Below are 1,153,433 nucleotides of genomic sequence, written 5' to 3'. Positions count from 1 at the left end.
GGTCATTTGTCCAATCTTCCACTTCTTGTAAGCTTCTTTTTGTGTTTAAGATCAGCAAGAATTTCACTGTTAAGCCAAGCTGGTCACCTGCCATATTTACTATTCTTCCTACACATCAGGATGGTTTGTCCCTGTAACCTAAATAAGGATTCTTTAAAATACAGCTAGCTCTCCTGGACTCCTTTCCCCGTCATGTTATTCTCCCAGGGGATCCTGCCCATCAGTTCCCTGAGGAAGTCAAAGTCTGCTTTTCTGAAGTCCAGGGTCCGTATTCTGCTGCTCTCCTTTCTTCCCTGTGTCAGAATCCTGAACTCAACCATAATCAGCAGGATTGTAAAGAGAAGCTTGCTTGCAGACACACTTCAGATGAAAGGGTGCGGGCTGTGGGGGCCGATGACTATCCGTTATCTGAAAATGACTCCAGGCCCCACATTTCTCTAACCCCTTCTCCTCCCAGTGTATTTACAACCCCATATAGGGCATCAAGCATGGCCCTTAGTCCTCTCCAGCGTCCACAAGCCTCCCCTTGAGCCTCTGAGTTCCAGGAAAGCCAAGGCATCACAGAATAACCCTCCTCTCCCAAAATAACCTCCTTTGAAAGCTCCTGGCACCTCCTGCATTGTTTTGCCACCATCACACTGAAGGTGCCAGACTTGAGAGAGTGAAGTGGCCAAGAAGATGGGTCCCCAGCAGGCATGCTGGAGGAGGTTTCTGGCCAGCTACTGAACAGCATAATGGGGAAAAACAGGGAGAAATTGGCCAAAGGATCATCTGAACAAAAGTAAGGTTGTTCGCGGAAGCTTTATTTCCAAATATTTTTGGGGGGATGAGGGGTGGTGGTGATGTGTCACAATAGTTTGGACCAGGGAGTTTGGGGGTTAAAACTAGAAGGGTCAGACTCTGGGCCTGAAAGCATGTACCTGATCATCGGCCAGGAGGGATGAATAGACAGGAAGATGAATAGAGCTAACTGAAAAACAGTGATTTTTCACATACAATTTCCAGCACTTTCTGATTTGGGGATGTAAAAAACACACACACAACATTTAAACATTTTCATTCTTTGGTGATCCCCCCCCCCCCACACAACATGTTTCCCTTTTCTCTTTTTCCCAGGGCAAAATGGAGGAAACAAAAAGCCCACCTGTTTGGGAAACAAAAATTTCTATTTTTCTTTTTTGGGGAGGAGGGTTTTTCTACTGGAAAAATCTTTTTTAAAAAACCCAGCCACCTTGTTGTGAAATGTTTCATTTTTTTTTTTTTTAAAGGCCACTTTTCTCTGAAGGGGGAAATAAGTTTGGGAAGAAAAACTGTCAAGCAGCCCTAAAATAATAAACAGTTCAATGCATCCTTGGTTTTAAAGACAGCTGAAACAGAAAATTAAATGAAAAGGAAATAGACGCAGAGCAGGCCTGCTGTGAGGAAGTGAGTACGAGCGTCAAGCCTCGGGTTAGAGAGATTACCAGAGGCTATTCGGGGGAGGTTAGCATGATGACAAACAGAAGGTTGAATCCTGAGTTATCCCGCAGAGGAAAATGAAATGTCGAAGAGCTTTAAAGTCACAGCAGAGCACACAGTCGAAGGTGAACAGGACTATTAGAAGTTGACAAGGCACCAGGGAATTAAACAAATTAGGACGTCCATCCCTCAGTCCACCCTGCACAGGAATCTTTGTGAAAGGAAGGGATGGGGGTGCTAGAAACATTGCTGGGGAGGTGTTGATGAATGAGCACAGTGGACCAGATCCCCAGCTGGTGTAAACTGGCCTGGCTCCATTGAGGAGCTGCCCCAGAGACAGCAGCTGTATCAACATTCCAGCCAAAGAATCTAGGAGCAGTTCAGGGACTGGCCAGATGGAAGATCCCATCAGAGGAACCCAACTGCAGAGATGATGGATTTGGGAAAGGCTTCTATTTATTCTTGCCAGCGACTCTTAGCTGGAGTATTATATCCAATGTGTTCGTTCAAATTGTTTGAATACGTTATCGATGGATAAAGGTGACGTAATTTCTCGGGCTGTCAGGGAAACATTTTGATCACTCTCAGTGTGTAAATCTGATCAAACAGACTGGTAAGTATTCGTGAAGGAGCTATGGGGCCAGAATGGCTAAAAACCTCAAGAGGGAAACTGGGGCGCTAATGAAAAGAGGCCAGTGGAAAGAGGGAGATATAGGGGCTGCCAAAAGCCCTTACCCCAGCCAGTGCTTCCTAGAGGGTAGTGCACTGGTACTCGGGAGATCAGGGTTCTATTCCTGGCTCTGCTACTGGCCTGCTGGGTGGCCTTGGGCAATACACTGTCACTGCCTTGTGCCTCAGTTTGCCTCCATTTTACAGGTGGGGAATGATACTGATCTCCTTTGTAAAGTGCTTTGAGATCTATTGCTGGAAAGTGGCATATACAAGCTGGGAATTGTTATTACTCCCACTAGTGTGCGTCGGAAGGGTCATTTATTTATCTAGCATTGCAAAGTGTACACAGAGCTATAGAGAACCTATGAAAAGACAGGCCCCTGGCCCAGAGAACTTGCGGTCTAACTTGGAGAAATAAATAGTTGAGCCCTTTCTCCGTCCTATCTAGCTATGGCTTTCACAGCACCTATCCCTGAAGTGTCTGCCTAGGTACTCATGACCCTTGTCACTGAAATCTGGGATCCTCACAGCTTCACAGAGCACTTCCCGATTATTAAAAAGACTGACAAAAAAAAACAAAACTCTCTCTCCCTTCTCCCTCTTTAAGAAATGGCTTGAAATGTAATTGATTTTTCCCTTCTTCCTTCTGACCTCTGTGTGTGAGCTGCAATAAGAGCTGACAAGGGGAAACTAAGCCAATGAGATGGGCTTTGCATGTACTTCTCAGCCTGCCAAGGCCCACATGAAGACCACAATGTGTATTGAAGACCCAGAATAGAGGCCACACAAAAATGATTCATGCAGGAAACAAGCCATGGCTGTGGGGTTTCTGTGTAAGTAAAGCCTGTGTAACATTGGTTTCAGGATATTCTCTCTTTTCAGCTATAAAAGTGATGTGTGGAACATAGGGCACCTTGGGACTAAAATGAATGATGCTTTGAGAGGCCTGCTATGCGTGGCTTTGCATTCAGCTCTGCAGGCAGTGAGACCCCATACTCATCCTTGTCTCTTGCACCAGTAAGTTCCACAGTTGAGGCCCAGCTGCGCCCATGAGTGGTGTTCACAACTCTGCTGATTTCCCCCATAAGTCTGGTGATAGTGTTCTTAAATCCCCAGCTCCTGGAGTCAGGTGATTATGGGAGACCCTCAGCTTTCCTTTAAAACAAAGTTATAGTTTCTAGTCCTCATGACTGGGAGGGAAAAGCCATAAAACATGAACCCTACACTCTTTAAAAAAAAAAACAGAGGAAAAGAACTGATTAAATTTTTAAATATCTCATGATGTGGTGGTGCTTGGGGATAGTGAGGCTGCATGAGCAAGAAGATTTTAAAATATAATCACGTGGTATCCATCCTTCCCGGGAGAGCTTCTCTCATTTCCTGATGCTCAGTGGCAACAGTAATGTGGTGGCAGGCAGAGCTGACATGTCTGCTGCCCCACGAAACGTGCTGCTGGGATGCACGTCTAATGCGCTACTCTAGTCCTCTAGGCTAGACAGGCAGGAGGTTGTTCATTCTTTTTGCAAGCGATTGTGGCTTGTGTGGAGTTTATGGAGCAAAAACAATATTGCAGTTGGACGGCTGTCACTTCATTGAGTTTTATGCACTTTCATCAGATCCACTCAATTGCCCCGTTTTATCTGTTCTCCTGCACTGTGCAGTCTAGGAGTGGTTCTTGTCAGCTCCCCTGCTTGGCCCTGCATGCTCGGATCCTGCAGTGAGAGCAGTGATGGACTTCTGTGATCCTTACCTCTGCTCTGCACACGTGTCAGGCCTACCATACGCCCATGCAGGGCATGGGGCTGGGGTGACTCATGGAATTTCTAGCACCAGCTGGCATTTCCTCTTTGTTAACTGAACAAGCATCAAGTGGAGAGGGGTCTGAGCTAGAAACGCAGGGTCCAAACCATGTTGAATTCTGGGGAGCTTCACTTCCAGACCAGATCCAAGTTTCTTAGCTGCAAGCCTCTATACAGGAGAGATCAGAAGTAGAGTCCGTGTTTCAGATCCTGGGAAGTTTGGATCAGATCCAGATATCATATCTCGGGTCCAGCTTTGGCTTTAGTAAACACTGCCATTTGAGAGATCATTTCCAGACTAAGTCTTTGCTGATAGCTGTCTTGTTCCCGTCCTTGCCTATGAGGCTGTGAATAGCATGGCAGAGCTGTCGGGGAAGGAGGGGATGAGACAGACAGTGGACTAGCCTGTGTGCTGCAGATCCAATCTGAATTACATTGGCTGAGCTGTGTGTGGGGAGCCTGGAGCTGGAATAGCAGGGGAGGCTGCAGGTCATGACCAGAGCGCATTGGCAGAGGAGTGCAGGATCAGCTTGTGCAGCACTTGCTTGCATCGTGGACCTTTCACTTCCATCAGCAGCAACTTCACGGGCACAAAAAATGTTAGCTTTGTCCCATCCCCTGCCAGCTCTTCCTCCTGAATGTTCAGGAGCAGGGTCAATGCACATTCGAGGGGGTTCATCAGCTCTGTTACCTGGATTCAGTTGGACACACACAGGGCTCATATTTTTTTAGGGTTGTTTTTGTTTCTGTAATCTGGCTGCAAAAATTCCCAGCTGCCTCTCCCGCAGGCAGGGACGCAGATCAGAGAAGCCCAAGACTTTGACTCTACTTCAAGGACTTTCCACAAGATGATGCTAGACAGCATGTGCTGTTTGCCGAGCTGAGCACTGAAGCAAGGGGCTTTCCAGGTGCATGGGCGTTAGGTGTTTGTATTGCAGTGTGTCAGGCTGGGCTGACAATCCCCCATCAAGAAGCATTTCTTGAGCCAGGAGATCTGATTTATCATCTCTCTAGTCTTTGTATCATGCTGCCCTTCCACGAAGGGCCAGCTCAGCTCATTTTCTGTAGCAATGCAGAGACTTGAATTTAGCCATTTTCATCCAGATGCCCAAAGACATCTCAGTCTTCACAGGGTGCCCAGGAATGAAGCTCTGGCTGGGTAAAAAGTTCACAGGAATGACTCTGGGAGGAGTCAGTCCAAAACACAGAAGGGCCAGGCTGGATAACTCTAGGGGCGCCTCTCTCTACTTGCCCCATTTCACTGCAGAATCATTTGCTACCCTCATGTCCCTGCCTCAGACAAGCCCCCGTCCGCTGGTGACTGGAAGTTTTTAAACCCAAATGGAACTGTATCTCAGAAACATAACACGTCCTCGGAATCACCAAAATGGCAAAGTTGACAAACCTCTGGGGTGAAAGGTAATAAGTTTTTAAAAGTATCTGCAGCAGCAGTAGAGGAAGAAGGGTCTTGTGATACAGCACCCAAGTGGGACTCAGGAGACATAGGTTCTGTTCTCTGCCACAGATACCCTGTGTGACCGCAAGCAAATCTTTTAATCTCTCTGTGCCTTGGTTCTCCATCAATATAATGATACTTCCTCTCTCCCACCCTCATTCTTCCCTATTGCAATTGAAAGCTCTCTGGGGCAGGACTCAGTGGACATACAGCATGTCGAACAACGGGGCCCCAGTTTTGACTGTGATTTAAATGATTAACCAAAATAGCAATAGCAGAGCTGTGTGGGTGGTTGCTGGGTCTTCCATCCTCATGTCTGATGGAAAGTCAGTGTTATCGCTCAAAATGAAAAAGGCACCAAGCCCAAACAGAAAGAGCAGAGGTTTGTACCGCTTTGCATTCAGAGTCCGCTAGGAAGCCCAAGGGGTTAAAATTCAAGGTTTTCTCATTACCTGGCTGTACTTCAGAGACTGCTCCTCTATTGTCAGGCTCCCAGTTTTATGGGCTTGGGGTTATAGATATTTATCACATTTTTATATATAGCATTTCCTCCAAATTTAAAGACAAGGGTGTTTTTCACCTCAGCCAGACTCCCATTTCTTATATATTTGCAGGAGTCTCAAGGAAGGGGAACCTCTAAATCACTGGGAAGCTCTGACAATGCAGACCCTGCTGTGCAAAATTGCTTTTAAAAAGCACTTACTTTTTATGGTCTAATTTAGGGCGACATTGAATGTTCTCAAGAATACTTTCCAGTTCCTCCAAGTGTTCTGCCCCTGTTAAAATGTCTGAAAGTCCTTTCCTGCATTCATTTCAAGCCAAATGTACTGTGTGCCGCTTGGACCTTTGCCAAATGGCCAAACATTAAGTCATCGTTTCTAAGATAAATTACGTCTTCCTCCGGTTTGGTATTAAATTAATTCTGTAGGGACAATGGGACCAGGATGGTTTTTATTTCACATGTGTTAATGCCTCACTTATTGTTTGGCTTGTAACTGCTACAGGCAGACTTGTTGTGGGGAATGATGGGGAACTAAAGGCTTTGAAGGTCCGAGGTTCAGCCAACAACCACAGACACGACGACGTTTTCCAACCAGATATTCAGCCGTGTATTTTCAGAGACGATGTTGTTGTGAACATTTTTCGAAGCCGCATAGTTCTGAGATAAGCTGGTTTCTCGCAGGCCCAGCAATTCCCCAGGACACGCTGGAGATTGAGAGTCCCATTTGTCCCTCCAGTGCCTTGAGATTTTCAAAAGGTGCTGAAAGTGCCAGCTCCACCCATTGATTTTCAGTAGGCTTGGTGGATGCTCAACCTCTCTGGAAATCAGGCCGAGAGTTGCTCTGGATTTGGTGTTGAGGGGCATAGAGGAATCTCCTTGCTGCAACAGCCGTTTAGGCATTTCTTCCAAGAATGGAAGGGTCTCTTTATATAGCAGCTTGGCTTTGCTCTTAACCTCTTTTTTCCTATCAAAGGATAGTCTACAGGAGTAGCAATAGGTTGGCTGCATGGACCCTTCCTGGAAGTAATATCCTGAAACAGACAATAATCGGCACTGACAAAGGAAAAAAATCTGTCAGGCTGCTCTTGTCAAATCCAGAGCTAGTTGGCTTCCCCTGTGGAATACGGCAGGATTCACTGTTTCAGGGATTGCTCCTGCCCTCTTCGTTAATGCGCAGTCTCGGTTGAGTTTAGCGCCAAGTCCTTGTGATGTGGTTTCCAGAGAAATATTTGCCTGGCCATCGGACTGGTAGAATTTACTGTATTTCAGCAGATAGATACTACATGGATTGGCAGTATTTAAACAGCGGACTCTGGTGACGTGTTACACACACCATACCCCCCCACACTCCTCCCCCCTGCAAAAGAGCATGATTTTTCTGCACTAGCTCGAGTACATTAAATCCCCTGCTGGATCTCTGCAGCCGTCTATTTAGCGATGGAGATCGATGTGGGATTTGGGAGTTGACAGCCAAGCACAGCCTCCTCAGCTCTGCTCCATGACACATTTCAACTCTTGTCCGCAGGAGTTGCCTATGCAGGCCAGAGGCTGAGAGATTCTGCTTCGCCTCGCGGGCAGGATGCTGTCCAGTCAGACCATGGGCTTCGGTTTTACTTGGCAATTTTCTTTTGTTTTTTATGGTAACATGCCAAACAGCTCAGAGGGACGGGTGGAGGAACACCCCCTCCACACACATCTATTACTCAGCAGAAAAACTGCAGTGTCCCCCCACAAGTACAAGGCCTCCAGGCCGTTATCACTCTGAAATAAATATAGCCGGAGTCTTTCAAAGCAAAAGCACAAGCCTTTGTGTTCCTGTCCTTCTGCCTTTCTTGGCACACCTCTGAATCCACAGTACACTCCTAACTCTGTCTCTTTGGTAGATGGGGTAGAAGAGCTCACATAGTCAGGAGGTAAAATTCTGTCACGTTGCTTATACTGAGGATTCTGGAGCTGTTACAGGGAGGCAGAATGGCCTAGTGCATAGAGCCCTAGACTGTCACTCTGGGTTCAATGCCCTACTTTGTCAGGGGTTTGCTGGATGCCTTTGGGCCCTTGAAAGGATCCTGGTCCCGTGCCTCAGTTTTCCCCTTTGTTAAATGCAGCTGACCTCGTTTGTAAAGTGCTTAGAGATCTATGGTCTATAAGAATGAGATATTACAGGCTTCACCTCTACCTCAGCTTGCAAAAAGTGTTCAGCTAAAGCTCCCAGGTTCTCAGTGGGGAAAAAGTTGAATTACAGCTACTAACTTAGAGGAGCACATGATGCTTACTTGGCCAACGTCTGGCTAATTCTACAGTGGGGCAACTCCTGCCATCCAGCCCCTGCAATGTGAGAAATTGCATGGATCAGACCCGATGAGTAAACCCACCTGTCTCCTTTGTTGTCAGACATGCCCACATACCCCCTCGCCAAGCAGGGTGATCCTAAAGGTGGTGGAGGATGGACTAAACTGTCAATTTGCCAAAAGATCACTGCCTCCCGTGAAAGCAAAAATCAGTCAAGTCTGTCATGATTCTGTGGGTGCGTAGAGCAGTTTGGGTTTGTTTGTTTGTTTTCGTCAGTGTCTCAAACTTTGAGTCATTTTGTTGGGGAATCACTTTCAATTTTATTTCTGATGCAACTTTAGAACAAATTCTCCCCAGGGCACAAGCATCAAGATTTTGTAGTTCTGGCCAGAGATGGGAACCAGGTGGGAAGCACGTGGAGAATCCTGAAGGGAAAATTAATTATTTCTAACAATGCTAAGTGGTGGGAACAACAGGAAAAGTTCTCTCCACTTGCTATGGTCCTCATTAGCTTAAAAGCTGGGTGACCTTAAACCCCATCCAAACCACATGGGACTTAAGCACGTGTTTAGCTGAGCAGAAATGGGATTACTCACCTGCTTAAAGGTCAGCACAGGCTTAAGCACTTTGCTGGATCAGAGCCAAACCGTCCAAGTATCTGTGTTACATAACCCTACTGGAGTGAATATTTGTCTCTTTTCTTTAGCACCACCTAATGGAACCAGCACAAAACACACCTAATCAAGCTCCCCTTTGCAGAATCACACTAGTCTTGTCCTACAGCAATTGCAGCAGAAACCCCAAGGAGAAATACACAAAGCTATTCACTGCCAATGACATGGAATAGGACAAAGTTGCACTGAAGTGACAGAAAACAGACCTTGTCCTGCCACCAGGGCGCAGCATGTGGAGAAGGGGAGATTTGCAGCACACTCACAACATTGTAGCAGGAAGTTGGCAAAGATTTTGTCTTCTTGTGGCTTCTTGTGACTTTGCCAGCAAAGGATAGGCCTGGAGGTTATTCCTGGTTGAGAACCAAGGGCAAAACCCTTCTGCAAACTGTGCAATATGGGCCGGGTACACAAAGGTATTTAGGCTCCTAACATCCATTGATTTGGCTTAGGCCTGTCCCCTCTAGCAGGAGAGAAGGGAGCTGTTGTATATTCATGGAGCAGCAAACTCAGGCTGTAGCCACCTTAAAGGCATAAAGAAAAGGAGTACTTGTGGCACCTTAGAGACTAACCAATTTATTAAGTTTTTCTTTTTGCGAATACAGACTAACACGACTGCTACTCTGAAACCTGTCTTAAAGGCATATGCTCCCATTTTGGGAGGAGTCACTGACAGGTGACTGACAGCCAGGGCCGTCCCTGCTGGGGGGATGCGGGGTCTGGGGCGGAAGTGACAGATTCGTCGTCTCTTCCAGGACTGACTGGGCCGGCCAATCATTCCAGCCCACGGGGCGCCCCAAAGCATGGGGCCTAGTGCGGTCACCCCAGTTCACCCTACACGAGGGACGACTCTGCTGATAGCCTCCTGATTCTTAACAGTAGCTCAAAACTAAGCAGGGACCATCTCAGCCTTGAAAGGACCTTTGAGAGACTGTAAAACAAGCCGACAAATATAACAGGTTCTGTCCCCTTCCCTGCTCCTGGTGTCTGTAAGTGGCTATCTTTCATTACAAGAGCATCAGGACCAACCCTAGTTTTCCCCCAGCTGTCGTCTCTAGCCCAGCATGTAATCAGAGTTAGGCAATAAGCACAGTTACAAAACAAGCCGAGATCACCCTGGTGCCTCTCCCCTGCGATGAGCATTTTGTCACATGCACATCCTGTTACTCGCTCTCCCATTCACCAGCTATTAAGTCAGTTGCATTGCCTGGCATGTTGGTTGGGTGGGGTTCCCTGGTATTTGCCCACAGCAGCCAGCCTTTTCCTCCCAGTTACTCTTTCTCTGGCCCAGCGTGTGGTCTGATGGCCTCCCCCTCAGCCTCTGGGGACAGGAGGCCATAGCCTATGCCTTTTCTCTTCTGTATCACTCTCCTTCCCCTGTTGTTTTCTCCATTTCTATATCATTAACTAATTAGCTCTTCCCACTATCTACCACACCTACCTATAAGCCATTAAGAGCCGCATAAAATCCTGCTGGATAAGACTGTCCTCGTTACAATGTGTAGAGCCTGACCCACTCCCAGATCCCCCAGTTCCTTAGCAGTAGGGCAGCATTAACAGCGCCAGTGAAAGCTGCTTAAAGCAGCTTAGCTATCCAGGGATGGCAGCTTCCACCGGCATGAGGCTGAACAACCCATAAAAAACAGAGGTAACAACAGCAAGCTCGCCATGCTTCCTACTTACCCTGAGCCAGGCTTCTAGCAGCCAGCCACTTAGCTTGCTCATGTCAAGTGCAGAGACCTGCTTCTATTCCAGACTCTCTGGAAATAAAGTAGACTGAGGGCTTGTTTTAAATGGAGCTGGGGAACTGAAGGTAATCCATCAGGCAGGCAAAGGTACCTTCAGAGACAATAAACAAGGTCAAAAGCCAAAGCCCTCTAAGAGGATGCTGGCTGTTCGCTCTAAAGCCAGAGGTTTTCTAGCAGCAGCCAGCGGGACCTGGGAATGTTCCTCTGAATTGCATTGTTGCGGTAGGTAGTGAGACGGCTAGATCAGAGCCCAGCATCTAAAGGAGCTAAGCTATGAAAGAACCTCAAAGGGGGAAGCCTGCTAGGTGAGCTGCAAAGCCTGATGTTCTCAGAAAAAACCCCAAAGCGAGGAGGTGGGAATAAATGGAAAGCTAGTAACAGGGCAGAATAGTAGGGCACCAAGAAATACATTAATTAGAAAAGCTCCCTGTGTCTTAGAGAGAGAACAAGAAGTTGCTAGGGTGGAGAGCAAGGGTGGGGGGATCTTAGGTAGCAGCAGTAGTGCGCCTGCAAGGAGAGAGCGAGGATAAATAATGTCTCAGTGCTTTGCTGTGGATATTGATATAAACGGCTTTGAATACCTATCCTCTCCTAGTGTTACGAACGGCACTCAGTCTTTGTCTGTCCCTCATTCTGTCTTCTCTCAAATACAGATTCACCTGAGTAGTGACTCTGAAAAAAAAATTAGGGGTTGTGGTTGCTAATCAGCTGAACATGAGCTCCCAGGGTGACGCTGTGGCCACAAGAGCAAATACGATCCCAGGATGGTGCGTAAACAGGAGAATCTCAAGTAGGAGCAGAGAGGTTATTTTACCTTTGTATTTGGAACTGGTGCTATTCCTACTGGAATCCTGTGTCCAGTTCTGGTGTCCACCATTCAAGAAGGAGGTTGATAACTTGGGGAGGGTTCAGAGAAGAGCCATGAGAATGATCAAAGGATTAGAAAACCTGCCTTATAGTGATACTCAAGGAGTCCAATCTATTTAGCTTAACAAAGAGAAGGTTAAGGGGTGACTTGATCACAGTCTATAATTATCTATATGGGGAACAAATATTTAATAATGGGCTCGTCTATCTAGCAGAGAAAGGTCTAACACAATCCAGTGGCTGGGAGTTGAAGTTAGACAAATTCAAACTGGAAATAAAGCATACATTTTTAACAGTAAGGGTAATTAGCCATTAGAACAATTTTGAAAGGGTCGCAGTGGATTCTCCATCAAAGACAATTTTTCAATCAAGATGGGATGCTTTTCTAAAAGATCTGCTCTAAGAATTATTTTGGGGCAGGTCTCTGCCCTGTGCTATATAGGAGGTCAGACTAGATGATCATAATGGTCCCTTCTGGCCTTGGAATCTATTAATTCTTTGTATCTCAGTTCCCCATCTGTAAAATGGGGGTAACAAGCCTTCTTTTCTCCTATTTCTTGGCTATTTTGATAAGGTCTTTGAGACAGAGACTGTCTATTAGTATGTGTATGTACAGCCCCTAACACAATGGCACGTGATCTTGGTTGGGACCTTTAGGTGCTAATGTAACAAAAGAATTAGCAGATTTTAATGTAAATTTTCTTGTGTTTTAACAAGCCTGGCAAATGTTAACAGAGCATAATAACGGCTTACTTTATTTGAAGAGAAACAATCAATTCCATTGGTTCAGACTTTGTGAGCAACCCTACAATAATAAACCAGCAATTATTTGCATAACAGAGGGTAAAGCTAATCAGAGGGGAACCAGGTTTCAATTTTTTAGCTTCCAGGAGAACTTTATAAACAGTAGTGAGAAAAATTATTTGAAAATGCATGAGGAGTCCCTTGGCAGAGCCCTTGTGAATCTGCAATGCTGCTTTTTGCTTCTAAAAGCACTTAGAAATGTGTGAAAAGTGTTGTTCAAATGAATAAATAACAACACTTGGACTGTTTTGCCTGAAGAGATGAATACACTTTGCATAAGCCCTCATTTTCATATTCCTGCATTCCCAGCCCCTCCTATGACAGTAAAGGAGGGATAGAGGCATGGAAAGGAAAGATCATCACATGCATTGGGCTGTGGGTCCAGGTAGAATCTGAAGCCAAAGGAGGTATCAAGTCAGTGCTTGGGATGTGGAGGGGCAAAATTTGTGGTTCATCTCTCATGACAGGTGCACCTATTTCTGCACTGATCTTACACCTGGCTTCCACATGCTGTATAATTAGCCAACTATATGCATATCCCAGACAGAATGAGACTTTCCTAGTGTAAAGCAGAGGGCCTGGTAGATTCAGCTGTGGCCCTGTAGCAAAGCAAAACTTCCCATAGTGTATGCTGGGATCCGTATACCATTTGTGTGTGTGCTAGAAAGGAAACACGGCGTCTTTTTGCTCATTGAAGCACCAGCAACAGTGAAAAAAGCAAAGGGCATAGTGCAACCTATGGGGAGCAGGAATTCAGATACTGAGGGGATGGGCACTAGTGGCAGAACCTAGCTAGAGAGGCTGAAGTTCGCAAACATAAAATGTTTAGCAGAGAGGCAATAAACCACTGGCCCAGCTTACCAAAGGATGTGGTGGATTCTCCATCACTCAGTCTTTAAATGACTGTCTTTCTGCATCCGATGAAGTGAGCTGTAGCTCATGAAAGCTCATGCTCAAATAAATTGGTTAGTCTCTAAGGTGCCACAAGTACTCCTTTTCTTTTTGTCTTTCTGAAAGACACTCTTTAGTTCAATGAGAAGCTATGGAAGAAGCAGGTATCACTGGGTGAAATTCTCTGGCCTGTGGTATGCAGGAAGGCAGACAAGATGATCATAATGGTCCCTTCTGGCCTTATCTACAAATTTGGTTTCTTTAGCCAAACACTTAGAAAGTTTTGTCCAATCTATCTGAGAATGATGCTTGAAGGGAGCCTGGCTCTTCATCACCACGACAAAAGCAGTACTGTAAAGCTTGGAGCCTTCCTGCTCCCGTTTCTCATGAACACTTATTGCACTGACGTGTGCCTGCATAAGACACCGTGTTATCTAGGGTGTTGCATTTGCATATTTTGCAAGTGCACCAAGCTGTAATGTGACCCAGTAAATTATTCATTGAGAGGAGAGTCTGGCACTGTAGGAGCTCCACCTCACACAAAACAAGAGAATTCCCTTTTAGGCTTATTGCGAATACAATGTGACCGTGAGACTCTGTTCAGAGGGCGATGAGATCTCTGAGCATGACACTCTATGAAGTGGCAGCTCTATCATCTCACTTTTAGTCAATCTCCGCTTCTTGCATTTGGGGGTCACTATTTCCTGTACGATACCAGGCTCCAAAAAGCTCATGGGGAAGGCAGATTTTTCAACTACCCAAGAGCTAGGTATAGAATGCATATTGCAGGACTAGAAATGCATCTGTTTAGACTCATCATTTATATGCACTTACATAAATGTATTCATTTATTAGTATAGTGGGAAGATTATTCTACTGCCTGCAAAGAAATAAGCCCCATTATTCAAATGGGTGTTGTCAGTTTGAGGCAGTTAATAAGACCTATTCCTAGTCCACAGGTGTGCACCATAAGATCAGGGTATTTAGCACTCGACTGCACCACTGGGGAAACTGAGAGGTTTGCTAGAGGTTCAGGGTTGAAGGGTCCATTGCAATAGGTGCTGCACATATACTTCCGATGTATATCCGCATTTGGATCCGCATTTGGACTTGAGCCCTCTCCGAGGTGCTGTATGGTATGTGAGATCTGCAACTGGGAACTTCCAGGTGAGACCCAATTACCCCTGCACGTCATGACTCAGCATGGGCAGAAAGCTTGCCTTTGGCTTAGGGGCTGTGTACTGCCAAATAAGCTTGGGCCAGGTCTCAGGAGGGATAATGTTTCCAATTAGGAAACATGCACTAATGTCAGCCAAGCCAGGCAGTGAGCCCTGTCCCCCCGAATAGTCCATAGTTGTGAACATAAGGAGACAGCTAAAGAACGGACAAAGTAGACCCTAGTTTACGAGGCCTCACTATGTCATCTGCATGCCCCAGTACCTGAATAAAGATGTCTGGGTTCCCAGAATGGGCACCAGGGGAAGGCTCTTTGTTCATAAGTGGCTGTGAAATTACATCAGCAACCTGCTAAACTGCCCACTTAGATCGCAGGATAGCAAACGTTCTCCCATCTGCCAAGAGGTTTTCCTGCCGACATTTGTATAAATAGAGAAATCAGCCTGCTATTCACATCTGGTTAACAAATACAGACTCTAATTAGCCCATCTGATTAAGATTCATTTGAGAAGTCACTTCAACACACAAACAACAGTGTCACTGCTTTGCTGGGTGATGGAGAAGAGCAGGAGGGGTACCTACATGGCTCCAGCAAGGCTATGGGGAAGCAGGTAAATGTTAAAGGTGGGCAGCCTCGGAGCCAGAGATAACCCGTACCTGTCGATGGTGGGGGGGCACAATTAAGGGCAGAGTGAGGGCAGCGGCTTCCGCAGATGTAACTGAGCATGCTCAGAACAAGTCAAGCAGGAAATCTGGGGGGCGGGGGCATGTGACCCAGCTTGTCCCCGCCATGCATCACCTCTGCTCAGAGCTAAGGGCCAGATTCTCTGCTAGAGTAATGCAGTTGAATCAAAGGAGTTACCTCAGCAAGGACATTAGCCTAGTTTACATAGAGTATGGACAGTGGAATAGAAAAGAGTCTCTGTTTATCATGAGCTAAGGATAGGTAGTGAGCTGGAAATGAAATCACCATCTGTTCTGGAGAGTGCAAAATTGATTATTTTCAGCATAAATCCATGCTGTAGAGTCTCCTCTCCACTCAAACTTTCCCCACTGCTTTGTTCCATTCAGCCACTCTGGTCCAGTCTTTCGGAGTCTTTGCTCAGTTTTCCAGTGGCAGGATTGGTTTATGCAAGTGGATCATTAGTCTAAAAGAGTGGCTTTCTCTTGAGATGAACATGAACATTTCTCTTGAGATGGCTCTCCATAGTGCAAGGGGCAATGGAATAAGGACTGCAGAATTCTCACACCAAGAACAGCTTCCGTCATATGTCATATCTGTCCTAGACCACTTCGATATCTGCATGTGCTCACAGAAACGTTTGGAAATAGCTGGCACTGGCTGAGGATAATGACTCAGAATCTAATCTTCTGTGTTTCTGTTTGAGAGTTCATACTTATATCACAGTGAGCTGAACAGAGAGGGATCTTGAGTCAGAGTCATTGGACCAAGAATCAAACTTCTCCATGTGAGGCTGCTGAGATCTGGGGATTTGGTTTGGCCCGGTACAGAGACAGGGGCCAGATGTGAACTTTCTCTCTGAGTAGGAACTAAACCAATGTTCTGGGGTATTTTGATCATCTATAAATAATACCTCATTACACTGGTATTGCACGATAGACTATCAGAATGTGCAAGTTTTCGAAAGGACTTGAATACCACAGAAGAATGTTGTTTGAGAGTGTTGCTAAACAATACACTAAATGTTGTTCACATGGTTCAATGCAACATACTATTATAATCAATTTAATTGGTAATGTGTCCTGTCTTACGAATCACTGAGTTATTAGCCTTAACAATGTCAATGAGCTGCCACTGTAATCAAATCCAAGTAAATAAAGGTTTGGGATAATTAATAGCAGCTTTGTACACAGGAATATATTCATACGTTGTTGCTGCTACATGATTAAATTCTTGCACTTAGAGAACAATTAGGCAGGGGCCATCGCAATACAAGGCATAACCCCATTTGAATGACCTCTAAAGACACTAGAAAGCAGGAAGATATTAGCATATTCAGTGCAACTTTCCTATGTTTCCTGCATTATATTTATGACATGCTCCTATATCATGGAACACAGCTGTGAACAAAGAGCAGATGTTTTCTAGTTCTAGAGAGCTGTCCATTGAGAATACAGGTCTCTACCATGGTGGAATGCTCTGTCTTGATCTAAGCAAAGGGCACTCCTACCGATCCTATTGGGATCCAGGAAGTGGGCGGGTGGAAGCCCGCCCACTGCTAAAGGACCTCCCCCCAGCCTAAGGGGAGGATCCACAGGACCTGGAAGCCAAATGATTCCGGGGGGGGGCAACTAATTAGATAACAGGGACAGGAGTGCGGGCAAAGGGTCAAACGAAGGGAACCTGTTGGGGATACTGAGCAGAGAACCCCGGACAGCGCCCACTGCTCCTTGAAGGTGTCAAGGGAGCCAGGCAGACGTCGCCCAGCAGAACTCTGCCCGGATGCGTGAACAGACGGAGGATCGGAAATAGACACCACAGTCACAGGAGACCCCATCGGCCAACCTCCTCTCCCTGGTTGTATAGATGGCCATTCTAGCCAGGGCTAGGAGGAGGCTGACCAGGAGGTTCCATGACTTTGTGGGGCCATGGATAGGGAGTGCATAGATAAGAAGGTGAGGGGAAAAGTGCAGCCACTCCTACCAATGTAGGGCATTATAAACTAGATTCTCTCATCTCTACATCCACCCACATCTTTAATACAAAGGTACAGCCAGCTACCAGATCCAGTTAGATGGGATCATTGGGATCGATACAAGATGCCCATGTGTGGACCCTTGTTTGAATAACACGTGGGGGGCCTCATGGGTAACAGTCTAAATGCAAATGCCACCTGTTTTGCTCATTGGTTTGGACATCTGCACTGTGAGAGGCATGGACTAAACTGTAAACTATGCTGGGAAAGTAAAGTGCAGAATGGTAATCACATTTGGGAGCCTCCTGCATGAGGCAACACCCATCTTGTGGATAAGTCATTGGGGATGGAGGTCATGTGGGATGAACACAGTGTCAGTTTCCATCTAGCTGCTTTAATAACCGGGGGAGAAACTTTAGATCCTGATTCCGATTTCAGCTCCAGCAATATAAATCTGGAATAACACTTATCAGCTGAAAGTGACAGAGGAGAAGAAAACATTGGGTATACTGGTTGATCACAGGTTGACTATGAGCCACCAATATGATGCAGCTGTGAAAAGGGATAATGCAGTTCTAGGATGTATCAGGTGAGGTATTTCTAGTAGACACCATCTCCAGAATGAACCATCTAGAGCAGAAAACCTCCAGTAACCTCATTTCATTTCCCAAGCTGGGTTGGAATCGGGAGCTGTGATATCAGCTAGAAGTTAAAATATTTATGCAAATATTGTTCAGTGGGCAACGTGTATTTCTAAAACTCTCATTTCCTGAAACTCTGACAGCTGGATGTCAGACACTTATCACTCCAAGACTGTACTGCTCGGAGGAGCTATCATTTGCTAATGCATAAAATCCTTAGTTGTCGCTTATGCATACTAAGGATTTGTTAATTTCTGAAGTGTTTAAACTGTTGGTGGTGGTTTTTGTAAGCCAGATCCCCAGGAGCATGGAAATTGGTTGTGATCATCATAACATTACCCTTGAAGGCTTCTCATATCTCTGGCAATATGAGAGAAAAATTCGGGGTTAGGGGAGGCGAGCTGGAATCTAACAGTTTTAAGTCATTCTCTTGCTGAGGCTCCTTCAGCCTTCTTAGGCCCTGATGATCATTATTTCGTCTACAAACTCAGAATACAGAGGAGTGAATTTTCCTGAGCACTTCATTGTGCATTTCCCATTACGGATAACAGCAACAGTGTCTTTACTCCTCCACCGGGGACATACAGTGCATGGCATGCTGCTGTATTTAACTTATTTCTCCTTGTTAAAGTTGGAGAAGGGGAGAGGGGAATCCTTGCACAAGGTTGCGGGGAACAACCTGATAATTTGCACCTTGCATGTGTGTGAGACTGACTTCCACAAGGGCTTATGGGAAGTTACCCCTGGAAAGCTTGGGAGATTTCCCAATGAGATCGATGGTGTTTTCATCTGCACAATAAAAATGTAAGGCCTGCTTTCCAGCAGTCCTGAGCATGCTCAGTTCCAGCCAAACTGAATGGGTGCTCAGATGCATGAAAGACGGTGGGAGCCAAGAGTGGAAAACTCCTTCCAATCCTCCCTCCCCAGCGTGTGCCCCGTGAGTTCCCCTTCAGCCCATGCTGCGAGCAGTTGTTGGGGATGGTGCGTGTGGAAAAGCCAGAGAGATACTTTAATTTTGAAGACAAGTGAGTCGATCAGGTAACGTGTAGCAGCCCCGCAGATCAAACCCTTCCCCCAGCCTGGAAGCAGGGTGAAGTCACTCATTAGTTAGGTAAGGGCGGTGAGGTTCTAAAGCAGCTTTGACAGGAGATGTTTTCTGTTCAGCGGGTTCCTCCCCGGGCCAGACAGTAACTTGGGTACAGGCTCCTGGGTTGCTTGAAGAAGGCAGAATCCATTGTGGAGACAATATGGAAGTCTGAAGCTGTCACAATGCATTTCCATCCATATGGAGCCAGCCTTGCAGATACCTATTGCATACCAAAGTCAGGGGACCTCTTATTGTAGTTTGCATTAGGGTGCTGTGGAGAGGACCTGTCCAAGAACCAGGCTTTGTGCTGGGTGCTGTACAGACACCTAGTAAGAAATGGTCCCTGCCCCATGGAGCTTGCGGTCTAAACAGAGAAAATAAACAACACGCCAGAGAAAGGAAGTGTTATACTGAGTGCACTGGAAAATACTGATACACAGGAGTTAAGCAACTTGCCCAAGGTCACACAGGGAATTGTGGCATAGCTGGGAATTGAACCCAAACCTTCTGAGTCCCAGCCCAACTGCCTTTAACCACAGAGCCTGCCCAAATGTCTTTTCAGGGACCACCAGCCATTCATGAACCAGCTCTGGGTGAGACATGGGAATAAAATATAATTAGAGGCCAGGGAATTGTTTTCAGCATGTTCCTTCCATGACCCCACTCCTAACAAATTAGAGTGAGATTTCAAAGGATCCTCACATGGAATGGAATGTCTTGGCAAAGAGAGAGGTGAGAGGGAGGTCAGGCACGAGGAGCGGCTGTAATATCCCACACACGGCTGCAAAGGAGAGTTCTCCCACAGTCAGCCTCCAACTGCAGAGTGCAGCTGACAGAACGCTCACTGCTTGTCCTGTGGCGACCAGTTCCAGCTGAATCCTGGCTGTTCGCTCAGGACCTCCCAGGACTAATTCAATCTCTATCGTCTCTATTAGGTGGTGAAATATATCTCTTCTAATAAGCAGTGACATGGCAATTTTCTCCATCATGTCAGTTGTCAAGGGGGCCAGCAGATTTCCCTTGCAGCCCAGGACTTCACTGCAAGTCTGCAGAGGTGTGGCAGAGAAATAAACCAATTAGAAGGCAGCACCTGTGATCCACTCCAGAGCGGGCTGCACAAAACGGTGAATAGTCTCCAATCGATGCGGCGAGCTGCATGCAAGGGGCAGGTCAGGGTGACGCTGGGCAATGACAATGCAGCATTAACGCTTTGGCGTCGACAGCCTGCCCTGGAATAAAACTCCTCAGTGATGCATGGCTGAACAATGCGATGGTGTCACTCCGACAGTAAATGGCATTGACTCCCTGGCGTGCCTTCCTCCCCTGCCAGATGATGGAGGCGTCTCTTCAACTGGGTTGCCGAACAAAATGTGCACCCTACTAGCTGTTGGCTGTCAAAGTCAATAGCTTCTCTGAGGCCTTATCTCCTGCTTCCCTGTCATTTTAAGGCTCCAATGTATATTCATGTTTAATTTTAAAGGAAAACACAGCACTGACGGAAGTGCCCTGCTGACAGCCCTGGCAAGCGGAGTCTGTTTATCCATATAGAGCAGGAACAGCCCTGGCAGAAGTTGTAGAGTTTTCCCCAAAACACACACACCGCATACCCCCAGTGTACTCCACTGTCCTATTCGGATACTCTCTTCGCAAGGTGAGAGGGGAGTTTGATCACCATGACCCATCCAGGACCTTGCTCCCTCTGCTGAGACTGGGAACAATCAGGCCAGTTAGTGCCAACTGCAATGATAGATTTTGCGATAATGACATAAACTGGATCCCAGGAGGAACCAGTCTGTGACTCCTGTTACCAGCACTTGCCACAAGTCATTGCAAACAGTCCATCGGATAGAGAAACTTTCCAGCCACTCGCAGCCATGCTCCCAAGGGAGACATTTATTCTTGGTGGAAATTGGTTTCAGAAGAATCCAGGCCATCAGCAGAATGCAGGCTCTGGGTCAAGAATACAGGCTGGTCCCAATAGGTATGAGAGCAGGATCTGCTATCCACAGAGAAGTGCTGCCAGGCCACCCTCACCGAGGATATCCTGTTGCAGGATTTTACTCATTCCTCTAACCCAGCACAGCTGCCGTAAGTCTTCCCAACTGAGCCGGCTCCAAGGTGCGGATGGCACAGATATGAGAGGAAAGGGTAAGGGAAGGGAGCATTGATTAACTGCTCCTCTGCCGATACTTAGGAAGGACAATTGGGTCATCCATCAGCTATTGGACAAACCACTCCTGACATTACTGTGGTGACAGCTTCCTCCTTCCTGCTGTGCTGAACTCAGTCTTACAAAAATGAAACAGGATAGTAGTGGTGTAAGGAAAGGGACCTCATTGCCGCTAATGGGCCGAGCCATGGAATGCTGCCCCATCGTGTCCTGTGAAACAACCAACTTCAGACGCGTTAGGGAGTTTGGTTTCATTCATCTTCTGAGTATGAAGGTTCCGAATGGACTGATCTTAGAGAGGGCCAATTGCTCATTCCCAACCGCATGCTGTGTATTCTCTTAGCAAGGCTGGCATTTGGGTCCCTCATCTCATCATCTCTACATACATGTTTGATATTATTTATATTACAGCAGCATCTGGAAGCTGCACCTGAGACCAGGGTGTCATTGCGCTAGGTGCTGTACATACATATTGTAAGAGACAGTCCCTGCCCTAAAGAGCTTACAATTTAAGTAGATAAGACAGAGACAGGATGGGAGGAAGGAAATAGTATTAGCCTCATTTCACCAATGGGGAACTGAGGCAAGGAGAGATTAAGTGACGTGGACAAGTGACAAAGTTGGGAATTGAGCCCAAATCTTGTAAATCCCTGTCCAATACCTTAATTCCATGACTTTGCCCCTCTTATTCTCTATTCTTCAGTGTTTGAGGGGCTTTTTATGGTTTGTTAATATTTAATGGATTCCCCCCCCCCCAAAGTTGACCATCTATAAGGATTAACTCTCTAGGTTCCATGGACCTGCTATCTATTAACTTTGACCTTCAGCAGGTTCGTTAATGCTGACACTGTAAGGGTTGAGCAGCTGTCACTGGAGTTATAGGCTTTAATTTGGCTTTTTCTATTGGTATTCACTTACCGACACAACTGGCCTCTCGCTGCCTTTATTAGTGCAGTTGGTGGGCAATTTTCCAAATCAATTAATATTATTGTTTCATTTCTTAGGTTCATAAAAGCACAAAATTTACAAGAAATGTGTAAGGCAATGAAGTTTGCCATAGAACCATGGCAGAGACAGAGAGTAATTAGATCAGCTAGAGCTAGTCAAATCCCATCTGTTAAGCATGTTCCATTTAAAATCACTCTTCTCTTTGCTTCAAGAAATATTATTAGCTTTAATATTGGGGTGTGGAGGGAGAAGAAAGCATAACAGATTTTTATGTTAGTGCTTCTCACATGCATCTGAATAGGTGGAATTGCTAACAGCCTCTCGGTATCCAGGCAGCCATGTTCTAGTTAGATATTATGTGTTAAGCAGGGCTTGGTCTGGGTGATATGAGGATGGGAGATCTCGAAGGAGGACCCACATGCTGCAGGAAGTGATGCTGGGGATGGGTCAGCACCATTTCCCAAGCGACTCAGTGCCCAGAACTTGAAGCAAAAGTCTGAAGATGTGACCCAAGTAAACCCACTAAAGGTCTGTGTCCTGTGAGCCAAACCTGCTGAGCTCTGCGTGGCTTTAACGTGCAGGATGACTATAGGATACCAAAGAATGATGAGTCTGAGATATGCCATGTTCACAGGGCTTATCGTCATTATTACGACAGGAACCAAAATGCATTCGGGACTGTGTTAGGTATTGTAGAGACACACAGTAAAGAGATACTCCTTACACAGAACAGGATATTGACAAGATAGATTAATGAAGGGTGTGGAACCAGATGCACAGAGACGTGAAGCAACTTTCCTAAGGCCTGTGATGCATGTGGGAATACAACCCTCCAGGTCTCTTGATGCTTATGTGAGTGCCCTGTGCACTGCCCCATGCTGCCTGCCTCCCTCCCTGACTGGTACACCACAGGGCGGCTGAGAAAAATGAGCCGGAAAAGGCAAAAGGTCTTTCACTTTGCTCCACTGTTGTGAGAACAGTCGGGAGGCTCAGTGAGCCACCAAGTCTCAAACACACAGGTTTTACTGACCTAAATAGCCTGAAGGGACAGCAGTAATGGTTAAATGATTGAATGTAAATTAAAGTAAAAATAAAGTACTGGAGCCCCTGAGACAGCGGAAGAAGCATCTGGAGGTCAGTATGAAACCTGCCCATCCCACAGGACAGGTTTAATGTGTGGGCGCTGGGTGCTGCTGGTGACTTGGGATATAGAGGAAGTCAAGCTAAGTGATCTGGTTGTCCCTTCTGCCTTAAATGCTGACTCTATGACTAAGAAAATCCTCCCTCTGTGCTGGCTTTTATTGGTCACATGACATCAGTTGGACAAGAAGGATGAGACACATCCTACATAGCATTGTAGTTCCCTCCCAGGAATGAGATACTGATATCTATGAGGAAGGAACCTGGTTTTCTCAAGTCTTCTCATTCAAAGCTGTTGGAAATAGCCATACTATCATGTGTTGTGCTCCCATCATGTCACAGGCTAAGTGATACCCAGCTCTAGATCGCTGCTTGGGTGAAAGATTTCTCAGGAATACCCAGGTGTTGGTTGGGTGTATGGTGGTCGTGTAGTAAGGGACCTAGGTGGCACTCCACCTGCTGTCTCAGTATTAAAGCGCTTCTCCGGAGTAGTGCTGTGTTGCTAGAGAGAGGATGAAAGTTTGGTCTTGTGGCTAGGCGCTGGACTGGAGATCTGGTTTCAGTTTCTACCTCTGCCACAGATCTCGGGGCTGGTAAAGACTAAGGGTACTTTTTTTTCTCCTATCCTTTGTCTTGCCTATTTAGATTATAAACGCGTCAGTGACAGTGTACACTACCTGGTGCAAGGGACTTTGATCTCGTTTGGGGCCTATAATTGCAGCTATAATATAACAACAGAGGTGCTGTCTTTTGGATGATGCATAAAACCAAGGTATTGAGCATGTGTGGTCATTAAAGACCCCATGGCTCTTTTCATAACACTAAAGATGTTATTTCCAGAACTTTAGTCTAATTCTGATTTAGGTAACTACATTCTGCTGTCCCAAATCCTCCTGGTGTTTCCATTAGAAAGGTGTTCATTGCTTCCTGTCCTATACCGCAGTGTGTTGCTGACCAGAGGTGGCTGCATTCCACTTTGGGATTCTTTGGCCCCTCTGTGTTGTTTGCATATCAGTGTCAGTGTGTTGGGATCCTTTGGGGACAGCAGGTGTGATCTGCACGAAAGAACAGTTTTATTAACCATGGCAGAAATGCAGCAAACTGAGGACTTTCGATCCAGTGGCTTAGCCTGTCATCCCCAGATTTTAGTTTTTTCTAAAACAATTTTTAATTGTTTTTAAAAAAATCTCCATACAACTCAGATTCCATGGCTCATTCAGTCCTGGGGCTTCTCCTGTAACTGTCAACAAAAGGACCAGTTGTGATGGCTGATCTCAATGGACCAACACTGAGTTACACCAGGTGTGGGACTGGACCTTGGTGATTACCAGCTCCTGGTTTCAGACTAGTGGTGCAGAGGAAAGTGGCTCTATATTCCTTATAATACCACCTCTGAGTCACATCCCTTCCTTCCCAATATACATAAGCTGATCTATCTCAATTGTCATCAACTTTAATAGTCTGATTTTGAGGGCAGATGCAGATAATGACTCAAAGCTGATGGGAAGGGGCAAAGGAGAGATTTGTTTAATATTCTTTATCTCATATTCCTGTGACATCATATTTCGGAATCCATGGTAGCAGTGGTAATTGGCTATAAAACCAAGAACTCTGAGTGCAGAGTTCATGGCACCTTTAAGCCCTTGGTTTGGGGAGGGGAATTATTATTGAGCAGCGATTTTAATACGCTGCAGTAGCCAGCAAAGGTGAAAATGACTCTGACAAATCTGTAATCTTTGCTATAGGCTCGTGGCAATAGGTGCCAGCTCTTTAATGTGCATGGACATGTAAATTGTGGAATCGGGTCTCTTACCATTGAAGGACAAAGATTTTCTTTAAAGGGTCATTTTAACTATGAGGTGCTTATATCTAAATGTTTAACATTGAAATCTTACATTAAAGTGATATTTTTAAGATTTAGATTGCCAATTTGAGGCAGTAATTTTAGGTTAATCTGAGTTGAAGTGCCGGGGCTGAGTAGTGAATCAAAGAGATCACTAAGCAACCTTGGCCTTGGCTATCTCACTTAATAATTTCATTTTAGCCCCAGTTCAGAAGTAAGCTTCAAGTACCGCTTCTTCTTTATTGAGGAGAGAGGATCAAGGAAACTTAAATGCTAATTTCTTACTCTGTAGTCCATTTCAAAATGGTGTTTGAAATTGGCGGCTGGTGGAACAGATCAGAAATAACAGTCTCTTGCAGTCAGTGAGCGTTCCTCCCTGACGTTCGATTCTTGAGGCCTTAGAGAGCATTGGATTCCCATAGGGACAAGAAAATTGGTTTTACAACTTGAGAAAACAAAGAGAGAACTCCCTCAGCTGTAGTTACAGCCAAAAAATGCAACAACTGACTACAGCAACCTCCCTTCTGTGTGGCAATAGGTTGTACCTACAGCAATTTCTGTATTTCCCCCTGGTGTCTGTGTGGGCTGTTAGCACCGCCGCCTGCTTCATTACTGCCCCCTCTGACAACTCGAGTAAAGTCTGAACAGGAGTTGAACTCCCTGCTTGCTGAGAATCAGATGGGGCCCCTGGACCTTGCCATAGAAACTGCGCTAAAAGGGAGCTTCTCTGGGGAGTGGAGGCTCTGGTTTTTGGAAAGAGTTTCAGGCAATGAAGAAATGAATGGGTGGTGGTGTTGGGAGGGGAGAAGCAGGAAGAGAGAGAAACACACACTACAGAAGGAGAGGAGATAAGAAGAAGAGATTGAAGAGGAAACACCTGTCATGTGGAAATATTCGCTACCTACCTGTAACTGCAGGGGATTTTCTTTCTGGAATCCCGAAGTCTGTTTGTGGCTCATGTTCTTCATGATGTTTTGGTGAGGGGAGCAATCCCTCTCCACCACTCCTTAGAGAGGGATGGACAGACAGAGGCTGTGTCTATCTGAGAAAGTTTGCAGGGTTTAACTTAAATTAGGTTTTTATCTTGACTGAGTTAAACTGGTGAAAACTGCTGTGTGAACCCTCATGTTTTGTATGAATGCCTTACACTGGTTTACTTTACACTGGTTTCTCATAGACTTAAGCTCTGAACCAACCAAAATAAGCCTGGTTTAAACTGACATGACAGCATTCACATAGCCTTTTGCACCAGTATAACTAAATTAGTTTTAAATCATCCCTCTTGATAAACTGTTGCAACTTCCTTGTGTAGATAAGGCCGGACACTGAGAAGTGCTCTCGTATGGATCCAGCTCCTCATTGCTGACATGCTGTGCCTGGATGGGCCCAGGAATATAGAGCAACAGTTAAGGAATTAAAGGAAAAAAGCAACAGCAGTAGCCTTCGTGGGCTGGGTAAATCCTCTGAGAAAAGACACATGAAGACAAATTCATCTGTGGTGTAACTCCAGGGATCACCAAGCAGTTACACTAGGGTGAACTTGGCTCTTTTTGCCATAATTAATGGAAAAACCCCTATGGGAATATTCCGCTCCTAAAGTTGTCACGCAAATGTAATGTATCACAAAGTAACCATGGCAACAAGAGGAGCAAATGTCTTGTGTATTGTGTGTCTGGTAAACAGATTTCTCTGGACTCTCACTTATTACGTTATTAAATGGTATATTTGTGTTGAGCCGCCGCACAGAACATTATTACTGCTAAGGGCCAATCCTTGTGACAAAACTCCCATCACGGTCACTGGTCCTAAATGCCAAAACAAGACTCAGTGGTACAGAGGCTCTTTAAGATGAAGCAAACATACTAGCCCTCACCTGGGGAAAGTTCAGGGTGTGGCGTGTCCCCGCTCTAGTGGCTGGTTCGCTTTAGAAGATCAGAATCCCCCATTACTTGCTACCAGCTAATGGTGTTACTCCTTTAACCCTGTAGAATCCTGTGCTTTCTAGCACTGAAGGCCCAGGGTTCAACCGTGGCTGGTGCCCCATGGTAATAAGTTGTTATGTAATTTTACTCTCAGACTTTAAGAAGGGCTGTTGGTTGATTGGGTACCAGCAGCACCAGTCTGATATTAACACCCAGGCCATTGATCAGCTCCTGGCCACAGGGACTTGCTCATGCTACGGCTGCCGCCTCAATGTGCTGTGAACTATTAATAACACAACGCGCGCACACGGACGGTTTGTTCAACAGAGGTTTAATTTCACACATGTAAGAGAAATATTTGCATGAGCTGGTATAACACGACACTGTAAGCCTTTCACTTCAGAGTCTGAAAAACATGTTTTAGTTTTTCACCACCTCCCCCGCAGTCCCTGATTGCATTGTCAAGGATGAACTAACCGAAACTGCTAAATTGGACGCTTTGCAATGGGAAAAGTGCAGAGCTGGGCTTTTCGGGGACAGGCAATGCAAGGGTGGCAGCTTGTCATACGGCAGAGAAAGGATCTCAATGGACAAAAGGAAATCTCACCTGTATCCCCCCATGTTGTGGCTCCACTGGGGAGTTTAAGTGATCTTGCAAGGCTACTGTATGTGGCCCTGATCCTCTGTCCAGCCAGCAAAGCCATGACTGCTTGGGTTTCTGCCTGATTTGTCGCCTTTTCCTCACAAGTGTAAATCATCATCACTCCACTGAAATCAATGGAGATTTACACCTTCTCCAGCCTGCTGTGTTATGAAGCAGCCAGGCACATTCAGGGGAAAGCAGAGTGGCTCAGATAGCCACCATGCGCCATGGCTTAATTCAAGGTGAGGAAACCTGTTGCTGTAACACCCTGCATCCACACTGGCTCTTCTCTACTCAGTCATTTGCAACACTAAGACACCTGCAGGCACACCCCGTGATTTGTAGCACTACAGCAAACTATGCCCTTCTGTGAGTGCTTTTGTGCTGTATTGTGGGAGCCCTTGTCTGGCCCTTCTGGAGACTGGGTGGAAATGGTAGGAGCTTGTCTTCACCCCGGGGTGTAAATTCTAGCTCACCCCAGCATGTTACTCACTAACTGGCCCACATGGACCTTGCTGGCAGGCACTAAAAGTTCCCTCGTGCACACTGACATAGTCCCAGTTCAAACAGTACTATATTAACATTTACTAGGGAACTGAAAGAGTGTGCCAGCAGCATCTACATGGGCCAGTTGGTGCACAACACACTCGAATTTATACCCCGTTGGCGCAGACCAACGCATCGTGGAGATGTGCCCTTAGTAAATTAAACCAGTTCTGGGTGAGCACACTCCAGAGTTCTGTCTGCAGTTTCCATTCCCACTGGCAGCAATGCCTGGATCCAGCTTGGATCAATGACCTCTACCAAATGCTGTCACTATATGCATGTAGAGTGCCTAGCATGATGGGGCCCTGATTTCATTTGGACTTCTGGGTGCTTTGACAGTACAAATAAATATTATTGTGGTGGTGGTTTAAATAAACTCCAGCTGTAAAGTATTTTCAAGAACGGAAGGCTCTGCTGTTCCCCTTCTGCACGAATAAACTTTGATTTGTCCAACTAGCAACTCCAGGGTTTTTTTCAAGCTGTACGTTGCATTCTTTACTTGTCTCCTAAACAGGGTTGTCATGTTTCATGGTGGGGATAGGCAAGGCCAGGGGGGAGAAACTCAAGCAGCATGAAGTGTGCCTGAAAATCAGAGTTGAACAGCTCCCAAAATGAGCTTTGGCCAGGCCTCAGCTCGTGGGTACAGCAACTGATGTGGCTTCACTTCAAAGGCAGCTTTCATGGGCAGGTTCAGGAAATGAAAGCTGCTGTTTTTATGCTATTCCTTTGCTGTTTGCTCTTCTTCAAGTCCATTTTACAGCATACTCCATAAGCAAAATTAAAACGGGCTGTCTTGCATTTGTTCTGTTTCCAAAGGAAAGCCAATGAGTTGAGTGAAAGTTCACTTGTTTTCCCATCTCCATACATGTCTCAAACGCAGGGGTGAGACGCTCGTCCATCCGAATTTTAAAAATCTTCACTGCAGCTGTCAATGCTACAGTGGTAATATTCGTCAGAACCTGCCCTGTTGCCTCATCTGGACAGTGTTGACAGCACCAGATTGGGAAACAGACAGCAGAAAAGCTCAGGATCAGACAGTCAACACCAAAGGGTGAAATTTGTTGACAAACTTTTTTTTTGGGGGGGGGGGGGAGCGGGGGGAGAGAGAATTCCGATTCAATGACATCAAAACATTTGTGTTGATTTCACCTAACTGTTTCATCAGGGACGCATAGGGGGAAGGAACCTTTCAAAAAAATCAGAAAAAATCCAAGTTCCATTTCAGCATTTTCTAAATGAAACGTTTTGATTCAAAATGGCTTTTTGTTGGAATTTTTTTCTGAAATTTATTTAAAAATAAAGAAGTACATAAATAATGTTAAAAATGCTCACAATCAAAAAAGAAGTTTTGTGTTTTTTTGGCTTTTTGCTGAAAAGTTTTGGGGAAAAAACCACCTTGTTTTTGGCTCAACTTGAAATACGTCTTCCCCCAACTCTTTGAAATTGACAGCAAACCAGAAAATCCATTATTCACCCAGCTTTGTCAGTAGCTCATGTTGCTGGCACTGCAAGTCAAGAGTTTAAAAAGCCAAAGGCATTTGCTCCTGTTTGTAATGATTTTTTTAAATCTATCCTGGGAAGTGATTTTAAATCCATCATTGGCCTGCTACTACCCCCAGTCATACCTCATTGTAATGAATTAAATGGGAGTTAAAAGAAATGTTCTAAGGGTGTTCAAAATAAGAGGAAGGGAGAATTTGTCTGTCACGTGCGAATGACCTACTTCCCATATGCTCTGACTGAAAACTCTGGGCAGGGTCTCAGAATCCTGTGATATCCTCCTCTCCATTATGGGATAAGACCTTTTGTCTTAATGTTTTGTCCCTTCCTCTGGGCAATGGCACCTGGTCCCTGCGATCATTCTGTGGAGTTAAAAATAGCATCGTCTCTTCGGGATGAGCTTTATTTTCAATTTGCATCTTGTTCTGTGGCTGGTAATTAATAATTTTCTGTGAGTCATTAATTAGAAGGCAGTTTAGCAATTGGAATCTATAAGTCATTTTCATATAGTGAATGTGGTTCACATAAATAACTGGAATGGCTGTACTCTTCATCCTGCCGTGTTTGACACAATGGAAGTTGGAGGAGAACCTGATCTAAGGACTTTGGGACAGTTTAGGTCTAACACCTCTCAGCAGTATCCTGTGTGACAGGGTCGGGCCAGATGGCTACAGGAGAGTGATAGAAGGCAGATATATTAGCCCCAGGTTGAGTAGGTACCTTTTCCCTGGAAAAGGTAATAGGGAAGGTTCCAGAACAATCAGGAACTTTCTGGAAACAATTAAGGCAGACAGGCTGATTAGAACACCTGCAGCCAATCAAGAAGCTGCTAGAATCAATTAAGGCAGGCTAATCAGGACACCTGGGTTTTAAAAAGGAGCTCACTTCAGTTTGTGGGGTGTGTAAGTAGCTGGGAGTGAGAGGACATGCTGCTGGAGGATTGAGGTGTACAAGCGTTAACAGACACCAGGAGGAAGGTCCTGTGTGGTGAGTACAAAGGTGTTGAGAGGAGGCCATGGGGAAGTAGCCCAGGGAATTGTAGCTGTCACACAGCTGTTCCAGAAGGCACTCTACTCAGCTGCAGTCCACAGGGCCCTGGGCCCGAACCAGGGGTAGAGGGTGGGCCTGGGTTCCCCCCAAACCTCCCAACTCCTGATCCAACACAGGAGGTTCCACCAAGGGGAAGGTCTCTAGGCTGTTCCCTGACCCACATGGTGGATCAGCAGAGACTGCGGGGATTGTTCTTACTCTTTTTTTCCCCATGCTGGCCAGTGATGAGGTTATCTGAGTAAATGGCAGATTAGAGCCACGAAAGGGCCAAACTGAGGGCTACTGTGAATCTCTGAGGCGAGCAAAATCCGCCAATAAGCGCAGGACCCACCAAGGTAGAGGAGGAACTTTATCACACCTGGTAGGAATCTGAAGTGCTGGCTTGCAAATGGCTCAAGAAATCTCCACACCATTAGCACAGATCTGACTTGTTTTACCCAGTGCCTGGGTATCAAAGTGAAGCTTGTTCATCCTTAAAGGGTAAAATGGATTTTGGCAACTAAAAGGATCTTTGTGGAATGGGTGAAAAGCCGTAGGCTGTTCCAGGCTGGAATCTCACCCTATCTTGCTACATCACCATTTCTTTCAAACGGTAGATTATTGATCTTGAGCAAGTTTGCACAAAAATCCCATTATCTTTGCATTCCAGATTTCCATGTGGTGCATGACTTTTTATTCCAGAGTTATGCTCCTGGACCCTGATCCTGCAATTGGATCCATGCAGGCAGGGCCTGGCACCCATATGGAGCCCCTTTGATGTCACAGGAGCTTGCCTGCGTGGATCCAGTTACAGGATGGAGGCCCTGGTGGCTATAATTCAGCCATGCAGGATTGAAGTGTTGTCTTCGTTTCTCTGTCTATAGCTCTTTTGGGGGCAAAAACTAATTCATCTCATGAACCAAGTCTTTGCAATGAAAGGAGCTTCGTACTTCAGCTCAGCACCTCATTTGTGCGACATTTTCTATTAGCTGTCAGGGATGCTATTGCACAAAAGCATGCAGCATCTCGGGTGTCCTTTGTAATCCATGGAGGAATAATGTGTAAAAAATGACAATTAGGAGCTGGATGAGGCTGCTACTGGAAAGTAAACCACAAGGCTTTGCAATTTCAGCCGCTTGCATATTAACAGTAGAACAGAATGGGCAACTGGTTCCATTAGAGCTAAGTGCCCTAAGCCCATCTAGGCCACAAAGTACATGTTAAAGTCTGTGCAGCTGCAGAAAGACACCTATACACAAGACTCTTACTCTTTTTTTTTTAATAGGTAATGTCCTCCTCATGGCACTAGCTGTTACCTGTCGTTAATGGTCTGCTTTTGATAAGGAGAATCACAGGCTGCAAATGCTTTTGCAGACTGGGCTAATGTTGCTAACAGCTGATTTCAAGGGGGATCTTCGCCAGGGAACTCTTCTTTAGAGTTTGCACTAAAGAAATTACAAAGCTGAAGCACAGCAGCGAGCAAGAGAGTCCCCTGTAGGCTGGGCCAAAACTCCATCTGGCCCAGTGCACAGCCCTCTCTTCTGAGGTTCCCTCAAGCCAGATCATTTAGTAACTGCCAGCCCAGGGAGTAGAAAGGATGGCAAGCCCTGTGGACCAGGGGCTGTCTAACTTGGGCTAGATTCTGACTTGAACTATTGACCCACGCACAGGAGGAAGAAGTCCAAAGATAGCCCTACCCAGCCCAAGAGCCACAGTACATAGGAATATGTGATGCCATGTGAGTGGAACGGGGCAGAGCTGTCCTGGCACCCACACACTGGCCAGAGTAGCTGAGCCAGCACAGGGAAAGTGGGGCAAGGTAACAATTTACAGCTGGTCCAGTGTTCTCTCTCCAGCAGGAACCAGGACAGGCATCTGATGCTTCAGAGAAAGGTGCATCATGGACAATCATGGACAAGACAAACTCTTTGGGTACCTTAACTCAAGGGGCAAGACCAGCTCCCACTCCAGTATCATTGGCACTCTTGCCTCCTATCCCACTAAGCAGCACAAAAGACTGACACCCCTGCAGCCTCCTTTACATCTGATTATTCCTCTGTGCAGCTGGAAGGGGAGGGACGCACCCCTGCAGTGTTGCCTGCCATCTGGCTTCTTCCAGGGTAGCACTTCACTCATCCACTCCAGCTGGCAAGGTGGGTGTGTATGGCACCTTATGCTTTTCTAGTTTCCCTTGTTTTTCAGCCCCTTAGATTTGAAATTCTCTAGTGACTTCATGAAAGGTCCCACTGGCAGAGCGACTTGGTGACAATTTTGCTTTCAGTGGCTCTTTAATAATAACCCCCCGGCTTTTCCCCTCCCCAAGACAAAAGAATTTTGCTCTCCTTGTCGACTTTTCCCAAATCCTCCTGGTCTTAATCTGAATCTAAATTGGGACCACACCAAGACGCAGTACACCATAGGCTTTGACTCAGTGCTCAATAGCAACCATGTTTTGATTTTCTCCCCTTGATTAATTCTGTTAGAGAGGTGACAAACTCAACCTCTGACCCCCAGTCTGCTTTCACTGACACAGGCAGCTTTTAAGCGACTCTGGTAACTCAATCATCCCCACAGGCCTTTTTGTTGCTGGGATGTGAATGTCTTTTGTCTGCAGGGGAAGTGAGATTAATGACTGAGAGTGGCCCCAATGATTTCAATATTCAAGTTGTGGCTAAATGTGCTAATGCTGATGGAATGACCTACAATATCAAACTGCAACATCACTAATGGACTCCACCAACAGCTTGAGAAGCTGGCTGAATCTGTGGGAGGGGCTGGGTTTATTTCCCCCTCTCCAGGTGGAATATCGACTTGCAGATCTAATGCTTTTAACTTTGCTCTTAGGCTGCAGCCTTGTTTAACAAGAGGCACTGAAGTTCCATTTGCTGGGATCAGCGCAGCAGTTGATACTGTGATATTGGCCTCTTCCTCTTTACACCCACACCTTTCCTCTCTTCACATAACAGCTACAGAACAAAGTGGAAAAACACGAACACCTGCCTGCAAAGCTTCACATCTCCATTCCTGGAGCAGAAAGGCTTTAAGTGCCAGTTTTGAATCAACCGGTGTAGCATGTTAGTCCATAAAAAGTCCTGTTGGAATTACCTTACAGAGTTAAGTTGCTACTGAATCTGGACAATAAAAGTGTGCACATTTATGCAAAACACTGTTGTGTTAGGACTTCCATCATTTTAAAGAACTACAGTTAAGCTCAGGTGAACTTTAAAAATCTTCCTATCGTATGTGCAACATTCCTCAGGTGGCACATTGCCAGAGGTCATCACCGAATTTGGTCCACTGGTTGGATCATGTATTCTTATATAAAAACTGCTGTCCTTTCTCCATGTCTGTCTATGCTGATCATCACAGTCATAGCTGACCCCCTTTCAATTTCTTGGTACTTCCGTTCCTGTCATTGCTGACCCTCCAGGCATCAGTGAATAAAACTCTCCTTCCATTCTATCTATACAGCTTTGGTCCTACTCTAATGCCACAGAACAGTATTTCTAACTTGTCATATGTCTCCACGCTGATAGATTTTTGAAGTAAAAAAATTTAGCCGCTAAATTAAATCTTACCCGTATTACTTTAACCATTTATGATAATAATTATTATTTGTATTATTTATTTGTACTGCAGTAGCACCGAGGAGTCCCAGTCATGGCCTAGGGCCCCATTGTGCTGGGTGCTGTACAAACATACGTAACACTATCCAGCAGCTCAGTACCGCAGTACAACATAAGGACAGTAAAAATAACACCCACCTCCAACCCTTAATTAAATTTGTCAAAGCTTCTAGAATTTATTTTAGGGGACAGGAATACTCAGAACTGCACAGCCTGTTCATGTATTCCACTAATAGCCAAGATGTTGAGATGCAGGAAGAGAATGAATCCTAGATTTGTAGATTCCAAGGCCAGAAGGGACCACTGTGTTCACCTAGTCTGACCTCCTGCATAGCACCGGCCACAGAACTTCTCCGAAGTAATTCCTAGAGCAGATCTTCTAGGAAAAACATCCAGTCGTGATTTAAAAATTGTTAGTGATAGAGAATCCACCGCAGCCCTTGGTAAATTGTTCCAATGGTTAATTACCCTCACTGTTAAAAAAATTATGCTTTATTTCCAGTCTGAATTTGTCTAGCTTCAATTTCCAGCCATTGGACCATGTTCTATCTTTCGCTGCTAGATTGAAGAGCCCATTATTAAATATTTGTTCCCCATGTAGGTACTTATAGACTGTGATCAAGTCACCCCATAATTTTTGGTTTGTTAAACTAAATAGATTGAACTCCTTGAGTCTACCAATACAAGGAACATTTTTTAACCCTTCATTCTTGTGGCTCTTCTCTGACCCCTCTCTAATTTATCAATGTTCTTCTTGAATTGTGGACACCAGAACTGGACACAGCATTCCAGCAGGGGTCACACCAGGGCCAAATACAGAGGTAAAATAACCTCTCTGCTCCTATTCGAGCTTCCCCTGTTATGCCTCCAAGGATTGCTTTAGCCCTTCTGGCAACAGCGTCGCAGTGGGAGCTCATGTTCAGCTGATTTTCCATCACAACCCCCATATCTTTTTCAGAGTCACTGCTTCCCAGGATAGAGTCCCCCATCCTGTACATATGGCCTATGTTCTTTGTTCCTAGATGTATACATTTACATTTAGTCATATTAAAACATATTGTTTGGTTGGGGCCAGTTTACCAAGTGATCCTGATTACTCTGTATCAGTGCCTTGTCCTCTTCATTATTTACCAATCCCTCAATGTTTGTTTCTTCTGCAAACCTGTCAGTGATGATTTTATTAGGACTGTCAAGTGATAAAAAAAATTAAGCGTGATTAATCGCACTGTTAAACAATAATAGAATACCATTTATTTAAATATTTTGAATGATTTCTACATTTTAAAATATATTGATTTCAATTACAACACAGAATACAAAGTGTACAGTGCTCACTTTATATTTATTTTTATTACAAATATTTGCACTGTAAAAAACAAAAGAAATAGTATTTTTCAGTTCATCTAATGCAAGTACTGTAGTGCAATCTATTTATCATGAAAGTTGAACTTACAAATGTAGAATTAGGTACAAAAATAACCGCATTCAAAAATAAAACAATGTAAAACTTTAGAGCCTACACGTCCACTCACTCAGACAAACAAGTTTGGTTACAATTTTCAGGAGATAATGCTGCCCACTTCTTGTTTACAATGTCACCTGAAAGTGAGAACAGGCATTCGCATGACACTGTTGAAGCTGGAGTTGCAATATATTTATGTGCCAGATGCGCTAAAGATTCATATGTCCCTTCATGCTTCAGCCACCATTCCAGAGGACGTGTGACCATGATGGTGACGGGTTCTGCTTGATAGCAATCCGAAGCAGAGCAGACCGACGTGTGTTCATTTTCATCATCTGAGTCAGATGCCACCAGCAGAGGGTTGATTTTATTTTTTGGTGGTTTGGGTTCTTTAGGAGTTTCCGCATCTGAGGACTGTTGCTCTTTTAAGGCTTCTGAAAGCATGCTCCACACTTCATCCTGCTCAGATTTTGGAAGGCACTTCAGATTCTTAAACCTTGGGTTAAGTGCTGTAGCTATTTTTAGAAATCTCACATTGGAACCTTCTTTGCGTTTTCTCAAATCTGCAGTGAAAGTGTTCTGAAAATGAACATGTGCTGGGTCATCACCCAAGACTGCTATAACATGAAATATATGGCAGAATGCAGGTAAAATAGAACAGGAGACATACAGTTCTCCCCCAAGGAGTTCAAATGTAATTAACACTTTTTTTTTTAACGAGCATCAACAGTATTGAAAGCATGTCCTCTGGAATGATGGCCGAAGCATGAAGGGGCATATGAATGTTTAGCATATCTGGCATGTAAATACCTTGCAATGCCAGCTACAAAAGTGCCATGCGGACGTCTGTTCTCACTTTCAAGTGACATTGTAAATAAGAAGCAGGCAGCAGTATCTTCTGTAAATGTAAACAAACTTGTTTGTCTTAGCGATTGGCTGAACAAAAAGTAGGACTGAGTGGACTTGTAGGCTCAAGAGTTTTACATGGTTTTGCTTTTGAGTGCATTTATGTAACAAAATAATCTACATTTGTAAGCTACATTTTCACAATAAAGAGATTGCACTACAGTACTTGTATGAGGTGAATTGAAAAATACTATTTCTTTTATCATTTTTACAGTGCAAATATTTGTAATAAAAATAATAATATAAAGTGAGCATTGTACACTTTGTATTCTGTGTTGTAACTGAAATTGATATATTTGAAAATGTAGAAAAACATCCAAAAATATTTAATAAATTTCAATTGGTATTCTATTGTTTAACAGTGCAATTAATCAAGATTAATTTTTAATTGCAATTAATTTTTTGAGTTAATTGTGTGAGTTAACTCTGATTAATCGACAGCCCTAGATTTTATGTTTTCATAAAATGGTCATTAATAAAAATGTTAAATAGTGTAGAGCCAAGAACGAATCCCTGCTGGAAACAGACATGTTCTATGACGATTCCCCATTACAATTACATATTGAGACCTATTATTTAGCCAGCTTTTAGTCCATTTAATGTGTACCATGTTAACTTTATTTTTCTAGTTTTTTAATCTAAATATCATGTGGTACCAAATCAAATACCTTACAGAAATCAAAGTATATTACATCAACCCTGTTACCTTTATTGACTAAACGTGCTTTCTTGTCAGAAAAAGGTATCAAGTTAGTTTGACAGGATCTATTTTCCATAAACCCATGTTGATTGGCATTTATTGTATTGTTCTCCTTTAACTTTTTATGAATCAAGTCCTGTATCAACTGCTCCACTATCTAGCCCAGGATCAATGTCAGACAGAGGCCTGTAATTATAGAGGTCATCTCATTTACCTTTTTGAATATTAGCTTTCTTCCAGTCTTCTGGAACTTCCAATAATGGTCCAGCAAGCTCCTATTCAGCTCTTTTAAACTCTTGGCTACAAGTTACCAGACCTGCTGATTTAAAAATGTCAAACTTCACTAGCTGCTGTTTAACATCCTCTTGAGATATTAGTGGAATGGAAAGCATGTTATCATATGATATGACTACATCGTCTGTTTTTTTTCCAATTACAGTACAGAAATATTTATTGAACACTTCTCCTTTTTCTGCATTATTATTGATAATTCTACCCTTTCCATCTAGTAGTGGACTAATGCCATTGTCAGGATTCTTTTTATTGGTAATATACTTTAAAAGCTCCTCCTTATTGTCCTAAACTCTGCTGGACATAGAGTTCTCCTTTTGTCCCTTTGTTTTCCACATCAGTTTTCTATAATTCTTTGCTTCTTATAATTATATTAATTACTATCATCTTCAACTTTATTCCTTTTGTTATATATTAGTCTTTTATTTTTTTACAGCTACCTTTACTTCCCATCTAAATCAGGCCAATTTTTTAAACAGTACAGCCTCCTTCCTTGATTTTGGCCTTTTGGGAATCTAGTAAAGTGTGCTTAAACAATTCCCAATTATCATTCATAGTTTTGGATTAAATTCTTCTTCCTAGCTGAGTTGGCTCATATCTGTTTTCAGCTTTGTGAAACTAGCCCTTTTAAAGCACCAGGTATATATATTACTGGTCTGGACTTTATTCTGGTTTGCACATTAGAAATGTGATCAGGTCTTGATCACTTATACCTAAGTTACTGTTAACTTTTAGTTCTGTGAACAATTCCTCCTTATCTGTCAAGAGAAGGTCTAATACAGAATTCCCCCATGTTGGATGCAACCGTTTTTGAGTTAGGAAATTGTTATCTATAATATTTAGAAATTCCAAGGATGTTTTAGTACCTAGCGATTGCTGCTGTTGAGAGCTGACAGTCATCTGCTGGTCCTGCTTCGAGCAGGGGGTTGGACTAGATGACCTTCTGGGGTCCCTTCCAACCCTGATATTCTATGATTCTATGATTCTATGATCTAATTTATTGAACAAGAGCAGCTATTTATTGAAAAGGGATGCTATTAAAGCTCATTAAAAGCATTTGGGAACAGCAAATGTTACAGTACAATCCAGAGGCTAGTTCTACAAACCTGTACTCCTGTGAGTAATGCCACGGGCATCCAGGGGGTTGTGAGATTGCAACCTGGAGCTGTAAAAATCACCAAGCTAGAGTGTTCAGACAACCTGTCTAACAGGATAGTTCTAGCCTGTCACCTCTTGGTTATTATACAAGGCCTGTGCCTGCACCACTGCAGTATATTGCTTTGCCTCCTTCAGTTCTTCACTAAACAAAACATGTAACCGAGTCTTGCTTGGCACAATTACAAGGTTTGGGTAACAAGTAAAAATAAAGATGCGTGAAAGCCTCCTCTCCTTTGGGCCCTTTGGATCTCAGCCCATTCCATCAAGTCTCCCTGCAGCTGGCAACAGCTGGAATTAAAGTGAATCACAGGGCAGCTTATAGTTGCAATTCGCAAGAACTCTCTTCACTTAAGCAGGCACAGAGGTTGGTCTCTAGCTGGCAGAAAAGCTTTGTTGGCTTGGGGCTTGCTGGCAGGGCTTGCATCATGTCTATTTGCACATGAAAAGCATCGGGCCTGTATTTTGTTTATTTACATTGAAGGACTGGGAGTAGTTAGTGGGAGATGGTCCAGTGGCTAGAGCACTGGACTGGAAGTCAGGAGACCTGCATTGTATTCCCAGCTCAGCTAGGTGACCTTGGGCAAGTCACTTTTCCTCCCATTGCTGGTTTTAAATAATGTGCCAGGGCTCACACAGCTTGTGAGCAGGTGCTTTTATTTATTCCAAACTGAAATAAAAGTTATGATAATGAATAGCTCCTTAAGGTTACATCTACACTGTGAGCTGGGGTTGTAATTCCCAGCTTGCACAAATCCTAGCAAGTTAAGGAGATGTTTAGCCAGGAGTCTGGCCTATTGCAGGTCCTACATTTGCTAGGAATCTCTTTAGTACCATGCTGAAATAGTTAGAAGCATGTCCAAGCTTAGTTTTTGCACTGGGGAAAGTGATGTTGGGAGCAGCATAGTGAAAGTTGTGGAAAAGGGCACGCTGCAGAACTCCTGCCAGGGGAGTAGCGAAGGCATTGTGAGCAGCGTGGCAATGCATTGCAGAAAGAGACTGATTCAGCTGAACAAATGGACATCAAAGACTCAGAGTGGGGGGAAAGCAGCGTTTGTGATCTGCATATGCCCACCCACACCCCTCCCTTGTTCCCTCCCACAAGGGGGATTCTCTATGATACAAAACTCCAGCCGCACTCAGTGTACTGGTGACAGCCTCAGCCACCAAGTCTCAGGCAAGCATGCTGCAGGCAATGGGGAAGCGGGAGCTAAGCCCTGCAGTGTGGAGACAGGAAGCAAAGGCTACTGAGTTAGTCTGGCAGAAGAGACCTGGGAGGACAAAACCAGAGAGCTGTGCAGTGAGACATGAGTCAGAACGGTGGGGAGCAGATGAGCTGCAGGCTGCTGCTCGCCATAGGAAAGGGCAGCCATTGCTCCCAGGATTAGACATGGGAGGAGGACTCTCCCTACAGCTCCATTCCCATGGTCACATGCACATTGCAAGCCACCCAGCTGAGAGAGCTGAGGTGTTGTTAGAGCTGCTGGTCCCCACAGGTCCGAGTCACCTTCTGCCGGCAGGTACCATCATAACCTCCTCATTAATTACCTGATCCCTGGACTCTGCCTCTTTTCCCTACCCCCATCAAGACCAGATTTTACCTGGTCTTAAATGCTGCTGTGTGAACGCAACCCTCGGCCTCTCTGGGCCTCTCTGTACAGCCCAGCAGCTAGGGGCTTTTTTAGTGGCAGTTGTGCTAAGTAATGTGGGTTGTGCCCACCAATGCCTAGCCCTGTATATTCTCCTCTGGTCAGGCTGCAGTGACAGCTGCCCCCTTGGCTGACACCCCAGGGACTCCCAAAGCTAAAAGCATAGCAGCTGGGGCCATAATAGACTCACATCCCCCATGGATCGGGCACAGAGGAAGACTGTAACACACATCTTTAGCATTGTCCTCTGTGGATGGAAGTAAGATCATTGTAGAAGTGTACGTGGCTGGCTGGTACCCAGCAACCTCGTAGGGAGCTGTCAGGAATTACACGCCCTCCCTTTCCATCTCCTGACATGGCAGAGATTCCATGGGGTTGCAACTGGGGATGGGAAGGACAAAGAGCCAGCTGGGTGGGAAGATGGAAAAATAGGTCCATTACATAGTAAAGAAGCAGTGATCTGCCCAATGTAGATACATTTCCAGTGTGAGGAAAATGTCCCAGGGCAAAGTTCAAGGCTCCTTGCCACACCACCCGTTTTCTTTAGTGGGATAATCATCTTCCAGCCATCACCTGTAGAAAAGCACCTGAAATCTTTACCACACTGTCAGAAGCTTAACGCCTCCCTTTGCTCCATCTATGCTGCATTCAAATGGGCCCGGCTCCATCTCTAACAGGAAAAGTGCATTCCATCTGGAACAAGGTATTGTGGTGAGATGATATAGCAATCAGCAGCTAAAAGTGACAGTTCATTACACCAAACAGGGGTAGCGACTGCTAACGCAACAGAGCCAGGTAATGGAATGTCAATTCAGGCCGATGCCATGGCACGCGAGGAAACTAGAAGAGGCAGCCTTCCTGACCTTAAAATGGGACAATGAAGAGGCAAGAGAATCACTTCCAGATCAGCTACAAACTAGAGTCCAAATGGGCACAAGTCAGTAAATCAGAAAGGGAAACTTGTAGAGGGGCTTGACATTTTTAGTGCAAAAATATTTCCCATCAGAAAATACGGTTTTGTTCAAGCCGAAAGTTTTCATGGGAAAATATCTATACTGACCAAAAAAATCTTTTTTTTCTGCTGAAATTGTCAGCACAATCATTTTGATTTTGGATGGATCTTTCAAAAAATAATGGAAAAAATCATTTTGTTTTAAGTTAAACTGTCATTTCTTTTTTTAAACCAAAAAAGAAACTAAAGAAACTTAACAACTGCCTGTCGCTTATATTGTCTCATTGTCCCTTTGCATTCCCCCATCAGTCTGTATCCATCTGTTGTCTCTTGCCTTGTAGTGATAGTGTAAGTGCATTGCAGCTTGGACCAAATCTTAATATTCTGTGTATGTACAATGCCTAGCACAGTGGGGTCCTGATCAATGACTAGAGCTCCTTGGTGCTACGATAATAAGAATAATTAATAATAAAATGTTTCATCTCCACATTTGCATTTGAAGAACCTTTTATGTTTCAAATCATTTCAAAACTTCCTCTGAGAAAACAGACATTTTTGACCAAAACATTTCAAACATTTTTTTGTTTGATATTCCTTGTAGGAAAAATGTTGTTTTTTTCCCAGTGAACTCTAAAAATAAGGCTAAATTGTGGATACTGCTCCAGGTAAATCCATTTCCTTGGGGAAGTCATGGAATGTAGCAAACACCGATGGGAATCTGATCTTTTCCTCCTGCTCCATGTCAGATCAATCACACAAATGTGGAATAGGTAAAAGGAATTAAGGGATAGCTCAGTGGTTTGAGCATTGGCCTGCTAAACCCAGGGTTGTGAGTTCAGCCCTTGAGGGGGCCATTTAGGGATCTGGGGCAAAAATTGGGGATTGGTCCTGCTTTGAGCAGGGGGTTGGACTAGATGGCCTCCTGAGGTCCCTTCCAACCCTGATATTCTATGATTCTATGATTGGCTTCCTTTGAGAACATACCCTGTTGCAAACGACAACTGTTTCAGACAGAGATAACACAAATACTGTAATTACCTGCCTAGAGCCATGGCTGGTATCAGAATTAAGATTAGTGAGTAAGTGTTGTAACTACAATTTGTACATCTCTGTCTCTATCTCCATGTTTGAGTGGCGCCGGGAGGCATGCTCATTAGACAGTGGTGTCAAGTGGGGCTGAGTATTTCCATTCAACAAGCAATCCCAGTTACTATCTCTCTAATCGCCTAATAGGCAGGTACGCAGAAGGCAGGCTGTTATTAAAAGAGCTACAATGGATGAGTGAAGAGCAGGAAGGGAAAGCAACTTTGCTACCCAAAACTCCCGCGAGGGAATATTTGCCAGCTACCTGCAGTGCAAACATCTGGCTGAGCGGCAACGGCTCTAGAGGGTGAATTCCGATGGGGCCAAGTGGGGACGACACTTTTGTGTTTCTGCTCAGTCAGGTGTTCGATCAGCAGTGACGAGAGATGGGCCCAGAAACTCAGGGGACATTTGGATCCAGATCTGAATTTCATGGCTCATCTCTGGTAAGGACCGTGTGCAAACTGAGGCCAATTTTTAAAGAACAAACCACGGGTGAAGGAAACAGGTCTCCCTTGGCAGAAGCATGAGGTCCTTGTGGCAAAGGCTACCTGTTGAGTATCACCATTTATAAAATATTGCCACTGCTAGACAGTGTTTTTATAGGAGGGGAGGAGAGCCATACAATAGACCCATGTGTCCCAGAAGGGCCTTGTCCTGGCCTGATCCATCCTTATGACTGAGGGTCCCCTCCTGAGCTCAGTGCGGGTTTGCTCAGCTAACAAGAGTTGCTTGAGAACAAGCAGGGATGCTCCCTCTTCCCCACGGGCTAAATGTCTTTCCCACAGGCTCGTTGAACTCCTCTCTGCTGTAAACCAAGATCACCTCAATTGTGCTCAGTCCACCTTCAGTATATTCCCCAAAGTTGCCATTAGTCTGAACTGTAAACTTGGCAAGAGGCAAAGACAGTGGCTCGCCCCTCTATGGGCCTTTCATAGTCTACAGCACTGGAGGGAACGTGTCTCGGTTCCCCATTACCACAGTATCAGAGCACCCCCTAATATTTAAATGTACCTTGCAAGGTAGAGCCGTGTTATTATCCCCATTGCACAGATAGGGAGCTTAGGCACAGAGAGACTTGTGGGAGGTCACACAGAAAGTGTGTGGTGGAACACGTAATAGAACCCAGGTCACCCAACTCACAGGCTATGCCCTACCCAGTAGACCATCCTTAAATAGCTAATTTAAGGGATTAGGAACAGGACATCAACCCCTTTCTTATATTAGGGATGCTCTTCTTCTGGTGGCCTCTTCTAGTCAAGGGTGATGCACACTGGCAGAGGAAGGAATTCTGTGGGGGAAGTGGTGGTGGAGCCTGCATCCTGCTTGTTGATGTTCTGGGTACATAGCACAGTTCATGCTCCAGGGCTGTCACCAGCGTGGAAGATAATCCACGTGAAGAGGTGATTTGCACTGGATTGGGGAAAATACCTCTGAGAAGGTGATGAAACCCCTGGCACTCTCTTTGGTAGGTGCAACTTAATTAAAAATCACCTGCTAGAGCTTATTACCGCACAAGGCCCTTTTACTATTTCATTCCTTATCCATGGCAACCTGGAAATCGCTGTTTGCGACCAGCTTTGCTGGTATTAGGGAAGACAACCAAAATGTCACTTGAAGAAGAATGAACTAAATCAGAGCCGAGCTGCGATAACGCCGGGCACATGTAGCAGCTGAGGGTGGTGCCAAGAGTGTTAATCATACGTCCTGCGTAATCGTTGTCTTTATAGAATGTGAACTCTCTGGCTGTGTCAATGGTCAAGGCATGAGCTCCACACAGATTGTGCGGAGTCAAAGGTTGTAATTCAAACGTTCATGGAAGAGGGGACTTTCTCTGCAGATCTGCAAGAAGCACTTGGATATGTTTGCTGTAATTTATATATTTATTTATAATGTGCCGTAGATAAATGTACTGATGTGCAGATATTGGCGGTAACATGGTCCCCATCACGCAGGCCCGGAGATATGTGACTCCCTTTACTGATAGGCATAGTCCCGTAATCACTAGCATAGAGTTATTCACGTGCATAAGTTTCCAGGTCGAGACTTTCAGTTCTGTTCAGATACAATACCCATGTCCTTGATATCATGCTGGGCTGATGTTCTCTTTGCAGGTAATATACTGTGAAATATACCTCTTGATTTTATTTAATAGAGTTTCTGCTAATTTACAAAGCTAAAATTAATTAAAAGTTCTTGTTAGTTTCATAACCAACTCACTTACACTGAGTGTACCCATTCCTCGGACGCTCTGTCAGGTATGAAAAAGGGTGTCCCATAAAATATGCTGAAATTGAGGATATTCTTCCAGCTCATATTGATGGTGAACATGAACAAAGTGTTTGAATTTCACTCATGGAGTATATTTTGTTGGTGCAGGTACCCAGATGGAATGATTGCGCAGGCTGCTAAGGTTTGGTGGACATCCGTTGTGCTATTGATTTAAAAATGATCATCGGAGCTGACCTCTGTGTATTTTCATTGACAATAGAGCAGATACTACAGCCAGGAAGAATCTTGCTGATCCTAGCTGTGCATCCGTAAAGCAGAGTCTGACCCCAGCTTGCTTAAACGGTGTCTAAAGTTACAGTTTATGGAGTGTTGGTTTGGGGGAATTTTACTTGTCTTGGTAGATTTATTCTGGATAAGATTCAAAACGGCAAATATTTACAGACATGATTTTAATGAACCTTAGGGTTTACATAAAGATACTAGGGCTCTGGGCCAAATTATTGCCCCAGACAGCAACTCATGGGTCTCAGTTGCATAATATATGTGGAACTGACCCTGGGTCAAGTAGAAAAGGAGCCGTCCCAGGGCAGATCTGACATGGAGTGTGTCGCTGCTTGAAGTGCCCTCTGCACCTAAAGAGGCAAAGTTCATTTGAAATCAACAGACACAGAATTCCAGGTGCAATGAACTGTGACAGGTTTTTTTACAATCCATCTTCTGATGAGAAACAAATGTTGGTGCTTTTCTTTCCTGCCTTTGACTGTGATCACACTCACCCTGCTGTAAATTGGGAACAAATGCAATGGAGTGAGGGGGGGTCACACCAGACATAAAACCAGGGTAAGTGAGAAAACAGTGAGGCCCTGTCTTTAGCTGGGTAACTAATCCAATGCCGACATGCTCTTGCACTGACTAATACTGATTTCTCTCCTCCAGAATCTCTTCATTGCCTCTCTTTCCTTTATGCCCTTCCCACCACCCCATCAGCCCAGGCCATCATAATTGCACCCCATGTCCCAGTGATAATACCTGGTACAGTCAGCTAGCCTGAGTCATGGTATACTTCCTTCCATCCTTCAGGGTGCTTCCTGCACTGGCCCAGGAATCAGGATCCCCCCAGCAGAGCAGCACATTTTGGGCCGGCTCCCCCTTTTCCCTTTAATTTCGTCAGGAGGAGTGGACCATCATCTCATGAGGCATGTGACTGGGCATCAGTACTCCTGGCTTCTATTCCAGTCAGCCACTGACTCACTGCATGGCCTTGGGCAAATCACTTCCCTGCTCCATGCCTCCATTTACCCATCTGTAAAATGGGGACTATAATCTTATCGCCTGGACAGGGGGGCTGTGAGGATAGAGTTGTGTCCATTTACACTGGTGCCTTGACTTTAGCGGAACTGTAGCAGCGTAGCTAGAAGGAGACATTGGCTCACCGTATAGCATGACATGCAGTAAAAAGCTAAGGAGTACTTGTGGCACCTTAGAGACTAACCAATTTATTTGAGCAGTCTCTTTGGTTAGTCTCTAAGGTGCCACAAGTACTCCTTTTCTTTTTGCGAATACAGACTAACACGGCTGTTACTCTGAAACCAGTAAAAAGCTAAGGACTGTTGTTCATTTGAATGTATAGAGGATTTTGAAATCTCTCCATTTCAAAGAAGAAAGCTGTCAGAGGGTGCTGTCTGGTGTCCCTACCCTAGTGATGCTGCTGTTGGTCCTGCGATCACTTAGATCAATGAGCAGCTTAAAACAGCATCAGTCAGATTATGGCATAGGTTGATAAAGCAGTAGTTCCAGCCCTCGGCTGCTGTACAAGGCAAAGGTCTTTGTTTGGTACCAGTATGTGATTAGTAACAGTGCATCTTGTTTGCACTGGGGACCCTCTAGCTGCTGCTGCACCAGCATCTTATGTCCATGTTGTTTAACTCTTGGCTTAGGGAACGGCTTTCCCTTGTATAAATCACACACAGAGGTTGCCTTTTAGCGCAGTCCACCTAGGGCCAGATCTTCAGCTAGTACAAGGCAAAGGAGCTGCATCGACTCATATCGACTGAAGATCTTACCCCACGTGTCCTTCCAGAACATATGTCAGTGTATAATCCTTACTGTGTTCCTGGGAGGCTGTGGCTTTTAGCATAGACCCTTTCCCTTAGACAGGATTTGCTGCCTTGCGTCGCCCAACAAGCCTGTGCAAATCCACCTTTGCTAAGGAGCCGGTGAGTAGGTGCGCCAAGCAGAACTATCTGTAGAAAAGTGCTCACAACCCCATTCCTGCACTCCACCACTGACAAACGGGTTCCCCATGCATTCCCCAACAGGAGACATGCCCCAAAGGAAAGTCACTCAGGGCCCTGTGCAGGCATCCCATGAAATGCGAGCGCATGCTTAATAACATGTGCCAAAGGCTCCCGACAGGCATATGTCTCCAGGCGCCGAGGGAAGGGGAGGGGATGAGATGAGTGATGTTCGGATCAGAATGGCGAGCTACCTGAGTTACCCCAGCCTGGTTTCTGCCACTGCCCATCAAAGCAACAGTTGCCTTTTGATTATCACTGGACTGCATCCGTGAAATCATTAGACAAAGTTGTCTTTGGAAAAGAAAAGCTCTGACATTGTCATTTCATCTGGAATAAGAATGGCCATACTGGATCAGGCCAGTGCTCCATCAAGCCCAATATCTGACATTGGCCAGTGCCTGATGCTTCGGAGAGAATGAACACAACAGGGCAACTTATCAAGTGATCCATCCACTGTCATCATGTCCCAGCTTCTAGCAGGTTTAGGGATACCCAGAGCATGGGATTGGAGCCCTGACCATCCTAGCTAATATCCATTGATGGACCTATCCTCCATGAACTTATCTAGTTCTCTTTTGCACCCAGTTATACTTTTGGCCTTCACAATATCCCATGAGAGCGAGTTCTGCAGGTTGACTGTGTGTTGTGTGAAGAAGAACTTCCATTTGTATGAATGCCATCTCCATAATGCTGCGCTTTCCAGGAGGAAATTAACTGGAGCCATTCAGAGGGAACTGGTAAACGTGGGAGGTTAATCTCCGAATAAATAATACAGAATTGTTCCAAAATGCATGCAACTTAGGAGCCAAAAACCAGCCCCATGAGCAAAAAAAGAAAAGTGCCTCTTGCATTTTGGGAGGGTTTGGCTTGATCTCACAGGCTGTGCCCACTCAGACACATGGGTTTTTTTTAATGAGATGAACTACAGTGAGCAGGGTCCAAGAAGGGGTGCCATTGACCAGTTTGTTCCAGGGTTCAGGAACACTTCTGAGCAGTCAGTGTCTCAGCCACACAAGGGGTTCCTTTCTCAGGATGGGCATTCTGATCTTGTGGATCAAGGCAGCCTCCAGTCAGTGCTCCATAAAGCGTTTGCAGTTTGGGGCAGAAATATTTCCAGGGGCTGTGGTTAGAGCAAAGGGATTGAGATGCAATGACTTGCTGAAGGTCACATAGCAGATTAGTGGCAATGGTGGGAACAGAACCCAGGTCTGACGACTCTTACGGTGGGACTCTAGCCATTGCAACCCACTGCCTTCCACTACAGGAGCTCAGAAGAAAAAGCCAGATAAGTGATGGATTTATGAGGCTGTAGGAAAGCAAAAAGCACAGGGGTTCTGCTGCCAAGGGTTGCGGCTTAGAATACAGACATTGGAGAGAACAAAAATCTCATGTTTACACAATCAAAAACCTCTGTGGCATCAAATTTATTTTCCTCCTTCCGCAGATGCTGTGAGTTATTAATAGGAACAGTTGAGGGGCTCTGGGGGCAGCTGTTGTAGAAATTATGCCTCTGCCTTTAGCTCATTTTTAGCACTAGTTTAAGCCCTCAGAATCTCCTCCCACTCATTTGCCTCCCAGAATTGATACAGAAATATCTCCGTCTTGAATATTCCCTAGAACTGGCGCAAACCACTCTTGGAACAGGAGGGGGACCTCAATAGAGGATCGTGTAAAAAGCACAGAAACATTTCAACAACTGAAGGAGCTAAATCACTGTGAGACTGCTGAGTCCAGCCTTCCAAGTGCTCATGTCAAAAACGCCCTCCACAGACTGTCTTAGAGGAACCAGAGAGGTCAAGGATTGAATGGGCCTTGGAAAGAGAACTGCCTTCTCCTACAAAGGGGTAAGGCCCATTGGCTGGTGTAGGGTGGGGGAGGAAACTGCAATGTCCATGTGGCACCTGTCCTCTCTAAGCCAGCAGTCTCTGGGGTCATCAGTCTATGGTCAGTTTTCACTAGAACTTTCTGAATGTGCCTGGGTGCAGTGACCCTGGTTTTAGTATCATGTGTATTGCAATAGCAGCCTCAAATGATATCTGGGCCCCATTGTGCGAGGTGCTGTACAAACACTTAGTAGGCAATTGAAATAGACTGCAAAAGAAGGATTAGGATCCCCATTTAACAGATAAGGATCTGGCACAGGGAGATTATGTGACTCGCCCAAGGTAACACAGTGAGTCTGTGGCAGAGCCAGGAGGAACTGGACCCAAATCTCCTAGTTCCAGTTCATTGGCTCAATCACAAGATCAACCTCTCCAAATAGGTGTTTTGTTTTGCTTTGGGATTTTGGACTTAAAGTGCAGCTTACTGGGGGCTGGGAAAGAACAAATCCACAAGACTCAATCACTGCCAAAGAAAGTAAGTCACACGAACACCCACAGAGGGAGAGCACTGCATTGCTGATGGCTCTTGGAGATGCTATTTTTCCAGGGTGTATCCCAGGAAGTAACACAAGCAGCTGCACCCCATGTCCAACAGAGCCTCGCTTGACAAGTACTGCATTACTCTCAGCACTTTCCAACCAGCTCTGCAGAAACCATGGAGAAACAGTGCCTGTCCCCAGAGATAACAGCCTATCTGCTTTAGCTGCAGACAGTATTGTCTGATAATTAGACACTAAGCCACAGCCGCTTGGTTCGCAGGTTCACTGAGCTCTTTTGATGCGGTGTTAATCAAAACTTGTGTGAGTAAATGAGAGAAATCCTCATTCTATTCAAAGAACAAGCTAATGACATTTGTTTTTTGCATCAGATGCATTCGTTAGTCTGAAAATGGAATTGGATGTTTCTGTCTCCCTTTTTTTAATGCCTACATGAGCTTTACAAATCAGACACAAGCCCTTTCAATTTGTCTTCGGCTTGATTTAATCAGAGCAGCGCTGTTTGGAGAAACTGTGTTCCGATCAAAGCGAAAAAAAGGAAAGGTGGAGTGTCCTCGTTTTATTCTGAGGCAAAGCAAAACAAATGTGCATCAAGGGCAGTAAAACAAAATGAGAAATAAAAGAGAAAAGCATTAAACACGGGGCTCTGAACAATGCCATTCCTGCCCCCAGCAGTCTCTTGTGCATTAGAAAGGGGTGAGCAGAACCCAAAGGTGCCTCGGAAATGTATGTGACTGTCATGTCTTCTGCCAATGGGGGCTAGGCGGCCCCTGCAGCATTAGAGGTAGCTCTTCCGCTCAGATTTCACAGGCTTTCCCACACTCAGCTAAGACTACACCTTCCCTTGCTTTGTTCCTCACCAGAAGGGGCAGGCCTGAGGGGTGGCAATTACATCGATTTACCAGTGGTGTCATTAGGCACATGATCCTCAGGTTTCAATTCTATCCTCCTACAGGTATCAGAATTCACTGGTTTTAGGATTTTATTCTATTCTGTTCTCATGCAGGACTCCCATTAAACAAGGAGACGAATGTCTATCAAACACGGTTCTTCCCCATTCTCCTCTCCACATTTATTACGTGCAGCGTACATGTGCAGAAATGTTGGAGTATATCAATATGCTACGTGTCGTTCCGGGGGAAGGCAATGTGATGCAGCGTGCATTTAGACCAGAATACAGTGAGGTTTGTGGTGGTCTGTAGTAGGGGGAAGATCTGCAGGCTGGAGCCAGGCAAGAATGCAACCTTCATATGTCTCTGCACTGTCAAAGAATGGCCCCACGTGGAGGGCCTAAGGAGAACTGAAAGGACATTACCTGACGTTGCTAAATCCACCCAATCCCTGGCTTCTCATCAGATGCTTTTAAAGCTGTCAGCCGCACTGATGCATCGTGGGTAATGGTATGCTACTTATGCAAATGCCTTCACCAAAGGCTTATTAAAGATTATTTAGCCTCCCAAACTGACAGAATTACTGTAACACTGAGGTGATTTCTGGGAGGCCTCTTTATAGGCAATGTATAGTCATAGGAGCTTATACCCCAGTGGGAATCACACTTATCTAATCTCTTCCACTCCCCTCCCTCTGCCTCCAAATTCATGAACTTTTATGGTACCACCTGTATTTTTGAAAAGGCAAATGGGAAAGACAACCCTTCTGGAAGAAACAGTGTGCACGAAAAGAATTATATGTGCTACAGTAAATTTGGTGTGAAATTGCAGTGCTAGCCCCAGAGGAAAAACAGCCTTTTATGTCTTACTTTTCAAAGCACCAAAATCTGCATTTGCCTCCGCTCCTCTTATAGCTATTTAAAGTGACCTGCGTGACCATATTGCATGACATATAAATTTCATCTCAGTTGTTGTTATTAGCGTTATTTATATTACAGTATCAGGTAGAAGACCTACCTGAGACTGCGCTAGCCACCGTACATACACAGAGTAAGAGGCAGTCTCTGCCTCAAAGACCTTGCAATCTAAATAGACAAAACAAAGAATAAATGGCACAGTGAGACATCACACAGCAGGTGAGAGGCTGTGGTGGGACTAGACCCCACATTCACTGTGTCACATGCCCTTGTCTGACCCACTTGTTCATGGAGCCTCATTTCACAAGGTTCCCAAAATGGAAAGTAAGAAGTTACCATGTAAACCTCTGTCATTTCTGCCTTGCCTCTTAGGGTGAATACATTTTTCTTTCCTTGGGGTCAAAAGCTGAACCAATCAGCTGCACAATCACTAGGATTCCAACATCCCATCACCAGTAGAAGAGCTTCCCTCATATTGCATGGGAGGTAAGCAACATTTTGCTCGCTACTTGGAAAGTGTCTGTCCTACACTAGCCGTGTATGACTGAGCACTCAGCGACGGGGCTATCCCATCCATCCCCTTGGTTTCTCTTTTCCTTCTGGGTAACTGTTAGCTGGAAGAAGACTGTACTGGATTCATGCTTCTGCCATCTCATTGTAACACCTGGTCAGAGAACATTTCATAACTTGTTCATATATAAACCACATAAGGGGGAGCTTAAATGTTCATATGTTTTGTGGCATATGCTCAAAGGTATATGGTAATTCTGAGGTTGGAGTAGCAGAGTAAAGGACCTGAGCCCCCTCACTTTTACATCACTGTAATTCCACTGTCTTCAACAGAGCTGCCCCTGATTCACACTGGTGAGAAAGAGAGGAGAATCAGGTCTGATATCTTCATTAACATATCAAAATAGTCCTTCAGCAAACAGAGTGGCCTCTTCAACAGGCTTCACTGAAGGGAGATTAACTTGGGAAAGTCTCTAGAGAGCTCCAGTTTGAGGAGAGGATGGGATTCCAACACCATCCAGCATTGCAGACAGCTGGCTATTTAGAGGGCATTCGTATCCACAGTCGCTTGCTTACTGAGCTGGAGAAAAGGAGTCCAAGTGTCGGGAAGGGGGAAGGCCAAAGACATATGTAGGTGAGCTGCTGCCTTTCTGACCCAGCTGGAATGAGTCTGGTGACCGTTGTCATAAATATAAAGGGAAGGGTAAACACCTTTAAAATCCCTCCTGGCCAGAGGAAAAACCCTTTCACCTGTAAAGGGTTAAGAAGCTAGGATAACCTCGCTGACACCTGACCAAAATGACCAATGAGGAGACAAGATACTTTCAAAAGCTGGGGGGAGGGAGAAACAAAGCCTCTCTCTCTTGGTCTGTGTGATGCTTTTTTCGGGGACAGAACAAGAATGGAGTCTTAGAACTTAGTAAGTAATCTAGCTAGATATGCATTAGATTCTGATTCCTTTAAATGGCTGAGAAAATACGCTGTGCTGAATGAAATGTAGATTCCTGTTTTTGTGTCTTTTTGTAACTTAAGGTTTTGCCTAGAGGGATTCTCTATGTTTTGAGAATTACCCTGTAAGGTATTTACCGTCCTGATTTTACAGAGGTGATTCTTTTACTTTTTCTTCTATTAAAATTCTTTGTAAGAATCTGATTGCTTTTTTCATTGTTCTTGAGATCCAAGGGTTCGGGTCTGTGTTCACCTATGCAAATTGGTGAGGATTTTTATCAAGCCTTCCCCAGGAAAGGAGGTGTAGGGTTTGGGAGGATTTTTGGGGGGAAAGACGTTTCCAAACGGGCTCTTTCCCAATTATATCCCTGTTAGACGTTTGGTGGTGGCAGCGAAAGTCCAAGGGCAAAAGGTAAAATAGTTTGTACGTTGGGGAAGTTTTAACCTAAGCTGGTAAAAATAAGCTTAGGAGGTTTTCATGCAGGTCCCCACATCTGTACCCTAGAGTTCAGAGTGGGGAAGGAACCTTGACAACTGTATTAACCTATTTAATTCAACTTGATTGCTCTTGGATCATCTGCAAACCAAGCCTGAGAGGGACTGTTTGCCTGTGACATCGCTATATGTGTGGTCATGCAACGTGTCACACACTAAAGGTTGTGAGTTCAACTGAGGGTGATGCAACAAGAGCAATGCTCTTGTTTTCATGCAACATCCGCAGTAATAAAGAGCACCATCATGTAGAAAACTGTGATATAAGTGCAAAATGTGATATAAAAGCAAACCTTTCCCTATATAGAGCTTTTCATATATTTCTATGAACATCAGTAGCACTTTAAAGACGATTAAAATAATGAAGATGAATCTCTTGGCATCAAAGATTCCCCAACCAGTTGCCCTTGCTATGAACAGTTGGGAGATTACTATGGGCTCTATAGTGAGGAACTCTTTCAAAACTTTTCCCTCCCAGTGATGGTTCTGCCTCATTTTATACACAATATATTAGCACATCTGTGCCCAGCAAACAAAGACTGAAGGGTTTTTAAAGTTTGGAAGAACTTACTTCACTGAATGCATCTCCCAAAGCATTGTGGTTCTGGAATGAACATTTTAATTAACTGATCTACGACAAGACAAAACAGCTAAAGAAGAAACTAAATTATAGGAAGAATCATGATAGGTTCCTCTGCTGAGCATTGCAAAGAGAGCTAAGAAAAATTTCAAATCGTCCATAATTGTCAGACATAAATCTGAGAATCTCAGAAGATGGGACTGTCACAGGTGAGACATGGCAGTGAACATCTCTCAGGAAATGGTAAGAGAAACAAGGGAAATACAGTAATAATAGAGGACACTAGGACGAAGGTGGGAGAAAAAATACAGAAACGAAGATTCTACAGTAAAATCTATTTTGTCCCACCATAACCCCACCGGCTAATGAGCAGTAATGTATGTAACTGAGAGGAGAATATGGCCCATTGTCTACTAAATGCTATATTCACAGCACACAGAAAGAAGTTAGATACAAACATAAATAATCTTGCTGGAAGGTCGCCGGGTAACGTGACTTTATTTCTTTAGAATTCAGAACGATAACACAAGAAGCAAAAACAGAGAGAGAGGAAACAGGCTACTTCCTGAGGCAGCAAGGCATCATTCATCCTACCTTGCTTTAAATTGGCTCTTTCTGATTGACACCACCTGGTGCCCACATACTTTGCTACAGAGCCCCATAGCCTGCAAGGAAGACCTGGAACCACCTAACCCCTTCTTATAGTGATAGCTTGCAATTCCAGTGCAGTCCTCAATACACCACACTAAACAGGGTTCCATCAAAGGCAGTAGGAAAAGGAAGAAGCATTTGCTGAGCAAGATTCTGGAGATAAGATTCAAGAGGATGCAGCAGAGCAAAAACCAGGGTGTTTGTATTTAGGGGACAATTTCATTGATCCTCCAGCTTGGCAGTAAAGCTGCACTCTCAGCTGGAACCGTCACATCTCCCCTCTGCATAACAGAGAGCACCTTAGAACATTAAAACTGAGAAGACTCAGGGCAGAGCATCTGTCACTCTGAATCTTCTAATCCCATAGTAAACCAGAGAGCGCTTCATTACACAAATGCACAAGGAATGCTTTCCCTTAATGACTAAGATTCTTCCCCACAAAGGATCAAATAAGAGGCCAGCTCCCATTGCATAGAGCAATCCCTATTCAGGCTTTCCCCCCCAAGGCTGACGAGAACATCAGACTGTGCAATGAGCTTTACTGGGACAGGAGTTCACTTCCTTGAGACATTCAGTCCTTTAATATAAGTTCTCTGCAGACATGCCAGAAAATCTGTTGGATGGGAATGCAGCCACTCTTCTGAAGAGTGGAAATCAATCTAATTGTCTGAGCTCATTCTTCCATCAGGCAAGGAAACCTGGAAATGAACTGAACAGCATTGTTCCAGTGGGACTTGAGAGATGTTCATTCAGAGGAGACCTCTGAGCAGCTTCCATTTCTACAAGTAAAGAAAAAGTTCCTCGGCAGCATTTTGCTGATTGCTATTGTATTTTATTTTTCCAAAACAGGCATTAGCAGTCACTGCCAAGCACCTAGATTAACTCATGCAGGGTGCAGCTAACGAAACTCAGAAATTTGGGGCTCAAAACTTCAGGAGGCAAAAACCTGGGTGTGTTTTGCAGTAAGTTTTTAAATCCAGTTGCAGTGGGATGAACCACCTAGAGAACTAAGGAGTTTAACCAGGACAATCATCAGCTTTCCTAAAGGGGCATGTGGGGAAAGGACTCTGCCTGAATGTGTTACATGTCTCAGAACAGTCTAAACATACCATCCCCATGGATAGAGATGAGGTCCATTATTATTATGGTAGCTCCAACCCTCCCAAGATCTGAGACCCCAGTGAGCCAGGTTAGACAAGACCAGCAAAGGAAAGACAGCCACAGAGAGATGAAGTGGCTGGGCCACCCAGCAGGTCAGCAGCAGAACCAGGACTAGAATCCGTGTCCCAGTGTAGTGCCTTATCCACTAGATCCCACAGTCTCATGAGGTTCAGCATCGTCCTGCTTAAACCAATCAAACACTTGTCAAGCAGGTTTTGCAGCCATCCCTCCCAGAGGGATCTCCCTAGGCTGTTGGGGAATCAACATGTGGTGTGTGGAGCATTTGCCAGTGGTCAGCAGCGAGCTGGCAGGTCATTTGGTGACGGCTAGCTTCCTCGTTTCCACCTAAGAGAAAAAGAATAGCTGGGAGGGGGGAGATGAAATGGAGAGCACTAGCAGACTGCACCAACTTGCCCACAGATCACTTACCACGCAGAATGCCACTGAAAATACAGGAGGGATACAATCCTGGTCTCATTGCAGCCCATGGCAAAACTCCCATTCATTTCAATGAGGCCAGCATTTCACCCTAAATACTTTCCTAGTCTCACAGTTCCACATCAGCAATTGCTGTGGTTACAGCGGGGGGTATTGTACAGGAGTGAATGGGAGGAGAGGTCTCCCTGGGACTGTCTCTCTCTTATGATGTGGTCATCACACCAACAACCTTTGAGAACCCCCTGTACCTAATCAGTGCAGACTGAAGTTTTTGAGGGGCTTTGGAGTTGCCTGTATGTGATCACCAAGGAGTGAGGAAGGGGAATGGTCTCAGCTGGAGGAATCTGTGAGCCACACATGCAGAGCAGATGTACATAAATAAATATTTGTGATGTGTCTCAGTTACTGTAAATTCTGTCTCTAATCTTTAAACTACTTGTATCCAACATGTGGGTTAGACTAGCCCACACAAAGCCTCAGGGCTGGAACTATAGTAAACAACAGACTTTAGCTTTTAGAAACCCACTACTGATGTCTCTCCGGCTCCAGGAGCATTCCCCTTATTAGTGTGGAGTTGCTGATGACCTCATCAGTCCCCCAGCTGGGAATGTGAGCACTAGGGGACTTCGCTCCTTAACAACTGTTACTCCAGGAGTTGGCAGAGCTATCACTTCCCACACCTTAGCAGAGCTGCTCAGATGTCGCCTGTCAGCAATTTTTATTAGGAAGTAACATGAATGTCAAGCACTAATTCATGATTAATCAATTAGCCACTAAAGATAAGGCAATAATTCTCAACCCTGAAACCCAACCAATTCTAAGAGAGCTGTGATCGGCTCTGTCACTCATTAAAAGATCATGAATGAATGTAGGGGTCATTCATATGTTGCATGTAATTACATCATGCCCTAGTCAATTAACAGCTGCTGAAGTTACAGAAAACCCACTGCTGGAGAAGGGAAATAGATTTAGAAAATTATTAGATTTGTGATTAATTGATTTTTGTAGCATTTTACTATGGCGTGTGTCCCTCTGTAAAGAAATGGAAACATCCAGGCGCTTAAATATTAGACTTGCTGTTTCCCCACAGGTCTGAGTCAGTTTGCACCAATGTCAATGGAAACTGGATGTACAATACTACAAACTAGAACTCTCCCTTCACCCCAGTGGAAGTCTTTTGCACCTGCATTGCACAGGTTTAAATGACTACTCTAAGTTCAAAGCAGCAGAAATTCAGGCCGTATGTTTCTGGTGCGGCTTGGTTTTGTGCTCTGTGTTGTCTGAGCATAGCTCACTGTCTTTTATTTTATGTGTGATGTGGTGTTTTTATGTACGATGTGCTGGGTTATGACACAAAAGGACTCTATGGTTGTAAAACTAAACCAGCTCTCTTTCAAGAGAACTATTTACAGAGATGCTAGCATTCCAGCCATGTGTGCACAGACTGACTTCCTTGTGTCTCCTCCAAATTTATCCTTCCTGCAACCTGAGCTTCTCCAAGTTCCATGCAGGATGCTACATGCGGGAGTGCTAAATTTTTAACTGGTATAAAGCAGCAGAGATCCATTGGCTTCCATGGAATGACATTAACTTACAACTGCTGAGGATCTGGCCCTGAAAGTTGTTCAGTGTCAGTGGCTTGCAGTCATACAGCCTCCCTTTGTTTACTGTTGCTCAGTACAGTAAGGGATCCTTCCTGAAAAGCAGTAATCATGTGATAATGCAACATCTGCTAAACCCTTAGCTAGCTTGCATCATCTTACTGAAAAACATGGATGAACAGATCTTGAGGGAACTCTTATTAACTTATTTATCTGCATTACTCAATGGAGATTCACTTAGCAAAACTTGGCTACAGTTTATTTGACAAGCCCTGATAGCATCCGAGATCTTGGGGACCAGGGGCTAGCATTGATTCAGTTGCTTTTGAAATAATCCCATCCCAAGAGTTTTATCTGCAGCACGCTAGTAAGGAATAATCGGTGCCTAGTAAAATAAGAAGACGCCAGAAATGGATCAAGGACCTCATCCAAAACCCACTAAAGTCAAGGGGAATCTTTCTGTTGACTCAGTGGGATGAGAATCAGGATCATATTGCAATTCTGTTCTATTTGATATATGTTCTTATACTCACTGTAGTATGTGAGCACCTTCAGAAATGCATTAAGTGTTGTGAGCAGTATCTGTCACATGTAGCTCTCCCCCTCTTCCCAGGGGAAACTGTGGGGTGATATTTTCATTTCTACTTTATTTTATTTTTGCTTAATATATTGATATGAGCACTGTGCTGTTTCCGTTAGCAAAGGCAAGGTGGAAGAAGTGTGCTGTGCACATGAAGTGGAAGGTGGAGAACGTGGCTGATCAGAACATTTCACATGTGACAATTTTCCCACAAGAAAAAGGGACACACTTTTCACACACACACACACACACACAAAATTGATGGAAAACATTCCCATTTACCAGCTCTAGTGGGGAGGTTTGTGGTGGTTAGGAACATAGGACTAGAATGGATCTCCTGAGTCACTGAGTCCAATTGCCTGCTATCACAGACAACTCCATCATAAAATCCTGTTCATAAATGTTTCGAGCTCCATCTTAAAACTAGGTGAATTGTTTTCCCTGAACTACTCCTGTGGGAAGGATTTTCCAGAGTCTCACTTCTCTGATGGTTAGAAACCCTCTTCTAATTTCCATCCTAAATTTATTCCGCATCAATTTATACCTATTTATTCTATATGCATTTGAGCGATGGTTCCAGAGCTTGGGGCTAGCCCCTGAGAAAGGCCTGTCTCCTGCTTGTTAACTCTACTGGGCCTGAGTACTGAAGCTGTGGGCCACAGTCCTCATCCCAGGATATTTTAGATATCCTGGGTCCAAAGCATTGAGTTCATTGATGAGAAGGACCTAGGCCTTGAGTTGGACCTGGTACTCTACAGAAAGCCAGCTCAGAGAGCAGACCACAGCTTTGACATGCTCCAGGTAGGCTGCGCTGCTGTTGTGACATTCTATCACAGTCTGTAGTTGGATTCAGCCCCGACCTTGGTCCTCTGTACTGTGAGGCTGTCTTACAGAGTTCAGCCCAGGTCGGCTCAGTCAGCATTTTGGGGCCTTCGTGACCATGGTTTAAACAAGCCAAAATATTTATACTGCTGTGAGGACTTTAAAAAAAAAGTAATGAGTTTTAATTGAGTAAAATATATACAACCAGGTGTTTTGGTTTCCTCAGTTACAAGCTCTGGCCTGGAGGGGGGTGTATTTAAAATGAATTTCTCAGGCTAAAAATATCTTCAAAGGGTGTAAGTTTTGCATACGCTATTTAAATCACTGGCTCACATCTCCAGCTGTTTTGAGTATTGAACTTGGGTAGCTCTTCTCTGCAATCTTTTTCATCAGTTGTAACCTTTCCAGAACCTTTCTAATGTGTTTTTTTGTTTGAATGTATGAATGCACACATACGCCACCGGACCACAATGCAGGTAATTCTACATGCCGCATTCAGTTCAATAAACTGGAGAGCCCCACTCTGCTGCTGGACTTTTGCCTGCATTATTTTTACTTCTGTAGGGGTTTTGTTTATTTTCTGCGGGGACTGTTGGTCTAAAGCTTAGAGTCTGTTTGTTGAGTGTATTTGCCTTTCGCACTCCCTGGAAACCCCTTCTGCCCCCACCGTGTTCATAAGCTCCTCTTGCTAGGCCGTGTGCTGGATCTATGACTTTCATCCACACATGTTTTCAGGATCTGGCTCTTTATTTTAACTAACTTGGGCTAGAGTGTCAATCCCTTGCTCAGAGTAATGAGCTGTTACTCACCAAGGTAGTTCCATTGAAGCAGATGGGGGCTACTCATGTGAGAAAAAGATCCCACCACTCTGAGCGAGTGGTTCACAATCTGGCCCCACTAGCTAATATTAAAAATCATCACTGTTGTTAGAAGCACCCAAAGGTCTATTTTAAATAAATTGTTGTCCTGATCCCAAGCAGTTCCAAACTTCACATTTTAAAGTGAATCAGAAGCAGCATCACTTATTAGAACAAATTGCTCATGTTGTGTAATCCAGTGCATGTAAACAAGCTCCTTCCTCCCCGGTGCCTTTTTCTATCTACTTTCCAGGCTAATTGGGTGCTTCCATTAAAGCCCTTTTGATAATAAGCCCTTCTGCATGCCTAGATATAGACAGATTCTGTTATAATATAGACAAAGAAGGAGAAGGTGGCATGTGATAGGTTTGCAGTCGCTGCCAAGAACTGGGGCCTTACATGAGGCAGTGTTAGAGCAGATACTTTCACGGATTCATAGATTTTTAAGGCCCGAAGGAACCCTGTGATCATCCAGCCAGACCTGCTGCATAGCACCTGCCGGAGAATTTCACCCAGTTACTCCTGTACACTGAGTCTGAGACAAGGCTGGCACTGAATGGATAGTGTCTGGCATGGCTGTACCAGCTTCTGATGGAACTAAATGGCACAAGAGTTGCAGGAGCAGAAAGGCTGCCAGAGCGGAGGTCATGGCAGTGCCCGATGGCTGCAACCTCTGTGGCAAGAGAGGGACCACAGAGGGGCACCACGTCCTGAAAAGTTGGCAGAGGGATGTCACCATTCAGCACAGTCCAGCTGCAGCCTTTACAGGATCTACACCAAACTAAACCTGCACTGTCCTGGCATATCCCATCCAAGGAAGAGCAGTGGGAGACCGACCCTTCTGTAGGGGTGAATGCCGCACTGCCAGCAGAGAGCCATGCTGGCTCAGGGAGATGGAAGCACCTAGCACATTTCTGGCCTGAGCTTTTCAAAGATGTCTAAGGGATGTGGACACCCATTTCCCATTACAGCTAATGGAAATCAAGCATCTAGATCCCTCCTCTCACTTGGAAAAAATCAGCCTTGGGTACTGTATAATTCATTAACTTGCAGCCCCAGACACGGCCGGATCAGATTTAACCCAGTGTATATACAGCATGGCACATATATATAAACCGGGGACCTCCACAGATAAAAGCAAGAGCTGCTACAGCTTGAGTTAAAGACCCCAGCCTTCTTAACCACTGCTGTAACAGCCTCACAGTCTCTGTGAATTTGGCACAGATGGGGACTTGTAACCTACACTAACCAGTGGGTTGCATTTACACTCCATGGGCCTGATCCAATGGCCATCGAAGTCAATGGGAGCTGGATCAGGTGCTATAAGTCTTCAAACAATACACGGTTGAGACCGAAATACTCTGCAGCCATACTTCCCGGGATGGGTATGTTGTAGTCCCATGGGACTCGCACATCAGCAGAGTGAACCCTGAATACCTGGAGTGTGTGCCTAGATGTCAAGGAATCTGAAAGTCCCCCTCCCCATATACAAATGGATTGAGAATCCTCAGCAAATGTCCCATCTCTTTGCTTTTATTATGTTTTCCTTTTGAATGGGCATGTTCAAATATCCAACCGCAGCACCCATAATCTGCCCTACCACATGGCTTTGGCCCTTGGGTAACCTGAAAAGAGTATGGGGATGCAAAACCTGTCCATCCAGTACAATGATGGTTTGGATAATAGACTTTATTTATTTATTGCTCAGTCTCAGCACATAAAATGTCACTGTGACTGCTTTAATATGGCCATAAAACGGAGACTAGCTTTGAAGCTTCATAATTCTTAAATATAGATATTGTTTAAATATTTAATGCCCACATTAATGATATTTTAATCCTCTCGGAATACGTGAAGTTGCAGTCATTTGCATTAATTCTGAGTTGTTGGTCGTTTCATTAAATCTCATTATGAAGATGCAATATACAGTGGTACCTTGTCAATGGGGGTGTTTGTTAATTCCCACCTCAATGCCGGTGCCAACAATGCGCCACTTTAAAAACAGCCTTTAGTGCAGTGAGATAAAGCTCGTAACGGCGGCTGTTGTTGGCACTTTCAAGCAGAACAGCAAAGCTTTGATAATTTTTTTAAAATAAAAATTGTTGTTTAGGATCCTGAGTCATTAGCCGCATCTCTGGGCATTTACAGCCGACAACAAAACACTGGCAAAATAGGTTCCTCCCCCAGCTTGTAGTCAAGCTCCGAGTTCGGATTTGTGTTTCCCTGGCTACAGAGGATCAGAGCCCAGCGCGCCTGTAGCATGGCAGAGTCCAAGCCGACAGTTTGAGCAGGAAAGGACAAGCTTGTGTCACACATGCCATGGTACAAGACTTTCCCCTGCAGTGTAGACAGAGTGTCTATGCAATCGGGCGAGCAGACCACCAGCGGGGGGACAACCCCTCAGTAGGGAAATGGAGCATGTCAAGAGATACTGAGATCTAACTGCTTGGGCGTGTATATTACATTCTTCCCATTTGCATTGGGCTAGACGTCCTTAGGAGACAGCCCATAGCTGCTAGACCTAGGAACACACCAGGTAAGGAACTGGAGCTCAGGGAGCCTCTCTCTTTCCTCTCTCTTTCTTTTCCCAGGGGGTAGTACTTAAGTTGACTGTTTTCCTATTCCGGCAGTCAATTGCTACCCCTCCTTCCGTCCACGCTGATTCAGCTGCACTGGTCAGTGAGTGGCACCAAGGCTGCTCCTACTCCATGCTCTACCACTTGCTCTGGTGGGGGGCAACAACACATAGCCACACTTACTCCTTCCCTCTCGGATTCAAGGTGTGTCGGTATTCATTGTAGAGGAGTAAAGGTGGTCCTTAGCCCCTCCCTAGGGGCATAGACAACTTTTTTTATTTTTTTAGGGGGGTGCCTAGAGTTAAAAAATAAAGCTAGCTGCTAACTATTGGTTTGGCATGATCCGATCATTCAGTTTGTCCGATAATTGGTTTGGCACGATCCGATAATTCAGTTCATCCTCTGATGGTCTCAGCTGTTTAAAATCCCTCTCTTGCCCCCAGGGAATCAGCTGGCTCTTCGTAGCAGGACCAGGCTGGAGGTATCTCCTGCAGCAGGCTCTGACTCCGTTCTTCCCTGCCTGGAAAATGGTTCAGCAAGCAAGGTCTTCTCTTTTTATGAAGGGGCATCGGCGTGACTGGATGAAGCTCAGTTGTCTGTGCTTCTCCCACTCTACCTGCAGCCAGGCTGGCTGTTTCCCCCTTTCTCTCTTTTTTGTGCGTGAGGACTTCTGATCCTGGGATAGGTCCCGCCAGAGGCCACGTCTCTTGGACTGAATCCCAGAGCTTTCTGATTGGCTCTTCTCCTCCCCCACCTCCCAGCACTTCCTCTGCACATGTTCCATGTGCTTTTTCCGCAAGGGGGGCTGGGAGGTGAGATATGATAGAGCCTGTGATTTTTTTGGCTGTCCTTTTGCTTCTGACTCCAGTCCCATCATGCCTGGGGGTCCCATCATGCCTTCAGCTATCATCTTATTTGTAGTATTTCCCTTGTCGTGATCTCTGGGTGAGAGAGGAACCCTACAGCATTACCTAAGCAAAACATAAAAGCAATTGTTTTCCAGGGTAATCCACAGATCGGGTTTAGGTTTTCCCTTGCCTCATTCTGCCACATTCAAGATTGTTCTACAAAGAATGTAGTGACTGTATAAAACCAAGAGGCCAGCTAAATGTTTCAGTTTGCCAGAGGGAATTTATGTGTGTGTGCGTGTGTTTTGCAATCCTGCACCATTCTTCCTGAGTAGTGACCAAGCGAAGTACAAAAACCAAGTGTATATTTTCAAGGTGCTAACATGAAATTGCTTAAAACGTGGCTACTCGAAAGGGAGGAAACTACCCTTCCAACAACAAATGGATCAACTCCTGCTGCTTGTAGTGACGAGCTGTCTCTTCCATCACCTGCAATTGGAACCAAAGGCCAGTCGCCAGATTCTGTTAGCATTTCTGAGACACGTCATCAACTACAACTTACGTCTTTCCCCATGCGTAACTTTGGAAATGAAGGCCATTCTTTCTCCTCGTCGTGATCTGATTATTTCCATTGGTTCCATTATTCTGAAGCTAGTGACAGCGCATATTGTTTCTGCTATTGTACAGCTTTTAGGTGCAAACTGCTTTTGACAAAGTACACCGATTAAGCTTTCACACAGTCTGGATTCCCTAAGTGGAAAAAGGCTCCAGATTAATATGAGAGGCACCAAACTTCTTCATGTCATCACAAAGCACTTGATATCCTGCCAAAGGCCACAGAGAATGTTGGTGACAAACCAAGTTTCCAGTACTCTCAGGAGAAAGAAGGAAACAGGAAGATATGAATGAAAATACTAAGTAGCACATGTTATTTTACCAGACAAGGACTTGGATGGCCATTATACTGAACAAGCTAAACATATGTTGTTAAGTGGAGATGTTAACTGTAACTTTATTCAATTGCTTTGTTTGCAGGCAGAATATGATTCAGACCGTTCACAGAGACTACTTCCCAAATCAAGCTATTCAAGAGGAGATAAAGAAAATCATGTCTCTTAAAATTTGGAGGGATATTGCTGAGAAAATTTCTGGACAGTGGTATACATTTATGGTACATGAAACAACAGACTTCTCCAACAAAGAGCAAGTGGTTTTATACCTGCATCATGTGGATGATGACACAAATGTTTATGAGGTGTTTACTAGATTGTGCAATGTACCTTGTACATCAGTGGAGATAATGGCATCAGTAATTAAAGAAATATTATTGCGTCTACATCTGAGGATCAACAGCTGTCACAGACAATGCTGTAATGATGCAGCCAATATGGTAGGCTTAATTTCAGGTGTAGCAATCAGACTCAACCGAAGGAACTACAAGCAACATATACTCATTGCTGTAGTGATGCTTTGAATTTGGCGTGCCAACGACACTATTAAAAATCCGACTATCCTCAGAGATACTCCTAAAACGGCTTACTAAATAAAAAATTAATTAAAAATACCCAAACAAGATGTTCTATTTCAAGATATAAAATCTGAAGTGTTAAGTACATCACCAGGCACCTGTGTCCTCTACCCAACATGGCCTCTTTGTGCAGAAGCTTTGGTTTCAGTTTCTGAGAACTACCTTGAGTGGTGTGCAACTTGGGAGGTTGGGAAGAATGTAATGAAAGACCCGAACTGGTGGCATAGTAGCTCATATGGAAAAGTTTAACTTCTTCTTTGGTGTTGAACAAGGTAAAAAAGTCCTCAGTGTGTTAGAAAATCTGTCCAAAACTCTGCAAAAGTCAGAAAGCCAGTCTCGAATGGCAATGACACTGAATTCACATCAGTCCATCCAATCGGATGAACACTACAACTTATTCTGGGAGCAAATCTACAGAAAAGTTTAAAGTCGGAGACAGTTGGAATGCCTAACCTTCCAAGGAAGAGAAAAGTTCCCAAGAAAATGCAAATAGGGACAGATGAACCCAGCTACTCAAATTCAGCAAAGGAATTTTATAAGTACATTAACTTTGAAGTAATTGATTTTACATAGGTCAAGTATTCCTTTATTCAATCAAGATATGAACAGAAAGGCTAAAAAATTATTCAAAAACTTGAAACACTCATAATGCCAAACATAACAGAAACTCAGGTTCAAGATATGCTTCTGGTGTATGGTTCCTATTTCAACCAGGATCGACTGATTAGTCAGCTTCATCTGCTGCAAGCCAACTGTCAGCTCAGAGAAAGATCACTGAAGTCAGTTCAGAAATATCTCAGTTCACTCAGACAAACTGTTCTCTGAAGTGGCAAAGTTGATAAAACGATTTTGGTGAAACCAGCAACCAATGTGTAGGTGAGCGTAGTTTCAGTGCTCTGTATTGTATTAAAACATGGCTTGGATCCACAAGAGGACAATCACAGTTCAACTGGTGTCAGATTTTACAAGTAACACAAAGACAAAATGGACGACTTGCAGCTTACAGATGCTTCAGGAAAATTAATTTCAAGAAACCCAGGGCGATGGTCGTTGTTTGGAACCTTTTCAGATTTGTGAGTCATTCTTTCCATTCATTTTTTAAAAAGCAACAATTTAATAAGTAGATTGGTGCCATCACTTGTCCACTTTTAATGAAATGAGATAAATGAGACCACAGCACATACAATCCCATAGGTGCAAGTGCCCTTGAGTCTCATTGAATACAAGGGAAGCTGGGGCCACTTCCATCCAAGCTGAATTTGCACCAGTATATTCCCTTAACTCTCTTGTGAAAACCAGGTCTCAGTCTCTGAGGTTTGCTCTGGAAATGTTCTACAGCTAACCTGTGAGGTCTTGCAGGCCCTAGCCTCTGACCAGAAGAAACTGCTACTCCGTCATTGTCACTGAAGCCTGTTCTGATCTCAGCATCCTTTGTTTGCTTTGGCCCTTGAAGTCATCCTCTCCAACGGATACTAACAATCACGGAACCTCTCTCTGTCTCTCTCCGCTCTCTGTCTTGTGGTGTGTAGGAAGAGAAGATACAAACAATCACCTAATTTTAGCACCTCCGTTGAGGAAACTGAAAAAGAGAAAACGTTTATCTTCCCCATAATGTCCTTATCCTACTTAATTGTTCCCGTTAGCCTCTGCTGATCCAGTGGACTCACCAGTTCTCTGGCAAACTTCCTGCTTCCTTTACACATAAAAATGTCTTGAGATTTGTTTTTATTTGTTCTTCCTGCTCCCCCTTACTCTCCTAATTTCCATCTTACATCTTGCCTACTTCTTCCTATTGGCTTCACTTGGGCTGGATTTCCAATTGCAAAGGATACACCTGTTTGGAAAGGATACACCTGTTTGGCCTGAATAACTTTTTGAACCTTACCATTCAACCATACAGATTTTTTTCTTCCTTTGGGGGCATACATAACATCTGGGACTCCACTGTGGTGGTTTAGGTAGCCTCCATGTTGAATCTAAGGATTTAAAGGTCCTCATTTTCCACATTAGAACCTCCTTGGTGTTTTAAACAAGGAAGCTATCTAAAGGGCAAATGCATTTGATCCAGAGACCTCTCGCATCTTCAAATTCCAGATCACAATTGAATAGCCTTCAAGATGCTCCAGAATTCCCAAAGTCTCTGAAGTGATACCATTTAAATGAGCCTGATGTTATTTTGAGGCATGCTTTAGTAACGTGCGCTGCGGTATGTTCTTTAAAATGTGCCTAGAATGCAGACACTGCTCCCAAAAAAAGAATGAAAACGATGTGACCATTAAGTTATTTTTATTTGGAAACTATCCCCTGGGTTAAACAGAAAGGCCTCCATCTCAGCAAACTTCCCCTTCTGCTTTGTAAATCCCCCAAGAATCTCATTGGATATGCTGCATCTGACCAGGAGAAGTGATTCCATTTCTGGCCCGTTGATTAGCTCCTTGACAAAACCCCCAAGCATGACAAGTTATATCACAGAATGATGCAGTCTAATCCATCTGATGAGAGCTCACAGATAACAGGCAATGAAATACAGAAAAAAAATCGAATATTCATTCACTGAGTACGGTTTGGTTTATATTACTGTGGTTGGAATGAAGCACTGTTATTCTCATGCCGCTGGACAGATAAGGGTATGGGACTATTAGAAATCATTGTGGATGGAGGAGAGGAATTACTATTCCTGACTTTTTTCATTGCCATCTTTCCAAAAGCCAAAGTAATCTCTCTGAATGTCCTGATCTTCCCAGATTGGACCTTTGCATGCGCGGTACCAGTGGAGGGAGGGTGTATTTTTGATGGGAAAGGATCACTGGGCAGAATCAGGACCAGGATATCTATCAAGCTAGAGCCAGCTGTGTGCAGTCCAAGGCTTCCCTCCCTCAGCTCCCCGGCAGCGTGGCTCTAGGGCAGCCGTGCTACCAGCGAGTTCCCTGGATGAGGCTGCCCAGGGACCCCCTGCACCCCTCTCATTTAAGCATCTGTGTAGATACTTACATCACCTGCAACCCGTAGGGTCTAAGCACCTAAAGGGGGGTCCCTGTTGTGGAGAGAACTTAGTGGAACAGGTAACAGAGCTGCAGGATGCGTTATCCATCCGAGGGAATTTCCACAGGACCAGAGGGGGTGATCTGCATGCTATGAACCCATTCCCTTACTCCCCACCCCCAGCCCTCACAACCCAAGCCCTCACCTGGTTCCTGACTGGGCATGGTGCTGTGAAGGTGTCTTGCATCCCTGCCATGTAGTCAGAGAGATTCCCCTCCAAGCACAGGTCTGGTATTCGCCATCCAGCCCCTCTCTTTGTATAGATGTCTAACTATAACCAGAGGCTCCCACAGAGTCAAACAGAGACTCAGACTCCTGCTGAGGCACCTCTCTGTTCTTTATGGTCTCGTTCAAATTAAAGTCACTCCATCCCTCAGGGGTAGGGATTCGTTCAGACACTTTTGGGGCTGCTAAGTGATTGTTTAAACCTTTGGGACAAGGGTCCAAGTTGGGACATTCTTGATGCCAACAGACAGTTATGGTTAGTTCTTCGGAGCCTGGGCACGGTGGCTGGGGAACATCTCCCAAAAGGGGCAGGTGGAGCCGCAAGGTGTCAGGTATCCATGTCCCTGCCAATAAATTAGAGTGAAGCAGCTCAGCAAAAGGAGAATACAAGCACACTCAGCAAACACAAGTGCCTTTGCAAACCTATAGCCTGAGAAGCTGAAGGAGACTCAGGATTATAATAAGGCAGTTTCTCACCACTGAGAGAGTGAACAGGAGACAGAGCCCAAGACAGTGTGAATGCCTCCATGAAGGCAAGAGGCAAAGCGTGGCCCTTCTGTTCAATCCATGGCTGTCTACTGCCACTGCCAACAAGCAGGCCAGTTAGCATCAGCGGTGACGGGGACATGTGTCTGCTGAGCTGGGCTAGAGTGCCATCACCTTGCCCTTTAACACACCCCACCCAGCAGCTATGTGTTACCACCTGGTAACATTCCAACCACTGTGACCAAACTGGGGCATATTAGAAAGGCTCTGTAGCCATTAAACAATATCCAGTCTCCCTCTACATAGTCCTGGGGCCTTCAAATTCCTTCAGGAAGGGGATGTCTATTTTTTCTTGGTAAGTCACCCATGATGTGGAACATTAAGAGACTAATGATTGTGTGATTCTTTTTTACCAATCCTTGGCCCCTGGGCTGTAGACGTTGAGAAGTTTCTAAATTCTCAGCATGTGGGATGTTTTTTGTTTCTAAAGTAGAGGCCGTTCTTTGTCTGCCAGATTTGCTGTTGCCTGTTTCCCTGCTAGACACAGCCTCATAGATGGTTGCTGGCAATACCAGGGTACCAGACAGACAGCGCATAACACACATAGGGGGAGCTATTTCTCAGCCTTCCACCAGGCAGGCAATCTACTTGCATGGTTGCCCAAATCTGAGCAAGGCTGTTGACTCATCTCTAATTATAATAACCTTAATTTCCCCTTTAGATCTCTTCTATAGATTTCCATACTAACTAGGAGAGTTCTTCACTCAGACAAATGCATCAGTCTGACTCTTCACTGGGGCTGTTATTATCTGCATTTATTCATGTTCTATTGAAATGTTCCAACTGAATGAGTGTCTACAAATAAACCATCTTGTTCCTTTTGATCCCAAAGCTCAGCGGAAAGCGGCCAGTGTTAGAATGATGGTACCAGTGCATCCAGGCAACTGGAAGAGAGCAATGCCAGGATAGCAAGAGCAGAACAGTTGGATCCTTGTGCTGCGGGTAAAGTTCTCCAAACCTGAAGACATTCTTAGCTTGGAGCAAAAGAGCTTGGATTAAAGATGGATCCCTCAGGTCCTGGGTCCACTGGAGACAAGTAAGCAGTGCCTGTCTCTCCGTGCATTTCTTTATGGAGAATGGAAACAACTGGGTGTGATGCTTGTATATTAAGGAGGGTTTGAGTAATTCATTTTCATCCCTTGGTGGGTGTTTACCCCATACTTGCCCTGAAAGGGTTAATCTAAGCTAAGAAGGTGGTCAATTAACTGGACAGGCCACATCTGAGGGGAATCAGGTTGATTACCTAATCCCCTGACTGAATAATGAGGGAGCCCAGCTGAGGAAGAAGGAGCTGGGCTGAGTTTATAAAGGCAGGAAGCTGATAGCAGAGGGGGCAGCTGGGAAACAGGCTGCAGTCACTGCCTAGGAGGAGAAGGGAGGTGTGTTTCAGATTACTGAGGCAAGTAGCCTACAGTTACTCCCTGTTGGGGAGGGAGTTGTGGGGTGGCAAACTCAGAGAAGGAGGGAGGGCCAGAAGGTTAGGAAAGGCTCAAGGAAAAGGCAGCAAGATTTAGAGGGGGAAGACCTTGACTGCTGACTAGAGGGTCCCTGAGGTGGAACCCAGAGCACCATGTGGGCCTGGGTTCCTATACCAGCCCCTGGAGAAGCGGCACTGGTTGGGCTGTGAATGGGAAAATTGCCTGAGTCTGGTTGTTAGAAAAGGCTTTGATCCCCTGCAGTGGGTGAAACTTGTCTAGTGAGGTGGCTGGAGGGCCAAGGCATGAAGAACCCCCAGAGTCACCACAGAGTGAGACCAGGAGCAGGTGTGCAGTAAGCAGAAGAAAAGGGCCTGGAAGAAGCTACTCCCCAGAGCAGCCAGGAGGAGGTGTCCCTAGCGGTAAGTGCACACCATGACGATCCCCAGTACTGAATTGTGTGTAGCCCTGCTGGGGCTCTCCTTGGCCCCATCTACACTAGGGGTCCTAGGGCTGCTGACAGCTGGGTCTGATGCCCCCCTTTTTGAAAAGTTGGGAACTCAGTGGCTCCCCTGGGGTTTTTGAGCCATGCTGATTAAATATTTCTGAACGAAATTACAGAGCATTGCATTGAAGAGGACAAAGATAGCCAAACCTCTCTTCTCCCCCCTCCCCCACCACCTGACACACATACACTAAGTCAAGCAACATAGCTAGCACCAGTGAATGTGAATTCAGCTATAACAAGGCTGGAAAGTGTTTGGGAAAATGCCCTGTTGTACATGGGGCTGGGAGTCCCAAGAGCCTGCAAAGAATCATGCTCTGGTTTCTATGCATTGCAATTGAGTTCATGCACCAGATATGAGTTTACAGCATGCAATCTATCTCTAGACTGCCCAGCCATTATTTTTGGAGGCTTTACATATCCAGGGTAACCTTCCCTGGATCATAAACCTTGGTGGAAACGTGGGGTACTACAGGAGCTCCACTAGGCAATAAAAACTCCCCACTCTATTTACCTATCTGCCTACATGTTTGTAGGGCCTGTGAAAGAATGCAGGGCAAGACCTGAGCTGAGCCACCACCCTGGTCACTGCAACTCCAATTAGTTGCTTGGGAATAAACCTGATGATGGCAGCCAAACCTAACTGCTAGAGTGGGGATGGCTGGAGAGAGCTACAATGCTAATTAACCCATTCCAGGAAGTGGTAAAGGCACAAGGAAGTACCAAGGGCAGGGTGCTGCAGGGGAGAGTACCAGACTCTAAAGTCCCAAAACAGATCTTGGAGGAAGAGGTCTCCTACCTCTTCTATCCTTGACTTAGGAAGCCAAGGGTGGTCTCTCTGCTGTTATAAACACTGTGTTGCATAACATGGTCAAGGTGGTCGGGGAACACTGTAAAAAAACCCACATGTGGTTTTTAAAATCAGAGAGAGTTTACAAGAGACTTGTGTCCACAGGCGAAGCTAGGGTAGATTACAGGCCCCCGGCACATAATGACCGTACTTATGGGGGCGGGATAGCTCAGTGGTTTGAGCATTGGCCTGCTAAACCCAGGATTGTGAGTTCAATCCTTGAGGGGGCATCTAGGGATCTGGGGCAAAAATGGGGGATTGGTCCTGCTTTGAGCAGGGGGTTGGACTAGATGACCTCCTGAGGTCCCTTCCAACCCAGATATTCTATGATTAATGTGTTTATCCTCATGATAGGTGTTTCTCTTACCCCCGTTGCATTGATGGGGGGAACTGAAGCACTGAGAGGCTATGGTCCTGATCCAAAGCCCATTAGAGTCTGTGCCAAAACTCCTATGGACTGAACAGGCTTTAAATCAGGCCCTAAAACCCAAGCATTAATGAATTTATCCCCAGAAGGGAGGGAAGTATCACTAACCCCATTGTGCAGAGGCATCAGAGGGATTAGGTGACTTGTACCAGGTCACACATCAGAGCTAAGAACTGAACTTGGAATCTCCCAAATTCTAGTCCAATGTCAGACTTACTGTCACCCCTCAGTGCGTCTCCACTCTCTCTCCTAATGCCTTTCCTCTGCCTGTCCTCTCCCTAAATAAAAGTGTGTTGGGTCTTTGGTGGTTTTTAGTCGATTGTTTGTTTGTTTCTTTATGGAGCAGGCTTTATGAAACATAGATATATATTCATCCGGCGTCTGTGGAAACCTCTAAAATGGGACATTAAATTATAGCGCAGAGCTTTCAGTTCCATTTAGTGCACAGATGAGACCTAGGAAATAACAGCTTTTTCTTTAAGGAGCACCTAGGATCCACATCCATTTTCATCTGCATAGACAGGGAACAACAAGAAAAAAAAAGAGGTTATTTGTGTGGAGATAGTTGTAAATTGAATGTGTCTCCTGCATTTTTAAACCAGGTACCCCAATGAGCCTGTTTCTCTTGCATTCTGAATGTCTCCAGCAGCTTCTGCTTGGGCAGCTTTGCTCCCTGTTGTGCATGGTATTGAGGAGCAGTGTTGCCTCTGTACCTGGTGGCTGGAGTAGTCTTGGAGTAGGGGCATAGCTAGCTGGGGAAATCATCTGAAAGGAAGAGAGGATAAATTGTTTCTCTTTGCTCCAGCACAGAAACAGCAGTAGCACCTGCAAGCCTTCAGATGAGGGAATGGGGAAAGCTCCCTCTTTGCTGTGGGTGAACTGGAATAGATCACTGCGAACATTTCCAGGCTTTTACTGAGCGGCTATCAATTGTAATATGATCCCCTTCCCTAAAGATCATTGGGGACATAATCCTGTTCATGTATTGCTACATCTCCTGCAGATCAGCTAGCATACATGCCCCCTTTGGGGGACCTGTGGTTAGAGCACAGGACTGAAAGGCAGGAGATCTGAGAGTTAATCTCAGCTCTGCCATTGTCTGTCTTCCAGTCAAGTCATGTCCCTGCTCTGTGCCTCAGTTTCCCCACTTGTAAATGGGGATAACCATACCTGTCCTGTGTGTATGTTGTGAAGTTGAGTGAATGTATGGTTGCAAAGTGCTTTGAGCTCCTTGGATGTGCTCTAGAAGTGCCAGTGAGGAGTGGGTGGAGGTTTTCAGGTTTGGCAGCTCAAGACTACATTAAAGCTAAGAAATGTATCCATCCTTCCATGTTTTCTTCCAGTGAGCTGATAATCCACAGAGAGGTTTTGTCTTTGCACCATGGTTGGTGCATGGGTGTGACATGATCAAAAGGGCCTCGCTGGCCAATCAGAACGTGGCCTTGTGCACTCGGTGTCTTCCAGCTGAATTCTGATATCAGTTGGTGACCGCTACAGTCACCCGCTAACAGCGTGTATTCCTGCAGGGGGGCACACTCACAACTGCTGCACCAAAAGCACCGCTCTCAAAGGGTGAAATACACCCTTGGGAAGAGAGTCACCACTAGGACTGCGCATCACCTGCCACTCATGTAGGGCCTCAATCGTGTGTCAGAGGACTTACATGGTGGATAGCATTTTTTCTGCATGGCCAAATTTCATCCTGAAGGTGCCTGGCCAGGGGATGGATAGGTCAATGAATGGATCTAACACATTCCAGACGGTACAGGCTAGCAATACACACGCATGTGCTCGCACATGCAAACGTGCACACATTGCAAACTCAGAGGCTGCAAGACCCCTGGTGCAGAAGGCATGCTACTTCCGACTTCACCATTTCTCCTCCTCCCCCTTTGAGTCCTTGGTGCTCCTTTCTATTTGCCAGTCTCATATTTTTATTAGCCCCTAATCTTTTCCTTGAGCTGCAGTGTAATCTTCTCCAAATTTGGTTGTTATCGTAATGGACATTGACTTATTCTATTTCCAGCATACATCAGCACACTTAGAACAGCAATCTCTTTAAATGTGCAAAAATCTCCTCCTGCTCCGGAACCTAATCAAGAATAATAGGTAACAATTTACAAGTTGCAGTGATAGTGAGTTATGATGCTTAGAATACAGAGCAGCTGCAGTTAAGCCAGATAAAGCTGAGGAAGAGAGTCAGGGTCTCTATTTTTAAGATTGTTTTCTTTTTAGAAACACTCTGATCAAACACATATGTCCCTGGGGACTTGGATTACCCTTCTCCTTGTCTTCCTAGCTATGGTGTTTAATGTGCCTCTAATCTGTTTATCAGGATGATTTTATATTAATAGAGAAATGTTTAACGGCAGGCGTCACAAGGATTTATCACGGGGTTGTTTAGTGTCTGGCATCAACATTACAAAACATGAGCCCTGGCATAGAGAGGTGGGCGGAGGAACAAAGGAGGGTAGCACAGCTGTGGGCAGCTGGATAGCTGGAAGTGTCATGAACAGCCTCCTTGTTGCATGGGAGGGTCTCTAGAATCAGGGATGTAGCAGGGCGTACTGGAGCTACTGTATGGCTTAGAGATAAGGCTATAACAAGCAGGCCATGTGGCAGGCAGCAGACTTACGTTAATCCTGAGCGAAGGGCTTGAACCTCCTGCACATATTGGAGGCAAAATTGCCAGGCGATCTTGCACAGTGATATGGAGGGCAGTGTGCACGAGCATGCCCTCCTTACACAAGGGCCAGTTACAAATGAGTTCCTTTGGCAGCTTTTTACAGCAGCTCTTAACAATTGCAGCCCCTGTGCTCAGGGCACCTCTCCCTCCTCCCACCCCAAGTTGGACAGTGGTGGGACCTTGGCCCTGGGACCAGCCACTCCACACTAGCCCACAGTGGGTGGCCAGTAGAGAATGAAGCAGGCTGTGCTCTGGGACAACCTAAGGGGTGGCTGGCCCCAGGGCTCAGCTGTGCCTTTGGGAGCTGCTTTAATGCAGGCAGAAAAGCTGCAAAGGACTGACGCTTGTTTGGCTGTAGCCTGGTCTGTCTGGGATCAGTGTAGAAACTCAACTTCCTGGAGCAGGGACTGGGTCTCCCTGGAGAATCCCTTTTGTATCATGGGTGTTGCTGCATCACCAGTCCCCAAGTGAGGCACTCGCTCTCAGCTGGGCATTTATCACAGGCTGATGTAGAAGCTTATTCGCTAACATTTCACACTCCTGCTTTGTACGCTGCTTGGCAGGCCAGCTGTGGTGTATGTCTCACCCTCGTCCTCGGAGCCGCCTTCTCCCTATTGCAGAATGGGAGCGTGAGCTTCCCTGAGGAGAGGGGGGGATACCCAGATCACCCCTAAGGAGCTCTCTCAAGAACTAGCCCAAGGCCAGGCTTCACTTCACAGTTAAGGCTCTGAATAGCAAAATGCCCAGTGACTGCAACAGGAATAAACTCAAATCCCTACACTGCATATTCCCTAGAGAAGGGCAGAATGCCATTGCTCGTGTGATACCGCTGGGCAGCTGCTTGCACCTTCATGTTCCTCATCCTCCTCTTCTCCGGGCCAGATAACTCCCTACGTTCCTCTCTCCTGCTTGCCCACTGAGGGTTTCCATACCAATGGCATGTCCGCTGACCATCCCTGGGCCATATTATTCCTGGAGAGATTTCTCAGAGCTCAATTGATCTAAGCCAAGCAGCTCTGATGGATGGCATCAGCCTAATGGGGGTCCCTAATAGTGCTGCTGCTTTGTACCAATGTATCAAGGTCTGATTTAAGTTCCATGAGCATTCACAGCTACGTAGGAAACAAACTCCTCTTGGAGTCGAATGTATGTTAATAAATGCACATATTTGCAATTAGGCTGTTACCTGAGTCCTAGCGAAATTTGGCAGATGCTAAAAACAAAACCGTTGGTCCTGTTGGTTTAATTCAGAAGATTGCTGGGGGGGAGTGTTTCTTTGAATAATTAGGGTCAGTACTGGAGCTGGTGATTTGAAGACTGTGTGTTTATAGACCACATGACTGACTCTTCTCTCTGGTCAGTATTTATTGCTTCAGCAGGGGAAAGAAATTAAAGGAATTTTGACAAAATTAACGTAACTGCAAATCCAATGGAAAGATTCTCTTTGACCCTTGCAATTTACAGGTGAGGGTGGATTTTTCCATTGGATCAGTTGAGTTACACTGGCGTGAAACCAGTGTAAAGCACTCTAAAACTGACATGTAGAATCTTAAGAGCTTAATTAAATACATGTACTTTCAAAAACACTATTTATTTATTTATTTATTTAAGAAGTTCTAACAGGTTTACAAATCCTTGCCAGGGAAATATCAGACAAAACAATCAACAGCCAGCGTTTGTTTAAGAAATATACAGTAATGTAATCATCAGAACTATCTATTTAAGAGGGTGTTATATGACCGCACTAGTGTGTCTACACCTATGACATATGATTTCTAATTGTTTTATTGAACTGAGTGAACTGATTACACATTTAACAAATCTGGCATGTCTATCAAAAGTTAATATCAAAGGGTTTTGCAGGTGTGCTGGGTTTTGCAGGTGGCATACATATATTTTAAATCTTCTACATATTTCACAGTATCCTTCCAGCTGCTGTTCAGAAGGATAAAAATATGAAGGGATTATTTTTATTATGATTGAATATTAAGATATTTATATATTGTGGCTCCTAAAAGTTCTGAAGAGATCAGGGCCCGCAAAGAGGCAACAATTTAGGGGTTGTGCATATGTCAGGGAAATGTACCAGAGTTATTTGTGGTGATACAAGATCCATTTTGCACCACTGTAGTGTGTCGGCATTTAAGGTTTGCACCAGGGTATATGGCTAGTTATGTTGGCGTACAGTTCCCTGATCCAACCTGGAGTATGTATATGACAGATCACAACTGGTGGGCAAAACAAATGAGTTAGGAGTTGGACAAGTGTCTCAGCACCATGCATGTGACTCATGGAACCCAGGTTCCTTATTTGGGCAGGTTTCCCCGTCAGGGAGCATTGAGCAGGTTTTATGTGGTTGGCTCAAGTGGTCTTATCCCCACCTATTAGTTTCCTAGCTGGTTCCAGTATTCATCTACCTAGGCACTTAATCAAGCAGAGACCAGTAGAATAGGAGACAAAGGATGTTTTAACTGTTTGCTCAATTAAATCTCTTTTCCCTTTTGTTCTCTTTGATGGCATCTGTCTAACTTACTAGCTCAGACCTGTTTTCTTCATGCCACTAGGATCTCTGCAGATCTGCAATAAGTTGGTATTGCTGTCATAATTTAACACTATCCTAATGGCACTGGAAATGGGTCTCGGGACTGCCACTTGAAACCAGGAGGAGGTTCTTATGCAGCCTTGAGTTGAGCCTTTTGAGTGCAACACCAGATCTCCCTTCACTGTAAGGGGTATTTCTGTTGAGGAAATAGTTATAAAACAGTGAAGGCTAAATATAAAATAACCAGACTCTGCTTATTTGCTCCTGAAGCAACAAGCCATTTTGATGAATGCCATGGAACCTCTTAACTTTGCAATGACCCAGATCTCCGTCAGCTACCTTTGGAGAAAAGAGTTTCCACCCACTGTTCACTGTTGTTCTGATCCCAAAGCCCAGTGTAGTCAATGGAAAGATTCACATTGACTTCAGTGGGCTTTGGATTAAGTCCCACTATGGGTCATCTGTAGCCCTTTCAAAAGCACAGCATAATTTAAATGGATCCCTCCCCTCTGCTGAATTTATTAGCAATAGGAATGTCACAGGGTGCTGGCCCTAGAGTAGAACAAATTGTCGTTTGTAATAGCTAATAGGTATCCAGAGGAATGTTATGCTGTCAAAATACCCCTGTGGGTATTAGTGGGATCCAGGACTAAATTCTCCCCTCGGCTGCTCCGGCACAAATCTGGAGTAATTCCACCTGTATAAATGAGCAAAATGTTGTCCCGGATAGCTAGAGCAGGGGAGAGACCCATGAAATCTCAGTCCAAGTCCCTTACACAGAGTCCAATACTTGTTTGTCACTAGTGCCCCATGAAGTTCCTTAATGCTTGTAAAGCACTTTGTGATCCTCAGAGGAGGGCCAGAGGAATTAACTGCAGTTATTCTAATCGATCTGAGCCTGTGTTCTTCGCACATTCACATCTCCCAGTGGGAAATCCCACTGGGAAATTTGAATGCCCATGGAAGGTATGAGCAGGCTGATTTTGTAGGGAGCATCTGAGTGCACTCTTCAGAACATCACAAGGGAAGTGAAAATCTAGCCCATAGACTGCAGTTGCTGTGCACCATGTGGCTGCTTCACATCACTAGGTGCCAAAGACCATCCCACAGCTGTTAGCAAACATTTCTTTTCTCCAAATACCAACAAAGCCTGAACCACATTAAAGGGCTTAAAAATGTTTTAATAACCGAGAGAGATGCACAGAGCCCTGAATATTTTGCAAGACTGGGGGGGGGGAACTATGCTTCAAAATCTGTTTGGGATTATCAGATTTTTTCTTTAAATGTACAGTATCTTTTAGCTTAATATTTTTACACTTAAAATGTTTTCTATTTCCTGCTTTCCTGGAAAACACAAAAGTGTTGTTAAACTGTGCCAGCTCTGACAGTCAGATGGTATGGCTAGGAGACATCTCATTTAAGCACTGAAAAATTAAAGCCTCTTTAACCATCCCCTATGGTTAAGGGCTGAGGCCTTCTCTGTCCTGGGTTTGTGGCACTCAAATTACCTTTTGATATTGTTGAGAAACTGCAAGCTTTCTTGAACTCTTTCCCCCTAGATTTTCTTTCCATAGAACCTTACCTACCAGTTCTCAGTTTGTCAAATGATGTTGATTTTTTTTGAAGTCCATTGTCTTCACTTCTTTCCTAAGAATCATGAAATCTATCATATTGGCTTCTATTTGAGTGCCAATAGCTTCCACCTCAAGGGCTGGTATTAATTGGGCAGTTTGGCTAATATTAACCTTTCAGTCAAAACATAGCATATTGTTGATTTGATATATTTAATTTTATTAGAAACCATGACCTGGGTCAGGCAGTCAGTCATCGGGGACCTGTTCAGTCTTGGGACTACATTGAGAGCTTTTTTTTTGCATTTGGACGATAATTTTTAGTGTGCTTGCTCTATTTGCATAGGGCTGAATTGAAGTGTTTGTCCTTTTGTCTGTGAACAGGAAACAGAACAATCAAATGTGCCACAATGGTGTTTGTGGCAGGGAGTTTAGTTACTGATGTTGAGAAAAGAGAGCTGCAGGGGCGCAGGGATGTGTGTGTCTTGAGGGAAAACAAAACAATGGCAAAGAAGCCATTGCTCCCTTGTGACAGCTTCCCTGTCCTCAGTTTCCCCCCTAGGGGGTCATGTTGAAATTAACCACCAGCCTATAGCTTCATTACCTTTATGGTAAATCATCTTATCCCTCTCACATGAATAACTGCCTACAGTGTCTCTTCCCCCCAACCCCTTTAGGCTTTATGCCGTTTCTAGGAGACAAAAGTAAGTTGCATTTCTTTTCTCGTTTTTGTGGGGATGATGGGACCATCTATCACACTGTTGCATTCCCCACGCCATTCAGTGTTTCAAAGGATTTCTGTCTCTGGGTTTAGTCAGAGGCAACTTATCGCAAACAATATACAAACATAAGAAAAAACTGCCCCTAGGAAGCAAACAACCCCCTTTAAGCAAAAGCTGGGCCAACTTTGGTTTGCCAAGTGTGAGGAAAAGGAAGATTTCAGAAACGCTTCTGCTGAACAAATCTCTCTCAACTGGAAGCTGTGGAGAAATGGAGACAGAATCAGTTCCTAGGCTTGGGAGTGACACCGAAGTGATCTGATAACTGGAGTAAATAAGATGGGGATCTTTGAGAGCTGGTGCCTTAGGATAGTTTTGGATACAAGCAAGAGGCAAATCTGAGGACTTCCATATATCACTAGTGACTTTTGTATGGATTAGTTTGGGGAGGGTCAACTTTGGGGACACCTTAAAGGGGCCTGATTCTTGAGTCCTGAGCACCTGAAGTCTGAAAATTAGACCCCTTTAAGGTGTCTCAAATTAGGTCCCCAAAATCACTAAGTTGAGCCAGTAACATGTTTTCCATTGCCCCTTTTTCTGCCCACATGTCACAGGACAAATATAACTCCTTTTGGTCACTTGCATGGCAATTACCTCAACTTGAAGGTCATGAACAGGTATCGTGGGGTCATGACCACACTTCTTTTCTTCACGCCTAGAAGGAAGAGGGGTCCTGGAACTTCTTTATGTTGTAATATAACAGCTGCTATGGGTTGATATGCTGGGGGCATCTGGAGTTAAAACCATGAGCTGCTAAAGCTCCATAGCGGAGTTGGTAGCAGCAGGACTCGGAGGGGACACTAACATACACTCACCAGTGGATCATGATGACATGGGATCACGGTCTAGAAACGCGTGAGTCACTGACCAAAGCCCATCTCCTGATTTTTACATGGAACCCAGGGGTAGATCTCAAATTAAATATTTGCCTCACTTTTAAGTTGATTTCAAGGCTGAATATTGCAGATTAATCATTTTCCACAAATCTAGCCCCATTGTTATGCATGTGAAAATAGCATTTTAGGCATGATTAGCAATTTTTTGTTGTTCTCTATAGGGGACCTAAGTGTTTATTTCTGAGGGGGAAAAAATCCATATGTAATTTAGTTCTCAAACTTGAACGTAATCACTTCCAATTTCTCATGCTAACAACGAAGAAAATTTCCCTATGCTGAATTTCTCACTCAAATAACATATTCTGTCCCATTGGGCTAGTTTAGTCCTTTTAATTTCCCAAGCACAATAAACTGATAAGTATTAATAATAATACCTAGCACAAAGGGAACAAGAACAGACTGGTTATTACAATTCTGTGATAATAACCATTTCCCTCTGTTAAAGGGGACAGAAAATGGAGAGAATTTAATTTCTTTCTAACAAAAGATTAAAAATACTCAGGACAGATTAGATCGACTGGTTGAGAGAAGAGGGGTGAAGCCATTGAAAAAGTATCTCCCTGCCTGTACTGAGATAATGTCATAGAAACTCCTGGGAAAGAGCGAATGGCCCAGCCTTTGAATGGCACAAGAGAATGTTGCTATTCCAGGTGCTGTTCCAAAAGGGGAAATTTGGATGAATAGAGGAATCAAAGCAGAAAGGAACACTTGGGAAACTGAACAGAGAGCTGCCTCTGAGTGAGAAGAATCAATGCTGGTGATTTCAGCATTGACATTGATTATGGATATTTTTTAAGGCCAAAAGAGCCTTAAAGGGTCATCTAGTCTGACCCTTTATAACTCAAGCCATTTAATTTCACCCCAGTGACTCCTGCCTCAAGCCCATAACTTCTGTTTGAACTACCTCACATCTTAGAAACAAACCCAGACTCCCGTTAAAGAGTCCTTAGGAAGGTATTCCATTAAAAGGATGTGCCTTATTTCTGGTTTGAATTGGTCCCAGCCACTGGATCCTGATGTGCCTTTGTCAGCTAGGTTGTAGAGCTCTCCCACTACCAGAAATCGGCTCCCGCTGTGGGTGTTTGCGCACTGTGATTACATTGCCTCTTAAACTTGTTTGACAACCTAAATAGATTGAGCTTCTTAAGCTGATATCGTGGGCCAAATTTGTTGACAGTGATGGCATCTCTCCAGGGATGAATGAGTGATAGGGGACTCCCCGGTATGGCAGAGAAGTGGCAGAACTGGGGGATATTCTCCAAAATCATGGAACAGAGGTGACAGGAGCCAAAATGATAGAGGACGACTCCTCTGTACAGTGGGTCTGGCCTGACTTGTTCCTTATATCAAAGGGAATGATAGACGAACAAAGGGGGGAAGAGAACAAGCCCAAGGAAAGGTACAATGGAAGCTGGCAATAAGAACGGCCATACTGAGTCAGACCAAAGGTCCATCTAGCCCAGTATCTGCCTTCCAACAGTGGCTGATGTCAGGTGCTTCAGAGGGAATGAGCAGGTAATGAAGAAGCTAAAGGGATGATGAGCTGACCCTTTAGTCCCAGATCAAATGCAGCCCTGGCAAAAACAGGTGAATTAGATTCACAATCAGAGATGAACAAGAGATGACTGCTATCCAGGCCACTGCCTGGGGTGCAGAGAGAAATCAAATGCCAGAGGAGCAACTGGAGACATGCAGAGACTGCTGAGGGTGTGTTGAATGCAGGGGAATCCTACCCATCCTAAAGGGCTCCCAACGCCCCTGAGTCTCCTGCTCTTCCCCAAACCTCACAGCTTAAATCTGCTGTTTGTCTCTCTAGCTCCAGCCTTTGCCTGCAAACAGTCAGCTACAGCAGGGCCAGAAATGGATTGCCAATCCCATGAGCTTTCAAGGTTGGCACTTTTTCCCACCCCAATGGGGTGCAAAGTTGAAATCTCAAACTTCTTAAACCAATAATCAAAGAAGAATTTCAAATGGGTAATTGAAATTATTTGTATGGATAATTTTGAAACATTTTGCTTTGATTGTGACCATTTTTAATCTTAAACTTTTTTCATATAAATTAACTGAAAATGAAGCTTTTCATTTAGAAAACATCAAAATGGGAGGTTGCAATAATTTCAAACCTTTTCTTTCACGTGTTTTTTGTTTTTTTTTTAATTGGGAGACTTGTTGACACAGATCCTCTTCCGCTAACGGTTTTGTTTTCGATGAATTGGCGTTTTCTGACCATTCCTACCCAGCTCTACAGTCCCCTAAGGAAAATCAGTCCCAAATGCATGGCTCCCCGCAGCTCTCCTTCTTTCCTCTCTCTGCTGCCAGTAGGCAGCCAAATGTCTTGCTGTGACACTCAGACATGAACCCAGCCAACAAAATTAGATCAATTCAGATAGATCCATTTAAAGGCGATTAAGGGTTCCTCAGTGCATCATTAAGGGTATAATATCTAGCAGTTCGCTTCTAGAGAAGGCAGCAGTAGGCACTACACTCCAAGGTGGGAAGTAATACTCAAGCTGGGTTTCCATAGTTTGTCTATGGCATGTGATTTCCTAGCCTTGCATGCTTTTTTTAAATTGCATATAAAATAAGTGCTGCGCTTTCAGTTCATGTGTTTGGTTTGTATATCAGTGATGGAAGGGGGCTTCTCAGGTACCAGTGCTTTGAGAGCTAATGAATTGTGCTTTCATGTGGAGTAGACATGTCCCTGGCCAAAGTCTCCCCTCCATCCCGCGGTCATGCATTGTGCACCAGCTGGCTGCTACCCTCCAGCCCAAGGTGGTCACGTTTCCTAATGCTGTATTTGTCTAAGGTGCTGGGTCGAAAGCCTTTGAAGTCCATGGGAATCTTACCGCTGTCTTCAGCGGGCTGTGATTCAGGCCCCAGGTTTGCAAAGAGCTTTGGGATCCTTCATAATGGAAGGTGCTACATAAAGGTAGTGTCCTCCTTACGCTAATCAGCGAGACTGCAAGTGTCTAGATTGCCTTTCACTGGGAAAACTACTTCCCTGCCTCTTGGAAGGCAAGAGCCTTTGTCTACTGATGAGTGACAAAATGTCTGTATTCAGGCTGAGCTAAAAGATGGAGAGGAGAGTGTGAGTTGCCTCCAGCTCCACCTGCTTGAGCTCATGGTGTAATTTCAGGCAGAGCAGCACCATTCTATCCTTAGAGCAGCGTTCGTGGTAGGCGCTCTTTCAGGCTGAGTTCAAAGCCTGTGCTTCAGAGAGAGAGAGTCTCTATACTTGAGCTAAGCAGGGCTCAGTAGGGATGCAGCTATCTCAAAAGCCCAAAGCAAGAGCTGCATTTTTTTTTACTTAATTCCCCGCTGCGTTGCTCCAGTGTTCTGATGGCATAACTTAACTGAAAACAGTGCGGCATTAAGATGCAGTGGTGGAGCAAGCCCCATCCCTTTAATCTGAAAGCCTGATTCAGCTGTCACTCACCCAGGTTTTAGATTCGTGTAACTGCCTTGATTTCAGTGGAGTTACTCCAGATTTACAGGAATGTAAGTGCTTGTCTACATTAGATGTCGCTCTTTGGAATATGTATTGTGGTATAAGCTCCCAGGTGTGCACTCATTTCACATGGCGAGCTATTCCAGAATAGCCATTTTGGTAAACTTGCAAGTGTAGACAAGCTCCTAGTGGGGCCCAGAATCAGGGTTCTGATGCCTTTCCCTTGAACGTCCTGTCTCCTGGCTGGAACACCATTGCGGACAGCCCTTTGGAAAGGGGCTAGCACCTTGCAGGTACTACTGAACACAAATATGTAATAAAAATTAATAACCCCCCAGTAAGAGGTGTCATTAAGTGTAGAATATTGTTGCTCTCCTTTTGGAAAACCTGGGAAAGCTGAAGAATCCTCTCCCAACCCCCTACAAGGTGCCAGCATCCTAATAACCAAGGTTGAATGTGTCCTTGGCTCCACTAGCCCTTCTGGCTCGGCGATGTAATATGCTCCCATGTTAAGGCACCGGTTCAGTTCAGAACCCGTGAAGGACTCATTATTCTGAGAACTCCAGGTCTCAAGGTAATTCTGTCAACCTACGTTCCCAATGCAAGGGGTGAGGAGGAAAATGGAAGTGAGGGTTCAAGAGCAAACGTGTAGGTAGGACTGGAACCCCGCCTTTCTACAGAAAGACCAGTCGCTCTGACACATCTCTCACAGTATAGGGCAACCACACCTGATGTTCCCCTTGACGGTTCAGCAAGGGCACCTGCTCTCATACTTCCAGTTCTCCCCAGCTGTTGCCTCTCTTGGGCAGAGAGACAGCTCTCTGTCCCTTCTGACCAGGGTATTTCTGGGCTGTGCTGTTCCCTGCCTGTGCTGTGCATCTCCCAGCCAAGACAGTTTGCCTAAACAGACCTGCTTGCTTTCTCTTCAGCGCCTGAGCAGAGCAATTGCTGCAACTATAAGTTACTCCAGAGTTTTCTAAGCAAGCCTACTTGCTTCTGAAGGTACGAAGCACTATAGAGGGAACATATTACAAACAATAGAAGAGCCTACGTGCATGCTAATAAGCGTACCAGAGACCACACCTGCCCTAGGGTTTTCCTTGTGGTTACAAGTTGATCACCGCTTCAGCGCAGAACAAGCACACAATCGGATGAGGCCTCAGTAGGCCAAGTCCTTCCAACCCTACTCTAAGGAGTGGGTCCCTTGTTAAACCAGAAGTCCTGGCTGTTTGCTGGATCAGGATGAGGGTCCTGAGTCAGCCTAAACTCAGGCTTTTAATCCAAAAGTCTCTTTGCCTGTGGGTCTCTGGAGAATCCAGTTGGGACTACTGGTATATGCATATCTCCTGGGGGTAGCTTCGAAGGTTGGTAATGGAGGAAGTTTATTAGCATCCACCTCTCCCTACTAGAGAAGGTGCATACAATGCCACAACACACACCCAATTGCATTTCTAATACAATGTACCCCAGAGGGGTCTGCCTTCATTCAGTAAGGCTTATCTGATGCCAGAAGGTTTGTTCAGGAAACTACAGAATATTGTCAGCCTGTCACAATGTCTGTAGAAACTCAGTTTCCAGATAGAAAAGTTGTGAGCGATTGAGCTGGAAGCTGGTGGTGTGGCTGTGCACAGCACTGAGAGGGAGAGGCTGGCTTTGGAGTTAAGGCACTGAACGGGGAGTTGAGAGATTGGGTACAGTTTCTCTGGCTCTGCCACAGGCTTTGTGTGACCTTGGGCAAGTAAAGGGGGGATAAGAAGCCTTCCTTTCTCCCACCCTTTGTCTTGCATACTTAAACTATAGATTCTCTGGCACAGGCAGTCTCTTATTGCATATCTATAGGGCTCCTAGCACAGTGGGGCCCTGATCTTGGCTCGTTTTCCGAGGCGCTACCATTATAACTACAGTGCTGCTGATGTGTGGTAGATAACTCCATTTTGCCAAAATACTACTGGCTGGGTTCTGGTGGGGGTAGGGAACCCGTCTGCAAAGGCTGGTGGATCACGGGAGGCAGACGTTTGTCTGGAAAATATATAGCAAAGGGACACTTGTGCAGAGCTGGCCTATATTTTTGAGCCCAACTTCTCCTGGGGTTTTCAAAGTGAGTGTTTAATATCAAGTGCCCGTGATCAAGAGTGTTAATGCAGCTCAGAAGAGCTCTCTGCAGCCTCTCATAATGTCTAGCAATGGCTTCTGTGAAAAGCACTCTAGGAATAGCGTGAGCTGAACTGCATGAGTGATGCCTGGGGGCCAATATAACAAAAGCGTTCCTGGCATTACAATTCAGGGAGATGGGTCTGGTGCTCAAAATGGTGTTCTAATGCTATGAAGTATGAGCCAGCAGAATTCCTTTGGGAATAAGCTAGGCATATCCTCCTCGCCTGTGCTGACATAAGGCCCCTGCTAGCAGCCAAGTGTCACAGTTCAAAATCAGGATGATGCAGCTCAGGCAAGTTGTTAAATAGCCCAGGAAAATGTCTGCATTTTTGCTGTCTCCAGCTCATTTATCCAGAGCAACCAGGGAGCTGGGCACATTTACACAGTTGGGTTTTAATGCTTTTGAAAGGAATCATAACCAGTTAAGTACCAAGAGTATTAATGCTCTAAACATGCTGGAATATAAATATAGCAGGAAATAAAAATCCAGTCGGTCTCTGGTATTATGGAGTTTAGGGAGAGTTGAAGCTTCCTTTGAACAAACGAGCTCTAAACAGTTACTCATTTTCACAGCACATTTGGGAGAGATTAAAACATATATAATGGTACCTAAAGGGACAGATCTTCAGCTGGTGTAAATGGGTGTAGATCCATTAAAGTCAATGGAGCTTCCTCTATTTCTGTGAGCTGGGGATTTATCCCAACATCTCCTAAGCAAGTAATGGGGCTTTTATGGTTAGTTGTTTTGCTATAAAGCAAATGTTTTCCCAAGAACAAGGTGAAATGCAAGGAGGGCAATAATCATTCCGGAGGCTGGAATTTCAAATGCGGATTTTCAGAGCTTCTGTTCTAGAAGACCAGGGCCAGCTGCTGTAAATGAAACAAAACCCATACAATTTGAAATCAGCCTCATCTCTCGTTCTTTGTGTCATTTAAACAAAGCGAAAAAGCAGAAAGCCAATCACTTCATTTATCTAATGTAAACCAGGTTGCTTCTTTCTACTTGCAAATCACATTCGCACTCATTGGGCTGGAGTCACATTCCAGCCACTACATTATCCTTTGTATCCTTAGCAAATCATTTATTCTGAGAGCTCTGCAGACTGAGGTAGCTTTGTCTACAGCCTGTATGCATCTTCGTGCATCACAGTGCTCTGATCTCATTTGGGTGCTTACATCTTAAACTGCCTGGCAGCCACTCCCCATTTCTCCTGGTAGCTTTCTCAACTCGCTCTGCTGCTGTCTCACCCCCACGATAAGTGGTACTTTACAGAGGTGGGTGATGGTCATTATCCCCATTTTACAGATGGGGGTATGGAGGAAGAGAGCGGTGAAGAAGCTTGGCCAAAGGGGCCCATCCCTTGAGCAGCACTGCCTATTATTTTTACACCAGGCCCCAAGTCCCTGGATAGACAGTGCTGCATTCACATGGGGTACGTCATGCCCTGCCTGCAGGGAAAGCATTAGGGTGTTGCCACATCACAGCCTGAACCCTTATGAATGACTCCCATCGAGCTCTATTTCAGTGATGAGGGCTCTTCTCATCTCCTAATGATCCACACAGCATGTTGTAACAAGTGTAACTCACTGGTGAGTGAGCGTTACAGGTTCCCTCTGTGCTGCTCTGCAGGCGATGAGTCTGACACAGCCCCTAGCTACAGAACTTTAGTTGAAGCCATCACCGCTCCTGCTTTTTGCTCCAGAGTTCCCTGGTTCAGTTCTCAGTGTGCCAGCCAAGAGGATGGCTGTCACGCAAGCATTCCCATCCATGTGCCTGGCAAAGTGCACCGGGTCTAATTCTGTTCTTTCTGATACCCATCCACCCTGCTGACTTCCCTGAACCCCATCATCAAGTGACCTTGCCATTGCTGACCTAGTGGTGTAACAACATCTGACTATGGTGGGGGCAATTTCTCTCTCTGATCCTATTGTCTGTAACTTAACCGTATGTATAAAGCCAATACAATTTGGGCTCCTATCCTATCTTCAAAATCTAACATAAAAGTGATGGATGCGATATTTACCTAGAGTATCCTTTCTTAGTTGCACAGTGATGGAAAGCAGAGAGTTCCAGCGAGTGAAACAATCTTAGACTGTCAGTTTAGTGCTTCCTACCTTCACGCACAGGTCTGCCATAGCCCTTCTGCCAGCCCGTTCTGTGGCTCGCCCTTTGCATAAACTCCAGTTGTTTAAACTGCTTAGGGATTTGTCATTATGTTATGAGGAGGAGAAGCAGCAGCAGCAGCAGAAGCAATCCGTACTCCTATGTCCACTTTTGCGCACACTCCTCAAACTGTCAGGAGGTTTATTGCCTTGCCACATCCTGATGTGCACTGAAGTCAGCAGGTGCTGGGCTTGCCCTGGATCTGCCCCTGTCCTCATGTCAGATGCCTGCCAGCTTACCAGCAGGGGTGCTTCAAAGGAGCTGTGCCTATCTGGTGCTTTTCTCTGCTGGGCTGCATCACCACAAGTATCTCCGCTGAAGGCTTCGTCTAAGCTAGAAATGCTACAGTGGCACCATTGTGGCACTGTCATGCAGACACTTTCAACAGCAACGAGAGGGGCTCTTCCATCCCTGTAGTAAATCCATCTCTCCGTGAGGTAGTAGCTTGGTCAGAAGAAGTCTTCCATTGACCTAGCATGGTCTACACTGGGGGCTTAAGTGTGTTTAACGACATCTCTCAGGGGTGTGAATTTCTGACCCATACCTGGGTCTACCTAACTTTCCAGCGTAGACCACCCTGACTCTCGCTTCCAGCCAGCTCCATGTTATCATACTCTGTGACCGCTCTTCTCATGTGCACAGCTCGGATTCACTGCCAGATGCATTAGCATAATTTCTCATCTGTTTCCCTAGTGCCTTATGTTCCCCCTCCTGTGCTAACCCTTACTGAAGCACAGAGCTGTGGGTACTAGGAGCTGGTCCAAAAAAAATCCATGAAAACATTTTCTCAATGGATAATGATTGTTTGGTAAAAATGGAAATTTTCACTGGGGAAAAAAATCTGGTTTTGTCAAACATTGGTGGGGGGGGGATTCAAAAGCTGAACATTTTTTTTAGATGGGGGGGAGAAAAATTCAGTATCTAAACTTCTTGTGGGGGGGTGGGGGGAAACTAATTTCTCAACCGGCTCTAATGGTAACAGTGTAGCCGTCAGGGAGATTTCACAGCTCCCACTGATAGCCAAAGGGGGTCTGAATCCCTCATTCCCATTTGTGCCTTTGAATAGCTCTCTTGGTGGGCTAGCCAGCAGAACATTGCCATCACATTTGTTCCCTGTGGACCCATGGCTCTGTGTCATAGGGATGGATGCCCGCTATCCCCTGGTCTGAAACAATGCATTATACTTAGACTGTAAACTTTTTGGGGCAGGAACAGTATTTGTTCTGTTTGTACAGTGCTTAGCACGATGGGTCCTGGCCTGTGTCTCTTAGATGCTACAATAAGATGCACAGTCACCAATTTCCAGGAAGCAGACGCAGTGGCATATTTCATGGATTCTGAAATCAAGCCAGGTTGCACAATAAGTCCATTCAGCTACAACCAGTTCACACGAGTATATAGGGAAGATCCAGTGCTTAGGATGTAAATATCCCACCAAGGCACAGATCTTTGCTTCTTGGCTTTGTTTGGGATGTTTGAATATGGATGCATTGTGCACTGCTCATATATAATGCAATTCATAAAGAAACCGGCGTCTGTCCCAGTAGCAGAACAAGGCTTCCCCATAAAAATCTGAACCTTTGCTTTACTGACCTGTTTCTGGGTCTGCCTGCATGCATGGAACCCCAATGGGATCCCAAAGGTCCCTCATGGTGCTGTAGGTCAGCATTCTGGCTTGAGGAATCTGTCTCTTGCCTCTAGAAAAGTCATGTTACTTGGTACCTGTGCAGTTTGTTGGCTGTTGTGCCATTCGGTAGCTTTTTGCCCTACTTCGTAAGCATCTCTGCAATAAAGGGAAATAAACTTATCTCTATGACAACAAACCTAATTTTTGTTGTGATGTTAAGGTGTAGTTAGAAATGGCAGCAAGTTCCTGTGGTAATGGAGAATGCCATCTGGTTGCCATAGGAACTACAGCAGGCTACTCAGACTGATTCAAGTGAATGTCTTCTGCATTATAACCAACCAAGTTTCAGAGGCATTGCTGAGGGAGGCCTGAGTGACACAAACCAATGACAGTGAAGTCTCAAAAGACTGGCCATGTAGCTGTGTTAGTGCATTCTCAGAGGATATAGGAGGGCTCCCTGAAAGACATTCCAAAGTGCTTTGTCCAACCTACCTCTGAATAAGTCAAGTGATGTTGCCTCCCTGCAGCTCCCTTGGGAGACTACTTGATGTCTAGCTGCCCATGCTGACATGAGCGCCTTGTGAGATGGCACCTCTGTGACAGGGTATGAAGGGTGATCTTGCTTGCATCCGAGCCTGCAGAGAGATTATTGGTAGGTTCAGTGGAAAATACCCTTGCTCAAATTGCTTCTTTCTTTCTGTCTTCATGGGAAGCATTAATGGACGTTGTTCTGTGGCTAGATGAGTGTCCTGGCTTGGAATCCTATTGCAGTTGGCCTGACTGCTGATATCTTGGTAACTGCTAACAGACTGGATCACAAAAGCAAAACAAGCTACTGGTGTAACCTTACCTCTAAGTGCAAATGTGAGGAATTCTGCTGGGATTAGGGTCAAAGGCATAATTGGAAAGGAAAATGGAACTGATCCGTGAAGAGCCAGACCGCCTGAGGGAGGGATTCTGCACCATTTGCAGCAACTGCCCAACTCAATGCTGCAGTAGAGAGGCTTCCCAAAAACAGCATTAAAGCTAGCAAAGGTTTGAAAAGAGACTACCAGCGCAGGCTGTTGTCACGTCGCCCTATCAAGCATTGGAATCTGACAGTAATGGGCTGTGCGTTTGTGCAGCAGACCCACCCCAAAGGCCTTTAATGAAGCATTTCAAATTGACTAGTCATTTCACATTCACAAGCAACCTCAACCTGCCATTACGGAGCTGTGCCAGCCACCACACAGAAGATCCTGGGGACAGAGCTGACAGCTGGGGTTTTCAGCAAAGGGAAGAGGTTGCTTTCCTTATGCCAGCTAATCATGAAGACCCAATGGGGAGACCAGGCAAGGTGCATGAAATGAAACTTGAAGAAGCAGGTGGTGGTCAGTGGAGATGACCAATGAAAATCCATAAGTGAGGCATCACCACCATGTAGACTATGAATGCATATGTTACAGTGCAGGGCTCGAGGGGGAGGGCATGGATTCCACCCAAACCAAAGATGATGACAAACCCTGGGAGATGCATCATCAAATCACTCCGCTAGGAACTCTGGTGATATGGTGACAAGCACCATAAGTATGCCTGTGGATCAGTCAAGTAAATACATGAATCTGTATGTTCTCTGGGAAGCTGCTGAGGACTGAGCTCCTATGAAAATATCTGGCCCCAATTCTGGTTGCTAAGCCCTTCTGGAAATTGTCTCTTAGGGCTCAGTGCATCACTACCCATCGTTGAAATGCAGCTACCTCTGGATGGAATCTGCCTTTAGGCCCAAGAGATTTTTAAGGGTTTTATACAATAGGGAAACCCAGAGCCCCAGGTAGCACAGCACCCCCTACCATGAAGCAGGGGCACTGTTTACATGATAGTGGGAAGAGCATTACCTACACTGCTTCCTTATAGGATGCTCAAAATTCCCCCACCCGAATACCCACAAAGCCAGCCTGGGCTTAGCCATGTGAGATTTGATATGATTCCAGCCCCTAGTTGTCACAGCTATGCACATACAAAGCACCACTTAGCCTTCAAATCCACCTGCATGCTGTCTGGTGGCGTTTGGATTAATTAAATGAATTCTTACCACAGCATCATTATGGCCATTAAATATTTATGTTCAGGGAATGCGGGAAACGCAGCGACACTAGTTCTAACAGTAGATGGGAGCAGCAGAGAGATGTTAGACTGTTCAGATGTACGTTTGGACTCTGTTCCTTGAGACAGAATTATAGCAATACTGGGAATTCACTCCAGCTCAAATAAGACTCAGAGAAATGCTGCAGGATAATAGACTAGAAGGGGGCATGGTCAGCACTGTACTCTAATAATTCACTGAAGAATTTCCAGCTACCAGAAAGAATAACCACAGACTATTTTAATACACCCATGCAACACTGATGCAAGGCACAGGATTCACTGTACATACACAACTGTCATCTCTTTCTCCATAACATGAAATTAGACTCGCCAAACCCCTGCACAACACAGCCTAGCTACCTTGCATGGATGGTTTTGCTTCCCCGACTACTGTTCAGCATAAATCACTGGACATGATGAATCAATAAGCTGATCTTGTATCTTGATTCACTGGACCAGCATTGGGAAACCCAGTCCCATCATTTCTGAAGCCGGAAGCCATGTGGTTAACTTTTTGAACCAGATCCTCAGCTGGTGTCAATCAGGATCAGTCCTTTGTATAATTTTAACACCTTTCTCTGTTCTGTATGATGCCCACTCATGCCCTTGGTCTAGAATTTAACTTGTTCCATATATGAAACAATTCACCTACATTAAAGCAGTTATGCTAATTTTGCAAGCCTATTCACCCTCTGATTTTTAAGTATATTCCTGTTCTAACCCAATGTTTAGCACCACATCCATGTCAAAATAAAAATGAAAGTGATGCTAATAACACAACTGGTGATGTGGAATATAAACTCTAAATTGCAATAAACAGTAAATAGAGCTTTAAAATTAAATGGTGTTAAGTGTGGGACTACAGGAAGCCATTGGAAACATGGGCTTGGAAATTCCAGGGCTGCTGCTATAATTGTTCCCAAACACCTCAATCCCTGCTGTTTCAGGAAAGTGGTGTTTGTTTATGAACACACATCTCACTAGTGATTTAAACTGGTAGCAATTAAGATGAGTGAAATGCTGTCTCATTGTCTTCAAGATGCAGACATTCTGATTTTTTAATATAGTGTTGCTATTTGGATGCTCTTTAATCCTATCTGCAGGGGGAAGGAATTTGCCGACTTTAAAGGTATCGGCATTCTTTTTGGGGGAGGAAGGAGTTTTTCTTTTGACTTTGGGTTTTCATGCCGGTTTCCTGTTGTGCGTATCATAAAAACAGCACACAATTCAGCCATTTGGCAGTTTCTGTTCTACGGCAGCCCAGGATTGGAATAGCAGGTGGTGCTGCAGGTGGGGAATAGCTTACATTAGCAGAATTTTGTGGAGCTCAGCACTTGAACAACAGGGGGTGCTGTAAGCTAGGAGTGAATTCGACTGGGAGAGTGGGAAGGTCGTATAGAATGGGGTTCTGTAGGTAAGGAGTGAGGTGCACTGGCAGAAATTAGTTGTGCACAGGCTGTACTATTCACACTATATTTGGATATGAATGGTATTAGTTCCTCATACTCTAATCAAGTGAATGCATTTGACTTGCTGATTTGTTTGTTCTCCCACCCCTCTTTCCACACCCACTGTGTGGTGGGGAGAAGGAACTTGATGTCATGAGGATTATTGAAATAACTCTTCATCCCCTCTATAAAGTCTTAGATAACACTGAGACTTAATGTAGTTGTCTGGATTCATTTGGACATGATTCATTTTTTGCCCCCATTCCAAAACACAACTAGAAATTGGCCGTAGCAAGAGGCCTGGAATACTTTTCAGCAGTGCTGAGTTTGACCTGTGGCGCGGGATGGGACGACGTGCATGTGTATGTGTGTGTAAGATTATATACATATATATATATATATACACTTGTCATTTAGCCACCTTTTTCAACGCTGTTGTGTTAAGTGGTAGTTTGGCACTCTGCCCAAGTTTGATGCATCCTGGGTCATGCTGGCTTCAAAGTGGCAGTAATTTTTACACTGAGCTTCCATAATTTGATTGAGCCAGTAGATTTGCATCATGCCAGCATGGAGGGATGCTGAGTGGTTGGCTCCCAGTTTAAAGGAGATGTCCTCTTAAAAGGGTGGAGACTCGCTCACAGATGCTCAAGCACGAATGTCTTAAGTTTCCTCTTTCTTTTAGAGCAGCAGCAGTTCTGGAGCATGGAGGGGATGTGGCCTGTGTTGAATGCAACATTTTAGTGCTGGAGGAAATGAGAATTTAAGGAACATTTAAGTTCAGCTGGGACAGTGGGCTAATAGTCTGGAGCAGGAACTTCAGAGGGTCTGATCAAGGTCCTCTGGGGTGGAAGTTTGTGCTGAGTCTCTAGAGGTGCAGCTGAGGAGAAAGCGCTTTAGGTGCTTTCAAGCCCCATTTGTCTCCAGGCTTCTGGGCTGCCTCAAGACTCCAAAGACTCCCCAGCACAACCCAGACAGTGCTGGGGGGCTGCCTAAGTTACAGCAGTCTTCCCCAGCTCCTTACAGACAGTAGCAGTGCTCCAAATCTCTGCAGTGTTATGTGCTCTGGCCCCACCCCAATACACCCCTCCTGCCCCTTGCAAACCCCCTATGCCAGAGATGGCCTGTCATCTTCCGTCTCTGTGCCAAGGGAATTTTTCCCTGTTGAATGTGGAGCCTTTAGAGGCCCCTTTATGCTCGCTCCAGGACAGAGGCTGGAGTGAGACTTAGAATCTCACCCCAAACTCTGCCAGTATCCATAACCCACAATCCTACTCTGGCATTGCCAGATTGGATCAGACTAGGGGTCCATCAAACCCAGTATCCTTTTACCAGCAAGGGACAGCACCAGCTGGTTCACAGAAAGGCGTAAGAAACTCTGCAGTGATGGGATAACCTGTTCCCAGGGAAAGTCCTATCCTGATCCCTCTCAACTGGAAGCTGGCTTATACCCTGAAGCTGGAGGATTTATATTCCTTCTAAAACTTGGTAACATTTATGGAGCACTCTGCAAACATTACCCTCTCTTCACAGCCCCATGGGGCAGCAGGTCAGCATTGTTCCTGTTTGACAGAGGTCCAGAGAGCAGAGAGGAGCCTGCAGCAAGTGTGAGCCAAACACAGACAATCCTGGCTCAGACAGCTAGACCAGGGTGCAAATGAATAGATGCCATTGTTAGTGACTGGTCAAAAGTTTGCATGTTTAGGGCCGCACAAGAAGAGCGTGAGCGCCAACATGAATGTGTGAATTGCCATCTCTGGCCTCTTGCCTTCCCTCCCATTTGCTATATAAATTCTCTGTCCTGGTTCCCTGTCTCCAGATGGTTATTACTAAGATTCAGTTTGCATCCTTCATTACCTGATAGTACAATATCCTCATGATGGTTCAATTCGCTCAATTATTGCCCCTAATGGGCAGCCAGCTAGGACCATGATGCATGTGGTGCTGTGGCTAAACTGGTAATGATGCCATTGCATGTGCTAATTAACCTTTGGGTGTCCTTTATGGATACTCCACATGAATGCTGATCTTGGGGCTCCCGCATCATTTAGAAAGAAAGCTGCTGTCATCAACAAGCCTGCTGTAAGCTACTTCCATGCTGATTTTATTTGGATGCAGGATTTTTCCTGTACTATACTTGTTAACGTGTGTGTATTGGTATAAATTTCTTTAACGGCTCTGCAGAGCTTCAGAAGCAGACGGCATTTTCTGACTGGACACATTGAGTGCATATGCGATCAGTGGTTGGAAAACATGTAGAACCAGATTTTCAAAATAGCTGAAGTTTTTCCAGTCTTCACACCCCATAATTGGAACAGATTTTTCAAAAGCGCTTAGGCAGCTCCAATTGTGACATTTACGTATGGTCAAACTTGCAAAAGCTCTCAACCCCTCATTTGTGAAAATCTGGCCTAATTATGGGGGGGTAAGGACCAGAAATGGGAGCTGAGCACTGTTAAAAATCTGTCCCCAGTTGTGGGTGTTTGTTCTGTTCTTAAAATTCCAGCCTCGAGGAAGAAACTTCTAAGCTCTTCCCTCTGTGACATGAGACAGAAGTTTGGGGGGTGACATTGTAGCAGTTTTCCATGTACTTTGGGGCCCTCGCTAACCTTCTACATGGCCCTAATCCTGCCAAACCAGACAGGCCGCAGCCATTCCTCCTTGCAAGCATAAGTAATATCCCCTTCTGCAGAGCAGCATGGAGTCCATTGCTTTGGCTGATAGCAGCTCGTATGGCAGATGTTCAGGGAGCTTTCCTCAGCTCAGCTCCTGACTGTTAAAAATAACTAATTCTCTTCTCCCTCTCCCCCCCCACCCCCGCCCTCCGCTTCATTTTCTACGCCATCTTTTAAAAAAGCCTTTTGGGGGCGAGGGAATCTCTTCCCCAGCCAATGCTAGGGCTGCATTTAGCAAACTGGTATAGAGGCAGACCGAGGTGAATTGCTGAGCAGCAGCACAGGTGCCATGGGTTACTGTATTTCAAGGCAGCTGGAGGGACAGCCCACTACATTTCAAACTCCAGCAGAGATGCTAATCCAGGCTCTCGTCACAGCCATGCCCCAGCCAGTGGAATATACATGGCACCCTGGCGCTGAGCATTGGAGCAGTTTATTTTAGCATCCGGTTTCTCGGAGGTGAAGGTTGTCCCGCAACGGAACTAGAAAGGTCCCTTTGTCTCACATTGCGGCAGAGTGGCTTGGCTATGGCTGTGCAAAATGCACCCAGGCAATCAATGCTCCCAAATGCTTTCTGCTGAGAGACTGATACCCTGCTTAGCTGCGCAGTCACCACAGTGCAGAGGCTTCCTGAGATACCTTCACTCTTTCCAGGATCCTCCTTGAGGGGTGAGGTTAGGTCCCTTTCATTTGTGAAACACGTTATTGCTTGCTGGGTGTTTTTCTGCATTAAGCCAGTGACTCTCTCCCCAGCTCTTACACAACCGGCAGCGTGACTCCTGTGGGAACACAAGTCTGCCAGGAGAGGATTGCCTGCCCAGTGCTGGAACGTTCACGCCGTGAGCCAGCGTTAATAGATGGAAGCTGATTGATGTGAATTATAACTAATCCTAAACTCTCCCGCCGCATGGGTGAGGATAGATGTAACTCCATTTCCCTAAATAAACCATTGGGAAGTATGTTTCCACAAGGAAACATCCATGTCGGATGCTCACCCATGGGCCAAAGGCGCTGTTTTACAAAAATCAACTGGGGCGCGGGGGGAGCAATGAAAACCAGAAACAATGCTAGTGGGAAGAGCGCGCGTGCTCAGTGGTCTCTGCAGCCTGAGCAGCAGCCGCAAGAATTGTCTGAAATACGCTCTTTTCTGCTGTTTTGTCCTCCTTCTGTCCCGTCCCCCATTTGTTTCATCCACCAGTTGTGTATCATTAAAACCTAGACTGAGCTCTCTGGGGACTTTCTTATGCTTTGTATTTGCAGCACCTAGCCCTGTGGGGCCCTGTTCCTTCTAGAGGGCTCCTAAGTGCTACTGTAATTAGCATTCTTACTGCTTGGACAAGCTCACTATGTACATATATAGTGTTTATACTGAAAACCACACCAACACCCCCTGCTCTTGCAAACCTACACACACTCACCTGTACTCCCTCAGACACACATGTACAAATTCACCCCGAAACAGTTGCGCGTGCACATCTAAACACACACTCATACCTCACACCTTCACAAATGTTTTTAAAGGTTTGGGGGAAAAGTGAAACCTTTTCTGCCCTCACTTCAATTTTCCATTTTTGCACTTTCTCCTGGGTGAGATGAAACTTGAGCAGAATCTCCTTTGGCTCAGAGATGGGAATGCTCCCCCGACACCTGGACAACACACCATGCAGAAATGTGCATGTTGGCTTTGAAACCACATGACTTTGCTTAGTGCCTCTTCATGAAGGCAAACTGTTTGCTCCTCACGCTTTGTATCATTTCTGGTCATTTGTTGCAGGGGAAGAGACTGAAAGACTGCTGTGTGATAGGATCTTTCTGCCTTGGCAGCAATATAATGCAACTGTTTGTTTAGATCTAGCACAAGGGCCCAAATTCTCTTTAGAAACATTTTTATTAAAATATACATTTATCTCCTGGCCTTTGGAACAATTGTAACAAGCCACAGCTGTGAAGACCAACTGAACAAACTCTCAGGGAATTATGTAAACAGCTAGAATTATTGTATCTGGTGCTTTGATTTTTCTTTTTATGGCAACTAAAAATAACTTCTTTTAATTGTTTCCAAATTGGGGCCCCCTGGGAGGCTGTCTTGCCTACCTCAAAGCAATCAAACACGCATCTAAAGGAGGTTCCTTCAATCTTCAGCAGCTCGGTCTGAATCCCCTTTCGTGCTGCCTCTTGGTCCAATCACTATGCAAACAATGACCTTTGCAATTCTGAGTGAAACAGTCAGATTCTAAATGCTCCACAAGGGCCCCATCCCCAGCCAAGGGCTACATGGAAAGATTGCCAAGGGGAGATCCCATTGAAAGTCAATGAAAATTGGTCATTTCAAAATGACTTGTCCCAAACCAGTGGGACATCAGGTAATCACCTCCTAGCTGGTAAGGCGGTTGCCAATGTATTTGTGTTTAACCCTATAGTCACTGGGGGATAGTAAATGTAATAACACATATATTTGTAACCATATATTTCCTGAGAAAGTTTTTAATGCTGTATTACTTATTGCATAGATGTAGCGATCATACTTTGTAATAAAGGTAACCTAATTAGTGTAGTTACATTGTAATTTCAGTGCAATTATCTGGTGGTTCTGGTTATCTATAATGACCACTAATTCATATATCAAAAGTTAACTACTGGTGGGAAATAACTGCAGTGTAAATACAAGGTCCTTGATACACGCAGACACAACAGTTGAAATTTTCATAGCCACTTAACAGATTTGGACAACCAATTCTGAAATTAAGATTGGGTTGGACAAATTTATGAATGCAGTTGTATAATGGGTTGTTCGTGATGGTAGGGGACATGGCTCAACAGCTTTGCAGCACACTTCGGGTTTATGTCTTATGTTCCAACAGCTAATGCTGCAGCATTTCAGCTGGTCACCAGCAGGGTTCAGGAAGGGATACTCAATCTTCCCCACCACCAGGTCTTCAAGGAGGGTATTTTTATCTCTGTCCATCAGGGATGGTCACTGCAGAAGATGAGACATTGGATACAGGGGGCCAGGGCTCTAAGGTGGTACCAAGCATTCGCTCTCTCGGGGGCTTGACTGGCTGGTCCTTGCTTGTGCTCAAGGCCTAACTGATCACAAGAGGTGAAGTCAGGGAGGAATTTCCAACCAGGTCAGAATGGCAGTGACTTTGGGTGGTTTTCATCTTCCTCCCCAACATATGGGAGCAGGTCACTTCCCAGGATTATCTGGCTCGATCTCATTTTGTCACTTCCCTGCCATTGTGGGCTGTAATACTTGGTCTCATTTTGGTTGTTGGGTTTAGTGTGTGGGTGGCTGGGTGTTAGTGGTGGCCTGTGGTACGCAGGAGGTCCGACTAGATCTGGGGGTAGCTTCTGGCCACAAACTCTATGAATGATTAATTTGATGGCTCTAGTAATACGGATACTCATAGGCGAAGATTTTCAAATGTGTTGACGGGTAATAAGGAAATTGCTCATATAGTTCACTTTCTGGTTATAGGAATCAGTGGTAATTGCATAATGAAAAGTATAAGCCTGGTGTGATCACACTGTAATTGCAATAAGAAAAGGAGTTCTTGTGGCACCTTAGAGACTAACCAATTTACTTGAGCATAAGCTTTCGTGAGCTACAGCATCCGATGAAGTGAGCTGTAGCTCACGAAAGCTTATGCTCAAATAAATGTGGTAGTCTCGAAGGTGCCACAAGTACTCCTTTTCTTTTTGCGAATACAGACTAACACGGCTGCTACTCTGAAACCTGTAATTGCAATGTAATTACAATCCTCTATAAAGCGTGACTGAGGGCACTTTCTTCCCTTCTGTTTCTGCTTTCTCCTGGATTCCTTTCTGTGCTATGCAGGATGCAAACAGAAATTCAGAAACAGAACCCTGCCCTGCCAGTTTTGCTCTGGATGGAAATGGCTCTGTTGCCTATTGAGGCTGCTGATCCCTATACTAACAGGACCACACTAATTCCAGATTCTTTTTTGCTGCCGCTGCTTCGTGCATTATGCTCCACAAAAACATGTTGCTGTTACAAAGCCCCCGTTCTCCTCCCTGCCTGGCCCTCATCTTGCTGCAGAGAGACAGGCACCATGCATCTCCAGTTTTGTTTTCACCTTGTCTGCTTTGCTCTACCATCAATGACAGCCTTGCTGACCCCTGCTCATTTCGTCGTCTTTGCTCAGTTGGCACTGTCTGAAAACCCAGTGTCCTGCTCCATAACAGGCTGTTAAAATACATGTATTACATAGACTTTCTCAATCAGGGCAGCTCCTCACCTGGTGTAAATCAGTGTGGCTCTGAAGTCAAAGGAGCAACATGAGCTGAGGATCTGATATTCTCTTCTGAAATACAACTTTGAAGAAGGGTTGGTGGTGTGCAACTCAGCTAGGAGTAAACAAAATGGTGGTCTTGAAGGAGGGGTGGAAAGGAATGCACGGGCATGCTGATTTCCTTTTGTATTTCAAGATAAACAACCAGCTGGCACCCACTGGGCCCACCCACAGCGTATGAAGCCTGTTGTTCTATAGGGGACAGGGCTTCGTAGCAGCAATACATTTACCCCTCCTGAGCGTTACAAATGCGTTAATGCTAAAAGTAGAGTATTTGCAGAAAGGTGGGTTTTTGTTGGGTTTTTTTTGGTGCAAGTTCTAATGCTAGTACTCAGCTGGCAGTCGGTGGTCCATAGCCCCTTCCAACCTGAAATCTAATGCAACCAGCTGGGTCATCTGCAAATCCTGGAAGGAAGAAATATGAATGCTTAGCCCTTTGGCAGTGGTGTTTGCAGTTGCAGTTACTTTATTCCTGGGGTTAGCCATAGAGATTGTTAGACTCTTTTGCAGTAAGACATGCATTTCAATTCCAGTGCAAATAAGCACCTAGCTTCCGGCTTGCCCCTGCACGCCCCTTCCCCATCCCATACTGGAAAGAAGTGAATCAGAAGATTAGAGTTGGAAGAGACCCCAGAAGGTCATCTAGTCCAACCCCCTGCTCAAAGCAGGACCAATCCCCAATTAATCATCCCAGCCAGGGCTTTGACAAGCCAGGCCTTAAAATCCTCTAAGGAAGGAGACCCCTCCACCTCCCTAGGTAACCCATTCCAGTGCTTCACCACTCTCCTAGTGAAAGCGTTTCCTAATATCCAACCTAGACCTCCCCCACTGCAACTTGAGTCCATTGCTTCTTCTGTCATCTGCCACCACTGAGAACAGCTGAGCTCCATCCTCTTTGAAACCCTCCTTCAGGTAGTTGAAGGCTACTATCAAATCCCCGCTCACTCTTCTCTTCTGCAGACTAAATAAGCCTAGTTTCCCTCAGCCTCTCCTCATAAGCCATGTGCCCCAGCCCCCTAATCATTTCATTGCCCTCTGCTGGACTCTCTCCAATTTGTCCACATCCTTTCTGTAGTGGACTGGACGCAATACTCCAGATGTGGCCTCACCAGTGCCAAATAGAGGGGAATAATCGCTTCCCTCAATCTGCTGGCAGTGCTCCTACTAATGCAGCCCAATATGCCATTGGCCTTCTTGGCAACAAGGGCACACTGCTGACTCATATCCAGCTTCTCGTCCACTGTAATCCCCAGATCCTTTTCTGCAGAACTGCTGCTTAGCCTGTCGGTCCCTGTGATTATTGTGGCAGTTTTAGCTCTCCCCCTAACTTGGCTTTTAGATGAGAGCACAGGGCATTTTAGTCAGTAATGACCAACTAATTGAAGATGTGTTGTTTGGGTGGCTAGGCAGCTTCGCTGGCCTGCCAACTGTGGGTTCCATCATAGCTGAAGTTCATGAGGTGACTTCACAGCTGTAATTTTCCAAGGGCATATGGTTCTTCAGCCCACATTTTTCTGACTATAATGTATTTCATTAGATAGTCACTGAAGTTAGGGCTGCATCTGGCCCATTTTCACCATCTAAGCAAAATCCTTGGTTGGTGGTTGTTGTGAAGGGACTAACTGGCCAACAGGTTGACAGATTTGACCAACCTAACAGGTGCCCCCCGTTTATCTCTTACTCCTGTAATTTTTTCTTTAAAAACTCCTGATTTGCATCTCTCTCCAGGGGCCCCTGCAGCTCACTAGCTTTGCCTCTGAAACCCACTGTCCTTTGTTAACTGAGTGCTGCTTGAATTAATATGGCAAATGAACCGGCATTAGGGTAATTAAATCAGCTTTTTTGAACACTGATTTTCTACCGTCTGGTTGGTTTAGGTTCCACGCTACACTTGTTAAATTCCCAAATCCCAGCTTCAGCAGTCAGTGGAGGTTTTGGAGATGGTTTCTCTACTTTGGATCTTCCAAAGCTTGGGTCAGACAGCGGGAAAGGATCTGATCAGGACATTTTCCCCCTTGCTATGGTACAAACTTTTATCCAGCTTTCCAGTAATACGTTGATACTATGTGGATGTTGTGAAAACTCCAGAAAACAATGTGAATGTAGCTATGCAGTTGTACCAGCATACTGTGCATTAGCAGTGGGAGTAATAAGGAATTTTTATATATATATATTTGAATCTTCGTCTTAGAGCTCCCCCAGTTCTTGGTTTTTCCACTTCTTTGTCTTCCAACAGAAGTGGCAGAAGCCATATTGCTCAGAGTTGCAAAGCTCACCTGGACAAAGTTCTGCAGAATGGAAATTCTGCTGGGGGGGGGAACCTCCCATTGGACATCAGGGAAATGGACTAGATCAGACATAATGAATTTTTCCATGGTATTTTGATAAGGCTTCTTTCCATGTGAGATCATTTCCACTGCACTCCACCTGGTTTGTGGCTGTATGAGCTTTTAGAACGTGTACACAATGGCATTCGTACCACTCCTTTCCTCCTCACTCTTTCTCTCTGGGGCTGGCCTACAGTTTGCTATAGCAAGTGTAATCTTTATCTCTTCATTGCATTCTATCACAAACAGAATATCGCTCCTTCAGAAATCTCATCTTGCTCTGTTTTTTTCCTTCCTTTATCTCGTTTGTTTTCCAATCGTTCTTTGCCACTCTCCTTCTCTTTTCATGTACCTGCCTTTAGTTCCTCTTGATATAAGCACTTCATCTTGTATGAATAAAATTAATTATAAGCAGGAGAAGTAGAAGATTGTGGTATCAGAGCTGTCTGTGAAAGAGTCACTAAACAGTGGCTGATCTTACATAGCAGATGTGTGGTAATAAAAGGGTTCAATAGGACAGACTCACTTTCCCAACCATGCTAGGGCAATCTCCTAGCCTGTATCTCACGTCAGACCATCACTGTAATATGGTTTAATCATTGGAAAACCTCTTTGTAATTTTGACATTTTTGAAATGTAATATTTCAACATGTCATTTTAGAAAATTTAGCTAGATGGGGAAAAAAATCCCAAGGTTGAAAACCCTCACAAATGAAATGAAATAATAAAATTCTTTTGAGTTAAATGAAACAAGTTTTTAAGATTGCTTCAGCCACCAAACTGAGAAATCAATTATTCACTCCACTTTAATCATTCTGTCTCTCAGGTGTTTGTGAGCCTAAATAAACCATGGTGGTGGCTACTGCTGTGATGGGCCCATAGACGTGCCTAGATAGAATGGGCCCCATATCTCTGATTCTAACCTAGCTCCTGAATGAAACTGGGATTCCCCACACTTCCTGCCTCTGTGTGGGGTACTCAGATAGCAGAAGATTTGAGCAACCAAAATTAACATGTAAAAGGACTGTTTGGAATTAGAGAGGAAGCCACGCAATGACAAAGCCAGCAAGGAAAACCCTGCATATTTCTGGAGAAGGAGCCATACTGACTGTCATTCCAACTGCTCCGATTTAGTGAGGGATTTCCAAGGGCTCTGCTCTTCCAGACCAAGTATTGTTTTTCCACAACCTCAAGCTGAATTTCATTAAATTAAAAATGCATAAAGCCACAACCTTGTGTCCACCGCCCCCAATTTTAGTGTTCACAGACATAGACAGGATTGATATGTCAATAATAGCAGACTGGTGGGAGAAGAATTTATGACCCCAGAAGTGCTGAGCCACAAGCAATAGACACATTTACGTTAAAGAAATCTTATTAAAAAGTAATACAAGCTTTCCCTGTTTGAGGCTTTACTTATTTCATCAGAGTGATACAAAGAAGCAGCAATTCGTCATAGCTGGAGAGTCAAAATCAATTGTCTAGTCCATAAATGAGCAAACACTTTGAAACAGCATGTAAACATAAAGGGAATTGGAGACTCGAATGGCCTGTTTGGTTCAGGGAGGAAAGTCAGAGCTGCCCCGAAGGAAAAAGCATTCCTCTTAGTTCCCCCTGCCTGAATTGGACAAGAAGCTGGATATGAGTCGACAGTGTGCCCTTGTTGCCAAGAAGGCCAATGGCATTTGGGGTGTATAAGTAGGGGCATTGCCAGCAAATCGAGGGATGTGATCGTTCCCCTCTATTCAACATTGGTGAGGCCTCATCTGGAGTACTGTGTCCAGTTTTGGGCCCCACACTACAAGAAGGATGAGGAAAAATTGGAGAGAGTCCAGCGAAGGGCAACAAAAATGATTAGGGGACTGGAACACATGAGTTATGAGGAGAGGCTGAGGGAACTGGGACCGTTTAGTCTACGGAAGAGAAGAATGAGGGGGGATTTGATAGCTGCTTTTAACTACCTGAAAGGTGGATCCAAAGAGGATGGATCTAGACTATTCTCAGTGATAGCAGATGACAGGACAAGGAGTAATGGTCTCAAGTTGCAGTGGGGGAGGTTTAGGTTGGATATTAGGAAAAACTTTCACTAGGAGGGTGGTGAAACACTGGAATGCGTTGCCTAGGGAGGTGGTGGAATCTCCTTCCTTAGAAGTTTTTAAAGTCAGGCTTGACAAAGCCCTGGCTGGGATGATTTAGTTGGGATTGGTCCTGCTTTGGTCAGGGGGTTGGACTAGATGGCCTCCAGAGGTCCCTTCCAACTCTGTTATTCTATGATTCTATGAATTGCCATGGTGCCATGAGGCATGGGTATTGACCTCGTGAAGTTTTGTAGCACAAGGGGATCAAATCCAGGGCCTGTTCTGGGCACCTCAGTACCAGAAAGTAGAAAAAATTGGGAGGAGATCATCAGTTGCTCCCAGCACCCAGATAGCTTAGGTTGGTTGAAGGGGATGGAAATAGGGGTCATGGGATGAAATGAAGCCAAGGAAAAATGTCTGGACTAGATTAATGTGCAGTTTATATAGTGGTGAGCACTTATGTGCATAAGGAAGATTGCTCACCCATGTGACTAAGGGTGGCATACTTGCGCTCCTAAGTTTCATTGATACCAATGACCGTGCTAGTCAGTTTTCTCAGAGCTCAGTAAGGGTTACACCCACTGGCCCTAAATTTGAACAGCAGGAAAATATTTTGGACAGTAAAATCTATCAGACTATGGCACAATCTTCTTGGGGGAGGGGTTGGGAAGCTCTTTGCTTGAGCTACTGACAGCTAGACTGGACAAGGGGACTGCACTGACAGCTACAATGCTGCCCAGGGCTCCTGGAGAAGGAGCTATATGAACTCTCCTCTATTAGTTCCAGCGTCATAGAAGCTCCAAAGCAGGAAAACTAGAATTGAATTTCCCTTTCTAGCCCTGCTGCTCTTGCTTTCCAGAGAGGCACATGCTAGGGCTTATTCTTACTTTCCACTTCTCCTAATTTCTTGTGATTTGGCATTTTGAACACTGATCCTTTCCCTGAGGCGGAGCGGGCTGTGTGTGTGAGGCACATTCTCCAGGCCTTTCTGGAGAACAGATGGGAACGAGAGATGCTGTGAATGGAGTTTCTCTCTCCAAATGGCTAATCGAGTAAGTGGCCACGTTTGAGCCGAAGTGAGCCGGCTGCTGTTTCAAAGGGCTTTTGGGAGAGTCTCCTCCAACTCCCCTATCTATTAATAGAAAAATATTTTCTTTCTGTCTGTGCTCCATAATCGGTGGGTCTTGCACGCCAGCACTATTCTTCTGTCCTCCCAGAGAAAGAGTCTTGAAGGCTGACTAGCTGATGTGGGCTTTTTACTTCATCCAAGGTCAAACATGCTGGGGATTTTTTTTAATAGCGAGACATTACCATTTGCCCTGCTGATGCACTTAAAGCAGGACCCATCAGATCTAATTGATTTGCAGTCACTTTGGTCAGAGGGTGAGCTAAACTTAAATACCAGAGATGAGAGGTTAGTTCAATAGCCTTCTGTGCTATTGTCTCCTCTCTCGCTGTTCCAGGAGAAGTGCTGCTTTGAGTCATTTCCATGACAAGGCTCTGCCTCTCCTTATAAAGCTATTTCAGCCCGTTTTCACTTCATTTACTGTATTCATGTCAGATGAAAGTGTTTCTCCCAACAATATGAGGGGCTGCCAAGTTCCGTTTGATAAACTGATGAGCAAGAAGTCTGCTTCCTGGAGGTGGTTTCTGAACATGCCCCTACTCTCCTCTCACTACAATACTCCAGCTTCTGTTTTAGCAGGTTCCCTTGATTCAGCATTTTGTCACTAGGCACAGCTCCATTAACCCTTGTCAGAGCAGTAAAATAGTCACTGTAGGAGAATGATAGCTGAACAATGAGCACCCGATGCTGCATGATCTCAGCTATTCCCTATTATGACAAGGGTGGCTCTAAATTTGCCCCCAGACTTGCCCTCCTCCCTAATGCTGCAATGTGGTGACAACAGAATAGCTGAAAGGTGGAGCTGAGATCACGTCACATGGTATTTATGATGACAAAATGAGTCCTCCCCAAAGTCTGTCTTTGCCAGGTTTGGTCTCTGATCCAGATTCTCAGCAGATATAAATCCAGTGCAGCTTTGCTGATTTACACAGCTGAAGATGTGACCCTTATTTTTGGTCCTCAACATATATTCCACCATGGATTCCATAGTGTGGCTTTAGCAGCCTCAATATTTCCAGGTAGCAAAGCTGAGCTACTATTTGAATCAACCCCAATCTTCTAGTTGCATTATTATTTATTTGTATTTCTGTAGCACCTAGAGCCCCAGTCGTGAACCAGGACTCATGGTGCTAGGCACTGTACACAAACAGAACAAAGATGATCCCTGCCCCAAGGAGCTTACAGTCTAAGTATAAAACAAGAGACAACCACGAGACACAGACTGAGGGAGGGGTACAAGGAAATGAGACAATTTGGTGACAGGCCATGGTCACAGCATGCCAGCAGCTGAATTATTAGGTTTTGTAGGCATCACAGCACAGGAGAGTTTTGAGGAGGGATTTGAAGGTAGATAGTGAGATAGCTTTACTGATCTTTATGGGGATCCTCTCCCAAGCATGAGGGGCACATGGGAGAGAATGGATGGGCTTGTTTTAAAACTTTAACAAGTGGGAGATGGAGCCTGGGAAAATCCAGAATGCATTTAGAACCTTCTGGAACCTCATGGGGGTCTAGAGTTCAGACTCCTGATGCTCTGTCTAGCATAGTTGGTGGAGAAAGAGGTGCTCTAGCCATGTTGTGAATGCCACCTGCCACATGCCATCAGGCCCTTCCATTCCTTTACCGTTTGACTCCTGATTTTCATTCAGGTGGAATTGGTCCAAAATTTTCTTGATTTGGGGGGGTGGGGGGGTGGGGAATGATTCAACAAAAATAGAACATTAATTTTTTTTCCTCTGTAAGAGTTAATGTTCACAAATTTGGGGTTATACCAGCTGTAGGACTGTTGTTTTTTTTTTTAAAAAAGGGGGGGATTTCAGCAACTCCCCTTCCCGCCACGAAAAAAAAAATCATATTTCAAGAAAAATACAAAGGGGGGAAAGGAAAATCAGCAAAATGTCAACCCATGTTTTCTCCCTTTTTATAAGCCTCTCCCATGGGAGTTTTGCCATCGATGTCAATGGGGCCCAGACTTCATTCCTTTAACCCATCTGGCAGATTCCTGTTCTCTTCCTTCCACCAAGTCCTCTATTTCCTCCTGTGCACATCAGCTCCCACCTTCCTTGTTTTCCTCGTCCCTGGGGTCTTCATTCTCACATTTTTGAGATGACTTATTTGTCATTATCATCTTGGGATCTGAGAGCTTTCCTACTGATACCCCAGTGTTGTAGAGAAATGGGCTCTCTCTGACCGTGAGTCTGTCCCAAAACACAGGCCAAACCTCAACCCCAAGCCAGCCTGGTAAGCTTCACACATCTTGCTGTTCACACATCTTGCTTTTAAATAAGCCATTCAAACTGGGCTTCCCCTATTTGCTACTCACGTACAAGTAGAACAGGTCTCCGGAGAAGCTGATGATCTCAGACAACCTCTGCAAACCCCAGTTGTTGCCATGATAACTGCATAGTCCTTGCCAAATGTTAATTGCTTTCTCTCTCCCTTAAAGTGTTGCTTTCACCACCCCCACATCTTTACATGCTTTTTATATAAAAACAATCTGGTTTTGTTTTTGGGTGGGTTTTAATTTAAAAAAAAAAACTTTCATGCACAGTTCGCTATACAATGACTCTGTTCTTGCTGGTGGACAGAGAAGGGGGTGGATTTGACTGGTGATGACAAGGAATCAGAAGTAGCTGCTGCAAATAAATCCCAAAGCACCAATGCAGGGAACCTGCCAGATAGCAAAGAGAACTCCATGCACAGCTCCGATGATGCACCTCATTCCTGACCAGCAGCTCCTTCTGCTATTCCAGTACTGGGCTGGAATAGCAGGTACAGTACATGCAGTTCTGTCAATGCACTCAATTTTGGCCCACCACACACCACAACCCCTGCTATTCCAGTCCTCCTCCCTCTACCCCCATGCAGAATTCTGCCAGTGCACCTCACTCTTGACCTGCAACACTCGCTCCTATTTCACTGACTTCAGTGCAACTATCCTGCTTTGCACCAGCTAAGGATCTGGTCCACAATGTCTTGAGGGATGAATCTTTTGAAGCACTGTTGAAAACCTTTGCAAAGCATTCTTTCTGGCCAAGTTGCATGTCAGGCAACATGCTGCACAGTATCAGTCTTATCCCAGGGCTATTAATAAAGCAACATCAGTCGTTTCAGACCTTGTCAAATGACATGGATTTTTTTATTCTAGGCTGCTGTAATAATGTAGTGCTGATTTTTAGAGCAAGTCAGCAAAACTCTTTGCAATGTGACATAACTTTTGTCTCTGCCAATCAGTCACACTAGCTGCTGCATTACTTTTTGTCTCGGTGGTACCTAGGAACTTTGTGCCCTTCCATTTTACTCTGAACAAAACCCTGTGCAGGGAAATGTTTGTTTGAGAGAGATTAAGCCCAATGCAGATGCACTCGCACGTTGCAGCGAGAGAAATGATGATGCAAAGTGTAGAGAAGATCACAAGGGCCCTTATGCTTTAAAATAAAATTTGATTTTTCTTGTATACACCAAAAAATCCATGTTAGCCAAATTAATCTTTTTCTTTAAGCACAACCAGTTGGTGCCCAACTCTCCTTCCACCTCCGCTCTACCCCTTGGTCTTCTGCCTGCTGTAGCCTGATAACACAACTCATTGGGAGGCTGCACATGCCTCTTGACTGAGATTGAGGTGGGGGTGGAGGTCCTACATAGCAGTGTTTTTACCCTTCATCACCTCTTCCTAGAGGCTTCCTTTGGGAACATGTGTATGAAATTACCCAGACAGCAGCCACTTTAACAAAGCTATTTGAACATACCGATGCTCCTTTCTCTAGAAGCGCTCTCCCACCCTCTAGTTGTCTGCATCTATCTCCATCTCTGCTGAACAGTCATCCTTTGGATGGGGCCCTTTCAAAATTCCTTTTAATTTCTTTTCCAATAAATAGTAGAACCTTGATCCCCTGGCACTAGCCGAGAACACCACAGCTTTATAATGTGAGGGGGAACGTGTTCCTCCCTCATGCTCCAGGGTGGTCAGGCTCCTCAGAATGAGCATTGTCCCCTAACTCCATGCTCCTATTGGCACAAATGGGCCAATGGGGTGGTCGCCTTGACTCAGACCTTGTCTAAACGTGTACGTTTTTCTAGTGTCTGGTTAACCACTATAACTATACCAGTATAACTATAGTGAAACTATAGTCAGTGTGTCTGCACAGCTTGGTTTAAGGTATTTCCTTGGTGATATTGTTTTCTGTGCCCACTCGTGGTGGGACAGGAAGAAAAGGGCTTAATCTGCAGTTTGATGGGGGTGTTCACCCCAAACTAGCCCTGTAGGGGTTAATATAGGCAAGAGAAGCTAATTAGCCATAGGCTGCAGCTGGAGGGGAGCACCAAGGCTTAATTGGAGGTGCTCACTTGGACAGAACAGGTGGAGCATCTATAAAGTCAGGGAACTGGTAACAAAGGGGGGTGTCTGCAGTCACACTCCCTGATACTGCGGGGAGGGAGTAAGAGCCTATGGTAGGCACTGTAGGAAGCAGTCCAGGGAGGGAGCTGTGAGGGCTGGGAGAATAAAGCCCTGAGTGGCTGGGTTGAGGGTTTTGGGCTTGAAACCCATTGTAGAGGGCAGGCCTGGGTTCCCCCACAAGCCACTGTGGGAGTGGTAGGCTAGGGGCAGCCTATTTGGGGACTGCCTGGGACAGTTCAGAAGGAGACTTTGATAAGAACAAATCTTGTCAAACCAACCTAGTAGCTTTCTTTGACAAGGTAACAAGCCTTGTGGATTGGGGGAAGCGCTCAGTGTGGTATAGCCTGAGTTTAATGACGCTTTTGATATTGTCTTATATGACCTGCTCATAAACAAACTAGTTAAATACAACCTAGATGGAGCTACTATAAGGTGAGTGCATAACTGTTTGGAAAATCATTCCCAAAGAGTAGTTGTTAATGGTTCACAATCAAGCTGGAAGGGCGTATCAAGTAGGGTCCCTCAGGGATCAGTTCTGGGTCCGATTCTGTTCAGTATCTTAATCAGTGATTTAGATAATGGCATAGAGAGTACACTTACAGAGTTTGCGGACGATACCAAGCTGGGAGGATTTGCAAGTGTTTTAGAGGATAGGATTAAAATTCAAAATGATCTGGACAAACTGGAGAAATGGTCTGAAGTAAATAAGATGAAATTCAATAGGGACAAATGCAAAGTACTCCACTTAGGAAGGAACAATCAGTTGCACACACAAAATGGGAAATGACTGCCTAGGAAGGAGTACTGCAGAAAGGGATCTGCGGGTCATTGTGGATCACAAATTAAATGAGTCAACTGTGTAACACTTACGAGGGGGGAAGCAAACATTCTGGGATGTATTAGCAGGAGTGTTGTAAGCAAGACACGAGAAGTAATTCTTCCGCTCTACTCCACCCTGATTAGGCCTCAACTGGAGTATTGTGTCCAATTCTGAGTGCCACAGTTCAGAAAAGCTGTGGACAAAATGGAGAGAGTCCAGAGAAGAGCAACAAAAATGATAAAAGGTCTAGGAAATGTGACTTTTTCAGGGAAGATTGAAAAAATTGGGTTTGTTTAGTCTGGAGAAGAGAAGACTGAGAGGGGACATAACAGTTTTCAAGTACATAAAAGGTTGTGACAAGGAGGGAGGAAAAACTGTTCTCCTTAACTGCCGAGGATAGGACAAGAAGCAATGGGCTTAAATTGCAGCAAGGGAGGTTTAGGTTGGACATTAGGAAAAACTTCCTAACTGTCAGGGTGGTGAAGCACTGGAATAAATTGCCCAAGGAGGTTGTGGAATCTCCATCATTGGAAGTTTTTAAGAGCAGGTTAGACAAACATCTGTCAGGGATGGTCTAGATAATACTTAGTCCTGCCCTGAGTGCAGGGGACTGGACCAGATGACCTCTCGAGGTCCCCTCTAGTCCTTCAATTCTATGCTGGAACCCCAGAAGGGGGGAACTTTGCTGTGACTGGGCTGGAGGGCTAAGCCCTGGAAAGGAAAGCGCTGCAGCTCGAAGCATGAGAGGCGCCATAGAGCGAGTGAGGGAAGCTACAGGCTGAGCAACTGCAGGAAGTGGTGTCAGACCGTGTGGCGAGCTAATCCACAGATGGGTTACTAGGAGTTGCCAGAGCAGTAAGAGCACCCTTCTGTTACATGCGGCAAGGGAGATTTAGGTTAAATGTTCAGAAAATCTTTCTAACTCTCAGGCTCGTTAAGCTCTGGAACAGGCTTCCAAGGGAGGTTGTGGAATCTCCATCACTGGTGGTTTTTAAGAACACGTTGGACAAACACCTGTCAGGGATGGCCTCGGTTTACTTGGTTCTGCCTCAGCACAGGGCTGGACTTGATGACTTCTCGAAATCCCTCCCAGCCCTACATTGCAATGATCATACAATCCACACAGATCTTCACTTTTCAAAATAACCTCACCGCATTCTTGGCAGATACCCTGTGGTGCAATGTTTCGGCGCTAGGCTCTGTGCATTCTGGGATGTCTCCCGAACCTTTCCGTGTCGGAGGGGGGAGGAAAGGAAGGTTCTCAGACACTCACCTAAAATAACTAAAGGGCTAGGTCATCAGCTGGGGGAAGTCTGTTAGCTCAAAGGAGCTATGCTGATTTACACCAATAGAGGATCTAGCCCAGTAAGTCAGTCAATGCTGAACTGAAAAACCTCCTCCTATTCCAGTCCTAATTGCGAATGCCTCTTGTCACTGTAGTTTGATCCTGACTTGCAGCAGCCCCAATATTCCAGTACCAGACCATACAAGCATCTCTGCCACCATGCCCCTCAATCCTGATTTGCAACCCCCTTTGCTGCTGTGTAGCTGGGGCCTTCTCTGAACAGAGTGAGCCAACAGTGCCAGATTATGTACTGGTTTTGTGACGTGTATAAATGTCCCCTCAGCCTGGCTTAAGACACCAAACTCAAGGCCAACCCCTCTCCTTTGTCTGACTGTAAATGTTTACATTAAACCCAAGGATTCCACGGAATTGTGAACCCAGATGATGAGACTATTAATCAGGCTACAGAAACCAGGAAGAGGGAAAGCACTAACCAAAATGCCAAATAAGGAATTAGTTCCAGAGACCAGGGAGACACACAACCCACATTTAGCTTCTACAGCTATTAGAATGAAAAGTTAATCTCACTGCAACTGAGGAGTGTTTCTATGTCTGCATTATGGAAATGTTTGTGCTGGAAATGGGGCCAAAGTGTTTTGAAAAGGGAAATGAACAAAAAATAAAATAAAAGAAGGCAACACAGAGAGAACGGATTTAGGGAAAGGCAGGGGAAGCCAGAGGGTGAGAGATGCCTGCTTCTGCCTTAGGGACAAAGACACTGACTAGCTCAGATTATTTGTTTTACAGATCCCAGATTAAGACCAGTTGGTGTATGCTGTACATATGTATTGCAAGAGACACTCCCTGCACCAAAAAATGTATAATCTAAACAGTCGAGCTAGAGCATCAAAAAGGTTTATTTTCCTTATTTGACAGAAGGGGATCTGAGGCCCAGGGAAACTAAGGACTCGCCTTTACTGCAGAGTTAACAGGAATGTTGCTCGTAACTCAATCCGTGTTCACATACAAAAACCCTTAACGTGAGTGTGGTGGTATTTTTAACTCATGGTGATTGGCCTGAGAGGGGGGTATAGGCTGAGTTTCAAGTTAGCACACCTCATCAGCTGCTAACACAACCAGATTGTGCTGTGGATGCAGTCTAATGCCATTCGAGTGCTGCCAATCCTCCAGTGCCTCCCCACGGTTCCCCCCATGTGGCCTTAAAGGACAGAAAAGTTCTCTCACAATCCACTGGGAAGGAACTCCTAGAGCAGCTCAGCTCACTGCCATGTGAAGACCCAGGGGATGTGCCCCCAGAAGTCCCAGCACCACACACAATTGAGAGCAGAGTCAGTGTGAGCACAGCAGCCTGAGTGTTGTTTTGTGGTTGGGCTGCTCTCACGCAAGCTGGGCAAGCTGGAGTGAACTCTGCAGTGAGGAGAGCCGTGGTACTCTCCCAAGAGAGACAGAGAGGCTCTGGCTTGAGTTCCCAGATTTGCCTCACTTGCCGAGTATCAATCTAGTGCCTTAACTGCACGATCATCATTCCTTGTCACAACATACCCATTTGGTTCATCCTGGGGCTGTGAGTGAAGTGTTAGAAACAGACCCTAGCATTTACCCCCACTCCTTAGTGAGTGGGGTAGGGCAGAGACCCTTTTCACTTCCATACACTTGGTTTAATGACTCAGCAGTGGTGGGATGCTCTTGCTGTCAGAGGAGGGCTGCCTCTCCCATCCAGCTATGGTCAGTTGAATGTTGCCATCTAGGCGATCCAGAGGTCTTCATACCCTGACCTACCAGTCATTGAAAACTGGCTCTTGCAAAGGGGATAGATACCCAGGCATGTATAAGATACCCAGACCTCCTGTACATCCCATCTGTGGAATTAGCCTTTCAGCTCCTAGGGGTGGGGAGTTTGGGAAGGATCGTACACTAATCGCCAAATTCCTGATTTAAATCCAGGACCACCGCTGGTCCTTATCAGTCAGGACTTGATTTCCCATGGATATAACCCAGACTGTGCGGCCACAGCCAGCTGGGGTGCTTTCGTCTAGTTGCTTAAGGCAGCTGTGATTGCTCCATTCTGATTGGGGCATTTTCCATTTTCTAGTTACTCTTTTAATTGACAGAAGCATCCAAGATCTGAAGGAGCCAAAATCCATACAGGCTAAAGCAGGCTATGGATAAGACCGCAGCCCTAACAGAGGCCAGGTTGTAGCCCATCCTTGCACTCATTGCCTGCATCATAGTGCAGAGAGCAGCTGCCGCAGAACCTCCGCTCCCTTTCCTATGTAGGTGTGTGTGGAGAAGGCGGGCAGGGCTGAGAACAGTTGGAGGCTTGGTTCCTTCCCCCCAACGTGCCAAGGGGAAGCCAACTGCCACCGGTATCTTGCTGGTCCAGATTAGTGCCCTGGCCTCCTAAGACAGGGGGACATAAGGAACCAGATATTGACTCTGAATCACAGCTTGGTTCCTAGCCTGCTCCTAGGGCAGCCCATAGCTGGGCTTTGTTCAGCATTTGTGGCAAAGCCACTATTTAGCCCAGAATATAGTAGGTGGACGTATCTGGCCTTGTCAGGACAGATGTGATCTAACCCTTTCCTCTCCCTCCCTAGCCTCTGCAAGATTTTAGGGAAACACAAAAGTTCAATATGCATTTCATAATTGTCAATACACTTCATGTCTTCCTGATGCTCCGGTTCCATTACCTTAATTGCTTCCCTCTCCACACTTTATTTTAAGGTGAGCATTAATTGATTTCTAACTGTAATCACAATTATGGTGTGGGATCCTGATTAATGTAAGGCTTGATTAATAGATAAGGTGCCCCTGTTTTCCCTTTTTGAGGAAGAGATGAAATATGTTTTTACTCCATGGCTGACGTGCTAATTTCACTGGAGAATGCGGCGCTAATGCAAGGCAATTAATCATCTATTTTGGTAATTCACAGCAGTAAATCATCAGTCATGATGACACAAAAGCAGTGCATCCCAATGTGCTCTTGTAGATTAAACCAGTGTCCCGCAATCTTAATACTTAGCTCAGCTGTTATGTACTCTAGCCCTTTTCATCCCAAAGCACTTTTTGCAAAGGAAAATAAGTATCATTATCCCCCAGGGAAAGTGAGGTGATGTGACAGGCAGGTCACTGAATGAAATAATTCCTTAGTGGATTCAGTATTGGTAGGAAACAAGTAGTTAACATCCGGTGAAGGACCTGAGACCCATTGATATCCTGGGAGGGGCTTCCAGGATTTTAGTTCAGTGGGTGAGAGAGGTTTTGAAACGCAGGTCCTATCCTCCTCATCCATCTTTGTGCTCCTCTAGAGCCATATGACTGGAGATTATAGTAGTATTTATTTGTGTTACAGTAATAGTTAAAGGCCTCAGCTGAAATCAGAGCCCTATTGTGCTCAGCACTGTACAAACACAATAAGGGACCGTGCCTGCCCTGAAAATCCAGATAAATTGGAGACAGCTCAGAGAAGAGCAATGAGAACAATTAGTAAGCATGCCTTGTCGTGGTTGCCTCAAAGAGCTCCATGGTTTTAACTTAACAAAGAAAAGGTTAAGGGGTGATTTGATTACCATCGAGAAGTATCTACATGGGGAACAGATATTTAATAACAGGCTCTTCAATCTAGCAGAGAAAGGTCTAACACAGTCCAATGGCTGGAAGTTGAAGCAAGACATTCAGACAGGAAATAAGGCGCAATTTTTTACTGGTCAGAGTAATTAACTGCTGGAACAATTTACCCAGGGTCATGGTGGGTTCTCCATCACTCGCCATTTTGAAATCAAGAGTTGCTGTTGTGCTAAAAGCTCTGTTCTAAGGATTATTGCGGGGCAGGTCTCTGGCCTTTGTTACACAGGAGGTCAGGCTAGATGATCACAATGGTCCTTTCTGGCTTTGGAATCTGACGATTTTACAATCTAAATATACTGAAGGAGAGAGAGAGGAAGGATTATAATCCCCCCTGAGGCACAGAGATTTTTTTTTGCCCAAGGTTACACATGACAGGAATTGAGCCCAAATCTCTTGGGTCCTGCCAACATCCCAATTTCTTCCTCATCCCTAACTTGCCCCACACCTGACAATGATGCCAAGAGCCAGAGACTGGAAGGGGTCAGGAGTGGTTCACAGGCCGCGAACATTTAAAACCTACATCTTCTAAATCGGCACCTTTTTAAAGCAGGCGTTTCTTCTTCCCTTCGTGGCAAACGTCAGCTTAGAGCAAAAAGAAAAGTGAAGAAACAGCAAGCCGGAGCCTTAATTACAGGGCAGCAGCATTGCAAAGGGATAAAATTAGAGCAGTTACCCCCAAGCTGAGGAAAGCAAAGTCGGGGCCTCAGCTGAAGCATTCCAACTGTCTCCTGTATTCTCCACATCCTGGGCGAGTCAGGAAATAGCACACACTGTGCTCTGTCTGATTACTGCTTAAACCTTCCAGCCACCCAGATCTGCAGCTAACCCATCCCCAGATTAACCAGGTCTCTCTGCCATAAGGAACTGGGAAAAAGAAGATTAAGCTCTATTTTTTGAGATACAGTATTGTCCTAAGCCATTGCTCCCTGGGTAAACCAAAGCCAAGGCAATCGGCCATCAGCTTCCTTGGCCCTAGAGAGGCAGGAGGCAGAAACCTATTTCTGCCAACCTTTTGTGTCCCTGGACAAACATGGGAAGAGTCTTTTTTCCCTGCTCCGCTGAAGCTACTGTAGCCAACTGCACAGCAGAATAATGATCGGGGTAGATTCTCTGCTCCCTGCTCCTAGCATTGTGCAGTCACCTTCATTAGCCCAGCTCCCCAGGGCAGTTTTGACAAGGCGCCCTTATGTCACTCAGTTGTCACTTTATTATTTGTACTGTGGCAGTGACTAGGCGCCTCAGTCATGGAGCAGGGACCTGCTGTGTCAGGTGCTGTACAAACACAGAACACAAAGATGATCTGGGCCCCCAAAGAGTTCACAGTGAGAGTATAAAACAAGAAAGGAGTGACAGACAGATGGCCGGGAGCACAAAATCGCAGACCTAGTGTCTGCCCAGCTCCTTTCCTATGAGGGCTTGCTGAAGTGACCATCATGGCAGCAGGCAAAGATTCATATCATTTGGCCTGGCCATCAAAGTGATGTTTTCACCACGAGAAAGTCAAATATTTATTGCTTTAGCTCTCAATTTCCCAGGGGTGTTTGGCTGCAAAGAGACAATCCCCATCGCTGGTGTAACTTGACATAGCTCCATTGAAGAAAGCGGTGGTACTCTGATGTACACCAGCTGAGGCTCTTTACTTGTTCTTTGTACCACACCTGTGTAGTCCTATGACTGACAGGGAGGCTGCCAAGAAAGAGGAGTTCCACACAGGATTTTCTTGACTATAAAGCAGTGACATCTCGAGCTGGGAGAATAATCACTGCAAAGAGGCTGATAAGGGCCTCGCACAATTGCCGTGTAGAATCAGAGCCCTTTGTTATTCAGAGCCCTTTGTTATTAGCGCTCACATCAGAGCTATCACATTTATTTGGAGAAGAATGGCAGCCCGTCAAAACACCAGGCAACCATGAGATACCACCAGAAGAGATAGAATTGTTCCAGTTGCCTTCTCTCCCTCAACAAAGGGCCAATAAATTTCTCTCAGGTGTCTGGAGTGTTTGTCCGGCATATGCGTGCATGTTCTCATGATGTCAGGCAATGGATCTGTTTGACGGGAAACAATGGGCAGCAACTAAACACAAAGATCCATTTTTACAGCAGGCAGATCTGCTGAATAGGTGTGCAGAAGCTGGGAGCCTTAACTGCACTTATATAGATAAACACTCTGTTCTGTGGGAGCACAATAACCCTATGAGGCCTGGAAGGGCCTGTTTTCTCCTATAATTATTTGAGGAGCTGATGGGAAAATTTTCAATGGTACAGTTTTTCCATCAGAAAATTCTTTGGTGGAAATCAAAATGTTGTGCGGGATTGTGTTGATTTTGGCGAGTTCAACAGTAAAATTTTGTAATTTTTTTTGAAAAAAAATGGAGTATTTAATTATGATTTTCTCATTTCATTTCAGTTCCATTTTGTTCTAACTTTTACTTTTAATATAATTTAATATTTCGTGTGTATGTATATGTATAAATGTTTCAACATTATCTAAATGTTTTGATAAGGTTGTTTAGATCTTTCTGGAACTAAAGATTTGGAATTTTTGTTTGTGGTAAATTTTTACCCTTGCACCCCAAAGCGGGAGGATGAGAAGTTTCAAAATGTCAGTCTTTCCCAGGGAATGGAAATTCCATTTTCCAGCCAGCTCTAATTATTTGTATTACAGTCGTGTCTAGAGGCCTCAACTGAAATCGGGAACACTCTTGTGCTAGATGCTGTAGAAAGATAGATTTAGACACAGCCTTGGCTAGGGACGCATAAGTGCTTCTTGTTAATGTGGCTGACAAGCTCTCAGAACTGAGCTACTGTTCTGATTCTAGGCATGTCTTAGCAAAAGCTTCTGGAAACGTGTGAGGAAAACAAGTCTGTCATTTCCCATATTCAAGCCAGCCTGCATTTCATTCCTGCAAACCTCACCGTTCAGTACAAATATAACCGAATGCAGTGATACAAATACAAAGCGCACTTATTGGGCAGTATGTGGGGTCTGTGTATTAGCCATACATAAGCTACAAAGAAAAGAGAGCGTTTTCCATAAGGCTTAAAGGGAGAAGCAATTTGGTGGCTTAGGAGGCACACAACTGAAAGAGCAATTTCTCCATCTCACATCTAACGATAGAGGAGGAATCTGAGATGGGGATGGGGGGCCAAGAGCGGAGGCAAGACAAAAGTTGGTGAATGTAGAAAGAGATAAATAGGAAGTCAGAGATGGGGCAGAGAGGGTCCATTGAGGTTTGTTTGTTTGTTTTTTGTTTTTTAAGAAGGAAGACATTTTTGAACTGCAATTGTAGTTGGGCAAAAAGATAGTGAAGAGGGCAGACACTGGGGAGGTTATGTGGATCCATTTCTGAAGGGGAAATGGTTGTCAGATACTTTAGACATAGTCCCTGCTGGAGCTGGCTGTAACACAGCTGGTTGGTCGGTTTTCCTGTAAATTTTTCATTTGAAAATTTTCACATTTTTTGGTAGAAAATTTTGGAAAGAAAAAGACACTTTAAAATTTGAATCTAAAACATTTTCTATGAAATCAAATGAAATTAAGTTTTTGCTTAGTTTCTCAAAAGCTGAAACGTTAGTTTTCGAAAACCAAACCGAAGTGAAAAACGCCACTTGGAACACAAGAAAACAATGTTCATTTCATCTTGAAATGTTGATTTTTGGATGTTGGAGGGTGTGGGAGGAAAATCCACTCTGTCTTCATTTTTTCTTCAATGGAAAAAAAGTAAAGTGAGAGAATGGGGTTTTGCGCATGGAAACAAAATGAAATATTTCACTGAAAAACAAGGATGCAAAGACAATGTCAAACAAAATGGAAAAAAAGTGCTTAAAGTTAGAGGCATGCTCAAGTACCATGCTGAATCGGGACCTTAGATTATAAGCACAGATCATCCTTGAGTGCTAGGCAAGCATCTAGGACATAGAATCCTAGAAGGTTAGGGTTGGAAGGGACCTCAGGAGGTCATCTAGTCCAACCCCCTGCTCAAAGCAGGACCAATCCCCAATTTTTGCCCCAGATCCCTAAATAGCCCCCTCAAGGATTGAACTCATAACCCTGGGTTTAGCAGGCCAATGCTCAAACCACTGAGTTATCCCTCCCCCCCAAATACTATCACAAATAATATTCATAATCTCAGAAGACCTTATAACTGTGGGAAGGAACAGAGATGTGTGATCCAACAAATACTATAGCCCTGATCAGAACACTTCCCAATGAAAGATTAGGAGATTCCAACCCAATAAGATGATAAATATGACCATGAGGCCTCAACCTTTCAGCTGTTCCCACAGTTCCAAGTGAAAATACATTATCCGGGTTTGTAAAAGCATGAAGTAGGGCTAAGAAAGCTGGATAAATGCATACGCTCTCTAGATGAAATCATTCACCAACAGGGTTCTAAAGATGTCACTTGCCTTTATTTATTTGGCTATCTATTGTGGTTGAGGTGATGGACAGCCATTCGGTCCCCAATTTCTGTGCTTTCTTGGTTTGGTTGCCAGGCTGTATTTTTATCTCTATATTTTCCCACTGCTGAGAGTTATTTCCTACAGTCCATTAGGAAGGCTGGAAGAAGGGGCGCAGTTATAGTTAAAACTATTTATACTTGTCATTTCCAGCCACATTGTTTTTCTCATGGAAGAGCAAATCAGTGAGTTATAGATCTCCCTGGTAGTTAGACACATCTCCTTTCATCACAGAAATGCTGCATTGTGAATGACCCTGAAACAAACAGCAAGAGAGTCCCTTTTACTTGTCCTGGGACAGGCATAGGTGCTGGAACTAGGGGTGTTGGGGTGCTCCTGCACCCCCTGGCTTGAAGTGGTTTCCATTATGTACAGGGTTTACAGTTTGATTCAATAGCTCTCAGCACCCCCGCTATACAAATCGTTCCAGCACCCCCGGGGACAGAGTCCGATTCTGCTCTTGTGCAAGTTCAGCATGACCCCATGCAAATAATGAAGTCACCCTGTTGAAACAGGGAGCAGAATTTGGTCCATTTTGCTGTAAGCAGCGGCAAATATTGCTCTCCAACCTCAGCTATTTTCCCGTACGTGGTGGCGGCTGCTGCCCTGGATTTTATGCTCTGAATTCAGAGATTTTAAGGCCAGAAGGGGCAATTAGATCCATCTAGTCTGACCTCTTGTACAATACAGACCTGAGAATCTCATCCAATTACCCCTGTACTGAGCTCAACAACTGGTCTTTGTCTAAAGTCGTCTTTCGGAAAGGCATCCAGGCATGATACGAAAGCTTCAGGTGATGGCAAATCCATCACTTCCGTTGGTGGCTTGTTCCATTGGTAAATCACCCTCATGGATGAGAAAATGTTGTTTCCATAGTTCCTGCCATTTAAGGAGCTCAACATACTTGGTAGAGATGAATGTATGAACCCTCGCCCCTCCCTCATCCCCTTCTTGCCAGGTTTTAAATGGGTGTTCGCTCCCCTAAGGCAAAAATAGTACCTCTCTGTAGCGGGGGTTGCAATGGGGCAGCCGACCCCAATTGCTGGCTAATGGTGGCTGGAACCCTTGGATTAGACAAGGCCTAAGTATCATTATTAATTAACCCCACAGATTCCGCCCTGGAACACGTGGCATTGTCAGTTTTTGGTTACAATGTCATAGCAGGAGCCCACTGAACTCAATAAGTCACAATTGTACTAGTGGAAAGAACAATCAGGTTTATTTAAAAGATAAAAGCCTTACCCAGGACGATACAGACGCACCCATGCCTACACACACAACCAAAAATACGAGTGTGTTCCCGTCTATCTGTTTACCCTTTAATTTATTGATTTCTTCCCTTCTCAAAGGAAGCTGGGACGCCTGGCGGACCTTTTAAAAATGCTCAGCAGATTTTTATCCTGATTTCCCAGCTCTTAAGGAAATGTCACAGACCAGGCCCTGGCTCTTTCATTCCCAATCCCGCTGATGTTTCCGGGCTTGCCTTTTAATACGAAAGCAAACTAGATCAAGGCACTCTGTTGGCGTGGGAGGCAGGAGTCTAGTAGGTACTGGCGCGCTCTATGGATGCCTCTGGTCGTCATTTTCCATTGTCACGCTGTTCCAGGCACTGTGTAGCTGTGACACAAAATGCACCAGAAAGCTCCATTGGGCTGTGGTGGCACATCAAGCTAATGGCTGCCTAATCTGTGGGGTGTCAGGACCCGACAAGTCTCTTGGGCTTTGCAAGATCTGGAGCTGCAGCACTTAGCCTGCCTAGTGCATGTCAACTGGCGTTTACTTCCTGGGCTGCATTGCATGCATTGGTAACTGGAGTGCATTAGGTTCATATGAAGGAGCTAGTCTGGTTGAATAGGGGCACAGCTCTGAGCTGCCACCCAGAGAATTCAAGGCTGGGGCAATGGGGACAGAGGGTCCCTCCTCTTGCACCTGGGAATGCAGCAGAGCAAGCAAAGCTCAACTCCTTGGGGGAAAGTGTATGGACTCGCTCTCTCTACTGCCACCTTTAGCCACCCAGAGAACAAATATCATTGGCAGACTCCGGGGGGGAGCCCTAGCCAGCTCTCCTAATTCCTGGTGATATGGGACTCTTCAGGGAAGATGGGGAGATCCCAGAGGAATCAACAAAATCACCCCCAAGGAACAATCCAGTAGAATGGGATGATCAAACCCACATCTCCCCCACAATGGCATTTTTGAGCCATTGAGCCTACATCACTTCTCTGTAGATTAATGCCATCATGCATGCCCCCAGAAGGCTGTGGACTTGTCTTGGTTCTGCCCTTCATCTCTGGAGTCCTTCAGCTGCAATGCAAAACAGAACGGATTTAAAAAAAAGAGGAGGAAGGCTTCTGCTGTGTCATCATATTAAATGTCAATTTGACTGGTGGACCAGAATTTATAGCTTTTAGCCCTGCTTGTCAGCCACAGTACTGCAAGGCACGATTATGAAAATATCAACAGGGAAGGCAAGCTCCTTGATCGATTTGTCTCTTGTTTTCCTGCTGCCAAGCAAGATTCTAGAGGTCGGATACCAAACTGATAGTCTTTGTTATAAATAAAGGCTGGTGCTTCCATCGGTACTTGCTTGTGTTCTCTCATGTCTGCCAGAAGTTGCAGTAGATGTGGCTGTGGATTCTGTGGCCTGTCTCCTGGGGAATCGCTTTCCTATTGCATAGCCTCTGTTTCAGGGTGGACTCACAACTGTTTAGAAGGTGGAGCCTTTTCTCTCTCATGAATGCCACAAGCTTTCATTGCTCAGCTGGTTTTTCAACTCTGAAAGGGTCACATAGGCCTCCTTTTGCCCTTGTCCCTCACTAGGGGAGGAAATATATTGATGAAGATAGATCCAAATTGTGCTGATAGTTATACCAGGATGGAGTTACTGAGTTCACACAGTTGTAACTGGAGCAGAGTCTGGCCCTCTAGAATCTACTTGTCAGGAGAAAAAGTTCTAACTTGACTGACAGATGCCAAGAGGTCTCAACTGACCTCCAGTCCCTATCAACAGCAGAAAATTGTGTCTCACCGACTCCTCAGAGAAAAGATGAGAGCTTTCAAGAGAGATGGCACAAATAGCAGGATACTTCATCTGCGCCATTCCAAAAGCAGGGGCAAAATGAACAAGATTGTTGCATTATTTGTTATAAGCCATAGATTGAGAACAGTTCTCATGCCTTTTTTAGTTGGTTGCATGGAAGGATAGTTTTGAGGTTAAGATGTTGGGCTGGCATGTTGGAGATCTAGGCTTCATTCCTGGCTTTGCCACAGACTCGCTACATGACCTTGGACAAGTCATTTAATCTCTCTGCCTCAGATCCCACATCCATGAAATAGGGAGAATAATCATCCCTGTCTTCTCTTTCATTAGTTAACTCTTTGGGGCAGGGACTGTCTTTCACTTTGTGTTTTGTACAGCACCTAGAACAATAGGATACTAATCTCAACTGAGACACATACACACACATGGCTATGGTGGTAATTATTATTATAATTGCCATTGATAATTGCTGGCTGATAAATTTTCTTTAAGTGCCTTGAGGCAGCATGTCTGGTGGGCAAATGGAGCCTTTTCTCTCAGTTTAGCTGATACGGTTCAAGAGGAGAAAGAGTCACTCTCCTCTCCAGGTCGCATTGAAAAACCTTCTTCCTGGCCTAAAAGACTGAGGGAAATGGGTTCTAAATTAGATTAATCTTTAAAAGCTTCTGCCAGCTTTGTGCTGAGGATGACTCCAACAGAAAGGGCTAGCACCAGAGAACTTAGCTGGCCACATCCCAGCAGCCTCTGTCATTTGTAACGAGGTGCATCTTCATGTCCTGAACCAGCATCACAACGAGCCTTCTATGTCCCCAAGGCCAGATTTACATCTTATGTGCCCCTCACCCCCTACATCTGACCTTCATGCTGCACACAGTTAGAGAGGTAAGACGCCCCTAGGCATGTGCTGTAACTGTGCTTAATTGGAAATCCGGCCCTGCCTGTCCCAAGATAAGTCGACTCTTCCGAAGTTTGTGGGCGTATAGATCCATGGTTTTGGTTCAGCTTTCTCTGATCTTATCAGAACAGAAATAGATCCAATGATAGACCAGGCTGCATAGAAAATTATTGACCAGTTGATTATATATATTATATATTATTATTTATTAATATTTGTATTACAGTAGCACCTAAAAGCCACAACTGGGATCATGCTAGAGGCTATACAAACACTTGGATCGTAAGCTCTGTGGGGCAGTTTTTTCACTCCGTTCGCACAGCACCTGGCACAATGGAGTCCTGCTCCATGAGTGGGGCTCCTAAGGATTATTGCAATACAAATAAACAATAATATTTAGAGAGCCTGTCTCAAAGGGCTCATGAGTGATCGTGTGAACTGTCATAGGGCTGGGAGGGGAGAATCCCAAGCAGCTGATCCAATTAATCACTCCTCTCAGAGGCTGCTGGGAGTGGGAGGAGCCTGGGGCCTATATAAGCCAGACCCAGCTCATACCAGAGAGGGAGAAGAAACAAGAGGAAGACTGAGTGGCAAGAGGAGAAAAGGGCAGGAGGAGAGGCAATCACCTTGAAGAAAAGGTACTAAGTTTGGGGAGAGCTGGGCACAGCTGGGGCCTGCCTACCCAGGAAACTTTGGACTTGCCTGAGGGGTAGGAGAACTTATGGGGAAATGGGACAAAAGACTTCGGATGTAGATGATGCTAAACTAAATATTGACACACCCCTTTATTAAGTACCCCTGCGTCCTTTCTCCCCACCCGTTCTTTGAGGGTCAGGACATGCTGGCCCACCAGGCAATGCTTGGTGACATTTGGGGCTTAGTCAGAGGGTCAAGTCACACCTTATTGGTAGTCTGCAGAGCTCCGTGGTGCTGGTGAGCATGGACTAGCTGACACCATCTAACCAGACACGGAGAAAGGCAGTGTTGTTGTCTCTGTTTTAGAGATGAGGAGCTGAGGCACACAGAGGTGTTAGCTCACATTTTGAAAGGACCTGGTATCCAAAGGCTCCCATTGTTGTCACACAGGGAGGGGAATTCTTTTATTTGTATTGCAGTAGTTCCTTGGAACCTTGGTCATGGATCAGGGCCATATTGTGCTAGGTGCTGTACAAACAGAACACAAAGCTTTCCCTGCCCCCAAAGACATTACAACCTAGGTATAAGACAAGAGACAACAGATGGGGGAGCACAAGGAACCAATGAGACAATACTGGCAGTTGTCACAGCACACCAGTGGCCTAACCATTGTCAAGTTTTTTGTAGGCATCACAACAACGGAGAGTTTTGAAGGCAGATGAGTTAGTTTTGTGGATGTTTATGGGGGATTTCTACCAAGCGTGAAGGGCAGCATGGGAGAAAGCACAAAGATTCTGTTTTTCTCAGTGGCAGATGAGCACTTTTAAACTCTAGCTACTTATTGAGGTACCTAAATAAGAACTGAGCTCCTTAGAAAATCTGGTCCCAATTATGGGTGCTGAGCCCCTCTGAAAATCACGGCCTAAATTACGTGCCCGAGGACACAGTCTGTGGTAGAGCAGGAACCAAATCCAGATCTCCTAAGTCCCAGCTCAGTGTCTTAACAGCAAGCTCACCCTTCTCAAATGAAACCTCTCATCCCCAAATTTTGCTGTCATGTGCAAATCCCTCTTTGAAGCCCATCCTAGCCAGGACAGTATGTCACACACAAATACACCATAGCACTGATCGCACAATTACCTCTCCCTTAGTAAGTTATTTTAAAAAACATTGCTTCCTGCTATGTGGTTGTAAATGCTTTGTTAATTTACCTTATGATACATTTGATACATGCATGCCATTAATTTCTAACAATATATTTTTGAGCCACACATCCATACTGAGAGGCTGGGCTCTTAAATATTCTGCCTTCATTTCATGGTAGTTTATTATTGTATTTCAGTCAGTGTGCACAGTGCAAATTAGGAAACCTGCAAAGCTTTCTCATCACAAGGAATAATTACTGCCTGGTTGCCTAGAAAGTGGGCTTGTGGGGGAGGTACTGTTCTAATTGCAACAGTAAAATATGTGCAGTTGGAATCAGCCCGTTCAATACCTTGAGAAAAACCCACACAGCCTCCTGAATTCTACTCCGATCCTCTGGGTTATAAATTCTCTCCCTTTGTATCTTTCACGGAACTTTTAGAAAAAAAAAAACATAAAACTCAAGTACTGGTAGAAATTATTTTAAGATTTTTTTGGCAGTTGTTTGCTATAATTAAATTCTGTTCCCTTAGGGAACTTTACATTGTTTAGTTTCCCTTTTCTTGTTTCTTTCATTAAATGAGATGCAAAAGTGAAGTTTGATTCCTGCTTGTTCTGGAGCATTCACTTTACTTGAAGGTCACAACCACAGAAACCAAGAATTTCATTCTTCAGAGATTCAGCGCAGGAGATAGGAAGGCAGCAGCTTTGTTGCCAAACTTGGGCTATAGAAATGGGCCAGTCCTGAGCCATGGAATCATAGAAATCAGAAATGGAAATGGCCTGACTGCAGGGCTGACCTGCAGGGGTACAAGGATCTGCACTCCTTGATCCATTTACCCAACTGGTGCCCAAAGTTGCAAGCTGTTTGGAACGTGAACTACTCTGAGTCCTTACAACACCTAGAGTCATGGGGAGCTGATTTAGTTGAGGCCACTAAGCACTACCCTAACACAAATGATCATTAATGCTCATTGTTCTGTACGGTCTACTGTATTATCAAGAACATTGTTTAGGCTGACTTTAAATACACCAAGCAATGAGCTTTCCATCCCTTCCCTTGGGAGACTATCCTGCTCTCCAGTGTCCTGACTTTGTTCCTGCTGTATATTTCTATGCTCACTTTTATCCCATAATTCTTCAGACCCCCAACACTGTTCTTCTCCCTCCTTAATGCTGACACCCTTCGCAGCTTTGTGGATGCTTATCATGTCCAAGTCTCGTTGTTCAGCCAAGCTATGCCTGTTGGCTCAGATTCTCGGCCATACCATGGCTGCTTTGCCTCGACCCACCAGTGGAAAGTGGCTGTAATGGCATCAGATATGGTTAATGGAGGATTCCCCCTGAATAAGGAAATCCTCTGGTTGCATAAAGCCCCTTCAATTGCTCCTACCCAACTTGTTTCCTGGCCTCCAGCATCAGAGGGGTGGATGGGGGGAAGGGGATATGGCTGGAGTGCCTCTACTTTCCAGCGGTTCCTACCTTTGCACCGCCATCCTGAGCTGTGCCAAGCCTGGGACTGAGCCTAGGATCTGGGCCGTTTAGTTCCTGTTAATCTCTCCTTGCAAGTCAGTCTCTCCAGTCCCTCAATCATAGTCCAAGCCCCGCCTGCCTGGCAGCACTCTGGACAGAGCTGTGCTCTGCTGGCAGTGCACTGGATTATTTATTGGCCCATTAAAATGTTTTATTAACTGAGTATTCAAATTAAGACATTCATGTCCATTTCTGTGGGTCTTTTCCAGCTGTAATTGAATTCTCCTGGCCCTGGATAAAAAAACCCTATAAAATCAGTAATGGACACCATGATGCTGCCTGCTGTTGACGTTGAAAACATCCTGCTAAATGCTTTGGGGTGGGGGGAAGCACTACACAGTTTTACCCTATTGAGCAGTAGATGTTGTATGAAAAATGTCAGAATTGTATAGTTGGCTGCATTTCCCTGGACATGTTAGTTCTGCTGCGGCTGGCCTATATCTGAGAGATTCCATCCCAGTACCGGGTGACTTTCCAGGGTAGCTGCTGAGGCTCCTGTTCTTGCCCTCCCTCCCTCTTGTGGAAGTCAGTGGAGTGACACAACTGCGACAGGGTTGTGAGGGAGAGGAGAATGGGCCCCTCATTGGGGCATGGCACCTGAGTCACGTCGTAAGACCTTTTTGTTCTAGTTCAAAACCAGAATAAGTCAAGAGGGCAGCGTCCGTGCACTGCCATGGGACCGCCCGGGCTCAGTACTCTCCTGGAACACAGGCCTCTGAGTTCCCAGTGCTAGCACGGCTGGGCGACTGGCTGCGGAACTGGAACCAGCTGGAGCAGCTTGTCAGAACTACCAGGCAGCTGGGAGTATTCCCAGCAAGGTAGCGACATTGCGCAGACTGGAGTGGCTGCTTTCATGAGGAGCCTATATACCTGTTAGGGGTCACCTGGTCAGAGCCTTCCTTGTGAATTGGCTGGACCCTTAGGATGCTTGGGGAATTACCTCAGATGACTCATCAGGCTCAGATCACGCAGAACGCTTAGCTACCTTCATCCCTATCGAGAGTCACCCATTGAATGAGGACAAACTTCACTCCCCGGGGCCTCCTGGATCACTTGTGTCCAACTCGGACCTATCCATGGGGCTTGTGACCTTGTGCAGACAGGTGAAATTCAATGTAAGATCATTGTCATGGTGTCAGTGATGGAGCCATGCACAGTATGGCGATTCAGAGGCCGGGGTTTCTAGGGAGGCCTACAGTAGTTAGTTGCCTAACTTCCATTGAATTCCAGTGGGATGTGGGTAGCGAAACCCTTTGGCTTTTTGAAAACCCCAGCCACAGGGTTCCGAGGTACATCTTCGGAACCATATGTATGGGTTGAATCACCAAACAGCCCTCCTCAGGTTCATGCTCACAGCTTTAATTAGCCTGATGGAATAAAGACCACTTTGCCTCAATCAGCCTTTGCATTTTTGCAAAGTGGGGGAAACTGCCATCTGCTAGGGAGGCTGAAGAAAAGAGCAAAGGGCAATGGACTATTCCCAAGTTTCTGTTGTCGGTGCTGGCGTAGAAGAGATCCTGCCAGCTCAGATCTGGGTATCCGTTGGCTTCCACATGGAAGTGGTGGTGCACTTGTTCCCGTATGTGTGAATGTAGCACCCCCAGAAGAGTGCAGGGTTGGACTTGCAGAGACACGAACTTCTCCCATCCTTCCAAAGCCCTTTCTCCTACAGCTAGTTTAAATGATTTGCATTGTGCTTCCCTTGGTACTGAGGCTTGTATACTCTAGTGCCACTTACAGGTAAATTGTCTATTTCCCACCCCCCACACCAAGTAGAATCAAACCACTTCTCTAACTGTTTCTCTCTCACTTCCCAACATGACAGATAAAGCTGAGCTGTGACCTGGAAAATACATAACCACTTAAAACTGAAGGCAAACAAATGGTGCTTGCAGAAGGAGCTTATTAGCATGGTACACCACTTCCTGACTGGAGCAAAAGGCCATACAGTTCAAGTGTTCTGTGAGGAGCAGAAAATGCTATGATGCATGCAGCCGGGACTCCGTCGGTTACTAGGGATTCCCAGGACTCTTGGGCAGGGGGAGATTTTTGTCTAGTTTAAGAGGTGTGGGCCAGACAGCCTCTCTCCAGGAGGCCAGAGGGGCCGTGTCAACCAGTCGCTAGAACGTTAGACTGAGATTCATGAAACCAAAGTTCTACTCCCAGCTCTCTGCCCCTGACCTCCTGTGTGACCTTGGTCACTTCCCCTCTTCGTGCTTCTGCTTCTCTTCCTCTTCCCCTGCTTGTTTGGAGCAGGGGCTGCCTCATACGCTGCATCTTTAGGGTTCTTTGCTTCTTGTTTGGAGCCTCTAGGTGCAACTGCAATACAGATCATAATGATAAAGGAAAACTCTGCGAGGTTGAACTTACAAAGTGACCTTCAAATTGGGTCGTGGAGTTTGGTGGGGTGATGACTAGAGCCATATAAACAACTGTTAGCAGCTGTTTCTTGAAAACCGGAGTGACCTATGTTAACCTTGGGGTTTGTCACTAAAGACAAGCCTTTTGATCAATGAATTCTGGACTGGAAAGCAAAATTCTTATTGCGCCATAGCAGCCAGATATGCAAAGGGTGGATAGAGGAGCCCTCTGAGTTTTCATCCTTAATGTTTACTTTCCTATAAATATAGTCCTAATTGCAGTATCAACTTCAAAGCCCACTGTCCTTTATCTCCCAAGAATGCTTTGAAACCATCTTGCTTGGAAAACAGACACATTCCATCCAAAAAGCCCAAAGCCACGAAAGATTGGTCGTGTCTATGGTTAAATACACAAGCTGTTTGGAGACACGAGCCTGTATTGTTCTTCTGTTTTACTTTGAAGATGGCAGGGAATGCAGTCTCATTCTGTGTATAAACGGTCTGACTTTTCCCCAAATTATTCTTTTCATGAGTTTGAAAATTTTTCTGGCTTCCCAAATCCGTTTGTTTAGCTCCGTATTCTCCAGGCAATACGGCAGTGAGGGGAGAGAGAGGCCCCGTGTTTCTTTTCATTCTTGAGCACGTGACCTGTCTCTCTCTCTCCACAGCTCTTCTCAACTCTTTATCATAAGGAAAGCTCAAAAGCTTTGCCCGTTAAGGGCCAGTCCAAAGCCCAATGAAATCAGTAGAAGTCTTTGCCACTGATCAGGATCAGACTCTAACAAATTATCTAGAGAGCAGAAGCTTGGATAGTGCCCTGCAAGCAAAACTTGGGGCTGATTTTCAGAAGTATTGAGCACTCAGAACTCCAGCTGAAATTGGTAAGAGTGGTAAATTCTCAGCACCTATGAGATTTTCACTGTGGGTTTGGATGCCCCATTCCCATAAAAATTAATGGAAATTGGGTATTGAAAACTCTGAGGTGGCTTTAAAAATCTCTGCTATAAAACACTCCATGAAGTAAACAGACTTTGCAGAGGAGCCCTTTGTAAATCTCTCCATTAAAATGAGAGAGGGAGTGTGTTTTATTCCAAATCAGTTTTGATAATTCTGGAATGTCTCCTTTGTCAGTTCTTGGCATTCCTGTCCCAAGGAACATGTGTAAGTAGAAGTCTTGGCATCTGCCTGGGAGTGTGCAGTCCAAGTTCAGAGCATCTTTGTGCCTCTATCTAGCTACGTTTCCAGGAAGCTCTTCTGAGTCTCCGCAGAGAGTTTCTCGAGAAGAACCACGAGACCAGTGAAAGGATTGGAAAACATTCCATACAGCAAGACGCTCCAGGAACTCAATCTATTTAGCTTAATAAAGAGAAGGTTGAGGAGTGGCTTGATCACAGCCTACAAATTCCCACATGGGGAGCAGAAATCTGATAATAGAGGGCTCTTCAGTCTAGTTCAGCCACGGCTATTGGACTTGAAGCAGGAATTAACTCAGGGAAGCACTATGGCCTGTGTTCTGCAGGAGGTCAGCTTGAATGATCACGATGGTCCCTTCTGGCCTTGGAATCTGACCCCTGTTAAGGATGGAGGTGAGGGTTAACCTTGGCTACCAGGGCTAATGCCCTAGTCTCAAGCCAGCCAAGGGCTGTCCTCACTGTGGGATCCTGCTTTGGGTGGTTTGTTTTCAGTCTGCATCGGGGTCCTTAGTCCACAGCAGTGCAGTGCCCTTCAGCTTAGCTCACCTCTGTTTGACTTGATTGCTTTTAATACATTCCTAGAGGGAAAGTTCTCTGCACAGGGCCTGTGCACCACTGAAGTCCTCAATGTAGATCTGAAGTGGGGGTGAAGCATCACCAAGATGCTGTGGGAATATTAATCCTTTGGCCTGGTCCTCAGTTGATGTACATTGGCAAAAGCCAAGTCAATGGGGCTTTTCTGAGCTACACTAGCTGAGGATCTATGTATCTATCTCAGCCTTTGTATGTTGCCCATGAAGTGTTCTATGTTTGTGTGGTCATCGTCTAACCACAGGTACAGTAGAGGGACCAGGTAGCAAAGCTGCCTTGGTGGGCAAAGAGACTGTATTTCAAATACACCAGCTATCTTTCAATTGTACTTTTTCCTTGAAGACAGCATGGCAGACACCACCTGTACAGAGCATTTCTTCCTTGGTTACATTTGCACTTTGTTTATAATTTGCCATTAGGCTGTCTGCAAAGCCATTATAACCTGTAATAGTCCAATGGAATTCTTTGACTTTAAGCCACTGTGATGTGATCCACAATTAAAGCACATTTGGATACATTAGCAACGCCTCCTCTCTGCATCGTTAACAGCTTTTGCATGCAAAACATGGGATTTTAGGTAAGATCAGTGACCATCAGTGCAAGGCCCCTCATTTACACCCTAATTACCCAATGCTCCTTATTACAACATGGGGGGATCACTCCTTTTAATGTACTGTGGATTTTGTCTCTTCCAATGTGTAAATAAGAATGTGGCAAATGCGTTAAAGGTTTTGAATTCTCTTTGGGTCTCAGCACTGCAGCTCCCATTGACTGTGGGAAGCACAGTGGGAAGCAAAGCTGCTCAGAGTCTTTGAAAATCAGGCCCTAAAGACTTGTCTACATGGGGCAGTGGACTGGAATAGCTATTCCAGAATACCATCCTGTGTGGGCACTCAGTTCTGGAATAAAAGTGATTTTATTCTGGAATAATTACTCTGCTTTGGAAGTGCACTAATTATTCCAGAATAAAGTGACTTTCATTCCGGAATAGCTATTTCAGTCAATTTCCCCATGTAGCCACTATGAGAGGAGACAGAAATTGGCTCAGCCAGCCAGCTAAGAATCCCCCCCAGCACTGGGGGAGTTATCCAGGTCCCACACTGCCCTTTTGGTCCCAGTGTTGGTGGCATGTCATGTCGGGGAAGAGAATAGCGGGAGTGCTCCCACTAGTCTCCGATGGTGAATATCCCCTTGGTCACCAGTTATTAGCTGTCCCGCATAGAGCCAGCCTGGGGTTTAGGAAGCCACAACCACTTTCCTTGCCACTCTGTCTTTTCCCCGTGCTCTTGGAGCAGAGAATCCAGGACAGAAGTGAGTTCCAGATGAAAACGGCAGGCTAGACTAGCTACCCCTCCTTGGCCCCTTCCATCCCCAGCAATCCTTTTATTCTGCAGCCATTAGACACCAAGGAGAGCACTGTGCTAATTGTTCTGTAAAAGATAAAATCTTTTAATCCAGGAGAGCAAATGCACATCAGTTAAAGAGCTGTCTATTTAATAGCTGCAGAGAGATCCCTAATGCATCCTATGGAGCGACGGACAGATCCAACCGTGGCGGTTGGCCAATCGGAATTAAGTGTCCTGATCAGATTTGACATTTCCAAACATGTTGTCTGGGGCAGCAATCACTTTGTCGAGGATGTAGCCTCTGTCTGGTATCTCACCTGTTTAATTGCATAAATAATACTGTTGAAAAGTTACGTTTTATGGTAAATACAGCAGCTCGTGGTCCAATCCATATGGTAGGCGTCAGACATAGCTGATACTAATTGTCAGATATTTCAGATTACGCCCACGGGCTACAGCTGGCTTAACTGATATACATTAAAATCTATGTCAATAGCAGACCACCATTCTCACTCTCAAAGCCAGCCAGAACCTTTCACTGAAGATGCTCGCTCGCGCTCTCTCTCTGTCTGCATATATAAAATCTCCTCCATAGATCTCACAAGATACGAGAGTTGCAAAGCAGAATTTTTGTAGGGCTGAATCTCATTTGCCTTTGCTCTTCTGAATGCTGTAGTTTGTAAATTGCATGGTTTTATTTTTTTCGCCTTCACATTTAGCGCTTATAAAATATTGATCAAAGTTGTGTCTCTGCAGTTCACAGGGATGGGGCATAGCGCAGGGAAGAGTGAGGGGAGCAAAGCAGATGGTAATCGGACCAAAAAGAACCTCATTTGCTCTCAGGTTGGTATCTGTTTGCTTACAAAGTGGCACTTGCACTGTTGTGGAATACAGGTAACAGAGAGATTGTCGGTAGGAAGGAATTCCAGATTTTTGGTTAGTTGAGGTGGCTGGCAGCAAGGCAGAGTGAGATAGCAACTTGAATAAAATATTCCCATGCAAAATAACGGTGTGGCCTGAAATAGATTTGGCCTCATTCTATAAAGGGTTTTGAAGTCTCTTAATGCATTGGCTAAAATGTCATTTGTTTATTGAAATGAGTGGGAAGCAATGTGTCCTAGCGGTTACAGCGCTGGACTGGCAGTCCGGGCTCCTCTTAGCTTTAAAAGGGTCTGTGACCTAGTGGTAAAAGAAGGGGTGGGACAGTAGACAGAACTTTTTTGCTCTGCTCCTGGCTCTGCCACTAACTCATTTTATGGCTTTGGGAAAGCTTTAATTTCTCTGTGCCTCATTTTACCCATCTGGAATACTGCCTCTGTCCTTACGTACCTCTTAGAGGTGAGATGTGGTGAAAGTAGCTGATATCAGCAAAATACCTTGATCCTTTGATGGAAGGCAAAGTCACAGTTGGGTCACCTGTTTATCATTCACATAACATGATCACCCCAGAGCTCAGGGTCTCTCAGACTTTGCCTAGACTCGGGAATGGGTCAAGTTTAGGTGGGGCTTAGCTAACATCATCTAGCCTCAGTCACGTTTCTAGCCTAGATAAGGCCAAAACCATGGTAATGGTGATGCCTCCATCTTAGGCTACGTACACTGCGATTCCCCTGCTCGTGTACACACGCGTGTGTGAGCTCTCATCAAGCTGGTGCCCGCACAAATAGCAGTGTGCATGCAGTGGCATGGTTCAGCTGTGCTGAATACAAAGCTGCCTGAAACCGGTGGGTACGTGCTAAGCCACGCGGCGGCTGCTGCTATCTGTGTGACCGCAGCTATGCTGCTGTTTACACTTACACTAGCTTGATGAGAGCTGGCAGGAGTGTGGGGACACAAGCAGGGGAATCGTGTAGACGTAGCCTTAGAGTGGATGAAATGTGGAGATGCTGGATGGAGATATAGAGGGGAGTGAAGCATCGAAGACTTTCCCGAGGGTTTGCCGAGGCTACAGTCGCAGGGAGCTCTGCAGTGTTAAAGCCAAGTGGTAAAAGCTTCCTGTTCATTATTATTATATTTGGGGTTGAGTCATTAGTGCTGAAAAAATATCTGGTTCTATGACATTAAATACAGGGCAAATCACCAGCCCAAGAGAAATAAATGGGGCTCAGCTCCTCACTCTCTTAAGCTGATGTAACTTTTCAGTGTAGACCAGACCTAACTACATCTCTCAGGCAGGGGGGGCTGGAACAACTTGTGTAGCGGGGGTGCTGGAGCCATTGGGCCAAACTGAAAACCCTGCATATGAAGGAAACCACTTCAAGCCGGGGTGCGGTAGCACGTCCAGCTCCTAGTTCCAGTACCTGTGCTGTCAGGGATATGAAAAATCCACACCCCCGTGAGACAGAGTTAAGCCAACCTAACCCCCGAGGTAGCGAGTGCCTAGTCAAAGGAAGAATTCTTCCGTCAATGTAGCACAAGCCAAGGGGCCATGGAGATAAATCTAGACTTTGGGCGCATGAGAATTTATCCCAGGGGCACATCACAAGATCTGCCAAATTGTCAGAACGGCAAGACCTGAAGCTGCTAAATGGGATGAAATCCTTGGAAAATGCTATTGTGTCCCAAAGAATAGATGCCAATCATCGGCTTTTCAAAGCAAGTCTTATGGGAAAGGTTGACTGGTTCCTCACATTGCATGAACCAGAAGGATACCTGTCTCACTCACTTTCATGGAATAATGTTCTAACTCAAGAAAATGGCCTTCAAAAGTCACCTGGCAGGATTGGACCCTAAATGAAGTGTAGGATGTGTACACAGCCCATACTAGGAGCAGATGGGTCTTTGTCCTGCCATCTAGTGGCTGGTACACAAGAGGATAAGAACCTACTGTAGCTACCAACTAAAGGCCTAGAGTGGTAGACACTCATTCTTTGAGAGCTGAAGGTCCAGCATGCAGACTTTACCAAAGACCCAATTTTGGAGGACATTGGGTTGTTATGCTGGCACAGAAACACACACATGTGGGCCTGCTAGCTCATGTGGAGTGGTGTGTTACCAGGGGTGGACGCACAGCATTGAGAGGGGAGGAAGTGAAGGCAAAAGGATATTCACAAGGGCATGAGCATGGAGGTTAATTTTCTAGAGAGCTCTCTTGATGAGCAACACTTTCTCTTCCTAGCATATTATTTATTTAACCCCTGGGGGGTTTTGGGAGGGGGGCAGGTTATTTCCCAGGTTGTGATCTTACTCCCAGCACCTGCTCTGCGACCTGAAGGAGAAATTGCTGGTTTTTAGCAATTTCCCACCAAATAGTCATTGAGGAGCATGGCATTCAGCTCTGAAGATTATCTTGATGGGCAACTCATTCAAAAGGCATAAGTAGTGGCAATTGGCTAAAACCAAGGCAGGATGGAACTAAATTGTTCTGGGAAATGTGGAGCTAAGAGGGGCACTGCACTCATTTGCTGTCTGAAGAGCAGGGCTGATTTTAGGATAACAGACCCTTTGCAAGTATAAATTTGTGTCGGACTCTGAGAAGGGTCACAGCAACTCTGTTTCTAGGGTGCAGCAGCTTCTGGAGAGAACCATACAAAAAGCCATTGGTGTGATGCTGCTGGCATGCAGGCACTCCAGGCTTTCCACCACACCCAGAGAAAGGATGCTTCATTGTTGGAAGGCTGGGCGGAGAGGTCAGTAGGCCCATCAAATAACCAGCACTCAAATATGCCTTCCATCACCGAGAGAGAGAGTCCTTCGAGGCAGCTGCCTGCTGCAGTATTTTAGGTGCTCTATTTAGACTGGAGGGGTCCTTGGCTTCCTGCCCATTTGATTCCAAGCAGAGCATTGCTATCATTCTCAGCTGATAGAGCCCATATGGGGGTAGGGGGGATTAACCAACCAGCAGAGCATGCCCTTCCAGGAACAGGACCCCACAGTGTACATGTATCTTGCACAGTTCCCCAACCAAGGCTCATGCTGACGCCATCAGTGTGTCTGCTTCAGCCCTGTCTGTCACAGAAGTCTGGCAAGACCTGGATTTAGCTGATCTCACTTGGGAGTGGCTCTTTTCAATGCAAATTCCTATAACTAAGTTTCCCTCTACTTTCTCCCATGAGAGGGAGAACAAGGGGTTAGTTTATGTCAAGGTCACAGCAGAAGATGATTGACTTTGTCCGTGAGCATCAGAGCTTGGTGGTGAATCTCCATTATGTCTCAGCAAAAGTAGTAACAGAAAGATCATGACTGAGTTAAACGTTAATTATAGTTTTAAATATAATTAAGGCTTAAGGGGATTAGAGGAAGCGCACATAACAAGATCTGAACATCCTGATAAAATGGCCTCCAGCTTTTTGACTCAACACAGGAAAATTAAATACAAAAACCTATTTAAAAGATAAATAATGTTAAAGGTGGCCTGATTCAACCATCCCAAATCTGCCATATCAGCTCTTTATCTCATCCTGAGGCAAGAATCTTAGTAGAAAGAAGGGGGAGGGAGTGTAGAGAAGGATGGTGTCATGGGTAGGGCATTGGACTGTGACTTGAGAGAGCTGGGTTCAGTTTCTGTCTCTTCCATCTATTTCCTGTGGGACCTTGGTCAAGCTACTTAATCTCTCTGTGCCTCATTTGTAAAATGAGGGTAATAATGCTGCTTCTGCCTACTTAGATTACAATCCTTGCAGGTCAGAGATTCTCTCTCTCTCTCTCTCTCTCTCTCTCTGTTTCTACAGTTCTTGGAACAATAGGGTCCCGATCTAGGTGTGCACTGGAACACAAAGAAGAAGAAATACAGCAGATGGCAGTCCCAACCCATTCTTCCTCAGAGTCATTACCAAACAGACTAGGCCCTGTGGATCCCACATCACACACGAAGTAAAATTCTGCTGCATGGCAATTCCAGAATGGCAGCCACCGCTCTGCGTTGTGACAGCACGTAATCATAGATTAGGGTTGGAAGAGACCTCAGGAGGTCTAGTCCAATCCCCTGCTCAAAATAGGACCAGCCACCACTAAATCATCCCAGCCAGGGCTTTGTCAAGCCAGGCCTTAAAAACCTCTAAGGAAGGAGATTCCACCACCTCCCTAGGTAACGCATTCCAGTGCTTCACCACCCTTAATGTGGGGGATTCTTTTCATGTGGGGGACGCTTTAACCACAGAGCCATAGCCCAAGTAGCACTTTTCTTGTAGGATCCTGCTGCTGCCCCAAATGTGTGCTTTCTGGGTCTTTGCCATCAATGGCTGTTGCAGAACAGCCACATAGAGGGAGAAGTTGCTAATTGCTTATCACAATACTGTACCATAGAGGAAGCAGCTTGGAAGGAAGGGGAAGCTTGAAGCATTGAGCATGGAATTATCAGGAGGGGCCAGCAGCCCTAACTGGGGCCAGTGTTTCAAAAGATCTACGCATGTAGAGTGCTGAACCATTGGAAATCTGCCCCCCTACTCTTCCTTGGCCATATGAGACAGGACCTTTCCCCTCTCTCTTACATGCACACAGGGCTTCTAATACAACAGGACCTTAATCCTGGTGGTACCGTACTACACCACACACAAATAATATTACCAAAGCTGCAGATGGTGAGCAGGAGCCTGTGCAGACTGGAGAATAGGCTGCATTGTGTAGCTCTGGCTATTTCAAGAATCTGCAAACTGGGGGAGGGATTTGTTCTCTTTTCTTCCTTATACGGGGCAATTAATTAAAACTCAGTCACCCAGTTCATTAATACATCTTATTTCCATCTGCATGAATTGTGTGCAATAGGGTGACCTTACCTGGAAACTGATTTTTGTAGAGGGACAAAAATTAGCCTCTGATCCCACAATGAGTGTGTGCGGGTGGATCCTTGTGGCTTTGTTAGGGCTCCAGGCAAGTACCAGCCTCCTCTTGGGCAAGAGGTCGTTGCAGGATTGGGACCTAACTGGAAAATTTTCAAAAGGACGAAAGACAATGGGATGCTCAAGTCCTAATGGAGCTCTGTTAGCTAAACACACACACCCTTAGTTACTTTCTCTAGTTATGTATAATTTTATCTAAATGCATTTTTAATAAAAACCCAAGCAACAAAGAAGAAAAATATCCTCCACTCAGCCCAGATACTGGGAAAACTAACCAGAGCTGGGTTGGGATTTGGATTTGAAATTATCAGGATTCCGTGACCTGTGGTTGTTTTCTGGGGGGTGGAGGGACGGTTTTTTGTTTGTTTTTTTGGTTTGGCTTTTTTAAAGAAAAACCATTAGCTCTATGAGAGCCTTGAGTTAATTGCAGATAAATTGATACAGTCTACACAGTAACTGTAGTTCAAAATTCAATTAAATTTGAGTCATCCTGCTGAATAAATGAAAGCTGCTGTTGCTTCCTCTCTGTATAGGTGAGGTACGTTGCATCAACCATTCTTTCTCTACAGGAAAATTTAATATTGCTGTCCTCCTCATTCATTAATAAAAGCTGTCCTCCCCTCCCTTTCAAAAATAAGGGAAAGGAGATGAAATATTTTGACTCTTATTGTGTTCAAATCAGAAAGTAACTTCAGATAGGAAAATCATCTGCAGAAACTGATCTAGCAGCTTGACAGAAATGAGAATTTTGCCTGTGTCTGGGGGTGACGACAGATATGGTAATTTCCTTCATTATTCTTGAAAAACCTTACTGAATTATGTTTAAGTATCTCTTGCATTTAGCACAATGGACTCCAATGTTCTGTATTGTTGTGGGCTGGGATTTCATGAAACCTCTCTCGGTGGGAGATGGGATGTGAGGACTGGATAATCAAAGGACTGTATTGAACACTGTGCCAGACAAGAATGGACTTTTAGGTAAATACATCTGAAGTGGATTTCCTGGGAAATACCTAGAGGAAGGTGAATTCCCCAATTCTGGTTATACAACAACTCAGCCTTCTGAAGCTATACCCTGAGGAGATAGTCTTTGTCTGCTGATAACCTGTTTCCAGAGGCTAGATGTCAAAGGCCAAAACTGCGTAAAGCAATGGATGTTTTGCACTGCTGATTGTTCTGGTTCTGAATCTGAGCTAGTTTTGAACATGTAACTACGGGGAAAACTGATTTGTGGGATTTGAAAGACTGACACCTACCAGACCCCAAGGTTGGAGTTGGGGTGACCTCTGGTAAGCTTCTTAGCATGCATGCAAGTTCTTCTATTGTTTAGAATACATTTTCACTCTAACACTTTCAACTTAAGAATACATGTGCTTGATAAGAAAAAGCTGTGTGGGGACTTGCAACTGAGTGTAATTACAGCTGTTCATAACCTCTGGAAAGAAAGCAAAGTGTAGACACTCACTTGCTTAGGCAGTCTGGCTTGCTGGGGCTATCACAGTGCAGGCAAGGAACTGTGCAGCCTGGAAAAACCCCAGTCAGGAGGGAGAGATACATGGGTCTCTACCTAAGAGAGGCGATTGCTGAGGAGCCTAGAGTTGGACGCCCTTGTTGGGCCACGAGGAGGGGACACAGGTGCAGTTGCCCTGGACGGTGACACTGGGTAACTGTGGCAGTGTCCTTTGTTATGCATGAGAAAGATGAGGTGGGAGGAAGGATGGAGACCTGGGATGGATGGTCTGGACGGGCCCTGGTCAATTCCAAAGGTTGCTGCCAACTTCCTGCATGACTGTGAGTAGATTATTCAATGTCTTTGTGATTTGTTGCTTGTTAAAATGGGGCTAATGAAGATGTTTCCTTTCTCTGCCTCATCTATTAGGATTGCAAGATTTTAGTATGTGTTCATACCACCCCTAGCACTGTGGGCCTCCAGATGTTGCTGCATTCTAAATAGATAAAGAAGGCATCTTCAGGCACTAAAAGGGTGTGAGAAAAAGGGCTAGAATCGTTTTGTGCAGAGTATGAAGTAGACATATGGCATTGACACCACGTGTGTAAAACCATAGGCATAGAAATGGAGGGCAAAATTAAACCTTTTACCTCTGAGATTTGCTGGGGCTGGGGCTGGACGCTGGGCTTAGCAAATCAGGGTTTAAAACTCTCTCAGGTAGCCAGAAGCCTCCAAGCTGTTAGCAATTAGGCCTGTCAGCTTTATCAGAAACTCCTGCTGCTTAATCATAAGAATATAAGAACATAAGAGCGGCCATACTGGGTCAGACCAAAAGTCCATCTAGCCCCGTATCCTGTCTTCTGACAGTGGCCAATGCCAGGTGCCCCAGAGGGAATGAACAGAACAGGTAATCATCAAGTGATCAATTCCCTGTCACCCATTCCCTGCATCTGGCAAACAGAGACTAGGTTGCATCAGTTTAAAATGCAAGCAGGCAATAGAATCCCCTGAAGGATAGGGCTCCATAAAGAGAGAAGGAAAGAGCTTCTGGGGTTTTTTATGTAGGATCACAGGAAATGTGCTCCTTAATGGCTGCCCAGTCCTGATGTTGAGTTGCTAGAATTCAGTCCATTGACCCTGAGCTATGGGGACTTTTAATTATACAGACTTTGCCTGAGGGAAGCGTTTATTTTTTGCTAAAAGTTAACACAAGTTGTGCGAATTCAGTCTCTTCCCCCTCCCCTTTAATGCTGCCAACTAATGTGTCAATTGGTGAGGGAATATGTTAGAAACAGCATTTTAAACCCAGTCAACATTGTTTAGATCTAAGTTGGATGTGCCAGGGTGCAAAATCTGATGCGTTGCAGAGGAGATTAGGGAACGTTCCTAATAAGTGGATCTAATTTAAATGATGCTAAGAGGAGACAATCATGAGGAAAGGAGATTAATTTACCGCTGGAACAATTCAATATCTCAGTTGAGATAATGGTAGCACAGCACTGGGGAGATCTGGAACCTTGGGCTTTGTTCAATCGGAGCTTCTGGCCTGGAGAAGAATTTCCCCTTATTTGTGCTAGCAGAGGAATGTTAGGAGCTGTGCAGTTAAACTTAGATAAGCTTAACCTGATAACAGAAGATGTGAGGCTGCCAAAGGAAAGATCTTGTGGTTAATGCACTGGGCTGGAACTCGGGAGATGTGGGGTCAGTATCTCTCTGTCACCAACCCCCTGGACAAGTGAAGCTCTCTGTGGCTTAGTCTCCGTTTTACAGAAGAGGAACTATCAGACTTCCTTTCCCCACCACTTGTCTGTCTATTTTGTTTGTAAGGTCTTCAGGGCACGGACCAGTTCTTCCTACAAGTGCAGCACCTTGTACAAGGGGTTCCCAGTCTTGGATGGAGATTGTAAGTGCTGTGTTTCTCAAATCACAATACAATAAAACAGCTAGCTAAATACAGAAAAAACTAGCAAGGCAAAGCCCCTAGCCCATTACAACTGCCTGAAAGCTCAAGTGACAAAGGGAGGGGGGGGATGAGAGTTCCTCAAAATCAAATCAACGTCTGTGCCAAATTCACCTCCAGCAACTAAGCTTCCTTCACTTGTATTCTTGCAGAGAGGGCCATGTTGATTTAAAAACTCCTACCCGACATAAAGCAGGAAGTGGCCTATTCTGCACCATCTCTTTATTTATTTAAATGTAGGAATATCAGAGAGAACAACATTTTATTATAACTTTGCGTGTGTTAGCTTTTTATTTAAAAAAATTTTTTATTTATTTATTTTTGAAAAATAAATCCCTTCCCTGGGGATAATGTAAAACCCTGGCTTGAAGGAAGCGAGTTTTCGACACACGTCTGAGCCTGTGATCTGACTAGTATGTGTAGTTAGCATATCTCTCCTGAACATGCACACAAATGGGGCAGACAAACATAGGCCTGTCAAGTTCATTCAACAGCTTCCCTCTTTGATTCCTTCTTTCTTAATTCCACCCACCACCCAAATGACAACAGCCAAAAAACAAAAAAAAAATGATGATGGGATTTCAATATTGAGCAACGGTTTGTAAAATTCAATAATGGAGCTGTCAAAACTGCTTTGTAAATCCGAATAATGTGCTGAACAAATGTTTTTAATCTTTAAAGGTCATGTTGAAAGTAATGTTTTCTCCCTTTAAAACCATGTTTGCTATGGCACGGTTAGGGCTGGGAGCTCTGAATTGCAGGGGGAGGAGTGGGGAGGCTCAGTTTTGTTTTATTTTAAATACTTAGACCTCGTTTGCATCTGATTAATGTGCCAGTCACCGCTTATTACAAACACGCGCGCACACAGTCTTTGTTGGCATTGCTAAAATGTCACACTCAGAACTCCGGTACAATGCAGAAGCTTATCTGCTGTTAAGTTATAGTTACAGTTCTCTGTGTCATTGGGAGCAAAAAGTCTTAGCTCAGTCATCTAGCTGCCCATGTTTTAGAGAGAATGGGTGATCTTGTGGTCAATGCACTTAGGAGAGCTGAGTTCAAGTCTCAGCTTTGTCACAGACTTCCCATGGGCCCTTAACCAAGTCATGTCATCCACATGCTTCAGTTCCCCATCTGTAAAATGGGGGCGGTGTCACCTCGTTTGTCATGTCTATTTTCATTGCAAGTTCCTTGGGGCAAAGAGTGTCACATGTGGTGTGTTAATGCAGTACATACTAATGTGTGGCCCTAATCAGGGATGGAGCCTGCAGATGCTGCTATAATGCAAATTAACTGCATGAATAATAATAACTACCTCTGGGAAAATGTCCCCTGTAGCTCAGGCACAGATGGAGTTTGATTCCCTGAGGGGTTGATGTAGAGCAGGTCAGAAAAAGGAGTCTTTTCCCACAGACATTTTTTGTAGATTCAGATTCCAAGGCCAGAAGGGACCACTGTGATCATCTAGTCTGACCTCCTGTATAGCACAGACCAGAGACCTGCCCCAAAATAATTCCCAGAGCAGATCTTTCAGAAAAACCTCCATTCTTCATTCAAAAATTGTCAGTGATGGAAAATCCGCCGCAACTCTTGGTAAACTGTTCTAGTGGCTATTGATTCTCATTGTTAAAAATGTACGCCTTATTTCCAGGCTGAATGGTCTGACTTCAGTGTCCAGCTACTGGATTATGTTCTACTTTTCTCTGCTAGTTTGAAGAGCCCTTTGTCAAAAAAAAAACCAAAAACTAAAAACAAAAACAAGTTTGATTTTTGGTCACCAAAGCCTGAAAAATGTTCAGCTGAAAACTACTGAAATCCAGGGGGGAAAAATTGGCCAGAAGCTACTGAAACACTTCTGACAACAAAATTGAAATTTTTCAAGGCAAGCAGACACTCTCCATGGAGAGTCCTGTTTTGTTGAAAACCCAGTTTTCTGGGGGGAAAAGTTCTCAAACTGTGGGTCTGGACCCCAAAGTGGGTCACAACCCCATTTTAATGAGGTCACCAGGGCTGGCGTTAGACTTGCTGGGGCCCAGGGCTGAAGCTGAACCTGAGCCTTACCACCTGGAGCTGAAGTCCAAGCCCGATGGCTTCAGCCCTGGTGGCGAGGCTCAAGTTACAGGCCCCCTGCCTAGGGCTGAAGCCCTTGGGCTTCAGCTTTGGCCCTCTAGCCCGGGGCAGCGAGGCTCAGCCTTCAGTCCCCCCTCCTGGGGTCATGTAGTAATTTGTGTTGTCCGAAGGGGGTCATGATGCAATGAAGTTTGAGACTCCCTTCTTTACAGTATCAGCTCCAGGCTGGTCTGTCTGGGGAGGAAGGAAGGTCTTGTGAGGAAGCCATTGGGGAGATCTAAGTTTGATTCCCGGTTCTAGCATAAATTTCCTTGAACAATACTTCCCTATCTCACTGGGACTTTGAGGTGCTTATGCCCATATCCTTAATATCTGGGGGGAGAGGGATAGCTCAGTGGTTTGAGCATTGGCCTGCTAAACCCAGGGTTGAGTTCAGTCCTTGAGGGGGCCATTTTGGGATCTGGAGGGTTGGGGATTGGTCCTGCTTTGAGCAGGGGGTTGGACTAGCTCCTGAGGTCCCTTCCAACCCTGATATTCTATGATCTGGGCCCCAGCTAGTACAGAGATGGGGAGCAAGATCACAGAGGTAAATAGAACAATTCAGTCTTGAGGGAGTGACTGTCATTTCCTGTATGTTTATACCATGCCTATCACAGTGAAACCCCAATCTGGCTGAGAACTGCAGGTGCTAAAACAATATTAATAAGAACATTTAATTTATGACAAACTCTAGTTGTCAGTCTTCCTCCACTTAAACTTTAAGAAGTCCTCAAAAGGAAATAAACTGGTATGTTTTTGTTGAAATTAAATAGGAGTCTATAGAAATTACTTTTAAAAACTCCAAACAATTCAATGGAGAATGAGATCCTGGCTATAAAATTTGATAGGTTGGTTCCAAAATTCTGCACATAGATAATTTTCTAGGAAGTTCTACAGGTCTAGTCCATAAGGAGAAAATTGGACTATTTTTGAAAATTGAAGGAATTGGCGGCTGTGATTGCAGAGCCATTGGCCATTATCTTTGAAAACTCGTGGCGAACGGGGGAAGTCCCGGATGACTAGAAAAAGGCTAATGTAGTGCCAATCTTTAAAAAAGGGAAGGAGGAGGATCCTGGGAACTACAGGCCAGTCAGCCTCACCTCAGTCCCTGGAAAAATCATGGAGCAGGTCCTCAAAGAATCAATCCTGAAGCATTTGCATGAGAGGAAAGTGATCAGGAACAGGCAGATGGATTCACCAAGGGAAGGTCATGCCTGACTAATCTAATCACCTTTTATGATGAGATTACTGGTTCTGTGGATGAAGGGAATGGATGTATTGTTTCTTGACTTTAGCAAAGCTTTTGACACGGTCTCCCACAGTATTCTTGTCAGCAAGTTAAGGAAGTATGGGCTGGAAGAATGCATTATAAGGTGGGTAGAAAGCTGGCTAGATTGTCGGGCTCAACGGGTAGTGATCAATGGCTCCATGTCTAGTTGGCAGCCGGTATCAAGTGGAGTGCCCCAAGGGTCGGTCCTGGGGCCGGTTTTGTTCAATATCTTCATAAATGATCTGGAGGATGGTGTGGATTGCACACTCAGCAAATTTGCGGATGATACTAAACTGGGAGGAGTGGTAGATACGCTGGAGGGGAGGGATAGGATACAGAAGGACCTAGACAAATTGGAGGATTGGGCCAAAAGAAATCTGATGAGGTTCAATAAGGATAAGTGCAGGGTCCTGCACTTAGGACGGAAGAACCCAATGCACAGCTACAGACTAGGGACCGAATGGCTAGGCAGCAGTTCTGCGGAAAAGGACCTAGGGGTGACAGTGGACGAGAAGCTGGATATGAGTCAGCAGTGTGCCCTTGTTGCCAAGAAGGCCAATGGCATTTTGGGATGTATACGTAGGGGCATTGCCAGCAGATCGAGGGACGTGATCGTTCCCCTCTATTCGACATTGGTGAGGCCTCATCTGGAGTACTGTGTCCAGTTTTGGGCCCCACACTTCAAGAAGGATGTGGATAAATTGGAGAGAGTCCAGTGAAGGGCAACAAAAATGATTAGGGGTCTGGAACACATGAGTTATGAGGAGAGGCTGAGGGAGCTGGGATTGTTTAGCCTGCAGAAGAGAAGAATGAGGGGGGATTTGATAGCTGCTTTCAACTACCTGAAAGGGGGTTCCAAAGAGGATGGCTCTAGACTGTTCTCAATGGTAGCAGATGACAGAACGAGGAGTAATGGTCTCAAGTTGCAGTGGGGGAGGTTTAGATTGGATATTAGGAAAAACTTTTTCACTAAGAGGGTGGTGAAACACTGGAATGCGTTACCTAGGGAGGTGGTAGAATCTCCTTCCTTAGAGGTTTTTAAGGTCAGGCTTGACAAAGCCCTGGCTGGGATGATTTAACTGGGAATTGGTCCTGCTTCGAGCAGGGGGTTGGACTAGATGACCTTCTGGGGTCCCTTCCAACCCTGATATTCTATGATTCTATGAAAAGGCCCTGGGCAAAATTTTCAAAAGTGCCTAAATGATTGAGGAGCCTAAGTCCTATTTTCAAAAGTGAAAGTCAATGGGATTTAGGCTTCTAAGTCACGATCTACATTAGAAAAGGATTTACTGGTATAACTCCTAATGTAGACGCAGCTTATAACCAGCAAAAAATTGCTTTTGCTTATACCAGTTCCTGAGTGTGAAAAGCTATATGGGTAAAAGCATTTTTATTGCAGCATAAACTGGGGCTTTTGCTGGTGTTAGAAATGTTGCAAAATATAATACTCCTAACTGACATTCTTAGCATGGCAAAAGTTTGTAGGGTGGACCTGCCCTCAGCCACTTAAGTGCTTTTGAAAATGCTACCCCTGCCTTCAATATCACTGTAATGAGTTCTGAAGTCAATGGGATAATGGGTTACTCAGCATCTCATATGATTAAGCCCCAAGTTTCTTTCCCTTTGGCAAAGAGCTGGGGCCCTAATCCAACTGCCTTTGAAGTTAATGGGAATATTTTCACAGACTTCAACGGGTGTGAGGTTTGACCATGTTGGAGCAACTCAAGAGAGATGAGTGGCTGTAACAGAGAGTGCTGATATTCCAACAGCCAGGTAACCAAGAATGTGAGCTTATTAGTACTTAGTTGCAGAGGTTCTAGCCAGTTAGTGACAATGAGAGAGAACATGTGGAGGTCTGGGATGAATGAGTCCAATGATCTTGCGGCACCTGGAATCACAGTATATGGATAGGAATGTGATCTATCCAAACCTGTGCAAAAAATGGGTTTAATTTATTTTGAATCTCTATTTCATGACCTGCCCATCTTCCCAAGAGCTTCTTTACTGTAGTGTGAAGTGAAGAGACAGTACAGGGCAGTGGTTCTCAGCCAGGGGCACATGAACCCCTGGGGGTATATCAACTCCTCTAGCTATTTGCCTCATTTTACACAGGCTACAGAAAAAGCACTAGTAAAGTCAGTATAAACTAAAATTTCCTACAGACATTGACTTGTTTATACTGCTCTATAGACTATACACTGAGATGTAAGTACAAGATATATATTTCAATTGATTTATTTTATAATTGTATGGTAAAAATGAGAACGCAAGCAATTTGTCAGTAATACTGTGCTGGGACACTTTTGTATTTTTATGTCTGATTTTGTAAGCACATAGTTTTTAAGTAAGGTGTAACTTGGGGGTATGGAAGAAGAATCAGTGTCCTGAAAGGGATACAGTAGTCTGGAAAGGGTGAGAGCCACTGGTACAGGGCATATTAACCAAACTAATGCTTACTGGCCACAAATGTGAACTGAAAATGCTTCAGATGTCATTTAGCACCAAAAAGAAACAAGGGAAGGTGAAAGAAGTTGGTAAAATAGAGTTGAAAAACATTTAAAGCATCTGCCTATATCGCTAATCCATTCTCTGTCACTGTCTTACTGCAGTGCTCCAAATCAACTGCAGCGCAGTCTTTTGCGCCTACTCAAAATGTCTTGCTCGTACTCCCAACAAAGGGATGGAAAAGCTGAAACTTTAAGTCCTCTGGGAATCTGATCTGCTTTCTAACTCCTCTTTCTGCTCAGTGATCCTTCAGTCTGCTTCCCTGGCTCTATTCATGTGTCCAGTTGAGTGCAGGTGCAAGCTATACTGACTAGGAACATTGACCAAGAATTCATATACACGTTTCAAAAAGAAGATGACAAATGAACGTGTTCTCTTCAGAGCGATCTTTAATGCTAGAAAAGGACAAGGAAAGAATGGGCACAAAGGACCCCTTGGACGGGAAGAAAAATAGATTGTTAAAGTCAGTTGAGAAGTGTGTCCAGATCAGGGAACAATGTCTTCTGGGCAACAGGGACAGAACAGGAGTCTGATTCATCCCTCACACAATACAGTCCCACTCCCTTGCTCTCCCAGAGGGCCTGAGAATTAATAAGGAGTTTTCTCAGCGTGGAGCATGGTTTCTGACACAATACACTTCTGTAATAAATGGAAAATGTAAGGCTAATTGGACAAGACATATTCATAGAAATCACATCTAATGAAGCCGCCACCTTGCAACCTTTCTATTGATAACTTCTTGACCTTTTCTTTCAGAGGAGTTTACTTCTATCGGTACTGGACAATGTTCATTTCCTTTGAAACATCTGGCATGGGCCACTGTCAGAAGACAGGATACTGGGCTAGTATGGCCATTATGTTCTTACAAGGTTCTTGTCTTTTTTTAAGGTCTCCCTTCAGTAGCACAATGGAGACCTGTCATTGGTCTTCGGGCTTCGCTGTAAGACAAATAATTAAGACGAGGAGTGAAAACTGGGAATCTCGTGAGCTGTGCTGACGCTGACTGATCCTGGCTCAGCAGTTCTCTAATACAACAGACAAGTTCCTCAGCCAGTGTTAATCTGCATAGCTGTACTGCTGTAGCTCGTCACACTAGCAGCTGTAATCAGAAAAGGATACAAGTTCTTGCTGAGGATCTGGGTGCCCCTAGGCTGATCTGTGCTTTCTCAAACAACTGAGCAGGGGGGAGGTTCTTCCCATGGATCCAATTCTCACAGGTTTCTGTGGTTTAGGGGAAGTCAACCTCCTGGAGAAGCAGCAAGGAAACAATAAGAAGGCAGCCCTGACCGGTGTAGATGGAACCATACATTCCAGAGCAGAAGGACTTGCTAGTGAGACAGATGACATATCAGTGGGAGACAGAATGGGCTGAGGAATCTTTGGGTATTATCCCATCAGTCCTTAGGGCTGAGGTTGCTACTACCATTGACACCTACCAGACACATCCCATCCATTTATCTTGCACACAGCGTGGCCAGGCTGGGAGCGAGTTTGTTCCAAACTGAAGGGAGCAATGAGAGAGAGGGAGCACTTTGAGGCAGTGCTCCTTTGTTGTCGAGATGTTGCACTGAGCAAAGTGCAAATCGCCTTCTGGAAGTCCTTTTCCACAGTCCTGTTGGGGTAGGATCAAAGCCTTATGGGACTGGTGGTTCCAAACATAATGGCGTGAGAATGACTGTCTCTACAGCTCCTTGGTATTCCACTCAGAGTCCAGGGTGTTTAGTGCTAAAAGGGACTCATGGAAATGGCTAACGTCTAGGTGGCTAAAATCTTAGACCAGGTTCTCCCATGCCAAAGTCACTCCGGCGCCTGCCTATCTGTGACTCGCTGTTCACACACTGTGCACACCTTGCATCTGGGTGGCAATGGTTGCACAAATCACATCCATGGAGTAACGAAAGCTTTCCTGGAGTTTGAGTCATGCCAGCCCCACAAAATGAAAGAGAACAAAGGAGTGGGGGGAAGGGGATAGACTGGGAGGGATCCAGTTAAAGGAAAGCAAAGAGGAAATGACAAATCCCCTCCCTTCCCTGCTAGACTCTTCTCTGGAACAACCATACTGCAAAAAAGCAAAGGTGCATGTCGGATACTGCATGCTAGCTTTGCAGGCTGGTGCTATCCATCCAGTGCCTGTTCTCTTCTCCTCTGAATCCATAACTTGTGCTGAGCATTAGCCACCAAAAGCGAAAGCGGGAAGCACAGGAGTAGGTGCTTGGAAAGCTGAATCTACGGTTGTCACTGTTAATTTATTTGCTGTTCCAAGAACTTCAGAGGGAATCGGGAGCTTTTTTGTCCCAACAAATCCTGGAAGTGGTTGAAATATAAAGCCCATACCTTGCCTGAGGCTGGCTGTGTGCTACTTCTAATTTCAATTTGTTGCTGTTAATTTTGGTTCAGTGAGCTTAACTCACGATTAATGGTTTTGTGAAAGCGTCTGTATCTATCAGCAATATCCAGTATGAAGAGGATTGGGTTGTAAGAATGAATGTCCCGACACTTCACACAGCGGGCGTTAATTTCTTTGGTGCGGATAGGTAGATAGTTACATAAGTCTCTGGGTCTGCATTAGTGTCTCAGTCTAATGTAAACAGTCTTTACACCACTGTTATCTTTGCAGCGTGGGAGACGGCAGATGTTCTATTAGCCTCCGTACGCACACGGGACCCCACCATTACAGTCCTGAAGCACCACGTCTGTATTAATGACATCGTTGCAATACCCCTCCGCAGCAGGGCAAGGCTAGTGTAGAGGCAGTGCTACCTAGGGGCTAGAGTACCAGATTGACACATGCTTTTACACTGGCCTCCTGGGTGCCCTTGAGCCAGACATTTCCTTGCTCTGTGCCTCAGTTTCCCCATCCATAAAACGGGGCAATGATGCTTACCTCCATTTGTAAAGCACTTAGAGAGCTACTGATGAACAGGCCTATGTAGAGCTAGGTATTACCCCCCCTCCATTTTGCAGATTGGAAACTGAGGTGCAGAGAGATTAAGTCATGTGCCAAGAGTCACACAGGGAGCTTGTGGCAGAGCCGGAAATCAAACACAGATCTCCTAACTCCCAGTCCAGTGCCTTCACCACAAGAGCATCCTCCTGCTGGCTTGGATTAGCACAGTTAGACATTGACATGGGTGGCAGATATGCATACGTGGGGCACCATATTTGTAGCGGCTGTCTCCTCTGCAACACTACTCTTCCTATCTCTGGCTAATCTCTGCAGAGCTCCTCCTTCGCTTTGGCATTCGGTCATGTTGTGCAATAATTGGATTAGAACTGGCTGGTTCCCCATGTCTCACCCTTGGGAAGCCAGGAACAGCCAGTAGCAACACCTTGCTAGGCTGGTGGTTCTTTGCATTTGTCCGTGCACCTGGTCCTTTCACATCTGCTCACTTCCCCTTAAATACATGGGGTGAAATCCTGCCTCTATTGAAGTCAAAGGGAGCTTTGCCATTGAGTCTAGCAGCCGGGGCACTAGGATATCCCCACTGAAGTCTATGGCTGCTCTGCTTTGGAACTCTGAATTCAACGTTGCCTCATTAAACTTTGGTTACAGGAACAGAAGGTCTGAAACCAAAGCCAGTCTCCTGCAGGTAAGTGCATTGAGCCACCAGAGTCCTCTACCACCCTTAGGGCTAGATAGTGGTGACAACAAAGCCTTGTTAATGACCTAGCCGGCTTCTTCAGTCCATGTAGCAATAAAGCAGGAGTGCAAGGGTGCTTCTGTCCCTGTTTACTGGACACATCCTGCCACCTCACCAAGTGTCCATCAGACGGGCTTTAATGCCTTCCTCAATCGAAGACAATCGAAAAGGGTTACTCGGTCCCTGTTCCACAGCCAACTGAGTTACTGGGACCTGGATCCCATCCCAACAGCCACAGCTAATGCAAAGTAAATGCCTTATAAATAATCAAAGGGGAAGAAAGACTCATTAGCCCGACATCTTGTAATAATAATTTTAAATGAACACAATTTATAGAGAGACTTCTTCTGAGACAGGGCCCTTAACAGTAATGAATGTGTCCAGATAATGAAAGCTCCTGCAGCCATGCCCAGGGAGGCTGCTGTTTTCTCCCAACATCAGACCTTCCAGTGCGAGAAAATAAATGCAATGGGGCAGACGGCAAGGCCGGGAAGGTAGAAAATCACTCCCTGCCCGGGTCCAATGAATGCTAATAGCAATATCTTGACTCCCCCATGCATACATGTAACCCACACACCTCCTGAATGTGGTGTTCTGTCCCCTCCAGTGGCACTGGGACCACTTAGAGATTAATGAGTCTGCCCTACTCATTTGAGCAGGGCCAGCTGGCTTTTGGCTCCTGCACTAAGCTCCAGAGATCCCAGGTTCAATCCCGCCCTCCGATGATCGGGGTTTGCTGGCATTACACATGTATACTCTCTGATCCATGGAAATGTTACAGCCCGAGTGCCAGACTAGATGACTGGCCACCAGTAAAATCTTCAAGGACCGACCCAGGTCTCTAACAGACAGGAGCTTTGAGCTCCAAACTCAGACACAGGGTTCGGGTTAGGGTGAGAGTTCAGCCAGCGTTGCCAATTTTCAGAATTTTATGCTGCGACTCACAATACGTGGCTAGTTGTATGAAATCCCCAGAGGCTGGAATCAAGAGATTGTGAGACTCTCTGCTTTCATTTAAAGGGGGCGGGGAAAGTGTTTCTAGCCCTTGTGGTAGGGGAGAAAAGCTTGGAAACAGGAAACGAGTGCACCCTCAAGGCTCAGAATCCAGGAGGCTAAAAGAAGCAGCACTCAAAATGTTTTCTTTGGCTTAAAAGTCATACGTAATCTCATGATTGTGGGGTGCCTGACTCGTGATTTTTGAACACATGAGGTTGCCAGTTCCAGTTCACACCCTGTGAGCAATATCACATGCACACAGCCAAAGCTGTCCATGTGGAACACGAGCTGGAGAAAGCCCTGCTCAGTTCTCCCTTCCATCTGGGAACAAAGGGCTTGCCTACAGGAACAATTAGTCCATGGCAAGCTAGTGTGTGAATCTGCCCTGCACTAGCCTGCTGTGGGCTAACTGTAGATCCTTCTCATGCACCTTAACAGTTCGTTCATGCTCTTCGATTAGTCCCACAGACTCCCCATGGGCAGTTTATGCACAGCAGGCTGGTGTAGGATAGACTCGCACCCCAGCTTGCCATGAACTAAACATTTGTGTAGGCAAGCCCTGAGACAGTTTCCTTGATGTGCAGCAAGGAGGCCTGAAAAACTCACCAGCCAATCAAAGGATAGTTCCCTATTTTAAAGGGCGGAAGGATGGCTGAGTGGTCAGGATGTCTCCCTGCCTGCTCCACCACAGGGCTTGAGCAAATCACTTAGGCCTTGATCCTCAAAGGTGTATAGATGCCATTGAAATCAATGGGAGTTAAGTACTTCAATACCTTTAAAAATCTGGCCCAATGTGCCTCAGTTCTCCTTTGTAAAACGGGGAATATAATATCTCATAATCTAATAACATCGCACATGGCTGTTGGGAGAGTATGTACACTGAAGATTTTGAGGTGCTCAGATACTGTGGTGATGGGGCCAGACACATAAGATAAAAGGGAAGATCCTGGGCATTTGAAAACAGCGGTGTTTAGAGAAGAGAAGGGAGATGGGGCCCACAAGCAGCTACACCCTATCTGCAGCAGCCTTTAAAAAACAAAAAACCTTCCCTTGCACTGAGTCCTAGCATGCCATTTTCTGTCCATATGCAATCTCAATAGCTTGTAATGACCATCAGCTAGGGCAACTTCTCCAGGTGCAGCAAAAGCTCTTGCTTCAAACCACATCCCAGGGGGAGACTACCTAATGAAATCTAGTGGAGCAGGTGGAATTAGGAGTTGGGTTTCTCTTTGTCTGGTGCAGCGGCATCACGATGCAGCATGCGAGCCAGGATGCAGGTGAGTTTCTAACCTATTGCAGGTGTTCTACCCCTGCATGGCATCTCCCAAAAGAGAAACCTCAGCCTCAACTTCCCATTCCACCAGTAGAGTTCTTTCTGTGAAACCAGGTAATGATGAGCTGATTCACAGCTTTGCTAGACTAGAGAATGAGGTGGCTGCTGCAGTTCCATAGTGCAGTAATTCCCAGGAGTGAATGTGAGCTGGAATTGGAAAGCAGAGGCGGACCCTCTATAAATAATATGCCAGGCAAGTTGCTTTTTGGTTTCCTGAGTTGCACATTTTCCTTCCTTTGGTTTATTCAGTTCCCCAAGGATGGGTGGAGGCTGGCAGGGCTGAGCCCAAACCCAATAATTGGTTCCGAAATAAGGAATGGGCTTGCTAAGGCTCATAGCAGCAGGGAGCAGCTCAGCAAAAAGGCGTCAGGCAAAACACTGGGTCAGGCGCCACTTAGCTGAGTTGCAATAACTCTGCAAATCAGCGTTGCCAGCTCCTGCATAACGGGATCTCATTGGTCCCAGAACTGATTCCTGCTAGTGGAGCTTCCTCTCGTCTCCCCAGGTCAGTGCTAGGGTATGGCCGTGGGTCGGAGTTTGCATTGCCACTGCCTGTGTTCTCTCACAGATCCTGCCCTCTGGTACAGTTAATTACTATTCTAGCAAAGGTCAGACTTCTCCTTCATGTACGACGCACGAAACTCCTCCGCTGAGCAGAACAGCTCTCCAAGTATTGGATTCATTTGTTCCAAGACTCTTGAAAGCCCCCTAAGCTCTCAAAGACGTTGAGCAACTGCAGTAGCTTAGCTTTCATCATGCTAACAAGTGCTGATACTGATGCATCAGGCTAAACGCATCAAGCCACTTACCAGGCTGCTGTTATCGTTCCGAGGCTCAGCATGAGTGATTTTATTAGTGGAGATAGCACCATAATATTTGTTTCCTCATCAAGCTCAGACCCCAGATCTGACAGTATCATTTGTTAATTTTAGTGCCAAGGCCTGAAGTTCACCAGCGAGGTCTCCATCAAATCTGGAGGCAGGGCTTTTCACTCAGAGGCCTGTCCGGACCCTGCTCTGTATCTGCCACGCTGGCTGGCATATGGCTGTGAAGCTGGCAGTGGAAAGTGGAAGTCACGGAGGAAAGGCCAGAACTGTAGAGACGTTGGGATCCCGGCTATGGGGCGTGGGTCAACTCTGGATGCCACAATCTGCGCAATCTGTCTAGTTGGCAGCCGGTGTCAAGTGGAGTGCCCCAAGGGTCGGTCCTGGGGCCGGTTTTGTTCAATATCTTCATAAATGATCTGGAGGATGGTGTGGATTGCACTCTCAGCAAATTTGCGGATGATACTAAACTGGGAGGAGTGGTAGATACGCTGGAGGGGAGGGATAGGATACAGGGGGACCTAGACAAATTGGAGGATTGGGCCAAAAGAAATCGATGAGGTTCAATAAGGATAAGTGCAGGGTCCTGCACTTAGGATGGAAGAATCCAATGCACCGCTACAGACTAGGGACCGAATGGCTAGGCAGCAGTTCTGCGGAAAAGGACCTAGGGGTGACAGTGGACGAGAAGCTGGATATGAGTCAGCAGTGTGCCCTTGTTGCCAAGAAGGCCAATGGCATTTTGGGATGTATAAGTAGGGGCATAGCGAGCAGATCGAGGGACGTGTTCGTTCCCCTCTATTCGACATTGGTGAGGCCTCATCTGGAGTACTGTGTCCAGTTTTGGGCCCCACACTTCAAGAAGGATGTGGATAAATTGGAGAGAGTCCAGAGAAGGGCAACAAAAATGATTAGGAGTCTAGAACACATGAGTTATGAGGAGAGGCTGAGGGAGCTGGGATTGTTTAGCCTGCAGAAGAGAAGAATGAGGGGGGATTTGATAGCTGCTTTCAACTACCTGAAAGGGGGTTCCAAAGAGGATGGCTCTAGACTGTTCTCAATGGTAGCAGATGACAGAACGAGGAGTAATGGTCTCAAGTTGCAGTGGGGGAGGTTTAGATTGGATATTAGGAAAAACTTTTTCACTAAGAGGGTGGTGAAACACTGGAATGCGTTACCTAGGGAGGTGGTAGAATCTCCTTCCTTAGAGGTTTTTAAGGTCAGGCTTGACAAAGCCCTGGCTGGGATGATTTAACTGGGAATTGGTCCTGCTTCGAGCAGGGGGTTGGACTAGATGACCTTCTGGGGTCCCTTCCAACGCTGATATTCTATGATTCTATGCGCGGGAGTCATGCCAAAGGGTCAGGTCAGGGTTGGAGTCAATGAGCCATGCCCGGTCAGAAGGTGAAAGGATCAGCTGAGGTCGGGGTAGGGGAGCAGCAGCAGGGCAGGGGGATCTGGACCTTGGGGCTAAGAAGCCAGGAGTGAGATATCAGGAATGCAGCAGCGTCTGTAGTAGTGAGTCCCGGATCCTCCTTTTTATACAATGTCCAGTCCTCCCCACTGTGTTTTCCACTGAATGCATCTGATGAAGTGAGCTGTAGCTCACGAAAGCTCATGCTCAAATAAATTGGTTAGTCTCTAAGGTGCCACTAGTACTCCTTTTCTTTTTGTAGATACAGACTAACACGGCTGCTACTCTGAAACCAGGCCTTAAATAGTGCACCTGAGCCAATCAGGGCACACAGCAGTCTCTGCCAATCTGGGCTTCTGTGGCTGGGGCAGCCAGTGATGCTTGAGTCCAAGGGCACCTGAGGCTGCTGGTCCCTGCTTCCCAGAGCACTTGCATGGCAGTGTGGACATAGCCCTTGTCCCGGCCCCAGCAAAGCCAGCTTCCAGACTTGCAGATACTCCCAATGGGTACAATCACTCACTAGATCTGCTCCCTGATGTGGCTGTGATTGCTCATGCAAATTAGACATTTTCATTGAAAATAGCTAGCTCTGCATTTAGCTGTCCATTTGCACATGCAGGTTCCTGATTAATTCCATTCTATTCCGGTTCTTATGCCAGTCACTAAGGTATCTGAGTGCCTAATTTGTGGGCCAGATCCTCAGCTGGTGCATTGCTCCATTGGCTTCAAAACCACAGGATATCATGACTTCAGTGGAGCAATGCCAACCTACACCAGCTGCCATCTGACCCAGCATATGCAGGCGTGGTAATCAGTGTAGATTTCAATGACTGGATATCTGAAATTTGGGCCCTAACCCTTAAGAATCCAGGAATGGAGCCTCTGGGTCAAATTTTCAGAAGCACCCGAGTCCCACTGAAAATCAAAGGGACTTGGGCTCCTAAATCACCTAGACACTTTTGAAAATTGTATCCCTCTGTCCTTTAAACACCTAGAAGGGTCACTTAGCATCAAGAACAGATAGTCATTGTTTAGAGTGGTCCTGCGTGGGTGGATGCCTCGGAACAATAGAATGAGCTCGACTCACATTGTTCTGAGTGGCAGGTAGCGATTAGGGAAGGTGTTTGTACTGACCCGGTTCCTAGAGCTCTAACTGGTGAGACATAGGTGTTAGTGCCTCTCTAATGCCTTGTTCTAAGGCTGACACTAATAAGGTCAGACCTGCTGAACTCCTGCCATTCTGCCACACTTAGGGAAATACTTTTCATCAAGGCACAGGGAATGTATCACACCTGGGAAATGAGTGCTGGAAAACATTCCCAGCTGCGCTCTGCACACTCTCCAGCCATGACCTTTCTGCAGGGAGATTCCTTCACCCAGGTCGCTCACCATGCCAGCAGCACAGAGGAACAAAGGAAGTGGCATAGCATGCAAGTACCTGGCCCACTTCACACGCTGCACTTCTCTCTATGCTTACCAGCAAGAAAGGAGATTGTTGTGTTGCTATTCCAGGTGCTGTCAGTGGGGCACGAAAGGAACTGGACCATCGCGAAGGATTTCGGACCTGGGTCAGGCAAAGGCAGGTGGAGAAGGCTTGAAGCCCTACTCTGACTTGCTTCAATTCTCAGAATTCCCCTTTGCTATTCTCAGTCACAGAGCTGAGCTGCTACTAAATCTATTACAGTGCTGATGTGACTGTTAAACAGAAATATTTAATTGAACCTCCAGATCTCTTGCTTTCTCCACAACCTTAAATCTTTGCTGGCATTAGTTGCAGGCGCAAAATTGCGCGTGCACACACCCACCCCCATTCAGAACACAGGTCTGAAATGTTCTGAGCACGTCCTATGCTCTTCAGAGAGAATCATAGAATCATAGAATATCAGGGTTGGAAGGGACCCCAGAAGGTCATCTAGTCCAACCCCCTGCTCGAAGCAGGACCAATTCCCAGTTAAATCATCCCAGCCAGGGCTTTGTCAAGCCTGACCTTAAAAACCTCTAAGGAAGGAGATTCTACCACCTCCCTAGGTAGCGCATTCCAGTGTTTCACCACCCTCTTAGTGAAAAAGTTTTTCCTAATATCCAATCTAAACCTCCCCCACTGCAACTTGAGACCATTACTCCTCGTTCTGTCATCTGCTACCATTGAGAACAGTCTAGAGCCATCCTCTTTGGAACCCCCTTTCAGGTAGTTGAAAGCAGCTATCAAATCCCCCCTCATTCTTCTCTTCTGCAGGCTAAACAATCCCAGCTCCCTCAGCCTCTCCTCATAACTCATGTGTTCTAGACTCCTAATCATTTTTGTTGCCCTTCTCTGGACTCTCTCCAATTTATCCACATCCTTCTTGAAGTGTGGGGCCCAAAACTGGACACAGTACTCCAGATGAGGCCTCACCAATGTCGAATAGAGGGGAACGATCACGTCCCTCGATCTGCTGGCTATGCCCCTACTTATACATCCCAAAATGCCATTGGCCTTCTTGGCAACAAGGGCACACTGCTGACTCATATCCAGCTTCTCGTCCACTGTCACCCCTAGGTCCTTTTCCGCAGAACTGCTGCCTAGCCATTCGGTCCCTAGTCTGTAGCTGTGCATTGGGTTCTTCCGTCCTAAGTGCAGGACCCTGCACTTATCCTTATTGAACCTCATCAGATTTCTTTTGGCCCAATCCTCCAATTTGTCTAGGTCCTTCTGTATCCTATCCCTCCCCTCCAGCGTATCTACCACTCCTCCCAGTTTAGTATCATCCGCAAATTTGCTGAGAGTGCAATCCACACCATCCTCCAGATCATTTATGAAGATATTGAACAAAACCGGCCCCAGGACCGACCCTTGGGGCACTCCACTTGATACCAGCTGCCAACCAGACATGGAGCCATTGATCACTACCCGTTGAGCCCGACAATCTAGCCAGCTTTCTACCCACCTTATAGTGCATATATATAGAGGTCACTACACAAGTGATCCAAAATCCCTGGATCTAATCAGCTATTTAAAATGCAGTTCTTTACATGCAATTCCATGTAAACACATTTAAGTTCCTGCCACCTTTCTCCATTGTCCAAGAAGCACAAAAGCTGGCATGCAGCATCTGAATGTCCACAAACCTGCGGAATCCTGACTGCAGGAGCCACATTGCCACCCATGGATTATCTGAATGCTCTGTAATGAAGGACTAATTAATTACAGCAGTCCCTTTCGGTTGCAGATTTAGAGTAGCTAAAATATTGCTGTATTTGTCCACCCAAAAGCACCTGCCCGTAAAAGAAAATAAAGGCTGGAGGAAGTTGCTTTCATTTTCCTATGCACTTTGGCCCACACCCCGTGGGCTGCAGAACACCCATTTCTAAACCCTGCCTGCGTTTTCTCATGGGTGATCTGGTGAATGTGTCATGAGAACTCTGACCGCTGGGAACAGGCAACTGCCTCCGATGGAACTGAGCAGCCCTTATGTTTGTTTGTTGGGCTGTGTAATCTGTAGTGTCACTCGAATTGCAAGATCCCTTTCCATTTTTAACCTTTCTCCCCTCTCTGCTGGTGCCAGGGTTTTCTCATTTCACTCTGTGTGCCGTTTATAAAGGTACGGGGCAAAGCAGGTATTTAGTTTACATACAGAGCCATGAGCCATTTGCTTGTTTGTTTTCCCTTTAAAGGCTTCTTAGCATGCGAACCCACGTAAGAGATTTACAGGAACATTTAGTGTTGCTAGGGGTTTCAGTGGTTCTTGCTGCATTTCTACCTTCCTTTCCTGGCTGGCATTAGATCGGATGCATTTTTGCCCCTTATTCCACTGTTACAGATTTCCTCAATTCTACAGCTGCCCTTCCTGCCACAGCCTGATGAAATGGTCTCCAACCCCCTTGAGGTCTAAAGACGTTAGCGGTCCTTAGTGCATTTGATGTTGTTATTCCTCCCTAAATCCACAAAGGAGATAAATAGATAGATGTACTTTAGGAGGAAATCAAATAGACATGAAGACCTCAGAGAAATTCAGTTTCCTTCTGATTGAAAAGGATGTTCAAGCAGAGGTGACAGAGGGGCCTGGTAGGAGATAGAAATTCATATGGCAATCATGCTATTCCCCTGCAGTCCAGTGGCAGCTCCAAAATGAGCCCTTTCGCGTACACAAGCCTGGGCAAGGTTACAAAAGGCAATATTCTGCCCTCGCTAGGGGGAAAACGCAGGCAGTTTTGAGAGTGTAAAATCAGCTGTCACCATGAGGAAAGCAGGAGGGAATCAGTGAGGACACCCTGTCCTCCTGCCTCTTATCTTCTTTAATACGCCTCCTTCGTATTTATCCAGCACTTTTGTGTGTTGAGAGCACTATGCAGATGCTAACAACGTAAACCTTACCCATGAGGGTGGTGAGTAAGCATTTATTACTCCCTTTGGCAGATGGGGAAGCTAAGATAGGTAGATGAAGTGATTAGCCCAAGGTCACACAGGGGCGGGGTTGTGTCACCGCTCCTGGGGTTTGCAGGGTACATCCTGATGATCACACCATCTCAGTAGGCAAGGTTGCCAGGTTGGACTCAGGAGTTTTGGTGATTTGGAAAAGCCAGTACAGAACCTATACACTACTCAGCTGCCACTCATGCTCTATTTTGCCTAAATCTTATGTTGGCCTCTGCACGGGACGAGTTCTCACTTAGGGAACAGGTCAGCACAGGTTCTGTGGGCAGTGTTTCTGCTGGACAAAGCACTCTCCTCCCAGAAGACAAGGATGGGGGTTTACTCTGCTCTCGCATCAGGAGCAGACTTCCCCCCCCTCCTTTCCAGAGTAGGAGGAGACGTTTCAGAATCCCCCCTGGGATGGCTGAGATGCAGGGAACCAGGCTTTGTGCATCCCTCCCTTGCTCCATGTTGGAGGAGGATTTAGCGGCAATGATGCTGTGAAGCAGATGAGTCACACTTGGAGTTCAGCCCACGCCTCCTTGCTAGAGGCCTGAACTGTCTCCACATGCCCACCTGGGCATAATGAAACCGGCTCGGGCTCTGCACTGACCAGAGTGATACAAGGCAGTGGTGTTTTACTGGATGTATGATGGTCAGATACTAGAAAGAGGGTTAACCCAGTGGAATCCCCATCTGGAGGCTAAACTTGCTAAGTTCTAGCAGACAAAGGTTTAACATGAGCCAATGGCTGGAAGTTGAAGCTACACAAATTCAGACTGGAAATAAGGTGCAGATTTTTAACAGTGAGAGTAATTAGCCATGGGAACAATTTACCCAGGGTCATGGTGAATTCTCTGAAACCTCTGCTCTAGGAATTGTTTTGGGGCAGGTCTCTGGCCTGTGTTACCCAGGAGGTCAGATTAGATGATCACAGTGGTCCCTTCTGGCCTTGGAATCACTGAATGCATGAAAAACCTCCCTCAAGACCCCAGGCAGGGCCCTCGTGGTCCACGGGCAGCAGCTGTAACAAGTGAGCCCAAAGGCAGCCTTTCCAGGCTGAGCTTGCTCTGACTGGAAGCGGCCTTCAGACCTCATCCTGGCCTTTGATGTTAGCAGAACATTCAAGTCAGGTTTACGAATGCTGAACATAAGGGGAGATTTTTCCTCAGCAGATTTACATGGAAGGTTCAACAAGGACAAGTGCAGAGTCCTGCACTTAGGACGGAAGAAAGAATCCCATGCACTGCTACAGGCTGGGGACCGAATGGCTAAGTGACAGTTCTGCAGAAAAGGACCTGGGGATTACAGTGGATGAGAAGCTGGATATGAGTCAGCAGTGTGCCCTTGTTGCCAAGAAGGCCAATGGCATATTGGGCTGTATTAGTAGGAGCATTGCCAGCAAATCGAGAGAAGTGATTATTCCCCTCTATTCGGCACTGGTGAGGCCACAACTGGAGGATTGTGTCCAGTTTGGGGCCCCACACTACAGAGGGACGTGGACAAATTGGAGAATTCAGCAGAGGACAACGAAAATGATTGGGGGCTGGGGCACGTGACTTACGAGAAGAGGCTGAGGGAACTGGGATTGCTTAGTTTGCAGAAGGGAAGAGTGAGGGGGGATTTGATAGCAGCCTTCAACTACCTGAAGGGGGGTTCCAAAGAGGATGAAGCTAGGCTGTTCTCAGTGGTGGCTGATGACCGAACAAGGAATAATGGTCTCAAGTTGCAGCAGGGGAGGTCTAGGTTGGATATTAGGAAACACTATTTCACTAGGAGGGTGGTAAAGCACTGGAATGGGTTACCTAGGGAGGTGGTGGAATCTCCTTCCTTAGAGGTTTTCAAGGTCAAGCTTGACAAAGCCCTGGCTGGGATGATTTAATTGGGGATCGGTCCTGCTTTGAGCAGGGGGTTGGACTAGATGACCTCCAGAGGTCTCTTCCAACCCTAATATTCTATGATTCTAACCATTTCAGAGCCCGGTCAGTGTGCAAGAAACATGGAGTCCCATGCATCGCTTTAACCACTGCACGGGGCCCGATGAACATGCCATTCTGCGGCTCAAACACAATACCAAAAGCCCTGGGAGGGGTGGGCCCCATCCAGCTACTTCTGCTTGAAGGAGTTTGACTGCCATTAACAATGGAGCCGTTTCTGGCCCCTCTATGCTGGTGTATTCTGCACGCACACAGTCCTAATGCCTGCTGATTGGGCAGAGGGAGGCAGAGAGAGAAGTGTGTGATGAATCCCCCTCCATGCTCCCGTCTGGACACGCATGCGGTTGAAAACCAGCCGATGGGAGACTCTCTATTAGCCCTGAGTGGGACGCTATCTGATGAAGAAAGATACCTCTTGGAACTGGATTTGCATGTGATCTGTGCCTAAGAATCTTGCCCTGGCCAGGAATCTGACTGCTGGGAGATAACGACATCCCATCGGCAGCAAGATGCTTGCAATTGCGAACTGCATTGATCTCATTGGCTTGTTTACATACGTACTCCCTTCCAAGCAACCTCTTAGTACCCAGGGTTCTGTGTGTGTCTGAGCCTGACTGGTGCTGCTGGCTCAGTGAGCAGAATGGCTTTTTATTAGGTGTCTAGACGTGACACAAGTCATTATAGCATCCTGCTTGGCACAGCTGTCTGACAGGCCCTGCTGACATTCTGAGACCGAGGGGAGGCACTTGATTAATGATATGAGCTATAAATTGTGTGGAAGTGACTCAGTTCATCTCAGGCAGGGTCTAGGCACTGCAGCTCATGTAATAGGCAGGGCATCTGAGTCTAGAGGCTTGTCTACAGGGGTTGTCCAGATCAGTTAAACTATAGTAAACCCCTGCATGGACCCTCTCACTCAGAATTTAAAGTGGTCTTAATTTCGTTTAGTTACTGGTGTATTAAGCCAATTCAGAGTGACCACACATGGAGTTAATCAGTAGTTAATCCGTTTTAAATTCACACTCCATCTTATTCCAAATTAATTTTTATGTGTAGACAAATCCTTGACTGATGCTACCAATGTGTGTGGCCTAAAACAAAAATCTGGGGAGTGTTCAGATGAGCTGTTATAGGGGTGTTAATTACCTGGAGTTAACTGGCAATAAATTAACTCACGGTAAAAAAAAAAAAAAAAATCCTCTGTGTAGCCATCCCCTTTAGAATCATAGAATATCAGGGTTGGAAGGAACCTCAGGAGGTCATCTAGTCCAACCCCCTGCTCAAAGCAGGACCAATCCCCAATTTTTGCCCCAGATCCCAAATGGCCCCCTCAAGGATTGAACTCACAACCCTGGGTTTAGCAGGCCAATGCTCAGTCTCTTCCTGTGCTTTGTTTTATTCTGCAGGAGGCTGCAGATTGAAGTGTAGTGCAGGCAGAAAGCCCTGACACTGCATTCAACTGATGCGCCACCATTTAGCAAAGGTCCGGAAACATGCAAACAAATAAATGGGGCCGTATCTATCTTTATTGTTTAGCAACATGAATAAGACCCGCTGAGCTGGCCACAAATTCCATTGTGTTCTTCTAGGTTCTAGAGTTCCCTTTACCTTGCCAGGGTCCATGGCATGGCAGGCAGAGATGGATCTTCTGTCTTTGGATATCTCCTCTCCTACCTGCGGCATTTGGATTTCAGCTAGTAAATATCAGCTGTATTAAACTACCAGGTATTGATTTAACAGTCAGCCTATCTATACACAGTGTAAGAAATGGGCAGAAAATCCTCAGAGAATCCTCTGGCAAAAGGAGCTTCAGGAAGCAATGTAGGCTTACAAAAAAATACCATGAACCAAGTATCAGGCAGCTTTGCAGGATGTGGGTTTAGAGCCAGGGATGGAGAGGGTCCCTTGTGGGGAGGGGAAGTGGGTGGGACTAAGTCCCTCATTCCACACTGTCCTGGCTGCATCCTTAGGTAGCATCCTCCCATAAGATGATTTTTTTTTTAAACAAATCCACTGCTTGGGTCATCGTTAGCAGGCAGCTAGAGTAGGCTATTAGCATCTAGTAGAGCAGCCACTAGAGGGGGCTACAGCACACACGTTGCCAGCCAGGTATGCCTGCTATTTTGTTCTCTGCTGGGGAGAAAGGAATTAAAAGTGAGTCCAAGGAGAGGAGAGAAATAACTTTTTGTTGTGTTTTAGTCACAGTTGTTCCTAACCACTTCTGGCTAGAATGACCCGCAACCTTTCGTTCCTCAAACCGCTCCCCTCTCTGGCAAACCCCTCCTGCAAACCCACCTTTTCCTGTGTCACCTACAAGATGGATGCTTATATTTAAAAAGATATCTATGTACATGGAAGGTGATGCGGCACAGCCGCATGAAATTTAAGCAGACTGACAGAGGAGGCCCCCTAAACCACTTAGGCATCGTGGAAATTTTTACCCATTGTTGTTAGGCAGGATGGTCTCATGGTTGAAGCACTGGACTGGGATTCAGGAGAGATCTGGGTTTAGTTCCTGGCTCTGCTACCCCCTCCTGGGGTACCTGGGGTGAGACACTGAATCCCTGAGTGCCTCAGTTCTGTGAAGTGGGGATAAAAACCCTTCCTTTGTCTTTGTAGAGTGTGAGCTCCTCAGGGAGGAGCCCATTATTTGGCGTCATAGAGCCTCTAGACAGTCTGTAATACAAATAATCACACTAAAAACAAGATGGGTTGATGTGGGTGTGGCGTTCAGTACATAACTTGCCTTGGAGGATAGGCACTCCTTGGAAAAATGTGGCCTAGAGTTGGATTTTCAGGTGGTTGAAAAGAAAAAAAAAAAAATCTCTGGTTCCTTAATTTAGGGTTAGCATGACCTGGCAATTAGTCCCAGGACAGGTGGAGGCCCAATTAAGATAAACAGCCCAGTATAATGGAAATGGTAATGCGGCCAGTAGAAGCAGTCTGAGTTATGATCTCAATTTTCTCGATGCCTGATGGGTCTGAAATAAGTTCAGAGTGGGTCAAGTGGTTGACTTTTCATTTGCTGATCTCACACAAAGTCTTTCCATCCATCTCTCTCTCCCTCCTTCTGTTCCATGGAGCCATCTCTTGCTCGGACTCTGTCAGCATCATTCTGTTACTCAGGTCCCATGCAAAATTCCCCCTCCTTCCATCCACCTTCAAAGGGACCCTCAGATGGACTCTAAGGGATGGCAAACAGCAAGCCTACAGAGCACAATTCAAGGAGATGTCATTTCCCATTCTCTTTGCAGTTCATCATCTGCTTGGTGTTTCTCAGGCATTTCCCTTTTGCATTAATCAGCTCAGACCTGAAAGAAGAGTGAAAAGCAAAGCCCGACCCTTGTTGATATTTTCCATAGCTCCCTGTCCTACAGCTGCATTTCACTCCTGAACAGAGCAGCCATGCAATGAGTCAGAGAAGGAGCTCGGAGCCTGAGGGTCCGAAGCCCCTACAATGCACCAGAGAATTTCAGGGCTGGCAGTGCAGTCTTAGCAGCCAGAGGTTATTGTCTGGCTTATTGTCTGGGAGGATGCAGACGGTTGTATGACAGCGTGTAGCAGTCATGGTAGCAGCAGCGAGTAATGATAACTTCCGTATGGCATTTACATACCCATAATGCTGGTGGACGCACAGCCATGCTCCAACTGTTCCGAGGGCAAGTGAACTGAGAAGAAAAATAGAATAAAGATGACTAAGAATCCAGATGCTGGGTTCAAAGGGAATAATGACTGAGTGACCCCCCAAGGAATAATCCTGCCTCATAAAGGGCCCTGATTTGAAAATCCATGAAGCCAAACTCCTTCCTGCACCCATCAGATCCAAAATGCTCCCTTTCCCGTCTGCAGCAAATCGTCTTGCAATGGGACTTTCCCCCAGCCAGAGAGGCATGCCAGATGCTGGGAAGGGGCAGCTGGTGTAGACGGGTGTCTGCCATCTGAGTTCCCTCCCCTCTCCACCACACTTTCCACCTTCCTGGGCTCCATACAAGTCTCACCCCTGACTGTTCTCCCGTGGTTTCCTTCGCCTGTGCCCAAATCCATGCCTTCTTTCAGACTGCCCCATTCACCTGTGCATGCCAGGCTGAACTTGTATCGTCCTAACTTCTTAACCGAAATCTCCCGGGATGCCAAGTCAAATGCCCGACAGCCGTGTCTTACATCAGCGCCGTTACTGCTAGCAACCCAACTTGCTAGGCCTGAAACCCAGTGGAAGAGCAGCTGAGGCTTCACGCTTGTTCCTCTCCCTCACCCCACACTCTCTTCTCTGCAGGTGTAATCAGTCCCACTCAGCGTTGACCTTTCTTAAATTGCTGGCATGTCCCTATCTAGCCAGGATGGCATTCAAATTACAGTAATTACAGTGATGCTTTCTGTTCCACAGCACTGCTACTCCCAAAGAGTCTGTCAGCACCTTCTCACCCTAGGGAGATCTGCTCTGTCAAAATTCACTCCTAGACACACTGGCAGAGCAGAGCTGCAGGACAGGAATGACTTTGGCCCTCTTGTGAATTCAGGGGATTGTTTTTGCTGATGGTGTTCACATGTTTAGATGCATCGGATATTTGCGGAGGACCCAGGAAAGATGTAACCGAGAAATAAATCAAGTGAGTCATTTCAAGATCCAGGGGCTTGGGAACTGGAGTCATAAAAGTTCAAAGTGAAAATAAGGTGCCAATTTTTAAGTGAGGGTAATTATCCACTGGCACAGCTTATCAAGGGATGTGCTGCATCCACCGTCAACTGGAGGCTTAAAATCAGTCACAAGCTATGGGGTTATATGCAGCAATCACCAGCCTGTGCTATGCTGGAGATCAGACAACTGGATGACCATGAGGATCCCTACTGGCTATGAATTATTGGGTATGTCTACACTGCATTTAGACAACCGCGGCTGGCCTTTGCCAGCGGATTCAGGCTAAGGAGCTGTTGAATTGCCGTACAGATGCTCAGGCTCTAGGACCTTGCAAGGTGGGACAGTCCCAGAGCTCTTGGGCCCCACCATCTACTGCCCTTTCACCTAAGCCCTTTAGCCCAAGTCAGCTGGCTTGGGACAGCCACTGGTGTCTAATTGCGGAGTAGACATGCCCATTATCAGGTGCTTTAAGCACTGTGGGAGAGCAGGGGAGTGTGAGATGTCTGGGTATTGGAGAGGCCTGGGGTGGGGAGCCTGCCTCCTCCAATGTAGTGTTTCAGGGATGACTGAGGCAGGTTTCCAGATACATTATTCCTTGTTGCTAAATAAATATGTTATGATGTAAGCACAGCCTTAGGGCTGCTGTAGCCCAGCCTGGCTACAGTCTCTGTCTCAGACACTACAGCTGGTCCCTGTCTCTGTCTGGGAGTCAGCAACAACTGTGGCCTGACATAGTGCCCTATGGGATGTGGGGCAGCTTTATGCTTGCTGGAACATCAGCCTTTATAGCACAGCTGGTTCACCGGCATGCATCTGAACTAGGTCAGTCATGTCTGAAAGTTGCTACCCATCTGATGGCTATTCACTGGGCTGTGTGAAATTGTAACACACTTCAAAACATGGAAACACAGGCTTCCATATTATCTCAGTCCGTATAAACAGGACACGCCTGTAATATGGAGCAGACCTGGAGTTCTGTGCGAAAACAGAGCCCCAAACAAAATGTCCCTCACGAACCACTGCAACCCCAGCCAACAAGGGGGTTGAGTGTTAAAAATGACCCCCTCTGGGGAACATGCTGGGAGGGTTGACCAACAGGTTTAACTCCTGGGCACTCCCTTTTGTGTGTCTGTGCACTCCTTTTTGCGTAGGCCTTTCATACCCCCGCCATCTGCAACTTTAAATGTCGTCCCGACATTTCAGCATTAAAGGTAAGTCTTTCTTGGTTATAAAACTTTTACTTGGTTCCAGCATGAACAAATCCTTCACTGCCCAAGGACCAAGACTTCTAGGGTCATGAGTTCGATTTTGCATCATAAATGTATTGTGTAATGACTGAGATATGCCTATACTTCAGATTAACCATTTAAATATGACAGGATCTCTTAAGCAATTAATCTTGGGGTATTTACTGTTGGAACTAAATGTACTGGCGCTAACTATTCTAGTGACTGGTTCACTGGAGAGACAAACTCAGAGAGATTCACCAAGTTGGTCTGTGGGTTCCTAGATTGGTAACGTGGTGTACCAAGCTGATCATACATGAATATCCCCCATTCTTTACTCATCCTGATGGGCCACTGACTGCCAGTGTTGCTGGCACTGATTCCTTTGACCCGTAGCTGTGTGATACCTTGGCACTTCCAGCAGAATCACCAGCAATCTGGGAGTCATTTGCAGTGCTGGACAATAGGCATCAGCATCCGGATTTATTGAGCTGATTATGGTCTGGCTGCCCTCCAGATGTTGTTCACCAATGTTAACAGGCACAATTTTATTCTGGCCTTGAGGATTAAGGAATTGAATCTGTATATCATCTGCTGAACTGTCAGAACAGTCCTGCTCCTCGCAAACTGGGGACTGCGTCTAGGGGACTCTGGGCTGCATTGGCAAGATTACAATAGAGTTCCGTTGACCCTTCTCTTGACAGTAGGATCTCAAAATTTAGTAATGTCATGGTACTATTTCCTTCCATGTAGCTCCAAAGACTTGTTCCAGCTAAAATTGCTGTGACCACTGCCTTACTTAGCCCCTTCATAGTCCTGTTTCTATTTGATGGGCTAGACTTGACAAACTCAATCCATCCTTCCAGTTCAAACCTCCAGTCTGTCCTGTCACTATGCAATCTTTCTTTAGCAGGAGCATAGTGCAGAGCTCATGCTGCTGTCATTTCTCCCACTGGGGTTGGATTCTCTACTATTTTGTTCCCTATCTGCTCCATCCCGTCCCTCGGGTCCAGCAACGGAGGCATGACCTGATCTTCCAAACTAGCAACATCCTCACTGTCTAAGTTCTGATTAATGCACCTAATCAGAGCTTACCGGGTCTGTCTTATAACTCTACTTTGATTCTCTCCTGAAATGTTTAAAGTGGTCACAAATAAGGAGATCTTCACCCCGTAGCTGGTAAAACTGCCCCTCTAGCTGTCAACATAGACTTTCCAGCTTCGCCTCAACCATCTCTGCTTCCTGTGCTCTGTATATCCCCTGCCATGCTCCCAGTTCCATTTGCTGGCTATATTGGACTCTAGGTTCTGCTCACTGGGGAGGGTTGTTTTCCCACTTCAGGGACCAGCAACTCACAACCACTCCTGCTGGCTTGCCAGATGTAACATGCTTCAAAAACGTGGATTCTGTCTTTTGAAAACACAGGATTCCTTAGTATCTCAGTCAGTGCAAACATAAAGCCCATGCAGTAACCCACAGCGGAGACTCCGGAGTCTGCAAAAACAGAGCTCCAAAACAAAACACCTATCCCCATACCACCAGCCAGCAAGGGCTGGGAGTGTCTGAAAATGACTGCTTCTGGGGTACACACGGCAAGGTTGTCCAAAAAATGCACCCATCTTGCACTCTCTTTTGTGTATATGCCATTCACTGATGATTGTGAGGCACTTAGAGCACCTCCCGCTAGTAAAGCCAGCGGAGGAACCTTGCAGAAGAACTCCCAGCTGGTGCGCACGGGATCCTCTAGTGATTGTAGAAATGAAGGGTTGATGTATGAGCTGGTCCTGGGTGTGATCTGCTTTTCTCCTGCCAGCAACCTGACAGAGCCCAGATTGTCCCTATTATGGACTGCAGAAAGACTCCTTTGAACGACTGAGGTGGACTGGCAGTTTGCTGAGGGCTTTAAAGTAATTGTCACTCAAGGAAGACAAGGCTGTTGTGGAGAAGTTAAATGAATTCTTTGCATCAGTCTTTACTGCAGAGGATATGAGGGAGATTCCCACACCTGAGCCATTTTTTTTATGTGACAAATCTGAGGATCTGTCCCAAATGGAGGTGTCAGTAGAAGAGGTTTTGGAACAAACTGATAAATTACACAGTAAGAAGTCATCAGGGCCAGATGGTATTCACCCAAGAGTTCTGACGGAACTCAGATAAATAAGAAGTGTAATTTACCCCTTCTCATAACACAAGAACCAGGGGTTGCCCTCTGAAATTAATAGGCAGCAGGTTTAAAACAAACATAAGGAAGTACTTCTTCCCACAACACACAGTCAGCCTGTGAACCTCATTGTCAGGGGACGTTGTGAACTCCAAAAGTATAACTGGGTTCAAAAAAGAATTAGGTAAGTTCCTGAAGGATTGGTGCATCAATAGCTATTAGCCAAAATGGTCAGGAACACAGCCCCATGCTCTGGGTGTTCCTAAACCTCTGACTGCTGGAATCTGGGACTGGATGACAAGATGGATCACTTGATAATTGCCCTGTTCTGTTCATTTCCTTTGAAGCATCTGGCACTGACCACTGTTGGAAGACGGGATACTGGGGTAGATGGACCGTAGGTCTGACCCAGTCCGGCTATTCTTATGTTATCTTGTCCAAACCAAGTGACATATGCCCTGACACACATCTTTATCTGGAGAGCATCTCAGAAGAACTGAATAAGGAGTCCTGGTGTGGTATGAAATATCCAAGAGAAAGGAAGGCAATTCAGCTTCAGCACTTAGTTTCTGCGCATAGACTGGAGTGACTATCAGGAGCATAATCCCTCCCAAATGAATTTGGTTTGTGGGGGCGTTGTCTCTAAATTAGTGATGATCCGGTACCATACGATTCTTAGGTGGCAACAGTAAACTGAAGCTTCGTATGCCATTCTTTACTCCATACAGTTGCATAGAATGTGCCTTTTATCAGTGACAGAAAGAGTCAGCAGAAGTGACTTATTAAGCTGGCAAAAGTGTCATTTCAGAACCTCTGTCACTGGAAGCTGATCACCTTTTTAACTCCCAGATCAATACTGCTCCTGCCAGATTCTTCTGAACCAACAGTGCCACCCAGTGGCTAGAGGGATTGAGCCCAAGGCATTGTCCCCCTGGCATTTCCCCAGGTAGATCCCTTCCACTTGTCTTCTAAGGAGTCAGATTCCAAGTGATTGTCCGTTTCCTGTAGGGCTCAGTGTACCAGTCATTGGGCATTAATACAGATATTCACAGCTGTAGAAGAGATAATGCCAAGATCCCCCGTCCCCCCACCCCAAGCGTCTATTGTTGCCTGCTTAGTATCACTAAAGTTACAGCGTGAATTTTTCATTGGGGAAACATGAACATAAAGGGACAATGCAATGTGCTCTCTCTCCATAGATATCAGCGTGGCAGGGCTAAATTTTCACTGCATGTTTCAATCGTCCAAACAGTTTGCTCAGTGTCACAGGCAATTAGTCCCCTAATTCTGCTCTGTCCTACCCCCTCCCCCCCCCCCCCGGTCCATTGCATAGCTCACTGAGAACCTCTGGTCTCCTTCTAGGCTTTCTGCAGCTCATCTGCTGCACAGTTCACCCACAAGAACAAACAGGAGGCTGCGTGTGTGTCAATAACCAATTGGATCGCACCAGGAAAAATCAGGTTTCCCACCCAAAAAGATCCACACGGATACGTTTGCTCCAGTCCTAGCCAGCTCCACCAAATGCTGGCATGGCCACCGTCCCGTCAGCCAATCTCCCCAAGGCTTGTGATGATATTTACAGGCAATTCCGCCATGAATATCACAAAACACAATGCTTTTCCAGTTAAAATGCCCACAGCTCTGATCTCAGGATGGGGGTTGGGGGCTCATTTGTTTGGAATAGCACAAATTATTTACTTCTTAATATATATTTCTCAGAGTGTCTGGAGAGCATCTGAAGCACTAGGAGGTAAATGCTCTCATAAAGATATATTGATATGGAGGTTACCTAGCTCTCCAGACTCCAGCTGGGACCTGGCAGGCACTAATCTCCAGATTTTAATTGTTTGCTGGAAGGATCCTCCTCCCCCCCCCCCCCCCCCCACACACACACACACACCTCCCTCATGTCTGATTTAGATCAGAATTCTTCTGTTCCTAGGGCAGGAATTCCTGAAATTGGCCCTCTGATCTCTCACTGTTTTATTAGCCTCTGTGCTGATATATCCTATATCACAGAGATTCAGTGCTTCAGGATCAAAGAGTTCTCTGTTTTATATACCTCTTGCTCATATGCATGCTGCATTCTTTTTGCTTATGCCCAGACCCCCCAGAACTGGTTATTGCAGGAGGGAAATAACCCACTTTCCTTCTCATTCTACATTTCCAGTAGGTTACTTGTTAACTACGATTCCCGAACCCTGCAGTGCTGCCTATATAGATATTGGACTGAATGGAGCTCAACCTATGTGTATATTGAACTGACTGGACTGCTGCCTCCCTGTATACTGGACTGTCTGCAACTCTGCCTACATTTATATTGGGCCCACTGGAACATTGTCTGCCCATTACATTGGACCGACTAGAACAATTACTGCATATCCCCTACCATGTATTTATATTGAGACCGGGACACAACGCTCAGCCCTCTGCAGATAATTGATGATCACCATCTTTATAGATTCTGATCTGGAACAGAACCTCATGTGTGTCCCACCCTACACATAGGCGCTCCAGGTTCTACCATGCCCCAACCACCCTCCCACAATAGGTCATAACTCATATCTTCTCCACCCACAGAACATAGAATAGTTGGGTGGGTCTGATTTGTATGGGGGCATTTAGAGGCCACAGCAGCAGGTAGCTATCATTGTGACAAGTGTCTTGCCTAAGATAATTCTTGAATTTCCATAGGCTACCCTACATGATTAAAGTTTACATGGGTCAGTCTGCGATGTGCCAGGAAGAGGAGGCGGGTGGGAGAGCTAGAACTCATTGGGACCTGTGTTTTATTTGTCTTATAAAATTTCAAAGCAAATGAAAATCTCTCAGACAATTTTTCAGGTTTCTGCCAAAAGTGCTGGTTTCCAGTTGAAAACTGGAATTTTTTTCTCCAGTGTTTTGTTTTTCAAGGAAAGCCTGAAAAATGTTGACCAAAACGAATGTTTCCTGGCCAAAAATGTTAATTTAATCAAAAACCCAATTTTGTCTCCAAAAATTGTTTGGATCGGCTCAAGTTAGAACCGCCCAGAGGCTGTCCGGATGTCCTCCTTGTCTTGTATAAACGTCAGCTCTCTGATTCAATTACCAAGGAGGCAACCTCCATTTTTCTGACAGCCACTGGGGGCGAGGGGATGGGGTCTGAGCAGAGGCTGCACCATTTTGCCCAGTGGAGATTTTAGGGGCAAAGTCTCAGCCTTATCTCTGTCTTGACAACACTTTTTGCCTGGGGAATGCTTTCTATTTTCATAGTATGGGTAAGGTCTGATGGTTAGGGGAAGGCTTGTTTTATTCCACTCTCCCTTTCTAAGTTAGTGTCTTCTCTCCACTCCTCTTGGTTTTTAATCCCTTCCCCAGCACATGCAACAGATGGTGCTATGAAGTGGATCAGAAGGCACCGAGCAGCAGTCATTAATCTTCATTCTCGCAAACCAGTCAGGACCCAGGAGTATGTGAAGAGCCAGGGCCAGGGAGCGAAGCTGGCTTCTCAGCAGCTTCTGCGCATCCGGCCAAATCCAAAGATTCAGCGTGAGAGAAAAAGAGGAAAGAGAGAGCGGTTTTGTAATGGCAATGCAATTCACATTCCTACATATGGTGATGATGGCTGGCACCAAAGATACTCCCGTGAGCAGGAGCTGGCTCTGCCTGATAGCAGGTGTTTCTGGCTTCTCCAGAGCATAAGCTTGCAATGATTACAATCAAGCCCTTTGAGTAGCTCAGGTGAACTTACTATCTCTTCCCCCCAACCCAAGGAACCAGAAATGGGCTTGTCTGCCCAGTTGTGGCTGAGCCTCTAGGGGTCTCATCCAACCGACATAGAAACTGATAGGATCCTTGTCTTGGCTGTCATGTGCACTGGATCAGGTCCCTGAAGCATAACAAGAAGGTTATTGTGCATCAAAAATTAGATCCTGCCCCTTCCATCTGAGGATCCCAATGCACATTACACACAGTATTACAGCTTTCAGGCACTCCTGTGATAGAGGCCGGAATCATTTCCCCTATTTTACAGCTGGGGAAACTGAGGTACAGAAAAGTGAAGTGACATACTACAGGTCCCGCAGTGTCAAAGCTGAGGATAGGATTCAAGAGCCCTGTCTCCCAGCTCCTTAAATGATACTCACTTCTAGTATTGCTTCTAAGTGTCAGCCCCTTAGTGCTGCTGGGCAGTGGCTGCTTTACAATCTCTGATGCTGGAGCTCCTCCCACACTGCCTTTGTCACAAATATCTTATTCAACACAGAGTGTGTTTGCAGCTCCGAATTAGTGACTGTAGTTAAACACTTTATTTCCAAATGCTCAGATCCTGTAGTGCTCTGGCTGGCCATGTCAGTAGATAGATAGATTCAATAACTGGCTGAGGTTGCCCCTGGGGTTCATAGTGGGTTCTGGCTGCTTAGAACAGTAGCAGAGACCCCCAGCTGATGTATACTACCTTATATTCCCTTCTGATCTCTAGTCTCCTAGGCATTAAGAATGTCTGTTTCACTGCTCACTCAAACAAGGTTCTATACGAAAGCATCAGAGATTTTCCACTACCAATCCCTATGACATACTATGCACTACTGTCAGCCTCAGGCCTACATGATGCATTTAAATGGGGCCATGGCTGTCTATACCTTGTGTATAATTCACATGGGCCCTCTGGGAGCAGGAAAATCTAATTTTATTAGATTCATTATCCTTTTCTCGAGAATTAATAGCTCCTGAGAGCCTCAGCCTAATGTGCTTGATTTTATATTTAATTGAACTGCAGTGGAAAAATTGCTGCCTTGATCAAAAACTTCAAGCAAACTTCCCTCACCTGTAGGCAGTGCTGTTGTGCGTATGTGACATTGCAAGCTACGTTTCAGAGGACCTGGGTCTGTTGAGATGACTCTGCAGAGTGGTTTTTATAGTGACAATAAAACACTGTTGTTCCTTCATCCCCAGTGCTTTGTGTGTAGAGCTGGGTGAATACGCATTTGTTTGGCTCACGGGAAATTCCAAAAAATAGTTGAAAAAATTCATTTCTGGTCAAACCCAACAAAATTTTTTCAGAATTTCTGGAGAACTGAAAAGTTGAAAAAACATTGTTTTGGGTTGAAAAAAGTGTTTTATGTCAGGTTTGACCATTTTTAAATGTTTTCAATTGTTTAAATAAAATTAAAGGATTTTTTTAAAACAAAAAGTCATTTTCAACTGAAAAATCAACCATTTTAGTTTTGGGGCCACTTTTCCTTCTTTAGGTTTGGTTTTTGATTTGTTTGGTTTTTTAACTGAAACAATTTTGGGACACTGACACAAATTGGCAAAACATTTTAGCATCTCCAAATCTGCATTTTTCACCGGAAAAAAGTTTCAGTCAAAAATTTTCAACCGGCTCTCATCCGGACAGACCAAAAAGCATCATCCGATATGTCACTTTCGGGGAAGCCGAGGGGAATGTCATTTTCTTATTAACAAACCTTGCAATTCTAACATTATCAAAATGTGTCTGTTTCATGAATTGGATGCTGTGTTTGCTGGCTGGTACCAAGATACTAGAGCAGTCTTAGTTCATTAGTGTAAGCAACCTGCCCACTGTCTGAACTTGCTGTAGCTGAAACTTGGTTTAGAATCTTCTCTCTGTCTCACACACACACACAAAATTAGAATGTGGAACTCATTGCCACAAGATACCACTGATGCTAAGATTTTAGTAGGCTTCAATACCACGCCAATGAAGGGTCTACATTTTAAACAGAATGACTAATCAATTTATATTGTATTTGTTAGCAGCTAGACTTTGTATTGCACTGGGAAAATGTGACTTCTGCTCCTATGGAATTGTGTATAGTAAAATATGGACTGTTCTTGTAATGGAAAAGCTTTCAGACCAAATACGTACACAAGAGAAACACCAAAAAGAAGATAGCTATTTAGAAATGTGGTCACCTCTTTTAGTGCACTCAGAGGACGGCTTCCTAACCAGCAAGCCAAAACCTTTAGCCAGATTCTTTGAATATTAACCTGATCCAGAACAAGGAATACATAATGTACAATGTAGTATGTTTATGTTTTATTGTAACTTTGCCTGTATAAAGAGTTGTTTTTAAAGGAGTGGTCATTTATTATTTACAATAGTAAGGGAATAAAAAAAACCCAAGAGTTCTGATTGGGATATAAACCCCCATGTTTTAAGGCACAAACCAACTCTAACTTGATGAAAAAAAAAATTCCTGGGGACAGGTTATCCCAAAACTGCCTGCTGCAGGATTTCTTGCATCTTCCTCTAAAGCATCTGTTGCTGGCCACTGTCAGGGACGTGATACTAGATTAGATAGACCTTGGGTCTGATCCAGTCTGGCGATTCCTATGTTCTTATAGCCTATAAGCAGCAGATCTCCCAGATGAGCTAAAAGGGGGGCTCCCTATGTCCCTGCAGGATTTGTGCTGAGCTGGTCTCTGCTGGGGAGTCACCTCCCCTGGGTGAGTTCATATTCAGCTGACCTCTGCTGGCTGACTTTCCTTGCAGATCTTACACTGGGTGCATATAATCAGAGGAAGTTGTAAGTGCCCCTTTGTTTCGATAGCATCTTAGAAACCCCAAAGCCACATGAGGCTGGATCAGGATGGAGAAGACAACAGTCATGCGGGAAACCCAGTGGGGAAGGTTTCAGAGTAACAGCCGTGTTAGTCTGTATTCGCAAAAAGAAGAGGAGTACTTGTGGCACCTTAGAGACTAACCAATTTATTTGAGCATAAGCTTTCGTGAGCTACAGCTCACTTCATCGGATGCATCAAGGGGAAGGAGGATGGTGGATGGATGCGTGTGTGCAGTTTTCCCAGTGTCATTGTACCAGAGTACAGGAGAAGCCTGTGCTGAACACACCTGCCTGGGGGGAGGGAGGCCCCGACTTGCTAGAATATGTTCTTACCAGAGGCAAGTATAAACAAGCTGGGTGATGGTAGGCATTGTACTCGGCAAGAGGATTCCATCCAGGATTAGTTGCTTTCTGCTGGAAGATGGGTATCAGCCCCAGCTGTCCCAACACCTCCCCATTCCCAAGTATGAAGGGTTCTGTGTGTCAGGCCTGCAGGCAGGTAACTGATGCCACCCTTCCTCCTTCACTTCACAGCAACTGCATTTGCCATACAGCCCCGGGCTACAAAATGGATTCGAACCACCAGTCACATTTCAGGGATGACTGCAGCCAAGTCCAGAGCCGCCCAGAGAGGGGGGGAATAGTGGGGCAATCTGTCCCAGGCCCCGGGGCAATATACTGTACTATTGTATTGGAACTTTTTTTAAGGAAGGGGTCCCTGAAATTGCTTTGCCCCAGGCCCCCTGAATCCTCTGGGTGGCACTGGCTGAGTCTACCTATTTGTGGAGAGCTGTGAACTTAGGGGAGAGCACAGGGCCACCTGCCATCTGGGCATCCCTAGTCCAGGAAGTGAGAAGGCACATACTACCTGTAACAAACAGACTCCGATAGTGAAAGGGAATTGGGGTGGGGGGATTCTGTATTATTCTGGGGCTGGTGTTCAGCATTTTCTATTGGTGGGAGCACATGGGGACCCCTCAGTCATGGACCAGGACCCCATTGTTCTAGGTGCTGTACAAAGACCGAACAAAAAGACAGTCCCTGCTGCAAAAATGCTCATAATCTACGTATAAGACAAGAGTTAACAAGTAGAGACAGACCAGCGACTACAACTTACAACTCGCCCTTAAGTAAACACCCACCGGCAGAGTTCATCTTTCCCCCAGGACCTCGCATGGAGTGCACCTGTTTTATGCTGCAGGAGATTTACTACGTATATTTTCCCCCTCAGGCAGCCCTCTGCATTGCTTCACATTCTGCAGGCTTCTAGCTGCCCCGGGCTGGAAAAGAGAATGTACTGGGATAGATGTATTAGCTCAGGTTGGTGGCTGGCGTAAATCAGTATAGTCAAAGGAGCACAGCTGAGGATCCGGCCTGTACTATTTAGTTTTCCAGCTTTCTCAGTGTGTGTGTGTGTGTGTGTCTTGTCTATTTTGGAGTCTCTCTGAGATGCAGTCTGTCTCTTATGCCTTAGTACAACACTTAGCACAATGGGACCTCAAAGTACCTCCTGTAATATAAATAATAATCATTTTAATTTCCCAGTTAAATGAATCATTTTAACTAACTAACTATAGAGCCCGCTGAATCTATTATAGCTCAGGCTCTAGCCTATTTGCAGCAAAGGAAATGCCAGACACTGCAGCTCCATATAAAACCATCCTAAAACAATATCCCCCTGGTATTGCAAAGCATTGTTCTGGCATTGCTGTCAGATCTCAAGAGGGACACGACATTGTTTTTCTTCTACGTCGCCAACAGAATTTGGAAGCAGGACTGTTCTATGTACAAGCAACATAATCCCCACAAACAATATCTTCCAGTCCAGCTAACACAAGAACAAATCTTCTCTTATGTGTCTGCAACTTCAGTCCCTAATCCTGTCTTCCAGTGAGGCGGCACGCAGCCAAGACGCAGCTAGCTACTGGGAAGACGAGAGAATCTTTTTTGTTAACTGTTGCAACCACAAATGCGGTTCCTTCGAGACAAACATTTGAACAAAATGCTCTATCTATTTTTTGTATACAAAGCCACAATAGTGGCTGCCCTCTCTGTTACCTCTTCATATTCACCCTTTAAATGGCAGAGCCATGAAAAGGAAAAAGCAAGGCACTGCGGTAGTGGCTCTAATAACGAGGAAGTAGGCGAGTGAGTGGAGATCCAATCCAGGAGGAGGAGGCGGGGGCAGCAGGTGGCACATAGATTTAGAATGAACATTTTCTCACCTTGACCATTATTCTTCTTGAATTTTGAGATGAAGAGGTTTATCCCTTTGAAAAAGCAGACAGGAACCCAGCCCGAACAGAGATGTATGTGTGTATCTATAGAGATCTGTAGATAGTGAGAGAGAGAGAGAGATTAGCAGTGGCTAGAAAATAGGTCTTTAGCAAATTTTGACTTTGTGGCTGAGATCCAAATATTTTCAGCTGACAACGAACAATTTCATCCAAAACATTTTCAGTTTTTGGTTTCCCAATGAAAAGTTGGAAGTTTTCAAGGATAGCAGATACTTTTTGCACAGCATTTCCTTGAGTTGAAAACCCAATTTTTTATCAAAAAAAGTTTGAACAGAAAATTTTGAATCAGCCTGTGACCAGAGCTAATTGCTTGAGAGAAATGTGAAAGAAACCCTACAGTTTTGGGATAACCTGGCCCCAGGGGACTGATTTTTGTTAGTCAGAGGGCTCATGCCCTCATGTATGAGGAGTTATACCCCATCCAAAGGTGGAGGTCTGACTGTGAATGGCACGCATGCAGATAGAACCTGTGTGTGATGTTTGTGCATGGGTGAGGTGTCTGTATCTGCCTGGGTAATTCAGTTTTCCCTGTCTCTGCTGCACTCAGATAAGCACTTCTTTAGTGCAGTGCTGAGTAGCCCAGCTGATGAGCTAAGCCCAGTAGAGTAACCAGCATCGCTGGTTAAACACAGATGCCCTTAGCCAATTAGATATCATGGGACTCTGTTCTTTGCTAGAAGGACCAGCCACCTGCCTGTCCCATAATGTAATATTCTGCCTCAGCATTGACACTCTGGATTAGAGTCAATCACGGCTGATTCACAGGCCTGGAGGCCAGTCAGCCAGAAGCCTGGTTCTTCTAGTCTCAGTCACAGCACTCCATCTGGTGGGCTTATTGCACAAATTCCTGCCAGAGAATATGCCCCATTCCACCTCGCCCACCTCAGCTGCCACCTGCTGCCAGGGCAGTTGCTTGGCCGCACTTTCAGCTTAGCTAGGAATGAGGGTTCCCTAATGGATGCAGACCCTAGGGGCTGACCCAGGAGCCCAGCATTGCAAGGCAAACCCAGCAGTAGCAGAACTTGCATAAAAGGTTTGGGAGTCCACTTATCTTGGCCTCAAAACTAAACTGTGTTTGATCTGAGAACAGTGACTGCGAGGAAAGCCATGGTAACTGGCTGCCAGACATCAAACAAGGGCAAACGACGCAGTGAGGGGGTGGGGGGGCAGAAATGTAGAGCACAGACCTTAAGTTGATGTCTGGCTACAAGATCAGACAGTTCTGGAAGTGCCCATCTGCTCAGCTGACTTGAAAGTCAGTGACTTAGACTGTTATTATGCAGGGACACCAGCAGCGATCATGGGAAGGCCTCTGTGCTCTCCATTGCAGTGGGGGCACAGGCAGCCGATATACATGGACAGGCTAGAGATGCTTCACCCAGGAGGGGAGATGGCACCAAAAGCAACCAAGATGGATCACTGGTCCATAGGGTCTGAGCGATGGACTGCAGTAAACACTCCAGCCAGCACTGAAAGGTGAAGGATAATGAACACTGGGCCACAGAGTTCCCTGCCTAAGGAATGAGCCCTTTGATCAGCATAACTATTGCACTCTCACTTGGAGGAAAAATAAATGATGCCCAGTTGGGTTCCAAGCACAAAACAGGGACTAGATGCACAGCTGCCCATGCTGGGCCAGTGCCATCCCTGCATTGATTTGGGGAGGCGCCCTCCTTCCTGACTCAACTCCATCCTGGTCAGAAGGTTTCTGGCTCCATTAGCTGAAGGGAGAATGTTGTTCTCTGTGAAAAGGCGCTGCGGTTTTGCAGAGATGGACGATAAGCCATGCACAGTATCCTTCTGGTACCCAACTACATCCATCTGCCCTCCCCACACCCCGTCCCTCGCAGTCGGAGGATCTGAGGATTTCAAAGAGGGCTGGTCCTCCAGGCTCCCCCTTAACATTTCCTCCTGCTTTCTGCCTGATTACCAGTGCCTGATAATGATGTTGAACCCAGGCCAATGGTCCCCTGGCAGGGGACGTAGAACAGAAGCTGATATCTTAGAAGCAGATAGAGGGCAGCTTGGCTCTCTCTGGCTTCTTTGATCCCAGGGGATTGAAAGCACCAAAGAAAATGTGCTTTGAAACTCATAAACTGAGTGCCCCCAACAAGAGCATTGGGAAGGCCCAACAAGCGGTGTTTCTCGCTAGCCAGACATGTTCAACACCATTAGGCCCAGTGGTCCAAAAGACACCACTTCTGCATTGAACATGGGAATGTGCATCACAAAACAGCGACCCCTTTGGAACCTGCAAACACAGTCGTGACATTGCACCCCATAATGCTTTATGGAGATATGCTTATGAATGTATAATGACATAACTGGAATATGTTTTATGCTACATATGCCATGTAACATGTCTCTGCAAAGGTTATGATCTACTGAATATATTCATCCTATTTGTATGAATGTATCATTTTTGTATTCTAAGTTATGAATATTGGCTGTGTACTTGTTTGATTTTACGTAGCCTTAGTAAGGCATTTGGTCAGCTTCTTAAGAAAGGAATTTGCAGGTTAAGTGCCCAGTTAAGAAACTCTTAATGGACAATATACCTTGGAAGTCTCCAATTCACATAAGAAGTCTACCTGGGGACATTCAAGGTAGCATATAAACAATGGCTTCTACCTGTAAAATTCTGAGTCATGCATAGACATGTGACTTGCCCATGTGACTCCAAAACTCCATCTTGTAGCTGGAATTCTACACAGGGGGAGGGAAAGGTGTCCACGCACAAGAGAGGAACTATATAAAGTCCTGGGAGACCCCTCCATTTTGTCTTCAGCTGACTCAAGAGATAGCTTCTCCACCCCCAAAGGATACCTGAAAAAACTGGAACAAAGGACAGTAACCACAGGGGTATGAGTGATTGCTGGACCCAGACTAGAAGGAGCCTAGTCTGTAAAAGAAGCTTATTGGAACATCTCTGAGGGTGAGATTTCATCTGTAATCACTGTCTTAATGTATTAGGCTTAGACTTGCGTGTTTTATTTTATTTTGCTTGGTAATTCACTTTGTTCTGTCTGTTATTACCTGGAACCACTTAAATCCTACTTTTTGTATTTAATAAAATCACTTTTTACTTATTAATTAACCCAGAGTACATTTTAATATCTGGGGGTGGGCAAACAGCTGTGCATATCTCTCCATCAGTGTTATACAGGGCAAAAAATTTATGAGTTTACACTGTATAAGCTTTATTCAGGGTAAAATGGATTTATTTGTGGTTTGGACCCCATTGGGAGCTGGATATCTGAGTGCTGGAGACAGGAACACTTCTTAAGCTGTTTTCAGTTAAGTCTGCAGCTTTTAGGGGACGTAGTTCAGACCTGGGTCTGTGTTTGCAGCAGGCTAGCAAGTCTGGCTCAGACCAGGCAGGGCACTGAAGTCCCAAGCTGCCAGGGAAAACGGGCTCAGAGGTAGTCTTGGCACATCAGGTGGCAGTTCCCAAGGGGGGTTCTGTAAGCCAACCCATCAGAACAGTAACCCAAAAGGTTCCCTAAATATAGATGGGAGGGACAAAAGCAACTGTGCCTCCCTGCAGTGACAGGGTCGGACAACTGCAAAGAGTAACATCCAGGGGAGGCATCTCAGTGCAGCTGCTACTGGCTCAGCTGGGAGCCGGGGTGGGAAGGCAGGATCCCCTGGGGATCAGCAGGCACAGTGTCTGCCAGGGGTCTCCTGTTTGACTCTGGGTTGGAATGCATATTAGTCAGCAGGTCTGGCAGCCAGATGGGGGGAGTGCTGATAGCTGGCCACCAGCCAGCTAACATGAGTCTCTATGTTGGACACCAGTCACAGAAGCCTTGCAGTGGGGGGCTTTGCGTGCACCCTAGCACGCTGGTAGTTGCTGAATGCTCTGGTTTTACAGAAAGCAAAACTACTTGGTCCGCCAGTTGTGCTACTTTGCAAGGGTCAGAAGGGAAGCACAGTTGCAAAGGGAACAAACAGCAAAGTTCTGGTGGGAGAAGGGTGCGGGGGGCAGATTCTCAGCAGCTGCAAAGCTCCATGGAAGTGCACACTGATTTACAGCTGCTGAGAATCTGGTCCTGTGTGTTCCCACATGTCTGTAAGAGCAGGCTGAGTTCTTTTCAGCAACCTCAGCAGAGAGGACAGGGAGGGAATCGCATAGAGGTTCATGTAACCTCTCTCAGCTTCCAGAAAAGGGCTGACACACCCGTCTTTAGCTGTTCTGGGGATGGAGACCCTGATGCAGCCAAGCATTTAAGCACATGAATAGGCGAGGAAGGCCCCAGTCCAGGAAGGCATTTGAGGTCAGTGAGATGTAGGGTGACCAGACAGCAAGTGTGAAAAATCGGGACAGAGGGTGGGAGGTATTAGGGGCCTATATAAGACAAAGCCCTGAATATCAGGACTGTCCCTATAAAATCAGGACATCTGGTCACCCTAGTGAGATGCAGTTTTCTGATTTGGGGCCACAGAGAGGAATTTGGCCTGCCAGGCTGTCAGCCCAGCCCCTTTTGCATTAACCCCCTCTGCTGCTAAGATTAACAAGAAAGAAAGAGAAAAAACAAAACCAGGTTGCCGTCGGGGGGAAATCATCTCACAACAGAGCATCAGTCCACACAAATGGCCTCAATTAAGCCATGTTGGGCTGAGCTGTACAAACAGATCTTGGCGGGGATGCAAGTGGAAACTGATCTCAGGGATTCTCCCAGCGATGTGAAAGGGTTGGTCTTTAATCAGAGACAGTCCTGAGCTTTACTGATTTATTCATTAATTTGGTGCCCCAAACAAGTCCAGTTCTCAGTGTCAGGGATGCTCCAATGTTGCATCAGAAACACCTTCAGTCCACCACTCCCAACACAATTCCTAGCTCATGCCAAGGGGAAGGGTGGTTTTTGTGACGTGGACACTGGGCAGTAGGGAACTGAACTGAGACCCCATAGGCTCGTCCCATGTAAATGCCGGGAGAGGGTGATTTCTGAGAGTGTTTCTATAACAGTCTCAGATTGAAATGGGCCAACTGGCAGGGCACCTTGGGGTCTGGCACACAGCCCCATGGGCTTGGCTGTCTTACTGTTTCAGCAATGTAGCTTGTGCAACCGGTTAGGGCCTAAAACCAGCGTGGGAAGTCTGACAAGACCAAGAATCTGCAATCAGGAGATGAGCAAGGCTGCAGCTCAGGAGCCTCAAAGCCCAAGAAAGCGCAAGGGAGAGGCTCACAAAGGATGTTGGGATATAAAGAAGGTTCAAACTCCAGCTCTTCAGTTTCTTAGTCCAAATGCTCAGCCTCCTTTCTTTCTTAGGATGTTTCGTCCAGTTGGACCAAGGCAGGGGTTGCTCACAGGGGCCCTGCTCCCTCCTCCCCATGTTCTGCTCTGCCAATGGCTCTAACTAAAGTCTGTGACCTAAGGGCAGGTTATCCCCAGGGCTGGCACCAGTCAGCTACACTGCTCAGGAGGCAAGTCCCATGCAGACCCATCAGCACCTCCACCCTGGAGAAAGAGTTTTGATACATTTGCAAAAGACACAAATAAGCCAGGTCACCTGTGGCATAAATTGGCACCGCTCCAGTGGAGGTTACCAGGATTTGTGCCAGAGGATCTGGCCAAAGCGTCCTGAGTGCAGTATGCTGGCTCCAGCATTAGGGGTGTGGACAGAGGCCTGGTTTTTCCAAAGCATTCAGCACTTCGGGTGCATACGGGGTGCTTAGATCTTTGGAAAACCAGGCCTCACACTGTCGGTGCTGAGCACTTGAACACCTGGCTCCAGAGGGGGTGAAAGGGGCTACCAGGGTCTTTTCCCACACTAGTCAAGTAAACAGCAGAAAAAGTAACACAGACGCATGTCTTCCCAGTCCGACTGGAGAGCCCCTCAAGCTGACTTAAATGTGTGATGTAATAACAGGGTTTGGAGTCAATTTCTTATCTGAGGCCCGTTAATTCCTTCCACAGCAGCCATGGCAGCGAAGCCAGTGATTATGGGATGGGGACTTTTGCCAGAGTAAAACAATTTTGATTGAAATGAAGAAACCGCAGGGAAAGGCAAGCAGCCGGCTCCAATTAGCTCCTATATTTAGAAGGCAACCAGCCCAGGATACAGAGGGGAATGGCAAGCTCCCCTGAGCATGGCACAGTCTAAATGGAGACACTGGTTTGCATGATTCAGAGATGTGGGGTTGCCACCAGGGTGGCACAGACGCTCCCAGAGCACGGCTGTGGCCTGCACAGGCCACATCAGACACACACGTGGGTCCAATGCATTATGGTAGAACGGTGCTGGGCTGGAAGAGAGAGAGAGACCAGCCAAGATCTGCTGCAGGAGGAAGGGAGCCCTAAAAGAGATTCATAGATTCATAGATATTTTGGTCAGAAGGGACCATTATGATCATCTAGTCTGACCTCCTGCACAACGCAGGCCACAGAATTTCACCCACCCACTCCTGCGAAAAACCTCTCACCTGTGTCTGTGCTATTGAAGTCCTCAAATTGTGGTTTAAAGACTTCAAGGAGCAGAGAATCCTCCAGCAAGTGACCCGTGGCCCATGCTACAGAGGAAGGCGAAAAACCTCCAGGGCCTCTTCCAATCTGCCCTGGAGGAAAATTCCTTCCCAACCCCAAATATGGCGATCAGCTAAACCCTGAGCATATGGGCAAGATTCACCAGCCAGATACTACAGAAAATTCTTTCCTGGGTAACTCAGATCCCACCCCATCTAGTATCCCATCACAGGCCATTGGGCCTATTTACCATGAATATTTAATTACCAAAACCATGTTATCCCATCATATCATCTCCTCCATAAACTTATCGAGTTTAATCTTAAAGCCAGATAGATCTTTTGCCCCCATTGCTTCCCTTGGAAGGCTATTCCAAAACTTCACTCCTCTGATGGTTAGAAACCTTCGTCTAATTTCAAGTCTAAACTTCCCTATGGCCAGTTTATATCCATTTGTTCTTGTGTCCACATTGATACTGAGCTTAAATAATTCCTCTCCCTCTCCGGTATTTATCCCTCTGATATATTTATAGAAAGCAATCCTATCTCCCCTCAACCTTCTTTTAGTTAGGCTAAACAAGCCAAGCTTCTTGAGTCTCCTTTCATAAGACAAGTTTTCCATTTCTCGGATCATCCTAGTAGCCCTTCTCTGTACCTGTTCCAGTTTGAATTCATCCTTCTTAAACATGGGAGACCAGAACTGCACACAGTATTCCAGGTGAGGTCTCACCGGTGCCTTGTATAACGGTACTAAAACCTCCTTATCCCTACGGGAAATACCTCTCCTGATGCGTCCCAAGACCGCATTAGCTTTTTTCACAGCCATATCACATTGGCGGCTCATAGTCATCCTATGATCAACCAATACTCCAAAGTCCTTCTCCTCCTCTGTTACTTCTAATTGATGCGTCCCCAGCTTATAACTAAAATTCTTGTTATTAATCCCTAAATGCATGACCTTACACTTCTCACTATTAAATTTCATCCTGTTACTATTACTCCAATTTACAAGGTCATCCAGATCCTCCTGTAGGATATCCCTGCCCTTCTCTAAATTTGCAATACCTCCCAGCTTTGTATCATCCGCAAACTTTATTAGCACACTCCCACTTTTTGTGCCGAGGTCAGTAATAAAAAGATTAAATAAGATTGGTCCCAAAACCGATCCTTGAGGAACTCCACTGGTAACCTCCCTCCAGCCTGACAGTTCACCTTTCAGTAGGGCCCGTTGTAGTCTCCCTTTTTACCAATTCCTTATCCACTTTTCAATTTTCCTATTGATCCCCATCTTATCCAATTTAACTAATAATTCCCCATGTGGCACGGTATCAAACGCCTTCCTGAAATCTAGGTAAATTAGATCCACTGCGTTTCCTTTGTCTAAAGAATCTGTTACTTTCTCAAAGGAGATCAGGTTGGTTTGGCACGATCTACCTTTTGTAAAACCAGAGGACTGAGTCTGTTAGAGCCCTTTATGGGATAGCAAGGTCCTCCCTCCCGCTCATTGCTTTAGCGCTGAACCTCCCTTGCCACCATCAGACCAGAACGTTGAATATCCTGGGGGGTTAACAACTGAATAAAGGACCCCCACCAGGCAGATTCGCCACATAATGGTGTATACTGCAGTGCATGCACGCCCAGCCATTTATTTGAGCAGCGTGAGATGCTTAATTGCTGGCTCTGTTTATGAGCCTAATGACAGCAGGGGATGCTGGTTTGGAGGAGCAGGCGCTAATGCGGCAGTCCCCTCCAGTTTGTATCTGCAAAGGAGCAACTGAAAAGGATGACAAGCGCCACTTAGGCGGCTGCAGCTTCTGCAGCCCAACCAAACCCTGCCATTCCTTCCGCTTCCGTCAAGGTTTGGCTCTAGAAGCCCGGCTGTAGCAGCAGCAGGCTGAGTAGAGTTGAGCAGGAAAACAGGAACACTCAGGTGTGTTACTGTCCATCAGCCCCTGCTCTCCCAGGGCTGTTTGAGACCGAGTGGACAGTGCTGTACGCTTCTCTGGCTCAAAATCCCCACCCTTGCATTTTCCATGGTTCAGGGCAAACAATGCACACTGGATGGTGTAGACAGGAGCTTTGCACTGTGCATTAATCTGGTAACTCAAGCATTAATGATCTCAGCCAAGGCACCTGGGCTAAAGTGGCCGCCAGGTGAAATGCTGTGCTCTCATTGGCTAGAAGTGCCTGGGAACAGGGAAAGGTGACAAAAGGTTGTCTCTGATCTCCCAGCATGCACCTGTGTTGAATGAATATGTCTGGAGGCAGAGCAGAGCAGCTGGGAGCTGGCAGTTATTGTTATTACTAGAGCTGGGTGTGATTTTTCCATGAAACATCTCTTTGATGGAAAATGTTGATTCCTCTAAACCAAAACTTTTCCAGGAAACATTCTCAGTTTTGACTTTGGGCCAAAAGGTTTCTCGGGCCAGGATGAAGTTCCTGGTCAGAACATAGGTGAGAGAAAGAGACCCCAGTGACTCAGTCACGCATAGGTGACAGAAAGAGACCCCACTTCTCAGGAGGCAGATTCAGAGCAGGAGCTTGAATCTGGATCTCTCGCATCCCCATTAAGGTAAGTGCCTTAATTGCTGAACTAGTGGCTAATCTGCCATGGGTCTGGCTCTTTCCCTGTCTGGTTTTCCATGAAATGTTTTGAAAGGGCTCAGCTTTGTCCCAGTGTGGAATGAAACTAAGTGCTGAGAAATTTCATGAAATGAATTTTTGTTTTTTGGCCAGTCCTGGTTGTTGTTTTGATAGCACCTGGGGGCCCAGTCATGATATAGGACCCCATTGTGCTAGGTGCTGTACAGACACACCACAGTAAGATGGTCCCTGCCCCAGAAACCTGATAATCTGATATAAGGCAAGAGATGACAGATGGAGACAGACGGTGGCGTGCAAGGCAACAAAGAGATAATATTGGTCACCATGCCAGTCCGTGGTCTCAGCACACCAGCTGCCTAATTGTCGTCAAGTTTTTTGTAGGCATCCTGGCAAAGGAGAGCTTACTGGAAGAATGTGAAGGAGAACAATGAGGTAGCTTTGCAAATGTCTATGGGGAACTCCTCCCAAGTGGGGCGGCGTGGGAGAAAGCAGTGGGAAGAGGGCCGACTTCTAGGATCGCTATATTCATTGAGTATCTAAGTTAAGCATGCATTATAGAAGGTGAACTGGATGGTTTGCAATTCTCCACCAGCCAGCAGGGAGAAATACAGCTATTCAAGATGGCAAAGGCCACTCAGATCATTCAAAAAGAAAAGGAGGACTTGTTGCACCTTAGAGACTAACATTTATTTGAGCGTAAGTTTTCGTGAGCTACAGCTCACTTCATCGGATGAAGTGAGCTGTAGCTCACGATAGCTTATGCTCAAATAAATTGGTTAGTCTCTAAGGTGCCACAAGTCCTCCTTTTCTTTTTGCGGATACAGACTAACATGGCTGCTACTCTGAAACCTATCAGATCATTCAGTACATCCTCCCAGAGCCAGTGCAGGATTGTTCCCTGCAGACTTTTTGGCTTTTGCAGTATGGACTCCCAAGTGATGGGAGGGAGTGCCATATTCCCTATGGGAGAAGATTCCACAGCCCAGCAGAGCTTGCTGCCAGGGGCTAAGAGCAGTACTGGGGAGGGAGGAACATTGCAACAGCAGATTTCTCTTTGGCCAGCCCTCCTATGACATTGCTGGCTATGAAGCCTCTCCAAGAGGCACGGAAGTAGTGATACATCTGAGCCAGGTGAGGATCTGCAATGTCACATACTTCTAGCTGGGGGTAGGCCAGTCTAGTATTTATTAATTTTAAAAGCATTTTTGGTAGTTTTCATCATGGCGTTTGGACAGCCTGAGCAGAGTGTCTTCGCAGGCAGCTTCATGCAATTATGATGTGGAAACTAGTAGTGGTTGGGGCACACACACAGTGACTTGGATTCACTTCCTGGCTCAGCCCCAAACTTCCTGTGTGATCTTGGGCAAGTCCCTTAATCTGCCTTGTTCCTCATCTGCAAAATGGGGCTAGTGCATGCCTATTGTCAAGATAAGGGCTGTCAGAAACTGTGAGGTGCTCAGATACTACGGTGAGGAGGGCCACGTTAGCACCCAAGTAGAATATTTGTTCCATAGATGCTCATGTTTTCTTGTTGCTTCTTCCCCACCTGAAACCTTCTGGGATGCTCCAGTCCTCTTCACGGCAACCAATAGTAATAATGCCTAGCTTTAATAAAGGGTGTTTTATCAGTAGACCTTGAATGCTTGCAGTCAGCATCAGTCTCTATTGTACAGAAGGGGAAACTGAGGTACAGAGCAGGGACGTGACTTACACAAGGTCGCCCAGCGGGCCAGTGGCAGATCTGGGAGTAGAATTCAGCTCCCCTGAGCCTCAGTCCAGTGTGCTATCTACTAGGCAACACTGCCTCCCACGGTGGTTTGAGCCTTCCTGTTCTGGTGGGCAGGGAGCAAATGATCCCAAATTGCTCTGGATTTTCTCGTCCACCCCCGATGCCATTTGGCTGCCAAGTGGCATCACAGCAGCTGTTAGAGGAAGAGCATTTTTGCTGTCATGGGGAATAATGTACGGCTAAAAGGGGTGGGGATAAAAAGACAGCTAGTAAGAAAAATGGTTCCAGGTGAAAACCCTATGACTTCTTGCATCTTGGAGTATTAGCTTCCAGGATGGTATCATGAGGGACAGAAAAATAACAGGCCCTTAATCTGGGCACCACCAAGCCCACCCTGAAATGCCTGTGGGGAATCAAAGAAGAAGAATGACTCATTGAAGGGTGTTCGGATTTATTTACCTGGAGCCCCACAGCAGGTTAAAATAGTGTGGCGATAAGGACTATATTTAACTTCACACTCCAGCCAGTCGGCGGGGGGCTCCAGAGGTTAATGCCTCCATTTAAATGGAAATTGAGAGCCAAATTATTAGCAACTGTTTAAAAGAACTAAGTGATAAAGAACGGCTGTCAGTACAGTACAGTACACAGCATGCTCCCTGGCTGCGGCTGACGGACTGTAAGCAGGAGCTGGGGTCAGAGCCTGCTCAAGGTGTCTCCCCAGCTGCAGAGGAGGGGCTTGTTACAGAAGGCAGTCCACCCAGGCAAACGTAAAACAACTGCTGAGGGTAGCATCTGTCCATGGGACCTCGGCGGGGTTGGAGGACAGGGACAGGCAGACTCAGAGCAGTACATGTCAGAGAAAGGATAAAGAGCCAAAAGGATCAGGAAGGCTTAGCCGGACAAATCAACATCTCTGCGGGATGGGCTAGAGGTCAGCTAAGTGAAATGTGTTGCGTTTAAGCAAGGGTAGGGGATGCTGAAATAGCGCACGACAAGTCGATGGTGCCTTGGAACGAAAAGGCGGAACAGGCTGGCAGACCTGAAGCAGAGAGGCTGTGAAGGAGGAGGGCGGTCCTTGATGTTAAAAGAGCCAGACACAAAGCTGATTATTCACTCAGATTGATTAACTATTGAATGTACTCTCAAAAGGGAGCAGTTCTTCTGCGGCTGCAGGAGGCATGGATTCTGGCCAAGTATTAAATATCTGTAGCTTTCACTGGCTATCCAGTGATCGCCATGAGGCATATAGGACCCAATCCAAAGCCCACTGAAGTCAATGACAGTTTTCGCACTGTGCACTTTCAATCAGGCCTCCTATTGCAGGAAACACAAAGAACATGGCTAATTATGATCGGACATGTCCATTCAAAATACTGCTAAAATAGAGCTAGTTGGAAAATGGGGGGGGTCCCATGGGAAATTTCAACTTTGCATCAAAAAAATGAAAAATTTTGAAAGTTTTCAGGTTTTGATTTTTCAATAAAAGTCAGAATTATCCATGGGAAGCACACAAAAAAAGCCTGCTTAGTTAAAAACCCAAGTTTCCATCGAAAACAATTTTCTACAGAAAATTTTGGAGCAGTCCTGTTTCTGACATTAAGGGGAAGATTTTCAAAAGCACAAAGGACAATTAGGAGCCCAATGCCCATTGCAAGTCAATGGGAATTAAGCTGTTAACACCATTTGTAACTTTGAAATTCTCCACCTAAACCCTCCCAAGGTAGATAAGTAAAGGATCTTTATCCCTGTTTCACAGATGGGCAAACTGCAGCAGAGAATTTAGACAGCTGCCAAGGACCAATAGGAAGTAGGAGATGGGATTAGAACCCAGGAGTTCCTGGTTCCCAGACATTACCTAGAATACTAGTTTATGCCTCTCTCTATAAAGAAATGGCATGAAAACTACTTTCCTTTTTAATGCTGATCATAATGAATGTTTAAAATCAATGTTTAAAAAACACCCCTACAGATACATAATTAGTAGCTAATAAGTTGACAAACCATTTTCCAAAGTGCAAACTGTTGGGTTTGTGATTTCCTCTTTATTATTCATTAAATCTGGTTAGAGTGGCACTTTCAGTGTCATAGCTCCCTCCTCCAGGTGGAGAAGGGGTTAACAGGGTAAGCCTAGACCACAGCTGGTAAAGTTATTCATTGCAAGCAGTGTAGTCATCAGATTTGGCTGGGTTTTTTTCCATTCTCTAATTGACCAAAAACTGTCTGTGATTCTTCACAAGTGTGCTCCCTATTCATAATCGTGCCTCAAAATTACTAGTTTTTGCAAATTTATCTGGGCCTCTGACTTTTCCCAAACAGTGCATTGGGTGTGCACCTGCAAGCATTCAGTCAAGGTGAGTGGTTATTTGAATCATAGGGAATGGTTTCTGTTCCCTCATTGGATGACCTAACCCTTTATAAACAGGAGCTGTGGCACTGGGGTCCTTGACTCTGCTAGGGTAAGGAGATACATTTAAATCTTTTTCCCGTTCTCGTTTGCGTGAGAAAGAGCATTATATGTGGCCACAGTTTTTAAAACACCTGGTGTCATGCCTGAGTAAGAGGGAAGGATGTAGGCTAGATTTATTAGTTCTCTAGCCGACTTACTTGGTGGGAAGGTGACAAGAGAAACTGATGTAAGTATGGGTAATGGGGCAAGGCCCAATTTCTTCGCTGAAGAGTTTGCAATGTTGAGCCCAAAGGTGGGAAGAAGGAAAGGCTGGTATCAACAGTTCACACAGAGCTGAAGTATAAAGACACTAAGGGAGTGAGTGGTAGAGGGGGGGAAACTGAACTCAGCTCTCTCTCTTGACCACAAGCTTGTCCTTCCATTTGTTGGCAATGCACCAGCCATAACAAAAACCTAAGCCACTGCTAGAGAGTCCACACCAGGTTCTTCCCCCCCCTCCCAGCTCCTTACAAGTCAGAAAGAAGAGGGGCCTTGCACTAATGTCCTGCAGATTAGCAAACTCATGGGACTAAGAAGGGGGTGGGGGTGTGAAAGCAATTCCAAACTGGAATTAACTAGCATGTTCACACCCACACAGTTTTCAACTATTACCCAGCTCTGTGCTATAGTCTCCTTTCTTGCTGAAAAGGCAGGAGAAGGGAAAACACCTTGGTTTTGCCAGCAGAACAAGGACCTGGATAAACCAGTGACCACACAAAGAATGAATTTGGGAGGGGTGGAGAAGGAAGGCGTATTAAGAGAGAAACACATGGGAAGCATTAGGAGCCTGGAGAAAAGGGTAAAAAAGAAATAGAGAGAAAATTAGATCATTTTAGAAATATTAACAGCCTTGTCGCATAGCTGCTGAGAAAGCTCGCACTGCCATGTTTAATTTATTTCAGACTTGGAAGGATAAATATCTCATTAAAGGCTAGTGCTTTCCTTTCAAAAGGAGAAAGCATGTGTTCACACTCAAGGTAATTACAAACATCCATGGCTTTAAAAATAAACCCGTGTGCAGCCGCGCGAGCCTGAGTCCAGGCGAGCAGGAGCTGTGCTGTGTTTGAGCGACCCCACAAGGATGAGGGGAAAGACAGCTGCTGGCTGAAGCAGAAAGAGGGGAGCTGATGCTGAGCTCAGAGTGGAGAGAAGACGCTCTCTGATGGCAAATTCATCCCTGTGCAGAGAGGACACAAGATCTAATGTTACTTACACTCTGTGGGCGTTAGTGGGTTTTAAGTAGCATAGAGGGTACATTTTACCCTAAATGCCTGGTCATGCACCCATTAAGCTAGCCATGAAAACCCTATTGACTCCAAGAATTGCAGGTTTGAGTCTGAAATTATTAGACTCTGTGTTTTAAGAGCAGGGAGCTATTATGGGTTCAAGATGGAGCACCCATTACTAGAGCTAGCAGCATGTACAGTCACATTCTCGTTCCTCGCTGCCTGCCTTTCCACTATATTTTCCTGTGGGCTCTGCAGTGTGACCCAAGCATCTCTATGCTGTCAATTGGGCTGTCCAAACCAGGAGGGAGTCAGTGGAGTTGGCTAGTTCCTTTTATAAGGAGGGACTTTTCTAAAGTAGCAAAGGAAAAGGGGTAACACGTTGAAAAGCACCTTCTCCCTTTTTGGATGGTGCAATATACCATATAAATGCATGGCTTGGCCATTCTTCGTACCACACCATTTCTATGTTGAAATATCAGTTTGCCTCTTTGTCAGAAGATGCTGTCTGTGATAAGTAGAAACCAAGGGGAATTAAGGGCCTTCTCTAATCTTGTGTTTAAACTAGACGATAGTTAACACAGAGAACACACAGAAATCCTGGAAGATCACCCATGTCTGGAACACATTTTATTCTGCTCAGGATTTATTTAGAAGATCATCAACCCATTTACATCTTGTCTGGCCAGCTGTCAGCGTAACTTGGGGGGAGTTACTCGTTGGGACAGTTGTTCTCTGTTCAAACAAAACATTTCACTGTAGAAAAGAGACAGAGGCTTCGGGGTCTGGAATTGTCAAACTAAATTAAGAGTGATTGTCAGATAATAGTCAATAAACATCAGGGTTGGTGGTCAGTGAGCCAGATGTTTGAAAGTGTCTACCACAGCAGAGACAGAAGTTTAGTGGCTGGTTCATTAATTAATAGCAAATAAGCTCTTCATGGGAACAGTGACTGCTTAACCAAACATCTGAATTTGGCCCTTCTTTGCCCAATGAGATCTAAATCAGAATTGGATGGTTTCAGCTAATCCATATCTCAAGGAATTGGTGAGGACAGCATTATCCTTGTTCAGTCTCTGTTGAAATGATGGGGGGGGGGGGAAACAGGAGGGTGAAGCTCTTTCTTTAGGAAGCCGATCCAAGACCCTAATGTGTTTGTCTACGGGGCCTTCAGGTGCCTCTTACCTTTGCTCTCTGTAATAGTGCCGCAGGAATATAACTATACCGCCGACTTTAAAATTTATCCCATTTTTATTGCTTCACCCTCTTGAAGCAGGCTTTAAATCTTGAGTCTTGTTTTACAGATGTAAATAAACTATGATAGTGATCAGATGCAATGTGAACTGGTATCATGCTGGCACAATTTAGTCATCAGTCCAGAGGTGTTACCTCTGATCTGTCACCAGAACATGGAAGTTATAACCAGGCACTTGTTTTTAAGCCCCTCCTCAAGGCTCAGACTGACCCTTGTGGTTGTAGTTTTTGACTGTCCAGTGAAGTCTGACTGTTCTCTTCTGAGTGAATGAGGGGGTTAGCACAAAAAAGGTTGTTTGTTCATTTTCAGCTATTGTAACAATTCCTCCATGAGTCTTTAGCATGCTTTGAATCCAGAACCTTCAGCGTTTGACCTAAAGGAGTAATTTTGTTATCTAGTAGCAGCAGTAGGCTATAATCTGTTGGGATCAGCATTTGGAAGGGGGACTATGATACAGAGTATCTCACTAATATATTTGGCCATATACTTCCCAACCAGGGATAATTCAGTACCTGGATGAGCTACAAGAAAGCCACCCTTAATGAGATGGAAGGCCTCTGTGCAAATATTGACATGATTTCAAGGAGTATCTCTTAAGTTGGTTGAATCTGCCAGGATTTGTATCCAACCTTCGTCATGACTTTGAGAGTTAGTAATCTTGCCAATATGATTTTTTTTTTTCACTCTCCTCTTAAAGGATGTAAATCAGAGCTGTTGGAAGCTAAGCCCTATAGTTTGGCTGGATGGTTCACCCCTGACAATGGTGTGTTTTCTTCTTGGTCTCAGACAATTCTGCAGTTTCTGTAATCAGAGCAGTCCCAGCCTGTTTGAAATAACTATGCTGCCTTTTGCATCTCTTTGCCTGCTACACTTGGCACCAGTTTGGGGTTCTTTGCGATCCACGGTGCTATATTCCCCTCCACGATCTTCTGCAAATTCTGCTTTACATCTTGAACACTAAATTAAGCAGCAATCAGGCCTCTCTCATCCTTTGCTGATTGCATCTGTTCTGTGACACTTCTCATACCCGATTTATGAATAAATATCCATATCTGCATCAACTTCTGCTGTCAGCTCTTGTGAGGCACCTGATTAGTCTCAAAAGCCAGTTGTGAGATTTCTGGGCCTGACGGGTGCCGTGAATCATTTTGTACTGCAGCTCCCACAGAAGAGTAAATGCTAAAGCAGCAAACCTCAACTGTTTCTAGTGGGACATAATGCCCATACCAGAGAATATAAGACGCTTACTCTCAGGTCTAACTCACTAAACTAAGTAGGACTAGACTAAATGGGATCATTGAATCATCTTTATTAATAACATTTATTATTTAACTTTTATATAGAAGCCCACACTCTTGGGGCTCCATTGTAGAAACATATAGCAAAGACAGTCCCTGCTCAAAAGAGCTTATTATTTTGTAGTCCCACAGGGAACACGAGCTATGTAAAATATTACAGTTCTGGTGACAAGCACCAAATGAGAATCACTCTGTATAACATAAATCTAAAAGCACTTTATGGTGGGGCTCCAAGGGTGAAATCCTGGCTCCATTGAAGTCAATGGTAAAACTCCCATTGACATCAGTGAGGCCAGGACATCATCCCAAGTGTTTTAGCAGAGAGAACGAAAGAATAACCTCTTAATCAGAGGTCTGTCTCTTTATTATGTTCCTCCTACGCCATACCCTGGTCCTGTCTGATAACTGGAGGACCAAGATTTCTAATTGTTGAACTCAACTCCACACACCTTTCTGCATGACATATGCAAAAGTGTCATGAACCACTAACTGTGAACCTCTCTGGTCACTTGGATTGGAAGAAAGGTCTGTCTGAGGAAATCTTCTAAACAACTGCATGCATTTTTTACTATAAGCTCTTGTTTGTGTCCAAGTTTCAGCCTTGTGCTAATTATATGGACCTTGACTGGATTCAAAACAGTAACCTATAGGCAAAAGGCTCAGTGTCTTCTCACTAACCCGATCGACCACTAGTTCATGCTTTCTCAGATGCCTTTCTCCTTAATAAATATTTTGGGCCAGATCCTCAGCTGGTATCAGTGGGCAAAGCTGCATTGATCGGTCCCTTTAAGTAAACAGGTATATTGTCATTCTATTAAATGAGAACCTCTGTCTCATCTTATTACTTCCCCAAGTGACTGGATGCACAAATGAAAGTCACTGGTCCCACTTCTGTTCTAAATGACACCCGTGAAACAGAGGACAGAATTTGGCCTGATGACATGAAGGAAACAAGGCCCTTGAAACTCCTGGATAAGTCCAGAGTCATAGAAATCACAAATATTTATTACAAAAGGCACTTAAACATCCTTGTTTTGCTTTAGATCCATTTCAATGTTATAACTGTTGCTATTGAAACACATTACACATTATTAATGTCAGATAAATATTTGCTGCAACTGAGCCAGGAAATCTGTCCAATTTCGCAACTTTGTTCAAAATTATTATAAAGAAAATCCCTATATAAATCAATCTATATATCTTATCTATATATACAGGGCCAAGACTGACAACCCTGGAGACAGACATTGTCTTTGTTGGCAAAATAGGTACAGGTAGCCAGAAAGGAAGCTGAAGGTACCTCCACACACATATATCATGTTACATGCTATCTGAAGAGATATAATGGAACACATTCTATCTGCTTTGCTTTGAAATGTATTCTATCCTATAGCATTCACTGTGGATCCCAGTGAATATAAATGCTATTATGGAAATTGCTTCTTAATGAAGATTCTCAGTATAATGAAGAGTAGAATTAGCTCCTGGAAAAATGGAGTCTCTCTCGACCACAATGTTCTGACAGCAGGAAAGTTAATTAGAAACTCTACTCTATTGTGTTTTTAAGACCATAAGAATGGCCAAACTGGATCAGACCAATGGTCCATTTAGCCCAATATCCTGTCTTCTGACAGTGGCTGGTGTCAGATGCTTAGAGGGAGTGAATAGAACAGAGCAATTATCAAGTGATCCATCCCCTGTTGTCCAGTCCCAGCTTCTGGCTGTCAGAGGTTTAGGGACTCCAAGAGCATGGGGCAGTGTCCCTGTCCATCTTGGCACATAATCATTGGTGGACCTATTCTCCATGAATGTGTATCATTCTTTTTTTGAACCCAGTTATACTACTGGACTGCACAACAGCCTCTGGCAACGAGTTCCATAGGCTGACTGTACATTGTGGGAACAAGTACTTCCTTCTGTTTGTTTTAAACCTGCTGCCTGTTAATTTCATTGGGTGACCCCTGATTCGTGTATTGTGTGAAAGGGTAAATACTAGTTCTGCATTCATGTTTTCCACACCAGTCATGACTGTGTAGACCTCTGTCCTATCCCCCCTTAATTGTCTCTTTCTCAAGCTGAACAGTCCCTGACTTTTTAATCTCTCCTCATAAGGAAGCTGTTGCCCTTATTTTTGCTGCCTTTCTCTGTACCTTTTCCAATTCTAATGTATCTTTTGTGAGCTAAGCGACCGGACCTGCCTGCAGTATTCAAGGTGTGAGTGTACTATAGATTTATGATATTTTCTGTTTTATCTATCCCTTTCCTAATGCTTCCTAACATTATGTTCGCTTTTTTTTTTCAACTATTGCTGCACATTGAGCAGATGTTATCAGAGAACTATCCACAATAACTCCAGGATCTCTTTCTTGAGTAGGTATCAGGTACTTTAGACCCCATCATTTTCTATGTATCGTTGGGATTATGCCCTTGTGTTGCCCAGTCACCTAGTTTTGTGAGATCCCTTTGTAGCTCTTCACAGTCAACTTTGGACTTAACTATCTTCAGTAATTTTGTATCATCTGCAAATTTTGCCACCTCACTGTTCACCCCCTTTTCCAGATCTTTTATGAATAAATTGAACAGCACAGGTCCCGATAGAGATCTTGCAGATTCCATGTGCATATTTGGGCACGTGTGTGTGTTTAATCCTCTCACTGCAAATCAGTTCAAACTGAAAGCAGCAGTAGTAACTCCCAGAATGTGTCCAGACATATGTCTGTGTTGTGGAATCCTGAAACAAACAATTGGAGGATTTAGAAGTGTCTTGGTGGGGGTGGTCTTTTTAACTTGAGGAGAAAGGAATTTCCTGCATCAGCTAGAGTCCAGGAGAGGAATGATCAAAGAGCTACACACTTGCAACTACAGCAGGAATCAGAGGTCAGATATTGCTGGATAACTAGGGGACTTGATCCAAGAAATTAAGCCATTATTATTACTGTTATTTAGACAGATATAAAATACACCCATCAGATTACTGCAGCAGGCAGTTGAATTATAAAAAGTTCCAAAGGACAAACGTCAGGAAATATGACAATAGAATATTTGCATTATATCCCACATGCACAATGAAGGAGTTAGACACTCCCAACTCAGCCCACCTCCTCCAACCGCTCCTGAAATAGTCCAAGTCTGGCAGCAGGAAAGTTCTAATCAACTTTTTTTTTTAAACCAAGTTTTCCTGGAGATGGATGCTGCCAGGTGTGACTATGTAACCCAATGGTTAGTGTGTGGTACAGAGTCCTTCTCTGTGCCTGATCCACAGAAGATATGAGTCTGTGACTGGCCTTGCTAGACAGTCTTGGCTTTTTAGCTTAACCTGCAGTAGCCCATGCTTTTAGCTCTGGAGGTCCTGTGTTGGCCAAGAGGGAGGCCAACACAAAGACTGTTATTGATTCTTTTAAATGGGGATATTTGGACCAATTGTCTGCGATGAACCTGGCAGTGTGGACATGAAAGGAAAGCACTATGAAGTTCCCCTTCAATGCTCCTGCTGTATAAGGGTGAATTTCAGTTAAGGAGGTGAGTGAAAGTTCTACAACTAAGCACTTTGTCTTTTTCAATACCATAGCCGCAAACTTACCAAGACTCAAATGCGGGGCAAAGAGTCACCATGAAGGGCATGGCAAGCATGGAATGAGACACTTGATAGCAATATGGAGGCACTTTGGTGAATAATTTTTTTTTTTAATTATCTGGATCTGGTTGAAAAATGCCAATTGTTTTCTCACAATTTTTTTTTTAATTTCCCCACTTTGATGAAAACCCAACCAACCCAAAATGTTTGGTTTTCACAAACCATTTTTGGGTTTTAAAAAAATCTAAAGCTTCCATGCCCCTCCGAATTGTTTCCGTTTTCTCATTGGAAAAAAAATGAAATTTTGGTCAAATTTTCACATTGGTCAAAAAGTGATTTTTTTTATCCGAAAAATAAAAACAGTTCAAAGAAAAAATTTCAACTACTTGCGAAACTGACAACAGTGCTGCTGTAATACAGAAACAGGCCTTAGCCTAAGACATTTACGAGTGACATGGTCTATCCCTTCATCTCTCAGATTAGACATTTGGATGCCCGTGATGCAGTAGAAAGAACAAGATATCACTAGATTGGAGTGGAATGTTAGGCTACCAGGTAATCTCCCTCCTTTGCCAAGACGTTTTTAGTGAGGCATGCAATTCTACACTTGCATGTAAGGCATGATCTTGCATATAGAGTGCATGCGATGTCACGCGGTGTGCAGGATGCCATTTTGTTCTACAAAGAGGCATCTTCCATGTGATGTGACCTCACACAGCTGGTGCGTGCAAGATCACACTGTGTGGAGGGCTCCATTTTGATCAACAAAATGGCATTGTCCATGTGTGTTTGGCAGCCAGATGGAATCATCCTGTGGGCACAGCCAGTCCTGAGCTTGCAATACCTGCGTTTTATGAGCTTAGAGTTGGCAGAGCTTCATATATCACGCCCTCTGCATGTATCACCTTTGCCACTTCCAGGAGAAAGTTGTTGTTAGTTTGTTGTTTTGTATTACCGTAGTGCCTAGCAGCCCTAGTCATGAAGCCCTGATGTTCTAGGTGCTGTGCAATTGTTCCAGGACTGCAGATATCCTCACATTCGTTATTAAATGGATTGCTATAACTCTTGGACCCGTGGAACTCATTGCCAGAGGATGTGTAACTCGACTGAAAAAAGAATTGGATAAGTTTGTGGAGGACAGGTCCACTAATGGCTATAGCCAAGATGGTCAGGGATGCAACCCCATGTGTCCCTAAGCCTCTGCCTACCAGAAGCTGGGACTGGACTACAGGGGATGGATGACTCAACAATTGCCCTCTGAAACATCTGACATGGGCGACTGTCAGAAGACAGAAAGCTGGGCTAGATGGACCATTGGTCTGATCCAGTCTGGCCTTCTTATGGGGGATTCTTAGAGGAGACATGACTGACCCAAAGTCATCCAGCAGGCCAGTGGCAGAGGTGGAAATAGAGCCCTGGTGGCCTTAGGCTGCACTGCCTGTATGGCACTTGACTGGGTTGTAGAAGATTCGTAACTCTGCCTTCAACTTCCTTTTGTGACCCTGGGCAAGTCACTTAACCCCTCTGTGTTCCCTGACTCTAACATGGGCACAATCACCCTTCCTTTCTCCCACCTTTTGTCTTGTTTATTCAGAATGTGAGCTCTTTGCGGCAGAGACCTTCTTTCTCTATTCATCTGTAAGCACCTAGCGCAACTGCTTTGTGCCCCTAGGCTGTACCGTAATACCACTAATAACCAAGGACCCCAAACCTGGTATAGACCTGAAAGGATCTTTGTGCCATGGTCTGTCCCAATGAGATCTGGAAAGGTTCTGGTGTGTACACACACACACCTCCTTAGGTCAACAGCCTGGCTACTCTCTACTAATGTCACCTTTATTAAACACCCTCTGCGCTGTGCACTTACTTCCCAATTAGATCAGAACATGACTTGCTGTATTCAGCTCTCCAGGCTAATGGATCTATATTAGGCTGCTGTTTTCTCACTTAATGCGCTTCACACCACTGGAGGTGTATGACTGAGCTATGGCATGACGCAACGAATAAGGAAGCATCTGAGAGAAGGCTCGGTGACTACAGGGCTACATTAATTGGTGCCTGTGTCCTAGAAGTGGGCTGATCACCCACCCCTGTCTAAATGAATTTAAATACTACAGGTCACTAGCTTTGCTGTGATTGTTTAACAACTAGCATAAAAAATCACTTTGTCAAACCCATCCAGGAAAGCAGAAGTGTTTGCAAAGCTGTGAATTTGAGGCCGAATTACCTGAGTGCTCTGTCCAATGTGATTCTCATCACAGGACCACTAAGACTCTGTGTGTAGCCAGGAGAGAGAAGTGAGAATTTCTAGAGGAGAAAGGCACCTGAAACCAAAGGCAGCTCCTGAATTCAACTGCAGTGTGCCAGCAAAGGAAGAGCAAGGACCCTGTGACATGTGCATGGTACAACCCGACATGTGCATGGTACAACCCAACATGTGAGAGACCCTTTCTCATGGCCATGCAGGATTTGCAGTTGTTGTCAAACTTGCCTCTGTCAGGCGTTTTCAACTATAGAAATGGTAACGTCCTGGGCTTGGAGGAGAGTGGGCAAATTAGGAGCCAGTGTGGATTTCTCCTAAATCAGTGATCACATGACACTCTCCCCACAATCTGGCCAAGCCCAGAAGGAAGAACCTGTTATAACTGGAACTGAAAAGGATTCCTAAGTAAACCACCACCCACTGCAAGTCAGCAACAAACTCTTGCTTTAGTAAGTTGGGTTTTTGACACAATACCGACTGTTTGACAGTGACCAGAGGGCATAAGAGAGAAGGCCAGAATCTGACAAGAATTTGGGGCTCATTTCAGTGGCATAAGTTTCTTTAGAAACTCCATTGGCTGACTCAGCATTGGAGATGTAAGTGGCTGGCAGCGGTGAAAAGCAGGAGAGCAGCATGTCCGGACGCAGGTGGAATTTGGATCTGGAGCAAAGGATGGGCACTGGGAATGATAGAAAGCTGCACAACAGAGAACAGCTTGGCACATAGGGGCCATATTCCCAGGGCTTGGGTCAAAAGGAGATCATGGGCGAGTTCAGGGCAAGTTTATGACTAGTAGTGAAAACAAACCTCTCCTTGCACCCAGATGCCCTGATGGGGCACAGAACTGGTGGACAGAATTATAGATCTTTAGGGGAGGTACCCGCTTTGTGTTCTTCCTTTGTACAGTGCCCAGCACACGGGGGTCACCTAGGCATTGTGATAATACAAATAAATAATAATAATGCAGAGAAGAGTCTCATCATCTGTGAGACAGAGGCCTGTGCCAATGGATTTAGCCCTGAGAACTTTGAGGAAATAACACTTATTAACTATAATAATCCTTACTTATTGCTAAGACTCTGATCATGTGTTCCAAGCTGCTCTGACCCAACGGTGAGGCTAGGCCCTGTCCTGAGCAGCAGCCAGACTGCCAGAGATGACGGGAAGGTGAAGAGACACTGGGGGTGGGAAGAGCTGCAGCAGGTGGGATTTGGGAACTCAGATGAGCGTTATGGGCAGCTCATTCTCCATCCCCCGAGTATTACCGGAGTCTGCAGAGGACCATAAAACACAGTCCTCATGTGCTGAGCCCTCCGGGGGCCCTCAATAGCATATGTCTAATTCCAGGAACTAACTTATTATCAGACAATGGGCATTCACACTATGAGTAGCAGCAGTGTAGCAATAATGTCTAGTGGCTCCTCCCACAGCCAGGCCCAGTTGTGGTAGGTGCTGTATGTACACCTGCTGAGGGACAGCCCCTGTCCCAAAGAGCTCACTGGCCGAATGGGCAAGGCAGACAAAGGGCGGTAGGGGAAACGGGCACAGAGAATGGAAGTGACATGCCCCAGCTCACATAGCGGGTCCATGGCAAAGCCAGTCCTGAGCCCCAGGCTTGTGTCTTCCCCAAGGGACAGTGTTGCTGGCGTTTCAAACTGGCCTTCACAGTGAGCTGCCCTGTGGGAGCCGAAGGTGGGGACCCAGACACGCTTGTGGCTGGGGCTGTGTTTCTGCTGTAGGGAGGTGCTCTGCAAGAGACTTGCTTCTAAAGTCCCCTGCAAAGCCTCGCTTTGTTCTCTCCAGCTGTGAAGCATTCAGCAGGTCGGGGGCTGTGGCCATGGGCTTAGCCGGGGAAATTAATGGCATGTTGCACCATGTTTACGAGCTTGTAACATCCTCATCGGGAAACAACAACAGCGTTTTTACAGTCAGGGAGCAGATGGCCTCTTCAAGTAGCTTTCCCTCCCCCTCGTCCCGTCGTCCTTACCGTCACACCCCCCGTCCTATACCTTCCTCCAGGGCAATGGGGTCAGTCTCTGATGCGTTACGTGATGCCAAAGCCTGGGAGCAGCTGGTATTCATCACCCCCCGCACACACCCCAACACACACAATGCCATCAACCTGTCCTGGACCAAGCATATTCCTCAGCTGAGTGCTCCCACTTCCTAGAGTAATGGGTATAATGTCACTGCTCTGCGTACGAGCCGCACAGCCATTCCTTGGTATGGTGCCAGCATGCAACGCACCAGCTTTGTTTATAGCTCCGGGGACGGTTTGTCTTCATAAAGCTGTCACTGTATTATATCTGTTACTTAGTGTTGTGTCTCAGTGATACACTGTAATTTACACCATCCCTTAATAACGCAGTAAGCCCTGCAGTGGTATTTCCTTTGCCACAGCTCTTTTCATTCCTTGCAGACCTAGCCCAAAGTTCCGGGGTACCTCTCGGGCACCCAGCTCAAAGCATCTGTTCTTCTGAGACTCAAAAGCACACAATACTTTGTAGGGGAAGATTTCCTTAGTTTCCTGGAAAGGCACCGGCTGGAGGATCAGCGGCAGATGAAATGCCAGCGTCAAAGAGAGGTCGCAGACAATTACCTCTTGGCAGCAAGAGAATCTGGGCTGCCCTTTTGCAGGTGCAATTCACCAGCACATTTTTGTACCCTCAAAATGAATGGCAGGTGTGAATCAGAGCAGATGACACCTCTCACTATTCCTGCAGCCAAGTAGCTAGAGGGGTATGTACCCATAGTTGCATTCACAGCTCCATTGCAGGTACAAATTTTGAAGGTCAACAATTGCACCTATAAAAGCAAGGCTGAGCCACCGCTCTTTAGAAAATGTGTCCCCTTGTGTCTGCGGCTATGACAGCACAAGCTGCCTTGGCAATGACAAGATTCTTTGCAATTGCTAGGAGTTCATATTTTCTGGCTCTTCAGCAACATAGAGAGACCCTAAGACCCTGCAGGAGCTAAATCCTGCTATGGATTGGTTGTTTTTCCCAAATCAGGAGTGTTTTAGTACTGAGAGTGGAATGCTGGAAGATGGGGGCCCTTGGAGAGAGTGGCGCCTATAGGTCGGATCTGTTGTCAATAAAATACAAATGCAGATGTTCCTCTAAAACTCAAGAGCCTGAAAACCTTCCAAACCGCCGATCAAGAAAAGGTATCATGTTCCCCAGTTCTCAACTCCTCCACAGAAGAAGCCAGAGCTGCCGCCAAATCACTGCAGCTTGGACTGAAACTACAAAGTAAAGCTTTGCTTCCAGTTTTATATTTTGAATTCTTTGAAAGCTTTCCCCGCACTCCCCCACAATTCTGGGCTCCATCCACCTGCTGGGAACAGAGCTATGCAGTGGGTGGATCCTGTGTTGAGAGAGATCTTTGCGGATTGGGAGGGATGTTGAGGTTAGTTTTAATTTGTTAAATGTCATGTAAGGAACGAGGCAGCTGTTCGCATGCTCTATTGGTGAGTCTCTAGAACTGAAAATGGTTCCAATGTGCCACATGGCCAAGAGCACCACATTCTGACCCCGCTACTCATGTTCAGTAATAGAATCATAGAATATCAGGGTTGGAAGAGACCTCGGGAGGTCATCTTGTCCAACCCCCTGCTCAAAGCAGGACCAATCCCCAATTTTTGCCCCAGATCCCAAATGGCCCCCTCAAGGATTGAGCTCACAACCCTGGGTTTAGCAGGCCAATGCTCAAACCACTGAGCTATCCCTCTCCCCCCATAGCTCCTTTCCCATACACACCTGTTGACACCAGAGGGATTATTCTCAATGGTAATTTGCTACTCACCATGCGAAGGCGATTGCAATTTACCTCTTAATCGTTTTTTATCTATCTTAGGTATGTTATCTGCCCCCCACTATTGCAGCATCTGAGCACATGATCTTTCATGAATTTATTCCCACAAAACTCCTGGGAGGCAGGGAAGTGCTCTCATCCCCATTTTACAGCTGGGGGCTGAGCCACAGACAGGCTAAGTGACATACCCGAGGTCACCCAGGAAGTCTGTGGTGGAGCAGGAACTGAACACAGATCTCACAAGTACTTGGTTAGTTCACTGGCCCATTCTTTCTCTTTAATTTCAGAGCTCTGCTCGCTCTTATCACTCCAAATGCTAATGTCTCTGGGTACTAATGGCAACAGGGGTTGGGCCTACCTATTGGACGTCTCACGTGCTCTGGGGAGACATTACGTTAGTCCCTGCTCCATGCACACGGGGGGAGGCGTGGGGGTTTGAATGCAGCAGGAATGGAGAGGATGAGTGACAGTGTTGTGAGGGCCAGCGAGGAGCAACTTAGAGGTTTAGCCAGGAACTTTTGTCCTGAGGGCTGTTCAGAACAGCTCGTTTATGTGGAGATTTGTATTTACCTGGAAGAATGTTCTGTCACAGGCCTGTTTCCTGCAGGATCCAGCTCCTGACAGTGTAATATACTGAATCCCAGTAGGGTTTGTAGGAACGTTCCATTCCGATATGCAGTGGAGATTCAGGGGTGGGAGGGGATGTGCCGTCAAATTCTATTTTATGAAGAGGCGCTCCGTGAAAAAACCCAGCTCCACATCCAAACGGTGACTCTCTAGAGGGATTCAGATGCAAAGCCACAAACCAGCCTGAGGCTACAAACCCTTCCATGCACCTGGCCTGGGAGTAGGGCTGGTCATGAACCTGCCACCAGATGGGCTCCCTGTAGCATGGAGTTTCATTGCAAATACTTCACTCAGCTCCAGCCATTAGGTTCAATTACCTTCTCGGGTCTTGTGTACACTCAGAAATGACCCCCCCGTAGCCTGCACCAGAGCTAACTCCGAGGTATAGACGAGCACATGCAGGAGTCAATTCCAATTAGCTCCATCAGTGCAAACCCGGCTGGCCCTTACCTGCACTCTGAGGTCAGCTCTGCTGGACTATTCCAAGGGCAGATGAGGCCTCACACTCACTTGAGATGGATTCCAAGTTCGTTCCGTATCGAGTGGGGAAGGGAGGCTTAGCCGTTATTAATCATGCCCCATGCTGGTAACAGCCATGCTCTTTCTGTGTCATGATGAGGTAATGGGGCCTTCAAAGTGCAGTCAGAATTTCCTAAAAAGAAAAGGAGTACTTGTGGCACCTTAGAGACTAACCAATTTATTTGAGCATGAGCTTTCGTGAGCCACAGCTCACTTCATCAGATGTGACATCTGATGAAGTGAGCTGTGGCTCACGAAAGCTCATGCTCAAATAAATTGGTTAGTCTCTAAGGTGCCACAAGTACTCCTTTTCTTTTTGCGAATACAGACTAACACGGCTGTTCCTCTGAAACCTGTCAGAATTTCCTGTACAGCTAACAAGGGGCTTGTGCCTGTGTCTGAGCTTGGCATGCTGGTGGAATGGGATGGAGGTTAACATAGATTTAATTGACCCCTGGCTTCTTAATTGCTTACGGAGGGGAAAAAGCAGCAGATTTAGAATATTTAATTAAATACTAAAATTTGGTGGCAAATTTAATTAACATGTAACTTAAACAACATCACCCTTCCTAGCAAACACCCCTTAAGACAGGGTAGGCAAGGCAACATTAATTGTAATAATTAATTAGGCATTAAACTGATAATGGATACAGCTGCTAACAATTAAGACCTAATTGTGTCAAGCGCTTTAACCATTTGAGAAAAGACCTGACAACTGGAAGGCAACGGGCAGAAGCAGAGAGACAGGAATAGCTTCCAATGCATTAGTGAGTCAATCTGTCCATCCATCCACCTACCTACCTACCTCAGCAGTTTTTAAGGCCTTGTCACTGTATTTTTTCCTAAAATATCTCTTTGTTGCTATCAGTGACTGGCCACTGGCATTTTAAACCACTGTTGAATCTGGCTCAGAGCAGGTCTACAAGACAAGGTGGTTAAAACAACTGTGTCTTGTTCACATTATTATTGTTATAGCAACAACTACTGATCCCGATGTGCTAGTTGATGTACATACACTTAGTACGTGACTGTCTCTGCCCCAAAGAGCATACAAACTAAGGGTCTGCCTTCACTGCTGAGTTAACTTGGGTGATCAGCACCCAGCTTTGCCCAGCCCACATGTCAGTTGCCACACTGGAAAGTTCAACCCCAGTTACCATATCCTCACTGGAGCTGCGCTCCCCTCTTTGTGGCACTAAGACTTCTGGAGGCACATCCCATGGTCTGCAGTGTGACCTTTTGGGGTTCTGTCACTGCTGCTGTGTAACCTCAGATGTCTTAATACGGTACTGCTATGGCTCTGAGCCCTGACTCTGGTAGCCAGCCTAAAAGCATAAAGGTGCCACCAGCCTAGTTACTTCTTGCTGGGTGACATCAACAGCCCTTCCAGTCCCAAGTCTCTCCAAATCCGACTACTCTGAGTTCTGAACTACTAGACCTCTGGACTTTTCCCCTCTGGTTCATTGGTGTGCCTCATCCGGCTGTTACTTTTCTGTGTCCTTCTCCCTGGCTCTCAGGTGAGCTTCTCTGGCCCACTGATCTGCTTCCCATCTTTGGTGCTCTTGGTCCATCTCCATTTTAGCCATCTCCAATCTTTTGGTCCACTCTACTGTCTCCAGATTCTGTAACTCTGTCTAGAATTGCACGGCTCGGTAGGAGCTGTGTCTTTGCCCTCCGTTACTTTTATTTTAGTCTGTCTACATGTTTTTATACTTTCTTTTGTTCTGTTTCCCTAACCAAAAAACCCCCAAAATAGCCAAACTGTAACTTTTCTTTGGCTGTCCTCAGCCGTCTCATTTACAAATCATTTAAAAATGTAGCATACCAGTGCTTGGAGTGTGAACCTCAGTCCTATAGCAAGCTGCATGTAAATCCCATTTGACTATACCAATGTGATGCTTCATTTATCTGCTATATAGATGTACTTTTCATTCTCCTCTGAGGTGTTACCTAGTTCAATTTACATTGGGGGCGCAGGAAAACAGGTAAAACAATATTCCTTTGTCTGCTTGCAAAACACCTTTTAAGACCATATTTCCAGCATGAATCTATAATGCTTTATACATTGCCTGTACTTATATCACGCAATAATATTATGACCAGTGTGTTACTGCACAATAGTTTACATGGCACTTTTTAGATACAGATTATGACAACAGTGTGTGGGGCAGTTTCAGGCTTGATATGAGTTATGGTATGGTGTGCCATCTGCCAGCTGGCACTGAGGGTTGCCCAGGGTCACGTGCAGTAAGATGACCTGCTTTGTGAATCTTTCCCAGTAAATTGTGGGAGAACTTATCTGTCCTTCTGAGCACACAGGGAGAATTGTGGGAAGACTATCAGCCATCAGGCAATGTCGCCTGCCTCTTCACTGCAAAGTGGGCAGGTTCTGGCTGTAAGCACGGAAGGGAGTCAGTTTATGAATTCTCCAGGCTGCCAGTTAGATTTTAAGATGAAGTCTAACAAGCTAGGTTTGCCAATTGGATAAGAGTTATTGCCAATAGAGAATGGAATCTAATAGGCTAACTCCTTTTGATTGAGTCCAGGGAGCGTTAGCTGACTAGTTTTAATGCTGGGTTCTTTTCAGGTCAACTTTTAACTTGAACAATATTTCTCAAATCAGGACACTTGCTTATTCTTAACCCACCACCAATGTATTAATTCCCCCAGAACCACATTAGTGGCAGTGGGGATGTAAGATGCATTGGCAAGGGAGATATTTTTCTGAACTGGGGCAAGTGGAGACATCAGGGCAAGGTGCAGAGAGGCGGTTTTGATACTAGACGGGAAGCTAAGTTCCCCTATAACTCGCCTACCATACGGTTACAGGAGCCCCCTCTTCCAGCAACCCATCCTTCAGCCCAGCTCTCGCTGCATGTTACAGCATCTTTTCTGATGGCCGGCAGGCTGCAGCATTGTTGCCGTGTTCCAGGGATTTACAGCAGACTAGACTGGGCCTGGGAGACATGTTATCAGTCTACAAACAGACAAACATTTCCTGGACTGTGAAGTTAAAGCCATTTGGCAGGGAACTTGCTCTTTTTCAGCGTTTTTTGGACTGGCCGCATTGCAGCTAAAATTAGAGGCACAAACTCATGAGGACAATCTGTGTATGGGCAGACTATAGATAGTCCTAGGGGAAATTTTTACTTCCTCGCTTAATTTTGACCTTATCCCATCTAGAATTAGCCATGGTTGAGCTCCAGGACGCTGTGGTTCAAGGAGTCCAGTCCTTCTGATTAATCTACATCTACCTAGTTACCTTCTCATCTGCAATCTCTGTCCGTTAGAGCTGGTTGAAAAAATTGCATCATAACTATTTTCCAAGGAAAAGGGTTTTTTGATTAAATGGAAATTTTCCATTTTTATAAAATAAAAGAGGGATGTATTGAAAAAATAAAACCCCAATTTTTTTCTCCCAACAGCTGATAACCAAAATTTTCTGGCTGTTAAAAACTGATTTTTTTTTAGGTTTCAGAGGAACAGCCGTGTTAGTCTGTATTCGCAAAAAGAAAAGGAGTACTTGTGGCACCTTACAGACTAACCAATTTATTTGAGCATGAGCTTTCGTGAGCTATAGCTCACTTCATCAGATGTATACCGTGGAAACTGCAGCAGACTTTATATACACACAGAGAATATGAAACAATACCTCCTCCCACCCCACTGTCCTGCTGGTAATAGCTTATCTAAAGTGATCAACAGGTGGGCCATTTCCAGCACAAATCCAGGTTTTCTCACCCTCCACCCCCCCACACAAATTCACTCTCCTGCTGGTGCTAGCCCATCCAAAGTGACAACTCTTTACATAATCAAGTCGGGCTATTTCCTGCATAGATCCAGGTTTTCTCACATCCCCCCCACCCCCATACACACACAAACTCACTCTCCTGCTGGTAATAGCTCATCTAAACTGACCACTCTCCAAGTTTAAATCCAAGTTAAACCAGAACATCTGGGAGTGGGGGGGGTAGGAAAAAACAAGAGGAAACAGGCTACCTTGCATAATGACTTAGCCACTCCCAGTCTCTATTTAAGCCTAAATTAATAGTATCCAATTTGCAAATGAATTCCAATTCAGCAGTTTCTCGCTGGAGTCTGGATTTGAAGTTTTTTTGTTTTAAGATAGCGACCTTCATGTCTGTGATTGCGTGACCAGAGAGATTGAAGTGTTCTCCGACTGGTTTATGAATGTTATAATTCTTGACATCTGATTTGTGTCCATTTATTCTTTTACGTAGAGACTGTCCAGTTTGACCAATGTACATGGCAGAGGGGCATTGCTGGCACATGATGGCATATATCACATTGGTGGATGTGCAGGTGAACGAGCCTCTGATAGTGTGGCTGATGTGATTAGGCCCTGTGATGGTGTCCCCTGAATAGATATGTGGGCACAATTGGCAACGGGCTTTGTTGCAAGGATAAGTTCCTGGGTTAGTGGTTCTGTTGTGTGGTATGTGGTTGTTGGTGAGTATTTGCTTCAGGTTGCGGGGCTGTCTGTAGGCAAGGACTGGCCTGTCTCCCAAGACTTGTGAGAGTGTTGGGTCATCCTTTAGGATAGGTTGTAGATCCTTAATAATGCGTTGGAGGGGTTTTAGTTGGGGGCTGAAGGTGACCGCTAGTGGCATTCTGTTATTTTCTTTCTTAGGCCTGTCCTGTAGTAGGTAACTTCTGGGAACTCTTCTGGCTCTATCAATCTGTTTCTTTACTTCTGCAGGTGGGTATTGTAGTTGTAAGAAAGCTTGACAGAGATCTTGTAGGTGTTTGTCTCTGTCTGAGGGGTTGGAGCAAATGCGGTTGTATCGCAGAGCTTGGCTGTAGACGATGGATTGTGTGGTGTGGTCAGGGTGAAAGCTGGAGGCATGCAGGTAGGAATAGCGGCCAGTAGGTTTCCGGTATAGGGTGGTGTTTATGTGGCCATTGTTTATTAGCACTGTAGTGTCCAGGAAGTGGATCTCTTGTGTGGACTGGACCAGGCTGAGGTTGGTGGTGGGATGGAAATTGTTGAAATCATGGTGGAATTCCTCAAGGGCTTCTTTTCCATGGGTCCAGATGATGAAGATGTCATCAATATAGCGCAAGTAGAGTAGGGGCTTTAGGGGACGAGAGCTGAGGAAGCGTTGTTCTAAATCAGCCATAAAAATGTTGGCATACTGTGGGGCCATGCGGGTACCCATAGCAGTGCCGCTGATCTGAAGGTATACATTGTCCCCAAATGTGAAATAGTTATGGGTAAGGACAAAGTCACAAAGTTCAGCCACCAGGTTAGCCGTGACATTATCGGGGATAGTGTTCTTGACGGCTTGTAGTCCATCTTTGTGTGGAATGTTGGTGTAGAGGGCTTCTACATCCATAGTAGCCAGGATGGTGTTATCAGGAAGATCACCGATGGATTGAAGTTTCCTCAGGAAGTCAGTGGTGTCTCGAAGGTAGCTGGGAGTGCTGGTAGCGTAGGGCCTGAGGAGGGAGTCTACATAGGCAGACAATCCTGCTGTCAGGGTGCCAATGCCTGAGATGATGGGGCGCCCAGGATTTCCAGGTTTATGGATCTTGGGTAGTAGATAGAATATCCCAGGTCGGGGTTCCAGGGGTGTGTCTGTGCGGATTTGATCTTGTGCTTTTTCAGGAAGTTTCTTGAGCAAATGCTGTAGTTGCTTTTGGTAACTCTCAGTGGGATCATAGGGTAATGGCTTGTAGAAACTCGTGTTGGAGAGCTGCCGAGCAGCCTCTTGTTCATATTCCGACCTATTCATGATGACAACAGCACCTCCTTTGTCAGCCTTTTTGATTATGATGTCAGAGTTGTTTCTGAGGCTGTGGATGGCATTGCGTTCCGCATGGCTGAGGTTATGGGGCAAGTGATGCTGCTTTTCCACAATTTCAGCCCGTGCACGTCGGCGGAAGCACTCTATGTAGAAGTCCAGTCTGCTGTTTCGACCTTCAGGAGGAGTCCATCTAGAATCCCTCTTTCTGTAGTGTTGGCAGGGAGACCTCTGTGGATTAGTATGTTGTTCAGAGGTATTTTGGAAATATTCCTTGAGACGGAGACGTCGAAAATAGGATTCTAGGTCACCACAGAACTGTATCATGTTCGTGGGGGTGGAGGGGCAGAAGGAGAGGCCCCGAGATAGAACAGCTGCTTCTGCTGGGCTGAGAGTATAGTTGGATAGGTTAACAATATTGCTAGGTGGGGTGAGGGAACCATTGCTGTGGCCCCTTGTAGCATGTAGTAGTTTAGAAAGTTTAGTGTCCTTTTTCTTTTGTAGAGAAGCAAAGTGTGCGTTGGTTGTTGAAACCTGCAGGTTTGGGGGGAGGGGTGTTTCAGTTTTTTGACAAAACAAAACAAAAACCACCCAAAATTCCTGTTACATTTTTCAGTGAAAACAAACAGTCATTGTTTTCTTTGAATTTTTTGGTGGAAAATAAAATACATTTTTACCAGCTTATCCATCCATCCGTCTGTCTGTCTGTCTCTCTCGCACTGCAAGTATATGTGTGCAGGGCAAGGAATCACCCCTCACTCAGGCAGCTGAATTCCAGCCCTGCCCCCAAACCCTGCGAGACTCCGTAACAGCTTGTTGACCCCCATGGATGGGAGAAGCTGAGGCTGCCATGCCTGCTCCACTCTGCTGCTGTGAGCTGATCTCCTCTGACCTTCTCGCCTCTGTCAGCCCACGTGGCTGGACTTTGCCGGCCACCTGATTTCTCTGCAGTGACTCCTGTCACTTGGGAGCTGTCACGTTAGTGCATCACTCAAGGGGGAACTCCAGCTCAGAGAGGCAGTTTTATTCTATTTATTTTCAGGGTTGTTTCCCCCCCCCCCTTCCCCCAGGGTGGTTTTATTTCCCAGAGTGGGGATGAGCTGCTGGGGCTGGTTTCATTCCCCACAGCATCCAGGCTGCTCTGCTTCTCCACCACCACTATCTCCTGCCGTGCTGACATAGAGCAACTCAATTATTGGGCCAGGTCTCCACTAACCTCTGGGCTTTTAGGAGGATGGTAATTTTTAAACAAGCTCATAAAATCTCATTCCCAGCCTACTTTAAAGAGGAAAAGTCACCGAGCCTGTTGGAATGTATCATTCTGCACTGCACCCAAAATCATAGGTCCAGATCCTCAGCTGGTGTAAATCAGCATAGCACCTTTTGATGCCAGTCGCAACAGCAGAGGATCTGGCCTGTAGATATTTTAGATAAGACCTGTTAGGTTTTATCCATTCCATTGTTTAGTGGGCGGATTGCTCATTGCCATACAGGATATTTCCCTAGCCTCGTGTTCGATACAGCGTATGGTGTTTTCCAGGTAAACCCGCTGTCCGTGTCTCACACAGCTGAGGAAGTCCAGAATCAGTAGAATTCTACTGATATCAGCAGAGCTCCCCCAATCTGCATCAGCTGAGGATCCAGGCCCTGCTTCTATCCATGCAGGAACCTTCCAGATTATATTTTTGTCTTCCAGTTACTGGTCCAGAAAAGAGGTGAAAGACTGAGAGGCAAGGGAAGCAGATGTGCTGAGTTACAGGGACATATGCTATTGATTCTGCCAGCTTTAGCAAGAAACAGCCTGGGCTCTGGGGGTTAGGTCAGCTGGAGTATTCCCCTGGGGTTAGCCTGTTGCATCTCCAAGATGTTTGGCTCTTTTGGATCTATATTATCAAGAGTCATTCTCTTTCCTATGGAGGAGAACTTTTTGTACTCTCTGCTAGTTCACAGAGGTAGGCCCACGAACTTGTGCGGCTATGTATCATTACTAAAATGAAATGCTCTGACTCCTCTTGCTTGCCAGCAAGTCTTTGTAGGATTGTCTTTGTCGGCAAGCACCCCTGGTGCCCATCAGTTCTTTGAAATAAAACTTATCAGGCTGCCATAAAAATCAACTAGACCTCACCTAGAATGGACAAAGCCTGATATTACTGTTGCCAGCATCTCTGGGACAAGAGTGAAGCCTTGATTGATGGAGCACTCTCCATAAGCAGCGTGGGGTGGGAACAATGAACAGTGCCACTAAATGCTACTGCTCTTCCTGTGTGAAATAAAGACCAGTAAGGGTATTCTGGGCTCTGCAGATGCACACATTAAAATACTACATCTGCACTTGCTCACACACCTCACAGCTGCACCCTCTCTGACATGCTCACACACACTGACGCACCTCACACACACACTTTCCCATTCGCATGCATGCCTTCATCTGCTCACACTCACAAATGCATTGTCATGCACACATGTCCCCTAATACACATGCAGACTTGCACACAGTCACTCACGCTTTGACATGTGCAAACACAGCATACATGGTCTCATGTGCACACACACAATCACACACTTTCTCAGAAGGGTGTGCACGCACACACCGATGTGCACGCCTCCCTGTCATGTGCACCAGCTCAACCACTTCAAACCAGCCCACACCCTCAAAAACTCTGTCCCATCTTCTGAAGCTAGAAGAGACCGATAGATCATCTGTCTGAGCTCTTCTATATCACAGGCCATTAAATTTCACCTAGATCTCCCTGTTCTGAGCCAAATAACTTGGGTTAGACTAAAGCGGTTTTATTTCCTGCACATTAAGACATTGGTTATGAATATTAATTGCCTTAACATCCTGTTGTGAGAAGGCCAAGCGCATTTCCATGCTTTAGCTTGTTGCTAGGGAACTGAGGGTGACATGTCATGGATCTCATTTGCTTCAGGGCCTGAACATTTCAACTGCAGAAAAACATTAAGCCATGGAGCAGGATTCACCCTAATTATTTAGAGCCTAATAAAAAAAAAAACCCACTGTTTTTTCCTCTCTCCATCCAATTTTGCTTTCTGCGCTGAATAGGGTCATTAATCCCCAAGGCTGCTGCCTTCCCTTAGACAGGAGTGGCGGATGCTCTAGCTTGTGTAACGGAGCTTTTCCAAGCAGCCAGAGGAATGCAGCGGAGAACTTGTATTTAAATGTAATTGTCCGTAAACTGTGAGCATAACAGCTCATCACTTCACTTCTAATTTTAGATGTAAACAAGCCGGTGAGTCAGACCCATCCCATTGCCTCCACCTGAGAGCCGTCCCATTGGCACAGAAGCTGCCTGAGCCGGGGCTCTGTCTCAGCTGCACAGCTTCGGCTATTGTCTTTGCAGCACAGCCAGGTGAGAAGTCCGCCGCGGTTCAGCTTTCTGGGATTGGGCCACTCTGCACTCGCTGCATTCCTCCTGCCAGTGCAAATGGAAGCTGTGTTGTCCTACCCCTACTGCTGTGTGCGTGTTCTGCTGCACGCCAGGGAGTTGGGGCAGTGGCCTGTGGAGCCCCAGCAGGAGGTATGGAATGCGCAATACTTGGGCATCCCTCCCCTCCTGTCCCTGTCCCTTTTTATCCTTCTACCCCAGACTGACTGCACCAGGAACATCTGGAAATTGCACAGTGCATTGTCCAAAAGAATTCTAATGGCCAGTTAACTGACCCAGAGGGATTGGAGAATGAGAAGAAGCTGCCCATATTAAGCTTTCCTTTGCCTACGCTGTCCTCCTCTTCTAGAAGCTCTCCCCCAGCAGGAGAATTCCATAAAGAGGATACAGACAGGCACTTTTAATGCTGAAGCAAAGCCAGAAGAAAGGGGGAGGCCCCATAGGTCCACTCCTGGATGGGGCCAATGCCGGGTTGTTCCCTACAGTCTGCTCTTCAGGGATTTGTCCGATGTATTTCTTAGATCTCTTAGACAACAGGGACTACCGCCCCTTCACTTGGAGAGGCTGATCCACAAATAGTTTGTCCTTCCTGTTGTCTGTGCCCACTCACCATAGAATCTAGGCATTTAATTTCACACATTTGCTCACCACTGCAGTGGAATGAGTGATGGAAAAAATTATTCATCGAATGCCATGTGATCCTTCTTATAAATTATTCAGCAAATATCGTCATGAATCATTCTACCAGCTCTGTAATCCGGGTGAGTAGTCAAAATGGTTTTGTAGAATTATTTATTGGAAAAATATCATATCATTCATCAAATACCAAATTCTACAAATAATATTCGGCCAGGGACTTCATACAGGTGAAAGCATCAGGGCAGCCATGCTCATTCCGTGAGGTTCTCATCTTTGTTCTCATCTTTGGGGTGCTGTCACTGCCCGAATTTTCCATCCCATCATTGCAGTGGGAGGATAGCCCTGTTCCCAGGACTCTGCCTATTAGAGCAGTTTGATTTCTTGTGTCCTTGGTCAGTCCATTCCATTTGACCTTGGCCAAGACTTGGATCTATGTCATTGCAGCAATATGACAAAACACAGAAGGTGTCACATCCTGGTCCAGGCCCTCTGGAAGGAGACCACTCTGTTGTGAGTGGACCCGACAGCTGGATCCCACATGCTCCTAAGCCAATCAAATCTGGGTAGAGCCGGGTCACTGTTCCTGGATCTGGGTCTCTAACTGCAGACCTCATGCCTGCCCCTCTTCCCTGGGATGTGGTGCTCTGTAGCCTATCCACCTTAGACACCAAAGCCAGGACCTCAACCCTCCTGAGGCCCCCCCATTCCCTCAGAGTTCCACCTTGCTATGGGCACCCTGAGCTTCTTGATTAGCCCCTTCAAAGACAGGCTAGCAAAGGAATTTCTTAACCACAGGCACTGTTCCTCTTTAAGAAAGTGCTGGAGACGTACAGACCTTTGAAAAACAAAAGGTCCTAAGATACATTCTCCCGTTGTTTCATCTCACCAGATCACATGGCAACTGGCAGTTTACCCATTCTCAGTCAAAATTAGCGTCGTGAAACGATCCTCATTGTGTTGGAAGGGCAAGGAAATGAGAACAGGGGGAGTTGCTAACAGTTGGTTTAATGTTGTATAAATGGGTGCATCTGGTTGTAAATCTCTTCCTCTGATCTCCCACACAGCCAGTGTCGCAAATAACAGCACTTTGTCAGCGAGATGGCCAGCTGCCACCAGCAGGAGGCTCAGAAATGCCAAATATAATTATAACATTTATTTTGCAATACAGTCTAGAGCTTGTTTCTGGTGAGATGCGTGTTGCCTCTCACCACGTGAACCTGCCAACTACCGGCCTGCACAAAATGGAAACCCTCTCCTGTGAGAAACGGACAGGAATCCTAACCCTTCTCACTCATGGCACTCACAGGAGTCCGTGCTCTCCTGACGAGTGTTCAAATACCATGGGGCGATGCTGCTCTCACCAAGTCAACATTGGGAAAGGGGAAGAAATCTCCCCTATCCTTGAACAGCCCATGAGCAAACTGGAAGGGCTGTTTCTAAAGCATTGATCCTGTCTCTGCACATTCCATTAGTTCAGGTAGGGTATGAATCTCTCCAGGAAATCACAGCCCTAAGAGGCGTTCCAATTGGCTGAAACATCAACTTACTACCAAGAATAAATAAACTAACTTTTTCTTTCTTTCTTTTTTTTCTTTCTCTTGCTGCCTGTGTTGGCTATTTGCAGTTGGTCACGTAAGCCAAGTGGGATTCTTGTTCTCTGGCTGGATGAGCACACTACACTCACATTCCCAACGTGACCAGAGGCTCTTTTCATCCACTCATTCATGCAACATCCACGCTGGTAAAACTCAATCAATCAAATATTCCCTGAAATCAAAGCAAAACGGACAGAAGTGATTCTATGATTCTAAGTGCAGCTGAAGAGAGTTCATTTAAGAATCTGAATGAATATTTACTCAGCTCTAGATCTGAGAGTCAGTACTGAGGACCGGGGCCAAATTCTTGCCGTCACTCCATTGAGTTCAAGGTCCCCCATCTCCTCAGCTGTTTTAAGACAACATAGCTCTACTGACTTCAGTGGAGCTGTGCTGATGTATGCCAGCTGAGGATCATGCCTGGAGTGGCCACTCTGACTAGTAATACATAAGCTACTGCTGTCTCCAACCAAGGCATATAAATTCAGTCAGGGTTTAACTTTTCCCTATCAGCAGATACTAAGGAAAACTTATAATGCTAAGTCATCTTAGAGCAAACTCAAAGGCAGAAGATTGCTATTCAAAGAGAGTTTATTTGAACCTTGAAAGATGGAGCGGGGCAAAAGTCCCGCTGGAATCAAATCACCTTTGCCGGAACACCTTAGCACATGTGCAGATATGACAATGTTTCACTGGTGGGTAATGAAGCACAAACGGAGCTTCAAAGAGTTTCATCAGATTGTGGCTGGGACATCAACATTGGCAAGGAGAATCTGAATATCTGTCCCCATGGCTCTTTTCCTTTGATCTCTCGGTTTTATGTAATCACACTAATTTTGCCTTTTAGGCAGGGAAAGCTTCCTTTCTAAGGGCCCTCCTGGAAGACGGAGGAGTACACTCCATTCTCAAAGCTCAATTCAGTAGCCACAGTGTCCAACCTCACAGACCACAGGAAATGACAAAATGTCCGAACACCTGTTCTCAGACAGGTCTTGGAGCCCTCTTCCACCTGGGTGCTTGTGTGAACATTTCCAGGCTCAGGGAGGGCAGATAAATATGAAACCCTGAGGAACCAATGCTGACAACACAGAAATAGCTCTTGTGTTCTTTGTATGAGCCTCACTACACACCTGTGCTGAACCTTGTTTGCATGAAGCGTTCTGGTGCCAAATTAATGTGTTGTAAAGAAGCGAGTGCAGAGGAATGCCAAGGAACTGCCTGCTTTGAGACACTGAATGGAGATCTATGTAAGGCAGCTCTAAGTGGAAAGTTCTATTTAGAAGCCAACTAGGCTTTGTTTTTGCCAAGTGGAAATTAGAACGGGTGTAACTCTAGCTGAAGAAAATGCATTGCTCTCCTCGGGGGGAGCGGTTCTCCTGTTTTGTTTTGCTCTCAACGTTCCATGTATTACATCATGTGGCTAAGAGCAAAGTGAAAACTGATTCGACACTGGAAATTCAGCAGAGCAAGTGCTATCAGACACTGGAGCCAGGGAGAGGTTAGAACATTGTTCATTTACTTTCATGCAAGAGATAGAGAATTGTCAGACTTTTTTCCCCCATCTTCTCCTTAACCCATTTTGGAAGGTGTAACTCAGTCTAATCTGATCTCCTGAGATCACCTGCACATCCACCAATGTGATATATGCCATCATGTGCCAGCAATGCCCCTCTGCCATGTACATTGGTCAAACTGGACAGTCTCTACGTAAAAGAATAAATGGACACAAATCAGATGTCAAGAATTATAACATTCATAAACCAGTCGGAGAACACTTCAATCTCTCTGGTCACGCAATCACAGACATGAAGGTCGCTATCTTAAAACAAAAAAACTTCAAATCCAGACTCCAGCGAGAAACTGCTGAATTGGAATTCATTTGCAAATTGGATACTATTAATTTAGGCTTAAATAGAGACTGGGAGTGGCTAAGTCATTATGCAAGGTAGCCTGTTTCCTCTTGTTTTTTCCTACCCCCCCCCCCCCAGATGTTCTGGTTTAACTTGGATTTAAACCTGGAGAGTGGTCAGTTTAGATGAGCTATTACCAGCAGGAGAGTGAGTTTGTGTGTGTATGGGGGTGGGGGGGATGTGAGAAAACCTTGATCTATGCAGGAAATAGCCCGACTTGATTATGTAAAGAGTTGTCACTTTGGATGGGCTAGCACCAGCAGGAGAGTGAATTTGTGTGGGGGGGTGGAGGGTGAGAAAACCTGGATTTGTGCTGGAAATGGCCCACCTGTTGATCATTTTAGATAAGCTATTACCAGCAGGACAGTGGGGTGGGAGGAGGTATTGTTTCATATTCTCTGTGTGTATATAAAGTCTGCTGCAGTTTCCACGGTAAACATCTGATGAAGTGAGCTGTAGCTCACGAAAGCTCATGCTCAAATAAATTGGTTAGTCTCTAAGGTGCCACAAGTACTCCTTTTCTTTTTGAGATCAAATATGATCAAATCATTTGCAAAATAGGCGTATGGAATTAATTAAGTGAAAGATTAGGTTCCATCCCGTGTATAAGATCTTGGATTGGCATGCCGTGCAAGTACATCCAGAAAAGATAATATTAGCCATACAAGGAGAGCTAATTATGATGATGAAAGAAGCCAATATGATGAGCTAGCATAAAAACCCGAGCAAGTGGAGTTAGTCCTTATTTGTTCAATGCACTTTACAAACATTAGCTAATTAATCCCCTGTGAGGTAGCAAGATAGTTATTGTTATCCCCAAATTGGGAGAAAGTGAAGCAGAGAGGTTGAAAGACTTGCCCACGGTCACACAACAGGCAGAGCTGGGCCTATCGTCAATGTTTGTATTACAGTAGCATCTAGAAGCTAAAATAAGATCCTATTGTGCTAGGCCCAATGCGAACACATAACATAAGACATTGCCTGCCTTAAAGAGTTTGCAATCTAAATAGACAAGTCAGGTGATGGATTGGAGGAAAAACACAGGCCCAGAGGGATGAAAATATGAAAAAGGTCATACACCCAATCAGTGGCAGAGCCAGAAATAAAACCCACATCTCCAAAAGCTCAGCCCCATGTGCTAACCACTAAACCATGGTGCCTTCCCAAGAAACTCCTCTTAATCCTACTAATTTATGCTTTCAAGGGTTAAATCTGGCATTGTTACAAGAATGCTATAATTAACAAAGCCATTCAATATTTTAACTTGACCTTCCTGGGTAAATAGGAAGCTCTTTCAATTATTATAATAAGGCTGGATACCTAAGAAGGCTAAAGAGTAAGTGTTCAGTTACACCAACAATATGTCTTTGGCAAGCTAGCACAATTCCAGGCCTGCTACCCACTGAAGGAACTGAGGACAATTAAATATTTGACCGTGTGAGAGTGCCATGGTGATGGCTAATGAGATAGCAGCAGGAACCAGCCAAACTCAAAGTGAGAAATGTCTATTGACAGGACCAATTGACAGGTCCACTCAGCAGCCCCTGGAAGCTTTAATCTGCACAAAGAATGACCTCAGGGGGAAAGCTTTTTGCCTTATAAAGAAGGACAAGTCATACTGAAAATGATGTGTTCTTCCTTAAAAACTGATCTTGTGTAAGAAAACCCTCTTTTTATTCATTAAAATGAGCCAGTCTTTCTGGAAATCGAGATATTTTTGTTTGAGTCTGAAAGCTAGATCTCCCATTGAATTTGGTAGGATCTGGATACCTACTTTACATATTTCAGAGTAACAGCCGTGTTAGTCTGTATTTGCAAAAAGAAAAGGAGTACTTGTGGCACCTTACAGACTAACCAATTTATTTGAGCATGAGCTTTCGTGAGCTACAGCTCACTTCATCGGATGCATACCGTGGAAACTGCAGCAGACTTTATATACACACAGAGAATATGAAACAATACCTCCTCCCACCCCACTGTCCTGCTGGTAATAGCTTATCTAAAGTGATCATCAAGTTGGGCCATTTCCAGCACAAATCCAGGTTTTCTCACCCTCCACCCCCCCACACAAATTCACTCTCCTGCTGGTGATAGCCGATCCAAAGTGACAACTCTCTACACAATGTGCATGATAATCAAGTTGGGCCATTTCCTGCACAAATCCAGGTTCTCTCACCCCCTCACCCCCCTCCCAAAAACCACACACACAAACTCACTATCCTGCTGGTAATAGCTCATCCAAAGTGACCACTCTCCCTACAATGTGCATGATAATCAAGGTGGGCCATTTCCAGCACAAATCCAGGTTTTCTCACACACCCCCCCCCAACCCCATACACACACAAACTCACTCTCCTGCTGGTAATAGCTCATCCAAACTGACCACTCTCCAAGTTTAAATCCAAGTTAAACCAGAACATCTGGGGGGGGGGGGGGGGGAAACAAGGTGAAATAGGCTACCTTGCATAATGACTTAGCCACTCCCAGTCTCTATTTAAGCCTAAATTAATAGTATCCAATTTGCAAATGAATTCCAATTCAGCAGTTTCTCGCTGGAGTCTGGATTTGAAGTTTTTTGGTTTTAAGATAGCGACCTTCATGTCTGTGATTGCGTGACCAGAGAGATTGAAGTGTTCTCCGACTGCTTTATGAATGTTATAATTCTTGACATCTGATTTGTGTCCATTTATTCTTTTACGTAGAGACTGTCCAGTTTGACCAATGTAAATGGCAGAGGGGCATTGCTGGCACATGATGGCATATATCACATTGGTGGATGTGCAGGTGAACGAGCCTCTGATAGTGTGGCTGATGTTATTTGCAAATCCCTGCCTGAACTGTCTGTTAACATTCCTTTGATGACAGGTTTCAGAGTAATAGCCGTGTTAGTCTGTATTCGCAAAAAGAAAAGGAGGACTTGTGGCACCTTAGAGACTAACCAATTTACTTGAGCATAAGCTTTCGTGAGCTACAGCTCACTTCATCGGATGCATACTGTGGAAAGTATAGAAGATCTTTTTATACACACAAAGCATGAAAAAATGGGTGTTTACCACTACAAAAGGTTTTCTCTCCCCCCACCCCACTCTCCTGCTGGTAATAGCTTATCTAAAGTGATCACTCTCCTTACAATTCCTTTGATGAAGATTCCTTTCTCTTTGTCAAAATATTCAGCTGTTCCATTCCCTGGGGAAGGGAGGGGAGGGGGGCACAGAAGGCCAGGTTAGGCTCTTGAACACACAAGACCCAGCTCTGACGTTCTGAGTGCACTGAGAAGGTTCATCATAGCTGAGGGGGTTGAACTGGGAATCACCGTAAGGGGTAAAGCCTTCAATTTCCCACTCACTGTTCTAAAGACTATAGGGCTAAGCTCTCTGTGCTGCAGATACACCTCTGCTCTTCCCAGCTGGAGCTGGATAACAGCCCATGTTGTGATGACTCTGGTGCACCGCAGATATACGCCACTGTTGTCTGCTGGAGGTGATACCGCACATCTACTATTATGTGCATGTGTATGGGGTATGTCTATGTATTAGTTCACATATACGCCATGGCCCTCTGCTGAAGGAGATGTAACCTACCTGTTGGCGGGACTGGGCGGGAGGGGACATATGAGGGCCCATGTACTTCTGCTTTCAACGGTAACGTGCAAGACGTGCTCAAGGGTTTCTCTTTGCAAATGTCTTGTCTTGCAAAGCATGGCCTGAGTAAGTGACACACATACAAGTCCCCCTTCTCCTGAGGATTGTTAGTCGGCCTCCCTTCAGCCCCTGAGTAGAAATTTGTGGCTTTGGATCTGACGGCAGTGAGTTGTTTCACTCATGCTGCATGCAAGACAGCCAAAGTATCCGTGTCATCAGTGGTCATGAACCATGCAAATCTGACAGTAGATGCTGAAGCCCCATTCGTCTGGTTTGGTGATGGCCCTAAACCTTGCACCTTTAGAGCGAATGATAGATATAAATATAAACACTCTCTTAATATGTATGTAATGTGTCATTAGTCTCTGTCGTTCAATGTAATTTTATGCCATATTTATCCTATTGACATAAGTTATTTCTCATACAGTTGCTGTGAATTGGCTTTACGGGGATCCTGGTGCTTCAGCAATGGGGAGATTGATTTTGGTTATAAAAATGAACTTGGCAACAAATAGCATGTTTTTGAGCTGCACATTGACTGGCCATGTGTCCCTGCTCATCATTAGTACACAATGGGCTGTACATTAAGTGGGGAAACCAGTAGGTCACAGAGAATTTTGTTAAGGAAGGTGCCACATTTTCCAGATGGTTAGTTTATACCCGGCTTCCCTCCAGGGGACATTTCCAGATACACTGCAGTATCAGAAGGAAGGATGGTGGGAGTCAGTTGGTCTGTGCTGTATATTCTCCCTTGGGTTTCATGCTTCTTCTGAAAAGCTGTAAACTAGGGGGCCTGACTCTGCACTCACTGAAGTGAGAGAGGAAGGGGTGGTCTGGTAGTTTAGGGACTCAGGAGACCTGATGCCAAGTCTCAGCTCTGCCACAGATGCCCTGTGTGACCTTGGGCACATTCTTTAATCTCTCTGTGCTGCAGTTCCCCATTTGTAAAGGGAGGAAATAATCCTTCCTGTGGCTGTCTTGTCTATTTAAATTGCAAGCTCCTTAGGGGAGGGACTCCCCCTTGCTCTGTGTCTGTACAGCACCTTGCACAATGGTGGCCCTGATTTTGGCTATAGTAATACAAATAATAATCAATAGGTGTTCTGGTATTGACATCAGGGGAGATGGATCAGACCCTGGTGGCTTTGGGGGGAAAGGGTGAGGTGCCAATTCTTTCTCCCTTATTTAAGAGGAGAGCCTCCTTATATTCTTAGTGTTTAAAAAACTATCATGGGAATACCTGCCTGAACCCCCTATGCACGGGCTAGAGTTTCTAGGACCATGGGCCATTAATAAAAATCATCTCCCAAGCCTTTTAATTGGCTCTTGTAACATCTCTCTTATAATCAATGTTCTCCAGACCTGCCTGCAATTTTGTTCTGAAAAATAATGAAGTTACACGTGGCTTCAATTAGGAGACAAAATATCTACCCTTCTGGGGCTTCATGTATTTTTCACACCTGAAAATACTCAGCAAATGGCAGTAAACAAATGCAAAGGACATAAAAGCTGAGCGGGAGTCTCTGTAATTGAGCAGGATAATGGGAAGAGGCTGAATAATAACATCAATTAATAATGACACTGTAATTGGAGGTCTCCCAGAGAAAGCTACTCTGTGCGCCAGTCCTACATTGATTGGCTTCCCACATACACCAAAAACAACGCAGTCAGTTTTCTACAGAGCTAATGTGAGCTGTGAATGTCCTGTTTACCCAAAGCACAAAGCACATGGCTTCCTCTCTCTCCATCTAAATTCAAAGCAAACCGGACTCTCCCCCCTCCTCCCAAGCACTGCAGCTCTGAAGCTACCCAGGCCATGGCTGTTTGAGTGAAGGTAGCTTTCTTAATGCTGCACTTGCTAACTACACCACTTGGCTCTGATACAGCTGTTACATGGTGCTTTGCAGTAATGATCCAGCTGACTGCTATTGCAGGGGGGTTTAGCCTTCTGCTCTAGGACATTATAACATTATTTGTTTGCCAGCAAAGGGTAGGCAAAACCAGCACATGTTAAACCCTGGTGGAGCAGGGACAGTCTTGTTTCATGTCTATACAACCCCTAGAATAACTGGGCCTGGATCCCCGTAAGGGAATCTCTCATTGCTGCTGTAACGCCAGTTACGGAGGAAAGGATGGTCCTGTGGTTAAGAGATTGGACTGGGACACCGGAGATCTGGTATAAAACCCAGCTCAGCCATAGACATGCTGTGTGTTGCTCAGCTTCACTGGGCCTTGTTTCCCCCACCTGCAAGCTGGGGATAATAATCCTTTCTTTCTGTGTCTGTACAGGTTGTGTAAGCTCTCCAGGGCAGGGAATGTCCCTGGCCCTGTGTTTGTACACCACCGAGTACAGTGGGACCCTGATCTCAGCTAAGCACTACTGTTCTCTGAACACTAATAAGGCTGCCATTATTTCTGTGGCTTTAATACCGTGAACAGTAAAATGAAATGTTCCACAGCAACGTGTTCATTACAAAGGCCGAGGTCATGTGTATCCCAGAAAAGATGTTGAATCGGAGCCATTCGTGCCAGCCTCGACACCATTCAGCAAAGCCTCTTCTGAGGAACCAACCCCAGTAACAGCGCTGTCCCGCTCCCTCTTGTGAGAGGAGTGTATTATAATATGATTAGGTTACATGAATCAATATTACATTCTAATAAAGGGATAATTAGAAAAACACATTTTCCAGGAGGTTCATTACAACATACACGCAGCTTGGCGATGTATTAAAAATGCTCATTAGCGAGAGCCATCGTGGGCTGGTAATAGAATTTTTCCGGTAAGGAATCAGAGTAGCATGATTCATATCACTAGCCAAAAATGAGAAGGTTGTTTTCCCGTAGTGGGGGAGGGGCACAGGGGGAATAGCAGAGACATGGGGTTGTTGAAGCTTCCCTGGTGGTATTCAAGCTCAAGTCAAGGGTAGGGGACCCTGCTCAGTGCAAGTCAATAATTAGCAAGCAGTGTTCCCCAGGCTGCATTACCCAGGGTGTATGTGAGATCTGGGCTCCTCTTGCCACTAGGTACTTTGCTATTGCTAGTGACCTTATGCGGAAGCTGCTCAGATACTACAGTGGTGGACATAGATAGCTGTAAGTTTTCCTTTCCCATTCTTGCAAAGGGTTGGCCACTCTGCAATGAGGGAGGGAAATCTCATCTCCCAACACCATTTCCCTTGCATATTGCAGTGCCATGCCTTTAACCACAAGCCTCAGCATGTCTTGCCTGGCAGCTCAGGAGGGAATAAGGACTGAGAAGCAAAGCAAGGAACAGCTGTGATGCAAAGAGCAGCTGGTGGGGAGGAGGGATGACACTCTAAACAACTTATGCTTCACTCATTCCCCTCTCATGCTGGTCCTACTCCTGTGTAACTGCACTGAGTTCAGTGGAGTCACTCTGATTTACACCAGGGAAAGACAGAGGAGAATCAGGCCCTGTGCGTACAGAAATTATGCAGAAGTTAAATCCAGACCCTGAAGACCCATGTGCTAAGCGTGGAATCACACTATTTTATAGAGTTTTTCCACTATTTTGTCCTTAAGGAAAAAGATTTTCCCCCTCCCCAGTTCTATGTATTTCAAACTTGGGAATGATTGTTGGTGTGTATTAATTAGCAAATCAGTACCCAGGTGGATCCTCACCTAGCATAGGCAGAAGCTAAGTTATTGGAGCCTAGCAAGTTACTGTGACAGGCAGAGCTGGGACCTTCCAGCATCTCTTAGAAACCCCCAGTGGACTCAGAATCCATGATCCCCTAGATGTGCTGGCTAAATATTTGTTTACCTGGATTGCACTTGCTCTGCTGGAGTTTCCAAAGTTAACAATTTCACACCGTGTCCTGTGGGTTCTGCTGTACAGTTCCATTTCTGGCTCTCTCTAACCAATAACAGAAGAGTCACTCAGCTTCTCCAACTGAGCGCAAAATGGAGTGGGGGGAGTTGATTTTATTTCAGAGGCATTGAGATGAAAGCAAATCCCTGGCCTACCTCAGCTCTGAACTCAATCCCCTGTGCAGAAGGAGACAGTAACTAGTGTAGATCACCAACAACTTTCCAAGCATTGGATGAGCTTCCAGGATGAAGAAGACACTGACAGGGCCCAGTTGCCCCATGCTGGCCCTGTTGGCTCCTGTAGAACTCCCTGTTCCTCCAAGTTACTTTCTGAGGAGGAGCTTCTGCCAACCCATCTCCACGATAAATATTTCCTGCGTGCAGGCTCCCTCAAGGGACTTTCTCAGCACCGGACGCAGGAAGGGAGAGGATGCTCGTGAACGGATGCATTTTCATCTCCTCACAGTTTCCTTTTTTAAAAATACTGGGGCTGATTTTCAAAGCTGCAAGGCCAGATCCTCAGTGGCTGGAATGGATAGTTCTCTTCAAGCCCTTTCCTAAGGAATCATCCGCGTTATTGAAAAGCGGTGACTGCCCTGCAATTCAGGGAATGTTCCACTCAGGGGTAAACTCAGCTCCCATCAATATTTCTCCAGCCAGTCAATGGAGCTGTGACGGGTGACTCCAGCTGAAGCTCTGGTGCACAGAAATGGACAGGGTGGGTGCTCACCCCCAGATCCCTCTGAAACAAAAATAAAGATAATCTGCATTGGAAAAGCCAAACAGAGCAAGTAAACTTCTCTCCTCCCAGCCCACTCTTGGCCTGACAGCAGAAAATATATCGTGCCTCAGACCCTTGAAGGGCAGATACCTTATGGAACAAGAGATGGCTCCAAAGATGAAGCAGCATGTGCTGATAAATAAGTACAGGGGAGGGATACCTGTGCCCGGATGCTCCCATGGGTATCAATCAGGAGTAACTCTTCTGAAATCATTAGGGCTGCACCACTGTGAGGGGGACCCAACCCCATGTGAGTATTGTGAATGCAAAGTGCATCTGCATCCTTAGTGAACAGGGAGAAGATACCATTGGTTACTCATCACTGGCACATGTAATTGGTTATTAATTGCTTCTAAACATCTGCCCAGAAAGTCTCTCATATTCAGGCAGGAGGTGAGGAAACAAACTGTAAGGAGGAAAGAACAAGACAACAAGTGCTGAAGTTCTCCCCTTGGCTGGGTCGCCCTCAAGGATTGACCCTAGTGCACGGAAGCACAAGCCTCTACTGCCGGAGATAAGGGACCAAGCCTATTTGCTTGGACACAGAAGCAGATTCATAAATCTCTTTACGTGGTCCAGCCACAAGAGGGGGACAAATCTCACCCCAGGTAAATGTGAGTGGGCTGCGCTGGCCCTCGGGAAGCCCAGTAATCTCTGAGAGAGGAGGGGGTACCTGGTGTGGTGTTCAGGGATTGCTCCGGGCTTAAGCCACTTGCAAGAGTTCTGCTTTATCCTGAGCCTGGTTCCGACTGGCTGTGCCTAACAAGAACTTCACAGCTCCCCAGCCAGATTCTCTGCCTGGGTAGCTGAATCCTTAGCGGCACAGTCCCCATAACCACGCCTGGGATACCGCACAGCAGGCAGGCAGGCAGGCACTGCCTGGGCAAGCCAGGCTCTCAGCACCCAGTATGGGCATGTTACCTTCAGGTACCTGGACCATTAGGCAGCCTGGCAGGTGCTCCTGAGCCACCCCGAGTGCAGCGGGGTGAGTTCCTGCCCGTTTGAGTGCCCAGAGGGAATTGGAGCTAAGTGAGCTACACAGCAAAGAGACCCAGGATTGGCTCATCAGTGATAGTTTTTAACTTCACTGAAAAGCAGAGGGAGCCGTCTAGTCCCTTCATGCTCCAGTGACTGTTAATTCATCACAATCCAGATAGAAGAGGCCAAGAGGCAGAATTAAGTGAAGGCCTGATTGCAAAAGGCAGTGTTTAAGTACCAGAGAGAAGGTGCTGCATCTTCCCTTCCCCTCATCACTCTTGCTGCAGAGTTACCAGCCCCCAAACATCGCTAGAAGACTGCAGTGTTTTCCAGCCTCCACTCAGTCCCAACTCATGCAAACCATTCTTCCATTTCCAAGGAAACATCTCGCAGTTCCTTGCACGGCCCCCATTTTAGAAGCAAACTGGCTGTCCCCTGCCAGCCAATGGCACTGACTTATCTGACATGGAATCCAGGGTCCCAAACTGGAAAGACAGGCGGTATGTATGAGACGATAAGGCAGTGCTGCTGACAGGTCTAATTCTCCCTGAGTGCGGACGGAAGCAACAGCTCCTCTGAGACCATGTTGGGGCTCAGCGCCATCCCAGCAAGGGACAGGTGGAAACAGTGGGGCAGCCAAAGGGCATGGAGTTGAAGACATTAAAAGAAGGGAAATGGAAAAATGGGGTGGGAAGTAGGAAAGGAAAAGCAGAGAGAAAAGAATTGTGGGGGAAGAAATGGGGATGAAAGCGAAAGCCAGCCCTAACTAGCACCAGGGGCCACACATCAGTCCCAACCCTAACCCTAGCGTGGGACCACCACCTGGATTCAACCCTTACCCCAGCCAGGAGTCCCCAGCTGGCCCCAAACCCAACCCTAATCTGAAGCAACCAACCAACCCCAAACCATCCATAGCCCAGAGCAACCAACTGCCCCCAACCATAAGCCTAGTCCAGGACCACCAATTAGTACCAACCCTAACTCTGGACCAGAAACCAACCTCAACCCTAGTTTGGAGGGACCACCTGGCCTTAACCCTAACAATAGCCCAGGCCACTAACTAGCTCCAACCCTAACCCTAGGCTATGGCCTCAACCCTGATCCAGAGTCATTATCTATCTATCTATTTATCTGATAGGGTTTTGTACTGGCATCTTGTAAGAGGCATTTTTAGAGCACTTCTCTAGTTGCCAGTGTCTCCCTTTTCTTCCCCACTCTCTTCTCTTCTTGGCCTCTCTCCCCTGCGTTAGAAAAATAGTGGAGCTCTCTCCAGTATCCTTATTATTCAGTGCTGTTACATGGGGGGATGAGAAACAAGCGGTGTTCAGCTGGGAACACAGCACATCATCCTGGGCTCACTCCTTTGTTACTCTCCCAAGGCCCATTACCAGACCAGAGAAGATTAATTCAGCCCAGCGGTCTATCTCTTAGTGATACACCAAACCCTGCATGGCTCTCTTTACATGTCAGTTGGGTGTATCAACAGGTCTGAATGCAATCAGGGAATATTGTTAGCACGAATGATTACGGTGCTAGCATTTCCCCACTGGCCACAGATGTGGGGCTTTGAGCTCATAACTCAGATTTCATGCACCAACTGGGGTAGCAAGAATAAAGAGTGTTCTTTTGTTTTACTTTGTGCTTGATGGTTCGTGCAGTTCCAAACTGAGGTTCACTACGCTAGTCCTACTTCCTTAGCTTGTCCCATGGTATCTGTAGATGATGGGAGATGGATGGATTCCAAAGCCATACGCAATGTTACAGCACATTACATTTCAGCTCCTAATCCTACTAGGATAATAGATCAATTTCCCTGGCAATTTCTCTGTGTTCAATAGACTAGGACAAACAACAGGGGTTTGCAAGAAAAGTGGGTAGGGACAAGACATGGGATTATTTCTGAATTTCTCACACATTTTGAAGGGCAAAACTTTCCTTCAGTTCTGCTTATTTGCAATTAGATGTGCATTTCCTGAATGATTCAGTGCCATGAGTTTTCTCAGTTCTGCCAGACAAATGTCAGATGTTGGATGGTGAAAACAGGCTTTTGCTTATGACATAAAGCCACATAGGCAAAGAATGACAGGCCAGAAACTCCACTGGTGTAAATGAGCATAGCTCCATTGACGTCAATGGAATGACACTGATTTACACCAGCTAATGATCTGGCTCGATTTTTTTTTTTTTTCATTTTCAAGATCCAAACAAGTTGGAGGATTTTTCTGCTTCATGCACTTTGTTGCAATCTGAATGTTAATTTTTATCCGTGTATGGCATGGATAATAGGGAAAAGCGAGCCGAGTCAGCAGTTACCATGAAGACACTCTCTTCCCCTCCATGGGGCAGGTTAAGAGCTCCTTCCCTCTTATTCCAATCCAAAGCAAGTAAAGCATGTCCCAGGTGAAAGGCTGAGGGGTGGCTTGAACCTCCAACAGAGGAACCCAATCCTGGGGTGAGGCCATGCCACTTGCATAGCCAAACCACATCCAGCTGTTGGGTGAAGTAGCAGATGGGCCTTCTCAGGTTGGTTAGGCTCCCTGGGGATTCATGCTGTGTCCAGACCTTAAGTCTGTGCCCTGGACACCCCACACATTTATCCCTTCTGTGTAAGGCCCAGTTAAGCATAAGTAGAACAAGGGGTCACTGGTGCTGGCTTTCAAAACAAGGAATTTCACCCCCAGTGAATGAATTCCATCCTATGCAAACAATCTCCAGAGCCCAGAAAGTCTTTTACCGAAACATCCTTCAGGATGCTCATGAAGGTTGGTGTTGCTGGGATCCAGAACCCACCTACCACCAGCTCCTTCCTCTGTGCAGGGGCCTGGAGTCCCCACCCCACCGCCCCCTTTTCAAGTCTCTTAGCTGAACAGTTTGGATTCTTTTCCTGCTTTAATTGCTTTCTGGATCCCTCTCATTCATGCTCCGCAGGGATGGGGCGGCGCACTGTGCTGGCGTCTGTGTTCTCTGTAGCACTCCCCGCTCTGTTCTCTCTTATCAGCAGGTGCTGCAGCTTAAATTCCCTCTCCGCAAAGCCTCTGTTGTCGCTTTGATGTTGCAAGTTTATATTGTGTCCTTGTCGTAGATAATATAGCTCCTTCTGTTTCGTTTTTAGCAGCAATTTCTTTTCTGCTCTTTATTGTGCAGATACAATAGCCTCATCTCACTTCTCCATGGACCGTATTGTCCTGTAATTGCTCTCCTATCTGGAAGGTAGGGGAGGATTCATTCTGATTTGATCACCTTCTTTTTCTCCATATAAATGATAAATTCCTCCATTTATCCTTCTTTTTTGCAGTGATGTATCTGGCTATGGCATGAATAAAAATCCCTTTACATAACAGTATGTCGAATTACAAATTCCCCATAACCTATTCTCCTGGATTCTTACAATGTTAACATACCTATTTCCTTTATCTACTGAAAATGATTTTTGATGCTAAGCCTCTGAGGCCTCTTATATAGTGGGTACAAATTGGCTGGAAACAGGGAGATGAAAACTTTGAGAAGCTGCTAAGCACTTAAGACCATTTACTCCTCTTGGGTGAAATCCTGTCTCCATGGAGGTCAATGGCAAACTCCCTTTGACTTCACAGCGGCCAGGATTTCACTCTTGGTGTGAGCAAATGGAACAGGAGGCCTTTACCATGGGCAGTGAGCACGATAACATTGGTGGCTCGCAATCTTCTCCAGGCTGCTACCCAGGTTACCACAGAATCCCAATCAGGTTGCCGCCCCCCCCAGACCTGAGCCCCACATGAGGCCATGAACCTGTCATATGTAATATTGTGGAGCATAAGGCTGGCTGGGCTATTGTTCGCCAAAAGTGGAAGGCTTTGCACGAAAACGTGTAAATATTTACTAGAGCCATGCACCAGGGGAGGAAGTCTACGCACAGGCAGATGGAGCTCCCCTGGATTGGGCTGCATGGCAGACTCAGGCCAGGTTCATTGAACTTTTCGCTTAGGTTCACAAGCCTATTGTATGACCCTTTTCAAAACATCAAGCGCATGTGGGCTCATCTATAGCACTGCAGTGCAGGGACGATGTGGCTCTTAGAACTGGGGATCCTGTGTTTTAAATGGACCCTCTTGCTTAATGACATCTATGCTAGTCACACTTTCTTCCCAGTGTAGGTAATTAGCAATAACAGCTAGGCTCCGAGAAGGATTAGCCACTGATGGGGATAATGACAACACCCAGAGTTAGGGAAGTAAATACTGAACAAATAGCCATGAGTTCTGGATAGAATCTAAACCTTCCTCCTTCAGGGCTTAAGCCAGCCTCTGATGAATGGGGTCATAAGGAAACTTCTCCATCAATGCAGGTTTCCTTGCATCTCCCTCTGGAGCAGCCAGTGCTGGCCACTGCAGGAGACTGGACAGCATTGGTCTGATCTGTGTTGTCAGCTGCTATGTTCCTGTGATAGCAACTGCTCCTTCACATGGACTAAACCTGATCACTCTGTCCTTCACACCCACCCTGAGGGGTGATTACCCAGCTCTCCGAGCCAGTCTTGGTGATAAGCAGCACGGTGCAGACCCCTGGGGAAGATCCCTGCTCTGGCAACCTCTTACTCCAGCTCCATTTTTCCAGCAGCAGAACACGTGTTGTTTGTTTTGTTGCTGCTACCTGGTGCTCCATCACCAATGACTGCTTCCTCTCAGCCTCTACCCCACCCATCATGGCTGCAGCAGTGGGATTGAGGCCCCAGGATTTCCCACCCAATACAGCCTGTGTCAGGTCCAGTTCACACGTGATGCTCTCCCTGACAGACGGCAACTCTCGGAAGGTTGATACCTGTGATGTCAAAGGCTTTCACCAAGCATCAAGCTTATAACTCCTGCTTCAGGCTGTAAATGTACCTGGAATCCCAGTTGCAATTAGAATGGCAGCTGCTTTAGACCAAGATATTTTAAGCTTGGCATCATTTCTATTCCCATGGAAATGGCTTTCCTCGGGGGAAAAGAGAGAGGTCTGAGCAGATATTAGGCCAAATGCATGTCAGGTGTATCTCCATTGCATTATTACTTACATTATTATTTCCAAGGGAGGCTGTGGAATCCCCATCACTAGAGGTTTTTAAGAACAGGTTGGACAAACACCTGTAAGGGATGGTCTAGGACAGATGCCTTGTCTGCAGTGTTGTCGTAGGTTTACTTGGTCCTGCCTCAGCAGAAGGGGCTGGACTTGACTGCTCAAGATCCCTTCCCATCTGACATGTCTCTAAGCCTAGGATTCTGTGCATTTGCACAGTAGCCTCTGGTGTGGCAGGCAGCTCTCGCTCCTGTCCTGCTGTTTCCCTTATAAGATGTTATTCAACATTTCCCCAGCAATAATCCAACCTCAGCAATTCCTGTAACAATAACACTTTTGCAGAAGAAATTGTATTACAATTGAACCACTATCATTAGCGATGGGCTGTTGTTAACCCAGAATCACACGCACAACAGAGCTGCGCTTATTACACAAGCAGCCATCTCAGTCTGAGGAGCTTTTATCACAAGACACCAAAACCAAATCTCCCCCTTGTTTTCCTTCATTCTGTTCCACAGATGGGAGCCACCTTTGCTGAGCTCAGTCTCTGGGCTCATCCCAAGGCACTGGGAGGTTAAATGAGCCGCCCCAGTTAAACCAGGCCTTCCTTGACCATTGGCAGTAGGTCTCCTGCTCAGAAACCACCTGGACAGTGCTGGGTTTAATTTCCATTGCAGCTGATTGTCTGTTTGGCTATAACCAATCCAGGTGATCCACTGTGGGTTCAGTAATACAACACCCAGCCTGTTGCCAGAAATCACATGAAAGCATTTTGGGACACTTTCTCCATTGCTCACTGCAAAGTGGGTATAAAATAGGATCAGACCCGAGTGGTTATGATTTACACCTACTTGGCACTTACTCTGCATTGACTGGATGAGGAGCAGGGCAATTGCAGTGTTCAAGCTGCTATTGTGAGTCTTACAGTATTGATAAAAAGAAAAGGAGTACTTGTGGCACCTTAGAGACTAACCAATTTATTTGAGCATGAGCTTTCGTGAGCTACAGCTCACTTCATCGGATGCAGTGAGCTGTAGCTCACGAAAGCTCATGCTCAAATAAATTGGTTAGTCTCTAAGGTGCCACAAGTACTCCTTTTCTTTTTGCAAAGACAGACTAACAAGGCTGTTACTCTGAAACCTTACAGTATTGATGTTATTTCCTAAACCTCCAGCACCTGGAGTCATGTGATTATGAGACAATTTTGGCTTCATTTTTATTTTTAACTTAAGTTTGTATCCCTCATGGCGGCAGAGAAAAGCTTAAAGATCTGAACACTAACAGCTCAAAACCCAGAAGGGAAATAAAAACAACTCATCTTTTTTTTTTTTTCCTTCAAATCTCATGATTTTGGGAGGGACCTGACTCATAACATTTGAATGCTTGGAGCTGGCAATATGATAACAGAGACTAGAGATAAACAAGGATTAAACTGATTTAAGCCTTTCTACATTATGGATTTGCACCAGTTTTACTAGAACAGTGATGTAGGTGAGTTAAACTGGTGCAATTTTCTACTCCAGACAAAGCCTGAGTGATGGCCCTCTTGGCTAACAGAGCTCCTAGACAGAAAGAAGGAGGGTACAGTGGTTAGCATACTTGCCATAGACCTGGGTTCAGTTCCCAGTGTGACCTTGGACACCTCCTTTAATCTCTCTGTGCCTCAATTCCCCACCTGTAAAAGGAGGATAAAGGCCCTTTCCTGCCTCCCCTGGGCATTGTGGGGCTAAACCCATTGAAGAACATGAGATGCTCAGCAACTAAGGTCCTTAACTCTCTACAGCAGGGTGTGGAAATGGCTGGGGGGTGGGGGGTGCAGGACTTTGGGGAAGCGGCTGAGCAGCACGGTTATGTTCCTCTCCAGCCACGCAGAGCCTGCTCACCAGTCTGTATTTATGAAGCCTCCACCGTAGCTGCTGTTTTCCCTCCTCACCCAGCTATGCCAGCTCCTTTTCAGAGCTAATGGTCTGGCACAACTCCAGTGTCACCAGTAAAACATGCTCAGGTTGTGCACGCAGAGAAAGTTGGTTTTTTGGGTTTTTTTTGGCACAGACTCTTCTTTACAATCCCAGCATAAAAAATGTCCAGCCCTGTAAATCAACCTTGGGAGTGATCTCCCCACAAGCAGGCAGGGGGCCCCCGCTCAGCCCCAAGTGAATTCATGTAAAATGGGTTATCAATTTCTGATCAGGGAGATCTCAGTTCCACGCTGCATATTTAACAGCGGCTTAGCTGCCTGATTCTCCATTTTCATCCAAGCAAATGCCGACGGTCAGATCCTCAGCTGGTGTAAACTGACATGGCTCCTTTGCCTTCTGTGGAGCTACACCAATTTACACCAGCTCAGCATCTAGCTCCTTATCTTATCTCCATGGCCTTGTCTATACTACGGACACTTGGCATGCTAACCACAGCATAGTCCCCTTAGCATGCCTGTACCTCACTATGTGTCTCCACATAACAGTGCTCCCAGTGGGGCAGAGGTGTTTCAGCCATGGCTTAGAGCAAGGTTAACCACCCTGCCTGCATCTCCTGTGCCAGGCTCCACCAGTGCAGGTTGAAGATTGCTGGTGTAAATGAACAGGTTTAGTGCTGGAAAAGCTTTGGATGGAATTCTAAGCTGTTCTTCCAGAAGGTGCAGTCTAGGGGGCCTGAGGCCAACAGGTGCAGGGACTCCTTCAGGATTCTGGGCTGCTTCCAGGGGCTGAAATAGTCTCCCCCCATAAATCAGAGCAACCGTAGGGGTGCTGCAATTTACAGCAGCCTCCTCAGGGCTCCCTGTGCAGTGCTGTCCAGTCCAGACCCAGGCAGAATCTCTGTAGCAGCAGACACGAAGGAGACTTGCTCCCCATGCCACCTCTCATCCCTGGGCAAGGCTGGGTCGGGGGCTTGTGGAGAGGCTGCTTGAACAGCCCTATGCATTGCCTGCGCTGAGAGACTCTCCCCTCGGCCCCACAGCCCCCGCGCCTGCCCCGTGTGTCACTGGAGCAGTGCACAGTGGGTGAGATGGGACAAATTCTCCCTTCGTGTGTTTCAGTCAGCACAGCCTTATGGGGGAGAGGAGAGAAAGGGGAGTACAGTTCGATGGGGCAGGGGTCGAGCTGAGGAGAAGCGTCAGCTCAGAAAACCGGTTTTCCTGAACAAATCAATCCTCTTTTTCCCCCACTCGGTGTCCGCACTGACTCCCTCCAACCACGGCTGTCTGAGACACAAATCCTCCACTGCAGCCGGTGAGTGAGATTGTTTTGCTCTTCAGAGGGACTTGCCTGCAGCCTGAGCAGCCAGCTCTCTTTGTTGTTCCCTCACAAACTGTTATTAACATTCCACCAGCTCTTCTCTGATACAGCCCACTGGCTTCACCCAACCCTAGATGGAGGGGCCAGAAAGAACTCTGGGGTAATCTGGCCCAAACCCCATCGCCACCCAGCAGGGTCCTGGACTCTCCCCAAAATTAACGCCTTCTTTAACCCCCCCCAAGGACAGTCAGTGTCTTGGCTGTGTCCCTTGGTACTCCCGCTCAATGTATAATCTAAACAAGCAGGCCTTTTCACACCCCAGAGGCCCTGCCAAGGGCCAGGAGCAACACTGTGTTCCATATACAGAATGCCTTCACCCCGACAAGTGCCCTGCTAAGCAGATAGGCAAATAAAAGGGAACACAAATAAAAGGGAACACAATTCCCTGGCCCCTTGTACCAATACAGATTCAGAGAGAAGAGTACCACCTACACACTGGCCAGCACCCCTTCCTGCACCCCCGGGGTTTGTGCTGGTGTGCTCCCACCCAAGCGATAACTAGGCCCCACCCTGATTAGTTCATGAGACACAACAAGATCAGAGCACAGGATAAAAAGAGTGGGGGGGGTGGTGCAAGGACAGGAAGAGAACCGGACAGGAAGTATGCATTATCGTGTCTTCCTCCAGTGGCTGTGGCACGTGGAGGACAAGAGCTTGCTACTGCTGCCAGCTAAGGGGTGAAAGTCACCCTTCAACTCAAGCTGGAGGGGCTTGTACCTTTGGTCCCAGATTCTATCATTCTAAAAGCTATCTTAGGGACCACCTTTCTGTTGTGTGCATGTGTGTGTGTTTGTGTGTACAGCACCTAGCACAATGGGGTCCTGGTCCATGACTGGGTCTCCTAGATGCTACCATAATACAAATGATTAAGCTAATGAACTAACCTCCTAAAATACCCAGCCCTCTTCCGCCAACACCATTCAGAGCAGATCGGTTTTACATGGGCCATGCTTCAGTGGCTTCCCTTACTGCTCCATCATTCAGTCTGTCTGAGCAGGAGGCCTAGATGCACCTTATTCATTGGCCCTACACAGAGTTTGATTGCTAAGTGGTTCTGGCCCTCCAGGAGCAGGGACGCAGAGGGGGGTGCAGCAGCCAGCCCCATTGGACACATGGGTGTCTTTTCTTGGATACTCATTTTCGGGCAAGTTGTCCCCTTAGGTGCCAGGAACTTGTCTGGGGACATAACAGGCACTTCAGGAAGAAAACAAAGCCAAAGTTGGGGAGGCAGGAGAGGGCGCTGTATGCAGAGTCTGGCAGAGGACCAGCTGATAACCTCCAAGTACTCGTCAGAGGAATGTATAGCTGCAGAATCCAGACTGTGCCCTGCAAAGTAGGCCGTGTAGACGGATGTTGCTTCTTGGGAACGGGGCTGAATTTCAGATGTTTCCCCAGGAGGCTAAAGCGGTGCTTTGCTCCTCGAGATGTTAAATAAAGAATCATCGCAGTACGGGGCTGGGCTGCTGTCGGAGCCGTCTGCCCCTAGCTCCTCCAGCAAATGACATTTGGTTAACATCCTAGATCAGAGCTCCTGTTTACATAGACACCAGTCTGCAGCTGGTGTAAACTGGCTTTGCCCCATTGTAGAAGATGGAGCTATGCTGAATGACACCAGCTCAGCCCTGAATGTGGATTTCTTAAGGGTCGATTTGCAAGGGGGGATTTCCGAGGCAACGCAGCCAGGAATAGATGCTTGAATTCTTCCAAATTTCCTGAACTGTACTGGAAACATCCAGTTTTTCTGTCTGTGATGGAGGACAGTGCTGTTCTCAGAGCAAGATCAAAGCTGCTGGGGAAGAGGAAAGGTTCTCTGCAGGGCCAAGAGGTTCAGGAACAAAGTAGCTTTCTCATGATGAAACCTCTTCTCTCTCAAGTCTCCAGTGCTGAAATCTGTCCCTAGGTTTCCATGGGCTTCCGCTGCTGCATATTGCCTCATCTCCCCCTCTCAGGTGCTGTCTCTATGCTCCAGCCCAGATGGAAGCAGTTGTGACAAACATGGGCAGCAGGGAGGAATCTGGAGCATGCTTTGGGGCTGACAGCTGGGCCACGGACTGGGAGGAGGGAGTTTCATTTCACAGACCTGGTAACTAAAGCAAAAGTTCAAACTGCCCTGCAGCCACAATGCTTCTCCCGTTTTGTCTGGGAATTCAAGAGCCAGTGCTCATAGCGGGCTGCTTCTGGTTAAGGTGGAAGTCAACTGCTGATGTACAGTATGAAATGGAACCTCGCCCACTGTTTAGAGAGACCCTTCAAGACCCAGCTGCAGGGTGATTGGGTATTTAGATATGATGCAGAGTCTGGTTTTTCACCCTGATTCCTATGGACAGTGCCTGTCTGCCTACATCCTTGGGGTCGTCTTAGGAATAAAGGCATTTGCGCACGGACCTCAGTCGTGTGAAATTAATTATTGGGAGCTCTCTATAATCAGCACCGTTTCTTTGGGGCTCCTGTGGTCTCAACCAGGCTGCCTGTTTCCAGTGGCTGGGAGCTTCTGAGCTCGAGGCCTCTCCCTACAGTCACGCCAGCAAATTCAGAGCAGCCCACGCTCTGGCATGTATCAATGCGGGCTTGACGCCTGTTGCACTGATCTGCACTGACACAAGCAACAGCACAGCTGGAATGGGGAGCTTTGCAGCTCTGACCAGTTCTCTCCTAGCAGGTTTACATCTGTGAGCCTTCAAAGAGCTCTCGCTGGGTGGATTTCTTTTGCTTTTTGTGTCCAAACTGTAAAAAAAATCCACCATCAGACCTGTGTTTACTTTTGTTTTAAAAGTATAACTATATCTTTCTGGCCAGGTGTCCTGAGTGCACGGTCAATTTCTGAAACATGGAATTTAAAAACTCGCACCCCTTTCTCTCTCCCCCACCCCGAAAGCTAATGAATAGAAGTGAGATTTCTCATTCACCTAGGAGAGGGCAGCTCAACCACTGACGCTCGGATCCGAGACAGAGCCCCTTAAAAAGAGCGGGCCAGAAGGTCATATAATGAGGTGTTAAACCAAGCACAAATAGAGCCAGTTCCACCTTCCACTGCTGAGTGCAGGGGGCCAAGGTAAGAGCCAGAGAGATGGATGTGTAACGCACTGTGTGTCACGTCTCCATCTAGTCACTGGCCCACCCATTGGATCACAGCCTGTTTCTTTTGCAGGGGGGACCCCATGAGGGGGGGAGGGCCTGATCCATAGCCCATTAGAAAAGACCCCGATGGACTTCAATGGGCTTTGGATCAAGCCATAGTTGATTTGTTCCTTCAGCAGCTGATGGTGCGTCTTCCCTGCTGAATGCAACAGCAGCAGTGCAGAGAGCACAGGGCTCCTGATCCGTTGCTTTGAGCTATATTTCTGAATGATAGATTCCAACTGTTCCACCTCTCAGCATTCTTTTAGCTTAAAAACTAAACTGCTGAGCCGATCCTGTTGGAAAACCTAGAATCTTGTCAATTTCCTGCTGACCACAACTTCAATCTAGGGCATGTGCTTATGGCCAAGTTATCAAAGCTGGAGAAGAAGATAACAAGAGAAGAGCTGTGGCAGCCCAGCATCACTGTCAGGTTTAACTCAAACCCAAAATGGCTTGCAGCTGTAGGAGTGGGAGGCATTCACTAGCAAGGGCCAAAACAGCAGCTTTTGCTATAAAAAGAGCACGGAAGAGGCTGGTTTCCTTTCCAGTTTGCTGTATTTTATTATTATTTATATAGCACCATGAGTGTAGGTGACACTTTACAGCCAGATAAGAAGACCTGGTCCCTACCCTCTAATAAATAATGTATTATTATTATTTTATTTTAAACATCAATAGGCCTAAAGATAAGGTTTGGAAATAACACAGTTCTTCTTGACATTAACTTACAATGTGTGCCCTGGTTAGTAAAGACTCCGGCATTTGCGGCCTGAGTCATCTATCATTTGGGGCTGGAGCCAATGCTCTTTGAAGTCAGCAAGATCCAGCATGACAGGCAGCATGGTCCAGTGGATAGAGCACTGGGCTGGGACTCAGGAGACCTGGATTCCCTTCCCAACTCTGCCACTGACCTGCTCTGTGACCTTGGACAACTCCCTTCCATTTGTTTCTCCTCTCACCCTGTGTCTGTCATGTCTATTTAGATGGTGAGGTCTTTGGGGCAGGTCTTCCAGTGAACTCAGCCCAGAGGAGCCCTGATCTCAGCTAGGGCCTCTAGGTGCTACCGTAACACAAATAACAATCCTATGTGTAAGTCAAGAAGAGCCTTTCCATTGATTTCAGTAGGAAATCAGGAGGAGCTCCACTGAAATCAATTAATTTTCACTAGTGTACGTGAGAGGGAGAATCAAGCCTTTAAGTCCAGTTTATCCCTCTGCTCTGACATGCCTGTCAGTCCGTCACCTCTCTGGAACCGACTGATGAATAATCAGTGATATTTAATTATTCTTGTGACATTTTGCCAGCCCCAGTGCAGGATGAGATAGGCAGTAGCTCTTTGATCATAGCTGATCTTGGTTTTTGGAAGTCACTTCTTCCATCTTAAAGAGATGATGCCTCAATTCAGGGAAAAATAACTCTCTCTCTCTGTCACTCACTCACACACACACACACAGATTCTGAGTTGTTTGGATGCTTTTGGTATTTTTTTTTATTTATTTGTGATGCACTTTTCACATCTAGGTTCCCCAAGGAACTGGAAATAACAAATAGGTGCATTGTTTCCACCCAAGAGAGAAACACTAGAATTCTCCTGAGAAATTCTGCGCACACAGCCCCAGACATGTGAGGCTTAGGGCAACTCTGACAAACAGCTGAATTTTTGGTCCTGTGGTTAGGGCACCAACTTAGGAGACCCGGGTTCAGCTCTCGGCTCTGCCACAGACTCCTTTGTGACCTTGGACGTGTCACTTAATCTCTGTGACCTCAATTCCCCATTGTTCTTCCACTCTTTGTCTGGTTAGATTGTAAGCTCTTTGGAGCAGGCTTTGCCTTCCATTATGTTTCTGCTAAGTGCTTAGCACAATGGGTCCCTGAGCTTAGATGGGGGTTAAATATAGATAATAAATAATTATAACAATAGCTGCTTCTCCAAACGGAACCCAAACTCAGAGAATTCCCCCAGCCCTAGTTTTCTCTCTCTAATATTTTCCAGCAACTGGGTATCTCAGTTGCACCAAGCTCTTTGCTTGCCTTAGACCAGGTCTCTCTGGGCCCTGAGCTTGCTGGCTCTTTCACTTCCCCAACCCCAGCTGGCTCAGTGCACATTGCATCCTTTGGATGCCTTGCTACGGTTCCTCCTAACCCATTTGCATGGATGTGAGCAAGGCTGAGGAGGGCACTGCAATCCATTTTATTCTCCCCTTGCGGCCCTCTGAAATGTGTTAATGTAAAAGTGATTGATGGCCTCCTTCGTTGCTCTTTGAATTATTGAGAAAATAATTACAGCAGTAGCAGCACCTGGGGGGCCTGTGTGTGAAGCTGATGCGCTCAGTGCATCGAGATGCTCCGTCTCCTCCAACCACAGTCTCTCCGACTCGCTGTTTGGCAATTCTGAATCCGCTGTCTGTGACGCAAAGCCACTGGCTGGAGCTGGCTGCTGTATCGGCCAGGTGTTGCTTTGCCATGCACTAGATCCAGCACCTCCCCAATGGCACCTCTGAAGGCTACTGCCGCTTTCACAGCCAGGTAGAGAAGCAAATGCAGTTCTGTGCGTGGAATGCTTTGCATGATTAAAATTATGCTTAGAAGGGTCTAAACCAGGGATCATTTACATTCTTCTCTTTCACATCATGCCTTTCTGGGAAGAAGGAAAGGGAGCATGATCTACACACAGATTTGGAACCATATAACTATGGTGGATAGGGGTGTGATTTTTTATTGATATAGCTTTACCGGATGACCCTAGGGTGGATATACTGGTATAAAGGTGCCTTACACCAGAAAAACTTTTTCTGTTTCCTGTAAGGGGGAGGGAGCTATATTAGTATAAACAGCTTGACACTCGTATAATGCATCTATGCTAGGGGGGTTGTACTGCTGTAGTTATCACAGTGTAGTTTTTTGTGTGCAGAAAAGCCTTGAATTAGTTAATAGTCCAGGGCCTGCTGTAATGACCAACAGCCAGAGTTTCAGAAATGCTCAGCACCCGCAACTGGCTTCGGATTTTCCAGGAAGCTCAGGTCCCAGTTCAGCAACAAAACAAAGTGGCTAGATTTCCCACGCACTCCGTACCCAGCAGGATCCCCTTCTCCTCAAGGGCTGAACCCCTTTGAGAAGCGGGCCCTGACTGCCTAGGCAGAAATGCATTACCCATAATAGTCAGGGCTGGTTTGCGCTTTTCCCCATTGCAATTGTTTGGCTGCTCTGCATTCCCCTGCAGCAGCACATCTGAATCAAAGCTGCTGCTCACTTCTGCTGGTGCCGTCTGTTCCCTGTGATAATAATACATAGATAACAATAAAATAACAGTAATAGTCATTAGCTATATACTCACACTAGAGCAATGAGCGCCATAGGGATGTCTATGAATAAATCAGTCTAGTGCTTTTCATCTTCAGAGCTCCCAAGCGCTGTGATTCTGACTCCTTTACATTCAGGATCAGTTCCACCAGGTTTCAATCATGATCCATGCTGCAGCTATTTAAGATCGCTTTTAAATCAGACAGTGCTGCCTAGGAATGGAAAGCAGCCACTGGGTGAAAACATGGTTGTGGCACCTCCTCATTGTCTTTGGACATACTCATGTTTTCATATGAACAATGTTGTCATGACTCAGCCCAGGAGACAGAAACCCTCCCAAATGCCACACTCTCCTTACCACTAGCTGTCCGGCCCTTTAATTTTGGAGAGCCACTTAAATCAGGCCAAGTGACCTAATGCTGTGGATGCAAAGGAGCCAGGCTAAAAGTACAGCAGCCTGGTGTGTTCCTAAATGTGGATGTGAAGTGGATTGTAAAGGTATTTTAATGGACAATAGTCATTACCTACATTAGCTCATTAATCCAGCAGTTCAGAATCTCAATAGCTCACTGAGACTCCTAGGAAGAGGCTAACAAATTAGTTTACCTTTAAGAGGTCCTGGATGAAACACCGTTAAGGAGAGACGTCATGGTGGGTGATGGATGGCTGTTTGCTCTTGAGTGGCATAAAGCCACTGGAATAAAACCTCTCTCTCTCAGGCCAAAGGCCCACTGGATGGAGCTTGGAGCCATTACCAAAAAAAGGGATCTCCGAACTGCATTAGGGAGCTGTATTTCGTGTCCTGTGTTGCGCTGGGATGGAGCTGTCCTTCCCCAGCCCAAGCCCCCTTGGGCACATGCATCCATTCTCATTTGTTAATTTTACACCTCCTTTGCACAGGTACTGATTACGCAAGGCATTGGAGAAGCAGATACTCAGTCCATGCCCCCAGAGAGAACAGGCCTTCCCAACAGCCTCCTAGGAGAAGAATAGCTACAGGCATCCAGGGACAGGACTCGGGCTCCACTGAGTGGCTTTTCAACCTCAGTCTTTGTCAGGTCCAGCAGCAAAGCAATGCCTGAAGATTGACAGTATGGATCCAGGATACTCTCTTACATACACACAATATCTCTCATATGAACAGAGAAGATATTTCTGACACCATGATTTTGAGACAAGAGTGACATTTTCCTTCACCCAGTGAGAAATGGCTTTGGTATTTACTTCGCTGGACCGATCTGCATCATTTCTGGAACAAGGGCTTTGAAAAATTCACATGCTAATTAATGCCATTGGTTCCATGATGATTGAAATGCATGGGCTTCCTGTTGGTCAAAATGTGCTTTTGTCTGCAAAATTTTCAGATTAACGTTCATTACAGACAGGCAGATTTGACAAGAGATGACATTGTATTTGCAATAACTCACGCTGTGTAGTAATCAACAAATTAAAATGCAGTCAATACTGCTTAGGAACATGTGCAAGTGATCTGTTCCTTTCCTTCTGAGCAGCGCCTGATACTAGCTGTTTGGATCATACCAAGTAGTGAAGGGAAAAGCTTCAGGATGCACAGAGGCTGGGAATGGAAGTATAACCAGTCTGTATCCAGACCAGTGATCAGTTAGGGGTGGATCCTAAGTCTAATGATGTCTAACTCCCACTGGCTCCAAAACCTTGCTGGGAAGTGTTTTTCTTATGAGAGCCCCACGTTCTCCTGGGTTTGTTCAAGCTAAAAATACATCCAGAAAACAGCGGCTTTGCGTGCAATTTCTCCCCTCCCATCTCATCTGAGAGCAGCTGGTGCACAGCTGCACTGGGGCACAGTATCCACGGGCTGGTTTCTGGGTGGAGTTTTTGGTGTTTGGTTTGGCCTATAAACTGCACGAGTGTTTTAAGAGCAATAAGGCTGCAGGATGCAGGCTCGGGCACTGAGAGCCAGGATTCCTGGGTTCTAGTTCCAGCTGCATTGCTGACTTGCTGTGAACGCTGGGCCCAGTTCCCAGCTACTCCCTTGCTGCAGGAGCAGAGAGGCAAAGGCGGCTTTACGCCAAATGGGTATCCTGGGGCAAACTGGGAACTGCCCAGCCCCCAATGTCAATTAGAGCAGCCTGGGTGCTGCTCTAACTTACGCTCTGCTGTAGGGGTAGCATGCTCTAGCAAAACCCCCTCCTTGCCTTTGACCCACCTCCTTCTTCCCCCAACACCCTACCTACCCCTAGGGCTGGGAACAGGGCTGGCACAGGCCACTAAAGCTCAGTGCCTGCCAGGGAGGCAACTTCCAGTGGGCTATTTTCAGGAGCACATTTCCACCCTCTTATTGCTACACAAAGGGCCTCAGTGTTAGTGACAGTCAGGCCCAAGCCTTACTTATCCCCATTTGTACACCACTTGTCCCACGCCAGGCCCACGTTGTAGCTCTTTGTTGCAACAGAGGCAGGCACTGCTGCATTAAGGGTGATCATCATCCACTTCCTCCTTTGCCTTTGTTAGGATGTGGTCAGCCCTTGGAATAAATTGAGTGCAACTGACCTTCCATCCAACCCTTACCAAATGGCCATCTAATGCTGCCTCACTCCCCGAACAGTCCTTCCTTCCTGGGACTGCATCTTAGACTCCCTCCGGCCCCCTCCCACACACCCAGATTGTGAGCAGCAGTTTGCTGTGCCTGGAAATGTGAACTCACAGCAGTCGTTGATTTGACGGAGAGCTTGCTTGAAACCAAACAGGGTTCTGCAGCCAGGAATTAATGTTTTGGAACACAATATTATTGGATTGATTTTAAATAGATGTTTCCCTTCTCTTTGGTAATAAAGTGAGTGCTGCTAAGGAAACCAGAGGAAGTGATATAAGTGTTGCCTGCTTATTGCTTTGAAAGTGTCTTTCGATATTCCCTCCCACTGGTGGTGCTGGAATGTGAGGGCCAAATGACAGGCAGAAGAGAGCAGATGAATACCTATTTATGCAGAAATATGAAATGTATGAATAGTTATTTTGAGGACCAATGTATTTTGACAGGTATCTAATTTCATTCTGTTGATAAAATGCATTTTGTCAAGTACTTTCTTATGTTCTGTAGTTGATGGCTGCTGGGGTTTTTTTTCCTTCCAATCTCTGTGGGTAAAAAAAAATTACCAAAACACATTTATCAGACATTACAATGCAATTTAATTTAATGTCATCATAAATGTGTTTAAAAAAAGAGAGAAGAGAGATGCAAATATCCAGAGATTATTTATGCAGCACAAACAACAGCAGAAAGTAAAGATGTTCCGGTAATGCACAGAGACACATTGAACAGCTCTTCTGAAAATTGGTGATGAACAAGAACCCACCCACACCATCAGAATTTTCCACTGGAAACACAGTAGTAGTAGTATTTATTTATTATTAATCGTGTTTATCAGGGTAGCGCCTAAGGATCAACCAAGAATGGGGCCCATTGTATTAAGCACTAAACAAATAGTGAGGCTCCCTGCCCCAAAGCACTTACAATCTAAATAGACCAGCCAGACACAGAGTGGGGGAAAGGGTAGCATGCACAAGTAGAGTGAACAATATGACTGTGTCAAATGGCTTCTTATTGCCACTATTTTTGTTGTTGTTTTGGGTGAGTTTAGTCAGGAAGAGATCAGCTCAATAGAAAGATTAGAGAGAGTAAGGGAAAGGGGCAAGGGGGGGCAGAGCAGGGGAGAAGATGGTAAGAGAGGGCAGATGTGCAGTGACAAGACTGAAGGGAAACAAAGGATGGGCTTGTGGTGAAGGTGCTGACTTCGGATGCAGGAAACATGGCTTAGATTTTCAGCTTGACCCCTGATTTCCTGAGTGTCTTTGTGCAAATGAGTGCCCATCTCTGTACCTCTGTTTCCTCTCCCTCCCCATGTGTGTCTAGACTGTCAGGTCTCTGGCTGAGTCTTATTGTCTTCATGGCCAGCACCCAGCATAATGGGGCCCTGAGCTCAGCTGGGACCTCTAGGCATCTATGTACTACAAATAAGAGGGGTAGTCGAAAAACTTCCTTCGAAACTATTTTTGGATGGAAAATTGGATTTTTGACATTAAAACAAGTGTCTGCTTTCCATAGAGAACTCTGCCTTTTCCTAGACCAACCAAACACTCGAAAACTGGAAACTTCCAGTGAAAAACTTGAAATTTTCTGTGAAAGAAACCCCGTTTTCCTGCCAGCTCCAACCAGTTAGATCAAAGAGCTGCCACATCCCTCAGCACCTCTTCGTCCACTGCGCAGTGCACTTCCTTTCACCTTGCCTTTAATAATGAAGCACAGAACACAGCAGACTTCAATGCATAACACAAAGCAACGTGCTGTTCTCTCCCCAACTCTGTGGGTTAGGATGGAAGAATGAACAAACTTAGTCATGTCACATAATACTTTGCTGGAAGATGCCCTGATACCATGGTGAGGGGCCTGGGGTAAGAACCTGAGCATAACAAAACTGGGCGTGATGCAACAGCAGTTTGCAACATTTGAAAGGATTGCAGCACTAAGTGGAATGGACTCTGCTGGTGGCCTCTCTTTCCCATTTAAGTCTGCAGAGCTAGTGAAGACAGCAGAATTTTTTTACTGTGGCTAATAAACCCCCAGTGCTTCCAAGAGACTGAGCAGATATGAAATATAGTGGACAAACAACAAGGAAAAATAGCCTATTTGTGTCTAACTCATTTTCCATAAGAGGAAAGTTAATGGCTGTTTCACTGTGTGTTGCAATTTCCTAATTCCTTTGGTGTCAATAGCTGATTGTCTTGATTCAGGCAACACAAATGTGTCGGAGCTGGAGTTTCAATCTCCATTTAATGCATTTCTCGGCTGTGGTTATTTAGCTGATAATGCAAGGGAATTTCATGGCTTTTTAAGCAAGACAAGGGAGCATGGCTGGATTTACTGCCAGTGAAATATTGGAAGGAGGAAGTTCAATTTAGCAAGGATGGCTGTAGTTTGCTGATCTGGAACTCTGTGGAAGAATGATAACCTGGGAAACAATTTTTCCTCGAAGTTAATAAAAAATTATGATTGTAATAAAAGTTAATTACTAAATATCATTGGCTGTAAAAATGGCAGGGAAAGCAGAGAACTCTGTTTTGGGGAAGAAGACCAAACAAACCTGGCTGTCACCATCGCACCATGGAGCAGTGACTCCAATTGTCAAACAATAGCAGCGATTGTGCTGTATCAGCAATGGGTCTGATTCCCAGCTAGTATATAGTGTTCTGATAGATCTCAAAGCACTTTACAGTCTCATTATCCCAATTTCACAGATGGGTAAACAGACACAGAGAGGCAAAGTGACTCACCCAAGATCACCTAGCAGGTGCCTACTGGTTTCAGGCTGGAACTAAAGGTGTTGGTTTGACCTATACAGCCCTCTGGCCTATGACCTGCATATCTAAAGGACCACGTCTTGCCAAGTCACCTTGCAACAGCACAAGTCAGTTTAGAGGCTCAAATTCAAGTCCCCTCCGTTTAAAAGAGACAGAGCTGCTGGGAGATTTTATTTGCAAGTGGCCCTGCACTTGGGAAGCTTGGCCTGAAACAACCAGAACTTTTAACCTTTAGGGCACAGTGGTGTTCCTGTGTTTACCCATGGATACCACAAGGGCTAGGGGTTGTGGATGAGGTAGGGCCGTTTGGGGGTCTGTTTTCTGGGTTCCTCCCACCCATTTTCTGGTCTGGGGTGAGGGAGAGGCTTGTTACTTTGGTGATTGTTTAATGTAGCTGTATTTTCTTACCTATGGCAAAGGTGCCCTGAACTGTGCTTCCAGCCCTACCCTAATATAACATCAATCAAAAGAAATCAAACATCCTTAATGGTATTAGGAAGTCAGTGTGGTCCAGTGGGAAACAGAGAGTCTGTATTCTTACCCTCTCTTGCTGGCTCTGAGAGGGGAGTGTGATGAAGTGGATAGAGATGGGGGATGACGTCAGCACAGAAGAACTAAACAGGCAAGACAGTCACAGGGAGGGAGAAGAGATCAGATCTTGATTGAACCCAGGTCTCTGGACTCCAGTCCAGTGCACTGCCCCATAAAGCACACTGCTTCTCTAAATTGCTGTTTCTTTAACTCCATTTCTATAACACAACAACTGACAGCTGTGGTTTTGAATCCAAACCTACAAACCTTGGCCTGGATGGCCCTTGGAAACGGAGTTCCCCCTTGCCTTCCATGCAGTGCCTCCAGGCACAGCTGGTGGGGAGCAGTCTGTGCAGCGGGTATAAGCTTGCATGACAGCTGCTCAGGCTGTACCTGCCCTGTGTACAGACAGCTTTAGTTTTCAGGCCTTTCATTCCAGTGTCTCTCACTGAGGAGAAATCTAGTGAGGAGAAGTAATTTGCTGCTAACTCAAGCCTTCCAGATGACAATTAAAGTGAAGAATAGGGCAGAACTACAATGGCTGGCTGGTGCTGTTGCAAGGTAGTATATCTTATCGCACAAGCACCTCCCCATTCACCGGAGGGGTAACAAAGATACCAAAGAGAGCCAGCTTCTCTGCAAGGGCTACGTTGTAATTTCTGCTGATGAATTACAAAATGTCCTACTAAAGGATTTTATGGATCAAGTGGCATTTAACGAACTGGAGTTGAGTTCATTGAGAAAAACAAAGGAAATTGGTTTCCAAATGCTTCCAGAACTTTCTTTAGCCTTCTTCAGGCATAAAGGAGAAAGGGGGAAGATACCCGCAGAAGCCCAGAAATGCCAGTCTGATAGATGCCTAGCACCTTTCATTGAAGTGAGTCACAAAGTGCCTTACAGCCGATACTACCAATTTGGATGGATGGATGTGCATTAATGATAACTGCTAGGCAGGTAGCAAGCTGGCACTACTGTCTATTGTGGAAAAGGTGCTCATGTTATTGTCACTTCCTCCTCATTTGTCTGTTTCATACACTTGTCATATCTTGTCATAAACCTAGACTGTGAGCTGTTTGGGGCAGGAATGGTCATCTTACTCTTTGTTTTTTGCATTGCCTAGCACAACGTGGCTGTTTTCCTTGTTTCTGCAATACAACGTATAACGATAATGATGAAAAGCTATCTTAAGCACAATGTTAAGTTCACACTATTAACATCTTAGAAATCAGAATATGCAAATATTAACGTTCCGGCAGCCAAGATCAACAGGTTATTGTTGTTTGTTGTTCAGATAACCATTGAGGGAAGCCGAAGGGCCATTTTTCCAGTGGGAAAAGCATTTGTTTTTAATCTAACTCAGAAATGGCTGAATGACTTTTGCTCAAACCCTTCTAAATTCACTCAACTTTTGACTGAGACCGAGCAAGAAAATACGGTCAGAAGAGGAGAATTTTTCAGAAAGCTATGGAGCAGGGGAGATTAGAAACAAAACACTTTTGCATCTTAACTATAATGTTTACTACTGAGCTAGCTTTATTACAGGCGGTAGGTAGACTGGCACATGCCTGTCACTGTGGCCATCAGTGAAGTGCAACAGCTATTTAGCAGGGTGAGATTTAAATCCTGATTGGAGTTGTTTCTGATCTAGTCTAGCTCAATCAGGAAGTAATTGGGGGACGTTCTATGCTCTGTGTAATACAGGAAGTCAGACGGGATGATCACAGCAATGCCTTCTGGCCTTGCAATCTATGAAAACAGCAGCATTACAAACCAGTTCTGGACAGGAGGCCAAATGGAATCTTGCGCCCAATGGAAAGTAGTAGAAGGAAATTGGGAAGCAGAACGTAAAGGAAAGAAGTTGCAATGGGGCCAGAGCAATGAGGCTTCCTTCTCTTCTTGTGGGCACTGATGATGCCAGGGTTCTGTTCACAGGTGGTCAGGACCTCAGTTGTTCATCTCATCATCAGAACTGAGATGAAAAAGGAGAAGAGCTGTGTGGAGCTTGAAAGCTGGTCTCTCTCCCCAACAGAAGTTGGTCCAGTACACGTTATTACCTCACCGACCTTGTCTCTCGACATCAAAATGGCCACATAGCAACAGCACAGCACCACCCTAGCGCTCCATGGGGGCTGACTCAGAGAAGAGGGCACCGCATCCTGTAGTATCAGCAGCACTGCCCGGAAGACTTGTGCTTCCCCCAGTTGTCTCCTAGCTGAAGGCTATCCAACCCCACCCTGCTGAGCTCTTAGGAGACAACAAGTTCACCCTTTGAGGTGGAATGGCTGCAGCCAGCTTCCCAGCTCCGGGGAGCAATTAGCCCCAATTCAGGGCTTCATAAGGAGGCAGGGGTTAAGGAGACAGCTCTGCTTATGCCAAAGCAACAAGCATCTTGGGTTTAAGCTCAGAGCCCGCACGTTTCCCAGGGCAGACTGGCAGGGATGGATAAGATGGATATGCTAACTTGCAAAAAGAAGGGAAAAAGAGCCATTTGATTGCAGCTGCATAATAATGCAGGTTGCTTAGCAACCAGAACACCTGCAAACCAGTTTAATTAGGATCCTGTGAGCAGCGTCTGATCAGCCTGAGTACACAAGAGCTGGAACCTACTGGGGAGAGGAAGGGGCTGACTTGGATTCAGGGTGCTCATGTATTAGCTCTTTCCTTGCAGCTCCAGGCTCTGAGAATATCAGAGAGTCTGGAAGTGAAGCTAGGCAGTGAGCAGTCTGAGGCGGCGACGCCAGACCTCAAAGTCCTTGCCGAATCAGGGTGCTGTGTCTCCGCAGCACAGCCTGGGCACCGGGCTCCAAGCAAGGCCATAAATCTCTGCATCCCAGTCAGCTGGACATCTGGAGCACTGCTCATGTCCTTATTTTTCCCCTAGAGAGTAATCACTGCACTCAGCTACCAAGCTAAAGGCAGCCTACAACATCCCATGTGGGTTTTTACAGCAGGGAGAGCCACTGTAAACTTAGCCAGAGAAGTTAAACTCACTTTGTCTGCCAGTATTCTAGTTTCAGGCAATAAACGTCAATAGGATTCTGAGATCCCTTTACAGGTCGTGATTTCATGATGTGTCTTTTATGGCAGCATCTTATTAGCACATCCATTGTTCGGACAAAAACGTGTTCATTTCACCCACGCCTACAAGAACAGGTCAGGACGGTAGACAGACAGACAGTCATGCATGCTTTTCCGTGGTGACCCAGATTACTATCTCCTTCTGGGTTTATTTTTTTAATTCCAGCCAATTATTATATTCCATTGCAAGCCCCCTGTTCCTCCTGCTGCGCATTCTGCTTTAAAATCTGCTTCTTCCCTGAACCCTTCCTGCATTGATCTCTTCCCCAGTGATGTCTGCATCTGGTACCTTCTCCGGATCAGTTGTCGTATGGATTATACATCTCAGAGCAAGAATGTGGGCTCTTTGGGGCAGCACTCTCTTTAAGAGTTGTGCAAGGGAACAATTGCAACACCATATAAAGTAGAATATTCCCAATGTGACATTCTAATTGGCACTGTATTTCAAAGGGACATGATGGATTGTAGTTTGGAAGGCTTAGCTCTGGCCGTAGACTGGCGGAAAGTCATTAGTGGAAGTGAAGGGCTTTTCTATTTCATTCCATCATACCCACATCGCATGCCTGGAACAGCTAACTTACAGGCCTACTTCTCCACTGCCTTGGACCTTGTGCAGCATGTGAACCTGGGCAGTGTGAGTGCAAAGTTTACACAACATGGTGACGGGAGCTGCAGAAGTACCCAAACAGAAAGAAAGTGGGTCTGACAAGCTACCATTCGGATTCAATGGGTGTTTTACACCTACACGGGGCAGGGCAGTGGAGACTCAGGCTGGCTGAGGGTCTGAATAGTAGCAGAGCTAACACTCTTGGAAGTCTAGGCAAGAATTCTACCAGGTGACCCCAGTAGGGTCCTTCCCCAGCCAACAAAGAGCTGGTCTCAGCTGGAAGTCATTCCCACAATGCTTAACCACATGCCCTGTGCTCCCTAATTATGGACATGTGTCATCTTCAGTGGCTTTAATTTCAGTGCCATGCACTACAGCAGCCTCTGCACACATAGCCTGAGCTTACTAACGCTGCCTGTCTCCATTTGCCTCAATGGTGCAAAAGCTGCTCTGTGGGGATCATGCTGCACTCTGTGTCCTCTGTGCTAGGGATACAAGCACGTGTCTCTTCCATCCTCATCTGGCTTACCTTGATATTCGCAGCCATGCAATGGGGGTGCCTGGGGGGATGCAGACTGGGTGTGGTTACAGCTGGTTTGAGCCCAGGGGGATTTTCACTTACTATTGGAAAGAAGCTCTGAAGGTGGATTTATGTATCTGCATTACCCACGCACTTTCACATGTCACCAGCAGGCCTGCGTTAGTTTCACCCACCTAGCAATCCTTGGTAGCAATCAGAGCATGCACCTGTGTTTATTTCTTAAGCCCTTTAAATTGTTCTAATGCTGTAGGCAGAGTAATTAATATCTCTGGGCTGTCTCAGGCAAGGACGTGCACACCAGCCTATTTGCACGCCCCACCATAAGTGTGATAGATGGTGGGAAAGATTTGGACACTTCCTGCCCTGGATTCTTACGGGAGGAGGAGAAGCAAGAGGCTCGGAATAAGAATCCTCCCATCTTATAACACACATACATTAAGATGGAGCCCTTCTCGGCCCATTCCTGGCAGCACTCTGGGCCATCACAGCAGCCGCTGTTTGCTAGGATCTGTTTCCTAGCACTTTACCTGCTGCCGTGCTTGGGGCTCTGCAAGCAGGTTGGAGGGCTCTGGTGTCTCCTAGGGCACTTTATTGTGAGCAAAAGCAATGGAATTCAAGAAGCCATTCATGAGAAACAACAAAGGTAGCCAAAAATAACCAACTTCCACAATGTGAGCTTCCCCTGAGGGGAAGACAAGGGCTGGGCACCGAGCTACAGCTGTCACTCTTTCCCCTGCTGCTCAGGACCTCGGGCTGCCAATGCACCAAGTGCCACATTTACCCCTGTGTGGAGAAGCGACTGACATTTCCATCCAATGTACGTTCCAGACTGTATCAGAAGAAAAGGTCTGGTGAGAGATGCTTCGAATGGAGTTGCCATGGTTGCAGCATGACATTGCTTAGCAACGGGCTCCAGCAGCAGAAAGTTTCCAAGGCATGATTTTTAAGCCATCTATTCACCCAAGCGGATTTGATTTATCTCTGTCCCCAGTATAAACGCACAGGGGTGGGGGGGGTGGGAGAATCTACCTCTTGATTTGGGGGCAAGATCTCTGCAAGCAGCACAGCAGAACGAGGTGCTTCGGGGAAGCAGGACAGTAGCATGGCCAGTTTGGGCGTGGAAGGCAGGAGAGGGCAGCAGGAACTGTCTGTTGCACTCACACAGGTACCAGTGCCCCCAGCAAGGAGGGACAACAGATGGAGAAGATAGACCCAGCGATGGGTTAATTTCATGCAAGTTCCTATTTGAAACACTGTTTGAGATCCCAAGTGGGTAATTGAATCCAGGAGCCAGCTTACCAACTACAAAAACATGTACGTCTACAAACAAATATTAGAAACCACTTCCTGCTGAGCTCACAGCTCTGATTTTTCTATGCAGCCATTGACACCTGATGGTGTACGGGGAATGCCAGGGAAAGCCCTGCAGCCCTGCAGTGAAGAGTTCCCCCGGGGGGCCTCCCCATCTCCAATCAGCCAGAGCAGCAGCCTCTGCAACACTAATGACTCGTGCAGAAAGAGGCATTAGATGCTATCAAATCACTCCTTCCCATTAGACATAGGAATAAATTGCTTCACATTTAAGGGTTGGGGGATTTTTCTGTGCATCATTTCTGGGAAATAAGCCATCCCTTCTCCTTATGGCCCAGGAGGCAACTGCCACTAGTGGCTGATGCTCTGGGGAGCAGTTTGTCTTTGTTATCGGGGGAGAAGGAGCTAGAGAGACCAGTAAAGCAATCAGTTTTCTTCCTAAAGCGCTCTAACCACTGAACCATCCTTCCTCCCTCTGACACACACGCTGCTCCCTGCACACCAGTGCATATTCATGCACCTACCTGTGCTCGCACACACCAACACACACACCTGTCTATGCTTGTGCAGACATGCTCTGTAGATGAATGCACCTCAAACAGCTGTGTATCCTTAGCAGGGAAGATCAATGTACAATTATTCTGCACACAGCTGATGTTATCAGATTGCTTTTAATGCAAATAAACTCACTGATACTATGTACCTAAGTGATCTAACACAGTGTTGCAGCCGTTGGCTTTGGGGACAGATAAGGAAATGCAGGTTACTGTTATCTGTCAGACACTTCAAACTCCCTGCCACATAGAGAATGCAATTCCTCATGGAAGGAAGAGGTGGGGACTAGGGACCAGATCCAAAGCCCTTTGAAGTCACTGGAAAGATTCCCATTGACTTCCATGGCTTTTGGCTCAGGCCCTATGGGTATGTCTGCCCTACATGGTAAACCGGGTCTTTGGGACCTGGGCTTGTGGACTGTTTCCATGTCCATACTTGCACGTCCACACTGCATTGTAAACCTGGACTTGCAACTGCTGGACCCAAGTCTCACACCCATGTGTCCATCCTGCACTACACAGACCTTCTGACTCCAGACTGTGGCTTGAGCTGCGTCCACACACTGCAGAATGCCAGGGCTTGAACCCGAGTCACAGTGAGACTCAGGGTATGTCTACACTGCACTAAAACACCAGCAGCTGGCCCATGTCAGGTCCTGGGGCTCGAGCTATGCGGCTATCAGATTGCAGGGTAGATGGGCTCTGGGACCCTGCGAGGAGGGATAATCTCAGAGCCCAGGCTCCAGCCCAAGCAAGAACACCTACACTGCTCATTTAAGTGCTGTAGCATGAGCCCAAGTCTACAGGGAAGAGATGTCCTTTTTATGACGTGTGTGTACAGCACCTATTACTATAGGATCCTGGTCTGGGACTGGGACTCCTAGCCTTTAGCTGAATACAAACAGTACGTTCCAATAATACCAGAGCCTTGAATGGAGGCAGGTGCTCCGTGAGTTTCCACTCTGGCTAAGGTCAAGTTTAGGATCAATTTAGTTTGTATGTGTGGCCGTTTCATAGGGTCATAGGACTGGAAGGGAGCTCCTGCATCATAGAGTCCAGGCTCCTGCTATTGCAAGCAGCCTGTCGTATCATCCCATCCATAAAGTTACGAAGCTTCATCTTAAAACTGGCGAGGCTGTTTCTAAGGCACTCCTCACCATCAGACTTCTGCAGGGAGCATGCCATCTCTCGGGGCATTATACCCTCCTACTGCATGGATACTGACTGGTGGTCTTTTCCGTCTGCAATGCATCTGACCTTGCAACCCCTACACACACAGCACAGATCCCGCCCCTCTCCTATGGCTCAATGTCTACAAAGTACACCGTGGTGACAGTCTTACCAATAACACGTTGCAAGGGACGGTTATTGAAAAATGCACAAGAGGCAAAAGGGAGCTTTAAGTTGTATTCAGCAACCAAGAACCTGGTGGGAGAAGGCCAGAATGTAGACCCCAGCTCCCAGAGACCAAATAGGCACCTCTACTGCACTGGGAGAGGGAGCAGGATCTACATTTAATGGACCCTCCCCATTCCCCCAGAGCTGGTTTCCTTGTGCTGCCATGCCACACTTCCCCTGCCCAGCAGTTACCATCTTTCTTGCTGATACTTGTATCTACAGACTTTGCTGTTTTCCCATCTTAAGTAATTCAGACCCGAACCTGCATTTCATTAACACTGAGGCTGAGCATCAGGCCACATAAGCACAGAGGCAGCAAGGGGCCAGCCACATGCCAGCTGCTGCTACTCTCTGCAACTCCCTGTCGCTGCTGTGGGGACATTCATGCACCTGAAGCACATGGGGCCTCATTACAGAGATGCGTTCTGCCATGGTAAGTTGCTGTCACATCCTGGAGGTTCCAACGGAGCAGGATTTTCATATAGCTTTCTTATAACGATCACTCCAATCTTGGTTTAAAATCAGACTTTTTTTTAGACCTGTGCAAAGTTCCTAAGGACACAAAGTCTGAGCTGGCACCTAAACTGGTTCCATGCATCTTATGCTACAGCTTCACTGCAACAATTCAAGCTGTGAAGTGCATCACAGAGTATGCTAAGAAAAGGAGTACTTGTGGCACCTTAGAGACTAACCAATTTATTTGAGCATGAGCTTTCGTGAGCTACAGCTCACTTCATCTGAGCTGTAGCTCACGAAAGCTCATGCTCAAATAAATTGGTTAGTCTCTAAGGTGCCACAAGTACTCCTTTTCTTTTTGCGAATACAGACTAACACGGCTGTTCCTCTGAAACCTGAGAGTATGCTAAGGAATGACAGGTGTGTCCTACAACAAACAGCATAGAAATCATAGAATCATAGAATCATAGAATATCAGGGTTGGAAGGGACCTCAGGAGGTCATCTAGTCCAACCCCCTGCTCAAAAGCAGGACCAATCCCCAATTAAATCATCCCAGCCAGGGGTTTGTCAAGCCTGACCTTAAAAACTTCTAAGGAAGGAGATTCCACCACCTCCCTAGGCAACGCATTCCAGTGTTTCACCACCCTCCTAGTGAAAAAGTTTTTCCTAATATCCAACCTAAAAATCACTCCTCCTAATATCACTCCTCCTCCAAATGAAATCTCACCCGTGCTGGCCTCCACCCCCCTTCCTCTGCCTTCCTCGCATTTTAAAGCTCATCGTTCCCTATTGTTTTCATTGTGCCGGCTTCTTTCATCCATCCATCTGTTCTACAAAAAGGGGAAGAGCCTTTCTTCTTCCAAAGGCCTGGCCCTCCTTTGCTTGAAGAATTTCCTCTGTTCCTTCCCTCTTTTGCATGCTGCCAATGTGAAAGGCTACTTTGGGGCTGAAGTTCTGAGCTTCCCATTCTTTACATTATCCCCAGCTGGAAGGAGAATTCTCTCCCCCCATACGGGTCTGACAGAGGAGCTGCTAATGCCTGTGTTTGTGCACAAAGGAGGTGGCTGCTTGTGGTGCTGTGTGTATGTGAGCCAAAACCACTTGACCTTGGAAGGTCTCTGAATATTCAAGCATGAAAAATAAGACACTTTAAAAAATGCCTTGTTGCAGATTTTCTTTTGACTTCAAAGAGGAATTTGTTTTTTCTTCTCTTTACTTTTCAAATAATATCTAGAACTGCTGTACCAAAGAGCCTGGACAGAGGTCCCTAAAGGAGAATTTGTTCTTTTGATGGCTCAGATTCCTTGCTAGAGCTCTGAAGGAATCTAGTACACAGAAGCTTGAGGTCCTGGGACTCACATAACACTCCAGCTGGTCTCAGATTCCTGGTGTTTGCACCGGAGAGGTCGTGGCCTAAGGGCACTGGTTCAATTGACAGAAGATGACAATGAAAAAGCATGGGGTTTGAGAAGATCTGGCTTAACAGGAGCAAAGAGAAACATGCCAAACATCCGATGAAGTGGGCTGTAGTCCATGAAAGCTTATGCTCAAATAAATTTGTTAGTCTCTAAGGTGCCACAAGTACTCCTGTTCTTTTTGCGGATACAGACTAACATGGCTGCTACTCTGAAACATGCCAAAGTATGAGGGCAGAGGGATCCCAAGTAGAAAAGAGGGAAGCTTGGAACCCGGGTTTGGTCTTGATAAACACCCACAAGTTTAAGTGCTTATGAGAATAATACAAACCATGAGGCCTCACCCTCAAAGAGGCCCCACCTTGGCCAAACGTTGCATATAACTGTAGCTCAGCATGCTGATTGCTCACTGGGCTGCTGCCCTCCACCCCAGAGCCAGCTGCATTTCAGAAGTTTTATATATATCTACTGGACCAAATGTTTATAAATACGCCCACAAAATTCTGCATATACTGTTACTCAGCTACTGGGTTCAGCTTGCACACTCGCAAACACTAGTGCATGTCCACAGTCTCTGACGCCTGCATGTGTAACCCTCCAGTGAGGGTGGACCCTTCTGTGCTGATCCCCAGAGGACGGGGGTTGTCATAGCTCCTAAGCAAAGAGCTTGACCTCAAGCTGTAGTAGCTCCAGAAGTCCCCAATTCAATCCCCAGTGTGCCAAGAGAGTGATCATCATAAATGCATGTGGGCTTTCATGCACCTAAACCAGTTTATTAGTGTTCTATTCGCTTGTATAGCAGTTGTGCTTCGAGGCCAGGACCCCACTGTGCAAGGTGCTGTACAAGCACACAACAAAAAGATGGTCCCTGCCCCCAAAGAGCTTCCAATCTAAGTTTAGGTCAAAGGACAACAGGTGGCTACAACAAATAGAGGGAGCGCAAGGTCATAGCAAGACAGTTATGAACAATGGAATGAGCAAGGATTACAGCACATCTGCTGCCTCTGCGTTCGCACCGGCGCATCTGCATCCACAACAGGTGTGTATGCGGACCGTGGAAATGTTATTTGCCAAACACTTTAGGCTCCTTGTCACATGCTAACTGTAAAATACGATTATTACAATGCGGGCGGTAGCAGGAAATGATTATGTTTGACCCACAGTAGATAGCTCCGTGTTGCTATTTTTAATATGTATCCTCCATACTTCTATTTGTTGTATGACAACTCCTGACAGATGCCCTAACAGATGAGAGAGGAATAGCCTCTCACTAGAAGTCTGATGGAGAAAGAATCTGATGAATACAAATGCGCAGCTAATATTTGGTTAGCTGGTGAACTAGAGCCCATCTCTTTTAGTGCAGAATCACCAGGATTTCTGAATTCTCTCTTTGGTCCAAGGTCTGATGGCAAGGGAGTTTAATACAAAAGGACTCTATTGATGTCAGTTATACATCTGCAATGTATGTTCCATCTCTGCAGCTGCCACTCATGATGCTCCGACGTTAGATACAGGGAGATCATGTTGTCAGTAGATGGATTCTGTTATCACAGAGTCGGCAGTGGACTGGATCAGAAATGTTAGCAGATGATTGGGATGCATATCTGCAAGTAACAGACTCATTTGTATAATCTCCTCTCTACCTGCACACTCCCGATAAATTGCAGGGACAATCCAAACTAATCAACCCAAGCTGAGATGCTGGACGATGTTCATAAACAAAACCTTGATCCGTAGACAAGCCCATCTGCAGTGCTATTGCCTCCTCTCTGGTATTAAAGTCCTGAGCAACGGGCTGTGTGTTTGGGCAGTGATCAGACGTGAGGGACTCTGAGTACAGAAGGAAATACACAGTGCTGGAAGAAATACTGCTGCTTTTCAATTACCAGTGGCATTGGCCAGGTTCATTTAAACAACAGCAAGGAGTTTCCAGTTGTAACAATTCTGACATTGTTTAAACAACAAGAAAAAGATAGGCAGAGCTAGACCTCCTGCTGGAAGGCAAGACTTATTTCCTTACTTCCTCTCTTAGCAAGAGAATTTACCAAACCCAGGGCCCAGTGCTAATACGCTCTGAAGCACCAAACACATTACACTCCAAACACCATTATGTTGGGCATGAGGGATGGCCCAGTGGTTAGGACTCTAATCTAGATTTAGGAGGCCTGCATTCCAGCCCATTCTCCACTATAGACTCCCTGTATGACCTATAGCAAGTCTGTCTGTGCCTCCGTGCCCCATCTGTACAATAGGAATAATAGCACATCCCTACCTCCCAGCAGTGTTGTTAGGATAAATGCACCAAAGGATGGTGAGATACTTGGACACTATAGTGACGGGGACCAGATAAGGAACATAAATCAACAGATTATATTTGTTTTTACTGCAGTAGCAGCATCTAGTGGCCCAAAGAACATTGGAGCCCCACAGTGCTAGGCACTGTACATATCTGTAGTAAGAGGTGGTCCCTACCCTGTAGGGCTTACAATCTAAATAGAAGGGTGAGAGAAGGGGAGTATTCTCATTGCTTTACCAGAGAGGGACCTGACACATAGAGATTAAGGGACGGATTGTCATATCCTGATTTTCACCCATACTTGAGGTCAGGTTTTCAAAAGAGCTCAGCTTCCATTGTTACACTTCTGGACAGATTTTCCAAAAGTTCTTGGCATCCATCAGGCCGAGCCTTTTTGAAAAGCTCCCCATGCATTTTGGTGCCTAAATGAGAACTGTGTGCTTTGGAAAATGTGGGCCTAGCGTGCCAAGGGTTATCCAGAACGTATACATCGCAGGCTGGGAATTAAACCCACATGCACCAAGTTCCATCCACTCTCATAACCACAAGATCATTCTTCCTTGCTAGCACCATGCTGCTGTGCGACAGTCGCATAAACACACTGTATCTCAGGGATATGATTCTCCCATCTCAGAGCAGCACTTCCTTTCACTTCAGCTGGAGTTTCTCCATGCTGAGGACAGGTCTGGGCTCCAGAGTCCTGGAAGCTCCCCACACTTTTCTGCAACAAGCAAAGTACTTGCAGCAGGACTCATCACAAATACGCACAATAATTAATGTCAAACATTTACCAACATTCCTGTGGAATCGCTAATTCACACTGTAACTAGTTTAATGCCAAGTTAATTCCTTGTACTTGACATTCTTATTAACAATGACCGGCGCTATATATTAAAACCTTAATGAATTCAACAGCAAGATCTTTTGCCTCAGACACTAGGTCATTCAGAGCAGTTGTCTCCAGAATATGTACAGACCTTCCCACTAGTGAAGCTACAGAGTGATTGTAAGTACATATTTCACTTTTGAAGTGTGCAGATCTTTGACTTCCAATGGCAGTCAGAGTGCCTAAAACAGGGCCGGTCTATTTTTCAGCCCCCATCACAGAGCCACTCACAAACATTTATGAATTTAGCATCACAACATCTCCGTGCTCTGTAAGGTAGGGAAATCAAATCATCACTTTACAGATGGAGAAACTAAGGCACAGAGGGGTTAAGTGACTCGCCCATGGTCACACAGCAAGTTTGTTGCAGGGGAATTGACACTAGCTCTCCTGAATTCCATTCCGATGCCCTAACCAGAAAACCAGCCTGCTTCCCTAACAGCATAGCCTACTATTGGATGCGAAGGCCTAGACCTTCTCTGGCACCATTGTTGCTTCACTGCAGTATTGCAATATCTCATCCTCCTATTCATAGGTTCTAAGGTCAGAAGGGACATCCAGACCTGATTTTTAAATTGCCAGTGATGGAGAATCCACCAGTAATCTTGATACATTGTTCCAGTGGTTAATTACCCTCTTGCTCATTTATCTGGAGGTCCATCAATGTGGCTTTGGAGAACATCAGTTTGATATCTCGCAGAGGAGCAACCCTAGACTATGATCATGCTAATTCTATGTTAAGAGATGGCCTGGAACAATCCTCCATTACATAGTTTGGAGCTAAGTCCCATGGGAATATATTTATTTTGCCTAACGTGAGGAGTTTAACTATAATTTTCTATACTTGCAAGGAATGTGCCATATTAACACCGAGTTACAGCCTGTTGTTTAGTGCCTCCAGTTCCCATCTTAACATTAAATCATAGCCGCTAAAGCTCAAGAGTGACTATATCTCATGATGACACAGATTAGTTCAGATCTTGGAGTAACGCACAAAGACTGTGATTATATTAGAGCACTCCGATGTGCTTGGGTTCAGAAAATATCATGCGGCCCCTTCCAAGCAGAGCCATTCTAGTGACACAAGCAAACTGATGCTTTTCAACTGACTCAGAGCAGGATGTACATGCACCAAGCAGGAGACCATAAGAAACAGCTGGTCTGCAGCACTGAGCTGCCTGTTAATGTGGATAGTGGCAGTTTTGTTCATGTAGAGTGAAGCTCAACCATGAGCAGTGGCCCAGCATGAGATCTAGGCATTATGTAGGTTGCAATTAAGGGTCTAAGTGGGACATTCTGCATGTTACCCCAGGAAACAGGTGGCAGGTGCCACTTGCCAGCAATAGTGACTTTTGGGGAACAGAGCTAAAGCTGGTTGTGAATTTTTCAACAAAACATGTATTCGTTGGAAAATAAAGATTCCTCAACACTGAAACATTTCATAGGAAAGGGTCCCCATCGACAAATTTCTAGACTTGGGAAAAAAAGTTCTGAAGTTGTCAAAACATTTTGTTTCAACATTTTCAGAATGAAAAAGTTCCATTTTTTGGATTCCATGGGACTTTTCATTCTCAAATTTAAACTCTATATGGTAAAAAAAAATGTGAAAATCAAAAAAGGTCAAAATCAAACCAAAACATTTTGAAATTATCCAGACAAAACCTTTTGATTGGCCTAAACTGATTTTTTTCCAGATTTTTGGTTTGCAAAAATTTTTGATTTTTTTCATCCCACTTCGAAAGAGGGAAAGTTTTCAAAATCTTGAACATTTTCATGAGATGAGAAAACCATTTTCCACCCAGCTCTACACAGAACTCATCTAATTCTGAAAAGTCTAAAACCAGAATGTCAGGCTACTTGCCTGCATGTCAAGCGAGGACAATGGTCATAGCCACGGAAACCAACAATTATTGTATAAATAAAACCCTACTTAACTTGCTAAATTGTGGAAATTATGGATTCCACAATATTAGACTTCCTCCACAGTTTTGACAGTGGGAGCCCCAGACCCCATTCTCAGCCCTGGGCAGTCGACAGAGGAAAATCACGGAAAAGTAATAATCAACTTTCTTACCACAAATAATAAGGTCCATTATTACTTTTCCACAATTTTCCGCAAGTCAGGTGCAATTTTTTGACAATCATCCCGCAATTCAAGTAGGGCCTTTGTGATGGGGCAGCTGCTCCTCACTGGCTGGCAAAGGGTTAATAGCAGCCCTTGGAGCTGCTGTGCAGTACCCGGCCAATCAGAGAAGGGCAGAAAGGCGGCCAATCAGGGCCATGCTGGGCCCTATATAAAGGCTGCAAAGCAGTAGTCTCTTCCTGACAAGCAAAGGAGAAGGACTGGCTTCTTGTAGATAGAGCACCCAGGCCAGAGCAGTGCTGGGCAGATCTGGGGAACAGAGGGAAAGCTCTAGCCTGATATCTGCCAGGCTGAGGGCCCTGAAAGAAAGGGCTGAGAAGGTGCAAGGGACAAAGGGGAAGTGGCCCAGGGAGTGTGAGCAGTAGAGGGGAGAGAAGGAGGGCAAGACATGGCTGCTGCCGGAGGGTCCCTGGGCTGGGCCCCAGAGTAGTGGGCAGGCCTGGGTCCTCCCTGGTCACACTGTACCTGGCTGTGGAGGTGCGTGTCCCGATACAGACTGCCCCTTGCCCTGGAGGCAAGGGGCTAGACTTTTTGGAGCTGCAGTTGGCCACGAGGGCAGGTGCAGACCAAGGACTGCTGATGCCCCTGGAAACAGAGAGAACTGAGTGGGGCTCAGCTGGTGGGTTGTGTCCAGAAGAGGATGTCACAAGCCAGGGAGCAATGCGAGTCCCAGACAGTACAGCAGAGCAGGCAACGGGCGGGACACCATGGCTAGAATGGAGCTAATTCCCAGAGCAACTAGCAGGAGGTGCTGGCAGTGGTGAGTCTGCAACCTGTTACACCTTATTTCAAAAAACAAGATGTGATCAGTAAATACATCCACCTGCCACTTTGAAATTCTGCAAACACCAGACTTCTTAGGTGGTACCTGGGGGGGGGGGAAGCAATTTCCTTCTAATTAACACAAACCACCTCAAAAATCAGCTCTTCTCAGCGATCCTTGTTCGTTGGCAAAGGGTTTCATGAGTAGAGCTGGTTGAAAAATTTCCATCAACATGTTTTGGGTTTTTTCAAATGGAAAATTTGTTGGTTTTTTTGGTTGGTTTTTTTGGGGGGGAGGGGGTAAAACAGAAACTTTCACAGAAAACCTACATTCAGGTTTGTTCCAAAAAAATAAAACCCAAATATTCTTCCATTTTGAGTGACCAAAACTGAAACATTTCAGCCAAAAACTGGGGGGGGGTAGAGTCAGTTTAGTTTTCTGACCAAAAAAAAAAAAGGTCAGAAAATGTTAAACCATAACAAACCTATTTTTGGTTTCACTGTAATAGTTCTTTGGGGATGGGGGAGACCTTTCCCAACCAGCTCTAATGTTGACCTTTAAAGATAACACAGCACACCCAAGACCCAAAGCACTTTCAGGAGACTGGGGGGGATTTTAAGATCTGAGCAGCTGAATGGCTAGTGGATACAGCTGCCTTTTTTAAACAGCGCAATTTGTTTTGTTGTTTCAAGTGTGTAGCTATACACTCACAGGCCCTGATGATGGGCACAAAATAAAGCTCTATATAACTAATGCAGCTCAAAGGTGCTTCTTCACATCAGAGTTTTACAGGTCAGCCATAATGGACTGATTTCCTGAGAGAGCACATGTGTATGGGCGTGTCCTGGAGCCAGATAACTCCTACTACTTTTCCTGGTATATAATACTTGAGTACAGTGGCTCAGTCTCACATGCCACTGTTTCTGCAAGTGTCCTTCTCAAGATAAGGACAAGGGGAGTCTTTGAGCACGTGCCCTACATACCGACTCTTGGCAGTAGGAGAAGCAGTGACTAGTTAATCAACAAAGGGGATGAGAGATTCCATTAACATGAGTGGAAGGACAGGGAGACAGCAGGTGGGTGGGAGTGAGTAATTTCATTGTGTCACTGGCCCCTCACACCCTGCCCTGGTGATGAACCGAACAGGAAGGTGAAACAGGTGAACAGGAAAGTTACAGAACACAGAGCTAGGAAACTGCAGTTGTTCATCAAAGGCCCAAGGCCAGCCCTGCCTTGGGAGCACAAAGGAGAGCAGCTCTAGCTTTACTTCATTCCTGTTTGCTCTCCGCTCAGGACAGGACTAGGCAGGGTGGCCAGTCTGCTGTTGCCACCTCCGTGAGCATTGCTGAATCTGACCATCTCCCTGCCTGTAGGGCGTGGGGCAGTTTCCCGCTGTGAGGGCTGGTCTCCGGGGCTCTGGTTTCTCTGTCTCCTCACTCACCTCAGCCTGCTCCCTTGGAACTTTCGAGGTGCTCTCGGATTCTGAGGCGTTTTCCTGCCGGACAGCGGGAGGTTCTCTCCACAGCCCCAAAGCAAGTTCTTACCCCCGTGCTCCCGCCCCACCCACCGGCTGCGCTCCATTCAAGGAGGGAGCTGGCATCTGGCAGCACTGTGAAATCCTCCCCCACAGGCAGCCCTCTGACCTCCTGCCATTTGAAGACACCAAGCGGGTAGGTGCAGCAGAAGAGGCTGCGTGGGCATGAATAGCGGATTCAGGCACAGGCTCCGGCTGGGAAGCCCAGCAGCCGTCAGTTCTGTTCCTCTGATAGGTTTCCTTCTGCTCAAGGTTTTGAGTCAGGGCGAAACTCCTGCAGCAGAAGCTCTGCCTCTTTGGGGATAGTGGTCTCGCCCCCATGTCACTGGGGACGTTTCCTTAGGCACATTGCCAGAGCAGGGCCCATCTAGTCTGGTCTTGGTGAGGACGCTAGTCTGGGCATTAGCAGACCAGAGTTGAGTTGCTAGGTCTTCTTCAGACTCCTGTGTGACCTTGGACAAGTTACTTGGTCTCTCTGTGCCTCAGTGACTCCTCTGAATGTGTGGATAATGGTCCTTCCCTTTCACACAGGGGCATTGGTAGGATAAATACATTAAAGATTGTGAGGTGCTCAGAAACTACAGTAACGGGGGATATAGAAATAACTCAGAGTATCCTCTCTGTGACACTGTCCAGTAGCAGCTGCTTCAGAGGAAAGAGTTAGAATCCCTATAGTTATGGGATAACCTGGCCTTAGGGGAAATTTCCTCCTGACCCTCTCACTTTTGCTCTGAAACATGCTGGTTTATATCTTATTAGCCCTTCGAGGCACCTCCCTGTGCATTCAAGAGACATACGTCCCATGCTGAATTACTGCCAGGTGGGGATGTTCCCATAATGCAGGGAGGAACGTTGTTGGGTTGTGTTTTTGTTTGTGGGTTTGTTTTGGGGTTTTTTTTGTTTGTTTTACAAGGGTAAAGCCCACAGAGGGCATCTGAGTGACAGGCTTCAGAGGATTCAAGGAATTCTGCTTCTCGGCTTGTCTTTCCCAAGCCTGGCCCATCTCAGGAAGGGCCAGGGAGGGGGGGAGGAAGGAGCAGGGGCAACAGCGCCCAGTGTAGTCTGACCATCACCTTGAGAGGAATGATATGAAGCAGTGGAGAGAGCAGCAAACCCTCAGCTGATTAGTGACTCCCTCCTACCCTGTGTCTAGAGCAGTGGCTCTCAACCGGGGGTACATGCACCCCTGGGTACCCAGAGGTCTTCCAGGGGGTACATCAACTCCTCTAGATATTTGCCTAGGTTTACAACAGGCTACAGAAAAAGCACTTGCAAATTTAATACAGACAATGACTTGTTTACACAGCTTTATGTACTATACACTGAAATGGAAGTACAACATTTATATTCCAACTGATTTTATAATATGGTAAAAATCAGAACGTAAGCAACTTGTCAGTAATGTGCTAGGACACATCTGTATTTTATGTCTGACTTTATAAGCAAGTAGTTTCAAGGTGAGGTGTAACTTGGGGGTACGCAAGACAAATAGGACTCCTGAAAGTAGTACAGTCGACTGAAAAGGTTGAGAGCTGCTGTCCTAGAGTTTTCCTCACCCAGCTGCTCACACAGGTAAGTGGACCAAGAGCCTTTGACCCCATATACCCTCCCCCCCCCAAAAAAAAACTGACAGCAGAGGCAAGAGAATCTCCATCTTTCACTTGAACCTCAGAAAACATCCCTCCACCTCATGCCCCACCGTGACCCTCGGCATCACAGTGACCAGGGTAGGGCTGCTCCTCTTCCTCTAGAATACCAGGTGAGGAAGCAGTAAATCCAAGGAGGAAACACGAATCTCTCCTGTTCTTAGTTTCCTCTTCCCTAGGCATGCTTCTGAGGGAGAGTGATGGAGGGTGGGATCCACAAAAGGACTTAAGCATTGCAATGCTGAGCCTCACAGCACTGCAATCCACAAAGCTGAGTTAGGTGCCTCTGCTCCCAGAGGCTGATAAAGGCTGAAGACTAGTGGCCCTACCAGGGGGACCCTCTCAGCTCCAGGCCTGCAGAAAGCAACCACCAGCACCTACTGTGCCCTTAGCACAAGGGCAGATCCATTGCAGAGGAGAATGATTTCCTTGGGCAATACGGCTCTGTGCACTAATGTCTAATGTGCCTGGGTGCTTTAGTGTTTGTCTCCTAAACTGTCTTATTCATGAAGAGTAAATATGTCAGCTAAATTGCTAAACAAGTTAAATATCCATTGTCTTTTAAGTTCAGGTTTCACCATTGATATAAAATGTGATGTATAATCCCTAATGCCAAGCAGGATTTGTGAGCCTGCAGAATGCAACATTAAACTTAGAGCTCCTGGGCTAATGATTGTAAGTCCATTTTGCAGTAATGAATTGTTTGTTATGGCACATCATAGAGCAGATGTCTCATCAGTCACTGCACCAGGGACTCTGACACTTGGAGAGGCTTGAAAAAGAGCCCTGGATTACAATGCAAAGTTATGAGGAGAAAGACAACTTTCAATCTCAATAGAAGCAGTTTTCTCTTTGCTGTTCTGCACACTAATGGCCATAATGGGCAGTGCTTTTCTACAAGGCCATTGGGAAGGCTTTCATGGCCTTGTGTATTGGGTTATAGATGCTTGTAACAAATGTTTAGTTGAGTTTGAGCTGGCTCCAGGGATCAAGAATAGGCAATAGTCTTTCCCATCTAGTTCACTGGTTCAAATCCAGCTAAGCTCAGTAATTAACAAAAACTTGCTGCCATCTGCCTGCTATTTGTATTGTGGTAATGCCTAGATTCCCCAGCACCCCATTGTGCAAGTGCTGTACAAACACAGAACACAAAGGTGGTCCCTGCCTCAAAGAGCTGACAAAGTATAAGACGAGACAGCAGATAGATACATGTTGATGGGGAAGCACAAGGGAACAATGGGAATGCTGCTCACTGGGCTGTGTAATATGAGTTGGTGTTCTCCTTCCAGTTCCAGGTAGTAAATAATGCTACTTACCCTCCTTCGTCAAGTGTCTTCAGGTGGATGGGTGAAAAGGGCTAAGTAGCATTATCTTCATGTGGGGAAACTGAGTCACAGGAAGGGGAAGGGACTAAGACTAGAATGCAGGTCTTTTGACTCCCATTTCAGTGCACTAGCACAGACCCGCTCAGCCAGGTTACCAAAATAACCGCAACAGGCCCCCTCACTAGGTGCCCTAACACTCTGTGGCTAAGCAAGGGATTGCTGTGATTACAGAACTAAGGCACAGCTCTTTGCCACTCATGCAGAGAAGTGGACCTGTTCCAAGTTTCTTGCTACAGACACGAAATGGGGCAGGAGCATCTCCACTCTCTTGTCCTTCGATGGTCTGTAGAGTTGCCAACTTTCTAAATCACACAAAACTGAACACCCTTGTCCCGCCCCTTCTCCAAGACCCTGCCCCTTCTCTGAGGCCCTGCCCCCACTCACTCCATTTCACCCCTCCCTCTGCCGCTCACTCTCCCCCACCCTCACTCATTTTCACTGGGCTGGGGCAGGTGGTTGGGGTACAGGAGGGTGTGAGGGCTCCAGCTGGGGATTCAGGCACCAGGGTGGGGCCAGAAATGAGGGGTTCAGAGTGTGGGAGGGGGCTCCAGGCTGGGGTTGGGGAGTGGGCTCTTGGGTGGGGCTGGGGATGAGGGGTTTGGGTGCAGGAGGGAGCTCTGGGCTAGGTGCTGGAGCCAAGGGTGTGGGAGGGAGCTTTAGGGTGAGGCAGGGGTGTGGAAGGGGGTACTGGCTCTGGGCTGGGGGGTGCAGGTTCCAGAGTGGGGCTAGAAATGAGGGGTTCAGGGTGCACAAGAGGGCTCCAGGCTGGGGCAGGGAGTTGGGGTGCAGGCTCTGGGAGGGAGTCTGGGTGTGGGAGGGGGGCTCAGGGCTGGGGTAGGGGGTTGGCGTGCAGGAGAGGTTTGGGGTGTGGGCTCTGGGCAGCACTTACCTTGGGGGGGGGCGGGCTCCCCGGAAGTGGCAACATGTCCCTCAGCTCCTAAGCATAGGGGCAGCCAGCTGGCCAATGGGAGCTGCAGGGGCAGCACCTGTGGATGGGGGCAGCATGCAGAGCCCCCCTGGCTGCACCTACATCTGAGGGACATGTTGCTGCTCCCAGGAGCCAGGGAGGAAGCCTGCCAGCCCCGCACCAACCGGACTTTTAATGGCCTGGTCAGTGGTGCTGACCAGAGCCCACTGGGTCTGTTTCTGACCAGCTTTTCCCATCAAAAACCAAATGTCTGGCTTAGTTTGAGAAAAATCTGCATGTGTCCCCCAAAGAGAAAATACAAGGGAGTTTTGCTGTTGAGTTTCCACCTTCTCCTGTGTTAGACAGACCCCAAGATGGAGATAGTAACAGCTGATTAACTAACCTCTCACTCCAATTATGGCATTACCCAGGGGAAGGAAAGGGGTCACTGCCACTAATCCAGGGATCTGTTTAGAGGGGTAGATTTGTAGAGTCCTTCTGGTTAAGTAGAATGATGTATAACGTATGCGGTACTCTGCACAGCCTATGTGCCTAGCTACTTGTTTGCTTTTGTTACCACGCAGGGTAGAGTGGGCCTATGCCCCAGTTAAGTCCTATTTTGAAACCCTACATGAGACGTAAGTCACTGGGTGCATGGACTTTCACTTGCTCTCTGCAGAAGTACCCACAATGTGTAAACCTGACAGAACTAAGACACCTAATTACCACGTGTGGCTGCTACGATACAACCGCATTTGCTCCAACCCCTCAGACAGAGACAAACACCTACAAGATCTCTATCAAGCGTTCTTACAACTACAATACCCACCTGCTGAAGTGAAGAAACAGATTGACAGAGCCAGAAGAGTACCCAGAAGTTACCTACTACAGGACAGGCCCAACAAAGAAAATAACAGAACGCCACTAGCCATCACCTTCCGCCCCCACCTAAAACTTCTTAGGCACATCATCAAGGATCTACAACCTATCCTGAAGGACAACCCATCACTCTCACAGATCTTGGGAAACAGGCCAGTCCTTGCTTACAGACAGCCCCCCAACCTGAAGCAAGTACTTGCCAGCAACCACACAACAGAACCACTAACCCAGGAACCTATCCTTACAACAAAGCCCATTGCCAACTGTGTCCACATATCTATTCAGGGGACACCATCATAGGGCCTAATCACATCAGCCACACTATCTACCAATGTGATATATGCCATCATGTGCCAGCAATGCCCCTCTGCCATGTACATGGGTCAAACCGGACAGTCTCTACGTAAAAGAATAAATGGACACAAATCAGACATCAAGAATTATAACATTCAAAAACCAGTTGGAGAACACTTCAATCTCTTTGGTCACTCGATTACAGACCTAAAAGTTGCAATTCTTCAACAAAAAAACTTCAAAAACAGACTCCGAGAGACTGCTGAATTGGAATTTAATTTACAAACTGGACACCATTACATTAGGTTTGAATAGAGACTGGGAGTGGATGTGTAATTACACAAAGGAAAACTATTTCCCCATGTTTTCTCCCCACCCCACCCCACCCCGTTCCTCACACGTTCTTGTCAACTGCTGGAAATGGTCCACCTTGATTATCACTATTAAAACAAAAGGTTTTTTCTCTTCTGCTGGTAATGTCACCTTACCTGATCACTCTCATTCAGTGTGTATGGTAACACCCATTGTTTCATGTTCTCTGTATGTATAAAATCTCCCCACTGTATTTTCCACTGCATGCATCCGATGAAGTAAGCTATAGCTCACAAAAGCTTACACTCAAATTTGTTAGTCTCTAAGGTGCCACAAGTCCTCCTTTTTCTTTTTGCAGTTATCACTCCAGGAAGCTCAAATCATTTCTGTAATCTCGCAATGGCAGATAAATTTCCTTTGAGATTCCTGACACTACTGCAAATCCTTACGTGCTCTTGTAGCAAGAGATTACTTGATTTCATGCCCTACTTCTGTGCTATGTATTCCATCTGTTTTCTCTTCCTCTTTCCTTCACATTATTCTCTAATTAAATATTTAAACTGAAAGACTTTCCAGAGACAAGGCAACATCAAGGTAGCACACACCAGGCATTAGTGCTGGGGAAAACTCTGCTTAGGCAACCTACCTTTCTAAAGAGAAAAACAGAACACAGAGGGCAGATTCTCAGCTGGTACAAATTAGTGTCATTCCACTGAAATCAGGGGAGCTACTCCAATTTACATCAGCTGAGGGGCTGGTAAAGTATCATCCCCACATCACTGCTACATGCCTTCCCTATAAACCAAATTAATGCATCTCTTTACCCCCTGAGAGAGAGAGTGTCATTTGCCTCCTTTGCCTAGAGGGAAATAATGACTCCAACTCCCCCTTACTCAGCAGCTGAAGCTTATTAACTCATCACCTATTCCACCTGTATAAATGAAGGCTCCTGCTAAGGAAGTAGCTTGCAAAATGAGAGCTGAGTGAGTGTAGAAGCCTTGCTTGTTATGTAGGTGATCTCTCTCTCTCTCTCTCTCTCTGATGCCTGAAAGCAGTTGGGAAAGGGGTGGTCTGAGGCAGTTCTAGCAGGCTGGGAGCAGCAGGGAGGCTGGGGTTAAGAGGAAAACATATATATAAATATAAAATAAATACAGAGCAAAACTGTTATACAAAAGAAACCCAAAGCCCCTATCCCCCTGTTTCTCATGTAGTTGTATTTTTCTCCCTTGACCAGTCCATCACCATACCCAACCTTTGAATTAATGGTGGTTCTGCTCTCAGATAGTGAAAGCCATTTCTTTAACACGGCTGTTACTCTGAAACCTTTAAAAACATTGGTCTCCTGTCTACAGATCAAGAGGGGCTTCATGGGGGCTGTTCATAAGGGGTAATCAAAACAGCTAGCTCAAGTTGTGGTTATTGCCTCTTTCATTTTTAAATCATTCCAGTGTCTCAGCTCTGGCTAATCTCCAGCTTGTCCAGATGTGATTAAGCAGGGAGACATGAAAAGAAAGAATGTAATTACTTTTTCATACTTGAGTTTTGGAACAATTTCCTTTAGAAGAGAAGGGAGTGAGAGCTGCTCTCTTCAAAAGTTTTGCGAAGGTTTCTGCTGGAAGCTTCCTCTTTGATAACTCTCCCCACAAGCCTGAATCAATTAAGTGGGTCTGAATATGCACGCACCAGTTGGCACTGGGGCTGGTCCAATGACAGAGTACTGACTTTTGGCATCAGAGTCAGGGAGGCACCAAACAGGAGAAAGGGCTGCAAAAGAATCTGGCAATGTTGTCTTGCAAACTTATGCACTGTGACAACTCCAGCTCCTTAATGATGCACTCTGTGTGCTGTGCAGGGTGTGTGTCTAATTAACACATTAAAGCAAACTAACAATAACTGATTCATGAGAATGAACCATTAGCAAATACTTCCTAAATGTCCCACACGGGCACTGGAGACTTTAGTTGCTCTGTTGCATCTTTGGCCTCCTGTTTCCATTCTTCCCCGGGGCTCACGCTTGTCCCGCTACATCTGCCTATCCTGGGTGTTCTCACCCACTCACCATCTCTATGCTGATAACGCCCAAATCCCTCCCACCTCACTCCTTCAATCCACTCCTGCATCTTGGCCAGTCCTACGCCCTGAAACTGAACTCCTTAACCTTCCTTCCAAAGAGGCCTTCCCTGTTCTTTGGGATAGGGGCTGTGTCATGTCATGCAGCGTAGCACACCATGGGTGCAACCAGGATTCGGGTAATAGGCTGTGGGGGTCCCACAACCAGGGCACTGGACTGGGAGTCAGGAGACATGGGTCCTATCCCTAGCTCTGCCACTGACCTGTCATGTGACCTTAGCCTCTCTCTGCCTCTGTTTCCCCTTCCAGCCTTAGTCTATTTAGACTGCAAGCTCGTGAGGCCAAAAGCTGTAACTTCTTATTTTTATGTACAGCATCTTACATAATGGAGTCCTGCTCTCAGGAGCTTCTACATTAATACAATAATAAATGTGGCTTCGTTGGCCTAAACCTGCTAATCCAACATTATGATTGCAATCATCGCTTTGCTTGTTCATTGCACTTTCCCTCCCCCAATCTCTCCAACTCTTCAGTTTTGTCTTTCTGGTAGGCGCTTCCATTCTTTGGGGCTGACACTGGAAAATGGGGAACTGACCAGAGGATCCTGCCTGTCCTTGGGGGAGTCTATTTCCATTGCCAGTGCTCTCCCCTCCCCCAGATTTGGGGAAAATCTGGTAATTTCCTGGCTCTCCCTCAAAGCAAAAGTGCTCAGTAACCTGCTTAGCAAAAATGACTCCAGAACGTGAGTTGTTTTTATCTTCTTCCTGATTTTTGGCATGCATACAGCTCAGAGGAATTGATTTAACACATACTCTATCCCCACCTCACAGCTTTAGACGCATTAGTGGTTTGGGGCGGGGCGGGGGTATATAGGCTGAAGTTTCATTTCCAGTTAAATCAGACACAGCTAGAGTAAGAGGGAGTCATCTTTCATTCTCCACATCCTGCCTGGATATTTACCTCAATCAGGACAGATTTTTTTTTTCCCCCCAGAGGCCTTTTTTTTTCTTTCTTTCTTTTAATGAAAATCCTTTTTGGTCAACCTCGACTTGAATTTCATCTTGAATTTCCTGAGAGCTCAGAAGAAAAAATGAGTCAGGCATTTTGTGACATTCTCCAAGGTCAGAAAAATCTAGGGTGTAGAGTCGAGGAAATCCCCCTTTCTTTATGGCCGTTTATCTGCACTGTTACCCCTTCTGTCCTGAGCAGCCACCTAAATTTGAGGTGTTGTAGGTTGCTCCAGTTAAGAGAAGAAATTGATGATCAAGTCGGGTATTTTCTTTCATGCAATCTTGCTTCTTGACAGAGAATTTACTAAGTCCTGTTTCCCTGAACGCAGGGTGAGCCAGTTTCTTGCTCACAGCCCCAACCCTCTTTAGCCAGCACCAGATCCAACAACCCCCTCTCTAGGCTTCTCTCAGGGTCACACATTGTTTGTCCAGACTGCGTGTCTCTCGGTGCTGTCTCCTGCCTCTTACCACACCCACCCCACCCCACCTGCACACAGCTCTGAACCAACAATGCCCAGCAAACCCCTCCACTCAGACCTTTCACATTTCGGGGCAGCCTTGCATTTGCCTTTGTTTTGAATGGAGATATATACCTATGTTTTGGGCTATTATTTTACTCACGTCTTTACATCCATCCCAAATGAAAGCCTGCCGTTATGGCCAACCCATCCCAACAAGGTTTAACCCAATGCACGCCGACACTGGTACTTTTTATGTTCAAATTACAGTATCCATCACTGACCGACCCAATGGAAACTGCTGAATGGAGCTGGTGGGATGACTGAGGGGTTCCACCTGGAAATAACTGTAAACCAATAGTGCGTTATTTATTATATTATTATTTGTTTTAATTTTGTATTATTATTTGTATTACAGTAGCTTCCAAAGGTCCCAGTCATGGCTAGGACCCTCTTGTTCCAAGCACCATATGAAGTCCCAGTCCCAAAGAACTCAGTCTAAATAGATGAGACACGCACAACATATAGGTGAACTGTCAGATATAAGTGTTTTATTAGTTTGGGGCTTATTCATCTATTTATTTTAGTTTTATGAATAGCACCTAGAGGCTGCAACCGAGATCAGGGCTACACTATGCTAGGAGCTGTATACACACACACACAGAGTAAAGATCAGTCCCTGCACCAAACAGCTTACACTCTAAATAGCCAAGACAGACACACTGTGGGAGGGGAAGCATAGGTCTATAGAGGTCAAGGGACTTGTCCAAAGTCATCCAGTAATTTAGTGGCAGAAACGGGGGATAGAACCAGATCCAGTGTCTTATCCATTGAATCATGCGACCTCTCTTTAATTTTTCCCTGATCCTCTCCTTCCACCTCTGCACACCCTCTCCCCCTGTCCAGGTGCCTTAGCCAGCTTGATGGCACAACATGCCTTATTTCACTTCACCCATGCACCTAGAATTTTTTTCTGAGCGTGGCATGTCTGTGTCACTCAGGAAAGCCACGAGGTAGGGTGACAGGTGGTGGAGCAATTTTTATAGTGTGGGGTGCTGAGAACCATTGAACCAAACTGTAAACCCTGTACATAATGGAATCCACTTCAAGCTAGGGGATGTGGCAGCACCCGTAGTTCCAGCACCTCTGAGGGGGTGATGGGATGGATTTCCTTTTACTTTTCATTCCCCACATATGGACGCCTAAGACCCCTTAAGGATATTCCCAAACCCACATGTCAATCATCTCCCTGCATTGTGGCCTCACACTGACACATCCCTGATGCCGCTGAAACTTTAAGCCGTGACGCTTTCATGCCAAGAAGGGAGTGTATGGAAATCTCTCATCATCCCAAACTGACACCTAATGTGAAACTGAAACCGAGTGTGACTTCAGGAATGGAGGCTGTTATGATCACACAGCCAAGATACCTGGAAATAATCATCAAAAGACACAGGCAGCTACCGTGAAAGGAGAAACATTCTCTTTAGACTGTCAGAAGAATCAGCTTCCCCAATGCAAGAGTAAATATATTCTCTGTGGCTGCAGAATCAGTTTAGCTCTGTCTCTGAAGCTGACATGTTTTGCCTAATTTGTTTTTATTTGTGTAATATTCACACTCTTTCATCTCTGAAATAAATATGCCACCCAGGGGCAGAATCTCAGCTGGGCTACATTAGCACAGCACTGACTTGGGTGGAGCAACACCAATTTACAACAGCTGTGGGTCTGGCCTGTGAGTTTGTGTCTGATGTGGACAGCTGGCACTGGGAAAGCAAGGCAGGTATGGAATGGGGGAGAATGGGATGAACACAGGCTCGTGCTTTGCTGGATCAGGACCTCAGAGATGAGCCCAGGCTTTGGAGGGCTCGTGGGCTCTGGAGCTGAATTTCCTGCCTCAAGCCCATCTCCAGTGTTTTCATCTAGCTAAGTTTCTCTCTTTCCGGTTGTCCCTCTCTACATGTCTCTGTGGGTATGTCTACAGTTAACCACCCACAGTTGGCTTGCGTCAGCTGACTCAGGCTTGCCGGGCAGGGTGAGGGCCTATAAACTTGTGGTGTAGATGCTCGAGCCGGAGCCTGGGCTCTGGGACATACCCTCAGCCCTGAGCCTGTGCTCCAGCCTGAGCCTGAACACTTACCTCGCAATTTTACAGCCCCACAGCCCAGCCCGCTGGGCAGGGGCCAGCTGAGTGGGGGTTAACTGCAGGGTAGACAAACCCTTATTATCCATTCTCACTGTGTTTGCCCCAGTGTGTGTCTAACATACATACAGCCTATTCTTTCCTTCCTTCTTCAGTCTCTTCTCCTTCCACATTTTCTATTTTTAACTCCACTTCTTCCACCCACTGGTTTGTTCTGACCGGCCCTCAGCCCTGAGCAGAGGGAGTGATCAACATCTGGGCAAGGCAAGCAGTGGCATAGGCCAGCCATGCTGAGTATGTACCCCGGGGATCCAGGCTACCAGGGCTACACGAATATTTTTAGCACATTAACTCTCATCCAGTTTAGCCCAGGTATGTCTACAAGAGCTGGAAATCACAACCCAAGCCCATAGTATGTAGCCGCCTTTTCTAGAGCAAACAGTAAACCCAATAGAAACAGCCTATGGAAACCTAGATATTGATCACTCCCCTGCCATGCATGCCACAGGTTTGCAGAGCTGGGACTCAATCTAATAATCTTAATCCAAGCAACATTCCTTTTGAGTTGAACAAAGGAGAACTGAAAAACCAGGCCTTTAAGCATTCCCCTGTCCTCAGTATTACAGAATGGAACTACTGCTGCTGGCATTTCCCTCTCCCTTGAGACAGGAGAGATCAATACGTTTAATATACTAAAGGCTATTCAGCACCGAGTGTATTTGATCAACATAATCGTGTATCCAAGCGACAGCAGCTTCCCTTCCTGGTTTTCTTCTTCTTTGCAATTTTCTTGTCTAATAACAAAGCTCAGGCAAAATGAACCCGGGGAAAGCTCTCCTGGGTTCGACATGTGATGGAGTCCCCGGGGGGGTGAAGGAGACTTGTCCCTACTTGATGATAGATAATGAAACATGCTCCAATGCTGTGGGGAAATGAGCAAATAAACCAGACGCTGACACATGCATTCGCACTCTGGAATCCCTCAAAACTGTTCTGTTTGTTTTTCTTTCATTTTTCCCCCCCGTCTGTAAATTAAGGATGGCGCTTTTCAGACTGTCAGAGATCACAGTCAGCTCTGGCACAAATATTCACGCTGTGAGGGAGGAAATGATACAGATGCGATTAGATATAAATGTGACACAGGGAAATGACTATTGTAATTATTTTTCCTTTTCTCCCATCCAGCTGGCTCTCTCTGCCTTAGAAGTCTTTGTGCTTTCATTCTCAAGATCACAAAAACTTCACAGCTCCTGTAAACAGGTCCTTAGGTTTATCATCATCAAGCCCCATAGCTAGAAATGTATGGGCCAGAAGGAAGCACTTCTTAAGAAATCACTCTCTTATCATAGGAATGCCTAGAGGCCCCCACCAAGATCAGGGCCCCAGTGTGCTAGGTGCTGTACATACACATGGCAAGGGACAGTCCTGGCCCTCAAGAGTTTAAAATCTAAATAGACAAAATGAGGATTATTAACCCTGTTTTACAAATGGGAAACTGAGGCACAGCGAGACCAAGTGATTTACCCAAGGTTCCACTGGACATTTGCAGCGGAGTCAGGAATTGAATCCAGATTGACTGGCTCCAGCCTGGCATCCCAATCAGATCCAGAGCAACTTAGTCCTTTCTGTTCTCCCATTCACATCCATCACAGTCATGCTCAGGTAGACTCATAACTGACTCCCTGTAGCCTCATGACTGGCTCCCATTCCAGTTCCTGTCCCTTCCAATGGTCTTGACTCATAAATCAATGTACATCCTGTCTGACGATGCAGAGTACCTGTCAGAAGACAGGATGCTGGAAATGTTTTGACAGAATGCAACAAAATGCAAAGGAAACGTGAATTTCTTTCACACCTATTTGACATTCACTCAGTTTGGAAGCCTACGATGCCAGTCAAATGTCCTCACACAAGCCCCTCATTACATCCCCAAGGACCTGTGCTCTTAGATTCTTCCCCTCTGATCTCCGTCAGTGAACAGGAATGCATTTGCCTCCCACAGACAGAGAGAAGAGGCTCACTAGGGAGTTCACAGCCAATTCAGATGCTCCAACTGGCAAGTCGTTGTGAAATAGAATTTCTCATCAAGACTCTGTAACACTCTGCTGGGGATACCCAGAGCTGTGAGGCACTGTTACCTCTCTGCCTCAGCAAGAGTGAGCTTTGCTGGAGATTAGACTGTGTGTCAGCTCCCTGCCCCGACAGCCTGTCCTGTTCACCAGAAACCTCCTCCAGGCTCTCACAGCTGAGATCTTGTTAGCTTCCAGGCAATCTGTGAACTCCAGCCCACACGCTCCTCGGAGATGTTTCTCTGAAATGTGTACAGCCCTTATCACTGTGCATTCAAAGGAGATCATAAGTTTGCTGTTCTTTTAAAGAGAATCGTTACATTACAGTTTATTAACTCTACTGGGGTAAATATACCCATCTCTTCAAACACAGCACCAAGTTGGTTTATAGTAAAAACAGAACAAGTTTATTAAGAAAAGGACATAGGTGAAGTGATACCAAGGAGAAGGAATAAAGGTAGAAAGAGTTACAAACAAAAGTAAAAATAGGCTTTCTAACAGCTAAGACTTAACAAGCTACAGCCTTTGTACAAGGTAATTTCCTCACCAATCTTCTGTTTCTAGCAATGCTGACCAGCTTTTAGTCAGGATCCCCAGAGTCTAAGGCGCTGGTTTTCCTTGTCTCCTCAGGTGAAGGATAATGTAGGGGTTCGCTCCCCCTCTCTTTCTAGACCAGTAAACCTTTGAAATGTATCCTTTTCCCTACTGCAGTGGATACATCCTCACAGCAATCAGACAGACAGGATGTATCATATTCATCATTTATTACAGAGCAGCTCCAAATCTGGGCAAGAGAAAGCAACATAGATGCAATTAAATACAAATGTGATACAGGAAAAGGCTGGTTACAATCATTTTTCATGTTCTCCCATACAACTGACTCCCCTTCCCTCAGCAACCTTAGTGCTCATGTTGTCATGGTCACTTTATAGTTCATTATAACCAGTCCCAGTAGCATTATCATTTTGGCCATCTCCTCCCCACCCCACTCCCCATGGTCCCACAATGAGTGAGTCCATGCCAGGTTCAAGGTTTTATTGTATAGATTCATGTTGACCAGTTTCTATGATTTTAGTGAGTGGATTTTAATGGATATTGTACCATATTTTGGGGACCAAAATATTATTTTTAAAGTGTTAAATATATTATTCCCATGAAAAGGAAAACAAACTTCCCCATGGCCTGGGTATGCTTAATCTTGCCGCTGCATGCAGGGGGGTTGGAGGAGCTGAACTGGATGATCTCTTGAAGTCCCTTCCAGCCCTACATTTTTAGGATTCTCTGAAACAACCTCTTAATGCCCTGCCTCCACCCTCCCCACCGCCCCCACCCCCGGACTCCCAACCATCAGGTTACCCTATTGCAACCCTCCCGTTGATTTCAGTGGAGCGGAATGTGGCACTGAACCCCAATGGAAACTACCTCATAAATGGAATCAACTCCTTTTACACAGATTCTGCTGGGTCCAACATTATAAAACAGGAACTTTTACTTTCCTCTATTATCTGCAAACTACTGAGGCAAATCCTAATAGGGCTGCCAGCAATGATCAGCTCACAGCAGAGGTGCCATTCATTGCAAGCCAGCGGGGAAGAAGTGCAGGCAGCCCACAAAGAGTGCCTGAGCCAATAACCATTAGGTCCTGTAGTGAACTTTACACAGGTGCAGAGCTGGGCTTCTTGAAGGAAGATGCATAATTACTGACAAAGAGCACAGCCTGGTTGTTTCTTTCTCTGAGTGCAATACCTCCTAATAGCGTGACAACACTGAATGCTGTCTAATTCCGCTGGAATGCATTTTAATTATCACCACTTCTCATGTTGCTGAGCTGTCCTCTGGATTTTTTTTTCCCTGCTGTTGATTTGTAGACGGAAAATAGGAAAACGATAAAGTATTTTTGGTGACAGCTTCCCCCATGAGGCAGCATTGCAGCACACAACACACTGTCACAATACAACAGATTAATCAGGTTGTCAGAGTAAAACAAGTTAATGCTACATAAGCCCTTGCTAGAAATTACCTCTGTAACCTGGAGTGCTTGGCTGGACCCTTCCTTTTATCAACCAGAACTTCCATCTCTTTCCTGGGCTCTTTGGGGGGCTGCCCTTGTGGAAATGCTCTTAAATAAACAGCAGAGCAAAACAAATCCCCTGAGCTTTATTAGATGTAACTATTGTCCTTCCCCTCCCATCCCTTGCTTCTTGTCATCACTGGTTATGTCCTCCATGATAAGAATTGATGGACAGACAGATGTCAAGTGTAGCCTATAAGTGCCTCAGGGCAAAGACCTTCTCTTCTATTCCTCTAACATTCTATCCAAAACAGAAAAAGGTAGGAGAGGGGTTCTGGCCAAACAGGTAATTGTCCAATCACACCTAAAACTCCACTTGTCCAGCTGCCATTAAAAGTTAATGTACAGTCTTGGGCCTTCATTGTATCTCCAAGGTAGTTCCATTCACATGTTGACCACTCAGCAGGGAAGGAAAACTAATAACAAATTATACCAAGCAGGCTGAGGTGTTTAATGCCTATCTTGCTTCCCTCTTCACTGGGAAGGTTAATTGTGAGCAGATGTTTAACACACTTAATATTAACAACAAGGGGGGAAGGAACACAAACCAGAACAGGGGAAGAATAGGCTTAAGAATATTTAGATAAGTTATATGTGTTCAAGTCAGCAGACCCTGATGAAATTTACCCTACAGTAACTTAAGAAACTGGCTGAAGGAATCTCAGAACCACTGGCGATTATCTTCAAGAACTTGTGAAGTCCAGAGGACTGGAGAAGAGAAAATACAGTACCTATCTTTATAAAGGGGAACAAAGAGGACCCAGGGAATTATAGACCAGTCAGGTTAACTTTGATACTTGGAAATATAATGGAACAAATTATTAAACAATAAATTTTTAAGCACCCAGGCAGAGGATACTAAAGTGATAAGTAATAGCCAACATGGATTTGCCAAGAACAAATCATGCCAAACCAACCTAATTTCCTTCTTTGACAGGATTACGCGCCTAGTGGATAGCAGGGAAGCAGTGGACATGATATATCTTCATTTTAATAAGGCATTTGACACAGTCCCACTCCCACCTGACATTCTCATAAGCAAACTAGGGAAATGTGGTCTTGATGAAATTACTATAAGCTTGGGTGCACAACTGACTAAAAACCCATATTCAAAGAGTAGTTATCAAAGGTTTGCTCTCAAACTGGGAGGATGTATGTAGTGGGGCCCCACAGGAGTATATCCTGGTTCTGGTACTATTCAACATTTTCATTAATGATGTGGATAATGGAGTGGAGACTATGCTTATAAAATCTGCAGATGACCTAAATTGGGAGGGGTTGCAAGTACTTTGGAGGATAGGACTAGAATTCAAAATGATCTGGACAAATTGGAGAATTGGTCTGAATTCAACAAGATGAAATTCAGTTAAGACAAGTGCAAAGTGCTTCACTTAAGGAGGAAAAAGTCAAGTACACAACTACAAAATGGTGAATAACTGGTTAGGCAGTAATACCGCTGGAAAGGATCCGGGAGTTCTAATAGATCACAAATTGAACTAGAGTCAAAAGTGTTATGCAGTGGCAGAAAAGGCTAATATAATTCTGGGACATATTAAAAGGAGTGTCATTGTCCTGCTCTGCTTGGCATTGGTGTGGCCTCAGATGAAGTATTGTGTTCAGTTTGGGGGGCCACATTTAAAGAAAGATGTGAACAGATTGGACAGAGTCCAAAGGAGAACAACAAAAATTATCAAAGTTTAGCAAACCTGACCAATGAGGAAAGGTTAAAAAACTGGACATGTTTAGCCTTGAGGAAAGAAAACTGAGGGGAAACCTCACGATAGTCTTCAAATACGTTAAGGGCTGTTAGAAAGAGGATGAGGATCAATTGTTCTCTGTGTCCGCTGAAAGGAGGACAAGTAGTAATGAGCTTAATCTACAGGAAGGGGAATTTAGGTTAGATATTAGGAAAAAAATTCTAACTCTAAGGGTGGTTAAGTTCTGGAATAGACTTCTAAGGAAGGTTAAGGAAATCCCATTACTGGAGGCTTTTAAGAGCGGGTTGGGCAAACACCTGTCAGGGATGATCTAGGTTTGCCTGTCCTTTGGGATCTGTTTGGCTTTGCTTTCACACATGTGATATCTTTATTTTTCTAGCTGAAGGCACATAGGCCTTGTCCATCCCAGGATTTGCCCCCATCCTGACAGCTGCATCGGTGCAAAGCCCCATCTAGACAGGCAAAGCTGCTGTTAGCACTAGGGCTTTGAAAACCAGCACCAACGGTGGCCAGGCCTGTCTACACCCAGCAGTTACACCAGCTACTTTGAGATACTTGGAGAAAGAGAGTCTCCTAATGGCTGCTGAGCTGCAGCTGCCATGGGGACAATGTGGCATGTCTCAGACCTGCCCTGGCTCTGTGAAAGCCAGATAAATATCTAGGCCTCACTCCCAGAGGGCCAAGTCTCTGTAGAATTTCCATCCCTGAGGAGGGGTGGACAGATCCAGCTTCCTCCAGGCCTTGGAGCTGTCTCCCAGCCTGTCCCTATGAATGGCTCACAACCCAGGGGCATCATGCTGCTCTTAACCCGCCCCACAGAACCTGTCTCTCTCTTGCATGCAACTCTCCTTCCCTTCCCAGAGTGGGCTTCCTCCCTTCGGTCCCCCAGCAGGTCAGCTGGGCCCATTACAACCATGCTTTGTCCTTCCATAGCACTGTTTTATCCCAGGATCTTAAAGCAATTTGGAAACCCCCATGGGGGCAACAGCAGAGTCAGGCAGCAGCAGATTTCTGAATGCCTAGGAGTGCTCAATGACCTTTCATTGCCCCCTATGGCATGTCAGCAAGGCTCTGGGTGCTGAAGCCTGCCCCCACTGCACCTCAGTCTGCTGTGCGATTACCACCTTCTCTTATCTTTTGCCGCAGAATATATTTCTTCCTCTTTTCCTGAGCTCTTGGGTGCCTCAGCTCTGAAGGCTCATCCATTTCTAAAGCTTAATTCCCTCTCCGATGCTCAGAATCACAGAGAGAGAGAGAGATGCTGTGATTGTCTTTCAGGCTTGATGCAGGAAATTGCCTTCCGAGGAGATGGTGCAGAAAAGACAGGCTATGTGAATTGCATAGCATTTCTGAGCTAAGCAAATTCCTGGAACCACGCCCAGTGCTCCTAAAACCCCAGAGCAGAGCCCTCCACAGCTCCTACTTGTAAGGTGATTTGCAGCCTTAACTCCCCATTCGGCGTTAACCCTTTGCTCCCACATTCGCTGTGTTCATCCCTTAGCTTCGGTTTCACCGTTTGCTTACCTTTGGGGTTGCCATTCAATAGATGCATAGATTGTAAGGCTAGAAGGGACCATTGTAATCATCTGACCTCCTATATCACAGAGCATAATGCAATAGAATAGTGCAAACCTACTAGTCTGGTATACACAGCAAGGAGGCGGCCAGACCAGCTGGACCATACAACAGGATCCTGAAAGCAGAAGGTGAGCTGGCAAAAAGAGACTCTTGGGAATGAGTGTTAGACACAAGGAGTTGAAGAGAGGTAAAGGAGACATGACAGAGCTATTATGAAGGACCAGGACCTTTCCTCTACCCTTTCGCCTAACGCAGGAACTAGGGGGCATACGATAAAATTGACAGGCAATTTAAAACTGCTAAAAAGAAATACTTGTTGATACAGTGCCAAGCTAGCCTGTGGAACACATTTCCACCGGATGCCACTAAGGCTGAGCATGTGGTAGGAGTCAAAAAAGAATGAGAGATTTTTATGGATAATGAGAACATCCACCGTTCCATTAGACAGGACAGGAAAATGTTATAACGGGCATAAACTCACTGCTTCAGGCCACAATATTAATAATAATACCTCACTCTTCTGTAGCATTTTCATCAGCACATCTCAAAACATTTTAAAAAGGAGGGGATGGTACCATTATCCCATTTTTACAGATGGGGAAACTGAGGCACAGAAAGGGGACGTGATTTCCCCAAGGACATCCAGGAGACCAATGGCAGAGCCAGGAATAGAATCCAAGTCTCCTGAGCCCCAGTCCAGGACTCAGTCCATTAGGCCACAGAGCATTAAACAGTCTCTAATGGATTGGGCTAGAATAAAATTTCCTCTATTGGCAGGTTTCTCCTGCAGGGTTTCTTACATCTTCTGAAGCAGCTGGTGCTGGCCACCATCCAAGACAAGAATGGTCTAATCTAACCTGGCAATTCCTCTGTATAACTAGGAATAGCAAAAAGAAAAGGAGTACTTGTGGCACCTTAGAGACTAACCAATTTATTTGAGCATAAGCTTTCGTGAGCTACAGCTCACTTCATCGGATGCATACTGTGGAAAGTATAGAAGATCTTTTTATACACACAAAGCATGAAAAAATGGGTGTTTACCACTACAAAAGGTTTTCTCTCCCCCCACCCCACTCTCCTGCTGGTAATAGAGTTTCCTCAGGAGCGTAGGGCCTGAGGAGGGAGTCTACATAGCCAGACAATCCTGCTGTCAGGGAGCCAATGCCTGAGCACCTCCTTTGTCAGCCTTTTTTATTATGATGTCACAGTTACTCTGAAACCTAGGAGTAGCAGGATGGAAGTGAGAGAGAGGTAGTTTAGAGTGGATATAATGAAAAGCTTCCTGAAAGCAAGATCTATCACAATGTGAAATAACCTCCCAACATGAAGCTGAAATCCTATCCCTTTGGAGTTTTAAAGCCAGACGGGACAGAGTCCTAGAGAATATAAGGTAGGCAACAGCCCATCACTATTCAAAGGATGGACTGTATGGGACCTAAGCAAGTGCTCTCTACTTCTAATTTCTAAATCTTATAAAGCCACGTAATGCTACATGTACTCATTACACTCAATGGTTTTCATAGAATCATAGAATCATAGAATATCAGGGTTGGAAGGGACCCCTGAAGGTCATCTAGTCAAACCCCCTGCTCAAAGCAGGACCAATTCCCAGTTAAATCATCCCAGCCAGGGCTTTGTCAAGCCTGACCTTAAAAACCTCTAAGGAAGGAGATTCTACCACCTCCCTAGGTAACGCATTCCAGTGTTTCACCACCCTCTTAGTGAAAAAGTTTTTCCTAATATCCAATCTAAACCTCCCCCACTGCAACTTGAGACCATTACTCCTCGTTCTGTCATCTGCTACCATTGAGAACAGTCTAGAGCCATCCTCTTTGGAACCCCCTTTCAGGTAGTTGAAAGCAGCTATCAAATCCCCCCTCATTCTTCTCTTCTGCAGGCTAAACAATCCCAGCTCCCTCAGCCTCTCCTCATAAGTCATGTGTTCTAGACCCCTAATCATTTTTGTTGCCCTTCGCTGGACTCTCTCCAATTTATCCACATCCTTCTTGTAGTGTGGGGCCCAAAACTGGACACAGTACTCCAGATGAGGCCTCACCAATGTCGAATAGAGGGGAACGATCACGTCCCTCGATCTGCTCACTATGCCCCTACTTATACATCCCAAAATGCCATTGGCCTTCTTGGCAACAAGGGCACACTGCTGACTCATATCCAGCTTCTCGTCCACTGTCACCCCTAGGTCCTTTTCCGCAGAACTGCTGCCTAGCCATTCGGTCCCTAGTCTGTAGCGGTGCATTGGATTCTTCCATCCTAAGTGCAGAACCCTGCACTTATCCTTATTGAACCTCATCAGATTTCTTTTGGCCCAATCCTCCAATTTGTCTAGGTCCCTCTGTATCCTATCCCTCCCCTCCAGCATATCTACCACTCCTCCCAGTTCAGTATCATCCGCAAATTTGCTGAGAGTGCAATCTACACCATCCTCCAGATCATTTATGAACTATTGAACAAAACCGGCCCCAGGACCGACCCCTGGGGCACTCCACTTGACACCGGCTGCCAACTAGACATGGAGCCATTGATCACCACCCATTGAGCCCGACAATCTAGCCAGCTTTCTACCCACCTTATAGTGCATTCATCCAGCCCATACTTCCTTAACTTGCTGACAAGAATACTGTGGGAGACCCTGTCAAAAGCTTTGCTAAAGTCAAGAAACAATACATCCACTGCTTTCCCTTCATCCACAGAACCAGTAATCTCATCATAAAAGGCGATTAGATTAGTCAGGCATGACCTTCCCTTGGTGAATCCATGCTGGCTGTTCCTGATCACTTTCCTCTCATGCAAGTGCTTCAGGATTGATTCTTTGAGGACCTGCTCCATGATTTTTCCAGGGACTGAGGTGAGGCTGACTGGCCTGTAGTTCCCAGGATCCTCCTTCTTCCCTTTTTTAAAGATTGGCACTACATTAGCCTTTTTCCAGTCATCCGGGACTTCCCCGGTTCGCCACGAGTTTTCAAAGATAATGGCCAATGGCTCTGCAATCACAGCCGCCAATTCCTTCAGCACTCTCGGATGCAACTCGTCCGGCCCCATGGACTTGTGCACGTCCAGCTTTTCTAAATAGTCCCTAACCACCTCTATCTCCACAGAGGGCTGGCCATCTCTTCCCCATTTTGTGATGCCCAGCGCAGCAGTCTGGGAGCTGACCTTGTTAGTGAAAACAGAGGCAAAAAAAGCATTGAGTACATTAGCTTTTTCCACATCCTCTGTCACTAGGTTGCCTCCCTCATTCAGTAAGGGGCCCACACTTTCCTTGGCTTTCTTCTTGTTGCCAACATACCTGAAAAAACCCTTCTTGTTACTCTTGACATCTCTCGCTAGCTGCAGCTCCAGGTGCGATTTGGCCCTCCTGATTTCATTCCTGCATGCCCGAGCAATATTTTTATACTCTTCCCTGGTCATATGTCCAACCTTCCACTTCTTGTAAGCTTCTTTTTTATGTTTAAGATCCGCTAGGATTTCACCATTAAGCCAAGCTGGTCGCCTGCCATATTTACTATTCTTTCGACTCATCGGGATGGTTTGTCCCTGTAACCTCAACAGGGATTCCTTGAAACACAGCCAGCTCTCCTGGACTCCTTTCCCCTTCAAGTGAGTCCCCCAGGGGATCCTGGCCATCCGTTCCCTGAGGGAGTCGAAGTCTGCTTTCCTGAAGTCCAGGGTCCGTATCCTGCTGCTTACCTTTCTTCCCTGCGTCAGGATCCTGAACTCAACCAACTCATGGTCACTGCCTCCCAGAATATTTGCATTTGGTTTTGCTCCCATGCACAGTGCTTTTATTTTAATCTAGGAGGACAGGAATCCAGCTGGTTCCTGTGTCTGTCTGTGGCTGTCTCAGCTTTTCCTTGGGACACACAATCCTGTACTGTCTCTCTATCTGTCTATCTTAGGTATTTCCAAAGTGTCTATCACCATAGTTCTAGCACAGGGCACTCGATATGCCTTCCTAGCACACCTGCACAGAGGCTGCCTATCAGAAATGTCTGGGCTAGTTATTTTCATCTATACTATAACAAAAGCAGGATTAAGATTTACAGTTATTAGCAACAACTGTTATGTCTTCGTTATCACCCCAAGTGCAATTTCCAGACATTAGCCATTGTCTATATCAATCCCTTTATTAATTTGAGTGCAGTATTTAGACAAGTAAATGGGCCACATGAACATACTCTCAGACTTTATGCCACTTTCTTTTCAGTGAGATCCATTTAATTACATCCATTAATAAACAATAAGGCTCTTAAACATAAAGGTTTCCTTCTCCTGGTCACTCTCCAGCTGGTGTGGAAGTGAACATTGTCTGGTAAAGTTGAGGAAACAAACGGCTTCCAAAGTTTTTCAGATCAAGGAGAAAGTTGCAAGCAAATGAATCTTATGTTATGATGAGAATATTTTTGAATTAAATTCTGATGCGTTTTGTGTTTCAGTAGCTCTGGTAACTCACAGGAAATTTGCATAATCAAATTAACAAGCCTGTTACTGTGGGCAAATTGTTATGAATGATGAATGACATCACCAGAAAGCATCTAAGTGTGCATTAGTAGACGGGACCCAACAGCTGAAATGCTGACAGCGAGGGAAAGGGAGCGAGAATGAGAGAGCTGGACTGTGGGACTGAAATTGGAATCTCCCCAAAGGGCAGTGATTGGGCCAGGCATGTCATCAGTGTTACTCTAAACTGCTTTAAAGGAGATGTGAAGATCCCTATAAGGAGATGTGTCTCAAGCAGCAAGATACATGCATCATTAAATGGCTTCTTTTCAGTTTACATCTTAAATGCACTTACTTCAAGGCATTTCCATCTTGGTTTTCTGATTATTTTTTCTCCCCTTCCTCTTGAAACAGAATTTTGTGCTGATGAAAGGCACCAGCCTATCTGAGTTGTGGGTTAAAAGAAAGGCCCGCCCTCCTCAGTTAAAAGGAGGGATGCAGGAGTCCAGACAGCAACTAAGTACAGTCGGAAAAAATGAAAAAACAGGGATGGGGTTGCAGGCAAAAGGGTCAAAACAAGGCATCGGGGGCGGGGGCGGACACTGAGAGGAGAATCTCTGGCAACACCCACCTCTCTGGGAAGGACTCAGGGAATGAAAGTCACCAGCCTATTTGATATCCTGGAATGGTGAGCGGAGCACACGAAGAACTAAAGACCCTCTCCCTGAGATGAGGGACTGGCCATGGGACCAGGGAGCAACTGACTACTTGGAACCAAAATATAAAGAGAGAGAAATAGGATTGGGAGTGCAGATCGAAGGTTCCAAAGGAGGAACCTGGATGGGGAAACTGAGCAGAGAACCCCCACCCCGGATCTGCGATATCCAGGCATCTGATTATCTGACATTTCCTCTTCCACATAGTTTGGACGAAGCCTTTGCTGCCTTGGTCACTGTAACAGCGTTCCTGCAGGGCTCCCCTTGGCTCCTGCCCCCGCTGGGCTGAGAAAGTCACACAGAGACCTTTAGGTGCAGTGTCCACCTGGTGCTTTTATTTACAGGGTGTGCTCCTACCACCTTTCCACCATACACATAGTCCCCTTCGTGCAATCCACTGGCAGGAAAGAGGGGGCAAGCTACCTCTCTCTGCTTCCCCTCACTGCCTTTCCTCTACTGCAGCTTCCCTCTTTCCAGCTTCCCCCCGGGGCTCTTATCCAGCCCCAGCCTGATGAGGCAGCAGCTGTTCCAGCTTCCCCAATCAGGGCCAGGTGGTTTACCCAGCTCCAGTTCACCTCCCTTAATTGGAGCTTTGGAGTGACAGAGGGTTGGCTAAGCAGTTTTCTGCTTAGCACCCTGTCACAGTCACTCTTCTGCCATCCTCTAAAGAGGGCCCAGCTGACAGCGGGCATCACCTTCTCCAGCTTTTACAGGGCCCCTCTGCACTGGGGAGGTGTGCTTGGTCTTGAAACCAGTTCAGTAACAAGAAGTCAGGTCACCATTAGCTGCCTACACTTTGTGTCTTCATAGAGTTTAAGGTCCATAATGATCTAGGACCCCCTGCGTCGCACAGGCCAGTCACTGAGCCCAATACGTTATGGCTGAGCCAGCAAGGTATCTTCTAGAAAAACATCCCATTGTGATTAAAAAACGCCAGGTGCTAGAGAATTTGCCACATCCCTAGGTAAGCCATTCCCATGGTTCATTCATTGGTCCATGAGAGGCAGAACAAGATCCAAGGTGAAACTAGAAATGTCTGGAAATAAGGCGCACACACACACACACACAGACACACACACCAGTATCAGATAGGTTTTTCCTTATAGACCATGATCTAGTAACCTCCCGGCCTTCTAAAATTGATTTTACAATTGGTTTAGCCACACCAGTTTTCAAACTGGGTGAATTTCCCCCTGTAGACAGACTCATTTTTAAAATACTGACCCTGTAATTGGCACCCGTATGGCGTGCAAACTGAATCCGAGTGTCATGAAAGAAAGAAGAGGAGGAGGCATCAGCAGTTCCAACAGGAAATGAACATTGGCAATTGCTCTTTGTCCATTCAAATTCCACGGGCAAAGAACCAATTTTTCTCCAATGGAGCATCTATTCCAAAGTCCCATGAAACTCCCTAGGGAATCTGGACACAGGGTGACTGCAGTTCATGCTGCCTGTATCTCTGTCAGTGCCAAACTCTTGGGGATGCCTCCAACCCCTCTCCAATGGTGATAAAATCTAGACTTTAAAGGTCTGGAGACAGAATCATAAAAGCACCCTATGAGATTTATACCCAGCAATAAAAAGCAGAAGATTTACGATGCAAAATAACACTCAGAATATTTGCAGAAGCAACTTGGCAAAAGAAACATCCCATCCTATTATGCCAAGCCCAGCCAGGCAGGCCTTTTAGATGATTCTTGTCAAGGGGAAACAATCCAGACATTTGCAATTATGCTGTATCCATTTGTTTTTAAATTATAATGGTGCCAGAAACAGTTGACTTCTTTGCAGGGAATCTGCTGTCTTTACATTCTCTGCAAGCTTTTTCTTTTTCTAAATGTAGCGAGGCAAGCAACCTATCAGGATGTTAGTGTAAATGATTTATGCCTTGTGAATATTACCACGGCACAAGTTGCAGAGCATTTGAGGCTGAAATCCTATGGTATTACGGTCGCATTAAAAATAACCTGCTTTTGCAGCAACAAAACCCTTTCCAGCCTGGGCTTTGCAAAGAGGACTCAGTTTCCAGTGGGTGGCTCTTTATTCATTTCAAAAAAAAAGAAGAAGAAGCCTTGATAAGCCAGAACTAGAGACATTCATATTACAAAGAGTGTAATGCATCCTCTCTTATGCAGCTAGGAATACAGGATTTGCCAGACTACATCAGACCTGTGGCCAAGCTAGTCAAGTCTTCTGTCTCTGACAGTGGCCAACTGCTTCAAAGGAAAGTGCAAGAAACGATGCAGTGGTGGAATAACCTACCCCAGGGGAAGTTTCCTCCTGACCTTTTTCAGTTGGCTCGTGCTATTGACACTCTAAGAAGCCAAGAACTAAGGGCCTGATCTTCTCCCACTGAAGCCTATGGGAGTCTTGCCATTGGCCTGCAATTAGATCTTAAATGGGTCATGAAGACTCAGAGATGGTCACTGCAGTTTAGGAGTGGTGCACGCTGCCGCGGGGTGATATGCATACGGGGGAAAGCTTTTCGATATGCACAGGAATCCCGGCTCTGACGCTGTCGCTCCAGCATCTTCCATTAGAGCATGAAACTCCCTTTAAGAAATAATATTCTCAACAGGGTTCTTTGATGAGTCCGTTTCCAAGACAACGATGAATATCTTCAGAGATGAGCAGAGCCAAAAGACAAACCAAGCACGTGCCAATTTGTTCGTGTGCATTGTTAGGGTCAGAACAGAGCCAAGATACCTCCCACCGAGAGGGAATCCTCAGCTCTCTGCCAGGTCCGCCAAAGGATTTAAAAAAAAAGAAAAGCAAATGTCTTTTTGACTGATTCCATCTTCCCCACCCAGGGAGGCCTGAAAATGGCACTGATTTCAGGCACTGGCCCTGCTGCCCCAGTGACACATGCACAAATCCACTGACTCTGCAACCCTGCTTTCAAATGACCCAAAAAAGCCCCACCTTCTGCCTGTGTGGTCTTGCTCCCAAAGCTATTCATTTGCAGCAGCTGTACTTGTAGCAAGAGCCTTTCAAAACCTTTACAGAAAGCAGCTGAGCTCTAGGCCATTGGCAGGTCAGATGTGAGTGAGAGGCGGAGCCCTAACACGTAGAGGGGTTGCACCTCTATACATCAGGACTGATGTGTAACTTGTTTGTACCTGTGTATAAAAATGTACCCATGAAGGGTTGTCTTTGTCTGGGCTAGGAGCCAGGGGTAAGTCCCTCCACTGACTGAGCTGGTCCATTGTCAGGGAGCACATATGTACTAGCAGAACTGTAGACATCTGATCCAGGGAGCTAGAGACTGTGGTTCATTTGGCAATAAACCTGGCCAGGTGCCTTCGTACCTGATCGGAGTCTGAGGTTGTTGGGGGTTCGCTTGGGGTCTGCTGTGTCAGTGATCTGCAGAGCCGGGGCACCACACAAAGGGAACACACACATGCAGCCGACTGTTATCAACATTGGACAGTGCAGAGCACCACACCAGTGACGTCTGACGACAGCTGGGATGTTCGTTTATTTATTTTGCTTGTTTCTTTGATTTCTTCTAGCTTATATCATACCCGTCTCCAAATCTCACAGTCTATAAACAGTCAGAAGAACCCATCCAAGCAGTCCAGTTTATCGCTGGATCAGGCCGCAGGGCCCAGTTTCTCTATACCATTCCCAATTGGATGACAGAGGGGCTGAGACATTTGCCATCCTCAAAGCTCTAAGAGACTCTGTTGTGCTCAAGAAGCCCAAATGGATGGAAATGCAATAACCGGTAGCAGGGGGGAGTCGCCAGGGCATGGGCATTGCCGGCCTGTGCCTTTTCTCAGCACAAGGAGCTTAGGATATGAGCTGGCCAATGAAAGGCTTAGTTCCCGTGCACGGGCTACCGCGAACTCATTAAACCTGTCCTCTATGCTCTACATTGACTTCCCCTAAAATATCGAGTCAAGTTCGAGGTCTCGGTCCTTATCTTCAAGGTGCTCCACGGCCTGGGACCAGAGTACCTATAAAGCCCACAGGGAGCAGCTATCCAAGGGAAAGCCCATTTGCTGGAATATAAACCACTCCATATAGAATGTTTCAGAGGGGTCGCCGTGTTAGTCTGGACCTGTAAAAGTGGCAAAAAGTCCTGTGGCACCTTATAGACTAACAGACGTATTGGAGCATAAGCTTTCGTGGGTGAACACCCACTTCGTGCACATGCATCTGATGAAGTGGGTATTCACCCATGAAAGCTCGTGCTCCAGTACGTCTGTTCATCTATAAGGTGCCACAGGACTCTTTGCCGTCCATATAGAATGGGAGCTTGGGAAGCCCAGCTAGTGAGGGGAGGTGTCACTGTACCAGATGTAGGGGACTTTCTGGAGAAGGCAAAGATAATTACCGCTGCCAGGGCGAATGGAATTAGGAACGTTACAGAAAAATGCATGCGCTGGCTAATCATTGGGAAAATATATACTCTGCTGCAAAGAGTTCCTCGCAAGCCAGGAAGGGAAGCAAAAAATATTCTCCCAGCTAATGGAGTTACTGATTTGAGAAACCCGGTGTATCCAGAGTAAATAAGTGACAGTATAGAAACAAATGAGATCTGATCACTGAGTTTATGCTAGCAGGTCGACACTCCAAAATGCCATTTGGTCATAAGGTCACAGTTCCTACCCACCCACCTTGCAAACCACATATGCCATGAGCTTAAGAGGAGTCAAAATCACACTGAAATGGAGACTTAGATGAGTTGGGACAGATGACACACTGATGTCTTGAGCCCCGTCTATCTTAGTTTCTTACCTGGCCCCATTAACATAATAGCTGAGCCTCTCACCCCCTTTAACATATTTAGCCTCACAACACTCCTGTGAGCCAGAGCAATGCTGTTATCCCCATTGTACAGATAGTGTCTCTGTGCCTCAGTTCCCCCAAGTGATTTGCCCAAGGTCACCCGGGAAGTATGTGGCAGAGCAGGGAAATGAATTCAAGTCTCTGAAGTTTCAGGCTAGCACCCGAATCAATAGAGCAGCCTTCCTCCCCTTTGCTGCAGCTTATATTACAGCTTCCTCTGCTGCCCTCACCAGTGCTGAATGAGAGCAGAGAAGTTCAATAAGGCAGATGCAGAAAACAACATTTTATTCTGTTCAATTCTTTCCAGCTTATTAATTTAAGGTCCATCTCTTTAAGGCTCCTGCCTAAAACATTAGAGAAGCATCCAAAATAACAACGACATTTCTTTCCTTCTTTATCAACTTTTCAAAGCCAACTGAGTTGGTGGCATTGCTGCAGCCGGTCTGTAAGTTACGCATGTCAGACAAACCTCGCAGCCCACTCGACTCTCAGAGCAGATGGAGGCAAGGAGGTCTTTGCCATCACTTCTCACTGTCGTGCTTGTGAGTGCAAATCCTGTCATGCCCACGAGTCTCAGCCACAAGCAACAACCATCCTGTTCTGTCTCTTGAAGACCTCTAGTGTCCTCTCTCCCCAAGGTATCCACCAAATTCTTCTTGTTGGTTTTACCAATATATCTAGATGCTCCAGCCAAGGTGTGGGCTCCATTGTGTGAGGTGCTGCAAACACAGGGTAAGAAACAATTCCCTGCCTTGAAGATCTTTTAATTGACACAGATGAGGCAGATGGAATGGGATAAAGGAGGTTTGATTGTCTGCTTTTTACAGGTGGGGAACTGAAGCACAGAGAGAGTAAGAGCTAGATTTTCAAGTGCTCAACACCCAAAATTGGGACCAGCTTTTCCAGCACCTAGCAGCTCCAGACACTTTTGAAAAACCTGGCCCTGAGGGATTTTCCCAGGGTCACACACGAAGTGTGCGGAAGAGCTGGGAACGGAACACAGTTCTCCTGGGGAACTGGAGGGAAGGGCGGAGTGGGGTTTGTCATCCATGTGTCTGGACACTGCATTTTCTGGCTCAGCACCTGCAAACATGCCCTGTGTCCCTGGCTTCATCAGAGATCCTTTGCTGGTTCCATTGTCACCACAGGACTTTGATCTCTGGGGCTCCGCAGACCATCCTCTGCTTGTTACTGTCTCTTTCATTACTCAGCATCCGCTGTCCTATTTTAAGCCAGGGCACCCATCACTTGTCTGTTCCAGGAGGTTGAGGTCTGGGCACCCACTGAGATAGAGGCAAGCTGCCTCCCACTGAGGGATTAGCTGCTGGGGCTGTGAGTGCAGTTCGGTCGGAGAGTGACATCTGCTGGCATTTGAAGGAAGGCCCTGAAGTTAGCATTGCCACCCGGTGTTTTGCACTCCTGTCCTACAAAATGAGCTGGAAGGGAACTGGTCTCCAGGGGAGGGGAGGGATGAGCCTGTTATCCAGACATACATTCATAGATTCCAGGGCCGGAAGGGCCCGTTGTGATCATCTAGTCTGACCTCTGGTACAACACGGACCACAAGACTTCCTCGGAACTAAGAGAGTCTGTAACCTTTATTTTCAAGCTTTCATTAGCCAGGTGGTGTATGTTGCAAGATGTGCCTGGCTTCCTACCCATCTCAGCTGCAGGCTTTCTGCATCCCAGTACATGACAAGTGAGCTGCTGCTACCTGGCTGGCCCTCTCAGCCATAGGGTAATCCCACATGCATGGCACTACTTGGCCCACATACTCATACTAGTGATAGGTATTGCAGTGCATGATCAGCCTGTCCCAGCCACAGGGAGCCCTGCTTGGCACATGCCTTTCCCAAGCACAGTAATCTACATCTCAGCACCTGCTATGCCTGTCCCCATCTCCCAATATTATGCACACCTCTATTTACAGCAGGAAATTCTTTCTCATTTGCCTGCTGCTTCTCTCAGGGTAAGTGTGACTTCTCCTGAAGCCACAACTAGAAAAGCAGGTGTGGGAGCCACTAGAATAAAACTCCAGGCTGCCAGGAGAATGGAATACAGAAATGCTGAGAGCTGAGTTATAGTATGATTCCTCGCTGGGTATCTCAAGAGTCAGAGGATTTCCCATGGTCCACAAAGCTGCCAGGACCTATACCAGGAGCTGTACTGGGTGACTGATCCTTATATCTCATCCCCTTATGGCAATGCACCCATTTTGCTCCATGCACTCCGTGTCTGTCCCATTGCCTTCGCCTGTTGCCTTAGTCCAGGCAAACTGCCTCTCAAGTGACAAATGAGGGAAACACAAATAAACACTCAGTGTGCCCCTGAATGAGTTGGAATCCTCCTCCTGCGATGCAACACATCACCGCATGATGAAGAAAATGCAGGATTCAAAGTCACCTGCAGGGGGTCCACCTAGCTCCCAGTCTAATTAGCTCTCTCCTTCAATGCACTAAACAGAGATCTGTAAGTTCAGGAGATAGCAAGTTTCTTGGGTATTGGTCAAATGAGAGACATGAGCCACAGTCAACTGCAGCAGTATAATATTATAGCCTATTAGCTGGTATCAATCGGCAGAGCTCCATTGAAGGCAGCGGAGTGACCCTGTTTCACACCAGGTGTGAGTCTGTCCTGTTATTGTTTGCACTGTGCTACCCATTCTCCCTGACGGGAATTGTTGCAGGCAGCAATTAATATTACACACTCCTGAGAGGAAAAATCAAAGATCTGGCCAAGCCAGGTTGTAATTCAAACAGAAATGGAGCAGATTGCAATTCAAGGAACAAACACACCTAGCAGAGTCTCTCAGTCCAAGCCCACCTTCGAGTCGCCATTGGTTTGCTTAGTGCAGAATGCTGAAGAAATGTGACCATTGCTGCTGTTCATCCTGTCCTCATGGGGCTGGTGGGATCCTTCTGGGTTTGATTTAAGGCTGGGCAGCCCAGCCCCGCTCAAATAAGAGCTGATCCCCATCCGACCCCTATACCCAGCCTTTCCACCTAGGCTTGGAGAAGTTCAGACACTAGAGGCTCCCACACCCGTTTTGGCACCTGTGTCTGCATGTCTCGGCTCCAGTCAGGAGCAGGTGTGGAAATGCTGCCGTCCAGCCAGGGCTGTTCTCACAGCATCCCCAGCCCAACTGGAAGCACAAGGCCCCTGTGAGTGAGGGGCTTTGGAGAATGATGTCACTGGTGACCGCTCCTCTTTTTAGGGCTCGGGCTGCCCAGGTGCTGAGAACCCCGCATTCCGTTGCCTTCGGCGAGGGAGATTGAGGGCAGTCGATATCAGACAGAATCAAACCCTTATCAAAAGAGTGGAGCTGAACTGTTTTTTCCCCTTTCACTGGAGGATCTCAAAGCACTTTGAAAACATGAATGAACCCTCCCAACCCCACCTCTGTAAGGCAGAACAATATTGTTACCCCTGTTCTACAACTGGGGAAACTGAGGCACAGAGAAGGGAAGTGACTCACGCAAGGTCATGTGGCAAGTCAGGATTAGCACTCAGGCCTTCGCCAACCTCTGCCTTAACCTTAAAGACCATCCTTCCTCCCATTCACTCTGTCTCCAGATTCAGATGGAGTTTGACCTTCATCCTAGTGAGCTCTGGGCCACTGTTGCCATTCTGAGCTCCTTCATTGGGAGAAGAGGGCAACAGATGACTTGAAGAAAGTAAATGTTTCAAAAGACCCAAGGAAACACTGATTGTACATGTTCACTTTGGTAAGATGGGTTGCCATGGAAATGCAGCAGAGTTACAGAGGGGCAACAAAAATGACTGTAATTAATGTAAGGCATTAAGAACAATTTTCATTTTATTAAACCAAGTTTATTGTAACAAAGCAAACATATAAATCACCTTTAAAATCTATAAAATAATAAAATCTATTCTTCTCAATGCAGGCAATGCCCCATTGCAGAAAATAATCCACCAGGAGAGTAAATTGTATTATTAACTAGACACAAACAGTAAATCTCACTTCTTTGAGCAACTGTTTATCTCCTGTTTATCTGAAACTATGGCCAGTTAATCCATTTTATCCAGAACAAGTATTGCTTCAAATTAAGAGGTGGAAGGGAGTAAATTAGTTGCTGATAAAATGGTTTGATTCATCCATCATCCAAGGTTGAGATAATTTTGGTCAAGAGTGACGGAACATTAACCAGGGAAAGCAGATTGATCGATCTATCTTCTTCCTTCCTTCCTTCACACTGTGCTAACCAGCCTGGTTTCTTTGTGTTACCCACACTAGCAGCATGTGTGCCATGCCCCTTCCTAGTGGTTGGTCCACAAAGAGGTTAAAAGCCTACTACTACCACCAATTGAGGTGACTGCTCCTACACATGTGGTACAGATCTCAGCAGCGACCTTGAAGGGCCAGGCTTCAAACCCTGCTGATGATCTATGGAGGATGATCATTTCATAAGCACCAAACCCGATGCAGGCAAAGAGCCTTGAAATGGAGATGGGGTAGCCAATCATCATCAAGATTCATTAAACCTCATAGTATCATCCATAACCAGCAGTGAGATAGGAAGACCAGGACGTGCTCTGTTTAGAGGATTATTTAAGTTCTTTGCACCACTTTTCTTTTAAAGGGCAGCTTTTTGGAGTGTGCTGCAGGAGTGAAATCTCCTTTAGTGCAGAGGGGACAGCCCGAGGCCTATATACCACTTTCAAAGTTTTCCCCATTTTATTTCATGTCTTCCTTTACAGGACACCTTTAATGCCCACTGGGCTATTCAGCATCCTGGCCAGATTGCACCTTGAGTATGTTCCTTTCCTGTGGAAAAATAATGAACAGGAAACTGAAACCTAGTACAGTCAGGCAGCTTTCTGTGTCTTCTCCCATTTTGTATTCACGCTGCCATTAGACTCTTAGCTCCACTGGGGCTTGGCCAGGAAGAGATTACTCACAGTTCACGTGTTGGGTAGCACCAGGTATATGTCCAGCACTGTCAAAGCAGTAAATACTCCCCTGAGAATTACAGTGTACAATGAAATCACCAGCCTAACTTTATAGCAGCCCCACCTGCTGCACCTTTGGAATGTTGGCCCTGATGCAGGAAAACATCCCTGTTAAAGACAGCATGTGCCTATGTCCCACTGCAGTCACTGGGATTTAAGCACTTTCCTGAATCAGGGCCTTTGTTTATAATGGCACCAAGAAGCTGTAAGAACAAAAATGCTATTTGCCACCGGCGTGGCGTTGGAAAGGCAGGTTACCACGTCTGCTGCCATGGGATCAACTAGCTCTGCACCCAATTAGAGCACTCCCTGGATACATTAAACACAGATGTACACATTCAGGAGATTACAGATTTATTGGGCATTGATCAAATGAAAACTCAAAAGAGAGCTAGGAGAGTCACAGTTGGCTGAAGCAGCCATTTGCCAGCTCTCCCTTAGGGGATCTGAGGCAGGCTATCATTAATATTACTCAGTCCTGAAAGGCAAGATAAAAGTTCTGGCCAGACCAGGATGTAATTTAGCATCTATTTATTCACTGGCATCATTTATTAAAGCAAACAAACATTGTGCAGCACAGATTTGTAGTTAATATGTTCTGATTTCCCAGCGAAGGATGTCAGAAGTGCATAACACATACGCAACTGCTTCGAGGCCTCTCCGCCAGGCACAGAAAAAGTCTTTTCCAGAGCTAGGATGTAGCCGAGAATCAAACAAAAACCCAAGCCCAAGAGCTTAATGAACAGAGCACCTGACCTTTCTCCTCTCAGGGTAGAATAGCTGGCCCACTTCTCCACCTTCATGCCACTGTAACGCCATCGATTTCATCGAGTTACAGCGGCGTAAAGCTGGAGCCAGGGAGCAGTGAATCACAGCCAGTTATTGCAATGAGTATACTGCCATGTTTCCTGTTTCTTTCCCTGATTATCCCGTGTCATTAGTTTAGCTCCTAAAAACTAATCACTGGGGCCAGAGGTGTAATCCTGGCTCCACTGAAGTCAGCGGCAAAACTTGCATTGACTCCAATAGGTCAGAATTCCCACCCGGATTCTGATACCCTTACGACATGGGGTCTACTGTCTCTCACGCCGCAAGTGGTTCCGCAAGAGGACTGTCTACTGGAGGAAGGTTCCATTCAATGTAAGGGATTCATAGCATCCAAGGCCAGCAGGGACCACTGTGATCTTCTCACCTGACTGCCTGTGTAACACACAGCCCAGTGTTATGATGACAGCTTTCCTAGATCTTGGGGACAAACACTTCCTATGGGTTTGTACGGTGCCTTGCAGAGTCCTGCTCTGAACTGGATTGGTTTCTCTGGCTGCTACTGTGTGCTCCTAAACCAAGTGAAATGCAGGGTTCAAGCAGAGCTGAAAGCCATGAGAGAGGGAAGCATCTGTGGAAAGAATGTTAAGTCTACTTTCAGCTGTGATTATGTAACCTGGGAGAAGGAAGATTGTAGCATTGCATTAGTAATCACTTGCGTCCCACATCCTACAGCTCTCTGCCCAGACAGCATATTAAAGGCTGCACTGCCTGTTACAACAGTCTTGTGTGCCAGTATTAAATTATCTCCAGCATTCAAGGTAATTAATGTAACCTTTTCTACACTATAGCAAAGTCTTTCTGTGTCTGTCCTTGAAGGCAGCTCTCCCTGCTAACTGGGGTCAGCTGCTTCTCCATTGAACTCAGCACACTCTCAGAGGCTCATAACCTGCAGTTCTTAATTCAGCTGCTGTGAGCAACCCAATAGAAATGGAAAATCCACCAGTGTCTGGATGAGCTCTGTGAAAGGGGAATTGCCCTCTACTGGCTTGCACAGAGTGGCTGGACACTATTGCTAAAATTTGGTTCTTTGTCTCTTTGGACTAGGTGTAAATAGAAGTAGCAGAGGTTGTAGCTAACAATAGGTGGGTTCCAAAATACCCACAAGAGCTGCTTTTTCCTCCCAGCTTATCCAGCGAGTGGGACTGGGTGAACAGCACAGCCACTTATGGGCACTTTTTTGGTCGGATATGCGCTTGGACTCGACTGAGATCAGATACTCAGTGATTCCTGCTTCCAACTGGCTTCTAAATAGCCTTGGTCATTTAATTTTGCTGTTTCCACTCCAAGTCCCAATTGCGGCAAGCGAGTACAGAAGTGCATGAAAATTGTTCCTTTAGGGGAAAATATTATATTAAACCTTTGAGCATCTTAAAGAAGGTTCCTGGTTTGATTTGCAGAAGAGACCACAGTTCATGTCCATGGTCTAGTAGAATGAGCAGTAGACTAGGGCTTCTATTTCAAGATCCGCCATTGATTCACTCCTGACCCTCACCAAGTCACTTCCCCTCTCTGTGCCTTAGTTTCCCAATCTGTAAAATGTGGGAAATAATCTCACCAGGTGGGTTGTGAGGCTGAATTCATCTGGGAGTGTTGGCTAATGCACAGCATATTACTATTATATGCTTATTTTAACCACGTGGGTTTGCCCATCCCTAGACTGTGCTGAGGAATCCTACTATCCAGGTCTGCAGGCTGTTGCTTGTCCCACGTGATGTATTGTTAGCCTGGCTCTTTTGCCTACTTGTGATTAGCTGGCTAGGTGCTCACAGTGCAAGGATGATCAGAGCCCACTGAGGCAGAGAAACCTGACCAAAAACTGTAAGGAATGCATCCGATGAAGTGAGCTGTAGCTCACGAAAGCTTATGCTCAAATAAATTTGTTAGTCTCTAAGGTGCCACAAGTACTCCTTTTCTTTTTGAAAGAAACATGAAATTCTTATTGAAAACACAACTCTTTCTCTGGGTTATTGGCTTTCCCCCCAGATATTGATCCATAAACACTGCCCTTGGGGGAGACTAAGGATGCTGTGAGTCCTGCAGGCTGCGAATCCATTGGTGAAATTCTGCTGATCCTAAACCAGCTTGAGAATACTGTAAATAGCAACATTCACACAGGTAGCCAATCCTAAAGGATTATTCTATGACAGTGCTCGCATGTACAGCCTGAGGAAGGATGGACATTGGCTGTGTCACCAGGGCATGTCCATTCCTGCTGGTTTGCTGCCTTTGAATGTAAATAGCCATGATGCAGAAATGACACAGGTTTGTCCAGCTGCTCTGTTGCAGAGGCAGTACGGTCTAGTAGACAGATCGCTGGACTGTGATACCAGAGATCTTGGCTCTGTGTGATCTCGGGCTAGTCACTTCCCCTCTTTGTTTCCCCTCCTGCCCTTTGCATGTATCAACTGTATCTTTGCTGATCATTCTCCCATTCTTACCACATATCCGGCCCATCTCAAACGTGCTCTCCAGCTTATCTATTACTAAGAATCCGAAGTTCATCTTCCCCCTAATTTCTTCTACCCACTCCGCATAGCTGCATCTCCCTCTGTCTACCCTCCACTGCCATTCTCCTCAGTATATTATTTGCTGCTATCTGTATCATCTTTTCTCCCATCTCCCTAAGACCCACCATTTCCAAACCATAGAGCAGGCAAGGACAAACATGCACAGCATACACTTTTCCTTTCTGTTTGTTACTTAATTGTTGGTTCCCCAGTACTCCTGCTACCTTTTGCTACAGCTACAACAAAGCACGTTTAAAAAATGAGTCACAGAGAAATAAACCACCTGTTTTTTCCTGTGGATGCACGAAACAACCCTGCCTCATGCTCTGCTAATGGGAATGAGCCCGGAGCTCAGTTAAAACACCTGATCCAGGGAACTGGCTGGCTCTGGGGAGTGGGGGATAGAAGACAGAGCCTTTCACCTCCAGGGCACCCCTTCTGAATCTGGCTGACTTTGGGGGAATAACAAAGGGTCCTTACCATCTGAGAGTTGTTCAGAGGCTGTGTGAAACAAACAGACTTCAGGCAGTGTGGTTCAGTGGCTCCCAAGTTTCCTCAGGAAATCTGATTCTGTTCCCAGCTAAGCCACTGATCACCTGTGAGACCTTGGACAAGTCATTTCCTCTCCCACCCTTTGTCTGTCTTAGCCCTTGTCCTGAAAAGCTTACCATCCAAACAGATGTCTCTTTCTGTATGTTTTGTACAGCACCTAGCACAGTGGGCCCCTGATCTTGGTCGGGGCCTCTAGGCCCTTTTGTCACATTGATAATAATACAGCTGAGCTTCACAAAAGGTTGCAAAGGATTTCAGGTGCCCAACTCCCACTGAACATAAATTGCGGGTGTGAGAGTGAAGCATGTGCAGGGCTGAGGAGACATACAAGACTGTTGGCACAGCCAAGAATTAACCTACAGAAAAGTCTGATTCTATTTCAAAAGCAAACCAGAAATAACCTCCGCTTATTAAAGCTGCTTCATCTGAGGATCAGTTTGCAGGCAGCTCTTACATGCAGTTTATAAGGTGCTTTGTTCCTGTTGTAGTTGACAAGACAATTTAGAATCCTATAAATCAGACCATGGGCCGTGCCAGGAGACACAGTGAGTTTCTCTTTGTTACAGTGTCTCTGAGAAAGGTGATACCTAGCTACACACAGAATGCTGATTTTTCTGGGCAGCGTCTAATCTCAGCATTGAAATGATTGCTTAGAGTTAAGCCTGTCTATTGGGTATAGTGAATCCAGACTTCAGAGTACTAGGCCCTGCTTTAGATATAGATACAGTCTGACAGTTTAGCTTCCAAAACTGATGGATCAGTTATTAGACCTAGAGTCTGAATCTTAATGTGTTTTGTGCGTGAGATGCACCTTGAGAAAAAGGAGAGAGAAACAGCATTGTGTCTATTCCTGGGGATATCCTCAGGCTCCAAACAGAAAGATTCTGAGACCCAGGCCATGTGGTGACATGTGCATCTCAAGACTACATCAGGTTGTTTGTCTTGTTCAAGTCTAATTAGAATTGGGGTCAGTAGATGCCCCAGAGTTAGAGGGCATTTTTGTGTTTCCAAGATGAAGCGTCGACTCCCAAATGTAGGAATGACCTGAAAATTCACATTGGCAAGCCAGGCCCTAACCTCAGGGCCTGTGAGCATGTTCTTGCCAGGCAGCTACAGGAAACTGTGACCACATGAGAAGCTTTCTCCCTGTCATGTAACCCAAGCACAAAGCAGTTCAGCCCAGTGCCTCTGGCCTTGTGACAAAAAGGCCATAGATGGGCAGGATTTCACCTGGGAAAGGACGATCGCAGTTAGTCCCCAGTGTCCACCAAATACATGTCTGCAAATATGGTGGCTGCCGTCCTGGCCAACACACCAGGCATCTCTAGAGGGGAAAGCATGAGCTGCTATAGCTAAAGAGCCAAGCGCCCTCTTCCCCCCTCCCCCCCCCCGCTTCCCCCCAGCTGGGGCTCTAATACATCACATCCTCTGCAGATCAGGCACAGAGAGAGACCTGTAACACACTCACTACCACCCCCTGCCTTACATTCCAGGCGTGTAAAATTCACCCAATAGAGGTGGTCAAATTTGTTTTAATGTCTTTTTTTTCCCATGAAAACTAGCAAGTTTTTAAAATCAGAAATCCACCCCCCCCAATATTTTTTTCCCCAAAATTGTCCTTTTTTTCAACAACACTTGCTAATTATCCAAGTCGGGGAGAGGATAAGGAACTCTGCTCTCCTCCAATCCCCTTCTCTTCCCGACTCCCTCTAGGTAGAAGCAACAGGAGAGTGTAGTGGAAACAAAGGGCTCCGTCATTAAGAATGGATTAGCGCTGAGTCAAGAGAGGAGAGTCATCTTGGTGGCGTTTCCTGTTGCATGTTACCCAGCGGTGCTCAGTTCCAGTGGCGCAGCTCCCCCCCCTAGACAGGCTTTGCCAATTTCTGCATAGGGGCAAATCCCTCTACTGCAATTTCCCCGATGCTCAGAAAAGGCAGCTCACCCGTCGCCCTTTGCCAAAAGAATCCCACGGGAAAATTCCTTTGTATGTAAACTTTTCTGTTTGTCTGTCTGTCTATCAGTCATCTCTCTGGTTGTCTATATGGCTTGCCAGAACCATAGCATCTGAGCATATAAACAGTGAACCAGGGCTGCCTGCAGGGATCCCCCGGAAGTGACCCCAAGGTTCCACTAGTTTTAGCTGCTTAGTTACAAGCCATGTTCTACAATCTCAGGGTGCATGAAACAAATGATAAAAAGCGGCTTCATCAGGACGTACCAAAGCAGGTCATTTGTCCTCCATTACTGACTATAATTACACGCTGTACCAGGCACATGATACCCTGAAATCCCAGGGTTACCTTGTTGCATCCTCTCCAGCGGGATGTGGATTGAGAATGAGAAGCAGGTTCACATGAGGCAGTCATCCATCGTGCATTTCTGAAGGATGATATTCCCTCGGGAGGAAGGCTTTATGGAAATAAGCAAGTGGCTTTCATGAAAAAGTCCAGGCCTTTATTGATTGTATCTGCTGCGTTTTGTTTCGGGGGTCTTAGAATTTATGCCGCTTGCTCTGTGTTTCACTGTTGGTGACAGGAAGCACCAGTTCTTTCATGAAGTGAAGTGAAGGATCGGAGGGGCTCTGGCCTGAAGCAAGATCTTTCTCTATCTGATGTATATATTTAGCTGTGCTGAGAAAATTATGGGGAAGAGAGGGTGGCTACTTATGGTGATTCACATAGTTTAATATGTTCCTTCTGCACTGCCTAAAACATATTTGCCAGAGCTTGCATGTGTCCCACTGTGTATATCATAACTATCTTTTGCAAGACTCTGATGTTTTAGGGCTATTGACCTTCCTGCTTCAGGGCATAAGTCAGTCTCCTAACTAATAGGAATCAGGAGGAAACTTCCCCTGCAAGCAGGTTATCCCTTTGCTGCAGGATTTCTTGCATCTTCCTCTGAAGTAACTGGTTACAGCCATAGTTAGAGGCAGGATACTGGTCTAGCTGTAACCCAAGTCTGACCCACACTAGCAACTCCCATGTTCCTAAGGCCCAAAAGTAAGGTTCCCTTACTTTAGGGAAGTCTTCTTCCATCAAGGTAAATGAATTCCAAGTTATTATTGTTGGATTAGCACCTACTGGCACCAATAAAAGATGATCAGGTCCCATTGTGCCAATTATCCATGTAAATCTTCACTGGTGAGAGACTAAACCTCATAACTCCACACCAGCTGGACACAGACATTTTGCTGCTATTTGCTAGTGAAGTCCAGGTCCACCATTCAACAACACACACTACCTCTCTCTGTCCTCTCACCAAAATTCTCCACAAAGCCTGCACTTCAGCTGCCCCATCTCTGTGTACCTCACTCCCTTCTCCCTTGTTAAAATTCCCCTCATATCTTTCCTTTCCTCTTCCTTCACCATTCACTCTCTCGGTAGCATTTCATGATGCTGTGCATGGAGGATGCCTTAAACAATATGGGACCATACGCTGAGTTTTTCTAATTCTTTCCCAGTGAAATTAAGTTCACAGGCTAAGATCCTCATCTGGGGTCAATCGGCATCAATGGATCTATACCGTGGATCTAGCCCAAAGTATTAGTCACACAGCACCCTGGGGTGCAGTGAGATAAAATGACCTCATAAAAGCATTTCATTTCATGACCATGAAGCAGATTTGCATATTACAGCTGGATGCTTAATGGCTTTGTGATTCCTCCCATTGTTGCTTATCTAGTTCATTAACCATTTTCCTGAAAATACAATTATCTCCAGGAAAACCTTAATCATTAGCAAAAAACCCCTTTGCTACTGAAAAAGTTTTGCTGAGGTTTTGGTTTGTTTTGGTTTTTACCTTCTATGTTTTTGTTCCATTGCCCCGACAGTTTCTCAATGACCAAATCTAGGTCAGCTCCTCCGGCACAGTCTCTGGAACCAGGGATCTGTATTTTCATTGTATTCCTCCTCTGGTTTTCTTTGATTTCATCTAACTGCTTTATCTTCAGTGTGATTGGGAAGCTCATCTGTTTCCCTCCATCATCCTTCACTCTAGGTCATTGTTAATCATTGTACTTTATTATCTGCTGGAGCCTTCTCAACCCATTGCAATGAGAGCAGAGGAACCTAGGAGGGCAGAACCTATGTGCATTGCACTCATTATGACAAGAGCCGTGTATGAACACACCTTGATGGCAAAAAAATCACTCTAGAAGTGAGGCTTCCACTGAAGCAATTCATTACATCTAAGTCATCTCCCACGTTGGCTATTTAGACCCACTTGTCCCGTTAACATTCTGTAATTGCAAAGTCTGTTGACATCACAATACTTAACCTGCATGACAATTACATCAGCTTTCCCCTGCTCAATCTGAAATAATAAGCAAAAAGCATTGAAATAGGAAAGTCCATGAGTGTGGAGACAGGCTCCGAAAGGAGCTAATTAACAACCTTTCACAAGCACCAACATTCAATTAAAAACCCCAAAGCAAAGAGAGATGAAGTCAGAAATGGCTGGTTTGGTGGTACGGGCATTTTACAGTTTGGTACCTAGTTCTGCCACAGACTTCCTGTGTGACCTTGGGCAAGTTATTTAATCTTTCTATGACTCGGTCCTGCATCTGTAAAATGGGGATAATAATCCTTCTTGGCTACTTTGTCTATTCAGAGTGTAAGTTCTTGGGGAGCAAGGACTATCTCTTACTATGTATCTGTAGAGCACCTAGTGCAATGGGGCCCTGATCTCAGTTGAGTCCTCTTACAAATATTAATAGACAAATTTACCCCATCTCCATCTTCAAGTTCATGTCTTCTGAGCTGGCCAGATGGGGTGCTGCTTGAGAGCAATGTAAGACATAGTCTCTCCACAGGGGATACTGGCACCGGAAAAATGGCAGGAGACTATGGCTCTACTGAAGGGGAGGAAAAGAATGTCTGAAGCTGTGACATGCTTTAGAGGAAATTCTCTCTTACACCCCTTCCCTGGCTGGGAAGGAAGGAAAACAGCAAAGCAACAAACTGGCCTAAGTAAAAAGCAAACAGAGCTGGAGATTTAAGATCCATCCTTGATTGTAATTCACGAGCCAGACAGCTTGCTGGAAAATCGCAATGAATTTAATCAGTACTGTGGGTCAACTTCATTGATTTTCATCAGACACCTCAAAAGTGCTTTCTCTGGTCCCTGAATCATTTTTAACTCCATCGAGGAGACTGTAATTGTCACTAAGAGGCAGCACCAGCAGGCTGTGTGGGATAAGAAGAAGCTATTAGACTGGTCTGAAGTGTCTCTGAGCACTAAGCAAATCTTACCTTGTTTAATCTTCCCCTTGGAGTGTAAAAGCAGTGACCAGCCCATTAATTTACCGAGGCTCCTGCTTCTAGTCCCCAGAACCATTAACCATTAAGACTGAAGCAATGTTTTCTTCAGGGGCCAAGGACACAAGGGAGGAAACAGAGGCTAGTTGCTGGTGGAATGAACAAAGCACAGAAGGCACTGAGGAAACCAGCATCCTTAAGGAGATAAATTAGACACTGTTTCAGAGGAACAGCCGTGTTAGTCTGTATTCGCAAAAAGAAAAGGAGTACTTGTGGCACCTTAGAGACTAACCAATTTATTTGAGCATGAGCTTTCGTGAGCTACAGCTCACTTCATCAGATGTATACCGTGGAAACTGCAGCAGACTTTATATACACACAGAGAATATGAAACAATACCTCCTCCCACCCCACTGTCCTGCTGGTAATAGCTTGTCTAAAGTGATCAACAGGTGGGCCATTTCCAGCACAAATCCAGGTTTTCTCACCCTCCACCCCCCCACACAAATTCACTCTCCTGCTGGTGCTAGCCCATCCAAAGTGACAACTCTTTACATAATCAAGTCGGGCTATTTCCTGCATAGATCCAGGTTTTCTCACATCCCCCCCACCCCCATACACACACAAACTCACTCTCCTGCTGGTAATAGCTCATCTAAACTGACCACTCTCCAAGTTTAAATCCAAGTTAAACCAGAACATCTGGGGGGGGGTAGGAAAAAACAAGAGGAAACAGGCTACCTTGCATAACGACTTAGCCACTCCCAGTCTCTATTTAAGCCTAAATTAATAGTATCCAATTTGCAAATGAATTCCAATTCAGCAGTTTCTCGCTGGAGTCTGGATTTGAAGTTTTTTTGTTTTAAGATAGCGACCTTCATGTCTGTGATTGCGTGACCAGAGAGATTGAAGTGTTCTCCGACTGGTTTATGAATGTTATAATTCTTGACATCTGATTTGTGTCCATTTATTCTTTTACGTAGAGACTGTCCAGTTTGACCAATGTACATGGCAGAGGGGCATTGCTGGCACATGATGGCATATATCACATTGGTGGATGTGCAGGTGAACGAGCCTCTGATAGTGTGGCTGATGTTATTAGGCCCTGTGATGGTGTCCCCTGAATAGATATGTGGGCACAATTGGCAACGGGCTTTGTTGCAAGGATAAGTTCCTTAGACACTGCATCTGTGGTGTCAGATGTTCCATAGCCCTGTCTATGCAGCCTGTGGAGGGGAAAGTTGGTCACGAGGACAAGCCCTGGCCTGGGTCTCAGGAGAGGAAGGTTCAATTCTTGCCTCTGACACAGACGACCTGCGTGTCCTGACACAAGACATTTTCCAAAGGCTTCAGGTCTGGAGTATGAAGCCCTCAGCACCGCGACTGGAGCCAGCTTTCAAAAGTGCTCAGCGGCAACACCTGGGACAAACATGCTTTTTCGAAAAACTGGCCATTGATTCTGGCACTTAACTGGGAGTGGAGCTCTCTGGGAAATCATGTTCTAATTGTGGGAGCTGAACTCTTGAAATTCCCGGCCTTAACCTCTATGTGACCCCCTGACCCCTCTGTAAAAGGGGCTAATGATACTTCCTTTCTCCCACCCTTTGTCCGTCTTTTCTATTTAGCTCACAAGATCTCTGTGTCAGGCACTGTCTCTTACGAAGTGTGTGTACACCACTTAGCACAATGAGTCACCGTTCTCAGGCCGGGGGGCTTTCAGTGATCAATAACTATGCTAAGGCAGAGGAGGAAGCTATATTATAATCAACTGGTGATGAAGTCAGGCTAGCTTTGCTGCTGAAACCCAAGTGGCAACAGCTGATGATGTTTTCCCTAGTAAACCTCTCTGTGCCATACAGCCCATAAGGCTTTTCAATTATTTATCTGGATGAGTGCTTTGAAAATAGCCAGTGTGTGTTACCCATAGGTTCCCTTGATGGGAACTGGTGGGTCAGACATTCCTAAGGCAGACAGATAACTCTGGTCCCTGCAGATTACCAGTACAAACAGAGTGGGAGAGACAGAACATACATTGCTCTAGCATTTCACACCCAAAGCACTTTGCAGAACAGGGAGTGAGGCTGAGCCACCTGTGCAGCAACTGGTATGAAAACCTTGCAGCCTCCTCCTGCTCAGCTTTAGCTCACAAAGAGCTCGGGACACTGGAACCTGTTTTAACAACAAAAGGAATATTGGCCGGGCTCACCCTTATTCTTTTCAGCAAGTGCCCTTGGATGAAAGGAGGTGATGGAAGTCCCTGTCTCCTGAGACTGTTAAGAAGTACCATGAATTAAGCAATGGGCTGGAAACTAGACTGCAAGGAGCAAGGCTGCAGTGTTTGAGGGGCAGGACTCAATTGTTATTTGAACAATAGTGGTGCTTAGAGGCCCCAGCCAAGATCAGGGCCCCATTGCACTAGGCGCTGTGCAGACTGTTGTGAGCTGGGGGAAACACCACTGAAGCTGGTGGGTGTAAGTGCTGCCCTTCATTTAAGATGGCTGTAAGAAACCATTGAGCTCCTTTATGGAACCAGAAATCTGACACACTCCGCCCCTTCAGCAACACTGGCCCTCTCCATGCATCTTTCCAACATTGCAACAGGCACAGTGATGGCAGGTGGGTATTTACACAGCGGAAGTGACATGGCATCAGAAAAGCCTTGTCCCTTGGCTTCTATGCCCTGTGCGCTGTAACTGGACACTTCATCTCTTGTACTTGCTTTGTGTTGTCTTTCTCCTTGCACCATGAGCAAAGCTGTTAGGTGTACTGTGATTAAACACTGCCAACCCGGCTGTAACATGGCACGTACCGTAATTAAGAACAAGCAAAGCTATGATTGTCAACTAAGGATGACACTAAAGGATGGAAAATTTCACTCAATGAGAACCAGTGAGGAGACAGGCAAGTAGATGGCGGAATCACTGGGAGAAATTCTCTGGCCTGTGCTCGGCAGGAGATCATCCCAGATGGTTCTTCGAATTTATGAACCAATGTTTGTGCTGTTTGAAAAGTAATATGATGGTGGTAGCTTGAAGGACCTGTCATCTTGGAAGCAATAAAACTTCAGTCCTTCAGGACAATCCAAAAGTTGTTACCTTCAATAGTGGGTTTTCAAATATTTTCCCCAATTCCTATTTAAAAGTCAGAGGGGTTTGTGAAACTCACAGTAATGATGCCGTGGACCAGCTCCATTTGTTGCTATGCTGATTTACATCCACTGAGGATCTGGACCTATAAAATTAACCCAGTGAGAAGCTGACAATGCAATCTTGCACTCTTTTTAAGACATCACTCTCCGCTTTCCTCCGTGAAGAAGTAAGCTGAGATTGAACAGAACCATCTCAATGAGGCCATCCTCAGTAGGGGAGTCTGTGGTTTTGGGGATAGAAGAACAAGTGGTTGGGGATAATCATGCTTTTCTAATCATGTTGGTTTCATTAGGGGAAACACACAGATTTCCGATGCAAATTCACACCCATGTGCCCATGCTCACACACAGAACCACATTCTATACACATGAATGCACACAAAGACACATACACTTTCTACCTAGGAATTGGCAGGATCCACAAGCCCAATCATTGCATGGGGTTCAGAACAGCCATTCTTCCCACACAGTCCCCATCTAGGTCTGTCTGAGATTCACTCCAAGAGCTTGATTGCCTGGAGAATTTCTCTCCCAAAGAGAAACAACTAATTTCTCTCACTCCATTTTAACCTAATGGAGTCCAGAATGCAGCATTCCTGTTGTTGATGGTACACACTGGCTTTGTAGCAATGCTGTGGCCATTTCCCATTGCAACGGCCAAGGCTTTTACAGGCTGACGGCTTCAGGAGCTGTCTGCAGACTGCCATTTAGCTCTTTCCAAACTTTCTTGTTTGGCAGGATCCCAGAGGGCTCCTGCCTGCCGCAGGGGCAAAGCGCCAGCAATTGTGTTTGTTTAAATTGAGCTGCCTTGTGTGTAGAGATTGACAGGGAAAGCAGCAGAATCCAGACACAAATTCCATTATTACTTTTCTTTCTATTTTTTTTTTTTTTTAATAAAAAGGACTCTCTGGGTTTCATTATTTATTTAAACATCTGTATCTGTGCCATTAACATCAGATACAAGGAGGCAAGCTCCAGCAAACATGACTAGAAAGTGGCTGCTCCTGTCTGAGACAACCAGGGTATGTCTCAGCAGCAAAGAAAAACTCGCGGCTGGCCTGTGCCAGCTGATTTGGGAATACAGGGCTCATGCTGCCAGGCTGTTTCATTGCTGTGTAGACTTCCAGGCTCGGGCTGCAGCCTGAGCTCTGGGACCCTCCCACCTCACTGGGTTCTAGAGCCCAGGCTCCAGCTTGAACCCAGACATCTACACTGCAATGAAACAGCCCCACGGCCTGAACCCCGCACCCCCAAGTCAGCTGGCACAGGCCAGCCACTGGTGTCTAGCTGCTGGGTAGGCATACCTGCAGAGGCCTTGTCTACACTTGGGGAGTAGCCACCATCCCAAAGCTGCACTGATGATGATCCTTCAGGCCTCAATCCTGCACTGAGCTGGACCCCACTGATTTCAGTGGGTCTGCATGTGGGTACAGGAGATGGCAAGCAGGGAATTCAGTGCAGGATCCGAGAGAGCATAGACTAGGGTGAACCAAGGGTTTACACCAACCAATTTAATTCTGATTCACTCAGTCAGTGCAAACCCCAGTTTGCCCTTATCTGAGTTCCAGAACAGCTACACTGATTGTTGAACCATAGCTATTCCTGAATATAGAACAGGTCTTCTTAGAACGCCTGTTGGCTTAGTCAAAAGGCTACACCTCCCGTGCAATGCATCCCCTAGCGGTGGTATTGAGGACTGTGCCTTTAAGGGCAGAGCTTTCTGGACTGGGTGCTTGAAGCTCTCATTAGGTGCAGCCAATTGGAACTGGAGAAAATAAAGCAGATCTCATGCAAGCATCTTAAGCACTGAGCAATCACTGAACCAGTGTCCCAAACAATCATATCCTGGTGGTCTCTCTGCCATCCACTCCTCCGCGCCAGAGGCAATCAATTGGATCAGTAGCCTAGACTTGCAAGTCTAAGATTGCTGTTTTTAAGTCATATAAATGAAGAGGACGATTACTGAACACCACACTAGCAACCCACCTACCCCGGTGCAATGTGGGATTGGGATGGTCTATCAGATCCAAAAAGAGACCTTTATTGCAAGTGTCTGCAGAAGGAGAGCAGCCCCAAATACTCTAAGGGCTGCAGACCCCAGGGCAAGGGGGTGAGCAGAGGTGGGAGTTGGTGTGTGGTTTCCTGGCTTCTAACGCATTTAATTAGACCCTTAGCTTCAGTGGAACATATTTGAGGGCAGTTAAGTCACAAGATGGCTGGAGACTTCCATTCACATAATTGCTTTTTGCTATTTAATGTCTGAGTCCTAATTTATCTAATACAATGAAGGAAATAAAAATCAGGCCGAACATGTTTCCCAGATATTTTAGTTTCCAGTGCATTCTCTGCAAGGGCGAGATGCGCCAGCATGTGGTGTCCTCAACGAAGCAGCACATGTTTGAATTTCTCCAAGTTTAATTATAACCCCCACCTAATCACCCCAATAAAATCTGAACAGAACAGCAGAACTCCAGCCAGAAGGAGATTATAATGTATGCATGGAGCCATGCCTGATCCCCAGCATTAGCACTGTGCAGATGGATGTCTCATGGGAGGTGCAGCATTCGCATAATGCTTGCAAAAAACCCCAAGGGTAGGTTAGCTCCAACAGGGGCGGTGCAGTAGCTGCAAAGGGAGCTGGGTGATGGTGTGTCAGAGGCAAAGGGCAAGGAGAGAATGAAGATTGTTAGGGGAGGAGCTCAAAGATCGTGAAAGGGGGAGATGAGGCCTTGCTGAAAGCTGGTGGGGGCAGTGAAAGCAGACAGCACTGGGGTCTCAGGGAGGAGCTGGCATAGTGAGGGGCACTGACTCATAATACATCTCAGATCCTCAGGTGGGAAAGGCCTTCACCTCTCTCTCCCCTGCAGTGGGATGCAGGTTCCTCCATCCCCTCCAGCTTCCGAACTGCTGCATCTCAGCATCAGTGGTTTCCTCGTTGCTGAGATTTTTAAAGGGAATCCGTGTGGGGCTCTGTTAATCTGCCTTCTGCTTTCTGAGTCTTGGCACATTTTCCGGCTTTTCTCCACAGCCACGAGGACTAGAAGCTTCCCTTCCTTTTTTTAAATAAAAGCTGAGATTCTCAGATAATCACCTGACTCCAGGAGTAGGGGCTTTATGAAAACACCACATATCACTACGCTTGTGATGAAATCACTAGAGTTGGTGACACTTGAGAGTGGTGAACTTCCCCCTAGGCACACACTTGTGGCACCCTTCCTGTCATTCTAAGCTTCTATACTGTTGCATAGGGGGAGGGATAGCTCAGTGGTTTGAGCATTGGCCTGCTAAACCCAGGGTTGTGAGTTCAATCCTTGAGGGGGCCATTTAGGGATCTGGGGCAACTATGGGGGATTGGTCCTGCTTTGAGCAGGGGATTGGACTAGATGACCTCCTGAGGTTCCTTCCAACCCTGATACTCTATGATTCTATCTGCCTGATGTGTTTCTGGATTCCTGGGTCCCTTCCCTCCAGAACTAATCTCCTGAAAGCTCTTGATCTTGCAAAGAGCAATTCACAAATTTTAAAACTGCTCTTCTAAATCAGGACACAGCATCCGGGGAGCTAACCTCTATGCGCAGAGGGAAAATGAGAGCCTCTCTCTCTCCGAATAGGCTCTGATGAGTCTCACACAATGCCTGGTAATAGCATAGGGTTTAACTCTGTCGCTTCAAAAAAAAAGCACCTAACTGGCTTTTAATGAGATCCCCCACCACCCTTCCTCACATCAAGCTCTGCAAATATATCCAGAGAGGGAGCACAGCCTGTCCTGGGTGAGCAACAAGTTTGGCTGAAAAGCAAACAAAAGGCTCAAATGCTGGCTGTCCAGCCTGGGGAAAGCACAAACTGTGCTGCTCCAGGTACAAGTGATTCAGAATGCCACAGTGACTTATGCCCTGTACAATCAGCCACCGTAACTGCAGAAGAACAATGTTGGCCCTTCTGGATCCTGAAAAACTGGGCTCCGGCACAATCAGAGGAACTATTTTCTATCCTTCCTGGCAGGCGTGTATTATCCCCAGCCCAGTGTCAGGGGACCATACATCCCTCTGTTTGCAAACAGCCTGGCACTGAAGTTAGTGTGTAGATTCATGCAGCAGTAACTGTACAGGACAAGGACACACTCTGACACTTTTAAAACACTTTCCCCCAGTAAATTATGGAATCCTCTGGGATGGGATCACATCTCAGACCACTGAAGTGCAGCCACCTCTGGGGTGCCACACATTGTCAGTAGAACGGTTTGGAGATTAAGGCCCTGGACAGAGATTCAGGAGGTCTGCATTCAGTTCTTGTTTCTGCTACAGACTCCCTGTGTGACCTCAGGCAAGTCACTTAATCTCCCTGTGCCTCAGGTATCTCAGGTAAAAAATAATGCTTGATGCTTCCCTGCCACCAAGGAGGGTTGTATGGATAAGCTCATGATTGTTTATGAGGTGCTCAGATGCTATGGGTGTGGGAGTTATGGAGTGCCTGCCTATCGAAACAAGTTATTATGGACCAGCAACACTGCAATAGCTTCACAGGGAGACATGAGGAATAATTTATCCAGCTGACATGACGGGGCAGTTCAGTGAGATATATAGTCTGACTTTGGCCAGGAGACTGGGGTAATACCCCAGATCTTGCAAGGAGTGCTGGCTGATCTTCAGTGACCACCAGGGGTCTGGGTCTTATGTTTCATCAGGAAGCAGCATCATTAAGTGATATGTATGGTAGCAGTGGCTCATGCTGATTGCCACTTCCTGGCTCACCAAGAATAAAAAATGCAGAGAGCTAGGAGGCCAGGACAATATCCACGTGGTGCCCACAGCTGTAATGCAGGAAGGGGATGTTTGACTTTGTCTCCTTTTGCTGATCAGCGGTGAACGGAAAGCGAGGAGCTGGCAGCTTACTGGAGGTGGCACAGTCGATAGCCCCAGGTTGAGTTTTCTAGGGGCACACAGTGAAGAGGCAGCAGGTGGGAAGGGCTGTGCTCTGAACGTTGCCTTTCCAGAGAGTTTCAGCGACAGAGACCAGGATGCTGCTTGAGTTCATCAAATATCAGCAATCCCAGATGGTTTGTGGGGTTTTGCTGGCAGAGTTCAGAGACTGTCAGCAATTGCTGCCGTGAGCAACCATCGTTGTCTCTGCGATGTTCAGTCGCTGAACAGACACAGTGACAAAGGCATGTGGGTATTAAACGGGCGCCAGGCTGGCTGCTCACGTGTGTACTCACTGTAAGAACCCTGGCCTTGGGTACGCAATTGTAAGAGTGCCAGACACATTAACAAGAGAGGTGAGATTTTCAGTTGCTCTGTGTGGAATTTCCAATACAAGCAGCTGTGTGCGACTCCATGGACTCCGGTGAAGTAGCGTCACTAGAATGTCACTCACTGGTTCTGAGACCACTGTGCCCACACAAAATATCAGCACCAAGCTGTTATTCAGCAACACACACACACGTCTACAAAAAAAAATTCCCCGTGGACTTTCCCCTCAAATGTGGGCTGTATTTTCCTGGATGCCAATGCTAATGACTTGCATGCGTGTCTACAGGATCTCAAAGGGCTTCACAGACTGTATAGACAAATTCCACTTTGCCCACCACGAATTTGCAGTCAGCTCTGGAGTGTTTTAACAGCTGTTCAACAGCACTCAGCAACGCCATTCACAGGTGTAAGGCAGGAAGGGAAGAAGAGTTCTGTACTGACAGGAAAATGTTGGGAGGCAGAATGGAATTAGGCACGTTGCAATGGGGCCGCGACATCAAGTTTAGCATCCCATCTCTTGTGAAGTTAGGATAAACCCTAGAAGGAGACAGCACAGTTCATCCTGCTCCGTTATGTCCTTCTGCTCATGGACTTGGGGGGAAATTCCCCATCTCAGCCATGCTGCACTGTCAGGACTGAACAAACCCGTGACTCTGCCATTCCATTTAGCTGCACCCCGGGGGAATTTTGATTCTCCTTCACATCAGGATCATTGGCCCATGTGTGTGTGTGTGCGTGCGTGGGTATCCTCAGTCTGGGAATGGCTCTGTGTGTGAGAGAGAGAGAGAGAGACTGAAATTCTCCGACTGCATTAGAGAAGAGACTGGTGGAAAATAATTTGATCCCTGTTTAACATGGCAGCTCTTATTAGAAAGGAAAAGGGCAGGTAGTTTAAACTGTTTAAAAGACAGCATTGAGGCTTCCCCCTTCCCCCGTGGAGTGAAGGCTGTCGTGAGACTGAGATCTGATGGAAGGGGCGTGGGAGCCTCCAGAGCCCGAGCTGTCCAACTTTGAAATTACTCGGATGTGCCCATTTCGCACAGCAGTTCCTGGGAGTTGGCTCTGCACTTGGTGGAGGTCAGAGTCCAATGCTTTTTGTAACATAGCCCAAGGAGAACAACAGATGGGACCCAACCACGTCGCACTGATGTTGGGACATCAGTGACTTTGCCTTTCGGCCAGATCTTTGCTAGAGAGAACCTGGGCCTCCTTCTGGGTCACTTCTGTTCAATGCTTTGGGATTTGTCTTCAGTTTCACTTTTAACAACCAAGCAAAATCCATCAACCACTTCTCCTAAGTGGAGCTTGAAGGAGACAGGGCTATTGGCCATTCGTCAGACCCCTGGGAGGTAAAACTGCTCTGCTGTGGTCTCTCTCTCGTGTCCACTGGCTCCTCGCTCACAATTAACTTCCAGGCTTTGGTTGTGCAGGGCCCCCTTTTTGCAATCCCATGGCATTCCGCAGAGAAGGAGCAGTTCCTCACCTGGACCCATATATAGTCCAGCATGTTGGAGTCCCAGAGTGGGTGGCAGTTGTGATTCCCATATCACTGAACAGCAAACATTCCCAAAGTATCTGATCAGTCATCTGATAACTCAGTCGGAGCCAGGAGGGAGGGATGTTTTTAATGCAGTACATGGAATAGAGCACAAACCATGGCATTGGCTCCAGATATGAACAGAGCATGTCCAGGTTAGCAGGTGAATATCATCCTAGATGTTCTAATTTCTTTTCTCTTTATAACATCTGGTAATTATGAAGCAAGTTGTGAGGACATACACAACATCTGGTGGGAAATCTTCTCTTCTCCTATTTGATGCCATTTATTTCTATCCCAGAAATGCCTAGTGGCCTGAGAATGAAGCCACATTCTGCTAGGCACTGTGCAAACCTATGGAGAGAGACGGTCCCTTCCCCAAAGCAGTGACAGTCTAAACGGACAGGGCAAACAAAGGAAGTGTGGTTATCCCCATGAGACAGGTGGGAACTTGAGACACTGAGACCACGTCTTCACTGCACAGTTAGCCCGGGTGACTGGTACACAGGTTAGCCTAGCCCTGGGTGTGAGTAGTCATGCTGCAAAGCCCTGACCAAGTTACCGTGTCTTCACTGGAGCTCCGCTCCCCGATGTGTGTCGCTAGGACTTCTGGGGGCACATCCCATGCGATTCTTTTCCAGTGACTTAGGGGAGAACTTGTTTGTCCTTTTGGGGACACTGAAGGCATTGTGGGAAGGCGTTAGAGGACTATCAGCTGTTGAGTGATTTAGCCTGCGTCTTCACTACAAAGTGGGTGGGTTACCAGTCTGAGAGAAAGTGGCCCCTGGGCTCTAACCCACATCCCCAGCTGAGCCAGCTGGTCCAGGTTCAAAGTACCATTAAGCTCAGGTATGAGGGTTTTGTGTGTGGATGGGCAAGGGTTAGGCTAACACCCAAGTAAGAGCCTCCAGGCTAACTCTCCAGTGTAGACATACCCAGAGAGACTAAGGGCATCCAATGCACTTAGCTCTTCTGAAAGTCTGTCCCCAGTTGTGGGTGCTGAATTCTTTTCAAAGTCTGGCCCTAAGTGACTTGCCCAAGGTCATACAAAAATGAAACTCAGATTGCTGGAGTATTCATCCAGCACCTTAATCATAAAATCATCCTTCCTCTCTATGCTCCTGATGAACAGTTAATCTTTAAAATGTATATTATTGCTGAAGATAGAACAAAAATAAATTCCAAGGTAACTCTAAAAACCTGTAATCAAAATGTTTATCAGCCTGACTGGTTGAGAACAGGGTAAAGGTGCTTTCATGTTAAAATAGCATGTCAATGAATAGAGAGAGTTTACCTGGAGTCTGACAGAATTACAGTATACATAATTAGTCAGAGCAGCTGAAAATTGTTCCTTTTGCTGTTACATCCTTCATACGCTGATAGGAAAGAAATGTGTGCCAATGGGAAATGCAAAAGCTTGTACGCATGGGACCAAATAGAAAATCTGAATGAAATGGTCCTTTGCCAATATTCTTTCCCCTAGGTCTCTCTCACTCACACAAAGCAACTTCAAATCACAGCTGATTGAGCAGGTCTGCATAGTTGTTACCAGCAATGTATTCATGATTTGATTGTCATTTATTATTGATTATCAGCACAACAGCAGGGCTGTGCAGAGTGCTTCCCAGCTGGTAAAACATACATAACCAAAACAAACAAACAAAATACAGCATGAAAGTAAGTCCCTGCCCTGATGAATTAACAGTCTAATGGCATGAGATGTTGCATGCACAACAGACCAGAACTAGGGTGCACACGTGCTGCTACTACGCAGCATGGTACAGGATTTTCAACCTAAGAGGTGGAAAGGGGTATCAAAGCTGTGTGGTGCATCATGGGAGACTCATGATGACTGCTATGCATCATGGGAGATGTAGTCTGGCCATGGAACCTGGCCGATAGGGAGGAATGAAGCACCCTAGCACCATAAGTAGATGCAGTTCAATGTTTAACTGGCTCAAAATGAAGCATAGTTATTCAGTTCAACAAACCTAAGTGAAGTGTTTTGATTCGGGAAATGCTGCGCTGGGTGGGACTCAGGAGATGTGGGTTCTACTGCTGATTGTGCAACTGGCTGACCTTAGGCAAGTCATTGGCTTGCTTTGTGCCTCAGTTTCCCTTCCCCACTTGTAGCCTTTTTTGTCTATTTAAATTGTTAGTTGTTTGGGATAGGGAATTTCTCATACTCTTTGTATACAACACCCAGCACAAAAGACCCTGACCTCAACTGTGGTCTCTTGGTGCTACTCATCTACCAAGAAATTATTATTTATTTGTATTAAAGGGACTTAAGAGGACATGGTTTATACAGCTTAATTTTTATCCTAAAATAATTATTCCAAAAGTTCCAACTCTCTGAATACACTAATGGCCTGAAAACAAGCTCTTGAGCAGCTTCTTTAGTGCAAAAGATGCCACAGCACAAGTGCCCGTAACTCTAATTCCAGCCTTTAGAGTTCCCTGTAACAATGTGTTTGTGCTAGGGACAGAGTTGGGGCGTCTGGGCCTCTGCAGCGCTGAAGAATGTCAGAGAGCCGCTTCTTGCTGCCTCCCCTCCGGTGCAGCTGTCTTTGAGAAGTTTAGCGTAAGTCAAGAATGGCTCTGCAAATTCCCCCAGCTGCTGCCCTGACAGGTACTAAATGAACCTTGGAGATCAGTGAAAGTACGTTTAGATGGATAATAAGAAATAATCCTGCCTTCAGGAGAGGGACTGGCAGGGAAAGAGCGGCAGGGAGGGGAGGTGTGTAGACTGGATGGTCTCCAAGATCTTGGCTCCTATGACTTTGTGAGTTAAACGCTCTCCAAACAAGAAATAACTGGGGCCATTCTGTTTTCTTGGGTTTCTTATTGGCTGCAAAAGCTGCTGCATGAGCAATGTACTGGTAGGTTCTGGGTCAAATGGGCCCCACTGACTGAACCAGCTGCTCTTGGAAAAGCCCCTCAATTCTTTGGCATCGGCTACTCCAAGTTCCCAGCATCATAGTGAGTCTGCGACAGGAGTTGCTGCCATAGTGAGTCTGCAGCCACAGGGGGAGGCAGGAGATCAAACCCTGTTCTCAGTTTGCACAGCTGTAAATCCACTGGAGTCACTCTGGATTTACCCTGTGGTAAGAGAGAGCTGAACCTGTTTTAAAGAATCCTAGACACAATCAAAGCAATTAAACATCCATCCATTTTTTTAAAGCAACATTCTGAAGTGATCATGAGAATCTTGGAGCCCATTGCAAATGGATAGGACACATCCAGTACTCAGGTACCTTAATGGTGGGCACAGTATAATGATAGATAGATTAGATTAGATAGGGAGGGGGTTGGTGTTTATGGGAATGGCTGGAATCCTCTTCACCTGTGGGATAGGCAGCTGATGCCCTCCAGAGTTCAGAGCTATAATAAGTCATGGGCAGCAATGACCAGCATTTATTTAAATAGGAGTGTCACTGATGATGTAAAATGCTGCATCTTGAGCCCTTTCTGTTGAGTTTTATCAGTGGAACCTGGTGCCAACATCTATAGCAAGTGGTTCCAGTTCAGAATCAGCAAATTTTGAGTGACCTGAAAAAAAGTTTCTATCTCATGGAGCAACCACCCCAGCACACACACATTCAGGTGATATTAAAGCATACAGCTAGAAGGAAAGGGCCAACTCATGTAGTGAGCTGATTGGAGGATGCATTCATATGATGAGCTCCACCCATGTTTCTCCCTGAGCAGCTGATTGGTGCATGGAAAACCAGCCATGTTTATATGGGGTCAGCAGTTGGGACCACATTTCCATGCACAGGCCGTGAGACTCTATGCCTTGTTTTCCTCCTGGTCAGGCAACATACCAGCAGTCCCTTCTGCACACTTTCCCCCTCCAGCTCACGCATAATTTATATGGTATTTAAATAATAAATTGTATGGACGTCGTGGTGGAATTGATAGCACTCAAAGTAGGTCACTAAATACATCACTGTATAATTTCATTGAAAAATCAAACCACAGAGCTTATAGAAGTGCAGGATTGCTGGGGATCTGCAGTATTTTAGGACTGGTTGTATTTAGGGCAAAACACGAGGGCAGTTTCTACTGGGTGACACCTCAGCTTCCAGCTCACGCAGCCCAGCACCTTCTGCCTCAGGAAAACACCTCCTCCGCCTCCCATCCCCCGGCCTCACCTGGGGCCTGGCAGCAGCAGTCATTCTCACCTGGCAGGACAGGATCACTTCAAGGTCCCTATTAGTGCAGCACCCCTGACCTGAATGGCACATGGGTCCCCTCCCTCCCCACAGAAATGCCCAGTCACAGACCCTTCCCCCTGGAGGCCTAATTTCTGCCACTCTGCAGGTGCACGGGGTGAGTCACTTATTCACCTCACGTGTCAATGAGATTTGCTTTGACAGCCAAGGACAATGTCCTTCTACAGCGCCCTACTCCCAGCCCTGCTGACCCAGGTGGGGACAGACACCCCAGCCTGGGACTAAGCATGCTTCCCCCATCTGCCCAGGCAGAGAAACCCCCCTCCTCCAGCATTGATCATGCTCCCCTATAGCACTCCCAGTCCCAGACAGCCAAGGAAAGACACCCCCAGGGTCTCAGTCTGCAGCCCTCCCAGCTCACACTGACTTGGGGAAATAGACATAGCAAATACCCATTCATTCATGGCAGGGCATATCGTGCAGTCATTAGCCCACTTAGGCAGCCACAATCACCCTGCTTTACAGGATGAATATTCTATGTCTCCACATGTAAATATCCCCTCTTCCCCACTCTCTAAAATGTCCCTGTATAAACTGGAGAGGAGAGGGGAGGTTCCTCCCAGCTGTAACCCCCCACTTTGGCTGCAGCCTGGAGTTGCATGTAAATATGTCCCTGAGATCTTTCCACTGTAGACAATTATGGGGTTGTTAGGTTTTTGGTTTTATTTTCCCTTTTCCTGTTACCGTCTCCAGCCACTGCAACAAAAGCCTTTAAATCACAAAGAGAAATATTTGGTTTGGTGGGTTCTCAAGAAAGCCCAGGGGGATTCATTCAAGATCAGCAACAATCCCAGCTGCTCGATGCCAACTGTGCAGCCAAGTCCCCTTCCCCAACAGGCAGAACGTTTCACCTTGCCACCAGCAAACCTCTTGATGTCAGTGCTTCTCAGCTGCCTCGCTGCTTGAGCCCTCTCTGACACTGATTAAACCCTGTGTACTCGGGATTACCACATATATTGCCGGGCTCAATCTGTCGCTCGAAGGGGATATTAAATTCATAAGCGGATAAGGTTAGGTGAAGTGAGGATGAAGAACACCTCATGTTGCACCTGCCAGGCACAGATAAAGTCTGTGTGCGTCTGGGCTAAGCAAGATCCCTCCTCCCTTTACATCCCACGTCACTGGAATTTCAATGTTCTGGGCCTGCCATTTAGAAAGGCAAACATCTCATATGAGGCTTTGCACAGCCAGGAGTGAAATTAATCCGGTGTTGAGGGCCAGCATGAGGCCTAGGTGCCATTAAAGTTCCAAGACACATGTGTGAATTTCACCCAAAGCCAGCAAAGATCAGAGATGGTTACAGGGCTTCTTGGCAGAGCTGCCAGGGAGGAATAATCGGATCAGACTGAAGAGAAAATGAAACCAATTAAAGATCTTCCACCCCAAGTCATCCGATTGTTTGTATTTCTCATTGTCTGGGAGTTTAAAGATGAGGGTGCAGAAGTGGCTTTGTGACATAGGAGAGTGCCGCGGGGGTTCGTGGCTTTTTCTTCTGTGTAAACAGTGCGTGATTTGTGCTGGATTGCGCTTAACATATTTTTTAGGCTTTTATGATCTGTGGATAGCCCATGCAACCACTGAAGAAGTACTGGAGATGACTGGAACTCAGCAAACATCAGTCAGAGATCTTATGAAAAGAAAGGTTTCAGAGTAACAGCCATGTTAGTCTGTATTCGCAAAAAGAAAAGGAGGAGTTGTGGCACCTTAGAGACTAACCAATTTATTTGAGCATAAGCTTTCGTGAGCTACAGCTCAAATCTTAAGCTTATGCTCAAATAAATTGGTTAGTCTCTAAGGTGCCACAAGTCCTCCTTTTCTTTTTATGAAAAGAAAGATTCAATCTGCAGGACACATTTTTAAGAAGTTCAGCAGGTGATGCATGTTCATGGGCACTGGACAGGAAAGTTAATGGCAGAAGAACACAAGGCAGAAAAAGATCTTTGGCTGGCCGATGTGGTATCCTGGGTGGATCAAAAGCACAGTTCATCCACAGAGAGATTAGCAGAAGACCATACAGGATGGGCTACCATGTTTGTAAACCTCCAGTAATGGAGATGCCACATAAGAAGAAGATTCTATGATCTATGATATGTGCTGTTCAAGGTCTGCAAAAACAGCCTCTAAGGCAGAAGACAAAGGGTGTAAGTGTGTAGTTATGTTGCAGTGGCATTCTTCCTCTGGAGAGCTTTGGGGGTGACATGATATGGAGAAACAAGGGGTAACATGAGAGGGGACTTCCCCTTCTGTGGGAAGTCAGCCAAGCAAACAGGAGAGGACTCTGTTACAAAACAAAACAAATAAGCTAATCTGATCTTGTGCTTAACACATAGAATATCACCTGCATTTGAGAGAATTATTCTACCCTGCTGCATAGGAGAAGGAAGACAAGACATAAACCCAGTGTGCAGAGCTCATGAGAAAGAATTTGGAGCATCTCTCCAGCTCAGCTTGCTATTTGTCTGACCCTGCCAGCACTCAGCCGTTTCACAGCAACTGTGTTGTCTGGGCTCTGCAGAAAGGCTCTGGTGCTTGGTTTCTTGCTGGGCAAAGCTGTGATCGTGCGTCGTTTCACCCATCTTTACCTTCCAGATCCTGATGGTGTACAAAAGCTCACTGAAAGTTGGGCCAGTTGCTGTGCGCAGAAAGGCGATTCTTTATTGAGGCTGCGAGGTGCTGACGGGCCCCTATGGCTCTCTCTGCCTCTTTAGTGCCTGGCCTGGTTCACATTAGTACCAGCTCCCAGATTACTGAAGTAATGTGTAAAAGGTTTTCCCCGTGCCGCAGCTTCACCCCGGCAGTCCTCAGTTAGAACTGACAGGGAGCAAAGGGTTGAGAGTTCCCAGCATTTTGACAAAGGCTGCCTTCAGTTAGCAAGGTCAGAAACTCTCTCCCAGGCTCTTCTGAATGCCGGGCATCTCCTCCAGGCCCTCTCAGAGCTGCCAATGCTTTCTGTCTCGGTCCCATCAGGAATGCAGGGAAATGAACTATCTGAATTGTGGGGGTTCAATGGTTTTGTCCTTGCAGAAAAAAATGAGCTCCAGGCCAATCAGAGTCGGGAGCAAGCCCTTTTCTGGCTTCTTAAAAGAACTAGATCCCTAGCAGGGAGTTTCTTTTGCACTGCGAGCTGTAGGGAAAGAGCAAGAAGCAGTGAGTGACTATTCCAGCAAACAGCTGCTGGCTGGCTCTCCTAGAGCATGAGTCTGTGTGAGCTCCAGGGCCCATGGGCCAATCACTCCCTGAGACGGGATTTCCAAACCAGACAGCCCAGGAAAGATTGTGCTCTGTTCAGAAGAGCGTCATTGTGATCCCACCATAGAACGGCCGTGGAGCTTACGCCGAGTTGCGCTGAAGGGGGAAAAGGCATCACAGAGGAAGCAGTGGGAGGGCTGGGTCTGTGTTCCTGAGGCAGGAGAAGAGACAGCTCGAATCCTAGGGCTAGGCACCACTTCAACACTACTCTGAGGGCTTAAGGGGTGTGTACGTGGCAGCTGCCATTTTGGCCGACACTCTGGAGATTCAACCTGGGCTAAAAGCTTGAGCTAAGGAGCCAAGGCTGGGGTGATAACAGACTCCTATCCTCTGCAGATCAGTCGCAGAGGAGACCTGTAACACGCGCTCACCCATGGGTGCCACATAGCTCTTGCGCTGGTCCTTTACACAGGGGTGAATTTCACCTACAACAACCAACCCAAGGAGGCATGGCTGGTCCAACCTTCCCCCCCTCCATCCTGCCACTGGAATGACACAATGAGCGCTCTTGGCTTTCTGCATACCACCCTTGGGAACGTCCCCTAGGAGGAGCCGGTGCCCTCAAGCTCTGCAGCCCTCTGCGTCTTGGCAAGCAACTCCATCTTGGTAATAATCACTGAAACAGAAAGAAGCGGCAGAAGCTATGATCTAAAGAAATATGGCTGCAAGGAAAGGATCCCACAAATCCCCTGGATCAGAGGAACTAGGAAAGAAAAGACTGAAAAAGTGCAAACCAAGCCCATGACAGATCTGTGCTTCCTTCTGACACAGATTTCATCGCATAAGGCCCCAGCATCCCTTGGCATGAACAGCGGATGGCACCTTACCTCTGAATTCCCTTTCTTTGATAGGTTAAAATAGAGCCTTTCATGTTGTTTTAATATGGCTTGATGTGTAATTAATTCTGGCCCCTTTTCAGCTTTGATTAATTGGGCACAGGTACCTGCGCACGCTCGTTGAATAGTGCCATGCATTCCTTAGCTCTTGTTGGGCCTGGCTTCTCTTCGTGCAGACGCTAAGCTCTAAGCACAGGCAGGTAGGAATCAGCCATAAGTCTTGCGGAGTAGAAATGTCTGCTCTGACTCTTGTTTTGCGGCGTTGATTGCATAAAAGTGGTCTTTTATAAAGTAGCTTGAGGCTGCATTCTCATCCTACTGATCTGACAACATGAGTGCTGGGGAGACTGCCCCTATGGTGAAGTTAGATTGTTTTCTTTGGAAGCTGAAGAGATGAGTTGGGTGGTTTTTCGTATCCTCATTCGTTTCCATGGGGTGCGTACGCTCCTCTTCACAAAGTGAGACCTCTAAAGAATTGGCAAGGATGAGGAAAGTGGCAGAGTTTTGCTCCCTGATTCATTCTTCCTCCTTCCTGGGTCGATCATTCAAGCTGATGCAGGCAGCGTGTAATACCCTAGTAGATCCCACTAAAGTCAGGGTCCATCCCCATGACCCATGAGGACCAGTTTGTAAGGTTGGGGCCCAAACTTGTCCCTATTGCTCTTTAGGAAGTTATACGTTGTCAGGTTAATGATCATATATTTCAAACAAACACGCACATGCCCTAGTTTATTTGACGGATATCCCCTTAGATTATGAAAAGAGAACTCCAGAATATCAAATCTAATTTTCCTTCTTTGATGTTGTTTGTTCACTTTTTGCATTTCTCTCAGCTTGGAAGGTGAAAGTAAGCCCCTTTCGCTTGCTGACCCGCAGTTTAATTGGGGGGTGAGGCCCATGTTTTCATGCTGTGACCCCAATCCTGCAATTGAATGGGCAAGGGAAGACCAAGTGACTTCACTGAGATGGCACAGGGGCTCCTGTGCTGATCTGATTGCACAATTGGGCCCTCTGTATCATGCTCCTGCTTTGAGCAGGGGGTTGGACTAGATGACCTCCTGAGGTCCCTTCCAACCCTGATATTCTATGATTCTATGATAACCAGCTTTTACCCGCTGCCAGTGCCAAGATGGAATGGTAATAAACCGATCCTCATTGTTTCAGGGGCACAGCTGGAGACCTGATGTTAGGTGGATCCAGTAAGCCAGGGAATTCCAGGACACACGCAGTTCACCGAAAACGAGGTGCTTCCGTGTAATTACACACCAGATTTAAAATGCAGAAGGAGTGCTCTTGTCAGGAGCGTTATGCCTGCCAGGTCAGCTCAGAACCCTCCTCTCTCATGGAAATGTCAAGGCATTTGTTTACTTGTGTTCCTCTTCTCCACGACTCTCCCTCCGCCAGGTCTGTTCGAGCGCCTACGGCATGTGTCATGCCATACAGAGCATAGCAGGACATTGCCCTTGTGACTGGGGCACTGGACTCAGGAGATCTGGATTTAATTCCTGGCTTTGGCACAGACTGCCTGTGTGAACCTCAAGCAAGTCGCTTCATTTCCCTGCACGGCATTTCCCCGCTGTCAGATGGGGATGTGTGAGGGGGTTTGCAGAGGCTAAAGGAGTGAAGGAGCAGGACTGGGCCAAGAGGCCCCCACCACTCAGCAGCCACGGAGCATGCTCCAAATGGAGAATCTGCTCAAAGTAGGACTCTGACAGTCAAGCAGGGAGATCGGAAGCAGCCCAGCAGAGGCTGCTCTGGTGCACCAGGAAGAAACGAACAAGACATTTAATGTCTGTCCCCCTTGGGTCCTGGGAAGGCGTGCTCTTGAGAGGAAGAGCCCAGATCCCCCTACTTTCCCTTTCCCCGCCCGCGCTCCCTGCCATCCATCCAGGAGAATTCTGTGGCACGCTGCCCATTAGGCCTGCTGACCTCCGAGTGACACCTGCTACAGAATGATATTTCCTTTCTCCCACCCTTTGTCTATTCAGATGGTAAGCTCTTTGGGGCAGGGACTGTCTCTCACTGTGTGTCTGTACAGCGCCTAGCACAATGCGGCCTTCAATTGCTACCATAATGCAAACAGCTAATAATACAAAGTGCAAAACGAAGAGGATTCGTTTTCCCCGTACAGAACAGTGTGGCAGTGTTTGGTTTATTTCCCAAGCTGTATGCCAGCTTTAGCTCTATTCTAGGAATTTGCTGAGCCCGCAGCAAAAGCAAAATACATGGATATTTTTGTGGGTCCCACATAAACAACGACTTCAAACAAGTCTCTGACAGAATTGTGGCTATTTAAAAAGCAGACGTTCATAGACTCCTCAGAGCCTTCTTATCAGAGTAAAACCGTTTTCAGGAACGTTAAATTCAGGAGTTAAACCTAAATCGTTCTTTAAAGCCTTTTAAGATACTTTATGGTAATCTATGTTATCTCACAAGCGCCCCAGTTACCGAGGTGTAGTTTCCTGCTCTACAACAGATGGCTGTAGAGAACGGCGAAAATGTCCAGGAGCTCTGCTCTCGATAAAAATCTACGATCCATTCCTAAATGTAATAAGCCGATCGATCAGGAAAATAGATAGAACTCTGCAATCGTCTTACTCTGTGGGCGTCAGGAATGCTTCCTCTCCCTCAAAGCTGCAGCAGCCCACCAGGCCCGAGCTGTTTGAAAGCCAGACTCAGAGATAGCTGCTTTCTGAAGGCACTGAAACAGACGGAAAGGTTGTTATAGCAACAGGAACGTCACTGCAGCACCTCCCTTTTCAGCCCTATCTTCTCCCTGTCTGGTGGTCCATGCACATTGGGAGCTAATGAGCCCAAGAGAAACACAGGATCCTGGCTGTGTCCGGCAGGCTCCATAAAGAATCCCCTGGATATTCGTTACAAGTGAGTCCTGTCTCTTCTCTGCCATGAAGGAGGTGAGAGCATCTGGGACATGTTCTGGGGCATGAAAGGTGCCACAGAAAACCCCTCCAGTCCTGAGAGAGGCCTAACTCAGGACAGCTAGTGAGTGCTCTGATGGGTCTAAGGCTATAGAAACCAAACTCAGGACCTGACCCTGCTATAACTCAGCATCACACCCTAGACACTGACTGGCTCAATGAACCCATTGATCTTGGGGACCCAGCTAGAGGTGCCTCTGGCCGGGTTTCCAGATGTGCTGCACACTTGTAGCTCCAGTTGAAGGTGATAGAAGTGGAAGATGCATTCAGCACCTCTGAATATCAGACCCAAGGTGTCCCAAGTTGGACACCCAAAAATGGAGGCAATCAAAATCCGAGGCCCCTTTGGAAATTCCAGCTCAAGGAATTACTTTGCTGCCTCTCTGAATTCCCAGGCTGTGTACTGCTGTGAGCTGACACAAAACAGCTACCATGTTCAACCCCAGAGCTGGCTGCACTTCAGTGTTGCATAAAGAACCACCTGAACATTCATCTGCAAACCAACTCTGTGGCCAAGAAGTGTCTTGGGTATTATTATTTATACATATTACAGGAGTACTGACAGGTGACAGCCGAGGATCAGGGCCCCCTGGTGCTAGGCACTGTACGCACATCAAACAAAAAGATGATCCCTTGCCAGGAGTGCTTAAACTAATTAGATATGGTAGATAAAATATATGAGAGGTATATATATATATCCCTAGGGATAAAGAGAACTCTGTTTTACCATTGCTGCATATGTATAACTTTGACTGTGTCTCTTTTGAATACGTAGTCTCAGATGAGCCTTCATCAAGTATCATTGTTTAAAGCAGATGAAGACAAAGTGTCTCGATATTCGCCTTGTGGCGGTGGGTATTTTTGGTGCACTATTTGAATGCTATCACAAAAGAGATGGCAGGTAATTTACATATAATTTATCAACAATGAATATAGGAGTTTGCCAGTCTGAAAAGAGAGAGCATGTATTGTTCAGCTCCAGCAATTTACTAAATCGATATTGCCAAAAGCCTCTGTGATGCCCAAGCGAGAAGCAGAGAAGACGCATGGAGCAGCTTGGAGCCTCTGGTAATATAGGTGTGACACTGACCACCAGTAGTCGGCCTTCCATAGATTGAGGCTGGTTCAGTGCTGGCTCTGTGCAGGGTGCAGATACTGCTCTTGTTTCATTGCACTATTGTTGGGCAAGGAGACATTCTCATTTCTATTCTCACCACCATTTTATTTATCCTCCTGAGTCTCCCCATGAGCCGCTCCTACCTTTGCTTTTCATTTCGTTTGCTCCTCAAAGTCCCCAACCAACTTGGGCGAGTGTGTGTCATTTTGCCATGGGCCTGCACTGGGCGCAGCACAGAGCCACAGTTCCCCAGGGAGCAATTTTGCCAGCTGCACACTGGGAATCCATTTAGGATAGTGCAGCCCACTCCTTTTCCATGAGAGAGGCCAAGGCCCCAACTCCTCCCTACCCCACTGGGGTGATGTGCACCCCCAGGAATCTATGGAGGGAGGAGCTCCTGAGCTACCCTTTCCAAATGACCCTGGGTGGGTGTCACATGGTGACCGCGTCCAGCCTGTGACCATAGGGGGCGAGCCCATCAGCTCACAAACGCAGGGTTTTTTGCATTGCCAGCCTCATTCTTAGACCCATTGCACCCTCTCTCCCTGGTGGAAAGTGCTTGTCACCACAGGTTTGCCTTTGAACAAGATTTAAAGGTGTGTAGCTTGTGCACCTAGTCTAGGCAAGACCTTACATGTCCTCGAGGTGTAGCATAGACAAGGCAGTGTAGACTTTAATGAGTGTTTAACTAGTCGCTCTCTAAATCCTAGCCAGGACAAACCCTGTAAGGAACTTTCTACACCGTGTGCAATAGCAGACCTCTGATTGCCTAGGCACGAGCAAGGTGCATTGATGCAGAGAATGGAATGATATCTTAAACTGCAAACACAAGGGCCTCGTGAAACACTCCGTTCTGTGGTGTTCATTACTGTGACTCCTTTGATCTCAGCATGGGGCCCCTACAAGGCAGAGATAAGACAGAAGAATAGAATTCAGAGTAGCAGCCCTGTTAGTCTGTAGTCGCAAAAAGAAAAGGAGGACTTGTGGCACCTTAGAGACTAAGAAATTTATTTGAGCATGAGCTTTCGCGAGCTACAGCTCACTTCATCGGATGCATTCATGCATCCAATGAAGAGAGCTGTAGCTCACGAAAGCTTATGCTCAAATAAATTTCTTAGTCTCTAAGAATAGCTCAGCACTGCTTTGCAACAAACCACTTATTGATTGCAGCTGGATTTAGCCCAGGCTCCAGACCCACTGTTATTACTTGTCCACAGCAGCCCGGCTGTTGCTGCTGTTGATATCCGTTAATATTCGGGCTAGTGCAGATGATGAGAGGTCTGCATTCTGTGCTGGCACAAGGCAATTACAGTGACTGGTGCTCTCTTGACTCATTAAGTATGAACAACTAATTGTAAGATCAGTTTCCTTGTTCTCTTTATTTTTCCCCAACTCAGCTTAAACTCCATTCTAATGACATTTAATCACAACTGACATATATTCTAGTGCGTGTAGGGACTAGGGATTGAAAGTGTAATGGTGCCTTCCAGGCACTTCAGATATTTGGGTAATGCTTCATGTTATATGGCACAAACACAGTGTCACTACCTCACCTGACTAATGTCGCTGCTGCGGGCTGTTGAAGTCAAGTCTACCTCCTGCCATCTAGTGAATGGAGCTTGCGATGATATGGGGCAAACAGAGAACAGTTCTGGCTTCTAAACAATTGTGTTGCATGCATGGTGATTCATTCAGGACCTGCCAAACAAAAAAAGTGGGACTTTGGATATTTTTTTAAAGGTCTAGGAGGACACCCAAAGCTACCTCAGAATTGGAGGGGAGGGTGTAAAACAGGTGATAAGCCTCTCTCAGGTGGGGTGTGACACAGGCATTTCATAAATTTGGGGTGTCAAAATCCAGGTTCGGATCTAACTCTATAACTAAATGAGGTGGTCATTTACCATGCAAACAGGGAGCAGGGGTGTAAGGCTGAGTGCCAGTGGGCGATCCCGCAACCTCTCCCTGGCCGGGCCCCCACACAGCTGCCCCTCCTCCTTAGGCAGAGCAGTGAGAGTGCCCCCTGCTGTTTGTCTATTAAACCACTGGATGCAAGGGCTGCCATGTAATATTCACACCATTATCAAGACACTATGCTGGTCTCAGGACACTGCCTTCCCCTTTCAAGGCTCCAGCATTGCATGCATCTACCCCGCTGTTCTTATTCACCTCACACCTGTTCTGCCTGGTGCCTCTTTCCATCCTGCTTGCACATAGCTTGGGGGATCAGAGGCATGTGAATTCCCCAGTCACGCTCGTCTCTGTAGCCAGCCATGTCTTCTGCTCAGTTATTCTGCTCCCCACTGTGCTGATTCGCTCCTGCCTGGCATCAGTCGGGTATAAATATGATGTCCCCTTTGCTGTTAACAAGTCTGTGCCCTTGGCGATCAGCTGGTTCATCTTTGTCTCCCTGTGCCTCCCTCGCAGCTATTTCCCGTTCACTGGCCTGTGCAATTCATCAGCCCTTTTGACATGAGGTAGGGTGACATTTTCATTAATACCTGTCACGGGTTTCACAAGTTTCAGGCCCAAACAGATCTGAGTTTTCTCCTTGTTCCTGACTGTTCTCAGCCTGTGTCTCTGTGAGCCTGACCCTAACCCAGCCTCTCTCTGCACTCGCTCCTGGAGGGCACTTGCCCCCGATTGCTCCCAGGGCAGAATGTTTATTCTTTGTTCTTCCTCATGGTGACTTGTCTTCTGTGATTACTTGAAATATTAACATTGGCAAGAAGCTTTGGCCTGGCCTGTATTAGAACACTGGCACCTGGGTAACTGAATTGATTTAAACACTGCACTGCTGTAACCCCCAGTCTAGATGCACTTAAACTATGGGGCAGCGGAGCCTCCCGGATAGAGTACTGGCCTGGAACCCAGGAGGTCTGGATTCTACTCCCAGTTCTGCCACTGGCCTGCTGGATGACCTTGGACAAGTCACTTCCCTTCCTTGTGCCTCAGTTTCCCCTTCTGTAAAACGGGGATAATGAAGTTCTATGCTTGATAAAGTACTTTGAGATCTACAGATGAAAACTGCTACATAAAACCTAGCTATTATTATTATTATAAAGAGCTAGATGTTAGGGAGGATGGGTCCATCAATGGCTATTAGCCAAGATGGTCAGGGATGCAACCCCATGTTCAGGGTGTCCCTAAAGTCTCTGATGGGCAGATGCTGGGACTGGATGACAGAGGATGGATCACTTGATAATTGCCCTGTTCTGTTCATTCCATTTGAAGCACCTGGTACTGACCATTGTCGGAAGACAGGATACTGGACTAGATGGACCATTGGTCAGACCCAGTATGGCCGTTCTTATGCTCTTATTATTAAGCTGGTGTAAGCAAAATAAACTGATTTAAGTGCAGGTTAACCCTGTTTAAGTGTATCTACACTAGGGGTTTGCACCAGCCCTTACAACTAGATCAGTTGTAAATTGACTTAGCTACACCAGTGCCACATTTCTAACACAGACAAGCCCTTCGTTTTCCTTGTGACCCCACCAACCAACGTTGATGCGAGCACCTCCTCCTCCGCAGCTGGAACAGCTTTCCTGCCTCTCTTCCCTTCATCAGCTCTGCCACTCATTTCCAGTCTCAGCTGAAAACATTCCTTCGTTGCCACAAGCTCCCCATTCCTCTCCATCCCAGCTACCTAGCACTGCAGAGCGTGTTGAGGAACGGTTTGCATGAAGGGCACTGTCCCACATCAACCTGGCTCATGTGCCCCAGCGTGCAGTCAGGCTACTACCCTTTTCTCCGCACAGCACCTTTCTCCACCTCACTGCTAGAAGCCAAGCCGCTGCACGCCTGCCCCGTGTGCAAAATGCACACCCCACCCCCTGGATCAACTGGGTTGCAGGCAGGAAGTTTGTGTCTAAGCACAAATAACTCAGCAGCTGGGGAAGAATAAAATAGAAGGGGAAGCTTTTAAGTGGGTTTTTGATGAGTATTTTGATGTTTGACTAACAAGGCAAATCTGGGAGTCTCTGGTGCTCTGCTGTGATCTTGGAGCCTGGTATTTCACCCATTTTAAGAACCATTTGCTTGCAACTACTAAGTCGTCTTCCCTTTCATGGCGGTTCTGCCTTTGCGGGGAGCGCGCTCCTTGGAACTTTGAAGATCCTGGCTGTTTGAATCCTTCGAGTTCATTTGTTTATTGAACCTCAGGGGGCCACAGCACTAAAGCGATTCCCGAACATGTTCAGAAGCTTTGCAGTTTTCCTGCTAATTAGGGAGTCTTTGGGGGCTACACATGAGAGGTTCTGTTGCTGCATATGATGCTGGCATAGAGCCAAAGCAGGGCTGATTTTCCAACCCGAGTGACACATTTTTAGTCTCCCTGCCCCAACCGGTTTGTTCAAGCCAGGTACCTGTCAGCCCCATGCACATGCAGCTCAGGTTAAGAGGTAGCAAGATGGTCAGCATTTAATTAAAACAGAAATAAAATAACCCAACTCCTCGGGATGTGTGTTTACTCCCGTGGCCAGGAATGACCTGGAAGATCACCTCAACAATCATACAGGAGCCAAGGATTCCTTTCACAGCATTAATGGGCCTAGTGGACAGGGCGTCAAGAGACCTGGGATCGATGCCCTGCTGAGTGACCTTGAGCAAGGCCCTTTCCCCTTCCTGTGCCTCAGTTTGCCCTCCCACCTTTTGACTATTGAAACTGCAAGTTCTCCAGAGAAGCAGCTCTCCCTCGCCAGTGTATATGTACAGCACCTAACGCCATGGGGCCCTGTGCTCAGCTGGGTGCTACTGTAATACACTTAAATAATAATAATAACCATAAATGTACAGAGAGCCTGCTCCAAAACCCTTTGTAATTGATGGGCAAAAATCCCACTGGGCTTTGCATCAGACCCAGATTGTGTTGCAGTGTGAGAACCAAAGTGATCCCACCTGCAACCCCTAGGAAGTCCTTATCTGCCTGAAGCTCTAGGAGTGAGAACCTCTGCTGAGTTCAGGTGTTCTCAATTTTGCCAATAGGCAAAGGAATCTTGTTAGGGTCAAATATGGGCAATTCCCCTCCTCTAATCCCCTCTAGCTTTTCATCAGGGTGTATCTAACTGACTGGCAGGAGCTGAGCCTTCCTGCCAGTTCAGGTGTGGGATGAGGAGCTGCTATGTAAAGCCCTCCTGTTGCGAACCAAAAATCCTCTCTTCCTGTGCATGGCTGGTACCATGTGCCATCCCTCCTGGGGCTATTTCCTGAGGGTCTGAGTGAATTCATAGTCCCCGTTAAAGGATCAAATCTGTGTCATGATCAATTCCGCTACTGGTGGAGCTTGGACCACCCTCTGGTCCCCAGACCACACCCAGACTAGCCTGTGCTTTGGAGGATTTACAGCCAGATCCAACGCCAATGGGAGCTTTGCTGTTGGCTTCAATGGGCTCTGGATCAGACCCATATATAGGTGGGCAGCACTGGCCCTAGCTGTCTGCAAGCTAAGAAAATGGTACATCTGAAATCCATTGCCATGGGCTGCCTGCTGGGCCAGCCTCTAACGCAGTCTCATGACCCCTGAATGCTCCCTTACAGGGGCCTTTTCTAGCTGGGGAGGGCCAGGTTCCATAGTGGGGGACAGAAGGGTTCATGTCACAGTCGCTCCGCGATTCCCTGGCCACCAGATCCCATGGGAGCAGGCATGAGTCATTGTCATGGCAACAGGAGGGGAGATATTTGAGAGGGATGAAATAGACCTAAAGCAGGCTGTAGCCACAGGGTGCTCTCTGAGCAAGCTGCTCTCTGCAGGAGTCGCTCTCTGCAATATCTGACCCTCTGCAACCTGTCTACCGCAAAGTTAAACAGAACATGTCTTGATTTTAAACCAACAACAGTCCTGAGGTGTTTTTTATATGAAACAAGGAAACAATTGGTACTTTTTGTGCAAGTCATTAGAGCAACTTTATTTGCCCTAGAAAGAGAAACTGCCTGTAAAGCATAATGCTCAGTTCAGAATCGGCACTGCAGGGCTCAGGGTGCTGAGGTGCCTGCAGAATTAATTGCTAGGTACTTTCATTACTGATTAAATAGAAAATCTTCAAATGCCATTAGAACATGATGATTAAATGTGCCCCGCTCTGATTGGATGCGCCGTCTCTCCTTTTCCACTTGTGCTACAGGTCACCTTCCTGTTTGGTAAATTGCAGAAGGACACGTCTATAATGAGGAGACAGCAACATAAATAAGCGTGGCCCACGAGGCAGCCTGGAAACTGCCTGTCTGAAGCTAGTCCCACTAATGTAAATGGAAAAGACCTTGTAGGAGACTGGGTGGCACAGTGACCAAGTGGGAATCTTTCTCCATAGCTGCTTCATATGGGAGGTTTGGCTCTTTCCCTTTCTGGGGTTCAGCATTCAAGTGGCTATTTCCTGATGGGAGTTTTTATCAACTGTCCAGAGCAAGCACCCCACAGACAGGTAGGGCTGCATTCCTGCATGGAGCAATCTCTGGGTCTGCAGCTGCAGCCAGAAATGCAAACAGGATGTTAGGATGTCTAAGGAATGGGATGGAGAATATGACAATGCAACGATACTGACCACCCTGTCTCAAGGGAAATACTGCAGAACTAGAGGGGCAATGAGAATAGTTAGGGGCCAGGAAGAACTCTCCAGTGGAGATGGAATTGTTACCTTAGAAAGGAGACAAATAAGGTTGTGATAAAAGTGAAAAAACTAATGACTGAGTTAGAAAAAGGGAGACTGGGAGCTTCTGTTCTTCCTGCCTCGTAACACAAGAACAAGGGGATGCTCAGTGAGAGTGAAAGGTAGCAAAGTGAAAACTGATAAAAGGACACACAGCACATAATTACACTGTGGAACTCATTGCCACATGATGTCATTCATTAAAGCAAAGAACGCAGCAAAACTCAGAGGGCTTGGACATTTGTATTGAGAACAGAAATATCTAAAGTTAGAAATGTTAATGCTAAAAAATAAGTTTGGGGAGGGATATAAAACCTTATGCTCCAGGACTCAAGCCCATCTCTATCTGCTAGGGGTTAGCATGAGACCTTCCTGGGGGCAGATTACCCTAAAACTGCCTGCTGCAGGGTTTCTTGCGCCTTCCTCTGAAGCAACTGGGGCTGGCCACTGTCAGAAAGAGGAGACTGGGCTGGATGGACCATGGGTCTGATCCAGTGTGACAATTCCTCTGTTTGTCCCTGCCCAGCAGAGAAGATGCTTTGAGGGTATCAGCCTGTGCAGCCTCAAGGGAACTCATGGATTCGCACCGTGATGGTACAAAGAGGCATGAGGCCCTTGCAGAAGTTTCTTGGCTCCAGCCCAGGACATGCCATCACAGGAAGAGGAAGGTCAGTTTTTAGGGTCAGCACTGTTGTCTGATTTGGCTGCTACGTAGAGCGACAATCAGGATTATGTAGACTCTCCTATGCCAATCTGGCTCATCTGGGGCCTAGTTTTAATCCTCTCCAATGTCCACTCCCAGATTCACTCAGAAGAGCGCACAAGGTGCAGATGAATTTTACCTGCTTCCTGCCAACGCCATAGCAAATATATTTCCCCTCAGAAGGCCCAGCTGGTTCCATGGCCTTTTGGACCCTGCCAGAAGCTGCCAGGGCTAGTCCCCTACTCTCTGTATTGCAGAAGCACCTAGAGACCCCAACAGAGATCAGGCCCCATGGCGCCAGGGGCTGTACATGCACATCAGAACAGACAGTCCCTGCCCAGAAGAGCTAGCAATTGAAATAGACAAGACTGGCACAGGGGAAAGAGAGGGGCAGAGAAGTGCCCGAGGTCAGCAGCACAGCTGCAAATGGAACCCACATCTCTGGAGGCCCAATCCAGCACCCTGCCCACTAGACCAGTGCTTCTCAAGCTATCTGATGTGGGGGACTGGCAATTTGTTTTCCAATGTGCGCGCAGACCGGCAGCCAATGGCTCGCGGACTGGCACCAGTCCGCGGACCACCACTTTGAGTAGCACTGCCCTAGACCACACGACCTGCCACCCCCAGGAAGGTTGGTAACCACAATATAAAGTCTGACTTGCACTCTGCCACTTGCCCCAGTTTCCAGCAGAGGGGGAACTGCACTAGTGCAAATCGTAGCTCACTGAGTTCGCCCTGCCAGCAATGGTGCAGACACACGGCTCGCCACTGACAGCTGAAAGCCCCAGTGCAGATAACACCTCAGTGAGACGCCAAAGGGGATAAACTTTAACAAGCCCAGTGCTGAAGCCTGAACTCCTGGGCCTTCCGCATCCATGGCTCAACCCTCATTACACTTCATTATTACATTGTATTTCATGGGAAAGCCGGAGCTTGAGCCGCTCCCTTGCAGGGTAATGAAATCGCTGTTTATTAAGCCACACGGCTCAGTCAGCAGGCGAGGGACGCAGAGAACTGGCAATGGGATGGATCAGAACTAGAGTTCTGTCTTGCTCAGCCAAAGGAAATTAAACTCGCCTTAAGGATAGCGTAGGAAGCGGGGGAAAGAATGGATCTGTGCCATGCTACTCCCGTGGTTGTGCAAGGCAGGAGAGGACAAGGCCGCAGATGCAGTCCAAAATGGGGGATTCCACAGACTGCTCTTATTTACAAAAAGAAAAGGAGTACTTGTGGCACCTTAGAGACTAACCAATTTATTTGAGCATGAGCTTTCGTGAGCTACAGCTCACTTTCTCAAATAAATTGGTTAGTCTCTAAGGTGCCACAAGTACTCCTTTTGTTTTTGCGAATACAGACTAACACGGCTGCTACTCTGAAACCTGCTCTTATTTAGTGTGTGTGTGTGTATCTTTGTATGTGTGTATTGTTGTGTGCGTGAGCATGCGTGTAGGTGTATGCATGTGTGCACATAAACCTCTTCCCCTGAGAGTCGCTATCCCACCACTGTGGGCAGGCTAATGCAAAACGCTGACCCTTCACTGTTGGCCTGACCCTGTCTGAAAGAGTCTGCTGTTGTCTAGGGCCACGTGCTAAGGAAGCTCTGGGCTCTTGACGGGTCTACCCTGGGTCTTGATAGCTGCAACATTGCTTTCTCAGTGGGTCAGAGAGCTCAGCCCCAGCCACCACAGGGCTTTGGACGTCAATATCGGGGCCTTGAATTGGACCCAGAAATGAATAGGGTCGCAGGGGGGTGGGTGGCACTGGTATGGTGCATTTCCACCTGTCTGTCCTGCCCAAGAAGCAAGCTGCCACCCCTGCATGTGGCCAGCTCAGTAACACCAGGTACAGCAACTCCATCCTGCAGGTGGCAAAGGCACATGCCCCAGAGGCCAGGTCCTTGGCCAGTAGCACTAAGCCTGGGCTCCCTGGGTGCTGTACAGACACACAGTGAGACACAGCTCCTGCCCCAGAAGGTTACAGTCTGAACAGACAGGACAGATGCAGGCTGGGAGGGGAAGAGGCTTGCCTAAGATCAGAGGCAGAGCTGGGAGTTGCACACAGGTCTCTTGAATCCCAGCCCTGTGCTGTCTCCACTAGGCCACACTTCTCCCTCTTATGTGTGTGTCTAGGAGAACAAAGAAGTCAGCTGCCCCTTTGCTGTGGTGAGAGGATTTCTGATCCCATTCTGCACTCACAGCCAAAGCCCCTGGTTGAATAATGAGACTGATGCATTATCTGCTTCTGAACTTCGTGTGCTGAGCAGGTGGAGCCATGTGGATGATTCTGCAGCCCACGCACCCCAGAGCCTCTCTGGGTATGTCTACCCTGCAGCTGAGAGGCTGGATTCCCAGCCCGGGTAGCCAGACTCCCGATAGCTCCGCTAGTGCACTGCAAATAGGAGCATGGGCTCAGGCCCACGGGGGACAGGCAGGCTTGGGCAGCTAGCCTGCGCCTTCACCAGTGCCACCACATTCACACCGCTATTTTTAGCGCACTCGCTTGAGCAGAGGTAGCAGGAGTCTGCCTGTCTGTGCTGGGCATCCAGCTGTGGGGTAGACCTACATCCAGACCGTGGGAATTAAAGGGAGGGTTGTACCTTGCACTTCTCCACAGCCACCGCTGGAGGTCAGTGCTGCTTCACTAAACGGGTCAGTGACCAGAACTGAAAATACCAGGTCCCAAACTATGCCCATGTACCCCCTGAACTGACCCAGGGTATTTGCCTTGGGACCCAGGGCCGGCCGTAGACCAAAGGGCGCCCCAGGAGGAACGTCTTCCACGCACACACCCCCATTTGTTAAACTTCGGAATACCTCATTTTTGATTGCATTTGTAGCCCATTTCATGACTTTGATGCACAATTTGCGTGCATGACTTATCCCTGTCATACAAGATGATAAATTTGCACACTAGGATCTGTGAAGATGTATTCATTCGTGCCCTATATAAGCAAATAAAAAAAATCGTTTTCCATCAAATTTGCCCCTTGCTGCAAACTAGATTATAATTGAGCTTTTCGCTTTCTGTACTGAGCTCCTGAAGGCTTCATGGGGTGGCATCTTTTATTTTCAAAGGGGGGGAAACAGACCGTATAAGGGAGAGCAAAAGTCTATGTTCTGCAGTCTTTGAAAATCATGAAACATTCTATGTTAAGCATGGCAAAAAAAGTAACAGTATTTCTTTTATATTGTTCGTAGATGGGGTTTGATAGATATCTGGTGTCTCGTTAAATATGTCCTTTATCGGTCGCCACTTACACTATTCAAAGTCTTCAAACACAAGTAAACGTTCACAATTACACAAACAAGGTTCACAATATAGCAGCGGGGTTCTCACTTCATTCTTCTATCTCACTGACTGGTGCCCGCCCCAATATACCCGCGAGGGCCTCGCTGACAACATTATAGGAGGTTTGAGGAAAATGTAGTTCTCAGAAAGTCTGGAAGGTTCCACAAGATTCTACAAAGGTCCAGAACATTCTAGGAGGCTAGTGAAAAATGAATCCACATACGGAATACCTGAAACATGTTACTTTGCACATTCTATTTTCCCTTTTGCCACTAACAACAAAAACAGCACCTCGAGCCTGGCGCCCCCCAAGCCCGGCACCCCAAAAGGTCACCTGGGTCGCTTGCCCCTAAATCCGGCTCTGTTGGGACCCCTAGGGGACCCATAACTGCTTAGCTGGCCCTTGCAGCCCTGTGGAGGCAAAGCGGGATCCCAGACACCCAGACATTCCACCAGTACCCGTGAGATGGATTGTTTAGAGAGAGATTAAATGAACACAGCTTCCCCACGAGTGCCATCTAACCCCTATGCCAGGTGCTGACCCTTGGACACAAAGCCTGAAGTCCCTGGCTTCCCCGCCCCGCAAATCCATCCCTGGGCACCTGCAGAGTTAATAAGAAAAGGAGTACTTGTGGCACCTTAGAGACTAACCAATTTATTTGAGCATGAGCTTTCGTGAGCTACAGCTCACTTCATCAGATGTTTACCGTGGAAACTGCAGCAGACTTTATATACACACAGAAATCATGAAACAATACCTCCTCCCACCCCACTGTCCTGCTGGTAATAGCTTATCTAAAGTGATCAACAGGTGGGCCATTTCCAGCACAAATCCAGGTTTTCTCACCCTCCACCCAGGGTGAGAAAACCTGGATTTGTGCTGGAAATGGCCCACCTGTTGATCACTTTAGATAAGCTATTACCAGCAGGACAGTGGGGTGGGAGGAGGTATTGTTTCATGATTTCTGTGTGTATATAAAGTCTGCTGCAGTTTCCACGGTAAACATCTGATGAAGTGAGCTGTAGCTCACGAAAGCTCATGCTCAAATAAATTGGTTAGTCTCTAAGGTGCCACAAGTACTCCTTTTCTTTTTGCGAATACAGACTAACACGGCTGTTCCTCTGAAACCTGCAGAGTTAATATCTCATTTGTGCTGTGGAGCTGGCAGGTGAGCCGTTTCCCCATCGCTCAGGACATGGTGGTGGGGAGGCTGGAATGGGGGCTACCTGCCCCTCCCCCTGACTGTCCCTAAAAATGCCCTTCCTCTGATTGACGCTTGTTTGGAGATCTGAGTTAAGTCAAAAAGCTACAGCCAGGAGCAGGACTTAAACCCACACCAGGGCAGGGGTGGGGATTCCTCGGGCACACAGGCAGTTCTGGGTTCCCTTCCATGCACCAGCTCCGCTTTTCCCAGCCCTGGGAGGGGGGCTGAGTCCTGAATAGAGGGCAAAGTGGGTCTGATGGGAGCCCAAATGAAAGCTCTGTGCAGCAGCTTAGATCTGCAACTCTCTCCACCTAGTTCCCACCAGCTAGGAGCCTTTATTAACCACAGCCTGATTTACATTTCACAGCAACAGCTTTATGCAGTGGGAGCATGTGACTTGGGGAGCCTGGGATTGGACTGATCTGGGTGCACGAGACCGGAATTATTTATGAACAGCCTGGGGGAGGGGGTATCTCTTGCACTGTATTCTCCACTCCCTAGCGCAGCTTTGTCTCTTGGCAGGGGACGGCCCGGTCTCCAGCCCAGCTGCTGCCCTTTGCAACGGCCTTCTCCAGATTCAACAAAAGAAGAAGATGGATACTCCCAGCCTTCAGAGATTACTGGGACCGGATCCTGCTACAAAGATATGTCAGTGTTTGCACATTCCAGGGCCGAGCAACTAGGGCTGGCTCATCCCAACACTCCCCCACCATGCTCCCCACTGCCCCCAGAGTCGCCTGGGCAGCAGGAGGAGGGCTGTGCTGGCTAGAGCATTCTTACCAAGGGCTGAGAGAGGGTCCAGGCGGGGAGAAACCCCTGTCTCTCTCACAGTAGAGTTACTAAGGAGGTGGGATTCTCCGGGGGGCTCTGCACAAGCTCAGCACACAAGGATCAGCAGCGTCCAACCCCTGGGACTGGCCCTGGCTGACTCCTAGAAGGATCCCCTTCACTCCCGGCAGAAGGCATCAAGGGGCTGACTTCAAGGCCAGGCACATGGGGGTGCCGTGACGGGAGAAGGGGGAGGCACTAGGCAGATTTTATTGCCTGTAAATGTTAGCCGGGCCCGGAACGGTTAAAGGAGTAAAGCCTGGCTGATGGGCTGCAAAGGTTAATGGCTGCTGAGCTCAGAGGCTAGAGCCTGGGCAGGTGCACTGAATAATTTGGGCAGCAGGGAAGCATAAATAGAAAGCAGAGGGAGCAGGACAGTGCTGGCTCTTAGGATCTAAGCAAGCCCCTGGCCAGCTATCTGTGAGTACAGTGCTCTGCCCATTGTTCAGGGAGACTAATGGGGAGGAAAATGGAGCTTGAAAATGTTGTGAGGCTGAGGGACTGGCCCTCAGAGGAGGTGGGGGAATGAATAAGGGGACTTAACTCTAGTCAGGGCAAAGTCCTAGAGACAAGGGATGGGTCCTGCAGTGGGGCTGGGAAGGGACCAGGCTGGCCCTGTGAAAGCATCTCATGTATCTGGGACAGCCCCACTGCATGGTAACTCTGCCCCATTGGGGGGTTTTGAAGGAAGTCTGATGGCTCCAGGCTCCCCCGCTCCTGCAGCCCAGGGGTTGTGCTGAGGCCCAGGCCTGCATGGAGGCACTCACTACAGACAGATCCTAGAAGCGACTTGCAGCAGTGGGCTAGTGCAAGTGTTTAGCATGGAAAGGAAACTGTTTCTCATCCTCCACGGGGCACTCGGCCCAGGAGTGGAAGGAGGCGCCCCCTGTGCTATTTGAATGCAGGGAGCACCAGCAGCTCAGATCCCTCTCCAAAACATCAGCCGGGAAACAAATCTCCTGGTGCAGTGTCTGTTCCCCTGGCCAGCCCCCGTATGCTGGGCACAGCAGATCTGGTTTATGGTGTCCATGCCAGGCAGTGTCCAGCACAGTGTCTGCTCATTTCAAACATTAACCTCCCAGTGCAACTGTGAGCGCCAGCTGCAAAGAGCAATGCCTGGCTCAGTAAGGCTCTGGGGGGCTCCCAGCTGTGCCCCGTTAATGCTAAAGGATGGGCAGGGGCAGCAGCGAAATCCCTCGGGGCCTCAAAGAGGGACAGGCCAAGCCCCACGAAAGGCAGAGCAATGTTCTAAGGGCATTCCAGCTGGGACTTTAAGTGTTGAATCCCTGCAGGGCCGGTCAGCGTGCAGTCCCCAGGCAGGGTCTGGCAGCAGGCACGAGGGGCACTGATCCTTGGTGTACAGAGGCTGAGCGATGCGAGGGCCTTTCCCAGTCCAGCTCTGGTGAGAGCACTGCAGGCTGGCCCGTGCACAGCTGCTAGTCCCCTCAGCAGAGCCTGGGCCAGGGTATGCAGCGGGGGGGCCGTCTGCTGGAGTCATTCTCAGGGTTCCTGTCCCATGGCACCCTCTCTGCCGTCTGCCCACATAATTCTCCCCCTTGGCTTGCCTGCCCCAGCTGTGCTTTCCATGGAAAAGCCCTTGGGAGCCTCCTAGCAGCGCCCATCTCCCCTGGAGAGTTTATTAGTGGGGTCCAGCCCCATGCGCAGAGATCTCTGTGCTCGCTCCCAGAGACCTGCCCCCCAGAACCTCCTCCTCTCCCCAGTGGGCTCCGGGGTGCACGCTGACTCCAGGGCTTTGTTCCTCCTGCTGAGTCTGGACACACATGCAGAGAGACTTTCCATGATATACCAATTTCATAATGGCTTTGTACTATCCTCCAGAATTCAAACCTCGTACCGAGCCCCCAGATCATCTGCCGCGATCACTGCGGCACCCCAGGGATAACGCCAGAAGGTTCCTGAGCGCTGCATTAGGTTGAGAGCTGGGGTAACACATGGGCAGCCTGTTGGGACAGGGCCGTTCTCACATGCCTGCAGGGCTGGTCAGCAATGGCAGGGGGTCCTGGAAGCAGGAATGCATTGCAGCTAGTGATGGGGAGCAGGACCCCAGGCTTTCATTTGCAATCACCACAGCAAGGTAGCCCTGCAACCCCTGGCATGGAGAAGAGAGGGATGAGCACGTGGACATGGAGCAGAGCCAAGAACCCCTCCCCAAAGGAGCTGCAGCACTGGGTGTGTGTGTGGGGGGGGGGGGGGGGTCGTATGGCTGTTTGCAGCGTGGCTGGGTTCTGCCTCCCCGGCAGGACTGAGGGAGGGGTTGTTACAATCCAGGCTCTTTCCAGCCTGGGGGGCAGTCGCTGCCCGTGCAGGGCTGCGACCCTGTCCTCACCCTCCCTGCACAGCCTTGGCAGCAGCACGGCACACAGATCCATCAGCATCTTCCCTTGGATTGCTTGCCTTTGGCTTGGGCCCCGCTGGAGTACTCAGTGGCTCCTGAATAGGGAAGGCAGGAGGGTGGAAGGCTCCTGTCTGCCCCCAGTTCCTTCCCCACCCCGGTGTCTGTCATAGCAGAAATCAGCTGGAATGATTGCTGCAAGGAGCCCAGGTGCTGGCTGGTGGGTTGCTGCTGCCATCTCCTGGGCAGGGCCTGTCCGTCTCCTGCAGCCCTTCCACTGCTCATTCCCCTCTGCTCCCATGAGCCTCTCACACCAGTCCAATAATTGGTGTTGCACAAGAGGTGGTTGCTTGCCCCAGTGCCCCCAGCAGTGCCCACTGAGCTGTACCCTGCAGTGCCCTACTGTGCTGCCTGCTGATCTGCACTGCACAGTGCATGGTCACCAGGCTAGTCAACTATTGACACAGGAAGTATTGAACCCATGACTTTGAACCCATTTCAGCTGCTGGCCTTCGGTGCCACACCGTGATGCCCAGCCCTATGCAAATACAGTGGTGCATGCTCAATGTGATCCAAGGGTAGCGCCCATGTATAAAAATAGCCTTAGATAAAGACAAATAAAGGAAAAACAAAACTCTGGTTTGCTGATGTAACAGCAGCAGCTGCAGAGCACCCATTGCTCTCCTCCCAGATTGGGGAGCCGGCTTGCTTCCCATCCACCCTTTGGGCAGCGTCTCACCCATGCCAACCACCTTCCCCACGGGCAGGGTGTTCCAGCTGTGGGCTGCACGTCACAAGGACTAGCTCCACCAAACCATTTTAGCACCTCCCCCATTGCGGGGCTGGCCGGCTGGGTGCTGCCACAGCGAAGAAGGCAAATTAAATTCATATACATGGTTGTTTCAGAGATTTCTTTTTTTAAAGATAAGTTGCAGGGCACATCGGGACCAAGGTGGAGAACAATCCTGAGAACGTTCTCCTGGAGAAATCAGTGGGGTTCTCTCACCTCGATATGGTGCTCATGCAATCTCCAGAGGGATCCAGCAGAAATAGAGGGGGGCCCATGTCCAGGGCCAGAACTGCGAGAGGCCTGGAGGGGTTTCTGTGTGTGACTGAAGATGCTGGGCCTTAGCAGAGAGGGGGCATTGCGACAGCAAGGTGGATAGAGAAGGTTAATTGGGTGCTGCCCTTCCCTCTTGCTCTCCTGCCCAGGAGCAGTCTGTGACCAAACCTAGACAAACTCAGTGGCTAAAAGAAGAACAATGAAAGCCACTGGGCTCTCAGCTGGATGACTGTCCGGGGCTGTATAAGGACAGCATGTCACTCTCTGTTAGCCTTGTTCTCTCAGACTGTTTTAGAATCATAGAATATCAGGGTTGGAAGGGACCTCAGGAGGTCATCTAGTCCAACCCCCTGCTCAAAAGCAGGACCCATCCCCAATTAAATCATCCCAGCCAGGGCTTTGTCAAGCCTGACCTTAAAAACTTCTAAGGAAGGAGATTCCACCACCTCCCTAGGCAACGCATTCCAGTGTTTCACCACCCTCCTAGTGAAAAAGTTTTTCCTAATATCCAACCTAAACCTCCCCCACTGCAACTTGAGACCATTACTCCTTGTCCTGTCCTCTTCCACCACTGAGAATAGTCTAGAACCCATCCTCTCTGGAACCACCTCTCAGGTAGTTGAAAGCAGCTATCAAATCCCCCCTCATTCTTCTCTTCCGCAGACTAAACAATCCCAGTTCCCTCAGCCTCTCCTCATAAGTCATGTGTTCCAGACCCCTAATCATTTTTGTTGCCCTTCGCTGGACTCTTTCCAATTTATCCACATCCTTTTGGGGATTTTCTTTTTGTTTTGGGGAAGCAAATAATGTACATTGTGTAAGTCGCTAATATTGTTGTTACTGCAGTGCCCAGGGTCTCGCTGCGCCAGGTGCTGTATGCGCCCAGCGAGTGCCGCAGTCCTGGCCCTCAAGCGATGCACAGAATCTCCAGAGATGTTTGCTTTTATAGCTCAAGCAGGAGTCAGCTCTCCCCATCCGCCTCCCGAGCTGGTTTCCCCTAGCAGAGGTGGGCTGGGGGGAGAGTAGTGGACTTACAGGTGGGTTCAGGAAGAGCGGTTCCTGTGGAAGAGGTAAGCATTGGCATGAGAAGCTGATGAAGTGGTGGGTGAGTTGGGCACGCTGGTGGAGCTGAGGAAGCAGGGGTGACATGATAGCTGAGACAAGGAAGTAGACATGGTGAGCAGGAGGGATTGAGAGGGGGTGATGAGCCCATCCCATGGCTTTCCTTTGGGAGACACTAGGGAGCAGAGCTCCCTCATTAGAACAGGTTTCAGAGTAGCAGCCGTGTTAGTCTGTATCCGCAAAAAGAACAGGAGTACTTGTGGCACCTTAGAAACTAACAAATTTATTAGAGCATAAGCTTTCGTGAGCTACAGCTCACTTCATCAGATGCATAGATGGAACATATAATAAGATAGATAGATATACAGATAAGAAGTTACCCTACAAACTGTGAGAGGCTAATGAGTTAAGATGAGCTATTATCAGCAGGAGAAAAAAAATTTTGTAGTGATAATCAAGATGGCCCATTTAGACAGTTGACAAGAAGGTGGGAAGATGCTTAACTTAAGGAAATAGATTCAATATGTGTAATGACCCAGCCACTCCCAGTCTCTATTCAAACCCAAGTTAATGGTATCTAGTTTGCATATTAATTCAAGCTCAGCAGTTTCTCCTTGGAGTCTCAGAGTAGCAGCCATGTTAGTCTGTATCCACAAAAAGAAAAGGAGTACTTGTGGCACCTTAGAGACTAACCAATTTATTTGAGCATAAGCTTTCGTGAGCTACAGCTCACTTCATCAGATGCATTTAGTGGAAAATACAGTGGGGAGATTTATATACACAGAGACCATGAAAACATGGGTGTTATCATACACATTGTAAGGAAAAAGAAAAGGAGTACTTGTGGCACCTTAGAGACTAACCAATTTATCTGAGCATTTGGTTAGTCTCTAAGGTGCCACAAGTACTCCTTTTCTTTTTGCAGATACAGATTAACACGGCTGCTACTCTGAAACCTGTCATTGTAAGGAGAGTGATCACTTAAGATGAGCTATTACCAGAAGGAGAGTGGGGTGGGGGGAGAGAGAACCTTTTGAAGTGATAATCAAGGTGGGCCATTTCCAGCACATTTCCAGGAGTTAACAAGAATGTCTGAGGAACAGTGCGGCGGGGGGGGGGGGGGGGGGAGAGGAATAAACAAGGGGAAATAGTTTTACTTTGTATAATGACTCAACCACTCCCAGTGTCTATTCAAGCCTAAATTTTCTTCAAAACCAGACTCCAAGGAGAGACTGCTGAATTGGAATTAATTTGCAAATTGGATACAATTAATTTAGGCTTGAATAGAGACTGGGAGTGGTTGAGCAGTTTTTGTTGTGTGGTGTTAGAACCAGATTCCACACACCCCCCCAAACACACACACACCCCCAGGCACTGCAAGAGGACTCCTTTGGGTTGGCCAGTGGCCTTTCTAATGCGGATGAGGAATTTACCACTGGGTGTGTATGTGTGATAAATAACAAAGCACCTTTATTGTGAAAACGAAGGGAGGTGATGGCAGAAGCTGCTGCTGGCTTTGTGGGAAATGATTAACACCAAATCCACTCTACTCAGTGACTTTAGGAAATCCTAGCTCCCCCCCACCCCCACCCCCCCGGGGTGTATGTGGGGATGGGAAAACAAGAGCACAGAGCAGGGCTTTTTGACCTTGGGGTCACAAACAAGTGTTGGGTGCTTGCAACACCCCCAGGAGGAGGAGGAGGAACCCAGACAGTATGGGAAGGTTGAGAATTGGGGTCACTGAGTTTAACGAGACTCTGACTCCTTGTGGCAAACTATCCAATATGCCCAGATCCTGCCCCGGCCTGTCAGCACTCCCCCAACTCCCTCATCTCCTCTCCCCTTGCCCTGGGGTGCTTATAAAACCATGTCCGCCCTCCCTGTGTCCATCTCCCCCTGCTGCTTAGGCCCTGCCTGACACCATCAGCCCTCCCCAGGTGGTGGGCCCTAAACAGGGATCTTTCACATCACTGACAGCTAGGCAGCCCCTGAACATCTCCATGCACCCTGGGATTGGGGGTGGCACTTCTGCAGCCTGGCTGGCTTCACCCCCCCCATGTGTGTGGCAGGAAACTGAGCATTATAGCAAAGCTGCCCTGGCAGAAGAGTTCCCCTGGGTGCAGCAAGCTTCTTTTTGCCTCTGGGCAACTGCTTTCCTAGCCTGAACAGTAGAAAAGTGATTGCAGTTCCTGGAATATCCAAGTCCTCACGGCAGCAAGGGAGAGAAGGCTGTAATGGAGAGACATGATTGTCCTGGTGGCCTGGATTAGCTTCCTCAGTGCTAAACTGGAAGAGCCTTTCTGAAAGAGAACAGGGTGCTTGCCAGCTAAACAGCCAGGGAGAATGGCTGTTTGCAGTGTTCTTGTAACCATGTGGTCCCAGGATACTAGAGAGATAAGGTGGGTGAGGACTTTGCACCCCTTGATAATCTGTACTTATTCCCTGATAACCAGAAACTTCTACACTTAAACTCTGTACCATTTTTTTTATTTTAACAACATCATAATAAAATTATTAAATCTTCTATTGGACCAACTTTTGTTGGTAAAAGAAACAAGCTTTCCAGCTACTACATAGAGTCATCAGAGCTACAGAGCTAATACAAGGTAGAACTGGAACAGATTGTTTATCATGTAGTTAGCACATATTCCAAGGATCCATTCAAGGTGAAAAGAAAAGGAGGACTTGTGGCACCTTAGAGACTAACCAATTTATTTGAGCATAAGCTTTCGTGAGCTACAGCTCACTTCATCGGACGTTGTAGCTCACAAAAGCTTATGCTCAAATAAATTGGTTAGTCTCTAAGGTGCCACAAGTCCTCCTTTTCTTTTTGCGAATACAGACTAACATGGCTGTTACTCTGAAACCATTCAAGGTGAAGTGGCTCATTCACACCTCTGCAGTCATGGGACAAAAAGGGGGCTACAGATTGTTGTAATGAGCCATAAATCCAGTGTCTCTGTTGAGACCATGATTTTTACAGCCTAGCAACATTATGAATTTAAGCACCCAGGGCTCAGCTTTTGAAGGTGCTGTGCAGGTTTCCATTGAGGATGAGGACTGAGAGGTCAGGTATGGAGTGATCATTTTGTGAGACGTGTTCACCAACAGGTGACAGGGTTTTTGTGTTTTATCATTTTTCTATGTGAGTTCATTCGAGAGCATAGTGATTGTCTGCACCCCCATAATTGTTAATGAGCCATTTAATCCACTGGATGAGGTACCCCACATGTTGTGAAAGGCATGTATAGGATTCATCAATCTTGAAAGGTGTATTGTGGGAGGTATGGATCACTGTAGCAGTGGGGACATGTCTGCAGGTTTTGCATCTGTTTGTTCTCGCAGCATCTGGTGCCGCTTTGAGTTGGTGGGTCCTGGTCTGTGAGGACCTTGCTTCTGATGGTGAGATTGGAGGGTGGCTTGAAGCCCAGAAGAGGGGGTTCAGGAAAGATTTATTTCAGGATGTGGTCCCCATCGAGTCTAGGCTGTAACTGTTTAATATACCCTGCATGGGTTCCAGTTGGGATGGTAGTTAACAAGGGATGTGCAGTCGGAGGGGGTTTATTTCTGTATTGAAGCAGTTCTCTTGGGCTATTTGGGTGACCCGTTCCATGACGTGATCTATTTCTCTGGTGGAGTGTCCCTGTTTGGTGAAGGCAGTTTTAAGTGTGTATCCTGGACTTTCTCCTCACAGCGTATTCTGCGGTGTCTGAGGGCCTGGCTGGTAGAGAACAGATTTTCTGATATGTTTGGGGTGGTTACTGGATCTCTGGAGATCGGTGTGGTGATCCGTGGGTTTCTGGTTGTCTGCAGCTTCCATTGTTAAAGCTTCCATTGTTAAAGCCAGCTCAGCCAGTGGCTGGAGAAGAGTAGGGATAGTGGGTCTGGTAGGGGACTGTAAGCTCTAGTAACACAACTCCTACCATGGCTAAATCATGTTGGTTTCCTAAGAAGCCCAAGCTCCAGGACTAATGATCTGGCTAGTTCAGGTGGGCACAGACCTGGTGTGCAGCTCCATGAGCCCACGCAAGCCCTATATCACGGGCCCCAGCCCCACAGTGCAGATGCTGCCTGGATATGCCCAAAGATAGCCTGTCCCCAGCCTGGGAACAAGAGTGACTATTGCAAAATGTGTACAGAGAAACCCAGAGATAAGGAAGCAGAAGGAGCTGTTGCAAAAGCCAGAACGCTAATGCAGCTACAGGTCAGCAAAGGAGGAAGTAAGGCAGCTGCCACTTGGGGAGGAAGAAGCTGGCCAGTCCACTCTCTGGAAGCCTAAATACCTGCAGGATCAACCCAAGAAACTGCCAACTGGGCAAGGGCAATTTGATCCACCAGAGAAACCAGGAGGAGAAGAGACTGTGCAGGGAGGAGAAGCGCTCGAGAGGCCTTGCCAGGCTGCCGGGATGCAGCTGCTCAGAGGAGGGAAACCCAGCATGGAACATGGTGGGCAGCGGATACCCGGGGGCCATGAGTGGCGGGACATGGGCCCTCTGGGGGAAATGCACCCCTCTGCAGGTGATCATAGTGGTTAGGCCAAGCATGGGTGGCAGGAGTAATATGTTCCTTATTTATCACTGCAAACTCCATCAGAAGCCCTCCAGAGTGGCGGAGCCCCTAAAGAAGCCCCATAAGTAAGTAACCTCCCCTCGAGAGGCAAGTGACTGGCAGGATCGCAGTTCTGGGAACACAATGTTTCTGGTGGGTAAATATCAGCTAACGCAGTGCCCAGTGTTTAGCAAACACTGTAGGGAGACAGCAATTACTTCCCTCAGAGCAAACACATCAAGGCTGCCACGGGCCCTGAGCCCCTCCTTCCTGGGGGTCATCCCACACACACCCCAGATCTCCTATCTCATGCACAAGAAAAGCTGCAACTCCCCATATCCTGAGGGCAAGGCAGAGAGCCCAGCCCCTTCTTGGGGGCGATGCCACGAAGTGGGGGGGTGGCCTGCACTTGGCAGCTGGGCTGGAGGCTGCCCCGCTCCAATGGCACTTAGCCGCAGGTGCCAAGGTGGGACTGGATCTCAGTCAACACCTAGTTGTTACCATGTGGAACACCCTGATGCCTGAGAGCATTTCACAGCCAGGCTGAAAGCCAGATTCCTCTCCACCAGGGCTAGGGTTGAGGGATCCAGGACCTTCTTTACAGCTAGAGACGGGTCAGGAACTCTACCCTCCACTGCTCATCTCCCCACTTTTCACCAAAGCCTCTGCCCCTGAACCACTTAAGGCTGAAGTCTCTTTCCACTCACCCTCTCCCTCCAGAATCCCCCAAACCTGGGCTTGCCCACATGCATTTACTGCTGATCCCTAGGAGGTTCCGATGGGAAGCTTCTGATGGTATGAAACAGCCTGACATCCCCTTCAGGCAAAGGCCCAGAGCTGCTCTGTGCAGCCTGCTCTGAACCCAGGCTCTGTTGCACCAGGGAAACACGGGGCAGGGGACTCATCCCTTCGCTCTGGAATGCCGTCACTGGTCTCCTGCTCTGATGCCTGCGGTGACTCCTTTGCCCTGGGCAAGGCAAGTCCCACCTGGTTCCCTCTGCCCCAGCCTGTGCATGGGCTGACGCTACTCATCCATCATCTCTCAGTGGCATGCATTATGTATGGGACTCCTGAGCTTCAGCTCTTCATATGCTGGGGCTATTTTTGCCCCTTGTTCTCAGCGCCCTGCAGAACAAGTAAGCGGGTGCATGGATACAGCCTGACATCAGGGCAATTGCAGTGTCCTCAGCCCTCAGGATTTGGGGTGGGTTTTTTTCTTAAAGCTCCAGCTCCTGGAGTCCTGGGATTAGGGGAGAATCTCAGCTTTCATTTTAAAAAAATTAGAAGTTTCTGCTTTTCCTGGTTACTGAGAGAAGCCTGAAAACGTGACCCAAGTGCACCCTTAATGCTCAGAAACCAGGTGGCCAATAAGAAGAACTTTCTGTATTAAACCTCATGATTTTTAAGCTAATCTCATGATTGGGGGGGGGGGCACTGACTCATGATTTGTAGCCCCTGCAGTGCAGCCAAAGAGTGTCATGATACCCTGCATGACCAAGTCCCGTTACATGTGGAATTTGCCCTGTGCCTCCATAGCATCAGATGTGCCACCAGAACAAAAAGCCAAATTCAGCCTGGCCCAGCCTGTCAGAGGGCTGGGGGGATGTGATACTGGGGCTATGTCTACACTTGCAGAGTTTTTTCACTGTCAGTTTCTCTGGTGATAGGGAACTGGTGAAAGAAAAGCACTGGTTTGTGTACTCACTTACTTTCACCGGCGTCAGAGACTGTTCACATTTGCAGCACTTCTGTCACGATGAGAGCAGCGCACTGAGGGCAGCTATCCCACAGTGCAGCTCTCTCCATTTTGACGATAGGTCTTGTGGGAAAGGGGGGGATGATCGCGGGGCATCCTGGGTCCCTGCACAGCCTCCTCCCCGCAGACACTGATCAGCTCCAGGAGCTCAGCATTGCTCCAAGCAGGGGATTGTTTGCTCCATAGAGCAGGCATTGTCACCTGGCCAGATGATACATGAGCACTTGCCAAGAAAACAGGAAGGGAAGTTTCTAACTTCCCGGGGCTTTACAGATGTCTGTGTACCTGGCTTCAGAGCAGCAGCTGCTGGCCAGAGTGGTCACCTAGGCACTGTGGGATATCCCGCGGAGGCTAAAAGCTCTGTAAACAGGAAGAACGGGTCTTCACTTGCACATCACCGCAAAAGCCTCACTGGTAAGAGCTGTCCACCTCTCGTGGAGGTGGTTTTCTTTTTGTGGTGAAGCTTCTGAGTTTCACCGCAAAAAGTCATTGGCAAGCGTAGGCGCTCCCACCAGACTTTTTCCGCTTTAAATGGCAAATGTAGACATCCCCTGAGACTGATGCCATGTCAGGTAGCTCTTTGCAAGGACTTCCTCTCTGTGAAATAACTGCAGTAGTGCAAAGGACCCTGCCCAGCTGAGACCAGCTCCTGCCGCTCAGACCAGGGTAGAGGGAAGGTTCAGCTTTCTGAACCATGGCGCTTTCAGTTTCCATTCTTCCCCTGCTTTTATGTGCCCCAGGGATCACAGGGCATCTCTGAGATGGAAAGTCCTGAGGCAGAGCCCTGAGCTCAGAGAGTTGCCATCCTGATGCCTCAATAGTATCCAATCCTACTCGGGGTAGGGGGAAACCCAAGAACTGGGGGGGGGGGGACGGGGGGGGAGACGGGGGGGGGGGACGGGCGGATGCTCTGTGTAGCACCGGAGAGGGCACAAACTCAGCCCTGTCATGCCCAGCAGGATGTTCCTGACAGGTGTTGTTTAAACACTCACAAGGTGACCCTGTTTAAATCCAGACGGTGTCTGCCCCAAAGAGCTTTGGGTCTCCTGGGAAATTCAGAGGTGGAGATAACTCTGCAGGTGGCTTGTTAGTGGGGCAAGATCTTCTTGGGAGCTGCTCGTCCCCTGAGTGCTGCACTAGTCTTGGGTTGGGAAAGGGGCATCGGGCCACACAGAGGAGTTCTGAACACACACCCACAGCTCAGTGGCAGGTGGGAACACACGTCTAACCATTATTTCACTATCCAGTTGTGGCTCCTCCCAGAGAAACAGGACAACTAAGGGATCAACCAGCCAGGCCAGAGAGGGTGCAAAGAGAAGATCTGGGCAATATGTGGGCAGGATTTCCTGAGCAATGCTGTCGGGGGGGGAAGGGTCATACTTGAGGGGGGTATCTACCCAGACAGTGCCAGACGCAAAGTCCATGTTGTTCTGTGTAGTGCAGTCTAGGGCTCCTTCATTATCGCCATTTCCATGTGGGGTCTGGCGCTGCTGAGGCTTCTCTGATTGACCCTCCCTCTCCCTGTGCTTCCAGCAAAGCACACCACTGGCATGAGCCAAGATCTTTCTTGCATAACTGCAGTAATACAAAAATTGCATTGGAGTCTGAGTCATCCTGGCTTATCTCTGCTTCCTCAGCACAGGGACACATTTAGCTGGGGGCATGCTGGCAGCCTGAGGTCTCCTGGCTGCCACTCCCTCCCTTCTGACTTTATCTGCATGTTGGGTATAACCTGCGTATGGGGAAGTCATTGCTGAGTCTGTTTATGAATAGGTGCAATTCCCATTGCCCCACTCGGGCAGTCTCCAGGGGCTCCGTCAACATGCAAGGGGCAGCTTCTGCCTCTTCCAGGGACGGGGGGTTGCGGGGTGCACGAGTTTGCTTGAAAATGGGCAAACTTTGCCACTGCTCCCAATGTTCAAAAAATTTGCAAAAATTTTGCTCCATCCATTAGTTTTACCCCCAAAAATATTAGTGGGGGAAGGATAGAGAAAGCAAAAGTGTTAGAGAGAAAGAAGAGGTGTAATGAGAGTCTTTATCTAAAATGGCTGAAGCCAAACTGAAAAGTCACCTGGAATGTGGCATGGGGCAATGCCCCGCAGGGGGGAGCCAGAAAGGGGGGAACCTCCCCAAATCCCTTCTTCAGAGACAAACTGCTGTTGAGCTTTATTTTGAAAATGCTTCTTAGATGTGGGGCACGGAGCCATGAGGCTGTTGGACACAGAGGCAGTTTGTGGCGGAGTTTGGAAGACTCACTCTCCCGCTGTCTGCCCTGGGGAGAGAGGTTCCTGCAGCTTACATCCCATAGCTGTTTTCATTTAATTCCAAAAAGCCCAGGCAAGCCATTAAAGTGTTCTTTAAAAGTTCCCCTCCTGGCCTCAGTGCAGAGCAGGGCCCTGGCCTGTTGTCCCTACAGAGGAAATGGAGTGGTATTCTTTGATGGTTTGGAGGAATGTCTGCTGCTGAGAGTTGCTGAAATTCACTGAGAATGAGACCCCTCCCTGTGGCTTTGGGGCTGGTCCTGCCGGCAGCTCCCTTTACTCCCCCTTAGCATTCGTGTCCCCGAATATACACCCCATCACTCTCTGCAAAGGCTCTTTACAGGTGGCTCCATTAATTCACAGGATTCTCCAGACCAGCAGTGCTCCCTCTGGGAACCACAGGCCGCAGTGATTGAGAGAGGCCTGGAAGCGCTAACACTGTATCAGCAATAGACTTAGCCAGCGAGGTGACAAGGTCAATTTCCTACAGGCTACATTTGTCCTTTGGGATGCATCTGGGACCATCCCAGGGCAACAGGGTGTGGGAGATGCTCTGAGCATGGGACTGGGAGGCAAACACTGCCTGCATTCCCCTCCTGACCATGGTCCTGTTCCTTGACCTCTCTCCCTGCATTTCCCCTACCTCACCTAAGGAATTGTGGGGAAGGCCCAGGTGGCAATTCCTGCACCCCTGTTACATAGCAGGAGTCACAGGCTGCTCCAAGAGCCCCAGGGAGCCGTGGAAGAGGCAGTAGTTGGGCGCACAGGTGCTGACTTTCTTTGGATTGGCTGGTGGGTGCTAAGCACTCCCTGTTTTTTTCCTGGGGGTGTTTGAGCCCATGGAGTCGGCTACTATAGTTGGGAAGATGGAGGAACTTACCCTGACTTAGGCATGGAGGCTGCTTCGAAAAGGAGGGGCGCCCCATTGAGATTCACGAACAGGACTCTCGGATTCTGTGGCACGATCTGGGTGAAGAATACTCTTGGGAACCTTGTACTCCCAGCAGCATGCAGGGCCAGAGAAATCCACAGACACAGCCTGTTCTTGGGCAGTCTGCCAGCTCTGTGCTACCCACACCCTTCTCCAGGAAACTCTGCCCATTATTTTTACGGTGGCCATGGACTCTCTTCCCTGCGTCCATCAGCCTGACCCCTGTAGACTTTCCCACTGAGATGTGCAACTATCATTATTGATATCAGAGCAACACCCAAGCAGTCCCAAAACAGGGGCCTTGTCATGCTAGGTGCTTTACGTACAGGCAGTATGGCAGCGTAGAGTGTAAAGACAGACAAGGGAGACAAAAGAAGGATCATTATTCCTGTTGTACAGAAGAGAAACAAACACAGAGAGAGATTAGGTGACTTGTCCAAGGTTGCACAGGGAGTCTGTGGCAGAGATGGGAACTGGACCATGATCTTCTGGTCTCAGGTCAGTACCTGAGCCACAAGAACATCCCTCTGCTGGGAAAAAGGGTGACACACTGCATTACATTTTCCAAAATATCAGGTTCCGCAAGGAACTCGCCAGGGAGAGGTTGGTGGGGTCGGGGGTCTGTATTTCCTTTCCCATCATTGCTCTTCGTTAAGTAGCAGCCCAGGCAATCAACACACGAGGTCCCTTTTGGGTGACATCACATGTGCTATTGCCAGCTGACCTTTGAAAATAGCTGGGGACTAACCAAGGTCAAATCCTCAGCAATGCCGCCAGCCCCAAGTGCACAAAGAGCACGAGGCAGGCCCCCCAAATCATGAGATTTTAAAAACAAATGGAACTTGGGTGGCTTTTATTGGCCTTTTGGGATTTGAACCTGTAGAGTTCATGGTTTTCAAGCTTTTTCTCCCCAAAAAGAAGGGCTAGAAACTTAGTTTTGCTAAAGTGAAAGCTGAGAGCGTCCCATAATCACATGGCCACAGGTGCTGTGGCTTTAAGAAAAACACCAACTATCACAAAACTTGAGATAAAATCATGGGAGCTGGCAGCACTGCTTCAGTCAAAACGATTCCTCTCCTCCCATCACAACTAGGCTGAAGCCCAGCCTGTTGTCCTGGTTTAGCCAAAACACTGAGTTCAGTAGCGCGATAGAAAGAGAGGAAAGTAGAGACGGAAAGAACCCCTGGCGCCTCTATTCTCCATGTGTTTCCCACCTTTGCCCCATCCAGCCTGCCTCCCAGAAGCTGTGCTCCAAAACATGATGTATCTCCAGAATCTTGCAATTCCAGCCTTTTACTCTGGATAGTAGGGGAGTGTTGTGACTTATGTGGTTATTGCCAAGAGAAATCAGTCACCAAAGGCAGGAATTTAGACCAGAAGCACCAATCAGACCCTCTTCTGTCTCAGCTCAACTTCATGACCGTTAGTTTCACTTTAAGTGAACAAGTTTATTCCCAGATCCTGGTGTGGCACCCTCCCCCAAGTCACCCTGGATGGATTTATTGCTAAATTAAGTAACATCCCAACTGCCTTTCTTCAGGCTAAACATGGTCCTCACCTCCTCCCTCCAGGACTTTCCAGCCATGTCCCACATCAACATTGTTGTACTTCTGCAGAGCAATTGTTCTCTCTGAAAAGAGGCCTCAAGTCTTTCCTCACTTTGCCCTGCCGAACACAAGACCTCCAGGGTTCTGGGGAAGCCAAATGCAAACTCACTGCTGAGTAAAATCCCAGAGCAGGGACTACTGTGCCAAAGCCAATGGGGATCTAACTACAGTATTCTCATCTCATGTCATGTGCTCTTTGCTGTGGTTCTCTGATGTGAGTTGAAGGAGTATTTCCCCCTTAGGAATTAATCTCCTACCCTGGGGCAGGGAACTCAGAGTTTCTATCTATTGCCAACTCCACCTGCTCCTCTGACCTCATACGTTAGTCATTGCTATTGGCCAGAGGACAGGGCAGGGCTCTGACGTGGCTGTGTCAGACGAAACCAGCCTGGGGGGGATCAGGTCCGAGGTGAAGCTGTTCTTGAAAATCCGGACAAGAACCTTCCTCAGCTGTTCTTTTCCATTCTGTTTTGTTGCCAAGTCATTTGCATTTATTGTTGTTTCCTATTCACCTCAAACTGTGTCCTTGTTGGGACTCACACCCGCTCTTGTGTCTCAAGGTATTGGGAAAGGAAGGGGCCCCAGAGAGAAAGCAGGGATAAGCCCACAATTTACACAGCCCATCCTGCAAGGGGACCGCTACCTGAGTTGCTATTTCCAAGTAGATTTTCAAGTCCAGGGACTCCTTCATGCCCATTTCTATTACCATAACTATGGTTTGTTTGTATTACGCCAGCCCCTAAGGCCAGGACTGAGATCACAGCCCGGTTGCACTTGGGGCTGGCGGCATTGGACACAGGAAGAGACATTCCTGGCCCTGAGGAGCTTGCAGTCTAAGTAGCTGAAATGGGAGAACAGGAGCATTAATATCCCCATGTTACAGGTGGGGAACTGAGGCCCAAAGAGGCTAAGTGATTTGCTCGAGGGTCACTCAGAGAGGCTGTGGCAGAGTTAGAGATTGAACCTGGATCTCCCTGTTCCCAGTCTGGTCCCTACAAACTGCCTTTCTCAATTTCAAATGCTTTTAAAAGCTGCCAGCTTCCTTTTCTGTGACAGCCCTCTAGAATTGTAGGCCCAACTGAGAATCCCTTTCGCTGCTCAGGGGCTCACTGCCTCCAGCTCTCTTTAGTGAGGAATTAATGTCCACTCCAAGCTGGGATCGGTCAGCATTGCTCACTTGTGCATAACTCCCCACCACGTCTTCTTCCTCATTGTTTCAGGATGGCTTTCTTGTCCCTTTTCTGTTCTCTTAATCAGGACTTTCCTGATGCCCTACCAATATAGGGCTTTGCCTGCACATTGTCCTTGGCATTTGTCGTTTTATAGGGTGGACGGGGCGGGTTCACCTTCTTTTCTCTGAATCATTTATTTGTTTTGCAAACAAGCTGCTGCATAAATCAGCTGGCTGGGGCAGGCTGTGGAGCTATAATATTGCTGGCTGGGACTCATCTGTTTTGGGAGTTGGAAGGCTTAGGCCAGATCACGTACAATGCCCTCATTATACACTAGCAGCTGCCCGTAAAGATAACGGCTATAATCAAATCATGCTTCAGCTGGTCACCTGCAGGGGCAGGAAGGAGCTTTTTCCCCCAGTAAGTACTCGATTGGCTGGATGTGGTGAGGGGGGCCAGTTGGCCTGCCTGAAACATCAGAGATTGACCACAGGTGGAGACAGACAGGACACCCTGAGATAGCACACAGAGAATCCAGTTTCTAGCTGGTGGATCTTGCTCACATGCTCAGGGTCATATGCATTGGAAGATTTGAGGTCAGGAAGGAATTTTCTCTGAGGTCGGATTGGCTGGGACCTGGGCAGGGGGGACGGGGGACTTCCCCTTCCTCTGTGGCATGTGGATCATGCATGCATGATTGAGCTTTCTGGGATCATCTGGGTATATCTCACCTTATCAATTCCCTGCCATCGCCACGGCCTGGGTCTCTCCCATTCTCTCAATGAGGTACACCGTTTAGTCTCCTGAGGGCTGAAATGCTGTTTTGTGTAAAGTCTTTGGGCTCAGTGTAGGTGGATCTGGATGAAAAACAATGGCCTGTGTGACACAAGAGGTCAAACGAGGGGAACCCATGGAGCCTTCTGGCCTGAAACTATGAAACTGGGAGTTTGAACTTCCCAATGTTGCCTTACTGAAGTGCTGCATGGATGTTTGGGTGCAGCCAGGAGTCTGTGCATCTACCAGTGAGTCACAGCCTTCCTTGCACCCCAGTTAGTCAGCCCAGTCAGCTGGAAAGTCACTAAGTGAATAAATAGAAATGATAAGTTAATGATTATAAAAGCTGGGGATAACACCCGTACGTCAGGAGTAACAAGGCCTTGAATGAGGTCATGGAAAAAGCCTACATATCCGGGGAGGCGCTGAGGGATAATCCCTTGTGTGAGGGGGAGAAGGAAAGGGAAGAAACCTGTCCAATATCTCCTTCATTTTGAGAGATGTCACTCAGTTTAGTCCTTATGTTCCGCACGGGTTTGTTGTGCCCCTGCTTTTTATTGCTGAGAATTATTTATAGCTGAAAGTAGCTGAGGTTTCAAAAAAGTCTGTGATGCTAAAGGAACCAATCCCACAGCATTTGGCGTTTTCCTGCAAAAATAATGAAAAGGAGTACTTGTGGCATCTTAGAGACTAACCAATTTATCTGAGCATAAGCTTTCGTGAGCTACAGCTCACTTCATCGGATGCATACTGTGGAAACTGCAGAAGACATTATATACACAGAGACCATGAAACAATACCTCCTCCCACCCCACTCTCCTGCTGGTAATAGCTTATCTAAAGTGATCACTCTCCTTACAATGTGTATGATAATCAAGGTGGGCCATTTCCAGCACAAATCCAGGTTTTCTCACCCCCCCCCTTTCCAAAAACCACACACACAAACTCACTCTCCTGCTGGTAATAGCTTATCCAAAGTGACCACTCTCCTTACAATAAGAAAAGGAGTACTTGTGGCACCTTAGAGACTAACCAATTTATTTGAGCATGAGCTTTCGTGAGCCACAGCTCACTTCATCAGATGTGTACCGTGGAAACTGCAGCAGACTTTATATACACACAGAGAATATGAAACAATACCTCCTCCCACCCCACTGTCCTGCTGGTAATAGCTTATCTAAAGTGATCAACAGGTGGGCCATTTCCAGCACAAATCCAGGTTTTCTCACCCTCCACCCCCCCCACACAAATTCACTCTCCTGCTGGTGCTAGCCCATCCAAAGTGACAACTCTTTACATAATCAAGTCGGGCTATTTCCTGCATAGATCCAGGTTTTCTCACTTCCCCCCCACCCCCATACACACACAAACTCACTCTCCTGCTGGTAATAGCTCATCTAAACTGACCACTCTCCAAGTTTAAATCCAAGTTAAACCAGAATATCTGGGGGGGTAGGAAAAAACAAGAGGAAACAGGCTACCTTGCATAATGACTTAGCCACTCCCAGTCTCTATTTAAGCCTAAATTAATAGTATCCAATTTGCAAATGAATTCCAATTCAGCAGTTTCTCGCTGGAGTCTGGATTTGAAGTTTTTTTGTTTTAAGATAGCGACCTTCATGTCTGTGATTGCGTGACCAGAGAGATTGAAGTGTTCTCCGACTGGTTTATGAATGTTATAATTCTTGACATCTGATTTGTGTCCATTTATTCTTTTACGTAGAGACTGTCCAGTTTGACCAATGTACATGGCAGAGGGGCATTGCTGGCACATGATGGCATATATCACATTGGTGGATGTGCAGGTGAACGAGCCTCTGATAGTGTGGCTGATGTTATTAGGCCCTGTGATGGTGTCCCCTGAATAGATATGTGGGCACAGTTGGCAACGGGCTTTGTTGCAAGGATAAGTTCCTGGGTTAGTGGTTCTGTTGTGTGGTATGTGGTTGTTGGTGAGTATTTGCTTCAGGTTGCGGGGCTGTCTGTAGGCAAGGACTGGCCTGTCTCCCAAGACTTGTGAGAGTGTTGGGTCATCCTTTAGGATAGGTTGTAGATCCTTAATAATGCGTTGGAGGGGTTTTAGTTGGGGGCTGAAGGTGACCGCTAGTGGCGTTCTGTTATTTTCTTTGTTAGGCCTGTCCTGTAGTAGGTAACTTCTGGGAACTCTTCTGGCTCTATCAATCTGTTTCTTTACTTCTGCAGGTGGGTATTGTAGTTGTAAGAAAGCTTGACAGAGATCTTGTAGGTGTTTGTCTCTGTCTGAGGGGTGTCAAATCAGATGTCAAGAATTATAACATTCATAAACCAGTCGGAGAATATTTCAATCTCTCTGGTCACGCAATCACAGACATGAAGGTCGCTATCTTAAAACAAAAAAACTTCAAATCCAGACTCCAGCGAGAAACTGCTGAATTGGAATTCATTTGCAAATTGGATACTATTAATTTAGGCTTAAATAGAGACTGGGAGTGGCTAAGTCATTATGCAAGGTAGCCTGTTTCCTCTTGTTTTTTCCTACCCCCCCCCCCCCAGATATTCTGGTTTAACTTGGATTTAAACTTGGAGAGTGGTCAGTTTAGATGAGCTATTACCAGCAGGAGAGTGAGTTTGTGTGTGTATGGGGATGGGGGGGAAGTGAGAAAACCTGGATCTATGCAGGAAATAGCCCGACTTGATTATGTAAAGAGTTGTCACTTTGGATGGGCTAGCACCAGCAGGAGAGTGAATTTGTGTGGGGGGGTGGAGGGTGAGAAAACCTGGATTTGTGCTGGAAATGGCCCACCTGTTGATCACTTTAGATAAGCTATTACCAGCAGGACAGTGGGGTGGGAGGAGGTATTGTTTCATATTCTCTGTGTGTATATAAAGTCTGCTGCAGTTTCCACGGTACACATCTGATGAAGTGAGCTGTGGCTCACGAAAGCTCATGCTCAAATAAATTGGTTAGTCTCTAAGGTGCCACAAGTACTCCTTTTCTTTTTGCGAATACAGACTAACACGGCTGTTCCTCTGAAACCTCTCCTTACAATGTGTATGAAAATCAAGGTGGGCCATTTTCTCCTTACAATGTGTATGAAAATCAAGGTGGGCCATTTCCAGCACAAATCCAGGTTTTCTCACCCCAACCCCCCCTCCCCCCACAAAACACACGCACACAAACTCACTCTCCTGCTGGTAATAGCTTATCCAAAGTGACCACTCTCCCTACAATGTGCATGATAATCAAGGTGGGCCATTTCCAGCACAAATCCACGTTTTCTCAGCCCCCCACCCCCATACACACACAAACTCACTCAAAGTGGATGAGCTATTACCAGCAGGAGAGTGAGTTTGTGTGTGTATGGGGGTGGGGGGGTGGGGTGAGAAAACCTGGATTTGTGCTGGAAATGGCCCACCTTGATTTTCATGCACATTGTAGGGAGAGTGGTCACTTTGCATAAGCTATTACCAGCAGGAGAGTGAGTTTATGTGTGTGGTTTTTGGAAAGGGGCGGGGGGTGAGAAAACCTGGATTTGTGCTGGAAATGGCCCACCTTGATTATCATACACACAGTATGCATCCGATGAAGTGAGCTGTAGCTCACGAAAGCTTATGCTCAAATAAATTGGTTAGTCTCTAAAGTGCCACAAGTACTCCTTTTCTTTTTGCGAATACAGACTAACACGACTGTTACTCTGAAACCTGCCATTGTAAAGAGAGTGGTCACTTTGGATGGGCTATTACCAGCAGGAGAGTGAGTTTGTGGGGGGGGGGGGCCCGGAGGGTGAGAAAACCTGGATTTGAGCTGGAAATGGCCCAACTTGATTATCATACACATTGTAAGAAGAGTGATCACTTTAGATAAGCTATTACCAGCAGGAGAGTGGGGTGGGAGGAGGTATTGTTTCATGGTCTCTGTGTATATAATGTCTTCTGCAGTTTCCACAGTATGCATCCGATGAAGTGAGCTGTAGCTCACGAAAGCTTATGCTCAAATAAATTGGTTAGTCTCTAAGGTGCCACAAGTACTCCTTTTCTTTTTGCAAATACAGACTAACACAGCTGTTACTCTGAAACCTGCAAGAATAATGTGTCCCCCTCCCCCACGTCATTCTGGGGCTTTCTTTAGGGCAGCGTTTCCCAAACTGTGCTCCGCGGAACACTGGGAATAGGTGTTCTGTGAAAAAATCTAGAATTTCATTTTGACCCTTGCACTTGATTTTTGTACTACTTTATACACGCTTTCCACTTAGAAATTGTTAGTTTAAGTTGTTTTAAATTTGTATTTTTGCTTTGTTTTATAAAATAAAATATATTTGCACATAAATAATGTAATTTCTTATTTGAAAACCAAATGACCACAAAATAATATTATAAAGTGTTCCGTAATAGGCTAAAAAGTGTTCCGTGGCCAAAAAAAGTTTGGGAAACGCTGCTTTAGGGGTTTGTGACAAAAATCAAGTCCAAGTAGAACAAGCCCCCCCTACCCTGTCACACTGCCCTGTCTCATGACAAGTTGTACAGACTTCCCAACCAGAGTCCATGAAACGCAGCACTGACATACGAACACCCCCGGACCCGGAATATTGGGTTCATCCCCTGGTCTCTGGAATCCATCCTTTCACAGCCGGCTTCCAAGCCAGGAACTATGGCAAAGAAAGTAGGTCCAAAGGCAGCCTCAAGTTAGACCCCTAAATCAAAGCTGCCTGAGTCCACTGAGTTGGAATTTGGTGTCTAATTTTTGGCTATTAAATTCTGGAAATTGTTGTCCTTAGTTTCCAAACCCTCTCCCCCCCTAACCCCCCCCCCCAAAAAAAAAACCTGATAAACTAATAGTGTATCAGCAAACCAATTGTTGGTGCATTTGGGTTATTCCTCAAACTGTTTTCAGAATAACGGGGGAGAGTGTATCAAACGCTAGGCTGTATGTGAGCTTCTGAGCTTTCTGCTCTGGTATCTGGGCTTCAGTCTCTATATAAGAGTTGTTACCCCGTTAATGTCAATTAAAGGGTAAATATACGTTACATTACATATACCCCCTGTCTGGATTATCTCTGTATCATCATAAAGGTCCCATAAGAAACAGCTCTTGCAGGACATTTGGTATACAAAGATCCCGTAATTATCCTAGTACCTTTGTAGAGTCTCAGACCTCTGGTCTGAATCAGGATCCTATTTCAGTACTTTCAGGAGACATGCAGGAGGTGCAGGGGAAGACTTGAGAATTGGAGGTTTGGGGGATATCTGGCAAATAAGTCGCTGTTGATATAGGTAGGGTGTAAGGACCTGCATTAAACTACAGAATAGAATAGTTCCTCGTTGAGATAGACTCCTTAAAAAAAAATGCAATTTGCCATGCTGCCAATCAACCTCAAGTTGACTAACCCAGGAGGCCAGTTGCTGAACCAGATACCACATGTTATCAGCATGATCTCAGCAGTGAAAAATTCCTCTTACTTCCCTTAAAAGAAAGAAGCTCTCTCTCTCTTCTATCTCCGACTGCAATGTCATCCATTCGCCAACTCTTGTGTGCATGAAATTTCCCAGAGCGTTGAAGTTCCTCCTGCCGATGTTGCAACAAGGGCTAGGGAGACATCAAAATCCTCTCCATGTACAGAAGGACTCGGATGGCTGTCAAGGAATGTTCTGAACCGGTTCTGTAAATCCCTGGTCTGCTGCTTCCCTACCCCATCACAGCCAGAAAACAAAAGAATATAACCTTTGCAAAACTTAAAAAAAAGGAGGAAATAAAATTGCCACCACGAGTCAGGTGTTTGCACTGAGATCATGGCGTTGAACCAAGCATCCCATTAAAGGCCATTTGTTTTCATCCTCCTTAATACTAATAGGACTTATGACCGAATAGGAATCTCTTTCATGTAACCAAATTATCTGGCTACCACCCACCAAATTTTGTGGCACTGGAGTTGGGAGTGAGAGGGGAAGAGGATGGAAAGTCCTACAGCATGTAATAGAAAATGATCCCTGTGCTACAGGTTTATTGAACAACCTTCTAGAACTGAATAGATAATTTTATCCCTGCTACAGAATTCTAGGGGCAGGGAATGTCAAAAGAACCACTGGAATCTAAGAAAATAAAATCTATCTAATTCTGTTCTATGGGCCCAGATCCTCCAACTGAGCTAGGCTGATTTACACCAGCTGAGGATCTATCTCTGTAGGCTTTTAGAGCAATTTCCCTAGAACCGTCTTAACTTTCTGTTGACCCCTCTTGGTTTCATCCTTATTTATTTCTAGAGTAGTTTACAACAAGATCTCTTGCTTCAGTAGAGGGCCACAGTATGGGAAAGTGTGAGACCTCCACATTGGCTCTTTGCACTGCTGTGGGACTGAGATCTGAGGGTTGCATGTGACCCCCAATCCAGCACACACAGCCTTTTCACAGGGCTCCCAAGAGGGGCCACTGAAGGCTGAGCCCTTCACTCCCTCTTACCCCAAACAGACTTGGTGATTGTACTGGCCTGTATCTGTGCACCGTGAAGAGCTATCCACTTTGTGCTTTACCCCCACTGGGAGGTGAAGCCCATGTAGGCCTGGACACTAGGACACATGTATGTCCCATGCCGTTCCCTCTCACAGTCTCACACTTCTGCAGCTGCCTGGGTGAAGCATCAACACCACGCAACACTCCCCTGTGCAAAGGGCTGGGGGGGAAGACTTGCTCTTCAAGTCCACAGATGCTTCAATGAGATGTAAAAGGCCCAGTGCTAAAGTAACTCTTAGCAGCTAGTTCCCCCTTTCAAGCCAGAACGTTGATTAAGATACTGAGCAGGTAGAAGGAAGTAAACTCCAAAAATGTGAACATGTGGAACCTCCCATTCAGGTGAGTGAACTGGAGTGGGAGGGAAAATCTGCATCTGCCTCATCAAGAAGGTAGTATAAATAGCCTTGCATCTGGTGCTCCTCCGCAGTACAGGTCTGTCCTTAACAGAAGGAGAGAGACTAGCAAAACTGACCATGGCAGCCCTTATCTCCACGCTGCAATTGCTCTTCCTTGGGGCTCTGATTTCCCCCGTCTACTTGCTGGATGCTTGTGAACTGATCCAGGATACCACTCATCTTGGCTCTTACAATCTATCTGTGATCCCTGATGACTACAAGGCAAACACAAACTACAATGGTAAGTTGACTCTCTCTGGATCTAGGAACTTTCCTCCTGCATAGATCTCGCTTTGCCTGGATGTTCTCTTGAGTTTCATGGTGTGTCTGCAGTGTGCAAGAATGAGCATGCATTTGAGCAGCTTTTATGTCAGCTGGGAAGCGTAAAAAGAAAGGTTTCAGAGTAACAGCCGTGTTAGTCTGTATTCGCAAAAAGAAAAGGAGTACTTGTGGCACCTTAGACACTAACCAATTTATTTGAGCTGTAGCTCACGAAAGCTCATGCTCAAATAAATTGGTTAGTCGCTAAGGTGCCACAAGTCCTCCTTTTCTTTTTGTAAAAAGAAAGGTAGCAGTAATCATTTGTGTTTTAATGTCAGTGCCCTCCAGGGTCCCCAGCAGATGCTCTCTCCTTGCCTGCAGCTGGGATTCTTATTTCATATCTGCCAAAATTGTGCAGCAAAACTTGGAAACTGGTTGTTTGAAAAGGCATGACATTTGGGGTGATTTCCCCCTCCCCCCCACACACACACTATGAGAATTCACCCTTTCCTGGGGAAATAGAAGAAAGGACAAAGGTGTGGAGGCCAGGGCTTAAAGGGGGCGAGGGGAGGGATCACAAAGAGTCACAGATCCTGCAAAAATAAATACATTTTAAACTGAGCTGGGTTGCATTGTTTTACCAAAGCTGCCCCCCACTCACCCCATGCCTCTTTTCAGATCACGTAAGCACTGCTGGACGCTGTTTGGGGCCCATTCTGTTTGGGTGCATGTACCTTTCCTGAACACCGCCCTGAAGTCACTTTTACTTATGCACCCTCTGACACAGTGATTAGTAGCCTGATCCTGTTCTTATCATCCAATAGCAAATCTTCCATTGACTTCAAAATGCAAAATGAGCAGGATCAAGCCCCCAGTGCTGAATAAATGTCTGGATTGACAGACACTGTGTATCTCTCTCTGAAGTCAGTGGAACTATCTTTCTTTACAGGTCAGGATCTGACACAAAGAGCAGCCACTTTGTAAAGTTAGGGATGGTTCCTTTTTTTTTTTTTTTTTTTCATTTCTATACCAAAAAGGATTGAACACAACTGCAGATTAATTTCATTCCAAATGCCACTCACAACCAAACTTGGCTCTAATTAACGTGTGTGCGCACACACACACAGAGTCTGCTGCTAGTTAACATCTATTTTATTGGCACCTGGCAGTCTGGCTGGTTTCTTTGAAATGTGGCTCAGGATAAACTCTCCCTCAGGGTGAGCATTTCCAAAGCATTGCCAAAGGGAGCCTTTCCCATCGTCAGGGGTTACAATGAGACACACTGGAGCCTGGTTTGCTGGTTACGGAGTAGCTTTCCTTGTACAGTGAGTAGCCCACTGAGTAGATGATCTTTGTAATAAAGATGCTGTAGCTAGGAAAACTGGTAAGACTGAGAGAGCTCCAGTCTTTGCCATGACGTGCAGTCAAACTGTACAAGGTAGCAAGGAGGAATGACAGGGCCTGGTCTTATCAGCTTAGGGGAGAATGGGAGGACTCCGGGCTCCAAAGTCTTGTGCTGCTTAGATTTTTTAGGTTAAAAGCAGTTGTCCTGCTCCCCTTGTGTGTGGAGAATCTTCTTTTGGACCCATGTGAAGGGAACTCCTGAACTTGGATGAGTGGCTATTCCTCTTTGGAACTTTACATTTCCCTTGGGGGGGAGGGGTCCATGAGACACCAAAGCAAAACTCACCCCATAGATCTGTAGCATTCTCTGCTTCTCTCAGATCCCCTGGGGCCTGGTGGGGTTTTGTGGGTGCTGGTTCTCAGCACAGAGAACTTACGTTTTCCTCCTCTGCATTCTCTCTAGTAACCATCAGTGGAGCCATCAACAGCAGCTCAGTTATCCTGCAGGCCGTCAATAGCCAGAACTCCTCTGTGGGCCAGTGGGAAAAACCAGTTGTGAACTGCAGCAACGGCCTCTCAAGGCAGCAAAATATCACCAACACAGCCACAGTACAATGGAAATCTCCAACCAATGGGACAGACAGGGTGGAAATAAGGTAATGCTCTTCCTTACCTGGGAGAGGAGATGGAGTATGGGGAGCAGGGCTACATTCTGCAGGAGGCGTGTATGAAATGGCAGGAGGGTTCTGCTTTCATTAAAAGGTTTAATGGGAAGGTTTTACGGAGGGGGGAAGTGCAGCTCAACCACGAAGTGCAGCTCAATCAGAGGAAATTCAAAGTGGAGCTGAAATGCAAATCCAGCAGGTCCCATCATCATTCCATCTTATTATTTTGATTTAGTTGGGGATTGGCCCTGCTTTGAGCAGGGGGTTGGACTAGATGACCTCCAGAGGTCCCTTCCAACCCTGAGTTTCTGTGATTCTATGATAAGCTATTACCAGCAGGAGAGTGGGGTGGGGGGAGGTATTTTTTCATGCTTTGTGTGTGTAAAAAGATCTTCTACACTTTCCGCAGTATGCATCTCCCGAAAGCTCATGCTCAGATAAATTGGTTAGTCTCTAAGGTGCCACAAGTCCTCCTTTTCCTTTTGTGATTCTATGATTATTATTTATTGGTATTAATATATCACCTATGAGCCGTAAGCATGCACTAGGGGACACACACACACACACCCCAAAAAGCCGCGCCCCAAAGTCCTTAAGAGTTCGGGAGCTGCTGTTCACACAGCAGATGCCTTTGCAGGCCGTTCTAACCATGCACCTGTTCCATGACTCCTCTGTTAGAGCTGGAGACTAACACCTCTGTGTGCTCCGAATTCTCATTTGGCTGCATTCACCCCCAATGGGTGAAAATCCAGAGTGTCTCGACCGAAACAAATGGACTTGTATCAGCCTGGTCTACACTAATATTCACCTTAATGGAGCTGCATCAGTGAGAAATATTTACCAAAGAAAACCAGAGATAAGGCTTATCAGGCTGACTGAGAAAGGAAAGAGTGCACTGGTTATTTTCAACAATTAGTTCTATATTTAATTGTAATGGTTGGCATCAACAGACTTACAGCTTGCGACAAACATTGGAAAGTGCAAAAAGAACAGGAGGACTTGTGGCACCTTTGCGACTAACCAATGTATTTGAGCATAAGCTTTCGTGAGCTACAGCTCACTGCATCGGATGTAGCTCACGAAAGCTTATGCTCAAATAAATTGGTTAGTCTCTAAGGTGCCACAAGTCCTCCTTTTCTTTTTGCGAATGTAGACTAACACGGCTGTTACTCTGAAACCTGTCATTGGAAAGTGCTGTAAAGCAATAAATGACAGGAGTATTGATGGCAACTAGTGACTAACGACATGCGTCACAGAAACAAAAGATAATAGGGAAATTTATCATGTTTGCTCAATAAAATAATCTCTTTATGACTTTATTCCTCCTCTCTTTATCTACCTTTATTGTCGCCTACATTATTCTAGGGAACAGAAGGTATTAGTGAGACCAAGCCCTTGATGTTGTTGTTCCTTTATTTTCCACAGGGTGTTTGTGACGTTTTCCAATGGCTCTACACTGCTCCAGAAGACAACCCTGAGTACAGGTAAATCAGCCTAATATGCATGTATCAAATGACAAAGCAGTTGAACGGATTCATTTTTTTTTATTGTGGCTTTTGTGAAATAAGAATCAATTCCATCTTTTTCAAGACAAACACCCATTCTCTCCTGTAATGAAATATAAGGCAAAGACACTAAAACCAGTTGAAAATTGGCATCCGCATAAAATGAGGGTCACAAAAATATCATTGACATCTTGAAAAATGTCAGGTGGCTTTAAAAGATACAGAGTAGATATAAATAGGAGATCCTCAGCTGGTGTAAATCAGCATCATTCCATTGGCTTCAGTAACAGGCCTGATCCTCAAAAGGGCGTAAAGGGCATAACTCCCTCAACTTCAGTAAAGCTGTGGTGTCTTACACCGCTAGAGGATCATCATTTGTCCGCAGCTTCCTCCTCTAATGCAGCTGAGCACAGTAAGAACTGATTATAGGAACTACATGGCACACTACAGACTAATTCCCAGTAAGTCTATCTGGAGGTTTTTCAGGCCATTTCCTTCCTGTAGCAGGAGGATCACTCTGTGTTCAGAGCAAAGCTAATCCTGTTCTTGTTCAATGTGGCTGTCTCATGAAAAAGCATATTTGGTGCCTTGACGGATGGTCACTGACAGCTGCTGCCTGCTGCAGACACACAGAAGGGAGTTCTGATCGGAACAGCACCTCCCAGCCTGATCCAATGGGACCTTTGAATATAGATCCAGTAGGTCCTGCTTGGCACTCAGCCCCAGCTGTCCAACTGGACACCAGGAAATCACATGCCGTTGTGGTACCATCAGTGAAATGATGAGGGAGGGAGCAGGTGCTGCCCTGTGATGTTGGCACAAGGCATGGGATGTGTCCTCCTGCTTAACTTCTCTGCCACACACACGGACCCTGCTGAGATTGTGGCTCCACACACCAAACCAAAGGGACCTCTGCTGTCCTTGATCCCATTTATACTTATCCCACGGAAGGGAGAGACTTCTTTCTCTCACTTCTCCGCCCCAAGGCACCTAAGACAGGATCTTCAAATCCTTTTAATCTGCAATGCTCCACTGAATTCAATGGAGCAATGCCAGTTTACCCCACGGGCAGATCTGATCCCAATTTCTGAGAGATACATGCAGCAACAGGAATTGATGCACCATCTTGCAGTGAGCCCACAGTTCATCCGCTCCGCCGATTTCTAATCCTGGTTTGCTTCTGCATTTCAGCATCTTCAATCACACCTGCATCAACAACAAGAATACCCACCACCAGTTCCGTCTCCACAGTGCAGGCCAGCTCCTTCCTCCTGGCAGCTGTCCACCTGCTGTCAATCTTTGTTACCGGCAAACTGTTCTCCTAGTGGGAAACGCACCCCAGTTGAGCCACGCCCTTCCATCTTTGCTTTCTACCTGGATGCAAGGGTGGACAGCTGATCTACTCAGGAAGTCTCTCTTCTACTGTTATGTATTTAAGCATGATGACTGCACTTTCTTTTACACCCTACTTGACCAGAGAGCTGACACCCAACCCCATTGCCAGCAGCAGGAAACACAGGAAGAAATTCTGGCACATACTTGTCTCAAGAGTTTTCATGAGCTGAAATGTTCTGTAGCAAGTCAGGATTCGATACATTCATAGAGTGTAGAATAGCGTCGGGTAGAGTAATCCTGACAAAAGGTGATTGAACAAGGTAACACCAAGGGTTCCTTCCATCCTGATCTCCTATAGTTCTATGAAGCAGAGACAGCATGTGCCTTCCACCAGGAGGGCTAAACTGCTTTCCACATTAGGGCACTGCAGGTTGATAAATGGGCATGGGGAAGGGTCTTCCACAGCTGCTGCTGCATCCCATTTGCTGTGGACACATCCCATTTGCAGTGTCTTTCTGAGCCAGTACCTCCTGTATGTGACTTACCAAGTCTACAGGGCCCTGACTGGGGAGGGGCACTGTAATCAGTCGGACTTGCAGAGAATTGTGAAGGGCAGGGCAGACTTACACAGTTCAGACTGATTTAAAGCCTGCATGGGATACAAATTTAAATGATCATTAAATAAGTAAATACACCCTGTTTTTCAGTCTAGCCTGCCATATGGAGGTAAGTCCTTTCCATAAATCAAGCTAGAACCCCCTACTGGCAGGGCCTCTCCATGAAGGCCCCCTAACTGGAATTCCCTGCCAGTTTCAATCCTTGGCCCAAGATAACCTGTTGTACTTCAGGGCACCCTGCAATACCCTCCTTGATTTTTCTCTGGTGTTTTGGGGCAGAACCCTGAGATGAAGGAAGGGTTAGATCTCTGAAATGAGTAGGAATATTTTTAATAGACAGCAGATGATTTTTACTGCCATGTTGGCTGGGACGTGCCGTTGAATTTGTTGATCCATTTTCTTGTTGAGATTTTTGGGGGTTTTTGTATGGACTGCATTCGTTTAGAAATTGTTAAATGGCCGTAGAGAAGTAGATTTTCTTACACAAATCTAAATAAATTAATGAATAAAATACTTCATATTGTGCCTGGGACTCTTTCTTGGCTTTTCCATGACGTTTCTTGGAAGAGCTGGGTGACAGAAATGACTCTAAATACTGTGAAATGCTTGGTTTCTGCCTATAGAGGAGCACTTAAATGTTACGGTGAAAGACCAAGGTCAAAATCTCCCTTTAGTTACTCCCTGGTAATCTTGTTCAAGTCAATATGGTGTAACTGTGGGTGAATTGTTTCCTCCAAAGCATGTGGCGTGTCTCAACTGCAAAATGTCTAGTTGCTGGCTGGTTGATGTGTGAACGTGCATTGTGGGGAATGGACAGTTATGTTCAGAAACAATAAGTCATTGCAAGGCATCTGGGGTGCATGCTTCAATATTGCACCAATTCATGTAGGATGCTCAGAGAGGCAGTAACACAATTCCAGTAATCCACCTGCCATTCCCTTCCACCCCAGGATACTGGGATCCAAAACATCACAGTAGTTATATATTCCCTGGGTCAAAGATTTAACTAAACTTCTCACTTCTTAGGTTTCAGAGTAGCAGCCGTGTTAGTCTGTATCCGCAAAAAGAAAAGGAGTACTTGTGGCACCTTAGAGACTAACCAATTTATTTGAGCATAAGCTTTCGTGAGCTACACACTGAATGCATCCGATGAAGGGAGCTGTAGCTCACAAAAGCTTATGCTCAAATAAATTGGTTAGTCTTTAAGGTGACACAAGTACTCCTTTTCTTCTCACTCTTAGTATCTCAGAGTGAACAGGATGTAAACTGCCCATATTATCCATATAGCTAGCCCCCTCCCTCTCATAAACCTACATTCAGTTTCTGTGGAATTAGTGTTAATTGGTCGATTTTAATTTGAAGTGGACTAAATGGTTAACTGTTCAAGCCAGAGTGCCCCAGAGCACTGTGAACCGCAGGGGGGCGGGGGGTTGCAGGTGGGAGAATGGAGCTGGGAACTGAAACGCCACATTTCCAAGGAGATTGAATGCCCAGGAACAGTTGATTCCTGTTGTTCCTGCCTTCTGCATATTGACTCCTCAGTCATCAGGACATGGCTGTTCTTAGGAAAGGTGAGACTTTTTTGCTAAAGAAATGTGTGCAACATTTATAGCCTAAAACAGAATGGGCATGATTCAACCCTGCCCCCTGTGATTGTCACCACCCAGCTGGAGAGGTGGGTGTTGCTTCTGAAATGCATTTGTTTGTTACTTAAATATGTTCCATTGTCTCTTGGCCAGCTCACAACTTAGAAAGGGTTGTTTTGTGATCCCAGCCACTCATTCTTTATGCTTTTCTCTCTGCTTCAGTACTTCTTCCTCCCAAATAATGTTAGGGGTGGGATAAAAGGATGTCGCCTCTCACTGCCTCCCTCCCCTGTATAATGTTGAGGCTCTGGGTGAAAGGGTCAGAGCTGTTTTAAAGGGACATGTGAGGCCAGATTAGCCTCTGACTTAATATTTATGGAAGTTGTGGAGAGTCTGTTCCATGGTGAATCTGAACCTTAAGCTCCAGGAATCGCCTTTCAGAGACTCGCCTAGGCTAAACTGCAGCATTAAATGAACATCGGCTGGCGCTAGCAGGCAACTGGCCGCAAGAGAGCAGCATCTCAGGAACCTGCAGTATGGAGGGCTACCCAGCCAGCTTCAGGCCTCTGAACCGTAGTGACAAACCCCAGCCTGGCTTGTGGGATCCATGGATCTCAGAGATGCTGGGCTTGAAGGCCAGAGAGTCTGTCAGCACTGGGGGAACTGTCAAATGATGGCCTCATTAGGGGAGGGCGTGTCCCCTAAGGCCTTCAGGAGGAACCTCCAGGATCAATCAACTCTGATTTTGTAATCTTCCATCCACTGAATGCTGCCCACTAGTCTTTCCTTGTACCCCTCCCCTCCAGTGACATCACAACACAAAGGTAAACAGGTGGGGCTGACTAACAGGGCTGTTCCTCTGAAACCTGTCTACTGTGAAGGGTTATTCTGACCTCAAGGGTGCAGCTGCAAAAACAGGCCAGAGTCTTTCACTTTAGTTACTTGCACCTCCAGCGAAGTGTAAATAGAGCTTTCAAGCAAAGGCTCAGGAGTAACTTGATAGATAGATAGGTTTCAGAGTAGCAGCCGTGTTAGTCTGTATTCGCAAAAAGAAAAGGAGTACTTGTGGCACCTTAGAGATTAACAAATTTATTTGAGCATAAGCTTTCATGAGCTACAGTTCACTTCATCGGATGCATTCAGTGGAAAATACAGTGGGGAGATTTATATACATAGAGAACATGAAACAATGGGTGTTACCATACATACTGTAACCAGAGTGATCACTTAAGGTGAGCTATTACCAGCAGGAAAGCTGGGCGGGGAACCTTTTGTAGTGATAATCAAGGTGGGCTGGAAATGGTATGCTGATATGCTGATATGCTTTCTGCTTGTCAGCTTCACTCCCTTAATTATCTGCTGTTCTTCTCTCTTATCACATTGCCCACACTCACCCTCTGCTCTTTCGCTGATGCTCGTTCTGGGAACTCTTTTCCAGATTACCACTTGGGGATGAAATGCTCTCTTTATCGAACTGATTCCTAGCACCACTGCCCCTCGCTTCCTTCCAGTACCACCTCAAGACCCATCTCTGATGTGACACACACCAGAAATCTGTCTCCAGCGGTGTACAGCAGACAGGGAGGGCTTATTGCAGAGGCTTTAATGATTTGGAACTACCGCATGATCTAATTATAGTTCCCACCATCCTTCCTTGGGTTGGTCACATTCACTTGGTGCTTCTTCTTTCCTATTGCGTTTCAGGGCAGTGACCCCCTCTGCCTCTCCATTTGTGCAGCACCTAGAACAGTAGGGCCTCCCTCAGGCACCACAGTATAAATAACTATCTAGACTGCAGGGCTCTCAGGCCAGCTTTCAAATGTCACCTACTGATCTTGACAATGGGCATGTATACATTTCAGGGCTCCTTAGAACCATGCTTTCTTGCAGAACGTGCAGATCCAAAGGGGTGCCGGTGAGTTTGCGGTTACCCCAAAGATCCTGCCCAATCAGATGATGTGATTTATCCTAAAATGCCCACTACCAGATTCATGCCATGCCCTGTAGAGCACCTGGATCTTTCTAGATGTTTATCCTGTGCTTGGGATTTAAGCAGTCCATATGTGTATTGATCTAAATTCACACCACCTCTGTATTGCTGATCAAAGCAAGGGATTGGAAATCAGGATTCTTGGGTTCTAGTCCCAGCTATGACATTGATTTGCTGTGTGACCTTGAGGAAGGTGCTTCCTTGATCTGTGCTGCATCTGAAAATTGGGATAATAGTATCTAGGTTGCAGGGCTCTTGCGAGGATTAACATATTGTTTGCAAAGTGTTTTGCATTTCAATAGCTCTTTTCATTTGAGCAGGTAAAGCATTGTTGGTTTATCATCAAAGGTTGGGGGCAGAACTTTGAATGTATCTTTCTGGCATTCCCGTAGGACTAATTTCCCTTGAGATGAACATTCCCAGGAGCATTAGACATCCCCAGTGCACTCCTCTTTCTTCTCCCTTCTTTGTTAGAAAATGACCATTATTCTAGTGCTACATAGTGGAGACAAAAAATAAATACAAAGGAACATCAGAGCTAATGTTTAATCATCCCAGGAACTTTTAACGAGCCTTTTCCCCAAATTCAAAACATGCAAAACTTTCTCACCACCCATAGATGAAACCACATAGCCTGTTCCAGGAGGAACAGGATATTTTTCCCAGGGATGAGCATGGGACATCCCAGGGATGGGATATGCTGGCAATAGTTAGTTATTTGACCAAGCTCTGCCTGGCTCATCGTGGGGAGGATGGACTGCTCTGGGATGCTGCCCATTGGGTTCCTAGAGGCCTGGCCAAATGGTCTGCTCTAAGTAGTTGCATGCTAATATTTCATCTCACCTCAGCACCTGCCCCTCTGTATATGGGGGAATCTCCTCAGCAGTCCCGCAGGGGGATGATGTGTATTAATACCAGAAAATCCTTTTGAGATCTGTAGAGGAAGGTGCTGGAAGAGGGTTGAGGATTAATGTGTTGATTGTTGTTATATTTTTTCTTCTTTCTTCCTTTATCCTGTGCCCTTAGGTATATAGGGTGGACAACAATTTCCACCATTTATTTTGGTCTTGTGCTGGTCTGTTCAGACTTCTGAGTGTCATGTTCATGGACTTGGCTTCTCTCCCTATTGTTCTATGTAATGTTTCTCTAAGTCACCCTCTTCCCAGGTTGTGTTTGCGTATCACTTGATGTGGAAATCATGTTAGTGGCATCCTTAAAGCGTACCTTAAATACATCCCTCATCTTCTTCTTACCATGTTTGTTGCTTACATTAGTTTGCTCTCCTTAGAATTTCTGATGTTCCATGAAATTCTTTCAAAGGGACTGAAGATTTTTCCCAGGAATTTACTCAGGAATGAACTGATCTCCATGACTTTGCTCTGTGAAGGAGGAGAAACACGATGCCAGTGTTAAAAATTCGTATTTTTGTGTCGGTGCTACTTTCCCAAATCTTTTCAAGTTTACGAAAGTTGGTTTTTGCTTTTGATGTTTGTTGCTTGACATCTAGCCTGGTGCCAGCATCACTGCACATCTCACTCATTAAGTAGGTAAAATGACTCGTTACCGTGTTTCTCCATCGACGCTGATGGTTGCTTTTGGAACACGGAGAGCCACAAATTCTGTCTTCGGCTTGTTGATGAACAAACCAACCAAAGTGTGACTTTTTTTCCCCATTAAGCAATGGCTCAGCAATAAAGATGTTGGCAAACACAAATAGATGTCAATCCCTCTAATTAAGCAATAAATGGCTTTGTCAGAGTCACAAAACCGGGCACATAATCTTTGTTTATGGTCTTTCATTATTAGGGGAAGCACACTCCACCCTTCTGCAACTTTCAGATGATGACGCACAATAAGGTAGAGTTGAGCTCTGACAAGCTGCCAGTGAGCTCAGCTGCCAGAGCCCCTCAATGCTTAGGAGAGATGGGCTGTTCCCTCCATTCGTTCTAGGAGCCTGTTTTATCCTCCATTACAACTAAGAAAAATCACCCCCATTCCCGAGGGGAAATCCTACTGCTTAGCAAGTGGGAAATCAAAATTTCGCCAGGGCTGAAGGGTTTAGATGCTGGTGGTGGCTCACAGTTACAGCACCTAGCAGAGCATGGAGGTGATTCTACTCTAGTCTACATAGATTCGTATGGCCCTGTGGCAGAGTGCAAGCAGCAATGCCCTGATCACTGACGTCACTGCGGCATGGAGAACGCTGCAAGCTCCTCGTGGACATGCCACATGGGCCACTGTGGCCTGCAGGAGTGCCCAGCGAGGAGCAAAGCCGGGTATGTATAAACCCAAGGTGGAAAGGACTGAGCTGGATAGAGAGCCTGGGTGAGCCCGACGCTACGAGGGCACAGGAGAGCCTCCCAAGGGGTGTCTTAGCTCAAGTGATGGTCTTTCCTTCCTGTTTGTTTCCCCACAGCTGTGCTATATCCAATATAGTCAGACCGGGAGAGTCCCAATAATCAGCTCAATGAACAGCATTCACAAAGTATTACAGGCAGCTCCAAATCCATCACACCTGGTTCTCTCCACGCCCAGAGCCACCCGCATTTCCTATATCAAGGGTACACCTGCTACAGTCGGTCAGCCTTTCCTCGCAGGTTTCTGACACCTGCTAACAAGGTGGGTCAACAGAAGAGCTTGGACCTCAGTTACAGAGGCCCCTTGCCCTACCCCAGTCCCTCAGTTTGGTTTTCCTTTGGAAAGCGGTGTCCTCTGCATTAAGGGAATTACTCCTTGGGATGCATAAACAGGGAAATCTCAAATAGGAGGAGAGAGGTTATTTTATCTCTGTCCGCTGCTGGAATCCTGTGTCCTGTTCTAGTGTCCACAGTTCAAGAAGGATGTTGATAAACTGGGGAGCGTTCAGAGAAAAGCCGCAATTCGAAAACATGAATTATAGTGAAATACTCAAGGAACTCAATCTATTTAGCTTAACAAAGAGAAGGTTAAGCAGCGATTTGATGACAGCCTATAAGTATGTTCATGGGGAACAAATATTTAATAACAGGCTCTTCAGTCTATCAGACAAAGGTAGAACATCATCCAGTGGCTGGAAATTGAAGCGAGACTGGAAATAAGGTGTACGTTTTTAACAGTGAGGCTAATTAATGTTTAAAACAATTTACCAGGAGGCATGGTGGATTCTCCATCACTGGCAATTTTTAATGGATGTTTGTTCTAACAGATCTGCTCTAGGAATTAGTTTGGGGAAGTTCTATGGTCTCTGCTATACAGGAGGTCGGACTAGATGATCCCATTGATCTCTTCTGGCCTTGGAATCCCGTGAGATGAGCTGTCTGCCCTGGGTTAGCATCCAGGAATCTTGGCCAACATATTCCATACTATCAAAAGGTCAAGACCCACCTCTGACTGGCCTATGATGCCAGTAGCATCACCCACTTGCTAAAATTTCCAACAAACACCTTTGTGCTGCCCCTGACAGCTGGGAGGAGCTACCCATAGACACCTGCAAAGCTGCTTCTTTGTCCTCCTTCAAATCCCTCCTTAAAACTCCCCTTGGCTATGATGCCTACCAACGACGTGACAACAGTTATATCACTGGTGAGCAAAGACCACGGCCTATCGCGCTGGCCAGGATGGACTCATTGTTTCCTTGCTCTGCTAACGGTCTCTGTATGCATCTGTCGTCTCTCGTCTTATACCGAGATTGTCAGCTCTCCAGAGCAGGGGCCGTCTTTTCGTTCTGTGTTTGTGCAGCACCCTAGAACACCGGGGTCCTGATCTGGGACTCGGAGCTCCTAGGTGCTACGATAATACAAATGATAAATAATAACAACATTCCTGTCTGGTGATCTCATTGCAGCCGGCAGCTGTGGCCCGGGTGCGGGGTGGCTGTAGGGTGGCTCCGTGAGCTCCATCTCAGCCGGAGAGCAGCCATGGCTCTTACATGTGGTGTGTGCTACGACAGGGGGACAAGGAATGGCCTCTCGGATCCTCTCTGCTAGATGCTGTGGGGCCTAAGGGGGGTGCAGAAGAGAAGACATCTCACACTAAAGTTGCACTGTGTTGTTAAGGGGAGCCTTTGGTGTGAGGAATAGCAGGCTGTTGTCAGAACAATGAGTTCAGAGCAAACACCAGGCAGTCAGCTGCCACACGCTCGCTCCCCCCTGCCCTCCAGCCGAGGAGGGGTTCAGGAAATCAATTAACACACCACCCAGAACATGTGACAAGCAGCTGCCAAGGAAAGCAGCTGACTATGAAAGGAGGCTGCTTGGCTGCATGGGCTTCTGCAGGCAGCTGGGTGCGAAGACAAGACCAGAAACCTCACATCTCGGCCCAGTTCAGAGAACAGGCCCTTAGACACTGACTGAATCTTGTGACGTGTCCCCGGGCCGGGCTGGTGATGACTTCTCATGGTGCGTCAGGTTTCAGAGCAGCAGCTGTGTTAGTCTGTATTCGCAAAAAGAAAAGGAGGACTTGTGGCACCTTAGAGACGAACCAATTTATTGGAGCATAAGCTTTCGTGAGTTACAGACACAGACACACTGACCCTCTGTTCTCCCCCTGCTGTGTGCAGAGCCCCACACTGCTGCGAACAGCAGGAAGTCTGTTCACATGCAATCCCACGGCCACTAAACGAGAGGGGTAACCTGCCTTGGAGAAGGCAAAAGGGAAGCAGCCTGTGCCAATGCCGTGTCTTCCTTCAGGCTGCGGGTGGGTCTCGCTTCCCCCGCTTCACCTCAAAACAGGAAGCTGCTGAGGCAAAAGCCCAGGCTCAGTGCTGCAGCTCTGCTCCATGGGGATGGGGTGCTGTGGGACCTGCTGTCGGAAGGGATGGTGGAGGAATGGGATGCTATGGACCCCTCTCCATGGGGACAGTATATCATGGGGTCCTGTGGGTCAGGATGTCAGCCCTGGGGCTAGTGTGCCTCACCCAAGTTAAACAGCTACCTCAGCTGCTCTGAAGCATTCATGGCAAATCAGTATTGCCCTGAGGCCAGTTGTCTATCAGTGAATCTTGTTTAACTTGTTCCTTTGTAAAACCAAAAGGAGTACTTGCGGCACCTTAGAGACTAACAAATTTATTTGAGCATGTAGGATTCTAGGTCACCACAGAACTGTATCATGTTCGTGGGGGTGGAGGGGCAGAAGGAGAGGACCCGAGATAGGACAGATTCTTCTGCTGGGCTAAGAGTATAGTTGGATAGATTAACCATATTGCTGGGTGGGTTAAGGGAACCACTGTGTGGCCCCTTGTGGCATGTAGTAGTTTAGATAGTTTAGTGTCCTTTTTCTTTGGTAGAGAAGCAAAGTGTGTGTTGTAAATGGCTTGTCTAGTTTTTGTAAAGTCCTATCTCGGGGCCTCTCCTTCAGCCCCTCTACCCCCACGAACATGGTACAGTTCTGTGGTGACCTAGAATCCTATATGCTCAAATAAATTTGTTAGTCTCTAAGATGCCACAAGTACTCCAGTTCTTTTTGCAGATACAGACTAACACGGCTGCTACTCTGAAACCTGCCATTATGCAAGGCACTGAATTTAGCTGTATGGAGTGGAAATCTATCAACTTCATGAAAATATTTTTACAGATACAGACAGACATCATCTTCCTTTCCAAATGCAAACAGATGGACATCATACCAAAAGGACTGAAGGTAAAAAATCCATTACAATCTACATACCACACAGACTATGCTGTCAGCTTGTGCCACACGCTCTCAAAGAAATTGCAGAACCACCTGATCAACATCCTCTACAGCAAACAGGGAAAGATTAAGAATGAGCTCTCAAAACTGGATACTCTCATAAATAAACAACCTTCCACACAAACTTCCTCGTGGCTGGACTTTACAAAAACTAGACAAGCCATTTACAACACACACTTTCCTTCTCTACAAAAGAAAAAGGACACTAAACTATCTAAACTACTACATGCCACAAGGGGCCACAACAATGGTTCCCTTAACCCACCCAGCAATATTGTTAATCTATCCAACTATACTCTTAGCCCAGCAGAAGAATCTGTCCTATCTCAGGGCCCCTCCTTCTGCCCCTCCACCCTAGTTCTGTGGTGACCTAGAATCCTATATGCTCAAATAAATTTGTTAGTCTCTAAGGTGCCACGAGTACTCCTTTTGTTTTTGCAGATACAGACTAACATGGCTGCTACTCTGAAACTTGTTCCTTTGTGTCATCTATCACTGCAGCGGCCTCTTCTCCTGGTACCTGGACTCAGCTGAGTTCTCTAGCATGTTCCTATCAGAGCCCAAGTTCAGGGTTCATTCCCACTAAACCCCAGGATCTCCCCAGCATCCCAGGGGATTTTGAACAGAGGGGACTGCGACAGGTGAACCTGCCTTTCCTGCCTCCCTGCCGGAGGCTCCACGGTCCTACTACACCCTGCCCCAGGAAAGCAGTAGCAAAGGTGGGTCCTTTGGGCCTGCCTAGAGAAGCCGCGTGCAGGCAGCCAATCAGAGCCCTGCTGGCCCAGATAAAAGGAGCTGCAGGGCCCGGGTAGCTCAGTCCCTGGCTGGGAGGGCCTAGAGGGGTGGGTCTAGGAGCTGGTTTCTGGCCACAGGTGCTCAAGGGGTGGACAGAGTTTGGTTCTGGCTGCAATGGCTTAAGCTGGGGGGCAGGCCCTGAGAACTGAGGCAAGGGTGAAGATATAGGGGCCAGGTGGGAAAAGGTCCAGGGAGGTAGCAGCAAAGAATTGAAGTGAACGGAGCGTGGCTACTGTTTATAGGGTTCCTGAGTCAGAACCTGGAGCAGGGGATGGACCTGGGGTTCCCCCATGAGCGAAGTGGTGCAAACCCTGATAATGGAAGCCCAAGCAAAGGGCTGAATTTAAAGGGCCCAGAGCAGGGGCTGAAGACCCTGGTGAGAGCAGACAGTTTTTTGTTGGATTCTTTGCTACCCCCAGAAGGGATTCATTTTGACTGTGTGACCCAATTTGAGGACCGAGCCAGTGAAGACCTGCCAAGTGAGGCCAACAACTTACAGGTGGCACCAGGAGTGGGGAAAGGACCACACAGCAGCAGGAGGAGGCACTCAAGAGGTGAGTGTCCCACCATTACAGGGGTCTTCTATGTAAGCAGCCCTGGAGCTGCAGACTAGCAGTGCAGGGAGAAATGTTATGAGCTGCCTTGGGCTGAATCCCATTGGGGACCCAGGCATGTTCTGTATTAGATCCTTCTGCACAAAGCTGAGACCAGGACAAAAAGAAAAGGAGTACTTGTGGCACCTTAGAGACTAACCAATTTATTTGAGCGACTCTTAGAGCCACTTAGTGACTCTAAGGTGCCACAAGTACTCCTTTTCTTTTTGCGAATACAGACTAACACGGCTGTTACTCTGAGACCAGGACAGTTCAAGGAATCATAACACCTAGAAACAGAAAATCCCTGACTCCATCTCCCCTTGCCAAGTGCAGGGGAGATTGCATAATATTGCATATTGACTTTGGCTTTGCTCAGTCTAGTTTAAAATGGGCCAAGCATGTCCCCCTGAGGGGAAGAAGCAACCTACACAGGAGATAGATAATAACTGGCAATAGAAAGAAGTAACAAGTACCTAGCATGCTCTGGGACGCTGCATAATAGCACTTCACCCAGCTCTAGTGCCAATAGTCCCTTCCTGTCACTTATTTATTATTCTCTGTATTACAACAGTGCCTAGAGGCCTTCACCGAGATTCCTATTCATAGGTTTTAAGGCCAGAAGGGGCTATTCTGATTACTTAGTCTGACCTCTTGCATAACACAAGCCAGAGACTCTCACCCATTGGGGCCCCATTGTGCCAGGACAGACTATGAGAGAGGCCCGGAAGAGCTTGCAAGCTAGAGAGACATGGTAGGCAAAGAGAGGGAGAATTATTATCACCATTTTAGAGATGGGGGGCGGGGGGGGGGGGACGGGACTGCAGCTCAGAGATTAACTGGTTTGCCCTGGCAAGGTCAGCCTTTGGCAGAGCAGAGGGCTGAAGTTAGCTCTCCGTGATGCCTGAACCACAAGACTACTTTGTCTTCCAGGGCGTTGCCCAGCTGTCTTCTCCTTGCCCCATTACGCAGTAGCACAGTGTGCGTCTCCCAAGCTGAACTATATGAATTCTTTTCTGGCACTGATCACCCTTCTGAACCCTTGTCTGCCTTCCCTGAGAATCCCATCCCAGCTGTGAACGAATCTTGTCTAATGGGAGATGACTTGTGGTCTCCATTCATTGTCCCAGAGGGTAAGGGAAATAAGCCAAATTAACTGGGAAAAAACCTCCCAAATGATGTAGTCATGCAGTTTGAGCAGAGTCATCTGGGAAATTACCTTAGCCCTTCCATCTGCCTGGTTGCTTTCCTGCAACACACACGATGTCATGTGGCTGTGTTTATTGAGGCTCTGAGTTCCGGCATGGCATACTTTCCACTTCGACAGCGACTGTGCTCCTTGCAATGCAGAGCAGAACTAGAAATGACAAGCTGAGCCCTGCTGCTAAGGTGGCCTTCCTCTCCAAAACAGAAACCTTCGCTGCCACTCACAGGCTGAGCAGGTAATAGGACACAATCAGCCTTTCGGGGGAAATTTTTTTGTATCCCAGGAGCCACTTGGACAGTTGTTGTCTGGCAAAGATGGGTCAAGCCTGTTTGTTACCCACGATTCCCTATTCAACCAGGACAGCATCTTGAGCCACCAGCAAGGGGGCAAATGACTTTTGCAGGCAACTTCTCTGCTAAGTCCAGGCAAAGGGCAATATATAGTGAAAGAGATGGGGCTTCTCTCAGGTTTGGACTTAAAAGGAGATTTGTCAATCCTGAGACCTTTTTTTTTTGTCCAGAGAAAGCTGAGATTCCATAGGCCAGATCAATGCTTCGGGGGATTGTTTGCATGTGTAGCAATTTCTATTTAACAAACCATTACACAGTTTGTGTGATATTTAAATATGGGTCATGGCATAATGTATGTTCTGAGACCGAGATCTCAAGCGCATTGTACAATGGTACACAATTAGCCTGTGGAACTAGCTGTCACAAGACATGATGGTGCTAGAATTTTGGATGGGAACTAAGCCCTCAAATTTCCCTAAGTGATGGGATTGTGGGAGGGGGTGGAACTCGTGATGGCAGGTTATCCTAGAACTGCAGGGTTTTTTTACATCTTCCTCTGAAACAGCTGGGGTGGGCCACTGTGGCATGACCAGATATTGGCTGGCTTAGACAGGTGCTCTATCTAATCTGGCAATTTCTATGTTCCTGTGACCAGCAGGAAGATAAAAGCAGAGCAGGTCTGAGCCAGGGAGCACAGCACAGGGAGGAGCTGGGAAAGCAGGGGGGTGCGTTTAAAGCTGCCGGGCAGGACCAAGCTGAGTAACAGAGAACAGGAGAATTAAGAAAGTAGAGAAGCTCTGTGCAGGAAAAGATGGGAAAGTGCGACAGCATCTTCCATGGAGGTTTCCCTGACTTCTCCTTCCATTTTTAGATATGAGTGAGAGGAAGTTTCTCTTTCCTCTCTCGTCACTTTTCTTTGCTATCCAATGGCAAATACAGACACAGCTATTGTCTAGGACCTGAAAAATGGTTCTGTAAGGTTCTGCTCTGATCCCTCAGAAAGGTGACAGCCCAGGGCCTAAAGGTGACATGGGGTAGGGCACAGAGTGTTTGATAGAAGCTGTCTTGCCATTGGCTTCCTAAGGCTGGCTTTGTTTTTCCCCAGCAAATCATGAAGTGATGATGAAAACAAGGAACTCTTTGGGAAATGCAACCACAGTCATTGACACAACTATATACGTGAGGGACAGCCCTGCATGTTCCCCTGGTCTAGGGAAGGATCAATGAAAGGGAAATAGGGGTCGGTGTCTAAAAACTTGCTTTCCTATTCCCCATCCAAGCTAACAGCTTCTGTCGCACATTCAAAGCAAAGAAGCCAAAACTGGAGAGTTTTCTCTCCATGGAAAATTGTGAACAAAGACTAAGGCCAGATGGTAGTGTGGCCGAGCAAATAGGACACCTGATTGGGAATCAGGATATGATAACAGTTCTTCTTATCTTCCTTTGTTACGTGCTTGGAGATCTATGAATGAAAAATACTACAGAAGGGCTAAGTACTATTATTTAAAAATCGTAGCTAGGGAATAACTGCTCTGCATCTGATCCTTGAGACAGCAGCCACTTCCCTCCCTTTCCAGCTGCTAACATCAAATGGATGGGTAATAATTTCAAGGTATTATTGTGGGTCTAACCCTCTAGGTTCAGGGCCTGATTTTCAGGGAGGCAGGACATCTGCAATTCCCACCCTGACTTCACCTGGAGTTGTAACTGCTCAGGGTTTCTGTAAATCAGGCCTTTTAGCAGAGGGAGCCACCTCTTTCCATCGAGCCACAATGATTTGGGGTCTGCATTGCTGCTGTGTCTCTCCATGGCAGTATCTATGCCTCTTTTATGGGGCACCTCCATGCTTTCCTCCATTGCTTTCCTGTCCCCAGGAAGCCCCCAGATACTGCTGGTAAGGGAAATATTGGACATGCAGTCAAAGATGTCTCATCAGCAAGGCTGCCATACCCAGCAGGCTCCAAAATGCAGGCTGTAATTTAAAGATCCCCATTGCAGTGATATTCCCCTTCTTTTCCCCATCCCTTCCCCCCCAACTCCTGCTCTCCCTGTGCCTGGCAGAGGCAAAAGCAGAGGGGGTTCTATTCACAGCTATTGCCTTCTCTTTGCTTTTCAGTGACCATGACTGTGCGTGAGGAGGTAGGTGTCTCTGCTCATTTCCCCTTTATCCAGGCGGCGTTTAGTTTCATTTGGAATTCTAGCTAGCTCGGGCCTTGTCTAAGCTTGGGATTGTCCCTGAGCCAGCAGACAATGAAGCTGTACTGGCCCAGGCTCTGAGTGTAGGCAAGGAAAGCAGCAATTTACACCAGTGGAGTTTTCCTTGGCTTCAAGGAGGGAACAGCAGAGCCAGGGCATTTGTCTGCACTAGGAGATTGAACCTTTGCAGCGACGCCAGGTGGTGGTGGCCCACCAATTGCTGAACCCCAAGTGCAGACAAGGCCTTAGTCCTGGGGCATGGCTCAGCAAGGATTGCCTCTCTCCTGCTCCCTGAAGCCCTATTGCTTTGCTAGCAGTAATGAAGTGTTTACCCAACTTGCTAGTTTGCCCAGAGTTTACCCAGCTCACTACAACATGGCCTGCATCAAGCCACAGTAAAACCAATCGCCTTTCTCCCTGCTGGACAACTCCTGTTAACCTTCCAAATAACAATGTGAGCCACAGGTTTGTTTATATTGACTTTCACTTTCTCTTCCTGTCCCTGTGTTAATATATCACTTTGCACCAGACAAGAACTTCCCAATGCAATACACAATTTCATTGACTAAGTTGAACTATCCAGTGTCTGTGAAGAAACTCTCAAATTTGTTTCCCTGGAGCACCTCAGTGAGAAGATTTCATTACTATGCAACTGAAAACAGCTCCTGTTTGTGGGTAGGCTAATTGCTATGTAGCATAAGAAATACCACGGTGATGGGCACAGGATAAGGAGCTAATTAGAATAGAATTATAGAGCATAACATTAAACTCCTTCTTGATTTGCATATCAGGTCTGAGCACTACCAGACAGGCAAGGCACTAGGTCTGTATTGCGCATATGAACTTGCTTTTTGCTCAGTGTAAACTCCAGTTGCCATGTCTGTGTTTTAATCGTCCCCGCAGAGCATTTTATGACATTGGACTGAGTTTCCGCTCTCTATTTGTCCTGTAGATAAACCCCACCAGTGGCATGTTTATGAACATTCTCACACTTCAGGAATACATGAAGGTAATGTTATGGATAGTTCCTTTCATGTGGCTTACAATCCTCTCTGATCGTTGGAGTGATTTCACAGGTATCCGCAGAAAGTTTGGAGGGCCAGAAGGAAGAGGAGTGTGCTATGCGATGCCTGTGATTTAAATTCCCTCTGTGACATTTCCTGGTAATCTGAAATCTGGGGAGCAGGCTTAATCCCTGTGTGCCCTAAACTCTCAAGAGCAGAGCATGAAAGCTACGGGCTGAGTGCAAAGTCTGTGACGTTTGTGCTTTGGATAAAGACCCGAGGACAGTTAGGGGCTGAATTATGAGATGCTGAGGGGACCCAAGCCCCGTGTCTTGCTGGTGGAAAATCTTCCCACTACCAGCCTCCTCGCTAGGCTGTGGTGTGGAGAGGAGCTATTCGACTTCCCCTCATCAGCTGCATAACATGCTGCAGTCTCCCTTTAGCAGTTTCACCCTGGTATCTTCACCTGCCAACAGGGCCGGCTCTCAGTTTTTTGCCGCCCCAAGCTCCAAGAGCACAACTGCCCTCGCTAAAAAAGATAAAAATGGATGGCTGGAATGCCGCCCCTGGAATTGTGCCATCCCAGGCACGTGCTTGCTTTGCTGGTGCCTAGAGCTGGTCCTACCTGCCAACACCAAATCTCTAGGGCCTCACGGGAAAAGACTGAGCAAAGTTCCCCACATTAAAGAGTCTGGGATTCCCCTAACTGTGTCATAGGGCCTTCCCTGCTCAGCTCTGAGTCCAGGGCACCAGGAATGAGCCTGTAGTGGTTAAAATGTGCCACGCAGATGTACCCACTAATGTCCTTCCTCTCTGCTCCGGGAGACCATCCTGGAGCTACTTGACCACAAGAACCTGGATCAGGATGTGCTCTATTTTGCTGATGTTGTAAGGTAAGTGGCAGGGTTTCGTGGCAGAACTAGATTCTGTGCCTGGGAATTTTAGGGACAAGTGGCTCCCTTCTATTTAACACAGATCTTTCGCTCAGAAGCCATCATCTGCAACTGCATCTCTCTGTCCTGTCCTGTCAGCCGAATGTAAAAGGCCCCACTTGGGAGGGTGCTCTTGTGGTGCTAATTCTTACCACACTTCCATAGACACCAAATTCTATCCAATGTCCATGGAAACTGGTCAATCTCTCTGTCTCTGGAATTTCTAACCTGCTTCCCAGGGAGCTTCTGTGCTCAGTCAGCTGTTCAGAATTCTTGAACCTGAATGCACAATTTATTGTTGGTAGTGCCAAGGGGCCAGATCAAGGATGAGGGCCCCACTGAGGCTGGCACTGCAAAAACATGTCAGTCTCTGGGTCAGTAAATCTACGAAGATTTACTGAATCTTTACAGACAGGCCAAAACAAGCAGAATAGGCCTCTTTATTGGAACATTTCTACAGTCCAAGGGGCAAAGCCCCTAGGGTACGGTTTTGTGTTCAACAAACTGCTTGGCTCATTTGTGACTGCAGAATTCTTATTCTGTGACTCCATGTAACAGGCAGGAAAAATACAGCTGAATTTTCAGATCCCAGATTTAAGTTCATAGCCCTGAGTATTAGAAAAACCATAGAATCATAGAAATGTAGGGGTGGTAGGGACCTCAAGAGGTCATCAAGTCCAGCCCCCTGCACTGAAGCAGGACCAAGTAAACCTAGATCATCCAAGATGGGTGTGTCTGACCTCTTCTTAAAAACTTCCAAGGATGGGGATTCCACAACCTCCCTTGGAAGCCAGTTTCAGAGCTTAACTAGAGTTAGAAATCTCCCTTGCTGTAAATTTAAATTTTAACTTCTTGTCCTACTTTCAGTGGACCTGGAGAACAAAAGAATTGTTTTCTTAATAACAGCCCTTAACATCTAATCCACTGATCAGATTGGATCGGGGAGTTGATTTTATCTAGTCTATTGGTATGTGGGTTAGTGGGGGAGTAGCTCTTAGGGTATGTCTACACTACGGAATAAGGTCGAATTTATAGAAGTCGGTTTTTTAGAAATCGGTTTTATAAATTCGAGTGTGTGTGTCCCCACAGTAAATGCTCTAAGTGCATTAAGTGCATTAACTCGGCGGAGCGCTTCCACAGTACCGAGGCAAGCGTCGACTTCCGGAGCGTTGCACTGTGGGTAGCTATCCCACAGTTCCCGCAGTCTCCGCTGCCCATTGGAATTCTGGGTTGAGATCCCAATGCCTGATGGGGCTAAAACATTGTCGCGGGTGGTTCTGGGTACATATCGTCAGCCTCCCGTTCCCTCCCTCCCCCCGTGAAAGCAAGGGCAGACAATCATTTCGCGCCTTTTTTCCTGAGTTACCTGTGCAGACGCCATACCATGGCAAGCATGGAGCCCGCTCAGGTAACCGTCACCCTATGTCTCCTGGGTGCTGGCAGACGCGGTACGGCATTGCTACACAGTAGCAGCAACCCCTTGCCTTGTGGCAGCAGACGGTACAGTACGACTGGTAGCCGTCATCGTCATGTCTGAGGTGCTCCTGGTCGCCTCTGTGAGGTCGATCAGGAGCGCCTGGGCAGACATGGGCACAGGGACTAAATTTGGAGTGACTTGACCAGGTCATTCTCTTTAGTCCTGCAGTCAGTCCTATTGAACCGTCTTATGGTGAGCGGGCAGGCGATACGGACTGCTAGCAGTCGTGCTGTACCATCTTCTGCCGAGCAGTCATGAGATGTGGATGGCATGCAGTCCGTCTGCTGCCAGCCAAAGATGTAAAAGATAGATGGAGTGGGTCAAAACAAGAAATAGACCAGATTTGTTTTGTACTCATTTGCTTCCCCCCCCTCCCCTGTCTAGGGGACTCATTCTTCTAGATCACACTGCAGTCAAGGTGCAGCGAGGTAAATCTAGCCATGTATCAATCAGAGGCCAGGCTAACCTTCTTGCTCCAATAAGGACAATAACTTAGGTGCACCATTTCTTATTGGAACCCTCTGTGAAGTCCTGCCTGAAATACTCCTTGATGTAAAGCCACCCCCTTTGTTGATTTTAGCTCCCTGAAGCCAACCCTGTAAGCGCCCCTCCCAGCGTCAGAGCAATGGCAAACAATCGGGCATCTGAGAGTGCTGTCCAGAGCAGTCACAATGGAGCGCTCTGATGGGGCTAAAACATTGTCGCGGGTGGTTCTGGGTACGTGTCGTCAGGCCCCCGTTCCCTCCCTCCCTCCGTGAAAGCAAGGGCAGACAATCATTTCGCGCCTTTTTTCCTGAGTTACCTGTGCAGACGCCATACCACAGCAAGCATGGAGCCCGCTCAGGTAACCGTCACCCTATGTCTCCTGGGTGCTGGCAGACGCGGTACGGCTTTGCTGCACAGTAGCAGCAACCCCTTGCCTTCTGGCAGCAGACGGTGCAATACGATTGGTAGTCGTCCTCATCGTGTCCGAGGTGCTCCTGGCCGCGTCGGCTGGGAGCGCCTGGGCAGACATGGGCGCAGGGACTAAATTTGGAGTGACTTGACCAGGTCATTCTCTTTAGTCCTGCAGTCAGTCCTATTGAACCGTCTTATGGTGAGCAGGCAGGCGATACGGACTGCTAGCAGTCGTACTGTACCATCTTCTGCCAGGCAGGCAAGAGATGAGGATTGCTAGCAGTCGTATTGCACCATCTTCTGCCAGGCAGGCAAGAGATGGGGATGGCTAGCAGGCGTACTGTACCATCTTCTGCCAAGCAGCCATGAGATGTGGATGGCATGCAGTCCTTCTGCACCGTCTGCTGCCAGCCAAAGATGTAAAAGATAGATGGAGTGGGTCAAAACAAGAAATAGACCAGATTTGTTTTGTACTCATTTGCCTCCTCCCCTGTCTAGGGGACTCATTCCTCTAGGTCACACTGCAGTCACTCACAGAGAAGGTGCAGCGAGGTAAATCTAGCCATGTATCAATCAGAGGCCAGGCTAACCTCCTTGTTCCAATAACAACGATAACTTAGGTGCACCATTTCTTATTGGAACCCTCCGTGCAGTCCTGCCTGAAATACTCCTTGATGTACAGGCACCCCCTTTGTTGATTTTAGCTCCCTGAAGCCAACCCTGTAAGCCGTGTCGTCAGTCGCCCCTCCCTCCGTCAGAGCAACGGCAGACAATCGTTCCGCGCCTTTTTTCTGTGCGGACGCCATACCACGGCAAGCATGGAGCCCGCTCAGCTCACTTTGGCAATTAGGAGCACATTAACCACCACACGCATTATTCAGCAGTATATGCAGCACCAAAACATGGCAACGCGATACCGGGCGAGGAGGCGACGTCAGCGCGGTCCCGTGAGTGATCAGGACATGGACACAGATTTCTCTGAAAGCATGGGCCCTGACAATGCATGCATCATGGTGCTAATGGGGCAGGTTCATGCTGTGGAACGCCGATTCTGGGCTCGGGAAACAAGCACAGACTGGTGGGACCGCATAGTGTTGCAGGTCTGGGACGATTCCCAGTGGCTACGAAACTTTCGCATGCGTAAGGGCACTTTCATGGAACTTTGTGACTTGCTTTCCCCTGTCCTGAAGCGCATGAATACCAAGATGAGAGCAGCCCTCACAGTTGAGAAGCGAGTGGCGATAGCCCTGTGGAAGCTTGCAACGCCAGACAGCTACCGGTCAGTTGGGAATCAATTTGGAGTGGGCAAATCTACTGTGGGGGCTGCTGTGATGCAAGTAGCCCACGCAATCAAAGATCTGCTGATATCAAGGGTAGTGACCCTGGGAAATGTGCAGGTCATAGTGGATGGCTTTGCTGCAATGGGATTCCCTAACTGTGGTGGGGCTATAGATGGAACCCATATCCCTATCTTGGCACCGGAGCACCAAGCCGCCGAGTACATAAACCGCAAGGGGTACTTTTCAATAGTGCTGCAAGCTCTGGTGGATCACAAGGGACGTTTCACCAACATCAACGTGGGATGGCCGGGAAAGGTGCATGATGCTCGCATCTTCAGGAACTCTGGTCTGTTTCAAAAGCTGCAGGAAGGGACTTTATTCCCAGACCAGAAAATAACTGTTGGGGATGTTGAAATGCCTATATGTATCCTTGGGGACCCAGCCTACCCCTTAATGCCATGGCTCATGAAGCCGTACACAGGCAGCCTGGACAGTGGTCAGGAGCTGTTCAACTACAGGCTGAGCAAGTGCAGAATGGTGGTAGAATGTGCATTTGGACGTTTAAAGGCGCGCTGGCGCAGTTTATTGACTCGCTTAGACCTCAGCGAAACCAATATTCCCACTGTTATTACTGCTTGCTGTGTGCTCCACAATATCTGTGAGAGTAAGGGGGAGACGTTTATGGCGGGGTGGGAGGTTGAGGCAAATCGCCTGGCTGCTGGTTACGCGCAGCCAGACACCAGGGCGGTTAGAAGAGCACAGGAGGGCGCGGTACGCATCAGAGAAGCTTTGAAAAACAGTTTCATGACTGGCCAGGCTACGGTGTAAAAGTTCTGTTTGTTTCTCCTTGATGAACCCCCCCGCCCCTTGGTTCACTCTACTTCCCTGTAAGCTAACCACCCTCCCCTCCTCCCTTTAATCATTGCTTGCAGAGCCAATAAAGTCATTGCTGCTTCACAGTCATGCATTCGTTATTCATTCATCACACAAATAGGGGGATGACTACCAAGGTATCCCAGGAGGGGTGGTGGAGGAGGGAAGGAAAATGCCACACAGCACTTTAAGCACAGCACTTTAAAAGTTTACAACTTTAAAATTTATTGAATGACAGCCTTCTTTTTTTTGGGCAATCCTCTGTGGGGGAGTGGCTGGTTGGCCGGAGGCCTCCCCACCGTGTTCTTGGGCGTCTGGGTGTGGAGGCTATGGAACTTGGGGAGGAGGGCGGTTGGTTACAGAGGGGCTGCAGTGGCAGTCTGTGCTCCAGCTGCCTTTGCTGCAGCTCAACCATACACTGGAGCATACTGGTTTGGTCCTGCAGCAGCCTCAGCATTGAATCCTGCCTCCTCTCATCACGCTGCCGCCACCTTTGAGCTTCAGCCCTGTCTTCAGCCCGCCACTTACTCTCTTCAGCCCGCCACTTACTCTCTTCAGCCCTCCACCTCTCCTCCCGGTCATTTTGTGCTTTCCTGCACTCTGACATTATTTGCCTCCACGCATTCGTCTGTGCTCTGTCAGTGTGGGAGGACAGCATGAGCTCGGAGAACATTTCATCGCGAGTGCGTTTTTTTTTCTTTCTAAGCTTCACTAGCCTCTGGGAAGGAGAAGATCCTGTGATCATTGAAACACATGCAGCTGGTGGAGAAAAAAAAAGGGACAGCGGTATTTAAAAAGACACATTTTATAAAACAGTGGCTACACTCTTTCAGGGTAAACCTTGAAAGTTAACATTACATACATAGCACATGTGCTTTCGTTACAAGGTCGCATTTTGCCTCCTCCCACCGCGTGAACGGATTTTGGTTGAATGCCAGCAAACATACACTGCAATGCTTTGTTCTACAGTGATTCCCCAGTACGTGTTGCTGGCCTGGAGTGGTAAAGTGTCCTACCATGAAGGACGAAATAAGGCTGCCCTCCCCAGAAACCTTTTGCAAAGGCAGAACCGCAAATGCCAGGGCAAAGTAATCCTTTCACATGCTTGCTTTTAAACCATGTATAGCATTTTAAAAGGTACACTCACCAGAGGTCCCTTCTCCGCCTGCTGAGTCCAGGAGGCAGCCTTGGGTGGGTTCGGGGGGTACTGGCTCCAGGTCTAGGGTGAGAAACAGTTCCTGGCTGTCGGGAAAACCGGTTTCTCCGCTTGCTTGCTGTGAGCTATCTACAACCTCCTCCTCATCATCTTCTTCGTCCCCAAAACCTACTTCTGTATTGCCTCCATCTCCATTGAAGGAGTCAAACAACACGGCTGGGGTAGTGGTGGCTGAACCCCCTAAAATGGCATGCAGCTCATCATAGAAGCGGCATGTTTGGGGCTCTGACCCAGAGCGGCCGTTCGCCTCTCTGGTTTTCTGGTAGGCTTGCCTCAGCTCCTTCAGTTTCACGCGGCACTGCTTCGGGTCCCTGTTATGGCCTCTGTCCTTCATGCCCTGGGAGATTTTCAGAAAGGTTTTGGCATTTCGAAAACTGGAACGGAGTTCTGATAGCACGGATTCCTCTCCCCAAACAGCGATCAGATCCCGTACCTCCCGTTCAGTCCATGCTGGAGCTCTTTTGCGATTCTGGGACTCCATCATGGTCACCTCTGCTGATGAGCTCTGCATGGTCACCTGCAGCTTGCCACGCTGGCCAAACAGGAAATGAGATTCAAAAGTTCGCGGTTCTTTTCCTGTCTACCTGGCCAGTGCATCTGAGTTGAGAGCGCTGTCCAGAGCGGTCAGAATGGAGCACTCTGGGATAGCTCCCGGAGGCCAATACCATCGAATTGTGTCCACAGTACCCCAAATTCGAGCCGGCAACGTCGATTTAAGCGCTAATCCACTTGTCAGGGGTGGAGTAAGGAAATCGATTTTAAGAGCCCTTTAAGTCGAAATAAAGGGCTTCATTGTGTGGACGGGTGCAGGTTTAAATCGATTTAACGCTGCTAAATTCGATCTAAAGTCCTAGTGTAGACCAGGGCTTATAGAACAGAGATGGGTATCTTTGTGGAATGAATGGTTCAACAGGAATCTCAATGATCAGCAAATTGTTGCAATTTTCTGAGTTGTGGGATTCACCACATTTGGAGAAAAGTCCTTGGGGAAGAGACCCTGAGCTGACACTCCTGATTTACACTCAGGGAAATGAGCAAATAAAGTCCATTGAAATTGCTGGAGTCAAATTGTGTCTGCAAGAGGAGGAACCAAGCCCCCCATTTTCATAGACATTTGCAAAGTGCTAGAGAAATGCACAAGGAGATGGTGATGAGCCAGGTGCTCAGTGGGGCTGGGACAGAAAGACATTCATTACAATCCCACATCAAAGTGCAAGGCAAACTCCAAATACCTATTGTCTATTGATGGGGACTGAACATACTGGTTTAGTTTGTTGTCTAGGAAGGATTGGTTATAGTAGGTGGCTATTCAGTAATGCAAGTACAGCGCAGTGCACTCACTTATAGGAGTTACTATGTGCAGAATGTCTGTACTGATGCAGTCAATGCAGCCACTCCAGAGGAGCTGGGGTAGGGACTGTGAAGCACAGGCCCAGTAGTGTTTGGAGAGAGTGCCATTTGCAGATGCAGTGCACCAGGCTGCAAGGCACTGGACAGGTGGAATCTGCTGCAAGCTCAGATATATCTGGCAACACCTAGTTTCACCTGAAACAGTGCAGTTCTTCAGCGTTAGACAGCACACTTCTTCCCTTGACTTGCTCCTCTTTTCATCATCAAGCCTCTCTTTCCTCCACAGCACAACAGAGGACCTAGCTGTATATATCTGTACAGACATCCCTCTGGAAGGCATTTCTGGAGGCTGTCCCAAAGTCAAAATCCAGGAATTTGACAAAAACTTTATTGTCTATAAGGCCAAATAGAAGAATCTGAGGATAGTTAGATGCATCCTGAAGCCTAAACCCCCAGGGATTGTGTAATTGGTAAGCAAGACTGATATTGCGAACTTTCAGTCAAAAGAACATTTAACAATTAACAGAAATGATTGTTGCAAAGTCCTTAATATAAGTCATAAAGCTGCATTAAAGGGTTTCCCATCAGATTGGTTGCTTGTGATTCATAAACTTTACTCGCTATTGAAATGTCCTGTGATAATTTTGCAAATGAAACATTTGTGTTACACAAATCACAGTAACAACCCTGATGTTCTTCGCTCCAAACTTGACTTTACAGCTGAAATTTCTTAATAAGCAACACAGGAGGTAGTGGAGGAGATTTGTAAAAGTCATTTGGGGGAAAAAAAAAAACCTTTTGCAAGGTGAAAGTTTACTATGAGTGCTAATCAATCCGTGCCAAAGGCTATTGTATTTCCCTTATTTATGTGACTCGGATGTACCACTGCAGAATTAGATGTAGCATTTGCCCTGGATCTGCAGTTGCTGATACTTTTCCCTTTCCAGGGGCAAGAACACCAAGACTCTGTCTCATGACCATTGAAATAGACCTGGGTAAAGAGTAGTCTACCAGCCTAGACTCATTTTGGGCATTAAAGGATAACCCAGCAGCTAGAAAAATTTCATTGCTACTATATTAGGCACATAGCTGTTAGTCATCTCCAAGGTGGATGTAGATGCTGGGTGTGGTGCAGTATTTCTATCTCATGTACTGTTTAACTATTACAGGGGTATGTGACTTCCTCTGTAGCCCTGTGGTTTGGGTATGTGCATCTGATATCACATGATGCTGGTTCAACTCCCACGTCTGCTTGTTAAGAGATTGGTACCTTAACCTCTTGCCCTCCGAGTGTTCCACTTTCACTATATATCAACTGGGGCAAAGGAAGCTCTCCAAGCCCTCTCTATAGTACAGGGGTTAAGGTGTTCACCTGAGGCATGCGTGCTCCTGGTTCAATTCCCCTAGGTGTTGTTTGAGACAGGAGGGGGTGCCTCAATCTCTTACCGTTCAAGCCTTCCACTTTAACAATATATTAACTGGGCCGAGCTAAGCTTTCAAGTCCCTCTACGGTACGGGGGTTAGGGCGCTCGCTTGGATTGCAGGTGACCCTGGTTCACATCCCCACTTGGCAGGACAGGAGGGCCTCTGGTGGGCAGGTGAGAGGAGGCCCCTCCTAGCTGAGCAAGAGGCCCAGCCAGGGCCTCTTGCTCTTTTAATTAAAGAGGAAATGCTGCTCTACAGTAAAACCCCCTCTCACTCTTGTCCACCCTGATCAGGATACACGCCCAGGTTGTGGCAGACCCCAGGGCACTCCCCTGCTCTTTTGAGGGGTGTGAACTGGGGGCCACCACCTCCTGGGAAGAGTCACTGGCGAACGATCCCTGTCCGAATCCCCTCTCCGTCCCAAGAAGACAACAGCCTCTTGAGAAAGAGAGAAGCTTCGGACAAGGATGGCCTACCCCAAAGGACGGTCGCCTAGGAGGCAGGAAATCCCTGTGCAAATTCCCGCTGAACAGGCAGCTGGGGTATTTGAACCAGGATCTCCCCTAACCCAGGCGAGTATCCTACTCACTGGACTAGAGAGTGAGGGTAGCCGTGAGGCTGGCCCAGAGTGCATTTATAGAATCATAGAATATCAGGGTTGGAAGGGACCCCAGAAGGTCATCTAGTCCAACCCCCTGCTCGAAGCAGGACCAATTCCCAGTTAAATCATCCCAGCCAGGGCTTTGTCAAGCCTGACCTTAAAAACCTCTAAGGAAGGAGATTCTACCACCTCCCTAGGTAACACATTCCAGTGTTTCACCACCCTCATAGTGAAAAAGTTTTTCCTAATATCCAACCTAAACCTCCCCCACTGCAACTTGAGACCATTACTCCTCGTTCTGTCATCTGCTACCATTGAGAACAGTCTAGAGCCATCCTCTTTGGAACCCCCTTTCAGGTAGTTGAAAGCAGCTATCAAATCCCCCCTCATTCTTCTCTTCCGCAGACTAAACAATCCCAGTTCCCTCAGCCTCTCCTCATAACTCATGTGTTCCAGACCCCTAATCATTTTTGTTGCCCTTCGCTGGACTCTCTCCAATTTATCCACGTCCTTCTTGTAGTGTGGGGCCCAAAACTGGACACAGTACTCCAGATGAGGCCTCACCAATGTCGAATAGAGGGGGACGATCACGTCCCTCGATCTGCTCGCTATGCCCCTACTTATACATCCCAAAATGCCATTTGCCTTCTTGGCAACAAGGGCACACTGCTTACTCATATCCAGCTTCTCATCCACTGTCACCCCTAGGTCCTTTTCCGCAGAACTGCTGCCTAGCCATTTGGTCCCTAGTCTGTAGCGGTGCATTGGGTTCTTCCGTCCTAAGTGCAGGACCCTGCACTTATCCTTATTGAACCTCATCAGATTTCTTTTGGCCCAATCCTCCAATTTGTCTAGGTCCCTCTGTATCCTATCCCTCCCCTCCAGCGTATCTACCACTCCTCCCAGTTTAGTATCATCCGCAAATTTGCTGAGAGTGCAATCTACACCATCCTCCAGATCATTTATGAAGATATTGAACAAAACCGGCCCCAGGACCGACCCCTGGGGCACTCCACTTGACACCGGCTGCCAACTAGACATGGAGCCATTGATCACCACCCATTGAGCCCGACAATCTAGCCAGCTTTCTACCCACCTTATAGTGCATTCATCCAGCCCATACTTCCTTAACTTGCTGACAAGAATACTGTGGGAGACCGTGTCAAAAGCTTTGCTAAAGTCAAGAAACAATACATCCACTGCTTTCCCTTCATCCACAGAGCCAGTAATCTCATCATAAAAGGCGATTAGATTAGTCAGGCATGACCTTCCCTTGGTGAATCCATGCTGGCTGTTCCTGATCGCTTTCCTCTCATGCAAGTGCTTCAGGATTGATTCTTTGAGGACCTGCTCCATGATTTTTCCAGGGACTGAGGTGAGGCTGACTGGCCTGTAGTTCCCAGGATCATCCTCCTTCCCTTTTTAAAAGATTGGCACTACATTAGCCTTTTTCCAGTCATCCGGGACTTCCCCCGTTCGCCACGAGTTTTCAAAGATAATGGCCAATGGCTCTGCAATCACAGCCGCCAATTCCTTCAGCACTCTCGGATGCAACTCGTCCGGCCCCATGGACTTGTGCATGTCCAGCTTTTCTAAATAGTCCCTAACCACCTCTATCTCCATAGAGGGCTGGCCATCTCTTCCCCATTTTGTGATGCCCAGCGCAGCAGTCTGGGAGCTGACCTTGTTAGTGAAAACAGAGGCAAAAAAAGCATTGAGTACATTAGCTTTTTCCACATCCTCTGTCACTAGGTTGCCTCCCTCATTCAGTAAGGGGCCCACACTTTCCTTGGCATTCTTCTTGTTGCCAACATACCTGAAGAAACCCTCCTTGTTACTCTTGACATCTCTTGCTAGCTGCAGCTCCAGGTGCGAATTGGCCCTCCTGATAACATTCCTACATGCCCGAGCAATATTTTTATACTCTTCCCTGGTCATAATGTCCAACCTTCCACTTCTTGTAAGCTTCTTTTTTATGTTTAAGATCCGCTAGGATTTCACCATTAAGCCAAGCTGGTCGCCTGCCATATTTACTATTCTTTCGACTCATCGGGATGGTTTGTCCCTGTAACCTCAACAGGGATTCCTTGACATACAGCCAGCTCTCCTGGACTCCTTTCCCCTTCATGTTAGTCCCCCAGGGGATCCTGGCCATCCGTTCCCTGAGGGAGTCGAAGTCTGCTTTCCTGAAGTCCAGGGTCCGTATCCTGCTGCTTACCTTTCTTCCCTGCGTCAGGATCCTGAACTCAACCAACTCATGGTCACTGCCTCCCAGATTCCCATCCACTTTTGCTTCCCCCACTAATTCTACCCGGTTTGTGAGCAGCCGGTCAAGAAAAGCTCCCCCCCTAGTTGGCTCCTCTAGCACTTGCGCCAGGAAATTGTCCCCTACGCTTTCCAAAAACTTCCTGGATTGTCTATGCACCGCTGTATTGCTCTCCCAGCAGATATCAGGAAAATTAAAGTCACCCATGAGAATCAGGGCATGCAATCTAGAAGCTTCCGTGAGCTGCCGGAAGAAAGCCTCATCCCCCTGGTCCGGTGGTCTATAGCAGACTCCCACCACTACATCACTCTTGTTGCACACACTTCTAAACTTAATCCAGAGACACTCAGGTTTTTCTACAGTTTCGTACCGGAGCTCTGAGCAGTCATACTGCTCCCTTACATACAGTGCTACTCCCCCACCTTTTCTGCCCTGCCTGTCCTTCCTGAACAGTTTATAACCATCCATGACAGTACTCCAGTCGTGTGAGTTATCCCACCAAGTCTCTGTTATTCCAATCACGTCATAGTTCCTTGACATCACCAGGACCTCCAGTTCTCCCTGCTTGTTTCCATTTAACTAAAGTGGAACGGTTTCAACGGGCAAGAAGGAGGCAGGCAACCCCCTAACTATTACAGAAAGCTCCAGGGACACACACACACACATACCAGGGGACTTTCGAACCTGCATCTCACGCACTCCAGGCACACAGTGTGACCATCAGCCTACGGAGGGTGTTGCAGTAAAAAGAGTCCCAAATACCATTTAATTCAAGTGGAACAGCTTTGAAAGGCAACACCCGCAACACCACCCAGAGAGGTTTGAACTCGCATCTCTCCCACCCTAGGCACATAGCCTAGCCATCAACCTACAGAGGGAACTGGGTCGGCCTGCGGCCCAAATACCATTTAATTAAAGTGGAACAGCTTCCACAGGCAAGAGAGAAGCAGCTCCCCAAGACCGACAAGGCCTGTGTTAAATGCTCATCTCAAGCCCTTTTTAGCATCAGCAGACATGGGAATTAAACCCACATGCCACACCTGGGGCCCAGCCACTGGGCCACGGGAGGAGTGGTGCCTGTTGCTTTGCCTGAACAATAGTTAATTAATGTGGAACAGCTTCTATGGGCAAAAAAACAAGGGACGCCACGGATTCATTCCAGGACCACTGGCCAGCTCTTCTCAAGGCTTTTTGCAACAGACAAAGGGAGGATTAGAACCCACAGCGCCCACAAGCCAGACCAAAAGCATAACCACTGGACTACACAGGAAGCTGCTAAATTTGTTGGCCCAAATAATATTTCATTAAAGTGGAACAGCTTCATGGGCAAGAGAAAGGGAATCATGAGACCCCCCACCACCACCACTGGAGCTATAGAACCGCAGAACACAGACAGCCTGTAGGGCAGCGCTCGTCAAACCCCCCCACAACCTTCCCAGCAGGATGAAGGGGGATTTGAACGAGCCAGCCTCTTAGCCCCTCTCTGAAGCCTAACCACGGAATCAGAGAGGGAGCCGCAGCCTTTAACTGGGCTCAGGGACCTTCAATTAAAGTGTAACAGCTTCAAGTGAGGGTGCTCCCGTCACTGTAGCCCAGGACCCAATGATTAGGGCACTCACCCGGGCGGTAGGTGAGCCCTTTGCAAATCCCTTGTGCTCATCAGGCAGAGGGGCGAGGTAAGAAGGTGAATGGCCATAATGCAACAGACCCATGGCCCAGCTAGCCCACTGTCCTGCTTTCCGACAGCGGCCAATGCCGGCTGCATCAAAGGCAGTGAACAGAAGAAGGCAACTCTCAAGCGATCCGTCCCGTCGGGCCCTCCTCCCAGCAGCTGGCCGTCAGCGGGCGAAGGACGCCCGGACCACGGGGCTGCGTCCCTGACCGTCTTGGCTAATAGCCACGGATGGACCCATTCGCCACAAACTTTCTCAGTCTTTCTTTTCGAATCCACTTACAGTTTTGGCCCACCCCACCTCCACCGGCAACCACTTCCACAGGCTGAGCGTGCGTTGCGGGGCCAAGTACTGCCTTTGGTTTGGGTTAAAGCTGCTGCCTGCTCATTTCAGCGGGTGACCCCCTGGTTCTTGCGTTGCGTGAAGGGGTAAATAACACGTCCCGATTCCCCTTCTCCACCCCAGTCGTGACTGGCTAGCCCTCTGTCAGATCCAACCTGAACCGTCTCTTTGCCCAGCTGAACCTGAGGCACACTCCCCCCCACCAGCCTCCCTCACAGGCGAGGCCCCAAACCACGAGGTTAAAAGTTACACAAGGGGGCCTCTGCCTCCATCCCCTGGGCTGTTTTGTGGGGCGTTCGGCCGGTCCCTAACCAGAGGGCGGTATCTGGGAGGGGAAGACACTGGGTCGATTTCCTTCTCCCCGCCTGATGGGCGCCGGGGAGTTGAAGAGGGCTCTGCAGTCTCTCAAGCGTGAGCCCCAATACTGAAGTAAAGGACGGCCTGAGGAGACTTCCTCGTTGTAGCTTGTTGGGCCTGTGCCACTTCATAGATTCATAGATTCATAGATATTTAGGCCAGAAGGGACCATTATGATCATCTAGTCTGACCTCCTGCACAATGCAGGCCACAGAATTTCACCCACCACTCCTAAAAAAGACCTCACATCTATATCTGTGCTATTGAAGTCCTCAAATTGTAGTTTGAAGACCTCAAGGAGCAGAGAATCCTCCAGCAAGTGACCCGTGCCCCATGCTACAGAGGAAGGCGAAAAACCTCCAGGGCCTTCCAATCTGCCCTGGAGGAAAATTCCTTCCCGACCCCAAATATGGCGATCAGCTAAACCCTGAGCATATGGGCAAGATTCATCAGCCAGATACTACAGAAAATTCTTTCCCGGGTAACTTGGATCTTACCCCATCTAAAAACCCATCACAGGCCATTGGGCCTATTTACCATGAATATTTAATTACCAAAACCATGTTATCCCATCATACCATCTCCTCCATAAACTTATCGAGTTTAATCTTAAAGCAAGATAGATCTTTTGCCCCCACTACTTCCCTCGGAAGGCTATTCCAAAACTTCACTCCTCTGATGGTTAGAAACCTTCGTCTAATTTCTAATCTAAATTTCCTAGTGGCCAGTTTATATCCATTTGTTCTTGTGTCCACATTGGTACTGAGTTTAAATAATTCCTCTCCCTCTCTGGTATTTATCCCTCTGATATATTTATAGAGAGCAATCATATCTCCCCTCAACCTTCTTTTAGTTAGGCTAAACAAGCCAAGCTCCCTGAGTCTCCTTTCATAAGACAAGTTTTCCATTCAAGTGATCATACCATGAAGTGGTAACGGGCCAGCCTTGCAGCATGAATCCCTCTGTAGTCCAGTGGTTTGGGTACTTACCCAGTGTGTGGGTGATGCTGGTTCAACTCCTCCCCCAGCTTGCTGAGGAAGGACTTAAACAAACAGCCATCTCCCTGTTCTCAAGCGAGTATCCAGCTTCTGGACTAAGAGGGATTCTCCTGGGGCGCGTGGGCCCCTGTGCCTTTCTTTTTCTGCTGAAGCTGTTCCAATTTTACATGACATATTCATGGGGCCAGGAGTCCCCCCAGCAGCCCGCTGTAGTCTGGAGGGTGTGGTGTGCGCCCAGCATGTGGGAGGCTGCGGGTTCAAAGCCCCTTTCTTCTTGCTGAGAAGGGATTTGAACTTTGATCTCCTGCCTCTCAGGTGAATGGCCTAAGTGCTGGGCTCGGAGGTTTTCCCATGTGGGGGCTCTCTCGGTCTTTTCTGTTGCGGGAGAGCTGCGTTCCGTCACATATTCACTGGGGCAAAGACAAAGCAGGCAGGCCTGGGTAGGCTAGTGGCTTGGCAAACTGCCCAGCACATGGGAGCTTGGGGTTCAAATCCCCTTCTTCTTTCTCAAAGAAGGAGATCAGGTTGGTTTGGCATGATCCATCTTTTGTAAAACCATGTTGTATTTTGTCCCATTTACCATTGACTTCAATGTCCTTAACTACCTTCTCCTTCAAAATTTTTTCCAAGACCTTGCATACGACACATGTCAAACTAACAGGCCTATAATTACCCAGATCACTTTTTTTCCCTTTCTTAAAAATAGGAAGTATGTTAGCAATTCTCCAGTCATACGGTACAAATCCCTTGTCCTCGTCAGGCAGAGGGGCGAGGTAAGAAGGTGAATGGCCATAATGCAACAGACCCATGGCCCAGCTAGCCCACTGTCCTGCTTTCCGACAGCGGCCAATGCCGGCTGCATCAAAGGCAGTGAACAGAAGAAGGCAACTCTCAAGCGATCCGTCCCGTCGGGCCCTCCTCCCAGCAGCTGGCCGTCAGCGGGCGAAGGACGCCCGGACCACGGGGCTGCGTTCCGGACCGTCTTGGCTAATAGCCACGGATGGACCCATTCGCCACAAACTTTCTCAGTCTTTCTTTTCGAACCCACTTACAGTTTTGGCCCACCCCACCTCCACCGGCAACCACTTCCACAGGCTGAGCGTGCGTTGCGGGGCCAAGTACTGCCTTTGGTTTGGGTTAAAGCTGCTGCCTGCTCATTTCAGCGGGGGACCCCCTGGTTCTTGCGTTGCGTGAAGGGGTAAATAACACGTCCCGATTCCCCTTCTCCACCCCAGTCGTGACTGGCTAGCCCTCTGTCAGATCCAACCTGAACCGTCTCTTTGCCCAGCTGAACCTGAACCGTCTCTTTGCCCAGCACACTCCCCCCCACCAGCCTCCCTCACAGGCGAGGCCCCAAACCACGAGGTTAAAAGTTACACAAGGGGGCCTCTGCCTCCATCCCCTGGGCTGTTTTGTGGGGCGTTCGGCCGGTCCCTAACCAACTCACGCAAAATGGTCCCTAATCAGCTCACGCTAAGTCACCTGAGGGGTTCCTGGCCGTGGCTGGCAAGCAGAGGGCGGTATCTGGGAGGGGAAGACACTGGGTCGATTTCCTTCTCCCCGCCTGATGGGCGCCGGGGAGTTGAAGAGGGCTCTGCAGTCTCTCAAGCGTGAGCCCCAATACTGAAGTAAAGGACGGCCTGAGGAGACTTCCTCGTTGTAGCTTGTCGGGCCTGTGCCACTTCCATGAAGTGGTAACGGGCCAGCCTTGCAGCATGAATCCCTCTGTAGTCCAGTGGTTTGGGTACTTACCCAGTGTGTGGGTGATGCTGGTTCAACTTCTCCCCCAGCTTGCTGAGGAAGGACTTAAACAAACAGCCATCTCCCTGTTCTCAAGCGAGTATCCAGCTTCTGGACTAAGAGGGATTCTCCTGGGGCGCGTGGGCCCCTGTGCCTTTCTTTTTCTGCTGAAGCTGTTCCAATTTTACATGACATATTCATGGGGCCAGGAGTCCCCCCAGCAGCCCGCTGTAGTCTGGAGGGTGTGGTGTGCGCCCAGCATGTGGGAGGCTGCGGGTTCAAAGCCCCTTTCTTCTTGCTGAGAAGGGATTTGAACTTTGATCTCCTGCCTCTCAGGTGAATGGCCTAAGTGCTGGGCTCGGAGGTTTTCCCATGTGGGGGCTCTCTCGGTCTTTTCTGTTGCGGGAGAGCTGCGTTCCGTCACATATTCACTGGGGCAAAGACAAAGCAGGCAGGCCTGGGTAGGCTAGTGGCTTGGCAAACTGCCCAGCACATGGGAGCTTGGGGTTCAAATCCCCTTCTTCTTTCTCAAAGAAGGAGATCAGGTTGGTTTGGCACGATCCATCTTTTGTAAAACCATGTTGTATTTTGTCCCATTTACCATTGACTTCAATGTCCTTAACTACCTTCTCCTTCAAAATTTTTTCCAAGACCTTGCATACGACACATGTCAAACTAACAGGCCTATAATTACCCAGATCACTTTTTTTCCCTTTCTTAAAAATAGGAAGTATGTTAGCAATTCTCCAGTCATACGGTACAAATCCCTTGTCCTCGTCAGGCAGAGGGGCGAGGTAAGAAGGTGAATGGCCATAATGCAACAGACCCATGGCCCAGCTAGCCCACTGTCCTGCTTTCCGACAGCGGCCAATGCCGGCTGCATCAAAGGCAGTGAACAGAAGAAGGCAACTCTCAAGCGATCCGTCCCGTCGGGCCCTCCTCCCAGCAGCTGGCCGTCAGCGGGCGAAGGACGCCCGGACCACGGGGCTGCGTTCCGGACCGTCTTGGCTAATAGCCACGGATGGACCCATTCGCCACAAACTTTCTCAGTCTTTCTTTTCGAACCCACTTACAGTTTTGGCCCACCCCACCTCCACCGGCAACCACTTCCACAGGCTGAGCGTGCGTTGCGGGGCCAAGTACTGCCTTTGGTTTGGGTTAAAGCTGCTGCCTGCTCATTTCAGCGGGGGACCCCCTGGTTCTTGCGTTGCGTGAAGGGGTAAATAACACGTCCCGATTCCCCTTCTCCACCCCAGTCGTGACTGGCTAGCCCTCTGTCAGATCCAACCTGAACCGTCTCTTTGCCCAGCTGAACCTGAACCGTCTCTTTGCCCAGCACACTCCCCCCCACCAGCCTCCCTCACAGGCGAGGCCCCAAACCACGAGGTTAAAAGTTACACAAGGGGGCCTCTGCCTCCATCCCCTGGGCTGTTTTGTGGGGCGTTCGGCCGGTCCCTAACCAACTCACGCAAAATGGTCCCTAATCAGCTCACGCTAAGTCACCTGAGGGGTTCCTGGCCGTGGCTGGCAAGCAGAGGGCGGTATCTGGGAGGGGAAGACACTGGGTCGATTTCCTTCTCCCCGCCTGATGGGCGCCGGGGAGTTGAAGAGGGCTCTGCAGTCTCTCAAGCGTGAGCCCCAATACTGAAGTAAAGGACGGCCTGAGGAGACTTCCTCGTTGTAGCTTGTCGGGCCTGTGCCACTTCCATGAAGTGGTAACGGGCCAGCCTTGCAGCATGAATCCCTCTGTAGTCCAGTGGTTTGGGTACTTACCCAGTGTGTGGGTGATGCTGGTTCAACTTCTCCCCCAGCTTGCTGAGGAAGGACTTAAACAAACAGCCATCTCCCTGTTCTCAAGCGAGTATCCAGCTTCTGGACTAAGAGGGATTCTCCTGGGGCGCGTGGGCCCCTGTGCCTTTCTTTTTCTGCTGAAGCTGTTCCAATTTTACATGACATATTCATGGGGCCAGGAGTCCCCCCAGCAGCCCGCTGTAGTCTGGAGGGTGTGGTGTGCGCCCAGCATGTGGGAGGCTGCGGGTTCAAAGCCCCTTTCTTCTTGCTGAGAAGGGATTTGAACTTTGATCTCCTGCCTCTCAGGTGAATGGCCTAAGTGCTGGGCTCGGAGGTTTTCCCATGTGGGGGCTCTCTCGGTCTTTTCTGTTGCGGGAGAGCTGCGTTCCGTCACATATTCACTGGGGCAAAGACAAAGCAGGCAGGCCTGGGTAGGCTAGTGGCTTGGCAAACTGCCCAGCACATGGGAGCTTGGGGTTCAAATCCCCTTCTTCTTTCTCAAAGAAGGAGATCAGGTTGGTTTGGCACGATCCATCTTTTGTAAAACCATGTTGTATTTTGTCCCATTTACCATTGACTTCAATGTCCTTAACTACCTTCTCCTTCAAAATTTTTTCCAAGACCTTGCATACGACACATGTCAAACTAACAGGCCTATAATTACCCAGATCACTTTTTTTCCCTTTCTTAAAAATAGGAAGTATGTTAGCAATTCTCCAGTCATACGGTACAAATCCCTTGTCCTCGTCAGGCAGAGGGGCGAGGTAAGAAGGTGAATGGCCATAATGCAACAGACCCATGGCCCAGCTAGCCCACTGTCCTGCTTTCCGACAGCGGCCAATGCCGGCTGCATCAAAGGCAGTGAACAGAAGAAGGCAACTCTCAAGCGATCCGTCCCGTCGGGCCCTCCTCCCAGCAGCTGGCCGTCAGCGGGCGAAGGACGCCCGGACCACGGGGCTGCGTCCCTGACCGTCTTGGCTAATAGCCACGGATGGACCCATTCGCCACAAACTTTCTCAGTCTTTCTTTTCGAACCCACTTACAGTTTTGGCCCACCCCACCTCCACCGGCAACCACTTCCACAGGCTGAGCGTGCGTTGCGGGGCCAAGTACTGCCTTTGGTTTGGGTTAAAGCTGCTGCCTGCTCATTTCAGCGGGGGACCCCCTGGTTCTTGCGTTGCGTGAAGGGGTAAATAACACGTCCCGATTCCCCTTCTCCACCCCAGTCGTGACTGGCTAGCCCTCTGTCAGATCCAACCTGAACCGTCTCTTTTCCCAGCTGAACCTGAGGCACACTCCCCCCCCACCAGCCTCCCTCACAGGCGAGGCCCCAAACCACGAGGTTAAAAGTTACACAAGGGGGCCTCTGCCTCCGTCCCCTGGGCTGTTTTGTGGGGCTTTGGGCCGGTCCCTAACCAGCTCACGCTAAGTCACCTGAGGGGTTCCTGGCCGTGGCTGGCAAGCAGAGGGCGGTATCTGGGAGGGGAAGACACTGGGTCGATTTCCTTCTCCCTGCCTGATGGGCGCCGGGGAGTTGAAGAGGGCTCTGCAGTCTCTCAAGCGTGAGCCCCAATACTGAAGTAAAGGACGGCCTGAGGAGACTTCCTCGTTGTAGCTTGTCGGGCCTGTGCCACTTCCATGAAGTGGTAACGGGCCAGCCTTGCAGCATGAATCCCTCTGTAGTCCAGTGGTTTGGGCACTTACCCAGTGTGTGGGTGATGCTGGTTCAACTTCTCCCCCAGCTTGCTGAGGAAGGACTTAAACAAACAGCCATCTCCCTGTTCTCAAGCGAGTATCCAGCTTCTGGACTAAGAGGGATTCTCCTGGGGCGCGTGGGCCCCTGTGCCTTTCTTTTTCTGCTGAAGCTGTTCCAATTTTACATGACATATTCATGGGGCCAGCAGTCCACCCAGCAGCCTGCTGTAGTCTGGAGGGTGTGGTGTGCGCCCAGCATGTGGGAGGCTGCGGGTTCAAAGCCCCTTTCTTCTTGCTGAGAAGGGATTTGAACTTTGATCTCCTCCCTCTCAGGCGAATCGCCTAAGTGCTGGGCTCGGAGGTTTTCCCCTGTGGGGGCTCTCTCGGTCTTTTCTGTTGCAGGAGGCCTACATTTGGTTACATTATTCACTGGGGCAAAAGCAGAGCCGCCAGAGTTGGGTGGTCCAGTGGTTGGACTCTGTGACTCGCATGTGGGAGGTTGGTGGTTCCCATCTCCCTTTTTCTGTTTCTTTTTCTTTTTCTTTTTCTTCTTCTTCTTAAAGAGAAGGGAGTTGAGCACTTGCCTCTCAACCAAGTGGCCTAAGTGTCTGCCTAGGAAGTAGTGGGATGTGGGCTCTCCCTCAGGCTTTTCTGTTGCAGGTTGGCCGCTTTCAGTGCATATTACATGAGAATTGGGAAAGCAGCTCCCTATGACTCCCTGAATAGTCCTGGGGTTGCGCTGCGTGCCCTGGAAGCAGTAAGTCGCTGGTTCAAGCCCCCTCTCTGTTTGTTGAGATCAAGGCTTGGGAGCTTAATCTCTTGCCCTGCGAGTGGTCCACTTTCACTATATATTAACCGGGGCAAAGGCAGCCTTCCAAGCCCTCTTTGGTACAGGGGTTAAGGTGCTCACCTGCTGTGTGTGTGCTCCCGGTTCAACTGCCCTGGGCGTCACTTGAGACGGGAGCCTCAATTTCTTACCGCTCCAGCCTTCCACTTTAACTATATATTAACTGGGGCAAAGAAAAGTCTCCAAGCTCTCTATGGTATGGGGGTTAGGGCGCTCGCTTGGACTGCAGGTGACCCTGGTTCAACTCCCCTGGGTGTCGATTGAGACGGCACGGGGAGCCTCAATTTCTTACCGCTCAAGCCTTCCACTTTAACTATATATTAACCGGGGCAAAGAGAAGTCTCCAAGCCCTCTACGGTATGGGGGTTAGGGCGCTCGCTTGGACTGCAGGTGACCCTGGTTCAACTCCCCTGGGTGTCGATTGAGACGGCACGGGGAGCCTCAATTTCTTACCGCTCAAGCCTTCCACTTTAACTATATATTAACCGGGGCAAAGAGAAGTCTCCAAGCCCTCTACGGTATGGGGGTTAGGGCGCTTGCTTGGACTGCAGGTGACCCTGGTTCAACTCCCCTGGGTGTCGATTGAGACGGCACGGGGAGCCTCAATTTCTTACCGCTCCAGCCTTCCACTTTAACTATATATTAACCGGGGCGAGCTAAGCTTTCAAGTCCCTCTATGGTACGGGGGTTAGGGTGCTTGCTTGGATTGCAGGTGACCCTGGTTCGCATCCCCGCTTGGCAGGACAGGAGGGCCTCTGGCGGGTGAGAGGAGGCCCCTCCTAGCTGAGCAAGAGGCCCGGCACAGGGCCTCTTGCTTTTTTAATTAAAGAGGCAATGCTGCGCTACAGTAAAACCCCCCTCTCACTCTTGTCCACCCTGGTCAGGATACACGCCCAGGTTGTGGCAGACCCCAGGGCACTCCCCTGCTCTTTTGAGGGGTGTGAACTGGGGGCCGCCACCTCCTGGGGAGAGTCGCTGGCAAGCGATCCCTGTCCAAATCCCCTCTCCGTCCCAAGAAGACAACGGCCTCTTGAGAAAGAGAGGGGCTTCGGACAAGGATGGCCCACCCAAAGGACGGTCGCCTAGGAGGCAGGAAATCCCTGTGCAAATCCCTGCTGAACAGGCAGCTAGGGGATTTGAACCAGGATCTCCCACAACCCAGGCAAGTATCCTAACCACTGGACTAGAGAGTGAGGGTAGCTGTGAGGCTGGCCCAGAGCCCATTTAACTAAAGTGGAACAGTTTCAACAGGCAAGAGAGAGGGCACCCAAAAGTCCATACCTGTGGAGATTTGAACCCACATCTTCCCTACCCCATGCATCTCACCTAACCACCAGCCTACAGGGGGAACTGTGTTTGGTTGCTCACCCAAATACCATTTAATTGAAGTAGAGTAGCTCCCATAAGCAAGAAGGAGGGCAGCTTACTTTCACTGAACCCCCTCTTCCCTTCAGGTTGCCTATCTCAAGTTATTCTTAACAAAGGCAGAGGGAGCATTTGGATCCATATTTTTCATTGGCCAGGCATGTAACCCAACCAGTGCACTTATTGAGGGAATATTGTACTTAACTAAAGTGGAACAGCTTTAACAGACAAGAGTGTTGCTTTGATACCTGCATTTCATTTAATCAATTGTTCTTTGCAATAGATTGGAGCTATGTCCTGCATGATGAAGCTGTCTTGGCCAAGAGAGTGGAACATATCCTGAAAATATTTCACCATGGGGTACGCTGTATTAACATCAGTTGCCAGAGAAGGAATGATTCCACAGTAGCCAATACTCATAAAATAGCAGACAGAAAAAATTTTTCTCAAATCACTCCTTTATATAAATAATGACAGATACTTTGATGTATTATAAAGTATGAACAATCTCATAGTGTCATGTGATAACAGACTTTTGTTTTAACCAAAGGGAAAAAAATACAGGAAAATGCATAAAATATATCTCCTGGGGCTAAATATTTCCCAAACTTTCCAAAACTGTTCTATTTTGAGTATATAAGTGCATTATCATTTGCATTTAGAAACCATTTGCCAATTTTGGTCAAAATTAGACTACGTTTCTTTGAATTATGACTCTTTTTGTGATTTTATGATTTTTTTTCAGTTTGGCTGTCCCAGAACAATCAAACATTACATGCTGTAATAAAACAGCACCACTTCCAACATCTATACCCACCCTGGTGATGACCACCAGCTGTGTCCCTAACAATGTGGTAGCAAGGACATTTTTCTAGCTGATAGGTTACACTAAGTCGTTAATAAGCCCCTTTTAGATCTGGCTGGTAGAGGATAGGCAAAACTTGCTGGAGAAATGAGGCAGGACTGGAAGAGCAGGAGGGCTGCAGGTCAGGACTAACGTGCATCCAGAGAGCTAAATTAGGGAAACTTTGTCCAACACACGCCTTCACTTTGCTCGACTTTGGACAGCACTAAGAAAAGGAGTACTTGTGGCACCTTAGAGACTAACCAATTTATTTGAGCATGAGCTTTCGTGAGCTACAGCTCACTTCTGATGAAGTGAGCTGTAGCTCACGAAAGCTCATGCTCAAATAAATTGGTTAGTCTCTAAGGTGCCACAAGTACTCCTTTTCTTTTTGCGAATACAGACTAACACGGCTGTTCCTCTGAAATTTGGACAGCACTGTTAGTCTCCCATTACAATCATAAACACACACAGGTGACCTGAAAGTAAAAGATAACATATGCCCTTCCTGGATCTCATTTAATGGCAGGGTTATAGGAACCCCTGCTTTGTCATATGTAAATCTCCAGGGGCCCAGGGCATTTACAATCTCCTTTAAAGTATTTGTGGGACATATCAACAACTTCATTAGCAGTCTGAAAAAGGTATCACATGTTTTGCATTCGTCTCTGCAGGGTTCTGAGAAACAGAAAGGCTTTGTGAATCATCAAAGGCTTAATGGCTGTTCTGATCCTGCCCAGCTATGTCACAGTGACCTCCCTGGCAGCGAATGAGAACAATCCATTACCCTGCTGCATCAGACTGGCAAGAACTGCAGCTGTATTGCAAACCCCTTTTCTAGCCACAGTCCACAGTGAAAGGCGCTGGCTGAGGTGCAGCTTCAAAGGAAACAACATTTGAGAAAAACTCAATTCATTTGATAAGGCCAATGGGTGCAGAACGCTCTCCCTCTGCATGGTGCTGACATGAATTTGCAGCCAGTTACACCCTAATGTGGCAGCTTTACTAGGAGCGAAATACGCAAGGGAGCTCTGATAATGGGAGTTTTCTCTCTGCCAAAATTGAACAATGGAGGAGAAAATTCCTTTCTCCCCCTCTCCTAGCCCCTGGTCCTTTGCAGCTGATAGAGGCCCAGCAGGAAAGCTGAGCAAAAACAGCTCAGGCAGGGGCATCGTACACAGCTGTGTTCTTGCTCTGTTTAAGCTGTTACAGCTTACAAGGAAGCAGTCTAGGTATTTTTCATGACTATGAATACCAGGTGTAGCATAGCTGATGGGCATAAAAGGGCCCCTCACCCTCCACGTGTTAAACTGAGGTCAAGGTTAAATATTAGATAAGCCTCATTAAACCTTTCTAACTCATTTTGATTTATTATTCCTTTGTGGTACACATATTTCTGTGTTTGACTTTCGAATGATTGCCCCATCTCACCTCATTTTGAAACTGTACTTGTGAACTATCCGAAATCTCTTCCTGATCGTATTTTCTGATCACTCTTGCTGCCATTTAGACTAATTTTCATGTGATAAAGGAAATGTCACATAGCAATGCACCTTAACACACTTTAAAACTGCCTTCCTCAAACAAAGACATTCCACCAGAGAAGTAGATCGCATCATGGAACAGGCCACCCAAATACCCCAAGGAAACCTGCTTCAATACAGAAATAAAACCCCCTTTGACCACACACCCCTTGTTGTCCCCTACCACTACACACTTGAACCCATACAGGGTGTTATTAAACAATTACAACCCGAAGTCGATGGGGACCACATCCTGAAATAAATCTTTCCTGAACCTCCGCTCTGGCCTTCAAACAACCTCCAGCCTCTCCAAGCTCATCATCAGATTCAAGCTGTCAACAGACCAGGACCCACCAACTCAGAGCGGCATCAGACCCTGCCATAACAATAGATGCAAAACTTGAATACATATCTCAACTGTTATGATGATCAATACTCCCCATAACACACCTTTCAAGATCCACAGGTCCTACACATGTCTATCAAAACATGTGGTGTATCTCATCCAGTACACTAGATGCCCAAGTAACAACTATGTGGGTGAAACCAGACAATCGCTATGCTCTCAGATGAACTCACAAAGAAAAATGATAAAAGACAAAAACACCCTGTCACCCGTGGGCAAATACTTTTCACAATACAATCACTCCATGTCTGACCTCTGAGTCCTCATCCCCCAAGGAAACCACAACACCTTCAAAAGACAAGCCTGGAAGCTTAAATTCATAACTTTGCTAGACACTGAGAGTTTGTCTACACTTAAAATGATGCAGCAGCATCACTGCTATAGTGCTTCCGTGAAGATCTACGCCAACAGGAGGGCTTCTCCCATCAGCACAGGTACTCCACCTCCCCAAGAGGTGATGGCTAGATTGATGGGAGAATTCTCCCATCCTCCTAGTGCTCACTCCGTGCTCACTAATTGCCTCACTTTGTGGTGTGGATTTTTGGCACTCCTGAGTGATGTAGTTAAACCCACCTTTCCTAGTGCAGACCAGGCCTAGAAATCATGGATTTAGCAAAGACACTGGATTTGTGGTTTAGTACAACCATTTATAAACCACTAGCCCCCACCCCTTTTTGTTTTTCTTCCTGTGACTGAAGAGGTGTTACCCAGTTGAATGGTCTCTTGAAATATTTGTTAACTATTTATGCTAAACAACCTGTTCCACCTTGTATTTAGCTGTCACACTCCGAGTACGCTTCCCAGACCTGAAAAAAAGCTGTGTGTAGACTCCAAAGCGTGTCTCTCTCACAGACAGAAGCTGGTTCAATAAAAGATATTATCTCACCCGCCTTATCTCTCCATAGAGCTACGCAGTGACATAACCCACGTCCTTTGTGGGGTGGTAACAGATATAGTTGAAGGCCCCAGAACAACAAACAGTAGCTGTATGACAGTGGTTTTCAACCTTTTTTCATATGCGAACCCCTAAAAAATGTTGAATGGAGGTATGGGCCTCTTTGGAAATCTAGTGTCTGTATCTACAGTTGAATTCTGCTCAGTCAGTTTTCAGTCTAAATCTTTTGGGGACCCCTCAGACACAGCCTGCAGACCAAAGGTTGAAAACAACTGCTCTGTGGTAACTGTCCCCCAGCTGATGCTATGTGTATTGCTGCTTCGTTTTCACAGTATGCACTTGATTTCTTGACTTATCCTGCACGTTCCGTGATGCTGCAAAAAACACTCCTGACGCACTAAAAGCCACAATGAAGCACAGTGACCAAATGCAGCACTGGCTCTGAGTCTGCAACAGAGACAGCCTGAAGCAACAGCCCTAAGACATGCCACATGCTCCTTTCCTCTACAAGGCCATGTTGACTCTGAAGCCTGAGGATAAAGATGCCAACTCACTGCAGATCATCACAGCAGGAACATCAGGCTAGAGTGCCTTCTTCATCTTTGTGGGTGAATTGGGGTGGGTAGGGAGAGGTGATGGGCAACTGGGTGTTTAGGCCCCTCCTATTTCAAGTCAGCTCCAACACAATCCACAAGAATTAGCTGCCTCCTCCCTATCCAATTTAATCCTGACACGTGACCTGACCCCACATCCTGGTCCTAAAGCCAGCAGATCCTTCTTTACAATGAAGACCAGGCAGATGTCCCCATGTTCAGATGAAACAGAGCATCTAGCCTTATGTTTACAGAGCTCGGCCCATCCCTGTGGCATTCAGCCGCCTTATGGAATTAAAAGATCAGTGAAGTCGCTTATACAGAGACTGTGACTCCTGGGTGCTCAAAACCCCAACTGTTCCCTACACCCAGCTGCCAAATCCTCCAACTTTCCCCTACCTTTTGTGCACGAATGGCCCCCACCATGTATCTGAGCCCATCACAAGCTTCCACCTCCTCCTAGGCAGCTCTGCACTAGCCAAAAACGGCACACTGAAAAGGCACAGACAGCCTACAATTGAATTTGATATTTAAAATAAATAAATTATATGTTCATATCTAATTTGATAAAAATCTTATTTAAAAAGTCATTTACCTGACTCTGCTGCAGAATTCACCAGCAGACTGCTACAGATAGCTGGCCCTCCGGTACCGGTGTGCTTGGTATGGTATAAATGCCAGACAAAAGGCAGCAGGCCCTGATTTCCAAACTCATTAGTCAAGTGTCTCAGCATTGGTCTTATTCCCACTGCTCTCTGTATCACCACGGAGTGAGTTGTTCATCACTTGGTGTTGTGTAACTGGTGCATTTGCGTTGAGTTCCAGCAACAGGGAAAGGGATCCCTCTCTATACACATGGGGCCTGATACATCTCTGTGCTGATGCAGGGACAGAAGGGAGGTAGTTTGAACCTCCACATTTCAGGGATTGCTGCAGACTAGTGCAGCCCAGGGTAGCCCTACCTTGTGCCTCTGCTGAAATAGGCCCCATGAGGCTTTGTAAAGGTGCACAATTGCTCGGGTGCAGGTCCACCCTGACACGTGCCTGCCATCCATATGGTGCATTTTAGCACATGCCTTACTTTGGAGGCTATTGCAGAGCATAAAAGTCCATTGTATCAGAGATAACCCTGGGGTGAGGTGGGAGCTTACACCTGCCCTGTCACCCCTTTGTCCCTAGCTGAGGGCAACAATGAATTGGGCCCATGGTCTGCGACACAGCTTGGACCAGGGCTCCTATATGGACCAGAGCCACTGCTTAAAACACAGGCACATGGCAAAGCTTGAGTAGAAGCTGAACCATTTGGCCCACGGGATTTCTGTGGAGACTGATCTAGTAAATGCAGGGGGCTAGGGCACTGATTAGTGTGTCTGTATGTGTGAGAAAAGCAGCAAAAAAACAGCAGAGAACTGGGAGAGAGGCACAAAAAGCCAAAGAGACAGCCATAGAAGCACTGGTAGCTTGACCCTGAGACAAAGAGAGAGAGAACTTTTAGGCTAAGTGCTGGCTGGAAAGGGGCTTGGAACTGTGAGCAAAGAAACTGCCTCCTGCTGTTTGATTCCTGCTGTGTTCAGGGAAACTGCATTTTATGTACCTTCATTGTAAATAAACAGCCCTGCACCAAATACCCAACTCTACCATCAATTTCTCCATCTAGCAGAAACAACTCGCTAGACCCTGAATTTCGGCTAACTATTCGGGTCAAAATGGGTAACAGCGTTTTCCTTTCCCCTCCAGCTCTGCCTCCTCGCTTCACCATAGAGCAGCATGCAGCAGGCCTGCAGGCTGGCATTGGCTAGCAAAACTTTATCAGCAGCACAATTATACAAACAAAAGCATTCTCTGACCTTGTGGTTTATAGCAGCCAGTTTTCATGAAACCCCAAGTTGTCTTAGATCAAAGTGTTACTGAGAACCAGCCTATGGCATAGGAGAAACAAAGCAAAAAACAGTTACGCTCACCACTACCGCCAGTCCCTTATCTTACGGAGAAAACAAAGAATCCAGCCACAGGGAAGAGTGGGCCTGCAGCACAAAAAGGGGAGAAAGTCTTTTCTCAGTCTCCACTTCTTCATCAAAAAAATACCCCATGGCCATTAAAAACCCATAATCAAATCCCAGCGGGACAGGTACATGTTTAGCTTGTACATTTCCTCGAGAGAGAGAGAGAGAGCTGCACAGCCTTACTCAACACGGGCAGAAGACTCCAAGGATTTCACATCACCTGGGTGGTTTTGGTTTGCAGAACAGGACTGTTTTGATTAAAACCAAACAAGAGGTCAGCAAATTCTGAGACCCCCAAATTAAATAGAAAACCTCATTAGCTTGCCACAATAATTGTCTTTAATTACCTAAAAATGACCTTATGTTAAAAAAATAAACACTACAAAATCACTGTCTACATGTCACAGATACACCATGGTGTATACTCCATTGATATACTGGTTCGATTAATTCCTCAGAAGGCTGTGATCAGCTGAGTTGAATTTCATTTCTCAGGAGTCGTCTCTTCCCCCTTGTACACAACGATGTTCTGGTCCGTTTCATACACTTTGACTTTATAAAGAGTCCTTGCAGGCAGGCGCTTCTGGAGGTTTTCCCAGATGTACACTGCCACATTCTCAGTTGTACTGCAGGGGAAACAGGGCTGAAGTTAGACATGAAGCAGTCAAGGCACACACGCATATAATGATGGATGATAGAGAGAGAGGATGGGGAGGTAGTCGATCAACTTAAATTAAATGACACCTGGAGAATTAAGGAACTCTGAACTGGTGCTAGACAATATACATGACACCCATTATTATCCATAAAACAACACAGGCTGGACCCTGGCACCAATTCTAGTTCTACCCACCTGACAACATCAGCAAAGTAAGCCACGTCTTTATCCAGGTTCTTGTGGTCAAGTGGCTCCATGATGGCTTCCTGAGGGCAGAGAGGAAGGACATGAGGGGGGAACAACAGTAACAAAATATGTGGAAATGGAAGAGGTGCTTAATGACTTCTTTGTTTCGGTTTTCACCAAGAAGGCTGGTGGTGATTAGACATCTAACCTAGTGCAGGCCAGTGAAAATGAGGCAGGATCAGAGGCTAAAATAGGAAAAGAACAAGTTAAAAAATTACTTAGACAAGTTAGATGTTTTCAAGTCACCAAGGCCTGATGAAATGCATCCTAGAAAACTCAAGGAGCTGACTGAGGAGAGATCTGAACCATTAGTGATTATCTTTGAGAAGTTATGGAAGACAGGAGAGATTCCAAAAGACTGGAAAAGGGCAAATATAGTGCCCATCTATAAAAAGGGAAATAAGGACAACCCAGGGAATTACTGACCAGTAAGCTTAACTTCTGTACCCGGAAAGATAATGGAGCAAATAATTAAGCAATCAATTTGCAAACATCTATACGATAATAATAATCTAGAACAGTCATAATGGATTTGTTAAGAACAAATCATGTCAAACCAACCTGATAGCTTTCTTTGAGAGGGTAACAAGCCTTGTGGATGGGAGGAAGCAGTAGACATGGTATATCTTGACTTTAGTAAGGCTTGGGAGGGGGGTGGGGGGGGGAAGAAAACCTGGATTTGTGCTGGAAATGGCCCAACTTGATTATCATACACATTGTAAGGAGAGTGATCACTTTAGATAAGCTATTACCAGCAGGAGAGTGGGGTGGGGGGAGAGAAAACCTTTTGTAGTGGTAAACACCCATTTTTTCATGCTTTGTGTGTATAAAAAGATCTTTTGTACTTTCCACAGTATGCATCCGATGAAGTGAGCTGTAGCTCACGAAAGCTTATGCTCAAATAAATTGTTTAGTCTCTAAGGTGCCACAAGTACTCCTTTTCTTTTTGCGAATACAGACTAACACAGCTGTTACTCTGAAACCAGCTTTTGATACTGTCTCGCATGACCTTCTCATAAACAACCTCGGAAAATGCAAGCTAGATGGAGTTACTATAAGGTGGGTGCATAACTGGCTGGAAAACTGTTCCCAGAGAGTAGTTATTAGTGGTTCACAGTCATGCTGGAAGGGTATAACAAGTGGGGTCCCGCAGGGATCAGCTCTGGGTCGAGTTCTGTTCAATATCTTCATCAGTGATTTAGATAATGGCATAGAGAGTCCACTTATAAAGTTTGCGGACGATACCAAGCTGGGATGGATTGCAAGTGCTTTGGAGGATAGGATTAAAATTCAAAATGATCTGGACAAACTGGAGAAAGGGTCTGAAGTAAACAGGACAATTGAAATTCAATCTGAAATTCAATAAGGACAAATGCAAAGTACTCCACTTAAGAAGGAACAATCTTGCACACATGCAAAATGAGAAATGACTGCCTAGGAAGGAGTACGGCGGAAAGGGATCTGGGGGTCATAGTGGACTACAAGCTAAATATGAGTCAACAGTGTAACACTGTTGCAAAAAAAGCGAACATCATTCTGGGATGTATTAGCAGGAGCGTTGTAAGCAAGACACGAGAAGTAATTCTTCCACTCTACTCTGCTCTGATTAGGCCTCAGCTGGAGTATTGTGTCCAGTTCTGGGCGCCACATTTCAGGAAAGATGTGGACAAATTGGAGAAAGCCCAGAGGAGAGCAACAAAAATGATGAAAAGTCTAGAAAACATGACGTATGAGGGAAGATTGAAAAAATTGGGTTTGTTTAGTCTGGAAAAGTGAAGACTGAGGGGGGACATGATAACAGTTTTCAAGTACATAAAAGGTTGTTACAAGGAGGAGGGAGAAAAATTGTTCTTCTTAACCTCTGAGGATAGGACAAGAAGGAATGGGCTTAAATTGCAGGAAAGGAGGTTTAGGTTGGACATTAGGAAAAACTTCTTAACTGTCAAGGTAGTTAAGCACTGGAATAAATTGCCCAGGGAGGTTGTGGAATCTCCCTCATTGGAGATTTTTAAGAGCAGATTGAACAAACACCTGTCAGGGATGGTCTAGATAAGACTTAGTCCTGCCTTGAGTTCAGGGGACTGGACTAGATAACCTCTCGAGGTCCCTTCCAGTCCTATGAGTCTATGACACTGGTAGCTACATCAATAGGGCATGTCAAGGGGGCACAATGAATGGCAGATTCTAACCATCCTGCTGGGACTTAGGAAGGGTCCTTCTGTGTCTGTGGAGCAATTCCAGACACACACACTGGGAACTGAAATGTCACTGAGGCCAATGGTGGCCTTTTCCTGAGAGTCCTAGGTACCCAGAGTTAGTAGGAAGGTACCAGGGAAGCACTATTAGAGGGAGACAGCAACACATTGTGCAGCTGATGAGAGGAAGTCCAAGACCTTGCACATCACAGGCCAGTGTGGGGGCCAGCAGGGGACATTACACTGCAACAGGGCACTGCGCTGAAGCATTTTTAGCTCATAAACCACTCCCTAATTCTCCACTCCTAACAGTATCTACTCCCCACTTCCCCATGCCCTCACTAGCCCATTGTGCCATTGATGATTTCCATGTGAGAGCTCCAGGAACAAAGTTTTATTACCTGCATATATTCTTTCAGGTCTGTCAGGTTTATAACCATTCCTGAGGTAGGATCAATCTACAGGGCAAAGAGCGAAAGGAGATTAGGAGCACATCTACTAACCCTCACTACCCAATTGTGTTACCAATCCCACCAAAAGCTTTAGATGGCAAAAACCCAGACCACCTGGTGTCTGCAGTTTCCAAAATGGGCACTCAGGAATCCTGACCCATGAGAAAAATATCTCTCTTTGCCATCAGACACTCTCTGAGCCTCAGCCCTACTTATGTAATACCATGAAAAACACGCCTTAATAGCTATATATGGAGTTATCAACAACTCTCAAGAGACCAGTGAAGTTCATAATGCCGACACCAAGAAGAAAACTCCCCAGCACACATAGTTACTAAGCAGTGCTTGGGCAGAGCCCATCAGCCACACAGAGAAGCAGCCCAGTAGGCAGAAACAAGGATTTAATCAGTTGTTTCACCAACCTGACACACCACTGCTAGCTAGTAAGGGTCAGGCACAAGCCATGAGCACCAGTGGGGCCTAACCACAGTGCATAGGTAATCTGGCTTCCTCCTGAATTAACTGCTGTTCTGTAGGTTGATGGCCACAGTTCCCCTGTCTAGGACTGTCTAGCAGGAACCTCTGGCTGCCAGAAGCTGGGACTGGATGACCGGGGACGGACCACTCAAAATTGCCCTTTTCCTTTCATTCCCTCTGAAGCATCTGGCATTGGCCACTGTCAGAGGACAAGATACTGGGTGAGATGGATCATTCGTCTGACCCAGTATGGCTGTTCTCATGTTAACTCCGAAAATCAGCAACCACAAATTAAAAGCAATTGTTCTGTGACCCAGATCTCTCTGGAACAAGTTGGCTGAGAGCTAAGTGCAGGACTGTGGCCTCCCACCATTTTGCAGGGGACAGAGTTTAGCCCCGCTTTCGGTCAGGATGGAGGCCATCCAAGTCTGAGAGTGGAAGCTAAGGCTGAGATCCTGCAATGAGCTCTGTGTGGGTTGACCCCCGAAGCCACATGAAGCTCATTGCAAGACTGGCGCTGAAATGTGGCCTCCTGCATGTCCTTGGGAGAGGCAGGATGAGAAGGAGAGCTGCCTTCACTGGACCCATCGCTCACACACACGTGATTACAGAAAATCTTCCTTTTTATAGTTGATGGAATACAGGGTTTTCAAGCAATGCAGGATTTTTAGCAATTCTACAAAGGAAAACACCTAGAGGGTTTGGGTTTTTTTAATGATTTGCAGCATTTGCACACGGAAACCACACTCTGATACCTCCAAGAGGGAAAAAGGAAGGAAATAATGATTGCACTTACCTCTCCACGCACAGTCACTACAACTAGAGGAAGAAAAACACCAAGTCATAAGTGTGATCCAATGTACACGAGAACAAATCATGTTAGCAGCAGATCAGAGAGCGCACACAGCATTAATCAGCCCCAGGAGGTGGGTTAATAACATCAGAAGCATTACTGTTTAAAACAATATCCTCTGTATAAAGAACGGTAACTGACCATACAATAATGGTGGTTTTCCAATATGGACACAAGATTGGATTCTTTAGGTCAGGAGTTTCCACTGGGACTGTGCCTGCATCCCGCACTGGAGGATATAAAGGGTGGGACAGGCTCAACTGTTCCACAGCAAAGTCCTACCAAAATAGGCATCTGATCTGGAAGCCTCTATTAAGGAATGGCATCTTGTAAATGTGAGGATTGTAGCCACCCAACAAATGTCAGATACAGGGACACTTGTCAAACAAGCAGCAGAGCCTGCACTGGCAATCTGAAAGACAGAGGTGGTAGAGGGAACAGGGAACACTACCAGAGGACCTATCAGCTCTGCTAATACTCTACAGTGATGTCCCAAGACGGAGAGAACACTTGGGGAGAAAACATGCATTAGATATGGCAATTTCCTGCAGTATCCTTGAAACACTGGATCAAATTAAGTTTAAGTATCTTTGGAGTCCATTGTATTAAATGCAAATGTTCTGAATGACTGTGGGCCGGGCTTGTACATAACTTTCATATGGAGTGGGGGGGGGATCTGATGTGAACCCTGGGAAATGTATGAACTTCAAAGGACTATATTGAACTATGTGCCTGACAAGAACAGACTTTTGGGACAGGGTTAAATGGGTGAATGCAAATTTCCCATTTCTGGTTATGCAAAACCCCAGCCTTTTGAAGTTACGCCTGAGGAGAGGACCATTGTCTGCTGATTATCTGTTCCCAGAATCTCAAGGTCAAAGGCCCAGGCTGTATAAAGGAAAGACTGAGCTACTGAGAGTGTGCTCGTTCTGAGCTAAGGCTCATATGAACTTTTAACCACAGAAAAACCTCACTTTGGGGTTTTAAGGACTGATTCCTACCAGAGCCCTTGTGGGAGCCAGGGTGATCTCTGGTTAGCTTTTTAGCATGCATGCAGGTTCTTTTGTTGTTTTTAATCTGTTTTCGCTGTAATGCTTTTACTTTAAGATTAAATGTGCTTGCTTAGAAGGAGCTGTGTGGTGACTTGTCACTGCTGGCTATTACAGTTGTTCATAACCTCTGGAGTGGAAGGAAAGCACAAACTGGCCTGCTGGCAGCGAACTGTGCAGCCTTGGGAAAAAAACCCAGTCAAGAGGAAGAGAGATACGAGTCCCTATCTGAGAGAGCTGATGGCTGAGGAGCTCGGAGTCTGCAGTGGGTGCCCTTGCTGGACTCCAGAAGGGGAACACAGGTACAGTTGCTCTGAGTTGAGACAGGGCCCTTCAGGAATTTTGCCACTGCAGCGTAGGAAAATTTAATATGGTCCTGGACAGGAGGTTGAGGAGCAGATATTGCTTCTAGATGGACCCTTATGGAGCTGACGGAAAGTCCAGATTGTTTCAGGGCTAGCAAATAATTCAATATTGCAGAGACTGTGGACATTGAGGGAGACAGATGCCCAAATCGAAAACCTTCTCCATTTAGCTTTAGGGCATTAAACTAATAACAAAAGAGGGTGAAAAGGGGGAAGAAACGAGTACTCATTTAGCACAAAACTGAGATGTTGAGAAGAAACGAAAGGACCTGAAGAGAAGAAATTCTTTAATTGCCTATATCCCAATGCATTGGAAGCCTGGGTAACCAATGAGGAAATGGAATTTGCTCATTTATGGGCATTAATTTGATCTGGTTGGTATTACTGAAACCTGGGGGGATGAAAAGGAGCATACCTCCTCCAAGGGAGAAGCCACTCTGTCAGGTGTGCCCCATCTCTATATAGGACAGTTCAGTACCAGGGACACTTCTCTAACCCAGTATACCAGTGACTCAAAGCTGGTGGCTTGGATGTCACCACCATAATCTTTCCAGGAGAGGTCACTCTGGTATTGGGCCCACCAATAAGTCACTCGGCACCATGTATGGTTTAGGTGCCAGGATAGTTAGTGCCAAGTACTGGGTACACGAAAGGTAATCTGCACCAAGATGGAAAGTACCAGGGCATATGATCACAGAGGCACTCAGTGCTGAGGCTCCAGGTACCAAAGCATTCAGTGTGGTGCTGAAGGATCAGTACTGAGGGCAGCGTAGTTGTTGATTTAGAGGGCACTGCATGAACTGACTCAGGGCACATGAAAGGGCCTTCTTAGGCCTATGGCCCTTGGACGAATGACGAGTCATGTGGCCGATGACAGTTTGCTAGGTCTCAGGGACAGCAAACTGTGTCTGGGCTTGTCTTTGGAGCACTGCTCCTTTCTGCCCATCAGATGTCAATGCAGATGAAGTAATGGACAAGTGGGGCGTCTGAGTGGATGCATCCTGGGAGCTCAGAGTGGGATTATAGGTCTAACGGAGAGAGACTGACCTGATGGCTGAGCCCTGACTGCAGCTCTCCTCTGCATGTCCATGGAGACTTGCATCGATCTCTCATAAGGAACAGCTTCAGATGCACCTCCCTTGCTCTCTGAGTGCACTCAGAGAAAGAACGACAGACAGAACATCGCTCCAGGACATGTCCTCCTCCCAGAGAGAGCAGGCACCAGGATTGTCCATCATTAATGGCCTTAATGCTGGTGCTTTGGCTTCCGCTGTAATGCCAGTTCTCTGTGGGGCAGTTGGGCAGTGGGGGGGGTCTAAGTTAACTAAAACATTATATATTTGCCCATTGGGCATATAAAAGAAAAAATTACACTAATTACACTAACTTTATTATCTAATTATTATATGCAAGGCTAAGGAAAATCACACAGTACACAGAGTAAGCAGACATTGCAGAGGTACTGCCTCACTGTCAAGGGCAGTCAGAAGAAACTGAGGGACACCTGGGCCGCTCTGTCCTTTATGCCCTCAGATAGGAGGTGTCAGGGCACCTAGGGGGCAGGCATGGCCCTGACAGAAACATCTGACCAAAAGGATCCAGTCTTGCATTCATGGGGCCCATGCACACTAAGAATGGAATCCATGTGGACAATCTCTTGAAGAAGGTTTGTATTTTTTTTGGAAAAAATTTGTTTGCCAAGTGGAAACCGCCATTAAGATTTACTATCATCTTGAGTATAAGCAGATTTGGTTTATTTAGTAGCATTTTAAAATAAGATTTACTCTTTATTTAATGGCCTAAAAGTCAGATTTGTGGTTTGGACCGTTTCCTGTTGATGATCACTCTTATTTCTCTTTGCAGCCTCTGTCATCAAAAAAATAAATGGGCCAGATTCTGCTCTCAGTTACATAAGTGTTCACAGTAGCATGGCTAAGAGCAGATCCTGTCCAAATGTCTCTCTCATACAACCATGTGAACTAATTCTCTCCGAGGCTGGATGAATAAGTATTAGCACTCAGGCCAATCAGCCCCCTCACCTTTATAGTTGTGTCCATGTCCATTTGGATTGTTGCATTTCCCAAAGAGTTTCAGGTTTTCTTCATCACTCAGTGACTTACTGTAAAAAAATTAAAAATTGCATTTGAGGGCCAATTACAAACACTTAGGTTTTCATTTCAACTGGGACTGGTTTTTAGCTCCCCACGATCTTCTTAATGGATACAGCAAAAGAAACATCTCATTCACAGACTCTGCCTACTCAGATTCTGCACCCACTGTCTGAGTTAGTCCAGGCCCTGTGTATGAAAGATTTGCTCTCCACTCACCTTTTAGTTTGTAGTCTCATTTTTCATTGGCCAAGACAGCACTCTTAGCCTATCCTTGTCTATAACACACCCTGAAAAGGGGGTGGTGAATCCTTAAACATTTTATGTAATTTGTTTTTTAAAAGTTCATAAATTACTGTGTGTACTAGTAATCTAATGTAAAAATAATGTACTCTAGTCACTTTCTCTTTTTCAAACAGATGGATTAGACTGGAGAGGTACTATTAATTTTTTTTTATTCTATTATAATGAACATTCATCCAGGTATTGTATTTCTCACTGACTCTGTACAGCATTACTGGCTAAAGAAATGGCATTGGAGAGTTGAAGGAGCCCAGTCAGGAGATTTGAGGTCTATTAGTTTGGATGCTGCTGATAGTTTCATTGTAGCCTCCTGACTTCTCAGTACTGTGTACTGTTGCCAAGTATCCACTCCTACTGTGAAAAGTGTATCAATTAGAGTTTGAAACACCACATGACTTCCAGCTGTTTATAAAAGGGATCAGATGCCTAGCAGAACCACCTAGTTTCTGAATACAAACATTGCAGGCTGTAGTTTCCAGGATCACGGAGATATTTAAGAGACCAGTGGGACCATCGCTAAGTTTACAGTCATCCCTTCTGACTTTCACATTGTACCAACAAGTCTCCCAGAGGATGCGAAGTCTAGGGATGGACAGGTGGTGATCAGTGTAGGCCAGGCAGAAGGACATATCTGAAACATGTGACTCACATCTTGCTTGAAAACAGAAGACACCACTTACCATCAAGTCCCCTTTGCTTCAGGAAAAGCAGGAGATGAAGCATCTTAGATAATGGCTGGGGAAATAAGTGATTTGACCTTAAGTGTGTAAAGTACAATCTATCAAAGTCCATAGCTGCCCACTGAACAAAGAAGTTAGATTTTTGGTCACAGGGACAGAGGTTGAAAACTGCCTTTGCTACTGCTATTCTCATCTACCAGCCATGAAAAACCTCATGCTTCTCAGAGTGAAATAGACAAGATTCTGGTCAGAATCAGGTTTGCCTGCATCAGTCTTGAAACTAACCAGAGTCTTGTCCCAATTGCACTCTGCTGTTGTTTAAAAATGTTCCTGTTTAGGAGGGCAGGCTGCGGAAAGAAAGGGGAGTCACTCCTTTTTCTCTCCCCCCACTCTCCACTCCCAGAGCCTCCATGAGCAGGAGAATTTTCTGTGCTCTGACCAGCTTCACTGCTGCCATTCCCAAGATATTGAATGGTACTGAATCTGAACTGACTTGCATCAGCTTCACTTTTGCTGGTGGAGGGGTGGTGTGGTGAGCACAAGCGCATATAAAGTATTATCCAGGCAAGTGGTACGGGGGAGAAGAGAACCAAAACATGAGGTGAGAAAGCTGCACTCAAGATAGCAAGGGGGAAGGAGAGGCAGGAGGAAGCCCCCAAAAGGGGGCAGAAGAAATGTGCAGGATGATGAGAGAGGGAGTGAGGAAAACAGATGGATTACAGTATTTTCCTTCTCTTCGCCTATCTTTTGTCACCTCTAGCAATAACAATGACCAGACTGTAAGCTCTTTGGGGCAGGGACTGGACTGTTTTACTAGGTGTATGTACTGTGTCTGGCACAACAGGGCCCCAATCTTTGAGGCCTCTAGGTGCTACTGTAATAAAAATAAAAACACATGGGGCTGTTGAAAAGGGATCGACCCCACCTTCCCAGCAGCCGGGAGAGCGAGGCGTAGTGAGCTGCAGCCTGGGGTCCATTTTCTCTGTCTCCCTCTTGTAGGCTGTGAGCTCTTAGACAGGGGGACCGTCTGGACCCTGGGTCCGGTACATCGCTGGGCTGCTGGGCACGTTGCCCAGGCGGAGAGCAACTGGCTCTCCTGTCCAAATGGGACAGGAACTGAGGAGCCCCAAGTAAGAACCAGGGACAGCTCCCCCATGATGACAAACGCCTCCCGTCCCAACGCACGGGGGATCTCTGACCGGGGCACTGGCCCCCGAGTCCATGGCGGGAGCGGGGTCTCCCCTTGCCTCTCCCCTCAGCCCGTTGTTCCAGCCGTCCTCGCTGGGAGCTTGGCAATGACTGAACCCCCCCCCGGCCAAGCGCGATGGGGGTGGGGGCCCGGCCGCCGATCGCAGGGCCCCTCACCTGTGCAGCCGGTGGCAGGCGCTGAAGCTGAGGCAGCGGGAGACCCGCGCGGTGCGGCCCGGGGGCCTGGCGGGGGGCGGCGGCATCGCAGCGGCGGGACTGGGGAGCGGGGGACCGGCCAGCTCGGCGCCTGCGCGGGGAGGGCGGACGGGGCCCACATCCGGGCATCCCGGGGCACCCTCCTCCTTCCGCCGCGGGCCTGGTCGTGTCCCTGCGCCACAGGGGAGGTGGGAGCTCCGGCCCTGCTCCTCGGGGGCCCCTCCGCCTCGAACCCCGCCCTTCCGCTCCTCGGGGACCCCCCCGCCTCGAAAACCCCCCGCTCCTCGGGGCCCCCCGCCCCGAACCCCGCCCCCCGCTCCTCGAAAACCCCCCGCCTCGAACCCCGCCCTCCGCTCCTCGGGGACCCCCCCGCCTCGAACCCCGCCCCCCGCTCCTCGAAAACCCCCCGCCTCGAACCCCGCCCCCCGCTCCTCGGGGACCCCCCCGCCTCGAAAGCCCCCCGCCTCGAACCCCGCCCTTCGCTCCTCGGGGACCCCCCCCGCCCGAACCCCACCCTCCGCTCCTCAGGGACCCCCCCGCCTCGAACCCCGCTCCTCGCGGGCCCCCCTGCCCCGAACCCCGCCCCCCGCTCCTCGAAAACCCCCCGCCTCGAACCCAGTCCTCCGCTCCTCGGGGACCCCCCCGCCTCGTACCCCGCCCCCCGCTCCTCGGGGACCTCCACCGCCTCGAACCCCCCCGCCTCGAACCCCGCCCTCTGCTCCTCGGGCCCCCCCCGCCTCGAACCCCGCCCCCCGCTCCTCGGGGACCCCCCCCCGCCTCGAACCCCGCCCTCTGCTCCTCGGGCCCCCCCGCCTCGAACCCCGCCCTCCGCTCCTCGGGGACCCCCCCGCCTCGAACCCCGCCCCCCGCTCCTCGAAAACCCCCCGCCTCGAACCCCGCCCTTCGCTCCTCGGGGGCCCCCCCGCCCCGCCCCCCGCTCCTCGGGGACCCCCACCGCCTCGAACCCCCCCGCCTCGAACCCCACCCTCTGCTCCTCGGGCCCCCCCCGCCTCGAACCCCGCCCCCCGCTCCTCGGGGACCCCCACCGCCTCAAACCCCCCCGCCTCGAACCCCGCCCCTCGCTCCTCGGGGAGGGCCTCGAACCCCGCCCTCCGCTCCTCGGGGGGCCCCCCCGCCTCGAACCCTGCCCTCCGCTCCTCGGACACCGCTGCTCCTTCTGCACCCTGGGGACCCCCCTCCAGGCCTGCCCCCTCTTTAGCCCCAGCCTCATCACATGAGACACCCCCTTTGCCTCCCTCCTGTACTTAAGTGACCCTGTCCTCACCCCAGGGACTCCCATCCCTACCCCTGTCTCCTGCCCCTCGGGGATCCCCCTCCCCACCCCATTACCTATGCCTCAGTGCTCCCTGTCTCCCGTCCCAGTGCCCCAGGGCATGAGTTCCTGCCACACACCAGGCCTTGAGAGAGACTTGTCACCTTCAAACATGGATTAAAAGAAACCTTTATGTCCTCTACCTTCCCCACTCCCCTGCCTCGGCCAACCCCTATCCCCACCCCCCCCCCCGCCAATATCTGGGTGGGTCTTTCCCATCATAGGGTCCTATTTGTAAAGGTTTCTCTTCCCCCTTGGTCCTGTGTGAAAGACCCACACAAATAACCAGGCCTGCCGACGTGGGGGGCAAAGAGGGCAATTGCCCAGAGGCCTGGGCAATTTAAAAGGGCCCAGGGCTCCCAGACACCACTGCTGCGCCCTGACGGACCACAGGGCTCCTTGGCACAGGCGGTCAGTCCCGGAAGTGACGGATTTGTCACTTCTGCCCCAGGCCCTGCACCCTCCTAGGGACGGCCCTGGGGCCCAGAATTGCTGTCAGCGGGCCTGCAAACAACGGGAGAAACTGATGCTACCTGCAGCATGGGCACATGCACAAAGTAACACACTGAAAACAGAGGGGAATGTATTTTTCCTCTGATCTCTCTGAGTTACAGGAGCCTGAGGCGGGACCTGTAATAACAGCAAGCCAAAATGTTCAAACAAAACATGATTTTCAGGTTTTCCAGCAGGGCTGTTATCCAGTGTGCACCCGTACACCCATACCTTTCTAAAGCTACTACGGTCGCATCTCAGAGTTACGGACACCTCGGCAACAGAGGTTGTTTGTAACTCTGAAATTTTCATAACTCTGAATAAAACGTTATGGTTCTTTCAAAAGTTTACAGCTGAACGTTGACTTAATACAGCTTGAAACCGTACTATGCAGAAGAAAAATGCTGCTTCTAACCATCTTAATTTAAATGAAACAAGCACAGAAACAGTTTACTTACCTTGTCAAATCCTTTTTAAAACTTTTCTTTTTTTTTTTTTTTTAGTAGTTTACATGTAACACGGTTCTGTACTGTGTTTGCTTTTTGTTTTTTGTTTGTTTTTGTCTCTGCTGCTGCCTGATTGCATACTTCCAGTTCCACATAAGGTGTGTGGTTGGCTGGTCAATTTGTAACTCTGGTGTTTGCAACTCTGAGGTCCTACTGTATCTTGTTCTCCAGAATCTCACTTTAAAAAAGAAGAAGAAGAAGAAGAAGAAAGCGAACTCCCTTGCTGTTACGGTTACAAAAAAGAAGTGAAAAGAATGAGGAGTACTTGTGGTACCTTAGAGATGAACAAATTTATTTGGGCATAAATTTGTTTGTCTCTAAGGTGCCACAAGTACTCCCCGTTCTTTTTGCTGATACAGATTAACACGGCTACCACTCTGAAAAAAAAAGTGAGTATTTTCAAGCCTTGCCAAGAGGGAGCCAAGTGGCATACATAATTAATTTTAAATCTCTCTCCATTGTGAAGTCTCACTTTGGCAGCTCCAATGGGCACTGCGTAGGAAAATACAAATGTTTTCCCCCAAATGTGCCCCCTGCTGTTGTCACTAATCCCAGAGCTTCCAGGATCATCCCCTCCCCAACTCCACTCCCTGATGCTCTGTCTCATGCCCCTCCCCTCCCCCGAGGTGCAAAGTGATGTTGCAACACAAACTTGATCATGGAAGAAGATAGGACCTGTAAGACACAGAGTATGGTGGCCACTGGAGAAGAGGACTCTTGGATGCACTCAAGCATGGGTTAAAAAAAAAAAGACATCCAACATACACCCTTGTCAATTGTTCATTTCATGTTTGCAGCATGCCCTAAGGGGGAAGCAACAATAGAAGAACTAACACTATCTGCACCCCTCAGTCTTCTGGGGAGGGACTGGGAAGAACTATTATTTATTATTTGTGTTATGGTAGCACCTAGGAGCCCCAGTTGTGGTCCAGAATCCCATTGTGTTAAACACAGAACAAAAAGATGCCCCCTGCCTCAAAGAACATAAGAATATAAGAGTTCCAGACTAAGACCATGGTCCACCTTGCCCAGCATCCTCTCTCTGACAGTGGCCCATTCAGAGGAGAGTGCATAGAACAAGGCAGTTATGGAGTCCACTTGTGGCTTCTGGTCAAAGGTTTGTGTAGACAAGCCCGCACAGAGTGCAGGCACTTTCATTCCTCCCACCCTCTGGGCTTTGTTATGGTTTTCATCCCAGTGTGCACTGTTAAAGCCCCTTTTGTGTGGAGAAATACTTTGACCAGGAGACTTCTTTATGCATTTTTCCTATTAGCAATTACAGCTACGGTTAGGGATGATAGCCATTCTGGAGTCGAGATGTCAGGGAAAAGGATTACACCTCCATGCCAGCTCCTTATCCCATGCCCTTGACGCAGCTCATGATAATGGAGTGGTGGCTGTTCACACAGTGAATGTCTTGTCAGCGTGTCATATCAATACCTGCACAGCCTCCTTTGGGTTCACACCAGGAACTAGACCTTTCCATTTGCAGCCTCTCTGAAGTTCCAGATGGGCCTAAAGCATCCATCTGTCATGCCAAATGCACTGTCAGTGCATTTACATGTGCCACAGCCCATTGCTGGGTTAGATCCAAGCAGAAATGTGCCTCATTACAGTTAACCCGGCTGCTGGCCCAGCAGTGCAATTGATTGGTTCCCCTCTCTGTCCCATTACCTTGGTTCTCTGGCTCCCACAAACACATTGCCCTGTGGGTTGTCCACATGATGGGCTGCTGGTATTTATTTAATGGGTGGCCCCAGAACCTTTCTGTTCAGTTCTGCTTTTCCTCTTCCCACAGACTTCCTGACTTCAGTAATGCAGACCTCGACTCCAGCTCTGAAGCCGACATCCCCTGTGAGAATTGCTGCTTTCTTCAGGATAGATATGTTTAGTGCCTCCCACAGACTGGCCTGGTAACTAGCTCTCTATGTTGTATGGCTTAGACGTTCAATGCAAACTGCAAAAGAGATCTGTCTTCTCAGCCATTGACTGGTGATTGGTAGCTGGGAGGGGAATGCCGCGCTGGCTCTACCTGGCATTCGCTAAGATGTTTGGCTGGGGTGGGGTAGTGAGCTGCACACAGCTTTGCAGAATGGACATGCTAGTGATGGAGCTGGATGCTTCTGAGTTCATCCTTACCTTTGTTACTTACAGGACAGGAGACGTTTGTGGGCCCGTTACTCTGCAGCTAATGTGGCTGGAGACAAAACGGCATTGCCATGACTTTTGACTTCCCCAGTCAACGATGCTGGACTGTATAGAGCTCTCTCAAATCCAAGCCAATCCCAGCAGTGTGAGGCCCCGGCCCAAGGCTGAGAGAGCCCCTCACTCCTCTCCCCTACAGCATTGGCAGCTCCACATCAGGAGTGTCCCAGACTAGGTCTCTGAATCAGCATTCCCCCCCCCCCAAAGCCAATTCAAGTGAAGCCTGCAGTGCTGCTTACGGCTGGGGCCCCTTTCTAATGTCTTTTTCAGGGCAGCTGACGAGATGCACTGAAAAGCCACCTAGATTTATGCTGGGCTCCTTTGGGTCCTGCCCCAGGGCTTTAGTCACTGTGGCAGCAAGAGAGAGGTGGCAGAGTGCTACTCCTCCGGACTTCCTGGTTCCTCTTCCTGCAGTCTCTCCTTCTCCACATCTCTCCATTCTGTAGTGGTTAGCGTTTTCTCTCTAACACTCACTGCCTTTAGCTGCTGGGTGTCTCACTGCCATTTGAAATACAGCATGGCTAAACCCGACAGTGGCTCTCATCCTTTCCAGACCACTGTACCCCTTTCTGGAGTCTGATTGGTCTTGCGTCCCCCCAAGTTTCACCTGCTTAAAATTACTTGCTTACAAAATCAGACATAAAAATGCAGATGTGTCACAGCATGCTGTTACTGACAAGTTGCGGACTTTCTCATTTTTACCATATAATTATAAAATCAATTAATTGGAATATAAATATTGTACTTACATTTCAGGGTATAGTATATAAAGCAGAATAAACAAGTCATTGTCTGTATGAAATTTCAGTTTCTACTGACTGCGCTGGTGCTTTTTATGTAGCCTGTTGAAAACTAGGCAAATATCTAGATGAATTGATGCAGCCCCTGGAAGACCTCTGAGTTTTGGGCCCCACACTACAAGAAGGATGTGGAAAAATTGGAAAGAGTCCAGCGGAGGACAACAAAAATGATTAGGGGACTGGAACACATGACTTATGAGGAGAGGCTGAGGGAACTGGGATTGTTTAGTCTGTGGAAGAGAAGAATGAGGGGGGATTTGATAGCTGCTCTCAACTACCTGAAAGGGGGTTCTAAAGAGGATGGATTGAGACTGTTCTCAGTGGTAGCTGATGACAGAACAAGGAGTAATGGTCTCAAGTTGCAGTGGAGGAGGTTTAGGTTGGATATTAGGAAAATCTTTTGCACTAGGAGGGTGGTGAAACACTGGAATGCGTTACCTAGGGAGGTGGTGGAATCTCCTTCCTTAGATATTTTTAAGGTCAGGCTTGACAAAGCCCTGGCTGGGATGATTTAGTTGGGGATTGGTCCTGCTTTGAGCAGGGGATTGGACTAGATGACCTCCTGAGGTCCCTTCCAACCCTGATATTCTATGATTCTATGATACCCCTGGTTGAGAACCACTGCTGTAGGATACAACCCTGCTATCCAGGCCTGTAACCTGGGGCTCATTGGTGGTTGTTCCTCTTCCCTTTCCTCAGACATGCAGGGCACATCCAGATCTTACTGCTTCTTAATCAACAGTATCTCTAACATACTCCTCCAGCCTCTCATCGTCTCCTCTCTGGCCTCCCTGACATTCAGAGCTCCCCCTTGCAGTCCATACAAAACACAGTACTAAGATCGGTGAGAGTGCCTGTCACTTTGATCACTTCACCCATCCTTTGAATCCCTCCATCTTACCCCCTTCATCTCATCCTAGTCAGTCTTCTGGCCCATCCCCTTCAGGGCCCATTGTGACTCTGCCCCCATCTACTAATGTCTCTCTTTTATTGCATCATACAGTCCTGTGCCAGCCTGTCATGCCATCTCTCTACTTCCCCCACAAGCCTTCTAGGATGCCACTTGTGCATGGAACACCCTATCTGTGCTTGGCTACGAGGCCACTTCCCTCTCTGCTGTCATATCCCTCTACAAGAGCCACTTTTTCAGGAACTAGCTATGTCATCTGCTTCTCTATTACATCTCCCAGGGGCACTGCTCATCTAAGCAGAGGGCAGCATCTAGTGTTGGCAGGGAAGGAGTGTGGTGTAAGAATATTTCATATGAAACTGGAGACTGGCCTTGGAGGAAAACAAGGGAGATGAACTGTGGGGGAAGAAAAATCTAGTTTGGTGGTAGTTTTGAGCTTGTATGCTATACCTTTCTCCCCCTGCCTGTGTGTTTCTTGTCTTTCAGACTGAGCACTCCTCAGCACAGGGATAGTGTCTTCCTCTGGGTTTGGAAAATGCAGCACACACTGAGGGCACTATATTAGTAAATTCATGGCAGCCTCACAGGGTCTGAGGTCAGAATCTTGGACAAGTGAATGAGCCAGTGAATGGCCGCAGCGTAGAACAGGGTATTCGGCATGGGCAGCAGACAGTAGTATCTCTGTGGTTTCCCTGTACACAGCCAGGTGACGCTGCAGGCCAGTGGTAGCGTGAACTTGCGCTGCTGCTGGGGAGAGCAGGGCTCAGACACTGTTAGCTGGAGGCAATAGCTAACAGTTAGCAACAGTCAGGAAGCGGAGCCTGGCACAGTGTAGTGCACCACCTACTGTCCAACCATCTGTAGTGCCGGAGAACTAGCTGAGACATAATGTCTCCATGAAGGGAGCAGTCTAAGCCCTGGTCTACACTAGGACTTTAGGTCGAATTTAGCAGCGTTAAATCGATTTAAACCTGCACCCGTCCACACAATGAAGCCCTTTATTTCGACTTAAAGGGCTCTTAAAATCGATTTCCTTACTCCACCCCTGACAAGTGGATTAGCGCTTAAATCGACATTGCCGGCTCGAATTTGGGGTACTGTGGACACAATTTGATGGTATTGGCCTCCGGGAGCTATCCCAGAGTGCTCCATTCTGACCGCTCTGGACAGCGCTCTCAACTCAGATGCACTGGCCAGGTAGACAGGAAAAGAACCGCGAACTTTTGAATCTCATTTCCTGTTTGGCCAGCGTGGCAAGCTGCAGGTGACCATGCAGAGCTCATCAGCACAGGTGACCATGATGGAGTCCCAGAATCGCAAAAGAGCTCCAGCATGGACCGAACGGGAGGTACGGGATCTGATCGCTGTTTGGGGAGAGGAATCCGTGCTATCAGAACTCCGTTCCAGTTTTCGAAATGCCAAAACCTTTGTGAAAATCTCCCAGGGCATGAAGGACAGAGGCCATAACAGGGACCCGAAGCAGTGCCGCGTGAAACTGAAGGAGCTGAGGCAAGCCTACCAGAAAACCAGAGAGGCGAACAGCCGCTCTGGGTCAGAGCCCCAAACATGCCGCTTCTATGATGAGCTGCATGCCATTTTAGGGGGTTCAGCCACCACTACCCCAGCCGTGTTGTTTGACTCCTTCAATGGAGATGGAGGCAATACGGAAGTAGGTTTTGGGGACGAAGAAGATGATGATGAGGAGGAGGTTGTAGATAGCTCACAGCAAGCAAGTGGAGAAACCGGTTTTCCCGACAGCCAGGAACTGTTTCTCACCCTAGACCTGGAGCCAGTACGCCCCGAACCCCACCCAAGGCTGCCTCCTGGACCCAGCAGGCGGAGAAGGGACCTCTGGTGAGTGTACCTTTTAAAATGCTATACATGGTTTAAAAGCAAGCATGTGAAAGGATTACTTTGCCCTGGCATTTGCGGTTCTCCTAGATGTAGTCCTAAAGCCTTTGCAAAAGGTTTCTGGGGAGGGCAGCCTTATTTCGTCCTTCATGGTAGGACACTTTACCACTCCAGGCCAGTAACACGTACTCGGGAATCACTGTAGAACAAAGCATTGCAGTGTATGTTTGCTGGCATTCAACCAAAATCCGTTCTTTATCTCTCTGTGTTATCCTCAGGAGAGTGAGATATAATTCATGGTCACCTGGTTGAAATAGAGTGCTTTTCTTCAGGGGACACTCAGAGGAGCCCATTCCTGCTGGGCTGTTTGCCTGTGGCTAAACAGAAATGTTCCCCGCTGTTAGCCACAGGGAGGGGAGAAGGTTGAGGGGGTAGTCACGCGGTGGGAGGAGGCAAAATGCGACCTTGTAACGAAAGCACATGTGCTATGTATGTAATGTTAACAGCAAGGTTTACCCTGAAAGAGTGTAGCCACTGTTTTATAAAATGTGTCTTTTTAAATACCGCTGTCCCTTTTTTTTTCTCCACCAGCTGCATGTGTTTCAATGATCACAGGATCTTCTCCTTCCCAGAGGCTAGTGAAGCTTAGAAAGAAAAAAAAACGCACTCGCGATGAAATGTTCTCCGAGCTCATGCTGTCCTCCCACACTGACAGAGCACAGACGAATGCGTGGAGGCAAATAATGTCAGAGTGCAGGAAAGCACAAAATGACCGGGAGGAGAGGTGGAGGGCTGAAGAGAGTAAGTGGCGGGCTGAAGAGAGTAAGTGGCGGGCTGAAGACAGGGCTGAAGCTCTAATGTGGCGGCAGCGTGATGAGAGGAGGCAGGATTCAATGCTGAGGCTGCTGCAGGACCAAACCAGTATGCTCCAGTGTATGGTTGAGCTGCAGCAAAGGCAGCTGGAGCACAGACTGCCACTGCTGCCCCTCTGTAACCAACCGCCCTCCTCCCCAAGTTCCATAGTCTCCACACCCAGATGCCCAAGAACGTGGTGGGGGGGCCTCCGGCCAACCAGCCACTCCACCACAGAGGATTGCCCAAAAAAAAGAAGGCTGTCATTCAATAAATTTTAAAGTTGTAAACTTTTAAAGTGCTGTGCTTAAAGTGCTGTGTGGCATTTTCCTTCCCTCCTTCACCACCCCTCCTGGGATACCTTGGTAGTCATCCCCCTATTTGTGTGATGAATGAATAACGAATGCATGACTGTGAAGCAGAAATGACTTTATTACCTCTGCAAGCAATGATTAAAGGGAGGAGGGGAGGGTGGTTAGCTTACAGGGAAGTAGAGTGAACCAAGGGGCGGGGGGTTTCATCAAGGAGAAACAAACAGAACTTTCACACCGTAGCCTGGCCAGTCATGAAACTGGTTTTCAAAGCTTCTCTGATGCGTACCGCGCCCTCCTGTGCTCTTCTAACAGCCCTGGTGTCTGGCTGCGCGTAACCAGCAGCTAGGCGATTTGCCTCAACCTCCCACCCCGCCATAAACGTCTCCCCCTTACTCTCACAGATATTGTGGAGCACACAGCAAGCAGTAATAACAGTGGGAATATTGGTTTCGCTGAGGTCTAAGCGAGTCAGTAAACTGCGCCAGCGCGCCTTTAAACGTCCAAATGCACATTCTACCACCATTCTGCACTTGCTCAGCCTGTAGTTGAACAGGTCCTGACTACTGTCCAGGCTGCCTGTGTACGGCTTCATGAGCCATGGCATTAAGGGGTAGGCTGGGTCCCCAAGGATACATATAGGCATTTCAACATCCCCAACAGTTATTTTCTGGTCTGGGAATAAAGTCCCTTCCTGCAGCTTTTGAAACAAACCAGAGTTCCTGAAGATGCGAGCATCATGCACCTTTCCCGGCCATCCCACGTTGATGTTGGTGAAACGTCCCTTGTGATCCACCAGAGCTTGCAGCACTATCGAAAAGTACCCCTTGCGGTTTATGTACTCGGCGGCTTGGTGCTCCGGTGCCAAGATAGGGATATGGGTTCCATCTATAGCCCCACCACAGTTAGGGAATCCCATTGCAGCAAAGCCATCCACTATGACCTGCACATTTCCCAGGGTCACTACCCTTGATATCAGCAGATCTTTGATTGCGTGGGCTACTTGCATCACAGCAGACCCCACAGTAGATTTGCCCACTCCAAATTGATTCCCAACTGACCGGTAGCTGTCTGGCGTTGCAAGCTTCCACAGGGCTATCGCCACTCGCTTCTCAACTGTGAGGGCTGCTCTCATCTTGGTATTCATGCGCTTCAGGGCAGGGGAAAGCAAGTCACAAAGTTCCATGAAAGTGCCCTTACGCATGCGAAAGTTTCGTAGCCACTGGGAATCGTCCCAGACCTGCAACACTATGCGGTCCCACCAGTCTGTGCTTGTTTCCCGAGCCCAGAATCGGCGTTCCACAGCATGAACCTGCCCCATTAGCACCATGATGCATGCATTGTCAGGGCCCATGCTTTCAGAGAAATCTGTGTCCATGTCCTGATCACTCACGGGACCGTGCTGACGTCGCCTCCTCGCCCGGTATCGCGTTGCCATGTTCTGGTGCTGCATATACTGCTGGATAATGCGTGTGGTGGTTAATGTGCTCCTAATTGCCAAAGTGAGCTGAGCGGCCTCCATGCTTGCCTTGGTATGGCGTCCGCACAGAAAAAAGGCGCGGAACGATTGTCTGCCGTTGCTCTGACGGAGGGAGGGGCGACTGACGACACGGCTTACAGGGTTGGCTTCAGGGAGCTAAAATCAACAAAGGGGGTGCCTGTACATCAAGGAGTATTTCAGGCAGGACTGCACGGAGGGTTCCAGTAAGAAATGGTGCACCTAAGTTATCATTGTTATTGGAACAAGGAGGTTAGCCTGGCCTCTGATTGATACATGGCTAGATTTACCTCGCTGCACCTTCTCTGTGAGTGACTGCAGTGTGACCTAGAGGAATGAGTCCCCTAGACAGGGGAGGAGGCAAATGAGTACAAAACAAATCTGGTCTATTTCTTGTTTTGACCCACTCCATCTATCTTTTACATCTTTGGCTGGCAGCAGACGGTGCAGAAGGACTGCATGCCATCCACATCTCATGGCTGCTCGGCAGAAGATGGTACAGTACGACTGCTAGCAGTCCGTATCGCCTGCCCGCTCACCATAAGACGGTTCAATAGGACTGACTGCAGGACTAAAGAGAATGACCTGGTCAAGTCACTCCAAATTTAGTCCCTGTGCCCATGTCTGCCCAGGCGCTCCTGATCGACCTCACAGAGGCGACCAGGAGCACCTCAGACATGACGATGACGGCTACCAGTCGTACTGTACCGTCTGCTGCCACAAGGCAAGGGGTTGCTGCTACTGTGTAGCAATGCCGTACCGCGTCTGCCAGCACCCAGGAGACATAGGGTGACGGTTACCTGAGCGGGCTCCATGCTTGCCATGGTATGGCGTCTGCACAGGTAACTCAGGAAAAAAGGCGCGAAATGATTGTCTGCCCTTGCTTTCACGGGGGGAGGGAGGGAACGGGGGGCTGACGATATGTACCCAGAACCACCCGCGACAATGTTTTAGCCCCATCAGGCATTGGGATCTCAACCCAGAATTCCAATGGGCAGCGGAGACTGCGGGAACTGTGGGATAGCTACCCACAGTGCAACACTCCGGAAGTCGACGCTTGCCTCGGTACTGTGGAAGCGCTCCGCCGAGTTAATGCACTTAATGCACTTAGAGCATTTTCTGTGGGGACACACACACTCGAATATATAAAACCGATTTCTAAAAAACCGACTTCTATAAATTCGACCTAATTTCGTAGTGTAGACATACCCTAAGGATTTGCAGGAGCTAGTAAACAAGATTGTGTAGGTTGATCTGGCCTTCAACTCAGGCAGCCAACAAGACTAGCTGCTCAAAAGGCAGAGAAATATGCCTCTCTGACCGAAACCTTGAGAGCTAAGGGCTACCAGGTTCAGACACACGCACTGATTGTCAGAGCTTTGGGCGCATGGGACCCCAGTAACAAGCGAGTGCTGAGAGGATGCAGAATTGGTCAATGCTACACTCAGCTGATGAGGCAACTCATGGTGTCGGATGCCATCAGGTGGTCGAGGGACATCTACATAGAACACATCACCGGACATTGGCAATACCAGGAGGGATGAGCTGGAGTGCCGATGAGAAGTGCAGTCAGGAAAATGACTGAAATACTTTCCTCATGGATTGAATTTTCAAAATGGACAACCTACTTAATTCTCAATTACTGAGGGACAATCTCCATTCATTGTTATATTTTGCTTTCCACAACCCAACCTCTGTATAACTTTTTATGAGTGCTGTACCCGAGTATTCAGATTCTAACATCTAAACTGTATTGTTAAATCTATTCACCTAAATGTGGGTTAGTGCTGATTATGTACTCTATGTATCATATGACTTTAAAAACAAACTTTGTATTTGTGGATAATCTAAGCACTATACCCAGATGTACAGACACTCTTTTCTCAGCCTATGTATTATATACATTTAAATCACCTGCCTTCTGCTCTAGGGGATAGGTTTTATCCCTGTGAAAAGCTTGACTTTCACTGTATATTGAAGCAGACTTTGTTACAACTATGGGTCTGGATCCAATTTCCTCTGTATGACCTACCAGCCTATGTGCCTGTAACGTGTGCACCTGATACTTGAACAGAGGAAGATGAGAGATGGGAAAATTCCTAATATCTCATCCAGCTGTCCCACTAGCTGCCCTTTGCTAGTGTTTTATCCAGTCTCATTTTTCAGCCACTAGGGCTTTGCACCAGGAAAAGCTCCCAAGGAAAATAGTTACAGGACTCAGTTTTCCTTTGCTTTATTTCATCTATTGCTCCTACTTATCCCCCCATGTATCTCTGGTCTGATCTAATTCCTCACCCTCCCTCCCTTCTAGGAGCAGTAGAAGATTATGTCCCCCTGGAGTTAGTACTTAGCCCTCCTCTATTGATTGACCTCTTTCCTTATAGTCAATTTCTCTGGCCCCTCAACCATTTTCATTGCTGTTCCCTTAGCTCTCTCCCACTTTACGGCTACCTTTCTGGTAATGAGATGGCCTGAACTGAAAGAGATATATTTCAGGTGTGACGATAGCAGTGCCTTGTAAAGAGGGGCTCTTTCCTACCAAACCCTACTCAGAATCTTACTGCCAGGGGAGACATCTGCAAAAGAGACCAGACTCTTGTCTTTTGCTGCCTTCTTCCCATGCTGCAAGCATCTTTCCCTCGCCCACATACAGACACATCTTGGACTGATTCAGTATCCTTGCTCTCAGATTTCTCCCTCCCAATAAGCACCTGGGGGTTGGGTTACTTGTCCACACATATGTTAGCCTAAGTTGTATCTTATTTCATTTCCCGCCCCTAGAGCCTTTGGATTTCTCTGCCCTCCCTAGTGTCTGCGTCTCCTCACCATTTAGTGTTACCTGTTGGATTCATTGTTAGCCCTGGGCAAAGGAGCTGGATTGACATGGCCTGTCCCTGCTCTAAGGACCTCTGTCACAAGGACGTGGGCGATGTCAGCTTCCTCCAGTCACAGCTGCTTTCCCTTGTCCTGGAGGCCCCTACGCTTATTCCATCTGTGTGGCCCATTCATTTGTGGGTGCTATTTGCAGTAGTTGAGATGGCTCTGAGGGCCCAAGATAAGGCCTGGTTTAATTTGGAAAGGGCTGGATTAGAGTGTTTGCAGTGAGAGGGGGCCTTGCCTGTGGAATACTCTCCCCCTGCTTTGCCACAACCCTAGTTTAAAGCTCATTTCTCTTCCTTGGCTTTCTCTGGGGCATGGGGGGGAGATGAGTAGCAGGATCAGGCTCGGGATAGAGCTTGTTATTTTGGGAGAGTTGCATCTGAATTGCTGTGCTAATTTGGTAATCTGTTTCTTTATTTAGCCTACATGATGCTTTGGAGCTAGGTACAAAGCAGAGCAGGCTAGCTTGTGTGTAGTGAACACCAGCCACCAAAGTCCTGGGGTGGAGGCTGTGCTCTTCACTCAGGAAAGGGGGGTAGTGTAGTATTTCTGAAACAATACATGCCCAGGGGACTGGCTTTCTGTCCCTCACACCTGCATCAGCATGAACAACTGCAGAAATGTCTGGGTTATGGAGGAGCTCAGAAGAGATGATCATAATGGTCACTTCTGGCCTTTAAAATGTATGATTCGAGAAGTCCCTGAGCAAGAAATTGAGCCCATTCCCCATGTACCAATCACTGTGAGCAGTCTTTTATTAGTAGAGCCAGACAGATAAGTTGCTGTATGTGGCCTCCACAAACAAACAACTAACCCGTTCCCTCTTCACCCATCCCACCACAACTAAAGCATCTGAGCATAAGGGACTTCCCCATCTACCTGAAAGATGAATGAATGAGAGTTATATTCGACTGGAGGAAGGTTAATTAAGGCAATGCCCTCTAAGTGTGCCTAAGCAGAAAAATAAAAATAGCTGTGTTTGACACCTGCTGGTTTCACTGTGGATTGTGGGGGGCATAATGGGGGCATGACAGATGTGTTGACCCACGCTGATTTCACAACAGGATGCGGTGTGGGGGCATATTTGACTCATGTTGATTGCACTGGGGGATGTAGCAGGGATGTGTCAGGGGCATGTTTGATCCATGTTGGTCTCACTGGGGGACATGATGGGAAGGGGCATGTTTCACACACTAGTTTTGCTGTGGGCACATGTCAAGGATGTGTTTGCCCCACGCTGGTTTCACTAGGGGGCATGGCAGGGACACAGCAGAGGGGTGTTTGACCCACGCTGGTTTCACTCAGAGGCGTGGCAGGGGCATGGTTTGAGATATGGAGGGTTTCAATGGAAGCATGGGATGACACCGATCCTTTTTCTTTGAGTCGTGATGTTTGCACAGGCTGTTAGCGCACAGCGCATAGACAGACTAGAACGGATATTTTCCAGCTGCCAAGTAGGGCAGCTCCCTCTCTGCTCTTCCTGGCTGAGTTGAGACAGTTTCCTGAAGAAGCAGTGGCATGCTTGGGACTCGGAGGAGGCAATTTCCCCTCCTTCCCTTGATCCCTTCTCGCCTTTAGCTTTGTGCACTAAAGCCAAAGCCACCCCTCCGAGCAGAGCTGCTGACTAGCCTCTCCAACTCAGAGCGCATTGCTGCTGGGAAGAAGCGTGCTCTCTTGGCACCTGCTGCCTCCCTGGCCTGCCCAGCTCTTGGCAGCATGGGGGTTACAGCAGACCGGCAGAGCAGGACAGTGGAAGGAGCCAAGGCACTAGGCTCTTCTAGAGAAGGGGCTATCACCTTGCGCAGTATTAGCTTCAGACCCATTCACGATGCATTAATAATACTGCAGCAGCACACAAAACAGGTTTGGGGGCTACAGAGGCAGCTCCTTCAGCAAAGGCACAATGCAAAAGCGAAAGGAAAGGAAAAGCAGAGATTCACACTGGGCTTCACCTAGCCCTGAGCTCCAAGAGGCCAGGAGCTTCTAATATGAGGTAGCAGGCTTCTACATTAACGTGGGACAAAGGTACCATGGAATCCATAAGGCATTTGCACTGGGACTTCTGCGCGGCCCAGTTCTCTGAAGGTCTCTGCATCCAGGACAAGCAGGAAAGTGTTTTGGTTCTACAGAATGAAAGACAGCAAGAGAAATGGCAGTGCTGGGTTCCACTCTGCCTTCCCATCCCCAACGCATCTCCTACTCCACAAGGAAGAGTCTGTCTGCACAGCAAGACTGCTCAAACCAGTACCCAAGACGGTGAGCCAGACCCAGTGCTACTCAGACATATCCTTAAAGCAGCTTTGACTCTGGAAACTAGGCTGCTATTTGGAATCTGATGCTCTGCTGAGATTGACAATTGCAGAGGATGTAGTGATTGCAAATAAACTCAGCAGTACAGGGACTGGAAAACAGATGAGCATGGGGAATAAAGTGTTGGGATTGCCCTCTCGAGGGCACCAAATCCAATTCTATGATTTAAAAACCATACAACAATTTCTTGCTACTTGTGAGACGTGAGAATGAGTTACCTGCAAGGGTGTGACCACTACAGACAGAATGACCCCACTGTCTTCTGCAGTGGCTTTAGGAACTGGCACAAACACGGGCTCCGAAGGGTAGAATCCATCCTCTTGCCAAATCTATCAGGCCAAGAAAAAAAAAAAAAGAGAGACAGAAGAGATGCACTTTATTATGATTTAGATACTGCTGATATCCAGAGACCTGAGTCAGGATCAAGGCCCATTTGTATTGTCCAGAAAGGCAGAGACACCTTGTGCCCTGAAGAATTTACAATCTAAGGCCCTGATCCTGCAACTAGCTCCACACAGCTGGACCTACTGAAGTCAGTAGAGCTCCATTCAGGCAGATCTCTGTGCCTAAGATGAACCCGTTTATTTCCAGCCCATGACTAGCTGATCATCAAGGTTTAGAAAATCCCTTCAATGCTGAAGAGTCTAAAAGTCGTCTGTAAATCTAGTAACACATGCTGTTGCTATATTCAAGTGTTTGTTTTGTGGCAGTCATTCATTTTAAAGGTCACATGCTTATTGGTACACTTGTACCTATTATCAAGAGTTCTTGGCAACTAAACATACAAGCGATTCAAAAAAAAAAAAAAAATGAACCCCACTGACTTACTGGAGCTGCCTACACATTGCTCCCTGCAGGATTGGTCTAAATTAAGACAAGATGCAACAAGTGGGGACAGCAAACTAGTGGAGGGAATGCAGAAGGGAACAAAGGGGGCATAGACCAGCTCTGGGCATAGTGAGATACTTCATTCACAGATGGATTTCGCTCTGTTTTTCAGTGACAGCACATCAATAAAGCAGCCCTGAGTGTCCCCATCTGGCCATCATCCAAGGTGAACAAGAAGTCAAGCATTTCCCATTCTCACCACACCTACTGGAGCTAGATAAATCAAGAGCAGGACTGAGACAGACATTTTCCCACTGGTAGATAAAGAGAAGAGTAGCATTAAAGAGAGGACCACAACTGAGACATCCCCTCCAATCTTTCATATGCACAGTGTCACTACTTACCCTAAATAGGAAAGGGTCATTTACTGAACACTAAAGGATTGTGAGAGTTTTCAAAAGCATGATCAACATTACTATTCATTATTTCTGTTCCAGCAGCATCTCAAGTTCCCAGCTGAGATTGATGCCCTATTATATGAGGCATTGTACAAACACAGTGAGAAACAGGCCCTGCATCAAAGACAGGCTAAATAGACAAGCAAGGCACAGGGTGGATATTGAGTCATGAACTGACTTGCCCAAGGTCACACACCAGGTCAATGGTAAAGCCAGCAACAGAACACAGGTCTCCTCTATCCCAGTCCAATGGACCACCCGGCTGCTTCTAACATAGACCACCTGGCCATTCCTAACACAGAAACTGTTATGATCTGCAGGAGGATCTTCTGGATTCTAGTTTCTAATCTGATGTTTGCTTTTAAAATAGGAATTCTTTATAAATGCAGCAGCTAGCCCAAGCCTGCACCAGGTTTTTCTAGGTCCTGTAAAATTTGCTACAACCATTAAGACATTGCCAATCCCTGTAGTACAGGGAGGGTAACTGAAACTAACTCGTCTGTTTTGATTTCAGCAATAACATAAAGGGGAGAAAATGTTTGCTAAATAAAAAAGCATCAATTAGTAGAGAGATCACCTTTCCTTTTCTGAAAGCTGTTAAAAACAGTAAGGAAAGTAAGAGATGTACTTGAGTGTACTAAAAATCATGAAGTCATTACAGCTTAAATATTATTTGTTAGTGCTCTGGTGGGTAGGGCACTGATCTCTTGCCAGCTCTGCCACAGATTTGCTCGATGACCTTGAACAAGTTTCTTCACTTCTTGTTCATCCCCCTCCCTTCTTCGGTCTTGTCTATTCATCAGGGCTGGGACTCTCTCTCAGAGAGAGAGAGAGAGAGAATGCGCATGTGTGTACAGTGCCTAGCACAACGGGATCCCGGTCTCAGTGGGGCCTCTGGACACTACAGTAATACAAATAATCACTTAATGAACCATTGTTGCAAAGCCAGGATGGACTGAGCCCAACAAGGGTTTCTTCCTGCACAAAGAGAGCCTTTTCAAAAACCTGTGATATTTAGCGTTTCCAGAGGCTTTTCCCAGCCAGATTATGACAATCTGGAAAGAGAGCAAATTTTCAGGGAGAAGTCTTGACCATTCCTGTAGTGTTCAATAAAGAACTTGCTCGTGTTTTTAAAGCTTGGAGAAATCTTACATAAAAAGGGAGACACCAGAATAACTACTTTGGGTTTAATTCATATCTTTCATCATTTCAATGCCTCTGTGGGAGGACATTCTTATTTCACCATAAACATGCCCCTGTTGTGATTTTGCCTAAGGTAATTCATTCCAATTAAAGCTAAATCAAAACAGGATGACTTTCTTCTAAAATAAGAATCCACGCACAAACTTGCATTGAATTAAACCCAACTGAGGACTTATTTCAGACAAACCCCAACTCCCTTTGGCCCCTCAGCCTATTAGTGTTGACAAGGAAATACTGGTCTGGGGTTTAAACCCACCAAAGCAGGAAAACACTTGTGGCTGCCACAGCCCCATTATGCCACTCAAGGTCCCACATCACAGGCCTAGAGATTAAGATCTGTCCCAGTGAGGTATAGTATAAACTCTGCCTAGTCACATACTGCACACTGGTAGGGCAGAACACCCTAGCTTTATGTTCATTGCCCCAGATCCCAAAAGCCTGAATTCCAAGTGCCCTGGAAGCATCACCTCCACATTGTGAGTTTCACTGTATTTTTAGAGTCATAAAGCTTAAGGCCAGACAGGCCCACCAGATCAGCTAGTCTGACCTCCTGTATATCACAGGCCACCAGCACCACTCAGCGCCTACACACTGAACCCAACAACAATCTTTTGGTACACACATTTCTGGTGCTGTGTTCATTGTGATAATGTGGCAGCACACCCTTTAAGATCTTCTTGATCCTGTCTCCATACCCAAGCCCCCTTCCCCTGCCCTGGTCTGTCCAGAGACCCAGAGATGTCTGCTTCTTGTGTTAGAGTGTCACATTCATGCAGTGCAGGGCAGAGAATGGAAGTGCGGGCCCAACCCCAGCCCCTCTGTTAAATAGATCCCAGTGCTGATGAGTGACAGTGCTGCCTGGGCTGCAGGAAGTCAGAAAACTCACAACAGCCAGTTCACAGGCCAAGTCATTGAATGGGGACAACTCCAGGGTCTTAAAGACTGTGTCTCACCTTCATTTTCTTGGTTTCTGTATCCATCTTGATCAGCGAATCCCCCACCAGGTGCTGAAAGCCGCAGCCATAGAAGAAGCGGTACTTCCTGCCGTTGCACCGTGAGTAGTTAATCTGGGGGAACTCCAGGCCCCCTACCTCCTCCAGGTCCTCGGAGTGGAGATTTTCATGCATGCACCAGACCTAGGGCAAGCAACAGAGCACAGGAGTGTTACTGAGCCTGACCTGGAACAAGTGCTTCAATGCGGAACTGGTCTCATACACATGCTACACAGCTATTACAGGGAAGATGAAATGTTTGGCTTTGTTCCCTGGACACCTCTAGCCAGCCCATCTCAGAACCATGCTGGCTCCCTTATCCACTCCACCCAAGGAAAAGACTTACAGCATTCTGGCGTTTCAAAAAGGTCCATAAGGCTGAGCTATGGGGGAAAGCCTCCATACCAGCATCAGCACTCCAATGTATTGTACAGCACCTTTCAGCTTGCAGGATCCTAAAGCACTTGACAAGCTGATCCAGGGATTACTCCTCCACCACTGAGATGACTCCACCTCTGGGGCTATGTCTACACTGCATAGTAAGCCCAGGTCTGTGGGACCTGGGCTTGCAGACTTGGTGTGTCTGAGTCTGTGCTTGAGCATCCACATTGCACTGCAAACCCGGGCCTCCCAACAGTGTTAACATGTCCATACAGCTCTACACAGACCTGAGTCAGCCCTTCTGCTTCTGGGTGGAACACGGGAACTGATTAACCACCCACTGCAGCACTACACAACAATTTAGAGAAGGAGGCTAAGAGCAATCTTGTATCCAACTGAAAATGCAGGGTGAATTTTGGGATCAAAAGACAGAATTTGGTCAGTTACACCAGGGCTAACACCCCAACTCATTCCAAAAGTGCCACAGGGGCTTTAGTGACCATGTGTGGTCAGGATCTTGGTTCTACATCTCATCTAAAAGATAGCATCTCCAGCAACACAGTGCCAGGGCTTTGTACTGACTTCCATCCAAACACAGACAAGCCTGATTCTGCTTAGGTGGCAAGATCTAAAAAGATCACAGGACAATACAATACGGGTGCACACAACCTTCAATGTAGTTATTTATGCCTGTAAGACGTACCGTCCCATCCGCTTCTTTCACAGCACTCGCTGATGTGTAGGGCAAAGGGCTGAGGTTCTGCCCCGTGGGCATGCTTGAATCCACATTCAGGGGTAGAACAAAGCGGCGGGGGAAAGCTCTGGCTGACGAGTTATAGATCTGTTAGAAAGAGAGGAAGTTACAGGGAGAGAGAGAGAGCTGAACAGGCTGGTGAGCTCAGTCCCCGGGGTGGGACATCTCGACTTTCCCCCCAATTCCAAGGCTACCTGCTCTCTGATTATTTGTATTAGCATAGCACCTAGAGGCCCCACACTGAGGTTGGGGCCCCATTGTACCAGGCACCATACAGACATAGTGAGAAATAGTCCTGCCCGGGAGAGCTCACAGTCTAAATAGATAAGTTTCAGAGGAACAGCCATGTTAGTCTGTATTCGCAAAAAGAAAAGGAGGACTTGTGGCACCTTAGAGACTAACCAATTTATTTGAGCATGAGCTTTCGTGAGCTACAGACACACAAAGAATGGGAGGGGAAACCGGCACAGAGAGGGGTAGTGCCAAGTTCACTCAGCAGGTCAGTGGCAGAGCCAGGAATAGAAGCTTGGTCTCCTGACTCCCAGTCGACTGTCCCATCCACTCTGCCTCTCCCTCCTACCCAGCACTTTTTATTCCTTCCTCCTGGCCATTCCCCTGGCCCTTCCTCCCACACCCTTCCTTGGCTTAATGTCATTGTTACTTAGATACAAGTTTACAGCTTCTAAAACAATGAAACATTCTCATTTTGCCCACGATAAGAATCACCCACAAATCAATGAGACCAACTAACTCCAGGGACCGTAAAGCTCCCTCTGCATTTCCCAGCCTTCAGCTCAGCCAGCCTGGGATCAGCAGGTCCCATACAACAGACACAGAGACAGGGGCTTTACCTGATCCAGACCCTCCCCAGCTTTGCGCAGGTTTTGAAGCTGGTAAATATGCAGGTTCCCTTCACCATCCTGGCAGCAGAGGTCAAGGACCACACAGCCCTGATCTTCAAAGGCATTGATTTGATGGAAAGTAGCAAATGGCTTGCTGTAAAACTGCCCTGGAAGCAGCTGCAGTGAGACAAAAAACAGCTTTGTTTCCTGCCTCCAGCAATCTCTTTGGCTAGATTCATCCAGTACTACAAATTCATCCAGTACTACAGAGTCCCATTTTCCCTTTCCATTTCTCCAGTCACACTTTTCGCACCAGTTTTTCTTAGACCCCAGCAGAATAACAGCTTCACAGCCAGTTATGGGCAGAACCAGATTCAGGAAATCTGGAGCCCAAAGCACACCATGACAAGGGCCCCTCCCACCATGCACCACCCCCCACCTGGAGTGGCAGTGGAAAGGATCCCTTCTCACGCCCCAGAGAAGTAGGGACAGTGGCCGCAACACCCACATGGCACCTCCTGGGGAACTGTCACACTCCTCACCCTACACCTGGATCCCCACGTGACTTGGCAGGTACATCTCAGCCCTTGTACCTGCAACTCCAGGACTGCTTCCCAGGAGCCCCTAACTGCCTGTTGATCACCATTCTTTTAAGGTTTCTGAGTAACAGCCGTGTTAGTCTGTATTCGCAAAAAGAAAAGGAGTACTTGTGGCACCTTAGAGACTAACCAATTTATTTGAGCATGAGCTTTCGTGAGCTACAGCTCACTTCATCAGATGCATACCGTGGAAACTGCAGCAGACTTTATATACACACAGAGAATATGAAAGGGGCAGCGTAGGGATTTCTTGCATTTACCTCTGCTCCAGCACCTAATAACTCCTCATCCAGGAGGCCTAACCATTCCCTGGTTTTCAAGCCAATACTGCGGTAGTTCCTGGACTGACCCATACAGCCCAGGTTGCTGCTGCCAAAAGCCAGGGGCATTTCCTGTGGGCTCTAAGATTGACTGATCAGGAGAAATCTAGGCCTGCGTACCAGCTTGAATGGCAGAAGATTTACCTCTCCCGTGTGCTTATTCACCACGTGGAAGCGGGTTTTATACTGCGGCTCCCAGTTTATCCCATCAGCAATGGGCTTCCCCAGGAGCTTGGATGTGATGACCTGAAACAGATTAATCTTGATGGGCTGCTCAATGAAGATCACGTAGTTCTCACTCATTCCTGAATGGACAGAAGCGGGAAATCAAAACATTTTACTCCAAAAGGCAAATAAGGTCACGAGAACTGCTGGGAGCACGGGTGAGTGAACAACCTGCCTCTGCTACTAGAAGCCAGTATGGCAAGTTGTAGCTTGTAGACTGTGTGCTGGATCTGCATGCAGAGGGCCTAGTAGAGGATGGGAGGCACCTCACCAAAGCTGTGATAGTAGGAGGGTTTCATCTTCTCCGCTGGAGCGATGGAGCACAGAACTTTTGCTCCCTGTAACGTGTCATTGTGGTTTGACTTCTGCGGAGGAATCCGAATAATGTTATAGCTGGAACCTGGAAAGGAGAAACAGTGTCCATCAGCCCAGAGACCCAGGATTGACCCAGTCAGCACTTCAGGGCAGGCACCAAACAGGTCTGTGCATTAGCCCTCTCCGTGTTCAGAGTCCTAATGGGTCAGTCTTCAGATACAAGACATGCCAGATGAGATTTTCAAAGCAAACTGGGGGATTTAACCACACAATTCCCACTGGAATAAATCCCCCAGCCAGCTTTAAATATTTCAATCACCCACCCCTGAATCCCATCAGGTGCTGACAATAAATCCCAGCTAATGAGCTCTTAAAGCTTTGGCTAGATTCATCCAGTACTACAAATCCCCACTTCCTGTGGAGCACACACTCATGCCTTCTCCTTTCAAACAGTCTTCCTATTTCTTTTATTTATTGGGCACAAGGCAATGAAAGCTCCTCTCTAGCCATGCGTTCAAGTTCTCCCAAACCCATTCCTTCTGTCACAGTATACAGGCTGGCCAGAGCACGCCAGTTTGAGATCAACACAGAATGGCAATTCTTTGATTGTCCCAGGAGAATACCATGTTGACAAATACATTTTATGAACAGGAGCTGCAGTGTTAATGCCTGACCATACCCTGACACATGCTGAAATTCAGATTCAGTTCACAGCAGAACCCAAACCCACCCACACTTCTCTATCCACCTGCCAGGGGCGCCATTTCAGATTTGGGTAGGGGGAGGCAACTTTAACTGGGATTCCAGGGGCTACTTAGGCACCTGAAAATTCTAGGGTTTTGTTGCCGATAATAATTTAGAAATTAGCTAACAGGAGCACTGTACCTAATTCCTATATAAAAAAGAGGATTAAATAAATTAGACCCACTCGCCTCTAATACTAACATGTTCTCACATCTTGTGTCAAATCACTTAAGGGACACCCAGGGTAGGTTTAAAATTGTAATGTATATTCTCTGTTACTAACTCTTAAATACAACAATTGTAGAAAAATCTAGATGACTTTCTACCACTTTTTTGCAGTTCATCAAGCTTGGAATAGATCATTTAACTTTGGAAACATCCTGCTAGGGCAAGGCCCCATGAGTTTATACTGCACCTGCCTCACTACAAATAATGGACTAGAAACTAACCTTAAACAGGAGTGAAACTGACACTTTCCAGTTACTTTCACTGCCAATCCCAAATGTTCAAAATCATGAATCAGGCTCACCAGAAATAAGATTGGCTTTACAATCATGAGATTATGTAAAAATAATAGTGTTTTTTAAAATTTGGTGTTAAAATGGTGTTTTTTTTTAAATTTGCCTTCTGCTTTTTGAGCCTTTAGGGTGCACTGGGTCACATTCTGAATCTTTCCACAGCCATGAGGGCTAGAAACTTCATTTTTCTTTAAGAATAAAGGCTGAAACCATCACATATCCACTTGACTCCAGGAGCTGAGGCTTTAAGGAAAACAATTAGCATGAGATTCTTGACAAAATCATTAGAGTTGGCAACACTGCTTTTACTTCTGTTTAAAGGCTAGTTACTTTCCAGAAGGCTCTTAAGCACAGCACTACAGTGACTGAGTTGCAGTTCTCACAGGAGAAGATTTAAAACCAAACACCAAGAAAATTTTGTATTTTAAAGTTGAGAAAAAACCTAACGCTTCTGAGGTAGCTCAGGGCCACTACAGGCAGGAATGGAAAATAATCAGGCACAGGAGCTCTGGGCAGCTCTTCCTCTAGAAAGAAAGTTGGAGAGTCAAATCTTCTAGTCCTTAATCCAGTAAAACTTCTACTCCCCCCATGGACTTTCTGTATGACCTCAGGCCAGTGCCTTAGGGACAGAATTTCAAAGGTTTTTAGGCACCCAAAGATGCAGCTAGGTTTACAAAGGACCTAACCTTCTAGGTGCTTATGAAAATCCCACTAGGTGCCTAAATGCCTTTGAAAATCTGGCCTTTAGTTTCTCTGTGCCTCAGTCCCTGATCTGTACAATGGGGATAATAGCCCTGCTCTACCTCACCGAGGGGCTGTGAGGATAAATAGGTTAGACCTTGTGAGGCACTCAGATACTGTGGGCCACAGGGTAAAGTAGGAAGTTCTCTATAAAGTGAGCTATAGCTCACGAAAGCTTATGCTCAAATAAATTGGTTAGTCTCTAAGGTGCCACAAGTCCTCCTGTTCTTTTTGCTCTATACTACTGCTATCCCTTCCCCTGATTTTGATCCCTTTTCACTTATGCCCACAAATCTCACCCTTTTCTTAACATAACCTTGGCTCAGAGGACTTGGCTGTATTTTTTCTGAGTCCCCTGCGTTCCCTCTAAAACAGCTTCGCCCACTCCCAGGGATTCCTGTTTTACAGGTTTCAGAGTAGCAGCCGTGTTAGTCTGTATTCGCAAAAAGAAAAGGAGTACTTGTGGCACCTTAGAGACTAACCAATTTATTTGAGCATAAGCTTTCGTGAGCTACAGCTCACTTCATCGGATGCATTCATCTGTTTTACAGGCTAGACTTCCAGATCCTTAATTTAATCACCAGCCCTTTCTTATCTCTTATCTTAGTCACCCTGCTTCTGTTTGTAAACAAAATACTGACTCCCTGCCCCAGGGGCACATCTCCTCTGCAGAACTTACATTTCACACTAATTATGTGCTGTAGTTAAGAATTCCACCTGAGAGCTTGCACACCTCCTATACGAAACTCTCACGTCCCCTCCCCACTTATGGGCGCCCCTGGCACCTGCCCCCATGCTGAAATCTAGGCACAACTTCCAGCCCCAGAACAGGGGGTCCCATTGGATTCCTTCATCCATTACAGCAGCAATTTCTTCTGACTTGTTCCAAGTCTCACTAGTGGCCATTTCCACATAGCTATTGTCAGGCTCTGCTGTTTTCTCTGCCTCATTAAGAGAGTTGGAGCCACAATGAGCAGATAACAAAAAGCCAGTTTCCTACTACAGGGCCTCAGTCAGAGGAACTGGAATCAAACCTAAGCATTTGTACTAAGCTCATTATCACAACATCTGAGCACCCACAACAATGGAATGAGGACTCAAACCAACCTCACAGCTCCTGGGTCAAAGGGAGAAACTAGAATTCTGAGTCCAGGTGAAATTTAATGATGTTTGTCTATGGAATCTGATCCCCGCCCAAGTGGGATTGATGGCTTGGTAACTCAGCCATCACGAGGCATGTGCTGTGCATGATCCTGTGGGGGAATACGAAGCTACATGCTGCTGAAGCACAAAGGAATTAGCACAGCAAGAATGAAAGAACAGCAAAGCCAGGGAATTGTTCCGTGAATTGGTGCAAGCTAACAGTGTCAGATATAACAACACGGGGTATTAGCTGCTTTCTCTGGGCTGAGGCACACTGGGGAGGAATGTCTTTATGCAAAAAGAAATTAAAGTTGGTTTTGAAGAGCCACTCAAATAGGGTCATGGTTTTGCACAATATCTTCCTAGTATTGGAAAATCTGCTACAGAAACTGATCCCACCCTAACCCCTGGCTGCAGAGGACAAAGGATGGGGATCAATCCTGGCACCTCAAGTGCAAGGGAATATGGACTAATAGGTTTTCTACCACCACACTCCCCCATCTGCAGGAATTGACAAATTGGATCTCACAAGTGGTCTGTCTAGTCCACTATTCCAGTGGCCAGTACTGGCTGCTTCAAAGGAAGATTCAAGAAGCCCTGCAGTTTTGGGACAAATTGCCACCAGGGAGGTTTCTTCCTGTCCCCCAGTAATCAGAGGTTGGCTCATGCCCCGAAATATTGGGGTTTATCTCTCATCCAGAGCTCTTGGTTATTTTAATCCTTGCTATTCTAAATCTTCTTGTTATCCATAGAAATGTCCTGTTCTGAAGCCTGCTAAGCTTTTGGCCTCATAGTCATCTTCTGGCAATGAGTACTACAGGCTAAATGGACATGACTGTATTTAAAAAAAAATTAATCCAACTGTGCCAGTGTTTAGTCCTTTCAATAAACACCTTTATTCAGGTTTGTTTCTGACAGCTGTCCTACATCAGTTTCACACTGTTTCATAACTGGGAACTGCAGAGAGAGTAGCTACAGCGCTGCAGATTTGGGGGTGATGCTTGAATGTGCATAATTTGGCACAACTGAGAATAACTAGCAAGGAGTGGAGTACTTTTGGCACCTTAGAGACTAACCAATTTATTTGAGCATAAGCTTTCGTGAGCTACAGCTCACTTCATCGGATGAATGCATCCGATGAAGTGAGCTGTAGCTCACAAAAGCTTATTCTCAAATAAATTGGTTAGTCTCTAAGGTGCCACAAGTACTCCTTTTCTTTTTGCGGATACAGACTAACACGGCTGCTACTCTGAAACCTAGCAAGGAGTGGGGATTTCACTATAGTGTCCAGGAAGGGTCAATGCACTCACTCTACTGCAGGCTACTGCCCTCATAATAATTTTTCTCTTCCCATAAGGAATGCTTGAAGGCCCCAACCCAAAGCCCATTTAAGTCAATGGAAAAACTCTCACTGATTTCAAAAGGCCTTAGATTCAGCCCTGACACTTTATGTAACTTCCTTAAAAAGCATCCTCTCTCTACCAAACTGATCCACATGTGTGCATGACACATCTCATCCCTACCCAGGGCAGTGCCCTGAGCGACTTCCTCACCGCTCACAGAAAGGTCTGTGCTCACTGGGATGAGGCAGTCACCCAAATCACATTACCTGAAGAGGCCAAACATTAAGAGAACAAATGTCATGGTGAGATTGACGGCAGCCACAATTTAAGACTGATTCTGCTTTGCTGTCATTGTGTCCCACAGAGAAATGGGAGCTTCCTCACTTTGTTAGACTCCACCAAAAACCCCTCCTTACAGAAGCAGCATGTAGTCTGCCTAGCCACCCGCAGGACTGGCCCTACCTCACCCCACCCTGCTTCCCAGAGCAGTTACCCTGCCTAGCCTCACCATGTTTCCCATAAGAGTTGCCCATGTTGTATGCTGTCCCATCAGGCTCATAATGTGGATGGGCTGTTGCTCCATTCACCACAATGAATTTGCTCCAATCCACCTGCAAATTCAAAGATTTTCAGAGTCAGAGCAGGAATCACTTCCGAGCAGCAGCCATAAGCCAAGAAGCAGAAAGTCACATCCTTACATTCCTTCTAAATTATATCAAAACAATATAATATCAGGCAGTTAAGAAGGTGCCCCTCCTAATAGTACCCACCATCACCAGATAAGCAAGGAATCTCTTTAAGATGTTTTAAGAAAACTTTGCTTGATAGCATTCTCTCTGGCAAGGAATCACTTATCAACAGTTGTGATTGTGAAATTAATACTTCTATTGTATTGTCTTTATGTATTGTCCCTACTTCTCTATTGTTTATCTGTATGGTCTCTGTCTCGTTCTTTGATTGTTTCTGTTTGATTGTTGCATAACTAATTTTGTAAGATTTAAGTCAACTAAGGTGGTGGAGTATGATTGGTTAAAGAATTATTTCGCAATATGTTAGGATTGATCAAAGAATTATTTTGTAATACTTCAGTAAAAATGACTGGTGAAGGTACAGTTAAGCAGGACTCAAGTTTCACTATATAAACTGGGATCCAAAAGAAAGTTCTTTGGAACGAACTCCAGGACACAGCCCCAAGATCAGAGCTGCAAGACCTCAATACCCTGCCAATCACACCATGCAGAAGCTGGAGTCCTCAGATGACCTGATCCTGACTGGCCAGCAGGAACAGTTCACCTGCCTTGTTGGGAGTGGTGAGCATTGTATGCTTAGTGTGTGCGTTCTGTTTTGGTGACTGTTAATAAATAGAGGTTAAGGATTACTATGTAAGGCTCTTTCAGTGGTAAAAGACCCCATAAACCCACAAAAGATTACGCCCTGAGCAAGCGTAGGTGCCTTTCCGCTGAAGCCCTAGCAACAGGGAAAGGGTCGGGGTACCTAAATTAACCGAGTTATGCCTTGAGCCCTAGGAACTGGGTAAAGTTGGGTGCCCTAGTATGCAGGTAACACTATAATTTATAAAGCAATAGTACCTGGGCACTACTCAAGGCCCAGGGCATGTGAAGGAGGGTTGTCCAGTGTTCAGGACACTAATTGAGGACTTGGAAAACATGGATTCAAGTCCCTGCTCTTCCAGAGACGTCTTGTGTGACCTTAGCCTCTCGGTGCCTCAGTTCCCCATCTGTAAATCGAAGATAAAAGCACTCACAGGGATGATGTTTGGATTAAAGCTTAAAGAATGTGGGGTGTGTCGAAACCCCAGTAATGGAGCCATATAAGTACCTAAGATAAAGATGGCCCCATTGTGCTAGGTGTGTCCAGGCATGCAATTAAAAGACAGTCTCTGTCCCAAAACTATCAGTTCTATTGCAAGCAGACAGAGACATTTGGTAACTGGTGTGTTTTCTTCAAACACCAATATAGGCTATGCAAAGATGCAACAGAGTTTAATATTATCTACAACTAAAGATTTTCTGGATAGCAAATGTTGTAGCAAAGGTCCCATGCACAACTTAATTCTAATTCTTTCTTCATGTGCTCATAAGTGTTCAGAATTCTCCTTTGTGGCTGCAACTTTCTATGCTTAGACTTAGTCAAAAGGTGAGTCTCTTAGGGAGAAAGTCTGATGGAAATGCACTGAAATGTCCAAGTGTGAAAAATACACTTCTCAGCCAAGATTTTCAAAAGTGACTAGTGATTTTTGGCTTCCCAACTTGAGACACCTGAAAGGGCCCAGATTTTCAGAAAGTGCTGAGTGTTCACCCTCTGAAAATCAGGCTCTTTAAGGTGTCTTGAGTTAGGCACTCAAAAATTCAGGGCCCCAATTTATTAGCCACTTTTGAAAATATTAGTCCACCTCTTTAAAAATGGCTGATGAGAATTTGTATGTCCGGGTGTCTCCACTTGGCTGAACTTTACCACTGAAACCACCCCCATGGCATCACTTCACTGGGTAATAGTCCCTGGCAAGGGTTGAAATAGGTATTATGCAACCACCAAAATCAACTTTGTTGGACACATGCAGCACGAAATGGCTGCTAAGCTTAGAATTTCCATATGGCTTGCAACTATGGCACACAGTGAATACACGAGAGCTCTAACAGAGTGTTGGGTAGGTGTGGCTTTGTGCTGCTGTTCCGCCACAAAGGAGAGTTTGCCTAGCTCCCAGCTCCGTGCAGCTGTAAACCGTCACAGTAAAAGCAGCCGCAGTTTTTAATCAGTTTCTCCTGTTCTCTCCTTCCTTGTGTTTTTCCCCCTCTTTTCTATTTTCTCAAAAAGCCTATGAAATTAACATGCCAACTAAATCTTTAGGAATGGAGCATTAAGGTTAGAAATGTAGGCCATGATTCTGCAAGCTGTTCCAGGTGGGCAGATCCCTGCATTCTTGCAGAATCCCCTGGAGTTAATGCAGCTGTGCACAGAGCAATTTGCAAGATCAGGGCTTTAATCTGATGTAAACGCCACAAAATGGCAGAAGACAGCAGACAGCTTAATCTGAAATGCAACAGCACATTCGGTGATATGCAGTTGAACAGCATGTAGGCTAGTGCACAGGATGAACACAATGGGGAGGTGGGGTTAGCCAAGAATTCAAGGAGCATGCCGGGGTAGGGCTGGCTTGGAGTTGGGACAGGTTGAATGAGATGAGGGGAGCAGATTGGGTGGGACCATGGGGTAGGGCAGAGCATAGGCAGGAGTGGAATTCTGTAAGAGTATTAACATCGAAACCTTGATGTTACATGGGTATATATTTTTGCATTTCCGTACACTGGAATTGCCAGACAAGACCAGATCCTGCACTTTATGAACAGTGACCAAGTTGCGAGGGACCCTGCTATACCCTTGGTTGAAAATATAACTGACGTGAGGAGTCCTCCAGTCTAACCCTGCCTGCTGCCAATGGCTGTGACTGGACCTCAAGCATGGCAGCTGCTTTACTATTCACCTCGATCCTGCAATGCCCTCCAGCACATGCACCACAGAGGGATTTTTAAGACCATGGGGTGACTGGCAGTGACTGTAGATTTCCTGGCAATTCCAGTATCTGCCACAGAGAAGTCATTTTTGCCAGGAGAGAGAGGTACAGAGGATCTCAACAACAGCCATGGATTCTTACCATGTTGGACATGCAGGTTGGACACAAAGACCAAGAGGGTCTTTGGGAATTGTCCCCACTAGCTGCCAAGGCCATCCTGGGAACAGTGTGACATGATTCCCCCACGCCAGGTGCTAAACCCGTCATCCCACCCACTCTTTACCTTCTCCTTGGTTTCCAGGGTTTCTGGATCCACTTTCTGCATGAAGTTGGTCTCGGTGCTGACATAATAGTCTCCCTTGTACACCACGTAGTTCACATTGGAGTTATCCGTTGGCCCTGAAACAAAATCCGAGAGTAATGCAGATGCATTAAGCTCACATCTCACTACAGCAAGTTAGGCATATTTAAACAAATAAACCAGTTTTCCTAATGACACAAATCCCTTTCAGGACAGACAGGACAGATTAAAACCATCTGGCCAGCAGGACCTGGTTACTTGACAGCCTTAGAGTGTGAGTGCACCTCACATTGCTGTGTCTGCACTGCACAGTTGACTCAGTCTGAGCACCTGAGCCCAGGTGTAAGCCTCCCCTCTGCAAAGTCCTACCCACATTACATTGTCCTCCTTGTTTCTGCACTCACCTGTCTCTCTCTGCAGGCCTACAGCAGGGTTTTATACATAATACTTAGTCCTGCCTTGAGTGCAGGGGACCGGACTAGATGACCTCTCGAGGTCCTTTCCAGTTCTATGATTCTATGGTTTTCTTTCTTTTCTATCTCAGTGATCTATAGCAGCACACAGGGCTCTACCTATGCAGGTGAGTTCATGCCAAAGAAAAGACTTGTTTTTAATGCAAACTGAAGAAATCTGATTCCTTTTGATTCAGGTACTACTAAGTCATTGTGCAGGCTCATTTCAGTGTCTTGCAACTAAAGGAAACCAATGATATTACAAACGGAATGCAGACCTGAGGGAAAGGCAACCCCTGGCGAGGGCTGAGATATTCTTTATTATAAGGCCAGACAACCAGTTGCCAGTATTTTTCAGAAAGCATGAGCAGAGAACCCAGATTGCACTCTGTACAGGAGGCCAGGTCAGCAATGTAAAAAGCAGAAGCAGGCCCCATAGTGGGACAATGCCATTCAAATTCAATGCAAGGGGCATTGTCCCATCACTTGGGACATTAATTGGACTGGACAAAATAACAGGAAATGTACAAAAGGGGATTATCTGTCACTGACTTCTAATGGGAGTGCAAGGGGAATTGATTGGAGGAGACCTGGGAGGCATTTTCCTTCTCTTAACTTCACTAGGGTCTTGTCTACACTAGAGAAGAAATCAGTTTGTAACTGAACTGGATGCACTGAAACAGTTTAAGACAAACATTTCAGCACCAACATGTGAAATAGATTTGTTTCACCCTGCACTCAAGCTAGCATTGTCCTAAACCATTTCAGCTGCAATGTCCTCTGGATATCTAGCCTACAATTCCTAGCTGAGCTCCTGGACGCATTCTAGATTGCAGAAGGCTATCAAAATGAACCAGTGGCTCTTTGACTGGTTATTAAACCCACTGACAGATGGCCTGTTGTAATTATTTATTAGAGCAGGTAGGGCATTTCTAGGTATGGACACAAGTGTTCTACAAATGTTCTAGAGCAGTGGTTCTCAAACTAGGGCTGCCGCTTGTTCAGGGAAAGCCCCTGCCAGGCCGGGACGGTTTGTTTACCTGCCGTGTCTGCAGGTTCAGCTGATCGTGGCTCCCACTGGCCGCGGTTCGCCGCTCCAGGCCAATGGGGGCTGCGGGAAGCGGCGCGGGCCAAGGGATATGCTGGCCGCCCTTCCTGCAGCCCCCATTGGCCTGGAGTGGCGAACCACAGCCAGTGGGAGCCGCGATCAGCCAAACCTGCGGACGGGGCAGGTAAACAAACCGGCCCAGCCCACCAGGGGCTTTCCCTGAACAAGCGGTGGCCCTAGTTTGAGAAACACTGTTCTAGAGGCTTTAACCAATTTAATCTCCCAAGTGTAGACCAGACCAAAGGAGCAGTCAGTGGGCCCTGACTGATTTGCAGGGAAGGAATGGGATGCAGGCTGAGCTGCATTTGCTGGTTTCATACAGGTAGCTTTGCCCCTCCTCTGTGCTTCACTCAGGAGATAGAGTAGCAGCCGTGTTAGCCTGTATTCGCAAAAAGAAAAGGAGTACTTGTGGCACCTTAGAGACTAACCAATTTATTTGAGCATGAGCTTTCGTGAGTTAACTATATTTCCTTCAAATGTACCTGAAGCGAATCCTGTGAGTCACCATCCACAAATAACCTGGTTCTATCTAAGCAAACAATACACTATAAATTATTAAGGCTATGATTTTTTCATGGATATTTTTAGTAAAAGTCATGGACAGGTCATGGGCAATGAACAAAAATACACGGAAGACGTGACCTGTCAGTAACTTTCACTAAAAACATCCCTGATAAAATGGGGAGGGAGGAAGGTCCAGCAGTGGGGGCTGGGGAGCTCCCGGGAATCCCCCGCCACCCAAGGGGCTGGGGAGCTCCAGGGAATCTCCCGCCACCCAAGGGGGCTGGGGAGCTCCAGGGAATCCCCCGCCACTCTGCAGGACTGGGAGCTGGTGTGGGCCTGCTGGGAGCTGGGACAGTCCTCCACTGTGGCAGCTGGGCTGCTGCAGGGCCCCAATGTCACGGAGGTCACAGAATCTGTGACTTCCATGACATCCGTGACATACTCATAGTCTTAACTATAATCCTACAGCTAATGGTACGTCCGCTTCGGTGTGCCATCCTCTCTTCACCCATATCTCCCTCCCGCCCCTTACCGCAGGAAGGAAAGGAATAACCTACATACCCTAAAAGCTTAGCAAGGTGTGGGGCTTTCAAGACAGGTTTGTACTAAAACCGGCAGATTGTAAGATGCTCATTACGGCACCCTACAGGGTGTTGCTTGTGAGAGGAGGTGCAGAATTTACACAAACCCTGGAACAAGGTGAATCAAATTTGGTAACAAACCCAAAAGTTAAGTAAATGGCATCAAAGGGACCAATGGCGAGAGGTGCTGAGCTACCAGTGCTCCTGTCAACTTCACCTGGAGCTCTGGGTGCCCCCAGCACCTCTGGAGACCAGGCCCAAGGTGCACAAACAGTGAGCTACATTTCTGATTTTGGGTGGAAACAACATGGGGGGGGGGGGGGAAGGGGAGCCAAAATCCCAAGTTAAGTGTCTATTTCAGCTGAGTTTGGCTTGGAGTTGTTTCTTCAGAGGGGTGATCCCCACAAAAACATGACCACTCAAAGCAAAACCACTAAAACTTCCACACAGCTCCCTTCAAACCTAAAAACTGTTCCTCCAAACAAATATCACCCACTTGGGATGCATACCACCTCCAAAAACATTGCTTTCAACTAAGGAACATACTTACGTGGCATCTCAAACCACGAAATGAAGCGACCAAAGATGCTCTTGCATGGGTCCGGCATAGCCAGGGTTCCAAACTCCGAGACCATGATCCGATTGTGCTGGCTGTTAGTCACATAGGAATCACTCTGCAGGAACTTGCTCCTGTAAGTCACGATGCCATTTTCCAGTTGGAACTGATGCAGCAGGGCCATGCCATCAAACCAATGGTTAAATCTTCCAGCCGAGCAGAGAAACAAAATTACAAGAAGGATCAGTGCAGTGCCGCATCCTCCCACGCCTTCTCCTAAGACCCTGGTGTTTGTTATTATCTGCGCTATAATCTGAGAACCAGATCCTACAAACACTTTTATCATGAAACAACTTTGTGTGTGTCTGTGTGTTTGTGTGTGTGTAAGAGAGCACGAACACAATGGAAAAACTCAAGACATGCAGCTACTCATGTGCCTACATGTTTGCAGGCACAGGGTCCAAGTTTAGAGACAGGCTCAAATTCTCAAAAGCATCTAGGGGTTTGTCTACACAGCAAGCTACAGCAAGTCTCAGACCCCAGGTGCTAAAAATAGCTGTGTAGACATTTGGGCTCAGGCTGGAGTTCAGGCTCTAAAGCCTGGAGGGGGGATGAGGGGCTTCAGAGCCCAAGCCCAAACATCTACCCAGCTGTTTTTAGGATGTATTAGCAGCAGTATTGTAAGCAAGACACAAGAAGTAATTCTTCTCTACTCCACGCTGATTAGGCCGTGACTGGAGTATTGTGTCCAGTTCTGGGTGCCTCATTTCAGGAAAGATGTCGACAAATTGGAGAAGGTCCAGAGAAGAGCAACAAAAATGATTAAAGGTCTAGAAAACATGACGTACGAGGGAAGATTGAAAAATTGGGTTTGTTTAGTCTGGAAAAGAGAAGACTGAGAGGGGACATGATAACAGTTTTCAAGTACATAAAAGATTGATACAAGGAGGAGGAAGGAAAATTGTTCTTTTTTACCGCTGATGATAGGACAAGAAGCAATGGGCTTAAATTGCAGGAAAGGAGGTTTAGGTTGGACATTAGGAAAAACTTCCTAACTGTCAGGGTGGTTAAGCACTGGAATAAATTGCCTAGGGAGATTGTGGAATCTCCATCACTGGAGATTTTTAAGAGCAGGTTGGACAAACACCTGTCAGGGATGGTCTAGATAATACTTAGTCCTGCCTTGAGTGCAGGGAACTGGACTACATGACCTCTCGAGGTCCCTTCCAGTCCTATGATTCTGTGAAGCACAACAAGCCCCATAAGTCTGGCTGTAGACCCAGACTTTGAGACTTGCTGTCACAGGCTGCTGCTTGCAGTACAGATGTACCCTAAGGGTAAGTCTGCACTGGAATAAAAGACCTGCAGCATGGCCATGGCTCTCCCGGATCAGCTGACTCGGGCTCACAGTGGTTGGGCTGCGGGACTAAAAATTGCTGCATAGACCTTTGGGTTTGGGCTGGAACCCAGACACTGTGGCCCTCCCCATACGTGGATCCTGGAGCTCAGGCTCCAGCATAAGCCCAAATGTCTGTGCAGCAATTTTACAGCCCCGCAGCCTAAGCCCATTGAGCCCAAGTCAGCTGACCTGGGCTAGCCACGGGTGTTTAATTGCTGTGTAGACGTGCCCTAAGTGGCTTAAGCGTCTAAGTCTCATTTCCAAAAGTGACTTTCGGCACCTAGAAGCCTGAGTTCCGTTCACTTTCAATGACTCAACCTCCTAAGTGCTTAAGTGTCTTTTGAAAATGGGCCTTAGTGCTTCTGAGAACGTTACCCACAAGCTTTCATGGACTGAAACTATGTTGTTCTACAAAGCCCCTGCATGCTTATGGTGCTGCAGAAATAGAACACAAATTTGGGTTGTCTTCACTAACTCTTAGTGCATGGCAAGCTGGGGTGTAAATCTATCCTCATGAGCCTGCTGTGAGCTGAATGTCTAACCAGTCCCTAGTATGCTTTGGTCTACTCCTGTTTTGTTATTTAAAGCCCCTTGAGCAAGAAACAATCTGGGAGCAATGGGCCAAACTACAGTACTTTGCAGAATTCCATCCCCTCCACAGAGGAGAAGATGCCCTGTGAGGCCTTTTGAAGAAGACCAGTTTTTCAGAGGTAGAACATCAGGTGTGCTAATCTCCATCAGCCACTCTTGCTCCCATCCAGTCAATGTGAAGATGAGCCAGCTCTGTGGGTTTGCTTGAGTGACAGACCATCAGTCAAACACTGGCTTGGGTTCTAACTTGTTAAAAATATAGATCTACATTTTTTTGTTTTGAAATGAAAGAACACCAACCAGTGTGAGGGCTGGATTTGTTTTTATAGCCACATAAACAGCTTAGTATAATCAGGATGGCAAATCATGCCTGGGACTACAGGGTGGGCGTGGGAAGTGGCTGTTACAGACAGAGCACTGGGAGTCAGGATGCCAGGGTTTCATCCCCAGCTTTGTTAGCTCATGTTGTGGCCTTCCGCTGGTCACGGCCTCCTTTAAACTTGGAAAAACACCTTCCTACTTCCCAGGGAGGTCACGAGGATTAATGAATCTGGCTAGTAAAGGTGCTGAAAGCTTCTTGATGAGAGAAGAGTTTGTATTAGAAGAATGGGATCTACAAGCATTTCCTCATGATCACACACCTTCAGAGCTAAGGAAGGCCCCTAATGGCTGTGATGCATTTGTGAAGGTGCCTTCTAGGTTTGACCAACCCCCAGCCTGGAATCATTAGAAAGTACAATCAAATCTGGACTTACTTCTCCTCTCCAAACTCAAACTTCCCAGGCCCATTCCTTAGCAGGCTGCCATTGAGCCACTTTGGAATGTGCCCTTTGACCTTTGTCAGGATGGGCTGAGGAGTCTCTTCCACACTTCTCATGAGTGGCGAGATGCATTGCAAACCCTTCCGGTTGCTGAAGGTGAGCGGCTCCTGTTGTGGGCTCGGCAGAAAGTCCTTTAGAACTGCGAAGAACAAATAAGAAGTTAGAAGACAGCAAGTGACTCAGGCCCTTAGTGCTAAAGGCTACAGACTGACAGCCACCAGCCTAGATATCTGCAAGTTGGGCTTGGAGTTCCATGACAAAAGCATCCTGCAAATAACCAAAATGCAACCGATGTTCAAAATAAAACTCTGCTTCCAGAGTTTCTGTCACCGCCATGGGGATCTGAAAATTCAGTGCATTAAATCTTACCGTGATTAATCCAGCACAGACACCTGCAAGGTGCTTTTGTATGTTGCAGAGAGGGAGGAAATGAACTTTTCAGGAAGACTAAGCTAATATAATTTATTTGAACATGTAACAACAGTGAGACAGACATCTGTTACGACCATCTAGAGACAGAGACTATAATGTGCCCAGAAATAAATATGTTGCAACCTAAATAGAGAGAACACAAAGTGGTGCTTATAGATTCCCCGGAAAACCTCATGCTGAACTCCTCCAAAGGCTCTGCTCTTCCACCAACACCAGTGTAAGAGGATCTGTTACAGAGTCTATGCAGGCACCTAGGTCTCCCCATTGAGTGACGGTCCATTGTAGTACCAGGTGGGCTGGGCACAATACAGGTATGGAAAGCAGTACAGAGGAGCCACCCTAGCACTACTACAGCCCAGACCCAGGCTCAGCCAGCCTGGGAGCAGTGTGCAGGGAACATGCTCAGTCCCAGGGGTTTCCAATCAGTGGTGGGAGGTGATGCATCGGTGCAGGGCAGTACCTCTCAGTCAAGCTCTCAAGGCTTCATTATCAAATGTATTTCTCTGTTCACCTAGATACCTTGGTGATGGGTGCATTAGAAATGCAGAGGAGACCGGACACAGGGGAACCTTTTTATACAGCTTGTTACTTAGTTAACTGGCTCCCGTGGCCCCAGGGTGGCTCTGAACACACACTGTAGAGGCATAAAAAGCAGGAACATACCCCGAGAGAGCAAGATCACTATGTTCATGCCCTAGGGGATACATGCAGCTTGTCAGAGATGCAACAAGTCAGATGTCACACATGACTCAGCAGGTGGGGTGAGGGCACATCTGAGTATCTGCCGGGGACCTGTCCCTCCTTCAAAGTAGGTTAGTCACATCTAGGCAAAAGGCACTTTAGTCCCCTAACAGTCATGCCTGCTACTTGCTTTTGGAAACCAAGAAGAATTAGCTTTGTTTGTAAAAAATAAAACAAACTCTCTGTATAGTTGCTGACTGGGATATGGGATTGGCCACCTCCATAAAAGCCACCATTAGAACAAACAGCCTTCTCTGTTTTTTTGTCATGCAAGACCCCTTTTTAATCGTGGCACCAGCAAATCACCTGCTAGGCGGAAAGTCCCCTGTGCTGCAACAACTGTAGAACAAAGGTCAGTTCATTGCAGGAGCTTCTGCTTCTTAGCAGCTTTCTCCTCTATTTTACAGATCGCATTCTTTCCCCCTTCTGTGGCATTGTTCTCTCTTAAGATTCCTGTTTCTTACCTGCTCTGAGAGCCAGACAGCTTCCCCTCCACTGGGGTGATTCCTGTGTACAGGATTAGATGTTCTGTATTCCAAGTGCAAAAGCTTGACGTGGGAGTGAAACAACTCTCCAGAAGAGACCTGGTTGCACAGCATTAGCATGCACCTTTCTGATCCCTGAGGTAGAAGCAGCCAGCCCCATGCCTATGTATTACAGCATCAGAGCTGAACAGTGAATAAAACCTTCTGCAACAATTCTCTTTTCTCAAGATATTTCCATTATACCTGTCACTGTCATATCTGAGCCTTAATTTTTATACCAACCCACGTAAGTGGTTTTGCCATAGACCCAAATTCTCTCTCCTCCCATCATTTCCAGTAAAGTGTTTTTTAAAGAGTGCCTGATTGCAACATCTTACACTGTGAAGGCAACAGTTAGTGTCATGCACAGCAACAGAGAACAAGCTGAACAGATGCCTGGAATGAGATGGACTGTCCTCCAGCTGAAGTCTTTAAATCAAGACCAGACACCTTTCTAAAAGATCCAGTTCCCTTCAACCAGAAGGTATTGTGCTGGATGCAGGAACAGAAATTCTTCAGCCTGCATTATGCAGAAGGACAGAATGGATGATCACAATGGTTTCCTCTGGCTAGGAACTATATATACAAAAAGATGGGGTTTAAATTAGCTGTTATGACTCAAGAACAAGATCTTGGAGTCATTGTGGATAGTTCTCTGAAAACATCCACTCAATGTGCAGCAGAGGCCAAGCAAAGCTAACAGAACATTAGGAACCATTAAAAAAGGGATAGATAATAAAACAGAAAATATCGTAATGCCACTATATAAATCCATGTATGCCCACACCTTGAATACTGCGGGCAGTTCTTGTCATCCCATCTCAAAAAAGATATATTAGAATTGGAAAAAGTACAGTGAAGGGCAACAAAAATTATTAGGAGTATGGAATAGTTTTCCTACTAGGAGAGATTAAAAAGACTTGGACTGTTCATCTTAGAAAAGAGATGACTAAAGAGGGATATGATCGAGATCTATAGCCGTACATATAAAAGCATGTATGGTATGAAAAAGTGAATAGGGAAGTGTTATTTACCCCTTCATATAACACAAGAACTAGGGGTCATCCAATGAAATTAATAGGCAGCAGATTAAAAACAAACAAAAGGAATACTTCTTCACAAAATACAGTCAACCTGTGGAACTCATTGCCATGGGATATAGTGAAGTCCAAAAGTATAACTGGGTTCAAAAAAGAATTAGATGAGTTCATGGAGGATAGATCCATCAATGGCTCCTTGCCAAGATGGTCAGAGACACAACCCCATGCTCCCGGTGTCCCTAAACCTTCAACTACCAGAAGCTGGGACTAGACCACAGGGGATGGATAACTCCAAATTGTCCTGTTCTGTTTATTCACTCTGAAGCATCTGGCACTGGTCAGTCAGAATACAGGCTACTGGGCTAGTTGGACCATTGGTCTGACCCAGTATGGCCATTCTCATGTTCTTAAAATCTGCAAATCTGGTCTACGCTCAAAAATTGCTCACTGCTAACAATGGATGTCAGTCACAAGTTCAGCAGCACAGTTTAACAACTAGCAGAGTTTGACTAGCAAGTCAACGCATGGACATCAGTGCTGTTATGTTCACAGCACACAGAGAATTAGATAAGCACATAAATACCCTTGATGAAAGGTTGCAACATAACACCATTTCATTTCTTAGAATTCAGAACAATAACACACAAGAACCCCAAAACAGAGAGAGAAAAAACAGGCTACTCTCTACAGCAGTGAGACAAAGCTCACCCTATCTTGCTTTAAATTGGCTCTTTCCAGATTGATACCAATTGCACTGACTGCAAGCAGGACCAGAAACCTCCAGCCCCACTGTCAAGTGATAGTTTGCAACTCCCCACATTCCACAATCCAACACAAGTGTTGTTTCAGACACCTGTGATTAAAACTTAATCCACGCAGGGGTTAACCAAGGGTTTCCAGAATCATGCTGAAAAGTTTAGACTGGTGTACCTTTGCTGTCCGACTGCACCTCAGCCCAGTGCTGGCACCCATTGTCAGCAATGGGTAGTTCTTCCTCATATAGACTGCGATAGAGTGGGCTGAGGTCTTGATAGATTCATGGTATTATAATTTTTAGTCTATGGTAACCCCACAATGTACTGGGTACTTTCCTGACATTCAAGAAGGGACAGTCCCTATCCCCAGGAGCTTACAATTACACGCAGTAGAAAGAGGTATGGGGAAGGGGAACCTTACAGAGGAAAGGGACGTTGCTTAGTGCACATTGACTAGGAAGCTATTCTGTGTGAAGGGGCAGCTGGGGAAAGCAGACAGACAAAGGGAGCAGCCAGAACAGAAACTTGGGCAGAGCACGAGGAGCTGGGCATGTAGGGGGAGATGAGGAAATGCAGTAATTCGTAAAGTGCTTTGAAGACATAAAATGACACGCAGAGCTTTTCTTGGGCTTTCGAGATGCAGCTGGGCCAAGCCCTGAAAGGGAGGAACTGCAAAGATATGATGCAGGAGAGTGGAAGTCAGCAGAGCAACAGAGAAAGGCGGCAACAGGAGGGACCCTGGCAGGAGAGCCCAGGTGGGCTGCAGCAGGCTTGCAAGTTGTGCACACCCCTGGCTAACTGAGCCACCTATACATCCTGTAAGGGGGTGTTGTGTCTTTTGGTCTTTACCCAACAAATGTAATACGAAGGAACTATATGAGCACAGTTGTGGGGGTGGGGGATGGTCTAAGTAACCATGCTTACTATGTAGATTGAACATGCCAGGCCTAGCTCCATACACACAGGGACTGGGTGGCTTCTGACACATAAGGAACAGTCAGGGCTACTAGAGAGTTCACAAACTATTTAAAGGGATACTATCCAATTCTTCTACACTACAGGGGGAATCTTTGCTCCCAGGGGACTTTAGAACTCAGTCTCTGATCCTTTGCCTTGCAGAGAGAGCTGAAAACATGACTAATATAAACCAGCTGCTGAGACTGGACTGGGCTCCACATTTGGAGCATGAACGGGCAAATTTTACCTAGGGAATATCATGTGCATCACAGACTGAGGAGGAGCATTTCTGAGGAATCCCCTTGTTGAAATGTTGGCCACACATCCCAGTTAACAGGTGCAGCAGCCCATGGCAGGCACAGATTGAGGAGAACTCTCTTAAACCAACACTTACTCAGTTTGTGGGCTCAGCCAGCCGAGCTCACAAGGCCTCATCAGCACAAAGAGACAGGTGTGGTTCAGCATTTGGTTTAGATTAACCCGTATTGACTAAGGTTTAGCTGTAAGCATAACAAGGACAAACAGTGGCCAGCAATGGTACAGCTAAGCCCCTTCCTGAAACAGAAATATTTCCTAGTGCAAGCAAGGCCTGAGGCTGAAGAAATTCTAGACAATATTAAAATTCCATCTCTTATGAGGTGGCATTTCCTATCAGGAAGCAATTCCTTCTGACAAAACCAATCACTTTCACCACCTCAGCTATATCTTCCAGCCTCCCTCCTTTAATCCTTGAGATTAAATTAAATTGCTGCACAAATGATCTGTAAATCTCCAAAGCCGGATGTCTAGTTCTTCAGAGACAAATTCAGCAATCAGTACAAGAGAACAGAGGAAGGATAATTCAGCAAGAAACTGGTTGACAAGCTGCACTTTTGTAAGCTTGCTTGTTCAGATCTGCTACTAAGGACAGGTAAGGTTGCATGTTGTCCTGAAGGGATATGGCAATTTACCCTCCTACAATGTGGATATCTGGCTCACCAATCCTCAAATCCTTCTTAGATCTCTAATATGAGACTGCAGCTAGATAAATAAGTCAGGTTGCAGGGCTAAAGTAATTATCCTTCAACATATAGCTGCCTCTCCCTCTTAAAACTCAATTAAATTCTATTAAATCCCATATAAAATAATTCATCCAATCCCAACATTAATGCTGATAAAAATCCATTAGAAATAAAGAGAGGGAGTCTTTTCATACAAGCTGAAATCTGACAGCTATACAGACTGATAGAGTCATTTATAGAGGAGTTGGTTGAGATATTCTAGCTGTAAAACATTTTCATTTCAAAATTTTAAACAGAGAGGCTGCAGTTCCACTAAATAGACATTTCTGCAGAGTTGTTACGGTCTAGGATCCAGAACGGGAACTAAGTAGACTCTGTTCTGTAGATTTTTCCCTGTCTCCAAAATGTGAGTACTCCAGCTCATCTCTCAACACCTAACCTCCCCAAAAATGGTCCCCGCAACTCACACGAATCAGATTTGGGCAGAATTCAAGGACAAATCACATAGCATTCTTTTAAACAGTGTTTGGCTCAAAGAGGAGCTGGGTTTGTCCACAGAAGCTTAAGCTGAGAGCATAGTTACATTTATATCCTTAGAACAGTTAACAGTAAGGCAAGCAGCTGGCAAAACTACTATAAAGTGATATAATTTTAAGATGAAGACCCAGACACCATTAGAAAAAGGCAACATACAAAAGGAAAACAAGTGGGCTTTGTACCCTGTTTCTTGAGATGAACAAAGCCTGATACATTCTTTGTTAAACATTTGTTTTAATCAGATATCCCTCAAAATCCTGTTTTTCATGGAAAACTCTATGGATAACTGGAGAGCTAGCAGGATTATGGCTGACTCTGGGGAAGTGACACCAGCTAGAGTGAAAAAGGGATTTTTATTCAGACTGTTTAGGGGTTTTATCACGACCTGTTTCACTCAAATGCCTGAACAAACAACAGGAAGAAAAGATCTTGTTACAGATTCAGTATTCAGCTAAAGGTTGAGAAATCTCATTCTACGTCCTTGGGGTCTCCAACCAGACTACCAGCAAAAACAATACTGGGAAGACCTAGTATTGCCAATTAGGTACAAGGGGGGAGGGGGTGGGGGGAAACCTCAGGCCTTTTTTGCCCAACTCATAGAATCAAAACAGGGCACAGTCCCATATGCCTCCCTGTACAGCTCATCTTTAAGGATGATTTAGATATAATGAAAGCAGGTAGGGGGAGATGCTGAGGGATGGACTATCCAAGAGATCCCCACCCTAAATTATAGAGTGATTCAAGAATCCACCTTCAAACGTACCATGGCCTTTGTAAGTTAGAACTGTGGAAGTTTCACATACACGCTGCCTTGATAGCTTTGCTTTGAGAAATATAGCTCTTCTATCAAAATATAACACAAGAAGGCCACAGACACATGCAGTATTGGATCTTTCAGTGGAAAACACTTTACTTTACCAGATCTGAAATGGTGGGGCCAGAGGTTGTTACAGATAGCACTGAAGCCCAGCACTACCATTCCTCAGACATTTTGTGTTGATAATTCCGTCTTTATATTTTCCATCTCCATTCTGATAAAGAACTGACTGATATTGGATTTCTTGTCATGCCTCACAAATTTAGCAACAGATTTGATTAAAGAGTTAGCCTCTGGGGCTGGCTCCTAACTTCGTATCCTGAGATACACACTGGATAACATCATCACAAGACAGGCTTGGAAAAATATCCAACCTCTTGATGTCCATGGGAGCGGCCCTTTGATTCTACCAAAAAAAAAATTCAGCGGGGAATCTGGTTAATTCCTTTCTTTTACAGCTCACCTCCAGATCGCAATGAGTGATGACAGATCTCTCTGTTAAACAAGCAGCAGATTTAAAATTGTGTAGTGGTAGCATACACTGCTGAGTCCCCTGGAGATACTGCACAGAACTCCAAATGGTGGCCTCTTCCTGCCTCCTGTGGTGGGTGATCCAACGGTGGGTGATCCAAACTTCAGTGGGGGCCCCTGCCCCAAGCAGCCATTTCCCTGTTACAACCCACTGACACTTCCCTCATACAACAGACTCCCTGCAGAGACGCTGCTGTTTACTGATGGTTTCCCGAGCTCTAAACCTGTATTTTCCATTTATAATCTGAAATAATCTGTGCAGTGCATTTGCTCCTCCTGTTTATTAGCTTGCAAAATAACTAGGGATCTCCGTGCTGTCTAGCAAACTCATTATATCATTTAATTCCTAATTTCTATTAGAAATAAAATTCCTCTACTGACCTGTCTCCAGCAGCAGTTCTAAGAGCAGGAGATCCGTCAGTCCCTGTGCAGGAGGGAGAGAAGGGGATTCTTACCTGGGATGGATTTCATCAAACAGCAGAGGAAATGTCCCACATTCACAGACAGGAGATTGATGGCAAACAGAAGGATTTGGGAAAACATCTGGAAGATCCTCAGCTCTGAAGAAAGCCTCAGATCCAAGGGTATCTGGGAAAGATGGTATTGTGCAGCTGGCTCCGATGGATGTGTTGAGTAGGACTGGCTGAGGCCATCACTTCAGAATAAAAGCCTGTACAATGGTAGGGATGAGCCTGCACAGTGCAGCAGATAGCTAAACCAATGTTGTGGTTTAAGTGCACCTGCAGGTCTCTAGCTGCTCATGAGGGGGCGACTTTATTCTCAGAACCAGTCTCCCTTAGAAATAAATCCTAAGGCAAAAGCTGCTGCTCTGGAGCTATCAGTTGCTCTAGGCAGCTCAACGGTGCTTATGTCCTTATGCAGATTGGGCTAGGTAAGTATTATGTATGATGTATAGTTAAGACTGCACATTTCCCAGCTCTGACAGGCAGGACTTTACTGAAGAGCTTTGCATAAAACATAATAGTTCCACCAGTAAGCAAACTATCTGTAGCTTTCAGAATGATTTTCTTTTCGCTACAGAAAGTCAGGGGCTCCCAGCAGAGACTGTTCTGTTCAGATCCTGATGAAGAATTATTAGCACTTAGTGCTTTTTAAACTGTTTCTGCAAAATACTTTCCAAGCATGAGTCAAACCTCAAAACATTCACATATGGCACGATTCCTATTTTATATTAACAAACTGAAGCATGGAGTTATCAGGTGCATAAGTTAGGTCGCAGTAGTACTGATGCCATGATACTTTATTGTGAGTGGTGCTGGGGGATGTGGGAGTGCATATAAGGAGGGAAGAAACAAATTTGTGCCCAGGTACCCAGGCCTCCAGGCAACCTTGATAAAGGATGGCATCTTTCTCTTCAAAAATCCTTTCCACTTAGTCTCAGCAGTCAGTTCAGGAGCTGGGTGACCTTTTTTACCTAATGACAGGTTTCAGAGTAGCAGCCGTGTTCGTCTGTATCCGCAAAAAGAAAACAAGTATTTGTGGCACCTTAGAGACTAACCAATTTATTTGAGCATAAGTTTTCATGAGCTACAGTTCACTTCATCGGATGCATGCAGTGGAAAATACAGTGGGGAGATTTTATATACACAGAGAACATGAAACAATGGGTGTTACCATAAACACTGTAACGAGAGTGATCAGGTAAGGTGAGCTATTACCAGCAGGAGAGAAAAAAAAAACCTTTTGTAATGATAAGCAAGGTGGGCCATTTCCAGCAGTTGACAAGAACATGTGAGGAACAGTGGGGGTGGGGGAAGGGGAAATAAACATGGGGAAATAATTTTACTTTGTGTAATGACACATCCACTCCCAGCTTTATTCAAGCCTAATGTAATGGTGTCCAGTTTGCAAATTAATTCCAGTTCAGAGGCTCGTTCACCTGCACATCTACCAATGTGATATATGTCATCATGTGCCAGCAATGCCCCTCTGCCATGTACATTGGCCAAACCGGACAGTCTCTACCTAAAAGAATAAATGGACACAAATCAGACGTTAAGAATTATAACATTCAAAAAACAGTCGGAGAACACTTCAATCTCTCTAGTCACTCGATTACATACCTAAAAGTGGCAATTCTTCAACAAAAAAACTTCAAAAACAGACTCCAACGAGAGACTGCTGAATTGGAATTAATTTGCAAACTGGACATCATTACGTTAGGCTTGAATAAAGACTGGGAGTGGATGTGTCATTACATGCTTTTAAAATTGTGTTGCATCTTCATTTCACAATTAAGTGAGAATGATCCCATAATATACATTGCTAGTTCTGAACGTATGTACACTTGGATACTAACTTCTCCTGGTCTTTTAGAAGCTAAAGGTTGTGACACATTTGAAAAAGTGAGTGAAGACTGTGGGGTTATATATCTGCCTCCCTATATTTGCATCTGTAACATTCCCTTCCTTCCACCTTGATACCTTGCAGTTGCTTGTTTGGATAAGGATATAGAGTCCTGGATGCCAGAAGTTGGGAATAGGTGACAAGGGATGGAACACTTGATGATTACCTGTTCTGTTCATTCTCTCTGAAGCACCTGGCATTGGCCACTGTTGGAAGATAGGATACTGGGCTAGATAGACTTTTGGTCTGACTCAGTATGGCCGTTCTTATGTAATAAACAGCCAAAAAGTATTTTGTTCCATCCTAGAGAGTGAACATATATTGCCACAATCCACATAGGCACATAAATCCAAATCTAAGTATAGTTTTCAGTTCCCATTTGTAATTATGCAAAACCCAATATGTAAGAATACTAATGAATCTTTCAGAACATACGGGTACAGTTCCCTGCACTACTTTAAGTGTTTGTGTTATCACACCTATTAAGTGCTGGCTTGTCCACAGCCCATGAAGGACCCACTACCAGACTCAGAATCTCTTTTCAAGCAGTTTTATTTTTCAAACCCCAGGGTATGTCTACATTGTGTTTTAAAACTTGCAGCAGTGAGTCTCAAAGCCTGGGTCTACTACAGACTCAGTCAAGCTGATTCTAAAAACAGGCGTACAGACTGTAATGGCATACTACATTGTATTATGCTATTCCGCCACTACATGGTGCTATGTGCAACTTCCCTTATTTAGGCTAACCTCAACCATATATGGCAGTACATTAAAAGATCTTATACCCAACACATCCAGTGTATCTCTCTGGGAAGGAAGCTCCGTAGTCAGTCCATATCTGGCACAGGCATCTGACTTGCTAAGTGGCAGCCCTAAAATCTACCGTGTACAAAGTTTACATAACACACACATTTGGGCTCAGGAGCCCACCCACATCCCTGGGCTTCAAAGCCCAAGCTCCACCCAAGCCCAAACACCTACATAGCTGAATTTTTAGTGCCATAGCACAAGCCCCATGAGCCTGAGTCTGTGGACCCGGGCTCTGAAACTCATTGCCACAGATTTTAAAGTGCAACGTAGACGTATCCCAAAACAACAACAGTTCCCCAGCCCACCCTGGGCTACAGCTCCCAGGGAATTTCCCCCTTTGCCTTTCTCAGGCCTTCCTGCTTCACATCTTATTGCACAAAAAGGACTGAGAAAGGCAAAGGGGGAAATTCCCTGGCAGCTGTAGACCATGGTGGGTTGAGTAATTCTTTTGTTGTTTTTGCTTATGCTTGAAAAATAAAACTGCCTGAAAAGAGATGCTGGGTGTGGCAGTGGGTCTGTCGTGGGCTGAGACAAGCAAATACCTTATACACCTATTGCTGGGAAAACAGAACCCTGAACACAAAATCAGGTTGCTAAAGGAAGGATTCTGGGAAAACATGTGAGATTCACCACTTAGTAAGCATCCTTATAGAAGATGGAAGACTGAATATTGAAGTCAGCACCAGAACAGCAAGAGCAAAAGACATTCTGGAAGAATAAACATCTGATCAGAAAGCACATAAATTTGGAGACTAAATTCTAACTCTTAAAACTTACATTTGGCCTGTATCAAATTATGGCTGTGAAACATGAACATTCCAACAATCAGTAACAAAGAAACTATAAGCCTTAGAATTATGATCTTATGGAATAATTCTGAAAATATGATGGATAACCACATAATCAATGAAAAGGTATTGGAGATCATTGGAACTCAGTAAATATTATTTAAAGAACTTATGAAAAGAAAGATTTGATTTACAGGGCACACTTTTAAGAAGTTCAGCAGGCAATGCATGTTCATGGGCACTGGAAGGGAAAGTTAATGACGAAGAATATGAGGCAAAAAAAGATCTTTGGATGGATGAAGTGAGCTGTAGCTCACGAAAGCTCATGTTCAAATAAATTTGTTAGTCTCTAAGGTGCCACAAGTACTCCTTTTCTTTTTGTGGTATCCTAGGTAGATCAAAAGGACTATTCATCCATACAAAAATTACCAGAGGATTGTCCAGAATGGGTTCCATGGTTGCTAATCTCCTGTAATTGAGATGCCACAGAAGAAGAAGAAGAAGAAAAAGAGGATGTCACCGCATCCCTTCTCTTCTGCCTCTCCACACTCACTGCCAAAAAGAAAGTTTTAAAATGCAGGCATGAAATCTGGGCCTCTATTGAAGTCAACTGAAAAACTCTCATTTACTTCAGCAGGCCTACTATTTAACCCCAGGCCTATTTGCTATTTTTAAAGTACATTTATATTCTGTTACTGATCTGAGATTTTACACTTTTTTTTTAAAATTTACTAAGGCAGTACAGTTTAAACAGTGGAGGAGAAGCTTAAAGGAAAAGTAATTGCCAGTTAAGCTCTGCTGATTAGATCTGGCAGGTTTAAAGCCAATTAATTTTCAGTTCAAACCTCCCTCAGTAAAACTGGAAAGCGGATTGTGGTGGGAAAGGTGCCAGTTGGAGTCCATAGGTAATTCATTCCCCAGTGACAATGTGGAACAGCTTTTAGATTCATTGTAGGTGATAAAAACAGTTTTGTTTGTTTCTTCCCCCAGTAAATCTTGAGATATTTGAGAGAGGCGATTAGTAAAGATCACCATCAGTGTGGACAAGATAATAAAAACAGCAAAATGATACTCTGGTATATCAGAGAAGGGAACTAAAATAATCAGCAAGGAAAGTACTGTGCTGTGAACACTACTATCTATATAGAAGTGTGAAGAACACTAACAGGCAGCCACCAGGCACACAGAAGGAGCACACTGATACTTTTAGCCAGTAAGATGGTCACTGCAGATTCTTTTTTCAACTGAGAGAAACTGAAACATGAAGTCAGCCAGTTGGTCAGTTTCTACACTGATGAAAAGACTTTTTATAAAATCAACAGAGAAGGAGAAACCTTTTTCTCTAAGGAAATGTTCTAAAGATTCTGGACATATTATTTTAAAGGATGTTCTATAACAGGGGTGGCCAACCTGTGGCTCCAGAGCCACATGAGACTCCTCAGAAGTTAATATGTGACTCCTTATATAGGCACCAACTCCAGGGCTGGAGCTACAGGCGCCAACTTTCCAATGTGCCGGGGCGGGGGGGCCTCAATGCTCAACCCCTGGCTCTGCCACAAGCCCTGCCCCCACTCCACCCCTTCCTGCGTCCTCCCCTGAGCCTGCCGTGCCCTTGCTCCTCCTCTCCCCTGCCCCAGCCTCCTGCACGCCACAAAACAGCTGATCAGGAGGTGTGGGGAGGGCTGCTGGTGGGTGGGAGGCACTGGGAGCAGGGGGGAGGAGGAGCTGATGGGGGGCTGCTGACGTATTACTGTGGCTCTTTGGCAATGTACATTGGTAAATTCTGGCTCCTTTTCAGGCTCATGTTGGCCACCCCTGTTCTATCAAAAGCTAAAACTTTATAAAATTAGTTGATTTTTTAAAAAATAACCAAGTTGATAATATTCCTTTGGGTAGTTGCCTAAATGTACATAGGGAAGAGATGAATGTTTTGTTCTTCTTTGGAGGAATTTCATCTAACTTTAATTCCATGTATTTGCTACCCAGATATGATGATGATAAGCACTTTAGAAATGCATAAAAGTGACTATTTCAAAGTCAGACAAACTTCATGTCTGCCCATTAAAAAAAAACAAAAACATGTCATAAGAATTTTTTTTATTTTTGGCAATTCACTTAACTATGCAGTGTATAGTTTACCAATACCAAGTCCAGGTATTGTGGACATGACAAATGACTTTACTTTCAATGTGTCTTTGGACTATAAAGCGCACTCACTAGAACAGAGTCCCAACATATGTAACATCTTCTGCAGATGCTTATACCTTGGGTGACATAGGTTATGAATATTTTACAACTCAGATGCAAAAAGAATACGACATGACTACACAAAAACAAGGATGATTCTTCAAAGATGAACACCTTGCATTTAATTGAACCTTAATGCCTGACTGTGCAATCATACTTATAAGACATGCACTTATATCTATAAATTATAGTCCTATTAAATAGATTTTAGAATTTTGCAAAGCACTTCAAAAGTAATAGTATTGGACAGTGTTCTGTAAAAAAATGTTACTGGTAAAGAATTTAACTATGTGATGCAGTGGGTCTTTTGTGAGCTCTAATCTTTACTGATACTATAAATGTTATGACCAACATTTTCAATACTTGCATGCCTCAAGTTAGACACCTAAATCCATAGTTAGGTGCCTAAATAAGTGGCCTGGTTGCCACAGATGTAAGCACTGGCGATGAACTCCCTTTGACTTTAGTGGAAGCTGTGGATGCTTGGCACCAATGAAAGTCTGATTATGTTTATTTAGGTGCTTAAATAAGGATTTAGGTGTCTAAATTCAGAAACAAGAGTGCTGACCTGTCCTTTTTATCGTCATTATACTTTATAAAGTAAACAATTTGGATGGAGTTTTGTGAAACTATAAATAACCACAATTTCTCAAGTTTCCTTTTTTTTAAAGAGTCAAATTCTTAGTCTAAGATAAACATTTTAGAGTAGTAAACAAAAACATTATATTACTTGGTATTATTTCTAAATTAAGATTGATAATATCTTCCAGTGTCTTCACATTTTGATTTTGTCTAAGTTACGGTGGAGTGTATGGCAAGACAAACATACAATCCATAGTAGCGTACATTAAATATTAACATCTTAACAGTGATGTCATCTGTAAGTTTAAGTTTATGAAGTTTATGCCTGCAGCTACCATGAATTTCTACAAATTCTAGTTGTCTTATACATACCTCTCCCATTCTCCCAAGTTAACCTTTTACAGTACCTCTTAATAGCAATGTAATCATTTATTTTAAAAGAAAATAGGTAAAATTGTTAAACTAAAGTAATATTCTTATAAAATGGACAAAAAGTCAGAAGTAGACGAAGGTTCAGATTTTCAAAGATATTTAGGCACCATCCTACAGGACGTTCTAGTGGTTTTCTTTATTACATTAGTCTGGCAAACTGCACAAATGATGTCTTGTACATTTCATGAATCATTGTTTGAACTCAGTCAATAGACAGTGAAGAAAAATTGTTCAAATACTACTTAAGTATTAAGTAAATTGTATATACGCCACACAATACTGACATAGTATGGGGTTAAATTTCAACATATTGCCTGGGGATTTGGCAATGTGACCCAAACTATTGTTAATGTTAACGCTATGATTCATTTAAAATCAATAAAAGAGCTAAAGTGTATTTTCAAATAAATATTGCCAAAAGCTATTTTTACACTCTTCCCGGAATAAGATCCTTGATAGTTCCTCATTCCCACGCTTCCTTCCTCTCTCTATGTTCTGAGACCAAAAAATAATATTTATTCTAGTAAGAATTGTTTGTAGACAGTATAGAAACAAACAATAACAGAAAATCAGTAAGTGGGAAAACAATTTAAAGGCTATTTTCATTTATACTGTTAGCCAAGTTTGATAAGGGATATCACATAAGTTCGGGGGGGGGGGAATTTAATCATAACAATGTTTGATAAAATCTTAGATTTTAGTATCAAAATCCTCCCCGCTTCTGTTCTCTTGTGATAGCCCCAAACCCTAGCATCTCAAGCATCCCAAACCTTATTTTGTTCTTCCCATCTCTTCAACATACTCAAGGGAAGGGACTCCAGGGCTCAGCGTAAGCAAGTCAATAAAGATGACAAACTTATGACTTGATTTTTAAAGCGCCTTAAAGGTACGGGTTTTATCATGGAGACCAGTGTTTTGTATCACTAATTACCACGGCACTAATTACTGTCTGTTGTCTTCGTTTTGATTTTTTTTTGCTATATTTCAGTAAAGTATGCTGCTTCCAAAAGTGTTAAAAATTGCTTGTACTGTTAAAGATACAGACAGAAAGCTAAATATGTATGAAACCCGGCATCTTCCCTTACAGCGTATGTTCTAGTATACAACACCATACATGACCAATACTCTGTGCCCTACATTTTGGCTTATTTGCCAGACAAAATCAATTTTAGCTTTGCAGGGTGTTTGCAATGACTGTGAACCTGTGTCTCAGACTCTCTCTTTTCTGTTTCAAGTGATTTTCTATGATCTTTGCTTCTTTCAAGATTCCATCAAGCTCTTGTACATAAGAAGCATCCATTGCCGCTCTCTCACTTAATTGGAAAAAAAAACTAACATTAAAATAAATACTTAAAAATATTAACATTCTCAACTACTGCTGATATTTGGAATTTGCTTTCATGCTTTGCTTATAAATCTGTTGTCTCTCAGTCAATGGAATTCATGACTAAGTTAACTCTTCAGTTTCACAGACTAAATAGATTTCAGAGTCCAGCGGTGTTAGTCTGTATCCGCAAAAAGAAAAGGAGGACTTGTGGCACCTTAGAAACTAACTTGTCAGACTAAATAGAGGAGTTTGTTATTTCAGGATTTAGGGTTAATCTTTTCCTTCTGCAGTTTCTTGACATTGCAGACATTCCACCACACCACATGCCACCTTTATGTATCAATCATCTAGGTATTCATATTAGCACTCTTCGGTGTAGTATCCAAGTGCCTTCCATCAGTTTAAAAAATTGCTAAAAATATTTCTGTCTTCCTTTCCTGATGCTAAGCAGGCAGGTTTTTTATTTTGTTTTTTCAATAAAAAGAACTGCGTGTGTTTGTATTGTAGTGTCAGCATGTAGGAAGGCTAGGGCAAAAAGATGGATTTTGTATTTTGTTCTGAGGTTAAGTTTTGTGATCAATCTGGCAATATTCTAATACAGTGGTTCTCAAACTTTTGTACTGGTGACCCCTTTCACATGGCAATCCTCTGCGTGTGACCCCCCTTATAAATTAAAAACACTTTTTAATATATTTAACACCATTATAAATGCAGGAGGCAAAGTGGAGTTTGGGATGGAGGCTGACAGCTCACGACCACCCATGTAATAACCTCGTGACACCTGCGGGTTCCCGACCCCAGTTTGAGAACCCCTGCTCTAACACTACTCAGAACTATGAGCGTGCATCAAGGGAAGAATTACACCCATGCAGCTGAAAGCATTAGCCCATCAAACCACATTGCATCCTATCCATATCTCAAAGTTGGCAAGTAGTTAGACTAAAAATATTCTAAGAAACAAGAATTATCCCAGGTTATTTTAAGTATATAAAAATTGTATAAAAGGTTAAAGCTCACTTGCCTTAAAATGTGGGCATATTTTGACAACAGGTTATTAATTTCCTTGTTCATATCTGTTAATACAAATATTTATTTTATTTCAAAGATGTGAATTGAGTGCTTCATGTCAACATTTATCTGTCTGAGTAATCTGAATATTTTTAATACATCACCATTTAAAACCTTTTCCAGTGCTTCAGGTTTGTAAAGTGACTGTGAGCTTTCAGAAAGAGCCAAGTCTGGTCTTTCCAGGGAGGACAACTGAGGACTTTCTGAAGCTTCATTCTAGTAACAAAACACATGGGAAAAAATGCATGCTAGTACAGGTTCTTAGGAATTTGAAACTTTGCAGTTTGGACCTGCATTTTGGATTTTATTTTAAATTAAGGTTATAATATTGCTGACTTCACATGCAGTTTGTGTTCTTAACCATGTGAGTGTATTATGCCTCCATCCTGAATGTGAACAGGTAATGTGATTATCAGGTTATAATATGGTTCTGCTGTATAGACAAGACCTCATAAACCAGCTAGTCAGTTTTACCTCCCCAGTATCTTGCTAAAGGACACTACAAAGTGCACTGTACCATATGAAAAAAGCAGCAATCTTCTGCTCTGAGCACCAACAGATGAGGCTGTATGGGACAGCTGCACAGATTTCCCCCCAGTGGCAACAGTTTTGAACAGGCCCAGCATATGGCACATGTTAACACACAATGATGCTATGTTAACACACAATGAAATGAAAAAACACAAAATGAACCTAACCATACAGACTGGTCTTGTCTTCCTTGAGTACTTGAATAGTTAAAAAAACTAGCATTATCAGAAAGATAATAAAATTTACCATGTTCAAGACAGCACTTGAATTCCTGGCACTATTATTCCAGTCAGAATAAGAGATAGCAATGAAATTTCAAATTCCCACCTGCGAGAAAGCAAGCTGATTTATGGGGATGGATGAAATTAAAGTCTGTTTGCAACACTGAGTTGAGAGATTTGAGTGGTTCAATAGACAACCTGCTTCTATGCAACCTGAAGTTTTGCTTTCAATCAGGATAAGCCCTACAGAGAAGTGCTGCTGTAGGTAAGTCAAATTTCGTTTGTTGTGAAAAGCAAAAGCTTTATTTTGTAATCTCCTAATGCACTCAGGAAAACTCTTCTGTAATTTACATGGAGTGAGATGGTGGCCTGAACCCTGTTCCTACTGTTCCTATTGGACAGTTATCCATGGCAGTCTCAGTGAAGAGTGTATCGACTGAATGGGCATTTTAACTGAGCTCCCCTCATCCCTAGAAGGGTTGCCTGTCCATTCCTCTCCCCCACCAAAGTCAGAGAAAACCACTCACCTCCATCTCCTTTCTACGCTTACTTCTATTTTCATCAGCTTTTACTGTGTTACTTGTCATTGTTACCTAACAAAAAGTGTAATGTCACATTTGATGAGTACGTATTTTTATCTTGTGTAACAGAAAAACAAAAGACTATAACATGAATTTTCAGCATAATGTGATCTCCATAGATTCCCACTTTATGAAAGGTGAAGCTAAAGCCCCAAGTAAAGCGTGGCAAGAGAAGCACAACTGGATAGAGTAGGAACTGAAGAAACAATATGTCACAATGATCGTCTGCCACAACCTGCCAGTCTACATACAGTAATTCAGACAACCTGAGTACAATTCCATACTCAAGCTCAGATGTCGTGAACTACACTGAGATGGACACCATACTGGCTATGGAGCTATTTGTACCAGAACTACCAATGAAAAACATTAGTATTTAAAGCATGACATAGTCTGAGAAGGCCATAGAGTGATCCTTTCGGTCAGCACTCAAAGCAGAACTCTCTGGGCTGCAGGGAAGGCAGCCTGATCATGTGGTGAGAGCCAGGGCCCAGAGTTAGGACTCCTGGGCTCTATTCTTGGCTCTGGAAGTGTGGTCCAGTGGTTAGTGCTGGGGGAAACAGACAGGACTCCTGGGTTCTATCTTCAGCGTCACTCACTGTGGAGCCCTTCCCTCTACGTCAAATGGGAATGGCACTCACCCATCCAGCGCACAGGGACCTGTGAGGCTGAACTAGTTAGTGCCAGCCAAGTGTTGTGAGCTCCTTGGACAAAGGGGCAAATGATTATTCACTCCAAGCCGCTTCTGACAAGCCTCTACCTTGACTGTGCGGCCTATGGGCAGTACAGGTGTGAACTGGGGTGTGGTGGGTCCAAACGCCCCCCACCGTCCCATCTCAGAGGGGATTACCCCTCTTTAGGGAAAGCAGTGCCCACCCAGATCCTAATAATCCCCACAAACTCCCCGCCGCACCCCCCTCACACACCCTCCATTTCTACCCCACCACACCCCTGCAGCTCCACTTCCCGGAGGACTTGGTATGCAGCCCCTAGTGACCCCTCCCCATACACCCCAAAGTGCACCTCCACACATACACCCCGTTCACCCCACAGCTCTACCTCCTATGGGGCTTGATATGCAATAACCACTCAAACCCTAGTAACCCCCCCCATACACTCCTTTTACCCTCACAGCTCTGTCTCCTGTGGGATTTGGTATGCAATGACCACTCAAATCCTAGTGACCCCCCCCCACACCTATAACCTACCCCCACAGCACTAGGAAGGGGCCTCCCCCGCCCTTGCGCACACCTCCCACCAAGCTGCCCCCTCCCCCGCAAGCTGCACGCGCCCCGCCCTGCGGACGAAGGGGGAAGAAGGCTCGCGCCTGAAGCGGCCGTTAACGGTTCAGCGCGCGGCCGCCGGGGAGGGGGCGCGCCTCACTGGGGAAGGGGGGGGGGTCTGCACTTCGCACTGAAGCTCAGCATCCTCCCCCTCCCCCCCGCACCACCTGCGGGGGAGCCCTGCCTAGTCAGCGGTGGAGTTACCCGCTCCCGCCGCCAGGGGGCAGGAGGGCACTGACCGAGCCCTGGCCGCCGAGTGCGCTGGGCTGGGCGCTCGGGCAAGCGGGGTTCGCGCGGGGGCTCAGCCCCGTCAGTGCGGGAGGGGCTGGGCCCTTGCTGGAAATAAGCGTCCCCGGCTCTGCGGCTGCTGCGGTGGGGGGTGGGCGGGTTCCGGCTCGTCCGGGCTACCGCAGAGCCCCGGGCGGGATAACATGCACCCCACACACACACACACACACCCCGCAAACACACCCCGACAGCCCACAAACCTCACACACACACACTGCTACACTCCACAAACTTCACACCCCCCACAAACGTCACACACACACACACACACACTGCTACACTCCACAAACTTCACACCCCCCACAAACGTCACACACACACACCTACACCCCACAAACCGCACCCCCCACAAACCTCACACACACCTACACCCCCGCCCCACAAACCTCACACAGCTGCACACCCCCACACAATACAACCGCCACATCTGCACACACCCACCACACACTAAGCCCCCCACCTACACCCACAGACCAGTCCCCCACATTACCCCCGACCTACACACAACCCCCCACACCTACACACCCCAACCTCCATATCACAACCCCCACACATTTACCTCCACACAGCTACACCCCCCAAACCCCACACCTATACCCCCATACACACCCCTACACACCACATCACACACTCACCTACACACCACAATCCCCACCACGCTGTCTAGAGTGACTCACAGCTGTGAGTGCCTACGTCAGGGCAGACTGTCAAAAGCAGGGTAGATGCCCCAAACTGGTGGTATGTTCTACAATTAGATTTCACCAACTCAGTACCAAGTGTGAACTCCCAAAGTACTACACTAGTCTTATAATGCAGTCACAGACAGTCTCCTTAGACACGCCAGTCTATCTTGCTACCCAGGCAAGATGAACTATGTGATAAATTGTCACACTCAAAATCACAAAATATTCCAGGTTATGACTAATCCCAACAGACCAGTAACTCAGGTCAATTTTCATCCTAGATCTCACACCAAAAACAGCGCTGATAGCCAATTCTATAGTAAACTAAAGGTTTATTAGGCTGAGAAAAATGAATGGGAGTTATTGAGAGGTTAGAGCAGGTAAAAAATGTATGTATAGGTGAGTCACAGTCCATAATTCCAAACAGTAGCAGAGATTTTGTAATCTGCCTGTTTCCCCCAATCTCTCAGGGCTATTTGCATAACTCTTGGGATCTGTCTTCCCATTCAGTTATTCTGCCCTGTTAGAATCCAAATAGCACCGAGATAAAGAATTCTTCCTTGTGTCCATATTTATAGCTTCTTCTCCCAGAAACAAAATGACAGGGTCACTACCCACTGGGCTCTTTCTTTGAGGGCAGAGAGAGAGGAATGCATTTAGTTTTTGATCTCTAGTCACCACACACAATTATCACTTGCCTTCAAATGCACAAGAACTGGCACTTTCATGTTAAAGTTCTTTATTTGCATTACGCAAGGTTTCTTTCTTGTTTGATGGGTTATTTTTAGTTATAGGGATCTATATAATGTAAATGTTTGCTATTGCATTCTACCACAATACAGATAAGTGAAAACAATCCATGCAGCATCCCATTCATTTTCATTAAGGTTAAATACCAAAAACATTCTTGTATATTTAACAATCACTCTGATCTATACTAATACACAAGTGAATTATCGTGGCTTCCACCTGTGAGTTTGTCAGTTCTCAGCTCACGCCTAGGCCTTGGCCAGAGCTGGTACTTGGTCTGCCACCATCACACATACACCCTACCACACCCACATTCACACACTCCATACCTACACACACCCACATTCACAAACCCACATACACACTCAACTCCCCTGCACCCACACACAGTGAAGGGCAGTCTGGCACACAGCAGTGACTAACACCTGCCACACAGTGGAGAGAGTTGTTTTGGGCAAGGATGGTCTTATGCAGTGGGCCATAAAATCTTTAATATCCACACAGAGCATCCTGCACCTCTGTTTCCCCTCTGCACTATCCAAAAGACACACACTAAATGGCACAAGGCTCAATTTCTCTCCATCAGGAAAATAAATAAATAAATAAATAAATGGAGAAATGAGGTTAGCCCGGCTGGGAATCAGACCCCTGGTCTGAGGAGATCTAAATATTCCAAACTGATGCTTAGAGCACAGGTTCTTAACCTGGTGGCTACACACCCCCTATAAACAGCCTCCCCTGACACCTACACATCTCTCACACCTACTCACGACAACCCCTCCACACAACCTGCCCCACATACACATGACTGGGTGCCAGAAGGTCACAATCACCTTCCCTTTCTTGATAGCCAGATGGCAAGGAGGTCCCAGAATTTACAGAAGAGGGGTGCTATTGGAACTATGAATAATATTAGAATTTTTTCATATTAATATGGGAGACCCACCAGACACTGATTTAATCATAAATTCTTTTATAAGGTCCAAATAGTATTTTATACAATTGCTCTAAACATGCCTGACCGTGTAAAAATAAGCAATACAGTAACAAAGTATTCTTAAGGACAGGTTTCAGAGTAGCAGCCGTGTTAGTCTGTATTCGCAAAAAGAAAAGGAATACTAGTGGCACCTTAGAGATGAACCAATTTATTTGAGCATAAGCTTTCGTGAGCTACAGCTCACTTCATCGGATGCTCAAATAAATTGGTTAGTCTCTAAGGTGCCACAAGTACTCCTTTTCTTTTTGCGACTACAGACTAACACGGCTGCTACTCTGAAACCTCTCCTTACAATGTGTATAACACCCATTTTTTCATGTTGTGTGTGTATATAAATCTCACTGTATTTTCCACTGAACACATCCGATGAAGTGAGCTGTAGCTCACGAAAGCAAAGCTTATGCTCAAATAAATTGGTTAGTCTCTAAGGTGCCACTAGTACTCCTTTTTTTAAAAGTATTATTAAGTATGTAATCAGTATGCTGACAAATAGGCCAGACCTAGGGGAAACTCTCATTTTGGTGTGCTCCAGCATGATTAGGTAGGGTCTCACAACGAACCCTCAAATTCATACCTCTTTTTATACCCTTTAACAAATTATGTCATTGACAATTACAGACTTCAGCTAAAAAATAATTGAGACAATTTATCCTCATTTTCAGTCTGAATCCAGATAAGAGTTACAACCTCCTTTTCCCCCAAGGCCTTTCATCCTTATTTCTTCTTGCTGATCAACAGTTTTTCCATTGCACCTGGGTTTACACAGACTTTACTGTTAAGATCACACATAATGTGTGTATGTGGAGTAGGAAGGCAGGCTCCTTTTAAGACAGATTCCATTTGTCTTATTTAAAACTACTTGCAGTCACCCCATTGGTTTTTTAGACATTTCTCCGTATCTTATTAGTTATTCGTTGAACCAGACCTCCCTTCTTCATTCCTTCTAGCCTTGTAACTTATTCTTTTCAAGATCTTCTTCTGCTTGCTCATCAGGGCTTTCTTTACAGAGTACATATATGTCCTTAACCAAAATTGTGCTAATTCTAATTCTTTAATTTCATATTTATCCTACAGGTTCCAAGATTTAATGTGGGATCCCAATATGGAAGGCTGAATGGCACTTGAAGCCACCTCTCCATCTGCACACATGTAACCATACATGAAAACAGAAGAGACTGGAGACCTGTTTCAGACACTTTAATTGTGATTAAAACATTCCGAGCATTCTCTGTTCTATTTAGGCTCTTACACCATGTCCCTCTATATCACAAAAGCAATCTTCCTCATGTGGAAACAAGAATGTAGTCAATAACTTGGAGACTGATGAATGGGAAATAGTACTAGTAAGAATATGTAATGATTTCAAGAGAAAGAATTTTAAGTGATACATAGCAGTCTTATTTCACCGTAGTTATATGTTGTCATTTCTAAAATTCGATAGTAAATAGAAAATGTAATAAATATAAATAATAAAAAGTGACATCTATTTTATGCATTCATAACAAGTACCTTCACTGGTATCTAAGCCCCATTGTGTGTTGTGGAGACAGAATCTGGATTACAATTGTCTTCTGGAATGTGCAAGAACTTCTGAAAATCATGAATTTCCTATTGCTAGAACATCTTGGGCTGACAATGCAAAGTCAAACTGGAAACCTGGATCAATCTAATCAGATAAATATGGCCATGGATTAATGACATATAATAAATTACAGCATCTCATTCAAAAATTAGACAGCTTTCAAGCCAAATAGTCTTTAACTACACCTCGTTTAAGAAGACAGAAAATGAAATACCATTTTTCTCATGTTGTGCTTAATTTCTCTGGATTATTGTATGCTGTTTTTTTTCCAAGAAAATAAATGTATGTTATTAACTAAAAACACAAATACTAAACAGCATTTAAAAGTTATTATTTTCCTAAACCCTAAATTGATACCGTGTAGAAAAGAAAAAACATTAGAACAACCAAAGATACAGCATGAATCAGTTTTGATTTCTCTTGTTTCTTGGAGGAAAAAGTAAAAAATACAGACAAGAAATGAAACTGCTTATAAGACAGAAAAATAACTAAATACTTCCCCAAAATTATGGCCCATATTCAATGTACTGCAACTGTGAACTGTAGTGAAATGATCAGGAATTAGTCAATTGCTCTTATTGGAGAGTTAGTTTTACATTATGAATACTAATGTCTGAGATGGTCCAACAGATGTTGTAATAATTGCCAAAAATTTACCCTAATTATGAGCTCAACTGTGAGAAGACAGTGAAATGTTATAAAGTGTCACAATAACGTATAATAATACATGGGTATGCGAAAAGGTGCAAAAGTGAGACGGAAAGACTGAATTAGTCTAAACAAAAAAGGCCTACAGATATAACTCAAAGACTGTGTTAAGATCATGCCTGGTAACCAAGAAGAGTATGGACCAACATTGATGTGTTAGAAACTGGGTGTAACTGGTGGACGAAATAATGAGATGACGGGCTATTCCAGCCATCACTCCCTTTGGAGGTTCTTAACAGATTTTGGGGAGAAAGCTAGCTACCGCAACGCTGGCTGAGGGGAGGCAAACATCAGATGACTGAAAGACCTGCTTTAATCTCTCCCATCTTAAGAAAAACCCAAACACTTGACCCCACTTATCTCTCCAACTACCTCCCCATCTAACTTTATCAATTAATTGAACACATGGTTTACAATTGCTGTCTGGAATTAATCTCTACCAGTTCCATCCTAGGCCCTCTCCAATCTGCTTCCACCCCTTACGTTCAACTGAAACCGCTCTCACCAAAGTCTCCAATAACCTCTTCTTAGTCAAATCTCCGAACCAGTACTTCATCCTCTTCCCCCAGACCTGTCAGTTACCTTCAACACAGTCATCCATGCTCTTCTTGCAATCTTGTCCGTCCTCTTTTGGTTTCCATGATTCTGTCCTCTCCTGGTCCCCCTCCTACATCTCCAATTGCTCAAGGTGTCCTTTGGAGGAGCCTCCTCATTCCTCCTCCAGCTTGTTGTAGGGATTCCACAGGGCTCTGTCCTTGGTCCCCTTTGCTTCTCCCTCTCCACCTTATCTCTGGGTAATCTCATCCACAAACACAAATTAAACTACCATTTCTATGTGAATCATCCACAGAACTTCCTCTCTACTCCAGAGTTGTCTCCCTCTATCCGAACTATTTGTGTCCTTTTCTCTATCATATCAAACATAAACTACTTGTCTTCACTTGCAAGTCTTTTAATGACCTATCCCCACACTACCTATCATCTTTCACTCAGCATCAGAAAGTCAATTCTCGCCTCTGATTGGCCCAGGATGTCAGCCTCTATTGTCTATTTGTTAAATTTTTGAACAAGCAACTTTGTGCTTTCTCCCATGATGCCCCCCAAGCCTTGGAGAAATTCCCCATAAACTTCCACAAAGCTAACTCATTATCCTCCTTCAAATCCCTCCCTAAAACTCTCCTTTACTGTAATGCTTCATGTTCACATGTTTTGGCCTCTAGAATATTTGGCTGATCTCCCCAGCTTTTTCCTAGTCATAGAGTTTAAGGCCAGAAGGGGTCACCAGATCATCTAGTCCAACCTTCTGTACATCACAGGCCACCAACAACAGCCATCCACCCACATAGTATACCCAGCAACCAGAATTAAACCAGACTATTACAGCCCTTAGCAGACTACACTATTGTGTGCCACAGGCAGAGAGAGGACGGACCAAAATGCACCAATCCCCAAGGCCCCTGAAAATAGGCAAGCGAAAACACATCCCCTCAACACAGGTTGTGAAACAAAAGCTTTTTAATCAAGCAATAATTGCCTCCTAACCACAGTATAAGGATATTTGTAAAAAGAAAAGGAGTGCTTGTGGCACCTTAGAGACTAACAAATTTATTAGAGCATAAGCTTTTGTGAGCTACAGCTCACTTCATCAGATGCATGCAGTGGAAAATATATTGGGGAGATTTCATATACACAGAGACCATGAAATAATGAGTGTTACCATACAGACTGTAACAAGAGTGATCAGGAAAGGTGAGCTATTATTAGCAGGAGAGCGGCAGGGTGGGGGGGTGGGGGCGGTGAAGGTTTACCGGAAACCTACTGACTGCTATACTTACCTACATGCCCCCAGCTTTCATCCAGACCACACCACATGATTCATTGTCTACAGCCAAGCTCTGCAATACAACCGCATTTGCTCCAACCCCTCAGACAGAGACAAACACCTACAAGATCTCTATCAAGCATTCTTACAACTACAATACCTACCTGCTGAAGTGAAGAAACAGATTGACAGAGCCAGAAGAGTACCCAGAAGTCACCTACTACAGGACAGGCATAACAAAGAAAATAACAGAATGCCACTAGCCGTCACCTTCAGCCCCCAACTAAAACCTCTCCAACGCATCATCAAGGATCTACAACCTATCCTGAAGGATGACCCATCACTCTCACAGATCTTGGGAGACAGGCCAGTCCTTGCTTACAGACAACCCCCCAACCTGAAGCAAATACTCACCAGCAACCACACACCACACAACAAAAACACTAACCCAGGAACCTATCCTTGCAACAAAGCCTGTTGCCAAACATGTCCACGTGTCCATTCAGGGGACACCATCATAGGGCCTAATCACATCAGCCACACTATCCACGGCAGTTACTCTGAAACCTATCAGAGGCTCGTTCACCTGCACATCTACCAATGTGATACATGCCATCATGTGCCAGCAATGCCCCTCTGCCATGTACATTGGCCAGACTGGACAGTCTCTACGTAAAAGAATAAATGGACACAAATCAGACGTCAAGAATTATAACATTCAAAACCAATCGGAGAACACTTCAATCTCTTTGGTCACTTGATTACAGACCTAAAAGTGGCAATTCTTCAACAAAAAAACTTCAGAAACAGACTCCAACGAGAGACTGCTGAATTGGAATTAATTTGCAAACTGGATACATTTAACTTAGGCTTGAATAAAGACTGGGAATGGATGTGTCATTACACAAAGTAAAACTATTTCCCCTTGTTTATTTCCCCTCCTACTGTTCTTGTAAAGTGCTGGAAATGGCCTACCTTAATTATCAATACAAAAGGTTCCCCCCCACTCCCGCTCTCCTGCTGGTAATAGCTCACCTTTCCTGATCACTGTCATTACAGTGTGTATGGTAACACCCATTGTTTCATGTTCTCTGTGTATATAAAAAGAAAAGGAGTACTTGTGGCACCTTAGAGACTAACCAATTTATTTGAGCATGAGCTTTCGTGAGCTACAGCTCACTTCATCGGATGCATACCGTGGAAACTGCAGCAGACTTTATATACACACAGAGAATATGAAACAATACCTCCTCCCACCCCACTGTCCTGCTGGTAATAGCTTATCTAAAGTGATCATCAGGTGGGCCATTTCCAGCACAAATCCAGGTTTTCTCACCCTCCACCCCCCCACACAAATTCACTCTCCTGCTGGTGCTAGCCCATCCAAAGTGACAACTCTTTACATAATCAAGTCGGGCTATTTCCTGCATAAATCCAGGTTTTCTCACATCCCCCCCACCCCCATACACACACAAACTCACTCTCCTGCTGGTAATAGCTCATCTAAACTGACCACTCTCCAAGTTTAAATCCAAGTTAAACCAGAACATCTGGGGGGGGGGGGGGGGGAGTAGGAAAAAACAAGAGGAAACAGGCTACCTTGCATAATGACTTAGCCACTCCCAGTCTCTATTTAAGCCTAAATTAATAGTATCCAATTTGCAAATGAATTCCAATTCAGCAGTTTCTCGCTGGAGTCTGGATTTGAAGTTTTTCTGTTTTAAGATAGCGACCTTCATGTCTGTGATTGCGTGACCAGAGAGATTGAAGTGTTCTCCGACTGGTTTATGAATGTTATAATTCTTGACATCTGATTTGTGTCCATTTATTCTTTTACGTAGAGACTGTCCAGTTTGACCAATGTACATGGCAGAGGGGCATTGCTGGCACATGATGGCATATATCACATTGGTGGATGTGCAGGTGAACGAGCCTCTGATAGTGTGGCTGATGTTATTAGGCCCTGTGATGGTGTCCCCTGAATAGATATGTGGGCACAATTGGCAACGGGCTTTGTTGCAAGGATAAGTTCCTGGGTTAGTGGTTCTGTTGTGGGGTATGTGGTTGTTGGTGAGTATTTGCTTCAGGTTGCGGGGCGGTCTGTAGGCAAGGACTGGCCTGTCTCCCAAGACTTGTGAGAGTGTTGGGTCATCCTTTAGGATAGGTTGTAGATCCTTAATAATGCGTTGGAGGGGTTTTAGTTGGGGGCTGAAGGTGACCGCTAGTGGCGTTCTGTTATTTTCTTTGTTAGGCCTGTCCTGTAGTAGGTAACTTCTGGGAACTCTTCTGGCTCTATCAATCTGTTTCTTTACTTCTGCAGGTGGGTATTGTAGTTGTAAGAAAGCTTGACAGAGATCTTGTAGGTGTTTGTCTCTGTCTGAGGGGTTGGAGCAAATGCGGTTGTATCGCAGAGCTTGGCTGTAGACGATGGATCGTGTGGTGTGGTCAGGGTGAAAGCTGGAGGCATGCAGGTAGGAATAGCGGTCAGTAGGTTTCCGGTATAGGGTGGTGTTTATGTGGCCATTGTTTATTAGCACTGTAGTGTCCAGGAAGTGGATCTCTTGTGTGGACTGGACCAGGCTGAGGTTGGTGGTGGGATGGAAATTGTTGAAATCATGGTGGAATTCCTCAAGGGCTTCTTTTCCATGGGTCCAGATGATGAAGATGTCATCAATATAGCGCAAGTAGAGTAGGGGCTTTAGGGGACGAGAGCTGAGGAAGCATTGTTCTAAATCAGCCATAAAAATGTTGGCATACTGTGGGGCCATGCAGGTACCCATAGCAGTGCCGCTGATCTGAAGGTATACATTGTCCCCAAATGTAAAATAGTTATGGGTAAGGACAAAGTCACAAAGTTCAGCCACCAGGTTTGCCGTGACATTATCGGGGATAGTGTTCTTGACGGCTTATAGTCCATCTTTGTGTGGAATGTTGGTGTAGAGGGCTTCTACATCCATAGTAGCCAGGATAGTGTTATCAGGAAGATCACCGATGGATTGAAGTTTCCTCAGGAAGTCAGTGGTGTCTCGAAGGTAGCTGGGAGTGCTGATGCTATAACATCAGCCACACTATCAGAGGCTCGTTCACCTGCACATCCACCAATGTGATATATGCCATCATGTGCCAGCAATGCCCCTCTGCCATGTACATTGGTCAAACTGGACAGTCTCTATGTAAAAGAATAAATGGACACAAATCAGATGTCATAAACCAGTCGGAGAACACTTCAATCTCTCTGGTCACGCAATCACAGACATGAAGGTCGCTATCTTAAAACAGAAAAACTTCAAATCCAGACTCCAGCGAGAAACTGCTGAATTGGAATTCATTTGCAAATTGGATACTATTAATTTAGGCTTAAATAGAGACTGGGAGTGGCTAAGTCATTATGCAAGGTAGCCTGTTTCCTCTTGTTTTTTCCTACTCCCCCCCCCCCCCCCCAGATGTTCTGGTTTAACTTGGATTTAAACTTGGAGAGTGGTCAGTTTAGATGAGCTATTACCAGCAGGAGAGTGAGTTTGTGTGTGTATGGGGGTGGGGGGGATGTGAGAAAACCTGGATTTATGCAGGAAATAGCCCGACTTGATTATGTAAAGAGTTGTCACTTTGGATGGGCTAGCACCAGCAGGAGAGTGAATTTGTGTGGGGGGGTGGAGGGTGAGAAAACCTGGATTTGTGCTGGAAATGGCCCACCTGATGATCACTTTAGATAAGCTATTACCAGCAGGACAGTGGGGTGGGAGGAGGTATTGTTTCATATTCTCTGTGTGTATATAAAGTCTGCTGCAGTTTCCACGTGTCAAGGTTCCTCCCCCACTCTGAACTCTAGGGTACAGATGTGGGGACCTGCATGAAAAACCTCCTAAGCTTATCTTTACCAGCTTAGGTCAAAACTTCCCCAAGGTACAAAATATTACACCCGTTATCCTTGGAATGGCCGCTACCACCACCAAACTAATACTGGTTACTGGGGAAGAGCTGTTTGGACGCGTCTTTCCCCCCAAAATACTTCCCAAAACCTTGCACCCCACTTCCTGGACAAGGTTTGGTAAAAAGCCTCACCAATTTGCCTAGGTGACTACAGACCCAGACCCTTGGATCTTAAGAACAATGAACAATCCTCCCAACACTTGCACCCCCCCTTTCCTGGGAAATGTTGGATAAAAAGCCCCACCAATTTGCATAGGTGACCACAGACCCAAACCCTTGGATCTGAGAACAATGAAAAAGCATTCAGTTTTTACAAGAAGACTTTTAATAAAAAATAGAAGTAAATAGAAATAAAGAAATCCCCCCTGTAAAATCAGGATGGTAGATATCTTACAGGGTAATTAGATTCAAAAACATAGAGAACCCCTCTAGGCAAAACCTTAAGTTACAAAAAAGATGCACAGACAGAAATAGTTATTCTATTCAGCACAATGCTTTTCTCAGCCATTTAAAGGAATCATAATCTAACACATACCTAGCTAGATTACTTACTAAAAGTTCTAAGACTCCATTCCTGTTCTGTCTCTGGCAAGAGCAGCATACAGACAGACACAGACCCTTTGTTCCTCTCCCTCCTCCCAGCTTTTGAAAGTATCTTGTCTCCTCATTGGTCATTTTGGTCAGGTGCCAGCGAGGTTACCTTTAGCTTCTTAACCCTTTACAGGTGAGAGGAGCTTTCCCCTGGCCAGGAGGGATTTCAAAGGGGTTTACCCTTCCCTTTATATTTATGACACGCCCCCCAAATCTCAGCTAGGGTGAAACACTGGCTGGGATTTCTTCCTGGAGCTCTAGGAAAACAGAGTTAATAAGACACATGCATCTCTAAATATACTACCAAGTACATAAAGACTAACAATATTTTCCACATCTCAAGGACGATTTTAACCAGTTGATTCTGGGAAACTTTCACGGGAGAGTGCATCAGCCACTTTGTTAGAAGCTCCTGAGATGTGTTGGATGTCGAAATCAAAATCTTGGAGAGCTAAACTCCACCGAAGAAGTTTTTTGTTAGTTTCTTTGACGGTGTGAAGCCACTTTAGTGCAGCATGGTCGGTTTGCAGGTGGAAACGCCGTCCCCAAACATATGGGCGTAGCTTTTCCAGAGCGTAGACAATGGCATAACATTCTTTTTCAGTGACTGACCAGTTCCTTTCCCTCTCAGACAGTTTTTTGCTGAGAAACACTACAGGGTGGAATTCTTGATCAGGTCCTTTCTGCATTAAAACTGCTCCCACACCACGCTCAGATGCATCTGTGGTTACTAGGAACGGTTTGTCAAAGTCTGGGGCCCTTAGTACAGGGTCAGACATGAGTGTCGCTTTAAGCTTGTTAAAGGCCTTCTGACACTTTCCGGTCCACTGAACAGCATTTGGCTGTTTCTTTTTGGTTAGGTCTGTCAGTGGGGCAGCGATTTGGCTGTAGTGCGGTACAAATCGTCTGTAATAACCGGCCAAGCCTAAGAAGGATTGAACCTGTTTCTTTGACTTTGGGACAGGCCACTTTTGGATAGCATCCACTTTGGCCTGTAGGGGGCTGATAGTTCCTTGACCCACCTGGTGTCCAAGGTAAGTCACTCTGTTTAGGCCTATTTGACACTTCTTAGCCTTAACAGTTAGTCCTGCCTCCCTTATGCGCTCAAGGACTTTTTGTAGATGTTCCAGGTGGTCTGCCCAGGAATCCGAAAATATGGCCACGTCGTCAAGGTAGGCGACTGCATATTCTCCTAATCCCGCTAGGAGACCATCTACAAGTCTTTGGAAAGTGGCGGGTGCATTTCGCAGCCCGAAAGGGAGTACATTAAATTCATACAGCCCGAGATGTGTGATGAAGGCTGACCTTTCCTTGGCAGATTCATCTAGCGGTACCTGCCAGTACCCCTTGGTTAAGTCCAAGGTAGAGATGAACTGGGCCCGTCCCAGTTTCTCTAATAGTTCATCTGTGCGTGGCATTGGATAGTTGTCTGGGCGAGTTACAGCATTTAGCTTACGGTAGTCCACGCAAAAACGTATTTCCCCATCTGGTTTGGGAACTAGAACCACTGGAGATGCCCATGCACTTTCAGAGGGGCGGATTACCCCCATCTGTAACATATCCTGGATCTCCCGTTCTATAGCAGTTTTAGCTTGAGGAGACACCCGGTAAGGTTGGACCCTAATTGGGTGAGCATTACCTGTGTCAATGGAGTGGTATGCCCGTTCAGTCAGTCCTGGGGTGGCTGAGAACGTTGGCGCGTAGCTAGTGCACAGCTCCTGGATCTGCTGTCGCTGCATACGCCCAAGGGTCATGGAGAGGTTCACCTCTTCCACACCACCAGCACATTTCCCTTCGTAGTAAACACCTTCAGGCCACTCAGCGTCGTCTCCTCCCTGGGCTGTAAACTGACAAACCTTTAATTCTCTGGAATAAAAGGGCTTTAGAGAATTAATATGGTACACCTTCGGCTTTCGGTTGGAGGTGGGGAATGCTATGAGATAATTAACAGCTCCCAGGCGCTCCTGGACCGTGAATGGCCCTTCCCACGATGCTTCCATTTTATGGGCCTGGAGCGCCTTTAAGACCATGACCTGGTCTCCTACTTTGAAGGAACGCTCTCTGGCATGTTTATCATACCAGGCTTTTTGCTCTTTTTGAGCATCCTGTAAGTTTTCTCTAGCAAGGGCTAAAGAGGTTCGGAGGGTGTTCTGTAGGTTGGTTACAAAGTCCAGAATGTTAGTTCCTGGAGAAGGTGTAAATCCCTCCCATTGCTGCTTCACCAACTGCAATGGCCCCTTAACCTCACGGCCATATACAAGTTCAAATGGGGAAAACCCTAAACTGGGATGTGGTACAGCTCTGTAGGCAAAGAGCAACTGCTGCAACACTAGGTCCCAATCATTGGAGTGCTCATTTACGAATTTACGTATCATGGCCCCCAAAGTTCCATTAAACTTCTCCACCATGCCATTTGTTTGATGATGGTAAGGAGTGGCAACCAAGTGATTTACCCCATGAGCTTCCCAAAGGTTTTTCATAGTTCCTGCCAGGAAATTAGTCCCTGCATCGGTGAGGATGTCGGAGGGCCAACCTACCCTGGCAAAAATGTCTGCTAGTGCCTGGCACACACTTTTAGCCCTGGTGTTGCTTAGAGCTACTGCTTCCGGCCATCGGGTGGCAAAATCCATGAAAGTCAGTATGTACTGCTTTCCTCTGGGTGTCTTTTTCGGAAAAGGACCCAGAATATCCACAGCTACTCGCTGAAATGGAACTTCAATGATGGGGAGTGGCTGGAGAGGGGCTTTGACCTGGTCTTGGGGTTTTCCCACTCTTTGGCACACCTCACAAGACTGGACATAGGTAGAAACATCCTTGCCCATTCCCTCCCAGTGGAATGACCCCCCCAAACGGTCTTTGGTCCTGTTCACCCCAGCATGGCCACTAGGGTGATCATGGGCTAAGCTCAAGAGCTTGGCCCGGTATTTAGTTGGAACTACCAACTGTCTCTGAGGATGCCAGTCTTCCTGGTGTCCACCAGAAAGAGTTTCCTTGTATAAAAGTCCTCTTTCCACAACAAACCTGGATCGATTAGAAGAGCTGAGAGGCGGTGGGTTGCTCCGTGCCGCCGTCCAAGCTCTCTGGAGGCTTTCATCTGCTTCCTGTTCGGTCTGGAACTGTTCCCTTGATGCTGGAGACATCAGTTCCTCATGGGATTGTGGACCTAGGCTTGGTCCCTCTGGAAGCGATATAGGGGATGGAGCGGTTTCTGTTGACTGTGAACCGCTCTCCGCTGGTGCACTATGTTGGGATTCAGGCTCCGGCTGAGCCTCTTGGGTCGGGTTATCGGCTGCTGCCAGTTCAGGTTCGGTGGGGCCCTCTGGTGTTGAGGTTGCAAGTACTGGATTCAGTGCTGACACGGGGTCTGGTGTTGGTTGTTCGGCTGGTTCCGGTTCTGGGACTGGTTCCGTCTGGGTCTCTGGGACTGGATCCACTACTGCTGTTGCAGACATTGGCCTGGGGTCCAGGTCCATCACCTCTGACTGGGTCCTGATAGAAGTTTCCGGAACAGAGCTAGGCCTCACGGCTTGTTTAGCCTGGCTGCGGGTGACCATTCCCACCCTCTTGGCCTGCTTCACATGATTGGCCAAGTCTTCCCCCAACAGCATGGGGATGGGATAATCATCATAGACTGCAAAAGTCCACATTCCTGACCAGCCCTTGTACTGGACAGGCAACTTGGCTGTAGGCAAATTGAAAGAGTTGGACTTGAAGGGTTGAATCGTCACTTGGATCTCTGGGTTGATTAAATTGGGGTCCACTAAGGAAGCATGGATAGCTGACACTTGTGCTCCGGTGTCCCTCCACGCGGTGACCTTCTTCCCGCCCACACTCACAGTTTCCCTCCGCTCCAAGGGTATCTGGGAGGTATCTGGGCCTGTGGACCTCTGGTGTGATTCCGGTGCAATGAACTGTAATCTGTTGGGGTTCTTGGGGCAGTTGGCCTTTACATGCCCCAGCTCGTTACACTTAAAACATCGTCCAGCTGACGGGTCACTGGGGCGAGGAGGGTTGCTGGAGAACGGGGTGGTGGGACGATAAGGGGTCTGGAGGGTTCTTTGGGAGGTAGGTGGGGCTTTGGGCGGCCCCCGGTAATAGGGTGTGGTCTGGGGTGGTCCCTTCTGGTCTCCGCTCCAACTGCGACCAGTTTTCTTCTTCTCTGCCACCTCCACCCATCTGGCTCCAATCTCTCCTGCCTCAATTACAGTTTTGGGTTTCCCATCTAGGATGTATCTTTCTATTTCCTCAGGAACACCTTCTAAGAATTGTTCCATTTGCATTAGGAAGGGCAAATTTACTGGAGATTCAACACTTGCTCCTGATATCCAGGCATCCCAATGTTTCACAATGTGGTAGGCATGTCGGGTAAATGACATGTCTGGTTTCCACCTTAGGGCTCTGAACCTCCGACGAGACTGCTCGGGCGTTATCCCCATTCTGACTCTCGCCTTGGATTTAAACAGTTCATACTTGTTCATGTGTTCTTTAGGCATTTCAGCTGCCACCTCAGCTAAGGGTCCACTGAGCTGCGGCCTCAGCTCTACCATGTATTGGTCAGTAGAGATGTTGTACCCAAGGCAGGCCCTTTCGAAGTTTTCTAGGAAGGCCTCAGTATCATCGCCTGCCTTGTAGGTGGGGAACTTTCTGGGATGGGAAGTGGTACTTGGAGAAGGATTGCTAGGGTTTGTTGGGATATTCTGCTGAGCCTTTATCTTCTCCACCTCCTCCACATGCTTCCTCTCTTTTTCCTTCTCCTCCAGTTCTTTGGCCCTTGCTTCCATTTCTTTGTCCCTTGCTTCCATTTCCCTCTTGTGGGCAGCCTCTTGGTGTTGTTCTGCCTCCCTTTCTTGTTCCTTCTTCAGCTGCATGAGTTCTATCTGTCTTTCATGTTCCCTTTGTCTTTCCTCAGCCTGAAATTTGGCTAATTCGAGCTGTAGCCAAGCTGAGGATTTGGTCATTCTAACCTCTCTGTTTTTAACTAACTTTACACCCGAGGTTTAGAAATAAACAAACAAAACTTGGCTGTAAAATTTTGCTGTGCTGCAATAGAATACCTATTCTCTGATAGTGATTGTCAGCCTACAGAAAAAGACAATTCCCTTGTCTCTGCTCTGGGCCCAAATTAAAGCAAAAAACCTCCAACTGCTTGGAAACCTGCTTACCCAGCCCAAAGAAAAAGCAAATGGGTAGAACACACACCCCCTATTTACTTTGAGGAAGAAAAGAAAAAAAAAAAACAATGGGTTGGAAGACTGTGAATTTCCCTGCAGGAGTTAAGTACCCTGCCTCCAGGCAAAGAAAACCTGCAATTCACAAGATAATCCCCTTTTGTCTCTGCTTGGCCACAAAGCAGAGAGAAACCAAGCTGCTTTCAGTTTCAAAGCTGCTTTCTGGACTTTCTTTCCAAAGAAAAAAAAATTTCCTTTTTAAAATCTGTATTTCTAGTTCAAAAAATCTCAACTGGATCTCAGATGATTTCAGGTTAATCCCACCACTGTGCCACCATGTCAAGGTTCCTCCCCCACTCTGAACTCTAGGGTACAGATGTGGGGACCTGCATGAAAAACCTCCTAAGCTTATCTTTACCAGCTTAGGTCAAAACTTCCCCAAGGTACAAAATATTACACCCGTTATCCTTGGAATGGCCGCTACCACCACCAAACTAATACTGGTTACTGGGGAAGAGCTGTTTGGACGCATCTTTCCCCCCAAAATACTTCCCAAAACCTTGCACCCCACTTCCTGGACAAGGTTTGGTAAAAAGCCTCACCAATTTGCCTAGGTGACTACAGACCCAGACCCTTGGATCTTAAGAACAATGAACAATCCTCCCAACACTTGCACCCCCCCTTTCCTGGGAAATGTTGGATAAAAAGCCCCACCAATTTGCATAGGTGACCACAGACCCAAACCCTTGGATCTGAGAACAATGAAAAAGCATTCAGTTTTTACAAGAAGACTTTTAATAAAAAATAGAAGTAAATAGAAATAAAGAAATCCCCCCTGTAAAATCAGGATGGTAGATATCTTACAGGGTAATTAGATTCAAAAACATAGAGAACCCCTCTAGGCAAAACCTTAAGTTACAAAAAAGATGCACAGACAGAAATAGTTATTCTATTCAGCACAATGCTTTTCTCAGCCATTTAAAGGAATCATAATCTAACACATACCTAGCTAGATTACTTACTAAAAGTTCTAAGACTCCATTCCTGTTCTGTCTCTGGCAAGAGCAGCATACAGACAGACACAGACCCTTTGTTCCTCTCCCTCCTCCCAGCTTTTGAAAGTATCTTGTCTCCTCATTGGTCATTTTGGTCAGGTGCCAGCGAGTTTACCTTTAGCTTCTTAACCCTTTACAGGTGAGAAGAGCTTTCCCCTGGCCAGGAGGGATTTCAAAGGGGTTTACCCTTCCCTTTATATTTATGACACCACGGTATGCATCCGATGAAGTGAGCTGTAGCTCACGAAAGCTCATGCTCAAATAAATTGGTTAGTCTCTAAGGTGCCACAAGTACTCCTTTTCTTTTTGCGAATACAGACTAACACGGCTGTTCCTCTGAAACCTGTGTATATAAAGTCCCCCCTTTACATTTTCCACTGTATACATGCGATGAAGTGAGCTGTAGCTCACGAAAGCTTATGCTCTAATAAATTTGTTAGTCTCTAAGGTGTCACAAGTACTCCTTTTTATGGATACAGACTAACACGGCTGCTACTCTGAAACCTGTTATAAGGATATTTGTTAGCCTAGTCATAAACCTTGAGTTTGCCAAAGTCAGCGGGTGGACTGGACAGTCACTCCCTGGGTGTTTTGCTATCTGGCATTATAAAAAAGATAGCAAAACATGGGACTATTATTATTCATTATTATTATTATTTGTATTACAGTAGTGCCAAGATCAGGGCCGCATTGTGCTACATGGTGTACAAACATAAAGACAGTCCCCAAAGGAATGACAAACTAATTAGCATCACATTGTGGGACTGGAAGGTTTTGGGGGATTAGTAATGGGACACAGAAGTTTTTATTTCTTTGTTTTTAGTTTGTATCCAGCCTGGGTCAGTATAAAATAGAAACACAATGTCATCTGGCGGATGTTTGGTAACATGGAAAATGAGTTGGTGGTCTCATTCCTCCATCCTACTGGACTAAAGAAACATTCTCACAATTGGTATATTTCTTGGCAATTTCATTACAACCAAAAGATTGACTATTCACACCTAAAGTGGCCCCTCCAGTGCAAGGGAGAGACACTTGCGGGATGTTTTACACAAGTGGGGGGTGGGTGGGAAGAGTATGCACTGATGCTATTTCTGACATCTGTTTCAAAACTGCAACTTCCATCTGTGACATCAGTTACAGAGCAAAACAGCTGATTGTAACAAGTTGGGTAAGAAAACAGGATGTGCCTTCTGCAGGGATGGCCTCAAGCTCCCAGCATTGCATGTGCTGGCATGTCCCACTCTGAAAGCTCCAGCACACTGTTTGCACAAACTGATATATTTTGTTTCTTGATTGTGCTGACAAAAGGGGAAGTGATACGAGCCTGCCTGTGTGTATACAGATCTATTGGGAACATCCTGATTTACACTTCAGATTGTCTAGTTGGCTTGATATTTCTCATAGCAATATTACAAGAATCCAGAGTAAAATGCAACAGCTCAGGTCCCCAGATACAAAGCCCTATCATTGATGTTGAAGGAGCATGCCTCAAAATCTAGCCAATGCCGCAGCATGATGCTGGGGCAAGCTGCTAGTTGGAAGTGCCTTCTTTTGGACAATATATAAAACTAAAGTCTGGAAGATGTATGGTCATTAAAGTGTCCATAGTATATGAGAAAACAACTGTTAACTGTTGCTTCTGGTGTCCTGGCTCACTTCTGATTTGGGTAATTCCATTCATTCCCTCTGAAGCTCCAGTTTGATGGGGATTACTCCACACCCTATGTAACTTTGAGCTGTCAGCTGCTGTGTTCCACGCCAGAGGAGGCTGCATTTCAACCACAGGTGAAGTGGTTCCTGGGTCTGGCTTGCAAAGCGCTTTGGGGTCCTTCTGGCCAGAGAACTGCAGCTCCCTAGCAGTATAAACGGGGCAGGAGAGCAAAGGGCGGACCTGGCTTCGAGCATCGCTGCAGCTAAATAACCCAAGGGCAAGTCAGGGGCTCTGCAGGGCGCGGGGCTGAGCTCGAAGGGCGCTCGCTGGTGAGCTCCCGGGGCTCGGCGGGGCGGGAGCCCGGCGGGGGACCCCCTCCCCCGCGAGCAGGCAGCGTGCGCTGCGCTCTCCCCGCCTCCAGCCGGGCTGCGCTCCTCCCTCCCCGGCTTCTGGCTGCGCTGCGCATTGCGCTCCGGACTCGGCTGCAGGAGGCAGGTAGGGACCGCTGCCCGGCCTCGGGGGTGGCGGGAGCCAAGCTGGGGCGCTGGCGCTAGGGGGGAGCCCCGCCAAGCGGGGTCGGGAGCCGGTGGTCCGGCCGCTCCCCCCGCGCCCCCGCCCGCCCGGGACCTCTCTGGCTCTCCCGGGGTGGGATGCTCCCTGCGCGGGTGCCTCGGGGCTGGGGCACTGGGGAGGAGCCTCGGCGCAGCGAGCCCGCTCCTTCCCCACGGCACAGCCCCGGCGGCTAGGACAGAGGCGACCACCGGCTTCCACCCAGCCCCGCCGCTTCTCCGTGGGGCGCACAGGCTGCTCCCGAAACTCAGCCGCGGCTCGCTTGCGGCTGTGCCCTCCTCCCCCTAACTTCCACAAGCCAGCAGCCGGCTGGCGCCTGGAGCAGCCTCGCCCTTCATTCCCCAACATCCACCTTTGCTTTTAAAACACATCTCCCTTTGGACCGGTCCAGTTCAGGGGTTCTCAGCCTGTCTGGGACAAGAGAGACTGAAAACTGAATTCAACTATATATCCAGAAAATAGATTTCCAAACGGGTCCACACCTCTGTTCGAAATTGTTTAGGGGTCTGCCAATGAAAAACGGTTGAAAACCCACTGATCCAGTTCACGGGGGCGGCAAATACGTTTTATTAAAGAGCGGGGCGGGGGGCGGAAGGAGAGCTCTTTTGGGCACTGAGTTAGAGTAAAAGTGCCCAGATAGAGACTTCCAGTGAGAAAACTCTGGCCCTGCTGCTTTGATTCTGACTCCCCCAATCGGCACAGGGGAACCTTGAAACTGATGAAGTGTTGTGCATTTCTTTGTTTGATAGTTTTTTCAGCGTAAAAAGACCTTGCAAAATAAATGTTTGCTTATACCAGGGGTTGCTAAACTTACTCACCCTCCAAGCTGCATATGACAATCTTCAGAAGTTCAAGAACGGGGCATGACTGCTGGGGTGGTGGGGTTCAGGGCTTCAGCCCTGTGGGGAGGGGGATCTTGGGGCTGTGGTCTGCCAGGAGGTGTCTGTCTGGATTTGGGGCTTCAGCCCTGCTCCTGCTGAAGTCCCGAGCCCTGGCAGGAGTGCCCCACAGGGTTGAAACCGTGACACCCCCTTCCTTGCTGGGCAAAAGCCTGAGGTGACATGGGGTGGGGGGGGAAGACATGGGGCCACATGCCCTCCCCCCAGATTTTTGCCAGGATTTGCAGGCTCCCTTCAGTCACAAGGTGCCACTGAGCCTCCTCCCTGCACAGCAGCTGCTGGAGCTGGCAAGCTGGGCTGTGGGGAGAGGCAGCAGCAAACAGCTGGGATCTGCAGGGAGAACCACTGAGGGTAAGAGGGAGGGTGTACCTGGGAGGGGCATAACTCAAGCTGTTGGGGGGGGGACTTTTAAATTGCCCCCCCCCCCTCAACGGGCAACCATCCTCTCTCTGGAACAAGCCCCTAGCCCCACCACCATGCTGCAGCCAGGGCAGAAGCCACGAGCTCCACCCCCTTCTAGTAAGCAGAGAATGGGGATGCTGGGGGGGGGCTCTGCAAGCTGCACTTTAACTGTAAAAGAGCAGCAGTTTGGCCATCCCTGGCTTATACAGTAAGAGGCAAATGCTGTCCTCCACACGGAGCCTTCACTTAAGCACCTGCATTTAACAAATATGCCCAGGTTTATTAGTGACTTCAGTCTGCATTGTTATGGTGAGTAGGGTTGGGAGGCAGATAAAGTCCTGCCTGAGTGGAATAGGTTTGAAGGAGGCACTCCGTGTGCTCTGAGCTGTTCACAAGAAAAGTAACATTAATGTGTATTTTAACAAAAGACTAATCGCTGTACAATTGCAGCATTTTGTTTCATCTGCCAGTAATGATGCTGTGGATTTGGAGGAAATGTGGCAGTCTAGTGTTTGAGGATGGTTAGTTCCATGGAAAAGAGTGACATTTAATAACATGAGAGCAATGTGCAGAAAGCTTCAGTTTGAATCTAATTTGTGTAGAATTTCTCACCCTTAAAAAGATGCCCCTAATTAGCTGACTTTTAACATAAATTGTGTACTTTAATTTATTTATTTAGATTTGAATAATAAAGGATGCTCATAAAATACTGAATCATAGAAATATGGGACTGGGACATGCATAGGTCATATAATCCAGTCCCCTGCACTGAGGCAGGACCAAGTATTCTAGACCATTCCTATAGGCATTGACCCCAGCAATTAGACTTACAGTTGCAAATAGTGGCCACCTAACACATACAAATAATGAAAAGCACTTTTCATCTCCAGATCTGGTGTTTGCTGGTATGATCAGATTTACCAAGGAAACATTACTGTGGTTAGTGGAAAGGCATCTCAATCTCAATTTGGAGGTGCCAGGTTTGTCACCTCTGAAGTGTCAAACCCGCAGGGCAGCTTGGTTAACCTACAGTTTTGCTCATGTTCTCACCAGTTTACAGAAATGCTTGTGTCAGACCAGAGGAACAGCCGTGTTAGTCTGTATTCGCAAAAAGAAAAGGAGTACTTGTGGCACCTTAGAGACTAACCAATTTATTTGAGCATGAGCTTTCGTGAGGGTTTTAAGCCATGTGAGGTAACCTGTGCTGTGTATAGTTTGCATCTGATGAAGTGAGCTGTAGCTCACGAAAGCTCATGCTCAAATAAATTGGTTAGTCTCTAAGGTGCCACAAGTACTCCTTTTCTTTTTGTGTCAGACCAGTGATGAAATGTCTTGCAGCATTTCACAAAGCCAAGAAAATAGACCTAGCTGTTGCCTGAGTCAGTTTTCAGAAGGGTTTTACTTCTGTAAATTTAAATAGAGCAACCAAGAACAGTTAATTCCAAAATATAGTTCAGAAAACTGACAGAGTTTCATTAGAGTACAGACCAAAGAGCACGTTTGTGTTCTTGTGGCTCAGGAGAGAAAAATGGAAAGTAACAAGAAGGGAGGGTTTTAAGCCATGTGAGGTAACCTGTGCTGTGTATAGTTTGCATCTGATGAAGTGAGCTGTAGCTCACGAAAGCTTATGCGCAAATAAATTTGTTAGTCTCTAAGGTGCCACAAGTCCTCCTTTTCTCTTTGCGGATACAGACTAACACGGCTGCTACTCTGAAACCTGTCAGTATCTTTAATGGTTAGCAAAGCTATTAAGGATGCAGATGGAGGTTTCCCTGTGGCAAAGCAGCAGGGAATCCAAAATCCCAGTAAATCCACAGTGCTTTGGACTAGACTTTATCTCTTCCTACCTGAGCTGAACACTCATTGTCAGAGTGGGCCGCTATTCAAGGCTAGCCATAATGAGGCATTGGTGTTTTCCAGAAAGGAATTTAGATTTATTCTACCATCAAACTCCCAAATTTGTTTGTATAGTTACTCTGGGTGCCAATTTGTTTTCCTCTTTTGTCTGTGTTAGATGTAAAAGCAGCAAGTTGAGGACAGTTCAATAGTAGGATATAGACCATTTGGTTATAATCCCTTTACAAATTATTAAGAGTAATAAAAAAGGCAATTTCTAAACACTCAAGATATAAGAGCCAAGTAAGAGTAAAGTGGTAGACATAGAAAAAAAAAAGTAAGAGCGGTAAACAAGTCTATTTCAGAAGGAAATAATACATTCAGGAAAACTTGTAACTGCCTACTGCTCCTCATCGAGAGAGAATACCAAGCGATCTGCAGTCTCTCAAACCACCCTGAAATAATTCTCCATTTAGGCAAATTATTTGACACCCCCCATAATTATCCTTCACTGTACCACTTGTAATTGAGGCACAGAGAAAGAGAAGTGTTGGTATCTCCTTCTTGCACATATCCTCTTTTCAATCAGTGATGGTGAAAAGTAGGGTACAGAATACAAACCTATATCCCCATGGAAGCCCCACTCTGCAGATTTACCAAGACGGTATCTTGGAAAGAAAGTTCCCTTACAGGGAGTATTCATGAAACCAGGCCCACTTCAACTCCTTTCCTACAGCCATACCTAGTTAGCTGAGCACTTCTCACAGAAAATCCTTCTAACACTTATACCAAGTTGTAGTTTGCCCTTGAGTGGAGAATTAGTTAACCCCATCTGAACCCTCAGTGAAAGCAAGTTAGATTATGAGATATACTTTTGGAAGCATGCATGAGTTGGGTGTTACTACAGCATTCCCCAACAAACAAACGAGAGCCATCTCACATCATTAGTGTTAACAGGAACAAGGGAAATGATTCATATATTTTTATAGGAGAACAAACATTTCAGAGGTTATGTACAGTGTGAAAAATTGCATATGCCTGTGAAGAATTCAGCATATAACAATACATAGTTAGGTACCGCATCTTGGAGATTACAGATTGTGGGTTTACTTCTACAGCAATATATCCAGACAGCTAAGAAGCTAATTCTTACCCTCCCGATATGCTTACTACTCACTGTGATTAAAGTGTGACCAACACCTCTTACACTGGAGAGGGGAATATGAACTTTAGGCCTGTGGCCTTTTGGGAACTATAATTTAGTAATTGCGTTATTTGTATGTAGACACTCATTTGCAATCTGTTACAGAAGATTGTGTTTTGTTTCTAGTTAGTTAGCTAGACTAACTAGGGAAGAGTATAAAAATATTGCTCGGGCATGTAGGAATGTTATCAGGAGGGCCAAATCGCACCTGGAGCTGCAGCTAGCCAGAGATGTCAAGAGTAACAAGAAGGGTTTCTTCAGGTATGTTGGCAACAAGAAGAAAGCCAAGGAATGTGTGGGCCCCTTACTGAATGAGGGAGGCAAACTAGTGACAGAGGATGTGGAAAAAGCTAATGTACTCAATGCTTTTTTTGCCTCTGTTTTCACTAACAAGGTCAGCTCCCAGACTGCTACGCTGGGCATCACAAAATGGGGAAGAGATGGCCAGCCCTCTGTGGAGATAGAGGTGGTTAGGGACTATTTAGAAAAGCTGGACGTGCACAAGTCCATGGGGCCGGACGAGTTGCATCTGAGAGTGCTGAAGGAATTGGCAGCTGTGATTGCAGAGCCATTGGCCATTATCTTTGAAAACTTGTGGCGAACCGGGGAAGTCCCGGATGACTGGAAAAAGGCTAATGTAGTGCCAATCTTTAAAAAAGGGAAGAAGGAGGATCCTGGGAACTACAGGCCAGTCAGCCTCACTTCAGTCCCTGGAAAAATCATGGAGCAGGTCCTCAAAGAATCAATCCTGAAGCACTTGCATGAGAGGAAAGTGATCAGGAACAGCCAGCATGGATTCACCAAGGGAAGGTCATGCCTGACTAATCTAATCGCCTTTTATGATGAGATTACTGGTTCTGTGGATGAAGGGAAAGCAGTGGATGTATTGTTTCTTGACTTTAGCAAAGCTTTTGACACGGTCTCCCACAGTATTCTTGTCAGCAAGTTAAGGAAGTATGGGCTGGATGAATGCACTACAAGGTGGGTAGAAAGCTGGCTAGATTGTCGGGCTCAACGGGTAGTGATCAATGGCTCCATATCTAGTTGGCAGCCGGTATCAAGTGGAGTACCCCAAGGGTCGGTCCTGGGGCCGGTTTTGTTCAATATCTTCATAAATGATCTGGAGGATGGTGTGGATTGCACTCTCAGCAAATTTGCGGATGATACTAAACTGGGAGGAGTGGTAGATACGCTGGAGGGGAGGGATAGGATACAGAGGGACCTAGACAAATTGGAGGATTGGGCCAAAAGAAATCTGATGAGGTTCAATAAGGATAAGTGCAGGGTCCTGCACTTAGGACGGAAGAATCCAATGCACCGCTTCAGACTAGGGGCCGAATGGCTAGGCAGCAGTTCTGCGGAAAAGGACCTAGGGGTGACAGTGGATGAGAAGCTGGATATGAGTAAGTAGTGTGCCCTTGTTGCCAAGAAGGCAAATGGCATTTTGGGATGTATAAGTAGGGGCATAGCGAGCAGATCGAGGGACGTGATCGTTCCCCTCTATTCGACATTGGTGAGGCCTCATCTGGAGTACTGTGTCCAGTTTTGGGCCCCACACTTCAAGAAGGATGTGGATAAATTGGAGAGAGTCCAGCGAAGGGCAACAAAAATGATTAGGAGACTGGAACACATGAGTTATGAGGAGAGGCTGAGGGAGCTGGGATTGTTTAGCCTGCAGAAGAGAAGAATGAGGGGGGATTTGATAGCTGCTTTCAACTACCTGAAAGGGGGTTCCAAAGAGGATGGCTCTAGACTGTTCTCAATGGTAGCAGATGACAGAACGAGGAGTAATGGTCTCAAGTTGCAGTGGGGGAGGTTTAGATTGGATATTAGGAAAAACTTTTTCACTAAGAGGGTGGTGAAACACTGGAATGCGTTACCTAGGGAGGTGGTAGAATCTCCTTCCTTAGAGGTTTTTAAGGTCAGGCTTGACAAAGCCCTGGCTGGGATGATTTAACTGGGAATTGGTCCTGCTTTGAGCAGGGGGTTGGACTAGATGACCTTCTGGGGTCCCTTCCAACGCTGATATTCTATGATTCTATAGACAGTTAACCATCTAGGGAAGAGAACCCATTGAGGACATCTGTCACCCTACAGTTCATGGTAATTTGGGGCTCAGATCTACCTAGTTTTCAATATCTTTACTTACATGAGGAGTCTCAAGCAACAGGAACAGCAATCTCAGTTGCCAAGAGGAAGAACAAACACTGAAGATTTAATTAAGGACATCTGAAACTGGGCCTGTCTGAAACTCACTCTTCTGGTAGAGTTTAGTCACAGCTAGATTAGCAGGAGAGCAAGCAGGAAAAGATTAAATGTAGCAGTACTCTATTGGGCAGGAGTTTTAATGCCAACTTTTGCTCTAAATTAGCTGATCACTTCTTAAACTGTACAGCAGTTTATTTTTTTGGCACTTTAGCTTTTAAAATCTCTTCTATAATATCCCAGCCTCTTGCCAGACCTGGTGTATTGCACTGTACAACCAAGAAATGTGCCCATGCATACGTACCTACGTGGATTGGTCTCTCTGTTCTGGTCACCAGAGCATTCGGGTTGCCACCATTGCCAACTAATAGTACTAACAGCAATGGAATTGCTGATTTGGAATCCTGAAACCTGTGGGTCAAATCCCAGGCAGGAGAGGTGACCACATCCCATACGCCTTTCCTGACATGCTGCTAGCACTGAAGACAGGGATGTTTGTGAACTGCATAGAGTCTCCTCAAATCAACCTGTAAAATCTGAAGTCAGACAAAACAGAAGAGTATGGAGTAGCTGTACGTAAAGTGAACAGGCCTGGCAATTTTATGGCCATTACTCGTATGGGCACATGCGTTAGCAGCAGCTCTGGCTCACCTTGCCTTTAGGTAGGAGGGGGAAAAGTCTACTTGTCTGACTGCCATACAAGGTCACTTGAAGAGGCTGTTGCACAGCACGAACCTCTAAGAACATGAACGATCTAAGAGCACCTCAGTAGTTTCAAGTTAGCCATGAAGGCAGGGAGACAGAACTGCAACCTGTAAGCCACAGAGACCAGCAGGTTTGTGGAGATAATCTCCAGGTTTGAAGATGTAAGTCTTTTGGTGAATAAAGTTTGGTAACATGGAAAATGAGTTGTTATCCTCTGGGTGAAACATTTTAGCCTCCTCTTCTAGATGTCTGCTGGCTCTCTCTAAAGAGGTCGCATCAAGGTTACAGAGCCAGAATCCAACCTGGACTAAAAATATGGTTAAAAACCTGCCCATGAGCAAATCTCCGCCACTGCAAAATAAATTACATCCCCCTTCCCTGCTGGAAGCACTGCACCAGCCCAGCCCAAGATGTTTCACACTATCAACTAAAAAGATCCCTAAAACTTTATAGGTCACACTAACATCCGTAGGATCCCAAATTGGAAACAGTTAACCAAATGCACACAAGGTAACATAACTTTTTGCTTGCACAGTAGGGAAGATTAAATGGTGACATGGCATTTTGCTGAGCTATCACCATTTTAGGTTTCTTATGAGCAATTCATTAAATGAGTGACATTTACAAATTTGTAGCTCAGTAGTTTGAGCATTGGCCTGCTAAACCCAAGGTTGTGAGTTCAATCCTTGAGGGGGCCATTTAGGGATCTGGGGCAAAAATTGGGGATTGGCCCTGCTTTGAGCAGGGGGTTGGATTAGATGACCTCCTGAGGTCCCCTCCAACCCTGATATTCTATGATTCTATGAACTACTGTTTAATTAGCATAGAGCACTCCGGGTCTTATTCTTTGTTGCCCTATGTCTTATGACATCATTTACACCACTGCAAGAGTGTAAAAGGTGAAAAACAGCATCAAACCATAATTCTAGTATTTTACATCCAGTGTACACTGGTTTAAATGACACAAGGTACAAGGTAATGGAGAAACAGATACTCAAGAGTCTATGACGGGCACTACAAAAAGTAAAATAAAATAAAAATCAGTCTGCCCTCTCCCCTGTACTAAGTGGTAACGTCAGCCCTCCCGCTGATGTGTAGTGAAACACTTCAGTCTCCCTCCCAGCCCTGTTGTGGGCATAACTGTGCACCAGCTGAGAGCAGAGAACTGGCCCAAGTTAGCCCTCTAGATCTGGAGGGTGAGAAGTATTGTTCCCATCTCTGAACCCTTTCCCTTTGCTCTGTTCAGAGTGAAGATGAGCTGTGAAGAGATCCGTGTGTTTGCAGTGAAATTTGGGCAAGACTTTGACCTCTATTTTGCAGGTAACTCTCCTCTTTTATAACTGGATGGGGTGTGCATTTTGGGATTTCTGTGCAGCTGATCAGCACTTGCCATGCAATTCAGTCCATTGCTGGGGTTGATTTATGGACTTCTGTAGCTGCCCACTTTGCTTCTCCATAACCTGTGAAGCCTTCAGAGCAATACTGGTCCTCACAGCTTGGCGAATGACAGTTCTGGGTCTCTGAGTCAGTCTTCCCAACATGCTCTATAAGAAGTTAGTGGAGCCAAGCCTGCTTCTTGAGATTCAAGCGAACACTCTAAGGGCTTGTCTTCACATACAGTGCTACAGCACAGCTGTGCCCGTGCAGCTGCACCCCTGTAGGGCTTTAGCGAGGCCACTGCTACGCTGACAGGAGGGCTTCTCCCATCGGCAAAGTCCATCCACATCCCTGAGCGACGCAGTTATTTTGATACAGGTCTGTCGTGTAGACCTGGCTTGAGTCTTCTGTAATTTCAGCTGTTAAAATGCTGAATTGTTTTTAAATCACTGTTATTCTGATTTCACTTCAGTTTCCTCATAGGCATCAATCTGGAGCATTGCAGACTCAGTACCTCGGTTGATGGGCTACTTGCTGCTTATACGACATCTCCAGAGAAAGGATAATTGGAAGGGGTGATGGTTGTGGTGGAGGTGGGCTTTCCAGCTTACACTGGGGAATGAAACTGGTTAGAAAACGATCTGTTGTTTGTATACAGTCTAACAGTTTTTTCTCTTCTCCCCTTTCGTCGCTCGCTTGGAACACAGATGATGAAGGTAAAGTTGAAATCTGTTTGACATTTATGACTCTGGACTCAGCTAGTGCTGATTCTGCTTGCCATTCCCAACACTGTTGGCTAATCCCCCCCATGGTGTTCATCAGTATTTGGTGGTGACCTTAACACACGAGTGGTGGGCATGGAAAAAACTCCCTCCTTCCTGAGTTCATTAAGTGACTCCAAGTCAAAGATGTTCTGCAGCTGAAGCAGCTCACCTGGCACACAGGTGGCTTTGAGGATCGGGGAAAGGCCACCTATAGGATACTCCACCCACTGTCCTTACCTATATTTAGCCTTCTCTTCTGAAGTCTAAACTGGAAGAGCAAATGCACATCCTGGGCCATCTTCCAATGATGGAACATGTAGAGCAGGGCTCTTCAATCTATAACATGGAGGCTCTCCCTGGGCACAAACTGGTTGGTGGGCAGTTTGGGGACGAGAGTAAAGATGGAATCCACTAATCTACTTAAGTCCGTGCTGCGATCCACCAAACCCAGTAAGCACCTAAACTCACTTGGTGTCGAAGTTTTTCAGAGTAGAAGTTCCCTAGATGCCTAAGTTTCTGCCTCTAGGGCCCACACCGCTGCCTCACACTAGGCGTCCAGACATCTACCTCCCACCTAAGCCCTGGAATGATTCACAAACTGGGAGACAATAGGTGGCTAAATGCCTCACCCAAGAGGCCCAAGCCGGCAGGTGCCCTCCGTGCATGCCTACTTGATCGGCCCCATTCAAAATTCAAGGGAGGAGGAGAAGGTACTGCCTCCATCCACTCTATAATTTCTATCACGAAAGAGTCATTTGGCCAGAGAGCGAGAGAATAAGTCTACTACCCAGCTCTTTGGACACCCACCTGAGGGGCAGGAGACCCTGGGTCCAATCAACCTGCTCCAATCAGTCTTTCAATATTTATCCACAGTGGAACAGCTTCAACAGGAGAGATGGAGGGAACCCTACATCAGAATTAATATCCCATTCTTCAGTGGTTAGCGCATCTCCTGAGAGGTGGGATACCTCTGTTCAAATCCTTTCTTCCCCTCTGTCAGGGAGGGGGGAACTGAATCTGGGCCTCCCACATCCCAGCTGAGTGCTCCAACCACTCAGCTAAAAGTTATAAAGTGGGCACCACCAACCATTTTGTATGGAACTAGGTCAGGAGATAGGCTAAAGGGGCTTTCTGGCATTCTTTGGACTATACCCAAGTCCCTAGTTGTTTCTGGGAAGAGTGGAGTTAGTTGTGACTGTCTGATTAATGTATTTATTAAAAGGTCTGGAATGCGACAACTGGAAGAAGGAACACTCCCTACAGCACCAGATCTTTCGAAACACATCTAATCAGGTACTCGTGGTACAGCCAGGACCAGAGAATACTGTCACGAATGTATTTGAGTCTATGGCAGATCAAGAGATGATACCTGGTATGATACTTCTGGTTTCTACATGTCCTATAACAACTGTTTCCTCTAAGCTGTGCGCGTGCACACAGATCCTAAACCCCACTCACATGGCAAAACCCCGCATGCACAAAAATTTGCACAGAAGCACAACAATTTAAACAGACGCAATTTTTTTGCACACACGGCCTGTCAAAAATTAGAGGGAACATTGCCTGTAACCATTGCCCCAGCTCTTCATTCCAGGTACGCTTTTGCCCCATGTACCTCTTGGATTACCTCAGCTAGACCCGAGTTTAGCAACAGTTTCTAGTAATTGTAGTTTGTCCCTAATGCCAGCTAAGAACAGAGCTAAGCTCAGATAAAAGACATCAATCCTCGCCAAAAAAGATTTTGCACATTTTGGAGGTCGGCCAATCTGAGTACAGCTTCACATCACAGCAGAAGCCAAAGATCAGAAGTTCTAGCTGTGGGCAGACAAAAGATCAGGGAATTCCTCCCCCCCACCTCCCCCCAAACATTGTCCTGTACCACACCTATGAAAGAGGCATGTGGCTCTATAGCCTGAAACTAAGCCCAGGGGCTAGGGAAGTGCTGCAAAGATTTCTAAAGACCTCTATCACAAGCAAAGTTCTGAATCCCCATTTTGTATTAAGTGTCAGTGAGAAGCATCATTTTATATTGAACAAGCAAGGCAACGTATCTGGCACGAAGAGCAATTCGTCAGTCTCTTTTGGTGTGCATCAGCACCATCTCTACATGTCCCCACTTTTTTCAGTTATTCGTTCAGTGCCAGATTTCCAGATCCTGTTTACATTCAACATGAGAAGGAAATGCAACCCTCACCTTGTGCATGTGCTCCAAGGGATTTGCACACTGACATCACACTCTCTAGCCCTTAACTCTTTTGCCCACAAGATAACAGAAGTCCAGTTGAATTTTTGTCATCAGCAGTCACAGGGCAGTACACAAAACAAATCCCAGCTCCATTCAGCTGTAAGGAAGGTCATGGACAGAGGCTGCTTGTGGTGGAGTAGTAAGATGCCTGGATAATAAAACTGTTGGAACCCCTTTACGTCTGTTTTTAAATGGCTGTTTGCAAACTTTCTGCACAGGCTCCTAACAGTAAGTACTTTGTGTTTAGGATGCGGAGTGCATTTCACCATCCATTATTACAAAGACTACACGTTGGAGGAAGGGTTGCCTGTGGCATTCAGCGTCCTGGTAGAAAACAAGACTTACTGTATGTACTGCACACATGAAAGTGGGGAAAAGACTATTCGATTTAGGGTAAGTAAATCCCTCTGTTTCTAGTGTTTGCCTTAACTCGACAGTTACATCAGGAACCCAAATTAAGAAAAAAATTAAACATGCTAGACTGTGTTTCTCAAATGTGGCCACCTGGGGATTTTTCTGCGGCCACAACAGCCTCATGGGCGGAGATAGGGATGGGGGACAAAGCAGCAGCCCGCTCCTACAGCTTCCAGCTGTTGCTCTTGGATGCACTGCCTTGATGTTTGCTGGCACCACCAGCAGGGGATTGGTGCCATGCACCGCACAGCCTCCTGGGGACTCCAGGCAGCACATCTTCAGGCACATGGGGCCGTGGTTTGTGCTCGATGGGGGAGGAACCTTCAACACCTCAGGCACCTGGTGAGTTCCCAACCCACCTCCCCAGGCGTAGAGGGGCTTCAGCTTGCCGGGGTTCCAGGAGAGGGCTTCAGCCCCGGGGCTCTGGGCTTAAGCCTCCCCATCCCCACCCTCAGCTCCAGTCCGGTGGCGGGCTCCAGACTTCAGCCTCTGGGCTTCAGCCTGGGGCAGTGAGCTTCAGCTTCAGGCTTCAGCCTTGTGGCAGTGGGGCTCCAGCTTGGAAAAACTGTCAGAGGAGCCACCAGCAAGAGTTGGTGGCCGCACTCTGAGGCAACCAAAAAATCTGTTATGAGAAACCCTCTGCTAGAACATGTTAAACTGTTCTTGAAGTAGAGATGTGAAAACTACAGACAAATGTCAAGTTTTTGCACTGGTAGTTAATCTGCATATTTCCTCCATTTCAGGAAGAAGAAGTTCCGGTAGAAATTCATGAACAAAGCAGTGACATCATCTTCATCCAAAAGTCAGTTTCACCAATACACACAAAAGCATTCAAATTTGAATCTTCACTAATGCGAGGCTACTTCTTGGCCTTTCAGAAAGAAGAGGACTTAAGCAAACTGATTTTAAAGCAATGTGAAAATGAAGACCAAGTGGATGAATCCATATATATGACTGTCTCCCAAATAAACTGATTTGATAACGTACCATACACAAGCAATATCTTGGCCATTTTTATCCAACTTTTATTACATAAGTGGTCAAATTATCTCTATGCTAAACTGTGTAACCACTCAAACACACAGCCTCCGGGCACTGAGTTAAATTCCTCAGGGTTTGTGCTGAGTTTATTGACTCCAGGATTAACACTTTTCAATTCTTACCTGCAGCTGAGAGCAAATACTGAAACATAAATTGGCGGACATGGAGCTTAGGAATTTTATGATCATAGAGATGAACGTCTGTTGCTAGTTACAACGGCTTCTATGGTAAGGCTGCTATTACTACAATGCCTTCTCCAAAAAAATAAAGCAAGTCTTTGCATAAGATTGTCATTGCCAACTTTTTGAATTAAGTATTACATTTGGAATTAAATGAACTTTTTGATTTTTTTTTTAATGAAGTGTTCATTTATGTCTCCCTCTATCACAACATGTAAAACTGAAGTAGATTTTGCAGACTCCTATGAGGAAGACTTGCTGTCTTTCTATCCATCTGTGCCGTAACAGGATGGGTCCGGGTCCGACAGACTCCGTTTTGTACTAGGAACTGACCACATGGCTAACCTTGTCAGCTTAGGCACATATATAAAGGGGAAGAAACTGTATTTTAAAAGGGGGTGTTATGAAAGGCTACATCTCCCCTACACGCTAGGGGTGTGATTTCCCAGCTCATTTACCTATACTTGCGATAGCTAACGCACAAGTACGAATCGTAGTGTAGCTGCAGGATTGGGCGAGCAGCAGCATGTCTTAGCCATGCTGAGCACAAAACCCGTGGGTACGTACTCAGCCCTACTAAGCCATGCTACCTCAGATACTCTGTACACATGCTAACTCTCATCAAGCTACCTAGCTTACAATTAGACATAGCCTGAAAAAGGTGGGCTGTCTGTCATCATATATCAGCAGGAAGGACCCTGCCTAGCCTAAATGCTGTCCCAACCTCAGACTTCCAGAAGGGTGGAGGTCCGATTAGGGGAGGAGGCATCTCAGGACTTTTATTTTATTTTACTAGCTCTCTGGTGCTTTATAAGAGCACTGACTGTTGTTAAGAAACTTCTTTGCTAAGCCTGTGCTCCTTGCTTTCCTGTCACACTGTTCCCAAAAGGGTTAAACTAGAATGCAGAGTGCCTACAGCTAGGTAGAAGGGGTGTGGGGGGAAGAGAAGGGTATGAAAACAGGTGCAAGGTCTGAGGCAGCTGGACTGCAGAGTGCCACATCCTGAGGAAGAGGTTAGAAAAGAGGGTTGAAGCTGGGTATAAACTCTACAGCCAAAGAGCTAGAGACCGGGACTAGACTTAGCCCAGACCCAGTTGGCTTCAGAGTACACTTATGACACACCAGTGATCACACAGGAGTGAGACAGGGCTAGGCTGCACCACACATCACTACACAGAGCTCTACTGGGCTTGTGTAGTCGTGGCAGAGCGCTGGAAGAGAGCTCTAAAAAAATCCACCTCCACAAGGGCCGCGGCTCCCAGCGCTGGTGCACTGTCTATACTGGCCCTTTACAGCACTGAAACTTGCTGCGCTCAGGGGTGTGGGTTTTTTTGCACCCCAAGCGAGAAAGTTGCAGCGCTGTAAATTGCCAGTGTAGACAAGCCCTTAGTGACAATAGCCACTTTATAAAAGGCTAGAAATTTGTATCTGAGAGTGGAGGAGTTGCCCTCTAAACTGCAGGCATGGAATTTGCCTCTCCATGCATGGCTCCATTGGTGTGACTAGAGCTGCACCCCAAATATAGAAGTCCAACTACACGTATGGGGGACAGTAACTGTGAATCAATTAAGAGCAGGCTCTCACCACTATCTTTCACACCAGCCCAAGAACTCAGTTGGGGCCCATTATCATTCAAACATTTATTATGCTGGACAGTTGGCAAAGATCCCATAAATAACTACAGATGACTCATTTCTATGGCTATTGCATCCTCCCAAGCAGGAAGCCATTATACTGACAGGCAGCCAGCTGCAGTCATGATTTCACACAAGAACACCCATATTTGAATTCTTATCCCAAAGACAGCTGTGATACTGACGCTGCCCTAAAATGCTGAGTAGATTCTAAAACAAATGAGATTTAGACCTTATGTGTAAATCTTAGTAGTCAAGAAAGGAATTAAAAATTTAAAACCATCTTGGGTAACATGAAACAACTTCATATTTCCAATTATTAGTTAACGAGACTGACAGTAAAAATAAATGTAGCCAATTTTCTTGCTTGAAAAATCCCATATAAGTCCCCCCTACCCTCCATTAACCTGGGCTTTGGAAACCTCTACACAGTCACAATGAGCATGTAAATCAGAGATCACTCTCTTTCCTATTTATTAACAAACAGAAATAAGTATGATGTTGCAGAGAGTTTAAAATCCACGTAAGGTGGCAGAATTGGCCCCTCTCACATAGGTTGAGGGTTTTGGTTTTTGCCATTTGACTTCAAGACTGTCTCTCCCCTGTGGAATCACACAGGCAGTACTCAGGAAAAGTGGGTGGGTGGGTTGTATTTTCTCCATGAGAGAGAATGCTGCTGACAGAAACAGACAATTTCCATTTGCACTGGTAAACCACATGCAGCTCATAAGTCCTGGAAATTAAGCTGCATTGAAACATTCTTTCCTTCTGTGTTTAGAATGGTTCATAAACAGAGGACAGTCTCAGTAACAACACCTCTCAGCACTGGATCTATTCAAAACATTGCATAAACAATGATTTCTTCCTAAAATAATACCTTCTTCAAGACAGAGTGGTGAGAAGATTTTAACTGTTTATAGCAGATAAAAATGACTGTCAGAATCACACATACACCCAACATTTGTAAATTCTTTATTGTATAGATTAACAAAAAGTCTTCCCTTTTTCAAACCGACTCTCAGGGCCCACTCAGAACATTATGTGAGGCACCTTGTGTACACTTCACGAATTGGAACATTGGAAACAATGGCTGAATCTTCCCACAGCCAAATTCATTTTACAAAATGGGCAATTAAACAGTAACTACACTGCAGCGATCAAAACAATGCAGCCACGGAAAGGGAAAATGGGTTGCAGCCATCCAAGACTGTTCCTGATACAGTAACTCTACTAATTCAACCCCAGTTACACTGTAGCTACATTAATTTACTCTTGTCTGAATCCAGTTCACATCAGCCTAACTCCTCTCTTCTGGCAGAGCCCCACTTTTTTGCTACGGATATTGGCTTTTGCAACACGGAGCCAGCTCAAATTGTAGATTTCTACCCATGCATTATGGATTCTTAATTACTGGTTTTCTCTCCTTGAATGATTTAGTAACAATATGATGAAGCAGAGGCCGCAGTGAACAATGATGTTTTGCCAGCAGTTCGGTTGCATCTCAGAGGCTCCACAGCATAGCCACAGCCTTGCAGATACCCACATCCTGATAGTTGAAGTAGCAGAGGCCTGCAAAGGTCACAGCTGAGAGTACATACAGACCTGTATTGGCCAGTTTAATAGATGGCTCCCCATGGACATAGTCAGTTATAACCTGCCCAAGACCCCTACAAAGAAAGAAAGAAAGAAACATGCTGAAAAGAGATCAGAGCAGTCCCTAATCAAATCTCGCGGCTTTCCTGGCCACCATCTATGGGGACTTTCCCTGAAACAAATGCCCTTGTAACACTCACATGTCTCAGTTTCCACATCTGCCTAAACTGAGCCATGTGCCTCCACTACTCAGAGGCTTTTGCTGGAGAAAATGACCCAATTCCTACTCAGCAGGCAGCTGTAGGCACTCACAGAACAGTTTGTGCTGACTAGTGATTACGGAGCCAAATAAAACTTGGCTACTCACCCTTTTAACAGTATCTAGGAAACACACAGCTAAGAGCTATTCCATTAATGAGTAAATTTCACTCCCAAACTAAGGAACAGTAACAGTGCAGAAGATCTAGCAGGATTCATTGTGCTAAAGCAGCTGTCACTGCGGGGCGGGGAAGAGATACCTGTTTTACCTAGATGGGCATTTTGATAGCCCCGGGTCACCAAAAGGCAGTGAGAGGAGGGCTATAATTCACACAGAAGAGGAGATGGGGAAGTCAGGAGGCTACAAGCCACAGAAAGAATCAGAGGAAGTGCAAGGGGTGACAACTCTCAAACTGCTAGAGCTATGTACTGCCACCAAGTAGTGGAACAGGGTGGGGGGGGGGGTCTGATTGGTTCCTATCTGCACCCCTGGCTGTTCTGTATAAAGCCCCATAAAACACAAGGAGAGCAAATATGTATCCACAGGCAGCCCTTATGACCGCACCTTAGATAACTTAGCCTTTGACTGTTCTTACTTTGAATGGCAAAGTAAATATTACACACCAAAGAAGCTTGGTCTAAGATCTAAGTGACTTCAGGTTTCTTGTGCAAATAAAGTCAGATTTTGTACTGACACTCGCTTCATCAATCATCATGGTTGGCCTGTCAGGAGTGTGTGTTTTGCATGTGGTTTATGACAATACTTGCTGAGTAGAGATTTATACCTGAAGGTCTGAATGTATGGAGGTGCAGTGCAGAGCCATGACGCAGGATTTTAGCACGCCCCCCAAAGTGCCAAGTGAGAGCAAAGGAGAAAAACCAGAGGAAAAGTCTGCAAATGCTGGAGTTTCAGATCAGCCATTAGTATGGGCTCTCTGGCTTGTCACTGGGATTACAGTATCTTAAAGAGCCTTCCCTTTTTAAATTGTCCCAGCAGCAATGATGCACTTCAAGTCCAAAGCAATGGCTCCAAATGTAATAAAATCCCAGCCCCCCAGTAGGGGATGAGGAGAACACCCTACAAGGGTGCACAGGGATCTTTCACATTCCTACCTCTAGCCATCACAGGAAAAACATGACAGGAGAAACAGAGGAATGGCATGACTGACACACACTGGTCACTAGCGCAACAAGCTGGCTGTTTTTAGCCATCTTAGTAACTGAAAGTTCAGCTCCCCTACAGACCTCTAAACAGCTTAAGCCCCTGTAACCTTTGCTTTGGAAGTGGAGAGTTTCTTACTATCAGAGAAACATTTTCAAACTATGAACCCCCATGTGCAGGGGGAGGGTTTCATTTTGTGGCCTCTCTCCATGAGTCATAACAGAAAAGCCAAGACAAAGAGTGTTTATCCTGGAGCAATAGATAAGTGAAACTGAACAAGTTGGCTCTTGTTTTTTTGCTGGGGAAAGCCCCTAATTGTCTGCACAAAAAAGGGTTTTTTTTATTGTGGACATCCAGTTTAGAATTTACTATCCTACTCTTTGCAGAATCACCACAAGGTAGTCATGGAAGAAATGTCAGCATTTGCAAATATTTTTACTCACAAGGAAGCCCAGACAGTACAACTCAGTATCCTGCTACAAACCATGCCATGTCATATGTAATATCCCCTAAAACAGGAACCACCACTGTGACAGTGAAAGGCTCACACACACAGGATGCAGACACCTCTGTAGGAAATCTTAAGTCTGGTTTCATTCCAACACTTCCCTCGGCCCTATAATTTTATTTAGCGAAAGAATTCCTAACAGTGATGATGTTTCAGAGGAGCAGCAAATAGGCAGGACCCAGATTTCACAGCTGCAGGGGGAGCTTCTGCCATTCAGCAAAGCACAGGGGTCTGGCACAGCTATGAAGGGGCAAGACTGAGACCTCTCAGGACATTTCTCTTATATTTAGGGAGCACCTTTCATCCCAGAGAATCCCGAAGTGTTTTTCCTACGGATATACAAGCTATATCTAACAATTCACCTTAACTCTGACCCTTGGGGAGTTGTATGCCATGTTGTTGCAACTGTGTCAGTCCCATAAAAGATATTATTACCTCACTCATCTGGGTAGTTGAGCAGTCTGCCACTTTCTAGACATCTGGTACACCATAAGAATGGCAACACTGTCAATTAGGCCTACCACACACCTGTGGAACTCCCCAACAGGAAGAAGTGAACAGAGGAAATTCCAGTGTATGAGAAAGATGACTAAAGAACTACAGTCAATCGGTTGCAGTCAGCAAACAGATATTTCACATGGGCCAAACAAAACACAAACCTACAAACTTCAGGACCTCAGCCCCATAAGTTCAAGATGAATGCTCAATAAGTCCTTCACTCTCCATCGTCTTCTCACTGATGAGCTGCCAAGCCTGAACTACATCACAGAACCCTGGCAGACTGATACTGCAGTTTCAGTGTCATCTTCCCTTGATTCTTTGCTCCTCTCTCCAACACAGCATGACAGAGCACAAATCTGGAGGTGAAGTAGCCAATCTACTCCCCTCCTGGCTAAAAAGTAGGAGAAGCTCTCTTGAGCTAAAGTCCGCTTAATCTGCAAGGAGAGAGACTATACTCATCTGGGCATCCTACTCATCTATAAGCCACCAGATAGAAAAGTCTTCCCAGAGGAGCAGAAAGAAATGCAGTCTGACCTAGTGATGAAAGTCAGAAGACTCATCATCTTGACAGATTTCAACATTTATACGGATGATCATGTCACTAAAACAATTACCCAATGTCTCCTATTCAAACTTTCCACTATAGGTAATTTCTGGATGCATGCGTACACAGCCACACCATGAAATGAGTATGACACACACACACTCTCATGTCTGACCTCCAGGTAGGGAAAAAAGCTTTCTGTTACAAGGCAAGCAACCACCACAACCAAACCCCAGGCCTGAAAATTCTTGGGATCCTGCTAAATTCTAAAACTTAGAAAACTCTATCCAACCAAGAGGCCAAGTAGTACAAGAATTAGCAAGACACTCCAGCCACTCCTTGCTGCTGCCATAGAACACTGTAGCATGATAGCCATCTCTCCAGCCCCCCTGCAGACCACTATGACACTCATACAACCTGCAACTTGAAGAGTAGAAGATAAGAAAACAAACACTGGTGGTGGAACATGCAGCCTGAAAAAGGAAGACAAAAGGAATGTCTACAAATCTATGCCACTGCTGTACAGGAGGCAAAGAGCCCACCTCTCCTTTGCTGCAAAGGAAGCAAAGCCATCCTGTATAAAACTTTCCCATACCATAAACCCAGACTGTTCCTTCCAAGCACAGAACCTCTTCATGCTAGGGATTACCTTATTTCACAGAGAAGATCAACCTCATCCAGGAAGACCACGTGGGTGAGCAACAAGGTCAAGAGCAGGACCAGATACACACACCCTTCTTCCACAGAGCTTCACGGAAGTTCTGAAAATAAGGTCACCGCCCCCTGTGACTCCAACTCCTGTCCTTCCTGGATAGGAAGAGACATGGGAACATCTGAGATCCCTACTATCAGATTGTCAATACCTCCTTTGATTAGGAAAATCTAATATGCACCCTAACCCAGGCAATATGCCAACCAACACTAGAATAAACCACTGCTTGACACCAAAGACTTCACGGTGTCTGAGCCCCCCTTCGCCTAAGCAAACTAATCTAGTAGCTAGTCAGACAGTCTCCAGTGTTATCTGTCACATGCCAGTATCCTTGATCCCTCTTAGCCAGGACCTGGTGAAGAGAGAAGACTTTTTGCACTGGAAGATTACCTGGTTGTGGACAAGGGAAGTATATCCATAATGCTGAGGGACCGATCTCGGGTATCTAATACCGGCTCATCACAAAAGATTCCTGTCCCATCTCCAAGAAGCTGTAGTGGGAACAGACACTCCTAGGACAGCTCAGATTCTTCCTCTCAAACCAAACCCAGAGAATTATTATGGGACACTGTTCCTCTACCCCCAAAAACCTTCACCTGGAGAGTTCCACAAGGCTTGATCTTCTCCCCATTCCTTTATCAATCATATCAATACGAAGCTGTTAAAAGAGTTGGTGAGACAACTTGGGCTGAAATGTCAGCAGTACAGAAACAGCCATCTCTATATCCCCTTTATGTCGAATGCAAACAGTAACGTCTCCAAGCTTATTCAATACTTGGTTGAAATCAGCACCTAGATGAAGAGTAACTGGCTAAAGCTGAACCCAAGTGAGACCGAGGCTGGTAGGAAGAGGGAAGTATGCTAAAGTACTTGTCTCTATTAGAATATTCCCCCACTATTGAGGGCAACTGTCCTCAGATTGTCTTAGGATACTTTTGGGCTCCTCAGTGCTTTTGGATGCCCAAATAACTATGGCAGAAAATGTCCACTTCCATCGGAGATAAGGTGGGTGAGGGAATATCTTTTATTGGACCAACTTGTGTTGGCAAGAGAGACAAGCTTTTGAGCTACCACAGAGCTTTTCTTCAGGTCTGGGAAAAGTACTAGAGTATCACAGCTAACTGTGTAGCTCGAAAGCATGTCTCTCTCACCAACACAAGTCGGTCCAATAAAAGATAATCCCTCACCCACCTTGTCTCTCCAATACCCTGGGACCCACATAGCTACAACAACATGGCATACAACAATTCCATCTGTGGCGGATTAGAAGACAGCGCCCCTTCCTGTCAAACAAAGACTTGGCCACAGTGATCCACGCATACATGATCTCCAGGCTGGATTATTGCAACTCGTATCTAATAATGAAGCCAAAGACCCGTATAGCATTTCACCTAGTACAAAACATAGCGGCAGGTCTCTGTCTACATGATTCCAGTGCTCTGTTCTCTGCAATGGCTCCTCACTGAATATAGAGTCCAGTTCAGAATATGTCCTGACAGTCAAAGCCTTCCATTGGCCTTGCTAAAGCAACCTAAGAGACCTCCAAGGACAACTACTTGCCTGCCAGTCAGGAGAGGCTGGTGAGTGCAGAAAACAGAACTTTCACAGGAGCTTGACCTAGAATTCTTACATCAGACAGAAACCACAAGCCTCAGCACAATCAGAATTAAATGTCAAAAACATTTATTTGACTAGCTTCCCTTCAGTGAGTCATGCACTCGCACATACAAATACTAATCTGATAAAAGTGTCAAACCATTTGTCCTACAGGCTGAAAAGTAAGAATGATGCTATTTCCATTTTAAAGTACTTGGAAAATGCTCAGTTACTAGAATGGTGGGGGCTACGTAGACTTAGAAAGGTAACAGATAAACACACCCTCATGGATGCAACATCCTCTGGTCGAAAACTTACAGCAGTTTAACAGCTATACAGCCACAGGAAGTGAAAAATACTGTACCCAACTGAAACTGAAAAAGGAATTTAGGGAGGTAAAGTGGAGTTACCCAAAAAGATATCTGGCCAGGATTCAGGACCAACATCCTGACTCTCGCAAAAATGCCAGGGGATTAACAAGCATGTGTAGTCAAGATTGATTTTTGTCTCACCCTAAAGATGGCATCTCCAGTAATACAGTGCCCTCTAATGCTAAGCTGATGCCCAGACTCTGTACTGCCTTTGAGGAAAAAGAGCTACCAATAAAATCCTGAGTTTCCCTTGGAGGTCTTAGTTAAGCACAGATCTGTCCTGATGCTGCTTTAGGGGTATGCTCTGAAACAGTCAGATCTGAAGGCCATATATAATCTACTAGCCAAAGACAACCAATAGTCCCCCTTAGGTAAATTTTCCTACTGTCTACAAAGTATGAGATATGGATAAGGAGATAAACCCAGGAGACAGAGTGAAAGAATGCTCTCCTAATAGGAGTATCTACTCTGCCTTCTAAATGAAGAGGCAAAATGACAAAGAAGGTACCAGGTGTTAGTCTGGTCAAGGCTATAACATGCTAAGATGCCAGTAACAATAACACAAGGAATAAGAGTTTTGCTCTTGAGTTTTACCAGGTGTTCCAATGTGAACTTTCTGATTCACATAGATTTGCTGCTCAGCTCCTTTGCATCCAGGACTATAAGCCCAAAGAGTAGCTCTGGCTGGTCCTGGTGAGACATCTACCAGACTTTTTTATACCTACGCTTACCAGTGACTGTGGAGTGTGAGGGCTGCAGCCAGTGAATAGTCCATGGCAGGTCCAGGATACAGATAGGCTGCAGGGAGGAGACCCAGCAAGAGGACACTGACAGCTCGCTCACTCGTCCAGTGCAGAGATGCAGCCTTGGAACCGGCTGCAAAAAAAAGCATTTTCAACACAGAGTTTCTGCGCACAATATCCCAATCTGAACAATGGTTAACTCATTCTGACCAGCTTTGTGCAACTAGGTGCTTTCTCAGACCTAGATACGCAGCTCTTACCTGGGCAAAACCAGGTTGCCTTTGACTTATTGCGACAAACAATATTCGTAAGAACATAAGAATGACCATACTGGGTCAGAACAATGGTCTATTTAGCACAATACCTTGTCTTCTGACAGTGGCCAGTGCCAAATGTTTCTGAGGGAATGAACAGAACAGGGAAATTATCAAGTGATCCATCCTGTCATCCAGACCTAGCTTCTGACAGTTAGAGATTTAGGGATACACAGAGCATGGGGCTGCATCCCTAGCCATCTTGGCTACCAGCCATCAATGTACCTATCCTCCATAAACGTATCTAATTCTTTTTTGAACCCCGTTATACTTTTGCCCTTCACAACTTCCACTGGCAATGAGTTTCACAAGCTAGCTGTGCATTATGTGAAAAAGTACTGCCTCTTGTTTAATCATACCTGTTGTCTACTAATTTCACAGGGTTACCCCAGGTTCTTGTGTTAAATATTCCTATTTTAAATACCGCTTTAAATGGTTGTTTTAAATATCTCCTCTGAATGCTCCCTCTGCTGTTCAGAAAGTAAAGTTCCTTTAATTAGGATACAGACAACAGACTGAAAAAGCTGATAGATGAGGTCAAAGGAAATGCCACCTTTGTTTGTTTCATGGCCTGCTGGTCATTAACAGGCCCTTTCACAAACACCACAGAACAGGCATTTTTGAAAACAATAGTAAAGGTAGTTGCCCTAGTGCATAAGTGTATCAAGAACTGCCTGCAGATGCAGTGCTTGCCGGTTTTGCCTCCCTGTGGCCTTCACTGAGGGCCCTGCTCAGTACATGACAGTTTGAAAGGAGTGGATGAACAACAATGAAGCAGCACAACAGGATGGAGAGGGAAGAACACTGGGCACCAAGATGCATTGGTTCTATTTCTAGTTCTCCCATCAATGGTGTGATCCAAGGCAAGCCACCTCCCTTCTCTGTGCCTTAGTTTTCTACCTGTGATATGGGATAATAATATTGAAACTCCTCCCCTTTCTTGGGAAATGTTTTAAGACCTATGTATGGAGTGTGCTGTATCTGTTAAGTATCTGATACATCTGTGATAAGTTCATGAAGAGCTGAGTGCATGAATTAGGATTGCTGTTATCTTAACAAGAGTAGGGGCTGGAACCCCCAGGTATTCAGTGCCTAGAAGTAGCCTAAGAGGCCACATGATCTCAATCCTCTTCCATAGACAACTACCAGAACACAGTTCTGTTTGCACACAAGGTGACTCAGACAAGCACAGAAGTGGTAGTTTGGGGTCTTTGTACCTTGCCTACTTTTCCTACACATTTTGGACACCACTAGAAGAAATATGGTTCTAAGAGATGTTAACATATACTGAGGGAAGCAGGACACCTTACAATACACGGGCATTTAATAGGCGAGAGCTAACAGCATAAAGTTACAAAGAACTGGTTTTAAACACACATCAGATCACTTGTCTAAATTCTTACTGCTTTTTGATCAACCTGAAATCATGAGCTGGAAAAGAGATTTAATGTGAACTGTACCAAAAAGAAGACATGAAATTTCTCCTGCTCTGCACAGGGTGACCGATATTAGAGAAGAACTGCTGTGACAATGGAACAAAAAGATCACCAGCAAAACAACTGTAGTAGACTAACGTGCTACTACCATGAACTTTGAGAAATACTTTCCAATGTGCAACAAATTTCTTCTTGACATAAATGTAGCAAACTTTTTTTGAGTTGGACTTGTTTACATATTGAGACTGTCCAAGGCCACGTTGTTTCAAGTAGACATGGTCTGTGGAAAGAACTGTTAACACAGTGTGAGTATTTTCCATAGCTTGAGAAAGTAGAAAACTTGTAGGGGAAAAGGAGTGGGGGAAGCGTGGCTGTCACTTTTTATCGGTTTGTTTGGTTTGTGTCTGCATTCTTCTTTCTATTTTCTGCCACTTCTTTCTATTTCCAGCTCCACTCTGCCCCTTACTCCGCCCCTAGCCTAGCTCTGCCCTCATTCCCTCTCTGCCACCAGGCCAGCTCCAGCCACAGCTCCGCTCCACCCCCAGCCCAGATCCAGCAACAGCGACGGCTCCGCTTTGGCCCCAGCCCAGCTCTGCCCTCACACCCTCTCCCCCCCAAGGCCAGCTCCACCTCTAGCCCCAGCTCCTCCCCCATCCCCAGTTCTACCCCCAGCTCTGCCTTCAGCCCACGCTCCTCTGCTGAACCAACTGTGCAGTAATGGAAGGGGCGGCGCAGGCAGATTCCATTACTGGTGCGGGGGTCAGAGGGGCGTGACAGGAAAAGTTTGGGTTTAAAGGATATAAAATCCTAATTAATCCCTGGTCATAGTATTTCTCAGGTTTAATGGCATACATTATGACAGTCCTGGATTTTTGTCTTTGCCTGTTTATCTTACACCACTCTCCACTGATTCTTGGTACGTGGAGAAAGGAAATTTTGTCCAGCAATGAATCTTGCCTCCAATCCAGTCTTTATAGCCTGACCTCAGATGGACCAGAAGCTCCTGTCCAACAGAGGAGCCACAATTTCTGCACCAAGCTTACAACAATCACCATCAATCTATGGGAGGGCCATAAAAAGGATCACCCATTCTTTAATCTAGCTTCCCTTTTCCTATCTTGTGGAGGTCTGTGGAAATTGACTGGATAAAACTAACATCTTTGTTAGTAAACTGAGAATGTTTGTTTGAAACTCAGTCAATTTCTACCATTTAAGAAAGATGCTAAGGGGAAGAAAAAGCTGGATTTAGAATTCCACTTTTCCTGCAAACTGTAATAAAATGACATTGCATGTGAGATTACTGAGAAGTTAGTTTTAGGCTGACAGAAAGAATCATGAAGTTTTCAGCAGAAAACATGAAGTGCAAAGTGAGATCTAATAAACCATTACAGCACAATTTCCTGTTCACAGAGATGACTGCCTGAATTTTCAGGCAATACCAATTTCCATGCCCTTCAAAATAGGAAGGAAAAACCTCACAGCAATTTGGAAATTTTTGTAGCATTGAATTATACTGTAGATGTTTACTTCTCCAACTCCTAATTTAAATTATGTCAATTGATTTTAAATCAAAAGCTTGTTCAGATTGAGGTGCAGTGAGTAGATAAGGCAACTTCTTATCTGCGACTATACAAATCACTCCACGGGGCCAAGAAAACACTGTAATGACTAGGGTGATTGAGCTGGCTGAAAAGGTCAGGATCAAATATCACATAAAAACAAAAATATAGATAAAGAACAGCAGCTTCCCAAGTGGTTATCAACTGAACTTTTGTCCCATCTTAGACTGACATACCATAGCTTCTGGGAGTGATGTGGATTTGATGTGCCAGAGTTGGCCGATCCAAGACTGTTGTACAGGCAAGCACAGGTCTGGTCAACAGACTTTTACTTAGAAGAACTGTCAACGGAATAAAGATTGATTAGTTGCCTTTTATACCCCAAAAACTCAAAGGTAAATCCCTGCAAGTTAAACTACAGCAACCAACATCTTAATCAATAAGCAATAAGAGTCCAGAGGGCCGCCTGAAAAAGGAAGCCAGTGGTTTCTTCAGAAAAAAAGATGCACAAAGTTAGAATAGGGAATACAAATTATACCCCACAAACAAGACCATGGGGGAGAGGGGGAATGTGTTATTTGCAATATTTCTAACAAGCCTGGTGTACACATATGCTTTAGAGTTTCCATACCAAGGATTTAAAATCCAAAGCCCCATGCCTGCAAAAGTGAGACAAGCTGCACCCAAAACAGTGCTTCTAGGAATCTGAGACAAGAACGTCAGCCACCAACTCTGGCATGACAAACTTTGCAGCTATGTTGTGAGCATTAGGGAAATCTTGCCTTTATTTCATGACCTAAACAGGCTACATTAGAAAAGACCTGCTCAATACTAAGCTGTTATGGATAACTATTGTATTTTCAAAGATCTGAACTGCTAGTAGGTCTGTTGTGTTCTTTCTGATGCTTGTTTGCACCTTTAAGCTACCAGATCTTTGTGGCATTGATTCATTCAATGGCTTGACATAGCAGACACATAATATAATATTCTGCACATCTATAGTTAAGTAGTAATAGCACTATGCCTTTCACAAAGGGACCTCAAATGAGCTTTATTTTACTGCTAAAGCTCACACAGGCAGGTGGAGTGCTGTACAATTACAACTGACAGAGGGAGAACTAACAGATAGCTTAGAGCAGTTGCTCTCAACCTTTCCAGACTACTGTATACCTTTCTGGAGTCTCATTTGTCTTGTGTACTCCCAAGTTTCCCCTCACTTAAAAACTACTTGCTTCCAAAATCAGACATAAAAATACAAAAGTGTCACAGCACACTAGTACTGATAAATTGCTTATGTTCTCATTTTTACCATATAATTATCAAATAAATCAATTGGAATATAAATATTGTACTTACATTTCAGTGTACAGTATATAGAGCAGTGTAACCAAGTCAGTATCTGTATGAAATTTTAGTTTGTACTGACTTTGCTTGTGCTTTTTATATAGCCTGTTGTAAAACTAGGCAAATATCTAGAGCAGTTGATGTACCCCCTGGAAGACCTCTGCGTACCCCAGGCTGAGAACCCACTGGTTTAGAAACTGTGAACCGGGGGTCTCAAACACTTGGCCTGAGGGGTTATTTCCTGCGGCCTGCCAAGCTCCCCATGCCCCCTGGAATTATTTCCTGCTGCTGCCAAGCTCTCCTCACCCGCTGCCCGCCCTCCCACACAGCGTGCCGCACCACCGCTCTTCTACTTACCTCCAGGCGCTTCCCACTGCCAAACAGCTGTTTGGTAGTACTTAGCACTTTCCAGGAGGGACGGGGGAGGAGCGGGGAGCACCGCTCAGGGGAGGAGGAGGAGGAGAAGAGGCAGGGCCGGGGATCTGGGGAAGGGGTTGGAATAGGGGCAGGGAGGGGGTGGAGTTGGGGTGGGGACTTTGGGGAAGGAGTGGGAAGAGGCAGGGCAGAGGCAGGGCCCCATGGAAGGGGTGGAGTGGGGGTGGGGGGCAGGGCTTTTGTACCTTTTTATGAAAAGGTGTCAGTAATGCGGCCCTCGGGCCAATGTACTAGTCCTCGTTGGCCCTTGTGGTGAGTTGAGATCCCTACTGTAAACTCTCTGGGGCAGGGAGCATCTCTGGCTCTGCGTTTGTACAGCACCCAGCACAAGAGGCTCCAATCAAACGTAAAGCCTTGGGGGGGGTAACAAGCAATATAAACAGCCGTGGGGGAAAACAACAGCCCAACACCCCCCCAAAGCACAGCCTGCAATGGGGGAGGGAGGAATAGCTCAGTGGTTTGAGCATTGGCCTGCTAAACCCAGGGTTGTGGAAATTGGAGTTCAATCCATCTAGGGATCAGGGCAAAAATTGGGGATTGGTCCTGCTTTGTGCAGGGGGTGGGACTAGATGACCTCCTGAGGTCCCTTCCAGCCCTGATAGTCTGTGATTCTATGACCAGCGCTAGTCACGGGATTTAGTGGGGAGGCAGAAGCTGGGGGCCACGGGGGAGGCTCCCAGACCGCGAGGGGTGACAGACCCGCCCAGGACCAGGCAGGCGGGTTTCTGGCCCCCGGCCCCGCCCCGCGCCGCAAAGGGGGTCGTCACTGTCGCTGTGCCGCGTCACCCTTGCCAAGGCCCCAGGGCGGGGAACAGACCCCCCCGCAGCCCTGGCCCAGGGCAGCTCCGTGGAGGGGCCGGGCTGAGCCTCCCCCGCTCCCCATGTCCCGCGCCCCCGGCACTCACCCAGCGACCCGCCTCGGGGCCGCCACAGGCCCCCCCGCACGAGCAGCGCCGCCATCTTGCCGTCTGCCCCTGACCCCGGCCGCCCCCACAGCTCCAAGGGCACCAGGGCACCCGGAAGCGGAAACAGACCCGGGGTCGAGCTGCTGGAGTCGGGTTGGCCCCGCGGCGCGAGGAACCGCCCCCTTCCTTCCGGTTCCGCCGGGGAAGGTCACAGCGGCCGGAGTCGCCTTCCCCATGGCGGAGCTGGGCGGCCTGGACGGGGGCCGGGACCCCGCGGTCTCCGAGCTGCAGCGGCTGGTGGCCGCTGAGCAGCAGCGGGCGCAGTTCACCGCCCAGGTACCTGCCCCCCGGGGCCCCTAGGTTCCCTCCCGGGCCCGCGACGGGCAGCCAGGCCCCCTGCGTCCCGCCCCGGCCCTGCTCCCCTCCCCCCGGCACGCTCTTCATGGAGCTCCCCCCACATCAGCCCCGACGGGGTCCAGACCGTCAGTCCCTGGGGCCCCTATTGCCGCCCGCCCCCAAGGGATTCCTCCTCCTCCTCCCCCTCGACGCTTGTCACCACTGCTGCGCGCTGGCAGCTGATAGCCCTGGCGCCCCTGGGCTTGCTCCATCAGTCAGGGTGCAAAGAAATTGCTTGAGCCGCAGCGACTCTTTTCTTACAAATTAAGCCCGGCTTGTAACCCTCCCAGAGAGAGCAAGGCAGCCCCCTGCGCATATCCCCTGACGCTGGTTTGGGGAGATGGTGGGCGAGCTGGGTAATGTGAGAAAAGCGACTTGGTCCCGTTCCTAATGAGTAGCTGCATGGAGCACAGAAATCACATTGTCTTCAGCATTAATGGACCCCTTTGTGCCATGTCAGCAGAAAGACCAAGCACTGAATTGGCCACAGTGACTGAATTCTCAGTTCTGAGGGTGATGGTCCCTTTGAGCATAAGGCAGAGGGGGAAAGGATGGTTTTCTGGCAGGACTCCTAGACAAGTGATTGTTGTACCCCTCTCATATTTTAGCTTCCCCATCTGTAAAATATTTGATTAAATAGTATTAACTAACATGTTTCCTGTTCACATCCAGGTTCATAATTTCATGGAAGTTTGCTGGGACAAATGTGTGGACAAACCTGGCTCAAAGTTGGACTCCAGAACAGAAGGCTGTCTAGCCAGCTGTGTGGACAGATTCATTGATACCACATTATCCATCACTAACCGCTTTGCTCAGGTTGTACAGAAAGGGGGACACTGACTACTGCATTTCCCAGCTCTGGACAACCCACTCTTTCCTGTTGAGCTCAACAGACTTATCAGCTGTCGGTGGAGCATCATCATGTGTTCTAAGCTACACTTTATGTGACACTTTCACGAAATGCAGAAGTGGTTGAACAATCATTTGCGGAAAGCACAATTGTCCCTGTGAATTCTTTAGCTGCATTGAACTGTTCATAAATGTGTCATCGTACTGCAATTTAATAAAGCATCAGGAACACTTGTCCAGACAAGTCTTGTGATGTGAAAGTGTGTATCACTACTTTTCTACGTCTTTTATCTAATTAGAGGAAAGTAGAGAAGAGATGTGCTTGCTACTGACACAAGGGATGGGCATAGTATCTTACATTTTTAAAATTTAATTTTGATGCTAATATGAATATAAATGTTTTCAATGAACTAATAAATTAATGAAAACACTTGTTCTGCTGGAGTGTTTGCAGCCTAAACCTAGAAGCTGCACAGTAGGCTAATGCATGAAAACCAAAAAGTGAAACTAGTTAAAAGCTTATTGCTAGGGCCTAGCCTATTGCACAGTTCTGTGGCTGTGAAATTTGCTGCACACACCAAGCTTTCTTTTTCTTTCTTTTAAATTGGTTTTAGCCCCTCTGGTTATAAAGAAAATCTTGAAAATGTCAATGTAAATTGATACAGTATCTAAACTTTTGTCTGTATGAGAAAAATTGTACTGGTTTAACTAAATCTAGTCAAACAGGTGGAAGACCCTCTTATAGAAACCTTTTCATGGGGTTAACCCTCACTTATATCAGCTGAGCTTAATTTAGTGATACACTAATGCAAATGACAGAAGACCCCAGTTATCTGAGTATGTTGTAGTCCAATGCAGAAGTCTAATGCGGGCTTGAGAGACTAAAATAGATTTCCCTTTACTCATGTTTAAAGGTACAAGAATAGATACAGTCTTATTTAATGGTCTGCATCTAGACATTTTACACAAATTTAGCCTAACCTGATGAGCGGTGGTTGTAAATAAAATTGACCACACATTTGAAAAGTCTGGTTTATTCTCTGAGCCCATCAGGACTTATGTTATCTAATAAGGTTAACATCCACCACTGTGTCACACACACACACATTAAAAATCCTGTACTTTAGAAAGGATATAATCCACCCGGCCTTCTCTGGCTACCTCTTAGAATTCTCTTCAAAAATATGTTCAATGGTGGTAGTACAACACCACACAGAGCAGTAAAGCTGGGAGTGGGCCTCGGGTAGGAGATTATCCAAACAGAGCTGGAGGGTACCAGAATCACAGACACACAAGCTCTTTAACAGATTTGGGGTAGGTAGAAAAAAAGGGCAACTTCATAAGTGAATTGCTGGTCTGTTTAACAATGATGTTTAATGCTGTAGACACTGCTGCATTAAGGGGAAAGAAAGGCAAAGTTAGGATCATCCTGGGTAAATAAATAGTGGCCAGGGCTGGGTAAAAGATCCTGAAGCCCATTCTGGCCAGCCCATTATCCTGAGTAAAATGCCTTTAACTGGCAGGTGCCCAATTGGCATATGTTCTTAGGATGAAGAAGCATGAGGCAACCAAAGTTCAAATGCCTGGAGACACTAGTCCATCAAAGCAAAAAGTACTGACATACCAAGCACTCTATTCACGGGTTGCATTGGGAGCTGGACCATCTAGGATAGTAGGATCACTGTTTGAGCCCCAACGTTCAGTCCTGCCCTAAAATCCACCCACAAAGTCCACACTGGGTCCAGTGCAATATATGAATCTATTAACTTCTGCAGTTATACATTTCCTAATTTAAAATCTTTCTGTAGAGGATTTCTTTATAAAAATAATTTCCTTGAACATTCTTGTGATGTGTGAAAAGCTGCTGCATTGTTATTGCATGAATATTTCTGCAGATTGAAATAGAAAAGTGGCTCTCACACTGAACTAGAAAAGAATCATTGATAGCTCCCCTTCCTGCTCATGGAAATCCCTGCACCAGGAGACAGGACCTTAGAGAACTAGGACATTGCTTAACTCCATCGGAGAAGGAGCTGCCCACATATCCGTGCCCTGGAAAGGAAGTCACAAACACTGGCCTTCTAGAAGAGGGAGTGGATGACAAGGTGTAGACCAAGCACTGTGCCAGTGGTGGGGAAGGGGGACACAGAATGACAGACACTACAATGATGTCTCTCCATTTTATCAGTGTCAGCCCATATGCACAGGGAGAGCTAAAAAAGCTTCACCTGCTACAGGTGGAGAAAGGGAGACAACAAATTTAAACAAAGACCAAGGATCTGGGCTATTGTGTATTTATCCAGATTCCCTCCTTTTCCTCCCAAGTATCTACTAGTTCTCTGATTGAGCAGATTATAGACAGTAAGGCAGGGAAGATTTGTTTGCCAGGCTGACATATAAGACATTCCCACTAGAAGATAAACCACCCCGACGTTGTGCTTCTGCTATCTAGTTTTGAACTCACATTGGGATCCCCCTTACCTCTGGTATTCCCCCAGTCTATGCTGAGGCCCAAATCCCAGGCACTATTCCCCCATCCCTTTGGGGCCCACCACCTGATTCTTAATTCCTAGGGGCCTGATTCTGCTCTCCTAGCAGGGTAAATCAGGAATAACTCCACAGAAGTCAACAGAGCTACAGTGATATAAGAGTGGGGAGTTAAGAATTGGAGTCTCAGGCAATTTACATCTGCCAAGGGCTGTACAAACCTTAATTCCACTCACAAAGACCAAAGAGGTAGGTAGGTATGAGCGAGGCACTTCGTCTGCAGCCCCAGGAGCTGCGAGTGCTGTCTCAACAAGAAGTTCTGAGGAAGAAATCTATAAAACCCTTACCTATGTGTATAACCTGCCTTCATGGCGCTGCAGAAGCACAACTGGGAACAGTATTAGTTCATGGATTAGCAGAATGAGGATCAGTACAAGTGTTTAATACAAAAGCATGACCCAGCCTCAATATGTCGGAGGAGTAATCTACACTGCTCAGACCAGAGAAGGCCATCTCACCCTTACTCATTTAGCACTGTCCAGTCTCAGTGGTAAAAGCCTTCAACTGGAACTTCACTCAAGCAAAGCTAAGTCAAAGGAGGATCCCAAGACAGGTACAGATCTGAACTCTCGTAAGAATGATGTTTCCTCTTGATTTGGGCACAGATTTGTAATCCCATTGCATCTCCATGGCTTACATATATGCAAGCACACACAGAGAGAAAAGGCTTTGTGAAACGTTTGAGACCATAGTTTATATATCTGGGAGCCCAGATACCTCAATTCTGATCTAGAGAGATTCAAGACCTCCAAATTCTGGGAGTGTAGACACCACCTACTGTCGCATATGGAAATTCAGGGGAATGTGGGATATGAGACTGTACATGCTAAGAGTCCCCTTTGCCATCTTCTACTGGAGGGTATTGAGCAGGGACGCAATCTCCTATATACAGACTGGCTCCACAAAACATATTCACAGGTCTATGGAACCTGATCAGTGGTGAACTGATTTTGTACAAAGAGAGGAGCAGCCCTCACCAGACCTTTAGAATCCCTGAACACATCCATGCTCTGTCCCTAGGTCTTGCTCTAAAGTGGTGGTAAAGAGATCAGATTTCAAAAGGAAAGTACAAATGGAGTCTTCATGTTTATTGCAGGGAGAAAGGGTTCCTTTCCCCCCCTGCATCCCAATCTTTGTGTCAAACACATTGGGCCAGCCAGAGACAGAACAGGAAACCTATCAGAGGCCCGTCCATCAGCACAAGTGGATCCAGAGGGACGTGTTACTGATAGGAAGGAGGGAAAGTCAGTCACACAAAGGGCAGAGGTAGGGGATCTGAGGTAAATTTGAAACAAACCACTGCAGTGGGGTCACCACACCCGCAGCTAGAATTGTGACACCCCACCCGCCCTTCCTTGTTCCAGACCAGCACCTCCTCCTTATTTTGACTGTCCATGTGGGGCCACATCCGTTTATTTTCATCCTGGGGATAATGCTGCAGTGAAGGACCCCTGCTGTTAAATCCAATGGCACATCCTTTGTAATCAGGCTGGCAGAAGTGCTGTTAGGCTGTGGCCTCTGCTCTTTATTGCAATTGTGTCTTGGCCATTACGTGGTTACGCATGAAAAGAGGAACAATTTAAAAAAACCTAGAGACAGTGCCAATGCACCCGTTTCCCTTCTGAAGACAGCTCACAGGAACGGTCATTTAAAACTGAATATGGCCATGAAATGAGAACAATTATAGAGTCAGGAGTCTGGGGTGGGTGGGCAGGAGATGTGACCTGGGGGACAGACATCTTCTCCACAGGTCTTTCAGCTCTCCTGGTTTTAAACCAGCAAAAAAACAAAGAGGTGCCCTCTGCGAGCCAGCAAGGTGCAGAGCCCATACCTGTGGCCTGGCAGGGTATAAAGTTGCTGTGCTCCAGAAATCAGTTAGGCACCATATTTGTACCACGGGGCAGTGTTGGGAGAAAACATCGGCCTCCATTCGCTGACGTGCAATTTCACCCATGGCCCCAGACTCACTGCCTCTTATTAGTCCTCATCGGAGCTGTCCTCCGACTTCTCATCAGCTGCCACTTTCCAGTTCGTCCTCTTGCTTTGCTTCTCCGGAATCTCACTGTGCCTCTCTGAGGCAGACACAGGGCATTTCCTCCTTTTTTTCTTAGACCACTTTTCCCTTTTCTCCTCAAGTTCGCTGTCCTCAGAGCTGCTCACACTGGAAGAGTCACTTTCCTGCCCAGAGGAAGAGGCAGGTTCCTTTGCGAGCCTTTTCCTGGTCTTCTTCTTGTGCTTGTGTTTCCCTTTCCTGGTGCCCGAAGTCCCCTCTTCTGAGCACTCGCTTTCCGGGGAAGAATCTGATGATGCCTTCACCTTCTCCTTTTTCCTCTTCTTTCGCTTTTTGTGTGATCTCTTTTTCTGCTTCTTCTTCTGTGATTTCTTTGGCCTCTTCCGTTTGAGTGACGCATGCACAGATTGTTTTCCTGGGTGAGATTTCCTCTTTCCATTGACAGCGTTTTGTTCATCTTTCTCTTGCTGGTCACTGTAACAGGAACAAAGAATAGAGGCCTGGGCAGAGTCTAAATTAGCATTTTCTATTTCAAAGCATCAATCAAACCCATCTTCCTGAGCTCCTTTCAGGACAGACATATGGGTGCTATCTCAGATAAGTTGACTGCGTTTTTAACTTCACCTCTTAACAGTTTGAGTCCATATCTTATAATTGGGATGAGAGGCCATTTCAAAGGCATTTTAACCAACCCAGAGCATGGAAAAACATAACATAATGCTGAAAAACTTGCTAAGAACTCCTTATCTGTGACTATCAGGAATCAGGTAAGTGCTAGATTTGGCAATTCTATTATGTACGGTTTTTAAAATAAACGAATCTGTGTCCCAATAGTTTGTTTTTTTTCTGCATTTTCACTCTTTATTGCTCTCATGCTACTGGAGCTCTCATTCTGACTAGCATTTCTAGGTGCAGACGTGCTTGCAGCCAGCCAGTGAAAGCTGGATCACTTCAGGAAATTGCTCAACTCCGAGAAGCCAAACACTTACTTGCATAACATTTCAGCCACACAGGGTTAAAGCTGGATGTCCTGTTATTAGAAGAGATACAATCACCTCTCAGGACTCAGAACAGGGAGGGATCTTCACTACAGGAATGATGCCACATATGGGCAAAGTAAGGACAGCATTCAAGCCTTAACTCAATATTTATGCCTTATGAAGTGAAGCCAGCCCTCTCACATTATTGTCAGAATTGTTTTGAGTAAGAGAACACATTAATGGACTGGAATTTCAGGCCACATGTCTGCTAGGTAAACTATTCAATTCTGCCTTGAAAGGTCAATTGACAAGCTCTATATTTCACTGTGCGACTTGACAGAAATTAAGACATTGGACTTTTCAGTAGGCCTGTTTGCCCTTACCTGTCAGTATCAAATTCCTCTGGATATAACTCTTTATAGCCACTGTGACCCCATCTGCAAGAGAACAGCAGGAAACACGTTAAAACCACACACGATATTCAGAACCAAAAAGAGGGTGAAATGAAAGAGAGAGCCTTAGGAAAAATATAAAACAAGAGTCCAGAGGAATAACAGCTAGTATTTTCCTTATTTGTTTAAGGTGCTAACATTTTGCTTTGCTAAATTCTGTTCAGATCATTCTGAGCAGACTAACGGCCACTTTGCTTTTTTCTGGTAGGGAACTTGTACCTCCCTGTGCGGCAGAAGCCCAATGATTTTCGAGCTCACACTTCTCATAAACACCCAGGGAACATGGGGTGAAATCTTAGCCCCACTGAAGTCAATGGAAGTTTTGCCATTGACTTCACCCATGGCGTGAGTACTTTGAGTACTTTGCTTTGCTCAGCCTGTGCATTTCCCCATAGTAAGAGGGTTTCATTTGTATTCAATTGTGTGATCACAAAACTCCATTTATAATGCAAAACACAAGTATATGGTTCTTTATCACTGTGGTAAAATCTACATACTACTAGATTCAACATCTAAAACCTGTCTAAATACAGAATTACAACTGTACTGAGAATCTTCAGGCAGCAAGAATGCCAACAGCCAGATTAGGACTGGGTGCTAATAAAAATAAAAAAAGACACCTGGAGGAATGAAACGACTGGCTAAAATGACAGTAAAGGAGGAGTTCAGGGAGGCACAATGCAGCTTCTGTTTCTTAGAAATACCCCCAAAAGCACTGACCAATATTTCCCTGTAACTCTGGGAGATTAGCTACCTTGATATCATAAGTAGATTCGGTTAAATTCTACAGAGAGCAGTACTAAACAAGTCGTGGGTTTAGGGCTGCATTTATTTAGTGCCAGAGAGGAAGGATGCTTTTGTGACTAACGCACAGGACTGAAACTCAGGAGATCTGGGCTCAGTTCCTGGCTTTGTGTGACACTGGGCATGTTACATAAGTCTCCCTGTGCCTCACTTTACCATCTCTAAAATCGGGATGATACTACTTCCTTATTGCACAGGAGTGTTGTGAGGATAAATTCACTAACTTTTGTGAAATGTGGGGGCCATAAAGTACCAGATACTTTTTCTATAGGCACTGTGCCAGGATAGTAATTCACCCACAAACCTGTCTGGCATGTTGGCTTCACATTCGTAGAGCTTCTTATTCCAGGTCCGGGCTCTGAGAAGGTCGTCTTCGATCATGTCAGGAACATGCACAAAGTTCTTTGCCTTCCAGTCAGCCCTTTGGCTCTCCTCATCAAAACCGTCACTGCGCATCCGACTACTGCAGAGAGAAAAGGAGTGTTCTCCAGTGGTAAATTCAGAGGAACAAATGACTTTTTGGGCAATGAATCAATCTAGGGCACAGAGGGCATTGGGGAAAAAGCACACATCTGACACTCTCTGGATGTCAGTCCATGCAAAGAGATTCACTCCATCTCTACAGGATGGTCACTCAGAGCTTCCATGGGACCAACCCAATGATTAATAAATGACTTGCACAGACTGTTGCCTTTCATCAGTTTCTCAAATCACTTTGTAAACAATAACTAATTATGCCTCACAGAACTCTGAAAAGGCAAGTATGCATCACGTCAAGCACCACTGAAATGCTACCATATCTGGAATGGATCGCAGCAGCTGCTTAACAGTGCACAATGACACAACAATTTAAGGCGGGAAATTACGATGACAGTATCCAATACAAACTGGAGAGGGAACATAATTACTGGAGTTGGAATTTGGTCAGAGTACCAGGGTTAACAGCCTGAATCTAATAAAAAGTGCCATGGGGTCTTTAATGATTACAACTGATCATGACTTCACTTTTACATCTCATCTAAAAAATAGCATCTCCCAGCACCAAGCTGGGCCACTAGGCTCAATACAGACTCAAAGGCAAGAGTTAGCAAAATGACTTCTCACATCACTTGCTAATTCCTTGAAGGTCTTCATCCATGTACAAACCAACCTGATCCTGCTTAGCTTGTGAGATCTTCAAGCACACCAATGACCATTTAACCAGTTTGTTATGGTGAGAGTAACCACAGGTGACCAACTATTATCTACACTAATACTGGCCAGGGGCTGGGAGGAATTTATGTGGTGCAAGACCTTCGGTCAGAATGATTTCATTTAGTGATAACCCACATCACACTATAAATACTAATGCACCAGCACTGAGTACATCTAGCAAAGACAGCGCAGACTTTTCAAATATCACTATCACATTTCTTAACACTTCTTAACCAAACTATAATCTTGCTATTTCAGAGGCCCCAGCCTACCTAAAGTTACATATTTTTAAAACTGCACACCTGGATCACCCCACAAAGATGCAGTGTGAAACTTCAACAGGAAGAGTGGGGTATACAGGTGTGATGGGGCACCTGCCCCACGCTGGGCTCTAAAGAGTTAACAGAGCCCTAGGGAGGCTGTGCAGGAGGCAGCCAATCAGAGAATGGCTGAAGGGAGCAGCCAATCAGGGCCAAGCAGGCCCATATGAAAAAGGAGCTGCAGGGCAAAGAAGGGCAGTTTTCTGCTGGGAGCCCAGGGAGGAAGGACTATGTCTCTGGAGGGCTGTGAGACCTGCCAGCACCCTGAACAGAGCAGTGCTGTGAGCAGGGACCAGGAGAGCGAGAGACAGCTGAGGCAAGGGTAAAGAGGATGCTGGGATCACAAGGAAATAGCCAGACAATTTGCTGCAGTAGCCACAAAGGGAAATGGCTGAACAGTGGACTACAGATCCCCTAGAAAGGGGGAGCACAGCGTGTGGCATGGCTGGAGGGCTGTCACTGAAGAGGATGCCAAGGTCCTTGGAGAGAGGTGGGTCCTAGAGCAGGAGTAATGGTGGCAAGGCACCACCTGGAAGTGGGTGTACTAATATGTGGAGCTAATCCTGAAGACAGCCAGCAGGAGGCACCACAGTGATGAGTGAACTGTTAAAACCAGCTTATATAGGGATGCTCCTGTGTGATCACCAAAACGGTTAATAAATTTTTGGCCCTTACGCAGGGCTCCCGCTCTCTTTAAATAACTTATTAAAGATTAAATAATACTACAATACAGAGTGGTAAAGAGGATTATTTCCTCCAGATAACTAAGTCCCACCTGGAGGTATTGGGTGACATTCTCCCTTGCTTCCACCGGTAAGTCTCTTGAGTCTGCTTCTCCAGCTCCCTTATTTTCCACATTTCTGATTCTTCCTGAATCTGAAAAATATGAAGAAAATGAGAAAATAAAATTAAGTACCTTACAGAAGTGATGCTCTGCAACTACAAAACATTGTAACCTCACTTCTTCTGGGTCAATAATTGAAGTTTGATGGATTTCAAACTAAGCTGACCTGCTACAGTGACATAAACGAGCCTTTTTAGCTACATCAAGTTAACCAAAATGAGAAATATAATGACAATTAACTGCAGTGACAAACAACTTTGTTTTATAGATGAGGAGCCTTATTCTGTAATCTGATCCATGCAGGTAAACCCTTCAGTTAATACAGAACCTCTCTCTCATTGGAGCTCTGTACTCATCCAGAGTTCTGCTCACGTATCTATTGCAGAACTGAGTCCCAAGTGAGTAGTCCTGTAAAATGCTTAAATACAGCATAACCAGCGCTTTGACACAGATTTTGTTCACATAGCCTTGTTGTGCATGTGGCATCATCGTAAGCACATATGAGCTTTGGAAAATGAGCCTGGTGAATTAAATGTCTTAGTAAAGAGGGCCAATTTCTAAATCTCTCAAGAAATAACAGCCTTGTGCACTGAAGTGAAATTCAAATCCCAGTGGGGATCCATTTTACAGAGGCACAAAACCCTAATAAATGCTAAATTAAAATAATTTTATCTTATCTTTGAGACAATAAAACCTCAAAGTAAACGTTGTAGGGGGGGAAAAAAGCTTTTACAAGACATCAGAGCCACAGAAACACTTCCATTATTTTTAAATAAATCAAACTTGTAAACAAATATTCCCTTGCCATGCTTACAAACCAAACAAGGCAGTGCTGAAAGTGAAATTGACTTTTTCACTGCCCTAATTGAGAGAGAGGCAAAAAACAAAACAAGAGTTTAAACAGGGAAAAGCTAGATTAGTAAAAATACAAGTCATTGTTAGTAATGTAGGTAAGGAGCTGTGCTTATGCACAAATATGATTTTTTTTTTCAACTTATGGGGCCCTTTTAAAAATTAATTCACCTATGCATTCAGGATTAAATTAACTTCTGTGCAGAAAATCAGCAGATAGCCTTGGCACCACCTAAGTCTCAAATACAGCCCTGTGAAATTCTTTTATACATTTTTCATTTTACTATATGGAAATGTAGTGTTATTTCTTTTATCAGCTCTCAGTAGGTGGGTTGGATCATGCTGCGGAGGTGGGTTGGGTTGGGTCCTGCCCCTGGGGTGGGGGGGAAAGCCTGGGAGGGACAGATGGGTTGCAGAGCAAGCCCTCCCCACACTCTCCATGCAGCAGTGGCTCCTGTCCTGCGGGGCTGGGCTCAGCTCCAACCACTGAGACTGATGCTGCAACTGCATGCACCAGTTCAGGTTTGGCTTAGCCAACCCTCCATGATGATGGAGGGGCAGCTGGGTCAAATTTGAGCTATGCTATGACCCATGTGCCAGGTGGCAATGTGTGGAGAGGTGAGCCACGACCAGCCCTGAAGAACAGGAGCCAACACTGCAGGGTGAGTTTTTTTTCATTTTATTTTGTGTTTTGCATTTGCAAAAAATGTGGGGCTCTAGCCCCACATACACTCCCAAACTAGGGGCCTTGTGCTGGTCTTCTGCCCAAGAGTGAACTTCACCCTAAGCTTTGTCAAATTTAAAATTAGTGCGAGTTTTTAAGATGAGTAATATCTTAATTTAGGAAGGAAAATGTTGAAACAAATTTAATCATGGTGCAAGTAGCATAGACCTCTCTCTGCCTCCACCTGCTATGGGGCACAAAGGACCCCAATGATGCACTGCAGAAATTTCTACCTTCAAAAATATACTTGTGTGCTGAACTTATTTGCTGTATGGAACAACTTAAGTCTAGCTACCATAATTTAGCAACAACAAAATGAAAATACCATAGCTTGACACAATGGCATTAAGAAAGAGCTTTCCCCTGTAAATATCATAACTCTGGACATGCAACACTAAACAGGAGACAGATCTTGATATACAGGAGGAAAGTCAGACTGTATCAGCAAGACAAGGTTGATAAGGTAATATCTTTCATTAGACTAACTTCTGTTGGTGAAAGACAAGCTTTTGAGTTTACAGAGAGCCCAGACTTGAAGAGTCATGAGAAATAGTACCATACTTTATCACAGGAGAGAGAAGCAAAGGGATATAACATGGTACCATACCTTGTTGTGTGCATCAGTGTGACGAATGACATTTCGCAAGAGGACTTTTCCTAAAGGGACTCGAGACATTCTTTAACCTTCACAGAAGTAACAAAAAAATAAGGCTATTAGAAACTCACATATAAGACTCTGTAATGCAGAAAATGCTCTTGTCAGGACAGTGAGATGAATAGTGTAAAGGCAAGTTTTTTCCATCTGTGACAGTAAATGTGCTTTTGACTCAGGCTGAGATGTATGCTCCCAAAGAAGCCACTCCATTACCCCAAAACTAAGTCTCCTATGAAACAGTCTGCGTGTACAGGGGCTAGAAAGGATGATCTAGCAGTTGGTGCCCACATCCAGAGTCTTTGATAAATCGCTGTATCTCATATCCCACATACCAATGAGAAGATAAGTGATAATTACTCCGTGTCTCTCAATCTAATATTTTGATGTTGAGTGCTTTACAGAAGGTGGGTCTGGGCCTGCTCTCACTTACCCCAGCATAAGTCAGAAGTAACAGCACTGAAATCAAGGGAGCGCGGCTGGTGTAAAACGGACAGGATGAGGACAGACCCAGGCCCTACGTATACAGCCGTTCACCCACCCCTGAAGCGCAGCCCCCTGTGTGGCATCACCCCGCAGCTAGCTGACCGCTCACAGCAGATCAGGGCAGAAAATAAAGGGCTCTAGGGAGATGTGCTTCAATATGAGCCCAAAGCACCGGCCCGCCTGGGACCCATCAGCCGCAACACGTGGACAGCCAGGCTAGAGGCCCGGACGGGGAAAGCAGAAACCGTGCCAGCTGGCAGGGAGCGCAGGGCGGGCGAGGCAGCTGGTTGGGGGGAGCGGGGGCGGGCGAGGTATCGCCCCACACAGATACGTTCAGGCCTGGGGAGGCCCCCCCCCCCCCACAGGCACAGTCCTCACCCCTCCCCCAAAGGCCTCACGCTTCCTCCCAAAAAACTCCCCCAGAACCCCCGACCCAGCGCTCCCCCCAAACCCAGAGCCCTTCTCACCCACGGAGGGAGGGGGGTTGCTCGCTCCCCCCCACCCGGAAGTGGGTGACCCGGAAGTGATTCCACTGGAAGGACTGGGCCGCCTGCGGGGGCCCCGATCCCGAGGGCCCGGGCCGGGAGAGAGACAGCTTCTGCCGGGCTCCGGCGTGGGGACCCAGTCAGGCGTCGGAATTCAGGAAGCTGGGGAAGATGTTACCTCACTTCCTCTTCCGGGGGACTGTCGCGTCCGTTGCTATGGAAACGTCGTCGTGTGCCTGGAGGCAAGATCTGCGTGGCGAGGGAAGGGGAGAGAGTGGGGGCAGCACGGGGCGCTGGGGTGGGGGCCAAGGGGGCAGCACGGGGCGCTGGGGTGGGGGCCAAGGGGGCAGCACGGGGCGCTGGGGTGGGGGCCAAGGGGGCAGCACGGAGGCTCTGGGGTGGGGGCCAATGGGGCAGCACGGGGGCGCTGGGGTGGGGGCCAATGGGGCAGCACGGGGCATTGGGGTGAGGTCAAGGGGGCAGCACGGGGCGCTGGGGTTGGGGGCCAAGGAGGCAGCACGGGGCGCTAGGGTTGGGGGCAAAGGGGGCAGTATCAGGTGCTGGGGTGAGGTCAAGGCGACAGCACGGGGGCACTGGGGTTGGGGGCCAAGGGGGCAGCACGGGGGCGCTGGGGTGGGGTCAAGGGGGCAGCATCAGGTGCTGGGGTGGGGGCTAAGAAGGCAGCACGGGGCGCTGGGGTTGGGGGCTAAGGGGCAGCACAGGGCACTGGGGTTGGGGGCCAAGAGGGAAGCATGGGGTGCTGTGGTTGGGGGCCAAGGGGGCGCTAATGTGACTCTCAGATCTCAGGGGCAGGTGAAGGGGGTGGGGAGCGGTTGGCAGATACCCCATCTTTTTTCCTGTTAATAGAACTGATTTTGCCCTGGAGTTGAGGATACAAATCCCTGGACCCTGTGAAGGGCAGCTGTTCAAAGCAGATACTCCCCCTAATTCTCCTTCTTCTCTTATAGGCGTTAAGCATAGGACTGGGGCTGCTTCCTGCAGTACATTTGTGACAAACATGGCTGCCCCTTCTCACCCAGAGGACATGCTGACCCAAGTGACCCAGCTCTGGAGTATGCTGGATGAGATGTCAGAAAGCACCCCTGAGAGTTACCACAGATTTATGCAGCAGCAGCTGGAAGATGCAAAGCAATATTGTGCTCCCCCTGAACCACATCTTTGCCTACAGACCCACATCCTGGTACGCGGGGCAAGGGCTTATACTATGAAAGAGCCCTGAGATTCCAGTAGGATCTCACCTGGCAATGGTAGTGCCTGGAAGATGCTTCCAGCTGCAAAAAGGCTGTAACCAGCCACAACTAGCTGCTCTGTGTCATGGGAGCCCTCACAGGCTGTCTGAATACCTTGGGAGTGGATGAAGGTCCTTCTGAGCACCACTGTTCACTGCTAGAGACCCAAGAGAACTGAGACACCAGAATGAGGATATCATTCAGCCTAACGGCTCAATAAGGTTAAAAAAGAATTAGACTTTTGTGAGGAAAAATAGCCTCTGCAGTGCCACTGGCTAGGATAAAAACGATAAAGGTTCTCATGCTTTGTGCTTCAGGATGTGAGCCAGTGCTTCTTCCCAAAATGCACTATCACGGAGGGCACAAAGAGGTGCATTGTGGAAGATTTTTATTTTCACAGAAGCATTGGGCAATGGCTATTGTCAGAGTCAGGTTACCCAAGTGGTCTATATGCCAGTGGCAAAAGCACCATGTTTACATGGGACTGGAAAGAGCAGCAGATGCAGATATGAATTCTAGTGTTAAATGCAGAGCCATTCCTAATTAAACCAAGCAGTGTCCCAGGAAAAAGTAAGGGTCTGGAGGAGATCACATATAATTCAGGAAGGAATACATTGTGGGCTGAGGTTCATTAATAAACTGCAATACATCCTAGTGTGATAGAGCTGGATTCCTAGCTCTGAGATTCTGCCAGAATTGATGATTATAGCAGATCACTTAATGTAATTTGGAAATCCAGGATATGTTCTGCATCTAAGAGCACAGTAAGCCTTGAAAGGGTCAGCCCCATAACTTGAGCTGGATACTGGCACCTCTGGGCACTGAATACAACAGTCTTTAGAGACGCAGCTCTCCCACTGTGTGCTATGAAAGTAGCCAACTCCTAGATACTAGAAACCTGATTCTCCTCTCATACTATTGCTGCAGTGTAATTCTATTGACAGCAGTGGAATTACTTGTGTACACTGGCACAACCATAGGTCACGCTCAGACTCTAAAGCAGTAGTTTGTTTTTGAATGTCCTACATAGCACAGACTGCGACAAGACTTGTACTGTTGGTGTTGTCTGGTAAAAAGGCCCCTTTGTGTCCCGAAAATTGATGTTCATACACTGTATGTAAATCCTATCCTGCTCCTGGTGTATGATCATTTAGACTAGCTTTTGTTTTTTCCTCCTCAGTGTATCTTTTCTTCAATACGAAAGCCCTGTGGGCACAAAGACACACACAGCTCTTTACATGTTTTATATAAAGTTGAACAAAGAAGTTTATAGGTAGTTAAGAAGTTGGAAGTGGCCTATTATTTTACTTTTGGAGATAAGGGGACCTAAACATTTGTGGTGATTAAGTGATTTTGCGTTCTCTTTGCAGGATCCTAATGAAAAATCATTATTCATTAACCTCTGCAGGTGGAAAAGGGTCCCAGCTCCTAAGTCACCTACTGATCCAATACCTCTAAGTGCTGGCGTACTAGAGGAGGTGTCCGATAAAGCGGGCAAGTACATAACGGGTTCCAAAATACTCTCTGTACATGCTACAGTTAGGACACTTTCCCCTCGGTCCTGTAGTATTGTATTGGGAAGGCAAAGGCCTAACTTTGACAAAGAGAATTCCATTGACTGGTATATAGCTCGCAACTTGAAGGTGGAGGAGGCATAGACAGAACCTTAAGTAAAAGTGGTTGTTCTTTCTGAAAATGCAGATCATTACACTAAATGCTTAAGTACCTTGCAGGATTGGGGCCTTAGCATATGTATCTATCTATCTTTAGGCACATGAGTAATCACAGTTCCATTAAATACAGGGAAATTATGCCTATGCTTAACTTTACACGTGTACATAAGTGGTCTGCTGGATAAAAGTGGTATTTTCTACAGGTCAGTTTTCTGGAACCAGCACCTCATAGGAAATCACAGATCAAGCCACTCCCTAGTCACATTATTGACTCTTCAAAACATTCAATCATGAAAAGCATCAAAATTATTCTTAATATAGGTTACCCCCATTGTAGCCACGGCAGATGGTGTATTCTATCCCCTATAAAAGATTGTAGCAGTACAGCAATAATTTTGACTCATTGTTTTTCTAGAGCTTTACTCCATCATAGATATTGCATATAACCCATCTGTTCTTCAGCGAGAGAACCAAGCAGAAATGGATCATTTGATCAGTCTGACGTTTAAATACATTGAGGAGCATTACAACCTCTCTCTGTCCCACTCTTATCACATTGCAACATTCACACTCAGAGGAAGCCTGAAAAGGATGAAACAGAGTCTGAGAGGAGGGCCAGTACCAGCTCCACTTCTCAACAAGAACATGAGGAACGGTACATACCATCTCCTGACAGTAATTTAAAAGAAGTGTGTAATGGGAAAGGCTAAACTCCCAGTCCTGTTCATGTGAGAAGTAGTTACAATGTTACTTTCCATATCCATGAAATCTAAACAATACTGAAACTGACCTGTGCCCTGTTCCAGGGAGATGCTGAGCATCTTGCAGGTCTGGGCCCAGTAGAATCAGGCCTTTGTGGTGTTACTGTAAGGTACAGAACACTGGAAACTTGAGTTTCAATCTTGTACCTTACAAATAAAATAAATTACTTACAAATAAAAGTGGAAATGAGGAATGAAGATGGAAAGAGCTCCATGAAATTAGTATACAAGCTTTAGCAGCTGACTTCATAATCACAAAGCTGAGACTTAAGTTTTGGCACATTTTGCCAACTGGTATAAAACCATCAGTTAAATCTACAGCTAAACTATTTCTAATAATAGGTTTCAGAGTAACAGCCGTGTTAGTCTGTATTCGCAAAAAGAAAACGAGTACTTGTGGCACCTTAGAGACTAACCAATTTATTTGAGCATGAGCTCAAATAAATTGGTTAGTCTCTAAGGTGCCACAAGTACTCCTTTTCTTATTTCTAATAAGATATTTTAGTAACTACCTATGTGAATAATATTTTTTCCTGGAAGAACTGACACTGGACCTGATGAAGCACAACCTCGGAGAGGACCACCACAATAATGCTACATTGCTGCTGAACAAGAATGTTACACAGTCTAAAGTGCATCTGATAGAAGAAATTGCCAGTATGGAGCTGCCAGAGGAGGTAAACACACCAGCCTATGAACTGACCATTGCAAAGGATGCAAACAGGAAACCTCTAAAGATTGAACTGAAAGTTGAATTGCCTAAAGTTAGTTCCGTTTCTGAATGTGAACTGAGCATTTCAAGGGTAAGTTTTAAAGGAAAAAAACCTCTGTTTTCTCTCTGTTGAACCCAAACAGGCTTAGAAAGTCACTTTTAACTAACATATATACTTGCTTATGGAGTATTTTAATTTGCCTATGTTTTAGGACGATGTAATCGTTGAAGTCCCTGAGAAATACAGATTACAGCTGGATTTACCAGAGTTGGTCAATGAAGAAGCAACTACAGCAACATTTAACAAAGGGAAAGGTGTGTTGCTTATCACAATGCCAATTCCCCAAGGAAAATGTTAGGGACAGCAGGTTCTCAAAAAGTTAGTGGATATGTGTCACCCTTAAAGATTAAAAGGAAGATTAATGGTAAAGATCTTACCCATAAGTAGAAATCAGTATCACTGTGTTATTCTAAGAATCTGTTCTGCTGTCTGCACACACATAATTTCCTCTGAAAATAGAGGGTCATGAAGTGTACAGTATAAAGAATAGGAAGGAATTCTTAATATAAGTTGTAAACATTTAAGTGTTACTTAGATCATTTTATCTCTAACACATGATTCTACATTATAAACTTTCCTACCATCTTCAGTTTGTCCATCAGTAGAGCAATAAAGAGGGATTAACTTTGAAGAAATAGTGTTTTTCTTTTTGGTTTTACTCTGCTGAAAAAACTTATCTGGTGTTAGCAAACTGTTTCTTTTTAAATAGAGGATTTAATGCTGGTGAAAGATGGTGACATTGATGATGCATGACATATAACAGTGCAAGCTCTCCCACAACCTGGCTTCTTTTTCAAATTGGTGTAATGCAGGGGTTACCTTTAAAAGGTGAGGTGAGTAGTCTCCAAAGCCAATTCACAAAAAGAAAAGGAGTACTTGTGGCACCTTAGAGACTAACCAATTTATTTGAGCATGAGCTTTCGTGAGCTACAGCTCAAAGTGAGCTGTAGCTCACGAAAGCTCATGCTCAAATTGGTTAGTCTCTAAGGTGCCACAAGTACTCCTTTTCTTTTTGCGAATACAGACTAACACGGCTGTTACTCTAAAGCCAATTCAGTCACTGGCTCCTCTGCCGATAGTACTGAGGGCAGCTGTGCACTAAGAGTTGGCCTTAACCCACCAATGCAGTGGTACTGCAATCTCAGCAGAACTAGGCAACATAACAATAGCGCTCTAGAACTAGTCTGCCCATTCAAGGCCTGTTTACATAATGAATATTAAGGCTCAAGAACCCTGCAAATGAAGGTATCTACCAAAAGGGTTTCTCTGCTATAAACACTTTCCAAGTGCTATATCTCTGTGGTGCCTGCTAGCATTCATGAAGAAAACAAGCCAATGCAGATGAAATAATATTAAAAATTAGTACTTCACTGGTTGGGAAAGGTTGGCGAGGAGTCAAGTTGTCTTACAAAGGCAATAATGATCATATTCTATTCTAATATGAAATTATTTTTCAGACTCTAAGTGAGGAAATAAAGCATCAATTCCATGATGCCTTTTGGTAAGTGAGTTGATATCACAATGTACTCACCCCTTTTATGCCAGGTTGTACCCACTTTAGCTTTACACTACGCTTCTCCCATACAGCATATGACAATATGGCAAAGGAATAACCATGTTTAAAAATAGATCAGAAATTCAACAGACAGGTTACAAATGTATAATTGTATTTAATTTTAACAGACTAATTTACTCACGAGCAGCAATTCTTAGTTTTCCTTTTTTGTTCTGAAACAGTTACAAGGATTGCATCTAAAGACTGCATTTCTATAGTTATAGGTCAGCCTGAAATAGCGTTAATGTACATGAGCTGCCCTAGTTGGAGTGTATAGTGTGCAACAGGGCACTGCAAGCAACACAAAGCCAAATACAAACACAGAGCTGAAAGGATCATTCTGCTGTTCTGCAGCCTGTTCACCAGTCAGGCTCGCAATAGGACCGTGGTCCTTTGGCACAAGCTAGTTCCTGTTTTGATTTTCAGTTTATTACAGGGAAGGAACAACAAGAGTGTCCAGGATTTCCTTAACCCGAATTCTAAGTACTCGGTGCAGTGGAGTCAGAAACATAGATCATCCAAGTCTAGTGCTACATGACAGTGGCTTAACAGAGACACTGCTGAACACTTATGGCGGTAAACCTTAAGGTTAACAGGGTAAAATTGCATTTGCCCAACCAGAAGGGCTGACAACTTGCACAGACTGCACTAGCAGCGAGGTCAGCAGCACCCATTACTAAACAGAAAAAGCACTGGGACAATTTTTATTAGTCTAACAATTCCAAAGATTTAATAGAACACATGGACTCACCCAAGAATCTGGAACTGAGAAAATCAGAACATTTTTATACTTAAATGCAACAACTTTTCTTCTTACCCAACCATCAAAGTTAGGTATAACTGCAACCAACCGAGTAAAACGTTAAATAGTTCTCACAAAAATATTTCATCTCCACAGTGTATTTTTTCAGTATTATCTTTAGTGGATTCTGTAGCACAACTTTACAAGAGACAATATTTAATGTAATGTATAGGGTACAGAATAACCTTTCATTCCTACCAAGCTCTCCAGGTCACCGATCAACTACATGATCTTTCTTTTTAAGTTAAGATTTCCCTTTGGAAAGTGGAATATTGGGAGTGGCCACTAATGTATCCCCCCCACTGTAGGACACAACTATTAGTGTATTTGGGTACAAGTCCAATAGAAAACCATTTAAAGCATTTTACATACATTATATACATGGGACAGCACATTCACAGTTTATGAAGGCTGGGGCAGTAAAGACATTTCATTTAAGAATTGTGATATCAATGACCTCAACTCATGTTAGAGCTTCCTGTGTCAAGAATGTCTGAAAAATCAATTTTCAAACATGCAACTCATCACAAAAATGATTGCCAGGGATGGAATTCCAATGGCCAAATTACACATGCTAACAACAGGTATCGACACACCTAGCAAGAAATTCTCCTGACTGGTCTGCAGTACAACTATTTCCATTGCAATAGGGTGTACTGTTAACATTGCAAAGGGGAAAGCAGCCATTTAAGATAATTTCATACAAAAATACACACACGTGAAAATCCACAAGGATGGGGCACATTCTCTGTGACATTTAGAAGAGATTTGATTGTACTGTTTTGATAGCTTGATTAATTTAACTTCTCTCTTGCTTTTTTTTTTTTTTTTTAAGTCCTCTAAAAAGGGATCACTTAGCTGTGAAAATCTAAGCTAGTGTTGAATTCCAAGGAGGAATTGCAATGTGAACCCTTTGTCCTATGAAAAAATATTCCTCCTCTCAATGTATGCCTGTCACTCTCACTAATACTAACAGGAGAACAGACCACTTAGGGTTCACTTTTTTTGTTTTGTTTTTTGTTTTAAACTAGCTTGTAGATTTCAGCTACCAAGCCTTACAGATTCTTTTGCACAGATGTTTACAATCTGGTTCTCTTAATTTCTGAGAACATAAGAGATTATATATCTGTGTATGCTCCTGCCCACCCCAATTCAGGAGCATACATGAAGCATACAGTGCTCACATGATTTTAAATCCAAGACACTTGACTTTTTTTTGAGAAACATTGGCAAATTCATTAACTGTATAAAATACAGTATAACTGTATATTGCTCTGTAAAGCCTTTTGCAAACTATTTATCTGTACAGAATGGTAAAAATTACCAGTTAATATACATATTTAAAATAAAAAAGGAAAATTTGTTTAATAGAGTCTAATCACTGAAATATAAATAGCTTGATTAGAACAGAACAATGTGACCTAGGAAAGTCTTGGTTGTTTGGTTTGATTATAGCAGCATGGTTGTTGGCTTTTCAAGGAACTTTTTGAACTCAGCAAGCCACTGGGCTCCAACTGCTCCATCCACAACTCGATGGTCACAACTAAGAGTAACTGACATCATGCTGGCCACATCAAACCTGGGAAGAGAAACAAAATCCCACATTTAGCACTCGCAAGTTAGTTTGCAGAGATTTGTCAGCCAGTGATATTCACACCACCTAGGACTTTTATAAAAGATAAACCCCAAAGGGTGTTAGTCCTGTAGTACTCAGATCTACATGTATACCTTCACAAATGCTTATGATAAAGATCTACATGATAGAGTAGATCATATCCTTCACTTTCTGAAATTAGGTGATCCCTTTGGAACATGCAGCTCATTTTATTTAATAAAATGCATATACATTGGTGATAAAACTTCACTCTATCTCCATGCTAAGTCACACTCTAGGCCTGGCTACCTCAGCATGAGTTTTCAGGCAGTAAGACTGTCTTTTATCTATACGTGTCATTCATTTGCTCACCAGATTCAAAAGTCTGCACTGTGCCACTCAAAATTTGCCAGCGAAATATGGTCCTGTGAGAAAGGCACTAATCTAGGATTTAGGAGACAAAGGTTCAGTTCCCTTCTCTGCCACACATTTCCTGTGCGACCTTGAGCAAATTATTTACTCTCTGTGCCTCAGGCCCCCATCTTACAGATGGGGATAATAGGACTTCTCTAACTCACAGTGGCACTGTGCAATACTGCTAAATATTGATCATCTGATGGGAAAATTAGAATACTAGCCACTATTCCAAAGTAAATGTCACCTGTTTGAAGAGTTAACTGAATCTAGATAATGCTCTATTTAATACTTACCCCTTCTCATTATTTGCTGGCACCAGCCTGTTCTCTGAAGTACCAACTGCCAGAATACATGCCTGAGGTGGATTGATTATGGCAGAAAAATTCTTAATCCCATACATTCCTAAATTGGAAACCGTAAAAGTGCCTCCCTACAGGAAATAAACACATAGATTAATATATGGAACATCACAAAAGTTACTTCACACAACATGTTAATTAACATGGCTAAACTAGATCATGGATTTGAAAGTGCCTGTTCTGAAGGGGTCATTTGACCCACATGTCATGAAATGGTTCACTTTTTTTTTTTTAAAGTCAGGGACAATCACCGCTCCAGTAATTACTAACACACCAAGCTCCTCACCTGGAATTCATGGGGCTGAAGTTTACCTTCTCGTGCTTTGGCTGCCAAAGAGGCAACATCTTTACTAATGGAAGCCAATCCCTTTATGTGCGCATTGAACACGATGGGAGTTATAAGCCCTGCAGGAGTACTCACTGCAATGCTAACATCCACTACATGATTTCTGTAAGACACAACGGGGACACAACCCATATTACTTGAGCGGGACACAAAAGAAAGATTTTTTTTAAAGCATTAAAGCCACCTCGTATAAACAAGTGGTTACTGTCATGTCCATTAAGTCTAGTGCCCAGGCCTCACTCACAAGGGCACTTTAAGAAAGGTATATGAACTCTTGAGAATCCCCTGAGTTTTATACTGCAGCTGCTCCCATTCCTGCCAGCCTTTATGAGATCCTGCCAAAAGTGTGGGAGAATTGCTCCATTTTGCTATTAACACCATACTGAATAAAGTTACTAGCTACATTTGGACCATATACTTACTGCCTGATAACAGTGTCCAACCATGAGGAATTGGCTTCAGGCACCTTCACACAAGCCAGAGCTGAAGCTTTAATGATGAAGTCATTGATGGAAAGCTTAATGTTCTCCGACACCTCCTGTAAAGAGAAGACAGAGGTCTGAAATGTCAGTGATTTACTCACTCCTTATAGTCACCATAAAAACTGAATCAGTTTGCATAAACACAAGACTACATGGCCTGTTTACACTTACTACGTGACCCTATCACAGTCAGTCAATCTGGCACATCTCTAAGAGGAAACATTTGAAAGTGCCTTAAGCCCATTTAACATTTGCATTCCTCCCCCCTGCCCCTGCCTTGTAGTCCGAGAAGCAGTATTCAGTTTTGGGATATGTGATCTTCATTTCCCCAAAAGAAAGAACTCTGCTCAGACGCAGCATCTCATTTACGATTTGATCCTGCTCTTTATCCTATTTTCTAGCTGAGGCAACAATAGTAAAAGAAAGCTGTGCAGCTTGTCTAGGATTCAGTGTGATCAGGCTGGGGAACTCTGAGCACGCAATGGGCAGTGTTTGGATGGAGAAGACTTCTCCACACTCTGTCACAAGAGGGTCAAGACCTGATTAGCAGGAGGCAGCAAAGTTTGGATGCGAAGGAACCTGTTCTTCCCAAGTCCAGCTGGCTCAACCCTGAAGAACAGATGCAGGAGGCTCATCATACTGATTATCTACCTGTCCTCAGACCCACACCACCCTTCAGTTGTGTTACCTTATTGAGTTCTTTCCTGAGCTCCAATATTTCTTCCACATTTATATCAATAGACAGATAGTAGTGAGGTATTGTTTGTTTAGACTGCATCAAACGCTGAGCAATGACCTGAAGGCAAACAGAGCAGGTCATTAAAACACAACACACTTTGCAAAATGGGCTTCCATCCAAGTTAAAAGTAGGGTTGACAACGCACACCACTGTCTTAGATGCACACATTCTAGCACAATTAGGTTTGGTCCAAGCGTCTTTGGAGTTGCTACATAAAGACCACTGAGCAGCAGACAATAGTCAAAAGACCAATATAAGGATTTTGCATTTTTAAATCAGCTAGAATTTATACCCCTACTCTCATTTTGCTGGATGGCGTAGAGAGATGAACAGATGGGCTGAGACAGAGGAAAACTTTGTTATGGTGATTTGGGAAGCATCTTCGTTTTGGGGACAGTGGTCCTAACTGTTTGTATTTTAGAGAGAGAGAGAGAGAGAGATTGTACATGAGGCCAGAAACGTTGGATGGATGCATTTTTATACACGCAATAAAGCAGCTGCTGTATATAAAAGGCACCTCCACAAGAAGATCTCGCCCTCACCTTCAAATGAAGTTTATTACACCAGAAGAGAGAGATTTGGCTAACAGGAATGGTTGTCCATTATAAGCCACCAGACACCTAGAGATGTCACCCTACTATAAATCACTAATAGCAGTAAAATTTTTGCTTCAACTTTCATTTCTCGCAGCGTGGGTGGATCTGACCCTAGTCCCCTTTTTTGGGTACATCAACCACCACGACATGATTTAGCACAATTAGCCATCTCTGCTCAAGGCGCAAATGGAATAGAAGGGTTGCTGCAGATTAGGGCTGAGGTGCATTGACAAAGCTGCATGGTCTCGCAGGTCAGAATGGAGGTGCATCAGCAAAGCTGCATGGGGGAAGCTTGCTCAACACCTGCCAGTTCTATGCCTTGCTCAAGCCAGCGCTATTAAATCACTTACTCTCATGAGCAAGTTTTTCCACCAAGTTCACTACCCTTCAGCATCCAATTGGCCCTCCTAGTTAAAAGGGACCTTAGTCAACAGTGGTTAAATGTTTAATGTTTCTGGAAAGACTCCTATGTGTAAATACAATCATCTCTTTAAAGGGAGAGAAAGAAGGAAAACCTCTTACCCTCCGAACATTACTGATGGGGATATCTGTGAAGACACCTGAAGGAGGTGGTGTTGCTGTTGGAGCTGCAGGTGTAACAGGAGCTGCCGGGGCCTGTGCACAAAGACAGACAGACAGCCGGGTTTCCGATCATCGCTCAAATGTGAACTGGGGTTTGTCAGAAACTAGAAATCAACATTACGGAGACAAGCTTTGGGATGACTCCTGTGAATAAGGCTGTGGTGGAAAACAGATGGCTGAGACACGGCTGCTCTCCGTGTTTCCGGTCGCCTTCTTTAGTAAGCAGAAGGCACTCCCGTCCTATAGCTTCCTACCCAGATACATTTTAAGTGATTCACAAACCCAAATGTTAAGGCCTCGATAACATTCTGTTCCCAGAATGTGGCGTTTGTGGGTATATGAAACATATGGTATTGACATCTGTAGCTACTATATTCTAATTAAGGACTGGTAATAAATATTAGTGATAGGTACCAGCCTACACGGTTACAGCTACAAAGCAGAACTCTATCAGACAATGATTGCAAAGTAAGGAGGACTGCAGAAGACTTTCAGTTTTTAATACTGGCCTTCCTTCGATTTTCCCCTCCTAAGCTGCCTTCCTCAAGGCTCCACCACTCCATTAGCTGTTCCGTTTATATGGTCCCCATTACCATAGTAACACCTGGAGAGGCAGGATGTGCTTCTGCAGCAAAATTCCAAAAAGTGACAAATTAAAAAAGGAGAACATCTCATCTCACGTTTCTGAAGTCCTACACATGCTGACTCCCCAACACTTTCCACACTGTCCAATCACCAGCAAAACTGTCAGTCTTCAGAATGCTCGTACTTCACCTGCTGGTTGCAGTCTTCAGCCGCTTCCAAAGAGCAGCGGGTAGCTCTACACTTCTGTCAAAACAACTACTAATGCAGTAGTACGAGATCTCACGGATTTCAGTCCTACTCACAGGGACAACCTTTGGAGGCACAAATGACTCAATATCTTTCTTCGTGATTCTGCCATCTGGTCCAGTACCTGGTTAAGGGACATGTGAAATGTAAGATGATTTCATGCAATGCCATATTGGGAAAATGCAAATTAAAATGAAACCCACTCCCTTCTAACCCAGTCACTCAGCACAGCAACTGGACATTCAGCTGTAATCTGTGACCAGAAAACATTTTTGATGGACTGGGAGCGAACAGACAGCTAAGCACATATCTAAGGGCAACAGAGACTTGGATAAGAACGGAAATGGCAACTCACCTTTCACCTGCGCAATGTCAATTCCTCTTTCTGCTGCCATTTTCTTTGCCAGGGGGCTAATTATTACCCTTCCTTTATGTACAGGAGCCCCAGATGATGAGACTGCTGGAGCTGAAGGGGCAGTGGGCTGGGGAGGAGGAGCTGCCACCTTAAGAGAATGGGTTAGACACAGTCATTAGCTGCACAGACATTCAGCTAAAGTCTTAAAGTTTCACTTAAGTATGAGGAGATGTAACATGCAAAGAGAACATGGGCATCTGGTTACCAAAAACCAACTAGAGAATGTTCACAGATCAGCAACAACAGTGATCAGGGGCTGGAGGGGCTGATTTAGGAGATTAAGGAAGAGAATGAGAGCTAAATCAGCAGAACTGTGGCTAGAGTGATGATCAGAGGTAGGGAATGAAACACTGCAGGTATGGGGGAGAGGAATTATTTCGGAATGTGCAGAGAAATAAATGACATTATGAGAAAATTTAGTCTATCAGAATGCCTTTCTGGGAGTGTGACTGATTAGGCTGTGGAATCATCTCCCAGATGAAGGGGCAGTAAGTGACTTGTATCCCCATCATTTGGAGCATTTAAAACGAGAACGGGCAGCAGTCTGGATTACAGACATAGGGAACAACCGCCATCAGTTCCCAGAGAATAGATTAGCTGGTGCTAATAGGTTGTATTCATCTCACGATATCCTTCCACTCATGATACCACAAACACATTACTGGAGTTCAAGCTTCACAAGGTTCAAACCAGCAGGATTATTCAGGTCAGATTAACAACTGCTAATGGTCCCCCCTCTTCTCTTCCCCATGAGAGATAGTCTTTACCGGAGGGAGAGGACTGGGTGGTGGTGCTTGTGGTTTGATATCAGCTACTCCAGTATCCCTGTAGTCAGCAAATGCTGGAATATCAGACTCCTTCTCCACAATGATACAGAGTGGGGTTCCTAATGGCACATCCCTTGTTCCTTCAGACACCAGAATTTTTGCCAGGTAGCCTTCTTCCTGCACTTCAAAGCCTTAAAAGAAAATGACTGATGAATGCTGGAGAAGATCAAATAACCAGAAGGTTGGCATTGATGTCACACAATCTCAACACTGGCACCATGAAGAGTTCTTTTGGATGATGCTTTCAGTCTCCCCATAGTAACTAAATCCCTGCCACTTTTTAACACATCTTTAAAACAACACTGAATGGGGAGAAGTCTCCATGTACTGCAGGTTTAACACCACAGGGCTGGTGCAAAGCTGGGAGCTGCTATTAGCAGCTCCATCACCTAGAACTACAAGAGAACAGGAAATAGCTTTACGTTGCTCCTTTTACATTGCACCAAGGCCTGCTGCCCTTTGCAGCTGGAAGAGAAGAGGCTGGTTTGAAGCTCTACTGTGGATTACTCTCTCTCTCTCTCCAGAGGTTAAAGAACAATCTATGGTCTCTCTCAGGGTAAGAGATTGCTCACCTATTGTGGCTTTATCTGTTTCAATTTCTGCCAGTAAGTCTCCTTCGCTCAGTTTCTCACCAACCTTCTTCTCCCACCGCTGAACCGTGCCCATTGTCATCGTTGGTGAGAGAGCAGGGAGAACAATCTATGGAGTCAAAAGAATGCGAGGGTATCATAACAGATAACTGAAAGCCAACAGGAGCATGACTTCAAACCCCAACCAGTGTATTACCCTGGAGAATGAGCCAGCACCAATATGTTCCTGGGCCTGCCTAACCCAACGGAGCAGGGTGCGATGCTGCTGCTGCCAGATTCTTCTTTAAAGACGCTAAACCAGAGCTTAAATTAAGGAAGAAAATTGAAAGGCAACAACTGAGGGATTTTCCTGTTGGGATTCTGCTTTGCCTGTTTAGTGCTAGTAAATAACCCTCACCTAGCACTTATGTAACAGTTTTCACCTGTAGCGCCAAAGTGCACAGATGGGGAAATTGAGGCATAGATAGGTGGAGTGCCTTGTGTGAGGTCACACAGCAAATCAGTGGAAGAAATGGAAATAAAACTCCCAATTCCCAGAACAGGTGAGGTTCCGCCAACTCCATTTGGAATATGACTCCTTAACACAATACTATGAAAAACGAAGGGGAGAATGGGAAAAACTGTGCTGGGAGTGACACACCCTGGCCCTCAGAGCAGTCAGGTACTACAGCGATGGGCACTTTAGATATGGATGCAATAATAATGATGTGCACAACTTTGCAAGACACTAGTATCTCTTCTACTGCATCACTGCAGAACTTGTTAGAGAATCAACATTCGACCAGCCCTGAACAAGAAAAGAGCAGTAGAAAGGAAGCATGGTCCAGCGGGCAAGGTGCTAGTCTGGGATTCAAGAGACTTGGGTTAAATTCCCTGTACCACCATACACTTCCTGTGATGCCCTGAGCAAGTCACAATCTCACTGTACCTCAGCATCCCACCTGTAAAATGGGGATTATAGCAACTCCCTACTTCACAGGAGTATTGCAAGGCTAAACCCATTAAAGGTTGTGAGATGCTCAGCTACAATGGTAAAAGGGCCATATAAGTACTTAAGATAGACAAACACAGGATACTGTAGTAGTACTAGGCAGTCACACAGAGATATCTCAGCATCTAACCACATGAGAACTAACCAAGCACAACTGGTCTGCTCCTGGGCTATGCAAACTTAAAAGAAATTCTTCCCACATAACTGGGCCCCAGCAGAGTAACAGAGGGTGCGATGTAGCTCCTAAGTCCCTTTGTTTCATGCTCAATGTCACGGCGCCTAACTTTCAGTTGCTAAACCCAGGGTTGTGAGTTCAATCCTTGAGGGGGCCATTTAGGGATCTGGGCCAAAAATTGGAGATTGGTCCTGCTTTGAGCAGGGGGTTGGACTAGATGACCTCCTGAGGTCCCTTCCAACCATGATATTCTATGATTCAGACCTATGATTCAGTGGCCTAAAGAAATCACATGAACAACTCTGCAGTCCACAAAGCTGAGCTAGAGGCCTAGGCTTCCTATCCAATGAATGGGGAGAGATAGGCACCAGAGAACATGAACCATAAAAGCCAGCCAATGCCAACAACAGGGATGTGTACTAAGCCCTGTCCCACTCACACTGATGGGCACTTGAGTCTGGGCTGCAGGGAGGCACCTAGCTCTGGAAGTGATCGTGAAGGGGAACCAACCGCCTAAGCCACTTCTTGTGGGAATGAGTTCAGCACCTGCCTCGCTCCACACAAAAACGGCTACAGGAGGAGGTGGTGGTGCCCCTCACCTTATAACTTTTAGCCCAGAGGTTAGAGCACTCACCCAGGATGTGGGGCACCCAGATTCAGTCCCCTCTTCACTCTGACTAGAGCGCAAGAAAGGATTTGAACAGGGGTCTCCCACCTCTCAGGAGAATGCTCTAATCACTGAGCAATGGGATATTCTGATGTAGGGCCCCCTCAGTCTCTCCTGTTGAAGCTGTTCCACTGTGGATAAATAATGAACGAGTGATTGGAGCAGGGGGACTGGACCCAGGGTCTCCCCTCTCCCAGGGGGGTGCCCTAAAACTGGATTACAAAGTCTCTTTCTCTCTCTTCCTAGTCCAATGACTAAGTATTTTTTTTCAGGGGACTAGTCACTTGACCAGAGACAGAGTGCTGCTTTATAGCTTGCTGAATGCCTTCATCCTTTACTCCATTCTATATAGCTAGGCCATCTACTAGCCAAATTAACCAAGAAGAGAATCATGTGCATACAGGAGCTTTTCATAGTCTGAGGGAACAGACTGTCTTCTTCGACTGATACCAGGGGCCCTAAAACAGTTTTAAAGCTTAACTGATTGGGGTTTTTTAAAGCCCATTTTAAATCTGTACGATTGACTCTCACTCCTGCAGCTAGAGCTAATAAGGCCTATGGTTTATATCTACATCACAGTGCCTAGGAGCTATTAGTGTTAGACAGGCAGAAGACAGACACTGAAGAATAATTCACTACAGGTATGTACATGCCTTACCTGCATGTGAGGAGGATAGGAGCTGCCTGGAGTCTGCACAGAGGGCTGAGCTGGTGGCGGGGGAACTGCCGCTGGAGGGGGAGGTACTGAGGCTGCTGTAGCAGCAGGTGCTGCAGAATCCAAGGTAAAATTCTTAAAGGCATCAATAAACTCAGGCCTAGAAGAAGAGCCAAAGGAGCCATGAACAATATGGAAGATAACGTGCCTAATGCTTCATCCAGGGCACCCAACCTGCCAGGTTCCCCAGACAGCACTCTACTGAGATGTGATCGATTTACTTACTTTTCAACTGTGATACATATTACAGACCCAATGGGGACATCCCTTGTCCCTTCTGCTACCAGGATCTTAGCCAAGTAACATTCTTCCAGACTCTCAAATCCCACAGTCGCTTTGTCTGTTTCCACCTTTGCAAAAAGAGAACGATCTTGTTATGGCCCAAAAGAAAGAAAGAAAAAAATAAAAAGGGCTGCATACAGCTCAGACTCCTCCAGTCTGATGTTTGTGGGTGAAGCTCCCTGGCATATAAAGCCATGGTGAGAATCATCTCAGCTGACAGCAGCAACTTGGCTGACAAGGAAAAGAGACTGTAGAGGTTCAATCCCCCTCACAAGTCGCTAGGAAACAGCAGGCAACTCTGAGGGGTAGTGAGGTTGTGGCTGTTTTTAATCCCTTCAATAAAGTGGCTTCAGAAAATTAATATTAATTTTTATTATCTGTATTTCATAGTATCTAGGCACCCCAGACATTGATCAGGACACCACTGTGCTAGGTGCTGTACACACACAAAACACAAAGAGAGTCCCTGCCCCAGACAACTCACAATCTAAGTATGAGAGGGACCAGATGGATGGACAGACTGACAGGGGAGTACAAGGAAACAATGAGACAATATATCAGTAGGACAGCCTGTGGTCTCAGCCCACCAGCAGCCTATCTGTGGACAAATTTTATGTAGGCCTCACAGCAGAAAAGAATTTTAAGAAGAAATCTGACGGAGGAAAATGAGTTAGTTTTGTGGATGTTTATGGGGAGCTTCTCCCAAGCCTGAGGGGCAGCACAGGAGAAAGTACAAAGGTGCTTGTTTGAAAATTTAACAAGTGGGTAATGGAAGCTGGCATTATGGGCTGATCAGAGGCAGGAGTCAACCTTCCAATGCTGAATCAGAGATAATGGGTAAGGGTGAGGAAAGAACAATTATACCTGTTTGGGGTGACTTGTGACAAAATCCAGGGCATGCAGTTAGTACGGGGACAATTTTAGAGACCATAACCTGCCTCATTCTCTGGTTATGGTGCAGCCTCCCACCCCACCAGAAAGTGAGAGGCCCCCCACAATCTGGCCCTTGGTGCCCCATAACTGGGGCCGTCCTGGTTAGGGGCGACCTCTCCACGGTACCTCTGCAATCAGATCACCCTCGCTGATCTTCTCCCCTTCCTTCTTCTCCCACCGAGCGATAGTCCCCATCTGCATTGTAGGGGAAAGAGCCGGCAAAGGCACCTGCAAAAGAACAACCCAGCCATAGCATAAGTGACTCTAGAACACCTTCTACCAAGAGAGGCGAGAGGCCAGTCAATGCTCTTGAATCCAGAAACAGTCAAGGTGCCAACAATAAAACAGCCATAATGCTAATGCAATAGTCTCACATTTATTCAGAGCCTTTCATCCCAAGGTGCTTCATAACTCAGACTGACTCCAGGGAATTGCTTGTCCCCTGGAGCTCTAAAGGGCAGCTACCGACTGGTGCACAATACCACAGTGGGTGGGGAAGGGGCACGAAGACAAGGGCAAATCCGAACTTGGCAAACGACTGGGCTATTGGCAAGTGGGCTCTAGGGCTGGCCGGGGTAACATCCTGTGGTTTCGGGGGCCAAGGAACAGGAGAAGGACGCCGCTTGTAGGGCCTGCAAGTCAGACAGCAAGTCTGTGAGAGGGGATGCCGGGGGAGGCTGGGCTGGGGTTGTTTGCATCTCACGGGGGTTTTTCAGGGGAGGTCCCCCATCCTAGCCTCTCCAGCGACTGTAGAGTCGGGGTGGGCATGACCCCAGCGAGCTGGGGGAAGAGAAAGAGAGTAACTCCATGGCTGTGGGGCTGGGGTAGGCATGACCCCAGGGAGCTGGGGGAAGGGAAAGGGGGTGACTCTGTGGCTGGGGGGGGCATGACCCCAGGGAGCTGGGGGAAGGGAAAGGGGGTGACTCTGTGGCGGGGGGGGCATGACCCCAGCGAGCTGGGGGAAGGGAAAGGGGGTGACTCTGTGGCTGGGGGGGGGGCATGACCCCAGGGAGCTGGGGGAAGGGAAAGGGGGTGACTCTGTGGCTGGGGGGGGGCATGGCCCCAGGGAGCTGGGGGAAGGGAAAGGGGGTGACTCTGTGGCTGGGGGGGGCATGACCCCAGGGAGCTGGGGGAAGGGAAAGGGGGTGACTCTGTGGCGGGGGGGCATGACCCCAGCGAGCTGGGGGAAGGGAAAGGGGGTGACTCTGTGGCTGGGGGGGGGGCATGACCCCAGGGAGCTGGGGGAAGGGAAAGGGGGTGACTCTGTGGCTGGGGGGGGGCATGGCCCCAGGGAGCTGGGGGAAGGGAAAGGGGGTGACTCTGTGGCGGGGGGGCATGACCCCAGGGAGCTGGGGGAAGGGAAAGGGGGTGACTCTGTGGCGGGGGGGGCATGACCCCAGGGAGCTGGGGGAAGGGAAAGGGGGTGACTCTGTGGCGGGGGCGGGGCTCTGGGGGTCAGGATCCGGGGTGGCGGGAGGTCCGGGTGCCCCAGCCCCCAGTGCCCCCCAGCCCCTCACCTTCTGGTGGGGCGGGAGGCTGCACCACCGCCGGGGGACGAGGCGGGGCCAGGGCTCCCTCAGCAGCAGCAGCCGCCCCGCGGGCCTGGGCCCCGGCGCGCTCCGGCCCCGGCCCCGGCCCGGGCCCGGCGGGGGCTGCGCGGCCCCCAGGCTCCCTCCGTTCAGGGCGCGGGCCCCCCGGCCAGGGCTCGCTCCCGCCGCTCCGGGCACCCGCCGCGGGGCCGCGCACGGGGCGAGGCGCCGCGCGAACACGCGCCACATGCTGCTGTGGAGCCGGGACCCGGCAGCGGCTGCGGCGATGACCTCGCTCCCCTCCGGACTGCGGGCGCCCACCGCGCTTTACGGCAGCAGCGGCTGCGACAGTGTCGTGAAGAGCCACAAAATGGGGGGGGGCAGCTGGAGCGAGGGACTGGCTGGGAGGACAGCGCCGAGGAGATAGCGCGAGAGATCTGGGTGCAAGGAGGTCTGGGGGTGGACAGGGGACTCTGGGGTAGGCTGGAGGTGGATGGGGGAGCAGGGGAGGTCTGGGGGCAGGATGGGGGTGCAGGGAAAGTCTGGGGGCAGGATGGGAGTGCAGGGGTGCTTAGGGCAGGGTGGGGGCAGTATGGGGGAGCAGGGGAGGTCTGGGGGCAGGATGGGGTGCAGGGAAAGTCTGGGGGCAGGATGAGGGTGCAGGGAAAGTCTGGGGGCAGGATGGGAGTGCAGGGGTGCTTAGGGCAGGGTGGGGGCAGTATGGGGGAGCAGGGGAGGTCTGGGGGCAGGATGGGGTGCAGGGAAAGTCTGGGGGCAGGATGAGGGTGCAGGGAAAGTCTGGGGGCAGGATGGGAGTGCAGGGGTGCTTAGGGCAGGGTGGGGGCAGTATGGGGGAGCAGGGGAGGTCTGGGGGCAGGATGGGGTGCAGGGAAAGTCTGGGGGCAGGATGGGAGTGCAGGGGTGCTTAGGGTGGAGGCAGTATGGGGGAGCAGGGGAGGTCTGGGGGCAGGATGTGGTGCAGGGGTCCCTAGGGGTAGGGTGGGGGTGGATGGGGGAGCAGGGGAGGTCTGGGGGCAGGATGGGGCACCACTGGGGTCTGAGGAGCACGGGAATCTGGGATTGTATTCATGGGGAAGTGGGGGCACTTAGGTGCAGATTGGGGGAGTAATTGTATAGAGGAGAGCAGGGGGATTGGGGGTGTGGGATAAGCGAACAAAGGATTGGATGGGGGGATTGGGGCAGGGAGGAATCACAGGGACTTGGGGGTCTCCAGCCCCACACCCTCTTCTGTGCTGTTCACTCCCATACCTATCAGAGGCCCTGGTGCTGAGATGGCTCCACAGTTGGGCACTGGGGAGGTGGAAGGTTACGCGCAGGCAGCTAAATACCAAACCCAGATGTGCACGTTCAGTGCAGCCTTCTGCAGGTGTCACCCCAGCGCCTCGAAGGTGCCCGCTGTGCTGTCCCTCGGGGGAATGGAACTCCCTTTATGATGGTTGTTTTATGGCACACAGGCAGATGTTGTGATTCTTGTATTAATCGATGAAGGGGAAATGCCACACTGACTTAAACTCATGCAGACCCACAGAATGCCTTAGGTGGGAGGGAGTTACGTAGTACAAAAGCTGGGCCTTGTCATCATCTTCCAGGTGAGGCACATGAGGCTGTCCCCAGCTGGGAAAATAGGCTTTAGAGCACAGCCAAATCTGTATGTCAGTTCCGGTTAGGCCCACAGCCCCCTCGACCCCAACAATAGTGCCATGTTTGAGTCTCCCATAACATACATCTGTGTCCCAGAATTTATTGAGCTATCGGCCCCAATTCTGCATCTGCAAGTGAACCCCCAACACCATACAGAGCATGATTGACTTCAGTGAGGCTCACGCACAGATTTCAGCATCAGGGTCTTAATTTGTCTTGTTCAGGGTGTCTCTTTGCCTCAGTTTCCCCATCGGTAAAATGTTCCAACCCATCAGCTATCCTTAGCAATACTGACATTTCCCCCTGGGGACTGAGAGGCTTCATTAACATCTATAAAGTGCTTTGAAATCCTTGGTTGATAGGTACTGTATATATACAAAGTATGATTGTCCTTATCACTACTGCTTCAGGGTTTTTAAATTATTTAGCAAGAGCTGTTTTCAGCACACAGGACTTGCCTCTACTGTGCCATCACCATCAGCAAACACAGCCACTGCACCTGCATGCATAAACATGAGAATCTGTGGCTGCAGTGATATTTGCTCACAAATCTCTGAGTTAACTGAGCCCCAAACCTATTGCATTTCATTTTAAATTATATGAGCAATATGGTCTGGCTCAGGGGTTAGTTGTAGTTTTAAAATATCTCAAAAGCTCACTTGTATTTAAAAATAAAAACAACTCTTGCAAGAAATTGAACAGCCCAGAGCTGTTTGCTGTTTAATGTGCGTGGATCCAAATCTTCTCTTCAAAGTGAGGTTCAGTCTCTGAGCTTTCCTGCTGTTTTTGAAGATTTTGGAAGCCAGATGGAACAGACCCTTTACTCAGTTCCAGTGCAAGATTGTCTTCTCTGCTGTGTATTCTGTTCCTACTACCTAGCCAACACACCCATGCACATGAGCATCGTATGCCTGTCAACATATTAAAAGCTTCAGTTCAAAGGAACCTCCCTCCCCACCCAAATAGATTGATCAGACTCCATTTGCAAACTACAGTTTATTGAGATGATTTTTTCTTGGTCCACAAACCCAAAGTACATCCAGTCAGATATATACAGCTCTTAGATGTACAGATAAACCTCGGTTCTCACTCTGTTGGAGGACCTGGATTTTGAGAGTAACTGACCTTTTAAAAAGTGATGAATGCAAATGTTAGAGTTTCTAGGAAAATATAACTTTACATATAGTGTGTGTGTTAAATAATCAAGTTACAATTATAAGGAAACCAAAAAGTAGCTTTGAAGAAAGATAGGCAGAAATAAACATATATAGAATCAAAGGAAAACATTTAAACCAAGTCCAAGGCTGGATTCTGATCCCATATGCCCTGCTCTAAATCAGGAGTAAATCCATTTAAGCCAATGGTGTTACACTAGAGTAAAACTGGTATAAGTGAGAGGAGAATCTGGCCCCGTGTGTACCTACTCTTTTCCAGGATTGTCTCGTTCCCCTTTATTTCGTGAATAACTTTCCCTGACCTAACTCATACTCCTGTCTGCTCATTCATACAATGACAGGAAGTCAAGAGAAAACTGCCATGTCATTGCAGGAACAAAGCTGAACCTGAGCTATGCATGTGTTAGAGCCTAGGGGAGCAACCCCGGGGGAAAACAAGGCATGGCCATGGCCTCCAATTTTAATGTTAGAAGTACTAATAGTTCTGTCTCCAGGCTCTCTCACACAAGTCCCAGTGACTTCTCTGGGAGGTGGGTGTGTGTATCCGAGGGCAGAGTGCTGCCAATGCTTTTCAAGGGTTTGAACTTAGTACAGTGATTATCTGTTCTGTCACAGAGGGAACAAGGTTTCTGTTCTAGTTCGTATGTGGTTTTAGCACTGATGAAGGCTGCTTGGCTGATAGTGCTACAGAATGAAATCTTTATCGCCAGAATACGCATAGGCAGTGGCAGTGCAAGTTTCCTTCTCTGTGCCTCCTCCTCCAAATGTACTTTGCCCCTGCCCTGAAGGGAACACGAGACAGCAAGTGGCTCCAGGGCTGATTCAGTCCTTGGCCCCTCTGCGGAGACTGCCAACAGGCGTTTCACTGGTGACAGTGGTTATGGGGATGGGGAACCCCTACGAACAGGACAGATTCCCAACTCATTCCACCTAGGCCATCAACCAGCCATTGCTGGATCACTACTGAGTGAGACTGGACCGAAACCTATGACCTACAGGTGAGAAGTTCTATCACATTAGCAATTACCTCAGCCATTGAGTCACCAAAGACAACTCTTAAACACTGCTCATCTCTTAAAAGCAGAGAGGGATACAGGATGGATACATGGAGGCCTTTGAAAAATTACTGTTATAATTGTTTCCATAAAATGGGCAAGTCCTACCTGAAGCGCGCAACTCTGACTGAAATTAAGTGGACTAGTAAAACTTGAATGAAAAGACATTCAAGATAAATTGCAACTGAAATATAACAATGCATTTTAGTATGATAACCCCATGCTGTCTTATAGCTACGCACTAAAACACATGCACCAGAGAAACCAGTGATTTCCAGGGAGGAAGAGAACTTCTGTTTCTTTTCAGGACTGATACTGCTTTTCTCCCATTGAAGAACTTTCCCAAATGCTGATGTTCCAACGGCTGTTTGCAAAGAGAAAGAGTGTCTACAAATCAGCCGATGAAATGGTACTGGTCGATAACAGCCACCACGTGTTCTACCAGTGCAGGAATGGGGTCAGAAAGGCATCTGAGCTCTTCCTGCACATAAAGGGAGTGATAAGACAAACTACACATAATTCCCGTCTATACAAGAAACAGCTGGCAAAATATAAAAACAGTAGGAACTAGTACTTTTGTAGTAAAGTAAAGCTAGTCATGGGACCCATTTTGCGTGGTGTTAACAGGAGACTGTACAAAACATACTGACATTCTCTAGAAAATGAGTAAACTACAGCACAGTATTGTGGAAATACACAGAAAGCACTTACACTGGTATAAAAATATACACCTCAGACAATGATGTAAACTGGTACAAAATAATTCCAAAAAACAGGAACAAGTTTACAAAAGGTCATGTTAATATAAAATAATAAAACCAAGTTTTCTTCATCTCCCAGCCTCACCCGCACAACTCAGACAAGCAGGCAGTCCAATGATGGGGCATGTGTACCAAAGATGAACAGACTGAGGCTCGACTCACTGTTTGACCTTTTCAGTCAACAGTGCCTGTCTGCTGCAGACTGCGGCCAGCTTTGCAGAAGTCTGGCTGCTTGAGAGTATGACAGCAGGGCCTGGCACTGCAGTGAGAAAACCTGGGACCCTAAGGTATGTCTATACTGCAAGGAAAAAAAACATGGTTGGCTTGTATCCGCTGACTTGAGCTCGGGCTGCAGGGCTATAAAATTGCAGTATAGACATTCGGGCTCGGGCTGGAGCCTGGGTTCTGGGACCCTCCCCCTTTGCAGGGTCCTGAAGTCTGGCTCCAGCCCAACTTGAATGTCTACACCGCAATTTTATAGCCTCATGAGCGCAAGTCAGCTGATACGGGCCAGCCATGGATGTTTTATTGCAGTGCAGACACACCCTAACGGATCTCATAGCACGTGCTCTCCCAACTGACCGTTTTCTACTCCATTAGGTGCCAGAAACGAAAGCATGCTGGAAATTGGGGTACTGCTGCTCACAATATCTATCCTACCAGTTTGGTTATTTGCTTAATGGCCTTGTCAGTCAGTGAACATCAAGTACATGGTGATGCCTGCACAGAGAAAGTTGGAAGAATGAATACAGATGCACCAATAGAACAGACTCTGTCACTTCATTCCTGAAGAAACATCCTGCTTGTTTCCTGGGAGAGTAGATTAGAATTTCTGTTGGCCTTGCTGGATGTATGGAAAGGGCAGGGATGGTAATGGCTGTAGGGAAAGGGCTGGCAAAAGGAGAAGCAAAAGTACCTCATCACCCCTGCGGGGAAGCTAGGAAATTTCCTGCTCCCTTCCCCGAAACAAAAATCCATTGGCAGTTAAGTAAGCACCTGGTTACCAAAGAGTTCCAACTTCCCAGGGCAACAAAGCAACAGAGCTCAGACCTGATTACAAGTTGGAGGGCAAACAGCAGAAGCAAGTCTAGGAAGTGGAAGCCTGCATTCGGGGAGAAAGACAACGTTGCCCACCTGGTGGTCTTTGCTTTGGTAGTGCTTAGCACAATCCACAAGCTTCTTTCACTGTCAGGTTCCTGGTGCTCCTTGTATCAAGAGCTTGCAAAGTTCACTGGAGGGAGCTCTGCCTCTTCAGCACAAATACTCTGGGCATGGATTTTGGCTGGTCAGATCTTCTGGTAAAAACTAGAATCTAGCAGCATCTTCTGGTCCATGAGGGCAGAACTTATAGTTTCAGGGATCACTGAGAGTTCATATAATACTGAATGTGTCAAATCAGAGTTGAAATGTGCAGTTTACAAACAGCAGCAGGCATTTCAGGGGGTGGGGGAACCAGGAGAATGGAGAAACACATTAATAAGGCCTCCAGGGTTTTGTTGACAGGACAAAGCAAGATGATTCTTTCCCACCAACCTGTAATTTCAGTCTCACAACACTGTCTGTATTTGGCCATGGAAAGTTAAATGCCGGGCATCCTCGCACACAAAAAGCGTTTTACCCGTTGGTTGCAGAGAAGTCTTCTCTTTTGGCAGCTTGAATTGGACATGTCCCAGCTCACACTCTTTTTGGTCATCATCTCTGAGCACTGCAGCCAGTTATGGGTCCCCACAATAACAAGACTCAAGAATCTGATTAATTTTCCCCGTGATCCTCTTCCACCCAGGCTACAATTTTCCCCTCCCAACCAGGAACGATGTCATCATCATGGAACACCTATAAAAAGGCAGGGAGAGAGTCAGGTCACTTCCGGAGAATAGACACCGCTTTGTTACATCTGAATGGCATGAAAAATGGAGTAATTAAACCCAACAATAAAAATAACTGCTTACGTAGTGTTAGTTCCCACACGTACACACGTTAAGTTCCCAACATGCTTTAAAAACAACAGTATAGCTGCCTATTCCTCCCGCATAGAGAAAAAAAACAGGATTATTATCCCCATTTTTCCAAGAGGCAAAGTGAGATACAGAGAAGTATCATGATTTGCCCAAAGTCACCGAGGCAGTATCAGAGCCAGGATTAAAGCTTGGGAACTCCTGGCTGCCAGTCCAGTGCTCAGAACATTAGACCATCTCTGGAGAAACTGGCACTGATGTATCTTAACAAAAGTTTTTTTGGAGGAAGGGCATCATTTAGGGTTACTGTGGGGAGAAGGAAGAGGATTCTTTACTGTATAAAAATAGCTAAATTACAAACCAAGAACCACATTCACATACTGTGGCATAAGTAGGCTCACTGACTTCAACAAGAGTTGCACCGCTTATGCCAGAGTTGACTCTGGCCCCAAGCATTTAGGATACTTTAGAGAAAGCCCATCTCCACCAGCCTGGCTCATGCCCATTGGCCAAATGGAGCAAACTCTGCATTGGTTTAGATGTAGAAATGGCCCAAATCCTGCTGACCTGCCCTATTCAAGAAACCTCTCTGACATCACACCTGCCTTAGCCCGGCTGCCCCGCCAACTGGGAGCCACCTCAGGTAACCGCCACCCAGCTGGAGCCTGCACCTGGCAATCCCTGTCGCACCCTAACTCCCTCCCAGACCCCAGACCCTTACCCACACCCCAAGCCCTGAGCCCCCTCCCACACCCTAACTCTCACAGAGCCCGCATCCCCACTGGCACACCAACCCCCAGGCCTGATCCGTCTCCTGCACCCAAACTCCCTCCCAGAGCCCACACCCCAACCCCCTGCTGCAGTTTGAACCACCACCCCCCGCCCCCGCAACCTAACTCCCTCGCAGAGCCCACACCCCCACCCAAACCCCCTGCCCCAGCTTGGAAACCCCTCCCACACCCTAATTCCCTCCCAGACTCTGCACCCCCACCCTAACCCCTTGCCCCAGCCCTGAGCCCCTTCCAGCACCCCAAACTCCTGCCCCAGCCTGGAGCCCCCTCTTGCACCCTTAACCCCTCATTTCTGGTCCCACCCCAGAGCCTAGGGGAAGCCCTGAGCCTCTGCGCCTCCCTGCAGGGCTGGTTGTGGCCTGCAACTGTTTTTTTCTGTGGGTCAATGGCCCCTGATAGAAAAAAGGTTCCCCACCCCTGTTTTAGAGGTATGACTTGAAATCTGCATCTTCCGAATGGTGCTGTCATAGGAAGTGTCCCTGGGAGCAGCTGGCACAGTGAAGGAGGGACCCTGCAAATCACCATCCACCACTTGTGCACCTTTGTGATCACACTATAGTCAGTGCTCTGGGTGGGACTGAAGATGTCCCTTTTGGCTCCTTAGTTGGGGGCTGTTGTCCGTTAAACTGTAGCTCTGAAAACTAGCTCTAGCAAGTTAGAGATTTTGCTCACATGGAAAGTGAATGTGGCAGAAATGTCCAGGCTGTTGCTGGTGCTGTGACACCATACACAAACTTAGATTACGAGAGAGCTGCTACTGAAGAGGCCAAACATACCTCCTCCTTGACTGTGCCAAATTCTGGATCCAGGGCCTTGAAATGGTATCGGTGGGTTCCTTCCCGATCAATAGCTGCCTTGAAGTCCTTCAGAGTCACCTCACCTAACCTGCAAAACAGGAGTCAAGGGCTATCCTCGCTGGCAGATTCTGCCACGGGATTGAGATCAAGTGCTTGGACGAAGCTTGTCATATGGCACACTGAACACTAGCACCAGCATGGATCCCATGTGGCACAATGGACAGCAGCACACTGAGGTGAGCCAGAGTGCCTGGAAAATACCTGGTACATCCCAAACCAAAACATCTGATCACAGATAGAATAGTGTCTGATATTTATTGAAAACAAATCCAAATCAACTCTTTCATGTTTTCTTTTTTGCACTGACCGCGATAGCTGCTATTTTAGATGGAGAGTCTTGCACTAAATGGTTTGTGTTGTGCTGGAGTAAGAGTAAAACTGTCTGGCTGCTGCCTACTCATAAAACCAGAGATGAATTATCATACAAACCAGAGATCAATCTTCTGGGGCTTGAAATAAACTAATTACATATGCATCAGCTAGGAAATCGGGTCAGGCCTAAAGTGACAAACACACACATCCTGGGTCTGCTTTCTTGTCACCACTTCCTCTTTGCAATGAAATAAATCAAAAGCCGGATTTAAGGGATGGAGGGCATGTTTTGGTGGGTAGAAGTACCACAGATTAGATCAGGGCTTTCAGTGAACCAAACTCTATTAGTGTGGCAAAGCCAGATCTCACCTCTTTGGTATATTGACCATGAAAGGTGTGAGTGAGCGATCAGTGAAGTAGAGCACTTTGGTGCAGGCACTGCTGCTCATAGTGGGTGTGCTGTGAGAATGAGGCAATTCTGCAAAGAGAGAAACACAAAGCACTGTCACTGCAGCCAAGGGAGAGCACAGTTTTCTTTCCCCCCGCCCATTCCCCTAGAGGCATTCTCAGCATCACGGCAGCATGGGCGCAGAGACCCAGAGATGGGAAAGACCTATTTGATGATGGAGTCCATCGCCGCACAAGGGCAGGATATTGCCCCCTTACAGGAAGACAATGCACTGCAAGGTGAGTATTACAATGTTAGCCTGAAGGGCCACCCTAGCGCTGCCCGAGGGGATGATGACACACAGCCCAATGCACACAGTGCATACAGCCCACTGACTACACGACAGATACTTTGCCTGCTGTCTTTGTAGTAACTGGAGAATTCCAGCCCGTTCTAGGAGAATCATCCCGTGAGTGACACCCCTTCTAGCAGCTCAGGGGTGAAGGAGGAATACAATATAAGTGATTATCATTCTGCTTGTCTTCACTGACAGAAAAGGGGGAGCAATAATTGATTGACACCTACAGGACAAGAGGTCATGTGTCAGCTCAGCCCTACTAACTCAGAAAGGTGCAACAGACCCAGGCACCTGCTCTTCTGCCCATATTACATAGACTAGGGATGTGTCTGTGCACGTGGTGGGTTTATCTTTGTTAATATGCGCATCTCTCTTTCTGACTGCACCATTAGCCTCCCCATTCCTGCAATACAGGTGTGTCTATGCCAAAGGCTTAGGCAGGGGAAGGTTTACACAGCGAGACCCTCTCACAACATGTAAACAAAGAAAGCGAACTGCAGATCTGGACATCACTCATAAGGGCTTCGTGGCTTAATTAATCTAGAGCCATCTAGAGCCACTTTGAGCTCTTTACAACCAAAGCAGTTCTGGGTTTGTGGTCCGCTAGAGCCTGAATAAATTGACTGCTGCAGTTGAGGGAAAGGTGCCTGCAGGGGCTTTGGGAGGCGGCAGGTGAGGCATGTTTTGCATGCATTAGGCTGATGACATGGAGGCTGCAGCATGAATTGCAGCTTTAGAGAAAAGAGAAAAGGCAACCCAGGTGACCTCTCAGCAGAACCCACGTCAGGCTCTTCCTTCAGATACTAAATGTCCTTAATTCCTTTGCTAACACCGCCCTAAAATCCTCCTGGTGCTGAGCACTGCAATGTAGTTAAAAAGTGGGGCTCTCTATTCGTCCCTAGCACCAACAGGCTGACTCCCCACGGCCACTTTGAGAATTCAGTCTTTACAAACCAATGGATTTTTCAGGTTATATTTACAACCGACCCCAGAAAAGCAGTTCCCATGATGGAGAGGAAAATATCGCTGCTCTCAAGTCAGGCAAATGCAGTGAGGGAAAATCCTGTGCTACAATGTACATATTGACAGGTTTCAGAGTAGCAGCCGTTGTTAGTCTGTATTCGCAAAAAGAAAAGGAGTACTTGTGGCACCTTAGACTCTAACCCCGGCCTAAGGATGGTACTCATGGCCACTAGGTGGTGCAAGCACCCAGTGCAGCCAACAATAATCCTTAAGGAGTGAGAGAACATGGCATTTCCCCCTGCATCCAAGGAGTAATTACTATTATTTATATTGTGGTAGTGCCCAGGGATTCCAGTCAGGATCAAGCTCCCATTCTGCCTGCCCTTAGTCCCTTGCACTGAAGCTTGTCTATGAAGCAAATGGGCCAGGAGAAGTGCTCCAGTAATGAGCAATGGAGTGAGAGGCCAGCCTGTTCTGCTTCCCAGGAGGGACACTGTGCAGTGAACTCTGTCCAGGAAATCGCTGAGCCGTGAAGCCAGCTTTTGGAGAGATAGAGCTGAAATGCACTCACTGGAGTTGGGAGGCCAGGAGTCTCGATATTCATTCACAGCTCGGCTTGCAGGCGACTTCCCTTGAACCTAAGGGGAAAGCCAAGACTGTGAGGGCAAAGGGTCAGTTCCCAGGGCCCGCAATGGTGCAAGCAAACTGACCAGGGAAGGAAAATGTCATGAAACAGTTTAAGAGAATCTTCTTCTTCCACACACACACCTAGCAACCAGACCTACCCAGACAAACACAACCAGATCTACACACAAGACCCCCTCCCCCACCACAGACACACAGAGACCCCCAATACATACAGATTTTCACCCAGACCCCTGCTGCAGGATATGGTATTTAAATGTAACCAACATGAATGACTATTTTCTCCCAAGATACTAGGAGTTCAGATTTCCCACAGCCCAGAGATGCAAAATGCCACCATCTACAACCCCTACTGAGGGTCAGCATGGCTATAGGGATGGACAGCCCTTAGAGAACAACAGTCAGAGCATAGACTCTGGAGTCAGGTTTGCCTGGACTGTGAATGTCATTGTTAACTTCTTCGCTCTGCCACACTTTTTGCAGACATGAAATAGACCCCAACGAAGAAATAACAGATGGGTTGGGCTGATTAAAAACACTAACACGGCTCTGCTCCCAGACAGAGACAAACTAACCCTGTGTAGTTATAAGGCCAGCAAGTGTCTGCTTCCAAATACCACCGTCAGGCCCAATGGGCAGCACAACAGAGCCCAGGCAGCAGCAGTGACAGCCTGTGGTGGCTTAGTCACAGCTCTTTGCCCACACAAGCTTCACAATACTCTGCAAATGTTGACCAATTAATCCTCACAGCCCCCAGTGGGAGGGAAGAGGTGAAGTGACTTACCTAAGGTCACACAGCAAGTCAGTGACAGAAACAGGAACAGAACCCAAAAGTCCTGACTTATAGGCCCCCGTTCCAACTACTTGACTAGATCAGTGGCTCTCAACCTTTCCTGACTACTGTACCCCTTTGAGGAGTCTGATTTGTCTTGTGTACCCTGCAAGTTTCACCTCGCTTACAAAATCAGACATAAAAATACAAAAGTGTCACAGCACACTACTACTGAAATATTGCATACTTTCTCATGTTTACTATACAATTAAAAATAAATCAATTCAAATATAAATATTATTCTTACATCGCAGTGTATAGTATATAGAGCAGTATAAACAAGTCATTGTCTGTAGGAAATTTTAGTTTGTACTGACTTTGCTCGGGCTTTTTCTGTAGCCTGTTGTAAAACTAGGCAAATATCTAGATGAGTTGATGCACCCCCTGGAAGACCTCTGGGTACCCCCCCCCCAGGGATATGCGTACCCCTGGTTGAGAACCACTGGATTAGATGACTGCTTCTCAGTGATATAAGAAGCGCATCTTAGCATTAGGCCTCCAGTGCGAGACAGTGAGAGCAGAGATGTGAGGTACAGTAATGAAGCACCATCTGCTACACCCTATGGGTTCCCCCAGGGCTGTGCTGGGGTCCTTAGGGGCCCTCCATCTGCCACAATCTAGGCTTCTTTAGGATTCAGTGAGCAGAGTGACCACATGATCAGCACACTGCAGGGAGAGATGTGAGGGGATGGAGCACTCCCTGGTTGCTAGCTTTGGTCAGTAAGAGGAGGTGGAGGTATGAAGCCAAGCCCAGTGAGGAATGTTTACCCTTCTCTCTTGCCTCTTCTGTGTCTCCATGCGGTGCAATCTCTCCATCAGGCTGGAGATGCCTTGTTCCAGGCTGTCGATGGTGTGGTGCTGGGGGTCGTGGCCACTGAAACTGTTCCGCAAGCTGCGGAGGGCATCACGCACCAACTGCAGGTCGTTCGTCTGCCCAAGAGACCAGGAGAAGTCAGCCAATGCAGGGATTCAGAGCCTCAGTGTAACCTCCCTCCCGGCACTGCACTTCTCCCAGGCCCAAGGGACCCTGAGGGGCCTGCACTTTCCCTTACAGGCTGGCAGCTGCAGAGGGAAGGATGCTGACTGGAGTCCTGAACTGGCTCTGGCTAAGCAGCAGGGTACCTACCACTCTGTGGGCTGTGGGAGCAGCTCCTTTTCCTGCTGTCTGGAGGAAGCCATTGCTCTGAGTGCTGTGATTGCTGTAGGCCATCACCTGTTGCAAGGAGAAGAAACTTTAACAGAGGGTACAGCAAGTTTCTGAACTTCCTAGAAGAAGATTCCAAGGTGCCAACTTCAGATTTGTGAGAGGGCAGGGAAAGCAACTGCACCACCAATACAGCCCCATTGCCAGCAGCATTCTGCAAGGGTACAAAAATTCACTAAAGAATCCACACACCGCTGGAACCTAGGCAAGTGTAATGATTCTCATTTTGCAGATGGGGAAACTGAGGCAGAGATGGGCAGTGACTTGCCACAGGGTCTTGGAGGGGGTCAGTGTCAGGGCTGGAATTAGAACCCAGGAATTCCTGTTTCCCCATCCTGTGTTCAGACCACTGGACTTCACCCCTTGTCAGGTTGATGGACGAAGTTGAATAGGTCTGAACTTTCCCAGCTGACCTGCAGCAGAGAGCAGCCCCTCCCAGAAGCTCCAACTGTGATGTTCCATGGAACCTGGCCTCTCTGGGATACAGGGGGAACCCAGGGGAGCTTGGCACTGGACTCTAGATGCACATTACATAATGTCAGACAGAGACCTGCATTCCAAGAGCCTGATGTGTTCCAAGTACTAATGCCCCACTCACCTCTTCTGTCTCTCTCTTCATGCACTGAGCCAGCAGGGCCTCCCTGTGCTCCAGCTCCCGCTCCAAATCTGCCTGGAAAGGGAACAGACAAGTCAGTATGAACAGAGCTGACCAGGCTGGCACCAGCTTCTCAAGAGCAGGGCATGTTGGTGGGCTCTGTACCTGCTGGTAGCTGGCCTCGGAGAGCTGTCGGAGCATTTCGTCTAGCTTGGCCTGGTGCTGCTGTAAGTGCCGATCCTTCTGGCCCAGCTCCTTCTGCAACCCAGAGGGATTGGGGGCATCAGTGTATGAGCAGGTGATGAAGGCTCACCTTCACCTTCCTAAGGAGCCAGGAAGGATTAAAGCTGGCACAGCCTATTTGCCTTAAACCCCATGTTCTAACTGTACCTTAAGGCCTTGTTTGGAAGGGTCAGTCAGGCCCCCACTGCCCTGGGCTACAGACACACCACAGGCTCAGCACTGAGGCCAGCAGCACAACTGATCTCAGCACAACAGGCCCAGGATTCATGTAAGGCCCTGAGGAAAATTTAATGACAGATGTGATGAGCAGTAGGTTTGTGGGTGAGCATTGTGCACTCAAGTGCACACGGCTGATGCCAAAGTAACCCAATGACCACTGTGAAAAGCACTCTGGAGTACAGCACAGTCCTTCTTAACCTGAGCAGCCATATTCCAAAGGACATCACAGAGATCTTTTGTTATTGCTATTTATTCACAGTGACAATCCATGGGGGTGACAGAGCACAAAGCACAGAGAGGGCAGGAGCCCTACAGGAAGAATGTTTTCAGGGCTCTCCCAATCTCCATGTGGCTGGGCTTGGAGATTCTCTTACTTTGTATTCTCCCAGAAGTCTGTTCCTCTCTTCAACCTTCCTCTGCAGATCAATCTGCAGAAACAAAAGGGAGGTTTGTATCTCAGAAGATCCAGTGCATCCACTGACACAGTCCTCTCCTCACCCTTGTGTGATAAAGGCTGCCATGGGGCGTATGTGCACAGAGTCACACAGCCTGAGGTTAGCAGCAATGAAGTTACATGCACAGATGCAGGGCAGTAAGCTGTTCCCCTGGATGTGGCAAATGCGCTGACTCCTCCTTCACCACTGCTGCCTCCTCAATGCTGATTCTACACACACACATGCTCTATCTGCCAAACGTCTCTTGCCTTTAACATGTGGAACAGAGATGAAGGGAACACTGCAGTTTTAGCCCAGTTACAATGAAAATATAAAGCAAAGCTTTCCTCTGTTTCAACCAATGAGGAGGGCCTTTGGAGGATGGGGGAGAAGAAGAGGGACCCCCATAAGTGGAGGGAGGAGCAGGAGATTCCAATGAGTCTGACTATAGGCCCCTGGGCTTGCACTGCACTTTTTCCTCTGAATAGCCCTGTGATCACCGCTCCATCTATCCCACGGCTCACGGACCCACACAGTGCCCACCAGCCCCACACTGTGACTGCTGGGCCCTCTGCCCTGTAGTCTCAGACCCTGCAATCCCCAGCCACCCTCCCCAATACCTGCGACACTGTCTGAGTGAGCAGCACAAATGACTCACATTCTGGTTGTGCAATTCCTCCTTGTCCATATTTGCTCTCAGCAGCTCCTGCTTTAGCTGAAGAACTGAAGCTTCCTGCTGAGCCAACCTCTGCTGCAATGCATCCTGGGAAAATACACGTATTATTGTTAACACAGTGCCACTGGTGTGCATGGAGTAGGCAGGTGTCCTGCCATGAGGAGCTGATGGTCTACAGTAGATAGATAACACAGTGAAAATGACAACAAGCCCAGGGGAAATAGAGAGACATGCAGAGTGTCCAGACTGTGGCCCATGGACAAGGGTGAGCCCCGGCACCCACAGAAGGATATGTGAAGGCATCTGCCTGAACAAGCTCTCAGGCCTTACACTGTGATTCTGTCTGCTGCTGAATTCTCTGCCTTTAGCTAGCTGTCAAAATCACCGAGGAATGTCTGTGCTTCTGTTTGAAGTTCCTGCTCAGGCATGGGGTGGCCAATCTTCCCCAATGGGGAGAAGCAGCTGTATGTCTGGAGGCTCTTTTTGGTGGCACAGAGCCAGTGTCGCCCGTCTATTGCCTGCACCACCCACGGGGGAGAAACAGGCAAACATCAGTCAAGGGAGCAAGGCCTCAGATGTGAAAAATTCAAGCTTTCCAGTGAGGCATATCAGTGTTGGGCAACTCCTCTCTGAACGTGTCTCTGGGGAGCCAGGATCCATGCCTGAATCAGGGCTCACCCTTTCACTTTTCCATTCATATTACTGTGAAGCAAACAGCTCCACCTTGGACAGCAGTGTGCTTCCTCCATAACACAGTGTGACAGGCAGCTATAAAAATACCTTGAGCTCAGGAGCAGATTGTTAAATGCCCGTACTCCAGAGGGAGGTGCTGGGCAAACAGGAACACAAACAGCCAAACAACTGCCCCAGCTAAGGAGGGCATCTGCACATGCCACGGTTCCCTCTCTGCTGCTAGGAATAAACCAATCCACCACACTAAAGTGTTTATTCCCAGGATAACAGGGCTAACAGGCCATGAGAACCACCATACACATACCTTGTTCCACCCATCCCTTTGGGAAACTGAGGCCCAAAGAAGCAATGTGATTTGGCTAAGGTCACAAAGACTGTGAAAGAGTCAGGAATAGAACCCAGCTGTCCTAACTCCCAGTTCCCTGCTCTGACCATATTCACTTCCCAGTGCCAGGAACAGAACGCAGGAGAAGAGCCACAAGAACGATTAAGGATTAGAAAACATACCTTATAGTGATAGATTGAAGGAACTCAATCTATTTAGTTTAACAAAGAGAAAGTTAAGGGGTGAGCTGATTACAGTCTATAAAAATCTATATGGGGAACAGATATTTAATAATGCGATCTTTAATCTAGCAGAGAAAGGTATACCACAATCCAATGGATTGAAACTGAAGTTAGACAAATTTAGGGATTGTCTCCACTTACCAGTGGTCCCTTCTGGCCTTGGAATCTATAAAGCTATGAGCCCTGACTGCCACTTCCCTGCTCTAACAGGGTAAGCTGAGAGGTATCATGTCACCCCGACCCCTCTGATAGGCTCCCAGCGGTTACTGTTAACTATTTAATTAATTCTCTCTCTTCTCACCTTTATTCCTTGTAGGTTTCGTGCTTCTTGTTTGTATTTCAGTAACTCCTTCTGTAAACCCAACACAATTTGTTTAAATGGCAGTTTCATGTCATCCCAGAAATATCCCCATCCCTCCCAACATCTGGTCTCTGGAGACCCTCTGGAATAAAACAAACCCCACCTCCTCCCACAGACCAAAACACATGTCAGACCAGGACTCATTTTAAAGAGTTTACAAACCCAGCAATAGAAATCACTCTTTCTCCATAAAACACCTTCTGAGCAACCATAGCTCTCCTAAACTCTATATTAAATTGCAGAGATAAAGACTGCAAATCCCCCAAATCTACACCTTTGGAGCAATACAGAGCACTTTACTTCCAGCATTAGTGCTGGGCCACTGCCAACTTCAGTGCAGAGCACAAGAGAGACAGGCTTGACAGGAGGGTTTTTCTAAGCTGCTTTTATCTTCCACATGAAAGCTTGTTTACACCCAAACATGGCTAGAAATTTAACAATTGTCCTGGATAAAGGTTTCTAAATGCAGCACGATATGCATCTCTCGAGAAAGGCTCCAGCTTCGAGAACGTGCAGAGAAGTCTATTCGGGGCTGGACTTAATTCAAATAATTGTTTGGTGTTTTGTTTTAAAGGAGAGCAGCATTGACAGCATTATTTAGAGGCAAACTGGATGAAAAGGGGGCAGTTCCCCAGATTCTACCCTACACTAGCTTACAACACAAATGATCATGAAACTATTCATGCGTGCGTAATGACAACAACACTCATAAAACACCTCCCATGTGAGAATCTCAAAGCAATTTCCAAATTCATTCTCACGGCCCTTTGGGAGGAAATTATTAATCCATTTTAAAAATTAGAAAACTTGAGGCATAGGGAAGTGACTTAACCAAGTTCGCATCGCATGACAGCAGCAGAGCTGCTGACTCCCAGTCATCTGTGTGCAACAACATTCCCTCCCTCTGCTTAAATTAGAGAGCTATATTAGTGCACATAGAGAAGGAGCCCCCAAGATCCCAATCCCAATAACCATTCTTTGTTGTTATCTGTCCTCTTCTAACCTTTAGATCCTGATTTTCGTCCATGCTCTGGTCCAGACGACTTCGGATTATGACCTGAATGCAAATGCACTGCAGTTATTACCCATCCTCTGGCTGAACAGTGCACAAAGTTAACTAAAACTAGATCTTAAGGGAAAAGAACATGCTCACCAGCTGCTCTTCTGGACAGGCTCCATGTTCACAAAGGACAAATGATCCCTCCTGCTCATCCTCAGGTAATGACCCATTGAGCAGCAATGCCTGGGCAACAGCAAAGGCAAAAAGAATCCCCAATCAGGTGATTTCTTGGAAAGCCATAAGGAGAAACTCAATCCCATCTCCACATCTTTAGCCAGGAGCATTTCACAGCAATATAGACCCAAACAACCTTTAAACAATTCTCTCTATCATTTCTGCTGACCTCTTGCTGTACAGAAAAGGGGGCTTGTTTTGAAACAAACAGATATCAGAATTCAGAGTAGCAGCCATGTTAGTCTGTATTCGCAGAAAGAAAAGGAGTACTTGTGGCAACCTTAGAGACTAACAAATTTATTTGAGCGTAAGCTTTCGTGAGCTACAGCTCACTTCATCGGATGCATTCAGGTAGCTCACGAAAGCTAATGCTCAAATAAATTTGTTAGTCTCTAAGGTGCCACAAGTACTCCTTTTCTTTTTAGACATCAGAATGTCCCCATGAAAGGATCCCCAGGAGAGAAGTCTGTTGGTGACAGGCGTACACATCTCCCGTCAAGGTGAAGGGAAATTCTGCACCAAACTAAGGTATTAACTCAGCCCTTTTTATAAGCAATGTCTGCCCTGGGTTTTAATCTGAGCTGCATAAAATCACCCTTTACAGACAGACAGCATATACGAAAACTGAAGGAAAGCAGCTGAAAGCCAGGCAGAGATTTCAGCAAGAGGGGTTTTTTTCAGACTAGTTTGGAACGTATGCAGGGCATCAATAAAAATTTAATTTAAAAAACAAGCTAGTCTTTCAGTCAATGGACATTCTAATTTCAAAGATATTGGAAGGAGGGCACCTCTGGATTGAACAAGTACAGCAAAGCCTGGATGTGTTTGTTAGGAATATTTCCCACTCCTAAAACCTGCTCAGTAGTCTCTGTCCACACTAGGAAATGGAACCATGGCTGACAATGGCATTCAGCAGCAGATCTCCCCTGAGCTGGTATTGAAAGCACTTTAAATGTGAGGGTAACTGCGACACCTCTGTTTTCAATACCCTTTCAGAATGCACTACAGAGACTTGAGGGACCACTGCCAGCAACAGGTCACTGTCCTAGTGTAGACTGACCTGGGCCACACATTTATTGCTGGGACTCAGAAGCAGGATATTTAGGAGCAGCCTAGAATTCTGCACCCCTCAGGGCGAGATGGAGAGAGGTCTGCAGAACTCTGGCCCAAGTTGTAAGGTGAGAGGAGACCCTCCGTCACAGAGACAGAAGGAAAATCTGAAGCATCTTAAGCAATACCACTGCGGGTGGAAAAGACAGGGAGGAATTCAGAAGGAGCACAAGATTAACCCTTTCAGCATACCCAAAGTGAACCTGTGTGTCCGCGCACAAGGAAGACCACGAGAACTTTAAAACTAAATTGGACAGCGCCCTGAAGAAGAGGGAACAATTCTGCAGTGGCTTGTGGGTATAAGAAGTGCGTTGGGGGGACCTAATGTGGCCAGATAGTCAGCAGATGTAAATAAGTATAGCTCACTACCCTGATTTACTACCACTACCAGCTGGAGATCTACGCCTAGTCTTTCCTGCTTCTAGGTTTCAGGAGCCAATTAGTTTATGCTGGAGAGTAACATAGAGGTAGATAGACTAGCAATACAAGGCAGAACTGGGAGGCTGATGAGAGTTAGCACAGAGGATGCTAGGACAGTGGCATCCCTTCCTTTCAGATAGTTTTCTATTTGAGTTCTACTCCAATCTCATTGCTGCCAATTAAAAATCTCATTTGCAGGAATGTTCCATCTTGAACCCAGAAATGCCAAGGCTGAAGGGTCGAGTCAGATTTTCTCACCGGAGAGATGCAAACCTTGCTGAATGCCAAATAGACAGCAATTTGTATTCATTTAATGCAAATCCTCCTGGGGAAATGCTTATCTGAGAGCAGGCCCAAAGTTTGCTCAGCAGGACATCTAGGCAGGAGTCACACAGAAACATTGAAAACTGCACAGGGCCTCAGAATTTCAATCAAACCCTTGTGGTCCAGACGCTTTTAAATATTGAGCAAGGAGGAAAAATCAATTAATCAACTCCAATTTCTTGGACAGCTGTGTCAGCTGCCTCCTCCTGCTTCTGAGGAGTGAGGGGGGCAGCAATGCCAGCTGCCTTCCCTTGCTCCCGAGGTGTGTTTGGGGGGGCAATGCCAGTCTACCCAGTGCTGCCTTCCTCTGCTCCCAGAGAGTGCATTATGCAAGTGGATTGCACCAACCATCTATTTTCTTTTGGAATCTTTTGTGTCCCTTGCCCATTGTCAGCTGGGAGCATGCCTGTGTGCTGCTCACACAATGCGGGGCTTTGTTTATTTGTACATAAATATTTACAATTCAAAATAAGTGCGGTTCCCAGCACAAACAGAAAGGGGTATTCCTGGGAGAGTTCAGGGTCTTTGCCATATGGAGCAGGGAGTCTGCTCGGTGAGCAGAGTCACACAAAGGCACAGAGGCAAGGGTCATTTGGTCAGGGAAGGACTAGATCAGGGCAGCTAGAAAAAGGTCCGATAGAGAAAATTGATTCAAATGGTCATTAGGGAAAGTGCCAAATTTTACAGCCCCAACCAGTCTTACTAAAAGGAGACAGATCTGATTCTTTATGTCTCTTGATCAGTTCTATGAATCTCTACTGATTTTCCTACATTCCTTGTCTCTTTGCATTACTTCCAATCACAAATCACACAAAGCCTGTTTTATTCGCCTTGGCTGCTAACAAAAACCGTGGGCTGCCAAGCATCTTGGCAAGGAATGGGAGTCCCAACACATGGGGAAAATCTGTTGCATCTTGCTACTTTGGGTAGTAACATACATGTTTTTCATGGTGACAGCACATTCAAGTGTTACCATGTAATCAGGGTATAGGGCACCCACCTAATTAATCCAATGAAATACTGGACTGTAACCAAAAGACATTGACAAGGGAGATGATCAGTTACTAAGCCCAGACTTGTCAGCACCCCGTGAAGGAGATCCCTTTCTGGGTGCTCAAAATGTATCCTCTGCGCTTTCCCAGTCTGTCCCAATCACCATTACTATAACCAACGATGGCGCTCATTAGACTGAAGTCTCTTCATTACTGTATGCACAGTCAGCCCCTATAAGGGCATGCACTGGACATGAATAAAGCCTGCATCCTTGCACCAGCAATAAACACACTTCCATGCACTGTCTCAGCCTCTTCCACCCCTCATACCAGCCTCTCGTCACATCTTCCCCACAGAAGAGATAGCCTGGGAAACTTGGAAAGGCCATTCTTTGCTTCCTATCACCTGATTCAAAAGTCCTGAAAAGAGGGAAAGATGGACTGCAACAAAGCACAAGCCAGTGAAGATAAGAAAAAGAAAATCCACACTAGGGCTGGGGCAAGAAGTGGAGAGTGCAAGAGCCCAGCACGATTAGCATCAGGCTTAAGGAGCAACATCTTCAACTGCTGTGATGAGTCCTTTCTGTGGTCTATCAAGGTACTTCCCTACCCCCATCAGCATATTATCCTTACAACCCCCCATGAGGTAGGGAAGGATTATTATACAACAGATGACCACATTGAGGGATTAAGTAATTTGCCCAAGGTTATCCAAGGAGTCTGTGGCAGAGCCTGGAACTGAACCCAGATTTCCTGAGTCCCAGGCCACAAGAGTAGTCTCTCTCTTAGCTAGAGCTCAAAGGGAAATAAGAGTATGAAGGGAAGATAAGAGAATGCTGGCTGAAAAGCAAAGTGAATACCTGCAGGCCTGAAATCATCTTCTTTGCTTCCTCCATTTCCTTTTCTAAATGGTCTTGTTGTTCCAGCAGCTGATCCTCCCAGGAGGTCTCTAGGTATGTCCCAGGGCTCCTGGCCTGCCACTCTGGGAGAAATGGAGAGTCTGTCTCTTCTGCAAGAGAAAAAATCATAGAATATCATCTAGTCCAACCCCCTGCTCAAAGCAGGACCAATCCCCAATTTTTGCCCCGATCCCTAAATGGCCCCCTCAAGGATTGAACTCACAACCCTGGCTTTAGCAGGCCAATGCTCAAACCACTGAGCTATCCCTTCCCCCCTCAAAAAAGCTACATGAAATACAGAAGAACAACAACAGAGGAGTTCTGGAAAGCAAGGCACAACATACAGAGGTCTCCAGCTCTCTGCACTTGGTTCTCAGTGGCAGGAACTGGAATCTCTTCCAGCTGGTGTCAAGGTAACAGCTAGGGTGAACCATCTTCCCCCAACTTGGGGATTTATGCTTCATTCACCCTGCAAAAGAAACATTACCTTCCCTGTGTGTGCATACCTGTGAGCGAAAGGTGACCTGAATCCTTGATATTCATTAGCACTGATGTACAAGGTCTCCTGGTGTTAGAGAGTTCTAGGGAAGTTGGAGAGGAGGATGCAGTGTATGGGGGTGAGGGTATTCATAGCTCACTGTTGGAGCTAAAGGAAAGGATGAAGGGGAATGGGAAGGGGGGATCTCTCAGTGTTGCAGGAGGCACCCCCTCCCTGGCTACTCCAATAAGCACTAATGGACTGATCTAAACCCCACTAAAGTCAATGTAAAGACTACACTGACTTTAATGAGCTTTAGATCAGGCCCTAAACACTTGTGATCAAGATTTTCCATTGTTTCGGTATCTCTTGCTATTAAGAGACTCCGCAACTGGTTGTTAAGCCATGGGTGAAAACCCTGTTAGGCAAAGCCAGAATTCTTGAAGCCCTGGCAGGTTTTGCTCCACATACTGAAGCATTATAGGTGCTGGCAGGGAGTGCATGCCACTTTTAACTGAATCAGAGGGGTAGCCGTGTTAGTCTGGATCTGCAAAAGCGCCAAAGAGTCCTGTGGTACTTTGTAGACTAACAGACATATTGGAGCGTAAGCTTTCGTGGGTGAATACCCACTTCGGAGCGTAAGCTTTCGTGGGTGAATACCCACTTCATCAGATGCATGCATCTGACGAAGTGGGTATTCACCCTCGAAAGCTTATGATCCAATACGTCTGTTAGTCTACAAGGTGCCACAGGACTCTTTGCTGCTTTTAACTGAATGAATGTCTCTCTCCAGTTGCTGTGCTCGGGGAGTGAAATGCACGCAAGACACATTCACTATGAGCTTCTGTGTCCCATTCCTGAATAAGCCAAGGTTTTCCAGGCAGAACCCTGTTTACCAATTTATTCAAGGCCTGGTTCTGTCAAACTTACTCATGCTGAATAGTAATTTACTCCATGAAATTCATGGGGCTACTTGGGGAGCCAGTTCCTATTCTGCATAAGGTTGGCACAATTGGGTCCACAGTAATTTGCTGTGTGAAACCTTTTCCTACAGAGACATTTGTAACAAGTCAGTTCATTATTCCTGCCTTATCTATCTACTCATACCTTTCATTGCTGTGGTACCTAGGCACTAGTCTCCTGCTACATGTCCTCAAAAATATCTGAGCAAGAATTAAAGCAAATTTCAGAAAGCTATTAGCCCATGTTTTACAGATTAATAAACATCTGAATCAAAGCCTGATCCCAAAATGCCTGTCCTTGCTTTTCTTACTTTTTGCATTCATATTCAGTATCATCACTTCTGCTCATCACTGGCCTTGATTTTAGATCAAGAGCTCAATGGAATCTTTTTAAAGAGAAGAACATTAAAATATTTTATAAACCCTGAAACCTTTTGTAATCTCCATAAGACAAAATGGTCTGGCTGGCTAATGCCACAGCTCTGGAGGCTGCAGGGATTTAGACATTGTACCCAAGGTGTGATGCTAAACTTGGGGATAAACATCCTAGTGGGGCACATCACACAATTAACCAGAGGTGTGACTGATCCTTGCAGGCAGCTACAGTCTCTAGCCAAGTGACAAAGATATTCCCCTGTGCAAAAGGTAGATGGGCACGCTGATGTTGAAAACACTAGTGAAATATTACAGCCCACCAAATATTTCAACCTCAAAAATATTTTACAATCAAATATTGTAGACTAAAGAATAGTAAAGAGGGGGCTTCATTGGCTGGGGTGACAAAGCAATTCCTAGAGCGATTCCCTGTCACTCAGCCAGGGGATGGAAGCTGATCTGAAAGCACTGTTTCTACACTATGTTCCTGAGAGGAAAATGATGTCAGAAACTTCATCAAAACCCTTTCCTTTGCACTCTGTGGACTGTTAATAAATTTTAAACAGGAACTAACCCAGCAGCAGGACATTTTGGCTAATTCCTTTTGCTCACTTGAAATGAAACAAAAATCAGGGTCACCGGTGGGAGGGGTGGGGAGGGGTCCTAGTAAAAAGTCAATGATGTGCCAGTAAAACCAGGCAATAATCCCCAGCCCTGCAAAGTGCCACTGCAAGTGAGTCAGGTGGTTTTGTGCACCTGTAGCATAAATCCAGAACCCCACTACACAGGCTCAGCTCCAGCCTCAAAGTTCAAACAGATTAAATCTTTCTGTGGGACGGGACTTTCCTTCACAACAGCTTAAAGTAAGGACAAAGCTTCCACCCTATTCTGTAACTAATAAATGATACTGAACTCCATCCATTCTCCAAGGCTTTTCATTTTCAAAGCATGCTAGTGAGTCTCCTGGACTTTGCCAAACAATGGCACAACCTTAGCACTACTAAACAGTGAGTTTGGGGATTTAATTTTGTACGAACTGATGTACCAGCTCACAAAATTCTACACTCATATGGTCTCTGGGAATCCATCCAGCAAGTCTCTGCCATAGCTCTCACGTGGGAAATCCTCGTAGTGGGAAAGATGAAATACATCATCTGTGCTCTACCTGTTTTGGTTTCTGTTTCTTCAGCTCGGATGATCACAAAGCCTGCTTTCTCCTCCGACTGGGTTGCAATGGACTCGCTCTTTGTGCTGTGTATGGGACTGGGTGATGTGAGACTGCAGAGGAGAAGAGGAGATACAATTATTTCCAGTGTGAGCTGCAAACACAGCAGGGGGAAAAGAGCAGCTTCATCTCTGTCTAAAATAAAAAGCGAATATGCAAGAAGTCTGGTTACACTGAGCGCTGCCCACATGCCAATGAATTCATTAGCAGGCCAGACAGTGCCTGTAACTTTTCAGGCCAGTAGCTGACTGAAGTGCTGCAGCAGTAATTAGTCTTTTCACTTTTCCTGTAGCTTAAAAAGATGTAAATAGGAGAGACAACCACCGCAGGATTAACACAGATCCCAAAGTCAAGGAGCTAATTCTAGACTATCCTTCAGTCTGCAGTTCTGCTTACAACATAATGTATTGCAAGGCTTAGCCTACAGTTGCAAACTGCTACCAAAAGTCATTCACAGTGTCATAAATATAAAGGGAAGGGTAAACCCCTTTGAAATCCCTCCTGGCCAGGGGAAAGCTCCTCTCACCTGTAAAGGGTTAAGAAGCTAAAGGTAACCTCGCTGGCACCTGACCAAAATGACCAATGAGGAGACAAGATACTTTCAAAAGCTGGGAGGAGGGAGAGGAACAAAGAGTCTGTCTGTGTGCTGCTCTTGCCAGAGACAGAACAGGAATGGAGTCTTAGAACTTTTAGTAAGTAATCTAGCTAGGTATGTGTTAGATTATGATTTCTTTAAATGGCTGAGAAAAGAATTGTGCTGAATAGAATAACTATTTCTGTCTGTGTATCTTTTTTGTAACTTAAGGTTTTGCCTAGAGGGGTTCTCTATGTTTTTGAATCTAATTACCCTGTAAGATATCTACCATCCTGATTTTACAGGGGGGATTTCTTTATTTCTATTTACTGCTATTTTTATTAAAAGTCTTCTTGTAAAACACTGAATGCTTTTTCATTGTTCTCAGATCCAAGGGTTTGGGTCTGTGGTCACCTATGCAAATTGGTGAGGCTTTTTATCCAACATTTCCCAGGAAAGGGGGGGTGCAAGTGTTGGGAGGATTGTTCATTGTTCTTCAGATCCAAGGGTCTGGGTCTGTAGTCACCTAGGCAAATTGGTGAGGCTTTTTACCAAACCTTGTCCAGGAAGTGGGGTGCAAGGTTTTGGGGAAGTATTTTGGGGGGAAAGACGCGTCCAAACAGCTCTTCCCCAGTAACCAGTATTAGTTTGGTGGTGGTAGCGGCCATTCCAAGGATAACGGGTGTAATATTTTGTACCTTGGGGAAGTTTTGACCTAAGCTGGTAAAGATAAGCTTAGGGGTTTTTTTTCATGCAGGTCCCCACATCTGCACCCTAGAGTTCAGAGTGGGGGAGGAACCTTGACACACAGTATCCCAGCTCTCTTGGTTTCTCACCTATTTAAAGGGACAATTACTATATGGGGAACTAACCTAGAACTCGCATGCTAAGGAGCCCTCGAGAACACAGAGACACCAACACATGATCTTGCTTTAAATAAGAAAGCTTCTTGAAAGCAGCTATGTATTTCTACAACAATCTCAGCTGGTTGTGAGGTGCAGACTCTCAAGCTCTTTCAGACATTCTTCCCAAATCCATCACCGGGACAACAGCAAAGGCATCCAAAGCTCAGTGATCCATTTAATGTGCCCCCAAAGTCTCCAGGAACTAATCCTTGCAAGTGCAAGGAGGAGTTAATGTTTCATTCTCCTCAAGACAGACACAAAAGCCAGAGAGAATAAAAAGAAAACACGATGAAAGTAACAGAATAGATTTAGAGAAATAAAATGCACTTCTGCAGCTTGCCTTCCCAATCTTCCCAGCACTTCTGATATAGGTCCCCCAGCTCAGGAACATACACATCTCTCTAATAAAATCAGAGAATTTTAGAAATTAGAGAGGAAATGACCTGTTAGCAGCTTCCATCTAGTCCACTCCCGGGAGCCACCCACAAGAGATTGTTCCTAGTCTATTTTCCAGGCCTTTGACTAATCTAGTTTTAAATGATTCAACTAAGTCAGCTTCCACTGCAGTAAAAGAACAAATGAGTGTGAGTCACTAAGAGAAGAGAGTGTAACCATTCTGGACTAGATACAAAAAGTAGCAGCAGTGTTTGCTCAGACCCTGTTGCTCATACAGTGTATGTCTACACTGCAAAGGAACACCCACAGCCTCGGGTATAGCCACACTGCAATAAAAGACCTGCAGCTGGAGCAAGTCGGCTGACTCAAGCTTGTGGCATTTGGGCTGCAGGGTTATAAAACTGCAGTGTAGACAGTCAGGGTCGGGCTGGAGCCCTTGCTCTGGGACCCTCCCCACACCTGGGTTCCCAGAGCCAGGGTTCCAGCCCAAGCACCAATATCTACACTGTAATTTTATAGCTCTGCAGCCCAAGCCCCGTGAACCTGGGCCAACCATGGCTCTGTGCTATGGTCTTTTATCACAGTGGAGCTGTACCCTCAGAGCCCAGATTAATTGACTCAGGCTCACGGGGTTCAGCTGCAGGGCTAAAAATTGCAGTGTAGACATTCCCGCTCGGGCTGGAGCCTGGACTCCAAGACCCTCACCAGGTTTCAGAGTCCAGGGCCCAGTGCTATTTTTAGCCCCACAGCCTGAGCCCTGCAAGCCCAAATCAATTGACCTAGGCTCTGAGACTAGGCAGTGCAGGTTTTATTTTGCAGTATAGACATACCCACAGTGTGCAGATTTGCTAAAGGTTGTTGGGTGTGCCCAAAGATTTACCTTAAAGAAAGTTTGAATCCCAATGCAGTGCTCCCTAACAGATGGTGTTTAAAACTGAAATCATTGCCCAGGGGCCCAGCAATGGGTTGTTTGTGTTCTGAGGAAATAATCAATTATTAAAGACAAATGATCAAACTTTAAATCAGTGCAGATACTCAGAAAATCATACAGACAGACTGACTGACCTACCCGCCCAGGAATATTGCATGGGATTTGCCTTCCTTTAAGGTGCAGACACTAATGTTCCCTCTGCGCATGTTCACCTCAGACCCCTGGGGAGCCATCAGCCCTATATGATCATTGAGAGGTGTATTTGTGGTTTGTCCCCCCCACAAGCAGTAACACCATTAGGAAGCAGGCCAAGAAAACAAAATCAACATTTGGTACACATGAAGAAGGCTACCTAGGCATACAGGGGAAAGATCAATCTAGAGGACCAGAAGGGAAAAGGCACATGTGGCAGAGGGTGCTCTAGGGAGGTGCAGGATATGGGACGTGTAGGCCATGTGGCAGTGAGCAGGACACAGCACAGGAAAGTAACATTTCTCCCCAATCTGCTCTTTTCAGAACTAGATCCCCTGCCCAAAGTGAATGTTTTGTGATAGATTTGGGGGTTAACGCAACTGAGACAGGATCAGATATTTCACACCACATCTACAACAGGATTTTAATAGAATCCTTTAGGTTTTCTTACAGACACAGCTCCATCTCCAGGCAGTTTCCCTGCACATGAGATAAACATGGCCATTTGAGCAGGAACACATTTACATGCACGGAGATTGCTCCTGAAGCAGCAGCACAGGCCAAAGGTCACCCCTATTTATCATTCTGCCAACTGGTTAAAGCTGGCCAAATTCCCATGGTTTTTCATATCAATTCCCAAAATTATTCGAGTGAGAGATATCCAAAGACGCATTCAAATTTGATTTCTTATTTAAAAGGATACATAACTATTCATCACTGAAGCACGCAGAAATGAGTGCTGGGAAATTAAATCAATTGAGGCAGGATTTATGTTACAGGAAAACACTCTGCATTATTCCTTCTAGCATTGCTTGGTTTCTTAGCTAAAATCCTTGCCTAGTTGAATTCCTGGATTGTCAATGCTTTGGGGTCTTGCACGCAATCAGGGCTTAGGGAAACAGTTTCAGTAACAAGCCTGAATTCCCTGGAGATTTTAATAAACACCCCGACCCTGCTGTTCCAAATGACAATGACAACAATCGCTCACCATTTGACCTGCTTCCCTCCCATGATCCCACTTTAACCTTTCGCCTCACAGAGTCGGTTTCCCGTGGAGCCTCAGGAATCCGCAGGTCCTGGCTGCAGACATGCCTTGTCCATTCACAGGCTTGGAATTCGGTGCCGGGGATGCCAATTCCTGTCAAACTAACGAAGAAATATTTGCCGGTCGGACTCCCCCGCGTGAGCCGAGAGACTCACAGCAAAAAGGTTCAGAGTCTTTGCAAGGAGATGTTTAGTGATAAATCGGCAGCCCACACAGACACAGATTTGATTACAGAGTCAGAGTATTCTGCAGTCCAGGTTTTGATTCTGCTGCTGCATTTTGGTCCACCATATGCCCTGGTTGTTTTCATCACGAGAATCTCGGTCTGGATTGCAAGTTGCGTTTCTCATCCCATTGTGCCTACTTCAGCTATACAGCTCCTGCTACAGAGACCCAGGATTCATTGAGGGAAAAGTGCTCTGTTAAGAGTAGGTTCTTTGCTCCACCAGCCTCTAAGCAGTGTGCAGCGTTTCCCAGTCCTATGAGTAGCTTCCTTCCTCGCTATCTCCAGCTCCCTCTCCCTCTGGCTGTCACACTGTGCAACGCAGAGTCTATTCTCTGAGAAGATGTCTAGCTCAGGGTGGGGGAGGGAAGGTTGGGGGGAGGGAAGGAGAGGGGTGGGAAAGGGAAGGGAAGCATTTTGGCAAGTTTCCCATGAATAATTTCTGTTGTCTCTTCTTATCAGAACATTCCTTCCTGGAAATTCTGATATCAAGAACATGTGTGTGCCCCATAGCAAATAAATGTGCTAATAAAGTTTGTGGATGACACAAAGCTGGGAGGTATTGCCAATACAGAGAAGGACCAGGATATCATACAGGAAGATCTGGATGACCTTGTAAACTGGAGTAATAGTAATAGGATGAAATTTAATAGTGAAAAGCGCAAGGTCATGCATTTAGGGATTAATAACAAGAATTTCTGTTATAAACTGGGAATGCATTACTTGGAAGTAACAGAGGAGGAGAAGGACCTCGGAGTACTGGTCGATCAGGGGATGACTATGAGCCGCCAATGTGATATGGCCATCAAAAAAGCTAATGCGGTCTTGGGATGCATCAAGCAAGGTATTTCCAGTAGAGATAAGGAGGTGTTAGGACTGTTATACAAGGCACCGGTGAGACCTCATCTGGAATATTGTGTGCAGTTCTGGTCTCCCATGTTTAAGAAGGATGAATTCAAACTGGAACAGGTACAGAGAAGGGCTACTAGGATGATCCGAGGAATGGAAAACTTGTCTTATGAAAGGAGACTCAAGGAGCTTGGCTTGTTTAGCCTAACTAAAAGAAGGTTGAGGGGAGATAGGATTGCGCTCTATAAATATATCAGAGGGATAAATACCGGAGAGGGGAAGGAATTACTTAAGCTCAGTACCAATGTGGACACAAGAACAAATGGATATAAACTGGCCACCAGGAAGTTTAGACTTGAAATTAGACGAAGGTTTCTAACCATCAGAGGAGTGAAGTTCTGGAATAGCCTTCCCAAGGGAAGCAGTGGGGGCAAATTACATATCTGGCTTCAAGACAAAGCTTGATAAGTTTATGGAGTAGATGATATGATGGGATAGCCTAATTTTGGCAATTAATTGATCTTCGACTACTAGCGGTAGATAGCCCAATGGCCTGTGATAGGATGTTAGATGGGGTGGGATCTGAGTTACTACAGAGAATTCTTTCCTGGGTGTCTGTCTGGTGAGTCTTGCCCACATGCTCAGGGTTTAGCTGATTGCCATATTTGGGGTTGGGAAGGAATTTTTCCCCAGGGCAGATTGGCAGAGGCCCTGGGCGGTTTTCGACTTCCTCTGCAGCGTGGGGCATGGGTCACTTGCTGGAGGATTCTCTGCACCTTGAAGTCTTTAAACCACAATTTGAGGACTTCAATAGCTCAGACATAAGTTAGGGGGTTGTTACAGGAGTTGGTGGGTGAGATTCCGTGACCTACATTGTGCAGGAGGTCAGACTAGATGATCATAATGGTCCCTTCTGACCTTAAAGTTTATGATTCTATGAAATCCAGAAATGTGCCAGTATTAGGCTGGGACACTGCACTGGAATTGTGCAATGGGATGGGAGGGGGTAATGTTGTGATTACAAAAATATAGTCAGTTCGCTAATAAGAAATGTGGTTTGCTCTTGCCAGGCAACTCTGGGGATCCCATGCTCCAACTGGCTTAGTCCCTTCTCCAAATAGGGAAGAGAAAGCGAGCATCTTATTTTCCTCTGGAGTTTCCATCCAGGAGACTGGTGCCACCACATCCCAGGAGATGTCACCTGCAGTCAGGAATGCAGGCTTCTCCTTGCTTCTTCTGAGATTGCTCACATTTTTCAAAATAATTTATTTTAAAACTAAAGAGACTGACAATGAAGAGCCCCAGGGTATAAATATGCAGCATGTCACAGAGCAATAAGATGAGATGGGGTGACATTCAGTGTCAGAATGAGTACAAGGAAGACAGACTGATAACAACAATAATGTTCTGCCTGTCTCTAACACCTTCCCCTTGAGGATCTCAAAGTGCTTTACAAACATGGATGAGTTCAGCCACACACCCCTTGTGAGGCAAGTCAGAATCATTCTCTTGTTTAGAGATGGGGAAATGGACATGAAGAGGCGAAATGAGTTGCCCAAGGTCACACAGTGAGTCAGTGTCACAGGCAGAAAAAGAATTCTGATCTCATGAGGCTCAGTCCCCAGATTTAACTAGTTGACCACATACCCTTCCAGACCCAAAAGAGAACCCAGGAATCCTGACAACCAGTCTCCATGTTCTAGATAATGCTGCCTATACTCAAATTTGCTCGGGAATGAATGCAGGCAGAGCTTATTCTCAACAAAATAGAATCCTGACTATAGGCCACATGGCAGATTCACACTGAGTAGCACCTTACTCCATGTGAAGTCCTACTGAAGTTAACAAGACTATTCACAGAGTTGTGAGGAAGGGTATCATCTTAAGTGACCGTAAGGAGCAGGAGGGTGAATTGGGAGGAGGGGCCAAGGGGGAAGATGTATATGGGAGGATGGCCAAGAGGTAGGGGTAACAAGTACATCCCTTGCTCCTCGTTGTGGGCTCCTCAATGTGGGGATTAATTGCTAATGAGTTTAACAGGTTCTCTATTCCATCTCTCTTTTTTTTTTTTAAATCAAACAGCCCCACTGGGTTCTAGGGCATATGTGATGGCTCCTGGAAACCCTCATGTAAATTAAGCAATGCAAAATCCTTCACGGACACACACAATCCCTCATGGTGGTAGCTTACTGGGTGAAGGAGCAGAACAGGGGACCTGCCCCCTGCCTCAGGTGGGATGCAGGACCTGAGAGAATCAGAAAAGGCAGAAATGGTTCATAAGAGTCAAGACTCATGACAGTAGGGCCCCGAGCTCCAGTAACAGAATACTAATATCTCTTGAGGTGATTCATAAACCAGCAACAATACCAGGCCAACATGAAACTTCCTACTGAATGTTCACACATAGCTAAGTCTGCACCATGCCTATTATCTAACACCCTTTTCTCATAGATCTGCAATTCTAAATGAAACATACAAAGTTTGGCTACTGTCAATTTTCCTCTCCTAAGGCACTAGCCTCTGCCTGGTGTCTTATCACAGGAACAACATCCTCCCGACTTCTGATGAGGCTTGATAGGAATAAATCCTTCCTCACTTGGCAGTTACTGTTGCAATTAAACAGCCAACCTCTGTGTCTGCAATCGCTGTGCCTTTGGCTAGCGGCATCAGATGCCCTTTTCTACAATAGCCATAATCTGCTCCCCCCCTCTTGAACACATAGAACAAGTTCTATTTCTGGCACTGCTGGAGGATACACAAAACAGCCCTCAGCCTGGATCCGTTCCCCAGGGGGCCCTTGCATGCAAAACTCAATAGTATTTCCATGTTTGCTCTCCTTTGCAGCCCTCAAAAGCTATGTGGTTTTATCCTTTGACAACACTGACAGAACCCTGCCCCCTAACTCCCTCTCAGCCTGTCTCTTGTTTCTCAATGCTGATGCACATAGCACGTCTCTGTCCAATGTCTTTGAATGTACAAAGCCAGGGAACAAATCCACAGTAATGGACAAAGAATATTCCATTCTCAAGACGTTATGACTGAAATCTAATTACACATCAGAGCACATTCCCAGCTTCAATTAAAAAGCATTTTAGCTCCAGCTTGATACAGTCTCTGATCATTTCCTGTGGAGCTGTCAGTAACTCTGTCTGCATCCCAGTAGTGCATGATTAGTAGAACTCTAGGAAATATACACACCAGGTAACGTAAAATCTTTGGGCTCCCTCTGCCACTGATCCAACTGCACAGCAAGGAGGGAGCAAGACGGAGAAAACAGAACCCAAAAGAGTGCTGGGCAGTTTAGAGATCTTTAACTCAACCAGAGAAAAGTGATTATTAAAGACAGTAACCAATGAGAAGAGTCTTACTTTCGGAGGTACGGACTGTGCCAATGCCACTCAATGCTGAACTGATATACACTCTACCATTCCAGCCCTGCCCCCCATCAGCCAATGCACCCCAAACCTGGTCCACAGCACCCCCTGCCATTCCAGCTCTGCCCCCGAAAAAGATCAGCCAATGCACCCCAAACCTGATCCACAGCAACCCCTGCCATTCCAGCCCTGGCCCCTCCAAACAGATCAGTCGCACCCCAAACCTGATGCACAGCAGCACCTGCTATTCCAGCCACGGGACCCCAAGTAGATCAGCTGATGCACCTCAGTAGTGATCCATAGCACCCTCTGTTATTCTATTCCAACATAATTTCAAAAGTTCCAAACAAACATTTTATTAACAAAGTAATGATTTTAGTTCAAAAGCAGCACAATTAATTTTATGGTTTCATCTTCAGTTCTGTAAAATTCCCTCTTATGATCATAGAGATTGTTCAGGAAAATATTTGCTGGTTTTATAAAATATACAAGCTACTCAGTGACATCACTTTCTGTCAGCAATAATAATAAATATCATCTTACACTTGGTGAACCGTGAAAAAAACCAAAGCACTTTGCAAAGTACACATACAGGTATTACTTCACTCCTCATGGACATGCAGCCACTGTGGGGCATTCCACAGCTATTTAGCAGTGCACAACAATGCTACACAATAGCACATGATGTGAAAAAGACTGTTGCCAATTCAAACTGCAGAGAGAATGTATTTACCGCATAGACGAGGTAAACACTCTTCAACTCTTGTGAAAAATATTGTGAAATCTTTAACGAGCACATGTGGTCAGGACCATGGTTTTATTTCTCAGTACAGTATCCTCTACCACCGCACTGGGGAAGTGAGTCAGTATTGACCAGAGAAAAACCACCCCATACCAAACTGATTTATATTAGATATTTATACGGCACATGTCACATGGGCATCTAACCATCAAAATTCTGAAGAAGCAAACAGGTCCAGAACCATTGTGTTTCCTCTCACTCTTCACCTGGGTACCAAGGGGCTGGATTTTCAGGCATGCTAAGGCCACTTTGTGTGGGGCAGGTAGGCCACTTTGTGCTATGGAGGTGCAAAGAAGCCTTAAAGTGGCCAGAGAAGTCCAGTGGAGAAATCTCCCTGTACCAGGGATACTCTCTGCTGGTGGAGATTTGGCAGAAGAAAATCCATCACCTCATGTGTCAGCCATCCCCCAAACCCCAACATAAAGCATATCCTCCAGCAGTGACAGAAATAGAACTTGTTCTATGTGTTCAAGGGCGGGACATAGACAGGACAGAAAAGAAGGGGATGTAATGGAGGTGAGCTCTATGATGCCCAATTCTCCACTGGCACAAGGTCACTGACTCACCTTACATCAGTGGTGAAAGTCAGGGCTGCCCGCATGCATCCCTGACTTGCACTGGGGCCAGACAGCTGTGAAGCTGGGAGCTAAACAAGTTCCTTGCAGTCCCCTCCTCCACCCCATTCAGAGACTCAAGTTTAGGGGGAGAAGAGGGAATTTACATGTTCAAAGAGATATTTCTTTACTTTCAAGCCTTGTTAGTGGGGAAAGGCTCTGTCCAAAATGTATGTCCCTACACTCTGACTTAAACACAGCCAGCCTTGGTCAGATCTCTCCTACCAGTGGCAAGGTTCTGCCCCCAGCTCCTCATTGGCTACCTTGTCTCTGTGCAGTGTAGCTGCCATAGAAGGTCCTGGCCTACGGATGAGTGGGTCTCTGACACAGCCAGGTCCCATTCTATTAAGGGCTCCATAGACTAGGACTAGGGCTTTGACATCTGCTCTGGAGCAACTGGGAGTCAGTGGAGCATGTGAGGAACCAAAGGGATGTGTTCTCCCAGCACTTGCTGCTGAGGCTCACTTCTGTGAGTGGCACACACTTCAACCTTCATGTGTGTTCAGCCCCAGGTAAAACATGTTGTAGTTCTAACCAATACCACTTCCTGCAAAACCCCTTTCCTTAGAGACCTTTCAGTCAAGCGTTGCCTCAGCTCAACTTTGCTTAGCTCGTGAGATCTAGCGAGTCCCCAGCCAAAGCTGCAGGTATAGCGGGAAGGGCGTATTTCTCAAGATCCAAGTCCCACTTTCAATGGCAAAAACTCCTGCTGTGTAGATGGGGGTAAACGCTGACTTTAATGTTCTACAGCAGGATACAGGGGATTTTTCAGAAATCAGTTAAACACTGAACTTGATTGAACATGAAGGTCCATGGGAGTTGGGGGATGGCTGGATAATGAAATAACTATAAAGCTAAAAGCAGTTAAAGGTGATGGATGAGGGCACAACAACAGTGGGAACAGCTGCGGCATCCACTTCAGAGACTCTGGGTCTGAATCACAAAATAACACATTCCTGAAACTGAGCCTGCTGCTGAAATCCCCACTTCCCCTGCCCTGAGGTCTGGGTGCAGGGCATCAGGCTTGCTTGGTTTGGAAGTCTCAGCTCATTTCTCCTTCATGTCTCTTACACAAATTACTCCTGAGGAAATTCTGCGGCAAAAATAAATTCTGCACATAATATTTTAAAATTGTGCAAAATTCTGCAAGTTTTATTTGTCAATAAATAAATGCGGAGGCTCCAGCATGGCAGTGGGAGCACAGGCCACTGGCTGCATGAAGGTGGGACATCACCCTGCGGCCCCTCCCCTCGCCTGGGACATGGACTCAATGGTGAGGCTGCACTCAACCCTGACACAGCACAAGGGCTGGGCCTGCCCCAGAAATACCGAGGCCCTGCCCCTCTATGTCAGATGGGCCTGGTGTGGGGTAGGTAGGCTCAACCAGGCAGGATCTAGAGGCTTCCAGGTGAAGGTGGTTGGGGCTCAGCCAGGGGGTCTGAGTGCTGGGGGAGTGGGGCTTCAGGGGGGTCTGGGTGAACTTAGTTGGGGATCAGTGGGGTGGGGGTTTGGATGTGGGAGCTCAGGGGGACACAGGAGGGTGGGACTCATCAGGGTGGGGGTTTTAGTGCAGGGAGCTTAGTGGGGGGTTGTTTGGGTGCAGAGGTGGGGGTCTGGAGGCAGGGGGTTTGGTTGCAGGGGGGCTCCGGATGCACGGGTTGAGGTTCAGTGGGATGGGGTTCAGGTATGGAGGGGGGTTCTGGGTGTACGGGGTGAGGTTTGGTGGGGGAGTCTGGATATGGGAGGTCTGGATGCATGGGAACTGGGCGGATAGGGGAGCAGCTCCTCGTACAGTGACCCCTCCTGCCACGGCTGAGGAGTGATAGGGGCAGGAAACAGGGGAGGATGCTGAGCTTCCTGCAGCTGGGGGAGATTTCTGGGGGTCTGACACAGCCCCAGCCACTCCTTCCAGGGGAAGAGGAAACCCCATCCTTTCCCGCCTCCAGCTCAGCCAGGACTAGCAGCTGATCCTGGCAGAAGGTAGGAGCCACCGGCTGGGATATCCCCAGCCCTGTGGTGATTTACCTCTCCGCTGACTGCTCCAGGTGCCTGAAACGATGTACCTGCGCTGCTACGGAGGGGTGCATGACTGCTCTTGCAGCTTCCCTTTGCTTCCCTGTCAGAAAGTCACTTTTCTGCAGGGAAGCAAAGAAACCTGTGGGGGACATGAATTCTCTGCACATGCAGTGGTGCAGAATTCCCCCAGGAATAGATGGTATCAGCTTGTAGAATATCCATTCCTCTTGCACTGGTTGCTGTGTCCCCTTCTTCCCTCACAGGCCTGGATGGCTCCTCGGTCATTTGCTGGAGCAGAGTTCCCGTCTCTTCAGCCTTGGGATCATTCTGCTCCTCCACTACTCTCAAGCAGTGGCTTCACTACAGAGCTTACAGCCGCGCAGCTGCTCTGCTGCAGCAACGCTATGCCGAGGGGAGCGAGCTCTCCCATCCACTGAATTACTCCATCCGTTGGCAGAGAAGCTCTCCCACGCGATCTATGCCGGCGCGGAGGTTGACATAATTTACATCACTTGGGGGGTGACTTATTCAAACCCCTAAGCATCATAACTCCAATGTAAACTGTATTGTAGCGATAACCTCAGTCTCATTCACAAAGTCATAGATTCCAAGCCCCGAAGGAACCATTGTGATTCATCCTCTCAGCTTCTCTCAATCTCCCAGCAAACCGTCTGGTTTGATGTTTCCTACTCCTATTCCCTCTGTTCTCACTGAGCCAGAATTACAGTTCAGGAGTTCCCACCTCCTAGCCTTGTGCTCACACCACCTCGCCATACTGTCTCGTGGATGAGACAAATCTTACCTGTGGGAGAGTCTGCAAGATCAAGGGAGTCAATGAAATGTCACTCACTGATAGCTGGTGTTTCATGTTCCAGCTCAACTGGGAAATCTCAGTGTATGAAATTTTTCTTATTCCTAAAACTAGTCAGAGACTGGGCTGTGAGGGGAGGCAGGGGGCTGTGCTGCAAGGAGGCCAGATGTGGGGTGGGCAGGAGACGGACTCTGCCAGGCTGTGAGGGGACACATCTCTGCAGTGGGCATGTCTGTTACCTGGAGGAGCAAGACTCTGAGGGCACGCTCTGCTGTCCCTCATACTGCTGCACCAGTTCTCGGACACTCCAGTAAGGATTCTCAATCTCTTCGTCTATGCTGCTGTTTCTGAAGATAAAAATGACATAATGAATAACAGCTTCACAGAGCAGGGGCAGAAATCCTTGTGATTTTTTTTTAAATTTATTATCTGAACCTAATGATATACATTCTTGGGGGACAGGAAGGGCAGAATAGGGGCTGATGAAATAAAGGGAAGGAGGAGAAGGCAGCAATCCTACGGGCCTCTTATGAATGAGAAAATCTAATTTCTGCTCTAGAAAGTGTGAGACAGGAAACCCTTTCCCATCTACCTGTGATATGGCAGGGGAGGGGAACAGTGTGTTACCTGTTAAATGCTTCCAAACTCCTATGAGTAGCAGCAGAGCTTTGGAGAGAGAAGGGAAGAAGGGAATGGGGAAAAGGCTAGCTTCTGCTAGTACTACAAGGGCTGACCATCCTAAAGAGGAACACTTGCCCAAGTCCTTCAGAAGAATAATAAAATGCCAAACCCTATAGCACTGTAGGACACAGCAGCTGATAAACAGCACTCAGCAACATTACAACAATTTCCACTGCTTGGCATAATGTAAGACGGCAACAGGAATGTAGGGAGGCATAATGGAATTGGACAACAGGGTTAGCACCCTGACTTTTACAAAAAGTGCGCCCAGAATCTCTAAATTCCACAAACGGTCAGTGCCTTAGTTTTATGTCTCACTTGAAAGACAGCACCTCCAGAAGCCACAGCACCTCCTTTTGCCATGCAGCGGCATTGTGCTCAGTACTGATGCAAAGGGAAGGATGTAGCAGAGCTCTTAGGCTTTGGGCTTGGCTACACTTACATTTTATACTGCTCTAACTTGCTGGCTCAGGGGTGTGAAAAATCACCCCCCTGAGCGCAGCAAGTCAGAGCGCTTTAAAGCGCTAGTGTAAACAGGCTCCCAGCGCTGGGATCTGCACTCCAAGTGCTCGGAGCTAATCCCCTCGTGGAGGCGGATTACCAGGAGCACTGGGAGAGCTCTCTCCCAGCGCTCACGCACGACCGCACTCGCACTTCAAAGCGCTGCCGAGGGAGTGCTCCCATGACAGTGCTTTGAAGTTTCCAGTGTAGCTATGCCCTTTGTCAAAGGTGTTTTGTTTTCTTTTCTTTCAAAGCGAGATAATAAATGTGTGCTAGTTATCGTGCTGTACAATCCTAGGTGAAGGCAAGGCACTGTCGTGTTTACTGCAAGGTGGCTAGGCGAGGTCAGCACTGTACCACCTGTCCGTGGCTGGCCTCACGTGGCTTCCCTTATGGTAAAACTACAGTGCCTTACCTCCACTGTTTTTACACGCACGTTAGTTATCCCATGGTAAAAACACACCTTTTTGTCAGTGAAGACATAGCCATAGAGGTATCCCATCCAGGTGCTAATGCAGTCCTACCGTAGACTGTTTGTGAGCTCCAATAAGATTACAGCAAAAGGTGGCCTGGGTTCAGGTCAACAAGCAATGTATGAATTCATAATAGAGAGGCAGACACCTCTTTATCTGTCCTGTAGGGAGATGCCCCCTTTACCTGCCCCGAGGACTAAGACTTAGCACCAAGATTCACACTCATTCCAATAAGACTAGATAGGAATACCCAGTACCTCTGTCTGTGTCGGAAAACATCACGTCCTGAGCGTGAGACATCCTGACGAACATCTGCCAGAGCAGCCACGGCACCCTGGGCCACTGCGGCCGCTGAATGAGGCCTGTGACTGGCTGATGATGCCGAAAGGCTCTTCCCCACCGTGCTGGCTGGTCTTTGAATGGCTGTTCTACCCGAGCCAGGTTTAAAATGAGCAGCTAAGGCAAGGATCAGCCTCATGATGGATTTCAGGTTCCCATCAACGATATCTGCAAAATGCAATCAAACCTCAGGGCAATGGGGCTCAGCAGGTTCTTGTCTGACCAACATGTGTGAATGTAATTAAACTCAACAGGAGCATTCCAAAAGAAAGGGACTGAACAATTAGGACTGAAAAGGAGTACTTGTGGCACCTTAGAGACTAACAAATTTATTTGAGCACAAGCTTTCGTGAGCTACAGCTAACTTCATCGGATGCAGTGAGCTGTAGCTCACGAAAGCTTATGCTCAAATAAATTTGTTAGTCTCTAAGGCACCACAAGTACTCCTTTTTTTTTTGCGGATACAGACTAACACGGCTGCTACTCTGAAACCTGTCATTAGGAATGAGTTATCATTCCAGTGCTCCACAGAATTTGTTTTGTATGAAGCAGCCTGAAGTAAAATCAGTCACTGCCACCTACAGGACAGAATTTTATCTACTTTGGGCATATTTGGGACTTCTGTATGGGATTATTTTCAACAAATAGTCCAGCCTATGTGTGACAGTGTTACTGAAAGATCACTACAAAGGTGTCACAGTCACTGAAATCACCACTGTCCCAGTGATGACTCCAACTGGCCCATGCAATTTGCATTCACATTTTTAATAGGAAAGAGGAGGGCGCTGAGCAAGAATGGATTTCTGCAACAATAACATCTAGTAATCATTAACTAATCAATCCTCATCACTATGCACTTTACCTCAGTGTACAAAACAGACCAAATCTGATGACCTTCAGGGCTCGCTCCAAAGACCATCCATTCTTTTTCTGGGGCGGTAGAGGGATTTTTCTAAGCCACCCAATGGATTTGGACACGCAGTGGCCATTAAGTCTAATGGGAACTGGGCATCCAATCCTGTAGGCAGCTTTGAAAATCCCAGCCCCAGACTTTTGGGGAGGGACTGGATGCCTGAAGTGTGGTTAATTTTTACTTTTGGAGGATGGGATGGAGCCAAAATAAACATTCTGTTAAAACAGATCATAAAGGTAATTAATCAATGTCACTCACAAAGGCTCTGAGGTAGAGAGGGGAAATGACTTGCCCAAAGTCACAGAGCGAGTCAGTGTCAGAGCTATGATTAGAACCCAGGGGTTCCTGTGTCCCAGAGTCCTGCGCCCATACCTCACTCTGCACAGTAGCTTTGATATGTTAATCCTGCCTCAATCTGGGGGGGATGGACTAAATGACCTCTTCATGTCCCCTCCTGCCCTACATTCCTCTGATTGCTTCATAACATGTCCAACTTCAGAGCCCTTACACAAAGCTCTCAACAAAGTCCTGTCACCGAGAATGGCCAAAGGAGACTAGAACAGGCCAGACATGGGATGTGACATTTTTTCTAGGAAAACCAGAAGGGATGCAGACCACCAGCCCTGGATTTCAATCTTTAGAGCTTACTCTGCTCTCATTTGTGCCCTACCAAACTCTGGATGCTCATGCTTTACTTCCCTGCTACCAACCTGGATACAAGAAAGCAAATTCAGATCACTGAGTTAAGCGGCCTCGAGAGAGCTGCCTGGGCTGGGCCTGTTGATATATTTGTTTACAGTGTGTATAGACAAGGTTTTATCAGTATTAACAACAGCTTATAGAGTCAGTGAAATGGGGCGAACTGGCATGTAATGCCTCACTGAATGGGAAAAAATAGCACAGACTCCAGTCTGCTGGTAGCCATGCTGCTGGCATGGAGCACTTACTGTGTACTCTGAATACACAAAGGCTACCCAGCTGAGGCTTGTAACCCCCAGGGCTGTGCTCTTCTCCTCCCGATAACAACAGGAAAGGTCAGATGCTCCACGATTCCAGTTTGAGTCATTGGGCACTGCACCTCACCCAGTGCCCCAGGAGGAGCAAACAGTACACTCAACAACCAGCAAGAATAGGGGACTGTTTTCCTCCAACCATGTGCTGTCTGTGACTAAATGATGCCACAGTAAGAGGCAGAAAGTGCATGTTTTTGCTCCTTGTGTCTCTTTCCCACCACATGTTCTGTTCCTCTTATGACAGGAAATGCTGGCAAACAGAGTTTGCCAAGCATGGGAAACAATACCACTGATTTCAAGTGGTCTGGAATTATCTTGTTCCCACCACAGAAGGCAACAGCCCAATAACAATTTATTTATGTCCATTCAATTAAGGTTTCCAAGTCTGTCTTCTCAATTATACCACTTGTTTGGTCCTCTGACCACTCAGAGGAGAGGGGGCATTTCTTCTTCTTCTTAATACTATTATGACAGGTTTCAGAGTAGCAGCCGTGTTAGTCTGTATTTGCAAAAAGAAAAGGAGTACTTGTGGCACCTTAGAGACTAACAAATTTATTGGAGCATAAGCTTTCATGAGCTACAGCTCACTGCATCAGATGCATTCACGAAAGCTAATGCTCAGATAAATTTGTTAGTCTCTAAGGTACCACAAGTACTCCTTTTCTTTTTGTTAATACTATTATGTATTTCTTGCCCTGGACTGCTAGTTGCTCCTGTTTGGTACTGTTACCAAAGCAACCAAGAATTTAGTGCCATTCAACCGAAAACTAAACATGTTACTGGGCTGTAGCAACAAGAGAAACTGGCCTGGAAATAAATTATCTGTAGGACTCAAAACAACAAAGCATCCAGTTCTCACATATATAGCTAAGGATCATGGTGACACTGTCATTGGGGAGCACTTACCTTTCGCTGAAGTTTGGTGCATACGTATCTTTTTCGATGCCACGAATTGCAGGACTTTCTCTACATTTTCTCTCATTTCCTGCTGGCTGGTGGGACTGACCTCAATGCCATTCAGCTTCTCACCGGCTGGGAAAATCAAACAGCCTAATTATAGAGAGGAATGGACCTGATTGGTGCTGACTGGCACTGGAACGGTTACAGGTGCAAGGAATGTAGGATTCAGCAGCTGTTATCTTGGGAAGAGTAAGGGAGCCATATGTGTGACTTCTCCCTGCTCATGAGGTGTCTAATGGCAAAATAAATCCGTAGCACTGTCTGTGAAGGTGCTTTCTGTGGATAATTCATTATTCCTTGTATCTTCTTGAGTCAGCACATGTCCCTTCTGTGCAGATACACTGCACTGCATAGCATAGTCTCAGCAAAGGACAGCATCAGCTTCTAGAACCATTTCTGCTCAGTCCTATTATTTCTTTCTTGTAAATATTTGTGTCTTAGCAAAGAGATTAACTCCGACCGACAGGAATCTCATCCATTAACACCTACAAGTAAACTCCAGACAGGGCTGTCCACATTAGGCAGAGATACCGAACAATGAGACTCGGGTCATACATACAAATGAAGTTAAGAAGCCACATACTAGTCCCACCTTAGCCCATACACCCCTCTGGGTCCCTGATGCCATTCATCGATATGGGAAATCCTTTCATGGCTCCCTTAAAACAGCTCAGCTCCTCTTGTGGCAGTTATCATGGCCACGCTAGCGGGTTTTGGCATGTGTCAGGTGACAAAGTGAATGCAGTTCTCAAAGGGCCTGGAACTTGGCCAGTAGCCAAAGGTTAGCAAGTGATACTGAGCTAACACATAAGGACTTCAGTGGAATATTGGCTTTTATGATCCACAATTTTCCTTCCTCTTAAAATGACCACCCTGCTCCGATACTGCGAGACCTGCTGGCCAGCCTCACACAGTTCCAAACATTCCACTAGCAGGGCCCCACCAAGACGAGCTTCCTCCACGCCTTGGAGGAAGCCCCAACAGGAGCAATAGAGCCACTTGGTGTTACTGACCTACAATTTCAATGAGAGTGGCCAGGATGACCCCATCTCGGAGATCCTGCCTCAGGTCCTGCACTGGCTTTATTGCTGGCTTCTTCTTCAGCTGGGAATTCACCCAGGCCACGTACGCCTGTAGTTGATGCTGTAAACAGAAAAGAAAACAAAATTTTGCAAGTCACTGTTGTTTTAGGAAGTAGTTGCACAACTCTTACCTTTCACTCAACCGTATGTTCGCTTAGATCACAAGTACAAATGGGTTTCATCCTACCACCTACGTGACACTGGTTCACAAAACAAAACCAGCGTTCTGTTTGGAGTAGCTCGGTACAACCCAGAACTGGAACAGCAGGAAGAACTGCAGGTCAGGACCGAGAGGCATCAGCACAGCTTAGAAGGAAGCTTGCATTGAACCTGCCTGAGGCTGCAGTATATCTGGTTCAAAGCAACTACTGCCAGTCCCTCACTTTTATTCCCAGCATTAATTCACTCATAAAATGTTAAAAACCAAAAATTACTTTCTTTCAGATATTTAAAAAATAAAGAAATATAGCTTAGTTGACAGTTAAAATAACCAGTGTAATTTTCAGTGAATTACACTAATTGTTAAAGAAATGATTGGATTTGATAATGGGCCAATTTCACTTTGGTATATGGTCCTGACACTCTTGGGCTCAACTTTCCACACCCTTGCACCTTGTGTCATCATTTACATCAGTGCAAGAAAGCGCAAACTGTGTGAAGAACACTACCACTCTAACTGGGTAGTCTTCTACATTGTCTTTGCACAGGTGTAACTGACAGCAGGAGGCAACAGATAATGGAGAACCAGGTTTTTGAGCTCCCTAAGTAGTCATCTGGTGTCAGGGGCTTATATGCAAAAGCAGTCCCATGTGCATGTGTAAGGGGTTCACTTTTTCATTCCTATACTTTACATGAGACGTTAGTGGCTAGTAGAAGCCCTGGTGAAACGGGAATTCCTTTGGGACAAGGGCTTGTGCAGCACGTGGAGTGTAATCAGATTTATCCCTTTATGGGATTACCTCCCTTTTCACTAAGCTTCCCATTATTCTGCAGCTGCGGCGGGTTTTAAGTCTCCATTCCACATTATCTCAGCAATATCAGTCATCATTTATGCTTCTACACCCTGCCACAAAGTCACATTCTGATAACAAAACCACTTGTAATCATCCTGACAAGGGAAATCCAACTTTAAACACAACACAGCTCAGTCTGTCTGCTCAGAAAGGTGCCCGGACACTTATGTTCAATTGGTTCTGCTCACTCAGCAGATAAGTATGGAGCATGGTGTGAGAGGCACACTTGGGGGCGGCTGCTCAATTTGTTGTAAAAAACAAAAGTGGAAGTGCTGAGTGGGAAGTCTAGACTTTGGGAGACACATGAGACTAATGCAAGCTTGCTGGAGTGGATTTTGCCTCCCCTGCTTAGAGTCCAGAATAGTCAGCACTCTAACTCATCTAGCGTAAATTAGTTCTGAAAGTACCAGTAGCTATCAATTTCGCCTGCCCAGTTGAAAATATCACCAGCTTCCACTGAACGGGAACACGAACCATGAAGCATAAATATAACAAGCATAGTCCTGGCTTCTCTCCCACTCATACAATAGGTACAAGAGGATGATCCCGCATTGGTTTTCAGGTCAATAGTAATAACTACCCCTGCTAAAGCGCAAGGAGGAGTTGAGTTCCTATGTGACCTAAGTTAGACAGAAGTGCCTGGTCCCAAGAAAGGAGGGGCCTGGGACTTTACACCAGGATCCAGCCACACAACACAATTTAATTTCAAGGACAGACCAGAACTCAAACCTTCTATTACACAAAGATTCAGTGAAGCTTTAATTTATTCAAGTAATTATCAGTGGAAGAGAGAGATGTTTATTTACAGAGCCATCTGTTACCCGCTGAAACAGCTACAGCACCCTTATGGAAAAGTCCTATACAATTCAATAAGGTTCCATAGAGATTGAACGGGGTTACATAGAAAATATTTCAAAAACCTATAAAATGAAAGAGAATCATCTCCTTTTTACACATTTTTTTATTAACCATCCTATAGGAATCTACCTTAGGGGTAAAATTCTCTACTAAATTCTATAGGATGGTTCAAAATACTCTAGAAAGGTTGCCATATTCTATTAGATTCTGTGGGTCTTTTCCCTATAAGCAACTCCTTTTTCACACAAAGGAAATAAATTATATAAAAATACAACCTTATGATTAACAATTTAATACTTTTCCCTTTGTTTTCTCCCATTCTTTGCACACAAAATAAAAATCACTATTTTTGGGTAGGCATTTTTACTGGTATGGAGTAATTAGTATCGTAATTAGAAAATCACTTTTAAAGCCCTGTAAATTTACACTTTAAATGATCCTCTCCAAAAAGACAACTTTTTGTGCCTGTGCAATAGTGATGTCACTATTACAAAGGGAAGGATTTCACAGTTGTTACTGCTACAATACTGCAGACTTTCATTTAATTAGCATGTTTAGTATTTTTTCCCCATTCAGAGCATAAGATTTTCCTGGCGCAGTTCAGACTGTTGGTTTGTTCATCCATAGCTTATTATGTGTCCAGAAAAATCTACCAGCTAATTAGTTTAGTGCAGGACTCCAGAGATACTCTGATTTCTGCAAAGCTAAAAGCCCAAGCGGCAGCCTGTTATTTCTGGCAGCTGAGATGAACAGGTGACTGAATTTCCCAAGAGAAAAACAGACATGAAAGTTTAATGACCTAAAAATTGCAGAGTGGTGTTAAATGCACTAAGGGACAAAACCAAAAGCCCTTTATTCCAGACAGAGAACTCCACGTGTCCATATTCTAGTAAATGAAAAAAGGAGAGCAAATTTTGTGAGGATGTATTCTGCAAATGGAAACAAGCATTTCTACACAGCAGATTTCATCCTTCAGGACAAAAAAAAACACTTCCTGCACCATATCTCTCAATGAGATCAGATCCGACTTCTGTATTTTTCTCCATTCAGTTCTTGAAGGTACAAAGAGTTACACTTGTTCTGGGATCAGGGAACAGGTCATGAAAAATCGGGAACAGGTCATGAAATTCACTGCACAACTTTTGACATTTTCTCTGCATTCTTCTGTACCCAAACATCTGAAAAACAGGTTGGGGATAATTTGGAGTCTCTTTGTCTGTCTGAGGTTCTTCCAGGAGTTAACTGCTCAGGAATTTGTTTGGTAAGCTTCTGTTAGCATCATGTATCAACTGGCAATCACAAAAAAAAGAGTTTTCTCTGGAGAATAATTCTATCCATAATGCTATAGCACTAAGTTTAATTAGCAGAAAAGACGATGGCTACTTTTGAAAATGTTAGTGTCCAGTTTGTATAGTGATGAGCATGTTAGAAATGCTGACAGGCAGATTTCTCACAGTGTGATGCAGGTATGTACTAGGTATGAAATGATACTCAATATAAAAAATGTCTGTACTTATTGGAAAGACAATGTGTGCTTTATAATTCTTCCCACAAACGTAATGTTTTACTTCCTCTTTCTGATTATTTATAGAACTCACCCTATCTGGGAATGTAACTAGTCATGTTTCCTTGTTCCCTTAGTGGTCCACATTTTCCCCTACTTGTTTTAGGTCTGTATGGAAATTCCTGCAAAAGACACTGAAAAGTTTCATCTTGGGATAATTAGCCAAGATTAGTAACAATATCTGAACTCTGGATACAGCCGTGGGCAATAAAAAAGGGAAGCTGGAGTCTGCAGTCTGTCCCTTTTCCCAGCCTCTCTCTAGGGAAGATTTTTCCATAGTGCTAATTAATAGTTTTCATCTGTGCAAAGGATATTTAAGATCTAAAAATTATCCACTATTCTTTTATTCTGGAGAATCACAATCACCCAACAGACCTCACTAGCATAGTGGGCATCAGGGTCTAGCAGCCTCATTAAGCCAATGCTGTCAAAATTCCCTGTATTACATTTAGCTTCTTTAAATTAATATCCACCGAGTCAGGGTGTTCTCTCTTCTGCTTCAGCCTTTTGCTTGCTGAACAACATCCAGGGCTCCCCTCTCTTACCCTCGCTTCTTCCATTTCTCAAGAACTGGCTGTCTCTGCAACACTGGTCGTCAGTCCCTGATCAGCATTTCTCAGGCACTTAGGCTGCAGACACCGGACAAGATTTTGAACCTCAATACAGCTTCTTTAAATTGCTCTGGTGGCATGAAGGAGCCACAATAGCCCAGAGAAAGAACGAGGGGGACTTGTGGCACTTTAGAGACTAGCCAATTTATTTGAGCAAAAGCTTTCGTGGGCTAAAGCCCACTTCATCAGGTGCACGTAGTGGAACATACAGTGGGAAGATAGATAGAAACACACACACACACACACACACACAGAGAACATGAGAAAATGGGGGTTGCCATACCAGCTCTAAGACCAGTCGATTGGGCTGGGCTGTTAGCAGCAGGAGAAATGGCCCATTTCTAACAGTTGACAAGAAGGTGTGAGTAACAGTAGGGGGGAAATTAGCCTGGGGAAATAGCTTTTAGTTAGTGTAATAACTCATCCACTCCCAGTCTTTATTCAAGCCTAATTTAATGGTGTCCAGTTTGCAGATTAATTCCAGTTCTGCTGTTTCTCGTTGGAGTCGGTTCTTGAAGTTTTTTTGTTGGTAGAATTGCGACTTTTAGGTCTGTAATTGAGTGTCCAGGGAGGTTGAAGTGTTCTCCGACTGGTTTTTGTATGTTATCATTCTTGACGTCTGATTTGTTCCATTTATTCTTTTGCGTAGAGATTGTCCGGTTTGGCCAATGTACATGGCAGAGGGGCATTGCTGGCACATGATGGCATATATCGCACCAGAGGAATTCTCAAAGTGCAGGAGCAGTGTAGGGCCAATGTACATTCTACTCCGCAATGTTTTCCTGCAGTCCCAGTATGGGGGCATGTTGGGCATGGGATGGGGAGTGGTCAAAGCATTCTGCGCTGCCTATGGGGCTGCTCAAATTTATAATGGGTCCCCACTGGCCCCCAGAGCAGCTCAAAATCCAGGCGGCACAAGGTGGTATTAAAACATCTTTCTACCCCATTCCTCCTATACTTCACCTTCTGTGTTGTGTCTCCTGACAGACCACAAATCTGAGTGAGAAGAACTGATCAGCCTGAAAGAGGAGTGACTGATGCAGCAAAAGACACCCATGCCTGGTGGGAAAGAGAGAAGATGGAAAGAATAGAGCAGCCATTCCTGTTTCCCTCATCCCCCCTTCCTCATACCTTGTGATTGTTTGTTACATCCACTTGTGGTGTCATGTCTTTATTTGACTGTAAGAATTCTGGGACAGGGATCATCTTTTACTCTGTATTTGTGCAGCACCTATCACAATGGGGGCCCGATCCGGACCACGGCCCTGTATGTGCTACTTCAATACTAATAAATAATATTAAGGTGTCCTAAGTATGGGAGTAGCACAGACAGAGAGAGAAGCCCAGGCCAGGGACAAGGAAAGAAGCTCCAGGTCTGGTAGAGGAGGCAGAAAGAGGGACTGGAGAAGCCCATATACTTCCCTGCCCGCTCAGGCCCATAGCCCTGACAGCTGCTCAGACCCTAACCTATTCTAATGTCGAACCTTTGCTCTTTGAGTTGAAGAGGAAGCTTCCACAGGGTCTATTACACTGGCTCCTGTGACACCATTATGCTGCTCGCTCCTGCCAACTACAGATGCTTCCAAACAGCACAGGATTTAACAAATCCCTGGAGCTTCCCCTTGCTGTCTTATAATCAGGTCTGGCTCATGGCTGCATCCCAAAGTGTTCTGAGAGGTAACAGCTATTGATCTAGCCACCCCAGCCTCCTTCTTTTCCTGAAGAACTCACCCTTGAACCAGTTACTGCTCAACAGCTTGCCCAACCTCTGTCACTAACAGGCTGTTTAACCGAAGTATTGGTCCAGCCATATCCTGGGCTCCGTGAGGCAGGAATAGGTTCTGGTCCCACACCTCAATCTGAATTTCTCTCAGAAGTGAGGATTTTTTTTTTTAGGAATAACATGGCACCCTCAGCCCAAAGATTTACTATACAGAGCACAGATTATTAGGATTGCAAAGGGGTTAAGATTAATCCTATTTAAATTAACACGGCTTTGTGTTCCAAAAGGGGGCCCTACTTTACCTGAGCTCTGTGAATGGGAAAGTAGCTGCCTTACCTGGAGCTGCCTGGGGCCCAGATTGCTGAAGCTCCCAGGCAGCGTTTTTCTCTTATGTTTAGATCACTATGGATGTCCCTAAAAGATCTTTCAGGACAGGGCCAGAGTTTGAAGGAATGGACCCTGGGGCCATCTGCTGTTGTAGACACATGTAGCTCCTTCTGCGGGTGAATCACAGCTGGGAACGCTCAAAGTTCTCCATTGAGCACAGCACTGATAGGGGCAGGATCATAACTGTACAATATTTCTAGGTGTGCAGTTTTGCTATTTTAATTACAAAGTACCCAGGACTGAGGAGGTGGCTCAGACCCAACTGATGATGGGACAGCTTTTGCAGGGCTCAGGACTACTCACCCCAGGAACTATTTTGCTTCCAGTAACAGGGAGCTATAACCATTTTTCAGTGCAAAAAACACCCCTTTAGGGTGAGCGCCTCTTCTAAGGCACTGGAGGTACTTAACGGTTGATTAGTATTATCTAATACTTCTGTTGCAGTAGAGTCTGGAGAGTGCAGTCAAGATTCAGGCCCCATTGGGCTAGGCACTGTAGAAACACACAGGAAGACAATATAATTTATAATTTAAGGAGACAAGTGACATACAAAGGGTGAGGGGACAGGAATACAATAGAATATATATAATTGTGTACATATTTGCTTTTTTCATTATAAATAATGAAGTAAGAGTCAACTATCCTCATCTGCCCCTCAAGTAGTCATTAACTGACTGATATATTTTGGGAGAGTCACAGCAGAAGTATGTCTTGAAGAGAGAGCTGACAGTAGAGCAGCCCTACAGACTGGTTCAGGGAGGGTCTTCCATATGTAAGCAGCAGTGTGGATGAAGGTGCAGAGACTGTTTTATGAGGCACTGATAACGAGGTGAATGAGGCAGGCACTGATAGCAGAGCGGAGATGGCAGGGTTGACATGGTAGAACCCATGGGCAAACAAGCAGGAAGGAGTAGAGCTGGGAAGGATCCTGAAAGCGAGGACCAGAAACGTGAACTTGATGCAGTGAAGCAGGAGGAGCTCCGAGAAGGATTCAAAGAGGGGAGTGACAAGATCAGAGAGACAAGCAAGGAAAATGATCGCAGTAGACTGTGGGGATGGAGGACAGTGTGAGTGCTACGGAATCAGGAGACAGAAGGTTGCAGTAATCAAGGTGGGATATGAAGACGACTTGGACAAACGTTTCAGCTGTCTAGACAAAGAGAAAGAGCTGGATCATGGACATATTATCAAGGAAGAAGCAGCAAGATTTGGATATGGGCTAGATGTGCAGGGGAAGAGAGCGCAAGAAGTCAAAGATGATATCCAGATGATACTGTTTGTCACCAGTGACAAGGAGAGGAAGGTAAAGAGTAGATAAGATACAAGAGATTGGTGGGAATAGCTAAGGCATGTGAGAGAGAACTCACAACAGATGTGTTGTTTACTTCCTTCCTGAACTTCAAACTTATGCCTCATTACATGCCAAAGGCAAGTGACTCTCTCAAAAACCACATGCCCTATTATGTGTTAATATTTACATAACACAGTTTAGATACATATGAGGGACAGAGTGTGTCAGCTTGTGGAGTCGACTCCTGGGTTCTATTCCTTGTTACAGAAATGATGTGTGACTTTGGGCATGTCACTTACTCTCTGTCCATTTTTTTTCCCTGTCTGTAAAAGAGGGATATTAATCCCCACCATGCTAAAACGTGTGAACATCCTGGAAAGGAGGGTGTCATAGAAGGGGAAAATACCCAACACCATCTCTTCCCAATGTCACATGACTCAGCCTGCAGGTGGAAAGAAGGAAAGCATAACAGCATCAGCAGCATTAATATTCCCCTCCTGCTTCTCCCATCTCAGTCTCAAAATGAAATACATAAGTTATATAGGGCTTGTACTGAATTAGGATTGTACCTGGTACTTAACTGGCTGGTTTGCCCCTTTCCCCAGTTGAGAGAGAAGAGAAATAACTAGCACTTGTAGTGTGACATCTCCCATGATGCTCGAGGCATTGCTCTTGGCATTAGTTGCTCTAGGCATTCTCATCAGCCCAGTGTAACTTACCATCTGCCACTTAGGGCTCAATTCCCTCTCCTTTCTAGCACAGTATCAGCGGGGAGTCAGCCATGTCTGCCTGGCAGTAAACAAAACATCATGTTTAAGGGCAGGTTACTGTGCCTCCATGTACTAGTCTGCCCTTTATTTTACCCCTTTTTAGAGTCCCACTAGCACGGGATAGTACAGGGATAACTCCCTTGAAACTTTCAAAACTCTCTCAGAGGTTTGGGGGCTGCTTGTTTTGAAGTTCATCCAGCCTCTTCTGCTTTCAGTAGACAGCACAGCTGATATAACAAATCCCTGACTTTTCTTGGGTTCTGAACTTCTTGCGACCTCTTCCCCATGGACCCTCACTGCCATCTTCATCTGCTTCCGGGAAAAGGGACTTCTTCCTTATTTCCAAATTTATTTGGTGACAGAAAAGGTCTCAAGTGTCTGAATCTCTCCCCATGGCTGGGCTTGGGGGTTCAATCTGGGACGGTAATAGGTCTCACAGTCTTTCCTCTGCTTTTCCTTTACATCTTATGAACACGGCTCACAGAACAAGTCTAGCGAGATCAGTAAGAAGCATTCTGTGCCCACTGCCCTTATGCTGTGGGGCTGGTTTCAATATTAAAGTAATTCAGTGTCCTGGATGTTCAGAGCCCTGAGCCAAGTGTCTGCAGCAATAAAGCTCAAAGGCCAACCTAATTGCATCAGGAGGTAATGTGTTTAAGGCCTTGCATGGTTTCTAAGCTCTCTGACATTATCTTAATTAGATGATCTCTGTAATCTCCCATGTTCTTCCACTTTGAGTTTCTGTTGGTTTTGTTTTGACTAGGTCTTTGTAGAAGCAGAGAATAAAACCCCATAAACAAATAGAACAATGTTACCCTCCAGACCAGCATAAAATGATCCATCCTGGAAAGAGATCCCTGGGTCTGATTCAGGCTGCCAAATAAACGGGAGCAGCCTGGATCTGGCCTCCATGTAATGAAACCCAGGATACTGTGGGCCTGAGTGAGTCCAGCTTGTCTATGTGGGGTATGTTACAGCCAAGGCTGCTCATTCATAAAACGTTCACTTCAAAGCCTGACATTCAATTTCTTTCAAAACAACGTTTGGGCCAGTGTAAATTCTTTCTTATTCAGTATAAGGCCTGTCCCAAGCACACAGAATTCCTCAGTCATGGCTGCACTGTCTGGAAAGGAGGCATTAGTGCAATTTTGCACAGATAAGGAGGCAGAGATAGTGCATGAGCTGTAAAAGACAAAGGTGCATCAAAAATCTTGACGTAGCATCCAAGCGAGTGGTGAATCAGGTCAGAATCAAAAAGAACTATCTGAACCATCACCCATATTTGGAATTGAACGTGGGCATTTTTAAAATTCTGGAGTGTTTGGAGAAGTGCTTTTAGCTGACTTGCTGAGATATGGAGAGAAATATCATCCGGAGGTTCTGCTGGAATTCTAGCCAGAACTGCAAAAACTGTTCTCCATGTGATTTCTGGCCCAGTTTTGAAGACCCAAAAGGTTCAAACCACTGGGAGAAGCGACGTAGCCAACCCCTTATACCACACTATTTCCCGAGTGTGATGATAATAGCTTCCCAATAGGGGTGCTTTAGAATGATTATGTCTAGGAACTTACAGAACTCTACTTTCAGGAATGATTTGACGAGAGAAAACAATACATGTGGAGGAAGGAATAAAGCCTGAATGTTGAACTAGCCTTGGCTCCTTCCCTTTTTATGCCTGAACACAGAGCACTGGGCATACTCAACAGGATTTTCATGCCTGCCTTCCAGTTTGTATGGTCTTCAGCTAAATTGTTGCTTCAGATCAGGAAACTAATCTCAAACAATGGTCCCCAGTTTAATTAGCTGGATTTTTTTTAAAAAATAGAAGCACGGGGTTCTCTTCTGCCCTCCTTTATACCATGCAGCCCTGCTGAAATTATTGGGGGTATGTGGCCATGACCAACAGAAGAATTTGGCCCAAAGACTTTAGACTGGATGTGCCCAAAGCTGTAGAAAGCCATTGACCAGGTCTCTCAAATTGCTGAAGGGATATTCCAGTCAGCTCTGTGTGGTCAGGATGTGTGTAATTGATGAAGCAGAGTTCTAAACTCAGCTGTCTAAACTCACCTTTCTAAATATAGATCTCACATAGTAACATCTCTAACCTTCCATTTAAAACTCCTAGTTTGGCAGAACAGTATGTCTGGCTCCAAGTACAGAGAAGCTGGAATCTTTACTTCTGAAATCACTTGCTCGAGTCCTGGCAGTAATGGCTGGGTGGGAATGACAGCCACCATCGGAATCCCAGCTAGGCTGCCATTTGCTCCAGGGAGGGAACTAAGTTACTGGCCTGTGAAGATTGTTTGGTCTACGAGGGAGCAGCTTGTTGGCAGAGTTTCAAATGCCAACTCAAGCTCCAAGAGGTATGTGAAGGATGAGGTGATGGGCTAAAAATGCATTTTGCACATTAGCCAAAAGAAGACAAGGGCAAGAATTTCCAGAGCTCCCAACCACCTAACCTGGCATTTGTCTATAACAATTTCTCTAAGAAATTTTCCCATTTTCTCCTTTCTTTCAGCCACAACCAAGGTCCCTCTTAATAATGGGTATCTTGGGTTTCAAAAGGGGTATCCCCATATTTCCCGCAAGAAAATCAAACTCCAGCCAATAGAAGGGGTAGGGCCAATGTGATAACAAAGGAGTTGTTGCCCATTCCAGGTCTAACCCCCATGTGGCAGCATATAATACCCAAAGGCACTGACTAATAATCCTCTTCATTCAGCCTCCAGAGCTCTGAGAATTAACCATTTGGAGTCTCTCATGTTTGATCAGAAAATCATGCCTGAAATGTAATTTTAACACCTTCTGTCACTCAAGAGCTCTTAAGTCCACATGGACTTATTAGTGATGCTGCAAACTCCACACTCTCTCTTCTTTCCATGCAGACTCAGGTCTTAGCAGTGCTGGGTACAGCTCAGGGAGCCAGCGAGCCTGAGACTGTTAGCAAATTTTCAAATATGTTATTTTCAGAAATACCATTTCTAGAGCCAAAGAAGAGTAATTGGGAATTACAGACCCTATTTTTGTTATGGTAAAGTCAGGCCCAGATTAATCAATGAGCACTCGGCGCACTTGCACAGAGCCCCTATCTCAGGGGGCCCCCTAACCACCCAGAAACAAAAACAAAACTGAGTGGCGCAGCAACTCACACAGATTTGGCCCAGCTGCTCTTCCATCTTGATGGGGCTATATGAATGTAGGTCGTGCAATGGGAGTGAGCAGAGCTGGGTGGCTGGGATCAGGAGGAGCCACCCTAAACCAGCACAGAAGCAGAGCGCTGAGCCAGGGGGATGCTGGTGAGTGCCCAGCAAGATCCCAGGGGCAGTGGGTAAGGAGCTGGAAGTGAGTTGCTGGTGGGCTATGTGGATGAGGGTGGAGAGTAGAAGGGCTGTGGGTAAATGGGGGTTGTTGGGGGTGGTGGGGTTGGGGTCCAGGATGCTGAGGGCTGCGGAAAGTGGGGCTGCAGTGAGTGGGATGTATGTCAGGGCTACTAGAATACCAGGATAAGTGGGGGCTTGTAGAGGGTTGTTGGGATATATCTGGGGGGGCATTCAGGGATCTCTGTGTGGGGGGTTGGAGGGACAGGGCATTTGAGGGTCTGTGTATGGGGTGGTGAAAGAGTGGCATTCTGGGATGGGCTATGTAAGGGTGGGGTGCTTTAAGAAAGGAGGGGAAGCCCCTAATTTCCATAGTGCACAGGGTGCCAAAATTCTTTAATTTGGACCTGAGTACAGTGTGAAACCGCATACATTGTGGGCCCAATTCTTGGCTCAGCTGCTCTAGAACCATAAAGGGCTGTACAGCAGTGAAACTGACCTCCAGGGAATACCCCCCCCATGTGTATGTGGTCCCACTTGGCTCAGAGCTGATAGAATAGCTCTACACCAGCCTTCCCCCAACAAGCCTCGGGGTAGGGGCCTGCCAGAGAAAGGAGGTGCGGGGTGACTGAAATGCAGCACCCTCTGGAGCTGTGGTCGCTCAGTGTAAGTTAGAGTCCTGAGCCTGCTGTAACTTACACAACAGCTAGGCAGGCTGCACCACAACCTATTACATGCCCACACACACACCTTGTACATTTAGGCCAGGAGATGAGAAAGAGAGAATCAGGAGCGGTGTGATGAGGCCAAAAAATCGGAGAACAAATCCATTTCAGACCCTCTCTTCAGTTTCCCGCACTCCGGGCTGTTGCTGCTATAAGGATCACGACACCTCGAGCTGAGAGTACATAGAGCTAGTGCTTAGCAACAGGTTCTGTACGTTTAAAAATAGCTGGAACATTTCCCTTATATTTTAGTCTGTTTCCAAGCAGCGATGAAGTGGCTCACAGCCAGGAGAGGGGGCTGTCAAATTCACAATTTAACCACTTTGGCACCACTGTGCATCAAATGAAATTGGGCCTTGCTCAAGCCCCAGCTACCTACCTCAGTTCTGATTCTTTAGGAGACCGGAAGCTAATGCTTAAAACTGTCATTAGATGTGCTGCTGGATGTGCCATCTTTCCCCTGAGATATAAAACTCAGCTCTTGAACACTTGTCATCATTTATTACAACCCATTTTTTGGCAAGAATTGGGTTTTAATGACAGTGTCCTGAACAATTTCTACCTCAAATATTCATATTCTGCCTCCCTTTATCTCCCCCCCCCCCCGTTTTAATTCTTCACTTCCTCTCCTAAACTCTTGCACAGCCATGTTCTAAATAGCCATCTTGTTCTACCCCAGAGATGATTACATTTCAGTGCTGGGTGAAATGATTCTTGCATGTGCATATGTATATAGATATTTTATACAATCAGCGATGCACTTTGGGGTCCATTTGGAAAAGGTGCTATAGATAAAAGACTTGTATTTCTATTTATTATTTGTAAAGGGACGGCTCAGTGCACAAGAAACAAACTCTGCTTACAGTTCTGCCGGCTGGGAACAAGCTGCTTTATTCAACTACATAACAGACTGGGGGGAAACAGGCACTAACTAGGAAGTAAGGGAGGAGTGGAGCATGGCTGCCATCCATAATACTCACTGTAACCCATTAACTCCTTGACCACTTTTACTACAGTTTTTTTTATCACACATGACACAGAAGCCAACACCACCACTCACACTCTACTGACCACAACTTCATTTCAGTTAGTTTGCTGCAATGTAATAACAACTCCCCTTAAGTATCCTCCAATGAAACCAAGCCGAGGTGAGGAGACCGCAGAGAAGAATGATCTGTAACAGACATCTGAGTATCAACCATTTTTATCACTATAGACTAACAGGGTATTTAAACTTTTGCAGGACACAAGTGGGAGAAATGTCCCTGTGAATTCCTTTGTTTCCCCCAATGTAAGCAACCTCTACCTTCCTTTGGCTCTGCCCAAATGGTTGCCTCCCCAACATCTGGTAAAAGACCGCACCAAGACATATGGTAGCTGTGATACCAGAAATCTCACTCCATTCCTGCCTGCAGTGGGGTGTTTTTGTAAGTGGCACCTGATCTTGCTTTCCCCAACTGGGAACTTTGCTGGTCACTTCCATAACACGATGGGCAGACCCTGTGATTGTGCTATTTTCCTACGCATGTACCTTTAGCCCCTCAGACTGTTTCAAAAGGCCCTGGAAGTGCTGACCAAATCCCCTATCCCTAGACAGGCAGCTCTGTGCACTGATGCTATGCCTGAAATGTACAGTGAGTATCCATCTGGTTAAATACATCTTGGCACTTCTGCAGGATATAATTACCTCTGAAGTTTAACAAGAAGGAAAGTCACTAAAAGGCAAGATGCCAGAGTGTTTTCGTTTTAAATTGACTGCTGAACTCCCCACACAACACGCCATTCCCTTCCCAAGCTGTTGCCTCAAGAATAGTTTCTGGCACCTTGCAGAGGGTGTTTTAGTGCCACAGCCTCCTCTCCAGGCTGGTTTTTCAAAGCCTTTTTTCTTTAAATAAACATAAGGTTTCCATTCAAGCCCACATGTAACAGGCTTTGCCCTTAACAGTCAGAGATCACCAAATGGTTGCTGCTAGTATCTTGGAGTAGAGGCTTCTTTCACCCAGAATCTCAAATGGTTCCACTGCACCAATTCAAACAAATCAAAGACCTAGTTTAAAGTTTGTCAGATCAAATCTGGACGAAACATTATTCAAAACTTCAAGGAAGAAAAGGAACATTGTCCCTTTATATTCAGGGTTAGACAGCAGCCAGCTCTGCATACAATGTAAGAGAAAGGGAGTCAGGAGTCTGGTGTCCTTGGGAAAGGCTGGGAACAATGTGGCTGAAGAGCGCTGTGGATGATGCTATGTCAAGACAAAAATGGGTACCCTCCAAGGAGCAGGAAGTAGCCAGGGAGGCAGCATGATCTGATGTACAGGGCACTGGACTGGGAATCAGGAGACTTAGATTTTATTCCTAGCCAGCGACTCACTGTAAACTTGGGCAAGTGACGTCTCCTCTTTCTGCCTCAGTTTCCCATTTGTAAAGTGGGGATAACAATTTTTACCTTTCTCCGTAAAGCATTTTAAGGTCTATGGAAATAACAATAACGACTTAACTGTTAATATTATTATTAATATATCCTGCAAAAGGATGGCAAAGCTGCTGCGGAGGAATCGATGCATAATCTAGCCCAAGGTCATTTAGTGAGTCTGTCAGAGCTGGGAATAGAACCCTAGCTGCTTGACTCCCAATCCTGTACCTTAACCACAAGGCATCTTTCCTCTGTTAATAGCCCTGCTGCTGGCCAGGCACAGGGGCTTCTCTGTCAAAGTGATCAGAAACCCTACTTGGCCAAGCACTGAGGGATCACAGTATCTTGGTAGGAAGAAAAGAATCTCTCAGTGTAAATCAACATCTGGTAAACCCCAGCTGTGTTTTCCAATGCTTGTACAGCAGAATTACCAAGCAGCAGCTGCCTGGCATTTCATAGACCAGATGGGCAACCTGGCAGGGCCATGTGGCATTAGCAGTTCTTTCATCTCCCTGCCTTTCTTGATCTGAATAAGCTTTAAGCATCTTGAACCTGATTCTCCACTTACTTACAACAGTGTAAAACAGGAATTACAAAGTCAATGGAGTTACACTAGAGTAAAACTGGTGTGAGACCAGAATCAAGCCCACTATGTGGAAAATATCAAAGCCTCTAAGGAGTCACATATAGCCTAGTCATTGGAATCCAGCCTCAGTTGAGCCACCACATATCAAGAGTCACGGCCCCATAGCAAGTATACAGGGATAGGAGTGACCCTAATGATCTGAGCTACTACAGGCAGGGAGACAGAAAAAAGTGAAACACAGCTCTCCATGGTGAATCCTATTAGCCAAAAACAGTGTTCATTACAAAGGGATACCTACGGCAGATTTTTTCTGCTAAGATCTCAACAGTTGAGAGAGAGATATCTATCATGGACCAAGAGGAACAGAAGAGCTGAGAGAACCACATTGGAGAGAGACTCTTCAATGCCAGAGAATTACTCTAACTTGAAAAAAAAAAAAAAAGGCTCTTTCCCTGGCACTTGGATCTCACGGAGATGGGTACTATTTAAGAACCTACATATAAAAATGATATAACAAATCCTGTTAATGCAATAAGACAGACTGTACATGCATAAAAGTCAGGCACTTCCCATCACAGGAACCACTCAGCTAAAGCCCTGCAGCGCAGGAACTATTATTATTTCCCACAACTAAGTGGCAATTCTGAGACTCTTTGCCGCTGTCAGGCAGTGGCACACTGATTCAGAAAAGATTCACACAGGGGTCCTGGAAGAGTCCTCAGTGTTTCATCCTCCAAGGAGGAGTCAGCCCTATGCAAAGACCATGCATGTTCTTCAAACACAAGCCTGGAAGGAGCAAACAGCCACTTTAGGCAACACATAGCTCATAAACAGCCACCTACTTAGTCTGTCAAAGGAAATGATCCTCCTACTTCCAAAGGAAAGTATGAACAGGGGAATAATTGTTGAACTTCAGCAGCATTAACTGCTTGGAGCTCTCAGGGCCTTTTCTGACATGTTTACTGAAGCTCTGAATTCCCCATCAGTCTGAAACATCCGACAGAAGTCTGTGCTCATGTCCTAAATAAGTTGCATTTCTTCAGTGAAAGAGGTGCTGAGTTGAGACCACATGGACTGCATCATAACAAAGTAGATCCTGTCCTCTAGGGTATAATCTTAATGTTATAATCTGCCACTTACAGCCACCGTGCATTCCCGTGCTGCCGTCCAGCTGTGGGTCTGAATTATTTAAAGGCTTCAAAGTGGCAAAAGCTGCCTTTACAAACAGCAGGGAAGCACCTTCACAGCAGACTATTCCATTAATGAAAAAGGAACAGGAGTTGTATGATGCCCATGGGAGAGCTTTCTGCATTTGAACATTAAACAAAACTCACTCTGCTTTAGATGTGTCCAGATGACATACTTGCATCCTCTTTTGGCCTAGGGACTTTAAATGGGAAGGGAAACAGCCCTGAATTGCAGTTTGAAGGCCCCCTCAGCAATCAGGGCTTATGTTAGTCACTGAGAAAGCACCTTCTGACAGGTGAAACAGAACAGGCACCAGCTGCAGAAGGGGCAATAATGGCACATTTCAATCCCTTCTCCTGGGTTAATGAGCCTGGTCCTTAGCCAGCAGGATGGATAGGGAGGGAAGGAAACAAAGGGAACCTACCCAACTCAGTTTACAGGCTACATGCAAATTCCCATGTGCAAATTGACTCCTGCTTAAGCCGGAACCACAGCTGCTCTGGAGGACTGCCTGTACACTGGGTGCATCGGAGCCCTGTGTGTGCATCTGTATGCATACTAGTGAGTGGTATGCATGTGAGTTGTGTGTTTGTGCAGAGTGTATGGCATGTTCATCTTCCATGCACAGGTTTGGAAATGGAGCCCACATTCTGCAAGGGACATAATTCCAGTAACAGCCACCAGCTCACGGGAGAGATCTGCTACCGGCGGCACAACAATGGTGGCTCCTTCGGTACCGCGCTTAGCCCATTGTGTGAAATCAGGTCTAAGACTGTTTAGCTTGGACCTGGTTTTATACTCTACCCCAATGCTGAGAAGTTTCTCCCTCTCAGCGCTCCTGACATCAGCATGCTGGGTTGGCGTCCATCACCTTGACCTTTGCCTACACATAAGGGCTGCACAGACATTGGGGGACACTGTGTCGAAGCTGTGGGAGGTCTATAAACAACCCTTTTCAGTTATAAGAAAGTATAATAGAGGGAGTGTGTCTAGTGGGTCAGAGCGGAGGATAAGGAATAGGGACTTTTAGTTCCACTCCCAGATATATAACTGACATGCTGTAAAATGGGGATAATGATACTGTCCCACTTTACTAACTTGCTTTTAGTTTAACTTGCAGTGCATGGGCTAGCCTAGTACACTCAGCTGCCATGAAGGGGATTTAAGGGGGAATCCCAGTCTTGTTTCTCTGCCCCATGGCTAGACCAAAGTGGGAATATTGGAGTTTCTACTATTAAACTGGGAGAGGAAAAGGTTTTTGTTTTTTTCCCATGGCTACCAGGACAGCCCCTGGATGATACCAGACAATTTGGGTGGGAGGTTGCAAACAGACTGATTTCTGCTCCCACATGGAGAACGCTTGCTTCATGGCCACCATCTTGGCTGACACCAGGAACTGAACAGGGCTGAAAGCAGGAGTCTCTACAGCTTAAGCTAAAGAACCCGACTCTCTAGCTCAGAGCTATAACAGACTGACATCCTTTGTAATGGGCACAGAAGAGATAACACACACTGACCAGTGGATTGTACTAAAACTGCATGTGTTTGATATAGGGTTGGGGTTTTTGGTACAGGTCAGGCAGGAGGGCCTGGTACAGGGATGCTGTATTGAGAAGGGGGAAGAGTATTTATACTGTTAAGCAGGAGGGATTTCAAAATGCAGTAGAGTATTAAAAGAGATAAATGTGGCCTGCCATGAAGCTGAAGTCTCAGGCCCTTCTTGTCCCCCCATTTTTTGTCTGGGCCTACTAAGCCCAGAAGGGACCTGTGTTTGTGGTGAGAATGGTGACAAAGAAAAGTCATGTGATGATGGGCCTTGGAGTGGATGAAGAAGCACTAAATACAAACAGAACAAGCCACACTACCTAGGAAGTAGTAAAATGTAACAAGATCATCACTTCCATGTGAGGAAGGAAACAGAAGGAAATCCTTAATTCCAGCACAACCCCCCTGTTCTCCTTCCTTCTCATCTTACAGACAGAAAATCCCTCCCTACTGTGGTCTATATGGTGCAGCATACTTTGCCCAAAGAACCAGCCCAGCAGTGGCATTTTTTAGTGGGGCAACACAGAGGCAAATGGCAATTAGACAATGTTCATTTAAACTAACTTTCTGTGCATCCTACAAAAGGCGGGGTATAAAACTATCCACTTCCTGATGTAGTCTCAGGAGTTGTATCTCAGTAACTTCTTGGCAGGTCTTACCCAGTGATTCAAAACTCACCTGGATCCCTGCAATCAAAACAAGGAACTTAGACACACTTTAAAAATGATAGTTTCCTCCTGTCCAAGCTGAGTTTCAATCCCTGGCTATTTAGCCTACAAAACGTGATGAAAAACGAACCACACAGACTACAACATGCCACCCACTCTCAATGACTCTGCATGCCCTTAAAACAGATGTACAGCCTTTCCAACAGCAATTCAAATACAGAGACCTACAGAGCACAAGAGGAGCAGCCAGTTTTAAAGGGTAACTGTTCCCTCCTGACCTCGCTGCACTTTATATTACGTTTTGATCCCAGAGTAAATGCTTCTGCAGCATTTTGCGCTGAAACTACCAGCAGTTAATTACCCACAGACTCTTCAAAACTACTGCAGATCTGCAGAATGCCAGCTGGGCTGCCCAGTATGCATCTCTTTCTCCCTTTCCAAGACAATTTCTCTCTCCCTGTTTCTTATTTAGTTCTGCGAAGCATTGGGAGGGACACAGCTTTATGAGAGATGCTATATAACAGAAAGCTGCACTGCCCTGTAAGGGTCTTTATGAGACCTGGGACATGCATTTACCTCTGAGAAGCCCTCTTGCAGAATATCCAGTAAATTCCCCCTGGCCAAACAGGCAAGCATTCTTCACGAGCCCGCCAAAGGGCCACGTTCTCAAAGCACACAGAGCAGATCCTCCAGCTCAGGGTGCGACCTCCTCCTCCTCCTCCTTTCAAAGACAAAGAGTTGGAGCTCATCGGGGACCTTATTCATAGTCTCATATGTGCAGCCCGTTACTGCAAACAGGATACTTGAGCCAAAGTCAAGGCTCGTACTGAGCATGCTCATGAGGGAGCCACTGAGGGAGTAGCAGGCGAGATGTCACACGGTTCCTATAGAAACGACTCAGCTCACAGGATGGAGGCCCAGGAACCAGGGGGTGAACATCTGAAACCTATTTCCAGCCACCCGCCCTGGGCCCTGCGTCTCACATGGCGCCTGCTGGTACAAGAGACTTTCAAACCTACCAAACACAGCTCGCCCTGTGCTGTTTGGGGGTGGAGAGAGCATGCAGGGTAGAGGTTAGCAGACAGCAGATTCCTGGCTTACTTAAGAAAGAAAAGTTAGACGAAAGGCTGAACCGCTGCTAGCTGTAACTTTCATTGTTGCTGTGAAGCCATGGAGAAAAAGCAGCGCGCTCAGCAAACCCAGCTCCAGTACAGGGACAGGAAGCTGCAACCAGGCCCTTAGATAATTAGTTATATTTATACAGCACCAAAGCAGAGCTCTGTGTGCTGTGAGATAAAGTAAAGAGGTAAAAGGGAAGCAACTTCCAAAAAACAATTTAACACAAAGAAACTCTTCAGAGAAAAATTACAGCGTAACTCTAGCCAATCCATCAGACTTCAACCCATCACCATTGTCAAGGGGCACATATCAAAAAGGCTGTAGCCTCCTGAATGAGTGCCACCTAGATGGATCTCTAGCTAGGTCCATAAAACAATGGGTTGCTCCTGCAAAGTCTGGCCTTTCTACTTTCACCCATTGCCTGACAAGCATTACAGGGTTGGTGGGTGATTAATGAGCCACTTATCAAACTACAGCCCACCCCCTTGTCAAATGCCCAGAAAAAAAATGAAGAGTCTTTCAGTGTGGTCAGAAGATTAGCAGATCCAGGCTCTTTCTGCAAAGATATGCAGCAATCCCAGAACTGCCCAGTGAAACTCAAGCTGCTCCTTAGGATTTCATCATATGGTTTTGGCCATGCATTTGGGAGCAAGACAATAAATGTAATACACACTACTGTTTCCTGCCCAAATATAAAAAAGCAGAAGGCTTTGGAGTGGTTATCAATGCACAGATATATTATGCTTTGCTAGTGATCTCTCTAATACAGCTGGGTGGAACAAAATCATGGGACCAAAGAGTATGCATTATTGCCTGCAAAAATTCAGAAACTCAGGCTACAGGTCATCCACCAACATTGCCAACCCCAAGCTTTCAAAAATGAGTTGGGCCCCAAAAATCATGAGAGTGGCTTACCAATCATATGATTTAAAAAAATAATACATTTTAGATTATTTTTATTTGCCTTCTGGTTATCAATGTGTTCAAGCTTTTCTCCAACTACAATGGCTCAAAATTTACATTTTTTTAAACTATTTAATAAAAGCTGAGGTTCTTGTGTAATCACATGATTGCAAGGGCTGGGGCTTAAAGATAAATGACAACTATTGTATGACCCACAATAAAATCATGAGGGCTGGGAACATTACTTATGTGCACTCAAACACGTCCCTCATGCATCCTTGGTCCTTCCGGCTTTTGGAACACAAAATGGCCAACAGAGTGAATGCAGTTAAGATTCAATCACAATTTTTAATAAATAACATAGATTGGGCCTTTAGGTTTTCAAGCAAGAGCTAGATAAAAGGTCCTCCTGGGAAATAATGTCCTCAGCTTTTGCAAAAGACATTATAATCAAACTCTCAGCTATTAATCTCAAAATTAGGCCCTATTTATGATATACTTTTTAATGCAAAAAGTGCTATATAGTAAATACATATTTGTAGCAGATATCTGAGCATTAACAAGTGAGAATATTATGGTCATCTCTCTGCATCAATTGAGTTTAAGACAAAAACGAGACAGAAATGTAGTTAAGCAAAATCAAATGCATGCAAGTGCAAAGCACTCATCTGCACATAAAGGTGACAGATGTCTCAAGTGGTCTTTGATTTTTTTACAGTTTGGTTTATGAGTTTTATAGCAGATTAAATATGATCTGCTCATAATTCCTACAGTCCAGAGATATTTTTCAGCTACAGGAAAGGCAGGCAGCCCCCAGCTCCAGATTTTTTTTTTAAAATGATGAAACAGAGAGAGATGATCTTCTTGAACAGCTTGGAAATGTGGGGCACCCAACAGTATTTAATCTGTAAAATATATTGTTCAAATAATGCCAAACCAAATTCACTGAGAAGAATTTTCCATTTGTCATGGTCCCAAGGACAACTTAGTGTGTAGCTTTCTGTATTAATATTAGGTAATGATGAAGCACCTTTATTAGCGCTTTCACCCCAGAGTCCAGAGACTGGAAAACATTTGGGAAACAAATTGAGATGCTGCCAGCTGCTTTGAGGAGTTAACTCTGCTGTTAAATTATTACAGACAGTTTGTAACCTTTCATTCAGCTACAGAAGCCATAAATGAGATCATGGCAGAGACTATTCTGGCTTGTCTGGGATGCAGATTCACTTTCTCCAGAAGTAGGTGTGACTATAAAAAAATCTAGAGTATAAACAACAATCCCAGGTCTCAGTGTGGGCTCTATATGGCACCAGCACCTTGAAAAATATAACAACCGGGGCCTGAAATAAGGGGTAGGCACTGGCCTGGCCCAAATACATACAGCATACTGTGCATGGTACACCTTCCAGGGCACCCTGGAGTGTGTACCAACACTGCCAGGGCACATCATGCCATGCATGGAACACATTGCACAGCACACTGCAACACACAAAGTTCACTCCAATTGGAGACAGATGACACGGTTAACAGATTGGGTGTTTCACACAGTTGATAGCCTCATGGATTGAGCAGTTGTTTTCACACACTGACCAACAGAAGAGTCCCTGTACTTCCTTTGGAAAGCCTTGTGGCAGAATCACTGAATGGGAGGGACAGGCCTTGCTGTTCATGGGGTGGCTATGTCTTGCAGGCAAAGCAGAGTCCAGTGCAGTCTGGGGAAATGGCATTTTGTTACTAAACCAAATAGCTATTAAGCCTGACAAGCATCTCTCCACCCCCGCCCCCAGGAATGTGTAAGCCGAATTGGGCATTTTCCTGGCATGATCCAAGGAACCTGAAGCCAGAGGTGTTGCCCATAATACTGAAGAGGTCCCTTTTAGTCCTCTCATTATGTGGCCATCCCTGAACAAGACAGAGGATTCTGTTCAGATGCACTTTGAGAGAACTGTGGAGAGACTGGGCTGGCCCTGAGCTCACTCAGTACGCTTCCAGATATTACAGACCATCTGGGCGATGAGCTCTCATCTGTCTACCCTGTTGAATCAACCTGTAAAACAGTATATTGGCTTGAAAAGATCATAAAGATTATAGACCTTCTGCCTGGTACCAGATGTGCAGGGAGGAGGGAGTGTCTAGAAGAGGAATAAAACAGCCCCCTCCAGTCTAGAAAACTGATAGACCAAAGTGCAGGATGTTCTTTTATGGTTGTCGGGAATCAGAGATGAAGCCATCTGTGGTTTCCATTCTGTAAACTGGTTTTGCTGTCAATCACTTGCTTCTTCACTGGGACTCTGACCCCGAAACTACAGAATTGTGACAATCTGAATGCCAGAAAGAAAAAATCAACCAAATGATGATGGCTGAACTGAGAGGCAATGGAGGATACTTGGCCCTTTATCTGTTTACAATCATAATTTAAACAGGGGAGATATAAGTGCATATTAAAAATACTGTATCTGTGATGGTATCTCCCTGATCCTACACTTTGTGGGTCACTGTCCTTTCAGACTGTAAACCTCTTGGGGGTAAGAACTGCATCTTCATATAGGTTTGTACTGCACCTAGCACAATGGTCTAGATGCAGTACAAACCTATAAAAACAATCTGTAACGCACCTAGCCCCCTTTTTTGTCCTATGACTGCAAGAGTGTTAACAGACCACTTCATCTTCAATGGTCCCGTAGAATACGTACCAACTACTTATGCTAAACAATCTTGTATTTAGCTGTGAGACTCTGAGTACCTTTCCCAGACCTGAAGAAGAGATCTGTGTAGCATGAAAGCTTGTCTCTTTCACTAACAGAAGTTGGTCCAATAAAAGATATTACCTCACCCACCGTGTCTCTCCAATGACCTTCAGAGCAGACATGTAGGATGTTAGAGATTTGTTGGTTACAGTGACCTCTGCTGGCCAGTTCCAATATAACCCTTGTGCTTCCATACCCGTTGTCACAAGCATGAAAAGTACAATTGTTAAATCCCATGGTCTTGTTTCTGGATTTCCTCTATTTGAGATGTGATTACTCTAATTTAACAAACACTTTGCCCTTCCATTGCCCTGTCTGTCCAAAGATTTCAAAGAGAGACAAGGTAGGTGAGGTAATATCCTTTATTGGACCAACCACTGATGATGAAAGCAACAAGTTTCAAACTGGACAGAGCTCTTCTTCAGCTCCATGTAACTCAAAAGTTTGTCTCTTTCACCAACAGAAGTTGGTCCAGTAAAAGATATTACCTCACCCACTTGGTCTCTCTGATATCCTGGGAACATACGGCTACAACTATACTGCAAACAAAGATTTCAAAGCACTGAACAAACATTAATTAATTATTCCTCGTGTCTACCCTTGGGAGGTAGAGAAGTATCACTGGAAGGACCAAGGAGCACCAGTGAGACAATACTTGGCTCCATCTCAGATCCCTGGCCCTCCCTGCCCAATATGCCATCTCTAGCAATGGCCATCCCTGATGTTTCAGAAGAAGGAAATAAAAAAAACCACAGGCTACACTGAAGAAAAAATCCTTTCCAGACCCCTGCAGGTGTCTAGCTGAAGCCCTGAAGCATGAGCTTTTAGGAACATAAGACATAAACCGGGAATGAGCCCTAGGGCTACTGAGCCCCACCCCGTACCATCATAAGCAACCCCATCAGACAATCATACTCTTAAATTTGTCCAGCTCTCTCTTAGAACTAATTTAGTTGCTTGCCCACACAACTCCTATTGGGAGGCCGTTCAGAACTTCACCCCACTGAGGGTTAGAAACCTTCCAATTTCCTGAATTTGTTCATGGCCAATTTATAGCCATTTGTTTGTTTGCCAACATTGTCCTTTAGCATAAATAGCTCCTCACCCTCCCCTGGTATTTAACCCCATAATGCATTTATAGAGAGTAATTATATCCCCACTCAGCCTTATTTTGCTAAGCTAAACAAGCCAAGTTCTTTCAGTTTCCTGTCGTAAGAGAGGCCATCCATTCCCTTGATCACAGAAGTAGCCCTTCTCTTCACCTGCTCCAGTTTAAATTCATCTTTCTGTACTATGGGTGACCAGAATTGTATACAATGAGTCAGTGGCAGAAACAGAAAGAGAACCCAAACCTTCTGACTTCTAGTGCCCTTGCTCTCACTGCTAGATCACACTCCCTCCATATTTAATAAAATTAAACAAAACAAAGTCAGAGGTATTCTTGAAACTGTCATAAAAGGAGAAATGAAGGCAAGTGAATCTGATGCTGAAAGTATCTGAGGCTATCATAGCCCCTACCATAGTACATACAGCCCTGTAGTGCCCCATCATTACATTCATTAGCTGCCCTGGCATCCAACAGAGAGGTTTTCTCCTGGGCAAAATAAAGAGTATTGGAAATTTACCGAAGGCTCAGCATGCTGAGTTGCACTGCTAGGCACCACGTCCATAGGAGTTCCCATGTCAGCCTCCACGAAGCTAGATCAGAACACGTTGGAATGGACCAGAAGATTCTCCCCTTGGAAACCTGAGGTGAAGAAGGAAATGCGTTAAACACATGGAAAACAAACTTTTTAGGAAAAAAAATTCTACCTCTAATACTTCAGGGGAAAGCAACCCTCTCCTCCCATCCCCTGCAGCAAACACCTGCGAGGGGCTAGGGACTCAGGTAATGGAAAACTAACAAACTGTCTGCCTCACAGGCAAAACCAAAGCATTTATGAATATGTATCCTGCAAGTGGTGGGTCCTTCCAGAATTGTCTAGAATAATCAAAGCACCCATGCACTGTGACTGCTATAAGGCCTTTAATTATACTCTGAAGCCTCAGTACTTCCAAATATACAGGTTTCAACACTTCAGCTTCAGTAGTTAGTACTTCTAGTGTCAGTGATTTACAGAAATAAACAGTGAGTTAACAGCAAGTTTTTGTGGGACCAGAGTGAAGGAAATTTCCCTCATAGGTGAGGGTGCTGCTTGAGCTTGGAACATATTGGGTTTGTATTCTGTCCACCATTTGTAAAGTATATATAGTGAATTGAATGCTTCCGAAACATGTGTAACATAGAGACTACTGGTCACACTGGCTCATACTATATAGATTTCACAAAGGATCGTTTAGCCTTCATGTGCATGCAGGAAATGCCATCCAACTTCAGTAGGAGCTATATATGCCAAGCAGAAGGAAGTCTGACTGTGGGAGCCAAAGCAGTACCACTCCCTATAGTCTATTCTCCACGGCATTGTCTGATCTAGTTATAAATGACCCAAGCAATGGGTCACTTCTTTTAGGAAACTATTCCACTGCCTGTTAAGGAATGTTTCCTGATATTCAGCTTACATTTTCATTTGTTTAGGCAGGTATGTCTACACTATGAGGACTATACCGGCACAATTATGGCACTGTAGCTACGCCAAGATAACTCTGTAGCGTAGATGTGACCCACACCATTGGAAGGGTTTTTTCCATCACTGTAGGAACACCATCTCCCCAAGCGATAGTAGCTAGGCCACATTCTTCTGTCAACTTAGCTGAGTCTACAGAGGGGTGAGGCTGGCATAGCTACGGCACTCAGGGGTATGGATTTTTCACACCCCATGAGTGACATAGCTATATCAACTTAAATTTTAAGTGCAGAGCAGCCCATAGTTTCCTTCCTTTAATTATAATGATACCCTCTTTACTTCTTAAAACACAGTTCAAAATACACATTGTCCGGGGCTTTTGGGTCAAGGAAACCTACCAATCCCACCCATCACCAGCACCCATCACCACAGAGCATCTATGTGCTGACATACCTATGGTACTTTTTAAAACCTCCTGCTTTCCTTCCCTTTGGTTTCTCCCAGGCCTCCAGGGGAATAACATTCCAAACGCACTTGCCACTGTGGTGCGTGATTCATGACAGCAAATTCGATGGCAATAACATCACGATGAATATGAGTTGCCTCCTTTGAGGCAGACAGGGCTGAGACTGAAAGTCCAAGGACAGAAAAGGAGGTCGGTGAGAGGTTGGAGGTCATAGAATCATAGAATCATAGAATATCAGGGTTGGAAGGGACCCCTGAAGGTCATCTAGTCCAACCCCCTGCTCGAAGCAGGACCAATCCCCCACTAAATCATCCCAGCCAGGGCTTTGTCAAGCCTGACCTTAAAAACCTCTAAGGAAGGAGATTCTACCACCTCCCTAGGTAACGCATTCCAGTGTTTCACCACCCTCTTAGTGAAAAAGTTTTTCCTAATATCCAATCTAAACCTCCCCCACTGCAACTTGAGACCATTACTCCTCGTTCTGTCATCTGCTACCATTGAGAACAGTCTAGAGCCATCCTCTTTGGAACCCCCTTTCAGGTAGTTGAAAGCAGCTATCAAATCCCCCCTCATTCTTCTCTTCTGCAGGCTAAACAATCCCAGCTCCCTCAGCCTCTCCTCATAAGTCATGTGTTCTAGACCCCTAATCATTTTTGTTGCCCTTCGCTGGACTCTCTCCAGGTATGAGGAGAAGCTGCAAAGGTTCAGGCTTAGCCTGCATAGCAGAAAGGAGGAGAGGTGGGGAACACCCCATCCATAATTAGACCACAATGAAGGTACAGGTGGCCTCACTGGGGAAGTATTATTCAGAGCTATGGAGGAGAATGTCCCTGAGGGTTGCAGATATTGTTGTCCCTGGGGTATCATCTCCCCAGCGATCTGGGGCACAGGGAAATGTCCTTGGACACATGGTGAGGGGATGGGGATGACACTGGGTGTGTGGTGGGGGATAAGTATCACTGGGTGTGAAAGGTAGAGGGGTGTCACTGAGTGTGTCATATGGATGTGTGGTGGAGGATGGGATGGTGTCACTGGCAGTATGCATGCTGGAAGGTGTTCCTGGATATATGGTCAGCTGTCACTGGGTGTGCGTGTGGAGTGTGTGGTAAGGAGTGACACTGGGTGAGTGATGGGACACTAGGCGTATCCCACTGTAGGTGGTGGTATGGGGATGTCACTGGGTGTGCAAGGGGGCGTGTGTGTTTGTGTATGTGGTAGAGTGGTGTACCAATTTGTAGTGGGAGGAGAGGGGTGTTCCTGGTTGTGTGATAGGGGTGTCACTGTCTATTGGGAGAATGGGAGTGTAACTGTGTAGGGTCACTGGGGAGTTGGGGTGTCACTGGGTGTATCAGGAGGAATGGGGATGGGAGATCACTGGGTGTATGGCAGGAAATGGAAGTGTCACTGCGTGTGTATGAGGAAGATGGAGATGGGAGGACACTAGGTGTACAGTGGGTAGTTGGGGTGTCACTGGGTGTGTATTGGACGGTGCAAAAGAGTTGGGATGGTCACTATATACTTAGTGTGTGGTGCAGAGGTCACTGGGTGCGTAGCAGGAGGGGCAGGGGATGGGGAGATCACTGGGAGTATGGTGGAGGGCTGGGGAGGTTACTTGGGTGTATGGGGGATTGGGGTGTCATTGGTTGTGTCCGGTACAAGGTTGGGAGTCACCGGGGGGGGGGAGCTGGAGAGTGGGGGCTGTGGGGTCAAAGGGTCCAGTGGGATCACTGGTGGTAAACTGGGGGTATAGTGGGTGGGGGCTGGAGTGAGTGGGGATGAGATCGCAGGAAGTCTCTGGAGGGTTCCTGGGGGTATAGTGGGTGGGGGGCTAGGGTGAGTGGGGATGAGCTCACAGGAAGTTGCTGGGGGGTCACTGGGGGTACAGGGGGGTGGGCTCACAGGAAGTCGCTTGGGGGTCACTGGGAGTGTATGTGGTGGCTGGGGGCTATTGGGGGGTCACTGGGGTACGGGGGGGTGGGCTCACAGGAAGTCGCTGGGGGGTCCCTGGGGGTGTATGTGGGGGCTGGGGGCTATTGGGAGTCACTGGGGGTACAGTGGGTGGGGTGAGGGGGGTGGGCTCACAGGAAGTCGCTGGGAGGTCACTGGTGGTGTATGTGGGGGCTGGGGGCTATTGGGGGGGTCACTGGGGGTACAGTGGGTGGGGTGAGTGGGGATGAGCTCACAGGAAGTCACTGGGGGTCACTGGGGGTGTATATGGGGGCTGGGGGCTATTGGGGGTCACTGGGGGTACAGTGGGTGGGGTGAGGGGAGTGGGTTCACAGGAAGTCGCTGGGGGTGTATATGGGGGCTGGGGGCTATTGGGGGGTCACTGGAGGTACAGGGGGTGGGGGGTGGGCTCACAGGAAGTCGCTGGGGGTGTATGTGGGGGCTGGGGGCTATTGGGGGTCACTGGGGGTACAGGGGGTGGGGGGTGGGCTCACAGGAAGTCGCTGGGGGGTCACTGGGGCTGTATGTGGGGGCTGGGGACTATTGGGGGTCACTGGGGGTACAGTGGGTGGGGGGTGGGCTCACAGGAAGTTGCTGGGGGGTCATTGGGGGTGTATGTGGGGGCTGGGGGCTATTGGGGGTCACTGGGGGTACAGTGGGTGGGGGGTGGGCTCACAGGAAGTCGCGGGGGGGTCATTGGGGGTGTATGTGGGGGCTGGGGTCTATTGGGGGGTCACTGGGGGTACAGGGGGTGGGGGGTGGGCTCACAGGAAGTCGCTGGGGGGTCATTGGGGGTGTATGTGGGGGCTGGGGTCTATTGGGGGTCACTGGGGGTACAGGGGGTGGGGGGTGGGCTCACAGGAAGTCGCTGGGGGGTCACTGGGGGTGTATATGGGGGCTGGGGGCTATTGGGGGTCACTGGGGGTACAGTGGGTGGGGTGAGGGGAGTGGGTTCACAGGAAGTCGCTGGGGGTGTATATGGGGGCTGGGGGCTATTGGGGGGTCACTGGGGGTACAGGGGGTGGGGGTGGGCTCACAGGAAGTCGCTGGGGGGTCACTGGGGGTGTATGTGGGGGCTGGGGACTATTGGGGGTCACTGGGGGTACAGTGGGTGGGGGGTGGGCTCACAGGAAGTCGCTGGGGGGGTCATTGGGGGTGTATGTGGGGGCTGGGGGCTATTGGGGGGTCACTGGGGGTACAGGGGGTGGGGGCTGGGCTCACAGGAAGTCGCTGGGGGGTCCCTGGGGGTGTATGTGGGGGCTGGGGGCTATTGGGGGTCACTGGGGGTACAGTGGGTGGGGGTGGGCTCACAGGAAGTCGCTGGGGGGTCATTGGGGGTGTATGTGGCGGCTGGGGGCTATTGGGGGTCACTGGGGGTACAGTGGGTGGGGTGAGGGGAGTGGGTTCACAGGAAGTCGCTGGGGGTGTATATGGGGGCTGGGGGCTATTGGGGGGTCACTGGGGGTACAGGGGGTGGGGGGTGGGCTCACAGGAAGTCGCTGGGGGGTCATTGGGGGTGTATGTGGGGGCTGGGGGCTATTGTGGGTCACTGGGGGTACAGTGGGTGGGGGTGGGCTCACAGGAAGTCGCTGGGGGTCATTGGGGGTGTATGTGGGGGCTGGGGGCTATTGGGGGTCACTGGGGGTACAGGGGGTGGGGGGTGGGCTCACAGGAAGTCGCTGGGGGGTCATTGGGGGTGTATATGGGGGCTGGGGGCTATTGGGGGTCACTGGGGGTACAGTGGGTGGGGTGAGGGGAGTGGGTTCACAGGAAGTCGCTGGGGGTGTATATGGGGGCTGGGGGCTATTGGGGGGTCACTGGGGGTACAGAGGGTGGGGGGTGGGCTCACAGGAAGTCGCTGGGGGGTCATTGGGGGTGTATGTGGGGGCTGGGGGCTATTGGGGGTCACTGGGGGTACAGTGGGTGGGGGTGGGCTCACAGGAAGTCGCTGGGGGGTCATTGGGGGTGTATGTGGGGGCTGGGGGCTATTGGGGGTCACTGGGGGTACAGTGGGTGGGGTGAGGGGAGTGGGTTCACAGGAAGTCGCTGGGGGTGTATATGGGGGCTGGGGGCTATTGGGGGGTCACTGGGGGTACAGGGGGTGGGGGGTGGGCTCACAGGAAGTCGCTGGGGGGTCATTGGGGGTGTATGTGGGGGCTGGGGGCTATTGGGGGTCACTGGGGGTACAGTGGGTGGGGGTGGGCTCACAGGAAGTCGCTGGGGGTCATTGGGGGTGTATGTGGGGGCTGGGGGCTATTGGGGGTCACTGGGGGTACAGGGGGTGGGGGGTGGGCTCACAGGAAGTCGCTGGGGGGTCATTGGGGGTGTATGTGGGGGCTGGGGGCTATTGGGGGTCACTGGGGGTACAGTGGGTGGGGTGAGGGGAGTGGGTTCACAGGAAGTCGCTGGGGGTGTATATGGGGGCTGGGGGCTATTGGGGGGTCACTGGGGGTACAGGGGGTGGGGGGTGGGCTCACAGGAAGTCGCTGGGGGGTCATTGGGGGTGTATGTGGGGGCTGGGGACTATTGGGGGTCACTGGGGGTACAGTGGGTGGGGGGTGGGCTCACAGGAAGTCGCTGGGGGGTCATTGGGGGTGTATGTGGGGGCTGGGGGCTATTGGGGGTCACTGGGGGTACAGTGGGTGGGGGGTGGGCTCACAGCAAGTCGCTGGGGGGTCATTGGGGGTGTATGTGGGGGCTGGGGGCTATTGGGGGGTCACTGGGGGTACAGGGGGTGGGGGGTGGGCTCACAGGAAGTCGCTGGGGGGTCATTGGGGGTGTATGTGGGGGCTGGGGGCTATTGGGGGTCACTGGGGGTACAGTGGGTGGGGGGTGGGCTCACAGCAAGTCGCTGGGGGGTCATTGGGGGTGTATGTGGGGGCTGGGGGCTATTGGGGGGTCACTGGGGGTACAGGGGGTGGGGGGTGGGCTCACAGGAAGTCGCTGGGGGGTCATTGGGGGTGTATGTGGGGGCTGGGGGCTATTGGGGGTCACTGGGGGTACAGGGGGTGGGGGGTGGGCTCACAGGAAGTCGCTGGGGGGTCATTGGGGGTGTATGTGGGGGCTGGGGGCTATTGGGGGTCACTGGGGGTACAGTGGGTGGGGTGAGGGGAGTGGGTTCACAGGAAGTCGCTGGGGGTGTATATGGGGGCTGGGGGCTATTGGGGGGTCACTGGGGGTACAGGGGGTGGGGGGTGGGCTCACAGGAAGTCGCTGGGGGGTCCCTGGGGGTGTATGTGGGGGCTGGGGGCTATTGGGGGTCACTGGGGGTACGGGGGTGGGGGGTGGGCTCACAGGAAGTCGCTGGGGGGTCATTGGGGGTGTATGTGGGGGCTGGGGGCTATTGGGGGTCACTGGGGGTACAGTGGGTGGGGTGAGGGGAGTGGGTTCACAGGAAGTCGCTGGGGGTGTATATGGGGGCTGGGGGCTATTGGGGGTCACTGGGGGTACGGGGGTGGGGGGTGGGCTCACAGGAAGTCGCTGGGGGGTCATTGGGGGTGTATGTGGGGGCTGGGGGCTATTGGGGGTCACTGGGGGTACAGTGGGTGGGGTGAGGGGAGTGGGTTCACAGGAAGTCGCTGGGGGTGTATATGGGGGCTGGGGGCTATTGGGGGGTCACTGGGGGTACAGGGGGTGGGGGGTGGGCTCACAGGAAGTCGCTGGGGGGTCCCTGGGGGTGTATGTGGGGGCTGGGGGCTATTGGGGGTCACTGGGGGTACGGGGGTGGGGGGTGGGCTCACAGGAAGTCGCTGGGGGGTCATTGGGGGTGTATGTGGGGGCTGGGGGCTATTGGGGGTCACTGGGGGTACAGTGGGTGGGGGTGGGCTCACAGGAAGTCGCTGGGGGGGTCGCGGGGGGGTAACTGGGGTGCGGGGTCACTGGGGTCACTGGGGTCTCTGCCCTTTGGGGCCGCCGCAGCCGGTCGCCGGCCGGTCCCCGCGGGCTCCTGTTTCGCCCCCCGCCCCCGGCCGAGCCCGGCCCGTACCTGCAGCCCGGGCCCGGCCCAGGCCCCGCAGCTCCCGGCGCCGGCAGCGCGTCCCCGCTGCCATGGAGACCGGGGGGCGGTGCCGGGAGGCCGCCGCCGGGGCCGCCCCGCCCCCGAGCCCTCGCCGGCTCCCCGGGCTGAGAGCCGGGCGCGACCTCCCCCTGGCGGTGCTGAGCGGGAGCGCAGGGCAGGGCCCCCAGCTCTGGCGGGCGGGATCCCTTGGGGGGCAGGGTCCTGGGGTGGGCAAGGTTTCCTAGGGGAGAGGATGGAGGGCAGGGGGGATCCAGGTTCCCCCGAAGGAGAGGCTGGGGGGACTGAATACCGGGGGGCCACTGCTCTGGGCACCTGCCGCAGCCCCGCTGGGGTGGTTATCTGGGGAGGATACAGGTGGTGGTGCTGGGGTATCAGGGTGACGGGTGCCAAAATGATAGTAGATAGGACAGAAATGTCTCATCCCAAATGGCAAGGATCCAGCAACAACACAACTTCCAGCTTAGCTATAAAAATATTTATTTTCCAATTGTAAAATCAGCAGTCCCTGCTTCTGATACCCAGGAGTCTTGCCGCAGAGCCAGACAGCAAGGCAGAGGGGGATTGTACAAATTCTTCCTTAGCCATTTCTGACCCAAACTCAGCAATTAATAACATCACACTTAATTCAGTCAGATATTGGGCAGAAATTCTCTTGCTGTGCTACAGAGATAGTTTGTTTAATGTGCCTAAAGACAACATTTTAGAAATGTTGTTTTAGTGTTTTAGTAAATCATGTTATTGTATGTTTATTATATAGACCAGCATTTCTAAATAAGAGTGATTCAGCATTCAAACAGATTTCACTGTAAATGAGTATTGGCTTCACATTTTCTGAAAGTAAACAAGAATAATTTTCCTTCACACAGTATTTATTTTTATAACAAAGTGTCAGAAATCTCCTTTTCATAACTGATGGCACTGATGAACCTGTATCTGCCAGGTATGCATGTGAGTAGCTTTATATATGTGTCGTGCATAAGTACAGGAACGAGGCGCATATCACCATAATGACCATTTAAAAAGTGCAATTTCATTAGTTAAAAGTACAATTAAGCCTCAAACATTAAAGGAACATTTGATTTCACACTCATTTAACTCAAGCTGAACAAGCCCAGAAAACAGAAGATGTTTGTAAAATCTGTTAACATTCAGTGCAAAAACAAGTTCTTCAGAGAAATCATTTCAAAACATGTACTTTCACATTTTATCTATTCGAGGCCTGTTAAACAGGCAAAATTACTGTATTATTTCTTTTTCTATGCAGCGCATTTGATTATCTCTAAAATACACTGTACCTCTAGAACAACATGGAGTACCAGCTAAGCATGAAAGCTAGAATTCCCCAGGAAATCTGAGATAAAATACCAGTCCAAGCGTTGAAGAGCTCATTAAAAGACAGTGGTAACAGCAACAGACACTAATAGAGAATACAAAAGAGCCAGAGGTTCAATTAATCCACAGATCAATAGAATCAACTGACATGACCAGAAAACAAGTTCCTTAGGGCCAGACTCTGTTCTTATTTACACCAACTACAATCTGGACCAACTCTATTGACTTGTGGATTTCCCCCAGTGTAACTGAAACCAGAATCTGGCCCTTATTATTTGTCCTATGCTCTATTTGTGAGGTTCGGTTTCCCATTCCCAGCTCTGCATTCCAGGGAAGAGAACTTCAGATCAGAAACAGATTCTTTGCACCACATTTCACGGCAGCTGGTTGCTTCACTCAGAACTAGAGCATAATTTGTTCTCAAATGAGCCCCATTAATTTTTGGCTGGAGATGCAGGTACATGCCCAGTTTCACCACTAAATGACAAACCATCCAGCTGCCAGCATTCTGCATGTCTATCCACTAGCTTTAGGTGGAATTAGCACCAAGGGTGCATGGTGTCAAAAGAGACCACCCATTTCTGCCATTAGCAGACGGGCAGATAGGCAGTGCCCTGTGCCTTGTGTTACTCTACCAAGGAGGTTATGGCTGTAAAGGAAGGCTCCCCAGTAAGTGATAATCTATATTTAATAAGGTTTATATAAAACCTATATAATAAACTTATTTCATCCTGCACTGGCTGAGGGGGGTTGGATTAGATAATGGTGAACTATTGGCTTTTTCTAGTTCTAATATTGGTGATTCTATGAAAAGCTGCCGTTGCTTGCTACTCCCACAGTCTAGCATGCACAAGATCTGGGTTTCAGACCCCAGTTCTACCCTTGAATACTGGGCCAGCAGGGGCAAAGCACTCAGCCACTCCCTTGTAACGAGGGAGTGCCCAGTGCCACACAGTCACGCTGTCCAAAGCCCATCCATTCCTCCTTGGTCAGAAGGATGGGTTATCATGCAGGGCCTGGAGAGTGGGGGGATCTGGGGGAGAAAAGGGAGAATCCTTGGAGCTTTAGGAGGGACTCAGAAGAACTAGCCCTCACAGTAATATAGGGCTTTCTCCTGCAAACCTGACTATAGCAATAGCACCCCCACTGAAGTCAGTGGGACTTCATAGGTGAGCAAAAGCCATTTTGGCGAAAAGATTGCAAGACTGGTCCCAAAAATATCTCCATGGTAACACACAGATATTAGTACCTCTTTTCTTTGTTGAGTGAACAGTAACTCATACTGATCACACTCAGGTCTTTAGTTAATAAAGACAAGTTGTTGTCGGCAAAATGCAATTTGATTATAAAATTTATGAAACTCCCCATTTTCAAACACTGGTATTTGACCAGCATGTCCCAAATCCTGCATTGAGCCACTAAGATGAGCACGTAGGTGCCCAAAGTTTCATTTAACAGTGTAAAGTGCTGGTTTAAGTTTGGAAACCAGTTTAGGTGACAATGTTGGAAATTCAGCCCATAGTTTAACCCCTGCCATGGAGGGATACAGGAACCCACTGGATTGTTGCTAAACCACATTATTAATAATCAATATTATTAATCTATAAACAAAATCTCAAATGTGTATTGGTGAGGGGGTGTATAGCGTGAGCCCTGTACTACGGGAGATTATGACGCCGTGTGCTACCATGACACAGGAAGGAAGAAGAAGAAAGGGTCCTAAACCCTATCTGAGGTTGGCTATGATTCATCCCCAATCCCATTACATGCAAACTGCCAGCATGTCTGAGGACTTGGTGACCTGCCCTTAAGTGTTAGCAGAGGATTTTAAATTATTGTTCAAAAGTTAATTTGTAAATTTTAGTTGCTTTCATTTCAGATCATGGCTAAGAGCTTCTCATTCTCTTTCAAGGATCCACATCTATAACTGTCCTACTGCTGAAAGGGCCGCTTTATAGCCATGTCTAGACCCTGCATTCTGGCTTTTAGCATTGCAGAGCACTGTGCATGGTGGGAACAAACTGCTTCATTGGGGAAATGGTACGGGGTTAGTGTCTGAAGCATGCCAAGTGTAAGGGCTAGTGTTTGAGGCATGCATAGAGTGACATGGTTCAGGCAATTTCCTCACAGTATCACCCACCTGTCATTTTCTGTAACAGCTGCAGGGTTTTCTTAATGTTGAAACAAAATCCAGTGGCAAACATTTCACTTGTTCTAACTTATCTAATCCTTTGTTCTGGGTTTCCAGATCTGCCTCTATAATGGTGCTGGGCTAATCCTCCTTCCATGACATGAACCACCTCCTCATGGCACTGGGCTACGGTTTCATTAGACAGGGAGCAGCTTTACCATCTAGGAGACATCCTGCCATCCTCAGAAACATCCCTGATGTTTCTAAAGGGGTAAATTGGATTTTCTCAGCAAAACCCAGTGAAAAGTTTTATTCAGTTATGACAAATATTAGAGTCCTTCAAAACCAAATGCAACTGGAGGATCCAGCTTCTCTGCACATTCTCAGGTAGAGACCCATATGTCCATGGTGCAGGCTTGAATCTACAGCATCTCGGTCTGTGAAACACTTTTGCTGGAGGACGCTGCTGCACCTCTTACACCAGGGTTCCATTCCTGCTGTCATATTTCAGTCTGGGATGGGGGAAGTTAAGGGTGGCATACTCTGTCGCATTCTGAATTTGCAGGTTCTTCACCTCTTCGGCTGAGCGCTCCCGGGCCCTGGTGAACACCTGGATATCTGCATAGTGCACGCTGTCATCACGCTTCATATTCCTGGGCTTGTTCACAGTAGCATAGACTGGAAACTCCACAACTTCATCGTACATGTGAGCGGCCTCCAGGTCCTTCTGGAAAAAGATTACTAGAGAATCAGCTCCCCATTCTTTCCCCCCATCCCACACTATGGGCTCACAGGAAGTCTGGACACCACTGCCTTATCGCACCTAGAAGAAAAGGAGTACTTGTGGCACCTTAGAGACTAACCAATTTATTTGAGCATAAGCTTTTGTGAGTTACAGCTCACTTCATCGGATGCATCATCCGATGAATGCTTCATGCATCCGATGAAGTGAGCTGTAGCTCACGAAAGCTTATGCTCAAATAAATTGGTTAGTCTCTAAGGTGCCACAAGTCCTCCTTTTCTTTTTGTGAATACAGACTAACATGGCTGTTACTCTGAAACTTATCGCACCTCGCGTCAGCCAAAAGGCGATGCCAGCTCCCCATAGACCGGAACATGCTGTCTCCAAACTATTCTCAGTCCCTGCCAGCCTGGCCATGAGCACTACCCTAGGGGTTGAGCATGCTGCTCCCAAAGCTCTCCCAGCCCCACTAGCCCAGGAAGTAAGGGTGTGTCTAGACAGCAATCAGGAAGCACAACTGCAGCATGTGCAGGCAGACCCATGCTGGCTTCGATTGAGCTAGCTTGTTAAAAAGAAGTGCAGACGCCCACGTACAGTCTTTCCCGGGATCCTAGGTATGTATTTGAGCGGCTAGCTTGTGCCATTGACGCTACGTGGCTATTGTTATTAAACTAGCTCAATCAAAACTAGCTTGTGTGAGTCTACGCTTGCTGTCCCAGTTCCAATGCAGATGTACCCTAAGAGGCTGAATACTGTATTTTCAACTTGTCTGTTCAGGAAAATGTCTTTAGGGGCCATTTACCTTCCTGTCATCCTGGTGCTGTTGGCTAATCTGTTTTGCTCTCGTGCCTGCAAAAGAAACACCGGAAAATCAGGGTGATTTAACTGCTGGATCTTGCTCCCTCTTATGCATATCATAGCAATGGTGTCAGCACACAGGCTCTCCCCACTGGGCCTTTTCAAATTTCCAGCCCCGTTGAAGTCCCCACTGAATCATGTCTTTGGAGCATGCCTCACACAAGAAAGCCCAGGTCTGTTCTTTTTGGAAAATGAGCTTTCCAGAGAGGACAACATGCTGTGGACCACGCAGGACCTAGTAGGAGGTACATACCACAGACAGCGTCAGGCCCTCTGAGCATCTCAGATCCACTGTTTGTCTGTACCCATTTTGTCCTTCGCTGTTCGGCAAACGTGTTTTGCAGGGGTTGGTTCTAGGTCTGTTGGTTTGTTTATTTCTCTGTGCTCCTAGCTGATGTTCGCAGCTCTAGAGGAGTGCTAAGCTGCAGGTGCCTGCACAGCCAGATGAGGGCGCTCACACACCCTTTAGTTTGCAGCAAGACAGCCATTTAAGTCCTTTTTGGCATGAGATTTAGCCATTGAAAACATATTTAGAATTTTCAGAAGCTCCCTCACAAAATTCTATAACATTCCTAAGGCACTTCAGATGAAAGACTAGGAGAAACACACAAATCCTTTATGACCAGCTTCACACAGCCCTAACACTGTGCTGTCATGGTCCAGTTGGAATTGTTTCGTGGGTAATTTAGCACAAATGTGGCTATTTACCAAAAGGCACAATAACAAATTCCCAAACCCAAAAGCTGTGTCTCTCTTTGAATCATATTTATAACACACACACCCCTTTGGTATGGTATCTACACTAGCATGGACACACCCTCTCCCTTGAGAACTTTGTTCAGGCGTGCATCCTGTTAGAAAGTACATTAACTCTGTCTACGAGAAACAGTGATAATAAGGAATAACAGTGCATTGGGGACTGAATTCTGCACCCATTGAAGTCAATGGTAAAGCTCCCATAGATGTCAATGGGGCAGGATCATGCCCTGCCTGGCTTTCAAAGGTTTCTTAGCTGCACTGGGCATTATGTTTTATTCTTGGTGTTTGTCAGACTTTCCTTGTGTTTGCCATGTTGCCAGTTTAGGCACCACAACAGGTCGCAACTCCAGAGGCCCGCTGAAGTAAAAAAAAAAACAGGAGAAAATGTATCTTTCAGGGGCTATGGGAACTCTGCTGCCCCAAGGCCAGAGTTTGGCACTTCTGTCTGTCCCCTGGTCATTCTCCTTCCTCATATGCCCATTCCCCCCATGTGCCAACCCCATAGCACATACACTTCCCTGCTTTGGGAGGGTGCATCAGGCAAGGAAATTTCCTCTCTGTTTTGGCAACAAATTCTATTCAACTTGTGTTCCACTGATCAGGTGGTTCCTGCAGGTCTCAGTGTTGGCTTGTGTCCAGTCTCAGCACAGCTTCATAGGGAGGGAAACTTGGCATACAGACCATTGGAAGGGATGGGGCCTCTGGAGTTTGGATGAGAATCCAGATTTGTAGCTGTTCTGAGTGGAAGCCACAAACCTGTGGGACTCTGTCACTGTTCTCCACAGATGTTTCACAAACCCTTACCTTGCTTTTCTTTTTTTCTTTTAAAAGGTGAAGGACATCTCCTGAAATCAGAAAGAGAGGCATGTTAACACTGCAAGGCCTGAGTCTCTCCTATTGTCATTGCATGCACATGTACAAACACACACGTCGCCCAGACACTGCGTTTGGGAACAACGTGAAAGAAACTTGAAAGCTCCCTGGAAGTAAGTCAATGGGCATTAGGGAACTTTCAGTGCTCAGCAGCAGGGTCCACATGGCCACTTAGCATGCAGCAGGCTACCCCAGCTTGTTGCACACTAACTAGTTGTGTAGACAAGCCCTAAGAGCCATTGAGCCCAAGCAAGACTCTCCCAGTTGCAATTCCTTAGGAGCTGTCCAGTGGAAAGTGTTACTGAATTTACCCACAAGACTGCAGGGTCTGAGACAGCCCTTTCATTATAGGACTCCTGTTCAGAATTGCTCACCTGAGGCAGCCATGGGAGAAGCCCAGACTGGAGTTCTCGAGTTTTAGTCTTGACCCTTACTTCCCTGTACAGAAGAAGTTATGTTTTTTACAGAAACTTAATGGTACTCAGTGGAATTCACCCTGCAAGACAGGAGGATTTCAAAAAGGGCCAAGTCTGTAAAGCTAAATGAATTCTGCTTCCTAGTGTTCCCTTAGGTTGTTTGAGACCCACCAAATTCCTTCTCTATTGTGATCTAATGAGGATATGACCCCAGCTCTCCTGAGAGTGGTTCTGATGAGGCATCTCTGCCAGTTCTCCTGACTCAGGGAATTATACTTTGGATATCCTGCGATGCCTGCAGTGGTCAATGTGAACACAATGGTCCCTTGGATTCTGTGAACACATCTCCCACTAACTGATGGGCTTGAGGTTCTCCAGGAGGTGCAGGAACTCAATGGGTTGTGCCCCACCATAAAACCTTGGAGAAGCACCTTTCCCTGGATGGGAAATGCCTGCATGAAGTGATGACACGGACTCCCACTGTCCCTGTGTCCTGGGTAAAGAGGGGCTCCTCCAGGGGACGCCAGATGTAGATCTGAGATTTTTGGGTGCACGTGTCAAGGGTAAGTGCTGGTCACTCTTGTGTATCGTCCCTCTGCCACCTGACTCTCTGTCCCCGCACAGAACAGGGAGGCAAGTTTTGAGCCTCACAACTGTCTAATCCACACAGATCCACGGAACTGAACTAAAGCACTGATGGTGACTAACACGTCAAGCCAAACACCTAGCTCCATAGTTTGCCTGTGTGACCAGCCATCTCTGCCTTTGCTGCACTCTCTCCCCATTTCCAAGGGCCAGGAATTGTCTCTTGTTAGGATAGGTATAACACAAACAGATCTATGGGACTATCACCCCTAACGTGCAAAGACGTGCCATCTGTGGGTGGCCCAAATGGAATGGCAGACGAAGTCTCATTTGCAATGACAGCCACTCAGAAAGGAGCTTCTGCAGAGAACTCACTGGGCTGTGCCCCCTTCCTGACCTCCTGAGGTCCCTTCCAACCCTGATATTCTGTGATTCTATGAGATCATAACATCTCTACTTGTGTGGAGAAGCTGGTTCCTGACTGGCCGGAGGAGCAGGAGACCCTGATTAGGTTCTGCTATTTAAAAAATACAACTACATGCTACAGAAAAGAGCCCAAACTCTTAAGTAACACCTTAGTGACACCACAACGGCACAGCAAGACTGCAGCAACACAGCCCAGAGATGGGGTGACACTGGGGCAACACAGCCCAAAGCCATGATGACACCATAGCAACACAGCCCAGAGCTTAGGAGACATCACAATGATATGGCCCAGAGCAGGCCTGATGCCACGGCAACACGGCCCAGAGACGGGGCAATACTGTGGGGATGCCACTGTGAGTTGGAGCGACACTGTGCTGTGGTAATACCTTTATGAGCTGTAATGGTACCATGGTAACACTGTTGAGAGCTGCAACAAGAGAAACAGAGAGAGGAGAATGACAAGGAGTCCCAGTTGCTAAGATACCTGAGTCTAACAACTCAATTTTTGTGGAAGGGTTAGAAATGCCAGAGCCTGCTGGGCACCCTTCCAGACTTAGCAGCTCCGCGACCTGCTGTGCGTACACCCTGCTTTCCACAGGAAGCCCTAGCAGCTGGGGAGAGACACAGCAGTCACACCGAGAGAAGCAGGGTCTAGCCAAGGGCCTTGTTCACTGCCCCACAGCAGGACTTCAGAGTACAGACACAGTGGGCCCGATTGGCCCCAGGGGGAAATTTGTGCACCTCAAACCTGCGTTCTGCCTTTGTGGGGGGAGAGATCTTTGGTGGAGCCTGGTGCCACATCATCTGTACCCTACAGATACCCTCAAACACGTACCCACCTCCCACTGCTACTTGGACAGTCCAGTATACCCCCAAGAACGAGCGAGAACCGTTTTGATTGAACTGCTATGAGATCAAAGGCTCTGAGTGCTGAGGATACTCTAGGATTGTCACAAAACCTTTTCTCCTGGGGCCAGGGGCTAGTTTGCTGCCCTGATGGCTCCAAACCCTGCAGCTCCTCCCTGATTCAAGAAACAGGCGCCTATGGAACATACGCTTCTGAAGGATCCCAGGTAATTTCCCCCTTTCTGCAAGTCTTTGGACTAAACAGAACCAAAGCAAACAAAGCTGTGCGCTCCACAGACGCTGAGACAAATCCTGCCCTCACTCCCCCATACCAGAGAGAAAGACATCCCAGTAGTGCAATGAACAAGGGCCAAATTCATCCCTAGTGGAACATGACTGACTTTAGCAGAGTTTCACTGGGTCTGAATATGGCCCCAGGAGCACACTCTGTCTCTCTGTGCAGATATGTGTCACAGTCTGAGCCAGATACATGAAGCAAATGTTATCATTCCATAAAGCTAGAAGGACCAGAGGAAAGCAGGTGCCAATCCTTATATGGCTAGTAACATGCTAGCACGTACATCCAGCCCTGGACTATGTCCAGTGCGCTAGACCTTCGAGGCTCCCAGAGCTGGGCTGTGTCTCTGCTGCAACACAGGGGCTGGGGCTGGAAACATGGAGCTAGCACTTTTAAGGGAAAGGGAGAGAATCACTGGAGAGTATCCAAGGAGCATATGGCTTTGTGTGCCCCACAGTGTTTGCATTACCCACTGCAGCCATGCCCAGGGGCAGTGCAGTACCTGAAGGAACTCTGTGCTTTCCAGCTTTAAAGATCCGGGGATGGAAGGATATTAATGGCCTTTGGTTCTGTAACAACCATATGAAGGAAGGAAGGGGGTTACGCACTAAGAGGTTTTAATAATGGGCAGTAGTGATTAACCATCTTTCTGCTGGGGCACAGGGAGGCAAAATCAGTGAAGGCAGATGAAAGGCAGTTCCCACTGAAATCAGTGGGGTTGCACTCAGTGACACTGGGGCTGAGTTTGACCCATCGTCTGCAAACAGCTCAGGCGCCATGTGGGCTGAAAGGCACTATGGAAACAAGATGGGTTATTATTATTAATACCTAGCCCTGCTGCTGTCACTGTTGCACTCCAGTTCATCCCCCTCCTCCGGCCAGGCCCCGGGTATGTGACCAGCACAGCAGTGGCTGAACCTTGTGGCAAGAGCTGTGCTGAGCTCACTGAAGATGCTATTAGCACAAACAAGAAGATGCCGAGCTCCCTCCAAGACAAGGCTGGAGTTTAACCTGTGGAAAAGGGCTGCTGCTCTGAGCAACACTGTTGGGTTTTGAAATGTTTCCTTCACCGCCCTGTCAGCTCCCCATGCCCTCCCAAAAGGGGAGCAGCTCCAGTTCACTGACTCTTATGAGGTGCCCTGCCCAGCTCCTGGGCTCTGGAGTCGGTTGATCCTTTGCAGTGTGCAGGAAGGTCATGCAGTGGAATTAAAATAGCTCAACTTTAAATATAATCAGCAGAGTCCCTGGCCAGTTCCCTGAGATGCAGGGCTCAGGATCAACTTTCCAAGCTGCTTTCACCTGTTCTGCTCGCCTTCCTTTGTGGATGGAGTTTACCAGCCAGTCTGCAGCCTGGTGTTATTCTGAGGATGTCTGCAGGCTAATCCCAGGGACACCATCTCCCCACCTCAGATCTGCTGTAATTAGAATGGACAAGGCAAGGGAGGCAAGAACAGGGCACAGCTCTCCACATCTCTATTCAAAATGAGACCATAAATGTTCAGCCCAAATCATACTCCGTCACATGCCCATCTGGGCCTGCACCCCCTGCATGCACACACACCTACATCCCCCACCCCAAGGATACACACCTGCTCCTACACCCCACCCCGTCAACAACCAGGATCCTACACCCCATCACACAGGCACAGACCTGCTTCAGTACCTCACACAGACTTCTGCGCTGTACCCCGTCTCGCTCACACACAAATCTGCTTCTGCAGCCCCCCCATCCTAAAACCCATCACACATCTCCACCTACTGCCCATCACACACCCCACCGATCAACTCTCTCTCTGTTGTGTGATGCCCCCACTGCCCCATCACAGGCTCAAACACCTTATGACTCCAATATTCCCTTTTTCCCTATTCATTGCATTTAACAGAACTTGAGAAAATAGCAACGTTCAAGAGGATCTGCACATCCTTGTTTGCAGAGAATAATATGATGCTGAATGTTTCCTTCCTTCAATGAGAAATTAAGGAGTATGTGGCCTAGGGCAGTGCTTCAACCAGGGGTACATGTACCCCGTGGGGTACGCAGAGGTCTTCCAGGGGGTATATCAACTCCTCTAGATAATTGCCTATTTGACAACAGGCTACAGAAAAAGCACTGGCGAAGTCAGTACGAACTAAAATTCCATACAGACAATGACTTGTTTATTCTACTTTGTATATGATACACTGAAATGTAAGTATAATATTTATATTCCAATTGATTTATTTTATAATAATATGGTAAAAAGAAAGTCAGCAATTTGTCAGTAATAGTGTGCTGTGACACTTTTGTTTTTTTATGTCTGATTTTGTAAGCAAGTTAGTTTTTAAGTGAAACATGGGGATATGCAAGACAAATCAAACTCCTGAAAGGGGTATAGCAGACTGAAAAGATTGAGAGTCACTGGCCTAGGCGGGGACACAGTCCCAGTGGAAACACTCCCCAGATGTGTCCAGATGTTAGGTAAAACTTTTTTTTTCAATTAATATTTTTGCCCTAATGGTTCTTTTTAAAAATGATTTCTTAGACTCCAGAAACCATTTGAATTTCTTGCCACCTATTCTCCATTCCCAAGGTTGTCTGTGTTAATAATAACGATTTAGGATAGGATTTTCAAATGCGTTGGGTGCCTAACTCCCGTAGGTCCCTTTGAAAACCTCAGCCTTTATTTAAAAAGCCCTGCTCTCTGCTGAGGCACCTAGGGTGCTGCCCAGGCACATAATATATAGGAATAACAGCAATTTACACACTCTGAAATAGCAAAACTAAAATAAGATACTTAAATGTCAAAGAAAGTGATACTGATGGTTAGCAGGGCAAAAACGGTGTATGGAGGCTTTTTTACAGCCAGATAACTTGCAATAAAAACACACTTCTTCTTGGATGACAGGCAGGATTGTCCACAATAATTAGAGCACTAACCTAGGCCTTGGGAGAGCCTGTGTTCAATTCCCTGCTCTGCTACAGACTTCCTGGGTGAGCCTTGCCAAAGTCACTTTTCCTATCTATAAAAATGAAGACAAGTACAATAATATTTCCCTGCTTCCAGCAGTGCAGTGAGGATAACTACATTAAAGATTGTGCAGAGCTTTGAGAGCCACTGATGAAAAGTGCTATAGAAAAGCTAGGTAATATTATTTGGCAGTTAAGTCAAAGCCACATCTGACCCACTGCTGCAGAGATTATATGGAGCCCATTCTTTTCCTGCTCTCTTTCCTCTGCAGACCCGCGAGTCAAGCCCCTGTTACCTAGCTTACCGCTGCAGTTAGCAGCCACTTCAAACCAGCCATGCAGGGTGTGACCGGTCGGAATGTGGAACTGGAGGTCTCCCCTTTGCTGTGTCTTTCCCCCCATTCTTTATAAAAAGAAAAGGAGTACTTGTGGCACCTTAGAGACGAACCAATTTATTTGAGCATAAGCTTTCGTGAGCTACAGCATCCGATGAAGTGAGCTGTAGCTCACGAAAGCTTATGCTCAAATAAATTGGTTCGTCTCTAAGGTGCCACAAGTACTCCTTTTCTTTTTGCGAATACAGACTAACACGGCTGTTACTCTGAAACCCATTCTTTGTAGACTCTCAGGAGGAAAGCACTTCTCTACTTCTTTCTCCCTGATGCAGCCTTTAAGGTAGATGTTTGCTCTTAATTCACAGGTCACGCACGCATGGTAGCAGAGGGCAAAAGACAGATCACGGCTTCCAGGAGTCTTTAAGCCAGAGCACTCTCCACCACACAAGGACCTTACCAATGAGAGGGTGGCATCAGCTTAGGACAGACCAAAAGGCACCAACATAAAACTGAAGCAGGAAGGAAACTTGGGACCCTTTGTTCCCTGGATCATTCCTAGCTTGCTGTCATTCTCAGGAAACTTAAATGACTTTTCACAAAGCTCTGGCTAGTGATCTCTCACCACGTGTGTACCATGCTTATGACAATGGAGCCCTGATCTCAGGTGGCAGCTCTAGGTGCTACCTCCTCAGGCCCTACGCTACCAGCACTCCCAGCTATCTTCGAGACACCACTGACTTCCTGAGGAAACTACAATCCATCGGTGATCTTCCTGAAAACACCATCCTGGCCACTATGGATGTAGAAGCCCTCTACACCAACATTCCACACAAAGATGGACTACAAGCCGTCAGGAACAGTATCCCTGATAATGTCACGGCAAACCTGGTGGCTGAACTTTGTGACTTTGTCCTTACCCATAACTATTTCACATTTGGGGACAATGTATACCTTCAAATCGGCGGCACTGCTATGGGTACCCGCATGGCCCCACAGTATGCCAACATTTTTATGGCTGACTTAGAACAACGCTTCCTCAGCTCTCGTCCCCTAATGCCCCTACTCTACTTGCACTCTATTGATGACATCTTCATCATCTGGACCCATGGCAAAGAAGCTCTTGAGGAATTCCACCATGATTTCAACAATTTCCATCCCACCATCAACCTCAGCCTGGACCAGTCCACACAAGAGATCCACTTCCTGGACACTACAGTGCTAATAAGCGATGGTCACATAAACACCACCCTATACCGGAAACCTACTGACCACTATTCCTACCTACATGCCTCCAGCTTTCACCCAGACCACACCACATGATCCATTGTCTACAGCCAAGCTCTACAATACAACCGCATTTGCTCCAACCTCTCAGACAGAGACAAACACCTACAAGATCTCTATCAAGCATTCTTACAACTACAATACCCACCTGCTGAAGTGAAGAAACAGATTGACAGAGCCAGAAGAGTACCCAGAAGTCACCTACTACAGGACAGGCCTAACAAAGAAAATAACAGAGCGCCACTAGCCGTCACCTTCAGCCCCCAACTAAAATCTCTCCAACGCATTATCAAGGATCTACAACCTATTCTGAAGGACGACCCATTACTCTCACAAATCTTGGGAGATGGGCCAGTCCTTGCCTACAGATAGCCCCCCAACCTGAAGCAAATACTTACCAGCAACCACACACCACACAACAGAACCACTAACCCAGGAACCTATCCTTGCAACAAAGCCCGTTGCCAACTGTGCCCACATATCTATTCAGGGGACACCATCAAAGGGCCTAATCACATCAGCCACACTATCAGAGGCTCGTTCACCTGCACATCTACCAATGTGATATATGCCATCATGTGCCAGCAATGCCCCTCTGCCATGTACATTGGTCAAACTGGACAGTCTCTACGTAAAAGAATAAATGGACACAAATCAGATGTCAAGAATTATAACATTCATAAACCAGCTGGAAAACACTTCAGTCTCTCTGGTCACTCGATTTCTGATCTAAAAGTGATTATCCTTCAACAAAAAAACTTCGAAAACAGACTCCAAGGAGAGACTGCTGAATTGGAATTAATTTGCAAATTGGATACAATTAACTTAGGCTTGAATAAAGACTGGGAGTGGTTGAGTCATTATACTAAGTAAAACTATTTCCCCTTGTTTATTTCCCCCCCCCTCCCCCCGCCCCACTGTTCCTCAGACATTCTTGTTAACTCCTGGAAATGTGCTGGAAATGGCCCACCTTGATTATCACCTTGATTGTCACTTCAAAAGGTTCTCTCTCCCCTCACCCCACTCTCCCGCTGGTAATAGCTCATCTTAAGTGATCACTCTCCTTACAATGTGTATTTTTTCATGGTCTGTGTGTATATAAATCTCCTCACTGTATTTTCCACTTTATGCATCCGATGAAGTGAGCTGTAGCTCACAAAAGCTTATGCTCAAATAAATTGGTTAGTCTCTAAGGTGCCACAAGTACTCCTTTTCTTTTTACAAATACATACTAATCCTGCAGAGTGCTGAGTCTTTTGGTGCTCAGTACTCTGCAGGATTAGGCCCTAATATCCCTGGCATTTGGAGGATCAGGCTCTTAGTGCTACCCAGCTGGTAGACATATCAGATTGCCCGCTACTTTCCAGGCAGTTTTTGATACAAAGCCAAGGTGGAACTGGCAGCATCTATCCCAGCACAATCACTGCACAGAGGGGCCCTCAGGAGAGAGGCTGCCCCAGGCCCTCCTGCTAAGGGGAAGGCTAGAAAGGTGAGCTCCTAAGTAGCTCAGCCCTGGACAGAGATTCACCCCTTTTTCAGAGGTTCATGGCCTCCAGATACTGGTTTCTGCTTCTCTTTGAGGTCAGAGATTGTGTCTACTTCACTGTTTGTACAGCGACTGGCACAATAGGGCCCTGACCCCCAGCTGGGGTCTGTGATGCTTCCTAACAGAAATTACAATGATAACGATCTTCTTTATCCTCAGGAGTCCCTAGCCTCCCTGCAGACTCCCAGTTCACCTGGGAGGGACTACAGCAGAGCATGACCCTTCATTCTTCAGGCAATTCACGAACATTAACAGATAGCAAAGGATGGTGGAGAAACCCTCAGGGCAGGAGATGGAGAGATTGTAATGGAGATGCGGGGTTGTAATGAGCCCTTGGCAAGGGGAGAAGCCAACACCCACCATGGGTACCTGAGCAATGTTAAGTAACAGAGTCACATGCCCTGATTCCTAGCCTACCCCTAGCTCCCACTCCACAGGCAGGTACAGATTCTTGCATTCCATCCTGACTCCCAGTCCCCACCATGCTCTAACCAATAACCTACATGCCATTCCCCAAGCCAGGAAATGAACCCAGGAGTCCTGATTCCCAGTTCCAGTCAATAAGCGATGCTGTGTGTCTTTTAAATATTTCATAGATTCATAGATACTAAGGTCAGAAGGGACCATTATGATCATCTAGTTTGACCTCCTGCACAACGCAGGCCACAGAATTTCACCCACCCACTCCTGCGAAAAACCTCTCACCTATGTCTGAGCTATTGAAGTCCTCAAATCGTGGTTTAAAGACTTCAAGGAGCAGAGAATCCTCCAGCAAGTGACCCGTGCCCCATGCTACAGAGAAAGGTGAAAAACCTCCAGGGCCTCTCCCAATCTGCCCTGGAGGAAAATTCCTTCCCGACCCCAAATATAGCAATCAGCTAAACCCTGAGCATATGGGCAAGATTCACCAGCCAGATACTACAGAAAATTCTTTCCTGGGTAACTCAGATCCCACCCCATCTAACATCCCATCACAGGCCATTAGGCCTATTTACCATGAATATTTAATTACCAAAACCATGTTATCCCATCATACCATCTCCTCCATAAACTTATTGAGTTTAATCTTAAAGCCAGATAGATCTTTTGCCCCCACTGCTTCCCTTGGAAGGCTATTCCAAAACTTCACTCCTTTGATGGTTAGAAACCTTCGTCTAATTTCAAGTCTAAACTTCCCTATGGCCAGTTTATATCCATTTGTTCTTGTGTCCACATTGGTACTGAGCTTAAATAATTCCTCCCCCTCTCCGGTATTTATCCCTCTGATATATTTATAGAGAGCAATCCTATCTCCCCTCAACCTTCTTGTACTTAGGCTAAACAAGCCAAGCTCCTTGAGTCTCCTTTCATAAGACAAGTTTTCCATTCCTCGGATCATCCTAGTAGCCCTTCTCTGTACCTGTTCCAGTTTGAATTCATCCTTCTTAAACATGGGAGACCAGAACTGCACACAGTATTCCAGGTGAGATCTCACCGGTGCCTTGTATAACGGTACTAAAACCTCCTTATCCCTACTGGAAATACCTCTCCTGATGCATCCCAAGACCGCATTAGCTTTTTTCACAGCCATCTCACATTGGCAGCTCATAGTCATCCTATGATCAACCAATACTCCAAGGTCATTCTCCTTCTCCGTTACTTTTCAAATATTTTCACATATGTAATATTACAAAATAAAAACAAAACTATATATTTATATATTATGACACCCCCACCCCCGCACTCCACCCAGCCAGAGGTTTGGCTTCCCATAATTCCCTTTCACCTTGGCCAGATTTTCCCTGTCATGGACTCACACCCAGGCCAGCAAATATTGCCACTTGGCATCAAACAGCGGTTTATCGTATGCCTTTTCAGTAGGCAGGACGGGGCTGGGCCCCACATGAGCCTGGAGGGATCAAGCAGGAACAACATCTGCAAATGTGCCCAGGGCCACTTTCTGGATTTCCTGACTGGAAATAAAACCCTCGCGGCTTGGAGCTTGGAGACAGAGCGGCAGGCAGCAGATAGGGGTAGGAGATGCAGAAAGCTGGACTCAGAGGAGCTGATCCGCAGTACCTTTATGCCGGCCCCGCCAGAGTAAAGGCAACACCAATCTGCCCGGAGTGTCCATCCCGTGCAGAATGGCCCCTGAGTGCAGGGAGCCTTGGGGAGGTGCAGCACTGCAGCAGGGAGTGTGGCCAGAGCCTGCCTACGCCCTATTCCCAGCCGCTGGAATGACCTGGAGGGGTAGTAGCAGCAGCCAGGCATGAGTTAGGCCTGCCCCTGGCCGCTGTAAACTGTGTCTGGAGAGGAATCAACCTCAGCGCAGGAGAGAGGTGACAGTGACCCAAGCACCTCCCGACCCCCAGCTCCCTGTGCCAGATTCAGGGAGCCAGAGTCTCCCCTCCCCTGTGCCAGCTCGAAAGCGCGCCCCTCTGGCCAGCAGAAGTTGGTGCAGTAAACGACATTACCTCGCCCACCTTGCCTCTCTGTTGGCCTCCTGTGGCATTCGCCCCCCTGCCCACTGCTCGCTCTGCAACTGCTCGCACTCTGCCTGTGGCACAGGCCTGCCCCTGAGCAGGCACGCGGGAGCCCTGGGAACTCAGAGCCGGACAGCGCACTCGCTCTTCCACACCGTTGGCAAAGTCAGCCAAACCTTTAGCCCTCAGCCGCCCCAGCCTCGCCTCTTTTCCCCTGTGTGATCCCTCCACTGCCTACAAAGCCTGGACTCACCCGCGTCCCGCACAGCTGCAGGAGTTGCCCATGTCGCTCCTGCCTCCATGAAGCAGAAAATGTTCTTCTGAAGTCACAGGGAGAGCAGAGCTTGTATTTCCTGGTTCCCTGTTCAGCCCCTGGCAGCTCCAAGGGAGTGTCTGGCAGTGTCAGGTTTCTCTCCATCAGTGCAGCGAAACTGTGTGTGTGCCATCTGCTGGAGGGATTTCCAGAGGCGGCTGCTCCTGCCAGCCCCACACTCAGCTCTCCCTGGCAAATGGGGAGCTAGAATCAGGTCTCCAGCCTGAACCCTTGGGTGGAAATTCTCCTGTTTGAGCCAACAGGACAAATCTCATCTCTGATATTCTGCACTCCCAGTGTGCACCGAGCCCCAGTGATATCAGGGAATCGGCACATCCCAGAAAAGTCCATGCTGAGCAGTTAGGGGGGTGGTGGACGGGGACAAAAGATCGGAGACAGGGGATTTTAAATCTCCCTGAATGTGATGAGCAATTCCAGGCTAGCTCTTCCCCAAAAGGAAGGGAGCTGCCAGGGCTTTTCATGCTCTGATCGTCCTCATCTCAGACAGAATGTCAGAAAAATGGGTAGCATTAAAACAAAGACTGGTGTTACCAAGGGAGTAAGCTAGAGAGGCTTTGTCCAGGGGGATGCTAAACATTAGGGAAGATTGGTCTTGTGGCTAAGGCAGTGGACTGGGTCTCACGGAACCTGGCTTCAATTTTCTGCCTCTATCACAGGCTCCTTGTGTGACTTTGGACAAGACTTTGGACAGATTTTTGAAGGTATCTAGGTGCCTAAAGTGCCTAGTGGAATCTTCAAAAGCCCCTCCTATAGGAATTAAGCATCTCGGCACTTTAGAATCCTGCTACGCACCTCTTTGCTTCATTAACCTCCTAAATACCTTTAAAAATGGGGCCTTTAGCCTCTCTGGCCCAAATCCACAAAGGTATTTAGGCTCCTAACTCCCACTGATTGCTGTGGAAGTTAGGAGTCTAAATACCTTTACGGATCTGGGCCTCAGTTACCCATCTTTCAAATGCAGATAAAACTACCTCCTTCACCTGTCTTGTCTACTTAGATTATAAAGCTCTTCCGGGCAGGGGCTGTCTCATGCTATGTATGTGACAGCAGCTAGCACAGCAGGGCCCTGCTCACTAGGTTCTTCTGCACTAGAAATGACAACTAATAATAAATGCTCTTATCTTAACATAACCCTGTTGTGGGAATTATCTGCACTCAAAGGCCCAGCCCTGAGTTTGTGGGTTGTAACTGACAATTGAATATGTTTGAATAATAATTGCATTTAACTATTGTAACATATGCAGCCTTTGCGGGTTCACTCCTAAGGCACTACACAAAGGTGCTCAGATACTACAGTATCAGAGGGGTAGCCGTGTTAGTCTGTATCCACAAAAACAATGAAGAGTCTGGTGGCACCTTAAAGACTAACAGATTTATTTGGGCATAAGCTTTCGTGGTAAAAAACCCCACTTCTTCAGATGCATGGAGTGAAAATTACAGATGCAGGTATAAATATACTGATTTACTGATATATTTATTCCTGCATCTGTAATTTTCACTCTATGCATCTGAAGAAGTGGGGTTTTTTACCCACGAAAGCTTATGCCCAAATAAATCTGTTAGTCTTTAAGGTGTCACTACTTTTTTTGTAGATTCTACAGTGATGAGCGTGGTAGAAGAACCTATCCAGAACAGAATTCTCCTCTTTGGTTCAGCCACTGCCCACACCACACAGTTCCTGGGCTTTATCAGGAAATAACTCTGTCCCTCTTCCCAAAGCGTACACTACCATTTACAGGTTTTATTATCTGATGACATGCAGAGGGGTGCTTAATGCCTTACAGCAGAGAGAAGGCCCCTGTCCTGTGGAGCTTGTGTAACGCCCACTACCTTGGCTTACTCCCCAAGAACTGACTAGGGTCCTCCAGAACTCAAAGCAGGAGTCTCCACACATTGAACTAAAGAACCAGCTAGTTACACTTGCAATCTAATTCAATCTGATATCTGACTGGTGAAAGCAGGAAAACCAGACTGAATCCTGAAGCCCAGCATGGCTGTTTTCTGAGGCGACCAATGTCCCAGTGGCTGAGTAGCACTCAGCTGCTTGCTCATCTCTTGTCAGCAGTCACAGACTTTGTGGGTCTCTGAGCACGCCACAGACACTGATCCTTCTGTTTGTTTAGTCAGCGAGTCTGTTTTTATTTCAGAGTTAACTCAGGCTTTGTTGCCTTATGGAAAAACAAAAAAACCTGGTTGAGAATCTGCTTCCATCAGCCCCTCTGGACAAACACTGGTGCTGTTGGTTTGAGTTCCACCAGAGAAACAGAAAGCCATTGAAAACATTGGCAGCTCCAGGAAGCATTTGGCTGCCACTCCGCGTTCCCTTTTTATCCTCTGTCTGCAGGAATAAAAGGGAGCCTGGGTTCCGGCACTCAAGCTTAGCAATGCGATTGTGCTATTTTGTACTTAGGTAACAAGAGTCCACAGACATGATCAGCTGCCTCACACCAGTCAGTGTCAGCCTTACCTCCCAGCATCAGCGCTCAGGGCAGTTGTTTTAGCATGGTCTGAGACACTTGGAATGGAATCTGGCTTTGTAACCAGGAGTGAAATTGGCATTGGAGAGGGCTGCTGGCACCCAGAAACAGAGAACTAAATCCTGTCCATTAGAGCTAGAAAAGACTAAAAGAGAGAGGGGGAACAGAATTATCCATTATTATTATTGTTGTATTTATTATTTGTACTGCGGTAACACCTTGGTGCCCCAGTCATTCTGCAGACACAGAACAATCTAGCATTGTGTGTACAAAAAATTAGCTTTTTCAGTAACTTCTCCTTTGGAAGGAGAATTGGTTCCACCTCTAGTGAAAATGCAACCCAGCCCCATTAGAGCAAAGCCCCTTTTATCACAGAGCTGCTTCACTCTGTGCAACCTGCACTTTATGCTGCATCAGAGACAATTTGTGGGTTTCATTCTGCTTCCCTGTTAATGGAGGTCACTAGATTCTCAGGTCACTACAGAGGCTTCCCCTGTCATTCTGGTGGGATGGCATTGTGAGGTTTTGTTACTTACCCGCCTTGCTTACCTTCCCCCCCCCCCCCCCCCCAAGATGGGGGAGTTGTGAGGTTTCTTTTTCTAGAGCTGTGGAAACTGAGTTTAAACTAAAATTACAGAAGATAAAATTATTTTTTTAATGGAGCCATCAAATCTTGGGGGCTAGCCAGAAGTCAGAAAACACCTCAATAATAGGGCTTCATGATATTTCTCTTTTAAACTGACTGGCGTGGAAAGTATACAGTAAATACCCTCTGCACTGATCATGGTTTTTAACAAGCCCTTGTACATCTGGCGACCAGTCTTGGGTTTTATACAATGCTCATCACCATGGTATATGAGCATTTCATTCTGTACTAATGTCTTTATTGTACCTAACCCAATATAGGTCTTTGCCATACCCAAATACCCTGATGTGGGTATCTCCATTAAATGCAGGGGACCTTTACTTTTTGCCATTAGGACTGAAGATGATGGATCTAAGCCAAGGAAAAGCCCCGTTATGGCTGAAGGGCTCAGGTCAGATTCACCAGAGGGCTCCCCCATCTCAGCAGAGAAGAAATGAAAGAAAAAGGAATTAGACACAGATTGTCCAGTGTTAATCTGAGTCCCCTGAGATCATCAAACAGCTGTGATCCTGTGAACTGTTCCAGCAGGCTTTCCACCCATGCAGTTTCACCAGAGCATCCTGTCTATGCAAGCACGAATCCTGTTACACACCACTCCCCGGAGAGAAGTGAAAGGCGAGGGATCAAAGTCCTCTATACATAAAGCAGGTACCACCACAAAGGAAGCAGCAGGGTGAGTTTCCCACACACTTCCCTGTCAATACACATCAAATCTGCCCTGGAGAGAGCACCTGTGAAGGCAAGGTCCGTGGTTCATTATTGCTTCTGTGGCCTGGCTGGGAGTGACAGCCAGGTGGATAGTTAGTGCCACTGGTTCTGGTTGGTTTTTGGGATGGGAGGATCAGCCCACCAGGAATTGGACTGAGACCCTCCCAACCCAAATCACGTAGGCCATTCAGCAGACAGTAGCAACACTCAGCCAATGACAATCAGGGCTACAGATCAGAACTGGTGAGCAACCGTCCAGCCCCACTGCACTGAGAATGGGTGTTCCTAAACCATAAAAACCAAAACTGATTCTCAGTGACCCTCCCTGAACTTGGAGCAGGTATAGATTAGCAAGCTACCACCTTTGCACTCCCTGTATTCTGAGGCTGGTGAGGGCCCACTGTAAGTTATAGCAGCCTCAAGGTCACTCCGAATTTCATTCCCATAGCTCACTATGACTCTAGGAACCAGTGCATTCCAGCAAGACTCTGGACTTGCCTGGCAGATGGGAACAGTCCTTATGCCCTGCTTGAAGTCCCTCCGCACAGAGGAATTCATAGGGTGCCATTTCTGGCCCCATTTATTTTTCCAGATCACTGCACTGGGGCCTTAGTGTAACTGAGAATCAGGCCCTAAGAAGGAATGCAAAGGAGGGACTTACGAATCCTCCAGCTCTCTCAGTTGGTGTCTTGGAACCTTCACTCTCTGCCACGCCAGGGAAGGACTCATATCCCCACATCAGGATGTGCCAGAGACCCCATATTTGGTCAATGACACAGCACCTCACTGCCTTAATTGGCTCAGAAGAGGAATGAGTTTGCCATCTGTTGACTCCCCACAGCTAGCCCAGGCAGTAGCTGCAGCAGACTGTATAACACACACAATCCCCCTTCTGACATCATCAGAATAAGGGGACTTTCCCACAGTGCCTGTAGCATCGAGGGTTGATCAAGGGCTTGGTTACGGAAGGGGGACCTAGGGCCAGATTCATCCCTGATATAATTCCACTGAGCCAGTTGAACTGAGCTCTGTGTCTTCAACATTGTACAGGACCTTGAAACATTCACGGCTCACTTCCCCCAAAGCATACAGGATGGGACTTTATCTGAATGGGCAAAACTTCCCATGGACTGAAGCAAGTCGGGCATAGGAGTGCATTGGCCAGGTTGCCTAGGTCAGCAGAACCCCTAAAGCCAGCCCTGGAGATGAGTGTGTTTTTTTGACAATGATCCCCTGGCATCCTACGTACCAGAAGATATTACATCCCTGAAACTTCCTGCAAGGGCTATAGCAGGGGTGACCAAACTGTAGACTCGCGAGCCATGTGCGGCTCTTTTACTGTTAAAGTGCGACTCACACGCCTCCCACCCACTCCATTCTTCGCCTACCAGACAGAGGTGGGGGGGAGCTCGTGACCTCTACCTTGAAGTGGGGTGGTGGGGGTAGGGGCTTCTGTCCAGCAGGAAGGAGGGGTCTTGGGGCTTCAGCCCTGCAGGGCACACCTGCTAGGGCTGGGGGCTTCAGCAGGAGTGGGGCTGAAGCCCTGAGCCCTGGCTCCCAGCAGATGTGCCCCGGCTCTCAAACTTCTGAAGACTGTCATATGCGGCTTGGAGGGCCAGTAAATTCGGCCACCCCTGGGCTATAGCATCAGAACTATTCTGGGAATCCAAGGGGGACTGGCACAATGGTTGCGAAGTGCACCCATCTGCCATAAGGGTGATCCCCTGCGGTTAGTCACTCTCAGGGCTGGCACTGATATTGGTTTCACAGATGAACTCTGAATGAACTCTTAATAATCTGGTGCCATAAAATATGCTGCCCAGAACAATTTCCTGGTTCACTGCATCAAGAGAGGCTAAGGCATTGTCCAGATTCTTCACTGCAGAATAACTATGATGTGAGCAATTGAAATTCAAAGCAAATGCGAGATTAGAGCTAGATTTATTCCTCATTCCTTTTAAGAACTATTGTTGTTTTACATACTTACAGCCCTTCCACCCCCAAAGCTCTCCACAAATGTTAGTGAGAGGTTTAAAAACTATGCACTGGATTACTCCACCCACTTTTGAAATGCAGCCCCCTCTGGGGTGGAACACAGCAGCTCGTTAACAGCCCACAGCAACACAGCACAGCAGTTTATGGCAGGAGGTGACCCCTGTTATTTCTAGATAACAGAGTAGCGATGGCAGCATGTACTACCTTCTTCTGGGCAGTGCTTGAACTGGGAAAAGGCTTCAGGTATGCCCCCCTACCCCCGCACTCTTTTTCTTCAACTCCACCACCGCTTTTCCAGCAGTGGTCTTCCCCCAAAGCCAAGCACCGGTGGTGAGAAATAGGGGTCTGGCACAATCACATATCCCCCCAGCTGAAGCACAGCCCCAGGATGCTTTAGGGCTCAGCCTGTCCCTTCCCCTTATCCAGGTTTTCTCCCATCGCCACTGGCTGTTCTTGGTGAGTTATTTTCACATCCTTGATTCTGGCCTCCACTTCCCCCCCAGTTCGGGGAGCCTCTACACTCAAGATGCCATCATGGGACAGCGTGGCTTTAACTCGCAGGGGGTCGACATCCAGTGGGAGGATGTATGTCCTGGTGAATTCCCGGGAGATGAAGCCATGGCGGTCAGCTTTCTGGGAGTGCTGAGCTGTTACCTCCAGCAGGTTGTCCACTGTGCGGACGGCGATCTCGTCAGGCAGGAAGTGGCAGACATCCAGAAACACCTGGAATTTGTGCTCATTGAGGTTGATCTCGGAGATCCCTCGGTCCAGCTGCTTGTTGATCCGGGGTCTGATGTAGTACCCATGATACAAAGTGGGGGCTAAAATCTCTGCAGGGGACACACCTGAAAGAGACAAAATGAGGAGCAGAGGGTCGCTTCGCATCCTGGGATGGAGAAGAGCAACAATGAGACCAAGATAGGCAAAGGGGAATGTTAGCAGGACTGGCAGAGTCTGGGACTTGGCAGGCAGCTGTGTGGGCTCTGTGCAAACCCACCACTTCTGTTGTACAATGGGAACTGAGTCACTAGCTTAGCCTCCCCATGTGTCACTGAAATGCTGCATGCAGCCCACTGAGTGCCACCCCATACCACACACCAGCTGCACCCATCAGCTCTGCCGGGGCTGACATCCATCTGGGGGTCTGAGCTAGGAGCGAGAGAGAATAGGTGATGGGTGGGGTGGGTGCTGTGAGGAGAGGAGCCCACAGCCAGAGCTGGACATGGAAAACGCTGAATGCAGAGATACTGGCATGAAGAACTAAAGCCTTTTGTGTGGCACTGACATCAGGCTTTTCTTGGGGCTTTTGCCTTTTCACACTGTTGTGCTAGCACTTGGAGCCTGGTGAATGGTTCTGCTGCCTCCTGCATTCTTTCCCCTCTGGCTGCTGCTGCTCTGGCTTTGTCCAGAACCCACCAGCTCAGCTTTTCACTGCGCTGACTGGGGATGCAAAATCTCCCACCAGCAGCAGCTCTTTTCAAAAGCTCCTTAATCCAACGCCTGCCAGTCAGATTCCACCACAGCCTGTCCTGGGCAGTGGGCTAGGGGAGCTTCCCCAGCTGCTAAGGTCTGCAGCAGCCGCTGCACCAGGCAAGGGGCAGAGAGCTTGCTGGCTAAACAGTCTTTCAGCTAATTAAGGAGAGAACCAATTTTTCCTAACACTTTTCAGGCAACTCTTTGCAATAAAAGAGCAAGACCCTTCTCTGGTATCTACACAGCGTCTTCATGACCTCTTTGGCATGGGCTGTGCCACGTGGATTGGCTGTTGATGGCAGCAGGGGCCCCACCAGCAGTCTGGATCAAAGGGGAGGATTTTGCTCCCCAAGTGCTGTTTTTGCATGAATAATAAAAAGGGAGGGAGGGGCAAGGAAAGCGGGAATGAAACATGCAGCCATGAAGGGAGGGAACTAGGAGAAAGATCAAGAGCATGATGGCTCCTAATTATTCTGGAGGCGTCTCCTGATGCCCCTTGACCTGTCCTGGGCCCCATTAGCTTTCTTGATGATTCCAATCCCCCCACTGCAGCTGCTTATGTGTCTATGCAGGGGGGCTGGAACAAATTGTATAGTGGGGGGTGCTGAGAGCCATTGAACCAAACTGTAAACTCTGTATATAAGAGAAACCACTTCAAGCCAGGGGGTGCGGTAGCACCCCCAGCACCCATAGTTCCAGCACCTATGTGTCTGCAGGAAGTGATGTCCCAAGGGATGCACTCCAGACAGTCTCCTGCACTAGGAGAGAGCAAAAGTGAAGCCAGATGGGAGCCCGGCCTCTTTCTTACCTTCCCCAAAGTTCTGGTCATAGATCTTGCTGGGGTTGGCAAACTCATACTCCGTGCTCATGGGGTAGGCATGGGGGACCGTCCGCTCAGCCATGGTCTGTCAGGGAAGGAACCTTCAGCGTGCTCGCTGCCTCTGAGAGTGAGAAGGCTGCAGATTGTAAAGTTTTAATCGGGTGAATTCCATAGGGAGGTGTGTGTGATAAAGATACCGACCAAAATAGACACACAGGCCCAGGGACACTTAGCCAGGAGGTTTCAGAGTAACAGCCGTGTTAGTCTGTATTCGCAAAAAGAAAAGGAGTACTTGTGGCACCTGAGAGACTAACCAATTTATCTGAGCATAAGCTTTTGTGAGCTACAGCTCACTTCATTGGATGCATACTGTGGAAAATACAGAAGATGTTTTTATACACACAAACCATGAAAAAATGGGTGTTTATCACTACAACAGGTTTTGGAAAGCGCCTCACTGCATTCCTGCTGGGGATCTAGCCACAGTCTGCAGACAGGGAGGGGCTGCGGCTATTGGGTGGCTATGTTTAAGGCTCCAGAAAACGAAATGTGCTGTCATGATTGATGGAAAGCCAAAGGGCTAGGATTCCCTGCTCCAGGGTACTGGATGTGCTGGGGCAACCGGGCAGTGAAGTGGAATGGGGGAGCCTGCAAGACTGGAACTGGGAGGCATAGGCTGAAGGGGGCTCAAGGGAAGGTGAAAGAATGGAGGCACAGCCTAGGCAGAGTTACATGGGGTTTCCACTAAGGGGCGGGCATGTGCTAGGAGCTGAATCAGGGCTAGGTGCTAGCACCTCCTGAGCTCTGATCCCATCTCTGACCAATGATGTGTTCTGTGGCCTTTCCCCTCATTGTGCTGTGCCCTTCCCATCTGCAAAATGGGGTTAACACTGCCCACGTGCCTACCCCTCCACCCGATGAGGATTAATTAGCTAATGCTGGGAGATGCTTTACATAGTGTTACATTTTTGTCCAGTACCCTCACATACAACACACATCTTGACTGGAATCCAAACAGGCTGTTGTGTTCTTATTGGCTAAAAGTTTACATAAAAAGTGATACATTGTTACAACAAATGTTCTAGCCTCCACCTGGGCTTGATTAGCCTGGAGTTCAGAACTGTGCTGGGACACGGGGCATTTTGTGGGAAGTAGCAAGGCCCTTCTCCAATTCACTTCCTCATGAATCATTCTCTGTTTAACAAAATCTAAGGGAGCCAGATTTCCAGAGGTGCTGAGCAGCCACTAGCCAGGATTGAGTCTTCATCACGCAGTGGGTGTAAAGTTCTGTGTGCATGTGCTAAATAGTCTGAACACTTCCCCCAACTCCACCCCCACCCCCTGCCCACTTGAAAATGAGCCTCTAAAAACTAATGGGCTAAAATGATCCCTGGCCTTACTCTAGTGCCAGGGTTTCAGTGTCACAGAGATGGATGCAGTGGAAATGCCTACGACAGACAGGCCTTAGTTATTTGGGAGCTGGATTTGTCCCAGATCCGTGTTTAAAGTCCTGAATGGGTTGGTCCCCACATAAGATCCTTGTGCTCTGAAACTAGAGCTGCCTTGAAGGCTCCAAGTCTCCAAAGCACAGAGTCATGTCTTTCTTGTTTCCATGATATGCAATCCAAGGAGACACTTACAGCCTGGGCTGTTGCTGCCCCCTGTACCTGCTGCACCTCTTGCCAAGAGCTGCAGGATTGACAGCAACCTACCCACCCGGCAGTTGGAGCTAGACCTGGAGCTGTGAGGGAAACTCCCCCCCCCCCATGGGTCAGCCCCAAGCACAGGAAATAGCACTGGGTGGGGCCATGGTCTCCACTCACTTATAAGTCAGAGAGAGGAGGTGTGATTCTGCTGTCACCTAAAGTCAATGGAATTTACATCAGTTGCAATAGGTGAGCGCAGAATCGGAGCCAGTGAAGTTCATAGGCAGGGCTGCCTGCTCCCTATTAATATGATTATCTAGGCGCCCCAGTCTTTGGCCAAGACCCCACTGTGCTAGACGCTGTACAAACACAGAACAAAACCACAGTCCCCGCCCCAAAGAGTTGTCAAGCTACCCAGGGCTCTACCTGTCCCTGCCTACATGAGATGTGTTGGTGGAGAGCCCCCAGTTCACCCAGCAGAACCCTTTCAGTTGTAACGGAAGGACGCTCTTCCCTTGCGATTTACCGATGGAGATCCGAGTGTCTCTGTGGAGCAGTCTGGTGGCCAACCCATCGGAGCACAAGTGTGCAGACCAGAGGAAGGGGACTGTAAGGAGAAAGTTCCCAGCAGTGCCTTTGGGGAGGTGCCAGCATGCATACATGAGCCACACCCATTGAAAGAAGGGGAAGAGGAAGGAACAAGTGTGACACCCAAACAGAAAGGAATGAAACCAGAAATACAGCATTGCTGTCAGGCTCGGCGGCAGCTGGCGAGATGACGGGCGGCTGCACTCATACCATCACTGCATGTTCCTCGATTATCCTTAGTAATCAGACTCACTCAATGTTAAATTTAACCCAGTGGCTTATATGAGTCACTTTTTATTCCCAGTAGCGCTATGAATACAAATAAGGCTCAACTCCGGGGTGAGCAGGGGTAATGCACCAGAAAACTTGGATGCAAACCTGGGTGAGGTACTAGCAGAAACACATGCATGGGACAAGGTAACTGGTGATTTGCTCAGGACTGGCACTTCAAGGGCTTCTGCAGGTCAGGCTTGAGGGGCAGCAGCAGATCCATAGGGAGGCAGTGGCAGGGCTGGATTCTCACTCTTGTTGCTCTCTGAGATGTTCCGGCTCTGGAAGGTCCCCTTCCACCTTCTCTTCACTTGTGAACTAAGCAGGATCAGAGCCCAGCTCTGCACAGGAGAAAGGATCCTGTCTCAGCTCAGGGCCCAGGCAGCACTTCTCCTTGTTCCTTCGGGACTCAGTGCTTCCGGGCACAGTGGCTCTGCTGGTTAGCTGGCACACAGCTGTGCCATAGCCAGGTCTCATTGTGGGAGTTTCTTTGGGTGCTGCACATTAATTCCCAGCATCCATCCTGAGCAGCTGCATGCACACCACGGAGTCAGTAACACAAAGAAGGAAGAGGGAACAGCAGGGCCCTTGGGTTTGGCGTTGGTCTTCCCTCCACTGTGCTCTTGACAGCTGCTGCTGGCTAAAACTCATGAGATTCCATCTCCCCTGGGGAGGCACAGAGATTGCAGGAGGAGTGTCTCCTGGAGCCTGTCTGTGAAGATGGCTTATCACTATTAGGAATAATAACGGGCTCCTCTACAGTGCCTTTCATCCAATAAGCGTTCCTTAGATTGTCAGTGCTTTGGAGCCGATAGATAGAAGCACAGCGTGCGTGTCTGGGGAGCATGATGGTGCATTAATAGCATTTTAAAGGCTCTCCCAATACAGGTGGTGCCATTTATGTAACAGGTCAGTCTGAGCTCATACCTCGACTGTGCTGAGCTCTCACCTTTCTCCAAATCTCCATTCAAGTGGCTTTAGCGCTGCGGAAAAGACAAAGGTGCTGGGCTGACATGCACAGGGGGGCTGAGATCCTCTGTTCGCCCTTAGAACAGGCACAGAGCAGCAGCTGTTGAAGGTTCACACATACATTTTGCCCTGCTGTTTGCTCCTCCACCCTGTGGGTGTCCCCCCACCCCCCAGTGGGGTGAGAGAGAGAAGGGAAGAGGCCAGTAAGTAAAAACTGCTGAGAGGATGATCAACATTTTAGATTCAAATCTGACTTTTATTCCTGGTTTGCAAAATAGAGACAAAACTAAAAAAACCGTTAATACACGAGGGGTAACAGATCTGTACTGGCTGGTGGGAGGGGCAGGCTGGGGCAGACAGACCCTCACCAGCTGGGAGGGAGGGGGGTCAGCACGGACAGACATGCACCAGGTGGCTTGTGAGGGGGTCAGGAGGGGAAGACCTGTACAGGCAGGAGGGGTCAGGACAGACACAGATCATCACCAGCTGTGCGGGAGGTTGGGAGGGACAGAGTGATCTAACAGCATTTTTCTGACTGTTTAAGTCCTGTGACTAAAGCAGGCCTGCAGCTGCTCTTCTGTAAGGATCGGCAGAGCCATCTCTAGGCTCATGTGTAACTTCAGGAACCAGATTCCAAACACGATGAAGACAACGGGCCCTTGTCACTTTCTGTGTGAGCCAAAGATAGGAGCTACATTGATCCTCCTGGCATCTGAAGCAGCTGGGAACATCAGCCAAGCCTGGGGACTCTACAGATAAACAGTGCATGGGGGTGTGGGGCTGGGCAGCTCTGATTCTTGCTGACCCACTAGGCTTTTTTTCCCCCCTCCTCCTTAGCAGAGCATTCAAATCCCCTAGATAATTGACTGGCCACTGCTGAATGGAGCAGACGGAGAGCGGGGATAATAAAACTCCTGACATCACCCTTCCAGAGAGTTCAGCAGGGGGGCGAGGCCTGGACGGCAGTGGGTATAAAAAGCCCTGGCACACCAGTCCTTGAAGAACTCTGCTGCACATAAATTCTTACTCTTCTCCCAGATAAACACAGATGGATATCGCCATTCACCATCCCTTGATCCGCAGACCTCTGTTTTCCTTCTTGACACCAACACGAATCTTTGACCAGAGCTTCGGAGAGCATCTCTCAGAGTCTGAGCTGTTCCCTACCTCGGGTGCTCTCAGTCCTTTCCTGCTGAGATCCCCCTTCCTAAGGACACCCAGCTGGCTAGAGACGGGATTCTCAGAGGTAACTTTTCTCTCTTCACATGCTTTGTTGTGTGCTGCGCATGCCTCTGGCTGGATCTGGAGCCAAGAGCCCAGCCTGGCTCCCCAGGGAACCCCTGGGAAGCTGCTCATAGGTTGCTATTAGAAAAAAACTTGGGGAAGGGAGCAACTGAAGGTGCTGTCCTTGTGTCCCTCCTCCCTGTGTCAGGCAGGATTCAGCCCTGCAGGCGCTGACCGGCATTATACCATTATACCCTTTGTGTAATAATAATACTTAGCCTCAGTCGCATCTGTGAATCAAGCACCTTAAAATGCTTTCACTAATGTCAATTAATTAAGCATCACATTCCTCCTGTGAAGTAGGTAAGTGTTATGATAGCCATGGGACAGAGGGGCAAAGTGATTTGCCTGAAATTTCACAGCAATCAGCAGCAGTGCAGAGAACAGAACATGGGAGCCCTGAACTCCCAGTTCACTCTCCTAACTATTACACCACACTCCCTCTGGGAGAAGGAATATAACCCAGGAGTTCTGACTCCCCGTCACCTGCTGTACCATCTTGATCACACTTCCTCTTTCCTTTCACAGTTTTCAGCCATTGCTACGCGGCACAATTCCTTATCTGCAGCTGTCATTTCTCTGGTTTGGCTTCACTTCTGTTGAATCACAAAGGAGAAGTAGAGATTTCTCCTTAAGGATGTTGAGGAGGCATCAAATCCTGGGCATCCTCTTGGTTCATAAAAAGAAAAGGAGTACTAGTGGCACCTTAGAGACTAACCAATTTATTTGAGCATAAGTTTTCGTGAGCTACAGCTCACTTCATCGGACTCTTGGTTCATGAGTCTCCCTGGCCTGATTGCCAAACTAGAGTAGACCCTCCTGCTTACCCCACGGCCTCATTCTTCAGCCCTGTTTCATTCTTATGTTTTAATGCTGGTTAGGAAGGTGAGATCTGCACCCCCTCTGTAACCATACCGATGCTGCTCTGTGAAGTGCCCAGCAGGAGGTGCTAATGCATGAATACTCCTTTCTGGAGCCTGAATGCAGCACCTGAGTTTCACTAGCACAGGGGGTACAAGTGCTGAGCTCACTTCCAAACCTGTATCCCTCTCCCCCGAGAGTTTAGTGCCTTACTCTCAGGTTTGAGTGACACGATACAGTACAGCAGTGCCTATGATTTTACTTTCCTCACTCAGGTTAGGCAATCTGTGGGTTGGCAGGCATTTGAGAAGCACCTGAATTATGAACAATCAGACTGGGAATGACATTGGCCAAGCCACAGAGTCTCTTCTATCTGCACAAAGGGTTAATTAGTTAAACAGAAGAGAGTAGATTATCACACCTATCTGCAGGGAACTGAGCATGAGCAGGTTTCTGGCAGAATCTAGTCTAGAAGGACAAGCAGACTGGGGTTCTGCTCTGCAAAGTGACTGCAAGCTGGCATGATGGGCTGGCTCCATGTCCTTCATCTTTTGATATATATGGAGAAAAATTGCTCAATATACAAGGAAAAATATGTTCATTGTAACTGCTGGCCCAGCAAAGTCTGAGATCTGAGAGTCATGCTGGGCTCATGCATAATCCTCAGTCATAAAGATTCTGTGGGCCAAACTCTGCCTTGTGTAATGGAGGGCCTTGCAACTGAGACTTAGCCTAAATAATTCCGGTGATGCTGCAGGAACCCTGTGTTTGTACAGAACCTAGCACAATAGGATCCTAGTCCATGACTGAGACTGCTACGTGCTACCGCACTAGAAATAAATAGTTACAGACTCTTTGGCTCCCTTTCCCAGAGGTGTGCTGATCTTGTAGGCTAACAGGTGTTAAAAGCAGTACAGTCCTAAAAACTGTTCCTAAGACAATCTGGTCAGATGTGGATGCATATGGGGCAGATGTGTTGGATAACAAGGGCCAAGTTGCACAGACTCCCTTTGCAGAGTAGAACTGCATTTTAAGAAAGGTGCAAAAGGAAATGCCCCTATCCCCACCTTGTAAATAATTTGCCTGCTCCTGGAGGATCATCTTCCTCTCAATCTCAAGGTTGAGCTAGAAAACAGTCCTCCCATGCTTCCCTGCTCCACTGCATCTTTGGCTCACATGTTTCTAATGAGCCTGAATGTGAAGAATGCCTTCATCCAGGAACTGGTGCTGTAGGGAAAACCTTAGTAAAGAACAACTCTCCGTAGCCTCTCAGGAGACCAGTGTGACTCCAGCACCCCAGAATATGTCACTGTTGGCCAATCTGCTCCAAGAACAGTGTCAGTGGATGGCTGATTGCACCTAGCACCACTTGGATAGTAGTAAATGCAGACATCCCAGTGGGACTTCAGAAACAAGTTTGCCCCATTTGTATTTAGTTCAGGCATCATATCCCCATGGGGCAAATGCCCTCTTACTTGGCATCTGGTACCTTGCCCAGACCAATAATTAGAGGGAAAGTTCTCAGAGGAATCAAACCAACAGGACGAACTGGCTTTGCCTTAATTGCAAACGATGGTGGCACAATCCCTGCCGTTGTCTGACTGGGACCTGGAGAAACTCCTGGGAAGTCTATTGAGAACGGGATCTGGCTAGCTCCAGCAGCACAGTGGGCATATCTACTGCTGATTTTCCCTCTCTGACCAGTTGCTTCCTGCACCTGAGGTCAGATTCATCCCTGTATGGATACACATCAGGGGAGACAGTGTGTGCCTTCCTTACTCAGGCCACCCGTGCAGGCTGGGGCAGTCCAAGTTGTGCCCTTGCTTCAAAGCCCCATATGGGGAGGTTCAGAATCCCTGGGAGGTAAGAACATGCTGACTTACACCCTCTCACCTCCAGAACTCCCCAGGCACTTGGGGTTGCTGCAGAGGTGGCACAGAGCTGGCAGACCCTGGGCATAAAAGCTCCTTTTGCCAGGGGTATTGTGTAGTAGAGACAGCATCTGCCTGTCTTATGTTACAACCCCTTTGTGGCAGCTCAGCTGATGCAAAGGAGCTGCGGAGAATGATGAACCACCAGACCCTCAGTTCCCACCAGCACTTGGCATCTTCCTCTCTGACCTTTCAGCTCAGACAAGGGCTTGGAATTCCTCCAGGAGAACACAGAGGAGAACTATGCATAGAATCTCAGTAGTTAATTTGTAAGAGAAGAGCCAGGGAAATTCTTCCCCCAAAACTGCCTGTTCCCTGACCCTCAATATCCCCTCTGCCCTTTCCCCCATTCCATCTTCCCTATGGTTCCCCCTGACATTTGTTAAGCACTAGTTCCCTGAGTTGTCAGACTTCAAGACTTTGTCCGAGTCTCCCTCCTTCAATGGAATTTCACAGATAAATCACTGCAAAAGCTGGCAGAGCCCCAAGTTCACATTGCCAGGGGCCCCACACAAACTTCCCACCTCCACGCAGCAAGTCCTTCAGCTCCAGCTCTGAATTGCTGCATGACAAGTGCCCATTCATCCCTCCAGGCCTTGCAGTTAGGAGTGGGAGGCAAAAAAACAGCTGCTTTGACAGCAATGCCCTAGTTGAAACACACTGGAGAGTTAGTAAACAACAAGCTTGAACCTTCTCTCAGTCTGGTGTAAATCAGGAGTCGCTCTGCTGAAGTTACATGGCTGTGAGTGGCAGAACAGGCCCTGGGTGTCTGAAGTTTTCAAGGGCATTGACAGCAGTAGGCTGTGAGCGAAGAGAAATGCAGGGACAGTCTGAAGAACTAGTGTCTAACAAGGTCTTAAAGGGACACTACCCTCTTGAAAGTCCCATTGCTGGCTGGAAAGTTTGTGTCTATTTAAGGCTCATCCAAAGTCCCTTGAAGACATAGGTCATCTTCCTACTTCATTGGACTTTGCATCAGACCCAGGGGTACAAATAACATCTAGGATTACTCTAACTGAAAGACATTATGGGGAAATACTTTTTTCTCTTCATTTTCTTGACTTAGTGCTCAGACCCAGTTACCTGTTGAACCAACTTCTGTGTGTTGCTTGGCACCAAAGCAACTCTTCACTCACAAAGTGTAGAGAGCTCAGTGTAATTAGGTTCAGCACTCTAGATGGAGGAATCTTGTTCAAAAACTAAATTTTAGGAAGGGAAACCCAAACAATTGAGGAAGCAAAGAGACCCCAAGTCAAAAGTGAGGAAACTGAACTGCTTAGAGTCAGCATGGAGGCTATTTAAGCATCTCATAACAGTCTCAGAAGGCATGTACATCCCTCAGCAAAAGAAAAATGAATTAAGCAGGAAGGCAAGAAGGAAAACAGTTTGGCTAAATGGCATGGTCCAAGAAGTTATTCAAGTCAAACAGGTACACTTCAGAAATGGGACATCAACCCTAGAGCATCCAATAGAATGCAGCACTTCCTATACCTGGTAAAGGAAATTAAGAAGGCAAAAGATTAGCAGGGGGTGACTCAGCATTTCATACCAGGACAAATACTGATAAATGTATTTATCAATTATGAGGGCTTAGGTGGCAAAATTTGCCAATGACACATTAGTTAGGTTAGTCAAGACTCTGACTATACAGGGGAAAATGTGACCTGACTACACACAAGGTGGAGTCAAATGCACAGTTGTTTTCTCCAGTGCTGACAAGACCCCTGTAAATATCAATAAGGGGAGCAGAAAGCCCCAAATAATTCTGTAAAAGAATTACAAACAAATAATAATAGATCATAAAAATTGATCATATGCCAATTTATTGATCAATTTCTAAAAGTTCAAGATACAGTGTGCCCCTTTAACACTCCACAAGGAAGTGTTTATCCTCCGCTAGTCAAGACAAGAAGGCAAAGGCACTCAGATAATACAGGGATGCGCAACAATAAAAAAACCTAGGTAGACAGAGACAACCCGGCATGACTGGGATCCAAGACTGAAACAAAGGGGCAAGTTAGACAGACTGTTCCTGCCTTAGTCAGCCCTTGAGGGGCAGGGCATGTTGGCCTCCCAAACTAGGGCTTGGTTCTACATCACTAAAATTCATAGGCGCTTTTCCGTTGACCTGCCTGATGCCGGGTGACACCCACAGCTAGCACTGGAGCTACTCTTCTCTAACCAGCCCCTTGGTTTGCAGATGCGACTGGAGAAGGACAAGTTTTCCGTAAATGTCGACGTGAAGCATTTCTCTCCTGAGGACCTAAAAGTCAAGGTGTTGGGGGATGTGATCGAGGTCCATGGGAAACACGAGGAGCGCCAGGTATATCTGCTCTGTGGTAAAGTCTGAACTGCCCCTGCACCTGTTAAGCAAGGATCTAACAAGATGGCAAAACCACCTTGTTGCCTGCTACTCTGAAATAATTTCTGTTCACTTTCATTAATCATTTCATTCTAACAAAGATGCCCATGTCCCAAATACATCCCCCTGACCTATCACAGCCTGGGCAGTAGCGGGGCAGAGATTATTGATGTGGAAAACCATTCATAAAATGAACATTTCTGAACCTCTCTCTTGTTGGGAAGGGGCCAGGAGTGCAGGGATGGGAAAGCCCGAGTTTGGAGATTATTGAACTAATTAAGATTAAGTCAGTTAACAATGAAAAGAATTTTAATAATTAAACCAAATGATGTATCAGACACTACCTGTATTGTTAATCTTCACTATATGTTTCTCTGGCAAAGACCCATAACAGCTGCTTGTACATGCAACTCAAAGGGTTGAATTTTGCTCTTGGTTACCTGAGTGCAGCTCCTGCTGAAGTTTGGCCCTTAATACCTATGTGACAGCTCGGAGGAGGGTGAAGTCAAAACTTCCTAGGAGCAAAGGAGCAATAGAGTGCTGTACTGGAGATCAGACGCTTAGGAATCTGTGCATTGTAATGTACACTGAGACCCTGGGGAATGGCTGGGGGGTGGTACTGGCCATTTCTCTGCCTGAAATGTTTAAGGGGACAACAGTAGAACTCCGACGAATAAGGGCAATCTGATGAACTGAGTTAGGAAGCAAAAGCCCCACCATGAAATGAAGTTTGTAGGGTTCTCAAGCCTGCTACCAGCTTAAGCCTGGACAGCACAGCGCAGTATCTGAATTCAGTTTAGCCCTGCCACTTTGCCAAGGTCTCTCCAGACAGTGATGCTCCAAACTTTCTGAAACATTTCCCTTTTGGGCGGGAGCTTCCCGAACTTGACCTCAGCTCAGGGGGAATGTTGTTAGTTGGAACTGAGCTGGCACATCAAACCAGGGCTGTTCTTTTCCTTCCCTTTCAATAAGGATGAGCATGGCTTCATTGCCAGGGAGTTCAACAGGAAATACAGGATCCCAGCGGATGTGGATCCTCTGTCCATCACCTCATCCCTGTCTTCGGATGGAGTCCTGACAGTGAATGGACCAAGGAAACAAACCGATGTTCCCGAGCGCACCATTCCCATCACCCGCGAGGAGAAATCTGCGATTGCAGGGGCCCAGAGGAAGTAGAAAGCTGTATGAAACCAACTTTTCCATCCAGGAAAACCTTTCCATTGGATGCAAGCAGCGTATGCTGTACTGACTGGCCATACTTATTTATTTATGCTAAGGAAAGAGAACAAGCTCATTTGCTAACAAATAAAACATAAATAAGCATCTTGTGGTTTTGTCTTTGAATGTTAGGGTCTTGCATGTGGTGTCACTGCTACTATAGCAAAGCTTGGTAAGACTGGGCCTCTGGGATATATGCATGCAATTACTTATTATTTGTACTGTGATAATGTCTACAAGCCCCAGTCATGCACTAGAAACCCACTGTACTAGGTGCTGTACAAACACAGGACCAAAAAGATGGTCCCTGCCCCAAACAGCTTACAGTCTAAGATACTATTGGTGTCCAGTCTGTAGGAAGCAGCATACATAGCCTGATTTAGACAGACTCCCCCACAGCCCACAGTGTCCCCCATAGCCAAGCCAGCTCTAAAATGTCTTCATATACCTCTGGTGCCAAACCCTGAAGATTTTATTTGATGTTTGCTCAGCCCTTCCTTAGTGTTTGCTACACCCTTGATTTGAGTGGGAGTTTTGACTGAATAAGGACTGCAGGATTTGATACCTGCATAATGAACCCGGAGAGCTGGAAATGGCAAGATGCTGTATTAGATGCTCACAAATATGAATGGGCCAGTGGTATTGGTGGGGGGAACTGGACACAGAACTGCATGATACACAACAGCATCATCTCCCTGCTCTAGGCCAGGCCCAAGGGATTGCTGTGCTTACTGGGACTAAAGTGAATCCTCCTACTGAGCATGGAGATCAGGAACCAGCAGCAAAAAGCAAAGCCTTTCTCCGGGCTCCTCAGTAGCTTCTCTAGTTTGTGTTGGCCACAGGCTAGGTGGGTGATGATTGAACCTCTGACATTGGCCCCATGCTCCCATTCTCTTCCTCTCGGAGGCACATAGGTAGTGGGAAGCTGAGAAGAGAGTTGCCTCCAGAAGACTCTGCAAGCTTCAGAGAGGGCAAAAGTTTAGTTTGAAGCTAAATATACCTCCCCCCCCCCCGCACTGCCCCTTTCCTACAGGCTGATGATGGAGGAATGGGGGGCTCAAGGAGCTAGTGAAACATTTAGAGGCTCAGAGGACATCAGGCTTCATGAAACCAAAGTCTCCCCCAGCCTGAGGCACTAAGGAACACTTTGCGATGCTGATTTCACTTTATATGCAGACATTTTTTGCTATCACCTAGTTGCATGATCCATTTTTTCTCAATATTTCTGTCTGGATCAGACCTCTACAAATCCCAGATTCCTGCTGACTGTGTCTTACAAGCATCAGAAAAGTTGCTCTGGGGGAAATGAATTTAATTGGTTCAGAAACTCCAGGACAGCCTAAACCCACTCTAGTTATGGGCATTAGATGACACTTAAGGGAGGAAAATTTGATTGGAAATCTCTAGAATGGCCCATGTTGTGAGGAAATGTGCAAAGGCTGCAACTAATTCAGAGCAGACACAGGTTACAGTTGCAAAGCTGCTGTATACACAGTTACAGCAACAGCAGAGATAAATGTCCTGCTCTCATGGTACAAATCACATCACTCTGAAACTATGCAGCCAGTGCCCTTCAAACAATAAATAGCAGCTGACGTATAAAATGTTCAGCTGATTGTAGAGTGATATAAAATGCTACAGAGTTTGCCATCAATTGTCACCAGCAGCTCAACCCTGAGGGATGCTGACAAAGGGAAAGCAATGGTAGCATTGATCCAGTTTAGTCTGTTACTCTAGCACAGAAGGGAGTAGAGAGAATTGCCATGTGCACATCTGTCCCGTGATGTACGAGTGGTGACATTTCTATTAGACTCTAAACTTCATTTTCTCAGATAGTTCATTATCTTCGCCTCACTAGACACATGAAATATTTCAGAAGTGACAGATTTTGAAGCCAAATATGCCATTCCCTAGGGCCTTAAAGTGACAGAAATAAAATTAAATTAATCAGATTTTGTGGAAAACTAACTGGTCACACTTATAAACAGCCACTTGCTGATGAAATTCGGTTACATTTTTAAAACACTCTAAGGTCTATTTGTCTTGGTATCATGCCATGGGAAGCCACTCTCTCAGCAAAAGGAAATGTCAGAGTCCTCTGTGCAAAGTAAAAATTAAAATGTCAGAAGGCAGAAATAACATATGGAGCGACAAACAATAGGGCATAAGCCTCAGAAAGCATTTACTTGTCACTCTGATGCCCTGTGTTTTAATATCAGAAATGTTTCACGACTTGAAGGATGGTCCCTTAGCAGCAAACAGGTTGGAGTCATTCTAACCACTGGGCTGATCTCAGGTTAACTGCCTCTCTCTGCTCCTATTGCTTCTGCTGTGCCCCCTCCTGTTCTTTTCCCCGAATTTCACAAATGAGGGGAGTTCTGCCTTGAGGAGGTCCGTAATCTATCATGTAGCAGGACCGTGCAGTCGGTTTAACTGGAGGGGGTTCCAGCTCAGGCTGGTGTCCAGGAAACCAATGAGGTTCTTGTTTAAATCCTGAGAGCAGAAAGGAGAAAACTGATGAGTTAAAGGCAAAGCAACGAGAAGGCTATTGTCAGGAAATGAGACAACAGGAAGAACAAATCCAGGGGCAGACACAACTTCTACCAGCCTATTGGGAAGCTGAACACGGGTTGAAGGATACTATGCACTCTCAGCCAGTTGGCATTGTCCAGGGTTTTATCATAATTCCGGGACAAAGAACACACTGGAAAGATCCTGTATAAGGTGCTAGGGTCCCATAGCATAGGATTTCGAAAGCACCTAAGTGCTATCCCATCCTAGGTCAGGAAAGCCAAACAATCCACTCAACCATTCTGGAAACATTGCCAGATTTAAAGGTGCAAATTATGGAGCTTTTACATCTTGCTCTGAAGAATCAGGTATTGGCCATGGACAAAGATGGGATACAAGACTAGACAGAGCTATGGTCTGGTTTGGCGGGGCAGGAGGTTGGGTACTGGAATGGAAAGGCCAGATGTGCTCTGACACAGATAAGAGTCAGGGATTCCAGACTAGATGGAGTAGTATTTTGATCTGTTTTTGTAAATTCTGTTCCCATCCCATCTCTCTCTCCAGAGAGAATTTGGTCCACAATGTCAGTCTTTTTATCCATTATGCTTTAATCTGATGATACTGTAAGCATGTTCTGCTTTAAAATGTTATATCCATATGAATATTCCTCATGTCCCTTCTACAATATCGTGTGTAAGGTGAGAGATTAGCAAAATGTCCCTAGCTGGAGTGAAATGTCTTCATAGCCGTCAAACACAGCCGGAAAATGAGATTGAATAGATAGAGGGATGAGCTGTTTTCTGCAAAGTAGATGTTTGTAAGGGTCTAAAACTGATGAGGCAGAGGGTCAGGAGCAACAAATAGGGATTTTGGATCAAGAGCCTCACATGTAATTTTGATGAGGAACTTTAGCCTCTCAGTCTGAAGAATATAAAGAGAACACCCGAGATACAAACACCACAGATCCTGTGGGACTGGAAATAAGAACTACCATTTAGATCTAGGGGCATGACTCAGTAGGGAATGGACACGCTGGAACTCTGTTTTCTTCTCTGAGCATATGATTGTCATTTAAAAACTTCTTTTTAGCTACCACACAGATCAAAGTGACTACACTTCAGTTCCATGCACCTACTTCTTGAGCCGTGATGCCTTTCCTTGTTGTAATCTGATGAATAAATTGATTCAAAGTAGTGAGCATACTGAAAGGAAAAGCCCATGTTTAGTGCAGCAAAATATAAGTAAACAAACATCTAATAAAAAAAATACTGCATATCTGTTAAAGGAATAGCCTGCTCACCAAAGCATCTGAAATCATAATCCCTCTTTACACTCTGGGTAAGCTAAAGGCCACTGCAGAACGGACATGCCTGTAGTTTTGTCACATGAAACCTGATATCATTAATGCCAAGGAGCCCAGTGATATGGTGAGGGGAAGAACCATGAGTCCAAAGCAGAAACAGCTCTGGCCTGTGAAACACTGCTGAGTTACGAATGGCACAAACTGACTTCAATGGCTTTGCGGAGAGTAACTGAAGGGCAGAACTTGCACAGTAACTTGTGGCTTACAGATTCTGCCCTTGAGTCACTAGCTAGGGGCAGGACATTAACAGCAAAGGAAAGAACACCAGGAACCAGGTGAAAGTAAAGTGAGTGGAGCTAAGAATGGCCAAAGCTGAGTGAGACTGGGCCTTTTTAGTGATGGATCAGAGGTTGGGTGTTGGAGAGCAAAAGGAAATTTCTCAAGTTCTTGCCCCTGCTAATGGGGTCAGGGTGGAGCAAACAGTGAACGAAAGAGACTGTAGGGCTGGGGCTTTTGACGGTATCTGCTATTTCACTTTTAGAGGTCAATCAAAAGGACAGGAGGAACAGAAAGTTTGTACCTGGGAAGGAAGCGGTTTTGGCTGCGCGATTTTCCGGATATCATACCGCTCCTGGTTCCAATTCCCCATAAGGGTTTTCTTGGAGTAGGCATCCTCATTGGTGGTGCATCTCCAGCCATACTGGCTAAACTTGGAGGTGCTGTTCCAGTCCGTCCACACTTCTGCATGGCCGGTGGCATGTATCAAGGAGCCATGGTGAGGGTTATAGAAACAAGATAGGGACATGACCTAGGAACAGAAACCCAAAAACACATTGGGGATGTCCCTGATCTCTGAAAAGACAAAACAGCACTCTTGAAATATGTTCCCCACCCTCCCAGCAGCTGGGCATGCAGCTCCCAACCCTTCACTTAGCAGAGCAGCATTTATTTCTATCAATGCAAAAACTTTAATTTGAATTTGTGTGTGTGCATGTGTTTGTAATTTATCTTTCCTTACTTAGATAATAACACTTAGTTCTTTTCAGCTTCATCAACCGTCACAAACTATACTAGACCCTTCAGAATAATATTATCCTCATTTTCCCCAAGGCCACAGCGAGCTGTCTGAGCTGGGATTAGAATTTGTGAATTGCAAACTCCACGTCACCTGTTCAGACCTTTTCCTATTTGAAGTCTTTTAGGGTTATTATTCGAGTGATACTTAACAGAGTTTCCTTCCACTGACTGGAAGGATAGCTAATGACAGGAGGATAGCTAATGTGAAGCCAATTTTTAAAAAGGGCTCCAGAGGTGACCCTCGCAATTAAAGGCCGGTAAGCCTGACTTCAGTACCGGGCAATCTGGTTGAAACTATAGTAAAGAACAAAATTGTCAGACACATAGATGAACATAATTTGTTGGGAAATAGTCAACATGTTTTTTGTAAAGGGAAATCATGCCTCACCAATCTTCTAGAATTCTTTGAGGGGATCAACAAGCATGTGGTTAAGGGGGATCCAGTGGATATAATGTATTTAGATTTTCAGAAAGCCTTTGACAAGATCCCTCACCAAAGGCTTTTTAAGCAAAGCAAGCAGTCATGGGATAAGAGAGAAGCTTCTCTCATGGATCGGTAGCTGGTTAAAAGATAGGAAACAAGGGTAGGAATAAATGGTCAGTTTTCAGAATGGAGAGAGGTAAATAGTGGTGTCCCCCAGGGGTCTGTACTGGGACCAGTTCTATTTAACATATTCATAAATGATCTGCAAAAGGGGGTAAACAGTGAGGTGGCAAAATTTGCAGATGATACAAAACTACTCAAGAAAGTTAAGTCCCAGGCAGACTGCAAAGACCTACAAAAGGATCTCTCAAAACTGAGTGATTGGGCACCAAGATGGCAGATGAAATTCAATGTTGATAAATGCAAAGAAATGCACATTGGAAAACATAATCCCAACTATACATATAAAACGATGGGGTCTAAATTAGCTGTTACCACTCAAGAAAGAGATCTTGGAGTCATTGTGGATAGTTCTCTGAAAACATCCACTCAATGTGCAGTGGTAGTCAAAAAAGCGAACAGAATGTTGGGCATCATTAAGAAAGGGATAGATAATAAGCCAGAAAATATCATTTTGCCTGTATATAAATCCATGGTACGACCACATCTTGAATACTGCGTGCAGATGTGGTCGCCCCATCTCAAAAAAGATATATTGGAATTGGAAAAAGTTCAGAAAAGGGCAACAAAAATGATTAGAGGTATGGAATGGCTGCTGTATAAGAAGCGATTAATGAGACTGGGACTTTTCAACTTGGAAAAGAGACAACTAAGGGGGGAAATGATAGAGGTCTATACAGTCAAGACTGGTGTGGTGAAAGTAAATAAGGAAGTGTTATTTACTCCTTCTCATAACACACGAACTAGGGGCCACCAAATGAAATTAATAGGCAGTAGGTTTAAAACAAACAAAAGGAAGTATTTCTTCACACAACGCACAGTCAACTTGTGGAACTCCTTGCCAGAGGATGTTGTGAAGGCCAAAATTATAGCAGGCTTCAAAAAAGGACTAGATAAATTCATGGAGGATAGGTCCATCAATGGCTATTAGCCAGGATGGGCAGGGATGGTGTCCCTAGCCTCTGTTTGCCAGAAGCTGGGAATGAGCGACTGGGGATGGATCACTTGATGATTAACTGTTCTGTTCATTCATCCCCTACAGTTCAGGAAGAGGTCTCCAGATTTTCATTATGATAGTGAATCAGAGTGGGGATTGAGAGTGGATCCTAATTCAGGCAGCTGAATTCCAACACTGGAAAATTCTAGTCTTTGAAATTAGTCAGTTCCTCAGAACTGCAAAATACACACGTTGTTCTGAGCAAGAATCTTGGGACATGGCTGAAGATTTCAAACATCCCAATGTTTGGATCTGGAGTTCTGGTTTGGGCCCTTTTGTAGAGAAAAGAGGTTTTGGAAATAGAAAATAAAACATTATTATTACAATTTATTTGTAAGGTGTTGACAATGGACTCAGCTCCACACAAGATACAAAGGAAGACACAGTCCAATAGCTGGACAGCTCATGAACACAACAGGAGGCCCGAAGGGTGGTGCTAACCTTGGCCCTGATTCTGCAGTGATCTTCATCTGGGTGCTTAAAGATTCTCCTCGCCCCTATTGGAGGCTGCACTTTTCAGAGATGGGTTAGTATTTGAGGTTCTTGGAAGAAGAAAGCTTTGAAAAGGAATTAGAAGAATGTGTTGATGGTGAATGGAAAAAGGAAACGAATCTACAAAAGTCTATGAACAGAATCAAGTAGCCTAATGTTTTCCGAAGAACACTATAAAGGATCAGGAGCCAAGGGAGACATGGATACTAGCCCTGTACAAAAAATACCTCAGACTCTGTGGACTCTGATGGGTCCAGTGACATAAGACTCTGCTCCATGGCACACAACTGTTCTGGAATCACAAACCCTGCGTCCTGTTCTTAGCTATGCAGTTCATCCAAGGGTCTCAGACAAAAGTTCCACACAGGAACCTCAGAACACTGGTGTGGACATGAGTGCAGCAACTTTACTGGGTTGGTGTCGCTGATATTAAACATCCAAAGGCTGTACCAATGGAGGAGGAGCAGGGACCAGGAGCTGTGGCAGGCAGCCAGAAAAACTGATTTGATCACGTTTATGAGCTCATGTCCTTATCATCAACTAGTGCTGATGTCACCAGCTACTGTGAATCTGTGAAGTGAGACGCTTGTAACACTTTTTGTTTACTGAAAACTTTTGTGAGCAGATGTTGCCAGAGCAACGCATCTGGACACTTAGCAATGACTTAAAATTAAACATGTGCATAAAAGCTCCCCACGCGGGCAGCGAGATCAGCAGCCAGATCAGCTATATTGCTTAGCTCAGTAGCTACCTCCAAGTGCCAGAATACTACCCAGTACTCATTACTAAGCCTCATGTATGGTGATTAGAATCAAAAATGTATCACTTGAGTTAGATAACTAACTCCCCCTCAGCATGGACCTGATCCAAAGCACACTGAAATCAGTTAAAAGACTTCCACTGATTTCAGGAGGCATTGGATTAAACCCTATATGAAGAAAAACTCTATTTACCTAAGGCCAAACAGGCATGTGAAATCTCTATTACAGAATGAGTATTATATTGCAAAGTTAGTGTCTACACAGAGGTTTGAGGCTGAAATATGCTATCTCAGGGCTAAGGACTATTGTTTAATCAAAGCCAAAACACATCTTAGTATAATGTTCAGGTTACAACTTGAAATACTGAAAATTCTGGAAATGCAAATCATAAATTGGCGTGTTTTATGGGATACACTTAATGGCCCAAACAGTAACACACAGAGCTACACAATGCATCTGGGAAAGGGGGCCAGGAACTATTCCCCATGGGCGACATCGCCGAATTAGTATGACAGCTGGAAGGGAACAGTAGTACAGTTCGGTTCGTTTAGAGATGTAACGTTAACCATACTACTTGAATGGAGTGTTTTGTGCCGAATTTCCCTGTTTGTTTTGCTTATGCTCAAACAGACTGGTGAGTCTCTACCGTGCCACAAGGCCTCCTTTTCTTTTTGCGGATTCAGACTAACACGGCTGCGACTCTGAAACCTGTCTGTTTTGTACAGAAAACAAACGAACAAAGAATAAAACAAACCAGAAGCTGGGCAGCGGAGAAAAGAAAACGCTTTCAGAAGCCGCAAGCGCCTGAGTGACTGTGACCTGCAAGGTGAGCTCTGCCCATGCGGGGAGGACCGCTCTCCGGGCAAGGAGCTCCCACCAGGCAAGGTCAGCAGCGCTGCAGGCAGAGAGACCTGAGCACAGGGCTCCCATGCTGCCAGCATTAGCTCCTTGGTCACTGCCCTCTACAAGGCCCCAGCCAGCCCATTGCACCCAAGCAAGCCCCTCCCACGTCTCTGCCCGGCTCCCCCTTGCATGACGGGGGCCTCCGCCGCGGAGCTCGGTCCCCGCCGTGGCCCCCAGAAAGCCCGCCTGCCAGGCCCCGCCCCACGAGCTCGGGCGGCAGGCCCCGCCCACCGATTTAGCCCCGCCCACGCGCACGACAGGCCCCGCCTCTTAGCTCACCCTGACCCGCCCGTGAACCACAGGCCACGCCCCCTCGCTCCGTGGCCGGGCCCTGGGGCGATGAAGTCACCGGCGGGGACGTTACGCGTCCCCACGCGCCGCCGGGGAAGAGGAGGCGCCGCTCTGGGGCGCGGACTTGCCAGCGGGTCCCGACGCGACAGCCGAGCGCCGCTTGGAGAGGCGGAGCCGAGCCTGTTCCCATGGAAGCCGGGAGACGCGTCTGACGTCACGCGCCGCGCGCCGGAAGTGAGGCAAATCACCGCGCGGAAGTGACAGGCCAGGGGAGTGACGGTCTCTGCATCGGTGAGTAGGGCGTCCACTGGCGGCGGCGGCGGCGGGGGGGGCAGTAGGCTGAGGGGCCTTTGAGAGGCCTCGGGACGGGTCCCTGGGGGAGGTTCGGGCTCGTTGGGGGGTCTCCAATGTAGGGTGCCCGCCCCACCCCCTCCCTTGGAGCCCTGGGCTCTGGCAGGCCGTGGGGATGTCTCCCCTCCCTGGGTAGGCCAGAGGGGTGTCCCCTCTCCCTGCGCGGGCTCTGCGATGGGGTCTCCCCTCCCAACGGGGGGGCAGGCGGGTGCTGCGGTGGGGTGGGCTATGGTGCAGATGGGGCCTTTTTTTTGATGGGGAGAGGTCTAAGGTCTGTTTTCTACGTGGGAGGGTGGGGATGAAATGGGGAGGCCCTTTCCCCCAAAGTGGGAGGCAAGTGAACCGTTCACGTAGGTCCAAAAGCTCAGCCTCAACCCCCGCACTTTGGCAGCCCCTTGTAATGCATCGGGCTACCAGGCTTCTTGTTGGAGGCTGGAACTGTGACAGCCCAAGGGGGCCCTGATCTGTCTTCCTACTTCTTAGGATTTTGATACCATGAGACCCACCCGCCGACTCCTTCTAGTCGGGGAAGGAAACTTCTCCTTCTCTGCCTCCTTGTGTGATGCCAGCGATCATGAGACTCATATCACCGCCACTTGCTATGAGAGTGAAGAGAGAGTTTCCAGACAGGCACTTGCTAAAAATAACATACAGCATCTGAGAGGGAAAGGTAAAGAAATCCCAAAGGAAATCACTTTGCCATACTGTGCTGAATGCTAAGTATTCCCCACAGCTGTCTGGGTGAGTAAGTGAGGGAGTGGATAAAATTATGAAAAGAAGAAATACAGTGAAATTCTTCCAGACAGTGAAATTTATCAGGCTGTGGAATCATTCCACAGGAAATGCATTTTAGCAACTATTGAAACAAGATCCTTGCATTGAACAATATTATCGATCATAACAGTGATAAAGGGCTTCTGGGGAAAGAACAAAGTTACTAAAACAGGAGATGGTTTTTTTAGGAACAATTAAGGCACTTGAAATATTCCTCCAAATATCAATTTCAGACCAGAGAACGCTTCCCCAGAAGAAATGAGGGGGATTCTGGAGAAATTCCCTCAGAGGAGTGAAGAACCCTCCAAATACTCATACCTTCAAATCTAATCAGAATCAGACTAAAGAAAACAACAAAAAAGCCTTAGCAGCAGCGGTAGAAGTAGAAGAGGGCTTAACTTCTTGACATCACCTGCAGCGGGGGTAAGGGAAGAAGAAAGAAAATGCCATGTGATATTTAAAACTGGATTGGGCAAAGCACTAGAAAATAAGATGGGGGAACAATCCTGAACTGGCCTCCATGAGATGAACTAAATGGGACTATATAGGACTTTTCTTAATGTCTATGATTTTGATTATGATTATGTCTTTTCCTTTTCACTTGCCACCTTTATGACCAACAGTAGAAGCTGTTTGGCAGATTGAAAGCTCCATTAAAATAACGCAACCCCGCTCTCTCCCTTTCTACCTTGTTACTTATATATATATATATTCTTGTCTTTTCAATGAAGATTCTGTCATTTTAAGTCCCCTGCTCTCATGCTTTTCTTTACTGTTGCAGGGGTTGAAGTTTGCTTTTGTGTGGACTGTACCAAACTGAAGGACTATTTTTTGCCAGCAAAGAGAAATTTTGATTGCATTTATTTCAATTTCCCTCACTGTGGGAGGAAAGCTGGGGTAACAAAGAATAGAGAGCTTCTTGTGAAATTTTTCTGTAGGTGAGTAAAGTGAAATTAAGTAGCACAGACTTATCTCCTACCATGTGGCCTGCTGAACCACTTTCTAGAAGCTGCATTCTGGTTCCTGAAACCAGTGCCTTAAATTCACAGCAATTTTCCGGGACTGTTTAAAATTCATTGTTTAGAAAGGGCCCTTTTCCCCCATGTACTTTACTGTCACTGTTCTGTTTCTAAGTGTCCTTCAAAAGTATTACCAGCTGGTTCTTGTTCTAGCTGCGCAGACGTGCTCACAGAGAAGGGAGAGGTCCATGTGGCTCTTTGCAAAGGTCAGGGAGGGACGCCCGCTGACCAGCCAATGAGAGAGTGGCACAACAGCTGGCAAGTCGTGGCTATGGCAGCGGGAGCAGGATTTATCTTGAGTGATGTTCATCCCTTCAACTCAGAGGATGTTCATGGATATAAGTGCACTGGCTACAGGTAACCTATAGATGCTGCAAAAGGAAGTCCTTGATATTCATGCTGCTCCTAGGTATTTCCATAGTGCCCAACACCATGGTCCAGAGCATTATCTTGTGGAGAGGAAACCCCCTCTAATTTTTTTTCATTCTGTAAAAGTACAATGTACTTCTTTTCCATCTCTTCCTAGGATGGGTAAGAAACACTGACATTCTTGCCTTTTGAGAGAGTATCTTACAGAAAAAATGGTATCTTAAATCTCAGGATTAGCATTTCTGTTTCCAAGTGGAACCAATAATATTAAGGGGATGGAAGGAGTCTGCATTCTATGATTGGTCTATTTGCTTAGACAAAGGTTGTACCTAGACCTTCTGCAATGTAGACAACATGATACTGACTCAGTCTTATCAGTTTACTAGTTATTCAATGTCACTTACTTGCTTTTGTGTGTTTAATATTAGTCAGAAATATCAGTTACTTTACCAGATGGTGCATTTGTGTGTGTGTTGCCAGGAGTCAGGATAAATCCTTCTCTGTAGAAGGTGCATTAAACCACATCTTCACTCGGAGCTTGCCATTTCCACATCCCAGGCCTGTGATCTGCCAGACTGAACTGGAGGGCAAGTGGATTTCCTTCCAAGTTCCAGAAATATTTGTGGATAAAATGAACAGGTAAGTGTTCAAGTCCAATATCTGGTTTGATTGTAGATTTATTCGCCAGGCTGCATTTGGGCCAGGCTGATACTAAACAAAGCCAGAAAATGGCTCAGTCCACTGCTAACTTAATCCACAATCTTGCATGAATGATCAGTTTGCATTTCTGAGACAGGTAATTATTAAACGTTCCAAATTCCATTTCCTCTCAGAGGGAAAAAGAGCAAATTTGGTCATTTAATGTTTTTCACATGTTGGTTTCATATTTATGGTCCACTTAGCATAAGGCTTCAGAAGAGAGAGGATAACTTGCTAGCCAAAGATGTTAGACTGTTCCTAGCTACAGGAGTAGAAGAGTGAAGTTTTAATTACACATTGTGCAATGATTTGGGAGCAGCCCTGTAGGTGGCTTAGTCTGTGCTAATATTGCTAAGGCTAGTTAGGATTAAAAACTATAACCAAGTTTTTAATCTGTCTCTAAACTGGTTCATATTCTGGAAAAGATCCAGAGCTAACATACGTTGATTGGCCTCCTTAAATAAGCTTGTAATGCTAATAGTGAATGGAAGTCAGCTGATACTTGTGAGGAAAGTCCTCCTCCTTCCACCAGCCGAAGTGCAACAAATCCTCAATTGCAACTCTTAACACAAACCCTTATGTCCTGCAGATGTCTTGGTAATAACTATGCCACCATGACTAAAGATTTTCCTTGTCCAGGTGGCTATTGAAAGCAAGCTTAACATTAAGGATCACTTGGAGAAGTCATTCATCATACTTGTCTTAAATTATAAACCGAGGAAAATGGTTTTACAAGTCTAAGTGCAGTGATTTTTATAATCTGTTGTTTTGTTTTTAATAGGGGTTTCCTAGATACCAATTCAGATCATCCTGTAAGAACTATTAATGAAAAGCTCATCGCTCAACTCAGCCAAACCTTCCCATTACAAAGGGTTGACCATTCCCTTTCTCTGCTGCCCCAAGGACACCTAAGTGCTGTTTCTCAGTCGAACGCTTTTTGGATCATTCCCAACACAGAACAAAATTCAAGTTCTGAACCTCCAGGTAAGGGAACAGCAAGAAGTGTCTTATTTCCTGGCCTTCATTTCTGTAGGGACATAGATCAATGTGACAGGATGAAGGCTCAGGAGGGAGACCAGCTCTCAGAACGTTATCGTCTTAGATGTTCCCATCTGGTTTATGTTCAGGATGTGGTACGAAGGCTGAGCTTTCTCCCTGGGACTCTGCATGTTCTCACTGGGCCTGTCTTTAGGAAGTGTCTGATCTCTCCTCACACTCTGCCTGTTTTTCATGAGACTCTTTTTATATGTGCAGTTGATAAGGGTACAGAGGGCAGCTGTATCCAGATGCTTATGGATAATATTAAAAACACTGTAAGTTCTCTGCTCCCACCTCTTTCATGTTTTACATTGAACTCCACAGTACAGGAAGCAAAAAGCTCTAAAACAATTGAGCTAAATGATTCAGTCATGCCTGAGCCTCAGCTTGATAAAACTCAATATTTCATCTGTGTGAAAACTGACACTTCAGACTCCAAAGCCAATGGCTCTTGCATAGGAGACATATCAGCAGCTCCCTGTGGGACAGTAAACAGTGAACTGAGCATTGTGTTTGCATCCGTGAATCTTGACCTGCTAGCCATGCAAATTTGTGGAATTTCTGACTGGCGAATGTTGTGGACCTTAGATGAGCGTTTCCTGAATCAGTTTATTGGAGGAGAGTTAGGACCCTTCAAGAGCTTTTCACTCCATCCACCTTCCTATGTGCATGATGTCAGCTTCTGGGTTCCTGAGTGGGAACAGTTTGATGAAATTGCATTTCACACCATTGCCAGGTGTGTGTCGCAGGAAACTGTCATGTCCATCCAGCTTCTTGACAGCTTTCAGCATCCACAGACTGGACAAACCAGCCTCTGCTACAGACTAACCTTCCAGTCCTGTGACAAGGCTCTTACTCGTCAGCAGGTGGCAGAGATGCAGATGCAGTTTAGAAAGAAGATACAGCAATGTTTGCACATAACTCTTAGGTAGATCATTGTATGCTGTTTTCAGACCTTCATCAAGAGCACCCTTCATTCACTTTCCTGTGAGAAGCCTGGATTTCATGTTGTGTGGTCCCTTAACACTGTGTGTTACTATTATGTCTAGCCAAATCATGCCTCTTATAAAGGCTGTGCAGATTAATTTAAAATATTATATACCTGCCTTTAATTCTGCTCTCAAAAAATAATAAAGTTCAGCTGCCTTCCCCTTGTCTGATTGTATATGACTGTTGAAATGTCAGATCTCAGGGGGTGTTTTCTTTAACAGGTTCCTGTAAAAAGGTGGAGTTGGAAGTGATTCTGCTTATTTGTGCCAAAGGTGAGTTTGTTAACTCTCTGGACAAGTCTGCCCAATCTTGTTTTGATTATATTCAGCGGGAAGCACTTATTGATGGCCTCTCTGATAAGGCACACTTGAAACAGGAAAACTTCAACAATTGCCCACTACTGGTTTAAAATGTCTGAGCATATTTCTGTGTCAAGTCATGGAGGCTTAAGTGGTCTCACCACAAGAAGTCAACACCCAACTGAACCCAAGCATGCCTCAGATCTGTGGCATCTCTTTCTATAGAAGGGATACAGCAGAAGCTGCCTAATCCAAGGCAGTGGGAGGTACATTATGGGTTTTGAAGTGGGATCTTTTGAGTCTCTAATGGGTGTAGCCACTGCAGGGAGGAGCTGGAAATATGACACCCTATTTGATTCTAGTTTGACCGTTCTGTTCACAGTTTAGAAACTGAAAACAGGTGCAAGGCAAGACTGGGAGTCCACAGGAAAATAACACAAGAGTAACAAACCATGCTGTGTATGGATGGTATATCTGGCACTGGTAGCATCATGCTATAGTGCATAGCATAAGGATTGTAATAAAGGACAATGTTCTCACTAAACAACCTTAACTGGTTTTGGATCTTCCCAGGATTTTTCCATTTCATATGAGGGGTGGCCCCCTTAGGAGGCATTCTTCTGCATACACCCCTCGTACGGGGAGACTCAATTCCATGCTTAATGGAGTGCTCTTCTTTGCACCCCTCCCCTAGCACAGACTGTTGTACACTTAGTGCACAGTGGGGTGTGCTCCTGTGCACTCCCTTGCATGGTAAAACTCACTGCACAGAGAGGTGCTCTTTTTACACCCCCTTGCAGGGTTAGACTTGCACAATCACATTGCATAGTGGGGCACTCACTTTTACAACCCTCCCTTGCAGGGTTAGACTTGCACACACCCATTGCACAGTGGGGCATCTTTTACACCCCCAGTTGCATGATGAGAATTGCACAGCAGGGTGCTCTCCTATACAACCCCCCCCCCCGTTGCATGGAGAGAAGTACACAACAGGACGCTCGCCTATGCACCTCCTTGCCGGGTGAGAATAGCACGCTCAGTGCACAGCGGGGCGCTCTCCTATGCACCTCCCTTGCACGGAGAGAAATGGCGCACATTGAGGAACAGAGGAACAGCCGTGTTAGTCTGTATTCACAAAAAGAAAAGGAGTACTTGTGGCACCTTAGAGACTAACCAATTTATTTGAGCATGAAGTGAGCTGTAGCTCCCGAAAGCTGATGCTCAAATAAATTGGTTAGTCTCTAAGGTGCCACAAGTCCTCCTTTTCTTATTGCATACAGCTGTGCACTCCCGCTTTGCACAATGAGAATTGCATGCTCGGCCCACAGGGGGGCGCTCTCCTATACACCCCTCTTGCACGGTGAGAATTGCACGCTCAGCGCACAGCGGGGAGCTTTTCCCTGCCTGCCTCCCTCGCCCGGTGCCCGTTGCAGGGAGCGGACCGAAGCCCGGCTCAGCTGAGCACAGCGGGTCCCCGGGCGCGGCGGCGGCTGCAGCCGGCGCCTGGGGCTGCCCGCACTAAGTATGGCGGCCGCCGGCCTCAGCCCAGTGCGTCTCCCGCGAGCGGCGGGGGGAGCCCGGCGCGCTGCTGCCCGAGCTCGGCATGGCGGCCAAAGGGACCCGGCAGCGGTCGAGGGGAGGCGGCGGGGACCCGGTCCGGCCGCGAGAGGAAGGGCCGGGCCCGGAGGAGGCCAAGGCGGAGTAGGTGCCAGGCGGGCGGCTGGGGCCCGGCCAGCGGGGTGCGGGGCGCGCTGGTGAGGTGGTCCCCGCGGGGTGCAAGGGCCCGGCCCGGCCCGGCCCCCTGGGGAGCGGGGCCCCGAGCCCGGCCCGGCCCGGCCCCCTGGGGAGCGGGGCCCGGGGCCCCGAGCCCGGCCCGGCCCGGCCCGGCCCGGCCCGGCCCCCTGGGGAGCGGGGCCCCGGCCCCCGAGCCCGGCCCCCGAGCCCGGCCCCCTGGGGGTGGCATGGACCAGGTGCAGAGTGGTCACCCTACCACCTGGCATGTGAGCTGCATATAGGCAGCGCGCATTAGCCTTACTGCTGCCTGATAAAGAAATCATGAAGGGACCCATGCAATGGTGGTGTAGCCATGCTGGTCCCAGGATATACGAGAGACCAGGTGGGTGAGGTACAGTCTGTTGGACCAAATATTACTACATCCACCATGTCTCCCTGTGAAGGGGCCTGACAGTCTCCAAGCCTTGTGGGGGTGGCCCTGTGTAGCTTGGGACTATTAGGCATTAGCAAGGGTTTGGCTCCGTGAATGCGCCAGGGCTCAGTTTCTGCAAGCAGAGCCTGGCATTTAGCTAGACTTGTTGAACATTGCAGGATGGTTTCACCAGAGTCTAGCTCGAGCCGCCTCTTAGAGCAGAGGGACCCAATGGGTAGAAGTTGATCTGGCATGCATTCGTTTGGAATATGCTTGACATAGAGGTGCTGAGATGCCACAATGGTGGGTGCAGTACAAGGACCCCTATAGAATGGATTCACTGATATCAGAACTAGGTTTGATCTGTAGTAAGGCATAACAGTAGGAATGAAAAAAAAACCAGAGTGGAGCCTGGGGCCATGTACATTTCCTCAGTGTAGTTAGAAAGGTAGCTGTAGCACTTGGTGCCAGGGTGCCATCCAATCTCACAGCCTAAGCAGGGCTAGGTCTGGTAAGCGCTGGGATGGGGATTCAAGGGGTGGAAGGATGGTCCAGTGATTAGGGCACTAGCCTGGGACTCTGGAGACCTGGGTACAAGGCCCTGCTCTTCCACAGACTGCCTTGGGCAAGTCGCTTAGTTCCTCTGTGCCTCACCTCCACATCTGTAAAACGGTGGTAAGAACACTCTCCTGCTTGTTGTGAGGGTAAATGTATTCAAGATTGTGAGTTCAGCTACAACAGTGGTGGGGCCACATAAGTACGTAAAATAGAGTGAGGAAAATGTCTCTAAAGGGTCATAGGTTGGGTGAGGGTCAGTTGAGCCAAGTAACTGTCTAAGAAGTGACATTTATTAGATGTGTAAATGGATAAACCAACTTGAATTTAAATGTAATGAAAAGGTTGCCTAGCATGCCCTGAGCAGAAGGATCTGAAAGGAGAATGCAAAGAGCTGTAGCCTAAGATTGACTTGGAGTGTGTTTTAAGGATAATGAAGAGGGAGTACAGACATATTCATTGTCTTAACTCTTTCTGTGTGGATTTCCCAGTCTCTTGGGTTCTTTGCTCTGTGTCATCTTGCTGCTCTTTATCCTATTACCTTATATCATCCACTCCAGTAAGTCCTCCTGACACTAGTTCTTTGCTCTTGATTAGGCCATCTGGGAACAAAGCAGGGCAGGTCTGGGCACCTGAAGGATCCACAGCTTTCAAGTGTCTGATCTCAGCCCGGTTCTGCGCTGCCCTCTTGAGTAACATCTCAGATTGTGATGAGACGTTTAACTACTGGGAACCGGTGAGTGGCTTCTCCTTCCTAGTAGAGGAATTTTGGCTTTTGTAATTGGTCTGCTCAGATTCTTGATACACATTTGCCTAGAGCTGCCTCAACTGATATGTTGAGGGCACAGATCAGCATATCTTACGCTATTGTTTGCTAATGGCTAAAGAAAACATGTGTCCTCCTTTTAACCTGTTTTTTTTTTTAAATTGGATTTGTAGATGCACTACCTCGTCTATGGGAAAGGGTTCCAGACGTGGGAATACTCTCCAGTCTATGCCATTCGCTCCTATGCTTACCTATGGCTTCATGCCTTGCCAGCCTTATTCCATGCTAGAGTTCTACAGACAAATAAGGTAAATCATGTGTCAAAGCTTTGCTTGTGAGAAATCACCTGCCCTTTGGTCTGTATCAAAGAAAGCAACTGTTTGACACAAGGGGCACTGAAATTCTTAATTAGTGTGGTTTCAGAGTGGTAGCCGTGTTAGTCTGTATCAGCAGCAAGAACTAGGAGTACTTGTGGTACCTTAGAGACTATCAAAGTTATTTGAGCATAAGCTTTTCTGGGCTAAAGCCCACTTCATCAGATGCATGCAATGGAAAATACAGTAGGAAGATATATATATACACACACAGAGAACATGAAACATAATGACTGAGCTTTTCAAAGCAGTCTAAAGCAGGGGTTTTCAAACAGGGGGTCAGGACCCCTGAAGAGGTCGCGAGGTTATTACATGGGGGGGGGTCATGAGCTGGCAGCCTCCACCCCAAATCCCACTTTGCCTCCAGCATTTATAAAAGTGTTAAATATATAAAAAAGTGTTTTTAATTTATAAGGGGGGGGTCTCACTCAGAGGCTTGCTATGTGAAAGGGGTCACCAGTACAAAAGTTTGAGAACCACTGGTTTAAGGGATTTAGTCTCAAATCTGCTGTTAAGCTTCCTGGAAGATATGGAGCTGATTTCATTTGTATGCTCTCTGGAGGTTTCATCCAGTAGTGCTTTTGCAATGGTTTTTAAATCTTTTTTTAGTGGTTTAATTTTTAAAATCAAAATATAAAAATCAGCATGCTCCACTTCTCACACAACATATTATAACCTGCAGACATGAGAGAGTGAAAAAGCATTTAAACAAATGTGTTGTTGCTTGGGTACCTATCTGCCACACAAGGGATAGATCCACCCCTTAATACCGAGATGCTCTTGTGTGTGTGCGTGATAGCTGGATGGATATTTGGGTGGATATTTGGGATAATTTCTCTTTGTAATGTTGCAGTTAAAGCTTTGGTTCTCAAGACTTAAAAGAGGAGAGGGCAGGCTAACTCAGGGTCCAGTTCAGTGGAGTCATTTCTTTTTCACCTGTTTGCCATAAAGGACTTAGTGTCAAAGGGCCAGATCCTGGGCCTTTCAAGTCAGTGGGAACTTTGCCATTGAGCTCAGTGGGTGCGGGATCAGGCAGCGCATTGAGTGGACTTTGGCGCCATCATTTAAAAAGTAGCTTTTGTGGGGTTCTCACCATGGCAGTAGTTATTCCATCTTGAATTAGCCTTTCACATACCAGCCTTTCACATACCATCACATTCCATTTATAAATTCCATTTCTAACTCTGAATGTTTCTCCTAGGTTCTCGTCTTTTATTTCCTGCGATGTCTCTTGGCCTTCTTGAGTTGCATTTGTGAGCTTTACTTTTATAAGTGAGTAGACGAAGCTGTTGGCTCAGGGAATAGCCCAGTGTGAATAACAAGGATGGTTATGGCCACTGACAATGAGGGCTGAAAAGATATCTCATGTGGATTATAGTGCTTCACATTAAAATCTGTCAAAATACATAGCCAGCAAAGATTCCTAGGAAAACATTGGTTAGAATCCTGCCACTGTGGCCAAATTCTGCTCTGAGGTCCACTGAGTAAGTCTTAGCCTGAGCCAAATGCCAGAGTTATGTGCACAGCTCTCCCACTGACATCAGCAGAATTGCCAGAGCTGAGTTATACTTGGTGTGTCGAAGAGGGGAAACAGCGGACTTCATTTGACGTAGGTGATTTCAGCTGGGATGCGCTGGATAGCTTCAAAATTCAGTAGCACCCCCAAGTTCTCTCTCTCCAGGCTCTGTTGATCCCAGATGAGGGTTAACTCCAGTGGAGTTTGCAGATCCATAAAGCACTAGCCTGGACATGCAATTAGCTGGTCCAAGTGGGAAGTCTTTGCCTGTCACTTCTTTTCGAGCCATCGTTGTCCCACTTGGCATCTCCATTGGCAGCAGCCATGAGCATGGCACTGCTCCTGATTCTGGGAAGCAAACTTCAGCCTTTGGTATGTGTTAGGGGGCTTATTCCTTCACCTACTTACTTCAGCAGACAGGAACGATCACTGAACCAGACAAAGATTATACAGACAAACAATAGCAAAGTGGAAACTATGATGACAAAACAATACAGAAGTGAGGATTTCACATCCCAGCTATTGATAAGTGAGTTCTTGCCAGACAGGATGCTATCAAATTAAGTTTCCTTTTACATCTTCTAGGCACTTCCCTTTCTCTGGAGGTGATAGGCATTATCAGGACAGGATTGTATTCCTAACAGCCCAATAGCACCTTATTTCAATGTGACAAGTTTGGAATGTGAGGAGGTGACCGGTCACTTCCCAGCTTATGGCTGCCTCTGTTGCTTAGCCAAAGGGTTTAGCCTAAGCACAGGGCCTCAGACTGTCACAGTAAGAGAAGGACCTTACATTGGCAGACAGTGATTTTGATTCTTTCTTTTATACCTCTAACTAGCCAAGTGATAAGAATACACCTAAATTCTTAGAGTCTAGGCCTTTACAGACAGGCCTGAATATCTATATCCTAACACTCCACCCCTTTTTTTTCTTTTGGGATCCTCCTGCCCAGGTATCCCTGGAAAAGCATAGGACATATGGCGACACATTTCCTGATAGGGCCAGGCATCAAGGTGGAAGGTGTCGATATTCCATTTATCCCACTGCCCCTTGTGTAGTATAGTGCCCTGCACAGTCTCTCGTATGGACATACCATACCTATTCCAATTAATGTTCCAGACTTCCCATTAGAGTGGGCCCGAGAAGGTTGGGTCTGGGTTGTCTAGTACACTGCAGGGTTTGGAGGGCTTATTACTTATAGGTTATCTCCATATGCAACGTAACACAAGTACAGTTAACAATACAAAATCCATAGCAACACCGAGTCCTGACCACTGCAGTATGGTCCAACATCCGAGACACGCCCAAAACACTGCCTCTCCTCCTTTGACAGGGTCACGATCTGATGTGTCCAGTTGCTGGCAGTTGCAACAAGCTGCCCCTGCAGGTTTTGCTTGCTTTTGTCCATATCATAAGTCCACTGAATATTCACAGAGAAATGGGATATTGTCCAAACCAGCTTGACCACTTGGTATGGAATCAGGCAGTATGCCCTGGTTTGATTATTCACAGCAATAAGATTCACAGATCCATTTGTGCACCAAAGTCCAGATAGCAGCATGTAGATGTGTGTAGTTTGGTTATGGGCTGGTGTAATTGTGCCCCCAGTCATATGTACATTCCCAGCAAAACACCTTATACACAGTACACTCAATTGTCCACCCCTTGCGTAGGCCATTGATCCTGCTCCTCCATAGTCACAGGAGAGGGGCACATCCAAACATCTTCCTTTGATTTATACTATTTTACACACCCCTCCATTGATTCCCAGTGAGCTCCTCCCCTTCTCATTATTTCCATAGGGCTTGTGGGGACCTCCTTAGTTGCCATTCCATTTCCAGGTACCATGGTAGCTATTAGACAGGTGCTGGCCTCCTAGTTGAGCATTTGGATTCCCACACACATCTCTCCTCCCCCCCAAGGTCAGCCTTTTGAAGCCATCTCCCACCCATGTCATGAGGTTTTCTGTTCATTAAAACACAACAATGCTAGCAACAAGACAAACACCACAGACAAACACAAAACACAGATCCATAGTATTCTGCGTTATTTTTCCTGCTGGTGCCAGCTTGCTTGTAGAGTGTCTGAAAAACAAAAGAAACAATTTCCACCCCCCTGGTGGGGACAGATTCTTGCTTCATAATAATAATAATAATACCACCTCTTTCTCTTACAAATTTCCTTGCTAATTGCAGGAAAACCAGAAGAATTACCTCCAGGCTCTCCTTATGTTGTTCTATAGTCAGGCTAGTGAATTACCCCACTCACTGGTCATTTATGAAATTCATGAAGTGGTGTACCTCAGTTTCCCCTCTTGTGCAACAGACCATGTTTGCAATAGTTTCTCTGCTGTACCAAGCATTAAGTTTATTCTCAGGTAATAGCTGAGAGACAGCTTCAGATTTTAGCACTGCACACCCCCACTCCCCCCCCTTAAGGTTAACCTGTCCCCCTTATTTTCAGGCTTGACATGTTTTTTCACCTCCCTTTCCTGGAGGGCCATAATCTGAGTCTTTTCGTAGCTTGTTTGCTGACCAGATGTATTAATTATTTGCAGCTCCTTTGTGCCCATCAGCTAGGTAATTTGCATTTACACAGAGGCTTACTAGCTTGCTTCTGGATCCAAAGCTGTTAGCAGCTCAGACACTGTCTTAAAAGGGAAACATTTTACTTCCACCAGAGTTCTGATTACTTTCCACTTTCATCTCCTGCTTCAAATCACACAGAGATCTGAAAAAGAAAGCACAACCTATTGTGGCCCCTTTTGGAGCCCTAACAGGATTTTAATTAAGTACCATGTTTTGTTTGCATTTCTTTTACCCCTTCTCCAATAGACACTCCACATGTCCTGGGAAAATGCACATTCCTTCCATATAGTTTAATCTCCATAACATTATATTAGCCCTATTAATTTTACACAAGGTGTAACTGCCTCCCATGTCCACAGAGTTTTCATGCACACCCACTAAAGCAACAATCTGATCCCCCCCAGAGTCACCCCAAGGCTTAGTGTTCCCATCATTCCTCCCCTTTTCCTTTTCTTTTACCTGTGCGCGCACACAAAAATTCTCTTTTGCCTAACATTTCTTTCACTGTGATTACTCTTTTTTACACAACTGTACCCCAATTACACTTCCATCTTGTACAGCTAGACCCAACCAGAGGCAGCCAAGTTAAGTTCCAATAGAAACCCCTTACATCCTTTAGTGATTTTGATTACATTACCCAATAGTCAAATAATTTTGCTCAGATTCTCTCTCCTCCTGCTGCCTGTAGCAGTCCCTTATAGACCATTTCTGTGGGAAAAGGGCCCATTTTCCCTCAGAATAACTGTAAAGCTGGGGACAGAAGCATAGTGGTGGTAGTAGCCACACTACCTGACCCCCTGGGATAATTTAATTACCAAGCTTCCATCCAATGTGACTGCGCAGAGTTGCACATACAGTTATATTTATATAACTGGGTTTTATTATTAAACAAAAACTTCCTTCTTGACATCTCACATAAGTATTCAAAGTACCCTCCATTAAAACTTCAGAAAAACAAGAGTGTGAAAAAGCAGGTTGCACTTTGAAACTTTTTTTTTCTTCCCCTTCTTCCTCTCCACTCCCCAAGGACCAAGTCCCAGCCCCAGTCTCTAAAGGTGGTCTGTTAACTCTGCTTTTGACTTCAAATCCTGTTGCGCCAAATCATCTTTCGCTACTGCTAACTAATTTACAACCCTTCAGCAGCCCTTGCTGAAGCAGCACCAAACTTGAAAGATTCCTGGCAGCTTCCCATAATGCTTCCCTTACTTCAGACCTCTCACAAGGGGACTGAAGTGCCTCCTTTTCCTGGAAGGCATTCAGTCCCCATGGGCAGGGACCTTCTTCCACTACCCATATACCAAGGAGGGTGGGCTCCTCAGCCACCCTCCATCCCTCTGGGTCCCCTAACACTTCCTCCATTTCCTTTTTAATCTCATCCCAGGGTGACCCCTGCACCTGGTATGGGCCCTGGTTCATCCTTATCCATTTATCCAAAAAATCCTTTACCCTGGCTTGCCAGAACCCGCAACTACCATTACGAGAGTTCGCTATACCCCCTCCAAGCAGCTGTGCGGACTGTTGGGGAGGGGGACTTACAGGCTGCCGCTCACCTATCCGATGCGATGCATCAGAGTGAGTCACCGGCACCAAGATGTTAGGGGGCTTATTCCTTCACCCACTTACTTCCTTGGTCCTTCTCACATGAACAGAGAGCAACAATACCTGAAGTCCAAAGGTGCAAACAATTCGATGTTTATTGGGGTGAACTTCCAGCAAGCATGATTCCAGTTTCCTTCTTTAGTATCCCCCTTCCCAGCTCTGACACCACAGAGCCTTACACCTGTGTCTCTGTTCCCATTTCTGCCCTTAGCCAAACATGATTCCATTCCCTGTTTCCACCACCCTACCCACTCCCACTCCCTGATTGACTGCAGACTATATAGTAAAACTTGAGTTCTGCTTAGCTATACCTTAACCAATCATTTTCCTGAAATCTAACTAACCAATCCTAACCTATTGTAACATGATTATATAACCAATTATATCCCACCACCTTAATTAGTTTACACCCAGCAAAATTAATTATGCAGCGGACAGGAACAATCACAGAACCAGACAAAGATTATACAGACAAACAATAGCAAAGTGAAACCATAATGACAAAACAATACAGAAGTGAGGATTTCACATCCCAGCTATTGATAAGTGAGTTCTTGCCAGACAGGATGCTATCAAATTAAGTTTCCTTTTACATCTTCTAGGCACTTCCCTTTCTCTGGAGGTGATAGGCATTATCAGAACAGGATTGTATTCCTAACAGCCCAATAGCACCTTATTTCAATGTGACAAGTTTGGAATGTGAGGAGGTGACCGGTCACTTCCCAGCTTATGGCTGCCTCTGTTGCTTAGCCAAAGGGTTTAGCCTAAGCACAGGGCCTCAGACTGTCACAGTAAGAGAAGGACCTTACATTGGCAGACAGTGATTTTGATTCTTTCTTTTATACCTCTAACTAGCCAAGTGATAAGAATACACCTAAATTCTTAGAGTCTAGGCCTTTACAGACAGGCCTGAATATCTATATCCTAACAGTATGGTGCTACTGTGACTGGTAAAACGGAGGCCTGGTGTGCTCTGGAGTAGCAGTTCCTGGTGTAGCTGCACCAGTGCAAATCCTTAGTGCAGAGACTACGTACGCTGGTGAAGCACACCTGGAGACAGAATACTGAACTGAATGGGCCACAGGTCTGACCAAGTCTGGCAATTCCTATCTTCCGATGATTCACACCAGTGCAACTTACTCTGGTGCAAACCGTCCCTACAGTAGGGGTTTGCACTGGCGTAGCTATGCAGGGGGCTGAAATCCAAGTGTAGATGGGTTCAGAGTATCCATTCTCCCTCCGTCCATTTGTCTCTAGGGGCTGAGGAGCGAGAGCTCTCCAGCACGTGGTTGCCAAGAGCCGCAAGAGCTGCTTTTAGCTCTGCATGCAGTAGCTATTGATTTGTGCAGTGTTTTTTCTTTTGTACGCAGGAGATGTTTCCATGGCGCTATGTCTGATTTTCTCTCTGCTTCCCTAGGGCCGTGTGTAAGAAATTTGGGCTGCATGTGAGCCGGCTGATGCTGGCCTTCTTAGTTCTCGGCGCTGGGATGTTTTGCTCAGCTGCAGGTAAGCTTGCTCAGCAGCCAGTGCAGGGGTGACCCACTCTCAGGAGTGCACGGGTGGGTCAGGAGGGGAAAAGCTCAACTGCAGGGTTTTTAAAGCGTTACCTTAAAATGTTCCCATAAGAACTCAATGCCCAGTGCTTGACATGGATAATCCCTTGCTCTCCTGCTGCAGACGTTTCTAATAAAAAATCTGTTGTCCCAGCTGTTGTCCCAGATGTGTACCGCTCGCTTCTTTCCTTTATCTTCCTCCCTGGCTGTATTTGTTTCTGCTGCAGACCCCAGTCTCAGTGTAGTGAGCCATGCCTTTCAAACCCCTTTTCTCTCAGACTGGGTCTTAGTCATTCTGGGACTATTTTCCGTAAGTGTTTTTGACATTTCTGCATGGGCCAGTGGCCCAGTTTTGACCAGGGGGAGAAAAGGTGTCATCTTGCATTAGGCTGGCATTTTCATGTGCCTTAATGTACCCCCACCATTTGAATGGTCTCTGCCAAGCCAACCACTGCAACCCAGGTTTGTAAAACACCTAGGGTGGGTATTGTGTGCATGTGAAGGGACACTTTGTGCAAAGGTGGCAACTGGAAGTCATTTCAAGCAATGGTTTCTTGCACTTGTGCTGACGTGGCCTCAGAAGGAGGGGAGGTGTGACAGCCAGATGATGTCTGAGATCTCCTATTCTGCACTGCCTTTGTTTACAGTGACTCTAGAAGGCCCTTTCCATCACTATTCATGTAGTTCTCGTTCGTTCCCTGTTTATTTCCCCATAATCCCACTTGCTTTCTCGAGGACTATGCCCAGTCCACCCCAATCTCCGTTTGCCCTGTGAGGACACAGATGATAGAGCAAGTGTTATGGGTAATTATACATCTGCAAATGCTGGCCTTCTGGCTGGACTGCCACTGTGGAACATGGAAGGTTATGAGCAAAGGGACTGTAGTACTTGGAGGAAATATTTCTGGGCTTAATCTTGGCAGAATAGAGGCTCTTAACTGGAGGACTTCCGTTGTGAAATCTGGCTCTGTTGAAATCAGTGGGAATTTTGCCATTGGCTTCAGTGTGGCCAGGATTTCATTCCCAGTGTTTATAGCAGACTGTACTCTGCCTGTTACAGAGCCTTAGGTTGACCCTATGCAGTATTTTACCTATGTGAAAGTTTAGCTGACCTCTTTCTTTCTTTGCTTTGTAGCCTTCCTCCCCAGCAGTTTCTGTATGTACACCACAGTGGTTGCTATGACTGGCTGGTATATGGATAAGACCTCTATAGCCGTGTTGGGCGTGGCAGCTGGAGCCATTGTGGGTTGGCCCTTCAGTGCAGCTCTTGGGTAAGGAGAGGAAAACTCAGAGGCCCGACTGAGGTTCTGTGCTTTTCAAGGCTGAGTGCTCAGCTCTCTGGCTGGGAGGCTGTGGCATCATTAGGAAAACCCTGCCTCCATGTGGTACACGTTACCCAGAGTCTAGGTGGTATTTGTATAACCCACATGCTCTCAGTGTAGTGCTGGGTTGGTGACTGGGCCACATACAGAGGTTAATGTGCTTGCCACGGACTGGGCTAACACAGCCGGGGTTTTTAGCTTAGGTAATCAAGGATTGTGCTTTAATATCCAGAGGTGTCAGGTTTGATCCCTGCTGCCAACAGTCCTCTCAAAGATGTTTTGTTAGATTTGCTGAATTATTCCCCTTGGAAAAAGGAACAGTTTGATGAAGGACTGGCAGGAAGTTGGTTCCTGGCTTGAGACTGAGGGGAGAGAATTCTCCCCTGCCCCCCACCCCCATTAACTGTCTTCCTGGGCCTGGGGGGAGGAAGGGACAAGGATTCTCAAGGTGAGGCAGGCAGGTGATTACTAGATTGAAGAGGGTCCCTGACACAGATGTTGTCTTTTCCAGGATACCTATTGCCATTGACTTGCTGATAATAAAGCGGAGGTGGAAGAGCTTCCTGAACTGGTGTCTGGTGGCCCTGATCCTGTTTTTGGTAAGTTGCTGTAATAAAGCACAACGGAGGAGCTGGGCTGGGGTTGTAACAGAGCCAGGGCTCGTTTGCAGGGAGAGCCCTTTCAGAGGACTTGCCCAGTGTCTGCTGAGGTTCTTATTAACAAGAATCTCCCTGAGCTCAATATCCTCACCCTCTGCTCCTAAGAATATCTCTGTTCCTGGCTCACTCCCCTCATTCTTACAGGTGATTTCAAAGGCAGAGAAGTTGTGTAGCTTCCATGCAATGATCCCCTTGCTCTGCCTCTCCTGCAGAGGACTGACCTCCCTTTGCTGCTCCCAGAGGGCTTGTAGTCTCTGCTTGTTCTTCCTCCAGACTCTAGCTGAATCCATCTTAATCAGAACTTGAAAATCAGTCTCTAGTACCTGTACAGAGGGTGCAGAGCAGGGGCATCCTGCCAGGTATGGTACTTGTTACCTGATTCCCAGAGGGATGGAAAAAACACGTATCCCACTGCCCAAAACAGCACATGCCAATGCTGGCTGCTGCTGCTGAATGCTCTGCCCTAAAGGCTGGTGTGGTTAATGAGATGCTGCTCTAAGCCTTTGCCTTTGATGTTCACTGTCCAGTCTCAGCGGGGCAGGGGACTAGGAACCAAACTCCTCTTTTGCTCTCAGCATCTCCAGTTCATTGCTGCATGATGAACGAAGTATGGTGTAGACTCTAAACCCTTTATGCTCCTGGAAGAAGCTGCAGCACCGAATAGCTGTGCCTGTCTTGTAGGGGCCCTGTCAGTTAGAGCCAGGCATCGTATACCTAGCATTTGTGCAGCATGGGGGCTGGGAGGCTGTTTATTCCTTGGCACAAATATGGAAATTTGGCAGTGACACTGCACACTGGGCGGCACCTCATTGATTTGGAATTTCTGGCCAAAGCTGCGAGTGCTATATGAATTTTAAATGCTTTGTTCCAGGTTCCCCTTGTGATTGTTGACAGCTATTACTATGGGAAGCTGGTAATCACTCCTCTTAACATTGTTTTATACAATGTCTTCACACCTCACGGACCTGATCTTTATGGTGAGTGCATTATAACAAAATATTGGGGTGTGCTGTGAGGGCTCATTTGATGTAGTTAAGTTTTAAAACTGGCACCTTGAATTTCTGTGGGACAAACCTGCACGTTTGTGATCTGGCCTGACTGCAAAGACATGCTTTCGGCTTTTGCTTTTGAGCTCACCAGTGAGGCAGTTCCTGTCTATTGCCACTTGATGTCTCTCTTGAGTCAGGAATACCACCCACATTTGTTTCAGAGTTACAGCCGTGTTAGTCTGTATTCGCAAAAAGAAAAGGAGTACTTGTGGCACCTTAGAGACTAACCAATTTATTTGAGCATGAGCTTTTGTGAGCTACAGCTCACTTCATCGGATGCATACCGTGGAAACTGCAGCAGACTTTATATATACACAGAGAATATGAAACAATACCTCCTCCCACCCCACTGTCCTGCTGGTAATAGCTTATCTAAAGTGATCATCAGGTGGGCCATTTCCAGCACAAATCCAGGTTTTCTCACCCTCCGCCCCCCCCCCCCCCCAAACTCACTCTTCTGCTGGTAAAAGCCCATCCAAAGTGACAACTCTCTTCACAATGTGTATGATAATCAAGGTGGGCCATTTCCTGCACAAATCCAGGTGGGAAATGGCCCACCTTGATTATCATACACATTGTGAAGAGAGTTGTCACTTTGGATGGGCTTTTACCAGCAGAAGAGTGAGTTGGGGGGGGGGAGGCGGAGGGTGAGAAAACCTGGATTTGTGCTGGAAATGGCCCAACTTGATGATCACTTTAGATAAGCTATTACCAGCAGGACAGTGGGGTGGGAGGAGGTATTGTTTCATGGTCTCTGTGTGTATATAATGTCTTCTGCAGCTTCCACGGTATGCATCCGATGAAGTGAGCTGTAGCTCACGAAAGCTCATGCTCAAATAAATTGGTTAGTCTCTAAGGTGCCACAAGTACTCCTTTTTTTTTTCACCCACATTTGTATATTTTCTGTTTGTTTTGCTGAATGCTAAGCTAAGTTGCTTTGGATGAGTTTCTAGCTTTGAAGTTCTGGTGCACCACAAACACATCACGGGATGTCTCAGCAGCCTACACTTCACAGCAGAGAACTCTTAGCAGCAAACCTGTTTGAGATCCAATGTGACTACATCGTATTTCATGTGTGCCTAATTTTGTAAATTTCAGGTTCTCCCCAAGGTACAGTTATGTTTTCCTCCACATGTTTTATGAGCGTTATTCAAAGTGGGTGGTTGTACCACAGTGGTTGTGTGACTCATCCTCTGTCTGAGTAATATTGGTTACACTCTTAAACCAAAGCAAGAGCATGCTGTGTGAGTCTGTTTGTCATCTTTAATCCTGTTTGTGGCTGTTCCGGTCTCACCCAGACAGGGTGCGGAGCCCAGCATGTAACTGAGAGCACAGCCCCGAGCCCTTTCACTTCTCGTAGGTTCTTCACAGACTCTTTGGTTCCACACTGTGTCTTGGGGATCTCCTCGCTTCTGTGACAGTGCATGACCTGAGCTTTGCTGGCATGCAACAGAAGAGAGGTTACCAGAAGGGCATTTGCAGGAATCTGGAGAAAGACATAAAGGTTAATTAATTCTGCATGCTGCTGTTTGTTATGACAGTCTTGCTGGAGTTAGGATGGGCTTTGACTTTGTATGAGTTACTCTTGATCTCTGTTTGTTTCTCTCAGACATGTGAATGGGGGTGAAAAATTGCTCCTGACAAGTGGCAGACATTGACTCTGAAAGGGGAGCAATAATAATGTTTAGCCCGATATATCTCTTTTTATCTTTAGAGCTCTTCATGGAGCTTATAACACCTATTCCCCCCCTATTTCCTTTGAGGCTGGTACTATAAGAATCCAGCTCAGAAAGCTGAGGCACAGAATAGGGAAAGTGATTTGCCCAAGATCGCAAAGGAAGTCAGTGGCAGAGATGGGACTAGAATTTCGTTCAGGGGTTAAAAATTCAAAATGGATCAAAGCAAATTTTTTTCACACGAGGCGCAATTAGACTGCGGAGCTGATTGACCCAGGAGGTTCTTGAGGCCTATAGCTTAGCACAATTCAAAAAGGGACTGGACATCAAGAACATCCCAAGTTGTCAAAATTAATGATAAAAAATTTGGAAGGGTAATAAAACTTTCTGCTTCAGGTTTTAGGCCGATCTCTATTTGAGACCTATTTGAGGCTTGGGGCAGATTACCCCACACCTGCCTATCAGAGGGGTTCTTACACCTTCCTCTGAAGCATCTGGTGCTAACCACTGTCAGAGACAGGATACTGGGCTAGATGAAGGTGGGATTTGATCCAGTCTGGCAATTCCTATGTTCCTCATATGGGGGCTCCTGGCTCCCAGCTGACCTTGTGCTATTAGAAATGAAGGAAGAGCTTTTTGTGGGGGAGTTAAGATCAGTTCAAATGAGGGATCATTAAAGAGGCTGCTTACAGGGGCTGCAGTTAAATAGCCTGACTACAGGAGACTGGGGGGGTGTCTGAGGAAGCAGCAAGATCTCCTTGTTGCCCTTCTCAGACAGAGCCCGCTGCACGTCTGATAATGCTTAGGCCAGACTGCGGCAGTGAATAGTTTCTAATGCCATCTTTGCCTCTGGCAACTTCTGATGGGTCTCAGGAGTATCACTCAGATAGAAGGGCATTTCTGGGTGGGGCAGCACAGCGATTGGTCTCTAGTGGTACAACAAGGCAAGTGTTGCCCTTGCCAGGGACCTTGTTCTCTGCAGTAGCGATCTGAAATGTATTGCAGTGACTCCTATGTAATGGAAACTTCAGACACTTTTCTGATGGGGTTTGGTTTGGCCTGGGCTCATCCCTGACCTTTCTATGCTGGTGTGTGAGCTATTTCTGGTGTCCTCTGGGAACCAATCGGTTCTAACGTATTTGTGCACAGTGACATTCGTATAACATCTTCGTACTAATAAAAGAGCCTCAGTGAAATGTCTGCTGAATGCTGTGTGGGCAGGAGGCTATATGCCATAATGCTATATGTTTAGAAAGCTGTATACTGTTTGTTTGTAAGGAAAAGTCTTACCACCCAGGGGGATGAAAAGGCCAGGCAGGTTCTGTTGGCTTTGGAATGCCGTCCCAGCTTTCATGGAAACGGGATAAAAATCTGGGAGCTGATGAAGCACCAGGTTGCACCATCTTCAGTGCCAGGATTAAAGCACTGTTCCTGGCCCATCAATCCCTGCGTTCCCTTTACTGATATCACTGGAGTCTGTCATGAGGTGGCTGGGCCTTTAAAGGTATGTCTACACTGGAATTAAACACCCATGGGTGGCCTGAATCAGCTGACTTGGGCTCACAGGGCTTGGGCTGTAAAATTACAGTGTAGACGTTTGGGCTTGGGCTGGAGCCTGGGTTCTGGGAATCTCCTCCCTTGCAGGGTCCCAGAGCTTAGCCTCAAGCCTGAGCCTAGTGTCTATGCTGCAGTTGTATACCCCCACAACCTGAGCCCCGTGAGCCTGAGTCAGCTGACACAGGTCATGAATTGCAGTGTAGACATACCCTATGAGGGGTCTAGGATCAGTTCTCTCAGACTCTGGTTTCCTCCCAGATAGTGTGATCACAGGCTACACCCCTTTAGTGCATCGTACCTGAGGGAGAGGCTGTTACGCTCTGGGCGGGCACAGATGACAGGGAACATTGACATCACCATTCTACTTGGATTCTCATGCCATATCCATAAAAGTGGTATCTGGACATGGTGGTATATCTTTCTTGCTTACAAGCTGAGATCCTGCATGCAAGAAGAGCGTTTTTTCCCCTCTTTTCTAGATATTATTTTCCCCCTGATGGAGGCACTCACTGTAGTGAATAGTCCACTGTCAGTTGTCAGATTCCTGTGTCCGTGGGGACAGTGGCTCATATGCAGATATCACTGATCCGTATTCTCGAGGCTCTAAAAAGATGAGCAGTTGGAGAAAATCATTAGAACTAGTAGCCGAGCAATAAAGAGAACAATGAGAGTTATTCCTTTGTTACCGTGGCCCAGTGGATTCGTCTGCTGAGCCCGTCCCATTTATGTGATGAGCGTTGGTTGTGACTTGTAATGCGGTTACACTTGGGAAGCATTTGGGGAATTCACTGGAGTTGCATCTGTTTGTATAGCACTTAGCACAATGGGATTGTGATCCATGGCTAGGACTCTTCTGTGCTATGGTAGTACAAATAAATAATAATAAGAAGAATCTATTTTATCTGGCTCATTGAGTTTAAAGGTTGTAACAGCCCCTGAAGTAGAACACAAGGCTGAATGTTTTCTGGCTCTGGAATGCTTAGTAATCACTCTTGTGGGTTCTTATATGCAGCCTGCTACATCAGTGGTCCCTACTGTAAATACTGCACTGCTCTGTTTCCACCACTTGCAGCTGCTTTTCTCCCTTAATCCACCACTGTTAAACTTGACGTGGCACAATGAGTCCATATGATTTGCATGGTTTATTCTTCTGTTTCTGCTTGAATGACTTGGGAGATCCCTTTTAGTCCTTTATCTTACGAATGTCACGCTGGGGAAGCTTATTCCCACTGCTCTGTGGAAGGATAGTTCCCCCATCCCCGAAGAACTCCAACAGTGGCAGGATTTCTCCTTGTGTGTGGTGTTCTTTTCATTGCTGTCGTGTCTCAAGTCACTTTGTGAATGACAAAAATAAAGGCATTTTGCACTGGGAGGCAGAGAGACTGAACGTGTCTGAACGCTTGAGTCAACACAGCGACCATGCCTCAAGCTTGTGTTTTCTACATAAAACCTTGCATCAGCGGGTCACTTAACTAGCCCATGTGACGCATTATTCCTGCCTGATTTGGCTTTTTTTCTTCTGAGCCACAGCAGTAAATGTGCCTTTGGACAAGGAGAAAAGGCTCCAGCTCTTAGTCCTTAAGAGCCAGTTCAGTCACGCTGCAGCAAACTTTGGGAAAGGGCCTCTGCATCAAAGCACTGCTCCAGGCCATTTGTCTTCTGCGTTGTCATTGGAGTCTGTCATGTGGTGGCTGTGCCTTTCTAAGAGGAGTCTAGTCCCAGCTCTCATCTGACCCTGGTTTTCCCCCAGATCCTGTGACTGTGGTCTAAAGCAAGGCCTTGTGGTAAGGGAAAAACAGGATGTAATAGGCAGGTCCTGTCCTCCCCAGGTATGGGGAGAGACCTGAGTAGAACAAGGCATCTCTCCATTGGAAATAGCTACAGGCGGCTGTTAGGTTTTTTTCAGGCAATGGCCCGTGAAAGGCTGACAATTGCCTGAACCCCTGTGACCTAGAGGAAGAACTCTGAGTATGAGGGATAACATTGCCCTGGCCCTGGCAGGTGGGCTGTGGACACCTAAAAGACAGTTCATAGGTTTTGGTACAGATGGATAAATTAAGCCAGAGGGGAAGGCATGGACAGGTGGGGACTGGGTTTCCTGGGAGATAGTGGGTGTGCTAAAGTGGGTTATTAAACAGATCCCAGGAGGGGAGACTGCTGCAATGTTGGCCACTGATATGCCAGGTCACTGGAGAGGCACACAACCCCCTTGCAGCGAAAAGGTGTGTTTCGAGAGGAGATTTCCTTCCACCTTGCTTGCCCATGCCCCTGATGCTCCATCCAACACTGAATTGGCCCTGAGTTTGGTATGTCACAACTCCTTCCACATCAGCATTGCGACTGCAGTACAGAATCCAGTAGCTGCTGGGCTGGAAAGAAACCGAACCCTTGTTTACATAGAGAGTTCTCCCACAGGGAGTCCATTCACCACTCTGAGTATACCGAGTGTTTCTTCTTCCCACGTTTTCTAAATTTGGGTGTTCCCCTTTGAAATCTGAGAGTTTCCCTTTAAGTTTCCCTCTCACAAGGTGTAATCATTTCAGTTAATAATTAATACCTAGCTCCCATATATCTGTTTTCATCAGTAGATCGCAAAGCGCTTTGCAAAGAAAGTAAGTTGTTATCCCCATTTTACCTGTGGAGAAACTGAGGCACATTGCAATGTGTTACCTGAATGTTAACTAACAGGCTTCAGCTATATCCACAGTTCAGAGCAGTAGGACGTAAACAACACAGCTTAAGTCTTGTTCTTGTACTGAGATTGGAAGCTTTTTGGAGCAGGGATTGTGTTTTTGTTCTGTCTCTGTACAGCGCCTCGCACAATGAGATCCTGGTCTTATGACTAGGGCTCCTAGGAGCTACAGTAATACAAATAATATTGTTTACATTTAATTCCCCTCCATGTTATAGGCTTTTCTCTTATGTACATAGCTCTCAAATGTCCCGGATTTCCAAGGCGGGCACTCATTATAGTCTCAAAGTTACCTACATTCTGCACACATTTGGTGTCCCTTTCACTTGGGTTATTCAAAATTATAGACATCAGAAATAAAGAATCATAAAACAGAGGTCATGGAAAGGGTTATTGACACTGGAGGAACAAATCCCACAGCGATTGCAAATTTGCTGTATGGATAATTATTGTGCACTCATCCTTTTGGGTCTTCGTCACATTCTGTGTCCCGTGTTTGGGCTTTGGCAGCAGGCTGAGAATTATACTCACCTGAGACTTCGAAGGTGGTGATGTGGGTGGGTGGGGACTGAAGTTGAATTTCTGATGATCTCTCTCATTTAAAAAAGAAAAAACACTACAATACATTAAGTTGTACAAGCTGCAGAGGTGTCAGGTTTTCCTTGCTGCTTTTCTGTTGTCTGATTAATTTCAACACAGACCCTTTTTAAGTGGCTCTGATTGCAGGAAATTGCCACCGCCTGTGACACATGTCACAACAGTGCATTGATTAAAGCCCCCGCATGTCATTTACTGATTGATTGTGCTAATCATACCAAGAAGGTGGCAAACGTGCAGAGAGGAGCTGGCATTCCCCACTGTTCAGGATTTTAAGCATCAAGAGTACAAACGAATGAGAAGTCGGACTGGAATTTTTGTCAGTTTGCATCCTTTCAAGCTTGCAACCAACCATGTGTCATGGCAGTAGGAGGGGTTGAACTGTTTACTGAACAAATGTTTGTGTCCTATTCTTAAAGCTAAACTGTAAGAAAAACAAATTGACACAGGGAAACTTTAGAGACTGAAGATGTGTGTAACTAGCAGGTAGATGAATTTTACAGCAGGTGTCCTGGGTGGATAAAGTGTGAATGCAAGCTCTTTTCTCTTGTTTGTTTGTAAGAAGTTTTATAGCTCTGGCAGCCTGTGAGACAGCATCGCTCCAGACAGTAACAGTATCTTAACATCCAGGGCTTCTGTAGCTGCCTCTCGCTTGAGAAGCTTCTCTGCTGCAGTGGGTGCTGGTCTGGAGAAGCAGAATCTCTTGACATTGTCAGTTCTAGATGCCACTTTCTCATCGCATAGGTTTTCAGAGTGGGATGATGGCTGTCCTGTGTCGTCGCAGCAGTGCTGTGCCTTTGCATTTTGAGAGGTGCCCATTCTTTTGGGGCTGATAGTTAGAATGTCCCATGGATTCATGAACAGCAGGCAGTGGGTATAACATTGAGGATTAACTGTTATTAAGAGGAAAGGAAGAGACAATATGTTGTGTGTATGTTTTTGGTTAATCCCCAAAGGCAAAAACAATGAAGTTACTTGTATGGAGATAGCGATGTAATACTTGGCACTCTAGCACCTTCAAATCACGATTGACTAATCCTCCTGGCATCGTTATCCCCATTTTATAGCTGTGGAAAGAAAGGTGGAAGTGACTGAGAAAGTCACACAGTAAATCAGTGGCAAACCCAGGATGAGAACCCAGGAGCTGCTCAAATTGGATTCATGCTCATTCCCTAGACCACACTGCTTCTCCTACTGTAAGATGCTCCTCACCCCGTTCTTCGGTTTCAGCTCCATGGGGTATAGAGAGAATCAATGTCTGAAGCTGCTGATCACTAATCATGGTTGGGCAGAGAGAGAATGGGGGTGCCATAACATGCAGTCCTTTTAGGCACTCATGCTAATTACCTTTTGTTTCTCTCCCCTCCTCCCCCACAGGTACCGAGCCCTGGTCCTTCTATTTTATTAATGGTTTCCTGAACTTCAATGTGGCTTTTGCCTTGGCCCTGCTTGCCCTGCCGCTGACCTCCCTCATGGAGTGTCTGCTACAGAAATTTCACGGTGAGTGCGGCAGTCTTTGAGAGCTGAGCTCCAACAGCCCATGTCTCCCAGATCCTTGAAAATAGGAGAGAGCTTATTTGCTGTATATGCAGCTTTTCTTTCTTGGAAGCAAAATCAGGGTCAGGGAACGCCTTACACAGCCTGGTTCCAGGAGCTCATTATTTGCACTGTGCTGTTTACCCTACAATGAGTGCAGGCTGGGGACAGAGGCAGCAAATTACACCTGAACTCACAGTAGCATCTGGCCAGGGATGGAACACTATTGTGACTCTCTTTAAGGATGATCCTTTCATTCCCTGTGCCTCCCTCTCCTCTGAAGAGCATTGTGCTGTCAAGGCTGAAGTACACCGAGTAAGTATGACAAATTGTACAGCCGCACGCTCTTCAGCCACAGATGCAAATGCTATAGAAATAACCCTGACAGAAATTTAGGGGAAAAAAAATACTCGTAGTTATTTCCATCTTATCTTCGATTGGAAGTGTCAGCCCTCAGTTCTCTACACTTTTCTACTGTTGTTTTAAATGCGACTGCCAAGACATTTCAGAAGAGAGCTTTGAGAGAACAGAGTTGGGGGGTTTTTTTGATCTAGTTTGGATTTTTCAGGTTATTTCTTCATAAACCATTCTAACCCCTACGAGCCACCCATTTCCCTTGATGCTGCCCATATAGAGCATGATCTTGCAAGAAGTTGAGTAGTGAGCACTTGAGTGAATTGTTGAAGGCATTCTGCACCTTGCAGGATCGAGCCCACGTAGGGCAGATTTGTGAAAGGCTTCTCCCTAAATTAGGAAGTCTCTTGTACTTTAATGTACCATTCACAGCTGTGCCTTTGAAATGATAGTTAAGTTTTTTCCTTGAAATAATTGAATGTTTACCTTCATAAGGGAGCAAATGAGGTTTAAATTCTCAGTCCTATTACATATCTCTGCTCTAAGGGATAGTAGCAGTGGACATACAGTTTTATTGTAGCCCAAAATATGGCACGTCCAGTGGTGCTGCTGCTGCTACAAAATTATAGAATTAAATCCCATTTTGGTAGATTTTAGCTTCATAGGTGTTCAGGCCAGAAGGGACCATTATGATAGTCTAGGCGGATGTCTGACTTTCAGAGGGATCACTTAGTCCTTCATAAATTACACTGTGAAAAAGCAAAACATTGTCCAGTTCATATTGGGTTTCTCTTAATTCAAAGGATGTCAGTTTAACTCATGCAGTTTGGCAGGATGCTCTTCTAAAATACCAGGGTGGCGGGGGAGTGGAAGAAGAAAAAACCCAGTGGTTGCATCTTCCCCTGGCTGCTGCTAACACATTTTCCCCAAGGATGGACACATGCTGAATTTTAGGGGCAGATAGCAGCATCATGATCAGCATCTCCTGTTAAGATTCTGATTATGTATGAAGAAAAGGAGGACTTGTGGCACCTTAGAGACTTAACAAGTTTCTTTGAGCATAAGCTTTCGTGAGCTACAGCTCACTTCATCGGATGCATGCAGTGGAAAATACAGTGGGGAGATTTTATATACACAGAGAACATGAAACAATGGGTGTTACCATACACACTGTAACAAGAGTGATAAGGTAAGGTGAGCTATTACTAGCAAGGGGGAGGGGAGGACCTTTTGTAGTGATAATCAAGGTGGGCCATTTCCAGCAGTTGACAAGAACGTGTGAGGAACAGTAGGGGCGGGGAAATAAACATGGGGAAATAGATTTACTTTGTGAAATGACACATCCACTCCCAGTCTTTATTCAAGCCTAAGTTAATTGTATCCAGTTTGCAAATTAATTCCAATTCAGCAGTCTCTCGTTGGAGTCTTTTTGAAGTTTTTTTTGTTGAAGAATTGCAACTTTTAGGTCTGTAACCGAGTGACCAAAGAAATTGAAGTGTTCTCCGACTGGTTTTTGAATGTTATAATTCTTGACGTCTGATTTGTGTCCATTTATTCTTTTACGTAGAGACTGTCCAGTTTGACCCATGTACATGGCAGAGGGGCATTGCTGGCACATGATGGCATGTATCACATTGGTAGATGTGCAGGTGAATGAGCCTCTGATAGTGTGGCTGATGTGATTAAGCCCTATGATGGTGTCCCCTGAATAGATACGTGGACACGTTTGGCAATGGGCTTTGTTGCAAGGATAGGTTCCTGGGTTAGTGTTTTTGTTGTGTGGTGTGTGGTTGCTGGTGAGTATTTGCTTCAGATTGGGGGGCCGTCTGTAAGCAAGGACTGGCCTTTCTCCCAAGATCTGTGAGAGTGATGGGTCGTCCTTCAGGATAGGTTGTAGATCCTTGATGATGCGTTGGAGAGGTTTTAATTGGGGGCTGAAGGTGATGGCTAGTGGTGTTCTGTTATTTTCTTTGTTGGGCCTGTCCTGTAGTAGGTGACTTCTGGGTACTCTTCTGGCTCTGTCAATCTGTTTCTTCACTTCAGCAGGTGGGTATTGTAGTAGTAAGAACGCTTGATAGAGATCTTGTAGGTGTTTGTCTCTGTCTGAGGGGTTGGAGCAAATGCGGTTGTATCGTAGAGCTTATGTTCAAATAAATTGGTTAGTCTCTAAGGTGCCACAAGTACTCCTTTTCTTTTTGTGGATACAGACTAACAGGGCTGCTACTCTGAAACCTGTGATTATGTATGGAATTCTGTTAAGAAACGGCATTTTAATGTATCTTCCTGAAAGCGTACACTAGAGGGTGCTGCTTGTGTCTGTTCCTTGAATGTGGCTGACATACTGTCAGAAACCAGTAAAAACTCAGTTGGAAATTCTATAAATGCAGGTTTCCTGCTGCTCACCTAACACTTGTGTACCTAACAGCAGGAACCATTCTTCTGGGTGCTTTCTTCTTATTGTTTGTGAAATGCCTCTATGCTTATTTGTTTAACACTGCAGCTTTTAGAAGGGTAGGGAGACAGGATTTAAAGTTGCATTGAGCAACCTTGTCAGACAGACTAAAATTCAGGGTAATTGTTGTTGTTTTTGAATGAATTTCTTTTTGCTTTACACAAAAAAAAGTTACTTGAGAGATCTTACATGCATTGTTTTTTGCAATGAAGCAACAAGGGTTTTGGAAATGCCAGTACCTAAACAACCACTTCAGTTATTAGGAATATAAGCTTCATTGGACTCTCTCTCTAATCCCTGGATGCGCTAGTATAGTACAACGAAGCAAACAGCAGGAATTTTTGATTTCCTGCTCAGAAGCTTCAGGTCATGATGGATTTAGTCTCTTCTTCCTGGGATTGGGTATAGGCTCATTATCCAGATCCTGCTTCTCCTTCTTTTGGGTTCTGGTTTCCCTGCATTCTGGGACCTTTAGGGCATCTGAAGCCTACAGAAATCCACTAAGCAAGCTTTCACTCCTGACTGATTTCTTGCTGTTTTGGCTGTGATATGGAGAGTGGAAGTGCTGCTTGGGATTGAATAGTGAAACGTTCCATTTGAGAGAGAGAGAGAGAATGAAAATTAAGGGAAAGCCCTTGTCTTTATTTTACTAGTCTCATGAGCCTTGATTGACTGATTTATGTTTCTTTCAGTCCAGAATCTGGGTCGCCCATATTGGCTTACGCTGGCTCCTATGTACATCTGGATCCTGATTTTCTTCAGTCAACCCCACAAAGAGGAGAGGTTTCTGTTTCCCATATATCCTCTTATCTGTCTCTGTGGAGCTGTGGCGCTCTCTGCCCTACAGGTGGGTTTCAGTGGGAAGTGCTGTGTGTTATAACCTGGTACCTAAAGGGGGTTTAATTACCTGTTTACTTCTATATCATTGCTCCCGAAGGCTTGGGAACATCTGCTGCTGCAACATAATCTGCAGTAATCTGCCTAGTTCTGCAGTGTACATAGTGTAACTCCAAGAGCATGATGTGCAGTCAGCTGTATCTGATTGTTAGCTAGTGGGGTTTGAGTTTTCGGAATGTGGCACATAGATTGATCATAAGGCCCTGGGATTGAAAAAACACAACCATTCTAAAGTTAAAATGTGTACGTGTTTGCTGCTTTTACAAAGTAGTTTGCTAAACATAATCCTCCAGTTCTGGTTGATGGAGAACTTGTGCAGAATCATTCGATCCCCATCAAGCAGTGATGCAGCAGCAAAATTGGGGAGATTTCCCTCCCCAAATGGCATAAATATATGAATAGAATGTGCTAATGATGTAAAAATCTTGGATTAGCCTGAACTGTAGGCTAAGGATGTTGAGTGTTACCACCAAATATTAATATGCATGACATTTCTTGGGTGTTCTGCTTTAGCACTGAAACAGCTCAACTGCCCTTCATTAGAAATTCTCTCACATGGTGTGAGAACAACCTTGGCCCAATCTGGAATAGTCACTGGCCCAAATGTTCTGAAAGATTCATTATTTGATGCAATCTCAGACAAGCATCCAATGTGATTGCATTATAAAGCCATGAAATTTGACCTTTGTGGCTGGGCTATTCAGAAGTCCTTGTTGAACTCCAAGATTTTCACCATTCCCTTATTTAAAAGGAAAGTGGTATTGTTTAGGCATTAGGAAACTGCTATTTTTAAAGAGCTAAAAAAGTGTTTTTAATGTAGATTAAAACACTTTGTAGAGTAAAGTGTTCCAGATCAGTAGAAGCTTTCACAGAGCTGAAATTATTTATTTCTTACCCATGAAAAATACATATGAATGAACATAAGAACAGCCATACTGGGTCAGACCAAAGGTCCATCTAGCCCAGTATCTTGTCTTCTGACAGTGGCCAATGCCGGGTGCCCCAGAGAGAATGAACAGAACAGGTAATCATCAAGTGAACCATCCTCTATCGCCCATTCCCAGCTTCTGGCAGACAGAGGCTAGGGACACCATCCCTGCCCACCCTGGCTAATAGCCATTGATGGACCTATCCTCCATGAATTTACCTAGTTATTTTTTGCAGTCACTCGTCTTTATAGGAGACTCTTCCAGCTGCTCCCCTTGGCTCTGCCATTATCTCCTATCCTGGGTATACAATACCTCTTGCTGTTTCAGTCCCAGGCCCCACTCCCATTACTGCCAACACCCTTGAAACCATGTCTCCAGCACCTTCAGCTATTGCGGTGCTGGCCTCTTACCCAGCGCTGCCGATTCCCTGTAACCCCGACCTGTAGCATCCCTTGCTATTGCAGTCCCTGGCCCCTTATCCAGCCCTGCCAATGTCCCACAATCCTGACCTACAGCAGTCCTCGCTATTGCCATTTTTCCCACACGCAAGCTCTGCTAATGTGCAATTCTTGAGCTGCCTGCTCCCAGGATCAAGCCATGTAATACTAGCAGTTCTTTAGCAATTCTCAGCCAGGGCTATGTGCAGTAAGAAGGCCCCTGAGAATGCGGTGGTTTGGGACACCTGCCAAACATGGCTGCCAGATACTCTGGTGTGTATCTCTGTTCTACATATTTTAACACCACTTGATTTACTTCCAGTATGTAGGAGCCATCTGAGAATTTAAACTGCTTCCCTGCTAACCATACAAGCTTGACCATGAAATAACAATCCCACGGCTGCTATGAGACGAAAGCAAATGATGCAAGAGGAGTAGAGACCATTTTAGGACAGGAAGTGAATAATCCCTTCTGTGGGGGAGGGGCAGAACCTGAGTGTGTTACACACTGTTTCTTTTGGGCCTGCCCCAAAAAACCTGTCAGGTCATCTATAGAAGAGCAGAAAAGCCCTTAGAGGGATTAAAAAAGAAAAGAAAAAGTAGGCAGGACTGTATTTAAACACTGCTGCAAATGCGCTGGTCCCGCACATCCCTGCACCTTATTTCAGGCTATGGCTTGGTGTTCAGGCGGGTGCCCAGGTATTGTGTGACAGCAACCTGGAAATGGAACTTCTTTAAAGAGGGAGCCCATCCAGATGGAGAAAGGAGAGACCCCGGGTCTAGGAGAAAGCCTGGTGAGAGGCACCTGCAGAGAGCAGTCGTAGAAATCTCAGCCGGGACAGGTTTTGGGGAATTGCCAGGCAGGAGGCCTGGTTTGGAGAGGGCTGTGATGCCCGGTAAGGAAGAACTCCTGGGAAAGAGGGTTGAAAAGTGTTTGTGATGAGTTCAGTTGAACAGTTCTTGAAATAAACCAAATTCCCAAGAAGGGGATGTGATTGAACCAAGTGAACCTCTACGCATTTTTTTTTTTGAGGAGCCAAGTTGGGGAAACTGAGGCCGCAGACATATGCACTGACTGTGGAAGCTGCGTCTGTTACAGAGGATTTTTTAGAAAATGGGCTTCTAAAAAATTAGTTTCCAAAGAATTCAAGTTGAGAGTGTCCCTTTAACTTCACCACATCTTGCATTCTGTTTGGAACCCCTTGATCTCCCCATTGTAGGTGGTGCTCTCCTCAGGGGTACTGGGATGGATCTCTGTTCAGCGGCATCATAGGTTTAATGCCTTTAATATCTTTTTGTCCCTTCAGAAATGTTACCACTTCGCATTCCAGCGTTACCGCCTGGAGCACTACACAGTCTCCTCCAACTGGCTGGCTCTGGGGACAGTTTTTCTCTTTGGGCTCTTGTCGCTCTCGCGCTCTGTGGCTTTATTCAAAGGTTGGTGTTTTGGGATGGTCCAGTTCTTGAACCCAGACAGTTTCAAGACAGTCCAGAGGGGACTTCCCGTTGAGAGACAAACCCTGATTCTGCAAAGACTTAGGGCTTGTTCTGCGCATAAAAGTTGTCCTACTTTAACCATACAATACGGTAATAGGTGCAAAAACCCTCCACCTCAGGGGATAAGATGTACCAGTATTAGGCACCTTTATTCCAGTGTAACTGTTCCCTCACTGGGGCTTGTACGGGTAAAAAAGAATCACACCCTAACCAACATAGTTATACCAGTATCATATCTGTGTGTAGACCAGTGCTTACATATGTACTTATCCTTACACGTGTGGGGCCATACTCAGGAGAGCACTTCAGCATGTAAAGCTTGTACTTAAGTATGTGATTAAATGCTTTCCTGAATGGAGATGGATTTAAGCATGTGCTTAATGTTAAGTATGCGTGAATGTGCTCTCTGGCATGGGGCCAGGAGTGGTCCCATTAACTTCAATGGAGCTTCTCACCTAAATAAAGTAAAGCCTGGGCATATTTATTTGCAGGATTGAAGCCAATATACAGTAGTGACAGGAGAGTGGTAATAAAAGTGCCGTGTTATAGCAAGGTACTGAAATGGGATTTGGATCCTAACTACATTTAAGTGTAGATTATTTTATTTATTTATGAAGCTATCCATTAAGAAGGCCCTGAAAGCACTTGAGGTTTTGTATGAATATGATGAAGTGAGCTGTAGCTCACGAAAGCTCATGCTCAAATAAATTCGTTAGTCTCTAAGGTGCCACAAGTACTCCTTTTCTATTTATCTATAGTGTTATTTTTATATTTATTTATTTTACTACATGCCCATCCTTTGCTCTGGGTGAACATGCAATATTTCAGTTACAGTCATCTAGCAATCACTCTATGTTCATTAAGCCAAGGGTAGCAAACCTTGGCTTGTGATTGATATGAACTTTTATTACTTCAGCAAAGCCCTTGTGGAATCTCCCTTTTTATGTTCTTAGCTAAGTTAAACTCCTTGAACAGTGGAAACGTGTGGCATGGGGAAAGGCCTAAAATAAAATCCTCGTGTTATTAAATAACAAGGGCAGGAATGTTCATGATTTTGGCAGCTTTTTGTGGACAATGTGGTAGATGTTGAAGCAGGTCTTGCTGTAATATCGCAGGTGGGTTGGCGTTAGTCTTAATGGCACATGATGCCATTGGGATGGGTGCTCTCTAGATACCAGAGATAGGTAGCTGGGCATGTACTCCAAACGCTCATGGCATTTTGATGGGAGGCTTAAATATAAACAAGTCAAGCTGTGAGAATACCACCTGCCTTTTCACTCTTTGTTTCCAATCTTCCTCCTCTTTAGGGTACCATGGACCTCTCGACCTGTATCCAGAATTTCATAGGATTGCCACTGATCCAACTATTCACACAGTGCCAGAAGGGAGGCCGGTTAATGTCTGTGTGGGGAAGGAGTGGTACCGATTTCCAAGCAGCTTTCTCCTGCCAGATAAGTAAGTTGCTCATCATAAAGGACCCGATTCAGCAAGATACATAAGCAGCTGCCCGGCTTGAAACTCGTGCCACTGATGTCAACTTGTGTGCCTGAAGTTAAGCCCCTTGCTGAACTGGGGCCAAAGTGAAAGCAAGATGTGCATATCATGGCGATTAATTTCAGAAACAAAGCCTGCCCTTCCGAGTGACGCTACGTGACAGGCAGATTTATCAGCCCTACCCAACTGGTGGCTCCTCTCCCCAGGTCTTTTAGCTACTAAGTCCCTTCTGTGCAAATTCTCTATCTTGGTTTGTTTGTCCGTGTCTGCTTGGCTGCGTTTAGGGGCAAGGCTGTTGGTGACCCGCCTGTTGTGTTCAAGGTTCCCGAGAAACATAGGAACTCAGGTTAGACTGCAGACTGCATTCCTTTAAACTTTATGGAGACCCACCGGCAACAATTATCATACTGAAATAACATTTCAAGGCCACAGGGTACATGTACAATCTTAATTTGTTATCCAAAGCATCAAATGTAGTTAATGCACAAGTTCAGGACGGCATGGAAATAGCATAAAATCATTAGTTTTAAGAATATGCTTCTCAGGATGCAGTTTGTAGGATAGTTTTGACAAGAATTCATCTCACAAGCTGTCCATAATGCCAAGCCCTCAGACTTGTGTCACGTGTACCAGCGATCTTGGAAAGAGTGACTAACCTGTTTGCTTTTCAGATTTTCAAAATACTTTAAATTAATTAATTCTTTGAGCCATGTGCATGGATGGTAACAATTGAGATTCTTACAGGGGTCTTGTCAAGACTGTTTTCATCATTCTGAAATGATGTACTTTCACTTACTGTAGTTCACAGCCATTCTGTTTGAAGCTGAATTATGTTTTTTTTAAAGTGGTCTTCCAGCCCCCAGCACACGGGTTTGTTATTGTAGGGTTGCTTATGAGCAATGGGCAGCTGTTGCTCTCTTAAGAAGCAAGGCCTTTGCTTTGGAAAAATCTTTGGGCATCTGTAATGGGAGGAGGGGATTTTTTCCTATTATGATGGGTCTCTGAGTAAGGAATGGGCAGGATTATATATGCTACTTAAAAGGAGGTCAGGAAGATCCAGTTAATTTCATTTCCTGACACTGGCAGTTGGCTTTCTGCATCCATCTTAGGGGTATATCTTTAAAACAGCATAGGGTGTTAGCCACCAGAACCCTGTATACTGCTTTGGGGTTGTGTCCCAAAAATCCCAGCTACTCTTTCCAAGCAATTTTAGCTAATGGCCCTTAATTTTAGGTGGAAAGGTTAAAAAACCGCAGCAACAACAACCCAGCCCTCCCTCCCTCCCCACAACCTGTAGAACTGCAAGATAGTACAGTCTGTTTACAAAGATGGTGTTCATGGGCAAATGTCCCAATGCTTTGCCGGGCTTGCAGACAGCAGTTGGTGATTCCCCAGTGAAGCAGTTGTAGTAGATGAGTACTAGGATTAGTTCTTGAAGGCCTGAAATACAAGCTATTCGGGCACAAGTGGCTGCAGAAGCCTGCATTCCTTAAAACCATTGGAGTGTTTATTTAGGAGCAAGCTGAACAAAGCTGTTCCTTTCACCAGCTGAAGTGCCTTGCTCCTGGCTGGCCTGGGTTCTGGTCTAGCAGATGTGGCCAACATTATTTGATTTGCAAATATTAAACAAAGTTCAAAAGTTAAATGTGGATGGAAAAGGCCTGATGCCAATTTCAGTCCATTGTTTCTGAATGTAGTTTAGCTCCCTGACTGTAAGCCTCCAGACTCCTTGAGTGGTCACCGCAATCAAAATGCATGTCCCCGACATACTGTTCTGGCTCATGCCCGCCATGTCTGGTAACTGGTTTTATCATTAAGGAAGCTTGCCAGGATTAATGGAGAAGAGAAGGCTGGACATAGGATGTGGGTGGGCTTGTGTTCCCCTTTGTGCCTTGTGTATCTTTCGTGAGCTACAGTAATATATGGGGGTTTCTCTTGTTTCCACTGATGGCTCAGCTATGGTTCACTTGTTCCTTAAGTCTGAGTGCATCTTGTAAGTGAAATTTACAAGAATGAGGGTATATTCTCTTTGTTTTCCCATTGACCTCAGTGGTTCTTACCCATGTGCTTAAGTCCTTTTGCGAACGGGGTCATCTTGTCTAGGTGCAACTGAATTTGGTGGGTTGGGGGCTGCTTCTGTGCATACATCTAACCCTTGCTGCTTTTCTAGCAGGACTGTTTACTCTTTATACTGGAAAGCCTCTAGTTATGCTTTGTTTTCTCGTTACAAAATTCTGGTGGCTTCCACAGTTTCATTTCAGGTTTTCCCCTCTCTCTGTTTCCTGCAGTTGGCAGCTCCAGTTCATCCCATCAGAGTTCAGGGGCCAGTTACCGAAACCATTTGCCAAGGGACCAGTGGCCACACGGATTATTCCTGCAGACATGAATGACCAAAACAGGGAAGAGCCAACCAGATATGTAAGGGCTACCCACTTGTCGTCTTTTTCTTTCTTCATCGTTATTAGTAGTACTGTAGTTGCCCAGGAATCCTCATCATGGGCCAGGACCCCATTGTGCTGGGGCTGTATAAACCCCAAAACTGTTTGCAGTGGCATTTGGCTGTGTCCCAAAACAAAATCTGTTTGTTTAGATGTCTGTATTTTACTTGTAAATCATCTCTGTATTTGTCACTGAGCAGTGAGTGGGTGACATTTTCCTTTGCACTTTGGGACCTTTCTTTTAAAACTAAGTAAATAAAATTGCCCAAGAGAAGAAACAGAAGAAATAGGAGTTTAGTCCAGAGCTTCACCTGAAACAGTTGGGACCCTTGCACCGCTGATTTCAAAAGGAATCTGTTAAGATACACCATACTGATGTAGGTTATTAGTTCCTTTTCCAGGTTGTCTCATGTTACATAACCAAAAATACCACTTGCCCCCTGACCAGTTGTAGAATTCTTTAGCAGATTAAGTCAAAGTACAGAAGCAATTTTCTGAGGACCCAGCCTGTTCCCCCTTTTTTTCCCCTCAAGGCTTCTTTAGAGGCACAGCTTAGAGTGTTTAAGTGACCTAGATAAAGGTACTAGCTGTCTCTGTCTTAGGGTTCCATAGTATCTGAGCGATAATCTGCATGTTTTGTTTGCAGTTATGTTTTGCTTCAGGCTGGAGATGTTAGTTGGTTGTGTGTTTGCAAGCAGCTGGCAGTAGTGATCATATATATTGGTGCCGTTGGGAGGCTGCTCAGCTGACCTTTTTATCTCCTTTGGGTTGAACTGTTGTCTAGAAAGGAGTACCAAGCTAAATATGTTTTTTATTCTTTTTTTCTGAGATCACTATAATTCTGAGCCTAGATAAATACAGTTATGTCTCACCTAACCATTATGAGTGGGAATGCCTGGAGTATTGCATTAGAAATGTTGGCCCATCCATCTGTCCCTCCTATCTGTCCCTCATTACCGAAGTATATGAGTACCTCATGATTGTTAATGTATTTATCCTCACAACACCCCTGCGAGATAGGGAAATGGCACTTGCCTTATTTTACAAACAAGGAGCTGAGGCACAGAGAGGCTAAATGACTTGTTCAAAGTCTGTGGCAGTGTCAAGCATTGAACCTGGGTTGCAGGTGACTGCTCTAACCATGGAGCCATCCCTCCTCTTGTCAAAAGGGGTGAATGAGATGAACTGCCAAGAAGCAGATGATGCCTTTCCTCCTCCATTCTCAGCACTCTGAAGGGTGCCCTCTGTGCTGTCCATGACTCTGTGGGAAGCACTCAGATAAGCAGACTGGATGTAAACCACATACTGCTGTTGAAGTCAATGACACCTGCTCATTTACACCAGCTGAGGATCTTGGCTCACTGTGGCAGTATGACAGAGTCTGCAGATTTGATCTCCAGAGCAGGGTTGAATCTGATACGACAATATTAGAGGAAATTGTACAGGTAACAAAGCGAGAATCAATCTGCAGGATTCAGGCTCTGTTGTTTTAAGATCTATTACATGGTTATTGGAAATGGGAAGGAGGCGGATTCCCACCTGAGAGGAGCTGTCTACTGCAATGCATTTAATTTACAAAATCTTTAACTCTGGCATATTTTTAGCGCAGACAGCTGGCTGGTGCACAGCCTGTGACTAATGAAACAAAACACATTTTTGTTTCATGGTTGTCTCTTCATGTCACCCTACAATTTTGTTATTTCTGATGCAAGGAAGAAGGACTGGGATATGTTTATTCAATGCAGCCACTTTGAGAAATACAGAAATTAGCTACTTGATGTAAATTTTAAGTGGGATTTTAAAACTAACCTTTGATTCTGAGCTGCTAATAATACCAGGAGAACTGAGATGTCTCTAGAACTAAATGAGCTGCCAGTAGCGGTGGCATGCCCGGATTCCAAAGACAGACAGTCAGCAAGCATTGGAAAGAGCAGCCAGAATTGTGCATGGCAAGTAAATCTAAGAGATATGAGCCTATTGATATATTATAGGAGAGAGCGTATATCTCATGAAGCGCTTATCCACGCTACGGACAAGACAAAGTTGAGTAGCACTTACTCATGCAAGTTGTCCTGTTGGATCCTAAATGCATTTCTCTATGAAACTGTGTTAAGGTGGCGCTGATCGGTACCATCTGTTACAGGGAGGTGTTGGCAGGTACCATAGACCAGACTTAAAAGCTGAACTTTTGTTTGAAGGTCCTAACCTTGGAGAAGACTTCTTTATATTTTGTTTTTACTTTCCCCACCCAGTGCCTAGCCGTCTTTTGAAAATGGTCAAGGACCCAAAGGCTAAGCTAGCCTCATGTTCGAGTTGTTGACTTGAGCTTTTTGGATAGGGTTTTCTGGGTTCTGCAGGATGCATTTTAACTCAGCTCTGCCTATGGTAGAGCAAGCAAGCTCCTGTATTGCACTGTGTGGTTAGATCATCATCCGCTCTGTTCCATCCATTAGCCAGCAAGGGCCGTGCCGTTGGAGCATTATTACAAAAGGGTCATGTCTTCCACCTGTTTAGCATGCTTTGTCTCCTGCTGCACTCAGGAAGTGGTCAAACCCAGTTCTTTTGCATCACTTTACAGAGCAGCTGCACCAGATTAAAAAAGATGGGGGGGGGGAAGGAGGAGGGGGTGGTTGTACATTTAAAATTGCCCCTGGCTCTATTCACTGAGAGTGAAATTCTTCCCTGTGGAAAGGGCCTGTTTAAGGCCTATGCACCACTTAAGTTCCATTTAAGCCCCCAGAATAGGGTGCGTAGGCCCTGTGGTGTCTCTCTGCCCACAGGTGAATTTCACACTTCACTTCAGCTTAATCTATAAGAGTAAGGTAAAAGCTACTCGGGAAATATATTGTGTGTCAGAGAAATCTTTTGCATTGGAAGCTTCAGTCCTATTGAGGGAGCATCCAGGAAAAGAGGGGGGTGTTAGAGCTTGGTATTTTCGGATGGTTTGCGGCAGTTTGTTTCTCTCAAAGGGACTCTGTATAGCTTTAAAAACAAAACATCTAACAAACAAAAATCTCTATGGGCCTAGAATTCTTCCCTCTGACAATGCAAGAAGTTGATTCAATATTCTTCTTAGCTGAGTTTCCTGCAGTGTAATTTCAGTTGGTGTGCAAGTGCGATGCCACTGAGCCATCTGGTCTCCTCTTAATTAAATTGTTTTCAACATAAATTTACCGCAAACCCCAGTGTTTCTCTAGAAAAGTGACTCTAAAACATTCAAAAAAAGAAAAGGAGTACTTGTGGTACTCCTTTTCTTTTTGCGAATACAGACTAACACGGCTGCTACTCTGAAATAAAACATTCAAGAAAGTTTGCAAGACACACTTGTGACTCAGCACACTGCAGAAAGGCCAGAAAGGGATAGGGTCAGGGACTAAAACTGAAAAAGAAACCCAGCCTTCCAAGGCAGCACATTCCTGCTCTCTGCTGCTTCTAACAAAGTTTATTCAGGAAGGTTAATTTCTGGGGAGCTGCTGTTGAAAACATAGCCTAGCTCATCTTGCCTTTGATTTGATTAATTAAAAATCTATTTACACTTCCCTGTTCATCACTTAACCTCCTTAATAAGACAAACTCCCATAGTGACTGGTGGTATTTGCGCCTTTCCTGAAACAGCTGATGATTCTTATGTCATTTGGTCTTTTCTGTTTCCTTGAGCTGACAAGACTCTTGCACTCCTTTAGTTTGGTTCATTCTTGAGCAGTGATAGTTCAGATTGTGTTCAGCTGCCTTTAACTGGAAGAGAAATGGTCACTAAAGAGATGTCACCCAGTGACACCCTTACAGGCCTCCCTCTATACGGTGGCAGGAACTGAGATTGAAACCCAGATCCACCAGAATTTTGTGATTATTGCCCCTGACTCCTATTAAGGTCCCTGCTCAGCAAGGGATGTCCTTTAAACATTGATCTCGCTGAGCCCCTCCAGGCTGTTGTACTTCTTCATCTCATCCTTTCCTTCTCCAACTTTTTCAAATAGACTGAATCCTCCTTCAGAGAAATGCCTCCTTCTGCTGACTGACTCCTTGATCTTTCCCTTCCAGCCCACCCCACCTTGGTGTCTCAGGCAGGTTTCTGCAATAAGCCCCTCTCAGATCACTATGTCTGGATCCCCAGGGGGCCATCATCCATGGATATCTGTGCTTAGGGAATCCTGCTATGGAGTCCTCTCCATGTGCTGTGGGATGGACAGGAGGTTACAGTGTAGAATCTAGGCAGAGCTGCTGGGAGATAAACAGGGAGCTGGATCTTATGCCACCAATTGGGCAATGTTTTTCCTCAGTTGCCAGTAAGAGGTGCCTGGTACCTTTCTGCACTGGATAATAAATCAGAACAGTTGTGGCTTGGATACTGTATTTTGTAAAGGTCTTTATCGAATTGTACAGAAAGATAAACACAGTAGGACTTTGACCCAGCACAAAATGCCCTGAGAAGTCTCTTTGTACTCCATAGTACATTCTTTACATTTCGGTGGTAGGTGCCCTTATTTGTATTGGTGGGAGCAGAGAGCGAGAGAGACTGCTTTATTCTCCTGTTCATCTAGCGGTGGGATTTTGCGCGCAGGCTCAGACACCAGCAAGGCATTCAGGAGGCATCAGCTGCCATTTTCAGTTGCTCGTCAATTTCATTGTTCTGTGCTGATCTAATCGTGCCCAGATTAGATGGAGTGACATAGCAGCCTTTTAATATTTTTATTCCATCAGGTGCATGGATGATGGCAGTAAATCACAACAGAGCTGGTGCTGTTATAGTGAGAGAGTTCACATTTTTACCTGAATACTTTTCTTGTCTTTCCCCTTCCCCTCATGCTTCACCACAGTAGAAATGTCCAGCTGTCTAGTGAGAATGGTCCCATGCACTGTAAATTTTTTTTATTGAGCAGAACAGCATTCTGCCTCTGATTCTACTCAGCTTGAGGAAGTCTCTGGCAATTTAAATATAGTTTATATCTGAATATATAAGCTCCCTGCTGCCTTCTCCCCAATCAAAGCAGCCAAACTACTGCAGAATACTACTACTGATTTTATGTCTAGAGCATTTTTTATCAAGAATCTCAAAGCACTTTATAACTTTTAAATAATGAAGTCTGACAGCCCTTCCAAGAGATAGTTGGGTATTGCTAACTCCATTTGACAGAGGGGAAAACAGGGAGGTTGGATGACATGCCAGAGGTCACAAAGCCAGGAACAGAAGCCAGGAGTCCTGATTTTCAGTCCTCTGCATTAAACACTAGGAGTAGAATTTTCAAAATGGCCTAAGTTCCATTTTCCAAAGTGACTTGAGCAATTGCAAGCCCGAGTCCCATTGCCTTTCAGTGACATTCAGGCTCCTAAGTCACATTTGAGAATGTGACGTAAGTTTTTGGTCCCTTAGGCACTTTTTTGAAAATTCTAGCCTAGATCAACTTCCGTCTCAGAGTTGGAAATAGAACCCATCGGTTCCTATTACTGGTCCCTAGCGCTATCTGCTTGACTGCTCTCCCGTCCCTTTATGTTTAGTTTTCTACACAGTGTAACTAATCTTTGAACTACCTCCTATAGAACATAACTCGTGAGTTAGGGTTATTTATTAAATTTTGTCATAGCGCTAAAGAACTTTCGTAGCTGACAGCTCATGTTTGTGTTAGCCAACCTTTCTCTGCCTGCAGCCTCTAGAGTGTGCCTGTAGGAGATGCCACAAGAGGGAATAGCAGCATGGAAAGACACAGCGGCGTAATGAACAGCACAGCCTGTCCGTATCAGGGAGTGGTCTTCCCAGCAGGAAGGGGATCTTTATATAACCTAGGCCCCCTGAGGACACTGCCTGCAGTTCATTTACCGGGAGGTCACAAATGTAATTCAGTTTTGTTGTGTTGCTTCCTTGTATACAATTTCATAATTCAGCTGAGTGTTGCCAAACTTTTCTGTAAGGGCAAAGCAGCTGCTGGCATCTTTGACTGCTGATAAAAGCATGAATGCAACAATATTGTGTCCATATGATCCTGGAAGTGCAGTATGATGTCCACTCCAGGCAATATGGTGGTGAGGATCAGCAGCGAGGCAGGGTGGTATTATTAATGCATTAACCCCATCAGGTTGTAGCACAGTTATGCCAGGCTGCAAGCATCTTGCCAGAGATACTTATTATTTCCTGTGAATCCACTTAAACTCCAGGCAAATGTGCCAGTGGATTAGCACAAATGTCTGGCTGTTTGAAGTGGTTAACGGATTACTGTGTACATGTGAGATCGATTGGGCAGCCATTGTCTCTGTGCATAAAACCAGATATCTTGCAAATATGATCATAACTGCAACATACATACTTATGGGAGGCCAGACTAGAGAGCATGAAATGGAAATGTCAGCCTGACATTTTGTGCTAGTAAAGAGCCACTGCAAGTGGAAACATAAAAAACCATGAGTCAGGCACCCAGAATCATGAGATTATCTTAAAAATGTGATTTTAAAAAAAATAGTAAATATTGGATTCTTTTTATTTACTTTACGTATATTGGGCCTTTAGAGTACACTCAGGTCATTTCCAAGCTTCTCTTCACAACTGTGAGGCTGAAAACCTTTTTTTTTTTTTTTAAGTGAAGGCTGAGATTCTCACAATCATCTGACTCCGGCATCTGGGGCTTTAATATTGTACCAAATACTGCAGCTCTCACGGTAAAATCATGAGAATTTACAAGACTGGAAATCCCAAGAATCTGAGAGCTGATGCCAAGTTAGAACAGTGAGTGGAGCTGAATAGCAAATAACTCCCAAAATCTAGCCCAGAAAATGCAAAAATATTAAAGTTGAAAAATCAAAAGTTAGGAAATTCCTAGAGTTGAGGTTGCTCCCACTATGCTAGCTAAGCTACAAAGCACATCCTACACATTGCATCCTACATATAAACTATAAACATTAATGTAGTGATTTTTGTGATTAGTGACTTATATTGACTGTGCAGTATAGCTTACTGTTGTGTGAGCATTTGAACTCTAGAATTCCGTTTCTTACACATTGAGGAAGGGGGCAATACACGTTTAAATCAGTAAGCAGTGAGGAGTTGGGTCGTGATGCCAGCCCATGACACGCATCCTTCTGCAGGAGGAGCATCCCATTTGCACAGACAGATTTGAGGCTTTTGCCCTGTTTGTAGGGAAGCAGGGAAAAGCGGCTGCTCAGTTGGGTTTCACCTTGTTTGAGGACCATAGGAGACACAGTGACCATCGCCCACTGACTGTCACAGCTGGGAGGTGGAGTGTGCGATCACTGAGAAATGGCTTTGGAAGAGCCGCCTCAGTGAAAGATCCTCCTGATCTGCCAGAGGTGGGGGTCAGACTCTGACTTACTTTCTCGAGAACAGCAGGGGCAATTACCTGCTGATGAACCTTAGCCTCCTGTAACTGCCAGCCACGGTAGGATTCGAGCATCTCTCAGCCATGAGTGGATTGTATCCTCATGTGAGGTAGGGAGGTGCTGTCCCTGTTTTAGAAAGGGGAAACTGAGGCATAGAGAGAGACAGTGACTTGCATGGGGTCACATGGGGAGTCTTTAACTGAGCTGGGAAATGAACTTGGGTCCCCGGAGTCTCTGAGCCTTAGTCACTAGATTCTTCTCCCTACGCTCTGTCTCCCTTGACCGTTCCATGACCACTTCAACTTCCCTGGGCCTTCCTGCAAACAGCAGAGCTGCCAAAAGCCTCATTCTGCCTCCTTCGAAATCAGCCAGGCCTGCCTCATCACGACCCATCTTCCCCACAGTAATTTCTGAGGTAACTCACCTTTGCCAGTTCAGCAGCACTCGCCCAGCCACCCACAACGGAGTATTTCCAGTTCCCTGGCTCACTAGTCAGGCTGAGCTTGCCAGAGGGGAGAGGCCTAAAGGGCTGATCCTCGCAGTCGCAGTCCAGAGTTCAGTCCCTGCCTGTTTCAACATTTACACAGCTCCACTGGCTTTGGAGGGGGTTCCAGTGAACAGTGAGGTGTGGTGTTTAACAGCCCCCAGAGCAGTTAAGGAAGGGGCTTTGTTCAGATACATTCTGATGGAATCCTTCTCCTGTAAGCCCCTGAGAACAGGCTATGTTTAGTTTGGCTACAGCTGCTGCTTCCTATAGTTTCTGACTCTCTCGTTACCTTTCCCCTAGTGTTTCCTTGTGTAGTTATGACAGCACAACTAATCTGAAAAGGCGACGTGGGTTTGAGGTGGGGTTTTAGACTCTGGGTAATCACATCGCTTGAGCTAGGGCAAGCACCGTGTGTGCCCAGAGACAGCTGGGCTTTCCTAACACCTTGGCTTTGTGTTAGAGTCCTTGTTCCCTTCTGGCTTGTTTTTTGTGTGTGTGCTGGTTGAGAGTGAGTTTGAGGGCGAGAATCTTGTTTCTTGAGAGCCGGCGGATGCAATGTTTTCTGGAGGAAGAGGAGTTGTCGTACGTGTGGCTCTGTGGTGGGTGTTGTGCTCACGTGCAAACTGATCCAAAGCCCATTGAAGCCATTGTGAGGCTTTCCATTGGCTTCAGTGGGTGTTGAATCAAGACTTCGTTGTCCTAACTTACAATCTAAGTTCTTCAGCGCAGGAACTGTTGGTGCAATTGCCAGATCCCGCAAATTTATTGTTTCTATGGCCTCCCGAAAAACACTTCTCTCCCCGTGCACTCATGTGAGCTGTATTTTTGATTGCTCGTGCACTTGTTTGAGCTGCATTGCTGAATGAGTGCTTCACTCTGGGTTATGATAATAAGTGAGCTGAGGGAGGTCATCCTCCTTGAAAAGGCTCACACAGGGTACATATTCTTTGCTCTAGAGAAGCAGCCCCCGGCAGCAGCAGTAATATCTGACATTTCTTCTAGAACCTTTCATCTCAATAGATCCAAAACACTTCACCAAGTTTTATAACTGTGTTTGAAAGAGCATTTACCCCACCACTGAGATGCAGCCAGCTCTGGGGTGAAATGTGGTAGTGATTCAACAGTGCATGAGAATGTTTACACAACAGTTTAGGATAGGAAGTAAAGAATGCTCCTCACTACATAAAGAACAAGGTGTCCTTTCTCCCTACAGATTGACATTTCCAAATGCCATTACCTGGTGGATTTAGATAGCGCAACTGAAACATCCAGGGAGCCGAGATACTCCTCCAACAAAGAAGAATGGGTCAGCATTGCCTACAAACCATTCCTGGATACTTCCAGGTAAGTGTTTTCACAAGTTTGGGAAGGAAGAACAGGGGCAGACAGGTGCATGAGCTAATTCTGTTCGAATTTCTGCATATGAAAGAAGCAATCCATGTACTAGTAGGAGAAATGCAATGGTAGGAGTTACCTTGAAATGACCCTCTTGGGAAAGGCATCTCTCTGCACAGGAGGCAGGCATTTATGTGGGGAGGTCTGCATGGTATTAATACAGCTTTGGTGCTCGTGGCCGATGCTGCTTTACAGGGTGAACCGCCCCAGTGGGTTAAAATCGTTTTAAAAATGAAACCTCAGCAGCCACCTTTGGCTGAAATAAATTTTTCTTTTTTATTTGAACAAGAACTGTGAGAAGGCTGTTGGGAGGAGAAGAAATTAGAGTGAAATCGGCATCCTCCAGGCTACTCTGGGGTGGGATCTGTTTGGTTATATTTGGTTGAAAGTGACGGTGCAATCCCGACAGGGCGGTAGCTTCCTGGTCTAAATGATTCTTGGATGCTTATTTATAAAGATATTGTAAGGCAACTGTCATGCAATGGGAAGAGGGGTTTGCTGGAAAGATCCATTAAAAAGCAGCAACACAGAATCTAGTGCCCTCTTATTTTCTCATGCTGGCCCATGATTCTCTAGTAAGGACAGGTTTGGTGCACAAGACAGATGATCAGCTAAAGTTTTCCAAACGAATGCAGTCGGGTGATGGGAAGCTGCAAGGTTGCGCTTTACCCAATGGATCTGGGTTTTTAATTAAATTAACAAAGTTACAAACAAAAGAATCTTCCACTCAGCCTTAAGCTAGGCATAGCCCCTCTTCCCTGAGGTACCGTCCCTTCTTCTGGGACCATTGCAGGAGATGCTGTCTTCCTGCAGCTTCACTCTGCAGTGCAACTTCTAGTACTGCCCTCACGGGACTTCCTTGCACTGTCTATAGCCCAGGTGCAGCCTCACCACCTTAGCTGGTTCGGCTGGGAGCACCTGCTCTGGCATATGGGACCTGGGCCTATTTTAATCCTGGGAGCCAGCCACCCTGTGACCCCAGGGGACAAGTAACAAACCCGGACGTACGGCATGGCAGCCCAGAGGCTGGGCATTAGATCAGTCAGCTGTTCAGAGTTTTAAACTAGATGGGATGACTGAGCTCTCACCTTGCCCTGGTAGGCTCACTTGGACAGTTTCAGCATTGGTCAGTGGTGTTTGGCAAATGATGCTTTGTGTCCAGCTTGCAGTGAGAGACCGTGCTGTGCTGTTCCCATTGGGTGGGGTGGCATAGTACAGGAATGGTAGCATCGCAGAAACTTGTGACGTTGCCAGAAAAAGGGGGAGACTCATGAAAGCTGTGGAGCATGGTGACCGCTTTAACAATCAATCAGTCAGGTGAAACTGCAGAATAATAAAAAATGGACAGGCCTCTCTTGAGCCAGGTAAAACACCAGTATCTCTTCTCTCTTTGGCACTTAGACACCTGCCTCAGCCTGGACCCTGCACTCCCTGGTAGAGAAGTTACTGAGGTTGTAGAACAAAGGCACAGATTGACTAAGGGCAGGGCAGGGGGGGTAATTGGCTTCCTTCGCCCCATAACAAAGGATTCCATTGCCTTTATGGAGCTCTTTAGACCTGGGAGGGGACTGCTGTGGTTCCAGGGATTCATGCAGCACGTACTGACAGGGGATCAGAAATCAGCCAGTGGGAGTCTTGGCCCCATGTGTGTCTCTGGGCAGCCTCTCTTCTCTTGCGTGCGCTTCTGCTGCATTGAAATTCTCCGTGCTGTTCCCTATCAGCGTCTCACAGCTTGAGCAGAAAGGAGGTGCAGTGCCTTTGTGTGTGCAGAAGGCCAGGTTGCCATAGCAGCAGGTCTGATTTTCATGCCTGCTGTGCACCTTGATGACTCACAAGGTTCAGGATGTGCTGTGCCAGGCTGTCCTCCCACCAATTAAGTGGACTTTAGCGTGTCTGAATCTGTGCAGCTGGAGTGCGTGGTGCAAATAGAGGAGGGAATGTGCAGCAGAGGAGGTCTCGGTCAGCAGGGTCTGAGCGGAGTAGTCAGCGTTCCAGCATCCCCCACCCCCGCGAGCGTGGTGTCCCTTATTGATTGCACTCTTTTCCCAGGAATTTTGAAGTACTTCACTCATTGTTCTGAGCACCATAGAGGCTCCTGATGCAGACCCTACAGCAAAACCCCAAAGACTCAATCTGATGGAAACAGGCTAAACTGTGCCCTGAACCAGGGCCTGCCTGAACAGGGAAATGTTAGACTCCAGTATGGACTCTCCAAAGCTGACTCAAGTGATTGTAGCACAGAGAGATAAACAAGGCTTACTAGCTCTGAATCTGCTCCATTCCCTGGCCAGACCATTATTTACTTGTATCACTTGAGCACCTAGAAGCCCCAGCCAAGATCAGGGCCCTGCTGTGCTGGCCAGGCCCTAGTGTGGTGGCAGGAAAAGGCTTTGCAAATGCCTTTTCTAAAGCTCTTGGTTTTGTCCTGCTGGCTTGTAAAGTTTTTACATCTTAACCTCCCAGTCATAAGCCAATCAGAGAGGAAGAATGGTCCAGGTGCTAGGGCATTGGCTGGAACTTGCGAGAGCAGGGTTCAAATCCCTGCTCTGTCAGAGACTTCTTGTGTGACTTGGGGCAAGTCACTTAGTCTCTGTGCCTCAGTTTCCCATTAGTAGAATGGAGAGAATAGCATTGCCCTGCCTCATAGGGGTGTGGTGAGGATAAATAAGTTACTGATTGAGATGTGCTTAGACGCCAGACATGTTCCTTAGATAGATAGTATTGTTTGGCTCATACTGTAGGCATTCGTTATATCAGTGGAGTGACTGTGAAGCACCATGCTTTTGTTCTTGATTCTCCAGTTAGATACTAGCTCATTTCAGGACTGGAGCTGGGTTGTTACCAGCTGGCTGGTGAGCTAATTGCTAACATAGGCTGCAGATCTATCTGCTGAGGGTTGAATGTCTCCAAGAGATGGAGTCCATTCCACCCTGCAGACCCCAGTGTGGCCCCTGCATTCCGCTGCCGTTTGTGGAGCATCCACTTTGCACTTTACCCTTTGCAAAGAGGGCGCGCTTGGTGGGTCCTACTGCCTGTGACTCTGTGGCAACGTTCCCTGCTGTTTAAGTAGCCTTTCCTTTGCTCGCCCTCTCTGGCCTTGGACATAATATGCCTAGTCTTGCTGATCGCCAAGCATGCTGGGGAACAGATCTGGCCAGTAATGCGAGTGTCTCATCTCGCCCATTCTCTATGCCAGCTGGGAATGTCGCTGTAGGCACCAGAGCAATGCAACAAGGGACTATTCAAGGGATGCAGTTCATGTTTTTTAACCAGTCCTGTGAATTAGTGCCGATGGGAGCGATGTGAGAGATCACAAAGGTCTGCTATCTTGGGTGCCAGCATCCTCCCTGGTGGTGAGAAGCTGTGGCAATTGCTCCTGAAGGCACAGAATTTTCTTGTTTATTTGTTTGAAGTGACAAATCCAATTCGTGCTGTCCCTGCTGCAGTTGAGAGGGTAATTATCTGGACTGGGAACTTCGCCACACAGGAGGAGCAGTGACATGGGCTGTAGGAGCTCCAGCAGGTTAGGTGAATGCCCCCACAGAAAGCTTTAATTGAATCGAATGCAACCTCCCTCCTGCCACTCTGCCCCGAAGGCACTTGGAACTGGTGGAAGGCACAGGCTCCCCAGAGTAGAGACAGTGCAGGCAGCTGGCTGATGAATCTGGTTTGGTGACATGAGCTATGTGTGTGTGCTGTGCTCAGCCTCGTCTTGTCTAGCAGGTCACTAGAGGGTGGTGGTCTCCTGTCCGGCTGGGTTTCAGAGCATCTGGCTATAAAATGGTCGCCTCAAGCAAGACTGTTGACAGTTATGGGCTATTTCCAGAGAGGAGCTGCCTATGTTTCACCTGCAAACTCTACACGTGTAAAATCTTGCACGACTGAGTGCAGCACGGGAAAGTCTGTGCAGAAAAGCCCATGTGCAAATATATGCACAGAGGCCTGTGCATAGGGTCAGAGAAGGTGTTTCAGGATCCTCCTTTATAAACCCAAACTGCTCATTTCCGAGCATTTTCCCTGCCCTCAGCCCGGTGCCATGACGTGTATATCAAATCTGGCACCTGCTTCCACACAAACAATTCTGAAGCAGCCCTTGCTAAACATGAAGTAAGTGTAAAAGGCATGATTAAAATGCAGCTTTAAAAAAAAAAAAAAAAAGCATCCCCTCAAGCTGAGCTGTGAGGGAAGCAGCAATCAGCTCAGATTACAGGTTTGCAGCGCAGGGCCATGGAGCGAGGCACATTAAAAATCCTTCCAACTCCAGCTCTTATTCTTTGAAAATAAATGACCCCAGCAGCTCAATTCATGCCTGCTGAACTGCAGGCTTCTGGGACTCGCTGCGATTCTCACATTGACGTCAGCAAGTGCAAATGTAAATCTCAGCTCCCTCTGATAAATGGTGTTGCTAATTGAATTAGAGAGCACTCGGAGCCACCAACTAATTATGCTACTCAGGCAGCTGCTTTGTCCAGGTCCATTTAATTCTGTATTGGCTGAGTGCTGCCATTCTGGCATAGAAAAGGGGAAATATATTAAAGCTCCCAATTAAGAAGCATATATTTTCTGGCTCTTTAGGCTGAGCTGTTTGCTAGCTCCAGGCACTCCTGCTCTTGCCCTTATGTTTTCCATTGTAAAATAATCTTAATACAAGATTAGTGATACCGTCACCTTGTGCTAAAATATTATATCCCTTGTTTGATAGGTAAGAGACTCCCCTATGCCATTTAATGCTGCTTTTCTTAATATCCAGTAAAAAGCTTTTAAAAAAAATAGTTATTTCCTTTAAGTTCATGGTCAAGGTGGAATTTTCTACACCTCAAAGAAGTGCAAATGTTAATAGGTTTGCAGTAGGGCACAGACAGCTTCGGTCATGGCTATGCATCTGCTCCTGAACTCCGTGTGCAGAGATAACCAGAATATCCCAACCCTTGTATCTGTGGCAAAGTTCCAACTGTGCTTCCTTTCTCCCTCTCTCCTCCATTATCTTCTCCCTCTTCCTACTAGTGCTAACTTCAGAAACGCAATCTCTGACAGGCATTTGACCTTCAGTTGATCTGTGAAATTCAGGCTGCCAGGTGTGTTAGCAAAAAAGCTTTTTCTTTCCTAAAGTATTTAATCTCTTCCCCCAAAACAAGACAAATCTCTGAAGTGGGAGGGGAAAGCACACATAGACATTCACACTTTGGGCCCATATCCAATGGCCATTGAAGTCAGTTGAAGCTTTTCGTTGACTTCAGCGAGCATCGGATTAGACCCTTTGTCCTCTACTGTAGAGTAACAATTCATGGGTTTGATCTAGCTAGTGGCCTGCTGAATGGGAGCTCTGTACTGATCAAGGCCACACCCACAAACTGCAGGTGGACTAATAAAGAGAAACAAATATATATGAAAATGGTACAAATTCAGTTGCATCCATTTCCCCCCACCCTTCATATATCACCTGTTGTCTTAGAAGCTCTGGGTGAGGTGACCGATGGTAAAGATGGTTGAGCCCTGTCTAAATTAAGTTTCTAATGGAACTGCACCAGCAGTGAATTACAACTTCTGCTTTCCTTGTTGTAGACAAAGCCTCTGAGACTTGCCTTAGTGCATGTGGCTATTTAGCACAGAACAGCCTTGTGCTTCAGTGTCTTATTGTACAAAGTGCCCTTCAGCTAGAAACTGGTTGTTGCTTAATGAACATGAAAGCTCAGCTCATAATTGAGGGCCAGATACGTAGGTGCCGCCACCTGCCATGCAAAAGTAAGTGGTTTGAAGAGACAGGCCTTGTTGGGGAAACCCTCGTAAGAGCCAAGCTGTGATTTCTTGGTGTCAAAGCTGTTCGTTTTTTTTTTTTTCTAGGGTTCCTCATTTAGTTTTTGCCTGGATCCTTCAGGCTGGATAACTGGAGTCAATGTGAATTCTCTCCTTTCCACTTTCTCAGTTCTGTTAATAAGATCCTACAACAGCCTGCAGATCCAGCAGTCTCCATTAGCAAATGTGTATTAGACCCCCCACGTTTCTGGTGGGCACAAACACCACCTTGATCTAAAGACCCTAGAGGCCTGATGTCAGATTCACTCTGCAGAGAGAATTGAATTCCACATTCAGTTATGGTCCATGCGGTTGGGGGTGGGGTGTGTGACATTTCCCTCTGGTGTTATCCAGACCGGTGATCTGCTAGGTCACTCCAATCCTTGGCTCTGGGAGCCAGCTCTGCTGTGAAAACCCTCACTCCTGGGCTGTTCACGCACAGCCTCTGGCTTGTAAATTGCTCCTTGGATTGTGCAACTGAATGACACTACCCAGTATCTCCAGTCCCAGATACAACCCTAGGAACCTCCGTCTTGCAGTGTCCAGTTATGCCCGCTGGATGCTGCAAGCTTATATGAGTTTGGCGGTTTAACAAAGAAATTGATATGTACCAGGCTTGTTATCCCAAGGGGAGTCTGACACGCCTCAAACGAAACACACTGCTTCAGGTAGAATAAACCAACAGATTTATTAACTATAAAGATAGATTTTAAGTGATTATAAGTCAAAGCACAAGAAGTCAGATTTGGTGACATGAAATAAAAGCAAAACACATTCTGAGCTGATCGTAACACTTTCAGCGCCCTTACAAACTTGGATGCTTCTCACCAAAGGCTGGCTGGTTACTTTTCACCCAGGCTCTCCCCTTTGATCAGCATTTCAGTCGCTTGGTGGTGGTGTCTGTAGATGTAGGTGGAAAAGAGAGAGAGAGAGCATGGCAAACGTCTCTCCCTTTTATCATGTCCTTTCTTCCCTCTTGGCTTTGCGCCCACTCCCCCCAGGTCAGGTGAGCATTACCTCATCGCAGTCCCATACTGACCAAACGAATGGGTTGACTCACTCTAACAGATCCTTTTGTTGCTGCCTAGGCCAGTGTCCTTTGTTCCTGTGAGGCTGGGCTGGGTTTGTCTCATACCTGCCCTGATGAGGGGTGAACTGCCTCTCTGCTTTTGGAGAGTTTTTTTCCTGGGCTTATTTTAAGCCATGAGGATACATTTTCAGCCTCATAACTATATACATGGAATTATAACCTATAACATTACTGTAACAATTACTATAACATCACTAAAACAACCATGCTCAGTGCATCATGAGCCTTCTGAAGACACCCAACATGACAAACTTTGCATTGGATATCACGCAGTCATTTTACAAGGATGAACATAGGGGTGCTGGGTGTTCCCCCAAGGTACATAGCATCACAGGAGGACATAGACTGAGGACTATGTCCTCTCACCCCAATACCCCCCTCCCCCACCCGACCTGGTCCACAGTGGATTTCCTTGTGAGGTCAATGAGAGCTTTGCATGGAGTTGAAGAGTAGAATGTGGCCTTTATTCAAGAACTAAATTGACCATTATTTATTATGTTTGGCACGTTTTTGTTGCATGCAGCATTACCCAGTGGAAAGAGCTGCTTACCATTCTGCCCATGGTTTCTCTTCTTCTCCCATCCTCTGTTCTTCTGTCTTCCCTCTCTGTCTCTCTTGTCTCCAACTCCTTCCCTGCAACAATTCCTAGTTACTGCTCACATTTGAAACGCCATTAGGCTCTAGGCACTGAGATCCCAAGGAAATGAAGAGAAGGTGTGGAAGGTCACATCTCTCTGAGCTGGTGTTTCTGTCGGCAGACTCAGGAAGACAGCACTGCAGTGGTTTACACTTAGGTCCCGTTTGGAAGGTTTTTGCCACCCTTTTTTTGGGCAAGCAGTGTACTTTTTTTTTAATTGGAAAGTTTGGATTGTGCAGTTTCTGAATATTATGCCATGAGGGTCACTTAAACACCTTTTGTGAGTTGTATTTGGTCCCGGGGCCATGAGTTTGACACCTCTGTAATTTAAACAGGTACATGGTGGCAGGGGTAGAAGGAGGAATAGTTCTTGTCAACAGCTGTAGGGGATAGGAAACAAGGACATGCTAGGGTCTTTCTGCATAACTCTGAGACATGCAGAATAGGGAAAACAGATCAAAAACAGGTTAAAGAATGTTTAGATAAATGAGAGAGATTCAAATTGGCAGGGCCTGATGAACTGCACCCTAGGGTACTTAAATAACTAGCTGAAGGAATCTCGGAACAGTTAGCAGTTATCTTTGAGAACTCATGGAGGATGGGTAAAGATACAGAGGACAGGTGAAGAGAAAATATAGTTCCTGTCTTTTAAAAAGGGGAACAAAGAGTACTCAAGGAATTATAGGCTGGTCAGCCTAACTTCGATACCTGGAAAGATACTGGAACAGATTATTAAAGAAATTATTAAACAATTTATGTAAGTGCCTAGAGGATAATAGGGTTATAAGGAATAGCTGAAATTGATTTGTTGAGAAAAATCATGCCAAACCAACCTTATTTCCTTCTTTGACAGGGTTACTGGCCTTGTAGATGTCGGGAAGTAGTAAACAGGATATATCTTGCTTTTAGTGAGGCTTTTGACACAATTTTACATAACATGCTCATAAGCAAACTAGGGAAATGTGGTCTCGATGAAATTACGATAAGGTTGGTGCACAACTTGTTGAACGACATGCCCTCTCAGTGTGGCAGTGAACCACGCTTTGAGGACTATCTGCTGGGGTCAGTTCTGGCTCCAGTCATATTAAATATTTTCACTAGTGTCTTGGATAATGAAGTAGAGAATACATTTATAAAACTTGCAGATGACACCAAGCTGGGAGGGATTGGAAGCACTTTGGAGGACAGGATTAGAATTCAAAACAACCATGACAAATTGGAGCATCGGTCTGAAATCAACAAGATGAAATTCAATAAAGACAAGTGCAAAATACTTCAGTTAGGAATGAAAAATCAGATGCACAACTACAAAATTGGAACTAACTGGCTAGGTGGTAATACTGCTGAAAAGGATCTGGGGATTATAGTGGACCACGATTTGAATCTGAGTCCACAATGTGGTGCAGTTGCGAAAAAGGCGAATATTCTAAGGCATATTAACAGGAGTGCCATAGATAAGACATGGGAGGTGTCAAGGTTCTGTACCCTAGCGTTCAGAGTAGGGAAGGATGTGGGGACCTGCATGAAAACCTCCTAAGCTTACTTTTACCAGCTTAGGTTAAAACTTCCCCAAGGTACAAACTATTTTACTCTTTGCCCTTGGACTTTTGCTGCCACCACCAAATGTCTAACCGGTATTATTATTATTAGGAAAGAGCCTGTTTGGAAACGTCTTTCCCCCCAGAATCCTCTCTTACCTTTACACCCCCTTTCCTGGGGAAGGCTTGATAAAAATCCTCACCAATTTGCATAGGTGACCACAGACCCAAACCCTTGGATCTTAAGAACAATGAAAAAGCATTCAGTTTCTTAAAAGAAGAATTTTAATAGAAAAAGTAAAAAGAATCACCTCTGTAAAATCAGGATGGTAAATATCTTACAGGGTAATTAGATTCAAAACATAGAGAATCCCTCTAGGCAAAACCTTAAGTTACAAAAAGTCACAAAAACAGGAATATCCATTCCATTCAGCACAGCGTATTTTCTCAGCCGTTTAAAGAAATCATAATCTAACGCATATCTAGCTAGATTACTTACTAAGTTCTAAGACTCCATTCCTGTTCTGTCCCCGGCGAAAGCATCACACAGACAGATCCAGACCCTTTGTTTCTCCCCCCCTCCAGCTTTGAAAGTATCTTGTCTCCTCATTGGTCATTTTGGTCAGGTGCCAGCGAGGTTATCCTAGCTTCTAAACCCTTTACAGGTGTAAGGGTTTTTCCTCTGGCCAGGAGGGATTTTAAAGGTGTTTACCCTTCCCTTTATATTTATGACAGGAGGTAATTATCCCCACTTTACTTGGCATTGGTGAGGCCTCAGCGGGCGTGCTGGGTCCAGTTGTGAGCTCCACACTTGAGGAATGATGTGGACAAATTGGAGAGAATCCAGAGGAGAGCAACAAAAGCGTTAAGAGGTTTACAGAATCTGACCTATGAGGAAAGGTTAAACAAAGTGGGCATGTTGAGTCTTGAGAAAAGACGACGGGGTGAGGGGGGGACCTGTTAACAGTCTTCAGCTATGTTAAAGGGCTCTTATAAAGAGGGGATGGTGACTAATTGTTCTCCATGGCCACTGAAGGTAGGATGAGAAGGAATGGGCAAGGGAGATTTAGGTTAGATACTAGGAAAATCTTTTAACTATAAGGATAGTTAAGCTCTGAAATAGGCTTCCAGAGGTGGTTGTGGAATCCTCTTGGTTGGACAAACATTTGTGAGAGATGGTTTAGGTTTACTTGTCCTGCCCCAGCACAGGAGGCTGGACTTGATGACCTCTTGGGGTCGCTTCCCGCCTTACATTCTTATGATCCTGTGCCGGAGCTAACTTGGGGATTTCAGCTGCTGAGTGATGCTGCTTCAAAAATCAGACTCTCTGTCACCCGCTGCTGGGTAAAATGGGCTCCCATTGTGTCGACGTGGCTCCAAGTCAGAGGAAGAGGCTCTGTGGTCGAGCTTCTGTCAGCATGACATGAGTATGGAGGGGGCTGCATGATTTAAGGCTGTTCCAGTGCTGCAGACTGTGTGCACAGGAGTGCAGTCAGGGCTACCCCCTGCCTTTCTGTCCTCTAGCCCAGCTTCATATGGCAAATTAAAGAAATGACCTCAGTTTAACACATGCTGCTCTCCCCTACCCCGATCAAGCCCAGAGCTTGGGGGGATTGTGCTGGTCTCTGTTACTTGCCTAGCTCAGCAGGCCAATTTCCTCACTCTCATTTTTCATGCTCCTGTTTTTTAACAAGCATCCAGAACAGCTTGAAATTGCTTTTTCTTGAGTGAAATGAAGTGAAACTAAAGCCGTTCAACAGCGAGCTCCGAGCTTCAGGATTGTGGGATCTCAGTGTTTGTGCCTGCCAAGCGTTGTGTTACTGTCGGCTCGGGTGGTGGTGGGCTGCCAGCCGGGGTGGGGAGATGCCAATGCAAAGCACAGTAATGACATGGTGTTCATTAGTTAGCTCCAAGACGCGGAGAAGGAAATGCAAGAACTGCTTTCTGAGGAAGTTGCCTTTGCCTCCAGCCATTCTTGTTTCAAGGAGTGGGGGGGCCTTCAGTTTCCAAGCACAGAGAAATGACAGCTGGAAAGAATGCTGCTTGTTCAAAACATATGAAAATTACCATCTTCCTCCTAGTTATTTGCTACTAAGTGATTGTGCTTAGAACACATTCCCATTCTAGCAGCTCAGGATCTCACAAGGAACGAGGATTTCCAATGGTTCTTTTATTTTGGGAACGTGCTGGATGCTTTACAATTTGCAAAGGGCCCAAATGTTATTGCAGAAAATGAATGGAACTTTTGGTTCTCTCCCTTCTGAAATGAAGTAAGCCTCATTTTACATCCCAAAGGGGAGCAGTCTTTGTGCTTGGCTAGAAGCAGACAAGAGGGATGGTGGATGTTGAGAGGATGTGTGGTCTTTTGGTTAAGGCAAAACTGGGTTCAATCCTCTGCTCTGCCTCTGAGAGCTTGGGCAAGTCTCTTGGTGCCTCAGTTTACCATCTGGAGATAAAGATACTTCCCTTTCCCCTACCCTTTGTCTATTTAGAAAGTCCCTGCCTGAAAAGTCTCTTACTCGGTGTTTGTACAGTACCAAGCAAAATGGGGCCTGATCTTGATTGGAGCCTGTGGGCCCTACTTTAATACAAATAATAAATAATGCCTTTTCCTGCGGGAAACCTGTATTCCAGGTTGCAAGAGATCACGAGTTTGGTGGTCTCCATTTGTTCCCAAGTACTGTGACGCACTGAATTTTCCAAGTACCTTTGGAGTCCACGTGGAGCCTGTGTTCACAATGGCAGTTCCTGTCATTGTTTTTCAGCTGCATCTTTGGTTTAGAAATAGGTTTCATGCTGCTTCTAAACAAAAGCAAACCCACCAGCCGCCTTTTCTTAAATAGAGTGAATTGAATACGGCACAGGCAGCACTAGTAAGATTCCATTGGATTCCACGAACTCTGCTGTGTTATCAGCAAGCTACTCGAATTATAGAGCATCTCAGGAGTGTCCAGATAACACACACTGGATCTATGTGCTGTCCCTGGCCTCTCAGCATGTTATAAATCACAGTTTTGACCGTTGCTGCTGCTTATCCAGCCTTTTGCTGCTTGGCAGGCATTTGCATTGAAGGCATTAGTTATACATCTATCAAGGCTGATGGTTTCCCAGCAATGTAATCTGAAAGAGATAAGTCTTAAAATTAGCTTTGGTATTCAGAATGAAACACCCTTGCCCCAGCACCAATTTCTAAAGATTGCATGGCTTTTCAGTGGAATTTTCGGCGCTGATGATGAAGGAAATTATCTTATTTTTGCACTCCTTATTTAAACAAGGAATTAATGTTATCTGCTCAGTGGAAGAATACATGCACTTAAAATGTACCAATTTAGCAGTGCTACAGCGATTAGCCAAACAAAAGGACACTAATTTGATACAGCCATCAAGCCTGTCTCACACAAGTGCTCAGTTGGTCCAGTCGTAGCAAAGTACTGCTGCTAAATCCTAGTTCCCAACCCAAGAGGGTCGGGGTAAACATCCCTCTGAAGATTAACAGCCTGTAGCAAGTCACCTGGCAGGACACAGGATGGTTCAACCCGTCTCTAATTTGAGATGCTGCGGCAGAAGAGTGGTATGCTGAAACCCTAGAGCCAATTGGGGTTTCTTTCTGTCTCTGCTGTAGGGATTCTGTTGGGGGAGAGGGGGGAAGAGCATGCTTCCTAAAATGAGTAGACATTAGGAAAATGGAAAAGCCAAGTGCAAAGCAGCTAACTTATTGACTCTTAACGTCTCCCTTGCTGCTCTTCCGGGGTGGGGAGTTTTGGAATAACTGCCCTGTGCAACCTCCTCATGGCTGAACTGTTTGCCTTTTGGCCCATAACATCTAGGAGTAACCATCTTTTCATAATCACTGCCATTACAGCAGGAATGGAGAGTGGGGAAAGAGTTCTGAACTAGTAGGGCTGATTGCTCTAAAACCGGTAATCCTGACACAAAACAACTTTGGTTTGACTGATGAAGAAAAGGCAGAATGGAGCCTGGTGTGTCTGTCTCATTGCTGTTCCCCACATTACAGACACAAGGCCCTAGTCCCAGGCATCAGCTGTTCTTTTGTGGCACTTCAAAACATGTCTTCTAAATGATCACTTTAAAACCAGTCTGTTTTCCCTTTTGGTTTCAGGTCTTCAAAGCTGCTGCGTGCTTTCTATGTCCCTTTCCTGTCCGAGCGGCATACGTCATATGCAAACTACACCATCCTTAAACCCCGGAAGTCAAAGCAAGCCAGGAAAAAAACAGGAGGTTAGCGACACACCTGCGGACCAAAAAGGATCAACCAATATTGTCGGCCAGCTGCTTAAACTTTCCTAGAAAAAAAAAATGCTTGTAAGATTCATTAATAAAGGTTTCCCACCCAGTGATTTCACTCCGCAAGCCTCCAGCGGAGAAGAGTACATCATCTGCTCTCGGTTCTGTTCCTCTCTGCTCTGCCTGCACAACCCGTTTTCAGAACGTAGTGGTAAGAAACCGTTTGAAAATCCAGCAGCTGCCTACCTGCATTATTATTAGATAGAGCAGAGCAAAACTTAATAGGAAGAAATGACTATGTTAGACTGTGCGCCCGGGTACTGCCTGGCACCAGGAAAATTCACAGCCGCGCTCTCTCTCAATAGTCCTCATCTGCTAAATAGCTGCTTGCATACTCCTAGGAAACATTATTTGCAGATAACAGCATTTGGGGAAAACAAAAAACAAACCCCCGAAACAGCAGCACAGTAGAGGCAATGACTCTCTGAAATGCTAAGAATCTCAGCAAACAAGACAGTCCATACCATAGAGAAAAATCCCTCAGATCTCCCTGTCCAGGAGATACTTTCCAAGGAGAAACTTGCACTTTCAAACAAACTGTGATTTTTGTTAGTTATCTGTTTTAATGGGATGTGATTTCATTTGCCGTGAGTTCTGTTTTCCTGGTTATGATCCTAGATATTGTGAAAACACAGGGGCTTCGTTTAATCTTATTGATTACTGTGTTTGTGTGTGTGTGTGTTTTTGTGTGTGTTTAAAGAAACATTTAATGTCCTTTGAATTCTTGTCTCCAGTGTGTAAAATGTCTGGAAACCATCTATGGGGTAAAAAGGGTTGTTAATTATTGTGATTCAGTTTCCCAAATCTACGAGGATGCGTACAAGTTCCCTTTGGTCAAAGACCCTCCGGAATGATGATGCAGTATGGAACTATACCTGAGTTTTTACAGTCCTGTACTATATTATGAACCAGATTACATCAGTCTTGTAGAAACCAGTGCAGGGGTCTTAGAGAGGGAATGTGGGTGAACTTTCCCTCAGTGCAGAGGGACAGACAGCACAAGCACGGTGCCCAACCTAAGCCCTATTCCGAGGGTTTAAATGGAACTTAGTAGTGTATAAGCTTGGAGCCCTGCCCGTGGATGGCCCATTTCATCCTGTGTGAATAGCACACGCATCAGAGAGAGCAGATGAGATTGGCTGTATGAGAGACTGGCGCAGAGAATGGTCTGTGAATAGGTTTGTCCATGTGTAGAGATGCAGTGCTGAAGTGGGGGGCTGCGGTGGTTGAACGGTGAGTGTATATGATGGAAAGCAAACACCGGTGGATGTGTAGGGCAGGTGTATCTTTCAGCACGTTTGCAGGTCAATAGCCGAGCAAGCTGCTGTACCAAGGTCAAAAGGGCAGACAGTGCAGCAGTGTGGCTCTGATTTAACATGACACTATTGGGTCAGAGCTGGAGAAGTCAGGAAAGGAAATAGTGCAACACTCAGAGAACCATGCATGGCTTTAATCTGGAAAATTACATTTGAAATGTAGTAGAGGACACTGGACTTCCCTTTGTCTGTTCAGTCCCGTGCACTCACTAGGGATGAGTATTGATGAAGTGCTTACGTCACCACTCGGCTACATTTCCTCCTGCATAGTTGCAGGGTTGGCTGCTTACTGCCCCGGATGTTTTATTTAACTCTTTTTCTTTTCTTTTCTTTTCTTTTTTTTCTTTTTTTTTTTTAAGGTAACTCTGCAGCAGGGACCAGAGGAGAAGGAGAGGGAACAATATGCATGTGATGCTCAGCATGTTCTGAGAAACAGGCTCTTTCAAAGTGTGTCAGATTGGTCACCCCAAATCACTAGTCACTTTTGAAACTCTTGGCCAGGTGGTGGTGATTCTTGGGCTCCTCGGCTGTGGGAGCTAGTAAGTGTCTTCCTTCAGATATGTGATAACATCAAGGAGTCTTTCTTTAAGTCTTTCTAGTTATTGCTGTGGATGTGTAGGGTTTCATATGGTTAGCGAGTGGGAAAGCAGGTTGGCCAAGCCTTCAGTTCAGAGCCTTAATGCTCTCATTAAGGTCTGAATGCCACAGTGACTGCCTTGTTGACTCTGTAAATGCTGTAAGTGTTGTTTCTCTGCTTTGCTGTAATTTCACGCCCGAGGACCTTGTTACTTTAGGTAAAAGTCACCCTGTGAGCTGGTGTGCAGAACCTCCCTCCACCCAAGTTTGGCTTAGCATTCAGCACACTCAGACAAACTTGTTCTCTAGATCTTGTTTCTTTAGTCAGGTTGACAGTGTACCCGTTGTGATCAACAGCAAGGCATATGGAGTGTCTGTCACTTGGCTGAGGGAAAAATGGCATGTGGGACTCCAGACTAAATTGACATGCAGTTGAAATGCAGGTGGAGGTTGCTGTGTGAAAGCGCATCAAGTATTTTGATTTTGCATTTTGTTATTTTTTAATTAACTTCACTACATTGAAGGCAAATGTTAGACTGTACAAAGCATGATCGGTAAAAAGCCCCTGCATGCCTTTTTGTTGCCTGGGTGATTGATACATTAAGGATGAAATTCTCCCCTGTACAGAGGAGCAGTACAAAGCCTGTGCATTATTAAAATCCTGTTTTGAAGGCTTATGTGGGACATACGTGGCATACAGGATTTGGGCTTGCCCTCTGTAGAGGGGTGCTTTTTACCCTGTGCAAATAGTGTCTGTCCCTATAGAGTCTTTGGTATAACAACATTGGAATTTCCCTCTTAAAAATCCCAGTCTTTACAGTAAACTAATGTCTTAAATGTCTTAGGTAAATTTGCCTGGGAGACAAAACTGCAATGTTGCAGGTCAACACTGAATGTCTGCTTAATGCTCCCATTTGTTTCTTTTTAATGGTTTCCCCACCCCACATGTTAACATTCCTTTAATAAGGCTCTGTTGTGTCACACCAGTGAATCTAAACCAAAACTTCCATCCTATCTGCTTCCCCCACCAGTGTTTCCATCTATAAATGGAACACTGAAACAAGGAACACAGTTAGACAGTCTATTGCGTACCTCTCTTTGGTGGTGTCTCACTGTCCCAGCCTTTACTGTCATGTTTACTGTGAAAAGATAGTCCAGGAAACATCTGTTTTCAATTATTGTGCCTGCTCCACCCTTTCTTCCCGTTTTAATTCCTTTTTGCAGACCCTGACAGCTTCACATTAAATGGGAGTGATCAGCATCTCCAAGAAAAAGGCAGCAACCACCCTGTTGCTGTATGAAGAACTACACTTGGGTCATATTAACAGATGTTGATTTCCCATCCATTGGAAGGTGAAGCTAGGAACACTCACAGGTGGTGGTATCATATTTGCTTCATGGTAGCACTGAGAGGCTCTAGTCAAGATAGAGGCCCAATTTTGTTGGTTGATCCCACGTTCTGCAGTGCTTACAACCAAAACAGACAAAGGAGGCTTTATTAGCCCCATTTTACAGGTGAAGCACAGTGAGATCAAGGACTAGCCCATGGTCATATAGGGAGTCAGTGGAAAAGATAGGAATCAAACTGGGTCCTTGTCCAGTGGCTTAACCCCCCAAACCATCCTTCCTCGGACCGGGCAGAGCCTAGCAGCCCTACAGCTGCTTTCTGCACATATGGCCCAGAAAGTAGAGTCTAGGAAACCTCAGGTCTCCCTGACTTCCTTTCCTGCTGGAGCAATGGTCTCCCATCCACCTAGCACAGCAGTCTCTGGAAATAATTCTGAAGCTGTAGCGCAGTGCAGAGGCATCTGGAACGCCCGCACGAGGCCATCTGCTCTGGAAAGGTAACGCTGCTCTAAGCGGTGCTTTCATCATGGGGTATGCAGAGCAACAGGTGAACTTTCTGACAGGAAACCGTTAAGGCTCCCTTCTGTTAATAATTCATAGCTCAGAGCTGTTGGGCTTTGCGCAGCGCCAACATTTTAAGCAAATAATCAATAATGAGAAGAGAACAGTACTTCTAAATAAATGCATTCAGTGGAATGAGCTGCCCGAGGAAGCTGTGCTGCACAATCTGTGTCTTCATGTGTAATGGGGTGGGGGAGTGTTGGGATGGGAGGGAAAGAGCAGTACTGACTGCTGGGGTTTCCTAACACCTTCCTGCCTTCTCAGGATAAATTACCTTGCTTTTGAAATGTGGATTTGCAGAGATTTCCAAAAATGATGGCCTTCCCTTTGTAAAGGTTTCATTGTTTGCTTGGTGCTTATACAATTTTTTTGTTTTGTTTTTCCTTTGACCCTAATAAAATTAAACTTTGTGATCTAGTTGTGGGCTTAGGCAATTTTCATATGGTTAATTTATGACCCATTTAAAAAAAAAAAAGGTCTTGTGATTTGCAAGCCTTGTGGGTGAAGGATTAAACCTGCAAATTGCTAAACTGCTTCCATCTGATTTCCAAGTCTTTATCAAGTCACTTAGGTTCAGCAACTCACAGGCAGGAACCAGGACTCAGAGGGGGGCCAAGGCCAGACCCATTGCCTCACAGGTTGGTGCTCTGTCCTGCCATGCAGACAATCTGAGTTTGACTCTCTGGTCCGTTTCCAGTCTCAGGATGAGGAAGGGATACTTCATAGATACTATGGATGGAGAAACAACTCATTGGAATCTGGCTTGAGAGACTGATGGTTCTCTGCTGCATTCTGACTGGCTGTTTGAAACACAAGACGTCACAGTAATGTGTTAACTATCAACAGTGCCTGGCTTCACACGCACAAAATCCCGTTGTGTCTTCATTGTCTGTTTGGGGTGGTAGTGGGTGGGCAAAAGATAGGGCGCTTGGAGAGGCTGAGAGGTGATGAGGTCATCATGGCTGGTGGTGGGGGACATGCAGGGATGAAGGAGAAAAAGCAGTAGTTTACTATTGCCCCTTTATTTGAAGGGTCAAGCTGCTCATTCACAGCAATGATTTATGGCCCTATCCGCCATTTGTAAACATGCTGGAAGAGCTGGGTATTTGGGGGACAAGAAGGGGGTGCAAAAGGAATCTCTGGTGCCCTGCAGTTAAAAGACTCACTCATCCATTAGTGTTTTTAGCCTAGTGTTTCCAAACACACTCAAGGCATGTGCCAACAGCTCTCTAGCTGTAGCTTAATTCTGTATTAGATCATCCAGTTTTCCTTTGTTTGCCAGGATATGGAGCATTGACTATGGGAATGCTGGGGAAGAGAGATATACAGGTTCCAAAATACACTGATGGAAAAAATTAGTTTCTGCAAAGTAGGTTTTTCTCCTTGTGTCCTAAGGCGGGAGTTTAGGTGCATTTCAATTCAGGTCCTTTGTTGCATGTGTACTACCAATACTCAAACGAAACATACTCCCAAAGCCAGATCCATGGATATGTTGATCATTAATGTGATGTGTGTTTCAATACATATTTGCTGCTTTTCGAAGAAGACGGCTTGTGCAGATCTGCAGTGGGATGACTGTAATTTCTCTTTACTAATGAGGATTTCTCTTGGCCAGAGTTCTTCTTTTCATTTATTGAGAAGAATTTTGTGAATTAATTCAATGCACATAAAAGTCAGAGGCTGGATTAGCGGGGTGTTGCAGGACAGGGATGAGGTGCACAGGAACTCAGGAATGGAGTAACAGTGGGTGCTGAAGTTCAGAACTGAATGTGTTGTCAGAGCTGTGGAAAGCCTCAGGCCTAGCATCAGGGAGTGCTGCAGGTCAGAATTCAGGTGCAGTTGGCAGAGCTGTATGAGTGCAGGACAGGTCCATTGGCAGCTGTTTTGTTTTGTACAGAACTCATTTGAAAGCTGATTTCACTGTTTGGTAGGAATTTTGAATACACAGTGAGTGGACTGCCTTAACTGACGACATTTTATGACCAACGTAGCAAAGTCCAGTAAAACTGTAGAAAAATGAGTTTATTTCCAATATGGACCTTGCCGAGGTACAGATATACATGCCACTTCTTAGCGCAGCCTATTCTCCTGCCCTGCTCTCTACATGGGATAAAGACTCCTGTACTTGTAATCCTGGGCCAGCAGCTCTAAATGGAGAGACTCTTGATACCATTCCAATGGGGAGATGAGATCAGTTCCTTTCTGATTGCTGCTCACCTTAGAGAATGTGCGAGGGCTGGGAGTCTGAGATAGGTGCTCCAAAAACAGACAGTCCAAGTACTGGATTCCACGTCATGCCAAGTGAAATGCAGGTGATAGGTTGCGTATTTAGTCACTGTAGAAGGGATCAGCACCACTGTGAAAAGCAGCTGTGGTAATGAAATTCTCCTTTTTACTCAAGCTCCTGTTTCTGGAGAAGACAGCTGTGAATTTCATTCCCCTTCAGCATCTGAGCGTCATCCCAGCCCCACTGAGATTCGGTGCATGTCCCTGTGAATAACTGCACGTCACTATTTGCTTGCACGGAGAGGCGCTAATGGGGCCCCAGCTGTCTCCTTCACAAACTCCAGCTGTGACTGCAGAGCAGCAAAAAAGGTCAGCCTGGATGGGAGAGATGAAACAGCATAACAACGAGGGCCCAGGCTGATGTGTCCCCTCTGCTTCCCCCTCCCCCAGTCCTCTCCAGCCACTGATCGCTTGCGAGAACACCCGTAACTCAAACCTGCAGTTATCGACTCGCTGGACCAATGGGGTGTTCCAGGACAGGGCTGAGGTGCATTGGCGGCTGTGGTAGACAGCACTGTCGGAGACTGAGAAATGTGGACGCTGGGTTCTAATCCTGGCTCTGAGGGGCAGCATGGGCTCACGGCTAGCTGTGGGGCTGGGACTCCTGGATTCTGTTCCAGCTCTGTTGCTGCTGACTTGTTACTTAGGTTCATGAAGCATGTTGGAGACGTTAAGTCTAAAAAGGATTTAAAAGGCAGACTCCTAATGTCACCTGGAAGAATGTGACAAACTCCTTGTTTCTCCAGGGTGTAAATAAGTGGCTGTTCTGATTTTTTTCTGTTTTTAATAGTCCCTTGTTCTTGTCATAGGCACATGCTCCTCCTGCCTGGGGTGAGCAGTGGGGAGCCTGTGCCCCCCTTCCCTGCATTGTATATGTTTGAGAAGCCCCTGTGGGGTTTCTTCAGCATGAGTCGTCCTGTGGAGAACTGGGCTGTGACTAGAGCCCAGTTCCATCTGGGTAATGAAGGGGGGTCCCACGCCAAGGATGTACTGCCTTATCATAGAATCATAGAATATCAGGGTTGGAAGGGACCCCAGAAGGTCATCTAGTCCAACCCCCTGCTCAAAGCAGGACCAATTCCCAGTTAAATCATCCCAGCCAGGGCTTTGTCAAGCCTGACCTTAAAAACCTCTAAGGAAGGAGATTCCACCACCTCCCTAGGTAACGCATTCCAGTGTTTCACCACCCTCTTAGTGAAAAAGTTTTTCCTAATATCCAATCTAAACCTCCCCCACTGCAACTTGAGACCATTACTCCTCGTTCTGTCATCTGCTACCATTGAGAACAGTCTAGAGCCATCCTCTTTGGAACCCCCTTTCAGGTAGTTGAAAGCAGCTACCTCAAATCCCCCCTCATTCTTCTCTTCTGCAGGCTAAACAATCCCAGCTCCCTCAGCCTCTCCTCATAACTCATGTGTTCCAGTCCCCTAATCATTTTTGTTGCCCTTCGCTGGACTCTCTCCAATTTATCCACATCCTTCTTGAAGTGTGGGGCCCAAAACTGGACACAGTACTCCAGATGAGGCCTCACCAATGTCGAATAGAGGGGAACGATCACGTCCCTCGATCTGCTCGCTATGCCCCTACTTATACATCCCAAAATGCCATTGGCCTTCTTGGCAACAAGGGCACACTGCTGACTCATATCCAGCTTCTCGTCCACTGTCACCCCTAGGTCCTTTTCCGCAGAACTGCTGCCTAGCCATTCGGTCCCTAATCTGTAGCTGTGCATTGGGTTCTTCCGTCCTAAGTGCAGGACTCTGCACTTATCCTTATTGAACCTCATCAGATTTCTTTTGGCCCAATCCTCCAATTTGTCTAGGTCTTTCTGTATCCTATCCCTCCCCTCCAGCGTATCTACCACTCCTCCCAGTTTAGTATCATCCGCAAATTTGCTGAGAGTGCAATCCACACCATCCTCCAGATCATTTATGAAGATATTGAACAAAACCGGCCCCAGGACCGACCCTTGGGGTACTCCACTTGATACCGGCTGCCAACTAGATATGGAGCCATTGATCACTACCCGTTGAGCCCGACAATCTAGCCAGCTTTCTACCCACCTTGTAGTGCATTCATCCAGCCCATACTTCCTTAACTTGCTGACAAGAATACTGTGGGAGACCGTGTCAAAAGCTTTGCTAAAGTCAAGAAACAATACATCCACTGCTTTCCCTTCATCCACAGAGCCAGTTATCTCATCATAAAAGGCGATGCGATTAGATTAGATTAGTCAGGCATGACCTTCCCTTGGTGAATCCATGCTGGCTGTTCCTGATCACTTTCCTCTCATGCAAGTGCTTCAGGATTGCTTAGAGCACCCTATCCAGAGGCTGCCCCATTCAGTGTACCGCAGCCAGGAGCTCCTTCCCCACACAGCACCTGAGTTTGAAAGAACCAGCAGGGCCACTGAGTGCCACAGGAAATAGATTCCACTATGAAATACTGAGGCATCACCCTTTGCTACTGGGAAGTGTTGGGCTCAGCCTGGAAGACAATTGGCACAGAGCCTGTGGAGAGATCCCTACAGTTCAGTCCCGCTGAAGCTCTGAGCAGCTGTCACCATCATTGTCCCGCAGCTCTGGGCAGAGCGATGGTCCCAGAATGCTCTGGGTGACCCAGTGAGCATGAGGTGAAACCTCTCTTACCTGGGAAGAAGGCAGGTGGGGTGCTGTGCTAAGTCCCTGATGAAGCAGCATTGAACCATCTGCTATACAAGTCGGGCTCACGGGATTGGCAAAAAGATTCAAACTGACCAAAAATCTGCAGGAAAATCTCAGCCTGGCCCAAGCCTGAGCAGCTGCTCACTGACTCCTTTAATTCTGTGGCTGAAAACAGCTGTTGAACATGGAGCAGAGTCTCTGCTCAGGCCACTGAAGTTCCTGTTCCCTTCCCATCTGATCAGTTGGACTTTTCAATTTCATTACATACACTTGGTGCTGAAGGCTGTATCATCCACCCCTGCATGTATCCCGTTGTTCAAAAAGCATGCTCCCTTGGAGGCAGCGTGGGCTAATGGATAGAGTATTGCACTGGAACTCAGGAGAGCCAGGTTCAAATTTTGGCTCTGCTGTGATCTTGAGCAAGTCACGCTTTGCTGTGCTTCTGTTTCCCCTCTTGCTCGATGTCTGTTCAGAATGCAAATGCTTCAGGATTGGGATTGTTTCTCACGCTGTGTTTATACAATGCCGCTGATCTCAGGTTGTAATACAGATAAATAGTAATAAGTGCTGTGGGTCAGGAGCAGGGAAGGCTTTGCATAGCCAGAAGATGTGCCTATCTCTGGATGTTCTCATGGGGGTTCTTAGTTCAGTTCCCAGGAGCAGGGGACCAGCATGATGGGCATATTTACCTGGCTTACTGGAGGAGCCCTTCAGATTAGTTTGCAAACTCCAGTTTGCTAAAATGTCCCTGTCCTGAATACCCCACTCAGGATAGATGGCGCCTTGAGTGTCCTGCTGGCAGGGAACCAGAGTGCAGCTGGACAGAGTCCCTTTTCTAATTCATGACTTCTCAGGAACTCGTTCTGGGGACTGGCTGCTTTATGCAATGCTGTATGAATCATACAATAAACAAGTCCAAGCCCTATTATTAGACTTTGGAAACTGCTGCCTTAGAGACAGTTTTGCTTATAAGTATCCGTGATTATCTCTCTCTGGCTCTTCACTATGGATGCTGTCATGAAAAAAAAAAAATCTTTGCCTCTCAGGATTTAATCTGCCCCTATTGCTGCCGCTTCCCCACCTGAGCTCACGCTCCTAGATTACAGCCTCCCAGTTGCTTGCTGTGCTAATCAGCCGTTTGCTGTGACTTTAGCAGCGTGGTGAGTCTCGGATATTTCCGATGGAGAGAAAACACAGAAGCAATAAACAACTCAGCTGAACCCTTGCCATATATGTTACAGTCTGTCAATATCCAATCCAGCTGCTCATCCAGAGGGAGGATGGTCTTGTGGCTAAAATGGATCTTCCCTGCTTTGCCCCAGCTCCTTGTGGGACCTTGGCCAAGTCACTCAGTCTCTCTGTGGGTCAGTTCCCTGTCTATAAAATGGAGATAATAGTTCTTACTTTCTCCCACCCATTGTCTGTCTTGTCCACTTCAGGCCTGATCAGTGGAAAATATTAACATCAATGGGCGTTGTGAGCTCTTCAAGGCAGGGACTGTCTCTTACTATGTGTATATACACAGCACCTGGCACGATGGAGCCACGATCGTGTTTGGCACCCCTAGGTGCTACCCTAATACAGATAATAAATATTCCCTACATGACAAATCAATACCCAGCCCAGCTCCCGCCCTCGCCCTCCTGTCTGTGCTGAATCTATTTCAGCTTGCTGCATTGGTTTGACCCGCGTGCTTTTAAGCCCTATGGGTTCTGGCTTTAGATTTTCCGGCAGCGATGATCCTGTATTTTCTGCATTGGGTGTTTGTCCAAGTCCCCAGAGCAAAGCTTTTCTTCGGTGTCCAGGACTCTTATTATCGTCTTTAGTTACCAGCACAGAGCTAAACTCTTAACCAGAGACAGAATTCAGGCAGCCTGAACAGATCCGAGTCTAATCCAGACAGGGGCAGAGTAGATGGGAATCCAAAGAAGGGGATAGAATTAAAAAAAAAAAAAAAATACAGTTGTTGAGTTGTGGCTTGTCAGAGGTGAAGTGTCAAGAGAAGCTGCTGAGCACTTTGTTCCCTGAACCACAGCAGCGCAGCCCTGCGACCACCTCTGAAGTAGGCCCCCCTCTCAACACACCTGTAATTTAGGGTCATATGGTTGGCGCTTCAGTAGTGACTGTTCGGGTTGCCGTTGTCATCAGACCCTATCGTCTTGTCTGCAGCGTTCTCAGCCGTGGTTGATCACTGGTTGTGCTCCACCCATGGTAGCAACTGTGGAAGCTTAGGGTGATCCGAGCCTGGGCCTTGCCATTGCGGTGTTTGATCCAGCACAAACGTAAATTCATGTTGATTCCCCACCCCTGGCTCTGTACCTTGCAGTCCTGCTGCTGGTGGTGGAGTAGCCCCTGGGGTGCAGATTGTGGCTATGAAGTTGTTCGGTGTGGACGCAGCCTCAGATGAGCCGCTGGTGTTACGGGTGCCAGTGACTGGCAGCTTATTTGTTGGTCTGAAGCAGCCGCCTCTGCAGAGCGAGATGGGAGTGGAGGCCGCCGTGCCTGTAGCGCCTCTTCCCCGGATGACAGCATATGCTCCTTTCCATCTGGCCGACCTGCATAGGGAGATTGTTATGGAGCAGATGAGCAGCAAGAAAAGGAGCCAACTCCAAAGCAGGAACGTGACCCCAAGCAGAGTAGAGGGGCCTGGCACGGCACCTGGTGTCGGGGATGAGCACAGACCTGACTCAACCTCCTCCAGCGATTCCAGAAGGATACCAGAGAAAGCCAAGTTGCTGTAAGCCCTGCTGGGCCCCCTTTTTATTGCATTTTCTGCTTTCCCTGCTGCCGCCGCCACTTCAGAAGGTGCCACATGTTCGGGCAGCTCCTGGGCTTCACTTGCCCCCAGCCTGGACCAGTGAGCAGGTCCCACCCAGCTGAGAGTGCAGTGGGTAATCTCCTCACCGGGGAGATGGAGCCCAGAGCTGTTCAGCAGCAGTGAGTGCCACTGAGGGGACTTGCAGGGAATTCTACGCAACTCACAGGCTGAACTCTCTCCTCTTGTCAGGTATCAGGGCTTAGGGTGGGTGGTGGTGTGGGGGACGGGAGGTGGAGCTGGAAGTGTAGGGGGGAAACTGAGGGTGAGATTTGGGGATTCTGCCCCACAAACTCCATATTAGTTTCGCACCACTGGCCTTGGTTGCTAACAATGGCTGGCAGCTCTTCCTTGTTCTCTCCTCCACCCCCGGCAATCAGTGCACAGTTAATGGATTGGGGGTGGGGGGTGAAGGGTTATTGTTTTAGCTGCCTTTGCTGTCCCTCTACCCAGGATCTGTCCCATTGCCAAAGCCCTGACGTGAACCTTGCTGAGGTTTTGTTTTTTTCCTTTTAAAACTAGAAATGGCTAAAAAGGGCTGCTTCTTTTTTTCTTCTCCAAACTAACAATGTTTAAAAGGCCGTTTGCAAATGAGTGACCAAGCCCCACCCCCAGGCAGAGGAGCAGGATAGGTTGATTGGGCAGGCAGTCTGGGAAGTGATGCTCTGGAGCCGGTTCAGCCAGCCCCCACTAGAGGGCGCCCTGCTCTAAGCAAAGTGGGCGAGGAACAGGATGGTTCTGTGCTGGGAGGGGTGGGTTAGATTCCTGCCCTGCTGTGGGGATTCTCTCGCTGTGCTGGAAGCCGGGACAATGGGGCTGTGACTTCAGTAGCAGGGGCTACAACTTTGCAGTTGTGCCTCAGGGATGATGTCCTCATTTGGCCCTGGCGGGGATCCCACAGGACTTGGGGAGCTCCCTTGCTGCCCTCCAGCAGCAGAACAACAGCCTGGCGTTTCCTCTCCTGAGCAGACGGTGCAATGGCTGCAGAACATCCAGCCCCTTGAATTCCTTCCCGTTCCTGTCCCTGACCCTCCCCCACAACTCCCAGCGGTGGGGCGGGGACGAGGTTTCGCCATCAGGTGCTGTGCATCCCGTGGCCATAAAATGAGCCTGACCCAAAGGAGATGCTCTAGGATGGCGCAGGATGCTCAAAAGGGGCCGAGCCTGCAACCGAGCCCTGTGCTCGGGAGACCCAGGCATCCAACAGGATGCATGCCAGGGTGGCGCAGCTCAGGGACATAGGAAAGGTGGTTTTGTGCCAATTGCACCTTCACGTTCACCTGATCTGGGAAGCCGGAGGGGGTGCTGATTGCTCCATGAGTGGGGTGGTTTGTCTCTGGTTGCTGTAGTAACTGGGGTTTCTTTTGTCTGTCACTCTGACTCAAGCGAGTGCAAAGTGGGCAGAATTCACTGTAGTTTCTGATGAGTAGGGCAGCTGCTCTCAGACTGGCTAGATGCCCACCTGGATAAATCCCACCCTGAGGGTCAGTGCCTTGGCTCCTCACACATAGTTGCAACTCAGGTTCTTTTCTATGGCTGCTGTAAATGTCCTTTCCTCAGTAGGTTCCAATCTGGGAGAGGCTCCTAGGAGCAAGTTAATCTTGCTGAGTTCCTGATCCCTAGATGCAAGTCACAGTGTGTGTGTGTGTCTGTCTCTGAGAACAGGACCCAGCTGGAATGAGCTGTACAAGTTCAGTCCCCTCGTGGTTCATCAATTCCCCTCGTTTATCAAAGGAATGAGTAGAATGTATCAGGCCCTGAGCGGCTGGGGTGAGTAAGCAACCCACGGCTTGCTGTGCCATTTGGTCTGAGCCCAGCCTGCAGTGTGATGCGCTCCAGACTAGTCTGCTCCTAGCTTTGAGTCTCCCATCTCCTCTTCAGTTGGCTCAGGAGAGCACGCTGGCTTCCTGAAGTCCTGGAAATCAGTGTGGAACCTTTTGTTTTGTGTCGAATTCCTGTGCAGGTTGGATGGCAGCCCAGCTGAGAGAGAGCCCCCTGTGGAGCTGAGACGCTGGTATTTGTGCTCTGCAGAGTTCCTCAGACAACAGACGCTGAAACCTGCAAACCGTTGATAGTAAAATGGTCAATCAAGGCAGGAGATGCTGTTGCTAAAGAGACTAGGAATAGCGAAATTCCTGACACTGTCCAACTATCCTGGGGAATCTCCTTCATCCACTGCAGAGAGGACTAGTGTTGATGGTTAGAGTGCAGGAAAAATGAAAATCTTAACCAGGGCCACCTGCCTCCCAGCAGAGCAAGCAACCCTGTTTTTAGAGCAAACTGGGAGGCTTTGCTTTCTAATGGGGATTATCCCTGGATTTCATTTACTCTAGTGTTGGGAGATTATCCTCAGATAATCAGTAACTGGAAGGAAAATAATGATTAATTGCTTGACTTCAGTTAGCCTGCCTTCTCCCCTGCCTTGCAAAATCTGCTGCCGTGTTTATCTTTCTGGCAGCCAAAGATAAGTAGTTATTCCCATTTGGGCAGGGGCCAACACAGAGTCCAAAACATTCCTAAAATGCACTTGTCTTTCTGCTCCAAACTTCCCAGCAATAACAGGACCACAGACTAGAGCTGAAATTCCCTGGAATTAGTCAAACTTGGCTCTTGGGAATGTCCTGTCAGGAACAATCCTGAAATGGCCTTGAGTGGGCTGTAGGGAACAGTCATGCCCTGGACAGGGAAGAGCTGGATGATCCCTGTGCACTTTAATCTACTCCCATTTCAAAGTGGGATAGATTAAAGTGTATTACAGAACTTTTGAGTGTGCAGCAGCAGGATCCACACAGATACTTCGTGCACGGCAAGGTAGCGTGGGGTAGATTTACAAGCTGTAAGCGTCCTTCCCATTTCTAAATTCTGCGTTCCTTGAAATGGCATGGGAGAAGGACATGAGACAGATTGCACGCTGTACAACTTGGATCGTCTTTGACATCATAAAAATGCCAAATGAGCCCCTGGAATTCTAGCTCGAGAGGGATTACACAGCTTTGCAGTAATGTATTTTCTCCTAAACATAGAGAAAAGATAGCAGGGCACTGACGGGTGCTGTATTTCCCGTGGATTCAAGGTTATTTGTATGGCATCTTAAATGTCAATTGCTGCGATAATGATTTACAGGGATAGCTGCGTGCCTGCGTCAGAGCCTTTGTTGTGAGAAGGAAGCCTCTGCTGCTGCTGGAGTTGTCTTATTCCCCCAAATGCCCTTGCACCTTCTCTCTGCTTTGTGTGGTGTTTGCAGTGTCAGGTAGGCCGCAGCTCCGATTGCATTTCAATCCAGCTGACTTGGGACAGCTGGTGAGCGTCGAAGCAAGAGGCTTACTTGACTAGGCAGAGGCAACAACAGACAAGTTTCTATGGAACCTGAAACAAATGACTACTGAGATCCTGGTATGACTTTGCCCATGGTCCTGGTGCTTAGAGTAACTTCTCTGTTCATTCTCCTTCAGTTATTTTAAATGAAGTTGCTTGAACATTAAATACTGATGCGGGATAGCATGTTCAGTCCTATGAACCTTAGTTTGCTGCAGACACACACTAAACTGTTCAGCCGCTCATAAGCACACCAAGAGAAGAAACAGATTAGAGAGGAAAGATAGTCCAGGGGTCAGGGCTCTGGTCTAGGGCTCAGGAGACCGACATTCAATTTCCTGCTCTAAGCTTCCTATGTGACCTTAGGCAAGTAACTTCGCCTCCCTGGGACTCAGTTCCCAATCCATACAATGGGGATAATAGGAAGATCCTGGATTCTATGGGTGCTATGAGGATAAATACATTAAAGTTTGGGAGATGCGCAGGTACTGTGGTAATGGGGGACGTCTCCTGTAAGTTTCCAACATGTCTCCAGCTTGCATGCATTTCCTAACATCTGAACGCAGACAGGCTTAGAGGTGCTTTTATCTGTGAACTGACCTTTTTTTCCATAGTGGTCTTTTGATACCAGTTTCCAGAAGTATTCTTTGTTTACCGATTCTAATCTCTGTGTTCTTACTAAGCTGCAGGCACAATCGTCTATGCCAGAAAAGCCCCAACAGCAAGGGGAGCGTACTGGCTTCTTCCAATCAACCAGTCAATATTTGCTCTTCCAGGCAAGCTGTTAAAAATGCTGTCGCTCTCTTGTTTTGAGGTTTGTTTCTCCTCTCCTGCTGGAACGTTGCCCCAGAGCCGCTCAGGATTGGTAGTCTTGTCTATGAAGCAACCGTGCCACAGACATTCACCGAAGGCTGAATGTGTGGGCTGCCTCTAATGATCTCCCGGGTCACATTTTGCTTTGTGTCTGGTGCATGGAGAGGACGTCCAGCCCGTGCTTCATATGCTCCAAGGGGAGGCTGCTGTTCAGGAAGGATAGCAAAAAGAGAGAGCTTATTAAGTCTAAGGGTGATATTCTGGCTCCACTGAAGTCCCTGACAGAACTCTGATTGGCAGTTCAATAGGGCTAGGATTTCACCCTGAGTGTTCAGCCAGGGGCAGCTAGACGAGGCAGAAGTGGAGATGTTACGTTGTGAAAGTGAAACACCTGCTAACAGCTCCACAGACATGCTTGGAATGGAGGTGAAGGTAGCTGTGTGATAAAAGCCACAGTAAAATCCAGTGTGTCAAGTGAAAGATACTGACTTGAGCACTGCTCACCAGAGCTGTCATACTGTCATGATGCGAGCTTTTCCTTGCAGCGAAGAGGCACCCTGAGGCAGATGTCAGTACCGTGCGGTGGGTGCTCAGTTAAACTATAGAATCAGGTCCTTGCGTGTCAAACTATACACATTGGGAGGCCTTTGCGGTGGAGCTGGGGAATCCTGACCTATCTATTCCCTTGCATTCTTGGCTCTAAATGCAGGGGAATGGTGACTTTCTCTTGGTGTTCCTAGTCATCGTCCTTTCTGATAAATGTGAATTGCTAGCACCGGTTCACTGCGGTGATTAGGGATGGAAGGTTGGATTTCAAACGTGTCTAATTGACATAAGGGAGCACGTGCTGTTTGTGTGGGTGGCGCATCCTAGAACATTTTCGGGTCCTGTTCTCATAATGTTGGGCAAACTGTTCACAAACTTGTCTTTGCTTTTGGCTGAACTATTGTGAATTCTCTTTGTGCACCTTCTGCTTTGCCAGCAGCCACTGCACAGGGCTTTCTGGTGGCAGAGAGATGGAAATCAGGGAGCTAGAGATGGCAGTCATAAGCGTTGGGGAGAGTCTGTAGGCTACGATGGGGGCTGGCATAGTAGTCACCAGTCGCTGGGTCCTACACAACAACAATCTATGTGGCACAGTTCACCTGAGAGATGAGTGAATGGCAGCTCTAACATTGACGTAGCAAGTCTGTCTTGCTTGCTTGCCTCTGAGCGAGGAGTGATTAGGTTGTGGGGAGAGTCGGAGATTGCTATAACATTGGGACATCAGATCCCACAGCCTTTAGGTTACTAGTTTCAATTCAGTGTTGCTGCATTGCGTTTCCATCAAGAATTATGAAGACAGCTCTGCCATAGATTGATGGGTATTAAACTGGCAACACTTTCCCTTAAGTACAATGGGAGAATTATAGCAAAACGTTGATTTATAGCTTCAGCATCACTTTGTATTCACGGGATGGAAGGACGTGTAATATGAGACGACATACAGCATGCATGGGTGATAAGTCCTTATTTACAGCTGCATGCTATAGGTGTATAATTCTCCAACTGCAACCTGTTCTGATCAGGGCACTGACATTCTCATAAGCAAACAAGAGAAATGTGGTCTAGATGAAATTATAAGGCGAGTGCACAACTGATTGAAAGATCATTCTCAGAGTAGTTATTAATGGTTCGTTGTCAATCCGGGAGGGCTTATCTAGTGGGGTATAGCAGGGGTCAGTGCTTCCTGGGTCCAGTCCTAAGCAGTATTTTCATTAATGACTTGGATAATGGAGTGGAGAATAAACTTATAAAATTTGTGGATGATAGCAAGCTGGGATGGGTTGCAAGCCCTTTGGAGGACAGGATTAGAATTCAAAATTACCTTGAAAAATTAGAGAATTGGTCTGAAATCAATACGAAGAAATTCAGTAAATACAAGTGCAAAGTACTTCACTTAGGAAGAAAAAATCAAATGCACAGCTACAAAATGGGGAATACCTGGCTAGGTGGTTGTACTGCTGAAAAGGATATAGGGTTTATAGTGGATCACAAATTGAATATCAGTCAACAATGTGATGCAGTTACAAAAAAGGCTAGTATTATTCTGGGGTGTATTAACAGGAGTATTGTATTTAAGACACAGGAAGTAATTGTCCTGCTCTACCTGGCCCTAGTGCAGCCTCAGCTGGAGTGCAGGGTCCAGTTGTGAGCCCCACACTTGAGGAAAGATGTGGAGAAAGTCCAGAGGAGAGCAACAAAAATGTTAAAAGGTTTAGAGAACCTGACCTATGAGGAAGGGTTAAAAAACTAGGTATGTTGAGTCTTGAGAAAACAAGGCTATGAAGAGTCCTGCTAACAGTCTTCAAATACATTAAGTGCTGTTATAAAAGATCTATTGTCCTCCAGTGTTCACTGAAGGTAGAACAAGAAGTAATGGGCTTAATCTGCATCAAGGGAGATTTAGGTTAGCTATCAGGAAAATCCTTGCAACTCTAAGGGCAGTGAAGCTCTGGATTAGGCTTCGGAGGGAGGTTTTAAAGAAGAGGTTGGACAAACACCTCTCAGGGATGGTCCTGCCTCAGAGCAGGGGCCTGGACTTGATGATTTCTTGAGGTTCCTTCCAGACCTACATATTTATGATTCTATATTTCTCTCCTAAGCCCTGTGCCACAGTGCAGGCTTTAAAAGCCAGTTACTAGAAATATTTGTGCGTGATGCGCGCTCTCTCTCCTTTTGCAGAAGAGAGAGTGATAGCTGGCAGACTGTGCTTAGAGGCTTTCACTTGATCCCATACCTTCTCAGAATGTAAATTAAGCAGACACACAAGCTTCAATAAAAGGAGTTGATTGTGCAGCCAACATGCAACTGTGTCAAATCACAGCAGGGAAGACTGCCCATGTTTCCTTACAACACAAACCGTATTGGTAATTGTCAAAGGGTCCTTACACACACGTTCTGTGAGGAGTTCTGCCACTCCCATTCAGACTGCTGTGTAGCTGGAGTCGGTACTGTACCGGTATGACTCTCCACAGTGAAAGTTTGAGTTTGCATTGCCTGATTGCCTCCACAGGATGATCTGGAAGCGATGGTAGTGAACTTGGTCAATCACTTTTGGAAAGCCCAGATAAAGTATGTTTACTGGTTCCCCTTTATCAACTATTCTGCTGACACTCTGGGGGAATTTTAGTAGATTGGAGAGGCAGGACTTTGTTACAGAAGCTGTGTTGGTTTATCCTTATCTTATCATGATCTAGCTGTTTTATCATTCTGTTTTCAATGACTGTTTCAGTAAATTTTCTCATCACTGCAGCAAGTCTCTTGTAATTCCTGGGTTTTTCCCAACTTTTTTTTTCTTAAAGAGAGGTACAAAAGCTGCTACTATGCAGTTGTCTGGTATAGACATTGGTTGGCTTTCTTGTCCTTGATTCTGTTTCATTAACAAGAAACTTAAAAGATCTTTGCTGTGTGTGGAAGTTCTTTGGTCCCCGTGTCTGTGTCATCTGAGGTTGGTTCGTCAAAGTAAAATATTTGGCTTTCATAAGAAGCTTTTCTTCTCCTGCCAGCTAGTGCCTTTAATTGCATTCTATATCAAGCCAAGTGAAATTCATCTCAACGTCCTTGGATGTGAAGCCAAAAAATCCCCCTTTGCAACATGCAGACTTTCCTGCTGGCTGAGTGAGCAGTTTCTGAGGGCCTGTTTACACGGGGAGGTTTAGCCACTGGGGTAGCTACACTGATGGAGCTGTACTGGTGCAAGCCTTTAGTGCGGAGTGTGCAGCACTTGTGTGAATGGTGGTTTGTATTAGGGTAGCTTACCTTGGTTTAAAACCCCAGGGCAGACCAGGCTGAAAAGGGCTCAGTGATTGAGCATTGCTCTGGCTTCCTTTCAGACAGAAGTTCTATATGAATCCACTACTTTATGTTTAAAGTACCTTGTGTAAGGTTGGCGTCTCTATTGTGGGATTCTTATGGCTGGATTGGAAGCCCTGAAGTGTGTAACAGACAGTAAACCACATTGAGACCTACCATGAGGGAAGTGGCTTTTACTCCTACAATCATTGGTTCTGTTCATGTGCATTTACATGGCACCCCCCCCCCCCCATCATCCAGGGCCACTGAGTTCCTGCTTCCTAAAGATAGAAGCAGCAGGTTAGGGTAATTTCTCTTGTGCCTGAGCATGAAGGAATAATATGCAGCTGCAGCCTTGCTGATCTATGCAGCTGGGGTTGGGGGAGGGAATGAGTCTGTGTGCACTATCCTATTCTGATACCCAGGGTCTATTAAATGGCTGCTTTTTGAATGGTTAAGTTGTGCTCCTCACTATAGTCAACTGAGTGCAGAGCTTAAACAAGGTGGTGCTGGTATTTTGCTGGGTTGACAGCTGCTTGAGTTTGGGTGGTTTTGATGCTAGACATTTTAAAGTACTAATTCATTCTTCATTGTGAATAGACACTGTTGAGGAATGGGAGTTCTAGAGAAAGATCACTTAAAGCTCTCCATATTCAGTGAAGTTTTCTCTTCTGCTTGATGTGAGGGCTGGAGTTAGACCCTGATTCCAGAAAGCCCTGTAAGCATGTGCTTACATCCCATTGACTTCAGTGGGACTTGAAACACATGCTTAAGTATTTTCCTGAATGGGGGCTATAGTGCCTTGTGGTCCAGCTGAATATAATCTCTGACTGGGACTGTTTAAGGGAGGCAATTGGGACCCCTCAGCTCTCCCAGCCTTTCCTGTTTGTCATGGTGCAGGTGCCGAGTGGAGAGCATCTCTGGCCGTTTGTTAATAGATGACCAGCTGGGGATGCCCAGCGTGGCTTTATTTAGCTCCTTTAAGTTTTTGTTACTGTTGAGATGGGAAGAGTCCAAAGTCCTGGCTTCATGAAATGGCTGGATGAAGGCCAAATCACTCAACCCAGAGTTAGTTTCATGAAGGATGTTGCTCGGTTTTGGGGCATTACCTGTTACTGTATGCAGAGCACGTTGCTTTGACATTTGAGCGCCTTAGTCAGATGGAGGGTTTGCTGCATTTTTGTCTTCCTGTGATTGAGGATTTCATTCTTGTTGGCTGCAGGTGTGAGCTGAAGATAGACAGCATGTTTCCTTCATGTTCTCCTCCCTTCATGGCTGCACTAGGCACCTGGTGGGCCGTTTCACGGCTGCACAGAAGAAGAAATAAAAATAGCAAAGTGCTCTCTAATGGGAACCATGAGGCCATCAACTTGCAGTGTTGGTGGAGATGATGTTACTGTAATAGTCTGCATGTGTATGGTACATCTACTACTCCTAGACCTTCTTGGAATGCTTAAGTCTCGTGTGTGTGCAAACTTCTCTGACTATCAGTTCACCCATTGCTTAGGCCTCATCTACACGGGAAAGATTTTTGAGTATAACCAAAGATGTGATTTTTAAATAGAGTAATACTGAGAGAGTCCCTCTTGGGCGACCCTTCTAGCAGTATAAGAGTGCCTTTTTTGGTGTAACTTGTAGACTCATAGGAGTGTAGGGCTGGAAGGGACCTCGAAAGGTCATCCAGTCCACCACCCTGTCCTGAGGCATGACCAAATATACTTAGGTAGACCATCACTGACTGTTATTAGTCTAACTTGTTCTTTAAAACCTTTGATGACCGGGATTCCACAATCACCCTTGGAAGCCTATTCAACACTTAACTGTCCTTATCCTTAGAAAGTTTTTCCTAATCTCTAACCTAAATATCCACTGCTGCGGATAAAGCCCATTACTTCCTCTCCATGTCCACTGAAGGAAGGATAACAATTGATCACAGTTGCCTTTATGACAGCCCTTAAAATGGCTGAAGACTTATCAGGTCCCCCCTCAGTCCTCTTTTCTTAGGACTAAACATGGCTGGATTTTTTTAACTTTCTTCATAAGTCAGTTTTTCAAAACCTTTTGTTGTTCTGTCACTTGGGAAGGAGTTTATGCTAAACTGAGGAAAGATACTCTTATACTGTATTAAGAGCGTCCGCATGGGTGGGTTATACTGACAACATTGTCTCCTATAGACAGGCTTTTATGCTCCTACTGGGGTCTGGAAGCTCATTCTGTTGACTTTCAGACACATTTTCCTGGATAAAGCATTCTTGCAATCAACATTGGGAGGATTCATCCCTTTTGCTCCAGTTGGTACATTCTTGGTCTGTGAATATTTTGCTTTAGCTTGCTTGGCCCATTTCTTTCCTTTTCTCTTTTGTGTTTTATTCTCCCTGCAGTTTTATTATTTTGGGAAGAAGTCAAAGATCTTGTAAATTCTTACTCTCCATTAGCTGAGCCAAAAATACAAGCCGTGCTGATTTGGCGGGGGTGGGGGTTAGGGGAGAATGAAACCTGAGAAAGGCTTGAGGAAAATCCTGGAAGACATTAAAACTGCTAGGAGAATCATGGAACCTTCTCAAATCCTGTTTTTATACCCTTGGGTTAGGAATTAAAGGCCCAAAAAGGTTTATAGTGGTTTAACATTTCAATAATGCAACTGGAGAATATGTTTAAATGAGGCTGACAGCGTATTTAGGGCTCAGATTTGACTGACTTGAAAATTGTTATAATTGGATGAGGTAAGCTCTAGTTAAGCTCCAGGGCAGAGTGCAATAGCCATTGTTTGTCCAGCAGTTCAACACAGCTTTTCTGTTCTCACACAACTTACTTTCCCTTAGCTGCTTTACTGCAAATACCTGTTCCCAGGGCGATGCACCATTGCTAGTGGTCCATGAGCCAGGAAGTAAAACCAAAAAGCCAGGTTCGTTCTTGCTGTAGTGGGAGCAGATTAGTTTGCTTGGAAGGAGTTTTATTCTCAAACTTTGCCAGGGCTGCAGCGTAGGGTAGCACTCTAGAAAAGCTGTGGAACATTTCTGTTTAACTTGGCATCTTTGGGGACACCTTACCCTTGACTGATGGTTGTTTACAAACTATTGGTGGATATTTTAGAAATTCTCAAGTTACTCTAGGTTTAATTGATGTGTAACTATATGATGAGTAATCATGACGACACGTAAATACTTGTGGATTTGCATAGGTATAGATCCTATAGCTCTAATTGATTATAATATTTATACTGTTTGTTATAAACATACTGTGCAATATAATTCCGTAAGACCTGACTGATGTTCGTGCCCTCAGTCTGTGGAGTTCTGTCCGTGATTATTACAATAGCAATGAGAGGTCACAGTTGGGGCCACTTTGTGCTAGGTGCTGTATAAACACATAGCAAGAGCCAGTCTCTGCTTTTTTAACCTAAGTTGGAGGTGACTGATCGTGCTAAGAGCTGGAACCAGTTTGCTGGAGCTGCATATCTTCTAACTCTGGCGTCTTCCTCATGAGATGGGAAGAAACGGGCTTGTGGTTTTAGCAGCTGCCTGGGAGTCTAGAGATGGAAGATTTAATCCTGGCTCTGCCACAGACTCGCTGTGTGACCTTTGGGAACTCCCGTACAGTGGGGCTGGTGCCTCCCTCACAGGGAGGGTGAAGGCGTCATTCATTAGCATTTGCAAAGCTCTTGACACTTGTTGGATGGAAGGCGCCAGGGAAGTGCAGAGAAATATAGTTCTAGTGCTGGTTCCTTGCAGGAACGGGTTTCCAGCCTGCTACCTCGAGAGGAGGCATTTGCTATTTCAACTTCAGCAGGAAACTCTGGCTCAGATGGGTCCAACTTACAGTAAATGGAACATGGCCTCATGTGCATGAGCTGTGCCTTTCTTAGTGCTGGCATGTCCCCGTTGAGAGCTGCTGGCATCTCCCGGCTCTGGGAACCTGGCCAGCAATGTACTTTGTACAGGCTACAACACAGGAGACGTGCAGATTAGCAGCTTTCAGCAAGGTGCTTCCTTCAGCAGTTAGCTCACTGCAGGTGTCTCGAGATATCTAACACCCTCCTTTTGGTAGAAGTGAATAAAGAGGGTAATGAGACAATCCTAAGGGGAGAGTGTGTGTGTGTGGGGGGGGGGCAGTGAGTGAGGTGAAAGCTAAGGCTCTACTGCGGCAGAGCTCAGGGCTGCACATGCATCTTCCTCGATTCATCCTGCTTTATTATTTTTTTTCCTTGTGTCGTGCACAGGGGTTTATGGTTTAGTATTTCCCCTCTAACAACCAAACATATTTCATACTCTTGCTTCAGCTTGTGATTCCCAAACAATAATTGGTGCAAATCCCTTTGTTGCCTTCATTCTGGAGCACTGTAATTATACCTAGCACTTTTCAGCCGTAGATCTCAAACACTTGACAAAGGAGGTCAACGTCATTATCTTCATTTTACAAATGGGGAAACTGAGGCACAGGGAGGAGACGTGACTTACTCAAGGTCACCCGGCAGGCCAGTGACAGAGCCAGAAAGAGAACTCGGGGTATCTTGAGTCCCAGCCCAGTGCTCTGTTCACTAGGCAACACTGCCTCCCATGTAATGTAGCATCACGTTTTGCGAGGAACCAACCGTATCAATATTTAGTGCTGCTTGGGTGGGAGGTGAACTGTAGCGTTTAGGTGTTTAGTTGCCACCGACAATAGGGCAGATCATGTCCACTTAGTGCTGGCTGTAGCTGAGGGAGCCTGACTTCCCAAGAAATCCCCAGCTGCTCTGGAATGCTGTTGTGTTTATTTAGGCCGTTGGAGTCCCATACAGTGCTCTAGTTTTCTGTACCTCTTCCTAGACTCGGCTGTCACATCTGCATCTTTAAAGGCTTTGGGGAGTGAGAAGCCTGTCAGCTCTGTGTCCCTATTTCCTAGATACAAAATGTGAGGTGAGGACTGATGCTGGCAAACATGGTACCAGCATCAGTGAAGATGATTACTGAGCTCATGGAAGGATTGGAGCGGCAACAAACATGATATTTAGTTAGAGCTGTCACCCTCTACAGCCCTGTTAAAGCTTTGTAGGTCTTGGTACAACACCTCGTAGCATAGTGGGACCCTGATCCTGTTTGGGGACTCAGGATACTGCAACAATATAAACATCGAGCAATAATACAAACACTGCTCCTCTGTTAGTCACACTTGGCAAGAGCACCGCCGGACTGAGCCAGCACCCTTTTGACATCATACAACACTATCATAAGACACCACACGGAAAGTTCATAAAGATGCAAGTCGAGGGGTTCTCTTCAATCCTATCAGCTTTATGCCAGGAAAGTGGGAAATCATCAGCTCCTTGACAGTTTCGTAGACGTTTGGCTGCTGGAGGCTTGGAGGCCTGTCCAGAGTTTGAGCAAACAGTCTCCAAGGACAGAACAGCTGTTTGTTCCTACCTGGAAGATGTTACGTTAAAAGTCTGGCTCCTATTCATTGCTTGGAAAGACCCATGATCTTGCTGCCTTCTCCCCATACAGATACTCAGTTGCCTCACCGTTCCTTTCTCAGGGAAGTCCTTTCACAGAAGCATCACTTAAAGGCATTGCTCAGATTGGGTTGCAGGGACGGAGGCATGCTGGTTTTTACTGGCTTTATAATGATAATGTCTCAAGAAGCTGCAGGTGGGCACGGTTGTTTTCAGACCCTACCCTGCTTTGCTGAGCACCGGTCATTTTTTCGGCAGTGGATGTTGAGTTGGTCTGATGGCTTGTGGTTCCTGGAGATCTGAAGAGTCGTCCCCGTGTTGTTCATGATCTCCATTCAAGCCCCATGCTCTGTCAGCCAAAAGGCCTCTGGGACTCTGTCCAGGGAATGTGCCTTTGTCTGATAAGGCACAGGAAAGTGTAAGAGGGAGCTGCTTTGCTTATTGGAAGGCAGCCCTGCCAGATCTTTCATAGGGTGATAATTTTGGAAAACAGAAACCATTGCATCATTCCAGCTCAGGACCAGGCTGCATTGCGCTGTTGGGAGGAATGTAACAAAACTTCTCTGAGCCCATGGAGTTGGCTTTGGCTCACTAGCCGCCCCTGAGTTTATCAGCGATAAGGACTGTGTTGTTTGGTTTTAAATTCCATCAGAGGGCAAAAAGCATAAATGCTGTACATGTTCTGATTCCAGGCTCTGCTCTAAGCAGGCAGAAAAAGAACCCATGTTGCTGGGTGAGGGGGAGACACAGCTGCCTCAGTTGGTGTCACTATCCCCAGCTTTCACAGTGATGTTCTGGAGGGATGAATTGCAAGCTCTGTGGGGCAGGGACTCTGTGTTCTGTGGTTGTGCACAGTGGGGGTCCTGGGCCAGGTTTCTATAGAGTTAAAAGGTTTTAGAGTAACAGCCGTGTTAGTCTGTATTCGCAAAAAGAAAAGGAGTACTTGTGGCACCTTAGAGACTAACCAATTTATTTGAGCATAAGCTTTCGTGAGCTACAGCTCACTTCATCGGATGCATCCACATGCAATGGACCAGTAGATTTGAGAATCCGGTGTTTGATGCAGGATGCGAAATGGAGCCACCTTTGATGTAGAGTCCAAGACTGCATCTAGTGTCCCCATGAGGGACACTGCATCTAGTGTCCCTCATGGGGACACTAGATGCAGTCTTGGACTCTACATCAAAGGTGGCTCCATTTCGCATCCTGCATCAAACACCGGATTCTCAAATCTACTGGTCCATTGCATGTGGATGCATCCGATGAAGTGAGCTGTAACTCACGAAAGCTTATGCTCAAATAAATTGGTTAGTCTCTAAGGTGCCACAAGTATTCCTTTTCTTTTTATAGAGTTAAAGGTGACAGGCATAAAAGTCAGACAAATAAGGTGAGAATGCATGCCCTGTGCGTGTCACCCTTGCTACAGAACAACTAGCGACTGCCGGGGTGATATTGAGACATCATTTTCTAAGGAATTCTGAATGCATTCCTGGGGAATCGTACTGTGCTAAGGGGCAGATCTGGCCAGCCGAAACTTGGCTTCCACGCAGCACTATTTCCTAATGCTTATGTGGGCAGAGCTCACTGAAGTCAATAGGAGGCTTTCCACTGGCTTCAGCAGGCATCAGGCCAGGTCCTTTCTGCATCCTACCTTAGGGTTACTTCTAAGGGTCCCTGGTGGGGAGGCAGAATTTATGGCTCATAAGAAGAGTGAAAAAGAAGAATATTTTACTATTATTACAGTAATGTATAGAGGCCCTATGGTGCTAAGTACTGTGCAAACACTGTGCAAACACTTGTCTTCTCTTCGAAAAAGGGTGGATTTTTTTACCAGGTGTTAAAATTCTAGTGTGAACAAGGTGATTTGTAGTTTTTACACACTTATATGTTGATGTGATCATGAAGCTCCCTCCTAGTGTTTCACGAGGCTCACTAATGTGTGAAAATGACAGCTGCTTGTCTACTTTTTAGTGGGGACACCCATAGTTTGAGAGAGTTCCTGCTCCGAAGAGCTCACTTTCTAAATGGAAAAGGCAGACAAATGATGGGGAGGGGGAAGAGTGGTACAGAGAGGGGATGTAACTTGACCAAGGTCAGACAGCAGGTCAGTGGCAGAGCCAGGACTAGACCCCCAAGTCTTATGACTCCCAGTCTGGTGTTCTAACCACCAGACCCTGGCACTTCAAGTTACATTAAGTCCAATACCTGGCTAGTTTGCCTATGATGATGCAAGTGTCATCTTGTGTTGTAGCATTTACTTTTGTATGAAAGCTGTCTTGGAAAAATGTTCTCAGATCCAGAGAACTAGGACAGACAGCATGTACACAAAAAAGGAACAAATATTTATCTAAATTCCTGCCATAGGCTTTTTCCCCTCAAAAACCTTCTGTTAGAACTATATATACACATTTGAGAAGTTACCAGGTACCAGCTGACATCATTAGTGTGATTTTGCTTGAATTTTCCAGTTCTTGCCTTATGTTAATGAGGAGCAGCAAAGACTGGATCTTTTTATATTCACTCCACAGGTCCCATCCTATCAGAGATGAAAACTCTCCAATCTAAAGACGTGGCAATCGCTCTTGAAAGAGTTCCAATCCAGAGTCTTTGTTTTTCCTAAGGACAGTGGGTGAAATCCTGGCCCCACTGAAGTCAGATGGAGTTTTGTCAATGACTTCTGTGGAGCCAGAATTTCCTCTCAGAGGATATGGGTTTTTGTTCTGAAATCTAAGGAACTTTCTTTAAGCTTCTTTGGCCATTCGACTCATCTACAAATTCCTAATATATAGTAACCGACTTCTGTTGTTACCAAGAAGATGGTATTGGCATAAGGCATTGAAAGGGGAATATGACAAACCTGTTTGTTTGTAGTGGTTGCTTTTACTATATTTGTTCGATATTTTTTTTTTTTTTTACTGTGAGGATGTCAGACAGAGTCCAAGCACTGGCGAATTCTGTGTTGTTCAAGCAGAATATGTTTCGTGGACTTATGACAGCAACATTTCTTGTAAACATTTTAGAAGAGAATTTTCTGCGACTGGGAAACTATGCTTTCTCACACTTTCGAGTGGAGAGGGCAGCAAGTCCATCCAGAGCTACAAGATGGTTTGGAAATGTGTCTTAGAATGATGGTGTGTCCACACTTGAGCTGGGAGTGAGCCTCCCTGGCTAGGTAGACAGATTTGCACTAGCAGAGCTTGAGCTAGTGCACTAAAAATAGCATTGTCGATATTGCGGCTTGGGCTGAGCTCAGGCTCTGAAGCCTGGGGGCTGGGTTGGCTTGAAAGCCCTGGCTTCTGTGCAAGCTAGAATATCCACACTAGCATGCTAGCTTGAGCCCTGCAAGCAGGAGCCTGTCTACTTGGCCTTGGAGACTTGCAGACCCTGAGGGACTTGAGTTCATTCTATTTGACTTAATCTTCTCTTTGATAAGAGATGGCTTGATCACAGTCTAGAAGCACCTGCAGAGGAAGATGATTTCTGATACTAGAGGGCTGTTAAATCTAGCAGACAAAGACACAACAGGAGCCAACAGCTGGAAGTTAACATTTTGCAAATTGTTTTCAGTTTGAATTTTTCTATGTTTAACTGGGAGGGTAATTAGCCATTGGAGCAGCTTCCCAAGGAGTGGTGCATTCCCCATCACTAGGAGTCTTTAAGTCAAGTTGGATGTCTTTCTGAAAGATACGCTGCCGTTCGGTCAATACGCTGCCGATTGGGCCAAATGGTAGAATTGCTGGGTGACATTCTCTAGCCTGTCTTGTGCAGCAGGTTGGACAACATGATCCCTCCTCTGGCCTTCATAACGATTAAGTTCAATCATTGTGTTTGAGAGAAGGGGTGGTTGTGATTTCTTTTTTTTTGCTTCTTTTTTCTCCATTAGAGCTTCAGTTAAATCAACAAAAAGAACAGGAGTACTTGTGGCACCTTAGAAACGAACACATTTATTTGAGCATAAGCTTTCGTGGGCTACAGCTCACTTCATCAGGTGCATAGAATGGAACATATAGTAAGAAGATATATGTATATACAGAGAACATGAAAAAGTGGAAGTTGAAAGGTGGAAGTTAAATCAACCTCAGTGATAACTGTCCTGGTTTTAATCCGAGAAGCAAACATTCTCCAGGGCCAAGACTTTGTCTCTCTCTGTCTCTCCTCTCCCCCTCCCCATGCGGCTTTATTGTGCCTCTTGTACGTTGAACTAAGTTATGAAGCTGGTTCAGGTGTTCTCCTCCCAGGGATGGAATTACAATGGCAGATGTGCAGCGAAGGGAATGAGCTTCTTTACTGCACAGAACAGATGATGCCAGGGTGGTGTCGGGCAGAGTCTGGCATGTTGAGATAGCAGGTGAAACCGTTAATATCCAGCTACAATGAGCCCATGTTGGAATTATTGCCTATTGTAAGTCTGTTGGTCCTTGCTCTGCTTGCATCATGCTGGGGTCATAATGTTCCCTGAAAACCTTCAAGTGATACCACAAAGATGAGTTGCTGTGGCAGAATGGAGCCAGTTCTGTTTGCTGTCTCAGCGCACCTGGGCGCTCTGGCAAGAGAGCTGTGCTTTGTACTGGAGCATGAGACCAGGAGTGAGCCGATACCATTGTAGTAAAATGACTCCATCTCACGGCCTTGGTGGCTGTGCTGGGTATTACCCAGGGAGTGCGAGCAGGATGCCACACAGGAAGGGGCTTGGACAAAGCTCTAAAATTGGAAGAGTGTGTTTCTTGTGACAATAGCTGTCTTGTAGCCCTCCCTGCTGCTAGTCTCTGCTAGGGCTGGCGACAGCAGGAAGCTCCTGTCATCAGTGATATATTGGGCCCCATCGAACTCCAAGGACTTGCATGGGCTGCATGGACCTACCTTCTTGCTTTTACACAGCATTACTGTCTGCGTGGTCCTGACTGAACAGAGAATGGCTGCTCTGGAGTGTCTTCCTTTCCCCATTCAGTCCATGGAGACTTCACACAACAAGCTGTACGAATGTCACCAAAGTGTACAAGGGAGGCAGACCCAGCTGTGTGTCAGACAGAGGTATCCATCCAGAATGGTGCTGCATGCTGTGTATCGGGTCTGGTCCATTAGTCATTCCTGCTCCACGTTGGCTTGACAGAGTTGTGATTAAGCCAGAACTGTGACTGGGCTTTCAATCCACTGGCTCTGTCACTGGCCAGGAGCTGGTCTGTTCCCACGCTTCCTGCGACGCCAGCGGGAGGCCCTTTATAGCAAGGGGTGGGACCTACTGCTCTTCAGTCTATTCCCCAGGTACTTCTATGTCCCGCATGGCCATAGTATCTGAGCATGTATTTATCCTCATCACACCCATGTGTGGAAGGGCAGTGCTATTATTCCTCACTGTACAGTGGGAAACTGAGGCACAGAGAGGTTGAGTGACTTGCTCAAGGTCACGCAGTGGGAGAGCAAAGAATTCAACCTGGGTCTCCTCAGTCCCTGGCCAGCATCCTAACCACTGGACCATTCTTCCTCCCCATCAATTTATTTATTCTGAGATTTCTCCAGGTGGGGAGCACTTGTATGTCAGGCAGCTGTATTTTCCCTTCCACAGAGGCTTGACAAACAATTGCTGGTGATGCTAGAACACAGATTGCTTCTTCCTCTCACCTTAAATCAGCATCTCCCTTTGGGCAGGGTGAGGGCATTTGTGTCCCGTTCCATAGAGAAGCCCTGAGAAATGTGTTGCTGTGCTGGATTAAGCTAGGCTGGGGCAGTGGGGAATGTGTGGCTGTCTGCTAAGCATCATCTACCGTGTAACTTGTCCCATCTCTTTGAGGGAGGTTCGGAAAAACCTGCTTCCTGGAGGTAGGCTAATTAGTTGTGACTTAATCCTTATGTTCACTCTTTAGTTAGAAACCATGAGTTCATTCTCAGGTCAGTTTTTAAACCTCATGGAGATGGTTTTGTTACCAAAAAAACCTGATTTTACTTTATGTATTTTTGTACTGTATGGATTTTATTTTGCTGGGGGCTTTTCTTCCCTTTGCTGCAGAGTCTGTGGTGATGTCTCTGAAATCCATCTGCTAAAGCAAATTCCTCCCAATAAGCACTTTAGCCGCACCTGCCGTGTGGCTGAGACCTAATTTGGAAAAAAAGTGAGAGAGGCACCATTGAAAGCAAAATAAATTCAGCAGCCACTCCTGGCTCCAAACCCACTGGGTATTTGAATTGAATTGAATGTTGGCAGCTTCAGGTCAGATGCGACTGGCTTTGGCTGCCTCTAGTCTTGAGATTGTTTGGACCGTTTTTCTGTGTGTTTAGAGACAAGCTTGTGTTGGTTCTCTGGATGTGTTAATCCCTGGGGTGCGCTGTACATACACTGGCATCCTGGGAAATGCCATTGTTTTGATGTTAAGATAAGGTAAACACTAAGAACTTGGCTGAATTCAGGCACAATAGAGGATTGTCAAAGTTAAGCTGAACCCAGCAAAACCCAGATCTTGTGGGTTTGGATAGTTACTGGGAGCCTTTGAGACTCCCATTCAAACAATGTGTGAGCCTGGCAGGAGCGATGCCAATTGCAGAGTTTGACAATTATGCAGTGAATGGTCGGCACAGCCTTGCCAAAGTCTAACCTCTGGAGGAGTGCCCTGGGAACTGGCCACTCTGCACAGAAAAGGTGATTATGACATAATGAAGCTGAACAACTTCTTGTTTAAGTTGTGATTTGCTTTTCCTGCACAGCTGGTGTGTATTGGGTAGTTTCGATGCTTAGATCATTTCTGCCTCACTAAAGGACACGTTGCAGCAAGGATCCCATAGCAAAAGCTTGCATTTGATTTAGACAAAAGGTTCTCAAATTGTGGGTCGGGACCCCAAATTTTAATGGGGTCGCTAGAGCTGGGGTTAGACTTGCTGGGGCACAGGACTGAAGCCCAAGCCCCACTGCCTGGTACCGAAGCGGAAGCCGGATGGCTTCAGCCTGGGTGGCGGGGCAGAGGTTACAGGCCCCAAGCCTAGAGCTGAAGCCCTTGGCCTTCGGATTTGGACCCTCCTGCTGGGGGACTCAGGCTTTGGCCCCCCCACCTGGGGCAGTGGGACTCAGAGGACTGGGGATAGTTTAGGCTTCGGTCCCCCTCCTGGGGTCATGTAGTAATTTTTGTTGTCAGAAGGGGGTCATGGTGCAATGAAGTTTGAGAACCCCTGGTTTAGACTATTGCATTAGCCTGCAGAAACTGGTTGCACTTTGCTTTAATACTGTCATCTGGAATATTTGGAAGGCCAACACACCTGGTCCTATCAGTAGTATAACACGGCAGCTATCCATTTTCCTATGTGGATACTTAAAGGGCTCTAACAACCCATTCATTATATAAGCTCCTGTTGGTTAAATTAGTTCTGTGCCTGACTAATCATCCCTGGAATCTCTGGTGCTGACTGAGCATTGATTGCTCTGGGCTGGGCTGCATTGTAGCCCCTACCCCAGAATTATCTGCCAGTTTCCAGTGGGAGCTGAGTACTAGACAGGGTCCTGCTGAGGGAAGGAAGCAGGGAGAGGCTCGGGGGTGGAGTTCCAATGTCATGGGCTAGGGAGCTGCAAGGGGGGCCAGGGACTGGAGCTAAGGGCTAATCTCATCACGGTGCCATATGGCCAAGTGCCTCCATGTTGTCTGAGCACTTGTGCAAGTGGAGGTGGGAGCTTGGCCTGGGGAGGCATCTTCAGGCCTGGGAGTTTAGCAGGTGAAACAATGCTATAGATGTGTGTGCATGCAGGAGGTGCAAAGTAGTGCTGCCCATGGGCCAGAGAGCAGATGTGGCTAGCTGACCTCCTTTGGGCTTGCCTGCCTGAGGACAGCAGGAGACACTGAGAAGGTGCTTTGTGGACCAGAGGATTTGATAACTTGCTAATGGGGCGCCGTGGGTGCCCTCAGTGTGTCGCTGGGCGGATGCGTTGGCCAGGAGGTAAGGGCTGGACCTTTTGGCAGGGGGGAGTCGGGTTTGTCCGGATCTAACTCATGCGTGCTGCATGAATTCGGATCATTGTGGGGAAGGGTGATTCAGTGCTGCTTAGGGAAATGTCCTGCCCCGTCCCATGCGGGAAGGCAGCCTGCCTCCTCCACACAGGCCATTCTCTTGAGCTAGGCAGCGGCCCCTGGTGTGTGGAGGGGGCACATCACAGCAAACCCAGCACATGGCCATGCTTAAAATTCCAACATGAGACTCAGCAATAACTCTGAGCAGAGCTGCTGCATTGCTATTTCGTATTTATCACACCTGACAGAACATAGAAACGCAGTCCCTGCCTCCAGAAGCTTCCAGGGTGTTGTAACACTTGGCTCCCTTTTGCCTCATTCCCAAAAACCAGAAATCCAGTGTTCTAGTACCGTCGGCCCGAAGCCACCAGCATAGAGTGGAAGTCGTGGATTTTTTGCAGATGATTTGGTTTCAGGGGTGAGGATCCTGCCAGCAAGGGATGGATGGATTGGAAGGAAAGCCACTAAATATAGTAGAATAACTGGGTAGGGTGACATGAGTACATGGTTCTCTTTACGCTTTTATGATCCAATAGGAGTGAGCCATTCAGACAGCCTTCAGAGACGACAGGAGGGGGCTCTGACTTGTAATCTTGCTGGGAACAATGTGCAATACAAAGAGCACTATAAAAATGTCTCCAGGCATCGATGTTCATTTTTTTCCCCCACCCTCTGATTTTTTCCATTCTTATTTTTAGACAATTTATAGTTAACTCTGCAGGAGCAAAAATCAGTTTAATGGTTTCCAAGAAATTGTATAAGAATCGGCCCTTTTAAAGCCTGCTTGTCCCTGGGGATGAGCTCCCAGGGGCTTCGGGGAAGGTCTGTCAGTCACACCTGTGGCCTTACATGCTTATTTCCAGCAGTTCAAAATGAGTACGTGTGGTGTATTTTCGCATGATTAAAAGAAAGTCTCAAACTCATGCTTCGATACTGACGTTTTACCCTCCATAAGCCGAAAGCTTGGCCTTTTCAACCCACGTTTGTTATTTTTGGAGGGGGGGGGTGTTTTGCTCAAAATCGTGACAATAAAACAAATGGGAAGGGCGTCACCATGGCTCCGAAGTGGTGCTCAGAACTTGAGAAATGCTCACATAAGAGGCAAACTGATCTCTTCTGGTTTAGAAGCCTGTTGCGTGTGTTCTTCTGCTGGTGTTTTTAGAAAGCTACCGTTTGCCCAAATTCCTGTCACCGCGATACAAACGGCTGCTTAAAGCAGCGAATGGAACAAAAAAAGGTTTTGATTCAGTCATCCTTTTGGTGCAGAGAGCATCCAGCCTGTCGTCATTCCTCCACAGTTTGCAAATTTTATACATGGGTCAGTTTCCCAGGGGAATGTCTGCTAAGTGATGGTGCTGAATCAGACTGCTGGCTGCTAATCAAAAATGTGATTCTATTAAATACATGTTACTAAAACAAGGTGAAGAGCTTTGGCTGCTGGGACGTTCTTGGAGGCAGAGGATGAAAAGTGCTTGGGTTAGACCAGTAATGTAAATAGTCAAAGTGACGTGATTCTGAAGAGATCTCAGGGTCTTTGTTTGTTTAAGAGAAGTTTGTCATAATATTGACTATTTAGCAACCTGAGGCATTAGGAAAAAATTGTTCTGCCCACTGGATCCCTTGGCTCACTTTGTTTACTTGCCCTTGCTAATTAGAGGTTTGTTGGGAAAACTGTAATTGAGTCCTTGAATCTTGCTTGCGTGCTTGGTGTTCCCCCTCTCAGACACAGTTCTAAGCAGAAAAGGGCAAAAACCTCCTTTCCCTTTGAGTCTCCTTAGGATCTCGCTAACTTCAGCTCCTTCAAGGTATAATCAGAGCCTTAGGTGGGCCACCTTTTAACACAGGAAGTGACTCTGGGACCATCTCCTGTCACATGAGCATGGCCCACCTGATAGGAGACTGCTGAAGCTGGGTAGCTCTCTAGCCATCCTCTTGCTGCACAGGAATGAATTAAACAGACCTTGTCCTTCCCTCCAGGAGAAGGTCAGCATAATTATCCCTATTTTACAGCAAACTGAGGCCCAGAGAGGGGAAGTGTCTGAGCCACGTTCTTACAGTGAGTCGTTGGGCAGAGCTTGGAATAGAACCCAGGAGTCCTGACTCCCACACCTCTCCCAGAGCTGGTGATAGCAGAGGTAGGCTGAACGTCAGGAATCCTGAGTTCTAACTCTTTTGTGAGCTAATAGAGGGAAGCGTGGGCTAGTGGTGAGAGTAGGGGACTGGGACCCAGGACTCCCGGGTTCTAAAGGAATGTTTCTAAGCAGGCAGTACCCTTTCCCCAGAGGCTTGCAAGGCATTGACTGTGTCTCTGCAGCCACACATAGAGACCCCCTGCTGAGCCTGCGGGTCCTGGAAGTGGGGGCTCCCGCCCATGCTCTCTAGAGTGTCTGTGGTGGGGAGTCCTGGGCAGGGCAGTCAGGTGGGCTGGGTGAGGTTCTGCCCACTCTTTGATGGAAGGGCACAAAAAAGCAGGAGGAGCCCGGTGGGTGTTACCAGAGCACAGTGGGGGCAATGCAGGAGGCTGTTCTCTGCCTGCTGGCCTTAAGATTTCCCTCTGAACAGTCCCCTTCCCTTGTGCAGCTCTAGGGATAGGTGGCCCCCTCTTCTTTTAGCCCCGTCCCCCTGGTTAGAAGGACAGTTTGTCTGATTCTCACCCAAAGTCCCTGGGACTGGAGGTTTGAACCCTAAGATGGGTCAAATCTTTGCAGGAGATAGATTAAGTCCCCTGCGGTTATTGGCCTTACGTCTGTCCGAGGAGACCTTATAAACAAATGGAGGGTCTGTCTGCTCTGTGCCCCAAGATTCCAGATCACCGTCCTTTGGCTGTAGGACTGGGGTGTATCCGGGGTCCTGGTGGAAAAGCACAGAGTGGAGCCTGGCTTTATGTGAGAGGACGATTGTGTGGGTGCATTGAGGCTGAAAGGAGTGTGGGGGAGAGTCAGGGCTGACAGTCACCAGGGTACAATTTACTGTTGCATGTTCAGTTTGTCCCAGAAGGGTTTGCTGCAGGCGTGTTTTTATAAACCTCAAAAGAAATAGGTGCCCTGGATTGTTTCCTCTGATGCTTAAAGGCCAGTGACACCCTAATCTTCTCAGCATTACCCGAGGGCCAGGAACGTGCAGTGTCGTTTGTATGGCTCTCTGGCTTGGCAGCTTCTGCAGCCTCTGGGGTTGGGGGCGCACGTCCTGGATGCCCACTGGTGGGTTGGTGAGACAGGCAGCTGTGCTGCTTGTTGAGCCTCTCGTGTATGGAAGTGATCTCTGGGCCCTAGCACGACTGCCCCAAGCCTCGGGAAGCCCCAGCAGCTATCCCACCTGGCCCGGGGGGCAGCTCCTGTCTCCTCCTCCAGATGGAAGCTGTTCAGGGAGGGGGAAAGGGTTAAAACCTTAACGTTCTTCCCTCCTTTCTGTGCTAAATTACCTTAAACTTTCTGCAAGTGGCGACTGCTTAGCCAGATGTGTTGACATGGTAACAGGCAGCTCCAGGGAAACGCTCATCAAGTCAGGAGCCAGAGGCTGCGGTGCAATCATGACAAGGCACCTTGAGCAGGCAGAGAGGCTGCCGCTGCCCTGTACCCTAGCCTAGATCACATTGGGGCAGGGCTTTGATTAGCGAGAATAATTCATACATCTCTCTAATGACCTCTAACGCAGCTGCAGTGACGTGCATGGCGCAGATGGAGCCGGGCCCTTAATTTGCTGCATTAATAATGTCGTCCTGTTCCTGCCTCAAGGAAATATTCCCAAGGAGCAGGGCTAAAGTCACATTCCCTGATTGGTCCCTTTGGAGTGAAGAGGGCAAGGCCCTGGCTTAATGGCCAATGTATCACATCAATGTGCAATGACCATGAAGCCAAATGCTGTGGGTGTTTGAGACTTTGGTCCAGGCAGTGAGGATGGATCTGCATGAATACTCCAGCCTTATTCCAAAGAGTCAGGGAAGGTCCTGGGGGCATGCAGGGACCAGCCCACTAATACAATGGAGCTGTAGGCTTGAACAGCAGCATGGTCTAGTGGATAGGGCATTGGGAGCCCCTCAATTCTATTCCCACCTCTTAAGCAAGTCATGTCCCCTCTCTCTGCCTCTGTTTATCCTCCCACTCTGTTTTGTCCATCTAAACTTGAAGATCTGCAGGGCAGGGACTGTCTCCCAGGTAATACATACAGTAATAATAAGCCCTGAGCCTTGGCAGAGGGATGCATGACATGTTTCCTCCCCAGACTCTGCAACTTTGTTCTTGAAATAGCTAAGGTGGCAAAATTCTCCAGTTTAAAGAGTCCTGTGGCACTTTATAGACTGACAGACGTATTGGAGCATAAGCTTTGGTGGGATGCATGAACAAAGTTATTTGCAGGAAAGTGCCTGCTTGTATTTGACTAGCATTGTGCGTCTGTCCCTAATAAGCCAGTGTAATGCTAACAGGTTGTCAGTAGGCAGGATTGAACCTGGGACTCTGAAGCTTAGTTTATGAGCTTCTTGCTGCATGAGCTGAAAGCCATGGCTCTTAGTCCAGGCTGTAGCAGACTCCTTCATCTCTAGTTGGGCTAGGTGCCACACGAAGCAGCACTGAACTCCTTCTAAGCACTGCATAGATCTTTAACTGGTTAATTTAAGCACCCCAGTGCCAATAGGGTGGCATTATCATGCCTCTTTTACTGCAGCTGTGGCCATGTCAGTTCAGTCCTCTGGAAGAGTTGCTATGGGCAATGGGATTTGAGTTCTAGAGTGCCTGGCTCCTAGGCCCCTGCTCAGTCCTTTGGACCATACCCCTACAGTACCCTATAGCCCCTGGGATCCCTATTACAGACAAATACTGGGTCTATCAGTACCATGCCCTAAGGAATCCAGGAAAGGATTTGTGCTGTGCCAGCCTCACAACCCTGTCTGTTCAGCACCACTTACTTCATGGCATACAGCCCCTCGTTCCACCTAACACAGCAGTGGGAAAATAAGATTGGTCAGGCAGACACAGCCAGTCACCGGGACAAGAACAGGCTGTCCTGGAACCAAGAAAGCAGCTGCTCAGTTAGCCCTGCCAAGGATGAATCATCTCTCTCTGCTGCAGGGTTCGGATACTGCTCGGTCGTTTTGCTCTATGGGCAGCGGCACCCTGGGGTGCATGGGGGGTGGGGTATGGCTGCTGTTTTTCCCATGCTGCCCTAGGCCACCCTTCTCCCCACCCTCAGTTGCAGAGAAAGCCACACCATTTTATTGGAGTTTTGCCATTTCCAAAGCATATTTTCCATATAAGCAGGCACCTGGGCTTCCCAGAAGTCTTTGCTGAAAGATGTGTTCAGCTGGGCGCCGTTGAAAGGGTAATACAGGCTCAGGTGGTTTTAATGTACGGTATTATTTACCCTATTGACGTCAGTGGTAGCCCATTCTTAGCTTTCCTTCTCCGTGGCAGCCTCTAGGATACAAGCTGCGAAACACTTACTAGCTACCTAAATGGGACTAACCTTTTCAGAGCTCAGCATATAATTCTCAGAGAAGTAAATATCCATTTTTGATTATTTTGGGAACAAACCTCCCATTAGTCTTTCACAATGTGCCTCATTTTGCTCCTTCTCCACAAACCAACACCACATGGATTCTTATCAAAACACTGTCATCTTTATTTGCCATTAAATCAATTCAACAGGGACTGTTAACATAAAACCATATTATGACACTTTCTTTACACAAAATTAACCACCATATTTAAATATCTTTCTACCAAAACAATTTAATGGGGTAAATAAGAAATCTTTGTAACACTGAGTGACAGCAATGCAGGAGACACATTCTTCACGTTAGGGGTAGTGTATTGACTCGTCTTGCTCAAGACGCACAGAAAACGCAAGAATTGGGAGACACCCACATTTCAAAATAAAGATAAGATCTGCTACAGGAATTGCTGGCTTTCCTGAATAGTTTTCCACAGAGCAAACTCCTCCCAGAACTAAGGAAACTGTCTGTACCCTATATGGGGCAATTGCAGACAAGGCTCCAATTGGGCCTGCTGGACAGCCTTCCATGTTCTTTGAGGGCAGGGAGGGGGGTGTCCAGCTCTAGCTGTTTTGCTTAGAAAAAAGCCTTTGAAGATGTGAACCGAGCATTTCCAGGCAGACTGAAGCAATAGCTCTCAGGAGGGAGGGCTGCCCTGCTCATCTTGGTAGCGTTAACGCTGAAGGTGTCGCCGTTGTCAACTTTTGCTGCTTGCCAAAGCCTGGGAGCACGGCAGAGCGAGGCCCACGTTGTGCAGATCTGCACAATGGCCTGTGAGTGGCCCCCTCGTGTTGGTGCAGTGAGTGTGTGGTGCATGGGCAGTACTGCCAGGTTTCTCTCTTCGCACTCTGACCTTTGGGAACAGAAGGCCTGAGGGGAGGAGCAGAGCCAATCCCACAGAGTCCAGTGGACATCCCCCCTTCAGCCAGCTGCAGCATGCTCTTGGGGGTGGGTGCCAAAACTGCTGTCTGCCAGGCACCAGTTGTTGCTACTTCTCCCTTTGCTGGATGCCATCTGCAACCATCACTGCTTTGGTTACACTTGGTTCACGTTTTTCTGCACAACCATGAGGGCTAGAAACACAGGTATATTTAAGGAGAGTTTGGATTCTGTCATTTCATGACAGGGAGGAGCCCCGGGCACGAGCCTATGCCTTAATCCTGCCCTGCCCAAGGACGTATCTGAACACCTTTGAGTGGGAGCGAAGCCTGATGAACCTGGCAGGGCATGCATGATCATATTCTGCCCCTCTGCATAGTCTACTGAGTGGTATGTCTAAAAGCAGAGCTTGGGCAAGTATCACTACTCTGTCTCCCCACCAGCTTGAGCCCTGACTGTAGCCAGAACAGGTACAGGTGAACCGTCTTCCCCTCTCCCTGTGCCCTGAGATTTGGGGGTTCACCAGCTTGTCTGCTCTTTCTTTTACAAATGGCCCTACATAAAGTACATGGAGGCACTCCGCAGAACCATGCAGTTCTAATTTCATCCAGCAGCACCACTATAACAGTTGAGGGGCAAAGAGGATACGGATTAAAGTTTTTGGAACACTCTTGTGCCACCTTGTTCATCTGGGGTTTTGGCTTGAAGGTGTTGGTGTTCTTTGACTGAAACATGATGGAAGGGCGGCACACTGCCTCGGTTTGGGCTAACGTGCTCAGCAAGGACTGAAGTTACTATTGAATAGCAGCTGCTGGAGCATCACAGTTTTAGCTTCCCTCTGCAGCCCAAGCCTGTGCTATGCCATGTGACTCTGATCTGCGAAGCACTCAGCTTCCCCTGGGCGCACAGAGGGACAGACTTTGCCAGAAAGTTTTTGCAAAGCTGTAACTGAGTGGGTTTTTATTTCCCCCTTTGCAAAAATGCAAGGAGTTTGCCCTTTGGGGCTGTTTAAGTCACTAGTTAATCTCTGAGGGCTCTTTGCCTTGTGACTTTCCCACTGGTGAGTCATTCAGTTCTGTCTTCCCCATGACTTCCTTTCTACTCACACCCCAACCACGACCACCTGTCTGTTCCCTTCCCTCCCCCCACTTCGCTGTATTCCTGATAAGCTTGGAAAAACACTTCCCCCAGAGCCTTTATCTTGAATAGCTTCAGGATTCAAATGCCTTGGGAACTGTCTAGTCACAGGGACAATTGGTGGTTTTGAGGAGGTGAAGAGCAGGGACTGAATGGAGGCTGAGAGTCAGTTTGACTTTGGGTTTTTTTAATCTAGTTTGACCAACTACTTGGTCTCACCCTATCAGCAAAAATGACACGCTCCCCTCTGCAGCCCGTGCACACAGGGTGGTGATAGTCATGTGTTAAACTGCATGGTTTGTGCACCTGCATCAGCAGCATGCTGCTCAGTTAGCCACGGGCTAGGGGCTTAATGAAAAAGCAAGTGCCACAGGCCTGAGGCCCAGGATGGGAACTACTTTGCTCTACAGCAGTGACAGGTTTAAAGTCTACGCCCTGACCTAAAGCCAGCACTTTATACCACTGAAAGGGGAGAGCTTGGCCTGCTATCTAATGGGGCTCACAGCCCTTGCGTCTAGTCCTGGAAGGTTCTGAGACTGATGTAAAAGTTGTCTGGAAAAGCTACAGTAGGCTATTTGTTGAAGTGTTGTTGTGACTTAGTTATCATGATGCAAATCAGAGGCCCAAGGCACCTGCTCTAGAGGTGGAGAGAGGAGCTCTTCCTGTATGGTATATTGGCACACATGATGGCCTGGGGTGGCAGAAAGGTCTTGATGGTTTTGAGGTAGTCTCACATGACTTAGTCACTCTTGCTGCCTTCATCCCAGCTTCATTAAGCCTTCATACACCACCTCATGCAGGGCATACTGTGTATAGCTGTGAATGTAAGAGGGCCAGGGGAATGGGGCTTCAGAATGTAGCCACCCCCGCCACACACCAGTGAGCCAGGTGGTGAAAGCATCACCCACGTTTTTTTAGGATGAATATTTACAAACTAGGTACTGTGAAAAGTAAATGTGAGAATGTCTGTGGTAAAGTATGTCTTGTCGAAGGAACTAGGCTGTCCATAAAACTGTTCATTTTCCTGTAGCCCGATTTGCTCTGAGCTCTTTGCTGTTGTTGCCTGAGTGGAAGTGTTAGCCAAACGGCACCTCCCATCCTGCATTTAACCAGATTTTGGTGCTTTCGCATTGGGTGAGGTGTTGGGTGTGAAAGACACTGAAGCATGAACTGGTTTTGGGGATGCAGCTGTCAGGTCTGTACTGCCAGTGTATCAAGGGCTACATTGTGTGGGGTAAATATTTACCAAAAACCAGGCATCGCTCCTGTCACTGTTCTAAACGCTGCCTTGTAATTTCTATCAGTAGGAATGCAACAAGGTTATCTGGCAGCTAGATATAGTGATTATAAACCCAAACTGCTAACTTCACATTCCAGGGTGCACCCATGCTTGCTGTGGAACGTGATCACACCACAAGCAAGAGAATCAGGGCCCTGTTACACCTGTGCACCAGCCCATGCCCCAACACAGGTGCAGCGATTCAGCCCTTAGAGGAGCAGTCTGTTCTGAGCGTGGCAGGGTGGAGGGGCTTTTCCAGTTTAGTTTGTGCTCTCCTAGTAATTCTTCCTCAATGTACCTAGGACTTTTACAAACCTTAGATAGATTTAACCCTGTTGGGGCTATTAAAGAGGCTCTTACAAAGTATGATAAGAGAATCTCTGTGGTTGTTGGAGAATTAGAGGCAGATAAAATATATCTTAGCCCAGTAGGTCTCAACCTTTTCTTGGCTATGACCCTCCTCCCAGCCAGCTGGAATCCGGGATAGACTTTTGTTCCATTTAGGACTATTGGAAGGCAGGTTAGTCACAGCTCCCTAGTTGAGAGCCCAAGGTTAGAGCCCAGCACAGATACAAAACTTGTATCTACAGCTGATTGGCAAACATGGTCCATAGATATCTGCAACCTGTGGTGTCTGTATATTTTCCCCTACTTTAGACTCTTTTTCTATGTATAGCCATTCCTCTGAGTCTTTTACTTTCTATAGAGCTTTCCCTGTTTGAGTATCCAAATTTCCTCTTATAATGGAAGTGGGTTGCCATGAGTCATTTTTATAGGCCCTGCCCCTATCAGGGCAGACACCTGGGCCTGCCAGGTGCATCCTATAAAAGCAGCAACATATGACCTCCCTCAGGCCTAAGGAGTTGATTGTAGCTATGCTGGGGAAAAGCTTCTCTTGAGGTTAACCCAAGGGTAAGGTCAGGTTTTAAGAAAAACTCCCTAGATTTAGTATACTAAGTTCTCCTGTCACACACAAGATTAGAGCAAAAGGTTCAGGGAAAGTACCTGGGAGGATCCAAACAAAACTCCATATTTATTTCTCAGTGTCTTTCCTTTGCTTTTAGAAAGAAAAAGAATGGCTGTCCCAGCCCCAGTATCCAACTTCAGGAAAATTAAACTTATTTTGTGAGAAGGAAGAACAATGAGAGCATGGATTTAAATTTAATACACAACTTTAGATGGAACTGCTGGATGCTGCTTCTGGTTCTGCAGACAGAGCCCAGAAATTGTATCTGACTGGCTCCTTTTGCCATTAGCCCTTAACTTGTGGATTTTGGTTGTATTTCCTCTTAATGACTGTAAGTGACTATGGTGCTGGTGAAAGGTGTGGGATGAATACCCCTACAGGGTGCAGTTCTCTACTCAACCCCCAGAACAGGTACAGTCAGGGCACCTGAAACTCCCTCCTACAAGGGGGGGAAATTGTCCTTTGCACCCTAACTCTTCCAAATGGGATTGAGAAATGCAGACTCACTGTAATTCCCCAAATAACTGCTAGCAACTGTGGGTTACAACTGAGCTAGTCTGGATTTGACAAGTCTATGCATGCTTTTGTACTGATTTAACGATATTTGTTTAGAACAGTTAAATCCGCAGCCTCTGTTATCCTGATAAAGGTGTTATTTGTATAATTTACTCCTAAAATGCAGCTCATTTCCATAGCTGTATAACCATCTTTTATACCAATTTAATCTCATCCTTGCTAGAAGAATGCATGGATTTAACTATGTTTCTAAATCTATATAGGTAGTAGGTACAGCCTCCCAGAGCCCATTCTTAATCACCCTAAACACTACCTATAATAAATGTTGAGTAGAGCTAGGCAGAATTTTCCAACCAGAAAGCTTTCCTGTAAAAGAAGTGGGGGTGAGAGGAGTTTAAGTTTTTCCACAAGAAAAAGTCATTTGATTAATTTTTTGCAATTAAAGTTGTTATAACTTTGGAGCTTTAGTTCTTCCACTCTCCCCTCCTCTTGTGACCAAATGCAAAAGAATGAATGGAGTTGAATGAGAAAAGTCAAAGCAGAGGGGGAAATAAACCAATGTTCTTAACTTTGGAAGATTGGCAAAGCTAAAGGCTTTCATTTTTCCTTTTGCCACTTCCAATCTGCAGATTCTTCTGAAGTTTAGGAGATTTTAAAGAGTGAAGAAATGAAAATATGCCCCTGGACACTACTCATTTAATTGCGTTCAGTGGAGAAAGGGGGGAAAACAAGTATGAAATCCTGAAAAGTTCACGATTTTGCAAAACAAGTATTGTTCTATGGTTCTGCAACACAGAAATAACTTATTATTTTGGTGTGAAATTGTTTTTCCTTCTCAAGCCACTTTAACGTTGAATCCTTTTCCTGGTCAACATCAAATGACTCCTCTTTTACAATGGGTGTGAAAGGGGAATGGTTCAGCAGGTGACCTGAGACAGTTGGATTCTATCAGTGTTAATAGCAACATCTATGGCCACACCCAATCTTTTCTTGTGCTCAACACTGTGTAAGAAAGAGGTTTTTTTAAGCAGGGAAGTATAAGAACTAGCATTATGTAACCTACACTGAAACTGCTGCTTTCAAGTCATATGGATTTGTTGGTCAGTGTTCCCTGAATTGCTTAGGACTTAACTGTGAATAAGGAAAGTGATTCTTCAAAACCAGTTTCTTATAAAAGCATAGGTATCTGTGTAGTCGGTCGGTGATCTAGAGGCATTATGCAAACATTGCCTCTGCTGTGAATGGGTGATATCGAGAGCAGGGCTGTGCTAAATGGGTTGCATGTAATAGAGAAATGGACCTATGGTGTGAGGCTGTTAATACATTTTCTTCCTTCACATTTGTCTTCTGAGATTTTTTCAAGGTGGTACAAAACAACTGTTCAATTATATGAAATAGACAGTCCAGAGAACCCAACACTGGTAATAGGAACATGCTTATTTTTCATTATTTGTATCTTGGTGTCTCAGCTGCAGCCTGCCATTAGAATAACTTAAAGGTAATGCTACCATGGAGCTTGCTAAGCTTACGGTGAAGAACAATTTTCAATTCCATTTTAGTTCACTAAAGATTTAAAAATGAAATGTACATACTCTTTATTTTGTATTAATACACTGTAATTGCTTTACAGAGTCCAGTATACCAGTTGCATGTAATTACTACAGATGAACTTGCCCAACTGGAGCTCACAAAACTAGTGCATTTATCCCAAAGCAAAGACTAAACCCTCTAACTCTTTAAAAAAATACATTAAAGAACGTACCACACACACATATTGCACTTTTCTCCATATGAAATGTTTACCCCATATACATCTCACCAAAGTCTCTTCAGAGGAGCCTGTAATACAAGATACTAAAGGTAATACTGAACTATACAGTAGTATACACAATCCTCTAACGTTAGACACAACAGACTTGAACAAAAGCAACCACTTCAGAGTAGCATGAATACAATGAGTGGTGCCCAGGAAATAGTCTAGTGTGGCATTAGCAATTTTTTATTCTGAAGAAAATGACATGAAATGTTAAACAGGCTGTTAGTTGAGGGAGATCATCTAAGCTACTTCATGTTCATAACATTCAAAACTCTGTAGCTCCCTAGATACCTGCATTCCAAAACTCAGCAGCTTAAACTAGTTGGGACCCTCTGGTAAAGAAATTACTAAAATGAGTCGAGAGAGAGAGAGCGCGTGCACGCAGAATTATTGTTGTGGTTTGATCTCTTGTGCCCCTGAATCCTGATCCATGTCGTCCTACTATGTATGGGGTTGTAGGGTTTGTTGTGGAAATAGTTAAGAAAAGGGGCAGGCCATCTTTTGTAACCCAACTCCCTGTGCAGAACTGGGCCTCTGAATTTGTTGTTCATACTATGGAGACATTTCCATATCCATAGTTTTCTTCTACCTCACGCAGCTCTCTGGGTATTCAGCTTGGCCTCATGTTTGCTTAATATTTCAGGGGGCCTCTTGCTGCATGTGGTCACCTGCTCTGGTGAGATGCTTAGACTCCACTGGGCTGGCCCTTTGTTCCCCTGCAGTGTCGTTGCCAGTTGCTTGTTCTCTACAGGTCACTTAAGACCTAGGGGCTGTTCTTTGAAGATTTTTAATAAAGTTTGTATGGCTGTTTACTCCTCCTTTAGCTTACATGGGATTTCAAATTGCCCACCAGCAATGGCTTTGGAATCACTATGTAGTCAATACCAAGCCTTTATTGAACAAATCTGACTGCACTATAAGTGGATGAGTGACCCATATTACACAATGTGCTGTATAAACACCACAGGTCCGTCAGATTTTAGCATACTAGGAAATAAGGCAATTGCTGGCAGCAGTGCTGAACTTTTTCCTGTTTAAAGCTGATTAATAAACAGTCACTAGATTTTTTTTACCTTTGCCATGTAAATACTGTATTATTGCTCTGTGTGCTGGCTGCTTATTCTCTGAAGGGGAAAAAATGGTGCTGCAGTCTGATCTTTGATAACTCTGTTTATGACATGAAATTAGTTGGTCAGAAAATCCGATTATAAGTTGACTGGGCTTTTCTCAATGTATCAAGAATTCTCTTCTGCTACCACCAATTCAGTTCAATGCTTTGGTGCTTTATACAGTGACTGGAGAACTTGCCCGTGGGTCAGTGTAAAGTGACATACCAGATTTGGTGGGTTTGGGAACTTGCAACAAGACTGGTTTGAGAGCAAAGTCTCAGGCGCAAGGTTGGCGATTGTGTAGTGATGCAGCTATTAGCATATTTAGCCTCTTTCCTCACTTTGAACTTAATGAAAAGGGAAACCTTCCAGACAACTACAGGTGTTTTTCATAAGCAGTATCTGCTTCTCTGCTGTTCTTTGTGCTTTAGAGAACCTGCATTGTGCTTAGTGTGTTCATCTGCTCACAAAGGGCTAAACTCTCCAACTGTGGGGTACTAGGTTCTCCTTTAATATTGTCTCACAGTATTTCAAACACTGGAGACAACCCAAATTACAGTGATTACCCATGTCCCTTCTATGGATCCAAAGCGCAGCTGCTGTCTGGCATTTTGTGAACTGCAAGGGTTTGGAGACTCAAGTGCTTGCTCAAAGTGAGTATCTGTTGAAACGGTTAATATAGCAACAGTTCTTGACTTTAAATATTGCTGTAATACTTTTAACATTTCACATATAGACGAGCAATCAAAACACTAAGGAAGTTGTATTGTATTCCACATGGTGGAACACATGCTCTGAAGTGACTTTGGCTTTAGCATGGATATAAATGGGGTATTGTCTACTTTCTTCAGGAAAAAAAAGCATATAATCTGATAAAGAACCCAAAAAGGCACAGCACTATCACTTCACATGGGGGTTTTTAAGCTCATTTTGTTTTGTCCTTAAGTTCTATAACCTAAATTGTCCAAATATACAAAAAGCTTAATAAACCACCAGCAACGCATACTGTAAATTCAAAATAGTTATTTTTAAAAAGCGACCGAGGACAGATGTATCCTCTCCCATGACCAGAGCTGCTCCACAGCAGAGGCCTCCACAAGAGGCTGTCCGCAAAAAGGGTTGATTTCTAATGCTACCCTGGCTGACCTTTTTGACAATGTCATTTCCTGCAGTTGTAGACCTCCTCTTGGTACTTTCACATCTCTATTAACTGATCCTTTACCCCATTCAGAGGCCTCTAAAAACACTGCAGTGCCTGATGTCAGACTTAGCTATCTTTTGACTACGTCAGTGTATCATTTTGTCAAAGTTCCAGAAACTTCCCATGATGGGCAATTAGAAGTTTTTTGTCAAGTTTGGGGAAACGCTGTTGCTAGCAGGAGGACGTGGAGTCTGCTGGAGAAACACCTGGCGTCCCCTGAGACCTACTGTGGACTAATTCAACATCAGTAGCTTAGAACCAACATTTCAATGCCAAAGTGCAACTTTCGTTTAAATCCACCATGCACTAAAGTTTCAAGAGTCCTTGATTTGCCTTCAGGTTACCCAAGTCTGAGTTCCAATGAAAAATATATTGCTTTTATTGCCAAGAAGTACAATGTGTCACTCATTCATTCATTCTCCTTTCTTTTGCAGATCTTTAACAGGTTTCATCTGATACTAGATGGATGCTTGCAGAGTATCCAGTTTTTGGAAGGGCCCCTTTTCTTCCTCTTAAAACTACATCTGTAATCTCCTTCTCTGCAAACTGGTTCTTTGTTTGACCAAATTGCACTATCCATCTCCAGCCCCTGCCACTGGGTTTGTGGCACAGTACTGACAGGATGAACCAATGGTGATGTAGCTTTTAGCCATCCCCTGCTAATACCAGTCAGGTGACTTTTACATCCCCCAGTAGGTCAAGGGTCGGAAAATAAGCCATGAATTTTAGGGTTGGAACAAAAATGAAAATTCACATGCTTTTCCTTCACTTCACCTGTCTTCCGTTCTTAAGTTAACACTGCAGGGTGGCTAATTCACCAAGACATAGCCACTATGTTGGGGGTCAACAGTCTCCATCATTTCGCAATCAAAAAGTCCTGGCAACTCTGAAAGGGTTAACGCCTCATAGTTGGACTGAGACTCATGAGATGCTGAGCTCCTCTGGTTGTCTGGTGATGCTACATTGCTTTGCTGGGCTGGGTTCATGGAATACTGGCACTGGTTCGGGTAGTCTGGCTCAGAAGAGGTGACGACTGGCAATTCACAAGTCTGATAGGAATATTGCAAGGGCGGCGGTGGTGGCTGCTGTTGTACATGAATCTGTGATGGCAACCGAGGTGAGCTGTGGATCTGTGATGGCGGCAATGACTCCAGCTGCAGTTTCTGATACTGGCTAAGGAAAGGGTCATATTGCATTTGTTCTGAGGAAGGCTCCATTACAGGGCTCAAGGGCTGTGCCAGGCTGAACTGTGGTGGTGGCTGCTGCTGCTCCTCCTGGCCTGGAAGTGGCAGTTGACTTGACCTTGGGTAGGAGCTTTCGGCTATTTGCATCTGGTTAAAATAAGCCTGCAGCTGGGACTGCTTCTGGAGGAAGAGTCTCTTCTGATGCAGCCTGAATCAAGGACATCAACAGGAATTATTTTCAGTCTTTGAAATATTAATGCTTAGCGTGATTAGCAGACAGATCTCACTAACAGCAATAGCAGAGGAGAGTGGTGAAAAGCACATTGGGTTCCATGACCTTTGAGAGAGCCAATCCCTAAACTGCCAGTTGGGTTTCATTTACAATTGAACCTTGTTAATTGTCACATTGCTAATCTGCACACTCAACATGTCTCTCTCTCCCTGCTTCTTAGCAAAGGTGCAATAGCAGAGACAATGCAGTAAGATCTCTCATGGCTAACATTACAGAGCATAATTCTAGTACACTATGAAATATTATCCTAAACGATTAAAACTAGACTATGCTTGGCAAATAAATAGACGTTATGCACTAAGCAATGCAATAGGAATAATTTTTTATTGAAAAAGCCCACACTTCACCCCCACAAAAATGCTAAGGGTGCTTGATCATACAAAAATTCTCATTAACAATGAACATCCCAACTTCAACCAAAAATTGTAGATGCATTTGCTTTTTTGTTTGCTACTTGCTACATTTCAGAATTCAGCAACTGACAATGAGTCTCTCCAGTTACCAGTGCAAATTAGTGAAGTTCTACTGTATTCCTATTTTGTGACCATCATCATCATCTTGGATTTTAACAAATACCCATGCTCTTCACATCTGACACAGGAAGAACTTAACACGAGGACTTTTGTTTCATAGCTACCATTGGCAAATTCCAGGGATATCACAAAAGTGGGATCTCCAGCCAACCAATTTGCAGGGCATGCAGAAATATGAAGTCCTCTCCTGCCTAGTCTCTACAGGATTCAGGAAAGGAGGTACAAGACTGTTCCCAGCTCACCTAGTTTAGGTAGTTTATGTTTCCTTACACACAACCTTCTTTTCTTTTTTTGAGACATGAAAAAGCACATGAAGTTGCTTTGGTCAGCAAGATAATGCTCTGGATGGTTGTCAGCCTTAGCCCTCAACTCTACAGCCGCTCTTGACGCTCATTCCAGATATAAAAGGGACAACAACAAGAAAGCAAGTGAAGATTTCATGCCCTCCATCTGTCCAGTCCCTCTACCAGTGTTTGTGGATTACAAACACATGGATTATCTGGATGTGTCTCACTACATCAATTCCCTGCCATTGCAGGGGCCTTGGACATTGGTGCACCTTCGTCCTTCCTGTTCTCTGCGTCTGGTACTCAACAGTTGAGTCTCCTGAGGGCTATAATGCTTTTGTCTAATTCTGGCTGTAGGGCCAGACTCCTTCATCTCTGTGGCTCTTTCACAGAGAAACCAGAGCCAGTTTTTAGCTGACATACAGGCCTTTGTATACGCTCACTCTTTTTGCTTTTGTATCAGTTTTCTCTAACTGCTGTTGAACCTAGCACTTTAAATACATAGAGGAAACAGGTTACAAAAAGAAAAAAGAAGGTGGGGTAGAGGACGAAAAAGTCTCTTCTAATCTAAACTATTACTTGTTGTAATGTCTATGATTACTACAACAAAGATATTTTTAGAGAAGTGTCATTTTTAAATTGATTCTCCCTTCTGATGTCTGTAAGAGCCTGGCTTACAGGAATTGCTCACGTTCTTTGTGGTAAAATTATCTGGTCATGGAAAAAAGGCAGGAAATACCCAAATGACTGCAGGGATTCTGAGGCACCACATCATTCATGTTCTGAGTTACCATAAATACTGCAATACATGGTCCAAACACTTTCACTGGAAACCATGAGTACAGAAGTATAGCCACACTGCCCCCAATTCACAGACCTTCTGCACACTAAAGAAAGCTAAGGACACACTACAATTTGCTGAATCAAACTTCTATGGTCTTTTATTATCACTGCAGTAGTCAGGCAGTGGTGGCTGTTGGGACCCAGCTCCCTTTCAGTCTCTCTCCCCTCCACTGCACAGAGGAAGTGAACAGGGCTACACTGTAGGGCTGAACTCAGGAGGGAAGCAGAAGGCTGTACCCTGTGAGTATCACCCCCCTCTGCTCCTCCCTGGACAGAGCCCCAGCTGACCCTGCCAGCCCATCAGCAAAAAATTCACAGATCCCGAAAACCCAAAATTTGGGTGAAATTGACAAAACCTGAATAAAATCTAGTAATTTTTCAGCAAAAATTGGTAAAAACTGATAATGAAGGGCCTTAGTACTGTGTTCGTAGAGATTTTTAGATGAGAGAGAGTTTGCCTGTCCCAAGAAAGTCTCTGTTCTCCTATTACTCCTGGGAAGAAGTTACATGCAAATCACTCAGCTACCCAGATTGTGAACCATAGGAACAGCCATACTGGGTCAGACCAAAGGTCCATCTAGCCCAGTATCCTGTCTTCCAACAGTGGCCAATGCCAGGTGCTTCTCACCTGTGTTCTTGTAACTGCTGTTCCAGGCTTCGGGGCAGTTCTTTGCAGTACAGCTGGCAGGTATTCTGGGCTTTTGACAGCAGGCTAGGTTTCTGCAACAATACCAAAAGATGATGGATTTAAAATGTGAAATGAAGCGCACTGTTTTAAATGCATGAGAGTCCAGGAGAGACTAAACTGTCCCATAAAGTCTCAGCTGGGGAAGTACTTGTTTATCCTATCACAATGTGAGGGTTTTTAAGAGATTGGGGGCAGCATTTTCAAGAGTGGATGTGTAAGTTTTGGACGTCTAACTTCCTATCTAGCACCTGGTTTTGCAACACCACCAGTTACTGGTAGTGCCTAGAGGCCCCAATCAGGGATCAGGATTTTATTGTGCTAGGCACATGTAACTAAAAGATAGGATTTTCCCCAAGCAGCTTTCAGTCTAAGTAATCACCCTCCACTATAACTGAAGCTAGTGGTACTTGGAGGTACTCTGCACTCTGAAAAACCAAGCCCAATCTCACTCATGTTGGATACCCAAAATAATCTGAACCACTCAGAACTCAAGCACACTTGAAAATATTGGTCTGTTTCTACATTATAGATATGATTAGGTACTAACTGGTAGCTGTAATTGATTTCAAACATTCTCGGAGGTTAGACTTCTCTGGGAATTTTTATTATACAAGCTGGAAGAATTTGCAGAATTTGTGTTCTTAAAAGGAAACCAGTAAAAATAAAAAGAGAAATGTTACTCCGATGAAAAAGGACAGAGGTTCCTCAGATCACTTCCCAAACCAGATCTTGTGATGTTTCCTTTAAAGGAATGCAACCAAGAGGAGCTACCAAGAACTGCCATTGAACTCCTGTTACTCATAGTTGCCTCTAATTAATAAGTAACTGGCTAAGGAAATGGAAAACCAGAAGCAGGAGCTGCAGCAGCCAAAGGAACCCCTAGTATACAAGGTAACTTGAATTTTTGTCGCTTTACTAGTTATCCACCATTTTTCTCATTGAAAATAACTCAGTGGCTAGATTGGTATGTACAATCAATGGCTGGCTTGACACTGTGGAGGAAGGCACCATACCTGCAGTCTGTGTTGCAAGTACTGTGTTTCTAAGCTCTGCCGTCTGGATAATAACTGGGGATGCACGCCATTAGGGAAGGCAGATACAGTCTCCTGCTGCTGAGAAGCTTCCTCCTGGGAAGAGAAGGCAAGAGCACAGTTTGATTCCGCCAGACAGAAGCTACATTTTCTGCTTAAACCCTTTAGGGAGCTGCTTACACAGATCTCCATAGTTGCAGTGATTGGGGCTGTAGAGCCAACTGATCTGCAGGGCTCATGGCTCATTTAGGGTTGTTTAGAATTTAGACAGGATTGTTTAGAAATAGAAAAGGCACACAACTGACTAACCTGGAGAAACACAAGGTATTTCCTGACTCATCTGCGCTCAGATCCCAGTGGCACCAGGACAAAGTAATCCTGACCCTGTGAATATGTCTGCCTCTTTTCAGAGTTTTAAAACCAAAGACAAAAGGCTTTTGATACAAATTTTAAAAAGAGCTCTACACACAGGGGGTGTCTCCAACAGGCAGGATAGCTGCTGATGTGGCTGGAGAGAATGGTTCACTGGTTGGCACCACAACTGAGCTCTGACATGTCACACTTAATGACCCATTCTTCCGAATGGATTGTGACTTTCTGGTTTCAGAGAGTGAGGAGTGACACCGAAATCTCATAGCGAATTGTGAGAAAGCACTGGGATTATCAGTGCTTCAAAGTTGCTCTCTAGAGCATTTTGCAAGGAGTACCATAGGTTCTATTGACCATCCATGCTGATTATTCCCTGGAGCAGGTAGGCCCAACAAGAAAAGATAGAACGTGCTCATTATTTACAGTTGCTGCCTCTTGTTTTATTACAAACAGGCAAATAAAGGAAAGTGGAAGCAACTAGTTGGATTCTGTCTGACAAAATAAGGCCAAAGCTGGGCAAGCGATGTACCACCAACCACATTTAAAATGACGGGTGGAGGTTCAGTTCTGTTACAGCACAGTAACTCCACTGTGGCAGAACAGAATGTGGCTCTATATGCATCTAAAACACATCCTTTAGACTGAAACTAACAATCTGTTGGATCTGAAAAGCCCAGAATACCATCTCGCTGGTTCCACAAGGCTGGCAAACACTAACCCATAGGAGTTCAATACCTGCTCTACCCTCCATTATACAAGTGAGGGGGAGAGGAGCAAATTTAAGCTCTACATTAATGTCTCTTCTAGGTCTCCCAGTGCATCTCCTCTCCTCTTTATCTGTCTCATTGAGGAAGGGCTTGTTTCTGCTTGTGGCTTGTACAGCACCAAACACATTATCTGTGCTTAACACACACCTGAGGGGGGCTGTTTACAAGATTCTGCAAGTGGGGAGTGGTTGATGTTAGGTTGGGCTCTTCTTCTGATCCCATCTGTTCATATAGCAGCTGGACTTTATTCAGCTCCAGGATTCCTTTGGTTCGTGCCAGATTCTGAAGGTGCTGTCGAAATGCTACAATTCCTGGACAAAAGTCAAACAGAAGAATATCAGCAAAGCTATTGCTATTCAGTCAGCACAGCCCAGCTGAGCCATATTTTGCCACTAAAGCTGGGGTTAAACGCACACATGGTACTATGTTTGTGCATAACTTCTCATGACAACAGTGAAACAGTTACCTTGTGTGAGGGATGTGTCAGATGCCCTGCGCCCCTCTCGGAAACTGACGGGGGAACGGTTGTGGGCCTCTCGTTTTTGGGAGGTCAGTGCCTGCATGGCTGGATTGGCAGGTCTCAGGCCTATGAAAGGGGATGTCATTCTGGGTGCTGGCTGGTTGGCCAGCACCATTTCCTTCAGGGTAGGAGTGTCCTCAAGAAAGTTAAGATCCCTCTGAAAAGATCCCATATCATATTCTGAGTCAATGCTGCCCAAAGATGGATTCTCATCCAAGGAGTAGACTTTCCCTGTGAGAAATAACAAAAGCCAGATTAAATAGAAAGTGCAGTAATTTAGCAAAGCAAAGCGCCATCGGTTTGAGCCATTTCTGCCAGCATGGTCTCCAGTGACTGGCATGGAGGAAGTGTAAGAAAAATGCAAGCTTTATAAACACACGAATACTTCCAGCACTAAAATGGGGTCACACCCCTGCTTTTAATACTAAGTTTAAGGGTAAAATAAGTTAAATGGCTTGCTAACAAGGATACTGTGCCCTTCATGTAGAAATCCCCCAAAGCGCTTTTCAAACAATCACTTCATTCACCACTGGGGTGAAACACAGAAGCCATTTACAGTGGACAGGTACATTACACAACTATTGGGGACATGAAGATGTGCATTCCACATCCAAATGAAACTGCAGTGGGAATTTAGGGAGGCAGAATGGAATTATCCACACTGGAACCTAGCCAGGTTAGTGGGAGCCAACACCTGAAGAAGTGCAGTGGAATCTTGAATGGTTAGATGTGGTTATGAACATGGCTCTATAATCGCTAAAAGACAACAGCTGAGGGCTTTAGCCTTGCACTAAGACCTCAGTTCAGTACGGACTCTGGTAGAATGCCATTAAGTCACCAATCTTGTTTTCTTCACCACACTCTTTTTCTTGAGGAATTTCCCATTCAAGTACTGTCTAGATTTTGTTTAACTTGGGAGAGCTGACAAGATCATAGCCCAACTTGGCATTGCTGCATTCCCGCATTGGCATTGGGCTGCCAGAGAAACTAGTGTTTCTTTCTAGGCATATATATCACCTGGGAATTAAATATCTTGGGATGGTTAATTATGCCAAAAATGTAACTCATTTAATTTGCCTGCCACCCTCTACCCTTTCTACATTGCCATTAGATAGGATAGGGTTGTGCTTGCATAGGCCAGCTGTGAGTTTGCTCCCTTGTCTTCATATCTGCCTCTATCAAATAAATTAATAACTATCAAGAAAAGCAGCTTTATTTATTGTTACTTAAGACACAAACCAAGCTAGTGTTTTTCATCCAGCATGTAACAAGCTGGGCTCTTAGATCCTTAAACTTCTGCAGAGACCTCTACAATATATGTACCTGTGCCTGGCATCATGACAAGCTGGTTGGTCACTTCTGCCAGAGTGTGACGTCTTTTCCCACAGCGGGTTGCTTGGAGGGCTGCAAATGCCTGTGCGGGATCGTCTTCTGATTCGCCTTCTGTCTCTATCCCCTCATCAATAGAGGTTTCCATCATGCTAGTAGGCAGTGACTGGCATCCTTTCCTAATCACCATAGGGGGCAAGGGATCCAGCAAGCAGCCATTTACCTAAATGCCACAGGGAGAGGAAGAAAGACAGCATTCAATTATTAGCATAGAGGCTCCCTGAAGAGTCAAATCTCTGCCCTATATTGTGAGATGCAGAGACACAGACTGAAATGGACTCAAAACAGCCTGGATATTCAGTGTCATCTGCAAACTCCTCTGATTTCAATCAGAGACCAGTTCAGAGTTCCAGAGTGAAGTTCCAGAAGAGTGGAATCATTGGTCACTTTATTTTTAAGTTATTGTTGGAATCTCCCAAATTTAGTCTGTTAGTTTCCCTAATACTTATTCTTGTCAGGAGTGTCTCATAAAATCTGCTTCAGGCTTAGCCACAAAATATTTAAATTTATGAAACCTGTGATTTTTGTTCTCCTTTGTCCTCTGTCCATTGTTTAATTTGGAGTTTGGCAAACAAGCATTCGTAAGACCAAGTTTGCCCTATTTAACTGCACTGTCTCTCTAAAACTGCAAAACAGTAAGTTCTCTTAGTGTATTTCACAAAGGATCAGCAAACATGCCCCTCCTTGGTTCATGCTTAGAACTGGTCATTTGCATTAAAGGTCCATTCCTCTTATCTTGTGTCTGCTCAGTCCAGCTGATGCGGTGGTGTCTGGGACTTGCAAGGGAAAATGAACAACATCAGTTTGTTCAGATAATTTTACATTTTGATTCCTTAATAGTGAATAGGAAAAAGATGGCACCTGTGTTCATACCATACGATGGCTGGTACTTTATGCAGTCTTAAAAAATAGTTTGGTCTCTAAAGTACCCTAGAAGTTGTAAGCAGCTTCCTTTTGCAAGGCTGGCCTGGGCTGCTACTTTTTTCTTCTGGAAACATCAGGGTGGATAACCACATTTTTTCATTTGTTTATTCAACTAGTTCAAAGTTAAATTACTAGCTCGTTCAAAATTGAGAAACTGAATGAGAGCTGAAAAAGCAGGAAAGTGTGTTCTCTCCCGATCTAGGAATAAAAATGGAGTGTGAGGATGAGATCGATTAGAACTAAAATCTTGACGGACACGGTGACCTGAAACATTTAGTTCAATTCATTAACTACAGACACTTCCTTTAACAAATCAGCAAGTTTTAAAAAATAAGTATCAAAATTGAATTTATGTATCCAGGACATGTAATATTTTTAACTAATAATGATTCTAAACTGCTTTTTTGTGCATTTAAAATAATAAAGTAGAATTAACTTACTTTCAGATTTTTATATTTGTAACTTTACAACTACGTATAACCTTTATACTAAATTTGGTACTTTTTTGCTAACCAGGAAGATATACTGTATTTATACATATTTAAGCAGTTATAAACAGACATTTTCATGGTTACAATCAATTTTTATCTTTAATTGCATCTGTAGTTTAGTTATTTTCCTGAAAAAGGGCAATTTCTCATTGGTTAGTAATCATTTTAAATCAGCAAACAGAAAAATTTGATTTAAATCATTGTCAGAAAGAACAATTAATTGCACACATACAAAATGGGAAATGACTGCCTACGAAGGAACACTGTGGAAAGGGATATGGGGGTTATAATGGATCACAAGCTAAACAAGACTCAACAATGTAACACCTCCAGAAAAAGCAATCATCATTCTGGGATGCATCAGCAGGAATGTTGTGAGTAAGACACAAGAAGTAATTCTTCCGCTCCACTCTGTGCTAATAAGGCCTCAACTGGAGTACTGTGTCCAGTTCTGGGCACCACATTTCAGGAAAGATGTGGACAAATTGGAGAAAGCTCAGAGGAGAGCAACAAAAATTATTAAAGGTCTAGAAAACATGAGCTATGAGGAAAGCCTGAAAAAATTGGGTTTGTTTAGTCTGGAAGAAGAGAAGACTGAGGGGGAACATAAGTTTTCAAATACATAAAAGATTGTTACAAGAAGGAGGGAGAAAAATTGTTCTTCTTAACCTCCGAGGATAGGACAAGAAGCAATGGGCTTAAATTGCAGCAAGGGAAGTTTGGGTTGGACATTAGGAAAAACTTCCCAACTGTCAGGGTAGTTAAGCACTGGAACAAACTGCCTAGGGAAGTTGTGGAATCTCTTTCAGTGGAGGTTTTTAACAGGTTGGACAAACACCTGTCAGAAGTGCTCTAGTTATTAAATCATCCTGCAGTCAAGGCAGAAGGAAGTAACTCAATCCACCCTGTGCAAGATATCCGGTGTGATATAAAGACCACTTCAGAGTGGTCCCTTTCAAGCCATCTGATGTGGTCCTGTTTCAAACAGTATTACATTAATGCACACTAGGGAACTTTTAGGGCACACCAGCAGGATCCACGTGCAGCACTAAGTGTGCAGCGCACCAGTAGTGCATTCTAGACTTCACACCCCTAGTATGGACTAATGCACCATGTAGACAAGCCCTAAGGCTCTTGGATTTCTACCATTCAGATGTGGCTCCCAATAAATTGTGTTTCCTATTATTCTGATGCCTAAGATGGCTAGGGTATAGTTGTCAAGTGTAGTTCAGGAACCCATCCTTGGTCTTGCTCAGTAGGGACAAAAGATGAAAGAATAAAGAGGCATCCCTGGGTTTGACATTTCATGGATCATCTAATAACATTTCCTCATTCTTGGTTTAAGAAGGTTTTAGGAGAAATAATTTAATCCTCTATTCCTGTCTAATACTGAACAGTTAATATTATGCTTTTACCTTTATTACGTACATTGCGGTAAATCTTCAAACCCTTCAGAGGGAGCTTTCCAACCATTGCCTAGAAGGTACTCTGCTCCTGAATTTTCCTCTCTTCTGCATTTTCATTTTGAGTCCCTCCAACCAGATAATTACCTCCCCACTCTTCACTAATCCCCAGACATTTAAGCAGTTGCAGTTTTACAAAATGGTGTACATACAGTTCTCTACAGAGTTTAGTCTTATCAGATTAACTTCATAATTAGATAACTGCTAAGCTGTTTGGGGTTGGGCCAACTGCCCACACATCTCTGTGGACTTTGCTTTCTAGTGAAAACCCAGTCAGTTTTCACTACCTAGTCTTGGAATGTAATGTCTATACCTGGATAAGGGTTAGAGTGGGGAGCACCGCATAAGCCAGATGATTACCAGACCCAGGGAAAGGGCAGGCATTCAGCTATGCCCAGATGGAGGATCCACAAAGCCCTCCAGATGAGAAATGACTGCCTGGTGGACTAAAAGAAATCTGTATAGGTTTCTGAGAAAGTCACTTAATTTCCATGCTTCCTGGACTCACAGAAAGGAGACTTCAGGGTAAAACTGAAATTCTCTAGTTTATCCAGTCCTGCTTGCATAGAAGCCGAGTCACGTTTTGGGGTGGTACCCATGTCTGTTCATCACCTCCATAGCTGCACGATGCTAAATGATGGATATTTCTAGGGATAAACTTAGAAGGGGAAGAATGCATTCAGGCTTTACCTAGAGTAAATTTGGATTCAGTTTTATTCTGGACACTTCCTTGATATCTTTTGCAATTTAATTCTTAAACTTCCCCCTGTTTATAAACTCTTGAGTTTCCTGCATAACATTTCCAACCTGTTTTAAAACCCACTTGAGCAAGCAGCTTGATGCCAGAAACAGGTTATTTCTGAATCTGTGGAATCCCTGTACTCTCCTTCACACCATTCCTGCAAGCCACCAAGTTGTGAGCACCTTCTTTCTGATCATGGACAGGGCAGGATGCCCCCTGAAGTCCATCAGAGCTGCTCCTTAGTCATTTGGGGATCACTGAGTGATATGAGGTGCTTCTGCTGACCCAAGGAATGAGACTGGGACTATTTTCTGGCATGGCAGCGCATAGCACTAACTACAAGGGCCATCATTGCCAGAGACTGATTTCATGGGTTGCTTTTTTTAAATACAGGGATCACTAGTGTCTCTCCCCAGTCCTGACTGAAGAGTCTAATGGGTGACTGCATTACAAGAAGGGGCTTTTGTATGCACTCCCCGCTGGTGCGATTTAATACTGAACTAGTGTAATTTTGTGACAGTAACGGAACAGTTCAGCAGTCAATGAGATGCCAATGCCATGCGGTAGCAGCATTGCTTCTGTTTGATAGGAAACATTTAAATGTCCCCAGCTGTAGTCATTTTTACAATAATATGGGGAAGGTCATCCCTGTTGCCTGAGTTTTCCTTGCAATGCTATAAACTTGAATGAAAATTTTGCACATGGTCCTGAGCTAACCACCATCAGCACAGTGCAGACGTTCCCACTACACACTGGAATTCAGTTGCCCATTCTGTATAACTAGCATAACTTCCTAGTTATTAAACACAAGAGAAAAGATAACAAATGACCAGTCTCTGTGTGCCTTCTCCCTGAGTTTAACCGCGAGTAGTGGGGCCTCTGAGGAGTCAGATAGCAATGTCAAATGCAAGGATGCAACTGATTCCTGCCACTGTTTTTGCGGGGGTAGAGGATGCATGATAGATAAATCAGCCTCAAAACAGAAAAGCATTAGTGACACCTGAGGCCTTGCCAGATGCATTACTAACACACAACCTCCAGCAGTTAAATCTGCACTGAAGGCAAAATGCTGGGCCCTTCGGCCCTGTCTTGACACGTAAAGTTTGTGGTTTTCAACTGAGTTAGCTGACCAAAACTGAAAAGCTCTCAATGCTTATGTAGGATCCAGGCCAACAAGAAAGCACATTAGCTAGCTCTTTGTAGCCTTGGCTACCTCTCTAGCTACAACATGGCCAGCTAAATATCTTCAGCCCAGGGTGGATTGATTTAAATCAGCTAGTTAAATCACCAAGAGGCAAGTCTCAATTTAAATCACTGATTTTAATAAACTTTTCCATTTGTACTTCAGGTATTTTTAAAGAGGCACGTTCTCACTGATTGATATAACCATTGAAACATGTTGATTTACAACTAAATAGAGTCAACTGTGGAACTCCTTGCCTGAGGAGGTTGTGAAGGCTAGGACTATAACAGGGTTAAAAGAGAACTGGATCAATTCATGGAGGCTAAGTCCATTAATGGCTATTAGCCAGGATGGGTAAAGGAAGGGTGTCCCTAGCCTCTGTTTGTCAGAGGGTGGAGATGGATGGCAGGAGAGAGATCACTAGATCATTACTTGCTAGGTTCACTCCCTCTGGGGCACCTGGCATTGGCCACTGTCGGCAGACAGGATACTGGGCTGGATGGACCTTTGGTCTGACCCAGTGTGGCCGTTCTTATGTTCTTTACACTAGATTTGGTATATATTTTTGCTATCTAAGAGTAGACTATAACTATGTACATTTATTTAAGCAATTATATAGTTTATTATTTTCACAGTCTTAGCTGTACATTTAGGTATGTTTGAAAACGGTGAATGATTTATTGCTTATTTACTAGATAATTATCTTTTTGCTCATCATTTGCATCAAGCGGCATTAGGATGGGAACTGGAATTTAATTAAACACACAAAACAGCATATATTGTAATTAAACAAAACTACCTCACATGTTTTGGGTACTTAAACTTCTCTTATCAAAACATGTTTCACATTTACAACGAAACAATTTGTTAAATAGAGATTAACTAGTGAGTGAATTAAACTGATTATTTCAGATCAGCTGGGCAAGTTTTCAAATATGCCTAAGTGAAAGTGACTGAAACTTAAGTTGCCTACTTGCCGAAGTCTCCTGAAAATGATAGACTCTTAAATTACTTCACGTGACCTATTGTGCCCTATTTATAAAGCTTGGTCTCAAATTAAGAAACCCAGCCCCCCCGATTCTTTCCTTATATAGAAAAGCAGCCTTTATTTAGCTCACAGGTTTTGATAGAGGCTCATGGATTCAGCACATTTTTTTTATTTAACCCTCTTAAGAGATAAGTAGTTTAGGCCTGAACATATTTTGTATTAAAATTAGATTTCATTTTAATCAGGTTTAAAAAAAATATTAAACAAATCCAAATGTTTTTATTTTAAAAATCTATGGTTATCCACCCTATTTCAGGTGAATAACATCTTAAAGAACAATAAGAGGGCTTTTCAATTACATTACACTAACTCAATTAAGCTAACAAAATTGAAAACTCCATCCTATTTGCTGTCAAGCAGTGCCTATTTGTTGTCCCCGCCCCCCATGTGTTTAATAAATAAGGATTTAATGTTTGTTATGCTGTCATCAGGATAGAGAACAAAACCAGGGATACACCAGTACCAAACTGATGAGTGCAAATCATTGAATCATAGAATATCAGGGTTGGAAGGGACCTCAGGAGGTCATCTAGTCCAACCCCCTGCTCAAAGCAGGACCGATCCCCAATTAAATCATCCCAGCCAGGGCTTTGTCAAGCCTGACCTTAAAAACTTCTAAGGAAGGAGATTCTACCACCTCCCTAGGTAACCCATTCCACTGCTCCACTGCAAAAGTTTTTTCCTAATATCCAACCTAAACCTCCCCCACTGCAACTTGAGACCATTACTCCTTGTCCTGTCCTCTTCTACCACTGAGAATAGTCTAGAACCATCCTCTCTGGAACCACCTCTCAGGTAGTTGAAAGCAGCTATCAAATCCCCCCTCATTCTTCTCTTCTGCAGACTAAACAATCCCAGTTCCCTCAGCCTCTCCTCATAAGTCGTGTTCCAGACCCCTAATCATTTTTGTTGCCCTTCGCTGGACTCTCTCCAATTTATCCACATCCTTCTTGTAGTGTAGGGCCCAAAACTGGACACAGTACTCCAGATGAGGCCTCACCAATGTCGAATAGAGGGGAACGATCACGTCCCTCGATCTGCTCGCTATGCCCCTACTTATACATCCCAAAATGCCATTGGCCTTCTTGGCAACAAGGGCACACTGCTGACTCATATCCAGCTTCTCGTCCACTGTCACCCCTAGGTCCTTTTCCGCAGAACTGCTGCCTAGCCATTCGGTCCCTAGTCTGTAGCTGTGCATTGGGTTCTTCCGTCCTAAGTGCAGGACCCTGCACTTATCCTTATTGGACCTCATCAGATTTCTTTTGGCCCAATCCTCCAATTTGTCTAGGTCCCTCTGTATGCTATCCCTGCCCTCCAGTGTATCTACCACTCCTCCTAGTTTAGTATCATCCACAAATTTGCTGAGAGTGCAATCCACACCATCCTCCAGATCATTTATGAAGATATTGAACAAAACCGGCCCCAGGACCTACCCCTGGGGCACTCCACTTGACACCGACTGCCAACTAGACATGGAGCCATTGATCACTACCCGTTGAACCCGACAATCTAGCCAACTTTCTATCCACCTTATAGTCCATTCATCCAGCCCATACTTCTTTAACTTGCTGACAAGAATACTGCGGGAGACCGTGTCAAAAGCTTTGCTAAAGTCAAGGAACAACACGTCCACCGCTTTCCCCTCATCCACAGAGCCAGTTATCTCGTCATAGAAGGCAATTAGATTAGTCAGGCATGACCTTCCCTTGGTGAATCCATGCTGACTGTTCCTGATCACTTTCCTCTCATGTAAGTGCTTCAGGATTAATTCTTTGAGGACCTGCTCCATGATTTTTCCGGGGACTGAGGTGAGGCTGACTGGCCTGTAGTTCCCAAGATCCTCCTTCTTCCCTTTTTTAAAGATGGACACTACATTAGCCTTTTTCCAGTCATCTGGGACTTCCCCCATTGGCCACGAGTTTTCAAAGATAATGGCCAATGGCTCTGCAATCACAGCCGCCATTTCCTTTAGCACTTTCGGGTGCAACTCGTCCGGCCCATGGACTTGTGCACGTCCAGCTTTGGGCGTGGGAAGACTCTGGCAGCTTATTTGTTAACACAGGGCTATAGACGAGATTTGATGTTACAAGTCAGGCACAGAATGAGAGAGTTTCAAAGAGCTTTTCCTGAATTCAGCTGGTTTTCATACCATGAGAAGCAGCATTGTAAAATGGCATGGTGAGCTTCACATTCCTGTCAACGACTCTGAGAAACCTGGTCTGTTTGCAAATAAAATGATGGCATTTCATATCTCAGCCCTGCCAACTCAGTCTGGGGTCTGAGTGTTAAGCTGTTTCCCCCCCTAGCTAATGCATCATCAAAAGTAAAGATTCTGCAATGGACACTTAGTTAACCATTCTGTTGCCACTGGACAAGCCAGAAGAGAAATCAGTTTGCCTTCTGTTAGCTGAGTTAGCTATGGTGCTGCAGCAGCAATAACAAAAACAGTGCCAATTTAGTTTAAAGTCAGCTGATATGACTCAGAATAAAGGGAGTAGAACTGTTGAACAAGAAAGTTCAATATTTACCAAGTAATTTCTTTCAGTAGATTCAGAAATGTATGAAGTGATAGAAAAACAGTAGCTAAACTTCCATTGTTATAAGAGTGCTTACAGAACAAGTCTTGAATACGGAAAATGGCTTTCTATGCCCTTCTTGAACACCTCAAGCTTTTCCAACTCCACATGGGACAAAAACTGAGCCATCAAAGTAAGATAATGCAAAAAAACCCCAAACCCCAAAACAAAAAGCTGGAGATCTAGATTCAGATTCACCTAGAGAAATGAGTTAGGGTCCATTGTTCACTACACCATGTGGTTTTGGCTCCTGTTCATATATGGGATTCTGTTCCTCCATTTTTAACATGCATTGGCAGAGTAAGGCTGCTGCAGGTCAGAACTAGCTAACTGCCATCAGGGGCAGGAGTGGAGTAGCAGGTTCGAGATGCATGGGCAGAGCTATAATAGAGAAGTTTACACAGCAGTTTCATTCCCTGTTGTGCTGACTAATGGTATTAGTCGGACTTTCATCAACACTAAATTAATGCACAAAAAAATCTAATGAATTGGCAGCCCTGATGCAGGGTTCTCTAGTTAGAATTCTAACATGAAAAAAGGGTATTTGGGTCTGCTGTATGATTTTTTTAAAATGTTTTAGGGGAAAACGTGTTGCAGAACAGTTAATCTACGATAAAGCATCCTTTAGTATTTTGAAAACAAATATGTTTTCAAACAGCCTGTGTGATGTAGCTCTAGGGAAATACTTCCAGCATTCTTATGAGATAAACACCTATACATATTTTGTGCTTGTTGTATAATGTGTTGGTATTTATAAAGAACAGCTCTGGATCTGCAGTCTGATATTTTAAGACAATTTTTTTCTTTCCATAGGGTGTGTCACATTTTAGGAGTATCTCACAGACACCTCCCTTCCTATTTGTGATTCTGTGGACCAGCTATACATAGATTTTATGCTACCACCTATCCCTGTAGTGGATTTTGTGCAGTCTCTGGCACTTCTGCCTTTTCAAGGTAAAAACTCTGCTTCTCCCACTTAATATCCCTGTAGCAATAATAGTTTCTTACATGGAAAGTATTTAACATATTTGCTGTCTTGTATAGCAATTTAGCAGCTGAAATGGATGAGGAAAGCCAACACCACATGGCCAGTCATTTCTTTGCAGACCACCAGAGGCATATGGACCACAGTTTGAGAACCTCTGGTGGACGTGGACTGTAATATCTAGCCATTGCAATATTCTCAGGTCAGTGTGATCTGACTCCGCAGTATAAAGTACTCTGTGTGCTCATCTATTCTGTTCAAGCGGCATTTATTTAAAAAACCAAAAAACCTGAAGGGTGATGCAAGAGAGATTTTCATTTTCAAAGGCTGCTTCTTTTAAGTCTTGTGATTTGATGGCCATTTGCTTTAAAGTGAATCCATAGCTTTTCCTCTGCAAAGGGACCACACACACAGAGCTAGTCAAATCACTGACATGAAAAAGGTCCGAAGTACTATACTACTGTCAACATCTAACCATCAACAAATAAGAAATCCTTCAGAATGGCAAGTAGGGACTAAAAAACATGGTTTGAATCAGCATATAAAATGCCAAGATTAAACTTCTAATGTGGTAACAAACGTGCAAATGCCAACGTTAGTGTGTGAATAAACACATTTTTGAACAATTCAGTCTGACGACAAACTCGAGTTTTCTCTATGCTGCCAGTTCACATCTTTCAGCCTCCCTACAAAGCATTGCCACAGACACATAGGTTGATGGCAAAATACATCAAACTTGCTGTTGCTCCCTTCAGAGAGTTAAGCTGTAACTGCACACGTGTATAGCTGTGGAATTGTCAAACTGTATTAGCAGAGTTCAGTTAAGTCTTAACTGTGGAGGTGCAGGCAGCCTACACAATCTTCCAGTCTGATTGCAGGAAACAAAATGCATTAAATGGTCTCCAGAGCAGATTTTATATACAATTCTAGTTACAGAAATGGCCTTGCTGAGAGGATCAGCTGTAATCCCGCTGAGACACAGCAGTTTGCTAATACTTTCTGTCAGTATGAATGTCCCTGCTGGCTATTTACTGTTAAAGAAAGAGTATTTATTAATTTTTTACTGTAGTCCATTTAAACTGAAGTGCCTGTGTCTGCCAATTTTCCTGTATTTCATAAGACAGGGGGAAGAGTGAAATTCTAATAGCTTTAGCTGGTAATGCAAGCTTATGGTTAAGGCTCCATGTTCTCAAATATCTACATTGCTGGAAAAAAAAAAAGAAAACATTTCACTTTCAACTAAAAGTTTCCCATGTTGGACTTCGCACAAAAGTGGGTTTTTGGGAAGTTTGAGCAGCATCCAATTGCCCATTTTTACACTGTGTTAAGCTGGAGAGAAAGATACATCTATGCATAAGTCAACAGCACAAGCAAAACGCCTGCCTGAGCAACTGTCCTCAGGGCAATTTTTACAATTGTGGAGGGGAAAAAAAAAAAATCTATGGAGATTGATTTGTTTAAAAACAAACAAACAAAAAAGCATGGCAACTCAGTGGGCTTTGAATGTGAGACTAAAACCCCTGGGAGCCAGATTAAGGGACACAGATTAAAGGACACAGTTTTGTAAAACTGTCAAAGGTGGATGATGAATTCCTGATTCTTGTCTCTAGAACTGGTCACGTTTCTCACATACATATATGTGGTATGGGTATGTATGTGTGACATATGCACATTTATAATACATGTGGAGGTAACATCTGACAAAGGAATTCATGGTGCACTCTGACTGCCTTACCTGCCCTCTGACTAATCAGTCTTCCCCAAATCACCCATACAAAGATAGGATGAATAAGTTTTGCTTTTAAATGCCTCACAGAGGCAAATAGGGAGAGTAGATATACTGGAGAGGGCAGAGGGAGGGTTATCCCACTCAAGACTATACAGCTTTCAGTAAGCCCAGCTGGCAGGAATCAGGGTTGATCCAATGAAGTCAGTGGAGTGACACCACCTTCTAAAAGCTAAGAATCTGGCCCTGTTCTCTTAGGGGTTCTGTACTTGAAAACAGACATGCCCTAAAAGCCAATGTGCTGGTCTTTCAATTAACTAATGAAAAGGTGCAGATCATTCTGGTATCAAATGCTACTTTCAGGCAATAATTTAACAGTACCAACCCCCCAAAGCTTTAGTGACATTGAAAGAGAGGTAATTTATAAGATGTACCTTTGGGGTATCGACTCTCTCTTCCTCCATGAATGCTGACTCGACGTGGCAGCTGGATGCGGGAAAGGAGAAGGCTTCTGGAGCTGGTGGGAGGCCCGGAGACCTCAGCAGCCTTACATTCTGTGAACGCAGGTTCACTGGGGGCACTGCAGCTTGTGTCTATGAGATATAATAAAACCAAACAGTCTTAGGGCAAAAAAGGAATCATGAACAATGAAAATACAAAGATAATTGCAAATTCAAAACCTGGTAGTGTATCAGGGCTCCCCTGAGGAGTGTAGATATTTCTGCTTATTGCTGCATGATAAGGAGGAAGCCTTGGTACTAGTTAGGCTTTTGTCATGTTGGATAAAGGGAGACACATGCTTGAGTTAAATTCCTTCAAGGTCATTGGCATACAAGTGTCATTAACATTAAAAACACAGTCCTGCTCAAAGGCTGTGGGTGAGATTTACTGCCTAGTTCTTCCTACAGAAACATAGCCTTGCAGGCTTAGACTTCAGAGTTCATTTAGTAAATAGAAAGATTTACGTTTCTGAACAAACAGCATCTCTTCAAAGATGGCAGAAGAAAATTGCTTGGAATCTGCAGATGCTCCAAACTGCTCATGCTTTCCATGTTCCACAAATCCTTTTCATGGTTCCTTTCCTCTGTCATGAACTGATAAATGTTTTAAAGTCTCGTTTAAAAAGCTTTATTTGTATAAGAAATCTGTGTTAAAATGAGGCAAATGGCTATTTTAAGCTGTTTGTGACTGTCTAAAGATCATCCCACCCGCTGACCCCCTGTGGAACAAGACATAGAAAGGAATGGGAAGGATTCAGCTGTGAAGTCAGGCACCTTTAGACAGGAATTATCTCCTGGAAAACATAGTATTGAAAGCAAAGGGGCACCAAACTCCAGGCAAATGTGGTGAAATCGGGGAAACTGACAGTTACATGAAAATGGACTGGAACAAAAGAGTTGAGGGTCCACACAACCTGTCTGTGAAAATCAAACTGCACTGATCTATATTATAATGCTGCATAAAATTGAATATAGTAAGGATATAGAGGACAGAGACTATCTTTGTGCCCAAGACACTGCACCTATGCAAACATTAGGTAACTGTAGTAATAAAACAGAGGACTGCTTCATACTAAAGACATGAAGGGGTCATTCTGTGATTTTTCTTTTTTTCCTCTGGCAGTCTCCACCATCTCAGCTGATGCCTCATAGTTACAGGTTGACCAGATTTTTTTATAATGGAATTTGTTCCTAAAATAATTTAAAATAAGATCTATGTGGGAGTATGCAATTTTGTGTGGGAAATTCACAGAGTCCAGCCTGGAGGAGATAAAAGAAACAACTTCTCAGAGTATCTGGGGTGAAATTCTGGGTGCACTCAAGTCAATGAGAGTTTTGCCATTAACTTCACTGGGGCCAGAATTCCCCCCCCCCCGCCCCCTTGAAATCCTCAGACAAATGGCAAAATCAAAGTGGGGATTCTCTTTATAAGGGGACTAATGCCATGGCTGAGATTGGTGTGACTCATGGGGTATACCGAATGCCATGGATGAGAACTGAATTTAAGCACGTTACCTGATCTAAGGTAACATATTCTGCCTCAGTAAGCAACTGAGGGTTAGTTTTCATGGGAACTGGGCATACCTTGTTGCAACACATTGAAACGAGAAGGCACCTCAAAGCAGAATCATAGCTATGTGGACTAAATTCCTCCACTGTCCCTAAAGGACCATGAATAGAGGCAGCTCTCCCATAGTCAGCCAGGTCTGGGGGAAAAAAATTTGTGCCACTATCATCATCATAGTCAGGCCTGGTTATGTGCTTCCATGTGTAACACAGGCCCAGAATGATCAAGTAACTCCACCTGCATGGGCTGAGCAACCAAATAAAGTGGTTACCAAAACAAAGTTCCATACAAAAATATAAATCAGACTCAGAAGCTACTAGAGCCTTGTTTACACTTGGGATCCCCATTATATCTGATATTTTACTATCAACATGTTGACAGGCTAGTCAAAAGGCGAGAAAGCCTGCACAGCCTTTTCTACCCCAGGGCTCCCCTATCTACAGCTGAACAAGTGGTAGCATCGGTGGGAATATTAGTGAAATTCCCTAGCATAGACACAGCGAGCATCAATCATTTGTGTCCCTGAGATCTCCTCAAACAGCCTGAATGACTTTCAAACCATCACGTGATTTGCAAATGTGTCCATTTGGGTTAGCGGTGTCTGATCTGTGTTTTCAGAGCAGATACAGATTCTACCTTCCACTTCAGGAGAATGCAAAACAAACAAAATGTCTTACAATTAGCCCCCAGAGCACGATCACTGCTCTGAGTCCTCCTGGAAAAGAGTAATGCAAGAAGCCTGGTAGCCTAGATGCAGACACATCTAGACAGAGCGGCACTCAACATACAGAAGGGACCAGCAACTTGACAGAATATATATATTCAATACCATTAAAACTTGACTGTATGAGTCATCTGAGGTCAATTATTTTAATAGGGCCATGCCTCTCATGTTTTCAGTTAGGCATTAATGGAAATTAGAATCCAGGCAATATTTTTGCACTTTAATGAAACAATCGGAGAGCATGTAAAAGGAACTCTAAGGGAATTATTGGAACAAAACACGATAAACTGTACATGACTTTTCTGTTTGGAGAAAGTAACTAGGGAATAAAGTGACAAATGGCAAGAGTGCCCCAGAGCCTGTACTGAATCCATCAGTTTTGGATGCATAACTGAAGAAGATACTGAGTAGATAGCCTCCTGGAATGTAGAGGCCAGTGTCTGAGCAGTAAGCTCAGAGATGCTGTTCTTGTGAGTGTTGGTAAAATGCATGTGACATCTTTGAGACTCAAATCAATTAGTTAGCAGTCATACTGGGTCTACTCACACAAAGGTGCTGGAAAACCTCAAAGGAGTTATTTACAGTACTCAGCCACCTGTGCTACGGGATTGCTAGCAAAACTAGACTCCTGACCACATGCATCTCAGGAGATCCTCATGCTGGGCTCAGCAGAAACTTTTGTATTTAGTGACAGATATACACACCCTTGAGGCACTAAGTATATGAAGACAATGATATCTGCTGCTTAGATATCAGAGTGAATAGGTACCTTAGATAACTAGATCAGGCAGACCAACCCTAGAGATTTGTCTTGGGAATGACCTCACTTCTTCTCCAGACTTAAGTGCAAATATAATGCATAGCTCAAGAAAAGCAGTGGGGAAAGTTAGGGTTAATTTTCAAAGGGTCCTGTGTGTGTAAGAGCACCAAACAGAGTGTGCTGACCATCAGGCCCCATCTAACATAAATTCCTTTCACTCATCTCTAAATAATCCCCTGTAAAAAGTTCAGCTGCTCATTTGCAGATTACATTCAAGGTACTTGGAGCACAGAGAAGTCTGCAGCACAGTTGAGTTGATGGAGAAAGACAAACATACGGACCCTGGACTTCAGAAAAGCAGACTTTGACTCCCTCAGGGAACTGATGGGCAGGATCCCCTGGGAGAATAACATGAGGGGGAAAGGAGTCCAGGAGAGCTGGCTGTATTTTAAAGAATCCTTATTGAAGTTACAGGGACAAACCATCCCGATGTGTAGAAAGAATAGTAAATATGGCAGGCGACCAGCTTGGCTTAACAGTGAAATCCTTGCTGATCTTAAACACAAAAAAGAAGCTTACAATAAGTGGAAGATTGGACAAATGACCAGGGAAGAGTATAAAAATATTGCTCGGGCATGCAGGAGTGAAATCAGGAAGGCCAAATCACACCTGGAGTTGCAGCTAGCAAGAGATGTTAAGAGTAACAAGAAGGGTTTCTTCAGGTATGTTAGCAACAAGAAGAAAGTCAAGGAAAGTGTGGGCCCCTTACTGAATGAGGGAGGCAACATAGTGACAGAGGAAGTGGAAAAAGCTAATGAACTCAATGCTTTTTTTGCTTCTGTCTTCACAAACAAGGTCAGCTCCCAGACTACTGCACTGGGCAGCACAGCATGGGGAGGAGGTGACCAGCCCTCTGTGGAGAAAGAAGTGGTTCGGACTAATTTAGAAAAGTTGGACGAGCACAAATCCATGGGGCCGGATGCGCTGCATCCGAGAGTGCTAAAGGAGTTGGTGGATGTGATTGCAGAGCCATTGGCCATTATCTTTGAAAACTCATGGCGATTGGGGGAAGTCCCGGACGACTGGAAAAAGGCTAATGTAGTGCCCGTCTTTAAAAAAGGGAAAAGGAGGATCCTGGGAACTACAGGCCGGTCAGCCTCACCTCAGTCCCCGGAAAAATCATGGACCAGGTCCTCAAGGAATCAATTCTGAAGCACTTAGAGGAGAGGAAAGTGATCAGGAACAGTCAGCATGGATTCACCAAGGGAAGGTCATGCCTGACTAATCTAATTGCCTTCTATGACGAGATAACTGGCTCTGTGGATGAGGGGAAAGCGGTGGACGTGTTGTTCCTTGACTTTAGCAAAGCTTTTGACATGGTCTCCCGCAGTATTCTTGTCAGCAAGTTAAAGAAGTATGGGCTGGATGAATGGACTATAAGGTGGATAGAAAGTTGGCTAGATTGTCGGGTTCAAGGGGTAGTGATCGATGGCTCCATGTCTAGTTGGCAGCCGGTATCAAGTGGAGTGCCCCAAGGGTTGGTCCTCGGGCCCGTTTTGTTTAATATCTTCATAAATGAACTGGAGGATGGTGTGGATTGCACCCTCAGCAAGTTTGCAGATGACACTAAACTGGGAGGAGAGGTAGATACGCTGGAGGGTAGGGATAGGATACAGAGGGCCCTAGACAAATGAGAGGATTGGGCCAAAAGAAATCTGATGAGGTTCAACAAGGACAAGTGCAGAGTCCTGCACTTCGCACGGAAGAATCCCATGCACCGCTACAGACAAGGGACCGAATGGCTCGGCAGCAGTTCTGCAGAAAAGGACCTAGGGGTTACAGTGGACAGGAAGCTGGATATGAGTCAACAGTGTGCCCTTGCTGCCAAGAAGGCCAATGGCATTTTGGGATGTATACGTAGGGGCATTGCCAGCAGATCGAGGGATGTGATTGTTCCTCTCTATTTGACATTGGTGAGGCCTCATCTGGAGTACTGTGTCCAGTTTTGGGCCCCACACTACAAAAAGGATGTGGAAAAATTGGAACGAGTCCAGCGGAGGGCAACAAAAATGATTAGGGGACTGGAACACATGACTTATGAGGAGAGGCTGAGGGAACTGGGATTGTTTAGTCTGCGGAAGAGAAGAATGAGGGGGGATTTGATAGCTGCTTTCAACTACCTGAAAGGGGGTTCCAAAGAGGATGGATCTAGACTGTTCTCAGTGGTAGCAAATGATAGAACGAGGAGTAATGGTCTCAAGTTGCAGTGGGGGAGGTTTAGGTTGGATATTAGGAAAAACTTTTTCACTAGAGGTGGTGGAATCTCCTTCCTTAGGAGTTTTTAAGGTCAGGCTTGACAAAGCCCTGGCTGGGATGATTTAGTTGGGGATTGGTCCTGCTTTGAGCAGGGGGTTGGACTAGATGACCTCCTGAGCTCCTTTCCAACCCTGATATTCTATGATACTATGAAACATCAGTTACTGACAGCAAAGAATGCCAAATCCTCAGAAAAGCAGAAACAGTCCATTAAAGTTGTTCAACAGCACACTTTTTATTTGTATGCCCCCTAAAAGCGGTCCTGGAATGTTGAGGGTGAAACAGAACTACTCAAGCAATGAACTGGGGCTTAACGATGAAACTCCCTGTCCCTGAGGACAAGTGAAATCATCTTTGTTAGCTTCAGCCTCAGAGTGCAAAGTCAGGCCATGTCCAATTTGCTGCTGCTCTGAGCCAACAGCCTCTGCTTTGTTCACCTGAGGTGGGAGGCAAGATCCTTCACCAAGAAGGACAACTCCGTGTGTGTGCACAGACCATGAAGCTGGGGTGATTCATTGCAGGGAGTAGTTCTGATCCAGTCTGGCTTCTCAGTGACCACATGCCCTTTCCAAGCACAGTGACCCTAGTGCTCACAAAATGAAATAGGAAAATTAGCCAGCCACTTGGGAATTGGCCAGTTTCCAAGGGTTCTCATCCCATTGCGTAGGCAGACATACAGACAATTGGTACCTAGTGTCTCACATGATTTGACAAGACCCACAACACTCAACAGGATGAGTCACAAACAACTGTCTTGTCATATGATGGTACTGAACAGAACAAATGCAAAGCACTCTGCCCAGAGGTACACCGAAAAGCTAGGGATTCTGAAGACACAGGAAAGCGAAGGATCCTCTGACACAGAGCTATCTAGGAACAAGAGCTTTCTGAAACAAGAACATTTTGTGCAGTGATCAGTCCCATCTCTGCCTGGAATTAGGAGTTACCTTGGCGACTGTTTGTTCAGCAATGGTGCTTGGCCGACGCTGACGAGCATCAAGTCTCTGCTCCACAGGGAAGCTACTCCGATGTGACTTGAGTCTCTCCACTAACAGGTAATAGATAGCAGCAAAGTGGTTATAACTCTTGTTCTGCAGAGACTGAAAAGAGAAACAAGTGTCTAAATGCAGCCAACCCTCCATTCTCCAAAACCACAAAATAAGCAGCTAGGAGAAAAATCACACTTTTATCAAAAACAAAACAAAACGCTTAAAGGGGGAGGGGATCTCAAGCAAGTGTCAATCTGGAAACCAATCAGATGAGAGAAAGTTTCAAGCCAGAATGGCAAAGCAGAGACTGTCAGCCTCTTGAGGCTCAATGGTTCTGTTAAGTTAAAAAGACAAAGTCGCTGCAGCTGCATGTGGAAGCCTGCTTCCAGAGTTAGCGGTCACTGCGTGCCTATCCGCAGTGATAGTTGGTGTCTGTAAGCCAAAGGCCTTTCTGAGCCCTCTAAGACTGGCTCTTAGCCATCTGAAGAGAGCAAGCTCCATGACCTCACTTACAAGAGGTAGGCTACTCCAAATCCTCACCAGCACTGGGGAATTGATCCCTGGAGCGCCTGTGCACACATTCAGCCCTTTCTGGCAAGAAGTGTTAATAGTGCAGCCTCCACACTTACTAAAAATACCAGCCATTCTAAGGAAATGATCATGCTGAGTCCTGAGGGAGTCTTTTGAGCATTTATTTCTGGTAAGAGGCACGATTTGGAATCCAAGAGAGAAAGACAGTCAATGTTCGCTGCTCTTACGCTTCCTTTTACTCTCCTCTGAATTTCACATCCCCACCCTTTCAGAAGCATAAAACCAAATTATTTTGCTTCTGATTTTGCCCCTCTCCATATGCCAAATGATGCTTTCCCCAATAACACCCTGTGAATCTGATGAAGCAGAAACCAACAAGCTCCTTTGCTTTGTTTTTCTGCCTAAGAATCAGCTTTATTGTCAACACAGAGCTCTAGAAATAAGGGGGGGGAGAGAGGGGGGGCTGGGGTTGGTTTATAAGCGGCAAGCTTCCGCATCCCAACAGGGGATCTTACAGAGCTAGCACTTTACAAGCTTTGCAGCCTCAGAAAGTCCCACAGGAATTATTCATAGGCATTTCAGTTTGCTCTATGATCCACTATAACAAATTGCAACCCCAAATGTTTGCAAGTGCACTCAAATGAAAACAACAACCAATAATTAATAAAAGAACCACCTCCAGTTCTGGAGGCCCTGGGATACGTGGAGTGAATTCATTAACCTTTCCCTCTGGAGCCAGGGGGTCCAGTTATGATTCCCAGCACAAATGAAAGTTAATTTGGTGATTTTTTCCCCAGGTCCCACTTTTTACATAAGCCCCACGCATTTTGCTATGACTGGCAGTATCTGCACAACAGAAGCCCAGCTCACTGATAAGCCCATCGCATTCAAGAGAACTTTTCCAGGTATTAGAGACATCCTCATTCCTCTGATCTCTTTTATTAATCACTTACAAAGAATTGGGGCCAAAGTTGGCTAGAGCAGTTGTTGTGAACTGCGAGATTTTTAAACCTTCCAGAAGCTGGAGCATAGTTTCTGTAATTTGCCTTCTCTTGCAAGGGCCTGTGCAACTGATAATACAACAGCAGCTTGACTTTGTTGCAAGAGTAACAAAAAGAATGTTATGAGAGAGACTCAGGTAAAATCTAGATTTAATAAAGCAGGACAGTGAATGGGCTCATTCTGGGGTTATATCTCTGTGGAAGGTATATTTTACCTCAATAGTTTTCTGTTGGTCTATTCCAAGGCTGTGCATCAGCCGCAAAACCTGCTCATTATACTCTCCAATGGAAGGCTCGTTCTCCTGTCCTTGTGGATAGAGAATGGGTCTCTGCACAGGAACTTCTATTAGCATCCATTTATGCTCCTTAATCTGAGCAATTGTCAATCTCTTGGATGGGTCTAGGACCAGCATTCTCCTGATCAGGTGCTCACACTCTGTTGGGATAAAAATAAAGTAAAAAAGGAAACATGCTACAAACTCCTAGCAAAGAGGCTACAGTGCACACACTGTATTAATCTGACACCTACTGATGAAGAGCAACAACAGGAAACTGTCCTAGTTGCTACCTAATTTTTGTGCTAAATAAATTTCCTGAAAGTTAAAATAATCTTTTGAGCTAAAGACTTCAGTTCACACCAAGAAAAAAAATCAACTTATTTAAAGAATGTGCTGTCTGGGGAGGGGTGTCATTAATTCTAAACATCTCCCAACATTTAACGCTTATGAAGCCACTTGATATGTTCAAAACACAGCATCCCTTTAATTTAGACTAGACTATTGGCAACTTCTTCCCGGCCTGCAGGCCAATACCCGCATCATCGGTTTTGGGGTTACGCTATCAAACATTTCCTCATTGTTTATGATCAAGACTGACCAAGCAAGACCCAACAACTGGATCAATCAAACTAGGAAAAGATCTCATAGTCTTACAACAAGAACAACAACAACTGGGTGTGCCAAAGATATAAGACTGACACCCAGGCGTATGAGTTGGTTACGTGGTTTGTTGAGCTCTTCTTGGGGTATTTGTTTTTTTGCTTCTGTTTAAAAGATGCAGTCAAAGAAAACAGGAAAACCCAATCTGCATTACGCTAAAATGAGGATTTTGTTTTCCCTGCATTTGCTTTCCAAACTAAAATGAATGTTTGTTTTGTTGTCTTGGAGAATGAAAACTACTTGCTGTTTGAATCTGTGAATTTTTTTCTGTTTCTAATCAGAGGTAGGAAGTGGGACACTCCTCTTCATTTACAATCATATTCATTGCTCATTAATGACTCAGTTGTCCACCATCTGCAGTTTAAGAGTTTAATTTAATTAGAGCTTAAAATCCTCAAAGCATAAGGCAAAATATATTACCTTCTGACATGAAATAGGGGATCCTGAACCTTCCTTCCAGAACCCGTTGTCTCAGAATAGGGAGTGTAGGTCCATCGAAAGGTAACGCTCCACAGACTAGGACATAAAGAACTACACCCATGCTCTGCAAGACAGAGAACATTCCTGCTTTTACCTTTCAGAGGCACATAAGTACTCTTTGCTCTGAGATTTACTTGTGAAACCCCAGGCTATCCTTGCAAAAATTAAAGTTGATTCTACATCCTGCAAGAAACAGTGTTAAAGAAAAAGGAGTCATATACCTGGAAACCCCTAAACCTTAAGAACCCTTAGCCAACCCAAAATGGCTAGGTTTGCAGTGCCTTTTGCTGATAAGCAGGGTAAAGCTGCTGTGTGTAATGGACGAAGGACTCTGGCTGCTAGTGCAAAGCTTCATAGGGGTGACTGAATGATACATGAAAAATGAGCTGCTACTTCAAGGGAGATTTAAAGACACTCTTTACTACATCTGAATATGTTCAAACAAAAAACCCACCCCAAATTCCCGTTGTTCAGAACACACAAACCTCAACCTCTCCTGTTCACTGGCTTGCAAAGTTTTAAGGGAAAAAACCCACTGATGTTTGCATGGACTGTGATGGCTGTGATTCTGCAATGCTGAGTGCAAAGCCCATTGAGAGATTGCATAAGATGTGCAAAGAGACACACACAACCAGAACAGCAGCATTAAGCCAATTGTCAGATTCATTTCTGAAACTATGTGTTAACTGGCAAAGTAAGTGGAAACAGTCTTGCTACATTTGCCAGAGAAGATAGTGCCGTATGGAATTAAATGACTATACCAGACCCAGGGACATGAATCTGTATAGGTAGACATGGCACTAGGTGCCTCAATAGACAGGAAAAGCATTCTAAACACACACCAAAATTGTGTCAGCATACTGAGATTTTAAAACTAAAAATATTAAAAATCAATGTCTTTATCTGCTAAAACCTGAGTTGAGGATTATTTCTTCCTCCTGCCAACTCAGCTTTTTAGAGACCATTTCCATTAGCTGCTTTAGCATTGTCAACTGTAGCACAACAACTCAGGTCTTGGCAGTACGTGAAGGAGGAAACCGCTTTTCAGATGCTTTATTTTAAAACGTAAATACACTTACAGTGTTTTTAGTTTACAAGGAGATTTTGTTAATAAGCCAAGATCTTAAAACAGTTTTAAAAATATTTACCAAAGCTCTGCAATTCACTTTTCACATTCAAACACCGCTCATATTATTCTGAACCTTGTGCATGGGTGGAGAGTAATGGGTTCATTTGGCAGTTACAGGATAATAGGCTCAGCAAAGCTGTAACCTTTACTCATTAAAAAAAGAGTGCCTATGGGGACGGTGTTCATTTACGAAAACAACACAGATCTCTTTAGATGAGCAGCTGCAAGGTGAACGTCTATGCGCTGTGAACTGAGCTCTTACTCATGAATTCATCTGCCTCTCTCACATGTTACGTAGTATGAGCACTGTGCTTCTGGCACCAAAGCACAGGCTGCTGAATTGCACGGTATCTGGGTAGTTCAGGATATGGACACATCATCATCAAGACCAGACCACTAAAATTAGATTAAAAACAAAGAATGAAAAGTCTCATGTTTGACAGTGCACTGAAGAGTGCAAAAACCCTGCTCGGTGCATGTTTCTCCCTCTTTCACTTCATGCGATTTTGGTTGTTCTCTCTGTCCTCTTCCATTAGAGCAGCAAGCAGGGAAACACATACACCGATTCAACAATATGAATCTGCCTGCAGCAGAATGGCACGGGACACATAGCTGCTTCTCTCTCTCAACTCAGAGAGAGGGCAGCCGGCAGCTCCCTCCCCACTGTGTTAGTGACTCAGACTCATCAACAATTTACATCGTGAACTCCTGCAGGAGAAGGAAGCAGTGCAGTGAAGCAGGGACATTCATACAAAGAACCTATTCAGGAAAAACGGTTACCTACCTCTCGTAAGTGTTGTTCTTCGAGATGTGTTGCTCATGTCCATTCCAATTAGATCTTCATGTGCACGATTGTTGAAAAGTTTTTCCTCTAGCGGTACCCGTTGGGTCTGCTGTGGAGCCCCCTGAAGTGGCGCCTTTATGATGGTGTATATAGGTCCCTGCCGACCCGCCGCCTGCTCAGTTCCTTCTTGCTGGAATACTCTGACAGAGGGGAGGCGGACGGAATTTGGAATGGACATGAGCAACACATCTTGAAGAACAGTTAGGAGAGGTGAGTAGCCATTTTTTCTTCGAGTGCTTGCTCATGTCCATTCCAATTAGGTGACTACCAAGGCCATACTCTTGGAGGAGGGGTCAGAGTTCATCTGGTCACAGACTGCAGCACTGCCAAACGCTGCGTCATCTCCGGATTGTTGCAAAATTGCGTCATGTGAAGTGAAGGTGTGGCTAGAGGACCATGTGGCTGCCCTGCATATATCCTGAATGGGCACTTGAGCTAGGAAAGTGGCAGATGATGCCTGAGCTCTTGCAGAGTGCATCGTCAATGTCGGGGCTGGAATCTTGGCCAAGTCATAGGAAGTTCTGATGCATGACGTGATCCAGGATGACATGCGTTAGGAGGAGATGGGAAGCCCTTTCATCCTCTTTGCGACAGTGATGAAGAGCTGTGGGGACTTCCAAAATGGCTTTGTGCACTTGATATAGAAAGCCAAGGCGCGTCTCACATCCAAGGAATGAAGCATGCTATCTCTGGTATTGGCATGCGGCTTGGGAACAAAGGTAGGAAAATGTCCTGATTTATATGGAATTGAGAGACTACCAAAGGAAGAAACGCAGGGTGTGGGCGTAGTTGCACCGTGTCTTTATAAAAGACAGTGTAAGGGGGCTCACATGTCAGCGCCTTGTGACCAAAGAGGTCCAGCTTCTTGGCCTCCTTGGTCTTCAGAGTGGGACCCGGCTGTCCTTGCTGCTCCGTGTGATTGGCGGCGTCCACCACTAATGTGCCCGGCTGGGGATGGGTGAAGAGGTGCTATGCCCCTTCTGTGGAACAAAATATCAGTGTTCTACCCCTTTAGCTGTTGGTGGGACAGAGGCCGGAGTCTGCCAGAGCACCTTAGTTATATTTACAATGGTCTTAATAAGAGGAAGGGCCACCCTAGAGGGCTCCTCAGGAGCCAGGATATCAACCATTGGGGCTGAATCCTCTGTGACCTCCTCAGCCTGTAGGTTCAAGTTTTGCGCCACCCGTCGAAGGAGGTCCTGATGGGCCCTGGTGTCCATTGCTGGCAGAGAGGTAGTTGTCCCTGCCATCGCCTCATCGGGCGAGGTGGACGAAGATAACCAGGGAGGGATTGGGTCCTCTTGCCCTTCCGGTTCCCTGATGCTCACCAGGGTAGTTTCAGGTGCATCAGCTATAGGTGTCCTTTCTTGCACCAAGGGTGGAGCGACAACAGCTCCCGTCTAAGGGTCGGATTGCCCCAGGTCTTCCTCTAGGGACGCAGCCCGCACTCCTGGATCCCTTGAGTCCGATGGGCTCCCGAGGCCACCAAAGTCGCCCTCGAGTCCGGCCCCTGGGCCTGATGGTAGGCCCCTGGAGTCCAGAAGGGCCACTGCACCAGCCCCTGCCACTGGGGAGGCCATGACACCATTGGCACTGGTTGGGGTGCATCGCTTCTTGAGTGGTGCCGGGAACGGCGCCAGGATCTAGAGCGGTACCGGCTCCACCTGGAGGCATAGGATTCCACCTCCAACTCAGAGGAGTACTTAGATGCAGACCAAAATGGAGCAGAATCTGACGGTGCCAGAGATTGGTGCTGCAGCGAGGATGAGTGATGGCCCATCATTGTGGGCTTGCCCCTATGTTTGATTGGGGGCAGAGCCGTCATTGGTGCTGCCTTCGGTGCCGTCATTGTCGGAGCTGTGGTAGGTGGTGGTGCCGGGGCATGTGCCAGCAGGCCCAGGGATTGAGCCGTCATGGTGATCAGATCCCGTGCCACTTCCAATGTGTCCGGTATGGAAGGAAGATGGAGGTCTTCTCCCTCCAAGTCCTCCGGCACCGGAGAGTCTACCCGCACCGGACTCAACATCCCCCGTCACAGCCAGAGTTGACGGCTACAGGACTTGCTGGCCAGGTTTGGGGTGTCCCAACACAGGATGCACCTCACTGGTGTGCCGTGCCGGTGAGCGGCCCCTGATAGCTTTCTTATGAGGCACCGGCAATTGTGAACGTGTCGAAACGTGGAGGGGGCCTCGGGGCCGGGAAGCAGTGCCGATGCTCCTTATTGGAGTCCTTCCTCGTTGCCAAGTGTTCCTGCACGGATGCCGGTGCAGTGCGCACCGAGGCTGCCGCTGCTGTCTTCGGCGCCGGCCGTTGGCAAAGTGCAGATTCCATTAGGAGGAGCTGCAGGTGAGAGTCTCTCTCCTTCTTTGTTCTGGGCTTAAAGCCCCTACAAATCTTGCACCTATCTGCCTGATGACCCTCCGCGAGGCACCTGAGGCAGGAGTCGTGCGGATCGCCGCATGGCATAGGCTTCAGGCACTTCTCACAGGGCTTAAAGCCCTAGTCCCGGGGGAAAGGGAATCGGGGAAGATCCCCCAGCTAAGTACTATTCAACTAATTAACACTAATGGGTAACTATTTACAACAACTATTTGAAGAAAGACTGCTAAGTAGGCACTTGTGACAACCGTCACTGGTGGTAAGAAGGAACAGAGCAGGTGGCGGGTCGGTTGAGACCTATATACGCTGCCATAAAGGCGCCACTCCACGGGGCTCCACAGCTGACCTGACGGGTACTGCTAGAGGGAAAACCTTCTGACAATCGCGCACGCACACCTAACTGGAATGGACATGAGCAAGCACTCGAAGAACCACCGCACATTCAGCAAGGAACAGTGACAGCTTTTTGGATTAGCTAAATTATTTCTTGCAGTGACTTCACGTGCACCTACTATGTAACCTTAATGCCAACCTGGCATTCAAAGTGACTTTACAAAGCAAGGTTCTATGCTTCAAAACTATTGGGTCTTAAGATCATTTTGTGACTTGGTCTAGAAAAATAAAGCCAGAGGGGAACAGCCTGTCTTGTGGCCTAAATGAAATTCAGAGGTGATTACAATCTTAATTTCTAAAAGATGATTTTAATCTAGTAAATAAAATAAAGATACCCAGATATCCAGTTGGGGTCCTTCATACTGCTGCCCTTCAAAGACTTCCGGGGCTGCATACGGGGGGCTTCCACACCAGGTGGTCAGAGGCTCACCACTTTTATAGAAATTTCCAAACCCAAAATCTGTAGGGAAAGAAAAAAAATTATTTTAACACATCTACATTTTTAAACCTGCGTCCAAACCAATGATCTGATGCGGATATGCACTGACTGAGCCTAAAGGCCCACTTTCAGTCATAGCTCTATATTTCTTGCAGAAACCAGAGACTGTTACTCTACTTTTCACTCACAGTGCAGACTGCTAATTCTTAAAGGTAACTGCACAATTAGCCCCCATCCCAACCAGCACAACGTAGTGGTTAATTTTTACCAGTGGGGTAAATCTGGGATTATAACAATGTAATCGTCTAATTAAATGAGAGAATGGCAACCAGGCTATGTGTGCTGAACCTACTTACTCACCTGTAAATGTCTGAGATTCAATACTGAACCCGAGAGCTCCTTGGCTTTCTCTAAGCTAGGCTTTCTTTAGCCCTGAGCACACTCAGGGTGTACAACCAATGTTGACAATCATGGCATCAACTTTGGCAGAGTTCCTTCTTCCCACCTCCAAAAACAGCAAGTATGTGAAAACACACAGGGCCTTGTATTGGTGAGGAAGCCTGCCACTGGCCTGTCTACAACCATTTGTTGCTAAAAGGGGGCTCTGCAACTGAACACTCACTTTTGGACAACTCTGCAATTTTAAAAAAAAGTGTTCTTTATGGCCTAGAAAAGTGACCACATTTTGGAACTTTTAAATCTTACATGCAATCCTAAAAAATTCAAAATGCACAGTTAACTACTTAAAGAGACATAGTTAAAAAAAAGTTTCAGATTCTACACAACTTCCCCCATTGCTTACTTTCCAGTTTGTGTGGTTTTACTATCACATTATTCTAGTATCTAAAAAAAAATTGAACAGAGCAGATGAATTACTGACTATAATAAGGATTTATTATTATATGCTATGGACTGTACACACACATCTGTGCCTTGAAGGGCTTACAGTCTAAACAGACAAGACTGACAAGGGTGGGAGGGGAACTAGAGGCTCAGAGAAGGAAAGTGATTTGACCAAGGGCACACAGCTCTTCAGTGGTAAAGAACCTAAGGCATAGAACCTGGGACTCCTTAATCCCAGTCCGATGACCTATCCATTGGGAAATGCTGCCTCTCCGAGCTGACTTAATACAAACATAAGAACAGCCATGCTGGGTCAGTCCAAAGGTCCATCTAGCCCAATATCCTGTGTTCCGACAGCGGCCAATGAAGTGCTAACAGATGCTCAAAGTAAACAAACTGGGGGAAAAAAAGAGAGAAAATGTGTTTGCTCCACTCTCTCTCAGTTCTAGTAATCATAGCGGTTACATGTAACAGTAGGTACAAAAACATTCAGTGTAATTTTTAAGCTGATGTCCCTTTCAGGCTTTGACTGCTGATTTGGACTTTGACAATGTCTCTGGAAAGGCTGCTTTGGAATAGCTATTAACTTTGACTTTAAGAGAGCAGTTATGTGCCATCAGCTTGTCTGTGCATGTACAGTGGGTATCCGGGTCTTCAGCTAAATGAATGACTAATTCAGGACAGCAGGGCCAAAATACACCCATCCTCAAGGTGCCACCAGATAAATAAAACAAAATGTGGGGAATGTTGTGTGTCCATTGCCACAATCCATGTCAGCCCTCTGGCTCTCTTCTGCCTTTACACACACACTTCCTAGTCAACATCTTCAATGCTCAGCATAACTCTGATCTGCCTCTCTGCTCTTACTTCTAGCTATCCTTCTTTCTCCCTTTACTCTCTCCACACTTCATTGCCTTCTTCCATACTCCTTTGTAACACCCCTCTTCCTCCTCCTGGCACACCTGTTTCAAGTTCCTCCTCCAAACTCCTTCCTTCAACAAAGCCACTCATTGCTAACCCACAAAGTGGTGCTAAGCTATTTATTACTACATTTTTAAAAATAAACCTCCACTGCAATGCACCTCTCATCTCTTGTGAAATTCTGACTCCAATAAAATCAGTGGAGGTTTTGCCATTGACTTCAGTGGGGCCAGGATTTCTTTCTTGCTTTGCGAGGGAGACAGTTTTTTCATATACCAATTTGAAGAGTTAGGTCGTTGGGCCCTGAACCCGTCAGTACATTCTGTATGGAGTAAATCACTGTTGGCACTCAAAGAGGAAGAAAAAACTCGAAGGTGCAAGGGGGAGCAGGATGAACATATTCTTTGTTTAAATACCTTTTCAAGAGTTAGACAAACCCTAACTTTAATGTTAACTAGTGGGCTGTATTTTTGTAGGAAACTAAAGCCTGGTTCTGCTCCTTGAAGCAGTGATCCTGCTAACTTTTCCAGAGAATAACAAGTCATACAATATAAGATTTCAGCTTGTATTTTTTCAGGTGATAAAGCTTTACCCTCCTAAGTAGCTGAGCTTTTAATGTGTAACTGTACACTAGTGTGTTGGGGAATTTTGTGAAAGTCAACAGTGTTGATTTACAGTAATCAGGCTGTTGATTTAGTCCTATCAACCACTGAATACCTCAGAGGCATGTGAATAGCATGTGGCAGTGATCAGCAGATAGCTTCACTGATAAACACACTGGTTAGTAGACATTGTGCAGGTACCACGGATACCACTTCATTTTGCTCTATTTGCATATGTTGTATTATGTTTGGGAAAGGACTCAGCTTTCGCCTCATATGACCTGTGCTACAAAACCATATAAAGACCCTGCAAGTCACAAGCACAGCAACACAGTGTTACTGTTAACTATATGAAAACACAAGCTTAATCCCACAGTAAGAGGAATTGACAATTTTAAGTAAAACTAACCTTGCTCTGGAATGGCACATACGTGGAGTTGGAATTGCAAGATTTATTTTCAGTGTAGAGTAAAGGTATGTGCATTTATCTAACATAAGGCTACAAGATTCTCCTAGGGTATGTCTACACTGCAGCTGGGAGTGAGCCTCCCACCCTAGATAGACAAGGAGCAGGGCTTGAACTAGAGTGCTAAAAATAGCAGTGTGGACATACCCTTAGAGCTCATTCAATTTCTCTAACTTTATTACTGTAATGCATCAATCGTGTTTTTTTTTTTTTTTTATGAAATTCAGTAGAATCAAGCACTGAACCAATAAAATCTGAGTCAGTGGGTCACAGAGAACTTAAACAAGATTCCTGTAATATCAGGGGAGTCACAAGCTTTTTCATAGTGTCGATTACATCTTAATAGAAAGACTGTCTCCTAGATACCCCCACTTCCATTCGTGATAGCATAGCACCATTAGTAGCTACAACAACTGCTCTGTGTAAAGTACCATCTGCAAAATAGTCAATGTTTTTTTTTGCTGTTTATTAATTAAATACAGCAGCTGGGAACAAAGAAAGCCAATGCCAAATGGCCAGTCAGCTCTCTGTAGATCACAATATTGAAATCACTGCGCAGGAAAAATGGTTTAAGGTGATGCAAACATTAAGTCAATATTCACCAAGTATGATGATTCAAGGGGAATTCCTCCCATAAACTGGTCTTTTAATATGGCATGTTTTGTGGCTTATCTGGTCCACATGAACAGTTGAAGTGTGTAGTTCAGTCACACTACAAACGCAATCCATACCATTTCCTCCTTGCCTTATCCCTCTCCTCCTTTCACTCACCCACTGTTATCTTGGGTTTGGTACTGGACACAGACACAGGAAGTAAATGTCTACACTAACTTACACTTAAGACTAGTTCTGAACTGACGTCACTCCTTGTTACATGAAGTTTAATAATACTTTGCGCCTTTATAGTATACACCTTCCATCCAAGAATCTCAAAGCATTTATTATTCAGCTTGTCTTACCTTATAGGGGTTGTTTTGATAATAAATATCCCTATTTTACAGATGAGGAATATATGAGACAGATATTAACTGACTTGCCCAAGATCACACACTGAGTTAGTAGCAGAGCCTAGACCAGAACCCATCATGATTAAGTGGCTGATCATTTCCTAAGCATAAAGCAGAAATCAGTGTCTCTCTCCTTAGAACCTTTGTCTGGACATTCCCAAGCACAGAAATCCAGTGATATTCCTGAAATGATGCTTTGCTCCACCCTCTCTAACATTTACATACCATTTCATTAAGTAGATTGTGGGCAACCTTTCTATCATCTCTGATTCACATGATATGCTCAAGGAACACCACACTCAGATGACTCCAACACATCAGAACTCAAGTGGAACTGCCAACTCCAGTTTCCTTTTATAAACATTAGCCTTGTGCCTTTTTGCTCAGCTGTAACCATATGGTCCCCACCTATTTCTTTATCATTGTCTCATGCACCGCTCAAATTGATTTTCTTCTTTGTATAAGCCATCCATCCTGTTCAAGACACACCACAGAACTTGCAGTCACGAGAGAAGGACAAGACGAAAGGTAAGCATTTGGTGGCATTTTTATTCATAACCAACCACCACCAACAATCATCACAACATTGGAATTCTAATTTGCTTTGATATTGCATTAAGTCACCCTCTCCCCGTCTCAAAATTAACCATACCCAATATTCCCACCAATAACAAAACAGACACGAATCATATCCCAGGGTTCTCTTGTTGGGAAACAAGAGTAAGAGGTGTCAATGAATGGGCTGCCTTTATGAATTGAATACTCTCCCTCAACTGTTCTAGAAGGCCACTACCGCCTTCTTCATCTCTCTCCTCCAGACCCACCTCTGTCAAAATGCCTACAAGAATATAGCCAGTTAACTCTGGTTAAGTCAAAAGGGTATTTGAGGATTATGGATTTTTAGTGTGTGTGTGTGTTTGTGGGGGGAGAAACGTATACATTCTGACTGTGTTTTATACTGCTCCTCTTTATTTCATAGACTACTTGTCTTCTCAGATAGTTAGCTCTTCACAAGAGGGATTATGTCTTCACAGGAGTTTGAACAGCCCTAACACATTGATGGAGCTACCAGAATTCAAATACTAGAACACTTTTCATTTTTGTAGAAGAAAAGAATAATTTGCTCTTCCTTCAAAACCTCTGTATATGAACACTATGGGAACCTTCAATTGGCATTTAATTATTGGATTAGGAATACAGCATGAGCCATCTTTATTATAAATCAAACAGACCATCTCATAAAACGGAAATGTAGCATATGGTGGATTAGCCATTGCTTGGAATCTTTGAATTAAGATTAGATCTGTTTCTAGAAGATATGCTGTAGTTGAACCACAAATTATTAGGTTTGTGCAGCAATTAGTAGGTAACATCCTATAGCGTCTATCATGAAGGAAGTCAGATTAGATAATCACAATGGCCCCTTCTGGCTTTAAAATCCATGCATCCATCTGTTCGTCATTACATATCAATCATCTTCTCTGTGTCAGTCTTTTGCACAGAATTGTCAAATTGAAAAATGTCTGCGGAAAACATGGAAAATTTCTGTATTATTTTTATGAAGTGTCTGTGTGACTTAGCTTCCCCACTCACTACTATTTTATTGCTGCCCCTTTGGTAGGAAGGCATTTATTTCTTTCCAGAGAAGGGGGAATATGCAATGAATTGACCAGATGCGGATCCTGTAGACATGTCGAGGTTGGTATGATTGGACTATCAAGAACTCTCAACATATGAAGAGAGCTACCTTGGGAGACACAATGGAGACCCATGGCTGGACCATTAACTTTTAAAGACTGCATAACTGTTAACTGCCAGACAAAGGGACCTGATGGATGTGGATGGATAATTACTTGTCTGACCACAACTCCTTCCCAAGGGAGGAGGGCATACATGAGAATGTAGCATGACTGGGACTCACTCCAGACGAAGAGCTAAAATACCAGGAGAGGGCAGTAAGAATCCTGCTCTTCCAGCAAATGGAATAATTCAATCTGGGACCACTGGGCAGGGACAGGGAGGTTTGCTACAGGAAAGCACCGCCCAACTGTCTTCCAGGCCAGGACAAAGAGGGTACATCTACACGGCAAAAAAAGACAGGTGGCAGTGAGTCTCAGAGCCTGGGTCAACTGATTTGAGCTAGTGGGGCTTGCACTGCAAAACTAAAAATAGCAGGGTAGATGTTCGGGTTTGGGGTGGAGCCTGAAGGGGAGAGAGTCTCAGAGCCTGTGCTCCCGAATCCCTCCCTCTTTGCTGGGTTCGAAGTCTCGTCTCCAGCCCGAGCCCACATGTCTGCTATTTTTAGCCCCATAGTTGACCCAGGCTATATGACTCATTGCCAATCTTTTATTTGTTTTTGTTTGTTTGTTTGTTTGTTTTTTGCTGTCTAGATGTACCCAGAGGGGCCGGCCCCACGTAACTAAGTAAGGATGAGCTGGCAAGTTAGAGCAGGACATGCATTTAGGCTTTGCATCATCACTGTCACTAAATATCGTATTCCAGTTCACAAATAATGTTTTGTTTTGAAAAGACTGTCCTGTATCACTGCAAATATCTGCTGGCTGCATTGCTCCTAAGAGGGGAAGTCTCCTAAGAGGGGTCCAAGCTCATTTGGACCAGTTCAAGGAGTCACACTGAGAAACAGAGGTGCTGAAGCCAAAAATCCAGTCTTCGAGTCACAGGGCTCCCCCCCTTGTGAAGAGTGGAGGCCCAGGGCCTATCACATACGCTTCCAGAAAGATTGTCTGAAGGTCAGAGGCATGGCATATCTTGTGGATCTATGACATCATCACATTTTGAAAACATGCAAAAAGCCTGACAGGCTGGCCAGACAGGCACGCAAGCAGCCTCTCTTTTCAATGGCACTGTGGTACATCATTCTCAGCTGGAGGGGCAAAGGATCAATATCAACTGGAGCTCTGTATCTCAGCGCAAAGCACAGAATGTAAAGTTCATGCCACATTTCCCCTCCTCCCTTCCCGAGACCCAATAATTGCAAAATAAGTTGTGATAAATACTTAAGAAAATAGTATAAATGAAAAACAACCACCCAGTCACTGTTTCTCGCCTGCCTTAATCCGATCACAGCCAGACTTGTGTTGTGAAATTTTTAATTCACTTTGACACAGTTTTTCTTCACACATTATTGGCTTAGCAACCTTGACTTTAGGAGACGTGAGGCAATCTCTTTCCTCAGAAGCATTTTGCCATCTGTATAGGTGTCATTAAGTCTGAACTCTCCCCTAGTTATCTTGAATTTGTCAAATCAGTTAAGATCTCCAAGAGACTCTTAGCGCTTCAGACAGACACCAGTCTTTTGCCAGGAATTGCAGTGTTGTTCAGGTGCCATTGTTAGGAATTTTCCATATCAGACCACACGTACTTTCAAAGGGGTAAAATTACAGTGACTTGTCTTGCAGAAAAATCTACAAGGTACTGTTACAATTCCCAAGGAAAGCAAAAATTAGGCCTGGTCTGCACTTAAAGATTACATCAACCTAGCTATGTCACTCAGGATTATGAAGACATTCACGCCCTGCGTGCCATAATTAGGTCAGCCTAAGCCCAAGTGTAGGCTGATGACCTGTCTATCTACTGCCTCTCACAGAGCTGGATTAACAATTTTATTAAGAAAAGGAGTACTTGTGGCACCTTAGAGACTAACCAATTTATTTGAGCATGAGCTTTCGTGAGCTACAGCTCACTTCATCGGATGCATACCGTGGAAACTGCAGCAGACTTTATATACACACAGAGAATATGAAACAATACCTCCTCCCACCCCACTGTCCTGCTGGTAATAGCTTATCTAAAGTGATCATCAGGTTGAGCCATTTCCAGCACAAATCCAGGTTTTCTCACCCTCCACCCCCGCACACAAATTCACTCTCCTGCTGGTGATAGCCCATCCAAAGTGACAACTCTTTACACAATGTGCATGATAATCAAGTTGGGCCATTTCCTGCACAAATCCAGGTTCTCTCACCCCCTCACCCCCCTCCCAAAAACCACACACACAAAGGCTAATGTTAAACACAAATTATATAATACGTAGGTTGAGAAAAGAGAGTCTGTACATCTGGGTATAGCACTTAGATTATCCACAAATACAGAGTTTGTTTTTAAAAGTCATATGATACACAGTGTATATAATCAGCAATAACCAAATTTAGGTGAATAAATTTAAGAATACAGTTTGGATATTAGCATCCAAGTATTCAGGTACATCAGTCATGAGAAGTTGTTCAGAGATTTGGTTGTGGAAAGCAAAATATATCAATGAATGGAGACTGTCCCTCAGTAACTGAGAATTGGGATAGGTTGTCCATTTAGGAAATAATCTATCAGGGAATCTTTCAGTTACTTTTTCACTGGCACTCCAGCTCATCCCTCCTTAGTTTGCCGACGTCCGGTGATGTGTTCTATGTAGATGTCCCTCGACCATCTGATGGTGTCCGACACCATGAGTTGCCGCATCAGCCGAGCGTAGTGTTGACTGATTCTGCATTCCCGCAACACTCGCTTGTTACTGGGGTCCCATGCACAAAAGGCTCAGACGATCAGCACGTGTCTGAACTTGGTAACCCCTAGCTCTCAAGGTGTTGGCCAGAGGGGAGTATTTCTCCACTTTTCGACCTTGGACATCATGGGATCCTGTTCTCGAAGGGCACTGTGACATCCACCATGATGATCTTCCTCCGGTCCTCATTGGTGAGAACGATGTCAGGTTGCAGTTGGCTGTCGGTTCCGGGAATGGTGGAATTCACGGCAACCTTCCCTACGGGTGGCGGGATGGCTCTGACCAGGCGATCTTGGATGACGTTGTGTTGCAGCTGCCAGGCTCTGGAGTGGGGCTTGCAACTACACAGGGCATGGGGTGGTGTCTCGCTGGTATAGCCGCACTACCTATATCGCTTGTCCTGATTCCCGTAGCGGACGGCTCCATTCAGTGGAACGCAGTTGAGCCAGGCCCTGTAGATGAATCTCCAGTCAGCAAACTGGGTGAAGCTGCCCCTCAGGAGGAAGTGGTTGCTGGTGTCCTACTTTGCAAGTCACCTCGAACACCTTGCCCTGGTCCGGCTTCCGCTTCAGGTTTTCCACATACTGGCAGAGGATGGCATCCTTCAGGGTCCTCTCCAGCATAGTTCTGGTTTTCGGAGTGAGGATAACTATACTGATGAAAAATCCCCTTCTGCCGATGTAGGAAGTGTCTGCACCATCGCAGCTATGCTGCTGTAACATGTGTAGTGTAGGCAGAGCCTTAGTTTGAAGGTTTTTTTAATTCTTTTTAACTAATTTAGACTATGTTCTGATGTACTACCTGTTTCCACTCTGGGTACTTACTACAGTATGTTGCTGTATTCATATCATTTTAAGCTCAAAGTTTTATAAAAGGTGCCAGAATACCTCCAGACAGCCTTGTCTTGAAAAAATTAAACTAGTTGTTTATAACAATACAGAGGTCCATATAAACCATTCTCTTGTATGCAGTGCTAATTTTTCAGTAAGCATCTTAATGAATCCATCAAGGGATCCAGATAAGGCCAGAGCTCTGTAGAGACCATTAAAATAAAGGTTACTCAACTGTAACTTGGGTTTTCTGAACAACAAAAGGAGAGAGAGGGCCTTTACACTGGATTGGTCAGGTGTAACAAATGTGTCTTTCTAGGGCATGAAGGATTCTTGAGATTCTCCTCTCTCAGAACTCTGTAAAGTATTTACATTATAACACCAAATACTTCATTGTTTTTATGAAATATTCACCAAGGGCAAGTAGGTTTTATAACAAGACAGCATGGCCCTTGCAAGGCTTTAACCTCCTGCTCCCCATTTGGTCAATGGCATGGCACATCCAGAATTTATACTATCCCAGATGCTAAGACAGACTGTGACTGAGTGGTGTGGGTAGCAGTACCTCTTTTCCACAGGATTTAGGGAGAAGTTTATGTCATGGATAGAGCCATTTTATAGATTCCCCAAGAACGTCCCTTTTGATTAATGGTGGCAAATCCCAATCTTATTTTCTGAAGAACGGTACTAGACAGTGTTGTCCCCTATCTTGCTGATCCCAAACACTAGATGTTTTTCAAGGTTTCTCTCTGAAAAACACTGAGTGCAGAGTTACCATATATGCAGATTACCTACTGCTTTTTATCTCAAATCCTACAACCTCAATTCCTTCCCCTTCAGTTCCTGAGGAACATACATATCTCTCTGATTTTAAAGTAAGTGTTGAAAAATGGCATGCATTAGCAACAGGGTACAGCCCAAGTCAGACACCTACTAACTCAGATTGGACTTCTTCATGTAACAAAAATCTCAGACACTTAGGGATACATATTCCAGCAAATAGCTCAGATCTTTACAAATCCAACACATTCCACTGTTGGACAAGATAATTACCTGTTTGGATAAGTGTTCAGTGTCAGTTGTTGGGCCATATCTTTGTAATTAAAACTACCCCTCTCTTATTTTCTCTAGGTTTCTATTATTTTCTTCTAATTTTTAAAAAATAAAACCCATGTATTAATACTATTGTTAAAAATGTATTTGGACCAAAAAATAACCCCACCCAGATGTAAACAGAGCATTGTATATGGCTTCACATTTAAGGTATACCATTGGGCTGTTTGATGTATTTATTTTTAGTTTGATTGATTTGCTTTGATAAGAGCATTAGAGTGACTGGTACTCAAGTAAATACAAAAACAAACAATAGGTTTTTTCTTCATTTCTATGTTTGTGTGTTTTGTAAGTGCTGTTCCATTATAATCAGACTTCATCCTGGATCAGAGATGATCCTTTTAATATAACATGAATTTTGTTAATATTTCTTGTTCCAGATCTAGCAATCAGATTTAAAGAATATTAGTGTTCTTCAAGAGAAAGCCTTTCATAGAGCATATGTCATCCTGAGAATCTTAGGAGGGCTCCAATTGGACCCGCTATAAGGGCTGAGATTATACAATGGAGTGATCTTTATCTTCTTAACCTTTGCCCGCATCTGTGCTTCAGATATAGGATCATTCACAGTTTTGTTTTCAGTTGTATAAACTGTATGTTTCTGCAGCCTACAAATGTTAGTCTGAACGATCTTGGCATTTTATTTCTTTTCCTGGTTACCCCTTTAAAATAATAAACTACTTAAACTAAAAAAAAAAAAAAATCTTGAATCAAAGAGGTGTAATTTGTGCGTTTATATCATTTAAATGAGCATCTGTTAAAAAAAGGAGACAATGGGGTAAGGTTTTAAACCAGTTTTCAGACTGAAAAATGGAAGCCATTTCCCAGAAATAAGAGAACCTCCGCAATTTTTGCTGTGCATCCTACACTCTGAGGTGAGCTGTAATTCACAGATTTAAAAATCCTCCTGCTGAAAAGCAAATAGCTTCAGGGTTAAATTAATCCACTTTTTAAAAATTACCAACAGAATTCAACCTTCCTGGCTTCATGGAGGCACACGGATCTTTAGTTATGATGGTAATATGAATGAAGGAGATAATTGTGAGAGGTGTGCTGATAAAGGAAAGGTATGAGTGTGGTAGAAACAAACCTGACCCACTTCATGAACTGAATACTGATCAGCCATTCTGACGTCAATGCATATTTTACTGTCCACCAGCAAGACAAGCCAGCAGCGCACTCTACTTCAAAATAATAGTCACTCCTACCTGATATGGTTCAACCACAATTGCGATCAAGTTCATGTGATCTCTGCAGACTCTCAGTCTATAAAAGATACTAATCCAAGCTCTCATGGGCTGGAAGTATACAGAGAGCTTCTCATTGTTTCATCCTAGTTCAAAGCTGTGCTTATTTTCCACAGACCTTTACAGAGCACACAGATTTTATTTGGTGGAGCCACAGTGCACAAGCAGTCAATAATCTGCACTCTGGCCCTCACAGACCCTTCAAAACCAAGTAAAATCAAAGAATAAAAAAAATAGTTTGACTTTTTTCTGAGGCAAACAGTTTCTGATAAGAACAAAGGGGACTGTCTGGTTAGCACTAAAAAATAATGCAGGGTAAAATCTGAAGGAGAATGCATTAGTGTAATAGCTCTAACCCATCCCTCCCCAAGCAGACATTTTATCTAGTCAATATAGAAGACCCTTTGTTTTCAATTTTTACCAGAAAATTCCCAGGTTCTGTAAAAGCGATTTGGTTTTTACTAGTTTTCACCCCAATTTTGGATCACTCAAGTACATGAAAATACTGATTATGTTAAGGAAATTCAAAGTATTGGGTAGGTGCGTTTATGTTAATAATAAATTAGTGAAAGTGTAAATACAAGGCTGTATGTTAAAGTAAGGCAACATACATACACGTGTGCATATGTGCATGTACTGTTAATGTACAGTTCATGAAATCAACCACAGCACTAAACTTTTTACTTTCAATACCCTTACTTTTCTCTATTTGTTGCTTTTTTCTGTTCTCCCATCCCCCAATATTAACCCAGATGCTTACTCAGAAAACTGATAATTTTTTGCACCGATTTTCACCCATTTTAAATTTTTTGTAATGAACATATGATAAATTCCCTGGTAATTTTAAACAAAATAAAATAAAAATGGAGGGCCTTGTTAATATATGTACATTTGTTATTTAGGACGCACTTTGAGTTTGGATTTATTTATATATTAAAAAATCTGGAAGTTAATCCCCTAGAACAATCAGCTCAGATTCATTGCTCCCTAGGATCAATATTTACTTACCTTACAACATAAAGATCCCTGTTGAGAAAAGTTCCTTGGACTTCTCTCTGTCGTTTTTTTGGAACAACTTTAAATAAAAAACCTGTAACTTGCAGTCCTGCGGGGGGGGGGGGGGGGGGGGGAATGAAGAGGAGAGAGCCTAAGCAGCAAGGGTGACAATCTCACAAATACTTCAGCATGCATTCTTGGGAACAGGTTTTTTGGGTCTGAGTGTCTTCACCATTGAGCTGAACCACAAAGGGCAATTTTATTCCTATTTCTACATTTGACCAAGAAGTGTTCCGCCACTAAAAAGAAAAAGCTTCAGAATAAGAGCCCAAGAGCCAGAAGCAGATTTGCTGCAAATTAACTAGTGAAATGCACCAGCAAGTTACCGTGAGGAATGCAACTAAGCAGTTGACTCTTTGTTCTTTCATGGCAGAACTGGATGTGTGGCTGGATATCCCAAATGGCTGGACTGACTAGCAGAGGGAGGGCCCATAGGATTAGTACAAAAAGCCCAATGCCATTACAACAATAGAAACACCCTTGGGGTTAGATATCAGCTGGGTCTGGTTTTCCTCTGACTTTGCAGAACTGTCTCAAAATAATCAACTGCTTTAATTTGCTCTTTAAAAAAAATATACATTTTTTTCATGACAGAAAGGACCAAGCTATGGGATTTCGGCCCCTGGCTTCCTTTTGCTCCTTCTCAATTTGCTGACTGGAGGCAGCGAAGAACATAGCAACTTGCATCCATCTAAGTACAAATGACCCACTGGGGAAGGGAGAAAGGACAAAGACCTCTGTGACAACACATCACCACACAGTCTGGGATGAAACACACCACATAGTCTGGGGTGAAATTCACTGCTCATCACTTTGTGGAATTAATGAAAGAGGTGACTGGGCACCAATCACCCTAATGTTTCTGACAGCTATGACTGTCTTCTGATTAGCCATCACTACAGCCACTGCTGGACAAAGGGACCACTCTGGGTACGACAAAGCTGTACACAAGAATCACAGTATATGAAAAGTGTGACGTGTGGGGACTACTAGCTAACGTGGATACTTATCCACAGGCCAGCACAGTAACGAGCATTTTGACAATACAGTGATAACACTACAGAAGACCCGAAGAGAGAGAGAGCGAGCGCCTGACATAAGCAGCAAATGGAATTGGCTAATAACTTTATGATTTCACTTTGCTTTTATTTATTTCTGAATCCTGGAGAATGCATGCTGTGAAATTCCCTATGCTAGTACAGCTCAGGTCTCTAACCTTTCCTTGGCTAGCAGGACTCCTGGGATGCCTTTGAAATAGGGTTTTTGTGAGCCTTTGTTATGCTTGTGCTGGAATGTTCAGGGAGGCAGGAAACTTGCTTCCCTGCTCCTCTAAGGACATTTATGAAAAGGAGACCTTCTCTGAATACAGCACAAACTTCAAGGCAGCTCAGACCCCTGAGTAGGAAATCTGAAAAACTATGCTGGTTTTTTGTGCTATTGTTTGCCACGTTCAACCAGGATTAAGAAAATAAAATGGAGGGAGGGGGCAGGGAAGGAGAGATGAACAGAAGAGGAAATGAAAGACCACACAAATAACAGGCCAAGAACGTTCATTAATTCAGTACAGTTACTGACAGATAAGTCCACATATGCTGCAATTCCTAGCTGCAAAATTTGCCCAAGTACCAGCTTTCATTCTAAAAAATAGTAATAATTGTTAACAATCATAAGTTGTTAAGTCTTATGGTTGAAAAGAAAACCTTAGAAAACATGAACAGATTGCAAACCAATGGTTAAGGCTACAATTATATCATGGAGGTAACAGAATCTGTGACTTCCATTGACCTCTGTGACATTTTCTGCCCTGGGGCCGGAGCTCCCAGCCAATACCACCCTTGCAGCTCCCCCCTGCATGCCCAGCCACAGCGGGCGGCCGGCGGGACCACACGCAGCTGCCCAGCCACGGTGGACCCTCTGCATCTGCCCAGCCGCAGCGGCCAGGGGGGACTCCCCACAGCTGCAACTGGGGGCAACTGCAGCTACCAGCTGCCCGGGGCGAGGGGACCCTGCAGCAACCCAGCCCTAGGGGTAGGGGGACCACGGAGCTCCCACGCACCGCATTAGTGGGGGACCCGGGAGCCCCAGCAGCAGTGGGTGCTGAACTCACCTACCCCTTTTGTCACGGATATTTTTAGTGAAAGTCAGAAAAGGGTCACAGGCTACCGTGAATTTTTGTTTATTTCCCATGACCTGTCCACGACTTCTACTAAAAATATCTGTGACAAAAACTTTGCCTTACCAATGGTCAATGCAAGTGTAGATGACACAATGGTAAAAACAAACAAACAAACAAACAAACAAAAAAACCCATTCCGGGTGTCCTATCAGTGCTAGTACTGATCCTAGAATATCAGGGTTGGCAGGGACCTCAGGAGGTCATCTAGTCCAACCCCCTGCTCAAAGCAGGACCAATCCCCAATTAAATCATCCCAGCCAGGGCTTTGTCAAGCCTGACCTTAAAAATATCTAAGGAAGGAGATTCCACCACCTCCCTAGGTAACGCATTCCAGTGTTTCACCACCCTCCTAGTGAAAAAGTTTTTCCTAATATCCAACCTAAACCTCCCCCACTGCAACTTGAGACCATTACTCCTTGTTCTGTCATCAGCTACCACTGAGAACAGTCTCAATCCATCCTCTCTGGAACCCCCTTTCAGGTAGTTGAAAGCAGCTATCAAATCCCCCCTCATTCTTCTCTTCCGCAGACTAAACAATCCCAGTTCCCTCAGCCTCTCCTCATAAGTCATGTGTTCCAGTCCCCTAATCATTTTTGTTGCCCTCCGCTGGACTCGTTCCAATTTTTCCACATCCTTTTTGTAGTGTGGGGCCCAAAACTGGACACAGTACTCCAGATGAGGCCTCACCAATGTCAAATAGAGAGGAACAATCACATCCCTCGATCTGCTGGCAATGCCCCTACGTATACATCCCAAAATGCCATTGGCCTTCTTGGCAGCAAGGGCACACTGTTGACTCATATCCAGCTTCCTGTCCACTGTAACCCCTAGGTCCTTTTCTGCAGAACTGCTGCCGAGCCATTCGGTCCCTTGTCTGTAGCGGTGCATGGGATTCTTCCGTGCGAAGTGCAGGACTCTGCACTTGTCCTTGTTGAACCTCATCAGATTTCTTTTGGCCCAATCCTCTCATTTGTCTAGGGCCCTCTGTATCCTATCCCTACCCTCCAGCGTATCTACCTCTCCTCCCAGTTTAGTGTCATCTGCAAACTTGCTGAGGGTGCAATCCACATCATCCTCCAGATCATTTATGAAGATATTGAACAAAACCGGCCCCAGGACCGACCCTTGGAGCACTCCACTTGATACTGGCTGCCAACTAGACATGGAGCCATTGATCACTACCCCTTGAACCCGACAATCTAGCCAACTTTCTATCCACCTTATAGTCCATTCATCCAGCCATACTTCTTTAACTTCCTGGGAAGAATACTGTGGGAGACCATGTCAAAAGCTTTGCTAAAGTCAAGGAACAACACATCCACTGCTTTCCCCTCATCCACAGAGCCAGTTATCTCGTCATAGAAGGCAATTAGATTAGTTAGGCATGACTTGCCCTTGGTGAATCCATGCTGACTGTTCCTGATCACTTTCCTCTCCTCTGAGTGCTTCAGAATTGATTCCTTGAGGACCTGGTCCATGATTTTTCCAGGGACTGAGGTGAGGCTGAGTGGCCTGTAGTTCCCAGGATCCTCCTTCTTCCCTTTTTTAAAGACGGGCACTACATTAGCCTTTTTCCAGTCGTCCAGGACTTCCCCCGATCGCCATGAGTTTTCAAAGATAATGGCCAATGGCTCTGCAGTCCCATCCGCCAACTCCTTTAGCACTCTCGGATGCAGCGCATCCAGCCCCATGGACTTGTGCTCGTCCAGCTTTTCTAAATAGTCCCGAACCACTTCTTTCTCCACAGAGGGCTGGTCACTTCCTCCCCACGCTGTGCTGCCCAGTGCAGTAGTCTGGGAGCTGACCTTGTTTGTGAAGACAGAGGCAAAAAAAGCATTGAGTTCATTAGCTTTTTCCGCATCCTCTGTCACTAGGTTGCCTCCCTCATTCAGTAAGGGGCCCACGCTTTCCTTTACTTTCTTCTTGTTGCTAACATACCTGAAGAAACCCTTCTTGTTACTCTTAACATCTCTTGCTAGCTGCAACTCCAGGTGTGATTTTGCCTTCCTGATTTCACTCCTGCATGCCCAAAGCAATATTTTTATACTCTTCCCTGGTCATTTGTCCAATCTTCCACTTCTTGTAAGCTTCTTTTTTGTGTTTAAGATCAGCAAGGATTTCACTGTTAAACCAAGCTGGTTGCCTGCCATATTTCCTATTGTTTCTACACATCGGGATGGTTTGTCCCTGTAACCTCAATAAGGATTCTTTAAAATACAGCCAGCTCTCCTGGACTCCTTTCCCCCTCATGGTATTCTCCCAGGGGATCCTACCCATCAGTTCCCTGAGGGAGTCAAAGTCAGCTTTTCTGAAGTCCAGGGTCCGTATTCTGCTGCTCTCCTTTCTTCCCTGTGTCAGGATCCTGAACTCGACCATCTCATGGTTACTGCCTCCCCGGTTCCCATCCACTTTAGCTTCCCCTACTAATTCTTCCCAGTTTGTGAGCAGCAGGTCAAGAAGAGCTCTTGATGAAGCTGCCCAAGTGGTAGAATAAAGTTCAGAGAACTGCCTAAAACCCTCAATATCAATTCAGGTATCTTTGTCACCAATAGCTCTGAGAGAACAATGTTAATTGCTCCATTAACTTTAATGGGGTGCTAATTCTGAAACTGAATGATACAAATTCATTCTGAACATTATTAACTTTTTCACTTGAACCATTTATTATAACGTACAGCTTATGCACTTGGTCCACAGTCTGAAATGGCCTTCCATGCCAAAAGCCCCATTTGTCCCTTACTCCAAAACTCCCAACTTCCACGCAAAGTTACTGCAAAATCCTCCTGTTTCCTGACAACTTCAACAGATATGCATTTTCAACACAAAATCCTGAAACATACAAAAAATTGAAATTTATAAGATAAAATGAAGTTTAATATCCAACGAAATTACATGGGGACTACTGCAATAACTGTGCTATTCATTTTCATATTACCTGAAATAAAAGCCTTCCATTTTTACAGTTTATCTGACGCTGCTGCTGACATTCTAGTGTGACATAATAGTGCTCTGCAGGAATTAGGAGTGCGGAGCGTGCTGCCGCACCCCCTGTCTTGAAGTGGTTTCCATTATTTACAGGGTTTACAGTTTGGTCCAATGGATCTCAGCACCCTCACTATAAAAATAGTTCCAGCACTCATGGCTACAGGATGCATGCGTGTGGTTATGAAATACACAGGATGTGACATCAAGAACCAGTTATTAATTGTCCATTTGCTCCCTTGTTTTATAGCGTTACCCTTTTTGACCTGAGCACCGAGCCAAAAATTTGGGGTCTTGCAGATTCCAGTTAGGAGAAGAATTGATGGAGTCAGGTACCTTTGGTGTAATCTTGTTTATTTAGAAAAATATACAAAATCCCTTTTTTCCCTGAACACCGCAGGAACCAAACAACAGGAGACCGTTTCCTTACTCTCAGTCCCAAATCTCTCTTAGCTAGCATGGATCCAAAAGCCCTTCCTCCAGGCTTCTCTCAGGACCACACACCAAACTCATCCAGGTTACATCTGGAGTTTCCTTCTCTGTTTCTTGTCTCCCATCCCCAAACACTTTCTATTCAAACAATACCCAGTGAAGCGCTCCGCCCACATAATTCTAATTCATGAGTGGCCTTGGATGTACATGCCTTTGTTTTGGGAAGAGACATCTAGTATTTCATAAAGGAGCTTAACTATTCCTACTATCTGAAACGAAGGGTGGCTGTTATACCCCCAAGTTTCATGGAGGTTTAACCCAAAATATAACAATAAGGATCCTTCCATTCTTTCTTCAACCAAAAATGTCCTCCAGTATGTTTAAAACCAGCAACTAGAAATAGCCTAATGTTCTACCAGCAATATGGAGCAGGCAAGCAGGCTCTGCAGGCACCACACATTGAAATTAAATACACCTCCCTTTTCATTGCTTTCGGTTTACCTTATTCCTCAATCTTTCTGTAAATTTTCAGTCCACAAGGAAAGGGAAATCAGGAGTGTTAGATGGTACAGATGTGGACTGCTCAAAATAAATTTGAAAATTTGTATTTAATGCTAACAAAGTAAATATGCTGTATTTTAGATCACCAGAATTGTCTGACAAAATCTATATGATGAGTAAAACAAACAGATGGGTGACCCCCATTTTTGGTGCATACATCCTATTATCCAACTGTGGGGTTCAAGTTAAGTCTGTCTTTGCAAAATCATACAGAATTGCCTCTACAAAGCCCTCTCTCTTAGTGTATCTTTTGAACCCTTTGACTTTTACTTTTTATATTGCCACACAGATATGTGATACAATCAACAAGCTAACGCAGAAAATGTCATCTTCAGCTTTTATTTTTTCAATTAGAGAGAAAACACCATTCTATAGAGGAATTAAATTACTTACAGATGGCGCTGAGCAAAAGAATTGGGATAAAGTTCTGGGGGATTTTTGGGCTCCATCTCTGCTTTGTCTTTTACTATTATGATTATTAGTAATCATGATCTCTACTGTGGTATGTCCTGTAGATATTTTATGCATTATTATTACTGCCTAGAATCCATCTCTAAAGAAAACCAATTTTCACATGACATGCTAACACTGCTATGGATCTGAAGTATATTTCGGTTCCCTTTTTGTTGTTACTTATGAAACTTGTCAATACAAATGACAGAATTCAGGAGCCTAGAAACCCACCAGTACAGAAGACAAGATGACAAAAAGTGTTTCTCAGCCTAGCACAAAAATCCCGTTCTCATATCAGACAGTATATATTGTAAGAAAGCTCTCTGAAAGCACTAAAATAATCCTTCCCTCTCTATCATATTTTAGATGGAGTTCTCATTCATGGAGTAGTTCGCTTGTAAAAGGTGACGTGCAATTTGTATTTGTTTTTTTAAATTGAGTTGGTTTCCTTCTTTGCTTTTTTTGGATAAAGCCTGGAAGGTTTAAGAGATTTTCCTGATTGTTTTTTTAACCCTAGAAACATCAGGAATGTCAGGTCTGGTCTTCCCTGGTTTTGCTACAGGATCTCAGGGATGTTTACTGGGAGCTCTACCACCTTTATTAAAAGGGTAAGGGTGCTGAAACTTTAACAAAGGCTTCAGTTACCAAAAATGCTGTTAAATAGGTGTTAAAAATTAAGCAGTGATAAAAATCCCTTTCCCTCTCAGTCCCTCAACTTTCATTCTCTTGGCTCTTGTTTCCATTTCACTGGTTCTCTAGTCATAATCTTCCAGCCCGGACAGGTGTTGAATTTCTTGTATAAAAACAAACAGAATCCCCCTGCCTTTTTCATTTTTTTAAAACTGAAACTTTTCAGGCCACCTTCTTTATACTTCATAAATAAAAAGGAACAAGCCAATTTAAAACAAAAATCTGTTGAGTGTCACCTTTAACACATTCCTACAGCCTTGTCCTTACGAAAAATATCAGAGATCAAGATGCATCCTGCATCATGGCAATGCCTTTTAAGCCACTGCAGGAAAACTAGATAGGAAGTCCAACAATAAGATGATGCGATAGGAATTTGTAACTTAAAAGAGTATTTCTACAGCTTTGTCAGCCAACTGAAAGTCTTTTTGCACTTTGTCATAACTGACAAGTTCACTTCATTACAAACCAGCTTCTTACTACAGAGACTCCTTTTCCCCTACCCTCCATATCCCCCAGCTACTGATAATGACAAAAGTTCAACAGTTCTCCAAGTCAGGGAGTCACCCAACCCTTCCCTATGCTAGAGTGTCAGGGCTAAAATCAGTCTGGAAGGGTTCTCAGAATTGTAATGAAGTAACAAGCAGCAAAATTATCCCATTGCATGTAACATCTGCTGTGTCTAAATTTATTAAAATGAAATCATGCAGGGTAAAAAAAAAAAAAAAATCAATAGGCTTCCATTTTGAGCTTTTTTTATGTTGAAAGAAGTTATTTGATTAATTCTGTTTTAACCTGCACATCTGGCAGTGTTAATGAGGTGTCATGATACTACAAAAAAAAAAAAAAAAACCCAACCACCCCGCTCCACCTCCCCCCCCACCAAAAAAAAAAGAAAAACAAACAACCCCACCAAACTCTACAAATTTGCTCCATTCTCCTGGAGACAAAAAGGAACTAAAACTAGGAGTTATTTTTAGTTGGTGTTTATTGCCATCATCACAAATTACCCACCAGTGCAAAATATTGCCCTCTTTTGCCTTTCCACTTCTTACTGTTAGTGGAATCTCTTGAGCAACAAGAACTGATTTGTTGGAGCAGACCAGGTGCTTCCATGGGTACTAATAAGGTATTATTTAGAATCAACTGTATTCTGAGTACCTGCTATTTTGATGTTCATGTTGTTGTCAAGCAGGAGATTTTCAGCCTTCAGGTCACGGTGCACAATCTTTCGGCTATGACAATATTCCACCGCAGAGAGGATTTGCCAGAATTTGCGCCTGGCCTCGGGCTCACTCAGACGGCCGTGGTTGGCAAGGTAATCTATGAAAATAATGCATGTTTCAAGGGAAATGTGATAACCCTGTGATTAAAATAATTTCTTTCAAACATTTATGATGCAGAAACAAGAGAAAGATTTTGGCCAATTTCAGACACCAATAGTTATTCGCCCAAGCCCCTCTGCAAAATGGCTTCAGAGCCAGAAAAAAAACATTGTGTAACATAGCGCAATAGTCCCTTCCTCCAGTGATGCATGCTTTGGTTTGATAGTCCCTTGTCATAAAACAGGAACTATTTCCATGGAAACAGAAAGACAGCTGCAATAAATTGGCTTTTGCTATTATAATGACAGGTTTCAGAGTAGCAGCCGTGTTAGTCTGTATTCGCAAAAAGAAAAGGAGTATTTGTGGCACCTTAGAGACTAACCAATTTATTTGCTCAAATAAATTGGTTAGTCTCTAAGGTGCCACAAATACTCCTTTTCTTTTTGCTATTATAATGTATCAGCTTTGTTTCAAGGTTTAGTCACCTGAAGAAGACATTTACACTCCATTCTTCCTCTCTTTGGATATGTCTACACTGTGCTGTAACACCATGGTATAGGCCCTTCCTACACTGACGGAAGGTTTTTTCCCCATCAATGTAGTAATCCATCTTTCCAAGAGGCGGTAGCTAGGTCGATAGAAGAATTTTCCCACCAAACTAGCCACATCTACATCGGGGATCAGGTCGATCTACCTATGAGGCTCGGGCACCACATTTTTCATATCCTTAAGTGACATAGGTAGGTCAATCTAATTTTTAGGTATAGGCCAGGCCTCACAGTGAAGTCTCACCACATGCAGCCTTGCTGCCTAATTATATTTTTTCCACAGAATATAGACAACCAATATCTATGCAACAACAGACCTGGCTGGACGCTGCTCCTTCTCAGACCTCAGGCACTACGATCAGTGTATTTTTATCATTAATAATTTTTGTGACAGTAAACTGAGTGCTGGAATATAGAGAGCCCTAGAAAAAGAAGTCTCTATGGATCCCCAGAACAGGAACAGCATAGGCAGCAGCTTCTATTCACTGTCCCAAGTGGAGGTCAGTCTCCAATTCAATCCTTTCTCTCTCTCTCATGAGGCAGTAGTGCAATTAACAGCAAAGGTGAAGTAATGGTACTGGAATTACTCAGCAGATATATAGGCGGCAGCAGATGTATGTATAGCAATTGCCATGACAGACTCGTTGCATCACAATAATAAATCTTTGGTGGTGGAATTCAAACAGGAGGGGACAGTGAACATGACATGCTTCATTATTTGCTGGATTAAACCAGTTAAAAAAATGCAAGATGATTTATAGCTAAATGGTTAGTAGCTAAGCCAAAAATAATCAACACCAATAAATTCTGAGGTTGTACTCTAGGAATATGCCTGACTCACAACACTGGACTAGTCACTACAGCTCAGAGGAGATATAGAATTTATCTCATTAATAGGACTTATTTCTTAGAACTATTTAAAAAGTTTTTGTGTACTATCAGATGCAGTGAAATTTTACTATGAAACTACATGGATAATTCTAATCTTTTAACTGTTCAAACAGAACAGATCTGACATTCATATATACTCCAGCCAGGAGACTGTACAGGAATTATACTGAAAATGTCTACTTTGTGCCTTTTACATGGAACATGAACCATTCAATGTATTTCCCTCTCCCCAATCAATTTGACACACAATCATCCCAGTAACACATTAGTACGTATGTTCTATGGGAACAGGAATGAAATCCAAAGAGAATGCAGGGGACAGTAATTAGTGCAACAGGATGTCCACTAGCTGCCACAGTGAAATATTTGCTTACTGCAATATAGTTTAGATCTCAGCTGTTAGTCTAAAAGGAGTTTCTGTTAAAAAGAGGAAGAGGAAACAGAATGATTTTTAATTTTGTCTTGACTAAGGTTTGGTCCCTGGTTGTCACATCTCTGGAGTAACTCATTTTGCCCATGGCAAAACCTACAGGTTTTCCGTTCATTGGACATTTTCAATTTCTGTCTAAAATAAACTAAGGAACTCGGGTTAATATTTGGGTGCAAGGTTAGAGCTAGTCCCTCTTTCATTTCATATAACTGATGACATAATTAGCACCAGACAAGGCTGCTGAATGGTGGCACAATACCTAGTGTAATATTCATATGGTTCACGTAAAATTACTTTATCATCTTTCCCATTATCACAGGAGATTGACTTTAGCAGCATGTCACATGCACACTTCCTCTTACGCACAGACCTGCTGCATCCCAACTTTGAAACAGGAGATCCAGATTTCTCATACTACTGCATTTGCTTCCGCTTTAATTTTTAAAATGCCAACTAATTTTTATTCACAGTACACATTAATATTAGCTAAAAAGTTTAGTTCAACAACTTTCAATAATTCAATCTGTGTGGGGACCATATTGTGTGTGCATTATTTTTAAAGCATTATACTGTAAAATTTACTCCCTTCAGAGAAATAACATTTCTTATTGGCCAGAGGGATGGGAGCAGTCCAGGGCAAAATGCATTCTGCCTGGGGGCATCAGCAATGTACTATCACGTGACATCAACTGCAAACAAACCATCAGAGTATGCGCGCATGCTTAAAACCTCCTCTCCAAACAGATTTTGAATTGTTTAGCTGAACAAGTGAGACGCATTTTTGTAGGAAACCATCATTTGGAGTTACCTGCTAAAGGACAGATTGTCCATGGCCCTTGCAAAGATTCCATTAGTTGACCAGGCCTCAAGAAATCTCACTCAGCAGCAGGATTGTGTGAGGCAGCCCTCTGCCTTTGCTGGTCCATATGATGCCCAGGCCACATGGGCCTCCTCCTCTTCTTTTTCTTCCGTTAAGAAAGGCTGATTCACTGACATCTGGTCTACACTAGAAAATCAGGTTAATTTAGCTGCATCTCTTGGGGTGTGTAAAATCCACACTCCTGAGCTGCATCGTTAAGACGACCTAAGGGTACATCTACACTTAAAACCCTGCATTGGTGCAGCTGCACTCTTGCAGCTGCGCCACTACAGTGCTGCAGTATACACACAACGTACGCCGGGGGTTCTCAAACTGTGGGCTGGGACCCCAGAGTGGGTTGCGATCCCATTTGAGTGGGGTCGCCAAAGCTGGTGTTGGCCCTGGGCCCCAGCAAGTCTGAAGCCCAAGCCCAAGCCCCATCACACAGGGCTAAGGTTACATGCCCCCCGCCCCGGGCAGACGCCTTTTGGCTTCAGCTTTGGACTCTCGCCTGGGGCGAGGGGCTTGGTCTTCGGTCCCCCCTCCTGGGGTCATACAGTCATTTTCGTTATCAGAAGGGGGTCACGGTGCAATGAAGTTTGAGAACGCTGACCTACGCTAACAGGAGGGCTTCTCCAATTGGCGTAGATAATCCAGCTCCCTGAGAGGCAGTAACTAGGTTGATGGAAGAATTCTTTTAGCAGCATCTCTCATCATCTAGGTGAGGATTTTTCACAACCCTGAGAGATGTATTTATACCAAAGTAAATTTCTAGTGTAGACCAGGCCTAAGTCCCAGAGTAGAAACTGCTAGGTCAATGGAAGAATTCTTCCATCAACCTAGCTACTGTCTCTCAGGGAGATGGATTACCTATGCGACAAAAGAAACTCTCACATCAGCATAGATAGGGTCTACACTGAAGCGTTGCTGTAGCGCAGCTGTAGCATTTTAAGTGCAGACATACCTAGAAAAACTAATTACAAACAATGATAGCGCTGCTTCCCCCACTCCTGCTAGAAGGGAAGAAATAAAGGAAAACCAACAGAGCAGGCACTGAAGACACTGGATACAATCCCCTCTCACTGCTCCCTCAATGGTTAGGATAAACTGAAGGGCAACTGGGACTACTCCCCCATTTATTACCCTCAGCACCCTCCACAAGTGGAGGGAGCAGAGAGTGGACCCTGCTTAACAGAGGACTTTGGAAGCTTATGGCATAGGTGATTTGATCCTGAAGGTGGGGATACATAAAGGCTGCCTGAAGCAGTAGTATAGGGACTGCTCCATCTGCGAGCCCTCAAGATGCAAATCATTCCAAAGGGATTGGGGAAGAAGTGGAAATATGCCCCAGGGAAGTGGCCAGCCACAAAGAGGGGAGCAAGGCTAAATGCTGCAACCTGGCTTTCAATCCCAACAGGTGAGAGTTGTCATGCCTCTTTGAACGGTCTATATCCATGACGATAAATAATGACTCAAATGGGATTAGAGAAAATTTGACTATTCTCTACTACTTTCTGCTTGGATAAATCAGAGGAGACCAAACAATATAATCTCATGTTCCTAAAATAAGTTATAGTTTGGGATTTTAATACCATCATAGGCTGTTTTATAAACCTGCATCCCTGCCCCTCATTTTCACTGCAACTCATCAATAGATGATAAATTATGGCTAATTAGTAGCTATAATGAAATATAAAGTTTGCAAAATGTGGAGGATGGTGGAGACAGTCTGCTGCCATTTGGCTGTGATTCCTGTAATGTGGCCGGAGGGGAAATTTAGCAGGAAAAAACCCAAATAAAAAAAGCTTTTACATCCTGCAGGTTGCATAAGGCGCTTAAAAGACACAGACACTCCCCCCGCAACATTGCTAAACATTTCCCTCTGGCAATATTTCAGCCATACAGAATTTGTAAAAGAACAAATCTAATTTACAAACCATCAATAATAGTTAAGCTATTTCTTTATGATGTGACACAGAATAAACGTAACATAGCTGGCGAAAGACCATCACACACTTAAGACATATTCATGGCCAAATTCTGTTCTTCAATTACACACCTTGTAAAGCCACAGAAACTTCACTGATTTCAGTAGTATTGCTCTGGCCTTACATCATTGTCAGAGATGTTGGATTTGGCCTTTAATGAGTAAGGAAGCATTCAGCAGCAAAACTAGGGAGGCACTGCAGTCAGGTGACCTAGGAGAACTATGTTAGGGTGGTAATTTAGGAAACAGTCAATTATGAGGAAGAAACTGCCAAACTGGGAGTGAACCAGCCAGTCAATATGGCAGGCAGGAGAAATGTTCAGTATCAATGAGAATACACCCACCAGTTCCATGGAAAGTCCATACTTCCTTCCTTAAATCTGATTTAATAAGTGATTCCTTGTCCTGTTTAAAAAGTTTCCCCTACTGTTTCACCTCACATGATAAATGGCCATATTCCTGTGTCTCAGATCCTAGCTTCAGGTCCAAGAGTTAATCTAATGGCTTTCATCAGAAACCTACTGCCATTCTCATTGGTTTCACAGGTTCATTGCCAGCTAGTCCTTCCTATTCCAAATTTAAAACAAACAAACCAACCAACCAAAATTCCAAGGGACAATCAGGATCCTAGCAGCAAGAGGCACCTTGACCACCACACAGCCTGTGACTACTGACTGATAACTCGGTTTGATCACATGCTTGTGCCAACAGTGCAAGTAACATAACTGAAGGAGTCTGGCACCAGCAGGCGAGGAAAATGGATTTCATGGTTAGCTCATTTGCCAAAGTCCAATAAAAGCTGCCTCAAGCAACCACCCATAGGACCAGCATAAATCAATTTCCTCATGCACAATGGTCTTCAGCTGAAGGTCAAGGGCAGCTTTAGTGGAAAACTTGGGAAACGGTCATTTAGAGAGTGGTATTTGTATATTTGAGATCTGCAGATGAACAGTACTAAGTATTATTTAGGTTGCCTTGATATCTGTAGTTAAAGCAGGAATAAAATCCCTCTGTTACACAAGTTGATTGATTTTTAGTTTTGAAATTTTACATATTAAGTCTTTCAAGGCTCTCAGTTCTTCACTGCATTGGACAGTCAAGGCAGCAGAACCAAATGATTTTTCATCAGCTATCCAACTCCCATCTTCTCCCTGACCCCACACAGCCCTATCTATCCCAGCATTCCTCAGAGCCTCCACAGTTGGCTAATCTGCTCCTCCAGCTCAACAGGCTCTCTGTGCAGATAGAGAGTTTGGTGGCTGTGTGGACTGGATTATTCTAATCAAAAGGGACGAGGGAGGGAGGAAGATTCTCAAGAAAAAATTTGCTAAGGGCGCATTTTAAAATTCTTCCTCGACCAAACAAATCATGTAAGAAAAAAACACACAGAAAACCGTAATGACCTAGGAAGGACGAGTGTGAAAAAACTGTAGACTGAATTCACTCAAAGTGAGTAACTAAGGGATTTTAGTTCTAGTCTAATTGCAAATCTTAATGCATTTTTAACTCTGAAGCCACTTCCAACGCCTTCATATTTATTACTGAAGGTGGTCTCATGGAACAGGATTAATCATTTACAGAACTACACATGACAACCATCTTTGTCTGAATTCAACTAACAGGTCAAAGCTGCTGCTTTAAAATGCAAACAAATAAAGATGATGTAATGGGGCACTGAGCCCTGCTTCTGTATGTTTGAAATAATCTGTCTGGAACATCTCTGATTAATGGTTTTACTTATGAATTTCAGTTAAAGTGCTTATGTAATCCTGATGGGTGAAACAGGGTTGTCCTAGGCATTGTAATGCCAAAAAGCAATAGGTCTAGGGAGCCTCTGAGTACATTGGGTAATTTTACTGGATTAGTTAGACAACATTCGGTTTTAAAGGTAGCCCACGGGGGAAAAAATTAGGTTTATGCCTTTGAGGTGGGGTTATGATGCAGAGAAGGCCTAAAGGGAACCCTAGGGCCAGCAGCACAGAGCCCCTGGAATTCCAAGAGCTAAGCAGATCAAAGCAAGCATCACACTGAGAAGATTTAAACTTCAAGACTCCTTATAAGAAATGGAAAGGGAGGTGGATATTTTTTGCTGCTTTTAAAATTAAATAGGCAGCTAGTATGGTTTTTAAAATTATTATGAAGAACAAGTTTAAGCTTTGTTGTAACGTGCGCTGTTTGCCCGGACTGCTCAAGACCTGAATGCTTATGTAGGAGGAACTCTCCGAGTGGGCTTCTTAAATCCCTTCCTGCTGTTTCACATCTGAAACTCCTTGATGAAACCTAGGAGCCTTGTCTTGTAACAGGCTTATTCAAAGTGATACAAGCTATGAAAGTGAGACCTTGGAAGATTGTTGCAGTTTTCATAATGTAATAAAAATACTATAACGATAAATAATAATAAATAGCGTGTAATAAGCATGTCAAAAACAAATTTTATTTTTCCAAGATCACTGCTTTTATCATTTATATTCGGGTAAAGGAGAAAATCCCTGGAAATATTCATTTTTAGGAGGGAGTTCGCGAAACTTGACATTTTAGTGAAAGAGGTTCACAGGTTGTTAAAGTTGGGTAACCACTGCTCTAGGGGTATGTCTACACAGTGGGGAGTAATCCTCCCAATGCCAGTAGACAGACTTGTGCTAGCAAGGCTCAAGCTAGTATGCAAAAAATAGCAGTGTGGACACTGCGGCTTGGGCAGCAGCTCAGGCTCTCAAGCCCATCCAACCCCCTAGGTCTACGCTCGGGGGCCTCCTCTGAATCTCTTTGGGAGCCACAACATCCACACTGCTATTTTTAGCATGCAGGCTCTAGCCCTGCTAGTGTATCTGTCTATTCACACTGGGAAGCATGCTCTCCACTGCAGTGTAGACAGATGCACACTGTAAAATTTTATGAGTTGTTTTATTAAGACCTAATTTAATAACTAAACTTTTAAATAAAAAGATGGACTTTGTTAAAGGTATACCCCACGGAGCCCTTCAAAGTGTTATCCCTCCACAAACGTGCTCTGGGACCCTTAAAAGGATACTTCTGTGAAATCAGGGAAGACTAAACTTGGCACTTCTGCCTGCTTATTTCTAAGGTAAAAACAAGCAAGGAAAGAAACCTGCTCTAGAAATTAAACCCTTCAGAGATTTTTTTTTTTTAAATACCTTATAAAGAAGCAAAAAAAAGTGCATAAACCCTATTTAAATAAAATATCCTTTGTAGGTCTCCTTTAAAAAAGTGAGTTCAAGTAGCAAGAATCTCCTTGGTATCAGGCTGGGGCTCCTTTCTAAATACTGGAGGTTATTTTTGTTTTTTAAACAATCTCCTCTCCCCCAGCCAAGGGGGGTAGGAGAATTAAAGGTAGAAAATTTGAATCGATATTAGATAGCTATAGAGATAAAAGGAAAAAAACCTCTACAATAAATAGATGAATAGCATTTCATGCACTATACTCCGCCGTAGAAACACTGCTGGTTGCTGACTACATTTACACGGGGTGACTCAGGAGGGGAAAGATAGTCTTGCGGCGAAAGCATAAAACAGGGTGCGACAGGAGGGCAGGGTTTATCCTAGTTCACACAGTAATTCTTTGTGAGCTGGAACAAATTGCTACCTACTCCCCCTTTTCTCCCCCAGAAGTGTCTGCAAATTTTGAGTGGCTCAACTGAGATACCCAGAGCCTATTTCCAGAGGTGATGGACAGCTGAAATCAAGCTATGAAGTTCTCTACATTTTAAAAGAGCTGTTCAAATATTCACTAATTAAGCCTCACAGTGGCTCAATTAGATATATGCACTCCAGGATAAGTTGTGATAAGCTCTTTTGTGCGCACACAAGGGAAGGGGAGGTGCTACCCCTCACCCTTACAGCAGCTTATCACAAACTGGCCTTATAAATATTATTTCTCCTACTTTACAGATGTGGAGACAGACACAGAGGTAAAGTTATGTGCACATGACAACCTACAACTCAAGAGTTTTTGACTCTCAGTCAGATGCTCAATCTATAAAGACTACAACTGCTTCCTCCGTCAGCAGAAAAATTGCTCTCTGGAGGCCTGATCTACATTAGAAAATTAAGTGAGCTTAACTATGTTACTTGGGTCTCTGAATGGTGTAGTTAAGCCGATCTACCCCATGGTGCAGACAGTGCTAGACTGACAGAAGATTTCTTCCATCAACCCAGCTATCGCCACTTGAGGAGACAGATCACCTACAACAACAGGAGAACCTCTCCCGTTGGCATAGGCAAGTGTCTATGCTGAAGTGGTGCAGCTGCAGCAGTATAGCTGTGCTGCTATCGCATTTTAAGCATAGACAAGCCCTAAATCTTCCCTATATAAAGTCTCCATCTGCAGCCATATCATATTATGGGATCTGATCATATCTCAACAAGCTAAATCAAATTAGGCCTGGTCAACACTTGGATGGAAAGTCAAGGAAAACCCTGATAGTGCAGAGAGTGGTGTTGCTGACTGCATTTTTTCTGAGTTTCAGTACTGAACCAAGGCACTGGCATTGTTGCTGGAGATGACATCTTTTAGGCAAGATGTAAAACAGAGCTCCTCACCAGGCCTGGTCATCAGGAACCCTCTGATGTTTTCCAAGTGCCGTGGGCAAACATATTTGGATAGTGGTGCTCTGCTTTCCCAAACACTCGCACAAATTCAAACACACAGGATTCCTCTGTATTGCATTTTTATCTGAGCAATGAAAGAATGTGGACAGATAAATGATTTATTACAGTGCTACACCACAATTGTGGTCATTTACTCAGTTTATTGCATCAATGTAATAATAGTTAGAGAGCAGCAGTCACCCTTCCATCATTCTTTACACAGAAAATTAAACCCAGAGAGCTTTCTCTCTCTCCACAAACGCGCCTCCTAATGACAACTTTGAAATTCTTCCATCATACAATATTTAGCTCACTTGATCATTTTGTTATCTCAATGAGCTCTTTACAATAATAAATATATTGGGAACCTTCCTCTGTCCATACTGCAGTGATACCATTCATGCTGTGAAAGACATGGTTGCATTAGCATGCTACATTTTTGTTATAAACAAACCCTGATTTTAAAGGGATTTATGAATAGTCAGTCAGGAAGTGCCAAATTCAGGCTGAAATCTGATGCAAGTTTTTTGCCCCACACATTTAAAAACATTGAAGAAAAATATTCTTGGCTGCTCTGGGACAATGAGTGTGGAAAACAAACAGAAAAGTCGTAATTTTTTTCTACTGTAATTCAATAAAATTATTCTCATTTAAAGACTGACCTTTGTCAAGAGATCTAGCCACACCTGGGTCAAAGTAATCTAAAATGAAAATTAACAGCATCAAAAGATATTGATCTTCAAAAGTGCTCACTGAGAACCTGATCAAAAAGCTGTCAAAATCAATAAGAGTCTTTCCATTGACTTCAGAGGGATCAGGTTTCAGGAGCAAAGGGCATACTTCATACGTCTTTTCATCTGGATTTAATGGATTCATTGTGCCCTACTAATCACATTTTCCCCCAACCCACAATCTACTCTCTAGAAGTCTTTTGCAATAGGAATGCCATTACCCTGTTGGAGAAGCAACTACTTCCGTGACCTCCTGGATCATCTAGGCTCAATCATTGTACAGCTTCTGCACTGAATAAGATGGAAGAACATGCCTACTAGAGAGCTTGATAGCCACTTGTATTCCAAACAATCTCATTACAAGATCTATTCAAAATAAATGGGTATTTGAGTATATTAAATACAGGGCCTTAGGAAGAGGAACATGAAATATTAATCTTTCTAATCATGGGACCTTTAAACAATCACTGGAGGGCTTACTGACCTTGTGCTATCTAGTGGACTGAGTTAAGTGGCAGCTGGGAACTCAGATGCACAAGGACATGGCAGTGAAGTTTTGGCTCTGTCCTGCTGGCTAGAGAAACAAGCTCCTCATCCCACAAGGGATGAAAATTACATTCATCCCAGCTCATTTAAATTCTTGTATTTTATATGCAGCTGCTGTTACCATCTAAGGAGCAGGTACTGTGGGCAAAGGGAACTTGCAGCTCTCTATCTTCCAGGCAGTGGAAGGCTAGAGATCTCAATTAGATTGCACTGACCTTACCACCACCCAAAAATATTCCTGTAAAACATTCTGGATCTGATGTGCAGAAACAGATCTGAAGTCGCCCTGGGAGTTTCTAACCTTCCTCCCTAAGTCGTAATGTGTTCATTAGGTTTAATTTAGCAAAGTGCAAGAACAAACAAAAGCCTAGAGATTAAGGTTTGTGATTTCATCATATTTGTATGCTGAATATCATCTCAAACATAAAATGACTAACAAATCACATGGAATCAAGGCAGTCATGTTTCAAAGGTACAACCTGAAAAATACAACTCTCTTAACCATTTAACAGAGATGAATTCATAAACCTATTGAGATAGGTCTGCACCACAATGAAAAACCCACAGCTCTGAGTCTCAGAGCCTGGGTCAACTGACTCAGGCTGGTAGGGAGTCCGGGCTCTGTGGCCAACCTTAATCACCAGATTTCAGAGCCCATGGTCCAGCCCAAGCCTGAAAGTCTACACTGCAAATTTTAACCCTGCAACCCCGAGTCAGTCGACCTGGGCAAGCCGCAGCTATGCCACCGGTCTTTTATTACAGTGTAGACATACGCTCAGTGGTTGTAACAAGCAAGTTAAATCTAAAATGTTGTCATCTGCTTTTATAGTTCTGGCCTATCGGAATTTTGTTAAAGATTCCAGTGCAATTCCTAAAGCTAGCATTAAAGATATATTTGCTTTTACACCCCAATCTGGCCCAAAATATATTTATTTTACATATGATAGAAACCAGTTTGTCCATTTATACTAATGGATGTTTCCTTTCATCTCCATGGAGCGCAAAGTACCATAGCTTATCATGATGGTTAAAATTCTTAGTGTCTGTAGAGATGCTGGGAGTAATAAGTAATTTTCAAGTAGGACTGGTCAGGATTTGAGTGATACCAGCAACTGGGGTCATGGTGACCATTTCAAGACAGCTGAAACTCACCACAGACATTTTCCTGCAACAGCTGGAACCTGCTGTAAAGAGATTTGGATGGACTGTCTAGAAGATAATTTAAGCTGTGGCTTCTCTCCAGGACGAGCTGATGACTTGTTTATGAGGAATACTGTAAGGTATAGGGTCAAAACACTTAAGTTCATTGACACACACTGGATTAAGCAAACCAAATTGTCAAGTTGCCAGGTCTAGGAAGGCAAGTCAGTTCCATCTTGACAGAGGGCAGTTCCCTCAATCTGTATTTCAATTTCTCATTCTACACCTCTTCATGGCAGGAAGTGTGGCTTTCTTTGAGTTTGGAAAGAGCTACAGGCTCTACTATAATCTAAATAATAATAAGTACCATCACTGAAAAATTAGTAACAGGTATAAAAAACTTTGATTAAACTTTTCTTCCAGAACCAGTCAACTCCCTTTCTCTAAGAACATATTAATACTGTGCATATATTGTACTGTATAAACCCAAACTGCAGAAAAGGACCTGGGGATTACAGTGGATGAGAAGCTGGATATGAGTCAACAATGTGCCCTTGTTGCCAAGAAGGCTAATGACATATTGGGCTGCATTAGTAGGAGCACTGCCAGCAGACTGATGGAAGTGATTGTTCCTCTCTATTTGGCACTCTATTTTACACACCTGGAGTACTGCATCCAGTTTTGGTCCCCCCACTACAGAAAGGATGTGGACAAATTGGAGAGAGTCAAGCGGAGGGCAACAAAAATGATTGGGGGGCTAGGGCACATGACTTACGCGGAGCAGCTGAGGGAATTGGGCTTGTTTAGTCTGCAGAAAAGAATACTGAGGGGGGATTTAATAGCAGCCTTCAACTACCTGAAGGTGGGTTCCAAAGAGGATGGAGCTCGGCTGTTCTCAGTGGTGGCAGATGACAGAACAAGGAGCAATGGTCTCAAGTTGCAGTGGGGGAGGCCAAGGTTGGATATTAGGAAACACTATTTCACTAGAAGGGTGATGAAGCACTGGAATGGGTTACCTAGGGAGGTGGTGGAATCTCTGTCCTTAGAGGTTTTTAAGGCTCAGCTTGACAAAGCCCTGGCTGGGATGATTTTGGTATTGGTCCTGCTTTGAGCAGGGGGTTGGACTAGATGACCTCCTGAGGTCTCTTCCAACCCTAATCTTCTATGATACTATGAAAACTCAGCATGCTATCCACACAGTGAATTTGTATAGCTGTCCACAAAGACATCCGTCTGCACAAGGTACAAAGTCTTCATACAGTGCAAGTCTTCTAGTACGGATTATTGTTTCCACAGCATTTAGAATAGCCCAGAGTCGCAAAGCTCCTTTAAGACACCCTGGGACTCTGACCACATACAATGTCCTTCCAAGGAACTTAACCTAGACTGTTTCATTGCACAGTTTGAAAAAAACAAAGAAAGATTCATAATACTTAATGGAAGACAGTCACATTTTTGATGAACGCCTCACTGGGTTCTCTGGAAAACTGATTTACAGAAACCAGTTGTGAAAAGACCGTGGTGTGACAGGTGTTTACAAATCAGGAGAACAAACAGACCTCGCTCACAGTCAACAGTCTAACATTAAATATAAGAAAGAGGGAATTACTCAGTGTCCCAAGCAATTCAGTAGGAAAGGACAGAGATCAGAGAACAGTACAGAAGGCTGAAGGGTTTTTCTGGGTAGGAATACTAGATTTTAAAAGATAGATTTAAATCGTCCTACAGGTTAACATTAAAAGCTTATCAGAAGCCCTTCTCTTCCTATGGTCTCAATAAGTTTGGTTACTCCTCCACTCAGGTAATAGTATTATATTGGCATCTTCTTCTCCCCTTAACTCACCAATTTGTGACACGTGTATTGCCTTGTAAAGCGGAGACATGGGGAACTTCACTTCTGTCCTGTAAGTACACTACACCCTGCTGAGATACTACAGTAATGGGCAGCAGAATACAACAGCCTAGAGATCTATATGCTGTTATTTTAAACTTGTATCCTGGACAAATTTCACTCCCCACTTCACATCATTTGGTTATTTGAAGTGTTATTGTTGCTGTGTTGGTCCCAAGATATTAGAGAAACAAGGTGGTTGAGGTAATATCTTTTATTGGACCAACTTCTGTTGGCAAAAGAGACAAGCTTTTAAGCTACACAGAGCTTTCTTCAGGTCTTCATTTGGTTATGTTTTTGTTGTTGTTGCACTGTTTCTTTGGGTAGCTCAATAAAAACTGGAAGCCACCTTAGATTTGACGAGAACAATTGCTGGAATAAATAAGCCTTTCACTTGGAACTGAAGTGGCTTCCTGTCCTGTTTCAGGAGCACATTCCTTATTTGGATGAGTAAAATAATGGAAGGGTTTGGAAAAGAATGAGATTTATTTCAAAGCATGTGATCTAATAGAAACAAAGTCAGGAGAAGCCAGTAGCTAATGCTTTGTTTCATTTAACATGCTAGCCTTCATATGGTTTTTCTTGCGTGCACATGTGAGGGAGCCAAGTAGATTTGAGAAAGTGTCTCGTAAAGAAGTAATCTCTTATTGATTTTCTGCCTTGTTATGTTAATATGGAACAGGAATGGCTTAAGAATTCAGGATACATTTCTATGATTCTAGATTCTATGATTTTTCTCTAGCTAAATCTGCAGACTGCCTACTTACACCCAGATCAGAACACTGTGCGCAAAGATTTATATGATGAAGGGGTAGGACCCACTGATATATCACAAGGCTCTGATATAAACATGTCTTTTATACCTGCTACATACAAAAGACCAGACATGACTTTAAGTGCTTAGAGCAGGGGTGGGCAAACTTTTTGGCTCGAGGGCCACAAAAATGGTATGGAGGACCAGGTAGGGAAGGCTGTGCCTCCGTAAACAGCCTGGCCCCCATCCCCTATCCGCCCTCTCCCACTTCCCTCCCCCCTCAGAACTCCCGACCTATCCAACCCCCCTGCTCCTTGTCCCGACCGCCCCCTCCCAGGACTCCCCGCTCCTAACTGCCCCCCCCCGGACCCCACCCCCTATCCAAAACCCCCACTCTGGGTCCCAGCTGCCCCGACCCCTATACACACCCTTGCCCCCGACAGGCCCCCTAGGACCCCCGACCCATCCAACCCCCCTTCTGTCCCCTGACCGCCCCCTCCTGGGACCCCCATCCCTAACTGCCCCCCCAGGACCCCGCCCCCTATCTAACCCCTCCACTCCCTGTCTCCTGACCATCCGCCCCCCAAACTTCTGCCCCATCCAACTGCCCTCTGTCTGCCCCCCGGGACCTCCTGCCCCTTACCCAAGCCCCCCTCCCCCTGCCCCCTTACCTTGCCACTCAGAGCGGCAGGACAGGCTTATTGGAAACCTGGCTTATTTAAACCTGGGAGGCGTGCGGGTGCACGCCACGCTGCCCGCACAGTGACACAACTACAAGGGAGGGTGGACAGTGGGGGAGGGGCCAGGGGCTAGCCTCCCAGCCAGGAGCTCAGGGGCTGGGCAGGATGGGCCCGCGGGCCGTAGTTTGCCCACCTCTGGCTTAGAGCCTAAGAAATACTGTAAGTGAAGAAATGAACAGAAGCCAGCTATTTATGTTAATCTGTTAATGTTACAATCCCTCATCAGAAGTTGACCATTATTCAAAGTCTTCCTTGTGAGATTAAGTGTACCGTGGATTCCTATTTCAGGTCAAAATATATTGAAGAAATGTCTATATATTTTAGGAAGATCCAATTTTGGATTAAAAGGTAAGAATTACAAATTTATAGTATGAATGAGCTCATCACATTTGACTTGATTCTTTATAGCTTACTTATATTCTCCATTCTTCGAAATATTCTTTGTGACTCAATGCCTGCTCTCTATGTCTGTATAAGCAGCTGCTCAAGGGCTCTAATATCTGCACATTAATTTCTAGTCATCTGCAGGCTGAAGGGATCGTACACGACAGGCTTTCTTGATCGCAGCAAAGCTCAATTTCAGGACAACACAACTTTACCTAGATTTCCCTAGTGATTAGCACAAGATCAGGAAAAGAATTTAGGTCAGTCTGATTTAGTTGTGCATAAATTACCAGGTTTTTCTAATAATTAAAATAGGAGTGCTCAGAAAAATAAAGGTTACTTGGGATACTGATGTCATGCTCTCGTCTCTTTTATTTGCATACTTATGACTCAAGAGTATTTCACTATTCATATTTTAGAAATTTAGTTTCTACTCCTAGTTTTTTACTGCTTCGTTTGGGGAAATATTTTCCACGTTTATTAGTCTCTGTCCAAATTCAGTAGTATGTTACTCAATAAAAAGTGCAGGTATCCGGTTATGTCACATGGGTATTTCAGAGCCAAAGTGTCACTTTAGAGAAATATAAACACTGGCTGCATTGATGCAGTGGGTGTTTTTTGGCTTGTTTGTTTTTGTTTTGGCAAGAGTACAGGTCAGAGGTGTTGGATCAACAGCACTTGGGGACAGAATAATCTATTTTACCACAGAACAGCCATAAGAACGGCCATACTGGGTCAGACCAAATGTCCATCTAGCCCAGGATCCCGTCTTCCAATAGTGGCCAATGCCAAATGTCCCAGAGGGAATGAACAGAAGAGGTAATCATCAAGTGATCCATCCTCTGTTGCCCATTCCCAGCTCCTTGCAAAGAGAGGCTAGGGACACTATCCCTGCCCATCCTGGTTAATAGCCATTGATGGACCTATCCTCCATGAATTTATCTAGTTCTTTTTTGACCCCTGTTATAGTCTGGGTCTTCACAACATCCTCTGGCTAGGAGTTCCACAGGTTGACTGTGCATTGTATGAAAAAATACTTCCTTTTGTTTTAAACCTGATGCCTATTAATTTCATTTGGTGGCCCCTAGTTTGTGTGTCATGAGAAGGAGTAAATAACACTTCCTTATTTACTTTCTCCACACCAGTCATGATTTTATAGACCTCTATCATATCCCCCCTTAATTGTCTCTTTTCCAAGCTGAAAAGTCCCAGTCTTAGTAATCTCTCCTCATACGGCAGCCATTCCATACCTCTAATAATTTTTGTTGCCCTTTTCTGAACTTTTTCCAATTCCAATATATCTTTTTTGAGATGGGGTGACGACATCTGCACACAGTATTCAAGATGTGGTCGTACCATGGATTTATGTAGAGGCAATATGATATTTTCGGTCTTATTATCTATCCCTTTCTTAATGATTCCCAACATTCTGTTTGCTTTTTTGACTACCACTGCACATTGAGTGGATGTTTTCAGAGAACTATCCACAATGACTCCAAGATCTCTTTCTTGAGTGGTAACAGCTAATTTAGACCCCATCATTTTATATGTATAGTTGGGATTATGTTTTCCAATGTGCATTACTTTGCATTTATCAACACTGAATTTCATCAACCATTTTGGTGCCCAGTCACCCAGTTTTGAGAGATCCTTTTGTAGGTCTTTGCAGTCTGCCTGGGACTTAACTACTTTGAGTAGTTTTGTATCATCTGCAAATTTTGCCACCTCACTGTTTACCCCTTTTTCCAGATCATTTATGGATATGTTGAATAGGACTGGTCCCAGTACAGACCCCTGGGGGACACCACTATTTACCTCTCTCCATTCTGAAAACTGACCATTTATTCCTACCCTTTGTTTCTTATCTTTTAACCAGCTACCAATCCATGACAGAACCTTCCCTCTTATCCCATGACTGCTTGCTTTGCTTAAAGAGCCTTGGGTGAGTGACCTTGTCAAAGGCTTTCTGAAAAATCTAAATTCACTATATCCACTGGATCCCCCTTATCCACATGCTTGTTGACCCCCTCAAAGAATTCTAGAAGATTGGTGAGGCATGATTTCCCTTTACAAAAACCATGTTGACTATTCCCCAACAAATTATGTTCATCTATGTGTCTGACAACTTTGTTCTTTACTATAGTTTCAACCAGTTTGCCCAGTACTGATGTCAGGCTTACTGGCCTGTAATTGCTGGGGTCACCTCTGGAGCCCTTTTTAAAATTTGGCATCACGTTAGCAATCCTCCAGTCATTTGGTACAGAAGCTGATTTAAATGATAGGTTACAGATGACAGTAGTTAGTCCTGCAATTTCACATCTGAGTTCCTTCAGAACTCTTGGGTGAATACCATCTGGCCCTGGGGACTTATTACTGTTTAGTTTATCAATTTGTTCCAAAACCACCTCTAATGACACCTCAGCCTGGGACAGTTCCTCAGATCTGTCACCTAAAAAGAATGGCTCAGGTTTGGAAATCTCCCTCACATCCTCAACCGTGAAGACAGATGCAAAGAATTCATTTAGTTTCTCCGCAATGGCCTTATCGTCCTTGAGTGCTCCTTTAGCATCTTGATCATCCAGTGGCCCCACTGGCTTTTTAGCAGGCTTCCTGCTTCTGATATATTTAAAAAAATTTTTGCTATTACTTTTTGAGTCTTTGGGATAGCTGTTCTTCAAATTCTTTTTTGGCCTTCCTGATTATACTTTTACACTTCATTTGCCAGAGTTTATGCACCTTTCTATTTTCCTCTTAGTATAGATAAGGATACCACAGAGCATGCCACTGTGCTTTAACCAAAACCTGGAGGGACCTCCTTCTAGGGGCAAGATGACAATGTGAACACCTGTCTTTCTGACTATATCTACACAATAGAATTCTGTTGGCATAGTTATGTCGGCCAGGACTGTGAAAGGATGTGATCCTGATCAATATAAGCTGTGCCAGCAGAAGTCTCTAGTGTAGATGCAGCTAATCCAGCAAAATTGTGCTTTTACTGGTTGTGACATTATATGATTAAACATGACCATGTAGATCATTGTTGCTACCACTGTTATATAATTGCAACAGATCTTATACAAAGTGTGTCAAGTACAGTGTCACTAGAAAAGCTATGATTTACTGAATATGATTATGCTATTTGTTTGCATGTATCATTTTTGTATCTGAAGTTATGAATATTAACTATGTACTTGTATTTCAATGTTTGCTCATGTGGTAATACCCACAAGGTATTTAGCCTGCACACATCATGAAAGGACTATTCAAGTTAAATAGCCCATCACAGTACACTTAACTCACAATGGGCCATGGAAGATGCCCATCCACATCTGATGGACTTTCGTGTGAACATTCTAACTAGCATATGGGTAACGGCCTCTGCTATGGCTAAGCGAAGCAGACAGACATGTGACTCCAAAATCCATCTTGTTACCTGCATTTTTCCATAAGCTGTGCGGAGCACTTTGTTTGAAGCAATGGGTTCCTTCCACTTGGCAGAAGCTATAAAAGGCCCCGGAAACATCTCCATTTTGCCTCTTTTCTGCTCCAACCTCTGGACTATGGATTTATACTAATGGGAGCATTCTAACCAAAGGACTGAGGACCTTCCAATGATTTGGAAGCAACCAGAGACTTAACAAGCCAGCAGTTTATTCACTGCTACAAGCCTGAACCAAGAAGTTTGCAGTTATTGTATGTATTTGATTCCTTCAGCCAATTTTAACTCTCACCTTTCTTTTTATAAATAAACCTTTAGATATTAGATACTAAAAGGCAACAGAGTGATTAGTGGGTAAGATCTGAGTTACTTATTGACTTGGGTGTGTGGCTGGTCCTTTGGGATCAGAATAACTTTTTGGTTGATGAAATTGGTTTTAAATGACCACTCATCCTTAAGTCTGGTATTTTTGGTGGTGATACAGAGACTGCTTTTCTGATTTCTTATCCGTGTGGTGAAACTGAAGTTTACTTTTGTTGCTGGTTTGGTATATCTTATGGGAGAATAACCACCAGCTTGGGGGGGGGGGGGGGGGGAAGGGGGTATCAGCAGTTTGTCCTGAATTTGGTATTCTCAGTTGTGACCCACTAAGGCACGGTGACTAGCTTGTTTGGCTTGTAGCGATGGTGTTTACTACACTGGTACAAAGCATAGCCTTGCCAGTGTAGTCGCATCCACACTAGGAGAACACTATCAGTACAAGAATACTTGCATGGAAATACTGGTAAAACTCTCCTTGTGTAGAGACAGGTTTCAGGGTAGCAGCCGTGTCAGTCTGTATCCGCAAAAAGAAAAGGAGTACCTATGGCACTTTAGAGACTAACACCTTTATTTGAGCATAAGCTTTCGTGAGCTACAGCTCACTTCATCGGATGAACTGAGCTGTAGCTCACGAAAGCTTATGCTCAAATAAAGGTGTTAGTCTCTAAAGTGCCACAGGTACTCCTTTTCTTTTTCCTTGTGTAGAGACAGCCTTATGCACAGAGCTGACAAGTAGTGTTTGTGCAATTTATTTATATATATAAATAAATATATATAATCTCCTCCCCCCCCCCCAACATACATATATATCTGCTCTTCAGCTGGGATTCTCAAAGAAGACGAAGGAAGTATGGTGCCTAACTCCCAAGGCACCTACCATTCATAGGTACCTTTGAAAATCCCAGCCCTTACAAATATTTCAATGAGATATTTTCCTTTGTCATTTCTTAATTTATTATAAAGGGGTAATATACTGGTATAAGGCAAGAAGATCTATTAGCACAAGAGACACGTAGAAGGGCTGAAGGTTTGAATGCCCTTAATTTGCTGATACTTTAGGATAAATTAATAAAATGGTAGAGTAATTATCATACTATTGCTATTTGTTTGAGAAAAAAGCCCCACAAAATCTAGCTGCCGACTGTGTGCGAGAGTTTGAGGACAAGGATGAAAATCTGTTCTACTAAACCTTGGCCAAAAGCATCACATTCCTGTCAACAGTGATTCATGCTGTAGGATTTATATGCCAACTTGGACATAAAATCACAGAATTAGCCAGTCTCAATATCCTATGAGATTTGGTCATATTTGCAGCCCCTGAACTATGCAATGAACCTTTCTAGTAGTGGGAAATACCTAAGATATACCACAATGAGCAAGACTGGTTGGGCTACATTAGCAGTAGTGCAGCCAATCACATAACAGTGACCTCAGAAACATTCCTCAACCCCACCCCCTGCTCAATGGTTAGCTTATTTTTAGGTTGAATAATCAGCTTTAGCTTCAAGAGTCTGAATTCTTGAAATACAAAACAGAACAATTGATCATTGATGAACAGAACTAGTGAATCAGTCCCTATAAAACAGCTTCACTGTAATTAACAGTTGATGGAAAAATATCTGCATTCCTAGAAACTTCAGTTTTGGGCACCGGATTTGGTGGAAGGTTGGGAAGAGGCAGCTGTAAAAATACCTCAAATATGCAGCAGAAGTGGTTGCTGAAAACCCACTTTGTAGGTCTGTAAAACATTACACATATGTGAAGCCTTTCCCTACTCATAAATCAATTTTTTTTTTTAAAGACTTTCTTGGGTCTGTTTATCTCTTACCAGCTCATAAAATGTAACACCACCTACACTCAGTAGATTTTGCTCTGGAAGGAATTCCTCCAGCAGAGACCATAACTGCCAGAAGCTGTATTCACAACTGCCGCTAAGTGTGCAAAATTCTGGATGTCTATGGGGAAGCGTCGGGAGACTCACTTCAGGCCAAAGATAAAATCAGATCACCCTCTACATGAGCTAATGTATAATACTACACAACATTGTTTTGAGCTGAGTTGCCAAGCATCTCAATGAGATGCACCCGATGGATGTTCATACTGAGAATTTGCAATACTGATAAACAATGAACAAGGGAATGCTTACTCGTTGCCAGCTGCTGACAAGTTAAAGCATTTTCTGTACAGTTTATACCACCTCATTCAAGAGTTGGAATTATAGGATTGTCAACAAAATCTGATTTGTAAAACAAAGTCATCAAAAGTTATTTTGTTATTAATTCTGCAGTACAAAGTTTTGAAGGAATCTGTTCTTGTCTGAAAGACTCACTCAATCTCTATTTTGGTGCAGTCAAAATGTGAGGAGCAGAGAGCATGATCAAAAAAGACAAGTTAGCTAAAGAAAAATGGGACTCCAAAAGGATAATATTTATATGTCCAAACTGGTGGACATGGCTAAGTGCTAGAAACCTGCAAGACACTTTGGATTCTGAGCACCAAAAGAGCACTCCACTATGTGCTAGTGTGTAATCCAAGAGCATGAAAAAAGCAGGATTTATTTCACACGCTATTAGTCTCGAAGAAGGGAGTTTAATACAAGCCAATAAAGCATTTGGAAGAAAGAAGGAAAAGCTTTCACCTGAAAAGATCTGATTTGATTTTCTCTGATGATTTTTGTGTAAACAATAACCTTGTTTTTTTCACTGTGCTCTTACATAAGAGTTCTTCTGGACACACGACACCCTGAACTTGAATGATAAGGATTTAAAGGTAAAAAGAGAATACTGCCCAGACAACTGGAATGGACTTCGTAAATTTTAGTGAGTTCAGTCTCAGTCAAACCAGAAACTGCTAAGCACATGAGACGGTAAAATCATTCAGCCTCTGCCTCCGCCATTTTCTAATCATCAAGATTTTCAACATCACAGCTAAACTTTATTCTAATTACTCCTGGGTGAAATTTTTTCTTGTTGGTGATGTCAACTGACAAAAGCTGTGCTTCAGTGAAGCTGCCCTCACCATCCCCAACTGTGTTATCATGACTGAAAGAGAATGTAAAGACTGCAAATGCCTAGGTGTTGAATATAAGGTATGACGTTAACAACAAAGCAAAAATATTGCTAGGAAATACCCCATTCTATTTAGAACATCTACAATGACAGCTCAACCAATGAACCATGATGAGCAAGGAACTTTCTAGATCTGAAGTTAATTTTCATATTTTTTCTTCACCCTTGATCTCATTTCTGTTCTATTTCTTAGTGGTCTTAAACACTATGGTAATCTTCCTCTCTTGTTCCTTCAATTAATCATCTGTTCTGAGGTAGTGCCTAGGAGCCACAGTCATGCACCAAGACAACATGGTACTAGGTGCTGTTCAAACACAGAACAAAGTTTTTGGTACTAGGTTTTTTTGGTTTGTTTTGGTCATTAGTAAATAACAAACCACTCCCTTACATAGCAACTCGTCAGGATAGTGGATCTTTCTGTGTCTGGCAACCTGCAGAACTAACAGCAAGGAACCATTTTTTTTCTCCCTTTGAAATCTCAACTTGTTTCTATGACCAAAAAAAGAGTCAGCAAAACTTCAAAAATATGCAGAATAAGAGAAAAAAAATTTCCATATAGAAATTCCAATCAACACTGAAAAATCCTGTCCCTTAATAGAAGGCCTCAATAACTCCTAAGACATAATTACTCAGAAAAAGTTGAGCTTGGGAAAAAAACTGTATAAATTTAAACAATATTAAACCTTCAATAATGCATCTAAAGGCATAATTCTATTACTTTACACAATAAGCCCTGGTCTACGCTACAGAGTTAGGTTGATGTGAGGCAACTTACAGTGACCTAACTCCGTAAGTATCAAGACTAAAATGTCGCTCCCGCCAATGTAACTCACCCGCTACGCCAACTTAATGACTCCACCCCCATGAGAGGCGTAGCACTTAGGTCGATATAGTTAGGTCAACGCAGTGTCAGTGCAGACGCTGTGTCGCTTACATTGACTGTTGCTGGCTTTCAGAAGCCATCCCACAATGTCCCACACCGACAGTTAAATCAGTACAAGTGCTTCTGGTGGGGACGTGAACCGCTGACACAAGGAACGTAGTGTGGACATGCAAAAACGATGTAATTACCGCGGTGGCTGATCGTCGACATAGCTTAGGTCGACATAATTTTGTAGCATAGACATACCCTAAGAAAAAACAGCAATAGACAATTCACAAGTTAGGTTATGGAGAATCAGATAAATTTAGTGTTAAAAGCCTCTAACCCATTTACAAACCCTTTAATATATATCTAGACCACCCAAAAAGCCTTTGTTTCACTGTAATAAAAAGACAGTTCATCTTTGAAGAGTCACAATTTTGCAGGAAATATAACAGACATTAAAACGCAGAGACAAACATCACCATGTAAAAAAACAGCCCATCAGTTTCTTTCTACAAGCTTAGGTAGCCTTGGCCACATGAGGAAAGAGCGACTCTTTGCTCTGTGCTCATTTCTAGAGATCACCTCCTCTTTTTTTCCCTTACACATACATCACTCTCTCCTGACCAGCGAATATGTCTATAGAAATGGCAATAATAGAAAGTGGTTAAGCTGTTGCAACTTAGGGCGCAACAGCAGAATCTTTTGTGAATCAACAGTGTATATTTTTGATTAAAAGTTCAAAACTAATGGGAGAAAAACAAAAATACCAAACCCCTAAAGTATCTAACTTTAATTCTAATCCCAGAATCACTGCAAAGACTTTTTCCAGAGAAATCTCAGGGTTAGAACCAAAAATTGTACGTGAACCTGAGCTATCTGCACAACAGACTGTCTCCAATACAGAATATGCACAGGGAGATTATGAGGGAAACAGAAAAGTGCAAGGAAAATCTTACTCTCAATGTCCCCTTAGATGCCAAAGGAATTCCATGGAAAACATACATATCTATCTAGTTTCTTATCATAATAATGTCCATCAGCATACTATCTCAACGGTTCCAAGAGATATTCTAATTAAGCTCCATTCTTGGTTGTTTGGGCTAAGTGGCCTTCTTAAGCTGACTATATTTTTAATTCCAAAATTTGAGTCCATAAATCCTGGGACATGCTGGGTATGGAGGCAGACTTCTAAATCCAAAGAAACTCCTAACAGTGAACCAACTAAGGCTCGAACTTCACCTGAAATGTTCCTAATACCTACATTTCCCTGCGTCCAAGAAGGAAAAAAAAAAAAAAATCACCAAAACAATGAAATAAACAATGTAATAACCTAAAGTCTAAAAGGAGGATTCAGGAAGCATGGTAGGGGAGGATTTAGAGATGGCTGGGGTTTCACACACAGCCTCCCTGGTCCTCACAATGTCACCTGGGGGCAGAGTAAAGGGGCTGCCCGCTCAGCAGGCTCGAGGCAATGTCAGGTTTTTTTAAGCACGTTACTCAGTTAACTACCTGGAATATATTTACAACAAAAATTTCGAGTCAATGTGTATATTATTCCCCTAGGATGAAGCAGACAAACAGCTCCAGTACACTACAGAACTACAAAAAACACGCTCTCTGTAGTTGGATGCAGTGATGAGCTGCCAAAATCTTAACCGGTTCCCTCCTTACCCCACGAGGGGGTCGTGGCTCACCCCCGCCCCTAAGAGCCAGAGGAACCTGCCGGTGGGCGAGGTGGGGAGTCCCAGCGGTGCTTACCTGGGGCAGCTCCCAGGAAGCATCCAGCAGGTCCCTCTGGCTCCTAGGGGTGGGGGAGCAGCCGCTCCCCTCACTGATCACATCAAAAGTGGCACCTTAGGCGCCGACTCCGTGGGTGCTCTGGGGCTGGAGCACCCACAGGGAAAATTTGGTGGGTGCACCCACCGGCAGCTCCCTGCCCCGTGCCCAGCCCCAGCTCACCTCTGCTCCGCCTCCGCCCCTGAACGCGCCGCCCCGCTCTGCTTCTCTCTCCCCCGCCCCCCCCCCCCCCCCAAGCTCACCTCCATGGGCCTGAGTGCAAAGCCACCGCTTGCTTCTCAGCCCTCCCAGGCTTCCAGCACAGCTGATTCGCGCGGGGGGGGGGGGGGGGCGGCAGAGAGGCAGACCGGGGCGGAGCGTAACTCAGGGGCGGAAGCGGAGTGGAGGTGAGGTGAGCTGGGGCTGGGTGCTGCCGGTGGGTGCTCTGCACCCACCAAATTTTCCCGTGGGTGCTTCAGCCCTGGAGCACCCACGGAGTCAGCGCCTAAGACGCCACTTTTGGCTGGTTGTTACATTTAGAAGCCCTTTTAGAACCGGTTGTCCTTCCTCTGTGAGGCGTATGGACACAGAGAGGTCACTGAGGACACAATGACCCAAAGATAACTGACCGATAATGTCTCAGTAAGGTCTCATGTGTTTGCCAGTCTTTCAGAGTCTGCCAGAATAATTTCTGACAATTATTTAATAGATAGTGTAGTAATGCTCAGAGCCACAATCTGGATGAGAACCTTAACGTAATAGGCACTGATTACCTACCATCCATTCTATGATTTTCTATGGTGCCCACAACCACAGTAACTAAGTGCTATGACAGCACAGAACAAGAAAGGAGTCTGGAAATCATTTATGCAATTGCAGGATTGCAATAAGGGGTTAGCTTCCGGTCTCTGGGGCCTCCCTTGTTTCCCTATCTTGCAACCCGAGGACTGAACAAAAAGCTTTAAGGCAAATGTTTTTAAGTTTCTGAGAGACTCTGAAGAGCGACAATCTGACAAATTGCTCAATAAACCCAGTGGCCACAGATTCCAAGATTAAGCAAACTCCTCTGCCCTCCTGATCTCTTCCTTCTGAAGCTTCAGAAACGTTGGGCCTCATTCTCCATTGCCTTGCAGCTTGTGTAGTCATTTACTCCAGTGCAAAGTGAGTGCAAAGTAGGTGTAAAATGCCACCAGATCAAAATAGTAGTTTTTTCCACCCAGTTTGCACAGGTTCAAGTGATGAAAAGTTTCAGAGCTTGTCTACACTTGAAACACTACAGTGGCACACCTGCAGGGCTCTACCGGCTGTAGAGCTTCACTATAAACACCCACTACAGTGACTGGAGGGTTTCTCCAATTGGTATAATTAACGCACCTCCCCAAGAGGCACTAGCTAGGTCAACAGAATAATTCTCCCATCAACCTAGTGCTGTGTACACGGGGGTTAGGTCAACTTAACTCATTGCTCAAGGGTATAGATCTTTCTCACCCCTGAATGACATAGCTGTGTCAACTTAACTTTTGAGTGTAGACCTGGCCTCAGATGGCTAATCATCACACTAACAAGCTTTTCTAGTAAGCAGGTTAGGGTAGTGGTAAGAACTGGGGGCTAAAGCCAATTGACACAAGCATAGAATCCCCTATCATACTGGTGCTGAACGATACTAAGTACCACTGAATACAATCTACTAGGGTTAAGCATGAGACTTGAATGTAAATATTTCCGGGGGAGTGTAGTAGTGCATGGTCATCCAGCAGGATGTATAACCAGAACCAGTAAAATAACGGGATCAGTTACACAATGTAGTGAGGGGACCTTAACTCATGATCCTCATGACCTCTGTCAGAGGGGAAGAGATGTTTATTAATCTGGAATTTTCATGATAAATAAAAAGCATGGAACAGTATAAAATCCTATTGCACAATTCTAATAGAGGACAAATTAAATGTTTAGTTTAAAAAAACAGACTAACAATATTGTCTTCTTACATGGAACCTGCAGAACATCGTGCTGTTCCAAGTTCTATGCTTTGCTGGTGCATGTCAGCCTTGGTGCCCCATTCATCATCTTCATTATTTCAGCTCTGAGCCTTCCACACAGCTTTACTAACATCTAAATCCTGACCTGCAGCCCTCCCTGCCTCTTACTATTCCAGACAAGGCCCTTTCTGTGAACTTCAGCCCCTAGAATATACTGGCACATCGCCCCAGACTGCCACCAAACACTATTTAAAAAAAAAAATTAGAAGATGACGTAGAAATCCTTATCTAAGGTGTATCTAATTCCATTTCCATGTATCCAGAGAGCCTGCTTTAAACATTCAGTTTATGTTCGGCAATCCTAAATCTCCCCAATCCTGTTAATTAGGCACTAACTCAATCTCACACCAATTACAGGAAGACAAGGTGCAGAGACTGATTTATACAACATGGTTATACTTCAACAATGATTGCTTAAGAAAAGCCACATTTCCAAATCATGAACAAAAAAATATTATTTCTGTCTTCTCCAGCAGGCTGACCTCTCCATCCAAGTATCTTCTCCCATTCCAAGATCATGGCTCTAAATGCTGATCATGTCCCGTCACAACCAAGACCACACACCATCCTGCTATTGTGGAAGCACAGCCAAATAGAAAAGGTCTTATTCTCACCCTATTCCCTTTCTGAACCCATTAACTCTTGCATCTACGAAGTTGCCAGTTGCTAATGTAACTAAGCCTATACTCAAATATTGCCAACAGTTTAGGGTAATATACAGAAACCCAAGAGGAAAAGGCTGCCAAAAATTTGCAAGATTAAATTCTACCTGTGCTAAATCTTTTAAGACCTCTGGGAGCACTATTTCAATAGATATATTTAAAGGTGACTGGAAACAGACTAGCTGAGTGACAGCGTCATCTTGTTTGCACAGGAATAGCCTTGGCTCTTTCTGATGCTTATAGACTGGCAAATCTAAACCCTCATTACACTGAAATGTTGATATCCCAGAGTAGCCTATTTGGACTGACTACTCTGAAGACCTCTAAAAGGCCAGAGTACAAGTTACCAGGCTCAGCTATGTTACATGACCACCCAAGGTTGCCAGAAGGGCCCCTAAAGACCAGATACATAATGAGTGCTCCGCTTACTCTATTGTCAGGCATCTGCCATTTTAGGACAGCCCAAATCTTCAGCGATTAGAAAGGATTTAACAAGCTCAAGGCCTGGTCTACACTGAAAAGTTAGGTCGACCCAGCTACATCACTCAGAGGTGTGCAAAATCCTCAAACAGGTAAGCCGATCTAACCCCCGGTGTACATAACACTAGGTCGAAGGACCGAGCTGCCGCCTCTTGAGGAGGTGGATTCCCATGCTGCCAGGAGAACCCCTCCCATCCCGTATAGCAGTATCTACACTGAAGAGCTATAGCAATGCCACTGCCGCTGTAGCATTTCAAGTGGAGACAAGTCTTAAGTCATCCCCACTGTGTCTGTGAGGCAATAGGCCAACCCATCACTGTACAGAAATACTGAAAGTAAACCTTTCTTCTATTAGGCTGCAGATACCCGGTTTTGGGGCTGAGACACTTATGCAATATTCTTGTGCTGTTAGCAGCCAAATGTCCAAAAGTTCTGTGGATTGAAGGTGGCCCATCTTCAGTTTCCAGTGCCAGCCACCTAAAATGTCATTACTGAAAACGAGAGAATCAACATTTTTAGGTAAAAACCACAAGCACATACTCGGCTTGCAAATAGAGTGTATGTCAAGAAGCAAAGATATGGAAACAAACCCCCCCAGGAATTTAATTACTGGCTGGGAATCTGCTGACTGCCTGTTAATTGTTTGAGCTCCCAAACTGTTAAGTGACCACCCTACAATTTCTGAGTTCTCACCCCACATGAAGACATCCACAACCATGGCAAATATATACAGAAATGTGAGTGTCTTTAGGAAACCCTTTCTTTTTCCACAGTCCTATAATAACTCAAAAATGAAATTTCCCAATCCTCTCCTTCCTGTCACGTTCATAGACAATGAGAGACCTTTGTTAGGCATTGAATTCATCTCCCTTTGAATGGTTTCCAAATGTTCAGAAGATGAGAAAAAGCTTCCTTCACATCTTGTTATCCTAATGAAATGATGGAGATTCTTTATTACTACCATTGTGGAAAGAACACCTTGCAGGAATGTCCTGCCAGGCAAAGGCCAGATGCATGTGTAAGATACCAAATACCTGTGTAAGAACTGCTCAGAAGGCTCCATACTCCAAAATTCTACTTCACAGTTCATTCAATTTTATTTGCTCCAAAGGGAATTCTGTTTATTGGAAGATTCTGATATGAGAGAACTGCTTTCTGATCCCCGCAGTGAAAACTGGCAAGGCCGGAACAGCAAACAGCCTGTGAGGCCAGAAGAAACACTGCCTTCGACATAACCACATGTCATGACAGAGCCTCTCTGCAAATTATGATTCTTTCGATAGCAAAACCCTCAGACTGGAAAACAACACAAGAATAGAAACTACGGGATGAAAGCATAAAGCCAATCTCCACCCAAAGTCTTCTTCCTAGCTATATAAAGGCAGCAATAATTGGTAATGGAGAAAATGACAGCAGATGCCCCAGAGGTGTCTTGTGAAATGCCAACTATTCCCTCAAGATAAAGAGAACAGTACAAGGTCATTTCTTTTGGGAGGAATGCCTCTTTTCTCAGGCAACTTCAGAGAACAAACCTTTGACTCTTGGTGCATAAAGTACAAGTTCATTTTCTATTATGGCTGCAAATCTGATGGAGAGAGGACACTACTACTTTGTTTACCTTTCTTCCCTTCTATATAGCCAGAACCGCTAAGTCCCAGCATCTAAATATTACACTGCCCTCTGCTTCTGGAACTGCAGTGGACACACAAAAATAATTTCTGGGCCAACATTTTTCACTAACTACTAGTTTTAAAATGATCAAAAAGGAAAGAAAAGTCTGCACGATCCTTCTGCTAAGATGACATAATTTGGAGAGCATACAACCTGGGACTCAGATGCATCGAGATGACTTCTTTATTCAGCCTTTCCTGATGGTTACAGTCTTCAGAGACCAACAGAAGCAAAACAACTCTTTTAAAAGTATCACAATAAGCAAAACGCCAAATTTCATTTGAATTTATTTTGAAAATCTTGTCCCTGCTCCAATTTCAGTGCTCAAAGACGAAACTGAAACAAGGTCAGGTTTGTTAGCTAAACTTACCAGAATTTAAGTGCCTACTGTAGAGTGACTCCGAGCAGCTATGAATAAACACGCACCATAGGAACCACATTAAAAAGGTAAGTCTGATGACTGAAAAAGGCTAGAAACAACAGTGTTTTAGCTTCCCTGAAATATGGTTTGGGCCTCCATTCATTGTGACAGAAGAACATCTGGCATTTTATGTAGTAAGCATAAACCCAGATCCTGATCTCCATTACACTGGTGTAAATCTGATAACTCTGTCTTCAACTGAGTTACACCATTGTAAATGAGATCAGATTTCGGCCCACACTCTCAGGGCTAATGCAATCAGGGGAATCTCAAGTAGGAGTACAGAAGTTATTATAACTATGTATTTGGCACTGGTGCAACCATTGCTGAAATATTGTGTCCAGTTCTGGTGCCCAAAATTCAAAAAAGATGTTGATAAATTGGAGCAGGTTCAGAGAAGAGTCACAAAAATGATTAAAGGATTAGAAAACATGCCTTATAGTAACAGACTCCAGGAGCTCAAGCTATTTAGCTTAACACAAAGAAGATTAAGGGGTGACTTGGTTACAGTTTACAAGTACCCAAGTGGGGAACAATTATTTAGTAATAGATCTTCAATCTAGCAGAGAACGGGTACAACACAATCCAATGGCTCAAAGCTCAAACTAGACAAATTTAGACTGGAAATAAGGCATAAATGTTTAATGGTGAGGGTCATTAACCAGTGGAACAATTTACCAAGGGCTATGGTGGATTCTCCAACACTAATTTTTTAAATCAAGATCGGATGTTTTTCTAAAAGAGTGGCTCTAGGAATTATTTTGGGGGAAGTTATTTAGCCTGTGTTATACAGGAGGTCAGACTAGATGATCACAACAGTCCCTCCGACCTTGGAATCTATGAATCTACATTGCTTTTTAATATACAATCAACTCTGCTAGAAGGACACCACATTTCCTGAACAGAATTTTGTTAAACCTTACATTAAGCACTTACGTTTTTAAGAAACATTTTTGTATTTCAATTAATAAAAAGAGGAGAACAGTTTCAACTAGTGTCACAGCTTTTCCTTGACATATAAATGAGAAAGTGTGCGCTATAGTATAAATGTCCCCGAGGCTTCAATTTACGTAAGAACGGCCATACTGAGTCAGACTAATGGTCCATCTAGCCCAATATCCTGCCTTCCAAAAGTAGCCAGTGCCCAATGCTTCAAAGGGAACGAATAGAACAGAGCAATTATCAAGTGATCCATCCACAGTTGTCCAGTCCCAGCTTCTGACAGTTGGGACACCCAGAACGAGGATGCATCCCTGACCACCTTGGCTAATAGCCATTGAAGGACTGATCCTCCACAAACTTATTTAATTCTTTTTTGAACGCAGTTTTCTTCTGGCCTTCACAACATCCCCTGGCAACGAGCTCCGCAGGTTGGCTGTGTGTTTTTATTTTATAAAGACTGATCAAGTAAGATGCAATAACAACCTGCAGAAGTAAACGATTTAATATTTTAACATTAAAATATTCTCTTGCTTACCGAAAATTTCTCCATTTTTGGCATATTCTGTCACAAGGTACAACATGCTTTTGGTCTCCATCACCTGTTGATGGAGAAATTGCACATTAGTTTAGTTGGAGAAGGATAAAAACTACATAAACATAGCTATTCCAGCCCTTCTCCCCCAGAGGAAGTCACTTAAGGTCTCATGCCTGCAAACACGTAGACAGGTGCTTAAATTTAGTCATGTGACTGGCTTCAACAGGGCTACTCATGTGCTGATGGTTAGCCAAATGCTTAAGTATTCTGCTAAAATTGGAGCCTAAATGATAACTTAGATTTGATTCTTCGTCCCAAATAATAGCTATGAGAAGCTGACAACTCCAAATGCTAACTGAGTGAACAGACTTGGCCTGAAAGTGGTTTGCACTTGAGCCAACATGTCTGAGTGACTGTTCTGCCTAACTCCTCTTCTGACTTGCTGGAAAATGATTAGTGTCTGTGGACAGGAAAGAAGCCTGGAGCCCTGGGTGCCCTCAGTTGCCATGGTGGAAAAAAAAAATGCAATGCACGTTTGGGAAAGACTGGCTAATCTGATAAATCATGAGATTCCTTTGATACCATAATGCAACTGTGCGCAGTACAGTACTGGAACCATCACAAACCCATTTTCACCTTTCTGAAAATTTTACAAATAACTTCAAACTTCTTTCCTCAGACATCTATAGCCCTGATCGTGTTTGAGTAAGCTTTCCCACAAGAATAGCCTGCTCTCAATTTGGAAATACTGGGAAAAAATCTACATCTCTAAATTTGACATCAAAATTTCTGCGCTGTCCCAAACAAGGGGATTTCACTAAAGAATTCAGGACATGAGCTTACCAAGAAAATCAACCCCCAAAAGGAAATCTTCCTTGATTACACTCCAGTTTTTTTTCCTATGCATCACCCTAGCTTAATCTTTTAAGCGCTCCCTCAGTAGCTCATTACACAAGTAGCAGGACCAAAAACAGACTGAAAAACTGTATTTTAAAATAAAAATAGTCATTTAGGATTTTTTTCTCCAGCAGGTTATAACAATTTGAGCGTCAGTCACATTTTGGACCTCAACTATTTTAACAAACCTGAGCACTGTAATTTGAGAAACACACACCAACCTGAGTAAGCTGTGGGTGCAGCCTTCTTTAATCATGATTTTCCTGATTTTTATTTATTCACAACCTTGAAACTATTGCAACAGTTTCTAGTAAATAATTGTTTTTGAATAAATGTGTTTTTCTTCTTAGGTTTTACAATATATTTTTAACATGTTGTAGCCATGTTGATCCCAGGATATTCAAGAGACAAGGTGGGTGACGTACCATCTTTTACTGAACCAACTTCTGTTGGTGAAAGAGACAAACTTTCAATTTACACAGAACTAAAGACGACACAGCTGAAGACGTGCTCTGTGTAGCTCAAAAGCTTGTCTCTTTCACCAACAGAAATTGGTCTAGTAAAAGATATTACCTCACCCACCTTGTCTCTCACATATCTAACAGAAAATTATAAAACCCACATGAATTACCCAAAAGATTTGATATCGCTCTACAGAAAGAACGCAATGGCTAATCTTCAGAAACTCCAACCATATCTGGGTCCTTATTTAATTCTATAAAGGTCCAGAGTACATTTTTGCCTGTAAATTTTCTTTTTTGAAAAACAAAAAAAGTATGGAAAGGTTGGTTTTTAACCCAACACCTGGAGGAGACAGGAAACCTCAATACTGTATTTTCTACACTAGAAAGCCATGAATTTGGTCCCCATTACATCCAGCACCCTCAAATAGGGAGCTCTGAGACTCATATTGTGGACATACTACTATGATGGGCACATTATATGTAGATAGATTAGAAAGACTCAATGTTTTTGACATGCTAACGTTACTTTTATCTACTTACCTATCTACCAAATGTATTTCTAATGTGCCAATGACAATAATATCTAGGAGGCAAACAAAATTAAAAGTTGCATTACCTTTGTCTGTAACTGTCCTTGCTTCCCTCCAGTCCCTAATTTAACTCCTTCCCACTCCTCTCTCTCCCTCGTTTTTCTTTTCTGTCATTCATTAAGGAGATCGTGGTGAATCTTACTTATGCTTGCTACTAATTTTATCCCCTAACATTTGCCTCTATTCTATGAATCACAAGTTGATTTTAAAAGGAAATGCCAGACTATTTCCCATAATGTGAAATTAAAGCTAAACAAGACTTTGCTAAATCAAGCCCTTTGTCTTTATTCAGTGGAATAATTCTGTCACCAAAGAGTTGATCCTTTATGTGAGCAATCCCATTGCCTTCACAGGGCTTCAGCATCAGGCCCTCAGTTTGAATGCAAAGAGGTTTTTTCTTTTGTTTTATATTTTTGGTGCCTGCAATTTGAGTTAAACATGTTTCTTGCATGACATTTCAAATACAAAATCAGATGAAGCACCATTCATGAAATAAGTTGGCCTAAATTTACTAAAAAGGTTGTTGACAGGGAAGTTAGGCCCAAAATGTAGATTCTGTAATATAAGGATTTATATTCAGATCAAACTCTTACCCTGCAATGCCAATAACCCAAAATGCCAGGGCACCATGTTAATATGAACAACAGAAAATGAAAGATACTTGAAACAAATGTGAAACTGACTGATCTATTTTTACCATCCAATTTAAGTGAAATGCAAAAAGAATACAACATAAATAGCAAAAAGTAAAACAGATGTTTAAGAAGTCTTTCAGGTCTAGAGTTCGATCATCCAGGTTCCTCAAGTCTTGAGTGGGAAGTGAAAAACTTAGAAGACGTTACAGCTAATATTGTTCTCTGAGCTCATGCAGTCCTTCCGCACTGAAAGAGCCCAGCAGAATGTGTGGAGGCAAACAATGTCAGAGTCCGGGAAAGCAGAAAATGAATGTGAGGACAGGAGGGATGAGCAAGATGAGAGGTTAAGAGCTCTTTTAACTTAGAGTTTACTTAAAACTAAAAATTAAGAATTAACGACGAACTAACAATGAATGAGCTGAACCTACCAAACATGGTGGGTTGCCCCATTATAGGGCCTCAGCCTTAGCCCTGGTCTACACAACAAGTTTAGGTCCAATTTAGCAGCGCTAGATCGATTTAACCCTGCACCCATCCACACGACGCAGCCATTTTTGTTGACTTAAAGGGCTCTTGAAATTGATTTCTGTACTACTCCCCGATGAGGGCATTACCACTGAAATCGACATCGCCAGGTAGAATTTGGGGTAGCGTGGACGGAATTCGACCATATGGGTCTCTGAGAGCTATCCCAGAGTGCTCCATTGTGACTGCTCTGGACAGCACTTTCAACTCAGATGCACTAGCCAGGTACACAGGAAAAACTCCGGGAACTTTTGAATTTCATTTCCTGTTTGGCCAGCATGACGAGCTCATGAGCACAGGTGACCATGCAGTCTCAGAATCATCTCCAGCTTTCATCCAGACCACACCACACGATCCATTGTCTACAGCCAAGCTCTACGACACAACCGCATTTACTCCAACCCCTCAGACAGAGACAAACATCTACAAGATCTCTATCAAGCGTTCTTACAACTACAATACCCACCTGATGAAGTGAAGAAACAGATTGACAGAGCCAGAAAAGTACCCAGAAGTTACCTATTACAGGACAGGCCCAACAAAGAAAATAACAGAACGCCACTAGCTGTCACCTTCAGCCCCCAATTAAAACCTCTCCAACGCATCTTGAAGGATGACCCACCACTCTCACAGATCTTGGGAGACAGGTCAGTCCTTGCTTACAGACAGCCCCCCAACCTGAAGCAAATACTCACCAGCAACCACACACCACACAACAAAAACACTAACCCAGGAACCTATCCTTGCAACAAAGCCCGTTGCCAACTGTGCCCACATATCTATTCAGGGGACACCATCATAGGGTCTAATCACACCAGCCACACTATCAGAGGCTCGTTCACCTGCACATCTACCAATGTGATATATGCCATCATGTGCCAGTAATGCCCCTCTGCCATGTACATTGGCCAAACTGGACAGTCTCTACACAAAAGAATAAATGGACACAAATCAGACGTCAAGAATTATAACATTCAAAAACCAGTTGGAGAACACTTCAATCTCTCTGGTCACTCGATTTCTGACCTAAAAGTGGCAATCCTTCAACAAAAAAACTTCAAAAACAGACTCCAAAGAGAGACTGCTGAATTGGAATTAGTTTGCAAACTGGACACCATTAACTTAGACTTGAATAAAGACTGGGAGTGGATGTGTCATTACACAAAGTAAAACTATTTCCCCATGTTTATTACTGTTCCTCACATGTTCTTGTCAACTGCTGGAAATAGCCCACCTTGATTATCGCTACAAAAGGTTTGTTTTCTCTCCTGCCGGTAGTATCTCACCTTACCTGATCACTCTCATTACAGTGTGTATGGTAACACCCATTGTTTCATGTCCTCTGTGCATATAAAATCTCCCCACTGTATTTTCCACTGCATGCATCCGATGAAGTGAGCTGTAGCTCAGGAAAGCTTATGCTCAAATAAATTTGTTAGTCTCTAAGGTGCCACAAGCACTCCTTTTCTTTTTGCAGGTACAGACTAACATGGCTGCTACTCTGAAACCTGTCAGAATCGCAAAAGAGCTCCAGCATGGACCGAACGGGACGTACTGGATCTGATCGCTGTATGGGGAGATGAATCCGTGCTATCAGAACTCCGTTCCAAAAGACAAAATGCCAATACATTTGCCAAAATCTCCAAGGGCATGATGGACAGAGGCTACAACAGCAACCCGCAGCAGTGCCGCATGAAAATTAAGGCGCTCAGGCAAACAGCTACTCCGGATCAGAGCCCCAGACATGCCGCTTCTATGAGGAGCTGCATGCAATTCTAGGGAGCGCCCCTACTACTACCCCACCCCTGTCCGTGGACACCTGCAAGGGGGGAGTCTCACGCAACAGGCATGAGGATTTTGGGGTGTGGAAGATGAAGAGGAGGAGGATAGCGCACAGCAGGCGAGCAGAGAAACCATTCTTCCCGACAGCCGGAAACTGTTCATCACCCTGGAGCCAATACCCTCCCAAGGCAGGCTCCTGTACCATGAAGCTGGAGAAGGCACCTCTGGCACCTCCATCTGTACCTTTGTAAATATAATATATGGTTTAAAAGCAAGTGTGTTTAATGATTAATTTGCCCTGAAGACTTGGGATGCATTCGCGGCCAATAGAGCCCCTCCTTTTAAATGGCCAACCCAACGGGTGCTTGGTATGGGAAAGGAGGGCACTGCTGTTTGAAACCATTCCCACATGTTATGAAGGTTGAAGAAACCGAGAGACTGTAACTTACCATGGCTGCCTGCATCTGAATTCTGTTGCCCGGCCCTTTGTGTGTGATCTCTCACACCAAACTGGCAGACCCGCAATGTAAGAGGCAAAATGCGACCTTGTAGCGAAAGCACATGTGCTATGTAATGTTAACAGCTTGGTTCACCGTGAAAGTGTCTACCCTTTGTTCTCTAAAATATCTTTTTAAATACTATTCTCCCTTTTTTCCTCCCACAGCTGCAAATGTTTCAACGCTCCCCCTATCATCTCCGTCCCAGAGGCTAGCACCCTCCTCCCCAAATCCATCCATGGAACAAGGAGAAACATGCCTAACCCTGGACCCCAGTGACACAATGGGTTAGCACACAGTACTTTACAGGGGAGGGATAGCTCAGTGGTTTGAGCATTGGCCTGCTAAACCCAGGGTTCTGAGTTCAATCCTTGAGGGGGCCATTTAGGGATCTGAGGCAAAAATTGGGGATTGGTCCTGCTTTGAGCAGGGGGTTGGACTAGATGACCTCCTGAGGTCCCTTCCAACCCTGATATTCTATGATAAGGCAGAAAAAAAACCCCACATTCGCGATTAAGATGAGAGGTTGCGGGAGCAAGAGGAGAGGTGGTGGCAGCATGATGAAAGGAGGCAGGATGCAATGCTGAGGCTACTGGGGGATCAGACTGATATGCTCTGGCGTCTGGTGGAGCTGCAGGAAAGACAGCAGGAGCACAGACCACTGCTGCAGCCCCTGTGTAACCGCCCACCCTCCTCCCCAAGTTCCATAGCCTCCTCACCCAGGCGTCCAAGAACGGGAGGTGGGCCCTCCGGGCACTCCACCCCAGAGGACTGCCCAAGCAACACAAGGCTGGCATTCAGTAAGTTTTGAAGTGTAGTGTGGCCTTGTCCTTCCCTCCTCCCTCATCCACCACCTCACCAGGTGCTTCCCTCCTCCCCCACCCCTCCCAGGCTACTTTGGCAGTTATCCCCCTATTTGTGTGATGAATAAAGAAAGAATGCATGATTTTGAAACAATGACTTTATTGCCTCTGCAAGCGGTGATCAAAGGTGGGAGGGTGGTTGGCTTACAGACTGAACCAAGGAGGTGGGTTTTCATCAAGGAGAAAAACAGAATTGTCACACCATAGCCTGGCCAGTCATGAAACTGGTTTTCAGAGCTTCTCTGATGCGCAGCATGCCCTGCTGTGTTTTTCTAATCACCCTCGTGTCTGGCTGCACGTAATCAGCGGCCAGGCAATTTGCCTCAACCTCCCACCCCATCATAAATGTCTCCCCCTTACTCACAGATATTGTGGAGCACACAGCAAGCAGCAATACCAATGGGAATATTGGTTTTGCGGAGGTCAAACCGAGTCAGTAAACTGCGCCAGCGTGCTTTTAAACTTCCAAATGCATATTCTACCACCATTCTACACTTGCTCAGCCTGTAGTTGAACAGCTCCTTAATACTGTCCAGGGTGCCTGTGTATGGCTTCATGAGCCATGGCATTAAGGGGTAGGCTGGGTCCCCAAGGATAACTATAGACATTTCAACATCCCCAAAGGTTATTTTCTGGCTGGGAAGTAAGTCCCTTCTTGCAGCTGTTCAAACAGACCAGAGTTCCTGAAGATGTAACCATCATGTACCTTTCCTGGCTATCCTACATTGATGTCAGTGAAAAGTCCTTTGCGATCCACCAGTGCTTGCAGAACCACTGAAAAGTACCCCTTGCGGTTTATGTACTGGATGCCAAGGTGGTCCGGTCCCAAGATAGGGATAAGCGTTCCGTCTATCTCCCCACCACAGTTAGGGAATCTGATTGCAGCACATTTCCCAGAGTCACTACCCTAGATAGCAACCGCTCAGTAATTGCGATGGCTACTTGGATCACAGCAGCCCTCACAGTAGATTTGCCCACTCCAAACTGATTCCCAACTGACCGGTAGCTGTCTGGCGTTGCAAGGTTCCAGAGGGCTATTGCCACTCGCTTCTGAACTGTGAGGGCTGCTCTTATCTTGGTATTCTTGCGCTTCAGGGCAGGGGAAAGCAAGTCACAAAGTTCCATGAAAGTACCCTTAAATATGCGAAAGTTGCGCAGCCACTGGGAATCATCCCAGACCTGCAGCACTATGCAGTCCCAGCAGTCTGTGCTTGTTTCCCAGGCCCAGAATCGGCATTCCACAGTATGAGCCTGCCCCATTGCCACCAGGATGTCCAAATTGCCAGGGCCTGTGCTTTGAGAGAATCTGTGTCCATGTCCTCATCACTCTCGTCACCACACTGCCGTCGCCTCCTCGCCTGCTTTTGGAGGTTCTGGTTCTACACATACTGCAGGATAATGCGCAAGGTGTTTACAACGCTCATAACTGCTGCGGTGATCTGAACGGGCTCCATGCTTGCCGTGGCATGGCGTCTGCAGGAGAGCAGAGTTGCAGCGGAAGCGGTGGCTAAAGACCGATGCCACGAGAATAGATATTTATAGAGAACGACGAGAGGGCCTGCGAGGTGGATTCATGAGAGCAGAGTTGCAGCGGAAGCGGTGGAGGATGACGGTTAGCACCACGCACATTTCCCGAGGAAGAACACATGTACCCGGGAGCCCATGACAGACAACATGGAGAAATTTGCTATTGAGACAATAGCAGCAGAGCAGAGTTGCAGCGGAAGAGATGTATGACGATGGTTAGCAGTCCTACTACACTGTCTGCTGCCAGCAGCACCCAGGACACAACAGTGATGGTGTCGGTGAGCTGAGCGGGCTGCACGCTTGCCATGGTATGGCATCTGTGCAGAAAAAAGGCGTGAAACAATTGTCTGCCATTGCTTTCACGGAGGGAGGGACGACTGACGACGTATCCAAAACCACCCTTGACAATGTTTTTGCCCCATCAGGCATTGGGAGCTTAACCCAGAATTCCAATGGGCGGCCGAGACTGTGGGAACTGTGGGATAGCTACCCACAGTGCACCACTCTAAGTCTATGCTAGCCATGATAGTGAGGACGTACTCCACTGACTTAATGCGCTTAGTGTGGACATACGCAATCGACTGTATAAAATCAATTTCTAAAAATAGACTTCTATAACATCGACCTAATTTCATAGTGTAGACATACCCTTATGTGCCAAACTTAACTTTCTCACCCACAAAAATGTTAAGGTATAGCAATGGTTCTCAAACTTTTGTATTGGTGACCCCTTTCACACAGCAAACCTTAGAGTGCGACCCCGCTTATAAATTAGGAACACTTGAAATATTTAACACTATTATAAATGCTGGAAGTGAAGCAGGGTTTGGGGGTGGAGGCTGACAGCTTGCGTCTCCCCACGTAATAACCTTGTCTGCCCCTTTCATTCATGGCCTCTAACACCAGTGAGTTTGGCGTAGGGAAAAGGTGGGCAAACTACGGCCCGCGGGCCACATCCAGCCCGCGGGACTGTCCTGCCCAGCCCTGAGCTCCTGGCTGGGGAGGCCAGCCCCCGGCCCCTCCCTCGCAGCCTCCACACGACACCAGCGCTCTGGCCCGCCGCGCATGGCAGCGGCGTGGCTGGCTCCGGCTGGGCGGTGGGGCTTTGCTGCTCTGAGCAGCATGGTAAGGGGGGGGTTGGATAAGGGGCAAAGGGTCCTGAGGGGCAGTCAGGGGCAGAGGTTCTGGGGTGGGGCAGTCGGGGGACAAGGAACAGAGAGCGTTGAATAGGCGTGGGAGTCCCGGGGGGCTGTCAGGGGCCAGGGATGTGGATAGGGGTTGGGGCAGTTAGGGAACAGGGAGAAGGGGTTGTGAAAATAAAAATTCCATTCTCTTGGAAGGGACAGAATTTTTTTAATCCGCTCTTTTGCAAGTGGGCAGAATTGTTGCTGGGCTCTGCCAGAGAGTCTTGGCTGGGTTCACAAGACCCTCATTTATTGGGGGAGCAATCTTGCAAGAGGTTGAAGTTTGGAGGATGTCCAACAACTTATGATGTGGGACTCTGCAACTTCTTCCAGCGGTATACCAGTGAGTTTGCAATCCTCTTAAACAGTTCTTGGAACTGTTTAAAGTCATCCCCGTCATGGGTGGTGGGGGCATGATAGTTTCATCTGGAAAGGAGGATGAAAAACCGGCAGCCGCAGTGACTTCCTGATCCAAAGTCTTCTCCAGTTTCTTGATTGCCTCTTCCAGGGATTCAGAGGGTCAAGGTACTGAAAGTGATGGAGAATGCCTTGACTTCTCCCTGTGTGGACTGGGAAGCTTAGGGTAGTGTTGGCGGCACGCTGCCCACGGGTCCCAGTAGGGATACTGTGGTGGGAATGATATTGGTGGCAGCATCCAGGGGCGTCTGTACCATCCTTGAGTTGCAGGTCTTCGGTGGTACTGATGTTGTTCTAGTGGACCCGGTCTGGTGTGTGTCTGTATAGGTGAAAAGCAATAGGAGGAGTAGATTTTTCCTTCCTCATTATCATCCTCATCACTGGATAGAGGAGGAGCTGATCAGGTTCGCATAGTGAGTTGGCATGGTACCAAGCGTGCTGGAATAATGTCGGTACTGAGGAGTGGAGATTCCGGTGTTGACGAGACTAAAAGGTCTTTATGTTGGAGAAACTGCTGTGGTACGGAGAGCATCAGTTCTGAGCAGGGTGCTGTCGGTGGTATTGATACCTTTACTGCGGTTGTCAGTGCCGAGGGTTGTGCACTGTGGATGACGCCATAGATTGTAGCGCTGCCAAGCTGCTCAGTGCTGCTGCCGCCATATGTTTGAGCAGCTCTGGTGGTACCGAGACAGGGATTGTAGGTTTTCCTTTTGTGCCTTTGACTGAACCCAACTGCTTAGTGTCTTTGGCTTGCACAGTACGGGATGGTTCCACTGCCTCAGAGGTAGGTGGTCTTGGTGCAGTCAGTACCAAAGGGGTCTGACAGGTCAGGGAACTACTGGTCCTATAAGGTAACCATCCTGTCTTCTTCAGATCTGTGTCCATATGATCCCACTCTAGGTAACTGATAAGCACTGTCTCATCTAGAAGGTGGGATTGAGAAGTCCTGGCAACCGCTAAATAAAGTGACTGTAACACTGTTCTATCAAATTTGGTGTAGCTGATGTAGACTGACCAATTACTGAGGAAAGTGATGGTCTCTTCTGAGATAATCTTGGCTTCTTGTTGGGTGAGTACACAGAAGACTGTTGCCAAAGGTAGGTGGGCATCCTCTGTCTGGACTGTCTTTGGTATCTAAAGAGCTTGAGGTTTAGGGCTGAAGTGTAGAGGCAAACAGGTCATCACCCTCCTAATTTGAACAGAGAAACATGATCTTACATCTAGGATGAAGGAACATCATATCTGCAGAGTGGGGGAGTGCATCCTGGAGAGAAGAGACTCTCTCCTAAAAAAAATTAAGGCACTGTAGTGGACAGATAACACAAAATGAGCTCCCAGTGTGACAATATAGCAAAAAAGGGCTAATGTGAACTTTGGATGTATAAATAGAAGAGCAGTGAGGTGATTTTACCTAGGTATACGGCATTGGAGAGACTGATACTGGAATACTGCATCCAGTTCTGGTGGCCTCATTTTAAAAATGATGCTGAAAAGTTTGACAAGGTGCGGAAAAGAGCCAGAAATTTCTCCCAAAGGCAGTGCTGATCTTTGCGCCGATTTTTGTATTGTGCGTTTGGAGATGTGTATCAGGGCCAAGTGTAGTGTAGTCAGTGCTGAGCATCACTTGCCCCGATTGAATGAACAAGCTTAGCACTCTGCTGCTGAGAGGAGGGCAAGGGTTTGAGTCTCTCCTTGTGGGACGAGGGGGATCAGTACAGGCAGCAGTGTCTATCCAGGTGTTCAGATCTCACTTGCCTTGGTGAGGACGCAGTACTGATTCTCAGTGCTGGGGTAGGAAGTTGGCACCAAGATAGTCTTCGCTGGTTCCTGATCTTTGTCTGATGTGCTGTGGATTTTTGCCAATAGTGAACTTGGATGTTGCGTGCCAGATTGCAGGAGCATTGGCTGACTGGAACTTAGAGACCAGATCAATCTGGGATGTCAAACTTCGCTCTTCGGGCTCTTAAGTCCCTTTCATTGATTGTCTGAGTTAATATAAATTCTTCTGAGAGTCTCTGGACTTAGTTGTTGAGATGGAAAAGGAACGGCATACCGAGCAGCAGTCTAACACATGGTTCTCCCTGAGATGACAAACACAGCAGCTGTGGCCATCTATGAGTGAAATGAGTGTCACAGAACTGCCACAGTTTGAAGCATGTGGGTTTTGAATCTGCCAGTTTAGGTCTGGATACCAGGTAAAAATAAGAGAGGAAAAAATTTAACTTTAAATTTTTCTTTTTTTTTTGGGCAGGGTGGTGTGTGTTAATACAGAAAAATTTTAAAAGGAGGAATTTGAAGAGAATTAACTAATTTACAAGAGAAAATTCTGCTAAAAGGAAGGGGGTGGACACCACTTGTTTTGTCTCACTGCCGTGGGCAGTAAGAGGAACTGAGAGTTGCAGCCACTTTTAGGCTGAAGGCACGCACTAAGGCATGCACAGCACACCTGTGGCCCAATGAACACCGCTAGCTAAAGATTCTACTCTCACGCACAAGGCCCAGGTGGGCACCTACACGGAGATTGACATGAACAAATACGGGAAGAAATGTAACCTACTGTAGGACAGCAACTGTACATGAACAGCTCAATTCAACTGTTAAACTGCCAAACTGGCACGCTCAGACATTGTCTCTCTGCCATTGCATTATGCCCCCCCCCCCCCGCCACACACACACTGTGCTAGCTCTTTTCATAGTCAAAGCATTTGTACTGAAAATGCCAGGCTTAAAAAACAAAAATTACCAGATACTGGCTCAAAGACTAAAAACTACATTGTGCTTTCACAGTCTGACCTGTGTGAAGGGCAGTGTATAGCTACATATCTCCAGGAGCAGTGGAGGGAAGGAATCATGCCTCCAAGCGGGGAGTTATAAGCTAGTGGCCCATGACAATATCACACCAAAATGCTCTGTACCATATTTCTCTTTTTGAACATATCCTCATAATTACCCCTCCCTCTTACCCAGCCCTTGAACTCTCACCCATGCACACACATGTAGGTGTAGACATATTATATTCTTGAGAGCCAGAGGATCAAATCTACTAAACGATGACCTGTAAGAAAGATGCCCCCCTCACCTGCACACACTATTCAGAGGCAATGCCAGGTCAGAAGCCAACCCCTCGAAACATCACATGAGGGAAGAAGAGGGTGCTGAGATTCCTACCACAATGTGTTATCCCTAGACCCTATTTGGGGGATCCAGATTTCAAATTTGGCCTCTAGCTGGTAGGCATCTGAAAAGGTTGAGGACCCATTCTCTTGCTATTCCCCCTCCCATCCCAGAGCTTCCTCGAGCTTTTGGGTTGCTGATGAGAGGACGGGTTGTGTAGAATTTCTCTACTACTATACTCCTGCCTTGGCCTCCACTTTTGAGTTCACCTCCCTTGTCAATAGTTCCAGTACTGCCCCTGCTCAAAGCAGAAAACATCTGGATGCCAATAAGACAAGCTGGCATTATAAGTCATTAATCATTTCATACAGATTTTGATTCAGCATCAGTGGGAAATGTGTGTGGCATGCCTGATTAGATCAGAAGGACTAACTATTGAATGCCTTGAAATTCTTTATACAATATACTGGGTTCTGATGCCAGCCTCAGTCTTCAGCAGGACTGATACACAACACCGTCCTGACATCGGAAAAGACTCAGCAGCATCTCTACGCTTCAGACTTCAAGGAAGTGTGTGCAATGAAGAACAAACCAAAAAACTTCTGAAAATGAACTCCCTCTACCTCATCTTTTTGTGCCAAAGACCGTTAAATCATCAAGACACAATAAGACAAGGAAAGGGCAGTTTCACCTTTAACTCTGAACCCACCCAGCTGTATTGCAAACCGCATACATCGACTGAAAACAGTCAGCAGATACAAAGATTCAGTTCAGAATTACACAAATAGGTTTACGGACAAATTCTATAGGTGGATCTGCAGCATCATGGCCTACTGTGTGTATACAGATTTATTCATGACTTAGGAAAAATGAAAATCCAAATAATCATTTGCCCTGCATCTTGTGTACTTGCTTACACCCACACAGACAGGCAAGGCAGCATTCTGCAGTGATGTAAATGACCATACAACAATGAACTGGGACCTGGATTTTTAGGGGAACTGGGCAGTTCAAAGAATTGGGTTTAAGAATCTCCCACTTACAGGTGGTTGGTTTGAACTGAAAGCTACCACTTATTGGAAGGTTGGTAACTTCTCTGAAAGGAGACTGGTGGGTTCAGTCCAGATCCCCGTGGACAAGACTTTATAAGATTACCAACAAGGGTGCCAAATGTTATGTCGGTGGGTTGTCTCAGCAGAAAAACCAAGAAAAAACAAAAAGAAAAGGAGTACTTGTGGCACCTTAGCGATGAAGTGAGCTATAGCTCACGAAAGCTTATGCTCAAATAAATTGGTTAGTCTCTAAGGTGCCACAAGTACTCCTTTTCTTCTTGCGAATACAGACTAACACGGCTGTTACTCTGAAACATGAAAAAACAATGGTCACTCTCAGTTTAGGCACATAGGCAAAGTAATGTGAAGGAAACTTGCACTGCTGCTGCTCATACTGTACCTGCTCTGTGAATAAATAGGAGGCTCAGTCTCCAGGTATCTTAGTCTAGCACCTCTCACCAGCACTAAATCACCCAGTTTTTTTAAAAATTAGATCTCAGGCACCTCTGGAGTTCTTCTGTGTGACGCAGACATGTATGCTAACCACAGAATGAATTAGGCCAATATGCTGCTGTGCACGCACAAAGATTAAAAACACACCCAAAACAACTCCACCACATAAAAGCTGAATGTATACTGTGAACCAGCAGCCCATAAAATGTCACTGATGTAGAGGATTAGACATCCATAAACATTTTACACTAGAACACATGGGGGGGAGGGGAAAAGCAAGAGGATTATAACTGTACCTGGTAGAGTTTTATTACGTGCGGGTGGTCAAGCATTTTCATTATCTGCACTTCTCGATAGATCTTTTCCAGGTTCACTGCATCGAGCTGAGATTTGTCAATTATTTTTATTGCCACCTGTAGCAAAAGAACAAAAAAATTTCTCTCTTTAAATCAATTTTCTAGTCTTGTCTACCCCTGCTTGTTAACAGGACCCCAAATTCCTATGACTCTGGGTCATTTTTTTATTTAAAAAATATACCTGCTATATCTTAGAATTTGATAATTCAATTATAAAAACTAAGGCACATAAGATATCATGCTGTTGATCTAGGAACTCAACTGCTGACCAAAATCTCTTTAGCATTGTCGAAGGGTGCAGACAGTACCAGCAGGCGCTTAGACAGAGGAGCAGAGACCTCAAGTGCTGCTTAATTTGTGCATGTGAGCAAGTGGACTGAAGTAATAAATGGAGAAACCGCAGCCTAATGCCTGGGAACCAGAAGCAGTATTGAGGGATCAAACAGCTTGACAGACTTCTTGCAGCAGCACCATGTCACTGTCTGGCACAATGCAATGATAAGTTCTCAAACAAAAACTAGTCAGTATTTTTTCATTTGCAAAATACATGAGTAAAACCTTCAATTACAGCTTGCTTTGCTACCCCAGAGTCTGATCCTGCAAACACTTATGCACATGCTTAATTCCATGCACATAAGTAGTTCCAGGCAACCAGGATTTCACCCACAAAATTTTAAATAAAGTTTTGAACTCAAGTTCTTGACTCAGCACATGCAATCAAAACATACTTAGCTAATGCAATTCGGATTGTTAAGGACTTTTATTTCATTGTGATTAATGTCCTAGATATAAGGATGTCTGTAACTAACCTGTTGAGAAAGTGTAAAATCTCTGCAAGGAAACTCATGTCAGTTACACAGAGCAAACTGAGTCCATGTTGTTTAGAAGCTAGTTTGGGGTCCTACAGACCTCATTCCCAGTCAATACTGGAGAACTGAGTTACATAGAACTATACTTAAGGGATTCCCAATTTCACCAAAAAAGGAAACAAAACGTTAGGCGCTATAAAGAACGCAAGAGAAAATACTGAGAATATTAAAGAAACCAATAGTATGTCTCACCTTGAATATCATGTTAAAAGTGTAAAAATAGGCAACAAAAATCAGAGCCATTGAAAGACTTCCATAGGAAAAGAGAATCAAAAGATCGGGCTCATTTCAATAAGAGAATATAGGAAAGTTTATAAAAGAGTGATTGGTACAGGAAAGGTACATCACTCCTGATATTCAATGTCTTCAACAGGACTGGACCTACAACTATAGATGCATTTCCCAAGAACCAGGACTCTTACCTATCAAGAATGGCTAGCAAGCACAAGAGATACATAGGTCCTCAAAGATATGTAGGCACCTAACTTGCATTTATTTCAATACACAGGAGGTGGACCTTATTACCTGAATAAGAATGATAAAGGGCATCACTGTATTAAGAACTAATTACTAAACTCACTTGGCTTTCCTCTCAATAAACCTCTTCATATACAGATACCTGCCCACCCCACCCCTTAACACACAAAACATAAATAATTATATAATACTTAGTCCTGCCATGAATGCAGAGGACTGGACTAGATGACCTCTAGAGGTCCCCTCCAGTCCTATCATTCTATGAATGAGTAAAGGAATTCATCCTACTGAGTGGGAAGGGGGAGAGAGAGAGAGAGAGAGAGAGAAGTATATTTAAAATCTTGGAATGTGATGGGGGTCACATAAGTACCCACATAGAAAGCAACAGGGTAAAACACGAGCACCTGAATTCTATTTCTCATAGTACAAGTACAACATGCAATTAAATTGATAAATTTAACAAACAGAGTAATAATTTGAGCCCAAGACCTAGTATAATTTTAAAAAGAGCATTTACATGAATGATGTAGCATCAATAGTTGCTAGATAGGATAAAAGATATACTGGGAATATAAACACATGTTCTAACATGTGGTATTAACTAGCCACCATTGGAGACATGATACTCCCTGAATCCCTCCTGTTTATCTCCACATCAAATTCAAGTTCATCTCACCTTGATAGCCTTTTACAACTCTATCCTGCTCTAGTATCTGCACTTGTATCTTGCTGCATTACCTCACAAACAAAGCCAGCCTTGACTGCCTGTTTGTCCACTTCTTCCACGTTAATCTTCATGCATGGAACACTCATTCTGAACTATTCCATAATGCCTCTAAGATGCTCCTTCACATCCCTCCTCAAGACCCATTTCTACTGTGATGTCTATGGAAAACAAACAATCACAAGGGCGGTCTTTTTGATTTGTTCGTAAAGCGCCTAGCACAAGGGGATCCCGGTCCATGACTGGGGCTCCTACGTGCTACCGTAATACAAGTAATAAATACTGCCACCACCACCACCACCAGACAATGGCTAGGAAGATGGCTAGTGGGGAATCTCTATTTGACTGATTTGTAACTCAGAATTAAAAACAACCCTAAAGGATGCAGAACTATCTAAATAAGAACATAACTAGTCTATGTAACCACGTTTCTATTTACCTTCATTCTCCTCCTACCACTCCTTCTGATGACTTATTACACCCATTTGTTGCAACTTGTCTTAAATTAGGCACTAATTTAATCTCCTTGCCTTCAAGCAAAAAGTAGATAGATGAAAGGAATATGTATGCATTTCACTTGATTAGAACTACCCAAATACCCAAAGTTAACCACCCATGTAAGTCTTTGCCAGATCAGGGCCTAAGTTACTGTCTGTATTACTTCTTGTTCATACACTCTGTAGTTCACTTCCTGGTCACATATAAAAGCAGAGTTGTAAGCAAATTCCTTTTTTTGATGTGAACATATAAAAGGTATGAATAAACTAGGATGTAAACAAGAATTCAGTCTGTTAAAAAAAATTAAGACTCCTCCCTCCCCAATTTCTGTTTACTGCTAATAAAACAGATTTGTGAACAAGTTTACGGAGGCACAATTTCATCAACCTATAAAACAAGTTTCCTAAAAAATTATAATAACCAAAACAGACACTAAAAATAGAAACAAAAATCCTTAAATACACCTTAGGAAATATTTGCTTAAACAAGTTATTCCTTGTGTGTCAAATTTCCCCACTTTCTCTCATTTACTTTATAGTAGCTCACTGAAAAAGCAATATCAAGCAGACACTGGAATTGGCCTGTTATATTTTCTTAACTATAAACAGGGCAGGTGTGCTCTGGGTGGTGCCCTATTTCTATCACCACTCAGCTTCCTCCCTCAATAAAAAGAATAGAAACCACTACCTTTAAAAGTTACCCAAAATCTATAGGGTAATCCCTACCCCAACCTGGTACCTCACTTTATCCAGATTCTGTCAGAATAATGGATTGCCTATTTTAGGTAAGCAAAGAGGATTTATATTCCAGTTCATTAGAGAAGTAGAATCCAAGTAGAATCTGGTACTCACTCACCAGACAAGCCTAATTCAAGAAACCAACCACCTTCTCTCAATTGTTTGTATGATCAATTTTTAAGTTTCCCATTACTTACATTAATAGCCTAATCTCTCCAGACCTCCCCTGTACATGGTATCTTACACAGCTTAAGTCTTGCCTCTTACTTCATTTATCCACACTAACCCCTTGCTCTAACTCTGTTCCTTAGTAGATGCACAGACTGCAGAAGCTTTATCCATAGAGAAATTGCTGAGCACTTTCCATTTCCTCTCTGTTCTTTCCTTTCATTATTCTAACCCGTTTGCTTTTGCCTTACACTTGAACCACTGCACACTTTTTCCTCGTTCTCTCCCTCTACCCCTTTATGAAGCTCCCTTTAATCATAACTAAAATAACTTTCTCTTATTGCTTGCCTGCATCTTGTGTGCGACAAGACTAATGTACAGAGGCTGACAGGAGCTAAGTTGTGTAGGGATTCAAAGAGGAGAGCGCTTATGTCTGATATGAAAGGTGAGGGAAAGCCAGTAAAGGGTGCTGTAGTGGAGCACAGTCAGAGTGATGGCGCACACTAAGTATCCGTGGCAGCATTCTGGACAACCTGAAGGAGGAAGCAGCAAAACTCTTCCTTCCTAGCCTCTTCCTTCATCTTTTTCAGTTCATACAAAATGCTGTCACTCTCTTTAATATACACTTTTTTATTTTGGATTTCCATTCCTCCCCTTCCCCAGGAAAAAAAAAAAATCTAGCATTTATATGGCTTGCAATTACAAGTTCCTGCAGTGAAGTGTGTAAGCTCCTTGAATTGAAAAAGTGAACTTAAAGTATACAAGCTTTGCTGTTTTTTCTAACAGAGTTTGGCATTTCCACAATTTGCTCCTGTATTTGAATACAGAATCTCTACAGAGATTATAAAACACCAAAGGAACATAAATATTTCAATGAAGAATGTTTCTGCTTTCAAGTCTATCGATAAAAATTTCCTATGTTGACAACTTTCTCCATGGATGTTAGGCAGTTACTAGCTCCCAAGGTTAGCAAAAGTGCATGCCCAAAACGAAGTTTTTAAAAGATACAATTCAGCTGAGTTGTCTTGCAAACCATCAAGGACCTATTCCTCAGTGAGACCTAGCTAAAGAAAGAAAGAAAAAAATAAAACAGATGAGTTGTGAGAGAGTAAATAGGGTCTTCATTTACCTGTAATCTCAGTTAATCTATACCAGATGCTTCTGTTATTTTTCAAGAGTAAATGTATAATTATAGTTTTACCATCTTTGAGACTCAAGTTATTTAAAAAAGTACTTAAAATTGAAAAGGCGTTTTCCACATTTACTTAGTAAAGTCCCTTCTGGCATTTGAACTAACTAAAGAACAAAAATAATCTCTGGGACCAACCATGGGGAGTTTCATCCCCGAAGGAGACTCTTCAGAAAACTGAGCATGTAAAAAGCGAGTGGCAGAATTATGACTCCTGCTGTAACATTTATTATAGTTTAATGTTAAATTAATGTGCTTTCTTTGTGGCTTTCTACCACTTCCTCCTTTTCCAAATGTTCCCCATTGAGAGGACATGCTACAGATGTTTTAAAATCTCCTAATACAACACAACCTGTCTACATTTAGAAGACGGTGAAAAGACTGTGAAAATAATTCCTTCATTTGAAGGTCAGGAAGCCATAGAGCTCCAAGAAATTCAGTCCCCAGGTCAAATGTTTCAGTGCAAATCCCAAGAAAATCTGTTTTAATGGCTTCCAAATAACATTAGCCTTCTCATACTAAAAATCAGTCTCTCAGATTCTAAAGAAAAAGGTATTTGTATTAGAGACCAGCATGCTACACAATCTCATTAAAGAGAGTCTATTGTACTAGAGTTCTACATTTCCCACACTATCAAATAGCTGTTTATTGCAAAAATTCTATTACTATCAATTAACATTATTGCTCTAAGAACCCTGCACTTACAGCTATGTAACTTGCAAATCCTTTGTCACATTTAGTTTTCATGCAGCGTATTCAGGTACAGTAGTGTGTCAAAGAACCTGACAAGCCAACACTTCCTGTGAAGTCTGAAAATGTCTTTATAAAAGCCTTATCGCATTAAGAGCAAGAATGTTCTTTTAATGTCATCAAGCCTTGAACTTACACAGCTGAACTTGTTTCCATATCTCCATATTTAATCACAAGTGACATGATCCAAACAAGTTCTGAAAAAATCAATTTTGGTCACTTAAAATGTAATACTGTACTTGGTAGCCTTACAACTTTCCTTGGCTAGATTTTCATTTACAAAGGCCTAACTTTGTGTTTAAAAATGCAATTACATTCTTTACAATTAGAATAATGGGCAAGTTACTCAGCTGTATTAGGTGAACTCTGGTATAAAGCTGAATGGGCAGTCTGCAAAACAAAAAGACCCTGAATTAGCATCCAAACCCTCCTCCTTCCTGTGGTTTAGTTATTATTACTAACAAAAAAAGATTAACTTCACTTTTAGTTTTCTTCTTACCATTGGTTTTCCCTAGGGTTTCCCTCCAGGACCTCCTCTACTCTAATGCTCTCTCTTTCCAGAGAATCCCTTAGTATCTTCCTTTCCATTCTAGATGGAGTTAAAAAGCTGCCCCCACAAAATGAGTTAAGCAAACTTCAGCAGCTTTATACAGTGTTCTATCACCTGCTGTGATGGTAGGTCAACAGATGAACTCTGCCATCCTGTTAAATATCCATGAACACATTCTTGCCTCAGTCAAATGTTTAAAAAAATCAAGATTTTCGGTGTACAGATCACTCAACATGAGAATTGCCACACTGCCTCTTTGATTTAAAATGTAATTATACGAGTGTAAATGTTTTTTATTTAGCTACATGCTAGTTCATTCTTTTGAATTTCTGAAATAATCCCATGTGCGGTACTCTTGCTGACTACGAATACCTGTGTATCAGCAACACAAAAAGCATTTATCTCAAATAATGTAGACCAATAAATATTAAAGGCTTCTTATTTCTAGCTCATCCAGAGACTTTATAAAAACACTCATGATAATGAACAGAATAAAACGTAATGGGTACTCTCTTGCTATAGTTAAGTGCTAGCAGTTTTTCTGAAACAAAGATGCAGTAAGAGGTGCTGCTAATTACAGAAATATTTTATTGTCTATTCTCTAATACAGGTTGAGGTTTTATATTAGGATTGACGTAATATATGCATAAATATTTTCTTATTCTGAAATGGAGAAATATAGACATCTGGCTTCTCTGTTTCAAATGTTTAAAGGTAGATTAGATACCTCAGCCTTTTTTGAATCCTGAATTTTTTTGCCCTTTGTTGGATCTGAAGGTTTAGAGAAAAATCACAAAAATACTATGCAACTACACATAAATGTGAAGTTGCACTTAGCACTGAGTTCATTTTTATCAGCAGTCTTGTGTCTTGAGTAGAACAAAACATGGGTCAAATCCTATTTAGTTCAAATTGAATGCTGCTTCTGACTGCAGCAAAGATTTCAATTTTACATTTTTGCACCGAAACTGTTGAACTATGAAATCTTTTTCAGTGAAACTGAAAATACAGCTCACTAGCAATCACTAACATCTTCCAGAAATGTCATAACATAGCACGAATCTTTCCAGTATACCATGTAAAGGTTTGCTTGGTGCATGACTGAATTCTCATTTCTCTAGCATGGTCAACCTCTGTGTATGGTAACACATGCCACCACCCACAGCACACACCAAATTAAGGACAATTATTCAAGCCACATGATTCTAGCATACTCCTACAGTTAGGTTGCAAATCACTGTGTATTTAGCACACCTCTCCCCACTACCACACACAACTTTCATGATTAAGAGTAAAAAATGTTTTAGATCAGCTTAAAGGTGACCTGAAAAGGAGGGTGGACGGGGGGAAATGGTCTACCCCCCCCCCCAACACACACACTTTTAAGATGCATAAAAGCCTAAAACCTATTTGAAATCGTCCCTGGTTTTTTTTAACCTTCAAAATCTCAGGAATATTAAGTCTTTCCTTCTCCCCCCACCCCCCTCCCTTTTTTTTTTTTTGGCTAAAGGACTAGAGAATTGGAGTGGGAGCCTTCTCTGCCTTCAACTGAAGGGGCAGGGAACTGAAACTGTGAGACTTCTAAATTTAAACAGATATCAAACAAAAAAGTGTGTCTGACTAATAATCCTTACTTTCAATTTTTCAAGCTTAATTTAATTTCTGCTTAGTTTTGATGCTACCCTCGTAGTTGTCCTGTCATCCAGAAAAAAGACAAAAACTTCTAATGAAAGGGAAATGCTGAATATCCTTCAGACTTATAAGACACAAAGCAAAAAAGGCACAAATCCAGATTTTCTCTTTTGCAGCTGCCATTTAGGTTGCACAGGTCAACTTAAAACCTTAGGCCCTGTCTAGGTTAGAGAAATTTGCACGAGTGCAATTACCCTGATGCAAGCTCCCTATGTAGACACACTGTAATAGCATAAAACATGGCTTACTCCGATCTGGAATACATCATGCTGGTGCAAGCCCCATAGAAACAATGGAGTGCTTCTACATCATGGGTTTGCTCCAACATAGCTACATCAGTATTAGCTTCCCTTAAATCCGTTTGTGCTAAACCAATTTGTGGGTCACAACAAGGGGGGAGGGCTGTTGTGTTTTAAACTAGTGCACTTATGAGTATGTATCATGCATACACACACTTGATCAGCCAATGGTTCATCTAGTTCAGGATCCAATACGCTGGATCAGCCAACCATTCATCTAGTTCAATATTCTGCCTTCTAAAGAAGCCTCTTTGGAGGAAAATACAACCACATGTAATGGACAATTAGGCAATAACATGCCTATAGGAGAAGGTTTTCCAAGTTCAAGCAGTTGGTGGCCGACATGTCTCGAACCATGAGGACCGATTAGTAAAAACTGTTTAAGATAGTTCGTGGAGCGATAGCTTATATCAATACGTAGATGACTAACCATTTGAGTTTTTAGAGGAACAGCCGTGTTAGTCTGTATTTGCAAAAAGAAAAGGAGGACTTGTGGCACCTTAGAGACTAACCAATTTATTTGAGCATGAGCTTTCGTGAGCTACAGCTCACTTCATGTTTAATGCCCTATATCTTGTAGGAAAGAATGCCACAGGTTGATGATGTATTTGAATATTTCTTTTATCTGTAAGTTTATTACTTTTATAATTCCATAGGGTGTCCCTCTTATATTATGAGGCAGTGAGCAGCAGATTCAGGCTGATGTTCTCTACCATTCATGCTTATACCTCATGTCACTACTTACCTCCTAAAACTAAGCAGTCCTAATCTTTCTGGGCTTCCCTTATGACTCTGTCAATGCATCCAATTATTTTTGTTGCTGTCTCCTATTTTTCCTATGTCCTCCTGAACATAATTTCTTCTCCTGTGTCCATATTCATGAACATAAACCTAATTCTCTGATCACAGGATATTTCTGTGATACAACAAACATGTACTGCATGCAAGAACCTATCAAAAATACAGCTGCCTCCTCTGAAGCATCTAGTACTGACTGATCTTAAAGGCGCATTACAGGACTATATCAACCATGGTTGAGAATACCTAACAATTCCTACATTTCTATTAACTTTCACATTTCTTCACTTGAGTGCTCAAATGCAACATTAAGGTTGCAGTTATATGATTTCACACTCAATTTAGAACTAGTTTGCCATACTCCACCTTCTGGGCTATAGATTTCAGAGGAACAGCCGTGTTAGTCTGTATTCGCAAAAAGAAAAGGAGTACTTGTGGCACCTTAGAGACTAACCAATTTATTTGAGCATGAGCTTTCGTGAGCCACAGCTCACTTCATCAGATGTTTACCGTGGAAACTGCAGCAGACTTTATATACACACAGAAATCATGAAACAATACCTCCTCCCACCCCACTGTCCTGCTGGTAATAGCTTATCTAAAGTGATCATCATCTGGACCCATGGAAAAGAAGCCCTTGAGGAATTCCACCATGATTTCAACAATTTCCATCCCACCACCAACCTCAGCCTGGTCCAGTCCACACAAGAGATCCACTTCCTGGACACTACAGTGCTAATAAACAATGGCCACATAAACACCACCCTATACCGGAAACCTACTGACCGCTATTCCTACCTGCATGCCTCCAGCTTTCACCCTGACCACACCACACGATCCATCGTCTACAGCCAAGCTCTGCGATACAACCGCATTTGCTCCAACCCCTCAGACAGAGACAAACACCTACAAGATCTCTGTCAAGCTTTCTTACAACTACAATACCCACCTGCAGAAGTAAAGAAACAGATTGATAGAGCCAGAAGAGTTCCCAGAAGTTACCTACTACAGGACAGGCCTAACAAAGAAAATAACAGAACGCCACTAGCGGTCACCTTCAGCCCCCAACTAAAACCCCTCCAACGCATTATTAAGGATCTACAACCTATCCTAAAGGATGACCCAACACTCTCACAAGTCTTGGGAGACAGGCCAGTCCTTGCCTACAGACAGCCCCGCAACCTGAAGCAAATACTCACCAACAACCACATACCACACAACAGAACCACTAACCCAGGAACTTATCCTTGCAACAAAGCCCGTTGCCAATTGTGCCCACATATCTATTCAGGGGACACCATCACAGGGCCTAATAACATCAGCCACACTATCAGAGGCTCGTTCACCTGCACATCCACCAATGTGATATATGCCATCATGTGCCAGCAATGCCCCTCTGCCATGTACATTGGTCAAACTGGACAGTCTCTACGTAAAAGAATAAATGGACACAAATCAGATGTCAAGAATTATAACATTCATAAACCAGTCGGAGAACACTTCAATCTCTCTGGTCACGCAATCACAGACATGAAGGTCGCTATCTTAAAACAAAAAAACTTCAAATCCAGACTCCAGCGAGAAACTGCTGAATTGGAATTCATTTGCAAATTGGATACTATTAATTTAGGCTTAAATAGAGACTGGGAGTGGCTAAGTCATTATGCAAGGTAGCCTGTTTCCTCTTGTTTTTTCCAACCTCCCCCCCCAGATGTTCTGGTTTAACTTGGATTTAAACCTGGAGAGTGGTCAGTTTAGATGAGCTATTACCAGCAGGAGAGTGAGTTTGTGTGTGTATGGGGGTGGGGGGGATGTGAGAAAACCTTGATCTATGCAGGAAATAGCCCGACTTGATTATGTAAAGAGTTGTCACTTTGGATGGGCTAGCACCAGCAGGAGAGTGAATTTGTGTGGGGGGGTGGAGGGTGAGAAAACCTGGATTTGTGCTGGAAATGGCCCACCTGTTGATCACTTTAGATAAGCTATTACCAGCAGGACAGTGGGGTGGGAGGAGGTATTGTTTCATGATTTCTGTGTGTATATAAAGTCTGCTGCAGTTTCCACGGTAAACATCTGATGAAGTGAGCTGTGGCTCACGAAAGCTCATGCTCAAATAAATTGGTTAGTCTCTAAGGTGCCACAAGTACTCCTTTTCTTCTGGGCTATGTTTTCTTCTTACGTACACATTCTGTTTCACTCTGATTTCACCTTTAACTATATTAGATTAATTTCATGACAAGAAACTTTAAGATCTGCATCATTTCATTACAATTCCACTACATAACTAAGCAGAGTTGGTGGAACCCACACTGGTCTGATTCTGAACCATTTACAGTAATGGTACTTGGTCAGAACGCAAGTTCTCTTTACCATTAGTGAAAGTTAATAGGGTCCCTCTCCCTTGCAACCCAGCTAGCCACTCCTACTGACTGACCCAACAATGAAGTTCTACCTAATCCTATGTTTATAAATTTCTTGTTGTGGAAATAACTGGAAATGCAAAAACAAACAAACAAATAAATAAAGTGCACAAGATTCAACCACAAAACTTTGGAAAGGGAAAACCTGCTACAAAAATTATGGGGAAAATATGATATAGGTTTCATTTTAGCTTAATTTTAAAATATACCATGTGAAACAACGGTCATTCATAGTAAGTTCTCCCTGCCATTCACATTCCTGGAATCACTTCCATCTTGGCAGTAGCAATTCACAATGTGAGCTATAAAAACAACTTCCAGACTGAGCACAGCATACAAGGCCCTAACCAAGAAGAAAACCTAATCAATCAAATTTAAATGTATTGATACTGACATTTAGAAAAGTTTTTAGAATGTACTTCTATTAATTTCAGCCATTTTTTGAAGCTGACAACTTTTACCAAACAGAATATTGCCAAGCTATTTAAACTCAAAGTGTAGATGATTTTAAATTTTCACAAAGCTCAACAGAGATCTAATTTTTGAATTACAATGAAAAGTTAGGTTTCAGAGTAACAGCCGTGTTAGTCTGTATTCGCAAAAAGTCAAGGAGTACTTGTGGCACCTTAGAGACTAACCAATTTATTTGAGCATGAGCTTTCGTGAGCTACAGCTCACTTCATCGGATGCATACCGTGGAAACTGCAGCAGACTTTATATATACACAGAGAATATGAAACAATACCTCCTCCCACCCCACTGTCCTGCTGGTAATAGCTTATCTAAAGTGATCATCAGGTGGGCCATTTCCAGCACAAATCCAGGTTTTCTCACCCTCCACCCCCCCACAATTAATTCACTCTCCTGCTGGTGCTAGCCCATCCAAAGTGACAACTCTTTACATAATCAAGTCGGGCTATTTCCTGCACAAATCCAGGTTTTCTCCTTTTCTTTTTGCGGATACAGACTAACACTGCTGCGACTCTGAAAATTGCCTGGTGAGTGAAACATTAACACTATAATTGAACACTACTTAAAATTCTAATTTCCAAACTTGGATATTTAATAGTAGCAAGGAAAGGATTTAAAAATTATTTGAGTACCTTAATATATAATTTGAGAAGTGAGGCCATAACTTGATCAAATTTCCTTTCATACTTTGGAGTGTCACAGAATCACAGTAATGTAGGGCTGGAAGAGATCTCAAGAGGTCAATAACATTCTTCAAAGTTGTGTGTACAGTGACCACTACTATGTGTCCTGCACTAATGTTAAAAGTAAAACTATAGTTAAAGTTAACAATTATAATTTTGCCTCCTGCCTATTGATACTTGTACCACTTAAGATCACTGTAAGTGAAAGATTACTGGTTTCAATTTCTTTACTTTGTGCTTTTGACATCATTTTGTTCAGCTTCCCTGTCTGTGTGGATCATTCACATGGCACCACAGAAAAAGGGTTTTTTTAACATAGGAAATATGATCAGATCATAAAAATTGACAAGTAACTTAAAATCAGGTACACTAACTGAAAGTACTTATGTTTTAAAAGTTATTAAGTGATGATATCCAAAGGTGCTTCTTCCATCAGATATTTAATATTTTAAAAATATGCCTAGCTACATTTTTACCCAAGTAGACTATAGTTGTTTAATTATAGATGATGCGTAAAATAATTATCGTTTTCTGAGACTGGTATTTAATTGATAACTTGGGTAACTTGCATTTCTGAAAAGATAACTGTTTTTAATTTAGTACCCAGACAAGCTAATTCAGGGGAATGGGGTATGAGGGAATCATTCTTCTTCAAACTGAAGTACCAAAGCTGGCCCTACACCTGGAGATATTGAATAGATGACAAACCTGACAGCAGAACACAGAACAATTTAGCCTTTAGGGTTCAAACCTGCAGTGCTTAATTTGTGCCAGGGCTTGCTAGGGCAGAGTCCCGGCACCTCTAGGACCGGCACTTCAAAGCCCCGGCAACTCAGGGCTTGCCGCATGAGTTATGGAAGTAAATATAAATAAATAAATAAATAAATGAAATCGCTTGAGCCAGGGCACCTAACTGTGGGAGCCCCAGCCCCTCGCTCCTGACAAATCAAGCGCTGCAGCCCTGTTCTGCGGTTGGGAATGACCAAGTCACCCTGCCGGCAGTTTCTCGGGAAGGGGCTGTCCCTAACAGCAGCTTCCCGGCCCGCGCCGGTCTCGTTCCCAGCGCTGTACAGCCCCGGACACCCCGAGCTCTGTTGGCCCCATTGAAAAAATATTTCCTCGCCTCCTTACTGGCCAGGGCGCGGCCACGACTCACGGAATTCGCCCCCCGCGGCGCTCCCCTCCGGCTCTGCCCCGGGACAGCCCGGCGGGAGCTCCCAGGGCCGGCCGGCCGGCCCCGTCCCCGCAGCGCTCCCGCGCCGCGCGTCCTGAGGCCGGCTCCATGCCCGGCCCCGCCGCAGGGACCAAGGCAGCCGAGGGGAGGCTGCGGGCCGGCCGTGCCTGGGACAGCGGCCTTCGGACGGGGGCGGGGGGGGGCGCACACCTGGAGCCGCCCCCGGGGCAGCCGCTATGGGGGTCGGAACCAGCCGCCCGCGGGGCTGGGGGGCGGTACCAGGCCCTTGGGCCGGCAGCCGTGGCGGGGAGTGGGAGGGGGGGGGGTAGGGTCCGGCCCGGCCCCGCCTCCTCACGAGCCGGTCCCCGGTGGGGGGGGGGGCGCGCCGGTTCCCCCCCGCGCGGCCCGGCCGCCTCACCTCGCTGCGCGTGATCCGGTGCCGCCCCAGCTTCACCACGGCGAAGTTGCCCTTCCCCAGCGTGCCCTCGATGTCGTAGAACCCGACGCGGACGGGCCCGGGCCCGCGGGGCAGCAGCGGGGGGGGCCGCCGGGGCTCGGCCATTACCATGCTGGGCTCGGGGGGCGGCGGCGGTAGCGGCGGCGGCCCCGGCTCGGTCTGTCTGGGGCCGTGCGGAGCCCTGCAGCCGCGCCGCGCCGCCCCGCCCCCCGCGCGTCACCGCGCGCGTCAGCGAAGGCGGAGTCTCGCCATGGCAACCGTAGCCACCGCCACCGGATGAGCAACGGCCTCCTGGGGCTGTTCCCTGGGGGGCGCCCCCTCCCACCGGCAGCGGGGCTCCCCGCACAGCCGTCCCCGGCAGAGCGCCTCCTCCCCGCCGGGCTGGTGCTGGGGGAGACCAGTGCGGGGAGAGTGGGCGAACACTGTGCCCGGGGGGCCCGGCTTTGGGGGGGGGGGGCTACCTGCACGCCCCCCCCCTCGAAGATGGGGAGAGCGTCCCCCACAGCTTGATTCTCCCCCAGCTTCCCCACCCCCGAGTTGGGGGCAGGGAGACCCCCCCAAGACCGGGTTAGCCTGATTGCCGGGCCTGTCGCCACCCCCTCTGCTGCTGTGCCCCCCCCTTGCACGCAGCCCCAGTGCCCCTCACTGCACAGCACTTCCCAGGGCTCCCAGTGCCACCCCCCCCCCCGCACAGCACTCCCCTGGGCTCCCAATGCCGTGCCCCCCCCGGGCTCCCAGTGCCCTGCCCCCTCCCCCCCCCCCAACTGCACAGCACTCCCCTGGGCTCCCAGTGCCCTGCCTCCCCCCCCCCCAACTGCACAGCACTCCCCTGGGCTCCCAGTGCCCTGCCTCCCCCCCCCCCAACTGCACAGCACTCCCCTGGGCTCCCAGTGCCCTGCCTCCCCCCCCCCCAACTGCACAGCACTCCCCTGGGCTCCCAGTGCCCTGCCTCCCCCCCCCCCCAACTGCACAACACTCCCCTGGGCTCCCAGTGCCCTGCCTCCCCCCCCCCCAACTGCACAGCACTCCCCTGGGCTCCCAGTGCCCTGCCTCCCCCCCCCCAACTGCACAGCACTCCCCTGGGCTCCCAGTGCCCTGCCTCCCCCCCCCCCAACTGCACAGCACTCCCCTGGGCTCCCAGTGCCCTGCCTCCCCCCCCCCCCAACTGCACAGCACTCCCCTGGGCTCCCAGTGCCCTGCCTCCCCCCCCCCCAACTGCACAGCACTCCCCTGGGCTCCCAGTGCCCTGCCCCCCCCAACTGCACAGCACTCCCCTGGGCTCCCAGTGCCACCCCCCCCCCGCACAGCACTCCCCTGGGCTCCCAATGCCGTGCCCCCCTCCCCCCCCAATTGCACAGCACTCCCCCGGGCTCCCAGTGCCCTGCCTCCCCCCCCCCAACTGCACAGCACTCCCCCGGGCTCCCAGTGCCCTGCCCCCCTCCCCCCCCCAACTGCACAGCACTCCCCCGGGCTCCCAGTGCCCTGCCCCCCTCCCCCCCCCAACTGCACAGCACTCCCCCGGGCTCCCAGTGCCCTGCCCCCCTCCCACCCCCAACTGCACAGCACTCCCCTGGGCTCCCAGTGCCCTGCCTCCCCCCCCCCAACTGCACAGCACTCCCCTGGGCTCCCAGTGCCCTGCCTCCCCCCCCCCCCCAACTGCACAGCACTCCCCTGGGCTCCCAGTGCCCTGCCTCCCCCCCCCCCAACTGCACAGCACTCCCCTGGGCTCCCAGTGCCCTGCCTCCCCCCCCCCCCAACTGCACAGCACTCCCCTGGGCTCCCAGTGCCCTGCCTCCCCCCCCCCCCAACTGCACAGCACTCCCCTGGGCTCCCAGTGCCCTGCCTCCCCCCCCCCCAACTGCACAGCACTCCCCTGGGCTCCCAGTGCCCTGCCTCCCCCCCCCCCCAACTGCACAGCACTCCCCTGGGCTCCCAGGGCCCTGCCTCCCCCCCCCCCAACTGCACAGCACTCCCCTGGGCTCCCAGTGCCCTGCCTCCCCCCCCCCAACTGCACAGCACTCCCCTGGGCTCCCAGTGCCCTGCCTCCCCCCCCCCCCAACTGCACAGCACTCCCCTGGGCTCCCAGTGCCCTGCCTCCCCCCCCCCCAACTGCACAGCACTCCCCTGGGCTCCCAGTGCCCTGCCCCCCCCAACTGCACAGCACTCCCCTGGGCTCCCAGTGCCACCCCCCCCCCGCACAGCACTCCCCTGGGCTCCCAATGCCGTGCCCCCCTCCCCCCCCAATTGCACAGCACTCCCCCGGGCTCCCAGTGCCCTGCCTCCCCCCCCCCAACTGCACAGCACTCCCCCGGGCTCCCAGTGCCCTGCCCCCCTCCCCCCCCCCAACTGCACAGCACTCCCCCGGGCTCCCAGTGCCCTGCCCCCCTCCCCCCCCCCAACTGCACAGCACTCCCCCGGGCTCCCAGTGCCCTGCCCCCCTCCCACCCCCAACGGCACAGCACTCCCCCGGGCTCCCAGTGCCCTGCCCCCCTCCCACCCCCAACTGCACAGCACTCCCCCGGGCTCCCAGTGCCCTGCCCCCCTCCCACCCCCAACTGCACAGCACTCCCCCGGGCTCCCAGTGCCCTGCCCCCCTCCCACAACTGCACAGCACTCCCCTGGGCTCCCAAGGCCAGGTGCCCCAGCCCCCTTAGCCTTCCCTCCACGGCTGTTGCCCATCTCTGCCCACACAAGGCCACACCAGCTCCTAGGGCTGCCCTGGCCCCTGCACTCCCTTCCTCAGGGCCACGGAACCAGCTGGGCACCTAGTCCTGCCCCGCTCCTAGGGTGCGGCTGCCCAGGGTTCCCACCCTTTGCTCCGCCAGACCACAGATCCTGTACGTGCCCTAGGACTTTATCACACACCTTGGCCAGTGCTCAAACCCACCCAGGATTTCCCCTAAAGGGGGCCACCTCGCCCCAGGCAGATGGCACCAGGAGCTCTGACGCAGCCCCTGGCAGGCTACAGTTCCACGCAGCAGGACTGCAGCTTCCTGCCCTGGAGAGTCGAATGTTGGCCATGCTTGGCAGAGTCTCTGTGAAATATTACCTAATAGTTGCTCTATGTGCTCTATTCTACCAGGGAATTTGCCAAATACATTTTATATATTTTTGGTAGCAAAAGAATTGAGCTGCCTTTTTCCTACTTTTATCGATGCTAACCCTTACCATATCTGTCAAACAAATTATTCAGCAAGTTAGACAGAAAGCTTCATTTGCACAGCCCGTCTTGTACAGCACAGGGTAACGTCAATTTTGGTTCAAATGCAGAGGCTTTTAAAATAAAACTTCAAAATAACGTTCCTGGAAAAACTGCAGCCAGGAGAACAGCCTTTCTGCAGATGGTTTTGCTACCCATGATTCACTTCTTGTTGTGCTTCAAACAAAGTGATCCAAATACTTTACACAAACACTTTTACAGTGTGCGATCTCAAACAAAATACTCAGGAATTATTCAAAGACAATTTCAGCAACTGTCCAAAAGTATCAAATGTGGAGCACATGTGCCCTCTAGTGGACCACTGTCCTATGTATAACTAGGGTCCTACCAAATTAAAGGTCCATTGTGGTCAATTTCATGGTATGAGGATTTTAAAAATTGTAAATTTCACGATTTCAGCTGTTTAAATCTGAAATGTCACGGTGTTGTAATTGTAGGGCTCTGACCCAAAAAGGAGTTGGGGGGTGGGGGTGTCATAAGGTTATTGTAGGGAGGTTGCGGGACCGCTACCCTTACTTCTCAGCTGCTGCTGGCGGCGGCGCTGCCTTCAGAGCTGGGCAGCGGGAGAGGGGCAGCTGCAGGCCGGGAGCCCAGCGCCAAAAGCAGCGCCGTCGCCAGCAACAGCGCAGAAGTCAGGGTGGCAACGCCATGCCATGCCACCTTTACTTCTGCACTGCTGGCCTGCAGAGCTGGGCCCTCACTCGGCAGCTGCCACTCTCCGGCCACCCAGCTCTGAAGGGAGCAGCACAGAAGTAAGGGTGGCTTGGTATGGTATTGCCACCCTTACTTCTGCACGGCTGCTGGCAGGGCGCTGACTTTAGAGCCGGGCGCCCAACCAACAGCCACCGCTCTCTAGCTGCCCAGCTCCGAAGTCAGGGCAGAAGTAAAGGTCACAATAATGTGACCTCCCCAAAAATAACCTTGTAACCCTCCTGCAACTCCCTTTTGGGTCAGGACCCCCAGTTTAGAAACACTGGTCTCCCTGTGATATCTGTATAATATAGAGTAAAAGCTCACAAAAGACCAGATTCAAGGGGGAAGGCCAGATTTAGCGGTCCGTGATGCGTTTTACATGGCAATGAATTTGGTAGGGCCCTAATTATAACACCTAGGGTGATCTATTAAATATAAAGTGTCAAAGGAGATCTGACAGTTGTCTGTGCAAAAAGATAAAATTAGGTGCAGGTGAAGTCTGGCCAAAGGGATAATGCACTTGGTAGGCGCAGTAGTCCCACACTCATTTAATAGCTATTAACAGATTCAAGCAAGAAGACAATGAAGAAACTAGAAGCACCTACCTGTGAAGATAGAGTCAGAAGACAGGCACCTTTCCTGTACTTTGCAGAGCTGGCTGAATCTCTGTCTGAGGCAGGGCAGGGCAAGAATGTCTTAGGGACTGTCAAACAGACTGCTTCCTGTAAAAGGTGAAAGCTCCATTGCTGTGGTCTTAGCAGGGTAACATTTAGAACTGTTCTATCCCCATATTTCAGGTCTTGACGCTGCTGCTCCAATGAAATCTTCACCTTCGCTACTGAACTCCTCTCCTAGAAATCAGACTATGGATGTTTCAAGGACTGATGGGCAGCCTGGGATAGGCTCCCCTAACTGATCATACTAGAACATTCACTTATTAGGTCACATGGGAGTGTTTCTGGAAAAGCTCTGGTGAGTACAGTAGTGCACTATATAGCCACAGCAGTGCGGTAGAGAGAAAAGTTAGTTCATTGCCACCAGGTTTTGTTGCTGACCTCCTCCAGCAGAAGTAATGCGGAACCACTTGGGAATTCTAAGCTCTGCCCTCGCAGCCTGAAGAAACCAAGTTATTTGTGGTCTCAAATCTGCCAAAAGTTGCAATAGTTTATGGTACACTGAGTCACAGTGGTGAAACAACAGCAAACTGAAATATTGTTAATATTTAAAATGGAGGATTAAACATGGACCTGCAGTTCTTCTGTTCTAATCCTAGTTCAGCCAATGAGTTATATAGCCTTGGGCAAGTTATATAACCCCTGTCCATCTTCCCGATCTGCAAGATGGGGACAAGGCACAGTGCCCAGGCAGTGAGGATTTATGGATGGTTAGGTGCTAAATTATCTATAGCCGAATTTGCTGGACAATATGGGATACAAAGCATTGGAACTGTATTTCTAAATTGTTAGGAAGTTATAGTGATAGATATACACTTCAGGGAGAAAGTTCTGTGTGGGGAATTATTCCTAGCAAGAAGGCGACCTATGTGCCCTTCCCAAACTATAACAAAGTACTTGGGCTCCTGCCTCTACCTCAAGCCAAAGAGGAACAGAATTGGCCAGCTGGGTTAGAGGTGTCCACGTGTCCTATGTTCTGACAGTTGAGATAACACACGCTTTTCTCAACTGAATCACACTTTTACACAACTGAAAATGGTGACACCGAAGAACAAAATAGACATACTCTTTGCAATGAAACATGGTTACAAAAAAAGGCCAATGCAGTTTTGGGCTGTTTACAGGGAGAGACCCTGTCACAGGACAGGGAACAAATCATCCTCCACCAGGCCCTGACACAACCATGTCTCAATCCTGGCATCATTGTATACTCTTCTAGGCACCACATTTCCAGAGAGCATGTCTTCAAAAAAAGGAAGAACTAAATATGTATAACTTGACTAAAGGGAAGGACATAACTCTACAATTAAAGGATGGAAATAACAATGGGGAGGCATTTTTAGTGTGGCACAGCGGTGTATGTGTAGGAGTGAGTGGATGAAAGTAAAAGATGTTTTCCCCCTAATATTCAGTCTTATCAGAGCAATGTATTAGGCTATGGAACAGTCTCCTTCCAAAAGCAATGGAAGTGCAATTTCATGATGCTTAAAACAAGACTGAAATAAAGCTTTAGAAAATGTGCTGTATGAAACAATCTTGCATTGGCTCCTAGGAGATAAACTGGATGATTTAATGCATCCTTCCCGTCTAGCTTCTATAATCTAATAGTTCTTAACTTGGCTATTCTGTCCACATGAAATGTTTTGGAGCAGATTTTATTTATACATTTGTCTACTTTCATTAATCATACATGTAAAGGTGAGAGGGTTTTTCTGGTTTCATTTTCAGGTTCATAGGTGCCTGCCCTTTTCCAAAGGCCCAAAGGTGATCTCAAACTCTCCTGACTGCAAGAAATCATGTTTTTCAATAATAAGCTTTTGCCTCTATCCTACAAGAAGCAGCTATGAGGTGAGTGCATGTATATCACATCTGTTAAAAAGTTTCCTTGATGATGTTTATCTCTGATACAAGCACCTTTCCAGACTCAAAGCAGCCTCAAACTTGAAGGAATAGGGAACACTGGGTATTTCAGCACTTAAACATTTAACTTGTTCACACAACAATAGCATGAAAGACCTCCACAGATGAAGTGCCAGATAGGGGTTGACAAATTCAAGGAGACTTGTTCTTGTCAATACCTGTCATCGCCATATTCAACATTTTGATTTCAGAAAGAACACAGATCAAGTATTATTCAGTCCCATTACAGATGAAGAAGTGAACCTCAAGAGCTTTAATAGGCAAAACTTTTCCAAATTAGTTTACTAAAATTAACCATTTACAACCATATTTCAGCACCTAAATACCTGGCCTGACCTTCAGAGGTGTTGAACACGCATAGCTGACTTTCACTGACTTCAGCGAGAACTGCAGGTGGTCAGCGCCTCTAACAATAAGAAAAAACAATGAGGAGTCCTTGTGGCACCTTAGAGACTAACAAATTTATTTGGGCAGAAGCTTATTTGTTAGTCTCTAAGGTGCCACAAGGACTCCTCATTGTTTTTGCTCATACAGACTATCATGGCTACCACTCTGAAATCTAACAATAAGGGCACTCATTTAGTTACCGAAATGTGGATGTAAGAGGTTACACACCTAAGTCTGCATATTTTGCTTGAGCTTTTTGCTCTCATTTCTTGTTTTTCCAAGGACTCAAAGATGCTTATGGCCTGCCTAAAAACAGAACAGAAGGATTTGAAGATTTGAAGGATAAAAATGAATACACATATATAGCTGCTTACTAAAATGCACTAATTAATGTAATGAATCCCAGGAAGTTAGCCAGCAACAGTCAGTGGATACCCCTTTCCTAGTGCCAATCAGCAACTATTGCCTAGCATTATCCCCACTGATAACCAGCTGGCAGGTTATCATTTCCTTGGTAGGTAGTGGCCATTTTCTGGCAAGGATTGTTCTCCGGGGCTTGAACTTGCACCACTAAAGTCAATGGCAGACCACCAAATCCTGGTTGGTAGGCTCTCTCCCAGACTGCCAGGTATCCAAGACAGGCCCTCTGTCTCTATCAACCCAACCTGTAATATTTATGAACAGACAGAAACAGCTATAGCAACTTACAAATATTTTACTGTTTGCAATGAATATGATGGGTGGCATACAGCTCCAGAGCTGGCTCCCTGAATGTTTATATTGGCAGAGTCAACTCACAGCAACGTCCTGCACTCACTTCTGTTGTTGTTTCACTACCATATAAACACCTTCTGCCAAAGCCTTTGACGCATCTTTGCTTCCTGGTGGCTTCTGCAAACTGGTTTTGCTTCAATCTCATGATTTTTTTTTTTTAAGTGCAACAGGAAAAAAATGAATGTTTCATGAACTCTGTCAGTAGCTACTGACATTTCAGACGCTTCAGAGCTAGCTTTGTTTGGCTGCAGAACGTAGCGCATGAGTTATTCAGGGTTCCTCTTACAGCCAGAGACTCACCCGTGGAGCAGTGTATGTCCGTATCTACCTCTCTTCCTGACTTGTTTCACTCATGGTGTCACTCTCCCTCCCCTGCCAGATTTCTAATTGGAGAGAAAACAGATGGATCAGTGACCTGAAGGCTAGAAGCTCCTTAGAGGCAACAGATCTTAAAGCAGGTGTGGTTTTCCCAATCATGTGAAATTAATCTGAAGTATTCTGGCTTTAGTGATTACACAATGGCTTCTGTGCTGCTTCATCCCACTTGTTTTGTACAGTTCTGTATTATAGCCAATATGCCTTTAGATAAAGCTCTTCCAAGCCAGGAAACTGGCATCTGATTGGCACATTGCATCTACTGCAGAGCATGGCGTACACATATAAAAAAGGGGATTTTTTTTTTTTAATTACTGAATCTCACCAGGGGAGTAAGACCAAAGGAAGCCTCTCCCTGGGACACTGGTGCAGACTTGTAATTAGGAATGCTCCTCTGAGAAATCAACAACAGCTGCAGGGAAACCCTTGGCAAGTGCAGACTATTAAATAGCTCTCACCTAAGATACACTGAAAAGAGCAGGCTGGAGCTCTGTTTTAGACCAGAGCCTAACTATATCCACCGGCCAACACTTTGCAGATTATGGTAGGTGGTACTTCCTGCCTGCTCTATAGTCCAGATTCTTCTGTGTTTAGAAGACAGGAACTCAATTAGGCAAAGCTCCTGTGGCAGACAGCAGGACACTGATGCAGACTTTACACTGAAATCTATGGATGGAAAGTGTTGTATGAGAGCGAGGTGGTATTATTACCACCGGTATAGAATGGCAGGCCTTTGCCTTAATGGCATTTACCTTTTTTTTAAAATTCAATTTTGAAAAGGACAAACAAGAGCCAAATAAATAAGCATCACTTGCTGTACACAGTGTTGGGCACCAAAATTACTCAACCAAACCACATATTGAGTCAAATACTCTTCCAAATCCTTATGTAACAGCTTATCTTCAATAAGCTTCCAAGATGTTCTAAAGGTCTGTGTGGAAAATTAAAATATTAAGTAATTATTTGGCCCCCATTACCATAGTTTCTGAGCATCTCATATTCTTTAATGTATTTATCCTCACAACACCCCTGTGAGGTAGGGCAGTGCTATTATCCCCATTGTACAGATGGGGAATGGAGAGACAGAGAAGCTAAGTAACATGCTCAAGGTCAGAGTGTGACAGAGTACGGAACTGAACCCAGGTGTCCCAAGTCCCAGGATACCATCCTAAACACTGGACCATCCTTCCTCTCCTTTAAAATAGACACCAAGTATCCTGCACTCTGCTATTCAACACTCCCAGTTCATCATCAGACCAGTGAGATATGTTCAGGCAAAATCCCAGTTTTAGGAAACAAGCCCCATTTGGGAGCAACTCCAGAATCAGACTGAAAGTAGTGTAAGTGTAGACAATACAAAATGCTGTGGGATCTCTCAGGAACTGGACACATTCAACGTGAGAACATTAAAACAAGCGTGTTAACCTTCCATGACAGGACATCAGAGCATGCAGGAACAGATAGATCACAACTGTCTAATCCCAAACCGGTGCAGCCAGCTCTCTGGATAAACTTGGACAAGAATAGACATAATAGCTCCCAGCAGGCAGCTATGCATTTCAGAATCCAACCCAATGAACATATTCACAGCAGAAGTGTTACTGGCAGGACAAAACAGGTACAAGCATTCTCTAAACAGGTTCTTAGAAGACACACTGCTATTTGTCAAGACCACATTTCCTCCTTCCACAGCTACAGAATTTACCTCAAAATCCAGCCCTTGCTGCAAAATTGTGAGCCAAAACCCAAGCTTACACTGAAAAAAGAACGTCTCACGCTCTTAGGGTGTTAGTCTGTATTCGCAAAAAGAAAAGGAATACTTGTGGTACCTTAGAGACTAACCAATTTATTTGAGCATAATAATTCATCCGATGAAGTGAGCTGTAGCTCACAAAAGCTTATGCTCAAATAAATTGGTTAGTCTCTAAGGTGCCACAAGTACTCCTTTTCTTTTTGCTCTTAGGGTGGTGTCCAACACTTTCCAAATGTGAACCAAATGCAAACCAATGCAAGATTATCTGCCTGAGTTTGCAGACAGCCTGAAGCAATAGCTTAGGAGTGAACTGTCCCCCAATTCATTTCAATGGGGTGTTAACCTTACATATTAATGATGCAAATTTCAGCGTCAACATTAATATATTTCACAGATTATCCTCATTTTTGCATCCAGTTAGTGTGCTTATCTCACAAACCCAAGCTTCCTCTCACATCTTCCTAAATGTGTATGCCACTGCTATAACGTCCAGCTTCCCCCTGTGAGCTCATAAAGACTAGCCAGGTATTTAAAAAAACCCAAAAAACAAAACCCCCACCACACATTCTGATCATACAGACCATGAAATGTAAGGCCAGCAGAAAATAAATGGCATTTAATATTCAAAAGCAAAGGGAAGCCTGCCATGAGTGTATTCATTTTTGTATCCAGTTAAATATGAATCTCCATTTTTACTCTTATCTGAAGCCAGAGCTCCAGTCTGCTGCACTGAACAGTGCAGCAACCTTGCCACATGATTTATATCAAGCTTCCTGTGGAGCACACAAAACCTTGATTACTGTAATCCCGACACTCAAAGGACTGCATATAAACAAGCACAACACAGGCATTAGAAAGCTCTAATGATCATCAAGTTAATAGTAAACCCAAAGTCATCAGTACTGCTCTCTCCCGAGTTCAGATTCTGAGTCCACTCCTCCCCACCACATCTTGCTCAAGAGCTTGTCAGCATCCCAAAACAGATACAGCTAGGCTTGCAGTTCTGAATGGTTTAGCATGGTAAAGCTTTGTTGGTAGAAATGAGGTTGTTTGGGAAATGCCTCTCTCTTGGCTTACCAAGGTGGGTGAGGAAATATCTTTTATTGGGACAACATCTGTTGGTGAGACACACAAGCTTTCGAGTCAACAGCTCACACTTGTGTAACAGAACTTGCATCAGGACTGAAACCAGCTTGTTGTCATTATGGTGTAAGTCAGATTTAACTGTGTCAGTTGTCAGATACATAGGAAAGGAGAGTACTTCCTTGGTCACTTTTTGATTCACAGCTTCCTCCCTACAATCCCTCAAATGCCTTTTCGATGTGTGACAAGGGGCTCTTCGGTAGTATTAAAGTACAAAGTTATAGGAATCCATTTCTCAAAGAATAACGCCCATTGGCAGATCCACACAGTTTGCACATTGTCCATCTTGGTTTTGGTCCTTTCTAGGAAAGACTGTGTGTAGTGTTCAAACTCATTTCAGGTGGCTCAAGGCAACTCTGGGCACCTCGCCATGCAGTCAGGAGCCAGACAAGTACAGTACAAAGAAATTGCCAGTCACACACTTATTTCAGTCTCCTTTCCACATTATCTGTGATATCAAACATTATCCTCTCAGGTAGAAAAGAGATTAAATGGGCGAAAATGCTGGAGAGAAGGGGCAAGAAAGATGTCCAGATGCTCACCTTCGTTTCCAATATATAATCCCAATTCTTTGATTAGGGGGCTGTCTTAAATGTTGTATTGTGCCTCAAAAGCTTTAAAAACATACCAGTTGTTAAGTAAGATAGGTTCAGTCATCTCACAGCCCATGTCTTAGGCTTCACATGGTAACAAAAGTCTCATACTTATGTATCAACAGCTCAAAAAATTAATTGTAATCTTAATGCATTCACTAATCGATAAAGCATGAACTTAATTCAACCACAGAGCTGTCGGCACATCCCTTACAATCATGCTGTTGCTCCAGTCTAAATACTTGTGGGTTATTGAGGATTTGGATACAAACTCCAGCGGAGGGTCACTTGCATAGACGTTTGGCAGGTTCCCTCATACCAACTCCATGGCTTTGGTGTATCTGCACTTCTCCTAGCTGCTTAGAAACTCTATTAAATGTGCTACAAATAAAGAGAAACAGACAGTGATAGGGATATGAAGCTGAGTGTGCAAACACCTCTCCCACCAACCCAGGACTAAAACAAACAGTGAATTTGTTCCCATAAGTGAATGACATTGTCTCACGTCACTCACATGCTCCCAGCTTTCAGTATCAGACTGGCTAATTCTGGTTTCATCTTAGTTCATATTTAGTTGTATACCAATATGCCACATAAGCATAACTAGAAAGAGATCTTGGGTAAGATTCTCAGTTACACTACAGCCATGTAAAGGAGCATTAAAACGAGTGCAACTGTAACTTATGTCCACTTTAAGGCTGCTTTATACAGCCATGGTGGTGTAAGTGGGCTTCAGCGTAAATGAGAATCCAGTCTTCAATCTCTGATGGGAGGAACTATCGTTGATCATCTACCAATGACCATGTAACAGATGCCTTCTACACTAAGTTGCAAAAGGTACTCAACCAGGTGCATGCTTACGTTGTCATTCTGGTTATGGGTGATATAAATGACAACTTGGGATACAAGCACTGAATGTGCAAATATGGCACTGAGAGGCAGATGGACAACGGTGAAAAATTTACTTAGCTGTGTAATAAGTATAACCTGTGCACCTGGGGTTCACTTTTCCCTCGTCACAGGAAACACAAACTAACATAGAAGTCAAATGACTGAATTACTGAGAAACAAGTGAAACACATTGCTGCTGGATACACAAAACAACCGCTGATATTGGAAGCAACTACCATCTTGTCACCAAAATAGAATAAAGCTAAAAAGACACGCTAATAAGAAAAGAAATGGAATTTGATGTGAAGAAACTGTTGGATCTGGGAATCAGGAGAGACTTTAAAATCCAGCTCTCCAACAGATTCCAAGAATGGTGAGTAATGAATGTGATAAAGAGCAACAATGGACTCGCTTTAGAGGTGTATGCTGGGAAGCTGCCAGAACTTCACTTGGACCAAGAGGATCAATCAAGGAAAGAAGAGCAGATACAGCCATTCACATGGAAATTGACTAAAAAAGTAAGGCTTAAAAAAAAGAGGAAAGGACAGACGACATGACAAAAAACACATGCTGCAATGGGGATCTGTAGAGAAAGAGAAAGAAGTAAAGAAAATTGTATTGGAAAGGTAAGAGAATGGTTTGACAAAAAAAGCGAGAGAAACACCTGTGAGAGGCCACTAAGAAACCATTCCAGCTATGCAAGCAGTGATCATCCTGGTTCCAGAGTCACAATGGTTCACAAGAGCCAAAGATGGAAGATTGTTAACAGTGGAAGCAAAACAAATGGAATGATGGCAAGAACATTTTAATGAAATTCTTAGCCAACCACAGCCAATAACTCCAAATCAATGCACATGTAGAAGAAAGTGAAGAATTAAATATCTCTCTGCTAGAAATTTCAGAAGCAGAAATAGAGGAAGCAATTAAGTAGCTTAAAAATGGCAAAACACCTGGTCAAGAGAAGATCACTGCTGACATGTTTCACATGGGGAGGAAGTGGTACTACATGAATTACATAAACTTTTAAAAATAATTTAGGGTTAGGGAATTCTGCCCAGAGAAGTGGAAGAAAGATATGATCTGTAAATTACCAAAGCAGGAAACCAACAACTGGTGAGGAATAACACTGCTTTAAGTACACAGAAGTGTGTTGTCTAGTGTACGACTGAACAGAATCAAACTGGTCACAGATGAAAAACTGCACGCTAAGCAAGCAGACTTTAGACCAAAAAGACCACAAAGGCTTTAGACCACATCTTTGCCTTGAGATGAATGATTAAGAAACGGCTTGCTTACCAGAGAAGATTAGTCTTAAATTTAATGATATTTCACCAAAGCTTTCACTGCATTCAGAGTCGCTATGGAAGATCTTGTGACAATATGAGCCTCTTAGATAGTATGACGGGCTAAGATGCTGTATATGAAGGTTCAAAATGCAGTGTAAGGACAGGAAGTGGAGAGATGAATTGGTTTGATACCACCACTGGGGTGCGACAGAGATGCATCTTATCACCTGTCCTCTTCTGCATCTGATAGATTACGCAATGTGAAAAGCAAAAAAGGAAGACATAGGAATTATATGGAATAGAGGAAAACTTGCAACATCTCAACTTTCCAGATGACATTGCTCTGCTGAACACAAATGATGAGGCTATGAAAAAGACTACCACCACCAATGTCAAACGTGAGGCTGCCAAAGTAGAATTAAGAATCTGCCAAAAGAAAACTGAAGTCAACATCACTGAAAGAGGAGTCAGCAATGATGATGCATAAGTGATTGATAGTGCAGAATATGGCATCATTAATGAGTCTTTACATCTTGGAAGTACAAAGAGTACTGATGCTCTATTCCATAAGGAGATGGAAGCAAGAACTGGAAAGGCAAATGAAGCTTTCTGAGGCTGGCAAATATCTGAGGGGGAATAAGGAGATTCCCACAAGAACCAAGAGAAAGCTATGCAATGCCATTGGGATGCCCACATTGTTATATGCTTCTAAAACTTGGCAGATGCTAGAAATTCATAACAGGAAACTTAATGCATTGCATCAGAAATGCCTGAGAAGAATTTTTGGAATTCGCTAGGGGGATGAAGTAACCATCACGGGTGTGTTACAAAGGACTGACCAGCAGACTGTAGCAACAATGATTTGAGAAAGAAGGCTGAAGTGCTTTGGACATGTTGTACAGATGTCAAAAAACTGTATTCCTGCACAAGCTCTTGATTGGATACCACTTGGTGGAAGACAGAAAGGAGATGGACAACAAATGAGATAAGAAAATCATGGAGAAAGATGCCACTGTCATGAAGCCAGACTATAATGGAGCAAGAAACATGTCATTAGACAGTTGGAGGTGGAAAGATGGGATTGTCTCAGTGTCACAAGGCATGAGAGCATCTAATAAATAATAGATGCCATACATACAGATAACTTTAAAATGAAACTGTTCAAGTCAAGGCTGCAGCCCTCTTTCCTTGACCACATAAAATTCTGTCGGATCAAATGGCTACCTGTGGCTATTAAATGTTAAGTTTACACTTTAAAGTAAAGTCAAGATCATAAAACTGTGACAACTGATCCTTCATTATGTCTAGGTAGGAGGCAGAGGACAAATCCAGAATCAGTAGATATTCTAACTGGGAGAGAGATGTTGGTGGGACAACTTCAACATGAGGACAGCATATGATTGAAGATGTGAGAATAGGGAAACTTTGTACTAATAATCAGTACAGAAAGGGAAAGGAAAGGGAATACAACCAGTACAAAGCCTATTTGGAGGAATTAAGAAATCCGTTAACTAAGGTGTGATTAGAATTAAAAATTCACAGTGTGGGAAAAGGCTGGGAACTCGTAAGGCACCAAATTAAGGCACAGAAGCCACAATTCTTCCAACCCCCTTCAGAAAATGCAGGGAGACAAGCAGCATCCAATATGGTTTCATGAAGAGCTTCTCAAAAACAAAGTTTAAAAAAAGCAGACCGACATCAGTCCCTCTCATTTGAGAGGCAAATCCATGTTCTATGCACTACCCTATCCAGACATTACGTCTCCCCTGGCGTTGGGGTAGCTGATGGCCCTGTGGCAATGAGTCAACAGAGCTTTTATTGTAACTGATGATAGCAATATGTTACTTGACACGTCAAAATTACATTTTTAATCCTCACCTTCTTTAGTAATCTCATCCATGCTGAGATTAGCAACATGTAATCAGTCTGCAGTCAGAGGAGCCATTGTAGCAATCTTCATAGCATCCAGTACAGCTCACGAGCATGAGAGGGGGAAAAAATATCTACATCCGTCAGTAACAGGCTATTTACTCTATAATAATGTAACCAGTGTTTAACTTGCCACTGAGGGCAAATAAGCATAACTCTGGATAGCAAAACCAACACAGAAGCCCATCAGATTGCAGCAACTTCTGAGGCCATTTCTCAACGCTTTGCAATGGCCATTTCTCCCCTACACAACACTGAGAAGGTGCTGCTTGTGTCACTGTTTTGCCATTCTCTTGCCTGGAGGATAAGTGAGGCAAAATTATCCGCCATACAACACCAACACAGCTGCTGAGATTTTTGAAATCTTTGGCTATCTGGTTCTTAAAAAAAAAAATTAAATGAATGAGATCATTTAAGGGCAGTCTCTGAGACACCCTGCATGGCTAGCGGGACTAAGAAGGAGGGAAAGGCACATGGGCTACACTGCCAGTCCCTAATGAAGTGCCTGACTGGCAACATTACAAACCAGATGGTGAGGGAATCCATGTAACTAAACATGGTTTGAGATGGAAACAAATGACCAACCTGCCACCATTCTCTGGTGCAGTTAGGAGAAAGCAAGGATGGCCGGCTTACAACTTAAAAACATCCATGTGAATGAGGTCAGTTAACAAAAATGAAAGAATTTGGACTGATTTTTAGTTGCAAAGATCTAGAAATATTTTCATGTCTGTAGCTCAGGAAATATTGTAGTTCCAACAGAAAAAAAAGAACCAAGACCAAGAAAGATCATTCTCAGTATTGAACAGGGGTTTGAAGCAAGGCAAGCTAAATACATTCTGTTGTGTTCAACTGTTTAAAACAACATAGCCTTAAAAAAAAAAAATGAGCACAGAGGCAATCTGAAACCACTATGCACGGCCACACACTATTTTTGTGTTCACTGTTAAATATGGTGCGTGGGGGACTACTCGTGTTTTTATCTGTTGCATCACCCACATCCAGGTGTTTCCAGTTTCCTTAATATCCATATATTTCGTTTTCCACCCAGGCCGACTCCTTGCTTTGTCCCATCTGATCACTGCACAGCTCATAGATCTCATTGGTCACAAAGCCACTTTCAGGACTAGCTAATGTCACAAAACCGCTCCCTGAAGTATTCACAGCCACGTTGTCGTAATCTCCGGAGAAGTTGTCAGACGTGTGGTCTCCGGAAGGGGTGCGGAAGGAAGAATTCTTAATATCTGGCCTGGTCCCAGCCAGATCTGCCTCCATTTGTTTTTTAATTACATTGTAAATCTCCAGATTGGGACTGTTCCTCCTGTGGGGGGAGATCCAGGCATCTTGCTCCTTTGGACTCGCCTCCATGTGCTCTCGTTTCCTTAAGTGAGGAAGAGGAGATACTGAATTCCTTGTGTGTTCTTTTTCATAAGCACAGTCTGACATTGCATCTCCCTTAACAAGAAGCCTAATGACAGCATTTTTGGAAAATGGCCATTAATAGCCTCAATTCAGAAACATGTACTTTAATTATTATTTGTAGTTGGACACATGAATGCAACATTACTGGTGTTGTCATGCCATAGCATTTCACTACTGTACTACGCTTGTGCGACATACTAATCCTGACTTCAAATTAGGGGAGCAACAGAGAATGAGATCTCTGGGGAATCAGCTTGCAGCCCTCATAAAATGGTATCCTATTCTGGATCCACACCTGTCCGACCAACAGGCAGGAGGACTGCGGCCCACATTAGCCCATCTGGTGCCTATAGGTATTATAGCAGCTGGGTGCTGGCCAGGGTGCTGAAGTGTTTGCACTGTAATTGTTCATCTTCTCATTCCTCCAAACAAACAAACAGAGAACATGTAGGAAGTCTCGAGTGGTCTGACCTGGCAATGAGCCTGAATGCCACGTACTCCTCCTCCAGAGCATTTAAATGATCTCACACTTGTATAACAGCAGCTTCATTCATGTTTATAGAGCCATTTAAGAGCCATGAATAATAGGAGCTATACAAACAAACTATTGCTCCCGCCTCTGTCTCCCTTTCCCACTCCCAACTTTGCTACTTCTATCATGCCGCCCTTACACTTAAAACAATCTCCCAGTTAGTGTTTGGCAAGCACTCTCCTTCTCCTTCTCCTCCTCCCTTCTGCTTTTGCTCCAAAGCCAATATCTTTTCACTGCGTCAGCAGACAGGTATTTGAATCAGGGTCTTTTCCGGTGCAGTGACGCGATTGCGGGTCCAATGTCAGCGTTCCAGCGGCCCCACTGGCAGTGCTGGTGCAGGTTGTGCCCACACGTGCATCCTGACAACTTCCATCTACCCTGACTGGCCGGGATCATCTCTGGGGCTCAAAAGGAAGTTTGGTCTCCACCGTTCATTCACTCCTTAGCATCTGCTGAAGGCGCCAACATGAGTACTAACTACCTTGGTTTTGGTCATGTGAGCTCACCTGTGCATTAGGAACATGGCATTTTACATACGCCAACAAACACTCAGATGGCAACTTTCATTCACTACCAACTTGGCCCTACATTCAAACTAGTGAACTAGATACCCCTGTTTCTAATCAAACAATTGATTGGCATCAACTCTTCGAGGACAGGGGCTGAGTCAATACAATTACAGTAAAAATTATACTATTAGATACATTAGGCCTCTTGTGTCACCAGTTATTACTTCAATACTAGAGTAGCTGTTGTCATCTCATTCAAGGATGCAGCTGAGAAAACAGTGGGAGTCTTCTTTGGAGTCCTCAACCTAGTTTCTAAAAATGTTTTAATTTAAACACAATCCTAATCATGATTTAAAGGTAAGCTATGCTGATGGTAGAGTTAGACTGTCTGCATGTATGGGAAAGTGAGGAGGAGAGCTGGGAAAACAAAAGGTTAAAAGGACAAAACATTAGAAAATTTGACCCAGCACTATTTGGTACTTTTGGAGGGGAGTTCCCAATCTGTCAGTTTTGCATTGAATCTTCTTTTCCCTTTTAATAAATCTAACACTTCAAATCAATCACCTTATTTTATGCTATTCCACAATTACTGTATGATTTTGATCACAATTAATAAAATAGCATAACATGGTTTATTAAAAAACTTACTCTACACAATGTCTGTCACTTCAACATGCATATATTGCTCTTTAGAAATGTACTAGACAGGACATATATACTCCAATTCTCTCTAGTGCATTTTATGGGGTTCAGTTGAAAATTCTGAAACTAATTAACCCTGGAGCTAAAGGATTCTTCAGTGTGACGAGATACAAAGGTTCACTCTTTGCACAATCATGCCACTTGCCTCTTTGCAAAAAGCCAAAAACAGAAGATGGCTGTAACGACCATCAGGAGAAGGAGCAGAGGGATGCTGGGAATTAAGATGTAGGCAAGACTCAAAACAGGTTCTGGGGGAGAAAAATATGAAATTCCAACTTTTATCCATTTAAAAATTTATTTTGCATGCACAAATTATTCCTGTGAAAGGTAGTACTGCCAAATAATAATAATAAAAGGTTTTCTTCAGCCCTATTTGTAATGTATTAGCAGCTACCCCACTCTCAGTGCCAATACTTCAAGTACAGAATAATCCTCTAGCTCAGCAGACCAGACCAAACTGTGCTCTTGAGTCTCCTAGTTTGGGGATCTCTATATAGTAACCCTAATTTTCCCCATCCTCCATGGATATAGGAATTCCCCGACTGGATCAAACTAGTGGATACTGGACTAGAAGGACCAATCTCCAATCATGGCCAGTACAATAAATTCCTCAGGATGAGGATGTGGGATAACCTGCATTTCGGTAGGATCTGTCTGACAAAATATAAGAGAAATGGCAGGGTCTAAACAAAAAAATGTTACTTTCCTAACATTTATTTGACATTTTCTCAATCTATTCATGTGAAAGTAATAATGGAATAAGCTAATGAGATGTGTTGTCTTTTGAAAGGCTTATAAACAACCATCATAAGAATTCTGGAGTGGGAATTATTTAATGACCGAGTGGTACATTTCCTCCTCCCTATCTTCATTTGATTTCTTTCCTCACACAGATAAAGGCATGGGGACTATGCAAGTCCCTTTATCTATGCAAGGAAAGAAGTCAGTGTGGTAACAACAATTTAATATCTTTGACATTTCAAATGTGCATCATTGAAATGCAAGGCTGTTAATTCAAAATAGTGTTTTCACATCTGACTTAGCTGGTACAGCTAAATCACTTGACAGCCAAAACAACCAATTTAGTTTTGTAGTTGTAAAGATTCAGAGCAAAACTATTAAAAACATTACCTATTGTGGTAAGGCACCTTCTCAGTCTCACAGGCCTCAGCTGTTTTTAGCCTTGGCGAGATGGGCTTGGGGTAAAACAGTCCCCCTTGGCTGCATAGGGGCAGTCCACTCCTTTCTCTCAGCCAGTCTTTTAGGCTTGTTTTTCTCCCCTAGAGGAGGGAATGCAGCCTCCCCTCCTGGTGAGGCTTGCTGTGTTGCTGCTACTCACCTACTAGCAGCTTGACTTCCTCAAGGTCTCATGCAGCCCTTAGTTGGAATCAGCTGATCCTAATTGCGCTCAGGTTAACTCCCTCTCACCTGATCCTAACTGACCTCTGGTAACCCCTTCTCAGCTGAACCTGATTGACCTGTAGTCACCCCTCCTCAGTTGATAGGGTGGAGCACCTTTTACCCTTCTGGGACTGTTTTCTACCCCGCCCTTGCAGCTGTCTGTCCTGAGTTTGCAAAAAGAAAAGGAGTACTTGTGGCACCTTAGAGACTAACCAATTTATTTGAGCATGAGCTTTCGTGAGCTACAGCTCACTTCATCGGATGCATACCGTGGAAACTGCAGCAGACTTTATATATACACAGAGAATATGAAACAATACCTCCTCCCACCCCACTGTCCTGCTGGTAATAGCTTATCTAAAGTGATCATCAGGTTGGGCCATTTCCAGCACAAATCCAGGTTTTCTCACCCTCCACCCCCCCACACAAATTCACTCTCCTGCTGGTTCACCCTCCACCCCCCCACACAAATTCACTCTCCTGCTGGGCTATCACCAGCAGGAGAGTGAATTTGTGTGGGAGGGTGGAGGGTGAGAAAACCTGGATTTGTGCTGGAAATGGCCCAACCTGATGATCACTTTAGATAAGCTATTACCAGCAGGACAGTGGGGTGGGAGGAGGTATTGTTTCATATTCTCTGTGTGTATATAATGTCTTCTGCAGCTTCCACGGTATGCATCCGATGAAGTGAACTGTAGCTCACGAAAGCTCATGCTCAAATAAATTGGTTAGTCTCTAAGGTGCCACAAGTACTCCTTTTCTTTTTGCGAATACAGACTAACATGGCTGTTACTCTGAAACCTGTCCTGAGTTTATCACACTATATTTAAGCTTCTAAATTCATACACAGACACCAAGAACAGGATTTGTCTACACAGCAAGAGCTGTGCCTACCAGATCAGGCTTGAATACAGCTATTGCAAGTAACAATAGCAGTGAACACAGCGCAGCATGGGCTTCAGTGCCAAGTATGTACCCAGGGTCCATGAGGGGCTTGTATTACCTCTGTTGAAACTCACTCAGTACTGTCTGCACTGCTACTGTTATCCACGCTAGTTGGATTCGAGCCAGCTCAAGCAGGCTAGTTTGTGTATGCTTTTGCTGTATAGGCATACCATAAGAGGCTCAATATTCAGAGGTGCTGAGCACTTGCACCCACACTGAGGCCAGCAGAAGCAGCAGGTGTGCATAGCTGCAGAGGGTAATGGCTAGTTGTTGTAAGTGCTGTGTACCTTTGGTTTCTTTAAGGGTTTCATTGGCATCTTCCTTAACGCATTCTTCTGGGAACATTGGCTTCAAGGACCCTGTTACAACATCTGGGGGGGAAAGTGATTTGTTAATATTGCAGATACTGGTTAAACATTGAATAAACTCCGGAGAGTAATTAAAAATGAGACAGAGATAAGGGATTTAGGACATTGCCAGACACACGGTGTGTTTTGATCTCATTCCCTTTTGCTCAGAGCTCTGTAGCATGGTGGTGGCCTCCAGATTGGGCAGCAACACCATGTCAGACCTGGTTGCTGGACCTTGGGTTTGAGATAAATAGAAGGGAATGCTAACTGAGGGGCAACTTCTTTGGTCAATTTTAATTACTGCAGGTAAATGTAAAGATCCTCTGGGAATATTTTTACCAAAAATTACCATGTCAGCAAATCAAACATTTTTCTGTAACTCACCCACTTGGGAGTTCTCTTCTGAGGCAGCAGTTGGTTTTTCTAAAAAGGAAGAAGCACATACTAAATTTCCTTATGCATTTGACTTGGGTAACCATGTCAAATAAATATAGTGAAAGAAGCTGGTGCTGGCCCTCACAACAGCATCCTCCCTCTCCCCTTTAGTACCCATTTCAGATTTTGAACTTTTTAAAAAAACCTTTAAAAAAGGAGAGCTTCCAAGCCAGTTGATTCATACATTTCACAAAGTACCTAGTCAGGGACATTCAGTACAGCAGCCCAGATCCTCTAAGGTATCAGGTTCCTAACTTCCATTGTTTTCAGTGGAAATTAGGAGCCTAAATACCTTTGAGGATCTGGGAAGTGTCCCGTCTGTCCACAGGACTCTTATCCATTTAAATGCATGTCTGCTTTCTACCAATTGTTCCCAAGCACAGATGATACATGGTTTGCCTCTAACCAGCCAGACGTGTGACACCTGACCAGTAATACACCCCCCCTGTGGATTAGAGTACAATCATTTTTACGTGATACAGAGTAACTCATTACCAAGAGAATATTTGCAAATGAAGTTATTTTTCATGTTGCATCTGTCATCATTCCACTGAAACATATAGGAACCCCCGACACCTGCCGGGGCAGAGGGCTGGTGGTACATCACAACACAGATCTCACTCCCGCAGGAAGGCTCATCTGTATACCAATTCCTAGAAAAATAAACACATCAGGCAATGCATTTCCCCTGATATTGCAGAAGCTCAGACTTGAAATATTGCACAGGATTCCAGACGTCAGTGATAGCAGAACTAACGCTGAACATGATTCAACTTGTACCCTCTCTCAGCTGGACGCACAAAGTGCTCCCACTAATTCAGTTATCAGGAGTTTATTTTCACATTTTTGTCTTTTAGATTTTCACAAGATGGGGGCTCATGGAGAAACTTTTGACAATAAATGTAAGTAGTAAAAAAAAAAAAGGGTCTGAATCCCATCTAGAACAAAATGAAAAGAAGTTTGATCTCAGCCCAGTTTCTAAGTCTTTTGTGCACATTACAAACAGCATTTCCTATTCGAAAGACTCACAGGACTGGAAGATAAGGGATTTCATATCGGGGCTGTCAAAGGAACTTAAGGAAGTTAGGTACCCAATTCCCACTGGATTTCAATGAGGGTTGAGCACTTCACCCCCTTCATCTCTTCATGAACTCTGACTTACTTTACATATTTTCAGGGTGAAAATGACCTATGTTCTCTGGTCTCAAACTCCATTGCCTACAATCATTTATCCATTTTATAAGATAATGAAAGATGCTTAAAGGAAATCTGCTTTGCTCTTGGAAGAAGTGTACTAAAAAAAAAAAAGGAGCTATCTTACAGGTGATGTTTTTTCCAGTAATAGCAAAACACTACCACTGGAAAATGCACGGACCTTTCTAAGAAGAATATAGGAAATATTCCCTTACTATTTAGCACTCTGTCATATATCAATTACTGTACAGACATTTTAGGACTCAGACGATTATTAATTTTAAGCTTACAAGGCCTGATTTCTAAGAGAGCTAGCACCCAACCACTCCCAATTAGGTCTGAGTCTAGAAATCTGGCCCTTAGAATATAAATAATTCTAGCTATACCAGAATATTTCAAAAGGAAAACTATCAGATAAATGTCCAACCAATCTTGTGATCATTACAAGACATTCTTTCTACATACATTTATACTGCATGCTATTTTGCTCTTTGAATTGTGAGTCTCTTTACAAAGAAAACAGCTCAGATCCAATAAAAATAGTAAATTTACGTGGGATGTATTTTTTTCCCTTTTTTAGTATTATTCATGAGCAATTTTGGCCAGATCCTGTGGTACTAATTGGCATGCTTCCCTCAATGGAAGTCAACTGAGCTATGCCCATTTGTAACAGCAAGGAATTTGGCCCTATACCTCCATAACCAACATTCTCAGTATTTGGACCACAGGGAAAAATATTACACTATTGGACGAAAGTGTCCTAGCAAACAGCACTAAAAGCAGATGCATCTCATCCAGCCTTACTTATGGCTGAGCATCTTATTAGTGTTCCACGACCCTAACTGTCCTTAGAACATAAAGAGATAACAAATCTCCAAGAAATGGTTATAGGTTCTTATCTAAGCTACCTATCTGCAGAGAGTCACAAAGAGCGTGATCTCAAATCCTGATTTTGCTTTCCCTTCCCTAAGTGTTGAGGATGCATGACAAACTGAGAGATCCAGAAATGAGGTTCAGACTACACTTTTAAATTGTGCCATTGTGATGTGGGGGGAGCAAAACCCTCAAACAATGGGGCAGAGGTCACCAGCTCATCTTGGATAATTCCGGAGGAAGGAAATGTCACATTAAGCAAGTTTTCCATTACTCCAGAAGACACTTTCCGACTTCATGAGCAACCAATATTTTTCCCAGCACGTCCGTAACAGGTAGAATAAATAAGCACATCAGATAACCTACTCCTCAAAGTATTTAATATACTACATTTCAAAGTGCATTTTCCTAATGCTAAGTGCTGATACATATTTTTATTTTGGGGGTCTAAATTCAGATCAGAAGATGGCACAGAATTTTCCCTTTTAGTAGCTCCCCCAAACACTGCCCAGACCTTATGACCTATATGTTGTCTCTTGGCCAGTAGTTCCTCACAAAAAGAAAAGGAGTACTTGTGGCACCTTAGAGACTAACCAATTTATTTGAGCATAAGCTTTCGTGATTAGTTTTGGTTAGTCTCTAAGGTGCCACAAGTCCTCCTTTTCTTTTTGCGAATACAGACTAACACGGCTGCTACTCTGAAATCTAGTTCCTCACAAGCGTTTGCATGTAATGGTTGATTTTCCTGCCATCTGGCTTCAGCGTTACCTAAATTGTGAGTATCTTTCTCCATTATTCACCTCACTTCTTCCATCGCAAAGGAGTTATACAATGCACTCCTCTCTGCTTGCTGGAAAAGATCGACATCTGCTTTTCCTCCACTCTGTAAACAAACTCATCATAAGAAGTAGGGAAGGAAGAGCAGTACCTATTTCTTACTGTGGCTTCCAAAGCATAGCTCTTACCAAAAAAGATTATTTCAGTGCATAACTCTTAGTAAGAAGAGCTCAAATTAAGACATTGCCATATATATTTAAGTGTTGTCATAAAATATTTAATTACACTTGGGCTATTTAATGAAATAGATGGGTTCAATCACAGTAAATGTTGCAAAATGTGCAGGATAATTAGTGAATGGCATCCGCGCTTTGATTTTTTTTTTAATAACTTTAATTAAACGTTCAATAGGAACTGCACCCTTGGCAAAACTGGAACCAGCAAATTCACTGTAGCGTTGGCATCTTGTTGTGAAGACTTTCATTAAATCGGTCAGCATTTGGAGTATATGTTACTCTATTTCTACCTCAGGCAAACACAAACTCCATAAGGATGAGTTCTCATTTAAGATTATTTGCTGTTCACCTAGAAAACTGTGACTTAAGATCAGAATCAAAAGAGGACTAAGCAAGATTTGCGGCTACACACATTTTTGGTTCAATTATGTTTGGAAGATGTTAATGTATCAAAACCATCTCCTGCAAAACTCACACTACTTGGAAGTCTCCTCTCCACTATCTTATAAGGAAATAATTACAGTGAGCATTATGGTTCCACTTGCCATGAGACAAGAGATCTATCAGGTAGTGCAAAGATTCTCACTACCTCTGTTTAAGATAAACTCAATGCAATTCTCAAGTTCTACCCTACCTCAAAAGGATAAGAGTTATTCCTGCTGCAGTCAACGAGAGTAAGTCCTATCATTGAGGAGGAAAAAAGGAGTCCTGAAGTTTAGGGAATTTCATTTCAAAACATCAGTTTACCCTGTATTATATACACTTTAGCCAGGACTTTAAGACAATAGATTTCTAACATTTTGATCTTCAGGTACCTACCGAAATGTGGATGTACTGCCATCAGACCATGAGTACAGGCCCTGACATTCTGTGCTATTATCCATGTTTTCCTCTTTTCTTCTAAGTCCTATCCAAAAATCTCCATCTGAAGCCAAGAGACTCTCAATCAATTTTTCAATCAGTCTCTGTTCTGATTCTGATTCAATACTGACTAAATGCCCACCATCTCTTCTGCATGCCTGCTGTGCTTCTTCAAAGCTGATCCTGCGCAAAGCATCATGAAAGTAAATGATTTTGTAGCATGGTCGCTGAGTTCCACCCCGGCAAACTGTCTGCCCTGCAGAAATAGAAATAAGCCCATTACAGAGACTGTATGCATTAGCTGCTGATGATTAGTACAAAGAGTAATCAAATACCATTAATACTTGTTGAATTTTGCATTGTGTGGCAGTTTACATAAACAACTCCAAATAGGTAAAAGAAATAAATACTAACTTTTATATGACTGAGGAATTATTGAGCACTGTCAACCTTTTCTTATTGCATACACTAGTTCAGACTGACCTCTGCAGCACTGTTTTCTCAGTTCCTGGGACCAACAGCCCCACCAAGAGTTCTCTGCAATAAAGAAACCTCAACAATTCCTTGCAGAGGGGGAGAAGATTCCCACACTAGAATGTTGTGCCAGAGAACCAACGGATATGTCCAACATTGTAAGAGAGAGAGATGCTGCACTAGGATTCAAGCATGCTCTTTTGTAATAATTTAACTGGCTAGAAACTCACTCATATCCAGAGATGTGCTTACAGCTCCAGAAATAAAAATTATTTACCACTTGGGAGGTGCATAATAGCTTCATGGAACTCACTGCAGTTAGTCAGGATATGCTTTCCAGAGCATAATGTTCCAGACTTCTAAAGAAGTAAACAATGACTGTTTTCAGTCATGAGCCAAGCTCTCTCCTAACCGCCTGGCTTATTTTGACCATAAAACAAAGAAAGTGAAGATCAAACAGAAGAGACACACTTACTATAAAAAATACAGACTGGAATGTTTTATAACCTAACATTCCCAATATTTAAATTGTTGAAAAAAATAGCTTTGAAAATAAATATTTATCATGTAAGAACTAATATGCAACATACATTTAGTTTAGCAACTTGTGAATCTACAGTAGAAAAACAACATTTAGCAGCTATTATGTATTCATAAATAAGTATGATTTAAGGACAGAATGTTACAAACTTCTGCATAGTAAATCAATGCTACTAAAAAAAGTGAGAGTGGTGTATGCTTGCCCTTTTGTGTTTCTACACCTTTTTTCAAGGCCACCGATGCAACAGGAATTTAAATCTATTCTGTTTTGGAGATTTAAATCCACTCACTTGCATATTTGGAATTACAGTGACTGCTAAAATTTGTCAAAGAAATTAAAACAAGGGATGCAGTAAAAGCAACACTTAAAATGTATCTTTAGGTAAACCCTGTATTTTCTGTTAATAGTTTTACAGACAGGCAGCACTGGTGAAAAAGAGGCGATACTCTACCAGCCCTGAGGACCAGGGTCCGTTGCTGTGGAGTGTGGTAAACGCAAAGAGGATCTGCAGAAGCTGCAGAGGGAGAGCTTCAGTTACGAACTACAAGGTTCCTTTTTGATATTCCAAGCAAGTATTTTTACGAACCGGCAGAACATCTGTGACTTATCAACAAAACTTGCCTTTTCTTTTAGCTAAGGAAAAATGTAATGTATTTGCTCACTTCCCAGGCGCCACTGCAGGCTGTCCAAACAGCGATATCACTGTAGGGTATGTTATTGATTAGGCAACAGAGAACAATTGTATGCATAATTCTAGCCAATGGAGAATGAAACTCCATTTTCCTGTCCCCCTGCCCCCCCCCCCAAAAAACAAAAAAACTTACTTATGAAGGTGATAAAAATTCCCCACCTTTTCACAACACACAAAGGTTCTGGTCCAAAGCCTACTGACTTCAATAGGCACAGGGCCAAAGCATTCAGGTAATGGGGCTACCACTGGTCCAGACTCCACTCCACAGCTGTGTTCTGTCCCCATTTCCAGGCCAGTATACGGGAGGAGATCACACATCTCACAGCTTGCGTACACTGAGCTCACTACACATATCAGGGATTCCTGCAGCATTTCCTTCATTTCCCCTCACAAGCTCCCTGTGTGCCCTCTTTTTCAGGGACTCTCTGCAAGACCCTCACTCTCCTCCTAGCCAGAGACTGTGTGCACCCCCATTCCCACTTCCTCGATGCCTTCCATTCCCCCCACCCCATGGGGTTCCATCAATTCCCCACCCCAGAGGTTCTGTGTATCCAGGGTCCCCCATTCTCCCCTCATAAGAGGTGCTGTGTACACCCCTCCATTCCCTCTTCCCCCCAAACCAAGGTCTCCCAATCTCCCCCCACCCAGGATCATGTGTGACCCCTCATCCCTCCATCCAGTGTTCCAGGGTCTCCCATTCTCCCCCCATGCCAGACACTGTCTGCAATTCCTCATTCCCCACCACCAATTATTCTCTCTCTGAAAGAAGTCATTCAGGCTGTCACCATAATAAGCTGTTGGGAGGATGGGCAGAGATGAGATGGAGTATTGTTATGCTGCACAGCGATAATTAGTGCCATCAACCAGTTCTTAGATTTATAGATAATTGCAGTGGTGCTTGCGGCTGTGCGGAGTAGCTGGCCAGGGCTTTATGTACCCTGATTTTCCCCCTTTTGGCTTTCAGATTTTCCCCAAAACAATAGGATTCTGACCACTGATGCCTAGAATATTTCCCGAAATTTTGAAATTGAGCAGATGTGGAGTTCAAAAGTTTTCCCATTGCGGAGAGGCAGACAGACAGAGAAACACTGTGGAGCTGAGCGTAAGGCCTTTGGAAGCACAACGAAATATTACCTATTAACTCCCCAAAATAATGACTCCCCCACTTAAAGAGGTATGTAAAACAATGAATGGTACAGAGAAAGTAAATCAACTGTACCTATTTACCAACTCATAATACAAGAACAAAGTTATTACACTTAAGTGATGAAAGGAAATACTTTTTCCCCACACAACTCATAACTGATCTCTGGAACTCACTGCCACAAGATATTATTGAAACCAAGAGTGTAGCAGGATTAAAAAAGGATTAAGTATTTATATGCATATTGACTACTCTTTCATTACATGGATAAACAAATATTTTATATGGGATACCAACTTTGATGTTTTGGGTCATATGTACTACTTATAGGGGATAGGCAGAAACTTCTGCATGGACAGGTCATTCTATACCCATACACTGTGGGGTTTCTTTCACTTTCTCTGAAACATCTGCTCTGATCTAGTATGGCAATTTCTGTACACGTATAATGCAATATAGACATGTATCAATAAAGACCAAAAATTTACTAGTCCCCATCCCGTTGCACAAAAATAGACAGGGTAGAGCCCAAAAAGGGAAAAGATGACATGCTATTTTCATTGCTTACACATTCTGGAAAGTCTGAAAATTATCCACCTTCAGGTCATAGAAAATTAGGACTGGAAGGGACTTTGAGAAGTCATCTAGTCCAGTCCCCTGCACTCATGGCAGGACTAAGTATTATCTGTCCTTATGTTCTATCCCAAAAAAAGGATTTTGCAAGATGGAAATGAGAAAATCCACTGTCTTCTGAAAATTCATCTGGGGATGACAAATATAACCGGGGAATCACCCGCAAGAGTGAGTCTGCGGCATTTAAAACCCCCCGGGGATAGAGGGGGATACCCAGGAGACTGGAGGAGGAAACAGCCTAATAACTGACACCTAACACTGCCCGGGGTGGGAATCACTGTCGGGTCTAGTCCCAGACCCAGGCTGGCTGTACCCCCGGAGCAGAGAACCTTGCAGGGACCACACCGCGCTCTGGACGCTAGTTGTAAAGTCGCCGCAGCAGAGCTGGCATTTCCCTTCCCACTTGGCTGAAAACTGGGAAATCGCTGGCTCTAGCTGGGGCTGCGCTCCCCCGCCCCAGTCCTGCCGCTCTTGCACCAGCGAGGGCACAGAGCCCTGGACCGCTCAGCCCCAGATCTGCAAGCAGGGCGACGGACAACGCTTGGGTCGCAGCCCTGCTGCCGCCGGTGGGAAGCGAGTCCCGGCCACGCTCAGCGCCCTAGACTCGGAACAGGCTAACTTTCCGCGGAACAATCCCCAGGACCGGGGCTCCCTGCGCCCCGCCCCACTCCCCCCCTGAATTTCTCCCCCGGGGCTCCCCGCGCCCGAACCCCGCCCCTGGGGCTCCCCGCACCCCCCCGCCCGAACCCCGCCCCTGGGGCTCCCCCCTGTATCCCTCCGGCGGGGCTCCCCACGCCCGAACCCCGCCCCTGGGGCTCCCCCCTGTATCCCTCCCGCGGGGCTCCCCCCGCCCGAACCCCGCCCCTGGGGCTCCCCCCTGTATCCCTCCCGCGGGGCTCCCCCCGCCCGAACCCCGCCCCTGGGGCTCCCCGCACCCCCCCGCCCGAACCCCGCCCCTGGGGCTCCCCCCCGTACCCCTCCTCCGGGGCTCCCCGCGCCCCCCCCCGTACCCGTCCTCCGGGGCTCCCCCCACTCACCGCTCAGCAGCCGGGACGCCCCCGCGCAGCCCAGCACCGCGGCGCACACGGCCGCGGCCGCCAGCGCCTGCCCCAGTCCCATGGCCGCGGGCGCCGCGCTCCCGGAGCCGCATCTCCCGCCGGAGCCGAGCGGCCGCCCCGGGACCGAGCGGGGCTAGAGGGCGGGAGCGGGGCGGAGCCGGCCCCGCCTCCCCGGCCACGGACCGGCCAAGGGGGGAGGGCCAGGCCCCCCGAGCACAAGCAGGCAGGGCTAGCTCGGCTTCGCTGTGCAGCCCCCCCCCCCAATATACACCCCCCAACCTCCTCTACACAGCACGCCCCTTCCCCTGCCCCAACACACTGTACACCCCGCCCCCAGACACCCCTGCAACCTCCCCCCCGCCCCAACACACTGTACACCCCGCCCCCGGACACCCCTGCAACCTCCCCCCCGCCCCAACACACTGTACACCCCGCCCCCGGACACCCCTGCAACCTCCACCGGGCCCCCCACCCTCAGCCCAGTACTCCCCCTCCAGACTCCCCCACCTCCTCTACACACCCCTCCCCCCATAACCTCCCCCCCGCTCCAACACACTGTACACCCCGCCCCCGGACACCCCTGCAACCTCCCCCCCGCCCCAACACACTGTACACCCCGCCCCCGGACACCCCTGCAACCTCCCCCCCGCCCCAACACACTGTACACCCCGCCCCCGGACACCCCTGCAACCTCCACCGGGCCCCCCACCCTCAGCCCAGTACTCCCCCTCCAGACTCCCAGCCACCTCCCCACATCCTCCAACCCTGCCCCCTGTATCCCTCAGTCCTCTACACACACACTGTACACCCCCCACCTCCTCTGTGCAACCCACAGGCTCTCTCATCTCAACTCCAAGACAGAGCCCCCCAGCCTTCTCAAAACACCCCCATTTCTCCCCAAACACCCTACACTCAACTCCTCCACACCCCTTCAATCTCACACCCCTGCTCTAGGGGAGATAAGGCTGTATTCATGCCAACACGAAACGCTACATTTTCTACTGCAGACTCAGGGATTTGCATGATCGCTGCGGAAAGAGCTAGGACAAGAGGAAATGTGCCCTCACCCCAGGGAGCTAGATTGACAGGCTGCACAAACTAGGGAGAGACCCTCTGCCCACAACCCCTAAAAGCTATGGACAGAACCTCCCATCAGAGGTGTTGAGGACTCTGTTCTCTGGGCACTTTTAAGCATCTGCTTTGGGACAAAAAGAAAATATGTAGGGATTTTGTTTCAAACACTGACTTTAATGGGATAAATGCTGAGTCTGCATTTTCCTCACTGTCTGTTATTTCCTGATTGGGAAGTTGGTGTGCATCTGTTTCCGGGCCCATTGACTCTTCAGCTGAGGGTCAAATTCTCCATGCCTGAGATGGTTTCCAGGTGCTGCAGACAGGGACAGAGAATTACAAAGAATGAAATGTAGGAAAACTCAAGAGCACTATTGCCTGAATGGCACTGATACACAAAGTTGTGAATTCTCAATTTTTTAAGAAAAACACAAATTTTAATAAAGAAAATTAAAACCCAGGCTCATTCTTTTGGGCCCAGTTGGAGAAACTTTTCAATGAAACAATTATCCAAAAATCAATAAATATTAATTTTTTAAAAGGCCTTTTAGTAAAACTTGCAAGCTTTGTACTCCATATCGCCAGTAGTCAGGAAATGCAAAAGTTAGGGTTCCAACCGCATTACCTCTGCTGCCTTGCACATCTTGTATAGTTATGTCATGTCATAAAATTACACCGGATGTGTAACGCAGAAGTAATGCTCTTCTAGGAGCTATTCTTTTGCAGTTCCTGACCCTTGGTTTTTAAGGCCCTGATCCAGCAAACATTCAAACACCTATTTATGAACCTATAGTCTCATGAGCAATTTTATGGCTTTAATTATTGTGTTAACACATTTTTAAAAAAAATTAATTTCCTGGGTTTTTAGAAGAAAACTCCTTAAATCCTTTCCATTTTAAGATTCTTCAAAATCCCTAAAGCAAGGCATGTCATTAAGGCAACATAAGCATCCAACCACCTCAAATCCTCTTAAGCTATTCTAAATATCTAGAAAAGCAGAGTGTATAAATTGCCAGGAGCTTGGGCTCTACTCCTAAAATCGGACACATGCCAGCCAAAGCTTCACTTCCTTGAAGCTCCATTGGAACATCTGCTCTTTGAAACACTTTTTGACACACAAAAGGATATCCTGTTTTGGAAGATTTTGTTTGTTTCATGAACAATGAGGTGACCAAAATAATTATTGTGCTTCTAGAAAGTATATAAAAAAATAAACTTCATTGCAGCTGTTGGATATTTTCATACTATAGGTAAAATAATTTCCAATTGCTCTAGAACGTACATACAAGGAGTTTCTTAATGGGTTCAAAGAAAAAATGTTAAAACTATCAGCACGCCTTCCTTGAAGGAAGTGTCAATGTTTACAAGACATTTTGTTGTATTACTGCAGGTGACTGGATATTGTGCTACTCATTCACCATCAGCCCCTCCAAAATCAAATGCACAACCAGAGGTCACACTGCAGCATCTTTAGCAGAAATTATAATTAAAATTCTGCTGATTTTGACAGAAAAATGTCATTAGGGAATGGAGCCCTGATCAAATTTTTTTTGAACAAGCATGAAGTACAAATATTTAAACATCTTATATAATTTGTCTTGCAACAGATCTTAGTCTTCAGTATTTTAAAAATGTGTTAGACAATTCTGTTAACTAATTATGCAGTCCTCGTGACAGTGTTAGCCCCATGCTCCTTCTCCTTACCCAGCATCTGCTTAAACAAACAAACTTTTATTTTCCTTTACATTAAGTGAATTTAGTGCTGATGAAATTTGCCAGACCTATTCAGTTTACAAGTCCATCAGAGTTCAGAAGAGTTATAGCATTTAGAATCTGGCTAGCAAAGCTCCAAAGAATTAAAATCCCTTGGATAAATGTGACCCTAAATCTCTCAATGTCAACTGATAAGGAGGTTACAAGCAAATCCTGATTCTGGTATACCAAAAAAATGTCATGTAATGTGTCAAAGGAAAGCTGGTTTCACACTGGTTATGAATATCATCATGAAATGTATGCACTGCTACTATGGAAGGATATATATTACTGGAAATATGTTCTTACAGTTTGTACCAAGGTGCTAATCAGCAGAGGCAAAAACTGGTTTTCTATCCACTCAAATAAATTTATCCATTTATCTGTTGAAATGTACACTGAGCATTGTCTTGTTCACAATCATCAGCAGGAACAAAACACAGAAGAACAATTGTGAGATTCAACGAGAAGAGAACAGCGGCAGGGGGAAAATAGTATTATCGGGGGTGCACTTCAGAAGGTTTACTGCACTATAGCTGGGTGGACAAGGAAAACACCCTGTTATCCTGCACCTAGGAAGTAAATAGATGGCACATTTACATTAATGAAAAATGGGATCATAACCAGCCTTAGCTGGAAACACTGCAAAAGGCTATGTGTGAGATAAGACTGCTTTAGACAGGAGGTTAGATTGTTTAGTCTCTAGAAAATGTGTATTGATTTGATAGTTAACCATTTTTTCCACCAATAATCTTACTCACTTTGCATCTCTGTTTTGTTAAACTTATTCTTGTTTTCATGACAAATATATCCAAGTACTGTGTGTTCTACAAAGATATAATTCTGGTGTGTATACTGTCCATTTGGGAACAGCTGAGCTGGTAATTCTTTGAGTGTTCAATATAGAAGAGGCTGGATATGACAGGGGAATACTCCAAAGGAATTGGAGACTGAGGTACACTTATTGTTAACCTGGAGGGAAAAGTAAAGGGCAGGCATAGCCCACAGGAGATTGGGCTATGCCAATAACAGGCTAGTAGTGTCAGGGAGCTGACACCCAGTTAAACACAATGCAGTCCTGACCACCCCAAGAATGTCACAATAAGTCACTAACCAAATGACCCAACACTGTCTCTAGTCTATCTTAGCCCCTGTCAGATCCTTTTCATTTCTTTCTAGCCACGATTTTGTTATAGGTGTGTATCATTTTCAGTTCAAATCAGTGCTAGTGGATTCAGGTTTTACACCATATCCATTACTGTAGTATGAGAGTGTCACCCTCTTCTTTATTTTGTTATTTGGCTGAAATTTTAGGGCTAATACCCCATACTTCTGCAAAATGGGGCATAGGATCTTTTTTGACCAGGCATTGCTGGGCCTTACTTTTTAATGGCACATCCAAAAGATGGTACCTCTACTGCTCGGGTAGGAGACTCACTGAGTAGTGCTTCAGAGGGAAAAGTACTTCCAACTCCACCACTATCACCAACTGCACCTACAGGGTTTTTCCCCTTCTGCTCTCCTATTCAAGCACTGGCTACATTAAAATTTAGCATTAATATTTCAAAAGCCAAGAGAGGTTGGTCAGATTTGATAATAGCAATGAAAACTGATGGCTGGACAAAGCTGGTGCTTTGAGTGAGATGCATATTATCTGAGCCAGAGTACAAAATGTGTGTGTCTCCTGAAAGTGATGCAAAGCAATGCTGACTAATTCACAGTACAGAGTCTGAGGAAGTTATAAAAACCTGCCTTCCCTGCAAGTGACAGGAGACTGAAAACATCCCCTTCTAGAACAGGGATTGTAGATACTGGCAATGTCTCTAGTTCCCACCCTACAAAATGTTTTATTGACATTTTTGGGCAGTATTTCCACTTTTTTTTATGCTGACAATCTCCACAAAGATCTCACTGCAACTAGCACTTTCATTTCCTGCACACAGAGAACAAGGGAGGGAACCAAGCCCTTTGTGAAGTGGTCTTGCTGCGCATCAGTGTCAGCTACCAAAAGAAACATTGCAGCAGAGCAAGAGAAAATTCAGAGAGACATAGTGCGCTGTCACAGAAGAGCAGAATGCAAACTAGTGTAACAGGGGTTTGCAATCTCAATGAATTTATGCACTAAATTCAGTTAGAACATAGTTCTGAATCATTGGGAATAAAGCTCCGTAAGGATTATATTTTCCTCGTATTAGGAGAGATAATGAGCCTTAGAGAGAGATGTATAGTCTCTATGATAGAAAGGCCAGTAAAATTTAATATATTATAGTACCATCACAAACAATTACCCTATGCAGCCGCCCTATTTGATCAGATACACAGTTATCACTGTGTTTAGTTTGGTGGAAGAGAGCCAAGACAAAGGAAAAACATGAGGCTGATTAAAAAAACCAAAACAGAACTAGCATTTGTAAAATCATGATACCATAAACAGACATAGCATAATTAATTTCCAAAGTAAATAAAATATTTGCCATTAAAAATCCATTTATTTGGATTAAACATTTATTGCTTTGACTTTTACCCAAACAAAGTACAAAGACATTTACAGCTAGATTGAAGAGCTGCTCCATCAAGTGCATCCATAACTTTTGGCAGAGTATCCCGTGTCTCAACAGGAAGAACTAGAAATGTAATGAAGGCAGGAATGTATGTAGCTTAAATTCCAAAGCAGAATAGGCCTGTTAGCAGGATATCATTCTGAAGTGAAGAGACAAAGACTTTAATCTCCAAGTCAGTCAACTTAATCAAACTATTCAAGGGCTTTTACTGTTTCTTGATCCTCAGTGTCAGAATCGGATATCTTTGCCCTGTTGGAAAGAACAGAACCAGGTCAGCTACAGTACACAAATGAGTGAAGCAGTTCCCGTACTTTAGTTTCAGGTTTTATGCTGACTGCTTGAGGCCACCGCCACACATTTTGCCTCTTTATCCAGTTTTGCAGAGTAAATGCTTCCAATGTTCAGTTTAGTTCAAAATATTTTCAGGTACAGATATTTTGCCAAGCTCTAGACCAGTAGTTCTCAACCAGCACACAGCTGCGGCCCATGTGACATCCTCAGGCCCCTACAGGTAGTATATGGACTGCATCCACACCATGCATATAACAGAGTTGCATTTGTGGCCTACAATGGTAAATAGGTTTAGAACCACTGATCTAGACCAAAAACGTTCACTTGTTGGGGGGAGGGGGGGCACAGAGTTGTTAATTACTATGACCCTGGTCCTGCAATGACTAAACACAGAGGCTTCCCTTAACCCACAATGCATAGTCCCAATGAGACTACTCACTGCGTAAAGTGAAGCATATGTATGAATCTTTGCAGGACAGGGCCTACATGCAATTATTTTAACTTTTGGAACCAAATGATGGAATTTCAAACTGCCTATGCATCTTTAGAAGCATAAGTCTGTTGAAAGTCAATAGAAGATGTGCTCCTAAATAAGTTAGGCTCTTTTGAGGATCCAACCCTTGGACTTTGGGTATGCAGTTACATTTTCATACCCTGTAGAAAACAACATCAAGTTTGTTATGTTTTCTGTATCAGCATGAAAAGCAAAACATTATGGGTAACTAATACCATCAAAACTCAAGACAATTCTCTGTTTAAACAATGTTAGCGTATTTCTATCTAACCGTTGTGCACTGGGATGGCAGCACTATTAGAGTGTCTTAGAATAGCATTGATGGGTGATCATCAGTACAATGTTTCAGAGTAGCAGCCGTGTTAGTCTGTATTCTCAAAAAGAAAAGGAGGACTTGTGGCACCTTAGAGACTAACATATTTATTTGAGCATTAGCTTTTGTGAGCTACAGCTCACTTCATCCGATGAAGTGAGCTGTAGCTCATGAAAGCTTATGCTCAAATAAATTTGTTAGTCTCTAAGGTGCCACAAGTACTTCTTTTCCTTTTGCATGAGTACAATGTGTTTTGCAATGCCTAAGCCCATGGCAGAGTGCTAAAGGTGTTCAGGAGTTTGTGTAAAACGCATGTTGGTTTAATATCTTTTTCTTGCACTTCTTTTGCATAATTATTAACTCCCTAGAGCACCACATCTTTACATGGTGTTTTACAGAGATTTTAAAAGCATGTGGTCTCTACCCTGAAAATTTTACAATCTAGATATAACTCTAGGGTTATGAGCCTGAGTGACAGGGAGGACAGTGGAGTTCTCAGCAGTGATGGAGAAAGGGATTCACAGGAAATGTGAGAAGTTCAGGTGTTGCCACATTTAGTTTCAGCAAGTGGGAAGGTGTCCAGGAAGAGGTGCCTGTGAAAGAGGAAGAGAAGCAAGCCTAGACAGAAGGGGTCAGTGACCAACCTAGAGATGATGACAACTGACTGCAGACTCCAATTCCAGTTCACTGTTCTGATATTTAAACCTCTCCATGCAACTGAACCTGAGAAATCCCTTCTCCCTTAGCAATCACATCTACACCTCACTGGAATCATGAAACAACTGATTAAACGGGGAAGGCTCAGGAGCATGGTAGGCAGAACTTTCACAGCAGCTGGACCAAGGCTATCTAGAGTCCAGCCTTAATATCTCATGCAAGAAAGAATAGCTATGGTCCACACTACATTGAGTTTGCTCTCTGACTTGGCTTTCCTTTGATAAGCTCTACAGATGGACACATGCACAAAATGGCTAAAGATATAAGACCGAATAGACACACACATTTTGCACCAGTACAACTATATTGGTTAAGGGTGAGTGGGGTTTTTTTTTTTTTTTTTTTTTTTTGTAAACTGAAATAATTATAGACCAGTACAATCCCAAAATGGATGCTGTTATACCAGGATAGGGATGCCTTATACTGATACAACTTTTTCCCCTTCCAGTATGGGAATTAGCTATACTGCTCTAAGCACGGTTATATTGGTACAACTACAGTCACACGAGGAGGCTTGTACTGCTATAGTTAAAACAGTTTAATTAAGCAGTACAACTTATGTGTCAACAAGCTCTTATTTAAGCAAAAAAAAAAAAAAAAAGCAGTCCAGGAAGAACTATTCAAACTATTTCCCCTACCGGCTAGGAGCAAGAGAGGCGGATTTCTATTTTTAAATACTTGAAGGTGAAAGGCTATATAAATACAGACAGACCAAGCATGGGAGCTGAGGAGGTCAGCATGGGGGCAAACAGAGCGGGAGAAAGGAGATTCACTTTAAAGATATCACTAAAGGCAGAAAGACTCAGGAAAAGAGTGAATTCTGCCGAAGGAAGATTAGTAGGATTTAGACATTGCATAGCTCCCTGGAAATAGGAAATATTTTCCACTGTACATCTGAGCTATCACTGGAAACAGGAATCATCTCAGCCAATAAAGACTATAAATGTTTTAAAAGATATTAGTGAAATTGATATGATCATTGATCATTTCTTAGTGACAAGCATTAGAAGACTTAAATTTACAAGTATTCTAATGAAATACAGAATCAATCATAGAACTGGAAGAGACCTCCAGAGGTCATCTAGTCCAGTCCCCTGCACTCATGGCAGGACAAGTATTCTCTAGACCACGATATGAATCTAGACTATGATACGACTCTATAGCTTCCACTCTGAGCTACTGAGTATATTTATTTAAGCAAACTCACCCAATGTTCTGTTTGAAGGCAGAGTTAAAGCAAATGTTTTTTTAAAAGGTTTTATATGGTAATAAGCTGAATTAAACTTCAGTTCTCTCTGTGGGGCCTAATCAGCTGTCTGAGAAAAATGCTTTCATTTGAATTATCTAAAACTCATTTAAAGGGAGAAATTGCTGAATCAAGGATTGTGAGATACCAGGTCAGCTTTTCCACAGATGAGATTTTTAAGATGGGTTTTAGAAATAAAGGACAACGTTGTAGAAAATGCAGCTATTTTCTTGAACTGGTTGAGTGCTGCCTAAGAAACATGGATCAAAATGCATTTTGGAACTGCTGATGTGAGCATGTTCCACAGGAACACCAGCTTTTCAGAGCAACATTACATTTTCTGGCATCAGGAAAGGAGAATCGGCAACTGCTACTATTTATCATTTGTGCTGTGGTAGTGCCTAGGAGCCCATTGTACTAGGCCCTATACAAACAGAACAAAGACTGTAAACTCCTCAGGGCAGGGACTATCAATGAGAATGCCCCCAAACTACAGAAACAGAGCACAAATATTACATGAGAGAATAAAATATACTGTGTGAAAATGCGAAATACCCATGGTTCCTCTTAGTACTCTATAGATATAGGACTGCCTGGAGGAAATGGTAAGACTCCCATCTGCAGTGTAAGAGCACTGCACTTTGTACCTTTAGGCTGAGAGCTTTCCAATGTTCACACACAGTGACCTCAGAATTCTCCCAATTGAATTCTTTTGGGCTTTTAGTGGAAGTGTTTTAGTTACATCAGGTTTCAGAGTAGCAACCGTGTTAGTCTGTATTCGCAAAAAGAAAAGGAGTACTAGTGGCACCTTAGAGACGAACCAATTTATTTGAGCATAAGCCTTCGTGAGCTACAGCTCACTTCATCAGATGCTGTAGCTCAAGAAAGCTCATGCTCAAATAAATTGGTTCGTCTCTAAGGTGCCACAAGTCCTCCTTTTCTTTTTAGTTACATCAGTAAGTGAGCCCTTATTTACTGATGCTGTGAAATTCTCTTGTAGAAAGGGATACACAGGTGCAGCATGTGTTGTATTACAAGAAGCAATGCTTTTACTGTTCACAGCTATCTCAACTCTATCCTTGAGTGTGTGGACATGTATCAGAAAATAAACTGCACCTAAGATTGTATATGTTGGCCCTGTGGGGATTTCAGAATATTTGGGGTGGACAGTGATGGGTGGATAGGTAAAAGCAAGTTCTTTATTATTTCTCTATACACAGTGAAAACATATTAATGGACGGACAAAAAAGAAACAACCGCACAATCGTGTAAAAGGACCTGATATTTCATCTTTAATTTAGCAGCATCTTTTGTATACAAGGTCAGGTTTAAACTGTTTTTTTTATCTAATTAAATGAGATTTCCTTTTACAAAGACAGATTTTTATATTTTCTGTTCCTGTCTGATAGTCGTCTCTAACCAAAACCTGCTGACAAAGTTCAGTTGTGGGAGTTTTCTAACCTTCATCAATTGTTGGTTTCCGAAAGGAACAGTAATGTGACCTTAAACTTAAGCTTCTGCTCACACAGTAGATTAAATCTCCCACTCCCTATCTGATATTTTCTGGCTCCTGTTTATTTATACAGATGCTCACTCACAATGGGAAAGAAGAGTACTGATATCACTCGGGAGATTCCATTCCAGGGCCAGAGAGGAAGCTGTTCAGCAGAATGAAAAATCAGATCCTCAGCAACCTCAGTCATGAGGTTGGTCACAACTCTCACCAAGTTTAGGAATCGCACTTTTGGATTGGTTAATTTAATCCAGTATCCTATCCACAGCAGAAATTCTCTTTAGGGCATTTCATCCCTCACCTTTGCAAAAGTCTTCAAATATTCTTAAAATGCTCCAGTTTTAGGGCTAGATCTTGAACTATCTGCATGGGCCTAGAGCCTCCAAGGCTTCAATGCGGCTCTGCAATGATGTAGGGATGCCCCCAGGAAGATCCATTTGCAGGATTTAGCCCTTCATTTCCAGTCTCACAAACACTTGGGTACATGGTCAATTTAAAAGGGCTTTTCTCTTCACTAGCCTCTGATTCTCTAAAACATGAGTGTGAGAAATCTGATTATCTTTTTTTCAAAACAGTAAAAATGATTGGAAAACATTATGGCCCAGAGAACATTTCTGTGGCAGAGCGATCAACCGACAAAAACAGGACTTTATAATGCGAACAGACTTTAATCAGAGCAATATTGCTGGGACAGAGTGATAGCCTTATAATAAGCAGTTACATTACCTTACTTGATGTGTTTTGGTCTTTGGTTTATGCAGACAAGAAATCTGTTCTTTCTAAGAAACAAAAGAAAGATTATTTAGAATTTGTTTTCATTCATTCTAAATTTAGTTTGCTCATTCTGAAAAACTGCATTATACAATCACAGAAATACAATATCAACAAGCAGATCAGATGCTTTTGTAAATTACTACCATAGCTAGTCTGATTATTCTAGCATATATAATTTATTCATACAAAACAAAGCAAAAAGCAGCAGATGAAGAGATCCTCATTAATAGACACCCTCTGATACATACTTGTAGCAATTCAGCTCTTATACGTACGAAATGTCATTTTGATCAGTCCCTTGTGGCAAGCTTAGTTTTAACTGACTGAATCTGGAAATTGTCTTGTAACACAGATATGCATTATCCTGGATTTTAATGAATTTTGTGAAAAGGAAGTACTTACTTTGAACCACTTTACAATCCTGAAATAAATGAGAGAAGAAAAAGGACTCTTCTGCTCTTAAAACCATTTTACTCCTAAGATGAAGATTTCATCTATGAAAGACTTTTATGATACCTTGCTTTCTAAGTCACTGTTTTGTTACATTAAATCATTACATTTATCTGCCTAAAATCTGCAGTTTTGCTCTTCTGTGCTAGAATGTCACTGTATTTAACAATCAGGATGCATGGCTCTTCAGCAGAAGAAATTTTGGTCTTATACGGCCTCTGAACTCACACATCAATCACCTCTGTAGGAAGATTTCAGAGTAGCAGCCATGTTAGTCTGTATTCGCAAAAAGAAATGTAACTCACGAAAGCTTATGCTCAAATAAATTTGTTAGTCTCTAAGGTGCCACAAGTACTCCTTTTCTTTCTGTAGGAAGAGAATACTTTGGTCATACAGAAAACCCTCTTGTTCCAGTTCCTTCTGTTTCTCCTAAATATCTGGCTAATCCACACAAAAGCTTTCCAAATCAATAAATCTAGTTTATGCTACTTATAAGAAAAAAGCTAAAGGGATTTCCCACCCTCAGAAAATTGGTTTATAAAAAGGATCCTAGTGTGATAACATATGCCAAAACTATGGCCAGTTTTATGGTTCCCATATAAATCTCTGGTAATAGGGTGTTATAGTGGGAAAGCCAACAGATAATGAAAAATAAAGTTAATTAAAAATAAAACTGACAGGCTGTAAAGATTAGTCTAGCTAAATTAATTGAGAAATTTAACTACTTTGTGAAATGTGGTTGTATTAAAACGAACTGAAGTGTTGCTTCTGTGACTCATCCTTAAGTTTAATATTGTATATTTCATTTCAGTTCCATTATTAGTAGCCAAACAACTATAACAAAACGCTGCTGCCAAGATCATCTTCCTTGCCCACTGACCTGACAATATCACCCCCTTCATAAATCCTTCCCCTAGATTCTGCCTTCCAAATCCAAGCTCTCTTCCAGGCCTCCTAGGCCTAGCACTTACTCATCCTTGTCTCTTTTCCTATTGCCTCCCTGTCAGCAATGTGAGCCTCAACACCATCTGCTTCTCTCACAAGCATCTCCATACCTTCTTCCATGCTACCCCTAATGCCCGAAACATCCTTCCTGAGCAAAAGCACATTTAAATCCCTCCTGAAGACCCTCTTCTACCAGGATGCCTCAAAAAGAATGGAACCTGGGCACCTAGGTATAAGAAATATAATTGTCTGACAAAGATTAACCCCAGCCCCAAGATCTGGCCAAGTAACCCCTTGACCATATGTGTGTGTGTGTGTGTGTATGTGTATATACGGTACCAATTTCCTTTTCCCACTGTCTTTTGGATTACAAGGGGAAGAAGACATATTTTACTTCCTTTTCCCAAAGGTCATTAATATTCATACTAAAGTGCATCTGTTTTCCAAGACTATTCTCAGACTAGATAATCTCCAATTCTATCAGTATCCCCTCACCAGAGTATGTTGTTTCCTAGTACCTGCTGTATTATAAGAAGTGCCAAGGAAGGACTGCTCTTGAGACAGACATGTTAAAGATGAATATGAAAAATAACCACCCTTACTGTAATCCTCTCTTCTCTTTGTTTCCACAGTAAAGCAAGTATTTCATCCCTCCTCATGGCCTGAGAGAAAACATATTTACCATTTTAAGTCCAGAGAAATTAATTTAAACTCATCTGCATCTTACAGCTTCACAATAAACATTTGATTTCTTAATGGAGCAGAGAGCTAGAATAAATATGTAACAAGTACATTAGGAGATATTTTGTCAACTAAGCAGTTATTTCACAGCATTTTTCCATGATCCAGAAAGTCTGATCTTAAAATACTGAGAGTTTTCTGTTCCTAGAATGATGTAGAGATATATGAAGAAAGCCATCTGTGTCTTGATCCAGGATGAACCACTCCAAGTGGTGAAGTAAACACATTTACAAACAAAAGTTAGCAAACAATACTCCCTGTGTCTCTTCAAAACTGCAGAATAAGGATTATTTTGGTCTCCCATCCAAAATAACCCACATCAAACCTGTGTAGCTTGAAAGATGTGACAGGATCACATCCAAGGCAGAAGACACCTTTTATTGTGACACAACTTCTTCGGTGCAAGCAATTCTCTCCCACTCTAAGGCAATGTTTTAAAAAGTCAGAGGGTGAAATCCTGGCTTCACTGATGTCAAGGGAAATCTCCCAGTGACTTCCATGGGCCCATGATTTCATCCAGAGTAGTGAAACATGCAAATACTTTTTGCTTATTTTTCATTAACAGTCTTGGTTCTTCTGAACTGTAAAAAGATAAGTTCACGTCCCAGAACTTGTTAAAACCATTCCCTCTCTAAAATACCAGCTGCAAAGCAGAACGATTGCATGATGAACAGTGCAACAATTTCTACTCAGACCAGTTTAATACTTGGGTTTCCAGGCACCCATATAAATCAAAATACTTCTAACACACAAATAATCAAATGCTTTTTGCTTGCTGGAAATGAAGAACAGACTTTCTACTCTTCCTGCCCCACCACCTCTCTAGCTTGAAATTGTTTAAGCTGGGTAAAAAGCATATTAAACTGTGCTGAGACATTCCTAGTAATTTGTTATGAAACAGACATTCCAATAAGTATTCTGGGAAATCTCCGCCACTGATGCCAGAGAATAACAAATTACAGAATGTGACTAACACCAAAGAGTTCTCACTTCATAACTCCTTTTGGGTTAAAACCCAATGTTTACAAAACTAAGGAAGTAAAATCTGATTTGAAAACCTCTTTATTCAGTGCCCATGTCATTCCCCGTTTCTTTCAATACCAGAGCGGAGACTCACACGGAATTGTAAGTATCTGAATATTAAACAGACCAAAATTTCACCTACAGTCTCTAATCACTAGTAAAAACACAATGAATCAGAAATTGCTTTCTGTTACCCAAGCAGCTAATGCTAGATAGAGCAAGGGATTTTTCAGGAAAAAACAAAATAGAAGATCTAGCTATTGGAGCAGGGTAAGGAAAAATAGGGATAAACAGCACTGGAGATGTTTAATCAGCAAAACCAAGATGCTCAATGTTGATTTATGGTTTAAACACAGGAATATGTTAGTACCTATCACAGGGAAGTAAAAGGAGACAAAGGATTCCTGCCAAGAGAGGATGGAAGAGGAGGGAAGAGGATGCTCAACATTCCTTAAGGAATCATTTAGGGTACATCTTCACTGCAAAGGTAACTCAGGGGCCAATCACCCTTAGTTAGCCTAGCCCAGGCATGAGCAGCCACACTGCAAAGCCCTACTTGAGCTATGGGTGCTGTGCTCCCCTGTGCCTATCACTATGACTTCTGGGGGCATCTCTATGGCTCTTCGTGCTGCAGTGAGCTGAGCCACTCTGATTTTTTCCCAGTTAGGTGTGGTAGAACTTGTCTGTCCTTCTAGGCACACAGGGGAAACTGTGGGAAAGCACTGAAGGACTATCAGCACAAGAGTGCTTTAGTCACCCATTGCAAAGTCCGTGGTTTACCAGCCCAAGTGAGAGCAGCATCTGGGTTTTAACCCACAGCCCCACCCAGGCCAACAAGCTTGGGTTTAAAAGCACCTCTAAACTTGGGCAAGAGGGTTGTTGTCTGTGGCCAGTATGGGTTAGGGAGCAACAGCCAAGTAAAAGACAGAGTTAACTGCAACGAAGACAGACCAATAGCCTCTGCCAGTATATTAATACCCAGCTACCGAAAGAAAACTCCTGAAGCCAGCTCGGATTCTTTTGTCTGACCACAATTTCCTCTGCACAGTTTGAGCTTTCTGCTTATGTAATTTCCAGCCCTTGAAAAAAGTCACTTGTTCAACAAACCACTTCAAATTTTAACCAACTTTAAACCTAGCCAAAAACGTTACCATTGATTTACGGAACAGTTCTTTTTAAAAATACGGCCGGTAGGAAGAGATCCAAGACTAAAACTAGTCCATTTTGGGGTGCGGATGCCCCAATATAACACCTAGACATTATTCTGGAGTCTGAACTTACATTTTACTATTTATTTTCCTTTACTAGAAAGGAAAGCTAAATATGTGAGGCTGTAAAAAAGAGGGGGACGAATCTATACCTCAGTACACAAAAAAGGGATTGTATTGATAAACACCAGCCAGCGAAGGTGAAAGAAAACCCTAGATGCTATTTGAGTTCAATTCCCTTTCTGCCGGGGTGGCTTTATGAACACAAATATTAAAAACAAGAGGAAGCCAACCCTGTTCAAGTTTGGCAGTCAAACCTGAACATGCTGGGACAAGGCACAATGGCCCAGCGTGTCAGAGGTTACAAGGAGAGCTCAGTTCTGAGCTATCACATGGAAGATATGGGGAGGTGGGGCTATAAAAGAAAAGGCGGTGAGCAACGGCTGCCCCAGCCTTTACAGAAAACTGGGGAAAGGGCAAACCCTTTCACCCAGGTTGCTGCAGCTTCTCCTTTGCTTTAGTAACCCAGATGATCCATGTGATAACTAGGGAACCTTGGCTCTCCTTGTAATCCCATTATGTGCTGGGCCTCTGTACCTTGTCACAATCAGGCCAGGTTTGACTGCCAAATCAGCAATAATGCCAACTGGAAGGAGGGCAGTGTCCTGACACTTCATTAACTCCACCTTGTGAAAGTCTCTTCCAGGCCCTCAAGTTATCTTCAATGCATTTGCCAGCCATGCTGCTCTGTACTCTAGGTGAATAAATTCTTGATGTGATCTACACCACTATCAAAGTATCCAATGGTCACATTCAGACCTACAGCACTAACTCAGAGATGAGGTAGAAGACAGCAGTCTGAGACCAAGATTGAAGGAGAAGAAGTGACCAGTTTAAAAAGCATTGCGTATCAATATGTCTGAATATATTCAGACAGGCTAGGTTACCTGATGTTAGGCACACTTAGACTGACTCCCTTAGACCTGCAGTGCTTGTAATTTCTTAGGTAATCAGATAATAATCTAAAAACACTAGAAATAAATGAATTACATACTAGTCCAGTGTAATAAATGTTTTAAAAAAATATACACCAGCTATGTTTTTGCGCACATTACTCCAGTTTCATTAAAATTAACTGGCTAATTAAAACAACCTTTTTCAATGAATGCATTTCACTGTGAGTTTGTGAAATTACAGTGTAATGGTTATATCTTGACTTGATGCTTTTTTGAAAATTCTTACTTTATACCTTACTTAGGGAAAAATTCTCTTCTCAGATCCGCATTGCCGATCTCACCTTCCATATTTTGTTCTTCCAATGAGACGCCTCCCCATACAGAAAGAACATTACATCCAACTCAAGATCTACCAGGTGGATTTGAAAGGAAAATTTTACCTTTGTCTAATAATTTAAAATGGTAGTCTTATTCTGTTCATATCCCTGGATTTATTGGAGGCTAGTACTTGGTCTTGCAGTTGTATAATTTGCTCATTAACATTTCTCAACTGCACCTAAAACTGAAGGATGTGCAAAGCTGCACTATCTTGATTTCATCTAGTTGCCGAATTTTTAGAAAATGAACTGAATATTCACTGAAAAGGACTACACTGCCCTGTTAATCCAATTTTCAAAAGGTAAGCCTAATGCATGCTAATAGATTAAACGCATTACCAGGTTATTAACTGGAAAGAGGAGAATTGCTGAGTTGCAAGAAAGAGCTGCAGACCTCAGCACCTTTACACACCTACTGCTGATTGCTTTCATCTGGCCTGCTTCCCAGGCCTAAAAGATAAGCTTTTCCAAAACCCCCAGCCCCAAACATTTTACTAAAGTAAGGCTACCAACGTTATCATAATATTGAATGTTATTTGCTTTTGAGCTAGCTTCCTATTAATTGGATCCATAGTGAACATATGCAGTACTGTACTAATTTACCATCTTTATTGTTGGTAAATGCAAAAAAAAGCTTACTTCTATTGAATGCTTCAGCATCTAGAAAGCAAAAGTACAATGGGGTGTCCGTCATTATACGCTAACTGTGTATGTATGTGTGAGAGAGAAGTGTGACAGGTATCTGGATACTTTTCAAGTACAGTAGGTGAGTTAACAAGACTGAATCATGTAAATCCTAGTGTCTTCTTACATTCAAAAAATGTTATTTGAACAGATTAAAAAAATTTGAGGATTTTAAGGGTCATAATTGTTAATTTGTATTCCACTAGGACCAAAAGGGCCTGAATGCAAACAGGGCCCCATTGTGCTAGGTGCTGTACAAAACACATAATAAAAGTCAGTCCAGGCCCCAAGGAGCTCACAATCAGCCAAACAAGCTTCTTCCTAAATGCATGATCTTTTAAACAACAGTAAAGTCTATTATTGACTAGTCTCATGGATGAAGTGTTCTTTTAAATTAAAAAAAAAAAAAACCAACAACAAGCTACAAATCTTATATCCAATTCTTCAAAACTTTACTTTTATCATTCAAAACAACCACCAAATAGACTTTGCTTGTCATGAGATTCGTCCAGAATATGAAATAAAAATTTTAAATGCACATTAGCTTCTCTTCTTTACTAAGGCGTTTTAACCATACACAGGTATGTCAGCACATGAACAGCACACAGCATGTCTCAAAACCTCCTCCCTGATTAGGGACAATACAATCAAAGGAGCCATTATGGTCTGAGAGTCAAAATCGATCAAACAAAGAGAGGTCTTGCAATAGAGCTGTGCAAATGTTTTCTGGCAATTCCAGAGGGGGGGCGGAGGGAGGGGAGAGGAAGAAGGGGAAAATCAGATCCACCCAAAAATGAATATTTCTGAAATTGTTAGCAAACTTAAGAGTCAAAAACCTTGGTTTGGGATTGAAACATTTGGTTTGGATTTTGACCTTATTTTTAAGTTTTCCATTTTTAAAATTAAATGGAAGGAAATCTCAAAACAAGTTGTTTGGAAGAATAAAACAGAATCAAGACAGATGTGACTTTTTTCTTTTCGTTTTTTAAAGCTGAAAAACAAACAAGTCATCTGGAAAATTCAACACAAAGTCGCAAAAATGTTTCAGATGACCTGAATCTGCTTTTTTTTTTTTTTTGGGCCAGTAAAAGTTTTGGTTCAAAAATTTCAAAAGTGAATGCAGCCTGTAGATGCACATTGCATGAGAAACCATTACAGTCTTTCATATTTATTCTTGCAGCGCTGAGATAGTGATTAATAGCCCCAACCCTCCCAACAAATAGGTGAGTAACTTTGGTCAAATGAACAGTTCTACTGGCTTGTTGAATGGTATACCTCATCTCCAGCCTACCACACATGTGCTCCATGATCTGCATTGGCTCCATGCTGGTTTACAGGCAGATATTGGAGGTGTTGGTTTTGACCTCTAAAGCCTTAAGGGTACAGCAACATGGCAAGCAGAGCCCCCGTGCTGCGAGTCTCAGAGCCCAGGTCTACAGATACAGACTCACACTACAGCGCTAAAAATAGCGGTGCAGATGTTTGGGCTTGGGCTGGAGCTAGAATTTGCCTACAAAATTTGAACTGAATTAGGCAAAGGCTTCTTGACTTAGGACAGTCTAAAAATACAGCTGGGATATAAACTTTCATGCTTCAGGGTATAAGACAACTACTAACTGACAGGGGTTAGGCAGAAACATTCCCCACAGGCAAGTTATTACATAATCATCTACTATGGATTTCTCAGATTTTTCTCAGATGATGCATCTGTATTGACTACTGCCAGAGACAGGATAAGGGAGTAGACAGACCAATGATCAGATCCAGCATGGCAATTCCCATATTCCTAACCACCACCACCACCCCACCCCAAACTTGCATTAATTTGCAAAACCCCTGTATATAAAATTGTTAAATCAACATGCTGCATAACAAGGAGAAATAAGTAAACCCCACACTTGGACCTGCACTCAAATGTTAATATGCTTGGAATTTAATTTTGAAAGTGGATGCAATACTTTTGGTCTTTAAAAAAAAATGGTCCCCTTGAACTGATTAATTCTCTGTAAATACTATGGGCTAGCTAAATTCTTAGAAATACCAGATCTCAGGTGGGTAAGGGGAGCATAAGTGACAACATGCCACCTTTCCACCCACCTGATATTGGGGCATCATGGACTCAACTCCATTCTACAGCACAACTTGGAGCAGCCTTACGGTTGCTCTAAGTTCCACCAGTTGGGGATGACCCTGGAAGGACTGTTAGGCAGGTAGGGATCACTGAAGCAAGGCAGCCAGGTGGTACAGAGTTAGATGTGTTGGCTTTTTACTACCTGGATATTTCCCTATGCCAGGGGAATACCCAGCTTGCTGTTTAAACCCATCTTCCACCCCTTTGCACCAAGCAAACAAGCGGAAGGATTCACCCTTATGTTTTGGTGTAATCTTAATATTTAGCGTCCTGATTATTTTAGTGTTTTAGTGTTTTCTACACCATGGCACTGTGCATTCTGCAAACAACCCATTGTTCATTATATACAGAATATTCTATATAATCTACTTGCTTTCCATTGTAGAAACCTTTGTATGTCCCAGAGTTGTGCTATTATCAGCTTGGCAACAATTTTTTTTTAAAAAAGGAAAAGTCACAAGCAGCATGTTAAAGCAAACATGTAACAACTTTCAGAAATTATATTAATAAATTTATAAATGCACTCCAACTTTGCAATTTATGCTTTTTTCTTAAGTCGACTTCAGCTACAAGGAGTTAAATGTTTGATGTTAATATTACAAAAAAAACAAACCAGTCCTTACTGAGACGATGGTTTTGCTGCAGTAGGATAATTAGCTCCTTTTTCAATTCGATAAACAACTCGCACTCTGTGCTGTTTAAGTTCCTTCATTATTTTCAATTTTATGTTTTTAATAAAAGTACTAGCTGTACTCCAGATTTAAAATGCAATTTAATTATCCCAATTCCTTTGTTAAAGGGATAACAGATAAAAAGCCTTTCTAAGAGGCACTACTAAAAAGCAGATTTGTTTTATGGCTCCAAATGGACTTCAAACCATATTTATCTATTGTAACTGTGCAACACTATGTACCAACATATACAGGAAGAAAAATTGCTCTTCAGGATTGCCATGGGGTTTTTCATAGAATCATAGGACTGGAAAGGACCTTAAGAGGTCTTCTAGTCCAGTAGCCTGCACTCAATGCAGGACCATTATCTAGACTATTCCTGACAGGTGTCTGTCCAACCTGCTCTTAAAAATCTCCGATGAGTGCGAACTTGGGACATTTACATTCACATATATTGTTTGCTTGCACCCTGTTTACCAAGTGATCCAGATAGCCCTGAATCAGTGATTTGTCCTCTTCACTATTTACCACTCCCCCCACCCCAATCTATTTTTGGGTCATCAGCAAACTTTATCAGTGATGATTTTATGCTTTCTTTTCAGTCATTGATAAAACTATTAAATAGCATAGGGTCAAGAACTAAATCCTGCAGGAACTCACTGGAAATGCACCCACTGGATAATGATTCCCCATTTATAATTACATTTTGAGATCTGTCAGTTAGCCAGTTTTTAATCAATTTAATGTGCCACTTGAACTTTGTATCTTTTTTTTTAAAAAATATAATTGTGTGTGGTACCAAGTCAAATGCCTTACAGAAGTCTAACTATATTAGGTCAATACTACTACCTTGATCAACCAAATTTGTAATTTCACTAAAAATAATGAGTTCAGGTTAGTTTGACAGGATCTGTTTTCCACCAACCCATGCTGATATGCAGTAAATTACATGACCCTTTATTCCTTCTTGATTAATCAAGTCCCATATCAGTCACTCTGTCATCTTGCCCAGGATTGATGTCAAGCTAAGAGGCCTAAAATTTCCCAGGTCATCCTGTTTACCCTTTTTAAAAAATTGACACATTAGCTTCCTTCCAGTCTTCTGGAACTTCCCCAGTGATCCAAGACTTAATTTAAAAAACAAAACAAACAAAAACCCACCAAACAGAACAACCAACATTAATGGTCCAGTGAGCTACTCAGACAGTCTAGTACACAGGTTATCTGTACCTGCTGCTTTAAAAAGCTCTAATTTCAGTAGCTTGTTTAACATCCTCCAGAGGTATTAGTGGAATGGGAAGTGTTAGAAGCGCTATATAATGAGACTATATCATCTGTTTTTCCCCAGATACAGAACAGAACAAAAATACTTATTCAAAACATCTACCTTTCCTGCATTGTTATCGATAATTCTACCATTTCCATATAGTAATGGCCCAATACCATTGTCAAGATTCTTTTTCCTTCAATATACTTAAATTCCTTCTTATTGTCCTTAACTCTGGTGATCATATATTTCTCCTTGGGTCCCTAGGTTTCCTTTACCCATTTTCTACATTTATTACGATCAACTTACCCTTCTATTTGTCATTTTTTATGGCTTCCTTCACTTCCCCTCTAAACTATGTCTTTTTTTTTTTTTTAAAACCAGTATAGGCTTCTTCCTTCATTGTGAATTTCTGGGCACCTAATAAGGTGATCTTAACTGATTCCCAATCATCATTCACATTTTTCTGATGAAGTTCTTCCTCCCAGCTGATTTGGCTCATAATTGTTTTCAGATTTGTAAATTTGCCCTATTAAAGCACTGGGCGTGTGTGTTTGTATGTATACCTATAGATATATAAAAATAACCAGTCTAGATTTTATTCTGCGTGCATATTATGTATTATGCACATTCATGTATTTCAACATTATATACACACACATATATAAATAAAACATAAAAAATTTGCACTAGGCACACTCCAGAATCTTTTATTCAGTAGATCCTACCTTCTGAAGATATTTTTCTTTTTCTTCAGCTTTCTGAGCTTCCAGGATTATCTGTTCACTCTCTAAATAAAATAAGAGAGTCACAGGCTATATAGAAAATTAGTGCTAGACAAGCTTTTGAATAAGGATTCAGAATAGCAAGCACTAAGACCTATACAAATGGCATGTGATACGGAAATCTGAGACTTGACTTGTTCTCAGTCATGGTTACAGCATCATTATGGAAATGCAGTTTGGCCAGTAACAATAGAAGTGACAGGCATCATTGCAGAACTGTGAACTAATTCACAAGCCTGGTAAGTTTCCTTTGATTTCACATTTTGGAAACTGAGTTGGAGAAGTAAATCCTAACACAGGCCCCTATTCAGAAAGGTACTTAAGGACGTGCCTAACCTGAAGTCAATGGGAGTACTCAACTACCCAGTTGAAATGGGGCTTATGGCCACAATCCTGAAACAAGCACAAGTTTACCTCTAAGCACAAAAATAGCCCCGTTGTTTTCACCACAATTGCTCATAACGTTCACAGGATCAAGCTATATCTGGCTACAGGGCTCTTGGTAAGACTCCTGGGAATCTGGCCCCCATTACCTGAGCTCCTCATGGTCTTTAACACAGTATCCTCACAACACCCTTGTAAGGCAGGGCAGTGTTGTTACCCACAGGTTACAGATGGGAAACTAAGGCACAGTGAGATAAAGTGACTTGCCCAAGGTCACGCAGGATGTCTGTGGCAGAGTAGGAAATTGAACCCAGGTCTCTGGAGTTCAAGGACAGCACTCTAACCACGGGACCATCTTTCTCTTGCCACTAATTGGGGAGAGGGCAGTCTCCTGTGACTCAGCCCCTATAAGCCACTTCCTGGCTAAATTTCCACACTCACACACACACCCCGCCCCACACACACAAAAAACCCCCAAGGTGTCAAGGGTTTAGCAACACGAGAGCACTTGTTATTTTATACTCACTGTTATTGCCTGGTGGAATCTGGAAAGCAATATTTCTCTCTAAAAAACAAAAACCACATAAAGAAGAAATAAAAGATCACTTTAGCCTTGTTGACATACAGCATGATAGGGTTTAAGTACAGGGGTGATTTTAAACAAGTTTAGTTGAAGCAGCAGAAAAGACCACACAGACACTGATTTCACTAACCAAGCTTAGTTCAAGGCAATCAAAAACATGTTTAATTAAATCAAAATACACCCGTTTTAAACCAGAACACAAATGTCCACACTGGAGTTTGCACCAATGCATAAGGAACTTTTCAGAAACACCCCAAAACATTACTTTCAACCTCGTCCAGTTACCAAAGCAGGCGCCTGATCCTGTCAACACCTACACCCATGCTTAACCATAATCATGCAAGTATTTACATTGACTGGAATGGGGCAGCTCATCTGTATCCAATGAAACACAAGTTTAGGCCTTGGCTTGGGCCAACACCTCGAATCTCCAGTGCCTGTGAAGCAAAGGCATATCATACACACCCAATACAGGCAGGCTGGGAGAGGGGATTTGGGTTCTTGGGTTCTACACCAGCACAGAAGAGGTTTTTTTTATAGTGGGGTCATGCAGGGCAAGTGGGGGGTGGGAGGGCATAGCTAAAATACAGCTGGCTTTTGGAACAGAGGCTGCGGGCTCTCAAGGCAGCCCTGGGGAGATAGGAAATAAACAGTCTTAAGGTGAAAAGAAAAGGAGTACTTGTGGCACCTTAGAGACGAACCAATTTATTTGAGCATGAGCTTTCGTGAGCTGTAGCTCACGAAAGCTCATGCTCAAATAAATTGGTTCGTCTCTAAGGTGCCACAAGTACTCCTTTTCTTTTTACGAATACAGACTAATACGGCTGTTCCTCTGAAACCAGTCTTAAGGTGGAGTCACCCCACCCACTACTGGGGAGGAATGGGGGGTCACCCAAGATAGGGGGCAAGGGGAAGGACATGAGGATCACTCACACCCCCCAGCGCAGGGGGGAAAAAAGGGGGGAACGCAGGGTCTCCCCGCAGCGCTGGGGGGGGGGGGAACGAGGGGGGGAGGGGGGTCTCCCCGCAGCGCTGCGGGGGGGAACGAGGGGGGGAAGGGGGGGTCTCCCCGCAGCGCTGCGGGGGGGGGGAACGAGGGGGGGAAGGGGGGTCTCCCCGCAGCGCTGCGGGGGGGGGAACGAGGGGGGGAAGGGGGGTCTCCCCGCAGCGCTGGGGGGCAGGGGGGGAACGCGGGGGGGAGGGGGGGTCTCCCCGCAGCGCTGGGGGGGGAGAGAGAAGAGGGGAGGGGAGGTCTCCCCGCAGCGCTGGGGGGGGAACGAGGGGGGGAGGGGGTCTCCCCACAGCGCGGGGGGGCAGGGGGGGAACGCGGGGGGGGAGGGGGGGTCTCCCCGCAGCGCTGGGGGGGGAGAGAGAAGGGGGGGAATGCAGGGGGGAGGGGAGGTCTCCCCGCAGCGCTGGGGGGGGAACGAGGGGGGGAGGGGGTCTCCCCGCAGCACGGGGCGGCAGGGGGGGTCTCCCCGCAGCGCGGGGGGGGGACAGGAGGGGGGGAGCGCGGGGGGGGGAGGGGGGTCTCCCCGCAGCGCTGGGGGGGGGAGAGGAGGGGGGGAACGCGGGGGGGGAGGGGGGGTCTCTCCGCAGCGCTGGGGGGGGAGAGGAGGGGGGGAACGCGGGGGGGAGGGGGGTCTCCCCGCAGCGCTGGGGGGGGGAGAGGAGGGGGGAGCGCGGGGGGGGAGGGGGGTCTCCCCGCAGCGCTGGGGGGGGAGAGGAGGGGGGAACGCGGGGGGGGAGGGGGGGTCTCCCCGCAGCGCTAGGGGGGGAGAGGAGGGGGGGAACGCGGGGGGGGAGGGGGGTCTCCCCGCAGCGCTGGGGGGGGGAGAGAGAAGGGGGGAGGGGGTCTCCCCGCAGCACTGGGGGGGGGAACGAGGGGGGAGGGGGTCTCCCCGCAGCGCGGGGAGGGAGGGGGGGAACGCGGGGGGGAGGGGGGTCTCCCCGCAGCGCTGGGGGGAGGGGGGGAACGCGGGGGGGGAGGGGGGGTCTCCCCGCAGCGCGGGGGGGGAGGGGGGAACGCGGGGGGGAGGGGGGTCTCCCCGCAGCGCGGGGGGGGAGGGGGGAACGAGGGGGGAGGGGGTCTCCCCGCAGCGCTGGGGGGGGAGAGAGAAGGAGGGGAACGCGGGGGGGGAGGGGGGTCTCCCCGGAGCGCTGGGGGGAGGGGGGAACGCGGGGGGGAGGGGGGTCTCCCCGCAGCGCGGGGGGGAGGGGGGAACGCGGGGGGGGAGGGGGGTCTCCCCGCAGCGCGGGGGGGAGGGGGGTCTCCCCGCAGCGCGGGGGGGGAGGGGGGAACGCGGGGGGGGAGGGGGGTCTCCCCGCAGCGCGGGGGGGGAGGGGGGGAACGAGGGGGGAGGGGGTCTCCCCGCAGCGCGGGGGGGGAGGGGGGTCTCCCCGCAGCGCGGGGGGGGGAGGGGGGAACGCGGGGGGGGAGGGGGGTCTCCCCGCAGCGCGGGGGGGAAGGGGGGGAACGAGGGGGGAGGGGGTCTCCCCGCAGCGCTGGGGGGGGAGAGAAAAGGGGGGGAACGCGGGGGGGAGGGGGGTCTCCCCGCAGCGCGGGGGGGGAGGGGGGGAACGAGGGGGAAGGGGGTCTCCCCGCAGCGCGGGGGGGGAGGGGGGGTCTCCCCGCAGCGCTGGGGGGGGAGGGGGGGGGAGGGGGGGTCTCCCAGCTGCGCTGGAGGGGGAGGGGGGTCTCCCCGCAGCGCGGGGGGGAGGGGGGGTCTCCCCGCAGCGCGGGGGGGGGGAGGGGGGTCTCCCCGCAGCGCTGGGGGGGGAGAGGGGGGGGAGGGGGGGTCTCCCCGCAGCGCGGGGGGGAGGGGGGTCTCCCCGCAGCGCTGGGGGGGAGGGGGGGGGAGGGGGGGTCTCCCCGCAGCGCTGGGGGGGAGGGGGGGAACGCGGGGGGGAGGGGGGTCTCCCCGCAGCGCTGGGGGGGGAGAGGGGGGGAGGGGGGGTCTCCCCGCAGCGCGGGGGGGGAGGGGGGTCTCCCTGCAGCGCTGGGGGGGGAGAGAGAAGAGGGGAGGGGAGATCTCCCCGCAGCGCTGGGGGGGGGAACGAGGGGGGGGAGGGGGGGTCTCCCCGCAGCGCGGGGGGGAGGGGGGGAACGAGGGGGGAGGGGGTCTCCCCGCAGCGCTGGGGGGGGGAACGAGGGGGGGGAGGGGGGGTCTCCCCGCAGCGCGGGGGGGAGGGGGGGAACGAGGGGGGAGGGGGTCTCCCCGCAGCGCTGGGGGGGGAACGAGGGGGGGGAGGGGGGGTCTCCCCGCAGCGCGGGGGGGGAGGGGGGTCTCCCCGCAGCGCTGGGGGGGAGAGGGGGGGAGGGGGGGTCTCCCCGCAGCGCGGGGGGGGAGGGGGGTCTCCCCGCAGCGCTGGGGGGGGAGAGGGGGGGGAGGGGGGGTCTCCCCGCAGCGCGGGGGGGAGGGGGGGAACGAGGGGGGAGGGGGTCTCCCCGCAGCGCGGGGGGGGAGGGGGGGAACGAGGGGGGAGGGGGTCTCCCCGCAGCGCTGGGGGGGGAGAGGGGGGGAGGGGGGGTCTCCCCGCAGCGCGGGGGGGGGAGGGGGGTCTCCCCGCAGCGCTGGGGGGGGGAGGGGGGGGAGGGGGGGTCTCCCCGCAGCGCGGGGGGGGAGGGGGGGAACGAGGGGGGAGGGGGTCTCCCCGCAGCGCTGGGGGGGGAGAGGGGGGGAGGGGGGTCTCCCCGCAGCGCTGGGGGGGGAGAGGGGGGGGAGGGGGGGTCTCCCCGCAGCGCGGGGGGGGAGGGGGGTCTCCCCGCAGCGCTGGGGGGGGAGAGGGGGGGGAGGGGGGGTCTCCCCGCAGCGCGGGGGGGGAGGGGGGGTCTCCCCGCAGCGCTGGGGGGGGAGGGGGGGTCTCCCCGCAGCGCGGGGGGGGAGGGGGGGTCTCCCTGCAGCGCGGGGGGGGGAGAGGAGGGGGGAACGCGGGGGGGAGGGGGGTCTCCCCGCAGCGCTGGGGGGGGGAGAGGAGGGGGGAGCGCGGGGGGGGAGGGGGGTCTCCCCGCAGCGCTGGGGGGGGAGAGGGGTCTCCCCGCAGCGCGGGGGGGAGGGGGGTCTCCCCGCAGCGCTGGGGGGGGAGAGGGGGGGAGGGGGGTCTCCCCGCAGCGCGGGGGGGAGGGGGGTCTCCCCGCAGCGCTGGGGGGGGAGAGGGGGGAGGGGGGTCTCCCCGCAGCGCGGGGGGGGAGGGGGGGAACGAGGGGGGAGGGGGTCTCCCTGCAGCGCTGGGGGGGGAGGGGGGAACGCGGGGGGGGGAGGGGGGTCTCCCTGCAGCGCGGGGGGGGGTCTCTCACGGGTCTGTCGAGGCCGCGGCCCCGCGCGGCCCAGGCAGGACTCCAGCGGGGGCTGCAGGGTCACCGAGTCCCAGAAGGCTTTGGCAAAGGCCACGTCGCGCTCGGCGGAGCCGGCGAAGACCAGCCGCCCGGCCCGCGGGAGGGAGGCGGCGGGGGGGCCCCGCGCCGTCTCCATGGAGCCCGAGAGCCGCCGCGGCCCGGCCCGAGCGGGTGGGGTCGGCCCAGGCCCCCCGGGCAACGCCGGGCCCGGCCTGCGGGGAAGAAGCAGGCGGGCGGGATCGCTGCCCCCGCCCCGCCGCGGCTTGCCCGGCCCAACGCCACCCGACCGGGACCTTGTCTCAAGAGCTCCCAGGCAGCGCGTGCACGGAGCCGCCTCCCCGCCGGGAACGAGCCTCCCTGCCGCGGCGGGCCCCGCTGGAAATGAAAGGCTCCGGGGGGCCGCGGAACGGCCCTTCCCTTGAATTGCCCTGCAGGGGCTGCGAGCCAGGCTTCGGCCTCGCTCAGGAAATCCGGGGGGGCCGGGCGAGGCTCGCCGCGCTGAGTGCTCGGGCCGAGGCGCCGGGCAGTTTCCGACGTTAGTTTACATGACAGCGGTGCTGTAAGAGACGTTCCTCGTCCAAAACCGTGGGGCCCGTGTTACCTCGTGTTCTCATTTGCACCTTCCAAGGTAGCCAGGTCGCATTTCACACCCACCCGCCCCTGCTGTGGGGGGGTACCCCGTGGGCAGGCCAAGGATGAATCGGGGCCTGGTTTTCAGCTTTTTGTTTAAATAATTGATTTTGAAGGGCTGGGCCCCGCTGCATCTGTGCATTAATCCAGCACCACCAAAAAGCAGCATTGATTTGCCCATCGCCCCCAGTGCAACACTTGACCCAGAACCCTGTTTGTTCTTCTCGGACTTGCTGCCCTCAGTTCTGTAGCCAGTTGGTGATATTATTGCACCGCCTAGGGTATCTGGCACGGACAGTAACCATCAGAGGGCACTGCTGACCTGGACACATTACGGGAGTGCAGGTGTTTGTCACATGTGATGTGGCCCAATGGGAATATTACTGCTAGAATTAAAGCTTTAGATCTATTTTCACGTATAATTATAAATCAATTGGAATATAAATATTGTACTTACATTTCAGTATAGTATATAGAGCAGTGTAAACAAGTCATTGTCTGTGAAATTTTAATTTGTAATGACTTCGCGACTGCTTTTTATGTAGCCTGTTGTAAAACTAGGCAAATATCTAGATGAGCTGATGTAACCCCTGGAAGACCTCTCCGTACCCCACAGGGTACATGTATCCCTGGCTGAGAACCATGAACTATACCATGAGATGATCAGACACCTCGTTGCCGACAAATCTAGCACTCATTTGTACTGCACAGTAGAATTGTGTCATGTTTTGTGGTTACACAGAACTCTAGGCACAGTCTCTTTGGAGTCAACAGGAGTTTTGCTGAAGTAAGGTCCGGAGGATGTAGACCAGGGTGTTCTATGCAGGAATAGCACCATTGCTGTATAGTGGAAGACAGGTATTGTTGTGACTGAAATGTTTAACATGATATTTTTGTAGTGCTTGCCACAATTCCCCATCCCCTCTGAGTGCCTCCTTGCAGCTGGGCACAACAATGTCAGGGTAACTGCCTCAGCTTCCCCTCTCAGGCTCCTTAAAGATTCCACCAGACAGTTTCTTGTGTCCACTATTACCCCTTCCCAGGGCTAGTTTATTATTCCGCATTACACACATAGTCCTTGGAAGCCCCAAACACAGTTTATCCCACACACAATGCATGTAGTCCATGAGAGTGCCAAACCACAGTTGAACAACACACCTCATATCCCAGCTCTGGCATATTCTGCCGCACCAAGGCTTTCTTTTGGGTCCCACCTGTTCTTTTGTCAGAAAATACACCACAGTCAAAGTCGTTCTGCAGCTTCTTCCTGGCTTTCAAGCCTTGGCCTGAAAAGGCCATCAGGATAGTCCCTCTGCTGGTGTCCTAGGGTACAGCTCCCCTGCAATAATAGACTCCCGCTGGCCCAGGTCCGCTGAGTCAGGCTCAAGCTGTGGGGTTATAAAATTGCAGTGTAGACATTCAGGCTGCAGCCTCAGTTTTGGAACTCCCCACTTGTGGGATGTCAGAAACTGGGCTCCAGCCCTGAGCCCAAACACTGCATTGCAATTTTATAACCCTAGAGCCCAAACCATGAAGCCTGAGTCAGCGACCTAGGCCAGCTATGGGTTTTGTACTGCAGTGCTGACATACCCCTACCCCTTGTCAGCCTCCCTGCTCTGGCCCTCCTTTTCAGTTCTTCATGAACACAGGCCCCAGAGCTGCTTCCCCAGAGCGTGGCCCTTGTTCTAGGACTCATAGCACTCCTATAGCTGTCCTTCCCCAACTGACCTCCCATCTTCTTCCAGGGACGCTCCCCTTTCTCACAGCAGTCTTTCACTCATTTATTAGCTTCAAGTGCCACCCCACTCTCTCAATCGAGTCAATATGAGACGCACCGGTGCTGGAACAGAGGTACTGGACCCACTTCATTGAAAGCAGTTAGCCACCGTGTGACAGTGCTATTTATTTCTTTCCTTTTTAAATTTAATTTATATCAGCCTCCCTCAAATAAATTAACAACTTCATTATACTGTTCTGTATTTGATAGTTACAGTTAGTTACAATTTGTGGCGTATTAAATATGCACAAGATAAAGAGAGGAACAAAACTAAAGGGACATATAATACCCTGCTTTCCAAAAGACGAAGGGAAAAATAAACGAAAAACACAAAGAAAGATGGTTCACATAAAAGATATTAAATCAACTACACTGTCTCTATAAAAACCAGAATCAAGCTCACAACTCCAGACTGAGTTGTAGGAAAATACCACATATGCACACAGGCAAATCGCAAGCCACATGATACACATAAGACCCCATTCCGCAATGTCCTCAGGACTCTGAAATTCAAATGAAGATTATAGAAGTGAAGGATGGTTATCACATTCGAGAGAAGCTAAGAACCGAATAGGATAAAGACCATGTGGAGGTTTCTGTATTTCCAATTGTCTTCTTCAATTTACATTTTGAGTTCCTCAACAGAGAAAGAGTGGATTAACTCGATGTGAACAAGTGTAAATGCTGAGCGCTCTTTCCATGCAGAGCCATGTGTGCAATGTGTGCGTGGTTTTTGACTGGCCTTTTCTTCTCTTCTCTTCTCTTTTCCTGCAGTTTCTTTGGTGCTTCTGTCGTCGTCTTCCTTTTGTCCTTTGAGTTGCTAGAAAGAGAGGGAAAGAGAGAGAGGTGAAGCGGGATAGGTGCGGGCTGAGTGGAGACCACGATTCCAAGGTCAATTCAAATTAAAAGGACAAGGTCCTCGCCCCTCCTTGAAATTACCCCAATTCCTGGGTTTCGGCACCAATCCGTAGCAGAAGGCAGGAGAGCTTGCAGCAGAACTCAGAGCCGGCTGGATGCAGAATACGCTGGGCTTTGACTTGGCTGAGAGCGTGAGGAGGCCACGGGCACAGGACAGCTACAAGGGCAAACCCTTAACTCTCTCAAGAGGCTGGTTTCTAGAACTACCTTTCAAAGGGGAGTGTAATCTGGGGAAAGACCTGCACCCTAGTTAGAGGGAGCTCACTTTGGACTTTGGTGATTTCTTGGCTTTTTTGAAGAAAGGGTTGAATTTTTCACGGCCTCCACCATCCCCTTACAGCCGCCCCTTCGCCACACCAGGTGACATGTGACCCGGACAGGAAATACATAGGACACAAATGAGATTTCACTTCAGAACCCAGAAAAGCCAAGTAGAAATCATTCGAGTGCAATTTACTGTGACCAGCAGAACGAGAACCTCAACCCTTCTTAAAGGGGGGTCACTCAGCCACAGGCACAAAGAGGCTCTCCTAGTTTACGAAGGAGAGGGATAAGACCTTACACCCTGGTTACAGGGCAGTCCTTTTGCCTGGCGTGTCAAAGTGACCTGTGGCTAACTAAGCATGGCGAAGGAGACCCAAACCCTCCTTACAGGGTGGTCCTTAAGCCAGGGACATTTCAATGAGCCAGAGCCTCAGAGCGCTGACGAGGAGAGACCTCCATTCCCTCAGTAGAGGGTGGTCTCTTTGCCCAGCAAGTGCCAGCGGCCCAAGACAAGCTCGAAAGGGGAGACCTGCACCCTCCTTACAGGGAGAGGTCAATGGCACAGGGCATTGTAAAGCCTGGGTCCTAAATAAGAGAGAGCCAGAGAGACCTCGACCCTTCTTAGAGGGGGGGTCACTCAGCCACAGGCAAGAAGAAAGGCTCTCCTAGTTTAAGAATGAGAGGGATAAGACCTTGCAGCCTGGTTACAGGGCAGTCCTTTTGCCCGGCGTGTCAAAGTGACCTGTGGCTACATAAGCATGGCGAAGGAGACCCAAACCCTCCTTACAGGGTGGTCCTTAAGCCAGGGGCATGACAGAGGGCCGTAGCCAAGCGGGCGGACAAGGAGAGACCTCCATTCCCTCGGTAGAGGGGGGTCTCTTTGCCCAGCAAGTGACTTTGGCATTCAGAGGGCCAATGCAGAGAGGAGAAAAGGGAAACAGACCTGATCCCTGAGTACAGGGCGGTCACCCTTTCTTTAGAAACATATTCCTCCTTTAAAGAAGCACGGGGTCGGGGGAAGTCCCCCATGTGAAAACATCTGGAAATGAACAGGTGAGGGAGGAATCCCGCTGAGTCTCCCATTACCATTAAATCCTCCATCCCTCGGCAACACCCTTCCCGACTTACCTTTCTCCCCCACCAAGAAAATTTCAACTTTGTGCCCCCTACCTTGACCAAAAAGGACACCCCTTACTTGGACACAGTCCTGTTAATAGGGTTAGGTGCACCCACGTGCAAGCTCTGAATACCACTCCATGTACCTACACCAGCTGAGCATCACCACATTTCCGAAAGGACAGCCACATCCCTCACTTCAAACATAGCCCTAGGAATAGCCTCGGTCTATCACCAAAGAAACAAAAGGCCTGGAATTCGGACACAACTTGCAGAGCTCTCCGACTCTATACGATTCACACTAGTCCGTCCAGCAATGTCTTTCTTGTGCCGAATAAAACAAGGGCTCAAAGCTGAGGTTGACTGGGCAGTGTAAATTGGGCAGGGCAAGAGGAAATGAGGAAGGATCGCCTGGAAGTGAGGCTCTGAAAGGAGCCCCCTTCCTCACCTGTTCAGTTCCAGACTTTGTGACATATGGATTTGGGGACGATTTCTTGGCTCTCTGGGAAAGAAGGGTCGAATTTTCCACGGCCTCCACCATCCCCTTACAGCCGCCCCTTCGCCACACCAGGTTACATGTGACCCGGAGAAGAAATACATGGGTCACAAACCAGATTTCACGTCAAAGCCCAAAAAAGCCAAACAGAAATCATTCTAGGGGAATTTACTGCGACTAACAGAACGAGAACCTCAACCCTTCTTAAAGGGGGATCACTCAGCCACAGGCACAAAGAGGCTCTCCTAGTTTACGAAGGAGAGGGATAAGACCTTACACCCCGGTTACAGGGCAGTCATTTTGCCGGGCATGTCAAGGGGACCTGTGGCTAAATAAGGCTGGCGAAGGAGACCCAAACCCTCCTTACAGGGTGGTCCTTAAGCCAGGGACATTTCAATGGGCCAGAGCCAAGAGCGCTGAAGAGGAGAGACCTCCGTTCCCTCAGTAGAGGGTGGTCTCTTTGCCCAGCAAGTGCCAGCGGCCCAAGACAAGCTGGAAAGGGGAGACCCGCACCCTTCTTACAGGGAGAGGTCAGTGGCACAGGGCATGTTAAAGGCGCGGTCCTAAAGAGCCGAAATCCACAGAGACCTCAACCCTTCTTAAAGGGCGGTCACTCAGCCGCAGGTGCGGAATGGGCCCAGAAAGCATTTCTCTTGGCAAGGAGTGGACCTTGATCCCCGTTTACAGAGAGGTCCTTTTCCCTGGCGCCTCAGGGGGCATTAAGCCTACGTGGACAAGTGTAAATGCCACCGGGAGGGCCACGTCTGCAATGTGTGCGTGGTTTTTGACTGGCCTTTTCTTCTCTTCTCTTCTCTTTTCCTGCAGTTTCTTTGGTGCTTCTGTCGTCGTCTTCCTTTTGTCCTTTGAGTTGCTAGAAAGAGAGGGAAAGAGAGAGAGGTGAAGCGGGATAGGTGCGGGCTGAGTGGAGACCACGATTCCAAGGTCAATTCAAATTAAATGGACAAGGTCCTCGCCCCTCCTTGAAATTACCCCAATTCCTGGGTTTCGGCACCAATCCGTAGCAGAAGGCAGGAGAGCTTGCAGCAGAACTCAGAGCCGGCTGGATGCAGAATACGCTGGGCTTTGACTTGGCTGAGAGCGTGAGGAGGCCACGGGCACAGGACAGCTACAAGGGCAAACCCTTAACTCTCTCAAGAGGCTGGTTTCTAGAACTACCTTTCAAAGGGGAGTGTAATCTGGGGAAAGACCTGCACCCTAGTTAGAGGGAGCTCACTTTGGACTTTGGTGATTTCTTGGCTTTTTTGAAGAAAGGGTTGAATTTTTCATGGCCTCCACCATCCCCTTACAGCCGCCCCTTCGCCACACCAGGTAACATGTGACCCGGACAGGAAATACATAGGACACAAATCAGATTTCACTTCAGAACCCAGAAAAGCCAAGTAGAAATCATTCGAGTGCAATTTACTGTGACCAGCAGAACGAGAACCTCAACCCTTCTTAAAGGGGGGTCACTCAGCCACAGGCACAAAGAGGCTCTCCTAGTTTACGAAGGAGAGGGATAAGACCTTACACCCTGGTTACAGGGCAGTCCTTTTGCCTGGCGTGTCAAAGTGACCTGTGGCTAACTAAGCATGGCGAAGGAGACCCAAACCCTCCTTACAGGGTGGTCCTTAAGCCAGGGACATTTCAATGGGCCAGAGCCTCAGAGCGCTGACGAGGAGAGACCTCCATTCCCTCAGTAGAGGGTGGTCTCTTTGCCCAGCAAGTGCCAGCGGCCCAAGACAAGCTCGAAAGGGGAGACCTGCACCCTCCTTACAGGGAGAGGTCAATGGCACAGGGCATTGTAAAGCCTGGGTCCTAAATAAGAGAGAGCCAGAGAGACCTCGACCCTTCTTAGAGGGGGGGTCACTCAGCCACAGGCAAGAAGAAAGGCTCTCCTAGTTTAAGAATGAGAGGGATAAGACCTTGCAGCCTGGTTACAGGGCAGTCCTTTTGCCCGGTGTGTCAAAGTGACCTGTGGCTGCATAAGCATGGCGAAGGAGACCCAAACCCTCCTTACAGGGTGGTCCTTAAGCCAGGGGCATGACAGAGGGCCGTAGCCAAGCGGGCGGACAAGGAGAGACCTCCATTCCCTCGGTAGAGGGGGGTCTCTTTGCCCAGCAAGTGACTTTGGCATTCAGAGGGCCAATGCAGAGAGGAGAAAAGGGAAACAGACCTGATCCCTGAGTACAGGGCGGTCACCCTTTCTTTAGAAACATATTCCTCCTTTAAAGAAGCACGGGGTCGGGGGAAGTCCCCAATGTGAAAACATCTGGAAATGAACAGGTGAGGGAGGAATCCCGCTGAGTCTCCCATTACCATTAAATCCTCCATCCCTCGGCAACACCCTTCCCAACTTACCTTTCTCCCCCACCAAGAAAATTTCAACTTTGTGCCCCCTAACCTTGACCAAAAAGGACACCCCTTACTTGGACACAGTCCTGTTAATAGGGTTAGGTGCACCCACGTGCAAGCTCTGAATACCACTCCACGTACCTACACCAGCTGAGCATCACCACATTTCCGAAAGGACAGCCACATCCCTCACTTCAAACATAGCCCTAGGAATAGCCTCGGTCTATCACCAAAGAAACAAAAGGCCTGGAATTCGGACACAACTTGCAGAGCTCTCCGACTCTGTACGATTCACACTAGTCCGTCCAGCAATGTCTTTCTTGTGCCGAATAAAACAAGGGCTCAAAGCTGAGGTTGACTGGGCAGTGTAAATTGGGCAGGGCAAGAGGAAATGAGGAAGGATCGCCTGGAAGTGAGGCTCTGAAAGGAGCCCCCTTCCTCACCTGTTCAGTTCCAGACTTTGTGACATATGGATTTGGGGACGATTTCTTGGCTCTCTGGGAAAGAAGGGTCGAATTTTCCACGGCCTCCACCATCCCCTTACAGCCGCCCCTTCGCCACACCAGGTTACATGTGACCCGGAGAAGAAATACATGGGTCACAAACCAGATTTCACGTCAAAGCCCAAAAAAGCCAAACAGAAATCATTCTAGGGGAATTTACTGCGACTAACAGAACGAGAACCTCAACCCTTCTTAAAGGGGGGTCACTCAGCCACAGGCACAAAGAGGCTCTCCTAGTTTACGAAGGAGAGGGATAAGACCTTACACCCTGGTTACAGGGCAGTCCTTTTGCCCGGCGTGTCAAAGTGACCTGTGGCTAACGAAGCATGGCGAAGGAGACCCAAACCCTCCTTACAGGGCGGTCCTTAAGCCAGGGACATTTCAATGGGCCAGAGCCAAGAGCGCTGAAGAGGAGAGACCTCCGTTCCCTCAGTAGAGGGTGGTCTCTTTGCCCAGCAAGTGCCAGCGGCCCAAGACAAGCTCGAAAGGGGAGACCTGCACCCTCCTTACAGGGAGAGGTCAATGGCACAGGGCATTGTAAAGCCTGGGTCCTAAATAAGAGAGAGCCAGAGAGACCTCGACCCTTCTTAGAGGGGGGGTCACTCAGCCACAGGCAAGAAGAAAGGCTCTCCTAGTTTAAGAATGAGAGGGATAAGACCTTGCAGCCTGGTTACAGGGCAGTCCTTTTGCCCGGCGTGTCAAAGTGACCTGTGGCTACATAAGCATGGCGAAGGAGACCCAAACCCTCCTTACAGGGTGGTCCTTAAGCCAGGGACATTTCAATGGGCCAGAGCCAAGAGCGCTGAAGAGGAGAGACCTCCGTTCCCTCAGTAGAGGGTGGTCTCTTTGCCCAGCAAGTGCCAGCGGCCCAAGACAAGCTCGAAAGGGGAGACCCGCACCCTTCTTACAGGGAGAGGTCAGTGGCACAGGGCATGTTAAAGGCGCGGTCCTAAAGAGCCGAAATCCACAGAGACCTCAACCCTTCTTAAAGGGCGGTCACTCAGCCGCAGGTGCGGAATGGGCCCAGAAAGCATTTCTCTTGGCAAGGAGTGGACCTTGATCCCCGTTTACAGAGAGGTCCTTTTCCCTGGCGCCTCAGGGGGCATTAAGCCTACGTGGACAAGTGTAAATGCCACCGGGAGGGCCACGTCTGCAATGTGTGCGTGGTTTTTGACTGGCCTTTTCTTCTCTTCTCTTCTCTTTTCCTGCAGTTTCTTTGGTGCTTCTGTCGTCGTCTTCCTTTTGTCCTTTGAGTTGCTAGAAAGAGAGGGAAAGAGAGAGAGGTGAAGCGGGATAGGTGCGGGCTGAGTGGAGACCACGATTCCAAGGTCAATTCAAATTAAATGGACAAGGTCCTCGCCCCTCCTTGAAATTACCCCAATTCCTGGGTTTCGGCACCAATCCGTAGCAGAAGGCAGGAGAGCTTGCAGCAGAACTCAGAGCCGGCTGGATGCAGAATACGCTGGGCTTTGACTTGGCTGAGAGCGTGAGGAGGCCACGGGCACAGGACAGCTACAAGGGCAAACCCTTAACTCTCTCAAGAGGCTGGTTTCTAGAACTACCTTTCAAAGGGGAGTGTAATCTGGGGAAAGACCTGCACCCTAGTTAGAGGGAGCTCACTTTGGACTTTGGTGATTTCTTGGCTTTTTTGAAGAAAGGGTTGAATTTTTCACGGCCTCCACCATCCCCTTACAGCCGCCCCTTCGCCACACCAGGTGACATGTGACCCGGACAGGAAATACATAGGACACAAATCAGATTTCACTTCAGAACCCAGAAAAGCCAAGTAGAAATCATTCGAGTGCAATTTACTGTGACCAGCAGAACGAGAACCTCAACCCTTCTTAAAGGGGGGTCACTCAGCCACAGGCACAAAGAGGCTCTCCTAGTTTACGAAGGAGAGGGATAAGACCTTACACCCTGGTTACAGGGCAGTCCTTTTGCCCGGCGTGTCAAAGTGACCTGTGGCTAACTAAGCATGGCGAAGGAGACCCAAACCCTCCTTACAGGGTGGTCCTTAAGCCAGGGACATTTCAATGGGCCAGAGCCTAAGAGCGCTGACGAGGAGAGACCTCCATTCCCTCAGTAGAGGGTGGTCTCTTTGCCCAGCAAGTGCCAGCGGCCCAAGACAAGCTCGAAAGGGGAGACCTGCACCCTCCTTACAGGGAGAGGTCAATGGCACAGGGCATTGTAAAGCCTGGGTCCTAAATAAGAGAGAGCCAGAGAGACCTCGACCCTTCTTAGAGGGGGGGTCACTCAGCCACAGGCAAGAAGAAAGGCTCTCCTAGTTTAAGAATGAGAGGGATAAGACCTTGCAGCCTGGTTACAGGGCAGTCCTTTTGCCCGGCGTGTCAAAGTGACCTGTGGCTACATAAGCATGGCGAAGGAGACCCAAACCCTCCTTACAGGGTGGTCCTTAAGCCAGGGGCATGACAGAGGGCCGTAGCCAAGCGGGCGGACAAGGAGAGACCTCCATTCCCTCGGTAGAGGGGGGTCTCTTTGCCCAGCAAGTGACTTTGGCATTCAGAGGGCCAATGCAGAGAGGAGAAAAGGGAAACAGACCTGATCCCTGAGTACAGGGCGGTCACCCTTTCTTTAGAAACATATTCCTCCTTTAAAGAAGCACGGGGTCGGGGGAAGTCCCCAATGTGAAAACATCTGGAAATGAACAGGTGAGGGAGGAATCCCGCTGAGTCTCCCATTACCATTAAATCCTCCATCCCTCGGCAACACCCTTCCCAACTTACCTTTCTCCCCCACCAAGAAAATTTCAACTTTGTGCCCCCTAACCTTGACCAAAAAGGACACCCCTTACTTGGACACAGTCCTGTTAATAGGGTTAGGTGCACCCACGTGCAAGCTCTGAATACCACTCCACGTACCTACACCAGCTGAGCATCACCACATTTCCGAAAGGACAGCCACATCCCTCACTTCAAACATAGCCCTAGGAATAGCCTCGGTCTATCACCAAAGAAACAAAAGGCCTGGAATTCGGACACAACTTGCAGAGCTCTCCGACTCTGTACGATTCACACTAGTCCGTCCAGCAATGTCTTTCTTGTGCCGAATAAAACAAGGGCTCAAAGCTGAGGTTGACTGGGCAGTGTAAATTGGGCAGGGCAAGAGGAAATGAGGAAGGATCGCCTGGAAGTGAGGCTCTGAAAGGAGCCCCCTTCCTCACCTGTTCAGTTCCAGACTTTGTGACATATGGATTTGGGGACGATTTCTTGGCTCTCTGGGAAAGAAGGGTCGAATTTTCCACGGCCTCCACCATCCCCTTACAGCCGCCCCTTCGCCACACCAGGTTACATGTGACCCGGAGAAGAAATACATGGGTCACAAACCAGATTTCACGTCAAAGCCCAAAAAAGCCAAACAGAAATCATTCTAGGGGAATTTACTGCGACTAACAGAACGAGAACCTCAACCCTTCTTAAAGGGGGGTCACTCAGCCACAGGCACAAAGAGGCTCTCCTAGTTTACGAAGGAGAGGGATAAGACCTTACACCCTGGTTACAGGGCAGTCCTTTTGCCCGGCGTGTCAAAGTGACCTGTGGCTAACGAAGCATGGCGAAGGAGACCCAAACCCTCCTTACAGGGCGGTCCTTAAGCCAGGGACATTTCAATGGGCCAGAGCCAAGAGCGCTGAAGAGGAGAGACCTCCGTTCCCTCAGTAGAGGGTGGTCTCTTTGCCCAGCAAGTGCCAGCGGCCCAAGACAAGCTCGAAAGGGGAGACCTGCACCCTCCTTACAGGGAGAGGTCAATGGCACAGGGCATTGTAAAGCCTGGGTCCTAAATAAGAGAGAGCCAGAGAGACCTCGACCCTTCTTAGAGGGGGGGTCACTCAGCCACAGGCAAGAAGAAAGGCTCTCCTAGTTTAAGAATGAGAGGGATAAGACCTTGCAGCCTGGTTACAGGGCAGTCCTTTTGCCCGGCGTGTCAAAGTGACCTGTGGCTACATAAGCATGGCGAAGGAGACCCAAACCCTCCTTACAGGGTGGTCCTTAAGCCAGGGACATTTCAATGGGCCAGAGCCAAGAGCGCTGAAGAGGAGAGACCTCCGTTCCCTCAGTAGAGGGTGGTCTCTTTGCCCAGCAAGTGCCAGCGGCCCAAGACAAGCTCGAAAGGGGAGACCCGCACCCTTCTTACAGGGAGAGGTCAGTGGCACAGGGCATGTTAAAGGCGCGGTCCTAAAGAGCCGAAATCCACAGAGACCTCAACCCTTCTTAAAGGGCGGTCACTCAGCCGCAGGTGCGGAATGGGCCCAGAAAGCATTTCTCTTGGCAAGGAGTGGACCTTGATCCCCGTTTACAGAGAGGTCCTTTTCCCTGGCGCCTCAGGGGGCATTAAGCCTACGTGGACAAGTGTAAATGCCACCGGGAGGGCCACGTCTGCAATGTGTGCGTGGTTTTTGACTGGCCTTTTCTTCTCTTCTCTTTTCCTGCAGTTTCTTTGGTGCTTCTGTCGTCGTCTTCCTTTTGTCCTTTGAGTTGCTAGAAAGAGAGGGAAAGAGAGAGAGGTGAAGCGGGATAGGTGCGGGCTGAGTGGAGACCACGATTCCAAGGTCAATTCAAATTAAATGGACAAGGTCCTCGCCCCTCCTTGAAATTACCCCAATTCCTGGGTTTCGGCACCAATCCGTAGCAGAAGGCAGGAGAGCTTGCAGCAGAACTCAGAGCCGGCTGGATGCAGAATACGCTGGGCTTTGACTTGGCTGAGAGCGTGAGGAGGCCACGGGCACAGGACAGCTACAAGGGCAAACCCTTAACTCTCTCAAGAGGCTGGTTTCTAGAACTACCTTTCAAAGGGGAGTGTAATCTGGGGAAAGACCTGCACCCTAGTTAGAGGGAGCTCACTTTGGACTTTGGTGATTTCTTGGCTTTTTTGAAGAAAGGGTTGAATTTTTCACGGCCTCCACCATCCCCTTACAGCCGCCCCTTCGCCACACCAGGTGACATGTGACCCGGACAGGAAATACATAGGACACAAATCAGATTTCACTTCAGAACCCAGAAAAGCCAAGTAGAAATCATTCGAGTGCAATTTACTGTGACCAGCAGAACGAGAACCTCAACCCTTCTTAAAGGGGGGTCACTCAGCTACAGGCACAAAGAGGCTCTCCTAGTTTACGAAGGAGAGGGATAAGACCTTACACCCTGGTTACAGGGCAGTCCTTTTGCCCGGCGTGTCAAAGTGACCTGTGGCTAACTAAGCATGGCGAAGGAGACCCAAACCCTCCTTACAGGGTGGTCCTTAAGCCAGGGACATTTCAATGGGCCAGAGCCTAAGAGCGCTGACGAGGAGAGACCTCCATTCCCTCAGTAGAGGGTGGTCTCTTTGCCCAGCAAGTGCCAGCGGCCCAAGACAAGCTCGAAAGGGGAGACCTGCACCCTCCTTACAGGGAGAGGTCAATGGCACAGGGCATTGTAAAGCCTGGGTCCTAAATAAGAGAGAGCCAGAGAGACCTCGACCCTTCTTAGAGGGGGGGTCACTCAGCCACAGGCAAGAAGAAAGGCTCTCCTAGTTTAAGAATGAGAGGGATAAGACCTTGCAGCCTGGTTACAGGGCAGTCCTTTTGCCCGGCGTGTCAAAGTGACCTGTGGCTACATAAGCATGGCGAAGGAGACCCAAACCCTCCTTACAGGGTGGTCCTTAAGCCAGGGGCATGACAGAGGGCCGTAGCCAAGCGGGCGGACAAGGAGAGACCTCCATTCCCTCGGTAGAGGGGGGTCTCTTTGCCCAGCAAGTGACTTTGGCATTCAGAGGGCCAATGCAGAGAGGAGAAAAGGGAAACAGACCTGATCCCTGAGTACAGGGCGGTCACCCTTTCTTTAGAAACATATTCCTCCTTTAAAGAAGCACGGGGTCGGGGGAAGTCCCCCATGTGAAAACATCTGGAAATGAACAGGTGAGGGAGGAATCCCGCTGAATCTCCCATTACCATTAAATCCTCCATCCCTCGGCAACACCCTTCCCGACTTACCTTTCTCCCCCACCAAGAAAATTTCAACTTTGTGCCCCCTAACCTTGACCAAAAAGGACACCCCTTACTTGGACACAGTCCTGTTAATAGGGTTAGGTGCACCCACGTGCAAGCTCTGAATACCACTCCACGTACCTACACCAGCTGAGCATCACCACATTTCCGAAAGGACAGCCACATCCCTCACTTCAAACATAGCCCTAGGAATAGCCTCGGTCTATCACCAAAGAAACAAAAGGCCTGGAATTCGGACACAACTTGCAGAGCTCTCCGACTCTATACGATTCACACTAGTCCGTCCAGCAATGTCTTTCTTGTGCCGAATAAAACAAGGGCTCAAAGCTGAGGTTGACTGGGCAGTGTAAATTGGGCAGGGCAAGAGGAAATGAGGAAGGATCGCCTGGAAGTGAGGCTCTGAAAGGAGCCCCCTTCCTCACCTGTTCAGTTCCAGACTTTGTGACATATGGATTTGGGGACGATTTCTTGGCTCTCTGGGAAAGAAGGGTCGAATTTTCCACGGCCTCCACCATCCCCTTACAGCCGCCCCTTCGCCACACCAGGTTACATGTGACCCGGAGAAGAAATACATGGGTCACAAACCAGATTTCACGTCAAAGCCCAAAAAAGCCAAACAGAAATCATTCTAGGGGAATTTACTGCGACTAACAGAACGAGAACCTCAACCCTTCTTAAAGGGGGGTCACTCAGCCACAGGCACAAAGAGGCTCTCCTAGTTTACGAAGGAGAGGGATAAGACCTTACACCCTGGTTACAGGGCAGTCCTTTTGCCCGGCGTGTCAAAGTGACCTGTGGCTAACGAAGCATGGCGAAGGAGACCCAAACCCTCCTTACAGGGCGGTCCTTAAGCCAGGGACATTTCAATGGGCCAGAGCCAAGAGCGCTGAAGAGGAGAGACCTCCGTTCCCTCAGTAGAGGGTGGTCTCTTTGCCCAGCAAGTGCCAGCGGCCCAAGACAAGCTCGAAAGGGGAGACCCGCACCCTTCTTACAGGGAGAGGTCAGTGGCACAGGGCATGTTAAAGGCGCGGTCCTAAAGAGCTGAAATCCACCGAGACCTCGACCCTTCTTAGAGGGGGGGTCACTCAGCCACAGGCACAAAGAGGCTCTCCTGTTTACGAACGAGAGGGATAAGACCTTACACCCCGGTTACAGGGCAGTCATTTTGCCGGGCATGTCAAGGAGACCTGTGGCTAAATAAGGCTGGCGAAGGAGACCCAAACCCTCCTTACAGGGTGGTCCTTAAGCCAGGGACATTTCAATGGGCCAGAGCCAAGAGCGCTGAAGAGGAGAGACCTCCGTTCCCTCAGTAGAGGGTGGTCTCTTTGCCCAGCAAGTGCCAGCGGCCCAAGACAAGCTCGAAAGGGGAGACCCGCACCCTTCTTACAGGGAGAGGTCAGTGGCACAGGGCATGTTAAAGGCGCGGTCCTAAAGAGCCGAAATCCACAGAGACCTCAACCCTTCTTAAAGGGCGGTCACTCAGCCGCAGGTGCGGAATGGGCCCAGAAAGCATTTCTCTTGGCAAGGAGTGGACCTTGATCCCCGTTTACAGAGAGGTCCTTTTCCCTGGCGCCTCAGGGGGCATTAAGCCTACGTGGACAAGTGTAAATGCCACCGGGAGGGCCACGTCTGCAATGTGTGCGTGGTTTTTGACTGGCCTTTTCTTCTCTTCTCTTTTCCTGCAGTTTCTTTGGTGCTTCTGTCGTCGTCTTCCTTTTGTCCTTTGAGTTGCTAGAAAGAGAGGGAAAGAGAGAGAGGTGAAGCGGGATAGGTGCGGGCTGAGTGGAGACCACGATTCCAAGGTCAATTCAAATTAAATGGACAAGGTCCTCGCCCCTCCTTGAAATTACCCCAATTCCTGGGTTTCGGCACCACTCCGTAGCAGAAGGCAGGAGAGCTTGCAGCAGAACTCAGAGCCGGCTGGATGCAGAATACGCTGGGCTTTGACTTGGCTGAGAGCGTGAGGAGGCCACGGGCACAGGACAGCTACAAGGGCAAACCCTTAACTCTCTCAAGAGGCTGGTTTCTAGAACTACCTTTCAAAGGGGAGTGTAATCTGGGGAAAGACCTGCACCCTAGTTAGAGGGAGCTCACTTTGGACTTTGGTGATTTCTTGGCTTTTTTGAAGAAAGGGTTGAATTTTTCACGGCCTCCACCATCCCCTTACAGCCGCCCCTTCGCCACACCAGGTGACATGTGACCCGGACAGGAAATACATAGGACACAAATCAGATTTCACTTCAGAACCCAGAAAAGCCAAGTAGAAATCATTCGAGTGCAATTTACTGTGACCAGCAGAACGAGAACCTCAACCCTTCTTAAAGGGGGGTCACTCAGCCACAGGCACAAAGAGGCTCTCCTAGTTTACGAAGGAGAGGGATAAGACCTTACACCCTGGTTACAGGGCAGTCCTTTTGCCTGGCGTGTCAAAGTGACCTGTGGCTAACTAAGCATGGCGAAGGAGACCCAAACCCTCCTTACAGGGTGGTCCTTAAGCCAGGGACATTTCAATGGGCCAGAGCCTAAGAGCGCTGACGAGGAGAGACCTCCATTCCCTCAGTAGAGGGTGGTCTCTTTGCCCAGCAAGTGCCAGCGGCCCAAGACAAGCTCGAAAGGGGAGACCTGCACCCTCCTTACAGGGAGAGGTCAATGGCACAGGGCATTGTAAAGCCTGGGTCCTAAATAAGAGAGAGCCAGAGAGACCTCGACCCTTCTTAGAGGGGGGGTCACTCAGCCACAGGCAAGAAGAAAGGCTCTCCTAGTTTAAGAATGAGAGGGATAAGACCTTGCAGCCTGGTTACAGGGCAGTCCTTTTGCCCGGCGTGTCAAAGTGACCTGTGGCTACATAAGCATGGCGAAGGAGACCCAAACCCTCCTTACAGGGTGGTCCTTAAGCCAGGGGCATGACAGAGGGCCGTAGCCAAGCGGGCGGACAAGGAGAGACCTCCATTCCCTCGGTAGAGGGGGGTCTCTTTGCCCAGCAAGTGACTTTGGCATTCAGAGGGCCAATGCAGAGAGGAGAAAAGGGAAACAGACCTGATCCCTGAGTACAGGGCGGTCACCCTTTCTTTAGAAACATATTCCTCCTTTAAAGAAGCACGGGGTCGGGGGAAGTCCCCCATGTGAAAACATCTGGAAATGAACAGGTGAGGGAGGAATCCCGCTGAGTCTCCCATTACCATTAAATCCTCCATCCCTCGGCAACACCCTTCCCGACTTACCTTTCTCCCCCACCAAGAAAATTTCAACTTTGTGCCCCCTAACCTTGACCAAAAAGGACACCCCTTACTTGGACACAGTCCTGTTAATAGGGTTAGGTGCACCCACGTGCAAGCTCTGAATACCACTCCACGTACCTACACCAGCTGAGCATCACCACATTTCCGAAAGGACAGCCACATCCCTCACTTCAAACATAGCCCTAGGAATAGCCTCGGTCTATCACCAAAGAAACAAAAGGCCTGGAATTCGGACACAACTTGCAGAGCTCTCCGACTCTATACGATTCACACTAGTCCGTCCAGCAATGTCTTTCTTGTGCCGAATAAAACAAGGGCTCAAAGCTGAGGTTGACTGGGCAGTGTAAATTGGGCAGGGCAAGAGGAAATGAGGAAGGATCGCCTGGAAGTGAGGCTCTGAAAGGAGCCCCCTTCCTCACCTGTTCAGTTCCAGACTTTGTGACATATGGATTTGGGGACGATTTCTTGGCTCTCTGGGAAAGAAGGGTCGAATTTTCCACGGCCTCCACCATCCCCTTACAGCCGCCCCTTCGCCACACCAGGTTACATGTGACCCGGAGAAGAAATACATGGGTCACAAACCAGATTTCACGTCAAAGCCCAAAAAAGCCAAACAGAAATCATTCTAGGGGAATTTACTGCGACTAACAGAACGAGAACCTCAACCCTTCTTAAAGGGGGGTCACTCAGCCACAGGCACAAAGAGGCTCTCCTAGTTTACGAAGGAGAGGGATAAGACCTTACACCCTGGTTACAGGGCAGTCCTTTTGCCCGGCGTGTCAAAGTGACCTGTGGCTAACGAAGCATGGCGAAGGAGACCCAAACCCTCCTTACAGGGCGGTCCTTAAGCCAGGGACATTTCAATGGGCCAGAGCCAAGAGCGCTGAAGAGGAGAGACCTCCGTTCCCTCAGTAGAGGGTGGTCTCTTTGCCCAGCAAGTGCCAGCGGCCCAAGACAAGCTCGAAAGGGGAGACCCGCACCCTTCTTACAGGGGGAGGTCAGTGGCACAGGGCCTGTTAAAGGCGCAGTCCTAAAGAGCTGAAATCCACCGAGACCTCGACCCTTCTTAGAGGGGGGGTCACTCAGCCACAGGCACAAAGAGGCTCTCCTGTTTACGAAGGAGAGGGATAAGACCTTACACCCCGGTTACAGGGCAGTCATTTTGCCGGGCATGTCAAGGGGACCTGTGGCTAAATAAGGCTGGCGAAGGAGACCCAAACCCTCCTTACAGGGTGGTCCTTAAGCCAGGGACATTTCAATGGGCCAGAGCCAAGAGCGCTGAAGAGGAGAGACCTCCGTTCCCTCAGTAGAGGGTGGTCTCTTTGCCCAGCAAGTGCCAGCGGCCCAAGACAAGCTCGAAAGGGGAGACCCGCACCCTTCTTACAGGGAGAGGTCAGTGGCACAGGGCATGTTAAAGGCGCGGTCCTAAAGAGCCGAAATCCAGAGACCTCAACCCTTCTTAAAGGGCGGTCACTCAGCCGCAGGTGCGGAATGGGCCCAGAAAGCATTTCTCTTGGCAAGGAGTGGACCTTGATCCCCGTTTACAGAGAGGTCCTTTTCCCTGGCGCCTCAGGGGGCATTAAGCCTACGTGGACAAGTGTAAATGCCACCGGGAGGGCCACGTCTGCAATGTGTGCGTGGTTTTTGACTGGCCTTTTCTTCTCTTCTCTTTTCCTGCAGTTTCTTTGGTGCTTCTGTCGTCGTCTTCCTTTTGTCCTTTGAGTTGCTAGAAAGAGAGGGAAAGAGAGAGAGGTGAAGCGGGATAGGTGCGGGCTGAGTGGAGACCACGATTCCAAGGTCAATTCAAATTAAATGGACAAGGTCCTCGCCCCTCCTTGAAATTACCCCAATTCCTGGGTTTCGGCACCAATCCGTAGCAGAAGGCAGGAGAGCTTGCAGCAGAACTCAGAGCCGGCTGGATGCAGAATACGCTGGGCTTTGACTTGGCTGAGAGCGTGAGGAGGCCACGGGCACAGGACAGCTACAAGGGCAAACCCTTAACTCTCTCAAGAGGCTGGTTTCTAGAACTACCTTTCAAAGGGGAGTGTAATCTGGGGAAAGACCTGCACCCTAGTTAGAGGGAGCTCACTTTGGACTTTGGTGATTTCTTGGCTTTTTTGAAGAAAGGGTTGAATTTTTCACGGCCTCCACCATCCCCTTACAGCCGCCCCTTCGCCACACCAGGTGACATGTGACCCGGACAGGAAATACATAGGACACAAATCAGATTTCACTTCAGAACCCAGAAAAGCCAAGTAGAAATCATTCGAGTGCAATTTACTGTGACCAGCAGAACGAGAACCTCAACCCTTCTTAAAGGGGGGTCACTCAGCCACAGGCACAAAGAGGCTCTCCTAGTTTACGAAGGAGAGGGATAAGACCTTACACCCTGGTTACAGGGCAGTCCTTTTGCCTGGCGTGTCAAAGTGACCTGTGGCTAACTAAGCATGGCGAAGGAGACCCAAACCCTCCTTACAGGGTGGTCTTTAAGCCAGGGACATTTCAATGGGCCAGAGCCTAAGAGCGCTGACGAGGAGAGACCTCCATTCCCTCAGTAGAGGGTGGTCTCTTTGCCCAGCAAGTGCCAGCGGCCCAAGACAAGCTCGAAAGGGGAGACCTGCACCCTCCTTACAGGGAGAGGTCAATGGCACAGGGCATTGTAAAGCCTGGGTCCTAAATAAGAGAGAGCCAGAGAGACCTCGACCCTTCTTAGAGGGGGGGTCACTCAGCCACAGGCAAGAAGAAAGGCTCTCCTAGTTTAAGAATGAGAGGGATAAGACCTTGCAGCCTGGTTACAGGGCAGTCCTTTTGCCCGGCGTGTCAAAGTGACCTGTGGCTACATAAGCATGGCGAAGGAGACCCAAACCCTCCTTACAGGGTGGTCCTTAAGCCAGGGGCATGACAGAGGGCCGTAGCCAAGCGGGCGGACAAGGAGAGACCTCCATTCCCTCGGTAGAGGGGGGTCTCTTTGCCCAGCAAGTGACTTTGGCATTCAGAGGGCCAATGCAGAGAGGAGAAAAGGGAAACAGACCTGATCCCTGAGTACAGGGCGGTCACCCTTTCTTTAGAAACATATTCCTCCTTTAAAGAAGCACGGGGTCGGGGGAAGTCCCCCATGTGAAAACATCTGGAAATGAACAGGTGAGGGAGGAATCCCGCTGAGTCTCCCATTACCATTAAATCCTCCATCCCTCGGCAACACCCTTCCCGACTTACCTTTCTCCCCCACCAAGAAAATTTCAACTTTGTGCCCCCTAACCTTGACCAAAAAGGACACCCCTTACTTGGACACAGTCCTGTTAATAGGGTTAGGTGCACCCACGTGCAAGCTCTGAATACCACTCCACGTACCTACACCAGCTGAGCATCACCACATTTCCGAAAGGACAGCCACATCCCTCACTTCAAACATAGCCCTAGGAATAGCCTCGGTCTATCACCAAAGAAACAAAAGGCCTGGAATTCGGACACAACTTGCAGAGCTCTCCGACTCTATACGATTCACACTAGTCCGTCCAGCAATGTCTTTCTTGTGCCGAATAAAACAAGGGCTCAAAGCTGAGGTTGACTGGGCAGTGTAAATTGGGCAGGGCAAGAGGAAATGAGGAAGGATCGCCTGGAAGTGAGGCTCTGAAAGGAGCCCCCTTCCTCACCTGTTCAGTTCCAGACTTTGTGACATATGGATTTGGGGACGATTTCTTGGCTCTCTGGGAAAGAAGGGTCGAATTTTCCACGGCCTCCACCATCCCCTTACAGCCGCCCCTTCGCCACACCAGGTTACATGTGACCCGGAGAAGAAATACATGGGTCACAAACCAGATTTCACGTCAAAGCCCAAAAAAGCCAAACAGAAATCATTCTAGGGGAATTTACTGCGACTAACAGAACGAGAACCTCAACCCTTCTTAAAGGGGGGTCACTCAGCCACAGGCACAAAGAGGCTCTCCTAGTTTACGAAGGAGAGGGATAAGACCTTACACCCTGGTTACAGGGCAGTCCTTTTGCCCGGCGTATCAAAGTGACCTGTGGCTAACGAAGCATGGCGAAGGAGACCCAAACCCTCCTTACAGGGCGGTCCTTAAGCCAGGGACATTTCAATGGGCCAGAGCCAAGAGCGCTGAAGAGGAGAGACCTCCGTTCCCTCAGTAGAGGGTGGTCTCTTTGCCCAGCAAGTGCCAGTGGCCCAAGACAAGCTCGAAAGGGGAGACCCGCACCCTTCTTACAGGGAGAGGTCAGTGGCACAGGGCATGTTAAAGGCGCGGTCCTAAAGAGCTGAAATCCACCGAGACCTCGACCCTTCTTAGAGGGGGGGTCACTCAGCCACAGGCACAAAGAGGCTCTCCTGTTTACGAACGAGAGGGATAAGACCTTACACCCTGGTTACAGGGCAGTCCTTTTGCCGGGCATGTCAAGGGGACCTGTGGCTAAATAAGGCTGGCGAAGGAGACCCAAACCCTCCTTACAGGGTGGTCCTTAAGCCAGGGACATTTCAATGGGCCAGAGCCAAGAGCGCTGAAGAGGAGAGACCTCCGTTCCCTCAGTAGAGGGTGGTCTCTTTGCCCAGCAAGTGCCAGCGGCCCAAGACAAGCTCGAAAGGGGAGACCCGCACCCTTCTTACAGGGAGAGGTCAGTGGCACAGGGCATGTTAAAGGCGCGGTCCTAAAGAGCCGAAATCCACAGAGACCTCAACCCTTCTTAAAGGGCGGTCACTCAGCCGCAGGTGCGGAATGGGCCCAGAAAGCATTTCTCTTGGCAAGGAGTGGACCTTGATCCCCGTTTACAGAGAGGTCCTTTTCCCTGGCGCCTCAGGGGGCATTAAGCCTACGTGGACAAGTGTAAATGCCACCGGGAGGGCCACGTCTGCAATGTGTGCGTGGTTTTTGACTGGCCTTTTCTTCTCTTCTCTTTTCCTGCAGTTTCTTTGGTGCTTCTGTCGTCGTCTTCCTTTTGTCCTTTGAGTTGCTAGAAGGAGAGGGAAAGAGAGAGAGGTGAAGCGGGATAGGTGCGGGCTGAGTGGAGACCACGATTCCAAGGTCAATTCAAATTAAATGGACAAGGTCCTCGCCCCTCCTTGAAATTACCCCAATTCCTGGGTTTCGGCACCAATCCGTAGCAGAAGGCAGGAGAGCTTGCAGCAGAACTCAGAGCCGGCTGGATGCAGAATACGCTGGGCTTTGACTTGGCTGAGAGCGTGAGGAGGCCACGGGCACAGGACAGCTACAAGGGCAAACCCTTAACTCTCTCAAGAGGCTGGTTTCTAGAACTACCTTTCAAAGGGGAGTGTAATCTGGGGAAAGACCTGCACCCTAGTTAGAGGGAGCTCACTTTGGACTTTGGTGATTTCTTGGCTTTTTTGAAGAAAGGGTTGAATTTTTCACGGCCTCCACCATCCCCTTACAGCCGCCCCTTCGCCACACCAGGTGACATGTGACCCGGACAGGAAATACATAGGACACAAATGAGATTTCACTTCAGAACCCAGAAAAGCCAAGTAGAAATCATTCGAGTGCAATTTACTGTGACCAGCAGAACGAGAACCTCAACCCTTCTTAAAGGGGGGTCACTCAGCCACAGGCACAAAGAGGCTCTCCTAGTTTACGAAGGAGAGGGATAAGACCTTACACCCTGGTTACAGGGCAGTCCTTTTGCCTGGCGTGTCAAAGTGACCTGTGGCTAACTAAGCATGGCGAAGGAGACCCAAACCCTCCTTACAGGGTGGTCCTTAAGCCAGGGACATTTCAATGGGCCAGAGCCAAGAGCGCTGAAGAGGAGAGACCTCCGTTCCCTCAGTAGAGGGTGGTCTCTTTGCCCAGCAAGTGCCAGCGGCCCAAGACAAGCTCGAAAGGGGAGACCCGCACCCTTCTTACAGGGAGAGGTCAGTGGCACAGGGCATGTTAAAGGCGCGGTCCTAAAGAGCCGAAATCCACAGAGACCTCAACCCTTCTTAAAGGGCGGTCACTCAGCCGCAGGTGCGGAATGGGCCCAGAAAGCATTTCTCTTGGCAAGGAGTGGACCTTGATCCCCGTTTACAGAGAGGTCCTTTTCCCTGGCGCCTCAGGGGGCATTAAGCCTACGTGGACAAGTGTAAATGCCACCGGGAGGGCCACGTCTGCAATGTGTGCGTGGTTTTTGACTGGCCTTTTCTTCTCTTCTCTTTTCCTGCAGTTTCTTTGGTGCTTCTGTCGTTGTCTTCCTTTTGTCCTTTGAGTTGCTAGAAAGAGAGGGAAAGAGAGAGAGGTGAAGCGGGATAGGTGCGGGCTGAGTGGAGACCACGATTCCAAGGTCAATTCAAATTAAATGGACAAGGTCCTCGCCCCTCCTTGAAATTACCCCAATTCCTGGGTTTCGGCACCAATCCGTAGCAGAAGGCAGGAGAGCTTGCAGCAGAACTCAGAGCCGGCTGGATGCAGAATACGCTGGGCTTTGACTTGGCTGAGAGCGTGAGGAGGCCACGGGCACAGGACAGCTACAAGGGCAAACCCTTAACTCTCTCAAGAGGCTGGTTTCTAGAACTACCTTTCAAAGGGGAGTGTAATCTGGGGAAAGACCTGCACCCTAGTTAGAGGGAGCTCACTTTGGACTTTGGTGATTTCTTGGCTTTTTTGAAGAAAGGGTTGAATTTTTCACGGCCTCCACCATCCCCTTACAGCCGCCCCTTCGCCACACCAGGTGACATGTGACCCGGACAGGAAATACATAGGACACAAATGAGATTTCACTTCAGAACCCAGAAAAGCCAAGTAGAAATCATTCGAGTGCAATTTACTGTGACCAGCAGAACGAGAACCTCAACCCTTCTTAAAGGGGGGTCACTCAGCCACAGGCACAAAGAGGCTCTCCTAGTTTACGAAGGAGAGGGATAAGACCTTACACCCTGGTTACAGGGCAGTCCTTTTGCCTGGCGTGTCAAAGTGACCTGTGGCTAACTAAGCATGGCGAAGGAGACCCAAACCCTCCTTACAGGGTGGTCCTTAAGCCAGGGACATTTCAATGGGCCAGAGCCAAGAGCGCTGAAGAGGAGAGACCTCCGTTCCCTCAGTAGAGGGTGGTCTCTTTGCCCAGCAAGTGCCAGCGGCCCAAGACAAGCTCGAAAGGGGAGACCCGCACCCTTCTTACAGGGAGAGGTCAGTGGCACAGGGCATGTTAAAGGCGCGGTCCTAAAGAGCCGAAATCCACAGAGACCTCAACCCTTCTTAAAGGGCGGTCACTCAGCCGCAGGTGCGGAATGGGCCCAGAAAGCATTTCTCTTGGCAAGGAGTGGACCTTGATCCCCGTTTACAGAGAGGTCCTTTTCCCTGGCGCCTCAGGGGGCATTAAGCCTACGTGGACAAGTGTAAATGCCACCGGGAGGGCCACGTCTGCAATGTGTGCGTGGTTTTTGACTGGCCTTTTCTTCTCTTCTCTTCTCTTTTCCTGCAGTTTCTTTGGTGCTTCTGTCGTCGTCTTCCTTTTGTCCTTTGAGTTGCTAGAAAGAGAGGGAAAGAGAGAGAGGTGAAGCGGGATAGGTGCGGGCTGAGTGGAGACCACGATTCCAAGGTCAATTCAAATTAAATGGACAAGGTCCTCGCCCCTCCTTGAAATTACCCCAATTCCTGGGTTTCGGCACCAATCCGTAGCAGAAGGCAGGAGAGCTTGCAGCAGAACTCAGAGCCGGCTGGATGCAGAATACGCTGGGCTTTGACTTGGCTGAGAGCGTGAGGAGGCCACGGGCACAGGACAGCTACAAGGGCAAACCCTTAACTCTCTCAAGAGGCTGGTTTCTAGAACTACCTTTCAAAGGGGAGTGTAATCTGGGGAAAGACCTGCACCCTAGTTAGAGGGAGCTCACTTTGGACTTTGGTGATTTCTTGGCTTTTTTGAAGAAAGGGTTGAATTTTTCACGGCCTCCACCATCCCCTTACAGCCGCCCCTTCGCCACACCAGGTGACATGTGACCCGGACAGGAAATACATAGGACACAAATGAGATTTCACTTCAGAACCCAGAAAAGCCAAGTAGAAATCATTCGAGTGCAATTTACTGTGACCAGCAGAACGAGAACCTCAACCCTTCTTAAAGGGGGGTCACTCAGCCACAGGCACAAAGAGGCTCTCCTAGTTTACGAAGGAGAGGGATAAGACCTTACACCCTGGTTACAGGGCAGTCCTTTTGCCTGGCGTGTCAAAGTGACCTGTGGCTAACTAAGCATGGCGAAGGAGACCCAAACCCTCCTTACAGGGTGGTCCTTAAGCCAGGGACATTTCAATGGGCCAGAGCCAAGAGCGCTGAAGAGGAGAGACCTCCGTTCCCTCAGTAGAGGGTGGTCTCTTTGCCCAGCAAGTGCCAGCGGCCCAAGACAAGCTCGAAAGGGGAGACCCGCACCCTTCTTACAGGGAGAGGTCAGTGGCACAGGGCATGTTAAAGGCGCGGTCCTAAAGAGCCGAAATCCACAGAGACCTCAACCCTTCTTAAAGGGCGGTCACTCAGTCGCAGGTGCGGAATGGGCCCAGAAAGCATTTCTCTTGGCAAGGAGTGGACCTTGATCCCCGTTTACAGAGAGGTCCTTTTCCCTGGCGCCTCAGGGGGCATTAAGCCTACGTGGACAAGTGTAAATGCCACCGGGAGGGCCACGTCTGCAATGTGTGCGTGGTTTTTGACTGGCCTTTTCTTCTCTTCTCTTCTCTTTTCCTGCAGTTTCTTTGGTGCTTCTGTCGTCGTCTTCCTTTTGTCCTTTGAGTTGCTAGAAAGAGAGGGAAAGAGAGAGAGGTGAAGCGGGATAGGTGCGGGCTGAGTGGAGACCACGATTCCAAGGTCAATTCAAATTAAATGGACAAGGTCCTCGCCCCTCCTTGAAATTACCCCAATTCCTGGGTTTCGGCACCAATCCGTAGCAGAAGGCAGGAGAGCTTGCAGCAGAACTCAGAGCCGGCTGGATGCAGAATACGCTGGGCTTTGACTTGGCTGAGAGCGTGAGGAGGCCACGGGCACAGGACAGCTACAAGGGCAAACCCTTAACTCTCTCAAGAGGCTGGTTTCTAGAACTACCTTTCAAAGGGGAGTGTAATCTGGGGAAAGACCTGCACCCTAGTTAGAGGGAGCTCACTTTGGACTTTGGTGATTTCTTGGCTTTTTTGAAGAAAGGGTTGAATTTTTCACGGCCTCCACCATCCCCTTACAGCCGCCCCTTCGCCACACCAGGTGACATGTGACCCGGACAGGAAATACATAGGACACAAATGAGATTTCACTTCAGAACCCAGAAAAGCCAAGTAGAAATCATTCGAGTGCAATTTACTGTGACCAGCAGAACGAGAACCTCAACCCTTCTTAAAGGGGGGTCACTCAGCCACAGGCACAAAGAGGCTCTCCTAGTTTACGAAGGAGAGGGATAAGACCTTACACCCTGGTTACAGGGCAGTCCTTTTGCCTGGCGTGTCAAAGTGACCTGTGGCTAACTAAGCATGGCGAAGGAGACCCAAACCCTCCTTACAGGGTGGTCCTTAAGCCAGGGACATTTCAATGGGCCAGAGCCAAGAGCGCTGAAGAGGAGAGACCTCCGTTCCCTCAGTAGAGGGTGGTCTCTTTGCCCAGCAAGTGCCAGCGGCCCAAGACAAGCTCGAAAGGGGAGACCCGCACCCTTCTTACAGGGAGAGGTCAGTGGCACAGGGCATGTTAAAGGCGCGGTCCTAAAGAGCCGAAATCCACAGAGACCTCAACCCTTCTTAAAGGGCGGTCACTCAGCCGCAGGTGCGGAATGGGCCCAGAAAGCATTTCTCTTGGCAAGGAGTGGACCTTGATCCCCGTTTACAGAGAGGTCCTTTTCCCTGGCGCCTCAGGGGGCATTAAGCCTACGTGGACAAGTGTAAATGCCACCGGGAGGGCCACGTCTGCAATGTGTGCGTGGTTTTTGACTGGCCTTTTCTTCTCTTCTCTTTTCCTGCAGTTTCTTTGGTGCTTCTGTCGTCGTCTTCCTTTTGTCCTTTGAGTTGCTAGAAAGAGAGGGAAAGAGAGAGAGGTGAAGCGGGATAGGTGCGGGCTGAGTGGAGACCACGATTCCAAGGTCAATTCAAATTAAATGGACAAGGTCCTCGCCCCTCCTTGAAATTACCCCAATTCCTGGGTTTCGGCACCACTCCGTAGCAGAAGGCAGGAGAGCTTGCAGCAGAACTCAGAGCCGGCTGGATGCAGAATACGCTGGGCTTTGACTTGGCTGAGAGCGTGAGGAGGCCACGGGCACAGGACAGCTACAAGGGCAAACCCTTAACTCTCTCAAGAGGCTGGTTTCTAGAACTACCTTTCAAAGGGGAGTGTAATCTGGGGAAAGACCTGCACCCTAGTTAGAGGGAGCTCACTTTGGACTTTGGTGATTTCTTGGCTTTTTTGAAGAAAGGGTTGAATTTTTCACGGCCTCCACCATCCCCTTACAGCCGCCCCTTCGCCACACCAGGTGACATGTGACCCGGACAGGAAATACATAGGACACAAATGAGATTTCACTTCAGAACCCAGAAAAGCCAAGTAGAAATCATTCGAGTGCAATTTACTGTGACCAGCAGAACGAGAACCTCAACCCTTCTTAAAGGGGGGTCACTCAGCCACAGGCACAAAGAGGCTCTCCTAGTTTACGAAGGAGAGGGATAAGACCTTACACCCTGGTTACAGGGCAGTCCTTTTGCCTGGCGTGTCAAAGTGACCTGTGGCTAACTAAGCATGGCGAAGGAGACCCAAACCCTCCTTACAGGGTGGTCCTTAAGCCAGGGACATTTCAATGGGCCAGAGCCAAGAGCGCTGAAGAGGAGAGACCTCCGTTCCCTCAGTAGAGGGTGGTCTCTTTGCCCAGCAAGTGCCAGCGGCCCAAGACAAGCTCGAAAGGGGAGACCCGCACCCTTCTTACAGGGAGAGGTCAGTGGCACAGGGCATGTTAAAGGCGCGGTCCTAAAGAGCCGAAATCCACAGAGACCTCAACCCTTCTTAAAGGGCGGTCACTCAGCCGCAGGTGCGGAATGGGCCCAGAAAGCATTTCTCTTGGCAAGGAGTGGACCTTGATCCCCGTTTACAGAGAGGTCCTTTTCCCTGGCGCCTCAGGGGGCATTAAGCCTACGTGGACAAGTGTAAATGCCACCGGGAGGGCCACGTCTGCAATGTGTGCGTGGTTTTTGACTGGCCTTTTCTTCTCTTCTCTTTTCCTGCAGTTTCTTTGGTGCTTCTGTCGTCGTCTTCCTTTTGTCCTTTGAGTTGCTAGAAAGAGAGGGAAAGAGAGAGAGGTGAAGCGGGATAGGTGCGGGCTGAGTGGAGACCACGATTCCAAGGTCAATTCAAATTAAATGGACAAGGTCCTCGCCCCTCCTTGAAATTACCCCAATTCCTGGGTTTCGGCACCACTCGTAGCAGAAGGCAGGAGAGCTTGCAGCAGAACTCAGAGCCGGCTGGATGCAGAATACGCTGGGCTTTGACTTGGCTGAGAGCGTGAGGAGGCCACGGGCACAGGACAGCTACAAGGGCAAACCCTTAACTCTCTCAAGAGGCTGGTTTCTAGAACTACCTTTCAAAGGGGAGTGTAATCTGGGGAAAGACCTGCACCCTAGTTAGAGGGAGCTCACTTTGGACTTTGGTGATTTCTTGGCTTTTTTGAAGAAAGGGTTGAATTTTTCACGGCCTCCACCATCCCCTTACAGCCGCCCCTTCGCCACACCAGGTTACATGTGACCCGGAGAAGAAATACATGGGTCACAAACCAGATTTCACGTCAAAGCCCAAAAAAGCCAAACAGAAATCATTCTAGGGGAATTTACTGCGACTAACAGAACGAGAACCTCAACCCTTCTTAAAGGGGGGTCACTCAGCCACAGGCACAAAGAGGCTCTCCTAGTTTACGAAGGAGAGGGATAAGACCTTACACCCTGGTTACAGGGCAGTCCTTTTGCCCGGCGTGTCAAAGTGACCTGTGGCTAACGAAGCATGGCGAAGGAGACCCAAACTCTCCTTACAGGGCGGTCCTTAAGCCAGGGACATTTCAATGGGCCAGAGCCAAGAGCGCTGAAGAGGAGAGACCTCCGTTCCCTCAGTAGAGGGTGGTCTCTTTGCCCAGCAAGTGCCAGCGGCCCAAGACAAGCTCGAAAGGGGAGACCTGCACCCTCCTTACAGGGAGAGGTCAATGGCACAGGGCATTGTAAAGCCTGGGTCCTAAATAATAGAGAGCCAGAGAGACCTCGACCCTTCTTAGAGGGGGGGGGTCACTCAGCCACAGGCAAGAAGAAAGGCTCTCCTAGTTTAAGAATGAGAGGGATAAGACCTTGCAGCCTGGTTACAGGGCAGTCCTTTTGCCCGGCGTGTCAAAGTGACCTGTGGCTACATAAGCATGGCGAAGGAGACCCAAACCCTCCTTACAGGGTGGTCCTTAAGCCAGGGGCATGACAGAGGGCCGTAGCCAAGCGGGCGGACAAGGAGAGACCTCCATTCCCTCGGTAGAGGGGGGTTAGTACAACATGCCTTATATGTTTGCCACGGAATAGTTCTTGTCAAATTAGTGGAATCTTTTCTCTCTTTTTCCACCCATGACATTCTGCCCATGTCACCGCCTCAGTGCTTTTCCCACCTAGCTGATCTGTCCAATCAGTGCATGTCATTTCCAGATTTTCCCGCCCAGTCAGCGTGTGCTGCTTCTGGGCTTTCCCACATAGTGCTGCCTGCTTTGTCTGTGTGAGCCACTGCTGGGGTTTCCCACCCAGCTCCTACTCCACATCTAGTGCGAGCCAGCTCTGGTGTTTTCCCGCCCATTGCCTTTTGCCCCATCATGCAACCTACTTTCAGGCTCTTTCCCGCAGTGCCAACAGCCCAGTCAGCCTGAGCTCTCAGTGTTTTTCCCCACCCAGTGCCTCCTGCCCAGTCAGCACGAGTCGCCTCTGGGCTTTCCCTCCCAGCACCTGCTGCCTAATCAGCGTGAACTGCCTCTGGGCTTTCCTGCCCAGTATCTTCTTCCCAGTCAGTGCAAAGCTGCCTCTGGCCTTTTCCACCCAGCTTCTCCTGCCCTGTCTGTGCAAACCACCCATGGGCTTCTCCCACCGAGCCCCTCCTGCCCAGTCAGCTTGACCCATCTTTGGGATTTTCCCCCAGTGCCTACAGCCCAGTCAGCATGAGCTGCCTCAGTGGTTTTCCCGCCCAATTGCTGCTGCCCAGTCAGCACAAGCCACCTCTGGGCTTTCCTACACAGCGTCTCCTGCCTTGTCAGCACGAGCCACATTAGTGGTTTTCCCACCCAGTACCTCTTGCCCATGTAGCCCACGCTGCCTCAGTGGTTTTCCCGCCTAGCTGCTTCTGTCCAATCAGCGCATGTGATTTCTGGATTTTTCTGCCCAGTGCTTCCTGCCCAGTCAGCGTGAGCTGCCTCTGGGCTTTCCCACCCAATGTCTCCTGCCTTGTCAGCGTGAGCCACTGCTGGGGTTTCCTGCCCAGCCCCTACTGCACATGTAGTGCAAGCCAGCCCAGGGGTTTTCCTGCCCTGTGCCTCCTGCCTTGTCAGCACAAGCCACTTCAGTGGTTTTTCCTCCCAGTACTTCTTGCCCAGTCAGCTCGACCCACCTTCGAGTTTTTCCCCCACTGCCTACAGCCCAGTCAGCCTGAGCTGCTTCAGAGATTTTCCCATCCAAAGCCTCCTGCCCCGTCAGCACGAGATGCCTCCAGGCTTTTCCCACCCAGCACCTCCTGCCCAATCAGCATGAGCCAGCTCTGGACTTTCCCGCTCAGCACCTTCTGCATAGCCAGTGCAGACCGCCTGAGGGCTTTTCCGCTCAGCGCCTTGTGCATAGCCAGGGCAGACCGCCTGAGGGCTTTCCCTCTCAGCGCCTTGTGCATAGCCAGGGCAGACCGCCTGAGGGCTTTCCCTCTCAGCGCCTTGTGCATAGCCAGGGCAGACCGCCTGAGGGCTTTCCCTCTCAGCGCCTTGTGCATAGCCAGGGCAGACCGCCTGAGGGCTTTCCCTCTCAGCGCCTTGTGCATAGCCAGGGCAGACCGCCTGAGGGCTTTCCCTCTCAGCGCCTTGTGCATAGCCAGGGCAGACCGCCTGAGGGCTTTCCCTCTCAGCGCCTTGTGCATAGCCAGGGCAGACCGCCTGAGGGCTTTCCCGCTCAGCGTCTTCTGCATAGCCAGGGCAGACCGCCTGAGGGCTTTCCCGCTCAGCGCCTTCTGCATAGCCAGGGCAGACCGCCTGAGGGCTTTCCCTCTCAGCGCCTTCTGCATAGCCAGGGCAGACCGCCTGAGGGCTTTCCCGCTCAGCGTCTTCTGCATAGCCAGGGCAGACCGCCTGAGGGCTTTCCCGCTCAGCGTCTTCTGCATAGCCAGGGCAGACCGCCTGAGGGCTTTCCCGCTCAGCGCCTTCTGCATAGCCAGGGCAGACCGCCTGAGGGCTTTCCCTCTCAGCGCCTTCTGCATAGCCAGGGCAGACCGCCTGAGGGCTTTCCCGCTCAGCGTCTTCTGCATAGCCAGGGCAGACCGCCTGAGGGCTTTCCCGCTCAGTGCCTTCTGCATAGCCAGGGCAGACCGCCTGAGGGCTTTCCCTCTCAGCGCCTTCTGCATAGCCAGGGCAGACCGCCTGAGGGCTTTCCCGCCCAGTGCCTTCTGCATAGCCAGGGCAGACCGCCTGAGGGCTTTCCCTCTCAGCGCCTTGTGCATAGCCAGGGCAGACCGCCTGAGGGCTTTCCCTCTCAGCGCCTTCTGCATAGCCAGGGCAGACCGCCTGAGGGCTTTCCCGCCCAGTGCCTTATGCCCAGTCAGCCTGAGCTACCTCAGTGGTTTTCCCCACCCAGTGCCTCATGCCCAGTCAGCATGAGCCACTTCTGGGCTTTCCCGCCCAGAATCTATTGCCCAGTCAGTACAAGCCTCCTTCAGTGGTTACCCCAGCCTGTTGCTTCTTCCCAGTCAGCATGAGCCACTTCTGGGCTTTCCCACCCAGCGCCTCCTGCCCAGTCAGCATGAGCTGCCTCCAGGCTTCTCCCACCCAGCGCCTCCTGCCCAGTCAGAGTGAAGCGCTGCAGGGGCTTTTCTGCTCAGCACCTTTGCCCAGTCAGTGCAAACTGCCTACAGGCTTCTCCCACCCAGTGACTCTTGCCCAGTCAGCTCGACCCACCTCTGGGCTTTCCCACCCAGCACCTCTTGGCCAGCCCGCACAAGGCTCCTGACGACTTTCTCGCCCAGCGCCTCTGCCCAGTCAGCTTGACCCACATCCGAGCTTTCCCGCCCAGACCTATTGCTCAGTCGGTACAAGCCTCCTCAGTGGTTACCCCGGCCTGTTGCTTCTGCCTAGTCAGCACGAGCCAGCTCTGGGCTTTTCCACCCAGTGATTCCTGCCCAGTCAGCATGAGCTGCCTCCAGGCTTCTCCCAGCCACTGCCTCCTGCTCAGTCAACTCAGTCAGCACAAGCCCCACAGTGGTTTTCCCGCCCAGCCCCTCCTCCCCAGTCAGCGTGAGCCACCTCAGTGGGTTTCCCGCCCAGCCCCTCCTCCCCAGTCAGCGTGAGCCACCTCAGTGGGTTTCCCGCCCAGCCCCTCCTCCCCAGTCAGCGTGAGCCACCTCAGTGGGTTTCCCGCCCAGCCCCTCCTCCCCAGTCAGCGTGAGCCACCTCAGTGGTTTTCCCGCCCAGCACCTCCTGCCCAGTCAGCACAAGCCACCTGTGGGCTTTCCTGTTCAGCACCTCTGCCCAGTCAGTGTGAACTGCCGCCAGGCTTCTCCTGCCCATGCCTCCTGCCCAGCCAATGCAGGGCGTCTGAGGGTTTTCCTGCCCAGCACCTCCTGCCCAGTCAGGGCGAGCTGCCTTTGGGCTTTCCCGCCCAGCCCCTCCTGGCCTGTCACTGTAAGCCATCACAGTGGTTTTCCCACCCAGCACCTCCTGCTCAGTCAACACGAGCCTCCTCTGAGTTTTCCTGCCCAACACCTCATGCCCAGTCAGCGCAAGCCACCTCTGGGCTTTCTCATTCAGTGCCTCTGTCCTGTCAGTGCGAATTGTTTCCAGGCTTCTCCTGCCCAGCGACTCCTGCCCTGTCAGCACAAGCTGCCTCTGGACTTTCCCACCCAGCCCCTCCTGCCCATCCTACCAGCCCTTCTGGAGGTGGCTCAGTGTGAACCACCTCCAGGCTTCTCCCATTCAGCACCTCCTGTCCAGTCAGTGCAAGCCATCTCTGGGTTTTCCCACCCAGCACCTGCTGCCCTTTCAGCATGAGCCGCATCTGGGCTCTCCCACCCAGGTCATATCTAAAATACAGATTCTCTTCGGAGCAGAGGCTGGGGTTCTCTAGGCTTTCTCCAACACTAGGGAGATAGGAAATAAACAGTAATAATCTTGAGTCACCCACGCTACTGGGGAGGAATGGGGGTCACCCCTGCAAGATGGGGGGAAAGCGTGAAGGAAATGAGGGTCACTTGCACCCCTAGTGCTCTCACAGGAGAGGGCACATAGGGGTCTCTGTCAATAATGAGAAGGGGTGTGGGGGCTCTCTCCCCAGTGCTGGGGGGCAGAGGCAAGGAATGTGGGGGGTGTCCCCATAAAAAAGGATGTGGGGAGTCTCCCTGCAGTGCTAAGGGGATATGGGGGGATGCAGAGGGTCTCTCTGGGGTCTCGAAGCTGTGGTCCCCTGGGGCTTAGGCAGGACTCCAGTGGTGGCTGCAGGGTTACCGAGTTCCAGAAGGCTTTGGAAAGGCCATGTCACACTCAGAGGAGCCGGTGAAGACCAACTGTCTGGCCGGTGCAAGGGAGGCTGCAGAGCCCCAGGGGCTCCCCTGTGCTATCTCCATAGAGCCCAAGAACCGCTGCCCCCCAAACAGTCGGTGTTTGCGCGCTCAGCCCAGCTCCCCATGAGAACCCACTTTGCAGCCAGGCCAGCCCTGCCCAGTCCTCCGTGTGCTGCAGGGATAAAGCAGAGACAGATTGGGTTGCTGCCTCTGACCCACAGCTGCAGGAAGCTCTGAATGTTAATCCAGCACTGGTAAAGAGCATCACAGATTTGCCCATCTCCCCTAGTGCAGTACTTGACCCAGAACCCTGTTCTAGGGCGTGCTGCCCTCGGTTTTGTAGGCAGTTGGTGATATTATTGCACCCCTTAGCATATCTGGCATGGACAGTATCCATCAGAGGGCACTGCTGATCTGGACACATTATGGGAGTGCAGGTATTTGTCATATGTGATGAGGCCCAATTAGAATATTGCTGCTGGAAATAAAACTTTAGACCTCACAAGTAGGGCACCATAACACCATCAGCTGGTAGCTTTCAGTTACTACCAACCCAGGAGTCAGATTTCAACCAGCAAACGCCCCTGAGGTGATCTATACCTTGAGATGATCAGACAACTAGTTCCCCACCAATCTAGCATTCATTAGTACTGCACAGTAGAATTGTGTCATGTTTTGTGGTTACACAGAACTCTAGGCACAGTCTCTTTGGAGTCAACCGGAGTTTTGCTGAAGTAAGGACCGGAGGATGTAGCCCAGAGTGTTCTATGCAGGAATAGCCCCATTGCTGTACAGTCAAAGACAAGTAGTGTTGAGACTGAAATGTTTAGCATGATACTTTTGTTGTGCTTGCCACAATTCCCTCTCCCCTCCGAGTGCCTCCTTGCAGCTGGGCACAACAATGTTAGGGTAACTGCCACAGCTTCCCCTCTCAGGCTCCTTAAAGATTCCACCAGACAGTCTCTTGTGTCCACTATTACCCCTTCCCAGGGCTAGTTTATTATTCCGCATAACACACATAGTCCTTGGAAGCCTCACAGTTTGTCCCACACAGAATGCATGTAGTCCATGAGAGTGCCAAACCACAGTCCTCATAGCGCAGCTCTGGCATGTTCTGCCACACCCAGGTTTTCTTTTGGTCCCCACCTGTTCTTGATCAGAAAATCCATCCTAGTCGGAGTCCTTCTGCAGCTTCTTCCTGGCTTTCAAGCCATCAGGATAGTCCCTCTGGTGGTCTCCTAGGGTACTGCTACCCTGCAAAAAAAGACCCTGGCTGGCCCAGGTCAGCTGAGTCAGGCTCAAGCTGCGGGGTTATAAAATTGCAGTGTAGATGCTCAGGCTGCAGCCTCAGTTTTGGGACTCTCCCCACTTGTGGGATCTCAGAGACTGGTCTCCATCCCTGAGCCCAAACTCTACACTGCAATTTTATAACCCTGGAGTCCAAACCCGAGTCAGCTGACCTAGGCCAGCTATGGATTTTGTACTGCAGTGCTGACATACCCCAACCCCTTGTCAGCCTCCGAGCTCTGGCCCTCCTTTTCAGTTCTTCACGAACACAGGCCCCAGGGCTGCTTCCCTAGAGCATGGCCCTTGTTCCATTCCGGTAGATGTCCTTCCCCCACTGACCTCCCATCTTCTTCCAGGGACCTTCCCCTTACTCAGGGCAGTCTTTCACTCATTTATTAGCCTCAAGTGCCACACCACTCTCTTAACTGAATCACTATGGGACGTACCTGTGCTGGCCCAGGTATGCTGGATCCACTTTATTTAAAGGGGCCAGCCACCTTGTGACAGTGCTATTTCTTGCCCTTTTAAATTTAATTTATATCAGCCTCCCTCAAATAAATTAACAACTTCATTATATCGTTCTGTACATGATAGTTACAGTTTGTTACAACTTGTTGCATATTAACTGTAGACAAAATAAACAGATGAACAAAAATAGAGGGATATCTAATACACTACTTCCCAAAAGACCAAGGGAAAAATACACGAACAAGACAAAGAAAGATGGTTCACATGAAAAATATTACCTCACCTACCTTGTCTGTATGAACAATCAGCCTCAAGCTCACAATCTACACTGATCTCAGAGTAACAGCCGTGTTAGTCTGTCTTTGCAAAAAGAAAAGGAGTACTTGTGGCACCTTAGAGACTAACCAATTTATTTGAGCATGAGCTTTCGTGAGCTACAGCTCACTTCATCGGATGCATACCCTGGAAACTGCAGTAGACATTATATACACACAGAGACCATGAAACAATACCCGCTCCCACCCCACTGTCCTGCTGGTAATAGCTTATCTAAAGTGATCATCAAGTTGTATGATAATCAAGGTGGGTCATTTCCAGCACAAATCCAGGTTCTCTCACTCCCTCACCCCCCTCCAAAAAACCACACACACAATGAAATGAAATGAAAAGGAAATGGCCCACCTTGATTATCATACACATTGTGAAGAGAGTGGTCACTTTGGATGGACTATTACCAGCAGGAGAGTGAGTTTGTGTGTGGGGGGGGTGGAGGGTGAGAAAACCTGGATTTGTGCTGGAAATGGCCCAACTTGATGATCACTTTAGATAAGCTATTACCAGCAGGAGAGTGGGGTGGGAGCGGGTATTGTTTCATGGTCTCTGTGTGTATATAATGTCTACTGCAGTTTCCAGGGTATGCATCCGATGAAGTGAGCTGTAGCTCACGAAAGCTCATGCTCAAATAAATTGGTTAGTCTCTAAGGTGCCACAAGTACTCCTTTTCAATCTACACTGAGTTGTAGGTACGTAGGCTATATGGACACAGGCAAATCCCATGCTCTGTTGCTCACATTGGACCCCATTCTGCAAGGTGCTGAGCAGCCGGAACTTCTAATGAAGGTTAGAGAAGTTGAGGGTGTTTTATCACCTTCCAGAGAAGCTCACCACTTCATAGGATCAGGCCCATGGTAAGGCTTCAGGTTTTGCTGTGGAGGAACTGCCATGTAAAGTTCCTCCACTGGGGAAAGTGAAGAGGGAGGTGATTCTCCTGAAACAATTACAAGCTTGATTCTGATTTCACTTAAATGGGTGTAGATGGTGAGTAACTCCACTTAAGTCAGTGGGGTTAGACAGGTGTAAGGTTGGTGTCAGTAAGATTTGAAAAGATCTGCTCTAGGAATTATTTTGGGGCAGTTCTATGGCCTGTGTTATACAGGAGGTAAGACTAGAAGATCACAGTGGCCTTGGAATCCATGAATCAGACTCTATGTTTGCAAATTGCAAAATAAAAAGATTTTCTTTCTGTATCCAAGGGTATGAAACATTTTAATATGCAGCTTTATTCCAGCTTAACAGCTATACAATATTGAGCTGACAATTAGATTGATGTCACTTGCATGTTTATGGGGAATCCATTATGTTTCATTTGTTCTGCTTTGTCTCTGGATTGTCTTGTGCACCTCTACAAAGGAGCCAGACTAAATGCCTTTTGTGTTGTCGAAACACTTCAGTATTCCAGACTTCCAGCAAGATGCATTACAAACCTTTTTACCTGGCTGTGTGGTTAGTGATTGTTACCTTTAGCAATCAGCTAACTACACTGCCTGGTAACTAGGCTAATGTACAAGACAGTTCATTTCCAACATCTGATTTTACTAAGAGCAGGTCTTGCCACTGAAATATGGCAGACTCTTGTACTATTAAGTTGAATTGATATTTCTTGATAATTAATTCTTATAAGTTCACCAAAGTGGATAGGGTGACATATGCTAACATGGTGAAGATGTACTTACAGAATAATACAGCATATGATCTCTAAGTATTTTTAGAAGTATCTACATGTTTTTAGTTTGTTAAATAAGAATTGATATATACATGTTCATATCTTTAAGATAATTTTTAAAGTCAAATGAATTGGACTTGAATTCTTTGGCCTATTTTCTTTGCCCTTAGAATGCTTGTTGGTCAAATCTTGGTACATAAAGAATTGAATGTTTGAGGTGTTTTCAAAAAGCCAAATTAAACACAACAGGTGAAATCCTGGGGCCACTGAAGTCAATGGGAGTATTGCCACTGACTTAATGTGGCTAAGATTTTACCTAAATTCTTCAACAATGCATTCTTTGTTGAACAGCTGACATTTCTGAAAATGACGTTGTAAATGAAAGATGTGATGATTTATTCTGCGAGTTAGACATCAGCAGCTTGTAAGATGTGCTGTTCTCTGTGCCGAGGCTGTAGCTGGGAATTCTGTGCCTTGTTTTGATGGCAGTAAAGTTAGTGATTGCAAAGAGATGGATACAATCAGCTAACTACACTGCCTACAAACCAAACACTATTTCTGTGAGGAGAGCACTGCAGCTAAACCTAGAAAAAGACAGAAAGTTTCCAATAATTATTTGATCTCTCATTGAATTTCATTAGATGCTCCTGTCATGCAAACAGTTAACAATGACAACTGAAACACTAGGCCATATTCATCCTTGGTGTAATTCCACAGACTCCAAAGGAGTTACTCTAGAAATAAATTTGCGACAGTAATTCCAACATGAAGTTGACTCACCACAAAGGAGTTAGTGCAAAGACATACTGAATCAGTGAAATACCATAAGTTAAGTGAGGAGAATACACAAAATGGAAATTGGAAACCATAACAACCCGATTGTACAACACTCAGTCATGCTGGTGAGCATGAGATAGTCAGAGATTTTCCTCATGTGAGTAAAGGCACCCACAGAGGGAGAAGGCTGCAAAATTTGGGCCAAAGTGAAGTGTTTGAATGTAAGTAACATCCTATGTGGTTTATGGCAAATGAATACTGAATTTCTGAGACTTACTGAATCAAATTCATCCTTGTTGTGATTCTACTGGAGTCAGTGGCATTACACCAGGGATGAATTTTGCCAAATGTATTAGAATTGTGCCACTTCCTGTTAAAATGTTCTTAGCAGATCATAATTGTAATGACAATACTAATGACAACAGCAATAATAATGGTAGACCCTTACCAGTTCTCAATTTGCTGACCCCCTAAACCTGATAAGCCCCACATAGGTCTCCCCCATTTCTCCAGAATGCTGAAGAAGCAGAGATGGTGCTTGAAGTGGCATTGTGGCCTCAGACTGTTATGACTTTGTTACTATTACAAACTACACTACAGCATATTTCCTAGGAAAGCACAAAGTATCATCCTAAATAATTACACCTAAATTATATTCATCAAATAAATTAACAAACTCTGTGCAAAGTGCATATGGGGTAGTACCTTTGTTCTTTTCACTTGTATTCCTTCATGCTTGTTCATTTCATTTGCTTGCTAATTTGTATGATTATGTCATTTACAATGTCTCCTAATCTTCAATGCAAATTCTATTTTACTAATAATTTATCTGTTCTGCCCAATTAAACACCATCTTTGAAATGATAATAGGCTGTACCTTATGTCTCAGACAAGATGTATACAATTAATAATACAATAAAATATTTTATGCAGGTTTACCTGACTCTTGCTTGTTTTGCAATGAGAGACCAATGGAGTTACCCCATGAATGAATTTGGCCCACAAAAGAGTAATATTTTACAAGCTTTCCTTCATAAATGCCTCAGCCTCAAAGTATTTAAAACAAACTTCAGGATTTGCCTATAAGGAGCTTACCTTGTAATAATCCTGATAGTGAGTATTGCATTTATAACAAAATACTTCCTGGAAACTTCTTCGAAGCAGAAAGAAAAGTGCTGGAAGCATCTGCTTTCTTCATTTTAAACATTTCCCTCCTTTTTTTCAGCCAGTAGCCCAGCCACTTATTCACTCCAAGCATTGATTCTGAACTCTGTTTTAAAGGACGAACATGCAAGCTGGAAATTCTGGGAGTGATCCCAAGGCAGTAGCAGACCATCCCATGTCTCTCCATGAGAATCCTCAGCTAGACTGTCCCCAGCGTTGGTTGTGGGGCAGCCCTAGGCCTGGAACCTTTGTATACACTCTGTCGTCATGGACACAGGTGGGGCTTGTGAACGGAGGATGGGTCACTGCTCTGAAATGGACGGCTTGACTTTATGATGGGAGGCTTTATTGTGCAAGAAGTTTCCATGGATAAAACAAATACGGAACCTAGACTGAACAGAAAGAGATATCACCACTCTCCTTTAATGGAGTGGCTACAGTTCGAGAGTTACAACTGGGACAGTCTGGGCTATGGTATTCAACATGATTCTTAACTCACCATCATTTCTGAGACTAGTTCATAGATTGCTTCTCTCTAAGACTGGTGCTTCCCCAGTGCTTGTCTTCCTACCATCTTGTGAGCCAGCCATGGCTGTGCTCACCCTTTCGCTTTCCCTAGTTTAGTTTTCCATCTTCATGTTAGTTTTTTAAAACAGCTCTGATCTCCAAGTAGAATATGAAAAAAAAGTCTCCTAGGGCATAACAAGAGATATCAGTGGCTGCAAACAGAGTGGGAGAACCTAGGAATTAGATTTGGGATCTCAGTTACCCAGATGAAAATCTAGTGTGATCCCAGCGTGGTAAATGGAGAGGAATGAGTCTTGTTTGGGACCAGAGTGAGTCTTGTGTAAATGAGGATGGGATGGACCTAAGGGGGATCAACCTGATTTTGTTAGATGTGTACAAGGTGCCCATATACTGTGGTAAGAGGCACATTAGAAAGAGATTGACAAATATACGGATGCACAGAGTAAGAGTCTCCCAGGGGGACCTGATTTTATGGCCCTCACCCATCTGCCAAGCAAAAGCACCCAGGATGGTAGTAGCCCCTGGACCCACAGCATCTCCCTGCCCCCATCACCTGGTGGGCCCCTTCCCTCCTCATGCATCCTGTCTTCCCCACAGAGACCTCCCTTAGGCCTTGGCTCCGAGGGATAAGCCAGAAGCCCTGAGGGCGCACACAGAGCCTCTCAGATCACTGTGGCATGGCCTAGCTTGCTGCAGAAACAGAAGGCAGCCGGCACTGGGAGCTCAGACAAATGCATTAGACTCCACGACTCACTTTCCCCTGTCTTTACTTGAAGTGTTTTCTCTCCTCCTCTTCCCTCTTGGTCCCAACCCTCTGTCTGGTTCTTTTTTATTGTTGTTGTTGTTTTTCACCCCTGCTGTCTCTGTCCTTGCCCATCACTGGTCCTGTGTACTCCACATTTCCCCTGAGCCTCTCCTGCTCATTTCTCCAGTCTCATCACTGCACTATCCTTCCCCAGCATTTCTTTGGCACCCCTCTGTCCTTGTCTCTCTCCCAGGTCCTGCATCCCACCCTCCTCCCCAGTCCTGTTCTCCCATCCGACCCTGTCTCTCCTGCCCCCATGTGCACCCAGCCTGCTGCTGCTGAGGCACTCAAGAGCAGGAGGCAGGTGGGTAAAGCCAGCATGGGGAAGCATGGCGCAGGCTGCACCCTCTTCGTTCCCCATGGTCTATCCCGCTGCGGGCAAGGCAGCCAGAAGGAGGAGCAGCAAGGAAGGATTTCTAGCTCTGCAGTGCCCCATAGTAGATGGGAGGTGAAATTGCAGCAGAGGCAGTGTGCTTGTAAGTGGAGCTGGGAGGAAAGATGCTTGGCAGGTATGTGTCCACTGGGTAGGCAGACACTGGAGACATTAAAGATAACATTTTCAAAAGTGACTGGTGATAGTGAGTGCCCAACTTGAGATGCTTTAACGGGCCCTGATTTTCAGGAAGTGCTGAGCACCCATCCTCTGAAAATCAAACCCCTTTAAGGTGTCTCAAATTGGGTGGCCAAAATCACTAGTCACTTTTGAAAATCATGGCCTAAAATGAGAATGTGGTGTGAGTGTGTGTGTGTCGGGGGGGCGGGAGGGGGGAGGGGAATTAATAGGCATAATCACCAAATTATTACAATAGCAGAAAAATTTCTAATGCTAGAGCACGGCATGAAGACTCTGTTTAAAGAAAGCCAACTATCAACTCTATGTTCTGTTCTTTGTTGTTTAATATAGGCTATGCCAAACCAGCATCAACCTCTTTGTCTTTTTGGTTTAAAAGTTTATTTGCATTTTCAGTTTCCAGGGACTGAGGTTCACATTTAAAGACCTAGCAATACATGGTGCATAATGGGTTAAGACCATTCCCATGATGAGCAAATCACAATTCTTCCCTGACCCCTACTTTATAGTGTGAGTTGAATTAATAATATTAGAGGCCGTTCAACATTGCTACATGCCTGCATACAAACCTCATATGATCCCTTCTAACCACGGAAAACACAATGCAACTCACAGATATGGGAATACAAACAGGCCTCAAACCTAAAGGTTTACAGCTTGGGCTATGGTACATTCAGGTTCCCGAGGAGGAAGAACATGTTCTGTGTTTGTTGAACCCATCCTAAGTTAGTGGAATCAGCTCCACTATATCCTGTCTGAAAACTACCTTTATTTCTTGTACTGTATGCTTTCTTACACAACCTGAGCGCTCTTACATAGCAGGAGCCAAAGCCCACTGAAGTCAGTGGGAATCTTTTCATTGACTTCAAAAGGCTTTGGATCAGGCCCATATGGATCAACGTAATTAGCTTGGCTGTATTGCTATATGCATACTGCATAATAAAGTCTACTATTTATGTTAATCTAATCTATCTAAAGCATCTTTAAATGTTTGGTTTATGGCTGCAATTAAAAATAATTTCTGTGTTGCTTCAGGAAGGAATTTTTTGCATTGAGATTGTTGAAAAGATTTAAATGAACGTGGCTTTTGTTAGCATCATATTGCCCAACAATGCCAAAGTTACCCTGCCCTGCAGCATCCTGCTGCTCACAGTTGAAACGGCACCTTGTGAAGGTGACGCTAATACTAACACATTATTGTATCTAGAGGCAGGTCAAGTTCTGTCTGAACAACAGGCTGAAATGCAGCCAGGACAAACAAATGCAAAGTGCCCTCCTCCCACAGGGATAAATTAATCTCTTAACCAGCAAGGATTTTTTCCTCCAGAATGGCTCTTGCTAACTGATTTTATACCAAGATCATTAATTATAGGGCAGATGCCTTACCTGGAGTAGGGATCTCTCGTGCTTTATCAATCACACCTGTATGGGCAGATGCCTCGATAAATAGACATATGAAGTTTTCTTCCAAATAAAAAAGATGTTTTCTTTTGAAAAAATAATTCAGAACAGGCAAAAGGAAGGTTCTTAAAAGTAAGTCACACACAGAGTGTCAGTTCCATATTCGTTAGCAATGGACTCTGTAAAATAATGTAACTGCAAAAATTCTACTGGGGTGGCCCTAACCATCAGTGTGTTTAGGAAAATACTGCTAGCACTTGCTTTGGCCTGCAGTTACTAGAGAAACTGTGACTGACTCTTTCCCCTTTGTAGTTCATGCCTAGGCTTGCCTGGTGATCAGGGAAATCCTAATTTAATCTAACTAAGAATGTTTGTGCTGAGTGAGGGGTCTGATCCAAAGCCCACTGAAGTAAATGGAAAGATTCGCATCGATTTTAATGGGGTCTGGATCAGGCTTTATGTGCCCAGAAAGAGGAATGCAGTATTTTTCTGACAGTGCTTTCAATAAATCATTTTTTTGTAAAGGGACCAAACGTTCCCCCATTTATCTCCTATGACTTGTTAATCAAAATATCTGGCTAGTCATCATTCTGTACTTCTTTGCAAAAGCTGTCAGGATTCTAACAGTTTCTGTTAACATGTAGCTAGAGTGGCTTTTGCTGGCTGGATCTTTCATTTCAAACTTTTCAAACTTTCTCTTTGAAGCTTGGTTTCTTAACTGTTTATTATCCAAATATAGAAAACCAGGGCTGCCTCTCATGTAAGTAGGTCAGTGACAAGTGGTGACAGTATAAATGATTTGAAATCAATGAATCTGCCTAACTTGGAAATGGCAGTTTTCTTTCTCGCTGAAATGGGAAGCCAGCAAGTTGAAAAATTCTAAACTTTTCTGGCTCCCATTCAGTGATATAATTAACAAAAAGAGCTTCTGTATTACCAAGTTGGCGGATGATGTTAGAAGTGTTCAGTCAAAAACATTTAATACCCTTTATCTAAATCAATGATAACCTCAATATTCAATATTTTCAATACTCAAACTCAATATTTTGAGTCATCAGGATGAATATAAAGTTGCCAAGAACTTTACTTAGTTGTCTTTTCTGTTTGCCACATGACCTCTAAAGTGGCCAAGTTTAGCTGAATCAAGGGCCAGATGCTTCCGCCTTGACTCCCAATGAGTAGAAGCTTACTCTGTGAATAGTCCCATTACTATGTGCTCTGTTGGTTTGGTTTCTCAGGTGCAGAGTTTGTTTACAGCTGATTTACAGTTTGCACATTAAATATCAGCACAAATAGCTGAACAAAAGGAGGTGTTGAGGGAACTTAGGCTTCTGTTTCATTGTCCTTTTGTGGAATCCAGGCATTTGATTATTCTGCTTCACTATTTCATAACTCTCAGGGCCTGCCTGGACAAGTCAGAGAAAGTAATAGCCAGGAGACGGTTCAAAGTTCCATTAGCTGATGTGCTTCACCAACTCAAAACGAAACTGTATTTCAATGGGGAAGCTCAAAGAGAGTACCTGAATGATTGTTGAAACCTTACTGGTTTAGGATCAGATCCCGTGTTGAAGCCAATGACAAAACTCCTATTGATGTCAATGTCATAGGGCTGGACCCTGCACTATTGTGCACACTCTATAATTTTAAACGGTAAATATCAGTTTATCTTTAATACTTACCCTAAATTAAAATAGGTTGAAATTTTACAGGGATGACCTAACCTAATTCCTAAACTGTTCTGATGTTACTCCATTTTACTTTGTCTGTGCCTAAATAAGATAAAGGTGTCCATGGGAGGGGCAAATATTTTTTTAATGGCTAGAAGCTAATCCTTGTTAATTGTCACTGTACAGTGGTAAAATGTTATCAGCAAGTGGCAGATTCCTGGCCTGAAGTATTTAGAGTAAAAGGTAGGAATGGGCACTACAGACCAAACCCAGGACTGTCAGATGACAGTCTGGGATAAGTACTGAATGTGATAATATCAAACTTGCTTCCCCACCTGTCCCTAGCTGTTTTTCTCTGCTACAAGTCTTCCCTGCTCTCTCCCTCCACTTTTGCCCACCCCACCCCTCCACTCTGTCCACAAAGGACATCCCTCTGTTCCATTTTTCATCCTGTTAGCAAAATCAGTGCAATTAAAAGATGCCCTCCATTTGGAACCTTCACTCAACAGATATTTAGAAACAAAGAGAAACTGATGTGGTTGCAACTTTTGTCTGAGGCATTCAGCCCAGAAAGCTTCCCACCAAAATGTTGCCTCTTTAAAGCTGTTTTTAATCTTTAGAACGCAGTTAAGGCTCTGGCATAAAAGTCCAGTGTTTGCCACAGACAGTTGTGCCTAAAGGTGCCCGTTTGTGAGTGTCTTATTCCTTGCCCAGTGCAAATTTTGGTGTGCAATGTGCCATGGGATCAACTGAAAGTGAAATTCCCTACGGGCTCCACAGCAAGGAACTAACAGACTCCTGTCAAGACCTGCGGGGAATTAGGAAAAATCTACATGGTAATACATTTTAATTGTTTCCTGCTGTCAAGCACCATCCTTCAGAAAGCCCTGCACTGAGAGCTATTGCCATTTTATGTTATATGTGAAAGAGAAAGAATGACTCAAGCTTTACCCATATAACAAACAAAATCAATATTTGTCATCATACGTTGCTCTGTGCATTGCAGGGCATTTCCTGGGAATGAAGGCTGTGGATAAAACACTCACCTAGGCTAGAGAAGATGGACAATTTCAATTCCTGGCTTGAAAACTGATTTTCTGAAGAGTCATTTCCCTTCCCTCTGCTTTAGGTTTTGCCATCTATAAAGCAGGGATAATAATACCTAGCTTTTATATAATACTTTTCATGAGTAGATGTTGAAGAGCTTCACAAAGGAGGTGAGTATAATTATCCCCATTTTAAAGATGGAAAAACTGAGGCACAGAGGGGTGAAATGACCTGTCTAAGGTCACCCATGGGCCAGTGGCACAGCCATGAATAGGACATAGGTAATCTGAGTCCCACTCTAGTGCACTAGCTACTAGGCCATACCACACAGCTACTGTGATGTGCTTAGGTGATACGGTAATAGAAGTCATACAAGTATGTAGGCAGGAAAGAAATGGGAAATGGAAAAATGATAAATCAGTGGAGGCTTATCTTCTCCTTTTCATTGCTCTTTATAACAGGAGTTTAAATTGAAAACATTGGTCTTTTAAGTGGTACAAGAGGACACTAGTATAAAACAAGGAGTTATTTGTAGGTGGCAAAAGAAATCCACAAATACAAAGCCATGCATAAAATGCAGGGTTAGGCTCCTGTCCTGCAAAGGCTTGGGAACATGCTTTACTTCACATACCTGACAAACCCCATTGATGTCAATGAGTCCACTCATGTGTGTGAGGTTTAGCAAGTGATTCGATCTTTGCATGATTGGGGCCTTAGATTTCTTCATATTTATGCATTTTTGATTCTAACCTGTTTTTTACCTTAGTCTTTCCTTTCTTGCTGTCAGACAATGGCAATGCCCGTCTTAGAGATAGCAATAGGTCCCAAACAGACAAAGAGAATCAGCTTCTTTCTCTATGTGCCATTAGCTAATTATTATCCAAACTCCTAAACAACAAAGTACTCACCTTTAAGAAAGTGCCTTCTTCTAAACCCTTTAAAAATAATCTCTAGAGCTCTTCTTCATACCAGTGTTTCAAAAGTATCAATTATTATAAGGAATATAAAATATATATACTATTGATAGAAGTAAATAGTATATTATTTTTAATGATAAATGCAGAATAATACAATTTTCAAAGATATATAATGACTAAGTTCAGGGTTACACATGGAAAATAGCTAGTCTGTTTCAATTCTGTGTTTTTGGCAGTTATAGAGAATACCACTAATGATTAATTATTTAATCTGGTATTGCTTCTCTTGATTATGTATATTCCCCACAGATACTAAAATTAGTGGGTATTACATAGATAAACATGACTGAGGAAAGTACTGAATTAATCAAATGTACTTCAGACAGGAAGCGTCATTGGTGTTGAAAACAGATAAATTGACAGTAGTTTTGAATGTTTGCAGTGTTGTTGTAGTGCCTTTGGTCCCGCGATACGAGAGAAACAAGGTGGATCAGATAATATCTTTTAATGTATTAACTCCTCTTGATGGAAGAGACAAGTTAAGGAGCTGCACAGAGCTCTCTTCTGGCCTGGAAAAAAGCATCCAGAGTGTTACACCCTTGGAAGAAAGCAAGTTGTATTCAGCATAATGGAATACACCTGTTCAGTTGTTAAGCTCTTAACAGCCAGTTGAGTTCTAGTTCTATATACACCTGAAGCAGAAGATTATAGAGTAGAAGATTGCAGCTTGTAAGAGTAGGTGATGACAGTTGGTATGTGTGAGGGTGGCTTCTGTGTATATGGTTTACTAAGGCAACAAACATGTTTTTGTCAAGCATATTTTGAATTGTTTATTGTAGTTAAAGTATATCTGAGAGTTTTAAAGTAGCTGGAATTTTATCATTTTTTATTGGACAGGGTCCATTTTAAAGGTAACATTTACTCCTTTATGGTATGGAAAAGGACTGTATCACTACACAGCCTGTGTGGACTGAGGGTTAATGAAGTGATGTAACTCTCTAATATAGGTTGCTGACCCTTGACTCTAACACACCAAAAATAACTGTTGGGTGGGAGCACTACCTAGTCTTCTATTTCTCTATATATTCTTATACTGTGCTGAATACTTCAGTGATGAGTAATGTAAGTAGCATCTGTAACTAGGTAACTTCTCTGTAAATAGGAGCAATTTATTAGGTAAGATTAGATAATCTTAATATCAACTCTCCTGTATTCTACACTGTTTATAAGTTGTTAGACCTACAACTGGTACTTGTTAAAGTAATGCTCATTCTTGGAGTGACAGTCTTTTTCTATTGGGTTGCTCTAAATAAACTGAGAACAGTAGCCTAGCTAAAATCCTTCATTATTAATTTATACAACCAATTATAGTGGTGACAACTTGTGACTCTTATGAGTTTTGATATTTGGTGGGTGTGTTTGGGTTTTTTTTTTTTTTTTGGAAATCCAGCTCCTGGAATTGTAATTGAGACTTTTGCTTTTTTTAAAAACAAATGCATTTAGCTGGCATGATTGCAGAGAAGCTTGAAAAGTCACCTGAGTGCACCCTAAAGGCTTCAAAAATCAAACCCCATCTTCTTAAAATCTCAACCTTTAAAGCAAAATGGTGGCTTGTGGGGAGGATCTGATTCATGAAGGTTGAACACCTGGGGCTGGCAATAGTGTAACTGACAAGTCTTCCTTAGACTAAGAAGGATGAAGAGGACAGTCATGCTGTTGCTTAATATTTGAGTCTTGTTTGACCAAACACTGTAGTGTGACTTCCTGGTCTCTAGGATGTCTAAGGTCTTTTTTTGGCATTGCTTGTCTAGGCCTTCCACCCTCTGCCCTTATTGAAACTTAATTAGTACCTTAATGCTAGTTAGTTTCTTCAGCATAGTTATCTCTCTCTACAGTGATGGTCTAACAGCTAGTACATCCTCCTGCACTCCGGATTAAAAAAGAAAATGAAAGATGAAATTGCTGCCACAGTCTTTTTCATCACAAGGCTGGTGAAGAAGCAAGACAAACTGAGCAAGCTCAAAACTGAGAAATTTGCAGCTAAGCTGACAACAATACTGTTTGAAAAGTATAAGAACCACTGGTACCTAGACAACCCGTCTAGGGGACAAGCCTTCAGGTAACAGACTTGGCCCTGTGCTTTTGGTGCTATGGTAAAAGGGGGAGCAGTGTCTAGCAAGCTGGAATAGACAGAATATAAGGCTCTGGGAACATCCATGTAAAGATGTAGGAACTACTCCAGGAATAATAATACAGGCTGTAGTAAAGCACACAAGGCAAATGCTGAAAAAGCAACGAACTGAACAGGGTTTATGAAGAACTTTTTCTTCCTGTCAAGCTTGATAGGCGGAATGAATGGCCAAGGAATAGAGCAGATGTGGTAATGCAGGCTGGCTGCACGCTTAGGGAAGCTAACGATTTCTTGATAAGAATGCATGCATAACTGAGGGCTTGCTCTTACTGCAGAGTTAACTCAAATTAATCTCCACTTGAGTGAAAGTGGCTACACTGCAAAATAACAAATGAGCAACAATGGTTGTGTTGGCAACTGATTTGTGCTAACTCAGGCTTTATCTGTGCCCTAAGAGCTATTCAGGCTAATCTGAATTTAAAATACCACCACACTTGACCTAAGGGTTTCGATGTGCGAATAGGATTTGAGTTAACTGCAGTAAACATAAGCCCTGTGGCATAACAGTCTCCCTTATTTATTCTCTCTAGGTGTATACGGATAAACAAACATCAGACAAGAGATCCTGTACTGGAACAAGCTTGTTATGACAGTAATGTGGATTTTGATAACCTTGGCTTGCCAAGAGAGATCACCATATGGGTTGATCCATTTGACGTGTGCTGCAGGTGAGCCCTGAACTCAGGTGACTGTTACACCCTTGCTCTCCTTGTTGTCCACAGCTACACTGCATACAGGGCATTCCAGAGGCCAGGTGTGGACATGATTCTAAAAATGTATTGGCAAAGGAGCATGTGATGATTAGGAGTTGTGGATTTTCTTGCAATCCTATAACTAGTCAAACATGATTAGAAGTTTTCAGGGTAGCAGCCGTGTTAGTCTGTATTCGCAAAAAGAAAAGGAGGACTTGTGGCACCTTAGACTAACAAATTTATTGGCGCATGAGCTTTCGTCAGCTACACACGGAATGCGTCCGATGAAGGGAGCTGTAGCTCACGAAAGCTTATGCTCAAATAAAAGCTTATGCTCACTCTAAGGTGACACAAGTACTCCTCCTTTTCTTTTTATGATTAGAAGGGTGCACTTTGTTCTACTCTAAACTTTCGGGACTGGTGCTGGCTCCAAGCTCTCAAACTAAGGGCTTGTCTACACTGGCACTTTACAGCACTATACCTTTCTTGCTCGGGGGTGTTTTTTCACACCCCTCAAGCGCTACAAATTTCAGCGCTGTAAAGCGCCAGTGTAGGCAGTGCACCATTGCTGGGAGCCATGCCCCATGTGGAGGTGGGTGTGGTTTTGTTTTGTTTGTGTGTGTCTTTTTTTTTTTTTTTTAAGAGCGCTGGGAGAGAACTCTCTGCTGCGACTACACAAGCCATGTTAAAGCGCTGGCATGTCTAAAGGGCTAGTCTAAAACTCTTCACCAACCCCCCTGTAGGAGGAGTCCCTTCAGTCTGGAATACAGCAGAACCTCCTGAATTAATATCTTGCTAAGACACAAACAGGCAACAGTGACTTCTTGCCACTAATGGGAAAGAAGTAATAGGAGAGTACTAAAAGCCTGGGGCTCTGTGGGTCTCTGAGTAAATAGCAGTGGACCTCTACAGTATTAGTGCAAAGCTGTATTATGCAATAAACTGAGCAAAAACTCTTTCCCCCCCCCCACTCTAGGTATGGTGAGAAGAATCTGCCTTTCACGGTCGTTCACTTTGAAGGTTCTGAGGACGACCGAGAACTCTCTCAACGCATCAGCCATGCTGTTGACAAAGCAACCTCAGATTATCATTCTGGCACCTCCTCAGATGAGGAGGGCTATACCAAGGAAGCTAAAGCTATCCCTACGGTCAGCAACCCAAACAGTGTCTATCAGGTAAGATGCTGATGGTGTGTCCTAACCTTCTTTCCTCCTGTAAAGGAGGAAACAGCTAGTGTCTGGCCTATAATATGATCTACTGGGGAAGACTGACCAAGCTATCCCACTCAAGTTCTTCTGTCAGTACCGCTGTAGGCTGCCTGTACTGCTCTTGGTCCTCCTGTCACCCCAAATCAACAAATGTGCATGAATAAGCAGTGACTTTATCTCTACACTAACTGTAATACCTGAGAAGGAACTTGAGGCCAAGCTCAATACAAATCTCTAATCTATTCTTATTCACCCCTTCTTCTCAACTGTTGAGAATAGGCTCCTTCCACTTTAACTGAATTGTCTTGTTAGCACTGGCCCTGCCACTGGGTAAGGCAACTCCCATCTTTTCATGTGCTATAATATATATTGCTTTTTTTTTAACTCCATGCATCTGATGAAGTGGGTTTTAGCCCACAAAAGCTTATGCCCAAATAAATTTTAGTCTAAGGTGCTACAAGGACTCCTCATTGGTTTTGTTCTTAGTTCAGTGACTACTGCAAGCTGCCCATTCAGCCATGGTCTCGGTACTCTCACAAGAAGAGCTACACAACCAATGGACTTCATCAGGCGACTGTTTACTATCCCCAGCACAAGGGCTTCAAATGCTACTGGCCAACAGCTGCTTTTTCTGGACCTCGTATGGATCGATATCATTGGGTGAATACCAACCGATAGAGCAGTGCCTGCCCCGCTCTAACCTGGCTCTTACGGGTCAGTAAAATACTGGACTCTGTGATAGGAAGCTTGATGTTTCCACAAAAACACGCTTAATTCTGCCTTCTCCTGTCTGTTTTATTTCTCTCTCTCCCTAATTTTATGTACCTGAAATGTAAAGATTTTATTAAACTTTTAATGTATTTTTATATTGCTCTGATAAGAGACACTGAAAACTAGTAATTCTATTTGTAACTTAAAAAGGAAACATGGAGATTAATAAATTTAGTTGTTTTTTTTTTTTTAAAAATACTGCATTTGTGATTTATCACCAGGTGTGTGAAGGGTGAATGCCAAAAGACTCTTCCCTCCTCTACTGAAAGCTCTTTGAGATCATCCTAAACTGATATTTTCTTAGGATAGAACTCACCAGAAATGTGTAGTTTAGAGATTCAATGACCAATAGACAAGTATGTGACCTAAACATGCTTTATTGTGGTGGAGATAATGCAGAAGCCTACCTCTCTCCATCACAGCTACAGCCAAAAAAAATCCTGTATTTGATCCTGGAATTCTCCTGCAGCTCCAGATGTCTGGGTGGGTCCTTTTCTTTTCTTGGGCTCAAATATAACCAAAACAAGTCCTGCTTAATTACATAGTATTTCTTATTTGGTGTGTGCAGCAAGGATCAACACGGGCCTTGACTCTCATCTATGCCTATTCTTTCTTTAAAAGTATATATGTAATTGTTTCTGAAACAAAGTTGCTGTTGATTTAATAGCTCCACTTGATCCCTCTGCAGAAGATAGGGAGACTCTATCTTTTGTTGTAAATTGGGCAGTATTTCTATTTAAGTCTTCATAAAGAGCCTACAGAGTTAGTATATTAACAGCAATCTAACAGAGTGCTTCAGGAAACTATCCAAAAAATTAACAATCTCAATCTGGTAGGTGACTTACTTACAGTAGTGCTGGGAATGCAGGAGCAATGCTTCCCATTTACTTCTGTAGTACACCTCCGAGCCTGGACACCTGCCACTTCAGTTCTGACCTGTTTAGGTTTTTTTGTTTTCAAAAACTTGTTTGCATTTTCACAAATGAATACAGTTTATAAATTAGTTTAGTTTGATGTAGGAACTCTAAAAAGGTATATTTTTAATAAAACACTACAATCAAATCACATACTTAAGAATATAGAAGCAATTGGATACAGTTGTGTCAGCTGTTTGACGGTATTAGAGCAGAGACATTCAATGATTCACAACAATTGCAACAGAAACAAATCTTATTCAAATCTATATACAAAATGCTCTTCTGTGTTGCTGATCTCCTGTGTGATGCCATCTGCTCCTTTTCCTTCAGATTCTTGTTTGTATCACAGCAGTGTAAATTAGGGGCTCATCCTGCAAGGAGTTGAGGGAACTTGCACCCAGAAGCTAGGAGCTTAGATACCTTTTTGAGGATCTAGCCTTCAGCTCACACTGAAGTCAATCTAAGTGAGAGGTACTCAGCACCTTTCAGAATTAGAATTTCTATGGGACAGGAAACTGTCTTCCTATAAGTTTAAAGGCTATGGAGAAGTGTGACAGTCTTCTCCAATGTTTATAGTGGTTAGCGCTATATAGTGTTATCAAAATACATTTATTAAGCACCATAACCAGAACTGATGGGGGTTCCGTTCTAAAACCCCACTTGCATTCCTTTGCTAAGTTGACAGTTAACTGAGATTTCACATGCTTGTGCAATGACCATAACCAAGGTATCTTGACTGTTTTTTATTATTATTAATAGATATTTCAGAAGAAATGAGGGAGTCGATCAGCCTTGGGTCTTGTCACTTTTTAAGCTACTTTACATTCTTTTAAATCAGATTTAATTATGAGTGAGTTTGGGGGAAAAACAACAACAATGAACTGGTCTTGGAATAAACGTTTCTGTTTTTGGTTTGGTGTAAAGCCAAGCTAGAAGTAAGTCACCAATTTTTTTTCTTAATATTACTTAAACACCTCTCTGCCTTCTGCTATTTTCCCTTCTAATATTTCTATTTGCTTTACCAAACAGTCTTTCTCTAAACCAATTATCTCAAACTGACCAAAGAGCAAATCTTCACTGGCTGCATATTTTAAAAAATGATGTTCTTCCTCTATGACTTTCACCAATTCCTCAGTTAATGTATCCAACTTATCTTCCACTTCCGAAAGGCTGAAGTAAGAGCAGCTTTCCTCTTCCGAGCTGAAGCAATAGAAGCAAATGTTTATGACTTAAAATAAGACACAGTAGAAATGCCACAGCTAAAGCAATATCCCTGCTTCTGTCATGAAGAGAGAGAGGGACTAGGATGAGGACTATTTGGCAGAAACTTAATCTAGATAAAACAGTGGTGGGAGGATGGAGAGAAACAAAGGAAAAGGTTGACAAGTCACTTTTTGTGACCTAGGCTTGAAATTCAGGGCCCAGAATTGCTGCGGCATGTTCACGCTTGAACTGTAAGTCAGTGGAATTCCACCAGCAGAGAATTTTGGGCTGCTGTTCTTTATTCATCCCATAGCGTCTGAGACTCTCAGACTAGGAAGATCAGCTCCATACCATATGGTGAGGTCAGGACCAAATGAGGGGTCTTGGAATAGACTTGCTTCGTTCCAGAACACAGATTATTTGCATGACACTTATTAAAACATCTAAAAATCATTCTCACCTTATCCTTGCACCAAAGTTGTTCTCTTTCCTGCCTGCTGAGGTGTGGGTGAAACACACTTTCTTCTTTACAGATAGTTTATTCTTCAGCAGGTCCTCAAGATTTGTATGGAGTAAGAGGTTCCTGTTCCTCTTCATGCATCAGACGGTAAGGATACAAAGGGAGGACACGTCAGCATTGGTTTTAAAAGCCCTTTATGGACTCCGTCTGAAATTTATCTTCAAAGACATCACTTTTTACACTGCCCTGGAATATTCTGAATCCTCCCCACCCAAAACATTTTCAGATGAAATGTCAGCTTTTGAGGCACTCTGAAGAAGACTTGCTACAGAAACAATGATTCTCTCTTCCATAACCCTGCTATCCCTCTACGTCTAATGAAACCTGAGTCATTCTAGTCAATCCCTGTAAGTTTGTCCACTCAGAATGTAACCTGAGATGTTAAGATGCTAAGCAAGCAGATGAATGGAATTTACCATTCCTTTTAAAAAATACTGGGCCAGATCCTTAGCGGTTGTAAATCAGCATAGCTCCAACGACTGCAATTGACCAGCTGAGGATTTCATCCACTGCTTGTTTGAAACACAACAACAACAACAACCCTTCAACCATGTCAAAGATGTTGTGACAGGCCTTATTTACTCCGGTAGAAAACTGGATAAAGGAGATTTTTATATTGTTTTTTCTTTGAGCGAATATTCTTAATGAAAGTCAGCCAGCAAAGGTCATTTGACATGGAAAACAAAAGGAAGCTGCTGGGGTTAGAAGCTTCATATGATTTACAGTGTGTTTACAGTTCAGTTGCATGACCTGAATGCTAAAATGTCACATTTATTCTTTAAATACTGAATGTAGCAGGGGTTTGTCTGCCTTTGGGACACTGTTGCTTGCTTTAGTTCTGAAATTTATGTGACAGTAGCTTTAAATAAACCTATTGTACAGATTGGACAATTGGTTTAGTTCCACTGCTGTTAACCCTAACCCTAAGGATGTCTTAGCAGGCTCAGCACTGAGCAGGCCTCTGACTATATTGATATGTACAGCATTTAAGGTGAAATTCATCTCTGTGCAGAGCCAGAACCGTGCACTATTTAAGTCCCACCTGAGAGCTTAACTGGTGCCTAGAGCCTAGTGCTGGCCCTCTGGGCAAGGCTGATTTTACTGAGCAATGATGTGGGAAATGTGAGTTTAAGATCTGATTTAGAATTCCAGTCTGTGAAGCAGTAAGAAGGTTGGGGACACTGAAACATAGCAGGGTTCATAACCTTTCCGCTTACCTCCTCAGACGCCTCCATCTCCCTGAAGGATTTTACTTTCTCATCAAAAAGCTGAGAGATGAGATTTAATTTCTCCTCAGAGAATGGTTCTCCCTTCAGCAGAATCTCACTTATCTTCACAGAGGATTTACTGTCCCGGAGAACTGCTGACATCTGGAGTCTAAGGGAGAACATTTCACTGAGACAGGCCTTTAGTGCCTAAACATGGAGACAAATTATTTTTAAAAACCTGAATGCATTTGTCCAAGAAATATTTAAAGCTAACATTCATAAAAGTAATAATTAACAAGAAGGGAGAGGAAAAGGAGCGTAGATGGACAAGGGGTTAGAACAATAACTTTTGAGCTCTGGAAGTCTAGATTCACATCACAAAAGAAATGAATTTATTTGCTTTAAGTTACTCCTTGGAGGACGTGTGTGGAGATCACAAATGCACCACACAATGTGGGTTAATGTGGCACTCTTAACAGTCTCTCTTCAGGAGACACTCATGATTAGAATATCAGGTCAGGCGTGAGCAGGACCAGCGGAGTTGCGTGTAAGGTATTTGCACTGTGCTGGGATCTGGGCAACGCTGCTAGTCCAACCTTTGCATGAGCACCAGGCAGTCCTTTGGGGAATCACGTCTCTGTTGTGTGCCCGAGGCAATATCTGGGTTGATAACTGGTATCTCCAAGATCCAATGGCTGGAAATTAAAGCTAGACAAATTCAGACTGGAAATAAGGCTAAATTTTTAACTGAGAGTAAATAACCTTTGGAACTATTACCAAGGATTGTGATGGTTTCTTCATCACTGCCAATTTTTAGATCAAGATTCGATTATTTAAAAAAAAAAAAAGATATTCTAGCTCAAACTAAAATTATTTTGGAGAAGTCCTATGGCCTGCGTTATCACAGTGGGCCTGTTTGGCCCTGGATTCTATGAATCTCCAGTGGCCCAAGCTGAATCCCACACACAGAAATCTAGCTAGCGGCTAAATTTTCTGGACCAGGAGTGGCAATATGCAGGTACTATTTTCCAGTGCTACCCCAGCTCAGAACTCTGCATACGTTTCCCCAACCACTTGAGACTTCCTTACACTGAGCAGTAGGTTGCTAGAAATATGGTTGTTCCCAGCGCTATCACCCAATGACAGAAGCATGTTCCAGGTATTTCTGAATCAGTATTGTTTGTACTGAAGGGATGAGTATACATTGCTTTGGAGCTTTCTGCTGGTTTACAATATGGTGCCAGGTAGTTTGAAGCAGTGTTCTTTGGATACTTTTTCAGCATTCTGTTGACAGCATCTCCAGCATGTTCATCATATGTTATGTTATTAATGTTCTCCAGGAAACCCGAAGACTTGTTTGCATTGCAGTCAACAGGTAAGCATCTTATCCCACCTCCCTCCTTATTATTCCAAGCAATACCATAAAGTGCCAAAGAGAGCCCTGGTTTTAATAAGGTAAATCTTTTCAAAGAGTTCGTGCCTTAATGTAACTGGATATATAGTGTATCATTATACCTGATAAAACAGTCTCTGAAAGGCGGGGCTGGAGTCTTGGCTGAGGTCAGCAGCAGTGATGTGAGCCAGACAGTGCACCAGCAGCAGAATGAAGCTGCCCACACAACTCAGATACTCTCTTAAAATGAATAATTTGTTCTCTGAAATCTGAGAAGGAAATAAAAATATCCAGAGCAGAGACAACAAGACAGCATTAGAGATCTGAGGTGATGTTTACAGTGGCTGGGCTGCTACTTTCATGGACATCAGACACACTGTTTAGAGTCCACTGGGGATAAACATATGCACAACTGCCAGAAAGTGCAACTATTAAAGGGTTTTATTCAGGAGAGGCTGGTGTGTACCCTGACATTTTTCTCTCATGAGAAACACACTTTCAGATTATTTTAGTGGGTATGAAGACTTCGAGGGAATTTCCTCTTCCCCAACTATACCATGATACAAAACCTCACCTTTTCCCTCAGAATCCCTATATAGAAATAAGTAATAGTTACGGGTCGGCTTTTGCCCCCCTTACTCTTAGCACTCTTACTCCACTGAGTTCAATCAAGGCTATTTGCAGAGTAAGGTACCACTCAATGTGAGTAAGGGTGGCAGAATCTGGATTGAAAAGATTTCTTTCGAAAACTGAAACTGATTGTTGAATATATACAATAATTTTACCAGCCCTCTGAAGCTATCAGTATGACCCATCTATGGCACACAGCCCCATGACCACTATCTTAAAGAACTCAATTAGCTTTACATCAAACACTAACTGGGACATATCACTGGCAGATGAGAGGTGGTTCTTTCACAGTGACATTTTTTGTTTCTTAGTTAAGCAATCTTTTCCTAGAAGGAATCAAATGTTCCATGACTTGATAAACATGAAGTGTATTTGCATTTCACTCCCTAATCCACAAATTTAATAGATCTGAAAATATTGAGGATGCTGACAAGGATCTAAACTGACATACCTGATGATAGAAAGAGTTTTGGAAGGCATTGCCTGTAGTGTTACTGAGAGGTATGCTGGAGGCAACACACAGGTTAATTTCTGGAGCCTAAAGGGAAAAATAATTGTTTCTGTAAAAGTTTGTATGCACTTCATATCTTCAAAGTCAGATGGATTAGTGGGATATAAATTAATTTAAATGTCAGCTTTGATTTTCAATAGAAGCAGAGTCAACAAATATTGCATGAAAAGGGAGAGTGTTTAAAATGTCCCCAGCATATCACTGGAGTTCATCTTGCCAATTTTCTGATTAAATAAATCAAAGGGTACTCGAGCCCAGCAGCTCTGGTGGTTAGTGCACCATTATTATTATTTATTTATTGTATTACAGTAGCTTCTAGAAGCCCTAACCAAGATCAGGGCCCCACTGTGCTAGTGTTGTACAAAGGCAGATATAAAGGTATGTCTACACTACAGCGGCATAGCTGCAGCTACACTACTGTTGCTCTGTCATGTAGACACTTAGTCCACTGATGGAAGGGTTTTTTCCATCACTGTAGTAAATTCACCCCCTCAAGAGGCTGTAGCTGCATCTACAGTAGGGCTGATCTAACTAAGCTGCACAATGAAATTTTTCACAGCCCTGAGCTAAGTCAACCTAAGTTTTTGGTGCACAGCAGGCCTAGGAGATCCCCTGTATCAAAGTTTAAAAGCCAAACAGACAAAGGAAGTATTATGCCCATTTTACAGTGGAACTGAAACACAAAGAGATCAAGTGACTTGACCAAGGTCCCACAAAGAGTCTGTTGCAGAGCCACGAATTGAACGCAATCCCCTGAGACCCAGTCCAGTACCGTAGCCATTCTTCCAAGCTACTGTTGCTGAAACACGGCTTTGACTCCTTTGAATCTCTTACTCACTGAGCATTCTCTAGCCATCCTTCACCTACAATGGATGGGTTTCCTGCAGCCCGTTGCTGGGTTTTATTGGTGCTTTTCTACAAATGCATGCTTCCTGCTGAGAATGGAAATATTTTCTTGTAGTATGTTAAACTTACATTGATATGAGGCCTGAGAAACTGGAGAATGGAGATGCCATATTGGTATATTACAAACTCTCTTGCAGAAAGTGTTAGGGGATGAACAGGTATTAGTTCACCTTTATGAGTCATCAAAGCATCCAATATATCCTGAAAAGAACTTCCTGTGTCTGCAGAGAACAACAGCATTTCAACAGACTCACTTATTTTTGTTTTACGCTTGTATTTAGCACCAATGTACATTTTCTTTTACCATGAAATATTGAGGGACAAGAAGAATGTGCAGGTGGGACTTTCCGGGCAAGACTGATTTCATTGCAAACACTTTTAAATGACACACAACCCATTTTCTGGACTATTTATTCAACATTTAGTAATAGAAATGACAAAGACAACAACAAAACACCCTACCAAACAAGACAATTCCACGGCATACTCTTCCCTCCTGGTGAGAGGATGAAAGAAAACAGTATGTGACAGATATTAGTCACATCCTTCAATGCATTACTGGAAGGCACTCAGATGCTGTGGTGATGAGCATGGCGTAAGAACTTATACAGAATAGAATACCCAATTGTCTATTATCTATTTATTACTTTTATTTTATTTAATTCGGGGGCTATTACATTTGCACATTCAGACTCTGCATTATACATTGGGATTATTTAGCCCTAGTCAGTGGAATCTTTCTGTTCCTGTTAGAGAGAAATGAAGTAAGTTGTTTACTTGAAAGAATGAGAGTCATTGTTAAAAGGTACATGATAAGAGCACTTTATGCATGTAACCTGCGTCACAAAGAGAAGATGGCTAGATCTGCAACAATGCCCTCGGATTTACTTAAAACATGACCAGACTTACTCCTGTATTAGAAAAAAGCCCAAGGCTTGTTAAGCACATAATTGGTCAGTGAATGATCTACTACAGGTTTCAGAGTAGCAGCCGTGTTAGTCTGTATCTGCAAAAAGAACAGGAGTACTTGTGGCACCTTACAGCCTAACAAATTTATTTGAAAATAAGCTTTCGAGGGCTACAGCCCACTTCATCGGCTGCATAGAATGGAACATATAGTAAGATTATATATATATATATATATATATATATATACACACATACAGATAAGTTGGATAACTTCTCCTAATAGCATCGCTGTTCAATAGGAAATAAAGCAACTCTGATGCATCATGCCTTCCATCCAAGGATCTCAAAGTGCAAAAAGCTTTACAACTAGCCAAATTTCATTGGCAAAGGCAGGAACTGACCTCAAACTCTCAGATCCCCCTATATTTACCATTAGTCCATACTTCCACCACAGAATAAACAATAAGTGACATTAGGACATCTGCCCTGCTGAAGATGAGTTAATCCCAAAACATATGAGTAGTGGCCAACTCTAAGCTTACATAGAAAGATATCTCCCAATGTTTTACTGAATTGTGCTAAAAATGTACATTAAAAACAGAAGGGAAGGAAATTTACCTTTTTCCGGCAGATGGCTTTCCAGAAGCCCAATTGCCATCGCATGAGCTTGGAGCTGGTCATTCACATCTTTCAGAAGAGTGAGAAGTGGAGAAGATTTCATATATTTGGCTTTATCATCGTCTACACAAATAAATATAAAAATGTAACTGTGAAAAATAACTGTCTCTTACAGTGTGTGCATGAGGCAAATTATTAACTCATATCCTGGAATAAAACAATTTACTGGTGCAGTGAAGGTAATATTTTGAGAAACCCATTTAATTGTTTGCCCAAATCTAAGTGCTGGTTACTAAAGAGATTTTAATATAACTTGAAAAGAGAGTTCTCTTCTCTGCAGTGTTTGTTATGAATAAAATGGGTAAAATAAATACCTCTTATTTTCCACAGCTCCTGCTTGGAGTGCTTAGAAAATACTCCTGGCAATTTTCTGAAGCTTTTTATTAAAGGCACTCTGTTTGTCAATGATACAGTTTGATTGATGAAAAGAGAAAATAAATTTGATTTAAAACATTTTAAATATATTAAAAATGATTTTCTATAAGAGGACCAAATTCTGTTTCCTATCATATTAATGGGAGTTTTGATTAATTAAGGAATTCAAAATTTAGCTTCATGTGTTTATGTAACTGTTGTCTACACCATGGCTACTGTGTGGATATAGGGAAGCATCATACAAAGGTCACAGGATACTCGTTTGATACAAAATGATGTAGCATGGATGGAGTTATATCAAAGGAAGTGACTCTTAGGGGGCTATATTATTCAGATCAACTGACTTAACAGTAGTCTACTGTGTAAAGGACTTACCACACAGAAGAGGTGACCTGAAATGGGGATTCAGGAGAATAATCCTTGATGCCAACAACTGTTCAGTTTGCTTCAGTATCTTGACATCTATGAGGCCAACATACATGTGTTAGTGAAATTCTCAAAAAAGAATTGTAGAGATGCTCATACTCGCTTTACATAATTAGTTCCTCTCTTATTCCATAATCGAACTATAATTTTTCTATTTATAATCTAGGGTCACTTTATTAGTAACTAGTTTTAAGATGGCCAAAGCTTGATTTGTTCACTGGGTTCTCTCATTTGGGAAGATTAAAGATACAGGAGTGGGTCAGAGTCTATCAAGAGGATGGGGTGTCATATCCTTGAGTGGAGCTCTGATGATTGATGGATCTTGAGCCACTCCTGGAAAGTACATAAGGTTCCTGACAGGGCTGACATGAGTGCACTGGGGCCAGTTTGGCTGAATGGTACACTCCAAATTCTTATTTGTTAGCTGAATCTGCATATGCTGCTGCACTCAGGGGCCTTTGTGCCTTTCAATTGTTTCCAATCTCTTATCCTATTTACTTATATTCCAGACTGTAGGTGACACAGAGAAAAGGACTTTATATCATCTGGACCATTTATCTGTACTTATGAGATTATGCTAACTCCTATTGCCTGCAATTGATGAATGAATACAAATGACTGGATCTTCCCTAAAGAGGGAACAAGGAGAAGACAGGAAAGACTTAGTGTATTGCCTAGTGGTCCCTGGAACCATAGGCAATTGGTCTTGAATGATTCATTCCCCCGATCCTAATGAATGAACTCTGCTCATTGTTCCAAGGAAGGCGAAACCCTGGTATCCCTCAAGTCCCTGTTGACTTCTTCTATGGCAAGTGCAAAGGGAACCTTTCTAAAATTTGGTGATTCAGTTCAACTCTATGGAGGTGAGTGAACCACACCCTGGTTAAATATTTAATTTATTTGTATCATAGATACTTCTGGCATCCAAGCAACTGTGCCTTCACACACCTAAATCTTAAGTCATGAAGATTCTGCCAGTTATCTCCAAGAGCAGAAAATTGATCACCCCTGGGTAGAAAACCCCATATGTATCTTTCAATCTAAACTCTGTTTAGTTTTTAATTTCCAAGAATTCCCATGTGTTTTCCACTTACTGCCTAGCTGAGAGACTGGCATCTCTTCAGATGATCACATAACATCTTACTCATCCTGTATTGTACTTGTGATCTGCATGTTTATTTCATTACAAAAGCATCAATAACACCCAGAATGCACATTACTTGCAACGAGGAGTTATGGATCAGCTACATTTTCTATTGAAAAATCAGACCTACTCTCTGCCAACAGAGATAGAACCTGGTCTTCTGCCTGGCTGGGTTTCTCTTTGGCCAATAAGGATGTAGCTGCAGATGGTGGAGGGCTGTTTTCTTGCTGCTTCTCTTTTTTCTTCTCTGCCTGCTCTAGCCTTCCTCTCAGTTTCTCCAGGTCTTGGTGAAAACCCGTTTGCAGGAAGACCTCAGTTTCATTGTGTTCTCTCATCATTTTCTAATAAGAATTGTGAGAAAAATGTAAATGTTTGTAAAAGGGTGAGATCTCTGGGAAATACAATCTCATGCTCCGTAAGACTCTCCCATAGGACACTACCCTGGTATAAGGCTTCAGGATCTCTCTAAGTATGTTAGAAACTCCCTCTGTATAGTATGCATCAGTTGCTATAAGACATATTACATCTGCGCCTCAAAACCATCATACTATCACTCTGCATATGGATGAATTTCAGAATCAGTGCATATTTACTTATGGACAATTACCAACTACTGTAATCCACTTATTTTCTGCAAATTTCATTCATCCATACATGGTAATCATAAAATTATCTATCTATGGCATTTCTGGAGCATCCATCATCATCATTTCTCAGGGATATAGAACTTTTTAAAAACATAAGTATCTAAGAACTCCCTATGGGGGATTTCCACTGGATATGTCACCATACTGCAAAATGCATATTTTGGGACTACAGCATACATCCTTCATCCAGCTCCTCAGCTCTCCATGATCCAGCTGATCCTGCACATTCCCTCTTTCATCTAATATTTGGCATTGGTGAGATTCTTCCAGCTGCAGCTGCTTTGCTTGGAAAATCTCCCAGATAACGTTCCCTTTAAGTATTTTATCTTCACTTTCAAATGTGGATTTTTTGATCTGCAGGGAAGAACGTTTTTTGCCAAACACCTATGTTTCTTCCTGTAAAAATTTTACCACTGATGACCACAATACTTCTGCTTATTGGCAGTTAAGATAGTTTTCCTCTAGATTTCTTAAACTATGAAATACCTGCCCCCAACCTTAAACTGGAGTTTATAATTCAAGCATTAACTGACTGTATGATGATGTAATGGAGCCACTGTGACATCCAAATCTGTATCATGTTGTTTGGGACAGATACGGGGGGATTCTGAGCTAATTCATTACCATTATGTCATGAGGATGGTTGATAGAGCTCTATTCAAACACATCTGGCTTGGCCCTTTGTTTCTGATCCAGTTTCCAAAAAGCGTGGCCTCTACACAGGTTGATTGTGTAGGAGGCCCGCCCTTTCCCTAATGTTTTAGGCTATGGGGCAGAACTTAGAAGCACTGTATACAATCAGGGCCAATAAAAGGCAGGGAGTGAGCAAGTGTGAAGCAGCAGCAGCACTAGTTAGAGTGAGAATGGTTGTTACTAGAGATGGGACAACCAATGACAGAAAACCCGTGTGTTTCCCTTCAAGGGAGAATGAGGTGCCAGGGAGCAGCAAGGCCTGAACTTTTCTTCCCACACGTCAATGTCTCTGTTCTCTAGTGGTAGAAGTCAGACCTGTGTACATGGCCAGGACAAGGCACATGCACCACTGAAGTCCTATTCTGAGGGTAGATGTGCAGCTAGTTATTATAAGCATGGCTCACTTCCCAGAGCAGTAAGCGGGGGTATGGAAGAAAGGAGGCAGTAAGCATCATCATGACCCACTGTAGCCTGAGCAGTTGAGGGCTTGCCACAAGTATCTGAACTTCAGCATCACAAGCTTGAAGTCTCTGTTACCAAATGATCAGACTGAATTAAGCCCAAAGGGGACATATAAAAACAACAACATAGTATACAGTATAACCTACATTATATAGGCTGCAGTTGTTGCTTAGGTATCATTACACTCCTGAACATGCATGTGGTGCAATCAATTCAGTTTGAAAAGATACAGAATTTGCTGTTTTTCTACCTGTAGTGGATCAAGATTGCTTGAAGTATTCTCCTTAGTTCTTTTATCGCCGATGAAGATTTTGAGCTGTTCTTTCAGCCCCCTTATTTTCTGCTTTCTGAATTCCTGTAGATCATTGGCTGTGAAGTCAGCTTCATCCACAGGCTGCAGAGTATACATACAGAAAGATAAAAAAGAGAAAAACAGGAATTTTATTCCCAGAAAGAATGTTGTTATTATATAACAGTAACAAAGATAATTGCTTAGCTTCTTTCATCTAGGGATCTCAATGTGCTCTGTTAAAATAAATTAATGCATACTTACAATATCCCTGTAAGTTGTCTGCATGTTGTTGTAGCCTTGTTGGTCCCAGGATATTAGAGAGACAAGATGGCTGAGGTAATATTTTTTTATAAGTTGGTCCAACGAAAGATTCACTTCATCTACCTTGTCTCTATAATATTTCTGCAAGATATTATAATGCCATTCTACAGATATATTAAAGGAGGCACAGAGAGGCGGGGTATGGATCAGTGTTCATGTTGTGCTCCCTGTCAGTACCTGGCCTGGGTCAGGGAAGCTAATGATCCAACCACCGGACCAAATTCAGTGATGAATCCTGGTCACGTGCCACTTGAAGCACGCTGCGCATGTGCTAAGAAGAAGAGGCACAGACAGATGAAGCGACTTGCAAGAGACCACGCAGGAACTCAGTGGCAACACTGGGTCTAGAACCTAGGAGCCCCGACCACCCGTTCCTGACTCTAAAACTGAACATAAGCCTCTCAACAGTTTTGGTTATTTGAAGCCCAGTGCAACAAAATTGATACTGATCCATTTAGATTGTTGTTCTCACAAGTTGAAAGTTTTAAACAGAGCCATGGCTCAATATAAAGCTGTACAAAACAGATCTGCACAAACAATTGTGCTCATTTCAAATTATCGCGTGCACTCTATTGTTAAGTGCCAAGATGTTACTAAGAACTTTGCATGGGCTGTTAAGAAAAATGTTGGAAGCAAACAGAACTTGAGAGTGGATATTTTGGTTATCATTAGATAATTTATTTTCAATTTTACCTTGTCCAAAGAGTGGTCTTTCAGGCATTGGGTTATTTCCAAAAACTGTTTCTCTCTCAGTTGTAATAATCTGGCAGCTTGTTTCAGCTCCAGCCCTGAAAGCTTGTATTCTATGTTATCTTTCAATAGATGTATGATGTCCCTCATATCATCATCAACCAATGACCCCTGAAACACAATAGGCCCATGTGTTACATGGATACAGCCACCCACCATTACCTCAAATATTCCACAGCACCCATAACATGGAACATAAGTAAAACACCCTGCTCCTTTTATTGGTCATTTTAGTTTCTAGAAGCCAGCTCACTGAGAACTTACAGAAAGATATAGGAACTGCAGGATCTTCCAAAATTCTATCTAGCACAATAGGAATCAGATAATAATACTTACCACTTATATGGCATCTTCTGTCCATAGATCTCTAAATGTTTAACAAAGGTGAGAAAGCATTATTGTCTCCATTTCATAGATGGGCTAACTGAGAGGCCTGCATTTGCATAAGTGGTTTCTAATTGTGGATACCTCCATTTTTGGGTGTCAACCTTAGAAACCTAGGCTGGGATTTTCAAAGGAGCCTGACGTAAATCTACACATAAATAAATTATTAAGTAAAAATAAAGGAGGTAGGAGCTTAACTCCCATTGAGACTCATTTGACAGTCCCAGCCTTAGGGGCTACTTTTCAGAAGTGTTTAGCATGCACAACTCCAGGTAAAGACAACAGCTGTGATCGCTCAGCACTTCTCAAAATTAGAACTTTCCTAAGTTTACCTGAGAGGCTACTACCTCCTCCACATTCAGGTCTCTCCTGATGACCCCCCAGCTGCCATAGTGCCTATGAGAAGTGTGATGTTCACAGCTTACACACAGAAAAATTAGATACAAACAAACCCTCATGCTGGAAGGTTGCAACGTAACACTACTTTATTTCTTAGAATTCAGAACATACAAGACCCAAAACCAGAGAGAGACAAAGCAGGCTACTCCCTTAAACAGAGAGGCACAGCTCACACCATCTTATTCTAGGCTATTTGTCTACAAGCTGATTCAGACAATCCAGATCACAAGGCTTCCCTTAAAACTCCCTATCCTGCTGTTAGGATAAAAAAATCCCTCACACTTAAAATGATAGCTTCTTATTTTTCACACAGTTTTCAATACACCTTGGGAAGTCTGTTGATGCCAATGATGAGCTTAATGAGTAATCTGAGACTAGTTTACACATCATATATATATTTGTTAACATAACTGTGTATATGTTGTGCCCCTTCCCGCATCCTCTGTTTGTTTGTTTAGGCTGTGAGCTTAGTGGGATAGGGATCATGTATTCCATTATGTTTGGAAACACCTGCACACTGTTGGGTTTGCCAAATATAAATAACAACAACTAGGGGTAAAATTTTCAAAAGTGCCCATATGATTTAGGAGCCTAAGTCCCACTTTCAAAAGTGATTTAGGCACTTTGGAGCCTACATCACATTTCATTTCTATGGGATTTAGGCTCTCAAATCACTTTTGAAAATGTTACCTCTTAGGCATCTCAAATTGGGTACCCAGAATTAGAAGCCACACTTGAAACTCTGGCCCAAAGTGACTTGCTCATGGGCACAAAGCACGTTAGAGCTGAGAACAGACCAGAGATATCTTGAGTCCCAAACCAACATCATATACAGTGAACCATACTACTTTTCAGAAGATTTCAGGTACAGTTTGGCATGTGTAAATTGTTACAGAAATGACTATATGATATCCCGTAATCTGGAGCCGCACATTTTTATGAAAGGAAACATTCCTTGAAAAAAATCATACAACTCCTAAAACATAAACACATGCAATATAACAACAAAAAAGGGCTTTACATCTATGACAAACTTGCACAGGTTTCTTTCTTCAGTCTGTGTCCAAAAGTCTGCCTTTTGGAATCTGCATCTGTCTTGTAGCACTATTACTGTTTGCCGCAAGTGTCTCTGAGATAGGATAAAATATGCCACATGCTCAATATGATTTGGTAACTCCTGTCTTTCAGCCTCCTGGATCACTTGCATTTCCTTGGCTTGCACCTAGGAAGAAAACATTGCAAACTCTTTAAGACTGGGTTCCCTGTAAATTACTGAGTGCTCGGAAGTATTCAAATTCTGCTGGCAAAAGTTTGAACATAGCAGTCACAGAAAAAAATAAATTAACTGTACTGAAGGACAAGGGAATCTATACAGTTAAAAGCCCTGCAGAATTCACTCTTACTACATATAGAAACCTGATGGAGCTGGATAATCCTTGTTACCATTTTTTTGTGTGGATAATACATGAATCAAATGTTTGCAAACCACAGACCATGTTACATTTGATACAATGGTCAGATACATGTGCTTTCCCATTATTTTAAAGCAGCATAAACAGAGAGAGATTAACAGAGAGATTAACACAATAGCAATTGTACCTTTTCTTCTGTCTGGGTTTGAAGCTCCAGTCTGAACTGTGTCTGCATATTCCTCAGTTCAGTCTCTGACTCTTCCTTTACACCAATAAGTAAGTCCCCTTCTTTGTGGTGCTTCTGGAGAAAAGCCACAGCTCTCTCCACTTGCTGCTTCTCAGTAATCTGGGCCACCTCTTGGGCCACAGATTCTCCTGTAGCTCTATAGTGTAAAGTGTTCAGAATCCTTAACACACCTTTTGGACAGGTCTGTCTCTTAAGAAAGAAAACATAGTGATATGGAAAAATAAATGTTATTTGGCTGCTACATTCGAGATTTTGTTTCCAGCATTGAGTTGTGTAACTCATGAGGCAGAGTACATTATACTGTAACCCCCCTCTGTGGACATGCACATTCTATCCCACGCTTTCTGACTGAAGAGGATCAGGGTGCAGAATATGTTTTGTGAATTTATGTGTGCACAGTAAGCATGCACAGTGGGTAGATGAACTCCTAAATATGGAATAAGCATAGATGTAAATGGCACTACAAAAGGAGGCGGGGAGTAGCTCAAACTTTGCACACGCCTGGCAAATCACGCCCCAGACATGCCTGGCTTTAGAAGGAGGGAAGATGGTTTTGTGGTTAAGGCATGGGAATCAGGATTATCTGGGTTAGAACTGAGTTCTGCTAAAGACTATGTGTGGGTCACTTAATTTCTCAGTGCCACCGTTTTCTACCTGTAAAATGGGGATAGATACTTCCTGTCTCTCTTTTCTGTCTTGTTTATTTCAGATAAACTCTCCAAGACAAGGACTATTTTTTACTTTGTGTATACATGGTGGGTAGCACTATGGGGACACAAGGTACTACTGTTTTACAATTACATTATAATGAATAAAAATACTATCACTTTTATCACCAAGTAACTGTCTTAGAATTCTCCCAGGAAACTCCTGCTGCCTCTAACTGGCAACTGGCAACAAGACGTGATTGTCTCGGGTGCAGATATGAACCAGAGACAGGAAGCATACTGAGGAAAATCTGTGTGGAGAGATCTGGGAAGTTGGGGAAAACTTTTAAAGGCACAAATGGCAATTAGGCACCAAGCTCCCAGTGAACAGCAGAGAGCTGGGTACTTAAGTCCTATTTGTAACTTTGAAAATGGCACCTGTTGTGCTTAGCTTGTGCCAACAATGTGGCTGTGAGGTGCAGTGAGCTTTATCCTTTTGTAGCTGAATTCTAGCCGATTCAAGTCTCCTTTATATTTTCGAACTCTGACTGGAAAAGGTCTGAATCTGAATGAGCCTTAGCATGTTCATGTAGCACTTTATATTCTCAAGGTATCGTGCAGACCTTAGCAAATTGGCATTAACTTCCCATGTGAGGATAGCGAAGTGGAGGAATAATCAATGGGATATACCTGAAGTTCATTATAGAGATCCAATACTCTATAGAGACACACTTGTTTCATAACTTCTAGCTTCACTATTTTGACTGCTGAAGCTTGTAATATTTGACTTGCTGAGTCTGTAGCTAGTTCTGCTTCCAAATACTGTGTTTCCTGTTGAGTAAAAGAGACTAAGATGCTGAGAGCTTTCAATGTAAAAAACATAGAAGTTCATTCCACAACCAGATTATCTTGTGGATGGATTTACCTCACTGTACCACCAATACATCAAATACTTTCCACAAATTGTTGTCTGTGACGGGGTTAATTTTTGGATCAGAAATAAAATTACTGTTTGGCAAAACTAAAGGCTGAGAATTTAAATCATGTTTTTCTGACACATGCAGTCAAGACCAGAACCTGCTTTTTTACAGAGAAAAGAACGAACTAGTAAAGTGACAGCTTACTTACAGTTATGTAAATAAGACTCTTGAACTCACATCTTGCTTTTTAGTGACATCGTATCTGATGTGGGAATCTGTGATTTGCAAATCAGCACCAAGCAGTGATAAATGATGTAGAATTTCATCTAGAGAACGTAAGTGGTCTTTGGGTGTTACTAGATTCCAGCTGAGCCCTGACTGCTTTATTTCTTTCCAATGCTTCTGATAGAGAGCTTGTTCAGCACACTGGTGGCATTCAGCTAACTCCTTCAGAAATGTGTCCCAGTCGCTGGCCACATCCATTTCTTTATGGCTCTTCATTCCCTGAAACTACAGAGATACTTCTGCTTCAGCTTAAGACCACATAAATGAAAATAATCAATTAAACTCTAGCCAAGATTTTTAAATATATGCGCCACACGTTAACTCCATATAAAAAAAAGGGCCTGAAGTTCAGGACCCAGGGGCTCATATTGAAAATCAGGCCACTTAAGTAGATGTCTATCTATAGATATAGAAGCCTAATTTTAGATCCTCAATTTTTAAAAACATTGGCCTCCATGTTTTGCATTGAAATGGCCAGAGCTTCAGGTTCCCATGTGCTATGGGAGATATTCTACCTCTGTCATGTGATGTGAAAAAAATGAAAGCCACTCAGAAAGGAAATAAGAAAATTCTCATTTCTCATACTCTGAATGAAAACTTCGAGCTTACTCAGCACCAGTCTCACCCAATTTTCTTTATATTCTTCCTTTTCCTTATCTTTGGCTGATTCATAAAAGTAGCAGATCATGTTTATTTCTTCCGTCATTAAGGACAGCTCTAAATGCACCAATTCACTGGCATGCTTTTCTAAAAATAACCTGCCAAAACACCAGAAATAAATTAAGCACGACAAGAAATTATCAGACATTTATATGCAGCCTTTATCATGAAGGATCCTAAAGCACTTTGCAAGCTGATACACATTCTATATGGGGGACAAGTGTCGTCTACCAATAGGATGGATTGCAGTGACTGTTCAAGTTCAAACAGCATCACCACATAACACTTCAGGACGAAACACAAATAATACCCTTCACCAATTAAAACCACAAGGAGGATTTAAAAAAGAAGAATTAGTATTTCTCACCTTGTCAGAATTTCTTGCTGTACATGGGATCCCCCTGGTAAGAAAAAAGAGGGCAGCACAGGTGACAGTGTGGCACTTGGAGCAATTTCCTGGCTTTCTGCAGTCCTGAATGCCTCAGACTGAGCTGTAGATGCCTTTAAGGTGCTTCTTGAGGAGTATCCTTCAGGAAAAACCAAAAAGAAGTAAAGGACCTTTACATTTATTTCTGAATTCCGGGCTCTTTTCAGCACATTCAAGCTCCCTTTCACAATTCTTTCTACTAAATATTTTGAAAATATTAATATCTGTCACTCTGCAATACTCTGTCCTAATCCAGTAACAGTCTGGGACAGAAGATAACCTATCTAGATTTGTTCACTTATCTGGTTATCTGCTCATTCTAGTTTTACCACTCAGAAGAAACATTTGTAAACAAGTCATTTTAGAGAATACAAGTAACTTTGTAGCAAGAGAAAATGTACTATATACCTGTCACTAAATCCTGCAAGGTTCACAAACCTGGATGTAAAAGTTCCTGAAGCCTTTATTGCTTTTTCAATCAGGAAAGCAAATCTTGTTTGGAACACTTGCCTTTATCTAATTGCATATAAATAAGCTTCAACAGCATGTACTTGCAAACACTCGTCCCAACATTTGATATAAGGCTCATTCAATCTAATTTCCATTGTAGTGAAGGTGACACAATCATGAATGATTAATTGCATATGAAGAAGAACTGGAAGGGCACCAGTCAACTGATGTTGAGCTACAGACAGATGAATAAAGAGGTAGCTGATGTGACAGATGCAGACCTGGATCGATCTCTAGCTAAGTCCTTTAGGATGGTCTGGCTGGATGTTCACTATATGTCTATGGTGCTTGATCTGCAAAGATGCTACATCTCTTTGGAATTTGCCTTAATGATGACGACAATTGTGAGATAGATGTTGCAAGATAACATATTAGGTTATTATAAGGGAATGGAATTTGTGAGTCCATGCTTATCTATTCTGACTCTCTTTCTTGGCAATTCTTAGCACTCTATGCAAGCTGATCCCTCCTCTTCTTACCCTGCAAACATTATGTGACAGTTTTCTCATCCATGCTGGAAATAGTCAAGCAATGTTAGCTGAAATATCACTACAGAAATGGGAATCAATGCTGGCTCAAGAAAGAAGAGGAATGGCCATTTGATTCTTCTTGTATTAACTATTTTAGTGCAGCCTTGGTATGTATATAATCACCAATTCTTTCAAAAGTGCTGACAAATCTTAAGGCTTTTGTGGCTGCTTCCACGTTTTAACTGAAATTTTCAGTGTGTTCCAAAGAAACTGATGAGTGATAGAGAGTGAAAGGAACTAGACGCTGTAGCTGCCATCATTTAGGCCCTGATTCACCAAATTACTTAAGTACATGCTTAAATTTAAGCCTGTGAGCAACTGCATTCCTATGAACATGTTTCTCTCCTATTGACTTCAATAGGATTTAAGCACATATAAGGTCCTTAATCAGTAATTCATTACTAGTTACTTCAGTATTCATAAAACAGCTATACCTTTCCAGTAAAAGAATGACACAGCACTAGATCTGATTATATTGAAGATATTACACGGAAGAGAAGACCTTTGAAAAACTAATCATTCAAATCCCAACCTGATCTTAGCAGACATTGTGGCTGATAGGAATTAAGAAGAAAATATACTTGTTACAGGTCTAAAAAAAGAGGAAAAAATCTTTACATTTTAATTTGATCATTCATATTGAGAGACTGGAAAGGAAGTTGAATTATGAGAAAGGGGAATAATAAAATAGAGGAAAGAAACAGTTATTAAATTGCTTTGGAAATTCCACTATGTTTTTCTCCCTCGATTTGCAGAGGGACATATTCTATACAGACTAAATGTTTTCATCCTGAAATGTATCCAACATTTTGACAGCTTGTATATTTCAGCTCTGTTTGTCAGTAAACAGCAGTTAGAACTTTTATGTAACTACAAGTCTGGTTACATCACAATTTACAGTTTGAATGCTCACATGAGGGAAAGTAAAAGCTTTGCCATTGATTTCTGTGGTTGCACAAGGCTTTTTACTGCCAAGCTGAGGGTAGGGCCTACATTCTGCAGCAGCCTCTAGTTATACCACAGAATGAATAGAGGTGGAATGGAGATAGATGCACAAAGATTACATCTTTCAAGATTTCCCAGGATTGAAACCTTCTAGTTAGGGAAAGAAGACCAGACCCTCAAAGATATTTAGTCATCTAACTCCCACTGATTTAAAAGATCTTGTATAGTCCAGTAACTAAACCAATCCTCAGGCCTGAGTAAAGATGCAAGAAATCAAGTACTCTGTCTGTCACCATGCTCCTAATCTTGTTCTCTTGCAAAAATGTGGAAGAGGAAACTGCCATCCCCCAGAAGCTAATACAATCTACTGTACATAATGATGAATTCTCAGCATATACATTATTCTCCTCAGAAATCTGCAGTTTCACCTTCCTTTATCGGTAGAGACTGAAAATGTCTAAGATTTAGACCTTATTTTTTCCTTTGAATTTTAACTGACGGTGTTTTGATTCTGACTGTCTGGCCTATAGCAAGAACATCATTCTGATGAAAACTGACTTTTTGCTTCTGGAAACTTCCAGAAGGATGGAGGATTGCGAGAGAGAATGTACACACAATGCACTTCAATTTTTGAATAGTCTAATAAAAGATTATCTGAATTTTACAAACTTTTATAAATTTTTATGGTTGCAAAGACAGGCTCTGATCCTGGAAATAGTTGACACAAATGCTTCATTTTACACATCTGAGCAGAACCTTTGACTCATGGGGCTCCTCAAAAGTATAAAATTAAGCACATGCTTAACTTCCTGCTGCAGATTGGAGCTTCAGTTTGTAGCACACCATAGAATCATAGAATCATAGAATATAAGGGTTGGAAGGGACCCCAGAAGGTCATCTAGTCCAACCCCCTGCTCGAAGCAGGACCAATTCCCAGTTAAATCATCCCAGCCAGGGCTTTGTCAAGCCTGACCTTAAAAACCTCTAAGGAAGGAGATTCTACCACCTCCCTAGGTAACGCATTCCAGTGTTTCACCACCCTCTTAGTGAAAAAGTTTTTCCTAATATCCAATCTAAACCTCCCCCACTGCAGCTTGAGACCATTACTCCTCGTTCTGTCATCTGATACCATTGAGAACAGTCTAGAGCCATCCTCTTTGGAACCCCCTTTCAGGTAGTTGAAAGCAGCTATCAAATCCCCCCTCATTCTTCTCTTCTGCAGGCTAAACAATCCCAGCTCCCTCAGCCTCTCCTCATAACTCATGTGTTCCAGACCCCTAATCATTTTTGTTGCCCTTCGCTGGACTCTCTCCAATTTATCCACATCCTTCTTGAAGTGTGGGGCCCAAAACTGGACACAGTACTCCAGATGAGGCCTCACCAATGTCGAATAGAGGGGAACAATCACGTCCCTCGATCTGCTCGCTATGCCCCTACTTATACATCCCAAAATGCCATTGGCCATATACATGGTCAAACTCTCCCTCTCCAACACTGCAGTAAAATAACCTTATTTCATTTAGAGTAATAAGCTGGAGTTCAGCTATAGATATATATGACAGACTCATGGGGAGTGAAAAGAACTTATTCACTCTGGCAACAGTTTCTGAGTTGGAATAAAATGAAATTATTGACTGTACCTTTACTTGATTGAAGAATCAGTGTCTCAAGTGACCTATCACGCCTTTTGTTTTCCTCCAGTGTCTGAACCAGAGACTTTAACAATGGAATCAGTTTTTGATGGATGACTGCCCATGTGCCGTGGGGGACACCAGCAATACCATAAAATCCGGTCCCTTGGTAGTTTTCAAAGCATTGTGATGTCCCAGAGAGAAGAGCCTGAAATAGCACAGATCAGACAATGACAAACACACTTGCTGTTCGCATGTGAGTCATTAATACCACTGGAAATGCAGCCTGTCACTCTTAATATTTCCACACAATCCTTGTACATGCAAATCATTTTATAACAGGACTAGGAGGTGTGCACTGAACTACAAGCTTGCCTAATCACAAACAGTTTAAAAGCTTTGGGGGCTCCTAATGTGTGTCTGGTCGGGTGGTAATGGGCCCACAGCTCCCATCTCTTTAAACTGTCCACGTTCCTGAAGCTAGTGTAAAGGATTTAAAGACAAAAAAATTAAATTTCATTTCATGTGTTTAATGTCCCCAGTTTATGTGGGATGCATTTGCAAGTGCCATATACATGGTCAAACTCTCCCTCTCCAACACTGCAGTAAAATAACCTTATTTCATTTAGAGTAATAAGCTGGAGTTCAGCTATAGATATATATGACAGACTCATGGGGAGTGAAAAGAAGCTGAGATTTAAGGGGAAGGGGAACTTCAGGAGACCAAACAGCATAAGGCATTTTGAAATAAGGGAAAGAAAAGAGGGCAGGTGTTCAGACATGACCACCCTGATAACTCCAGTGATCATTTTTTTAACTGAAGTAGCCTAAAATAGATAGACTATGTAAACTGGCCACTCAAAAGGACAGAGAGTCTGAACCAAACCCCTTGAAATCAGTCAAAAGACTTCAACTGATGTCAACAGGGTTTGGTTCAGGATCTAAATTTTTCTGGACACAGCCCTTAATTAAAACATTACAGATACCAAGGGTGGAATTTTCAAAAGCACCTCTGTGATTTAGGAGCACAAGTTCCATTTAAAGTCATTGGGATTTGTAAAAAGAAAAGGAGTACTTGTGGCACCTTAGAGACTAACCAATTTATTTGAGCATGAGCTTTCGTGAGCTACAGCTCACTTCATCGGATGCATATTGTGGAAACTGCAGAAGACATTATATACACAGAGACCATGAAACAATACCTCCTCCCACCCCACTCTCCTGCTGGTAATAGCTTATCTAAAGTGATCATCAAGTTGGGCCATTTCCAGCACAAATCCAGGTTTTCTCACCCTCCACCCCCCCACACACAAACTCACTCTCCTGCTGGTAATAGCCCATCCAAAGTGACCACTCTCTTTAAAATGTGTATGATAATCAAGGTGGGCCATTTCCAGCACAAATCCAGGTTTTCTCACCCCCCCCCTCCAAAAACCACACACACAAACTCACTCTCCTGCTAGTAATAGCTTATCCAAAGTGACCACTCTCCTCACAACGTGTATGAAAATCAAGGTGGGCCATTTCCAGCACAAATACCGGTTTTCTCACCCCCCCACCCCCTTTTGTGTGTGTGTGTTTTTTTGAAAAAAGGGGGTGGGGGGTGAGAAAACCTGTATTTGTGCTGGAAATGGCCCACCTTGATTTTCATACACATTGTGAGGAGAGTGGTCACTTTGGATAAGCTATTACTAGCAGGAGAGTGAGTTTGTGTGTGTGGTTTTTGGAGGGGGGTGGGGGGGTGAGAAAACCTGGATTTGTGCTGGAAATGGCCCACCTTGATTATCATACACATTTTAAAGAGAGTGGTCACTTTGGATGGGCTATTACCAGCAGGAGAGTGAGTTTGTGTGTGTGTGTGGGGGGGGGCGGAGGGTGAGAAAACCTGGATTTGTGCTGGAAATGGCCCAACTTGATGATCACTTTAGATAAGCTATTACCAGCAGGAGAGTGGGGTGGGAGGAGGTATTGTTTCATGGTCTCTGTGTATATAATGTCTTCTGCAGTTTCCACAGTATGCATCCGATGAAGTGAGCTGTAGCTCACGAAAGCTTATGCTCAAATAAATTGGTTAGTCTCTAAGGTGCCACAAGTACTCCTTTTCTTTTTGCGAATACAGACTAACACGGCTGTTACTCTGAAATTGGGATTTGTGTTTCTAAGTCATGCAGGGTACGTCTAGACTTGCAATAAAACACCTGCAGCTGGCCCATGTCAACTGACTCAGGCTTGCAAGGCTTGGGTTGCAGGGCTATAAAACTACAGTGTAAACATCTGGGCTCGGTATGGAGCCAGGGCTCTGGGACCATCCCACCTCCTGGGTTCCTAGCAGGCACTGTCATGCTTTATGGGAGTACCTTTAGGAGGAGGATGTTCACCTGTTATAAATGTACATCCAAACTGACACTGTGCACATCAGTCTAACACTGCTGCCAAAATATTACATTTTTTAATTGAATTTTTATTTAGTGTACAAGTTTCAAAGTCCATGATAAAATAATTTTTAAACCAATTCTTGCAACTCTCAAATAGGGTGATTTCTTTTTCTGGGTGTCTGATTCCATGCTAAGATTTTACTCTAAGAACATACCAACAGCCTGTTGTTGCTGGAAAAATTGAGTAATATATAACATTATCTCAAACCTTCAGGTGAAGTCAGTACCTTTGCCTGCAGAGCCTGGATGTCCAACAAGTCCCTGAGATACTCCAGTCTGCTGTATGCAGACTCCACACTGACCTGTTGTTTCATTATATGTTCCTGAAATTCAGCAACATGATGTAGTATGACCTAAAAAAATGGTATGAAATATTAGCAAATGAGCAAGCAAGCTGCCTAAATTAAGGATTGCATTTTTCTTATGATTAAAATAGAACTTTATCTATAAAGCTTGTGTGACTCTATCGAGAATAATGCACTCAGTTCTCATCATCTCATCACCAAAGCTATCCAGACAAGTGCAGAGTTCAGGGAATAGTAACAAAAATGATTAAGGGGCCTCAAGGGACTAATTTAAGAGAAAAACTGAAATAAATAAATATGGCAGCCGGGCCAAGCTGTGACATGGAACATTGGTAAAAGCGTGTAAGAATCTGAAAGGTGTAAACATCAAGGAGGTTTGTTTTGGACAGAATAAGTCAGAGTAACGGAGTAAAATTAAAAGGAAAAGCTTCCACACAATGAAATCTGATACGTGTTGGATGAAGGCCTGACCAACACACACACACAAGAATGGCCATACTGGGTCAGACCAAAGGTCCATCTAGCCCAGTATCCTGTCTTCCAACAGTGGCCATTGCCAGATGCCCCAGAGGGAATGAACAGGTAATCATCAAGTGATCCATTCTCTGTCGTTCATTCCCAGCTTCACGCAAACAGAGGCTAGGGACACCATCCCTACCCATCCTGGCTAAGTCACAACTCAATAAAAAGAAAAAAAGAGTCCTATTTATTTAACTAGTCACTTGACTGGTCTATGGATAGTGGTTGAAGCTTCATCTCTACATACATGTAACATATGACTGGGAAAGCTTTTGAGAATCAGTCCCCAGGAGATGATCTTTCATGATCTAATTGGTCTTTTCCAACTCTAATATCTATAATGCCATATAACAGGTTTCATGTTTTTTTAAACTGCTAACATGAAGAGGTTCTGTACCAGTCAGAAACATAACACAAAACATCGCATTTGACAATTCCTCTTTCTAACTCCTAATTTCAGTCTGGCCAGTTTGACTCCTAACTAGCACTGTTTCACAATCAAACTGGATTTTCTATCTCAAAGGATAAGAACTGGTAACAGCATCATGCTATATTGTTCTATACAGGTTTAAAATCGATTATCTGAGCAGTAGCTGTATAGGGTGACTGACTTTTGTTTAATATCATTCTGCTCACTTTCTTCTTCAGCCTGGTCTGTGGATAAGGGAGGAGAAGGTCCTATATGAGATGGGAGGTTCTTTGGGAGTTAAAACTGGCTTAATCATAGTTTCATATTTTAAAATGTGCTTCAAAGGGAAACCATAGTTTCCTATAGAATAAGGTTAGTGATATTTACCTCAACCTGTGACCTCACCTTTCTGGGCTTGAATCTGGGTGCTGTCTCTGTGTTAAAGTTCTTGCTCCTTTGCCATGCTTTCTCCTTCATCTGCCTTTGTAATAGGCCTTCCTCCAGCTGCATCTTTTTAATAAATTGAACCATTTTTTCCAGTGCCTTCCTGATCACCAGTATGACTCGAACTTCTTGCTCTTTTTCATCTCTCTCGGCTGTAGGTACAGAATGTTAGCAATTACTTTCAGCTTGGAAACTGAGTCTCAATGAGTGGTTATAGAGGGGAAGCCACTGAATTTCTGAGACAGATGAAGGGCATGGATTAAATGCCCTAACAGGAATTTTCAATTTCTGATTCTGTTGATTCTGTGGCATGCTGCACAAAAATGATTTATCTGTCAAGTCTGTTCACCCGCTATTTCCTCTTTCAATTTTTAGGACACCCACGAGAACTTGCTATAGATTTATTCAGAGTGTGAGTTCTACCAATCACAGTGCAGTAAAAAAACAAAACAAAAAAAACCCAACCTCAATGAGTCTGACATACAGAGCCATTGCAGAACAGTGTGGGATTTCTGGGGCAATTGGCAGGATTTTGCATGGGATTTTGAGATTCCAATAGAACTGAAGAGACACTGTTCAGGTCTGCAGTGAGATTTCTCAAGATGAGTGAAAAATCACCCCTGTGCAGACCATCAGCACAAAGTCTACGTGTAAGCGGGAGAATGGTCCTGCTATTGTGGGGAACTTTCCTGGCTTCTGCATTACCCCGGTGGAATCGGATAGTGAAAGGATCTGAGTCCTTGCTCCAGAGCCCTTTACCCAGATGCCTGCCTGCCCTTGAGGACTCCCTTTTCACTCTCCCATGCGGCAGAGTCCTCATAACCCCGATAAGGCAGGGCCCAGGACTCTCGGAGACAAAACCCCCAGTCTTGTCGTGGTCACTTAGGACAGGGGCAAGGGTGTCCCCACTCCGGGGTGCTCGCTCCACACCGGCCACTTCCTCAGCCCAGTGAGCCCGACGTTCAGTTCAAACTAAATACAATTGATTAAATAGCAAAGACTGGTATGAAAAATAAGGGAGAGGAATGGGAAAGGTTCGAGGAAACCAGGCACGGGGGTACGGCCAACAGCCGTCTCTAGGAAGCTCACCGTCTGTTCCTCACACATCCCAGGCCTCCCCACCAGGCCCTGGCTGTGCTGCGGTGATACCACGGGTCAGACACCTTCTCTGGCAGAGGCCACATGCCCTCAGGCGCTAGGTGACAGGGACTTTCCCCCCAGTGTCGCCCCTCCCGCTTCGGGGCGACGACCCCCTCCGAGTCCGGCCTGCGGGACATCTTGCCTGGTGCCGTCTCCCGGCGCGGGGCCGGCTGCCCAGGATCCCCCTCGCCCGCCCCAGCTGCTCACCGCACCCAGCTCTGGGGTGACTGGCTGCACGGCCGGCGTCCACCCCCCCCCCCCAGCTCTGGCCCCGCAGCTCCCCGCTGTCGCCCAGCCCCGGCTCACCGTCCCGCTCCAGTTCCCCAGCTCTGCCTCCAGCTCCACTCGGCCTTCTCCGGCCCCCTCTCCCCTTAGCTCTGCTCTCAGCATCCCTCACACGGAGGACGGGGCCTCAGACTCCCTCACGGGCCTGCCTGACCTGTCCATCGGGCTGACCTGGAGTGCTGGCCTCTCCCCATTGGCCCTGGGGACTGTCAGTCTCAGGATCTTGATTTCTCATTGGCCCTTCCCCTTTCTTTGGTATTGAGAAAGGACCAACAAAAAAAAAACCTCACTCAGTTCAGTAAGGGCCCCACATATGCATCACTTCAATCCCATTTCAGCTCTATTTTGAGTGGTTAAGTGGGACTTAAGTATTGTACCAGCCTTGCTCCAGTCCTCTGCACAGGGGTGATTTTCACACAGTGTGTACAAAAGGGCCTCACTTTCTTCACGTGAAAGCCTCTGCTTCCTACCTTTAGATAACAAAGGTAGTTCAGAGCCCAATAGGCTGCTCAGATCCCTGGCAGTTCTTCTTTGAGCTTCCTGAAGAGAGGATTCCTCAAGGAAGTGACAGGTTTCCTCAATGTCTTTTAATTTATCCTTGTGCCTTATCTGTAAGAAGCAGGACAGAAAATATGAAATAAAATTACAGCCTCGCCAGATGTTCCCATTATCACTGATGTTATCTTCTGTGACAGAGAAGCTTTAAAAATCCCACCTGTTCCAAAAAAGTTTTTATAAAGCTACAGATAACAGGAATAACTGTGATGGCCATGTTGTGAATACATAGTTAGAAAGAATAAGGCTTTTATCTATACTTTCTTTTCCTCCTAACCTCCTCCCTTAGCTAACAGAGCATGCACTGTCTGTCCTAACATCTATCATCTCATTCCCCCTCTGTCTGTTCTTCCTTTCCCCAGTCACTTTCTCTTTCTCTGATTGCATTTTGATTGACTGAGCCAAAACTCACTGAAGTTATTGGGAATCTTTCCATTTATTTCAGTGAGCCTTAAAACATCCATTCTGAGTTTTTACTGGAGATTACTCTGTTACTGAGAGGCAACAGCTACTAAAACAATAGCGACTGCAGGAGTGGGCTTGTCTACACTGCGGATTTTTGCACAGGTATAACACACTAATGTAGCTGCATCAGTGAAACACCAAGTATAGATAATGTATTGGTGTAAAAAATGACTTGGACTGACAATTTGACTTGGACTGACAACTAGCACAGCACCAGGGCACATTGATGGAAAAATTCAAATGTAGATGAGCCCACACAAAGCATACGCGTTGAGTCAAAAAGAGAAGCAACTATATTTCTAAACATTAGCTTGAAAATTTGGCACTCAGTGGATTCCCTTAAGCACTTGAGAAAAAAAATATCCACTGAAGAATTAGCTGAAGCCAGTTACAAAGAGGATCCACTGCACCTTCTGTGCCTTTCCTTCCTTTACAGCATCAAGGACATCAAGAAACACAAAGTTAAGCTCTTTAAGAAGCTCTTCTTCCCTTTCTCTTTGGCGGTGCCAGTACATTTGTCTTGAATTTATCTCCTTTTCCAGAATGCTCAGCTGAAAAACAACACCAAAAGCAGCAGCTCAGGTTTTCAGGGTTCTGAAGGAAGGTCAGAAACCTCTGTATCATGTGTGATTCTCTGTGCCAGTGAGGAAACCCTTGTTCCACGATTTCTACAAATTCTCCAGCCTGACAGTATCGGCACTTTCTTTGCATTAGAGAGATGAATACTTTGCAATAGGAAGTTTGTGCAGGTGTACAGCTTTCACTTTAGAAGTTTATGCTGTAATGTTCAAAGCTGTAATGAAGGTAGCATGAATTTCACTAGGGGACGTGACAAAGTAGATGGAGAAAGAGGGGTGACAAAGAAATGAGAAAAATAAAGTGCAGAGGAAGGGAAAACAGTGGGATACTGGGAGGGTAGGTGGGAGCAACAATTAATTTATTTCTGATCATTTTCAAGTATCAAGTGTTATAAAACATGTAAATTAACTTTTATTGAACTGTGGGAAAATATAAACTGGGAAACAGACTTTACAGTTTCCTGCTCCAGAACTTAATACTACCTGCCACAGAATAGATCCTTAAGATGTCACAGAAGTCTGTCTACCCTGATAACACCTATTCAAAAATGAAGATATTAAAACTAGGAGGCCTCCAATACCCTCCTTAGAGAACTATCTGCCCTCACCCCCAAACGCCACTCAGTGCCCCCAAACCCACTCTCAGAAATGTTTAGTAACCAAATCCCTTGTAAATAGGTAACAAACGTCTAAAAAACCCCTAAATTCCAGTTATGGCTGGATTTCCTTCTATACTAATTCCAGTTCCAACAATACCCTGTGCTGGGAGCTCACTCATGTACATACAATACAGTACAATAAACAAATTTGTATATACTCTGGTAATGACAAACTCACACATCCACTAATAAAAAAAACTGTGGTCTGTTTAGTTAGGATACTGAAGCAAGGAGAATTGTCTCCCCATAGTTTGAAAGCATAAGCAGGGAATTTCTAAACATTGTTATATCTGGAAGAAATTCTGATTTGTTGGGGCTCTAATTACCAGATCTGGGTCTGCTGTTCCTCTTGGTAAAGCTCCTAGGGACTGAACAATAGGAATTACAATGTTTGTCCAAGGATCGGTTTGAGCACCTATAACTGGGCCAGTCTCACCTGTATCAGGATCTATGGTTCTGGCACCAACTGTGATAGGGACAAGACCTGCAGAAAGACAAAATAAATAAATATATTTTTTAGAATTCACAGGATGAGGAGAGTGAGCCACTTAATTTTTGTGCATCCAGTTCAGTGATTGACATTTATTAAACCACAAAAGGAAGTGACTTAGATCTTAAATAGCCCCTTGATAAAACAAACCTCTGAGCTAGCCCTGCAGCACTGAACTGCCAAGAACATGGCTGAGTTCAAGTCCTAAGCAAATGTCTCCTGTTCCTGAACTGGCATGAATTGGGAGCACTGTGGGGGCAGTGCCCCCAACCCCTGGGGCTATAGCTCTAGTTATCCCCTCTGGCCCATTCAAGGAGTCATATCCAGCCCTCCTGAGTCAGAGACTAAAGTGGGGCCTTTTAGATCACCCACTGGGACTAAAGAAGTACGAGGATGTGCAGGCAGAATACGTTTCCAGAAGTGAAAGGCCACTGCAGTGGCCTAACTCTCTTTCACCATTAAGTTGAAGCTGACTGTTGTGTACAGGTCCACACCACACCAATCAGAATTTCGCATTCAAATTTGTATGAATGCATTAAATTTTTCTTTGTCACTGCACGTTACTGATTCTGAAAGTAACACAGATATTGGTGACAGTCCTGTCACTGCCTCACTATGGCTTTATGTTGTGTGATCCGGTTTCTTACTCCACCTTTTCCATCTGCATCTTCCATGGTTCCTGCTAGTGGGGTTGGGTGCCCAGTGTTCCAATCACATTCTACTCCTAGGATGGGCACCATCAAATCTGACCCACCCGGATCTGGGATTTTCATTCCAAACACTGCAGGAATCCACATCTCTGTACCAGGATATTTGATAATCCCTAATTCATTTGAAAAAGAAGAGAGGAAGATATCAGTATGTGCTGCTAATCTGAATGGGAATTGTTTCTTGATGGAAATAGCCGTTTAACTTTTAGCGGCTGATGAATGCACAATGAATCTTGTTAGTTTGGCTACAGTATCCAAATGAGACCTGGCAGCGCTCAGAGTGTAAAGATTTGCTAAAGACAGCAGGTATTTGGCATGTGTTTCTCATCCCAATGTAGTCCTAATATGGCACAGAATGCTTATGCTATTTTGGGCCAACTTCTCTGATTATGTGATTAGATATAGCTCCATTGATTTCAAAGGAATTTCATCCATTTACATCAGTGAGAATCTGTCTCTCAATCATTAAAATAGGCTCAGATTACTTTTGTTCTAAGTGATTGTTTTTCAGTAGGTTTTACGCAAAGTACATACCCAATTTGCCACCATTACTTTTGAGGCTTGAAGCTATTTCGTGTTGTTTCTCCAAACTTCGCAGCCAGTGCATTGCATGATAGAGCCTAATTGACAATGCCTTTTTCATGTCTTCTACTGCAGCCTTCAGGACTTCCTGCTTGTCTGCTGCTAAGGACATATCTTCACAAATTGAGTCTTTATACTGCCTCAGGGCTTTAACCACATGTATCTGGGCGACAAGAGTGTTCGCTTCCAACAGTGCCTGATAACCTCCTGCATGGGGCAGCACTTTATCTTGTTTAAGGCAAGCTCCATGTATCCGAGCAGTCTTCCTACTCAGAGGTTCAGAAAAGGAATCTCCAAGAAGCAATAGGCTTCCTGAGGGTCTCATCAGCCCCCCAACTGGGACCAAATCTCCTGTAGTCAGGGAACAGTGAAAAGAAATCAGAACTTCACCCAGACTTTATGGACCTGATCCTGTTCCATTAAAATCAATGGCAAAAAAATCATTTATTGCAATGGGAAGAGGATCAGGTCCTAAATGAGCATGTAAAATAGACTAAAATGCTGATGTCCATTGTTTACAATGATTTATAACTTTAAAATACTTTAAATGTATCTGTTACTTTGACTCTAGAAAATTGTGCTGCATTTGCAAAATTCAAATGTTAACAATAAAGTTGGATAATAATACATAGTTCTGACATAGTGCTTTTCATCTGTAACTCTCAAAGTTCTTCACATAGGGAGATAAGTATCATTATTAGAGGTGGGCAGGAAGCTGTTTTTGTGTCCTATGGATATTTTTGAGAGTTTGAAAATTTTTACTGTCCTGAATCAGAAAGAAAAGTTGAAATCCTGAAAATGTTTGTCAATTGAAAAACCAACAACTATTTTGGTTCAGGTCAGTCAAAATGTTTTGTTTTGATAATTTTGAAATGTTTCTTTCTTATTTTTATCTTCTCTCTCTTTTTTTAAACAAATCTTTTTTCAGTTTAACTAAATTAGATTTCAAAACAAAAAGTTGTTTTGGAACCAGAAAAATGGACTTTTTCATTTAAAAATGTCAGAATGAAACATTTCAATAATTTGAAACTTTTTTCAATATTTTTCTAGTGTTTCACAAACAGTTTTGGTTTCAATGTACAGGCATTTTTTGAGGAAAAAACAATTTTCAGAAAATTCCTGACCAGCTCTAATTATTATACCCACTTTATAAATGGGGAAACTGAGGCACTGATGTGTCGTGACTTGTCAAAGGTCACTCAGCAGGCCAGTGGCAGTGCCGGAAAGGTATTGCACATTCCAGGACACATTTCATTTGGCAATATATCCAATAGTATAGTACTGCAATATGATATGAATCAACAAGGCCTGTGCTCTGCATAGCCTGACTCCCTGGAGACAGAGAATAAGGAAAACATGTAATTGTGGCTTTGCTGTTTGATGTTTCTGGCATTTCTATGCATCTTGTTCTGTAATAACTGCTGTAGAGTGATATTCCCAGCAGAGTCTGTGGGATATGTAGTGTTTTAGGTAACCATTAAAGTGCATTAGTGTTGAACTTTTAAGAACTGACTTTCTAAGTGAACAGTCAAACAAGAGAATAACCTCCCACTCACTAAAAACCTCTGTAGATGGTCTCTAATCATGGACCAGAACACGCACCCTTAACTCCACTGTAATAGCAGGTATGAAACACAAAATTTGCACATCTTACAAGATTCTGCAGGGAAATCCTGTGTCCCCTGCAGAGAGTGATTGGAGCTCTCTGCTCCTGTTGAAATTACAAATATTTTCACACGTATCTCTGAATCTCAGGAACTCTTCCTGCTTCTTTGGTAAGGAAATTCATACAGACTCTGACTATACCTTTTTGCCTTCTTATCTAAAGGGTCAGATCCCCAGCTGGGGTTAATCAGCATAGCTTCGCTGAAGCCAGTGTAGTTATACCGATTTACAATAGCTGAGGATCTGGCTCTAAATTATGTATATTGTACCTCCCCTTACTAAACACAAAAACAATTCCACTTTGGCTGCCTCATGCCTTCAGTGTGGGTACAACTTGTTTGCTCTGTTTTTGAGTATAATATGTTTTCTAAAATTAGCTATGAAGAACATAAGTGTATGGAAAATGCTTTCTATAAATCTAGAGCTTTTGGCCCCAAAGACCCTAAAGAATTGATTTCATGCTGTTTTTATGATATTAATAGAGAAATTGAAATATCTCCAAGAGTCAGATCAACTTTACTAGTTTTTGTCATATAATTAATGACTACAGCACCTCTTAGTCGTCAGTCACTGCTTCTCTTCCTTTTCTTAGTCATCTTTATGGAAAGTGGGGCAGGTTATTGATTTTTAGGACAATAATTTCTGAAATAATATTCTGGGAAAGTGAAGGCTTTCTGTCTGTGATACTTTGAGTCCAACCTAAGCCGCTATTCATCTGCTTATGGTAGTATCTCATTCATCAGGAGAAACCAAATGTGGGGAGGTGAGGTTAAAGGTTTGAATCTAACGCTTCTGCCATTTTCAGGATTAGTAAATTGATGATAGGTTGCATCTGCACAATGTGTCACTTTGTGCTATACACACACATACAGCAGAACTGTCAGTGTCGCTAGTTGATGCTGGGGTGTTTTGAACAATATTTGAGGTCTTAATTGACCCACCATGGTGGGCTATTGAGTTTCTCTGTCCTTTTTTAACTGTTTGACTATTCGTCGATAGTTACAGTGGGAACTACAAGTTCTATAGACCTTTTAGATGGGACATCTTCCTCCTCAAGAAGGTTATTGCAAACGCCCACACAGTGACTAGCTATGGGAGAGGTGTGTGAGGGGATGAAGGGAAGGAAGAAACAACCTCACTTTGGATTTCCATCCCAAGAAACATGAAGATCATTTACCTGTGTTATTATCCAAACTGACTCCAAGTATTGGGACAATCTTTCCTCCCTCTGGTTCAATCATAGGCCCTCCAATTTCAAGAGGCATCACTGTTCCTGTAAGGGGATTCATATACGTCCCACCCAAGGACAGTTTTTGTCCTGTCTGGGGATGGATTGTAACTCCTAGCACTGGGACTTCTATTTCTGTAGCTGGATCTAGCATGAGTCCTCCCAGTTTAAACACTCTGTCAGGTTGTAAACTAGGCAGGTTAGTCTTCACTGGTAAGCCAGTCCTTGGAGAGATAGGATACGGAACATAGGGGAAGATGGGTACTTCAGACTTACAAAGCTCACCTAAATATTGAAACAGAAAAGATTTGACACTGTTACAAACACATTTTACTCTTCAGTGGATAAGAGAATCAATCCCCATGCTAATACCAAGTCTCTGCATTAGAGCTGGGAACAGAGGCATATTGGGGATTTCAAAGGATGATCATTTTTACAAACTTTCTCTTTCTTCATATGAAGAATTAAATGAAGAGAGTGAATTCCCTTTTTGTGGTTGACATACTTTTCCAGCTTAATTCCTGCTTTTGCCACTTACTTAACATGAGAGTTCTTTAGCATATAATAGTTTGTACAATTGAATGAACAGAAAGGAGAGAAAAAAAATAATCAGAAACAGGAAATATTTAAACATTTTGCTCTATATAAGCCTGGCATGCTCAGTAAATCCTGTCCATGGCAAGGCCCAATTCATTCAAGGCTCCCACAGTATTCTTGTCAGCAAGTTAAGGAAGTATGGGCTGGATGAATGCATTATAAGGTGGGTAGAAAGCTGGCTAGATTGTCGGGCTCAACGGGTAGTGATCAATGGCTCCATGTCTAGTTGGCAGCCGGTATCAAGTGAAGTGCCCCAAGGGTCGGTCCTGGGGCCGGTTTTGTTCAATATCTTCATAAATGATCTGGAGGATGGTGTGGATTGCACTCTCAGCAAATTTGCGGATGATACTAAACTGGGAGGAGTGGTAGATACGCTGGAGGGGAGGGATAGGATACAGAAGGACTTAGACAAATTGGAGGATTGGGCCAAAAGAAATCTGATGAGGTTCAATAAGGATAAGTGCAGGGTCCTGCACTTAGGATGGAAGAATCCAATGCACCGCTACAGACTAGGGACCGAATGGCTAGGCAGCAGTTCTGCGGAAAAGGACCTAGGGGTGACAGTGGACGAGAAGCTGGATATGAGTCAGCAGTGTGCCCTTGTTGCCAAGAAGGCCAATGGCATTTTGGGATGTATAAGTAGGGGCATAGCGAGCAGATCGAGGGACGTGATCGTTCCCCTCTATTCGACATTGGTGAGGCCTCATCTGGAGTACTGTGTCCAGTTTTGGGCCCCACACTACAAGAAGGATGTGGATAAATTGGAGAGAGTCCAGCGAAGGGCAACAAAAATGATTAGGGGTCTAGAACACATGACTTATGAGGAGAGGCTGAGGGAGCTGGGATTGTTTAGCCTGCAGAAGAGAAGAATGAGGGGGGATTTGATATGCTTTCAACTACCTGAAAGGGGGTTCCAAAGAGGATGGCTCTAGACTGTTCTCAATGGTAGCAGATGACAGGACAAGGAGTAATGGTCTCAAGTTGCAGTGGGGGAGGTTTAGATTGGATATTAGGAAAAACTTTTTCACTAAGAGGGTGGTGAAACACTGGAATGCATTACCTAGGGAGGTGGTAGAATCTCCTTCCTTAGAGGTTTTTAAGGTCAGGCTTGACAAAGCCCTGGCTGGGATGATTTAACTGGGAATTGGTCCTGCTTCGAGCAGGGGGTTGGACTAGATGACCTTCAGGGGTCCCTTCCAACCCTGATATTCTATGATTCTATGATTCTATGATTCATGGTGAACAAAATCTCCTTCTAGTGCCAAGCAGGCAATGAGGTGGTCACAGATCAACCTGCATGTAAGGTTTTTGTTATAAGAAAAATATATGTAAGTGTATTAGGCTTTACTAAAATCCCTACCACGGATGCATTCCTCATGTAGGTAAGAGGATATATTAATTATCCCCATGTGTCCCTTACCTGAAGCAGAGTCAACAGCAGAGATCAGTTTAGAGCTAACTGGATCATATCCAACATTACCAGCCACAGGGAGCACTTTTCCAGTTTCAGGGTGCAGGAACTGATCCCTAGACACAGGCATGGGGCAGTGATTGACCAACAGCATGACACAGTCTGGGTTGGGAGTTAAGAGTCCAGTTGTAGGATCCATGTAGATGGTGTCAGGTGCCCTCACAAAGCCATCTGAGTCTGAGAGCAATAAGTGACAGATGAGAAAAGCAAATGAAAAACACCATCAGATCCTCCATTAAACCCTAGGTTTCTGAAATTCCAAATCTGTATGTCTACAGTGGGATTCCAATCTTAGGTTCAATCAGAAATCTATGGCTATTTCTTTGTAATAGGTTTCAGAGTAGCAGCCGTGTTAGTCTGTATTCGCAAAAAGAAAAGGAGTACTTGTGGCACCTTAGAGATTCACGAAAGCTTATGCTCAAATAAATTTGTTAGTCTCTAAGGTGCCACAAGTCCTCCTTTTCTTTGTGATAGTTTGTCTGTGATCAGAGATCACATGTAGGTCAGAGAGAGTAAGGAAGGAGAGTAAAGGCTTACAGACAGATCTTTCTATCAACTTTAGCAAATGTTCTGTATGGGAAGAGAGTTACAGTGTCTCCAATCCTTATTCTTTTCTCCCCTCAATACCTATGCATGACTCCCATGAGGTTAAAGGGACTTTTGCAACCATATGAGTGTGGCTAATAATCTCAAATTTCTGCACATAAATTCACGTTGCCCTAATCTGCAGCATACATGGAAATGTCCAAGGTAGATTTTATGTTTTAATTTTATTAAAGAAGATTTAAATAATAGCAAAAAATGCCTATAGTAGATCTCTAGGCATATAATATTGAATTAATTTTACAACAGCAAAACACACCCAGCAACATTAAAAACAAACAAACAAACATTCAAACAGGAACAAATTAACTCAGCTCAGCTACAAAATAGTTCCTTTCCCTCTCCACTGACATTGAATCACTAACAAAGGACATAGAGTTATACACAGACACCTAGCAGTGTGTTTATCAAAAGCCTAAGGAAGAAAAATGAAAATGTAATGTGGCAGTTATCAGAAATGTTTATCTGAAGAAATTCCATAGATGGTCATACTTGCATAACAACACAGCAAATCCTCTTTTTTGCTACATGAGCAACTGAATTAGCCAGCAGCAATGGTAGGCTGTTGTCCTATTATATGGACCAGCCACGAGAAGAGGGCATTGAACCAGTGGGTTACATCTGCCCACCTGTATATTTGCACAGTTAAAGTGATAATAGCTCTCTTTGAACATACACTAACTAGTTGCCAGAGTTTGTAGTTACCCAGTAGCTCCTCTTTGGTGAGGAGCCTGGTTTTATCTTTGTTCATGAGGTGAGCTCCTGTTCCATCTCCCAGCACACCCCATGCCTTGAGTCTGTGACTCTCCTTTATTACTGCACTTGACATTCTGTTGCTTGCAGCATCTATCTGGGCTAATAACCTGAAACTCACAAGATAAAGATGGATGTCAGTAATCTAAATATAAGGTAAAACTGTTTCAAGGCAGACTGGCATCCATTTCAGGAAAATCCTGGAGCAGGCACATAATCCATCTCTGAACATCAGCACCATCACAAAAGGGATTTTAAGGACTGAGGAAACATATGCTTTTTATCTTCCTGCTTTTAAAATCATTTTATTAATATTTCTATGCTGATTCTGACACAGGGACCAGGCTACTCAGACCATTGTTACCTGGTGTTCTGGGATGGCTGGCCTGACAGGACAGTTCTTTGGAAGCTGAGGTGACATGGCAAATGGGAACAATTCATTAGGAAGCATGAAAAGGAATCAGAATAATTTTGGACCTTAAGGTCTAACTGGGCTCTTCTGAATATCCCCAGATCTCCTTTTCCTTGAGTTTTCCTAGCTCTGCTTTCCATTAACATGATTTCAATAACCTTGTGGTATCAGTACTTCCAGACCCATGCTGGTGCTGGTTACAAACCAGCCCACTGACTCAGTACTATACAACTGCTTAGTCTGTCTAAAAACAAAAACACTTTAATGCAAAGTTCTAAAGCAAGTTACTTACCGTTGGTAGTCTGGTTTAGACCACATGGCTCTGTTCCCTCCACAAGCCATCTTCTCTGTCAGTACCTCCACCAATCTCACTGCCTCTCTCAGGGCAGAATTGAACATGACACAATGCTCTTCTTGGCATTTCAAATCATGGTGTAATAAGTGAAGTTGTTTATTTACAATCTCATCATATTCAGCAGCCAGCTGCTTTCTGTGCAGTATCTCCTCTTCTGCCTAATTGTAACATAAAATGCAGACACCGCTGTTTTTCAAGACATGAACGGAGACTGCAGCTGCTCTGTACTTTACTAAAAAGGTAATAACTGGAGGAAAAAGGGTAAATTTTAAGGTATCTGCCCCCACTTGGGCATTCAAAGGCCAATAGCTCCAGTAAGTTGGGTAATAATTACCTAGAGGTGTCCTCACTTGAATGGTCTAGTGATTCAAAACATTGGTCCATACCTGCCAGCTAGAACTTAAGGGATCAAGTTCATTTTGTTTCTATAGCTTTGAACTATATGTTTGTACATATATGTGTCTGTGTGTGTGTGAGTATGGGTGTTTCTATTTATAAACTGCAAAATCGTTACATTTCCTTCACAGGTTTTTCAGAACAATACAGCCAAACACACTATCTGTGAACAAGATGGAAGAAGAAGCTGCAACAAAATATACATAGATAATACACACATGAATGACATTTCCAAAACTGAAAGCTTGGTCATTGCAAGGGAGAAGATATGGTCTTCCACAGGTGGGGAGAGAGTAGCATCAGACACTAAGTAAAAAAAAAAAAAAAAGCACACACCAGAAAAGTGAGTAACCTTCAGAAATATGTCTCTGTATTAACACTGAATTGTTCCAACAATTTTAGAGTTTTTAAATGATCTAGTATATCAGTCACATACTTTGCAGAAATATTATTTGCCTGGTAGCTTATGAAAATATGATGCCATTACACAATAACAGAAATGAGAGAATCCACATGACTGTGTCTAATATTATGAAAATACATGTAGCCAAGTTGAGGTTTTCAGTTTCTATGTCTATGTATAAACAAATATAAGAAAAACTGAGCTCTACCTGATATTTTGCTCTCATATAGTTCCCCATCATTATGCTGTCATAAGATTTTGCCTTCTCTGGGATACACAGCCTCATTATCCAAAGCTCTCTGAGTGAAGCTGTTTCCGTCAGAAGTTTGTGATACAAGATTTTCAGCTGAGAAGGAAACAAGATGAAAAATAAACAAATGAGGGTTGTAGCTGTTGTTCTGGACCCTTCTTAATGCTCAAAGGCCACTGAATTTCTAGCACGAAATACATCTTTGAATGATTATATTCCATACAGGCATCTGATTTTCCTTTAAATATACCAATACTAGGTGACTTCACCTTGATTGGAAATCTTTGCTGCCAATACAAAACCCTCTCCATAACAATTATACTGTAAGGCAATCATTTTGCTACCTGATTTTGGGAGACTGTAAGCTGTTTGCAGCAGGGATCGTCTTTTTGTTCTGTGTTTGTACAGCGCCTAGCACAATGGTGTCCTGGTGCATTAATGGGACTTCTACGTGCTACTTCAGCACAAATAAATAATAATAGTCAGGACCTCACCATACTTCGGATAAAATTCCTGAAAGTAATCTTCATGAAATGGTCATCCTTAGATGGATGTTGCAGTATTAGAAATGCTGAGTGGCTGACACTACGATGCCATTCCTGCCAAGACCCCCTTCAGGAAATGATGTCAGAGCAAAGGAGTTCTTGGGGCTGTCTTAGGCATGTAGGTAATTTGGGGCAACAAGTGTTTTTCAGTGTGTACCCTCCTTATGTGCCTTTCTTCTCACAAGATCTTTTTACTAAATATCATACTATTTAGTAAACACATTGTAGTATTCCCCACTCTTTAGTGCAGCTAATGTGGCCTTAAAATCAAAATGAACTATGTGCATTAAAATATATCTACAGATACAGTAGCATGCAAACATTTGTCTTATACTGCTATGGGTACCCGCATGGCCCCACAGTATGCCAACATTTTTATGGCTGATTTAGAACAACGCTTCCTCAGCTCTCGTCCCCTAAAGCCCCTACTCTACTTGCGCTATATTGATGACATCTTCATCATCTGGACCCATGGAAAAGAAGCCCTTGAGGAATTCCACCATGATTTCAACAATTTCCATCCCACCACCAACCTCAGCCTGGTCCAGTCCACACAAGAGATCCACTTCCTGGACACTACAGTGCTAATAAACAATGGCCACATAAACACCACCCTATACCGGAAACCTACTGACCGCTATTCCTACCTGCATGCCTCCAGCTTTCACCCTGACCACACCACACGATCCATCGTCTACAGCCAAGCTCTGCGATACAACCGCATTTGCTCCAACCCCTCAGACAGAGACAAACACCTACAAGATCTCTGTCAAGCTTTCTTACAACTACAATACCCACCTGCAGAAGTAAAGAAACAGATTGATAGAGCCAGAAGAGTTCCCAGAAGTTACCTACTACAGGACAGGCCTAACAAAGAAAATAACAGAACGCCACTAGCGGTCACCTTCAGCCCCCAACTAAAACCCCTCCAACGCATTATTAAGGATCTACAACCTATCCTAAAGGATGACCCAACACTCTCACAAGTCTTGGGAGACAGGCCAGTCCTTGCCTACAGACAGCCCCGCAACCTGAAGCAAATACTCACCAACAACCACATACCACACAACAGAACCACTAACCCAGGAACTTATCCTTGCAACAAAGCCCGTTGCCAATTGTGCCCACATATCTATTCAGGGGACACCATCACAGGGCCTAATAACATCAGCCACACTATCAGAGGCTCGTTCACCTGCACATCCACCAATGTGATATATGCCATCATGTGCCAGCAATGCCCCTCTGCCATGTACATTGGTCAAACTGGACAGTCTCTACGTAAAAGAATAAATGGACACAAATCAGATGTCAAGAATTATAACATTCATAAACCAGTCGGAGAACACTTCAATCTCTCTGGTCACGCAATCACAGACATGAAGGTCGCTATCTTAAAACAAAAAAACTTCAAATCCAGACTCCAGCGAGAAACTGCTGAATTGGAATTCATTTGCAAATTGGATACTATTAATTTAGGCTTAAATAGAGACTGGGAGTGGCTAAGTCATTATGCAAGGTAGCCTGTTTCCTCTTGTTTTTTCCTACCCCCCCCCCCCCAGATGTTCTGGTTTAACTTGGATTTAAACCTGGAGAGTGGTCAGTTTAGATGAGCTATTACCAGCAGGAGAGTGAGTTTGTGTGTGTATGGGGGTGGGGGGGATGTGAGAAAACCTTGATCTATGCAGGAAATAGCCCGACTTGATTATGTAAAGAGTTGTCACTTTGGATGGGCTAGCACCAGCAGGAGAGTGAATTTGTGTGGGGGGGTGGAGGGTGAGAAAACCTGGATTTGTGCTGGAAATGGCCCACCTGTTGATCACTTTAGATAAGCTATTACCAGCAGGACAGTGGGGTGGGAGGAGGTATTGTTTCATGATTTCTGTGTGTATATAAAGTCTGCTGCAGTTTCCACGGTAAACATCTGATGAAGTGAGCTGTGGCTCACGAAAGCTCATGCTCAAATAAATTGGTTAGTCTCTAAGGTGCCACAAGTACTCCTTTTCTTTTTGCGAATACAGACTAACACGGCTGTTCCTCTGAAACCTCTCATGCTACACTGTACACACAGACTGTAATTCTAGCTCCCCCTGCTGTTCTTAATCCATACAGTTGCATGCTGTCATACGCTGCAGATCACTGGCCCGAATCATCATCATATTAACTCCACTGATTTCAACTGTGTTACACTGGTATAAAACTGAAGTAACATAATGCATATGGTTCATTTTGATTTTAAGGCTACATTAGCTGCACTAAGTGCATTAGCTGTCTGTTCACATCAATGTACCGTTTTAATTCTCCTAAATTTTATCTCTGGCTCTTAACCCTTGTTACAAAGAAAGATAAGACACCATTACCCCAATTTTTCCAATAGAAATTGAGGCAGAGAAGTGAAGTGACTTGTCCAAGATCACATGTTACTTCAGTAGCACAACTGGGAATAGAAGTGAGATTACCTGACTCCCAGGCAAATGCCCTAAACACTGGCCTATGCTTCATAAATACAGCTTGTATGAATGATTATTATAACATATTAACGGTTTCATGGTATAGAAGATAGAATTTGGAATGACGTACATGCCTTACAGTCATACCCTAATATAGCAGTAATGCTACAGATAATACTGCACATGGTTGTGAGGATCATCTGTACATACATACACATGTGAGTATGATAAAAAAACAAATAAATCAGTTACCTCTTCTTTAAATTGGCTCAGTTTGGCTGTGACTGACAGAGACTGCATGCGCAGAATTTCAAAGAAGACATTGGTATTGAATGAATCCAGGTTTATCTGTTCTTCAGACTCCCAGATTTCACCTGTTTCTAGGAAGAAAGCTCAAATGAAAGTATTTATTATTACTTTTTAAAGAGGATCTGGACTAGAAAATTAAATGACCACAAAATCTATCTCCAGTGATCTATAGTAATTCAGAGGAGGGGAGGAGGCAAGTCAGAATACACAAGCCAATGAACATAATTAGAAATAGGATTCTGTCATGAATACGTCAAATAAATTTGATTCAGCTCTTTGCCTGAATAACTGTTTATTATGTACTTTAAAAAAAATTATCTGACCTTCTGTCTCATCAGCGTTGCCACAGTTTTCATCCAAGCTGCCTTTGTTCTTTAGCCTGGGATGACATTTTTTAACTGAAATCACTGTGGATCCTTTGGAGGAATATTTGTCAAGATTATATTTCAGCTGCAGCCTTCGAAATGGAGGGCAGGTAGTTCCTTCTTTGGGCCAACCCAAGTGTTGACAAAGAAGCTACAAAACACATTGAAACCAAGTGAACAGGTTACACTATTACATATTACTATTTTTATACCGTTGTTCATTCAACCAACAGGATACATCATCACATGCAGGACCAGATCCTTAGTTGGTGTAAATCAGCATAGGTCCATTGAAGTCAAAGAAGTTATGCTGGTTTACATCCGCTGAATATCTGGCCCACAAATTCTAATCTAAAGCATTCACATGATCTGTTCTAAACCCAACAAATGATTAGTCTTAATAGATACCACATGCGTCAAGAGGCAGGAATTGCAGTCATCAGCAGTTTGAGCTTGCTGACATATGAATTAATAAATCATCTCCACTTTTCCATCATTATCATTTATTTATTTATTTACTAGTAGCAGCAACAGGCCCCAATCAGGACAAGGACTCTACTGTGTTAGGCACTGTGAGCATATGGAATATCCCTGCTCTGAACAGCTTACAATCTAAAAGACTGTATCACTGTTTTTTTTTATTGTGGTCCTGATCCTGTATTTGTTGCTGTTACTGGGAGTTTTCCCCTAAGGAGCCCAGAATTTGGCTCTGTGTTCACTGGCACTTTAAAGGCTGATTCATTAAAGACAAACCTTAACATTAGTGAGCTAGGGTTAAGGTGTGGGTCTCTCATTTGTGAAACAGTCATGCAATTCACGAAGAAACATCTAAAAACCCACCGACTCCTGCCAGCCTCTGGATGATAAACTGGAGAAAGGGAGCCACTGGTAAAAGAATTCTCCCTGTCCCCACCCACCCAGTGGCTGGATCACATCATTGTTCCAAATTTAACACAATCCTTGTAACAGAGAATGAGCATTAGGGTAGTGGCTGAATCACTTGTATCTTATGGGACCATAGGCATGATTTATAACCCCAGGAACTCTCAATATTATCCACTTTTTATCTATCTCTCTGCTATATTGATAGTGCCAGTCAGCATAGCATCTAGGTCTTGGTCTACTGATCTAAGAAGCATGGGTGAAATTCACCCTTCTATGCAGCTCTTAAATACTACTTAAGACCTCGCATTAGGGCGTAATTGGTGCATAGGGCTGTGCGGGACCTGCAGGGATGAATTTCAAAATGTGTATGCAACATGTAGTTTAATCCTAAATCCAAAATCTGGAAGTGGTGCAGTGGAAAGAGGTATTATATAATTTTTACTTACAATCAGTAACAGGCAGGTAATAACGAAAATGAGAAGTCCTATTATTAATCCAATAATAGCTGGCCAGTCAGGTTTCAGAAGAAGGTTTGGGATTCTTGCAATGCCCACTTGTATGACATGTCTGGGAGTTGTTGGGAAGAACGGCCCGTCTTCATAACACTGTCCACCATACGGCATGACTCTAATATACTTCATGGAATGAACATACATGTAGAAAGAGCAGGTCAGACATATGCAACTTTGGCTTTATCCATCTGAACGCAAATGGTAGGTTTGTATTTTAAACAGAGGGTCAGATCTTCACTGACCCCTCCCCCCACCTCTTTACACTCAAATGTACTTCATGAACACACACATTCACAAGCCTCTGTACTCCTACATGTGCACACACCCCAACACACTTTGTACCAACTCAACAAAATGTACGTAAAATACAAAGAGACTCATTATCATTTTGAAGTTTCCTCTGATACCAAACCATTGTGTGGAACTTGAGACACTTCATTGAAAATAGCATCATAAAAGCAAAAATAGAATTCCCCAAAACAAACCATTTTTTTGTTCTGGTTACTACTGAGCCCAAGGACATAGGTGCCAGGATGCTGGAATTGGTACAGGAAAAGGAGGAAGTTGGTGGAGGTCAGTTTGATTTCCTCTGCCAGGCTGCGGAATCCTCCCCAGTCAAATTCATTATTTGTGTTGTACAAGTTGTTTCTAGGAGCAGAAACACAAGTTGGCTCTTGACATCATCTGTTTGTAAAATACTCTGCAAATATTGTGCATAATTACAACAGAAACTTGCTAATGCACAATAATGACTGGGAGACCACTTGCAAATGACTCGATCCCATGAATAGGTAAGTGTAAAGAATGAGGGAGTTATATATAGTACTTTTTACAAATATCATATGCCCGTCAGGTTATCTGCCTGAATGCCAGAAAGCATTGAATCAAAGGAGGAAAGGGGGAAACACACACGAAATGAAACAATGACAAAGATAATGTTCGGGCCATCAGTGGAAAGAAACTACCTGTCTGGCTCCATGCAGGCTAGAATGGTTTACTCTTCATAAGGCTAAAGCCTGGGGTCAAAGGGGATCCTAAATCTCAAAGAGAAGGGATTTTGGTGTGAGTTAGTAGAGGCTGTCGAGGTTGTGGCAGTGAAAAGCTGGCAAGAGTGCAGTCTGCTTCTCTCTGCCAGAGGTGGAGTTAGTGGGGTTGAGTGGTACTTCCAAAAGCTGTCAAGGAAAATGTAAGGTTTAAGTCAGACCCAGGCATATCAGCCCTTTTTTGTTTTACCCTTTGCTCTATATGCTCTGTACCTTTAGGGAATGTTTTGTTTTGAAGACACTGTCTGTGTCACTGTGAACTTGTACTGTCACAGGCACCCAAAGGAAAGCTTGTAGAGGTGCCTAACCGGGGTTTGTCCTATACCATTAACATGACTGGGAGCTAGCGGGCTGCAGTGCAGAGATCCAGCCTAAGAGTGGCTGGACCATGTGGTCCCTTCCAGAGTGAGGTGCAGGGCACCAGGCCTGTCATCTTAGGGGTGCAGTTGAGAGGAGCTAAAAAGGGTCTACAGTGCAGTTCACCTTGTACCCATGTGTAACAGGCCAGCCTGCCCCTTTAAGGCCAGAAGGCTTTGGGCTGGTCAGCTCTGATCCATTAGCCCTGCCCTGCTACACCTGTGCTGGCTGAAGTGGAGAACACAAAGCAGACATAGGCCTGTGGAAGACTCCAGCTAGGAAGGCCTGAGAGTGGCTGCTCAGGAAAGGGTAGGGAGCAACCAATAGGAGCCCAGGAAGGGCTGAGTGGAGAGAAAGACAGGAGCCTGGGAAGGGTGAATGCTGAACCCAGAGGGAGGGCAGAAGAGTGTGTGAATCAGAGAGAATACAGACCCCTTTGGAAGGATGAGCTGGGGCCAGTTGGAGCGTGGGTCAAAGACTTTGTGTTTTGTTTGTTTTGGACTTGTATACCCTGGAAGGGGTGGAATTCTCTTTATGGCTTAGCCAGAGGGCCAAGTCACTGCAGCAAGATTGTTGTGGTAAAACTGAGGGACAGACAGCTGCAATCCCAAGTCTTCCTGTGAGGGGGCACTCTGAGACGGAGAGTGTTGTAACACTGTGACAGTGAGTAAGGATGAAATTCATCCCTGTGCAGAGGGCCAGCAGAAAGCCAAAGCAGGGCTGAAATGGGAGTTAAGTGGTGGTTTTGTGTTGGCCTGCTGCACAGAAGTGAAGTGAACAAACACAACAATAAAAAAGCAAAGAGATAGCATCACAAAATACGCTTTGGTCACTTATTTTGATAATTGCACTTTAGTTTTAATTTTTTGTGAAGATCTTTCCTTAAGTACCAGTATATATTCTGCAGCCAGTTTTGTAAAAATAACGCAGATTTAATAATAATTGATTCCACTCCCATCCGCTTAGTTTTCTGCTCTTAAATCTATGTTGAGAGATGTGGAAAAGCCAACCATGTTTTCTATGGATCAGATAAATGTGGATTAGCAAACTTCTATTGGGTTTAGAATATGTACTTACACATCATACACTGGATAATGTTCTTTAGAAACAATGAAGAGGATGGTAACGTTACCACTGATGCATGTAGTGGGATTTAAGATGCCTGTAAGTGTGATTTGCAAGGTAGAGTTTGAAGGCCTCTGGCTTTGAGCCCAGTAAAACTGAGGATCTTCCTTGCCAGTCTTTCCTGTGGAAACAGAGATCTCAGTGGGCTAGGATCTCACTCTTCATGGCTGTTTGTATACATAATGGTCACAGGATATTGTATTTCCTGCTTATTTTACAATTAAACTTTATAGAGCTGAATCTTGTTTCCAGAATAAACCAAGTTTACAGTCAGGGTGGCAGATAAATGTTGATTCTCTCTCTGGCTCTTACCTGACTTTGTGAAACTATGCACTGTTCTTTCATCCTTGCTAAAATTGTTCTTCTAAAGGTGAGGCATTAGCTGCATGATTTCCAGCTCTGATAGCATTTCACTGTGTAACGAAACGACACTCTTGCATTTTACTGCAATTGGCTCATCCATAGATTTGAGGCTGGGTAAGCATGAGTAAAACTGACTGTGGGCACCCCTCTTGCAAGGATGTAGGGATCAAGCAATTGCAATGGGAGTTTTGGGTGCTTAGAAAATAAGGCTTGTTACTTGGATGCCTCGATAAGAATTTAGATGCCTAACTTTAGGCACCCATGTTTAAATTGTTGACCTTAATATTTTGAAAATAATAATAGTTCCAACTCATGTAGAGAATCATTTTGCCAACAGAATCACTAGGACCTTAGAATGTATAAGCCAGAGACTCCTATATCAATTTTGCAAGGGTCTTGTGGAACCAATAAAAAATTTACTTGACATAGTAACAGTTAAAGTGAGAGAGAAGGAAGGCACAGATTTACTGTAGGGAACACAGCTGTGGGCATTCTGCATGTGGTGATATTTGACCAGGGAGAGAACTTCTTGGCAATACTCTAGTGAAGACAGGGTCTGATTCAGAGCTCACTTAAGTCAACTGAATTCTTTCTGACAGGTTTCAGAGGAACAGCCGTGTTAGTCTGTATTCGCAAAAAGAAAAGGAGTACTTGTGGCACCTTAGAGACTAACCAATTTATTTGAGCATGAGCTTTCGTGAGCTACAGCTCACTTCATCAGATGTTTACCGTGGAAACTGCAGCAGACTTTAAGTAAACATCTGATGAAGTTTAAAGTCTGCTGCAGTTTCCACGGTAAACATCTGATGAAGTGAGCTGTAGCTCACGAAAGCTCATGCTCAAATAAATTGGTTAGTCTCTAAGGTGCCACAAGTACTCCTTTTCTTTTTGTGAATTCTTTCTGTTGACTTCAATAAGCTTTGGATCAGGCTTAGAATGAGGGAATCTCTCAGGGGATATGATAAGGTGGAGGAGGACAAGGTCTATACGCTTTGAATATAGCTATTAACTGTTCACTGCAGACACAGTTCAGAATAGCAGGGAATTAATGTTGGTAACCAAAGGCAAATCTTATAGAAACTACGTTTTGCAGCCTTGCTGCATAGCCTCACCTAGAGCTGCTGCTGACAATGGTACACTTTTGTCATGAGATGAAATTTTGTTTGGCACAATGAGCTTGTGCAGCAGTTCAGGGTCAGGATTGTACACACCCAAAAACCCTTTTCCTGAAATGATATAAAAGCATCAGTCACCCGCATTTTTATCATACCAGAACCCCTATTTCCTCCCTCTCTGGAGAGGATCAATTTATCTCACCTCAAAAATCAAGCTTAGAAAAACTGAAATAGAACTGTATCCAGAGTGCACTGGGCCCTTTTTGGTTCTGTAATTTCATTCATCCTGTGCTCTAAAACGCATGTGCAGTATCCATGTGCTTCAGATTCTCTTTGGCACTACAGGGCCAGATCTTCAGGTGGTTTTTGACACAACTCAGCTGAAGTCAATCGAGCTATGCTGATTTACACCAATTGAGGATCTGGCCCAGATGGTCAAATGCACCACTTGTGTAAATGGGCACAATTAATGCTAACGGAGCTTCATTTGGTTACACAAATAATGCATTTGGCACACCGTTTTTATTCCAGAGTAATGGAAAAATATACATGCATATGTACATTTACATCTACTTGCTAAATGCACATTAAAACATGAGGCATAAGCATCCCCAAGCAGAATCTCTACAGACAAAGGATCTGTGAAAGGGATTGTCTGACATGTAAACCTAGTGTTCTTCATACTTTGCGTATCACACTTTGGGGAAGCCGGAAGCTTAAAAAATGTCTGGTCTTACATGGTATTTAACAAGTACATAGGTGGGATCTTTGCACAGAGGTGTGAGTTTTATCTAGAGTGCTGACACTTTGAATTAAACTTTTGAGTCTGAGATCTCCATTCTAGGAAATAATCCATTGAAGCTCTTTAAAAGGTATTTTGATGAGTACCTTGTTGTTTGCCATGTCCACTTGGTGTTGTGCTCTGTCCCACTCTAGTAGTGGTCAGGCCACTGAGGGTATGTCTACATTGCACCCTAAGGGCTGTGGGACCTGGGTTTGTAGACTTGGTGCTTCTAACCCCATCCTTGAGCATCCACAGTGCATTGTAAAACTGGGTTTATAATTGCTGGACTCAGGTGTCACAGCCACACGAATGTGTCCATACTGCATTATGCTGACCTTCTGACTCTGGCCACTGGCTTGTCCTGTATCCACCTGAAAAATGACAGGGGTTGGACCTAAGCCTCAGTGGGATTTAGGTTCTGATCCACCCCCCTAGCAAAGACCTCAGACCCAGGTCTTGAGTGCTTGTTTACCCAAGTTGGACAGATTTCTGTGTGGCTGGAAGAAGGGCTTGGGCTCAAGCCCAAGTCAGAGCCTGGGATTAATGTGCACTGTAAACATACCCCTAGAGTGACAAGCCAACTACAGCCTTGTACATCAAGATCCAGCAGTCTCGGGTTCAAGCCGGGCTGCCAACAACCCACCCAGGGATGTCAACATTACATTTATAAAGGCCATTCATTACCTATATAATACTATGAAATCTGTCATCCCCTTCCTTACCGTTTGTTTTCACCATGTATACAGGATAGGAAGACATGCTGTGCTCTGTAGGGCAGGGGTTCTTAGCTGAGGAACGCAGCACTTGTAGAACTGCCTTTAATTGTTCCAAGAAAATGGCAATCTGAAAATAAAAGTTGAAGTTTGAGGTTTACTAATATAATATCTTAGCCATAGGCCATTCCTCATAATACAATAAATAATTACAAACTGCAAATCAACACAAATCCAAATAACAGATACAAATTTTAAACACACAAATTAAAGAAACAAAATTAACTCTTCCCTAAAATCAGTTACATCTTTAAAATCACCACCCCGAAAATGATATCTGAAAATTAGATTTAGAAAAATTAGAACTCCCTCATTTCATTTAAGTCAAAGGTAGCCTCCTTCTCAGATTCTTTTTTCTCACTTTTATGGCCTACCAGGCAAATAGGGTGACAGCCAATACAACTGAAATGTTTTCACTATGTAGCAAGTATTCTAATTTCTGAGGTGATGTGGTAAAAGGCACCAGGCCCAGGAAGAGAGAGAACCATTTGTTTCTCAAGTTGCAGTGCAGGTTACAATCTTGCTAAGTCTTCAACCTGGCCAGACCCATATGGACAAAGACAATTATGTCTATCAGTACCAGCACACCTCTTTTCCAAATTGGCCATCTGCATACATTGGAAATTGAAACCAACAGGCCACACCATCTTCTTGTTCAGAATATCCAAATACTGAAAAGTTTATAAGTTTGGGTGACATGAATTTCACATACAAGCTACAGCTGCAATACAAGACCAGATGCAAAAATACATCAGACATCTAAAGCAGAATTTACTTTTGTTTTGTTCCTACACTTAAGACATCACTCCTTTAAAAAAAAAAAAGGGGGGGAGGATGATCTTCAATTATAAGGCTGACTGGATATTAAAAAATTAATATAAATAGATGCACTGGAAAAGTTACAAGAGAAGCACATTTACCTGGCTCCCATTTCTGTAAGTGATAGAAAGTTGAGCATTTTTCCCTTTACAGACAAACTGCAGAATGTCTCTTTGTTGTCTTCTACACTGAGAGTTACACACACTGTTCAGATTGTCTGCTCGACAAACGCAGAGGCCAAGAACCTTGTCATAGCCTTGATAGTCTTCAGGAAGGGCACAAACCTGTAGAGAAATGAACAAAGAAGAAATTCTGCCATAGAAGTGTGAAAACAATCTGAATGTTGGGACTCTAATCAGGACCTCTTGGGAAAAACAGAAAAATGCAGAAGGAAATTGGGCAGTTGTTTTGTCATGCTGAAAGAATCTGAACTTCTTATTTCAGGTAGGACAGGAGCAACATGCAGGAATTCAGAGCATGTTGTGAAAACTCCAGTGACACTTTGTTCATGCACAGTCTATATGCAATGCAGAAATGGTCAGAAAGTTATGCATAGTTCCAGGATTTCGATGAAGTGAGCTGTAGCTCATGAAAGCTTATGCTCAAATAAATTTGTTAGTCTCTAAGGTGCCACAAGTACTCCTTTTCTTTTTATAAAAAACACAGTACCTTATTTGTACAGTATTTCATCCATTCTTTCTTAGTCAAGCACTGTCCTTCCTGGTTTCGGGAAGTTGCATCTCTACAAATGTCATATACCTGTCTAACACAGTGTCTCCTCCCATCCATTAAAGTCTTATAACCGGGAGCACATGGGCAGTGAGCATCACTGAGCTGTAAGAAGAAAGAGATTTATTCAGCATCTGTGGTCTTCCAGGCAAAACTGCTTCCACAGACTACTTATATCAGGATCTCACTTTATTGGACAGATGTAAACTGAACCTTCGACTTTCAAATACATGCTCTTTACCTTCCATCAGAGGAGACAGAACGATGCAACCAAGAGAAACTCAAAACAATACAGAGTTCCAGAACGTGAACAGGGAGACATGAGGCCTGCATATGAATAGTCAGTTGTAAGGTTGAAGGGTACAGCCAGTAAAGAAGGAGAATTATTATGCTTAGGGTAGTGCATACTAGGTATATTGGCAGGGTAATGTGAGAGCCCAAGGATGAAATAATAGATGGTGCTATGGGCAGGATTGAATTACATTGGTAGGTGTGTGTGAGCATTTAGGACTAAAACAACAGCAGTCCTGAAATGCTTTGGCAGACCTTTGTCTAGAAGTTTGTACAGTGTCTGACCAATGCTTGGATCTAGCCAGTTCTGCCATTTTCTCACTTTCATGAGTACTAAAGTTCTAGAGCTCAAAGTAACAAAAACCCTTTATTTTGTTTTAAAATGAAGCATTTCTTTAAGTGTTAGTGTGATTAAGCATGATGTGGTCAAAATTCTCAGTGTGATTTGGTCACAATAGATTTTTTTAAGTGTAAGCTTTTTGTGGGCAAGGTCCGTCTTTTCATTATTTGAGGGTACCGTGCATAGCACATGGGGGCTTCAGTCTCTGACTGGGTCTTGCAAGGGATGCAGCAATTCAAATAATAAGTAATAATAAATAATAATAGTTTAGTTATTTAAGAAAATGGTAGAATCTTTTATTAGAAATAAAACTAACTTTCAACCCTTCCACTTTAAATTGTTCTTTCACAATCAGAAGGAGCTGGTCCTATACCTGAAACACACGGCCTTCCCCATGGCAGACACATGTTTCTTGACCCTCCTTGGGTTGCACAGCTTCTGAGCCACATGGAAGACATGCCACTTGGCCAGGTGTGGGATTAAAGAAATTCACGGGGCAGTTCAGGCAACTGTGTGAAGTCAGAGTTCCTTCTGCAGAACGGAAGGTGCCAGCTGGGCATGGGACTGGTAGAATGCTTCCTTCAGGACAGAAAAAACCTTCAGAAAAAAGCAAAGAGTAAAACTTCACAATACAGGTACATTAATTAGTGTAATTACAGTATAAATGTATTGTAATTACACTGTAGTTCTAATTTTTGATTCAATTAAGCATATCCCAATTCTTCAATTAAAAATGCTTGCCCATTGCATAAAATACATTATATTTTATATTTATATGTTACAACTTTATATTGCAATGCCGTATGAAAATCTTCTAATTGGCAAATGCTGTTATTACAGAAAAGACAGGATGCTACACATTTATCATTTACACCTAATTATCCCTCAGATCACAGCTCACACTACCACTCCTTGAAACTATTTATTACCCAAAAATTCCCATAGCATTCGACAAAATAAAAACTTCATTGTCCTGCACTCCCAATGCACAAGCAATATATGAAAGAGCATTTTGAAGAAGCCAAGAAAATCTAAAAATATTTATTTCATTTAAAAGTATTTACTTGCAGGACTAGAAACAATCTACGCAATGGGGCAGATCCTCAGCTGGATAAATTGTCAGCTCCATTGAATCCATTGGCTACATACATTTACAACTACCATGTGGTCCTATAAAAGGCCAGGGAACAACATATGCTCTTGTAATATCTTAAAAGCTTCACTCTCATCAATATATGAATAAGTTGAAGATCTGTGATTCCCTCACACAACAGAAAGTTGTTTGGACCCACCCCCCCGCCCCAGTCTTGCCGGCCCCTTTCTCTACGCAAAAACAAAGGGCCTCACCTGTCTGGCCCTTAATTTCTGAATCTAAAGCCTTTTGCACCCACAGTAACCCAGGTAGGTCAAAAAGAATGGCTTTCCAATGAGATCAGAAATACTGAATACAATGTAGAAAGCTTTACTTATTCCTGCAGTAGTCATGCTAAACCTTCCAGCCAATCATGGATTCTGTCTGTTACCTAATCATAGTGATAAAGATCAGATGCTACGTCAGAAGAATTTCACTCTTTTGAAGGATATTTTTTAAAAATTCAAGAAAAAGGATTGTGAGAACATTTACATAGTTTCTAGCAAATGGATATTAGCCTATTTCAAAATACCTGCTGGACAGACTGACTGATTCTGTTCTCTTCTTGTACAGAAGATTCCATTTTCACAATTCTCATTGTTCTGAAGAAGTTGCAAATCCCCAGCACAGCAAGACAAGCTCAAGAATATGGATAAAATAAAGATGAGACAGGCCATCTTTCTGTGGCACAGAGCAGAGAAATGATCAGTTCTTTAAACCTTGGTTACTAACATGCATACACCCTGGAAGGCTTTCACTTCAGCCATTGAATATTTTATAGGGGGTGAAACTTAAGACACATGAATGTATTAATATAAAACATCCATGGAAGATACCTGATCTTATTGTGTTTACCTCATATAACAGAAGCAGGATCCTGTCCAATGCAAACAGCTAGCAAGTGAAATATGAATACAGTACTGGGCTGGGGACAAATGCTTTGCTGTTTTTATTCAATTCCTCACCATTCTGGTCCAAGGATCTCATTCCTAGTTGCTGAACTTTGTGACTAGAACCTGAGCCTTTTGGGGATGATCATAACTGTCCCTCTTCGTCTTAATCTATGAATCCCCACTCTAAATAAATCTGAATTCAAAATAAACTACCATAAATTTAAGCATGATGAACTTTATGTTTTGGTTTTGGGGCAGGCTACATAGTTTACACCAACAATTCATTATTATTACCTTACTTTATCTTTCTTCCCCTTCCACCTTGGCTAGATTAGTCACCCAAAGTCATTGGCATAGATTTGAACACAATACAGGAGGCCTCTCTCCCAATGCTTTGTCTTTTTGCATCCTTTTACACTTTTTAAACAGCATCATGGGAAGTTTTGCAGGACCAATTGTCCAGCAAAAACTGGATTTTCATCCTCTTAGTAGGCTTCCACAACAGGTGGCAGCATTGCTTCTTGTATAGGCTGGTAAAAGATCATCTGCGCCACAATTAACTAAAGATTGAAGTGGCTGCATGCTCACTATAATTAGTGATGATTTAATTGCTTTAAACATTGTCAAAACAAAAGCAAACAAAAATAATTTGGATGGTTCACCCTTATGTTTTATTTCTGTTGTTTTTTGCAACAAGCAGAACTAGATTATAGATTCTCTTCACATTTGCCGTGACAAGTCTAAGGGTAACATTTTCAAAAGTATCTATGGGCAGGATTTTCAAAGGTATTTAAGCTCCTAAAGAGCGTAAAAGAGCAGATAATCACCTATTGGGATTTTCAGAAGCACCTGAGCACCTAACTCCCCTTGACTTTCAATAAGACTTATACCCCTAAGTGCCAAAGTCAATTTTATTCTAAAGTCCTATTACCAAAATGACTTAGGCACGAAGGCCCAGATCTTCAACGGTATATAGGCACTTTCAATGGGGGTTAGGTTCCTACATATATTTGAGCACCTGGGCCTACAGTAACATTTTCAAAAATGCCTCAGTCCCATTTTCAAAAGTAATTTAGGGCTTGTCTACACAGGGACACTCAGGAAAATTAATCCAAATTAACTGAAGGCCTGAATTTAAAGTGGATTAAACTAATAAAGCATGCATTTTTAACAGTGAGAGTAATTATCACTGGAACAATTTACCAAGGGTCGTGGTGGATTCTCCATCACTGACAATTTTTAAATCAAGATTGAATGTTTTTCTAAAACTCTAAGAATTATTTTGGGGAAGTTCTCTGGCCTGTGTTACACTGGAGGTCAGAACATTATCACAATGTTCCCTTCTGGCCTTGGAATTTTTGAATCTGTTCCAGTGTTGTATGTGCATTTCCTAGGGTAATTTTTAACAAATTCCTTCTTGGGAGACTTTGAAGGTCTCAACCAGTCATTGTTCCATGTACATTATAACTGAAAGTATTATTTTTATTCTAAAATGTTTGATATAAAATGACATGTTGTCTTCCAACAATTGTGACATATTGATTGCAGTGGTGAGAACAATGACTTCTGGTGCCATTAGTGCTTCTGGCTCACTTATCTTAAATTAAAATTATTTTATTTTTATTACAGTACTGTCTAGAGCCACCAGTTGAGATCAGATCCCTATTGTGCTTATTGCCGTATGTGTACATAGTAAGAGACAGAAGCTTATAATCGAAAACCAGGTCTACACTATAAAGTTTGTCAACATAGCTCTGTCAGTCAGGGGTGTGAAAAAAAAGCTACACACAGCTGATATAGCTATGACAACAAAACTCCCAGAGTAGGCATGATAGACAGAAGAATGATTCTGTTAGCATAGCTAATGTCGTTCAGGGAGGTGGCGACAGAAAAACTCCTTTCTGCATAAGCTGTGTCTACCCTGGGGGTTCTTCCAGTATACTTACAGCAGTAAAGCTATATTGATAAAGCAAGTCGAGGCCTCAGCAGAGAAGAAAGAAAAGGGCAGTATTATTATTCCCATTATATATATGAGGATCTGAGGTACAAAGAGATCAACATCCCAGTCCACAAATATGAGTGTGCATGTAACTTTACACACACAAATACTGCTATTGATGAGGGGCTAATCAAGTGTATAAAGTTATGTACATGTTTGTAGGACTGGGGTAAATAACTAGCCCAGGGTCGCACAAGAAGTCTGTTGTAGAGATAACTGAACTCAGATTTTCTGCATTCTAGCTGGGTGCCTTAAATGCAAGACCATCCTTGTTAGCACTATTTTAAATAATAGAATAGTGGAAGCTGGTTATAACGTTAAGAGATTTTTTTCTCCTAGGAAGGGTTGTGCTGGACAGGCCTCCAAATCATAAGTATGGCAGCAGCATCTGCAAACATAATGCATATAGGATCAGATGAACAGACACTGAGAATCCGGGAGAGATTTGGTTTTATAATGAAGAACATAAAATAACTCAAGATAGTGGCTTATACAGTAACTCCTTCATGATTATATCTCCTTTTGGTCTCTGCAGCAAATATCAATACCTGTGGCTATGGGCCTGAACTGATGAGATAAGACTTAATTGTGGAAAAGCTATCAACAATTGGTGCTAGGTTACTCACTGTTACAAACAAAGATACAATGTCTCATTTCTCCAGAAGTGACACAAGGGGCTGTGTTGTGTGCCAATCGGTCACTTCCCTTGCTTCTGCTGGGAATGCTGGAGAGAAAATACTTTAATGGGAGGAGGGAAAGCTTAGATCCCAGTGGAGATGGATGCTGTTCTAAGGGCGTAGGCTGATGCTGTTTTAGGGAGCGCTTCTTCTGGTTGTTTTTTTTTCAATTGTTTTTTGTCCAAGTTCTCTTGAAAATACTAAGGCGGAGGGGAACAAAGAAAGTAAATAGGAATTTTTGTACCAGGAGGGAGTGCTTTGGTCTTAGAGCAGCAGCTGTCATTTAGCCTTCTTCCCTTATTGTTTCTAGTATGCTGGAGATCAAACCTGATATATTAATCTTGATTGCAAAACAAACCACACATGTACCAAATTGCCAAACCCTCAAGAAACACATTTGCAGAGTTGACAACCCCAGAAGTTCAAAAATCAGGAGTCATGCTCCCCAGAATCATGAGATTGGCATAGAAATCACATTTTTTATTTGTATTGTGTTTTTATTTTTAAATTGGGGTTCTTTTTATGGTTTTTGAGCATTTAGCATGCCCTGGGGTCACATTTTCAAGCTTTCCTCTGAAACCATGAGTGCTAGAAACTCACTTTTTTAAAATGCAAGCTGAGAGTCTCACATAGTCACATGATTCCAGGAGTCAGAGATTGAAGTAAAACATCACATATTGTGAGACTTTTGATAAAAGTCATAAGAACAACAACACTACATTTATTCTGTTCACATAAGCATCAAAAAGCTCAGACTCTTATCCAAACCTCTTAGGACTCCTTTCCTCTCCTATGATCTCCCAATAAGTTCCTGGCTCCTTTCCTTCCCCGCCCCTGCCAGGGCCTTCTGATTCCTAACCAAAGACCAACTAAAGATGCCCCATATTATTCGGGATTTGGATCCCATTGGGAGCTGGGTGTCTGGGTGCTAGAGACAGGAGCACTTGCTAAGTTGTTTTCAGTTAAGTCTGCAGCTTTGGGGGCATGCATCAGACCCTGGGTCTGTGTTGCAACAGATTAGCATATCTGGCTCAACAAGACAGGGTTCCGGAGGCCCAAACTGGCAGAGAAAATGGGCTCAGAGGTAGTCTCAACACATCAGGTGACAGTCCCAAGGGGATCTCTGTGACCGAACCCGTCACACTTCCTATCTTTCCTATGCAGTGGGATAGTTTCCTCTTGTGTCTCTTTGAAAAACTGAAATGTCTCTTTGAAAAACTGCCAACTGTCTTCAATTGTTTTTCCCCTTAGACTTGCTTCCCATGGGATCTTACCTACCAGCTCGCTGAGTTTGCTAAAGGTTGCCTTCTTGAAATCCATTGTCTTTATTTTGCTGTTCTCCCTCCTACCATTCCTTAGAATCATTAACTCTACCGTTTCATGATCACTTTCACCCAAGCTGCCTTCCATTTTCAAATTCTCAACCATTTCCTCCCTATTTGTCATAATCAAATCTAGAACAGCCTCCCCCCTAGTAGCTTTCTCCACCTTCTGAAATAAAAAAATTGTCTCCAATACATTCCAAGAACTTGTTGGATAATCTGTGCTCTGCAGTGTTATTTTCTCAACAGATGTCTGAGTAGTTGAAGTCCCCCATCACCACCAAGTCCTGTGCTTTGGATGATTTTATTTGTTTAAAAAAAGCCTCATCCACCTCTTCTTCCTGGTTAGGTGGTCATTCGTAGACCCCTACCATGACATCAGCCTTGTTTTTTACCCCCTTTATCCTCTTCTACCTCTTCTGGGGTAACAAACACTTCTAAAAAATCAGCAGTCCAAAACTTTCACCCCATCTCTTTCCCCTTTGAGAACCTGTCAGTATCCTCCCCTTATTGAACTCCAATGAAAACACACGGTGGTGGTCAGACAGAGAAGCTCTCATGCTCCCTCTTCTATGAGCTCCAGGCCTGGGGCCTTAAACAATGAAGCAGATGTCAGAGCCATCATCAGATTATCCTTGCTTTACTTCCCTTCCACGATGAGGAAAAGACCCTATCTTTATACAGCTTCCTTGGTCTTAGGTCTACAGGTCCCCTGTAATATAACCATCACAAGGCCCGGTTTCTTGGTTTAAATCAGGAACAGGGTGCAGCTAAAACTTAAATTGTTCTTGAAGGGAGAGCTCTCCCAGACCTGAAGAAGAGCTTTGTGTAAGCTTGAAAGCTTGTATCTCACACAAACAGAAGTTGGTCCAAAGAAAGATACTACTTCATTCACCTTGTCTGTCTAATATCCTGGGACCAACATGACTACAACAACACTGCATGCAGTTCTCCCAGTGACAGCGATAAAGGCAGATTTCTTTCTAATAGTTATGTTCCTTGACTTTACTCTTTACAGAAATAAAATGAGAGAGAGCATCCAATGTAACCGGAGAGCTCAAGTTCCATTGCTCCCTCTTCTTTTTAAACGAGTGAAGGAAAGTGGATGGGAGAGAAGAAGAGACAATTAAATGCAATATGTTACTGTAAAAAGGAGAGAACCTAGTAACTAATTACATTGTTTAAGCCCGCTCAATGCATCTCTTAAGTGGTAGAGCAAATACCTCCTATGGGACCACCCCACTCTATTCCACTGTGGAGCTGATAATTCAGACCTGTTCTTAACCCAGTTGTTGCTCTAGTATAACTATTTCAGTTAGAGTGTGTGTGTGTGTGTTTAACCAAAATAGTTAAATTAGGGACAACCTCTAACACAGACACAGTTGTATTAATATAAAAACACTGTATACTGGTGTAGCTTATTCCCCTACCTTTGTGGATATGACTTTACTAATATAAAACACCATTATACTGCTTTCTGCAACCATATTAGAGGAGGTAGGACCTCTTTAACTATAGTGGTACAATTAAAACAGTAGAACTTGTGTGTGTAGACAAGCCCTAAGGCAACTGAAGGATGAAGTGTGTCTGTAAGGTAGTGATGTGAGTGAAACCTAAACAAAGATGATTTCTGCTATATTCTTATTACATTTCTGGGAATTATTGTTCAAAAATAATTTGTAATTATAATTACCTTATTCTCTGCATAACAAACTGAGTGAGATGTCAGCATGTTTGTAATGGCTTATGGTTAATAGGGCAGTTCAAGAAGATTGGTCTAGTTTCCTGTATAAAAGGTTAATTAGGGTTGTTAAAGAAAGAAGAGAACTTGTTCACATAGCTCCAGGTAGGGTAAAACCCTCTTCTAGAAGCACATATGCAGACCTATCTCTGAGTCATGTTCACATACATTATTACTTTCCATGTACATTTTTTTTTCCAGATAATGTTTACAAGAGCCTGCCTCTTGTAAAGGGGACCAATTAATGCTAGATGCTGCTCTGTTTGCATTGCACAAGTTCACTGAGGGAATATTTAGGAGAAGCTTACATATATCAAAAGCTGACCAATTTAAGAGCTTGATTGTGACATTATGCACAGCCCTGAGCCAAGGATGGTGTATAAGTTGCATCACTAGAGAGTAGCACTGGAAGGCATAATGACTCTGAGAATCACAATCCCTCCCACCCCCTCACTTCTCCTACCCTTAGGATGGAAGTTATCTGTTATTGGCCTTTGGCAGCAGTAAATTACTGTTCCTTCCCCTTCTCTGGCTCAGCTGTGCTGGCCATGGCGTTGGGGGAGTTAGAGTCAACATTCCATGTACTCACTGCCCACCTATTCTGAAAAAGAGGTAAGAAGGTGCATAGCCCCCTTTATTTCTGTGTGTTGGACCCAATGTCAGGTTAGCTCATGTAGAGGTGTAAAGGGAGTTCTTACTGGGTATATAGTCCTAGTCAAAATCTGCCTTGTAAAAACCCCAACATACTTTGTGATGAATTCATTATGGATGCATAATTGTCATTACAATACACAGTACATTGTTTTGCCATTGAGTTTCTGTGCTAAAGTGCATCTGATAATATTAGCAAACTAGGGAGAAATTCTTCTCAGTATAACCGTTCATATACATGGCAAGTGAAAATCCAACATCAGACATATTGCATGGTTTATGTAAATATACTTAAGATGGACTTTAACTGTGTTTGTGTATTTTATTATAGGCGACAACATGTCTGGCTGAGAATTCTAAGAATTGCAGGGTTCCAGAGAAGCTGATTATCTGGCATTTGATCATGGCGGAAATGCCTTTATGGGTGAGTAATGATTCCAGCGAAATGGAAAGGTCACATTACCTGTGACTCAAACACGTACACCTGCAGGCATTAGAAAATGATTCCTCAGCGGTTGCCAAAGTATTCACAAAGCCCTTAGCACGCATGGGTCTAATTACTGTTCATCTCAAGATCTGAGTTTTCTAGTGTCTTACCAGCATGTGAGCAAAATAATTCATAGCCAGGTATTTCTTGCTTGATTAAAATGGGACTTCACCACAGACTGTAGGAAGGTATAAAAATATGTTTATGCCCTCACTTCTAGTAAAGTATTACATAAAGGCCTGAGAGATCTGTACAGGAGGCATAACCTCAGCCCTTGTGATGTAATAGGTAGAAATAAACAAGATAAGTTAGGGGAGCTGTGGCAGATTTAACTCTCAGTTTCCATGTAATTGTGTATTTAATGCAGTTTAAAAACTCTGGTTTAGTCGCACTCTTTTAATGCTCCAAAAATGTGTGTGGTTTGTTAAGGTCAGGTTGTAAACTGCTTACTCCCAGTGGTGTCCAGTTACTCATGTGAGTAACCAGTGAGTGGAAGGACTCACACTCAGCCCATTAGTGAGCAGCAGTGGGAACTGGCTGGTTCCATAAAATAAACATATTCATAACGAATGGCACCTAAAATTCAAAACCTGCCACTAAACTTTGTATTAATTGATGCGGCATACTTTCCTGTACTTAGATCTCTGTCACTGGTGAATGTTTGAGTGAGGTCATACAGTAACCAGGAGACAATGGCATTTTGGTTCCTATTCTTTGCTCTCGTCACGTGAAATGTGGTGGTTATTTTGGATACCTCATTGCACTCCAGCTTTCAGAAATTAAAGCTCCTTGGAGACTTACGGGATCATCACATCTGGATCTAAATGACAAACAAAGGCATAAAGAGAGGCTGGATTTGACCCCCCCAAAACAGACTCCTCCTCACTATGACAGTGCAGCAAGGCCTAGAGCAATGCCAAAGGGCCTTCCTGGTAGAGAAATTGGACAACATTTTCACAGAGAGATGATATCTCAGACATCACATCCCAAATGCCTGACTCAGAAGATGAGCTCCAGAGAACAGCCATTGAAATAAAGGAGAGAAATGGGGAAATGTCTGCCCCAAAGATGACAATGAGGAGAAATTGTATGACTTGGAAACCAGGGCAAGAAGAAATAATCTTCATATTTCAGGCATCACAGAGAGTTTAGAAGGTAAAAACACCCTCACTTTTCTTCAGCGACTTCTCCCAGATCTCTTCCAGATAGACCCACTGCTGCCCGCTGCCTGCTTTGAGGTAGAGCTCAGCAAGTGGGTTTTAAAAAAAAAAGGCGGGAAAATGTTCAGCCCAAGGCTGTGGTACATAAACTGCTAGTAACAAAGGCAACTAGTTCATATTTGTGTGTTGAATCCTATTGCCTAGTCACAAAGACCAGGATCTCAGACCTGAATTGATGCATTTAGAACTGAATCTTGCAGGCCCTTGAGTGCCATGGAACCAAGCTGTGCAGTGATTCTCTCCTCAGGAGTGCTTGGAGGAGAGCTTGTGGGAGATTTAGGAGGAAGGGGGGAATGGCCAGTGAGTCTATGAACTGTGTAGAAGCACTGTATCACAACACTGTGTGTGTGGGTTTGTGGTAGGGTACATCATATTGTAGCCACTCCTATAAGCTAAGGGACTTGCTCTCTGTTCTGGGTGGAAGAGTCTTTCCTCCCAACATTTGCATGGTTCCCCCACTCAAAGATCTCAGCTTTATTCAGGAAATTAGAATTTGCTAGTCAGGAAATTGTTTTAAAAAAAATCATAATATTGGCTTTTGCGTTGCGGTTGATTATTTAGGATATGGTATTTTTCAACTGAAGTTGGTTGCATCAGGGAGATGCTGTTTGTTTTGGCACTGGTCACTTGTCATATAGTGCTTTGTACACCAGCTGTTCTGTATACACTATAATGCATGGTCTCCAGGACATATTCCTTGGGATGAAAGGAGAAATGGATCTGGATTCTCTGCTGAGAACAGTCACCCTTTCACTGTGCTGGTATTACAAGAGGGCCAGAAAGCTGCCAGATCTCCCCAATGGGGCATTCCCCAGAAGGCATAGAACTGGGATAGCCAGGTTCTACACCACCATGCCTACAGCCCTTGGCATAGCATGTGGGAAAGGGGTCTGCCAGAGCACAGTTCCTGGGTGGGCAGTTCTGTGGTGGGGGGCAGAAGCAGCCACTGTAGATTAAAGCAGCTCTCAGGCTGCTTTCTGCTTGGCTGCAACTGGTGTAAAACTGATTATAAAATCAGGGAACTACAGGTGGCTTCTTTGTTGCTGAACAGAACTGCATGCTGCTGAGAATGTGGGTCAGAATCTCTTCTCTGACATTTCTTGGTTCCACTTACCATATTGCGTCTTCCATCATGCTGAACCTAACACCTGGAATAATGTCTCTCTTGTTTGCCAAGCACCCTCTCACTCCTCCATGAAATCCCTCCAGTCTTCTCATCCTCCGTAATCCCCTCAGCCACCCCCTCCTGAACCATTACCCCATAACTTGTGAGTATTTGTCTAGTAGTCATAGATAGACTGCAAGCTGTTTGGGGAACCAAGAATATGCTTATCTCTTTTTTGCAAGGTATTATGAAAACAGATGGCATTCTATGTATATGTTAATAATATTTTCTGAAGATTACTAGAATGATATCCCTGTGAGCCAAAGAAGCTATTCTGCAGATATCTGCACCCTAGCACTGCTAGGGAGGGAAGGATTGTATCTGCAAGGGTTATTACATCTGTGACTGTGTGAAGTAGCTTCACGGCTGCTCCGTGTCCTTAGAATAGGGTGACCAGATGTCCTGATTTTATAGGGACAATCCCAATATTTGGGGCTTTGTCTTATATTGGCACCTATTGCCCCCATCCCGTCCTTTTTTTTTTTTTTTTTTTCCCACACTTGCTATCTGATCACCCTTGGTTGGAAGGGGAGGTTTTCTTCCTCTGGGAACCCAGCAGACCTCTCTTGCCTACAGCTCCCATGGTGTGGAGGGATAGACAACCTCAGGACATTATTCTTACAGGAGAGAAACCAATATTAAATACAAAATCTCTGTGAAAGGAGACAGCCGTGAATTGACTCAAATTACTTTAGGATTTTGTAAGTCAAAGGGGATCATATTCACCCTGTCTTTTGTTTACACTGCTAGTCTTTTTGTGGTAGTCCTAACCTCTGAATGCAAATAAGTCCAGTATGTAACAGTGCTGTTCTGTAGGTAGATAAATCCTCTGCACAGAATGCAGCAGTTCACCTGACTCTCCTTCAAGTCATAGCATGTCTGCAACAGTTACGTAATGAACGTCCTCTCTCCTGATGCAAAAATTCCCCAAAAGGCATTTAAAGCATTACATCTGATCCAGGTGCTTGTTTTGTCTCTTTCTGTACTACAGTTTGACTTTTGCATTTAAATGCCAGGCTCCTGCACTTTTTCTTTGTCTTAAAGTAATACTATGTGCTGGTTGGACTTATATGTTGCTTTTATATCTTCAAAGGACTTTAGATACACAACTAATCGGTCCTCACAACAGACCTGGGTGATAAGTCAGTAAGTGATATTATCCCTATTTTATCCATGGGGAAATGAGGCAGAGAAGCAAAGTGACTTGCCTAAGGCCTCAGAGGGAGGAAGTGTTAGAGCCAGGATTAGAACTCAGAAAGTCGTGGCTCCCAGTCTTTTTGTAGCTAATGTGGAATAAGGATTTTATAGGCAAATTTGAGAAGTTCCAGAAAGGTAGGCAAATGCCACAATGGAATATGTTATATATGCACATCTGCTATTTGAGATAATTGACTATTTATTGCCCACTACTTATGCCATTTGAATGAACCCTAGTCAGAACCCCACTGCAAGTGCAAGGAATTTATAGGACTCTTTTCCAGCCAAGGATTTTCATTCTTGGAAGATAATGCCTTTCAAAAACGGAATGCCATCAAATCCAGAGGAGGCAGATAAGAGAGTAGGTGTCAAAATGCCTCATAAACCTTAGCGTTTAGCTAGTATTCCTCAAGATAACCCATTCAGGAAACATTTCTGCCTCTTCCTCCATTGCATGGTATTCACCCCAAAGCTAAAAAGGAAATTTAATTAAATCCAGAATATGGCAACTATGTGAGGCAGCACAGAAATCCCAGGTTAGCTTTCCATAGCTACAGGAATTGGAAGAGTCCTGCAAAGCCTACCATAAAACATCCTTAATGAACAATCTGGTCAACACTCCTGTTGGAACCTTAACTGGTGTACTTCTTGGCTTCCTGCAGTTTTAACTATGCCACCTTAATGTTGCCTAAAAATGGCGTTTCTTTGCATTTAATAGTTTGTTTTTTGCACTGTAAATCCTGAACCTATATTGCAAACCCATCTTATTTCTTTATTACAAAGTCTTGGAAGGGGCTATTTAGTTAAGTTCGGAAAGACTATAGCACCTTTTGATGTGATCCTCTGACTCAGTAATGAATCTGTACCAAGCATAGTGTCAGGGAATTGCATTGCCAGAGGGCGTCTTTTTTCCAAAGAGATGTAAAAGAGAAATGTTGAGTTGGAACAACTGTGGTCATTAAAGATCCTATACTCAACTTCTGTATGAATCAGGGAGTTAACGTAAGTGTCCTGGCCAGATTGCAATATTGGTAATTACGTATTGCCTCCCCGAATTCCCCAGTTAAATACTGTGTTCTTCACTTCCCATCAAACTATTGTGTTCTGTGCTGGTGTTAAAGATCTACCATGTTCTACACAGACAGGGTTGCATTTCAGTGGTAGAGAAAGTGAGCCCTTTATATCTCATATCTTACCCAATAGGATTGGTGTGAGGCTTTATAAATGTTTGTGAAGTGTAGAGATGATTAGATAAAAGTTATAGAAGTGCAATATATTTTTATAAAAGAGAATTCCTATTCTAAGCCTTCTTCTTTCCCAGGAATGCCCCCTTTTGGCCTGAAATATTTTGTGTGATTGATAGTTAAAACAGCCTCTCCCTCTATGAACTCTTGCATTAGTGAAGTCTCTGTTTCCCTGATTCACAGATTAGTTTCTGATCTGAAGCTAGAAATTTTTAGACATGATTATAAAATACATTTAAGTGGGTGAGACAAGGGAGAGGAAAAAAAACTTTTTTAAAAGAACATCTTTCCTATTTCTATATTCCAGTTCTTTAGGAGGCTCTCATGTAAAAGTGTGAGGAATGAATAAAAGGAGCACATTAAGATCAGTTTTATAGCTTGAATTTCACATAATGTAAATAAGTTATAAGAACTGCACTATTTGCAGAGTTGGTATAGGAATGTTTATAGGTTCCAAATAGATTCCTTGCAAGAGTGACTGTCTAAAAACCAAGGCTCTCTGTTCAGACCAAAGTCTGGTTTAAGAATCTCTCTCTTCACTTTTGGTAAAGGTGGTATTACCCGCTTTTTAATAATGACTACTTTAAGCAGATTGTTAGTGCATAAGATGCTCTTATTTCCAAGTTCCTAACTATCTTTTACTTTATAATGTAATGCAACACTGATACCAATAGGTAACACAGTAAATACATGGGTGTGAAATTATTAGCATTTATTGACAATGAAAAATAGTGGAACATAATTCAGTCCAAATTAGACAAAGTTCTCACTGAGTCTTCATGCAATTAAAATACAGCCTGTAAATTATATATTTTACAATGGTTAATTCAGTTTTGAGCATAATATTTAATAAGTGATGCAAATCAATGGTTTAAGTTCTGCCCTCACATACACAGATCCCATGGAAATAAGGACAGTACTATGTTCTTATTGTACATCTTGATTCTGTACTCTTTACACTTCTATCTGTAAAGTCCACAACTGATTTGACTTCAGTACAAAGGATCACTAATACAAGTTAAAATCTCTATTATTATGCTGCCTCATTTGTACTTCTTTAGTTGTATTCCAGGATTTAAAGGCCATTGAAGTCAATGAAAGTCTTTCCGTTGACTTTGGTGGGGGCTAGATCTAGTCCTTAATTCTTATTTCTCAGTTTTATAAAGTGAAACAATATTCCTGAGTTCTATCATGCATGTGGTATAAGAAAATCAAGATTTATTGTATATAGTGGTCTCTGAAACATTCACTATGATCTTTTCTTTTAAAAAACAAACTAAAATTCCAAAATATTGCAAATCCCTAGAAAAGCCTAATTCCACTGGTAGGTTCAGGTTCTCTGTCCCAAAGCCTAGAAATGACTCCTGACATCCTTCATCCAGGCTAGAGTTAAAATGCAAACAATAGTAGAGATGGATGAAATAAAATAGAAAAGAAACCAAATTAAGGAAAATAGTTCTATTTTGGGTAAAACTCTGAAAGAAAGACCTCATTCAATATCCAACACTGAGGAGATATATGGAAATCAGGGAGTGAATATTCAACATACAATATAATACAGAATAATTTATTTTAAATACACGCAGTTATAATTCTTATTCAGACTGTTCCTCACTCTGGGGGAAAATACAACCTGAATATAAAAAAATCCTGATATAAGAACATTGTTTAGCTGATTAAAAGGTAAGAAGTTTAGGGCCTGATCCATCATCCATTGAAAAGTAGCTCTCAGAGCTTAATACTCAAAAATATTCAATGAGAGGAATGAGACACTTTATTAAAAACAAAATGCAAAGACATAATTCACATTGGGAGAAAATAGATCACATTTGTAAGTACTTGTTACCTGTAACCCTGATTGTACAAGTTTACACATGAATAAAATTTCTCCCATTTATTTCAAAGAGAGAGGGATATATGAATTGATTGCTGTGGATCAATCCTTTTATGAGTTATATATTGCTCCATATGAAGCAAATAAGGAAGTTTCATAGAAACCAGCTAATTCACAATCAGCGTTTACAATAAAGTGAGACTAAATCTGGAGACAGGTATTGAGGTTTTCTGGAAGTAGTTACTAAGTCTCTAAAATTTCCTAACAGATCCCCAATTATTCTGTGATAACAGTGTTGATTTTTTTAAATTGAAAGTTACTTGGTATAAAGATGACACTGAATATTGTGAATACATATAGAAGAAAATTTTCTCCTGTTGATCATACAACTTAATAGTTCCAGACTACTTACATATAAAGTCTTCTACTGTTATAAACTCTGATTGTATCTTTAAAAAACTTGCCCGTAGTTGAAAACACGTGGTCAGTTGCAGGAATTTTTTTCAGTGCGTGCCTTAAAAATCTGTGATAACCCCATCCTTGGAGTTCCCATTGACTTTACATGCCATTGCAGGTGTGTAGCATCTCTGAAAATTAAACTCATATGGTAGGGAATAATCTTGTACTGGCATTTAGGGGGTTGGACTCCGGAGATCTATGGTCAACATTTTCAAAATTAGGCACCCATACTGTAAGGCTCAATTTTCAGAGTTCTGAGCTCCCACAACTTGAACTGGCTTCCCAGGGAGCTGTGAGTGCTCAGCACTTTTGAAAACTCAGCCTCTCTAATTTCAGTTAGTCCAATTCTGGGCTCTCCGAGGGTGTTTCATCAGCAGCTCAAGTTTTAACAAATTCAGAAGACTTTTACAGTCTGTTTTCTGGCTGTTCCTCAGCAACAGCTGCGGAGCATGAGGTGGGGATAATGAACCTACTGGCACATCCCTAGAAGGCAAACAAACAGATAAACAAAGCATTCAGTTCAATAGTAGCTGTCTTGTTTTATTTATTCTACATTATTTTTCTACTTGTCTCTGCAGGCAAAGGTGATTTCAGTGAAGTGCAGAACTCTGGGCCTGATCCAAAGTCTTTTGAAATCAGTAGGCATTTTTCTCCTTGACTACATTGGCTCTGGATCAAGCCATATGATGCTAACATATACCTACTCAAGTTCCAGGAAGGTGGGTGGGCGCAAGCCTGCCCACAGCTGAAGGCCCCTTCCCCAGCCTAAGTGGAGAAACCATGAAACCCAGGGTTCAGCTAAATTCAGGGGACAGCAAATGATCGAACAGGAATGAGGGATACAGAGCGGTAAGTAAGGATCCTGGGGCGGGGGGGGGGGGGGGGGAGGGTGGAAGACTATTCTACAGGTGAGCATTGGGTTGCCAACTTTCTAATTGCACAAAACGAAACACCCATGCCTTGCTTCTGCCCTGCCCTTCCCTGAGGCCCCGCCCCACAGCTTCTCTGATGCCCCGGCCCCACTCATTCCAGCCCCCCTCCCTCTGTCGCTTGCTCTCCCCCACCCTCACTTACTTTCACTGGGTTGGGGCAGAGGGTTGGGGGGAGGGCTGCAGCTGGGGGTATGGGCTCTGGGGTGGGGCCAGGGATGACGGGTTTGGGGTGCAGGAGAGGGTCTGGGCTGGGACTGAGGGGTTTGGAGTGTGGGAGGGGGTGAGGGGTGTGGGCTCAGAGAGGGAATTTGGGTGTGGGACGGGGCTCAGAGCTGGGGTAGGAGGTTGAGGTGAGGGAGTAGGTGTGGGGTGTGGGCCCGGATGGGGGGCTCAGGTCTGGGGTAGGGGGTTGGGATGTGGGAGGGGGTGTGGGCTCTGGGAGGGAGTTTGGGTGTGGGAGGGGGTTCCAATCTGGGGCAGGAGGTTCAGGCTCCAGCCGGGCAGCGCTTACCTCAGGTGGCTCCCGGTCAGTGGTGCAGCAGGGCTAAGGCAGGCTCCCTGCCTGCCCTGGCTCTGCACTGCTCCTGGAAGCAGCCACCATGTCCTGCCCCTAGGTGGAGGCACAGCCAGGCAGCTCTGCACGTTGTGTGGCTGCCACGCCCACAGGCGCTACCCCCGCAGCTCCCATTGGCCACGGTTCCCGGCCAATGGGAGCTGCGGTGCTGGCGCTGAGGGCGGGGGCAGCACACAGAGCTTCCCTGATTGCCCCAGCACCTAGGAGCCGGACATGCCGGCCGCTTCCAGGAGCCACGCAGAGCCAGAGCAGGCAAGGAGCCTGCCTTAGCCATGGTGCACCACCCACTGGACTTCTAATGGCCCAGCCAGTGGTGCTGACCGGAGCCGCTAGGGTCCCTTTTCAACTGGGCATTCCTGTTGAAAACCAGACACCTGGCAACCCTAGGTGAGCAGCTTCTACACTATAGCTATTCAGTTAGGATGCCCTTAACTATGCAGCACAGTTGCCTTCATCACAATTTACCTTTAACAACATGGCCAAAGACATTTGAAGATGAAGAGGAAAGAAGCTCAGACATTTCTTGTAAATATGGAAGGTTCCCTCCACTCAGTACGTTCGGCAAGCCACAGTCCTGTACAAATGAAGCATCCAAAACAGTCAAGCATTTTCACTCATCCCCATGAACTCATTTCCTCACTATGGATACATTCAGGTCCTGGCATGCAGGGGCCAGATTCCTTACTTTACTCTAACCCCAAGGGGACAGAAGATGGCAAGTGCAGCAGTCTCTTAATTTAGTGATAAAGGAGTCCATTAAAATCTGGGTTGAAATTATTTTTATTGCCCCCACCTTGTTTATTTCCTAAGGTACACAAATATTAAGGAGGCACGTTTACTGTTGTACATACGCATACAATGAATAATCACATGTATTGGCTTCACATTATTATTATGTTAATTGTCTTGCTAGCTTTCCAGGAATCTTTGCAGACAAGAGGCTCTTATGAGGCATTTTCAGTCAATGAAAAGGTCACAAAGGGACTGAGAGGAATTCAGAATTATTATTATTATTAATTAAGTTCTGATGGTTTGTTGCTCTGCCCTTGGCAAGATACAGACAGATTTAGGGTGAAATTCTGGCCCTACTGAAGTCAATGGCAAAACTCCTATTGGCTTCAGTGGGGTAGGATTTCACCATTGGACCCAGTTCTGCAGACAGTTAAGCACCTGAGTTAGTGTTTGCAGGGTTGGAGCCTTGGTTTCCATCCCAAGGCACTTACAACCTAAGAGTCAGGCAAAAATTTTACAAGATGCACTAAGACCCAGAAGATAAATTCAAATATTTTCTATTTTTGTAGCGTGGGTTTTGGGTGGTGCTGATATTTCATCGACAGGGGTTAGAATAAATATTAACAAAATAACACCTTGTCTGTATTAAGCTCTTATAGATAACTGTTTGTTATGGCAGCTTATGGGGACATGAAAGTCAGCAGGAAAGAATTATCCTGGTGCAGCTTCCCTGTGCTGGCCCCCTCAAAAGCCTCGGTGTAGCGTGTGGGCAAGGAGTGGGGATGGAGACTCTGCTGCAGCCAGTGCTGCAACCCATTGGCAGTCCTGCTGGGGAGGGGGAATGCTGTAAATTTGAGTAGCCCCTACAACAACCCAGAATAGGGAGGGTACAAAGGTATATTAAAGCCACCATAGTGCCCCTCCCCCTGAATTGTACCTTTTTTTGGTTGGGCCCCCTAGATGCACAGCCCGAACCTCAGCCATTGTGTTTGTAGACATTTATAGCTTAACCTATGGTGTTTTCTTTGTTGGATATTAACTCTATATATCCTGTGCAATTATCTTTTCACCAAATTAACAGAATTACCTCCTGAAGAAAGTCCTCCCTTTTGGGGCCATGATATTGTGGGAAACACGTCATCTCCTTATTTTCCTGGATTTTTACAAAGTGAGTGGCAGTTTGACATGATTTTGGTTTCTATGAAAAAAAGAATCTAAAATTAAGGGAGGAAAATGAAAGCCACCCACCCACCCACAAAAACAAGCAAACAAGTCATTTACCTGGATATTGACACTCACCTGCAGCCCAGGGTTTGCTCCCATTTGTAATAAACAATTAATTCCCTCAAGAATTTGATCTTTGCGCATTTGCAGAAACTTTCGCATGTCAGTGTGGTTGAGGATTTTTTGAGACTCCCTCGCTAATGCAGTGTGAGCAAGAACTGCACAGTGCAATGGTGTTAAACCTGGACAGGAAGAACCAAATGACATCAGTCACTTGCTAGGGACTAAATCCAAATGCTTGGGTATTTTGGCTTTAACAAAAACACCAACAATTAGATAATGTTCAGCTCAAGCTTTCTTCCCAGGCTTAGCTATTCCCAGGGGTCTTCTGCTCAGCCCTCACCCTGGAGTTTCTCCCTATAGAGAACCACTTCTACCTTTTTTATATCCCAGTGGCATAGCAAAGCACCAGCCTCAGTGAGCTGGAGGAGATCAGCCCTTCCCAGCAGGATCAACGCAATGGGGTTGCCAACTTGATATTTCCTACCTAATTTCTGGGGTTTAAAATTACTTAGGTTAGAGTTTGGAGCCTTGGAGGAGTCTGCAGTAAGCTTCACTGTAGTTCAAATTGCATCTCTTACCGCAATGGTCAGTTCGATCCACTTCCACATGCATGCCGCCTTCTTTACATTTGTTCAGAACCTGAAAGGAGGATGATGCAGAGATTGTAAATATTGATTGTGGCCTCTGGGCACTGCCACAGTACAATAAAACAATAAAAATAGTGACACCAGTTCATCTCCGCTGGGATGGTTTCTCATATCTGTAGAGACGTCTCACATTTTGCGTGGCAGAATATGCATGTATCTCCTGCAAAATGCAGGCAGAAAAATCCAGTGCATATGACAGTGTAATTATAACTGTATCTCTAATTAAAGCTCTACTTACATCCAAAACTCTTAAGTACCCATTCTCTGCACACAGATGGAGTGGTGTTTTCCCAAAACTGTCCTGTTCATTGACATTGGCTCCCAGAGAAATCAAATCATTGACCATCAGGTGCTGGTTCTTTTCAGCAGCTAGATGTAATGCCGTCTAATAAGAAGAGAGGGGGGGAGAGAGACTTTAACCAGCATGGATTAGCAGCTAGGGGGAAACATTGGGAGTCAAGACTTCTAGGGTGTATTCCTGGCTCTGGGAAGGAAGTGTGGTCTACTGGTGGAGGGGAGTGGTGTCAGAACTCCTGGGTTCTATTCCTAGCTGTGCCACTGACTTGCTGTGTGATTTTGTACAAATCATTTCACCTCCCTGCACCGCAGTTTCCCCATCTGTAAAATGTCAGTAGTAATACCTGGCTGACTGGGGTGTTAGGAGTTTAAAATCAATGTTTGGAAAATGCTTAGGGATCCTTTAATGTGTTAGAGAAGTGACCGATTTTCTTTTCCAGTTAGTGTCATACCCGTTTGGCTGCATCCTTCTCATCAATTTTGTTTAGAGATGCCAATCTCTGTGCAAGTGCATAAGCCCGTGCTCTCCTTCCTTGAATGACAGCCTTGTGCAGGAGCCTGGAATAGGTCAGGGTTTGTAATGCATTAGAACATTCAGCAAATGTGAGCAAGGTTTCTCAAATAACCGCAGGGATGGTATCTTAAAGCAAAAGGAACAATTTTTTTCAGTGTGTAAAATAAGGCATCAGAAACTTTGGGGACAGTTTGGTATTTCAGTCATTTATTCTTTACTCTCTATTAACTGAGGGGGTGAAGGTGGACACACACACTTTATAGGTCTGTAGGCTGAGATCACTCCACATACCAGGGGCTAGCTGCATCCCTCCATTTCACCCCACAAGCTCCCTGTGCACCTGTCTCCCATCCCTCTATTTCAGAGACACAATCCCCCAACCTCCACCCTGCCAGGGGTTGTGTGTGCACCCCATTTCCCCATCCTCCCTTACCAGGGTTCTCTGTAGGGTTGCCAATTGTGGTTGGACATATTCCTGGAAGTTTCATCACATGACATAATCTTTAATGAAAGATTAATCTTTAATTTCTGGAGACTCTAGGACAATCCTGGAGAATTGGCAACCCTTGTTCTCTGGTATGGGACAGGTGGAGAAATGTAGAAACCCTCCTGTCCAAAACCAAAACATAACTCCTAACTCCAGCTGCAAAACAATGTTTCTCTTTTTAGGTGAAATTCACCCCTCTGCAGAAGCAAGCTGGGAATCACACCCCTAGCTCGCTGTGTAGACTTAGTCTTTGTGTAGAACAAATAGATCCTAGTACATGCATATGGTTATTGCCATATCCAGCCTGGCATTTGCACCTTTTGTGGACACAGTTAAAGATTACCAATGAGAATTTGGCCCTTTAGGTCCCACGTGAACAGGAATTGATGAATATTTTAATTTCTTGGTCACAGGACATTTTGTGCATCTGTTCAGGGGGGATGTAAAAAAAGGAGTGCAGAAGATGTTAGAGATTTAACAGTGGGTGGCTTATTGTAAGTAATGGTAATGCAATTATAGTAATAAAGGTAAACAGCAATTTCTATAATTTTATTGCTGTATTCAGGAGCACTCTTCGGCATAGCATGTGGTCCACTTACTACATTTTGTTTCTTGTAATGTTGCAATCCTGTAAAATGAGATTGTGTTTGGATCCCCTTGATTGTGTTTTAAAGACAATCAAGAAGTCTCATCCCTGCTGAGACTAGGCCAGTTTTAAGAAAGGTGGCATCTGTTTTACATCAGCTTCCTTAAACTGGTTGAGCTGTGAAGGAAATCAAGTGGTTGGGGTTTTTTGGGGGGCGGAGGGGGGGGGAAGACTTGTTTGTTTGCGTAAACAAATATTTGCTCTTTAAGCACACTTTATTCTACTGAAATAGGATCAATATCCTTGTTGTCTTCGAGTCAGTTCCAGAGAAGCCGCTCCCAATTCTTTGGAAGTCTGCTGCCTGCACACTACATCAAAACTTACATACATTGCTAATCTCCTCACCCATTTTTATTGCCAGCTACTAAAAAAAGTAATTATTCATAGACTGTTTGCAGCCTGGTAAACAATGTTAAGGAGTCGTATTGTTGCAAATCAGTTTCTCGGGAGCATAAAGGAATTGTTTCAGAACAGTGCCTTTGATTACATTTTCTTCTAGCTGCTCACAGTTCAGTCCTTGGCCTTGTTTACACCGGGATGCTGTCCTGATTTCAGTTGTCAGTAGCCAGAAAGTGGGCTAACTACACCTGTGCAAACCTCTAGTGTGGACAGGCAAAGTTACTATCGGCACCGATAGAACTTGGCCCTACCTAAAACCAGGTCCAACTGCACTGATGCAAATTACAGTTTGCACTGCCTTCACTGAGGCTTTGTCTATGCTACAAGTAATACTGCGGGACAGCTGCAGCTACACTTGCTCTAGCATCGGATGGTGTTTTTCCACAGCTGCGGTACATCTACCCTCTCAAGAGGCAAGAGTGGTGTCTATACCGGGGCTTAGTTTGGCTCAACTATATCTCCTAAGGGAGTGAATTTTTCACATCCTGAGCAACAAAGCTAGGTCAACCTAAGTTTTAGGTGTTGACCAAACCTAAAGGTTTCCACAACACCAGTGGCTGGAATTGGATCAACTCCCCATTGTCGATAAGATTTCAGAAAAGAGAAAGCGATATATTATATATATATATAACAGTCACAGACCTGTTCCCATTTTCATCAGATGCAAGCAACTTGTCCACTGGGATATTTCTCAGGAGACTCTCCTCCCAGTATAGTTGGAACTGGAAGAAAGAAAGGGCAGAAAGGTCCTGCTGTTCAAAAGAAACAGAGGTTGACTTCAGATGTCCCACATAGTCCTGGAAGGTTGCATCAACTTCCAAGAACTCCTCTGAATGGTGTCCTGGTGGATTATAGCAGAAAGGTCTGTCCTGTGCAGAAGGCTCTGGGAAATGCCCCTGGGGACTGATAAATGGATCCTGCATCTGCCAGCTGTTCTGTTCCTCATTTTTACTTGGAAATGATATTTCCAGGGAGTTTGGGTGTTGCATTTTTTTATAATTGGGTAAGTAAGAATTCTCCTCTTGTCCACACAGTAGTTGGTGGCAATCAGGAAACGGGCAACACAGCTGTGATTTGGTCAGGTTCTGGCTCCTTTCCAGCAGGCTGCCAGCTGGTTGTTTGCTGCCCTTAGCTTCCCACCAAGAGGCCTGAATATCAGGGGGAAAGCTGTGCCAGCAGCAAGCTGGCATAGGGCTCAGAGACTCTAGCTTTGAGTGGCTCTTGTTCAGGTCTTCCTCCAGGACCTCAACCAAGATATCAAGGTCCTCCAAGCCTTTTAGTGCTTGCTCAGAACTTTGCTTTTTCTAAAACACCAAGAAGAAAAACAAAAATTCAGTCATCAGGTGTCCTGTTCAGCCTCAGAACGGTAACATGTGATTTGCCTGGAGAGTCAGAAATCTTGAAGCAAAAGGTGTCATGCATACCTGTCTGAGCTGTTTTTCTGAATAAGGGTGAGCTTTTCTTCTTGCTATTGAAAACAAAAGAAAAACATTTGAGTTTAAAAAAAATGTAAGTAATATTCACTCCAATATTTCTACCCATAGGATACATGGGTGAAAGGAAGTATACGGTGAAAATGCCGGAAGCCTTGTTTATAGCACAGAGGTGGGCAAACTACGGCCTACAGGCTGCATCCAGCCCATCAGACCTTTTAATCTGGCCCTCGAGCGCCCTCCGGGGAGCGGGGTTGGGGACTTGCCCCACTCCGATGCTCCAGCTGGGGAGCAGGGTCAGAGGCTTGCCCGACTCCATGCGTGCTGTGGCTCTGCATGCCTCCTGGAAGTAGCTCACGAAAGCTCATGCTCAAATAAATTGGTTAGTCTCTAAGGTGCCACAAGTACTCCTTTTCTTTTAGTTATGCCAGTGTATACCAGCTGAGAATCTGGCCCTATATCCTTAAACAATAGGTAGCCAGTGGAAGTCTGAGAGTCTTGTGACACAATTCTTTGTGTACGTGTGCTTGTGAGAGGGCATCAACCTATAGGATGAGGAGTTTTCATTCCCCCCAGGGGGTACTTTACCTGTTGTTCCAGAAGATCTTTTAGTTGTAGTTGCCCTTATTGATTGTGCTTCCTAAGGAAACAAGCAAATAAACAAAAATTAATATATTTTGAGATGGTAACATTTACTAGAAAAATTTAACTGGTGCACAGTATGTGACCTGAGCAAAATAATTCTGATACTAACAACTTCTATCTGATACTTTTTTTTGCAGAGCATGGAAACAGTGATCTCTTTTGGACGAAAAAGATCCTTGCTACCATGCTCTTGAAAAAATCTCCACTCTAATCTCTTAGTAATGTTTGAATTTGGGATGTACAGCACCAGATTGCAGACTTCTACCTCTTCACGTAAAGGAGTAACTCTATTGGATGGAAGCAACACCATGCGGTATCATCTGCACAGTAGCCACAGAGAGAGAACATGTAACATACTTTGCCATCATGTTACACTTTCATATGTGGTGACTTCTCCAAACTCAAGAAGATTCTTACCTTTATGTCACTGGGGTCCATCCCTTTGGAAAGCCGGACTTTTCTCAGCAACTCCCGCACTGGCATTTTTACCCGCACGCCAACATACCGCTTCTGAGGGGGGAAAGTGCTCAGTGTAGAGTCTGGAAAAAATCAAAATAAGGTACTTGAAAAAGAAATTACCACAAAATAAATGCTACAAGCCATTGTGTGATAGGGAGAGTAGGAGGTAGTTTTGCCCTAAGAGGGTGTACATAGTTTCAGGTGATTTGTTAGTTGGGGAAAATTCCCACTTTGAACTATATGTTCTCTGGTTCTGAATTTTCAAGAATTACTCTTATTTAGTATTGATAAACATGTTCTAACTGTTCAGGGGGCTTCTCAACAAGTAAGAGACAATCAATAAAATAAAATAAAAATCTGACTGAAGAGCTTACAACCTGTGGGCATGAATGGAGAAAGAATACATGTGTAAGCAGAGTCTGAATGAGCTCTCCTCTGCCTTCTGTGGATGAACTGTGGGGAAAGATCTCAGGAGCAGACTATATTGGCACAGACCAGGGATCGGCAACCTTTGGCCCATGGCCCGCCAGTGGAAGCCACTGGTGGGCCAGGCCGGTTTGTTTACCTGCAGCATCTGCAGGTTCAGCTGATCGCTGCTCCTACTGGCCACGGTTCACTGTCTCAGGCCAATGGGGGCGGTGGGAAGCGGCACGGGCCAAGGGATGTGCTGGTTGCCCTTCCTGCAGCCCCCATTGGCCTGGGACGGCAAACCATGGCCAGTGGGAGCTCCGATCGGCTGAACCTGCGGATGCTACAGGTAAACAAACCATCCCGGCCCACCAGAGGCTTTCCCTGGCAGGCCGCGGGCCAAAGGTTGCTAATCCCTGGCATAGACAAATCTAATTTGTCTAGGTGATCAGCAGACAGACTTGCTTTGACAAAGTGATTAGTTTTGGCTGCTTCAGATTAAAGTTCACTTTAATCTTGAATACAGGGAAAATGAAACGTTATTGTCCTTACTGTATGTCTAAAGGGCAGCAGAACTGCCCTAACTGAGGGATCACCCTCACTTGAACCTCATGTCCTGAGCCATGGGGAGTGATGTGAAAATGAGTGGGAACAAGTGTTCCTCTTCGCTGATGGGGTGGACCTGTTTAAAGAGTCTAAGATACCATTTAACCCTTCTCCTCCAGGGTTGAAAGACAGAGCAGACCAGATGCAATTGAGAATCCTCGGTTCTGCTCAGCAATCGCTAAAGCTGAAGTCACTGATGAGCAGCCTTGGGAGGTTGAACCTTAGACCTGGTGTGGGTACAACGCTGCAGTGAAAAACAATGTAGAGGATGCAGCAGCAAGCTCCCCACTACCCAGTGAAATCACTAAGTCCTGAAATCACTAAGAACTGGGCTACATGGCGGGATCTCTGAGCACAGCATCATAGCGGCCTAGGTTCAGGAGGACCCTCATGTGTCAAGACTCACTGCGTGGGCTGCTGAAAGCTGAGAGTTTGATAGAGGTGATGCTCACTGGGGCAGTGGTGAGCCGCTGTAGCTCCTAGAGCATCTCTTTGTGGTGCACGTGGAGCTAAAGCAAAAGAGGAGACGCGATTATGATTAAACACCAAGACCATGGTGGCCTAGAATGACAGGGATGTATGTGACGCGGGTGATCAGATCCTGTGGTGATAGGAGTAATATATAGATAAATATAACCTGAGGGTTGCACTGCTAAGTTTACCCTATGGACTAGATTTTCAGTTGGACCCAATAATCACTGCTCTACCCTGGCTGGTTATTGCTTACAGCTGAGAATAGCCAGAATTCAGTAAGCTCTGACTATGCCCCTTTCTGCCCTTGACATGCTACCATATCAGAGGCTACAGGGGATGGGGAGTGACCTGGGAATTGGCTACATGAACTACAGACTCAGGTCACGTGGTCCTGTTTTTGCTTCCTGTTTAGGAGTTTGAAATATTTTCAGCAGGAGAATAATGGATACCATGTAACAAAAATTACACTTATGATAGGAGCTTTGGGATGACTTGTCATTTTTGCTAAAACTTGTGAATCCTTTGGAATTTCTGAATGCTTAGCAGGTGACAGAATACCTATGAATAATATGACCTCACAAGTCAGTTGTTTACTATTCAAACAGCTCTAGAAGTGGGACTAATACCTGCATCTGGCAGATATTTTAAGGCTTAATTAATTAGTTTTGTAAAGCACTTTGACACCCTGGATGAAAGTACTATCAAAGTGCAAAGTTGATGTTAATTTTATTGTTCTCTTTCAAGCTATTAAATAATAAAAATGCTGGATGATGCATCAATTTACCTGTCCAGGTGCAGTCTTGAAGCTGAAGCATTTAATAAAGGCAATAATTTATTATACATATTTGTATACAATTCTATAATTATTCGCCAAGTCATATATTACTATTACACGCAGAACCCAACATAATTAAGAAAATAAATGAGCAGCAAAATGTTACAGGTAAACAAATCATGGAATATTACTACAACAATCTGCAAGACATTGAAGAACTTTTGCCTTTAGGAATAAACCACATCAAAATCAAAAATAAGCTAACTACATAAACTGATCATCTCCATTTGACGTTATTACTGCACATACCTAAAATGCACTGTTCTTACAACAACTTACTGTATTGCTTTGCAAAGAAATGCAGTATTGTCATACATAATAGTTGAAAGTATGTGAAAAAATTTTAATCTTACCAGTAAGAGCAGACATCTCCTGGGATTTTACTGGGGGAGTATGACAGATCTTGGGACTCACAGCATTAAATTCTGTTAATCCAGAAGCTGGCAAAGATGGGCTCTGTTGAGAATAACTTCTGGGGCTGGCAGTTTCCCCAGGCAAAGGAGATCCTTGGCCCGTGCTATAACCACCGATTTCACTTTCACTGATGTTTTGATTGGTGAGAACTTCAGGACTCATTCTGATTTTTTGCAGCATTTCCACCATACATGTGAAAAAAAAATGCTTACTTGATTTTAAGGAAATATGTAAATCCAAGTTTTACATTGAGATGTTGATAATAACACAGTCGGTTATTCCCCAGTGCAATTAGCCACTGCTAGCTGAATCCAATTTCCCTATTCTCTTTAAAAGGAAGATATAGAATAAAATCAGTCTTCAAATCCCAGCAGCAGGTGGAAACTACTTTTGAGTATTGCATGGTTCATTACCTCTCTACCTCCTTTATAGTCAGGCATGGTTTGAAAGACGTCATAGCATGACAATACCACACCCTCTTTCTAACAATCTATTGTAGCAGCTGAAGACGAAGTGACTTTTCCTAAGAAGTGCTCAGTGGGATTGAGCAGGAAGAGGTGAAAATACAAAACTGAAAAATATGTTTTCTCCAAACATAAAAAAGAAAAAAATAAACAATGACTGGTTGATTTTAAAAGAATATGGGAGGGAAAAATGGTTTCCCGGGAATTCAGTTAATTTGCTCAAAGGATTAAACTCTGCAAAGAAGAATAAATAAATCTGGCCCTAAATTGAAACAATTTTATTAACACTTTTTATTTATATTTTTTTCTAAAGTTACATAAAAAAACAGCCTTACATGTGTGACATTTAATCCTGAAAAAAGGAGCAAACGCTGACACCCCCTTGCTCCCACAAATCCCTTGGAGGAGGGGGGAAACCACAAAGAAACTCTACCCGCTCAGAGTTTTGATTCCATAAAGAGAGAAGTGCCAGAGAGTCTATGAAGTCCACTAGGGACTTTGCTATTGCTATTGATTTTACATTGAAGGCGGTCAGATACTGTGACGATGGCTGGTGGTACGAAACCCTGAGATAAACAGATATTCTTTTGAAAGTAACTTTTTTTTTTCATAAGCAGTAGCATGCTGTCATGGTTGATCTATGAAAATAAAATGTTACATGTGGCTAATAACATTCCTCAAGTTTTTGACAGAACAGTCAAGTGCAGGAACTAAAATCCATCTTTATTTCTCCAGGGAAAATATTTGAAGATGTATATCTATCTCCAATACTGCAAGTGCAGACCAAGGGGTGAAATGTAGAACAAGCTCATCAAGCCTCAGTAGCTGTTAAACATTCTAGCATGAGTTTCCACAGATAAAGGTGAGGAAAGACCAAACTGAACATATGATACTAAATTGTTTACTTGTGCTTTAGCCAATCAGAAATCAGTCCCTACAACTCAATTATTTGGGGCGGGGGGCGGGGGAACCAACATATCTTTGTGTCAAGTAGAGAGAAAAGGTGGGTGATGTCATATATTTTATTGGACCAGCTTCTGTTGGTAAAAGAGACAAGCTTTTGAACTACACAGAGCTTTCCTTCATGTCTGGGAAAGGTACGTAGAGTGTCACAGCTATACAAAAGGGGGAACAGATTGTTTAGCATAACTGGTTAACACATATTGTAAGGGACCATTCAACATGAAGTGGTCCGCTAACATCTCTGCAGTCATAGGACAAGAATGGGGGAGGGGTTTGTGGGTTACAGATTGTTGAAATAAGCCATAAATCCAGTGTCTTTATTAAGACCATGATATTTAGTTCGAGCAAAGTTATGAATTTAAGCTCCGAGGTTTGACTTTTGAAGGTGTTGTGCAGGTTTCCTTTGAGGACATGGACTAAGAGGACATGCCTTTTATCATTTTTCTGTGTGAGTTCATTCTAGAGCATAGTAATTGCCTAGTTCCACCCACATAGTTGTTATTGGGGCATCTACTGCAGTGGATGAGGTACATCGCATGTGATAGGCATGTGTAGAACCCATTGATCTTGAAAGGTGTGTTGTGGGGAATATTGTTCATTGTAGCAGTAAAGATATGTCCACAGGTTTTGGATCTGTTGTTCTGGCAGTGTCTGGTGCTGCTTTGAGTTGCTGTGTCCTGGTCTGTGGGGAGCTTGCTTCTGATGATGAGCTTGGTGAGGTTTGGGGGGTTGTTTGAAGGCCAGAAGAGGGGGTTCAGGACAGGGATGCCGGAATGGGGGGGCCAGGAAACCATGGCTCCATCACTTTTAAAAGTGGGAGGGCTATGCCCTCCCACTTTTTACTGGCTGTAAGGGTGAGCGACAGTGGAGGGGGGTGGAGAAGAGCAAGCAGGGGCAGGATCTTGAGGGAAGAGGTGGCATGGGAGCGGGGCTTTGGGGGAAGGGGAAGTGTGAGGGTGGGGGCTCAGTGAGAAGGGGCAGCCTGGGAACGGAGCCTCAGAGGGAATGGGTGGCAGGAGGGCAGGGGCTCGGGGGCAAGGGGTAGTGTGGGGATGGGACCATAGTTCAGGTGCCTGTGGGCACCCCACCACCCAACTTGTAGAGGGCTTCCATTGCTCCTGGTTCAGGAAAGATTTCTTTTAGGATGAGCAAAAAGAAAAGGAGTACTTGTGGCACCTTAGAGACTAACCAATTTATTTGAGCATAAGCTTTCGTGAGCTACAGCTCACTTCATCGGATGCATACTGTGGAAAGTATAGAAGATCTTTTAATACACGCAAAGCATGAAAAAATGGGTGTGAACCTATTTCCCCTTGGTTTTTCCTACCCCCTCCCCTCCTCAGACGTTCTTGTTAAACCCTGGATTTGTGCTGAAAATGGCCCACCTTGATTATCATACACATTGTAAGGAGAGTGATCACTTTAGATAAGCTATTACCAGCAGGAGAGTGGGGTGGGGGGAGAGAAAACCTTTTGTAGTAGTAAACACCCATTTTTTCATGCTTTGTGTGTATAAAAAGATCTTCTATGCTTTCCACAGTATGCATCCGATGAAGTGAGCTGTAGCTCACGAAAGCTTATGCTCAAATAAATTGGTTAGTCTCTAAGGTGCCACAAGTACTCCTTTTCTTTTTGCGAATACAGACTAACACGGCTGTTACTCTGAAACCTTTTAGGATGAGGTCCCCATTGAGTATGGGTTGTAAAGTAATTATTTAATGATACCCTATAATTGTTTAATGATACCCCGTGTATCAAGCACACACAGACGGGTTTCAGTCCTTAAGTGTGCTTTAGCCGTGCTCACAACACCTTAGGGATGGGGACGCAGAAGTGGCATTATATCTACTTTTCGCTACCTTAAATCCTAAACCAGCTAGGTGCGAGTTTGGTCCTAGCATAAATTACAGTAACCTCCTCTAATCTATACCAGTGAGGCTGGATCCCCAGGAACTGTTCTGATGGGTGAGGATTGCTGGAACGCCTGGCCTCTCCACCTCATGTTGGGGGAATCCTCAGCTCGCTGGAGCAGTGTAAACATGATTTTTTGCAAATCAGGACTGAGCACTTTGGGCCAGATTCCCAAATGATGTAAATCTGAGTAACTGCATTTACAGCATCTGAGGATCTAGCCTTTTGTGTTTATAACATTAGTACCTAGTTCTTGTACAACATTGCTTTTCACCCATTAAACTCCACGCACTTTACAAAAGAAGCATGTATTATTATCCTCATTTTACAGATGAGAAAACTGAGGAACAGCCAGGTAAAGTGTTTTGCTCAAAGCCACACGACAGACCAGTGTTTATTTTACTTGTCTGTTTGCCAGGTAACCCTCAATGTTACATAGAAAGATGGCTCCACAAGATTGTAACTCGAGAAAGATTAACAAAACAAAGTGAGTGCTGGTTCTCAGATTTCCCCGGTAACAGTATATGTACAAAAAGATTTCTGTGAGAGAGGGAGGAGCCAAATCATTGTGGTTGATCAACAAAATTATACTGCAGGTAGATTACAAATAGGTAAAACGAAACAGAAAGCGACATGGTCTTGAGCATAGGAGTGCTGGGGGTGCGGCAGCCCACCCCCAGCTTTAAGTGGTTTCCATAATATGCAGGGTTTACAGTTTTGTTCTATGGCTTGCAGCACCCCCACTGTACACATTGTTCCAACACCACTGATTGATCACAGAATTATATACCAGCAACTCCTGTATTTTAATTCCAGTCTTGACAGTGACTCCTCTGTGGCCTAGGGGAAGTCAATTCACTTCTCTCTACCTCCATTTCTGTACAATAAAGGGATAATAATTCCAACTTCATGGGATATTCAGAATTAATTTGATAATATTTGTAAAGAACTTTGAAGGTGGAGAGATTCAGTGTTGATAAAGAGAGGCTATAGTAATGGCCAGACTCAATCTGAATTCAAATCCCTATTCTGCCTGATTGGGAACAGGGACTTGAATGCGGGTCTTATGCATCCCCCATGAGTGTTCTAACTACCAGCCCTTTGGGTGTTCCAGGGTGGGGCTCTCCCAGTCTCTGCCTTTGGAGCTGTTCTACTTTGCATTAAATAATTAACTATTAATTGGCCAGAGAGAGAGAGAAAGGGAGTGTGTGGTTCTGTCGCCTGTTGGGTAGGGCACTGATGTGGGAGAGAGTCCAGTTGAAGTCCTGGCTCCAAGAAATATTGAATTCCATATTTATAAAAAGAGGAACAGCTGCAAAAGGAGAGAGAAAGAGACTGACCCAGAATACCCAAGAGGTTAGGGCACTCACCTGGCATGCAGGAGACTTGGCTTTAAGTCCTGCTCTAAATCAGGCAGTGGAAGGATTTGAACTTGGGTCTCCCATATCCCAACTGAGGGCCTAATCACTGGCCGATTGGGTATCCTGGAGACACATGCGTGCCTGAATCTGAAAAATTCCAGACCTGCTTCCCTCAGGCTGTCTTTTCCTGTAAGTGTGCCCTGAGGGTTCCACATAGCTGCTTAGTGAGGGGTGGCATCAGAACTCGGGTGGTTTTGCATATGCCTACCTGTGGAAACTTAGGTGCAACGGGGACTTTAGATACCTACAGGGTTAGGCAGCAGCTGACCAGTGGCTTTTGAGAATGTTTGTGGCACCTAGGTGTTGGACTAAGGCACCTAAAGATGCTGGTAAGGCACCTACGATGTAACTTTGTACATCTAGACCCTTATGGCTTCCACCTCTCCCCACTCCAGCAGGCATATGATATTTTATACAAACAGCCTAATGCTGTAATCTCAAATATCTCCAATAAGTTTGGTCCCTCAAAGAAGTATTGTTAGAGATATTTAGTGGAGGGAGTGAGATGTACATTCTCTGTTGAACCCAACACCGTATCAGTAACAGCTTTAATTTAAATTTACTGGGAGTGTTATAATGCACAACCTGTTGTGAAAGCAAGTTCCAGCATGCAAAATGAACAAAGAGGCTGTGTATAAAGCTTTCTAGGAACTGCTCAAGCCACTTTGGTTGGCACCATTTGGTTTCCACAGCCAGGGTGAGAACCATTTAGCCAAAAACTTACCCAAGGGAACCTCAGGGATAGCAAAGAAAATTCCCTGCTCAGAGGCATAGGATATTTCAGTAATGTCCCACAACTTAGAATGGCTTTCTGCCTGTCTAACCTGCAGTGTACCATGTGCTCAAGGAAAGGGAAAAAATTCCAAGCATTCAGGAGGTCTGGGTCAAGGATACAAATTGGGCATTTAGGAGGTTAGATTGAGAAGACCATTGGCAATGAGGTAGGGAGTAGGAGAAAGTGACATCAGAGATTTAGGCAGGACCAGAATTGTTCAGGAGTTTAGGAAGGACATTATGAAGGAAGGAGATTGAAAGGAAGAATAAGCAAGAATTCAGATGTCTACAGTACGGTACATTTTCTTCTGTAGATTGAGTGGATTTGGGGGAATATAATGAAAATTGGGAAAGTTATTAGTATTTATTTATTTATTATTGCAACTGAAGGCCTCAACCAGGTATGTGGTATATGAACACATAGCAAGAGACAGCCCTGTTCTTATGAGCTTATATCCTAACTAGGCAAGACATAAAAAGTAACTGAGATAAAAAACAAACAAACAAAAAAGGCAGGCATATTGAGTTAGATTTCTTGTTCCTAAAATTAGATACTTATCTTACATCTGTGCTTTCAGGTGCAATTCTTTACCCATGATAGCCAACATTTTTTTACACGTTTCAGGTAAACTTTTAATTTTTACAAAGTTTGATTAAAGTATGGGAAAGGTATTTCTGCAAAAGGACATGCAGGAAAAAGTGAGTAACTTGATTATGCTCCAGCATCTCCTGCCTTTCATATGCCATTGATGGGATGCCATTCACACTGCACATTTCATGGAAGTCTGCACCCCTTTTGCTTAGAAGAAATTTCCCGGAGAAAGGAACTTCTCTCATCAGAAAGAAGTTTGCTCTATCTTTGCAAAATACAGTAGAGCTATGCCAATTTATACCAGCTCAGGTCTGGCCTTTCGCCAAAAGGTCGTTTCTGAACCTACTGCTGATGGAGGTGTCACGGAGTCCCTGGGCAATGCTCTGGAACTGCTCCCCATGAAGCCAGTCAGGACTCTGGGGCAGTCTCCTTTCTGTGAGCAGCCTGTCTGCAGGACACACAGCTCACACAGCTTCCACCTTCCTGGGTCTGACCTCGGAGCATTCAGCATCCTCTGCCCCTCCGTGCGCTTCCCACAGCGAGTCCGCCCAGGCAGGGTCCTGGGGAAGCCAGAGGGTCCTGCCCCCCAACTCCGCAGTCAGACGTGACTCTCAGCCAGCCAGTAAAACAGAAGTTTATTAGATGACAGGAACATGGTCTAACACAGAGCATGTAGGTGCAGAGAACAGGACCCCTCAGCTGGGTCCATTTTGGGGGGCAGAGAGCCAAACAACCATGTCTGAACTTCACTCCATGTCCCCAGCCAGCCTCAAACTGAAACTCCCTCCAGCCCCTCCTCCTCTGGGCTTTGTCCCTTTCCCGGGCCAGGAGGTCACCTGATTCCTTTGTTCTCCAACCCTTTAGCTCTCACCTTGCAGGGGGGAAGGGCCCAGGCCATCAGTTGCCAGGAAACAGGGTGTCGGCCATTCTCTGTGTCCAGACCTCTGCACACACCTGCTCTCTAGGGCTCTGCAATGATCATACACCCTTATCCCACCATCTAGATACTTAAGAACTGCATAGGGGAAACTGAGGCACCCCGACACTATGCAGAGGAAACTAAGAACAGTCCCACTTCGTCACAGGAGGCTCTCTTGCTGAGAAAAGACAAAAAGAAAAGGAGTACTTGTGGCACCTTAGAGACTAACCAATTTATTTGAGCATGAGCTTTCGTGAGCTGCAGCTCACTTCATCGGATGCATACCGTGGAAACTGCAGAAGACATTATATACACACAGAGACCATGAAACAATACCTCCTCACACCCCACTGTCCTGATGGTAATAGCTTATCTAAAGTGATCATCAAGTTGGGCCATTTCCAGCACAAATCCAGGTTTTCTCACCCTCCGCCGCCCCCCCCCCCCCCCCCAAACTCACCAGCAGGAGTGTGTGTGAATTTTGGGTCAAGACATTTTCCAGTGACTAATAACGTTGAGTGCCTCTGTTTTGGGAGCCCAGCTGGAGATACCTTATAAAGGGACCTGATTTTCAGAAAGTGCAAAGCACCCACTCTCTGAAAATTATGGTCCTTTATAAGAAGTCTCAAGTTGAGCACTCAAAAACTGAGGCAGTCAGAACTACTAGTCACTTATGAAAATCTTCGCTTTTTTAGTGTGTTAGGGTTTTTATTTATTATTTTATTTATTTATTTATTATTTTATTAAATCTTCATTTTAAAAAATAATAAAACGAAAAAGAATCACAGAAAACTTCATCTGCTGATTAAACCAATATCAGAGCCAGGTAGATACCAGTTTCTATTCTCTGACTTCAGGCCCTTCCCATCACTATCTGTGTTTCAGATTCTATTCTATATAGATTCTTATACTGCCCTCCTCACCATAGTATCTGAGTGCATTAAACAACATGACTGACATCTCTCTCTCATCCTCTCCTCAGGAGGTGTGCAGTGTAGTGTTTTGTTTTGGTAGGGTTTTGTTTTTAAATGTACACAGATAATGACTTCACCAGCAGGAGTCCCAACGTGGATAACTGTAATTCAAATCTTTCATTTGAAATACATATCATGGTTGTTTGCATCGAGAACTTCTCTCCATGTGAACTTTTGAGGTATGTTGATGAAGGGTGTGGTTGCCTTATATTATTTAATGCAAGTTAAATTTTCTATCGCTTCCTTCGCTCCTTGTTGGTACAAGTTTCCCTACTGCACACACCCACATTTATGGCATTTGCTGGACTTTCCAAGAGATTTTCCCCTCCCCGTCGTAAATTTTGTTGCTTTGCCAATAAGTAATCCAGCTGAGTATGAAATGCACCTATTGTGAAGATTTCTTAATAAGATTCTTCTTCGTTTAGACTGTGGATGAAATTTGTCCCAGTGAAGAGAGCCAGCAGAAGACCTGTCCTCCACTTACGCTCTTAGGACTTAATTATGACATAAGTTGTGCATAGGCCTTCTTCTGGTTCTCTGCACAGAGGTGCATTTCATGCTGTGTGACTAAATTTTTAAGCAAATAGATGTTTACGAATTAACAGGTTAATCACTGAACAATGATCATATCTCATGTTTCAGGCTGATGCATGTCATTTGTGGATACAACAGCAGATGGATGCAATAATATGAACCTGACACTGGATAGTAGTCACAGCTCAGGGTTTATGCAAAATCTAGGGAAGTATGTTGAGTACACCAGAAAGATACAGTACAATACTTCCCCCTAGTGAGTAGAATCGTAATGCAAGGGTGGGGATCCCATTTCCCACAGTTTACATTCCAAGAGAAGTCTAAAATGCTTTTATTATAGCTATGCATATTCTCCCCTATCCCAGATTTTGCATCAGTGCTGGGTTGTGACTATCCAGTGTCAGGCTCATATTGTCATAGCAAGCATGAATATCTGATTTGCTACACCAGGACAGACCGTTGGGTGATCCCGTCTGGGGTCTGTTCTGGCAGTGGCCAACACCTAATGTTTCAGAGAAAGGCAAAATATATTCACCAGTAGTTCAGTGCTGCACATGGGGCAAACAATTCTGTCTTATCTCTTAGAATGACCCCTTTCTTTGTGTGTAACACTGCAAATATTGTTAATCATAAAATGATTCAGGCCCTTTTAAAACTCCATCTTCAGTATCTGACCCTGCCTTCTTGAGGCTTTGAACTCTGTAGGCTCATCATAGGCTGAGTAAAGAAGTATTTTCACCTGTTATAGACTTGCCTGCTGTTAATTTAATCTAGTAACCTCTCCTGTACCTGTCTTGCCTTTGGATGACAAAATACTATAGAAAGAAGTTGAAGTCAGTTTTCACGATATTGAATCTTCCTCAGTTTTAAATGTCTCATTTGAGCCATATTTAGGACATCCCCTTTGCAGGTTGAATTATCCTAGTTTTCAAGGTCTCTCCTGTATCTCTAATCATCTTTGGTGTCCTTCTCTAGGGAGGTAGGATAGTTTTGTGGCGAGGCACACAAATGAGAGTTAGGAGACCTCAGTTAGTATTCTCAGTTCTGGCACAGGCTTTCTGAATAATCTTGGGTAAGTTTCCCTTCTCCATTTTCCCATCTGCAAAATGGGGATGGTAATACCTACCTACCTCACAAGGGTGCTGCAAGGCTAAATGTATTAGTGCTTGTGAAATGCTTTGAGATCCTTAGATGGAACTCACTGTAGAAGTACAAAATATTATTAAATTTACAGTTAAATATGAGGTCAACAAAACTGGATTTAGTAAACCTAATAATAGTGTAACTGTCTTTCACAGTATTTTCCATATGATCTCTGTTGTAATACACCCAAGCATATTCTTTGTTTCCTTAACTGCTACTGAAACGTATTTATTGACAATCCATGGCGATTCCTAAATATTTTCCCTCTGTTCAGAGCCCCTCAGCATGTACAGTATGTGATGTTTGGACTCTTAGACTAGTTGCAATACCCTTTGAATCACTATCCTCCATAGTTATTAATTGAAACATCTTAGTTCGTCAGCAAACTTCACCAGCTCTCTTTTTGCTTACTCTTTCAGATCATAATAATTAAAACTGGTTCCCAGAATTCTGTTAACTTTTATCATCATGCTAGAATGCACAGCCACAGTTGATAGTCAACAGGTCTCTGTTCTCTTCTGATGTGTGTGGTGATCTTGAGGGATTGTGTGTTGTCCATGTGATCAAGAAACCTTTTTACAATGCCATCAGTGGCATTCTCTGTAGGTACATTTTATTTCCTGATTCTACTGTGCGAAGTAGCAGTCTTTACTCAAATAAATCTTTTTTTATGTTCATTGTTTGGTATTTCTGGCAAATGCAACTAAGCAGTGGTGCTTTGGGCCAACGTAGATGATGCAGAATGTTAGAACTCCACAGCTGAATTATGCCATGTACCTAAAATAACCACTTTTAGAGGAATCCTATGCTTTAGTGCTTATAGGTGTCTTCTGTAAAACAACAGCGACCCCCTCTGGGTAGGTAAGATTCTTCCCTGCATCTCACAGAGGAGTTAATTGGCTCATTTGTTCCGTTCTAGTGAGTTGACAGCTGGTATGGTAAAAATCAGTTCTACCCAAAGAGTTAACTTGGAAGAGCTGGACCTTTGTTGCATACATTAAAAGGTCATTTAGGGTATGTCTACACTGGGGAAAAAAAAAGAAAAGAAAAGAAAGGGAGTGTTCTTAACTTGGGTTAGCTAACTCAGGTTAAAATAACAGAGAAGAAATAGCAACTTGGCTTTTAACTTGGCTTAGCAGCTTGAGTTCAACCTGAGGCTTTCACTTGAGCTGTTAATCTGAGTTAAAAATGGAGTTACTGTCATCTTCACTGCTTTTTTAACCCAGTTAGCCAACCCAAGTCAAGAACGCATCTTTTGTTTTGTATTGTTTTTTTCAGTGAAGACATATTCTTATCCATCCAACTTGGTATTACAGATTTTCAAAAGTGATTTTCCACAGGTGATGCCTGTTGGTGACATCCTAGTGCACCTAAATGTGAAAGTGTAAACTCAGGAGCCTGGTCATCTGCCTTGATGGGTAAGAAAAATTTGTAACTCCTTGAAACTGTGCCTGATCACCCAGTGAGAGCTACTATGGGCACTAATCATAATTGCTCTTCCAGGCCACCAGTGAAAATTGTGTGGCCCAGGATTTTATGCAAACAAACCTTGTAAGGTACCGCAATGTTTCTGGCTATTTCCTCCAAATATTTTTCTTCTCTGATTTATGCTAAAGAAAATATTCTGGAGAGGAGAGAGGGTGGATGTGAACTCTAAGCCTAGGGTGATCTGCATCTCCCAGAGAGAAGGAGCTTCAGGACAATGGTCTGACAAAGTAGAGCTGGTTTCTGTGGGAAGCTAAAAGTGGAATTGTAGGGTCAAATGCACCATGTTCTGGTATTACTTGTAGGTGAAAGGTTTTGGGATTTCTAGTACACCTAAATTACCACCTTACATACCATCAATATTATCCAGCACGCCACCTGCTCTAGTAGTGGCAAGAGTCTGAATGCTTATGGTTAAGGCACTGAATAAGAGCTCAGTTGCTGGCTCTACCATAGAACTTCTCTGTATATTTGTGAATGATCCAGTCAGGGGTGGTCAGATATTTTGCTGGAAGGAATTGAGGAGGAGCCAGCTCAGGTGTTTTACAAATTTGCAGGCAAAAATAGGTGTGTGCTTCTTAGAAAGTCAGATTATCATAGCAATTACTGCAAGAACTTAAATCAAACATGGTTTAGGCTGATTGATTTTTGGAAAGTAATCTCCTGCTTACTGTGATACAGCACCTACATACCGCGGTGCGGGCTGCTTCAGAACCGCTAGATGGACAGACAGACAGATTTGGTAGATGACAACTGACATATATATATTTTTTTGTAAAGCAAAATATATATATATTTGCTTTACAAAAAAATTAAGTGAATTTAGTGCTGGTAAAAGATGCTATGTTGACCGCTGTGCTGACGAAAGCCCTCTATCCACAGAATAGCTTCAGCATGGGCAACAGCAGCACAAGCCGAGAGATATCTTGTGGTTATCCATTTGGTCCTTTATCGCTCTGTTGAGACTGCCTATACTGGTACCGTATGTGGGGGTGGCTTTGTGTTGCAGACACCTGGCAAAGAACTAGACAGAGACAAATTAACTTCAGAGAGGCCTCTGGACAGCTGTCAGGTGGTAACACCTTCTGGTTACTGACCTGAGCAAGGTTGAAACTGGAAATCTGGAGGTAAGAACGCTTTTCTAAAATCCCATTGCCAGTCCCCTGAACCATCCACTTTGCTCTGAGTGGTCATCATACTTGTGTTTGTGGATCACCTGTTGCATTGGGTATCAGCTCGCTTATCTTATGTATGCAGAACGTCAACTAGGCAGGCCCTCATGATTTATAAAATCTCTCCATGATAAAACATTGTTATAATAATACAATATGTACTTGGGTAGGCCATGGGTTAGGGCGCCCTTCTGGGAAGTGGAAGACCCCAGGTACAGTCCCCCTGCTCGAGGAAAGAAGCACATGTTCAAATCCTTTCCCCCCTTCTGGTAGAGAGGGGGAATTGAACCTTGGTCTCCCACATCCCTTGCTCTAACCACTGGGCTAAAAGTGATAAGCTATGCACCACCATCTTGTGTGGCTAGATTTTGAATGGCATCTGACCCAGTCAGCAGCCTCTGAGCACACTGACCGGATTGGACCCCTCCCACGATTTAGGTGGCTAAAGGTCAATCTTCCCCTGGTTTGTAAATCGCTCTGGGGCTTGGGCAGGGGGAGACTGGCGTCTGGATGCTTAGAGAAAGAAACATAGGCACCTAGGGAAATTTTACCGTGAAAACTCAAGTTGAGCCCTGTGTGGATCCACAATTTGTATCCATGGATTTGCAGGAATTTAGGTATCTGGGAACTAAGTTGCTTCACACAGCACTGCATATTGAGAGTCACAGTGAGGATGAGGACTGGAAACTAATGGAACAAAAGGATGAAGTAATAGAGGAGAAGAAAAATTTAATATACAGAGAAATATTTTCTTTAATCGGTAATTGCCATGTTCCCTTCAGACCTGCTTTGCAGGGAGCTGTAACTGCTACATAAGAGTTTGCTTATGCACAAGGGAACACAGGAAAAACACCCTTTTTTGTGTGTGTTGAATGATTTAAAGCTCATTTGAGTATAATATTTGCAAACTGACAGTGTTCAGAAATCCACAGATTGTTCATCACTCAAATGAATCACCTTTCAGATGCTGAATCAGGTGCTGGTACAAAAGTGAGAAATGAAGCATTGCCAGAATAAATTGACATATGAAATAATGTTAGTGTCTTCCGTGTGACCCTCTGGGATGCATGGAAAAGAACACAAAGTAACTATGTTCTCCTGGCAGCTGGAAGCAGGATGCCATGGAGGGTGAATACTAACTCACTCTCCCTTATTGTCAGGAGAGGAAGTTAAAAGAACATTTGTTGGTGGGAAAATGTGCTGTGTGGCAGTAAGTGGATGAATGTAGTTAAGGGGTAAATAATTCAAGATTAAATATGAGGTATATTCAAGGCAGGACTGGACAACTAGGGACCTACTCCATCTCCCAATTAAACTCTGCTGGCTTTCATGGAAATTAAATTATTACTCAGGAACAAAGCCCAATTGTTCTAAGCATTGTACACATAGTAAAAAAACCCAATCCTTGCCTGGGATTGCTATCTAAATAAATAAGATAAAGGGTAGAGGGGCAGAGAGATCCACAGTGATAGAACAGGACAAGGGCAGAGACAAGAACAGATCCCTGGTGTCCCAGTTCCTAGTCCCCTGGACTATATTGCTGTAAAATGTCAGTATGGAGTTACTCCTGAGCCAGGGAAGGGCAACACTGATAACCCGCTCTGTTCTCCCCACCAACTCATTGATGATTTATGAAGATTTCATTTTTTAGCTTTTTCCTTTGTGACTTTTAAAACGAAACCAAGACATTGAAATCAAAGTGAGAAATATGACAAAATATGGACTCCAAAATTCATACTCTAGCAATCCATCACTAGATGGTGCTGTGAATTCAATCAAAGGAAACCTATTAGAAATAAAATGACTATATGTACTTTGGACACATTGAAATAGGAACACTAGTTCTGCAGGGAGTGTTAAGATTCAGATGAGAAAGGAACCTTTTTCTTTTCTTTTGGAAGAGTAAAAATAACAGGGTAGCCCAAACAGGGGGTGTATAACCGCCAGGGGACAGGGACCATCTTTTTGTATGGGCACAATGCCTAGCATAGTGGGGCCCTGACTGATCCCTGGTTGGAGCCGCTCGGTGCTCCTGCAACATAAATTAATAATACTATAATAATGGTAGTAATAGCACTCAGTGTTGCCACCTCAGGCATTCAAAAATCATGAGTCGAATATCATGAGATTGGCTTTTCTTTCATACATTAGGGGCTCATCTTATTAGCCTGCATGGGTTTTCTTTAGGCCTGCATGGGTTTTCTTTAGGGGTCATGTATAAAGCTGTTCTCCATAACCATGAGAGCTAAAAACTTTGAAAACCCCACAACCTCCCCACAACCCCACCACCTCAGATTCTCACATACTAACACAATTCTAGAAGCTGGGGGATTTAAGAAAAACACCAAATATTGTGGGAGTTGTGATAGAATTGCAGGAGATGGTAACGTTGGTTGCCTACAGGATGTGCCTAATTCCATGAAAAACTGAGCAGGTCTTTGATAGGATTGATTGAATGACTAATTTCAGGTGTCCATTTCTTTCTGAAGGAAAGGCTGTCTAGTCAGTGTTCTTTCCAATGGTATTTTCTTGTTCTTTTCCCAGTATTGTTGTAAAGTGTCCACCAGTCTACTGTAGTGCAGAAATAGCATTTTCACTGATATCCATTATACAATTTGAGAAACAAACTTGAACTGATTTTTTTTTTTTAATTTCTGCAATATTTGGATTAGTGGCTCTTCACGGGATGCGATCAGAATTGAAAGTGGAGAGGGAAAATGTGTTCTGAGAAATGTTGTGATAGTACTTCATGGATATTGGTCACAACACCAGGCCCCAGTTCTACGTAAAGTAATCCAGCTGGTGTATTAAAAGACAATAGGTGAAAAAAGTGAATACTGCAGAGTACATAGGCTTATCTGGAGAAGGTTTTGATCTGTAAATAAATGTCTCTGTAGTATCTTGCTATAAATATAATTGTCACTCTTATTTCTAACATCTTTGCATTTCTTAATCTCCAATTTGAATTATTGTGCCTCCTGGGATTTCAAAATATTTTTTTCAAATGCATCAGTTGGGGGTTAGGCCCCTCACTTCCATTTGAAAATCCACCCTTTCTTTAGTGGCAGCCTGCACTAGTACTTACTAGGGTGAATTTCACCTCTGTGAAGAAGCTCAGCACATGGCTTATGCACCACTTAAACCCTCAAAATGTGATTTAAGTGGGACTTAAGTAATACATCAGCATTTTGCTGGTTCTCTACTGAGGGTGAACTTCACTCTAATGCTGCAGAATGAGGGTAAGTATTTTCTGTTTGTGTAATAAAACTCAAATGTATCTAATGTCTCATTCTACACTGACAGTTGCAAATAACTTACTTTGGCATTTCTACCCAAATATTTACTAAAGTAGGTGACTGTTTCCCAGGGATAAAAACATAACATCTTGCTAAATACTAAGCCTGCTATTTTGTGAATTCCTCTTTAGAACAGATATTTTATCTGATGATTTAAAAATAAATAAAATTTAAAAATGACTCTGTTCAGTAGCTATTATAATGAGATTGAATGGCTGGCAGTCAATCAAATTGCTTGAATTCTCCAGCCCCTCTTATAACATTCCTTTCCCACCTTGTAACTCGTATTCCAGGGGTGATAGATGGAACAATTCTCCTGTGCTTACATTGAATAGTAGTTGCTCCACAAGTTATTTCCATAGGAAGCGTGGTGGAGAAAGGGACTACTCCATGAGTAAAGGTGGCAGAATTGGGCCCAAAGTAATGGAGTGGAACCAAGTGTAATATTAACTTTTTTCTGGCATTTTCTTAATTCTTTCTTTGCCTCCCATTTCATCTTGTCCTGGAAGGCTACAAAATTCCTGATAATCTATTTCCTCCACGTTTCTAGAGGCTTTATCTCAAATGAGACTAGTACACAAGGTATTCAGGGCCATAATGTAACCCTCTGTTGTATTTCATCTCACTTATCCTATTTGGTCGGCTCTTTCTAGCCCTGATTCAGCAAAGCACTGAAGCATGTGATTTTCAATGACAGTTAAGCACAAGCTTAAAGTTAAGGATGTGCTTAAGACTTAGATCCTCAAAGATATTTTGGTGTCTAACTCCCATTAAAGCCAATGGGAATTAGGATCCTAAATACCTTTGAGGATCAGGACATAAATTCTTCGGTGAAATGGGACCACGATAAACTCCTTTTTAATTTAATTAAGTAGTTTTAATATTCAGTATGGTTTCCTGATGCAGCTGCCTGTCAGTTAATGTCAGCCATACACATGAAATAATCCTGATTGGGCCCCAGTCCTGCAAATACTTCTGTATGTGAATAACAAATGTGAGTACACAACCTATAGGTCCAATTCCATTTTATCAAGCACACAGTAAGATCAAAGCAGAGCCGATAATTCACTACAGGATTGCATATATGGTGGCCTATTGGCATGGCACCATTCATTGGGTTGAGATAACATTGAGAAGGGAATGGCATAAGTAAGCATATTTAAGAAGCCATAGAAGCTTTATAGCAGAACTCCTGTACTTAACAAAGGTCAATGGTTTTGGATCATGCCTACAATGCATAAACCATAATCTTACTTGTTGACATTGAAGGCCATTGAAGAGTAGCTTAAACCAAGCTGATGATATTTGGTCCTTGTAGTTGAAAATTAGCATAGCTTTTTAAATGTTTGTACCTAGGGCTGGTAGTATATCATGATTCTGCAGCTGTAGAAAATGCTGCAGGATACCACAGGCTCTGTATACACAATACTACAGAAAGTCTCCTACCAATAACTGTATCTTTCATTGATTCCCTGCTACCAATGGATAGAATCTCCAGAAACTTGCATCCAATACCCCTAGAGAATGTTGACTTCAAAATGTTATCTGCACGCTGCATAGCAGAGAATTCAGACAAAGTCCACCTTAGACATTGCTCCGAAATATGAGAGAGAGACAGAAGTTAAGAATTTTTTTTTCATTTGACAAATGGGAACAGCTACATGTAGTTTAAAAATGTACATAAAATTCCAGTAAATGCAATAAAAATATTAAGGTGAACCACATAATAATAACACTCCTATTAACTGAAACTGAGCTACATAACTTTTAGCTGTTTGCTTATTTAAAGTTAATAATTAAAGCAATCAATATGCGAGGAAAAGGAACTAAAGTTCCTAAATCCATCTCTCTTCTCCTGAACAAATATAATGAAAGTCATGGGGAACAATGGCCTGCAATCTGAGGTTAGGTTTCACAGACTTTTTCCCACACTTTATATTTTACTCTTGATTAAGTCAGGGGGAAGACTCCCATTGAAGCTAATGGGCACTGGGTCAGGCCTATGAAAGCAGAGCAAAGGGGAAAACAAATTCATTTTGACTAGATTTCAGAGTGGTAGCCGTGGTAGTCTGTATCAGCAAAAAGAACAAGGAGTACTAGTGGCACCTTAGAGATGAACAAATTTGTTCGTTTCTAAGGTGCCACAAGTACTCCTCATTCTTTTGACTAGATTGTGACTTTTAGGCACAGCCCATAGAAAGGGGCAGTGATTTTGCCCCCTACCTCCAGAACCAGCACCAGAAGTCAATGCATCTCAAAGATGCTGCCCTGAGATACAATTCCTCAGGGTCTCCCCTTTTGCACTGAGATTAGGGAAAGTAATTTTCTGTCGCCCTTGAAAATGTGTATGATACTCCCTCCTGCATGTGCAGTCAGCCACTGTTCCATCTACTCCAGGGGTTGGCAACCTGCGGCACGTGTGCCAAAGGTGGCACGCAAGCTGATTGTTACTGGCACACTGCTGCCAGCCAGGGTCCCAGCCGCTGGCCCCACTCAGACTGCTGTCTGCCTGGGTGAACGGAACCCCAGGCCGGCCGCGAGCTGAATGGGGCCGGCAGCCGGGACCCCGGCTGTCAGGAGCTGGCGGATGGATCCCCAGACCGGTGGTGGGCTGAGCCGCTCAGCCTGCTGCCGGTCTGGGGTTCTGGCCACCGGCCTCTTGCCAGCTGGGGTCCCATCCGCTGACCCCGATCAGCCAGCTGCCAGCCTGGGTGAATGGAACCCCAGGCCGGCAGTGAGCTGAGCGGGGCTGGTGGCCAGGACCCCTGCTGTCAGGAGCTGGCGGACGGAACCCCAGACCGCTGCTGGCCTGGGATACCATCCGCTGGCTCCGCTCACCTCGCTGCTGGTCTCGGTTTCTAGCCACCTGGCCCCCTACCACTCGGGGTCCGGGTCTCCGGCCCTGCTCAGCCCTCCTGCCGGCTTGGGGTACCGGCAGCCAGCCCAGGGCTCTGCTCCTGGCCTAGGCCCAGCGCTCTGCAGCCATTATCAAAAATTACACTAAAACTCTGTATATTACAGTAAATGTTAAAAAATGTATAATGTTAATAAATACATAGCTTTCATGAAACAAAGTAGTTGTACTTATGTGCCTGTGCTTAATTTGTGTTTTCGATGATTTACCTTCTAAAAAAATCTTGCATGTCTCACACCCCCAGAAAGGATAGCTCGCACCCCAGGTTATGAACCACTGCACTAAACTGATAAGATCTGCATTTTAATTTAATTTTAAATGAAGCTTCTTAAACATTTTAAAAACCTTGTTTACTTTACATATAACAATAGTTTAGTTATATAATACAGACTTATAGAGCGAGACCTTCTAAAAACGTTAAAATGTAGTACTGGCACGTGAAACCTTAAATAATAGTGCATAAATGAAGACTCAGCACACCACTTCTGAAAGGTTGCTGACTCCTGATCTACTCTCTGCCCAGTTGCTCGGGCTGGGGCAGGAGGAGAGGGGGAACATCTAGGATGTAGCCCTTGCATTCTCCTGAGAGCCAAGATCCCCATGGCCATGCTGAGAGCTGTGAGAATGGAGGTGGGAGAGAGGACTTTTCAGTATGGCTGTGTATGGCCACAGCACAATATTACCGTTAGATAAATCTGTAATGCTTATTGTGGGCCTGCCCAGTTCCCTAAAATGTCTAATTTCCACTGGCCATCTCTGATAATTTATCACATTCTAAGATACAAAGAAAAAGCTTACCCTGAGCATGCACTAAAATCTTTATTGCCAGCATAGGAAAAGGTCCGCGGCTGTTATTATTATAATTTTTATATTAGTTGTCCCTCAGCTGAGATTAGAAACCAGGGCCTTATCTGCTGAATCAGCCTGATTCTAGTAGTCAGAGAATAATAATAATACTTAGGCCCTATGTAGCGCTTATAAATAGTAAATCTCAAGCTTTTTATAAAGGAGGTCAGTGTCATTTATTCCCATTTTACAGAGGTACTGTTCTGTTTACCAAAAATTTTAAACCAGAAACTTCATATAGTTCTGGTTGAAATCTAGATAGGATGTTCTGTTCTGGATATGCTATGATTTCCCACAGACACAAATGGCCCTGTTATCCTGGAGGATGAGGCTCATTACATATGAGATTAAGACTGCGTTGATACATATTTGGCCAAACTATTCCAGTTTAGTAATACATTGAATATCTACATTACCCTGAAAACCATCTGCATACGTTTTCACGGAGGATACTAAGCCACTTTATTTATTCAAGGTTGTGCTTTTTTTAATAAGTAATTGTGACATCTGGTATTTATATAAAAATAAGGAAGTAAACCCTGTTAATCAATAAGGCTGAGACACTTATTCAATTCTTTTGTAGCAGAATAAACTAACCCCTGAAAGTTTTGTGTATGCAAAGCTCAGTTATAATGGGGGCATTAACAACAAAGCTCATACCTACTTTTAAGACCAGGGACCAAACTTATTTCATATATAATACGCATCCCACCATTTTGTAATGGTAAGGGGACTTTGTGGGGCAAGAGAGGGATGAATTACACAGGACTCCTGATTAGGGCTGCAATCCACTGTGGCATTTAAACACACTCTTAACTTTAAGCATAGGGATACTACCATTGATTTCAATAGGACTGCTCACCTGCTGAGAATTTAACGTGTCCTTAAGTGTTTTGCTGGACTGGGGTTAGTGGAGAAACACCAGGCCTGAGTGAAATTATGATTTATTAATTAATTACAGTGTTTTGAACATATGAAATGCTAAGCATTATGCTTATTAGTTATCCTTATGATTGCTTTAGAATGAGGGTCTCTTTTTGGTAGGGAAAGAGAAGGGCTGAGCTTAGCAGCAGGCAGTAACCACAAACTAAAGAAGATATAACCATCATCAGCTTAGCCTGACAGCCTTTGCATGATGTCTATAAAGCATTTGCTAGAAATAGTAACATTGAGAACTTGAACAGTATTTTGCATATTCAAAGTTATGTTGCAACATCAACTAATTAATCCTCACAACCCCAAACCCCCCACACTTTCTTATGTATGATAAGACTTTTTTTTAATGGAAAATATTCTACACACAGTACATACAACAAGTAGAATACAAGATCTATAATGTAGTGCACATCCCTCTTCAGATAGAGTCCAGGTGTGCAGCTGCACCCAATGCAATGTGTGCCAACTGGAAATATAATTTATAGGACAAATTTGGAAGCTGTTTCTATTAAGTAGGCAAGTTTTACAGAGATATATTTATTGGTTATATTAAGAGATGTTTACTTTGATTGTTTTTCTCTACATATCGTGTAATTTGCTTGATCCACAGATACGTGGTTATGTCACCTTTTGAGGTTTAAACTCTAAGACCAAACCAGTTTAAATTGGTGATTGTTTAAATTGGTTTTTTGCCACATTTTTTTTCTGAACAATCTGTTCCCATGAAAATGCCAGCATCTCCCCATTACTATAAGTTAATGCTGCATTAACATAAATCATTCCCTGTCTTTCAGAGTCTGGCCTGGATTCTTCTACATGAAATATAAATCTTCATGAAACTCTTCTTTGTAATTTGCACAGCCAAACAAATTCCAGTACCACTTTCTTGTGCCGCAGTTGTTTTCATGTAAACCATACTTTTAAAACACTTCTTTCATTCTTCAATGGCATATCTCCCATCTCCATCAACAAATGCTTAAATCCTCCTAAGCACTTCAGGTACCTACAGAAATGTACACACCGAGCAACTCAAAGAAAGGATGTCTAAAACATAGGATCATATTGGTGCTCCATTGGAAAACAGGAATCAATTGATGGGAATACCCTTAAGAAAAAGATTACAATTCTCACCAAAAAAGTTAAACATATCTCCCCTAAAGACAGGGCTTCTTGTAAAATATGTCCAGACATATCCTCAAGTGGAATAAATCAGCATAGCTGCATTGGCTTCCAAACAGTTACACTAGTCAGCCGGACACAAATTACGCATGTGGTGTACACCTACAATAGATTGTACAGCATACTCCAAAAAAACTCAATTGAGCATCGAGGACCAGGGTTTAAAGATGCTGCAGTTTAGCAAGGTGTTTAACTTCACCAAAGGCGAGTTTGTATAGGGAAATGAGAGAATGCAAAAACACAGGTGTTACTTGAAATTAACTCCTCTTTATCCAGGGTCAAGGGGCTAATTGAAGTCTAACTTGAGCAAGGAGTTCACAAAAATGATTAAATATTTACCCAGTAAAAGAAATACAGGTCTGCAGAATAAATATGCAGTTCTCTCTCTGTTATCATTCCAGTAATTCCATAACAATAACTTAAAGAAGAAGGGGCACAAAAAATCTGGTACACACCTGAGCAAAGCAGAGAGAGACTTACTGTCTGTAATTCTCCATAGGAGTATGACCCTCTTGAAGTATCATGATTATTTCTCAGTCCTTCGGGTCCCTTTTTTCCAATGCACTTTTAAAATCTTCAGTTGTACTTAGAACTGGGCATTAAATGGTTTTCCATTTCAGTGAAAATGTTTGAGGTTTCAATTTTGTTTTCCTATTCTGCATTGTAATGAAACCAAGATCTTCTGAAACAGTTCACAAAAACCTGGAGGGGGAGGCCAGGGAGGCACTGAGTTATGGGAGACCCAGGTTCAAGTTCTTTTTCTGCCTGATTAATCTCTCTCTCTTCCTGGTTTTGACCAGAAATTCCCTCCCTGGACCCGAGAAACCTTCCTGACAACAATTTTGTCAAAACTGATATGTTTCCACAAAAAGGTTCAGTTTTGACAAATTGGCAGCTCCCAGAAGCAGTGGCATGTCCCCCTCTGGCTCCTACATGGAGGTGCAGCCAGGCGACTCTGCACACTGCCCCATCTGCAGGCATATCCCTGGCCACAGTTCCTGGCCAATGGGAGCTGCGGGGGCGGCGCTTGGGGCGGGGGTAGCGTGCGGAGCCCCCTGGCTGCCCCTGTGTATCGGAGCCAGAGGGGGGACATGCTGCTGCTTCCAGGATCTGCGCAGAGTGGGGCAAGCCCCTGACCCCACTCCCCAACTGGAGCGCTGGAGCAGGGCAAGCTCCAGACCCCGCTCCCCAGCGGAAGCTCGAGGGCCAGATTAAAACATCTGGAGGGCCGGATGCGGCCCCCAGGCTGTAGTTTGCCCACCCCTGCTCTAGTGGGATCACAGTTATTTTGGTATGTAGGTGCCTTATAGCAGTAAAGCTTATTTCCCTTCCTGTACAGGAGGAAGCTATACCAGTATAAGCACATTTATACTGGCATAACTTCAGCCTCTTTATATTGGTATAGTTAAAGCAGTACAACTTTTGAGCATAGGCAAGGCTGAAGTGAACTTATCATATAAGACTTATGCTATATCTACACTGCCGACACAGTTATGTCAGTCGGGTGGGAAGAGCTATGATTCTTGATTGACCTAGTGGTGCTGGCAGAAGTCCCTTGTCTAGACACAATTATACTGGCTAAACTGCACTTTTACTGGTATAGCTTTTTTCTGTCGGGGGAGAGATTTACTACACTGGTACAACAAACAATTTTGCCAGGACAAGCTGCATACATATTAGGAGCGCTTTGTTGGGATGGTATATCAGTATTCCTAAACTGGTGCTAGACTGGTTCTCCTAGGGTAGGCATCACACCAGTGTCTTTATCAGCAAGACTCAGTGATCTTATCGTCTCATTTAGCGACAAGGTGGTGCCGGTTTTACAATGTTGAATGTTTGGGGACTATTTGATCAGACATGACTCTCTTTCTCTTTGTAGTATCATTGCAAAACCCTGACTATTAACCTGTAAAATGGGAAGAAATTCTTTATGCAGTCTTTCAAAGCAAATATTTGAATAATCTTTGTAATACTTCAGAAAAGGAGGGTTTGAAGCGTCTTTTAGCTCCTTTTATTTGCTGTACTTTTACCAGTGTGCAGGATTTATTTTTCCTCTTTTAAAGAATTCTGTTGGAAGCTCTGACAATATCACACAAACAAACTGCAGGTGCATTAGTAACCCAGTAAACCACAACAACCAGAGACCTGGGCTGGAGATAATATCCATGGATTAAACACATCAGGTGACACTGAAGCCTTTTCATCTCGAATAAAGGACAGCTATTTGTTTAGCGTCGTAAGCTGGACATTTCATTGATCAAAAGCAAAGGAAAAACTTTTGTGCTCGGCAGATTAAACTTTAAACGCAGCTGAGAAATCTTCCTGAATTCACAGGGGCTTTTGTTGTCCCCTAGTATTGTGCATAATTATATGCAAATAAGAAGAAGAATGACTCCTTCCACACTGAAATTTCACCAAAAAACAGTTATCATTTAAGCCCAGCATCTTTATTTATTATGCGTCCTGTGTTAGCTGCTTGACCATCTTGGAGGAAGCGGAATCAAAAGGCTGCTGTCTCTGGGTGCTGGCAGACACCCCCTCCCACCAGGAGAAGAAAACCCTATTGTTATGGAACAGGGTCACCCCTACATGGTTCTGTTTCATGCAGGAGTAGATTTACCATGAAACAAACCATTTGATGGCACGGGGCTCCCAACAATGGGGGGCCCCCAAAATGCAGGACAAATCTCTGACAACCTGCCCCCCAGTCCCAGCTGGCGACACAGCAGGGCTCAGGCAGGCAGGCTTCCTGCATGCCGTGGCTGGTGGCCCCACACCGCTCCCGGAAGCAGCCAGCTGCTGGCACGTCTCTGTGCGCCCCTGGCTGTGGGGGGGAGGCGGCTCTGTGCACCCCTCACCCTGATACAATCGCTAATACCAGGAACAATAACTCTGCAGAGCTGTAACCTGCATTTGCTGGCTTGTTTGTTCTTCCCAGGGAGAGAAGGGCTTGACGCTGTAAGATGGACTGTGCCGTATTCTATTGCTTAATAAGAGCACTTCTCTGTCTCTCAGTTTACAAAAAACAAAAGCACATGTGATACCATCACCTGGCTTTCTTCCAAAACCTGTAGTTCCTTAAAATGTCAGCATGGCATAGCCACTTTCTTTAGAAACTGCTGTAAGCATTTACTCTACATGTTCCAGGGAACACCATAGTCCCTACACCAAAAGGTGCTTTACGGTGAATAGTACCCATAAAGTTTCCTTTATTTAGATCACCCCATTCTGCAGAAAAAACTCACAGGAGAAGAAAAGGAGGACTTGTGGCACCTTAGAGACAAACAAATTTATTTGAGCGTAAGCTTTCGTGAGCTACACACTGAATGCATTCGATGAAGTGAACTGTAGCTTACGAAAGCTTATGCTCAAATAAATTTGTTCATCTCTAAGGTGCCACAAGTACTCCTTTTCTTTTTGCGGATACAGACTAACACAGCTGTGACTCTGAAACCTGTCACAGGAGGAGGTTAGTCTAAGAGAGGAAGGATTATCACTAAGCTGGTCTCAGCCTTTTCTGTTTAAAGCTTGACTCTTCTAAGTGCTCTAAAAGCAGATTCCTTTGAAATTTTGTGTCTTGAGAGGGGGTACAGGGTTTTGTTAATTGTCCAGATTTGGAGCCATTTGACCCAAGGGGTTTCCGAGGTACAGCCCTGGGGGAAAAAACAGCTGTTCTTAAAGTTGACAGAATCTGGTGGTCTTTTTTTGCTCACAGATAGAGATCAAACCAGGGCTCCGATCATCACATCAGACAGTCCAGTGCTCGAGGTTTATCCCCAACAGAGAAAAGGGCATCCACCGGCTCTTTGGGGGGAAATAAATTAAAATGTTATTTCAAAAAGATTTTGCTTCTCCAGATAGGCACATTGCAAGCCTCACCTGCTTATTCTCATGTCTCATTGATCATACTCAGCATGCTTGGACAGAAGAATTAAAAGGTTTGTTAGCCTTCAGAGTTTCACACCAGTTGGATAGCTCAAGGGAATATGCAGTAGTCCTTTGAACATAACCAAGCCAGTTTCAGTTTTGAGCCCCACCTGGAGCAGAAATGTGGAAAAGGTTGGATGGCATATGGCTAAAATCTGGCTCTGTCCATTTTTTCTCCTTTGGGTAAAATGGTACTGGGTGGTAGGGAAGGTGAAAGGGTTTGGCTCAGGTGTGCATGAGTGGCAGAGGGACTGGGGGAGAATAGGTGCAGGGGCACCTGTCAGCCCCACATTCTTTCCTGTGCATGTGTGCCAGGATCTGGGGGGTGGAGCAGGTGAGCCCCCTTCCCCGCCCCCAGCAAGCTGGGATGTGGGGTCCCTATCCTCAGACCCTGGTGTCTGAGCCTCACTCCCTGCACCCAATGTGCATGCCAAGATCTGGGGGGTCCTCTCCCAACCGTTCATGTGTGCTTGGATTTGGGGGCCCTGAACCCCCACTTGCTCTCCTGTATGTGCGAGGATCTGCCTATGCATGGGGGTCTGACTTCCTCTATCTGACCACCCTCCTGGGATCCAGGTTTGGGGCGGGGGGAGGCTGACCTGACTGGAGGAGTCATAGCCCCTTTCCCTCCCTTCACCCTCCCCCCCTCTCTCCCCCCCGCCCAAGTTAGCCAGCATCTGGGGATGCCCTGCTGCTGTGGGCAGGGAGCTTAGAACACACATGCTTGGAGCACTGCATCAAGAACACACTGCTGACATTGGGGTGAGGAGTTGAGAACTGGCATGTTTGACACATATAGAAACTCTCCTGCACTGCAGAGGGGGGGAAGGGAACACCCACTGACATGAATGTAGCAGTTCACACATCTCAGAGCTATTGTTTCAGGCTGTATTCCTCTTCATCAGGTATTCTCTTTCCAATGACATCTCACTGAGCATTAACTCTCTCTGAGCATTAACTCTGCATTTCCTAAAAGAAAAGGAGGACTTGTGGTGTCACAAGTCCTCCTTTTCTTTTTGCGAATACAGACTAACATGGCTGCTACTCTGAAATCTGCATTTCCTGGTTTTCAGACGTTTGAGTTGTGCTGAACTCGGCGTTCTGGGAGGGTACAAGCTAACACTGGGCAATCTTACCTCTAGGTTAACAAAGTTTTTTTCCATTAATAGTCCTATAGTTGAGGCGTTGGACTGTGATTCAAGAAATGTGGGTTGATATCCTGGCTCTGCCACATAATCCTGGCTCTGTCATCATGTGTGATATTAGGCATATTGTTTAAACTCCATGTCTCTGTTTCCCATCTGTAAAGTGGGAATAGTAATGGGGACAATGCTTCCTATCTCCCATTCTTGTTTATTTGGATTGTAATCTATTTAGGTAGAGACTTATTATTTGTATGTACAGTGTCTAACAAAACAGGGGGGCCTTGAGCTTGGCTGTGGCTGCTAGATAGCACTATGAGACAAATAATAGTTTATATTAACCCTTTCGTTTCTGCTGGACTATGCCTGTTTTAACTGTATGAATGACCAAGACCCCAGGATGTATCTGGTATGTACAGCTGCACTGAACAAGCAGGTTTCCTGGAGGGAGTTAGAAGAGGCGTGTGAAACAAACAAAAAAAATTAGGCACTGGAAGTGTAAAAAGGTGTTCTGTTTAGCCTTTTATATTCCAAGAACAAGAAGCCTTCGAATGAAAATAAAAGATAATACATGTACAGTTAATGAAATACAATGAATAATTAGCCCATGGAACTCATTGCCACAAGATATCACTGAGCCCAGAAGCTTGGTAGGATTCAAAAACCGATTAGCCAATTATATGGATAATAGGTCCACGGTCACATTACGTGGGACATTAACCCTCATGGTTAGGGTTGCCAACTTTGGTTGGATGAATTCCTGGAGGTTTCATCACATGATATTATCTTTAATTAAAGATTCATAGAATCATAGAAGATTAGGGTTGGAAGGGACATCAGGAGGTCATCTAGTCCAACCCCCTGCTCAAAGCAGGACCAACCCCAGCTAAATCATCCCAGCCAAGGCTTTGTCAAGCCAGGCCTTAAAAATATCTAAGGATGGAGATTCCACCACCTCCCTAGGTAACCCATTTCAGAGCTTCACCACCCTCCTTGTGAAATAGTGTTTCCTAATATCCAACCTAGACCTCCCGCACTGCAACCTGAGACCATTACTCCTGTTTTCTGACATCTGCCACCACTGAGAACAGCCAAGCTCCATCCTCTTTGGAACCCCCTTCAGGTAATTGAAGGCTGCTATCAATCTTTCATCTTCCTTCTAATCATTTGTCAATCCGGGAGACTCCAGGGCAACCCTACTCATGGTTCAAGCCATAATCCAACCATTAACTGCTTGAAGTTAAGAGGAAACTTCTCCCATCTCCTTTTTTGTCCACTACTGGGTTTTTTGTGCCTCCCTCTGAAGCAGGTAATATTGGCCACTGATAGAGACAGGCCGCTGGACTAGAAGGGGCCCTGGTCTGACCTGGTTTGTCATTTCCTATGCCCCATTTTAAGGCTTTAAGTGGGGCCTGGCCTGGTATATCTTGTCCACATCCTTTGCGCGGGGATATGTCACCCAGGATGAGGAGACACAAGAGGGTACGAATGTGCCTGAAGGAAAGGGTGGTGGCACAGTCTAACTACAGCGACCACGTTGCCTGTGTACACAGGTTGCGTGCTTGTCACTGGTTCCCTTGTGATACCAACAGCATTGCATCTATTAAAGGGATTGACATCTATTTTCACCCAATGCCCGCATTAGTCACTGCAGGCCTCATTGCCTTCCTCCTCTTCTACCCTAGCTCACTTACCAGACATGTTTTTCTGCTCTCTTCCAGCCTGCTCCTCTTCTCACATTTATGTCTCTCTCTCCAGCCACAGCTGTTCTGTTATCTGATGGGCAAAGAGCCAGCCTTGTGGCTCTTGACAGTTACAGAGGGTGGATTAGCAGTGAAACAATATTATTTTGGGGGCGGGGGAAAGCACCCTTCTTTAAACCACAGCTAGGTGATTATGTGAATTATTATTAAATAATATGCAGATGGGGTGCATGCATGATGACAAAGTACTTCATGCTAATGGAGAGGAAAGTATAAGCCTCTCTCACGGGATCTTAACCTCCACTGGGACTTTTGCTCTGAAATCACTTAGCACTTTGGTAAACCCTGCACCACATTACTTTGTGGACCTGATTCTCAGTTACACTGTACAGCTCTGGTATCATGAGAAGGGTCTTAAACTGGACAGAACCAGACCCTGGAGACCCCTTCCTGCACAGAGGGCCTCTCCAGCCTTTGTATACAGCAGGTGTAAGGGCTCTGTGTTAGCTCTGTTCCTACCCCTTGGCATAATGGGCGTGAGACTAGAATGTGCTGCACTGAAGTTATTCTCTGCTCCTCATTAGGGCCATAAGGACGCAGAACATAAATTAGAGCAGCGCTGGAGTTGCTGTTGCTTACAGCAGGGCCTGGGAATACAGAATGGGGAAAATGCAAAGGTGACTTAAAGCGGCATGTACACATGTGTGCACACACACCCAGAGTCCCTGCCCAAATGCAGGAATAAAATAACTAAGAATTGGCCCTGTGAAATTTCAGATGAGCTTCTGGGAAGAGAGAGCAGGAATGATTGGAAGGGGTCACTTCTCTGGGCCACAGACCTGCCCCTCCCATTATTATTATTATTATTATTATTATTTATTATTTATTATTACTGTTTATTATTTTATATGCTGAATGTCTTGGTTCAAATTTGCTGTCTGGCATCTGCATCAAGCAAGAAAAACAAATCAAAACAGTGAAAATGACAAAGTGGCCTGGGAGTTTTTGTTTCTAGGATCAGCTGTAAGGATTGGTGGGACGTGAATCCAGGCCTGCAGGGCTAGCAGACAACCCCATACCCACCCAGTGGTATGTTTAACCTAGCTAATCCCTGTGACCTCCAATCCGCAGAGGTTGCACACCATGGGAAGTTCCACCTGGAGTAATCGGACAGTGGTCATAACGATCCCTGATTGGCCTTGAGCTTATATAAGCTCATGGGGAGTACCAGGAAGTGTCCCGGCAACAGTGTGGATTCCTAACTAGTAGCTGTGATTGCCTTGCTCCTGAATGTCTGGTACTGGCTTTTGCTATGACTTGGGTTCTCCCTTCTGATCGACCCCTGGAATCCCAACACAGACCATGATACCTGGTATCCACCCTTGGCCTGATTTCAGACTCTCTCTGGCTTTGACCCTTGGCTTGGCTCCTGACTCTGTCTTGTCCGTCCACTTGGCTCTTGACCTTGATGCTGGCTCTCACTTCTGGCTGCCAAGTTCCTGCCATGAGCTGCTTCCTGGGGATTTTATGAGTACTGGTTTTCAGCACTTTTCCTGCTGCTGCTGCTGCTGTCCCTTGAGTAGATCATGATGTTGTAATGTGAATTGCAATGACCAATAAGGGCCAAATTCCAAGCCCATCTATTTTAATGGAAATGTTCCAGTTGCTTTTAGAATCATAGAATCATAGAAGATTAGGGTTGGAAGAGACCTCAGGAGGTCATCTAGTCCAATCCCCTGCTCAAAGCTGGACCAACACCAACTAAATCATCCCAGCCAGGGCTCTGTTAAGCAGGGCCTTAAAAACCTCTAAGGTTGGAGATTCCACCACCTCCCTAGGTAACATATTCCAGTGCTTCACCACCCTCCTAGTGAAATAGTGTTTCCTAATATCCAACCTAGACTTCCCCCACTGCAACTTGAGACCATTGCTCTTGTTCTGTCATCTGCCATCATTGATAACAGCCTAGCTCCATCCTCTTTGGACCCCCACCCCCTTCAGGTAGCTGAAGGCTGTTATCAAATCCCTCCTCACTCTTCTCTTCTGCAGACTAAATAACCCCGGTTCCTTCAGCCTCTCCTCGTAAGTTATGTGCCCCAGCCCCCAATCATTTTCGTTGCCCTCCGCTGGACTCTCTCCAATTTGTCCAAATCCCTTCTGTAGTGGGGGGACCAAAACTGGACACAATACTCCAGGTGTGAATAGAGGGGAATAATCACTTCCCTCGATCTGCTGGCAATGCTCCTACTAATAAAGCCCAATATGCCGTTGGCCTTCTTGGCAACAAGGGCACACTGCTGACTCATATCCAGCTTCTCATCCACTGTAATCCGCAGGTCTTTTTCTGCAGAACAGCTGCTTAGCCAGTTGGTCACCATGTAGCAGTGCACGGGATTCTTCCTTCCTAAGTGCAGAACTCTGCACTTGTCCTTGTTGAACCTCATCAGATTTCTTTTGGCCCAATCCTCCACTTTGTCTAGGTCACTCTGGACCCTATCCCTACCCTTCAGTGTATCTACCTCTCCCCACAGCTTAGTGTCATCTGCAAACTTACTAGAGGCTCATTCCAAGCCCAGTAAGGCACTTGCATTATTCAGTATTGCCAGCCACAATCATTCAAAAATCGTGTATCAGAAATCACAAGATCTTTTCCAAATAGTAAATTTGGGGTTCTTATAATTTGCTTTCTGGTTTTTGACCCTTTAGCATACACTCACTTAATGTTTTCAAGCTTTTCTCTGCAACCACAAGAGCTAGAAACTTTCATTTAAAAAAAAAAGTAGGCTGAGAATCTCACATAATCACATGACTCCAGGAGCTGGGGCTTTCAGAAAAATGTCCAAATAGCACAAGTCATGAGCATTGGCCACACTGATTACATGGCTTTTCAAACAATGTGGTTAAGCTGAAGGGCAGGAATGATTCCAAAGGGTCTGGCCCAGATGGAATCAAACAGTGATGCCCAAGGTATGTGTTGACCTTTTTTTCAGGAGGGGTGAATTTCACATAGAGAGGAAAATGTCAAAAATCTGACATTGAGAGCCTGGCATTGCAATAACCCACAAAGCTGTGCTGTCCTGAAATATTTAACTGTTTGTGTTTTTATGGAGGGACAAGGAGATCCTAGCTGAGGCCGTGGTGGATGTTACAGTTTACAAATTGAGTTATTAGCAAGCTTTTAGGCACAGCGAGATCAGAAGATATTTCAAACATATGTCCACAGTAAGTCATGATAGATTGTGCTGCATTAGGCCATTTATGCCTTGAGTGCATTGTGAGGTTAGACAAATTCAACCAGTCAGGAATATGTTACTGCAGGGGTTTAGTGAGGCCTAATTAAATAACATTTTTACACTGGGATTGCCCAACTCCTACTCACAATCACTGGGGCTGGCATTCCAATTCCCTTAGGCATCTTTAAAAATCTCAGCCTTAAAGCTCCAAATAGGGGTGAAGAGTCAAAGCCAGTCAGTGGGTGGTCAGTGACTAGAATTTAGGAGTTCTAGGCTTGTTCCTGTCAGCCCTAGGCTCATTTCACACTCTTGTTTCCAGTGAGTTTCTTCACAGAATTTATTGTGTTTTCATGGAAGCTCTGTACATTTTAAAACTAGTAGATTTTTGTAAAAACAACGAAAATCCCAAGAACTTTAGAACAAATACTTTTTGCAGTAGCCAGAATATTTGTCCCCCAAGACAAACACACAAACAAAAACCTAATCAGAGCAGAGCTTGCTATAACTAGAGAAGTGAGAGAAACATGATTCCATGAAGTCCAGCAGGAACCTCGCAACACCAGTCTAATCAACCTACAAGTTTTTCAGGTGCTGTGGTGATGGGAAGATTGGTAAAACACAACCTTAAATTAACGTTTTGTCCAGCTGTAGTGCTAAGTATTAGCATTACCACAGATTTAATTTACTGACCACTATATGTAGCATAAAAGGGAATAAAACAAAAACACCCCCCTTATTCTTAGGTGATGCTCTATAGCAATTGCAGCTGTTTGGGTGGACACAACGGACAGATGGCGCTCTATAGCTGCTTTTCCCTCCATCATTGACAAGAAGAACACAGAAGAACACCATGTGTCTGGTGCTATCCCTTCTTGTTTTTTGTAAACCTTACTTTTCTGAAATATTCTTATCTACTACATCCCCCTTAACTGAGAGGACCGTCCTAAGCGGTCAAAACACAGTCATTTCTGGTCATTACAGGTGGTAGAGTGCAAAATATGCTTCCAATGGCCAAGAGTTAAAGGTAATTAGAGATACAGTCTGCTAGTTGGATCATACAATGGGAATAAAATGCACACCAATAAAGAGGCTTTGCATAGCTACATTTGTATGATAGCTTAGCCTGCATGTAGCTACACTCCTTGTTTGACCTCAGACAATACACTAAAACCAATCCAGCAAAGTACTTAAACATGTGCTTAATTTCATGCACATAGTGTAGAGTCCCACTGACGTCACTGAGAATATTTGCATGCTTAAAATTAAGCATGTACTTAAGTGCTTTATTGGATTAACGTTTAGTGCCTTGCAGGAATGACCCCTTAACTAGAGATGGGTGACATTTTTTCAACCTCAATTCTGTCAGTGAAAAATGCAGATTCAATTACACCAAAATATTTTGTGAATTTGTGTCAATTTTGCTAAATTGTTTTGCTTGGAAAAAAATCTTTAAAAATTCCAAAAATTCAAAACATTTTGTTTTGACATTTTTGAAATGAAACATTTTGACTTTTTACTTGAAATGACTTTTCATTTAGAAATTTCCTTTAATCTTATCTTTAAAAATGAAACAAAAAATGCTTGAAATCAAAACTAAATGTTTCATATCAAACAAAATGGGCTTCAGAATTGCTTAATATTACAGCTGTTTGAAAAATTTTCCATGGAACAGTTTTTCATCTAAATCTAAATGCCTCACAGGAATGAGTCTATTTTGACAAAGTTTTCAATGGGAAATTGTCAACGTTTCATATAGATAATGTTGAAACATTTCAACTTTATTTTGTTCATTACATTTTTACCTTTAGGTCATTGTATATAATCTTAACATATTATGGAAGTTGGAAAAAATGAATCAAAATGATAGTCATCACTGATAAGCAGGAGAAATTTCTGGCACTGCTGCAGTCCAAAAATACCAGGTTGCCTTCCTGTTTCTGATATGTGGGTTCCCACTTGTGTGCACATCTATACACTTCTCTTAAACTTTCTTTCTGTGGGGTAATGCATTACTGCTCCCTGCTGTATTACAGATTTTGCTGGATCCTTTGTTTCTACCTTTTCCCCTACCCCTTTGGTGCATGCTATGGATCGGTTAGAGCCACCAACTTTGGATCTGATTTTTTTCATTGTTCAGGAACGATGCAGACTAATTAGGATAATAAGACAGGTGGGCCTGAGCCATGCTGTTCAGATCTAAATCCAAACTGTCCCAGACTTTGTATGGTTCAGATCTGGAGTTTCAGGCTGACCCTATCTCTAGTACTTACCCCTGGTAATGCTGGCACACTAAATGTTTTCTGTTTCTCTCTGTCCCTGTCACTGAATGGGGAGGATGGAGGAGTCTGTCCCCCTAAAGAAAATGCAAACAAGAGTGTGTGTCCTCTTCTCTGTAGTGCAGGCTCAGTCTGAAGACCTCTCCTTATCTGCAGAGCAGACAGCTGAGACTCTTTGCCACACTGTAAAACATTAGATTGAGCCATGAAGGTCTGGTAAAGGCTGGTTTTGTTTTATCTCTGTTCCTCAGCTGATATCAAGTCAAAAAGCATTATGGGAAATGACATGGGAGTCTGAGATACCTACAGTTTAAATCTGATATTATGTGCTGTGACCTGGCATAATCTTGAGGCACTGGAGGGTGATATTAGATCAAATTCTGTGCCGCTCCATCAATCTCAGTGGGGTTTTCCTCATTTCCACCAGCACAGAATTTAGCCTGTTGTATATGTGCAAAATCTAGCGTTGGGCACAGAATTCCAAAGAACCTCTTGGCTTGCAGTGTGGGCGTGTGTGGTGTTGCAACGGGAGCGTAGACTGTTAAGGAGGATTCCAGCCCTCAGTCTCGGTGCATTGTTGCAGTGCTGAGAACCAAGTTAAGCAAGAAGACAAGCACAGAAAATATATGATCTATCCGCTGAATGCTTTCTGTAGCTTTCTCTGTGGCATCAGTGACACTTTATTCAGAGTTGTGATATATAGATGAACGTGTTGGGTTAGTCATCGAGCCATGTGTACCTCCATTTGGTATTTTTACATTTCTGTGCAGCACACTTGAACTGTAAGAGAACCTAGGCTCTGAGCCCTCATTACCTGCAATTGGAAAAGCATGAATGATTATGCCATTGTTTAATGTGTAATCCAAACTGTGCTGGGCACTGCCCAGTATGGAAATTCTGCCCTTCTGTAAATATCAGAGCAGCTTAAAAGTCTTTCTTTGGAAATCACCTGGCTTGGTGTAATCTTAAAAAACACAACGGACTCTTTAATGTTCAGTTTTCGATCTTTCAAATACTTACTATTTCAGTTACAAACAAAGTCTAATACAAACGTGGAGAACACACACTTGTTCTGTGATAAGAAAAGGAGTACTTGTGGCACCTTAGAGACTAACAAATTTATCTGAGCATAAGCTTTCGTGGGCTGCATGCAGTGGTATGACTCAAAGGGGAATTAATGAGACAGAAGCTGTGTGCCAGCTGAGCCCCTGGTGTTGTGGTGACAATGAAACTTTACCTTGGCCTAGACTGGTGAATTTTCATGAAAAATACCTGTTTATTGTCCAATGCCGGAAAAGCAAAACCAACAACACTATGTGGTGACACAGCAATTCCATGTGGAGGTGGCGGGGGCTGAAGGAAGTGAAAGTGCTCCAGAGTCAAATATGGCTCAGTCAGCCTGTCATTTGATGTGGCTTGACATCACCAACACCTTATTTCACACACAACATCAAACTCCTGTTAGATGGTAACAACTGTACTCACTTCATGAGTGAGGGCTTAAATCAGATTTAAGTGGTACGCAGGGTTTGGGCCGGCCCTCTGCACAGAGGTGAATTGCATACATTCTGGCCTTAGAAGAGTAAGCCTTCATCCTCAGGACCATTTCTCTCCCCCTACAGAGTAGTTATAGTATATGATTTACTACAGCTGTTATCTCATGCTCCAAAAGTATGAACTAACAATCCAGATTACATTCTCACTGAGATGCATGTCGTTTGCATACCCATCTCCAGTTAATGTTACTGGGTGTTGGGTACAACTCCATATGGAATTACAAAGGACCTTTTAGAAATCTATATCTCATGATTAATGCCAGTATTTTTTTCAAGTCTTCCTTTCTGTATTGGTAGAAAATGTCCTGCAGGAAAAAAGTCATGCATTAGTCCTCGGAAGACTGACTAGCTGAATCCTGATGTCTTTTCCATCTCTAGTTTTTGAGATTCTGTTAAATCTGATCAACCAGTGATACTGGCAGCTGCAAATGAGTGCTGGAGCCTAGCTGGAGTCTTGGTGTCATTGCAGAATCAATACCTCTGGTAATACTATAGTTCCTCTAATCTGAGGCTTTCCACTGTCAAGAGCAGACAAATCTTATTACAAAAAGCCACTGTATGTGGAATAACATAGTGTATGATTCATTTCCACGGGTTGCAAAAGCAAGTAGTGACTGGGAAAGAGAGAAGGAAATTTAACAAAGGGGAGAAATGGTCAAACGTCTACTTTAGAATGTTGTATCTATGTTTTCTCATCAACACTTAGGCTGCGATTTTCAAAGCTGCATAGGGAATTTGAATGTACAATCCTGATTAATTGTAATGGAAATTGGGTGTCCAAATCCCTTAGCTTTGAAAGTCTCAGCCGTAAAGCTGTGCTGGTTATGAGAATTTCTGCTGTCATAAGGTGGCTGGCCTCACTAAATGAAGTAGGTCCAGCTGCCCTGTGCCAGAGGAGTTGCTCCCATGAGGCCAATTCAGAAAGTGGGACAGCACCTGGGGGCTATAAAGGATCAGGGGAAAGCCAGTCAGAGAGATAGACCTAATGAATCAGAGCCAGACAGGAAACGGTGGGTGAGAGCTGCCTGGCAGTGAGGAAGAGGGCGGTGAGAGCTGCTAGAGATAGTGCGTGTGGCGCCTGGTAGAAGGCAGGAGAATGGTAAGAGGGGTTTGCTAGCCAGCATCCCCAAGTCAGAAAAGACCCAGGGCGAGAGGGCTGTGGGGAGGAGGAGCAGCTTGGGGAGATGCTTGCAGATTCCAAGCCAGAGCCAAGGGCCTTAGTGGGATGAAGGCAGGGAAGCAGTGGAAGATCCTCACCGCTGAAGTCTCCAGGGTTGGAGAGCTGGAGCCAGAGAAACCATGGGAGGCCAGGGGTAGTGAGGGATGCTTACCCGGCAAGGAGGCTCCCCAGCAGACAGGCTGTGAGGAGTTTCCCTGGGAAGAATAGGGTTGCGCTCCATTTGGAAGCATTGGTGTGCTGACCTAGTACAGGAACAGGACAGGACTGACAGAGTCCAGGAGCGGTTGAAGGCACCAATGTGTGATATATGGGGTATTGTGGGATGAGACGTTGAGTGATCTTAATGACTGCAGCAGTGGGGCGAGAAATGGATTATATGTTTGCCACTCTAATTATGGATTGCTTTGAACTATAGTCTGGTAATAAACTATTTTGATGGACCAGAGGATAAACGTGCATAGATTTACTGGGGACCGGGGAAACTGAGTCAGATGTGCCTGTTGTGGTGTGGCCTGCTGCTTGAAGGTGCTCCAGGCAGGTGCTGCCCTGTGACACTGGCATTGTAGGAGCTCCTGCAATCACTGAAGTTGAAATGTAACTTCTGTTTATAAACTTTTCCTATTTTCATTTGTTCATACCTTTCTCAGAAATTGTCCGGTAGCTTGCAATTTTCCATGCTTGAGCTCTGCCCAGATGTGACTTTTAAAAAGTGTCAACAAAATCCTTTCAATCACTTTTGAGTTCTAGGTAGTTCAAGGGAAAAAATAAACTTGGCTCATTGAGACTTAAAACATAGATTTGATACACTTTTATCCTAAGTACCAAAGGCTATATAGACTGTAGTATAACTTATTGTATTTAAAGTTGTATAATAAATTCCAGCGCACACTATATTTTGTATTCATTGACACGTAATGTATAACAATATAAAACAGACCATGTTTTAAGTCAGAAACACAATGGAGCAGAGCTAAGGTTGAGCTTTCAACATTAACTCTGCATTTTTTGATTTCTCAGTCCTTTCTCTACTTTGCCATTTCCAGCAAAACTAGTTGGTTTGTTGTTGTTTTTGCATGGGATGTCTTTGCTTGTAATGCCATGGTTATTGCCAGATAATCCAATGCCTCTGGCTGGAAATCAACATCAAAATGCTAATGCATGTTCACTGCTTGGCTCACTTCCATGCAATCAGGTCTTTTGGACACTTTTTCTATGTTATGCTTATTATTTTGGGAATCGAGCCAATGGGTGTTTTAATGAATTCAAATTTATTTTTTTAAGGTTGCATTTCTTCATTTCTTTATTGTACTCCATGCAGCAAAGACAGCCCTGCTATATATATTACATAGAAATGCAGCACATTGTAATGTACATTATAATGCTATACATTACATAGTTTGAGGGGTTAAAAATTGGGAAATATCGGGAACTGCATCACTTTCCTTCCTAGCTTTCCATAAAAGCCCCTTCAGTCTCACGAAAAGTATTGATTCTGCCTTTTGTGGCTCAAAGAAAAGAGCTGTTCTGACGCCAGCATGAACATTGGCTAATCAGAAAAGATTTTTGCAGCCGTCCATTACTAACTAGATAAAGAGCAGCCAGGATAATGAAGCACAGGAGAAGTGCACTCAGACCAATCATGCAGCCTGTGAAATACCTGGTCACTGGCTACCAGAGCAGATGTCAGTTCCAGCGTCACGCCTGAGCCTGGTTCATCTTTCTTGTTTTAAGTACCCTTTTTCCAATGAGACAGGGTACCTAGTGATTTTTGGGTGCCTACCTTAAGTTACCTTGAAGGAGCCTGATTTTTCGGTAAGTGTGGCTCACCCTTTCTCTTGGAATAATGTCCCTTTGAGGTATCTTGTGTTGGGCACTGGAAATCACTAATCGCTTTTGTAAAAGATTGGCCTGTATCTTGAAGTCTTCTGTAGTGAACTCATACAGAAATACACCTTGTGTATTCCTCCTTATCATTGAAATTTCTCTTCAACAATGGAAAAAATTAAGTGTAGAAAGAAGAATATCCATTGTACCATTGCACCTGTGCTCTCCATATCTCATGCTGGGGCTTCTACCGTAAAAGAGGATAATGAATTTTAGATGACATAGAATCGTAGGACTGGAAGGGACCTTGAGAGGTCATCTGGTCCAGTCCCCTGCACTCATGGCAGGACTAAGTATTATTTAGACTATCCCTAACAGGTGTTTGTCTAACCTGCTCTTAAAAATCTCCAATGATGGAGATTCCACAACCTCCCTAGGCAATTTATTCCAGTGCTTCACCACTCCGACAGTTAGGAAGTTTTTCCTAATGTCCAACCTAAATCACTCTTGCTGCAATTTAAGTCCATTGCTTCTTGCCACATCTATAATGACAATCATTTATTGGTTCATAACAGTAGATATACCTGTTACCCCTATATCCAGGGGATAGTTCCAGATTGTCCCAAGAGTAAGGATGGAATATTGGCTTCAGGAATTTGCCTAATGACCTAAATATTGAAGGCCAGTATTTGAATAATAGTAGTGATAATTTAGTAGCTATTCTACAATAATGACTACAAAATGAAATTCTGATAATTATTTATTATAGTGTTTAGAAGCCTCAACTAGGTCAGAACCCCAGGGTGCTAAGGTGCTATAGAAATCTGTGTTAAATGACAGTCCCTGCCCCAAAGAGAACTAAAATTAAGTTATTTCTGAGAGCCAGACTAGTCGCTGCAACATGAGGACTGTTGGTCTCTGCAGCCTTTGCATGGCACACTTTAAATATTGTTCTGATGCTAGTTAAAATGGCATAAGGTGGAATAATGCGAGGAAACACATTAATCTAAAAAGGCAAAGTATGCAAAGCCATTGACAGGAAATGAACAGGAAACTAATAAGAATGTCAAATATAAAGGTAATGAAGTTACTTAATTGGCATTAGCACCATAATCCTCAGGCATAATAATATAAAGGCAGTCTATGCACCTGCAGTTCTTACAATGAAAATATCACACAATAAGGAATCCACTCAGGAAAAGAAAAGATCAGAGAGTTTCTTGCAACTGATTCCCACAAAAGGAAAGCCCCTAAGTTTCCAGGGAACTGACAATATTTATCAAATAAATTCTGTGAAGCAGGAGTAAAAAATATACTCTTATCTCACTACACTGTGATGTGAGAGTGTCTGAAAGTATGCAGTGTACGAGGAAGTATAAATAATTAGATGTTAACACAACTTTTCAACTGAGAACATCCCTGTTGATCAAAAGCAAAATCCCCTTGAAAATAAATGCTGCTGAATGGTGTTTAGAAAGTCCAATTACTGTCTTAATACTGACATGACTGTCATACAGATAGCCCCAAAGTAGTTCTATATGTTAAATGTCAGAGATCCTATAATTACAACATTTAATTCAGAATTTTTTTGATAAATATCAAACCCAGGTCTCCCATATACTCTGTGGAATCTAGTCAGAATTAAGACAAATGCAGACACACCTGAACATAACCCCTAATAGTGAATTGTAAACATCTTCAACTATTAACTACAGATACTAAATGTTATGCCCAATTCTGTGAACTAAGCATGCACTTCACCTCTGTGCAAAGGGCTTAATATATCGGGTATGTCTTGGGAAGGCCCTCTGCACAGGGGCAAATTTCATCCCAAACAGTATATCATAGCTTTAAATAGATCCCCTCCCTACATCAGGAGAGGAATGCAATATAAGATTAAGGAATCCTGCTTTAGAAACCATCGAAACTAAGACTGTCCATTTCAATTAGGATTATTAAAAGTAAAATAGTAGCAGCATGTGCTATACATACCATGTGACTCAAATGCTGATAACAAACCATCATCTTTGTATACAAATGTTTCCTTTAACCCCTGTCTATTACATACCTAATTCATACTGGAAGGTCTTTCATACACATTATATACTTTTAATTTCAATATTTATCAGGGTTAAATAAGAGGTTTACAGTTAGATATATTTCTAAAAATGCAGATCAACGAGTATTTTCTCAAATCATCCCTTATAGCAGAGTATCAAAAACATAATGGGCCTGGAGATGCACTGGTTTAACTGAGAGCAGAATGTAATCAAGTTGAAGATGTTTCAGGCAGAATGGGCAACCGTTTTTATATCAACATTCAGCTATGCCTGTTCTTTTCTTAGCTTCCTTGTAAAATGGATTACTCTAAATCCTTACCGGATGTACAGTATCCTCTCCAGGATTTTGGAAAACAAAAGAGAATGTCTCTAAGTTAATTTTTTGAAGTTGTTCCATGGTTTCAGTGCCTAATTCAGAGCAATAGGGCTCATTGTTTTCCCCTGCAGCAAGGCTGGCAAAGGTAGGGAGACTAACGAGTATGCCTGGGGGGTTATCAACTACAAATCTGCGTCTTCCATAGAAGATCCTGATTCGTTACAATTGCAAACTCCATTTCCACTGCATTCTCAGATAATTTACTTGTAAAAAGCCTTTTTCTGTGCAAAGTAGATGTTGTTCTTTGCAGCAAGCCATGGTTTGGTGCTCTAACAGGCTGTTCTCCTATGCCTCCCGTGTGTTGTGAGACACTGAGGCCAAAAGGCTAAATGAGTGCCTGTAACCATTTGGGAAGTGCACAGATAGCCAAACAACACACTTACTGGCGTGGCTTATTGCAACTGGGGTGAAATTCACCCCATCTGCTGAAGACCAGTACAAGACAATGTTTAAGTCCCACTTAAATACTATTTATATCTGACTGTCCTCTGTTCCTTACATTATCCTGGGACCGGTCGATGGTCTTTCCCGTCTCATTCTCTTTATCTTCTTTCCTCTTTTGTTCTGGTTTGTAACAAATTCCTAGAATGGCTTTGCTTCCCACTCTGTTTTTAGCCAAGAGGTTGGGTTCTCTTGGATGCACTTGTATGGCTCTGACTGAAATCAATAGGGGCTATGCTAAATGCAGCTGAAGGAAGAATTTTTGGCCCTTAATGATTCTGTTCCGTCCTAAGCTTCCTGAATAAGAAGTTACTAAAAGAAAGGGGAAGCTGTCATTTTGATGTTGGATCTTGGTCATAGATTTCCATTGCCCGATATAGACGTACCCCTCTACTACCACATTCTGTATCAACAATCCAACAGCATGAACTATCTTGGTATCATTGCACTGTCCCCATACAGGAGCTGTCTGTGTGGTATTGCAATAGCGGTCTTAGTGTTATTGTAATAGTAATGTACATCCTTTGACCTAAGACTTGCTGTTGATCTGCTCAATGATTGCCATAAGGGATACTGTACATTGGGAGGAACTTATGACAGCTGCAGTTAATTAAAGTGTAATTTTTTCAGTCGAGATCAGTCAGTCACCAATTATCCTGACAGCCATGTACTCAGGCTCTTATTCTTTATTTAATTTTAGGATAAGCAGTTTGCAGCTCAGGAAATATGAGGCTATACTAGCTCCTTCAAGGCAAAAACGTACAGAGAAGAAAGCCAGTGGCTTCTGTGCAGTCGATAAAGGTTGAATCCTCTCCCTGCTTATGTGAAACGGATGGTGGCATGCAACAGGTCAGAGATCAGTGGGAGTAGATGGATTGAGTTGTGCAGATCGCAGGACAAATGCACCACGTGCTTGCTCCTCCATGGAGCTTCAGCCCTTCAGCTTCAGCCCCATCTCAATGACATACTGCCAGCAGTGCCCTGTCTGTTCCTACACACAATCACCCACTGTCTGAGATCCCACAAGTTACTGGGTACCATAAGGTACTGTGTCTCTTGGCTGCACCCCCCAACCATGCCCCACAAAGAATGTGGTGCTCAAAATGTACAATGATGCCGTGGAGTGACTGCTGTCAGCTAGTCACTGTGTTGAAGATTATATCAAATAAAAGAGAATTTTGGAAGAGAAACTGTAAAGATTTGTGTGAAACCAAGGAAGGGGCATATAGGGGGCACTGTAAGTGCAGACTGGCATTAAGAAATCAGTGGGCAGCCAGGATCTGAGGGATTAAACAGGGAACTGGCAGTGTCTGTGATGGGCCTAGAAGCCAGGCGATGTGTCACTGACTTTGTGGTGTCTTTCTTTAGAAGGGGCACTCTATGAGTTTTCAATGATATATAAGAAAGGTCACACTGGATGGTGCTGCTGACGAACTTGAGGGAAGACCCATAGGCACAGGGCAATGCCATCTCAGCTAGAACATGCATGAGTGCTTGTGGTCCCGGTCCTAAGTCTCTCAGTGAATATGATCCCACAAACACCTGCCCTTCCCTGTGAGTCATTTTCCAGGGCTGACAGTGTCGTCGGCTCTGGCAGGCAGGTGCGGCTTTGGGCTGCAGTTCTGATTGCTGCCACTTGAATACACAGCATTTTTTTAAAATAAACAATTTAGGAGAAAAAAGAAAAGGAGTACTTGTGGCACCTTAGAGACTAACCAATTTATTTGAGCATGAGCTTTCGTGAGCTACAGCTCACTTCATCAGATGTTTACCGTGGAAATTTAGGAGAGGAGTCCAAGGACAAAGAAGAATCCAGGTGTGGTTAGGGGCAGGAAACAAGCCAATAATCTCTCCAAACATAAACAGCTAGACCCTAGGATGGTAAGAACAGAGTCCACTCTGCATTACGTTCTTATGCCAACCTTAAATAGCACATTCAGCTGAAGAGAAATACAATAGTATGATAGAAATGGGAACTCAGTGCAGCTTACTGGACCTTTCTAATGTGCCTTAAACCCATGTCAATTGTTTTTCACCACTCAATGCATCCTCTTAACATTTTGAACCTAAGTGGAGTAAAAAGGGAACCTAGACCTTGATCCTATAAGGGACTGAGCAATAGGAATTGACAGTGCTCCAAACTTTTCAAGATCAGGTCTTTAAGCAGAACTACTCCTTGTAATGTGTGCTCAACATCTGGAATATAAATGATTAGTGAAAGTCATTGAAACAGAGTATACATGAGTTCAAGAAACTTGCTGGGCTGGAAGGCCTTTTCCTAAAGTTTCTAAAGTTTCCTATGCCTTGGGGAACAATTCTAGTGGTATATATATATAGAGAGAGAGAGCCATGTGGACAAGACAAGCAAGGCTAGATTTAGGGGGAAAGAAAACCCCAGCTAAATTGCCTTGAGCCAGTCAATGGACTCTGAATCAGCAGTGTTCAGCTTGAGACGACCTTCAGGGATCCCAGCACAAAAAAAGCAACCATCCAGCATGTATGCAGCATCCTCCACAGTACCACGTGGCCCAGAACCTGTTAAACTGGCTCCAAAGGCAGTGGGGGAGACCAAAGCCAGGTAGCCATTCACGTGGCATAGTTCTCTCCCAGTGTGTCTGCCACAGTGAGCTGATAGTGTCATCAGCTGGATGGAAAGTGTGCAGCACTATCCAGAAAGGATTTCTATGATGCAGGCAGTGGTGAGGTGCATGCATCCCATATATCCCTGAACAGTGGTAAGCTTGGCATTTGGTGTACCTTGTTGATCAGCTTATTGGCTAGGATTGGTAACCATACAAAGTTCTGTTGGCTTCAGTGTGCCTGTGATAATTCTCATGGTATGATTAACCTATGTATCTACTAGTCTAGTGTGTGCAGAGTTTAACTAAACTGGGGCACTGTATTTGCCAACTGAATAGCAGAGAGCAAACCCCCAACTACCCAATGTTTGTGCATTGGTTCCCCAGCTAGACCTATCCATTTGTTCAGGAGACAGTGTCTTCTCTTGATCTTTTGAGCTACTGTAGTGAGATACATTAGTTTTGGATTGTGTGCCAACCGCTTGACCATTCAATAAAACATTAAGCTGGAGTTGGCTCTGAGCATGGTATAAGTGAAAGCATGTTGACACTGTCTTCGATACACTTGGTTTCAGTTTCCTTTTCTTGCAATTGTCACCCATGGCAGCCATATCACTGTTCAGATCTCTTCAACCTGCCGTAAGTCACAATCCCTTAAGGCCAAGCAAATATCATCAGGGTACAATGCAGCTATGTTCTAGTCATGTACCCTGTGATTACCCTAGGAAAACTAAAACTGCAGCCAGCAGTTGGAATCTATTGGATCATGGTTACAGTGAACATAGACAAGGAGTCTCGTGAAAGTGTCTTCCTATGGTAAATTACTTTATCCATGGTAGACCTGGAGACAGTGAGACTCCATCCACCAATGATTAGGTTTTTAGTCTTTTTTAAGAAATTTAAGAAAGGGGAAAAAAAAGGGAAATCTGTATCCTCAAAGGTATGTTAAACGACAGGCATGGGAAATGTAATGTTAAGGTTTATACCATCCTAACCTCTTTCGTCACAATTTGCTTAGATAGCAACACATGTAGTGACATACTGAACTCTGAGATCCAAACACCAGGACAGCAAGTGGCTTCGCTCTTCATTTGGCCTTGTCCTGTTTTCCTCTTATGCATGACTGCCTTACTGGTACTTGAGCCTTTGCATATGTACATTTTATTATCAAACAGTCACAATGTCTTGAAGCAGAAGATCATAGTAATTAGAACGGGGAAAGATTTTTTAGGTGATGTAGTCCATTTACCCCCTTGGGCCATTTTAGGACTTTTCCCTATAGTACACTTTCTGGAGGAGACTTTCAAAGGCTGGGAGGCATTTGTGCCTTCGCAAATGTACCCCTATGTGCTTTCTCCAGTCTATTTTTAATAATATGACTATCCAAACCCAGAGCATGTTAATGGGGCTGTGGAAGGAGACCAGCAGGTGGCAGCTTCATCTAGGAAAATAGAAATACAATTAATAATATGTTTGTAAACATTCACTGTAGAAGTTTGTGTTTAAATATGGCTTTTCCCTCTGCTCTACTGTGCTCTTGAACACTTCTTGTGCCAGTGCTTCACTGATTCTTGCTAAATGGAAATTCTGCATAATTGTCAGTCAGGGCCTAATACTACTTCCATTGGAGTCAGTGGACAAACCCTCATTGATGTCAATGGTGCAGCATCAGACCCTAAATCATTACGAGGGCCTCGATCCAGCAAGGAACTTAAGCACCTGCCTAACTTTAAGCATGTGAGTAGTGCCACTTAAATCAATGGGATCACTTGTACGTTTAAAACCAAGCATGTACTAAATTGAGGCCTCGGAACCCTTTTTTTTTTTTTTTTTTTTTTAACTTCAGTGGGCTTTTGATTAGGCCCTAATTTCCAAAAGGCAACTGAAATTGTAACATTTCCGCTAAATGCAACCACTTTTCAAATAGACATTTTTTATGGTCATTTCTTTCACGGTGAAGATCCTGGATTGTACTCGCAACAATAACCGCAGAAAAATTGGCACTCTGAAGCTTTTCTGCTCACTGATTATTTTTTATGCCACCAATGTCCCTTTGCTGAATGGGTTAAAATAATGTTTTGTATCCTATTAATAAAAAAATGGACTGCACAGAGAATTTCAATTAAAGGGTGTAAAACACTGTGAGAAAAAAGATTTAAGTTTTACAGAGATGAATCCAACTGTTAGACCCCTGCTAATCTGTGGATATCTGTGGCCCATGTTTGCGGATCGCAGATTGGACGGAGATTCATGTTTTGTATCCATGTAGGGCTCTACCAACTGTGATTATTTATCCTAGGTAGGAAGAAAAACATAATTAGAGCTGTGTCAATTTCAGAATACTTTGTCCTTTTTGCTACCAATATATTGACCTCAAGGATTTCTACAGTTCTGTTCCAGACTCACCCACAGACGTAGTTCATTTAATCTGGGCTTTTAATTTAAACTCATTGTTAGTGGGGACAGTGTTAATGGTAACATAGGAATTGCTATATCGGATGATCCAGACCCAAGGTCCATCTAGTCTCTCACAGTGGCCAGCACACAGTTGCTTCAGAGGAGATGCAAGAGATCCTGCAGAAGGCAATTATGGGATAACCTGCTCCCAACAGTGGCTCAGCTTTTAGATACAGACCTCCCAGGCTCAGTCCTTGTGGATGACCCATCAAGGGGTCTTGTTGCATAAGGATGACAAAAGAGTAGCTGCAACCCCTCCTCAAGGTTTCGTTCAGTTTAAATAAGGCACTGAGTGGCTGCTTAATCAATAGTTCAGCCAAGATCTGCATGTGACTAAGCTGTTCAATGGACACCCCTGCCTCCTCCCTTGTGTCTGGGTTACAAGCCTCCAAGGACTTCAGAGCCAACCCAACCTTAATGATTGATTCGAAGGTATATAGGGGGAAACCATGGAAAAGTTCATACAGCCTTAATCAATGTTAACTTTCTGGTGGATCCTCCATAACACTTCACACTCCACCCCACCCCACCCAGCCCCTGACCCTCTCTCTTCTGTTTCATATACACTCTTGCCCAGCTGCAGATCTCTGATTTCACAGGGTCTCTGTCCTCAGGATGGCTTGGAAGCAGCTGAGTCGCTCTTTACATGCAACCGGGGACAGAATTCTCAGTATGCATCATCTCAAGGGAAATGCTAGGTTCTTGTGGTTCTGTCAGTAATTCCCTAGGGGCAGCAGCTCGTTTTCTGAGACACTCCTTGTAGTAGCCACGACAAGATGCATGTTAATTCTGATCAAGTAAGAAACAGCCCTTTAAGGAACATGAGTGGTATCTGGAAGAACAAACCATTGCATTTACTGTTAGCAGAACATCAGGTACCTACTCAAAATGTTTTAGTTTGGAGAAGTGCCAGTTACTGTATTTCCTATTTAAACCTGATCTAACATAATTCAGCATTGGTAACCAGGATGGGCATGTCTGTGAATGTGAAAAGGGACTGTGTACATGCCTGGTTCACACTGCTATAGTGACAGCTCAGGCATGTTTCTTGGATGAATGTAACTTGTGTATACATGGTTAATTCTTCATTAATGTGGGTTGTTTCCACTGTACCAGTTGCACATCGGTTCATTTGTTATTAAGGAAACACCACTCTGGGACTTTCCTTAGCCTGCATCCAGCCCTATGAAGTATTTTTCACAAAGTGAAACAGTATATGAACATATGAACAGTAGGATGAATTTTGGATGAAAACCACTTTGTTTTCATGTAACGTATAGTCCTCTTACTTTCATGTCTTAATTGTTCTACTTTTATGCTACAAAAAAAGTCCACACCTGTTAAAAACATATTACAACAGCTACCCCACTGAGTGACATAAGTTACACCGACCTAAGCACTGGTGTGGACAGGGATATATCAGTGGGAGACATTCTCCCACTG

The 1,153,433-nt window shown here is 45.6% G+C and overlaps 21 protein-coding genes and 2 long non-coding RNA genes across 51 annotated transcripts; 7 read left to right on the top strand and 16 right to left on the bottom strand.

Moving 5' to 3' along the window:
- Window positions 1-369,410: 369,410 nt before the first annotated feature.
- LOC125625388 (placenta-expressed transcript 1 protein-like) lies at window positions 369,411-375,612 on the top strand. The gene is made up of 4 exons (XM_048827395.2): window positions 369,411-369,613; window positions 371,441-371,633; window positions 373,068-373,126; window positions 374,339-375,612. The coding sequence occupies exons 1-4, from the start codon at window positions 369,451-369,453 to the stop codon at window positions 374,470-374,472; spliced, it is 549 nt and encodes a 182-aa protein (XP_048683352.1). The 5' UTR covers window positions 369,411-369,450; the 3' UTR covers window positions 374,473-375,612.
- Window positions 375,613-420,132: 44,520 nt separating this feature from the next.
- Window positions 420,133-430,794, bottom strand: PTS (6-pyruvoyltetrahydropterin synthase). Its single transcript, XM_048827540.2, has 6 exons — window positions 430,568-430,794; window positions 428,151-428,230; window positions 424,641-424,663; window positions 423,317-423,373; window positions 420,670-420,740; window positions 420,133-420,442 (listed from the first exon to the last, which is right to left on the bottom strand). The coding sequence occupies exons 1-6, from the start codon at window positions 430,651-430,653 to the stop codon at window positions 420,301-420,303; spliced, it is 459 nt and encodes a 152-aa protein (XP_048683497.1). The 5' UTR covers window positions 430,654-430,794; the 3' UTR covers window positions 420,133-420,300.
- Window positions 430,795-444,975: 14,181 nt separating this feature from the next.
- On the bottom strand, window positions 444,976-536,189 carry LOC125625434 (carotenoid-cleaving dioxygenase, mitochondrial). Of its 3 annotated transcripts, XM_048827526.2 has the most exons (13): window positions 536,062-536,189; window positions 533,614-533,718; window positions 467,740-467,944; window positions 464,989-465,200; window positions 461,776-461,891; window positions 458,469-458,571; window positions 453,428-453,556; window positions 453,076-453,236; window positions 452,022-452,189; window positions 451,120-451,257; window positions 449,997-450,179; window positions 446,773-446,883; window positions 444,976-446,367 (listed from the first exon to the last, which is right to left on the bottom strand). In XM_048827526.2, the coding sequence occupies exons 1-13, from the start codon at window positions 536,114-536,116 to the stop codon at window positions 446,254-446,256; spliced, it is 1,800 nt and encodes a 599-aa protein (XP_048683483.1). In that variant the 5' UTR covers window positions 536,117-536,189; the 3' UTR covers window positions 444,976-446,253. The 3 variants fall into 3 exon arrangements, with proteins under 3 accessions (XP_048683483.1, XP_048683484.1, XP_074978397.1); XM_048827527.2 differs by lacking the exons at window positions 533,614-533,718; window positions 536,062-536,189 and adding an exon at window positions 475,596-475,851; XM_075122296.1 differs by lacking the exons at window positions 444,976-446,367; window positions 446,773-446,883; window positions 449,997-450,179; ... (6 more) ...; window positions 464,989-465,200; window positions 467,740-467,944 and adding exons at window positions 523,036-523,747; window positions 530,057-530,201.
- Window positions 481,225-486,165, bottom strand: TEX12 (testis expressed 12). The gene is made up of 4 exons (XM_075122297.1): window positions 486,041-486,165; window positions 484,866-484,977; window positions 484,715-484,766; window positions 481,225-483,679 (listed from the first exon to the last, which is right to left on the bottom strand). Exons 1-4 carry the CDS (start codon window positions 486,098-486,100, stop codon window positions 483,535-483,537), a joined length of 369 nt encoding a protein of 122 aa, XP_074978398.1. The 5' UTR covers window positions 486,101-486,165; the 3' UTR covers window positions 481,225-483,534.
- Window positions 505,342-520,624, top strand: IL18 (interleukin 18). The gene is given in 10 exon segments (XM_048827538.2): window positions 505,342-505,346; window positions 506,717-506,784; window positions 506,787-506,989; window positions 506,992-507,039; window positions 507,042-507,100; window positions 515,673-515,746; window positions 516,511-516,519; window positions 517,790-517,939; window positions 519,060-519,205; window positions 519,970-520,624. Coding segments are annotated over 10 exon segments (993 nt in total). The 3' UTR covers window positions 520,201-520,624.
- A 2,135-nt stretch (window positions 536,190-538,324) lies between the features above and the next one.
- NKAPD1 (NKAP domain containing 1) lies at window positions 538,325-549,785 on the bottom strand. Its single transcript, XM_048827534.2, has 6 exons — window positions 549,640-549,785; window positions 548,642-548,718; window positions 546,390-546,490; window positions 544,405-544,563; window positions 543,228-543,281; window positions 538,325-542,338 (listed from the first exon to the last, which is right to left on the bottom strand). Exons 2-6 carry the CDS (start codon window positions 548,708-548,710, stop codon window positions 541,831-541,833), a joined length of 891 nt encoding a protein of 296 aa, XP_048683491.1. The 5' UTR covers window positions 548,711-548,718; window positions 549,640-549,785; the 3' UTR covers window positions 538,325-541,830.
- Window positions 549,786-549,813: 28 nt separating this feature from the next.
- Window positions 549,814-554,749, top strand: PIH1D2 (PIH1 domain containing 2). Of its 2 annotated transcripts, XM_048827531.2 has the most exons (6): window positions 549,814-549,899; window positions 550,626-550,858; window positions 552,278-552,401; window positions 552,996-553,235; window positions 553,882-554,144; window positions 554,266-554,749. In XM_048827531.2, exons 2-6 carry the CDS (start codon window positions 550,676-550,678, stop codon window positions 554,410-554,412), a joined length of 957 nt encoding a protein of 318 aa, XP_048683488.1. In that variant the 5' UTR covers window positions 549,814-549,899; window positions 550,626-550,675; the 3' UTR covers window positions 554,413-554,749. The 2 variants fall into 2 exon arrangements, with proteins under 2 accessions (XP_048683488.1, XP_048683490.1); XM_048827533.2 differs by lacking the exon at window positions 549,814-549,899 and having other exon boundaries at window positions 550,753-550,858; window positions 552,316-552,401.
- Window positions 554,750-555,764: 1,015 nt separating this feature from the next.
- DLAT (dihydrolipoamide S-acetyltransferase) lies at window positions 555,765-569,855 on the bottom strand. The gene is made up of 14 exons (XM_048827525.2): window positions 569,530-569,855; window positions 568,139-568,240; window positions 567,023-567,147; window positions 566,741-566,897; window positions 564,232-564,358; window positions 563,600-563,790; window positions 562,773-562,920; window positions 562,474-562,541; window positions 561,527-561,619; window positions 560,358-560,465; window positions 559,610-559,725; window positions 559,128-559,290; window positions 558,776-558,912; window positions 555,765-558,050 (listed from the first exon to the last, which is right to left on the bottom strand). Exons 1-14 carry the CDS (start codon window positions 569,788-569,790, stop codon window positions 557,921-557,923), a joined length of 1,926 nt encoding a protein of 641 aa, XP_048683482.1. The 5' UTR covers window positions 569,791-569,855; the 3' UTR covers window positions 555,765-557,920.
- A 2,329-nt stretch (window positions 569,856-572,184) lies between these two features.
- DIXDC1 (DIX domain containing 1) lies at window positions 572,185-645,437 on the bottom strand. 5 transcript variants are annotated; one of them, XM_048827495.2, is made up of 22 exons: window positions 645,391-645,437; window positions 639,446-639,621; window positions 638,054-638,175; window positions 612,932-613,061; window positions 611,865-611,990; window positions 608,951-609,200; window positions 607,278-607,385; window positions 594,247-594,359; window positions 591,228-591,376; window positions 587,441-587,530; window positions 587,291-587,344; window positions 586,228-586,278; window positions 584,649-584,753; window positions 583,931-583,984; window positions 583,260-583,352; window positions 583,098-583,169; window positions 582,422-582,508; window positions 582,064-582,225; window positions 580,390-580,456; window positions 578,479-578,587; window positions 577,717-577,825; window positions 572,185-576,027 (listed from the first exon to the last, which is right to left on the bottom strand). In XM_048827495.2, exons 3-22 carry the CDS (start codon window positions 638,108-638,110, stop codon window positions 575,947-575,949), a joined length of 2,067 nt encoding a protein of 688 aa, XP_048683452.1. In that variant the 5' UTR covers window positions 638,111-638,175; window positions 639,446-639,621; window positions 645,391-645,437; the 3' UTR covers window positions 572,185-575,946. The 5 variants fall into 5 exon arrangements, with proteins under 5 accessions (XP_048683452.1, XP_048683451.1, XP_048683453.1 ...); XM_048827494.2 differs by lacking the exons at window positions 638,054-638,175; window positions 639,446-639,621; window positions 645,391-645,437 and adding an exon at window positions 632,236-632,460; XM_075122166.1 differs by lacking the exons at window positions 572,185-576,027; window positions 578,479-578,587; window positions 638,054-638,175; window positions 639,446-639,621; window positions 645,391-645,437 and adding an exon at window positions 632,236-632,460 and having other exon boundaries at window positions 577,730-577,825.
- Window positions 645,438-645,883: 446 nt separating this feature from the next.
- On the bottom strand, window positions 645,884-663,882 carry C22H11orf52 (chromosome 22 C11orf52 homolog). The gene is made up of 4 exons (XM_048827493.2): window positions 663,517-663,882; window positions 652,050-652,090; window positions 650,431-650,477; window positions 645,884-649,613 (listed from the first exon to the last, which is right to left on the bottom strand). Exons 1-4 carry the CDS (start codon window positions 663,546-663,548, stop codon window positions 649,362-649,364), a joined length of 372 nt encoding a protein of 123 aa, XP_048683450.2. The 5' UTR covers window positions 663,549-663,882; the 3' UTR covers window positions 645,884-649,361.
- A 5,468-nt stretch (window positions 663,883-669,350) lies between these two features.
- Window positions 669,351-691,904, bottom strand: HSPB2 (heat shock protein family B (small) member 2). Of its 2 annotated transcripts, none has more exons than XM_048827488.2 (3): window positions 691,773-691,904; window positions 671,705-671,852; window positions 669,351-670,268 (listed from the first exon to the last, which is right to left on the bottom strand). In XM_048827488.2, the coding sequence occupies exons 2-3, from the start codon at window positions 671,796-671,798 to the stop codon at window positions 669,817-669,819; spliced, it is 546 nt and encodes a 181-aa protein (XP_048683445.1). In that variant the 5' UTR covers window positions 671,799-671,852; window positions 691,773-691,904; the 3' UTR covers window positions 669,351-669,816. The 2 variants fall into 2 exon arrangements, with proteins under 2 accessions (XP_048683445.1, XP_048683446.1); XM_048827489.2 differs by lacking the exon at window positions 691,773-691,904 and adding an exon at window positions 687,240-687,379.
- On the top strand, window positions 676,099-682,950 carry CRYAB (crystallin alpha B). Its single transcript, XM_048827491.2, has 3 exons — window positions 676,099-676,435; window positions 681,466-681,588; window positions 682,600-682,950. Exons 1-3 carry the CDS (start codon window positions 676,238-676,240, stop codon window positions 682,801-682,803), a joined length of 525 nt encoding a protein of 174 aa, XP_048683448.1. The 5' UTR covers window positions 676,099-676,237; the 3' UTR covers window positions 682,804-682,950.
- On the bottom strand, window positions 685,011-691,897 carry CFAP68 (cilia and flagella associated protein 68). The gene is made up of 4 exons (XM_048827492.2): window positions 691,773-691,897; window positions 687,240-687,467; window positions 686,492-686,558; window positions 685,011-685,338 (listed from the first exon to the last, which is right to left on the bottom strand). Exons 2-4 carry the CDS (start codon window positions 687,462-687,464, stop codon window positions 685,163-685,165), a joined length of 468 nt encoding a protein of 155 aa, XP_048683449.1. The 5' UTR covers window positions 687,465-687,467; window positions 691,773-691,897; the 3' UTR covers window positions 685,011-685,162.
- An 86-nt stretch (window positions 691,905-691,990) lies between the features above and the next one.
- On the top strand, window positions 691,991-697,870 carry FDXACB1 (ferredoxin-fold anticodon binding domain containing 1). 6 transcript variants are annotated; one of them, XM_048827482.2, is made up of 7 exons: window positions 692,139-692,805; window positions 693,691-693,847; window positions 694,082-694,285; window positions 694,778-694,936; window positions 695,778-695,980; window positions 697,246-697,296; window positions 697,706-697,870. In XM_048827482.2, the coding sequence occupies exons 1-7, from the start codon at window positions 692,631-692,633 to the stop codon at window positions 697,708-697,710; spliced, it is 954 nt and encodes a 317-aa protein (XP_048683439.2). In that variant the 5' UTR covers window positions 692,139-692,630; the 3' UTR covers window positions 697,711-697,870. The 6 variants fall into 6 exon arrangements, with proteins under 6 accessions (XP_048683434.2, XP_048683439.2, XP_048683435.2 ...); XM_048827477.2 differs by lacking the exons at window positions 697,246-697,296; window positions 697,706-697,870 and adding an exon at window positions 691,991-692,075 and having other exon boundaries at window positions 692,619-692,805; window positions 695,778-697,189; XM_048827478.2 differs by lacking the exons at window positions 697,246-697,296; window positions 697,706-697,870 and having other exon boundaries at window positions 692,249-692,267; window positions 692,619-692,805; window positions 695,778-697,189.
- A 1,004-nt stretch (window positions 697,871-698,874) lies between these two features.
- ALG9 (ALG9 alpha-1,2-mannosyltransferase) lies at window positions 698,875-838,264 on the top strand. 7 transcript variants are annotated; one of them, XR_012665781.1, is made up of 16 exons: window positions 698,875-699,024; window positions 700,622-700,760; window positions 700,964-701,098; window positions 702,366-702,436; window positions 708,285-708,373; window positions 709,556-709,691; window positions 710,254-710,341; window positions 711,273-711,378; window positions 719,350-719,472; window positions 723,007-723,161; window positions 725,885-726,014; window positions 727,382-727,529; window positions 729,857-729,986; window positions 739,033-739,163; window positions 817,058-817,198; window positions 838,250-838,264. XR_012665781.1 is itself a non-coding variant. In XM_048827485.2 (15 exons), exons 1-15 carry the CDS (start codon window positions 698,927-698,929, stop codon window positions 804,540-804,542), a joined length of 1,734 nt encoding a protein of 577 aa, XP_048683442.2. In that variant the 5' UTR covers window positions 698,875-698,926; the 3' UTR covers window positions 804,543-805,615. The 7 variants fall into 7 exon arrangements, 4 of the variants coding, with proteins under 4 accessions (XP_048683442.2, XP_048683443.2, XP_048683440.2 ...); XR_007353550.2 differs by lacking the exon at window positions 838,250-838,264 and adding an exon at window positions 817,289-817,859; XR_007353549.2 differs by lacking the exon at window positions 838,250-838,264 and adding an exon at window positions 804,488-804,629 and having other exon boundaries at window positions 817,058-817,859.
- Window positions 797,356-915,399, bottom strand: SIK2 (salt inducible kinase 2). 4 transcript variants are annotated; one of them, XM_048827468.2, is made up of 15 exons: window positions 915,167-915,399; window positions 901,190-901,306; window positions 886,894-886,957; window positions 855,002-855,163; window positions 833,842-833,966; window positions 828,702-828,825; window positions 827,559-827,779; window positions 825,770-825,922; window positions 819,390-819,548; window positions 807,749-807,977; window positions 806,372-806,656; window positions 806,053-806,216; window positions 804,752-804,865; window positions 803,679-803,770; window positions 797,356-801,303 (listed from the first exon to the last, which is right to left on the bottom strand). In XM_048827468.2, exons 1-15 carry the CDS (start codon window positions 915,314-915,316, stop codon window positions 800,721-800,723), a joined length of 2,742 nt encoding a protein of 913 aa, XP_048683425.1. In that variant the 5' UTR covers window positions 915,317-915,399; the 3' UTR covers window positions 797,356-800,720. The 4 variants fall into 4 exon arrangements, with proteins under 4 accessions (XP_048683425.1, XP_048683426.1, XP_048683428.1 ...); XM_048827469.2 differs by lacking the exon at window positions 915,167-915,399 and adding an exon at window positions 902,311-902,337; XM_048827471.2 differs by lacking the exons at window positions 901,190-901,306; window positions 915,167-915,399 and adding an exon at window positions 857,843-858,040 and having other exon boundaries at window positions 886,894-886,950.
- A 16,224-nt stretch (window positions 915,400-931,623) lies between these two features.
- On the bottom strand, window positions 931,624-945,712 carry LAYN (layilin). Of its 3 annotated transcripts, XM_075122294.1 has the most exons (8): window positions 945,601-945,705; window positions 941,223-941,336; window positions 941,039-941,144; window positions 937,635-937,792; window positions 937,089-937,127; window positions 936,642-936,725; window positions 934,154-934,256; window positions 931,624-932,224 (listed from the first exon to the last, which is right to left on the bottom strand). In XM_075122294.1, exons 1-8 carry the CDS (start codon window positions 945,680-945,682, stop codon window positions 931,864-931,866), a joined length of 1,047 nt encoding a protein of 348 aa, XP_074978395.1. In that variant the 5' UTR covers window positions 945,683-945,705; the 3' UTR covers window positions 931,624-931,863. The 3 variants fall into 3 exon arrangements, with proteins under 3 accessions (XP_074978395.1, XP_074978394.1, XP_074978396.1); XM_075122293.1 differs by having other exon boundaries at window positions 941,039-941,336; window positions 945,601-945,712; XM_075122295.1 differs by lacking the exon at window positions 945,601-945,705 and adding an exon at window positions 942,946-943,173 and having other exon boundaries at window positions 941,039-941,336.
- Window positions 945,713-946,867: 1,155 nt separating this feature from the next.
- On the bottom strand, window positions 946,868-973,201 carry HOATZ (HOATZ cilia and flagella associated protein). 2 transcript variants are annotated; one of them, XM_048827397.2, is made up of 7 exons: window positions 972,876-973,198; window positions 968,522-968,560; window positions 967,555-967,616; window positions 958,371-958,430; window positions 956,326-956,378; window positions 950,994-951,254; window positions 946,868-947,008 (listed from the first exon to the last, which is right to left on the bottom strand). In XM_048827397.2, exons 1-6 carry the CDS (start codon window positions 973,048-973,050, stop codon window positions 951,197-951,199), a joined length of 447 nt encoding a protein of 148 aa, XP_048683354.1. In that variant the 5' UTR covers window positions 973,051-973,198; the 3' UTR covers window positions 946,868-947,008; window positions 950,994-951,196. The 2 variants fall into 2 exon arrangements, with proteins under 2 accessions (XP_048683354.1, XP_048683353.1); XM_048827396.1 differs by lacking the exon at window positions 946,868-947,008 and having other exon boundaries at window positions 950,914-951,254; window positions 958,365-958,430; window positions 972,876-973,201.
- A 2,237-nt stretch (window positions 973,202-975,438) lies between these two features.
- Window positions 975,439-991,650, bottom strand: LOC142069791 (uncharacterized). The gene is made up of 6 exons (XR_012665763.1): window positions 988,825-991,650; window positions 985,589-988,705; window positions 982,350-985,469; window positions 979,106-982,230; window positions 976,261-978,986; window positions 975,439-976,141 (listed from the first exon to the last, which is right to left on the bottom strand). It is a non-coding gene; the product is annotated as an uncharacterized LOC142069791 (long non-coding RNA).
- Window positions 991,651-991,659: 9 nt separating this feature from the next.
- LOC125629902 (uncharacterized) lies at window positions 991,660-1,016,096 on the bottom strand. Of its 4 annotated transcripts, none has more exons than XR_012665760.1 (9): window positions 1,015,900-1,015,914; window positions 1,008,058-1,008,184; window positions 1,000,301-1,001,430; window positions 999,052-1,000,181; window positions 997,798-998,932; window positions 996,544-997,678; window positions 995,295-996,424; window positions 992,059-995,175; window positions 991,660-991,939 (listed from the first exon to the last, which is right to left on the bottom strand). It is a non-coding gene; the product is annotated as an uncharacterized LOC125629902 (long non-coding RNA). The 4 variants fall into 4 exon arrangements; XR_012665762.1 differs by having other exon boundaries at window positions 1,008,058-1,008,180; XR_012665761.1 differs by lacking the exon at window positions 1,008,058-1,008,184 and having other exon boundaries at window positions 1,015,900-1,016,096.
- Window positions 1,016,097-1,021,447: 5,351 nt separating this feature from the next.
- BTG4 (BTG anti-proliferation factor 4) lies at window positions 1,021,448-1,024,442 on the top strand. Its single transcript, XM_048827547.2, has 4 exons — window positions 1,021,448-1,021,664; window positions 1,022,267-1,022,404; window positions 1,023,405-1,023,603; window positions 1,024,123-1,024,442. The coding sequence occupies exons 1-4, from the start codon at window positions 1,021,492-1,021,494 to the stop codon at window positions 1,024,312-1,024,314; spliced, it is 702 nt and encodes a 233-aa protein (XP_048683504.2). The 5' UTR covers window positions 1,021,448-1,021,491; the 3' UTR covers window positions 1,024,315-1,024,442.
- A 1,057-nt stretch (window positions 1,024,443-1,025,499) lies between these two features.
- On the bottom strand, window positions 1,025,500-1,030,463 carry LOC125625303 (uncharacterized). The gene is made up of 5 exons (XM_048827156.2): window positions 1,030,434-1,030,463; window positions 1,029,771-1,029,917; window positions 1,028,265-1,028,462; window positions 1,026,988-1,027,118; window positions 1,025,500-1,026,524 (listed from the first exon to the last, which is right to left on the bottom strand). The coding sequence occupies exons 1-5, from the start codon at window positions 1,030,461-1,030,463 to the stop codon at window positions 1,026,287-1,026,289; spliced, it is 744 nt and encodes a 247-aa protein (XP_048683113.2). The 3' UTR covers window positions 1,025,500-1,026,286.
- A 7,772-nt stretch (window positions 1,030,464-1,038,235) lies between these two features.
- LOC142069775 (uncharacterized) lies at window positions 1,038,236-1,050,171 on the bottom strand. Its single transcript, XM_075122161.1, has 10 exons — window positions 1,050,052-1,050,171; window positions 1,047,399-1,047,597; window positions 1,043,714-1,043,873; window positions 1,043,312-1,043,444; window positions 1,042,639-1,042,911; window positions 1,042,172-1,042,312; window positions 1,040,775-1,041,023; window positions 1,040,197-1,040,397; window positions 1,038,336-1,038,503; window positions 1,038,236-1,038,253 (listed from the first exon to the last, which is right to left on the bottom strand). Exons 1-10 carry the CDS (start codon window positions 1,050,136-1,050,138, stop codon window positions 1,038,236-1,038,238), a joined length of 1,629 nt encoding a protein of 542 aa, XP_074978262.1. The 5' UTR covers window positions 1,050,139-1,050,171.
- Window positions 1,050,172-1,153,433: the final 103,262 nt, after the last annotated feature.

This window comes from Caretta caretta, chromosome 22 (assembly GCF_965140235.1).
Source record: "Caretta caretta isolate rCarCar2 chromosome 22, rCarCar1.hap1, whole genome shotgun sequence".
Taxonomy (NCBI): Eukaryota; Metazoa; Chordata; order Testudines; family Cheloniidae; genus Caretta; species Caretta caretta.
Note: the sequence above shows the minus strand (reverse complement) of the source record. Positions and strands in the feature narration are given on the sequence as shown.

What these genes read in the sequence shown, in the direction of transcription:
- LOC125625388 (XM_048827395.2), top strand. Translation starts at nt 369,451, where the DNA reads ATGGCAGCCCTTATCTCCACGCTGCAATTGCTCTTCCTTGGGGCTCTG. An exon ending in ACAGACAGGGTGGAAATAAG is followed by an intron (nt 371,634 to 373,067) that starts GTAATGCTCTTC and finishes TATTTTCCACAG; the next exon opens with GGTGTTTGTGACGTTTTCCA. An exon ending in GAAGACAACCCTGAGTACAG is followed by an intron (nt 373,127 to 374,338) that starts GTAAATCAGCCT and finishes TCTGCATTTCAG; the next exon opens with CATCTTCAATCACACCTGCA.
- PTS (XM_048827540.2), bottom strand. Translation starts at nt 430,653, where the DNA reads ATGCCGCCGCCCCCCGCCAGGCCCCCGGGCCGCACCGCGCGGGTCTCC. An exon ending in ACATGGACACAACTATAAAG is followed by an intron (nt 424,664 to 428,150) that starts GTGAGGGGGCTG and finishes TTCTTCCTCTAG; the next exon opens with TTGTAGTGACTGTGCGTGGA. An exon ending in ACCTGAAAGAATATATGCAG is followed by an intron (nt 420,741 to 423,316) that starts GTAATAAAACTT and finishes CTCTGCCCTCAG; the next exon opens with GAAGCCATCATGGAGCCACT.
- TEX12 (XM_075122297.1), bottom strand. Translation starts at nt 486,100, where the DNA reads ATGACAAGTAACACAGTAAAAGCTGATGAAAATAGAAGTAAGCGTAGA. An exon ending in AGCGTAGAAAGGAGATGGAG is followed by an intron (nt 484,978 to 486,040) that starts GTGAGTGGTTTT and finishes TTTTGTTACTAG; the next exon opens with AATGAAGCTTCAGAAAGTCC. An exon ending in ACTGGAAAAGGTTTTAAATG is followed by an intron (nt 484,767 to 484,865) that starts GTGATGTATTAA and finishes TTGTATTAACAG; the next exon opens with ATATGAACAAGGAAATTAAT.
- LOC125625434 (XM_048827526.2), bottom strand. Translation starts at nt 536,116, where the DNA reads ATGGCGGCGCTGCTCGTGCGGGGGGGCCTGTGGCGGCCCCGAGGCGGG. An exon ending in TGAATAAGCACACGGGAGAG is followed by an intron (nt 452,190 to 453,075) that starts GTAAATCTTCTG and finishes GTCTCACTGCAG; the next exon opens with CTGCTTCCAGGGCAGTTTTA. An exon ending in CTGGGGAGGGTCTGGATCAG is followed by an intron (nt 451,258 to 452,021) that starts GTAAAGCCCCTG and finishes TCTTTCTAACAG; the next exon opens with ATCTATAACTCGTCAGCCAG.
- NKAPD1 (XM_048827534.2), bottom strand. Translation starts at nt 548,710, where the DNA reads ATGTCTCGAGTCCCTTTAGGAAAAGTCCTCTTGCGAAATGTCATTCGT. An exon ending in ACACTGATGCACACAACAAG is followed by an intron (nt 546,491 to 548,641) that starts GTATGGTACCAT and finishes CATATTTTTCAG; the next exon opens with ATTCAGGAAGAATCAGAAAT. An exon ending in GAGGAATTTGATACTGACAG is followed by an intron (nt 542,339 to 543,227) that starts GTAAGGGCAAAC and finishes TTCCTGTTACAG; the next exon opens with TGACCAGCAAGAGAAAGATG.
- PIH1D2 (XM_048827531.2), top strand. Translation starts at nt 550,676, where the DNA reads ATGGCTGCCCCTTCTCACCCAGAGGACATGCTGACCCAAGTGACCCAG. An exon ending in GGAGGTGTCCGATAAAGCGG is followed by an intron (nt 552,402 to 552,995) that starts GCAAGTACATAA and finishes TTGTTTTTCTAG; the next exon opens with AGCTTTACTCCATCATAGAT. An exon ending in CAACAAGAACATGAGGAACG is followed by an intron (nt 553,236 to 553,881) that starts GTACATACCATC and finishes TTTTCCTGGAAG; the next exon opens with AACTGACACTGGACCTGATG.
- DLAT (XM_048827525.2), bottom strand. Translation starts at nt 569,790, where the DNA reads ATGTGGCGCGTGTTCGCGCGGCGCCTCGCCCCGTGCGCGGCCCCGCGG. An exon ending in CACCCAGTCCTCTCCCTCCG is followed by an intron (nt 562,921 to 563,599) that starts GTAAAGACTATC and finishes CATTCTCTTAAG; the next exon opens with GTGGCAGCTCCTCCTCCCCA. An exon ending in TCAGGAAAGAACTCAATAAG is followed by an intron (nt 559,726 to 560,357) that starts GTAACACAACTG and finishes TTCTCTTTACAG; the next exon opens with GAGGTGTCGGAGAACATTAA.
- DIXDC1 (XM_048827494.2), bottom strand. Translation starts at nt 632,295, where the DNA reads ATGCTTGCCTGTTTGGCCAGGGGGAATTTACTGGATATTCTGCAAGAG. An exon ending in GTTTTCCGACACAGACAGAG is followed by an intron (nt 607,386 to 608,950) that starts GTACTGGGTATT and finishes TTTTATCTTCAG; the next exon opens with AAACAGCAGCATAGACGAAG. An exon ending in TCAGAGTCTTGCTCCTCCAG is followed by an intron (nt 594,360 to 607,277) that starts GTAACAGACATG and finishes TCTCCTCTGCAG; the next exon opens with TCTCACATCACCCAGTCCCA.
- C22H11orf52 (XM_048827493.2), bottom strand. Translation starts at nt 663,548, where the DNA reads ATGGGCAACTCCTGCAGCTGTGCGGGACGCGG. An exon ending in AAGAAAAAAAGAAAAGCAAG is followed by an intron (nt 650,478 to 652,049) that starts GTAAGGGTTTGT and finishes TTTCTTTTGCAG; the next exon opens with GCACGAGAGCAAAACAGATT. An exon ending in AGCACCAGGATGACAGGAAG is followed by an intron (nt 649,614 to 650,430) that starts GTAAATGGCCCC and finishes ATCTTTTTCCAG; the next exon opens with AAGGACCTGGAGGCCGCTCA.
- HSPB2 (XM_048827488.2), bottom strand. Translation starts at nt 671,798, where the DNA reads ATGGCTGAGCGGACGGTCCCCCATGCCTACCCCATGAGCACGGAGTAT. An exon ending in TGACCAGAACTTTGGGGAAG is followed by an intron (nt 670,269 to 671,704) that starts GTAAGAAAGAGG and finishes TGTCTCTTTCAG; the next exon opens with GTGTGTCCCCTGCAGAGATT.
- CRYAB (XM_048827491.2), top strand. Translation starts at nt 676,238, where the DNA reads ATGGATATCGCCATTCACCATCCCTTGATCCGCAGACCTCTGTTTTCC. An exon ending in TAGAGACGGGATTCTCAGAG is followed by an intron (nt 676,436 to 681,465) that starts GTAACTTTTCTC and finishes CTTGGTTTGCAG; the next exon opens with ATGCGACTGGAGAAGGACAA. An exon ending in GGAAACACGAGGAGCGCCAG is followed by an intron (nt 681,589 to 682,599) that starts GTATATCTGCTC and finishes CCTTTCAATAAG; the next exon opens with GATGAGCATGGCTTCATTGC.
- CFAP68 (XM_048827492.2), bottom strand. Translation starts at nt 687,464, where the DNA reads ATGTCCCTATCTTGTTTCTATAACCCTCACCATGGCTCCTTGATACAT. An exon ending in CAAAACCGCTTCCTTCCCAG is followed by an intron (nt 686,559 to 687,239) that starts GTACAAACTTTC and finishes TTTTCCTTTCAG; the next exon opens with TATGCTCACTACTTTGAATC. An exon ending in AAGGCATCACGGCTCAAGAA is followed by an intron (nt 685,339 to 686,491) that starts GTAGGTGCATGG and finishes TTCTGCTCTCAG; the next exon opens with GATTTAAACAAGAACCTCAT.
- FDXACB1 (XM_048827477.2), top strand. Translation starts at nt 692,631, where the DNA reads ATGAGACCCACCCGCCGACTCCTTCTAGTCGGGGAAGGAAACTTCTCC. An exon ending in ACAGCATCTGAGAGGGAAAG is followed by an intron (nt 692,806 to 693,690) that starts GTAAAGAAATCC and finishes TTACTGTTGCAG; the next exon opens with GGGTTGAAGTTTGCTTTTGT. An exon ending in TATAAGTGCACTGGCTACAG is followed by an intron (nt 694,286 to 694,777) that starts GTAACCTATAGA and finishes GTGTGTTGCCAG; the next exon opens with GAGTCAGGATAAATCCTTCT.
- ALG9 (XM_048827483.2), top strand. Translation starts at nt 698,927, where the DNA reads ATGGCGGCCAAAGGGACCCGGCAGCGGTCGAGGGGAGGCGGCGGGGAC. An exon ending in GATGTTTTGCTCAGCTGCAG is followed by an intron (nt 708,374 to 709,555) that starts GTAAGCTTGCTC and finishes TTTGCTTTGTAG; the next exon opens with CCTTCCTCCCCAGCAGTTTC. An exon ending in TCACGGACCTGATCTTTATG is followed by an intron (nt 711,379 to 719,349) that starts GTGAGTGCATTA and finishes CCTCCCCCACAG; the next exon opens with GTACCGAGCCCTGGTCCTTC.
- SIK2 (XM_048827468.2), bottom strand. Translation starts at nt 915,316, where the DNA reads ATGGTAATGGCCGAGCCCCGGCGGCCCCCCCCGCTGCTGCCCCGCGGG. An exon ending in ACTTGCAACACAGACTGCAG is followed by an intron (nt 803,771 to 804,751) that starts GTATGGTGCCTT and finishes GTATTGTTGCAG; the next exon opens with AAACCTAGCCTGCTGTCAAA. An exon ending in CAGCAGTTACAAGAACACAG is followed by an intron (nt 801,304 to 803,678) that starts GTGAGAAGCACC and finishes TCCTTGATTCAG; the next exon opens with GCTGCATCAGAAGAGACTCT.
- LAYN (XM_075122293.1), bottom strand. Translation starts at nt 945,682, where the DNA reads ATGGGACTGGGGCAGGCGCTGGCGGCCGCGGCCGTGTGCGCCGCGGTG. An exon ending in AGAAGAGAACTCCCAAGTGG is followed by an intron (nt 936,726 to 937,088) that starts GTGAGTTACAGA and finishes TTTCCCCCCCAG; the next exon opens with ATGTTGTAACAGGGTCCTTG. An exon ending in AACCCTTAAAGAAACCAAAG is followed by an intron (nt 934,257 to 936,641) that starts GTACACAGCACT and finishes TTTCTCCCCCAG; the next exon opens with AACCTGTTTTGAGTCTTGCC.
- HOATZ (XM_048827396.1), bottom strand. Translation starts at nt 973,050, where the DNA reads ATGGAGACGGCGCGGGGCCCCCCCGCCGCCTCCCTCCCGCGGGCCGGG. An exon ending in AAGAAAAATATCTTCAGAAG is followed by an intron (nt 958,431 to 967,554) that starts GTAGGATCTACT and finishes GTTTTCTCTCAG; the next exon opens with GCCATGAGGAGGGATGAAAT. An exon ending in AAGAGAGGATTACAGTAAGG is followed by an intron (nt 956,379 to 958,364) that starts GTGGTTATTTTT and finishes TTTGTTTCTTAG; the next exon opens with AAAGAACAGATTTCTTGTCT.
- BTG4 (XM_048827547.2), top strand. Translation starts at nt 1,021,492, where the DNA reads ATGAAAGATGAAATTGCTGCCACAGTCTTTTTCATCACAAGGCTGGTG. An exon ending in TCTAGGGGACAAGCCTTCAG is followed by an intron (nt 1,021,665 to 1,022,266) that starts GTAACAGACTTG and finishes TATTCTCTCTAG; the next exon opens with GTGTATACGGATAAACAAAC. An exon ending in ACCCAAACAGTGTCTATCAG is followed by an intron (nt 1,023,604 to 1,024,122) that starts GTAAGATGCTGA and finishes TTTTGTTCTTAG; the next exon opens with TTCAGTGACTACTGCAAGCT.
- LOC125625303 (XM_048827156.2), bottom strand. Translation starts at nt 1,030,463, where the DNA reads ATGGGTCATACTGATAGCTTCAGAGGGCTG. An exon ending in TTCAGAGACTGTTTTATCAG is followed by an intron (nt 1,028,463 to 1,029,770) that starts GTATAATGATAC and finishes CTCCATGTTTAG; the next exon opens with GCACTAAAGGCCTGTCTCAG. An exon ending in AACTTTGGTGCAAGGATAAG is followed by an intron (nt 1,026,525 to 1,026,987) that starts GTGAGAATGATT and finishes CTATTGCTTCAG; the next exon opens with CTCGGAAGAGGAAAGCTGCT.
- LOC142069775 (XM_075122161.1), bottom strand. Translation starts at nt 1,050,138, where the DNA reads ATGAAACAACAGGTCAGTGTGGAGTCTGCATACAGCAGACTGGAGTAT. An exon ending in GATTCTTCAATCAAGTAAAG is followed by an intron (nt 1,043,874 to 1,047,398) that starts GTACAGTCAATA and finishes TTTTTCCTGAAG; the next exon opens with GATACTCCTCAAGAAGCACC. An exon ending in AAACCCAGACAGAAGAAAAG is followed by an intron (nt 1,040,398 to 1,040,774) that starts GTACAATTGCTA and finishes TTTTCTTCCTAG; the next exon opens with GTGCAAGCCAAGGAAATGCA.